Source organism: Schistocerca piceifrons, chromosome 5 (assembly GCF_021461385.2).
Source record: "Schistocerca piceifrons isolate TAMUIC-IGC-003096 chromosome 5, iqSchPice1.1, whole genome shotgun sequence".
Lineage (NCBI taxonomy): Eukaryota > Metazoa > Arthropoda > Insecta > Orthoptera > Acrididae > Schistocerca > Schistocerca piceifrons.
In genome coordinates this window covers 16042914-17196346 of record NC_060142.1, presented here as the reverse complement: position 1 = coordinate 17196346, position 1153433 = coordinate 16042914, and positions in this window count along the sequence as shown.

Here is a 1153433-nt window from a genome sequence, read left to right as displayed (position 1 = left end):
CCTCATAGTCGCTGTGGTGAAACCATGATGGTGGCCCATAAATTGTTGAAATGTCCTCTTTTCACCGCCCTCACGCGAACGTTTAATCTCCTGGGTGATTTATTATCTCCTTTAGGTGACAATGTCTCTATGGCAGATCGTGTTTTAAGTTTTCTTCGAGCAAGTGGCTTTTATAGGTCCCTCTAATTTTATTGTGTCACCCTCTTTTGTGCTGTATCTTTTACTTTGTTTTGTGTTGTAATTCGACTCCACCCTAATCTTTTAGGCTGGAGGTTTTAACGTGTTGCAGAGTGGCTGGCTCATCCTATTATTTTCGTGATCAGCCACGATCCTCTGCTGTACAGTTTTAATTCTTTCTGCCCTTCTTCTCTTTGTTGTTTTTGTTGCTGTGCTCCGTTTTCCATGTTTCTTTATTATTGACCTTGGAGATTTTCTTCCCCTGGAATTTTTATCATGTGTTTCGGATGACTAATGGATGGTTTCATGTGCTCTGTGTGTTTATGAAACAAGGTACCGATGACCTATGCAGTTTGGTCCCTTCAATCCTCAACCCAAACAACCATCCAACCCCTAGTGGTATACTAACGATAGTATAAAGATTCAATATCGTGCGCCTTGCACGACCATTGCACGCATGGCACCAATAGCAGTAATAATCATGTTCAACTGTTTCCCACTGATAAACTGGGAAGTGTTCACGGCTCAGTGTGAGTACGTGAGCACTAAATCCACTCGATGTGGAGGAAGTAGTGGCCTCTGTTTTGCATTGCTGGTTTAGACAAAAAATATCAAAAATGACAGCCCCTACAGCAAGGAATAGTAACATTTAAAATAAAAACGAGCCACCGCTTTTACAGAATTTGGACAAATTAAGCAGGAAGAAATGGAAATAGCTCTGATGATGATGAATGGGGGGAAAGCCCGAGAACCTGATCAAGTAACCGGCCGAGGTGGCCGAGCTGTTCTAGGCGTTATAGTCTGGAACTGCTAGACCGCTACAGTCGCAGGTTCTAATCTTGCCTCGGGTATGGATGTGTGTGATGTCTTTAGGTTAGTTAGGTTTAAGTTGTTCTAAGTTCTAGGGGATTGGTGACCTCAGAAGTTAAGTCTGTGAGGCGCTGGGGCTAGCAGTGTATTTAACACTAAATTCTTCTAGCATCTTTATACATAAACGATGCTCTAAGCCCCTCTTTTTTAACTCCGACTTTTGCTGTTGCACATGGATTAAAAAGAAACGCGAACTGACTGTAATCGACCCTGCCAGTGCAGTAGAAAAGAGTTTGGCACCTGCAATAATTTAATTTGATAAATAAGTTAAATAAAGGAAAGTTTCATTAACGTAGTGTGAAATGAAGTGGTTGCTCTACCGATTAACAGAATGAAAGTTCTGTCCAAAATAACAACATGATTTATTATTACTAAAATCAAAATAATAAACAAAACACTTGAAACATTTACAATACATCAAATTGGCTCAAATTGGATACCCAAATAAATACTGTAAAGGTGAAGTTGTCCGTAAACTAGATTGTGACATTTATGATGAAGTGGTATGTGGAGCCAATTCCTTGCAACTCAAACAACATTAATTGCTGCTACAGTAGTGAGAACTCAGACAGTGAACACCCAAGACAGAACAAAGTTAGAAAAAGACGAACAGGCACGCTCTGCTTAGCTCTGATTATCACCTAGGAAAATCCCTATCTGCCGGTGCTGCGGACATACATTACCAAACTGTCTTCTTAACTGCAAGAACACGGTCAGGCGTACCGGAGGCGATGGCTGGTTGCTTCGACATCCCGTCGTTTTGATGATAATGTCGCGAGTATAGCCCGAAACCAATTATCCTGGTCTGGTTTTTCTAGACTAAAGACTTCCTAGCAATACAAATGTGCCTCTGAGGGGGATGAAGAAGGCTCGCCACACAATCACTGACGGTACAGTGATTGATTTTAACAAGCGAAGTCACACAGTAACACCGATACAGTCAACTTTAGCCAAAACTGCTCAAGACGGACAACATAGGCCGCTTGTACGCAGAACGCTCAATTGCCAACTGTATTCGGAAAGTTACATTGAAGTCGAAACTTCAGCAACTTCGTCAAACAGTTACAATAAAATAAAAGTATGTTAGACAGCCAACGAAAGGCAGGCTGTCCAGAGCAGCGAGAGCTCAGTCTTGTAACCTACTCCGACCGAAAGGCGAGAGCCGACCACCACAAGAGCACCCATACAAACCGAACACAGAACATTCCCACCCCCACAAAAGTGGCCGTGGTTAAACGTTCGAATCAGCAACTCGAAAACTGGCGGAAAATTCCACTCTATTGCCGAAGCACTACCATTCCACCAATGGAGATTCTTGGCGCCAATTTCTGCGCCGATTTTGCTACGTCACGGAGCTATGCCCTGAGCAAGCGAATCACAGTTACGATTTTGCAGAAAACGCGGGAATTTGCCCGCCAAGACTGCCTGTGAACACAAGTCATTCCCACGCCTCGCTGGTAATCCGCCAGAAAGTGTTTTCGCTAAGTTTCTGCGAAGTAATGGAATCTCTAGCCCAGCCGGTGCTTCAGGCCCCTGCGGGCGTGTCTCCGTCGCTATTAAATGTCGGCGTCTGGAAAGCATTCACTTGACTCCCTCACACCTGTCAGCTTATCCCTTTGAAGATGAGCAGAGCTGCCTGTCACCGGACCACCCGGGTGACGAGAGACGCTGCGTGGGAAGTCCGCGTGTGAAGGAATAGCAACTTTTCATCACATGCAATTAGAGAGGAAAATCGAATTACCCAGAGTAAGATAGAAATATGAGAGGGGGCTTCTGCCACCTCTTAAGTCCCATAGTGCCCAAAGCCATTTGAACCATTTCAACGTGATGAAGTATCAGCTGGTCCAGCGGGAATGCAGTGGCTGTATAGAGTACTATCAAGTGTGTGGAGAATTAGTACAATACCTCACAATTGGAGGAGACATTGTTCCCATCTTCAAAAAAGGCAATAAAAGACTTTGTAGAAACTACAGAGAAATAACCCTTATGATACGTTTCAAAGAATTTTACTAAATCGAATAAGTGAAAAGAGGCACGATCGACCTGATATTTTCTATCCGTCAACTGTTGGAAGAAGTTGGGAATATAACAGAAGGGTGATATTGGTTATTGTAGACACAGAAAAGTCATATGACTTAGTTAACAGGGAAAGACTCTGGGAAGAAATGAAGAAGACAGGTGTAGAAGATGGATACATTAATGCAATAAAGACAATGTACAGAGGACGCAATTGTAGAATTAGAACACCATCGGGGAATTTTGAATACTTCGAAATAAGACAAGCACTTAACAAGGAAGTATTCTATCTCCTGCACTTTTTAATGTTGTGATGGAGGGAATGAATAGTGTGGTTAAAGATATAGTATAAGAAAAAGACTAAAAGATGATTTTTGTAGATGATATGGTAATATGTGGCGATAAAGAGGTAGATGTACAGTTGCAAATTGATGCATGGAAGGATGTAATGAAAAGGTATGGATTAAAATAAATAAAGATAAGAGTGAAGTAATGGTATTTGGAAGAGACAGAGGGATTATTGGGATATTACTTTGAATAGAGGGAGAACCCCTCAAAGAGGTAGACAGTTTCTTTGTTTAGGGAGTGAAATATCTGGTGATGGAAGAATAACGAACGAAATTAATAAGAGGTTTCAGAAGGTAGGCAACTTCTACCAAACAGTAAAACATCTGATTTAGAATAAGAAAGTTTCAGAAAAAGTAAAACTTATTCCACAAGATATCGGATTGCAGCCGGATCTCATCGACTTCTTTCCACGATATTATAGCCATCTAAAGGCGAGTGATTGACACTGGAGATTGCTAGTGCAAGTCGCTCTATTTGTACGTAAATGTGCCGCAGGCGCGCATGCGCAAGTTAACGTAGCATGCGCGCCACCTGTCTATTCTAAGGCCTTCTACAATATTACTGCATCTAGGGAGCGCAAACGAATGAGTGAAAAAAGTAAAACATGCACGCAGACGTGTCCAAAACAATAAAATGCAAAATTCAATATTAAAATCAAAATTACTTGTCACTCGACATGTCAGAAGCAATAAAATGTTTTCTTTTGGTTGAAATTAAAGAAATCAACGGGTCCCGGGCCTTGTTCAATAAAAAGCCGCCACCACGATTAATGAAATTTTCAGCTAAACGTATTTCCACGGATTCCTTCACAACTCAATCCCAGAGGGATCTCGATGGGGCCAAGATTTTCGTGGCCGAATAATCCATAGTATGTCCTGTGGAAATACAATGTTCGGCTATGGCCGACTTACTGGGGTGTAAGAGGCGAGTGTGGCGCTCATGTTCAACGCAGCGGTCGTGTACTGTGCGTGTGGTTTGACCAATGTAGGCTTTCCCACACTCGCAAGGTATTTTATAAATTCCAGCCTTCCGTAATCCCAGATCATCCTTGGCTGAGCCCAGAAGAGCACGAGTCTTTGTAGGTGGCCGGAAGATTGCTTTCATACGATGTTTCTTTAAAATTCTGCCTACTTTCGATGAAATGTTCCCGACATATGGGAGAAATGCTCTGGACTTAAACACCTCCTTATCCTCTTGATCTCGCGGGTGGTCACGTTTTTTCCTCCTTAAAGCAGTACTGGCCTGATGTGCAGAATATCCATTATGTTTAAATACCGATATCATATGCTCTAATTCGTCTGCAAGGCTGTCTTTATCAGACACGACATGTGCCCTGTGCACCAACGTTCGAAGGACACCCATAGTTTGTGACGGGTGATGACAGCTTGACGCCTGCAGGTACAGATCCGTATGCGTGGGATTTCGATAGACAGAATGCCCCAATGACCCATCCACCCTGCGTTTAACCATGACGTCCAAAAAAGTAGACAACCATCCTTTTCAACTTCCATCGTAAACTGAATGTTTGTGTGGATGGAATTCAGATGTTGTAAAAACCGTGAAAGCTCTTCTTCACCGTGAGGCGACACTACAAAGATATCGTCCACGTACCGCCACAAGACCGTTGGTTTCAACATCGCCGAATCGAGAACCCCCTCCTCAAAGTCTTCCATATAAAAGTTTGCCACCAGAGGGGACAGAGGACTGCCCATGGCAACACCGTCAAGTTGCTCAAAATATTCATTATTAAATAGAAAGTAAGTAGAGGACAGGGCATGGTGAAACAGCGCCGTTATATCGGCCGTAAACTTATGTCGATAAGTGACAATGAATCCAAAAGAGGGACCCTCGTGAAGAGTGAAACGACATCGAAACTTACTAACAAGTCCGAATCCTTCAGCTGTAGTGTTCTCAGTCTATTGATGAAGTCCGCAGAGTTGCGAATATGGTGCGTACATTTGCCAACAAAGGGTCTCAGTAGCGAAGCCAAATGACTAGATAAATCATATGTTGGAGCACCGACATTGCTCACTATGGGGCGTAGGGGCACATTATCCTTATGGATCTTTGGAAGACCATATAACCTCGGTGGAACAGAATTGTGAGGTCTCAATCTTTTCACAATTTCTTGCGGCAGAGAAGAGGAGTTTAGCAACTCTGACGTTTTCCTTTCTACTTTCCGAGTAGGGTCCTTATCAAGCTTCCTGTACGTTGTGTCACTCAGCAAACTCTGATCATACATATCACGTGGCAACAGCACAGTAGCATTCCCCTTATCCGCCGGAAGGACCACCGTCTGAGGATCTTCCCGTAACTTGCGCAGCGCAGCCCTTTCATTTGAAGAAATGTTGCTCTTCTGAGGCCGAGTTCTCGTAAGGGCGCCACATGTCTCCCGCCTGATTTCTTCTGCTGCTTCACTGGATAGAGGCCTGACAGCTTCTTCAACAGCACTAATAAAATCTGTTAAAGGTATGGTCCTAGGTGTCGGTGCGAAGTTCAGGCCTTTCCCAAGTACCGACAGTGTCACGTTGTCTAAATCCTTATCTGTGAAATTTACCACAGAGCATCGAAAAACATCTTCTTGTCGTGACGTTGCTGAGAGTCGGTCGAACTTCGATGATTGTTTTAAAGAATACTCCTGACGGACCCAGTCTGATTTGGCCCATGTTACACCATTGACCCATTCCCAGGAGAGGGAAGGAAGATTAGATGCAATCTCCATATGCAAATAAAACAGCTCTTTCGAAACCATGTCCAGTTCCCGGCGAGTGAAACGTATCCTCTCCTTCGCAAGGGCTAAACTTGCTTTACAAGTGATGAACTTCGCAGCGGCGGCCTTGATAAATTGTGTCAATCTGGCGAACATTGGAATAAGACCATTACGCCGGCATTTCAGTAAGGAACATAAAGCACTTAACAATCTCACACCATTGTTTCGTAACTTATCCAACTTCTGGATGTTAGATGCCATCTCCTCCCCGAAGAGGTATTTGATGTGACTCTTGAAATTTTCCCGGCATATCGAATATCCCACAAGATTTCGGGATTGCAGCCGGATCTCATCGACTTCTTTCCACGATATTTCGGCTGACAAACTTACAGCCATCTTCAGGCGAGTGTTTGACACTGGCGATTGCTAGTGCAAGTGTCTTAACCACGTCCATCATTTCGGGGGCCGAGGCTGCCATCCCCCGCTCTTCTGGACTCCCTCGGAGGAAGGCTGTCCCCTGGTGGTCGCCGGATATTGCTGAGGTTATTCGCGACCGTTGGCGGGCTGTCCACCGTCATAGGCGGCACCCATCTCCCGAGAGCCTCATCGCCTTTAAGAGACTCCGTGCCGGGGCCCGTCGTCTTACTGCACGGCGTAAGCAGGAGTGCTGGGAGAGGTATGTCTCCTCCTTGGGCTCCCGTGTCTCCCCCTCGCTCGTGTGGCCCCGGATCCGGCGGATTTCCGGATACCAGTCCCCTATGGGTGTCCCAGGGATCTCCTTGGACGGCGATGTCTGCACGGCCGCTGCCGCCATTGCTGAACACCTTGCTGCGCACTTTGCCAAGAGCTGTGCGACTGCAAATTATCCCCCCGCCTTTCGCTCTTAAAAGGAGCGAGCCGAGCAGACGCCGTTATCATTCCATACGCGTCGTTCCGAAAAATACAATGCTCCTTTCAGCGAGAGGGAATTCCTCGCTGTCCTCGCCGATTGCCCTGATACAGCACCAGGACCAGACTGCATCCACGCACAGAATCTGAAGCGTCTCTCCCGGTACTGCCAGAGACACGTCCTCACCATCTTTAACCGCATTTGGAGCGAGGGCGGGTTCCCGTCGCCATGGCGAGTGGGTCCTATTGTACCCATCCTGAAGCCCAGTGCGGACCCACTGGCGGTGGACAGCTATCGTCCCATTACCCTCACCAACGCTTTGTGCAAATTGCTCGAATGTATGGTGCGGCGGCGTATCTGTTGGGTCCTTGAGTTGCGCGGTCTCTTCGCTCCATCCCAGGGTGGCTGCCGTCGCGGACGGTCTGCAGCGGACAATTTGGTGCGGCTGGAATCTGGTATCCGTGCGGCCTTTGCCCGACGTCAGCATCTCGTTACTGTATTTTTTGATCTGCGGAAGGCGTATGACACCACATGGAGGCATCACATCCTTGCTACATTGCATGAGTGGGGTCTTCGTGATCTGCCCCCTGCTTTTCTTCAAACCTTTTATTGCGCCGCTCTTTCCGGGTGCAAGTGGGTGCCGCCACTAGTTCATCTTATACACAGGAGAATGGGGTCCCGCAGGACTCGGTGTTTAGCGTCTCCTTGTTTCTGGTGGCCATTAATGATCTGGCTGCAGCCGTGGGGTCATCGGTGTCTCCTTCTCTGTATGCCGACAACTTCTGCATCTCCTTTAGCTCCACGACTACGGGAGTCGCCGAACGCAGGCTGCAAGTAGCCGTTCGCAAGGCAGCATCATGGGCTCTGACTCATGGTTTTCAGTTCTCTGCAGCCAAGACTCGAGTTATGCACTTCTGCAGGCGTCGGACGGTCCTCGTTCATCCTGAACTTTACCTCGACGGCCACCTGCTTGAAGTGGTGGACACTTGCCGCTTCTTAGGATTCGTCTTTGATGCCCGGCTCACGTGGGTTCCTCATATTACTCAGCTGAAGCAAAAGTGCTGGCAGCACCTCAAAGCCCTCCGCTGCCTGAGCCACACATCTTGGGGTGCAGATCGCTGCACGCTGTTGCGATTGTACAGAGTCCTTGTGCAGTCTAGGCTTGATAATGGCAGCCTGGCCTATGGGTCTGCATCACCCTCAGTGTTGACGTTGTTAAACCCCATCCACCACTGTGGGGTTCAGCTTGCAACTGGCGGTTTTCGTACGATCCTCGTGGATAGTCTACTGGTGGAGGCCGGGGTTCCCCCGCTGCGGATTCGCCGCCATCGACTGCTCGCCGACTATGCTGTCCACGTGCATTGCTCGCCCGACCATCCCAATCGTCGCCTGCTTTTCCCTGCCATGGTCCTCCTACTGCCCGAAAGGTGACCTCGGTGTGGGCTTTCCATAGCTGTCCGCGTGCAGTCCGTGCTGTCAGAACTGGGGTCCTTCCCTCTTTTGCCTCCCTTCTGGGTCCGCGCACCTACGCCTCCCTGGTGTTTGCCCAGGCCGTCCGTCAGTCTGGACTTGGCACAGGGACCCAAGGACTCGGTTCCGCCTGTGGCCCTCTGTAGCCGTTTTCTTGCGCTCCTCGCCTCATTTCCGGGCTGTGAGATTGTCTACACTGATGGTTCCCTGGTTGATGGTCGCACTGCCTACGCTTTCGCTCACGGTGGCCATGTTGAACAGTGCTCCCTGCCGGCTGGCTGCAGTATTTTTACTGCAGAGCTGGTGGCCATATTGCGCGCTCTTGAGCATATGCGTTCCAGCTCAGGTACGTCCATCGTCATCTGCAGTGACTCCCTGAGCAGCCTCCAGGCCATCGACCGCTGCTATACCTCTTCTCCTCTGGTGTCCTCTATTCAGGAGTCTGTTTCCACCATTACCTGCTCTGGTCGTTCGGTGGTCTTTGTTTGGACGCTAGGTCACGTTGGCATCCCGGGGAACGAACGTGTCGACAGGCTGGCCAAAGGGGCGATCGACGCCCCAGCTTTGGAAATCGGCCTCACGGCTCGCGATCAGCAGCTGGCGTTGCGCCATAAGGAGCTTGGGATGTGGACTGCTGAGTAGCGTGGCATGACATCCCCGAATAAACACCACCTGCGTGTTCGGGGGCTAGAATAGGCCTGCGGTATTCTTGCCTGTCGTAAGATGCGGCTAAAAGGAGTCTCAAACGTTTCGGCCTTAATGTGATGGTCCCCTAAGGGGTTTGACCACTACCTTTCAAAATTTTCTGTTAGTGCGTACCATTTGGGGAAGGACGCCTTACGTGTTGTATTATATATCCATCTTGCCCTACGATCTGGCACATCCAATATTGTCGTGGAGTTGGCCTTACACCGTGCTTCCAGCTACATCAGCTGCTGTGTGTTCTGGGCAGCATACATTCCCTCTGTTATGTACTACCATCTTTGTCCTCCTGGCAAATATGGATATTTGACACCCAAAATCCAGCACGGTAGCCAGTCCGTTGTGGTGGGGCCGTCATGTACCTTCATGGTGGTAGCCCCCTGACTACACAGGGATTGCACTGCTCTTGCCTGAGCTGCTACCTCCCCACGTATGCCGAGGAGTAGATACCTATCCCTCTGGGGCATCAGGACTCCCAGAAAAGGCCATCCTGCCAGGTGCTCTTACCTATGGCTGGGTGGCGCCCGTGGGGAGAGCCCCTGGTCAGATTGGGTGGCATCAGGCGGATGACCTGCAGTGAAGCGTGGTACATCGTCTCTCACAGGTGGGCCTCCACCAGCAGTCTAAGCGATCGAAGTCTAACCTCAACGGCAAGCAATTCAATCCAAGATCATTTCCCTATCTGGCCACTCCATGGGAGGAATGCATGGCTAAAGGCAGCAGTGGAGATTATTCACCCCGGTACCTTGTCTGTACGCGGGTGGATGGTGAATCTTTTATGGAAACTAAGCCTCAGTTTTTTGTGGAGCATTTAGAGGACAAGTTCAGGGAGGTGGAGGGCTTGTCCAAAATGCGCTCTGGGTCGGTTCTCATCAAAACAGCCTCCACTGCACAGTTACGGAGGTTGCTCACTTGTGATAAGTTGGGGGATGTTTCCGTCACCATCATTCCCCATAACAGTTTAAACATGGTCCAGGGTATTATATTCCACAGGGATCTTCTTCTGCAGTCCGACGATGAATTACGTGCCAACCTCGAACGACGAAGTGTTCACATCATCAGGCGCGTCCATCGGGGTCCGAGGGATAATCAGGTAGCCACCGGTGCCTTCATCTTGGCCTTCGAGGGTGATGTCTTGCCCGAGAAGGTCAATGTAATGGTTTACTGTTGTGACGTCAAGCCCTACGTCCCTCCCCCGATGCGGTGCTTCCAGTGCTGGAAGTTTAGGTACATGTCCTCCCATTGCCCATCCAGCGCCACATGTCGAGATTGCGGACGCCCCTCTCATCCCGATTCTCCATGTGCGCCTCCGCCTGTCTGTGTCAACTGTGGGGAGCACCACTCTCCACGCTCGCCAGATTGCCCCATTCTTCATAAGGAGCAGAAGATAACGGAATTTAAGACCCTGGGCCGTCTTACTTATCGAGAGGCAAAACTGAAATATGAAAGGTTGTATCCTGCTTCCATTCGAACATCTTATGCTGCAGCCACGTCATCATCGCCCTCGCGAGCGGCGGTTGTCGCCTCCTCTGTGCCGCCTTCAGTGGGCCCTCGGGGCCATGCCTCTCTGTCTGCCCCCCTCATGTCTGGGGGCACGCCTTCCTCTGCTGCCCCCTTACGTGTTGTTGGCAAACCCTCTTCTGTCGCTCCCCCCACACTTACTTCGGGAGTGACGTCTGCTCAAAAACTGGGGTGCTCGATCCCTCCCCCTTCCACTCCACCAGCGTTGCCTCTGCCGGTTCCTCTCTCGCGGAAGGGGTCCCTTGGGGCTCTCCCTTCCTACCTTTTTTCTCCTACCCAGCCAGATGTCAGCCAGTGGCTGAAGGTTCCGCCACCTGCTGGTCGTAGGGCTTCTGCGTCGTCGTCAGCCCCCGACGCTCCTTCAGAGAAGTTCTCCCAGCCCTCTCACCCTAAGGGCAGACGCGAGAAGAAGGAACGGAATGTGTCCAAGAAGAAGGACGTTCCGGCGGTTTCAGCGCCACCTGCTGTACATAGTCCTGGCTCCGGGGATGAGGTGGAGATCCCCGCCTCTGCCGCGGATCTCGCCCTCACAGAACCCTCGGGGGCGTTTCCTATGGCCTCAGCTGATTCTCCCCCGGTAGCAGCAGTTGGCTCTGAGGCGCTGTCTGCCTCGTATTCGCCTTCACGCCCCCCCCCCCCCCAGTCCCTTACCGCTTCCATTCTCCAGTGGAATTGCGGCGGTTATTTCCGCCACTTGCCTGAGCTCCAGATGCTTCTGAGTGCTTCCCCTGTTCTCTGCATTGCTCTGCAGGAAACTTGGTTTCCAGCAATGCGGACCCCCACCCTTCGTGGTTATCAGGGATACTATAAGAACCGTGGTCCCTGTCAACGAGCATCAGGTGGTGTTTGCCTCTTTGTTCACCACTCTGTCTGTGGCTCGCCAGTACCTCTTCTGACGCCGTTAGAGGCAGTCGCTGTCAGGGTTGAGCTCTCACCAGCTATTACTGTTTGCTCTGTTTACATTCCTCAGGATGGGGAACTCCCCCGACATCTCTTGGCTGCGCTGCTGGCTCAGCTCCCGCCACCATTGTTGCTTCTGCGCGATTTCAGTGTCCACAACCCTCTATGTGGTGGGACAGTCTCCGTTGAACGCCGTCGTGCTGTGGAGCATGTGTTGGCCCAGCTCGACTTTAGCCTCTTGAACACCGGTGCTCCCACGCATTTCAGTGTGGCCCATGGCTCGTTCTCGGACATCGATCTCTCTCTTTGCATCCCCGGGCTTGTCCCATCCCTCCACTGGTGGGTGCATCCTGACCTGTGTGGTAGTGACCATTTTCCCATGTATTTGTCACTGCCCCAGTGTCGTTCTTCTGGGCGCATGCCCCGCTGGGCTCTCCACAGGGCTGACTGGCTGGCTTTTACTTCCGCTGCAACTATTGAGTCTCCCCCTCAGGGTGACATTGACGAGGTGGTCCGTGTCTTAACCACGTCAATCATTTCGGCGGCCGAGGCTGCCATCCCCCGCTCTTCCAGACTCCCTCGGAGGAAGGCTGTCCCCTGGTGGTCGCCGGAGATTGCTGAGGATATTCGCGACCATAGGCGGGATCTCCAGCGTCATAGGCGGCACCCATCTCTAGAGACCCTCATCGCCTTAAAGAGGCTCCGTGCCTTGGCCCGTCGCCTTATCGCACGGCGTAGGCAGGAGTGCTGAGAGAGGTATGTCTCATCCTTGGGCTCCCGTGTCTCCCCCTCGCTCGTGTGGTCCCGGATCCGGCGGATTTATGGATACCAGACCCCTATGGGTGTCCCTGGGATCTCCTTGGAGGGCGCTGTCTGCGCGGACGCTGCCGCCATTGCTAAACACGTCGCTGCGCACTTTGCTCACAGCTCTGCGACTGACACTTATCCCCCCACCTTTCACTCTCTAAAGGAGCGAGTCGAGCAGACGCCGTTATCATTCCACACGCGTCGTTCTGAAAAATACAATGCCCTTTCAGCGAGAGGGAATTCCTCGCTGCCCTCGCCGACTGCCCTGATACAGCACCATGACCAGACTGCATCCACACACAGATGCTCAAGCATCTCTCCTGGGACAGCCAGAGACATTTCCTCACCATCTTTAGCCGTATTTGGAGCGAGGGCGTGTTCCCGTCGCAATGACGAGAGGGTCTTATTGTCCCCATCTTGAAGCCCAGTGCGGACCCACTGGCGGTGGACAGTTATCGTCCCATTACCCACACCAACGTTTTGTGCAAATTGCTCGAACGGATGGTGGGGCGGCGTTTGTGTTGGGTCCTTGAGTCGCGCGTTCTCCTTGCTCCATCCCAGGGTGGCTTCCGTCGGGGCCGGTCTGCAGCAGACAATTTGGTGCGGCTGGAATCTGCTATCCGTACGGCCTTTGCCCGACGTCAGCATCTCGTTGCTGTATTTTTTGATCTGCGGAAGGCGTATGACACCACATGGAGGCATCACATCCTTGCTACGTTGCATGAGTGGGGTCTTCGTGGTCGGCTCACAGCATTTCTTCAAACCTTATTATTGCGCCGCTCTTTCCGTGTTCAAGTCGGTGCCGCCTCTAGTTCATCTTTTACAGAGGAGAATGGGGTCCCACAAGGCTCGGTGTTGAGCGTCTCCTTATTTCTGGTGGCCATTAGTGGTCTGGCTGCAGCCGTGGGGTCGCCGGTGTCTCCTTCTTTGTATGCTGACGACTTCTGCATCTCCTTTAGCTCCACGACTACGGGAGTCACCGAACGCAGGTTGCAAGTAGCCGTTCGCAAGGCAGCATCATGGACTCTGACTCATGGTTTTCAGTTCTCTGCAGCCAAGACTCGAGTTATGCACTTCTGCAGGCGTCGGACGGTCCACCCTCATCCTGAACTTTACCTCGATGGCCACCTGCTTGAAGTGGTGGACACTTGCCGCTTCTTATGACTCGTGTTTGATGCCCGGCTCACATGGGTTCCTCATATTACTCAGCTGAAGCAAAAATGCTGGCGGCACCTCACCGCCCTCCACTGCCAGAGCCACACGTCTTGGGGTGCAGATCGCTGCACACTGTTGCGATTGTACAGAGCCCTTGTGCAGTCCAGGCTTGATTATGGGAGCCTGGCATATAGGTCTGCATCACCCTCAATGTTGACGATGTTAGACCCCATACACCACTGTGGGGTTCGGCTTGCAACTGGCGCTTTCCGTACGAGCTCCGTGGATAGTCTACTGGTGGAGGCCGGGGTTCCCCCTCTGCGGATTCGCCGCCTTCGACTGCTCGCCGTCTATGGCGTCCACGTGCATCGCTCGCCCGGCCATCCCAATCGTCGCCTGCTTTTCCCTGCCATGGTCCTCCGTCTGCCGGAACGGCGACCTCAGTCTAGGATTTCCATAGCTGTCCGCGTCCAGTCCCTGCTGTCGGAACTGGGGTCATTCCCGCTTCTGCCTCCCTGGAAAATTCTATTTCAGACAGGGAGGTCATATGGGAACGACTCCCATTAGTCCAAATCGAAGTGACTCCCCAGAGACGTACAATTTTTACTACGACCAGACGGACAGCTTGTTACACTGATTTTGCCGGTTAATCCAAACTGATGGTTGTACATTTTAGTGAACTACAGCAGAGTTAAAGACCACTGTCTGCTAGAAACAAAATTTGATCGGAAGAATTGGATGTGTCAAATGAATAGGCAAGTTTCAAGGAAAATTCAAATGCGTTCAGAGTCGAAGTAAAGCGTCGACGAATTACTTACCAAGCCCATTACTCGCTTGCCTTCGGACTGAAGTTCATAATGATGTGTTATTCCCCCCTGCGGGTTCGGGGGTTAGAATAGGCCCGCAGTATTCCTGCCTGTCGTAAGAGGCGACTAAAAGAAGTCTCACATGTTTCGGCCTTATGTGATGGTCCCCTCTCGGGTTTGACATCCATCTTTCTAAATTATTCCGAAGGGCGAGCCAATTGGGGAAAGGGCGCCTTACATGGTGCACTGCATCCGTCGTGCATTGAGACCTTGAGCCGGGTTTTTCGTCGTTGCAATGGTGTCCCGCTCGTTTTCCATCTCTTGGGCGAGGATCCGTCCCTGGGTGCGATTCCCACGCTGCACTCTGCAGTGTTGCTTTTAACTGCGGCGACGACCTTGGACATTTTTGCACCTAAGATCCAGCACGGTAGCCATTCCATTATGGTGGGGCAGCCATGTACCCTGTTGGTTGTAGTCCCTGACAACACAGGGATTGCTCTACTGATGCCTGCGCCGTTAACTCCCCACATATGCCAAGGAGTAGATGCCCATCTCCCTGGGGAATCAGGACTCCCGGCAATGGCCATCCTGCCAGGTGGCTATTGCTGCGGCTGGGTGGCGCCCGTGGGGATTGCCCTTGGTCGGAGTAGGTGGCATCAGGGTGGATGACACGCAATGAAGCGTGGTACATCATCTCTCGCTGGCGGCCAGCCACAAGCAGTCTCTAAGCGTTCGAGGGCTCATTTTAAAGCTAACGTTTATGACCCCAAATCGTTCCCCTCCCTGGCCCCACCATGGGAGGAACGAAATTCAATGAATGACAGTGACGTGTATCCGCCCAGGTATCTCGTCTGTACCAGAGGGATGGTGACTCATTTCTATCTGTGAAGCCTCAGTTCTTTGTAGAGCATTTAGAGGACAAGTTTTGGGAGGTGGGAGGCTTGTCCAAAACGCGCTCTGGGTCAGTTTTGATAAAAACAGTTCCTCTGCCCTGCCACGCAGGTTACATGCTTGTGACAAGTTGGGGATGTTAACGTTACCATCACCCCACATAAGAGTTTATATACGGTCCAGGGTATCATTTTCCATCGGGACCTACTTTTGCAGTTTGATGACGAGCAGCGCGCCAATTTAGAGCGCCGAGGTGTACATTTCGTCCGGCACGTTCATCGGGGTCCGAGGGACAATCAGGTAGCTACCGGTGCCTTCATCTTGGCCTTCGAAGGTGATACATTACCAGAGAAGGTCAAGGTGATGGTCTACCGATGTGACGTCAAACCCTATATCCCTCCCCCGATGCGGTGCTTTAAGTGCTGGAAGTTTGGTCACATGTCCTCTTGCTGTACTTCTAGCCTCACATGTCGAGATTGTGGACGCCCATCTCATCCCAATACTCCATGTGCCCCGCCTCCCATCAGTGTCAACTGCGGGGAGCACCATTCACCTTGCTCGCCGGACTGTAGAATTTTCCAGAAAGAACGCAAGATCATGGAATATAAGACCCTGGACATTCTGACCTACACTGAGGTTGTGCGGAAATTTGAACGGCTACATCCCGTGCACATGATGTCATCTTATGCCTCCACTGTCACTCCTGTTCCAGCTCCTTCAGCTGCAAAATATACAGTCAACTCTCAGAGTCAGAGGACCTCACCTGCCCCCTTGGCGATGGGGCCCCTTCTCCCGCTGTTGCTCCCACACCATCTACCTCGGGAGCAGGACCCACTAAACGGCTGGGGACACCAGACACCCACTTCTAAGCCAGAGAAGCGTAAGTCTTCTTCGGCTTCTCTCGCTCGGAAGGGATCCCTTGGGTCATTCCCTTCCCAGGATTCTACCAGAGGCACAACAGATACCAACCAGTGGCTGCAGACGCCACAGGTCGCTGGTCGATGGGCTTCGCGATCCTCTTCGGTCCCGGAGACTGACTCCAATAAGCCCTCTCAACAACGGCAACCAAAGGAACAGTGAGAGAAAACGACTTTGAAGACCCGTAAGACCAAGACACCTGCGGTGGCACCTACTCCACCACTACCTAAAAGCTCTGCATCTGACGATGAGGTGGAATTCCTTGTGTCCGCTGAGGACCTCGATCTCGCCGGTCCCTCAGACGCAATGGATAGCACTTGCACGGGTGCTCCATTGGAGGCAGCCAGTGACCCAGCGGCATAATCTGCCTTCCCAGTCCCGTCACGCCTTTATCCGCCATGGACAATACCATCCTCCAGTGGAACTGCAGCGGTTTCTTCCACCATCTAGCTGAGCTCCGCCGACTTATCAGCCTTCACCCATTCTCCATTGCTCTTCAGGAAACTTTGTCTCCAGCAATGCGAACCCCTGCCCTACGTGGCTACCGGGGCTATTATAAGAACCGGGCAGCAAATGAAAGGGTGTCTGGTGGTGTCTGCCTCTATGTCCTTCACTCTCTGCACAGCGAGTCTGTCCCTCTCCACACACCATTAGCGGCTGTCGCTGTTCGGGTGTGGACGCCACAGGCTGTTACCGTCTGCAGTCTTTACCTTCCACCGGATGGTGATGTCTCGCAGCATGTCCTGGTTGCGCTGATAGCCCAACTGCCGCCACCTTTCTCGCTATTGGGCGTCTTCAACGCCCATAAGAATGGGGTGGGTCAGTGGAAACAGGTCGAGGCGCCACCGTTGAGCATTTATTGTCGCAGCTCGATCTCTCGGTTTTAAATGATGGTGCCTTCACACACTTCAGTGTGGCGCATGGCACATACTCGGCCATTGACCTTTCAATCTGTAGACCTAGCCTCTTACTGTCTGTCAAATGCAGTGTCCATGACGACCTGTTTGGTAGTGACCACTTTCTGATCTTTCTGTCACTACCACAGCGTCACTCATCTGGGCGCCCTAGCAGATGGGCTGTGAATACGGCTGACTGGGCCTTGTTCTCCTCCACTGCCGCTATTGAGCCTCTCTCTAATGATGACATTGATGCGGTGGTCCAATCGGTCACCACCGGCATCGTTACTGCCACCGAATTTGCCATTCCCCGTTCCTCTGGGACCCCTCGGCGGCGGACTGTGCCTTGGTGGCCGCCTGAGATCGCTGCAGCGATTAAAGATCGCCGGCGGACGCTACAGCGTCACAAGCGACATCCCTGCATTGAACACCTCATCACCTTCAAACGGCTGCGAGCATGAGCCCGCCGCCTTATCCGCCAAAGCAAGCAGGAGTGCTGGGAGCGGTATGTGTCCACCATTGGCCTCCATGTCTCTCCATCGTTGGTCTGGACCAAGATCCGACGCCTCTATTTTGCTATGAGTTCCGCTTCTGCGAATTACCCCTAGGGCTTCCACTCCATTAAAGAGCGGATGGCACGTCAGAGACTTTCTTTTCGCACCCACACTTCTGAATCCTACAACGCTCCATTCAGAGAGTGGGAATTTCACAATGCCCTTGCCGCTTGGCCTGATACCACTCCCGAGCGAGATGGCATTCACTGTGAGATGCTGAAACACCTTTCAGTGGACTGCAAGCGTCGCCTCCTCGACCTGTACAACCGTCTCTGGGTCGAGGGTGAGTTTCCGTCGCAATGGCGGGAGAGCATTGTCATCCCCGTTTTGAAACCGGGCAAGAGCCCTTTGGAGGTGGACAGCTACCGCCCCATTAGCCTCACCAACGTTCTTTGCAAGCTTCTCGAACGAATGGTGAGCCGGCGCTTGAATTGGGTACTGGAGTCTCGCGGCCTTCTGGCTTCGTCTCAGGGCGGTTCCGTAAAGGCCGCTCTGCCCAAGACAATCTGGTGAGCCAGGAGTCGGCCATCCATACTGCCTTTGCCCGCCGTCAGCACCTGGTCGCTGTCTTGTTCGACATGCGGAAGGCGTACGATACGACATGGCGTCATCACATCCATTCCACGCTTCATGGATGGGGTCTTCGGGGCCCTCTGCCGTTCTTTATCAGAAATTTTCTGTCGTATCGTACCTTCCGCGTGCAAGTTCGGGCCTCATCTAGTTCCTCCGACGTCCAGGAGACCGGTGTGCCACAGGGTCTGCCTGTTTTTAATAGCCATTAGCGGGCTCGCTGCAGCCGTGTTAAATTCTGTCACCGCTTCCCTGTATGCTGACGACTTCTGCCTTTATGTAGCTCTACTGGCATTGCAGCTGTTGAACGTCAGCTACAGGGCGCTATCCGCAAGGCGCAGTCTTGGGCTGTAGCTCATGGGTTCCAGTTTTCGGCAGCCAAGACCTGCGTAATGCATTTCTGCCGGCGACGTACTGTCCACCCGGAGTCGCTGCTTTATCTTGCCGGCGAACTTCTTTCTGTGGTGGAATCACACAGGTTTTTGGGGGTGGTGTTCGATGCCCGGTTGACTTGGCTGCCTCATATCCGGCATCTCAAACAGGCGTGTTGGCGGCATCTTAATGCTCTGCGATGTTTGAGCCACACCCGCTGGGGTGCCGACCGATCTACACTGTTCCGGCTCTATCAGGCGTTAATCCAGTCCTGTCTGGATTTTGGGAGCCTGGCTTATGGCTCAGCATTCCCATCTGCGTTGCGGGTGCTGGACCCCATTCTCCACAGCGGGATACGCCTTGCCACTGGTGCTTTCCGCACCAGCACTGTGGACAGCATACTAGTGGAGGCAGGTGTCCCCCCACTGCCGTTACGACGCCAATAATTACTGGCTGCTTATGCTGCCCATGTTTTTAGCTTGCCAGGGCATCCAAATTACCGTGTCCTGTTCCCGCAGTCAGTCATCCATCTGCCAGTCCGTCGGCCCCGGTCGGGTTGTCCGATCGTCGTAAGCGTCACGGAGCTTCTCTCCAGGCTTGGGTTTTTCCCTGTTCCACCTCCTTTCCGGGCACCTCTGCGTACACCCCCGTGGTGTGTTCCTCGCCCTTGCCTTCGGCTCGATTTTGGACAGTGCCTGAAGGACTCCGTCCCTCCGAAGGCCTTCCGATGCCACTTTAATCCATCCTGGCCACGTATTAGGGCTCTAGAGTTGTTTACACCGACGGCTCGATGGTCTCTGGTCGAGTCGGATATGCGGTAACGCTAGGGGTTCATTCGAACAACGTTCCTTGCCGGCTGGCTGCAGCGTTTACACTGCTGAGCTGGTCGCAATCTTTCGTGCCCTAGAGTATATCCGCTCCTGCTCAGGTGTGTCCTTCGTCATCTGTAGCGATTCCCTGATCGGTTTACGAGCTCTCGACCAGTGTTTTCCTCGTTCTCGTCTGGTGATGGCTATCCATGAGTCCCTGCATACTCTTGCCCGTTGCGGCCGCTCTGTGGTCTTCGTGTGGACCCCAGACCACGTTGGGATACCTGGCAATGAGAATGTTGACCGCCTGGCGAAAGAGGCCACTAGTAAATCATCTCTGGGGATTGGCCTCCCGGAGACTGATTTGCGGGCAGTCTTACGCCGTGAAGTTCTTTCGGTTTGGGACGCTGAATGGCGCAATCTGCCCACGCTCAACAAACTCCGTCCAATCAAGGCGACGACGACTGTGTGGCGGTCGTCCATGCAGGTCTCCCGCCAGGACTCTGTTGTCCTCTGCCGGCTGCGCATTGGGCACACTCGGCCGACGCACGGCCACTTATTGCGCCGTGAGGACCCACCTCTGTGTCGCTGCGGCTCCGTTTTATCTGTGGTCGATATTTCATTGGAGTGTCCGCTTTTAGCTGTGCTCAGGCTGTCGTTTGCACTGCCTGACACGCTCCCTGCCCTTTTAACAGATGACTCTGCTTCGGCTGACTTAGTTTTACGTTTTATTCGGGCAGGGGGTTTTTATCATTTAATCTAAGTGTTTCTGTTTTATCTTCTTGTTTTGTGTTGATTCTGGCCCTTGGTCTCCGTTTTTAAACTGATTTTTTAATGTGTTTTACGTGGTTGGCTTTTCCTTTTTTATTTCTATGGTCGGCCAACCACCGTCACACTCTGTGTGATTTTAGTTCGTTTTGTCTGGTCTTTGTCTCAGTTTCTCTTGTTCTGTGTCGTCTGTGCTCTATTCTGTTACTCGTTTTTATTCTCTGTGGGTGTTTTTAGTACTTGGAAACAGGGACCGATGACCGTAGCAGTCTGGTCCCTTTAATCCTCAAACCAACCAACCAATGATGTGTTATGAATATTATGTACAATATATGGTACCAGTACAGAATTCAACTGATGCGAGTAAGAGAATAACAAAAAACCGCGACACGAACATCATTCACCTGGACGTGAATATAAAAAAGTAAGGGAAAGAATTTCGCAAGATAGTACGTATAGTCACACGAGGCACGCGAAGCAGTGGCGAGAAAAAAGTATACTGGCGCCTCAGAAAGAAAGTTTCGCGAGGAAAGATATGCATTCGTATCGAGTTCTGGCTTGGATCTGTCACGCAAGTTCGTCAGAACTCTGCGTGGGTGAACAGTGATGTGTGGAGAAATTGGGAAAGGGAGAGAACTAGAGAATGGTGGTGACTTTCCACACTTCTTTTTCGCTCCAGTAGGTGAAAAAGATTCTGTGTCCTAATGAAACCGTTCTACACCAGTAAGTAAAATGCTTTCATACGTCCAGTGCTGCTACTTACACTCTTTAATGGAAAGGTCTTTGATAAAGAAAATCTTCATCTGCCTTTTACTTCACGTAGCTGTGCATTTGTTAAACAGTTTCGTAACAGAACGCTGGCGCGCCACGTAACACTGAAGGAACAGAGAAGGTTTTGCCACGGAACACTCTTCGACCAGTAATGATGCATTTGTCACAAGAGAGCATCAAAATTTCAAGAAGAAGAGCCTGTAGAAAAATTTTACACTGTCAGGTAGAATTATTAGGGATTCTTTGTTGAAGGACATCTGTTTAACACAATGAGGTGTACTTAAAATATTTAGTAGCCAAACTGGTATTCGGATGTATAACCTTTAGTCAGAGACATATTACGCATCTCTGTACCACTGACTTGAGTGTGAGTTATAAATTCTTTGTGAAGTTCAACTTGACGTTCATCTCACAGCAGACTGGCTGTCGCGCATGCTACTGCTATCAATTTCTACACAGGGACATTTCTTACTCCAATTTTATAATGTAAGACGCATGTCACTGGCAGAAAAATACATAAAACAGCAATGACGGTGGGTTATCCATCTGAATATCGGTTTGGAGGCTATTAAACATTTTAAGTGCACATCTTGCCATTTAGAAGACATCTTTTAGAAATTGTTTACATGCTGCGCAGGAACAAGCATTGCAAACGTTTGAACCCTGGATTCAAGGTAGTGCTTACAGTAACACAATACAGTTCGATAAGTTCCGGAAATCCCGTAGCCATAGTGCGAAACCGCAGACCCGTCTCTTACGTTGCAATTTGAACGTGGTCCAGACGAACACAGAGGTATGTCGCTGTATGTCTTGCGATGCTTTCTGCTACCTGATTTCCAGATTCTGCACGCTAAGGCACTCCCGTAAGTGACATCCGAGCTCTGCGGTGTCTGCGCTACAGCGAAGTTGGACAGGCTGCCTCGTAAGGCCCGTGTGCCTTTTTTTTTTTTTTTTTTAGCAATTCCAGTCTTACATTTATTTTGTGCTGGAAAATGAGTCCTCGAAATACTGTCATGAGGCTGGAATCTAAGATTCCAATTTCCTGTTATCTGTATCGACGACAGCTAGAGAACTAGGAACGTCAGGTGCCAACCAGAAGTAGGGCAGAACCTGCTACGTGCCTTTCGATATTAGTGCGTCACTGTTTCAGATCTTGCTTCTTACAGTTCCTCGGTTCATCTTTGCTCTATAGCCCCCGAGCTGGTAGTGGGGCAGAGGGCTTCGCGAACGGAAATACATGGCACGAGACGACGAGTCTCGGCAACAGCCCCACAAAAAAGGGTAACCTCCCGACATCCTTCCTCCGCATCGGAGGAATGGAATTATTTTTAATTTATTTCTAGGATGATATTCTTAACTGCCCATTCAAAAACTGCGTTTATTCATCAGTGTTAGGTGTGCCCATTTAACATGACTTCTGCAAACATCCCCAAGACGTATTTAAACTGCGGCCATACAGGCTGAATCTAATTCCGTCTTACGTGAGGCTTAATAAAGTACCTGAAGCAAGTGGAACACACCTCCGAATACGACGCGGCTTGCTCAGGGCCACAACGTACCAAGGAAGAGTACGAGGCTATAATCCCCATGCAGTGTTTTACTGTCGGTAAGTCACTAAGAACAACTACTTATACACTCAGAGAATAAGTAGAGGACTCACATAGTAGTAAATGAAGGAGACAATAGTAGAAGTAAACGACAGAAAATTACTAGATTACTATTCGCGTCACAGTTAGCGCGTCACGTGGCCATTGCCTTTCCAAGCGCAGTAGAATGTCCAGGGAACTATTGAGAGGCTAACTCGAGGGAAGACGCGGCGATGTACTCATAATAATTAGAGCAGGTCCACCCAGTGCAAACGACTTTGTTACAAAGGGAAGACGCGTCCATGTGGTCATAATAATTAGAACAGGTCCGTACAGTGCAAATGACTTTATTACAAAGGGAAGAGCGTCCATGTAGTCATAAGAACTAGAAGGGGTCCGGCCAGAGTAAAACTAAGTCTGGGGGAAGGTCGGCAACCGCCAAAGTAGGTGGCGGGACACCTCCGCAATGTGGCTGGTCACTACGGTGTCAAGCCGTAGCATGCGCACACCCTGCACAGAAAGTACTGACACAAGCGCAGTCGGTTACCTAACAGCAGTGTGTTGCACTTCGGCCTGGGCGCTGTTGCTGTCTCGGTACCTACTTTGACGGATACCACCCGCACTCCGAATGCCCTGTTTGCAAGTGTAAATCTGACCGTATTAATAATATACAACTGCCGGACGTCACTTGGTGCAGTGCGACATCGTACAGCTGTATTACAGCTGGTGTCGTTGTCAAACGGTCTTTACACCCACGAGAGCGAACACTCCCTCGGTTACTCCGTTAGTAATGCAGATTTATTTAGTGTGCGGCCTTGTACATAAGTCAAACATGGTGGATAAGCAGTACCACACAGAACTTTTAAATGCACTGCTAAGCTAAAACATTGTGAGCACCTCTCCACCACGACGTTAAGTGCCACCTGGTGACATTGCGGTCACTCGACGCCGTAACATAAGCATGTAAGCGGAGCAGACATGCACGGCGGATCATCCTAGCGAAGGTATGAGCTGAAAATAGGGAAATGCATTGAGATAAACGATCCCACGAACAATGGACCTTGCCGTTGGTGGCGAGGCTTGTGTCCCTCAGCGACACCGATAGCCGTACCATCGGTGCAAAGACAACGGAGCGGTATCTGTTGAGAGGCCAGACAAACGTGTGGTTCCTGAAGAGGGGCAGCAGCGTTTTCTGTAGTTGCAAGGACAACACTCTGGATGGTTGACTGATCTGGCCTGGTAACATTAACCAAGTCGGACTTACTGTGCTGGTACTGTGAACGGCTGAAAGCAAGAGGAAAGTAGAGCCGTAATTTTTGCCGAGGGCATGCTGCTTTATTATGTGGTTAAATGATGTTAGCGTCCTCTCGGATAAAACATTCCGGAGATAAAATAGTCCCACATTCGGATCTCCGGGGGGGCGGGGGGGGGGGGACGACTCATGAGGGCGTCGTTATCAGTAGAAAGAAAACTAGTTTCCACGGATCGGAGCGTGGAATGTCAGATCCCTTAATCGGGCAGGTAGGTTGGAAAATTTAAAAAGGAAAATGGATAGGATAAAGTTAGATATAGTGGGAATTAGTGAAGCTCGGTGGCAGGAGGAACAAGACTTCTGGTCAGGTGAATATGGGGTTAAAAATAAAAAGTCAAACAAAGGTAATCCAGGAGTAGGTTTAGTAATGAATAAAAAAACAAGAGCCGGCCGAAGTGGCCGCGCGGTTCTGGCGCTGCAGTCTGGAACCGCGAGACCGCTACGGTCGCAGGTTCGAATCCTGCCTCGGGCATGGATGTGTGTGATGTCCTTAGGTTAGTTATGTTTAACTAGTTCTCAGTTCTAGGGGACTAATGACCTCAGCAGTTGAGTCCCATAGTGCTCAGAGCCATTTGAACCATTTTTGAAAAAAACAAGAACGTGGATAAACTACTACGAACAGCATTATGAACGTATTATTGTAGCCAAGATGGACACGAAGCCCACACCTACCACAGTAGTACAAGTTTATAAGCCAACAAGCTAGGCAGATGATGAAGATATTGAAGAATTGTATGATGCTATAAAAGAAATTATTAAAATAGTTAAGGAACACGAAAATTTAATAGCCATGGCGAACTGGAATTCGATAGTAGTAAAAGGAGGAGAAGGAAAAGCAATAGGCGATTATGGACTGGGGCTAAGGAATGAAAGATGAAGCCGCCTCCTAGAATTTTCCACAGAGCATAACTTAATCATAGCTAACACTTGGTTCAAGAATCAGGAAAGAAGGTTGTCGACGTGGAAGAGGCCTGCACATACTGGAAGGTTTCAGATACGTTATATAAATGTAAGACAAAGATTTAGCAACCAGGTTGTAAATTGTAAGACATTTCCAGGGGCAGATGTGGACTCTGAGCAGAATTTATTAGTTATGAGGTGTAGATTAAAACTGAAGAAAATGTAAAAAGCTAGGAACTTATGGAGATGGGACCTAGAGAAAATGAAAAAAAAACACAGATTAAAGAGAGTCTGAGACAGAGCGTTATGGAACGTTCACACAGGTCAAAGAAATACAATAGATGCAGATTGGGGAGCTTTGAGAGATGACACAGTGAAGGCAGCAGAGGAAGAAGTAGGTAAAAAGACGAGGACTCGTAGAAATCCTTGGGTAACAGAAGATATATTGAATTTAACTGATGAAAGGAGAAAATATAAAAACACCGTAAATGAAGCAGGCGAAAAGGAATACAAACATCTTAAAAATGTCATCAAGAGGAAGAGTAAAATGGCTAAGCAGGGATACCAAGAGGTCATATGTTAGGATGTAGAAGCATATATCAGTAAGGGTAAGATAGATACTGCCTACAGGAAAATTAAAGAAATCTTTGGAGAACAGAGAACCACCTGTACGGATATTAAGAGCGCAGATAGAAAAAACCAATCCTAAGCACAGAAGGGAAAGCAGAAAGGTGGAAGGAGTATGTAAATTGTCTATCCAAGGGCGACGTACTTGAGGGCAATATTCTTAAAATGGAAGAGGACGTAGATGAAGATGAAATGGGAGATATGACAGTGCGTGAAGAATTTGATAGAGCACTGAAAGACCTAAGTAGAAACAAGGCCCCGGGAGTAGACAACATTCCATTAGAACTACTGATAGCCTTGGGAGAGCCAGCTATGACAGAACTCCCCCAAGTGGTAAGCGAAATGTATGAGACAGGAGTAATACCTTCAGACTTCGAGAAGAATATAATTAATCCAATTTCAAAGATAGCAGGTGTTGACAACTGTGAAAATTGCAGAACTATCAGTTAAATAAATACCGGTTGCAAAATACTATCACGAATTCTTCACAGACGAGTGAAAATATTGCTAGAAGCCGACATCGGGAAAGATCAGTTTGGATTCGGTAGAAATGTTGGAACACGAGGGGCAATACTGACCCTCCGACTTACCTAAGAAGATAGGTTAACGAAAGGCAAAGCTGCAATTTTAGTATTTGTAGACTTAGAGAAAGCTTTTAACAGTGTTGACTGGAATACTTTCTTTCAAATTCTGAAGGTGGCAGAGGTAAATTCAGGGAACGAAAGGCTATTTACAGGTTTTACAGAAATCAGATAGCATTTATAATAGTCGACGGGCATGAAAGGGAAACAGTGGTTGAGAAGGGAGTCAGAGAGGGTAATAGCCTACCCCAGATGTTATTCAATCTGCATACTGAGCAAGCAGTAAAGGAAACTAAACAAAAATTTGGCGTAGGAATTAAAATCCATGGAGAAGAAATAAAAATTTTGAGGATTGCCGACGGCATTGTAATTTTGTCAGAGACAGCAAAGGACCTGGAAGATCAGCTGAATGGAATTGACAGTGTCTTGAAAGGAGGATATAGGATGAACACCAACAAAAGCAGAGCGAGGATAATGGGATGTAGTGGAATTAAATCAGATGTGCTGAAGGAATTAGATTACGACATGAGACACTTAAAACAGTAAATAAGTTTTGCAATTTGGGGAGCAAAATAACATAAAATGTAGAAAGGCTATGGCAAGGAAAGCGTTTCTGAAGAAGAGAAACTTGTTAACATCGGGTAGATTTAAGTGTTAGGAAGTCTTTTCTAAAAGTATTTGTATGGAGTCTAGCCATGTATGGAAGTGAAACACGGACGACTAACAGTGTAGACAGAGAATAGAAGCTTTCGAAATGTGGTGCTATAGAAGAATGCTAAAGATTATATGGGTACATCACGTAACTAATGGGGAGGTTTTGAGTAGAATTGGTGAGAAGAGAATTTTGCGGCACAAGTTAACTAGAGGAAGGGATCGGTTGTTAGGAGACGTTATGAGGCATCAAGGGCTCACCAATTTAGTGCTGGAGGGAAGCGAGTGGAGTAAAACTCGTGGAGGGAGACCAAGAGATGAATATACTAAGCAGATTCAGGAGGTCGTAGGATGCAGTAGTTATTCGGAGATGAAGAAACTTGCACAGGATACAGTAGCATGGAGAGATGCATAAAACTAGTCTCTGGACTGAGACCGCAACAACACAAACGACTTTGATACAGGGCAGATTATTACTCGTATTAAGTGGAACCTGTGAACGAGTTTTTCGAAACGACGAAGCTGGTCGAATATTCACTTGCTACTGTCGTGTGCATCTACGAGAAGTGGTAGAAGGACAATGAAACTAGCACTAGGGGGTAAATAGGTGGACATCTAGCACTCTTCACACAACGTTGGGTTGAAGGTATGACCGCTCTAAAAGGGAGGATGGGTGGTGATCTCTATGGCATATCTACCGAAAGAGCCAAATGCTGGTGCGTGCACAGCTCTTTCGGAGCCCACCGTATCCATACATTGTTGAACATTGAGCTCGGAAGGAAACTATGCTACGTGTTCGGATGTTGACCCAACAACATCGTCAATTACGATTAGTGCGGGCACGGGACCGTCGGGATTCGACCGCCGGTCAATAGAAACCTGTTGGCTCGTCTGGTAAATCACTAGGTTGACCCCCCTGCGGGTTCGGGGGTTAGAATAGGACCGCAGTATTCCTGCCCCTCGTAAGAGGCGATTAAAAGGAGTGTCAAATGTTTCGGCTTTATGTGATGGTCCCCTCTCGGGTTTGACCTCCATCTTTCTAAATTATTCCGAAGAGCGAGCCAATTGGGGAAGGGCGCCTTACATGGTGCACTGTATCCGTCGTGCATTGAGACCTTTAGCCGGCTTTTTCGTCGTTGCAATAGTGTCCCGCTCGTTTTCCATCTCCTGGGTGAGGATACGTCCCTGGGTGCGATTACCGCGCTGCACCCTGCAGTGTTGCTTTTAACTGCGACGACGACCTTGGACATTGTTGCACCTAAGATCCAGCACGGTACCCAGTGGTGGGGCCGCCATGTACCCCGTTGGTTGTAGCCCCCTGACAGCACAGGGATCGCTCTACTGATGCCTGCGCCGTTAACTCCCCACGTATGCCAAGGAGTAGATTCCCATCTCCTTAGGGCATCGGGACTCCCGGCAATGGCCATCCTGCCAGGTGGCTATTGCTGCGCCTGGGTGGCGCCCGTGGGGAGCGCCCTTGGTCGGAGTAGGTGGCATCAGGGTGGATGACACGCAATGAAGCGTGGCACATCTTCTCTTGCTGGTTGCCAGCCACCAGCAGTCTCTAAGCGTTCGAGGGCCCATTTTAAAGGTAACGTTTATGACCCCAAATCGTACCACTCCCTCGCCACACCATGGGAGGAACGAATGGCATTGCATGAAAGTGAGACGTATTCGCCCAGATATCTTGTCTGTACCAGAGCTGATGGGGAATCTTTTATATCCGTGAAGCCTCAGGTCTTTGTAGAGCATTTAGAGGACAAGTTTGGGGAGGTGGAGTGCTTGTCCAAGATGCGGTCCGGATCGGTGTTGATACAAACGGCATCCTCCGCCCACTCGCGGGCCTTGCTCGCTTGTACTAAGCTGGGGGATGTCTCCGTCACTATCACGCCTCATAAAAGTCTGAATAGGGTCCAGGGCATTATCTTCCACAGGGATCTCCCTTTACAATCCCATGACTAGCTGCGCGCCAACTTGGAGCGCCGAGGTGTCCATTTCGTCCGGCGCGTCCACCGGGGTCCGAGGGATCGTCAAGTTGCCACCGGTGCCTTCATCTTGGCCTTCGAGGGTGACACGTTACCTGAGAAGGTCAAGGTGATGGTGTACCATTGCGATGTCAAGCCATATATCCCTCCCCCGATGTGGTGCTTCAAGTGTTGGCAGTTCAGCCATATGTCTTCACGCTGTGCTTCCGACCTCGTCTGTCGCGATTGCGGTCGGCCATCCCATCCTGATCAACCCTGTGCCCCACCTCCAATCTGTGTGAACTGTGGTGCGCACCATCCGCCTTGCTCGCCAGACTGTCCGATTCTGCAGAAGGAGCGGAAGATCATGGAAATCAAGACTCTTGACCGCCTGACGTACACTGAGGCGAAGCGGAAATATGATCGGCTTCTTCCAGTGCGCATGACAGCCTCTTATGCCGCAACTGTCACTCCTGCTACAGTTCCATCCACTCCAGTCGGCTCTCAGAGTCGCAGACCCACACCTGCACCCTTGATGGTGGGGGGCACTAAACCCACTGTTGCTCCTGCTCAATCTACTTTATGAGCAACACCCCCCCAACCATCGGGGACATTAGTTCCCCATTCCCAGCCGGAGAAGCGTAAGAATTCTTCGGCTACTCTCGCAAGGAAGGGGTCCTTTGGGGACCTCCATTCACAAGTTCCGACCAGCGGCACAGTAGACACCCGCAAGTTTCTGAAACAACCACCGGTCGCTGGTCGTAGGGCGTCGCGGTCGTCTTCAATCCCTGGGACTGACCCGGTGCGGCCCTCCCAGCCAGAACCACCTAAGGCACAGCGCGCAAAGCAGACCAAGAAAAAGGCTCCCAAGCATACTGACACTGCCGTGGCACCTGTCCCACCGCAACCTTCTCACTCTGCGTCTGAAGATGAGGTGGAGATTCTGGCGTCTGCAGAGGACCTGGCTCTCGCCAGTCCCTCGGATGCAATGGATGGCTGTTGTACAGGTGATGACTCAGTAGAAGCAGGGGCCCTAGAGGCGTAATCTGCCTCCCAAGTCCCTTCACGCCTTTCCCATCCATGGCCAATACCATCCTCCAGAGGAACTGCAGCTGTTTCTTCCACCATCTAGCTGAGCTCCGCCAACTTATCAGCCTTCATCCTTTCTTTTGCATTGCTCTGCAGGAAACTTGGTTTCCAGCAATGCGAACCCCCACCCTCCATGGCTATCGGGGTTATTATAGGAACCGAGCAGCTTATGAAAGGGTGTCTGGTGGCGTCTGCCTCTATGTTCTTAACTCTCTTCACAGCGAGACTGTCCCTCTACAAACAGCTTTAGAGGCTGTCGCTGTTAGGCTGTGGACGCCGTGGGCTATTACCATATGCAGTCTTTACCTTCCACCGGATGGTGATGTCGCGCTGCCTGTCCTGGCTGCACTGATAACCCAATTGCCCCAACCTTTCTTGTTCGCCCCGATTCTTAGATTGTACGAGAGCTGATGGGGTGTCTTTTCTCTCCACCAAACCTCATTTCTTCGTCGAGCATTTAGAGGACAAGTTTGGGGAGGTGGAGGGCTTGTCCAAAATGCGCTCTGGTTCGGTCCTGATACAAACGGCATCCTCAGCCCAGTCGCGACGGTTACTTGCTTGTGACAAGTTGGGGGATGTTGCTGTTACGATCACACTGCATAAGAGTCTGAATATGGTCCAGGGAGTCATTTACCACAAGGACCTTCTTTTGCAGTCTGATGACGAGCTGCGCGCCAACTTAGAGCGCAGAGGTGTACATTTCGTCCGGCGCGTTCATCGGGGTCCGAAGGAAAATCAGATAGCTACCGGTGCCTTCATCTTGGCCTTCGAGGGTGATACGTTACCGGAAAAGGTCAAGGTGATGGTGTACCGATGTGACGTCAGGCCCTATATTCCTCCCCCGATGTGGTGCTTCAAGTGGTGGAAGTTCGGCCATATGTCTTCCCGCTGCACTTCCTGCCTCACATGTCGAGCTTACGGACGCCCATCTCATCCCGATACTCCATGTGTCCCGCCCCCCATCTGTGTCAACTGCGGGGAGCACCATTCACCTTGCTCGCCAGACTGCAGAATCTACCAGAAAGAACGCAAAATCATGGAATATATGACCCTGGACTGACGTATACTGAGGCCAAAAGGAAATACGACCAATTACATCCCGTGTGGATGACATCGTCCTACGCTACTGCTACAACACCTGTGCTCGCCCCATCAGTTTCGCGACTTCCAGCCGGATCGATGAGTGGTACACTTCCTCCTGCTCCCTTGCCAGTGGGTGGCTCTACCCACCGGGTTGTGAACACCATCCCCCCCACCAGGGACGTCCATCCCCGCCTCTAAGCCGGAGAAGTGTCCACCTTCTTCGGCTTCTCTCGCTCGCAAGGGGTCCCTTGGGTCCCTCCCTTCCCAGGTTTCCGCCAGCGGGAAGGCTGACGACCGACAGTGACGTAAGTGCCCACAATCAGCTGGTCGAAGGGCTTCACGATCCTCCTCAGTAACGGAGAAATCCAAGAAGAATAGCTCTAAGCCCAAAGCACTCGCGGTGGCAGAAACCCCACCGCACCGTTCCAGCTCTGCGTCTGAGGACGAAGTGGAGATTCTGGCGTCCGCTGAGGACCTCGATCTCGCGGGTCCCTCAGACGCCATGCATAGCACTAGCACAGGTGCTCAATCGGAGGCAGCAGGTGACCCAGCAGCGTAATCTGCCTTCCCAGTCCTGTCATTCCTTTCACAGACATGGAAAATACCATCCTCCAGTGGAACTGCAGCGGTTTCTTCCACCATCTAGCTGAGCTCCGCCAACTTATCAGCCTTCACCGTTTCTTCTGCATTGCACTTCAGGAAACTTGGTTTCCAGCAATGCGAACCCCCACCCTCCGTGGCTATCGGGGTTATTATAAGAACCGGGCAGCTTATGAAATGGTGTCTGGTGGCGTCTGCATATATGTCCTTACCACTCTTCACAGCGAGTTTGTACCTCTTCAAACAGCTTTAGAGGCAGTCGCTGTTCGGGTGTGGACGCCACAGGCTGTTAGCGTATGCAGTCTTTACCTTCCACCAGATGGTGCTGTCGCACAGCATGTCCTGGCTGCTCTGATGGCCCAACTGCCGCCACCTTTCTTGCTACTGGGCGACTTAAGCGCCCATAACCCTCTGTGGGGTGGTTCAGTGGTGACAGGTCGAGGTGCCACCATTGAGCATTTATCAGCACAGCTCAATCTTTCGCTTTCAAATGATGGTTCCTCCACACACTTTAGCGCAGTGCATGGCACGTACTCCGCCATTGACCTTTCCATCTGAAGCCCTAGCCTCTTACCGTCTGTCCAATGGCGAGTGCATAACGACCTGTATGGTAGTGACCACTTTCCGATCTTTCTGTCACTGCCACCATGTCACTCTTCTGGGCGCCCCAGCAGATGGGCTATGAATAAGGCTGACTGGGACTTGTTTTCCTCCACTGCGGCTATTGAGCCTCTCTGTAGTGATGACATTGATGTGGTGGTTCACTCGGTCACCACCGGCATCGTTACTGCCGCCGAATCTGCCATTCCCCGTTGGTGGTCGCCTGAGATCGCTGAAGCGGTTAAAGATCGCCGGTGGGCGCTCCAGCGTCACAAGCGACATCCCTGCATTGAACACCTCATCACCTTCAAATGGCTGCGTGCGCGGGCCCTCCTCCTTATCCGCCAAAGCAAGCAGGAGTGCTGGGAGCGGTATGTGTCCACCATTGCCCTCCATGTCACTCCATCGCAGGTCTGGGCCAAGATTCGACGCGTCTACAGCTATCAGACCCCTGTCAGCGTCCCTGCGCTCTCACTGAATGGAGCAGTTTATACTGACTCCGACGTCATTGCAACGCGCTTAGCAGAGCATTTTGGTCTGAGTTCCGCTTCTGCGAACTACCCCCAGGCCTTAAACTCCATCAAAGAGCGGATGGGACGTCGGAGACTTTCTTTTCACACACACTTGTGAATCCTACAATGCTCCATTCGGTGAGTGGGAATTTCACAGTGCCCTTGCCGCTTGCCCTGATACCGCTCCCGGGCCAGATCGCATCCACTGTCAGATGCTGAAACACATTTCAGTGGACTGCAACCGCCGCGTTCTCGACCTTTACAACCGTCTCCGGGTCGAGGGTGAGTTTCCGTCGCAATGGCGGGAAAGCATTGTCATCCCCGTTTTGAAACCGGCCAAGAGCCCTTTGGAGGTGGACAGCTACCGCCCCATTAGCCTCACCAACCGTTCCCCTGCGGGTTCGGGGGTTAGAATAGGCCCGCGGTAATCCTGCCTGTCGTAAGAGGAAATTAAAAGAGTCTCAAATGTTTCGGCCTTATTTGATGGTCCCCTCAGCGGTTTGACCTCCATCTTTCTAAATTGTTCCGAAGAGCTAGCCAATTGGGGAAGGGCGCCTTATATGGTGCACTGTTTTCATCGTGCATTGAGGCCTTTAGCTGGCTTTTTCGTCGTTGCAATGGTGTCTCGCTCGTTTTCCATCTCTTGGGTACGATTACCACGCTGCACTCTGCAGTGTTGCTTTTAACTGCGACGACGACCTTGGATTTTATTCCACCTAAGATCCAGCACGGTAGCCAGTCCGTTGTGGTGGGGCCGCCATGTACCCTGTTGGTTGTAGCCCCCTGACAATACAGGGATCGCTCTACTGACGCCTGCGCCGTTGACCCCCACGTATGCCAAGGAGTAGATGCCCATCTCTCTGGGGCATCAGGACTCCCGGCAATGGCCATCCTGCCAGGAGGCTATTGCAGAGGCTGGGTGGCGCCCGTGGGGAGGGCCCTTGGTTGGAGTAGGTGGCATCAGGGCGGATGACCCACAATGAAGCGTGGTACATCATCTCTCGCTGGTGGGCCTCCACCAGCAGTCTCTTAGCGATCGAGGTCTAACCTCAACGGCATGAAATACGAACCACGATCATTTCCCTCCCTGGCCACTCCATGGGAGGAACGTACGGCAAAAGAAGGCAGTGGAGAATATTCACCCCGGTCCCTTGTGTGTACACGGGTTGATGGGGAATCGTTTATGTCAACCAAGCCACAGTTTTTTGTGGATCATTTAGAGGACAAGTTCGGGGAGGTGGAGGGCTTGTCCAAGATGCGCTCTGGTTTTGTGCTCATCAAAACGGCAAAACGGCATCCTCTGCCCAGTCCCGGATGTTGCTCAAATGTGACAAGTTAGGGGATTTTTCTGTTAGCATCACGCCGCATAAGAGTCTCAACATGGTCCAGGGTTTTATATTTCACAGGGATCTTCTTTTGCAGTCCTACGATGAATTACGCCCCAACCTCGAACGACGAGGTGTTCACCTCGTCGGGCGCGTCCATCGAGGTCCGAGTGATAATCAGGTGGCCACCGGTGCCTTCATCTTGGCCTTCGAGGGTGACACGTTAACTGAGAAGGTCAAGGTGATGGTGTACCGTTGTGATTTATCCCTCCCCCGATGCGGTGCTCCAAGTGTTGGAAGTTCGTCCATATGTCTTCACGCTGTGCTTCCGACCTCGTCTGTCGTGATTGCGGTCTACCATCCCATCCTGATCATCACTGTGCCCCTCCTCCAATCTGTGTGAACTGTGATGCGCACCATCCACCTTGCTCGCCAGACTGTCCGATTCTGCAGAAGGAGCGGAAGATCATGGAAATCAAGACTCTCGACCGCCTGACGTACACTGAGGCGAAGCGGAAATATGATCGGCTTCATCCAGTGTGCATGACAGCTTCTTATGCCGCAACTGTCACTCCTGCTACAGTGCTATCCGCTCCAGTCAGCTCTCTGAGTCGAAGTCCCACAACTGCCCCCTTGATGGTGGGGGACACGAAACCCACTGTTGCTCCTGCTCCATCTACATCAGGAGCAACGCCCCCCCAACCATCGGGGACATCAGTTCCCTCTTCCCAACCGGAGAAGCATAAGACTTCTTCAGCTATTCTCATAAGGAAGGGGTCACTTGGGGACCTCCCTTCCCAAGTTACGACCGGTAAAATAGCCGACAGCCACAAGTGGCTTAAACAACCGTCGGTCCCTGGTCGTCGGGACACACGGTCGTCGTGTGTCCCTGAGACTGACCCAGTGACGCCCTCCCGGCCTCAACCACCAAAGGCACAGCGCGAGAAGCAGAGGAAGAAGAAACTCCCCAAGGCTACCGATATTGCGGTGGCACCCGCTTCCTATAAGCTCGGCGTCTGAGGATGAAGTGGAGTTTCTGGCGTCCGCTGAGGACATGGATCTCGCCAGTCCCTCGGACGCAATAGATGGCTGTTGTACAGTTGGTGACTCAGTAGCAGCATGGGCCCCGGAGGCGTAATCTGCCTCCACAGTCTCTTCACACATTTCCCATCCATGGCCAAAACCATCCTCCAGTGGAACTGCACGGTTTCGTCCACCATCTAGCTGAGCTCCGCCAGCTTATCAGCCTTCATCCTTTCCTTTGCATTGTCTTGCAGGAAACTTGGTTTCCAGCAATGCGAACCCCCGCCCTCCGTGGCTATCAGGGTTATTTTAAGAACCGGGCAGCTTATGAAAGGGTGTCAGGTGGCGTCTGCATATATGTCATTAACTCTCTTCACAGCGAGTCTGTACCTCTACAAACCGCTTTAGAGGCTGTCGCTGTTCGGGTGTGGACGCCACAGGCTATTACCGTCTGCAGTATTTACCTTCCATCGGATGGTGCTGTCACGTAGCATGTCCTGGCTGCTCTGATAGCACAACTACCGCCACCTTTCTTGTTGCTGGCCGATTTCAATGCCCACAACCCTCTATGAGGTGGGACTGTCCCCGATGACCCCAGTCCTGCCGTGAAGCATTTGTTGGCTCAGCTCGACTTTAGCCTCTTGAACAGCGGTACCAACACGCATTTCAGTGTGACCCATGGCTCGTTCTCGGCCATTGATCTCTCTCTTTGCAGCCCCAGGCTTGTCCCATCCCTCCACTGGAGGGTTCATCCTGCCCTGAGTGGTAGTGACCATTTTCCCATCTATTTGTCACTGCCCCAGACCCCTATAGGTGTCCCTGGGATTTCCTTGGACGGCGCTATCTGCACGGGCGCTGCCGCCATTGCTGAACGCCTTGCTGCGCACTTTGCTAAGAGCTCTGCGACTGCAACTTATTCCCCCGCCTTTGGTCTCTCAAGGAGTCAGCCGAGCAGACGCCGTTATCGTTCCCCACGCGTCGTTCTGAAAAATACAATGCTCCTTTCAGCGAGAGGGAATTCCTCGCTGCCCTCGCCGATTGCCCTGATACAGCACCAGGACCGGACTGCATCCACGCACAGATGCTGAAGCATCTCTCCAGGGACTGCCAGAGACACATCCTCACCATCTTTAACCGCATTTGGAGCGAGGGCGTGTTCCCGTCGCAATGGCGAGAGGGTCTTATTGTCCCCATCTTGAAGCCCGGTGACGACCCACTGGCGGTGGACAGCTATTGTCCCATTACCCTTACCAACGTTTTGTGGAAATTGCTCGAACGTATGGTGGGGCGGCGTTTGTGTTGGGTCCTTGAGTCGCGCAGCCTCCTCGCTCCATCCCAGGGTGGCTTCAGTCGGGGCCAGTCTGCCACGGACAATTTGGTGCGGCTGGAATCTGCTATTCGTACGGCCTTTGCCTGACGTCAGCATCTCGTTGCTGTATTTTTTGGTCTGCAGAAGGCGTATGACACCAGATGGAGGCATCACATCCTCGCCACGTTGCGTGAGTGGGGTCTTCGTGGTTGGCTCCAGGCTTTTCTTCAAACCTTTTTATTGCGTCGCTCTTTCCGGGTGCAAGTTGGTGCCGCCTCTAGTTCATCTTATATACAGGAAAATGGGGTCCCTCAGGGCTCGGTGTTGAGCGTCTCCTAATTTCTAGTGGCCATTAATGGTCTTTGTATGCCAACGACTTCTGCATCTCATTTAGCTCCACGACTATGGGAGTCGCCGAACGCAGGCTGCAAGTAGCCGTTCGCAAGGCAGCATCATGGGCTCTGACTCATGATTTTCAGTTCTCTGCAGCCAAGACTCGAGTTATGCACTTCTGCAAGCGTCGGACGGTCCACCCTCATCCTGACCTTTACCTCGACGGCCACCTGCTTGGAGTGGTGGACACTTGCCGCTTCTTGGGACTCGTGTTTGATGCCCGGCTCACATGGGTTCCTCATAATACTCAGCTGAAGCAACAATGCTGGCGGCACCTCAACGTCCTCCGCTGCCTTAGCCACACGTCTTGGGGAGCAGATTGCTGCATGCTGCTGCGATTGGACAGAGCCCTTGTGCAGTCCCGGCCTGATTATGGGAGCCTGGCCTAAGGGTCTGCATCACCCTCAGTGTTGAAGTTGTTAGACCCCATACACCACTGTGGGGTTCGGCTTGCAACTGGCGCTTTCCATACGAGACCCGTGTATAGTCTACTGGTGGAGGCGGGGGTTCCCCTGCTGCGGATTCGCTGCCATCGACTGCTCGCCGACTATGCTGTTCACGTGCACTGCTCGCCTGGCCATCCCAATCATCGCCTGCTTTTCCCTGCTGTGGTCCTCCATCTGCCCGATCGGCGACCTAGGTCTGGGCAGTCCCTGCTGTCGGAATTGGGCTCATTCCCTCTTCTGCCTCCCTTCTGGGTCCATGCACCTACGCCTCCCTGGTGTTTGCCCCCATCCGTCCGTCCGTCTGGACTTGGCACAGGGACCCAAGGACTTGGTTCCGCCTGTGGCCCTGCGTCGCCGTTTTCTTGCGCTCGTCGCCTCATTTCCGGGCTGTGAGCCTGTCCACACTGATGGTTCCCTGGTTGATGGTCGCACTGCCTACGCTTTTGCTCACACTGCCCATGTTGAACAGCACACCTTGCCGGCTGGCTGCAGTATTTTTACTGCAGAGCTGGTGGCCATATTGCGCGCTCTTGAGCATGTGCGTTCCTGCTCAGGTACGTCCATCGTCATCTGCAGTGACTCCCTGAGCAGCCTCCAGGCCATCGACCGCTGCTATCCCTCTTCTCCTCTGGTGTCCTCTATTCAGGGGTCTGTTTCCACCATTACCCGCTCTGGTCGTTCGGTGGTCTTTGTTTGGACGCCAGGTCACGTTGGCATCCCGGGGAACGAACGTGTTGACAGGCTGGCCAAAGGGGCGATCGACGCCCCAGCTTTGGAGATCGGCCTTACGGCTCGCGATCAGAAGCTGGTGTTGCGCCGTAAGGTGCTTGGGATGTGGTCTGTTGAGTTGCGTGGCATGACAGCCCCGAATAAACTGCGGGCTGTCAAGGAGACGGCCAATGTGTGGCGCTCCTACCTGCGGGCTTCTCGCAGGGACTCTGTTACCCTGTGTTGGCTCCGCATCGGCCATACATACCTGACGCACGGTCATCTTCTGCATGAGGAGGATTCCTCCCTGTATCGGTGTGGTCAGTCAACCAGACTCCGGCCATCTCCTTTTCTTCTGTTTCTTTCTCTCTGGTGTTCTTCTGTACTTTTCTTGTCTGTAGTGTTTGTTGCATTTGTGTTCTTTTAGCGCCTGGAGGGGGCGTCTCCCCCCCCCCCCCTTTGGTTTTTACCTGCTCCGCCGATTTTCGGCTCGCCTGTTTTTGGACTGAGGGACTGATGACCTTCGCTGTTTAGTCCCCCTTAAACACCCCAACTACCACCATCACCACCACCACCACCAACGTTCTTTGCAAGCTTCTCGAACGGATGGTGAGCCGGCGCTTGAATAGGGTACGGGAGTCTCGGGGCCTTCTGGCTCCGTCTCAGGGTGGGTTTCGTAAAGGCCGCTCCGCCACCGACAATCTGGTGAGCCTGGAGTCGGCCATCCGTACTGCCTTTGCCCGCCGTCAGCACCAGGTCGCTGTCTTTTTCGACATGTGGAAGGCGTACGATACGACATGGCGTCATCACATCCTTTCTACGCTTCATGGATGGGTTTTTCGGGGTCCTCTGCCGATTTTTATCCGCAATTTTCTGTCGTATCGTACCTTCCGCGTGCAAGTCGCGGCCTCATATAGTTCCTCCCACGTCCAGGAGAACGGGGTGCCACAGGGTTCTGTTTTAAGTGTCTGCCTGTTTTTAATAGCCATTAACTTGCTTGCTGCAGCCGTGGGAATTTCTGTCTCCACCTCCCTGTATGCTGACGACTTCTGCCTTTACTACAGCTCTACTGGCATTGCAGCTGTTGAACGTCAACTACAGGGCGCTATCCGCAAGGCGCAGTCTGGGGCTGTAACTCATGGGTTCCAGTTTTCGGCAGCCAAGACCTGCGTTATGCATTTCTGCCGGCGACGTACTATCCACCCGGAGCCGCGCCTTTATCTTGCCGGCGAAGCTCTTTCAGTGGTGGAATCACACAGGTTTTTGGGGGTGGTTTCTGATGCCCGTTTCACTTGGCTGCCTCATATCCGGCAGCTTAAACAGGCGTGTTGGCGGCATCTAAACGCTCTGAGATGCTTGAGCCACACCCGCTGGGGCGCCGACCGATCTACCCTGTGGCGGCTCTACCATTTATTAATCAGTCCCGTCTGGATTATGGGAGCCTGGGTTATGGCTCAGCATCCCCATCTGCGTTGCGGGTGCTAGACCCAATACTACACAGCGGGATCCGACTTGCCACTGGTGCCTTCCGCACCAGCCCTGTGGACAGCACACTCGTGGAGGCAGGTGTCCCTCCACTGTGGTTACGACGCCAACAATTACTCTCTGCTTATGCTCCCCATGATTTTAGCTTGCCCGGGCATCCAAATTACCATGTCCTGTTCCCGCAGTCAGTCGTCCATCTGCCAGTTCGTCGGCCCCGATCGGGTTGTCCGATCGCCGTACGCATCAAGGAGCTTCTCTCCGGGCTTGGGATTTTCCCTGTTCCACCTCCTTTCCAGGCACCTCTGCATACACCCGAGTGGTGTGTGCCTCTCCCCCTTGCCTTCGGCTCGACTTGGCACAGGGCCCGAAGGACTCAGTCCCTCCAGAGGCCTTCCGCCGCCGCTTTTATTCCATCCTGGCCACGTATCAGGTCTCTGGCATTGTTTACACTGACGGCTCGATGGTTGCTGGTCGAGTCGGTTATGCGCTAAATCTAGGGGACCATTCCGAACAACGTTCCTTGCCGGCTGGCTGCAGCGTTCACACTGCTGAGCTGGTCGCCATCTTTCGAGCCCTAGAGTATTTCCGCTCCTGCTCAGGTGAGTCCTTCATTATCTGTAGCGATTACCTAAGCAGTTTACGAGCTCTCGACCAGTGTTTTCCTCGTTATCGTCTGGTGCTGGCTATCCATGAGTCCCTGCATACTCTTGCACGTCGCGGCCGCTCTGTGGTCTTTGTGTGATCCCCAGGCTATGTTGGGATACCCGGCAATGAGATTGTTGACCGCCTGGCGAAAGAGGCCACCAGTCAACCACCTCTGGAGATTGGCCTTTCGGCGACTGATTTGCGGGCACAATTACGCCGCAATGTTTTCGATTTCTGGGACTTTGAATGGCGCAACCTGCCCGTGCCAAACAAACTCTGTCGTATCAAGGAGACGACGACTGTTTGGCGGTCATCCATGCGAGGCACCCGGAGGAACTCGGTCGTCCTTTGTCGGCTCCGCATTGGCCACACCCGACTGACGCACAGTTATTTACTGTGTCGTGAGGATCCACGTCTTTGTCGTTGTGAGGCGTCCTTGACGGTGGTCCATATTCTGTTGAAGTGTGCCCTTTTAACTGTGCTCAGGCAGACTTTTGCGCTGCCTGATACGCTCCGTGCGAATTTAACTGACGACTCCACCATAGCGGAATTAGGTTTGCTTTTTAATTAGGGCAGGGGGATTTTATCGCTTAATGTAAATGTGTGTGTTTTTTGTGTTGATTCTGGCCTATGGCCTACGATTTTAGTCTCCTTTTTTTAATGCGTTTCTCGGTGGTTGACTTTTCCCTTTTTTCTCTATGGTCGGCCAACCACCGTCACACTTGGTGTGATTTTAATTTGTTTTGTCTGTTCTTTGTCGGAGTATTTCTTGCCCTGTGTCGTCTGCCGTCTGTCCTATTGTCCGTTTTTATTCTGTTTGGGTGGTTTTAATTTTTTTTGGAAAAAGGGACCGATGACCGTTGCAGTCTGGACCCTTCAATCCCACAAACCAACCAACCTACCCGCTTAAAAAAAGCACATGTTCAAAACGTCCAGACAGTGAACAGGAGTGGGGGAAATATCTTAGCTTGAAGTTCAGTTAAAGCGTGCTGTTAAATGAGAAAACAAGTGGTAACCCACATTTGTTCACCCATGGAGACAATAAGCTGTTGTAAACTAAGTTAGTTGAAATACAGTACAAAGAGATAGAAATCATGAAGCACGAAGACTGTAGCGTAAGTACTCCACGAGACCATTAATTGCTATGAAAGTAAACTGTTTCCCTGTTATCTGAGCCCAATCTAAAGAGTATATGAGGAATGTTAGCTGACGAACTGATTTCAGTAGAATCAAGGTACTAAGTAACCACACAGCAAGCCCCCTGTATCATAAGTAAGACCAAGTAAAGGTCTTCAGAAGTTTTGCAGTGTAATCTAGCGACCATTCAATATCCTAATTGAAGGCTAATCTAAAGAACAAGCAATGCAGTGATATTTAAATTTAATACTGACTATAATGAGAGTAAGATGAAGAAGTATCGAAGCGTGCTGTAATGAAAGAAGTTAAAAATTTATATATGTGCCCATGTTTATAATGATAATTTTACTTACATGCAGATTTCATTGTAAAAATGTCTCCTAAAACACTCCTCTTATGAAATCCATTTTCCTTGTGCCCGTTCCTTTTGATCCATGTTCATTAACCCAGACCAAGGGTCGACTTGTAAAAGCCACGGAGGCAAAGCAGTGCTTATGAGAAATGAGACACGTAGCGCGATGAACTTCGATAGCTTTGGTAATGTTTGTTATGGACAGGTTGCGTAAACCCAGTGAAATGTGGGTAATTCCATGCGAAAAATGGTAGATACGCGTTATCTTTTTTTTTTTTTTCTTTGTACAGAGAATGATTGCTGAGTACATGAAGCGAAGAGGGAGACCTATTGTTATCCAGTCTGCCCTCAAATATAAAAATTTTGCCAAGCACAGAGGAAAGCACAAAAGAAAAGATTCAGCATTAAATGGGTACTCGTTAAGTAGCAGATATGCTACGAGGCAGTAGAAAATGATCTCGGGTCCACTAAAGAATAAATGGAACAAGTGTTGCGAAATCTGTAGTTTTCATAATGAGGAGATGAGCCCTTAAAAGAAAGTTTGAAAGAATATTTTTAAGTTCACTAGTGAAAGTAAACCTTGAGATATAAAGAGTTCATTCATAAAGCAGTTGTGCACATTCATTTTCTTTGTCCATCAAGAGACAGGATTATAATTCATTTTAGCAGTCTTCAGGAGTGCCGGTATTAATGGCTTTAAGGTCTGAGTAATCTGACAATCTACTTCTCACTCATCTTAACTTCAACTCACGAAAAGGAGTGACCAGTAATTGTAAATATTAGCTCGTAAGTGATCTTTTGTAAATAGTAGAATATAAGTCTTTCTGTACCAATGGAGGAAACCTGCAAGTTTGATTGTTTTGTAAATGAACGCTATTGACGAAGGAACCGAGCACGAATGCTGTGTGAAGATGCACACTAAAGTGCGACGTGCATAGTAAGAATAACTGTACAGTGTGTATTAGTTGTAGTGTTATACTGCAAGTGTAAAAATAAGTCAACGCTACGACAATAGGTGCGACCCAAAGTTCAGTGTTGTTCTAAGTGCAGCGACAGCTAAAATATTCGTCGTCAGTTACCCGTGAGCCTCACGGGAGGCAGTTGACAGGGAAGTATGGAGGCAGCTTCAGTGTCCGGCTCCTCCGATGGAAAACGCGCGCGAGGTGTGTGTAACTATGCACTCGCGTGATACGAAGTTCACAAAAAAAAAAAAAAAAAAAAAAAAAAACAAAAAAAGGGAAAGAAAGAAAGAAAGGGGTGATCGACGACCGGCAGTTCTGTTACAGCCTGAGCGCGAAAGGCTACTGAGTATTGGAGCTCACGCAACACTGTGCAGCCGCTGTGAGTGGCTGACGTGTGGCTGACGAAGCAATCCAAACTTTAAACTGCTAACAGCCATGACCTCTATCGTACACTGGAGGAAAGACAATTGCACACTTGTGTGACTACATTTTCATACGTAAATTAAGCAATTTTCATGAGTTGAAGTTAAGATGAGTGAGAAGTAGATTGTCAGATTACTCAGACCTTAAAGCCATTAATACCGGCACTCCTGAAGACTGCTAAAATGAATTATAATCCTGAAACTTCCTGGCAGATTAAAACTGTGTGCCCGACCGAGACTCGAACTCGGGACCTTTGCCTTTCGCGGGCAAGTGCTCTACCATCTGAGCTACCGAAGCACGACTCACGCCCGGTACTCACAGCTTTACTTCTGCCAGTATCTCGTCTCCTACCTTCCAAACTTTACAGAAGCTCTCCTGCGTACCTTGCAGAACTAGCACTCCTGAAAGAAAGGATATAGCGGAGACGTGGCTTAGCCACAGCCTGGGGGATGTTTCCAGAATGAGATTTTCACTCTGCAGCGGAGTGTGCGCTGATATGAAACTTCCTGGCAGATTAAAACTGTGTGCCCGACCGAGACTCGAACTCGGGACCTTTGCCTTTCGCGGGCAAGTGCTCTACCATCTGAGCTACCGAAGCACGACTCACGCCCGGTACTCACAGCTTTACTTCTGCCAGTATCTCGTCTCCTACCTTCCAAACTTTACAGAAGCTCTCCTGCGTACCTTGCAGAACTAGCACTCCTGAAAGAAAGGATATAGCGGAGACATGGCTTAGCCACAGCCTGGGGGATGTTTCCAGAATGAGATTTTCACTCTGCAGCGGAGTGTGCGCTGATATGAAACTTCCTGGCAGATTAAAACTGTGTGCCCGACCGAGACTCGAACTCGGGACCTTTGCCTTTCGCGGGCAAGTGCTCTACCGCGCGTGAGTCTTGCTTCGGTAGCTCAGATGGTAGAGCACTTGCCCGCGAAAGGCAAAGGTCCCGAGTTCGAGTCTCGGTCGGGCACACAGTTTTAATCTGCCAGGAAGTTTCATATCAGCGCACACTCCGCTGCAGAGTGAAAATCTCATTCTGGAATTATAATCCTGTCTCTTGATGGGCAAAGGAAATGGATATGCACTATAGGAAGACTCTGAACACCAGACCAGTCCCGATCCTTAACCAATGTATGCAATCGGTTGTAAATTATACTAATAATTTTCCATTTCTTCAGTTTCCTATTGTAAATAAAAACCCAGGAAACCACTTGAATTCCTGGCACCACAGTGGAAAGGACAAATGTACTGCGTGATGAACGCCGTAGACAGCTAACACAGAAATGAAAGCATCACGAAGTGTAATGCTACGTTATTAAACTGTAATTGAACCACAATGAGTCAACAGAGGCTCGAACATCGTCCACTCTAGTTTAGTGAAAATAAACACTCTCTGTACTCATGTATTAGTTGTTAAGCTCAAGAGAATGTAACTTCTGAATTCTATCCCCTGAAGTGAGAAATGAACGTTCACTTACTGTCATAAGCAAATATGGACCAAACTTAAATATGCACATAAATGTGAATCTTGGTATTAAGGAACGAAGTGACTGATGAACAAAGAGTGAAGAACTTTATTTTGAAAAATGATAAGTATCTGATATATCTTTATAAATGTAATTTCAATTTCTGTACTTAGTACGCCAGTAACATTATGTAAGTGTCATACCAAAAATCACAAATATCTCATGATGACATGAGGATCGAGGTAATCCTTCGGCATTCCCTCTCTCCTCATGGGATAAGGTATAGACAATGGCTCTGAGCACTATTGAGCACTATGGAACTTAACTTCTTAGGTCATCAGTCCCCTAGAACCTAGAACTACTTAAACATAACTAACCTAAGGAAATCACACACATCCATGCCCGAGGCAGAATTCGAACCTGCGACCGTAGCGGTCGCGCGGTTCCAGACTGTAGCGCCTAGAATCGCTCGGCCACTCCGGCCGGCCAGGCGGTGTAATATTCGCTATTTTTGGCTTCATTAAAACAGCAAATAGTTAATACTTTCAGCCAGAAGGCAAATATTTGTGTATAAAGGATGATTAATGTATACTAAAGCGTCGCATAGCGATGGTGGAATTTCCTAAACAATGTAATTCGTCGTCTTTGGGCAGCAACATAAACAGAAGAATACGGATAGATACGCGATACTTCACTATTTTGTTCGCTGGAGAACAAATGAAGCCTTTAGCGCTAAACAATTGAACTGTTTTTCTTAAGTAAGATTTTGTGGCGCTTTGATCTATTTTTTTACTAAATAAATAAAAACGTGTTCCGTCTAAGTTTGAGTGAAGTGTAGAAAGAAGAACTGTTATAGCTTATCGTGACGACGCACGAGCGACTCAAGACGACAATGGCTACATAAAAGAGCGCTCAATGGACATGAAACGGACATAAAAATCTGCCATAATTGTAGTACTAAGCATAAGGTGCGATATATGTGTTAGTTATAATAAACATTTGTTCTGGTAATTTTGAATCATTTAGCAGTGCTCATTCCTATCATCTCCTCAGTATTATTTTCATTTTAATTATGCACTTTGCTAATATTACAGACACCAAGAACAGCAGTCCAATGTGCGTGTTACACTGACAGAAACAATCTGTTTTATCGTCTTGTTGCATCAGCTTTAATACTGAATTTCCCTTTTGTGTATTGTTACAATTGTTTCTGCGCCCTTAAGAACTTTCTGGTCCCTTAGGAAATTGTTTCGTCATAACACTAACTTCACGATCGGTTATGATTGTATCTACGATCATGAAGTAATTGGAAAGACGATAATGCAATTTCTTAATCAATAGCGCGCTAGCTGTGACTGCTTCAAGCCAAGCGAAACTGCAAGTAACGACTATTCAGATTTCATAATGCAATAGGCTATTTTATGAAAATGGTCAGGCCATGATTTTTGCGTCAATTGCGATTGATAAAGCAGTAAGCGAAATCTCAATTTCCAACTTTTGCATCCCCCTGCGGGTTCGGGGGTTAGAATAGGCCCGCGGTATTCGTGCCTCTCGTAAGAGGCGACTAAAAGGAGTCTCAAATGTTTCGGCCTTATGTGATGGTCCCCTCTCGGGTTAGACCTCCATCTTTCTAAATTATTCCGAAGAGCGAGCCAATTGGGGAAAGGCGCCTTACTTGGTGCACTGTATCCGCCGTGCATTGAGACCTTAGCCGGCTTTTTCGTCGTTGCAATGGTGTCCCACTCGTTTTCCATCTCTTGGGCGAGGATACATCCCTGGATGCGCTTACCACGCTGCACTCTGCAGTGTTGCTTTTAACTGCGACGACCACCTTGGTCAGTTTTGCACCTAAGATCCAGCACGGTAGCCAGTCCATTGTGGTGGGGCAGCCATGTACCCTGTTGGTTGTAGCCCCTGACAACACAGGGATCGCTCTACTGATGCCTGCGCCGTTAACTCCCCACGTATGCCAAGGAGTAGATGCCCATCTCCATGGGGCATCGGGACTCCCGGCAATGGGCATCCTGCCACGTGGCTATTGCTGTGGCTGGGTGGCGCCCGTAGGGAGGGCCCTTGGTCGGAGTTGGTGGCATCAGGGCGGATGACCCGGAATGTAGCGTGGTACATCATCTCTCGCTGGCGGCCAGCCACCAGCAGTCTCTAAGCATTCGAGGGCTCATTTTAAAGCTAACGTTTATGACCCCAAATCGTTCCCATCCCTGGCCACACCATGAGAGGAACGAAAGGCAATGAATGACAGTGACGTGTATTCGCCCAGGTATCTCGTCTGTACCAGAGCTGATGGTGAGTCGTTTCTATCCGTGAAGCCTCAGTTCTTTGTAGATTATTTAGAGGACAAGTTTGGGGAGGTGGAGGGCCTGTCCAAAATGCGCTCTGGGTCAGTTTTGATAAAAACGGCATCATCTGCCAGTCATGCAGGTTACTTGCTTGTGGTAAGTTGGGGGATGTTCACGTTACCATCCTCCCACATAAGAGTTTAAATATGGTCCAGGGTGTTATTTTCCATATGGACCTCCTTTTGCAGTCTGATGACGAGCTGCGCTCCAATTTAGAGCGCCGAGGTGTACATTTCGTCCGCTGTGTTCTTCGGGGTCCGAGGGACAATCAGGTAGCTACCGGTGCCTTCATCTTGGCCTTCGAAGGTGATACCTTACCAGAGAAGGTCAAGGTGATGGTCTACCGGTGTGACGTCAAACCCTATATCCCTCCCCCGATGCGGTGCTTTAAGTGCTGGAAGTTCGGTCACATGTCCTCTCACTGTACTTCTAGCTTCACATGTCGAGATTGTGGACGCCCGTCTCATACCGATACTCCACGTGCTCCGCCTCCCGTCTGTGTCAACTGTGGAGAGCCTCATTCCCCTTCCTCGCCGGACTGCAGTATCTTACAGAAAGATCGCAAACTCATGGAATATAAGACCCTGGACCGACTGACTTACACTGAGGCTAAGCGGAAATTTGAATGGCTACATCCCGTGCACATGATGTCATCTTATGCCTCCACTGTCACTCCTGCTCCAGCTCCTTCAGCTGCAAGATATACAGTCAGCTCTCAGAGTCAGAGGACCTCACCTGCCCCCTTGACGATGGGGGCCCCTTCTCTCGCTGTTGCTCCAACACCATCTACCTCAGGAGCATCACCCACTAAACCATCGGGGACACCAGTCCCCACTTCTAAGCTGGAGAAGAGTAAGTCTTCTTCGGCTTCTCTCGCGTGGAGGGGATCCCTTGGGTCACTCCCTTCCCAGGTTCCTACCAGCGGCACAGCAGACACCAACCTGCGGCTGAAGAACCCACAGGTCACTGGTCGATGAGCTTCGCGATCCTCTTTGGTCCCAGAGACTGACTCCAATAAGCCCTCTCAACAACAGCAACCAAAGGAACAGGGAGAGAAAACGACTTTGAAGACCTGTAAGTCCAAGACACCTGTGGTGGCACCTACTCCACCGCTACCTAAATGCTCTGCGTCTGAGGATGAGGTGAAGATCCCTGCATCCGCTGAGGACCTCGATCTCGCCGATCCCTCAGACGCAATGGATAGCACTTGCACGGGTGCTCCATCAGAGGCGGCAGGTGACCCAGCGGCGTAATCTGCCTTCCCAGCCCCATCACACTTTTCTCCGCAATGGAAAATACCATCACCCAGTGGAACTGCAGCGGTTTCTTCCACCATCTAGCTGAGCTCCACCAAATTATCAGCCTTCATCCTTTCTTCTGCATTGCTCTTCAGTAAACTTGGTTTCCAGCAATGCGGACCCCCGCCCTCTGTGGCTATCGTGGTTATTATAAGAATCGGGCAGCATATGAAAGGGTGTCTGGTGACGTCTGCCTCTATGTCCTTCACACTCTGCACAGCGAGTCTGTCCCTCTCCAAACACCTTTAGAGGTTGTCGCTGTTTGGGTGTGGACGCCACAGGCTGTTACTGTCTGCAGTCTTTACCACCGGATGGTGATGTCTCGCAGCATGTCCTGGCTGCGCTGATAGCCCAATTTCCACCACCTTTCTTGCTATTGGGCGACATCAACGCCCATAACCCTCGGTGGGGTGGGTCAGTGGCAACAGGTCGAGGCGCCACCGTTGAGCATTTATTGTCGCAGCTCGACCTCTGGATTTTAAATGATGGTGCCTTCACACACTTCAGTGAGGCGCACCTGCAGGGGCTCAGCATTCATTTGCTGGGTACGGGCTTGGCGACCCAAGGGTTCCTGAGCTGGGGACTGGTAAGCGCCGCCAGTCCCCTGTCACCGTAACCTCTGAGCATACTTCAGCGACCACTGTGCGGTGCTGCGGTGGAACGTTGTGTGTCTCAGGGAATGGGGATCTTGGCTTGACCGCCCGGATCGCGAGGATGGAATAACCCTCTATTAAAAAACCCTCAATCTCAAGGTGTGCTGCGCGCTGATGAAATGCATGGCTGTTGAGGTGGAACAGTCGATAGCGGGCAACCTCTGGGGAACCTGCCGCACCTTAGTTGTGTAAGGCTTACCTAGGCACGCGGGGCTCTGTTTAGGTGGACTTCTAGTTCCCTAGCTGCTCGTGGGACCGCGATGGATCCTTCGAAATCCTCTTTTCTTCCTCCCAGGGGAAATGGTGGGCCGCTGGAAGGTTATAATACCCAGTCTCTTAAGAGGGCCCATGCAGTCAGTCCCCCTGACTCCAGCGCTTCTTTAAAAAGTCCAGTCTTAGGTAACAGAATGCATTCTGATAATCCGAATGTGTTTCTCATTGTGAAACGGTAGGAGGGTAGTTTTGAGAAGGTTTCGCCCTTCTATATACAAAAGGGATTGGAGGGAATCTGTGGCTCCTTAAAATCGGTGAAGCGCTTACGTAATGGGACCTTGCTAGTGGAAACTTTCACTTCCCAGCAAGCAACTAACCTCCCATCTGCTAAATGCCTTGGAGAGTATGCCATAGACACTGAACTGCACAGCACCTTGAACTACAGGAAAGGTGTTGTGACATGCTGGGATCTAGCTGATATTCCCAAGGAAGAACTGCAACGTGAGTGGGCTCCAGAAGGTATCGTTGATGTCCAACACATTATGAAGAGGGTTGATGGCACTCTTGTCTAATCCGACTCCTTCATTCTGACCTTCAGTAGCACAAAACTTCCTGACCATGTTAAAGCTGGCTTCTTTCGCCTTGGTGTGGGGCCTTATTTCCTGACCCAAATGCGCTGTATTAAATGCCAGCGTTTTGGGCATACCACCTTAGGCTGTAAAGGCGAAGCGACCTGTGGAAACTGTGGTCAGGCTGTTCATGAAGGAGTTGGTTGCTCGTCTCCGGCTAAATGTATTAATTGCTCTGGGGAGCACCCTGTTTGGAGTAGGGACTGCCGCATACTTTTAGAGGAACGCAAGGTCAAGAAAATAAAAACAACAAAGCGTATCCCCTATGGTGAGGCTAAGAAGATTTATAAGTCGATGCAGCCTCCCACATTTGCTACATCTTTAGCATCCCTGGTACAGAAGCCTACTCCAAAAGTCGATGCCTCAACGCAGACTGAGGTGGTGAGTGTTGGCACTAACACCTGCAGTTGTCAGTGCTCTTGCAATGAAGCCAGTGTTTCAGAGCCAGTAGCCCCTACTCGAACGGCAGACAAAGGTACAGTGGCGAGCTTGGTCCAGCCCCTCGCGCCTCCAACAGCTGAGGTTGTTCCCAAGCCCAGTGCGCCAATTACTACTCCCACATCAGCTCCCCCAAAGTCCACCAAACCACAGAAAGCTACTGTACAGCAGCAACAGTGGGTCAAATCCCGTGGTAAACCATCTGACCATGCAGATGTTGTTTTACGTGAGGCTTCATCTGACTCTTCCCCAGAGTTGATATGGTACGATGTATGTGTGGGGCAATCATCTCGTCCCACTCCTGCCCCTCCACCTGCTGCGCTCTCCCGCCCCGTCAGAGAGACAGGATGAAGGTGCTACCCCCAACATAGATGGCTCCCATACTCCAGTGGAACTTGCAAGGGTTCAGGACGCATGTGGAGGAACTTCGTCTACTCTCTCAGGTAGACTACTGTGTCTCTGTCTCCAGGACGCGTATTTCCATCCATCATACTCCCCTGAGATACGAGGCTATACACTCCACGAAAAGGACGACCTTCGTGGAGAGAGAGCTAGCGGAGGCGTAGGTATCTTCGTCAGGACGGACTACCACTCCTCGCCTCTCTCACTTACGACGACTTTACAGACCGTCGCTGTGTCCGTGCGCGTGCGTCATCCATTGACTGTCTGTTCACTTTACTTGTCCCCACATGATGCTCTTGATGAAGCGGCCCTCACCGACCTTCTTACACAGCTCCCCCAGCCATTCATTATTTGTGGTGATTTTAATGCCCACAATGTGCTTTGGGGCGTTCTCTGCCATTGATCTCTCGCTTTGCTCTCCAGCTCTTGCCGCCAGCGCTCACTGGGAAGTGGTTGCGGACATGCACGGCAGTGATCATTTCCCAATCTGGATTCACCTGCCAGATGGCGTGGGGCCCGAAAGGAGTCCACCACGATGGGTGCTCAGTGGAGCTGACTGGACACTTTATAGCCAGTTGGCCCAATTCGAACACTGTGCGAATGTTGAGGTGTGGGTGGATCATCTTACCAAAACGGTCCACCACGCCGCTGCAGCATCCATTCCACAGTCCACATGCCACCGGAAAAGGCCACCTGTGCCTTGGTGGAGTGCCGAATGCCGCTCTGCAATCAGGACCAGGCGTGTGGCTCTGCGTCGATTCAAGTGTCGGCCGACTGCTGTGAATCTTGCAGCCTTTTGGGTGGCGAGGGCAAGATGTCGCCGCATTATTCGTGAGAACAAGAAGAGAACGTGGCAAACGTTCCTGAACACCATTGATCGGTCCACGAAAAGTTCCATTGTGTGGGAGACCATCAGGAGAATTTCTGGCAGGGAGGGAGGTGCCCCATAGCTGCTGTAATGACTAACGGCACTCTCCACACGCATCCGCGAGACATTGCCCAGACTATGGCAGCATATTTTGCCACAGTTACTGCAACAACCAGTCATGAACCAGGTTTCCAGCGCCATAGAGCGGTTGCTGAGAGATGTAGTCTGAACTTCCAGTCTACCACTCATGAAGTTTACAACTGCCCATTTTCTATGTGGGAGCTGGATTCTGCATTGTCTGGAGCTCGTGACACATCCCCTGGTCACGACAGGATCCATTACAGTATGCTATGGCACCTCACAATAAGCAACAGAGAACTCCTCCTCGCACTTTTTAATGCCATTTGGGCGTCGGGTCACTTTCCTGACACGTGGCATAAGGCAGTTTTAATCCCTTTTTTAAAACCTTGGAAAGACCGCACGAGCCCAAGTAGCTACCGTAGTATTGCCCTCACTAGTTTCATAGGGAAGACCTTGGAGCGGATGGTCAACCGCCGCCTTGTCTTGATGTTAGAATCCCAGCAACTCCTTAGTCGCTTTCAGTGTGGGTTCAGGAGGTTTCGTTCCACCTTCGATAACCTTGCCCTCCTGGAGGCGGCTATACAAGCTTTCCTCCGCCGTCATCACCTTCTATGTGTATTTTTCGACATAGAGAAGGCCTACGATACCACTTGGAGGCGTCTCATCCTGGCGCAGCTTCACGAATGGAGTTTTCGTGGTTGTCTTCCTCTTTTTATTCAGTCTTTCCTCTCACCACGATATTTTAGATACCGAATTGGTGACGTCCTGTCTGATCGCTTTGAGCAGGAGAATGGTGTCCCTCAGGGTAGCGTTTTAAGTGTGACTCTGTTTGCCATCGCTATTAATAGCATTACGACCATAGTGAAAAGTCCTGTCCAGTGTTCTTTGTTTGTGGATGATTTCTCTTTGTTCTGCTCTTCTTCAAGCCTTGCAACGACAACTCGTCGGTTGCAACTTACGATTAGGCGTCTGGATGACTGGGCGCAGAAGAGTGGTTTTCAGTTTTCCACTGAGAAGTCTGTATGTGTTCTTTTTAACCGCTCTCGTTCGATTTTAACCTTTCCTGAGTTGCGGTTGAGGGACACTATTCTTGCTTTTAAAGACACAGTGAGATTTCTGGGGCTCATTTTTGACTCGAGGCCCACGTGGTTTCCTCATCTTAAGGACCTGAAACGGCGGTCGCTTCACGCTTTAAGTATTTTAAAATGTCTTAGCCAAAGTACATGGGGAGCTGACAGGACTTGTCTGCTCCAGTTTTACAGGGCGTTTGTGCGATCTCGGCTCGATTATGGGTGCACGGTGTATGGGTCTGCGAGGCCTTTGTACTTAAAGATGTTGGACGTTGTGCACCATGAAGGGCTTCGGTTGGCCACTGGGGCATTCCGAACTAGCCCCATACCAAGCCTCTGTGCAGAGGCTGGTGAACCGCCACTTCATTTGCGGCGACGGCTATTTACGGTACGCCAGGCGCATAAAACTTTGTCCACACCCTACACACCTGCATACCATACCGTTGCTCAGCCTCCTCTGGCACGGTTATTTCATAACAGGCAACGTGCGACGCAGCCCTATGGGATTCGCGCACAGGATTGCCTCGCTGCGATGACTGTGGCTGGTCTTCGTGTTTTACGTCGCGGTTGGAGCAGATCTCCACCTTGGCTCCTCCGGCGACCCAAACTTATTTTAGATTTGACTCGTTTTTTGCCTGGTCATGTCGGCATATGGGGCAATGAACAGGCCGATCGGCCTGCCAAGGAGGCCTGCAGAGAGCAGGATGTGGTCCAGTGTCTTAACCCCTTGCAGTCGGTCATCGCTGCACTCCACAGGAAGTGCATGGAGATACGGGAGGACGAATGGCTGGCGGTGACGGCCAATAAACTACGGTCGGTAAAGTCAACCACTCGGCCGTGGCTTTCCTCCTGCCGGTTGCTCAGGCGGGAAGAGGTGGCTCTCACACGTCTTCGGATCGGGCACTGTCCTCTCACACATGGCTTTTTATTACGGCGGGAGGATCCTCCGTTTTGTGACGCTTGTGGTGTGCACTTCTCTGTCCGGCACATTTTAACAGACTGCATTTTATACCGTGATGCATGGGTAGAAGCGCAAGTTGATGGGGATCTACCTTGTCTTTTAGCAAACGATGAGGCGTGTATGTCTAGGGTTTTTAGGTTTTGTGATGATTCTGGACTCTGGCCTAAACTTTTGGGCTGGAGGTTTTAGTGTGTTGCAGAGTGGCTGACTCCTCCCTTTTTTCCTTGCGGTCAGCCAGCCACTTCCATCTGCTACATTGTTTTAGCTCCCTCTACCATTTTCTTCCTGTGTTGTCCATGTTTTACTGCTGACGGCCTGCTTCATCCCCCGCTTCGATGTGGGTTAGCACATTTTCTCAATGATCGTTCCCCATGTTTTATGTTCTGTTTTATGTCAATGTTCTGAGGTTTTTTTTTCTTGACACCCGTCTCACTATGATACTGCACGGGCGCTGGAGACCTTGCTGTCGTGCGCCCACAAACCCCTCTACTACTACTACTACTACCAGCGGGAAAGCTGACGACCGACAGTGGCGTAAGTGCCCACAATCAGCTGGTCGAAGGGCTTCACAATCCTCCTCAGTCCCGGAGACTGAATCGGTGAAGCCCTCCCAGCCAGTTAAACCCAAGGTTCAGCATGAGAAATCAAAGAAGAAGAGCTCTAAGCCCAAGGAACTCGCGGTGGCAGCCACCCCACCGCAATTTTCCAGATCTGCGTCTGAGGACGTGGTGGAGATTCTGGCGTCCGCTGAGGACCTCGATCTCGCCGGTCCCTCAGAAGCTATGAATGGCACTAGCGCAGGTGCTCAATCGGAGGCAGCAGGTGACCCAGCGGCGTAATCTGCCTTCCCAGTCCCGTAACGCCTTTCTCAGCCATGGACAAAACCATCCTCCAGCGGAACTGCAGCGGTTTCTTCCACCGTCTAGCTGAGCTCCGATAACTTATCAGCCTTCACCCTTTCTTCTGCATTGCTCTGCAGGAAACTTGGTTTCCATCAATGCGCACCCCCGCCATCCGTGGCTATCGGGGTTATTATAAGAACCGAGCAGCTTATGAAAGAGTGTCTGGTGGCGTCTGCATCTATGTCCTTAACTCTCTTCACAGCGAGTTTGCCCCTCTACAAACAGCTTTAGAGGCTGTCGCTGTTAGGGTGTGGACGCCACAGGCTATTACCGTCTGCAATCTTTACCTTCCACCGGAGGGTGATGTCACACAGCATGTCCTGGCTGCGCTGATAGCCCAATTGCCGCCACCTTTCTTGTTACTGGGCGACTTTAACGCCCATAATCCTCTGTGGTGTGGGTCAGTGGCAACAGGTCGAGGCGCCACCGTAGAGCATTTATTGTCGCAGCTCGACCTCTCGATTTGGAATGTGGTGCCTTCACACACTTCAGTGCGGCGCATGGCACATACCCCGCCATTGACCTTTCCATCTGTAGCCCTAGCCTCTTACTGTCTGTCCAATGGGGTGTGCATGAAGACCTGTGAGGTAGTGACCATTATCCAATCTTTCTGTCACTGCCACGGCGCCACTCTTCTCGGCGCCCCTGCAGATGGGCCATGAATAAGGCTGACTGGGACTTGTTTTCCTCCGCTGCCGCTATTGAGCCTCTCTCTCGTGATGACATTGATGCGGTGGATCAATCGGTCACCACCGGCATCGTTACTGCCGCCGAATCTGCCATTCTTCGTTCTTCTGGGTCCCCTCGGCGGAGGGCTGTGCCTTGGTGGTCGCCTGAGATCGCTGAAGCGATTAAAGATCGCCGGCGGGCACTCCAGCGTCACAAGCGACATCCCTCCATAGACCACCCTATCGCCTTCAAACGGCTGCGTGCGCGGGCCCGCCTCCTTATCCGCCAAGGCAAGAAAGAGTGTTGGGAGCAGTTTGTGTCCACCATTGGCCTCCATGTCACTCCATCGCAGGTCTGGGCGAAGATTCGACGCGTCTACGGCTGTAGGACCCCTGCCAGCGTCCCTGCGCTCTCATTGAATGGAGCAGTTTGCACAGACTCCGACGTCATTGCTAGCCGCTTGGCAGAGCATTTTGCTATGAGTTCCGCTTCTGCGAATTACCCCCTGGCCTTCCGCTCCATTAAAGAGCGGATGGAAAGTCAGAGCCTTTCGATTCGCCCCCACCACCCAGAATCTTACAATGCTCCATTCAGTGAGTGGGAATTTCGCAGTGCCCTAGCCGCTTGCCCTGATACCGCCCCTGGGCCAGATGGCGTCCACTGTCAGATGCTGAAACACCTTTTAGTGGACTGCCAGCGACGCCTCCTCGATCTTTACAACCGTCTTTGGGTCGAGGGGAAGTTTCCGTCGCAATGGCGGGATAGCGTTGTCATCCCCGTTTTGGAACCTGGTAAGAGCCCTCTGGAGGTGGGCAGCTACCGTCCCATTAGCCTCACCAACGTTCTTTGCAAGTTGCTTTAACGGATGGAGAGCCGGCGTTTGAATTGGGTACTGGAGTCTCGGGGCCTTCTAGCTCCATCTCAGGGTGGGTTCCATAAAGGCCGCTCCGCCGCCGACAATCAAGTGAGCCTAGAGTCGGCCATCCGTACTGCCTTTGCACGCCGTCAGCACTTGGTCACTGTCTTTTTCGACATGCGGAAGGCATACAATACGACATGGCGTCATCACATCTATTCTACGCTTCAGGGATGGGGTCTTTGGGGCCCTCTGCCGAACTTTATCCGCAATTTTCTGTTGTATCGTACCTTCCGCGTGCAAGTCGCGGCCTCATATAGTTCCTCCCACGTCCAGGAGAACGGTGTGCCACAGGGTTCTGTTTTAAGTGTCTGCCTCTATTTAATAGCCATTAACGGTCTCGCTGCAGCGGTGGGCAATTCTGTCTCTGCTTCCTTGTATGCTGACGACTTCTGCCTTTACTACAGCTCTACTGGCATTGCAGCCGTTGAACGTCAGCTACAGGGTGCTATCCGCAAGGCGCAGTCTTCTGCTGTAGCGCATAGTTTTCAGTTTTCGGCTGTCAAGACCCGCGTTATGCATTTCTGCCGGCGCCGAACAGTCCATCCTGAGCTGCAACTTTATCTTGCCGACGTAATCCGTGCTGTGGTGGAGACCCACAGGTTTTTGGGTGTAGTTTTTGATGCCCGGCTGACTTGGCTGCCTCACATTCGGCAGCTTAAACAGGTGTGTTGGCGGCATCTAAATGCTCTGAGATGCTTGAGCCACACCCGACCGATCTACCCTGTAATGGCTCTACCAGGCGTTAATCCAGTCCCGCCCGGATTATGGGAGCCTGGCTTATGGCTCTGCATCCCCATCTGCGTTGCAGGTGCTGGACCCAATTCTCCACAGCGGGATACGCCCTCCTACTGGTGCTTTCCACACCAGCCCTGTGGACAGCATACTCGTGGAGGCAGGTGTCCCTCCACTGCGGTTACGACGCCAACAATTACTCTCTGCTTATGCTGCCCATGCTTTTAGCTCGCCCGGGCATCCACATTACCGTGTCCTGTTCCCGCAGTCAGTCGTCCATCAGCCAGAACGTCGGCCCTGGTCGGGTTGTCAGATCGCCGTACGCGTCAAAGAACTTCTCTGCGGGCTTGGGATTTTCCCTGTTCCACCTCCTTTCCAGGCTCCTCTGCGTACACCCCCGTGGTGTGTGCCTCGCCCTTGCCTTCGGCTCGACTTGGCACAGGGCCCGAAGGACTCCCTCCCTCCAGAGGCCTTCAGCCGCCGCTTTTATTCCATCCTGGCCACGTATCAGGGCTCTGGCATTGTTTACATTGACGGCCCGATGGTTGCTGGTCGAGTCGGTTATGCGCTAACTCTAGGGGATCATTCCGAACAACGTTCCTTGCCAGCTGGCTGCAGCGTTTAAACAGCTGAGCTGGTCGCCGTCTTTCATGCCCTAGAGTATATCCGCTCCTGCTCAGGTGAGTCCTTCGTTATCTGTAGCGATTCCCTGAGCGGTTTACGAGCTCTTGACCAGTGCTTCCCTCATTCTCGTCTGGTGATGGCTATCCATGCGTCCCTGCATACTCTTGCCCGTTGCGGTCGTTCTGTGGTCGTTGTGTGAACCCTCGGTCATGTCAGTATCCCGGGCAATGAACATGTTGACCGCCTAGCCAAACAGGCCACTGGTGAACCCATCCTGGACATTGGTCTCTCGGAGACTGATTTGTGGGCAGTCTTATGCAGCGAAGTTCTCTCGCTTTGGGACACTGAATGGCGCGATCGGATCACGCCCAATAAACTCCGTGCCATTAAGGAGACAACGACTGTGTGGCAGTCATCCATATGAGCCAACCGCAGGGACTCAGTCGTCCTTTGTCGGCTCCACATTGGCCACTCGCCCCCTGCGTGTTCGGGGGTAAGAATAGGCCAGCGGTATTCCTGCCTGTCGTAAGAGGCGACTAAAAGGAGCCTCAAACGTTTCGGCCTTAATGTGATGGTCCCCATTAGGGTTTGACCTCCATTTTTCCAAATTCCACAGAACTACGTGCCTTTTGGGGAAGGACACCTTACGTGGTGCACCATCAGTTCTCTGTACCCTAAGGCCTTGGCACTGTTGATCGTCATGGCGTCGTCACTGCACCCTCCATCCGTCATTTTGGGCATTCACACCTGATGGATTGTGTACGTAACGCCCTTAGTGCGTCACGATCTTCACCCACGATCACTATGGACCACCCATGCACCCAAAATCCAGCTCGGTAGCCCGCCTGTTGTGATGGGGTCGTCATGTACCCTCTAGGTTGTAGCCCCCTGACAACACTGGGATCGTACTGCCGATGCCTGAGCTGACACCTCCCCACGTAAGCCAAGGAGTCGATGCTCGTCTCTCTGGGGCATCAGGACTCCCGGCAACGGCCATCCTGCCAGGTGGCCTTTTCTGTGGCTGGGTGGCGCCTGTGGGGAGCGCCCCTGGTCAGAGAGGGTGGCAATGGAGTTGATGCCCCACAATGAAGCGGGTGAAGTCTCAATCCGGTGGTCGCACGACCGCCAACGTCTCTAAGCGCTGTAAGTCAGAATTTAATGCTGTGACACATAACCCCAAATCGTTCCCTTCCCTAGCCACGCCATGGGAGGAACGTAGGGCTGCGGACAGACAGGAGCCGTATTCACCGCAATACCTTGTGTGCAGCAGAACCGATGGGGATTCGTTTTTGGGGACTAAGCTTCTCTTCTTTGTTCACCATCTTGAAGACAGGTTTGGGGAAGTGGCATCTCATTCCAAAATGAGGAACAGGGCTTTTTTGATACAGCAGTTTCATCTGCACAGTCACAGGCGTTACTCGCCTGTGAGAATCTCGGTGACATCCCCGTTCACGTCACTCCTCATAAGTCCTTAAATTTGCTCCAGGGGATTATCTTCCATAAAGATCTTCTGCTACATTCTGATGACGAGCTGCGGGAGAACCTGGCACGACGATGTGTGCACTTTGTCCATCGTGTCTTTAGGGGACCCAAGGATAATAGTGTCGCTACCGCTGCCTTCATCCTGGCCTTTGCCGGTGACTGCTTGCCTGAGAAGGTCAAGGTTATGATCTCCCGGTGCGATGTCAAGCCCTATGTCCCGCCCCCTATGCGATGCTTCCAGTGCTGGAAGTTCGGACATATGTCCTCCAGATGCACTGTCAGCCCCACGTGTCGTGATTGTGGCCGACCTTCACATCCTAATGCTCCATGTGCTCCGCCTCCCACCTGCGTTAACTGTGGGGAGCATCTTTCACCCTGGTCGCCAGACAGTGCAGTCTATCAAAGACAGCGGAAGATACAAGAAATTAAGACGCTGGACCGTTTAACTTACCAAGAGGCAAGGAAGAAGCTAGAACAGCTTAACCCCACATCTGTGTTGAGGAGTTATGCTGCTGCAACTCTGCCGCCACCAGTTCCTGCAAGGACTCCCTTCTAAGTTGGCCCACAGAAAAGTAAAGTTACGCCTGCACCAAAGCTGGTAGGGGCCACACTCTCTTCCACTGCTCCCAAAACACCCGGTTTGGGAGCAGTGGATCCCAAACAACTGGGGACATCCATCCCCACCTCTCAGCCAGAAAGACAAAAACCTCTTACGGCTCCATAGCTGGAGAGGCAACAGCCTCCTCCGGCTGCTCTGCTGGAGAGGCAACAGCGCCCTCAGGCCTCTCTCGTTCGGAAGGTGTCCCTTGAGTGAGTCCCTTCCAAGGATTTTACCAGTGTCTCGCAAGACGCTAACCAGTGGCTGAGGAAGCCACCAGCTGCTGGTCGAAGGGCTTCACGCTCTTCCTCTGTTCCTGACAATGCATCAGGAAAGCCCTCCCAGCATGCCAACCCTCCTCCCAAAGACAAGAGAGAGAAGAGGAAGCTCTATAAGAAGCATAAGGACCCAGTGGTTCCCGCGCCAACGCTTCCTGTCAGCTCAGCCTCTGAGGATGAGGTCGAGATCTTTGCGTCCCCTGATGACCTCGATCTCGCCGTCTCAGAAACGATGGCAGTTGCAACTTCAGTCACTCAGTCGGTGGCTGCATGTGACTCTGTGAAGTAATTTGCTTTTTCAGTACCTTAATGCCCGTACAGGACACGCTTTGTACAATCCTCCAGTGGAATTGTGGCGGATATTTTAGCCATCTCCCTGAGCTACGACAGCTTCTCAGCATGACACCTGCTTTCTGCATTGCCCTCCAGGTAACCTGATTCCCGGCAATGCGGACCCCTGTCCCTCATGGATACAGGGGTTATTACTGCAACCATAGCACTTACTATGGTGTGTCAGGTGGAGCCTGCGTGTATGTCCTTACCTCTGTATATAGTGCTCATGTGCCCCTTCAAACATCATTGGAAGCTGTGACTGTCCACGTAAGGACTACCCAGGACATAACCATCTGCAGTGTCTATCTCCCTCCAGGTGGTACAGTCTCCCTGACCGAATTGGCTGCACTTGTTGCCCAACTCCCCACGCCTTTTCTTCTCCTGGTGGATTTTAACACCCACAATCCCCTGTAGGATGGAACGAAGGTTACTGGCCTAGGCAGAGAGGTCGAGAATCTCAACTCCCATCTCTACCTCTGCATCTTAAACATTGGCGCCTCCACCCATTTCAGTGTGGCGCATTGCACGTTCTCGGCGATAGATCTGTCGTTGTGCAGCCCAGGGCTTGTACCATCGGTCCACTGGAGAGTCCACGAGGACTTGTGTGGTAGTGACCATTTTCTCATCTTCCTTTCACTACCACAGCGTCGCTCCCTTGAACGCTTGCCTAGATGGGCATTTAGCAAGGCAAACTGGGACACGTTCTCCACTGCTACCGGTGTTGAATTTCTCTCCCACGGTACCATCGATGTGGCGGTTGTGACACTGACTGCAGCGATTGTTTCCGCTGTGGAACGTACCATTCCTCGTTCGTTGCGGTTGCCCCCAGCGAAAGTCAGTGCCTTGGTGGTCTCCAGAGGTCGCTGAAGCCATTAACGAACGTCGGCGGGCTCTTCAGCGACATAAGCGGCACCCGTCTCTGGAGAACCTCATTTTATTCAAACGTCTCCGTGCTCAGGTCCGGAGGCTTATCAAACGGCGGAAACAGGAGTGCTGGGAGAGGTACGTTTCCAACATTGGTTCCCATACTTCACCCTCCCAGGTGTTCCCACTGTGGGTTCGGGGGTAAGAATAGGCCCGCGGTATTCCTGCCTGTCGTAAGAGGCGACTAAAAGGAGTCTCAACGGTTTCGGCCTTTAATGTGATGGTCCCCTAAGGGGTTTGACCACTCCGTTTCTAAATTTTTTCCGTTAGTTCGTACCATTTGGGGAAGGACACCTTACGTGATGCATCCATCTTGCCTTAAGATCTGGCTCACCTGATTTTTCATGGAGTTGGACTTACATCGAGCTTCTGGCCACATCCACTGCAGTGTGTTCCAGGTGGCATACATTCCCTCCAATGTGCACTTCCATCTTTGCCCTCATGATGTACATGGATATTTCGACACCCAACATCCAGCACGGTAGCCAGTCCGTTGTGGTGTGGTCGACATGTACCCTCTTGGTGGTAGCCCCTGACTATACAGGGATCGCACTGCTGATGCCTGAGCTGCTACCTCCCCGCATATGCCGAGGAGTAGACGCCCATCCCTCTGGGGCAACGGGACTCCCAGCAAAGGCCATCCTGCCAGGTGGTCTTTGCTGTGGCTGGATGGCGCCCGTGGGGAGAGCCCCTGGTCGGAGTGGGTGGCATCAGGGCGGATGACCCGCAATGAAGTGTGGTACATCATCTCTCGCTGGTGGGCCTCCCCCAGCAGTCTGTAAGCGATCGAGGTCTAACCTCAATGGCAAGCAATTCAATCCAAGATCATTTCCCTCCCTGGCCACTCCATGGGAGGAACGCATGGCTAAAGACAGCGGTGGAGATTGTTCACCCCAGTACCTTGTCTGTACGCGGGTCGATGGTGAATCTTTTATGCAAACTAGGCCTCATTTTTTTGTGGAGCATTTAGAGGACAAATTCGGGGAGGTGGAGGGCTTGTCCAAAATGCGCTCTGGGTCGGTTCTCATCAAAACAGCATCCTCTGCCCAGTCACGGATGTTGCTCACTTGTGACAGGTTGGGGGATGTTTCTGTCACCATCACTCCCCATAAAAGTTTAAACATGGTCCATGGTATTATATTCCACAGGGATCTTCTTCTGCTGTCTGACGATGAACTATGCGCCAACCTACAACGACGAGGTGTTCACTTCGTCTGGCGCGTCCATCGGGGTCCGAGGGATAATCAGGTGGCCACCGGTGCCTTCATCTTGGCTTTTGAGGGTGATGTCTTACCCGAAAAGGTTAAGGTGATGGTTTACCGTTGTGATGTGAAACCGTGTATCCCTCCTCCGATGACATGTTTTAAATGCTGGAAGTTTGGGCACATGTCATCTCGCTGTACTTCCAGCATCACGTGTCGGGATTGTGGACGTCCTTCGCATCCTGATACTCCATGTGCCCCGCCTCCTATCTGTGTTAACTGCGGAGAACACTATTCGCCCTGTTCGCCGGACTGTAGGATATTGCAGATCGAAAGGAAGATAATGGAATATAAGACCCTGGATCGCCTGACCTACCCCAAGGCTAGACGGAAATACGAGCGGCTCCATCCTGTGGCAATGACGTCAACGTACACCGCTGCTGCAACGACGGTTCTTCCATCTCCTGTATCGTCCCATACGGTTGGTTCTGTGATTGGTCAGCATCCAAAAGCCCCCTCGATTGTGGGGGGCACTTCACAACCTGTTGCTCCTGCTCCATCTTCTTCAGGAGCAAAACCCTCCCAACCATCGGGGACATCAGCTCCCCCTTCCCAGCCGGAGAAGCGTAAGACTTCTTCGGCTACTCTCGCTAGGAAAGGATCCCTTGGAGACCTCCCTTCACAAGTTCCGACCAGTGGAAAAGCGGACACCCGCAAGTGGTTGAAACAACCACCAGTCCCTGGTCGTAGGGCCTCACAGTCGTCGTCTGTCCCTGAGACCGACCCAGTGAAGCCCATGAAGCCTGAGCCACCGAAGGCACAGCGCGACAAGCGGAAAAAGAAGAAAGTACCCCAGACCAATGCTATTGCGGTGGCACCCATCCCACCGCTTCCTACAAGCTCTGCCTCTGAGGACGAGGTGGAGATTCTGGCGTCCGCTGAGGACCTCGATCTCGCCGGTCCCTCGGACGCAATGGATAGCACTTCCACGGGTGCTCCATCGGAGGCAGCAGTTGACCCAGCGGCGTAATCTGCCTTCCCCGTCCCGTCACGCCTTTCCCAGCCATGGACAACACCATCCTCCAGTGGAACTGCAGCGGTATCTTCCACCATCTAGCTGAGCTCCGCCACCTCATCAGCCTTCACCCTTTCTTCTGCATTTCTCTGCAGGAAATTTGGTTTCCAGCAGTACGAACCCCCGTCCTCCGTTGCTATCAGGGTTATTATAAGAACCGAGCAGCTTATGAAAGGGTGTCTGGTGGCATCTGCACATATGTCCTTCACATTCTCCACAGCGAGTCTGTCCCTCTCCAGACACCTTTAGGGGCTGTCGCTGTACGGGTGTGGACGCCACAGGCTGTTACTGTCTGCAGTCTTTACCATGTCTCGCAACATGTCCTGGCTGCACTGGTAGCAGAATTGCCGCCACCTTTCTTGCTATTGGGCGACTTCAACACCCATATCCCTTTGTGGGGTGGGTCAGTGGCCACAGGTTGAGGCGCCATCGTTGAGCGTTTATTGCCGCAGCTCGATCTCTCGCTGTTAAATGATGGTGCCTTCACTCACTTCAGTGTGGCGCATGGCACATACTCCGCCATTGACCTTTCCATCTGTAGCCCCAGCCTCTTACCGTCTGTCCAATGGAGTGTGCATGACGACCTGTGTGGTAGTGACCACTCCGATCTTTCTGTCACTACCACAGCATCACTCTTCTGGGCGCCCTAGCAGATGGTCTCTAAATAAGGCTGACTGCGACTTGTTCTCCTCCACTGCCGCTATTGAGCCTCTCTCTACTGATGACATTAATGCAGTGGTTCAATCGGCCACCACCGGCATCGTAACTGCCACCGAATCTGCCATTCCCCGTTCTTCTGGGTCCCCTCGGCGGAGGGCTGTGCCTTGGTGGTCGCCTGAGATCGCTGAAGCGATTAAAGATCGCCGGCGGGCGCTCCAGCGATACAAGCGACGTCCCTCCATAGACCAACTTATCGCCTTCAAACGGCTGCGTGCGCGCGCCTGCCTACTTATCCGCCAAGGCAAGTTGGAGTGCTGGGAGCGGTATGTGTCCACCATTGGCCTCCATGTCACTCCATCGCAGCCCCCTGCGGGTTCGGGTGTTAGAATAGGCCTGCGGTATTACTGCCTGTCGTAAGAGGCGACTAAAAGGAGTCTCGAACGTTTCGGCCTTATGTGATGGTCCCCTGTCGGGTTTGGCCTCCATATCTCAAAATTTTTCCGAAGAGCGAGCCGATTGGGGAAGGGCGCCTTACTTGGTGCATTGTGTCCATGTTGTCTTGAGAACTTTCGCCATCTAATTCGTCATTGCATTGCAGTTTTGCCCGCTCTCCATCGCTTGGGCATGGATACGCTCCTGCGTGCACTTTCTGCCAAGCACTGTGCAGGGCCATTTTCTGCACTGACGACGCCCATGGACCACATGTCACCTAACATCCAGCATGGTAGCCAGTCCGTTGTGGTGGGGCCGCCATGTACCTTGTTGGTTGTAGCCAACTGACAACACAGGGATCGCTCTACTGATGCCTGCGCCGTTAACTTCCCACGTATGCCAAGGAGTAGGTGTCCATCTCCCTGGGGCATCGGGACACTCGGCAATGGCCATCCTGCCAGGTGGCCTTTGCTGAGGCTGGGAGGCGCCCGTGGGGAGGGCCCTTGGTTGGATTTGGTGGCATCAGGGTGGATGACACGCAATGAAGCGTGGCACATCTTCTCTTGCTGGTGGCCAGCCACCTGCAGTCTCTAAGCGTTCGAAGGCCCATTTTAAAAGTAACGTTTATGACCCCAAATCGTTCCCCTCCCTCGCCACACCATGGGAGGAACGAAAGGCATTGCATGAAAGTGAGACGTATTCGCCCAGATATCTTGTCTGTACCAGAGCTGATGGGGAATCTTTTATGACCGTGAAGCCTCAGTTCTTTGTAGAGCATTTAGAGGACAAGTTTGGGGAGGTGGAGGGCTTGTCCAAGACGCGGTCCGGATCGGTGTTGATAAAAACGGCATCCTCCGCCCAGTCGCGGGCCTTGCTCGCTTGTACTAAGCTGGGGGATGTCTCCGTCACTATCACGCCCCATCAAAGTCTGAATATGGTCCAGGGCATTATCTACCACAGGGATCTCCTTTTACAGTGCGATGACGAGCTGCTCGCCAACTTGGAGCGCCGAGGTGTACATTTCGTCCGGAGCGTCCACCGGGGTCCGAGGGATCGTCAAGTTGCCACCGGTGCCTTCATCTTGGCCTTCGTGGGTGACACGTTACCTGAGAAGGTCAAGGTGATGGTGTACCGTTGTGATGTCAAGCCATATATACCTCCCCCGATGCGGTGCTTCAAGTGTTGGACGTTCGGCCATATGTCTGCACGCTGTGCTTCCGACCTCGTCTGTCGCGATTGCGGTCGACCATCCCATCCTGATCATCTCTGTGCCCCGCCTCCAATCTGTGTGAACTGTGGTGTGCACCATCCAACTTGCTCACCAGACTGTCCAATACGGCAGAAGGAGCGGAAGATCATGGAAATCAAGACTCTCGACCGCCTGACGTAACTGAGGCAAAGCGGAAATATGATCGGCTTCATCCAGTGCGCATGACAGCTTCTAATGCCGCAACTGTCGCTCCTGCTACAGTTCCATCCGCTCCAGTCAGCTCTCAGAGTCGAAGTCCCACTCCTCCCCCTTGATGGTGGGGGGCAGTAAACCCACTGTTGCTCCTGCTCCATCTACTTCAGGAGCAACGCCCCCCCCAAGCATCGGGGACATCAGTTCCCCCTTCCCAGCCAGAGAAGCATAAGGCTTCTTCGGCTACTCGTGTCAGGAAGGGGTCCTTTGGGAACCTCCCTTCCCAAGTTCCGACCGGTACCAAAGCCAACAGCCGCAAGTGGATTAAACAGCCGCCGGTACCTGGTCGTCGGGACACACGGTCGTCGTCTGTCTCTGAGACTGACCCAGTGACGCCCTCCCAGCCTGAACCACCAGAGGCACAGCACAAGAAGCAGAAGAAGAAGAAACTCCCCAAGGCTACCGACATTGCGGTGGCACCCATTCCACCGCTTCTTACAAGCTCTGCGTCTGAGGATGAGGTGGAGATTCTGGCGTCCGCTGAGGACATGGATCTCGCCAGTCCCTCGGACGCAACAGTTGGCTGTTGTACAGGTGGTGAATCAGTAGCAGCAGGGGCCCCGGAGGCGTAATCTACGTCCCCAGTCCCTTCACGCCTTTTCCCATCCATGGCAAAACCCATCCTCCAGTTTAACTGCAGCGGTTTCTTCCACCATCTGGCTGAGCTCCGCCAACTTATCAGCCTTCATCCTTTCCTTTGCATTGCTTTGCAGGAAACTTGGTTTCCAGCAATGCGAACCCCCGCCCTCCGTGGCTATCGAGGTTATTTTAAGAACCGGGCAGCTTATGAAAGGGTGTCTGGTGTCGTCTGCATATATGTCCTTAACTCTCTTCACAGCGAGTTTGTACCTCTACAAACAGCTTTAGAGGCTGTTGCTGTTCGCGTGTGGACGCCTCAGGCTATTACCGTCTGCAGTATTTACCTTCCACCGGATGGTGCTGTCACGCAGCATGCCCTGGCTGCTCTGATAGCCCAACTGCCGCCACCTTTCCTGTTGCTGGGCGATTTCAATGCCCACAAACCTCTATGGGGTGGGACTGTCTCTGATGACCGCGGTCGTGCCGTGGAGCATTCGTTGTCTCAGCTCGACCTTAGCCTCTTGAACACAGGTGCTCCCACGCATTTCAGTGTGTCCCATGGCTCGTTCTCGGCCATCGATCTCTCTCTTTGCAGCCCCGGACTTGTCCCATCCCTCCACTGGAGAGTGCTTCGTGACCTGTGTGGTAGTGACCATTTTCCCATCTATTTGTCACTGCCCCAGTGTCATTCTTCTGGCGCCTGCCCCACTGGGTTCTCCACAGGTCTGACTGGCCGGGTTTTACTTCAGCGGCAACCATTGAGTCTCCCCCACAGGGTGACATTGATGAGGTGGTCCGTGTGTTAACCACGTCAATCATTTCGGCGGCCGAGGCTGCCATCCCCCGCTCTTCTGGACTCCCTCGGAGGAAGGCTGTACCCTGGTGGTCGCCGGAGATTGCTGAGGCTATTCGTGACCGTAGGCGGGCCCTCCAGCGTCATAGGCGGCACCCGTCTGTCGAGACCCTCATCGCCTTTAAGAGACTCTGTGCCTTCGCCCGTCGTCTTACTACACGGCGTAAGCAGGAATGCTGGGAGCGGTATGTCTCATCCTTGGGCTCCCATGTCTCCCCCTCGCTCGTGTGGTCCCGGATACGGCGGATTTATGGACACCAGACCCCTATGGGTGTCCATCGGATCTCCTTGGACGGCGCTGTCTGCACGGACGCTGCCGCCATTGCTGAACACCTTGCTGCGCCCTTTGCTAAGAGCTCTGCGACTGCAACTTATCCCCTCGCGTTTCGCTCTCTCAAGGATCGAGCCGAGCAGACTCCGTTATCGTTCCGCACGCGTCGTTCTGAAAAATACAATGCTCCTTTCAGCGAGAGGGAATTCCTCGCTGCCCTTGCCGATTGCCCTGATACAGCACCAGGACCGGACTGCATCCACGTACAGATGCTGAAGCATCTCTCCAGGGACTGCCAGAGACACATCCTCACCATCTTTAACCGCATCTGGAGCGAGGGCGTGTTCCCGTCGCAATGGCGAGACGGTCTTATTGTCCCCATCTTGAAGCCCGGTGCGGACCCATTGGGGTTGGACAGCTATCGTCCCATTACCCTCACCAACGTTTTGTGCAAATTGCTCGAGCGTATCGTGGGGCGGCGTTTGTGTTGGGTCCTTGAGTTGCGCGGTCTCTTCCCTCCATCCCAGGGTAGCTTCCGTCGGGGCCGGTCTGCCACGGACAATTTGGTGCGGCTGGAATCTGCTATCCGTATGGCATTTGCCCGACGTCAGCATCTCGTTGCTGTATTTTTCGATCTGCGGAAGGCGTATGACACCACATGCCCAAACTTCCAGCACTGGAAGGACCGCATCGGTGGAGGGACGTATGGCTTCACGTCGCAACGGTAAACCATCACCTTGACCTTCTCGGGCAAGGCATCACCCTCGAAGGCCAAGACAAAGGCACCGGTGGCCACCCTGTTAGTCTTGGGCCCCCTATGTACACGACGGACAAAATGTACACCACGTCGTTCGCAGTCGGCTCTCAGCTCGTCATCGGATTGTAACAAGAGGTCACGATGGTAAATAATCCCCTGGACCATATTTAAGCTACCGTGGGGAGTGACGGTAACAGGGACGTCACCCAGCTTATCGCACAAGAGCAAAGCTCGTGACTGGGCTGGGGAGGACGTCTTGAGGAGGATGGACCCATTCCTCATTTTAGACAACCCCGCCACTTCCCCAAACTTATCCTCCAGGTGTTCCACAAAAAACAGAGGCATCGTCATGAGAAAGGAGTCACCATCAGTCCTGCTGCAGACAAGGTATTGCGGTACGTAAGGCTCCCGCTTGGCACTAGATCGGCGTCCCTCCCATGGCGCAGCCAACGAGGGGAACGACTGAGGGTCATACTGTGCAGCATCAAAGTCGACTCTACCACGCTTAGAGACTCTGGTGGCCGTGCGACCACCAGCTTGGTGTGATTTATTGCGCTTCATTGCGCCACATCCGCCCAGATGCCACCTACTCCGAACGAGGGTTCTCCCCAATTGCGCCACCCAGTCAAAGCAATGGGTACCTGGCCAATATCCCGTTGCCTGGAGTCCCCGTGCCCCAGACAAGATGGGCACATACTCCTTGGCATGCTTGGGGAGGAAACAGCTCTGGCATCTGTAATGCGATCCCTGCGTGGTCAGGGGGCTACCACCAAGAGGGTACATGACGACCCCACCACAACGGACTGGCTACCGTGCTGGATTTTAGGTGTTGAAACGGTCCACAGTTGTCGTAGGCGCTAAGAAGAAGAGTGCGCACAAGGCGAGAAGGAGGCAATCCAGAAGATGTTGGGCGTATTCCCCCCCACATGACAATAGGTAACATGCAAGATGGTGGAGCATGATGGACCAATAGAAAAACACCACGTAAGGTGTCCTTCCCCAAATGGCACGCAGTGACAACGGAAATTTGGAAAAAAAAAGGGAGGTCAATCCCAAGAGGGGACCATCACAGAAGGCCGAAACGTTTGAGACTCCTTTTAGTCGCCTCTTACGACAGGCAGGAATACCGCGGGCCTACTCTTACCCCCGAACCCGCAGGGGGGGGCTGGCGGTGACGGCCAATAAACTGCGGTCAACCACTCGGCCGTGGCGTTCCTCCTGCCGGTTACTCAGGTGGGAAGACGTGGCCCTCACACGTCTTCGGATCGGGCACTGTCCTCTCACACATAGCTTTTTATTACGGCGGGAGGATCCTCCGTTCTGTGATGCTTGTGGTGTGCACATCTCTGTCCGGCACATTTTAACAGACTGCATTTTATATCGTGATGCACAGGCAGAAGCACAAGTTGATGGGGATCTACCTTGTGTTTTAGCTAACGATGAGGCGTGTGTGTCTGGGGTTTTTAAGTTTTGTGATGTGTCTGGACTCTGGCCTAAACTTTTAGGCTGGAGGTTTTACTGTGTTGCAGAGTGGCTGACTCCTCCCTTTTTTCCTTGCGGTCAGCCAGCCACTTCCATCTGCTACATTGTTTTAGCTCCCTCTACCATTTTTTTCCTGTGTTGTCCATGTTGTACTGCTGACGTCCTGCTTCCTCCCACGCTTAGGTGTGGGTGAGCACATTTTTTCAATGATTGTTCCCTGTGTTTTATGTTCCTTTTTATGTCAATGTTCTGAGGCATTTTTCTTGACACCCGTCTCACTATGATACTGAACGGGCGCTGAAGACCTTGCTGTCGTGCACCCACAAACCCCTCTACTACTACTACTACTACTAATCTTTTATGCTGGAGGTTTTAACGTGTTGCAGAGTGGTTGGCTCATCCTATTATATTCGTGATCAGCCAGCCACAGTCCTCTGCAGTGCAGTTTTAATTCCTGCTGCCTTTCTTCTCTGTGTTGCTTTTGTTGCTGTATTCCGTTTTCCATGTTCCTTTATTATTGACCTTGGGGAATTTTCTTCCCCTGGAATTTTTATCCTGTGCTTCGAATGACTAATGGATGGTTTCCCTGTGCTCTGTGTGTTTATGAAACACGGGACAGATGACCTCTGCAGTTTGGTCCCTTGAATCCTCAAACAAACCAACCAACCTCAGTGTGACAGCTTTCGCAATTGCCATCAATAGTATTGCGTCCACAGTACGATGGCCCATGCCGTGTTCCTTGTTTGTGGACGATTTCTCCATTTTCTGTGCGTCTTCCTCCCTCACAGCTGCTACAAGCCAATTACAGCTGATTGGAGGAATGGTCTACGACCACGGGCTTTAAATTCTCTCTGGAGAAGACCGTTTATGTAGATTTTAACCGTTCCCGTTCTCTTTTTAATCTCCCTGTTTTATAATTAGGAGACACTGTTCCCCCCTTTATGGAAAAAGTGAAATATCTCGGGCTTATTTTTGATGGGAAACTCACATGGTTGCCACACTTAAAGGATCTAAAAGTCCGCTGTTCCAAGGCTTTAAATGTCCTTAAATGCGTCAGTCATAGATCCTGGGGCGCTGGCAGGGCACGTCTGCTCCAACTTTATAAGGCCTTTGTGCGACCTCGACTGGAATACGGATGTCAAGCTTATGGCTCTGCAAGACCTTCCTTACTCAAAATGTTGGATGTGATTCACCATGAGGGTATTAGGCTTTCAACGGGGGCTTATCGCACGAGTCCAGTTGCTAGCCTGTGTGTCGAGTCGGGAAAGCCTCCGCTGTCCATTCGGCGTCTTCTCCTCGTGGTACGGCACGCGTACAGGGCCAAGTCCATTCCTCTTTCATTGGCTTCCAACACTTTTTCCCAGCCGGCACTGGCACGTCTCTTCCGCCAGCGTCCGGCGGCAACAAAGCCGTTTGGCATCCGTGCAAAGGAGAGTCTCGAGTCAGTACACCTGGAGGGTATTAAGGTACTCCACCAGGGATGGAACCCCCCCCCCCCCTGCGGGTTCGGGGGTAAGAATTGGCCCGCGGTAATCCTGCCTGTCGTAAGAGGCGACTAAAAGGAGTCTCAAACGTTTCGGCCTTATGTGATATTCCCCTGTCGGGTTTGACCTCCATACCTCAATATTTTTCCGAAGAGCGAGCCGATTGGGGAAGGGCGCATTACTTGGTGCATTGTGTCCATCTTGCATTGAGAACTTTCGCAATCTTATTCGTTGTTGCATTGCGGTCCTGCCTGCTCTCCATCGCTTGGGCATGGATACTCTCCTGCGTGCACTTTCTGCCAAGCACTGTGCAGTGCCATTTTCTGCACTGACGACGACCATGGACCACATGTCACCTAACATCCAGCATGGTAGCCAGTCCGTTGTGGTGGGCCCGCCATGTACCTTCTTGGTTGTAGCCCCCTGACAACACAGGGATAGCTCTACTGATGCCTGCGCCGTTAACTCCACACGTATGCCAAGGAGTAGATGCCCATCTCCCTGGGGCATCGGGACTGCCGGCAATGGACATCCTGCCAGGTATCCTTTGCTGTGGCTGGGTGGCGCCTGTGGGGAGGGTACTTGGTCAGAGTAGGTGGCATCAGGGCGGATGACCCGCAATGAAGTGTGGTACATCATCTCTCGCTGGCGGCCAGCCGTCAGCAGTCTCTAAGCGTTCCAAAGCTCACTTTAAGGCTAATGTGTATGACCCCAAATCGTTCCCCTCCCTGGCCACACCATGGGAGGAACGAAAGGCTATGAATGAGAGCGAAAGATATTCGCCCCGATATCTCGTCTGTACCTGAGCTGACGGGGAATCATTTGTGTCTGTGAAGCCTCAGTTCTTTGTCGAACATTTAGAGGATAAGTTCGGGGAGGTGGAGGGCTTGTCTAAGATGCGTTCACGATCGGTGTTGATACAAACGGCATCCTCCGCACAGTCGCGGGCCTTGCTCGCTTGTACTAAGCTTGGGGATGTCTCCGAAACTATCACGCCCCATAAATGTCTGAATATGGTCCAGGGCATTATCTTCCACAGGGATCTCCTTTTACAGTGCGATGACGAGCTGCGCGCCAACTTGCAGCGCCAAGGTGTCCATTTCGTCCGGCGCGTCCACCGGGGTCCGAGGGATTGTCAAGTTGCCACCGGTGCCTTCATCTTGGCCTTCGAGGGTGACACGTTATCTGAGAAGATCAAGGTGATAGTGTACCGTTGTGATGTCAAGCCATATATCCCTTCCCCGATGCGGTGCTTCAAGTGTTGGAAGTTCGGTCATGTGTCTTCACGCTGTGCTTCTGACCTCGTCTGTCGCGATTGCGGTCGACCATCCCATCCTGATCATCCCTGTGCCCCGCCTCCAATCTGTGTGAACTGTGGTGCGCACCATCCGCCTTGCTCGCCAGGCTGTCCGCTCCTGCAGAAGGAGCGGAAGATCATGGAAATCAAGACTCTCGACCGCCTGACGTACACTGAGGCGAAGCGGAAATATGATCGGCTTCATCCAGTGCGCATGACAGTTTCTTATGCCGCAACTGTCACTCCTGCTACAGTTCCATCCGCTCCCGTCAGCTCTCAGTCGAGGTCCCACACCTGCCCCCTTGATGTTGGGGGGCCCTAAACCCACTGTTGCTCCTGCTCCATCTACTTCAGGAGCAACACCCCCCCCAACCATCGGGGACATCAGTTCCCCCTTCCCAGCCGGAGAAGCGTAATACTTCTTCGGCTCCTCTCGCCAAGAAGGGGTCCCTTCGCGGACCTCCCTTCGCAAGTTCCGACCGGTACCAAAGCCGACAACCGCAAGTGGCTCAAACAACCGCCGGTCCCTGGTCGATGGGACACATGGTCGTCGTCTGTCCCTGAGACTGACCCAGTGAGGCCCTCCGAGCCTGAACCACCGAAGGCACAGCGCGAGAAGCAGAGGAAGAAGAAAGTCCGCAAGGCTACCGACATTGCGGTGGCACCGATTCCACTGCTTCCTACAAGCTCTGCGTCTGAGGATGAGGTGGAGATTCTGGCGTCCGCTGAGGACATGGATCTCGCCAGTCCCTCGGACGCAATGGATGGCTGTTGTACAGGTGGTGACTCAGTAGCAGCAGGGGCCCCAGAGGCGCCTTTCCCATCCATGGCCATTACCATACTCCAGTGGAACTGCAGCGGTTTCTTCCACCATCTGGCTGAGCTCCGCCAACTTATCAGCCTTCATCCTTTCCTTTGCATTGCTCTGCAGGAAACCTGGTTTCCAGCAATGAAAAACCCCCGCCCTCCTTGGCTATCGGGGCTACAATAAGAACCAGGCAGCTTATGAAAGGGTGTCTGGTGGCGTCTGCATATATGTCCTTAACTCTCTTCACAGCGAGTTTGTACCCCTACAAACAGCTTTAGTAGCTGTCACTGTTCGGGTGTGGACGCCACAGGCTGTTACCGTCTGCAGTATTTACCTTCCACGGGATGGTGCTGTCACGCAGCATGTCCTGGCTGCTCTGATAGCACAACTACCCCCACCCTTCTTGTTGCTGGGCGGTTTCAATGCCCACAATCCTCTATGGGGTGGGACTGTCTCCGATCACTGCGGTCGTGCCGTGGAGCGTTTGTTGGCTCAGCTCGTCCTTACCTCCTGAACACCGGTGCTCCCACGCATTTCAGTGTGGCCCATGGCTCGTTCTCAGCCATCGATCTCTCTCTTTGCAGCCCTGGACTTGTCCCATCCCTCCACTGGAGAGTGCATCCTGACCTGTGTGGTAGTGACCATTTTCCCATCTATTTGTCACTGCCCCAGTGTCATTCTTCTGGGCGCCTGCCCTGCTAAGCTCTCCACAGGGCTGACTGCCCGGGTTTTACTTCCGCTGCAACCATTGAGTCTCCCCCACAGGGTGACATTGACGAGGTGGTCCGCGTCTTAACAACGTCAATTATTTCGGCGGCTGAGGCTGCCATCCCCCGCTCTTCCGGACTCCCTCAGAGGAAGGCTGTTCCCTGGTGGTCGCCGGAGATTGCTGAGGCTATTCGTGACCGTAGGTGGGACCTCCAGCGGCACCCGTCTCTAGAGACCCACATCGCCTTTAAGAGGCTCCGTGCCTTGGCCGGTCGTCTTATTACACGGCATGAGCAGGAGTACTGGGAGCGGTATGTCTCCTCCTTGGGCACCCGTGTCTCCCCCTCGCTCGTGTGGTCCCGAATCCGGCGGATTTATGGACACTAGACCCCTATGGGTGTCGCTGGGATCTCTTTGGACGGCGCTGTCTGCACAGACGCTGCCGCCATTGCTGAACACCTTGCTGCGCACTTTGCTAAGAGCTCTGCGACTGCAAATTATCCCCCCGCCTTTCGCTCTCTGAAGGAGCGAGCCGAGCAGACGCCATTATCGTTCCACACGCGTCGTTCTGAAAAATACAATGCTCCTTTCAGCGAGAGGGAATTCCTCGCTGCCCTCACCGATTGCCCTGATACAGCATCAGGACCGGACTGCATCCACGCACAGATGCTGAAGCATCTCTCCAGGGACTGCCAGAGACACATCCTCACCATCTTTAACAGCATTTGGAGCGAGGGCGTGTTCCCGTCGCAATGGGGAGAGGGTCTTATTGTCCCCATCTTGAAGCCCGGTGCGGACCCACTGGGGGTGGACAGCTATCGTCCCATTACCCTCACCAACGTTTTGTGCTAATTGCTCGAACGTATGGTGGGGCGGCGTTTGTGTTGGGTCCTTTAGTTGCGCAGTCTCCTCGCTCCATCCCAGGGTGGCTTCCGTCGGGGTCGGTCTGCCACGGACAATTTGGTGCGGCTGGAATCTGCTATGCGTACGGCCTTTGCCCGACGTCAGCATCTCGTTGCTGTATTTTTCGATCTGCGGAAGACGTATGACACCACATGGTGGCATCACATCCTCGCCACGTTGCATGAGTGGGGTCTTCATGGTCGGCTCCCGGCTTTTCTTCAAATCCTTTTTATTGCGCCGCTCTTTCCGGGTGCAAGTCGGTGCCGCCTTTAGTTCATCTTATATACAGGAAAATAGGGTCACGCAGGGCTCGGTGTTGAGCGTCTCCTTATTTCAAGTGGCCATTAATGGTCTGGCTGCAGCCGTGGGGTCGTCGGTGTCTCCTTCTTTGTATGCCGACGTCTTCTGCATCTCATTTAGCTCCACGACTACGGGAGTCGCCGAACGAAGGCTGCAAGTCGCCGTTCGCAAGGCAGCATCATGGGCTCTGACTCATGGTTTTCAGTTATCAGCAGCCAAGACTCGAGTTATGCACTTATGCAGGCGTCGGACGGTCCACCCTCATCCTGAACTTTACGTCGACGGCCACATGCTTAGAGTGGTGGACACTTGCCGCTTCTTAGGACACGTGTTTGATGCCCGGCTCACGTGGGTATCCTCGATAACCGCGAATTGCGGGGGTCTACATTGCTGTAAACCAAGTTTCCTGCAGAGCAATGCAGAGAACAGGGGAAACACTCAGAAGCATCCGGAGCTCACGCAGGGGGCGGAAATAACCGCCGCAGTTCCACTGGAGAATGGAAGCAGGAAGGGACTGGGAGGGCGTGAATGCGACCAGGAGGCAGACGGCTCCTCAGAGCCAACTGCCGCCACCGGGGGAGAGTCAGCTGATTCCATAGGAAAGGCCCCCAAGGGTTCTGTGAGGGCGAGATCCGCGGCAGAGGCGAGGATCTCCACCTCATCCCCGGAGCCAGGACTATGTACAGCAGGCGGTACTGAAACCGCCGGAACGTCCTTCTTCTTGGACACATTCCGTTCCTTCTTCTCACGTCGGTCCTTAGGGTGAGAGGGCTGGGAGAGCTTCTCTGAAGGAGCGTCAAAGGCTGACGACGACGCAGAAGCCCTACGACCAGCAGGTGGCGGAACCTTCAGCCACTGGCTGACATCCGGCTGGGTAGGAGAAGAAACGGAGGAAGGGAGATCCCTGAGGGACACCTTCCGCGAGAGAGGAACTATCTGAGGCAACACCGGCGGAGGAGGAGGGAGAGGGATCGAGCCCCCCGGTTTTGGAGGAGATGTCGCTCCCGAAGTAAGCGTGGGGGGAGCGACAGAAGAGAGTTTGCCCCCAACTGCTAAGGGGGCAACAGAGGAAGGCTTTTCCCCAGACAAAAGGGGGGCAGACAGAGATACACAGCCCCGAGGGCCCACTGAAGGTGGCACAGAGGAGGCGACAACCGTCGCTCGCGTGGGCAACGATAATGTGGCTGCAGCATAAGAAGTTCGAATGGAAGCAGGATACAACCTTTCATATTTCAGTTTTGCCTCTCGAGAAGTAAGCCGGTCCAGGGTCTTAGATTCCATTATCTTCCGCTCCTTATGAAGAACGGGGCAATCCGGCGAGCATGGAGAGTGGTGCTCCCCACAGTTGACACATACAGGCAGAGGCGCACATGGAGTATCGGGATGAGAGGGGCGTCCGCAGTCTCGACATGTAGTGCTGGATGGGCTAAGGGAGGACATATGCCCAAACTTCCAGCACTGGAAGCACCGCATCGGTGGAGGGACGTATGGCTTCACGTCGCAACGGTAAACCATCACCTTGACCTTCTCGGGCAAGACATCACCCTCGAAGGCCAATATAAAGGCACCAGTGGCCACCCTGTTAGTCTTGGGTCCTCAATGTACGCGACGAACAAAATGTACACCACGTCGTTCCAAGTCGGCTCTCAGCTCGTCATCGGATTGTAACAAGAGGTCACGATGGTAAATAAACCACTGGACCATATTTAAGCTACTGTGGGGAGTGACGGTAACAGGGGCAACACCCAGCTTATCACACAAGAGCAACGCTCGTGACTGAGCTGGGGAAGACTTCTTGAGGAGGATGGACCCATTCCTCATTTTAGACAACCCCGCCACTTCCCCAAACTTATCCTCCAGGTGTTCCACGAAAAACAGGGGCTTCATCGTAAGAAATGAGTCACCATCAGTCCTGCTGCAGACGAGGTATTGCGGTATGGAAGTCTCCCGCTTGGCACTAGATCAGCGTCCCACCCAAGGCGCAGCCAACGAGGTGAACGACTGAGGGTCATATTGCGCAACATCAAAGTCTACTCTACCTCGCTTAGAGACGCTGGTGGCCGTGCGACCACCAGCTTGGTGTGATTTATTGCGCTTCATTGCGCCACATCCGCCCAGTTGCCACCTACTCCGAACGAGGGCTCTCCCCAAGGGCGCCACCCAGCCAAAGCAACGGGTACCTGGCCGATATCTCGTTGCCCGGAGTACCCATGCCCCAGACAAGAGGGGCACATACTCCTTGGCATGCATGGGGAGGAAACAGCTCTGGCACCTGCACTGCGATCCCTGTGTGGTCAGCGGGCTACCACCAAGAGGGTACATAACGACCCCACCAAAATGGACTGGCTACCGTGCTGGATTTTAGGTGTTGAAAGGGTCCACAGTTGTCGTGGGCGCTAAGAAGGGGATTGCGCACAACACGAGAAGGAGGTAACCCAGAAGACGTTGGGTGTAAATCCCGCCACACGACAATAAGGAACATGCAAGATGGTGGTGCATGATGGACCAATAGGAAAACACCACGTAAGGCGTCATTCCCCAAATGGCACGCACTAACAACGGAAATTTGCGGAAAAAAAAGGAGGTCAAACCCAAGAGGGGACCATCACAGAAGGCCGAAACATTTGAGACTCCTTTTAGTCGCCTCTTACGACAGGCAGGAATACCGCGGGCCTATTCTTACCCTCAAACCCTCAGGGGGATTGGGATTCGTGCCAAGCATTTGCTTGAGTCCCTTGGTGTGGAGCCTGTGCCCCCCAACGACAAGGTTTTACTCGCGTGCCTCCCTGGTTGCTCCAGAATCCCAGCGTCCTTTTAGACTTGTCGGAGTACCGGAGGAGCTGTACTCCTGCGTTTGTTTCTACCACATTATTTTATGATATTTTAAACCAGCATCCCGACCATGTACCAGTATTTACGGATGGCTCTAAACGGGGGGACTCTGTTGGTTGTGCTGTTGTTTTCCCTGATCGAGTCGTCAGGTTACGGCTTCCTGCGGCGTTTACCATCTTTGCTGCCTAATGTTTGCGATCTTGTGGGCTTTGGAGCAGATGAGATGTGTTCCCAGTCTTAAGTTCCTCATCTGTTCTGACTCCCTGAGTGCCCTTCAGACCATGGAACACTTGTACCCAGCGGATACGGTCGTCCAGAACATCCATGATGCCCTACTCCACCTGCAACGGCAGGGGAAGGAGTTTCTTTCTGCTGGGTGCCGGGGCACGGGGGTATTAGGGGAAACGAACTGGGGGATGTGGCTGCCAAAGATGCATGTTCCATCCTTCATGTTGTTTCATGTGCCGTCCCCCTCCATGCTGATACCTCCCTCCTGCGTTTTCGAGTTATGTGTCAATGGGATGATGATGATGATTATTATTAGTGTTTTAGGGGGCACAACATCGAGGTTATCAGCACCCGTTCCCAAAAGTTCAATTCAGAGCCGAATTGTGAGCGAATGGGTATTGTTCAAATTGCAAGATTGGACACAGCACATCAAAACAGGGAGATAAAACTAAAAATAAAATAGCAGTACAAACAGGTAAAAATAATTAACCTTGGCTGAGTGACCACTTACAAATAATGGGTGACCAAACCACTGGACAGGACATTAAGACTTCAATCCCAATAGTTTGGGAAGAAAGCCAGACATCACACAAAAACGTAAAACTCTAGCGACACTCCCTCATTATTAGTTAAAAGAGATGGTAGGTCTGGTGGGAAACTGAAATCTTCCCTCAAACCCCCATATAAAACACACTCAGTTAAAATATGTCGTATCGACAACTGTGTCCCACATGTCTGACATGTTGGTGGCTCCTCACGACGTAACAGAAAACCGTGCGTCAAAGGACAATGTCCTATTCTAAGCCGTGTAAGGGCTACTTCCTCAGTGCGTCGTTGCCGAAAGGAGGTGAACCATGGTGGGACAGAATCCTTCACCGCTCGCAACTTATTATCCCTCACGTCCAGCCACTGAGCCTCCCACCAACGCATGACCTTCCGAGTCACGAAAGACGTAATGGCCTGCAGGGGGACGGAACAGCGAGCAGGAGGTGGGATGGAGCAAGCCTCCTTGGCAGCCGCATCTGCAAGTTCATTTCCAGGAATCCCTATGTGCCCTGGAACCCAGCAGGAATTTACATCCTTACCCTGCTGTTGCAAGAGCAGGAGTGCGTCCTGCACCTCTTGCACCATCCGATCTGCTGGGTACATCTGTTCAAGAGCGTGTAGAGCACTTTGGGAATCGGAGCAGATGATGAATTTCGTGCCACGATGTCGGCGCATATGCTCTAATGCTTGCAGAATGTTAAACAGTTCTGCATAGTAAACTGAGAACTGCTCTAGGAGCCCTATCCGATGGACAGTATCGGGAAACACAGCAGAGCAGCCCATAAAATCCCCCTGTTTAGACCCATCCGTGCAAACAGCAATAAAATCGGAATGACTTTCTAAAATTTCAGTTCGTTTAATTTTAAAAAAGTGGTCCGGGGTACAATACTTCCTGTAAGCAGCCAGATCAAGAAGTAATCTTGGCCTTTGTAGCCGCCAGGGAGATCCCCCACTCCATCCCTGGTGGTGGTGGTGGCGGTTGTTGTGATATTTAAGGGGGACTAAACAGCTAAGGTCATCAGTCCCCCATTCCAAAAACAGGCGAGACATAAAGTCACGGAGCAGATCAAACACCAAGGGGAAGGAGACTCCCCCCCCCCCCAGGCACTAAAGAACACAAATTAGGCAACGAACACTACAGAAAAGAAGAGTACAGACGAACACCAGACAGAAAGAAACAGAAAAATAGAAGATGGCCGGAGACTGGTTGACTGACCACAAAAACAAAAAATGGGAAAGAGTCAACCATCCGACGACACACCAAAAAAGCAACAAATATTGAGAAACGCGAGGACAAAAGACACAGAAAGGGAAAGGTGCAGGACCCCCCCTAAATAGAACCATAAAAAGGACTACCACGGATAAAATTTGGAGCGAGGGCGTGTTCCCGTCGCAATAACGAGAGGGTCTTATTGTCCCCATCTTGAAGCCCAGTGTGGACCCACTGCCGGTGGACAGCTACCGCCCCATTACCCTCACCAACGTTTTGTGCAAATTGCTCGAACATATGGTGGGGCGGCGTTTGTGTTGGGTCCTTCAGTCGCGCGGTCTCCTCGCTCCATCCCAGGGTGGCTTCCGTCGGGGCCGGTCTGCAGTGGACAATTTGGTGCGGCTGGAAACTGCCGTCCGTACAGCCTTTGCCCGACGTCAGCATCTCGTTGCTGTATTTTTCGATCTGCAGAAGGCGTATGACACCACATGGAGGCATCACATCCTTGCTACGTTACATGACTGGGGTCTTCGTGATCAGCTCCCGGCTTTTCTTCAAACCTTTTTATTGCGCCGCTCTTTCCGGGTGCCTCTAGTTCATCTTATATACAGGAAAATGGGGTCCCGCAGGGCTCGTTGTTGAGCGTCTCCTTATTTCTCATGGCCATTAATGGTCTGGCTGCAGCCGTGGGGTCGTCGGTGTCTCCGTCTTTGTATGCAGAAGATTTCTGCATCTCCTTTAGCTCCACAACTACAGGAGTCGCCGAACGCAGGCTGCAAGTAGCCGTTCGCAAGGCAGCTTCATGGGCTCTGACTCACGAGTTTCAGTTCTCTGCAGCTAAGACTCGAGTTATGCACTTCTGCAGGCGTTGGACGGTCCACCCTCATCCTGAGCTTTACCTCGACGGCCACCTGCTTGAAGTGGTGGAGACTTGCCGCTTCTTAGGACTCGTGTTTGATGCCCGGCTCACGTGGGTTCCTCACCTTACTCAGCTGAAGCAAAACTGCTGGCGGCACGTCAACGCCCTCCGCTGCCTTAGCCACGCGTCTTGGGGTGCAGATCGCTGCACGCTGCTGTGATTGTACAGAGCCCGTGTGCAGTCCCGGCTTGATTATGGGAGCCTGGCCTATGGGTCTGCATCAGCTTCAGTGTTGAAGTTGTTAGTCCCCATACACCACTGTGGGGTTCGGCTTGCAACTGGCGCTTTCCGTACGAGCCCCGTGGATAGTCTACTGGTGGAGGCCGGGGTTCCCCCACAGCCGATTCGCCGCCATCGACTGCTCGCCGACTATGCTCTCCACGTGCATTGCTCGCCCGGCCATCCCAATCATCGCCTGCTTTTCCCTGCTGTGGTCCTCCATCTGCCCGAACCGCGACCTAGGTCTGGGCTTTCCATAACTGTCCGCGTCCAGTCCCTGCTGTCCGAACTGGGGTCATTACCTCTTCTGCCTCCCTTTCCTGGTCTGTGCACCTACACCTCTCTGGTGTTTGCCCTGGCCGCTGTCCGTCTGGACTTGGCACAGGGACCCAAGGACTCGGTTCCGCCAGTGGCCCTCCGTCGCCGTTCTCTTGTGCTCCGCGCCTCATTTTCGGGCAGTGAGACTGTCTACACTGATGATTCCCTGGTTGATGGTCGCACTGTCTACGCTTTTCCTCACGCTGCCCATGTTGAACAGCGCTCCTTGCCGGCTGGCTGCAGTATTTTTACTGCAGTGCTGGTGGCCATATTGCGCGCTCTTGAGCATATGCGTTCCAGCTCAGGTACGTCCATCGTCATCTGCAGTGACTCCCTGAGCAGCCGCCCGGCCATTGACCGCTGCTATACCTCTTCTCCTCTGGTGTCCTCTAATCAGGAGTCTGTTTCCGCCATTACCCGCTCTGGTCGTTTGGTGGTCTTTATTTGGACGCCAGGTCACGTTGGCATCCCGGGGAACGAACGTGTCGTCAGGTTGGCCAAAGGTGCGATCGACGCCCCAGCTTTGGAAATCGGCCTCACGGCTCGCGATCAGCAGCTGGTGTTGCGCCGTAAGGTGCTTGGGATGTGGACTGCTGAGTGGCGTGGCATGACATCCCCGAATAAACTGCGAGCTGTTAAGGAGATGACCGATGTGTGGCGCTCCTCCCTGCAGGCTTCTCACAGGGACTCTATTATCCTGTTTTCGCTCCGCATCGGCCATACATACCTGACGCACGGCCATCTTTTGCGTCAGGAGGATCCCCCCCCCGTGTCGGTGTGGGTCCCGGCTGACGGTCGCCCAAATTTTATTGGAGTGTCCCCGACTGTGCACCCTCCGGCAGTGTTTTAATCTCCTGGGCACTTTGCCTTTGGTTTTAAGCGACAATGCCTCCATGGCTGATGACGTTTTAAATTTTATCCGTGGTAGACCTTTTTATGGTTCCATTTAGGGAGGTCCTGCTCCTTTCCCTTTGTGTGTCTCTTGTCCTCGAGACTCTCATATTTGGTTGCAGATTTTAGTGTGTAGTTGGTTGGTTGACTCTTTCCTTTCTTTGTTGTCGTGGTCAGTCAACCAGTTTCCAGCCATCTTCTTTTCTTCTGTTTCCTTTTGCCTGGTGTTCATCTGTACTCTTCGTGTCTGTAGTGTTCGTTACCGTATTTGTGTTCTTTTAGGGCCTGGGGGGGAGTCTCCTTCCCCTTGGGGTTTTACCTGCTTCGTGCATTTATGTCTCGCCTGTTTTTGGAATGGGGGTCTGATGACCTTAGCTGTTTAGTCCCCCTTAAACATCCCAACAACCACCACCACCACGAATTCCAAATGGTCTCGTTGCCCTGGGACGACTGGAAAAGCGGCGTTCCATAGGCGGTCGGGCAACGGTAGGGTACGCAGGGGAGGTAGGACAGGCAAGGAATTGACACACCCGTCGCACCATGAGGAGTTTCCGCCGGATGGCGAGCGTCGGTTCCCCTGCGTCAGCACACAGGCTGGGGATGGGACTGGTACGGAAGGCACCAGTGGCCAGTCTGATACCCTCATGGTGTACTGCGTCAAGAATCTTCAGATACGAAGGCCTTGCTGACCCATACACGGTGCAACCATAGTCAAGACGCGATCGGACGAAAGCCCTATAAAACTGCAGCAGACGCGCCCGATCTGCTCCCCAGGACCGATGGCCCAGACACTTCAAAATATTCAGTGCCATCAGGGCCCGCACCTTGAGGACTTCAAGGTGAGGCAACCACGACAACTTGGAATCAAAAGTGAGGCCCAGGAACCTCACAGTGTCTCTAAACGGAAGAACGGTGTCCCTCAGACACAATTCAGGGGAGGTAAATAGACGTCGAGAACGATTAAAATGAACACACTCACATTTGTCTGCAGAAAAGGTAAAACCCGTCTTCGCAGTCCATGCCTCTATTCGCTGTATCGTAAGCTGCAACTGCCGACTAGCAGTGACAAGAGTGGAGGAAGAACAGAAAACAGCAAAATCGTCCACAAACAAGGAGCAGTGGGCAGGACTCCGGATAGTGGACGTGATACTGTTAATGGCGACGGCAAAGAGGGTGACACTTAAAACGCTTCCCTGAGGAACACCATTCTCCTGCACATACAAATCAGATAGCACATTACCAACCCTATATCGAAAGAGGCGGTGGGAAAGAAAGGACCGAATGAAGATGGGGAGACGGCCACGAAAGCCCCACTCATGGAGTTGATTGAGGATATGGCGGCGCCAAGTAGTGTCATACGCCTTATGAATGTCAAAGAACACACCTAGACAATGCTGGTTAGGCAGGAAGGCCTGCTGGATGGCCGCCTCAAGCAGGTTCAAGTTTTCTATAGTTGAACGACATCTCGGAAAGCCACACTGAGAGGGGCTAAGGAGCTGCCTGGTCTCGAGAAGCCAAACCAGGCGACAGTTCACCATGCGTTCCAACGTCTTCCCGACACAGCTCGTTAAAGCAATATTCCGATAACTACTGGGATGCGTTCGGTCCTTCCCCGGTTTGAGGAGGGGAATCAAAATCGCCTCCCTCCACGAGTCAAGGTACATGCCGCTTAACTATATCATATTAAAACAATTCAGGAGAACTTCCTGTGAAGGCAGTAACAAGTGCTGCAGCATGCTGTACCGGATTTGATCATGACCAGGCGCAGTATCATGAGCCACAGACAGCGCTGAATCCAGTTCCCACATTGTGAAGGGGCAGTTGTAGGGTTCAGAATTTGGAGACCGGAAGTCCAAATGACCTCTCTCGATGTCAGTGCGGTAGCGGCAGAATTCTGGATCACAGTTAAGAGTGGCGGTAGATGCCGCAAAATGCATGCCCAGTGTCTGGACAATGTCTCTCGGCGCCGTGAGAAGACTTCCCTGATGCAGCAATGCCGTGACAGGTAGCTGGCCGAGTGTCCCGGAAATCCTCCTGATGGCTTCCCATACTTTCGTAGAACTAGTGGAGCGGGAGATGGAGTTCAAGAACGATTGCCATGACCGTCGTTTGCTCTCTTTAATCACTCGCCGCGCTTAGGCCCTTGCCACCCAAAAGGCCGCAAGAGTGTCAGCTGAGGGACGGCACTTGAAGCGGTGCAGAGCTGCACGGCGGGCTCGGATGGCTGAGTGGCACTCAGTGGTCCACAAAGGGACAGGATGCCTCTTGGGATGACCGGATGACCGTGGGATTGACAATTCAGCAGCATGGGAGATCACGGCTGTAACATGGTCTACCCATTCGTGGACGCTGGCACGGTGTTCCAAAACAGCCAGTCGGCTGAAAAGTGTCCAGTCAGCTCGGCAGAGGTGCCACCGGGGCCGCACTTGTAATGCCATAGCCTCATCCAGGAGGCGAATCCAAAGGGGAAGTGGTCACTAGAATAGAGGTCAGCAGCAACCTCCCACAGAGCAGAATCCGTGAGTGTTGGAGAGCAAAAGGAAAGGTCAATAGCTGTTGACGACCCAGAAGCAGTACAGAAATGAGTGGGAGCATCGGAGTTGAGGATGCACAGTTCTTCAGACATCATGAGGCTTTCCAGAATGCGACCCCTGGGGCAAGTATTCGAAGAGTCCCATAAGACATTATGAGAATTGAAGTCCCCCAGAAGAAAATATGGGCGGGGGAGTTGGCTAATAAGGTCTGCGAGAGCCTCAGAGTCTATCGCATCCTGAGGTGGTAAGTAAAGTGAACAGACTCTGAGCATCCGACCCACAGGAAGGTCAACTGCAACTGCTTCCAAGTCTGTAACGAGAGGGAGCTCAGATGAGGGGTGCATTTCACGGACAAAAACCGCAACACCACCCTTTGCCCTTTCACCCGTCAGATCATCTTTCCAATATACGGTATACCCCCGTAAGGAAGGAGCATCAAGGCCCGAAAATGTATCTCTTGGAGACATAAGCACAAAGGGCACTCTCGTACAAGGAGTTGTAATTCGGCCACATGCGTCCTTAACCGATTCAGGTTCCACTGTAATATGGGAGCCAGTGGTCAGGGGGGCTGAACTCTCACCCTGCCTCTGTGCTTTGGAGGAGAGCCCGTACTGGCTGGAGATTTATTCCTGGGGCGAGAAGATCGGCCCCAGTCGACATCAATGTCCATCAGCTCCGATGACGACCCACGGGAGATGTCAGACAGTACGATGGCCTCGTCATCGGACCGACCCTGACTAGTCTCCTCAGGTGGCAAAACCTTCAGCTTTGGGGTCTTTGTCGTGGGGGCCTTAGAGTGCAGAGCCTTGTCAACAGTTGGAGCTTTACTCGCCTGGGCAGAAGGCGCCCTATGGGGAGAGGCAGGAAGTACCCCAATGTCAGCAACCACAGCCTTGTTCGACGTTGCGGGGAGAGCCGCAGGTTGCAAAACAACTGCAGCAGCACAAGTGCACTGGCAAACGCATGTATTAGTGCTAACACTAGCAAACTCCGTTTGCGTAGCAACAGTGGCCAGTTGTACCGGTTTTATCAGAGCAGAAGCGAAAGATGTAGTAAACACAGGAGGTTGCATGGCTTTAAAGAGCTTCTTAGCCTCACCATAGGGGATGCGCTTAGATGTTTTAATCTCCTGTATCCTCCGTTCGTCGAGATAGATGGGGCAGACCCGGCTCCAGACAGGGTGACTCCCAGAGAAATTCACGCACTTCACAGGCGATGAACAATCAGCTCCTTCATGGGCAGGCTGACCACATTTACCACAAGTGGCTATCCCATTGCACCCCAACGTAGTATGCCCAAAGAGCTGACATTTAAGACAGCGCATTGGGTTGGGGAAATATGGCCTTACTGGCAAACGTAAGAACCCCGCTTTAACATGCTCCGGGAGTCGTGGGCAACTGAACGTGAGAATAAACGAGTTGGAGTTGACTAGGTCCCCATCGACTCGTTTCATAATATGCTGCACGTCAACAATACCTTCATCAGGCCATTCAGATTTTAACTCGTCTGCGGGGATATCCACCAAGTCCCTACATGTCACAACACCCTTACTGTAGTTCAGAGTGGAGTGGAGCTCGGTCTCGATAGCGTACTCACCGAGACCAGTTGCTTTCCAAAGAGAAGCGACTTGACGGGAACTAGATGTCTCAACTAACAGAGTCCCATTGCGTAGTCGCTTCACAGATTTAAGTGTTCCTGCAATTCCCTCAAGACCCTTGTCGATGTTAAAGGGAGAAACCCTCCCAAAGCTACCCTCCTTCCGTTTAATAATCAAAAACACATTCTGATTATCAGCATGTGCTCTGTTACGACAGCCTGATAAATCTCGATCAACACTAGGCGCTGGAGGATTCGCAGCACGAAGTAGCTTCTTCGATGTGGTGTGTTTTCCTACCAGTGGCCCACCCAAGACACTGGTAGGGGGAAATGCAGAGGTCGAAGAGTTCATTGCGGTCCCACGAGCAGCTAGGGAAGTAAAGGTTCGCTCAGATAGAGCCCCGCGTGCCTGAGTAAGCCTTATACAACTGGGGTGCGGCATGTGCCCCAGAGGTTGCCCACTTGCGACTGTTCCACCTCAACAGCCATGCATCTCATAGGCGCGGAGCACACCGGAAGATTGAGGAGTTTTTATAGAGGTTGGCCTTCCTCGCAATCCAGGCGGTCAAGCCAAGATTACCATTTCCCGCAGCACACAACATTCCACCGCCGCGCCATACGGTGGTCGCTGAAGCATGTCCGGGGGTTACGGTGACAGGAGACTGGCGGCGCCGACCAGACCCCAGCTCAGGACCCCGGGGTCGCCAAGCCCGTACGCAGCAAATGAATGCTGAGCCCCTTGGGGCCTAAATTCCTCGAGAGACATTTTTCTTTACATAAATTTATTTATCTGTCTCAGTATTTAAACATGTGAAAATACGAGTCTATAGACTAATCTTTTTACGTTACCTGTGCAGTGTAATCAGAAATTTATTTGTCGTTATAAGATGTAACTTTGGTTTTGGTAATCGTCATAGGAACATTTAAAACATAAATTCTTATCGTACCGTGGACAAAATAACATAGATGGAGATATACCTGAAAGTAAGTTTATAAATGAAACGAAATTCGAGCATAATGAGTAATACAGATAATATGTGAGCTGAGGATTTTCCGGTAGACATGGTGCTTCCATAGTTCTCTGGTGTGCGGCAGGATACAGTAGTTGGAAGTCTACCATATATCGACGCACAAGCGTTCCGTCATCATCACGTGTGATCCTAGCTTTTCAAGAAGTCTGTCAACACCGCGAGGGACCTCTTCTTGTGAGTATCAACAAGGCGTAACTACCTAAATTAGAATAACAATTCAGTGGTCGGTTACTTTTATGAGCGCTACTGTACAGTCTGTAATGCGAACAGATTCCGCTCAAGATGGCGGACAACGCAAATTTCAGCCGCCACAACTCTTTGTGTTGTCAAGCGTCCGTACGTCACGATCGATGTGGGTACAGCACAGTGGCAGCCGAAGCAGAGAGACAGGTGTAGACTGTTTTCTGCAATAGCCGTCCTACAGTTTTATAGTACCGTCGCCGTATATATCAAACTAATGCATTTACATAGATGTGGGAAAACGTATACTTGAGAACTGTAAGATCAAATAACATGTCTTCCTTTCAGGTCGGAAGTGATCGTATATTCGAGGTCTGTGAAGGACAGGCCAAGTCGTGGGTCTCCAGTGACTCACACCTACTGTGAAGTGGGATGAGGAGGACGCTACCGAAATTGTAAATCAGACGCAATAAAAGCTGACATCAATAAATGAAAGATGAGCATCAATGTCGCGGAAAGGAACATTTCAGAAAATTTACAGAAATGAAATAAGACTGGTATGGAAAAATAGTGGCGATGTATTGCTCAGCCAGTTGTTTCTAGCTGTTGCGTATAACCTTAGTAAATATGGCACAAACGGAGTTGATAGTAGATTCCAAGAATGTTTCTAGCCAAGGTTTTGCTTCTTCTGGAGGATTATAGATCTGTAGTCTTAGATATACAGCGTTATTCCACGTCAGAGGTTTCCTGTACTGAACATTATAGTGCCCATTGCTGGTGGGGACTTCATTAGACATCTTTACTTCTCTATTGTCTTGTGTTTTCGAAATATCTCAAATGTAGTAATTGATTTCAAGGAACTTTCTGTCAGCCACCAATGCAACTCTTTATGCTAAAAATAGCTAGACCTTCAAGCGATGAACTTTTCGCCATTTCATTTACATAGCAGCCGTTGCATGAGAAATATTTAAATTTTCCCTCAACCTACTAATTAATTTATCCTTAATTACATTGAGAACTTTCGACCAATTAAAATGCTTGTACGACTCTTCTTTGTACTGGTCAGTTTGATATCCCATTTGTCCATTTCGCACTTCTTGTTTGGCTACGAAAATCCAGACAAACATTTTCCCTCAAATTCTTAAGTGCATTTATCTTGATTACCGTGGTAATTGTTCTGGAAATATATCATTTTTTTGTAAAAAGAGATCTCACCCTGGTCAGTTTGCTACCCCAATTGTCTATTCCCATTCTTTTTTCGGCTGTGAAAATTCGAACAGAAGCCCCAGTGCTGACTGAAGGAAGGGGAGAACAGTTAGCACACTTGCATTCGATTGGGCGACGGTTTAAATCCCTTTTCGGCCATCCAAATTTAGGTTCTCCGTGATTTCCCTAAATACCTTAAGGGAAATGCTTAGACGATTTCTTTGAAAACGGTATTGCCTGTGTCCTTCCCCACCCTTGAAACGATCCAAACTTGTGCTTCGTCTCAAATGACTCCGTTGACGATGGGACGTTAAACCATAATCTACCATTTTTTCCCAGTGCGCGGTATTGTTTTCCCTCCGCTCAAATATTTGACCAACGAAACAATCGTCTTACTGATGCTCGTTTTATTTCACTTCCCTATGACGGTTACAATCGTGTTTTTGCTCTGTCTTCAGTGACAGACTGTATTCTTTACAACAAATACAGGGTCAACATGTTGTGTTAAGCAAAATATTCTTAATCACAACGCACAGCGTAATCCTTCTCAGGTTTTCTGGGAGCAGTTTCGGAGGATTCAGCTTCCCTTTTCATGAAACGTGCTCCTAACCAGCGTAGTTTCTTTTCATTTTAATGTCTTTCCACATTTTAATGTCAGCTTTCTTTTCGGTTAGTCATTCAAACATTTCTTGTTATTAGGCGTTGTTGCAGCAGACGGGGCGGGAGACACGAGTCTGCGACCGTTTGTAGTCCTGGAGCACCACGAAAACTATCACCGCCAGCGTTACAGAGTGTCGTAAAGCGTACTATTCAATCACAAACACGACTTCTAGTAAAATGTGCCCCACGTCGCTATTCACGCGCATGGTTCAAATGCTGGTAAACTCGGAGAGAGAAACATTACATTTCTTTGCTATTGCGTAGCTGACTTGCCTGCTCCTTCTGAGAATGGGGAGGACAGTGGATGAATAGGTCGGTGAGAGGCTCTCGTCCCCTCCCCCCCCCACCTACCCAGTCACCGACGACGCTTCGCCCCGCTGAACAGCCGCCTGTGGCGCCCCTGCACTCATCCCCCCTCCCTCTGGGCACGGTGCAGCAGGCAGTTTAATTACGGGGCTCGCGATTAGCGGAGAACGCGACGGTTCCGCTCCGCGAATTCCCTCGCCCTCTGGCAGCCGTTCAGAGGCGCGACGAATTGCCCGACTCTGCGCTCCCAAGTAGATTACGGCTGCACTGTGTCGCTGTTTCCCCGTCTGTAGCGACGGCAGCCAGAAAACGTTTAAACGTGCGACCTCGCTCCTTCCGCTGCTCCCTCTCTCAGCGCCCGAAGTAATTCTCGCGTAGTTTCCACTCTAAATCTTCTTATTACCGGAATTTTGTCATATAATGAGACTGCTTACAAACGCAACGTTATTCCATCAATCGAGACACAGCTTTCATTGAAATAAGAAAAAACAAAGATCCTACCACTGCCCGAGAATAATACGAAACCCTAGTGTTTAGTGATATTCGACGTAATTTTAAGTGTAGTGTTTGAAAGAACATGAAAACGATGTCACGACGGAAACCCTGTCTAAACTGTTCAAACATCAGCGTCAATTTCGAGGTGAATTGCTATTTTAGAAATAAATAAAGAATGTTCTTAAACGAACTGTTTAAAAAATGCCTTATGCACGCTACTTTAGCCTACCATTGTGAGGTCCTCCCAGTCCAACATCCCAACAAAGACTGAGAGAGTTTTCCCGCCATTTACTGGTTTAGTGGGTGGTGGTGGTGGTGGTCGTCATCGTGGCGTGATATCATAGGAGTGGTGGGGATTTCCCAGAGGAGTGGTGGGGGAAGGGACCCATGCTAGCCAGGAAAAACCTATGACATCATCAGGGCATGGGGTACTTAATTGACCAATTTAATTAATTGATTCATTTGATATTAAGAAGGCACACATTCTCTCTTTCTCCTACATCCCCTCATTACTTATATGAATTAACCATGTAACAGTCAGCATCCTTCTGCACATTTGCTATTGAAATTTTGAGAACATACTATCTGAGAAGAGTCGGACAGTGTGTTGCTTCCTCCAACGTACGAGTACATCTCGCAAAATTACCACGACGAGGGAATTCGAGAAATTAGAGCTAATACAGACGGTCACGATCAGTCGTTCTCCCCCGTGCTCTGTTCGTGAGTGGAGCAGGGTAAGGTTAGTCAATTAGAGTACCAGAAGTACCTTCCGCCATACGCAGTTACGTGGCTTCCGGAGTACGATGTAAATGTAGCTGTAGCGCCATATTTCAAAATCCTCTATTCTCTTCTCGTCTCAGCTGCTTATTATCCACATTTTACATCCACGTAACACCACACACCAGGTAAATGTCTTCATATGAGGGTTAGAAATACTAAAATTTGCGTTAGACGTTAACAAATTGCTCTTCTTCAGAAAACGTTCTTCTTGCTACTGACAGTCTAACATTTATCACTCCCTTTTTCGCCTACAATCAGTTGTATTGATGCTCACATATCAACACTCATCAACTAATTTGAGTGTGTCGTTTCCTCATCTAATTCCCACAGCATCATCTGATTTAATTCGACTACATTCTCTTGTTTTTGTTGTGTTGATTTTCATCTTGTAACTTCTTGTAAAAACACTATCCGTTCTGTTCAACAACTCATCCAAGTCCTTTGCCTTCTAGGGCAAAATTACAATGTAATCATCAGTAATCACGGTTTGTATTTTTTCTCACTCAACTTTAATTCCTCTTCTAAATATTTCCCTTGCTGCTCACTCAAAGGGCAGACTGACTAAAAGCCTGTTTTGCTCTTACCTCAATCAGCACTTCCCATCCCCGTCCTTCGCGGCTTTCACAAGTGCAGTCTGTTTTCTACACGAGTTCTGAACAATCTTTTGTTCCTTGCTACCTTCAGAAGGGCCAGGAGTGTATTAAAGCCAGCATTTTCAAAAGTTTTCTCTAAATCTAAAGTACTATAAACGTAGTTTCACTTTTTCAAGCTATCTTCTAAGATAATTATTGTCTCAAATGCTCCTACATTTCTTCGGAACCCAAACTGATTTTCCCTGAAGTCGACGTCTACCAGTTTTTCATTCTTCTATAAATAATTCGTATGAATATTTGGCAAGCATTAATCGTTCGATACAGCACATACCCGTCAGGACCAGGCTTCCTTCTATTTGATTTATTACGTATTTCTTAAAGTTTCAAGATTTGTCAGTGTCATCTTCAGGTATCTTGCCCACCAGGTGGAATAATTTTGTCATGGGTGCTTCTGCCAAGGTTCTCAGACCATGTGATAAATTTCATCTATTCTAGGGGTCTTATTTTCAGCAAAGACTTTACTGAAACACTTACCTGAAAGCAAAGCTACTGCAGTGTTGGAACGTGCAGACCTTCTCACTCGAAGCGATCGACGGATCACAATCGAACATCTTACTCCTCAGTTGGGCGTCTCACTTGGTTACTCAAAGGTGTGTTCTTCTTCATCCCCCCTACAGCCCGGCTCTCGCACCTTCCACCTGTCTGACCCACACTCCGCGGGAAGCAGTACGTGGATGATGGGGAGGTTATTGACACAGGCTGCAACGTCGACCAGCAGTGTGGCGCCACGTGATCACATTTCAGCCTTGGCATTAGTTGGAGATTATGTTGAGAAAAAGGATTTTGTAGCCAAGACAGAGGACAATAATATGGAGCACTGGGGTCCTGAATAAAATCAACCTGCTTTCAGATAAAATTTGTTGCATTACTTATTAAACGCCCCTTTCATTGCCTTCCATATCATCATCATCACTCACTTCGTTTTCTTTCAAATAAACAAATTTAAATTCGTTTTCTTTTTACAGCTTTCCTCTACTTGTTGTGTCAGGAGGAAAGGTATATGCTATGACGACTGGTAATATTGGTGATTTTGACAGAAAATGTCATTTGATCGTTTATCCTGTTCTTCACGGTTTCTCAAGAAAATAATGGAAACAATGGGGAACGAAACAAATGCAGGTGATAGTAAATGAAACACTGCGATCCAGTGTTATGTTTCATAGTGTAATTGCCTCACAAATATGTTCAAAGGTTATGTTTCATAGTGTAATTGCCTCACAAATATGTTCAAAGAGCACACCATCGATTGCAGTGGATTTTGCAGTTGCTTTAGACAGCTGCTACGTTGCATGATCTGAGGAGTACGGAACAATGGCGACATTCGCACGTCTTCACGAGCAGTCACACGCCAATACAACCAAAACGACATCAGGTTCCATGTTATTGTTTTTCTGACCATTTCAATGCGCACTTCACTTGTGCATGGGCACGTGAAAAATACGAATGAGAAGGTTCTTCTTTATGTCCATTCTGCCACTTGTGGACTTCGCTCTTAAAATAACCCGACAAACAGTAATGTGATTGATCTTGACCGGGTGGCCCCGCTGTCCAAGAAATGACCCCACGGTAATCGATCTAACGTAAGGTATACGTTTCAGTGAGATACTGTTTCACTCGCCTTACGGATTTTCAAACAGCTTTATGTCGGGTACGGTTAAAAAAAAGGCAATGTGTTCATTTGAAAATTTAGTTCAGTGTCAGCATTACTACCAGTAGCATGTAGCTGATTTACACTGTGTATGTCCCTCACCTTGAAGCGTTGCCTCCTCTGCTTAGTTTCTTTCGTTTTGTTTTTGTTTTATGGCACCAAAACAACTGGATCATGGTCATACGCTTCCATGTCAAAACTGTAGAACATGAACCAAGAGAGGAATTAAAAACGACTGCACATCAATCCCAATTGACGGAAGATAAGACAGCTAAAAACAGACACGTGGAGAAAGGTCTACAAAAGACGCCATAGAGAAACAGAGGTCCAGAACTAAAAATTACATAGCCTTCAACATATTGATACGATAGATAAAAAGTAAAACGCGGCCGACAGTCCGTGCGTCGTTCGCTAAAACGGCCGATAGCACAGACGACAAACACAAACGGAAACGTAAGCGTTTAAAAAACGGCATTCCGTTAGGAAACGAGGACAGTTTAAGGTTGGGCGCAATGTGCACAATGTGGTGGGGCAGCGCCAGTTAACAAATGGCGATGACTACGAGGACAGTGGCCAATACGCAACCTAGTTAAAATGACCTCGTGGCGATGGGGCCCAGAGGAGGTCGTCCAGGCCGCTGGGAGAGGCTCAGTCATCCGGAGCTCGTTCCCATGAAGGGAGGACCAGTGGTGATGCCAAAGTGACATCATCTCCTGACAGACAGCAACACAGAGATCATCGGAGATAATGTAAGAACTATCAGGCTCAGGTACGAGGACTGCAGCCTTGGCAGCAGCGTCAGCGGCCTCGCTTCCTGCCAGACAGAAATGACCAGGAACCCACAAAAAGACCACAGTGGCTGCAACAAGAGTCAGCAAGAGCCAGCTCAACCGGACCCGTTGCACCAAGGGATGGACGGTGTACCGCACACAGAGGCGTTGAAGGGCCTGAGAGTGTCTGAGCAGATGATAAATTGAAAAGCCTGTGTTGCTGGACGTAGTGCGGGCCTGATACAGGGCAAAGAATTCGGCTGTAAATACTGAGCAGTGTGCCGGAAGCCGATACTGAAAAACGTCGGCGCCAATTACTTAGGCACACCCGTCACCACGGTCAGTCTGAGAGCCATCAGTGTAAACAAAGGTACTATCGCGAAGTTCCGTGTGAAGGTCGTGAAACTGATAACGATGGAGCGAGTCTGTAGTAGTGTCCCTGCACGGAGTCAAGATGGTGAAGGGTTCACACCCAACGGGAAAGTTGCGGGGAGCGTGAAGTAAAGCTGCCGGAGTGAGTGCCGAAAGCGAACTCCAGGGAGACCGAGAAGAGGAACGCGCCCCATACTGGTGAATAAAGGAGTCGTGGAAGAAGGAGGCATAGGATGGGTGGCCACGTATGGCAGACAAACGGCATACATATTTGCTGAGGAGAAAATCACGGTGGTAGGACAGCAGTAGTTCGGCAGCTTTTGCACACAGACTCTCAACAGGGCTTGTGTAAAAGGCGCCAGTGGTCAAACGGGTACCACGATGGTGGAGTGTATTGAGATGACGTAAGGGGGACGGACGTCCAGATGCATAAACGAAACACGTGGTAAGCTGTCAAGAACAGGATGTATGATCAAATGAAGTTTTCTGTGCAGAATCACTCGTCAAAGCATATATCTTTCCTCCTGACTCACCCAGTAGAGAAAATCTGTAAAAAGGAAATGAATTTAACCGTTTATTTGAAAGAAAATGAAGTGAGTAAACGGACAAGGGACCAGTACAAACGAAGGATGGTGATTCGATCTGCACCCCAGGAAGTACCGGTACCATTGAGGGTACTGACGAGATTGAGGGACCGCATACACATGAGAGGACCAAGAAAGTTTTCTATCGAGAACGAGCCCTAGGAATTTAGTAGTTCCGACGAACGGAAGAGCAACAAGCCCAAAACGTAAAGACGGTGGAAGAAACCAATTTCACCGCCAGAAATTCATACAAACGGTTTCGTCAGTAGAAAAACGAAAGCCATTGTCGATGCTCCATAAGTAAAGACGATCGAGACATTGTTGAAGCCACCGCCAATGAGACAAGTCCGTGGAGAGCTCCAATAGATTGAAAACTCGTCAACGAAAAGGGAGCCGGAGATGCCTAGCGGGAGATAGCAAAGAGGACGACACTCGGAACGGAACTCTGAGGCATACCGTTTTGCTGGATCTACATGTCCAACAAGGCAGAACAAATGCGTACTTTGAAAACTCAAGTCTTTTAAAAATTTCGGAAGACAACGGGGCAATCGGGTGCAGGTGTTGTAGACTGTATCCATATCCAAAAATATGGTCACAGACTAGGATTTCCGCAGAACACCGTTCATGATAGAGGTGGTGGTGGTGGTTGTTGGGATGTGTAAGGGGGCCTAATCAGCGAAGGTCATCAGTCCCCCATTCCAAAAACAGGCGAGACGAAAGTTTGCGGAGCAGGTAAAAACCAAAGGGGGGAGGAGACTCCGCCCCCCCAGGCACTAAAAGAACACAAATGCAGCAACAAACACTACAGACAAGAAGAGTACACATGAACACCAGACAGAAAGAAACAAAAGAAAAGAAGAAGGCCAGAGACTGGTTGACTGACCACAAGAACAAAAAAAAGGGAAAGAGTCAACCATCTGATGACACACCAAAACAGCAACATATATTGAGAGATGTAAGGACAAAAAACACAGAAAGGGAAAGGTGCAGGACCGCCCTAAATGGAACCATAAAAAGGACTGCCACGTATAAAATTTAAAACGTCATCAGCCATGGAGGCATCGTCGCTAAAAACCAAAGGCAAATTGCAGGGAGGTTAAAAGACTGCCGGTGGGTACGCAGTCGGGGATACTCCAACAGGATGTGGGCGACTGTCAGCCGTGACGCCCCACCGACACAGGGGGGATCCTCCTGACGCAAATGATGACCATATGTCAGGTAGGTATGGACGATGCGCAGCCGACGCAGGATTACAGAGTCCTTGCGAGAAGCCTGCAGGGAGGAGCGAAACACATCGGTCGTCTCCATGACAGACCGCAGTTTATTCGGGCATATCATGCCACGGCACTCAGCAGTCCACATCCAAAGCACCTTAGGCGCAACACCAGCTGCTGATCGCGAGCCGTGTGGCCGATCTCCAAAGCTGGGGCGTCGATCGCCCCTTTGACCAGCCTGTCGACACGTTCGTTCCCCGGGATGCCAACGTGACCTGGCGTCCAAACAAAGACCACCGAACGACCAGAACGGGTAATGGCGGAAACACTCCTCAATAGAGGTCAGCAGAGGAGAAGAGGTATAGCAGCGGTTGATGGCCTGGAGGTTGCTCAGGGAGTCACTGCAGATGACGATGGACGCACCTGAGCAGAAACGCATATGCTCAAGAGCGCGCAATATGGCCACCAGCTCTGCAGTAAAAATACTGCAGCCAGCCAGCAAGGAGCGCTGCTCAACATGGGCAGCGTGAGCAAAAGCATAGGCAGTGCGACCATCAACCAGGGAACCATTAGTGTAGACAGCCTCACAGTCCGAAATGAGGCGAGTAGTGCAAGAAAACGGCGACGGAGGGCCACAGGCAGAACCGAGTCCTTCGGTCCCTGTGCCAAGTCCAGATGGACAGACGGATGGGGCAAACACTAGGGAGGCGTAGGTGCATGGACGCGGAAGGGAGGCAAATGAGGGAAGGACCCCAGTTCCGACTGCAGGGACTGGACGCAGACAGCTACGGAAAGCCCAGACCTAGGTCGCCTTTCGGGCAGATGGAGGACCATGGCAGGGAAAAGCAAGCGACAATTGGGATGGCCCTGCGAGCAATGCACGTGGACAGCTTACTCGGTGAGCAGTCGATGGCGTCAAATCCGCAGCAGGGGAACCCCGGCCTCCACCAGTACCACCCCCCCCCCCCCCCCCCGTGCGGGTTCGGCGGTTAGAATAGGCCCGCGGTATTCCTGCCTGTCGTAAGAGGCGACTAAAAAGAGTCTCAAACGTTTCGGCCTTATGTGGTAGTCCCCTGTCGCGTTTGACCTCCATATTAAAATTTTTCCGAAGAGCGAGCCGATTGGGGAAGGGCGCCTTATTTGGTTCATTGTGTTCAAGTTGTGTTGAGAACTTTCGCCATCTTATACGTCGTTGCATTGCGGTCCTGTCCGCTCTCCAGCGCTTGGGCATGGATACGCTCCTGCGAGCCCTTTCTGCCAAGCACTGTGCAGTGCCATTCTCTGCACTGACGACGCCCATGGACCACATGTCACCTAACATCCAGCACGGTAGCCAGTCCGTTTTGGTTGGGCCGCCATGTACCCTCTTGGTTGTAGCCCCCTAACAACACAGGGATCGCTCTCCTAATGCCTGCGCCTTTGCTGTGGCTGGGTGGCGCCCGTGGGGAGGGCCCTTGGTCGGAGTAAGTGGCATCAGGGTGGATGACACGCAATGAAGCGTTGCACATCTTCACTTGTTGGTGGCCAGCCACCAGCAGTCTCTAAGCGTTCGAGGGCCCATTTTAAAGGTAACGTTTATGACCCCAAATCGTTCCCCTCCCTCGCCACACCATGGGAGGAACGAAAGGCATTGCATGACGTATTCGCCCAAATGTCTTGTCTGTACCAGAGCTGATGGGGAATCTTTTATATCCGTGAAGCCTCAGTTCTTTGTAGAGCATTTAGAGGACACGTTTTGGGGGGTGGAGGACTTGTCCAAGATGCGGTCCGGATCGGTGTTGATACAAACGGCATCCTCCGCCCAGTCGCGGGCCTTGCTCGCTTGTACTAATCTGGGGGATGTCTCCGTCACTATCACGCCGCATCAAAGTCTGAATATGGTCCAGGGCATTATCTTCCACAGGGATCTCCTTTTACAGTGCGATGACGAGCTGCGCGCCAACTTGGAGGCTGAGGTGTCCATTTCGTCCGGCGCGTCCACCGGGGTCCGAGGGATCGTCAAGTTGCCACCGGTGCCTTCATCTTGGCCTTCGAGGGTGACACGTTATCTGAGAAGATCAAGGTGATGATGTACCGTTGTGATGTCAAGCCATATACCCTCCCCCGATGCGGTGCTTCAAGTGTTGGAAGTTCGGCCATATGTCTTCACGCTGTGCTTCCGACCTCGTCTGTCGCGATTGCGGCCGACCATCCCATGCTGATCATCCCTGTGCCCCGCCTCCAATCTGTGTGAAATGTGGTGCGCACCATCCGCCTTGCTCGCCAGACTGTCCGATTCTGCAAAAGGAGTGTAAGATCATGGAAATCAAGACTCTCGACCGCCTGACGTACACTGAGGCGAACCGGAAATATGATCGGCTTCATCCAGTGCGCAAGACAGCTTCTTAAGCCGCAACTGTCACTCCTGCTACAGTTCCATCCGTTCCAGTCAGCTCTCAGAGTCGAAGTCCCACAGCTGCCCCCTTGATGGTGGGGGGACACTATACCCACTGTTGCTCCTGCTCCATCTACTTCATGAGCAACTCCGCCCCCCCCCCCCCCAACCATCGGGGACATCAGTTCCCTCTTCCCACCCGGAGAAGCATAAGACATCTTCGGCTACTCTCGTAAGGGATGGGTCCCTTGGAGACCTCCCTTCCCAAGTTCCGACCGGTACCAAAGCCGACAGCCGCAAGTGGCTTAAACAACCGCCGGTCCCTGGTCGTCGGGACACACGGTCGTCGTCTGTCCCTGAGATTTACCCAGTGACGCCCTCCCAGCCTGAACCACCAAAGGCAAAGCGGTGGCACCCATTCCACCGCTTCCTACAAGCTCTGTGTCTATGGGTGAGGTGGAGATTCTGGCGTCCGCTGAGGACATGGATCTCGCCAGTCCCTCGGACGCAATGGATGGCTGTTGTACAGGTGGTGACTCAGTACCAGCAGGGGCTCCGGTGGCGTAATCTGCCTCCCCAGTCCCTTCACGCCTTTCCCATCCATGGCCAATACCATCCTCCAGTGGAACTGCAGCGGTTTCTTCCACCATCTAGCTGAGCTCCGCCAACTTATCAGCCTTCATCCTTTCCTTTGCATTGCTCTGCAGGAAACTTGGTTTCCAGCAATGCGAACCCCCGCCCTCCGTGGCTATCGGTGTTATTTTAAGAACCGGGCAGCTTATGAAAGGGTGTCTGGTGGCGTCTGCATATATGTCCTTAACTCTCTTCACAGCGAGTTTGTACCTCTACAAACAGCTGTAGAGGTTGTCGCTGTTCAAGTGTGGATGGCACAGTCTAATACTGTCTGCAGGATTTACCTTCCACCGGATGGTGCTGTCATGCAGGATGTCCTGGCTGCTCTGATAGGCCAACTGCCGCCACCATTCTTGTTGCTGGGCGATTTCAATGCCCACAACCCTCTATGGGGTGGGACTGTCTCCGATGATCGCGGTCGTGCCGTTGAGCATTTGTTGCCTCAGCTCGACCTTAGCCTCTTCAACACCGGTGCTCCCACGCATTTCAGTGTGGCCCATGGTTTGTTCTCGGCCATCGATCTCTCTCTTTGCAGCCCTGGACTTGTCCCATCCCTCCACTGGAGAGTGCATCCTGACCTGTGTGGTAGTGACCATTTTCCCATCTATTTGTCACTGCCCCAGTGTCATTCTTCTGGGCGCCTGCCCCGCTGGGCTCTCCACAGTGCTGACAGGCCGGGTTTTACTTCCGCCGCAACCACTGAGTCTAAGCCACAGGGTGACATTGACGAGATGGTCCGTGTCTTAACCACGTCAATCATTTCGGCGGCCGAGGCTGCCATCCCCCGATCTTCTGGACTCCCTCAGTGGTAGGCTGTACCCTGGTGGTCGCCAGAGATTGCTGAGGCTATTCGCGTCATAGGCGGCACCCGTCTCTCGAGGCCATCATTGCCTTTAAGAGGATCCTCGCCTTTGCCCGTCGTCTTATTACACAGCGTAAGCAGGAGTGCTGGGCGCGGTTGACTGATCCTTGGGCTCCCGTGTCTCCCCCTCGCTCGTGTGGTCCCGAATCCGGCGGATTTATGGACACCATACCCCTATGGGTGTCCCTGGGATCTCCTTGGACGGCGCTGTCTGCACGGACGCTGCCGCCATTGCTGAACACCTTGCTGCGCACTTTTCTAAGAGCTCTGCGACTGCAACTTATCCCCCCGCGTTTCGCTCTCTCAAGGAGCGAGCCGAGCAGACGCCGTTATCATTCCACACACGTCGTTCTGAAAAATTCTATGCTTATTTCAGCGAGAGGGAATTCCTCGCTGCACTCGCCGATTGCCCTGATACAGCACCAGGACCGGACTGGCGGTGGACAGCTATCGTCCCATTACCCTCACCAACGTTTTGTGCAAATTGCTCGAACATATGGTGGGGCGACGATTGTGTTGGGTCCTTGAGTTGCGCGGTCTCCTCGTTCCATCTCAGGGTGGCTTCCGTCGGGGTCGGTCTGCCACGGACAATTTGGTGCGGCTGGAATCTGCTACGCGTACGGCCTTTGCCCGACGTCAGCATCTCGTTGCTGTATTTTTCGATCTGCGGAAGACGTATGACACCACATGGTGGCATCACATCCTCGCCACGTTGCATGAGTGGGGTCTTCATGGTCGGCTCCCAGCTTTTCTTCAAATCCTTTTATTGAGCCGCTCTTTCCGGGTGCAAGTCGGTGCAACCTCTAGTTCATCTTATATACAGGAAAATAGGGTCACGAAGGGCTCGGTGTTGAGCGTCTCCTTATTTCTAGTGGCCACTAATGGTCTGGCTGCAGCCGTGGGGTCGTCGGTGTCTACTTCTTTGTATGCCGACGTCTTCTGCATCTCATTTAGCTCCAGGACTACGGGAGTCGCCGAACGAAGGCTGCAAGTCGCCGTTCGCAAGGCAGCATCATGGGCTCTGACTCATGGTTTTCAGTTATCAGCAGCCAAGACTCGAGTTATGCACTTATGCAGGCGTCGGACGGTCCACCCTCATCCTGAACTTTACCTCGACGGCCACATGCTTGGAGTGGTGGACACTTGCCGCTTCTTGGGAATCGTGTTTGATGCCCGGCTCACATGGGTTCCACATATTACTCAGCTGAAGCAAAAATGCTGCCTGCACCTCAACGCCTTCCGCTGCCTTAGCCACACGTCATGGGGTCCAGATTGCTGCATGCTGCTGCGATTGTACAGAGCCCTTGTGCAGTCCCGGCTTGATGGCTTGATTATGGGAGCCTGGCCTATGGGTCTGCATCACCCTCAGTGTTGAAGTTGTTAGTCCCCATACACCACTGTGGGGTTCGGCTTGCAACTGGCGCTTTCCGTACGAGCCCCGTGGATAGTCTACTGGTGGAGGCCGGGGTTCCCCCGCTGCGGATTCGCCGCCATCGACCGCTCGCCGACTATGCTGTCCACATGCATTGCTCGCTGGGCCATCCCAAACTTCGCCTGCTTTTCCCTGCCATGGTCGACCATCTGCCCGAACGGCGACCTCAGTCTGGGCTTTCCATAGCTGTCCACGTCCAGTCCCTGCTGTTGGAACTTGGCTCATTCCCTCTTCTGCCTCCCTTCCAGGGCCGTGCACCTATGCCTCCCTGGTGTTTGCCCCGCCCGTCCATCTGGCTGGACTTGGCACAGGGACCCAAGGACTCGGTTCCGCCTGTGGCCCACCGTCGCCGTTTTCTTGCGCTCCTCGCCTCATTTCCGGGTTGTGAGACTATCTACACTGATGGTTCCCTGGTTGATGGTCGCACTGCCTACGTTTTTGCTCCCGCTGCCCATGTTGTAGAGCGCTCCTTGCCAGCTGGCTGCAGTATTTTTACTGCAGAGCTGGTGGCCGTATTGCGCGCTCTTGAGCATATGCGTTCCTCCTCAGATACGTCTATTGTCATCTGCAGTGACTCTCTGAGCAGCCGCCAGGCCATCGACAGCTGCTATGCCTCTTCTCCTCTGGTGTCCTCTATTCGGGAGTTGGTTTCCACCATTACCCGCTCTGGACGTTCGGTGGTCTTTGTTTGGACGCCGGGTCACGTTGGCATCCAGGGGAACGAACGTGTTGACAGGCTGGCCAAAGGGGCAATCGACGCCCCAGCTTTGGAGATCGGCCTCACGGTTCGCGATCAGCAGCTGGAATTGCGCCGTAATGTACTTGGAATGTGGTCTGTTGAGTGGCGTGACATGACTGCCCGGAATAAACTGCGGGCTGTCAGGAAGATCCCCCCCTGTGTCGGTGTGGGTCCCGGCTGACGGTCGCCCACATTATATTGAGGTGTCCCCGACTGCGCATCCTCCGGCAGTCTTTCAATCTCCTGGGCACTTTGCTTTTGATTTTATGTGTCGATGCCTTCATGGCTGACAATGTTTTACATTTTATCCGTGGTAGTCCTTTTTATGGTTCCATTTAGGGGGGTCCTGCACCTTTCCCTTTCCATGTCTTTTGTCCTCACGTCTCTCAATATTTGTTGCTGTTTTGGTGTGTCATCGGATGGTTTACTCTTTCCCTTTTTTTGTTGTCGTGGTCAGTCAACCAGTCTCCGGCCATCTTCTTTTCTTCTGTTTCTTTTTGTCTGGTGTTCATCTGTACTCTTCGTGTTTGTAGTGTTCGTTACTGCATTTGTGTTCTTTTAGGGCCTGGGGGGGGGAGTCTCCTTCCCCTTGTGGTTTTACCTGCTTCGTGTATTTATGTCTCGCCTGTTTTTGGAATGGGGGACTGATGACCTTAGCTGTTTAGTCCCCCTTAAATATCCCAACAACCACCACCACCACATATATGCAGACGCCACCAGACACCCTTTCATAAGCTGCCCGGTTCTTATAACAACCCTGATAGCCACGGAGGGCGGGGGTTCGCATTGCGGGAAACCAAGATTCCTGAAGTGCAATGCAGAAGGAAGGGTGAAGGCTGATAAGTTGTCGGAGCTCAGCTAGATGGTGGAAGTAACCGCTGCAGTTCCACTGGAGGGTGGTATTGTCCATGGATGGGAAAGGCGTGAAGGGACTGGGGAGACAGATTACGCCTCCTGGGCCCCTGCTGCTACTGAGTCACCACCTGTACAACAGCCATCCGTTGCGTCCGAGGGACTGGCGAGATCCAGGTCTTCAGCGGACGCCAGAATCTCCACATGACAGAGGTGGAACAAGTGAGTAGATGGTGTATTGCAGAACGGCGCGCTAGAAATCCACAGTGTACAGTGATTAATAAGTGACGAGACTCGAGCCACTACACCAGGCGGGCATGAATCATGCGTTCCATCAACATAGCTGTGCTTAGTACTGGCTCGCCGTCTGATATTGAAATATTCGCATCTGTTGTTATCTAGACAATCATGCTTCTGCAGACATATACTTATTCTGTAGCCATTCTGGCCTAATTATTTCTCATCGGCTGTTACTATCATTTTCACACATCTTGAACATCTTCGTTTCCTTCCATCTGCTTCATTTGCTGCGTTTTAATATTTTCTCCTTTCGTAAATTAAATTCGTTATCGTCTGTGCTATACACGGTTTTATACAACTCTTTGTCTTTTTACCTATGTGATCCTGTGCTGCTTTCGTTATATCATCTATCATCTATCAAAACTTCCCATACACAAGCAGGAATCCTGTACCATGTAAACACTCTGTGTTTCATCCTTTTATGTTTCTCAACATTTGTCAGTAAATGAATGTAATTCAGGCATTAATTTATCTGGGTCGAAAATTCGCTTTTGACCTAAGAAATCGAAAACTGGTTCGAAATCGAGTAAATAATATTGACTAGACAACAGTGAAGTATATCCTTTCATGTCACTGCCAATACATTTCGCCAGAATACACACGTGTCGCTGTCTTTGTTTCGTTTTCTTTAACTGTATTTTTTCGTATCACTTTTACACGCCATCCAATTTGGAACTGCATTTCTGAAGAAGATTTGATTCATAAACCGTCGATTCATTGTGGAATGGATGCCCTTGAAATTTTGGTACTGTAATTTCATGCTATTATTAGTGAAGCCGTAGTGCCACACTTACGTGGTCATAGATGAAGAGAGAGGAGATTTGCTCCGGACACTGTGAAGCCCAACTGGCGGCGGTCGCTTGATAGTATTCAAATCCGGTGATTGGGCGCAAGGGCCAGGTGTGCATTTGCATGTTTATCAAGTCACGCCTGCCTGCATCGAGTCGGCACCGGTGATTGCGGCGTGTCGTACTCGAAGACAACGACCTCGTCCAGTATCGACGTGTAGAACAGCAAGTCAGAGTGGTGATCCAAATTCCTCTCACCGTAATTGGCAACCGTCCTTAAAGATAAACAAATACTCCAAATGGATATAACGAACTGTCAGCCAACTCCAGCAACCCTTTATAAGTCTTCTTTTGCATGTATACTTTTTCATGTCTCGCTTGCAATTTTATACGTGACGTAACTGTCACTAAGCTTTTGACGTTCAATACATGCCAAATCACACGAGCAATCTTTCGTTTACCTCACCAGTGTTTGTACGGATGTTTGCTGCGAAGAACCGCATTTTGCAGTGACTTGCTTCATATGCGCATTAACTATATCTGAACAGAAACCAATGTAATTGTCTAGTCTAGTTCTGCACCTCTTTCATTCTCTTTTGTAAATCCCTTTTGTTTTGGTTAGGAAGACCTGAAACCTACGTGGTGACAGCCGAAAATAGTTGTAATTTTAAATAAAAGTGTTTGTTATGGCGGTGGACTGTTTGCTTATAGTATGCTATCACCCAGGAAGCTGCACTGAATGCGGCATTAATTTATTATAATTATTTATTAATTTTATTTTCTTAAATTTGTCTTAGGACTCGTTCTTAAAACCGTCTCCAAGAACCTGCTGTCGACTGGACGTTAACCCCCGATTAATTTATTTCTTCATTCCTTCCTTAAATCGTGTATGCTTACACCTTATTTCTGCAATGACAATGTGAAAAAGTTAGCTCCTGAGTTTATCGTAAGTTTCCACTGACATTTTACCGCTTAAGTCTCTTACGATGGGCTAAAAACTATAGATATTGCATCGTAATTTGACAACTTTTACCATCTGAGCTCTCACAAAAAATGTCGTAGTTTACAAGGTATGTATGAAGGTCTCTCGTCGTCATCTATTCATCCCTTTGACCTGTCTCTTGCCATTCAAGAGACAAAAGGAGATGAATATCACTGTGAAAGGAGAGGACTTCTATGATGAGAAAACCTGGTATGTTAAGGGGGCTCCGATTTCATTTTCAAATGTCTGCAGCCATTTAGATTATATTAGATCATATTAAGTTCACGTCCTACAGACACAAAAAAGGGACGATTCTCGTGGATGTGGAACATGTCACGAAGTATATCATAATAACATAGAACATTTTCATATAATACTCACTTCCCTAATTTCAAACTCTGTTTAACTTGTGCTTTATCTGACACCAAGGTTTTAAGGATTGCTGGTAGTTTATTGAAAATGTGTGTTTCTGAATACTGGACCCGTTTCTGGATCAAGGCAAGCGATTTCGGGTCATTATGTAGTAGTTTCTTATTCCTATTATTGATACTATGCATTGAGGTGTTAGATGGAAAGAGATATATATTATTTGCAACAAATTTTATTAAGGAATAAATATACGGCGAAGCAATGGTTAGAATACTCAGTTCCTTGAACAGATTTCTACGCACTGATCTTGAATCTACACCACAAATGAGCCTTATTACACACTTTTGCACTCTAAAAGGTTTGCGCGGTTTGGCGAGTTTCCCCAAAATTTGTTCCTATGTGACATAATAAAATGAAAGTGAGCTAATAATGCAAGTCTTTTTGTTTTTATATCTCCCACATCTGACATCATTCGCGTTGCAAATACAGACTCGTTTAGGCGCTTCAGCAGTTCTCTGGTATGCCCTTCTCAACTGAATTCATTACCTGTTTGTAATCCCAAAAAATTAGCACAGTCAACTTCTTTTATCTGCATGTCTTCATATGTTATACACATGCTGGAAGAAAATCTCTTGCAGGTTCTGAATTTGCATATAGTGGATCTTTTCAAAGTTTAATGACAATGAATAGGTTTTAAACGATTTATTGTCAGTGAAAATTTGATAAGCAGTCATTTCTATATCTGTACTTGACTTGCTGTTTACTGCAATGTTTGTATCAACTGAAAATAAAATAAACTTAGTGTGTGGCAAATTAGCAAAGGGGAGGTCATTAACGTACACAAGAATAAGCAAAGGATCTAAGATGGAACCTTGAGGAACAGTACTGTAATTAAATCTGTCAGATGATGACAGATTACTTATTCCACTGCTATTTCTCAACAAGACCTTCTGCTTCCTGTTAGTTAAGTGGGGCTCGAACCATTTTGCAGCACTGCCCGTGCCACCTTAAAATTCTAATTTACTAAGAGAATGCTGTGATTCAGTCAGAAGCTTTTAATAGGTCATGGAAGATGCCAATAGCCTCTAATTTGTTATCTAATTAATTAAATACATTCTCACTGTACCTGTAAATAGCGTTCTCTACATCGGAACCATTAAGAAACCAAATCTGTGACATGGACATTAGATTGTTAGCAGTCAGTTGCTGAAGAAGGCGCTTGAAGACAGACTCTTCAAATATTTTTGAAAAAGCCAGCAAAAATAAAATTATTCGATAGTTTGACGATATTTCTTTGTCCCCTTCTTGTAAACAGACTTAACTTCATCATATTGTAGCCATTCCAGAAATGTTCCGCTGATAGGAGACTGATTACACAAACAACTCAAGATAGATCTCAACTCACATGGACACTCTTTGATTAACTTTGTTGATATACCATATAACCACTAGAATACTTTGATTATATGGATTTTATGATGGGTGCTTCTTCTTTGGGAGAAGTGAGTGTTATTTCTATTCCACTGAACTTATTTGGCAGTCAGCTGAGCACAATGTAGGGAGACAGGTGTGTGTGCGTGTGTGTGTGTGTGTGTGTGTGTGTGTGTGTGTGTGTGTGTGTGTGTGTTTCCCACAGCTAGAAAAAGGAAGTGCATTCCGAAAGCTAGCCAAGTTCCGTGCCTTTTGTTTGTGTGCCCATCGACGACGCAGAACTTTTGCCTTTAGGTGAGTCGTCTCCATTATTCCTAAATAATTCATTATAACGAAGATTATTGAATGAATACTGTGTTTCCCACTTTGTGTCTACAAAAGAGCAACTAAATATTTGGTTGTGTTGGTTAAAACATACTTTAAAACGTAAAGTTTTCAGCTGGCCGCTACGGACGAGCGGCTGTAGGGGCTTCAGTCCGGAACCGTGCTGCTGCCACGGTCGCAGGGTCGAATCCTGCCTCGGGCATGGATGTGTGACGATGTCCTTAGGTCAGTTAGGTTTAAGTAATTCTAAGCCTAGGGGACTGGTGACCTCAGATGTTGAGTCCCATAGTGGTTAGAGCCAAATGAACCATTTTTTTTGCAAATTTTTCATATGACTCAAAAACACTCTAGTCAATGTTTTCGTCTCCTTGTGTAATCTTAGCCTTTCCGTGAGTAGTGTAAAGCATGCATTTAGTCCGTACTTTTAACTTGAATCTAGCAAGCTAATTCCACCCAGTGGGTTCGGGGATTAGAATAGGCCCGCGGTGTTCCTGCCTGTCGTAAGAGGCAACTAAAAGGAGTCTCAAATGTTTCGGCCTTATATGATGGTCCCCTCTCGGGTTTGACCTCCATCTTTCTAAATTCTTCCGAAGAGCGAGCCGATTGGGGTAGGGCGCCTTATATGGTGCACTGTATCCGTCGTGCACTGAGACCTTCAGCCGGCGTTTTCGTCGTTGCAATGGTGTCCCACTCGTTTTCCATCTCTTGGGTGAGGATACGTCCCTGGGTGCGATTACCGCGCTGCGCTCTGCAGTGTTGCTTTTAACTGTGACGACGACCTTGGACATTTTTGCACCTAAGATCCAGTACGGTAGCCAGTCCGTTGTGGTGGGGCCGCCATGTACCCTCTTGGTTGTAGCCCCCTGACAACACAGGGATCGCTCTACTGATACCTGCGCCGTTAACTCCCCACGTATGCCAAGGAGTAGATGCCCATCTCCCTGGGGCATCGGGACTCCCGGCAATGGCCATCCTGCCAGGTGGCTATTGCTGCGGCTGGGTGGCGCCTGTGGGGAGGGCCCTTGGTCAGAGTGGGTGGCATCAGGGTGGATGACACGCAATGAAGCGTGGCACATCTTCTCTTGCTGGTGGCCAGCCACCAGCAGTCTCTAAGCGTTCGAGGGCCCATTTTAAAGGTAACGTTTATGACCCCAAATCGTTCTCCTCCCTCGCCATACCATGGGTGGAACGAAAGGCACTGAATGAAAGTGAGACGTATTCGCCCAGATATCTTGTCTGTACCAGAGCTGATGAAGAATCTTTTATATCCGTGAAGCCTCAGATCTTTGTAGACCATTTAGAGGACAAGTTTGGGGAGGTGGAGTGCCTTGCTCGCTTGTACTAAGCTGGGGGATGTCTCCGTCACTATCACGCCCCATAAAAGTCTGAATTTGGTCCAGGGCATTATCTTCCACAGGGATCTCCTTTTACAGTCCGATGACGAGCTACGCGCCAACTTGGAGCGCCGAGTTGTCCATTTCGTCCGGCGCGTCCACCAGGGTCCGAGGGATCGTCAAGTTGCCACCGGTGCCTTCATCTTGGCCTTCGAGGGTGACACGTTACCTGAGAAGGTGAAGGTGATGGCGTACCGTTGTGATGTCAAGCCATATATCCCTCCCCCGATGTGGTGCTTCAAGTGTTGGAAGTTCGGCCATATGTCTTCACGCTGTGCTTCCGACCTCGTATGTCGCGATTGCGGTCACCCATCCCATCCTAATCATCCCTGTGCCCCGCCTCCAATCTGTGTGAACTGCTGTGCGCACCATCCACCTTGCTCGCCGGACTGTCCGATTCTGCAGAAGGAGCGGAAGATCATGGAAATCAAGACTCTCGACCGCCTGACGTACACCGAGGCGAAGCAGAAATATGATCGGCTTCATCCAGTGGGCATGACCTCTTCTTATGCTGCAACTGTCACTCCTGCCACATATCCATCCGCTCCAGTCAGCTCTCAGAGTCAAAGTCCCACACATGCTCCCTTGATGGTGGGGGCACTAAGCTCCCTGTTGCTCCTGCTCCATCTATTTCAGGAGCAACACCACCCCAACCATCGGGGACATCTCCCCCTGCGGGTTCTGGGGTAAGAATAGGCCCGCGGTATTCCTGCCTGTCGTAAGAGGCGACTAAAAGGAGTCTCAACTGTTTCGGCCTTATGTGATGGTCCCCTCTCGGGTTTGACCTCCATCTTTCTAAATTGGGGAAGGGCGCCTTACATGGTGCACTGTATCCGTCGTGCAATTAGACCTTTAGCCGTCTTTCTCGTCGTTGCAATGGTGTCCTGCACGTTTTCGATCTCTTGGGCGATTACCACGCTGCACTCTGCAGTGTTTCTTTTAACTGCGACGACGACCTTGGCTTTTTTGCACCTAAGATCGAGCACGGTAGCCAGTCCGTTGTAGTGGGGCCACCATGTACCCTCTTGGTTGTAGCCCCCTGACAACACAGGGATCGCTCTACTGATGCCTGCGCCGTTAACTCCCCACGTATGCCAAGGAGTAGATGCCCATCACCCTGGGGCATCGGGACTCCCGGCAATGGCCATCCTGCCAGGTGGCCTTTGCTGTGGCTGGGTGGCGCCCGTGGGGAGGGCCCTTGGTCGGAGTAGGTGGCATCAGGGCGGATGACCCACAATGAAGCGTGGTACATCATCTATCGCTGGTGGGCCTCCACCAGCAGTCTCTAAGCGATCGAGGTCTAACCTCAACGGGAAGAAATTGGATCAGAGATCGTTTCCCTCCCTAGCTACTCCATGGGAGGAACGTCTTTCTAAAGAAGGCAGTGGAGAATATTCACCCCGGTACCTCGTGTGCACGCGGGTTGATGGAGAATCGTTCATGTCGACCAAGCCCCAGTTTTTTGTGGAGCATTTAGAGGACAAGTTCGGGGAGGTGGAGGGCTTGTCCAAGATGCGCTCTGGTTCTGTGCTCATCAAAACGGCATCCTCTGCCCAGTCACGGAGGTTGCTCAATTGTGACAAGTTGGGGGATGTTTCCGTTAGTATCACGCCGCATAAGAGTCTGAACATGGTACAGGGTATTATATTCCATCAGGATCTTCTTCTGCAGTCCGACGATGAATTACGCGCCAACCTCGAACGACGAGGTGTTCACTTCGTCCGGCGCGTCCATCGGGGTCTGAGGAATAATCAGGTGGCCACCGATGCCTTCATCTTGGCCTTTGAGGGTGATGTCTTACCCGAAAAGGTTAAGGTGATGGTTTACCGTTGTGATGTGAAACCATATATCCCTCCTCCGATGCGGTGTTTTAAATGCTGGAAGTTCGGGCACATGTCATCTCGCTGTACTTCCAGCATCACGTGTCGGGATTGCGGACGTCCTTCGCATCCTGATACTCCATGTGCTCCGCCTCCCATCTGTGTTAACTGTGGAGAGCACCATTCCCCCTGCTCACTGGACTGTCGGATCTTCCTGAAGGAAAGGAAGATAATGGAATATAAGACCCTGGACCGCCTGACCTACACCGAGGCAAGGCGGAAATATGAGTGGCTACATCCAGTGCCCATGACGTCTACCTATACCGCCGCTGCAACACGAGTTCGCTCTCAGCTCTGCCTGAATTCACCGGCCCCCTTGGTTGCGGGGGGCACTTCACTCCCTGTTGCTCCTGCTCCATTTCCTTCAGGAGCAACACCACCCCAACAACCGGGGACATCTGTTCCCCTTCACAGCCGGAGAAGCGTGAGCCTTCTTCGGTTCCTTTCGCCCGGAAGGGGTCCCTTGGGGCCCTCCCATCCCAGGCTTTGCCCAGTGCCAAAGCGGACGCCCGTAAGTTTGTCAAACAACCACCGGTCGCTGGTCGTAGGGCGTCACGGTCGTCTTCAGTCCCTGAGACTGACCCAGTGAGGCCCTCCCAGCCAGACCCACCTAAGGCACAGCGCGCAAAGCAGTCGAAGAAAAAGGCTCCCAAGCATCCTGAAATTGCGGTGGCACCAGTCCCTCCGCAACCTTCTCCCTCTGCGTCCGAAGATGAGGTGGAGATTCTGGCGTCCGCTGAGGACCTGGATCTCGCCAGTCCCTCGGACGCAATGGATGGCTGTTGTACAGGTGGTGACTGAGTAGCAGCAGGGGCCCCGGAGGCGTAATCTGCCTCCCCAGTCCCTTCACGCCTTTCCCATCCATTGCTAATAGCGTCCTCCAGTGGAACTGCAGCGGTTTCTTCCACCATCTAGCTGAGCTCCGACAACTTATCAGCCTTCATCCTTTCCTTTGCATTGCTCTGCAGAAAACTTGGTTTCCAGCAATGCGAACCCCCGCCCTCCGTGGCTATCGGGGTTATTTTAAGAACCGGGCAGTTTATGAAAGGGTGTCTGGTGGCGTCTGCATATATGTCCTTAACTCTCTTCACAGCGAGTTTGTACCTCTACAAACAGCTTTAGAGGCTGTCGCTGTTCGGGTGTGGACGCCACAGGCTATCACCGTCTGCAGTATTTACCTTCCACCTGATGGTGCTGCGGCGCAGCATGTCCTGGCTGCTCTGATCGCCCAACTGCCGCCATCTTTTTTGCTGCTGGGCGATCTCAATGCCCACAACACTCTATGGGGTGGGACTGTCTCCGATGATCGCGGTCGGGCCGTGAAGCATGTGTTGGCTCAGCTCGACCTTAGCCTCTTGAACACCGGTACTCCCACGCATTTCAGTGTGGCCCATGGCTCGTTCTCGGCCATCGATCTCTCTATTTGCAGCCCTGGCCTGGAGAGTGCATCCTGACCTGTGCGGTAGTGACCATTTTCCCATCTATTTGTCACTGCCCCAGTGTCATTCTTCTGGGCGCTTGCCCCGCTAGGCTCTCCACAGGGCTGACTGGCCAGCTTTTACTTCCGCTGCAACCATTGAGTCTCCCCCACAGGGTGACATTGACGAGGTTGTCCATGTTTTAACCACGTCCATCATTTCAGCGGCCGCGGCTGCCATCCCCCGTTCTTCTGGCCTCCCTAGGAGCAAGGCTGTCCCCTGGTAGTCGCCGGAGATTGCTGAGGCTATTCGCGACCATAGGCGGGCTCTCCAGCGTCATAGGTGGCACTCGTCTCTGGAGACCCTCATCGCCTTTAAGAGGCTCCGTGCATTCGCCCGTCGTCTTATTGCACGGCGTAAGCAGGAGTGCTGGGAGAGGTACGTCTCCTCCCTGGGCTCCCGTCTCTCCTCCTCGCTCGTGTGGTCCCGGATCCGGCGGATTTATGGATCCCAGACCCCTATGGGTGTCCCTGGGCTCTCCTTGGCCGGCGCTGTCTGCACGGACGCTGCCGCCGTTGCTGAACAGCAAGCCGCGCACTTTGCTCAGAGCTCTGCGACTGCATCCTATCCCCCCGCCTTTCGCTCTCTAAAGGAGCGAGCCGAGCGGACGCCGTTCTCATTCCACACGTGTCATTCTGAAAAATACAATGCTCCTTTCAGCGAGAGGGAATTCCTCGCTGCCCTCGCCGATTGCCCTGATACAGCACCAGGCCCAACTGCATCCACGCACAGATGCTGAAGCACCTCTCCAGGGACTGTCAGAGACACATTCTCGCGATATTTAATCGCATTTGGAGCGAAGGCGTGTTCCCGTCGCAATGGCGAGAGTGTCTTATTGTCCCCATCTTGAAGCCCGGTGCGGACCCACTGGCGGTGGACAGAGATCGTCCCATTACCCTCACCAACGTTTTGTGCAAATTGCTCGAACGTATGGTGGGGCGGCGTTTGTGTTGGCTCCTTGAGTCGCGCGGTCTCCTCCCTCCATCCCAGGGTGGCTTCCGTCGGGGCCGGTCTGCAGTGGACAATTTGGTGCGGCTGGAATCTGCTGTCCGTGCGGCCTTTGCCCAACGTCAGCATCTCGTTGCTGTATTTTTCGATCTGCGGAAGGCGTATGACACCACATGGAGGCATCACATCCTCGCCACGTAGCATGAGTGGGGTCTTCGTGGTCGGCTCCCGGCTTTTCTTAAAAGCTTTTTATTGCGCCGCTCTTTCCGGGTGCAAGTCGGTGCCTCCTCTAGTTCCTCTTATATACAGGAAAATGGGGTCCCGCAGGGCTCGGTGTTGAGCGTCTCCTTATTTTTAGTGGTCATTAATGGTCTGGCAGCAGCAGTGGGGTCGTCGGTGTCTCCTTCTTTGTATGCCGACGACTTCTGCATCTCATTTAGCTCCACGACTACGGGAGTCGCCGAACGCAGGCTGCAAGTCGCCGTTCGCAAGGCAGCATCATGGGCTCTGACTCATGGTTTTCAGTTCTCTGCAGCCAAGCCTCGAGTTATACACTTCTGCAGGCGTCGGACGGTCCACCCTCATCCTGCACTTTACCTCGACGGCCACCTGCTTGAAGTGGTGGACACTTGCCGCTTCTTGGGACTTGTGATTGATGCCCGGCTGACATGGGTTCCTCATGTTACTCAGCTGAAACAAAAATGCTGGTGGCACCTCAACGCCCTCCGCTGCCTTAGCCACACGTCTTGGGGTGCAGATTGCTGCACGCTACTGCAATTGTACAGAGCCCTTGTGCAGTCCCGGCTTGATTATGGGTGCCTGGCCTATGGGTCTGCGGCACCCTCAGTGTTGAAGTTGTTAGGCCCCATACATCACTGTGGGGTTCAGCTTGCAACTGGCGCTTTTCGCACCAGCCCCGTGGATAGTCTACTGGTGGAGGCTGGGGTTCCCCCGCTGCGGATTCGCCGCCATCTTCTGCTCGCCGACTATGCTGTCCACGTCCATTGCTCGCCAGGCCATCCCAATCGTCGATTGCTTTTCCCTGCCATGGTCCACCACCTGCCCTAACGGCGACCTCGGTCTGGGCTTTCCGTAGCTGTCCGTGTCCAGTCCCTGCTGTCAGAACTGGGGTCATTCCCTCTTCTGCCTCCCTTCCTGGTCCATACGCCTACGCCTCCCTGGTGTTTGTCCCGGCCGTCCGTCCGTCTGGATTTGGCACAGGGACCTAAGGACTCGGTTCCGCCTGTGGCCCTCCGTCGCCGTTTTCTTGCGCTCCTCGAATCATTCCCGGGCTGTGAGCCTGTCTACACTGATGGTTCCCTGGTAGATGGTCGCACTGCCTACGCTTTTGCTCACGCTGCCCATGTTGAGCAACACTCCTTGCCGGCTGGCTGCAGTATTTATACTGCAGAGCTGGTGGCCATCTTGCGCGCTCTTGAGCATACGCGTTTCTGCTCAGGTAGGTCCATCGTCATCTGCAGTGACTCCCTGAGCAGCCTTCAGGCCATCGACCGCTGCTATCCCTTCTCTCCTCTGGTGTCCTCCATTCAGACGTCTGTTTCCGCCATTGCCCGTTCTGGTCGTTCGGTGGTCTTGGTTTGGACGCCCGGTCATGTTGGCATCCCAGGGAACGAACGTGTACATAGGCTGGCCAAAGGGGCGATCGACGCCCCAGCTTTGGAGATCGGCCTTACGGCTCGCGACCAGCAGCTGGTGTTGCGCCGTAAGCTGATTTGGATGTGGGCTGCTGAGTGGCGTGGCGTGACAGCCCCGAATAAACTGCGGGCTGTCAAGGGCACGACCGATGTGTGGCGTTCCTCCCTGCGGGCTTCTCACAGGGACTCGGTAGTCCTGTGTCGGCTGCGCATCGGCCATACATACCTGACGCACGGCCATCTGTTGCGTCAGGAGGATCCCCCCTTGTGTCGGTGTGGGTCCCGATGACGGTCGGCCACATTTTGCTGGAGTGTCCTCGACTTCCCACACTCCGGCAATCTTTTAATCTCCCGGCCACTTTGGCTTTGGTTTTATCCGACGATGCCTCCATGGCTGACAATGTTTTGCATTTTATCCGTAGTAGTCCTCTTTATGGTTCGATTTAGGGAAGTCCTGCGCCTTTCCCTTTCTGTCTCTTTTGTCCTTGTGTCTGTTGCTGTTCTGGTGTGCCGTCAGATGGTAGATTCTTTCCCTTTTTTTTCTCGTGGTCAGTCAGCCAGTCTCCGGCCATCCACCTTTCTTCTGTGTCTTTCTGTCTGGTGTTCCTCTGTCCTGTTCTTGTCTGTAGTGTCTGTTGCTGCAATTGTGTTCTTTTAGCGCCTGGGGGGACGTTTCCTCCCCCTTTGGTTTTTACCTGCTCCGTAGATTTTCGGCTCGCCTGATTTTGGAATGGGGGACTGATGACCTTAGCTGTTTTGTCCCCCTTAAACATCCTAACAACCACCACCAGCCGCCGACGCTCCTTCAGAGAAGCTCTCCCAGCCCTCTCACCCTAAGGGCCGACGTGAGAAGAAGGAACGGCATGTGTCCAAGAAGAAGGACGTTCCGGCGGTTTCAGCACCGCCTGCTGTACATAGTCCTGGCTCCGGGGATGAGGTGGAGATCGTCGCCTCTGCCGCGGATCTTGCCCTCACGGAACCCTTGGGGGCCTCTCCTATGGACTCAGCTGCCTCTCCCCCGGTGGCTGCAGTTGGCTCTGAGGCGCTGTCTGCCTCTTAGTCGCATTCACGCCCTCCCAGACCCTTCCTGCTTCCATTCTCCAGTGGAACTGCGGTGGTTATTTCCACCACCTGCCTGAGCTCCGGATGATTCTGAGTGATACCCCTGTTCTCTGCATTGCTCTGCAGGAAACTTGGTTTCCGGCACTGCGGACCCCCGCCCTTCGCGGTTATCGGGGATACTATAAGAACCGCGCTGCCTGTCAACGAGCGTCGGGTGGGGTTTGTCTTTTTGTTCACCACTCTGTTTGTACCTCGCCGGTATCCCTTCAGACGCCTTTAGAGGCAGTCGCTGTCAGGGTTGAGCTCTTGCCGGCTATTACTGTTTGCTCTGTTTACATACCTCCGGATGGGGAGCTCCCCCGACATGTCTTGGCTGCACTGCTGGCTCAACACCAGCCACCTTTGCTCCTTCTGAGCGATTTCAATGCCCACAACCCTCTATGGGGTGGGACTGCCTCCGATGACCGTGGTCGGGCCGTGGAGCATGTGTTGGCTCAGCTCGACCTTAGCGTCTTGAATACCGGTGCTCCCACGCATTTCAGTGTTGCCCATGGCTCGTTCTCGGCCATCGATCTCTCTCTTTGCAGCCCTGGACTTGCCCCATCCCTCCACTGGAGAGTGCATCCTGACTTGTGTGGTAGTGACCATTTTCCCATCTATTTGTCACTGCCCCAGTGTCATTCTTCTGGGCGCCTGCCCCGCTGGGCTCTCCAAAGGGCTGACTGGCCGCGTTTTACTTCTGCGCCAACCATTGAGTCTCCCCCACAGGGTGACATTGACGAGGTGGTCCGTGTTTTAACCATGTCCATCATTTCAGCGGCCGAGGCTTCCATCCCCCGCTCTTGTGGCCTCCCTCGGAGGAAGGCAGTATCCTGGTGGTCGCCGGAGATTGCTGAGGCTATTCGCGACCGTCGGCGGGCCCTCCAGCGTCATAGGCGGCACCCGCCTCTCGAGACACTCATCGCCTTTAAGAGGCTCCGTGCCTTGGCCCGTCGTCTTATTGCACGGCGTAAGCAGGAGTGCTGGGAGAGGTATGTCTCATCCTTGGGCACCCGTGTCTCCCCCTCGCTCGTGTGGTCCCGAATCCGGCGGATTTATGGATACCAGACCCCTATGGGCGTCCCTGGGATCTCCTTGGATGGAGCTGTCTGCACGGACGTTGCCGCTATTGCTGCGCACTTAGCTAAGAGCTCTGCGACTGCATCTTATCCTGCCGCCTTTCGCTCTATCAAGGAGCGAGCCGAGCAGACGCTGTTATCATTCCACACGCGTCGTTCTGAAAAATACAATGCTCCTTTCAGCGAGAGGGAATTCCTCACTGCCCTCGTCGATTGCCCTGATACAGCACCAGGACCATACTGCATCCACGCACGAATCCTGAAGCATCTCTCCAGGGACTGCCAGAGACACATCCTCACCATCTTTAACCGCGTTTGGAGCGAGGGCGTGTTCCCGTCGCAATGGCGAGAGGGTCTTATAGTCCCCATCTTGAAGCCCGGTGCAGACCCTCTGGCGATGGACAGCTATCGTCCCATTACCCTCACCAACGTTTTGAGCAAATTGCTCGAACGTATGGCGGGCCGGCGTTTGTGTTGGGTCCTTGAGTCGCGCGGTCTCCTTGCTCCATCCCAGGGTGGCTTCCATTGGGGCCAGTCTGCAGCGGACAATTTGGTGCAGCTGGAATCTGCTGTTTGTACGGCCTTTGCCCGTCGTCAGCATCACGTTGCTGTATTTTTTGATCTGCAGAAGTCGTATGACACCACATGGAGGCATCACATCCTAGCTACGTTGCATGAGTGGGGTATTCGTGGTCGGCTCCTGGCTTTTCTTCAAACCTTTAATTGCGCCGCTCTTTCCGGATGCAAGTCGGTGCCGCCTCTAGTTCATCTTATACACAGAAAAATGGGGTCCCGTAGGGCTCGGTGTTGAGCGTCTCCTTATTTCCAGTGGCCATTAATGGTCTGGCAGCAGCCGTGGTTTTGTCGGTGTCTCCGTCCTTGTATGCCGAAGACTTCTGCACCTCCTCTAGCTCCGCTACTACAGGACTCGCCGAACGCAGGCTGCAAGTAGCCGTTCACAAGGCAGCATCATGGGCTCTGACTCACGGTTTTCAGTTTTCTGCAGCCAAAACTCGAGTTATGCACTTCTGCAGGCGTCGGATGGGCCACCCTCATCCTGAACTTTACCTCGACGGCCATTTGCTTGAAGTGGTGGACACTTGCCGCTTCTTAGGACTTGTGTTTGATGCCCGGCTCACGTGGGTTCCTCATATTCCTCAGCTGACGCAACAATGCTGGCGGCACCTTAACGCCCTCCGCTGCCTGAGCCACACATCTTGGGGTGCGGATCGCTGCACGCTGTTGCAATTATACAGAGCCCTTGTGCAGTCCAGGCTTGATTATGGGAGCCTGGCGTATGGGTCTGCATCACCCTGATTGTTGAAGTTGATAGCCCCCATACACCACTGTGGGGTTTGGCTTGCAACTGGCGCTTTTCGTATGAGCCCCTTGGATAGTCTACTGGTGGAGGCCGGGGTTCCCCGCTGCGGATTCGCCGCCATCGACTGCTCGCAGACTATGATGTCCACGTGCATTGCTCGCCAGGCCATCCCAATCGTCGCCTGCTTTTCCCTGCCATAGTCCTCCATCTGCGCGAACGGCGACCTAAGTCTGGACTTTCCATAGCTGTCCACGTCCTGTCCCTGCTGTCGGACCTGGGGTCATTCCCTCTTCTGCCTCCTTCCGGGTCCGTGCACCTATGCCTCCCTGGTGTTTGCCCCGTCCGTCCGTCCGTCTGGATTTGGCACAGGGACCCAAGGATTCGGTTCCGCCTGTGGGCCTCCGTCGCCGTTTTCTTGCGCTCCTCGCCTCATTTTCTGGATGTGAGACTGTCTACACTGATGGTTCCCTGGTTGATGGTCGCACTGCCTACGATTTTGCTCACGCTGCCCATGTTGAGCAGCGCTCCTTGCCGGCTGGCTGCAGTATTTTTACTGCAGAGCTGGTGGCCATATTGTGCGGTCTTGAGCATATTCGTTTCTGCTCAGGTACGTCTATCGTCATCTACAGTGACTCCCTGAGCAGCCTTCAGGCCATCGACCGCTTCTATCCCTCTTCTCCTCTGGTGTCCTCTATTCAGGAGTCTGTTTCCGCCATTGCCCGTTCTGATCGTTCGGTGGTCTTGGTTTGGATGCCAGGTCATGTTGGCATCCCAGGGAACGAACGTGTTGACAGGCTGGCCAAAGGGGCGATCGACGCCCCAGCTTTGGAGATTGGCCTCACGGCTCGCGATCAGCAGCTGGTGTGGCGCCGTAAGGTGCTTGGGATGTGGACTGCTGAGTGGCGTGGCATGACATCCCCGAATAAACTGCGGGCTGTTAAGGAGACCACCGATGTGTGGCGCTACTCCCTGTGGGCTTCTTGCAGGGACTCTCTTATCCGGTGTCGGCTCCGCATCGGCCATACCTACCTGACGCATGGCCATCTTTTGCGTCAGGAGGATCCCCCCCTGTGTCGGTGTGGGTCCCGGCTGACAGTCTCCCATATTTCATCGGAGTGTTCCCGACTGCGTCACCCTCCGGCAGTGTTTTAATCTCCCGGGCACTTTGCCTTTGGTTTTAAGCGACAATGCCTCCATGGCTGACAATGTTTTACATTTTATCCGTGGTAGTCCTTTTTATGGTTCCATTTAGGGGGGTCCTGCACCTTTCCCTTTCTGTGTCTTTTGTCCTCACGTCTCTCAATATTTGTTGCTGTTTTGGTGTGTCCTCGGATGGTTGACTCTTTCCTTTTTTTGTTGTCGTGGTCAGTCAACCAGTCTCCGGCCATCTTCTTTTCTTCTGTTTCTTTTTGTCTGGTGTTCATCTGTACTCTTCATGTTTGTAGTGTTCGTTACCGCATTTGTGTTCTTTTAGGGCCTGGGGGGGAGTCTCATTCCCCTTGTGGTTTTACCTGCTTCGTGCATTTATGTCTCGCCTGCTTTTGGAATGGGGGTCTGATGAACTTAGCTGTTTAATCCCCCTTAAACATCCCAACAACCACCACCACCACCCTCTTAAACATCCCAACAACCACCACCACCACCACCTAGCAAGCTAATTGTATTGCTTGACGTCGAGCTGTGAGTGCGGTTGGGCAGTGTGATCTGCATTTCATTCGTCTCTGAATTTCTGCCTGACGTCGGCTTGTACAGATGAGCATTTTGAAGCTACGCCATCCTAACTTATTTGTGAGGCTGTTGCTCTCTCGCTCGCTCTGCCCTGTCGTAATTTTACGGTACGTGATTTTTTAGGTTCATTTACGGGACGTGCTTTGCAGTAGTGTATTCGCTTGGGCACTTCGAAAACGTAGGATTAATATTTATCGAGTCATACGAGAATATCGACCGCTTTGCGCAGCAAACGAAGTTATTTATCAGTCCTTCGATCTTTAATGCTTATTAGCACAAGTGCTCATTTCAGATTTGTTCATAACTGAAAACGTTCACGTACTAAAAAGGGTTACTACGTTCAACAGCCACATTATTTTCCAGTTTATACGCTGTTTTCACGTACATTAAGTGAGATTCATAGTGATCTAAGCACAAGCTGCAAAAAGGAATGCTTAGAGACTTTGTTTTCAAATGATTTAGTTCTAGTCGTCAAGTACTAGAACATTCCATGCGTAGTGTCTATCCTGTAAGGAAGGGTTCACTTAAACAGACAGATTATGCTACAATGGTTCTATGATTTTAGTTGCAATTTAAGGTGATTTAGCTTATGGTATCGATTCCCTCATTGTTCTGTTGCGGTATTTAACTTGGTCCACTACCTCACATTTCATTGTAAATACACAGATCCCTTTTGTTGTTGATTTATGTGCTATATTTCACACAAAGGGGAATATTTTCAGTACATTAAAACTGGAGACACAATATACTGTGTGCTAACAGTTTCAAGTTAGAAGGTAGTTCGAGTTCCCAACTTCCTACACAAGAAACGGGAAACGCAAAAATATCCGAATAGTCATCATGATATTTTGTCACTAGTGGTAATAAAATATACAGTACTGGCCATTAAAATTACTGCACCACGAAGATGACTAGCTACAAACGCGAAATTTAACCGACAGGAAGATGATGCTGTCATATGCAAATGATAAGCTTTTCATAGCATTCACACAAGGTTGGCGCCGGTGGCGACACCTACAACGTGCTGACACGAGGAAAATTCCCATCCGATTTCTCATGCACAAACAGCAGTTGACGGGTGTTGCCTGATGAGACGTTATTGTGATGCCTCGTGTAAGGAGGAGAAATGCGTACCATCACTTTTCCGACTTTGATAAATGTCGGATTGTAGCCTATCGCGATTGCTGTTTATCGTATCGCGACATTGCTGCTCGCGTTGGTCGAGATCCAATGACTGTTTGCAGAATATGGAAGCGGTGGGCTCAAGAGGGTAATACGGAACTCCGTGTTGGACCCCAACGGCCTCGTATCACAAGGAGTCGAGATAACAGGCATGTTATCCGTGTGGCTGTACAGGATCGTGCAGCCACGTCTCGATCCCTGAGTCAACAGATGGGGACGTTTGCAAGACAACAACCATCTGCACGAACAGTTCGATGACGTTTACAGAAGCATCGACTATCAGCTCGGAAACCATTGCTGCGGTTACCCTTGACACTGCATTACAGACAGGAGCGCCTGCGATGGTGCACTCAACGACGAACCTGGGTGCACGAATGGCAAAACGTCATTTTTTCGGATGGATCCAGGTTCTGTTTACAGCATCATGATGGTCGCATCGTGTTTGGTGACATCGCGGTGAACGCAGATTGGAAGCGTGTATTCGTCATCGCCATACTGGCGTATCAACCTGCGTAATGGTATGGGGAGCCATTGGTTACACGTCTCGGTCACCTCTTGTTCGCATTGACGGAACTTTGAACTGTGGACGTTACATTTCAGATGTGTTACGACCCGTCGCTCTACCCTTCATTCGATCCCTGCGAAACCCTACATTTCAGCAGGGTAATGCACGACCGCATATTGCAGGTCTTGTACGGACCTTTCTGGATACAGAAACTTTTCGACTGCTACCCTGGCCAGCACATTCTCCAGATCTCTCGCCAAATGAAAACGTCTGGTTAATGGCGGCCGAGCAACTGGCTCGTCACAATACGCCAGTCACTACTCTTGATGAACTGTGGTATCGTGTTGAAGCGGCATGGGCAGCTGTACCTGTACACGCCATCCAAGCTCTGTTTGACTCAATGCCCAGGCGTATCAAGACTGTTATTACGGCCAGAGGTGGTTGTTCTGGGTACTGATTTCTCAGGATCTATCCACCAAAACTGCATGAAAATGTAATCACATGTCAGTTCTAGTATAAAATATTTGTCCAATGAATACCCGTTTATCAACTGCATTTCTTCTTGGTGGAACAATTTTAATGGCCAGTAGTGTATTAAATCAGTATTGAGCTACAGGTGGGTCTTAAACTATGTGGAAAGATATTATAGACGCAAGAAAGCACAGACCCCGATAGGTTGCTGAAGCTTTCGACAGCGGTTGGTGTGCAATTCGTCAGCTCTCCTCATAGCTAAAGTGGAACTACAAAAACGCGCTTATGCCGCCGTTGGCCTTATTTTGTGCATGAGAAGGATTCCCTCACAGGCTCCAGGTGCATTTCACTGCACACTGGAGGGAAAATTCTGACCGTAGACGTCCTGTACAGCTGTGTATTGAAAAGAGTCACCCAGCGGCGATGAGATGTGCCACTGTTCTGTCAGGGCGATCTGACGCAACTGTATTATCCCGTGGAATCTTTACTTCAGATGCACTATGTGAAGATGATCCTGGACCGACGATTAAACACACTTCTAAAAGTGCTCACATTGTTAATGTCACGGTCAACATCATTCGTAATCAATCTACTCACTACAGGGTAAAGCCAAACGAATGGGTATGAAATACGGTAGTTAGCTGCGTAGTCGTGAACTGTACGGGGTCACAACGGCGAGAAGCAATTACAAAGCGTGCAATTACGTAACGTATGGCGACTACACAAGTACTTTCCTCATTACAAATGAAGCTATAAAACCTGCACGTGACGTGTGCAAATAGCAGCGTTACCGAGGCTGGTACTAACAACGTATTTTCGGTTCTGTTCGCTTGCTGAATGCAGTTTTTAACATCGTATGCATATATCGCTGTATCGGCTGTGACATATATCGTGTACCGCGGAAAAAATCTCTGATGAAGAGAAACAGCAATAATCCGAAAGGAGACGCTAATCACCTGATTTCTGTCCTCCTGCTTTATGCTCTGGTGGGATCAACTGTCATGTGTATCCGTGGGCTGGTTGAGTTCCGAAATCGGCTCAAATTTGCATTTATTGCTCGTCAGTAGAATACGCTGATGAACGTAGAAGTCAAAATATTTTGACGTGATTCTCTTTTCACTCATGACTTTGTAGTAATAACTTGTCTGTAAATTTGAAGTGTTGGGGATAAAAAGGCTTGAATAAACAACAACGATTCATCTTCGACAGTTTATCGATTGACAGGAATATACAGTGCTTTGTTTTTGCTTGACGAAACTCCGATACATAAAAAGAAGATATTGTAGTTCTTTAAGAGTGTGTGAAATAGAGTGTATCAAAACACAGTTTTTAAGCTTTTTGTGGTGGGGTGTTGCTAGGAATTACCTTCTCTTATATGATTGCTTAGCTTTAGTCAAGGGAGCTTACTTACTTCAGTTATCATTTTGAATGAAATGAATTTTAAAATAAAAACGTGTTCGGCTTTCCAGTTTACCACGTATACTACAGTACATTTTCAACGTTGTAGTGCTTCTTTCTACATAAAAGCACTGGTGAACAGCGTTACTAAAAAATAGTTATTAGTAGCTTACTAATAACGTAAGGAAGTCATTAGTGTTACAAACTAGAGGAACTGAAGCAATATTATAATACTGAAAAGAGACCTACAGTGACTTACAGGAAGATTAAGATTTGTGCCAGGCACAATGCACTTTACGATACGTCGAAATTTATCAGTTATGATGAATGAGCTACAAGCTTACAATTTAAGTTATTGTACAAAATTTCCATAAACTGTTTTTGGCATTGTGGAAATTGTGATGCAAGTACAATTCAGTACACGGCTTTTTGTAATATTATAACAATCATCACTGATAATAAAGAAATTAGTTAATAAATTACGAATAAAATGAATTTGCTTTTAACGATAATGTTCATCAGTTGGTTACAAATGAGGTAGTGAAATTCTTTAGCACTTTCTTGGCGAGTCCTGACTGGTAGATATTCGAAGAATTTGCCAGATTTGAATGCACAACATCCAGCAGTTGTATATCTGGTAGCACCACACCCATTTCTCAAGCAGTTACATACGATTCCAAAGAGAGGCTTCATTACATTGTGGTAACACCACCGAAGACAGACAGATCTTTTAAAATGCTGTGTACTTGCGTTGGGAAACGGTAGACCTCAAAAATTAACTGGAATAGCAGTATTCATATAGTTTGGCACAGGAATAACTGAAAATGTACAAAGTTATTGGTATTTTGATGTGTGATCTTGTAAGAGGTGAGGTACTTAGGAGAATCTCTGACCAGAGAGCAGTATGTCGTTAGTTGTTGCTTGTCGCGAGTCTGCGCTAGTCTGCGCAAGTCGACAGTAGTCTTGAGTAGTCTGCGTGAGTCGGCGGTAGTCGGCGCGTGTCGGCTGTCTGCTCTGCTCGGGACTCTGGTCAGGACTCTGGAGGATGAGTATTGTTGTAGAAGGTAAAGAAGCAGCCTTGCGCATATCTAATAATGTATGTTAATTGTCATTTAATTTGTTTCAAAAAAATGCCCCAATAATAATTTTTATAATATAAAGTATTTTTTAAAGCATTCATTTCAATTTAAAGATTTTATCCAATGAATAATTAATTCCTTTCACAAATCACAAAGCATGGGCCAGCATTGCACGGAGCTGTGCCGAAAATTTTTGTGTAAGAGCAGATATGTTGGCAGTTTTTATTGAGGTAAGAATTTTTGCTTTTTTTATTCAGAATACAGGGCCGAGGCGCAGCGCTGCTGTCGTCATAAAATTTACCAGGTTACTAAATTTTTTTTATTATTTTGGTGTTTAGGAATTTTTCTGTTTCGAACTTAACATTAAATGAGAAAAGAATTTTGTGGGAACATTAAATGTGAATGCATTTCTGCACACAGATTATAAATGGGAGCCAATTTTGTTCAGAGGTTACAATATTAAAAAATTCGTTTAATTATTATTTTTGTGGGGAGTTTACACATGGTTCATTTTCATTATTAAACAATTTTGTGGGGAGGTTATACTTGGCGACCCTGCAAGGATCGTATTTCTTTGTGAATCTTCTGATAAGTAGTCATATATCTGCTCTTATTTACTTAAATGTAGTTTGCATCTGGCGCTACGCATTTACTAATTTGTCACTCTTTCTTTCACAGATAATCGGCAATTGGTTGCTCTTTCTTGTAATTGTGTTTGTTGCATTTTTGCATTGTCTTTGTTTCATTTGTGCTTAATTTTGATTTGTGTAAAATGCCGCGAAAAACTGTTAACAGTAAATCGCGATGTGCAATGAGTGAAATAGCCGACTCAAATAATTTGACCGATAGTACTTGCGACACTCAGTGTAATTATGACAATCCTCCATTTACAGACAATCAGTGCGTACTGACCACTAGTAATGATTTTGATCGTAATGATGAACAAATAAGTTCAATTGTGTCGTCTGTTAATTTAACGACAATTGATGATGTGGCACATTCTGTTACAATAAACGCTGCCCAGCTTAACACGCCTGATTTGCAAAATTTGAATTGTGTAAAGACGAATTTTTCTAACGAAAATGAACAGTGTACTCAAAGAACGACAGATTTATTTGATTCCGATTTAGTGACCAACAGTGCACATTCATTTATCAAACCTTTTCAAGAATTACAGAATGACCAAACGGTTACACAAAACGTGATAATTGCAGGTACGCCATCAAACAGCACAGAGAATAGAGTAGGTAATATTGCCTTGGATCAAATTATGGCAGTATTGCTACAACGGAATGAATATTTCAAACAACTTAAGAAATCGTATGAACAACATAGTGAAAGTCTCAAACAGCGGAATGAAATGCTAGATAACCATTTCAAACAACTTAATGAATCTTGCAAACAATTTAGTGAAAGTTTCAAAAAGTCGAACGAAAAACACGACAACCTTAAAGAACAGAACGAACAACTTAGTGAACAGATTACAGCCGTTACCACGCAATGTCATGATTCTAAAGAACAATTACGTAACGAAATTAAGGCTTGTGCTAGTAACAGTAGTGAAGAAACTAGATCTGTTGCACAAGAATTAGTTAATAGACATGCAGGCACAACAGAATCACTTAGAGATGAAATTAATGCAGCCACTGAACAATGTTCAGAAAACGCAACACAGATACGCGACGAGTTTAATTTAAAGTCACCAGAACTTTCACACACTCTGGATACGGAGGTCGATAAGAAATGTGAACAACAGAACAGCCAAATTGAGGAACGTATTAAAGTAACAGAAATGAAAAATGTTTCAGTCAATAACACGGCACAGCATACACCACATTCCGAACATTTCTCCCCCCTGCGGGTTCGGGGGTTAGAATAGGCCCGCGGTATTCCTGCCTGTCGTAAGAGGCGACTAAAAGGAGTCTCAAACGTTTCGGCCTTCTGTGATGGTCCCCTCTTGGGTTTGACCTCCTTTTATTTCCTAATTTCCGTTGTTAGTGCGTGCCATTTGGGGAAGGACACCTTACGTGGTGTTTTTCTATTGGTCCATCATGGTCCACCATCTTGCATGTTACCTATCGTCGTGTGGGGGGGACTACGCACAACATCTTCTGGGTTGTCTCCTTCTCGCCTTGTGCGCAGTCTTCTTCTTAGCGCCTACGACAACTGTGGACCCTTTCAACACCTAAAATCCAGCACGGTAGGCAGTCTGTTGTGGTGGGGTCGTCATGTATCCTCTTGGTGGTAGCCCCCTGACCACGCAGGGATCGCACTACAGATGCCAGAGCTGTTTCCTCCCCATGCATGCCAAGGAGTATGTGCCCATCTTGTCTGGGGCACGGGTACTCCAGGGAACGGGATATCGGCCAGGTACCCGTTGCTTTGGCTGGGTGGCGCCCTTGGGGAGAGCCCTCGTTCGGAGAAGGTGGCATCTGGGCGGATGTGGCGCAATGAAGCGCAATAAATCACACCAAGCTGGTGGTCGCACGGCCACCAGCGTCTCTAAGCGTGGTAGAGTAGACTTTGATGCTGCACAATATGACCCTCAGTTGTTCCCCTCGTTGGCTGCGCCATGGGAGGGACGCCGATCTAGTGCCAAGCGGGAGCCTTACGTACCGCAATACCTTGTCTGCAGCAGGACTGATGGTGACTCCTTTCTTATGACAAAGCCTCTGTTTTTTGTGGAACACCTGGAGGATAAGTTTGGGGAAGTGGCGGGGTTGTCTAAAATGAGGAATGGGTCCATCCTCCTCAAGACGTCCTCCCCAGCCCAGTCACGGGCGTTGCTCTTGTGCGATAAGCTGGGTGACGTCCCTGTTACCGTCACACCCCACAGTAGCTTAAATATAGTCCAGGGGATTATTTATCATCGTGACCTCTTGTTACAATCCGATGACGAGCTGAGAGCCGACATGAAACGACGTGGCGTCCATTTTGTTCGTCGTGTGCATAGAGGGCCCAATGCTAACAGGGTGGCAACCGGTGCCTTTATCTCGGCCTTCGAGGGTGATGTCTTGCCTGAGAAGGTCAAGGTGATGGTTTACCGTTGCGACGTGAAGCCATACGTCCCTCCCTCGATGCGGTGTTTCCAGTGCTGGAAGTTTGGGCATGTGTCCTCCCGTTGCCCATCCAGCGCTACATGTCGAGATTGCGGGCGCCCCTCTCATCCCGATTCTCCATGTGCGCCCCCGCCTGTATGTGTCAACTGTGGGGAGCACCACTCTCCATGCTCGCCGGATTGCCCCGTTCTTCATAAGGAGCGGAAGATCATGGAATTTAAGACCCTGGACCGGCTTACTTATCGAGAGGCAAAACTGAAATATGAAAGGTTGTATCCTGCTTCCCTTCGACCAACTTATGCTGCAGCCACGTTATCGTCGCCCACGCGAGCGACGGTTGTCGCCTCATCTGTGCCGCCTTCAGTGGGCCCTCGGGGCCGTGTATCTCTGTCTGCCCCCCTCGTGCCTGGGGGCAAGCCTTCCTCTGTTGCCCCCTTAGCAGTTGGGGGCAAACCCTCTTCTGTCGCTCCCCCCAAGCTTACTTCGGGAGTGACATCTGCTCCACAACCGGGAGGCTCGATTCCTCCCCCTCCTTCTCCGGCGGCGTTGCCTCCGCCTGTTCCTCTCTCGTGGAAGGGGTCCCTCGGGGCTCTCCCTTCCTCCGTTTCTTCTCCTTCCCAGCCAGATGTCAGCTAGTGGCTGAAGGTTCCGCCACCTGCTGATCGTAGGACTTCTGCGTCGTCGTCAGCCTCCGACGCTCTTTCAGAGAAGCTCTCCCAGCCCTCTCACCCTAAGGGCAGACGCGAGATGAAGGAACGGAATGTGTCCAAGAAGAAGGACGTTCCGGCGGTTTCAGCACCGCCTGCTGTACATAGTCCTGACTCCGGGGATGAGGTGGAGATCCTCGCCTCTGCCGCGGATCTCACCCTCACGGAATCCTTGGGGGCCTCTCCTATGGACTCAGCTGACTCTCCCCCAGTGGCGGCAGTTGGCTCTGAAGCGCTGTCTGCCTCTTAGTCGCATTCAAGCCCTCCCAGTCCCTTCCTGCTTCCATTCTCCAATGGAACTGCGGCGGTTATTTCCGCCACCTGCCTGAGCTCCGGATGCTTCTGAGTGATTCCCCTGTTCTCTGCATTGCTCTGCAGGAAACTTGGTTTCCTGCACTACGGACCCCCGCCCTTCACGGTTATCAGGGATACTATAAGAACCGTGCTGCCTGTCATCGAGTGTCAGGTGGGGTTTGCCTCTTTGTTCACCACTCTGTCTGTAGTTCGCCAGTACCCCTTCAGACGCCTTTAGAGGCAGTTGCTGCCAGGGTTGAGCTCTCGCCGGCTATTACTGTTTGCTCTGTTTACATTCCTCCGGATGGGGAGCTCCCCCGACATGTCTTGGCTGTGCTGCTGGCTCAACTCCCGCCACCATTGCTGCTTCTGGGCGATTTCAATGCCCACAACCCTCTATGGGGTGGGACTGTCTCCGATGATCGCGGTCGGGCCGTGGAGCATTTGTTGGCTCAACTCGACCTTAGCCTCTTGAACACCGGTGCTCCCACGCATTTCAGTGTGGCCCATGGCTCGTTCTCGGCCATCGATCTCTCTATTTGCAGCCCTGGACTTGTCCCATCCCTCCACTGGAGAGTGCATCCTGACCCGTCTATTTGTCACTGCCCCCGTGTCATTCTTCTGGGCGCTTGCCCCGCTGGGCTCTCCACAGGGCTGACTGGTCGGCTTTTACTTCCGCTGCAACCATTTAGTCTTCCCCACAGGGTGACATTGACGAGGTGGTCCGTGTTTTAACCACGTCCATCATTTCAGCGGCCGAGGCTGCCATCCCCCGTTCCTCTGGCCTCCCTCGGCGGAAGGCTGTCCCCTGGTGGTCGCCGGAGATTGCTGAGGCTATTCGCGACCGTAGGCGGGCTCTCCAGCGTCATAGGCGGCACCCGTCTCTGGAGACCCTCATCGCCTTTAAGAGGCTCCGTGCCTTCGCCCGTCGTCTTATTGCACGGCGTAAGCAGGAGTGCTGGGAGCGGTATGTTTCCTCCTTGGGCTCCCGTGTCTCCCCGTCGCTCGTGTGGTCCCGGATACGGCGGATTTATGGACACCAGACCCCTACGGGTGTCCGTGGGATCTCTTTGGACGGCGCTGTCTGCACGGACGCTGCCGCCATTGCTGAACACCTTGCTGCGCACTTCGCTACGAGCTCTGCGACTGCAACTTATCCCTCCGCCTTTCGCTCTCTCAAGGAGCGGGCCGAGCAGACGCCATTATCGTTCCACACGCGTCGTTCTGAAAATTACAATGCTCCTTTCAGCGAGAGGGAATTCCTCGCTGCCCTCGCCGATTGCCCTGATACAGCACCAGGACCGGACTGCATCCACGCACAGATGCTGAAGCATCTCTCCTTGGACTGCCAGAGACACATTCTCGCGATATTTATTCGCATTTGGAGCGAAGGCGTGTTCCCGTCGCAATGGCGAGAGGGTCTTATTGTCCCCATCTTGAAGCCCGGTGCGGACCCACTGGCGGTGGACAGCTATCGTCCCATTACCCTCACCAACGTTTTGTGCAAATTGTGCGAACGTATGGTGGGGCGGCGTTTGTGTTGGGTCCTTGAGTCACGCGGTCTCCTCGCTCCATCCCAGGGTGGCTTCCGTCGGGGCCGGTCTGCAGTGGACAATTTGGTGCGGCTGCAATCTGCTGTCCATACGGCCTTTACCCGACGTCAGCATCTCGTTGCTGTATTTTTCGATCTGCGGAAGGCGTATGACACCACATGGAGGCATCATATCCACGCCACGTTGCATGAGTGGGGTCTTCGTGGTCGGTTCCCGGCTTTTCTTCAAAACTTTTTATTGCGCCGCTCTTTCCGGGTGCAAGTCGGTGCCACCTCTAGTTCCTCTTATATACAGGAAAATGGGGTCCCACAGGGCCAACTGCTTGAAGTGGTGGACACTTGCCTCTTCTTGGGACACGTGTTTGATGCCCGGCTGACATGGGTTCCTCATGTTACTCAGCTGAAGCAAAAATGCTGGCGGCACCTCAACGCCCTCCGCTGCCTTAGCCACATGTCTTTGGGTGCAGATCGCTGCGCGCTGCTGCGGTTGTACAGAGCTTTTGTGCAGTCGCAGCTTGATTGTGGGAGCCTGGCCTATGGGTCTGCGTCCCCCTCAGTGTTGAAGTTGTTAGACCCCATACACCACTGTGGGGTCCGGCTTGCAACTGGCGCTTTTCGTACGAGCCCCGTGGATAGTCTACTGGTGGAGGCCGGGGTTCCCCCTCTGCGGATTCGCCGCCATCGACTGCTCGCCGACTATGCTGTCCACGTGCATTGCTCGGCAGGCCATCCCAATCGTCGCCTGCTTTTCCCTGCCATGGTCCTCCATCTGCCCGAACGGCGACCTAGGTCTGGGCTTTCCGTCGCTGTCCGTGTTCAGTCCCTGCTGTCGGAATCGGGTTCATTCCCTCTTCCGCCTCCCTTCTGGGTCTGTGCACCTACGCCTCCCTGGTGTTTGTCCCGGCCGTCCGGCCGTCTGGACTTGGCACAGGGACCCAAGGACTCGGTTCCGCCTGTGGCCCTCCATCGCCGTTTTCTTGCTCTCCTCGCCTCATTTTCGGACTGTGAGACTGTCTACACTGATGGTTCCCTGGTTGATGGTCGCACTGCCTACTCTTTTGCTCATGCTGCCCATGTTGAGCAGCGCTCCTTGCCGGCTGGCTGCAGTATTTTTACTGCAGAGCTGGTGGCCATCTTGCGCGCTCTTGAGCATATGCGTTTCTGCTAAGGTAGGTCTGTCGTGATTTGCAGTGACTCCCTGAGCAGCCTTCACGCCATCGACCGCTGCTATCCCTCCTCTCCTCTGGTATCCTCCATTCAGGAGGCTGTTTCCGCCATTGCCCGTTCTGGTCGTTCGGTGGTCCTGGTTTGGACGCCCGGTCATGTTGGCATCCCAGGGAACGAACGTGTAGACAGGCTGGCCAAAGGGGCGATCGACGCCCCGGCATTGGAGATCGGCCTTACGGCTCGCGACCAGCAGCTGGTGTTGCGCCGTAAGCTGATTGGGATGTGGGCTGCTGAGTGGCGTGGGATGAGAGCCCCGAATAAACTGCGGGCTGTCAAGGGGACGACCGATGTGTGGCGTTCCTCCCTGCGGGCTTCTCGCAGGGACTCGGTAGTCCTGTGTCGGCTGCGCATCGGCCATACATACCTGACGCACGGCCATCTGTTGCGTCAGGAGGATCCCCCCTTGTGTCGGTGTGGGTCCCGGCTGACGTTCGGCCACAATTTGCTGGAGTGTCCTCGACTGCGCACACTCCGGCAATCTCTTAATCTCCCGGACACTTTGGCTTTGGTTTTATCTGACGATGCCTCGATGGCTGACAATGTTTTACATTTTATCCGTAGTAGTCCTTTTTATGGTTCGATTTAGGGAAGTCCTGCGCCTTTCCCTTTCTGTGTCTTTTGTCCTTGTGTCTGTTGCTGTTTTGGTGTGCCGTGAGATGGTTGACTCTTTCCCTTTTTTTTTTCTCGTGGTCGGTCAACCAGTCTCCGGCCATCCTCCTTTCGTCTGTTTCTTTCTGTCTGGTGTTCCTCTGTCCTGTTCTTGTCTGTAGTATTTGTTGCTGCATTTGTGTTCTTTTAGCGCCTCGGGGGACGTTTCCTCCCCCTTTGGTTTTTAGCTGCTCCGTAGATTTTCGGCTCGCCTGATCTTGGAATGGGGGACTGATGACCTTCGCTGTTTAGTCCCCCTTCAACATCCCCACAACCACCACCACCGAACATTTCTCATACTCACACAGCCAGTATAACTTAAGTAATTTACAGAGACTACGTGACTCAAAATCCGAAAAGATACAGACAAACAGATTATCATTGAATCACACATTCAGAGACGATAACGTTGATTACGAGCAATTTTTATCCATAAAAAAATTTAAAGTTTTTAAAATGACAGAGCACAGGTACTCGCTTTGAACTGGATACGACAATTTATTTTTGTACTTTCACCGCCATTGCCTGTAATGCAGAAACTAGTCCCCCTGCGGGTTCGGGGGTAAGAATAGGCCCGCGGTATTCCTGCCTGTTGTAAGAGGCGACTAAAAGGACTCTCACATGTTTCAGCCTTAAGTGATGGTCCCCTCTCAGGTTTGACCTCCATCTTTCTAAATCATTCCGAAGAGCGAGCCAATTGGGGCAGGGCGCCTTACATGGTGCACTGTATCCGTCGTGCAATTAGACCTTTAGCCGGCTTTCTCGTCGTTGCAAGGGTGTCCCGCTCGTTTTCGATCTCTTGGGCGAGGATGCGTCCCTGGGTGCGATTACCACACTGCACTCTGCAGTGTTTCTTTTAACTGCGACGACGAGCTTGGACATTTTTGCACCTAAGATCCAGCACAGTAGCCAGTCCGTTGTGGTGGGGCCGCCATGTACCCTCTTGGTTGTAGCCCCCTGAAAACACAGGGATCGCTCTACTGATGCCTGCGCCGTTAACTCCCCACGTATGCCAAGGAGTCGATGCCTATCGTACTGGGGTATCGGGACTCCCGGCAACGGCCATCCTGCCAGGTGGCCTTTTCTGTGGCTGGGTGGCGCCCGTGGGGAGGGCCCTTGGTCGGAGTAGGTGGCATCAGGGCGGATGACCCGCAATGAAGCGTGGTACATCATCTCTCGCTGGCGGCCAGCCGCCGGCAGTCTCTAAGCGTTCTCGGGCTCAATTTAATGCTCAGAAGTACGATCCGAAATCGTTCCCATCCCTGGCCACGCCGTGGGAAGAGCGTAAGTCTCAGGATGGAGGTAACAATTATTCGCCCCGATTCTTGGTTTGCATGAGAGCTGATGGGGAGTCTTTTCTCTCCACAAAGCCTCAGTTCTTCGTCGAGCATTTAGAGGACAAGTTTGGCGAGGTGGAGGGCTTGTCTAAAATGCGCTCTGGGTCAGTACTGATACAAACGGGATCCTCCGCCCAGTCACGCAGGTTACTTGCTTGTGAGAAGTTGGGGGACGTTAACGTTACTATTACACCACATAAGAGTTTAAATATGGTCCAGGGTGTTATTTTCCATAGGGACCTCCTTTTGCAGTCTGATGACGAGCTGCGCGCCAACTTAGAAGGTCCGAGGGACAATCAGGTTGCTACCGGTGCCTTCATCTTGGCCTTCGAGGGTGATACGTTACCGGAAAAGGTCAAGGTGATGGTCTACCAATGTGACGTCAAGCCCTATATCCCTCTCCCGATGCGTTGCTTCAAGTGCTGGAAGTTCGGTCATATGTCTTCCCACTGCACTTCCAGCCTCACATGTCGTGATTGTGGACGCCCATCTCATCCCGATACTCCATGTGCCCCGCCTCCCATCTGCGTCAACTGCGGGGAACACAATTCACCTTGCTCGCCAGACTGCAGAGCGTTCCAGAAAGAGCTCAAAATCATGGAATATAAGACCCTGGACCGGCTGATTTATACTGAGGCCAAAAGGAAATACGGCCGCTTACATCCAGTCAGAATGACATCTTCCTACGCCGCTGCTACTACACCTGTGCTCACCCCATCAGTTTCGCGACTTCCGGCCGGATCGACGAGAGGTGCAATTCCTCCTGCCCCCTTGCCAGTGGGGGGCTCTACCCACCGGGTTGCTCCTGTGCCACACCCCTCAGGAGCAACACCATCCCCCCCCCCCCCCATCGGGGACGTCGGTCCCCGCTTCTAAGCCGGCGAAGTGTCCAACTTCTTCGGCTTCCCACGCTCGCAATGGGTCCCTTGGGTCCCTCCCTTCCCAGATTTCCACCAGCGGGAAGGCTGACGACCAACAGTGTCGTAAGTGCCCACAATCAGCTGGTCGACGGGCTTCACGATCCTCCTCAGTCCCGGAGACTGAATCGGTGAAGCCCTCCCCGCCAGTTAAACCCAAGGAGCAGCGCGAGAAATCAAGGAAGAAGAGCACTAAGCCTAAGGAACTCGCGGTGGCAGCCACCCCGCCGCCACCTTCCAGCTCTGCGTCTGAGGACGAAGTGGAGATTCTGGCGTCCGCTGAGGACCTCGATCTCGCCATTCCCCCAGACGCCATGAATAGCACTAGCTCAGGTGCTCAACCGGAGGCAGCAGGTGACCCAGTGGCGTAATCTGCCTTCCCTGTCCCGTCACGCATTTCCCAGCCACGGAAAACACCATCCTCCAGTGGAACTGCTGCGGTTTCTTCCACCATCTCGCTGAGCTCCGCCAACTTATCAGCCTTCATCCTTTCCTTTGCATTGCTCTGCAGGAAACTTGGTTTCCAGCAATGCGAACCCCCGCCCTCCGTGGCTATCGGGGTTATTATAAGAACCGGACAGCTTATGAAACGGTGTCTGGTGGCGTCTGCATATATGTCCTTAACTCTCTTCACAGCCAGTTTGTACCTCTACAAACAGCTTTAGAGGCTGTCGCTGTTCGGGTGTGGACGCCACAGGCTATTACCGTCTGCAGTATTTACCTTCCACCGGATGGTGCTGTCGCGCAGCATGTCCTGGCTGCTCTGATCGCCCAACTGCCGCCACCTTTCTTGTTGCTGGGCGATTTCAACGCCCACAACCCTCTATGGGGTGGGACTGTCTCCAATGACCGCGGTCGTGCCGGGGAGGATTTGTTGGCTCAGGTGGACCTTAGCCTCTTGAACACCGGTGCTCCCACTCATTTCAGTGTAAACCCATGGCTTGTTCTCGGCCATCGATCTCTCTCTTTGCAGCCCCGGACTTGTCCCATCCCTCCACTGGAGGGTGCATCCTGACCTGTGTGGTAGTGACCATTTTCCCATCTATTTGTCACTGCCCCAGTGTCATTCTTCTGGGCGCCTGCCCCGCTGGGCTCTCAACAGGGCTGACTGGCCGGGTTTTACTTCCGCGGTAACCATTGAGTCTCCCCCACAGGGTGACATTGACGAGGTGGTCCGTGTGTTAACCACGTCAATCATTTCGGCGGCCGAGGCTGCCATCCCCCGCTCTTCTGGACTCCGTCGGAGGAAGGTTGTACCCAGGTGGTCGCCGGAGATTGCTGAGGCTATTCGCGACCGTAGGCCGGGCCGTCCAGCGTCATAGGCGGCACCCGTCTCTTCGGACCCTCATCGCCTTTAAGAGGCTCCGTGCCTTCGCCCATCGTCTTATTACAAGGCGTAAGCAGGAGTGCTGGGAGCGGTATGTCGCATCCTTGGGCTCCCACGTCTCCTCCTCGCTCGTGTGGTCCCGGATACGGCGGATTTATGGATACCAGACCCCTATGGGTGTCCCTGGGATCTCTTTGGACGGCGCTGTCTGCACGGACGCTGCCGCCATTGCTGCACACCTTGCTGCGCACTTCGCTAAGAGCTCTGCTACTGCAACTTATCACCGCACCTTTCACTCTCTCAAGGAGCGAGCCGAGCAGACGCCGTTATCGTTCCGCACGCGTCGTTCTGAAAAAAAACAATGCTTCTTTCAGCGAGAGGGCATTCCTCGCTGCCCTCGCCGATTGCCCTGATACAGCACCAGGCTCGGACTGCATCCACACACAGATGCTGAAGCATCTCTCCAGGGACTGCCAGAGACACATCCACACCATCTTTAACCGCATCTGTAGCGAGGGCGTGTTCCCGTCGCGATGGCGAGAGGGTCTTATTGTCCCCATCTTGAAGCCCGGTGCGGACCCACTGGCGGTGGACAGCCATTGTCCCATTACCCTCACCAACGTTTTGAGCAAATTGCTCGAACGTATGGTGGGGCGGCGTTTGTGTTGGGTCCTTGAGTTGCGCGGTCTCCTCGCTCCATCCCAGGGTGGCTTCCGCCAGGGCCGGTCTGCAGCGGACAATTTGGTGCGGCTGGAATCTGCTGTCCGTACGGCCTTTGCCCGACGTCAGCATCTCGTTGCTGTATTTTTCGATCTGCAGAAGGCGTATGACACCACATGGAGGCATCACATCCTCGCCACGTTGCATGAGTGGGGTCTTCGTGGTCGGCTCCCGGCTTTTCTTCAAACCTTTTTATTGCGCCGCTCTTTCCGGGTGCAAGTCGGTGCCACCTCTAGTTCATCTTATATACAGGAAAATGGGGTACCGCAGGGCTCGGTGTTGAGCGTCTCCTTATTTCTAGTGACCATTAATGGTCTGGCTGCAGCAGTGGGGTCGTCGTCGTCTCCTTCTTTGTATGCCGACGACTTCTGCATCTCATTTAGCTCCACGACTACGGGAGTCACAAAACACAGGCTGCAAGTCGCCGTTCGCAAGGCAGCATCATGGGCTCTGACTAATGGTTTTCAGTTCTCTGCAGCCAAGACTCGAGTTATGAACTTCTGGTGTTGGACGGTCCACCCTCATTCTGAACTTTACCTCCACGGCCACCTGCTTGAAGTGGTGGACACTTGCCGCTTCTTGGGACTCGTGTTTGATGCCCGGCTCACATGGGTTCTTCATGTTACTCAACTGAAGCAGAAATGCTGGCGGCACCTCAACGCCCTCCGCTGCCTTAGCCACACATCTTGGGGTGCAGATCACTGCACGCTGCTGCGATAGTACAGAGCCCTTGTGCAGTCCCGGGTTGATTATGGGAGCCTGGCTTATGGGTCTGCGTCACCCTCAGTGTTGAAGTTGTTAGACCCCATACTCCACTGTGGGGTTCGGCTTGCAACTGGCGCTTTTCGTACCAGCCCCGTGGATCGTCTACTGGTGGAGGCAGGGGTTCCCCCACTACCGATTCGCCGCCATCGACTGCTCACAGACTTTGCTGTCCACGTTCATTGCTCGCCAGGCCATCCCAGGCTGGCCAAAGGAGCGATCGACGCCCCAGCTTTGGAGATCGGCCTCACAGCTCGTGATCAGCAGCTGGTGTTGCGCCGTAAGGTGCTTGGGATGTGGTCTGCTGAGTGGCGAGGCATGACAGCGCCTAATAAACTGCGGGCTGTCAAGGAGACGACCGATGTGTGGCGCTCCTCCCTGCGGTCTTCTGGCAGGGACTCTGTTATCCTGTGTCGGCTTCGCATCGGCCATACATACCTGACGGACAGCCATCTTTTGCGTCAGGAGGATCACCCACTGTGTCGGTGTGGGTCCCGGCTGACGGTCGCCCACATTTCATTGGAGTTTCCCCGACTGCGCACCCTTCGGCAGTCTTTAAATCTCCCGGGCACCTTGCCTTTGATTTTATGCGACGATGCCTCCATGGCTGACAATGTTTTACATTTTATCCGTGCTAGTCGTTTTTATGGATGCATTTAGGGGGACCCGCACCTTTCCGTTTCTGTGTCTTTTGTCCTCGCATCTCTCCATATTTGTTGCTGTTTTTTTTTTGTTCTGGTGGTCAGTCAACCAGTCTCCGGCCATCCTCTTTTCTTCTATTTCTTTCTGTCTGGTGTTCGTCTGTACTCTTCTTTTCTGTAGTGTTCGTTCCCTAATTTGTGTTCTTTAGCACCTGGTGGGGGGGGAGTCTCCTTCCCCTTGGGGTTTTATCTGCTCTGCGACTTTGTCTCGCCTGTTTTTGGAATGGGGACTGATGACCTTAGCTGTTTAGTCCCCCTTAAACATCCCAACAACAACAGCAACAACAACAACAGCAGCAGAAACTAGCATTGGACTGGATACAACAACTTGTTTTTGAATTTTCACTGGCATTGCCCGTAACACAAAAGCTAAAATTTATTTGCAGCGCGTAATCAACCTCAGGGGATTCATTACACTTTAATGAATATGTGCCGTAGCGTGCACAGGGCGCCGTGCCATACTAGTGCTGTTTCATGTTTAGTTTTATGCACTGCTGCCTTCTCTTCTACTATCCTTTATATCTATTAAAACAGCTCTTCTACTATTGCTCTATCTGGGATTAAGAATGAGTAAAGAAAACCTGATACGACAAGTTTTACCGAAAGAGACAATTTTCATTAGGCACTCCAGAACTACCAGCGTAATTTTGATATCCGATAAAATTTTAATCATCAGTATGTGTAAAATTATCAGCAACAGCGAATGCATTTTGGTAACAATAGAGGTTTTTCCCAACAACAGCAACAAAACCAACCGGTTAACATAACTAACCAACAATGTAAAGTACAAGGTCAACCAAGCTTTAATATTTCGCCGCGTGCACGTATAGCATCAGGTCCAACAAATAGTAACGTACAGCAACAAGGAAATCAGTATGTACAGAAAACACACTGTTTCAATTCCTATCGCAATGCGCTGTATAGAAATGACTATCATGAGAGACGGAAAAGTAATGAGCACAATTTTCAGCGTACATTTAATAACAGTCGATCTTACCAACAGCAAAATCATCCGCAACAACATATTATCCCCCCCTTCGGGTTCGGGGGTAAGAATAGGCCCGCGGTATTCCTGCCTGTCGTAAGAGGCGACTAAAAGGAGTCTCATACGGTTCGGCCTTCTGTGATGGTCCCCTCTTGGGTTTGACCTCCTTTTTTTTCCAAATTTCCGTTGTCAGTGCGTGCCATTTGGGGAAGGACACCTTACGTGGTGTTTTTCTATTGGTCCATCATGCTCCACCATCTTGCATGTTACCTATTGGCGTGTGGGGGGGACTACGCGCAACATCTTCTGGGTTGTCTCCTTCTCGCCTTGTGCGCAGTCTTCTTCTTAGCGCCTACGACAACTGTGGACCCTTTCAACACCTAAAATCCAGCATGGTAGGCAGTCTGTTGTGGTGGGGTCGTCATGTATCCTCTTGGTGGTAGCCCCCTGACTACGCAGGGATCGCACTACAGATGCCAGAGCTGTTTCCTCCCCATGCATGCCAAGGAGTATGTGCCCATCTTGTCTGGGGCACGGGGACTCCAGGCAACGGGATATCGGCCAGGTACCCGTTGCTTTGGCTGGGTGGCGCCCTTGGGGAGAGCCCTCGTTCGGAGTAGGTGGCATCTGGGCGGATGTGGCGCAATGAAGCGCAATAAATCACACCAAGCTGGTGGTCGCACGGCCACCAGCGTCTCTAAGCGTGGTAGAGTAGACTTTGATGCTGCACAATATGACCCTCAGTTGTTCCCCTCGTTGGCTGCGCCATGGGAGGGACGCCGATCTAGTGCCAAGCGGGAGCCTTACGTACCGCAATACCTTGTCTGCAGCAGGACTGATGGTGACTCCTTTCTTATGATGAAGCCTCTGTATTTTGTGGAACACCTGGAGGATAAGTTTGGGGAAGTGGAGGGGTTGTCTAAAATGAGGAATGGGTCCATCCTCCTCAAGACGTCCTCCCCAGCCCAGTCACGAGCGTTCTCTTGTGCGATAAGCTGGGTGACGTCCCTGTTACTGTCACTCCCCACAGTAACTTAAATATGGTCCAGGGGATTAGTTACCATCGTCACCTCTTGTTACAATCCGATGACGAGCTGAGAGCCGACTTGGAACGACGTGGTGTACATTTTGTCCATCGTGTACATAGGGGACCCAAGGCTAACAGGGTGGCCACCGGTGCCTTTATCTTGGCCTTCGAGGGTGATGTCTTGCCCGAGAAGGTCAAGGTGATGAATTACCGTTGCGACGTGAAGCCATACGTCCCTCACCGATGCGGTGTTTCCAGTGCTGGAAGTTTGGGCATATGTTCTCCCGTTGGCCATCCAGCGCTACATGTCGAGATTGCGGGCGCCCCTGTCATCCCGACTCTCCATGTGCGCCAACGCCTGTATGTGACAACTGTGGGGAACACCACTCTCCATGCTCGCCGGATTGCCCCGTTCTTCATAAGGAGCGGGAGATCATGGAATTTAAGACCCTGGACCGGCTTACTTATCGAGAGGCAAAACTGAAATACGAAAGATTGTATCCTGCTTCCAGTCGACCATCTTATGCTGCTGCCACGTTATCGTCACCCACGCGAGCGACGGTTGTCGCCTCATCTGTGCCGCCTTCAGTGGGCCCTCGGGGCCGTGTATCTCTGTCTGCCCCCCTCGTGCCTGGGGGCAAGCCTTCCTCTGTTGCCCCTTAGCAGTTGGGGGCAAACCCTCTTCTGTCGCTCCCACCAAGCTTACTTCGGGAGTGACATCTGCTCCACAACTGGTAGGCTCGATTCCTCCCCCTCCTTCTCCGGCGGCGTTGCCTCCGCCTGTTCCTCTCTCGCGGAAGGGGTCCCTCGGGGCTCTCCCTTCCTCCGTTTCTTCTCCTTCCCAGCCAGATGTCAGCTAGTGGCTGAAGGTTCCGCCACCTGCTGATCGTAGGGCTTCTGCGTCGTCGTCAGCCTCCGACGCTCCTTCAGAGAAGCTCTCCCAGCCCTCTCACCCTAAGGGCAGACGTGAGAAGAAGGAACGGCATGTGTCCAAGAAGAAGGACGTTCCGGCGGTTTCAGCACCGCTTGCTGTACATAGTCCTGACTCCGAGGATGAGCTGGAGATCCTCGCCTCTGTCGCGGATCTCGCCCTCACGGAACCCTTGGGGGCCTCTCCTAAGGACTCAGCTGACTCTCCCCCGGTGGCAGCAGTTGGCTCTGAAGCGCTGTCTGCCTCTTAGTCTCGTTCACGCCCTCCCAGTCCCTTCCTGCTTCCATTCTCCAATGGAACTGCGGCGGTTATTTCCGCCACCTGCCTGAGCTCCGGATGCTGCTGAGTGATTCCCCTGTTCTCTGCATTGCTCTGCAGGAAACTTGGTTTCCTGCACTGCGGAGCCCCGCCTTTCGCAGTTATCGGGGATACTATAAGAACCGTGCTGCCTGTCAACGAGCGTCAGGTGGGGTTTGCCTCTTTGTTCACCACTCTGTCTGTAGCTCGCCAGTACCCCTTCAGACGCCTTTAGAGGCAGTTGCTGCCAGGGTTTAGCTCTCGCCGGCTGTTACTGTTTGCTCTGTTTACATTCCTCTGGATGGGGAGCTCCCCCGACATGTCTTGGCTGCGTTGCTGGCTCAACCCGCCCACCATTGCTGCTTCTGGGCGATTTCAATGCCCACAACCCTCTATGGCGTGGGACTGTCTCTGATGACCGCGGGCGGGCCGTGGAGCATTTGTTGGCTCAACTTGACCTTAGCCTCTTGAACACCGGTGCTCCCACGCATTTCAGTGTTGCCCATGGCTCGTTCTCGGCCATCGATCTCTCTCTTTGCAGCCCCGGACATGTCCCATCCCTCCACTGGAGGGTGCACCCTGACCTGTGCGGTAGTGACCATTTTCCCATCTATTTGTCACTACCCCAGTGTCGTTCTTCTGGGCGCCTGCCCCGCTGGGCTCTCCACAGGGCAGACTGACCGGCTTTTACTTCTGCTGCAGCCATTGAGTCTCCCCCACAGGGTGACATTGACGAGGTGGTCCGTGTTTTAACCACGTCCATCATTTCAGCGGCCGAGGCTGCCATCCCCCGATCCTCTGGCCTCCCTCGGAGGAAGGCTGTACACTGGTGGTCGCCGGAGATTGCTGAGGCTATTCGCGACCATCGGCGGCACCCGTCTCTCGAGACCCTAATCGCCTTTAAGAGGCTCCGTGCCTTGGCCCGTCGTCTTATTGCACGGCGTAAGCAGCAGTGCTGGGAGAGGTATGTCTCATCCTTGGGCTCCCATGTCTCCCCTCACACGTGTGGTGGCGGATCCGGCAGATTTATGGATACCAGACCCCTATGGGTGTCCCTGGGCTCTCCTTGGACGGCGCTGTCTGGACGGACGCTGCCGCCATTGCTGAACGGTTCGCCGCGCACTTTGCTCAGAGCTCTGCGACTGCATCTTATCCCCCCCGCCTTTCGCTCTCTCAAGGAGCGAGCCGAGCGGACGCCGTTCTCATTCCACACGCGTCGTTCTGACACATACAATGCTACTTTCAGCGAGAGGGAATTCCTCGCTGCCCTCGCCGATTGCCCTGATACAGCACCAGGCCCAGACTGCATCCACGCGCAGATGCTGAAGAATCTCTCCAGGGACTGCCAGAGACACATTCTCGCGATATGTAATCGCATTTGGAGCGAAGGCGTGTTCCCGTCGCAATACCGAGAGGGTGTTATTGTCCCCATCTTGAAGCCCGGTGCGGACCCACTGGCGGTGGACAGCTATCGTCCCATTACACTCACCAACGTTTTGAGCAAATTGCTTGTATGTATGGTGGGGCGGCGTTTTTGTTGGGTCCTTGAGTCGCACGGTCTCCTCGCTCCATCCCAGGGTGGCTTCCGTCAGGGCCGGTCTGCAGTGGACAGTTTGGAGTGGCTGGAATCTGCAGTCCGTACAGCCTTTGCCCGACGTCAGCATCTCGTTGCTGTATTTTTCGATCTGCGGAAGGCGTATGACACCACATGGAGGCATCACATCCACGCCACGTTGCATGAGTGGCATCTTCGTTGAGGGCTCCCGGCTTTTCTTCAAAGCTTTTTATTGCGCCGCTGTTTCCGGGTGCAAGTCAGTGCCACTTCTAGTTCATCTTATATACAGGAAAATGGGGTCCTGCAGGGCTCAGTGTTGAGCATCTCCCTATTTCTAGTGGCCATTAATCGTCTGGCTATAGCAGTGGGTTCGTCGGTGTCTCCTTCTTTGTATGCCGACGACTTCTGCATCTCATTTAGCTCCACGACTACGGGAGTCGCCGACCGCAGGTTGCAAGTCGCCGTTCGCAAGGCAGCATCATGGGCTCTGACTCATGGTTTTCAGTTCTCTGCACCCAAGAATCGAGTTATGAACTTCTGCAGGCGTTGGACGGTCCACCCTCATCCTGAACTTTACCTCGACGGCCACCTGCTTGAAGTGGTGGACGCTTGCCGCTTCTTGGGACTCGTGTTTGATGCCCGGCTCACATGGGTTCCTCATGTTACTCAGCTGAAGCAAAAATGCTGGCGGCACCTCAACGCCCTCCGCTGTCTTAGCCACACATCTTGGGGTGCAGATCACTGCACGTTGCTGCGATTGTACATAGCCCTTGTGCAGTCCTGGCTTGATAATGGGAGCCTGGCCTATGGGTCTGCGTCACCCTCAGTGTTGAAGTTGTTAGACCCCATACACCACCGTGGGGTTCGGCTTGCAACTGGCGCTTTTCGCACGAGTCCCGTGGATAGTCTACTGGTGGAGGCCGGGTTCCCCCGCTGCAGATTCGCCCCCATCATCTGCTCGCCGACTATGCTGTCCACGTGCATTGCTCGCCAGGCCATCCCAATCGTCACCTGCTTCTCCCTGCCATGGTCCTCCATCTGCCCGAACGGCGACCTAGGTCTGAGCTTTCCGTAGCTGTCCGTGTCCAGTCCCTGCTGTCAGAACTGGGGTCATTCCCTCTTCTGCCTCCCTTCCGGGTCCGTACACCTCCGCCTCCCTGGTGTTTGTCCCGGCCGTCCGTCCGTCTGGATTTGGCACAGGGACCTAAGGACTCGGTTCCACCTGTGGCCCTCCGTCGCCGTTTTCTTGCGCTCCTCGCCTCATTTCCCGGCTGTGAGCCGGTCTACACTGATGGTTCCCTGGTTGATGGTCGCACTGCCTACGCTTTTGCTCACGCTGCCCATGTTGAGCAACGCTCCTTGCAAGCTGGCTGCAGTATTTTTACTGCAGAGCTGGTGGCCATCTTGCGCGCTCTTGAGCATATGCGTTTCTGCTCAGGTAGGTCCATCGTCATCTGCAGTGACTCCCTGAGCAGCCTTCAGGCCATCGACCGCTGCTATCCCTCTTCTCCTCTGGTGTCCTCTATTCAGGAGTCTGTTTCCGCCATTGCCCGCTCTGGTCGTTCGGTGGTCTTGGTTTGGACGCCAGGTCACGTTGGCATCCCGTGGAATGAACGTGTTGACAGGCTGGACAAAGGGGCGATCGACGCCCCAGCTTTGGAGATTGGTCTCACAGCTCGCGACCTGCAGCTGGTGTTGCGCCGTAAGGTGCTTGGGGTGAGGTCTGTTGAGTGGCATGGCATGACAGCCCAGAATAAACTGCGGGCCGTCAAGGAGACGACCGATGTGTGGCGCTCCTCCACGCGGTCTTCTCGCAGGGAGTCTGTTATCCTGTGTTGGCTCCGCATCGGCCATACATACCTGATGCATGGCCATCTTTTGCGCCAGGAGGATCCCCCCCTGTGTCGGTGTGGGTCCCGGCTGACGGTCGCCCATGTTACATTGGAGTGTCCCCGACTGCGCACCCTTCGGCAGTCTTTTAATCTCCCGGGCACCTTGCCTTTGATTTTATGCAACGATGCCTCCATGGCTGACAGTGTTTTACATTTTATCCGTGCTAGTCCTTTTTATGGTTCCATTTAGAGTGGTCCTGCACCTTTCTCTTTGTGTGTCTCTTGTCCTCGAGTCTCTCATATTTGGTTGCAGATTTTAGTGTGTAGTCGGTTGGTTGATTGTTTCCCTTTTTTGTTGTCGTGGTCAGTCAACCAGTCTCCCGTCATCTTCTTTTGTTCTGTTTGCTTTTGTCTGGTGTCTTCGTTTCTGTAGTGTTCGTTACCGCATTTGTGTAGTTTTAGGGCCTGGGGGGGAGTCTCCTTCCCCTTGGGGTTTTACCTACTTCGTGCATTTCTGTCTCGCCATTTTTTGGAATGGGGGACTGATGACCTTAGCGGTTTAGCCCCCCTTAAACAATCCAACAACCACCACCACCAACATATTATCATGAATGAACCAGACAGTAGGTATCATCCCGAACGTAATACGTCAGGAAGAAATAACAGAACAGTTCAAATAGTTGAAATGCCCCAGCATCCTCCCGAAAATAATAGCAAGTCAGATAGAATTTGACTACATTTAGTACAGGTTGCATCTTACAGTAACGCAAGCAATACTTTTGACACAGAGAATCTTGTTCATGAAATTTTTATTAGTTTTGACGACATCCGACACACACTTTTGCGTGAAAGATAGAATCACAACGTATGTAGACGACGTTCTTATTGCAGAAACTAACTGGCCTGAACACAATCTGATTCTTGAACAACTGTTACGAACTTTTCGTGCACAAGGACTCACAGTTAATCTCAGTAAATCGCACTTTGGTAAAACTTCTATAAAATTTCTTGGACGTGTAGTTTCAGCAGAAGGCATTGCGCCTGAACCGGAAAAACTTCAAGCTTTACGTGACATTACTGTTTCTACGACGAATAAAAACTACGTAGCTTTTTGGGTTTAATTAACTTTTTTCGTAGATTTCCTCATTACTCTGCTTTAGACACCCCAAGATTATGTCAATTGACAAGTAAAAACACTATTTGGTCCTGGGATAAGCAAGCACATTCTGAATTTGTGAACCTGAAAGAAGTTTTGTTGAACGCATCACTTTTATCACACCCAGATCTTACTAGAAATTTTTCCATTGCCACCGACAGTTCTAACACCGCTTTAGGCGTACACATTTTTCAGGAAATTGAAGAAGATGGCACTCCAGTAATTAAAATCATTGCCTTTGCGAGTCGCATTCTGTCACCTGCTGAACGCAATTATTCTGTTACAGAACTTCAAACATTATGTGTTGTATCGGCATTTACGAGATTTCGGCATTTTCTTTATGGAAGACATACGGCCGTTTACACAGATCATAGAGCGATACAGTTTTTACTTTCCGCTAAATTTACACACGACAGATTAAGTAGATGGAAACTTTATTTGCAGGAATTTAACTTTACAATTGTTCACATTCCCGGTACACAAAATATTGTAGCAGACGCACTATCCCGTTCTCTCAGCAACAAACAGCAAGACATCGCAATCAACTTCTGCAAAGCATATTTCAGCGTCATGTACATCAACAAGTTGCATTTGAAAATTTCATTTCGTCGTCATTACGAGACATAGCACAAGAGCAGAGTAAAGACAACGTATGGAAAGAAATTAAACACCTTTGGCAAGATAGGAATAATGTTACCATTAGAAACCATTACACTGTACGCAATAACATTCTGTTTCGCCGCTCTCACCCTGTCAGCAACAATTGGTTATTATGCATTCCTGACGAACTTGTTAACAAATTGATCTGGTATACTCATTTAAGTTACGCACATTACGGAGCCAGAAAATGTTTTCTTATACTGAGACAGAACTATTATTTTACCAACATGGAGAAACGTATTCGACGAGTTTTAGCGTCATGTAAAATCTGCCAGAAAGCTAAGTCAGATACGACTTCACATATTCCTCCATTACATCCCATTGTACATGTTAAACTGAGACACATGGTCCGATTCCCAGAACTAATAGGGGTTTTTCCTACATCTTTGTCGCTGTTGAACTCACTTCAAAATGTTACCTTCACTCCGTTATGCAAAGCTGCTGCTAAAACTGTTTCGAAAGCATTTGTAAAACATTTTCTATTTCATGTAGGGCATGTGTTGAAAGTAATTTCCGACAGTGGACCACAGTTTCGATCTGCTATATGGACACGTATGTTACGAGCTAGAAACATTTCTCCGATCTATATATCCAGGTACCATGCTTCTTCGAACCCTTGTGAACGATTAATGAATGAAATTGGTAAACTGTGTAGAATATACTGCCATAAAAAACATATTGATTGGGACACACACATACTCTCATTCCAGGATGTAATTAATTCCATACCAAATGAATCTACTATGCTATCTCCGTCTGTTATACTGAAAAATGTTGAACCACGTAACAAAATTAAAGAATTTGTAACCTTTCCTACATCTCGTCGACTACGACACCATGAAATAATTGACATTGCGCTGAACAACATCAAACGTGCCGCAGAGCGCCGGAGAAGACAGCAAAAACTGGTTTGTACACGCCGTGACTTTCACATTGGACAGAAGATATTAGTACGCACACATTATTTAGCTAATAGAGGAAAAAGTAGATGTAGTAAATTTGAGCTTCTATATGCAGGTCCATATCGAATTCGCAGCATTCCTCACCCCAATGTAGTACACGTCGAAACTCTGAGAACCAGAAAAACCAAAGGGAAACACCATATCTCCAACATCAAACCCTTTATTGAATGAACATACTTTATGATTTATCACACTGTAATGCCATTTCCTGATTTTTTTATGACCACATATGCAATTATATTCACGTGATTACTTACTGATGATTATCGTATTTTTTCTTGGCAAGTGCATCGCATGGTAAGGTTAGCAGGTCGCTCTTCTTGTCGTTACACATCAGACCGTGAACATTTTTCCAGATGAACTTACACATTTTATGACCACTTATGCAATTATATTTATGTGACTACTTACTGATGATTAACGTATTTTTTCTAGGCAAGTGCCGGGCAAGGTAAGGTTAACAGGTCGCTTTTCTTGTCGTTACACATCAGACCGTGCACATTTTCCAATTTTTTATGTATCTATGATTGTTTTCCTGTTTTGTTTGTATGCACTATGAAATACTTAAGATGTAACAAACACCAGTTGATTTTGACATTCTGCCTTATGATATCTCAACATCGTAACTATTTTACATATTTTTTGCTGCTAGATTGTGATACTCTGTGAACATTTTGCATCTGAACACTGTCTATGTTTTTGACATATTACGTTTTCTGTCATGCTATGCTGTATGCTTAATTGTATCACTAGAAACCAGCTTTTATTTAATGGGTATATGATTTAAATGCAAGACATTAATCATTGTTCATCATTTTCAGAAAGAAATAACGTGTAAAAGAAATAAATTATGGGAATTTCACCTTCGGAATGAACGAAAGAAGATGCAATACTTCGTCACGAAGAGTAAATGGATCAGAATTAACAAGCATTAACAAGAATATACTATACACATCGTATGATAGCAGTCTTAACTAATTTTTTCTTTCAGAATACGAGGCGACTGATGCAGACTGTCAAACAGAACTACACATCTTAGTTTTAGTGATGAAATATGCTAGAAATAAGGAATTCTATACTACGAATAGTCGTATAATGAATAATGAAGTGACTTTTTGTAGATGATAATGAATGGTGATGAATAATGATACAGGGTATGCTAATATGGATAGTGAAGTTTTTCTTTATAGGTGATGATAATAATGGAGCTTTGATGATATGGATAATGAAGTTTTCCTTTGCAGGTGATGATTAGTAATGATAATGAAGTTTTTCTTTGCAGATGAGAATAATGATGAAGTCTACATATTTACTATTAGTTAAGAGATGCTATGTAGTTATTCAAGTATTTGTTGCAGTTCCTTTTGACAGTATGTCTTATGTCGCGTAGTATAATGACTGAATGTTTTGGGAAAGACAGCTACAGTACACAGATATTGAGTACACGTTTCATTACCTGTTAATTCGAAGTTCACTACTTTTCAGCATAATATGCGTTTCTTCTTTTAGTTTAATAATCCATTTTGTATTTTTTCCAGGAGAAGCTTTTCATAATACTTACTAAACCTGTTACTTATTAAACGTGTTCTAGTACTTGCATTTTTTACCCAGTTGTGTCTATCATTTATAAATGTGATCACATATACTGCCTTTGTTTCATAACCTTGCTACAGCTCACTCATGACGAATGACGTTATTAAACCTTATTTCCAGCAATAAGTCAAAAGGAAAAATATTTTCAAGCCCCAGGAATTAATTATCGATCCCAACACAATGCATTGCTAGCAAAAAAAAAAAAAAAAAAAAATATTACCAGTCCCAACTATTACCAGTATACAACCAAATAATGCTACCAGTTTAAGCTATATTAATAGTTCTAAATATAATACAAATTTCTCTGTTGTATTGAATCCATTATGTCTATTTATTAGTCGACTACGGACCTTGAGTGATAGTTACAGTGTGTTACATTTTAAATATGTCCTATGTCACTTGAATGATGAGTTCTGAGTAATACTGAATGATGACTTATGCATTAAGGCTACTCCAATAATTAACCCTTGTTTTGAATGATGACTTCCGAATAATACTGAATAATGTTTTGTAAAACTATATGAATACTTTGTAACTGGCCAATGGGTGCCAATAATTATTTTTAAATATGTTGTATGTCACTTGAATCATGAAAAATGTTTTGTAATATTCAATACTTGCTACATGTTTAGTAACTGGCCAATGAGTGCCAATAATTATTTTTAAATATGTCATATGTCACTTGAATGATGAAAAATGTTTTGTAATACCAACGAATGACACTGTTTCTTATACTTTAAATTTATATTATGTCACTTTCATGCTATACACACTCCTGGAAATTGAAATAAGAACACCGTGAATTCATTGTCCCAGGAAGGGGAAACTTTATTGACACATTCCTGGGGTCAGATACATCACATGATCACACTGACAGAACCACAGGCACATAGACACAGGCAACAGAGCATGCACAATGTCGGCACTAGTACAGTGTATATCCACCTTTCGCAGCAATGCAGGCTGCTATTCTCCCATGGAGACGATCGTAGAGATGCTGGATGTAGTCCTGTGGAACGGCTTGCCATGCCATTTCCACCTGGCGCCTCAGTTGGACCAGCGTTCGTGCTGGACGTGCAGACCGCGTGAGACGACGCTTCATCCAGTCCCAAACATGCTCAATGGGGGACAGATCCGGAGATCTTGCTGGCCAGGGTATTTGACTTACACCTTCTAGAGCACGTTGGGTGGCACGGGATACATGCGGACGTGCATTGTCCTGTTGGAACAGCAAGTTCCCTTGCCGGTCTAGGAATGGTAGAACGATGGGTTCGATGACGGTTTGGATGTACTGTGCACTATTCAGTGTCCCCTCGACGATCACCAGTGGTGTACGGCCAGTGTAGGAGATCGCTCCCCACACCATGATGCCGGGTGTTGGCCCTGTGTGCCTTGGTCGTATGCAGTCCTGATTGTGGCGCTCACATGCACGGCGCCAAACACGCATACGACCATCATTGGCACCAAGGCAGAAGCGACTCTCATCGCTGAAGACGACACGTCTCCATTCGTCCCTCCATTCACGCCTGTCGCGACACCACTGGAGGTGGGCTGCACGATGTTGGGGCGTGAGCGGAAGACGGCCTAACGGTGTGCGGGACCGTAGCCCAGCTTCATGGAGACGGTTGCGAATGGTCGTCGCCGATACCCCAGGAGCAACAGTGTCCCTAATTTGCTGGGAAGTGGCGGTGCGGTCCCCTACGGCACTGCGTAGGATCCTACGGTCTTGGCGCGCATCCGTGCGTCGCTGCGGTCCGGTCCCAGGTCGACGGGCACGTGCACCTTCCGCCGACCACTGGCGACAACATCGATGTACTGTGGAGACCTCACGCCCCACGTGTTGAGCAATTCGGTGGTAGGTCCACCCGGCCTCCCGCATGCTCACTATACGCCCTCGCTCAAAGTCCGTCAACTGCACATACGGTTCACGCCCACGCTGTCGCGGCATGCTACCAGTGTTAAAGACTGCGATGGAGCTCCGTATGCCACGGCAAACTGGCTGACACTGACGGCGGCGGTGCACAAATGCTGCGCAGCTAGCGCCATTCGACGGCCAACACTGCGGTTCCTGGTGTGTCCGCTGTGCCGTGCGTGTGATCATTGCTTGTACAGCCCTCTCGCAGTGTCCGGAGCAAGTGTGGTGGGTCTGACACACCGGTGTCAATGTGTTCTTTTTTCCATTTCCAGGAGTGTATATGAATTAGCTCCTGTTTTGAATTATGACTTCTGATGATTTGTAACTGACCAATGAGTACCAATGTTCACTGTAAACAGATAACTTATGAACATTATTCTGTAATACTTCATACATGGTACAGAAATGTTCAGTAACTGGGCGATGAGTGCCACGAATTACTTAAAAATCAGTTAATAGACTAGTGTAATTATCAATGACGACTGGCATAAGATTTAATGTCCTTCACCTTCTGACCTAATTACCAGAAATTACCGTAATATCCGTTTGGCCTGTCTATCCTCATACTCATGGAGCACTATATTTGGTTTTTGCACTAATTCTACGATGGTGTACCTCACATGAACGTGGTGTTGACACGACATGCTGTCCACCACCTTGAGCGATGGAGATATTATTATGGTCCCACTGTTTGGTGTACCTAATGTAATACCCAAAATGATAACATGGAATATTAATACGACATTTCAGTGTCTTGACTACACTGATTAATACTTCAGGGAAAACAACTTCAGATTGTCTCACTTGGTGTTGTGCTTCTGTAGAAAGATATGGACTTTCAGTGCAGCTACGTGCAACCTAATGTGCTACAACCATGATGCAATCCTTCCCATTCCTTTCCTAGTTCGTGTAAAATGATAATGACATATACAGTCCGTGTGGACTTCATTTTCATTTGTTAATAAGATTAGTTGTCCTAAATATGCTAAAGACTTTTACAGTCCGTGTGCACTTTATTTCACTCCATGGTATGTTATGTAAACATGCTAAAGACTTCTACAGTGCGTGTGCACTTTATTTCACTCCATGATATGTTATGTAAAAATGCTAAAGACTTATACAGTCCATGTGCACTTTATTTCCCCCCTTGATATGTTTCTTTGTTGTAAAAATACTAAAGAGTTTTACAGTGCGTGTGCATTTTATGTCATTTGTTAATATGATTTGTACTCATTCCGTATACTTTGTGATTTCCTGACATGTTCTGTACTACAGTGCGTACGCATTTTTGTCATTTGTTAATATGTGTTGTTCTCATTGTGTACACATTTTGTCTTTGCTTGATAAGTTCTGTACTCAGTGCATGTGCACTATATTTTATTTCATGTTCTGCACTTATATATACGTATATATTCTGTAATTGTATCCCCCTGCGGGTTTGGGGGTTAGAATAGTCCCGCGGCATTCCTGCCTGTCGTAAGAGGCGACTAAAAGGAGTCTCAACTGTTTCGGCCTTTAATGTGATGGTCCCCTAAGGGGTTTGACCACCTCATTTCTAAATTTTTCCGTTAGTGCGTACCATTTGGGGAAGGACGCCTTATGTGTTGTATTATATATCCCTCTTGCCCTAAGATCTGACACAACCGATATTGTCATGGAGTTGGCCTTACACTGTGCTTCCAGCCACATCAGCTGCTGTGTGTTCTGGGCAGCATACATGCCCTCCGTTATGAACTTCCATCTTTGCCCTCCTGACACATATGGATATTGGACACCTGACATCCAGCATGGTAGCCAGTCCGTTGTGGTGGGGTCGTCATGTACTCTCTTGGTGGTAGCCCCCTGACTACACAGGGATCGCACTGCTGATTCCTGTGCTGGTACCTCCCCATGTATGCCGAAGAGTAGATGTCTATCCCTCTGGGGCATTGGGACTCCCAGCAAAGGCCATCCTGCCAGGTGGTCTTTGCTGTGGCTGGGTGTCGCCCATGGGGAGAGCCCCTGGTCGGAGTGGGTGGCATCAGGGCGAATGACCTGCAATGAACCGTGGTACATCATCTCTGGCTGGTGGGCCTCCACCAGCAGTCTCTAAGCGATCGAGGTCTAACCTCAACGGAAAGTAATACGAACCACGTTCATTTCCCTCCCTGGCCACTCCATGGGAGGAACGTTTGGCAAAAGAAGGCAGTGGAGAATATTCACCCCAGTTCCTTGTGTGTACACGAGTTGATGGGGAATCGTTTATGTCAACCAAGATCCAGTTTTCTGTGGAGCATTTAGAGGACAAGTTCGGGGAGGTGGAGGGCTTGTCCAAAATGTGCTCTGGTTCAGTATTCACCAAAACAGCATCCTCTGCCCAGTCACGGAGGTTGCTCAATTGTGACAAGTTGGGGGATGTTTCCGATAGCATCACGCCGCATAAGAGTCTCAACATGGTCCAGGGTATTATATTCCACAGGGATCTTCTTCTGCAGTCCGACGATGAACTACGTGCCAACCTAGCACGACGAGGTGTTCACTTCATCCAGCGCGTCCATTGGGGTCCGAGGGATAATCAGGTAGCCACAGGTGGCTTCATCTTGGCCTTCGAAGGTGATGTTTTACCCGAAAAGGTCTAGGTGATGGTTTACCGTTGTGATGTGAAGCCATATATCCCTCCTCCGATGGGGTGTTTTAAATGCTGGAAGTTCGGGCACATGTCATCTCGCTGCACTTCTGGCATCACATGTCGAGATAGTGGACGTCCTTCGCATCCCAATACTCCATGTGCTCCACCTCCCATCTGTGTTAACTGCGGAGAACAGCATTCCCCCTGCTCACCGGAGTGTCGGATCTTCCAGAAGGAAAGGAAGATAATGCAATATAAGACCCTGGACCGCCTGACCTACACTGAGGCATGGCGGAAATATGAGCAGCTACATCCTGTGCCCGTGACGTCTACCTATGCCGCTGCTGCAACACCGGTTCGAACCTCTACAGTGTCATCACCTACAGTTCGATCTCAGCTCTGTCAGAATTCGCCAGCCCCCTTGGTCGTGGGGGCACTTCACTCCCTGTTGCTCCTGCTCTATCTACCTCAGGAGCAACACCACCCCAACCACCGGGGACATCTGTTCCCCCTTCCCAGCCGGAGAATCGTGAGCCTTCTTCGGCTCCTCTCGCCTGGAAGGGGTCCCTTGAGGCCCTCCCATCCCAGGCTTTGCCTAGTGCCAAAGCGGACACCCGCAAGTATCTCAAACAACCACCGGTCGCTGGTCGTAGGGCGTCATGGTCGTCTTCAATCCCTGAGACTGACCCAGTGAGGCCCTCCCAGTCAGAACCACGTAAGGCACAGCGCGCAAAGCAGTCCAACAAGAAGTCTCCCAAGCATCCTGACATTACGGTGGCACCTGTCCCACCGCAAACTTCTCACCCTGCGTCTGAAGATGAGGTGGAGATTCTGGCGTCCGCTGAGAAACTGGATCTGGACAGTCACTTGGACGCCACGGATGGCTGTTGTACAGGTGGTGACTCAGTTGCAGCAGGGGCCCAGGTGGCATAATCTGCGTCCCCAGTCCCTTCACGCCTTTCCCATCCATGGACAATACCATCCTCCAGTGGAACTGCAGCGGTTTCTTCCACCATCTAGCTGAGCTCTGACAACTTATCAGCCCTCACCCATTCTTCTGCATTGAACTTCAGGAAACTTGTTTTCCAGCAATGCGAACCCCCGCCCGCCATGGACATCAGGGTTATTAAAAGCACCGAGCAGCTTATGAAAGGGTGCCTGGTGGCGTCTGCATCTATGTCCTTAGCTCTCTTCACAGCGAGTCTGTCCCTCTACAAACGGCTTTAGAGGCTTTCGCTGTTAAGGTGTGGACACCACAGGCTATTACTGTCTGCAGTCTTTACCTTCCACCGGATGGTGATATGGCGCAGCATGAGCTGGCTGCGCTGCTGGCACAATTGCCGTCACCTTTCTTGTTACTGGTCGATTTCAATGACGGAAACACTCTATGGGGTGGGACTGTGTCCGATGACGGCGGTCGTGCTGTGGAGCATGTGTTGGATCAGCTCGACCTTAGCCTCTTGAATACTGCTGCTCCCACGCATTTCAGTGTGGCCCATGGCTCGTTCTCGGCCATCGATCTCTCTCTTTGCAGCCCCGGACTTGTCCCATCCCTCCACTGGAGAGTGCATCCTGACCTGTGTGGTAGTGACCATTTTCCCATCTATTTGTCACTGCCCCAGTGTCATTCTTCTGGGCGCCTGCCCCGCTGGGCTCTCCACTGGGCTGACTGGCCGGGTTTCACTTCCGCGGCAACCATTGAGTCTCCCCCACAGGGTGACATTGACGAGGTGGTCCGTGTCTTAACCACGTCAATCATTTCGGCGGCCGAGGCTGCCATGCCCCGCTCTTCTGGACTCCCTCGGAGGAAGGCTGTAACCTGGTGGTCGCCGGAGATTGCTGAGGCTATTTGCGACCGTAGGCGGGGTCTCCAGCGTCATAGGTGGCACCTGTCTCTCGAGACCCTCATCGCCATTAAGAGGCTCCATGCCTTCGCCCGTCGTCATATTACACGGCGTAAGCAGGAGTGCTGGGAGCGGTATGTCTCATCTTTGGGCTCCCGTGTCTCCCCCTCTCTCGTGTGGTGGCGGATTCGGCAGATTTATGGATACCAGACACCTATGGGTGTCCCTGGGATCTCCTTGGTCGGCGCTATCTGCAAAGAGCTCTGCGACTGCAACTTACCCCCCCCCCCCCCCCCGCCTTTCGCTCTCACAAGGAGCGAGCCGAGCAGACGCCATTATCATTCCACACACGTCGTTCTGAAAAATTCAATGCTCCTTTCAGCGAGAGGGAATTCCCTGCTGCCCTCGCTGATTGCCCTGATACGGCACCAGGACCAGACTGCATCCACGCACAGATGCTGAAGCATCTCTCCAGGGACTGCCAGAGGCACATCCTCACCATCTTTAACCGCATTCGGAGCTTGGGCGTGTTCCTGTCGCAATGGCGAGAGGGTCCAATTGTCCCCATCTTGAAGCCCGGTGCGGACCCACTGGCGGTGGACAGCTATCGTCCCATTACCCACACCAACGTTTTGTGCAAATTGCTCGAACTTATGGTCGGGCGGCGTTTGTGTTGGGTCCTTGAGTCGCGCGGTCTCCTTGCCCCATCTCAGTGTGGCTTCCGTCGGTGCCGGTCTGCAGCAGACTATATGGTTCGGCTGGAATCTGCTATCCGTACGGCCTTTGCCCGACATCAGCATCTCGTTGCTGTACTTTTTTTATGAGGAAGGCGTATGACACCATATGGAGGCATCACATCCTTGTTACGTTGCATGAGTGGGGTCTTCGTGGTTGGCTCCCGGCTTTTCTTCAAACCTTTCTATTGCGCCGCTCTTTCTGGGTGCAAGTCCGTGCCACCTCTAGTTCCTCTTATACACAGGAAAATGGGGTCCACAGTGCTCGGTGTTGAACATCTCCTTATTTCACGTGGCCATTAATGGTCTGGCTGCAGCTGTGGGGGTCGTCGGTGTCTCCTTCTTTGTATGCCGACGACTTCTGCATTTCATTTAGCTCCATGACTACGGGAGTCGCCGAATGCAGGCTGCAAGTATCGGTTCACGACTCATGGTTTTTAGTTCTCTGGAGCCAAGACTCGAGTTATGCACTTCTGCAGGCGGCGGATGGACCACCCTCATCATGAACTATACCTCAACGGCCACCTGCTTGAAGTGGTGGACGCTTGCCGCTTCTTAGGACTCGTCTTTGATGCCCGGCTCACATAGTTACCTCATACTACTCAGTTGAAGCAAAAGTGCTGGCGTCACCTCAACGCCCTCCGCTGAATGAGCCACACATCTTGGGGTGCGGATCGCTGCACGCTGTTGCGATTATTCAGGGCCCTTGTGCAGTCCAGGCTTGATTATGGGAGCCAGGCCTATGGGTCTGCATCACCCTCAGTGTTGTGCAGTCCAGGCTTGATTATGGGAGCCTGGCCTATGAGTCTGCATCACCCTCAGTGTTGAAGTTGATAGACCCCATACACAACTGTGTGGGTCGGCTTGCAACTGGCGGTTTCCGTACGAGCCCCGTGGATAGTCTACTGGTGGAGGCCGGGGTTCCTCCGCTGCGGATTCACCGCCATCTACTGCTCGCAGACTATGCTGTCCACATGCATTGCTCGCTGGGCCATCCCAATCGTCGCCTGATTTTCCCTGCCGTGGTCGTCCATCTGCCCGAACGGCGACCTAGGTCTCGACTTTCCATAGCTGTCCGCGTCCGGTCCTGCTGTCGGAACTGGGGTCATTCCCTCTTCTACCTCCCTTCCGAATCCGTGCACCTATTCCTCCCTGGTGTTTGCCCCGGCCGTCCGTCTGTCTGGACTTGGCACAGGGGCCCAAGGACTCGGTTTCACCTGTGGCTCTCCGTCGCCGTTTCCTTGCGCTTCTCACCTCATTTTCGGGCAGTGAGACTGTCTACACTGATAGTTCCCTGGTTGATGGTCGCACTGCCTACGCTTTTGCTCACGCTGCCCATGTTGAGCAGCGCTCCTTGCCGGCTGGGTGCAGTATTTTTACTGCAGAGCTGGTGGCCATATTGCGCGCTCTTGAGCATATGCATTTCTGCTCAGGTACGTTCATCGTCATCAGCAGTGACTCCGTGAGCAGGCTCCAGTCCATTGACCGCTGCTATCCCTCTTCTCCTCTGGTGTCCTCTATTCAGGAGTGTGTTTCCGCCATTACCCGTTTTGGTCGTTCGGTGGTCTTTGTTTGGACGTCAGGTCACGTTGGCATCCCGGGGAACGAACGTGTTGACAGGCTGGCCAAAGGGGCGATCGACGCCCCAGCTTTGGAGATCGGCCTCACGGCTCGCGATTACCAGCTGGTGTTGCTCCGTAAGGTGCTTGGGATGCGGACTGCTGAGTGGCGTGGCATGACATCCCTGAATAAACTGATAGCTGTCAAGGAGACGACCGATGTGTGGCGCTTCCCCCTGGGGGCTTCTCGCAGGGACTCTGTCATCTTGTGTTGGCTCCGCATCGGCCATACCTACCTGACGCATGGCCATCTTTTGCGTCAGGAGGATTCCCTCCTTTGTCGGTGTGGGTCCTGGCTGCCGGTCGCCCACATTTTGTTGGAGTGTCCCGGACTGTGCACCCTCCGGCAGTCTTTTAATCTCCCGGGCACTTTGCCTTTGGTTTTATGTGACGATGCCTCCATGGCTGATGACGTTTTAAATTTTATCCATTGTAGTCCTTTTTATGGTTCTATTTAGGGAGGTCCTGCACCTTTCCCATTATGTGTCTTTTGTCCTCGGTTCTCTCAAAATTTGTTGCTGTTTTCTTCTGTAGTCGGATGGTTGACTCTTACCCTTTTCTTTGTTCTCGTGGTCAGTCAACCAGTCTCCAGCCATCTTCATTTTTTCTGTTCCTTTCTGTCTGGTGTTCATCCGTAATCTTCTTGTCTGTAGTGTTTGTTGCTGCATTTGTGTTCTTTCAGTGCCTGGGGGGGAGTCTCTCTCCCCCTTTGGTATTTTACCTGCTCCACAAATTTTCGGATCGCCAGTTTTTGGAATGGGGGACTGATGACCTTCGTTGTTTAGTCCCCCTTAAGCATCCCAACAACCACCACCTCTGTAATTGTAAACTTAGTTAATTTGGAAATATTTGTTGCTCATGGCAAGTCCAATTGACTCACCATCGCTGCCAAATTTTTGCCCCCCCCCCCCCCCGCCGGTGGAGGGTTATGTAAGATGTGAGGTACTTAGGAGAGACTCTGACCAGAGAGCAGTATGCCGTTTGTTGTTGCTTGTCGCGAGTCTGCGCTAGTCTGCGCGAGTCGACAGTAGTCTTGAGTAGTCTGCATGAGTCGGCGGTAGTCGGCGCGTGTCAGCTGTCTGCTCTGCTGGGGACTCTGGTCAGGACTCTGGAGGATGAGTATTGTTTTAGAAGGTAAAGAAGCAGCCTTGCACATATCCAATAATGTATGTTAATTGTCATTTAATTTGTTTCAAAAAATGCCCCAATAATGATTTTTATAATATAAAGTATTTTTTTTAAAAAAAGCATTCATTTCAGTTTGAAGATTTTATCCAATGGATAATTAATTCCTTTCACGAATCACAAAGCATGGGCCAGCATTGCACGGAGCTGTGCCGAAAATTTTTATGTAAGAGCAGATATATTTGCAGTTTTCATTGAGGTAAGAATTTTTGCTTTTTTTATTCAGAATACAGGGCCGAGGCGCAGCGCTGCTGTCGTCATAAAGTTCACCAGGTTACTAAATTTTTTTTATTATTTTGGTGTTTAGGAAATTTTCGGTTTCCTGTGTGTGTGTGTGTGTTTGAGGCTTACGGGTGCTGCACAGCGGGGTCATCAGCGCCCAAACGCATAAAAACAGGAACACATGCAGTGAAGGGACTAAGACGGACAACGAACAAGGGGAACAGCTAAAAGACACAGACCTGACGCAGTTCCAAATCCTCACATACAGAGGCAAAGCAAGAGGAGAAGGAGTGCACTAAGAAAGGAAAGGAAACACAAGGAAGGGAGGACAGAAACCGAAGGGAAACAAGGAGGTATTCGTGACTGGCGGACCTCTTACCTAAAACCTGGGTGAGCCAGTCACCCAGCAGCAGATTAAAACCCTCTCCCTACAATCCGAGGCAACAAATTGGACAGGACACAAAACCGTAAGACCTTAACCACAGTCGTTGCGTCGTCTTGCAAAATAGAAGGCAAATCCGGTGGCAAAGAAACCACCGCCTCTCTGGTCAGAGGATAAAAAACAGTTAAGTAAAATGTGGCGGACAGTAATCTGGACGCCACAAGCACTGCAGAGGGGGGGATCCTCCCGCCGGAGTAAAAAACCATGTGTGAAGGGACTGTGCCCGATGCGGAGGCGAGTGAGGAGAACCTCATCCCGCCAGCATGACTGGTAGGACGTACGCCATGGCCGCGTGGTGGCCTTGACCAGACACAGTTTATTTTCACCGACTGCCAGCCACTCCTCTTCCCACTGACGCATAACGCGAAAACGCAGGAGGGAGGTAACAGCATGGATGGGGACGGCACATTCAACGACGTCAGGGAGGGAACATGCATCTTTGGCAGCCACATCCGCCAGTTCGTTTCCCCTAATACCCACGTGCCCCGGCACCCAGCAGAAGGAAACCTCCTTCCCCTGCCGCTGCAGGTGGAGTAGGGCATCATGGATGTTCTGGACGACCGTATCCGCTGGGTACAAGTGTTGCATGGTCTGAAGGGCACTCAGGGAGTCAGAACAGATGAGGAACTTACGACTGGGAACACATCTCATCTGCACCAATGCCCGCAAGATTGCAAACAATTCGGCATCAAAGATGGTAAACGCCGCAGGAAGCCGTAACTTGACGAGTTGATCAGGGAAAACAACAGCACAACCAACAGAGTCCCCCTGTTTAGAGCCATCCGTAAATACTGGTACATCGTCGGGATGCAGGTTTAAAATATCATAAAATAAGGAGGTAAAAACAAACGCAGGAGTGCAGCTCCTCCGGTATTCCGACAAGTCTAAAAGGACGCTGGGCCTCTTTAGCCACCAGGGAGGCAGGCGAGTAAAACCTTGTCGTTGGGGGGCCACACGCTCCACACCAAGGGACTCAAACAAATGCTTGGAACGATTCCCAAATGGTCTCGTTGCCATGGGACGACTGGAAAAAGAGACGTTCCATAGGCGGTCGGGCAACGGTAGGGTACGCAGGGGAGGTAGGATAGGCAAGGAATTGACACACCCGTCGCACCATGAGGAGTTTCCGCCGGATGGCGAGCGGCGGTTCCCCTGCCTCAGCACACAGGCCGGGGATGGGACTGGTACGGAAGGCACCAGTGGCCAGCCTGATACCCTCATGGTGTACTGCGTCAAGAATCTTCAGATACGAAGGCCTTGCTGACCCATACACGGTGCAACCATAGTCAAGACGCGATCGGACGAAAGCCCTATAAAACTGCAGCAGACGCGCCCGATCTGCTCCCCAGGACCGATGGTTCAGACACTTCAAAATATTCAGTGCCTTCAGGGCCCGCACCTTGAGGTTTTTTAAGGTGAGGCAACCACGACAACTTGGAATCAAAAGTGAGGCCCAGGAACCGCACAGTGTCGCTAAAAGAAAGAATGGTGTCCCTCAGACGCAATTCAGGGGAGGTAAAAAGACGTCGAGAACGATTAAAATGAACACACACACATTTGTCTGCAGAAAAGGTAAAACCCGTCTTCGCAGTCCATGCCTCTAATCGCTGTATCGTAAGCTGCAACTGCCGACTAGCAGTGACAAGACTGGAGGAAGAACAGAAAACAGCAAAATCGTCCACAAACAAGGAGCATTGGGCAGAACTCCGGATAGTGGACGTCATACTGTTAATGGCGACGGCAAAGAGGGTGACACTTAAAACGCTTCCCTGAGGAACACCATTCTCCTGCACAGACAAATCAGATAGCACATCACCAACCCTATATCGAAAGAGGCGGTGGGAAAGAAAGGACCGAATGAAGACGGGGAGACGGCCACGAAAGCCCCAGTCATGGAGTTGATTGAGGATATGGCGGCGCCAAGCAGTGTCATACGCCTTACGAATGTCAAAGAATACACCTAGACAATGCTGGTTACGCAGGAAGGCCTGTTGGATGGCCGCCTCAAGCAGGGTCAAGTTGTCTATAGTTGAACGACATCTCCGAAAGCCACACTGAGAAGGGCTAAGGAGCTGCCTGGTCTCGAGCAGCCAAACCAGGCGACGGTTGACCATGCGTTCCAACGTCTTCCCGACACGGCTCGTCAAAGCAATACTCCGATAACTACCGGGATGCGTTCGGTCCTTCCCCGGTTTGAGGAGGGGAATCAAAATCGCCTCCCGCCACGAGTCAGGGTACGTGCCGGATAACCATATCATATTAAAACAATTCAGGAGAACTTCCTTGGCAGGCAGTAACAAGTGCTGCAGCATGCGGTACCGGATTTGATCATGACCAGGCGCAGTATCATGAGCCACAGACAGCGCCGAATCCAGCTCCCACATTGTGAAGGGGCAGTGGTAAGGCTCAGAATTTGGAGACCGGAAGTCCAAGTGAGCCCTCTCGATGCCAGTGCGGTAGCGGCAGAAATCTGGATCACAGTTAATAGTGGCGGTAGATGCCGCAAAATGCATGGCCAGTGTCTGGGCAATGTCTCTCGGCGCCGTGAGAAGACTTCCCTGATGCAGCAATGCCGTGACAGGTAGTTGGCTGCGTTTCCCGGAAATCCTCCTGATGCCTTCCCATACTTTCGTAGAATTAGTGGAGCGGGAGATGAAGTTCAAGAACGAATGCCATGACCGTCGTTTGCTCTCTTTAATCACGCGCCGCGCTTTGGCCCTTGCCACCCGAAAGGCCGCTAGATTATCAGCTGAGGGCTGGCACTTGAAGCGGCGCAGAGCTGCACGGCGGGCTCGGATAGCTGAGCGGCACTCAGTGGTCCAACAAGGCACAGGACGCCTCTTGGGATGACCAGATGACCGTGGGATGGACAATTCAGCAGCATGGGAGATCACGGCTGTAACATGGTCTACCCATTAGTGGACGCTGGCACTGTGTTCCAAAACAGCCAGTTGGCTGAAAAGTGTCCAGTCAGCTCGGCAGAGGTGCCAGCGGGGCGGCACTGGTAATGCCATAGCCTCATCCAGGAGGCGAATCCAAAGAGGGAAGTGGTCACTAGAATGGAGGTTAGCAGAAACCTCCCACACAGCAGAATCCGCTAGTGCTGGAGAGCAAAAGGAAAGGTCAATAGCTGTTGACGATCCAGAAGCAGTACAGAAATGAGTGGGAGCACCAGAGTTGAGGATGCACAGTTCTTCAGACATCATGAGGCTTTCCAGTATGCGACCCCTGGTGCAAGTAGTCGAAGAGCCCCATAAGACATTATGAGAATTGAAGTCCTGCAGAAGAAGAAATGGGCGGGGGAGTTGGCTAATAAGGTCTGCGACAGCCTCAGAGTCTATCGCATCCTGAGGTGGCAAGTAAAGTGAACAGACTGTGAGCCTCCGACCCAAAAGAAGGTCAACTGCAACTGCTTGCAAGTCTGTAACGAGAGGGAGCTCAGATGAGGGGTGCATGTCACGGACAAAAACGGCAACACCACCCTTTGCCCTTTCCCCCGTCAGATCATCTTTCCGATAGACGTTATAGCCCCGTAAAGAAGGAGCATCAGTGGCCCTAAAATGTGTCTCTTGGGGACATAAGCACAAAGGGCACTCTCGTACAAGGAGCTGTAATTCGGCCACATGCGTCCTGAACCGATTCAGGTTCCACTGTAATATGGGAGCCAGTGGTCAGGGGGGCTGAACTCTCACCCTGCCTCTGTGCTTTGGAGGAGAGCCCGTACTGGCTGGAGATTTATTCCTGGGGCGAGAAGATCGGCCCCAGTCGACATCAATGTCCATCAGCTTCGATGACGACCCACGGGAGATGTCAGACAGTACGATGGCCTCGTCATCGGACCGACCCTGACTAGTCTCCTCAGGTGGCAAAACCTTCAGCTTTGGGGTCTTTGTCGTGGGGGGCTTAGAGTGCAGAGCCTTGTCAACAGTTGGAGCTTTACTCGCCTGGGCAGAAGGCGCCCTATGGGGAGAGGCAGGAAGTACCCCAATGTCAGCAACCACAGCCTTGTTCGACGTTGCGGGGAGAGCCGCAGGTTGCAAAACAACTGCAGCAGCACAAGTGCACTGGCAAACGCATGTATTAGTGCTAACACTAGCAAACTCCGTTTGCGTAGCAACAGTGGCCAGTTGTACCGGTTTTATCAGAGCAGAAGCGAAAGATGTAGCAAACACAGGAGGTTGCATGGCTTTAAAGAGCTTCTTAGCCTCACCATAGGGGATGTGCTTAGATGTTTTAATCTCCTGTATCCTCCGTTCCTCGAGATAGATGGGGCAGACCCGGCTCCAGACAGGGCGACTCCCAGAGCAATTCACGCACTTCACAGGCGATGAACAATCAGCTCCTTCATGGGCCGGCTGACCACATTTACCACAAGTGGCTATCCCATTGCACCCCAACGTAGTAAGCCCAAAGAGCTGACATTTAAAGCAGCGCATTGGGTTGGGGAAATATGGCCTTACTGGCAAACATAAGAACCCCGCTTTAACATGCTCTGGGAGTCGTGGGCAACTGAACGTGAGAATAAACGAGTCGGAGTTGACTAGGTCCCCATCGACTCGTTTCCTAATACGCTGCACGTCAACAATACCTTCATCAGCCCATTCAGATTTTAACTCGTCTGCGGGGATATCCACCAAGTCCCTACATGTCACAACACCCTTACTGTAGTTCAGAGAGGAGTGGAGCTCGGTCTCGATAGCGTACTCACCGAGACCGGTTGCTTTCCAAAGAGAAGCGGCTTGACGGGAACTAGATGTCTCAACTAACAGAGTCCCATTGCGTAGTCGCTTCACAGATTTAAGTGTTCCTGCAATTCCCTCAAGACCCTTGCCGATGTAAAAGGGAGAAACCCTCTCAAAGCTACCCTCCTTCCGTTTAATAATCAAAAACACATTCTGATTATCAGCATGTGCTCTGTTACGGCAATCTGACAAATCTCGATCAACACTAGGCGCTGGAGGACTCGCAGCACGAAGTCGCTTCTTCGATGGGGTGTGTTTACCTACCAGTGGCCCACCCAAGCCACTGGTAGGGGGAAATGTAGAGGTCGAAGGGTCCATTGCGGTCCCACGAGCAGCTAGGGAACTAAAGGTCCGCTCAGACAGAGCCCCGCGTGCCTGAGTAAGCCTTATACAACTGGGGTGCGGCAGGTGCCCCAGAGGTTGCCCGCTTGCGTCTGTTCCACCTCAACAGCCATGCATCTCATAGGCGCGGAACACACCGGAAGATTGAGGGGTTTTTATAGAGGTCGGCCTTCCTCGCAATCCAGGCGGTCAAGCCTAGATTACCATTCCCCGCAGCACACAACATTCCACCGCCGCGCCATACGGTGGTCGCTGAAGCATGTCCGGGGGTTACGGTGACAGGAGACTGGCGGCGCCGACCAGTCCCCAGCTCAGGACTCCGGGGTCGCCAAGCCCGTACTCAGCAATTGAATGCTGAGCCCCTGGGGGCTTCTGTTTCGAACTTAACATTAAATGAGAAAAGAATGTTGTGGGAACATTAAATGTGAATGCATTTGTGCACACAGATTATAAATGGGAGCCAATTTTGTTCAGAGGTTACAATATTAAAAAAAATTCATTTAATTATTATTTTTGTGGGGGGTTTACGTATGGTTCATTTTCATTTTTAAATAATTTTGTGGGGAGGTTACAATCTATTCTGTTTGAAAACGAGAAACGAGATATCTACAGTTCTGAACAAGCTCTTGCACGTGAAATCTAAATACTTGGTGTTTGAAATCGAAAAAGGTCACAGCTGGTCCACAATCCATTGTATTGAGACTGGAAACAAGTGGTCGGAAATCCGTATTTAATGTGTTATGGACATACACAGCATACACCGCGAAACAGCAAAGTAGGTCATAATAATCATTCAAAGCGAAAATCGCCAGTCTCAATTCATCTATTGCAACGGTTCATGAAGTTCTGCTGCAGTGTCGCAAAAATCCGAAATATGTTGCACACTGGAGGAGCTTACGCCCCTGACCAGTTTGTATTGTTCACGGACGAGGCCTCATTCAACCGCAACAGCCACTGTCTGGAGCGAGGACAATCCCCATGTCACCGATACCGGTAGCCACTGGCAACTATTCTCTGTCAACGAATGGCCGGGCATAATCCAAAATCACCTAATAGGACCTGATTTCCTGCTTCCCCTTTGAACAGTCCATGTTACCTGGTGTTACTGCGAGGTGCAGCAGATAGCAGCACCGATATTTCCAAATCAGATAAAATAAATACTTAGTTATAAAATCTAGATGACTGCGTGTAAAACAAATGTGCTCTTTCCTAATGGAAGAGGGATTAAATTGTGCCCCTACACCCAGGGATGTTAACATTACAAAATTAATTTCGGTGTGAAGGCGACGATGACCTGTGAGGCCACATTCAATCACATCCGAGATGTGTTCGATTGGGTTCAGATCTGGCGTGTTAGGGGACCAGCACATGAATTATAACTCTCCACTGTGTTCTTCGAACCGTTCGATCATACTCCCGACCTCGTAACATGGTGCATTATCATGTTGCAAAGCGTAAAAGCCGTCAGGTAACACAATAGTCATAAAGGTACGTGGTCTTCAGCCAGTGTACGACACTCCTTGGCCGTCGTGGTGCGTTGCACGAGCTCCACTGGACCCATGGATGCCCACGTGAATGTTCCCCAGAGCATAAAGGACCGCCGCCAGCTTGTCTCCGTCCCACTGTGCAGGCGTCATCGGCTGTTCACCGGGAAGACGATGGATTCGCGCCCTCCCATCTGCATGATGAGGTAGTCAGACCATGCAGCGCTCTATCACTGAGCCAACGTTCAATGGCGATGTTCGAGTGCCGATTTCAGTCCTAGTTGCCGATGTCGCGGTGTTAGCATTTACACATCTGTGGATCGTTACGAGTGTTCGGTTCACTGAGTGTTCAGACGCACCTCTACTCTGCCCAGCATTAAAGTTAGATGTAGGTTTCGCCACAGTTCGCTGCCTGCCCTGTTTTACCGGTCTGCCCAGTCTACGACGTCCGACATTTGAAACTGTTGTATTCTCCAACAGTTTATTGAACGTAACTTCTTCTACGTACAATAGCTGTAGATGTCCGTCGATCTAGCCGGAGATGTGGTTCCTCTCTGTCGGGTGGTACTTCGATCGGCGGTGCAGTACAGCGGCTTCGGTGATATCTTCTTGGAGCGGTTGCCATTAGCAGCGGACGAAGAATGGTCTACCTTCGACCGGCCGGGCCTATGTAGTGAGCTGGAGCCAATAGAAACCCGGCGTAGGAATCAATGGCCGGACATGTCGTGGCGACCTCTGCAGGGAAAGGTTCCTATTACTCGACTGGAATCTTCGGCGTGTTTACCTGATGTCTTCGCCTGTTTGGCTGTTGCTTTGTTTCCTTCATAGCGTGGCTGTTATGCGGTGCTGCCTGCCATGTAGGGGAACCCGATGGCAGACAGTACAGTAACGAGCGGTGGCCGCACAACCCCACGACGCCTGGAGTTGTTTTCATCCTGGCTTCGATACGTGTTGAAAACAATCACTTCAGGACTGCTAGAACATCCGACAAATCGTGGAGTTTCCTAAATTATCGCGCCGAGCCTTTCGCCAGGCGACCCTGCCATCGCCTGGACGGTTTTATGACGATAGTAGGTCGGTGGTCATTATGTTCTGGCTGGTCAGCGTAAATTTAAGATGCTTCGCTGCCCCGAGGATATTCACTTCTATGTTACTCAAGTTGGCATTTGTTCTTAGTTTGAATTATGGAACATTTACTTTGCACGCTTTGGTGAAGGAATTTCGGAAAACAGTGCTTAGAGAATCTGCTTTAGTGATACTGTCGTCAGTGTTCGGCATTGTTATCGCGCAGTGAAGGTAGTCATTGTATCTTCCCGCTGGCGCACTTAACATATGACCAGAATCTCCTTCGTGTTTAGCTGTGCACTTCCTCGTATTTATTTTTTGTTTGAATAACTTCTTCGGTTCCTCTTTCCGCAAGTCCATCCGATACTGGTGTCATTTCTACGTTCCAAGTGCTTGCTACTTTCTGACTTGACGCTTCAATTTACGCGGTTTTTCACAGTTTCTAGAAGTTGTGGCGCAGTTCCGTTATATTCGCTAACACAGTCACTGACAGTCTGAAATGTGAAGTCTAATTAACATTATAACCACTTTATCTATAAGGCAAACAGAAAGTAACTAAGAACGCGTCCTTGTATTTATCATAAATTAAAACTACGTCGAGAGGAGCAAATGGACCTGCAAGAGTCAGTATCAACTAAAGCGTGGTCTGGGTCCTTCTGTTGTCGCATAATGTGGTATGAGAGATTAGTAAGGAATATGGAAGTAAGCTTTGTGTAACCACTTAGTAAACGCCTTTAAATCGTTTCGAAAGAAATTTTGCAGCTGAAATGTCTGTGTAATAACTGCATAACCCTTTTAGTGAATGATGTGTTTATAAGCTATATTTTTGTCGGTGTGTAGATGGTGCCAGCAGGCGAAAACGAAACGGTCTCACGCATCCATTCTGTAGGTTTTAAATTAACACGCCATTTCACTACTTGCTATTGTCCAGGCAATGGCCGTCCGACTACTGCAGAGCACTTTGTTGCAATACGTTTCGTAATACATATCGTACATACACAGTTGCGTAGGGTATTCGTCAGATGTGACTAACTTTCAGGCGTAATGAGAGATGGAGTGGTCAAAAAATCAAGACTTGCTTCCCCAGACGCAATACGGCTTTCGTGAGGCCAGACGTATAACTGACAATATCACATCTGTTGCGATGGACATAGAACGAACCTTCCTGACTAACAAGTACCTGACGGCTTTAATGATACCTGTGCTCATTAACAGACTGAAACTGCTACTCCCCCGGTATTGCTTTTACGAGTTACCTATGGTTTGATGGACTGTCGTATCGTCTTTGTCCCTGACCAGGACAACGAGTTATACGGTGGTCGTATAGTGTCCCGTGGTGTTCCACATGGTGCGATAGTGAACCCCTTACTATATACTGTTTATTTCACCTACCTGGCGAGTCTGTTTAGCCTCAAACGTCAATGTTCTTCAGTACGAGGACGAGTTTGTGTCTACTGTCATTTGCCGTATTTTTGGGTGACAATATAATGGCTTCACGACACATGTAACAAGTTGGCCACATGTGAGTCAGGAAACGACTCACTTCGTCGCCGGAAAAATCTGCGTTGCTGATATTCACCAGAATACGGTGCGACTGCTTCTTATCCGAACTTAATCTTGTCCTTTTTAGTTACATGCTAAGCTACTTTGCGTCTACATCGACTGGAAACTGGTGTGGACACGCCATGTTGCATACCTCATAAACAAGGTGAACACAATGCGAATATGCGAATATATTACCGATGCTTGCTGTAGTTTGGTGGGGAGTGGAACCGACAGTCCTCTTCTCTCTATACAAGTTTTTGAACCGGCCTGTCTTTCTTTATGGGAGCATCGTCTATGGCCACGTGACGAAGTCGACTTTGATAAATTAAATGTCCTCCATTATAGGGTGCTTCGAATCATTCTTGGAGCCATGAAATCAGTGTGCACGATAACACTTTTAGTGGAAGCGTCTGCAATACCATGCCGTCATTCAATACCAGACACGCAGACATGGGGCACTGACGTTCGCTTTCATTGTGGCGTTGTCCATGTGTTCGACTGCTTGCTGGGTGGTAACGTGCTTGCCTTCTTTGCACTGGGCCCGGGTTCGATTCCCACCGGGTTGGAGATTTTCTCCGCTCGGGGAGTGGGTGTTGTGTTGTCCTCATCCTCATCATCGGCCGCAAGTCGCCCACTGTGGCACCGACTGAAATAAGACTTGCAGTTGGCTGCCGAACTTAACTGGGACCTCACAGCGAACAATGCCATGCAATCATTTCATTTCATTTCATGGCGTTCTTCACAATGAAAGTATTAACCGTCTTGCAAAAAGGAACATTACGGAGCGACATCTACGCCGAACAGCGATCCCTTATACGTATTTCAATTCGATGGTCAAGGAAGCTGCTTATTACGAATGGAAGTGTGACTCGCACATATGCCAGCACGATGAGGGCGATCACATAGCGGCCATACAAATACAACCGAAGGTCTCTTCTCGGCCATGGTTCACCTCGGTAATGTGACCTCTCTCTTCCGCCTGGGACTTTTACTCCGTCCACCTACACCGCTTGAAAATTATCGCTTTTCTACACCGCTTGAAAATTATCGCTTTTTGATACTATGATCAGGCGGATCTGAAGCACGTCATATCACTGTTTCTCAAGTTCTCAGCTGCACAAGCTGTCTTGCACAAATAACTGGCTGCCAGGGGCTACTCCCTCCCTACAGATGTAACAGCTTTACTTCGCTGGATATCGGCTTCGCCTTGGCCAGTTGGCAGCCGAGTACAGTCCACCAATGACCGGACGACAACGGACAGAACCCTATTCGGAAAACAGAAGAGGAGCTCTCGCCCACTTGGTTCTAAATCATCGTCCAGAGTTGACTTAGGCAAGGAACGTCGTTCAGGGATCTCTTAGAAGGAAACAGACAGTTGATGTAAATTGCATTTTTTATGTACGGTGAAGTTTAACTACGATTATTTGCACTTTGCCACTGAAGGCCTCTTTTGTGTTTTATTACAAACCATGTTGAAGACTTCAACAAGTCACAAAGATAAGTACCGTTTTTAACTCATTTGTGTGACTTTGTTTCTAATTTGTAGGAGTGCTGTAGAACCTTCGTTCTCCTATGCTGTTACATGACCCTGGGCATAACTGTGTAGTTGCAGGTATAAATTGTCTTAGCTGTGTACTGCACCAGAAACCGTTCCACGTACGCACAAACCAGGTTTTCCGCAAGAACAGTAGCCACTCAGCCTCTACATCAGGAGATGGCTGGCTCGCAGCACTATGGGACTTAACTTCTGAGGTCATCAGTCTCCTAGAACTTAGAACTACTTAAACCTAACTAACCTAAGGACATCACACACATCCATGCCCGAGGCACGATTCGAACCTGCGACCGTAGCGCTCGCTCAGTTCCAGACTGTAGTGCCCAGAACCGCTCGGCCATACATCAGCAGTTGCGACGAGGCCTGTACAAAACTGGCGACGAGGATTTACAAAAGTTCGATATATATATATTGCTTGCGAAATGTGAACTATAAATGGTGTGAATCTAGTCCCCCTATAGAATCAGCCCGATTCGAACTCTGGGATGTTTGGTTTCTACTTTGCGTCAAAAACTTGTCTTTGGAAAGGACACCATTGTCAAGTTTTCAATTATAGGTTGTTGTAGCTGTCATTCTGCTAAGGAAACGGCCCGATTCGCGACCTAGGTTCCTAAGTCTTGGTGTTTTAGATTTTTTATATTGCGTTAAAAACTTATTTGTGCCCTCAACTCTTTTTATTGTTATACTGTGAAAATTGCAACTATCTTAAAATGCAACTTTTGTAACCACTATTGCCAGTGTTGTTTTTGCTGCCCAAAGGAAAACGTAAATAAATAAAAATGTAATGAGAAACAGTGTATGGCTTGTTGTAACTGCGTGTTGTGGGGCGTAACCAATTTTCTGAACGATTCCGCGCAGGCTTAGAATTAATTTTTATGATACAAACATTTTCCCCTCTAAGTACTGTTTTATTACGTAAAGTACATTTCCTCGTGTTACAGAAGCGTTTGGAAGCAATGATATCCTACATGAAGTATGGATTTACAAGAATAATGGACTCAGTGGGCTACATACAACCAATGATATAGTTACACGCAGCAGCACAGAAGAATCAATTACATTCACGATAATTTCATACAGCTTAATCTGAAAAACTATCATTTGCCTTCATAGCAGCCTGTTAGCCAAATCTGAACTTACTTTGTATAATACGTTTGCTGTAACAGAGTAAACGAAGCAGCTGTCGGACTTTTACTTTGTGCATAACTACCTCTGTTACTTTTCACCATATGCCCTGTTAAATAGTATTTCAAAAATTGGCACAGTGATATTAAAAGTAACAACCGTAATGCTAGAAGGCAATATTCCTGGAAGTGTCTCGTATTGTTTAAAATCATCACCGACAATAGCTATTGCATAACAGTCTGTTGTGCTCGAATTGTTCTGTACCGACTTTCCGTGGAGACTGAGGAACCGAAGTTGCTGCTAGTACATCACACAATGTAAGCATTGCATTCTACTTCTCTCCATATTGCATAACGTTGTTACTGCTTTATTGAATAGGTTGGAATACATGATAAAGCCGAAAATGCCCATCGTGTTAGACATAATAGAACTACATTTTCTAGGTAAGACCTTGGAACATGACGCTACGATTTTTTTTCTTGTAGCTTCATCATTGCAGTACATTTATCACTACCACCGCATTTGGTTTTCTACACTCGTATCGTTACCCAGTTGCCAGGGAACTATTCAAAGACTGCAGTCTTTATGCAAGGCTCCGATCTTGTCCTGGAGAGGCCTCCTGCGGGCTCGGGGGTTAGAATAGACCCGCGGTATTCCTGCCTGTCGTAACAGGCGACTAAAAGGAGTCTCAAACGTTTCAGCCTTAAAGTGATGGGCCCCATTAGGGTTTGACCTCCATTTTTCAAAATTCCACAGAAGTACGAGCCTCTTGAGGAAGGACACCTTACGTGGTGCACCATCAGTCCTCTGTGCCCTAAGGCCTTGGCACGCTTGATCGTCTTGGCGTCGTAACTGCACCCTCCATCCGTCATTTTGGGCATACACACCTGATGGACTGAGTATGTAACGCCCTTAGTGCGTCACCATCTGCACCCACAATAGCTATGGACTACCCATGGCACCCATAATCCAGTACGGTAGCCAGCCCGTTGTGGTGGGGTCGTCATGTACCCTCTAGGTTGTAGCCCCCTGACAACACAGGGATCGTACTGCCGATGCCTGAGCTGACACCTCCCCACGTAAGCCAAGGAGTCGATGCTCGTCTCTCTGGGGCATCAGGACTCCCGGCAACGGCCATCCTGCCAGGTGGCCTTTGCTGTGGCTGGGTGGCGCCCGTGGGGAGAGCCCCTGGTCGGAGCGGGTGGCATCGGGGCGGATGCCCCACAATGAAGCGGGTGAAGTCTCAATCCGGTGGTCGCACGACCGCCAACGTCTCTAAGCGCGATGAGACAGAATTTAATGCTGTGACATATAACCCCAAATCGTTCCCTTCCCTAGCCGCGCCATGGGAGGAACGTAGGGCTGCGGACCGACAGGAGCCGTATTCACCGCGATACCTTGTGTGCAGCAGAACCGATGGGGATTCGTTTTTGGGGACTAAGACTCTCTTCTTTGTTCACCATCTTGAAGATAAGTTTGGGGAAGTGGCATCTGTTTTCAAAATGAGGGGCGGGGCTATTCTGATACAAGCAGTTTCATCTGCACAGTCACGAGCGTTATTCGCCTGCGAGAAGCTCGGTGACATCCCCGTTCATGTCACTCCACATAAGTCCTTAAATTTGGTCCAGGGGATTATTTTTCATAAAGATCTTCTGCTACAGTCTGATGACGAGCTACGGGAGAACCTGGCACGACGTGGTGTGAACTTTGCCCGTCGTGTCTTTAGGGGACCCAAGGATAATAGGGTCGCTACCGGTGCCTTCATCCTGGCCTTTGAGGGTGACTGCTTGCTGAGAAGGTCAAGGTCATGATCGACCGGTGCGACGTCAAGCCCTATGTCCCACCCCATATGCAATGCTTCCAGTGCTGGTAGTTCGGAAATATCTCCTCCAGATGCCCTGCCAGCCCCACGTGTCGTGATTGTGGACGACCATCAAATCCTAATGCTCCATGTGCTCCACCTCCCACCTGCGTTAACTGTGGGGAGCATCATTCTCCCTGCTCGCCAGACTGTGCAGTCTACCAAAGAGAGCGGAAGATACAAGAAATTAAGACCCTTGACCGTTTGAATTACCAAGAGGCAAGGAAGAAGCTAGACCGGCTCAACCCCACATCTATGCTGACGAGTTATGCTGCTGCAACTCTGCCGCCACCGGTTCCTGCAAAGACTCCCTTCTCAGTTGGCCCACAGAACAGTAAAGTTACGCCTGCCCCACCGCTGGTAGGGGCCACGCTCTCTTCCACTGCTCCCAAAACACCCGGTTTGGGGGCAGTGGACCCCGAACAACTGGGGACATCCATCCCCACCTCTCAGCCGGAGAGGCACCAGCCTCCTCCGGCTGCTCAGCCGGAGAGGCAAGAGCCTCTTCCGGCTCCTCAGCTGGAGAGGCAACAGCCTCCTCCGGCTGCTCAGCTGGAGAAGCAACAGCCTCCTCTGGCCTCACTCATTTGGAAGGGGTCCCTTAAGGAAGTCCCTTCCAAGGATTTTACCAGTGTCTCGCTAGACGCCAGCCAGTGGCTGAGGAAGCCACCAGCTGCTGGTCGAAGGGCTTCACGCTCTTCCTCTGTTCCTGACAATGCATCCGGAAAGCCCTCCCAGCATGCGAACCTTCCTCCCAAAGACAAGAGAGTGAAGAGGAAGCTCTCTAAGAAGCCTAAGGACCCAGTGGTTCCCGCGCCAACGTTTCCTGTCAGCTCAGCCTCTGAAGATGAGGTCGAGCTCTTTGCGAAACGATGGCAGTAGCGACGTCAGTCACTCAGTCGGTGGCAGCATGTGACTCTGTGAAGTAATTTGCTTTTTCAGTACCTTCATGCCCTTACAGGACACGCTTTGTACGACCCTGCAGTGGAATTGTGGCGGTTATTTTAGCCATCTCCCTGAGCTACGACAGCTTCTACACCTGACACCTGCTTTCTGCATTGCCCTCCAAGAAACCTGGATCCCGGCAATGCGGACCCCTGTCCTTCGTGGATACAGGGGATATTACTGCAACCGTAGCACTTACAATTGTGTGTCAGGTGGAGCCTGCGCGTATGTCCTTACCTCTGTATATTGTGCTCCTGTGCCCCTTCAAACATCATAGGAAGCTGTGGCTGTACGCGTAAGGACTACCCAGGACATAACCGTCTGCAATGTCTATCTCCCTCCAGGTGGTACAGTCTCCCTGAACGAATTGGCTGCACTTGTCGACCAACTCCCCACGCCTTTTCTTCTCCTGGGGGATTTTAACGCCCACAATCCCCTGTGGGTTGGAACGAAGGTTACTGTCCGAGGCAGAGAGGTCGAGAATCTCATCTCCCAACTCGACTTCTGCCTCTTAAACACTGGCGCCGCCACACATTTCAATGTGGCGCATGGCACGTTCTCGACCAGAGATCTGTCGTTGTGCAGCCCAGGGCTTATACCATTGGTCCACTGGAGAGACCATGACGACTTGTGTTGTAGTGACCATTTTCCCATCTTCCTTTCACTGCCCAGCGTCAATCCCATGAATGCCTGCCTCGATGGGCAATTAGCAAGGCAAACTGGGAAACGTTCTCCTCTGCTGCCACTGTTGAATCTCTCCCCCACGGTACAATAAATGTGGCGGTTGAGACACTGACTGCAGCGGTTGTTTCCGCTGCGGAACGTACCATTCCTCGTTCGTTAGGGTGCCCCCAGCGAAAGTCAGTGCCTTGGTGGTCTCCGGAGTTCGCTGAAGCCATTAAAGAACGTCGGCGGGCTCTTCAGCGACATAAGCGCCACCCGTCTTTGGAGAACCTCATTTTCTTCAAACGTCTCCGTGCTCAGGCACGGCGGCTCATCAAAAGGCGGAAACAGGAGTGCTGGGAGAGGTACGTTTCCACCATTGGCTCCCGTACTTCACCCTCCCAGGTGTGGATGAAGATATGGTGCATCATCGGATTGCAGGACTCTGCAGGTGTCGCAGGGCTTACCATCAACGGGGCGGTATCCACAGATGCCGATGCAATCGCCGAGCATTTCGCACAGCACTAAGTTCGAGCGTCTGCTTTGGGGAATTACCCGCACTCTTTTCGCGCGCTCAAACTCCGGGAGGAAGGCAAATGGCATTCCTTTGTTTCTCGCCACCCTGAGGCGTATAACGCCCCGTTTAGTTTGTGGGAACTCCAAAGCGCCCTGGCACAGTGCCCTGATACAGCCTCTGGGCCAGATGGCATCCACAATCAGATGCTCAAACACCTTTCCCCAGACTGTCAGCGGTGTGTTCCTGCCCTCTTCAACCCCATATGGGGCGATGGTGTCTTTCCGTCGCAGTGGTGGGAGAGTACCGTCATTCCGGTGCTGAAGCCTGGTAAGGACCCGCTTAATGTGGATAGCTATCGGCCCATCAGCTTGACAAATACTCTGTGCAAGCTATTGGAACGCGTGGTGAGTCGACGGCTGTGTTGGCTGCTCGAGTCTCGGGGTCTTCTGGCACCGTGCCAGAACGGCTTCCGTCAGGGCCGTTCCACTGCCGATACTTTGGTCTTTCTTGAGTCTGCAATCCGCACTGCTTTATCGAGGCGCCAACACCTCGTCTCCGTCTTTTTCGATCTCTCCAGAGCATATGACACGACGTGGCGGCACCATATTCTCGCCACGTTGCACGGGTGGGGTCTCCGGGGCTCTCTCCCCATTTTTATTCAGAATTTTTAATCTATTCGGACATTCCGCGTTTTAATTAGCACTTCCCATAGTTCACTTCATATCCAGGAGAACGGCGTTCCACAGAGCTCTGTATTGAGCGTGCTCCTTTTCCTTGTGGCCATTAATGGACTTGTAGCAGCAGTAGGGTCGTCTGTCTCATCCACGTTATATTCTGACGATTTCTGCATCTTTTTCAGCTCTTCCACCGTTAGTGTTGCAGAACGTAGGTTGCACGGAGCCATACGCAGGGTACAGGCGTGGGCCCTAGCCCATGGGTTTCAATTTTCTCCTGCGAAGACTTGTGTTATGCACTTTTGTCAGCGTCGTACTGTCCAGCCCCACCCTGAGCTCTCTCTTCAGGATTCCATGGTCAGGGTTGTTGACTCTTACCGTTTTCTGGGATTGCTGTTCGATGTCCGGCTAACTTGGCTTCCACATATTCGCCAGCTCAAGTGTCAGTGCTGGCAGCATCTGAATGCCCTCCACTGCCTAAGCAACACAACTTGGGGTGCAGATCGTCACACGCTGCTGCAGCTCTACAAAGCCCTTGTGCTGTCCTGGCTGGATTATGGGAGTGTGGCGTATGGCTCAGCGTCGCCCTCAGCGTTGCAACTGCTGGATCCCTTTCACCACTGTGGGGTTCGACAGGCGACAGGAGCATTCCGCACCAGTCCTGTTCATAGCCACCTTGCTGAGGCTGGGGTTCCTCCACTTCGTATTCGGCGTCAACAACTGTTAGCCAACTATGCTGCCCACGTCCGTTGGTCGCCCCGTCACCCTAACTATCGTCTCCTTTTCGAAAATGCAGCAGTCCATATCCCACACCGGCGGCCACGATCAGGCCATACAATTGGGATCCGTGTTTGGTCGCTCCTTAATGACCTCGAGTGTTTGCTTCTTCCATGTGTTTTCCAGGTCTGCCCACATACACCACCTTGGTGTATTCGTCGGCCGCAGCTTCGGCTGGAACTTTCCCGATAGCCAGAAGATTCAGTTCCTCCTGCAGTCTTGCGCCGCCAATTCCTTGATCTCCTAGGCGCATACCATGCCTCGGAAGTTATCTATACCGATGGCTCGATGGTTGATCTCCGTATAGGGTACGCTTATGCTCATGCGGACTATATCGACCAGCGCTCCTTGCCGGAATGCTGCAGTGTTTACACCGCAGAACTGACAGCCATTTTTCGTGCCCTTGAGCATATTCGTACCAGCACTGGAGAGTCCTTCGTCATTTGCAGTGACTCGCTTAGTAGTCTGCAGGCTCTTGACCAGTACTACCCACGCCATCCCATTGTTGGTGCCATCCAGGGGTCCATTCACGCTCTTGAACAGCGTGGTCGTTCGGTGGTGTTCATATGGACCCCGGGACACGTTGGGATAGCGGGAAACGAAGTCGCCGACAAGTTAGCCAAAGAAGCTACCCGCAAACTGCCGTTGGAAATCGGCCTCCCGGCAACTGATCTCCGAACGGTTTTGCACCGTCGGGTCTTTGGGATGTGGGGAGACGAATGGCACACTCTGTCTGCACCCAACAAGCTGTGGCATTTAAAGGCGACCACGACTGTTTGGGGTTCCTCCATGCGGGCCTAATGCAGGGATTCTGTTGTTCTGTGTAGGCTCCGCATTGGTGACTCTTGGCTGACGCATGGTCATCTGCTGCATCGAGAGGACCCCCCTCATTGTCGCTGTGGTGCGAACATGACGGTGGCCCATATATTGTTGGACTGTCCTCTTTTAACCGCCCTCAGGCGAACTTTTAATCTCCAGGGTGCTTTATCATCTCTTTTATGTGACAATGTCTCTATGGCAGATCGGGTTTTAAGTTTTATTCGCGCAAGCGGCTTTTATAGGTCCATTTAAATTTTTTAACATCACCCTCTTTTGAGCTGTCTCTTTTAATTAGTTTTGTGTTGTGATTCGACTCCACCCTAAACTTTTGGGCCGGTGGTTTTAACGTGTTGCAGAGTGGCTGGCTCATCCTATTATTTTCATGATCAGCCAGCCACAGCCCTCTGCTGTGCAGTTTTAATTCCTTCTGCCTTTGTTCTCTATGTTGTTTTTGTTGCTGTGCTCTGTTTTCCATGTTGTCTTACAATGGATCATGGGGCTTTTCTTCCCCTCGGAATTTTTCTATTAGTGCTTCGCCTGACTGGTGGATAGTTTCACTGTGCTCTGTGTTTTTGTGAAACAAGGGACCGATGACCTTTGTAGTTTGGTCCCTTTAATCTTTAACCCAACCAACCAACGAATCTTTAACCAACCAACTAACCTTGTCCTGGAGTGCTAAACTGTTTCGAAGTTTTCAAACACATTTCTTGCCTTCCGAAATGAGACCACCGGATAGCAAATTGATTTTATCTTTCCAGTTATGAATAATGCGCGTGTCACGTATATTGTATTACATTTTTTTTCTTTTCCTTTTACGATACTTGCCTACCTTTAACAGTTTCGATGAGTGTCATTCTCGTCAGTTTTTGGCGAATCTAACAGAAACTCGAGAAATTTCAAGGCAGCAATATGGATGGAAGCCCAAGAAGACTTCATCAGCGAAACACTCGTGAGTCCCCAAGTGCTGCCAGCAGTACATCTAGCGTGACGACTGCGCGCAGGGAGCTGCAGAGAACGGCGTACAGCGGCCGAGCAGCTGCTCCTCATGAGCCACACACTTCTGTAAAGGCTGAGGGGCGCCAGGGCTGGTGTAAGGACCGACGCCACTGGACACAGGGTGACGGAACCAAGTGGTTTTGATTCATGTCACTTTGCAAGCCGGTGGAAGGGTTTCGCTTGTGTTAGCACCGTGAGTAGTGGCAACGGTGATGTAGAGAGGAGGTACTGCTACGGGATGCGAGTGTTCTTCGTGGCTAGAGTGCGGTCTTCCTGTCGCTAAGTGCGGGAGCATACGAATACGTTTTGCAGCACTGCGTACTGCGTGCAGGAGAGGAGCAGTTCAGAGAAGCTCGACAGTGGACTCCGTCACGCAGCAGCATATTTGGGGGAATGGTTTGAGGACCAAAACGTTCATGAAATGGACTATCCTGGCCAGTGTCCTGACCTGAACAAATGGATGACATCTGCGATGATTTACAACGTTGACTTCGATCCAGTCCCAAGTGTCCAAAATCACTTCTCTGGTTTGTGTTTCTAATGCTGTAATGTCCACTCATAAATGTTCTGACGCCTTTGATCCGATAGTTTATCTTCATGGACAGTTTTCAGCAGTCATCGTTCTGACTAAAATTCAAGGAATACTTCTGTTAAAAAAAAAAAAAAGAGTGTATTGCTGAACCGTGAATTTCGTTTCAAAACCTCTTCTTAAGAATTTACTTTATTCACTAGCGATTCATCAAGAACATTAACCAAGAACATTAACACACTTAATCACACAATGTGAGCGTGGAAAAAGTTGCCAGTGGGCAACTGATAAAAACAAATGAAATTTCTTTCAACACATGGAAATTTTATTCCTAAAAGCCTTTTTTTTTTTTTTTTTTTGACAGTATGAGCTTTCGGGCTGAAAACCTTGCCGCTCACAACAACCTTTGAAAGACTACACTAGTGCAAATCTGCAACACACCAAATTACATTAAACTAAAAATTTTAACAACTCACACAAACTCATGAACTATGCACCCCGTAGGAGGGACGGAAATGGTACAAAACACTAACATTAAAGATTAACTTGCCACCGAAGGCGCAACTTGATTAAAAAAAAAAAAACTCTTACGGTGAAAGGGTGGCAACTTTATGTACTAAAATGACCATTTAAATAAAAACCCATGAAATGCAGTCTTACATGAAATATGCTAGTTTCGCCAAGCATGCTCTACATTACACATATACCGCCTCTCAAGATGATAGGCAAGATAAAAACATATTTCAGGAATTCGGCCATTACACTTCAAGCAATAAATTCGTTAACACACCAAATCCGACAAACAAGAGAGAGGCAGCTATTAACGTACGGCAGACCGACAGACAAACAGACACTAACTGTCTAACAAATGCAGACGAGAGACAGAAGAGCAAGCTGGGGACGAGAGAGTGACCAAGAAAACAAGTAGAATTAAACAAGTAAATGAAACAACATATCACGAATCACTTAACTTCTAATAAACTGCGATGTCTGTCGAAGACCTGGCGCAGCACCCCCAAAACGCTCTCCCGAAGCGTCCGCTGCCAGCCGCTTCAACGGACGCAGGAAGGTGCGCCGATCTCCCGTCTCACGGCGTCGCAGCTCGCACCGGCCAGCCCGAGTCGTGGGTTGACTCCTGTTGCTCTCGTGTCCGCCGCGAAGCCACTATCTCTCGCTATACAGCGCGGACAACTGGACTGACGTGGCGACCTCACAGGCACAGACGCTCAAAGCGGACAAGTCATCTCGAGTCCCAGTGCGCGACCGACCAACCGATCGATCCAGCCGCCAATGACCGTTTCCCGAGCAACTCGAGCAGACTGGCGGCCTAACGCGCAGACTCAGATACAGCAACTCAGCCCCGACAGGGCGACCACTAGCTGAGTTCTGTTACTGGCGCAGTGGCAAGACTCTCATTTTGTCGGCTTTAAAGTTTGATCCAAACGACAGACATACTAGCACTCCCAACGACAGACAGACACTGACTGCCCCACACTGACCCGGCTGACCAACTGACCGACTGGCGAGCTCATAGCGCCCCTTAAATGCACGTGAACAGGCAACCTTTCCCCTTTTCCACCAGAGGGAGACACCAAAGTTGCGACTGCCACAACGGCGCCACCGCCAGAAGCGGAGGGCGACTGTCCACACTACGCGCTGCTGCGCGCTCTTCAAAACAGCAATTTTTACCATGGCTCAATTGCCAAATGAAAACAGGCCAAATCCTAGGAACAGATGCGGGTAAATCCCCCAATACCATCACACGAAGCGGTCACTGTTGATAAGGTCTCACATTCACTGGAACCCCTCGGAACGTAAAGCCTGGTAGCTGCAGAACGCTCGGTAGAGTCTGCAGTAACCCAAAGGAATAATTGTAAATTTCAATGAATATGCTGTACATTGTTCATTCGAGTAATATGCGGCTTTTTAGCCCCTAGAAAGCGCTAAAAAACTAAGGGAGAACACATCGTCACAGATTTCTCAGGTCTTCTTGTAGGAGGTTTAGCAGAAGAGTAGTAAGCAGCCCCTCTAAAGATACTAATTGCCTACAGACTGGCTAGTAAACATTATTTTCTTAAAACTGCCCAGCGAAAAATACACAGAAGTGGCAGAAAGAAGTGTATCGCAAATGAAACATAACTAGAAAACAAAAATGTTACAGAGTTTACGTAAAACTAATTCAAATTAAGGAAACGGCTTAAACACAGATATACTTATGTTGTGGTGATTACTGATTCCAAGAAAGTGCTGAAAAGACATTCAAAGGGCACAATAATAATTTAGAAGTGGAGAACAAGCGAAAGAGATACCAAGCATAAAAAAAGAAGAGAGATATTGTAAAAGATGAAAAATTAATTATAGGGCTGCAAAATTAAGGACTGAATTAGCACAGAAATGGCGAAAGCCGCAACAGTACTGGATTCGGAAAAGCACAAAAAGGAACACTCATGCCGCTACTCAGCCGATTTTTAAAAAAAGCTCAAAAACTGCAATGAGAAAGGATCAAATCATAATCATGCAGGTGTACGTGTTACGCCGATGCACAAATTAGGCCCGTCGCTAAGGAGAAACGTAACCTTGGAAAGTGAGAAATTACTTACAGCTTTTATGAGATTCAGTATTCGATAATTGTCAACGGCGGTTTTGGTACAGACAAAGTACACGTAAAACTTAAGTCTATGTTGTAATGTGACATACAATGTGATATCGGAAAGGGTCCATCACGTCAGGATTAAAACTATGACTGCAAGTTATCCAACATAGTTGAATTTACTGCATAATTTTAAGTGCTTTATGTTTGAAAGGAGTGTGATAAAAGTAAGTGCAGGACCTTTTTTGTTATTAACTTTAATTTGAACTACTTTTTAAATGCAATATGTAACATTAATGTATTTTACATTGTGTATTTAAGCACTCCAGTGACATAAGTTTGCTTACTCTTCCTTCTACATTATCTCAAGTCCTTGAATTTTTCTTTTCTTTTTCAGGGATTTATCTGGCTATGTTCATTCGACAGAAAAGTGTTTTGTAGGCACTGAAAATATAATATGATGAAATCAAAATTTGTAGAAAGCATCCATATTCAGGATAAAGATTGGGCACTTCACATAACTTGCACTAGGTGCAACACTAAACTAACACAACGGCTGAAAGGAAAATAAAAAAAAAAAAAAAACAGCACTTACCATTTGGCATACTAATGATCTCGCGAGTGCCTCAAAATCATGTTGATGATTGCTACTTCTGTTTGACTATTGTAACTGGCTTTTCATCAAAGAATAAAAGGAGTATTAAGAACCCTAAGCTGCCCTCAGGAATTTGACCTGCTCCCCACGGTGAAGACCTGCCAGTTCCCACTCCTCCACTAGTGTGGCAAGAAATTCCTGATTGTGATCATGGATCTACAAAGGCTGAGAAAGCACAGTGTCAATCAAGTGAAGAGGAGCACATTCCAAAAGAAAGGCCACATTTAATTACACAAGCAGACTTGAATGACCTAGTTCGTGATTTCTACTTATCCAAGGACCACGCAGAAATTCTATCTTCACCTCTTAAGGAATGGAACTTACTTGATGAAGAAACTAGAATTACTCACTTTAGGCAACGTACTCAAGATCTGATGACATATTACCGTATGGTGGGCAACGTTTGTCCTTGTAGAGATGTAGTGGGATTCATGAAACAGTTAAACATACCATACGATGCTGCTGAGTGGTGCTTATTTATTGACGCTTCCAACACAAGTCTGAAGGCTGTCCTACTGCATAATGGTAATACTTTCCCATCTGTACCTGTGGGGTACTCTGTAACTATGAAAGAGAACTACGTAAATTTGTCAGAAATACTCGAAGCTGTTAAGTACAAGGAAGAAAATTGTTAAATATGTGGTGATATTAAGGTGATTGGTTTAGTAACTGGTCTCCAAAGTGGTTTCACAAAGTATTGCTGTTTGTTTTGTCTTTGGGACAGCCGTGCAAAAGATAAACATTACACAGTCAAACAGTGGCCACACGAGAGAACTTGGCTTCAAGGAGAGAAAATGTGAAATATGTGCCTTTTGTGGATTCTCTAAATCTTTTCCTTCCCCCACTGCAAATTAAACTCGGCCTTATGAAGAATTTTGTAAAAGGGAATGGACAAGAATGCTAATGGTTTCATGTATCTACGAGACGTGTTTCAAATTGAAAGAGGGGATTTTTATTGGGCCACAGATTAGGAAATTAATGCATGATAAGAAGTTCGAAGAAAAACTAAGTCAGTTAGAACTTGGAGCCTGGAGTTCTTTTCAGGATGTCTTTCAAAGTTTCCAAGGGAATACAAGAGCACAAAACAGTGACATATTAGTGGGAACTCTTTTAGAGAACTATAAATATCTTGGATGCAGAATGTCACTAAAAACGCACTTTCTTCACTCTCAATTAGCTTTCTCCCCTACCAATTTGGGAGCGGTTAGTGACGAACACGGAGGAACGTTGTGTCAGGACACTTTGCGAATGGAAAGCCGCTATAAAGGTTGATGGAATACTTCACTGTTAAGTGACTAGTTGTTGTTTCTGAAGCGTGAAGGATATATATCCCACAGAAGGAAGTTTTCATCAAAAATACTCAACCCTCCACCATCAACATCACCATCGAGCAAATGAATGTTGCAACTTTTCTTGTAAAAATGTACATTATGCCCAGGAAGTTAGGGTAAGATAGTTCTATGGCATTAGGTATGTTATATATCGAGTAAATTTAGTGTAGACCACCGTAGTCTCTGTTTTTAGATATAGGCATATAAAAACCTCCTTAACAAAAAATTGGAGGGTGATGGCAAAAATCTAAATGCATTTTCAGGTTCGTTAAGTCCAAATTGGTTAGGTCCACTATGTTTTATCTCTGTACCCGGAAAAAGTTTCGTTGTTTTATAGTGTAATAATAAGCAGGGAAACTACTGTCTGCTGCCAGTGTATATAGTGACCAATGATTAAAATGCTCCAGTGCACAGAATAAAATAATGGACAAGATTTTAGAAGCGTCGTAATTGGATTTGTTTACCAGGTGGACTATAAGAACAAAGAAAGCGAACAAGTGTACACGCATATTTTCTTTGTAATGACGGTGTCAACAGAAAGACATACCGCAATGGGACGAACACGGTGGTAAAAAAGCTGAAACTAAGGATAATGTGGAAGATTAATGACATAATTTAGAAAGTACAGACGAAAGAGATAGTAAATGAAGACTAGGGGAAAATTAAGTTAGCAAAAATATGAATAATTATATTGGCGTCACTGATTTTTTTATTAAAGAAAAACACAAGGCTTGTCAAGAGAATATTCATGGACCTAATGGTGGTAAAGTGAATGACGAGAAGAATTATTCTTGTTAAACGGTCACACGTTAACTTGCATTTCACCTATAGGCCTGTGTTTGTGTTGTGATAGCTGATTTCTTGACATATTCATAATCTTGACAACGAGCTTAGCTGAATCATATAGCTTCAGATAGAATTCAGGAATACGCAGGTGATATCAAAGATAGAATCGCTGGTGGAAACTAAAAATCCGGTAGAAGAACAGCAGCGTAGCGCAACCTCGTCGCTTCCGGGAAGAATGTTGGGTAAAACATCAGGAATTTAAAGAAGGGACTGTGGCGATACAGTTTTCTTTTGCATCTACTAAAAATGCTTTTGTATAGCAAATTTAAGCCTCACATCTGCATTTGGGTGTTCGCTGATGATGCGCTTGCGGAAAAGTGCTGACGATGCTCTTTAGCTGTGCACTCATGTGAGCACGTATGTAGGTGTGCGAGGGAGGCACAAAAATAAAGCGCAGGGTTTGTGTGACAAGTGTTGCAGCCGGCGCTGGGGCAGGCTACACGGCGACCACATCTCATGCTCTCCGCCGAGCGACGGCCGCGGTCTCGCCAACTTTGAACCCGCGCAGGTGCTCAGTATGCGGAGCGGCTCGTGTGCCACCGTATCTCGCGGCGCTTTACAGCGGAGGCAAAGTAAAAAGCAACGAGGGAGCCGTCTACCCTGAAACTCCATTTTAAGGAAATTCGAAGGCATTAAATTCCTTGCGGACTTCTTAGCTGTATTGTGACCATATTTATCAACGAGCGCACTTTTATCTTTAGGATAAAGAAGTAGCTATACAGATTATTACTACGTTATCTCAGAAAGCTGCGTGAATCCAAACCTAGTGGATGTGTGGAATGATCTAATGAGAATAGCTGACTTCAGACCCCAGGGTAGCAGTAGGGCCATTCGAGGATCAGGGGTACACCTACACTTATACTCCGCAAGCCACCCAACGGTGTGTGGCAGAGGGCACTTTACGTGCCCCTGTCATTACCTCCCTTTCCTGTTCCAGTGGCGTATGGTTCGCGGGAAGAACGACTGCCGGAAAGCCTCCGTGCGCGCTCGAATCCCTCTAATTTTACATTCGTGATCTCCTCGGCAGGTATAAGTAGGGGGAAGCAATATATTCGATACCTCATTCAGAAACGCACCCTCTCGAAACCTGGACAGCAAGCTACACCGCGATGCAGAGCGCCTCTCTTGCAGAGTCTGCCACTTGAGTTTGCTAAACATCTCCGTAACGCTATCACGCTTGCCAAATAACCGTGTGACGAAACGCGCTGCTTTTCTTTGGATCTTCTCTATCTCCTCCGTCAACCCGACCTGGTACGTATCCCACACTGATGAGCAATACTCAAGTATAGGACGAACGAGTGTTTTGTAAGCCACCTCCTATATTGATGGACTACATTTTCTTAGAACTCTTCTAATGAATCTCAACCTGGCATCCGCCTTACCAACAATTAATTTTATATGATCATTCCACTTCAAATCGTTCCGTACGCATACTCCCAGATATTTTACAGAAGCAACTGCTACCAGTGTTTGTTCCGCTATCGTATAATCATACAATAAAGGATCCTACTTTCTATGTATTCGCAATACATTACATTTGTCTACGTTAAGGGTCAGTTGCCACTCCCTGCACCAAGTGCCTATCCGCTGCAGATCTTCCTGCATTTCGCTGCAGTTTTCTAATGCTGCAACTTCTCTGTGTACTACAGCATCATCCGCGAAAAGCCGCACGGAATTTCCGACACTATCTACTAGGTCATTTATATATATTGTGAAAAGCAATGGCCCCATGACACTCCCCAGAGGTTACTTTAACGACTGTAGACGTCTCTCCATTAGGAACATCATGCTGTGTTCTGTTAGCTAAAAACTCTTCAATCCAGCCACACAGGAAGTCTCATATTCCGTAGGCTCTTACTTTATCCGGCGACAGTGCGGAACTCTATCGAACGCCTTCCGGAATTCAAGGAGAATGGCATTTACCTGCGAGCCTGTATCTAATATTTTCTGGGTCTTGTGAACAAATAAAGCGAGTTGGGTCTCACACGATCGCTGTTTCCGGAATCCGTGTTGATTCCTACAGAGTAGATTCTGGGTTTCCAGAAATGACATGATACGCGAGCAAAAAACAAGTTCTAAAATCCTTCAACAGATCGATGTCAGAGATATAGGTCTATAGTTTTGCGCATCTGCTCGACGACCCTTCTTGAAAACTGGAACTACCTGTGCTCTTTTCCAATCATTTGGAACCTTCTGTTCCTCTAGAGACTTGCGGTACACGGTTGTTAGAAGGGGGGAAGTTCTTTCGCGTACTCTGTGTAGAATCCCGTCAGATCCCGTGGACTTTCCTCTGTTGAGTGATTTCAGTTGCTTTCTATTCCTTGGACACTTATTTCAATGTCAGACATTTTTTCGTTCGTGCGAGGATTTAGAGAAGGAACTGCAGTGCGGTCTTCCTCTGTGATACAGCTTTGGAAAAATTTGTTTAGTGTTTCAGCTTTACGCGTGTCATTTTCTGTTTCAATGCCATTATCATCCCAGAGTGTCAGGATATGCTGTTTCGATCCACTTACTGATTTAACGTAAGACCAGAACTTCCTAGGATTTTCTGTCAAGTCGGTACATAGAATTTTTCTTTCGAATTCACTGAACGCTTCACGCATAGCCCTCCTTACGCTAACTTTGACACCGTTTAGATTCTGTTTGTCTGTTTGTCTGAGAGGTTCGGGGCTACATCTACATTACGTTTACATAGATACTCCGCAAGCCACCGTGCGGTCCGTGGCGAAGGGTGCCCTGTACCACTACCACTCATTTCCTCTTCTGTTCCATTCGAAAGTATAGTGAGGGTAAAACGGCTGTCCACATGCCTACGTATAAGCTCTAATTTCTCGTACCTTATCTTCGTGATCCTTACGTGCAATGTACGTTGGCGGCAATAGAATCGTTCGGCAGTCAGCCTCAAGTGCCGATTCTCTAAATTTCCCCAATACTGTTCCTCGAAAAGCACGTAGCCTTCCTCCCAGGAATTCCATTTGAGCTCCTGAACCGTTTCCGTAACCCTTACGTTTCGTGCGAACCTGCCGGTAACAAAGCTAGCAGCCCCCCCTGAATTGCTCCGATGTCCTCCTTCAGTTCGACCTGGTACAGATTCTAAACGCTCGAGCATTACTCAAAAACAAGTTGCACATGCGTCCTACATGCGGTCTCCTTTACAGGTGAAAGACTCTTTCCTAAAATTCTCCAAATAAACCGAAGTAGCCCATTCGCTTTCCCTGCAACAGTTCCCACGTGCTCGTTTCACCTCATATCGCTTTGCAGCGTAACACCCAGATATTTAAACGACTTGTGTCAGGAAGTATACTAGTAAAACTGTATCCGAACACTACAGATTTGATCTTCTTACTCATCTGCATTAACTTACATTTTTTCACACTTAGTGGTAGCTGCCATTCATGACACCAACGGGAAATTTTGTCGAAGTCGTCTTGTACCTTTCTCTTTAAGTTCGAGACTTTACCTTGCACGACGGCATCATCAGCAAGTAACCTCAAATTGTTGCCCAACCTGTCCGCCAAAGCATTTATGTATGCAAAGTAACAGTAATCAGATATACTGTGGAAATAGCAAACCAACCACATCCATGAATTAACTGCTGTATTGACTTGCCGATATTTTTGTAGTGGCAGCACTTGGCAGCACTTGCGCATGATGAAAAGGTGGAAACTTCACCTTTGATTTCCATTGGGAAAAAGTCCTTCTGTTGAAGCTAAGACGCAGTAAAGTTTAAAGTGCACAATTGTAGGGAGAGAGTCTGAAAAGGTTACAATGGCCAGACATCGCTTTTAGGGGATACAGCGACAGTAACTAAATACTTTCATAATCAATCTAAGGGTTAACAACTTGTAAATGATTTATGCTATTTCAACAAACAGTATCTCAGATGTCAGGGTTGTACGATACCTATCATCCATGGAAAATGCTGTTAAAAAGTTATGCTACTGCAAAAGTAGTCAATCGCGTCTGTTAGTGGACACGACAACTGAAAGAGACCCAAAGACGATTCTGACAAGAAAGATAAATAATAGTTTAAACAATATTTAACGGAAATTCATTGTAACTTATCGTGAGCGCACTTGCACAAGAATACTCGCTCATTTATTTATCGAGAAACCTATATTCATGTTTATTGTGATTGGAGTGACTGTGACCAAATGTTTATAGAACTTCCGTGTTTAAATATTGTTGTAACACAATACTGTATTCCGTGAAATAGTCAAGTTGAGTCAAATGTCTGTAGAATTTAGAATGATGTATTTTTGCTTGGGATGCAATTCAGCCAACGAAAAAGAAGAACGTTGTGAAAGTCTACGTGAACCAAGTGGAGACAGGGACTTTTCGAGTGAAGAGCTTGAGTACATTCGTCCAAGACACCCTGGCCCCACCGCGAGTCTTCTGGTCAGGGGTGCGCTATGCTACAACTCTCGTACAACTTTGGTATTCATGAAGGGGAACATAACCAGCGCTCGGTACATGCAGATTGTTGTTAGACCCGTTCTTTTTCCGCTCTTCCACCAGGAGAGTGATGTGTTGTTTCAACAGGATAATGCTCGCCCGCAGGTGCGGTGAGACTCAACGTGCTCTGCGAGACGTGCAGCAACTTCACTGGCCGGCACAATCTCCGGACTTGCTTCCAATCTGGCACTTCTGCGCGACGAGAAGTGACTCGTGCAACTCGCAAGCCAACAACTCCTACAGAACTACGTTTATAGATCGATCAGGCGTGGCGTAACGTATTGTAGGACAGTATTCGCTATCTGTACCATCGATTGGATGCCAGAGTCACCGACTGCTTTGGCACCCATGGAGGCTACACCGCTTGATGATATTAGTGTTTAAGCCAGAGACTGAACTTGAGAAATTCAGAAAAAATATAAGCTACTTCATTGATGAAATACCATACAGTTAAAAAAAAAAGGAATTTTACTTGGTCGTATACACTTCTGCTTATTGTATTGAAAAACGTAGCACTGCATGTGATTACTTCTTGGTACTCACATATATAAAATAGACTACACACCACTCAAAGCATAGCATACCATCACCATAGGGAACTATATGTAACGACACAAAATTAAAAAAAAGAATACTTCTTTTGTTGTCTTTGTCCCTTGCAAATAGACAGCCTCTAGATAAAGAATTTGGATTTGCTTGCAGAGTTCATATTAATCAGAAAATAGCTGTCAACAAAAATGTAGTACGCACAAAGGAGGCGACAGCTGGCCCAGGTATAAGAAACATTGGGACGAGAAAGGAAAATACGGAAACAAAAGAGATCGACCACTATTTCCTCTCATTTCCAGAAGTTGAACATGCTCTTCATTTAATTTTAGCTAATTAGCTCAATTTCTGTCTGAGATACATGTGTATTCATTAGAGTAATGCATTTTTGTTTTTAAGAAATTTCTGCAACATAAGTTATGGAAAGAACAGCTATCAATAAATCTCTAAGAGAATTATTTTAATAAGGGACGTCTCGATCACATGGAAGGTATTAATTTTTTTCGGGGGCCCGTTTCGACCTCTTCTAGGATTATCATCAAACTATTTCACTGCTTGGTGTACAGTGCACATAGTTCTTCACAACTCTTAGGACAGCCTGCTCCACCACCGTTTCCTTCTCTCACCGAGCAATAAAATGGTCTGATGATGATCCTACAGGAGATGAAATCGAGACTGCCTTTACTTCAATTATTTTACGATGGTTTTTGTTGTGGTGGTTTGGGGAGATCAGGTTCTTGGCAATGGCTACTGTAATACGTCCGACCGCGGCCACTTCCTCCACTGCGCCGAGAGCGGCCACACCGGACAGCCTGGGTCGAGGCCCCGGGTGCAGTCACCCTGCAAGGACACTGCGGGCAGCTGGGGCGGACGTCCTCGCCTCGTTCGGAGGGCACGATGCGAAGCGCCTGTCTGACAACGAGAAGCGTGCCGTGCCGAGAGCTGACGGACACCTGCAGCCATTGCAACGGAACACCAAGAACCCACGCGCGAAACCATCCTTAGCTCTTCAGGCCTGGCGGCAGTCACTTTACCTGCTTTAGAAAGCAATTCCAGCAGCCCACGGGTGCAGAGAGAAGCAGCGCAGGGAATTGGCTCATGGAGGCGTGTGAAAGAAGACAGCAGTCTTAAGATGTTTTTCACGACACTGAGGACATTCCTTGTAAATGACGGATGCCAGCAGATTTTGAGACGGAGCCCAAACATGAGTCTCTCCAGGACTCAAGCAAAGAGAGCGGTTGTAAAGAAGCTTTGTGTAGCTGCACTCCCAAAAGTCTCGGAAAGCAGGAAAACATCTTAAGCGGAAGATGCCTATTCTCGAGTCACACGCCAGCCCAAGCCAGACAGAAAATTACCACACTGCCGGAGAGGCGTGGCGATGATCTGTCATTGGGCTGCATTGAAAATTACGTCCGCCAATGACAACGCCGGAAGGAAGAACATTGCTAAGTGGTGTTGAGTAGAGAGAGGGAGGAGAAACATGGAGTCGTGGAGACACCGCGGAAGCGAGGGGCATGGGCGCTCCTCCAGCCGTCGCCAACATCCTCCTTCCGACGCCGTGACAGCACAGCTTCGGCCACGGGCAGACAATGCGGAGATCGTACCTGTGCCCCGCCTCAAACCTGCGATTGCTGATGAGGGTAGCCAAACCGTGCAGCACAGCTCTGATGCGATGCGCCGTACTCATGCAGCGCCTGCCGCCGACGGCAGTCTACGACGAACGATAACGAAGAATGGTAAGATAATTCGTTCCCTCGTCCTTCCCCTTAATAACTGAGTCGTGTCCACGCACAGTGTGAGATTTGTCAGCCGGCCGGCGTGGCCGAGCTCTTCGAGGCACTACAGTCTGGAACCGCGCTACTGCTACGGTCGCACGTTCGAATACTGCCTCGGGCATGGGTGTGTGTGATGTCCTTAGGTTAGTTAGGCTGAAGTAGTTTTAAGTTCTAGGGGAATGATGAGCTCAGAAGATAAGTCCCATAGTGCACAGAGCCATTTGAACCAGCGCACACTCCACTGCAGAGTGAAAATCTCATTCTGGAAACATCCCCCAGGCTGTGGCTAAGCCATGTCTCCGCTGTATCCTTACTTTCAGGAGTGCTAGTTCTGCAAGGTTCGCAGAAGAGCTTCTGTAAAGTTTGCAAGGTAGGAGGCGAGATACTGGCAGAAGTAAAGCTGCGAGTACCGGGCGTGAGTCGTGCTTCGGTAGCTCAGATGGTCAGTCGGCTCTTAGCCGTGCTAGCTGCGGAGCTGCTCTGCGCGCCGTCCGACGCTCCGCTCTCGGCGGTGTTTACTTCCGCGTCGCGGTGTTTGTGTCTATCGAGTCCAGTACTAAAGTACACCATGGCGCACTCGTACCGCCGTGCAACGATCAAAGTAACGTTTCAGGCCGAACATCCACGACCCAGAGCTTTCGAAGTCGAACAGTTCCTACGTGAGGATCTACGTTTGAACCCCCAGGACGTAATCGGCATACATTTTTCCATCACTGGAAGTGTTGTCTACATAAAGATGTCGACGGAGGAAATTTGCAATGACATAATTCACCGTCATGCCACCGGACTGAAATTTAAACACTCCGATGGACACACGGGTGCTGTGACAGTCGCCCATGCTGGATTTAGTCTCCGGACATTGCGGGTGTTTGAGCTCCCGTTCGAGGTGCCTCAGGATGTGGTCATTGCCGCTTACCAACCATATGGCACCGTCTTGGGTCACGTCGCGGAGAAGTGGCAAACATTTACGACCTACCCCGTATTAAATGGCGTCAGGCAAATAAAAATTGAGCTGACGAAACATGTCCCATCGTACCTGCTGATTGGCGGTGTGAGGGCCATCGTCATGTATGATGGACAGCCAAGAACGTGCGCAGGATGTGGCCAGGAGGGACATGTACGTTCCGAATGCTTACACCGCCGTTTAAAACAGACGCCGTTACGTGAAGAGGCCCGGGCTTCGACGGTCACGTCCTTACCCATCACCTACGCCAAGGTTGCATAGGACCCCGTCGTACCAATCTCGATTGCGCCAGCAGTATCGTCAACGCCACCCGCCGCAGCACAACGCGCCGAGGACACAAGCACGGCGTCGCCTCCAGTGCTCGCTTCAGGACCGTCCGGTTTGCAGACCGAAACCGATGTTCCTGTTGGAACCATGGACATCGATCACGGTGTCGTGCCGACGTCTGCCTTTGTCCAGACAGGTTCGGCGGCAGATGACGGGCGACCACATTCTGATTCAGAAGGCCACATCAGAAAACAGCGGTCGCCTCGCAAACACAGGAAACGACGACAAACGCCTTCCGGTTACGCCCTTTCTCAGACGGCCCCGCGAGATGTTGACCTGATGTCTGACGGTGATCTCCCACAATGCGTCCAGTCACGCGATGTGGCAGCAACAGGCGCCCCTCCTGTGACGCCTCCTCTCCCAGCCTGGGACGTGTCCTCGCCGTTGTCAACGATTGATGACGGCGGTCCCCCTGCCACTCATGATGCGGAATCCACAACACCCCTTCCAGAAGTACGTGACCGTCACATGTCCACGTCGTCAGCATCCTGGGCGGATGTCGTTGAAGAAGAAGTGGAACAGATTGCCAGCGTGTCCGCACAGGAGTCCACCACGGCGACACTGGGGCTGGCGCCCCGCCAGTAATTATCACCACTGCGGCACCACCGGCGGGTCTTCACCTGCCGGCTACTTCTACCGCACGTTCGCCAAATACTGAGGATGGCCGTACACAGCAATATCGTATCGCCACGATGAATCTTGCCACCATTCGTGCCCCCCACAGACTGGCCATGTTCCGAGACCCTATTTACTCTGCGGGTGTTGATATAGCACTCTTACAAGAGGTGTTTGTGGCTGACTTCCTAGTTCCCACCGAATACAATGCCCATGTTCCCCCGCATCCGTCACCGGTAGCGGCGTCGCCATCCTGCTACGCGACGGACTCCCTGCAGAGGACGTCTGACACTGTTCGGCGTGCGTATTATTAATATCTACGCTCCGTCCGGCACTGGCCGCCGTCATGACCGACAAACTTTTTTGCCGAAAGCGTCACACCCCTCTTCACCGGTCCGCAGGACGATTTGGTACTCGGTGGGGATTTTAACTCGACACAAGAGCCCACGGACCAACTCCCGCGACATTCCCCTTGTGCATCTCTCTCAGTGGTCATCGACCGTCTCCGACTTGTTGACACATGGAAGAAGCTCCACGGAATTCAACCGGGCTATACATTCTACACCTCTCACTCGTCAAGCCGCATAGATCGCATCTACGTTACCCGCTCCCTTGCTGATGGCACACGTCATGCGGAAGTCTGGCCCTTGGCCTTTTCAGACCATGATGCGTACCTCTGTGACGTCACTCTCGCCCGACGGCAAGTGTGGCTTAGTCGTGGTCTGTGGAATCTCAATGTCGCTCACCTGACCTCCTCAGACTGTCGCCGTATGGTCGAAGAAGCGTGGGCACGCTGCCACCATCGTCTAGAAGCCTATGACTCCACCTTATCATGGTGGCTCTCCTGTGCAAAGCCGACCCTCAGGAAGACTCTGATGAGTTATGGGAAGGAATTAAAGGCGTGGCAAACTAATACCCTGCACTTCTACTACACCATTCTACGTGACTGTGCGACGATGCCTTTCTCGCCAGCCCGGCAGTCGATGGTCCATCGCACGAAGGCGCAGATCTCCTTGATCATGCGGCGTAACTTGGAAGGCACTGTAGTCCGTTCTCGAGCTTCTAATCGAATCCCTCAAGAACGTCCGTCGATGTACCACCTCCTTCAGGAAAGACAACGACGACGACGAGCTCTGATCCAAGTCCTCACTGATGTGGAAGGGCGCCGGCACGACACCCAACAAAGCATCGGTCGTGCTCTCCATGCTCATTTTGCCGGGCTCTACGCAGCCGTACCGCATTCTGCAGCACTGGTCACAGAAATCGCTCAGCTTACTACGAACACTCTTCCGGAGGATGCAGTGGATGACCTCCAAGACGACGTAACCACAGATGAAGTGGTAGACGCTATCAAGGCGGGTTCCGATTACAGATCTCCTGGACCTGACGGTATACCCATCGAATTTTACAAAAGTTTTCACTATTTGTTGGATTCCACGTGGACGGCAATCGCACAAGAGCTGATGTCACCGATGACAGTGGTCCCGAGCGCCTTTCTAGAAGGAATTATTATCCCCGTACATAAACCGCGCGGGTTATCGAGGGTCCAAGACTATCGACCAATTACTTTGCTCAACAGCGACATGAAAATATTCACACGGCTACTGGCATCGCGACTCAAGAAGGTCGCACGTTACGTCACATCCTGCGACCAGACTTCCCTAGGAGGCGACAACAACATCCGTACGGCCCTTTGCCGTTACAGAGACATGATAGCATTAGCGCATCATCAGCGTCTCCCTGGCGCCTTGGCTTCACTGGACTTTAGCCAGGCTTTCGACCGTGTTGACCACTTCTATTTACGGACAGTTCTTCAGCATATGGGTTTTCCTGGCGGTATTGTCACAGTGGTTATGCGCCTGTTGAGTAGTGCAACCTCTAAAATCATGTACAATGGTCGTCTTACACCGTCCCTGGTCATCGCACGATCTGTACGACAAGGATGCCCTCTTTCCACAATTTGCTTTCGCCTTCGAACCCCTGCTCCAGGGCATGCGCCAACGTATGGAAGACATGGCTGTGCAAGGCCACCGTTTTTGTTGTACAGCCTGCGCAGACGACATAGTACTATATCTGCGCAGTGAAGATGAAGTACGAGCAGCACTGACATGGGTGGCGACTTACGGAGAAGCGTCGGGGAGCTGCCTCAACGTGTCCAAATCCTAGGTCCTGCTCATTGGTGAGGGCTTGCCGGAGAGATGCGCTGCCCCCCCTTAGTGTCGCCGCCACCATACGGTGTCTTGGACTTGATTTCACAGCAGACCTGCGCCGCTCAGCGACTATCAGTGGTAGACGCTTGCTACAGACAATCAGAGCAAATCTCGCAGATCACCGGCTACGAGCTCTCGACGTTATCCAACGCGCGCAATACATGAACATGTATCATGCTTCCCGTACACCACACGTGGCTCAAGTACTACCAGTCCCAAATCTCCTGGCGCGACGACTGTTGATGGCTTTCGGCTCCTTCGTCAGCTCGGGGATGTTATTCAAGGTGCAGTATGAATCCCTTGCACTGCCACGAGATCGTGGCGGGGTGGGACTCATCCACGTGCCGACTCGTGTCAAGGCACTATACGTCAGTTCCCAACTAAGACTCTGGCATCGTTGCCCGCAGAGCCTTACTAGCCTCCTGCTTCACAACTTTGCACCGGCCTCCTTGTCCGCCCCAGTACCGGAGTCGACCATTCCAACCCCCTTTTATTACATCCAACGATTTTTCCTGGAGTTCAGTTATATCTACCGGTCCTTACCACTTACACGTTTGTACCTCACGAAAACAGTCTCCGAATTGTTACAACAGTGCCGCCCGTCCAACCCCATCGAACGTAAGTATCCACAGTACGTGTGGCGACACATATGGAAGGCGATCCATGCGCGTTTTCTCGAATCAGACGTTCAATCAGCGTGGTACATCACCCTGAATGGCAAACAAGTTAACCGAGATCGTCTGCACCGCATCCATCTCGCCGATTCATCCCTCTGCACCCACTGTGGAGTGGATGACACGGATGTCCACCGGTTCCACTGTGGCACAGCGCTAGACGTCTGGACACTTGCGCGGCGAATTTTGGCGTTTCTTACTCGCCAGACACCAGCTCAGATCGACGTCCACATGCTTTTGTACCACGATAAGACTTTCTACCCCTCCGCCAAAACTAACTCTGTGAATTGGATCTGTGGCCACACGATCGGCTATCTCTTTACTTCTGGCGACAAGTCTACGCTAGGATATTGGACTTATCTCAACGAACGACACTGCGTCCAGATACGCAACCCACGCTATAAACAATATTTTTACAACTTCTTACGGAGCACTTTCGATGACCCACCTAGTAGCTGGAACGTCCAAGCCCTGAGAAGCTGAAAACTGTATAAACCGAACCGAACTGAATAGATCTGCTACCCAGAACCCACGCCTACGCCATGAGAAGACACGTTTGGACGAGCGGGCATGCTGTAGGCGGCTACACTTCAGGAGCTCCTGTAAGAACTGGACTTTAACTACAAGTCGCACGACGACTTAAAAAGCTTTTCCTTATTTATTCCTCATAATTTGTTCTTAAAGGAAAAAGAAATTTGATTTTGGCTTTGAGAAACTTTTTTTTGTTCCAAAAGATTGCTTCTTCGCCAACAAGACGAAGGAGACTCATTTTTGTTTACTGGACGGAGAAACCAGTAGAATTGGAGTCTTTGTTTTCTTTTGGAAAAAAAACTTTTCCTTATTTATTCCGCACAATTTGTTCTTAAAGAAAAAAAAAGAAATTTGAGTTTGGCTTTGGGAAAAAAAAATTGTTCCAAAAGATTGCTTCTTCGCCAACAAGACGATGGAGACTTATTTTTGTTTACTGGACGGAGAAACCAGTAGAATGGGAGTCTTTGTTTTCTTTTGAAAAAAAAGTGGCTGCTAATCGAAAAGTTCCCAGTTCAAACCTTCTTCTGTGCTTTATATTTTCTCTATTTAAAAACAACATAAAAAAAGATGGTAGAGCACTTGCCCGCGAAAGGCAAAGGTCCCGAGTTCGAGTCTCGGTCGGGCACACAGTTGTAATCTGCCAGGAAGTTTCATTTTTTTTTAGGTTTTTTATTTTGTTTTGTTTTGTGGAAACAGCACAAAAATAAATACATTTCTTTCATGGTTTTAACATACAAGCAGTCTTTTACATTCATACATGAACACCTTAACGTCGTACCATTTGTGTTTGATTTTATTTAATTACTGATATTAAGTAATTGTTGGGTGCTAACGTAGGGCAACCTCGCCAGTCATCTCCTCGTCATATCACGTCCGACAACAGAGAGAAGAATTTCTCGAGTTCACCACACTAGCAAGCTATAGTTAAGTTTGTAGTCTCGGATATGAACTACGATCACGCTTCGTTTTGTCTTTAGTTTCGGGTGTACCACGCTCTTGACTCTATTTACACAACTTGTTCGTAAGTCACATTTAAGGAGAAGTTTGCAGTATGACTGAGTCCAGGTAAACGACTTCAAAATCAGTGTCTGCTGACATTATCGTAAAGAAAGTTTACAAGTCCTCCACACACGCAATGGTAGTGCGAAAAGTGAGATGCACATCAAGAGGTGAAACTGCACATACGGAGTCAGCGGCCTTTCCGCTGTGCACTGCTGCTGGCGACGGGAACCGTGATGAACGATGGCAAGTGAATCGGACAGACCATTAAACGGGTTCTGTAAGCGAATCACTAGGCTTCTTCGTAGTTTCGAATGCTTTGTAAATGAAGTTAATTGGTATTTCGTTTCAGTCGCAACAATTTAACCTTTGGTATTAGGACCCACCCTTACAACAATCTAGGAAGTCGAGACGTCTTCGGAAGAAATATGGGCAGATTGAGTGTCACTCGTTGGCTACGGCGCTCTATCATCCGGTTATCCACGACCTACGCCAAAGAACCACCAAAAGCATCAACGAACCGATGACCCACTTGTAACTGCATGTACGGCAAACAATTTACTAATGCAACGCAAAATTACACGGACTAGCGCTTACAGTGATTAAGTAATAAATGGTTTATGAACGATAAAGAAATTCTGACAGAGACACAGGAGCATAATGCATATCACGTCTTTTTGCATTTTGACTTTCTGCGAAATGCCGAACACAAAAAATCATGCAGTGTCAGTCCTCACTTCATGTGAAACAAATAATAACTACGCCGTACGTCATATTCTTTGTTTGTTTTTCATAACAAGCAATATGGTTGAAAATAACGTCGCAGCCGAATTCATTTTGGCTGCAGCAAAAATTAGAACCCTCTGCAGCCACACTAAAAGCGATATATGAAAGCGCATCGGTACGTAATGGATCCGAATTTCGTAGCTCTGTAATGTGTAATCCACGCATTTGCCGGTGCTACGCTCATTACATGAAACTGTATACAACATATCCCTTACCTTTCCGTACATGTGCCACGGTACGTGTTGTTCTTGCTTCTTCACCTCAAGCACAGCAACTGGAAAATTGCGACTCCCTCGGTCGTCGTGAACCAACTGACGAAGCGCGTTACCGCGGATACGACCTCAGCGAAGGAGACTGTTATCTATTGTTGCGTCTACTTCCGCTTCTGGAAGACCAACGTTACTGTCCCGGCAGGGTGTAACTCGAGCGGACACAGACTGTGTTGTACCACCCAGCGCTTGTAATCCATGCAAAGAGCTGCGCCACGGCGCTGCCTAATGCTCGCGCCTAGTGCGAAGCCGGCGAGCGGTTCTAGGAGCTACAGTCCGGAAGCGCATGACCGCTACGGCCGCAGGTTCGAATCCTGCCTTGGGCATGGATGTGTGTGATGTCCTTGGGTTAGTTAGGTTTAAGTAGTTCTGAGTTCTAGGGGACTGATGACCTCTGTAGTTAAGTCCCATAGTGCTCAGAGCCATTTCAACCAACCTAGTGCGAAATCGGGGCGCAGGAAATTGTTAAACTCTAGTCTTACGATGTTCCTTCATGCGTAAGAGTACATAGTTGAGGTCATGATACATTTCACAACATCATGGACCATCAAAAAGGAATTTAATTTACTTGTAAAAAGACTAGATATGATATTACTGCCCCCTCCCTCCACCCCCAAGAAATAATTACTTTGGCTTCAAAAAATGGTTCAAATGGCTCTGAGCACTATGGGACTCAACTGCTGAGGTCATTAGTCCCCTAGAACTTAGAACTAGTTAAACCTAACTAACCTAAGGACATCACAAACATCCATGCCCGAGGCAGGATTCGAACCTGCGACCGTAGCGGTCTTACGGTTCCAGACTGCAGCGCCTTTAACCGCACGGCCACTTCGGCCGGCATTACTTTGGCTTCAATTTGGCTCGTTAATTTTTAGGCCTATATCATAGTTGGTAGAGCCATATTAACCTGAGACACTTTCTATTTGATCACTACGTGTAACGAGGATAGTTTCGGGATAGCAGTAGCTGATCACTCGAAACCACCATTTTTCCTGTCATAACAACGTGTTTCATCTCAAGTATGTCTTCCCTTACTGGATACTGTATGTCTACATGAAAACCTGGGAGAAGACCTCACAACATAGAAATAGTGTAAGTGAAAATGATCGAACTTGTTAAATGAACAGTTTTTCGTTCAAAACATTTTCTGACCTAACAGATAAGAAATGCACTTTAAATTTATTGTAATAGAAAGTAACAAAAATTCTATTCATTTATTTCATGTGTAAGGTGCCTCGTACTACAATTTTTTACCATATAGATATCCATAACAACTCGATTATATTTTCTATGGGTGATGATCTAAAAGCGAAGAGAGTTACAGGCAGGTCTAGAGCTTTTCAAGTTGCAATTTAAAATTTTATAAGAGAGATGCACAGTAGAAATTGTTGTATTGTTAAGGAGGCATCTGCCTACAGAATATATAACTGCATAATACTTCACTACAGTTGCCCTGCAAAGCAGCAAATGTAAAGTTTTAATCAGAACAAACTATACTGTTTGCACTGCAGCATAAGAGATTCAGCGTGTACATATGAAACGCTAAGCTGTTATTCAGTGGCATTCTGGCTCGCACAACCAATCGTAGAAGTTTCTCAGGAGTACTTCGTGTGCTCAGTTATGCGGTACTGTGTTGGTTATGCAGTAATTTTTCCACAGGTTTCATACCAGAATAGGATCCTGCAAATTTTGAAAGTTTTTTGTCTAGAATATTAAAATTCTCAGTGTAAGTAATTGTACAATGTCACTTCTTATGGACATGTTTACATAAAATTACTGCTGGAATATGACGGAGGTAATATAGTTGCCCAAGCATAATCTGTTGCTGAATGTACATCTTTTGGCAGCTCTTCCTGGTTAGTGATGTTCATACACAGTACCAAGATTCTAACAATGAAAACCGCTGAGATACTAATCTTAGACCTATCGCCACTAAGTAGAGTAAGAGAAATAAATTGGCATCATTCAATTTGTTTTACATACCTCTGCCAGTTTGTTTACCATACCCTGAAGCCATTTGGGCGAAGGCATTATCTGAATTCCCTAGGAAAATCATTATATTTATTGTAAAATTAGGTATGTGGTCGCTGTTGTTCTATTTGCTAATAGTACAATATTAACAGAACGACCGCACATAATAAGAGTGATCCTGCGGAAAAAGTACTAAGATTAAAGACAAAATTTTGTGCCAGCTGTATTGGACTGCTGAACTTATTGGTAACACCCATACTTTGAAATGTTGGCGCAGCAGCTAGGTGAATCGTTAACGAACAAGTTACAGGGTGTCCAGAAAAGGACTCCCTGATTTCAGAATTAAATATCTGAAAACAAAGATCGATAGAGGAATGCAGTAAACGATATGTTTATTGAGAAAGCTGTAAGAAGTTTATACAGCAGTTTGAAATAATAGTTACAAAAGCTGCTAACAGATGGCGCTGTAATCGCCATACGTAATGCCTAGTACAAATAGTGATCCGAAGCCCAGAGCGATCAGTTCCAGTATTGAAACGTGAAAGGAGGTTAGCGTACCGAAGAAAGAGATTAAAACCATGTACTCCATTGAACAACGCGTTTTTCTGGTGCTAGAGTACCACATTCTAGAAGAGAGTCCTACGGCAACAAGGCGAAGTTTCCAAGCACTATTTAATGTTCCAAAAGGACCCGATGCGAAAACCATTCGTACGCTCTTCGCAAAATTTCAACGAACAGGCAGCGTAACTGATGATCTAGTGGGCCATGTTGGCCGCAAGCAAACCGCAGTTACGCCTGAAAATATCGCCACAGTTTATGGAATTATTAAGCGAAATCCAATGTCACCCGTCCGTAGAATTGCATCTGAGACTGGTTTGAAGCGTTCCAGCACGCAGAAAATACTGAGAAAGAGCCTACACATGTTTTCATAGAAAATTCAAACGCACCAGGCCGTACCCGTACGAGCTGTGCAACAAAGGGTTGCCTTTGCTAATCAGATTCTCACAATGATTGATAGTGAAGGATTTGATGTTGGCTGCATCTGGTTTACAGATGAAGCACACTTCCACCTGAATGGATACGTGAATAAGCAGAACTGGCGATTTTGGGGTTCCGAAAAGCCATACTGGTGTGAAGCGAAACACCTGTATTCTCCTAAAGTTAATGTGTGAGCTGCAGTACGCAGCAGAGGCATTATTGGCCCTTTTTTCATTCGAGAAACGGTCACTGGTGCACGTTACGTTGCAATTTTGGAACAATTTGTCGCCACACAGCAAGCGTTAGAGGATCGACCAGGTACTGAATGGTTTATGCAAGATGGAGCCCGACCACATCGGACCGAACAAGTGTTTCGCTTTCTTGAGGAATACTTCGGGAATCGAGTCATTGCTTTGGAATATCCCAAATTTACTGGTGCAGGCATGGATTGGCCTCCATATTCGCTGGATGCGACTCCCTGTGACCTTTTTTTTGTGGGACACAGTGAAAGACATGGTCTACCCGAAGCATTCCGCCACACTGGACGAGCTTGAATCGGCGATCTCTGTGGCATGTGAATCCATTTCGGTTGAGACACCACGAAATGTGATGGCGAATTTCATTCTTCGTTTGCGCCACCTCTGTAGTGCCAATGGTTAACATTTTGAAAACATTGTGATGTGATTGTTTGCAAAGTTTGTTTTCATACGATTATTTCACTTATGTATGCTGATATGAGCTGTACAGCGTACAGCGCCATCTGTTAGCAGCTTTTGTAACTATTATTTCAAACTGCTGTATAAACTTCTTACAGCTTTCACAGTAAACATACAGTTTATTGCATTCCTCTATCGATCTTTTCGAGATATTTAATTTTGAAATCAGGGAGCCCTTTTCTGGACACTCTGTAACATTCCAAATATCCATCACTGGTGTAACTGAAGGCACTGCAGCTGCGTATGTCTGAACAAGTTGGATATGTTGTCTGTTAGAAAAGCAAACACACTTTTGTTTAGTACACAAGGCATTTGAAACAGATTGTAAATTAAGACTTTAGAGATATGTGTCCTTAGTTTACGGTCCGATAAACTGAAGGCATATTTCTTAGAAAAGGTAACTCTTTTCTGAATGAATCACATAACAGCGAGTGAAAATATAGCTAGGTATTCTAAATACTTAAGTATTTGTGTTGCCTGAAATCATACTGAAATCCAGGCCGACGACATTGGAGTTTTGATGCATTATAATAGCGGTAGCTGTGAGTACAACTATGTTCAGAAAATTAAATGAGAGTAACGGAAAGTTTCACTAACAACAGTGACTGTTTTATTGTTGCCTATGTATTGCAGCTGTTACGTTTGGAGCACACAGTTATGTTGCCACAAACAGTGAACTTGCTGAGGACCATAAAACCATTTTCTCATATAATTTCTGCGAAATCTTGATCACATCACGTGATTCGCCTCTGGAACATTTCTGCATAAGCGACCAAACCTCAGGGTTTGTCCTCAACTTCATCGTGTTAGATCTTCTCCATGTATTACCGAAGACCTAAAGAAATTGTGTTTTGAAAAAGAAAAATTATCACTACTTATAAATAACTAAACTACTACAAACTTAGGTGATATATTAACTGATTAACCCCTCTTCAAAGTCATATAGAATTTTGTAAAGGACATCATGATCGCAATTGACTGTAGAAATTATTTATATCACTATCGTAATTTCGGCCTATGGGCCATTTTCAAGTGGCACTGCAAAGGAGTTTGTCTCAGCACATGACAGACTTTAAAATTCTCCGTTATGCATACATGTCTTCGTCAAAAACAGGTCTTTTTGCTGTAGAAATACAGCAACATTATAAGAGTGTGAATCTTTGTACCTCGTGAAGTGATGTAAATTACCCGAAATGTTAACATCATTCACGTAAATCGTTACAAATCGATGTTCTCGCGCACTGCTTGCATATAAACAATAGTTGGGCAAATAATTTCTACAGTCAACGGGGAATATGATGTCCTTTAAGAAAATGATTATTTACTATTTTCTTTTAGCAAGACACTTCGATACATAGGTTTTTGAATGGTATAGATCAAAACTAGTTTTACTACCTATAAGTGTAACGTTCATTTAGTACTCCTTGTGATGAAGATCTTGTGCTTCGTATGTAGCTGTCGTCTTTTCGTCTTACATATATATATATATACTGCTGGCCACCGTAAATGCAACACCCTGAAGGAAGCATCCGAATCAATCGAAATTTACACCATGGGTTTGCAGCGATGAGGTATGCAACTGATTAGAATTTGAGCGCAGACGCACATCACGCGCGCCTGTGGCGCCACCTCATAGTGCCATTTAAGGCTTGGCGATTTCGACGAGTGTACGTTCGGCACGTGTGTTTACCTTGTGGTTGTTTCATAAGGCGATCAGTTATGCCTCGTAGACAACAGCGAACATCGTTTGATCAAGTATCCGAGTTCGACAGAGGAAGGATAGTGGCTTACCGAGATTGTGGATTATCATACAGAGAAATCGCTAGTCGTGTTGGAAACCAAACAACTGTAATGCGGATATGTGACCGTTGGATGCAGGAGGGTACGACGGACCGACGTGGTCGATCGCATTCACCTCGGTTCACCACTGCACGTGCTGATAGGCAAATTGTGCGCATGGCAGTAACGGATCGCTCAGTGACATCCCGAACCGTAGCACAGCACATTGCGTCTGTAGCGCATCATCCAGTGTCTGCGCGTACCATTCGACGCCGTTTGCAGCAGAGTGGTCTGTCCGCGAGACGTCCATTGCTTCGTCTACCATTGACGCAGAACCACAGACGTCTCCGTCGCCAACGGTGTGATGACAGACGGATGTGGACGGCAGAATGGTATGACGTTGTCTTTACTGACGAGGCACGCTACTGTCTGCAGCACCACGATGGTCGAATTCGAGTGTGGAGACACCGTGGAGAGAGGATGCTGGACAGCTGCATTATGCACCGCCACACTGGTCTTGCACCGGGTATTATGTTATGGGGCGGTATTGGATATTACTCTCGCACGCCTCTAGTACGCATTGCCGGTACTTTAAATAGCCGGCGCTACATATCCGAGGTGCTGGAGCCAGTTGTCCTTCCTTACCTTCAGGGCTCGGCCACAGCCATATTTCAACAGGATAATGCGTGACCACACGTGGCACGCATTGTCCAAAGGTTCTTCGTCAATAACCAGATTGAATTGCTTCCCTGGCCGGCTCACTCTCCGGATCTTTCGCCGATAGAAAACATGTGGTCCATGGTTGCTCAACGAGTGACCAAGATTACATCCCCAACTGCCACACCAGATGATCTTTGGCAACGTGTGGAAGCTGCTTGGGCTGCTGTACCCCAGGAACACATCCAACGTCTCTTTGACTCAATGCCGAGACGTGTGTCAGCGCTGATCTCCAACAATGGCGGCCACTCTGGCTACTGATTCTGGCAGGAACCACATGTCACAGACGTCTGTAAACGTAATCATTTGATACTTGGTCAACATGTTATCTACAAAATAAATTTTGTTGTGCTACGTCTTTTCTTTCTTGGTGTTGCATTTACGGTGGCCAGCAGTGTGTATATATATATATATATATATATATATATATATATATATATATACAGGGTGAGTCACCTAACGTTACTGCAGGATATATTTCGTAAACCACAACAAATACTGACGAATCGATTCCACAGACCGAACGTGAGGAGAGGGGCTAGTGTAATTGTTTAACACAAACCATACAAAAATGCACGGAAGTATGTATTTTAACACAAACCTACGTTTTTTTTAAATGGAACCACGTTAGTTTTGTTAGCACTGATGTGTTGGCAGAAGAGCCGTGTTGCTAGAGGAGGCCGAAATGCACGCGTTTAAGCTCACGCACACTGGCGTGAGGTCTGGAACAGTTAAAGGAGTTGAGTCTACTAAATAAAGTACGGAGTTGCTTGAATACTTAACTTTAATCCATAATTGGAGAACATCGCTCTTGATGATACATTAATTATAATCTCAATATAAACTGGTAATGGCGCCTTGCTAGGTCGTAGCAAATGACGTAGGCTATGCTAACTATCGTCTCGGCAAATGAGAGCGTATTTGTCAGTGATCCTTCTCTGGGAAAGTAGGCTGTACAACTGGGGCGAGTGCTAGGACGTCTCTCTATACCTGCCGTGTGGCGGCGCTCGGTCTGCAATCACTGACAGTGGCGACACGCGGGTCCGACGTATACTAACGGACCGCGGCCGATTTAAAGGCTACCACCTAGCAAGTGTGGTGTCTGGCGGTGACACCTCAAGCACATCTGAACATATAAACAAATACGTAATCCGTGCCGTTTGTTGCATTGTAAAACGTTAATTACATCCGGAGATATTGTAACCTAAAGTTGATGCTTGAAACTTCCGACGTTCAGTTGCGTGTTGTAACAAACACGGGCCACGGTCGGCGAGCAGCATCTGCAGGGACATGTTTATGATGACGACCGTGTTTACGAGTGTGGCTGTAGTGAACTGTTGTGGTTTGGTCTAGCTGTCGCAGTGTCCGCATGTAGCGCTTGCTGCTATTGTTATTCTGCATTCGTCTCCGCACGCAGACCAACTGTAGTACACCGTGTTACCAGACCTCTGTGATAGTGTAGTGTTGTAGGAACTGTAACCATGGTGTATTCGAACTCTGAAAAGGTGGAGATGATACTCATCTATGGCGAGTGTCGACGAAATGCAGCTGAAGCCTGCAGGGTGTATGCAGAACGGTACCCGAACAGAGAGCATCCAACGTGCTGCACATTGCAAAACATCTGCCGCCAACTGTATGCAACAGGTATGGTCGTAGCAGGCAAACGGGTCCGTAACAGGCCCGTCTCAGGAGAAGCGGGTGCAGTTGGTTGTGTTAGCTGCTGTTGCCATGAACCCACACATGAGTACACGGGACATTGCGAAAGCCGGTGGACTGAGTCAAAGTAGTGTCATGCGCATACTGCATCGTCACCGCTTTCACCCGTTTCATGTGTCGCTACATCTGCAATTACATGGTGATGACTTTAATAATCGAGTGCAATTCTGTCAATGGGCATTAACAAAGATTGCGCTGCAGTTATACCTGTCTACCGATGAAGCGGGTTTCACAAACCACGGGGCAGTGAATCTACGGAACATGCATTACTGGTCCGTGGACAATCGTCGCTGGCTCAGACAGGTAGAGCGACAGCGACCGTGGACTGTAAATGTATGGTGCGGAATCATTGGCGACCACCTCATTGGTCCTCACTTCATTGCAGGGGCCCAAACAGCTGCAACATACATCCCGTTTCTACAGAATGATCTGCCAACGTTGCTCGAAAATGTCCCACTGGAAACGCGTCAGAGTATGTGGTATCAGCATGATGGTGCACCTGCACATTCCGCAATTAACACTAGGCTGATCCTTGACAGGATGTTCGACGGGCGTTTCATAGGATGTGGAGGACGCATAAATTGGCCAGCCCGTTCTCCTGATCTTACACCTCTGGACTTCTCTCTGTGGGGTACGTTAAAGGAGAATGTGTACCGTGATGTGCCTACAACCCCAGAGGATATGAAACAACGTATTGTGGCAGCCTGCGGTGACATTGCACCAAATGTACTGCGGCGTGTACGACATTCATTACGCCAGAGATTGCAATTGTGTGCAGCAAATGATGGCCACCACAATGGACATCTATTGGCCTGACATGTCGGGACACACTCTATTTCACTCCGTAATTGAAAACGGAAACCACGTGTGTACGTGTACCTCACCACTCATGGTAACGTACATGTGCGTCAGTGAAAAAGACCAATAAAAAGGTGTTGGCATGTGGACGTAATGTGCTGTTCCACTTTCTTCTGTACCTAAGGTCCATCACCGTTCCCTTTGGATCCCTACGTAATTCGGTGCTCTCCGATACACACGATCGAACAGCGGAGGAGTGGTACTCAAGCGTCAACTTTAGGTTACAATATCTCCGGATGTAATTAACATTTTACAATGCAACAAACGGCGCTGATTACGTATTTGTTTATATGTTCAGATGTGCTAACAAAACTAACGGGGTTCCATTAAAAAAACGTAGGTTTGTGTTAAAAAACATACTTCCGTGCATTTTTTTATGGTTTGTATTAACCAATTACACTAGCCCCTCTCCTCACGTTCGGTCTGTGGAATCGATTCGTCAGTATTTGATGTGGTTTACGAAATATATCCAGCGGTAACGTTAGGTGACTCACCCTGTATAAAACACAATACCATAGAAAACTCTTTATCTTCTAGATGACGAAAACAGTTTTCCAGCTTTTATATCTAATGCATAGTTATGTGAAAATATTTTGAATGAATTGAGCACTAAGTGATAATTTTATTGACAGTGACATTCCAAACAGTCTCAAATTTAGTACCAGAAAACGTTTTTCGTCCATAGCGATTTCTTCAAAGTGATACAGCAGACCGTTACCCTGCTGTGCGTATTATCGCGAAGGATTGATTTATTCGTTGAGTGTAGAACTATACCAACATGTTGCAAACGCAATTCAAAATGTATTGTTATGAAAGAGGGGCCGTAACTTTACACCTTGGCTCTAGGTGTCTTGCGCTTACATTACTGAGACAATAATTTTTGCTTTTTACCGGTTCACCGAGTGAGATGCCAAATTGTCTTACTGGCTTTCATTAAATGTAAGTTTTAGGGAAAGTTGTACCTGTTCTTAAAATTTTTATGCCTTCCTTTCTACGTTGGGTAGTTCTTTAGTGGATACAGGAGCGAGGAACAGATGCCGCTCAAGAACAGAGAATTCAGATATTATATTATTCTACAGAAATTCTTCCTATCCATGTGTGGCATACAGCAAACCAATGCTTAACAGTGTTGGTTAAAAACAGTCTTGGTTGCAATTTTAGTTTTGTTTTCTTTATTTTTCAACGACGCGTTACGCCTTATTTAGGCATCTTCAGGTTATCTACATAGAAAACATAGAACAAATACATCTATTTAAGAATCGCGATCGCCAAGTGCAGACTTGGATAACTTATAAGAATGTATAAATAGATCACCTACTGGAAGAGCAAATACCTTAATTTGGTATTTCTTAAAAGAATCCTTTAGTCAGTGTAGCCGGCCGCGGCGGTCGAGCGGTTCTAGGCGCTTCAGTCCGGAACCGCGCGACTGCTACGGTGGCGAGTTCGAATCCTGCCTCGGGCACGGATGTGTGTGATGTCCTTAGGTTAGTTGGGTTTAAGTAGTTCTAAGTTCTAGGGGACTGATGACCTCAGATGTTACGTCCCATAGTGCTCAGAGCCATTTGAACCATTTTTGTCAGTGTAGCCAAAGTGCATCGTCGAATATATCAGGCAAACATCGCCTTCGTTAAACTCAGTAAAAACTAGAAATATAAAATAGTAAAATCATTACCATTTCTAGATGGACGCGAGAGGCACCAAGATCTGCATAACGCGTTCCCGTTCACAGGGGCGAGTAACATAGTAAGATGGGGGCTCCGGTAGTAAGCGTAATGCGCATAAAACATTGATAAGATTGAATTAAGAGGGACAACAAATAGGACACTTGCGAGTTTGTCGCTTTCAATGATGAAGCATTTTATACATTTCAATGTAGCCATAAAACAAGGAGGGGGTGAGGGGGAGTTTACACGCATAACGTCCGTCTTCCACGTTGGTGTGTATATTTTAAGCGTAATAATTTTACTTGTATTTTATAAAAAAAGTTTTCTTGCTAGAGGTTCTAGCTCCGAATGACGCAGTATTGAGTGTTACATGGGCGGCCTCTTAATATGAAATTACAGTCCTGTGTTTTTAATGTTCTCGTTATACTGGTATATGATACGAAAAGTCTGTTTACGTAGTGCATCTGTGTGTTGTATTATAGACCTTGTTTTCTCATTTTAAATTTAGCGCCTTCATTTATATTTTACTTAGTCAAAATTTTAGGCTAAGTTATGCACAGGTGTTGCCCCTAGTAATTCCATCTTATCAATGGTTTGTGTGCATATTTATAAGGTTTTAGTGGGTATGTACAGGGTGTTTCAAAAATGACCGGTATATTTCAAACGGCAATAAAAACTAAACGAGCAGCGATAGAAATACACCGTTTGTTGCAATATGCTTGGGACAACAGTACATTTTCAGGCAGACAAACTTTCGAAATTATGGTAGTTACAATTTTCGACAACAGATGGGGCTGCGGTCTGGGAAACTCTATAGTACGATATTTTCCACATATCCACCATACGTAGCAATAATATGGTGTAGTCTCTGAATGAAATTACCCGAAACCTTTGACAACGTGTCTGGCGGAATGGCTTCACATGCAGATGAGATGTACTGCTTCAGCTGTTCAATTGTTTCTGGATTCTGGCGGTACACCTGGTCTTTCAAGTGTCCCCACAGAAAGAAGTCACAGGGGTTCATGTCTGGCGAATAGGGAGGCCAATCCACGCCGCCTCCTGTATGTTTCGGATAGCCCAAAACAATCACACGATCATCGAAATATTCATTCAGGAAATTAAAGACGTCGGCCGTGCGATGTGGCCGGGCACCATCTTGCATAAACCACGAGGTGTTCGCAGTGTCGTCTAAGGCAGTTTGTACCGCCACAAATTCACGAAGAATGTCCAGATAGCGTGATGCAGTAATCCTTTCGGATCTGAAAAATGGGCCAATGATTCCTTTGGAAGAAATGGCGGCCCAGACCAGTACTTTTTGAGGATGCAGGGACGATGGGACTGCAACATGGGGCTTTTCGGTTCCCCATATGCGCCAGTTCTGTTTATTGACGAAGCCGTCCAGGTAAAAATAAGCTTCGTCAGTAACCAAATGCTGCCCACATGCATATCGCCGTCATCAATCCTGTGCACTATATCGTTAGCGAATGTCTCTCGTGCAGCAATGGTAGCGGCGCTGAGGGGTTGCCGTGTTTGAATTTTGTATGGATAGTGGTGTAAACTCTGGCGCATGAGACGATACGTGGACGTTGGCGTCATTTGGACCGCAGCTGCAACACGGCGAACGGAAACCCGAGGCCGCTGTTGGATCACCTGCTGCACTAGCTGCGCGTTGCCCTCTGTGGTTGCCGTATGCGGTCGCCCTACCTTTCCAGCACGTTCATCCGTCACGTTCCCAGTCCGTTGAAGTTTTTCAAACAGATCCTTTATTGTATCGCTTTTCGGTCCTTTGGTTACATTAAACCTCCGTTGAAAACTTCGTCTTGTTGCAACAACACTGTGTTCTAGGCGGTGGAATTCCAACACCAGAAAGATTCTCTGTTCTAAGGAATAAACCATGTTGTCTACAGCACACTTGGAAGTTGTGAACAGCACACGCTTACAGCAGAAAGACTACGTACAGAATGGCGTACCCACAGACTGCGTTGTCTTCTATATCTTTCACATCACTTGCAGCGCCATCTGTTGTTGAAAATTGTAACTACTGTAATTTCGAAAGTTTGTCCGCCTGAAAATGTACTGTTGTCCCAAGCATATTGCAACAAACGGTGTATTTCTATCGCTGCTCGTTTAGTTTTTATTGCCGTTTCAAATATACCGGTCATTTTTGAAACACCCTGTATATCCAGTTTACGATCTCTCATTCTTATCACTGCCGCGTCGCAGCGCCACCTCTTGAGGTGATTCTGTATTAGGCTTCAGTACTGGCACACGACGCTATGGCGCATTATGCTGTGAACGGGAACGCGTTATGCAGATCTTGAGCCTCTAGAAAAGGTAATGATTTTACTATTTTATATTTCTAGTTTTTACTGAGTTTAACGAAGGCGATGTTGGCCTGATACATTTGGCGATGCCCTTTGGCTACACTGCCTAAAGGATTCTTTTGAGAAATACCAAATTAAGGTGTTTGCTCTTTCAATAGGTGATCTGTTTATACATGCTTAACGTTATCCAAGTCTGCACAACGCGATCGAGATACTTAAATAGATGTATTTGTTCTATGTTTTCTTTGTAGATTACCTGAAGATGCCTAAATAAGGCAAAACGCGTCGTTGAAAAATAAAAATCCCTGCGGGGTCAGGGTTTTCTCTGCCTCGTGATGACTGGGTGTTGTGTGATCCTTAGGTTAGTTAGGTTTAAGTAGTTCTAAGTTTTAGGGGACTGATGACCATAAATGTTAAGTCCCATAGTGCTCAGAGCCATTTGAACCATTTTTTAAAAATAAAAAAATAAAATTGCAACCAAGACGGTTTTTAAGCAATAAAATTTACTCTACAACTAATATAAAGTAGTAAAACTAACACATAACTTCGTTGCTGTATTTGCAGCGTCAGCTGCTAGTAGTGGATTTGAATGTAGAAATATATACAGATAGAAAATATTTATAAGTCTGTCACTCTTCAGTACAATGTCTATTCAGAAGATGTCGAGTGCTGGCCACTATGAAAGTCTGTAATGTTGTTCAGTTGGCAGACACACAGAAAGGGCTCAGTGCATGAATTTACGAACTTGTGTAGACTGGAGCTCCGGAGAGGGGATCCCCGCATGTAACTGGCAGCGGCGTAATGGTTCGTGGCAGCGCCCGTGTGCCGCGGTGGCGGCTGTAGGAAACGCGGCGGCGTAGCTGGCGGCGCGCTTGTGCGAAAGTGCGACCGACCGGAGAGCGGCAGGTACCGGACCGCACCCCTCCTCTCACAACTTGTACGGTGGGAGGTCTGTGCCGTGGGTAGCGAATAGGCTGGTTGCTTGGCTGGGGGCAAAGAAGACCAACCCGCATCCCCGACGCTGCGTCCTGCGAACATTACGGAAACTGCCCCGGAACACAGGGCGCTGGACGCATCCGACGGGCACAGGTAGCAGCACGAAAGAGGGTGCCGACGGTGACCGCGTCGATGTGTGTGGGAGAGGCGGCACGCGGGGTCCTCGGCTACGGCGTCGCAGAGGGGAGGCGGAGGCGTCCGTCGGTGAGGCGGCCGCGGGTGGGGGCAGCCTGTAGGTAACACGTGTAGGAGGCTGCGTCGCGGCGGCCGCGCGTCGTGCAGCGGAGAAATCTGAAACACTCTCATCTACGGCAGGATCGCCGCATCACGGGGCTGTAGCTGCTTTTGGTGGCGCCAATGCGAGCCAGCGCTGCCGCGAATAGTATACTGCGCTCTGCCAGCTGTCGCGAGAACAACGCCGGATTCCCATAAACGTCAAATTGTAGAAATTATTTGGATGAGAAAGGAGGTCCACTGTCGGAAACCACTGCTTGTGACGAGCCTTGGAGAGTAAAAACAGAAGCGAGCATTCACCAAATGTTTTGAGATAACAAAATAGTATTTTCTGTAGGCAACGGTGATAATCAACAAACGCGTTTGCCAAAAGGATCCCGCAGAATCCATATGGAGAAGTTGCCATGGACTGTCAAAATGAAAACAGGAGAAAAGTTCGTCTACAGAGCGACCTGACTGTCCGCGTAAGCGCGACGCTCTGCCGTCACACTCAGTATTTCCTTATCTAAATCAAGTCACGTACAGTCCTCACGCGCCAGCCGCTTAATGTCAACTGTTCCCCAACGACCTCTATGTAGAAGACTTAACACCTACTATTGCATTTCACAGAGTGTGGCCAACCTTTGCGAATGTAGCTTTTTAGTAATTGTGATCATTGCTCACGGTCCAAGGATTGTGCGTTCCGCGGTGAATCAATAGGAAAAGAGTTCAGTGCTTGCGAATCAGAAGAATTAACATGTAAAAACGAACCTTCTGATGCTTCGAATGGTATATCTGTGCCGACAGGTAAACGAGACCCTGTGTTGCAGTTTGCGTGTTGCAATGTCGAGCAATACAGAATTTCATACTGCGGATTTGATGATAATAACAAGGTAATAGCGACCAACGTTGAAGCTTCTACGCCGTGTCGTCGGAAACTTGTTTCGACCGATGAAAGAGTGGGAATTATGGTTCGTGACCAGGAAACATTTTCTGCCGTACAGGTCATGATGAAACTTCGTGATTCCATATATTCTAGCCAGAGCTTCCCTTTTCAGCTGACTATAATTATGAGAGGACTGTTAAAAGTATTTGAAGCAAATACGAAAGAGCGTCCTTTTTTGCCAATTTTGTGGGATAAAACCCCCCCGATCCTATGTGACGAGTCATCGACTGCAGGCACAAGTGGTTTGAGCGGAGCGTAGAGCGTAAGGTAAGGTTGACAAATCAATGCATTTTTCTGTCTATGAAAAGCTTTTTCGCAGTCTTTTGTCCTATGGGACGGAACATTTTCATGTCTGAGGCGCTTCAAAGGAGCGTTAGTTGGCGGCGCGTTAATAATGAACTTGATGAGGTAAGTTAATTTTACAAGAACAGCTTGCAGTTCGCGTAAATTCTTAGGCTGGATTGCTTCCAAATGTTTCGTCGAAGGACGAGTACCATTGGTTCAAATGCTTCAAATGGCTCTGAGTGCTATGGGACTTAACTTCTGAGGGCATCAGTCCCCTAGAACTGAGAACTACTTAAACCTAACTAACCTAAGGACATAACACACATCCATGCCCGAGGCAAGATTCGAACCTGCGACCGTAGCGGTCACGCGGTTCCAGACTGTACCGTCTAGAACCGCTCGGCCACAGCAGCCGGCTAGTACCATTGCAGTCGATGATATGCCCTAAGTGTTGAATCGTTGTGTTCAAAAGGGAACATTTCTGCAAGTTACACTTGAGGCCCACCCCACTAGAAACTTAAAAAAGAAACTCCAAATTTTTAACCTGTTGTTCCTGTCTTTGTACAGAGAAAATTATGCCGTTAAAGTAATTAAAACAAAAAGTTGCTTTATTCCGGAAATTTTTGAAACAACACAGGCGCAGAAGCACTTCCGAAAGGTAGGCGATATTCAAACAAGCCGACAAAAGTATTCACAGCAAAAGTTTTGTTTGTCTCTTTGTGCAAGGGTAACCGAACATAGGCTTTGCAAGATCAAGTTTTCAGAAGAACCATCCTCCCACTAGGCGATCGAAAATTTCCCCAATACTTGGGAGCGAGTAAAAAATAAATGGTTGTCTCTGAATTTACCGTCCGGTTGAAATCCGCACAAAGACGGAGCTTCCCAAAAAATGGTTCAAACGGCTCTGAGCACTATGGGACTTAACTGCAGTGGTCATCAGTCCCCTAGAACTTAGAACTACTTAAACCTAACTAACCTAAGGACATCACGCACATCCATGCCCGAGGCAGAATTCGAACCTGCGACCGTAGCGGTCGCGCGGTTCCAGACTGAAGCGCCCAGAACCGCTCGGCCACTTCGGTCGGCACGGATCTTCCCACTTGGCTTACGAATGACTACTAAGGTTGATGCCAATTAACTTGCTAAAACAGGTTTTAAGACACCAACGGATTCAGTCTGTGAATTTCTGTAGGCACGTCGCTGCGTACTGTACGCGGCGCATGACGTGCGAGACAGAACTTGGGTTAGGCACTAGCTTTCAGCGGAATATCAGCGTGGAAATCTTTCGCACATCTTATAGTGGCGTCGAACAAATGTCGATGCTTGTCTCGGAGTTGTTCAGTTGCGGCATGGGAAACATTTGTGTCAATGACATGCGCATTGTCCTGTATGTCAAATCCGAAGGAATCAAACCCATCCATGCCGAAAAGATTTGGACTCGTGCTTGAGCGAAATACAGTGAACGGGACTTCCTTAGTTGTGTTTTTGTATTTTGGAGGTACGCGGTGCGTTGCAAGAGTTGAAATGCTATCGACGTTATAGGCGGTGAGATACAGATTTGACGTCTGGAAAGGTGGTTAACAAATTTTTTCATTTGTATCTAGGTTAAGCAACGTCACAGAATCTCTGGTATCTAGTCGAAAAGATATTTACTGGTTACAAATCTGCAATGTAATCCACAGTTTGTCGTGTGTTCTCAGAATACAATTGTCCATTCCGTGTTGTGAAAAGCTATTCTCTGTGTCCCCCAGCGCTATAGAGCGCCTTAGTGAATTTCGAGATTGGGAGAGCCTTCTTGAAGTGGATGATATTCGCATTAAACGAGCGTGTGAGCTTTTCTGATGATGAAATCCTTTCTCTAATGGATGACGTGGTATTTCACTCATGACTTTGCTTTCCGAGGGGTTGGGGGCAGTGTAAATAGCGTTGCGCTGGCGCCGGCGCTGGTAATGCTGTACGTAGTTGAGCGCTGAGTCACGTTTCCACCCGGCTGTCCTGCGATTTCTGGGGTCGGGGCTGTGCCTGGGGCATGGGTTGTGTGTCTCAACTGAAGCGATAGACAGAAATCTCGCTTGGCTGAATTTTTGCTTTTGCGCTCCTCGATAAATTCAAGCACTTCACTGAGCGCAGGGTTGTGATGCTTTAGAATTTTGGCCCTCAATCTCTGATCCGATATGCTGTGAATAATAAAATCGAGAAGCATTTCATCCTGATAAGTTGCATCACAGTTGCAATTGAACTTGCAGTCTCTCGTCACGCCCTAAATGGTTTAAATGGCCCTGAGCACTATGGGACTTAACATCTGACGTCATCACTCCCCTAGAACGTATAAATACTTAAACCTAACTAACCTTAAGACATCAAACACATCCATGCCCGAGGCAGGACTCGAACCTGCAACCGTAGCAGTCGCGCGGTTCCAGACTGAAGCGCCTAGAACCGCTTGGCCACCGCGGCCGGCCACGCCCTATGATTCTGCAACCCATGCTTTATAGAATTCATCGGTACGAAGTTGCGTTTTGAAAAATTTATACAGTGCAGCTGCAGTATGTATCTCTCAAAAAATTCGTGTAATCTTCTGATTACGACCTCGTAAGGTTGGGTTTCGAGTTCAATGAAGGGAGACAATTCCACTAGGAGGTGGAAGGTGTACACTTTTAGACATGAAAAGAAAAGTGCAAGATGTGATTCACCTGTGCTTTTATAGGGGTCTAAATGTCGATGCAGCTGTGTTACGTGTTTCTTCCATGTTTCCCTCGTCTCACCGACCCCCCTGCGGGTTCGGGGGTTAGAATTGGACCGCGGTATTCCTGCTTGTCGTAAGAGGCGACTAAAAGGAGTCTCCACTGTTTCGGCCTTTACTGTGATGGTCCCCATTGGGGTTTGACCTCCATTTTTCCAAATTCCACAGAAGTACGAGCCTTTTGGGGAAGGACACCTTACGTGGTGCACCATGAGTCCTCTGTGCCCTAAGACCTTGGCACTCGTTATCGTCTTGGCGTCGTAACTGCACCCTCCATCCCTCATTTTGGGATTACACACCTGATGGACTGTGTAAGTTACGCCCTTAGTGCGTCACCATCTGCACCCACGATCACTAATGACTACCCATGGCACCCAAAATCCAGCACGGTAGCCAGCCCGTTGTGGTGGGGTCGTCATGTACCCTCTAGGTTGTAGCCCCCTGACAACACAGGGATCGTACTGCCGATGCCTGAGCATACACCTCCCAACGTAAGCCAAGGAGTAGATGCCCGTCTCTCTGGGGCATCAGGACTCCCGGCAACGGCCATCCTGCCAGGTGGCATTTGCTGTGGCTGGGTGGCGCCCGTGGGGAGAGCCCCTGGTCAGAGTGGGTTGCATCGGGGCGGATACCCCGCAATGAAGCGGGTAAAGTCTCAATCCGGTGGTCGCACGACCACCAACGTCTCTAAGCGCGGTAAAGTAGACTTTAAGCTGTGGCATATAACCCCAAATCGTTCCCTTCCCTAGCCACGCCCTGGGAGGGACGCAGGGCTGCGGACAGACAGGAGCCATATTCACCGCGATACCTAGTGTGCAGCAGAACTGATGGGGATTTATTTTTGGGGACTAAGCCTCTGTTCTTTGTGACCCATCTTGAAGATAAGTTCAGGGAAGTGGCATCTCTTTCCAAAATGCGGAGCGGGGCCATTTTGATACAAGCAGCTTCCTTGGCACAGTCAAGGGCGTTACTCGCCTGTGAGAAGATTGGTGACATGCCTGTTACCGTCACTCCCCATAAGTCACTAAATTTGGTCCAGGGGATTATCTTTCATAAAGGTCTTCTGCTACAGTCTGATGATGAGCTACGGGAGAACTTGGCACGACGAGGTGTACTCTTCGTTCGTCCTGTCTTTAGGGGACCCAAGGATAATAGGATCGCCATCGGTGCTTTCATCCTGGCCTTGAGGGCGACTGCTTGCCTGAGAAGGTCAAGGTCATGATCTACCGGTGCGATGTCAAGCCCTATGTCCCGCCCCCTATGCGATGCTTCCAGTGCTGGAAATTCGGACACATGTCCTCCAGATGCACTGCCAGCCCCACATGTCGAGATTGTGGACGACCTTTGCATTCCAATGCTCCGTGTGCTCTGCCTCCCACCTGCATTAACTGTGGGGAACATCATTCTCCCTGCTCGCCAGACTGTGCAGTCTACCAACGAGAGCGGAAGATACAAGAAATTAAGCCCCTGGACCGTTTAACGTACCAAGAGGCGAGGAAGAAATTAGAACGGCTCAACCCCACACCTATGTTGAGGAGTTATGCTGCTGTAACACTGCTGCCACCAGTTCCTGCAAAGACTCCTTTCACAATTAGCCCACCAAACAGTCACGTTACGCCTGCCCCACCACAGGTTGGTGCCACTCTCTCTTCCACTGCTCCCGAAACACCCAGTTTGGGAGCAGTGCGCCCCAAACAAGCGGGGACGTCAGTCCCCACCTCTCAGCCGGAGAGGCGACAACCCTCTCTGGCTGCTCAGCCGGAGAGGCGACTCCCTTGGGGGAGTCCCATCCAAGGACTTCCCCAGTGTCTCAAAAGACACTAGCCAGTGGCTGAAGAAGCCACCAGCTGCTGGTCGAAGGGCTTCATGCTCTTTGTCTGTTCCTGATAATGCAACAGGAAAGCCCTACCAGCATGTAAAACCTCCTCCAAAAGACAAGAGAGAGAAGAGGAAGCTCTCTAAGAAGGATAAGGACCCAGTGGTTCCCGCATTACCGCTTCCTGTCAGCTCAGCCCCTGAGGATGAGGTCGAGCATGGGGGCTATGTAAGTAGGCTGTTTATGTTTTCTTATTGGTAACGCCACGTAGCGCTCTATATGAAAAATCACTGGCTGTGCTCTGTGCAGTCTGTGGGTAGTTTGCATTGTTGTCTGCCATTGTAGTGTTGGGCAGCGGCAGCTGGATGTGAACAGCGCGTAGCATTGCACAGTTGGAGGTGAGCCGCCAGCAGTGGTGGATGTGGGGAGAGAAATGGCGGAGTTTTGTAATTTGTCATGAAATGCTATATATATTATGACTATTAAGGTAAATACATTGTTTGTTCTCTATTAATATCTTTCATTTGCTAACTATCCCTATCAATAGTTAGTGCCTTCCGTAGTTTGAATCTTTTATTTAGCTGGCAGTAGTGGCGCCAGCTGTATTGCAGTAGTTCGAGTAACCAAGATTTTTGTGAGGTAAGCGATGTGTGAAACGTATAGGTTAATGCTAGTCAGGGCCATTCTTTTGTAGGGATTTTTGAAAGTCAGATTGCGTTGCGCTAAAAAATATTGTGTATCAGTTTAAGCACAGTCTTATGTATAATTTTTCTAAGGGGTCGTTTGAGCGTCCCCTGATGACCGAGATCTCGCCGTCTCCTCAGAAACGATGGACGTTGCGACGTCCGTCACTCAGTCGATGGCAGCATGTGACCCTGCGAAGTAATTTGCCTTTTCAGTGCCTGCATGCCCCTATGGGACACGCTTTGTACAATCCTCCAGTGGAATTGTGGCGGTTATTTTAGCTATCTACCTGAGCTACATCAGCTTCTGAGCATGACACCTGCTTTCTGCACTGCTCTTCAGGAAACCTGGCTCCCGGCAATGCGGACCCCGGTCCTTCGTGGAGCATCTAATCTCCCAACTCGATCTCTGCCTCTTAAACACTGGCGCCACCACAGATTTCAGTGTGGCGCATGGCACGTTCTCGGCCATAGATCTGTCGTTGTCCAACCCAGGGCTTGTACCTTCGGTCCACTGGAGAGTCCATGACGACTTGTGTGATAGTGTCCATTTTCCCATCTTCCTTTCACTACCCCAGCGTCGCTCCCGTGAACGCTTGCCTAGATGGGCATTTAGAAAGGCAAACTGGGAAACGTTCTCCTCTGCTGCCACTGTTGACACTCTCCCCGACTGTACCATCGATGTGGCGGTTGAGACACTAACTGCAGCGATTACTTCCGCTGCGGAACGTACCATTCCTCGTTCGTTAGGGTGCCCCCGGTGAAAGTCAGTGCCTTGGTGGTCTCCAGAGGTCGCTGAAGCCATTAAAGAACGTCGGCGGGCTCTTCAGCGACATAAGCGGCACCCGTCTCTGGAGAACCTCATTTTATTCAAACGTCTTCGTGCTCAGGCACGGCGGCTCATCAAACGGCGAAGACAGGAGTGCTGGGAGAGGTACGTTTCCAACATTGGTTCCCGTACTTCACGCTCCCAGGTGTGAATGAAGATTCGGCGCATCTTTGGATCACAGTACTCTACAGGTGTCGCAGGGCTTACCATCAAAGGGGCAGTATCCACCGATGCCGATGCTAACGCCGAGCATTTCGCACAGCACTATGTTCGGGCCTCTGCGTCGGGGAATTACCCGCCTGCGTTTCGCGCGCTCAAACGCTGGGAGGAAGGCAAACGGCTTTCTTTTGCTTCTCGCCACCCTGAGGCGTATAACGCCCCATTTACTTTGTGGGAACTCCAGAGCGCCCTGGCACAGTGCCCTGATACAGCCTCTTGGCCAGATGGCGTCCACAATCAGATGCTCAAACACCTGTCCCCGGACTGTCAGCGATGTGTTCTTGCCATCTTCAACCGCATATGGGGCGATGGTGTCTTTCCGTCGCATTGGCGAGAAAGTACCATCATTCCGGTGCTGAAGCCTGGTAAGGACCCGCTTAATGTGGATAGCTATCGGCCCTTCAGCTTGACAAATACTCTGTGCAAGCTACTGGAACGTATGGTGAGTCGACTGCTGTGTTGGCTGCTCGAGTCTCGGGGTCTTCTGGCTCCGTGCCAGAGCGGCTTCCGTCAGGGCCGTTCCACCGCTGATACTTTGGTCTTTCTTGAGTCTGTAAACCACACTGCTTTTTCCAGGCGCCAACAGCTCATCTCCGTCTTTTTCGACCTCTCCAGAGCATATGACACGACGTGGCGGCACCATATTCTCGCCACGTTGCACGGGTGTGGTCTCTGGGATCTCTCCCCATTTTTATTCAGAATTTTTTATCTGTTCGGACATTCCGCGTTTTAATTGGGACATCCCATAGTTCACTTCATATCCAGGAGAACGGCGTTCCACACTGCTCTGTATTGAGCGTGCCCCTTTTCCTTGTGGCCATTAATGGCCTTGCAGCAGCAGTAGGGTCGTCTGTCTCACCCACGTTATATGCTGACGATATCTGCATCTTTTTCAGCTCCTCCACCATTAGTGCTGCAGAACGTAGGTTGCAGGAACCCATACGCAAGGCGCAGGCGTGGGCCCTAGCCCATGGGTTTCAATTTTCTCCTGCGAAGACTTGTGTTATGCACTTTTGTCGGCGTCGAACTGTCCATCCCCACCCTGAGCTTTATCTTCAGGATGCCATGCTGAGGCTTGTTGACTCTTACCGTTTTCTGGGATTGCTGTTCGATGCCCGGCTTACTTGGCTTCCACATATTCGTCAGCTCAAGCGTCAGTGCTGGCAGCATCTGAATGCCCTCCGCTGCCTCAGCAACACAACTTGGGGTGCAGATCGTAACACGCTGCTGCAGCTCTACAAAGCCCTTGTGCTGTCCCGACTGGATTATGGGAGTGTGGCGTATGGCTCAGCGTCGCCCTCAGCGTTGCAACTGCTGGACCCCATTCACCACTGTGGGGTTAGACAGGCGAGAGGAGCATTCCGCACCAGTCCTGTTAATAGCCTACTTGCTGAGGCTGGGGTTCCTCCGCTCCACATTCGGCGTCTACAACTCTTAGCCAACTATGCTGCCCACGTTCGCCTCGTCACCCTAACTACCGTCTCCTTTTCGCTAATGCGGCAGTCCATACACCACACCGGCGGCCTCGATCAGGCCATACCATTGGGATCCGTGTTCGGTCACTCCTTAGTGACCTCGAGTCTTTGCCTCTTCCATCTGCTTTTCAGGTCAACCCACATACACCACCTTGGTGTATTCGTCGGCCGCAGCTTCGGCTGGACCTCTCACAATGGCAAAAGGATTCAGTTCCTCCTGCAGTCTTGCGCCGCCAATTTCTTGCTCTCCTCGACGCATCCCGCGACTCTGAGGTTATCTACACAGATGGCTCGATGGTTGATGGCCGTGTGGGGTGCGCTTATGCTTTATCTTCTGGTACGCTTATGCTCATGTGGACTATGTAGACCAGCGCTCCTTGCCGGACGGCTGCAGTGTTTACACCGCAGAGCTAACAGCCATTTTTCGTGCCCTTGAGCGTCTTCGTACCAGCTCTGGCGAGTCTTTTGTCATTTGCAGTGTCTCTCTCAGTAGTCTACAGACTCTTGACCAGTGCTACCCACGCCATCACATTGTTGTTGCCATGCTCTCGAACAGCGTGGACGTTCAGTTTTGTTCATATGGACCCCAGGACACATTGGGATAGCGGGAAACGAACACGCCGACATGTTAGCTAAAGAAGCCACCCGCAAACTGCCATTGGAGGTCGGCCTCCCGGCAACTGATCTCCAATCGGTGTTACGCCGTCGGGTCTTTGGGATGTGGGCTGACGAATGGCGCATTCTGTCTGTACCAAACAAGCTGCGGCGTGTAAAGGAGACCACGACCGTGTGGGGTTCCTCCATGCAGGCCTCTCGCAGGGATTCTGTTATTCCCTGTAGGCTCTGCATTGGTCACTCTTGGCAGCCGCAAGGTCATCTGCTGCGTAGAGAGGACCCCCTCATTGTCGCTGTGGTGAAACCATGACGGTGGCCCATATATTGTAGGAATGTCCTCTTTCAACCGCCCTCAGGCGAACTTTTAATCTCCTAGGTGATTTATCGTCTCTTTTAGGTGACGATGTCTCTATGGCAGATCGTGTTTTAAGTTTTATTCGAGCAAGTGGCTTTTATAGGTCCCTCTAATTTTATTGCGTCACCCTTTTTTGTGCTGTATCTTTTACTTTGTTTTGTGTTGTAATTCGACTCCACCCTAATCTTTTAGGCTGGAGGTTTTACCGTGTTGCAGAGTGGCTGGCTCATCCTATTATTTTCGTGATCAGCCAGCCACAGGCCTCTGCTGTGCAGTTTTAATTCCTTCTGCCTTTGTTCTCTATGATGTTTTTGTTGCTGTGCTCCGTTTTCCGTGTTGTCTTACCATTGACCATGGGCTTTTCTTCCCCCGGAATTTTTTTTTTAGTGCTTCGCCTGACTGGTGGATGGTTTCACTGTGCTCTGTGCGTTTATGAAACAAGGGACTGATGACCTATGCAGTTTGGTCCCTTTGATCCTCGAACCAACCAACCAACCGTCTCACCGAACTGTCGGAAGGGTGGAGGCAGCAGCGTAATTCCTTCTTCGGCTTGTGTCGCCTCTTGCTGCTGGTCCCTCTTGTGCTTGTACGAGGCGAGAAACTGCTGACATCAAATATGTTATTTGTCGACTCTGAAACTGAACAAGAGATATTAGACGGTGCTCAGCACTTAGATGTAGTTCTCTCTGGTTTTCCAAGATTACTTAAATATGTTCTCTTAAATATCTCACCCTACGTATTTCAATTCAGTGTATGCACATACACAAAAAGGGATTCAATAGAAAGAAGAAAATTGTACTTCTCTCCTGTCGAAACCTCCGTGTTCCCCCTCCTTTTCTTCGTCGCCAGTCTGTTATGGCTTTCTGTGCATGCTGTGTGGTTCTTTAGCAGATATGGGATTGAGGAACAGATGGCGTTCATTAAAAGAGAATTCAGATATTAATTTATTCTACGTCTAATAACAAACATTAAAAATAATACATAACTTTGTTGTTGTCTTTGCAGCGTCAGTTGCTATTAGTAGATCTGAATGTATAAATATATATGGATACAAAAGTTTTATAAATCTCCCACTCTTGAATACAATTTCTATTCAGAAGCCATTTGCGTTATGAAAGTCTGTAAATGTTATTCAACTGGCAAAGACACAGAATGGGCTCAGCATTTCTTTTTCTTTTGTCGTGGTAGGTTGACGTACAGCGTCACCGGTCGATGTCTTTCTTACTATCTTGGTGTAAGGGTAAATTTGTTCTATCCTACAATGACGTCATTCCAATGATTTAATTGGTGTGCACGTTGAAGGTGTGTCGGTGGCACTTGAAGACCCATACCACCCTCCGACGGTGGTATGAATTTCAAGGCAACAGGCAACTGGAATTACAATTAAGTAGGTTCTAGAGTAGTTGGCGTATGATGGTCGACACATATCGAGTGGTCGTATCAAGCCTGACATGGGTTCAGTGCATGATCGTTCTGACTTACGCACATCCGCCGCTCGATCTCCGAAGAGGGGACGCTTGCCTCTCATTGGCAGCGGCATAATCGTTCGCGGCAGGCACTGCCCTCGTGCCGAGGTGGTGGCTGTAGGAAAGATGGTGGTGTTAGTGGTTGCGCGCTTGTTTGAAAGTGCCGCCGACCGGATAGCGGCCGATAACGCAAAATGTTTTTCTTATTTTCTGCTGGAAAATCCAACTCATAGTCATTAACGATTCAGGCAAACAACAAGCCGATTCTGACCTGCTACATCATATTGTTTGAAGAATGTGAGCGCTAAGATACAGAAGGTAAACATTTATAAAACTGACAAACTGCATTACTGACTGGAAGAGGAGGAAAAAAGGTCCATGAGAATGTGTCCGGAAATGCATCGTTCCCGCAGTAAATGGCGCTGACGAATGACAGTTCCTCTGGACATGTGCCGTGTATTGTTTGCATGTTGCAGGTGATAGGGATAGTAATGGTTGTCATGAAAGCTACATATAATCGTACTTTGGCTTACACAATGTTGGTGGGCAACTTGCCTGGAGCTTGTACTAGGTTTGTTTCAGTATCCTGTAGAACCCGGTCCCCCAAATCTCATGTACGCGCATTCGGCTGCCTCCGAGCAAGTGCGTCTGTTTGAAAGGACCCATGATCACACGAACCCCAAAAAAGGGTTTGAAATGTTTTGTCGTGTGGTGTCTGTGAGGGTACTTGTTTTGGTGAATCCGTACCGATTCTCGATACGTTCCATCTGCTTGGCAGTACACAAACACCATTTCGCCTTGTTCCCCACATGGATACAGGACCATTCTGCCGCCTACAGTACACTGCGTCAAACACGCAGCCGGCAGCACATAAGCAACACACGGCACCTGATGGTCAGAGGAGCTCTCATTCAGCCATCTACATCTACATTTATCCTCCGCAAGCCACCTAACGGTGTGTGGCGGAGGGCACTACGCACCACTGTCATTACCTCCCTTTCCTGTTCCAGTCGCGTATGGTTCGCGGGAAGAACGACTGCCGGAAAGCCTCCGTGCGCGCTCGAATCTCTCTAATTTTACATTCGTGATCTCCTCGGCAGGTATAAGTAGGGGGAAGCAATATATTCGATACCTCATCCAGAAACGCACCCTCTCGAAACCTGGACAGCAAGCTACACCGCGATTCAGAGCGCCTCTCTTGCAGAGTCTGCCACTTGAGTTTGCTAAACATCTGCGTAACGCTATCACGCTTGCCAAATAACCCTGTGACGAAACACGCCGCTCTTCTTTGGATCTTCTCTATCTCCTCTGTCAACCCGACCTGGTACGGATCCCAAACTGATGAGCAATACTCCAGTATAGGTCGAACGAGTGTTTTGTAAGCCACCTCCTTTGTTTATGGACTACCTTTTCTAAGGACTCTCCCAATGAATCTCAACCTGGCACCCGCCTTAGCAACAATTAATTTTATATGATCATTCCACTTCCAAATGGTTCCGTACGCATACTCCCAAATATTTTACAGAAGTAACTGCTACCAGTGTTTGTTCCGCTATCATATAATCATACAATAAAGGATCCTTCTTTCTACGTATTCGCAATACATTACATTTGCCTATGTTAAGGGTCAGTTGCCACTCCCTGCACCAAGTGCCTATCTGCTGCAGATCTTCCTACATTTCGCTGCAGTTTTCTAATGCTGCAACTTCTCTGTATACTACAGCATCATCCGCGAAAAGACGCATGGAACTTCCGACACTATCTACTAGGTCATTTATATATATTGTGAAAACAGTGGTCCCATAACAGTCCCCTGTGGCACGCCAGAGGTTACTTTAACGTCTGTAGACGTTTCTCCATTGAGAACAACATGCTGTGTTCTATTAGCTAAAAACGCTTCAATCCAGCCACACAACGTGGCAATGGAGCATTTCCGGACACACGTTCATAGGATCTTTTTCTTCCAATCCAGTGTGAAATCCGCCCCTGCAAGTTGTCGGTTTTATTAACATTCCCCCTCTATAGAGCTTTTGCAGTTCAATGTAGAAGCCGCGAGGGACCTTCAGGATGCAAACGGACGTGTTATAACTTAATCCGGACTACACCCATAAAGCTCAGGACAAAACGGCCTGGTAAAGTAGTTGTCACAATAAAGTCTTTCGAAGTATATTATCAAACACTAAGGATCCATGTAAACAAGTGACTTCAGCTGCACAACTTAAGTAGGGTGGGATGAACATCCCAACGGCTTCTGGTGGTATCGCGACACTATCCTTTCAGGACTCAACTGCGTGTGTTACTCAATAACCTGCCTGTAAGAAAAGTAACACGCATATGCAATTCCTTATTCTACAGGTATGCAACAATACAGAAAGTAGAGTTTATATAACGTACGTTTATCGACGTCCGTATGTGGTTTCTCCTCTGTAGCGAGTTCCGAAGTAAAAAAAAAGTATTCATTCGACGTAATTTTAGGATTTTCCCAAATGATAATCGTCTCATTTTGTTCATTTTTATCTCGTATAGACAGACATGGCCACTTAAGTCTGGAATCATTATTGAAAGATAGAGTTATGACTTAATGAATCAGACACGTAGCGGGAGTGCATGTTTTTATATCACGTCGCTAAGCAAAAAGCGATGATAACAAAATCATTGAAGCACCTTATGCCAGATGTCCTGCAGTCAGCTTAGACACTTGGTTTTTCTGAGTTTCAATGTTCATTGTCTCTCTTACTACATAATCCTGCTGAGAGTTCATTTTCAAAGTTCTACATATTTAGAGAACATCATGTAGGTGTACAACTCCCAGGAAAAACTCTGAAATTTTCGCCGAAACTCTGAAATCGAAGGCTGTAGCTTGTAGAAGACGAAGAAAGTCGTATATGTGGGAATCACTCGTAGCGCTGAGAACGAGAAACTCCGTTACAAACTCCATCCGCATGCGATTAACATACTACTGATCGCGAGTCAACGCAGTCCTGAAAACGCTGTTATTGCTGGTGCGGTTCATTCCATTATTCATGTCGATCTGAACTGTTGAAAAACTTGTGCGTTAACTCCGTGGGAACCAGAGAGATGACTCTGCAGGGAATTACAGCTGTGTTGTTTTGGCAAAGGCAACGACAACAACGCGCAAACCACGCTTAATCCATGCGTAGTCTGCGCATCACTGTTAATGTAGCACTCGTCTACCTGTACGTCCAGCAGTGAAACGCGAAATGAAAGTGGGACTTCCCGGCTAGCGGAGGCCCACGAGCTGCTTACTGTGTCCTCCGAAATCATCCTTGTTTTTAGAAATTTCTTTTCGTAGCTGGAAACTCAGAACTGCGTGAAGTTAGTGATATTTAGAAAGTCTACCGGCAACGTTCGTCCTATTGCAGGATTATGCACTGTAGCATTCGTGTCTCCTGCATATTATGTGTTAACATGGCTCTGTTACCCTTCAGTTCAAGATGTGGTTGACCTCAAGACAAGAACACATTTCCGAAGGAATCGCGAGGGTTAGAGACATGATCCGCTTTTGCACTGTAACGTCGAGTGAAATTCACATTTCAACCAGAGTGCCGATGGGAGGAGGTTTCATTCGGATCGGCCTGTCACCGCATTGCCTGAAAAAAAAAAAAAAAAAAAAAAAAAAAAAGAAAATCTTTCTCTGTATCGTGATTTGGCGCATAGTTCTATCCTGTCACATACAACTAGATAATACAAGATAAAAGACATTTACAATTAATAAATGATTGTTGAAGGAACTGGTATACAGCAGAAGTAACCTCTTTTTTCGGGAAAGGGAAATTCAAATGACTGTGAAAACCACCGTGGCATCAGTCTTCCAAACATTGGCTACAACTATAGTCTAATTTAAGCAATAGTTGCATGAAGAATATCACTTAAGCTGTTATTAATGCTATTATTGCTGAGGAAGGAACGAGACTTAGATCAGGTCGCTCATGTGCCGACAATCTGTTTTTAATTAAGAAAATTCTAGAAGAACGCACATAAGTTAATACAGAAATACATGTGACCTTTATCAACATTGAGAAGGCTTATGAGCCTCTGAGTCGTTGTAGCCCATGGAAGACTATGTCTGAATGTGGATATCCTTATCACCTTGTAGGGGTAGTGAAAAGTCTTCTCAATGTAATTAACACAGATATGAATAATTAGAAGATTTAATATTCTTCGTAATCGGAAATGTAAAGTAAACTAAGGAATTAAGGTAACGAATGAGGAATACTTAAATGTGCTTGTCTTTTCAGATGCCATCGTTATTCTTCAAAACAATGGAGGTGTCCTTCAAAGATAAGTACGGTAGCTGCACGAAATATACAAGACATTCAATTTTAAAATTTCTAGTTATAAAATGAAAATAATGTCATTCTGAAGAAAATATTCAGTCATATCAAAAATTGTTTTGGATAATTCAGTTTTAGAACAAATCCCCTGTTTAGACTGTGCTACAAGTTTTGATCTTCACTGTGATATTGAAAGTAAAGTACAAAGATTTCAAGTGTTTGTGATACCATCAGCAGAACATCGGGCCATAAAGCAATGTCATCCCTTTTACATCAATAGTACATTTACCGTGAAGACAAATAGTACCGTATATACTCCTCACAGCACTAGATATTTTCCCTCAGCCAACGATCACAAGTTATCCATCCCCAACGTGTGACCAGAGCACCCTCAGCGGACCGAACTCGCTCTCAAAAATGTTCTACAAATTCAGGCAGTTTCCCCTCAGCCCATGTTACTCTTTCAGCTCCGAACCTGCTTCCTTGCTTTCTCGCTTTTCTACACACATCTCCAGACTCGTGGATTACAAGAACACACCTATTTTCGCATGGTTCGCCATAATATTATACCATTTTCATGGTACTTCTTGATATCAAGCACCAGGCAGCATCCTACCGATCGCTAGTGCAACATAATTCCCAAGATATAAACTATAAGTTATTTCTCTACAAACCCGAAACTTTAGTTAGGTGGGACATGGTATAAATCACTGACTAACTAGAAACTTGTCACGTCTGTGAAGACATTTACTTGGCCACTTGAAACAAATAATCTGATATTTCCAATCTCGAATACCGCAGTCGGTGATGTAGTAGATTCCAAATCATAACTACAATTTACAAGGTCAACTAATGTGTTTCTCCTGTCTAGAGAACCGGCAAACGTGTCTTCCACACACTCTCAACTAAATAAAGGCGCTAAATGTGCAGAAGCAGAAAACCAAACAAATTACATTGTAGGGAATAAAGATCCATTGCAAATGCACCTCCATATTCAGTCTTCTCAAATTTCCAAACAATCATGAAAGCTATCCAACACATACTAAGTATTAGTTCACTATTCTGTCGTCTGGAGGACAACACATTTAAGTCATCTGCATTCCTACACTTTAACAGGCATCTCCAGTCTGACAGCTTCTACTGTTAATGGGAAATGTGAATCAACCCTGCACAGGTCACCGATACTGCAGTCCGGGCTCACACAGGTAGAATATATATATATATTATCCCTGTACTTACAACTAAATATTGCGATCGTGGTCTCAGTTGAATCAGTTGAACGACATTCAACAATGAGCAAAGTATTGGAAATACACTCTATTGATGGTTGTGGCTTTGGAAATAGAAATATTCAAAAAAACATTCTTATGACCTGACATACTCTTCCCATGCTATCACAGTACTCCACATCAAATCCATACTTTCGTTACGATTGGACATAGTCATTTCCTTTGCACTGGTCGGAAGACAAACGCATACTTTATAAGCCTGATGCTCAAATGCGAACATACCATGTATCCCCTACTACTAAGAATAATACTTCACCAATAACTGATCGCTGGCCCACGAAATAATACTGAGAGAAAGTCAACCATGGCTGGACATGTGTCAAAGTTTTTCTTGTGAGTGCTACCATCGTGGTCTAGAAAGAGAGACGTAATCAGCCAGATGTTGAAAAAAAAGGATCCTAACAACTACTGTATGTTACCGTCACAAGTGGTCATGATTCTACATGTACCCACAAGTATACGTGTTAAAAGCTATACTGGCTTTATAAATAGAGGGATGACATTACCTCTGAATGAGATGGCTTTTCTATCTGGACAAATATCAAGATGGTGATCGCTGCAGTGTATATTATCAGACCGGCACTACAGTTACATGTAGCCCACGATGCAACCTCATTATAAAATTGCTGAATTTTGAAAGTGATTTGGCTAATGGACGTGGAATGTAAGTAGTATTTGCAGCTCCCTCACACCGCCCCAGCTGGATATTTCTATAGTACTTGTAATTTATTCTTAATTGATACCACATTAGAGGTTCTGCGATATATCCACCGAGCTATAGGTGATGACTGATTGAGGAGGAACACAAACAGTAGTATTAGATGACGTGCTGATTGAGGTCATAAGAAAATGTACACTAGCTTTTCAGATCTCAGATCATCTGCTAGAAATGATGTCCGTTATTTGGAATCAAGTCTTTCCATTCAACCACATACCTGCGTCAGCTCACACCCACAAGTTAATCATATTCCTGGCAGTCTCACATCTCAAAATGAGTCACCTTTCTCATACCTTTATGCTATAGTACAATTCCATCTGGTTTTAGTCAGCTCCCTACGCATCTTGCAACTGCTACCATTTCGACAGCTTTGCTAATGTGATCGTTCCAATTTAAGTCAGAACTGAGCAGAGGTCAGAGAAAGACATATCCACCACCTTTTCAATCTGTGTAGAAACAGAAAGACCTGAGTCAGTGCAACAGGAGCGTGTTTTGACCATTCGGTGGAAATGTGGGCATTGTGATATGCCTCCAAACTGGATACAGATACTACAATCTGAAGCAGATCTGCGTCCATTCACATGTATCTCCCCACCATGCTATCATCGTTATTCTGTACCAACCAACAGAGAAATATTGCGAACTATAAAAGCTCCACTAACTTCATCCAATATAGAACTCACCTAGGCGCCATTGCTAGCACAATGGCGCATAGCTGGGATATGGGTCCAGTGTAGTGAGAGAGAGTTCAAAAAATGTTCAAATGTGTGTGAAATCTTATGGGACTTAATTTTAAGGTCATCAGTCCCTAAGCTTACACACTACTTATACTAAGGACAAACACACACACCCATGCCTGAGGGAGGAGTCGAACCTCTGCTGGGATCAGCTGCACGGTCCATGACTGCAGCACCTTAGACCGCTCGGCTAGTCCCGCGCGGCGTGAGAGAAAGTTGTTGCATTGCTCCCCAGAATAGCATTCCTAACGGAACATAGAATTTACCTGTCAAACTGCTGCTGTAGCCGATGCAGGACGATCCTATCAAGTATACAGCTTTTGATCCATTACAAAGGGCAGTTTAAGTTTTCATCACCTGTACTATAGGAGGATGACTGTATACCATAGGCTATACTGTAAGTCGCAAGAGACGATCCCTGTGACCCTGTGATGTTGTTTGAAACATTGTTTTCTAACAAGCTTTTGTTCACTGTCATACATTTTGTTTCTCTCCCACAACTTCGGTCTTTATGTCAGGTCCCAAACTGAAATTAAGATGCTCTGATCCACGGCCTCTCGCAGATAACTAGACATCACATGGTGTAGATCATATTGTACTGTGGCTACCATAACACGCCACAAACAATGGATCATTTTAAATAAAAGAGAGGTAAAACATAAGCAAACTGGAAGAGATTTACAGCGTTGGATGTAGCTTTCCAAACTACATTTAAACTCATCTGTCATACCCACGGAATAACTGATGACTCTACGTTTCATGTCGACTGATTCATCGTATTGAAGTTAAGTAATCGATCACTGTTTCGGTGCTGTCCACCCCAGAAGGTGCTGTCCATCCACCAAAACATTTTTCCCCAACTCAAACAAGCGATATCAGACAATCATTAAGTGGTAACCAAAAGAGTGCCAGTGCACAGATGGGATGGAAAAGACACCATCGATAAACTCTAATAATAAGCATTAAATTTGATAGTGCGAACAATTTTACAGTAATTTCAACACCGACCAATGATGTGACAGCATGTTTGTCAATTTCAGTATAATAGCTAAACTGCCCCTTCCAAACTTTGCGAGTATCAAATCAAATGGCTCTGAGCACTGTGGGACTTAACATCGATGGTCATCAGTCCCCTAGAACTTAGAACTACTTAAACCTAACTAACCTAAGGACATCACACAACACCCAGCCATCACGAGGCAGAGAAAATCCCTGACCCCGCCGGGTTGCGAGTATCATCGCGAATTTGGATAGATGACTGCACAGTATGTCCATTCACTGTCAATTCTCGAAAATAGAAATTATCAAAGTATGCCAGACAGTGCTCCACATATTTTTAACATTCGAGCATAGTACTTAATACACGATCTATCTCTGTGTGTATGGGAGTCACACAGCATTCTCGCTGTCTTATGGTACAATTAGAGTGTGATAGACCCTCCTCACACTGTCATTGACCAACCCACCCTGCAGCACCGTTACTGAATTAATCTGCAGCCGTCCAGAGGAAGACCGCTACACTCCACGTCTCGTGAATGAATGGAGCTTTCCGAGTCCTCAGCCATCCAAGTGCATGTGATTTCTCGAGATACGCCTATGTCGAGGAGCTTAGCACTCCTTATCGATGAATAGAAACTGATTTCAAAGTGTCGTGATGTAATAGCAGACGGTTAAGAAGAACAAGAAACGAATGATTTTTATGTGTGATGGAGCTGCAGACGGGTGGAGTTCGACGCATTTTTACCTAAATCAACAAAGCTATCAACTCTAAAGTATTGGTCTACAGTCTACGATCGTTACCTGGAAGGTGTTGGTAAGAGAGAATATAAACACACACACTCCTAGGGCTACAACGTTCTGCACTTAAAACGGGCTATAATGTTAGATCGCCTGCATTTCCGACCTATCAGTCGTATGGAGTGTAGCGCGGTTAATATTCCAATGTAAGAAATATATTTCAAGGCCATGACATTCATCCTTCTTCCCAGTTTCTCTACAATAAACTATCGAACCATAAAACAAAAAAGTTACTTCTGTAAAACATTCACTCTGCGTGACACGAGTAAAATATAGCTTTCCGGAGACGTATACTGTCCACAGTTCACATCCGATCACGGTTCAGAAATTATATGATGCCGGCACCAGGCCTATATAAAATGATTTGTTAGTAACGGGGGATACCTCCTAGAAAGACACAGATAAACGCATAGCAGCAGCGTCCGACATGTGAAAATTACAACTCATTCCGTCACTAACTCTGTAAACAGCACATCTGTCACGCAGATGTGTAAACTGGGATTGCAGCGCCTCACAAGAACCTATCGCTAACTTAGTTATGACGCTGAAGTCTCTTTTTTACACCCAAGAGGTGACAGGAGGGATGGAGTACATTGCATAAATCAAGGTTAGTTTAGAGGAAGTTTCATCACACATGAGATGGAAGTCCCCTGGTGACCGACAGGTCTACCGTTAACGATCGCAAGTAGACAGTGCTTTAAATCACATACAGAAAAGGTGGCTGTATACGAGTAGAAGGCAGGCTCTCTCACGCTACTGACGCATCTGCACAGAACACTGGAGAAACTGACCTGCAGCAACTCCTCCTTCTCTAGAACGCATCAGTCAATCATTAAATCGTACCTCGTTACAGCTCCATCTCAATTGATCACACCGTCCACACTCTGTTTTCCTTTAATGCAGATGCAAGTAAGTTTAGAGGTGAGTGGTTCTCTGTACTCCTGAAAAGCATCAAATACAGTAGTCAGCTCGCGTGTATCACTGGTATCTCAATAGACAACGGACTCGACAGAAAAAAATTGACTGTCTCCCTGATTCCCTTCGTTTCGATGTCGACGTTTTCTCGGATTCCTCTTGTTGCCGCATACTTGTTCCCATGTACAAATTGTTCAAAGCGAACCAGAAGATATGTAAGTACTTCCTTAATTTCCCCGCATTTCGGTGTATACTCGGTCAATTTAGACCTATTCCCTCGTCATTTTTCGCAATTCTGTGGACTTTTATGTCACATCTATCCTTGCGATCATGACATAGCCTCTTGTTCTATGTTATAAAATTTCTTTTAAATGTGGTACAGCTGCCAACACCTAGCCCAAATGCATTGACCAGGAGGCGTAATGCATCGTAACAACTCGTGTGTGCTCTTCCCCCCTCTCTCTCTCTCTCTCTCTCTCTCTCTCTCTCTCTCTCTCTCTATATATATATATATATATATATATATATATATATATATATCTTCCCCGGACCCATATTGCAGCTATGCGTCATCGCGCTAGCAACGGTACCTAGGTGAGTTCTATATTGGATGAAGTTAGTGGAGCTTTTATAGTTCGCAATATTTCTCTGTTGGTTGGTACAGAATAACGATGATAGCGTCTTGGGGAGATAGATGTGAATGGACGCAGATCTCCTTCAGATTGTAGTATCTGTATCCAGTTTGGAGACACATCACAATGCCCACATTTCCACCGAATGGTCAAAACACGCTCCTGTTGCACTGACTCAGGTCTCTCTGTTTCTACACAAGTTGAAAGGGTGGCGGATATGTCTGAGTTCTGCTCAGTTCTAACTTAAACTGAAACGATCACATGCGCAAAGCTTTCGAAATGGGAGCAGTTGCAAGATGCGTAGGGAGCTGACTAAAATCAGGTTGGAATTTTACTGTAGCAGACAGGTTCGAGAAAGGTGACTCGCTTCGAGTTATGAGTGTTCCAGAAATATGATTCCCTTGTGGGTGCGATCCGAGGCCGTTATGTGGTTGAATGGAAGGACTTGACTCCAAGCCGGCCGCGGTGGTCTCGCGGTTCTAGGCGCGCAGTCCGGAACCGTGAGACTGCTACGGTCGCAGGTTCGAATCCTGCCTCGGGCATGGATGTGTGTGATGTCCTTAGGTTAGTTAGGTTTAAGTCATTCTAAGTTCTAGGGGACTGATGACCACAGCAGTTGAGTCCCATAGTGCTCAGAGCCATTTGAGCCACTTCACTCCAAATAATGGAGATCATTTCTGGCAGATAGTGTAACACTAGAGATCTGAGAAGCTAGTGTACATTTTCTTACGACCTCAATCAGGACATCATCTACTACCACTGTTTGTGTTCCTCCTCAATCAGTCATTGCCTATAGCTCGGTTGATATATCGCAGAACCCATGATATGGTGTCGAGTCAGAATATGTTGCAAGTACTATAGAAATATCCAGCTGGGGCAGTGTGAGGAAGTCGCAAACACCGCTTAGATACCATGTCCCTTAGCCGAATCACTTTCAAAATTCAGCGATTTTATAACGAGGCTTCATCGTGGGCTACTTGTAACTGGAGTGCTGTTCTGATAATATACGTTCCAGCAATCACTGTCTCGCTATTTGTCCAGATACAAAAACCACCTCATTCAGAGGTAATGTCGTACCTCGATTTATAAAGCAAGTGTAACTTTTAACATGGATACTTGCGTGCACCTGTAGAACCATGACAGCTTCTGACATAGTTGTTGAAATCGAGATTTTTTTCTTACCATCTAACCGATTACGTCTCTCTTACTACCACACGGTGGTAGCAATCGCAAGAAAAATTTATGAGATGTCTCCACCTATATCCCAAAATAAATGAAGTACATTTCTTTCTCTCTCCACCAGCCCAGTGGAGGCTGAGTCCTTTTCCCACCAATCCCTAGGATGAGGTGGCGGTCAGGTGACTTAGGTTAGTGGAGGTGACCTTTGTTTCCCTCAATTTTCTTAGGCTAGTAGTGAAATCCCAATTGACCTTTCTTTACCGCCAAAATTGAAACTTGGCGCCAGTTCCTAGGAAGAGCTGGCGGTCAGATGACTTAGCTTAGTGGAGGCAGCCCAAGTGACGTATCTTTTGCGGTTTTTCTTAGGTTAGTAGAGATAACCGTGGTGTGACACATTATCCTACTGTAATTTGAACTTTCCGTCATTTTTCTGCGGGTGGGGAGGGGGGGGGGTTAGATTAAGATGTCCAATTGACCAATCTTCCCACCAATATGCGCCATCTTGAATGACTTCACAGCCACCATCTTGGATGACTTCATACGCTGTCGCCAAGTCTACACGCCGCCATCTTGGATGACGTCATCGCCGCCATCTTGCATACATCTATCAACAATGCAGAGTGGTGCAGAACCCCTATTGCCCCAATACTAGTGATGTGCACCTCATGCCTAAAGTTGAAGTAGCAGACAAGAGGGCATTTGAGCCTAAGCAGCCAGTGGCATCTGGCACACTGTCATATGAGAAGGGAGGATCTTATTAACATGTTCGTCAGTGTGAGTCATGCATAGTTAGAAGGAGCTCATGGTTCCGCATTTTCTCTCAAAATTAATATCAGTATGATCGAGAACGGTAGAATGACCGTGATAAAGGTGTAACCAAGCCCCACTTCCAAAAACTGGTGTTGAATTGGTGTCTGATCAGATGGAGTGTAGTGCAGAATCGAGACAACCAAGAAAATAGGTCTTGTTATCATCACTTAACACTTCTGGGCTTAGGTGCCTTGGTCTGTTGTAAAGTTGATGCATTAATTCGTTCTTAAAGCGGTGCTGATATTGAAGACAATAAAAGCGGGTTAACAGCTGTGAGCTACCTGGGGAAGTTAGCCTTGCATTACTGAGCAACTGTTTCACCTGGTATCCAGTCTAGCTTACCAAATTCCCAACCAGACTAACATTAATTATAATCTTTTAGTAGTCATCTTACGACAACCGGTGATATATATATATATATATATATATATATATATATATATATATATATAGGCAATTTAAATAAAAAGAAATAAATCAGTTTATATTTGGACATTTATTTTAACATTGATCATTGTTCCGTTAAAATTTCAGCATGTTAAACTTGATTCATAACTAAACTGGTACCTTATTTAGGATTGTGAAAATGAGAGTTTGTAATCTTACAGATCATATCAAATATGGAGCCAAGATTGGGAGACTGCATACAACACTGCATTCATAAAATAACACATCAAGAACGTTGAAACATATGCAAGAGGCAATTAACCACAACCAACCGATACAATTTTTACCCAAAGAAGTTACGTTCATAGCGTAATCCTGTCCATCATGTAATTACCACACACTGGTATACTAAATTCATACTAACTCTCTGTGAAATCTTCCCTAAAACAATAGCTGAGGGCTACTTTGATGATTACACTATATGCTTGACGTGGTCAACTTGGTTTACACAAAGAGTGTAACTCCACAATAATTTTGATAATTAAAATAAATTACATCGAAACACAAATTACAAAAGAAAAACCTCGAACTAGTTACTATCGTCTTACTATTAACCTGATGGGTCAAACAATTGTATAAGCATGTGGTACTGGTCTCACAAAGTACACCCCACGTGCGTTGAGCATAAATAAAAGTTGCTATATTGAAAAATATTGTCAAGACGAGACGTTATAATCTCACTCACACTCGCATTTAAGATTGATGATCTTAGTTAGAGTTACTGATCATCGACACGTTGTTCCACTTTACTCACAAAGTAGTGACAAAGCAACTACTGGAAGATATTCTAAACTTCACACTCGAATTACATTGCGTTGCAATTTAAGATAACATAGATATCTTAGATCTAAACCTGAAATAAAGGTAATTAAATTTTCAATTAGGCTGAACTTAAGAAATCCATTGTCCTATGGATTTAGCAGAGATGGGCTGAGCTGGAGATCTTACCACTTCAGACGCTCACCACGGACCGACTGCCTGGGCCCCTAACGAGTGTGTTTCACAGATACAAACGGAAGTGACCAGAGAGGCAGCTTCCTATACCAACATGACAAGGGGCAGACAGGACCATACTAAGAATAGAAACCTCTTTGCTTTTAGAAAGCGTAGCTACCTGTTCTGACGTTGGTCCTACAGTTCTCTAGCAGACAGGCTTGTCTGCTACCATCAAACATGCAACTAGAAATACAGTTGCTCATTCGATATTCACACAGCAGGGAAGTGGGATGACAGTATCTTATCATTTACAGTATATAAAAGAAAGCAGATGTAGATTCTGTATGAGACTGTGTGACACGACTTACATACAAACTGGGTTTTAAAGTGTAGTAGTGCGACAGATCGTTCTTGATTATGTGAAAAAGTAACACATTCCACTGCTCAGTCTCCTCCCAGATAGTCAGAATCACCACAGTAAATTTAGAAGTGGAATGTATGCTGTAAATGACAACAGATTTAAGAAATTAACATGAAAGGAACACAAAGATACCTTTCACTGTACATGAGACTCTCCCCTGACGTTTCGCCTTCGACTGAGCAAGGCATCCTCTGACGACAATCAGCCAACTGCAGTTCGCCGATTGTCACAATCGAAGGCGAAAAGTCAGGGGAGAGTCTCATGTATGGAGCACGGCATCTCAGCCCGGAAGTGTTAAGTGATGACAACACCAGCCGTGAAAGCTTCATTCTATAATAGATCTTGTTATTATAATGATGGACTTACATTGTATTTTGTGTGTAAAACAGCTGGACGAGCCAATACACTTTATGTATGTTCTGAAATATTTGCTTCAAAACCGGATGAACAAGAATGCCATTTGTGATTGGAGACATCACTATCCCCCCAGCGGGTTCGGGGGTAAGAATAGGCCTGCGGTATTCCTGCCTGTCGTAAGAGGCGACTAAAAGGAGTCTCAACTGTTTCGGCCTATAATGTAATGGTCCCCTACGGGGTTTGACCTCTACCTTTCTAAATTTTGCATTAGTGCGTACCATTTGGGGAAGGACGCCTTACGTGGTGCATTCTAAATCCATCTTGCCCTAAGATATGGCACACCTGATATTGTCATGGAGTTGACTTACATCGAGCTTTCGGCCACATCCACTGCAGTGTGTTCCAGGTAGCATACATCCCCTCCATTGTGCACTTCCATCTTTGCCCTCATGATGTACATGGATATTTCGACACCCGACATCCAGTATGGTAGCCAGTCTGTTGTGGTGGGGTCGTCATGTACCCTCTTGGTGGTAGCCCCCTGATTACACAGGGATTGCACTGCTGATGCCTGAGCTGCTACCTCACCATGTATACCGAGGAGTAGATGCCTATCCCTTTCGGGCATTGGGACTCCCAGCAAAGGCCATCCTGCCAGGTGGTCTTTGCTGTGGCTGGGTGGCGCCTATGGGGAGAGGCCCTGGTTGGAGTGGGTGGCATCAGGGCGGATGACCCGCAATGAAGCGTGGTACATCATCTCTCGCTGGTGGGCCTCCACCACAGTCTCTAAGCGATCGTGGTCTAACCTCAATGGAACGAAATTTGATCAGAGATCATTTCCCTCCCTGGCCACTCCATGGGAGGGACATACAGCTCAAGAAGGCAGTGGAGATTATGCAACCCGGTACCTTGTGTGTAGACGAGTTGATGGCAAATCGTTTATGTCGACCAAGCCCCAGTTTTTTGTGGAACATTTAGAGGACAAGTTCAGGGAGATGAAGGGCTTGTCCAAAATGCGCTCTGGGTTGGTTGTCATCAAAACAGAATCCCCTGCCCAGTCATGGAGGTTGCTCATGTGTGACTCCCCATAAAAGTTTAAACATGGTCCAGGGTATTACATTCCACAGGGATTGTCTTCTGCAGTCTGACAATGAACTACGCGCCAATCTAGAACGACGAAGTGTTCACTTCGTCCGGCGCGTCCATCGGGGTCTGAGGGATAATCAGGTAGCCACCGGTGCCTCCATCTTGGCCTTCGAAGGTGATGTTTTACCCAAAAAGGTCAAGGTGATAGTTTACCGATGTGATGTGAAGCCATATATCCCTCCTCCGATGAGGTGTTTTAAATGCTGGAAGTTTGGGCACATGTCATCCCACTGTACTTCCGGCATCACATGTCGGGATTGTGGGCGTCCTTCGCATCCCATCTGTGTTAACTGCGGAGAACACCATTCCCCCTGCTCGCCGGACTGTAGGATATTCCAGAAAGAACGGAAGATAATGGAATATAAGACCCTGGACCGCCTGACCTACTCCGAGGCTAGACGGAAATATGAGAGGCTCCATCCTGTGCCAATGACATCAATATACACCGCTGTTGGAACGACGGTTCTCCCATCTCCTGTCATCCCATATGGTTGGATCTATGATCGGTCAGAATCCACCAGCCCCCTTGATTGTGGGGGCCGCTTCACACCCTGTTGCTCGTGCTCCATCTACTTCAGGAGCAACACCCCTCCCCACAACGATCGGGGACATCAGTTCCCCCTTCCCAGCCAGAGAAGAGTAAGTCTTCTTCAGCTACTATCGCCAGGAAGGGGTCCCTTGGGGACCTCCCTTCGCAAGTTCCGACGAGCAGAAAAGCAGACACCCACAAGTGGCTGAAACAACCACCAGTCCCTTGTCATAGGGCCTCACAGTCGTCGTCCATCCCTGAGACTGACCCAGTGAAGCCCTCCAAGCCTCAACCACCGATGGCACAGCGAGAGAAGCAGAAAAAGATGTAAGTCCCCAAGAACAACGACATTCCGGAGGCACCTGTCCCACCGCTTCCTACAAGCTCTGCATCTGAGGACGAGGTGGAGATTCTGGCGCCCGCTGAGGACCTCAATCTCACCGGTCCCTCAGACACAATGGATAGTACTAGCACAGGTGCTCCAGCGGAGGAAGCAGGTGACCCATTGGAGTAGTCTGCCTTCCCAGTCCCTTCACGCCTTTCTCAGTCATGGACAATATCATCCTGCAGTGGAACTGCAGCGGTTTCTTCCACCATCTAGCTGAGCTCCAACAACATATCAGCCTTCACCCTTTCTTTTGCATTGCTCTTCAGGAAACTTGGTTTCCAGCAATGCGAACCCCCGCCCTCCGTGGCTATCGGGGTTACTATAAGAACCAGGCAGCTTATGAAAGTGTGTCTGGTCGCGACTGCATCTATGTCCTTAACTCTCTTCACAGCGAGTATGTCCCTCTACAAACACATTTAGAGGCTGTCACTGTTTGGGTGTGGACGCCACAGGCTGTTACCATCTGCAGTCTTTACCTTCCACCGGATGGCGATGTCGCGCAGCATGTCTTGGCTGCGCTGATAATCCAATTGCCGCCACCTTTATTGTTACTGGGCGACTTCAACGCTCATAACCCTCTGTGGGGTGGATCAGTGGCAACAGGTCGAGGTGCCACGGTTGAGCATTTATTGGTACAGCTCGATCTTTCGATTTTAAATGATGGTGCCTTCTCACACTTCAGTGCAGCACATGGCACGTACTCTGCCATCGACCTTTTGATCTGCAGCCCTAGCCTCTTACCTTCCGGAGTGTGCATGACGACCTGTGTGGTAGTGACCACTTTCCGATCTTTCTGTCACTGCCACAGCGTCACTTTTCTGGGCGCTGTAGCAGATGGGCTATAAATAAGGCTGACTGGGATTTGTTCTCCTCCACTGCCGCTATTGAGCCTCTCTCTACTGATGACATTGATGCAGTGGTTCACTCGGTCACCACTGGCATCGTTACTGCCGCAGAATTGGCCATTCCCCGTTCTTCTGGGTCCCCTCGGCGGCGGACTGTGCCTTGGTGGTCGCCTGAGGTTGCTGAGGCGATTAAAGATCGCCGCCCGGCGCTACAGCGTCACAAGCGACATCCCTCCATAGAACACCTGATCACCTTCAAGCGGCTACGTGCGCCAGCCCGCCGCCATATCCACCAACGCAAGCAGGAGTGCTGGGAGCGGTATGTGTCCACCATTGGCCTCCATGTCACTCCATCGCAGGTCTGGGCCAAGATTCGACGCCTCTATGGCTATTGGACCCCTGTCAGCGTCCCTGCGCTCTCCCTGAACAGAGCAGTTTGTACAGACTCCACCGTAACTGCAAACCGCCTTCCAGAGAATTTTGCTCTGTTCCGCTTCGGCGAATTACCCACTGGCCTTCCGCTCCATTGAATCCTACAATGTTCCATTCAGTGAGTGTGAATTTCACAGTGCCCTAGCCGCTTGCCCTGATACAGCTCCTGGGCCAGATCGCATCCACTGTCAGATGCTGAAACACCTTTCAGTGGACTGCCAGCGACGCCTCCTCGACGTTTACATCCGTATTTGTGTGGAGGGTGAGTTTCCGTCGCAATGGCGGGAAAGTATTTTTATCCCCGTTTTGAAACCTGGCAAGAACCCTTTGGAGGTGGACAGCTACCGTCCCATTAGCCTCACCAACGTTCTCTGCAAGTTGCTTGAACGGATGGTGAGCCGGCGGTTGAATAGGGTACTGGAGTCTCGTGGCCTTCTGTCTCAGTCTCAGGGTGGGTTCCGCAAAGGCCGCTCCGCCGCTGACAGTCTGGTGAGCCTGGAGTCAGCCATCCGTACTGTCTTTGCCCGTCGTCAGGACCTGATCGCTGTCATTTTCGACATGCGGAAGGCGTAAGACGCAACATGGCGTCATCACATGCTTTCAACGCTGCGTGGGGTCCACTGCCGATTTTCATCCGATATTTTCTGTCGCATTGAACCTTCCGCGTGCAAGTCGCATCCTCCCATAGTTCCTCCCGCGTTCAGGAGAACGGGGTGAAACAGGGATCTGTGCTAAGTGTCAGACATTTTAATAGCAATTAACGGGCTCGCTGCGGCGGTGAGAATGTCTGTCTCAGTGTCCTTGTATGCTGACGACTTCTGCCTTTACTATACCTCTGTTGGCATTGCAGCTGCTGAACGTCAGCTGCATGGCGCTATCCGCAAGGCGCAGTCTTGGGCTGTGGCGCATGGCTTCCGGTTTTCGGCAGCCAAGACCTGCGTTATGCATTTCTGCCGGCGTCGCACTGTACACCTAGAGCCGCGGCTTTATCTGGAGGGCAAACTTCTTGCTGTGGTGGAGACACATAGGTTTTTGGGAGTGGTTTTTGATGCCCAGTTGACTTGGATGCCTCATATTCAGCAGCTTAAACACATGTGTTGGCGGCATCTAAATGCTCTATGATGCTTGAGCCACACTGGCTTGCCGCCGGCCAATCTACTCTCTTACAGCTCTACCAGGTGTTAATCCAGTCTCGTTTGGATTATGGGAGCCTGGCTTATGGTTCAGCATCCCCTTTGGCGTTGCGGGTGCTGGACCCAATCCTTCACAGCGGGATACGCCTTGTGACCGGTGCTTTCCAGACCAGTCCTGTGGACAGCATACTTATGGAGGCAGGTGTCCCTCCACTGCGGTTACGGCGCCAATATTTACCGGCCGCTTATGCTGCCCATGTTTTTAGCTTGCCCGGGCATCCAAATTATCGTCTTCTGTTCCCGCAATCGGTCGTCCATCTGCCAGAACGTCGGCCCCAGTCAGGTTAAACGATAGCGGTCTGCCTCAAAGAGCTTCTCTCTGGGCTTGGGGTTTTCCCCTTTCCACGTCCTTTCCAGGCCCCTCCGCGTACACCCCTGTGGTGTGTTCCTCGCCCTAGCCTTCGGCTCGAATTGGCACAGGGCCCAAAGGACTCAGTCCCTCCAGAGGGCTTCCGCCGCCGCTTTTATTCCATCCTCACCATGTATCACGGCTCTGGCTTTGTTTACACTGACGGTTCGATGGTGGCTGGTCGACCAGTGCTTCCCTCACTCTCGTCTGGTGATGGCTGTCCAGGAGTTCCTGCATACTCTTGCCCATTGCGGCCACTCTGTGGTCTTTGTGTGGAACCCCCATCATGTCGGTATCCCGGGAAATGAAGATATTGACCGCCTGGCCAAACAGGCCACCAGTGAACCAACCCTGGACATTGGCCTCCCAGAGACTTATTTGCGGGCAGTCTTACGCCGCAAAGTTTTCGAACTATGGGACGCTGAATGGCGCGGTCTGACCACCCCTAACAAACTCCGTGCCATCAAGGAGATGACGACTGTGTGGCTGTCATCCCTGCGAGCCACTCACAGGGACTCAGTAGTCCTTTGCCGGTTCCGCATTGGCCACACCCGCTTTTTTCTGTTGTTCGTTTTTTATTCTCTGTGGGTATTTTAGTTTTTTGGAAAAAGGGACCGATGACCGTAGCGGTCTGGTCCCTTTAATGCCACAAACCAACCAACCAATCAACCTACGACATCACTACGGGTGTGTCGGATGTCGGAAATGGTGAAACATTGGGCACATGTATGTGGACAGCTACATTAGTTGTGAATCCTGCTTCCTCTGAAAGAGAAACCAGCGCCCTAAGGTCCACGTTATTGGTCTCAGGCACTCAGCAAAAAATCACGACGTAAGAAACCTGAAGATGTCCGTGGATGTGGCATAAAATTAAGTACGCCTTACATATGACGTCTAGGTACACTGAGCAGCCAGAACATTACGACCTACTACCGATATAAATCCGTCCAGGCCAGAGCAGCGTCGCCTGGCGAGGAATGACTGCGAGCCAGACACAGACAGGTTGCACGTAGCATCAATGAGCGTGCAGTCCGTGGGCAGAATGGCGAAAGAGCGCGAGTTGTCTGAGTGTGAAGGAGGGCAGACTGCGATGGCCCAGCAGCCCAGCACGAGCGTTTCGTGAACTGCATGCCTTGTTGGGCCTTCGAGAAGTGCTGTGAAGAGTGTCTTCAACACGTGGCGAAACCAGGTCGAAATCATGTCCAGATGTCGTGGTATTGTATGTGGCGGACGTTGGAACCTGGACAGACTAGTAAAGTAGGACAGGCGACGAACTGTGGCGTAACTATCATCAGACTTTAAAGTCGGAAAGAGTACAAGTGTGCCTGAAAACACAGTGCACCGAACACTCTTAAGGCTGGGCTTCCGCAGCCGAAAGAGCGTTGCATGGTCTGATGACTTCCGGTACCTTCTTCATCATGCTGACGGCAGGGCGCGAATATGTCGTCTTCGAGGGGAACAGCTCCTTGACATCTATACTGCGGGACAGAGAAAAGCTGGCGGCAGCTCCATTATGCTCTTGGGAACATAAAATCAACGAATCCAATGGAGCTCGAGCAAGTCACCGTGACGGTATTATCAATAAGATAGTGCGCCATGTCACAAGGTCAGGATTATGATGTAGTGGTTCGAGGAACACAGTGGCGAGTTCCATGTGATGTGCTGGTCCCCCAACTCGCCAGATCTGTAATCTATAGAACACATATGGGATGCTTTTGAACGTGGCGTCAGATCCCGTCGCCCGTCTCCCCGGAATTTACGGGAATGAGGTGACTTACGTGTGCAGCTGTGGTGCCAGCTTCCTCCAGCGACCTACCAATGCCTCATTGCTTCCATGCCACGATTCATCGCCACTGTTATCCGTGCCAAAGGCCGACAGACCGACTATCAGGCAGGTGCTCGAAATTTTCTGCCTGAAAAGTGTTCACAAAACAACGCCAAACTGTGCATTACGAATCGCGTCGAGAAGGTCTGCGAAGCACTTCGGTGAATGTAGTGAGTGACACATGTGACACTGGTAACATCGTGACGAGGAAACACGAGTTCAAAAGAAACGGTTCTTTAACTATCCTAGAACATTACAGACAAGCTACAAAAAATATACTCTTGCTATGGAGTGAACTGCAAGTTAAGCTTAAAGAAACTTGTACTCCACATAATTATGAACGGAAAATGTTGGAATTTTGTGTTGGGGGTCGCTAGTTTGATTCCATATTTGCTTCCCTCTCTACTTTTCTTTCACCTGTAGATACGTTCCTCTATTTCAATATCTAAGTGACTACCACGCCTTACACCACAAGAAAAAATTTGTCGTTTATTAAAATAAACAATTAATGTACATGGTGTTTCACAATGTTTTGACGATTTAAAATTTGAATTACACACGAACTAATGGCGAAACACAGCTGAATGTTTTACACAAGGTACACCCCCCTGCGGGTTCGGGTGTTAGAATAGGCCCGCAGTATTCCTGCCTGTCGTAAGAGGCGACTTAAAGGAGTCTCAAACGTTTCGGCCTTAACGTGATGGTCCCCATTAGGGTTTGACCTCCATTTTTCCAAATTCCACAGAAGTACGAGCCTTTTGGGGAAGGACACCTTACGTGGTGCACCATCAGTCCTCTGTGCCCTACGGCCTTGGCACTCTTGATCGTCTTGGCGTCGTAACTGCACCCTCCATCCCTCATTTTGGGATTACACACCTGATGGACTGAGTATGTAACGCCCTTAGTGCGTCACCATCTGCACCCACGATCGCTATGGACTACCCATGGCACCCATAATCCAGCACGGTAGCCAGCCCGTTGTGGTGGGGTCGTCATGTTTCGTGTAGGCAGTATCTATCTTACACCTAGTGAGACAAGCCTCTACATCCTTACATTTGTCCTCTAGCCATCCCTGCTTAGCCATTTTGCACTTCCTGTCGATCTCATTTTTGAGACGTTTGTATTCCTTTTTGCCTGCTTCATTTACTGCATTTTTATATTTTCTCCTTTCATCAATTAAATTCAATATTTCTTCTGTTACCCAAGGATTTCTATTAGCCCTCGTCTTTTTACCTAATTGATCGTCTGCTGCCTTCTCTACTTCGTCCCTCAGACCTACCCATTCTTCTTCTACTGTATTTCTTTCCCCCATTCCTGTCAATTGTTCCCTTATGCTCTCCCTCAAACTCTCTGCAACCTCTGGTTCTTTCAGTTTATCCAGGTCCCATTTCCTTAAATTCCCACCTTCTTGCAGTTTCTTCAGTTTCAATCTCCAGTTCATAACCAATAGATTGTGATCAGAATCCACATCTGCCCCTGGAAATGTCTTACAATTTAAAACCTGGTTCCTAAATCTCTGTCTTACCATTATATAATCTATATGATACGTTTTAGTATCGCCAGGATTCTTCCAGGTATACAATCTTCTTTTATGATTCTTGAACCAAGTGTTACCTATGATTAAGTAATCCTCTGTGCAAAATTCTGCAAGGCGGCTTCCTCTTTCATTTCTTCCCCCCCAATCCATATTCACCTACTATGTTTCCTTCTCTCCCTTGTCCTACTGACGAATTCCAGTCACCCATCACTATTAAATTTTCGTCTCCCTTCACTACCTGAATAATTTCTTTTATCTCGTCATACATTTCATCAAATTCTTCATCATCAGCAGAGCTAGTTGGCATATAAACTTGTACTACTGTAGTAGGCATGGGCTTTGTGTCTATCTTAGCCACAATAATGCGTTCACTATGCATGTTTGTACTAGCTTACCCGCACTCCTATTTTTTTATTCATTATTAAACCTACTCCTGCAGTACGCCTATTTGATTTTGTATTTATAACCCTGTAATCACCTGACCAAAAGTATTGTTCCTCCTACCACCGAACTTCACTAATTCCCACTATATCTAACTTTAACCTATCCATTTCCCTTTTTAAATTTTCTAACCTACCTGCCTGATTAAGGGATCTGACATTCCACGCTCTAATCCGTAGAACGCCAGTTTACTTTCTCCTGATAACGACGTCGTCTTGGCTAGTCCCCGCCCGGAGATCGAATGGGGGACTATTTTACCTCCAGAATATTTTGCCCAAGAGGACGCCATCATCATTTAATCACACAGTAAAGCTGCATGTCCACGGGAAAAATTACGGCTGTAGTTTCCCCTTGCTTTCAGCCGTTCGCAGTACCAGCACAGCAAGGCCGTTTTGGTTAATGTTACAAGGCCAGATAAGTCAATCATCCCGACCGTTGCCCCTGCAACTACTGAAAAGGCTGCTGCCCCTCTTCAGGAACCACACGTTTGTCTGGCCTCTCAACAGATACCCCGCCATTGCACCTACGGTACGGCCATCTGTATCGCTGAGGCACGCAAGCCTCCCCACCAACGGCAAGGTCCATGGTTCATGGAAGGGGAGGGGGGGTGTTTCATCATAGCCAAGAATAAAGGAAAAATTATTCACTTACACGCTGATATTTCTAGAGATGTCATGTTACGGAGAACCAGTTTCATCTTAGAAAATATTATTAGGGTGTTTGCTCAGAGCGAATTGCCACAGACATGAAGATACCAGCCGACTAGCACGATGTGCTGCTGTCTGTGGCAGTTTAGCTAACCGTGTACAGCAGAAATAGTACCGTTTATTATGGTTTGGAAACAGCTGCTGCAATTCATTCTGGAAAGAGCACCGATATGGAGTCAACTAAATAATAGAGCTGATGACAAACTAGCAGCTTCAGAAGCGTTACTTCTTTGCACAGGTATTTTGAGCCTTACGAGCACCGCCTGGTTATACACCGTGACGAGCAGTAGCACTTCCACTATAGTTTGCAAACCATCAGGAATGGCAGCACATCATGTTACTTTGCTTCCAGTTTCACGTTATGTATGTGCAAATACTCTAAAATTACTTTATAAGTTGAAAATAGCTACATCAATAAGAAATCCTGACAAATGCTACTACATAAGGGGGAAGATATTGTCTTCAGCGAAGAAAATATTAAATGAGTTTAGCTATTTAATTCACCTCCATGTTAGAAAATTAATGAGGCATAATCGAATTTCCAGACATTTTCTACGATTACGCTGAGCCTCAAATACGGTTCTCCATTATTGACTCTTTTTCTCTACTTTGCTCCATATCTTCCTTCCTTCTCTGCACACACTGGCAACATGATTTACACTACCGTCCGTGGTGAATGTTGCTGCATATGCCAGAGGTCTCAAGGTAAATAGCGTGAAGTACGAAATGGTCAAACGTAGTATTTGAGACTAAGCATTTTCTAATGTTTTCACAATGAATTTCAATTGTTGGAAGAACATTTGTAGTCGAACCATAATCACAACCTATTTCAGTTTCTGATAAGCCAGTACAAGCAATAGTTCCTAGTAAAAATATATTCGCAGTACAGCCTCCGGCTGGTTTTCGAATCCAAGAGTGCTCTGTGACAGCCATCGGCGAACTCTCGTTCGTCGATTTGACGAGTGTAAGGTCTGCCATTCTTGTCTGAATGCCTCATACGTTTTGAATACTGTGAGGACACATTGGATAAAAGTACAGACAGTACTCAGTTTTAAGATCCATGAGTTTGTTTATGAAATAGAAAGCCACAAATGTCCCAAAAATATATTACAAAAATTGTCTAATTTGGCGTACGAAAACTGGTTATGCGAGTGCCAGAACATTGTCACACACAGATGAAGTAAGCAATATGACAGTTTCTTACTTTAGGAGCAAATTATTAAGGAAATACGGTGTCATCATGATTAAAATTTATTTCAGAATTACAGTCAATATCTCGTTTCCCATTAATAGCGCAAGTCGAAAATAATCGAGCTTACCCAAACCGTAATAAAGAAGCAGGGTGTGAAACACCATTTACTTCGAACCAGACTGCACTCGTGTGTTAAATTATGCTACATGCGGGCAAAAATTCATAACGACTGTAACAATGTAGGAATTTGTTCGTACGCGAGAACGTATAAAAGAGGTAATTAATTAATTATTTCACGCCACAAAGCAATCGAGCATGTGGTGCGTATAAAAAACTGATAATTATGTCGTGTCGTATCTCTAATTGGTTATTTTAGCTTTTATACATGCATTGTAACTCGGAGTAAATTTACGAATTGTTCTGTTCATTTATTCTGGAATTTTTTTTTTGTCTGAATGCTGACTGACGTGGAAATTAATAATCCCTTTCATTGACGGTACCTCAGGATCTCTGCACAGACTTTTATTATGGCAGCAGCTTGTCACTACTCTGAATAGAGAACGCTAAAAGCTCTCTGGCTGTGTCGCCGCGAAAAATCACACTCTTACCTGTTTAACTAATTACGGTACCGATATCAAAGCCACCACGAAGCGTTTATTCAGCAACCACTAACAGTGACGAGCTGTTGTGTTTGTATGCATTCATTTCCGACTATCAATCGGTACCGTACTCGGAAAAGTTCACAAGGCTGTCACTTATTGACAGGACTTCGGAATTCACTGATCTAACATTGGTTGATGGAATGAAATTTATAGTCACCTTACCCGCTGAATACGTTTAACCGGATCCTAAACACTTCTATTCATGAGGTTATAGTCTCTTCTACCACGTCTCTATACGTCTGTTATACAGTCAACTCATAACCTACAATGGAGGCGCCATTAAAATAAAACTATCAAGAACTGAAACAGGAAAAATTTCGATCAACAGCGATGCGTTACGTTCAAACTACGTCGCTGGTACAGCTTGTTGCACCAGGCCCTCACAGTTAGTGTTGTGGGTATCTTTCACTGCACCAGAGCAATACTGCGAGAGCTACTGTCTGGCCTCTGCTGGAGACCCCGTGAGCGATCGGCTCTTAGAGAGCCGGCGCGACGGTCTCCACTGTGTGGAGAACACGACCTAGCGAGGTCATTTAGTGACGGAGCACAAGCTCAGGGTACGGAAGGATGGGGAAGGGAACCACCCCAGCATTTGCTGGAGCGATTTCTAGAAAACACGGAAAAACTAATTGTGGACGTCTGGGCGGAAATTTGACCGGTCGTCCTCACTTGATAACCACTGCTCTATCTCGGTCTGTCGGTATATGTAGGTCGTTGGACTCAATAATTTTTAAACTGTATTATCGAGTTAGTGATCAGTTAACAGGGCCACCAGACGACAGTTCTCCGAAGTTGCACAAAGTATTCCTGAGGCCAGATGTCTCAGGGTACCGCCCTGGGAGTCTCTGTTCCTGTGTCCCGGTTATCATAGCCAGATAGCAATCCGTAGACTCAGAGGCAAGATTCGCCGACACGGAATTATTCCGACACGTGCAACAAAATAAGGCCCGCTTCGTTTACAGCTACCCCTGGATACGACTATGTGCCAATTATTTACAGAGAGTGACTTCAGAACTAAAATAAAATTTAATAGATCGTTAATAAGGTGGCATAACTTTACACACTACTTCGGCAATCGCAGCTGATCTCCTTACCCTCCGGCGGACACTCCATGATACGACGTCATTCGAAATGCTGAAGTAATCGGAAGAAAGAAATGCAGACAGGAGTTCAGCGCCCCGTCGGGGTCCATACTGAAGACGTATAGTGGTTAGAAACAATTACGGAATAGCAAGTTGCATGCTTGCATGTAGAAACACACATAAAGATATTATTAGAAGAAGAAGACATAAAACAGATATTATACGTTGCTGTTTACTGTTCGAAAGCGAACAACGCTTGTCAATTCAAGAATCAAAGTTCACATATAAAACTATTTCTGTAGAAAATGATAAATACTCATTCATTACGTGTTACGAGCTAGTCATTTTGATAATAATGAACTCTGAAAATCTAACATTAGGTAACACGTCAAACTTGGGGCTCAGTGACAATGAAGACAGTAACATTCAATCACGTAACAATTCGAACATCGAGAATGGCTTATATGTTGAAAATACGGTAACGTATTCCCATTCTACACTTTTCTTTCGAGACATAAGGAAGATCACTGTATACATAACATTTCCTAAACTGCCTTCAAACATACATGTATCTAATATATAATGGGGAAAGGTTGTTAACAAAAATTTCTGAAAGCTCTCTGGCTATTTACTTCACATTTCTATACATTCCCCTAAGAATCATTTGGACGAACGTAGGCTATATTTTCCAATATATATAAAATACGTAAATATCATTATAATAAATAATATAGAAAAGGTGTTAGCAAAAGTCTCGAAAAGTTCTTGACCAGCTTACTTCAGATGTTTACTTTAATAAACATTCATACGGGAATAGGCTGTACGTTATTTGGATACATATTTTCTTTCAAAGCCGATGGCATTTCAGAACAGGCTACCAGTAATATATGAAATAGTTTTGAATAATAAAATCTTGGAGCAAGTAATACATTTTAAATATCTAGAGTGCGGTGTCACTTACTAATATAATCATGACCTAGACCAAAAATGAAATAAATTTACTTCCGTATGTGGATCATAACAAAAAGTATGCAGAATAAACCAGGTTAAACCAATCTGAAGTTTTATAAAACAATAACAGTATCAACACTTACTTATGGAAATGAAAAATGGGCAACATCATGGAGTCTAGAAGGTAGAATACAGGCTCAAGAAATGAGATTTATATAAAGAGTAGAAGGATAAACAAGGGAAGATTGAAAAAGAGTTGAAGATACAAATGAAATAAAGTAAAATAGGAAAAATGGAAGGGGCTTGCTTGTATGCGGTATGCATGCAGAAAGATTCCCAGTAAAGGCTCTGAGTTATAAATGCTCTGAAAGAGGAAACGTAGTAAGACCATACAACCGGTGGAGGAGCGTAACCGGCACTTTGCGTAGTACGTGAAGTAAAGAAGAAGATGAAGAAGTAGAAGAAGAACAAGGTGAATCTACTGCAAGAAAAAAAATGCTGTGCTATGCTGCGCTGTGAAAATGTGCGTTTTTTTCTGTGTCGCAGTTATGTACCAGTGCAGTTAAATAGTTAGATAACTTGTTTCTTGCACATATATTCTTCATCCTTCTATAAAATTTTAAACAAAAGATGTATATACAACTATGTACTGTTTTCGATTTCTTCCTCGCACCAGTTAAAAAAAGGAACATGAGGATTGTACTTGGCTTATAACTACAATACTATCAAGGAATCTGAATCGTCCGAAACTTTGTAATACTATATATTTGCAAATTAAAACTATGTGAAATGCTGTCATTGAAGCTACTATCGCCACAGATGCACCCCCCTGCGGGTTCCGGGGTTAGAATAGGCCCGTGGTATTCCTGCCTGTCGTAAGAGGCGACTAAAAGGAGTCTCACACGTTTCGGCCTTAATGTGATGGTCCCCATTAGGGTTTGACCTCCATTTTTCCAAATTCCACAGAAGTACGAGCCTTTTGGGGAAGGACACCTTACGTGGTGCACCATCCGTCCTCTGTGCCCTAAGGCCTTGGCACACTTGATCGTCTTGGCATCGTCACTGCACTCTTCATCCGTCATTTTGGGCATCCACACCTGATTAATTGTGTACGTAACGCCCTTACTGCGTCACCATCTGCACGCACGATCACTATGGACTACCCATGGCAGGTGGCCTTTGCCGTGGCTGGGTGGCGCCTGTGGGGAGAGCCCCTGGTTGGAGAGGGTGGCATCGGGGCGGATGCCCCACAATGAAGCGGGTGAACTCTCAATCCGGTGGTCGCACGCCCGCCAACGTCTCTAAACGCGGTAAGACAGAATTTAATGCCGTGACATATAACCCCAAATCTTTCCCTTCCCTAGCCACGCCATGGGAGGAACGTAGGGCTGCGGACAGACAGGAGCCATATTCACCGCAATACCTTGTGTGCAGCAGAACCGATGGGGATTCGTTTTTGGGTACAAAGCCTCTCTTCTTTGTTCACCATCTTGAAGATAAGTTTGGGGAAGTGGCATCTGTTTCGAAAATGAGGAGCGGGGCTATTTTGATACAAGCAGTTTCATCTGCACAGTCACGAGCGTTACTCGCCTGTGAGAAGCTCGGTGACATCCCCGTTCATGTCACTCCCCATAAGTCCTTAAATTTGGTCCAGGGGATTATTTTTCATAAAGATCTTCTGCTACAGTCTGATGACGAGCTACAGGAGAACCTGGCACGACGAGGTGTGCACTTTGTCCGTCGTGTCTTTAGGGGGGCCAAGGATAATAGGGTCGCTACCGGTGCCTTCATCCTGGCCTTTGAGGGTGACTGCTTGCCTGAGAAGGTCAAGGTCATGATCTACGGGTGCGATGTCAAGCCCTATGTCCCACACTCTATGTGATGCTTCCAGTGCTGGAAGTTCGGACATATGTCCTCCCACATGTCGTGATTGTGGACGACCTTCACATCCTAATGCCCCATGTGCTCCGCCTCCAACCTGCGTTAACTGTGGGGAGCATCATTCTCCCTGCTCGCCAGACTGAGCAGTCTAACAAAGAGAGCGGAAGATACAAGAAATTAAGACACTGGACCGTTTAACTTACCAAGAGGCAAGGAAGAAGCTAGAACAGCTCAATCCCACAACTATGTTGAGGAGTTATGCTGCTGCAACTCTGCCGCCACCGGTTCCTGCAAAGACTCCCTTCTGAGTTGGCCCACAGAAGAGTAATGTTACGCCTGCCCCACCGCTGGTAGGGGCCACGCTCTCTTCCACTGCTCCCAAAACACTCGGTTTGGGGGCAGTGGATCCCGAACAACTGGGGACATCCATCCCCACCTCTCAGCCGGAGAAGCACCAGCCTCCTCCGGCTGCTCAGCCAGAGGGGAAAGAGCCTCTTCCGGATCCTCAGCTGGAGAGGCAAGAGCCTCCTCCGGCTGCTCAGCCGGGGAGGCGACAGCCTCCTCCGGCCTCACTTGTTCGAAAGGGATCCCTTGGGGGAGTCCCTTCCAAGGACTTCCCCAGTGTCTCACAAGACACTAGCCAGTGGCTGAGGAAGCCACCAGCTGCTGGTCGAAGGGCTTCACGCTCTTCCTCTGTTCCTGATAATGTGTCAGGAAAGCCATTCCAGCATGCCAACCCTCCTCCCAAAGACAAGAGAGAGAAGAGGAAGCTCTCCAAGAAGGATAAGGACCCAGTGGTTCCCAACGAAACGCTTCCTGTCAGCTCAGCCTCTGAGGATGAGGTCGAGCTCTTTGCGTCCCCAGATGACCTCGATCTCGCCGTCTCAGAAACGATGGCAGTTGCGACGTCAGTCACTCAGTCGGTGGCAGCATGTGACTCTGTGAAGTAATTTGCTTTTTCAGTACCTTCATGCCCTTACAGGACACGCTTTGTATGATCCTCCAGTAGAATTGTGGCGGTTATTTTAGCCATCTCCCTGAGCTACGACAGCTTCTAAACCTGACACCTGCTTTCTGCATTGCCCTCCAGGAAACCTGGTTCCCGGCAATGCGGGCCCCTCTCCTTCGTAATTACAGGGGTTATTTCTGCAACCGTAGCACTTACAATTGTGTGTCAGGTGGAGCCTGCGTGTATGTCCTTACCTCTGTATACAGTGCTCCTCTGCCCCTTCAAACATCATTGGAAGCTGTGGCTGTCCGCGTAAGGACTACCCAGGACATAACCGTTTTCAGTGTCTATCTCCCTCCAGGTGGTACAGTCTCCCTGACCGAATTGGCTGCACTTGTCGCCCAACTCCCCACGCCTTTTCTTCTCCTGGGGGATTTTAACGCCCACAGTCCCCTGAGGGGTGGAACGAAGGTTACTGGCCGATTCAGAGAGGTCGAGAATCTCATCTCCCAACTCGACCTCTGCTTCTTAAACACTGGCGCCGCCACACATTTCAGTGTGGCGCATGGCACGTTCTCGAACATAGATCTGTCGTTGTGCAGCCCAGGGCTTGTACCATTGGTCCACTGGAGAGTCCATGACGACTTGTGTGGTAGTGACCATTTTCCCATCTTCCTTTCACTATCGCAGCGTCGGTCCCATGGACACGTGCCTCGATGGGCTTTTAGCAAGGCAAACTGGGAAACTTTCCCCTCTGCAGCCGCTTTTGAATCTCTCCCCCACGGTACCATCGATGTGCGGTTGAGACACTGACTGCAGCGGTTGTTTCCGCTGCGGAACGTAGCATTCCTCGTTCATTAGGGTGCCCCCGGCGAAAGTCATTGCCTTGGTGGTCTCCAGAGGTCGCTGAAGCCATTAAAGAACGTCGGCGGGCTCTTCAGCGACATAAGCGCCACCCGTCTCTGGAGAACCTCATTTTATTCAAACGTCTCCGTGCTCAGGCACGGCGGCTCATCAAACGGCGGAGACAGGAGCGCTGGGAGAGGTGCGTTTCCACCATTGGCTCCCGTACTTCAACCTCCCAGGTGTGGATGAAGATTAGGCGCCTCTTTGGATTGCAGCATTCTACAGGTGTCGCAAGGTTACCATCAACGGGGCGGTATCCACGGATGCCAATGCAATCGCCGAGCATTTCGCCCAGCACTATGTTTGGGCCTCTGCGTCGGGGAATTACCCGCCCGTGTTCCGCGCCCTAAAACGCCGGGAGGAATGCAAACGGCTTTCTTTTGCTTCTCGCCACCCTGAGCGTATAACACCCCGTTTAGATTGTGGGAACTCCACAGCGCCCTGGCACAGTGCCCCGATACAGCCAGTGGGCCAGATGGAATTCACAATCAGATAATCAAACACCTGTCCTCGGATTGTCAGCAGTGTGTTCTTGCTATCTTCAACTGCATATGGGCTGATGGTGTCTTTCCGTCGCTGTGGCGGGAGAGTACCGTCATTCCGGTGCTGAAGCCTGGTAAGGACCCGCTTAATGTGGATAGCTATCGGCCCATCAGCTGGACAAATACTCTCTGCAAGCTATTGGAATGCATGGTAAGTCGACGGCTGTGTTGGCTGCTCGAGCCTCGGGGTCTTCTGGCTCCGTGCCAGAGCGGCTTCCGTCAGGGCCGTTCCACTGCCGATACTTTGGTCTTCCTTGAGTCTGCAATCCGCACTTCTTTTTCCAGGCGCGATCACCTCGTCTCCGTCTTTTTCGATCTCTCCAGAGCATATGACACGACGTGGCGGCACCATATTCTCGCCACGTGGCACGGGTGGGGTCTCCGGGGCTCTCTCCCAATTTTTATTCAGAATATTTTATCTAATCGGACATTCGGCGTTTTAATTGGGACATCCCATAGTTCACTTCATATCCAGGAGAACGGCGTTCCACAGGGCTCTGTATTGAGCGTGCCCCTTTTCCTTGTGGCCATTAATGGCCTTGCAGCAGCAGTAGGGTCGTCTGTCTCACCCACGTTATATGCTGACGATTTCTGCATCTTTTTCAGCTCTTCCACCATTAGTGTTGCAGAACGTAGGTTGCACGGAGCCATACGCAAGGTGCAGGCGTGGGCCCTAGCCCATGGGTTTCAATTTTCTCCTGCGAAGACCTGTGTTATGCACTTTTGTCGGCGTCGAACTGTCCATCCCCACCCTGAGCTTTATCTTCAGGATGCCATGCTCAGGGTTGTTGACACTTACCGTTTTCTGGGATTGTTGTTCGATGCCCGGCTTACTTGGCTTCCGCATATTCGTCAACTCAAGTGTCAGTGCTGGCAGCATCTGAATGCCTTTCGCTGCCTCAGCAACACAACTTGGGGTGCAGATCGTAATACGCCTGCTGCAGCTCTACATAGCCCTTGTGCTGTCCCGGCTTGATTATGGGAGTGTGGCGTATGGCTCCGCGTCGCCTTCGGCATTGCAACTGCTGGACCCCGTGCACCACTGTGGGGTTCGACAGGCGACAGGAGCATTCCGCACCAGCCCTGTTAGTAGCCTCCTTGCTGAGGCTGGGGTTCCTCCGCTTCGTATTCGGCGTCAACAATTGTTAGCCAACTATGCTGCCCACGTCCGTTGTTCTCCCCGTCACCCTAACTACCGTCTCCTTTTCGCCGATGCGAAAATCCATATCCCACACCGGAGGCCGCGATCAGGCCACGCAATTGGGATCCGTGGTTGGTCACTCCTTAGTGACCTCGAGTGTTTGACTCTTCCATCTGCTTTCCATGTCCGCCCACATACACCACCATGGTGTAGTCGTCGGCCGCGGCTTCGGCTGGAACTTTCCCGATGGCCAAAGGATTCCGTTCCTCCTGCAGTCTTGCGCCGCCAATTCCTTGCTCTCCTAGGCGCATTCCATGACTCGGAGGTTATCTATACAGATGGCTCGATGGTTGATGGCTGTGTGGGGTACGCTTATGCTCATGCGGAGTATGTAGACCAGTGCTCCTTGCCGGAAGGCTGCAGTGTTTACACAGCAGAGCTAACAGCCATTTTTCGTGCCCTTGAGCGTATTCGTACCAGCACTGGCGAGTCTTTTGTCATTTGCAGTGACTCTCTCAGTAGTCTACAGGCTCTTGACCAGTGCTACCCACGCCATCACATTGTTGTTGCCATCCAGGAGTCCGTTCATGCTCTTGAACAGCGAGGACGTTCGGTGGTGTTCATATGGACCCCGGGACACATTGGGATAGCGGGAAACGAACACGCCGACATGTTAGTTAAAGAAGCCACCCGCAAACTGCCATTGGAGGTCCGCCTCCCGGCAACTGATCTCCGATCGGTGTTACGCCGTCGGGTTCTTGGGATGTGGGCAGACGAATGGCGCATTCTGTCTGTAGCCAACAAGCTGCGGCGTGTAAAGGAGGCCACGACCGTGTGGGGTTCCTCCATGCGGGCCTCTCGCCGGGATTCTGTTATTCTCTGTAGGCTCCGCATTGGCCACTCTTGGCTGACGCATGGTCATCTGCTGTGTAGAGAGGACCCCCTCATTGTCGCTGTGGTGAAACCATGATGGTGGCCCATAAATGGTTGAAATGTCCTCTTTTCACCGCCCTCACGCGAACGTTTAATCTCCTGGGTGATTTATCATCTCCTTTAGGTGACGATGTCTCTATGGCAGATCGTGTTTTAAGTTTTCTTCCACCAAGTGGCTGTTATTGGTCCCTCTAATTTTATTGCGTCACCCTCTTTTGTGCTGTATCTTTTACTTTGTTTTGTGTTGTAATTCGACTCCACCCTAATCTTTTAGGCTGGAGGTTTTAACGTGTTGCAGAGTGGCTGGCTCATCCTATTATTTTCGTGATCAGCCAGCCACAGTCCTCTGCAGTGCCGTTTTAATTCCTTCTGCCTTTCTTCTCTGTGTTGTTTTTGTTGCTGTGTTCCGTTTTCCATGTTTCTTTATTATTGACCTTGGGGATTTTCATCCCCTGAAATTTTTATCTTGAGCTTCGAATGACTAATGGATGGTTTCCCTGTGCTCTGTGTGTTTATGAAACAAGGGGCCGATAACCTCTGCAGTTTGGTCCCTTTAATCCTCAAAAAAATGGTTCAAATGGCTCTGAACACTATGGGACTTAACATCTATGGTCATCAGTCCCCTAGAACTTAGAACTACTTAAACCTAACTAACCTAAGGACAGCACACAACACCCAGCCATCACGAGGCAGAGAAAATCCCTGACCCCGCCGGGAATCGAACCCGGGAACCCGGGCGTGGGAAGAGAGAACGCTACCGCACGACCACGAGATGTGGGCTTTAATCCTCAAACCAACCAACCAACCACAGATGCAGCAGCTCTAGTGGCCTCTCATACCCCATATACCAACGATCTTTACCAATTTGCCCAATCATTTTAAGCGATTTCAACTCCCATTCAAGCAGACATTGACTAGAGCGATAAGGAAAGCTCAAGGTGAGGGAGATGTAGGAAGAGGAAATGCATAGTGATGGGGTGAGGGGGTGTAGTACATAGAGAGGGGAACGACGGCAGAGAGAGGAGGGAGGATGATGTGGAGAGAGATAGGAGGAGGAGGAGGGTGTGGAAATTAGGTTATTAGAAAGAAGAGTAAACATGTAGCGAATGAACAATCGATTAAACGGATGTAGAGGTAAAAAGAAGCACTACAACTCATAAAACACACCAAAACAAAGGAAAGGAGCCATGCATCGCGAAGGAATTATGCCAATGGAGCGGAAATCGGTTGATGTGATGTACATGTAGAGACGAAAGTATGATCACAGCTTTAGGAAAACTGTATGATTTATTCAAGAGAAAGAGCTTCACAAATTAAGTCAATAACGCATTGGTCCACCTCTTGCCCTTTTTCAAGCCGTTATTCCTAGAGCTGTTGGGTATCCTGAAAGACTGTTGTTGTGGTCTTCAGTTAAGAGACTGGTTTGATGGAGCTCTCCATGCGACTCTATATTGTCCAAGTTTCTTCATCTCTAAATACCTACTGCAACCTACATCCTTCTGAAGCTACTTCGTATATTCCTCTCTTGGTGTCCCTCAACGATTTATACTCTCCACGCTGCCCTCTAACACTAAACTCGTGATCCCTTGACGCCTCATAACATGTCCTACCAACCGGGACATTCTTCTAGCCAAGTTGTGCCACAAATTCATCTTCTCTCCATTTCTGTTCAGTACCTCCTCATTAGTTAGGTGATCTACCCATCTAATCTGCAGCATTCTTCCGTAGCACCACATTTCGAAAGCTTCTGTTCTCTTCTTGTCTAAACTATTCATCATCCATGTTTCACTTCCATACATGGCTACACTACATGCAAATACTTTCATAAAAAAATTCCTGATACTTTCATCTATACTCGCTGCCAACAAGTTTCTCTTCTCCAGAAACGCTTTCCTTGCCATTCTACATTTTATATCCTCTCTGTTTCGACCATCATCAGTTATTTTGCTCTCCAAATAGAAAAACTCATCTTCTACTTTAAGTGTCTCATGTCCTAATCTAAAAAAACTCATCTACTACTTTAAGTGTCTCATGTCCTAATCTAATTCCCTCAGCATCACCTGACTTAATAAACTACATTCCATTATCCTCGTTTTGTTTTTGTTGATGTTCATCTTAGATCCTCCTTTAAAGACACTGTCAATTCCGTTCAACTGCTCTTTCCAGGTCCTTTATTGTCTCTAACAGAATTAAAATGTCGTCGGCAAACCTCAAAGTTTTTATTTCTTATCCATGGATTTTAATTCCTAATCCGAACTTTTCTTTTGTTTGCTTTACAGCTCGCTCAATATACAGATTGAATAACATCGGGGATAGGCGGCAGTCCTGTCTCACTCCTTTCCTAACCACTGCTTCTCTTTCAAGCCCTTCGACGTTTATAACTGCCATCTGGTTTCTGTACAAATTGTAAATAGCCTTTCGCTCCCTGCATTTGACCCCTGCCTGAAACAGAGTATTCCAGTGAACATTGTCAAAAGCTTTCTCTACATCTACAAATGCTAGAAACGCAGGTTTGCCTTTCCTTAATCTATCTTCTAAGATAAGTCGTAGGGTCAGTATTGCCTGAGGTGTTACAACATTTCTACTGTATCCGAACTGTTCTTCCCCGAGGTCGGCTTCTACCAGTTTTTCCATTCGACTGTAAGGAATTCACGTTAGTAATTTGCGACAGTGACTGATTAAACTGATAGTTAGGTAATTTTCACACCTGTCAACACTTGCTTTCTTGGGATTTCGCCTCATACATCTCGCTCAGCAGATGGTAGAGTTTTGTCAGGGCTGGTACTCCCAAGACAGTATCATATCTCCCATTCCATCTCCATCTACATCCTCTTCCATTTCCATAATATTTCCCTCACGTGCAGCACCCTTCTATTAACCCTCTATATACTCCTTCCACCATTCTGCTTTCCCTTCTTTGCTTGGAACTGATTTTCCATCTCAGGTCTTGATATTCATACAAGTGGTCCCCTTTTCTCCAAAGATCTCTTTCATTGCCCTGTAGAGAGTATCTGTCTTACCCCTAGTGATATATGCCTTTAAAACCTTATATTTGCCCCGTAGCAATTGCTATTTAGGCATTTTGCACTTCCTGTCAATCTCATTTTTAGATCTTTGTATTCTCTTTTGTCTGCCTCCTTTACTGCATTTTTGTATTTTCTACTTTCATCTATTAAATTCAGTATCTGTTCTGTTACCCAAGGATTTCTACTAGCCCTTTGTCTTTCTACCTAGTTGATCCTCTGCTGTGTTCCCTATTTCGTCAGAGCCACCCATTCTTCTTCTACTGTATTTCTTTGCCCCGTTCTTGTCAGTCGTTCCCTAATGCTCCTCTGAAACTCTCACAAACCTCTGGTTCTTTCAGTTTATCTATGTCCCATCTCCTTAAATTCCCACCTTTTTGCCCTTTCTTCAGTTTTAATCTACAGTTCATAACCAAATTATGGTCAGAGTTCACATCTTCCCCTGGAAATGCCTTACTGTTTAAAACGTGGTTCCTACATCTCTGTCTCACCATTGTATAATCCAATTGAAACCTTCCAGTCTCTCCACGCCTCGTCCACGTATACATCCTTCTTTCATGATGCTTAAACCAAGTATTAGCAATGATTAAGTTATGCTCTGCGCAGAATTCTACCAGGTGGCTTCCTCTTTCAATCCTTACCCGAATTCCATAATCTGCTACTACTTTTCCTTCTCTTCCTTCTCCTACTATCGAATTCAAAATTTTTGTCTCCTTTCACTATATGAACAACTTATTTTATTTCATCATACGTTTCTTCTATCTCTTCGTCATCTACGGAGCTAGTCGACATACAGACTTGTACTACTGTAGTAGGCGTGGGTTACGTGTCTATCTTGGCTACAATAGTACTACACAATGCTCTTCGGAGTAGGTTATCCGCGCTCCTATTTTTAATTCATTATTAAACCTACTCCTGCATTACCCCTATTAGATTTTCTAATTATAGCCCTGTATCACTTGAGCAGAAGTCTTGTTCTTCCTGCCATCGAATTACACTGATTCTCACTGTGGTGTCACCGCCAGACACCACACTTGCTAGGTGGTAGCTTTTAAATCGGCCGCGGTCCGGTAGTATACGACGGACTCGCATGTCGCCACTGTCAGTAATTGCAGACCGAGCGTCGCCACACGGCAGGTCTAGAGAGACGTACTAGCACTCGCCCCAGTTGTACGGACGACTTGCTAGCGACTACACTGACGAAGCCTCGTTTATTTGCAGAGAAGATAGTTAGAATAGCCTTCAGCTAAGTCAATGGCTACGACCTAGCAAGGCGCCATAGCAATTGATAGTTATCGTATGAAGCATGTCTCATCAAGAACGATGTATACAAATGATGGATTAAAGTTAAGTATTCCAGAAGCTACGTACTTTTCTTTATAGCATTCATTACGTATCCTGTTTCAGACCTCACGCCATCCTGCGTGAGCTTATAGCGTGCATATCGGTCTCCTCAAACCACACTGTATCGGCACTTCTGTCGACACATCACCCACTACATCTAAATGTAGCCGCGCGGGATTAGCCGAGTGGTCTGGGGCGCTGCAGTCATGGACTGTGCGGCTGGTCCCGGCGGAGGTTCGAGTCCTCCCTCGGGCATGGGTGTGTGTGTTTGTCCATAGGATAATTTAGGTTAAGTAGTATGTAAGCTTAGGGTCTGATGACATTAGCAGTTAAGTCCCATAAGATTTCACACACATTTGAACATTTTTAACATCTAAATTTAACCTATCGATTTCCTTTTTTATATTTCCTGATCTACCTGCCCGATTAAGGGATCTGACATTCCACGCTCCGATCCGTAGAACGCCAGTTTTGTTTCTCCTGATATCGACGTTCTTCTGAGTAGTCCCCACCCAGAGATCTGAATGGGGGACTATTTTCCTGAGAAGTATGGGAGCAAATTCTGTCCAACTGGCGCGTTTGCTCCTCAGAATCTCGAGCTGGTTGGAGAACTCCGCCGATAATGCTCCACAGGATCTCAAATGGGGAGAGACCCAGCGACCTATATGGCGACCTTACTGGCCAAGGTGTGGTTTGGTAACCACAAAGGCACGCAGTAGGATTTCTCACCATGTGCTGGAGGGTATTATCTTGCTGAAATTTATGCCTAGGATGACTTGCAATGAAGGTCAACAAAATGGGACCTAGAATGTCTTTGATGTAACTCTGTGTTGCATTAGCGCCGCGGATGACGAGTGAAGACCGTCACTCCCAGATGTCATCCCATATGGCGGGCGACAATCAGGTTGGTATACCACCCCTGTCCGGCACGCCTCCAAAACCGTACCATCAGTCATCCGGGTTCAGTCCGAAGCACAGCACTTGACTGAAGACAGTTCTTCTGCAGTCAAGGAGATTTGAGGCCGAAGACGTGTCTGAAGACTCCCTGGACAGTGGTGTGGTACCAACCTTACCGTCGCCTGCCATACGGGCGGACAGCCAGGAGTGATGGTCTGGAGAGCCCATCTTTCCATAGCAGAACCCCTTTGGTTGTCACTCGAGGCACCGTTACAGCGCAGCGCGACATCGACGATTATCTATGCCCCTCTTTTTGTTACCCTTCACGGTCAGCAAGATGATTCCCGCCCGCACACAGCGTTAGTTTCTACTGCTTTTCTTGCTTGCTAATCTCTACCTTGGCTAGCAAAGCTGCCCGATCTTTCACCAACTGAAATCCTATGGAACGTTATGGACAGGGCCCTCCGATCGTCTCGGGATTTTGACGATTTGGACATAATCCGGCACGATACTCTTGAGGAGAACACCCAAATAATGTAGCAATCAATGCCAAGCCGAATAACGGCTTAAATATGACTAACGAGTTACTGACTTACTCAATTTGTGAAGCTCTTTCTCTTGAATAAATTATTCTTTTTTTTCAGAAATTGCAATCATTTGTTTGTCTGTGCATGTATATACGTATACCGATTTCCGTCCCATTAGGATAATTCCTTCGTGATGCGCCATTTTTTGCCTCATAGTGTATTTGTCACATTAAAAAAATGGAAATATATGTCTTACAAGACCCAAGAAGAGACGGTGCCAGCATCCTGCAGTTCGTCTTATGTATTGACAGCTAAGTGCCACTTTCATAAACATAGTGTAGTTGTAAATAGAGTTATGAAGATAATAATCATTATACATGCCTTACTCACATTATAGCAAAGGCCTTGCCGCAGTGGTAACACCGGTTCCCGTCAGATCACCGAAGTTAAGCGCTCTTGGGCTTTGGTAGCACTTGGGTGATTGACCATCCGGTCTGCCGAGCACTGTTGGCAAGTGGGTTGCACTCAGCCCTGAGCCGTGGCGGGTCATATCGATAGTGCCACTCTGGTGGTTTATCTTTCCTGCCATGGTCAGGGTGGTAAGCAGCGCCCTCTGGGGCCTACGCGAGGAGTAACGAGCCGAGGTCCTGTGGGGGTGTGCTCCGGGACGTGGTGGAAGACTGTTGTCGGGTTGACGTAGTGAGTGTGGGACCGGACCTATCGCATGGAGATATACAAGTTGGCTCTGAATGGAAGGCGCCGTAGCAAGCAACGGGAAGCGGGCGTCCTGTAATTTGTGTGAGGGAGTAACGAATTTTGCATTGGATGTCCCAGCGGTTCCCGAGAGTTGTGGTGGCTGCTTTCGGAGAAGAGAATTGGTAAGAGCTTGTATCTACGCTCTTTTCCGTACGATGTTGCTGCCTGCCGTTATAAACGGGTGAAAATCAGACGTTTGTATTGACTATACGGGAACTGGTGGTGTAAAATTAATTTGTAATTGAGTCTCACTTGTACTGTGACAATTTAGAGGCGAAAACTGTGGTGGTTTCATTACGTCTGGTTCTTTGCTGTGCAACTAAGGGAGTCAGATATTCGGGGTAACTGGAGGAGCACCATTATGTTGGTCTAAGTGATACGTTCTCCACGTTTTGTCTATGGCTTTGCGAATCGAAATAGTATGAGTAATTTGCTATTGTATTGACGGTTATGTTGTAAAGACTGTTCTCTGGTGTGTTAAATCACCCGCTGATTTGTAGCCAATCTGAGAAGAAGTTACCATTGCTACTTGCTTATGTGCTACTGTCCTTATGATTGGCGTTGTTTGTCTTTTGATTGTGGGTGTGCTCACGTTAAAAAAAATAATACGGCTACCATTCATAAGGGTTGCCTAGTAAGGAAATTGCTTAAGCTTTTATCATATGCTGGTCTGTTTGCCTATCACATTGGCTTTCTATGCAGTAACTGAAGGAATGTGTATGGTGGTTCAAGATTGTAGGCTGACTAGTATTTGAGCTGGTGTTGAGGTTAAGGGTGAGATCAGCATCCCGCAAACCTGCACGCTGCGCGTGGTTAAATGTTCCGCTATTGGGGAGCCGGCTCTCTGTTCTTGGATTTTGTAAGGATACGTGATGAGTGCATCGTTGTGGTTTTTCGCGTGCTAAATTGCGAGGTATCGGTGCCGTCCTGGAGTAGACTTGTGATGTATGTTATGTGGAAAGGGAATTAACTGTACCAAACTTAAGAGAGCTTTTAGTTTGTTTTAGGTCTGTACATGGAATGATGTTGATAAACTTCCTGTGTGGGGTGATCCTCTGAGGAACATGTATTGTACTGTTGCAGTGCAGTCCATCTGAAACGTGCTGCTTAAAACTTGGTGCTGCAGCTCTTTGATGTTATATATTACTGTTTAATCTTAAATGTCTTGGATGTAATATGGTTGTTGAGTATTATGTAATTAATTTTGATCGCTGGTTCCGTAAAGGTAGTATTTCGTTTTAAAATATGTTCTCGGTCAGAGCCTATTAAAATATGATTTTAACTCATCATTCAAATTTTCTAGTCTTGCTTTCTTAAAAGGCCTTCAGTTAAATGATTGCTATTTGCCTGTTTAAATGTTTGAGTGACTTACAGGAAAAGAATATTATTTTGTAATTCGTACTGATTGTTCCTTTTGGGTAATACCTGACTTATGTGTTCAATAAATGAGTGTCTAGTCAATGGTGATGCACTGTTCTATTGCTAGCCTACCCCTTCCACGCCACAGCCTATTGAGCTGCTTTGTGTCGAAACTGTGTGCAGAACACCCCTCTGACCCGACACCACAAGCCCTTGTGAGGCAAACTGAGGAGCTACTTGACTGAGAAGTAGCGGCTCCGGTCTCTTAAACTGACATACGGACGGGAGAGCGGTGTGCTGACCGCATGTCCCCCCCTCCCCCCCCCCCCCATATCGGCATCCAGTGACGCCTGTGCTGAGGATGACACGGCGGCCGGTCGGTCCGTTGGTTGTTCCAAGACCTGTTGGGAAAGACTTTGGTTTGGTTTAATCACATATGGCTGTAAGAGGCCTTCTGTGGTAACAAATTTGATCAAAAATATGTACAACGAAAGTCATGAATTATGGGTTCACACAAATTTCATGAGACAGCATACACACTTAGATCAAAAACCACTGCACATTACACATTATGCATGGTGTCCGAGGATTAATGGGTGATGTGAGGTTAATCTTGAAATGCATGGGATTTTTAAGTGAGTCATAACTGTAGAAATTTACAGTTGATAATTGTTCAAAAGCTGCTGGCTGTTGAGACGTAATTACCGAAAGAACTATATTAATTAACATTGTAGTTTTTCACTGTTTGTAGGCCCGTTTATTTATTTTGTGATTTTCATGTGGCTAGTACCTCCAAGCCGTCTCTCTCGTGCCAGACATATTACATTCTACCACGTATGCCTGAGACATGCCAAAAAATGAAACTGGAGTCAAAGCAAGCACAAAGGTTATGACGAGTTTTCCTTTGATGCACAAAAGGAATTCTTGTTATTGATTAACTTATAAAGGAAAAGAATACTGCTTAATAACACTCATGTCTTCTGCGCGAATCAACACAATCACACTTGAAAAGTTGCCTGAGAAATCATTATTTGCTCGAGACGATAGACCCGGAATAGAAGAGTTTGAGTATTTTTGTGATTGATACTTGTTCTCATCACAACGTACGTATACTTATCGTTGTTTTTTAGACATTAGGAAAGTGCGTAATTTGAAAGGGGATCGTAGTGATACGTCATTAAATGCTGTGGAGCGTCCTGTAACTGGGCCGTGATCTTAGCCCGTTACCAAATAATTTTGAGTGCAGAATGTAAGGCTACAGTAGTGTACACCGTGTAATACACAGACTCGTACAAGGTCGCGTGGATGTTAACGTTGTATAACAGGTAACAAGTGTGTTACGAAGCTACAAAGTTGTTCACGTAACGCAACCCGTAGTAGACTGAATAACAAAGCGATCAAGAATCCGGCCGCAAGCGATTCGGCACGAAAGACTGGGGAGCAGACTGCTCCAAACGTCGCTCTGCTACTGGCGTCGCTGCTGAACTTCGCATGCGGCCTGTGTGAAATACACACCAACTCTGAGGTTCGACATTAAATGCACGGTAGTGATGCGAGCAGACCATAATTGCACCTGAATCTGCTGAGAAAACGACCTGTGTTGTGAAATGGAATCCGATTCAGAATCCAAAAATTAGGCCAGGTTAATAAAATGGGACATCCAGTCGTTACAATCCCTGTAGAGATCACAGGCCAAAACATCCCGAAAATTAGAGTCGATCTAGAAGGGTTACCAGAAAGTGACAAAGGCAACTGCGGGAAATAATTGCTGACTACGGAAGCAGCTGCGGACCTCACTTCAGGAACTTGCTTTGGAAGTAACCATGGTGGGAAAATAATTAGAAAGAAATAGAACTTGGGAAGGTAACAGGCAATTTCTGAGACCAAATAATATAATGGAAAAGCGAAACTGAAATGCCAAAACGCAAATTTCAGTATAAAATGAAATTATTAATTAGACTAATAGGGGATGTAGAAGATGAGTTAAACTCACTGTACGGTTGAAACATCGAAGATCACAACGGTTGAACAGTGCACACAGAACACAAAGAAAGCACTCTGCTGGGAAAAATTATAGTTTGTTCAGTCGTGTTTGCAAAATGAGTCTTGACCACACTGTTGATCCGTAGAAAACGCTTGAGTACGTAAAGCGTTAGGAGGCTGCCAGAACTATGTCGAAATGAAGAACATTTACAAACAAATACAGCTGCAAGAATTTCTACTGGGCCATCGCTGATATTGCTCAACGGTTTCGTTGGAATGACACGTGTGCGACACGTGTTGGACAGCGTCGTTCCGACTGCGAAATTAGCCGTGGCCACACCAGCCAAATCTCCTTCGTCGCTTCGTTCGTTTTCATATGCCGTATTGCGGGCTAAGTAATAAAAGTTTGCTATTTCTTTAAGACTGGTGTCACTTAGGCTTATATCTGATTTTACTTTTGCTTTTCCCTTAAAGTACGTACATTCGGTTTTAGTTTTTCAGACTTATATTCACTATGCTAAGTAGCAGATGGACTGTTATTTGAACGTTATCTTCAGAGGTCATAACAGCCTGGTGATCGGCAAAGAGTAATATGTTTTTCTGAAGACAAACAAATTTCCATAGTTGTATACATCTGAAAGCAAACAATATGAGCACCATGCACACGATGAATGCTAATGTGTTAATACTTTCCTCTAGTTGAAGTTGAACCTTTCAGTTGGACTGTTGATGTTTTCTTAAAACATCGGGAATCCTATATATAGATATTTAAGGAAATATCATTATCTGTCATCGATATATCGAGACAAAATCCACCAATACATCCACGGAAAAAAATATCGACAGACCTACCTATAAAAATTTCGGCTGCACGTTGTAAATACACTGCCGGTTTTAAAACTGTATATTAAAGTAGTTTATCATTATTATGTATTCTGTATGTCAACAAGCTAGCAGCCGGCTTGTCCCCCTCAGAGCAAGAATTGAAAGGGAAACGTTGCACGTTCTCACTTGGCGATAACCATGGTAACTGCAGGCAAGTGGCACAATGAAAGGTGTCCAGCGGGTCCGTCGTTCGGTTTCCTCATGTACCGCATTTGTCCAGAACTCTTCATGTCGACTTCCCTGCTGATTACGTCAGCGTTTCCCTCCCACGTACCCACTCACCGCAAGGACCAGTCTTCTCATGTAGAGTTTTCTTCAACATTTTCAGCAACTGTTTTTGAATAATGCAGATTTGAAGAAATAGCACGCTAGTTGCATTAAAAATTGTTTCTTAACGCAACTGATGTGCTATTTCTTCACATTGGAAATCTTATTACTACATTCATACTGCCACCCTTTAGTGCAATAGGACTTTTCGTTTATGCCACCTATACTTGCTTCACATAGTCAAAGAGAAAGACTGAACGTGATCGAAGCTCCAAAAGTAATAAGACTCCTTTACACAGTGGAAGAAAAATTGTTTTCTATTAGAATTCCAAAAGAACCACTTCAAATGCTTACCGCAAATTGCATCATTTAGATATAGATATATCGGAGAAAACGTACTGCTGATAATTAACGAGGGTTTTTGAAAAAAATATCGGTATATCCATGTATCGATATTTTGGCAACTTTCCTACCTGGTACTACACAACTTTGTCACAGTACAGGATAAGGAGTGTACTGGGGAACTGTCCGACGTTGGCGATATGTAACTTCTAAGTCGGTTACTGTTGACTTTATCGTCTCGTCGTAGTAGCTTCCTAAGAGACTGGATGTGTATGTCTGTGTACAGGTTTTCTGCAGGTGTTTTGCGAAACTCTTGCGGTAGAGTGTTTCTCATAGCCTACTTCCTTTCACCCAATCGAAGATCTTGAAATATTCGATTAATGCAATGTAAGTCAAATACTTAATCAAGTCCGTTATAGGCCGTGCGGTTCTGGGCGCTACAGTCTGGAACCGGGCGACCGCTACGGTCGCAGGTTGGAATCCTCCCTCGGGAATGGATGTGTGTGATGTCCTTAGGTTAGTTAGGTTTAATTAATTGTAAGTTCTAGGCGACTGATGACCTCAGATGCTAAGTCGCATTGTGCTCAGAGACATTTGAACCATTTGAAGTCCGTTACACGCTCTCTCCTATTTCTGCTGCCCTTCTTTAAACTGGCTCGATGTACGCCTTCAATCCTATCTTCTAAAGATCCCACACTGCGCAGCAGTAGCCCAAAAGTGGAGCTAAGTGTAGGCAGTCTCTTTAGCAGATCTGTTGCTACTTCTAAGTGTTCTGCCAATAAAACAGTCTTTCGTTCGCCTTCTCCACAACATTTTCTGTGTGTTCTTTCCAGTTTAAGTTGTTCATTACCGTAATTCCTAGGTCTTCAGTAGAATTTACTGCCTGTAGACTTGCTCGATTTATCGTGTAACAGAAGTTTTAGCTGATTCCTTTCAACACTCATATGGATGACCCCACACCATTCATTATTTAGCGTAATTGACAATTTTCGGACCATACAGATGTCTCCCTAAATCGTTGTGCAATTTGTTTTGTTCTTCTGCGTGCTGTATTAATAGTATAGTGATACTGTACAAGAAAAAGGACAATTATCCGGAAGCACAGGATACATAAAAGCAAAGGTTTGTGGAACATGACCAAAGGGAAATACATGTCAATGTATTCACTCGTTATTTGGGCCTTGTGCGGCACTGATACACAACCCCAGAGGAGAAATCAGACTCCGTCCCTTTAGCTGTCCAGTAGCAGAGCAGCAGCAGAAACGGTCTGTGGGTTTGAGTGACACGGCAGCTTTCATAAATCCTTTTGATACGCGGCAGGCAGGAGTCTGCTTTTCAAATAGGCCGGAACTGAAAGGTTGGCGGGCCAGTCGCAGCGCGGCCCGAGAGCGCCAATCCGTGGATCGGTCGGTGTCAGGCGCCGCTGTTTAGACGTGCTGTTTACCCCGCAGCTGCCGCGCTGCCCGGCGTTGTGCGTTAGTCACAGGACCGCCGCCTGCCGTCCCGAACAGAAAACGGCCTGTCATTAGCGCCGACTACTCCGCCGCGCGCCGCTTTCGCCTGCTACTGGGACCGCATCGCTTTGATTTGCGACACTCTTCCATCATTATTTATTCTCCTCCTCTCCTGCCTACACCCCTCCCCCCCCCCCCGCCACCCACCACGAAGCTCGCGCACGTGTGTGTGTGTGTGTGTGTGTGTGTGTGTGTATGTGTGTGTGTGTGTGTGTGTGTGTGTGTGTTTGGAGCGTGCGGGCGATCAACGGCGAAGTTATCAGCGTCCTTACAGCCATTGAAACATACTGTATAATTTCTCAGTCTAGCTGACCACACAATCAGTCTATTCATATTCGTTAAAACGACAGAGAAGGACTAAAAGTAGTGACTGAAAAACAACCAAAACGGCAAAGGAGCTAAAAGAAAGGCACAGGCTGACCACATACAAAACACGTGGGTGAGCTAGTCACGTCGTAAGTAGGCTGTTTAGGTTTTTATGTTGGTAACGCCACGTAGCGCTCTATATGAAAATCACTGACTGTGCTGTGTGAAGGCTGTGGTTGGTTTGCATTGTTGTTGGCTATCGTAGTGTTGGGCAGCGGCATGTTAACAGCGCGTAGCGTTGTGCAGTCGGAGGTGAGCCGCAAGCAGTGGTAGATGTGGAGAGAGAGATAGCAGAGTTTTGAGAGCGGATGATCTGGACAGAGACATTAAATTTGTAAGACTGCATGTCATGAACTGATTATACACTCCTGAAAATGGAAAAAAGAACACATTGACACCGGTGTGTCAGACCCACCATACTTGCTCCGGACACTGCGAGAGGGCTGTACAAGCAATGATCACACGCACGGCAAAGCGGACACACCAGGAACCGCGGTGTTGGCCGTCGAATGGCGCTAGCTGCGCAGCATTTGTGCACCGCTGCCGTCAGTGTCAGCCAGTTTGCCATGGCATACGGAGCTCCATCGCAGTCTTTAACACTGGTAGCATGCCGCGACAGCGTGGACGTGAACCGTATGTGCAGTTGACGAACTTTGAGCGAGGGCGTATAGTGGGCATGCGGGAGGCCGGGTGGACGTACCGCCGAATTGCTCAACACGTGGGGCGTGAGGTCTCCACAGTACATCGATGTTGTCGCCAGTGGTCGGTGGAAGGTGCACGTGCCCGTCGACCTGGGACCGGACCGCAGCGACGCACGGATGCACGCCAAGACAGTAGGATCCTACGCAGTGCCGTAGGGGACCGCACCGCCACTTCCCAGCAAATTAGGGACACTGTTGCTCCTGGGGTATCGGCGAGGACCATTCGCAACCGTCTCCATGAAGCTGGGCTACGGTCCCGCACACCGTCAGGCCGTCTTCCGCTCACGCCCCAACATCGTGCAGCCCGCCTCCAGTGGTGTCGCGACAGACGTGAATGGAGGGACGAATGGAGACGTATCGTCTTCAGCGATGAGAGTCGCGTCTGCCTTGGTGCCAATGATGGTCGTATGCGTGTTTGGCGCCGTGCAGGTGAGCGCCACAATCAGGAATGCATACGACCGAGGCACACAGGGCCAACACCCGGCATCATGGTGTGGGGAGCGATCTCCTACACTGGCCGTACACCACTGGTGATCGTCGAGGGGACACTGAATAGTGCACGGTACATCCAAACCGTCATCGAACCCATCGTTCTACCATTCCTAGACCGGCAAGGGAACTTGCTGTTCCAACAGGACAATGCACGTCCGCATGTATCCCGTGCCACCCAACGTGCTCTAGAAGGTGTAAGTCAACTACCCTGGCCAGCCAGATCTCCGGATCTGTCCCCCATTGAGCATGTTTGGGACTGGATGAAGCGTCGTCTCACGCGGTCTGCACGTCCAGCACGAACGCTGGTCCAACTGAGGCGCCAGGTGGAAATGGCATGACAAGCCGTTCCACAGGTCTACATCCAGCATCTCTACGATCGTCTCCATGGGAGAATAGCAGCCTGCATTGCTGCGAAAGGTGGATATACACTGTACTAGTGCCGACATTGTGCATGCTCTGTTGCCTGTGTCTATGTGCCTGTGGTTCTGTCAGTGTGATCATGTGATGTATCTGACCCCAGGAATGTGTCAATAAAGTTTCCCCTTCCTGGGACAATGAATTCACGGTGTTCTTATTTCAATTTCCAGGAGTATATATATATATAATGACTTTTGAACACTAATAGGGTAAATAAATTGTTTGTTATTTATCAAAATCTTTCATTTGCTAACTATGCCTATCAGTAGTTAGTGACTTCAGTAGTTAGAATCTTTTATTTAGCTGGCAGTATTGGCGCTCGCTGTATTGCAGTACTTTGAGTAACGAAGATTTTTGTGAGGTAAGTGACTGACGGAAGGTATAGGTGATTGTCAGTCAGGGCCATTCTCTTGTAGGGATTATTAAAAGTCAGATTGCGTTGCGCTAAAAATATTGTGTCAATTTAGTGACGATCAGAATAAGTAAAGTGAGAAATGCCTGAGTACGTTCAGTTCTGCTCAGCTGTTTGAAAAGAAAATAATGTAAGAGGTTTATCAGCACAGTCACTCATTAATTTTTCTAATGGGACGTTTCAACGTTGTTAACATGTTTAAAGCATTTCCCTAAAAGCTTGGGTAAAATAGTGGATATTTCACAAAAAGTTAAAATTCGAAATACATTTGTTAGAACACCACTTAAAATCGTGGGCAGCTAAGTCGGCAAATTGCCGCGGACCAGTGGTCGGATAATAAATAACAGTCCATTAAAATGTGGCCCACAGTGATCTATACTCCAGAGGCACCATATAGTGGAGTGTCCTCTCGCTGGAGCAAAAAGCCATGCGTCATAGGGTTGTGGTCTGTGCGAAGACGAGCAAAGAAGACGTCCCGTCGACGTGACTCGAAGGAGGTACGCCACGGACGCGATTTGATCTTATTGTCTGTCACGTCCAGCCACTCATCTTCCCACCGACGCGAGACGCCGTATCTCAGCGGCGAGGCTATAGCATGCAGGGGATGGCACACAGAAATAACTGAGGATCACGCCAAGCCTACTTGGCTGCTTGATCCTCCCTTTCGTTCCCCGCGTACTCACGTCCCCTGGTACGGAGGAGAAACACACCTCTTTCCCCAGTCGCTGCACTTGCAGGAGGGCGTTCTCGATGTTTAGGACCACTCTATTTGCTGGGTACATGTGTTGTAGAGAGTGAAGGGCACTGGAGAATCGGAACAGACAAGAAATTTACCACACATGCAGACACATACTTGTTATATACAATCACACGTTTAAAACCGGCCCTCTCGAACCTGGTAGGTCGTCTCATATGGGAAACCTTCTTCTGCCACTGTAGCGTGTAGAAGATGTAATCATACTGCAAGTGGCTGCTTGCGACTGTAAGTATGAAACAACATACTGAAAGCCCCTGCACGTGATTTCAGTTCATTTCGGGATGTTTCGTGGCTGTGAATCAGACTATCACCTTTTTCAATGTTTTTCGAGATTATCGGACACACAAAGTGTTCGAGTCTTACCACTAGGAACAGGAAATGGCACAAAAGACAAATTTCAAGTTTTGTTTTCAAGAATAACAGATTACAGTGAACAGCTAAAACATTATGACCACCTACCAAATAAGTAGTATGTCCATCTTTGGCACGGGTAGCAGCGGCGACGCGTCGTGACATGGATGGACTGAGGCCTTGGTACGTCGCTCGAGGGACTTGGCACCACATCTGCTCGCAAAAGTCACCTAACTCCTTAAATTCCAGCGACGGCGGACGATGAGCTCTGGCACCGGGTTCAATCACATGCTAGGAGTGTTCGTTGGGTTTGAGATCTGGCGAGTTGGTGGCCAATGCAACAACTGTGTTCCTGGAACCACTCCATCCCTCTGCTGGATTGTGACATGGTGCATTATGTTGTTGAAAAATGCCAGAGCTGTCGGGAAACATGAGCATCATGAAGGAGTGTAGGTGGTCTGCGAACAATGTACGACCCTCCTTGGCTGTCACGGTGACTTGACGAGCTCCACTGGACCCATGGATACCCATCACAATATACTACAGAGCACAATGGACTCACCGCCAGCTTATCTTCGTCCCTTCGGTACAGGCATCAAAGAGCTGTTTCCCTGGAAGAAGGCCGGCCGGAGTGGCCGTGCGGTTCTAGGCGCTACAGTCGGGAACCGCGTGACCGCTACGATCGCAGGTTCGAATCCTGCCTCGGGCATGGATGTGTGTGATGTCCTTAGGTTAGTTAGGTTCAAGTAGTTCTAAGTTCTAGGGGACTGATGACCACACCAGTTAAGTCCCATAGTGCTCAGAGCCATTTGAACCATTTTTTACCTGGAAGACGATGGATTCACTTCCTACCATCGGCATGATCAAGAAGGTATCAGGATTCATCAGACCATGCAACACTCTGCCACTGCACCAATGTCCAGTGCCGATGGTCAAGCGTCCATTTCAGCTGTAGTTGCTGAAGTGGTGTTGACACTGGTACATGGACGGGTCTCCGAGCGCGGAGACTCATCGTTAGGAATGTTCGGCGCACTGTGTGCTCGGACACTCCTGTACTCTTCCCATCATTAGTGTTTGATAGTAGTTTCGCCTCAGTTCGCCACCTGTCCTGTTTTACTAGTCTGCCCAGGCTAGCCGGCACGATTAGCCGAGCGGTCTAAGGTGCTGCAGTCACGGACTGTGTGGTTGGTCCCGGCGGTTGTTCGAGTCCTCCCTCGGGGATGGGTGTGTGTGTTTGTCCTTAGGATAATTTAGGTTAAGTAGTGTGTAAGCTTAGGGACTGATGACCTTAACAGTTAAGTCCCATAAGATTTCACACACATTTGAAGATTTTTTGTTTACTAAAACGCGTATGCGAGCTTGTATTACTCAAGGAGAAAATTTTTTGATTACTGTGAGGTGAGTACAAAAACAAGACTGATAGTTTATTTTTAATTATACTTAAGAATATTGAATTGTCAAGAGGTAAAACTAGTAACTCGAAAGACATATGGCATTCACTAGTAATGGTCACATAGATGAGGAAATGTACAACTACATAAATTAACGGAAATAAAGCAGCAAATGTGTGGAAAGAAATATTGAACTACCAACGTTTTATCCCCTGGCCCCCAAATTTTAATGTTATGAATTTCAACAGATTAACAATGCATAGATTCACGGAACGTACTTGATAGTCTGCAAACAAGACAGCATGTGTGATGGGCCTCAAATTATTTTAGTGTTATCTGCAAAAATTTAATAATATTTAAAGCAAATTTAATGTTGAAGTACTTGTAGTGATGATTCCTGAAGCAGGTCAAGTGTTTCAGAGTTCTGATGTGATACAGTCAGTTGTCAGTTGGTGATAACAGCTCATTACATTCTGCGGCAATTGTGTGCTTGTCTCGAACAGGTGTGGGATAACCTCGAAGTCTCTCCGTATTCCTCCTGCTGAAGTCTCCGCGAGCATAATTTGGCTGTATTGAGTATCCCTGTCTAAGTTGCTATCACCCGGGCCTTATCGTTCATACCTAGGTGTTATGGTCCTGTGAGTGACGTTACTGGCACATGAGCAGTATAGCCCTGGTGACGAGCTTCCAGCGGAACCATTTGTGCTCGTTTTATAACGCCAATTTCTCCAGTTTTGTAGAAAACCTGCGATGTTCCGGAATCTTTTTAATATCTTTTGGCAAAGCAGCGGTAGTCAATCCGAACAGAATTACTGCTTACTTCCATACTCCTCCCTCACTGCGATGCTCTTCTTCAGAAACGTCTTCCTTGCTGTTTCCAGTCTACATTTTATATCGTCTCTACTTCGACCATCATCATTTATTTGGCTACCCAAATAGAAAAACTAATCTACTACTTTAAGTGTCTCATTTCCTAATATAATTTTCTAATCCAATTACTTCGACGACATTCCATTAGCTTCGCTTTTCCTTTGTTGTTGTTCATCTTATATCCTCCTTTCAAGACACTGTCCATTCCATTCAATTGCTCTTCCACCTCCTTTTCCGTGTCTGACAGAATTACAATGTTATAGGCAAAGCTCAAGGTTTTTATTTCTCCTCTCTAATTTCTATTCAGAATTTTTCTTTTGTTTCCTTTACTGTTTGCTCTATATACAGATTGGATAACATTGGCGATAGGCCACAACCCTGCCTCACTCCCTTCTCAGCCACTGCTTCCTTTCATGCCCCTCGACTCTTATAGCTGCCATCTGGTTTCTGCAGAAATTGTAAATACCCTTTCCCTTCCGTATTTTACCCTGCCACCTTTACAATTTGAAAGAGAGTACTGTAATCAACATTGTCAAAAGCCTCTTATTATAGCTAAAACAGGTCGTTATTATGTAAAAAATAATAAATGATATACTGAATTCATTGTTTTCATTTTCAGTCACATTCTCCTCAAACATCATGCTTGTGATTTCCTCCCTCTTGTTCTCTTCACGTCACGATCACTACGTTATTCGCCAGACACATCACAGATTGCTTTTCTGCTTACACCTTTACGAAAGAATTTATCTGATTTGATCCATTATAAATGGTTTTTTAAAGCCTGCGACTGTAGATACAATAGGTTTGTTTATAAATAAATAAATCTTCTGCTACCAGTCACGATTTTCTTTATTTTACTATTCGCACGACGCGTTTCGAAAAATAATTCCCATTTTCAAGCGCGTTTTTTTTTTTTATTTATGTGTGCTAAGCCATTTCTTTTGATGTTGTCAGTGTGTGTGAGTCTGCTTCATTTTGTTGACTTTTAAGTTTTCTAACGGTTCATTTGTGTAGAGAGTCACACACACTTAACATCACACACAACTTGTACATTTTATACATCGAAAAAGAAAATAATGTACAAGTTGTGTGTGATGTTAAGTGTGTGTGACTCTCTACACAAATGGACCATTAGAAAACTTAAAAGTCAACAAAATGAAGCAGACTCAGACACACTGACATCATCAAAAGAAATGGCTTAGCACACATAAATAAAAAAAAACGCACTTGAAAATGGGAATTATTTCTCGAAACGCGTCGTGCGAATAGTAAAATAAAGAAAATCGTGACTGGTAGCAGAAGATTTATTTATTTATAAACAAACCTAATGAATTTATCCGTATCGAAATTCATCTAGAACTTTGTTTCGGAATGTTAACAAGGTCTAGCCAGTGCGCAAGTTACAGTGAAACGTGCATTGTATTATTGGCGGCCGCAGCCAGGTTGCATAGTCCGTTACACCCATTACCGCCTAACGTAACTGTCTTCCCTGTAACGGGCGTTTACATTTATGTGTCACCAGAGCGGTCTTTCTAATGAAGAAATCTAACGTATTCTGCAGAACTAAGATGTTGCTTCAGACAGCGACTTACCCGCAGTCTCAAGAGTCAACTGGCGCAACTGTGAAGGCGGCAGCAGGAGGCGGAACTGAACGGAGGGTCACATGCACGCTGTCGCCTAGAAGGAACACGCTGGCGAGGTGCCCTCTTACGTCCGGAAGGAGAGATGATTTTAAACCAACGTGTTTGGGAGAGAGGAGGTCTCGCTAAAACAGAGTGGATGAGTTCCTCATCAGACGCTCACGAATTCTTACGGACGAAACGAAACATAAGAAACACACAAAATATAATTATCGGAAAGAAATAAAAACAGTACTTGGGCCGCATCGTGGCGGGAATTGGAGATAATGATTGGTTCTGTGCACGCCAAAGGTGCTTCTCGTTCTAGAGGTGTTCCCTTGGATGATCTTTGGTAGCATTCCTGGGAGCCTATTTTTATCGACGATAAAACGAAAAGTGAAATACCCCACGAAATTATCAGATTCTTCTGCTTCGATGAGATATCATCTCGAGCTTGAAGCATCCCTGGTTAAAATTACCTCGTATTTCTTAAGTATGGAGAAAGTTGGTGCAAAGCTGCCTTTACTGTTATCATCCTGGTGAAAATATTGTAATAGATGAGCAGTTGCTTCCAAGCAAAGCATGGTGTATCTGGATCCAGTGCATATCAAACAAACTTGACAAAAAGCGACTCAAGTTTTATATAGCTGCAGACGTGACATCTAAGTACATTTGTGATCCCGTCCCGTACCTTTGGAAGGAGGAATGCCGACTAGACATGCAACCAGTACGTCGTTCTTCGCTTTACGGAGCTACCTCTAGGCCAAGGAAGGAACAATCAGACAACTTCCTCATAAGTGTTCAGCCTGCAAAGAAACTTCAGCAGAAGAAAACGTCTTCATTGGGAACAATGAACAACATTCACCGAGAAATGCCCAACTGCGTGAATATGAACAATTCTACTTACATTATCTTCAAGAAGACGAACGAGCCTAAGTACATCCCGACAGCATACCAAGAGAAGAAGAAGAAGAAGAAGAAGAAGAAGAAGAAGAATGTTCTTATTCGCAGCACACTAAACACTGAAATAGTTGTGAGCGAAGAGGAGAAACCAGAAATTTTGCTTTCAAGAAAGACGTGAAATTTGGGTGCATGATGTTGGCTAATTGATTCGTGAATGTTCAACTGAGGCTGTTTGCAGGAAATGGCTGTCAAGTAAGGTAGCTTGCAGGAAATGGTTGAAGCATGTGTTTTACAATAACCTAGACACGGTAGCCGTAAACTGATGCGTTGTATACAGTTAAAACACACACAAAAAAAGAGAAAAAGTATCAAATTAGTAAATGCAAAAGAACCAGAAAAAAAAACACCCGTCAGTAATCCAAGAGGGCTGTGCACGAAAACTACTAATAACCTGCTCAACGAATGACTTCCGTGTTTAGTAACAAACACGTGAAATGAACGGCGATATGTTAAGTATTTTACAAATACGTCATCCTTCTGAGTATATATGCAAAAACTTTGTGTTCAAAACAGTTACCTACAAGTACAGCTTTACTCTATGGTTAAATGATGATGGCGTCCTCTTGGGTAAAACATTCCGGAGGTAAAATAGTCCCCCATTCGGATCTCCGGGCGGGGCCTACTCAAGAGGACGTCGTTATCAGGACAAAGAAAACTGGCGTTCTACGGATCGGAGCGTGGAATGTCGGATTCCTTAATCGGGCGGGTAGATTAGAAAATTTAAAAAGGGAAATGGGTAAGTTAAAGTTAGATATAGTGGGAACTGGTGAAGTTCGGTGGCAGGAGGAACAAGACTTTTGGTCAGGTGAGTACAGGGTTATAAATACAAAACCAAATAGGGGCAATGCAGGAGTTGTTTTAATAGTGAGTAAAAAAATAGGAGTGTGGGTAAGCTACTACAAACAGCATAGTGAACGCATTATTGTGGCCAAGATAGACACGAAGCCCACGCCTACTACAGTAGTACAAGTTTATATACCAACTAGCTCTGCAGATGAAGAAGAAATTGATGAAATCCATGATGAGATACAATAAATTATTCAGGTAATGAGGAGAGACGAAAATTTAATAGTCATGGGTGACTGGAATTCGAGAGTAGAAAATGGGAGAGAAGGAAACATAGTAGGTGAATATGGATTGGGGGTAAGAAATGAAAGTGGTAGGCGTCTGGTAGAATTTTGCACAGAGCATAATCATAGCTAACACCTGGTTCGAGAATCATTAAAGAAGGTTGTGATGTGTCGACAGAAGTGCCGACACAGTGTTATTTTGAGGGGGCCGATAGGCACGCTATCTAACGCAGACGGGCGTGAATTCTGGAACAGGATAACTATTGAATGGTAGCAAGAAAAGTACGTAGCTGCTTTATACTTAACTTTATTCGTTGATGAATACAGCGTTCTTCTGGAGACATTTATACTATAAATCTCAAACTATGTAAGGCTAATGGCGCCTTGCTAGGTCGTAGCCATGGACTTAGCAGAAGGCTATTCTAACTGTCTCTCGGCAAATGAGAGGATGGCTTCGTCCGTATTGTCGCTAGCAATGTCGTCGTACAACTGGGGCGAGTGCTCGTCCGTATCTCCAGACCTGCCTTGTGGTGGCGCTCGGTCTGCGATCACACAGTGGCGACACGCGGGTCCGACATGTACTAAATGGACCGCGGCCGATTTAAGCTACCACCTAGCAAGTGTGGTGTCTGACGGTGACACCACATTCCTCCCCCGCAAATCGGCGAACGGTCGTGTTATAAGGCTTCCGCCCGCCGTGGGGAGGACCCCATGTTGACGTATGCGATGAGGTGGGGAGCCTAACAACAGGCGAGGCTGTGCCACCCGCACCCGGCCATTCGGTCCGAGGGGAGCTAGGAAACGCCTGAAAACCTAGTCCAGGGTGCACGTCAACATGCGGTGTATGCGCCTGTAAAGAGACAGGAGGGGCCGAAGGGGCCGACCTCCATTGCGTCGGGGTAGCCGACGCGCGATGACGTCATGTGGTCCGGAGCGGGCGGGAGTTCCATGGCGGAGGACAGCTGGTCACGGGAAGCGATCGGCGGCGCGTGACCCTGGGAGGCGCTTGGCGGTTGCAGCGAAGCGTCGAATGCGGGCGGCGCCGGCGGGAGAACAGGCGGCGGCGGCGGCGGCGGCGGCAGCTGCAGCGGCGGCGCGTCGCCATGGGGCAAAATGGAAGGCATCGTCGGTAACACCTGGGGATGAGGCGAGCCAGTAGATGGGTCCCCAGGGCGCTGACCGGACGGCACCGTCGCTGAAAGCAGACGGGGAGCGGCAGAACCCGTGCGACGACAGAGGCGCAGCTGATTGAGATGCCGACGCACCTCACCAGAGGCCCCCAAAACCAAATACATCGCGCGGCCGAGGCTGCGAAGAAGGCGCCCTGCGAGCCAACGCCGTGAACCTCGATAGTTGCGATAATATACAACGTCGCCTGGAGCAAAAGCAGGAGTCTGCCGCTGCACAGGAACCTGATGCGGCGGATGCAGCAAAGACATCAAGGTGCGATGAGGACGACCATGGAGCAACTCAGCCGGCGAGCGACCATCTCGGGGCTGAGAGCGATACGATGACAAAAAGAGCAACAACGCGTCCTCCCGAGAATGTAACTCTTTCAACTTCAACATCTGTGACTTGAAAGTCAGGACCAATCGTTCAGCGGCACCGTTTGACTGAGGCGAAAACGGCGCGGATGTCAGATGTTGAATACCATTGGCCTGGCAGAATGACTGAAATTCTGCGGACATGAATTGTGGGCCATTGTCGGAAACAATAGCCTGCGGAAGACCTTCAATGCCAAAGATAGCAGACAACGCTTGGATGGTGGCGGAGGACGTCGTGGAAGACATCCGGACAACAAAAGGTAAATTACTGAAGGCGTCGACCAGAACCAACCATCGAGCATTCCAGAAAGGACCAGCAAAATCAATGTGCAAGCGTTGCCAAGGGGAAGTGGCTGTTGGCCGTGCAAAGACTTTCCGCGGCGGTGCGGATTGTTGTTCTGCACACGCCATGCAAGAAGAACACATATTCGTAATCGCAGCATCGATTCCGAACCAAGTACAGTGCTGACGAGCAAGTTGTTTCGTTCGCACTATACCCCAATGTCCTTGGTGAAGAAGTCGTAAGACAGAGGACTGTAACGAACGTGGGACCACGACTCGGGACTGATCATTATCAGAACGCAACAACAAAACACCACGTCGAACAAAAAGTCTCTCCTTGTGAGCAAAAAATCGACGAACCAACGGATCCTCGATCCGAGACTTTGACAAAGGCCATTGCGTAGCAACAAAACGCAAAACGGTAGCAAGGACCGGGGCAGCAGCTGTGGCTGTAGCTACACGACGAAAATCAATCGGAAACGATTCGACCACGTCATCCGTTTCCGAATCAATGAACATGCAAGCAAGTTCGGAAGAATCGAATGCTTTATCCTCAGCAACAGGCAAACGGGACAACGCATCAGCGTTGCCGTGCTTAGCAGTGGACCGATACAAGATATCGTAGCGGTACTGCGAGAGGAAAATAGACCAGCGAATGAATTTCTGCGCTGTACGCGGAGGTACAGGCTTGTTCGGATGAAAAAGCGATGTCAAAGGTTTGTGGTCTGTGATGATGGTAAAGTCACGACCATACAAGAAATCATGGAACTTAGTAACACCAAACACGAGAGCCAAAGCCTCTTTCTCCATCTGGGAATAATTTCTTTGCGCAGACGAGAGCAATTTGGACGCAAAAGGCAATAGGGCGATCATGCGAACCAACTTTGTGCGCAAGCACAGCACCGATCCCGAAATCCGATGCATCTACCATCAACAGAAGGGGTTTCCGGGGATCGAAAGGCGTGAGGCAAGTATTAGAAAGCAACGCCGATTTCAACTGGCGAAAGGCGCGTTCGCATTCCGTCGTCCAGACGAACGGAACACCTTTACGGCGTAAGCGATGAAGCGGAGCGGAAATGGAAGACGCATTGCGCACATATTTATGATAATAGTTAATTTTACCCAATACACTCTGTAGCTGTTTCACATTTTGAGGGGAAGGCAAATCTTGTATGGCACGGAGGTGCTCTGGACTCAGATGTATGCCTTGGGCATTGATGACATGGCCCAGGTATGGTAAGTCACGAGCAAAAAACACACATTTGTCCCTTGTATGTGGCAAGAAGGCTGCACTGTCCTAATACAGGTATATCCTGTCCTCAATAACTATGTAACTTAACATTTGCGGCACGCAACGGAGGTGCGCCCAGTTGTTTGTACGTGTCGTGATGGAGCAATTAAACTGCAGCTCCGGTATCGAGCTGGAATGGTATGACCTTGCCATTAAAGTCCAAATCTACAAAAAGTTTATCGTCCTGCTGACGACAAGAGCGACTGTTTTGTGCAATTTGAACAGACACCTGTACAGAATCACTTGCTAATTGACGTGATTTCCGGCGACGTCGACGCACATTTTGTGTGGGACGAACACAGTCACTGTTAGAGAAAGTGGCACTGGACGAATCGGAATTAACTACATGAATGTCCATGGACGAAGGTCCACGATCCTGAGTGTCCTTGGTTCGATTCCGGTGCGAATCAAAGGGCCTGGAATGATTGTGATTGTCTGATCGGAGCTTTTTCTGGCAAACACTTTGAACATGTCCTTTCCTATTACAGAAAAAGCAAATAGCTTGGCGTGACGGGCAATGTTCACGCGAATGTCTAGTAGCACACCGCGGGCATGATTTCACTGCATTTGTGGGCTGGCGCGGCACACCTGGTTTAGAGCGCGGCGGCAGCTGCGTTTGTGTGCGCGATGGCAGTTGACCGGGCCGCGCAGCTCGCCCGGAGGCCGGTTAATGTTACACACTGCTGGCGAAGTTTCAAAAGATTCCTGAGCACAGTCAAGTGTGTCTTGCCTATCCAATATGTCTATCACTTGTTGAAGGGAGGGATTAACTAGTTTCAATATTTGCTCCCGTATGCGAACATCAGAAACGTTCTGTGCAATTGCATCACGTACCATTGTATCTGAATAAGAAAGGCCACAGGCACAGTCAAAGGCACAGTCTCTAGTAAGTCCTTGCAGTGTTGCTACCCACTCCCTATTAGTTTGACCGGCCATACGTTTTGTACGAAAAAACGTATACCGTTTTGCAACCACATTAACTGTTTCTTTGAAATAGCCATCTGAAGCAGACAAAATTTCCTCGTAGGACAGAGTTGCTACGTCGCGTCGGGGAAACAATTTCACTATCACACGGTAGGTGGACACACCGACACAAGAAAGCAAAAACGGCTGCCGCTCATTACCTTGAATTCTGTAGGCGGCGAGATGAAATCCAAACTGGCGTGACCATTCCGTCCAGGACTCGTGGTTTTGGTCAAACTGGCGAAACTGCGGTGCAACTGCATGTTGTGGCTGCGGTAGCGGTGAAGCGGCGGCTGTCGTATCGGTTTGAATGGCACGTTGACCCTGGACGAGCTGTCCAAGGGCATCCAATAACGCCTGCGTCTGCTGATTCTGCAAGCGATAAAATTCGGACAGTACATCTGGAGAATGTGGCGAAGCCATGACACAAATAAATCAGAGCAAAGCAATGAGAAGAATACGATCCTGTAAGCCTCATTGCCAAATGATGTGTCGACAGAAGTGCCGACACAGTGTTATTTTAAGGGGACCGATAGGCACGCTATCTAACGCAGACGGGAGTGAATTCTGGAACAGGATAACTATTGAATGGTAGCAAGAAAAGTACGTAGATGCTTTATACTTAACTTTATTCGTTGTATACATCGTTCTTCTTCTTGAGACATTTATACTATAAATCTCAAACTATGTAAGGCTAATGGCGCCTTGCTAGGTCGTAGCCATGGACTTAGCAGAAGGCTATTCTAACTGTCTCTCGGCAAATGAGAGGAAGGCTTCGTCCGTATTGTCGCTAGCAATGTCGTCGTACAACTGGGGCGAGTGCTCGTCCGTATCTCCAGACCTGCCTTGTGGTGGCGCTCGGTCTGCGATCACACAGTGGCGACACGCGGGTCCGACATGTACTAAATGGACCGCGGCTGATTTAAGCTACCACCTAGCAAGTGTGGTGTCTGACGGTGACACCACAGGTTGTATACATGGAAGAATCCTGGAGATACTAGAAGGTATTAGGTAGATAATATAATGGTAAGACAGAAATTTAAGAGCCAGGTTTCAAATTGTAAGACATTTCCAGGGGTAGATGTAAACTCTGACCACAATTAATTTGTTATGAACTGTAGATTAAAACTGAAGAAACTGCAAAAAGGTGGGAATTTAAGGAGATGGGACCTGGATAAACTGACTAAAGCAGAGGTTGTACAGAGTTTCAGGGAGAGCATAAGGGAACAAATTACAGGAATGGGGCAAAGAAATACAGTAGTAGAAGAATGGGTAGATCTGAGGTAAGAAGTAGTGAAGGCAGCAGACGATCAAATACGTAAAAAGTCGAGGGCTTGTAGAAATCTTTCGGTAACCGAAGAAATATTTATTTGATGAAAGGAGAAAATATAAAAATGCAATAAATGAAGCAGGCAAAAAGGAATACAAACGTCTCAAAAATGAGATCGACTGGATGTGCAAAATGGCTAAGCAGGGATGGCTAGAGGACAAACGTAAGGATGTAGAGGCTTCTCTGAGTAGGGGTGAGATAGATACAGCCTACAGGAAAATTAAAGAGACATTTGGAGAAAAGAGAACGACGTGTATGAATATCAAGAGCTCTGATGAAAACCCAGTTCTAAGCAAAGAACGGAAAACAGAAAGGTGTAAGGAGTATATAGAGGGACTATACAAGGGCGATGTACTTGAGGACAAATTTATGGAAATGGAAGAGGATGTAGATGAACATGAAATGCGAGATAAGATATTGCGTGAGGAATCTGACAGAGCACTGAAAGACCTGAGTCGAAACAAGGACCTGGGAGTGTCAAAATTCCATTACAACTACTGACAGCCCTGGGAGAGGCAGGCCAATCAAAACACTACCTTTTAGTGAGCAAGATGTATGAGACAGGCGAAATACCCTCAGACTTCTAGAAGAATATAATAATCCCAATCCCAAAGAAACCAGGCGTTGACAGATGTGAAATTACCGATCTATCAGTTTAATAAGATGCAGCTGCAAAATAGTAACGCGAATTCTTTACAGACGAACGGGAAAACTGCTAGAAGCCGACTTCGGTGAAGATCAGTTTGGATTCCGTAGAAATGTGGGATCACCTTATCTCAGAAGAAAGATTAAGGAAAGGCAAACCTGCGTCTCTAGCATTAAGCTTTTGACAATGTTAACTGGAATACTCTCTTTCAAATTCTGAAGGTGGCAGGGGTAAAAATACAGGGAGCGAAATACTATTTACAATTTGTACAGAAAGCAGATGGCAGTTATAAGAGTCGAGGGGCATGAAAGGGAAGCACTGGTTGGGAAGGGAGTGAGGCAGGGTTGTAGCCTCTCCCCGATGTTATTCAATCTGTATATTGAGCAAGCAGTGTAGGAAACAAAAGAAAAATTCGTAGTAGGTATTAAAATCCAAGGAGAAGGAATAAAATCTTTAAGGTTCGCCGATGTCATTGTAAATCTGTCAGAGACAGCAAAGGACTTGGAAGAGCAGTTGATCGGAATGGACAGTGTCTTGAAAGGAGGGTTATAAGATGACCGTCAACAAAAGCAAACCGAGGATAATGGAATGTAGTCGAATTAAGCCGGGCGATGCTGATGGAATTACATTAGGAAATGAGACACTTAAAGTAGTAAAGGAGTTTTGCTATTTGGTGAGTAAAATAACTGATGATGGTCAAATTAGAGAGGATATAATATGTAGACTGGAAATGGCAAAGAAAGCATTTCTGAAGAAGAGAAATTTGTTAACATCGAGTATAGATTTAAGTGTCAGGAAGTCGTTTCTTAAAGTATTTGTATGTAGTGTAGCCATGTATGGAAGTGAAACATGGACGATAAATAGTTGGGACAAGAAGAGAATAGAAGCTTTCGAAATGTATTGCTACAGAAGAATGTTGAAGATTAGATGGGTGGATCACATAACTAATGAGGAGGTGTTGAATAGGGAGGGTAAAAGTCGTGGTGGGAGACCAAGAGATGAATACACTAAACAGATTCAGAAGGATGTAGGTTGCAGTAGCTACTGGGAGATGAAGAAATTTGCACAGGATAGAGTAGCATGGAGAGCTGCATCAAACCAGTCTCAGGACTGATGACCACAACAACAACAATACCTACAAGTGTTACAATTTCGAGGTAAAGTTGTGATTGAAAAGTGTTCGTTGCATACAAATGAATGGAAGAAATGTAGGTCCTACTTCAGTCACCTTCTCGATTTTTTATGCAAATTTCATTAGCAGTTATATAATTCCCTGCCCCCGTTACGGGGCTGCTCAACAGTTAATGTGGTAGCATGCCAAGAGGGTGCCAACTTCGATGGAAAATGCTCACTAAAGATTTTTATTCCTCCAACCAACCTTTCAGATGATGACTTACTACAACGGAAAAGAACTAACTGTTGAAGCATCCATGCATACTTGCACCAAAAAAAGATAACTTACTGTGGTACCTTCGTTTCAGTAGGCTCATTGGTTACGACATTGAACTGTTATTCAGGATAAATGGGAACCTTCCCACACCCCACCGCCCTCTGCCCGGTGCTACCCACTAGTAATTTTGTGCCAGGTTCCCAAGAATTTCACTGTCAATAGAGAACAACTTCGTACTACTTTGACTTGTGTAATGCTTCGAGTATAATTGTTTTCTTTTCACTATTCAGTAGAGAAGAACGTGGGAGGACTTACCATATGTTTCGGGTGCAAGTTGTTATCTCCCCCTCACTTATCGACCTGGATGGCAGTGAGAAATTAAACCGGGTATACCTAATGGAAATTTGGGAAAATCAGTCGTCACCGAAGTTAAACTGTCGGTAAACAGGGAGGAAAGGGTTACATCTAAATGAAAGGATAAATGCAAATGAAATTGGTGGAAATTAATTTTGAAAAAGAGTAAAGCTAATGAAGAAAGTAAATGTGTGGTCGTTACGTTAACAATTAACTGGCGTTAATTAGATGGTTGAGATTTGGAGAAGATTAAGGTCGCCAGCCCTATGGACAACTACTATAATAAATGAAAAAGAAAAGTTAATGCACATATAATTAGCACTAAAAGCGTTGCAAGTAAAGGTTGACACGTATTGTGTGAAAACTGAATATTTGTCAGAAGTAATAAATTTCGATACACTCCGACGTAATTTAGCAAAAGAATTAATAAAACCGGAAAATTGAAAGTTAATTTTGTGACTGAAAGTAATAGTGAACTTTGCTTCTGAAACACTACGAATTTTAATATAATAAGGTTAGTCTTGGGCTACCTCAACAATAATCTCAAAAGCAACTCAGATCTACATAATTTAGAAATAAGAGATTTAACTTTGAACTTGAATTAAATGATGTTGAACAATTAACAATAGTAAAATTTAGTACGTACCAATCTGAGTTGCAGTCACAAGTAAGCTAAAATATGGTAACAAAACTCGCACTCTTAATCTGTGCTTGTGTAATCTAAATATTGTAGCCAGCTATGAATACCTTAAATGAACTTTGAAATTAAAGCAGTGAAATGGAATGATAGTGCTTTAATGCTGGCGTTTGAATTTCAACAACACACGGGTTCATTTCGGGAAAGGAAGGCACCCTGCGGGTAATGCAGTTGGGACAATGAGCAACGAAGGTTCATGTTAAGTTGCTGTATTTTAGTGATGCAAATGGAACAGTTTGAAAAGCTGAGGTCTGCCATACAGTTTTAAACCTTTACGTGCTTTCAGTCTTCCTTGTTGGCTGATTGAAGGTTTGAAGTCGTTGATCGAAGAGGTGGCGACAGTCACTTATTGTCGGCCGTAGCTGGTGCAGAAGCTGGATGTTGGCGCGCCTTCTTCTCGACATGGTCACCAGGCGAAACGGGCTCTTGATGTGTGCCAGCTAATGTTTCCCGTCCGCGACACCGTGCCAGAAACTATAATAGCAAGTCGAACGCAATCACATGCTGCCAAACCCCGAAAGCGCAGCAAATCGCTAGAGTGTCACTCAACACATCTGCTCCAATGCCCTACTCCAGCCAGACTCTGCTCTGCCCACGCTCCGCGCGGCAGAGTTAACACTCGCAAAGATCCTAAACACTTTGGTTCTCCACACGACCTATCGATGTAATCATTCGATAGCATAGTTTTCCCTAGGCAAGACCCAGCGTAAAAATACAAATAGTATTTACAAAACAAACCAATTGTACATCGACAAAAATGCATATAAATTGTAAAACAATTACAATATATAAGGACACAGAAATATCATGTCTTCAGGTAACAAAATAATGAAAAAATTTATAGTACAATAGATGGAAATAGGAGGATATGCATTTCCGGCATTACAAAGTTAGTTTACAATTATTATTTTGCAGAGCATTCCATACGGTCATACTATGAGAGAAAAAAAAAAGCAATGCTCCACCAACGAGCTATGCAACTGGTTACAAATTGATATTAATACAGTTATTGACGGAAAATGCAAACCTGTAAATTTGGCCAGCTGGTGGAGAAACGTGTGACGCTGGAGCGTAATTTCGCGGTGCAGGTGGTAAAGATAGTAAACAGGGTACATATCGATATCAGAGCACACAGCCCTTGCGAATTCCATTATGTGTACTCACTTGAACATCAACAGTGCCTCGCAGACCGGCGGATGAACAGTAGACGCAGTGAGCATTGGAGAGAGGACTATTGAAATGTCAAGCGATACTCAAACTGGCTTCTTTGAGCCGAACTACAAGTCCTCTCTGCAACAAAAATTCTATATTCAATTATTAAATAATAAACACGCAAAATAAAAATTATACTTCTAGAAAAAAATAAGAAAAAATCTTAAAGAACATATATAAAATAAGTACACGGCCTAAAATGCCATTATTCGACGATGTTGGCAGAAATGATGAAACAATGGCAGAACAAAACGTGAGGAAGGAAATGGTCGAGGTAGAGAGACGACAGAACGTGAGGACCGTGCAGTCATCAGACGCTCCACAGCCCCGGATTCGTAATTATCATCTCTCCGATGTGCAATCGGTGCTTCAAAGACCGCAATGACCACTAACAGGGAGTTCACAGAGGAAGGGTGCCCAGCTCACAGCGTCCCGTTGACCTCTATACACCAACAAGCTTGTTTGCAGTGGTGTCAGGGACATTCGGCCTGGAGTTTGAGAGACTCAAGTAGAACTTCTTCAGTGATGAGTGTCGCTTTTAATTAAGCGCAAACAACCAGTGAAGATGTGTTTGGAGACGCCCTGACGGCGAAGTGGTAGGAAAGCGATTGTCGGCAGTCATACGGGCTCACAACCAGGAGTGACCTCTGGGGGCCATTTGATTTCAAAGGAGGATCCATTTGGTTGTAGTCCATGGCACCCTTACAGCACAGCGGTACGTCGACGACATTGTACTCCTCGTTTTTTGCTGTTCATGGCAACCCACCCAGGACTTACATTTCGCAGTGTCCGACTGCAAGCGGAGAGACTTTCTACTTGCCGAATCTCTCCCCAATTAAGAACATTTGGAGCTTTATAGGCGGGCCCCTGCAACCAGCTCACGTTTTCGGCGATCAAACGCACCAATTGGACAGAATTTGCCACTATATTCCACAGGAGGGCGTCCAACAACTTTATGAATCAATGCTATGCCGAATAAGCACTTTACAGAAGCGCCAGAGGGTGACGAAAGTCTTATTGACTTTCTCCATTTGTGAAGTTATTTCTCTCGAATAAATCAATAAATTTTTCTGAAATTGTAATTATTTATTTGTCTGTGAATGTACATCATATCTACCGATATGCATCCCATTCGGATAATTCCTTCGTAGTGCGTCGTTTCTATCTCCTAGAGTGTATATCTGATCGTGTTATACTTAAAGTACAGTTATCTGGAAAAAATTACTGCGACTGCTGTTTTTGAATATTCCTGCTCTTTCAGACGTATTCGACATTTTGTTTTTTTCTTTATATAAACGCAACTACCTTACTACATTATGTATCACTGAAATGGAAAGCAGAAACTCTACATTTTAAAATATAGAATAGATATTTTTGCAGGACTGCAGAATGTTAGAGCGTTATCAAGTTAACATATTAAATATAATAATTGTGTTACTATTTTTTCAAGGCACAGCACCCTGCTGATCACTGAAGTTGAAACATTAGAAATGATAGCAAATGATGAAAATTTACTCATCTTCGTACATCCGTGGTTGAAATGGAGGACAGTGGGACGTCAGCTGGTGTAAATTTCTATTAATAATGAAGAAATTCCTCCAGCTGTATTGAAGGTGTCGAAACATTATACAACTTACTACCCACCTTCCGCACGGAGCACGTGCATATCTCACCACTGATTCTAGTATCAGTCGCACGCAGTTGACGTCAGCAAGTCTATGGGTCTGAAGATGACGTTGTTACAACGTTGAAACTAGTTGCCAAAATAAAACGACACCTTAAAAACAGCTGGAGGAATTTCTTCGTTTTTAATATAAAATTTACTTAGGTGAGAACTCTGGACAGCCTGCTACGAAAGGCGACAATCGCTGAAGGTAAGCGAGGACAGAGAGGGTGAACGTCAGTGTCGCCTTGTGTCGTTGAAAGGAAACGTTATGGAGCCTCTGAGGAGAGGGCACAGTCACAGCCGTGACACCTGAAAAATGCTCCTACTGTTGCCCAAAGTGCCGACTACGGTCATCGTGTTGTCTACATTGTGGTACCACAAACCGTCACGTTATACGCTCTTGTGGCGATGATAACAGCAAATTTGCCACCGTTCGCTCTACTCGGGTGGACACAGTGTAAGTTCACCTTTCGGCATCCGACTGCATATGAGTCCGGAAACGTGTAAAAACGTGTGTATTACATACTATTTATGTGTGCTGTAACAATGTTCTAGGTAAATGGTTCGTTGGTGGTGAAAAGGAGATTACGCACGAATTAGCATCGTCGTCGCAGAAGCCAGCGACATAACAACATTGAGTAGGAGTTAGCCATCACTAGAGCTCACCGAAGGCCAACGACAATAGTGAAATCGTAGTCAAAAGTCGAGGTGGCATTACATGTTTGTTCGCAATGGTGGTTCCAGATGACTTTTACTTGAGAAGGATATGTAGTCCACGTATGGGCTTCGTAGGATTCAGTTCGTCAAAAGGCGACACAACGTAGTCCATCTTGGCTGAGGTCTGATTTGTGCTCTGGTGTGGCCAAAATTTGTGATAAACAGACCTACGGATTCGGTAGGTCTAAAATTGTGAAGAGACTACCGTTAACTGCCGCGGCTGAAAGGTTTTTTCTCCCAACACCTATTTATGGCCGACTTGGTTCGAGTACGTTCTGCTAGTAGTATTCGCTCCTAGGGACTATTCTGACAAGGGTTTTTTCTTGTTTAATAGCATTCTGTGGGAAGAAGTAATAATTAATCGTTCATGTGTAACTTGGAAGGAACCGCAGCGGCCAAGTCATCGGTCTACCTGATTGAAATTATCCGAATTTCGGCCTTACAGTCCTGCTACTTGTCTGAAAGTACTACCACAGGTAACTGGGTTGTTGCTCCTATTTTGTGGGGAACTTGGGGGTTTTATTGTGCCTCCAGCGCGGTATTGACTATATTGAGTGGTGTCGGATGTACAGATGCTACAAGTTACGAACGGATTTGCTACGCTTCTTAATATTGACTTGCCCACAAGCATGTGAGTTGATCGTGTCCTTGACAGTTTTTTAAATTAAAACACTGTAGAGACGAGCCATCGAACGAATAGCACATAACGAAACTGAGACTAAACTGACTATTAATAATGGGGGGCCAAATTTCATTTAAGGAACGGTTGTGAGTCACTAATCGCTTCGCCTCAAGAGGGAGAACATTCTTGTATTCTATAATTTTCAGAGACCACAGACGCGGTAGCACATAGGATTTTTAGTTCTCTTTTCCGTGCTACCTTATCATCTGTCGGGGGAATTTCTAGTTTTGTTGCTTGCACTCGCACACAAGCTACGTTTCACTGTATTGGAATACATAAAGTTAAAATAAAGAAACCTACGAGCGTTGCAGGTGATCTCTGTTCGAAATGTTTTGATACTACATACTAGACAAACGTATTTTAGTGACGGAGAAACACATTTACAAATTGTAATTTCGCCTAGGAAAGCTAAAGTCTCGATTATTGATGAATTAATTTCGTTGACGGTAGGATACACATAGTGCAAAGTAATTGTCTAGATTTGGCTAATGTCAAGTAAGGAGTCCTCATGTCTTTGGTCGATGAAAGGTCAGTTGCTCGCATATATGCTATTATCATAACTAAATCAGGTAAGAGAAGTTAATTTCGTACTTAATGATTAACTAAATAGTTAAAAGAAAAGAAATGAATTGGGATTTGAAATTTGTTTACAAAGCGAACATTCGTTTACATTATTCTCTTCCGTAATTACTGAAAGTGATCACAGGTGATCGAAGGTTGCATTATCGTTACGACAGATTACGACCAGCTAAGGGTAATGCTCGTTTTGCAACAGTCCCCGCAAACGTGACGTCATTTTGACGTCACGAGCAATATTTAGAGCGGCATGATCGACTATCGACGTTTGTTAGCGTTTAATACGTGCCTGTCAGAAGTCTTGATGCATGCGTACCGGGTATTTACAAAAACACATTATTCTTGGAATGATTTATCATAATTAACGTTATAACAAAATGTTCCACAGTGATTTATGGACGGTTAATGCCTTCATACACTCCAGGAAATGGAAAAAAGAACACATTGACACCGGTGTGTCAGACCCACCATACTTGCTCCGGACACTGCGAGAGGGCTGTACAAGCAATGATCACACGCACGGCACAGCGGACACACCAGGAACCGCGGTGTTGGCCGTCGAATGGCGCTAGCTGCGCAGCATTTGTGCACCGCCGCCGTCAGTGTCAGCCAGTTTGCCGTGGCATACGGAGCTCCATCGCAGTCTTTAACACTGGTAGCATGCCGCGACAGCGTGGACGTGAACCGTATGTGCAGTTGACGGACTTTGAACGAGGGCGTATAGTGGGCATGCGGGGGGCCGGGTGGACGTACCGCCGAATTGCTCAACACGTGGGGCGTGAGGTCTCCACAGTACATCGATGTTGTCGCCAGTGGTCGGCGGAAGGTGCACGTGCCCGTCGACCTGGGACCAGACCGCAGCGACGCACGGATGCACGCCAAGACCGTAGGATCCTACGCAGTGCCGTAGGGGACCGCACCGCCACTTCCCAGCAAATTAGGGACACTGTTGCTCCTGGGGTATCGGCGAGGACCATTCGAAACCGTCTCCATGAAGCTGGGCTACGGTCCCGTACACCGTTAGGCCGTCTTCCGCTCACGCCCCAACATCGTGCAGCCCGCCTCCACAGGCGTGAATGGAGGGACGAATGGAGACGTGTCGTGTTCAGCGATGAGAGTCGCTTCTGCCTTGGTGCCAATGATGGTCGTATGCGTGTTTGGCGCCGTTCAGGTGAGCGCCACAATCAGGACTGCATACGACCGAGGCACACAGGGCCAACACCCGGCATCATGGTGTGGGGAGCGATCTCCTACACTGGCCGTACACCACTGGTGATCGTCGAGGGGACACTGAATAGTGCACGGTACAACCAAACCATCATCGAACCCATCGTTCTACCATTCCTAGACCGGCAAGGGAACTTGCTGTTCCAACAGGACAATGAACGTCCGCATGTATCCCGTGCCACCCAACGTGCTCTAGAAGGTGTAAGTCAACTACCCTGGCCAGCAAGATCTCCGGATCTGTCCCCCATTGAGCATGTTTGGGACTGGATGAAGCGTCGTCTCACGCGGTCTGCACGTCCAGCACGAACGCTGGTCCAACTGAGGCGCCAGGTGGAAATGGCATGGCAAGCCGTTCCACAGGACTACATCCAGCATCTCTACGATCGTCTCCATGGGAGAATAGCAGCCTGCATTGCTGCGAAAGGTGGATATACACTGTACTAGTGCCGACATTGTGCATGCTCTGTTGCCTGTGTCTATGTGCCTGTGGTTCTGTCAGTGTGATCATGTGATGTATCTGACCCCAGGAATGTGTCAATAAAGTTTCCTCTTCCTCTGACAATGAATTCACGGTGTTCTTATTTCAATTTCCAGGAGTGTATAAGAGTGCTCTCTCAGGAGTGAGTTATCATCGTCAGTAATTAACAAATTAACCAAGAACACACTTGTTTTATAATTTGCAGTATGCCGTTCAAGGTAACGGAGCATTGAAAATTTGTCACAGACACGTCGCCTTTATCATTAAATGTCATTTAACAACGCACCAACGATACAAACCTTCAAGAGAAATACGATAACCGAGACAGAAGACAAACAACACATGGTTTTGTGCTAGCGTAGTTTCGCACCCGACGACACGTAATTTTTTTTTTTTTTTTCATGTTAGCGTAGTTAACACATTCTGGGACTTTCTTATGAATGTAATACAAGTATGTTCTGCAATATTCAATGTTATTTATATTGCGCCTGATTTGAGAACGAAGGATCAAATATGTATTTACAATTTACGAGTGTGTCCTTAGGCAAGGAAGTAAGAAGACAGCTTAAACTGCTTCAACAATGAAATCGATATTCTACCTGTTCACAAATATTTGGCTCTTTATTACAGTATATGTGGCGATTACCGAGTGTGTGGTTAGGCGGGAACCTAAGAATGCTGCTTAAAATTCTGCGAGTAAAACGAGCTGCAGTGTAATTGATATCCTGCCTTTACACAAATATTTGGCTCTTTACTTCCGAATACAGGCGATTTTCAAGTGTATTCTTAGGCAGGAACCTAAGAGGACAGCTTAAATTGCTGCGAGTGAATCGAGGAGCAATAACACTCACATTTTTCCTCGTCAAAAAGTCGATAGCCGACCAGGCAGTTGTCGGTATAGTACGTGACGTCAGAATGACGTCATATTTGAGGGAATTTTGAAACGAGCATTACCCACTAGTTAACGAATTCACACATATTCCGAATTAAAACGGATATTTTTATAACGAAAAAAAATACATCCCTACGATCTGAATTACGTCGTATTATAAAGAAGGAGAGAGAAATTTTTCTCATACCAATATCAAGAGAGAAGCAATACGTATAAAATAAAATCTCCAATATTCTGTAGCAGCTGAGTATTATCTCAGTCGATATGCTCTAAGATATCATTCATAAAGATTTGGCCTCTGAGTATTAGTCTGAGCTGAGCCGATGCATTAACTGTTCATTAGTCTCAGGTAGGACCTTTGATAACTGAGTTGTTGACATTAAGTATTTTAAGCCTGCGTTGAGTATTGTAGAGTACGGCATATTTATATGTTTTTAGAGCCTAACTAAGTCCTTCTTACAGGAAACAATATATGCAATTATTAAACGTGAGTGGGATTCTGCAGTAGGGTATTACTTACTCTTCAACAATCCTGGAACCTAACGTGAATAGTCAGGCACAACAGTTTACGAAATCTTCTGTTGTAGTCACAGTACACATTCCTCGCGTACTGAACGGCAGGTGTACCGGAGTAGTAGCGCAACAGGGCGTTAGCTAGACACAGTGTGACGTCTTGTACCGTGGCTGACTCTGTTGCGACATCATAAGCGTAAATAAGACACGGCACACGCGGTGCTCAACACGTCGTAGCTCTGTGTGTGCGGATACTTGTTCTACTGCGAACAAGCAGACGCTATGCCCAGACTCCAGGCATGCAGTGTGACTGTACGATATCGTACGGTCTTTCATTTACTTTTCGGGCGCTAGTCGCGTGAAGCCCCTGTCCACATTACCGGCTTTATGGGCGGGACTTGATATTAATGAGTGCGGCCCTTCTAGTCCCGTCTGGTCTACATTCGTATGATAGTTGTGGATGCCGACTAAGACGGGCAACAAGATCACGGATTTATGCAGTCTGGATAAGCTTCGACGATGCTCCTGTCCACTTCTGACATGTTTTACGTTACGCGTATGCAGGCGAGCGCTTTGTCCGCCTGGATTTGATAGGACTAGAGTTGGAGTTGGTTGTGTGGCCTCAGGGTGAAGGCCGCGTCGTGGCCGCCCCGGCTAGGCGGGCCAGGTTCCAAGGCGAGCAGTGTGGCCGAACCTCGATAGGTCCCAGTGAGGGGAAGTCTGGCCGCTATTGCTCACATGGCCTTTATGAAGAAGACGTACCAAAGATGGCGGGAGTCAGACAAGCCGAAACAGGGCTAAGTTACAACTCTTAGAGAATCTATAATACGGGGTGTTTCATAATGGAAATGCCGTGTGGATAGGGCCTCCCGTCGGGTAGACCGCCTGGTGCTAGTCTTTCGAGTTGACGCCACTTCGGCGACTTGCGTGTCGATGGGGATGAAATGATGATGAAAGACACACAACACCCAGTCATCGCGAGGCAGAGAAAATCCCTGGCCCCACCGGGAATCGAACCCGGGACCCCGTGCGCGCAAGACCAGGAGCTGCGGGCGTTTCACAATGAATACACGGGTTTTATCGCTTTGTAGAATTTATTATATTCAACTTACAACAATAAACTGTACATCAAATGAAAGAGTAACACAGACAGTTTTGTTTGTATATCTTTGCGCAAAGGGAAGAGTATGGAATAACCAAGGGTAACTGAAGAACGCGTTGAACGAGTGAGAGTCACTCACGAAGACGCCCAGGAAACCCCATCGGAAGGCCAGTCGTGAATTAGCAATTCCAGTGAGTCTGTGTGAAAACTTTTAACGAGACGCTAAAACTAAGTCCTTATCGTTTTCATTCTTACAAGTTCTAAAGCATACAGACATTGTGAATGTTTCCCCAGCTCCACTTAGGCGAAGTGTCGGTTCATCACTGAAGACGACACGATCCAGAAGATCTTCATCGTCATCCAGCAACATTTCGTTTACAAAGTTGGCTCGTAAACTATGTCTGTAGGCTTTAGAACTTGTAAGAACTGAAAGCGACAAGGACGTAGCTTAAGCGTCTCGTGAAAAGTTTCCACACATACTCGCTGAAATTGTTAATTCATGACTTGCCTTCCCAACGGGTTCCCTGGGTCTCCGCTTGAAACTCTCTTACTCTTTTAAGGCGTTCTTCCACATCTACATCTACATCTACATCCATACTCCGCAAGTCACCTGACAGTATGTGGCGGAGGGTCCCTTGAGTACCTCTATCAGTCCTTCCTTCTATTCCAGTCTCGTATTGTTCGTGGAAAGAAGGATTGTCGGTATGCCTCTGTGTGGGCTCTAATCTCTCTGATTTTACCCTCATAGTCTCTTCGCGAGATATACGCAGGAGGGAGCAGTATACTGCTTGACTCCTCGGTGAACGTATGTTGTCGAAACTTCAACAAAAGCCCGTACCGAGCTACTGAGCGTCTCTCCTGCAGAGTCTTCCACTGGAGTTTATCTATCATCTCCGTAGCGCTTTCGCGATTACTAAATGATCCTGTAACGAAGCGCGCTGCTCTCCGTTGGATCTTGTCTTTCTCTTCTATCAACCCTATCTGGTACGGATGCCATACTGTAACTCTTCAGTTACTCTTGGTTATTCCATACCCTTCTCTTCGCGCAAAGATATACAAACAAAACTGTCTGAGTTGCTCTTTCATTTGATATACAGTTTATAGTTGTAAGTTGAATATTATAAATGCTACAAAGCGATAAAACCCGTATATTCATTTTGAAACACCCTGTAATTCACGGTCAAGAATTAAAACAAATCTGAATACATCGGCAGTTTCAGATAAAAGAGGCGCATCTAGTGACACAACAATATTTCAATATCTCTAAAACTATAGAAACTAATATTTCACGCGGACTAACATTTACATAATGAACCTTTGAATTAACAGCTGTTAAACACTTCACGCAATTTTAACAAACGATATTTCAGATGAAAACATTGCGCTCCAGCTACGTAACTGTATGTAATTGCTTTATTGACTTATAAAGCCTTTTATATCTTTCTATGACACAAATGTTTGCCAGAACATCGTATGCTCCGGAATAACACAGCAAATAAAGCAGCATGAATATCTCATATATTGTCACACTTATGCATTTATTTGATGGACAGTTTACTATTTTGCCAGTATCTTTATTTTAATATTAATTACAACTGATAATTGAAATCACATTAATTTACGAAGTGGTCGACGCTTGTTTAGCTGACAATACTATTAAAAAGAATTCAAAAGGCGTTTCTATTAGGCAGGCATAAATAATTATTGAAACAGTATTTATCAAAAATCTGTTTTCAGTTAATGTAAGTGAACCTGCACAAGGGGGCTGGTTGTTTATGGGCAAACCTTTATTTACATGTATTGCAAATGATCTGAGTGTGAGTGAATGTTTGTGACATTTCTTTATTTAAATACTGTTGTAATACTGTATATTTTTTATCTCTTGAAGTGGACAATGTGAGTCAAATCATGTCTGTGGAACTTAAAAACGATATAATTTTGGCGTGGACGGTCTTCGGGAAGCGGAAAAGGAGACGGTAGTGGACGACTGCAGGACCCAAGTCGAGACAGACTTTTCGATGAAGAGTTCGAGGTAGCCATTCTGAACACTTTTGGGTTACGTCCTGCATAGGACATTTTTACGTTGAGATCTGGTGGAAGGCAGACCTTCCTGTGCTAAAGAGTGATATACGGTTGTGTCAGTGATAGAATCTAGGCTGCGGAGGCCACCACAGTACTCCAACTTTTGAAGGGACATTTATTTTGATAGATCTGAGCGTGCTTCAGTGTAGAACTCAAACCATTCCGCTCGTATTACGGATTTCAGAGCAGATGGAATTAGAGTTACTACTCTTTTGTGTGTTTTCTAAACTGTAATGATAAATTGTGAATTATCTGAACTAAGCTGATGAATATTTATTTTATTTTTTATTTATTTATTTGATTTATTTAACCTGGTAAGATTAGGTCCATCAGGTCCTCTCTTTCACCTAACCAGGCATTCTACTTATTTTACTTTCATATGTTTTAGTAGGCATGTTAAACTACATCTAATACAAAAGTGAAATAAACAATTACAAATTCACACATATGCAGTTTATATCCCTAGATTTTTGTACTGCTATAATTAGACATTATGAAAGAGACATATTTTAGATAGGAGTGCTAGCAGCTGGGAGTATAAGGCAGACTGTTGGTGAACGGAGGATAAGAATGGAGACATGATGAAACATAATCAAAGAAATATAAAAGAAAAGAAGATTGCATGGCTAACAGATGAAGAGGAAGAAGAGAAAGGAGCAAGATAGGAGACTCTAGCTTAGCTATTTTACAGAGGGGATGATTGGCCTTGTACATTAACTTTGTGGAAATCGTTATGAGGATGATAGTAGGATATGCTTCAACTTCTTCTTAAAATCAGCAGGAGATTGAATTTTGCGCAAGGTAAGGGGCAGTTTGTTACAGAGGCGGACAGCGGCAACTAGAAGGAGTTTGCAAAAGTTTTTGTTTTGTGAGTGGGCACGGTTAGGATACCAAATAACAGTAACCTCATGTTTCGATTATGATGGCATGAAAGGTGTTTAATCTCTGAAGCAAGGTACTGGGGTGCTTGCGCGACGAGGAGTCGGTGAAGTAGACATACATCGTGGTAGTCACGCAATTTTCCCGGCCGCAGCCACCCTAGTATGAAGCACGAACATGATCATATCGGCGAATGTTGCAGGTGTAGCGCACACAGGCATTCGTGGTTAGTTCTAGCCGTCTTTTGTTTTCACTACTCATGCCTTGTTGAATTACATCACAATAGTGGAGGTTCGGTAGAAGGGGTGCTTGCACGAGCTGGCGTTTCACGCCCTGTGGGAATACGTTCCGAAACTTTTTGATAACATAGAGACAAGCGGACGTCTTCCGGCACACTGCGACTGTATTCTCTGCCCAGTTGAGATGCTCATCCAAAGTTACACCCAAGTTCTTAACTGTTTTCTGATATTGTATTGGAATACCGTAGAGCAGAGTAGGAGGCAGCCGTTCGCGGAAATCTGAACTTATTAATTTCCGATGGGCTATTAAGATTACTTGTGTCTTTTTTGCATTTAGTTTAAGCTCCAGGTTTTTCGCCCATGTCACTACTGAAGACCGATCATCATTCATCTGAGCGATTGCAGTGTTTATATGTTCAGCTCTGACGCTTAGATAGAGCTGGAGGTCGTCGGCATAGAAATCATATTTACAGGACAGAACCGAGGAAATATCACTGACATATAAAGAAAACAAAAGTGGCTCAAGACTGATCCACGTGGCACTCCCGAGGAGACATGTTTTCAAGAAGATTTTTCATTTACACCGACAAGACATTGCTGTCTTTTTTTTTTTTTAAGTAGTTTTAAAACCATCTCATTCCACTATCTGAGACATTAAGCTCTTGCATTTTTCGGAGCCATATGTTAAAGTTAACAGTGTCAATAGCTTTGCTGAAGTCTAGCATCGTCAATATTGTTGCCTTTCGGCTGTCATAGCATATTTTAGGTCATCAGTTATTTTCATCAGAGCAGTGTTTGTGCTGTGGTGTTTACGGGAACCGCATTGAAATTTATCATATAGGCTGAATTCATGCAGGTGTTCAGTGATTTGATCATGAACAATATATTCAAGTGCTTTGGAAACAGCAGGTAGTATGCTAATTGGTAGGTAATCACTAGGCAGTTGCGGGTTTTCGATCTTGGGGATGGGTTGAATTATGCTTCTTTTCCATGCAGTGGGGTATATTCCGTTCACGAGGGAATAGTTAAATATTTCAGTTAAGACAGTTACTAACAAGGGAACCTCTCCATCGCACCCCCCTCAGATTTAGTTATAAGTTGGCACAGTGGATAGGCCTTGAAAAACCGAACACAGATCAATTGAGAAAACAGGAAGAAGTTGTGTGAAACTATGAAAAAAATTAATAAAATATACAAACGGAGTAGTCCATGCGAAGATAGGCAACATCAGGGACAATTGGAGTCAAGGAGCGCCGTGGTCTCCTGGCTAGCGAGAGCAGCTAAGTAACGAAAGGTCCTAGGGTCAAGTCTTCCCTCGAATGAAAATTTTAATTTTTTATTTTCAGTTTATGTGACAAACTCTTATGTTTTCATCACTTTTTTGGGAGTGATTATCACATCCACAAGAAAACCTAAATCGGGCAAGGTAGAAGAATCGTTTTACCCATTCGCTAAGTGTACAAGTTAGGTGGGTCGACAACATATTCCTGTCATGTGACACACATGCCGTCACCAATGTTGTATAGAATATATCAGACGTGTTTTCCTGTGGAGGAATCGGTTGACCTATGACCTTGTGATCAAATGTTTTCGGTTCCCATTGGAGAGGCACGTCCTTTCGTCTACTAATCGCACAGTTTTGCGGTGCGGTCGCAAAACACAGACACTAAACTTATTACAGTGAACAGAGACGTCAATGAACGAACGGACAGATCATAACTTTGCGAAAATAAAGAATGTAAAATTTTCAGTCGAGGGAAGACTTGAACCGAGGACCTCTCGCTCCGCAGTTACTCACGCTAACCACGGGACCACAGCGCTCCGCGACTCCCATTGTCCTTGATGTTTCCTATCTTCGCATGGACTACTCCGTTTGTATATTTTATTAATTTTTTTCATAGTTTCACACAACTTCTTCCTGTTTTCTCTATTGATTTGTGTTCAGTTTTTCAAGCCCTATCCACTGTGCCGACTTATAACTAAATCTGAGGGCGGTGCGATGGGGAGGTTCCCTTGTAACATATCGGCAACATTCTTAATCATAGTTATACTGATACTGTCATCGCCTGTCACATCAGAAGAGATTCTCATTATTGCTTTTCTTACCGTATTTATTGTTACGTGTTTTAGATGGAAGGTATCGTTGTTAGTTATCCAGCTAGGGGATTCTTGTGGACGGTAATTATCAGTCGTATGGGTATTCAGAGGTGCAGAGAAGAATTCATGTAATTTGTTAGCTAAGACAAGAAAAGCAGTTTCCGATTTTTGCCTTTCAGATCCCCGAGCTATGGAGATTCTTCCATAGAATCGTGGGCGTCAGATGGCTGCATACAAGAGAGAGAGGGTGCTTGATTTTAGCAGCGCGAAATCATTGTTTCACTCTATACGGCAGCTTTCTATATTCTTCGAAACTCTCGGGATTCGGATCTGCCTTGAAACGCCTGTGGGCAGCATCCGTATTATTAATCATTTGACGTAAATCAGCTGTTAGCCATGGAGCAGGAGATTTTCTTACACGGATTGTGCGTACAGGTGCACGTTTGTCATAGAGGGCAAGTTCATTAATTTTGCCATCGATTGTAGGTTCTCTGATTATTTGATGCCATGAAATTTCCGAGCAGTCGGCTGTTAGAGCGTCAATATCAATACGTTTCATGTTCCTATAGGTTATGTAACTCGACTTGATCCTTGGGGACTGCACAGAGTTGGCCAGGAATAATACATCATGTGCTGAGTTGCCAGGGGCCGAAGTTTGACCAACATCTCTTAATCTGTCAGTCTTTTTCGTTGCGATTACGTCTATAAGAGTATGACTGTGCGCTGTATGGTGTGTAGGTTGTAATGGAAGAATGTTCATGCTATTGTAACGAAACAATCTTCTTAGGTTTACTGTGGAGGAGTGTCTCTTAACAGGTCTATGTTCAAATCACCCATTACGATGATATGTTCGTATTGGCACTGAAGTGAATATAATTCCGACTGAAAGGAACTCATTACGCTCATTTTTGGTGGCTTGCATACGAACCAGTCAAGCAAGTCCGACTTTGTATATTTATTTCAGAGTGCCGGCCGAGGTGGCCGAGCGGTTCTAGGCGCTACAGTCTGGAACCGCGCGACCGTTACGGTCGCAGATTCGAATCCTGCCTCAGGCAAGGATGTGTGTGATGTCCTTAGGTTAGTTAGAATTAAGTAGTTGTAAGTTCTAGAGGAGTGATGGCGTCAGATGTTAAGTCCCATAGTGCTCAGGGCCATTCGAACCAACCATTTATTTCAGTGAACATGAATTCAGCCTCTTTTTCTTCAGCAGAGTTTGACGTACATAAGACTTCGGCTTTGAGATCTGTTCGTATGTACCACCTCGCTTTTTTTTTTATCTGTGTGCCCTAAGAAATGCGTACCCTGGTAGATGAATAGATGCAGAGGATATGTGTGGTTTTAACCACATTTCGGATAAGAGGATTACGTGGTAGTTTAGTTTGTTGAAGAGGAGACTAAGTTCTTCGTAATGTGCAGATAGAGACTGAATGTTGCAGTGCGCTACTAAAAGGTCTGACGTGTTCCGCTGAGCAGCCTGAAGTAGGGTGGCAGACTGCTTTGTCCCTTTTTTAGCCGCAACCTGCCGCGAGGGGCACTGGCCGCTGTTTCCGCCAAGTGACATTCCACAGGGGTGTCCGAGATTTTGCGCGCCCTGTTTGTGATTCCGCGAATGCAGAAAGAAAGGCGATCGCAAGAGATTTCCTGAGGTTGCAGGGGTATAGAAAATGGAGTAGTGGTATTCGGTGCAAAGAGAATATTACCAAAACAGTGACGGCTGTGTGTCACTGTGTATCCTCTGTCGTAAGAGATAACATGTAATCAGTGTATTTGAAACAGCTTAGGGTGGAAATAAGGAAAAGGGGAGTGATTGAAAAGGCCGATTCTGCCAGCAGAGAGAAGTAAGCTATCGTAGGAAGCTAGAACTAAATTGAAATTTACCAAAGTGATACTGATAGTGATTTTTGTTATGAACAGTTTAAACCAAAGAGATGAGTGATCAATGAACTAAAGGAGAGACTGATAATCGCAATGGTACTATTACAGGATGGAAGAGAATAAACTGAGCAAATAAAAATAGTATTAGCAGTAATTAAAATTAAGTACACGTTAGAGTTACAGGTATAAAAAAACATAAAGTTGACACAATTACAAAAGCAGTTAGTTGAAGGTACAACTATGCGGATAATTAAAAATTTAATACAATTATAAGACAGTATATCTGAGTATAGGGGCTGTTACAATTTGCAAATGGTGTTAATTTTGCACTTTTGGCTCGAATAGCTTCAATTAATACTGTTCAGTTCTGTCATGTTTGTGACTGTCTTCCTTCCACGTGCTGTCTTGATGGTCACTCTGCCACCCTGAGTCCACACATTCTAAAGACCAGAATGGGATATGGCACTGTTTTAATTCTTTAGCCGTTCGTGTACCAGATCTTCCCTTATTGTAAGCCCTGTCCTTGCTAAACTGTACTTCTGGGTAAAGATCTCTGCCCTTTTCCGGTACGAGAAAAATTTAGCTATTATTGGTCGACGTTTGGTAGCACCTGGTAGTTTTTGTCCCACCCGGTGGGTCCTGTCAATGTCTGCCTTAGTCACTTCAACGCGTAAATTTTCACGTGCAACCTGTATACGCAGTTTGTCTATGTCTTCTTCCTTATTTTCTGCTACGCCAAACAGTCGAAGACTATTTCGCCTTGGTGCTGTTCTAGCTTGTCTGTTGCGGGAGGTAGTTCTACTTCCAACTCTCGTGCCTTTTTCTCGAATTCAGACACAGACTTTTTTAGTGCTGTAATTTCGGCAGTATTGGCCTCAACAGTTTCACGCATTTTGGCCAGTACTGCTGCCGTTACTGTATCTCATATGGTGCCTGCTATCAGCTCGCGACTGTCTTTATCCGAAGCGCAGCGTTTACCTCAGAGCGGCCCAGCTCCGCTATACCGGGAGCAGCGGCCTCACCTTCCGCCAGGAACAGACCCGCCGCACCAGCTGCTTCCCCACTGCTGTTGACTCTCCTGTTTACCATTTTCTCCAGCTTATATATAGGTGAAGCACAGAAGAAATAGCACTACTGCACAGGACACTGTTGTTTACACAATTTCCACCGGTACTAGAAAACAATACTCACGATGGCACCTTCGATTTCAACTAAATTTCGCGAGGCGAACTTAACACATGTTACACTGCAGCCGCCATCTTACGTGTATTCTGGTCACGAAATGGGCTTAGTTTTCACGTATTTTTTATGATCTTCTTGTTTCGGAATTTCGTGACCATGCTCGTAACGCAATCAACGTCACTTTACTGCGTGTGATAAGGGTATCTTCTGTCTATATTTTAACTAGGTTTCGTGGGGCCATTTTCTGTTTATATGAGATGTTGTCTCTTGAATAAGTATTATTAAACATAATTCTCTGTTGTCTACATCAGTTGCAAACGATAGAATCGAACAACTTTTATTAAATTATTCATTTATTTTTATTTCATGTTTCTGAATAATGTTCTTTAATTCGAAATTCTAGTCAATGGATAGGCTTCTTGACTGCAGGATAACAGCTTCATGCTATTATTTGCAGCGAGTCAGCTGCTGGCCGTGAGAGCAGACATGTGGGGCTTCTCCATAAGACAACATCGAGCTATTCTTTCTAGACAGAGGCATCCATAGCCCAACTACGTAAGGTGGGAGCAACATTAAATAATGTTGCAACTGGGTCGCTCCTACGGGATGCTGTTAATAACAGAAACTACTCAGCAGAAAACCGAAGTAGCGTAGCAGAATGCTGCTGGACATCTCTCCTTCTTATAGCAGGATTACCAAGAATTCCTCAAAAACAACCATCATTCATTTTTAATGCTTGACGTTTCCGCTCTGCCTAAGATTTGACAGCAGTAACATACATGACAAACTGTGTACTGAGTTATGGGACATATTTAAGGTGCTGTCATATTAACTCACATACATGTCATGGCTATAGAAGTGCGTAATGAAAGTAGACTTAAATTGCTGTGACCATATAGGCCTAAACAATTATCATTTTGTAGAAATCGATGTACATACAGCTGTTTGTTCCTCTATATCAGTTGCCACTGATGACAGGATATAGACCCAAAACACGGTTTCTGCAAATAAAGCATTTCTAGTGTAGCCCAAGAGCCATAAGTTAAATGCTCCTGAGTAACTATATTGATTTTCTTTTTATGTACACAGAACGAGCTAACCAGCAATGCTTTACAATTGCTAAATATGATGAGGGCTGAATCTGGGTCCTAGCATCCATATATCTTAAATCTATTTCCATTCCCCCCTCCCCCTGCCATTCAGCCAATCCCTCCTGCCCCCACCCCCTCGTCTCTCTCTCTCTCTTTCTTACTCTGGCTTCAGGTCTTCTTTATGGCTGATGCAAAAGTAACTGTGATTGCAAACTGAAGTCGCCTAAAATCAGTGGATACATAGTTTCTGATTGTTATAAAAGGGAGAGCGACAGAAGGATAGTTACTTCTGTGACAGCATTCTTCTTGGTTTACAAAGATTCGAGCAGTTCATATTCCGTAGTAATGTGTTCCCATAATAAGCCTATAGGCCACAAATACTCATACAGTTCTCCTGTTCTGTACACACATAAAAAAAAAGTTGTGCATCAGCCTGGTTAACTGAAGTCCTGAAGATAGATGTTGACTGTGGATATTGTAACACAGACACAGTCCCTTTGACTGTTCAGAGCTGTCACTAAACCCGCCCAAAGACATAAACAACCATACATGAGCAGCACCTATGAGACGGAGGGGGTCCGACACCAGATCAGTTCCAGTCATTATACCAGGAACGAGGTACACGGCTCGTGTTGTCTGTAGTTCAACATCGCGGTTCGATAGCGGCCGCATTGTTACTTTGTGCCAAGAAGGCCTCTCAACAAGGGAAGTGTCCAGCCATCACGCAGTGAACCAAAGCGATGTTGTTCGGATATGAAGGAGATACAGAAAGACAGGAACTGTCGATGAGATGCCTCGCTCAGGCCGACCAAGTGCTACTACTGCAGTGGATGACCGCTAGCTACGGATTATGGATCGGAGGAACCCTAACGGCAACGTGACCTTGTTGAATAATGCTTCTTCGTGCAGACACAGGACGTCGTGTTACAACCCAAACTCCGATCAATAGGCTGCATGATGCGCAACTTCACTCCCGACGTCCATGGTGAGGTCCATGTTTCCAACCACGACACCATGCAGCGCCGTACAGATGGGCCCAACAAAATGCCGGATGAACCGCTCAGGATTAGCATCACATTGTCTTCACCGATGAATGTGGCCTATGCCTTCAACCAGACAATCGCCGGTGACGTATTAGGAGGCAACCTAGTGAGGCTGAACGCCTTAGAGACACTGTCCAGAGAGTGCAGAAAGGTGGAGGTTTCGTGCTATTTTGGGGTGGCATTAATTGGGGCCTACGTACGTCGCTGGTGATCATGGAAGGTGCCGTAACAGCTGTACGATAACGTGAATGCCATCCTTCGATCGATAGTGCAACCATATCGGCAGCGTGTTAGCGAGGCATTCGTCTTCATGGATGCCAATTCGCGCCCCCATCGTGCACATCTTGTGAATGAGTTACTTCAGGATAACCACATCGCTCGACTAGAGTGGCCGCCACGTTCTCCGGACATGAACCCTATCGAACATGCCTGGGATAGATTGAAAAGGGCTGTTTATGGACGGCGTGCCCAACCAACCACTCTGAGGAATCTACGCCGAATCGCCGTTGATGTGTGGGGCAATCTGGACCAAGAGTGTCTTGATAAGCTTGTCTATAGTATGCAAGGGGCCGTGTTGTTGCGTATTGGGTGGGCAGGCGTGTACAGCAATCTGAGTCACAGCCGCCGAGGGTCTCGCTGTACAGTGAAGTACAGCTTGCAATGTGTGGTTTTCATGAGCAATAAAGGGGACCGAAATGATGTTTATATTGATCTGTATTTCAGTTTACTGTGCAGGTTTCGGAAACTCTTAGAACCGAGCTGATGCAAAACTGTTTGTGATGTGTGTATCAAAACCGACTGCGAGAAAGAAAGAAAACAACACGTTGATGTGTATCCTTTTTTGTTTACAGTTATATATGACGAGGAAGTATGTGTTTTGTAAAAACGGTATGTCTGATTCTTTTAATAACCTGAAATTTTACTTAAAACATAGTACAAGAAAGAAAACAAAACCACAAATTTCCACATCATAGATTTTTTTCTCGCAGTCGGCTTCAACAAAAGACCCATGCATTGTTGTTTTATATATATATATATATATATATATATATATATATATATATATATAGTTTGTATCTTTCTGATTGTTTATTACAGTATCGTGTAAAAATTTCAAGTACATCGGTGAAGTACTTTTAGAGATTTTTGTTGGAACGATTCCCTTCATGTATAATATATTTACAGGCCACACGTATTAGAACAATATAGCCTACAAAGAATAACTGGAGCATTATGTAAAAATTTTAGTGAAATTGTTACTAAATTTTTAACAATTTTGGAGACAACGTTCAAGAACATCTTGGTTTCATGTAGTAGTATTCACTCCACATTACTTTGTGCATTTGTCTTAGAATGAAAATTATTTGCTTATACAGCTTGGGGCAAATAAAAGTGGGCAGGAGAACAGAGTTCCAGTATATAAACAAACACAGTAGTGGAAAGGAAATACGAACTGACCTGACGATAGCAGATGTTGGAAGTGACCATATTCATCTCATGGCACGTTTGGGCCATGGCCTGAAAGTTGCTGAAGGCGGATCGAATTGCTGCAGTCTCATCCGAAGTGTTCTGCTGCAGTTCTTGAAGACTGGGAGGCTTTTCGTGATGTATCTTAGACATGAGGGCTCCACACGAAAAGCAACCGCACACTGACAGATCAGGTGACCTGTGACCTAGGGCCGCGACCAGGCTGACCTCTGCTATCAGCTCTGTCAAGCGCGAACATTGTGTACATGTGTTCCAAGTTTCGGCCGGCTGTATTGGCAGTAACTGCATCCTGTTGGAAGTATCCGTTGGTCTTTTCCTCCTGCATTAACGCTGCCATAAATGGTTGCAAAATGTTCGCAATGTAACGCTCCAGAGTCAGCGTTTGACGAAAGATGGGACCAGGCACAGCGCACCAAACCCAAACGTTCTGATCATACGATGCTGTTTCGTAAATAGATCCATGTATAAGACATGTTATCTCAGTAAATAAACCGGACACGCTGAGGAGCATCTGATGGTTTTACTGTATGAACAACAGACATTCGATACAGATGATTTTGGAGGTCCAGGTGGAATATTCGTCAGCATTATCGATGTGATATGTTAGTCTCTTGCGACAGGCGTCGGGTTGATTTGGTTGGATTCTGAAGCATTTTTTGGTGGACTGCAGCCGCATTTTTTGGTGTCCGGGCACATTTCGGAATGTTTTGTGATTTGTTCAAAACAGATCCTGTCTGACGCCATTTTCGGAGTAAGCGTTGCATGGCACTCTTTTCTGGCATTATGATGTCTCAGCAAACAACTGGCACAACTCTTCCAAGACTTCGTTGTCAAATAACTTCCCACCACGAACACACGCTGCTCCACTGTACGATCGTCCCCTTTGTACTGCTGCACTCACACTGACACAGCCCGCACTACGCTCTGAACCAGTGTCCATCATACGGCGGGCGCTCACACTGTGTGGTTACATGCGTAGATTCGCGTCTAATCGTATTCACTCGTCCGGGCCACTGTTATTTGCTGCACTCTGTTCGTGCATGTAGTGCACTTCATGCAAATTTTGATGCCGCCTCAATGGTGCTGAAGTTTGAATGTCGCGTAGCGTATTAAAACAAGGACGTTGCGCGTCAGTAGAACTGTGCACGCCAGGCGTCACACGGGATCTTGGAGTCCCGTTCTCGGCGCTGCTGGGGCAGCAGTCAGCTGTCTGAGGCCGCCTCACGCCACACACAGCCACCACCCGCCTCGCACACTTGGCGGGTCGACATCGCCAGCTGACAGTAGGGGGGCCCTTTAGCTCACCAGGTCGCAGATAGAGCTACTCAGCCAATCAGAGAACAGATCCCTCTGTCCGTCACAGAGTTCTCCGCTCGAGATAGAGTATCTTGACATCTTTGGAGGCAATGTTTCGCCCTCTAATCGACCACGTGTCACGTGCAGCATCTGCCGGGATTGACTGAAAATCCCCTTTAAGTCCTGTGTGGCCACATTTCCGGCGGCTTCTGTTAACCGCAGGGCGGAAAATGCCTGAAAACATGATACAACAGTTAAGACGTAGTCCGATTTACAATAAGATGGCTACATGTATTTCTTGACGACACCGACAGGAATGTAACAAAAAACTTATCAGGAAGATAATTAATAAGGACCCTAAAATATATATCAGCGTACTGAAAGTCGATGTGTATAAACTCAAGAAAAAAGATAGAATGTAAACATCGTAGTACCTAGAAAGCGTGCTGAAAAGTAATGTCTTCTAATTTTTTTATTTTGTTCTCAATATCGGATCTGGTGTTATATGTCGCGCATGCTAGTAGGCTACGCTGACGTAAGCTTCAACCCTTCTGCCGCTAGAGAGCCCAGAACTGTGGCGTGTTACGTGGAAATATGTACGGTAACAAAATTAGCGCATGAGAGACTATTAGAAAACTGGAAGCATGAATCCTGGGAGTTCGTCCACCCATGGAGCACCCCTTCTTTCAGCATGACAACACCAAACGACACACGATCGCTGCGGCAACATCGCTGCGGCAACATCTGCAGCAATCCGACGCCTTCGCTTCACAGTCATGGCTCATCCTCCACGGAATTCCGACTAGGTCCCATCTTATTTTCGCGGGCCATGGTGACCGAGCGGTTCTAGGCGCTGCAGTCTGGAACCACGTGACCGCTACGGTCGCAGGTTCGAATCCTGCCTCGTGCATGGATGTATGTCATGTCCTTAGGTTAGTTAGGTTTAAGTAGTTCTAAGTTCTAGGGGACTGATGACCTCAGAAGTTAAGTCCCATAGTGCTCAGAGCCATTTTTGAACCATCTTATTTTCATCTGCTTCTAGATTATATAGAAACACAGAACAACTTCACTTTGGTTGGAACAAGCACAGGTTAGGTAGCGGCTCGGTCAGTAAAGTCAAACATTCTGCAGTGACGGCATCAACTAACTGATCACTTGATGGGTGAAATGGGTTCGTCACCAAGGTGACTATGTTGAGGAATATATGTTGTTGTTGTTGTTGTGGTCTCCAGTCCTGAGACTGGTTTGATGCAGCTCTCCATACTACTCTATCCTGTGCAAGCTTCTTCATCTCCCAGTACCTACTGCAGCCTACATCCTTCTGAATCTGCTTAGTGTGTTCATCTCTTGGTCTCCCTCTAGGATTTTTACCATCCACGCTGCCCTCCTATACTAAATTGGTGATCCCTCGATGTCTCAGAACCTGTCCTACCAACCAATCCCTTCTTCTAGACAAGTTGTGCCAGAAGCTCCCCTTCTCCCCAATTCTATTCAATACCTCCTCATTAGTTATGTGATCTATCCATCTAATCTTCAGCATTCTCCTGTAGCACCACATTTTGAAAGCTTCTATTCTCTTCTTGTCTACACTATTTATCGTCCACGTTTCACTTCCACACATGGCTACACTCCACACAAATACTTTCAGAAACGACTTCCTGACACCTAAATCTACACTCGATGTTAACAAATTTTTCTTCTTCAGAAACGCTTTCCTTGCCATTGCCAGTCCACATTTTATATCCTCACTACTTCGACCATCATCAGTTATTTTGCTCCCCAAATAGCAAAACTCTTTTACTACTTTAAGTGTCTTATTTCCTAATCTAATTCCCTCACCATCACTCGACTTAATTAGACTACATTCCATTATCCTAGTTTTGCTTTTGTTGATATTCATCTTATACCATCCCTTCAAGACACTGTCCATTCCGTTCAACTGCTCTTCCAATTCCTTTGCTGTCTCTCACAGAATTACATTGTCATCGGCGAACCTCAAAGTTTTTATTTCTTCTCCATGCATTTTAATTCCTACTCCGAACTTTTCTTTTGTTTCCTTTATTGTTTGCTCAATATACAGATTGAATAACATCGGGGATAGGCTACAAATTGTAAATAGCCTTTCGCTCCCTGTATTTTACCACTGCCACATTCAGAATTTGAAAGAGAGTATTCCAATTAACATTGTCTAAAGCTTTCTCTAAGTCTACAAATGCTAGAAACGTAGGTTTGCCTTTCCTTAATCTTTCTTCTAAGATAAGTCGTAGAGTCAGTATTGCCTCACGTGTTCCAACATTTCTACAGAATCCAAACTGATCTTCCCCGAGGTCGGCTTCTATCAGTTTTTGCATTCGTCTGTAAAGAATTCATGTTAGTATTTTGCAGCTGTGACTTATTAAACTGATTGTTCGGTAATTTTCACATCAGTCAACACCTGCTTCCTTTGGGATTGGAATTATTATATACTTCTTGAAGTCTGTGGGTATTTCGCCTGTCTCATACATCTTGCTCACCAGATGGTAGTGTTTTGTCAGGACTGTCTAATTAGTAGTTCTAATGGAATGTTGTCTATTCCTGGAGCCTTGTTTCGTCTGAGGTCTTTCAGTGCTCTGTCAAACTCTTCACGCAATATCGTATCTCCCATTTCATCTTCATTTCCTCTTCCATTTCCATAATATTGTCCTCAAGTACATCGCCCTTGTATAGACCCTCTATATACCGCTTCCACCATTCTGCTTTCCCTTCTTTGCTCAAAATTGGGTTTCCATCTGAGCTCTTGATATTCATACAAGTGGTTCTCTTTTCTCCAAAAGGCTCTTTAATTTTCCTGTAGGCAATATCTATCTTACCCCTAGTGAGACAAGCCTCTACATCCTTACATTTGTCATCTAGCCATCCCTGCTTAGCAATTCTGCTCTTCCTGTCGATCTCATTTTTGAGACGTTTGTATTCCTTTTTGCCTGCTTCATTGACTGCATTTTTATATTTTCTCCTTTATTCAATTAAATTCAATATTTCCTCTTTTACCCAAGGATTTCTATTAGCCCTCGTCTTTTTACCTACTTGATCCTCTGCTGCCTTCACTACTTCATCCCTCAGAGCTCCCCATTCTTCTTCTACTGTATTTCTTTCCCCCATTCCTGTCAGTTGTTCCCTTATGCTCTCCCTGAAGCTCAGTACAACCTCTGGTTCTTTCAGTTTATCCAGGCCCCATCCCCTTCATTTCCCACCTTTTTGCAGTTTCTGCAGTTTTAATCTACAGTTCATAACCAATAGATTGTGGTCAGAGTCCACATCTGCCCCTGGAAATGTCTTACAATTTAAACCTGGTTCCTAAATCTCTGTCTTACCATTATATAATCTATCTGATACCTCTTAGTGTCTCCAGGAATCATGCATGTATACAACCTTCTTTCATGATTCTTAAACCAAGTGTTAGCTATGATTAAGTTACGCACTGCGCAAAATTATACCAGACGGCTTCCTCTTTCATTTCGTAACTCCAATCCATATTCACCTACTAAGTTTCCTTCTCTCCCTTTTCCTACACTTGAATTCCAGTCACCCATGACTATTAAATTTTAGTCTCCCTTCACTATTTGAATAATTTCTTTTATCTCCTCATACATTTCATCAATTGCTTCGTCATCTGCAGAGCTAGTTGGCATATAAACTTGTACTACTGTGGTAGGCGTGGGTTTTGTGTCTATCTTGACCACAATAATGCGTTCACTACAGTGTTTGCAGTAGCTTACCCGCACTCCTATTTTGATATTCATTATTAAACCTACTCCTGAATTACCCCTATTTGATTTTCTGTTTATAAACCTGTATTCACCTGACCAATAGTCTTGTTGCTCCTGCCACCGAACTTCACTAATTCTTACTATATGTAACTTTAATCTATCCCTTTTTAAATTTTCTAACCTACCTGCCCGATTAAGGGATCTGACATTCCATGCTTCGATCCGTAGAACGCCAGTTTTCGTTCTCCTGATAACGACGTCTTCTTGAGTAGTCCCCGCCCGGAGATCCGAATGGGGGACTATTTTACCTCCGGAATATTTTACCCAAGAGGACGCCATCATCATTTAATCATACCATAAAACTGCATGCCCTCGGGAAAAATTACGGCTGTAGTTTCCCCTTGCTTTCAGCCGTTCGCAGTACCACAACAGCAAGGCTATTTTGGTTATTATTACAAGGCCAGATCAGTCAATCATCCAGACTGTTGCCCCTGCAACTACCGAAAAGGCTGCTGCCCCTCTTCAGAAACCACACGTTTGTCTAACCTCTCAACGGGTATCCCTCCACTGTGGTTGCACCTACGGAACTTCTATCTATATCGATGAAGCACGCAAGTCTCCCCACCAACGCCAAAGTCCGTGGTTCATATGTGGTAAATACACTCCTGGAAATTGAAATAAGAACACCGTGAATTCATTGTCCCAGGAAGGGGAAACTTTATTGACACATTCCTGGGGTCAGATACATCACATGATCACACTGACAGAACCACAGGCACATAGACACAGGCAACAGAGCATGCACAATGTCGGCACTAGTACAGTGTATATCCACCTTTCGCAGCAATGCAGGCTGCTATTCTCCCATGGAGACGATCGTAGAGATGCTGGCTTTAGTCCTGTGGAACGGCTTGCCATGCCATTTCCACCTGGCGCCTCAGTTGGACCAGCGTTCGTGCTGGACGTGCAGACCGCGTGAGACGACGCTTCATCCAGTCCCAAACATGCTCAATGGGGGACAGTTCCGGAGATCTTGCTGGCCAGGGTAGTTGACTTACACCTTCTAGAGCACGTTGGGTGGCACGGGATACATGCGCACGTGCATTGTCCTGTTGGAACAGCAAGTTCCCTTGCCGGTCTAGGAATGGTAGAACGATGGGTTCGATGGCGGTTTGGATGTACCGTGCACTATTCAGTGTCCCCTCGACGATCACCAGTGGTGTACGGCCAGTGTAGGACATCGCTACCCACACCATGATGCCGGGTGTTGGCCCTGTGTGCCTCGGTCGTATGCAGTCCTGATTGTGGCGCTCACCTGCACGGCGCCAAACACGCATACGAGCATCATTGGCACCAAGGCAGAAGCGACTCTCATCGCTGAAGACGACACGTCTCCATTCGTCCCTCCATTCACGCCTGTCGCGACACCACTGGAGGCGGGCTGCACGATGTTGGGGCGTGAGCGGAAGACGGCCTAAAGGTGTGCGGGACCGTAGCCCAGCTTCATGGAGACGGTTGCGAATGGTCCTCGCCGATACCCCAGGAGCAACAGTGTCCCTAATTTGCTGGGAAGTGGCGGTGCGGTCCCCTACGGCACTGCGTAGGATCCTACGGTCTTGGCGTGCATCCGTGCGTCGCTGCGGTCCGGTCCCAGGTCGACGGGCACGTGCACCTTCCGCCGACCACTGGCGGCAACATCGATGTACTGTGGAGACCTCACGCCCCACGTGTTCAGCAATTCGGCGGTACGTCCACCCGGCCTCCCGCATGCCCACTATACGCCCTCGCTCAAAGTCCGTCAACTGCACATACGGTTCACGTCCACGCTGTCGCGGCATGCTACCAGTGTTAAAGACTGCGATGGAGCTCCGTATGCCACGGCAAACTGGCTGACACTGACGGCGGCGGTGCACAAATGCTGCGCAGCTAGCGCCATTCGACGGCCAACACCGCGGTTCCTGGTGTGTCCGTTGTGCCGTGCGTGTGATCATTGCTTGTACAGCCCTCTCGCAGTGTCCGGAGCAAGTATGGTGGGTCTGACACACCGGTGTCAATGTGTTCTTTTTTCCATTTCCAGGAGTGTATGTAAACATAAAGAATAAAGGTGGAGAATGTGAACAAGTTTTGCTTTCTTTAAAACGCTGTAAGAAATTTCACACAAAAAGTTCGGAGGCATACTTCTCAACACGCCCTAGTAAATATTAAATTAAATTTATTCAATTACAGGCTTCCTCGCCATATTTTAACTATGAAATCTTCACGGGTTATCAGCCGAGTAGCGTCATCTTCTAGTCGCAACGTTTCAATGGATTGCGTATCCATCAACTTCGGCTGAAGATCATGGATACGTAATCCATAGGAACGTTGCGACAAGAAGACGACCCCGCTTGGATGGTAACCCGTGAAGATTTCATAGATTAAATTACATTATTTTCTTATGAAAGATCTGTCTTATTGATTTTACTCTCATACTTTGAGGAATGGAGAAGCTGCAAGGAGAAATTACATCAAAGCGTCCACTCTGGAACTGTAATCGTTATCGTATCAGACGTAGGTGTGTAAGTTGGTACATGCTTCTCTACTTGAGCGGTACTTTCTTTTTTTTTTGCTATTTCTCGCAACCTATTACTGTAGGGTCTCCACGACGCCAAAAGCGTCCGTGTTTTGCCCTCTGAATATGTTTCTATTCACGTACCGATCAAGGAGAAAATGTCAGTCTGAATTAAGTGCACGTGCCCCAATCTCTCCTATCCTATTTTCGTGGACCCTAGGAGATGCAGTTGTAGCAGTAAAATTGTCGCACACTCTTCTTCGAAAAGAGGTTCTCTGAAATAATTCTGTGCGCCTAAGAGTTAACAATTAATAATTAGAGCTTTAATACGCCTTCTGATTGCAGAAGCACGTGGTGAGAATGAGCACTCGCTCTTTACGAGATTAAATTTTTCCACAAGTTCTAAATGGAGAGGAGTTCAAATAGGTTACCTGCGTTTGCACGTAGAATGAAGGAGTGGGATAGCGATGGTCCAGGCACTTTGTAATTCTGGATGAAATTTAGTATCTACTACCGTGGGGAAACGGGTGATGACAGAAAAACGAAAATTTATCGCACAATGTCATTGCCCAAAATTTGGAGTTAGAAAGGAATTTTTGTTTATGTATAGTGTAAATGTGGTAGGAGACACGGAAGTTCTACTTGCTTTCTGCATTTGTCTTTCCTTAGGCTGTAATATCTCAAACACAAATTTGTTTGCTTAATGTACTTGAATAATTTAATATGTTTAATATTTTTTCAAACACTTACAGTGTCAGAAAAAAAGTAACACATTTCGTTACCTACAAATTTTCGCCTACAGGAATTTTGCAGCCTATGAGAAAACATTTCATTCAAATACGGTATCCTGACACTACTTCATTGCGAAATCAGAAAGTATACTAAAATTGCAGTGGTCCCACTACCTTAATACACTCCTGGAAATGGAAAAAAGAACACATTGACACCGGTGTGTCAGACCCACCATACTTGCTCCGGACACTGCGAGAGGGCTGTACAAGCAATGATCACACGCACGGCACAACGGACACACCAGGAACCGCGGTGTTGGCCGTCGAATGGCGCTAGTTGCGCAGCATTTGTGCACCGCCGGCGTCAGTGTCAGCCAGTTTGCCGTGGCATACGGAGCTCCATCGCAGTCTTTAACACTGGTAGCATGCCGCGACAGCGTGGACGTGAACCGTATGTGCAGTTGACGGACTTTGAGCGAGGGCGTATAGTGGGCATGCGGGAGGCCGGGTGGACGTACCGCCGAATTGCTGAACACGTGGGGCGTGAGGTCTCCACAGTACATCGATGTTGTCGCCAGTGGTCGGCGGAAGGTGCACGTGCCCGTCGACCTGGGACCGGACCGCAGCGCCGCACGGATGCACGCCAAGACCGTAGGATCCTACGCAGTGCCGTAGGGGGACCGCACCGCCACTTCCCAGCAAATTAGGGACACTGTTGCTCCTGGGGTATCGGCGAGGACCATTCGCAACCGTCTCCATGAAGCTGGGCTACGGTCCCGCACACCGTTACGCCGTCTTCCGCTCACGCCCCAACATCGTGCAGCCCGCCTCCAGTGGTGTCGCGACAGGCGTGAATGGAGGGACGAATGGAGACGTGTCGTCTTCAGCGATGAGAGTCGCTTCTGCCTTGGTGCCAATGATGGTCGTATGTGTGTTTGGCGCCGTGCAGGTGAGCGCCACAATCAGGACTGCATACGATCGAGGCACACAGGGCCAACACCCGGCATCATGGTGTGGGGAGCGATCTCCTACACTGGCCGTACACCTCTGGTGATCGTCGAGGGGACACTAAATAGTGCACGGTACATCCAAACCGTCATCGAACCCATCGTTCTACCATTCCTAGACCGGCAAGGGAACTTGCTGTTCCAACAGGACAATGCACGTCCGCATGTATCGCGTACCACCCAACGTGCTCTAGAAGGTGTAAGTCAATTACCCTGACCAGCGAGATCTCCGGATCTGTCCCCCACTGAGCATGTTTGGGACTAGATGAAGCGTCATCTCACGCGGTCTGCACGTCCAGCACGAACGCTGGTCCAACTGAGGCGCCTGGTGGAAATGGCATGGCAAGCCGTTCCACAGAACTACATCCAGCATCTCTACGATCGTCTCCATGGGAGAATAGCAGCCTGCATTGCTGCGAAAGGTGGATATACACTGTACTAGTGCCGACATTGTGCATGCTCTGTTGCCTGTGTCTATGTGCCTGTGGTTCTGTCAGTGTGATCATGTGATGTATCTGACCCCAGGAATGTGTCAATAAAGTTTCCCCTTCCTGGGACAATGAATTCACGGTGTTCTTATTTCAATTTCCACGAGTGTATTTTCAATAAGAGTTATTTGTATATTATTCTTTTTACCTTCGTATTTAGCAAATTGTATCACCTAACACTTCTATACCTCTTTCTTCTTGGCCAGTAATCGTTAGCCGGCCGGAGCAGCCTAGAGGATCTAAGCGCTACAGTCTGGAACTGCGTGACCGCTACGGTCGCAGGTTCGAATCCCGCTTAGGGCATGGGTGTGTGTGATGTACTTAGATTAGTTAGGTTTAAGTAGTTCTAAGTTCTAGGGGACTGATGACCTCAGAAGTTAAGTCCCATAGTGCTCAGAGCCATTTGAACCATTTGAACCAATCGCCAAACCGAAAGTAACTTGTGGGTAAAGTTGCCTGCTATCCAAAATAAAATAAATACACTGATCAGCCAGAAGATTATGATTACCGACCTACTATCGATAAAAGCCCATCCAGGCGATAGCAGCATCGAGTGGCAAGTAATCATTGCTAGTCAGTCACATGGACGGAGAATGCAATATCAGTGAGCATGTTGTCCTTGAGTAGAATGGGAAAGGCGCTCGATTTATCTGGGGGTGCCCGAGCGCATGTGATGGCCCGGAAGTTCTGCACGCGCATTTCGTAAATTGCACGACTTGTCGAGTATTCAGGGAGTTCTGTGGTGAGTGCCTTCAACACGTCCAGACGTCGTGGGGTTGGGCTGCCACTCCTCTTTACAGATGTCGGACGTCGAAGGCTGGAAAGACTGGTGAAACCCGAGACGCGGCGAAATGTGGTGGAACTAACGTTGGACTTTAATGCTCTGAAAAGTACAAGTGTGTCTCCACACACTGTGCAATGAACGCTCCTAACGATGGGCCTCCGCAGCCGACTACACTTGCATGTACGAATGTTAACATCACGACATCGGCATCTACGACTGACATGGGCACGTGACCATAGGCACTGGACGTTGGCGCAATGGCAGAACGTTGCATGGTTTCATCAATCCAGATACCTTCTTCATCATGCCGCAGGGAGGTTGCGACCCATCGTCTTTTAGGGAAACAGCTCCTTGACACCTGTACTGCACCAGCCGTGCTGGCGCCGGCTCCATTATGATCTGGGGAACATATACATGGCCATCCATGGGTCCAGTGGAAGTCTCCCAAGGGACCATGAGGGCTAACGAGTATCATCCTCTGGTTTCAGATCACGTGCACCCCTTTGTGACGCTCATGTTTCCCCACAGCAGTTGCGTTTTATAAGAAAACAGTCTTAATCGCGTTTTTTATTTATTTACTGCACTAAATAAGTAAAAACCGCGATTAAGTATTAAGAACGCGATTAAGTGTTAAGAAAACATTCTTGATCCCGTTTTTTATTTCTTTAGTGCTCAAATAAATAAGAAACGCCATTAAGACTGTTTTATTAATACTGAGTTCTTGTATAATGCCACTGCTGTCGGGAAACATGAGCGTCACAAAGGGGTGCACGTGATCTGAAACCAGTGGACGATACTCGTTAGCCCTCATGGTCCCTTGGGAGACTTCAACTGGACCCATGGATGGCCATGTATATGTTCTCCAGATCATAATGGAGCTGCCGTAAGACTGGCGCTTTTTATTTATTTATTGCACTAAATAAATAAAAAACGCGATTAAGACTGTTTTCTTAATACTGAGTTTATTTGTGGCAATCGCTGTTTCTCCACAATCATGTTGTCCACATTTTACAAGAAGATACTGCCCATTGCCACAAGGCCAGGAGTGTGGTGGAGTTGTTCGAGGAGCACAGTGGCGAGATCCCATTGATGTGCTGCCGCCCCCCCCCCCCCCCCCCCACATTCTCTAGATTTGTTCCCGATCGAACACATCTGGGATACGACTGAACGTGGAGCCAGAGCTCAGCGCCCCCCTTCGCGGAATTTACAGTAATTAGGTGACATGTGTGCGCAGATGCGCTGCCAACTCTGTCCAGTGACCTACCAAGGTCGCCGCCGTTATCCGTGCCAAAAGTGGACATACCGGCTGTTCGGTAGCTCGTTATAACGTTCTCATTGATCAGTGTATGAGTTCGCCTAGCCATAAAAAAGCTGAAGTAGAAAGAGGCGTATTACATGGAGTTTTATTTTTTCAAAATTATATTGTGTAAGAGACTAGTACGAATTTATATTTATTTTCTTTACATGCAGGTGCCTTCCTCCCCCTCCCCCCTCCCCCACTCCCGCCGACGCCACAGGTCCGTCGCACAAAACAAGATTGATGAATCTTTTAAGGATTTGCGTGGTTTAGCCAACATATTCAAGAAATCAATATTGAAGTGGAAAGAGAAAAAAATATGCTAAACATGAGCACATTAATAAATCTGCGGTGATTACAAAAGAAATACTACAGATTCTGCAATCCATCGCTTGCTATAATCATAAATACACCTTTGTCTTACGCTAAACGTTATTATTTTTACATAAAGAAAAGCTTAATCTTCTAAAAACCTTCAAATCGTAAGTTAATCCTTTAGTTTGTATACATTAATTAGTGAATTTATTGAAAGAATTTTTGTTGCATGAGCGTATGTCACTTTCAACTCAAATTAATAATTAAATTAACTATTTTAATATCAATGAATCATAAATAACATTGGAGCAAGGTGGGCACCAGTCCAAAGTACTGTTATAGCGGCGATGACGTCATCCAAGATGGCGGCGATGATGTCGAGCAAGATGGAGGATTTTGGTGGTAAGTTTGAATTTTGGCAGGAAAGTCCCGCACAAGTCTTGTTCAGAAAAATGGCTCGAAATTCTAATTCCAACATGATAATGCATCACACCACGGCTACCTCTACTAAGTAAAAAAAATGACGGGAAAAAAGGACTTCTCTTTATTATTTAACCAATTTCAAGCAGGTGTGTTCTCCACTGGGTCGGGACTCCAACTGGCTTAGTTCATGCCAGCAGAGGGCGCCACCATGACGTCAGATCATGACGCAAGTACTGTCATTCAAGATGGCTGCACGCGGTGTATCCGCCACGAGTTCCAGAACCCAACTGACTTAGTTCATACTGTGGCCACCAGAGGGCGCTACCATGAAGTCGGGTGATGACACAAGATTGTCTGCTCTCTCGCGCACGTGTGCTATAACCGGACATGTGCCGTGTCAGCAGCCCACGAGTCACAGCTTGCATCACAGCCTCAAGCCCGCACCTTTATACTCATGCCAGACGATGTCTTCCGTAAATATGCTAACTAAAGTAACACTCACATCATGCATCTAACCCATCAGTTACCTAAGTACTTAATTGCATTTCAATTTTAATCATTTTCAATAAATCAATTTACATGTTCAGCATTCAATGATCAAATCAGAAGTTCCACATTATCCCACTATCAGCACGGTGTTCATTCATGACCTAGAAATGCTGCACTTGTATTCGCTACTGCATTAGTCACATGATTCTACTTCATAGAACTTCTTACTTGGAATCAATTTTCACCAATACCACACCCTCCCGTACTTGGAATCAAATAGTTAAATTCTCAACCACGATCCTCAACCCAGCACTACACCCCTTACCGACACATGTTGCCGGGCTAACTTGCACTAACCTATACTAACATGTACTATCGTGCACAGTGCATGACATCATCCAAGATGGTGGGGGGGAAATGGCGGGAAACAGATCTGAACACAAGTCTTTAATTTATATTGCAGGTGGTTTCCCTACCACAAGGTTTACTGTCAAACTGACATCATCATCATCATCATCTTCATCTTGGACAGTTTCCAGCCACTGGCTGACATAGTACATATAATTGCCATCAGATTATACTGTCATTCCTCCTATGACCTAATTCCAGATGGTGGTCTGTAGGGGCGAAAATTATGCTAAAACTACTCAGGCTGCGCCAGACTGCTGAGGAGAGTAAGGAAGGAGTCCACTTTATTTACTTTCGAACATTTTATTTAGAGATCGAATATATTTATCACACTGAGGCAAAACACACATCATTTTATGCTTGCGCTCACAATACAGAGCCTGCAGACACACAAACAACTCCTAATTTATGCCAATAATTTAAGTACAGACGTTACCTCTCCTCCTAAATAATGCAGCACAGTTATGTCTGGACACACTCAGTACTCGTAAACTGTCCAAATAACTCATAGCACAGCCTACAGACCTGCTCGCAAAATAATTCAATCAACGTGCGCAAGCACCCTCAGCCAATCCTCTCCACTTGAGCGCACAGACAGCCCAACGACATAGCCCGGCCAGCAGCTGTCAAACCACGCATAGGTCACCCGCCTGGGTCCTGCAAGCGTAAGGTCGCGGGATCTCATTCATACTTCATTTCTGAGAAATTCCGATCCAAATACGTGTTCACCTAGACACACGTGCTGACGTGATCGGGCGGGAGCGCAGCCGAGACTTGTAGCCGAACGCAGGCTAAAGTTGTATGTAGGTGGCGTTGATGATGCGACCAGACAGGAGCGGGAGAATATTTACAGAGCGTGCACTCCAAGCAGGGCTGCGCACGTGGGCCGCTGCTCACTCTAACTGCGGCCTGGTGACGACGCTGCATAAATTCATTCCAGAATAGCAGAACGTGCTTCCTCCTTAACCATTCTAACAGACCATAAATTACGTTTTACTGACGCTTTGCCGCACGTAGCTACATACAATCTAGATTCATTATCGATCTTGTACTCAAGTCACATAGCTATCTAAAATAATAAACAAGTCTAACTCTAGTAAATTGTGTAGTCCCCCAGAAATAATTAAGTGCGCTTTTGTACTGATTTTCGTCTTCTCTCAGCTTTTCTGCACGGAAATTCTTGTCATAACAGAACCTCTTTACGAAAATAGCCCACAATAACGTCCAATGTAGTCGCTCTCGCGGGCCTAACCCCATCACGTTTACCAATCATGCTCTCAATATAAGCAAATGTTCACACAGCTATGTAGAGACTCCTATGTTCCAGCACAAAGCATGACAATCAATCCAACAATATCATTAGCTCTTAACGAATTAACGCGCCGAATTACTGATTCCACCGGTATCCAGGCACCATCCACCTCTTCTTTCTGGGATTTTCAGTGGTAAAATTATTTTACACATATCGGTTAAGTACATTACAATTAAACCTTTAAACTTGTCTATAGATCATCATAGATCATACCGGAGTCGTAAAAAAATTGGAGCGTGAAACCGACCACCATCACAGCAATATATCACCAAGTAACGTGTCGATCTAGAAAACATACAGTTCATATCCCCAACCATACAAAATCACTGTTTTTTCATCAGCGGACCAAATTCGCTCTACAAATTCGCGATCGTCTGCCCTCGACACAAACGCTTTACTGTCTCTGCTCCCTTGCATGCTCGCTTTTCTATACACATCTCCAGACTCGGCGATTACAAGAACACACTTAGTTTCGCCATAATATTATACCATTTTCCCGATACTTCACCATTTCCAGCACCAGGTAGCGTCCTACCGATCGCTAGTGCAACATAAATCCCGACAAATAGACTTGAAATCATTTCTCTACAAACATTAAACATTACCTTTTTGCAGCATGCTCTAGGCCACTCACTAACTAGGAACTAACACATTAACATTCATATTTCAACCCGCGAATACCAATCTTGTTGATCAAATATTCTCCAAATCATCCATAAAATTTCCACGCCAACTAAGGTCTTTTCCATGTCTAGACAACAGGCAAACGTATCTTGCACACACCACAATCGATCTTCTCTCAAATAAGTAAAGACGCGAAATGTGCAGTAGCAGTCAACCGAACAATTTACATGGGAGGGAATAACGGTCTAGCAGAAACGCACTATCTTCTCAAATTTCCGCTTGATCACGAAAGCCGCCCACCTTACGATCTCGATCTCAGTTGAGTGTCGACAATGGGCCAAGTATCGTAAATGCGCCCTACAGAAGGCGGTCGCTCTGGAAATGGAAATATCTGTACCTGCCTCACGACTGGACATACTCTTCCCTTTGCTGTCACAGTACTCCAAGTCAAATCCATACCCACCTTGTGACTGTAATAGTCATTTCCTTTACACAAACACACATACCTTATAAATTTGACGGTCAAATGCGAACATATCACTCACCCAGCACTAATACTAAGTACAATATTTCGTCAATAACTGTTTGCTTACGATACGAAATAATACTGACCCACAATCAACGATTCCTGTGCATGTCTCTCCTACCAGGTGACCTTTCCTGCTGCTGGGTGGCACCCATGGGGAGTTCCGCTGGTTGGTGTGGGTGGCATCAGGGCAGATGACATGCCATGAAGCATACTAGATCATCTCTTGCTGGTGTCCCAACGCCAGCAGTCTGTAAGCAGTTGAGGTCTAACTGCGAAGAAGTATGACCCCAAATCATTCCCTTCCCTGGACATGCCATGGGAGGAACGCCACTCTAAGGATGGCAGCGAATCTTATTCTCCCAGTACCTTGTATGTCCGAGAGCTGATAGGGCATCCTTCAGGTCGATGAAGCGTTAGGTTTTTTGGACCATTTACAGGACAAGTTTGGGGAGGTGGAGAGTCTGTCCAAAATCCGAACTTGGTCAGTCTTGATAAAAACAGCATCCTCTGCCCTGTCACGGGCATTACTCGCCAGTGACAAGCTGGGGGATATTTGTTTTTCCACCACACCTCATAAGAGAGAAAATATATTCCAGGATATTAGATTTCACAGGGATCTGGGAAGTCTGATGATGAGCTGCGCGCCGGCTTAGAGTGACGAGGTGTTCATTTCATCCAGTGCATACATAGGGGTCCAAAGAATAATGAGGTAGCCACTGGTGCCTTCATCTCGCCTTCGAGAGTGGTAAATTACCAGAGAAGGTCAAGCGATATATCACTCCAACAATGCGGTGGTTTAAGTGCTAGACGTTCAGGCATATGTTTACTCGCTGTACTTCCTGCATCGTATGTCGTGACTGTGGACGTCCATCACATCCCAATACTTCACGTGCCCTGCCTCCAATCTGTGTCAGCTGTGGAGAGAACAATTCCCCTTGTTCACCAGAGAGCAGGATTCTTTAGAAAGAATGAAAGATCATGGAATACAAGACCCTGGACCAATTAACCTACACTGAGACTAAGAGGAAATTTGAATGCCTACATCCTATGCCATGACATCTTCTTATGCCACCGCTACAACAGTTCCAGCCCCATCAGTTCCACCAATTGGAGTAGGCTCTCAGAGCCGTAAGACTACAACTGCCCCATTGATGGTGAGGGACACTTCCCTCCCTGATGCTCCCACATCGCCTACCTCAGGAGCACTGCCCCCAACCATCAGGGACATCAGTTTCTCACTTCTCACTGCAGGAGTGTAAGCCCTCTTTGGCTTTTCTTGCTAGGAAGGGGTCTTTGGGTCCCTCCTTCCCAGGTTTCTATTAGTGGGGAAGATGAAACCTACCAGTGGCTGAAGTGCCCTAAAGCAGCTGGTCATAGAGCTTCATGATCCTCCTCAGACCTGGAGACTGAATCAGTGTCCTCCCAGCTAGAGCAACCCAAGGAGCAGCGAGAGAAATCCAAAAATAAGACCCCCAAGAACAAGGAAATTGCGGTGGCGCCCACAGCACCACTACCTACAACTCCTTCATCTGAAGATGAGGTGAGAATCTATCGTCTCCTGAGGACCTAGATCTCACCAGACCATGAGTCACAATGATTGTAGACTGCTCAGTTACTAACTCGGTGGCAGCAGGTAACCCTGAGGTGTAAACTGCCTCCTTAAGGGTCGATGCCTTCCCAACCTCTCGATCACATCATCCTCCAATGAAATAGTGGGGCTTTTTTGCACTGGCTGGTTGAGTTAAGGCAAATGTTAAGGTTTACGTCTGCTTTGTGCATTAGCCTCCAGGAAACCTGGTTCCTGGCAATGTGACCCCTGCCCCCCATAGCTGTAGGGGATATTTCAAGAACTGTAGTGACTACAATAGTGGCAGGTGGAGTTTCCGTCTATGTCATGAACTCAGAAGCCCTTTCAAGCCCTACTTGAAGCTTTGGCTCTCAGGATAAGGACGATGCAGGAAATAACTGTCTGCAGTGTATATCTTCCTCCAGACAGTGAAGTACCCCGGAACATGTTGGCTGCATGATTCATCAACTCCCTAAACCCACTTTTGGGAGATTTTAACGTCCGTAACCCCTTGTGGGGTGGCACCGTGCTTATTGGCTGAGGTAGAGATCTCGAAAATTGTCTTAACTCGACCTCTGCCTCTTAAGTGCTGGGGCTGCCACACATTTAAGTATAGGTCATGGAACATACTCAGCCATTGATTTATCACTCTGTAGCCCAGGACTTCTCCCATCTGTCCACTGGTGAGCCCATGATGAGCTGTGTGACAGTGGCCACTTTCCCACCTTCCTGTCACTTCCCTGGCGTAATTCCCCTGGACATCTACCCAGACGGGCTTTAAACAATGCAGACTCGGTAGCTTTCACCTCTGCTGTCACCGCTGGATTTACCCCATATGGTGACATCGACATGATGGTTGAGCGGGTCACTACAACTACCATTTCTGCGGCGGAAAATGTGATCCCTTGTTCCTTAGGGTGCCCCTGGAGTAAGACAATACCTTGGGCTCGCCGGAAGTTGCTGAGGCCGTTAAAGAGCGTAGGTGGGCTCTACAGTGACATAAGTGGCATCCTTCTCCGGAGCACCTAATAGATTTTAAATGGCTCCATGCCTGCGTTCGCCAGCTTATAAGACGGAAACAGGAGTGTTGGGAGAGGTACGTCTCTACCATTGGGTGCTTTACGTCTCCTTCCAAAGTCTGGACGATCAGACGTGTTTTTGGGTGCTGGACCACAACAGGTGTCCCTCGTGTTAACATACATGGCGTGTTATCTACCGACACAAACACAATTGCTGAGCACTTTGCTGAGCACTATGCTTGAGCCTTTGCATCAGAGAATTACCCCCAGCCTACCGTATCCTCAAATGACAGATGGGAGGGAAAGTCCTCTTGTTCACTACACTCCACAGTGGACTTTATAACGCACCATTTACAGAGTGGGAGCTCTTCAGCACCCTTCCCCACAGCCACAACACAGCTCCTGGACTGGATTTCATCCACAGTCAGATGATTAAACGTCTCTCGTCCAACTACAAGCGACATCTTCTCGTCATCTTCAACTGGATCTGCTGCGATGGCGTCTTTCCATCACAATGGCGGGAAAGCACCATCATTACAGTACACAAACCTGGTAAAAACCCACTCGATGTGGATAGCTATTGGCCCATCAGCCTCACCAACGTTCTTTGTAAGCTGCTAGAATGTATGGTGTATTGGCGGTTGGATTGGGTACTGGAGTCACATGGCCTACTGGCTCCATGTCAGAGCGGTTTCCGCCAGGGTCGCTGTACCACTGACAATCTTGTGTCCCTCGAGTCTGCCAAGCGAACAGTCTTTTCCTGCTTTTCCTGACGCCAAAACTTGGTTGCCATCTTTTTTTATTTACGGAGACCCTACGACACGACCACGCGACATCATATCCTTGCCACATTATATGAGTGGTGTCTCTGGGGCCCACTCCCGATTTTTACCCAAATTTTCCATGTCCAATCTGATGTCTCCCATAATTCTCCCCATATGCAGGAGAATTGGGTCCGCAGGGCTCTGTATTAGGTGTATCTCTATTTTTAGTGGCCATTAACAGTCCAGCAGCAGCTACAGGGCCGTCCATCTCATGTTCTCTGTATGCAGACAACTTTTGCATTTCGTACTGTTGCTCCAGTGCTGGTGTTCCTGAGCGGCTCCTACAGGGAGCCATTCAAAAGGTGCAGTCATGGGCTCTGGCCAACGGCTTCCAGTTTTCAGCCACAGAGTGTCATGAACTTCTGTTGGCGTCGTACCGCTCATCCAGAACCAGAACTTTACCTTAATGACGATCCACTCACTCAGTGGAGACTTACCGATTCTTAGGACTGGTTTTTGATGTCTGATTGACTTGGCCTCCTCACCTTCGTCAGCTTAATCGGAAGTGCTGGCAGCACCTCAGTGCCCTCCACTGCCTGTGCAACACCATCTGGGGCGCAGATCGCTCTACGCTGCTGAAGCTCTACAGAGCCCTTGCTCAATCCCGCCTTGACTATGGGAGTCCCATTTATGGTTCAGCAGCGCCCTCAGCGTTGCATTTCTCGACACTGTGCACCACTGTGACGTTCTAAAAGCTTTTAGGACGAGTCTGGTGACAAGCGTCATGGTGGAAGTTGGAGGAGACCCTCCATTGAAGGTTACGAGTGCACAACTGCTCACCAGTTACGTTGCACAAATTTGTAGTTCTCCTGAGCATCTAAATTACCTTTTCCCACCCACGGCGGTTCATCTCCCGCATTGGCAGCCCAGATCAGGGTTTAGGATCACAGTTCGTGCCCGATCCCTCCTGTGTGAACTAGAGTACTTTCCTTTACGACCTCCCCTCTGGGCCCATTCGCATACGCCTCCATGGTGTATACCTAGGCCGCTGATTCGGCTGGAGCTTTTGCGTGGCCCTAAGGACTCAGTTACTCCTCTCCGCTGTCACCTCCGCTCGGTTCTTGCCATGTTCCGGGACTCTGAAGTGGTTTACACCCACTGCTCGATGGCTGATGGTCATGTTGGCTTCACCTATGCTCGCAGAGGGCATATTGAACAGCACTTCTTGCCAGATGGCTGCAGTGTTTTTGTTGGCCATATTTCAGGCTCTTGAGCACATTCACATATGCCCTGATATGTCGTTTCTTCTATGTACTGACTCCTTGAGCAGCCATCGGCAAGTGCTACCCTCGCTATCCTTTGGCACTTTGGTAGCAACTAGCCAGGACTCCATCTATGCCCTGAAATGGTCCAGTCGTTTGGTAGTGTTTGTCTGTACCTTAGGACACACATTCATCTCAGGCAATAAACGTGCTGACATGCTGGCCAGACAGGCTACACAGAAACCATTTACGGACATCAGCATTCCTATAACTGACGTGCGTTCCTTATTGCGCCGCCAAGTTTTCCGGCTTTGGGAGACGGAATGGCATAACAGTATGCACAATGAAGTGCATGCCATCAAGGAGACTACGAATGTATGGAAGTCATCCATGTGGGCCTCTCGCTGGCGCTCTGTGGTTCTCTCCCGGCTCCGCATTGGCCACGCTTGGGCGACCCACGGCTATCTCCTGCGCCGTGAAGGCCCATCTCAGTTTCGTTGCGGCGCGCGGTTGACAGTGGCCCATATTCTGTTGCGCTGTCCTACTTAGGCTGCCTTGCGACGAAATCTTCGTTTATCACTGGCGTTATTTTTAGCTGACAAGGCCTCATTGGCTGATTTAGTTTTACATTTTATACATGAGAGTGGGTTTTATCATTCGATCTAAGTTTTAGCGCATGTCCTTTGTCCCTCTGTGTTCTCCACCCTAGTGATTTTACACTGGAAGTTATAATGTGTTGCAGAGAGGCTGGCTTCTCCTTTTCCTTCTCGTGGTCAGCCAGCCATGGTAATCTGCTTTCTTGTTTTAATCTCTTGTACCTGTTTATTGCGTCTCTCTGTAGTTTTCTCATCCTCTTTTGTTGCTTGTAGGGTTAGTTGCCTTTCTATCGTTCATGTGGTTTTTCCTTCCTTTCACTATTGTGCTCAACGTGTCGTTTTTTTTATTCTTTCCATTGTTGTATTGTTTTAACAGGAACAAAAGACCAATGACCAACCAGTTTGGTTCCTTCCCCCCTTCTAAACCAACCAATCAAACAACCAACTTCGCAATGGCCATTCTGTTGTTAGGGTACTCACATACCACAGCAATAAAATAAAAGTAATGGACTGTGCGGCTGGTCCCGGCGGAGGTTCGAGTCCTCTATCGGGCATGGGTGTGTGTGTTTGTCCTAGATTAAGTAGTGTGTAAGCTTAGGGACTGATGACCTTAGCAGTTAAGTCCCATAAGATTTCACACTCATTTGAACAATAAAATAAAAACAGTGAATAGTTGAGGGACTAAGAATAAGAATGGGTTGCGTATTTATGTGGCTGATATCCTACATTTTCTAAATTTGTGGTTAGATCCTATGGGACCAAACGGCTAAGGTCATCGGTCACTACGCTTACACACTACTTACTCTAACTTAAACTAACTTACGCTAAGGATGACACGCACACCGATGCCCGAGGGAGGATTCGAACCTGCGACGGTGGCAGCAGCGCGGGTCCAGATTGAAGCGCCTAGAACCGCTCGGCCACAGAGGCCGGCCTCGGCAAGTAGCTGATAAATCTCACACAAAATGGCAATTACAAATCAGAAAATTAATGGTGTTTGATTGGTAAAGCATGAACTGGGGTGAAAGCTATTCTAATTCTCCCATTCTTCTTTTACAACGGAATCTTGCTTCGTTTGCATGTATCCACCGTGAGGAACAATTCTATTCAAATGGGATCAATTACGACTAAGAATACCACGAACTGTGGTTCATCTGAGAACAAGGAGCTGCGAATATCATTTAACAACTCTACGCCGGTGCAGCAGAATTATACACTTTCACCCTCATTCAGGCAGCAGCAGAAAACGGCTCGCTGTCGGCAAGGAGAGGTGCGCTGCGACAGCTGTAATGTTCCGACATGTCCATGAAAGTTTGCAAATTACTCTTTCTAGTGTTGTGAATAACAGAACGCGGGAAACTTCCCTATCAGAGCCCTGAAACCGTCGCAGATTTCAGTGTGAGATGCACCTTCACCGGCCTGGCCAAACCAATCTCACTCGCAGGCACGGAACGAGCTGGAACTGTCAAACGTCAGACGGCCGACTTAGGACGAGTCAGTTCATTCTTGTGGCACACGATATGTGGTGTTCCACTGTCTGTACAGTGGGGAACTTCCACTGGCTCTTATTCTACTACAAGGTACAGACCACAAGAGTCACCTACGAGGGAAAGACCTCCATGAGGGGAGGAAGGCGAAGAATCACAACCGCTTTCCACCAAGCCTCGGTACTGGAGCCTGATTAACAAAAACGAAACCACTCCCAAAGTGCACAAGCCAATCAAGTTGTCCACTACTCACTGAGTCTCCCCTCTTGACTGTTCTGTTGGCGTGGTAGACAATCCAGACGCAGCACTAGGGTTCCAACGCAGAGAGAGCTAACCTCCTCTTTGCATATCCTCAGAGTCGTTAATCAGCGACTTCAAATCTCTCTTTTTCTAAAAAAAGAAGATTTTAGGCTAGGGAGTTATCGTTCTTACGGTAAGGATGACCATGTTTTGACAAAGAACATCTACCTAGATGGGATTGCAGATGGGGCTCATTTACGGAGAGTCTAATCTTTCCAAGCCGCCCATTTCCAGTTTCTGAAAGAAGGCTGTAAGCTTCCCAGAGAGTGGTGGCCAAGAAATAATATGTTTTTGCTGCTCACTTAAAGAGCCTGGCGAGTTCCTAGCATCGGGGGAGGGGGATTTACAGTCATGCCTTCACTAAACACGAGCACCAGCCACTCTGACCGTATTGTCCCAGCTTTTATGACCCAAGGCTCAGTTTATAACAGTCTGTCTTAAATGGCTTCCTCTATCCACTGTCCACCAAATGGCCGCCCTCGCGATGGACAGGCGCTTGGCCAAGGTAAAACGTTTTGTAGACCGGCGCTTGTTTGACCAACCCTAAGCTGAAGGAGGAGAGGGTTTCGGCCAGAAAGCCTCTGCAGGTAAGACCCCTTGAGCGCTGCTTCCCAGAATCACTCACATGGTCATGCTGCTGTACTCAGCATTTATGCCCCGCCAATAACATCTCTCTCCCTGTTCTCCGTCGCCTCCACTACGGCCCGTCGGCTACAAGTGCTCTACAGGTTACACATGCAGTTATATGAACATTCTGTCTACAATTTTCTAGTGTAAAAATGTCATAAACCATACATACCAAATGTAATACTGAGGAACATGAGATAATGACATAAAATATGAACGTTAATCTGACTGACAATGTTGTTAAAGTGAGAGAGTGGCGTGCCACCTTTTATTATTATACTCTTTTAGTATTAGCTTAGAACTGACGAAGATGTGTCCGTCAGATACTGAAAATATGTAAACTACACTTTTTCTGCGGTATAAATTGCACTCAGGTGACAAAGTATGTGTTGATTACATGCAGACATCAAAACTGAGACGTTTCATATGCAAGTAATGTGACAAAGTTTTCAGCTTTAGCAGATATAAATATTCTGCCCACAGCCAAAAACGACTGTCGGCAAATGTGAAACAGCAATCCAAATTAGCACATTTCTTGTAAAAATTATCACAAAAAATATGAAGAACCACTGGAAGGTGAGGACAAACATCTGTCTGTAGCTTCGCAGGGCCAGTCCGACTTCATACATTTCGAAATACGATCGACATTTATAATGGCGTCTGCTTGTTTTGTCTTTCTGATCCGAATTAATAAACAGCAGCAGTTGCCAGCAGTTATCACTTTGCTTGCAAGTACAGCCTAAACTGCAGTGTACGTGAGGTTGTTAAGTGCAGCAGTGCTGCGAAATGGCCGGCCATTAGCAGTGCTCACGCCTGAGATATCTACAAGAAGCATTATCGTCTCAACCAAATACGACAGCTAATCTCGACATTTAGTTGAAACAAACGAAACACAGCGTGTGCTAAGACTGGAGAACTCAAAAACTGTATGTTACATTAAATATTGGATACGTAATATTACGACCGGGTCATCTATGTCCATTTGTCTTGACATTTCCCGTAAAATTAGATGTCCTTCCAGTGGTGTAGCCTGCAGCTGTTATTATAATGGATTTCACGAACGTATCATGCTTTTCAGTAGTCTTGATAATAAAAGGGAGAAAAAAGAGACAACAGGTAAGGTCTATGAAAACATTTTACTTCAGTACACTCATTCAATGGCACAAGTGTTATCTTAGAAGTTGACAATACCTCCATACGTATGACTGGAAATATCCAGGATTGGTATTATAAACAAAAGAGTCAATGAACACCTCCTTATAACCGCTGTATTTAAATGTTATCCAACCTGCAAATCTTGCACAAGAAGAAAAGGAAAAGCGTTTAAGGAAAACAGCTGTATCAGTTCTCGAAATGATATTGTACAGAAATAAAATGCTTCGGCCACAGCGAAGTGTTTTGGAAGGACTGATCTTTATTACGTAATGTGCAAACTGCATACATTGATTGTTGCAGTCGTATTTTATATTTGGTCTACTGCGCGTTTCGAAGGGCACTCCGCATCATCATCATCATAGGCGTCATCATTGTTCATCGCCAGGGGGATTTTGTTACTTTTCACATTGTTGATTATATTTTTGGTGTGCACAACCATCATGGTTTCTGTAGCCAGTGATGAGGCAGTATGACAAGGTCTAGCACTACATTGTAATTGAATAGAAACATTCGCTGTATGCTACCACAGTGGACCCCGTTTATTTGTCGCAACCCATGGAAAAGAATGTCTTCCATAACAACTTGTCCGGTCTGTGGTTGACCACTCGAAAGTGGCCTTCATCAGGCTGTTCTATATAAAAAGTTATTCGTGTTTGAGCCGTGGTAAAATTTGCTGTTTTGAAGAGCGCGCCGCAGCACGTAGTGTGAAGCAGTCGCCCTACGTTTTTGACGGTGGCGCCGCTGTGGCAGTCGCAGCTTTGGTGTCTCCCTCTGGTGGGAAAGGGGAAAGGTTGCCTGTTCACGTGCATTTGAGGGGCGCTGTGAGCTCGCTTGGCGGCGAGCCTGGTCACTTGGTCAGTCGGAGTGAGGCTGGGTCCGTCTCGCGTCACCAGTTGCTGGTCTGTCTCTCGTTCGCTTTTGTGCGGCAGTTAGTGTCTGTCTGCCGTCGGAGTGCTACTATGTCTGTCGTTTGGATCAAATTTAAAGCCGGAAAATGAGAGTCTCCGCCAGTAACAGAACTCAGCTAGTGGTCGCCCGGTCGGGGCTGAGTTCCTGCATCTGAGTCTGCGCGTTAGGTCGCCAGTCTGCTCGAGTTGCTCAGGCAACGGTCATTGGCTGTTGGATCGATCGGTTGGTCGGTCGCGCACTGAGACACAAGATGACTTGTCGGCCTTGAGCGTCGGCGCATGTGAGTTCGCCACATGAGTTCGGCGGGCCCGAGGGATTAGCCGAGCGGTCTAGGGCGCTGCAGTCTTGGACTGTGCGGCTGGTCCCGGCGGAGGTTCGAGTCCTCCCTCGGGCATGGATGTGTGTGTTTGCCCTTAGGATAATTTAGGTTAAGTAGTGTGTAAGCTCAGGGACTGATGACCTTAGCAGTTAAGTCCCATAAGATTTCACACACATTTGACCATTTTTTTCAGCTGGCCGCGCCGTATAGCGAGAGGTAGTGGCTTCGTGGTCGACACGAGAGCAACACGAGCCAACCCACGACTCGGGCAACCGGTGCGAGCTGCGACGCCGTGAGACGGGAGATCGGCGGGCCTTCCTAGGTCCGTTGAAGCGGCTGGCAGCGGACAGTTCGGAAGATCGTTGGGGATGCTGCGCCAGGTCTTCGCCAGAAATCGCAGTTTATTAGAAGTTAAGTTATTGGAGATATGTTGTTTCATTTACTTGTTAAATTCTACTTGTTTTCTTGGTGAGGTCACCAGCAGCCTTGTTTTGGGGTCGTCCCACCATTTTTCTCCGTTTGCCCACCCGCGGGAAGGTGGTTATTTATGAATTGGGTGGTCCGTTTTTCGCTTGTGGAGTAGGGGCGGGTTAGAGCAACCTGCGGTTCGGGTTGATCAGTAATCCCCCTGTCAATCTGTCATATGTTAAAGCTGCTCCTGTCATGTTTGTCGGATTCGGTGTTAACGAATTTATTGCTTGAAGGGTAAGGGCCGAATTCCTGAAATATGTTTTTATCTTGCCTATCATCTTGAGAGGCGGTATATGTGCAATGTAGAGCATATTTGTATATTTTATGTAAGACTACATTTCACTTTTTTTTTTTAATTCAGATGGTCATTTTAGTACATAAAGTTGCCACCCTTCCACCGCAAGAGCTTTTTTTTTTTTTAAATTAAGTTGCACCTTCGGCGGCAAGTTACTTTTTTTAATGTTAGTGTTTTGTGCCATTTCCATCCCTCCTACTGGGTGCATAGTTTATGTGCTGGTGTGAGTTCTTAAAATTTTTAGTTTAAAGTAATCTGGTGTGTTGCAGATTTGCACCAGTGTAGTCTTTCAGAGGTTTTTATGAGCGGTCGTGACTACGGCCGTGTCAAAAGGGAGTGGCAAGGTTCTCAGCCCGAAAGCTCATACTGTCAAAATTTGTTCTTTCTGCCTCTGAATAAATTGTAACTTGATATTTAGAGAGTGATTTCTGATTATAATTTTAAATCGGTTTAAATAACAGGATTTTAGGAATGAAATTTCCATTTGTTGAAAGAAATTTAATTTGTTTTCATCAGTTACCCACTGACTACTACTTCCATGCTCAAATAGTGTGATTAAATGTGTTAATGTTCTTGATGAATCGCTAGTAAATAAAGTAAATTGTTAAGAAAAGGTTTTGAAAGTAAATTCACGGTTCTATAAGCACCTCCGAAATTTCGAAAGATGTGTGCATGAAAACTACGAGATCTAAATAAAAATGACAGACATCAGTGGATGCAGCACCTTCCCAAGTTTCAGTGGGTAATACGTGCTAAGGCGTAGTAGCAGAGCACATCCCTAGAGCGTAGGGTGTGTACTTTGTAGCTGGGAGACAGCTTTCAAGCACGCTCTGATCTCACCATCGTCTTCGTGCTTTTTACTATTTTTTCCAATCTTTCAACCGATTTCATGTAGACTGTTTTCTTCTGTTTACCTTCCATTCTTAGCTCCTCCGCATTATTTCGCACGCTGTATTTTCTGCTTCTCCTTTTATTCACCGAATTACGTCACTGATTTTAGGGTTTAGTTTAGGAGGCATGCTACTAATTTTGCGGAGCCAGGGCTTTACAGCGGCGGTCGTTCACTGACACCGTTTGTAGCAACTCCAAAGGCTGATAAGGTTTTCTTCATTTTCCAACCATCTATCTTCGAAGTAGTCAAAACTCAGAAAGCTTGGGATATCCTGTGCCTGTAAATGTATCTCCAGCCAGCAGTCACATACACCTTCTGGCCGTAGAAAAGCCAGCACAACAGACATTTGAATTTGTCGTCTCACTTCTTCATTTTCTTTGTATTAACGAGTAAGTCCCAGACCTTGCAGCCGGTCGATGTGGCCGAGCGGTTCTAAATGCTTCAGTCGGGAACCGCGCAACCGCTACGGTCGCAGGTTCGAATCCTGCCTCGGGCACGGATGTGTGTGATGTCCTTAGGTTAGTTAGGTTTAAGTAGTTCTAAGTTCTAGGGGACTGATGACCTCAGAGGTTAAGTCCCATAGTGCTCAGAGCCATTTGAACCATTTTTTGAACCCAGACCTTGCATTTTTCTCCAGAGACACATTTTCATGTGGAAATAACACCCATGTACTTTGGCTGTTGGTAGTACAACCGCAGAAATCGTTGCTGATTGGAAATATATGGTCACGATTTCAGGTTTCCATTCTGAAATATTTTCCTACAAATTTCGGAAAGACGGATGTATGTGTCTCTCCTTTCGTCTGGCAGTAATGCAACTGTATAGATGTTTGTCGCGTTATTTGTACTCCAAGAGTCGGCGTGAATTGTGTATATTTGTGAAAATTGTTTGCTCCAGCAAGAACGTTCCACCCATAAAGCCTTGTTTACGTCATATAGCCTCTCTATCTGCTCCTCCGCGAAAAACCGTTATTCTTTCTCCTAATATGCCGTCGCTTAACAGAAAACTGCTGCCATGATTCATAGCTAATAACTGCTTTGAGATCAATTTCTTCTCTTTTCTGCGGATCTCTCTCATTCCCCTGTGATTTTCTCCAGTGGCAGTACAAAGTTCTCTTCTTTGCTTACTGATTGGGAATTTCAGTGACAAAATCATAACCTCGGCTACGCAAGCAACCCAGATCCTCTGAATACATTTTGGAAATATAAGTCTCTTCCTCTCGTGCCCTTTTCTTCGCTTCGTTCAGAACCTTCCTTACTTCCGACCGAGCTTCATTTGGAGCTCCGTGCTGATGCTCGAGCGAAGAAAGCACCGTCGGATCGTTGGTTTTAAGCATTCCTTGGCAGTGGTTTGCTTTCTATCTTGAGGAGCGCCACGTCACGGCTAGTGCCGTCTTTTGTCGTTCTCTTCACAATGTAAGGATAAACCTTCGTAGTAGCAACCTGGATTACCGCGAATGGTCGTTGAAACTTCCATATCGGAACTACTGAGACGAAAATATGCAAGTCGCACGATGCCAACTCCACGACAGCTAGAGCGATAGTAAAGCTATTTGTGCATACAGTCGGCTTCTGTTCTAGAGGAGGTCTATGGGGGCGCAGTTCGACCGTGTCTGGGAAGCAGGTAATTTAGGGTAATTACGACGGTCCGATTGCAAGTAAGACGTGACACATAGGGAGTAGGTATTGGGCGCCAATTTCACAGATTTCTGGTTGGGCACAAATTTCATTGGGCGCAGTTTTCATGGATTCGAGCCCAGGACACTGTTGGTAATATTTATTTATTTATTTATTTAACCTGATCAGATTAGGGCCATCAGGCCCTCTCTTACATCGGACCAGTGTTCCACACATGCAGCATTTCACACATCAGAGTAACATCATGAACATAGTTTAAATGAGAAAATTAGCTTACTCTAGTGACAATATGAATAAAGACTAGTGACTAAGACCTAATAAAGTAAATGCGGAAGTATTTTTACAACAGTTGCTATACATACAGATTATGATAAAAGCAATAATAATAACAGTAAAACAAAAAATCAAATAATAATGATAAACATGACTAAGACCTAATAAAGTAAATGCTGGCAGTATTTTTACATCAGGTGCTATACATACAGATTATGGTGAAAGCAATAATAATAACAGTAAAAAAAACAAATAATAATGACAAACATGAGAAAGATTCGCAATAGTAATGAAGGTTTGTGCAGATGTACATTAATATTTTGGTGTGTAAAGTAGATGTTTACTAGTATAGCGAGTTTTGGGTAAGGGAGGTTTAAGGAGGGGGAGAGAGGGAAGTAATGAGGTGAAGTGCACTCATGTACAGAGGAAGGCATTACTGTTGCTTAAGTAGATACGTCATTAATTGTTTTTTGAAGCCGGTCATGTTTTTAAGTTCTCTAACATAACGAGGGAGGTTATTCCAGAGTCGGGTTCCCGCTACTGTAAAGGAGAAGGTGACTGAGCGATGCAGTGGAACGGAGAGGATTTTATTATGATGGGAACGTGTGTTTCTGTCATGTTGTTCCGACATGAGTGTTAGGGACGAGGAGAGATATGAGGGACAGTGTACATTTATAAGGCAGTAGATGAGACAGAGTGTATGGAAATCTCTGCGTTTGTCTGCACGCAGCCAGGACAATTTTGCATATGCTGGTGAAATGTGATCAAAAAGTCGAACGTCACAGATATATCGGACGCAGGCATTCGTGACCAGTTCTAGACGTCGGGAATTTTCCTGAGAGAGGCCTTGTAGGAAAATATCGCTGTAGTCAATGATTGGGAGTATAAGCGTTTGTACTAATTTCTTTTTCAGATCGAAAGGGAAGAGTTTTTTATATTTTTGTAGGACATGAAGGGATGCTGATGCTTTTTTGCACACTGCAGTTACGTGCTCTGTCCAATTTAGATTTTCATCTATTATTACTCCCAAACTCTTTGCTGAGGGCGAGAAGTTAATAATTGTTCCATTTAGGATAAGAGGTGGTACGGATTCCCGATGTTTTGGGCTAATAAGCTTAGAGTGACCAACAAGTACCGCTTGGGTTTTAGATGGGTTTAGTTTTAGACCTATGTCCTGTGCCCATTTTGACAGTGCGTTGAGGTCAGTATTGAAATTTTCAATAGCTTTCTTGAGATTGCTTGGTTTCGCACTTAGATACAACTGAAGGTCATCAGCATACATATGGTATTTGCAATAGGTCAGGACCGATGACACATCATTGACATAAAGAGAGAAGAATATAGGACCTAATACTGAGCCTTGGGGAACGCCTGACACTACCTGCCGCCATTGTGATTTTATATCCCCAGACAGGACGCGTTGCTGACGAGACGTCATATATGAGCGAAACCATTGCACTGCGCTTGCTGAGAAATTTAGACCGCTAAGTTTGGCTAGTAAGATGTCGAAGTCGACAGTATCAAATGCTTTGCTGAAATCTAAGAAGCAAATGATAGTCGCTTCTTGTCTGTCCATGGCAAGTTTCAGGTCATCTGTTACCTTTTTCAGAGCGGATGTTGTGCTTCGATGTTTACGGAAACCTGATTGGTATTCGTCTAATAGATTGCTAGTAGTTAGGTAGTTGGTGAGCTGGTCATGAACTATATATTCTAAGGCCTTTGATAGTGCAGGAAGAAGGCAGATGGGGCGGTAGTCAGAGGCTGCTGTGGCGATGTCCTTTTTAGGCAGTGGCTTAATTTGTCCCAGTTTCCAGGCCTCAGGGAAAACACTTGTGATTAATGAATCGTTGAAAATGTCTGTTATAGAGGGCAGTAGTTGGTCAATAATAAGTTTTACCATCTGGATAGTGATACCATCATGTTCAGTAGATGCTGATCTAATCCGCATTATGGCTTTCTTGACAGTACTGCAAGTGACGTGCTGTAGATAGAATTTTTCTTTGCTGCAGTCGTTCATCCCAATGAAGAAATCAATGATTCTCTGTTTTTTTGCGGATCAATTTTGGTTGCAGGTAATGTGAAGAATCGGTTTAGTTCTTCAACTGGGACCATGGGATTTTCTGCAACTTTTATTTTGTCTAAACCGAGACTACGGAGATTTTTCCACAGGATAGCTGGTCTACATCAATTGTCAGCTAATGTACGGGCATGTCTGAGCTTAGCGTTTCTCACCGCTTGACTGACTTTGTTTCGTTTCTGCTTGTATACAGGGTGATTTTCAGGTGTAGGGTGTATCTTGTATGCTCGATGTGCGGCATCTCTGAGATTCATGAGCTGTTTTAGTTCATCAGTCAGCCAAGGTGCAGGTTGCCTTTTTGCTTTTCTGGTCTTTATTGGAGCATATTTGTCATATAGTTGAGTAATTTTGTTAGTGAAATCGTGGAGTTTGTCGTTTATGTCCATGACGGGAGTAGAGGTCATCCCCCAAACGATTTCTTGTGCCTCAGTTTCGAGTTCAGGCAAATTTATGCGTTTGAGGTCTCGGTAAGTAGACAGTTTTTGTTTCTTTCTAGGGCATTCTAGTGAATACGTCATGGAAATGATGTCATGGGCAGACATGCCAGGCGCAGATATTTGAGAGGTGCGGATTATTCTGTTCGGGGATTTCGTTGCGAATAGATCTATGAAAACGTGACTGGTAGTCGTGTGATGAGTAGGTGCCAGCTGAAGTAGCGTCATATTTGAGGAAGAAAGCATCCTCTTAAATTTCCCAGTGGAAGGACTATTGCACAGAAAATTAATGTTAGTGTCACCAGCTATAATTACATGTTCATATGACGATTCGAGACTAGAGAGGGAAGTTTCGAAGCAGGCGAACCCACCTACTTTAGGAGGTTTGTAAAGGACACATATTAAGCACTTTCTGTTAAGTGATTTGATCTCTATGAACATATATTCCACTTGTTTATCTACATTGTTGTCGGATGTGTGTAGTACTGTAGGTGACAAATCAGAGCGTATGTACGCCCCTACTCCGCCCCCTCGTCTATTCCAGAAGTAGGATACTCCGGCCTGTCGGCCGCTACCTGCGACGTATTCTGGGGAAGGCCAAAGCCAATTTCTTGCACAAAGTCCCCTGTCCCTGTTTCAGTTTTGATTTTTCTAAGTAAAAATCTACTTAACGTCTTCTTGAGGACGCGCTGTGGTAGGAATATCTGATTCTAAGGTAGCGCAGATTTCGTTGGAGCTTGTTGATTGTCCTGAAAAACAGCAGTGTTTTCCCTAAATTTATATTTACACAGTCAACAGGCAAATTTAACTGATTTCCAACGACTGTCTGCCAATTGTTTCGATTTAGTTATCCTGGAAATCTTGCAATTTGTTTTTCCCAGTTTAAGTTTGTACCACAGTCGGAGTTCAAATGGTTCAAATGGCTCTGAGCACTATGGGACTTAACATCTGAGATCATAAGTCTTCTAGACTTAGAACTACTTAAACCCAACTGTCCTAAGCACATAACACACATCCATGCCCGAGGTATGATTCGAACCTGCGACCGTAGCAGCAGCGCGGTTCCGGACTGAAGCGCATAGAACCGCTCGGCCACAGCGGCCAGCACGGTCGGCATCTTCTGTTTGATGGTGATAGATATCAAAAATTGTCTTCGGCATTTTTCGATGTGCCACAGCCCCTTGCCCAGTCCGTATCTCCAAAATTTCTTAGACAGTCTTGTTACTGGAATAGAGCCAAATAGTTTTGGGATCTAAGAGTAAGCACTCCATTGATGTGAAACAGCATTTAATTTCTTTAAAGAATGAAGTATTAGGGTGGAGTCGTCCTTGAAATGGAAAGTACCTGTTTTTAAAGGGATGAGAAGTAGCATGATGTTCGGGTTACGAGCTTCAAAACGGTCAGACATATCAGCGTTAAAGGAGTAGTGCAGGATGCCAAGTCCATAGATTTCTTGTAAAGAAGACGAACAGCAAGAAGCCGATGTAAAAATATTTTATCATAAAGATAAAAAGAGGCCCGCACTTAAGCGATGTAACAGAAAAAAGTATTTATCATGTAGGAGCAGAGAAATAAACGTCGCAATAATTTTCCCAACATTATCACTGTGAAAATACATTTTTGTACTCAGGAGGAACACCCATCGAATGAATCTGCAGTTATATCAAGTTTCCTTACTGCTTTTCAGCTTGTAAAGTGTTGCGCAGTTTTATTGATTTCGGGTTACGCTGACAGTGTGAAAACTCGGCTACAGCTAGGACTTATACACGTATAGTGTGACGTTTGCTGACTAGTTTCATAGCAAAATTAATCTCGTAGAGATTTGTTTCCTCAGTTTAAATTTTCAAGACCTTACAAGTCCACAGCTGCGATTATGTCGATGTTTAGATTTACATGTCCAAGCTGCTTTTTTACGCAATGAAGAGAATGAAATCCAGCCACAGGAGCTCACCAGCCGACTTCAGCTCAAGAGCATGTCCTCGAATTTACATTACTCGAAAAGTGGTGCCAGACGTTGATGCTTTGGTGACAAGCAAAAATATTAATATTCATGCACATACTGTGATTTTACAAGTACGTTTTAATACACAGAACCGCCAAAGAAACTGGTATAGGCATGAGTATTCAAATACAGAGAGGAATGCAGCGCTGCGGTCGGCAACAAGTGCCTGTTGCAGTTGTTAAGTAGGTTACCGCTGCTACAATGGCAGGTTACCAAGATTTAAGCGAGTTTGAACTTGGTGCTATAGTCGGCGCACGAGCGACGGGACACTGCATCTCCGAGGTAACGATGTACAGTGAATACCATCAGTCCGGTAAAACATCAAATCTCCGACATCGCTGCTGCCGGAGAAAGTGGAATTTTACTGTCAGTTCTCATTAATACAAGAGTCTCAAAAATAAATTTTTAACGATACGCGTTAATGAACCACGGCGAAGCGATTCACGGTTGCTCACTGATGTGGTGTGAGAGCGAGCCAGCTCGCACGAGCAGCCGAGCTGAACAGCCAGATTTCCTAGAATGCCTGCCGGTACCTGCGAACAGCCGGTTCGCCCCTCGGAGGCCCGTGCTCCGTGCAAGTATCACTCCGTGCAAATTCTGAAACACCCTGCCGGCCGGGCAGAGAGAAAGCTGAGACCCCGCAGCCGCGAAAGACTGAACCGGATGTAACCTGCGTTGTCCTGGCTCTAGAGGCTCTAGAGATGCGGCCTACCCGGAACATAACCTACATAAATTATACTCACTAAGACAAACCATTACCAACGCAAAAAGGGCGAATTATAGCCGAACAAATGTGCCAGCACATACAGAAATACTGCGACGGACAACAACCTAGAATCACGATCATAAGCGTGATATTCGCCAGCATAGTAGTGGCTCTGATTGCGATTTATGTAAACTACTTGTGTTTTAAACGAAAGTCAGTGCACCGTTTGGATTTACCTGTACATGGCGTACGCACTGATTGGTTTGCAAACAAAGCTCACCCAAGTAAGGGAATTACGTGTAAACTAACAAATGAATATTTGTATTAGTGTGTAAGAAATGACTTTTGCAAAATCCTACTTTATCGCTTCGATTTATCAACTGTTGAAAATCATGTAAATTAGTTGCGCGGTAATGGAAGAATTCCTTAAGTTGTACAACGTGTACGTACTGGTGCATAATATGTAGCACGAGTTTATTGCAGGTAATGCAAATTGAAAACCTGACGCCGGCCGTTGTGGCCGAGCGGTTCTAGGCGCTTCAGCCTTGAAACGCGTGACCGCTACGGTCGCAGGTTCGAATCCTGCCTCGGGCATGGATGTGTGTGCTGTCCTTAGGTTAGTTAGCTTTATGTAGTTCTAAGTTCTGGGGGACTGATGACCTCAGATGTTAAGTTCCTTAGTGCTCAGAGCCATTTGAACCATTTCAATAATTGATATTATGACTCAGGATAGCATACCCGGTATATGAAAATACTGAGCAATTTGCGACAAGCACAGAAGCTATCGGCAACCTATCACTGCGCGGGGATACGACTGAGCGCCCAGGTCTGCAAGTCAAGCGTAGTGGCACCATGTAAGCCCAGCGATATCAAGCACAGTGTCGCAAGGAAGTGTAGGTTCAACGCAACAATAAGTATAGCTTCTAACAGGCGAAGTAGCGGGAGTCTGGAGTCACTAAGAGAGCTGACAGCGAGAGAAAACCAGGACACATGACGTCACAGCCACATCCACCGCCTCAGAGCACGCCACCACCCTGCAGGCCTGCCGGAGGCTTGGCCTGACACAGTGCGTGGTGCGCCATCGAGATGGGGGACACTGCCGCTCATGCCTTTCCTGTGGCAGACACGGGTGCTGCTGGATCCTAAGTGGTGGCTGTGAGTGGAACCCTATATGCCAACGAGATCTCCAGGTGGACCTGGAGCCTGACTCCTGACTGCCAACTTAGCAATCATATACAACCGCTCGCTCACCGATAGATCTGTACCTACAGATCGGAAAATTGCGCAGGTCGCACCAGTGTTTAAGAAAGGTGGTAGGAGTAATCCATCGAACTACAGACCTATATCATTGACGTCGGTTTGCAGTAGGGTTTTGGAGCATATACTGTATTCAGACATTATGAATCACCTCGAAGGGAACGAACTACTGATACGTAATCAGCATGGTTTCAGAAAACATCGTTCTTGTGCAACGCAGGTAGCTCTTTATTCACACGAAGTAAAGGCCGCTATCGACAGGGGATCTCAAGTTGATTCCGTATTTCTAGATTTCCGGAAAGCTTTTGACACCGTTCCTCACAAGCGACCTAATCAAGCTGCGGGCCTATGGGGTATCGTCTCAGTTGTGCGACTGGATTCGTGATTTCCTGTCAGGAAGGTCGCAGTTCGTAGTAATAGACGGCAAATCGTCGAGTAAAACTGAAGTGATATCAGGTGTTCCCCAGGGAAGCGTCCTGGGACCTCTGCTGTTCCTGATCTATACAAATGACCTGGGTGACATCTGAGCAGTTCTCTTAGGTTGTTCGCAGATGATGCTGTAATTTACCGTCTTGTAAGGTCATCCGAAGACCAGTATCAGTTGCAAAGCGATTTAGAAAAGATTGCTGTATGGTGTGGCAGGTGCCAGTTGACGCTAAATAACGAAAAGTGCGAGGTGATCCACATGAGTTCCAAAAGAAATCCGTTGGAATTCGATTACTCGATAAATAGTACAATTCTCAAGTCTGTCAATTTAACTAAGTACCTGGGTGTTAAAATTACGAACAACTTCAGTTGGAAAGACCACATAGAAAACATTGTGGGGAAGGCGAGCCAAAGGTTGCGTTTCACTGGTAGGACAATTAGAAGATGCAACAAGTCCACTAAAGAGACAGCTTACACTACACTCGTTCGTCCTCTGTTAGAATATTGCTGCGCGGTGTGGGATCCTTACCAGGTGGGATTAACGGAGGACATCGAAAGGGTGCATAAAAGGGCAGCTCGTTTTGTATTATCACGTAATATGGGAGAGAGTGTGGCAGATATGACACGCGAGTTGGGATGGAAGTCATTTAAGCAAAGACGTTTTTCGTCGCGGCGAATTCTATTTACGAAATTTCAGTCACCAACTTTTTGTTCCGAATGCGAAAATATTGTGTTGAGCCCAACCTATATAGGTCAGAATGATCATGAATAGTAAAATAAGAGAAATCAGAGCTCGGACAGAAAGGTTTAGGTGTTCGTTTTTCCCGCGCGCTGTTCGGGAGTGGAATGGTAGAGAGATAGTTCGATGAACCCTCTGCCAAGCACATAAATGTGAATTGCAGAGTATTCATGTAGATGTAGATGTGTGCGCTGTGTTCTGGAAGGCAATCCTCTACTGCCTAATAAATGTCTTATTGTCAATCACTGGCGCTGTACAGCGTAGCTGGATCCACATCACAGCATCCCCCACAGCTGTCTGCCGATGAGTGGGAACGAATCCTATAGCATTTTTTGACGGAAAATATTTTTCCAAAATATGCTTCATCAGGTAGTATACTTCGCTCACTGTTTTAAATGAAGGTCTTTCCTATGTAAATCTTAATGCGTACCATGCATATCGAATTAATCGGGTGGGAACAGGAGCACTGAGATGACAAAATGTATTTTAATAGCATCTTGCCTTGACATTAATTCTCGCTGTTTTAGCAGATCAGCGGCACTTTCTAATCTTTCAATTTGCTTTTTGGTTTAGTGATAGAAAGTTGAGCAATAGGAGTACATTTGGGTGGAATGCACTTCTCAGTACACCTTACTTGAATTCCTTATTGCTGAACGTCTCATCATATACTGTAAAATCTGCTTGGACACACTACGTGTCCACCAATTGAACGAATTTGTTGTTAGCAACAAATTGTTTCAACGTTGTTTTTTAAAGTTTTGCATAAAGTTCTTCCGTCATTTCTCCCAACTTGGAGAAAGTAACGACATTCTTGTATTCTTCTTCTAATTTCTTCACCGTACCAGAAGCACGAGGACTAAATTTATTACCAGGCTGCTGCGTACATAAAAATACAAGGCCTTGCCGTTTTCCTAAAGCTGTTAAGCTGTACTGCACTGTGTAAGAGTGGGTGGTTTTGGAGAGACTGAGTTTCTACACCAAAAAGGTTCTTCCACCTTTGTGTTCTAGGCGCGTCAGTTCAGAACCGCGCTGCTGCTGCGGTCGCAGGTTCGAATACTGCCTCGGTCATGGATGTGTGTGATGTCCTTAGTTAGGTCCAAGTAGTTGTAAGCTTAGGGAACTGATGGCCTCAGATGTTAAGTCCCATGGTGCTTGGAGCCATTTGAACCAACTGCGGAGTTTCCACTCCCGAGGGAAGGCCAGCCTGGGACCGTATCAACGTGTTGACAGGCGTCCTGCAGAGCAACCTGCGGGACCGTGTGGCCGTGCCACACCCGGGCACGTGCCTGCTGTCCGCGTGGCGCCCCAGCAGAAGAGGGGGGACTCCGCAGGAATGTAAAACGACTAGTAGCAGACGCACCCGTGTGGTGACAGTGGCACCGACCTGACACTACACTCTTTAGTGCCTCAGTCCTCAAGCAATCGGCCGGACTGAAAACACAGCGCAGTTCGGGCTAAGAAGTGTGGACACCCGTACCCTAATTCAGTTTCTCCTATCTTGCATGGACTAAAACGTAAGGTTATTGTCGCTAACAAATCAGTAGTACCGCCCCATCCAGGCCACTCTATTCCTTGCTAACCCTGAACAGACCCTTTCCTCTCGTCAGACAGCTGTTTCATAATTCTGCCATTAGCCCCCTTGTGGTGAGGACCACACAGGGAATGAGGCAGATGCGTGCGACATTTACAGAGACTTCTTGCGATGGCCGACGCAACCTCTAGTACGAGTAGACCGGTCAATCTGTGACCAGATGCCTTGCCATGACAGAAGCCACCTGATGCCAGTGTCGCCATTTCTATCGACGTGGAAGGATGTCTGTTGCTGTCCACTGGTACACATCCCTGCTGTGCCTTCTACACCTGGCTGATGGCCCTTGCTTCTAGCCATACCTTGTCCTGAGAACGCGACCAGCTGGCGCCAGCCCGCATCCCTGGACCACTGTCACAGAGGGCATGACCAGCGTGAAGTGTGTGGAAGGGTGTAGTGTAAGCGTGTGATATGTTCCTTATTTTGGTACTGCCAATGGCAGACCATAGTCCTGCAAAACATAGACCTCCCTTTCCGTCAAGACAACTTGATTGTTCCCCAATCTTGAGACCTTAATGAAATGTGTGTCATAATTTTTGACAATATTGGTATTGCTAAGCTGATCAGTGTCTGCTATGTTTTCCATTTTTAGTTTATATACAACAGAGGGCATTGGACTCATGATATCTTTCCGTGCCTCTTATGCATCTAACCACAACTTTTTTTAATTTTTCAATTTTACATGTTTTCTTAAGTGATTCATCAAGATAATTCTATTTTTTAAGTTTAGTTTCTGGTAAATTGATTAAGAAGGATTCCTTCACGTGATTTCATACAGCACTCGCTGTCGACTATTTATTGCTGAAAAATGATTTTTTTTTTCTGGGAGTGTAAATTTCTTACGTGTATTTGATACCTATGTGGCAACAGATTTAATTCTTATGGTTTGATCTTTCGAACAGCCTCAGATAACCTGATACATAATTATGATTGCTTATCACCACCTACAAAATGTTACACTACATAGTTGCCACACAAACATTGATAATGCTTCATTGTGCCGTCTGGTGTAGAGTGAAGAATATTTGTTGCAACATGCCTGTACCAAGTGTTGAATGTCAACTGCAAGGACTATAACTCACCTGCATCCAATGTAATATTCTCATATGTCAAAGGATACTTACTGTATGTGTGTGACTCAACAGAACAGCTCCGAGTACAAACTCTTGTAATAGGGAGATTTGCCTTCTTGGAGGATAACGAATGAATATGTATTGGAAAAGTTTGTTTGTGTGGCCATCGTCCGCAGCAAGCATATAAATACTTGTTTTGCAAATCAAACTGCTTTTTCCTGCTACTAGTTAGGTTATTAATCCCATATGCCTTCGCCTTCTCCTTTTCTAAGGCATCATCAGTGGGATGTATAATGTTACAGTTTTGTTAGTTATAGATTATCAAACAGTTCGCATCGCGATTTTTTGTAAAAATGTAATTACTTACGATCGCGAAATGAACTGTTTGATAATCTATAACTAACAAAACTGTATCATTATACATCCCACTGATGATGCCTTAGAAAAGGAGAAAGCAAAACGCGTACGGGATTAATAAAATAACTAGCAGCAGGAAAAGTGTCTATAAAGTTCCAGAGACCAGGGGATCTTATAATTAACAGCAACTTCCAGCACTGTCTTTCGCCAAGTCCCGGCCCAACCATCATTTGTGTGGATGACTTGCTCGTTGTGTATTCCTGAGCATAAGTCTGTGTTGGGTGAGCTGTGGTAGTGGGCAAGAGAGGCTGGCTGTATCGTTAAGTCTTGCATGTACCTTCATATCAATGCAGACTTTCTCTGATTTCATTAAGACGGAATGTAACTTCCAACTTCTCAGATCTTTTTTATGGGGATGACAAACTATCGTAATGCTAAGTGAGCCAATCGCTGTGAAACAAAATCTTTTGTGAATCTGGGTCTATGAAGGACGCTAAGCTTTCGTGGATTGTACCCTCCAAGTTATTTTGACTTGATTCAACATTTTCTTGTTAAATTCTCGTGTGGTGACCGCTAGTTAAAGCCAGTGGAGTAATGAAGTCTGGAACGAGAACTCTGGTTTTCTTTAGAGAGGAACTGAGTGACGGGGATGGGACGACGTGTGGCGGCACGGCTACCTGAGCGGCCACAGCAGAGTGCGGACCGTTCGTCGCACCGTAAGGCGTTCTCCGTGTTTTCGTTTGTTGTGGTGACGCGAGCGGGCTGTCTGGGACACCGGCAGCATTGGGGCCGGTGCCTCGTAAATCGTATCAGTGCAGAGGGCTCCGCTGCTCTCACACCACACGACGCCAGCTGGCTGCACTGTCTGCATCATTTCAGAGAATTGTACTGTATGCATCCACGTGGGTCGGCAGTATGCAGCCCACGTACGCCACTGCCGTCCAACAGCCAGGGGCAGCTTCAGGCCTGTGCTTTTTCGATCATAGACTGAAAAACCTGATCTGATTGGTCGATCGATATGACGTGTTCTGATGTAAAAGAAAACGGTACGAATTTAGCGGGACAGTCAGCGATAGGAGGAAAATTTGTTGTAATTATTTGGAGGGGAAAGGAGTGGCAGAATGAATGAAGGAGTATGACTGGCAGCTGTTTCTGTGCCCTCCCTAGATCGGAGATTTTCCTGAGCCGTGGGGGTAAGGTGCCAATCCTTCAGTGCGAAGACAAAGTGAGGAATTCAGGGAATTCGTTTCTGGAAGGCTGGACAGATCGGTCATGTTTCGCTTCTGGGCCGCCAGAGCAAACGTTAAGAGCTCTTCACTTCTGCTCATCCATAGAGAAGGTGATCACAAGAGTCAGAAGTATTATTGTCACGGAAGTCCAGACAAAGCCTGTCTGTTAACACTTGATGACAACAGTCGGTACTGCTTGTCGTTTCGCGCTCGCATAGTTTTGGTCAGAGATGCTACTGGAAAGTAGCTGCAACATAATACCTGTGCTCCGAGTTGTTGGTGCAGGAGTCTTGCATGTGGTAATGCATTTGCGGCACCGGTGCAGTAGTCTATTTGACCCCTCCCAGCTTATACTGTCCCCTTGTCGCTATACACAGCCACAGTTGTGTGATCTGTATCGAAGGCTCTCATTTCCGAATGATATTGTTCGTTATAGTCAGGGATAGCGTGTTGAGGCATTCTCTCACTCACAAAGTTTGTAGGGCTCTATAACGTGACTGTCGATCCCACTCCCGTACGCTAATTCAACAAACATCTTATTACCCAAGTTCCATTTTTCTGATTTGTGTTCCTTTCATTATTTGTATCTTTTACTGCTTTAGGAATTCACGCAATAAATGTCTTCGTGGCACCAAAATCTTCGTATTATTTAATACCCGGATGTCTCCTTTATTTTGAGGACCTCTTGCCAGTTAGGAGTGTTCAGCTGTGAAATTATCATAATTAGAATTATGTCGAAGGTGCCACTCTTAAACTTGGTGTATCTACCAAACTAACAGGGATTTCTTTAATGAATCTGGGTGATATGTTCACCTCTCAACGCCGACACCTTGTATGTTGATTCACTATACGTAACACTAAGACTGCTTCAGAAGATGCTGTGACGACGATTGACAGATCTACTGACAACAGTTACAGAAAGAGTGGCTTGTGACAATCCTGCAGTTCAGGCTGGTCATTTCGTTTAACAGAAAATTCGTATGAATATTTGAAAGTTACTTTCCTGAAAAAAAGGAAAAAAAACAGAAAAAAGTCCAAAAGATCCATTAAAGAAACAAGTAAATCGTGGAAAAGTAACAGAGTTAAAATTTCATGTAAGAGGAATAAGGAAATTTATGTAAAGGTCAAAGTAAGTCGAAATGCGTCATTGCTTGCATACTACAAAACGTACTGTTGACTATAAGGAGAGTCATTAAAGCGTGCAGAAGTATGCATGTACTGACAGAAAAAACAATGCAGGTAATGAAATAAAAACTGTACGGTACATTGTCAAACGGGTGCCAGAGCAGCCACTCAGTGTACCAGATTCCATAACAGTTAAACTGAATGACCGTATCATGACTGATAATTCACAAGTTGCAAGTACTTTTAACAATCACTTTCTAAACGTAGCAGGAAGTATAAGATTAAATTTCTGAGTTGAAGAAGCAAGAGAATATATTAAAAATGCCATTCCACAAAACATTTTGTGATTAGAAGTAGCAGCAACATCTTTCACTGCAATTAATAATTCTAAGAAACAAGAGCTCTTGTGGGGTTGATGGAATTTCAGACACAATCCTGCAAATGTGAATTCTAAATGTCCTTAGTGATGTATGTAGTCCGTCGCTGCATGGGCTGTTTTCCAGACAGGTTGAAGTATCCAGTTTTTAAACCACTTCATAAGAAAGCTGACGAGACAAACAAACAATGATCGCCTGACATCTTTTTCCAAAATATTGGAAAAAATATTATATTCAAGGGCAGTCGTACACTCAAATGGAAACAATCTACTTCGCACATCACAGTTTATATCGCAGAAAAGTTGCTTGAGCGAGAATACTATGTATACATTCACTCATCAAACAGTACTAGCCTCAAGTAATAATATGTTGGTAGTCGGTACTTTTTGTGATCTCTCCAGGGCCTTCGGTTGTGTAGACAATGAAACTCAGAAAAACTGAAGTTGAATGGAGCTGACGGCTGTACAAGCAGCTGGTTTGACTCATATTTGAAAAACAGAATGCAAAAGGTTGTGCTGAATAATTCAGACACTATCGGGAAAGTAGAACACTTTACTCACAAAGGGAGTCCCACAAGGTTCAATTCTGCTCCACTCCTATTGCTTATATATGTGAATGATATTCCACTTGACATTCAACAGGCAAAATTGACACTTTGTACAGGCAATACAATTGTTATAATAAATGCCGTTAGAGAGAAAGCAACAGACGAGCTAGTAAATGATATTTCCCAAAGAATTATTATAAGTGGTTATCTGTGAATGGACTGTCACTAAATTTTGGAAGAAGCACTTTACATTCAAATCTGTACTATAAATCGAGTCATACGAACAGCTGATGTAGTACATGAGCAGGAGTTAGTAAGTAGTGTAGAATGCTCCAAAGTTTTGGATGTACATATTGATGAAAACGCGAAATTGAAAAAGCATAGTACTGAGCTTCTCAACCAATTAAGTTCAGCTACTTTGATCCTCATATAGCTGATAATCTTGGAAACAAACGTAACAACCTTCTGACATATTTTGCATATTTGAACTCAGTAATGTCTAACGAAATAATTTTCTGGGGCAGCTCATCACTTACAAAGAAAGTATTAGTTGCACAAAAGCGAGCAGTAAGAATGATATGTGGTGTTCACACACGGACGTCGATTTGGCACCTCTTCAAAGGGCTGAGATATATAACTGTGCCGTCACAGTGCATATTTTTGCTGATGAAATCCGTTACAAATAATACATCACGATTTGAGAAGAACAGTGATATAGATATCTATAGCACTAGAGGCAAAAATTACCCTTGTTAATGTTAAAGCTGTCAGCAGCTCATAGAGGAGCAGTAAAATTTTTTGATCACTTGCCCAATAACACAACATGTCTGAGAGATAGTGAAGCAAGTTTTAAATACAATTTAAAACCATTTCTATTGGACAACACCTTCTATTCCATTGCACTGCCCGCTTATATAGGAGCTGATAACGGACTTAGACTCTGCAGGCACCAGCAGGCGGGAGTTATCCCTTACGCGTGCTGTAGTCGCTTTAGCAGTTAGAACTGCTTAAACCTAACTAACCTTAGGACATCACACACATCCATGCCCGAAGCAGAACCTGCGATCATAGCGGTCATGCGGTTCCAGACTGAAGCGCCTAGAACCGCTTGGTCACACCGGCCTGCCACGAGGCATAGAGTACTTCAATGCTGTTGCAGATAGAGCTCACAGCGGAACAGCACAAGCAGTCATACTGAATAGACCTTTATTCTTTCGAGGATGTGGGGTTAATTTTACCCTGGACGACGCTACTGGAAATTCTGGTAGTGGTTGGTTTATCCTAGCCATCGTACGCCGTTAAAACGCTCCCCTTCCTGGACTTGAATCTTTCGCCGACAGAGATGTCATCGCCTACAAGACATGGCATTGTGGAATTGACCCGAAGACTCAAAGTAGACCTAGTTATGTTTATAGTAATATGCCATTTACATTGTATTCACGCTCTTGTAGAAAAGTTGATAATGATGAAAAAAATCATGTATGGATGAAAGGACTCGGTGTACTTACAGAAATGTAACTGTATCTGGAGACATTACTTTGTACTACAATTATTAATAAAGTGTGATCCGTGACTCCTGTAACCGGGGATCGTACATCGCGAACCGGGGGCTCAAGGATGCAAAAGTTTGAAAAAATTTTAAAACATGGTGCCGCACTGCCCGCTGAGCGCCTACCGAGTCGGTAATGCAACCCGCCCGACTTTGCACGGCGCCAGGCTGGCGCACCAAGGTATGCGCGCTGCTAGTTCTACTACAGCACGCGTACGGAGTAGCTCCCGTTAGACTCTAAGTGGGGGAAAAATGAAACTTGTTTTTAAGTTTAGTTACATGAGTAGGAATAAAATGCTATGTGTTTATTAATGTTAACAATGATAATGTATACATGTCTCGTAAAGTGACCCGTTCCACATCATTTTGAGAAAATGATCTATGGAACGTCTAACTAACTCAGTTCCACACTTCATCTTTCTGTCTGCAGATTAGAACAATTTCAAAAATGATACTCTGGTGATGCTTAGAAAAGTAGGAGACAAATATTCACCATCTGGCACTAAATAAGCACTCAAATAAATTTAAAACAATAATTATTTCCTCATGGATCGATGCACGTGTTTCGAACTGAACATCTACCTGGGGTGGCTTTCCAACGCATGTTTGTCTCCGGGTTGTTTGGAACCCATACGGAGATGTCACGATGAGCAGCAGCGTCGCCCACATGGAGCTGTACTGTAGGGTGAGACGACCTTAGAGACCAGCGGTGCAGCGGGGAACCAAACAACTGCGGCTGCTGGACGCGGATCGACAGCGAGCGGAGCAGCACGTTCACGAGGTCGTGACGTGGTATCAATCGCGAGCCTGCTGCACGACTATACTGTAGTCAGACGTCCGAACACAGAGTTACGGCTAGAGCGGGATATCGGATATTTGAGAGCGTTGTCTCGCGTTTCGAGGAACAGGAGGATGCTCTGACTTCCTTAGAGGGTTCAAATGAAATAATATTAATTATTCGTAATCGAATAATCATTCAGTTGCCATTTCATCACCTCCTCTCCAAAATTGTAGATCTTTGTGAGTTTGCGATCACGATGATGACTTCATTAGAACAGCAGTGGTCGGAGTTGTACTTTACATTTCGGAAAGCTGCTGCATCACAGAAAGCGAGTGGTACACTAACACGCCAGAAGTTAAGAGGAAGAGACGACACAAGCAGCCGAAAGAGATCCGTGTTCATCATGACAAACAGCAATGGCACATGTCTACGGATGGAAATAAACTGAAGCGTCAAAGTAACTGATATAGGCATGCGTATTCAAATACAGAGATATATAAACAGGCAGAATAAGGGGCTGCGGTCGGTAACGCCTCTAAAAAACAATACATTGCTGCTACAATGGCGGGTTATGAAGATTTAAGTGAGTTTGAACGTGGTGTAATAGCGGGCCACGAACGATGGGACGCAGCCTCTCCGAGGCAGCGATGAAGTGGGGATTCTCCCGTACGACCACTCACGACTGTACCGCAAATGTCACAGATCCGGTGAAACATCAAATCTTCGGCATCGCTGCGGCCGGGAAAAGCTCCTACAAGAGCGTGACCAACGACGACTGAAGGGAATTATTCAACGTGACAGATGGTGCAACCCTTCCACAATTTGCTACAGATTTCAATACTGGGTCATCAGAAAGTGTCAGCTTGAGAACCATTCAACGAAACATCATCGATATGGGCTATCGGGTGCCCTTGATGAAATCACGACACAAAGCTTCATGCGTCGCTTGGGCCCGTCAACACCGACGTTGGACTGTTGATGAGTGGTAACGTCATGAATCCATGGTCCCTGCATTGGAGTAGAGGACTGTTCAAGCTGGTGGAGGCTCTGTAATGGTGTAGGAAGTGTGCAGTTGGAGTGATATGGATCAATCGATACGTCTAGATTCGACTCTGACAGGTGACACATCCGAAAGCATCCTGTCTGATCACCTGCATCCATTCATTTCCGTTGTGCATTTGGACGGACTTGGGCAATTCGAGCAGGACAATGCGATACCCCACACGTCCAGAATTGGTACACAGTTATTCCAGGAACACTCTTCTGAGTTTACACACTTCCGATGGCCAGCAAACTCCCCAGACATGAACACTGTTGAGCGCATCTGTAATGCCTTGCAGTGTGTGTTCAGAAGAGATCTCCAATCCCTCGTACTCTTACGAACTTATGGACAGCTCTGCAGGATTCGTGGTGTCAGTTCCGTCCAGCACTTTTTCATGCATTAGTCGAATCCATGCCACGTCGTGTTGCGGTACTTCTGTGTGCTCACTGGGCCCCACAGGATATTAGGAAGCTGTACCGGTTTCATTGGCTCTTCAGTGTAAGATGATTCGCAAGCTTTGTTGTCTGTGGTCCAGAATCTGTCGCACCATGACGTGCATTGATCCACTGTATTTCAGACTTCGGGGAGATCGATTGTTATGGCACACTTGAGGTGAAAATGGCTATGGAGAACTATACTTATAACTTTCTCAAGCAGGCTTAAAGAGATAGGAAGATTCGGCCCAGTACTTTCTCTATAGATGTTTTCGACGCGATATTTGAGATAGAATAAGAGTCAAATGGTTCAAATGGCTCTGAGCACTATGGGACTCAACTGCTGAGGTCATTAGTCCCCTATAACTGAGAACTAGTTAAACCTAACTAACCTAAGGACATCACAAACATCCATGCCCGAGGCAGGATTCGAACCTGCGACAGTAGCGGTCTTGCGGTTCCAGACTGCAGCGCCTTTAACCGCACGGCCACTTCGGCCGGCCCTAAGAGTCACTGTCATCATACGTATATATTTGATAGTACTCGTTAGCTAATTAAGACATTTCGAGCACATTAACATTACTTACGGTGCAACCTTGAAACTATGAATACAATACCTATTTTAGCTTGCGTTTACAGATTGCATTCTCCACCTGTGTTTAGATATATGAGTTTCTTTGTTTTTACATCACTGTTAGACCAGTGTAGATATGTCACACGCTGGTGATTCGTGCCAGCAGTAGTTTTCACATGTACCTCGAGATTCCATAACAACCGCTATGTTGCGCAAATGTACAAATCGTCGATTGTCAGACATATAATTCAGTGAACAGTCGAGGCCCCTCCCAGCCACGCATTTCATTCTCTTATAGTTGCTGCGACTCGCGTCTACACGTTGACTTAGTAATATATGCAGAACAGAAGTGCTACAAACACATGTAGATACACAACGTCGTATCGGTAACTATTACAAAAATGGCTCAAATACAGAAAAATACGAGTAAGTGATCACTGAATACAAAAGAATGCTAAAATCATGTTTACGTAAGTAGACTGAACCTATTTACATTTGCATATTGTTTATATAATAGTGAAAATAACACAAATCGTGTCAGTATATGTATGTTACGGAACACTTCACACAGACTCACTCATATACACGCGGCAGGCCACCTGCCGGTGAGTGAGGTTCTTTGCGTGCCATAGCCACTTCTCCCGTTTTTTGTTCCAGTCGCTGGCGGTAAGCGTCCGTCTAGGCTCGAATGCCTCTGATTTTATCTTCATGGCCAAGATATACGCAGGCGGAAGCAATGTATTTGTCGACCCTTGCAGGGACGGCCGCTCTCGGAACATTAACAGTGAGCCACGCCGTGACGCAGAGCGCCTCTGTTCCACTGTCTGCCACCGGAGTTAGTTGACTACCTCTGTGATGCATGCTTGCTAACTGAATGAAGCTATAACGAAATGCGGTGCTCTTCTCTGGACAGTCTCTATTTCCTATATGAAAGCGATTTTGTATGGATCCAATGCTGACGATGCGATGTTCAACCACATGTCGAACTAGGGTTTTGTGAGGTGTCTTTATTGCTACGTTTTCTGAGGATACTCCCAATGAATCTGAGTCTCACATCCGCCTTTCCCGCGATTTGTTTTATTTTGCCGTTCCGCTCCGACCGCATACTCCTAGGTATATTATGGAAGTATGTGCTTCCAGTAATTGTTCTGAAATCATGTAATCACACAATAATGGGTCTTTATGTTTATATACACGCAATACGTATCATTTGTTCATGTTGAGGGTGAATGACCAATCGTTGCACCAAGGTCGTTCCTCTACAAATCTTCCTTCATTTCGCTACAATTTTCTGTCGTTGCGACTTCTCTGTACAGAACAGCATCATTCGCGATGTCGTCTTCTGTATAAATATATATAATATGAAGGGTAATGAACCTAGGGTGTGCAGAGGAAATTTACGTGAAATATTCCCAAAGTTACCCCTCAAATTTTCCGCCACTACTGAAGCTGAGGCACGTCTACAGAACGATCCAATGACCGTGTTTAATACAATTTCAACACTTGTCCTCAGCCAACTTATTTCGTATTCTTGATCTGTAATAATCTCATTCGATGCTGTCGTACGTTTTATGACGGTGTATACGCCTCCACAAACAATGTTGAACCTACCTTTACGATATACGTTCCAGTCAGAATTTAGAATTTATTTGTTACTAACATCTGGTTTCGGGCAGCTTCCTGTCCCTAGTACTATGTGGGCATTTTCGCCGTCTGCAAGTGAGACTAGTTCCAAGGCCCTCCCGTAGGCTCTCCTGCAGTTAATTAATGCTATGTTAATCTTTTCTTTCTCTCAGCTGCTATGGCGAAAGCTACCGTGTCTGGAAACAGAACCGATCGGGATTATGGGGAGATTTCCTTTTCCAATAAAACCCATATACTCACCCCAAGCTGATTCCGCTGCCCTCTCAGCTCCTTCTTGCATGTAGTTCAGCCTCATGTAGTGAACGGAAGCTTACAATTTTCCACTCTCGAGCGGAGGTCGAGAAATTTACATCTAATACCGCTTCAGAATCGTCTGAGGCTCCCTCGCACACAGACAGTAATAAAGATGACGGGACACACAGACCCCCACAGAGGTACCTCTCCGAATACATCTGCTTACCAACCACTCTCTGAACTATTGTAGGTGAGACTAGAGCATGGCAAGTAAGCCAAAACATCCCAAGAGGTGTCCCTCACACTAGAATGGCGACTTGCCACCTTCATATCTTCAGCAGTCGCAAAGCAGAAAGGACACAGAAGTAGCTTTAATAGCGGGCGTGTAAGGAATACTCCTAAGCAGAGAGAATCAAGTGGGGTAGAGGAGGAAGTAGTTTCCCACCTTGGAATTAACCTTCTGTCAGACTGAAGACAGCACCTAAGGACTGAGCCAGGCATCTTGTGAAGCGAGGTATATAACGAGAGAAACACTAACTCCGTAGTATACACTTGTAAGGTGCCTCTTATGTGAGGAAGACATTTTTACCAGTTTTAATAAATTATTGTCTCTTATTGATGAATTCACGATAGTTAGGAAGTGCTGTAGTCGGTAGCCGGCCATGAGTCGGAGAGTATTTCCCACGCTGGCTGGCTAGGTGACGAAGCGACCATATGTCGCCCGTAGTGGGTGGGGCTCTGCGCTGGACCGTAGCAACAAGCGTCATCCTGGGAAATATACATGACGGGAAGTACCGCCATCTTGGCACCAAAGTCACCGATTTTGTTTATTTATATTTAATAATTAAAGTCATTTATGACAACATGAATGCTCGGAGGAGCCTCTGGATTTTTAAAACTATTTATCGTAATTTTGCCTCGTTAAAATTCACACCCGTTCATTAACAAATGCGTATCTTAGTAAGTACGAACTTGATCGTAAATCCACGAACTGTGACGAAACTAGTAAGAGATACGGACTGCGCGCCAAAGCTGGGAGCCGGCGTTAGGAGCTCTTCCTGTCTTGTTCGATGGTAGCCATGCTCTCGGTTACGTTTGTGACATGAGTGTTTTATTATTGATCTAATAGGAATAAAAGTGATATTACGGCATTCTGATTGTTAATTTCTAGTAAATAGATACCCCAAAGTTGATCGACAGCAATTTCAGATAATTAGCTTCCACCGACAGAGACATCCAGTGCGCCAATGAAGAATCTACACGGGACGACATTTACGAGAGCTGCACCGCGCACAGGTAGGAGGAAATCCGACGACGCGACCCACCAAGACTGATCAAGGAAGGTCCGACTTACACTCGCAAATTCCGGGTGGAAATGCTGACCATTTATACTGTACGTCACATATACCACCCTCTCCGGACTCGCGGCCAAGCTGAGTAATAGCAGTATCAGTTTAGAAGCGAGGGACATTGCACAGTATTGAGAATTTGTCCAAAATGCAACATTTTTTAGACTCTGTCTCCTTTGTAGAGGCAAGGCGATTGGTTCATGGTTCGTGCAGTGTGTGATTTATACCACTATCCTCCGCCAGTCTCACATACTCTGTGCCATCTGTTTTCCTGCGACGTAGTGCTCCAGCGATTGTAACCGTGTAGAGCAGGGCCGGCCACGGCGTGCCAAACTGCACGCATGCTCGACGAGCGGGCTGGGCCGCATGCCTCAGCTTCGCTCGGTACGCCTCGGGAATACTCCAGTAAGGCTAGAAACGCCATGGAGTGGTGTCAAGGGGCACTCCTTTTACCGCCATATGGTACGGTACCTTTCGAAGTACCAGTACTCTGTGTCCCGCCCCCAGGGGCTCAGCGTTCATTTGCTGGGTATGGGCTTGGCGAACCCGGGGTCCTGAGCTGGGGACTGGTCGGCGCCGCCTGTCTCCTATCACCGTAACCCCCGGACATGCTTCAGCGACCACCGTCTGGCGCGGCGGTGGAATGTTGTGTGCTGCGGGGAATGGTAATCTTGGCTTGATCGCCTGGATTGCGAGGAAGACCAACCTCTATAAAAAACCCTCAATCTTCCGGTGTCCTCCGCGCCTATGAGATGCATGGCTGTTGAGAAGGAACAGTCGCAAGCGGGCAACCTCTGGCGCACCTGCCGCACCCCAGTTGTATAAGGCTTACTCAGGCACGCGGGGCTCTGTCTGAGCGGACCTTTAGTTCCCTAGCTGCTCGTGGGACCGAAATGGACCCTTCGACCTCTACATTTCCCCGTACCAGTGGCTTGGGTGGGCCACTGGTAGGAAAACACACCCCATCGAAGAAGCGACTTCGTGCTGCGAGTCCTCCAGCGCCTAGATTTGTCAGACTGTCGTAATAGAGCACATGCTGATAATCAGAATGTGTTTTTGATTGTTAAACGGAAGGAGGGTAGCTTTGAGAGGGTTTCTCCCTTTTACATCCACAAGGGTCTTGAGGGAATTGCAGGAACACTTAAATCTGTGAAGCGACTGCGCAATGGGACTCTGTTAGTTGAGACATCTAGTTCCCGTCAAGTCGCTTCTCTTCGGAAAGCAACCTGTCTCGGTGAGTACGCTATCGAGACCGTGCTCCACTCCACTCTGAATTACAGTAAGGGTGTTGTGACATGTAGGGACTTGGTGGATATCCCCACAGACGAGTTAAAATCTGAATGGCCTGATGAAGGCATTGTTGACATGCAGCATATTATGAAACGAGTCGATGGGGACCTAGTCAAATCCGACTCGTTTATTCTCACGTTCAGTTGCCCACGACTCCCAGAGCATGTTAAAGCGGGGTTCTTACGTTTGCCAGTAAGGCCATATTTCCCCAACCCAATGCGCTGCTTTAAATGTCAGCGCTTTGGGCATACTACTTTGGGGTGCAATGGGATAGCCACTTGCGGTAAATGTGGTCATCCTGCCCATGAAGGAGCTGATTGTTCATCGCCTGTGAAGTGCGTGAATTGCTCTGGGAGTCACCCTGTCTGGAGCCGGGTCTGCCCCATCTATCTCGACGAACGGAAGATACAAGAGATCAAAACATCTAAGCGCATCCCCTGTGGTGAGGCCAAGAAGCTCTTTAAGGCCATGCAGCCTCCTGTGTTTACTACATCTTTCGCTTCCGCTCTGAAAAAACCGGTACAAATGGCCACTGTTGCTACGCAAACGGAGGTTGCTAGTGTTAGCACTAATACCCGCGTTTGCCAGTGCACTTGTGCTGCTGCGGTTGTTTTGCAACCTGCGGCTCTCCCCGCAACGTCGGACAAGGCTGTGGTTGCTGAAATTGGGGTACTTCCTCCCTCTCCCCATATGGGGCCTTCTGCCCATGGGAGTAATGCTCCACCTGTTGACAAGGCTCTGCATTGTAAGCCCCCCAAGACAAAGACGCCGAAGCTGAAGGTTTTGCCACCTGAGGAGACTGGTCAGGGTCGGTCCGATGACGAGGCCATCGTACAGTCTGACGTCTCCCGTGGGTCGTCATCGGAGCTGATGGACATTGACGTCGACCGGGGGCGATCTTCTCGCCCCAGGAATAAATCTCCGGCCAGTAAGGGCTCTCCTCCAAAGCACAGAGGCAGGGTGAGAGTTCAGCCCCCCTGATCACTGGCTCCCATATTATAGTGGAACCTGAATGGGTTAAGGACGCATGTGGCCGAATTACAGCTCCTTGTACGAGAGTGCCCTTTGTGCTTATGTCTCCAAGAGACACATTTTTGGGCCACTGATGCTCCTTCTTTACGGGGCTATACCGTCTATCGGAAAGATGATCTGATGGGGGAAAGTGCAAATTGTGGTGTTGCGGTTTTTGTCCGTGGCATGCACCCCTCATCTGAGCTCCCTCTCGTTACAGACTTGCAAGCAGTTGCAGTTGACCTTCTTGTGGGTCGGAGGCTCACAGTCTGTTCACTTTACTTACCACCTCAGGATGCGATAGACTCTGAGGCTCTCGCAGACCTTATTAGCCAACTCCCCCACCCATTTCTTCTTCTGGGGGACTTCAATTCTCATAATGTCTTATGGGGCTCTTCGACTACTTGCCCCAGGGGTCGCACTCTGGAAAGCCTCATGATGTCTGAAGAACTATGCATCCTCAACTCTGGTGCTTCCACTCATTTCTGTACTGCTTCTGGGTCGTCAACAGCTATTGACCTTTCCTTTTGCTCTCCAGCACTCGAGGATTCTGCTCTGTGGGAGGTTGCTGCTGACCTCCATTCTAGTGACCACTTCCCCCTTTGGATTCGCCTCCTGGATGAGGCTATGGCATTACCAGTGCCGCCCCGGTGGCACCTCTGCCGAGCTGACTGGACACTTTTCAGCCAACTGGCTGTTTTGGAACACCGTGCCAGCGTCCACGAATGGGTAGACCATGTTACAGCCGTGAACTCCCATGCTGCTGAATTGTCAATCCCACTGTCATCCGGTCATCCCAAGAGGCGTCCTGTCCCTTGGTGGACCACTGAGTGCCGCTCAGCCATCCGAGCCCGCCGTGCAGCCCTGCGCCGCTTCAAGTGCCGTCCCTCAGCTGACAATCTTGCGGCCTTTCGGGAGGCAAGGGCCAAAGCGCGGCGCGTGATTAAAGAGAGCAAACGACGGTCATGGCATTCGTTCTTGAACTCCATCTCCCGCTCCACTAATTCTACGAAAGTATGGGAAGCCATCAGAAGGATTTCCGGGAAACGCAGCCAACTACCTGTCACGGCATTGCTGCATCAGGGAAGTCTTCTCACGGCGCCGAAAGACATTGCCCAGACACTGGCCATGCATTTTGCAGCATCTACCGCCACTATTAACTGTGATCCAGATTTCTGCCGCTACCGCACTGCCATCGAGAGGGGTCACTTGGACTTCCGGTCTCCAAATTCTGAGCCCTACAACTGCCCCTTCACAATGTGGGAACTGGATTCGGCGCTGTCTGTGGCTCATGATACTGCGCCTGGTCATGATAAAATCCGGTACAGCATGCTGCAGCACTTGTTACTGCCTTCCAAGGAAGTTCTCCTGAATTGTTTTAATATGATATGGTTATCCGACACGTACCCTGACTCATGGCGGGAGCCGATTTTGATTCCCCTTCTCAAACCGGGGAAGGACCGAACGCATCCCAGTAGTTATCGGAGTCTTTCTTTGACGAGCTGTGTCGATTAGACGTTGGAACGCATGGTCAACCGTCGCCTGGTTTGGCTGCTCGAGGCCAGGCAGCTCCTTAGCCCCGCTCAGTGTGGCTTTCGGAGATGTCGTTCAACTATAGACAACTTGACCCTGCTTGAGGCGGCCATCCAACAGGCCTTCCTGCGTAACCAGCATTGTCTAGATGTATTCTTTGACATTCATAAGGCGTATGACACTACTTGGCGCCGCCATATCCTCAATCAACTCCATGAGTGGGGCTTTCGTGGCCGTCTCCCCATCTTCATTCGGTCCTTTCTTTCCCACCGCCTCTTTCGATATAGGGTTGGTAATGTGCTATCTGATTTGTATGTGCAGGAGAATGGTGTTCCTCAGGGAAGCGTTTTAAGTGTCACCCTCTTTGCCGTCGCCATTAACAGTATCACGTCCACTATCCGGAGTCCTGCCCAATGCTCCTTGTTTGTGGACGATTTTGCTGTTTTCTGTTCTTCCTCCAGTCTTGTCACTGCTAGTCGGCAGTTGCAGCTTACGATACAGCGATTAGAGGCATGGACTGCGAAGACGGGTTTTACCTTTTCTGCAGACAAATGTGTGCGTGTTCATTTTAATCGCTCTCGACGTCCTTTTACCTCCCCTGAATTGCGTCTGAGGGACACCATTCTTCCTTTTAGCGACACTGCGGTTCCTGGGCCTCACTTTTGATTCAAAGTTGTCGTAGTTGCCTCACCTTAAAGACCTCAAGGTGCGGGCCCTGAAGGCACTGAATATTTTGAAGTGTTGAGCCATCGGTCCTGGGGAGCAGATCGGGCGCGTCTGCTGCAGTTTTATAGGGCTTTCGTCCGTTCGCGTCTTGACTATGGTTGCACCGTGTATGGGTCAGCGAGGCCTTCGTATTTGAAGATTCTTCACGCAGTTCACCATGAGGGTATCAGGCTGGCCACTGGTGCCTTCTGTACCAGTCCCATCCCCAGCCTGTGTGCTGAGGCAGGGGAACCGCCGCTCGCCATCCGGCGGAAACTCCTCATGGTGCGACGGGTGTGTCAATTCCTTGCTTGTCCTGCCTCCCCTGCGTACTCTACCATTGCCCGACCACCTATGGAACGTCTCTTTTCCAGTCGTCCCAGGGCAACAAGACCATTTGGGATTCGTGTCAAGCATTTGCTTGAGTCCCTTGGTGTGGAGCGTGTGGCCCCCCAACGACAAGGTTTTACTCGCCTGCCTCCCTGGTTGCTCCAGAGACCCAGCGTCCTTTTAGACTTGTCAGAGTACCGGTGGAGCTGCACTCCTGCGTTTGTTTCTACCTCCTTATTTTCTGATATTTTAAACCTGCATCCCGACCATGTACCAGTCTTTACGGATGGCTCTAAACAGGGGGACTCTGTTGGTTGTGCTGTTGTTTTTCCTTATTGCGTCGTCAAGTTACGGCTTCCTGCGGCGTTTTCCATCTTTGATGCCGAATTGTTTGCGATCTTGCGGGCATTGGAGCAGATGAGATGTGTTCCCAGTCTTAAGTTCCTCATCTGTTCTGACTCCCTGAGTGCCCTTCAGACCATGCAACACTTGTACCTGGCGGGTACGGTCGTCCAGAACATCCATGATGCCCTACTCCACCTGCAACGGCAGGGGAAGGAGGTTTCCTTCTGCTGGGTGCCGGGGCACGTGGGTATTATGGGAAACGAACTGGCGGATGTGGCTGCCAAAGATGCATGTTCCCTCCCTCACGTTGTTGAATGTGCCGTCCCCCTCCATGCTCTTACCTCCCTCCTGCGTTTTCGCGTTATGCGTCAGTGGGAAGAGGAGTGGCGGGCAATCGGTGAAAATAAGCTGCGTCTGGTCAAGGCCACCATACGGCCATGGCGTACGTCCTACCAGGCTATAGCCAAAATTCTTATTATTAAACCAAGTTGTCTTAAAGTAGAAAGAGCAATAATTTTCTTCAAATCAAATTCAAAATTTGCTCCCAAACCGGCTATAAACGTAGTTATACAACCAATTAAAAGTAAGAATCAACCATGCAGACGGGATGAGGTTCTCCTCACTCGCCTCCGCATCGGGCACAGTCCCTTAACGCATGGTTTTTTACTCCGGCAGGAGGATCCCCCAATCTGCAGTGCTTGTGGCGTCCAGATTACTGTCCGCCACATTTTACTTGACTGTCTTTTATTCTCTGACCAGAGGGTGGTGGTTTCTTTGTCACCGGATTTGCCCTCTATTTTGCAAGATGACGCAACGACTGTAGTTAAGGTCTTACGGTTTTGTGTCCTGTCCAATTTGTTGCCTTGGCTTTTAGGGAGAGGGTTTTAATGAGCTGCTGGGTGACTGGCTCACCCAGGTTTTAGGTAAGAGGTCAGCCAGTCACGATTACCTCCTTGTTTCCCTTCGATTTCTGTTCTCTTTTCCTTGTGTTTCCTTTCCTTTTTAGTGTGTTCCTTCTCCTCTTGTTTTGCCTCCGTATGTGAAGATTTGGTACTGCGTCAGGTCTGTGTCTTTTAGCCGTTCTCCTTGTTCGCTGTCCGTCTTCGTCCCTTCACTGCATGTGTTCCTGTTTCTATGCGTTTGGGCGCTGATGACCACGCTGTTTAGCGCCCGTAAACCTCAAACACACACACACACACACACACACACACACACACACACTCTGTGTCCCTCGCTGCTTACTTGTGGTTCATGAGAAGTGTAAAGAAGCAGTAGTTGTTGCAATGTCAACTACTCACAAATGAGGCAGACTAGTAACGTATTGGCACGAGCATTTAAATACGAGTGGCAATTACAGTACTATTTCGAAGGGAAGTACAAAAGTTCTGTGTGCCTGTTACGCAATCGCGTAGTCGCTGGGCACCACAAATATGCTATAGAACAGCAGTAGACCACAGTGCACAAACTGTGTAAAGGTTTAGTTGGGATGAAAGAGAAAAAAATTCCCAGATGTAAAAAAACGTATAATGCTGCACAGTGAGTCGGTCTGAGAGTGAGTAACCTATGAAAATTATTGTGTTTGTGCTGTTTGTATCTGCACATATTTGCTTGTAGAAATCCAATATGTTTCCAGTCCGTTCTTTTCCTTCCAGTTTTTAGCGGGCACACAGCTGTAGAGTTCCGTCACTAAAAGCAAGCTACAAAAGAGCGCTCATAATTGCCAGATGTAGTAAATACACTACTGGCCATTAAAATTGCTTCACCAAGATGAAATGCAGATGATAAACGGGCATTCATTGGACAAATATATTTTACTAGAACTAACATGTGATTACACTTTCACGCAATTTGGGTTCATAGATCCTGAGAAATCAGTACCCAGAACAACCACCTCTGGCCGCAATAACGGCCTTGATACGCCTGGGCATGAGTCTAACAGAGTTTGGATGGCGTGTACAGGTACAGCTGCCATTGCAACTTCAACACGATACCACAGTTCATCAAGAGTAGTGACTGTCGTATTGTGACGAGCCAGTTCCTCGGCCACCATGACCAGACGTTTTCAATTGGTGAGAGATGTGGAGAATGTGCTGACCAGGGCAGCAGTCGAACATTTTCTGTATCCAGAAATACCCTTATAGGACCGTCAACATGCGGTTGTGCATTATCCTGCTGAAATGTAGGGCTTCGCAGCGATCGAATGAAGGGTAGAGCCACGGATCGTAACACATCTGAAATGTAACGTCCACTGTTCAAAGTGCCGTCAATGCGAACAAGAGGTGACCGAGACGTGTATCCAATGCAACCCTATACAATCACGCCGGCTGATATGCCAGTATGGCGATGACGAATACACGCTTCCAATGTGCGTTCACCGCGATGTCGCCAAACACGGAAGCGACCATCATGATGCTGTAAACAGAACCTGGATTCATCCAAAAAATGACGTATTGCTATTCGTGCACCCAGCTTCGTCGTTGAGTACACCAACGCAGGCGCTCCTGTCTGTGATGCAGCGTCGAGGGTAACCGCAGCCATGGTCTCCGAGCTGATAGTCCATGCTGCTGCAAACGTCGTCGAACTGTTCGTGCAGATGGTTGTTGTCTTGCAAACGTCCCCATCTGTTGACTCAGCGATCGAGACGTAGCTGCACGATCCGTTACAGCCATGTGGATAAGATGCCTGTCATCTCGGCTCCAGCATGGCGTTCCGTATTACCCTCCTGAACCCACCGATTCCATATTCTGCTAACAGTCATTAGATCTCGACCAACGCGAGCAGCAATGTCGCAATACGATAAGCCGCAATCGCGATAGCCTACAATCGGACCTATATCAAAGTCGGAAACGTGATGGTACGCATTTGTCCTCCTTACACGAGATATCACAACAACGTTTCACCAGGCAACGCCGGTCAACTGCTGTTTGTGTATGAGCAATCGGTTGGGAACTTTTCTCATGTCAGCACGTTGTAGGTGTCGCCACCGGCGCCAACCTTGTGTGAATGCTCTGAAAAGCTAATCATTTGCATATCACAGCATCTTCTTCCTATCGGTTAAATTTCGCGACTGTAGCACGTTATCTTCGTGGTGTAGCAATTTTAATAGCAAGTAGCGTATTTCAGCGATGGCGATTTCATTCAAGAGTGCATCGTCGAGGCAGCGGAAGTTGTGACTCTGCTGAAAGTACAGAAAATTCCCGAAATTAGTATTTCGCCAGAATCAGAGTCTCGGGGCACGGAATGTCTACAGGCAGTTAACTGACAGTGTCAGCAAGTTCATTGCATTCTCGATTACTGTGGACGAGTCAGTCGACATTTCAGCGACACAAACTGTGATTTGTGTTCGTGGAGTCGACAGCCATCTTCATGTGACGGAACAACTGTTAGATTTGGCCTCCGTGACACACAACGAGAAGGATCGACTTGCTGAAAACTGATCAACAGGCAGTTAAAGCTGTTGGCCCGCACTGGAAAATGTTATTCTCACTTACCACCTATGGAGCGCCAGCGATGCGACAGTCACTAAATGTGCTCGTAGCATTGTTTCGTAGAAAACTGCAACAATAAACAAATGACGTGTAAGGAATTCCTTGCTCCGTACACCACGAAGTTCTATATGTCAAATTCGCAGGAAAAAGTCCGTTCGTGAAACTGGTGGTAGGAATAGTGAATTATCTAAAGTCACATGAGTTGCGATATTGTCAGTTTCAACGATTTGTGGTGGAACTGCAGTAGAGTATGGAGACCTGATTTACTACTGCGAAGTAAGTTGCATGCCTGGAAGGAGTTTTCGAATTAACATCTGCTATTGTTCAGTTTATGAAGGAAAAATGGAAGGAAGAACCAACGTGAGAAGATCCGGAATGAACTTCAGACCTCGCATTTATAGTTGACTTGACTGCTCGCTGGAAGACACTGGATAAGACGATGCAACGAGATAAGCAATTAATATCTGATTTAATGGAAAAGGTGAATGCAGTCAAAGTAAAAATCACGTTGTGGAAGCGATTACTTCTGGAAAAGCGTACATCCCGTTTCCCTGAGCTCCCTACTTTATACAAAATGCGACTTTCGAACAATTCATTTCGTTGGCGGAAGAAATACAGGAGCAGTTTTCAAATAGTTTTCAGAACCCTGCCAACCTCGAATTTGTTTTTGAGACGTTTTCTCGACCATTTTCCGCATAAGCTGAAAGCGCCCCTGTTCAGCTGCACATGGAACTAATCGATCTGCAATGTAATTCCCGATCAAAAGACGAATTCTGTTGCGTTAAAGCTGTCCAGGGGGTCTAGGCAGGTCTTCCTCGGGAAGAGTTTCTGTGTCGCTAAATTAAGGCTGCAGAACTATTATCCGTGTCTGGATCAGCTTAGTGCGTGAAATATTTTTTTCTGCGATGAAAATAAATAAATGACGATTATGTGGCAACCTGAGTGACGACAGTTCGATAAAGTGCCTACGCCTGGTATTGTGCCGACAGTTTGTATAAGATATTAGCTTTATTATGTCTTCAGCGGAACAAAAAATGTTAAAAAACCATAAAAGTTCTATTTAGTTCGTGATATATTTTGTTGGGAAGCGCAAGGTAATAAATTCTTTTACCTTCCACAAACACTGTAGCTGTGATAACTTATTCCTTGCTATGTAACACCACGGATCTAATGCTGTAAGGATTTATTTTGCCTTTTGCTTTGGTTTAATGTTACATCGTTGAGCTTCTGTAAATGTGTTTGATTGAATAGATAACACAAAATTGTATACTCTTTTCTTTGTTTAAAAACTTTGATGTCATGTCCTGATTCTATGCAATGTAGTATATCTGTCATTTAAATCCTTTGTCCCATTTGGAGGGAACAAAGCTTACTTTATATAATTGTAATTTCTGGATGAATAATTTTTTGTTGAAATACTAATATGTGCAAATGTTCTGTTTTATTTAATGTCTTTAGTTGCTGTATGTACACTGCTGACCTTCACTTAGGGTTCTTAGTTAGTTTGTATCTAAAAGTTGTTGTGGTTTTCCTCGGGAACGGAACTCTGTAGCGCGCGCAAATTGTGGTTGGCCTAGGTAGAAAAGGAGGAACAAGAGTCAGTCAGGGACGAGCTACCAAATTGTACACTGCCATGTAAAGGTTTTATGTTGTGCTGGTTCCGACAGAGGCTTTTTCTGCTACTTTCCAATATCTCGGATGGATGGATAAATAGCTAGAACGATTCTGGAATTGCTATTCATCATCGCCACCAAGAAAGGCCAGAGTCCAGCAATTCTGTCTACAAATCCGCCCACCAACATGCAGTTGCCACGACATTGCGCAATCACTGTAAAGGAGTACTATAATAATGTACAGTGAAGGTTCAGCTTATTGGGTGATTTAATGTGCACAAATATAAGGTAACTTACAACCGAATTTTTGTACCAAACTTGATTTTTTCCGTATCACAACACTTATCAGGTTCATCTCCATTTGAATTATGATAACTGAGTGTCCTATTTTGTGAAAAAAATGAAAGCCTCGAAGTTAGACAGTTAATTACATAATGTTGTTTGATCTTTGATGAGAAGGGAATATTCAGATTTTCTGTGAATTTAGTGAAATTGTTGGACGCAGTAAATGTAGTTTTGTGAAGTTTAAAGTCACCTATTTAATCATGTACTTGAAAGTAGAAGACTGTGGTAATAAAGACAATTTGCAGTTTTTTTTAAAGATTAAAAGCTCTTAAAACTGAGGCTTATAAAGTTTTGCTTAGTAAATGATCACATTGCTGTGTGTAGTAAATTCTAAAAGGTGAGTCAGTTTCTTGCAATTTTGTCAACATTGTGTTTCACTGTAGTAAAAGTGGAAAACTGCAATAGTAGAAAATTATATGTTCATGATTGCTTAGTGTTTGTCTCTCTTGTGTATTGGAAGTGCATATTAATAGTATAACAGGATCCACAGTTTGTCTATTGTTCTAATGCTAGGTAACAAGTAATGGGAAGACCACTATTTATGAAAACCATAATTTCTTTATTCAAAAGCAACCTGTTTGTGGATTCCAATTAACTCTCATTTTAAATTGTAAAGTATTTAACTGAGAGACTAAACCTATGTCCAATTTATGATCCTGCAGCGAATGTTAATAGTAATGTTGTAAAGACCATTCAGTTAGAACAAGCCCTGAAAGTAATAGTGTGTTTCGGTATCTGTTATATTTTTGCCAATAGTTTGTGCTGCTGTAGCTGTTAGCTTCAATCTTACCGTAAACATATGTACACTCCTGGAAATGGAAAAAAGAACACATTGACACCGGTGTGTCAGACCCACCATACTTGCTCCGGACACTGCGAGAGGGCTGTACAAGCACGGCACAGCGGACACACCAGGAACCGCGGTGTTGGCCGTCGAATGGCGCTAGCTGCGCAGCATTTGTGCACCGCCGCCGTCAGTGTCAGCCAGTTTGCCGTGGCATACGGAGCTCCATCGCAGTCTTTAACACTGGTGGCATGCCGCGACAGCGTGAACGTGAACCGTATGTGCAGTTGACGGACTTTGAGCGAGGGCGTATAGTGGGCATGCGGGAGGCCGGGTGGACATACCGCCGAATTGCTCAACACGTGGGGCGTGAGGTCTCCACAGTACATCGATGTTGTCGCCAGTGGTCGGCGGAAGGTGCACGTGCCCGTCGACCTGGGACCGGACCGCAGCGACGCATGGATGCACGCCAAGACCGTAGGATCCTACGCAGTGCCGTAGGGGACCGCACCGCCACTTCCCAGCAAATTAGGGACACTGTTGCTCCTGGGGTATCGGCGAGGACCATTCGCAACCGTCTCCATGAAGCTGGGCTACGGTCCCGCACACCGTTAGGCCGTCTTCCGCTCACGCCCCAACATCGTGCAGCCCGCCTCCAGTGGTGTCGCGACAGGCGTGAATGGAGGGACGAATGGAGACGTGTCGTCTTCAGCGATGAGAGTCGCTTCTGCCTTGGTGCCAATGATGGTCGTATGCGTGTTTGGCGCCGTGCACGTGAGCGCCACAATCAGGACTGCATACGACCGAGGCACACAGGGCCAACACCCGGCATCATGGTGTGGGGAGCGATCTCCTACACTGGCCGTACACCACTGGTGATCGTCGAGGGGACACTGAATAGTGCACGGTACATCCAAACCGTCATCGAACCCATCGTTCTACCATTCCTAGACCGGCAAGGGAACTTGCTGTTCCAACAGGACAATGCACGTCCGCATGTATCTCGTGCCACCCAACGTGCTCTAGAAGGTGTAAGTCAACTACCCTGGCCAGCGAGATCTCCGGATCTGTCCCCCATTGAGCATGTTTGGGACTGGATGAAGCGTCGTCTCACGCGGTCTACACGTCCAGCACGAACGCTGGTCCAACTGAGGCGCCAGGTGGAAATGGCATGGCAAGGCGTTCCACAGGACTACATCCAGCATCTCTACGATCGTCTCCATGGGAGAATAGCAGCCTGCATTGCTGCGAAAGGTGGATATACACTGTACTAGTGCCGACATTGTGCATGCTCTGTTGCCTGTGTCTATGTGCCTGTGGTTCTGTCAGTGTGATCATGTGATGTATCTGACCCCAGGAATGTGTCAATAAAGTTTCCCCTTCCTGGGACAATGAATTCACGGTGTTCTTATTTCAATTTCCAGGAGTGTATGTGCAGAGTTCATTGCACTCGCGTGTGACAAAGTATAGGTTGTGTTTATCCGTTAAATTTACTAATAACTTTTTTCTGGGACAAGAATGTTAATCATTCTCTTGCCTAATTGGGTTAGCGACCGTTTTATTTATCCGTTAAACAGTGCAGAAAGGCCAAAATTTTGTTTGTTACTGTTCAAATATTTACGCAATTCTGACTTTCATTTCCGATAAGCCACCCCCGTTAGGTACATCTCGGTCAACACAACAAAATTCCTCTCAGAGGGTAACACTGCTCAGTTGCGTTGTACGACAACTGCTTTAACAAGATAATTTTATTTCACAACCCGCCTCCAGCTTTAAGGTTATGGAATAGCAATAGCAGACAGTAGAGTTATAGCTAATGCATTCTAGAAAGTGTATTTATTTTTGACTCTCTTTCTGTATATCAAGTGACATGTTTTAAGAATTTTACGTGCAACAATGTGGTTCGCCGAATATTACTGGGTGTGATGCAGTTGCAAACTCAACTTTATTTTGCTTTCTTATTTTTGTAGGCCTATGCTCTTCTAGCAACAGTCAATGTATACGTCCACTAAGGGTGACACATATCGCATGTAATCTGGCCTGTGTCCATTGCACGGTAGTTCTGCTGCCTAAGCGGCGCGTTTGTAGCTGCCGCTTAGACGTGACAGCGGGATGATGGGGGAAGTGTGTCGTCAGAGGAGAGAGCGGCTTGCGTGCCTAAGCGCCGCCCGCGTGTCCCTGAAGTAGAGTGTGTCACTTCAGTACCTGCTTTGTGTCCTCGCTTCTGCCTAGTGTGAGCAGTTAACCCAAGTACAGGCGGGGCAAATAAATGTGGCATGGAGAAAAGAGTTGCAGGGTGCAAAGAAACACAGCAGAGGAATAGAAATACAGTACTAACATGACGGTACTTTTGGGCCCTGGTCAGCACGGTGCTGAATGCAGATCGAAGTTGGACTGAATTGCCGCAGTCTCATCCGAAATGTCTTCTCCAGTTCTTGAAGACTGTGATGGTTGTTGTTACATGCCTTAGACTTGAGGACACACCACACAAAGTAGTCGCACACTGATAGATCCGGTGACCTGGGTAGCCAGCTAGGGCTGCCATCAGACTGGTTTCTGCTAACAACTCTGTCAGATGTGAAGATTGTGTAATGTGCTCCAAGGTTCGGCCGGCTGTATGGGCAGTTGCTCCTTCCTGTTGGAAAATGGTCACTGTCACCGTCTGCTACAGTCAAGTTAGTACTGAATTTTCCTTCTCTGGTGTGTTTCTTTGTACCGTGGAATTCTGTTCTCCGAGCCACTTCTACGTGCCCCACATGTATTTTGATTGCTCACAAACCTGAATGAACCTTATCTCTCTGACTGTTCTGTCGCAGACCGTATTGTAAAATGGATTTACTTCTGTCGTTTTGTGATTGGATAGTTTCTCTGTTTTAGCTCCTTAAAATGTCAAACTGTAGAATGAGGCGTCAGCTATATGAGAGCTCGCTTTTGCACACACAGTTTCTATATTCGTTCCTCCTGTTAACAGGGCTTAAGCTTCATGCTTCCATAAGCGTTAAGGTTGCTTAACCAAGAGTACACTTTAGCTTTCCTGAGACTTTCGTTTCCAACCCACAAATGAGACTACTCTCAAGAGCAACCGAGGACATGTGTATACGGTCAGCTGCTCACATTTGCACAGACGCCTGTCACCTGTCGTGGCTACCTAACCCTCCGACAGTCGCGCATGTACCTGTGAGATACATGACCTACTTTTTATCTAATATTACCGCAATGAACAGTGGTAACGGTTTGCTGGCCCACGACATCTTGTGTCATATCTTTCTTATTGCTTCACAGGTCATAAATGAGTCAGGTGTGTGAACGTGTACTGCCTGTATCTCTCAGATACAGCGCACCTACTCGGGTAACGCTTTGTCGCCGCTAGTGACTGCAGCTGTTGCATTCTTTGCAGCGTACGCAAGTCGGCAGTTGCGTTGTTGTCTTCTAAATGAAGCAACGTTTCGTTGTAGGTACGTGTACTCTCTTTCAAAATGAGTAAACCATATGATCTAGAAAATCCTAAGGATTTGGAAGAAGTACATCGCCTTCTTCTCGACGACGAGGTATCCATTGAAGACGAAGATGATCTTGCAGAAACTGATTCAGAAACCGAAGATATACTCGAAACACGATGTGTAGACTCATACTCAGATCATGAATTTGATGAATAGGAAAATAATGAAGCGCAGGAAACTGATGAACATGACTATTTTGATGAGTAGAAAAGACAATAAATATGCTTTCAGATGTAATAATAACAATATCTAATAATGGTGTAATGTACATATTTTTTTTTATTTTAGGTAAGGATGGAACTAAATGGAGGAAAGTGCCTTGGAAAGCAACACAGACACGGCCTCTAATATACTAACCAAACTGCCTGGGGTAGTTGGAGACGCAAAGAAAATGGTAACTCAAATTGACTGCTGGAGCCTATTCATCAGTAATGATATGCTAGATCTAATTCTGGTCAACACTAACAGGCGTATAGCTGATCTTAAAGCAAACTTTGCACGCGAGAGTGACTGCAATGACACAGACGCAATCGAAATAAAGGCCTTTCTTCGCTTGTTATACCTTGCTGGTGTGTTCCGGGGTGGGCGACAGAATGTTCACGACCTCTGGACAGCGGATGACCTTGGTCTGAATATATTTATAATGACCATGTCCGAAAAACGTTCCCTGTTCCTAGTAAGATGTGTCTGTTTTGATGATGGGGCCACTTGGCAAGAACGGCGCAAGACAGATAAATTAGCAGCCGTGAGGGAAATGTTCACCATGTGTTTGAATAACTGCAAGACACATTACTCCCTCGGTCAGAACGTCACAGGCCGGTCGAAGTGGCCGTGCGGTTAAAGGCGCTGCAGTCTGGAACCGCAAGACCGCTACGGTCGCAGGTTCGAATCCTGCCTCGGGCATGGATGTTTGTGGTGTCCTTAGGTTAGTTAGGTTTAACTAGTTCTAAGTTCTAGGGGACTAATGACCTCAGCAGTTGAGTCCCATAGTGCTCAGAGCCATTTAGAACGTCACAGTTGATGAGCAGCTACCAGCATTTCGAGGCCGGTGTCGATTTCGCCAGTTCACACCATCCAAACCATCTAAATATGGCATCAAAATTTTCTGCCTATGTGATGCCAAGCTTTGTTATACTTACAACATGGAAATATATTGTGGATTACAACCAGAAAGACCCTTTCAGAATAACAACTCCGCCAAAGAAGTAGTTCTGAGACTTGCCGAACCAATATATGGACAGGTAGAAACATTACAGCAGATAACTGGTTCACTAGTTTGGAGTTAGTAAGAGAACTGCATAAAATGAGACTGTCGTTTGTAGGCACAATTAGAAGAAACAAGAAGGAACTGCCATCGAATTTCGTAGCACCAAAAAGTAGACAGCAATATGATAGCGTATTTGATTACAGCAAGAATGAAACCCTTGTGTCGTATGTCCCGAAAAAAGGGACAACTGTAGTGCTCCTTTCGAGTATGCATGTATCGTCAACTGAGGTTTCGGATGGTTTAGAGAAAAAAACCACCAATTATTCTACACTATAATGACACCAAATCTGGAGTTGATGTAGTTGACAAACTCTATGCAACCTTCAGTGTAGCTAGGTCAACAAGAAGATGGCCTATGGTGATTTTTTTCCACCTGTTGAACATTGCAGCATCAACTCAAGAGTAATTTTCTTGGGCAACAAGAATAAACACTCAAATCGGCCCGAGTACCTCAAAACTTTGGCTCTGACCCTACTGGAAGATCATCTCAAAAGAAGAGCTCTTATTATGACTACCTGATGATATAAAGTCAATACTAGTAAAGTACAAACCTAAAGGAAAAGAGCAAGAAAACGCTGAACAATCCTTGAAATCAGCAAACAAGAAAAGAAAAAGGTGCCAGTCATGCTACAGGGAGACAAAAAAGACTTGTCTCAGCAAGTATACATGTGAAAAATGCGGTACACATCTTTGTTTGCAAAAGCACCCAAAAATAATTTGTGAACAATGTCTTTCTGTAGAGGGCAATCAGTAAAAAGGGACATGCTTTGATTAGTTCAATAATTTATTTGTATCTATAATAAAATCAATTTTTAAAAGAATCTCATGTACTTCTCCATTAAAAATGTCAAATATTTCCGTTAATTTGAAAGTGTAATGAGCCTGATGTTCACTTCTGTATTTGTAAAATTTGTAGCAATAAAGGTAAATGCAATGTAAAACAAAAACAAAAGAAAAAGAACCTGTAAACAAACAAAAAAACCACAAAAATCGTCGCATGTATCCACGAGATACACCGCGACTAGTGGCGTCATGGAAGTTGACGCGCCCGCTGGAGGGTTTAGGAGGTGAGCCAGCGTGGAGAGAGGGGGACCTGTTCGTCTTCTGTGGGCTCTCAGTAAGGCTGTGAATCCATAATATCGTTCCAGCAGTGGACTGTGGTCGATCAGTTCGATTTTAATTATAGGACTCTTGAGTCTATGAAGATATATCGGCAGAGTATTTATCAACTTGCCGATGCACGCAATGGAATCGTTTTCGCTTAGGACATGTGAGCCTCCACCACGCAGCACAGCCAAGCGTATGCGTCGGGCATACGTGGGAATTTTCAGACTATAAGTTAATCAGGGAGGTCTATGGTAGTTTTCCGTGGCGTGCTGACGAAACAACAGGCTCCTGCGAACGTACGGATAACGAGAAAATAAGTATTGTGGGTAGTATTTTCCGTAGAATAGGCAATAAAATTCCTGATTCATCTTCGTAAGAGCAGTAGCGGTCAAATTGCACTAAATTACGAGACCAGATTACATTTTGAGGTATAAAGCTCCACAAATGATACAGGAGCGTGTATGCAGAAGACAAGACATAATTTGAAAAGAAAAATAGTCTTTGTTGGGTGTCGCCGATGTTACGTCACGAGAGATACAAAGAGAATCAAACGTCAAACTATTTCGATTAAAAGAATAGATAAGACTGATTAAAGCTCTTTGTTTCCATTCAGCAACACATGAAACTGAAATAATCGCAGTTGCAGAATCTTTCAGAGAGGTTCTATGCTCCATAACGAAGAAGAACCCTTATCCGTTTACAATTGTAAGCTGAAATTTTTGCTTGTATCGACTGGAGAGTTTATACTCACGTTAAGGGCAGTGCTGAAGGCGGCCAAGAACAGTAATGCCAACCACTGACTAGGACAAACCGTGGCAGACGACTGGTTAGAGAGCATGTAGGTGGAAAGAAAATCTCTGGCCACAACAGATTTATCTGACCTGCTGTAAGGACTGTTATCGACAAGTGTTGGCGACCACATCTAGCGACGTGCAGCAGTCGCTTAGGCACTGGACTCACTTTCGGTAAGAATCTTCGAATCACTTATATGTAGATGACCCATGGTCTCACTAAATCCATTAACCGGCTTGCTAACGTGTTCCTCAGCAAAGGACACAGTCAATTTTCTCATCCCTCTGGTACGGTAATGTGAAAATTACCTGCGATTAATTTCTGCTTCGAAATAACCACTTACACAGAACCGCCCTTAAGATAAACTACTAAAATCTGTGGACAGTGGACTATCTGAACGGGTATTAATACTTTGTGGACCTTGTGATAAAACAATAAATGACATAAAATATCCAGCAGACAGATCCAGAGTTACTGAATGAGTAAGGAATTTTGTCAATTGAAATGAAAAATATTATTTATTGAAATAGTTGATTTTTTGCAATACAAACACAGACCCAATGAAATACCTATGAATCAGATTATTTCAATGGTAATAGTTGGTTGACACGATGTGTTTCAAAGTCTCAGAACAAACGTACTGGAGAATTTGGATATTTCTTCGTCGAGGTGTAGGGAATGACAGTTTCGTATAAATGGAAGTGTGCATGACAGTATCCATTATAAACAAAAAGAAACGGAAGTGTCTGACCTCAAGAGTAAATCCTATCAGATAGTTTGAATACTTAAGGGTAACAATAACAAGAGATGGGAAACGAGACGAAAGAATCAGTAGTATGGGAGGTAAACGAAAAATGAAATAAACTAAAATGAATTAAATCTACTGTAGGAATACACTCTTACGAGTCGCTTTCACACGCAAGTTTACTGTACCGCTGCAGCGTTTCGAGGGTTCACTCAGTTGGAACGTGACTGTATATCTAACTAATTCATAGTTGCGCAGTAGGGTTGTGACAGGTCCGTACGCATGCTGAGGCATTTATTTTTCCTCTTTATCTCCTCGAGTGACGGAAAGTAACAGTAGCTGCTGCCTTCCAAAGGTATTCCCTTTGTGCGAGTGCAGTACAGCGTGAGGCAAGGCGCTGCTTTCCCTGAGTGCCCGAGGGATATCGACGTCAGAGGGAAGAACGGCGGCGGCGGCAGGCCTGCTGCCTCGCCTGGAGGCGTGGCCGGACACGGCAGGGGCAGCCACGTGACTGGTACTCTGTGCTGGAACAATAGGGAGGCAACAGCCAAATTCATACTCCTAAATATGTGAAAACCGTGCCGGACTGAAGACAGTGGACGACGTTCCAAACACACGGAAGAAATCCTTAGATCTGTCAATAGCTCGAAACTTTTTAAGTAATCGAATGCCATACGTCGTCATCACGTACTAGGGTATACCGTCCGCTGTGAGACACGGAAGCGATACAGTACGGCTATTTCCTCTGTATACAAAAACGAAGAGATGCCTGCAACTGTTTGCCGACGGCCTTGCTGTATATGGGAAAGTATCATCGCTAAGACAAAAAATTACAAGACATTTGACTGTGTATATCACAATACCCTTTCAAGTAAATTAGACCATTTTTGTGTAACAGGAAATGCTGCAAAATGGTTCCATTCTTATATCTCTGAGAGGAAACAAAGGGCTTTATTAGGAAAGAGACATGTATTAAGCTATCAGGCATTATCCAGCTGCCAACTATTTACATGTGGGGGGGGGGGGGGGGGCACAACATTCCATCTTAGGGCCCTTACTTTTTCTTGTATATATCAATGACACTTCAACAGTAGCATTACCATATGCCATGATTGTTATGTTTGCCGATGATACAAACATTGCAATAAATAGTAAATCAAGTGTAGTCTTTGAAAGATCGGCTAATAAAATATTTGTGGACGTTAATCACTGGTTTCTAGCCAGTTCTTTGTCACTAAATATTGAGAAAACACATTACAGGCATTTCAGAACTTATAAGCGGTGTCCCACGAGTATATGCCTAAAGTATGATGACGAGCGGATAGAAGAACTGGACAGTGTTAAATTCTTGGGATAACAGCTTGAAAATAAATTCAACTGGTAGGAGCACACCACGGAACTGCTGAAGCGTCTAAACAAATCTCTATTTGTAATGCGAATTCTGTCACATATGGGGGGGGGGGGGGATATAAAAACGAAAAAGCTGGCATGCCGACAATACCAAATGCCAGGCGTTATCTCTCACCATGGACAACGCGGTGATCGAGGGCCTCAGCTTAACTGCAGAGACTAGCGGCGCCTGCGCAGAATTTTCAGTGCTAATATACAAGCAACACTGCGTGAAATAACAGCAGAAAACGGTCTGGGGCGTATCCGTTGGGACAGTGCGGAGAAATTGGATGGTAATGGGCTACAGCAGGAGACGACCTAAGCGAGTGCCTTGGCTGACAGCACGACATCGCCTGCAGCGCCTCTTCTGAACTCGTGACCGTATCGGTTGTACCCTAGACGACTGGAAAACCCTGACCTGGTCGGATAAGTTCCATTCCAGGTGATGAGAGCTGGTGGTAGGACTCGAGAATCCGTGGACCCAAGTTGTCAACGAGGCACTGTGCCAACTGGTGGTGGCGCCACAATGGTGTAGCCTGCGTTTACATGGCATGGAATGGACTTGAGCGTGTGATACAGCTGAAGCGATCACTGGCTGGAAGCGGTCATGTTCGCCTACATGGAGACCATTTCCAGCGAATCATGCTCTCATGACAATGCCCTGTGTCACTGGGCCACAACTGCTCACGATTGGTTTGACGAAAATTCTGGACAGTTCGAGCTAATGATTTGGCCACTCAAATAGCCCAGCATGTAACATAATCTAGAGGTCAGTTCGCGCACAAAATTCTGCACCGGAAACACTTTCGTAAGTGTGAACGGCTACAGAGGCAGCAAGGCTCAATATTCCTGCACTGGATCCGTGGCACGTCGAGTTGCTGCACTACGCCGGGAAGAAGGAGTTCCGACACGACATTAGGAGGTAGCTCACGACTTCTGTCACCTTAGTGTACTGTGAAGCAGGTTGGCTGGCTCAAGTCGCCAAGTCGGCGGTACTGCACATACTCCTGCAGCAAGCGACAAGGCAGATTTCCACACTCATAGTGACATTGGTGTTTTAGGATATGTGACTGGTAGTGGCGAATAGGCACAATAGCCATACTGCAGCCGTCTGAAAGTACTGAGTACTTTTTAACGAAATTATTCTTAGTCTCACAGCCCTACCATGACGATGGGGCTGTGCTGGACGAGGTCACGCCGTTGGACATCGAAGTGAAAGTCACAGGTTTGAAGCCACGGCAGAGCATCATATCTACGCACTAAGTCCACCCCCACGCTTCCTTCGAGAGTGACATCTCCTCCAAAATCCGGGGGCTCGATCCCTCCCCCTCCTTCTCCGCCGGCGTTGCCTCTGCCGGTACCTCTCTCGCGGAAGGGGTCCCTCTGGGCTCTCCCTTCCTCCGTTTCTTCTCCTACCCAGCCGGACGTCAGCCAGTGGCTGGTCGTAGGGTTTCTGCGTCGGCGTCAGCCTCCGACGCTCCTTCAGAGAAGCTCTCCCAGCCCTCTCACCCTAAGGGCTGATGTGAGAAGAAGGAACAGAATGTGTCCAATAAGAAGGACGTTCCGGCGGTTTCAGTACCGCCTGCTGTACGTAGTCCTGGCTCCGGGGATGAGGTGGAGATCCTCGCCTCTGCCGCGGATCTCGTCCTCACGGAACCCTTGGCGGCCTTTCCTATGGACACAGCTGACTCTCCCCCGGTGGCGGCAGTTGGCTCTGAGGCGCCGTCTGCCTCTTAGTCGCCTTCACGCCCTCCCACTCCCTTAATGCTTCCATTCTCCAGTGGAATTGCGGCGGTTATTTCCGCCACCTGCCTGAGCTCCAGATGCTGCTGAGTATTTCCCCTGTTCTCTGCATTGCTCTGCAGGAAACTTGGTTTCCAGCAATGTGGATCCCCGCCCTTCACAGTTATCGAGGCTACTGTAAGAACCGCACTGTCTGTCAACGAGCGTCGGGTGGAGTTTGCCTCTTTGTTCACCACTCTGTCTGTAGCTCGCCCGTACCCCTTCTGACGCCTTTAGAGGCAGTCGCTGTCAGGGTTGAGCTCTCGCCGGCTGTTACTGTTTGCTCTGTTTACATTCCTCCAGATGGGGAGCTCCCCCGACATGTCTTGGCTGCGCTGCTGGCTCAACTCCCGCCACCATTGCTGCTTCTGGGCGATATCAAAGCCCACAACCCTCTATGGGGTGGGACTGTCTCTGATGACCGCGGTCGTACTGTGGAGCATTTGTTGGCTCAGCTCGACCTTAGCCTCTTGAACACCGGTGCTCCCGCGCAATTAAGTGTGGCCCACGGCTCGTTCTCGGCCATCGATCTGTTTGCTGCCCTGGACTTGTCCCATCCCTCCACTGAAGAGTGCATCCTGACCTCTGTGGTAGTGACCATTTTCCCATCTATTTGTCACTGCCCCAGAGTCATTCTTCTGGGCGCCTGCCCCGCTGGGCTCTCCACCGGTCTGACTGGCCGGCTTTTACTTCCACTACAACCTTTGAGTCTCCCCCACAGGGTGACACTGACGAGGTGGTCCGTGTCTTAACCACGTCAATCATTTCGGCGGCCGAGGCTGCCATCCCACGCTCTTCTGGACTCCCTCGGAGGAAGGCTGTCCCCTGGTGGTAGCCGGAGATTGCTGAGGCTATTCGTGACCGTAGGCGGGCTCTCCAGCGTCATAGGCGGCACCCATCTCTAGAGACTCTCATCGCCTTTAAGAGGCTCTGAGCCTTGGCCCGTCGCCTTATCGCATGGTGTTAGCAGGAGTGCTGGGAGCGGTATGTCTCATCCTTGGGCTCCCGTGTGCCCCCTCGCTCGTGTGGTCCCGGATATGGCGGATTTATGGATACCGGACCCCTATGGGTGTCCCTGCGATCTCCTTAGACGGCGCTGTCGGCATGGACGCTGCCGCCATTGCTGAACACCTTGCTGCGCACTTTGCTAAGAGCTCTGTGACTGCAACTTATCCCCCCGCCTTTCGCTCTCTCAAGGAGCGAGCCGAGCAGACGCCGTTATCATTCCACACGCGTCGTTCTGAAAAATACAATGCTCCTTTCAGCGAGAGGGAATTCCTTGCTGCCCTCGCTGATTGCCCTGATACGGCACCAGGACCAGACTGCATCCACGCACAGATGCTGAAGCATCTCTCCAGGGACTGCCAGAGACACATCTTCACCATCTTTAACCGCATTTGGAGTAAGGGCGTGTTCCCGTCGCAATGTCGAGAGGGTGTTATTGTCCCCATCTTGAAGCCCAGTGCGGACCCACTGGCGGTGGACAGCTATCGTCCCATTACCCTCACCAACGTTTTGTGCAAATTGCTCGAATGTATGGTGGGGCGGCGTTTGTGTTGGGTCCTTGAGTCACGCAGTCTCCTCGCTCTATCCCAGGGTGGCTTCCGTCGGGGCCGGTCTGCTGTGGACAATTTGGTGTGGCTGGAATCAGCTATCTGTACGGCCTTTGCCCGACGTCAGCATCTCGTTGCTGTATTTTTTGATCTGCGGAAGGCGTATGACACCACATGGAGGCATCACATCCTTGCTATGTTGCATGCGTGGGGTTTTCGTGGTCAGCTCCCTACTTTTCTTCAAACCTTTTTATTGCGCCGCTCATTCCGGGTGCAAGTGGGTGCCGCTTCTAGTTCATCTTATATACAGGAAAATGGGGTCATGCAGGGCTCGGTGTTGAGCGTCTCCTTATTTCTAGTGGCCATTAATGGTCTGGCTGCAGCCGAGGGGTCGTCAGTGTCTCCTTCTTTGTATGCTGACGACTTCTGCTCCACGACTACGGGAGTCACTGAACGCAGGCTGCAAGTAGCCATTCGCAAGGCAGCATCATGGGCTCTGACTCATGGTTTTCAGTTATCTGCAGCCAAGACTCGAGTTATGCACTTCTGCAGGCCTCAGACGGTCCACCCTCATCTTGAACTTTACCTCGACAGTCACCTGCTTGAAGTGGTGGACACTTGCTGCTTCTTAGGACTCGTCTTTGATGCCCGGCTCACATGGGTTCCTCATATTACTCAGCTGAAGCAAAAGTGCTGGCGGCACCTCAACGCCCTCCGCTGCCTGAGCCACACATCTTGGTGTGCGGAACGCTGCACGCTGTTGCGATTATACAGAGCCCTTGTGCAGTCCACGCTTCTTTATGGGAGCCTGGCCTATGGGTCTGCATCACCCTCAGTGTTGAAGTTGTTAGACCCCATAGACCACTGTGGGGTTCGGCTTGCATCTGGCGCTTTTTGTACGAGCCCTGTGGATAGTCTACTGGTGCAGGCTGGGGTTCCCCCACTGTGGATTCGCCCCCATAACCACTCGCCGACTATGCTGTCCACGTGCATTGCTCGCCGGGCCATCCCAATTGTCGCCTGCTTTCCCCTGCCATGGTCCTCCATCTGCCCGAACGGCGACCTAGGTCTGGGGTTTCCATAGCTGTCCGCGTCCAGTCCCTGCTGTCAGAACTGGGGTCATTCCCTCTTTGACCTCCCTTCCGGGTCTGTGCACCTACGCCTCCCTGGTGTTTGCCCCAGCCGTCCGTCCGTCTGGACTTGGCACAGGGACCCAAGGACTCGGTTCCGCCTGTGGCCCTCCGTCGCCGTTTTCTTGCGCTCCTCGCCTCCTTTTGTGGCTGTGAGACGGTCTACACTGATGGTTCCCTGGTTGATGGTCGCACTGCCTACACTTTTGCTCACGCTGCCCATGTTGAACAGCTCCTTGCCGGCTGGTTGCAGTATTTTTACTGCAGAGCTGGTGGCCATATTGCGCGCTCTTGAGCATATGTGATCCTGCTCAGGTACGTCCATCATCATCTGCAGTGACTCTGTGAGCCAGCTCCAGGCCATCGACCGCTGCTATCCCTCTTCTCCTCTGGTGTCCTCTATTCAGGAGTCTGTTTCCACCTTTACCCGCTCTGGTCGTTCGGTGGTCTTTATTTGGACGCCAGGTAACGTTCGCATCCCAGGGAACGAACGTGTCGACAGGCTGGCCAATGGGGCGATCGACGCCCCAGCTTTGGAAATCGGACTCACGGCTCGCGATCAGCAGCTGGTGTTGCGCCTTAAGGTACTTGGGAAACTGCAGGCTGTCAAGGAGACGACCGATGTGTGGCGCTCCTCCCTGCGGGCTTTTCGCAGGGACTCTGTCATCCTGTGTCGGCTGTGCATCGGCCATGCCTACCTGACGCACGGTCATCTTTTGCCTCAGGAGGATCCCCCCCTGTGTCGGTGTGGGTCCCGGCTGACGGTCGCCCACATTTTTTTGGAGTGTCCCCGACTGCGCACCCTCCGGCAGTCTTTTATTCTCCCGGACACTTTGCCTTTGATTTTATGTGACGATGCCTCCATGGCTGATGACGTTTTAAATTTTAGCCGTGGTAGTCCTTTTTATGGTTCTATTTAGGGAGGTCCTGCACCTTTCCTTTTCTGTGTCTCTTGTCCTCGCGTCTCTCAATATTTGTTGCTGTTCTGGTGTGTCGTCGGATGGTTGACTCTTTCCCTTTTTTTTTTTTTTTTTTTTTTTGTTCTAATGGTCAGTCAACCAGTCTCCGGCCATCTTCTTTTTTTCTGTTTCTTTCTGTCTGGTGTTTATCTGTACTCTTCTTGTCTTTAGTGTTTGTTGCTGCATTTGTGCTCTTTTAGTGGCCGGGGGGGGGGGAGTCTCCTCCCCCCTTTGGTTTTTACCTGCTCCGCCGATTTTAGGCTCGCCTGTTTTTGGAATGGGGGACTGATGACCTTCGCTGTTTAGTCCCCCTTAAACATCCCAACAAGCACCACCACCACATAGCTTGTCTGGCTGCGTAGTCCTCCACTTCAAGCTTATGTACGACCTGGATATGGTGTGCACGTTTGTGCAGCTTGTAACGAAGAAATCTGCATACAGTCGTCTGAGGAATACCAAGCTACCTACTAAGTCTTCTGGTAGAAGCGGAAGGGCTACGTGTGAACGCGTCCTGCACACTTTGCACGGTGTCTGGCGTTATGGATGGCCTCCCTGGACATTCTTCACCTGCAACACTAGCAGTACGCTGGAATTTATTGACGAGGGTCTTGATAGCAAGCCTGGTGGGGCCTGTTTTCCGGAATCGACCGGCAGAGTCTCTCCGCACCTGTCCATACGTCATTCCACGAAGACAAGCAGACAAGCACAAAGAACAATAATTCTTTCTTCTTTGGTTATCATTCTGTCGTAGTACCTGAAAGAAACAGATATTCCGTTACTGTATCACTGAAATGCACAGTGACTTTAGAATCACCCTGTATAGTGGTGAATAATGCGTGGAAACAGCGCTGGAAGTGTATGTCTGAAAATGAGTGCAGATGCTAGCAGAGCCTGCAGGTTACGCCGTTGTATTTGATCATGTCCTCTATATTTTGCAAATGTCAGTCGTGGTCAGAAGAGTCTTCTGTGTAGTAGTAGTGAGCGCATTGTGTTGGAGCTAAGCAGCTCCAAAGTGGGCAAGTTGTTGCCGCTCTTGGCGTGCGTGCTTCTGTAACGAAGTAGTGGTACAGGCACCGTATCGGCGGCTTATACCCCTCTCAGGGAAAGCGAACGAAATTGTGTGTCGAGTGATCATGACAGACGGTCATTGAAGAGGATTGCGATAAAAAATAAGAGGACTTCTGCAGTACAAGTCACTGCGGAACTGAAGGTCGCACTCGTGACTTCTGTCAGCACTAAACAACACGAAGGGAGCTCCGTAAGTAGGGAACTGCACGAGGAACTGGAAATCCGAAACCATTCATCAAAGGTGCAAATACCCTTAACAGGAAAACGTCGCGCTGAAGCCATAAAACCAACCGTATGGCACAATGGAAGAGCGTTAGTTAGTCAGATGTGTGTTGTTTCACAATGTTTCAAGCTTAGGGCCAAATCGGCGTTTCAAGAATGAATCATGGCCACGGTTCGGTGATGACTTGGGCTGCCATGTCGTGGTATTCCAAGGGGTCCATGATTATCTGTACCGTCGCATTGGTGCCAAGGATTGTGTCACCATTTTGGTTGACCAGGTCCTTCCAATTACACAGTGTTTTTTCCCCGATGGTAATGCCGGGGCACCAAGACGACAGGCTCCCTATTCGCACAGCTCGCATCGCCAAGGACTGGTTATGTGAGGAAGAGGGTTGTCCCATCTCCCCTGGCCACCACAACCACCAGATCTCCACATTATTGAGTCTTTGTTGTCTACTTTGAAGAGGAGGGTGAGTGGTCACTATCCACCTCCATCTTCCTTACCTGAAATTGGCACTGTTTTCCGGGAAGAACAGAATAACTTCATTTAAAACAGCACAGGAAATTTATTTATCAGTTATTAGACGACGGAGAGCTGTTTTGAATGCCAACGGCTTTCCTACAACGGATTAGGCGGGGTAACTAGTGGTTCAGCAGTGATTTAGGGGTATTGTCTTCGATTAGTAATCTAAACATTCTGCATCGCGACTCCGAACCCGGGCACTGCTTAAATTGTGAGCAAAAATTATCAGTAACAGCCGCCGACGACTTTCGGCATAAAAAGTCACTTTCATCGTGCCAACTGCCTTGTCGAGAAAAGCAAAGGGCCGGGCTGAGGTTCACGGCACTCTCTTGCCCTCGGCTGGGAAACTGCCCCTAAATGGTGGGTTCAAATGACTCTAAGCACTATGGGACTTAACATCTGAGGTCATCAGTCCCCTACACTTAGAACTACTTAAACCTAACTAACCCGAGGCAGGATTCGAACCTGACAGTAGCAGCAGCGCGGTTCCGGACCGCTCGGCCACAACGGCCAGCTAAATGGTGGGAAAGTCAGCAATGACCAACGGCTTCAAAATGCAGAAGGGAATGAAACCAACCGCATTAGGTAGACTTAATGTGTATGTATGAGACATGTGGTCTGAAACTGTGTCGTGGCCATCTCTGTATTGGCAAAACATCTTCGAGTGTGGACCGCGAAGAGGAAGGTGCGTCGGTGCTTGGAATGTCTGAAGTTTGGACGTAGTAGGAAACCTAGAATAACTGAAAAGGGATGTGCCAAGGCTCAGTCTAGATATAGTGGGAGTCAGTGTAGTGAAATGGAAAGAAGATAGCAATTTCTGGTCAGACAAATGTAGGGTAATATTTGCTGCAGCAGGAAATGGCACAACGGGAGTAGGATTCGTTACGAATAGGAAAGTAGGGCTGAGAATGAGCAACTGTGAACGGTTCAGCGATAAGATTGTTCTCATTCGACTACAAGCCATCGGTGATGACATTAGTTCAGGTGTTGTTGTGGTCTTCAGTCCTGAGACTGGTTTGATGCAGCTCTCCATGCTACTCTATCCTGTGCAAGCTTATTCATCTCCCAGTACCTACTGCAACCTACATCCTTCTGAATCTGCTTAGTGTATTCATCTCTTGGTCTCCATCTACGACTTTTACCCTCCACGCTGCCCTCCAATGCTAAATTGGTGATCCATTGATGCCTCAGAACATTTCCTACCAATCGATCCCTTCTTCTAGTCAAGTCGTGCCACAAACTTCTCTTCTCCCCAATCCTATTCAATACCTCCTCGTTAGTTATGTGATCTACCCATCTAATCTGCACCATTCTTCTGTAGCACCACATTTCGAAAGCTTCTATTCTCTTCTTGTCCAAACTATTTATCGTCCATGTTTCACTTCCATACATGGCTACACTCCATACAAATACTTTCAGAAATGACTTCCTGACACTTAAATCAATACTCGGTGTTAACAAATTTCTCTTCTTCAGAAACGCTTTCCTTGCCATTGCCAGTCTACATTTTATATCCTCTCTACTTCGACCATCATCAGTTATTTTGCTTCCCAAATAGCAAAATTCCTTTACTACTTTAAGTGTCGCATTTCCTAATCTAATACCCTCAGCATCTTCCGACTTAATTCGACTATATTCCATTATCCTCGTTTTGCTTTTGTTGTTTTGTTGATGTTCATCTTATATCCCACTTTCAAGACGCTATCCATTCCACTCAACTGCTCTTCCAACTCCTTTGCTGTCTCTGACAGAATTACAATGTCATCGGCGAACCTCAAGGTTTTTATTTCTTCTCCATGGATTTTAATTCCTACTCCGCATTTTTCTTTTGTTTCCTTCGCATCTTGCTCAATATATAGATTGAATAACATCGGGGAGAGGCTACAAACCTGTCTCATTCCCTACCCAACCACTGCTTTCCTATCACGCCCCTCAACTCTTACAACTGCCATTTGGTTTCTGTACAAATTGTATATAGCCTTTCGTTACCTGTATTTTACCCCTGCCACCTTCAGAATCTGAAAGAGAGTATTCCAGTCAACATTGTCAAAAGCTTTCTCTAAGTCTACAAGTGCTAGAAACGTAGGTTTGCTTTTCCCTAATCTAGCTTCCAAGATAAGTCGTAGGGTCAGTATTGCCTCATTTGTTCCAATATTTCTACGGAATCCAAACTGATCTTTCCCGAGGTCGGCTTCTACTAGTTTTTCCATTCGTCTGTAATGAATTCGCGTAAATATTTTGCAGTCGTGACTTATTGAACTGATAGCTCGGTAATTTTCACATCTGTCAACACCTGCTTTCTTTGGGATTGGAATTATTATATTCTTCTTGAAGTCTGAGGGTATTTCGACTGTCTCATACATCTTGCTCACCAGGTGGTAGAGTTTTGTCAGGACTGGCTCTCCCGAGGCTGTCAGTAGTTCTAGTGGAATGTTATCTACTCCCGGGGCCTTGTTTCGACTCATGTCTTTCGGTGCTCTGTCAAACTCTTCACGCAGTATCATATCTCCCATTTCATCTTCATCTACATTCTCTTCCATTTCCATAATATTGTCCTCAAATACATCGCCCTTATATAAACCCTCTACATACTCCATCCACCTTTCTGCTTTCCCTTCTTTGCTTAGGACTGGATTTCCATCTGAGCTCTTGATATTCATACAAGTGGTTCTCTTTTCTCCAAAGGTCTCTTTAATTTTCCTGTAGGCAGTATCTATCTTACCCCTAGTGAGATAAGCCTCTACATCCTTACGTTTGTCCTCTAGCCATCTCTGCTTAGCCATTTTGGACTTCCTGTCGATCTCATTTTTGAGACATTTGTATTTCTTTTTCTCTGCTTCATTTACTGCATTTTTATATTTTCTCCTTTCGTCAATTAAATTCAATATTTCCTCTGTTACCCAAGGATTTCTACTAGCCCTCGTCTTTTTCCTACTTGATCCTCAGCTGCCTTCACTACTTCATCCCTCAAAGCTACCCATCCTTCTTCTACTGTATTTCTTTCCCTCATTCCTGTCAATTGTTCTCTTATGCTCTCCCTGAAACTCTGTACAACCAATGGTTCTTTCAGTTTATACAGGTCCCATCTCCTTAAATTACCACCTTTTTGCAGTTTCATCAGTTTTAATCTACAGTTCATAGCCAATAGATTGTGGTCAGAGTCCACATCTGCCCCTGGAAATGTCTTACAATTTAAAACCTGGTTCCTAAGTCTCTGTCTTACCATTATATAATCCATCTGAAGCCTGTCAATATCTCCCGGCTTCTTCCATGTATACAACCTTCTTTTATAATTCTTGAACCAGGTGTTAGCTATGATTAAGTTGTGCTCCGTGCAAAATCCTACCAGGCGGCTTCCTCTTTCATTTCTTACCCCCAATCCATATTCACCTACTGCGTTTCCTTCTCCCCCTTTTCCTACTACCGAATTCCAGTCACCCATGACTATTAAATTTTCGTCTCCCTTCACTGTCTGAGTAATTCCTTTTATTTCGTCATACATTTCTTCAATTTCTTCGTCATCTGCAGAGCTAGTTGGCATATAAACTTGTACTACTGTAGTAGGCGTGGGATTCGTGTCTATCTTGGCCACAATAATGCGTTCACTATGCTGTTTGTAGTAGCTTACCCGCACTCCTATTTTTTTATTCGTTATTAAACCTACTCCTGCATTACCCCTATTTGATTTTGTATTTATAACACTGTATTCGCCTGACCAAAAGTCTTGTTCCTTCTGCCACCGAACTTCACTAATTCCCACTATATCTAACTTTAACCTATCCATTTCCCTTTCTAAATTTTCTAACCAACCTGCCCGATTAAGGGATCTGACATTCCACGCTCCGATCCGTAGAACGCCAGTTTTCTTTCTCATGATAACGACGTCCTCTTGAGTAGTCCCCTCCCGGAGTTCTGAATGGGGGAGTATTTTACCTCCGGAATATTTTACTTAAGAGGACGCCATCATCATTAACCATACAGTAGAGCTGCATGCCCTCGGGAAAAATAACGGCTGTAGTTTCCCCTTGCTTTCAACCGTTCGCAGTACCAGCACAGCAAGGCCGTTTCGGTTAGTGTTACAATGCCAGATCAGTGAATCATCCATACTGTTGCCCTTGCAACTACTGAAAAGGCTGCTGCTCCTCTTCAGGAACCACACGTTTGTCTGGCCTCTCAACAGATACCCCTCCGTTGTGGCTGCACCTACGGTACGGCTATCTGTATCGCTGAGGCACGCAAGCCTCCCCACCAACGGCAAGGTCCATGGTTCATTGGGGGTGGGGGGGTGGGGGGAATTCAGGTATACATGTCTAAAAGGGGGAGATATGGAAATAGAGAAAGTATGGGAGAGAATGGAACGAATAATTGATATGTTGAGGGAGATGAAGACACTTCATAATCATGATGGATTGGAAAGCTGTTGTAGGGGAACGGAAATAAGAAAGGGTGTCGAGTGTTCATGTACTTGGCAGCAGGAATATGAGAGGAGAACAGTTACTTGAGTTCTGCAATTAATTTCACGAATACTCTCTTCAAGAATCAAAAGAGGAGGAAGTATACCTGTAAAACTCCCGAAGGCACAGGTAGGTTCCAGCCAGATTAAATCGCGGTAAGACAGAGATTTCGAAATCAGATATTAGATTGCAAGGCGTGTCCAGGAGAAAAATAGACTCAGATTACAGTTTAGATATAATGAAGACTAAACTGAGGTTTAAGGGAATCGTTCGAGGAATCACTGTGGAAGGAAGTGAGACACTGAAGTACTGAGAAATGATGAGAAGCGCTTGACGTTTATAATAGTGTGGATGCTGCGTAAGCAGTACCAGAGTAGCCAGTACAGCTGAAAAAGTACCGGACATCGCTAAAAGGAGAGTCATATAAGTTAGACAGAAACATAGGTAGAAGGAAGGTAACTGCGAAGGTACCTTGAGTAACAGAGGAAATGCTTCAGTTGGTCCATGAAAGAAGAAAGTACAAAGATTCTCACTGAAATACGGGAATACAGTATTATAAATTTCTTAGGAATGAAATAAATAGGAAGTGCAGTACAGCGAAGCAAAAATGACTGCACGAAAGGTGTAAAGAAAAAGAAAAAAAAAACGATTGTCAGAAAGACTGACTCAACTTATAGAAGAATCAAAACATCCTTCTAAGACATTAAAAACATTAAGAGTGCAGTGGGGATCCACTGCTGAACGCAAAGGAGAGGTCGAATAGGACTTCTATGATGATATGATAGAAGGAGGAACAGGAGCCGATATGAAGGACATAGGGGATCCAGTATCAAAGTCGGTATTTGAAAGATCTCTGGAAGACGTGAGGTCAAATAAGACAGAACGAAAAGATACCATTCCATCGGAATTCCTAATATCACTGGCCGAAGTGGCCACCAAACGAATATTGAAGATGGTTTGTAGAACCTATGATACTAGATACGTACCATGAGACTTTCGAAAAAACGTTATCCACACAATGCCGAAGATAGCAACAGCAGATAAGTTCGAGAAGTAACGCACTATCAGCTTAACAGCTCATGCATGCAAGCTGCCGACGAGAACGGCGTACAAAATAATGGAAAACGAAATAAAGGTTCTGTTAGACGGCAATTGGTTCTACTTCTGGAAATGTAAAGAAACCACAGACTCATTTTTGACGTTGCACTTCATAATGGGAGAAACAGTGAAGAAAGATCACGATACGCTCGCTGGTTTTGTCGATGTGAAAAAAGTGTGCAACAGTATAAAATGGTAAAAGGTACCCCAAATAATGAGAAAAGAACGAAGTCCTCGGATTAAAAAGGGTGAAAGACAAGGACGCTGTCCTAAGTCGCTTCTGATGACATTGCTATCTTCAGTAAAAGTGAATAAGCACCTATGATGAATACAGGATATGGGTTGAGAGTCAAGTGGGAAAAGACACGAATGAGGTATTGGAGAAATGAATATAGCGAGTAGTTTAACATCGAGACTGGTGATAACGAAGAACAAGATGTTAAGGAATTTTACTACCTAGGACACAAAATAACCCATGAAGGACTAAGCAAAGGAGACATAAAAGCAAATAAGCACCGACGGAAACAGCATCGCTGGCTGATGGTGGTATCAGACATTGGCCTTAAATTGAGGGAGAATTTTCTGAGAATGTAGATAGTGAATCATGTGTAATGAGGAAGCCCTTAAGAGTTGAGAATCAAAGCGTTTATGATATGGTGCTATAACAAGATGTTGAAACTTTGGCGGGCTGATAAGGTAGAGAATGAGGAGGTTCTCAGCAGTGTCACGCGGAAAGGAACGTATGGGAAACACGGAAAGGAAGAAGGGGCACCATGTGGGGACACGTGTTAAGACAAGAGGGAATATCGTCCACTATACTAGAAGAATCTGTAACGGTAAATATCGTAGGGGAAGACAGAGGTTGGAAAACGTCCGACAGATAATTGAGGACGTAGAGTACGAGATGAAAAGTTTAGCAAAGGAGAAGAATTCGTGTCGGGGCACATCAAACCAGTCAGAAGACTGATGACACCAGGAAAAGAGTGTCGTGGTTTTGGTGTTCCCATATTTTAGTCCAACCCCAGGGTATATTCAGTGTCGCTCCTAACATTCCCCAAGCTCAGTTTCTCTGGTATTTCGGCAAATGTTTGCTACTTCGTTCTTGCACTGTGTAACTGAATTCAGCTGAAATAAATACTGGTCATCACGCCCTTCGCGCAACATCCAGTGTCAACGAAAAACTTCGATTTGTAACCCGTTAGGGACAAAATGGTATTTACAGCCAAATTTTACGTGTCCATGCAATAAGCGCTCCAAAATTAGTCTAGCGCGGTATTCGTTTTCACATTAACAGGGTCAGTAAACCATAGTAAAACCCACGTATGCCACGCCTTCGCTGTCCGACTTCTTTTGTCTGGTGTGCGGCCCTGAGCCGCGCTGTATGACACCGCCATACGGCAGCCCTACTCAGTTATTGGTCGTTTTCTGGTGTCCCTGTTAATGAATACCTCTAAAACGAATAACTCATTGGACTACTTCAGAACTGGTATATCAAATGTACACTCTTTAAAAAATCATTTTGTTTGTAAATGGAAACAAAGGAAAGCATTCTGTTGGTAATCTGCGTCGTGTGAAACATGTGATGCGCAGTGATTGTTTCGGCTGACTCCATCTACCAACTGCAAAAAAAAAAAAAAAAAAAAAAAAAAAAAAAAAAAAAAAAAAAAAAATCTGCCAAAAACCCAGAGCAAATGTACCTAACACTTCTTAGAGGAGACAGACGTTGTATATTGAACACCAGAAACGAAATTGTACCCAAAAAAATGTTCAAATGTGTGTGAAATCTTATGTGACTTAACTGCTAAGGTCATCAGTCCCTAAGCTTACACATTACTTAGCCTAAATTATCCTAAGGACAAACACACACACCCATGCCCGAGGAGGACTCGAGCCTCCACCGACTGTAGTGCCGTAGACCACTCGGCTAAGCCCGCGCTGCGAAATTGTACCTCTTGTGCATATACACAATAGAGGGGAGAACACATAGACTTAAAGGTATATATAAAGCAGATCTGCCATGTCTGGCAGCCACAATTGATGTAATCTGGATCGAAACTGAGAATGGTGTGTGGATGACAGATACGGGGTATATTCGCTGCTGCTTCGGCGTTCTACAAGAGGTGCTTCAGCCGTAGAGAGTAAACAGTGGAGGTGTAATGGTCTCTCGCCAGTCTGTGACCAGACGTTTTCGGAAGATCAAACATCTTAAAAATATGCTGGTCACAGGAAGATGCAATCTTGCGTAACCTTGTTGAAAATAGGGCACAGCCACCGTCCTTAAGACTTCAGACACGTGACACCTGGTGTCCAAACTACTGTCAATGCGAGCCAAAGATGGTGGTGTATTCCCAACGGCACGCCAAACGTTCGTGGCAGGTGCAGGGCGTGTGAAAGTGGCGGTTCCCAGCAGGTAACGTTCGTTCTTCTCTCGGCCTCCGCAGACCTACGCTAAACAACCAAAACATTATGACCGCCGACCTACTATCGATATAAACCAGTCCATTCGATAGTAGCATCACCTGGCTAGTCAGCAGCCGGCTAGTCAGCAACACGCACGGTGCCTGTAGTATCAGTGAGTTTACTGCCGTGTGTAGAGTGGGGAAGGTGCGCGATCTATCTGAGTTTGACCGAGTGCAGATTGTGATGGCCTGGCGGCTCGGCACGGCCATTTCCGAAACTGCATGATTTTTCGTGCATTCGAGCAGTGCTGTGGTGAGTGTGGTGTCACCGCCAGACACCACACTTGCTAGGTGGTAGCCTTTAAATCGGCCGCGGTCCATTAGTATACGTCGGACCCGCGTGTCGCCACTGTCAGTGATTGCAGACCGAGCGCCACCACACGGCAGGTCTAGAGAGACGTCCTAGCACTCGCCCCAGTTGTACAGCCGACGTTCATACCAATGGTTCACTGACAAATTACGCTCTCTTTTGCCGAGACGATAGTTAGCATAGCCTTCAGCTACGTCATTTGCTACGACCTAGCAAGGCGCCATAGCATTTGATATTTATCTTGAAGCATGTACAGTCAAGACAGATGTTCTACAATTATGGATTAAAGTTAAGTATTACAACAACTGCGTCCGTTTTTCTAAGCTCTCATTTCCTTGTAATGTTCCAGACCTCACGCCATTCTGCGTGAGCTTAAAAGCGTGCATTTCGGCCTCCTCTAGCAACACGGTGTTGGCTCTTCCGCCAACACTTCAGTGAGTATCTTCAACACGTGGCGTAACCAAGGTGAAAGCACGTCTAAATACCGTGGGGGTGGGCGGCCACACATTATTAGAGATGTCGGACGTCGTGGGCTGAACAGGCTGGTAAAACAGGACAGGTGACGGACTGTGGCGGAACAAACGTCAGACTTTAATGGCGGGCAGTGTCTGAACACACCACTAACGTTGGGACTCCCCAGTCGACGACCCATGCACTCGTCAATGTTAACACCACGACATCAGGAAATAAGACTGAAATGGACACGTGACCATAGGCCCCGAACGTTGCCGCGGTGGCAGAGTATTGCATGGTCTAACGAATCCCGGTACTTCCTTCATCATTCTGACGCGAGGGCGCGAATCCGTCGTTTTCTAGGGGAACAGGTACTTGACACCTGCTCTGCGGCACAGAGACTAGCTGGCGGCCCCTTATACTCTGGGAAATATTCATGTGGGCATCAAAAGGTCCAGTGCAGCCCGTGCAAGGCACTATGGCGGCCAAGGAGTACTGTACACTGGTTGCAGATCACGTAAACCCCTTCTTGACGAACATGTTTCCTAAGGGCAGTGGTATCTTCCAAAAGTTAGTGAGCCATGTCAAAAGGCGAAGAGTGTGATGGCGCCGTTAGATAAACAAAGTGGCGAGTTCCGATTGACGTGTTGGCCGGCAAACCAATGGAATATATCTGGGATGTGACCCAACGTGGCGTCAGATCCCATCGCCCTCCTCCTATATATGGGAATTACGGCGACCTATCAAGGCCCCATTGTCTCCATACCACGGCGCGTCGCCACTGTGAACCGTACCAAAGGTGGACATATCTGTTATTAGGTACGCGTCCATAATGTTTTGGCTGATCAGCGTATATTTCGACCGTGGTGTTCTAGCTGATCAGTGTATATATGTCGATCGTAAGGCTGTAGGCAGAACCGTGGTCGTCTGAACACATCACGTGGTTCCGTTCCTGCGTCTTCCAGTGTTTTTCTGTGGCCATTAGTGTCGTCACGACTTCCCCTGCTGCTGCTCCAGCGGAAGGTGCAACAGTGGCCGCCATGGTGACAGACGTCGTCCCACCGACCGTGTGCCAGGCCTGGGAAGCGGGACAACGAAACCCAACGAAATCGAGGCAGTTAGTGTGAGAGTTACTTCTCCACCGGCTCACGCTACCGCCACAAAATCAAAGACTGAAACCGCACAAAACAAACAAGGTTGCACGCTATTCATCAAATCTAAAGGCAAGAGAGACGCAACGGCATTACAGTTGCGATTCACGAGGTAATTGCTCCGAAGAAAGGAACTACAACAGTTAAAAAAAAATGATAATGGACACACCAAACAATATACTCGTAGCTGAAGCAGAAGATAAAATCAACAAGCTCTCACAATATTCGCAACTGTTTAAAGACACTGTACGTCAACCGCTTAGGGAACACCAGACACTAGTGGCAGTGCATGACCTCCCTTTGATTACGGCAGAAGGTGAGTCATCAAAGTGAAATTGGAGGGAACTACAGGCAAAAACAAATCCTTAGAAGAAACAAAATCCAGATTTAAAACAGGTCCCCCAGGGAAGCTGACGGTACACTACCGGATGATTCAACAAAAACTTACAAACTGACATGGCACTTCGGGCATACAACAAGGGTCAATAATCAGATACGAACGCTCTACGCGAAGTATCTATAAATGTAAAAAGTATCTGGTTAACATTCGAAGAGGGATGAAACGTTGCCCAGGAAGAACACTATTAAACGTGATCCATTTCATCAAAAAGATTATAAAAATAAATGTAATGTTTATAGGAAAGGAAAACCTCCGTCCAAGAAAAAACGGAATGCAGGAAGAGCCGAACCATTTGACTCCAATGTAAACGGTAAAACGGCAAGAGACAGACATTCAAACCGAGAAACAACAAGGACGATAAGGAGATCAAAAATAAAATGGACAATAATAAGGGTCGTAGAGAGAAAGAGTGGATAAAAGGAAAGGAAGTAATTTCTTTTTTCCGTGTATAATTTAAATTTTCTGCTGAATCCGTTTTCTATATGGCTAGCAACCTCGTAGGAGGACATAGCCTAACTTTCATGAGTGTGTAGGAATTGTAAACACAACTAAGCACTTAGTTTTCAGAAGATTTTGAAATTCTGAAAGTTAATTATTGATTTTTCTCTTCATGCGCTTAATAATATTTGTGTTGCGTTTGTTAATTTGCTATGTTAGATTTCATGGATTACGCTGGCCTTTGAAAGACAAAAAACCGGTAAAAGTAAATAAATTAATTTTGATTTTATCAAACAACTGTTGTCGCACTGCTATAGCTACGTTTGAAACGAAGACGGACATCCGTGTCAGGCAATAAAATGTATTTACCACCCGGCCGTTAAAATCCTTCAGTTCATTGGTAATAAAATATTTATTCCCTTGTGCGGAATTTGGCTACTCAGATACCTAAGCTCTGTGTTACGAGGAACACTTTTCATGGAACAAAGATTAACGTCGTAAACAGACATTTATATGAAACGGGAAATTGGTTTACGTGTAGAACACACTGCAGATAGACGAAAGTCTGCGTTCCAACCGACACGTACTTATATTTGGTACGAAAATGTTTCCAGGAGTCGAAAACACAGCTTTTGGTTCTTTTTCGGAAGATTTCAATGTGTACTACATATCTGGTTCGCAATTTATAGCATCCAATCAAGTAAAAGTTATGCTGTCACTACAAACCGGAGCTCTTCAAGAACGCTGAGGAAAATGTAGTCAGCGAAGTGAACATTCTTAGTAATTGACTTCGAGTTTCATAGCTCCATCTAATGAGCCAAGAAGCAGGAATTTGCCTCCGTGATAAACATCCATCACTTTTCCTGCGTGCCGCAGGCGCAAAGTAATAACTCGCCAATATACTTAGTACACACACATCAAACAGAACATAAGACACCTGCCATTAGGCTTCACCACTTAGAAAAAAGGAATTGTGTGCTGCCACTATTTACGAGAGAGCAGCGAATAAATTTTTCTGACATATTGAAACGTCCCCTTAGAACAATTACACATGCTGTCCTTAAACTGAGACACAATATTTTTAGCGCAACGCAATCTGACTTTCAATAATCCCTACAAAAGAATGGCCCTGACTAACTTTAACCTATACCTTTCACAAATCACTTACCTCACAAAAATCTTCGTTACTCGAACTACTGCAATACAGCAAGCGCCACTACTGCCAGCTAAATAAAAGATTCAAACTACGGAAGGCACTAACTACTGATAGGCATAGTTAGCAAATGAAAGATTTTAGTAGAGAACAAACAATATATTTACCTTAATAGTCATAATATATATAGCAGTTCATGACATCCATTCTTACATATTTCAAAACTCCGCCATTTCTCTCCCCACATCCACCACTGCTAGCAGCTCACCTCCAACTGCGCAACGCTACACGCATTTCACATCCAGCTGCCCAACACTACAATGGCAGACAACAATGCAAACTAGCCACAGACTGCACACAGCACAGCCAGTGATTTTCATACAGAGCGCTACGTAACGTTGCCAATAAGAAAACATAAACAGCCTACTTACATAGACCCCATTCTCCCCACAAAAAAAATTACAAATTGTTTTGGGCAGTGGCCAATAATGATTTGATAAAATTTTTCATAATTACAATAACAAAGATATCAAATGCTTACACTGATTGATACAATGTTGGTCAAAAGCTAAAATTTTCTCACAGTCCATAAAGACGGTCCTGATCGTTCATCACAATAAAATAGCAGTGTTTTTCTCAAAGTCTGAGCAGTAGAAGAAAATGCATACGGAAGTAGTGGATTTCCATGCAATCTTGAAGAAGTAGTGTTGTCCTTCCAACGAAAAGACAGTGCTGACTCTTGACATGCAGACAGGTAATGGGCCACAACAGAGCAAACCCACCGCAGAGTCAGTCGAAGTTTTGAAGGATATTGGTAGGTAGGTCATCACAGAGTAGACCCACTGTAGTCCTGGTAGAGATTACGGTATTGGTTGGCCACCAGAGGTGCAGACCCACTGTAGTCATGGTAGAAATTGTGGTATTGGTGGGCCACCAGAGGTGCAGACCCACTGCAGTCCTTGTAGAAATAATGGTACTGGTGAGTCAGCAAAGGTGTAGACCCACTGTAGTCCTTGTAGAGATGGCCAGCAGCCCTCTGCTGCGACTGTGCTGGTGCACAATCACCATCTAAGAGTCTTGCAGACAATTTAGCAAGTCCATAACCACCACTTGTGGACTCACAAAGTTTTTGGAATTGTCCTTAGAACCAGCAATGCTGTTATCCAGTCCCTTGCTGAATTTTTAGCACATGTGCAAACACTAACAGTCCCTACTTCTCACATATTGTCCATATACTATGACCAACAGAAATGTGTGCAGTGAAATGGAACTTACAAGTTACTTCATTTGATGAACTGGTGTCAATTACAATTTTATAACATAAGAATACAATTACAAAGGTACAAAATACATCATTAAAAAACATAACAATACAGATAACATTTGTAGTACAAGCTTTACAAAAGAATCGAAATAACATATACATCAGTGTTGTAGGAATTATGACATAAGTTCATACATAAAAGATCAGAATAACTTTTGAAACATCAACTTTACAGATGAGCATTAAAACAAAACAGAATAAATAATGTCTAAACATCTTTACAAGGGAAATAACATATTATTAGAAAAATTCCACAACATAACTCATATCAGCTAAACACATAAAGACAGGAAAAACACAAATATACAAGAGTACACAAACACATAGCAGAATAACACAAGAGGAAAGGGCAGGGTTTATTTTCAGTGTAACATTTGGTACCGCAGTCCAACCTAAAACTTCATTCCATAGATCTTTCGTATTATTTCAACATTTGTTTCCACCAAAAAAATGCTATCCAAGCATGCTTTCTGTATTTTTAAGTTCATATATTTCTCACCTCATTATTTATTTTCCATTATCTTACCTCATCATTTATTACCAAGAAAATCCTACCTAAACCTGTTGTCCCTAAACCCTACTTTTTTGCTCATATCCTCTTTCAAAGTACTTTTTTTGGCCAAACAATTTTCTTATAGCTTATCAATGCATTTCTTCCAATTCATCACCACTCGTTCTCTCATATAGCCTACCCCATCTTAAGCTAACTTAAATCTACTGAGCTCAGATGCTAGATTAAGGAACGAGGCAATGCAGCAGCACAAAACAATTAACACAAACAGGAATGACAAAAAATACAAATGGCAAAGCAAGCAGCATAAATTAGCAAAACAAATGCAATATTATAACTAATAAATATGCGCAGCAAACAAGAAAAATAAATTCGTAGTAAAACTGGCTTAACAGAGTAATGTAAAGTGAAATTTAGTAGCACTATGCCTGGCAAACAGACGCAGCAAATGCAATAACTCATATCTAAACATTACATAGGTCAAGCAGAAAAAATATTACACTGAAAATGGCCATGTCTAATACCTATGTCACATCTTAACACTAGAGTGATGTATCACAAAAACTTACTCTGCAAGAGAGTTACCAAGTCATTAAAAAAATTATTTATGCAATTCCTATGAAGGGAAATGTCTATTTGTGCTCTCTTTTCTAGGAAAGTATATGAGAAACGTATTCTTTACTGGGTCTGTAGACAGAAAATAGTGATATTAGAACATCTATTAAATTTTATAATAACCAATCCTGCAGTGCAGCTAGAAACTAGATATTAAAGAAAATGAGCATATATGTACAAAGAAAGGCATGAAACATCATTCTTTAGCCATATCGCATTTCATAAGGTAGTAAAAAAAATCTCTCAGCTAGAATGACGGTAGTCGTAATCAGGTGTATAGACATAAAATATTTCTCGTCATTTCATTAGACATTTCAGTAAATATCATAAATGAAGAGCTCCACAGTGTTATCATATGGTTTCAAGTTTGAGCGTGTCGTATTTGCGATGCTTTCTACAAAGGAATGTCAATAGCGAGAATAATGGCCCCTATTTTTTTTTTTCACCTGTGCCTCTGAAAGGCACACACAAATGGCTTTTTTCCAGGCGATTGTCGCACAGCTGGGTGCCCACGACGCATTACGTGCAGGTGGTCACTTAACTTTCTTACCGAAATATTTACGACACCAGTTTGCACTACAGTGACAGTCTCATATACAAATAAAATTTCAAAAGTCGAGAAATTACAGTAGGAAAGTGTAGAAACAAAATCCTATAAATATAACAGTGTCCAAAATGTTTTCGACAGCATTGTAATACATTCATGCATGTACACACATTTCATAATTCTTAAAGTACGATTCTTGGTTTCCAACATCCTTCTTCACATATCAGAGACCCTAACCACTGTTTATTACTCCTTACTTTATTACACATATACATATTCGTCGACACTTCTTCAATATTTCATCATAAGAAATACATAGCATAATCAAATTCCTCATATACGGTAGCATCATCTTATTGATCATAAACATACCTCAGCAGCATAATACACATCGTCCTCATAATAACAACATCATAACACCTCAATCAAATTTTGAATACATCGTAGCTTTCTGCAATAATTTCAAAACCTAAAGAAAATTCTCTGCTCATTTAAATAGTGTCATCTACCTAAAATGTACTATAAAAATCATGATCCCATATCAAATATATCATTCAAAGCTCTCATAGTATCACAATGGTTCCAAAAAAATATGAACAGTTCACAAAGTACAGGCAAAATTCAATTTCATAAGTATGAAATTATCCAACTGTGTAATTGCGTAAACATGTGTCACTGATGTAGTAAAAAAAAATGTTTGTCTCTCAGTTAAATGATCAGATAGCTGTGTAATTTATGTGTTATAGAAATATGGTGCCGAAGTGTAAAGTTGTATAAGCAAATACCATATTAGCTAGGGCTCCTTGTGCTTGCCAAACACATGGTACACAAAGTAAGCGTGTACCCCCCTGAGGATTAATGTAATTATACCCTCAGGTGTTACAGATTTCAGCAATGGAATGAAATGTATCACGGAAAACCTTTGTATCATTGTACTTCAAATATCTTTAAAAATAAATGATATAAGTGCAAAATTAATCACTCAAATACGTGTCCTGTAGCGCTAAATTTGCGTCTTGCTGTAAGATAATCTCTGTGGAAGTGTCGTAGTTATTGTCCTCCAAAAGCTAAGTTCTGCAGAAGCCAATGTACTTACCTCATGATAAACAAAAGTGAAATGCTTTGCGTATAGATATCTTAGTTATTACGCTTATTGCCGTGATGAAGAAAGTACTGTGCTGTAACATATTGTTGTGCTACAGAAAAGGCTGTCTCATTGTAGCTATACCACAAAAGTTACTGACCGAGCGAGGTGGCGCAGTGGTTAGCACACTGGACTCTCATTCGGGAGGACGACGGTTCAATCCCGTCTCCAGCCATTCTGATTTAGGTTTTCCGTGAGTTCCCTAAATCGTTTCAGGCAAATGCCGGGATGGTTCCTTTGAAAGGGCACGGCCGATTTCCTTCCCAATCCTTCCCTAACCCGAGCTTGCACTCCGTCTCTAATGACCTCGTTGTCGACGGGACGTTAAACACTAACCACCACCACCACCACAAAAGTTACTACTAAAACATGTTTTACTCTCCAGAATAATTCAGAAAAACTGTACAGATATAAAACAGAAACACCACAAAAGCAACATTGTAAATTGTCACTCATTAGTAGCGTCGTGATAAAATCATGTAGCTGTCACATAAACTAACCACTGTGTCATCTGGTATCTCACTGAAAGTACTTTAAATCCAGAATGTATTTTCAAGTAAACCAAAATGTTGCATTAAAATCTCATTAGCAGTACCAGTATATGTTCTAAGTATGTAAGCCTTATAGTCATTACATAATCATGCAACTAACAAGCAAGAATGTACACACACAATAACACTGTGACGTCTGTTCACTATAACAATGCATTCGTAATTTCTGTTTAAATAAATTCTCTTGGTTCTTGATTGGATATTAAACTTCAAACATTGTTGCATGGTAACAGTTTCTAAGTCTGACAATCCATACTAGAAATGTGAAGTGAAAAGTTTTATGGCGGAGACAAAGTTAAAAAGCAGATTAGCTTTCAATAAGCGGTTTTACATGTGAAACGTGGTGTAAACCTTTACTCTTCCTAGTACGCAGAGCTTCAGCTTCAGTGGAATTATCATATGGCATATGGTACATCGGTAAAGAATGCTAAAATTTTTCACAAGGTTAGCGTCTATGTAATTTTTCCCTGAGCCAGCCGGCGCACGTGGCTGCCTGCGGTGCGAGTCATTGTCTGTCTCTTTGTTGGCGTGCGTCGTTATTGGGATTAGCAGACCTAACTTCTACAAATTCTCCTTGTCGAGAGTGCCCTGCTCTGTTTGAATCCCGCCAGTTCTGATGGAATTCAGGTCTGTCATTTTGTCGGTCGTTTACATAGTTTCTTGTTTGTCGGTCATGTGGTGGAGAATCTCTAGCGGAATCGTAACTGCGCGCTGAACTGTTGCGTCTGAAGTTGTTCTGTCTCCCTTGATAATAATTGTTTTTGTTCCCATATTGTCTGTTTCTATGGTAATCTCTGTCATATTCATTACTACGGAAATGCGATCTTTCTCTGTAGCTATTACTGCTCTGCCACTGGTTGTCATAGGGGTGGTGTCTGTTTTGGTCACGATTTACGTTGTAAGAATAGCCTTGTCGTGTATTATTTCTGTCATCACGGAATTGTGACAGATGTGACCTGTAATTGTTGTGCTCCTGTTTTCGCGTTCCGCAATTGTCAGTGTCAATTTCCAGTTCTTGTAACAGTCCCTGAAAAGCTTCAATGTCGTCTTTCCAACGTCCTGCTAAAATAATATGTCGTAAATGTTCAGGCAATTTGATTAAGCAAATGCGGATGAGTTCTGAGGGGCTGTATGGGTTTGAAAGATACTGATTCTTATGCAACATACCTTCAAAATATTTCATAAGACTGGAAAATTCAGATTGTTCGAAACGTTTCATCATTATGATGCTATGTTCTACTCGGTCTTGTGTAGCTTGAGACCAATAGGCTGAGAGGAAGGCCTGATAAAATTCTCCTTCACTGTGGCAATTGTGAATGACCGATCGCATTCTTACAGCTGGTTCATTCTATAAGTAGCCACACATAAATTCTAACCTGTGCTCCAGTGACCAGTTGGGAGGAAAACAATGAGAGAATTGATGAAGCCATGTTTGTGGATGAATGTTGTTGTCAGAATTCTTAAATGTTTTGAATTTACGTGTAGTAATGAACAGCTTATAGTCAAAATCATCGTGTCGGCGAGTCGCACATAGCTCATTGTTACTTCGTTTCGGCGGTTCCATCTCAAAATCCGATGCGCCTTGCCAGTTTCTTTCATAATTTCCGAAGTGTCCTGTGTTATTATTTTGTGGTTGTTCCGTATTTCTATGTCCCTCTTCCCGTACAGGAGCGCGAGTGTCCTCTGAAATATGTAATTCTTGTATTACTTGTGCCAACTGATCTTGTACTTCCCGGATTTCTCTTTTGTACTGTGTATTGCTTTGTTTTTGAAATTTTTTGAATTTTCTAATTTGTTCATACTCTTCAGTGTCCGTGAAGGCTACAGGTCTTGTGTCATCATTGTAGATAAGTTAGTGAACTGATCTGAAAGTTCGGCTACTTTATCCGTTAGTGACATTATTTCCTCTGTGTGTTTTTCTGAACCAAGTTTCAGAGTGTCCATTTGTGTTGAAATAATGTCTACTGTGTCTTTTAAGTTTTCCTGAGTTTTTGCAAGATGTGTAACCGAATCGGTAGATGCAACTGAGTCAATTTTAGCTTGCAATGTGAGTGATTTTCATGAACAATAGTTCGCAGTTCATTTATGGCTGCTTCCTGATTCTGTAATGCATTTTCATGACGTGAAAAAATAGGTTGGAAATGCTCACAAATTTGTGTTTTTACGTCGTTACAGACTTTTTGACATTTCGATTCGATTTTATGTAACTCAGTAGTTAAATCTTCACGTGTTTGTTCAAGCGTGGTGTGAAGATTTTGTTCCATTGCGTCTAACTGTTGCTGTGTTTGTCTCTGGTGTTGTTCCATTGTGTCTAACTTTTGAAGATTTTGTTCCATTGTGTCTAACTTTTCAAGATTTTGTTACATTTGTTTCTGATTTTGTTCAAGCGTTGTGTCTAACTTTTGAAGATTTTGTTCCATTGTGTCTAACTCTTGTAGCCTTTGTCCCATTTGTTGCATTAACTGTAATAACAATGCACTGGTGCCTGAAACATGTTCCTCAGTGCTATTCGGCAGTGCATTTGAACTGGTAATATTCGCATTTTGAAAAGCAGAAAATGTGTCTTGATTTACTTGAGAAAACGGTGAGGACGCAAAACCTGAATCTACAGTATTTGCAAGATTGTGTCCTGTCATTTCGGAATCCTGAGGCGAGCTGTTGCCGACCGATCGATCGATAATGCTTCCCTGTTCACTAATTGTTTCACTGTCTACACCATTATTTGCCGCCCGCTCGATTTCCCTATGCACAAATACCAAATTACTACTTTGAACATTAGTTAATTCACTACATGGTGGCGCTAACACACTGCTTTCGTCTTCACTGTCATTTCTCAGTTTACTTTGGAGCCTAGTATTACGTTTTTCACACGCCATTATTGTCACAATATTTCACACGACAACATAGAAAAACAGAATCAGAAGAGCAAAAATAAGAGAACACATTAACATAGCACTGAAAATAATATCTAGTTAATTGCAAGCGCAGCTGCGAAATACTACATGAATGCCACAACAACAATGAAAAACTGCAACTACAAAGGAGATTCTCTCTACAATTACGCGCTAGCAATAAACAATAGCTGCACTAATTACACAAACTACAAGAAAAAATCAGAAGATTCCAGTGAGGTATCCTCGGCTAATGGTCGACATATGAAACGTCCCATTAGAACAATTATACATAACTGTCCTTAAACTGACACACAATATTCTTAGCGCAACGCAATCTGACTTTCAATAAACCCTACAAAAGAATGGCCCTGACTAACATTAACCTATACCTTTCACAAATCACTTACCTCACAAAACTCTTCGTTACTCGAACTACTGCAATACAGCAAGCGCCACTACTGCCAGCTAAATAAAAGATTCAAACTACGGAAGGCACTAACTACTGATAGGCATAGTTAGCAAATGAAAGATTTTAGTAGAGAACAAACAATATATTTACCTTAATAGTCATAATACACTCCTGGAAATGGAAAAAAGAACACACTGACATCGGTGTGTCAGACCCACCATACTTGCTCCGGACACTGCGAGAGGGCTGTACAAGCAATGATCACACGCACGGCACAACGGACACACCAGGAACCGCGGTGTTGGCCGTCGAATGGCGCTAGCTGCGCAGCATTTGTGCACCGCCGCCGTCAGTGTCAGGCAGTTTGCCGTGGCATACGGAGCTCCATCGCAGTCTTTAACACTGGTAGCATGCCGCGACAGCGTGGACGTGAACCGCATGTGCAGTTGACGCACTTTGAGCGAGGGCGTATAGTGGGCATGCGGGAGGCCGGGTGGACGTACCGCCGAATTGCTCAACACGTGGGGCGTGAGGTCTCCACAGTACATCGATGTTGTCGCCAGTGGTCGGCGTAAGGTGCATTTTGCCCGTCGACCTGGGACCGGACCGCAGCGACGGAATGATGCACGCCAAGACCGTAGGATCCTACGCAGTGCCGTAGGGGACCGCACCGCCACTTCCCAGCAAATTAGGGACACTGTTGCTCCTGGGGTATCGGCGAGGACCATTCGCAACCGTCTCCATGAAGCTGGGCTACGGTCCCGCACACCGTTAGGCCGTCTTCCGCTCACGCCCCAACATCGTGCAGCCCGCCTCCAGTGGTGTCGCGACAGGCGTGAATGGAGGGACGAATGGAGACGTGTCGTCTTCAGCCATGAGAGTCGCTTCTGCCTTAGTGCCAATGATGGTCGCATGCGTGTTTGGCGCCGTGCAGGTGAGCGCCACAATCAGGACTGCATACGACCGAGGCACACAGGGCCAACACCCGGCATCATGGTGTGGGGAGCGATCTCGTACACTGGCCGTACACCACTGGTGATCGTCGAGGGGACACTGAATAGTACACGGTACATCCAAACCGTCATCGAACCCATCGTTCTACCATTCCTAGACCGGCAAGGGAACTTGCTGTTCCAACAGGACAATGCACGTCCGCATGTATCCCGTGCCACCCAACGTGCTCTAGAAGGTGTAAGTCAACTACCCTGGCCAGCAAGATCTCCGGATCTGTCCCCCATTGAGCATGTTTGGGACTGGATGAAGCGTCGTCTCACGCGGTCTGCACGTCCAGCACGAACGCTGGTCCAACTGAGGCGCCAGGTGGAAATGGCATGGCAAGCCGTTCCACAGGACTACATCCAGCATCTCTACGATCGTCTCCATGGGAGAATAGCAGCCTGCATTGCTGGGAAAGGTGGATATACACTGTACTAGTGCCGACATTGTGCATGCTCTGTTGCCTGTGTCTATGTGCCTGTGGTTCTGTCAGTGTGATCATGTGATGTATCTGACCCTAGGAATGTGTCAATAAAGTTTCCCCTTCCTGGGACAATGAATTCACGGTGTTCTTATTTCAATGTCCAGGAGTGTATATATAGCAGTTCATGACATCCATTCTTACAAATTTCGAAACTCCGCCATTTCTCTCCCCACATCCACCACTGCTAGCAGCTCACCTCCAACTGCGCAACGCTACGCGCTGTTCACATCCAGCTGCCCAACACTACAATGGCAGACAACAATGCAAACTAGCCACAGACTGCACACAGCACAGCCAGTGATTTTCATACAGAGCGCTACGTAACGTTGCCAATAAGAAAACATAAACAGCCTACTTACAATATATTGCGAACTCCAGCAAGTTAAGTTCACTTACCGACAAATTAAGGTGATTCTATTGTGTCGTGAGTCACTGTAAACATCCCTCAAGAATAATTTTAAATTAATATAATACCGTGTATTGACAAAGTTATCTCTGAAATATGGAAACAGGGAAATAAATAGCAGCAGACCATTTGCACATCTGGGCCTAGGGACTCATCCACGTGTGCTGCCACCCTAGCACATAACTTTTTCAACTAGTCGGTGTTAGCCAGATCGCACCCACCACTAGTCCAGACCAACTCTTACTTTATGATAATACTGAATTATTGTATAATGTTCATGTAATATACGTTTGACCCGCCAGATTAGCCGAAAGCGCTAATGAGCTGGTCTCGGGTAGGCACGCTGGCCCCAGATCGAATCTGCCCGCCGGATTAAAGACGAGGGCCGGTGTGCCAGCCAGTGTGGATGTGGTTTTTAGGCGGTGTCCACATCCCACTAGGTGAATACCGGGCTGGCCCCCACATCCCGCCTCCGTTACATGACTCGCAGACATCTGAAAAAAGTTCGCACTCCTTCATGATTTACACTAGGTGCAGAAAGCTCGGGTACACTGATTTCGCCTCGGGGAGTACGGTGTGGTGGCAGGAAGGGCATCTGGCCACCCCTTCAAAGTAACCATGCTAAATTCGATTGTAACCGTGCTGACCCTGCACTAATTGCGGGACAAAGGCACTAGCAGAACAAGACGAAGTTCGTGTAGTATACGTTTCTCTTTATTTATTTCACTTCCTATTACGTGAGAGCTACTGCACAGAGGTGACAAAAGTCATGGGGTATCTCCTAACATCTTGTCAGAATTCCTTTTTCATGGCGTACCAGCATCTCGACATGATATGAACATGTCGTGTGTCGGAAGTTCCATGCAGCTTTTCGCGGATGATGCTGTAATATACAGAGAAGTTGCAGCATTAGAAAATTGTAGCGAAATGCAGGAAGATCTGCAGCTGATAGTCACTTGGTGCGGGGAGTGTCAACTGACCCTTAACATAGACAAATGTAATGTATTGCGAATACATAGAAAGAAGGATCCTTTATTGTATGATTATATGATAGTGGAACAAACACTGGTAGCAGTTACTTCTGTAAATTATATCTGGGAGTATGCGTGCGGAACTATTTCAAGTGGAATGATCATATAAAATTAATTGTTGGTAAGGCGGGTACCAGGTTGAGATTCATTGGGAAAGTCCTTAGAAAATGTAGTCCATCAACAATGGAGGTGGCTTACAAAACAAACGTTCGATCTATACTTGAGTATTGCTCATCAGTGTGGGATCCGTACCAGATCGGGTTGACGGAGGAGATAGAGAAGATCCAAAGAAGAGCGGCGCGTTTCGTCACAGGGTTATTTGGTAACCGTGGTAGCGTTACGGAGATGTTTAGCAAACTCAAGTGGCAGACTCTGCAAGAGAGGCGCTCTGCATCGCGGTGTAGCTTGCTTGCCAGGTTTCGAAAGGGTGCGTTTCTGGATGAGGTATCGAATATATTGCTTCCCCCTACTTATACCTCCCGAGGAGATCACGAATGTAAAGTTAGAGAGATTCGAGCGCGCACGGAGGCTTTCAGACAGTCGTTCTTCCCGCGAACCATACGCGACTGGAACAGAAAAGGGAGGTAATAACAGTGGCGCGTGAAGTGCCCTCCGCCACACACCGTTGGGTGGCTTGCGGAGTATAAACGTAGATGTAGATGTAGATGTAGATGAACTCAACAAGTCACTGGTAGTACCCTGCAGGAATATTGATTCATGCTGCCTCTATAGCCGTCCGGAACTGCAGAAGTTTTGCCGGTGCAGGATTTTGTGCACGAACTGACTTCTCGATTATGTCCATCAAATGTTAGATAGGATTCATATAGAGCTATCTGGGTGGGCATATCATTCTCTCGAATTGTGCAGAATGTTCTTCAAAGAATAGTGTAAATTAAGGCCCAGGAACATGGTGCATTGTCATTCACAAATATTCCATCGTTGTTTGGGAACATGAAGTACATTAATGGCTGAAATTGGTGACCAAGTAGCGACAAATAACCATTAACAGTCAATGATCGGTTCATTTGGACCAGAAGATCCAGTCGAAGCCACGTAAACACAGTTCGCATCATTATGGAGCCCCCATCAGCTTGCACAGTGCCTTAGTGTGGTCTGGACCACACGCGAACCCTAATGTCAGCTGTTATAAACTGAAATCTGGATTCATGTGACCTGGTGACGGTTTTCAAGTCGATATGGTCACTAGCCCGGGAGAGGTGCTATAGGCAATGTCGTGCTGTTACCATAGCCACTCACGCCAGTCGTCTGCTGCCGTAGACCATTAACGCCCAGTTTCGCAGGACTCTTCTAACGGATACGTTCGTCGTACGTCTCACATTAATTCCCGTCGTGGGGCGACAATCACGTCGGAAGCCTTTCCACCTGAGCCACCCGACACGACGGCCAATGCACTGCCCTTTTATATCTTGTGTACGCTACGTTACCGCCATCTGTTTATGTGCATATCGCTAGCCCACGACTTCTGTCACCTCCGTGTTATTCGTACTCGTAATTAAGGACTCGCTGTTTCGCACAGCAGTTTCTTGTCATGGTTTCTCTGGTCATTCAAAATCTTACTCTATTACAAGATGGGGGATGCCCATTCTGGTGAAGCTCCTTCCAGATAAGAAAACACTTTATCACAGCTGGAAGGAGGCCGCCTAGGTATGCAGCTTACTCTAGCACGATGCATAACTCCCTCTCCTTTCCTCCCTCTCTCGTCTACACGCCATGGGCATCGGTTAGCTTTGACTGCTATATAAAAAGAGATCGAGACTGTCGTCTTCTCGCACACATTTGCCGTCTTGTTGCCATACACAGTGGAGCTAAGGAGAACTTCACCGCAAGCAAACGGCGAGTCACAGGAAACGTATTTGGTTGTGACAGTAAACATTTGCATGGAGGGTCGTGAGTTCAAAACTCACGCAGACTGTAAAACTTTGCTTTCTATACGCGGTTCGAGTACATTCTAGAAGTATCCACAAATGTCAATAACCATTGTACTGGAATATTCTGTAGCTGTATATATACTGTATGTATTCTGGCCGGAGGCAGTTCGCTCCGCGCTCTTGTATGTGCAGGTGTAGAATAAACGTTCGTTAAGTGAAGTTAGTCTCCCTCATGCATCTAGTTACGCCTTCTTCTACGTGACAATACATGTGTGTGTGTATGCGTGTTCCACATCTTCTCCTAAATCACTGGACCTATTTCAACCAAACAAGGTACACATACCATTCACTGTCTGAAAAGCAGCACAGTGGGGGCAAGAATCACCTACCTGTCCAAAGGGGGGTGCGGGTGAGGGTAAAAATGCAATGCTGTCCACAACGCGTTAATACACATACAGTTATTTAGAATGACAACGCTTCCAGACTGGCAACAAATTTTTGCACATAATTTCAAACCTTTGTCAAACTCGTTGCTGACCCTCACAAAATGATGAAATCAAGAAAGTTTATGGCTCATTACATTTTCGCTGTTCATGCGATAAAACTGTCGCACCATGCATGACGTTTTAATTTATTACTTATTTACTACAAAATCCATTCACAACAACTGCCCGAGGCAGGATTCGAACATGCGACCGTAGCGGTCGCTCGGCTCCAGACTGTAGCGCCTAGAACCGCTCGGCCACTCCGGCCGGCTGGTGGAGAAAGGGAAGAGGAGGAGAGGAACAGAGAGAGGGAAGAGTAGATTACGGACAAAGAAAAGAAAGCGGAGATGAACAGGGAGAGTTGGTAGGAGGAAATGGACAGCGAGGGCGCGAGGAGGAGATGGACAGAGGATTGAAAAGCAGATTGACGGGAAGAGCAGGGAGGAGGAATGGGGAGAGATGGGATACTGGCAGAGGCGGACCGAGAAAGGGAGCGAAGGAGGTCGGCAGAAAGTGGGTGATGAAGGAAGTGTACAGAGAGGGAGAATATGAAGATGGGCTAGTAGGAGATTAGAATAAATACGAACCTGGGCAATGCTGGATGGGTACTCAGGTAGGTATAAATAAGAATACCTGGAAATCTATTTAATGCAGTAAATATCCCGGTGATTATGAAACGTTAAAATTGTTTACTGCTTGCCAAAATAAAGGAGAATGCAACTGTTACGGCGTAAAGTCAAGTGCTGGCACGCCAGACGGAGCAGAGAGAGCTGTAAGACGACGTCAGCCAATTGCACGCCGACCGACCCCTCTCCAGGACGACAACGCGACAGCAGCGGCCTTTACACGAAGAGGACCTTAGCGCTGCGCAGGCTGGCTGCGGCCCAGCCCTAGAAGTTCTACAGAAGCGTCAAGACCAGCGACCTGGATAGAAGCATTCACTGTGTTACTTCACTTGTATTGGAATCGTTATGCTGAAGGACATTGTCTATTTTGCATGTCCAGCTTTTCTTGCATCACATCTTTATTTCTCAAAGTTAAATACTGTCGTTTACTTTCTGTAATAAAACTCTTTAATATGATTTGCTTGAATTGTTGCCTATGGATCCGAGAAATCGAGTTTCGTTGGCGCCCCGTACTTGATGAGTAGACAGGATACAACAGCAATAATAATTAGGAAGGAAAATGGTCGTCAGTCCACTTTCGACATTTCCACTGCGTAATTAATTACTTATCCCAGCAACTGCTTTCGTTATTTAGACAAACAAGCGCATTTACTATCACGTAAACTCACTGAAAACAAAAAAAAGGAATACTTCCTTGTTCGATACAAAATAATGTTGCCGTGATTTAAAGAAACACACTTCCTGCCAAAGTTTGAAGAGAAGCTATAACTGAAATTTGTCCTGCAATTACTGTGACTCGAACAACACAGACACGATAAGGCCAAACAGGTCATGAGACCTTACCCGTACAGGTCTGCACTGCCTGATCTGATCAGGTCCAATTAAAATATCTTTCCTGAATAACGCGTGAAATGAAACTGGGATGAAACTGGTAATCCTACGCTGAAGCACTGCGTGACACGTCACGACAAGATAAATTTAGCCACATCACGCACTCAGAAAAAAAGTTAGAGAATATTAAAAGCGTGACAGCTAACTGCGAGAAAAGTAATTGATCAAATATATTTCAATGGTGCTGATTACTTTCCAACATGGAGGTCTTTAGCAAATACTTTATTTTCAAGGCAGTTCAGTGATAAATCACTTTTTATTAACGGCCACAAGCAAATTTAGTGACTCCCAACCACGTCTACCAGGACACCTCGCCCTGAGAGGCTGCGCGTGATTCCTGCATCAGCTCCCTGCGCTTAATTCATACGTATGAGAGTAACTGAGCTTTAAGTGAAGTTCGTTAGAAATTGTCACGGGTTGACTGCGGTGGCGGCTGATGAACAGCAGCTTTTGAAAGGTGGTGCTGCAGAATAATGCCGAAGATTACGTGGATATATCGCTATATTGCTAATAGAGAGGTACTGAATCAAAGCGAGGAGAGAAGAGAAACAATGGCAAAAGAGTACTTTAGGTATCAACCAAGAGTTAATTCGCTAATAGATTGAAATTTGCTGAAGGGACCAAGACTTAATTATAGTAATAAGTAGGTTCAAGTGAATATAGATTTCATTAGTAATGCAGAGTCGAACAGACTTTCTCAGGATACCCCAGAATGTAGAGCTGCATCAAACCACACTTTGAGCTGAAGTCAACAACAACAAAATCTGGAAAGCCAATAGATAAAAAAAATATTAAATTCTGGCTTCACTGTGTTTGAGATATCCTTTGTGGAATCATATTGAAAAAGCAATTGAACGGTCGAGAGAGCATCAATAACAATATGTTCCATTTTCAAAACGTTTGATACAGGGAAGGTTGAACTTCTTTCCCTTACTTTTATCTTTTACTCTATCTCTAGGAGTATGGTGGACCGGGTGACATTTGGAGATGGTAGGAAATAGGTGCAAATAATTTACATAATCTGATGCAGACTCCGTCACAGACTTCAGCTCTGACGCAATGACGTCTGATAGTAGTAGGTGGTCGTCATAAAGTTTTATTAATAATCTCAAAAAGTCAAGCTTCGATTATGAATCTCTTTGGTATTGTTAGTCCCTTCGTACCTGGTCAGTCTTATTGTTGTCACATTTCCTGTACGACGGCTGACATGGCGGAGGCCTCGACTTAAAATGTGTACGATTCTGCTGCTCAGGGAACGGTCCACGTCAAAACTGAGGTCGTGGCCAGTCAGGATGAGCCTGTCACACGACGCTTCCTTCATTTCAGAAGAGAAGAAGAAGAAGAAGAAGCCACTCCACAACATGTCAGGAGGATAGTGGGGCGAAGCAAAACTTGAAAAGTCAAAGATGCATCGTGCATGACTGCCCTTTCCAGAATGAGCTAGGACGTTACCATGCAGCCAAAGCAACCTCCTTGGAACGCTTCTAGCTTCACCTTGACAACCCCCAGTGTCCTCGTCAGGAGACTTCGGTGGTATACCACATCGCTGGTTCGCCCTTCCGAGCATGGCCTGTCAGCAGCGCACGACGGCAGTTTCGAAACACACTCAACATCACCTTGCCCGACGAAGGTCGAGTCTTCGCACTTTTCGGTGGCGATGACTGCACATTTTTCCAGTCGTTACTTCCCTATATCCATTTGTCTCGGGTCGTAATAATACACTCCTGGAAATGGAAAAAAGAACACATTGACACCGGTGTGTCAGACCCACCATACTTGCTCCGGACACTGCGAGAGGGCTGTACAAGCAATGATCACACGCACGGCACAGCGGACACACCAGGAACCGCGGTGTTGGCCGTCGAATGGCGCTAGCTGCACAGCATTTGTGCACCGCCGCCGTCAGTGTCAGCCAGTTTGCCGTGGCATACGGAGCTCCATCGCAGTCTTTAACACTGGTAGCATGCCGCGACAGCGTGGACGTGAACCGTATGTGCAGTTGACGGACTTTGAGCGAGGGCGTATAGTGGGCATGCGGGAGGCCGGGTGAACGTACCGCCGAATTGCTCAACACGTGGGGCGTGAGGTCTCCACAGTACATCGATGTTGTCGCCAGTGGTCGGCGGAACGTGCACGTGCCCGTCGACCTGGGACTGGACCGCAGCGACGCACGGATGCACGCCAAGACCGTAGGATCCTACGCAGTGCCGTAGGGGACCGCACCGCCACTTCCCAGCAAATTAGGGACACTGTTGCTCCTGGGGTATCGGCGAGGACCATTCGCAACCGTCTCCATGAAGCTGGGCTACGGTCCCGCACACCGTTAGGCCGTCTTCCGCTCACGCCCCAACATCGTGCAGCCCGCCTCCAGTGGTGTCGCGACAGGCGTGAATGGAGGGACGAATGGAGACGTGTCGTCTTCAGCGATGAGAGTCGCTTCTGCCTTGGTGCCAATGATGGTCGTATGCGTGTTTGGCGCCGTGCAGGTGAGCGCCACAATCAGGACTGCATACGACCGAGGCACACAGGGCCAACACCCGGCATCATGGTGTGGGGAGCGATCTCCTACACTGGCCATACACCACTGGTGATCGTCGAGGGGACACTGAATAGTGCACGGTACATCCAAACCGTCATCGAACCCATCGTTCTACCATTCCTAGACCGGCAAGGGAACTTGCTGTTCCAACAGGACAATGCACGTCCGCATGTATCCCGTGCCACCCAACGTGCTCTAGAAGGTGTAAGTCAACTACCCTGGCCAGCAAGATCTCCGGATCTGTCCCCCATTGAGCATGTTTGGGACTGGATGAATCGTCGTCTCACGCGGTCTGCACGTCCAGCACGAACGCTGGTCCAACTGAGGCGCCAGGTGGAAATGGCATGGCAAGCCGTTCCACAGGACTACATCCAGCATCTCTACGATCGTCTCCATGGGAGAATAGCAGCCTGCATTGCTGGGAAAGGTGGATATACACTGTACTAGTGCCGACATTGTGCATGCTCTGTTGCCTGTGTCTATGTGCCTGTGGTTCTGTCAGTGTGATCATGTGATGTATCTGACCCTAGGAATGTGTCAATAAAGTTTCCCCTTCCTGGGACAATGAATTCACGGTGTTCTTATTTCAATTTCCAGGAGTGTACATCCAGCACCGGTCCACGGGTAACAGGCGTCTAAAGCAGTAATTTGGAATAACATGAAAGTGTTGCAACATTTCCGCTGCTGCTCTCATTCGGTGGGATCTTTGAGTGGTTGTGATCAGCCGCGGAACCCAGCGAGCGGCGAGGTTTGTCGCGTTCGAAACGTCGTGCACGATGTTGAAATCTGATGCATAACTGATTTTTCACTTTCTCCACTGCAGACTCGCTTGTGATACACCAAAATTCCAGCAACAGGATCTCCGTTTCTGTTGAGGTTCCAGTTCCATCGTCATCCAGACTTGTTTCGCAAGGTTGTGTTCTATTGCGCTGCATTGCTTTTTGGCGACACTTCCGACAACTCACCGCGCATTGTTGCAGCGTCTTTACCTTCAAAAGTCGTGAAATGAATTACCGCACCGCACTTCATTTTGTCGCTGTACTTCAGTATTTCCTTTTCGATCTTCTGTTGGTGTGCTACGGTACCTGCGCCGCACTTTGTTGCTATGCTGCATCACTTCCTTTTCGATTTTGTGATGGTGTGCTGTTGAATATTGACGAGCAGATTTCAGTGTCTACAAGAAATGTAAACTTGTACTTGCAAACAAACAAAACGTTTTTTAGGTAACTATCGTAACCTAACGATTAAAGCTTGAGAACTATCCCTCGACCATGAACTTAGATGTAGCTGAAATTAGCTCATTCTCTGAAGTAATGTAACAGACGACCTAAAAACAAACCAACACCCATCCGTGAGTGTTATTGCAGAAATTTTGTCCGATATTGAAACAATCCATTATTTCCCGAACGTCTAGGAGACTTGGATTGGAGTGTAAGTCACTTGCCTATACCTATTATAAAATTCGTTCAGCTGTTTAAACAGTGAAGGAAAGAAGGAACTCGGTGATTCCCTTACAAACAAGACATCCACGTGTTCGATTCAGGCGATTTAGGGGAGTAACGTGAAACCTACGCCTTAGTGGCTGGCAGTCTCTAATGATATCGACTTCGACGGGACGTTAAACTCCACACCTTTCCTTCCTTGGTGGCTGGACGTGGATGTGAACCACCGTTCTCACCAGTACTGGGCCAGTGCCTGTCTTAACCACTGCCTCAGCCGCCTTGCTCAGTATCGGTGGAACAGTGTGGTTAACTACAGTGCTTTGTAACGTACCTTCCACGCACACTTCTAAAGGATTCCTCGGAGAGACGCTTCCCCCACACGGAGAGGTCCCCGGTGGTCCGGTTGACGTTTTGAAACCAAATATATCGTGATGTACGTTAAGATTCAAGGCATGACACCCGGCAGCTATTCACTCTGGTGCGCCCTCATCTGCGAGTAACTGAAAAAAGAAAATCGGAATTTTGCGTGATCCGCAGAAAAATTGAGAAAGTTGATGTCTGCTTTCTGTTTTCGTGGTGTAATGGATGGGAAAATAGCTTCATATGCAAAAGGTTGTGGGTTTGAATCAGATCAGATATAGTAAATCTTTATTTTTAAATCTTTTTAGAAATGACTTTGATCATTATTTTTATTCAATTAATTGGTTTGAAGGTATTTTTTATTTCTATTTCGTTGTCACATTATTTTAATCACTGTATAAATTTCTTTCCTTTGTTTCATTTTTCCTTTAATTCTATGATTCCTTTCACCATCAGAATTTTTCTGAATATGAATTTAATAATATTTATCTACAATAACATTCAAATAACTGAAAATTCTGCTCTATCAATGAATAAACGAAAGACCAAATAGTCTCTTTACATTGACTGTGCAGTGGTGTAAAAATGGATTTTTCGCTAACGGATGTGCAACTTTCTTGCATGGCAATCGTCGTACAAACACTTAAAACATTACCTAAATACTTGTTGCACTATGGGAAAAGCAACTCAGACGAAGATTTAAGTGAACGAGGGGTTTAAAAGTACAACCAAATTCAAACAAAACGAGAGGAAGATATATGGTTCAAATAGCTCAGAGCACTATGGGACTCAACTGCTGTGGTCATTAGTCCCCTAGAAATTAGAACTACTTAAACCTAACTAACCTCAGGACATCACAAACATCCATGCCCGAGGCAGGATTCGAACCTGCGACCGTAGCAGTCGCACGGTTCCGGACTGCGCGCCTAGAACAGAGGAAGATATAATGAAAGCAATAATGTAGACTGGAGAAAAGGTGATAAAACATAATAAATTAAATCGTGATTAATATACAGAATTAATTAACAACATAATAACAAAGATTGCAAGTGGAAAAAAGGATGATAGGATGAAAAAGTGAGAGGAAGTGTAGAAGCGGATATTATGATTAAAATGATTTGACAAAGGAATGGAAATAAAAAAAAATTACATTTAAATCAAGTAATTGAATAAAAAAGATCAATATCATTTCGATAAAGAGTTAAAAGTAAAAAGAAATTGTTGCGATTAAAGAGACTCGAACTCATAACCTGCTGAACACGAGGATGCTTCTCCAATTCATCACGCAATCAAACTACTTGGTGTGACTTATTTAATGCTGTTACGTATTACACAAACCCCCGAATTTCTTTTCGTCAATTGAATGCTCATCAGGGAGAATGGCTGAAGTGTGTGACACCTGGAGTCTTTACCTACATCACCGTAAGGATGGTTTAAAAAAGTCAATCTCACCGCTGCTGACTTCTTCTTCTTAGCGCAGTCACGGTGTATGTTGCAGAGTCCTGCTTCATTCCAGTTCTGTGACTTTTGTCGGCTCAGTATGGTCCCAATCACCAGTGCAATCCGCAGTAGATGGCCTTTTTTTATCAGCGACCATTCTGTTTTGCTGATTTTGCGGCAGAAAAAAGTAATAAAGGAAGATCAGAGAAGGACATTTGATAGTCACCTGAAAATTTTCCTATATATGATTTCAGTAAAACAATAATGCTGTTGATAGGCCAGAAAACATGTAACTATTAATAATCTCGTCTCTTGCTCTTTCCTCGAACATCCGACTGTAATATAGTTTTTATCAAACAACATTGCATAGAAACGTAACAAACTTCGAAAACCTTGCGAGAAAGAAATGAGAAACTGAAGATCGTAAATGCGGTGCTTCCGTTTCACTGCACCCGAAAAATATAGCGTCCTGGATCCGGTACTGTACTACGAGAATCCGTTGCTCAGGACGCAGTCGTACGAGAGATAAACTGTTTGCCATTGATGATAAATCACATATCACCGTGAGGACCGTGCATCCCGAGGTATTCGTCTGTCTACGGTTCTGTGTAACGTAGAGGCAGCCGTTACGTACAGTATCTGAATTATGGGGACGACACACGTCCTTGTTCGTGGTCGTGCAGAGCCACCTCAAGACGCATCGCAGACTGTCCTGAAGCTTCGCCCACTCAATCATCTCCTTCCCTTCTGCAGCAACACGGCTGGCAGAAAGTGTGTGGTCTCGGGAATGTCTTCCATACAGTCCGAATAATGACTCGAGAACGGCAGTTTTTGCACGGTACTGGACTGTTAACTCATGAGAACATCACGCTACATTGAAAAATACGTGCTGTTATACGACTGGAACTAGGTTCGGTTTAACAGTATGTTATCACGCTTCGAGCAGCGTTCCTAATTTACGGGGTGAGTCACTAACTATAGCCACCTAGAATAACTCCGAAATTATGATACTAGCTTCAAAGTTTGTGTGACAAAACATGCATGGGACAACGGGGGCCATAATATGACGTTGCCTTTTTGATGCTAGGTGGGGTTGCGTCAGAGATATGGTCTACTTTGTTCTTTAAATGGGATGTTATTGTATGGTACTTTTTTCTGATAGCGGGTATCGAGACGAATCCAATGTTGTGTTACAGTAAGGTCTTTGAAGGCCAACGAAGGTCAAAAAGGTGGGGTAAAAGTCCATTTACAGAAGGTATTCGAAGTGATGACCATTGGTATCAATGCAGTGCTGCAACCTGCTTATCATAGATAGAGTGGTATCCCTTATCACTTTGGCACTTATCGAAGGACATGCTCTGACAATTCTCTTTCATATATCGTGATAATAGCATAAATTCGCCGAATACGGCTTACCCATCTAATGTGAAATTGACATGTAAACACCACTCGACGGTTTCGCAATACAACACTAGTAGGTTGAAATGGCTCTGAGCACCATCGGCCTTAACATCTAACTAACCTAAGGACATCACATACATCCATGCCCGAGGCAGGATTCGAACCAGCCACCGTAGCGGTCGAGCGGTTCCCGACTGAAGCACCTACAACCGCTCGGCCACAACGGCCGCTACACTAATAGGAACGGTAAGACTAGTATCGTCGAATCAAGCGAATATGAATAATGTATTCCTTCGAAGAACAAGTCGATATGCTTCTCAATTACAGAGAATGCAAATGAAATTCAGTGAGAGCTAGAGACTTATACGCTGGAAGATATCCTCAACGTACTCACCCTACACGTCGTACATTTAAATATGTGTGTGGTAAATTGAGAAAAACTGTATCTTTAACGCACTGGAAACATGTCCAACAAAGGAAAGTTACTAACGGGGAAACGGAAATCGGTACTCTTGGCACTGTGGTTTGAGATCCTTGCATTAGTTCGCGTCAAATCGCATGGGAACCTGGCATGAGCCAGAATAGTGTTGTTCGTGTTCCGCATCGCCATAAATATCATCCTTACCATATCAGTCTCCATCAAGAATTAACCGGTACGGATCGTATACGTCGCATTAAATTCTGCTGATGGGCTCAACTTCAGATTCAGAGGGATGACACATTTATTAATTTGCTTTTATTTACTGGCAAGGCTACATTCACGAACCATGGAAATGTTAATATCCATAACATGCATTATTGGGCAACTGAAAATCCATACTGGCTGCAAGATGTTGCACACGAAAAACCGTGGTCGGTGATTGTATGGTGTAGGATTCTCAAGGACAGAATCATACGCCCCTATTTCATCTAAGGAAATCTTAATGGTAGGAAGTACATCACATTACTGCACGAAACATTAGTATGTTATTGGAAGAAATGCCTTTAGGAACAAGGAACAGAATGTGGTATCAACATGATTGGTTTCAGACACATTTCTCGCTAGTGGCTAGAAATGAGTTGGAGAGCCAATTCCCAAATCGTTGGAATGGACGCGGAAAAGTTCTGTCGTGGCCGCGGCTTCCGCTAGACTTGACGGATCTGGATTTTTTCTTGTGGTGATTCTTAAAAGACATTGTTTATAAAGACGTTCCAAATACATCTGAAGATATGTGAGAGAGAAATGTCAGAGAATCTGCTTCGATAAGTGCCGATGTGATAAGGAATACCACTCAGTCTATGATTGCAGCACTACATTGATACCAATGGTCATCACTCCGAACACCTTCTGTAAATGGACCTTCATGCCACCTTTTTGACCTTCGTTGACCTTCAAAGACCTTACTGTTAGACACCATTGGATTCGTCTCGATAGCCGCTGTCAGAAAAAAGTACCAAACTTTAGCATCTCATTTAAAAAAAAAGTTGACCTTCATACCTCTGAGGCGACACCACCTAGCAAAAAAAAAAAAAAAAAAAAAAAAATCAACGTCATATTACGAGCCCCGTTATCCCATGCAACTTCTGCCCCACAAACGTTTCAGCTACTATCACACTTTCGGCGTTATTTTATGTGGTATTAGCTAGTGACCCACCCTGCAGTGCTGTCGTGAGTGGCTTGATTTAAATATATCCGTTTACCGTAAAACACTCAGCGTCACTCCTGAATTATCAAGCCATAAAAATTGGAAAAGAGAGAAGCAGTGAATAATACTCTAAGAGTGAAGTTCTTTATTGTTTGTTTTACCATTACACTATTTCTGTATATTATACTTGTTAATTAAGTACTTCTTCACTTCGTTACGTTGTAAGTTTCCCACTATGCGCTTCTGTACAAGATTTAGCCCAAATTTACCTCTCAGTCTGTAAACATCTACATGTCACCAAAACTATGTACCCACACACAGTTATCCAAATTAAACTGTTACGCTAACCGTTGACCAAACAAAATCGAAATTGAGCTAAACAGTAATTGATTTGAATACAGCTTGATTTTACATTAAATGCGCAACTGAAATAAAACAATTATCTGTCCTCAATCAAAATTTCCACTTTCCTCCTGTTTTGACAACATTGTTGTGGATTTCTCGAAAGCACAACAGCAAACACCAAGCACGCAGCGTCTAACCTAGATTTATATTTGTAAATATAATTTCCAAACAATATTTAAACTGTTGCATACAAATGGTGCCATATGGTAGTTCGTAATGATAAAGCACCTTTATGTAGTAAGATGTGGAGAGTAATTATCCCTATGGAATGATATTCGAAAGTCGCGCCGGATTAGCCAATTGGTCAAAGGCGCTGCAGTCATGGACTGTGCGGCTGGTCCCGGCGGAGGTTCGAGTCCTCCCTCGGGCATGGGTGTGTGTGTTTGTCCTTAGGATAATTTAGGTTAAGTAGTGTGTAAGCTTAAGCACTGATAACCTTAGCAGTTAAGTCCCATAAGATTTCACACACATTTGAACATTTTTTTTTTGATATTCGAAAATAGCTGCTTTAGAATGAAGAATGTACCAAAAAAGGCAGAGTAAAACTTCCCGTGATCTTCGCACATAACATTGGTCTTAACAGTACTATGCCTAACAAAGTGAACAATGATTTACAAAAGGTTCAATGTTAACAGAGAATTTTTACAGAAATCAAACAGCTTAATTAGTTGTTATGTGAACGCATGACTCAGAGAAGTGAGGCGGTCTTCCTCGGAGCTCTGAGCAAGTGAACAGAGTTTATGAGCTGTCAACAGTCATTCCGACAAACTAGCTACGCAGTGTTGCAGTCTTATCTAACAACATTTTCTCTTAAAAGAGTTATTATTTAAAATTTATATTCTTTTTGCGTGTCAATATATACATCACATTCATCCACACTTCAACTAAGAATGTATCACACTGTGCAGAGGCAAAGACTGTGCCACGTCAAAACGGAAGATTGTTTAACAGCAGCATGACTTGCTCTCTCTCCGACGTGCACATCCGTAACTTACATAAAATCAAAATTCAATGCCGACCATACAATATCACAGAACTAATAACTAAACAACACATCCTAGGGACGTACTGCGTGCTATGTATACGAACTGGTAAAATTGATTATTGCTCATGAGCGTAATCGTCTTGTTGCGATGTCTTGAGCCTTCGTGATGTGAGACGAGTGCATAGTGAAGCAACTAAACTAACTTACTGTCTTAAGAAATAAGTACGCTACCATGATACCGAAAATATTTAAATATTACGGCATTATTATGTACCGTTGTTATTTCTGCCAAAATTAGCCTTGAGAATTTTTACTTTTCCAAAGAAATATTTAAAGAATTTCAGCTCTCTGAGCTGTTTCGTGGTTGGTCTGATGAGTGAACGTCGCACCGATCCTGGTAGTATTGGTGACGTTGTCCTTCGAGTTTAACAGTGATTTGCCTCATTGCTTAGACTTATTACTTAGACTTATCATGAGATATTTCACGTATGAAAGATCAGGTGTGAGATGGAGGAGTGTTTCATTAATACTGGAGAGCTGTACATGACTGGGAAATTATTACTTTCTGGAGCACGATCGCAAATTTAAACGGAGCACACCTTGAAATTAGTAAAATTGAAGACGGTCTGTGTTTATAAAGTTACATTACGTGAATGACTATATCCCATAGTAATTTATACCATTTCTACTAATCGAATCAGTTAAACTTAATTATATCAGTTTCAGTTAACTATATTTTTATGGAGATATTTACGACACGACTCTTCAAGCTTTTGTTTTTCTCTGAATCAAAGCTTACTTTCTAGGTATTTGCTGAAGAGGTAACGTTATTTATATTTTCACTGTGTGCCTGCTCACCGAATTTTCACAGATTTACAGCTGACAGCTTTTCCCCCGAAGATTATGGTTTAGTCCTGCATCTGACATGAGCGATAAAGAAGTGACTGCCGAAAGCTATTATGGCCTGAAATGGAAAGTGTGTCTGCAGTGAAGCTTCCATTAACTTAGAGTTAATGGACTTCTGCAGATTAAAGTGCTGTGACCAGTTTTCACACAAGAGCCGCATCTCGTACGTGATCCGAATGGGTAAATATGTAAACCGCGGACAGTGGCAGCAGCAATAATTTTCTGTACCCGACTGCATGCATCGCACACATGACAGGATGGAGGAAGTGTCAGACATTAATTGCGCTTAATCTCTGTGTGTAAAATGAAATGTCCTGAAACTTCCTGGCAGATTAAAACTGTGTGCCCGACCGAGACTCGAACTCGGGACCTTTGCCTTTCGCGGGCAAGTGCTCTACCATCTGAGCTAGTTCTGCAAGGTTCGCAGGAGAGCTTCTGTAAGGTTTGGAAGGTAGGAGACGAGGTGCTGGCAGAAGTAAAGCTGTGAGGACCGGGCGTGAGTCGTGCTTCGGTAGCTCAGATGGTAGAGCACTTGCCCGCGAAAGGCAAAGGTCCCGAGTTCGAGTCTCGGTCGGGCACACAGTTTTAATCTGCCAGGAAGTTTCATATCAGCGCACACTCCGCTGCAGAGTGAAAATCTCATTCTGGAAACATCCCCCAGGCTGTGGCTAAGCCATGTCTCCGCAATATCCTTTCTTTCAGGAGTGCTAGTTCTGCAAGGTTCGCAGGAGAGCTTCTGTAAGGTTTGGAAGGTAGGAGACGAGGTGCTGGCAGAAGTAAAGCTGTGAGGACCGGGCGTGAGTCGTGCTTCGGTAGCTCAGATGGTAGAGCACTTGCCCGCGAAAGGCAAAGGTCCCGAGTTCGAGTCTCGGTCGGGCACACAGTTTTAATCTGCCAGGAAGTTTCATATCAGCGCACACTCCGCTGCAGAGTGAAAATCTCATTATGAAATGTCCTGACTGACTGACTCATCATTGCCAAGCCTAAATTGCTGAGGACAGAAACTTGAAATTGGAAGAGTGTGTTGATCTGATACTGTAGATAAGTTTTCGGGCTCGCAGGGCAAAATATGTCCTCTAATGGCATGATTATGACGGTCGTAGGCCAGCTACACTGCTCTTCAAATTGTTTCTGTTTTATACATCACTCACTATGAGCCAATTTCAGCATAATGTCACTATCAGGCGCTCTGTGTAACTATGACCAGAAAAATTACAATACATTCGTTAACTGTTTTCACCTTACACGTAATATTGTTATTGCCATGTCCTGTCTTTTTTAGAATTATTATTTCCTCCTTAGATGTCCCCTGGAAATATATATCTCACTTGAGTCAGTTTAAAAAACTATGTGCTGCGACAATTTGTTAGTATGGGTTGCCCACATCAGGAGTAATCACACATTTGCTGTTAGGGATATTCCGAGTAAAATTACAGGGAACGATTAACTTACATGGTAGGCTGTCCTGGCGAAGGTGTTTGTTGCTGCTACCGCTGCTAATGCTGTCATTGGAATTTGAGTGCTCCCCCCTCCTCATCCCCCCCCTCCCATCCACACCCTTAAAAAAAAAAAAAAAAAAAAAAACCACACAGGCGAACTTACGATGGCAGAATGGGAGTGGCTGCATCATGACGAGGGTTTGTATAACCTCTACCCCCTCCACTTACCATTTCATCCAGGAAGCCAATAGGACTGCACAATTCCTCCCCACCTGCTAATGAATGTTGGTCTGAGCGTGAAGGAGAAGTTGTTGTTCCCAGAATGAGATTTTCACTCTGCAGCGGAGTGTGCGCTGATATGAAACTTCCTGGCCGATTAAAACTGTGTGCCGGAGCGAGACTCGAACTCGGGACGAGGTACTGGCAGAAGTAAAGCTGTGAGGGCGGGGCATGAGTCGTGCTTGGGTAGCACAGTTGATAGAGCACTTGCCCGCGGAAGGCAGCTACCGAGTTCACGTCTCGGTCCGGCAAACAGTTTTAATCTGCCAGAAAATTTCAAGTTAATGTTTGTCTGAGAGCCACAGATTGGTTGGTTGGTTGGTTTGTGGGATTTAAGGGACCAGACTGCTACGGTCATCGGTCCCTTTTTCCAAGTACGAAAAACACCCACAGAGAATAAAAACGATTAACAGAATAGAGCACACACGACACAGAACAAGAGAAACTGACACAAAGACCAGACAAAACGAACTAAAATCACACAGAGTGTGACGGTGGTTGGCCGACCATAGAAAGAAAAAAGGAAAAGCCAACCACTTAAAATACATTAAAAAATCAGTTTAAAACCGGAGGCCAAAGGCCAGAATCAACACAAAACAAGAAGGTTAAACAGAAACACTTAGATTAAATGATAAAAACCCCTGCCCGAATAAAACGTAAAACTAAGTCAGCCGTAGCAGAGTTATCTGTTAAAAGGGCAGGGAGCATGTCAGGCAGTGCGAACGACTGCCTGAGCACAGCTAAAAGCGGACACTCCAATAAAATATGGACCACAGATTAAACGGAGCCGCATCGACATAGAGGTGCGTCCTCAAGGCGCAATAAGTGGCCGTGTGTCAGCTGAGTGTGCCCAATGCGCAGCCGGCAGAGGACGACAGAGTCCTGGCGGGAGACCCGCATGGACGACCGCCACACAGTCGTCGTCGCCTTGATTGGACGGAGTTAATTGGGCGTCGGCAGACTGCGCCATTCAGCGTCCCAAACCGAAAGAACTTCACGGCATAAGACTGCCCGCAAATCAGTCTCCGGGAGGCCAATCCCCAGAGATAATTTAATAGTGGCCTCTTTCGCCAATCGGTCAACATTCTCATTGCCAGGTATCCCAACATGGCCTGGGGTCCACACGAAGACCACAGAGCGGCCGCAACGCGCAAGTGTATGCAGGCACTCATGGATAGCCATCACCAGACGAGAACGAGGAAAACACTGGTCGAGAGCTCGTAAACCGCTCAGGGGAACGCTACAGATAATGAAGGACTCACCAGAGCAGGAGCGGATATACTCTAGGGCTCGAAAGATGGCGACCAGCTCAGCAGTGTAAACGCTGCAGCCAGCCGGCAAGGAAGGTCGTTCGGAATGGCCCCCTAGAGTTAGCGCATAACCGACTCGACCAGCGACAATCGAGCCGTCGGTGTAAACAACTCCAGAGCCCTGATACGTGGCCAGGATGGAATAAAATTGGCATCTGAAGGCCTCCGGAGGGACTGAGTCCTTCGGGCTCTGTGCCAAATCGAGCCGAAGGCAAGGGCGAGGCACACACCAAGGGGGCGTGCACAGAGGTGCCCGGAAAGGAGCTGGAACTGGGAAAAACCCAAGCCCAGAGAGGAGCTCTTTGACGCGTACGGCGATCGGACAACCCGACCGGGGCCGACGTTCTGGCAGATGGACGACTGACTGCGGGAACAGGACACGGTAATTTGGATGCCTTGGCAAGCTAAAATCAGGGCCAGCATAAGCAGCCTGTAATTGTTGGCGTCGTAACCGCAGTGGAGGGACACCTGCCTCCACTACTATGCTCTCCACAGGGCTGGTGCGGAAAGCACCAGTGGCAAGGCGTATCCCGCTGTGGAGAATGGGGTCCAGCACCCGTAACGCAGATGGGGATGCTGAGCCATAAGCCAGGCTCCCAAAATCCAGACGGGACTGGATTAACGCCTGGTAGAGCCGCAACAGGGTAGATCGGTCGGCGCCCCAGCGGGTGTGGCTCAAGCATCTCAGAGCGTTTAGATGCCTCCAACACGCCTGTTTAAGCTGCTGGATATGAGGCAGCCAAGTCAACTGGGCATCGAAAACAACCCCTAAAAACCTGTGTGATTCCACCACTGAAAGAAGAAAGCCGCGACTCCGGGTGGACAGTACGTCGCTGGCAGAAATGCATAACGCAGGTCTTGGGTGCCGAAAACTGGAAACCATGAGCTACAGCCCAAGACTGCGCCTTGCGGATAGCGCCCTGTAGCTGACGTTCAACAGCTGCAATGCCAGTAGAGCTGTAGTAAAGGCAGAAGTCGTCAGCATACAGGGAAGCGGAGACAGAATTTCCCACGGCCACAGCGAGCCCGTTAATGGCTATTAAAGACAGGCAGACACTTAAAACAAAACCCTGTGGCACACCGGTCTCCTGGACGTGGGAGGAACTATATGAGGCCCCAACTTGCACGCGGAAGGTACGATACCACAGAAAATTTCTGATAAAGATCGGCAGAGGGCCCCGAAGACCCCATCCATGAAGCGTGGAAAGGATGTGATGACGCCATGTCGTATCGTACGCCTTCCGCATGTCGAAAAAGACAGCGCCCAGGTGCTGACGGTGGGCTAAGGCAGTACGGATGGCCGACTCCAGGCTCACCAGATTGTCGGCGGCAGAGCGGCCTTTACGGAAACCACCCTGAGACGGAGCCAGAAGGCCCCGAGACTCCAGTACCCAATTCAAGCGCCGGCTCACCATCCGTTCGAGAAGCTTGCAAAGAACGTTGGTGAGGCTAATGGGGCGGTAGCTGTCCCCCTTCAAAGGGCTCTTGCACGGTTTCGAAACGGGGATGACAATGCTCTCCCGCCATTGTGACGGAAACTCACCCCCGACCCAGAGACGGTTGTACAGGTCGAGGATCCGTCGCTGGCAGTCCACTGAAAGGTGTTTCAGCATCTGGCAGTGAATGCTATCTGGCCCAGGAGCGGTATCAGGACAAGCGGCGAGGGCACTGCGAAATTCCTACTCACTGAATGGTACATTGTAAGATTCAGGATGGTGGGTGCGAAAAGAAAGGCTCCGACGTTCTATCCGCTCTTTAATGGAGCGGAAGGCCTGGGGGTAATTCGCAGAAGCGGAACTCATAGCAAAATGCTCTGCTAAGCAATTTTCAATGACGTGGGAGTCAGGACAAACTGCTCCATTCAGTGAGAGCGCAGGGACGGCGACAGGGGTCCGATAGCCGTAGACGCGACGAACCTTGGCCCAGACCTGCGATGGAGTGACATGGATGCCAATGGTGGACACATACCGCTCCCAGCAATCCTTCTTGCCTTGGCGGATAAGGAGGCGGGCCCGCGCACGCAGCCATTTGAAGGCGATAAGGTGGTCTATGGAGAGATGTTGCTTGTGACGCTGGAGCGCCCGCCGGCGATCTTTAATTGCTTCAGCGATCTCAGGCGACCACCAAGGCACAGCCCTCTGCCGAGGGGACCCAGAAGAACGGGGAATGGCAGATCCGGCGGCAGTAACGATGCCGGTGGTGACCGATTGAACCACCGCATCATTGTCATCATTAGAGAGAGGCTCAATAGCGGCAGTGGAGGAGAACAAGTCCCAGTCAGCCTTATTCATAGCCCATCTGCTAGGGCGCCCAGAAGAGTGACGCTGTGGTGGTGACAGAAAGATCGGAAAGTGTTCACCACCACACAGGTCGTCATGCACACTCCATTGGAGAGACGGTAAGAGGCTAGGGCTACAGATTGAAAGGTCAATGGCGGAGTATGTGGCATCCACCACACTGAAGTGTGTGAGGGCACCATCATTGAAAATTGAGAGATCGAGCTGCGACAATAAATGCTCAATGGTGCCGCCTCGACCTGTTGCCACGGACCCACTCCACAGAGGGTTATGGGCGTTTAAGTCGCCCAATAGCAAGAAACGCTGCAGCAGTTGGTCTATCAGCGCAGCCAGGACATGCTGCGAGACATCACCATCTGGTGGAAGGTAAAGACTGCAGACGGTAACAGCCTGTGGCGTCCACACCCGAACAGCGACAGCCTCTAAGGGTGTTTGGAGAGGGACAGACTCGCTGTGTAGAGTGTGAAGGACATAGAGGCAGACGCCACCAGACACCCTTTCATATGCTGCCCAGTTCTTGTAATAACCCCGGTATCCACGGAGGGCGGGGGTTCGCATTTCTGGAAACCAAGTTTCCTGCAGAGCAATGCAGAAGAAAGGGTGAAGGCTGATAAGTTGGCGGAGCTCAGCTAGATGGTGGAAGAAACCGCTGCAGTTCCACTGAAGGATGCTATTGTCCATAGCGGAGAAAGGCATGACGGGACTGGGAAGGCAGATTACGCCGCTGGGTCACCTGCTGCCTGCAATGGAGCACCCGTGCAAGTGCTATCCTTTGCGTCTGAGGGACCTGCGAGAGCGAGGTCCTCAGCGGACGCAAGGATCTCCACCACATCGTCAGACGCAGAGCTGTTAGGTAGTGGTGGAGTAAGTACCACTGCGGGAGTCTTGGTCTTACGGGTCTTCAAAGTCGTGTGCTCTCGCTGTTCTTTTGGTTGCCGTTGTTGAGAGGGCTTATTGGAGTCAGTCTCCAGGGTCGAAGAGGATCGCGAAGCCCATCGACCAGCGACCTGTGACTTCTTCAGCCACTGGTTGGTGTCTGCTGTGGCGCTGGTAGGAACCTGGGAAGGGAGTGACCCAAGGGATCCCTTCCGAGCGAGAGAAACCAAAGAAGACTTACGCTTCTCCGGCTTAGAAGTGGGGACTGGTGTCCCCAGTGGTTTTGTGGGTGCTGCTCCCGAAGTAGATGGTGTTGGAGCAACAGCGAGAGAAGGGGACACCATCGTCAAGGGGCAGGTGAGGTCCTCTGACTCTGAGAGCTGACAGTATGACTTGCAGTTGAAGGAGCTGGAGCAGAAGTGACAGTGGAGGAATAACATGAAATCATGCGCACGGGATGTAGCCATTCAAATTTCCGCTTAGCCTCAGTGTAGGTCAGTCGGTCCAGGGTCTTATATTCCACGATTTTGCGTTCTTTCTGGAAGATTCTGCAGTCTGGCGAGCAAGGTGAATGGTGCTCCCCGCAGTTGACACAGATGGGAGGCGGGGCACATGGAGTATTCGGATAAGATGGGCGTCCACAATCTCGACAAGTAAGGCTAGAAGTACAGCGAGAGGACATGTGACCGAACTTCCAGCACTTAAAGCACCGCATCGGGGGAGGGATATAGTGTTTGACATCGCATCGGTAGACCATCACCTTGACTTTCTCTGGTATGTATCACCTTCGAAGGCCAAGATGAAGGCACCGGTAGCTACCTGATTGTCCCTCGGACCCCGATGAACGCGCCGGACGAAACGTACACCACGGCGCTCTAAATTGGCTCGCAGCTCGTCATCAGACTGCAAAAGTAGGTCCCGATGGAAAATAATACCCTGGACCATATTTAAACTCCTATGTGGGGTGATGGTAACGTTAACATCCCCCAACTTGTCACAAGCAAGCGACCTGCGTGACTGGGAAGAGGATGCCGTTTTTATCAAAACTGACTCAGAGTGCATTTTGGACAAGCCCTCCACCTCCCCAAACTTGTCCTCTAAATGCTCTACAATGAACTGAGGCTTCACGGATAGAAACGAGTCACCATCAGCTCTGGTACAGACGAGATACCTGGGCGAATACATGTCACTGTCATTCATTGGCTTTCGTTCCTCCCATGGTGTGGCGAGGGAGGGGAACGATTTGAGGTCATAAAAGTTAGCTTTCAAATGAGCCCTCGAACGCTTAGAGACTGCTGGTGGCTGGCCGCCAGCGAGAGATGATGTACCACGCTTCATTGCGGGTCATCGGCCCTGATGCCACCTACTCCGACCAAGGGCCCTCCCCACGGGCGCCACCCAGCCGCAGCAGTAGCCACCTGGCAGGATGCCCATTGCCGGGAGTCCTGATGCCCCAGGGAGATGGGCATCTACTCCTTGGCATACGTGGGGAGTTAACGGCGCAACGTCAGTAGAGCGATCCCTGTGTTGTCAGGGGGCTACAACCAACAGGGTACATTGCAGCCCCACCACAACGGACTGTCTACCGCGCTGGATCTGAGGTGCAAAAATGTCCAAGGTCGTCGTCACAGTTGAACGCAACACTGCAGAGTGCAGCGTGGTAATCGCACCCAGGGACGTAACCTCGCCCAAGAGATGGAAAACGAGCGGGACACCATTGCAACGACGAAAAAGCCGGCTAAAGGTCTCAATGCACGACGGATACAGTGCACCATGTAAGGCGCCCTTCCCCAATTGGCTCGCTCTTCGGAATAATTTAGAAAGATGGAGGTCAAACCCGAGAGGGGACCATCACATATGGCCGAAACATGTGAGACTCCTTTTAGTCGCCTCTTACGACAGGCAGGAAGACCGCAGGCCTATTCTAACCCCAGAACCCGCAGGGGGGGGGGGGGGCCACAGATTTGGCGCGCTTTTGTATATAGGTTTTGGCGCTCTCTGGAAATACCCACCTGTTCCACTGTTCCGCTCTTTGTGCTGGACGCGCTTGTCGACCCGGCTGGGGAGTCCTCTTCCAGTTTCCGATTCACTCTGTAGTGAGCTGCGGCCGCTGACGGACACCTCGCTTTGCGAGTCAAAATGGCTCTGAGCACTATGTGACTTAACTTCTGAGGTCATCAGGCCCCTAGAACTTAGAACTAATTAAACCTATCTAACCTAAGGACTTCACACACATCCATGCCCGAGGTAGGATTCGAACCTGCGACTGTAGCGGTCTCGCGGGTCGCACATTAAGGCAGTGCCCCGTGTAGCCAACTACTGTAGTAGCGTGTTTAACGATATTTTTAAATGATGTACTATCGTCTTTAGAGTTTAGACGCGACGAATTTGCGCTGATTTATTTTACCTTCAGTTTATAAGCAATATTCGCGCGCAATGTATTTTCGAGTGTATTTGCATTCACTTACCTTTTCGCGATGTATGAGTAGTTAGGTTCCCCGTGCACCTAGCAAGACTGCTATGCTGGCGAGCAGCGACAGGAAGTTGCTACCAGAACAAATCACTTGAGACGGCCGCCACGCATTCCAAAATGCCCGGCCGTGGCTGGGTGGACTGCAACTTCCATCACAGGATATAATAGTGCAGAGTCTTGTGTGCAAGTGTATTTGAGACAAATTGTTTAATGCGACATTTGCAATTGTATTGACGCATGAAACATTTCACCTAATTTGTGTATGTGTGGAAACGGGACGGCTTGATGTGCAACAGTCGACAGCTGTCGAAGGAATACACGAGGCCGCCGTCATGTGGCGCAGCCCAGTGCATGGCACGCGCTTCACGTTTGAGAGATTCTTAGTAGAGTTATTATGTGATTTGAATTACGTTCAAGGTATTCCTTGTGTGGTCGGAATAAAGGAAACAGCGATCGATTTAAATACTTTTTTCGATGTATTTTGCAAGACCTGTATCATCCCAAACAGCAAAGAATGATGAGTAAGAGAGAAAATTGAATTTTTTGAAAATAAAAAGTACATATCTTGCTGCGTAATTGAATTTCCTCTCAGGGAATCTCTCCTCTCCAGCACAAAACTGTCAATTTCCAGGCGCGGAGTTAGAAGTGGATTGTGGGGAGATTTGGCAGAGGGGGATGGTGTAATTAATTGATCGATTTAATTAATTAGTCAATCAAATTGATAGAGTGCGAGGTGGCTATTCGAATAACTCAAGCCTGAAAGTTTACTTCTATTGGCGGGGGGAGGCGGAAGGTTTGGAGGTTTCCAGAGGAGTGATGATGAGTAGGAGGGGATGGGGGAGACTTTGGAGGGTTTCTCAGAAGGACAGATTATATTGAAAGGGCGATAAATCAACCCCAGGGTTTCATAAACCACTTAGGCTGTGTCAAGCAAATGAGAACAATACGTTAGGTTGTAGCCAGCAGAGACATACATCCTTAATACCAAGCTTTTAAAAGGTTTGTGCTCTAATTTCTGTGTGTGGTGAATTTTTTTCTATAACTGGTACTACAGTCCTTCTTCTTGTGCGCATTCTGAGGTGCCTCGTCACAGTTGGCGCGGCTCCCCCCACTCCGACGGAGGTTCGAACCTCCCCTCGGGCTTGGGTGTGTGTGTTGTCCTTAGCGTAAGTTAGTTGAAGCTAGTTTAAGTAATGTGTAAGCTTAAGGACTGATGACCTCAGCAGTTCGGTACCACAGGATCTTACCACAAAATTCAAATGTCCTTCTTTTCATTTCTTGCCGTTGCGGTATTGATCACTGTGATGTGCGTGCTGTAAGACCTTCGGTACACACACCATCAGATTATTTGACTTGTCGCTCTAACGAAGCAGTCGAGTGTCAGCAATATGTCCCGTGACCTTATCGTGGTGTGTTTATCTTCTGTCGTTAGTGCCACTGGCACGCTTAGAGTAGCAGATTGACGGTGACCACCTTTAAACAGAACTTGATTAATTTTCACACACTTTTATTAAAATAATTACAAGGATAAAAATTACTTAGCTTGGTTCTGGATGCTATTTACAATTGACAATCTGAAGTTCCTTTGGCATTGGTACGTTAATCTTATCCTCACATGTATCTCTAATACTTGACAAAAGTGTCTATACATTTATCTTCATGGCTATGTACCGGAATATGGTAATCTTACTAGGCGCAGACTGAAACGTGACTGTAGACTGGTACAAACAAATGCAGACTGGTACAGACTGGTGCAGACAAATGCAGACTGACTAATCGGAGGTCTGTACATTCGTTATAATATCTCGCACATTCATGTATCACTGAGCGAGTGTGATCCACGAGGAGAAAAGGTTCTACGTTAGCAGCAATCTCATTGGCTGCGTTACATATTAATACGCGGATTGGTGGAAGCAGAATTCGGTCCGTCTCTATGGCAGCGCCATCTCGTAGAGCGGAGACAGACGAGCGCTGTGCCTGCGCTGTTGTGCTTAGCGGGGCGCGCTCTAGTGGGAAAGTTGTGTGCGCGCTGACTACGCCGAACTATGTACACAACAGTCGCTGAGCTGCTGGCTGAATTAGACTGCCAACTGGAGGCTGAAAGACCATTGCAGCAACTACCTCCAGCAATAATAATCGAGCCAGATTAGCAAGTATGTTAAGTGCATTTTTTTTTTCTTTGTAAAATGTAGCTGTTAGAGAAAATGCTTTCTTTTGCGTAATATTCTGTGGTTCTAATGATGAGGACGGGGAATATACATATATATACACTTATTTTTCATAAAATATTGCATTTAGTTGTCTTAGACATATTCTTTGCTTTTCAGATGTTTCTATGGGCAATGAAGAAGGGACATATGTCGAGACCAAATCGCGAGAGCCATCAATATAGTCTTGCAAGTAACAGAATACGATTTTCAAAGTCAGTACGTCTGATTCATTTATATGTAATTACGGTGAATAGAAAATACTATTTTCTGTTTCTATTCCAGTGAGATAAAGAATACGATTTTCTGTTTATATTCCAGTGAGCCAAAGAATACGATTTTCACTACGATTTTCTGTGTATACATCTAACATTTTCAAAAAATAATTATGTTCAATATCTTACTGTACTAGGCAGCGTCAGTGACCAGGATAGATTACTTCAATTTGAGGGGAATATACCGGAGTGAGTACATGAGATGGTGGCTGCTGAGGAAGCTGAAAGCCACTGTCAACTCGCCCTTTTGCATAAGGGGGAGGTACTACAGGATTGGGTGGGAGAATTACCAGAAGGCCCGAGTCAGCTGCTCAAACCTTGGACTCCGAGTGTAAAAGCTGAATGTAGTGCAACTGTCATCATTAAAGGATATAATTATAATTCTGGAATGTTGTTATTTGTTCACAGTGTGTATTTTTAAATAATCTTCAGCTCTGAAACTATTTTTTTCGTTATTCGTATGTTACAGAGGAACCAGAGTCTGTACCAGCACCACAACAGCTAGCTGTGGTATGGGTGCCTAGAGCAGTGGTTGTGGGGGCACGAATGAAACACGGGTCCGAGCAGCAAGCGCCACCACGCAAAGCACTGCTCGTGGCTGCACAAGAGGTGGCAGAACCAGCTGCAGCCACCGCAGCGTCAGCCTCCGCACCATCGCATGCCCTCTGGCGCCCATGGACAGTTCAGACAGAGGAAGGCAAACAGCGACTGGCTCGCACCCCTCAGGTCGTCGGTGGTCAGGGCTCCACCACGCAGCAGCAGCAGCAGCATCAGCCTGGGTAGTCCCACTGCATCTCACTGGTTGCCTCGCCGGTTACAGTGGATGTGTGTGACCACAGTGCACACTCCTCTCCGCAGCAGGGGCCTCCTCCCTAACGTCATCATCCAGTGAGTAGACACAGTCGTTGGCTTCATCTCGTAGACAATGGTTTATCGATAGAGTTAACGATAATGAACCTGTGGCTAGTAGCAGTTTCCACTCCCATTCTTATAGTGAAAGACACTACATCAGTGACAGTATACGTACCACTGTTAGAACATTCAGTGATTGCAGACACCTTTGGGAAGCGAGTCTAGTTGACAAGAAATGAGAATCCGGCAGGAGCGTAAGGTGGATCCTGTTGTGGAAACAGAAATCTTCGAGGTCGTTAATTATCCGTGGTATCCCACCATTAAATGCTGGGCAGTGCTGTCCATCGAAATGTCGCATTCCCGCTCTTCAAAGTGGCCTCTGGAGTCGAAGAAACAAGTATTCATTATCTATGGTGGAATAATGGCGTGATAACATGGGCCACAACAATCACTGAGTGGTTTCAAACATCCTCATTGCAAGCTATAATGGCAGCTTTCCGAGATGGACGTTTGAGTGTCAGCTAAAGCACTCAGCCGAATGCTACACCAGGACATCTATACACATGACTAAGGTCCAGTAAGTGGAGCTACATAGAGCTTCCTAAAGATGTAGACGATAATAAAGGATGTATTAATGTCCAAAATAAAGGATGAGGCTTGTTTCACATGGCCACTCCTGGCTTGCGGGAAACATCATAAGGTACATCTCGATATGGAAGATACCTTGACATTCGTGTTATTCCTGGCTTGCGGGAGACATCATAAGGTACATCTCGATATGGAAGATACCTTGACATTCGTGTTATATCTTTGACGGTGTCGAGTTCCCTGTCAAGATAAAGGACATACCTGATATAACGCGAGAAATAACGGAATAATGGTTCATGTTTATGGCTGATACACCCTGCATAACCCGCAGGACAGGACAGATAGTATAAATTGTGGAACGGGGCCAAAATAAGGGGCTGTCAGTTACATTAGAACATACAACTTTATTATTTGATCAAACATTACAAGACGCCAAAAAGAATTTTTTTTAACACACTGATTAAATCTTTTGGACTTATTTACCGCTGAAAGCCACTTTCATTTAAAACCGGCTGAAGGCCAATAACTTAAAACGCAAGAATAGTCAGAAATTTAAAAGGCAAGCCTTATCTTAAACCAGTTCTTCTGTTAGACTGAAGTAAAGAAGTTAAATTCAAATCGGCTGAAGGCCTAACACTTAAAACTCCATAACATTATTTTTATTTTAAATACCAAAGGCCTTACGTGGGACCGTTCTTTAATTTAGGCTGAAGAACTGAAGAGCAAAAATCTCAAACTCAAATTCGGCTGAAGGCCCAAAACTTAAAATTCAACAACATTAAAATTTTTAAAATGCCGAAGGCCTTACGTGACGCTCTTCTTGGAACTAGGCTGAAGGTCTTAAGAGCCCAACAACTCTAATTTAAAACAAAATCGGCTAAAAGCCGTACAACTACGAACAACAAGAACAAATTAAAGAAAATAGGGCAGTACACCCAAGGGCGCTCAGATGTTCGAAGGTCGGCCTGGAACTCAAACACAAACGCTCGCTTAGGTGAGACAGGCAGTCGGTCCAACAATTTTCGATCCGCTGGGAACGCAACCGACAGACAGTCAACAGACCAATGATCAAGATCAGTTCCGCTCCACAGTTGCACCAAAACTCAAACTATGCTAACAGCGGAGCCTGCGGAACAACAACAAGAACGGATCACTACCAAAATGCACGTTGTCTAATCAAGCGCCCGACCAAACGGCCAAAGAAGGTCATTGCACTCAAACGTGTGTGGTTCAAATGGTTCTGATGGCTCTGAGCACTATGGGATTTAACATCTATGGTCATCAGTCCCCTAGAACTTAGAACTACTTGAACCCAACTAACCTAAGGACATCACACACATCAATGGCCGAGGCAGGATTCGAACCTGCGACCGTAGCTAACATTTTCATGAAAAATACAGCCCCTATTTACAACGTTACGCATAATGATAGAAAATTGGTCGTTTCCATTAATAATAAACTTAGGGAAGCAGAAGCCTTAATTACTAAATCAGACCAAGGGTGCTCTTTAGTTATTGCTTATAACTCTGAATATATTTCCAAAACCTTAGATTTCTTTAACGAAAATAATATTTCGGAACTGCACGAGGATCAGACTCCAGTTTCACAAAAAGAGGTCAGGATAGCCATCAACAGCGCAAATTTCCTACTCAAACCGTTTCAGAAGAAAATGCTCATAAACATGAACCCTCAGACCCCAAAACTTCGGTCTCAATTTAAAATCCACAAACCTAATCATCCGATACGCCCGATATCTAATAGTATGAATAGTGCATACCATGATCTGGCCAAATTTCTACATGAAACTCTCAGAAAATCATTCATTTTTGTGAACAATTTTCCCGTCCCAAATAGTCCAAAAAATAAAAGATTTATAGTGCAGCTAAGACACCAAGTTAGTTTCTTTCGATATCAAAAATCTCTATACTAACGTCGCCGTAGAGGAAATGCTTACAATTGTAGAAAAAAATTTACGTCGGTTCAAAAAAGGTATTTCAGATGAACAAATCACAGACTTCATGAAGCTCATCTCAGTCGTTGTCAAGTACAACTATTTCTAATTTAATGGACATTTGTACCAACAATCCGACGGTCTCGCTATGGAAAATCCGTTAGCTGGTATCCTTGCTGATATTTTCATCAACTCCCTAGCAGAAAATTTTTTAATTGTTTTCCATTTGCGTCACTAGGCATTCTTTCTTATTCCATATACGTTGATGATATTCTAATCATCTACAAACGACCCGCTGACGGTGTTGATCGTATCTTTAACCTATTCAATGATCTTCATGAGAAAATTTCTTTCATTATCGAATTTGAAAATGAGGCCTGTCAATTAAACTTCTTTAACTTGACGCTTACTATAGAAAAAATAAAATTTCTTTAATATTTTTCGTAAAGTAACATATACCGACCAGATCGTTCCTGCATCTTCTACTCATCCACAATAGCAAAAAAAAAAAAAAAAAAAAAAAGCCTTCTTTCATTCTGCTGTTCACCAAGGCATTTCCATCCCACTTTCTAAAGGAAACTTCAACGACGAAATCAATTTACATAAAACAATAGCAGTTAACAACAAGTATAAACCTAATATAGTAGATGACGTCCTTAAAAAGAAAACTGCAAAAAGAATTACTACGTTAGGCACTTCTGTTATCGAGTCTAACTCAAAAAAATATGTCTCTATTCCTTTCGTGGGGCCTATCTCTTATCAGATCCATCGTATTCTTCGAAATAAATGCGATTGCAACGTTGCTTTTTCTACTAATAACAATTTGAAATAAAAACTTCATTCATAATTTACATTCTATGCGTTCCCCTTTAGAAAATTCTGGTGTCTACAAAATTGTCTGCGATACTTTCTCCTCTTACCATATAGGACAAACTGGTCGTGCCTTCACTACCAGATATAAAGAACATTTGCTAAGAAAAAATAGCACTAGCCCCCGAAATTCGCCTTTTGCCGACCATCTTCTAATTACAGGTCATTCACCTAAAGCCATCTGCGATGGCAACATTTTACTCACCGAAAAGCAAGGGCGTAGACTAGATATTCTAGAAGAATTACAGATTTTCAAGCATTTTGCTCGAAAGGATAGCCTAATCCTTAAAGAACAGCTACAGCTACGTAACAAAAATTTTTTCAACGGTACAAAGCCGTTACTCGATATTGGAATTCGGGTCTCCTTGTGCAGGTTGCCGAAATGTTCTTTCCTTCTAAGGTAGTCCTATGTTTTTCAGTTATCAAATGTTTCTTGGCTGCATTTCACGTCAATATTGCTTTCTATAAGTTGTCATTCAGTCCTGTCTACATTTTCATGATGATGTTTTCATGTTTTATCTTACTGTTATAAGCTCTGATGTAGACAAAATGTTATGTTGTATGCTACTATCAAACAAACATTGCTTTCCGTTATGTACCAAATACTGTTTATTTATAATCATTTCTGCCTATATTTCAATGTGAAGTAGCCTAATTGTATCTACGGCTACTAGATAGCGTGCTCGTTGCACTACCGTGTTCACTGGCCACGCGAGCACCTCAGTACGTTTAGCAACCTGCAACACGCAAGTAACGAGCAACCCTTAGTGGCTCGCCATCACAGTTTTCTTTACCTTAGATATCTTTGTGACTAATGCCCTTCTGGCATATTTATTATTTTATAAATGACATATAAGTACTGCAAGTCTTTCAAGATAATTCCGTATTTATACTCTATCACACGTTTTTAGTCATAATTCTGTGACCTTTGTTATAAACCATTCTTTGATTTAATTCTAAGGAAGACACTCCTAGCAGTGTTGAAACCCGGTTATTTCGTTAACAATAATGACCGAGGGCTGTTTTCTCTCATTTGTAACTATTCACGTTATCTGAACGTGCAGCCATGTACAAAATTTTGATAATCATCAGCGTTGGCATCTGAAGACATCTGGCATATGAAGTCACCTCGCATTCAGCCAACGGCGTTGCCAAAGGAGAAGAGGACAGACGTTCAGAGCAGTCTCGTGCCCATGGGGTGGGAAACAACGGCATAACGATGCAGAAAACAATGGAAACCATTGCATTAAAGACACGTAAATCATATCAACAGGACATGTGGCCAGTAACTGAAAAGTGTCATGATGATCTCTCCATCGGCAAAGGATTCTGTAATCCATTCAGATCTCTGGGAGGGGACAGCCAAGGAGGAGGTGACCTTAATAAAATACTGAGTAACTAAGGAAAGGTTAATGGTCTACGGATCAGGGCGTGGAATATCAGAAGTCTGAACGTGGAAAGGAAGCTAAAAAAATCAACAGATACGCTAAGGCTCAATCTAGATACAATGGGAGTCAGTGAGGTGAACTCGAAAGAAGACAAGGATTTATGGTCAGACCACTACAGGGTAATATCAACAGCAGGAGAAAATAATATAATGGGAATAGCATCCGTTATGAACAGTAAGGTATGGCAGAGAGTGTGTTACTTTGAACAGCTCAGTGGTAGGATGGTAAACATCAGAATCGACAACAAATCAACACTGACAACATTAGTTCAGGTACACATGCTGACATCGCAAGCCAAAGATGGAGAGACACAGAAAGTATATGAGAATATTGAACTGATAATTCAGTGCACAGAGGGGGATGAAGATTTAGCAGTCACTGGGGATTGGAATGCGATTACAAGGGAACGAGTAGAAGAAAGTGTTACAGAAATATGTGGGCTTGGTACTAAGAATGAGGGATGAGAAAGATTGATTGAGTTCGGCAATAAATTTCAGCTAGTAATAGCGAATACACTATTCAAGAATCATAACAGGAGGAGATATATTTGGAGATGTCCAGGAGATTTTAGTAAGACCAGATAATGGACAGGAAGAGTTTCCAAAATCAGGCGTACCGAGAAGCAGATATGGACTCAGATCACAATTTAGTAGTGATGAAGAGTGGGCTGAAGTTTAAGAGGCTAGTCAGGAAGAATCAGTGCACAAAGAGGTGGGATACAGAAGTACTAAGAAAAGGAGAGGTGCGCCTTAAGTTCTCTGAGGTTATAGATACTAGCTCAGTTCGCAATTCAGTTGAAGAGGAATGGGCATCTCTGAAAAGGGCAGTCACAGAAGCTGGAAAGAAAACCGTCGGTACAAAGAGGGTACCTGTGAACAAACCACGGGTAACAGAAGAAATATTTCAGGAGGGCGATGAAAGAAGGATAAAAAGATGTTGAATGAAAATCAGGAATACAGAAATACAAATCACTTAGTATTGAGATAAATAGGTAGTGCATGGAAGCTATGGCCAAATGGCTGCATGAAATATGTGAAGAAATCAAAAAAGAAATGACTGTTACAAAACTGGCTCAGTAGATAGGACAGTCAAAACAACCATCGCTGAAACTAGACACAGGGCAGGAACTTTAAGAGTGCAATTGGAATACCAATGTTGAGTGCTAAGGAGAGAGTGGATAGGTGGAGAGAATACACTGAAGTCCTTATGATGGGCAGAATTCGTGTGATGACATGACAGAAGAAGAAACAGGAGTCAATACAGGAGACATAGGGAAGCAAGTATTAGATTTAAAAGAGTTCCGGAAGACTTATAATCAAATAAGGCAGAAGGGATAGATACCATTACATCAGAATTTTTAAAATCGTTGGGGGAAGTGGCAGCACGACTATTCACGGCGGTGTGTAGACACACCATCTAACTTTCGGAAAATATCTTACACACAGTTCCGAAGATTGCAAGAGCTGACAGATGTAAGAATTATCGCACAGTCAGCTTAACGGCTCATGTATCCAAGCTGTTGACAAGAATAATATACAGAAGAATGCAAAAGGGAATTTAGGATGTGTTAGACGGCCATCAGTTTGACTTTAGAAAGGTAAAAGCACGAGAGAGGCAGGTCCCACGTTCGTTTGATAATGGAAGCAAGACTCAAGGAAAACACAAGTTCAAAGAATTTATTGAACCGGAAAAAGCGTTCGACAACGTAAAATGGTGCAAGATATTCGAAATTCTGAGAAAAATAGCGGAAAGGTATAGGGAAAGACGGATAACATACACTATATACAAGAACCAAGCCACAATAATAAGAGTGGAAAACCAAGGACAAAGTGCACAGATTAAAAAGCATGAAAAAGCATGAAAAGCATGAAAGATCTTAAAAGTGTATAAATTCACAATAGTTGTTTTAATACTTGTTAAAACTCATGTAAAGTTAAATGAAGTGAAGGCTGCAATTAATAAATTTAAATTCACTAATTCACTTACAACTTTCGAAATAACAAACACACCACATGCAAATGCTTGTTACCTAAACTACTTTATATCTGGTAAACACCTTGGATTAAGCCACGTATATGGTCTTAAATGCTACAATGTTAGAAATTACAATGATGTCACGTAAGCGAATAATCCAAGAATTTGTTAAATGTTTAAAAAGAACAGTAGAATTTATAATTAATTTTTGAAAGCAATTATAAATGTTCAGCTTAAATATAAAATGTAACATGGATAAATGTATAGAAATGTAGGGAACTAACATTAAGTTTTTAGTTTCAGGTGAAATGTAAATGAATCAGAAATATTTGAAACGCTTAATTATATGCTGAGACACTGTGATCATAAACAAGTAATGTGATAAATGAATGGACGCTTTGAGAATACCAACTGCGAGATATAAAGGAAAGGTGAGGTAACCCATTGAGTTTATCGAGTGTGAGATAAGATAGTGTGGTAAAAGTTTTTCGAGAAATATGTCAGTTTGCGTAATATTTCATGTTGGTAATCACATTGCTTGTGACAAAAGAATTTAATTTCGGGTGAATGACTCAACACTGTACATTACAAATACATATGACAACCACACTAATTAAGTGGTAAAATGGGACATGCAAGGTCAAATGTTTAAAGAGAATTTTATTTGTGTTTGCTGAATTGGAAATATGTGCCCTAAAAAGATAGTGTGTTACACACAAAAATGGGTAATAACCATCATAAATTTAATGACCTACATACGAAAGTATAAATAGGATTTTTCTTTGTAGTAATCGGTTGCAGCTCTCCATCCAATTCACACAGAGAGTGCCCGTGAAAACCAGCGTGAATAGAGAGTAGATTGCAGCCGGATATTTATATTCTGGTATAAGTCAGATGAGTCAAGTGAAGAATATTGGCTTCCTGATCAAGTAAAAATGTCAGTATATTGATATATACAAGTATTGTATGAAATGTATTCACAGTTTTATCTGCCTTTCAGTGGTGAAATTAGATTTTTAGTACGCGCGCTGGTATTCGCATAAATTACACTAGAAACATTACTTTCGGCAACGTTATTGTCAGTAAATTAAAACATTAAATCACGGACATGTTTGTAATATCCTAACAATTGTTATTCCTTAGCGCTACCCCTACGTTTTCGATATTAATTAATCTCGTAGCAACATTTGCAATTTTTCAACACAGTATAGACATGCCAGTCTACAGTCTAAAAATGTTAATGTTTACCACAACTCTACGAGTCCTATCCACTGACAATTCGTTCATGAAAATTGATGTAGTTGTCACTGACTTTCTTTTCTATAGTTCACACAGTTTATGGGTTGTTTATCATAGAATAACTTAAAAACTATTCGTCGTACCAAGGGCGCATTTGTACCCCCGTACTCGCTATAACTTTCCCTTGATTTATGTGGTACTGGCTTTAAAATATCGTACTGGATTCACATTTCATTCAGGCACATCTGATTTTCAGTCTTCAACATGTTATTTTTTCTCCCCAGTGGATTTCCATTACTGGGAAACAAGCCACGTGCTTTCAGAACCAACTCTGTCGTCTGTTAGGCACTAGAATTCCTCACACATGGTGACTGGTCCAATAGCAGAGCTCAAACCACGTCTCCATATAGTGGACTAGCTACAAAGCTGTTGCTGCTGTCTTACAGGGTACAGCAAACTCGGCACGATAGCGTGTGTCCGCTTTCAAAGTTTACAAGAAGCCTTCAGGGGCTGGATCGTCAGAATATCCCCACTTGCCCACTACATTCACACAGCGAAGTGTGTCGCAATTAGCACCAAGCATAGTATCAAGTCCTCATGGTGTCTGCCTCACTTGTTAAGTACAAACAACTTAAAGCAAACTTAAAACTAACTGCTGTAGTAGCACTTACTACCCCAAGTCTATCCTAACCACATATCAAAATGCGAATGTTACTGTGCGTACAAAAGTAAAAATCTCTAGACAAAAACAATTAAGTACACCCTCAAAACCAATTAAGGTAATCTATAATTTTTCTGTATGAAGTACAGTTTTGCAAACACAATAAACAAGAGATAACTGAAAAGGAAACTGCTGTGGACATAGTTCCAGTGTTAAAAGTAAAATGAAGTTCGCTACCATATAGTCCTTTTTTTCTATTTCGTTTTAAGTGTGAAAAATTTGACTGTTTTTGACGATGCATTTTTCTCTGTGTGTAAACGAAGCACAGACTCTAAATTCGCTACGCCTTTCGTCATCTTCTGATGAGGCACCCACAGTCGTCCTTACGGTGAAGCTCTGGTCATAGACGCCGTTTCTGGCGCACCTGGCACCCAGCGGACACGACACTGGCAAGAAACAAAAGTCATCCAATGAGCTTTCTGTGACTGATGATTGTCTGAACACCACGACCGGTAGGACCAAAACCAACCCCCTCTGTCATTCAGGCTTAACACAATTAATACTAAATTTCAGGACGAGGCTGTCAACAAATAAACAGATTCTAGAGCTTGCAAGGAAATTATGCTAAGCACAGACTTATGATTTCTGTCACAACAACCTGTTCCATTCAAAAACAGAAAACTGCAAACAACTACAAAACCTGATGTAAATCACTAAGACGCACCTGAAGATGAGCCTCCAGGGCTCTAAATGCATAGTGCAGTAAATAAATGCAACTTGTGACTGAAGGCGGTTTGTTCTTCATTTTACGAAAGTAAAACAGTCGCGGACGAAACACTGAAAAAAATGGATAACATTCTTAAAAAAAGAACAGAAATGCCTAAGTCATTGCGACTGTGCTACACTGGGACAGGATTTTCCCCATCAAAATGAAGCTATGATGTGGCACACTTAATACTCAGTTTAGACGGCTCAAGTGACTACTCGCACGAAAAAGCATCAGCAAATAATCTGAATCTCTCTGAATAAAAATCCAAATTTCCATTGCTGTTACTTAACGTCTTAGTTTAAGCTTACTATCATGGAGTTAAAAAATAAGAAGTAAAATACTAATCTATAGCAACGTATTAAACAATGCTGTATATGCAGACAGTAAAATCCTATTTGTTTACAGAAACCCAAATCAAAACTTTACCCCATACAGAAATACGACCCTTGTAATGTTATAACAGTAACATGGAAGTATTATTGAGTTATCCTGCTCTTCATTAGCTGCTGAAAATTTAGCGACCAGCTGGACACCCATTTACCAAGAATTATTTGGTGTTATGTCGTGTATGTCCGAAATCAAATCTTCATACACTCATTGGTACAACAGCCTGTTATCAAAACAAAAAAAAGTAGAAACACAGTTCCATCTTACATTTCAATTAATACTCTTCTTTCCAAGATCAAATCAGCTCTTACTAATTGCTATGCTTTACAATAGCTACTGCCACTTATAGTACTGTGATTCCCTACCTCTCTGTCATCTGCTACATATTTTACCTTTTTCACAGAATTTAGAGACAACTATACAAATTTATCCTGAGTCAGCCAATCCAAAATTCTTACATCTAACAACAAACTGATACTACCCCCACAATTAAATACAAATACACAGATCAGACATAACATAATGACCACCTGCCTAACAGACGCTATGTCCACTTTTGCCAAAGATAACAGTGGCGATCCATTGTGGCAGGAACGCAGTGAGACTTTGGTAGTCGCTGGAGCGAGCTGGCACCATATCTGCACGCACAAGTCACCTAATTTCCGTGACTTCCAAGGTGGGGGCGATGAACCCTGATACCACGTTCAATCAATTCGAGAAGTGTCCGATTGGTTTCAGATCTGACGAGTTGAGAGTCCTCGCACATCAATTGGAACACACCACCGTGTTCCTTTAACCACTCCAACACATTCCTAAGGTTGTGATATGGCTCTTTATCTTGTTCAAAAATGCTTCTGCTTTCGGGAAACATGATCGTCATGAAGGGCTGAACGCAGTCTGCAACCAGTGCACGATACTCCTTGGCCGTCACGGTGCCTTGTACGACCTCCACTGGATCTATGGTTGCATACATGAATCTTCCCCAGAATACAAAGGAGCCGCCATCAGTTTGTATCCATGTGGCTATACAGCTGTCAAGAAGTAGTTCCCTCGGAAGATGACTTGCGCCCACCCATCGTCATGATGAAGACATCGGGATTCATCAGGCCATGCAACACTCTGCCACTGTGCCAACGTCCAGTACCGAAGGTCACGTGCCTAGTCAGTCGTCGTTGCCGATATCGTGGTGTTAAAATTGGCGTCGTCGGCTGTAGAGGCCTATCGTTAGGGCGGTTCGGTGCACTGTGTGTTTAGCATTAATTTCTGATGATATTTCCGCCACAGTTCGCCAGACTGCCTAGCCTACGACGACCGACATCTGTTGTGAGGGGTGGCTACCCAACAACACCTTGTGTGGACGAGGTTTCACAGTGGTTTCGCCACGTGTTGAAAAGACTCACCAGAGCACTCCTCGAACACCCGAAAAGTTTGGAAGTTTCCGAAATTTTCTTGCCGAGCCTCTGGACCACCACTATCTTCTCTTGGTCAAACTCAGATGAATCACGTGCCTGATATTACGTGCACCCTACACGTGTCTGACAAGCAGCCGCTCCTCGCCAGGTGGCGCTGCTGTTGCCTGTGCGGGCTTATATCGATAGTAGTCAGGTGGTCATAATGGTCTGGATGATCAATGTACATCCCGGAATCAAAATTACCCCTCCAAAAATCTTACCTCTAGAAACAGGATGTAAACAACGTGTAAACCCTAGTTTATAGTTTTAATACCTGCACCACTGTTCTAAAGTATTGCACGAACGTGATTTCAATGATGCTCTTTTGTTAGTTAACATTTTCGTGCAGGAATTTTTTTATTTGGGGGGGGGGGGGTGCCTTGCTACAATGACAAGCAACAGTGTGGTCTGGTGCTGCCGATTATTTACTCAGAAAGTGTTCCTTGTTCAAAGAATTATTGGATTTTTTGAATTTTTCTCCCACTGCGCTTTTGTGCATTTACTGTCGTGGTGAAAACTGACGCCAAGAAAAAATATGTACCGAAAACATCGCTGAAATTGCAAAGACATTGAATTATTCGAGGTCAACTGTGAGTCGAAATCTTCAGCAGGTGATGGCCAAAGGAAATGAAAAATTTACCAAAGACGGGCGCCCATACGTTTCTTCGCTCGAAGAGTACAAAAAATTTCGTCTACGAAGCCGTAATAAAAAGGAGTGCCTCTGTAGTTGAACTAGCAAACGCATGGCATGAGGCAACGGGAGTTGATTCCAGCTCATGGGTTGTTAACAAAAGATTCTGTGCAATGGGAATGAGCCCAGAGCTGCCAAGAAGGAACCATTTAAAACTGCTGAAACCAGGTAAACGAGGCTGTCATGGGCCGGACTGCACGTAAACTGGACAAAAGAGCAATGGAGAATTGTGACATTTTCAGTTGAAAGCTGACTTTCCATGATGAGTGACAGACTACAGCTAGTCAGGTGTGAACCCAGTTAAAGGATGCATTCTGACTGCCTTGTTAGAATCACAAAACATCCTCAATCGCTAATGGTGTGAGGAGCAGCGAAATACCCAGTGTTGTAAAGCTGTACTTTGTTCGTCGTGACTGAATTGTGTATCAACTTCTATGGCTCGAGAATTCGACAGACCTTAATCCAATTAAGAATTTGTGACGACTTGGTGGGAAAGGACTTCAGAAGAAGAAGCTAGCAACAAAACAGGAGGTGACAGAGGTGATTGTGAAACTGTGCACCATGAAATTGACATCTGTACCATTAGAAAATTGACCGACTCCTTGCCTGACAGCGTGAAGGCTGTTGTGAGGGGAAAGGGGGTGCATCAAAATACTAAGATCATTTAAAGTATGACTACTAAATAATGATAATGCACTATGACCCAATTAAATATAAATTTCATCAAAATAATTGATATTCGAGTTGGATACAACCATATACATGGCATGTCATTGTGCAGGTATGTACGTACTACTGCCATATCTTCCTGAATTAAAATACGAGTATTAGAAGCAATCTTGTCCTTCAATATAATGATCCTTCTCACTTGTTGATCATCCTCCTTTAATGAATATTTCAAAAATTGCAGTAGTTCTGTTCCAAGTTTCTAAAAATTCTGTAGGAATATGCTGTACTTCATATCAGTAGTGTACTACGGAAAGAGGCAGTCTCTGTACAATGGCTGTTTGTACAGGCACAGTTCACTTATATTTCTGAGTGCTAGTGGCTTCTTCAAAACTGGCTCTGAGCACCATGGGACTGAGGTCATCAGTCCCCTAGAACTTAAAACTACATAAACCTAACTAACCTAAGGACATCACACACATCCGTGCCCGAGGCAGGATTCGAACCTGCGACCGTAGCTGTCGCCCTGTTCCAGACTGAAGCGCCTAGAACCGCTCGGCCACACCGGCTGGCCGTGGCTTCTTCAACTTGGGACACTCCGACCTGTATTCATTTGGATAAGACCAGTTTGATACAATAAATACACCATGGTACAACTCGAACAGCTTTTCAAGTACCCCATGTATGTCATTTGACCCCTCCTTGGTTTGCACTAGCATTAGGTTGTTCGCGTTGTACTTAAGAGGTTTGTACCTAGTGTTCCGCTTGCGTATTCGCTATGCAAATACCTTACCCTTTTGCTCTGCCATTAACTTCAGCTGTTCCTGCTCTATTATAGAGGCCCCAAATGGGAATAACAGACCGAATAGATCAATTGTCAATAAATCTCCCACACCCCGATGTAGAATGTCTTGCATCTCCCTTCGATTGGCAGTGGTACTGTGCTTGACTCGTCGGCACCTGTCATACGTAATAGCTGTTTCACAACTCTACAATCCATACTACTGAAGAAGATATAGTCTTGTTACACCTCATAGTGACTGAACGTGCCTCTCAGGCCAATACAGTCATTACTCCTCTTTGTCTACGTTTTAGTCTGTTAAGAAGTATCCTCTTAAAAATTTTGTAAAATTTATCAGGTTTCTCATGCCCCTTTTTTCCAAAACTGGTTTTCACTAGCTTTATATTAGGATCAGTTTTCTGTATCAGTCTTATAACATTGTATATACTTCTAATACGTTTCTTTTCATTCACCCCCTTCATGTACATCATTCTGAACTCATCTTTAACATTTACCTCTCCTGTGATTGACAGGTGTGAAAGCGTACCAGCGTCTACATTATTGGTCCCCTTCATATATTCAATCATACTGGAATTTCTGAAGGATCAGTGTCGACCATGTCAGTCTACAATCTAGCAGGTTACAGTCTTGCAAATACGATAGGGCCTATGGTTACGCGAACTTCCAAGTTTATCTGAAATTTAAGAAAACCCCACACCACTACCAAAAATTCTTTCTTTGGTATGTCATATGCTCATTTATACTCTGACAGGACCCCAACTGGCAAAGGATATACTCTGATGTTTTCCATTCACAACCTTTCTTTGGAACAGAGCAATACCTATTATATAGTCTGACCTGCCTGTAGCAAAATAAAGGGATAATATAACACTTAGCTATTACGCAAACTACCCTTCATTTTTTCAAAATCCCTATCACATTACAGACGGATGTCTATACCCATGACAAACTTTTTTCAGAAATTGTTACAGCTTTAGTGAATTACCTCTTTAATCACTTATCAACATATGATAGAAACTCGCCACCCTGAGAAGAGACTTTAACTGCTTACGATCCCTTCGTTTGGCACCAACTGCTGTTGCTTTCATTTTGCTTCATTGGATGCCACACTTTCTGACGACAACACATCACCTAAGAACTTTATTTCTGTTTTAACGAACTCACACTGTTTTAATTTGTGTGTCACTTCACCTTCAAGTAAAGCTGTAAATACATTCTGCAGCAGACAGTAATGTATCCTCCAAGGAGCCATAGCAGTAAGTGTGTCATACAGATACATTGTGAGACTCTTGAGCTCATCTCTGAATAGATACTGAAAAGTCACCCAGTTTGGGGACTATATAAATAATTGAGAACGTACGAAAAATTTAGTTTACTAACAACATTTATTTTCCCAAAACAAAGACTGACATAAATTACTCTAAACAAGTTATTGATTGAATACCATAACCAACTAACAGATGGGTTAAGACTACAGTGGACAAGGATCCTGGGTGTACCGTGTTTCCTTCGTGCGGCGATGTAACTTGCAGCTGGCAAAATGTGTGTGGTGAAGGTAAGACGTGAGGCGACACCTGTGAATCGATCACAACCACAGGAGAAATGCCAAAATATCGCCGTCTAGTGATCAGACAGATGGATCGCAATGAACTCTCTACCAGAGCCCTGAAGTCACGGTAGATTTCAGTGTGTGACACACCCGTTTGCTGATTGTACCAAGGACCAAATTGGCTCACTTATACGAGAGACCACACAAGGATACCAAACATCAAGACCGGTAAACCAAAATCGAATACGTTTGCCTCAGCAAACGAGTCGGTCTCAGGACGGGTCCCAAGCACCAACCACACGTGCCCTAGCATCAGCCATTGGGGAGGGGAGGATGATTTTCTCCGAGGTCGTGTCGCTTCCCACGGCAACAAGCAAACAGATACAATCTTAAAGATCTTTATCTAAATCGCCTGTGCCTTGGAGCTTGTTAGTCTTAGCTATGAGGTGTAATATTCTCCAAACCTTTCTCAAAGGCCAGATTTTTCTTATACAATCGAGGTTGCGAGTGGTTCACTGGCCTACTTGCACTATCCGCAAACACAAAACAGGTGAATTTTTAGTAAGCATGGCTCTACGCACAATCCCTGGTTTATGAGTCCACTGTGTAGATCCGTTCCTTTAGTCCGTCGTCCCCAGCCCAGCCTTCTGCTGGCGCCACAGCAGGTAGCTCGGTATTGTTGTGCTGGAGATCGATCTCAACAAGGGACTGCCCTATCTGCCCTGTACAGCTGTGAGCCTGTCCATCAAGATTTACTGAGGGTAGGCATGCCATCAATTGCTTTCAACTCCCAATATACCATTTCTACAAGCTAAGAACCATGAAAATATCTCATGCTTTTAGCATTCTAACAGGTTCCATCAACATCTCCTCAGTACATTAACCCTCTAGAATGTCGCTCAGGTTATAATAAAATCTTTAATAATTTTCCGTAAGCAGAAAGTAGGTGAGAGAGTAACTTGTCCTCTCTCAGTGCCTCAAAGCCTTTATAAATACAGCAGTTGATATAAAAAGAACAAATAGGATTACTTCGTACTGTTATGCCCAACCCTCAAAGATAAATGCAGTGTATTTCCTGCTCTCCACAGTTAAGGGGACCTGCCAGAAGCCAACAATTAAATTTACATTTTTAAAGGCCTGAATTAATTCGTCTATGTTCTGTAGACTCTTACAGATATTATTATTTTATTGAACTTGCTAGCATCCAATATTAGGTGTACAGACTTGTTCCTCATTTTGGCAACAGCTTTTTGGTTACAGTACTCACTTCTGCGTCTTTCAGTTACTCTTCAGTTCAATATATGCTATAATTTTATTCTAACAACCTCCCTTTCTGTCACTGCAATGATACATTTCTCAAATTTTAAAGGTTCATGTGGCTTCACTCTGAGAGTATACTCTAAATTTTTCACCTTCACTGGCCTCTCTGTTTCTACATAATAAGTGACATAATTGTGCCCTTTCACTATCACTCTTATTACCATTCAGCTTCCTTCTTACTTCTTCCTCAACCTCCACTTCTTTGAATTTTACTGTCATCATGCCTCCAACCTTCGTCTCTGATACCTGATGTTTAAAGTTAAATATGTGCCCTATGCTTACACAAAAAAACAACGCCAAGAACTATAGTTCAACTCAACTTCTGCATTACGAAGAATGCATGACCAAACAATTCACCCCCCAATGTTTCTATGTAAAATAACTTCCTCGTTCACTACAGTTTTAACTCTCATCCCTGTGACTGGAAATTCAACTGCCTTATCACTCCTAAAATGATTATAAAAAATTTCTGCTATTCCAATAACGGAACTGCCAATGTCTGTCAAAGCAATCGTACATATTTTTCCCAGTTTGATATTAATTATTGGCTGTACCTCTCATCGTATTCATGCTTTTATTCTGTCCCAGCTAAAAGGTCCTTCTCTATTTCATGTACACAATCATGCTTCTTTGTACACACCTGCCTTCCATTATACGGCTCTGTCACACTATATGGCTCTATCTATCTGGAAATATTAACTTAAATGCATGTCTAAATTCAGTATTCCCTACACGCAACGTCCTTAGCTTCCTGCAAAAACTATGTTTTTCTTTCTTCCATGTTTGGGGATACGCTTTCTGAAAATATTTTGCATAATCTACCAGTCACTGGCATCATACTTGCTTTCATCTTTCTCTATCCTCTCTGTATTTAATTCATCTCACTCACACCTATATAGTGTTGGTCATTATAAATCAAGAAATTCTGGTTTTCATCACCTTCACCCCTTTTTTCCATTGTGTGAACTATTATTTACCATATTATTATTATTGCCCATCCTGTCTTTTCCCGTCATGAATACGGACTTTCCCTTACATGAAATTCTCCACCTCGCTCAAATACTTCTGTAAGAGCATCATAGTATACCTTATCCTTCTCACTTCGCTCTCCTAACTGTTTAATATAATCATTTTTGCGAAGTGCCCAACCTTTCGTGCCCACTTCCATATCCCCTTGGCCTTGTCTACTCTGTCCTTTACATCAAAGAAAGACTCCCTTTTATTCTCCCATGGTACAACAAATAAAGGTGGCTGTCCAACTTCATTCGCAAAAAAGTCAACAGCATTAACTCCATTAGGTTCCATTGGATTGGATACAGCTTCTACAACAAAGACATTACTTACAGCTCCATCCTGCAAATCACAACCATTCTCCACATGACCTTCAGAGACAGGTCCCACTGCCTGCTCATAAAAATCATTGTATGTAGGAATCTCCGACTGCTCACAAATACCCTCATCTATATTTCTAAGGTTGGTACTGTCAGGTACACCTCCATTCACAAAAATAGCATGTTCAAGCACTATAGCGTCAATACTATTACCACCAGCCACAATACTACCACCTCATACACCATGGCCTCAACATTAATAACATTATCATCCACTGTAACTGATTCAACTATACCCAACTCAATATTATTACTGCTGTCTTTCACATACCCATGTTGAACATCACAGCAGACTGAGCCATGCATGGCTCGTGTTCGTGCCATCCCTTATTTAACGTCCTGTTTTTGCCATACTGCCACCTCTTATGTTAGTATCAATTACTTGTGTCTCTGAGTTGCTGCTTTGCCTGCCCATGAGTGGCAGCAGCAGCGCTTATCGATATAAGCCCTGCTGTATTATCTTTGCTGGACTGCTATTACTTCCTGGTCATCTTGTGTCGACCAGTGAGTTGCAAGGCGCCAGCAGTTACTTCGGGCCTGGCAGTGTTTGAGTTGGCACGCGGGACAAGTTCATTTGGGGCGCGCTAGCAGTGAGGTCCGGACCGCCATGACTAGCCCGGCGCTTGCCGACATACATGATTGGATTGGAGAGGACTTTGGTTGGTCGTTGGTCGTTCGTCTTGCCGGATGATGTGCATTTGGTTGGCGATCGCTTATGGGTTGCCTGTGTGTGCCGACTGGTGATTTGTCCCTGTTATTGACAGTCACTGCCGTTAGCATTGTCTAGTTCTTCATTCAAATGTTCATGAAACTGTGTGTAGTTGTGTGATTTTGACTGACAAGTTATCTTAAATGTGGTCGGCATACTGGGTCTGAGCAGTCGGTCGGTTGCTGTTGATCATCCTGGAAATCTCCAAGTGGCTCAGTGGGCCAGGTCCGCTGGCGGTCTCTGTGCAGTGTTGGAGTGTGTGGGAGCTGTTCCGATCGCTACGAGGTTCGTGGCTCACCGTCCCAGGAGATCAAAGTTGAGTGGTGATTTAGTTACCGAAGCCAGACTGTTCACATTGTGCCGTTGGCTTCTATGGTTGGCTGTTGGGGGCATTCCCATCAGCAGCAGCGAGTGTTTGAGATGGCTAAAGTTTGGCCACCATCAAGTGGAGTTTAAATGTATTTTGGTTATTTGAAGTCCAAGTGCACCAGCGGAATTTTCTGCCTTGTGGCCGTTAGCATTCCAGGTACCTGCCCTGGCCGCTGACGTAAAAATTCAGGGAATGTCCTTTCCTCAGCGTGTTGTCGCTATCCAGCACGTGTGTTTAGTTTTGACAGCTTATGCATACTTGGGTGTGGGCAGCTGCTCCTTTTACGTACTGCCTGTGGATTTCCTTGTGTACTAGTCGGGTGAAAAGCAAGTTGTCTTGTCGTTGGGTCCGTTGACTGTCTCTTGGTTGGTTTTCCGACGGATCGGATATAGTTGGCTCGACTGCCTGTGTCCCGTAAGCGAACTTTAATACTTCAAGTGCAGACCGACCCCCGGAAACTTCTGAGGGTCGCTGGCTATACTGCCTTTTCTTATTGGTGTTTCATTGTGTATTTTAATGGCTTATAGTCGATGATTTGAATTTGTATGCTTTTAGTTGGGTTTTAATTATGGGCCTTCAGCAGCTTTAAAATTGAAAGTTCCTTGTCAAGTCTTGCGCTGTTTGGGCCTTCAACCTCATTTAAAATGTTTTTTGGATAAAGCTTTGGGCGTTCTGCCTTTTGAAAATTTATTGTAGCTGTGATTTTGAATAAATGGACTTTAACCGCTTTAAAATTTCTTACTTGTTAAATCTTAGATTGTTTGGGCCTTCAGCCTGTGTAAAATATTCTGTAAAGATAGAGCTTTGGGCCTGCTGCCTACTTTAGTTGTTTTAAGTCATCGGCCTTCAGCCGTGTTTTAAATTAATTTTCTTGTCTTTCAAGTATCAGACTGTGTGAGGCCTTCAGCCTGAGTGAGGATAAGACCTTCTGCCTTGTGCTTTTATTTTTAATTAATTTTACCTGCAGTCTTAAATCATGGGCCTTCAGCCAAGTTATAGAACTTACTTACGTGAAACTTCTGCCTTCTGAATATTCTGTTCGAGTCTGAATTTTAAGTTAATGGCCTTCAGCCGTTTTTGAATTTAAATGGTTCTGCCCTTAAGGCATAATGTAGTGTGGCCTATTCAGCCGATAAGTAAGTTCAAAAATTATTGCTGTATTGTTTGGGCAACTAATTAAGGTTATATACGTTGAGTGTAGCTGACAACCCCTTTTTGGTCCTCTTCCACAATCCCAACTACCTGTTCTGTTCTGTGGATTTAAGCAGGGCGTTTGACAGATATTCATCCTCTCATTTCACACATCTAATCATGATTCGTTCAATACTGAGGTCAAACCGATACTATTGCCTTCAGTACTTACCACACTACCAACCCATTCAACAAAAAATTCTGGATATTAATATCTCCTTTATTACTTCTAGATACTCTAAGATTTCTCCTTTTCTTTCCATTTCTTTTATCATGCTGCATACACCAACCCCAAACAAATTTTCAGCCTCCAGAGCCGTAATCATTCCACAAAATCTTTCTTATTATCCCATCTCTTGGTCCTACTCGTAGCACTGTTTCTTTTCCAAAAGTCGGCACTATGTGGAGCAACTACTAGTTTCCTGAACTATGTCCCTGTCATCCTCTGTTCTTCTGCTCCCATCTCTTAGATAAATTTTCTTCCACTGGCTTGGTCCAATACAGTTGTCACTATTCCATGAACCCGTTTGATACCTACTCCCATCGCTAAACACCCCCATTTCGTCTCCAACATTCATCCATTTTGCTCTGTGTAGTTCTGCTGGCTATTTCCTCAGTTCCTGTTGCCCCTATTATAATGTTTGTCCCTCTGACTCCTTACATGATTTTTCCCTCCAATACATTGTCTGTGAGATAGTCCCTGAGCCATCCTTTCAACAAAATATAGAAACTTTCCAGCAGAATCAGTGGGACAATGTGTGAATTCCCACTGCAGATTTTCTGCCAATATCCTCCTGAGAGTAGAAATCTCAGTGACTACCCCCAATGGTCTGTCCGAACGCACCAACTTTTTTAACCCTTCCTGGCAAAACTTTCTCTAGTATATCTTCTCCCTTTGCTTACTGGAGAGTTTAGAAAATCATTTTGCAATATATTTTACTTGGGTTCAATATATATTCGAAAACAATTTTCCCAATGCTTCAAATGAAACAAACTGATCAGCACATTGATTTGCCCATATATGAGCAGAATCTTATTTTTTCACAAATTAAAATTTTGAAATCGAAGCGGATGTGTATAGAATGAAGTCAATTACTGCAAGATACAAAACACGGAAAATAGATATTTTAGATATTATCGAACATTTTTGCTTGTAAGGAGAACTTAACTTCTCCGACAAAATGTCCCTTTTCCCTTTGGACTTCACATTTAGAAATGCAAGCAGTTTAAAAAAAAAATGTGGTTCATATTTCTCTGAGTACTATGGGACTTAACTTCTGAGGTCATCAGTCCTCTAGAACTTAGAACTACTTAAACCTAACTAACCTAAGGACATCACACACATCTTCCCATTCGGGAGGACGACGGTTCAATCCCGCGTCCGGCCATCCTGATTTGAGTTTTCCATGATTTCCCTAAATCACTCCAAGCATGTTCCGGGATGGTTCCTTTGAAAGGGCACGGCCGATTTCCTTCCCCGTCCTTCCGTAATCCGATGAGACCGATGACCTCGCTGTTTGGTCTCATCCCCCAAACAATCGAATCCAATCCGTCTCACAGATCCATGCCCGAGGCAGGATTCGAACCTGCGACCGTAGCGGTCGCGCGGTTCCACATTGTAGCGCCTAGAACCGCTTGGCCACCTCGGCCGGCCAAGCAGTTTCATTATGAACACCAAAGTACTGCCAGAACAGAGTTGAACAAGTACACAGTGAGTACAGCTATTTGTACAAACATCGAATGTTGTAGAGTGCAGGTATTTGCGCGCAGAAATCGAATATTCCAGAATGAACAGTGATTGCATGTATCACAACTGTTCGTGAAACGTTAAGTACTAATAATTGCTAGTTAGCAGGTTTGAACCGTCGATCGAACAGAACTGTCGTGTTCTAACACAGGATAGAGGAAGACGGGGTCTTTGAGGTCAGTCTGCAATTTTCGAGCGATAAGGGGCAAATGCAGAAAGACAAATTCCCAGAGAAGGCAGGCTGATGACTTGTACCAACGCTAAACACTATGAAAAGACACCTACGAGGCGCCCGGATTGTGTGACTCGACTGGATTCTCGTAGCAGGAGACTCATGGCATTCAGGGGGTCTCATTAACACTACTTACTAGCGATCAGACTTGCCATCGCACTGAAGGATAAATCCAAACATTAGAAAAGGCAAGGGAGGCAGTTGGTTGCACATCAGAAGTCAGTGTCTGAATCCACGGGGGTGAACGCTAGCAGGACTAGATGACACTAGCAGCACGTCAAGTACAGACATGCAAGCATGACTCCAAGTGAGGAAAGCAGACGTGTCGGAGCTTACAGAGGCTTGTCACTGGGGACACGGAGCTGGCGTCCCAACGATCTCACCGAGAACTCCTTCTGGATACAAAAACATGGGTTGCTAAAGAATCGTGGTCGGGCAGCACTTCTCACTTCCTGTAATCGACCCATCAACCCACTGGACCGTAACCAGCTTTGGCCAATCTGACGAGTCGCACCGCACCTTCAGAGCACCCCTGGCCAATCAGAGTAAGATTCATACTCTTTTCTTACTTGGTGGGTAGGGTTGCTTCTGGATTTTCATTAACAATCTCCAAGTTTGGTAGCAACAAGTTTCAGCTTTAATCTAAAAGTCATTCCACTCCTATTATGGCTGGCAAGAGCAGTGTTTTACGTCACTTGGCCACGCCCTCAGCCCTTTCGTGAATTGGGACTGCTGTAGTAGCACTCTAAGCTGTGTAAACCATTTTCGTTGCACTTCTCAGGAATAAGTTTCACGCTTGTTGCCCCTGCTAAGACGTTTTTTCGTGGAGATCTTCTGCTGCGACGCTTTACCACAGCGTCTAGGTGGTAGATATCATCACTTATTTTTCTGAAGTGAAACTTCTCAGTTGGGACAGCTGACCGGAGCGTCTACAATTTTCAGGGCTCTAGTGTTACTATTTGTCTCCGGTAACCTAAATGCTAACACTTTTGTCTGCTCTCTGCATTGTGTCTCTGACCTCCTATCTTGGAGTGCCCTTGATGGCTTTCAAAAGCCTTAAGCATAACAGCGTACAAGCCATTATGTCATCAATATATGACAGAACCTCGGCAGCCAGCGGCGCTAAACGCTACATCACTCTCTGTGCTCCACAGCTCTCCGCATCACTGAAGACACAGCGACGAACCGTTTTAGAAGCTCTCATTGGAGCCGATTACAAAGCACTAGACCATGCCTTCATGGCAACGGTCGTCTGTATTACGACTCTAACGGATCCTTGCATTCTGGTCGTTTTCTTACATCGCTTCGCAATCGTCGGGTGGGTCTTCAGTTTCCTTGAAACTCCCATCGCCCAACTTTATGACCGGTGCCCACCGCTACGTTGGATTCCGTGTGGTGCCGCTGCGGTCACGTGACGTGGTAACAAAAAGCATGTAAGCGGGGCAGACACGGATGGCCCATCATTCTAGCGAAGATACGGGCTGAAAATGGGGAAATCCATTGAGATGAGCCAAGTTAACAAAGGATAGATTACTACTACGTACCTCGAAAACGGAGAAGCTGGTCGAATGTTCAAGTGCTACTGTCGTGAGCATCTAAGGAAAGAGGTAGAAGTACAATGAAATTACCGTTGGACGTCCACGACACATCACAGAATGTGAGGTTCAGAGGCTTGTACGTTCTGCACAATAGTATAGATGGTGATCTGTGGCATCTGCGTCCAACGAGCACAATGCTGAACCATGCACAAGTGTTTCGGAGCACACCATTCAGCCTACATTCCTAAACAAGGAGCTCTGCAGCAGATCACCCGTAGGCGTTCACATGTTGATCCAAAGGGCCGGCCGGTGTTGCCGAGCGGTTCTAGGCGCTTCAGTGTGGAACCGCGCGACCACTAAGGTCGCAGGTTCGAGTCCTGCCTCGGGCATGGATGTGTTTGATGTCCTTAGGTTAGATTTAAGTAGTTCTAAGTTCTAGGGGACTGATGACGTCAGATCTTAAGTCCCATAGTGCTCAGAGCCATTTGAACCATTCGATCCAACGACACCGTCAATTACGAATTCAGTGGGCAAAGGACCTTCGGGATCCGACCCTCAATCCAAGGTAACGTGTCTGCTCTTCTGGTCAATCACATTTTTGCTACACTAGGTGGATGGTGGTCTCCACAAACGCCGTCATCGAGGTTAATGCCGTCTCGAAACGTGCTGCGCGCCACGGACGCAGGTTCGTGTTATGTGAGACATTCTTCTGCAATTGCCTGTGACCTGTGGTAGTAATCAGAGACACAGTGACACCCGCAAGCGACATACATACCTTCATGCTGGACGTCTGCCCCAACGGCGACGTTGTCTTTGGGCAGTACAACTGTCGGTGTCTCGGAGTCACAACTATGCTACTGTGGCTTGAGGAGCATTGCAAGGAACTTACGTTGATTTGTCGGCGACTAAAATCGCTTGACGTAAATGCTCTGGAACCCATCTTGGTCGCTATCGGGCGCCATCAGCGCGTACGCAGACGAGAAGTCCGTTAATTACGCGAATTACACGACCTGGCCTTAGACATCTAATGCCACATAGTCCACAAACTTACGACAAACTGTCTGATCCCTGATATGCAGAATCTGTGATGTATTTCGTTCCGAAGGCGGACTAACAAGCAATTAAGCAGGTCGTTATAATGCTTTGTCTCATCATTGTATAGGCGTTCTCAGGGAGAGCATGTAAGACGTCTCTGAGTTTTTGTCTTCTTGATGAAGAGTCATCGTCGTTACTTTTTATGTGATGTCCGAGAGGCGGAAAAAGGTAGGAGGCGGACAAAGAAGAGATTTAGTAGCTTCTCCGATAGTCCCGCTTTCCGCAGATCCGTAAAAATATACAGCAAGTCTCCTGTCCGATATATAACTGGCCTGTGCGTGGCGTTACAGCGTTCTCGGCCTTTCTCCAGGGAGTCCAGGGTCCACATGGCAGCCAGCCTCCTTGCTTCTTCGGTCATGGTGATGAGGTGTTGCACATAGTCATCCTGAATGTCGTCGGGCTGAAAGGGGAAACGGAAACAACAATGTGAAGGGCATTGTGTGTTTCATCCAAGTGTTGTATGCAGATTCCCCAACGGGCAGTATTTTATTCCACTCCCGCTAGTCGTCATAAACGTACCTCGAGAGCACAATTTACTAAGATGTGACACATTTATGTTTTGTAAGCAATCTCCCCTGATGACTGATTCTATATTACGAATCGGCTGAAGTCTTGAATCTACCACACCTAAGGTTGAACGTGCGTAACCATCCATTTCAAATCTCTAGAAACTGTTACACCAGGTATTTGTATGAGATTACAGAAATGAGGACATTGAATTTTAAAATGCGTAAGTTTCAGTGAACTGAGATGATCCTATAAAAAGATTCTGCGTCCCAGTTTGATGGCCAAGTTACCAATCCTAACTGTTCGCCATATATGTTTCCTTTTGGCACGACACCTCTCGAAGAAAGCTATGGAAAACGATGAAATTTCGTAGAAGGGAAAATAAGAACTTCGTAGCAAATAAAAGTTTGTAAACCATCAGTTTCACCGTGAAAGCCAGAAGAACTATGGTTTTGAAACTGGGTTAGACTACGTTCTTAATTAATGGTGGACATTAATCGTCACTATGCAGACTCTATAGATAACAGTATGCTTGTAACCCTAAGCTACTGCGTACGATACTTATTAAAGCTTGTACTATGGTAAGTTGACGGGCTTCACCTTATAAGAAAGGATTTTGGTATATATGTTGACCGCGTGTACCTGAATGGAGGCAAAATCAGACTTTCACCCACTCAGTAACAACAATGATAAGCAAGCCTGAAGTGCAACTACACGTTATGACGGACAAGAAACAACACAGCAGATGCTACCAATTTGTTAATAAAACGGTCGCCAGCCTAATTAGGCATTAACTGAGTTTCTTCCCTGTACAAGTTGCTGTACTTTCATACAAAACAACACGTAATTACACTGCATAATACGGTAACTTTTAGAACCAGAAAGTTTACTGGACTAATAATTTCACTTTCTGTACTAAAATGAACAAGCCATAAATACACAGCAATACACTATAATGTTTACTACGAATTTCGTACTGTCCATTGATCTGATTAAAATCGGGCATAGGTTACCCTAGAAATAGCACTTTCGAAACACACATACAATGTCAATTTTGAAAAAGGTAAAACACTAATAAATTTTGGTTTTATATTGACTTTAACTTTGCTGGTCAAATCAGTTCAGTACACTTCAGAATTTAAATTAATAGAAAAGAAAAAGGGGGGGGGGACCCTGAAACTGTTATGATCAGTGTACTGAAATTTTAATTATTGAGATCATGAAGCACTCAAGATATCCAATATATGATTTACTACTCTTTTTGTCTTATTTCCTGCTCATTTAATTACCATTTTATCTGCCTCAAATAATTAAACTTCATTACTAAACCAATTTCAACATTATCTTCCAACTTTGCCAGACCTATATATTCATTAACAACAAAGTTCTTTAAACATCATTCTAATATAGATAGGTCTGCAGGTAAGTATTATTAACATAAACTTTAAATCTTCATTTCGGGACACTCGGATTGCACAACATGTGGAAAGGACCCTGTCTAGGTTAGTTGTGAGGATAATTAACTGATAGGACAGTTCTGGTAAAATTGAAGTTGTTATTGAACAGTATGGAACAAAAGTAACACTGGTCCACACGAATACAGTACTAAAAGTTTGAACCTGTTCGTGTCGATGCGGCGGTTGGCGGGCGGCTAGATGGCGAGGCGCAAAGCACACATACAATCACAGTTTTGGCTCTTGATGTATCGGCACTTTGCTTCTTCTTAGCGTCGCCATACTTTTCCATTTAGTGCCTATGGAATATAGCCATGCTGTATAGTCGTCGGAAACGGCACATCCGAGGCTCAATGAAATCACGTTTTCCAGGAGAGCCTCCTCGATCCAGAGCGCGTTTCTCAGACCGATGCCCAACTCCGACCACTACTGCTGAGCCCGTTATGCCGTGCCGCGCCTGTGTGCATTTTCCCGCGCTCGCCTGCCATCCACCTTTTACCGCTCCCCTACAGACAGGGTATTCACCAAAGGTTTTGCACTCCACATATCCTAATACATTGCCTACGTATGGACCAGGCGCACAATTACAACTTTAACATGTAACAACAGTTTCAACATTTCTTACATTTCCATTTTGTTATAATATTGCTTGCAATTTGACATAAACATTAATATTCACATCGAAATGGTTTACTGTTTCTTTAACATAATGACACGAAAAGAAAAAAGAAATGAAATCAGAACATCGATTACACTAATTTATCGAAAATCAGAGGAAAAAAATATTAAATGTACAATAGCACAACGCTGTTGTTGTTACATGCTGTCGTAGATGTAAACATAAAATGTAGGTAGAGACGGACTCCGTGCGTTTATAGACATTTACGTGGATGTTAAAAGTATATTTGTTGTACATATCAGGGAAAAATCTTCAGACACGTCTGCAAAACATACAGAAACTATGAATTTCGTACAGAAATTACGGTGACCTGCTATATGGTTAAAGATACTGTTGTGAAATGATCATGTTTTAGAAAGCTGACAGCTGAAAAGCTGATAGCCGAATTTTGATTTATCGACATAGAAAATAATATCCCAACAAACAGTGGCGAGTCTGTGACTGTGAACTATCTAGTCTGGAAGATGTTGCTCGAATGACTGTCAAATGGCAGCACGCTATAATCACCCATCGGGTGCGAACTCAGAGTTGAATCATACAATGAGAGCAATCTCTGTTTCTTATAATCTAACATATTTTGTAATTGCTGTAAGTTGTATCAAAACAAGAAACATTTTGTGACTCAACTGATTGGAATGTAAAATGTTATTTCGACTCTAGCACCGAAAAATTTTCCCTGTCTTCTAGCGCACATACGGTTGAAATTCTATACCGATTACGAGTAAGTCGTTTAATAATACGACGACAAAGTTTACAATTCGCCTTAGCGCGAAATTTGGATGGATTGCTGTGCTGTTATGTGGCTGCTGTTAAATTCCATTAATTTCTTAGCGCCCCTAAGCTGACAAGAGGCGATATCGCGGCTGCTGGAGCGGTGGGCCGCGTTTATCCTTCTGAATAATGCAGGGCTTCCAGGGAGGCGGAGGGCGCGTCCAGGTGGAGGGGATCGGGCACGTCAGACTACGGCACATGGCGCGGATGTGGCGGGGCTACGGATTCACTCCGTCTGGCGACAGAATTTACTTTTCTGTACTGGGTAACCTCTGGATCGCACTTACAATTTGCAGAAATCATACACATTAATGTGTCTCGACTAAAGCCACCTTCAGAAATTAAAAAGAAAAGGCAAAGATGTCGAATCACAGTTGCCCGACACGTTCCACATACAGAGAAATAATCTTACGCCATGTAGATATATGGTGGTACTAATTTATTTACCGTCTGTAGAACACACTACCTGATCACCTTGATTTCTTGTTCAGGTGCGAAACGTGTGGCACCCCAGAAAGGACAGTGACAACTCTCAAAAAAGCTATAGTTGAGAAAAATCGACTACAAGAACTGAACTACATATCTATATTACTGTTGTATAAAATACAGGGTGGACCGTTTAATCCATAACAGGGAATAAATCTGGATGTGCATGAGGCGTAGCAAAATGTTTTAGGCAAAAGTTGTACATTGCAAAGAGGGTTACCAATTGTTACTAACTGCCGTGACCTTGAACGTGATTTGCAAGGTGATTTGGAGGTTCTGGTGACTTTTGTTTTGTTTAAATGGGAATCCTAATATTTGGCCTAAGATTTGAGAAGAGCAGCAAGGTTCAGTCAAGGTCAAATAAGCAAATGTGATTTTAGTTCTAGTAAGGATTAACTCGGAAGAGAGGAGGGATACAGCAAAATACAGTATTACATGCAGATTGGAAGGTGGATGAGGGAACGTATCATTACCAATAATCATAATTTTAAAGGTAATTATCGAAGGTAATTCAAGGTTGAGTTTCGTTTCGTGGAAACCCTTTTCTGTGACGTCGGATCTGGAAAAAGCAAACGGAGATTTGAACTAAGTCTTAAGTAATGTGTTTTTTGGCAAAAATAAGAACATCACAGCATTTAAATGTTGTGGCATTTGCAAGACAGAACGAACATAAATAAAACGCAGTCGCTGACTGAGTCCACTCGCCTCTCAGTCCTCGTAATGCCCCTTCCAGTTTCTGTCTAACACTGTATTTTGCTCTGTACCTGCCTTCTTCTAAATTAATCCCTATTATAACTATAATATATTTGCTTATTTGACCTTAATAGAAGTAGCCATTATCTTGAGTAACGTATCATTGTTTAGGTAAAATTTGCTACTATTTTCAAATCTGAATCAAATATTAGGGTTCCCATTTTAGAAAATCACTTTATCCTCCAAGTCACCTTGAAAACCGCGTGAAGGTCACAGCCATTAGTAGCAATGCGTGGCCCTCTTTGCCACCTAAAATTTTTAGCTAAAACTGCTGTATCTCATCTCCATCCAGAGCTATTCTCAAATATGGACTGACATAGTCCACCCTGTATTATGGAATTTACTGCCAAAACTCTTACTTGAAATTAAGAGAGAGACTACACTATTTCCCTATAAGTTGTGTAGAAGTCACTAAATTGATTTTTCTGAGGTGTTACATTTTGGAGTTGTGTCACTGTTCTTGTCGTTGTGTTAATGAAAAAGTATACGTAAACCTGTATTACCAGCAGTTAGGCTGAGCGAAATGAGGAACAATAATTTCAAAATGGACACACCTGTATGACATGTTGTAAGTAACACCATTCAGGTGCTTTCGACTCGCTGTCCTTGACTGTATATCTTTTACGGATCATTCCAATTAAGTCTTTATTGAAGAAACACTGAACGTGCGCTCACAGCCGTGCACCTGGAGCCTGGTCGCCGTGTGACGTTCCTGCCCCGCAAGCAAGTAGAGCCACGCATGTATGCTGCATGCCTCTTCCTCAACATCTGCGTGCAAGTGTTTCCATTCACACCTGTGTTTCCCCTGGCGCCTCTAATTCCCTTATGGGGCAAACTACAGCCGCACAGTGACTAACCGCAAGACGCACAGGTGTAAACTCAGCTTAAGACTGCACTTCAGCATGCCTAATGTTACTGTCTGAGTCTTCGACTGTTTTAAAATAATGTAATTTCTAGTGCCTTCTACTCATTAATTCTCAGTTACTCATTAATTCTCAGTACCATCTGACTATGTCGACTCTAAATAATACCATTCATTATTCATTGACACAATTACAGTGACTTGATGTGGACGTATACCAGAAGCGTTTTCTGGTCGACTAGGTTATTTTACACTAGAAAACCAGGACAACACTCAGTAGTAATAAAAATCTTGAAAACAGAAACCACTAATACGGCGTTTACTCTATGTACAAGATATGTTCACAGAGGTATTACGATTGTCTAATACACAAATGTATAAATCATTATACGTAATGATCAACATTAAATATTGAAACTTCCTGGCAGGAATATTGCTCCCAGAATTCATTCTGGAAACATCCCCTAGGGTGTGGCTAAGCCATGTCTCCGCAATACCCTTTCTTCAGGAGTGCTAGTTCCGCAAGGTATGCAGGAGAGCTTCTGCGAAGTTTGGAAGGTAGGAGACGAGGTACTGGCGGAATGAAAGCTGTGAGGACGGGGCGTGAGTCGTGCTTGGGTAGCTCTGTTGGTAGAGCACTTGCCTACGAAAGGCAAAGGTCCCGAGTTCGAGTCTCGGCCCGGCACACAGTTTTAATCTGCCAGGAAGTTTCATTAAATATTGTCTTTACTATAGTAGCAGTCAGTAAAAATACTCACTAGAACTAAAATTTCACATATTAACTTTACGAACTAGAGATCACTCACACACGCAAATAAAAATGTAAATTTTACACGAAAACTTTCACTAAATAAATTTCGTGCTTCAAGCATATTCTGCCAAATGTTCCAGACTTCAACTGTGCTAATCCTTATAAGCGACTTTTCTGGAACGTTAGCTTGTGGTCAACACGTTATTAGTAACACGTAATCTGTCGTTTACAGTAAAAGTTTCTTTCAGAAGCACAGCCCTTTCAACTATTATTTCGTTCCTTTGCTGTCTATGGCTCCATAGAATACCAGGTGTTCAAGTTGTAGCGTTTAGGTGACCTTCATGTTGTATCCAAACGAAATACAGGTATCAGTTTAACAAATGGCAACTGACTTTACAAAGCTATAATAATTTACGAAATATCTGTACGAAACGATGTGCGCGACGTGGGCTGAACGTCCCTCAGACCCCACAGTTCCGCCGCGCTGGTGCAGCCCCACAGTGAACAGAGCCCGCTGGTGCCAGCACCTCTTGTCCGCGTCCTCCAGTGGGCCGACAACACCGACGTCCCAGCCCTCTGCGTGCCCTCCAGAAAGCAAATCGGTCCCTCCGGCTTCATCTCAACCATTTCACCTCCAGGTGCAACCAGTACCTTCTCAAGATAAACGTTTTCCAAACCCATAAAATCATAATAAGGTGCACCGGAAACTTTATACTCTAATGCCTTTATTCGAATCATTTATGACCGTTCCGTCCAGTCATCTAACACGCAAATAACACCTGGTATTAATATAACAGCAAACCCATGGTAGTGTAAAACTACTACCTGGTAGAACTCTGGGATTTGCGTCCCTCCACCATCCTCTGCGCCTACGAAGCCTTCATCCGTCCCTTTCGGTACCCGATGTCTCCTCCACAACAACTATTACTGTTTACAATCCATGAATCCCATATACTCCACTTGGTTTTTCTCCTTTGTTGAATCTTCCCTTTGAGCCGTGGTAAAAAATTGCTGTTTTGAAGAGCGCGTTGTATGAGGTAGTCGCCCTTCGTTTCTGGCGGTGGCGCCGCTGTGGTAATCGCAGCTTTGGTGCCTGCCTCTGATAAGACAGCGGAAAGGTTGCCGGTTCACGTCCATTTAAGGGGTGCTATCAGCTCCGCAGGGGGTCAGCCGGTGTTAGGCTAGGTCAGCGTCGCGTCACCAGTTGCTGCTCTGTCTCTCGGTTGCATTTGTGCGGCAGTTAGTGTCTATCTGTCGTCGGAGTGCTAGTATGGCTGTCGTTTGGATCAAACTTTAAAGCCAGAAAATGAAAGTCTTGCCACTCCGCCAGTAACAGAACTCAGCTAGTGGTCGCCCGGTCGGGGCTTAGTTCCTGCATCTGAGTCTGCGCGTTAGGCCGCTATTCTGCTCGAGTTGCTCGGGCAGCGCTTATTGGCGGTTGGATCGGTCGGTTGGTCGGTCGCGCACTGGGACACAAGATGACTCGTCCACCTTGAGCGTCGGCTCATGTGACGTCTCCACGTGAGTCTAGTGCGCAGCGCCGTATAGAAAGGGGTAGTGGCTTCGCGGTTGACACGAGAGCAACAGTAGTGAAACTACGACATCGGGCTGGCCGGGGCGAGCTGCGACGCCGTGAGACGGGAGATCGGCGCGCCTTCCTGCGTCCGTTGAAGCGGCTGGCAACGGACGGTTCGGGAGAGCGTTAGGGGTGCTGCGCCAGGTCTTCACCAGAAATCGCAGTTTATTAGAAGATAAGTGATTCGTGGTATGTTGTTTCATTTACTTGTTAAATTCTATTTGTCACCAGCCGCTTTGTTTTGGGGTCGTCCCACCATACTTCTCCGTTTGCCCACAGGCGGGAAGGTGGTTATTTGAGAATTGGTTGGTGCATTTTTCCCTTGTGGAGTTGGGGAGGTTTAGAGCAATGTGCGGTTCGTGTTGTTTAGTAATGCCCCCCCCCCCCCCCTGTCAATCTGCCATACGTTAATAGCTGCCTCTGTGATGTTTGTCGGATTCGGTGTTAACGAATTTATTGCTTAAAGGCCGAATTCTTGAAATATGTTTTTTATCTTGCCTATCATCTTGCGAGGTGGTATATGTGTAATGTAGAGCATGTTGTACATTTTATGTCAGTCTGCATTTTATGGGTTTTATTTAAATAGTCATTTTAGGTTATAAGGTTGCCACCCTTCCAACGTAAGACTCCTTAAAAAAATTGCACTTTCGGTGGCAAATAATTTGAGCATTCGCTAATAAAAACTGGTTTTGCTTCGGTGCCAGTGATGGCCATGTGTTGGTTAGAAAGAGGCCTGTAACCAACAGGATAGCTGTGTGCTAGACACACGGGGCCTGCACCTTGAGTCATGATCTGGGGTTCGATTTCGTATGACAGCAAGAGAACTCTCGTGATTATCCCAAGCACCTCGACTGCAAAGCTGTTGGTCAGACTTGTGATTCGACCTGCTGTACTGCCATTCATGAAGAGCATTCCAGAAAGTGTTTTCCAACGGAATAACGCTCTCCCACATACCGCTGTTGTCACCCAACAAGCTCTACAGAGTGTATTCCATTTCTTTACTCTACATTAATTATTCTTTGGTGCTGCAACTTTTTTTCCGTCAGTGTATTGTTACATAGCATATTATTGTACATATTAGGATTACATGATTACATACCAGTCGCCCAGCGACTGAGGTTACAGGTCTCCTGTCTCTACTCGCTTATCCTGTTGTTACCCATAGTTAACATTTATTGTTCCCGTTCTATGAACGATACTTCGTTTTTATTCAGTATAGTTTCATGGGGATTTAATTCATTAAATAAAGTGAATGATGACGCTTGAACACAATTAACTATGTCCTACTGTTATTGTCCGAAGTTTCACATTGAAACTTGATGCTACAAGCGACACGTCCACATTGTCGAGCTCCAGCCAACGACTCTATTTGCGTACAGATTGATAGTCCGCTGAAACAACAATCCTGCTGTCGAACACCAGTTTCCCATAATCTAGAATCAAGAGCCCACATAAAATTCCCAAAACGTATCGATTTCTAATCGTCATCACCCTGTGCGAAAATAGTGAAACGCAAACGATGGATATCTTGGACCTACTGTTTTTCTGCCGGTACTGTCCTGGTTCTTCAACCGATGAATATCTGCTTCATGCAGTTCCTGAAGGTCTTGAGTTTGCACGTTGTGGGCATCCATGGCATAATTTTCCACACACTTATACTCAAACATGTTTACTTTAAGTTATTAGATTAGCAAACACTCTTCTTGTGTTAATTATGATCGAGGATTATGGTATGAATTAAGAAAAATCCTACTCTGAAACTTCCCCTGATAAGTTCTGTATTGGTCCTTAAGTTTTATCTCTACTTGGACAAACAGTACAATGTCGTCGTCTTACTCGTTTCCACTAGCAATCAACGTTCCTCACATTATTACGTAACTTTCTCATTGAGACAATCGAGCCCAACAGTGCAGAGACATTCGTAGAGAATGGGGTCTACCCTTTCAATGAAATAGTCGGAGCGAGACATTATAGATTAATGTAGTAGAAAAGCTATGGAGTTTCTTGACTAAAAAGCAGGTTCTGGCAATGTAGAAAAAAATCCCTAACTATTTGCGTTGCCTACATCCAGAGAAAAGGCTGCCAATCGTATGCATGACGTCTTTAAGAAGGCACAATCCAAAACGTCGCTGCCCGGAGGTCTAAAACCGCAAGATCATGGTGCTGGAAAATTTATAAATACAAGATGGCAATAATAGTGAACTCAAAAATCCAAGATGGCAGAACTAGCCCCGTTATGTCTCATAAACCCCCCCCCCCCCCCCGCGCCCTCATCTCTTCAGCCAATCGTAGTGTAGTGTTTCAGTAGACTTGTAAATGAAGCTGCCAATGGCAGGGTGGTGTTTTAACAGGCGTCACATGAGGCTCCCAGTCACAAAGTATCTGTAACTGAGAAATTATGGAAACTTCATTTGACGTGAGAGGAACTGGTTCCTAATCCTAAAAACGTACAATTAAAAAACAAAAAACAAATATATAATTCCAATTGAATTACGTAAAGACGGTATTACTAGAAAAATTATCCAATCTTCCCTGTCGAGGAAGATGCTTACGCTTCACTTCATTTGGTAATACGTTTAAAGTTACTTGCCTCTGAACTGCGTAAACTGGCAGCATCACACTCACTCTCCCTCTCTCTCTATCTCTCTCTCTCTCTCTCTCTGTCTCCGTGACACACACACACACACACACACACACAAAATGCAAAAAGTTACACATCTATCAGTACTACTGCCTTGTCACTTAATTTCAGTCTGACATATATACTCTTGTACACTTGACATCAAAAAGTTATTACAATATTTCCATATTTGCCTCATAAATAGAATAATCAGTAAATTTCATCTCTGAGATTTACACACAACAGTAAATTTCGTCTGCCCCCTCTCCCTCTCTCTTCTTTTATTTAATGCCTGTTTTAATGAACTGAAATCATTATGACATTTCACAGGGTGAAGGAAAGGGAACAAAATGCCAAATAAAATATACTATAGATAAAAATCTTTTTTATAATTTTTTAAAATATTTATACGATAAGTCATAGTTACCATTGATTTGCTCACAAATTGTCTTTAATTGTATGATATCACTCAGTGGAAACATATGAATTTAATACACATTGAACTTCATCTGCAACACTCTTTAGAATATCATCTACTGTAAACAGTAGATGGTTACAGTTTGAGTAAATATTTGAGATATCTCCGTTAGACAGACACGTTTGGACTGCTGCATCTGCCTTGAAAAAATCGAAGTGACACTGAACTGCATTTTGTGGCCAAAGTGTATATAACATGATTAATATTGCCTTACTGCGAAGATCAACAGGCTTCTTATACTGAAACGGAAACAGTTGGTTGGTTGGTTTGTTTGTGGGATTAAATGGACCAGACTGCAACGGTCATCGGTCCCTTGTTCCAAAACTTAAAACCTACCACACAGAGTAAAAAAAAAAGGATAGTAGAGACAACAGACAACACAGGACAAGAAAAACTCAGACAAAGAACAGACATAACAAATTAAAATGACACGGAGTGTGGCAGTGGTTGGCCGACCATAGAATAAAAAAAAAGAAAAGCCAACCACCGTGAACACATTAACAACTCAGTTTAAAACCGTAGGCCAAAGGCCAGAATCAACACAAAACAATAAAATAAAACATAAACACTCGTATTAAATGATAAAAACCCCCTGCTCGAATAAAACGTAAAACTAAACCAGCCATAGCAGGGTCATCAGTTAAAAGGGCAGGGAGCGTATCAGGCAGAGCAAATGTCTGCCTGACCACAGCTAAAAGGGGGCAGGCCAGCAAAATGTGGGCCACTGTCAAAGCCGACCCGCAGCGACACAGAGGAGGGTCCTCCCGACGCAGTAAGTAACTGTGTGTCAGCCGGGAGTGGCCAATGCGGAGCCTACAAAGGACGACTGAGTCCCTGCGGTTGGCTCGCATGGATGACCGCCAAACAGTCGTCGTCTCCTTAGTGGCAAGGAGTTTATTGGGCGTGATCCGATCGCGCCATTCAGCGTCCCAAAGCGGATAAACTTTTCGGCAGAGGACTCCTCGCAAATCCGTCTCTGGGAGGCCAACGTCCAGAGATGGTTTACTGATGGCCTCTTTCGCCAGGCGGTCAACATATTCATTGCCGGGGATACCGACATGATCGGGGGTCCACACAAAGACCACAGAGCGGCCGCAACGGGCAAGAGTATGCAGGGACTCCTGGATAGCCATCACCAGACGAGAACGAGGGAAACACTGGTCGAGAGCTCGTAAACCGCTCTGGGAATCGCTACAGATCACAAAGGACTCACCTGAGCAGGAGCGGATATACTCTAGGGTACGAAAAATGGCAAACGCTGCAGCCAGCTGGCAGTGAACGTTGTTCAGAATGGTCCCCTAGAGTTAGCGCATAACCGACACGACCAGCAACCATCGAACCGTCAGTGTACAATGCCAGAGCCCTGATACGGGGCCAGGATGGAATAAAAGCGGCGGCGGAGGGCCTCTGGAGGGACTGAGTCCTTCGGGCCCTGTGCTAAGTCGAGCCAAAGGCAAGGGCGAGGATCCCACCATGGGGGTGTACGCAAAGTGGCCCGGAAAGGAGGTGGAACAGTGAAAACCCTAAGCCCGGAGAGAAGCTCTTTGACACAGACCGCGATCGTACAGCCTAACCAGGGCCGACGTTCTGGCAGATGGACGACAGATTGCGGGAACAGGAGACGATTGTTGGGATGCTAAAACAGCTAAAACATGGACAGCATAAGCAGCCAGTAAACGTAGGCGCCGTAACCGCAGGGGAGGGACACCTGCCTCCACTAGTATGCTGTCCACAGGGCTGGTCCGGAAGGCACCAGTGGCAAGTAGTATTCCGCTGTGTAAGATTGGGTCCAGCACCCGCAACGCAGACGGGGATGCTGAGCCATAAGCCAGGCTCCCATAATCCAGACGATACTGGATTAATGCCTGGTAGAGCCGTAACAGGGTAGATCGGTCGGCGCCCCAGCTGGTGTGGCTCAAGCATCGCAGAGCATTTAGATGCCACCAACATGCCTGTTTAAGCTGCCGAATATGAGGCAGCCAAGCAAACCGGGCGTCAAAAACTACACTCAAAAACCTGTGGGTCTCCACCACAGCAAGAAGTTCGCCGTCAAGAGAAAGCCGCGGCTCAGGATGGACCGTTTGGCGCCGGCAGAAATGCATAACGCGGGTCTTGGCAGCCGAAAACTGAAAACCATGCTCTACAGCCCAAAACTGCGCCTTGCGGATTGCGCCCTGTAGCTGACGTTCAGCAGCTGCAATGCCAATAGAGCTATAGTAAAGGCAGAAGTCGTCAGCATACAGGGAAGCGGAGAGAGAACTTCCCACCGCTGCAGCGAGACCGTTCATTGCAATTAAAAACAGGCAGACACTGAGGACAGATTCCTGTGGTACCCCGTTCTCCTGGACTCGGGAGGAACTATGGGAGGCTGCGACTTCCACGCGGAAGGCGCGATACGACAGAAAAATGCGGATAAAGGTCGGCAGAGGGCCTCGAAGACCCCATCCATGAGGCGTAGAAAGGATGTGATGACGCCATGTCGTATCGTACGCCTTCCGCATATCGAAAAAGACAGCAAAACCAGGTGCTGACGGCGGGCAAAGGCGGTAAGGATGGCCGACTCCAGAGTCACCACATTGTCGGCGGCGGAGCGGCCTTTACGGAACCCACCCTGAGATGGAGCCAGAAGGCCCTGTGACTACAGTACCCAGTTCAACCGCCGGCTCATCATCCGTTCAAGCAACTTGCAAAGAACGTTGGTGAGGCTAATGGGACGGTAGCTGTCCACCTCCAAAGGGTTCTTCCCAGGTTTCAGAAAGGGGATAACAATACTTTCCCTCCATTGCGACGGAAACTCGACCAAAATGCGGTTGTACAGGTCGAGGAGCCGTCGCTGGCAGTCCACTGAAAGGTGTTTCAGCATCTGGCAGTGGATGCTATCTGGCCCAGGAGCGGTATCAGGACAAGCGGCGAGGGCACTGCGAAATTCCGACTCACTGAATGGTACATTGTAAGATTCAGGTTGGTGGGTGCGAAAAGAAAGGCTCCGACGTTCCATCCGCTCTTTAATGGAACGGAAGGCCAGTGGGTAATTGGAAGAAGTGGAACTCAGATCAAAATTCTCTGCCAAGCTGTTGGCAATTTCGTCGGAGTCTGTACAAACTGCTCCATTCAGTGAGAGTGCAGGGACGCTGACAGGGGACCGACAGCCATACAGGCATCGGAGCTTGGCCCAGACCTGCGATGGAGAGACATGAAGGCCAATGGTGGACACATACCGCTCCCAGCACTCCTGCTTGCTTTGGCGGATAAGGTGGCGGGCCCGCGCACGCAGACGTTTGAAGGTAATGAGGTGTTCAATGCAGGGATGTCGCTTGTGACGCTGGAGCGCCCGCCGGCGATCTTTAATCGCTCAGGTGACCACCAAGGCACAGTCTGCCACCGAGGGGACCCACTAGAACGGGGTATGGCAGATTCGGCGGCTGTAACGATGCCCGTGGTGACCGATTGAACCACCGCATAAATACCATCATTAGAGAGAGGCTCAATAGCGGCAATGGAGGAAAAGACCCAGTCAGCCTGATTCATTGCCCACTTGCAAGGGCGCCCAGAAGACTGACGCTGTGGCAGTGACAGAAAGATCGGAAAGTGGTCACTACCACACAGGTCGTCATGCACTCTCCATTGGGCAGATGGTAAGAGGCTAGGGCTGCAGATCGAAAGGTCAGTGGCGGAGTATGTGCCATGCACCACACTGAAATGTGTGAGGGAACCATCATTTAACAGCGAAAGTTCGAGCTGTGCCAATAAATGCTCACTGGTGGCCTCTCGACCTGTCGCCGCTGACCCACCCCATAGAAGGTTATGGGCGTTGAAGTCGCCCAGTAATAAGAAAGGTGGCGGTAATTGGGCTATCAGTGCAGCCAGGACATGCTGCGCGACATCACCCTCCGGTGGAAGGTAAAGACTGCAGACGGTAACAGCCTGTGGCGTCCACACCCGAACAGCGACAGCCTCTAAAGCTGTTTGTTGAGGTACAAACTCGCTGTGAAGAGAGTTAAGGACATATATGCAGACGCCACCAGACACCCTTTCATAAGCTGCCCGGTTCTTATAATAACACCGATAGCCACGGTGAGCGGGGGTTCGCATTGCTGGAAACCAATTTTCCAGAATAGCAATGCAGAAGAAGGGGTGGAGGCTGATAAGCTCTCGGAGCTCAGCTAGATGGTGGAAGAAACCGCTGCAGTTCCATTGGAAGATGATATTGTCCATGGCTGAAAAAGGCGTGAAGGGACTGGGAAGGCAAATTACGCCGCTGGGTCACCTGCTGCCTCCGATGGGGCACTTGGGCAAGTGCTAACTATTGCGTCTGAGGGACTGGCGAGATCAAGGTCCTCAGCGGACGCAAGAATCTCCACCACATCCTCAGACGCAGAGCTTGTAGGTAGCGGTGGAGTAGGTGCCACCGCAGGTGCCTTGGTCTTACGGGTCTTCAGTGTCGTTTTCTCTCGCTGTTCCTTTGGTTGCCGTTGCTGAGAGGGCTTATTGGAGTCAGTCTCTGGGACCGAAGACGATCGCGAAGCTCGACGACCAGAGACCTGTGGATTCTTCAGTCACTGGTTGGTGTCTGCTGTGCCGCTGGTAGAAACCTGGGAAGGGAGTGACCCAAGGGATCCCTTCCGAGCGAGAGAAGCCGAAGAAGACTTACGCTTCTCCAGCTTAGAAGTGGGGACCTGTGTCCCCGGTGGTTTAGTGGGTGCTGCTCCCGAGGTAGATGGTGTGGGAGCAACAGCGGGAGAAGGGGCCCCCTTCGTGAAGGGGGCAGGTGCGGTCCTCTGACTCTGAGAGCTGACTGTTTGTGGTGCAGCTAAAGGAGCTGGAGCAGGAGTGAAAGTTGAGGCATAAGATGCCATCATGCGCACAGGATGTAGCCGTTCAAATTTCTGCTTAGCCTCAGGGTAAGTCAGTCGGTCCAGGGTCTTAAATTCCATGATTTTGCGTTCTTTCTGTAAGATCCTGCAGTCTGGTGAGCAAAGTGAATGAGGCTCTCCATAGTTGACACACATGGGAGGCGGAGCACATGGAGTATCGGGATGAGATGGGCATCCGCAATCTCGACATGTGAGGCTGGAAGTGCAGCGGGAAGACACATGGCCGAACTTCCAGCACTTAAAGCACCGCATTGGGGGAGGGATATAGGGCTTGACGTCACAATGGTAGACCATCAGCTTGACCTTCTCTGGTAATGTATCACCCTCGAAGGCCAAGATGAAGGCACCGGTAGCAACCTGATTGTCCCTCAGACCCTGATGAACACACCGGACAAAATGAACATCTCTACGCTCTAAATTGGCGCGCAGCTCGTCATCAGACTGCAAAAGTAGGTCCATATGGATAATAACACCCTGGACCATATTTAAACTCTTATGTGGTGTGATGGTAACGTTAACATCCCCCAACTTGTCACAAGCAAGTAACCTGCGTGACTGGGCGGAGGATGCCGTTCTTGTCAAAACTGACCCAGAGCGCATTTTGGACAAGCCCTCCACCTCCCCAAACTTGTCCTCTAAATGCTCTACAAAGAACTGAGGCTTCACGGATACAAAGGATTCCCCATCAGCTCTGGTACAGACGAGATACCGGATCGACTACGTGTCACTGTCATTCATTGCCTTTCGTTCCTCCCACGGTGTGGCCAGGGAGGGGAATGATTTGGGGTCATAAACTTTACTTTTAAAATGAGCCCTCGAACGCTTAGAGACTGCTGGCGGTTGGCCACCAGCGAGAGACGATGTGCCACGCTTCATTGCGTGTCAGCCGCCCTGATGCCACCTACTCCGACCAAGGGCCCTCCCCACGGACGCCACCCAGCCACAGCAAAGGCCACCTGGAAGGATGGCCATTGCCGGGAGTCCAGATGCCCCAGGGATATGGGCATCTTCTCCTTGGCATACATGGGGAGTTAACGGCGCAGGCATCAGTAGAGCGATCCCTGTGTTGTCAGGGGGCTACAACCAACAGGGTACATGGCGGCCCGACCAAAGCGGACTGGCTACCGTGCTGGATGTTAGGTAACATGTGGTCCATGGTCGCCGTCAGTGCAGAAAGAGGCACTGCACAGTGCAAGGTGTAATCTGCACGCAGGAACGTAGTCATTCCCAAGAGATGGAGAGCGGGCAGGACTGCAATTCAACGGCGAATAAGCTGGCGAAAGGTCTGATCGCAAGATGGACACAATGCACTAAGTAAGGCGCCCTTCCCCAATCGGCTCGTTCTTCGGAAAATTTTGAGAGATGGAGGTCAAACACAACAGGGGACCATCACATAAGGCCGAAAAGTTTAAGACTCCTTTTAGTCGCCTCTTACGACAGGCAGGAATACCGCGGGCCTATTCTAACCCCCGAACCCGCAGGGGGTCGTAAACAGTTCAGTGCAAAAAATACATTCTCACTTATCACATTCTTCAAAAGGAATAAATTGTTCTGATTATGCAAAGCTTGTTCTGTTAACTGACTGTATTATTTTCACAGTCACTTCTAGAACAGCGTTTAGACTATATCCAAAACCAATAGCTGTAAGTGAGAATGAAACGCTCTTGCAAAACAGTCACAGAGAGACAGCAGTTCCCTTTTAGAGACTGAATATTAATATTTCTTATAGTTCCACTATGTAATAATTTATGAATAGGAGTAACAACCATTTTTTGTACATCACATTCAGCTAGGCACATATGAAAAATATATGTTTGTTCGTTTCACAATTCTGGACGTCAGCTGTGTCCATGTTGCTCAGTCTTTCGTGACGGATCACACGTGCAGTGCCTCTGTTGAGAAACTCAAGTTCACCACCACTAACACTCATGAATATGGCAGGTACACTTTGCAGTCTGTCACATGAAAGAACACAGTCGCTCAAAATCTGATATTCACGCACCTCGTGCTCAAAATTGGACGGCACTCTCGCTTCTGTAACATCATTGTATTTCAGTGCATATGGTGCTCCTGCCCTCCCACTAATGCTACGCGATCTGCAAGCAGAAGAAGTTGTGCTTTCTTGTATTACGAGAGGTAACTGGTAAGACAAAAATAAATTTTATTGGTAGAAGTAGCACGGACTGCACGTGAGTTGATGATTGCGACGTCCTCTGTGATGCAGCAGTAATGACACGCTGCTCACAGTTTGTTTTATAACACACTACCATGCTGAGTCAACAAGTTCAGACCAGTTTGTACAGACAAAAACACGCAGTGGCTCAGAATGTTCTATCTTGTTGATACAGCCATCATATTTCGCTTTCCACGTTTCCAAGGAACGTGATCTCGGTAGTACACATGCTTTGAGATACGCGTAATCCACGAAACGAAATCTTAAATCTGCATGTTATATCCTTACATTTCGAACAACAAACAACAGATATTTGGATCTCCATAATGCATTGGTTGCATTAGTTGACCATAATTTTGGAGTAAAAATATTTTAACTACCGATATTTGAGTCACACGTAATACATGTAGCCGTCATGACACGTGTCGATACAGTTTCCAGGAGTCACCGACCTTTTATTCTCCGGAAGAGCACTCTGTAAGCATCAAGGAGGCCACGTAATATTGGCTCTATAATGCGGTCTACATTTTCAGCTCTCCTCCAAGATCGGATGTGATCCCTCGTCATCCCTCCCCATTACACAATGCATGCTGCTCGAAATGCAAAATACCATGTTTCACGTTTTTTATAATCGCATATACGAAAAGAGCCGCGAAATATCTGTTAATAATGTTGTGCTTTGCTTTTCTTTATCATCATTACCCTTTAGCGGAATAAAATGTATATATGGAATTCTTATTGATCTGTATCTGGCCTACAATTTAAGGAACGATTTTTCGTAACTGCAACTCATGGTAAGAATCAATATATCTTCCCTACTTCATAGTGATTAAAAGTTGAAATTACTTTGTTATGAGCACTGATGTTACAGTCCGTGTGATCGTTCAAAAACACAAGTTCGCAGTGGATTTTATTTCTCGTTAAAATGCTATTTCATACCACGACTAGCCCAAGAACATGAGACTCTCATTAAAAAAATACGTTGTCACTATAAAGTTCGCCAGATCAGAACGGAGCACAGCAAGATTCCTATCAGATTCTGAAGGTACATTAAATTATTTGCACTGTAAATTATATCCTATCAGCAGCCCGCGTCAATCTGCAACACATCATAAAATCTGCTGATCTTCACTGCCAGTCTGGGAGCTAAAAGAAATAATATTATTTTACTATTATTTTACCGCTTCCTTGCGGTATGCTCGACTATATTGTAAGTCGTTTTAATACGCCGCGGCAGCGGCTCTTCGTTCTTCACGCAGCTCAGCACCACAGATAATATTTATATAACTGAAAAATGTCTCAACAGGATGGGATAATATGCAAGCAAGCTTAACAATAAATAATACAAGTTTTCATTTAAACAACTCTATTAAAACCTTTAAATATCTCAGTGATTACAGACCTTTGTGAATTCACACGTAATGGCGTACATTGCTTAGTCTCGACAAAAGAATGCTACACTAGCATTCGCTACTACGACACAGGATATCTTACTCGTTCGACTCCCAGATGAAGAAGGCAAAGAAATTGCTATTCGTCACGTATTATATACTAGTTACTTATTTTAATCTCTGTTTAACATTTATCTTCTGTGTCGGTTTTATTACTCGCCGACGCAGACGTTTTCAGAAATAAATAATAAAAAAAATACATAATTTTATACAATGACACAATATGATACATCTAATTCTCTAATTACTACATAATATATTGTTTTTGTTTCTCTAGACGTTACACATGCAATAATTATGCAGAGTATTTTTAGATCATGAGAACGGGTTTCTGCAGGCGTCTTTCAACTGATGTCATACACAACTTCCCTTTCTGTAATTGAGACTCCACATTATCATCATGCGGATTATTCTCTGCCTCTTTCGGCTGGCTCATGTTCCACTAAAACTGTAACACTGGACATTAATATTGGGTGTGTTCACTCTTTCCATTTATGATAGCTTGATCTTTGCTGGTGAGATTTTCGTTGAGGGTCCTGCACGTATGTGGAGGAACAGTAGCACATTCGCCGTTCGCCGTCAAGAGCCGAAACCAGAGAAGATTTGACACAGGTCTGGAGCAAAGGCGACGTCCTAAGCCACCCAAAAGGTTTTCCAGCAGGTTTATCTCGGGGCAGTATAGAGGCTAGTCTATTCCAGGAATATTATTGTCCACAAAACAGTGCCTCGCTGGCGTTACTTTATGACAAGTTGTACAGTCATGTTCGTAGGAGCAACCACCGTCTCCAAAATGATCATTTACACTACGCATATCACAGATCTGTACAATGTGCTCATTTCCTTCATGAAAAGTAAGGCGGCATCGATCTAGCCACAGAGAGCACTCCCACACAGTGGCACCACGTTCTGCTCCGCTCTACACTTGTGGGAGGAAACGTTCTCCACCGGACCGCATCACTCAAAACCGCTCGTTTCCAGCCATTCACTGTTCAGCGACGTAGCGGTTTCAACCACTTGAAGCGTCGCTTAGCATTCGCTACAGAAATGTGCCTTTTGAGGATATACTTAACTATATACGTACAGTCGTTGTATATAGGGACTGATGGCAACTCCTTGGAACTCACATGTGGTTGCTGGTGCAAATTATATGTGATTATTTACAACGAATCTGCATAACATTGGACGGTTGTGCCCGTCGGTCCGTGAGGTCTGTCAGGTCCTGGTTGAGCTGCGGATCCTCCTCCTCCTTTTGGGTTCTCATGACCTGCAGTTGATTTGGGTTGCTCTAATTTACTTTATCTTACTAGTCGCGAGGTACTTTCCGACCATACGTCTGCTCTACGAGCCTCTTCCATTTGTTTCTGTCTAGTGGACCGTTTGGCCATTCGATGTTGATGTTAATGCCAGCTGCATTCTCCCAGATGTTATCACGCCACCTAATTCTAGAGCCTCCTCTCCCTTTCGCTCCATCTATCGTGCTGCCGAATGCTATCTTAAGTAGTCTATTTTCCATCATTCTTGTTATAAAGCCTGTACAGCTCAGACATCTCTTAGTTAGGACATCGACGAAGTTACAGTGTTTTTACAGCTCTCATTATTCTTCATTACATCTTATCCTCTGTCCCACGTTATTTTCATCATATACCGGTCCAAACATTTTTCTTATTATATTGACAGTTTTTTCTCATCTTTCTTTCTAAATATTAATGCTTCGCATCCGCGTAATGTTACTGCTGTAATAGTAGACTGATACAAGCAAATTCTGAAGTGATATTTTCTTTGAGAGCTTGTTAAACTGAAAAGCGTTTCCTTTGCTGTTACTACATGGGCATCTACATCTATAACCGTTCTATCGTTGTTACTAAAAAGACTTCCGAAATACTAGAAGCGGTCAGCTGAAACGAACATGTGTTAATCTGCGCCGCGCGGGACTAGCCGAGCGGTGCTGGCACGGTATCTCAGCGTGTTCGGTCAGAGGGTTGGCTACCCTCCGTAACAGAAAAGAAAGTGAGTTAGTGGATCTACGGCGAGTTGAAACGGGTGTCTTGCGACGTCCGCCCCGTGCACATACAAAGAACGAAAAAGAACAAAACGAGAATTTAAAAAAAAAATAATAATAAAAGCGGTCTAAGGCGCTGCAGTCATAGACTGCGCGGCTGGTCCCGGCGGAAGTTCGAGTCCTCCCTCGGGCATGGGTGTGTGTGTTTGTCCTTAGGATAATTTAGGTTAAGTAGCGTGTAAGCTTAGGGACTGATGACCTTAGCAGTTAAAACCCATAAGATTTCACACACATTTGAACATATTTTTTTGTTAATCTGCAGCTAAAGGCACACAAGTTAGGACTTTTTTACTTGTGAGGAGATAGTATGCCTTTTGTTCATTAACAAGTAATGCTGTTTTCTCAGCGATTATGTAATAATTTGCATGATTCTGACTAATCGTGTTTTGAAAATACTTATTAATGTTACATCATCTATGTATGCAATTCTAGTAATGTTCACTTGCCTCATTTGCACACCTGGCGGGTGAGTTTTACTGAATTCTCTATTGATCTTCTCTAAGACGAGGTTAAACGATATAGGTGAGAGTGTGTACCTTGTCTCAGTCCAACGAAGACTTCAAAACTTTCGGTTTTCTCTGTGAGAGTCTTTACGCAAGATTAAGTTTCGTCTCAGCAGATCTTAATTAATCTGATTGGCTTTGATGGTATTTCAAATGCCCCCTATTAAATTTAGTAGTGGTTCTCGATGTATGCTCTCGTAGGTCTTCTTCAATGTCACTGATTTGTACCCGGGTGACGTAGAAAGACTGGTCCACGTCCGAAGTCACTGAGCTCTCCTGCCCACACCGTTCTGTTGCCACTGCCTGTCACTGATAACACGTTATTCTTCACCTCCTTTTTGTCTCGGTGGATGGATTACGGAATTTAATTCAAACTGTCTCAGACCTCCAAACACGAGAAGGTACCGTAATATAAAGTCCTTATGCCCAATGCATTTCATTCACACAGATATCAAACTTCCTTGGGAGATAGCATTGTGTTACGTTGACAGCCTAATGTTGCACATAGTCGTGTTGTAGTAAAGCATTTTATGTTATCGTGAGATATTTGCGGAGAATAGAAAAGGAGCGGAAATGTTTTGTAAATCTTTGGGCGCTGCGTTCGCTTTGGTCCATTTTGCCGTGATTTCCGTAACACAACATGTACGGCACGCTACGCCACGCCTCCTCCTGTTTGTTTGGGCAAAGACGGTGGAGGCAGGTGGTGGCCCGACGTGCCTCTGTGCGTGACAGCACACAGCTACCTGCGCGTCCGAGGCTCACCAGACTGAGACACCGAGACAGATAATTCCACCGTCAAATAATACGTAATTGTTGTTCAAAAATCAGCACATGTAAGAGTGCCAACACACCCCTGTTGACAGCCAAACATGCGTATGAGACCCTCGAAAGTACACTGATCAGTCACGACATTACGACCACCGGCCTACTATCGATATAAACCCTTGCAGGCGATGGCAGCTTCACCTGAGGAGATATGACTGTTAGACAGACAAACGCATCAGTGAGTTTGCTGTCCTTGCATAAAATGGGAAGGCGCGCGCTCTATCTCAGTTTGACCGAGGACAGATCGTGATCCCTGAGGCTCGCCACGAGCGTTTCGGAAACTGCAAGACTTGCTGGGCATTCGGGGACTGCTGTGGTGTTTATCTCAAACACGTGGCGAAACCGAGGTGAGACCACGTCGAGACGTCGTGGCGTTGAGCGGCCACCCCTCATCACAGATGTCGGACGTCGTAGCCCGGGAAGACTGGCAAAACAGGACAGGCGGCGAACTACGGCAGAACTAACATCAGACTTTAAGTCTGGGCATGGTACAAGTGTGTCTGAACACACAGTCCACCAAACACTCCGAACGATGGGCTTCCGCAGCCGATGACCCACGTAAGCGCCAATATTAACACCACGACATCGAGAACTACGACTGAAACGGGCACAAGACCATCGGCATTGGACGTTGGCGCAATGGGTGCGTATTACGTGGTCTGACGAATCCCGATACTCTCTTCATCATGCCGATGAAAGGGTGCGAATCCGTCGCTTCGAGGGGAACAGCGCCTTCGCAGCTGTTGTCTGTGCAAAAGGAAGACATACCGGCTATTAGGTGGGTGGTCATAATGTTCTGGCTGACAGTTTTGAAACAGCTCTGGGAAGTGGAGGCAGCTTGTTGACTAGACATTTTACATCACACAAGAGATTCCGTGAATGTGCATGTGCAGACTGTTTTCTCCCACCACTTGATTCTGCAGGAAGGCTCGGTACTACTTGGAAGTATTCGGAACCATTTGACAGACTCATAGCTACAAAAGTGGAGCGTCCACTCAAGGTAAGGTATTCAGGTCATGCCATCATACCTGTTGTAGCGGGACTTTGAATTTCGCCGCGCTACACTCGTTCCCTCAGATAAAAATTATACCGTCGCAGCGGTATGAGCGCTCGACGGCAGAGGAAATACTAAAATTGTAACTGCCGGCAGCGGTGGTCTCGCGGTTCTAGGCGCGCGGTCCGGAACCGTGCGACTGCTACGGTCGCAGGTTCGAATCCTGCCTCGGGCATGGATGTGTGTGATGTCCTTAGGTTAGTTAGGTTTAAGTAGTTCTAAGTTCTAGGGGACTTATGACCACAGCAGTTGAGTCCCATAGTGCTCAGAGCCATTTTTTAAAATTGTAACTCCTTTTGTTTTTCTATCCGTTTCTCTATTGTCTCTCGAGAGCGGAAGCTTAATGCAGACGTGATCTGATTAAGGCGAAAAAACTTATTAATGTGTAGACATTGTGGAAGTTGTTATGAAATTCGGAGGATGGAGAAAAGCAACTAAAATAAATTGCATTTAATATCAAGACGGTTTTGTGAACATTAGAAATTCCTGGACAATGAAACTTATTGCAGGATTTCGGAGCAGACTTTTCACGCAGAAATAAAGTAGGAGATTTTTGAAGACCTGGACGCCGCACGAAACAAGAAGACATTTTAACATGGTAAAGAATTAACCCTAAGCTACGCCATTTCCCCCTGTCAGTTACATTTTGTTATTCTCTGTTCTTCTTCAATAATTTTTGTAGTGGAAATTGGTTTAACTTTTGCTCAAAAACTCCACAAGGACCACCCCAACAATAGCTTTTCCGAATCACGAAGTCCGATAGCTTTTCTGTAATACGAAGTCCGATTTGCTTTTCATTCTTTCCCTTTTTCACGGTCATTTACGATTTTAAAAAGCCCCTTTTTATTCACCATTTCTTACCACATTTTCAACCTTTTCATTTTCTTTTCTTCCCTTTTTCTTTTTTATTAACCACTACACTGTGGAGCTTTTTTAACGCTGTTTGCTTTCAAGACGTCTGCTGCCAATAAATATAAGTCGGACACATACATTATCAGTAACTATGTGACGCCATCTACCCACTGATTACTTGCTGTAACTAGCGCATGCTTTTACCTAATTTATTATTACACCACCCGTGACCACTCTCTAAAAAAAAGAAAAAAAGTGTGGACCTTATATTTTTCGCCTATTGATACTATTTCTTCTTACAGGAACGTTTCTGCTTATGCAGGTTGTACACAGGCTTTCGTTCAGACATTTGCTATAGGTGTTTCACAGTTGCATTTTTTCGACAGTCTGCAGTCTATTGACAGCTTGCCATACCTATAGATGCAGTCAAATTCATCTACTTGCTGTTAACTAAAAATGATTTCCCCTCATTACTGCACAATCCACAAGAGTTTGTCATTATTACCTGATCAAGTGGCAGTCGAATAAATGCAGCGGGTAGTACCTGATCATAAGAAGGTTGACGAAGATCGCTTATGGAGAAGACTCTCAGTAGGTTGAACTTCGCTCGCAACATTGACTCTGAGACGGACGAAGCAGTGCTCTAAATAAATAAATAAATAAATAAATAAATATAAAAGAAACTACGTACCATCAGTGTTTATAGTTTAGAATGAGTTTCCGTGGAATCAACTTTTAAAAATCGGATATGTACTGTTATAATAACCAACCATAAGAGATTCGAAACACTATCTTGATCTCTCTCTGTCTCCATCAACGCGATAAGGTAGGTGAATATGCCTGTTAAGAAAAATGCCTCACTTTTCCGTGAATTCCTACTCCCCAAGTCACGTGCGGGTAGAGAAACGTATATGACCAAAAAGTACGTGTCTCTATCGCTCTTGATGCTATCGGTGAATGGTATTCAACCAGTGTCACATACCAACTTTTAAAGAAACTGGAAACCTTCCAAGCTGACGACAGCAGGTGGGAATTATGTGACTTGTGTTGACATTAATATAAATGAAGCATTTTATGTGGGAAAGCACAAATAATCGCCAAAAGTAACTGCACAGGAATATGGCGTCATAAATGTTCTATCAAAAAAACTATGATTAATGTTTCACACGGGTTAATTTACCATGTTTGTATCTAACAAATGACCATGTGAACTATGTGTCTAAATAAACCTCATAATCGTTTCATTTCCTACTGAATTGAATGATGTGCGAATATTTGAGAAAAGCAATGAGACTCTCTCTGTTAATGCATCACGAATTCACTATTGTGACAACAAGTGGATGGTTGTAGAAAGGTGTTAATGTGTTGAGAGAAAGCAGTAGGTACCCGTTGAGGTGATGAAGTTAAACATTTTGTAAGAGGTATGTGGTTTAATACATTAAAAAGTGGTTGAAGGTAGGCCTAGAGATGCTGCCGAAACTCAATGGGCTGTGTTGTAACGGCGACCGGAACAGACGCGAGGTTGTAGTGACGGAAAACGCGTCGGGACCCGCGGAGCGGCCCGCGAATAACAACACAACGGGAGAGGACGGACGCGAACAACGAAGGACCTTACGACGACAACAACAACAAGAACGAAACAACAGAGTCAAGAAAACCTAACTAAACAACCACGACCCGACTGGCAGGCTGAGCTTTTTTTTTTTCCTTTATTGTGATTTCATGCCCCTGCCCCATACGGGCAGGGGAGGGCTGTCAGCAGCACAATCCGCCGCTCTTCAGCCGAGTGAATGACAACTAAAACAAGAATAAAATAATACATACATAAGGAGGTAAAAAAGGGGAACATGAAACAGAGTAAGGGGAGATAATGGAGGTAAAAATACACTGACATGTAGAAGTTCATTGGGGACAGTTAAAAAAGTCACCAGAAAGTTAAAAAACACAGTTGGCGATTCTTATAACACAGAAGACACTGGATGCGCATGCACAGGTTAAAAGTTGGCCACAGTATTAAAAACACTCCGAAACAACACACTTAAAACCCACTTGGAGCACACACGACGAAGAATAAAACTACCAGGCGGGACCTGCCGAGGGAAAGGTCAGAGAGGATGGAAAAGGAGGGGAGAGCCTGGGGCAGCTGGGGAAGCGGCGGGATGAAGAGAGGAGGGGCAACCGTGGGTTCACGAAGAGGCAGGAGACACATGGGGCAGGAGAGGAAAAGGGAAGACAGGGCAGGAGGGATCACAGAGTCACTGAAAGAAGGCACAAGAGATGGACGGGGAGTAGGAGGGGAAATCCGCTCAGAAGGAGGGAGGGGGAGGAGAGGGAGCCCTGAGGAGGAGGCAGGAAGAGGGAGTTAGAGTTGGTAGGAAGGGTAGATGTCAGGGCGAAGCTCATCATCCGGGAGTGGTAGACGGTGGAAGTTGTGTTAGGAAAGGAGATGGAGGGTGTGGAGATGGAGAGAGGGAGGGACACAATGGTAAAGGCGCGGCAACTGGTTGGGAGTGGAGAGGAAGGGAGACATCAGGGGGTGAGGGGGATCAAGGCGGCGGACAATATATAGTGTGCGGATGTGTTCAAGGAAAAAGAGAAGGTGGGGGAAGGGGATGAGGTCATAGAGGATGCGCGTGGGGGACGGAAGGCGGATGCGGAAGGCGAGGCGGAGTGCATGGCGTTCCAGGATTTGGAGGGCTTTATAGAACCGGGGAGGGGCGGAGATCCAAGCGATGCTGGCATAACAAAGGATGGGGCGGATCTTGGATTTGTAGGTGTGAAGGATGGTGGAAGGATGCAGACCCCACGTCCGGCCGGACAGGAGTTTCAGGAGGCGGAGGCGGTTGTGAGCCTTGTCTTGGATGATAAGGAGATGGGGAGTCCAGGTGAGGTGGCGGTCGAGTGTGAGGCCAAGGTATTTGAGGGTAGGAGTGAGGTGGATAGGACGGCCGTAAATGGTGAGGTAGAAATCATGGAGGCGGAAGGAGCGGGTGGTGCGGCCTATGATGATCGCCTGGGTCTTGGAAGGATTAACACGGAGGAACCACTGGTTGCACCAAGCGGTGAATTGGTCAAGGTGGGTTTGGAGGGTACGTTGGGACCGTTGAAGGGTAGGATAAAGGGCAAGGAAGGCGGTGTCATCAGCGAACTGGAGAAGATAAACAGGAGGGAGAGGTTTGGGCATATCAGCAGTGTACAGGAGATAGAGGAGAGGAGAAAGGACAGACCCTTGGGGCACGCCAGCAGAGGGGTAGAAAGTACGGGAGTTGAAATTGTGGATAGTCACATAGGAGGGACGATGGGAGAGGAAGGAAGCAACGAGACGGACGAAGTTGATGGGGAGAGCATAGGTCTGGACAGGCTGAGCGAGAGGCAGTCGCTTATATACTCTATCGGGTGCGCCGCTATTGGCCCCTGGAACCACGTGTTCCACTGTGGAGCCCTCACAGTCAATGCTGGCCAGGAGGCGCACTGCTTACGTCCATGACTTCTGGCGGGGATTCAAATTCCGCGGCGCGCTGTACCAGAGGCTGGTGCCCAAGAGAGCAGGATAGGAGAGCGTCGAACTCGGTAGGGAGCTGCCAGCAGAAGGGAGTGGACGGCGTGTCCGCGCCCGGCGGCTGGCCACGGCTCCACCCCCACGTGACCTCCTCCAAACCTTCCTATTGGAGAATCAAATTGTAGACGCGCGGTTCGGTAGCGTTATCTCGTCAGCAACACGTGAGTTTAGCTGCTGACGGTTCAACACGTGAGTTTCGAAGTGGTTCTGCCCAGTTTAATGCAATGTGACGAGCTAAAACTAGCCGCCAGGTAGAAGGCACTGGCGAACATCAATTGAAATATAAATAAATTAAAGTTTTATAATATTACATCCATTCAGTAACGGCCCCCACTGTACAACTCTGACTGCCTGAAGATCAGTGGTGGAGGTGGAAAGGAGGAGGAGGATGTGAGGGGCTTCGTTAGAAGGCACAACGGGTGTAGTTCTGCCGTACTGTATTTTGTTCAGTTTTTCATCACCTCCATCTTGCATTTTAAATTCCCTATAGCTGCCATCTTGTATTTATAAATTTCCTGCCGGCACCATAATGGATACCACCATGCTGATGATGCTATGTGCGTGATTGGCAGCCTAGTCATGTAGGCAGTCCACACTTATAGGAGTTTCTTTGAAATGGTGGCAAAACACCATATTTGCTTCTGAGACGCCATAGCCTTCCTGCTTAACTTTCTGGTGCCCTCACCCATCTACTCAAATCAATTCAGTCACTTCGCTGTTTAGGTTGTTGATTTACCACGTTTTCCTCCCTCTTGCAGAAAATCACATGTCCTGTTGATTTTATATTTCAGAAGTGATGAAAGGTTTTTGTATAATGAACCTCACAATACAGTACCTTTACTCAGTCATGTTTTGTACTTTACATCACTGAATGTCCACGATATACACACTGATGGCAACCTCACTTTTTCATAGAGGATACAATAAAGGAGGTATCCATCTCTGGCCACTCGTTGCACCACATAGACATTCTGGAAACTGACTGAACATAACTTCTTCTCGCTTCGTTAACCATTGAGTATTTACACGTTAAGTCAAGAGCAATATCTTAGATAGAACCAAATTTTAAAATCAAGCAGTAGTAATATTACGAATCTTTGTAAATTTATTTAAAAGTAAACAGCAAATTTATTTTACTTATGGATTCCCTGTTAAAATTAGTGGAGTCGTTACTTTCATTACTGTTGTATTCTTTGTCTTTCTCATACTTATGAGACATATCATGCTTAAGTACTTTTATAAGCTTTAATGTTACATCACTTAGGCGCATGCATGTGTTGAAACCAGAATATGCCTTTATAATATTACAAATCAAATCTTCGCCAAAAAATTTCTAATTTCACAGGTTGGATAGTAGTACGAAACGATCGATGTGCTAGATTTCGTAATTCTCAAGGTCCAAAATGAGTTTGATAAAAATTATCCTAACTGAAGTTAGTATCTATAATTTGTAGCAGTTGTCTATATATATTAAGTTCTATAATCCCTATTCAATTAGTCAAAATTTTAGAAAACAAAATACAGATACAGCTGCTCCATTCATGTCACAATCAGTGAAATAGAGGTCGTTCAGGTTAAATTGTATTGAAATATGTTCCTCAGTTAATTGATCTCGAAAATTCCTGTAGCCCCACTGAGAGAATTAATTGTATTGTGGAATCTTCTCGTCTGACCCCGTTTTCAATTTTGAAATTTCTGACAAGCCTGCCAGCCGGAATGGCCGAGCGGTTCTAGGTGCTACAGTCTGGAACCGCGCGACTGCTACGGTCGCAGGTTCGAATCCTGCCTCGGGAATGGATGTGTGTGATGCCCTTAGGTTAGTTAGATTTAAGCAGTTCTAAGTTATAGGGGACTGATGACCTCAGAAGTTAAGTCCCAAAGTGCTCAGAGCCATTTGAACCATTTTTTGATAATCCTGATGACGTCTAATAGAAGCTGCAGCATTGATGTACATATTCTTCAGTATAATAACAATTCTTCAGTCACAGCATCACTTCTGATATACAGTAAGGTCAGGTACTGTGAAAACTTTCTCAAAGGTTTCCTTGAAGTCTACAGATACGAAATAGATTTGGTAATGTATATTTATTGCTTCTTTCTCTAGATACTTCATTGTGCCACAGCAGTTTAAAAGGGACCGTTGATTGACTGAAATGTTTCCTGGACGGTTAGATGATAATTTTAGTGAATATGTTGCAACTATGGTAAGGAGACTTATGAGACTGTAACATTTTTTCCAGAGTCATCCTGATTCCTTCGAATATCCATAGTTAAAAACTGTTCAAATTTTCTAGAAGTTTCTCATTTCACAATAGTTTTCTAATGAATTTCCAAATTATTCACAGAATTTCTTTTTTTCCAACTTCACTTATTTCTTTTGAGGCACCATCATTTACGGTCTCCAACCCTTGTTTAATGTGTGTAACGGCTTTGCATATTTCATGTAGCGCTAGTTCCGGATTCTTATTACTTCCATTAATAACTGTCTATGATTGTAGTTCATTTCTTGATTTGTACAAACATCTAAGGAAAGCATGGATAGCGTCTACACTTTTCCCCCTGTTATTATGTCATTTACTGTCACATCTCCAATGTTGTCTGTTGAAATCTGATTACTGCACAGCGAAAAACTCGATTTCACTTACTTCAAGCTTTTACTGAATTCAGTTGTTTGTGTTACCAAATTGTCGTTGTATCTTCACCCGTGTTGTTAAGAATAGGTTTGCGTCGTTACCTACTCTCTGCACCCCCGTTTTTATCTGCCATTATTGTCGTGGTCACGACACGGGATGTTTATTAGAGGGCACTTTTTCTTGATTCATACCAGAACGGGGGCTTTCGGAATTTACTGACTAAGAACTCTTTGTGAAGTGTGACTATTTTCATCTAACATTAGAAACCAAAGTGCCTTTACTCATTAAGTGTCGCTCTAGCACTGACTACACAAGTACCGACGGATCGAACAGAATCAGTTCTCACTATTCCTTCCTTTGTCTGCTTCTTCAATTGCACCAGCTGAGGGAAGGCAGTTGTTCAGGTATTGGACTTCCATATGGGAGGATCACGATGCGAACTCCCACCTGGCAGTAGCTAATTAAGCTTTCCTTAAAGAGTTTAAAGTGTACACTGATCAGATCTCTATGAGAAGTTTTGGGCTGACACATTCTCACTTGTCTTATCCGTGTGTGACCCCGATGACCTTCTAGTATTCTATGGACGATGGACTGACATCTGATTTCCTTCATTCCCGTTAATTGTGAAAGCGTCGTAGGTACCCCATACCGAAGAACTATTTCCAAGACTCGGGAAAACGATGATTCAGGAAGCCTCTCCCTTGGTGTATGTATTACGCATCGTAAAAATTCATTTGCTGTATGTCAAGTGTTCACTAGTCAGTCCACAGCTACGGGACAACGAAACATTAAATTCCCGTACAGTAGCGGAAATCAGTATAATGGCAGGGATATTTGTAGGAAAGTGAACACTGTCAGTTGTATTAGTTATGCACATTATATATGCTGTAGTATGAAATCCAGTATACCAACAAATGCAGTCAAATGATATCAGCAGTACGATATATTGGGTGCACGATATGGACAAAACGGAAAATATGGGAAAATAATAAAATTATCGGGGGCACTTAAACTTTTACTTCTGTATGAAGTTCTTCTCAGCTTGTTGTTGAATTGCAGTTGCTAGTAATGCCAGACGTGCACGATAAATTTTGTCAGGTGACATATATCTTACATTCAAGAAATGACTGCAGTTAGCTGCTCTAACACTGAAACACAAACAATACAGATGGGTGTTTGCTGAAAAACATATGTCGTGGACTTCAGAAAGGGATAAAGTGAATTTCAGTGACAAGAAAAAGTTTAACTGAGACAGGCAGGATGGATTTCAGTATTATGATATGACCTGAGAACAGAGCAGCAGGTAAGAATGAGCAGAAATGTTGATAGTGGAAGTTTTACGAGTTGGGCAGCCTTCTGCGCTAAAAGTACATCGCGCATTGTTTCTCCCAACTCTAGAATAAACTGAAACGTCCAAATTGAGATGCTAGAGACGGAACTGATTAGAATGTATACGAATGTAGGGGATGAAAGTCTAATGCTGCAACAAGGTAATGCATCTATGTATGCTTCTATTACAACAAAATATGGTTTCAAAATAAAGCTACCGATGTCTTGCTCCGGCCTGTACGTACCTCGGATGTGAACTCCCGTGGAAAACCTTTGGGAATACATACAAGGAGTGTTTATCGCAATGAGAAACAATCTGAGCCGGTATATGAGCTGAAAACTGCGACAGAGACGAGTGGGCAAAAATTTCTCTGCAAAAACTACAAAACCAAGCAAACTAAATTCCGAAGAGATCTTGGAGGTAATTATGATGAATGGAGGTTAGACAAAGTGCTAACAATGCAACAAGACAAGAAGACATTGCCTTTGTACCAATTTCCATTCAGGAAATCTTAACCTCTAATTTTGTTATTCGTTGTATTAAATTCTTTTGTGATTATTTATGTTGTATATGTATCCACTACTTTCATAATGAATTCGATACACAATATACTATTATTTTTGTAGGAACAATGCCTCTTAAGGATTTCCATTACTCTTTGTATTTGACGGTTGCTTGTGATTCCACAAAAATGATCGCCAATTAAAGAGTGCAACTAGTTGGGGATATTCGTATATTTACGTACATTTTCATATTTTTCGTTTTCAGTTTCAGCTGCCGTTCTCTGCACGTATTGGTGATAATATTAAAGCCTGCTTGCATTTTATGCCAGCTACGCAGGCGCTTCAGACAGTTAGCTACATATATGAAGTCGTCGGCTGTTAACAGTGGCAGTGGGAGCTCCATGAGAAAGAGCGTGAAAGATGCTAAGTGGTGTGCTTTATTCATGTTAGTTGATAGCTCCACGATAAACCGAGAAACTGTCTCTAATTTCAGATTTTCACTAATGGTAACTTTGACACGATGTATGCAGGTAAACAGTGATAAGTGCCAAACACGTGGCTGATAATAGTAGTAACATGTACGCTGTTCGTAATAGACAAATACTTTTCAGAGACAATTTGTACAAACCTACAGCTGTGGAGAACTACGACTCAGAAAAGGACCCTGAATGCTCGTGGACGCATATGCGCTTCAGAAGTTGTTGCTAATTAGGTAAATGTGGTGTCACCGCCAGACACCACACTTGCTAGGTGGTAGCCTTTAAATCGGCCGCGGTCCGTTAGTATGCGTCGGACCCGCGTGTCACCACTGTCAGTGATTGCAAACCGAGCGCCACCACACGGCAGGTCTAGAGAGACGTCCTAGCACTTGCCCAGTTGTACAGCCGACGTTGCTAGGAATGGTTCACTGACAAATACGCTCTCATTTGCCGAGACGATAGTTAGCATAGCCTTCAGCTACGTCATTTGCTACGACCTAGCAAGGCGCCATTACCAGTTAATATTGAGATTGTAAAACATGTTCCGTCAAGAGCGATGTACACCAATTATGGATTAAAGTTAAGTATTCCAGCAGCAACATACCTTCTTGGCTATTTTAATTACATTGTCCTGTTCCAGACCTCACGCCAGTTTGCGTGAGCTTAAACGCGTGCCTTTCGGCTTCCTCCAAACTCCGTGAATTGGCTCCTGCCAATTCACAACAGTAAATATGAATAATTTCTTTACAAAGTAAACAGTGTTAAGATGTATATTTTACTATTGCTTAAGGGAATTTACCTGACAAGGTGATGGTAGGAATTCCCTCCAAGGAAAGAAAAAGAATTGGCGCTCCACAAAAGAACTATCCGAATGGCATAGAAATCGGTACATACTATACTCAAGCGCCAAAGAAATTGGTTTAGGCATGCATATTCAAATAGAGATATGCAAAAAGGCAGAATACGGCGCTGCGGTCAGCAGTGTCTGCAGCAGTTGTTAGATTGATTAATGCTGCTACAATGGTAGGTTATCAATATTTAAGTGAGTTTGAACGTGGTGCTATACTAGGCTCACGAACGATGTGACAAAGCTTCTCCGAGATAGCGCTGAAGTGGGGATTTTTCCGTACGACCACTTCACGAGTGTACCGTGAATATCAGGAATCCGGTAAAACATCAAATGACCGACATCGCTGCGGCCTGAAAAAGATCCTGTAAGAACGGGACCAACGACGACTGAAGAGAATCATCCATCGTGACCGAAGTGCAACCCTTCCTCAAATTGCTGCAGATTTCGATCTCGGCCATCAACAAGTGTCAGCGTGCGAACCATTTAATGAAACATCATCGATATGGGCCTCCAGAGTCGATGACTGCAAGACACAAAGCTTTACGCCTAGCCTGGGCCGTCAACACCGACATTGGACTGTTGATGAATGGAGACATGTTGCCTGGTCGGACGAGTCTCGTTTCAAATTGTATCGAGCGGATGGACGTGTATAAGTATGGATACAGCCTCATAAATGCATGGACCCTGCATGTCAGCAGGGGAGTGTTCAAGCTTGGGGAGGCTCTGTAATGGTGTGGGGCTTGTGCAGTTGGAGTGATATGAGACCCATGATACGTCTAGATACGACTCTGACAGGTGAAACGTACGTAAGCATCCTGTACGATCACCTGCATCCATTCATGTCCATTGTGCATTCGGGCGGATTTGGGCAATTCCAGCAGGAGATATGCTACAGAGTGGCTCCAGGGACACTCTTCTGAGTTTAAACACTTCCGCTGCCCACCAAACTACCGATACATGAGCATTATTGAGCATGTCAAGGATGTCTTGCAAGGTGCTCTTCAGAACAGATCTCCGCCCCCTCGTACTCATGGGCATTTATGGTGTCAATTTCCTCCAGCACTGCTGCAGACATTAGTCGAGTCCATGCCACGTCATGTTGCGGCACTTCTGCGTGCTCGCGGGGGTTCTAAACGATACTAGGCAGGTGTACAAGTTTCTTTAGCCCTTCAGTGTATATTGGCTGATTTATTCAAGAGAAACTTAACCAGTCGATATCGCGTTGGTACAGCTTTGTCCCCCTTTCAGGCAGTTATTCGGCTCGGCATTGACTGACAGAGTTGTTGCATGCTCTCCTGAGGGATATCGAGCCAAATTCTGTCCAGTTAAACAGTCAAAATCTCGAGCTAGTTGGAGCACCTTGCCCATAATGCTCCGAACGTTAAATTTCAGGTCTGACGATCTTACTGGCAAAGATATGGTTTGGCAAGCGAAGACAAGCAGTGGATGCTCTCGCTGTGTGCTGGCGGGCATTGTCTCGCTGAAATGTAAGCCCAAGTTGGCTTGCCATGAAGGGCAACGAAACTGGGCCCAGGATATCGTCGACGTACTGCTGTACTGTAGTGGTGGCACAGGTGACAATGAAATCGGTCCCACTATGAAACGATATGGCTTGGCAGACCATCAATCCTGGCTGATGAGCCGTGTGGACGACCGCCGCCAGATCGGTGTCCCAGTCCTCTCCGGGCATACCTTCGCTGATCACTGGGGCTCAGTTGAAAGCGGGACACACCACAGCAGACAATTCTGTTGCAGTAGATGAGATTCCAGGCTGAATGTGCCCGACATCACTCTAAACGGGCTTGTTGCTAAAGTGAGGTGAAAGCAGTTGGTGCAAGGGTCGCCATGAGCTCAGCCTTCCAGTGAGCCGCCTGTTAATGGTTAGTTGCTGCACGTGCTGCACGTCGGATCGACGATAATGGTGAATCCGGGGCTCTGAAGGCCTCTCTGACGATAGCCCCGTCTTAGCCTTCTGATGTCTCTCTCGTTCGGCCGCTTCCTTCTTGACGCTGTTATCGGGCGCGGTTCACCCATTCCTGTCAACATCGTTGAACAGTGGCCTCGCTCCTACCCAGATGTCGAGCCATTCCCTGATTACAACAACCTGCTCCTTCGAACCCCGCTACACGTCCTCTCTCAGATGCTGACATCTGCGTACATTGTTAGCGCACCTGCTGCTAGGTGTAATTACGGTCCGACTGAGCACACGGAATGAAAGTCGCAAAGACATTCCACTGGGTTACTGTCCTCCCAAGTTGTGCGGTGAATCTGCTCAACAGCGTCTCACATTCATCCATCAGCCGCCAAGGTTTACAGTTTTGCATTTTCCGTCGACACATTCACGAATTTCAGTTTGTGACCAATTTGCATATCTCCTTCGTGGTGCGTCTTTTATTTCCCTTGGTCTAAGAGTGCATTAAACGCTAACCTTCACATTCATCATGTGCTGTAGTAAAGGAACAATGAAATTAATTTCATATTGTCCTGAATCATAGACACATCTTTGAGCCTGTTGCTTCATTATTCAAAAAACTGGTAAAGGAAATCTTAATATTTTAAAAAGAAAGAATGTAGATCTTTAAATTTGTATCATCATCATCATCATTTAAGACTGATTATGTCTTTCAGCGATCAGTCTGGAGCATAGCCCCCCTTATACAATTCCTCCACGATCCCCTATTCAGTGCTAACATTGGTGCCTCTTCTGATGTTAAACCTATTACCTCAAAATCATTCTTAACCGAATCCAGGTACCTTCTCCTCGGTCTGCCCCGACACCTCCTACCCTCTACTGCTGAATCCATGAGTCTCTTGGGTAACCTTGCTTCTCCCATGCATGTAATATGACCCCACCATCTAAGCCTGTTCGCCCTGACTGCTAGAGTTCATTCCCAGTTTTTCTTTGATTTCCTCATTGTGGACACCCTCCTGCCATTGTTCCCATCTACTAGTACCTGCAATCATCCTAGCTACTTTCATATCCGTAACCTCAACCTTATTGATAAGGTAACCTGAATCCACCCAGCTTTCGCTCCCATACAACAAAGTTGGTCGAAAGATTGAACGGTGCACAGATAACTTAGTCTTGGTACTGACTTCCTTCTTGCAGAAGAGAGTAGATCTTAGCTGAGCGCTCACTGCATTACTTTGCTACACCTCGCTTCCAGTTCTTTCACTACGTTGCCATCCTGTGACAATATGCATCCTAAGTACTTGAAACCGTCCACCTGTTCTAACTTTATTCCTCCTATTTGGCACTCAATCCGTTTATATTTCTTTCCCACTGACATTACTTTCGTTTTGGAGACGCTAATCTTCATACCATATTCCTTACATTTCTGATCTAGCTCTGAAATATTATTTTGCAAACTTTCAATCGAATCTGCCATCACAACTAAGTCATCTGCATATACGAGACTGCTTACTTTGTGTTCACATATCTGATCTCACCCAGCCAGTCTATTGTTTTCAACATATGATCCAAAAATAATATGCAGCCTTGTCTTACCCCTGAAACTACTCTGAACCATGAACTCCATTTACCATCAAGTCTAACTGCTGCCTGACTATCCATGTAAAGACTCACCGGAGGAGAAACACCCCTCTGAAGATGTCCAGAGCAGCTCTGGACGAAACGTTAGGAGCTGAAGAGTTTCATGGACCACGACCTTACATCCCGGAAGGTTTACCAGAAGACCTTTAATTGCCTCCTATTCCATAATCATGTAGAATAGATAATAACCTCCTCATATGCCTTTTCTAGATCTGTAAAGCATAGATACAATTCCCTGTTCCACTCATAACACTTCTCCAGTATTTGCCGTAAGCTAAAGCTCTGGTCCTGACAACCTCTAAGAGGCCTAAACCCACACTGATTTTCATCCAATTGGTCCTCAACTAATACTCGCACTTTCCTTTCAACCATACCTGAGAAGATTTTACCCACAACGCTGATTAAAGAGATACCTCTGTAGTTGTTACAATCTTTTCAGTTTCCATGTTTAAAGATTAGTGTGATTACTGCTTTTGTCCAGTCTGATGGAACCTGTCCCGACTCCCAGACCAATTCAATTATCCTGTGTAGCCATTTAAGACCTGACATTCCACTGTATTTGATGAGTTCCGACTTAATTTCATCCACCCCAGCTGCTTTATTGCACTGCAATCTTTTGACCATTTTCTCCACTTCCTCAAATGTGATCCTATTTCCATCATCATTCCTATCCCATTCTACCTCGAAATCTGAAACATTACTGATCGCATTTTCACCTACATTGAGCAACTCTTCAAAATATTCCCTCCATCTGCCCAAGGCATCCACAGGATTCACCAGCAGTTTTCCTGACCTGTCCAAAATACTTTTCATTTCCTTCTTACCTCCCTTTCCAAGACTGCTAATTACACTCCAGAATGGTTTTCCAGCAGCTTGACCCATAGTCTCCAACCTGTTTCCAAAGTCTTCCCAAGATTTTTTCTTGGATGCTGCATTTATCTGTTTGGCTTTGTTTTTTTCTTCAACATAACTTTCTCTGTCTACCTGGGTTCTAGTACTTAGCCATTTTTGATACGCCTTCTTTTTCCTTTTACAGGCTGCCTTGACTGTGTCATTCCACCAAGCTGTTTGCTTCATCCTACTTTTACACACTACTGTTCCAAGACATTTTTTAGCCACTTCTAGTACTGTGTCTCTGTACCTTGTCCATTCCTTTTCCAATGACTGTAATTGACTACATTCAACTAACTGGTACCTTTCTGAGATCGCTGTTATGTACTTGTGCCTGATTTCCTTATCCTGAAGTTTCTCCACTCTTATCCTCCTACATATGGACCTGACCTCCTGCATTTTCGGCCTCACAATCCCAATTTCACTGCAGATTAAATAATGATCAATGTCATCAAAGAATCCCCTGAATACACGTGTGTCCCTCACAGCCTTCCTGAATTCCTGATCTGTTATTATATAGTCAATGACAGATCTGGTTTCCCTGCCTATCCAAGTATACCGGTGAATGTTCTTATGTTTAAAAAAGGAGTTTGTGATTACTAAGCCCATACTGGCACAGAAACCCAAGAGTTGTTTCTCGTTTCTGTTGGCCTCCATATCCTCTCCAAATTTACCCATAACCTTTTCATACCCTTCTGTTCGATTTCCAATCCTGGCGTTAAAATCGCCCATGACCAGAACACTGTCCTTGTCATTTACTCTAACAACTACATCACTGAGTGCCTCATAAAAACTATCCATCTTATCTTGATCTGTCCTTTCACAATGCGAATATACTGACACAACCTTAATTTTCTTGCTAGACACTGTCAAATCCATCCACATCAGTCGTTCTTTTACATACCTTATTGCAACTACGCTGGGTTCCATTTCTTTCCTGATGTAAAGCCCTACTCCCCATTGTGGTGTTCCTGCTTTGACTCCTGACAGGTAGACACTGTATTCTCCCACTTCCTCTTCTTTCTCACCCCTTACCCGAATGTCACTAACAGCTAAAACTTCGAGCCCCATCTTACTTGCAGCCTCTGCCAGCTCTACCTTCTTCCCAGAGTAGCCCCCATTGATATTAATAGCTCCCCATCTCATTACCATTTGTTTGCCACGTCGTATCTTGGGAGTCCCTGGTTTGTCAGTTAGAGGTGGGACTCCATCACCTCCAAAGGTCCGAGGCATTTTGCTCTGATTGTTGCCAGCGTCATATTTAAAATACCTGGTAAGCAGGTTGCTAGCCTTACTTGCCCCGAGTCCCATTGCGTTTTTTCCCCTAACGGCTGAGGGACTAACCGGTGGATTTGGTAGTCTTTGCCGTATGAGCACAAAGGTGACCACGACTCAGAATATGTCCGAGATGCCTAGCCTTATGCCAAAGTAACTGGTATTCCGACTGTCGAGACCACTTACTTGGCCACTCATACGTTGCCCGTGGTTCATGAACTAGGACATCAGAGTTTTCAGAGTGATGTTCCGTTAAATCGCCCACCAATTAAACCGTGACAAGTCCGTGGTAACTGATGTTAAATCCAGATCTTGCACAAGCTGAAAGAAAATCTGGGAGAATGAGATTTTCGAACGTTGAGGATGTTAACAGGGCGTTCTTAATTGGATCCATAAGCAAGAAACGGATTTCTACAGCCGAGGAACTGACCAATAGGTAAAACGTGCCGATCACATTTTGCAGAGCTTTGGTGACTGTATAGAAAAATCGTGAAATACATCTGTGCCTGTTTCAAGTGTGGTGAAACGTTCCGTAGAAGTTACATGCCATGCTACAATAATACGTAACTTAGTTTTTCAAGTTCCATTGGACATTCATGAGTCCTGCAATAGATGCCCACCAGTCCCTGTTTATGCTCAGTCTGGAACTTCTTTACCGAGATACTGTCCATACAGTTCCCAGTCCTTACCCGCCTCTGACAAATTACATTTCAGAGCAAGGAGAGCAGAGCGTGCCACCAAAAATGCACTTCTACAGCTTCCACATGAAGCAGTCCCCACCACAAGCACCCCCTGCATGGAGCAAGACTCGACTGCTCATTACATTTCGCTGGTAGCATGACCACCCACACCTCCCCCCCCCGTATTTCTGCAAATTTTACATGGAACACACACACCCTGCACGCTGCGGCCCACGCTCATACTTCTGCTTCGCCATCCAGTCCTCTAATTGGACGCTTTGATTTGAAGCTAGACATCATTCGCCATGGAATATTGCAATGAACAGATAGTATATTTCCCTACACATAATTAAAAACCTACATTGGTATATAAAATATAAACAACGAAATAGGTGTTCTTATTTCTGGAAAATGAGTTCTTCACCCTAAGCACTTACCCATATGTCCTGAAAATGTAAATGAATGCACGTCCACCTTACCATCCTACTTGCTCCTGTCAGCAGCAGATGACTGCACTGTAAAGTTACGAGTATAGTTCTATCTTTGTACCACACAATCAGATGGCTCCAATAGTTATTGAAAACTCAACAGTTCGTAAAATAATTGTTTAATGCATCTAAGATGTTGCAAAGTTCTAAAATGTCCACAAAACACAGCAGCAGTGTGAAAAAGTGTGGAGTTTACATTGCTAGTAGAGGTTAACACATGAAAAACGCTGTTCGATCCCACAATATTGTAAGAACCATCTGAAACGTAAAAGGAAGCACAAGTTAATTTCCACATATTCACATATTTGCCCAGCTAGTGTCCACGATTCTGACGTATGCACTCCAACGGTAGTTTCAACATCTGACATTCTGCAAATTAGGTCTAAGAGTTCGATGCTCTTAAACTAGCCCGCCCAGGCATATAACTGCAAAAAAAAAAAAAAATAAATAAATAAATAAATCGTATTAGCTAAGTAGGTACATAGACAGACCAAAGATAACTAATCACAACACATCCATAAACAAAATACTTTCGAGGCAAGTACGATGTTTAGAATGTAAGTTGCGGTTAACACATTAAAACAGTGTCTTATGTCACAATATTGCGAGAAGTGTCAATAAAGCACTAGTTAATTTAGACATACACACATATTGGTTTGATGCAGCTCTCCATCCTACTCTATCCTGTGTGAGCTTCTACATCTCCAAATAAATGCAGCGATCAACATCCTTATAAATCTGATTATGGCATTCACCTCTGTCTCCTTCTGCGATTTTGACTCTCCACTCTTCCCTGCAGCATTAAATTAGTGCTCGCTTGAGGCCTCACAATGTGTCCTATCAACCAATCCTTTCTTTTGCTCAAGTTGTGTCACAACATTCTTGTATTCTTTTCAGTACCTCCTCATTAGTTACATGATCTACCAATCTAATCTTCAACATTCTTCTGCAGCACCACATTTCAAGAGCTTCTATTCTCTTTTGGTCAAAACTGATTTTCATCTATGTTTCACTTCCACCCGAGGCAAATACCTTCACAAAATACTTCCTAACAACGAAATCTATGTTCGCTGTTCAAAAATTTCATTTCTTTGGAAATTTTTTTCTTGCTATTTCCAATCTACATTTTATATCATCTCTGCTTTCGCCATTATCAGTTAATTTTCTGCCAAATAACGAAACACATGTACTATTTTAAATGTCTCGTTTCCTAATCTATTTCGCTTAGAATCATCTGATTTAAAATGACTTCATTTCATCACCCTTGTTTAGCTTTGTTGATGTTCATTTCGTATCCTCATTTCAAGGGACTGTCTTTTTCATTCAACTGCTCTTCCAAGTCCTTTGCTGTGTCTGACAGAATTACAGTATCATAGGTGAACCTCAATACTTTTATTTCTTTCCCCTGCGCTTCAGTCCCCACTAGAAATTATTGTTTGTTTTCCTGTATTACTTTTTCAGTGTACAGATTGAACTACAGGGGAGGTCGGTTACAACCCTGTCTCAACCCTTCTCAACGACTGCTTCCCTTTCATGACCCTTGACTCTTGTAACTATCACCTGGTTTCTGTAAAATTTGTAAATAGTTTTGCACTCCCTATATGTATCTCCTCCTACCTTCAGTATTTCAAAGAGATTATTCCAGTCATCATTGTCCAAAGCTTTCTTCAAGTCTAAAAATACTATAAACATAGATCTGCCTTTCGTTAACCTACCTTCTAAGTTAAATCATAGGTTCAGTATTGCCTTGCATGTTCCTACATTTCTCCATAATCTGAAATGATCTTCCCTTGTGTCAGCTTCTACCAGCTTTTCCATTCTTCTGTAAATAATTCGTGTTAGTAATTCGCAGCCATGACTTACTAAGCTGATGGTTCAGTAATTTTCACACCTGTCAGCAACTGCTTTCTTTGGAATCGGAATTAATACATTCTTCTAGAACTCTGACGGCATTCCACGTCTCTCATATAACTTACACAAGATGGAAGAATTTTGACAGCCATGTCTTCCTTCGAGTTGGATCTTTCGGAACTCTGTCAAGTTCTTCTCGCAGTATATCTCCTTATCTTCATCTGAGCCCACTTTCCTTTCTGTAATATTGCCTTCAAGTTCATATCTCTTGTGTAGAATCTCTCTGTACTCCTTGCACCTGTCAGATCTCCCTTCTTTGCTTAGGCCTGGTCTTCCATCTGAGCTCTTGGCATTCGTACCACTCTTTCTCCTCTCCCAAAGGCCTCTTTAATTTTCTTGTAGCCGGTATCTTTCTTTACCCTACTGAAATATACGTTTAAATTCTTATAGCTGTCTTCTAGCCATTCCTGCTCAGCCATTCTGCACTTCCTGTCAATCTGACTTTTCAAATATCTGTATTCTTTTCGCCTGCTTTCTTTGCTGCATTTTCATATTATCTCCTTTGATCAATCAAATATTTCTTCTTTTATCCAAGCATTTCTACTAGGCCTTGTACGTTTAACCATTTGATCCTCTGGTGCCTTCAGTATTTCATCTCTGGAAACTACCCATTCGTCTGCTAATATGTTCCTTGCCCCTATTCTAGACAACTGTTGCCTGATTCTCCATATGAAATTTTCAGCACTCTCTGGTTCCCTCAATTTATCCAAATCCCATCTTCCTAATTTCCTAACTTTTCCCAATTTTTTCAGCTCTAATCTACAGTTCTTCTCCTTAAATTGTGATCAGAGTCTACATCTGCCCCTGCAAACGTCTTACAATTTAAAATCTGGTTCCTGACTCTCTTTCTTACCATAATATAACCAATCTGAACGCTCCTGGAGTCTCCAACACTCGTGCACGAATAAAACCTTCTTTTACAATTCTTAAACTATGTGCCAGCAATGATTAAATTATGTATGCTCTATTCAAAATTCTGCCAGATGGCTCCTCTTTCATTTCTTTCTCCAAATCAGCATTCACCTACTACTTTACCTTTTCTTCCTTTTCCTACTACCGGATTCCAGTCCCCCATCACAATTATGTCTCATTTAAGTATCTGAATAATGTCTGTTATCTCATTATACCTTTATTCTATTTCTTCACCATCTGCAGAGCTGGTTGGCATATAACCTTGTACTACGGCGGTAGGCGTGAGCTTTGTGTCTGTCTGGGCTAAGACAATGCGTTCACTATGCCGTTCATAATGGCTTACCGGTATTCCCGTTTTCTTATTCATTATTAAATTCACTTCTGTATTACCCTTATTTGATTTTGTACATGTAACCCTGGATTCATCTGACGAGAAATCCTGTCCTCCTGCCACCGCACTTCAACAATTCCAACTATATCAACTCATCCATTTCCAATTCTAAATTATCCAACCCACCTGTCATGTCAACGGCTCTAACATTACACGTTCCGATCCGTAGAACGCCAGTTTTGTTACACCTAATAACGGCATCCTCCTGAGTAATCCCTACGCAGAGATTTGTATGGGGATCTGTCTTAAATCGGGAGTATTTTACCCAACTATACATTGGAGCTGCATGCCCTCGGGAAAAATTACGGCCATAGTTTCCCCTTGCTTTCAACCGTTCGCAGTACCACCACAGCAAGGCCGGTTTGGTTAATGTTACAAAACTAGATGAGTCAATCATCCAGACTGTTGCACCTGCAACTACTGAAATGGCTACTGCCCCTCAGCAGGTACCACATGTTTGTCTGGCCCCTCAACAGATACCCTCCCCTACATTGTGGTTCCATCGACGGTACGGCTATCTGTGTCGCTGACGTATGAAAACCTTCCACCGACAGGTAGGTCGATGTTTCCTGGGGCTATTCATTGCCAATTATTGGTGTTGTTAAAATGGGACAGACCTGCCGAAAGCCATGTGAATAACAACAGTTTGCAATCAGAATGAGATTTTCACTCTGCAGCGGAGTGTGCGCTGATATGAAACTTCCTGGCAGATTAAAACTGTGTGCCCGACCGAGACTCGAACTCGGGACCTTTGCCTTTCGCGGGCAAGTGCTCTACCATCTGAGCTACCGAAGCACGACTCACGCCCGTTACCCACAGCTTTACTTCTGCCAGTACCTCGTCTCCTACCTTCCAAACTTTACAGAAGCTCTCCTGCGAACCATGCAGAACTAGCACTCCTGAAAGAAAGGATATTGCGGAGACATGGCTTAGCCACAGCCTGGGGGATGTTTCCAGAATGAGATTTTCACTCTGCAGCGGAGTGTGCGCTGATATGAAACTTCCTGGCAGATTAAAACTGTGTGCCCGACCGAGACTCGAACTCGGGAGCTTTGCCTTTCGCGGGCAAGTGCTCTACCATCTGAGCTACCGAAGCACGACTCACGCCCGGTACCCACAGCTTTACTTCTGCCAGTACCTCGTCTCCTACCTTCCAAATCTGCCAGGAAGTTTCATATCAGCGCACATTCCGCTGCAGAGTGAAAATCTCATTCTGGAAACATCCCCCAGGCTGTGGCTAAGCCATGTCTCCGCAATATCCTTTCTTTCAGGAGTGCTAGTTCTGCATGGTTCGCAGGAGAGCTTCTGTAAAGTTTGGAAGGTAGGAGACGAGGTACTGGCAGAAGTAAAGCTGTGGGTACCGGGCGTGAGTCGTGTTTCGGTAGCTCAGATGGCAGTCTGCCTTCGGCAGTGACACAGTGCGGACCGTGTTGCCTGCTGTGGTGCGCGCGCCTGTTTGTTTACGCCGGAGCAGCTTCGCGTGTGCGGTGTTGTGAGTTTAGAACGAGATGGCACACTCGTACAGAAAAACGACTTTGAAGTTCAGTTTTGCGAACGACTATACACGACCAAAGGCACATGAGATTGAACGTTTCTTCAGAGAAGAGGTAAAAATCGATCCACAGGAAATCGTGGGAATCAATTTATCGCTCGTTTCAAGCGTCGTCTATGTCAAGCTTGTTGACGAGGCTGCTTGCGAAAGACTTCTACAACGATCACCGAACGGGTATCGTTTCTGTCATGCCGACGGGAATGTTGGTGCGGTTACAGTCGATCACGCGGGAATGGGGATCCGCACTATACGCGTTTTCGAACTTCCGTTTGAGGTCCCGTCTGAACTTGTTACCGACGCCTTTCGACCATATGGTACAGTTCTATCCCATGTGGCCGAAAAATGGACGAGTTTTACCACGTACCCCGTTTTAAATGGGGTGAGACAAATACGGATAGAACTGCGCAAGCACGTCCCCTCTTATTTGTACATAGGAGGTTGTCGAGCGATTATAATCTATGATGGGCAACCTCGCACTTGCTCGGGGTGCGGGAAAGAAGGTCACGTCCGCTCGGAATGCCTCCAGCGACGTTTAGTACAAACTCCACGGGATGACGTTCAGGCGCCACAACCGACGACTGTCTTACCGTTGACCTTTGTGGAAGCCCTGAGAGGCGACGTGAGGGAGACTTCCGATGGGCACCAGCAGCTGCCCCCTATAGAGAACATGGACGCCAACGGGCTGGAACTCCGACCACCGGTTCCACCACAGCAGACACAGGACACCACAGAAGAGATGCAGCTGACGGCCGCTCCAGGCTCATCCGTGGTGGCTGCCAGTGCTTCCACCGAGAGCGTGATAGGCCAGGCCCAAGACGGAGGATACGCAACCCCAACAGCCGATGCGGAAGCACGGCAACGGAAACAGCGTTCGCCGAAGAGAAGAAAGAAGCGTCGACTGACTTGTGCTGACGATAGCCATAGTCCCGAGGGGACAGTGGACGACAACGGCAGTATCGACCTGAGACCAGTGGATTCAACAGATACCGAGATGACGATGCAGGAACTACAAAGCGACGATAACTTGAACTCTCCTTCTGGTAACCGGAAGGCGGAAGTGGAGATGACAACTGTCCAACATCAGAGCGATGACAACGTTACCTCCCATCCTTCGACCAGTTCCGGAAATATGCTGGGGGACTGGGCGCAAGAAATGGACCAACAGGAACAGGATGAAAATACGAACGCGACGATTGAGGACAGTCCTGGCCAGAGGCCGGGAGGGGTCGGGAAATGTTGACCAACTTAGTGTGTTGAGGAGCGCCGGGGGTGCGGATGGACGCTTAATGACACCGCCCTACAACTGATGAACACAAGCCAGGCGTACCGCATTGCCACGATAAACATTAATGGCATACGGACACCGCTTAAAATTCAAATGCTGAAAGATATGTTACGCGCTGCGGACGTGGATATTGTACTCCTACAAGAAGTGCGTTTCACATCGCCGCCAGAGTTCTACGTTTACGAGGCACATTATTCAGTGCACGATGAAAGTGGATGCAGTGTGGCGATTCTCACCAGGGAAGGAATAGGAGTGGAGGACGTCAGGTCTCTCCCTTCGGCACGCGGCATAGCGATCACTGTCGACGGCGTTCGTTTCATCAATTTATACGCACCATCTGGCTCCACAAAACGAAGAGAAAGGGCGACTTTTTACACCGAAGAGATAGCACTGTTGTTCGCTGGACGCTTTGATAACTATATAGTGGGCGGCGACTTTAATTGTGTCGTCGACAAAAAGGACCAAGTACCTCATTATGTGCCATGCATGGAACTGCGTGCGTTGATTACCGAAATGGCGCTTCTGGATACCTGGGAACTGCAGCATGGTGACAGGCCGGGTTATACGTTTGTCACGGGACACTCGGCGAGTAGACTTGATAGAGTGTACGTGACACGCGCTCTACGGACGACGATACTGGATGCCGAAATCTGGCCAGCGGCTTTTACGGATCATATGGCGTACGTCTGTACGATTTCACTGACGCGTCAGAAGATATGGCGGAGTAAAGGTCACTGGAAAATGAATTGTGCACTTTTACGTGACACTGAATGTCACCGGTCGATAGAGGCGGCCTGGGAGACCTGCGTTCGCCGCCAACGAGCATACACCTCGGTTCTCCAGTGGTGGATTAAATGCGCAAAACCAACGTTACGGCTAACGTTGATACGATACGGGCAGGACAAATCGCAGTGGAACCGCACAACGGCTGATTTTTGTTTTACAGCCCTGAGGGAGCTGATGACCCAACAACCATCGCCGGAAAGGCACACGGCCATGCGCAGGATAAAAGCCAAGTTATTACAGCTGACGAGACTAAGACTGGAAGGTATAATGGTCCGGGGGAGACTGGCGGACACAGTTGCTGCCGAAACCCCCTCCATGCACCACGTGGTACGTGAACGCCAACGACGACGCAGGACTTTGATCAGGGAACTAATCTCTGAAACTGGCCAGCAAGTTGTGCACCAGCGTGATATTGCGCATGTGTTTACCGACTATTTCCGCCTGTACATGTGAACCACGAGACACTACATGATGTCATCTCGGAAATGCCAGATAGAGGACCACCACTGGATGCAGAGACTTTCATCACAGCGATTACAGAGGACGAGCTGACAGACGCAATTGCCAGGGGGGCTCCGAACAAGTCCCCAGGACAGGACGGCTTCCCAATTGAATTTTACCGCGCCTTTGCATACCTCATGGGACGGACCTGGATTCAGATGTACAACGAACTCCTGTTACCGCAGACTGAGATACCTGCCGAATTCACGGAGGGTATCATCATCCCAATACCCAAACCACGCGGTGGCAGAAATCCAGGAGATTATAGACCACTCACTCTCTTGAACTGCGACTATAAGATTTTCGCGCGCATCCTTGGGGCTCGCCTGCGGTCTTCACTTTCTGATAGACTCCTCATAGATCAAACTTGCCTCGGCGGTAAGAGCAACGTACATACGGCGCTCAGTGACTATCGAGATATCATCGCATTAGCAGCGGCATGCCGAGTGCGTGGGGCACTCGTCGCTATTGACTTCGATCATGCATTCGACAGAGTGGATCATACCTTTTTGCATGCGGTGCTGGGCAGATTGGGAATCCCACAGGCCTTCATCCTAGTGATCATGCGACTGTTACACGGCGTACGATCCAAGGTCTCGGTGAATGGGCGGGGCACTGACTACATCGTTATTTCAAGGTCAGTTCGTCAAGGTTGCCCCCTTTCGATATTTTTGTATGCAATGGCTTTGGAACCCTGTCTATATGGTCTCCGAAGACGGTTGGAGGGAGTGCCATTGCCACAACTGACCTTTCATTGCCGCGCTTATGCTGACGATATGATGCTGGTGGCACGGACAGGCGAAGAAGTACGTACGGCGTTGGCATGGATACAGCGATATGGGATGGCAGCAGGAAGCGTGCTTAATCTACAAAAAACACGCTGCATGAATGTCGGTCGAGGATTACAGCCGGGGGAGGAAGGCCCGCTCATCTTGGTTAAGACCATAAAATGCCTAGGTATTACGTTCCACACGGATGTGCAGCGGACAGCAGCGGATAACTACCGACGCATATTGAAGCTGATGCGGACAATGGTGCTGTTACAGAAATTAAGAGCGTTGGATATGATTCAGAGGGTGACCTATGTTAACGTATACCTAGCACCGAGACTCACTCACGTAGCGCATGTCCTGCCTTTAACGCGCACAATGGCATCACGGATACAAGCAACTTTCGGAACCTACGTGAGTGTGGGACACCTGTTTAAGATCCGATACACAACGCTTACGCTACCACCTGGAGAGGGTGGACTTGGTCTAGTGAACGTATATGAAAAGGCACGGGCGTTATTCGTCAGTACGATTTTCCGACAGTGGCGCGGTCAATTTCGCAATATCTCGGGTGCGTTGGCCGACGTACTAGCGCCCACTTCAATGCTGCCCCCAGTCGATGTGGGCCATATTTCACCGAAGCTGTCACATTTCAAGTCTTTTTTTTTGGAGCTTAGCTATGTCAGAGATTTCTTCCCAACAACACGACTACCGACGACGCGAGACGTATACCAACTCTTACTGCGCCGGTGCCCCAGGAATACCCTGGAAAAGAAGTACCCAGACAAGAACTGGCGACAGATATGGCGCGTTATACGGAACGTTTACCTCCCAACGTCGGTACGCTCAACATGGTATGTGGTGATAAATAGGAAGTTCGCAACGAATCAACGGCGGCACGCGATTCATTTGGCAGACACTCCACTATGTTTAGGCTGCGCAACAGTGGACACTGATGAACATCGTTTAACATGTAGTGGGACGGCTCCAGTGTGGCACTTGGCACAACAGATATTGGCGTTCCTGTTACGCTCCGCCCCTCACACAATTTCATCAGACACGCTTTTTTTCCCCCAAGAATATTATTTCCCGGTCCAAAAAACCAATGCAGTGACATGGGTGCGGGGAATGGTGGTGGGCTACGTGTATAACGAATCGGAAAAGGACAAAATTGATTTTTGGCATTTTCTCCTGGATGGACACACGAAGCTGCAACAGCATAAGAAATATAGACAAGACTTCGCTAATTACTTGCGACTTACATTTACCGACCCGCCGGCCAGATGGGGTGTGACGGGTGAGAGATGAGATAGACGAAGAAGCCGAGATAGACATCGATCACACTTACGACCCTTAGTTCATTTCGAGAAGACGACCCAGTCTTACACCAACGTCTGGAGAACGAGTCGATAGATGTCTCTCTTGCTCTATCGAACGTCGGGTCGTGAGCAGGTGTCGCCCCCGACACGAATTTCATTTCATTGCTACAGGAGCATGTTTCTCTTGTATTTGTGCTATCCGCAATGTCTTCATGTCTTTCATTTGGGAATTTTCAGTTTTATTCATTTCATTAATTAATTAATTTTCTAAGTAGCCACTATTTGTCAACATATGGACTTTGTAGACACTATTTATGCGATAGTACAAAATAAAAAAAAAAAAAAAAAAAAAAAAATGGTAGAGCACTTGCCCGCGAAAGGCAAAGGTCCCGAGTTCGAGTCTCGGTCGGGCACACAGTTTTAATCTGCCAGGAAGTTTCATATCAGCGCACACTCCGCTGCAGAGTGAAAATCTCATTCTGGAAACATCCCCCAGGCTGTGGCTAAGCCATGTCTCCGCAATATCCTTTCTTTCAGGAGTGCTAGTTCTGCATGGTTCGCAGGAGAGCTTCTGTAAAGTTTGGAAGGTAGGAGACGAGGTACTGGCAGAAGTAAAGCTGTGGGTACCGGGCGTGAGTCGTGCTTCGGTAGCTCAGATGGTAGAGCACTTGCCCGCGAAAGGCAAAGGTCCCGAGTTCGAGTCTCGGTCGGGCACACAGTTTTAATCTGCCAGGAAGTTTCATATCAGCGCACACTCCGCTGCAGAGTGAAAATCTCATTCTGGAAACATCCCCCAGGCTGTGGCTAAGCCATGTCTCCGCAATATCCTTTCTTTCAGGAGTGCTAGTTCTGCATGGTTCGCAGGAGAGCTTCAGTAAAGTTTGGAAAGTAGGAGACGAGGTACTGGCAGAAGTAAAGCTGTGGGTACCGGGCGTGAGTCGTGCTTCGGTAGCTCAGATGGTAGAGCACTTGCCCGCGAAAGGCAAAGGTCCCGAGTTCGAGTCTCGGTCGGGCACACAGTTTTAATCTGCCAGGAAGTTTCATATCAGCGCACACTCCGCTGCAGAGTGAAAATCTCATTCTGGAAACATCCCCCAGGCTGTGGCTAAGCCATGTCTCCGCAATATCCTTTCTTTCAGGAGTGCTAGTTCTGCATGGTTCGCAGGAGAGCTTCTGTAACGTTTGGAAAGTAGGAGACGAGGTACTGGCAGAAGTAAAGCTGTGGGTACCGGGCGTGAGTCGTGCTTCGGTAGCTCAGATGGTAGAGCACTTGCCCGCGAAAGGCAAAGGTCCCGAGTTCGAGTCTCGGTCGGGCACACAGTTTTAATCTGCCAGGAAGTTTCATATCAGCGCACACTCCGCTGCAGAGTGAAAATCTCATTCTGGAAACATCCCCCAGGCTGTGGCTAAGCCATGTCTCCGCAATATCCTTTCTTTCAGGAGTGCTAGTTCTGCATGGTTCGCAGGAGAGCTTCTGTAAAGTTTGGAAGGTAGGAGACGAGGTACTGGCAGAAGTAAAGCTGTGGGTACCGGGCTTAGTCGTGCTTCGGTAGCTCAGATGGTAGAGCACTTGCCCGCGAAAGGCAAAGGTCCCGAGTTCGAGTCTCGGTCGGGCACACAGTTTTAATCTGCCAGGAAGTTTCAGTTTGCAATCAGATGACCCACTACAAGCTTTACTGGCTGCATTGCCAATGTTATTGCATGCAAAAGAAATCTAAAACGTATATCAGCATCTCCGTTCACGTCGTTAGATGCATAAAGTCTGTGCAGTTGCATTTCCGTAAATTATGGCTTGCGTAAATAAAAACCTGCAACCAATTATACCACCACAAAAACATTCACGCAGCGCAATTGTCTTATTACGAAAGGAAGGAAAGGAAGGAAAGAATAAGGTGTTTTTTTTATTAAGAAAAATATTACTTAGACAACACAACACGTGCAGATCGTAAACACACAACCAAAGACGATAACAATGAGCGAGGTAACATTCCCAAAAAAATATCAGAGTCTATATATCAGAAAAATCGATTTAACATAAGGTATTGTGATCCCCCTCACACTTTGCAAATACAAATTAAATATGGTCGCACCTGAATTATCTGCTTAACTCACTGAAATAAGAGTTTATCGTAATATGAACAAGAACGTCACGAAAATTCGATTATGTACGCCTTGAACGCAGAAAGAGTCATCAAAATAAGCATAATGCCTAACGCAATATTTTGTATGACCACCCTGTAGGAGGGTTGAACTGCACTAGTGTTACTGATAAACAACAAACCGATTCTGCTGACATGGTGCTCTCAAACGATAGTAGTGGTCGCGCGGTTCCGGTTCAAATGGTTCAAATGGCTCTGAGCACTATGGGACTTAACTTCTGAGGTCATCAGTCCCCTAGAACCTAGAACCACTTAAACCTAACTAACCAAAGGACATTACACAAATCCATGCCCGAGGCAGGATTCGAACCTGCGACCTTAGCGGTCGCGCGGTTCCGGACTGTAGCGCCTAGAACCGCTCGGCCACTACAGCCGGCGATTTCCAACAAAGACCTGTACGTCACAGTCTGAACGTTGTTGTTTATTACTTAGACACCCAGTGTAACACTTAAAATATCATTAAGTTCTTTGAACTGCATACGTGAACTTCTTTATAAAAAAGAGACATTTATTGTGCTTTACAACAGAAACGTATTACTTTGTGAAATATCAGTGAAACATTTTAAAAAATGAAATCACTATTTGCTGATACTGTCTTAATTAATTTGAGTGAATAATCTGACTGCAGATGTAAGGTTTTCATCGCTGTGTGAACTGGCTTAACGATAAATTATAGGCTTCCATGGTGGACGTTAAAAGGTAGTCCATGTCCGCTGTGAATTTAATTTCACAAGGATTTTAGAGCTCTCCATAAAAGCCGCTCATGAGCCCAGAACAACTAAACCGACCGAACGCGTAATCCGGCTGCACTCCGCCTTGCTTGTGCCAGGAAATGAAAAGCTGACTAGAGGAAAGCACACGGAATACTCACATCCTAATTCCGCATTATCAAGTTTAAACCATCTGTGTGATCCGTCACTTCATCTAGATTCTTTTAGTGTTTCATGTATGCGCAACAGTTAAATTGCTGTCAAAAAGAAACAAAACATCACACAACAGTCTACGGCCATCACTGCTCTGCATATTCTATGGTAGTATTTCTTCTAGGAGAGAACGTAGACATATTGTCACTGATGACGTCATCAATGAAGCACGACCTTTACCCCCCCCCCACTCCACATCCCCACCGAGCCCCCACCCACACCTACACCCATCCCCACATCTACAGGTGGACAGATGTTGCTGGGGTGCGTGGCCCAGCTGGCCGCTCACACCTAGATGGCACAGTCACTCGAATCTGTTGTCAGATCACAGAACTCTTAGGGTGCATACATAGCATCAGCCGCCTCCATAGGATTTATAAATGGCGACAGGCAGCATAAATACAGCAATCCATTGCATTTTCACTTCTGTTCTATGGTGAAATAGACGAATAACATATCTTTTGGTGTTGCGATTCTGTGTCACATGGATTAAACGAGTTCTTGATCGACTGAAAGGAAAGAAATATATTTTGTGGTTATCCTGCCCCCAGAAAGGGCGTTGGACGTTCTCCAAAACTGAACAGCCAACCAGTGCCACAAATGTAGACATGTGCTTGTATAAATCAACTTTATGACATTTCGCACAGTACATTTTAGATTTATTTTGCAGTGCGATAAGCGTAGATGAGCCAGGTGGCTTGGATACAGGGATCTTTGACTGACAAGCCATTGGGCCTTTTCTTTAGGATTTTCACTTATAATCATTTGCTAGATGTCGCAGAAAACACTTTTTCACATTGGTACTTCAACAACACAAACAAAGACTTAATTTGACCAAATCTTTATTGCAGCCCGAGCAGTTATAACTTTTGACTTAATAAAGTAGTAAAATTCCTGAGAATTCTTTGAACATTTGATACCAGTAACATTTTCAGTTTAGATGGAAGAATTGAACTTCTGAATTTTCGTCACACACCACTGAAAATTACAGAGAAAAGAATTTTAGCAGCAAATTAGTTGGTTAAAAATGTTTTACAAAGTTTAATTTCAATAACTAACACCCTGGCCGAATTCAAAAACAATTAATAGTTTACCCAACTTGGTTTCCAAAATTCTGCATCCTAACATTGATGATCTGGCCAGACCTGAAAAGTTTCATTCAAATACAAGATATGCAGTACCAATTTACGTTGAGAGCCACTAATCAAAATGGAGGGCGGCTCCTTGCTTGTGGGAGTGGCGTAACAGACTCAAGTCACATGCACAGAAACACACGCTGGTGAGCCACACCCTGCATTACAGTACAGGCACACACAAGTTAACCTCTGTGACAAGGAAAACCACAGTAAATTACAAAGCACTAGTAAGGTAACCGTATAACAAAGATTTTATATTTATTTTTATTTTTGAATGATAGGTGCATGAACAATAAATTGTTTCAGTGGTATCAGTTTGAAAAGCAGTAATGCACAATTTAATACCTAGATAACGGACGGCCGCAATAACTGGCTTCATAATAGTGAAACTGGGAAATGAGTCATTAAGTCGCCTCATTTTAAATGCGGCCTGAGTACCTTCTTTGCTTAAGCAAATTTAAATGTCGGTAACACCCATGGCAGACCGTGCAGACTTTGCTCAAAGTTTCCGAAACACGATCTTCAAGACAGCACCTGAAATGGTGATCTTCGCAGTGCAACTAAATAAGCCATAACAACATTGCCTCGGTTGGAACCAGAAAACCTAGCCGATGCCCACCGGTCATGGACCAGCAGAAACCCGTGAAGCTCGCGGTGGTCAGGTTGACGTGGCCACCACTCCCAGGCCGCGCCTTCCTACGGCCGGGTCTCGGCTGCTGTGTGCTACGTGCGCTTCCCCGGCTACGACGGCCACAGCTCCTTCCCTCTCGGCCGATGGCTTCAGCTCTCGCCGTCCTGCCCAGGACGCTGACGTGTCCAGCATGCATGGCGCTCGGCACACGCGTTCGTGCCCTCTCTCTCTGTCTCTCTCTCTCTTCCTGCTGCCTTCTGCTGTAATGCAGATTCCGGATCACTGCTTGCGCACGGGGTAAGAAGGCACTTTTACAGCGCGCTGCCTCTGACCTCAGTTAGCCAGTCCAAACACTGTCAGCGGCACTGACAATCTATAGGTCAGCGACGACCGTATCATATATTAAAATTCGCAGCAATGATATGGTTCTGACATGTAGCAGTACTATCCATGGAATTATCACCTTAAGGTATTCGCATTTCTGCTGTAGACCTTAAACCAATACACATTTCTGACGAACAGTGCAGTTTTAAGCCAGCAGACCAATTTCGTCTTACTTGTGAATCAGACACAGGCACACAAAGTGTGAGTGCACAAATCACACAATGCAAAAATGCTGATTGTGATTTAAAGCCATCTAACATTCCTTAAACATCTATCCCTCTGACAAGATCCACACCCTTCAGTCGCAAACCTTACGAGGGAGATACCGAATGTGACATTGATTCTATCTGACATAACTCAAGCAGTAAAGGAAAGAAAAGAAAAATTCGGAGTAGGAATTAAAATGCATGGACAAGAAATATAAACTTTGAGGTTCGCCGATGACATTGTAATTCTGTCAGAGACAGCAAAAGACCTGGAAGAGCAGCTGAACGGAATGGACAGTGTCTTGAAAGGAGTATGTAAGATGATCATCAACAAAAGCAAAATCAGGATAATGGAATGTAGTCGAATTTAGTCTGGTGATGCTGAGGGAATTAGATTAGGAAATGAGACACTCAAAGTAGTAAAGGAGTTCTGCTATTTGGGGAGCAAAATAACTGACGATGGTCGAAGTAGAGAGGATGTAAAATATAGACTGGCAATGGCAAGGAAAGCGTTTCCGAGGAAGATAAATTTGTTAACATCGAGTATAGATTTACGTGTCAGGAAGTCGTTTCTCAAAGTATGTGCGTGGAGTGTAGCCATGTATGGAAGTGAAACTTGGACAATAAATAGTTTAGACAAGGAGAAAACAGAAGATTTCAAAATGTGGTGATAGAGAAGAATGCTGAAGATTAGTAGGGTGGTTCACATAACTAATGAAGAGGTATTGAATAGAATTAGAGAGAAGAGAAATTTGTGGCACAACTTGACTAGAAGAGGGCATCGGTACGTGGGGCATATTCTGAGGCATCAAGGGATCACCAATTTAGTATTGGAGGGCAGGGTGGAGGGTAAAAACCGTAGAGCTTCGTAACAACAACAACGCTGTACTATTGTACTTATAAGTAAATTTTTTCCATCTGAGTTTTCGATAAATTAGTGTAATCGATGTTCTGATTTCATTTCTTTTTTGTTTCATGTCATTGTGTTAAGAAAACTGTTAACAATTTTCAATGTGAATATTAATGTTTATGTCAAATGTCAAACAATATTGTACAAGAATTGAAATGTAACAAATGTTGGAACTGTTGCAAGATGTTTAAAATTGTTACTCTGCGTCTGGTCCATACGCAGGCAATGTGTTAGGATATGTAAAATGTAAAACCTCGGGTGAATAACCTGTCTGTAAGAGAGCGTTGAAAGTTGGATGGCAGGCGAGCTCGGGAAAATGCACGCGGGCGTTGTACGGCACAACGGGCTCAGCAGTAGTAGTTGGAGTTTGGCATTGGTCTGAGCAACACGTTCTGGAGCGAGGGGGCTCTCCTGGAAGACGTACTTTCACTGAGCCTCGGGTATGCCGTTCCAACGCCCATACAGCATGGCAACATTCCATAGGCACTAAATGGAAAAGTATTGCGACGCTAAGAAGAATTAAAGTGCCGATACGTCAAGAGCCATAGCTGTGGTTGTATGTGTGCTCTGTGCCTCGCCATCTCGCCGCCCGCCAACCGCCGCATCGATACAAACTGGTTGAAACTTTTAGTACTGCATTCGTATGGACCAGTGTTACTTTTGTTCCATACTGTTCAATAACAACTTAAATTTTACCAGAACTTTCCTATCATTTAATTATCCTCACAACTAACCTAGATAGTGTCCTTTCCAAATGTTGTGCAATGCGAGTGTCCCGAAATGAAAAATTAAATTTTGTGTTAATAACAATTACTTGCAGACCTAACTATGTAAGAATGGTGTTTAAAGAACTGTTTTGTTAATGAACCAGTAAATGAATAACGAAGGTGTGACAAAGTTGGATGATAACTTTAATATTGATTTAGTAATGAAGTTTAATTATTTCGAGACATAAAAAGGTATTTAAATAAGCAGGAAATAAGATGAAAAGAATAGTAACTCGTATACTGGAAATCTTGAGCGCTTAATGAATTTAGTAATCAATTTCTTTTAATACAGTGATCACAACAGTTTCAAGGTCCCCCCCCCCCCTTTTTTATTCATTTGAATTCTGAAGTGCTCTAAATTGATTTGACCAGCAAGAGTTAAAGTCAATATATATGTAAAAAGTTATCAGGGTTTTATCTTTATCAAAAAATGACATTTTGTGTGTGGCCCCAAAGTGCTATTTCTAGGGTAACCTAAGCCCGATTTTAATCAGATCAATAGACAGTACGAAGTTTTGTAGTATACATTATAGTGTAGTGTTATGTATTTATAGTTTTTCCATATCAGTACAGAACGTGAAACTATCAGTTCAATAGATTTTCTGGTTCTAAAATGCTAGTATATTATGCAGTGTTACTACTTGTTGCTTTGCACGAATATCTGCCAACTTGTACAGGGAAGAAACTCAGTTAATGCCTAATTAGGCTGGCGACCGTATTATTAACAAATTGGTAGCATCTGCTGTGCTTTCTTTTGTCCGTCCTGACGTGTAGTTGCATTTCGAACTAACTTGACGTATCATTGTTATTACAGAGTGGGTGTAAGTCTGATTAGCCACCATTCAGGTACACGCCGTCAATTGTTGTTGTGGTCTTCAGTGCTGAGACTGGTTTGATGCAGCTCTCTATGCTGCTCTATCCTGCGCAAGCTTCTTCATCTCCCAGTACCTACTGCAACCTACATCCTTCTGAATCTGCTTAGTGTATTCATCTCTTGGTCTCCCTCTACGATTTTTACCCTCCACGCTGCCCTCCAATGCTAAATTTGTGATCCCTTGTTGCCTCAAAACATGTCCTACCAACCGATCCCTTCTTCTAGTCACGTTGCGCCACAAACTTCTCTTCTCCCCAATCCTATTCAATACCTCCTCATTAGTTACGTGATCTACCCACCTTATCTTCTGCATCCTTCTGTAGCACCACATTTCGAAAGACGCGGTCAATATCTATACAAAAATCCTGTCTAGTAAGGTAAACCCCACTCACTTACCGTAGTACAGGCTTTAATGAGTATTGTGTGCCCCGCGCACACGTTACAAGTTATGGTGAGGCGTTGGCGTCGGATATTGTCTTTCAGCATCCCTAGAGATGTCGGTCGATCACGATACACTTGCGACTTCAGGTAACCACAAAGTCAATAAACCCACGGACTGACGTTTGGGGACCTGGGAGGCCAAGCATGACGAAAGTGGCGGCTGAGCACACGATCCTCACCAAACGACGCGCGCACGTTACAAGTGGCTCCCGGTGTCAGGACATCCAGTTGTTTTCAGTCACAAATTAATGTGAATACCGAACAGTGGATGTTCAGTGGCACGAATTGTAATAATATTCAGTAGAGTAAATAGCAGTGAACGTCAAGTACGGTAGTGAGGTGTAATTTGCGTCCAGTATGGACAAGAACGTAGCCACAGTAGATGTGTCGAGCGTAATGGAAAAAGCGGCTGGGAATGACAGGAGTGTACGCGGCCAGATAACAGATGGCGTTAGCGGAAGACAATTGGTGTACATACAATACCACGAACATGTTAACGAACAGATTGAAATGTCGAGATTACCTAGAACACAGCAAGGAATAAAACAGGAAGTAGAGGATGACTTTGTAGATGATAGTGGGTATGTGAACGAATCCACTGAGATGTTTGATTTACCACAGATAAAGAAAGAACCAAAAGAAAATTTTGATGTAGGATCGGAACACACCGGTTTCGTAGAACAAAACAGCGTGAAAATTTTAAGCATGAACGATTTATTTGAACAATTAACCAAACAAATTGCAGGACAGAGTGAGCAGCTCAAAACACAGAATGATCAGCTTCAAAGACAAGTCAGTAATCAGGTTAGTCAGCTTAAAACACACGTTGACGAGCAGCTTAAAACACACGTTGGTCAGCTTAAAGCACAGGTCGAAGGACAAGGAATTAAAATTAGTAAACAAATAGAACAGGTAGAACAAAAAGTGGGTGATTTAAGTTCTGCAGTAAATACTATGAAGTCTGAAATTGACGCAATTAGTAAAAATATGAATCCTATGCAGGGGAAATTGACGACATTAACAGTAGGTTTGATGTTGAAATTCTTAACATCCAAGAGAAAGTAGAGCCTCTAGTTGAAACAAAAGTAGACGAAAAAGTTTTCGGTCTTAAAACTGAGATCGTAAACGAATGCCAACATGGAATCTCACAGTTGAAAAAGGTGGTTTCAGATACTGAAAGAAATTTAGGCGAAAAAGTTACCGGATGTGTACAAAAGTGTTAACAAAATACATCCAAAATTCAAGGCAAAATTTTCGATCTCGAGAGTAAAATCAAAGATAGGCCTGATGTTGTCTGTAATGGCGCGCCACTTACGAAGCTGTTGGAAGGTGAGGAGCGCTTCGATCTCGCCAAGAAACATAATAGATGGCATCCGTTGGATTTCATCAAAAATTGCGAGAGGATGTTTCCTGAACACTTGTCTGGTCAGGATAACATAAACGTAGTAATTAGCGCCTTAGCAAGTGAATACCGAACTAATGACGTTCGAAGAGTTTAAACAAAAGTTTACGGAAGAATACTGGTCCGAACAAAAACAGGATCATTTGTGGCGCGAGTTTATCATGGCCAAACTTCATGATAACAGGGGCACGAATCCTTTGAAAGATTTCTGCGAATATTGGTACTGAAAGTTGACACATTTAAGAGGGAGAAGATCCGATTCTGAAATCATATGGGAGCTATATAAAAAGCTTCCAGAAGATTCGAAGAGATATGTGGGAAGCAATCATCGCAGCTTCCAAGTGTTTCTCGAGAGGGTCGAAGATGAAGATCATTGGCGCGAAAGTCGTGCCAATTATCAAAATTTTAGTAACAGAAATAATCGCAATAATGACGAGAGAAATGACGGCGATGGGTTTCGCGTCAACATGATGCAGAGAGGTAGAGGCAGAGGAAGAGGAAGAGGGGGTTATCCAGGTCGCAGTAGAGGGTACACCGCGCAAAATAATAACGACACGGGAAACTGACTTCCGCAAACGTTGTGGGCCAAATGGAAGCGGACAGAACATACTGGCCCCGATTTAAGAAATTTTACCGAACTGACAGTAAAGTTATGAGACAGCTTAGAGACAGGCGGGGAACGACGCAACGTGTTGTTGCGGAACAAGCGTCAGGTGCGAGCGCAGATGACTCATCTTCGCCGCGCAGAGCGATACATGTTAACAGGCGAGTGGAGCACCAGAGGGCAACGGCCCAGTCTAGCAGAACAGATGTTCAAAGAGAAGCCGCTAGCAAGGCCGCAGCATTAGGTACGAACATTGACGTATGAGCTGGTGAATACATTACGAGTGGTAATTCCGTGGCGAAGGAAATAGTAGATGGAACAGTGGATACACAGAGAGGTGCGGTTAGTAGTGTTAGCAATGAAGTAAATGGCGAGAATGAATTAGCAGAAGTAACTGATTGGCGTGTGCAGATCGATGATCTGTACAAGGGCCTCAAGCAATTTGTGTGGAAGGATTTTAAGAAGCAGTATGAGGCAAGGAGGTAATTAGTGAAAAAGGAGATAGTAGGGACGTCGATAAGGTGACGTGACCCGAATTTGAAGTGGAGAGAGTAAATAGCGCCGCGCAAAGTACGCGTGCTGCCGATAGGACGATGGTTAGAGATAGGAAGGAATTGGAGGATGAAATCCTAAGCATTGACGAGGAAGTAACTTCTGTTAACGATCCACCAACAGTACAAGCTGCTACCGAAAGGCACCGTGGGGAAGAGGAAGGTAATTACCTAAGAGTAACTGAAGTCCACGAGGATTACACTAAATATGAAGTAACAGTGGCTGTGAGTAAAGCTGATAATGAGGTCGTTTTGTCAAAAGAGGATACTGAGTTAAAATCAAAGCCTGACGAAAATGCAGAGGAAGAACTTAGTGCCTGGAATGAGATTTTCACTCTGCAGCGGAGTGTGCGCTGATGTGAAACTTCCTGGCAGATTAAAACTGTGTGCCCGACCGAGACTCGAACTCGGGACGAGATACTGGCAGAAGTAAAGCTGTGAGTACCGGGCGTGAGTCGTGCTTCGGTGGCTCAGTTGGTAGAGCACTTGCCCGCGAAAGGCAAAGGTCCCGAGTTCGAGTCTCGGTCAGGCACACAGTTTTAATCTGCCAGGAAGTTTCAACTTAGTGCCTGTCTCAAAAAAGAACCTGAAAGCGATCCAGAATGGTCGGATTCTGACGATAGTTCAGATGACGAGTATTTCGGTACTAGTGAAAATAATGGGAATACAGCTAATTGCGATAAGGTACATACTGATGACGAAGTTTCAAAACAGAACCCAGATGTTGAGACTGAACACAGAAAGAAAGAGCCACCTGATGACTCAGTGTTTATTTTGCAAAGAATTCAAGTAAGCAAAGACTTTGAATTCCAGAAACCGAGAAAGCCACCAGATATAAATGGTTCACGGGTCAGGAACGTATCTTGGGACAATGTCACAGTCGACCAAGGTGCGTTGTGGAAAAAAAACAGAAAGGGGCATGATGTAGAGCCTAGGGCAGATTTATATCGTTCTTTGAGAATGTCATGAACACCTTACATCATGAAACTACTGGGTTCCCACCGGAAGAAATTTTGTTAGGCAGCAGAAAAAAAGTTTAATTGAGGAAAAACTAGAGTTTCCACCTTGTACAAGCTTTGGGTTGAGTGAAAAGAAAGAATTAGTCAGAAAAAGGACAAAGCAAAAAGCTGAATCTAGATCCAAAAGACATGATAAAAAACTGAAAGCTTCAAAATTTAAAATTGGGGATTATATTCTTTTAAAAACCCACGAACAATCTAGTGAACTGAACCATGAAATTTCCAAATTTAAATACGTTTATAATGGACTGTATATAATACAGAACATTCCACACGATAATGCTTACTACCTGATTTACCCAAAATCCAAAAGACCTTTAGTGTAAGAAACGTTGTGGACCTGAAACTGTATGTTCCTAGGAATGAGTAACCTAAGTACAATCAGAAAGCAATCTGCAGTAAATGTGCTGGATCTAATGCTGAAACTATTTTATTCCAAATGTAACAAACCGTTTTAAATGTATGTATACCAATGTCAGTGTGCTAATGTACTTATGTGAGTTTCAGATTACCAAATGTACTATAAATGTAAAGATGTATGGAGAAAAGGGCTGAAAAGAAAGGGTAAATGCTGCAAGCCAAATAAAAGATGGGACTGCCAAAAATCAAAGTGGGAAGTATATGAGTCATAATATAAAGGACTGCCAAACACCAAAGAGGGCAGATAAATAGTCAAAGGAGAATTGTAAGTGTGGTACAAGTGATGTGATATAATGATGCGAAGTGGACTGCCCAAATCTGAATAATAGGCAGCAAATATGTGTAGTAATTTTTTCTAAATATTATTGTGTGTTTATTAGTAAATAAGGAAATGGACTGCTATTTAATGCAAGCATCAACAAATTGTTTTATAGTGTATATAGGTTTTTGTATATGCTTTGTAGTTAAGTGTTTGTGTTGTGGCTTTTGAATTTATTTTTCTGAGAAACTTAATAATAAGTAATTTGCTATTTAAATGATGTTGTGATAGGAGGTTGGACTGTGCTAAAGGCACTTAAGTAAATGATAGGTCAATTTTCTCGATATATTAAAAAGTATAGACCCATATAACGTGAGTGAAACGAAGTTAGTGGTATAAACTTTTATGATGGCACATTCACGCAAAGATTCAGAACCACTGTATAAATATAAATTTTAGTGTTCCCATCAAATTTGCACTTAGTGAAATTTACTGGAAACAGGGGCATGTGTAACAACAACAACGCTGTACTATTGTACTTATAAGTAAATTTTTTTCCATCTGAGTTTTCGATAAATTAGTGTAATCGATGTACTGATTTCATTTCTTCTTTGTTTCATGTCATTGTGTTAAGAAAACTGTAAACAATTTTCAATGTGAATATTAATGTTTACGTCAAATGTCAAACAATATTGTAAAAGAATTGAAATGTAACAAGTGTTGGAACTGTTGCAAGATGTTTAAAATTGTAACTGTGCGTCTGGTCCATACGCAGGCAATGTGTTAGAATATGTATAACGTAAAACCTCGGGTGAATACCCTGTCTGTAAGGGAGCGTTGAAAGTTGGATGGCAGGCGAGCTCGGGAAAATGCACGCGGGCGTTGTACGGCACAACGGGCTCAGCAGTAGTAGTTGGAGTTTGGCATTGGTCTGAGCAACACGTTCTGGAGCGAGGGGGCTCTCCTGGAAGACGTACTTTCACTGAGCCTCGGGTATGCCGTTCCAACGCCCATACAGCATGGCAAAATTCCATAGGCACTAAATGGAAAAGTATTGCGACGCTAAGAAGAATTGAAGTGCCGATACGTCAAGAGCCATAGCTGTGGTTGTATGTGTGCTCTGTGCCTCGCCATCTCGCCGACCGCCAACCGCCTCATCGATACAAACCGGTTGAAACTTTTAGTACTGTATTCGTATGGACCAGTGTTACTTTTGTTCCATACTGTTCAATAACAACTTAAATTTTACCAGAACTTTCCTATCATTTAATTATCCTCACAACTAACCTAGATAGTGTTCTTTCCAAATGTTGTGCAATCCGAGTGTCCCGAAATGAAAAATTAAATTTTGTGTTAATAACAATTACTTGCAGACCTAACTATGTAAGAATGGTGTTTAAAGAACTGTTTTGTTAATGAACCACTAAATGATTAACGAAGGTATGACAAAGTTGGATGATAACTTTAATATTGATGTAGTAATGAAGTTTCATTATTTCGAGACAGATAAAAAGGTATTTAAATAAGCAGGAAATAAGATAAAAAGAATAGTAACTCGTATACTGGAAATCTTGAGCGCTTAATGAATTTAGTAATCAATTTTTTTTAATACAGTGATCACAACAGTTTCAAGGTCCCCCCCCCCCCTTTTTTATTCATTTGAATTCTGAAGTGCTCTAAATTGATTTGACCAGCAACAGTTAAAGTTAATATATATGTAAAAAGTTATCAGGGTTTTATCTTTATCAAAAAATGACATTTTGTGTGTAGCCCCAAAGTGCTATTTCTAGGGTAACCTAAGCCCGATTTTAATCAGATCAATAGACAGTACGAAGTTTTGTAGTATACATTATAGTGTAGTGTTATGTAATTATAGTTTTTCCATTTCAGTACAGAACGTGAAACTATCAGTTCAATAGATTTTCTGGTTCTAAAATGCTACTATATTATGCAGTGTTACTACTTGTTGCTTTGCACGAATATCTGCCAACTTGTACAGGGAAGAAACTCAGTTAATGCCTAATTAGGCTGGCGACCGTATTATTAACAAATTGGTAGCATCTGCTGCGCTTTCTTTTGTCCGTCCTGACGTGTAGTTGCATTTCGAACTTACTTGACGTATCATTGTTATTACAGAGTGGGTGTAAGTCTGATTAGCTACCATTCAGGTACACGCGGTCAATATCTATACAAAAATCCTGTCTCGTAAGGTAAACCCCACTCACTTACCATAGTACAGGCTTTAATGGGTATTGTGTGCCCCGCGCACACGTTACAGGTTGACCAACAATGACTACACTAAACAGATTCAGAAGGATGTAGTTTGCAGTAGGTACTGGAAGATGAAGAGGCTTGCGCAGGATAGAGTAGCATGGAGAGCTGCAGCAAACCGGTCTCTGGACTGAAGACCACAACAACAACACATAACTCATTTATAGTTTCCCAAATGTGTTAATAACAACGGTTTAAGAAATTCATTTTCGATTACAGTTCCGTAATTGTATGTTTACGTCATCCCCCACAAAATTATGATTAGCGATGGTAAATGTATCCGACGAAATAGCGACGTCTTACGAGACTAATAATCTATTGCCTTCTTATCCACCATATTTCAACACGAAAAACAGTCACCAGCGCTAGACCACAGTGCATTTTAACATAGGAAATAGTCATCAGACCACAGCACACCATTTATTTAACAACGACTAGAAGGCGGGAATTCTGACGTTCTGTTCCAACAACTAGTCGACATTACTGGAGAATATTTCAGATATGAACACAACAGAATGAGTATCTCCATGTTGTTTTGTTGATGTGGTCTTCAGTCCAGAGACTGGTTTGATGCAGCCATCCATTCTACTCTATGCTGTGCAAGCTTCTTCATCTCCCAGTACCTACTGCAACCTACATCCTGCTGAATCTGTTTAGTGTATTCATCTCTTGGTCTCCGTCTACGATTTTTACCCTCCACGCTGCCCTCCAATACTAAACTGGTCATCCCTTGATGCCTCTGAATATGCCCTACCAACCGATCCCTTCTTCTAGTCAAGTTGCGCCACAAGTTTCTCTTCTCACTAATTCTATTCAATACCTCCTTATTAGTTATGTGATCACCACATTTCGAAAGCTTCTATTTTCCTCTTGTCCAAACTGGTTAGCGTCCACGTTTCACTTCCATACATGGCTACACTCCATACAAATACTTTCAGAAGCAACTTCCTGTCACTTAAATCTATACTCGATGTTAACAAATTTCTCTTTTTCAGAAAAGTTTTCCTTGCCAGTCTACATTTTATTTGCTCTCTGGTTTGACCATCATCAGTTATTTCGCTCCCCAAATAGCAAAACTCGTTTACTACTTTAAGCGTCTCATTTCCTAATCTAATTCCCTCAGCATCCCCCGATTTAATTTGACTACATTCCATTATCCTCGTCTTTCTTTCAAGACACTGTCCATTCTGTTCAGCTGCTCTTCCAGGTTTTTTGCTGTCTCTGACATATTTACAACGTCATCGGCGAACCTCAGAGTTTTTATTTCTTCCCCATGGATTTTAATTCCAACTCCGAATCTCCATAGCGATCCATATCGCAGAGTAGATGTAGCACGGGTTCAAAACAACTGAATGATTAAAGTTACTTGGGAGAGGCGCGCTTTCGTTCACCAATTGCTTCATGGGCAATGGAATAGAAAAAGGAACCAACTAGAAGTGATATAATCTTAACAATTTGATGTATGCAGGCTTACTACCCATCAAGAATGGTCTATAACACCAAACACAACACGCACAAGAACCTGCACGTCACACGTCCCATTTCAGATGAATTGTAAGGATGTTTGTACAGGAAAGTGTGCTATAATAGTTCAAATAGTTATTTCGGAAGCACTGCAGAGTGATGAATAAGACTGATGTAACACAAAAATAGAATGACAATGTCTTTTTAGCAACGGCGAATCACTTCCCTCAATTCACAAAGTACGAAATGTATATTAACAAAATATAGAAGCTCAGAAAATATGCAATAATAAACAATATTTTGCTTTTACAAGTTGCAGTACGTTTTATTCGATTACGTTAATACATGCATATGTGACTTCTATGGAACTGATCCAATGTAAATTATAAAATTTTTGGACAAGTTCCAAGATGACACTCCAGGCCGGTGTAAAATTAATGGGCGCAACGGAAAATAGTGAACGCTGGAATGAAGACTTGATCCTGTCTGACTACCCCCTGAAGCAGATCTTGGAATCTCTCTTAGAATCTCCTCCTTCTTGCTCTACGACGTATAAATTACAACATAAACATAAATGGATGATTAAGGGAACTAGTAACTATAAAATGATAAATGCTGTTTTAGCTTATATATTTGTTGTAGATCAAAACCCCTTTCATTTATAACTGTTTATATATCAATGTAAAATGATAAATACTGTTTTAGCTTATATATTTGTTGTAGATGAAAACCCCTTTCATTTATAACTGTTTATATATCAATGTCCAATGGACATAAATAGATACAAATGAATTTCCTTACCAATGTGATTGATGAATTGCCTAAATCTGCCCTTTTTTACAGCTACGCGATCTAATATAATTAATGCAGGACGACTGACATAATCTACATACCAAACACTACAAGTGAATACCTACACTCATGGTTCTCAGAGTAAAAAATCCTCAGAAATAACCCAACCTGCGATTTCCGAGGTAACGCTTTCTCGTTCCTCTCTGCTGCTTCCAGATTTTCAGTTTCCGAAATATTGTCCAGTTATCCTTCTGGCTCCACTACAACACCAGCCGGCTGCCACTGTACTGTGCTTCCGCGCTCAGGTGGCCAGACCGTCCGTCTTGGCACTCCCTTTATGAAGCACGACCAACACACCTCTGCGGGCTTTTCCTACCAGGGCTTGAGTTACGCCTGCCGTTTCATTTCCACTGGTGTTCCAACCTCTACTAGTATAGGCAATGATTCATTACACTGTTTTTATAATTAAGACACTCTGTCACCTTTCATATATTAAGTGTTAAGCATTATTTACAAGGTGTACGTGACAATGTCAGTCTTCTTTAAATATTCATATATATGTTGTACAACAAATCAAATGATATCTAACTCCACTTTTAAATCACAGCAAAGTATGTAGATAAGTGTTCGTAAGGTGCGAAATTATAACCATCTTACAAGGTGTTCGACTCATCTATGGAAGCGACTACAATCAACTGTGCATGTTTCCATGGGCCAGTATCTGCATCACAATAGGCAAAATCCCAAGCAAGATGTGACATCTGTATCAAATTCTCCTTCTCAAAAGTGCACTTTCTGCTTCCTCTTATTAGAGAAAGTGAGAAGTGTATTCATGATTTAAGGGTTCTTACATATACTTCTAATTCCAAGACGAGAGTGTCTCCTGTGGTAGATGCTTGATCCCATACATACCGATATGATGTTTGCTCTACACCATACGATGATTTACAATCGTGCATAAATGGAATTATATGTATGGAATTATATGTATCTTCTGTTGCAGTGCTTTTTAATGCGCTGTACCACCCATATCTGAGGATGACGCACACATGGAGTGGCCTCTCCCTCCATCCCTGCAAAAAAATCTTGTTTGTGGTTCACGTTCTGGATACGTATAATGAAACGTCCCCTTGGAAAAATTATAAATTACTGTGCTGGTTATTTGATTTTCAAACAGCTGAGCAAAACTGAATGTACTCAGACATTTCTCTCTTTACCTTTTCTGATAGTCACTAAACGGACACACACTATATATATATATATATATATATATATATATATATATATATATATATATATATAGCGCAACGCAATCTGACTTTCGATAATCCCTACAAAAGAATGGCCCTGACTAACCAAAACCTATACCTTTCATGAATCACTTACCTAACAAAGATCTTCGTTACTCGAACTACTGCAATACAGCGAGCGTCAATATTGCCAGCTAAATAAAAGATTCTAACTACTGAAGGCACTAACTACCGATTGGCATAGTTAGCAACCGAAAGATTTTGATAAAGAAGAAACAATGTATTTACCTTAATAGTGTTCAATATCAGTTTATGACATCCAATCTTACAGATTTCCTTTTTCTTACGGACATGACATCCAATCTTACAGATTTCCTTTTTCTTACGCTCACACGTCCAGATCGTCCGCTCTCAAAACTCTGCCATCTCTCTCCGCACATCCACCACTGCTGGCGGCTCACTTCCAACTGCCCAACGCTGCGCGCTGTTCACATCCAGCTGCCCAACACTACACTAGCGAATATTCCAGTAATGTCAACCAGCCACAGACTGCACACAGCACAGTGATTTTTATACAGGGCGCTACATGGCGTTACCAACATAAAAACCTAAACAGCCTACTTACAATAATTCCAATTACACATGACATGGCTTAGGGCATACATAAGATTGGTGGATATTGGATGAACTATCTACCACGGGAGATGATGTCATCCTGGATTTTGAAGTATATGTAATAAGCCTTAAATCGTGAAGAAGCATTTCAAATTGTCTAAGAAGAAGAAGCATAAAGTGTAGTGTACAGAAGAAGGAGAGTGTGAGATTGTTTACAAAGTAACTGCTTAAGTTTTTGGCTATCGTGCTGTATGTATTGGCCTATAGGAAGAGGCAGCCCATGAATGTAGCTGCTGCCACAGATGTGTCAAAAACCTGTCCAGAATTTTGAGACCTATATTGGATGAATGCCATACGAGTCATATATGGAGTAAATTTCATACTCTTTACATTCCCCCTACCCCCATGCTTTCTGTCCTTGTCCTGCCCCTCCATTGCTGTGTCCACCTCCACATTCTCTCTCTCACTATCTTGCTCCAATTTCTCTTTCCACGTTATCATCCCAGTACCAATAGCGGGTTACTGATTTTTATCCTTGCAGGATTTCATTACAAATATAAGTAGTATGTGTATCAAGTTAGTTTGAAACCAATGTAATGGTTTACGAGCAGCTTTTTGTCTGTGGCTTTGCCCACATATTCACGTCACAAATATTTAACGTATTTTACACATATTAGTACACACATTTTACTTGCATTTCTAGCGATTGTCATCCTGGAGTTTCGTTTTCACAGAGCTAAATGCTTATGGCATCACATATTTTGAATTACATGTCGTCTAATGATATCGTTTTGGAAGTGCTTGCAGTGGTACGTGTGGACGCTGTCAGAAAAATATTGTTCTAAATAGAATTTAATTTTGGTTTTATTTAACTAATACAGGGAGAAATAAACAACAGTGGTCTTTGCCCAATGTGCCCGCTAGAAACTAACTTTTTTTTTTTTTTTTTTGCAGTTTCGCTCCCTGTGATTCTAGTAAAGCTAACCGCTACCATTAAGAAGTTGTAGGAGACCCTTTACCAGTTTCTAACTGCACACTATATTTTCAGGATCTACCGAACTGAATATCCTGTTGCGGCTGGGTGGGTTTGGTCGTTTCGTCCTTTCGTCCCCGTACTCTCTCTCAGTAACTTCCTTCGAACGGTTCGCCTATCTCTATGTTTCTCCTTTCCGACGTCCCTTCACCCTGCTAGGCAGTGCAAAGCAGCGTTGATGAAACCACTACCTAATGCCTACCCAACAGAGGCCGCGTAACTCAAGTTGCCAACCAGTTCCTGTAAGTTCATATTCAAAAACTTCGGGCGTTCGGAGGATGTAGTTTAATTTCAGTAACCATTTGAAAATTCTACTGAAACGGCTTTTTATTCTTAATAAAGCACATGAAATGACTATCGGGTCCGTATTCAATAAGGCAAATGCTCAGTCATTCCAAGTTCACACTCTATACAACATATTTTTACACGAGAAAGCAGCCAGAATTTCTGCAAGTCCTACACGATTAAATTTGCGATCTAACAGTCATTGACCAACCACTATTAGCGAGTTGAACATTGGTCCTTTCAGTGGTCCTCTACGTCAGAAGTGCTCGCCAAAATATTCCATGAAGAACGACCAAAAGATCACACGCTTATAAAACTTGAACTAAGTTATTCAGGAACATCAGACTTCCCTCAAAATGTTCGTGACTTAAGCCGCCTTAGTCGCGACACGTTTTAAACGCAATGAACTCACTAGTTCTTCAGTTTACATCTAACATGGTGTTACTCGGAAGCAGGTTCACGAGCGGCTACTTCGATGCTCCTCTCCTCACTGCCTATCTATCTGCACGCTCGAACCACTTAATTCTGATTGGCTGTTGATCTGAATGACCAATCAGAATGATCCTTCCAGATCATTCTCGCGGCAAAACTTGCCTTAGCCAACCACTAATCAGGTAGTCATTGACGTCATTACAATTTCAATTTTTAATACATTGTTTAATAAAATAGAACGAAATGCAAAATATTCTTTAAATTAATAGAGAAAATATTTCCGCTTCAGACTTTTATTTTGGTTGCTCTCTTACAAAAGCAAGCACACATCGACATATGTCATCAGCATCGTGGTTGCAACACAGTTTTCCCATGGTTCAATTTTATAAGGTTTTAATAAAATGGCATTAAGTTTTAACACTCTGTCATTCATTCCCATGTAGTCACACAAAAAATAATAAGCAAATAATAATTTTGAATGATTTTTTCACTACATAACGTAGAGGAATTAAAGTTTTGAAAAGAAAATTTCAGTGAAGTGATTTTATATACTGTGACTTTTGTTCGGACTTCAGATGATAATAAAAGATATTTGCTTATTGTTCCTAACTGAGTATTGAAACATAAGTGTCGGTTTTAGGACAATTAAGTAAATTTCCCAGTCTCCGTAACTATAATATATAAAAATCTGAAATTTTGACAGTATCCCTTCCTTAATGACAAAAGATTGCATACCAACTTTGAACAAAATCGGATGATAATTACTATGGTTTATTTAGATTCGTACGGGGTATGAATTTGCCTACTGACTGAGTGTTACTTGAGACCTTTCTCACGGCTGGAAGCGTCAGCTGCTCTGTGAGCGAAGAAAAAGACGTAGCCATTCTGCATCGAATATTATCTCGTAATAACTTGCTATGTTATACTGTGTGTTTTTCCGTCCATAACTTCTCAATGGAAGATTAGATGTGGCGCAGTTTTATCCTCCTCACGACATAGTTTACTTTTAGGGACTACTTCGTCTATATATATGTCGCGTCTAGCTGCTTCGTAAAGTGCCCGTGGACAGTCACACGCCTTACATTAGTTTAATCCGTTTCCTGTTGAAATTCAGGATTATTTTAACTTCTCTTGAAACATGGCTTTTTCATGTTTTTGTTTCTGGGTCGTAGTCCAATATTCTATGTGGTACCTCCTGATCCAGCTACTAAGTTTTAATTTTACCAATGCCTCAACGATGGTTGGAAAATGTTCAGGTCCAATAAATGGAGTCGCCGCGCCTGGCCTGTCAGCTTATTCCTCGCTACACTGACCAGGGACCCACAGCAGGTTTAGCCTGTTGCTTTCTTCTAGTCTCCCAGGGGCGTTTTGCGCCATTCTGCAACGATCTTAGATCTCATTCCAGGACTGTTACAGATTTCAGAGCTGCTTGGCTATCTGAACAAATGTAGATACAGCTATCCTTGTATCATCTTGGCAAATTCTGCTCTGTGCACGCTCTAAGAGTGTGGGGTAGAGGCGCGAGCTTGTCTACAGAAACTGCTCTGTGTAGTGTAAGCTGTACCTCAAGTACTCCGGCCCGAGTATCTCCATCTCTTTTCGACCCGACAGTAAACCAGATGACGTCCCCTGGACGTCCACTGTTCTTGTCTTCCAGTTGTTACAACTAAAGGTTTATTGAAGCAGCTGGGAATTGTTGAATGGTTATCTGTCATTTTGCCGATTATTCATAATTTAACACACTCTAGCTAGAACGTGCGCGACAGCTCCGTTTATTGAACCAGGCCCTCTCCTAATCATCACTAATGGGATGGTAAAATCAGTATTACGTAACTGGGTCAGAAGGTAGTATGTACAAGTTTCGACTACGGAAGGATGCATAGAGCTATTTCCTAAAAAGTGTAGAGCTTTCTCCATCCTCGCCAACAAGTCACTGATGTGCTGTTTCACATGATTTTCATGGCTGATATGTGTGTTGGTTTACATGCACACAAGTCTTAGTTAACCTTTTCTCCCTAACATACACATTAAGTAGATTTTCTAATGTTTGTAGAAGAAATGATGAGGGCAGACTGATCAGTCTCATATCTTTAGCCTCCATCTGAACAATTCTCACAGGCTTCGAAATGAAAACAAAACTTGCTGTTCCCCAAGCATTAGGAATGATTCTTGCTGATGTCCTTACTCTAAACGGTCTGTATAAGAATCTAATTAAACACTCTCCTATTTTTTGCAGTACATCTGGAAAGACTCCTTCTCTTCTCTTGGAAGACTTGAATGGTGAAAAAAATCACACTGCTGACGGAACAATCTGGAGAACGTTACACTCTCTGGCAGATTCGCCGCTTTCCCCTTGATTATCTGTAAACCTATACCTGTCATGAACTGACTCCTGGTCTGTGTTATCTGCCAGAAAGCACTGAGGGAAGTGAGCCTTGAGAGGCACGTGCTAACCATGTATATCCAGCATCCTCCCTCCTTAGAGCACCTAATGGTTTAGTTGGTATTCTGGTGAGGATTTTATGAAGTCTAGCTCAAGTAGCTGTATCTTCCACTTCTTCGCTGAATACGTTCCAGAAAGATAGCCTTGTTTGCTTGATCGCCAGGTTGTGTTTTGTCTGGGCTTCCTGAAATTTTGCCTACTTTCCCTCCTTCGTTGAAACATTGAAGTCTTCTTACCTGCTTCCTTTACACTCCCAGATTGTTGTTCTGGCAAGGTAAATTTCTGTTTGCGCACTTCTTGGTGATTGGACAGTTTTCTAAATATGAGATCATAATGGCAGATGCCACTGTGTCTCCCATTTTCTCAAAACCTACTGGGTTTCTTATCTAAGTTCTTAGTTCAGATCACCATGAATTAAGGACTTTCCTGTATGAGTCTCAGTCTGTTTTCCCAGGTTTTCCTATAGGTCGTGGAATGTTTGACACTCATTTCAACGTCAGACTTAATATAGATGTAGCCAGATAAAGATAGTTCCATCAATATAAATGATGATGTTTCACCTAACTACCCATTGCAGCGACAGATCTACCTGTTATAGTAAAACTTCGAGTGAGTGCTGGGTCTGCTCACTTCCAGGGATGCAGGAGTGCCATCCTGACAAGGAGGGTAAGCTAAGGCCAACACAATTTCCGTTGTGTTTCATGTTGATGGTCATTAAGTCCCTGCAACAGAAGTCCACCGCTGACATGTATGAAATTCCATTAAAAATAAACGCAAGTTCTAGAGGTCTTTAAATTGCTGACATATGTCAACCTATCTCCAGTTCCTCCGAGGCCTCAAACGACCCCTCTGTATAAACAGAGTTTCTGGATCAGGACCCCGTCCATCCGTCTTCTCAGACGACTCAGGATGGCAGTTACCACTCTATTGTGTTACACGTTTATCTGAAACACCTCCAGCCTTAAACTTGGAGCCTTAGTCGCTTCTGATGTCTTTGATTATCCCGACGTGCGAGAACCCTAAGTAGAATTTCAGATCCTGTTCTCGCATTGCCGCTAGCACCACAAAGGTTTGACCATTCGGCACAACATTTTGGTTGATTACTCTCCAATCGTCTGTCGAGACCTTCTCGTTCTGTGCTGTTATTTTCTCGGACAGAGGCTGTAGAGGAGAATTCTTAAGATGTTTTGTTACCCAAATTCATGCCTTTGGGGTCCTGAAGAGCTCAGCGGCTGTCTTGACTTGCAGCTTCACCTCCTCCCATGAAGATATCTTGGGCACCATATCCTTCAGCCACTTCACCGTTTCCTGTTACTTCACACACAAATATAAGAACACCTTTGTCCAGATAGACACTCCTGATTTTGGGTACTCCCCAGTTTTCTCGAAGAGAGCCACCTCTACAAACTCCCTCCACTGTGAAGTGAAGTTGGTCTGCGGTCAACTTTTGGCTAACCGCCATCCAGAAAACCTAGACTGCAATGCTACAGGTTTATTTCTCTGTTTACTGCTTCGGCTTTACCTGGATCCGTTTATCTTGAGGACTGGGAGTACTAGACACCTCCCTTGTTCCTTGTCTTAGAGTTACAAGTGGTCCGATCACTCGCTCCACTCTGGTACAGTCTGTTTTTGGTTGTCTGAGTTTAAAGACCTTCTACTTCTCTCTACTTACGTTTAGGAAGGTATTCCTTACATTCCTTTACTTTTTTCCTTCGAGATGTTTCCTCTCTGACTCTTTGAGCCTCAGACAAGTATTTGAATTTGACCTGGTAAACTTCTCACTAACATCGCCAGATCCAATTACCTTAACAACTTTCATCTGTTCCAACCCCGGTACTTGTATGTTTCAGGTCTCATCGAGTCCCCCAGTTTTTGTTTTGCTTTCCGTGTTCTCCATTTCGGTCTCACGAAAGCTAGAAATCTCTTCGTTCGACACTACGAAACACCATGCCTTGCGAGGTCAATTATCGCTGAGGCTCCGGTGATGACTCACATTCACCAAGTGCCATGCACCCATCGCCACGGATCGCATCAAACTCTGGGATGGGTATCTGCGGAATTAGGAAAGGGCTACAGGAATGGATGTGGGAGTGGTTCATCCGCTGAGGCACGTCCGGCATGGGAGAAACTGCGAGTAGCTACGCTACAGCCGGCATAGCCGTCAGCTGCACGCGAATACGTAAGCCACTCCTCCCGCATGGGTACATACTTCGGCAAGGCAGAGCTCCCCGGAGAGGTGCGAAATGAGTTAGTAGCAAAGAAACAATACAACAAAACGTCATGCAGGATGCGGCAGTTTTTCGTATATCTCGTTGTTTATGACCTCGTATCTCCTTAAATATGTACGTTCAGTGACATATTTTTGCAAGTGCGTTCAGTGGTATATGTGGATACTACCTGCAAAATTTGTTTGGGATAGTATTATTAGTAAATAAGCATTGAATTTAAATGTCATGTTTGATGCAGCAATTGTATTCCATGAACAGTGAAAATGTAGTAAGAGATAAACTATTTCTGTCCCTCATTTTGTGGTGCGTGTGAACGATGACTATAGCCCTGGGCTACGCTTCTCTTCCACCCCCACCTCTTTGAGTGGAGGTGGTTCTTCCCCCACTGTAGTTCTTCCCTGCCAGTAAGTAATGTGTGCTTAAGTTTGACTGAAATCGATCCATTGGTTTATAAGTACATGCGGAACATATATCATCCACTTTTATAATATGTACGATTTACCAACGTGAGCAATACGTCTTTCATCAATGTATCATGTGCGGCACAGATTTGGTGAAAAACTTGAGTTCCTAGTCCATTTGGAGCAAAATTCATGACCTTGCCGCTAGAAAGAAGTAGTTAAAGCATTTCGCAAAGCTTCCTAATGACACTGGTGCCAAGAACTCATGCCGCTGGAAGGCTGTCTAAACAACACTTTATTAGTAAAAACGTAATTTGAACCACGACCAACCCACTGGTAGTTGTAAACGCCAAGTATAGTAAATATCGCAGTACGATTCCGTTCCATGAACGATGAACAACGGCTTTTTTTCTTATGTGCAAACTAAGCCCAGCTTTATGCTAGATTAAAATGGATGATGGCGTCTCGCCAATGTACACATGTCTCTGATAAGCATCGTGAAGCACATTTTCTCTTGCGTTTCGATAGATAGTTGTAACTTCAGTTATAGGACACACAGACATAGTCAGCCCAAACAAGTGCCACCCCGACGTGAGGCGGGGCGGAAAACGTCTATTTGTATTGTCGCGAACTTTTTATTTTCTTCCAGAATGAATTTTTTTCGAAAGTCCCACGTTTGGGTCCCTGTCCGGCACATCTCCCAGGAAATTTCATTTTTTCCCCACTGGAATTTTATATGCCAGTTCGACATAGTAGTCCCATGTATGTATAGTGCTAAATTCTATACTACGGTGTGTATTAATACGGCAAGGTTAACGAGAAGTATAACTAATACGACAGTAGGATGTGAAATGGTTCAAACGGCTGTGAGCACTATGGGACTTAACTTCTGAGGTCATCAGTCCCCTAGAACTTAGAACTACTTAAACCTAACTAACCTGAGGACATCACACACATCCATGCCCGAGGCAGGATTCGAACCTGCGACCGTAGCGGTCACGCGGTTCCAAACTGAAGCTCTTAGAACCGCACGGCCACACCGGCCGGCTAGTAGGATGTGAGACGAGTAAACAAACTTTTAAGTCGACGTGAGTGTACATTATAATCTTGTTGAGCTGAATTTCTCAGTGATGACTCCATCTACATACTGCAAAAACGAAATTTCAGATAGTTACAGAACACGAGAGAAAATGAGCTTGAGGATGTTCAGCAGAGATATCACGTTATAAGTAGTGTTCGTAGAAACAAAAGGCCAAAGTAACAAAGAAATCTTAACTATGTACGTTACCACTTGAGTGTAAAATATTATCATCTCCAATCGATATCTCACTGTCCATTCGAAATTTATTGTCAGTAAAACGTTGATTAAGCTTAGCATTTCAATATAAGCCTGTGTTTTAGCTGCTATAAGTTCAGTTATTTGGTTTTTAGTTGTTCGATTCTCGTAATTCATAGAAATTCATTATTGTGCTCTCAGCAGATTTGTTTTCTCTATTGCACCATTCACACCGTATCGTAGTGTCATTTTCATTCTATAGTTAGTGACGTTCGTTAACACTCCAAGATTAGCGGGGGGTCTTAATTATTCTCCTGCCCTTCTTTCTGGTGCACAAAACACTTTTTATAATTTTGCTTGGACGCTGGTAAACGTGACATAATACCACACACATTTCAACTGTCCAGTTGTCTAGAGTAGATTCACACGTTTCAGTGGCATTACTGCAGTTCGGATGCTAATTTATGTGGTACTATAATAGGTTATAGTCATGACTGAGACGAGAAAGATCCATCATATCCTTGGAACGAGTGAGACGAAATGGACTGGACAGAACTCAACACTGCAGATTGGTGGGTACGATTTACACTGGCATGGTCACAAGGAAGGGGCGAAGAATGGATTGGGCCTTTTGTTTCAAATGGACGTTGGCCCCATTACAGATGTAAGCTTTTTAAGTGAAGGGATAATTAAAGCCTGCCATCCTGAACATGGGAAACAATAGTTTCACTATACTCCAAGTATACGCGCCTCAGCAATGGTGCAGTGAGGATGGAAAAGTTAGATTCGTTGAGGAATAGCAAGCCCAAATAACAGATGATAACGTAATTATAATACGGGATTTTAATGCTCAGATCGGCATTGGTAGAAAGGGATACGATGAAATGATGCGACCTTTTGGCTATGGAGAAAGAAATGTTGAGGGTGTAGAAACTCTAATTATCTGGACAAACAATAATCGTTTAGTAAAGAAGACACACTAGATAGTCATAAGATTATTAGAAACGCATGGAGTGATTAATCTACCACAGTTATCGACTATCTCTTAACAGAAAAATTGATTGGACGGAAAGTGAGGACCACCAATGTTAGACCAAGTGAGTGTTTGTATCACAGGTTACTAATAGCTGATCTTAATTATAAGATTAAAAGAGTGACTATTTTAGAAGGTATGCCTAAAAGATGAAAGTGAGAAAAGTTTCCAAAAGTCAGTAGTACAAAAATTGCCAAGAGCTGAGACTGTAGTGTGGACGAAGATCGAAAACTGTGTTGGACATCAACAGTCAATGGTGTTACGCCTATATGTGGAACTACAGAGTAAAAGATACGGATAAAGAACAGAATATAGCAAGGAAAAACGTGGAGACTGATAAAAGAGATCACAACGAAGGGCAGTGCCCAATGATGAGCACAAGGCGACAACATTGGATCAGGAACGTTTACAGAAGAAACTCCAAGCAAAGAGAGTTGTCGAAAAAGAAAAGGAGAAGAGTTGGGAAATATCCACCCAGAAAGTAGAGGAAGATAGAACCGGACCCAAAAACTATCATATATTTTGCTGAAAAGTAAAGGATCTCACACATAAGATATAAAATCGATTGAAACAGAACATCGGTGCATCATCAGCCACATGGTAGGCATCAGGGAAATGAAGAATTAGTTTGAAATCTTACTGACACTGAAGTAAAGGAAGAAGAGCATCCAATTTCTTGGACAGAAACTGAAAATGCCCTGAAAGAGACGAAAGCTGGGAAGGCGACAGGAGTAGATGAACTTGACAGTGGATATAAAAAGGTAGCTAGAATCCTAATAATACAATGGTTATATCGGATGTTGGAGGCTTTATCGACAAAGAACAAAGTACCATGTGACTGGAAAAAGGAAATTACAATGCCATTCTTTAAAAATGAAGTAAAAAGAAGTGCACCACCTACCGAGGAAGCACTGCTATCATACTGCCTTACGATAATGGAAAATATCATAGAAAAGAATCTGAGGTGAATCCTAGAACGTTAATTGAAGAATAACTCTACGGATTCGGAAGTAACAGGGGAAAGATGTACCTCATATTGCCCTCTATCAGTCAATGAAGAAATATTGGGGAAAAGGAAACCAACTGATATTACTACTCCTCTATTTCGTAAAGGAATGTGACAGTATATCAAGATGTAAAATATGAGATTCCTTGAGAAAATATAGATTTCTTCGATTCATTAATTATAAACGTTCAGGTAAATATGAAGGCTGTGAAAGCAGTGTACATGTAGGAGTGGGAAAATCGAGATGATTTAAGGCAAATAGGCGTGTCCAGCAAGGCAGTCGTCTTCCGCGTTACTCCTAATTACACATGTGGATTCAATTATGAAAGAAATGAAGGAAGTAGAAAATGAAGTTCTCAGTACTCTGCCTTTGCTGATGATATTTCCAGTTGGAGAGAGATGTGAATGAAAGTTCAGGTGAGACTGGAATACGGGAACAAAAATTTTGAAGAATTCAAATTCACTGTAAGTAAGAACAAGAGAGTGGCGATGAAAGTTAGTAGGACACCCACACCTTGTAACATCATGCTGTAAGGAATGGAGGTTGAATGTGTGAAAAGTTTCGATTATCTGGGTAAAGTCGTATCAAGTGATGGAAGTACCACACTGGAAATTATAAAGAGTGTAGCTAAAGGATACAGCTTTTTCCATCACGTACGAAGCCTATCCTAGGACAAGGGAGCCGTACTAACACGGAGAGTTTCCCAGGGTTGGAATCGATATTTTGAAACCGTCTATACGGTGTTGTTGATTATAGTCCCAGGTATATCTCTCTGCAACCGTTTACCATCGTAGGCTCTCCTTTGTGAGTAATAGATGAAATAACATTTAGTTATTTTGAGTAATGTTCTAGACCCTTAAAAAAGACAGTCCCACAGATGGAGGTGTTGTAATGTAGTGGCTAGAGTACGAGCATGACGTGCAGAATGTTGTGGGTTGAAATCGTCTCAGATGCTACAAAACTTTTCATTTCTACAGGCAACATTATTTTGATCATTCTTTTCATTTAACTAATTCGTTTAAAAGTAATTTTTAAAAATTTATACCTTATCATTTTAATCAGTTTATGAATTACATTTTGGTCGAATTACTTCCTTTCCTCATTAATCACGTATGTTTGTAATCGTTCCTTTTTTTTCAGCTGCGTTATTTTGTACACAGTCTGAAAGAAATTTCTATTTTTAATGTTTGTGTGGTGATTAACATCCAAAAAATTGTACATCTTGTACGTAACGAAAAATAAAATTTTTGGCACCACTGCACAGTCAATATGAATTTAATGTTTCGTCTTTTGTTTTGTAACCAACAGGTCCATGTTTTCAAATGCTTAAATACTGTGACGGACATATAAAAATAATAAAAGTAATATGCACCAGGAATGTAAATGAGAATTGACTGAAGTGATGTGAAAAAGGATCAGAAACTTAAGGAAATTATATTTAAACCACTAAATTGAAAAAAGCAATAATCAGTCAATTCGGTAAGTATTCAAAAATAAAAACCTTTGAAACAGCTGACGAGATTTGAACGCTCAACCTGTTTGTTACCCTCGTATCCTATCTGCTACGCTTCCGTGATTCCTTAACTAATTAGGTCTATTTTAAGGCTGTATATCATGCGACATTACGAAAGTTTTTCGTCGATTACTTGCAAACGAGGGCCCAGCAAGGTGAATGGCTGCTCTAATACGTTAGATAAGATGTAATCAATTTAGAAGTACACAAACCGATGGGTAATGAACAAGTGCGAGAAAATAGAAAGACGGGATAATAAAGACAGTGATCTTCATGTATCTTAGGCGAATGCACAGAAAATGTAGATGACGTAGATACTCTTCTGAAACTTCATCACTACACATCATGTTCTTTGTGTTTATTACTCTTAACAGTCATGATTGTCAGAGTGTTCAGAACGTCACTGATTCTCTCACTTTAAGCCGTGGAGGTCCAGAAGGAGCCATTTCTTAAACCCTACCACCGCAGCGAGCTGCTGCAAGTAAATTTAGATATTCTATTCTGTTTAGAAGTACAGGGCAGTTTCTTAATTGACCACTACAGCGCTAAATTTAAATAATGGTCCGGTTTTCTTTCTAAGACCGCTGTGCACTACACTCTGGATGTACGGTACATCACGAGACTTGCCTACAAAATACAGTAGCACGTATTTCCTTTCCTTCTACAGAATCAGTCGTAACGCATACAAATCTCCGACTTAGTTAAAAGAGGTGAATGATTCGCCTAGGGGATATCTCGAACATTTCTCGAACCATCGTTCGTTATTGTAACATGCCCATTGAGTCCACCTGCCTGATAGTTTTTCACTAATTTTTTGACATTTTCTTCGATTTTAATTTTTCCTTTTTTCCCTTTCTTTCCTTTGACTGCCAAGCACCCCTTGTCCTCGAAATCGCTCTACGCTCACAGCAGTCCAGTTACGCCTCACTGTTACCGCTGGACAATATCCTTAAGTATGTTGTCATTGTTCTCCGCGTGTCCAAGAGTAAAAAAGAAATCGCTTCGTGGCACAGTTCTCAACAATACAGCGGTCCCTGCAGCGGCCCTGCACGTTGCTCGGCAACAGTTTGAGAAGCGGTGACAGGCGAGCGACGTGCATGTGTCCGTCCCTGGTCAGCCAAAGACTCGAGAGAACTGCGGAATGCAGCACGAAGACGGAGCGGCGGCAGCAGCCGCAAGGTAAGGAGTCAAAAAACGTCTGAGCTTTGCAAATCTGTGACGTCCAAAACACAGGCGTAAAATCGATTCCACTTTTCTTCGGAGGTATAACATTAATTATCCTAAGCGTATAGGTCTAACGAACAATGAGTTTCGATACGGTAGTTTTACTCAAGGTAATTTTGTCTTCTAAACCACTCTTTGAGGCTATTTATCTCGACTTGTCTGAAGCAGTTTTTGCTGGAAAAACCTGAAATGAGTAAATCTTAAAGGAAAACTGGACCACTACAAGTTACCTATTAGTGTCGTTCGTGCGCGTTTTGATTTCAATAGTTTCCGCTCGAATTTGCCTCTCTGGCTGCAATAGCTTCTCCAGCCGTTTGTCGCCTGCAGAGGGCCGGTCCCGACTTGTTCTCAGCATCTGAGTTTGCAAGAAGCCTGTATCCACTCCGGTGCTGGGTTGAGTTCCTGTCAGAAAGTTTCAAGAACTGATTCTTGGCAAACTTGTCATAACACCTACTTGATGGCAGCCCTCGGTTGAGCTGTTCTTAGCTTACACTTCGATGTGCAAGAAATTATAGTGAACATCCGATCACCGTGGGCATGATTATGTTGTCCCGCGCGATGGCTATTCTAACTCGCCATCCTGGTTATCCATCGTGACATGTCAACACCTTCGTTAACGAAACCTTTAAACGATCTAACTAAGATATGTTTCTATGAATGTTTGTAACTAAACTAGTTGTGCTCGAGCTGTTTGACTAAGTTTCTGCGTCACTAATTTCAATTCTTTTTGTTTATGGTTCAGATGCTTTACGTACAACTTTTGCGTTTTTCAAGTGCATTTAGAGTGTCCACTTGTGTTGTAAACGCAAAGTGTTAATTAGTGCTTCGTATGTTACAGGATAGCTTGATGTATGTCTTGTTTATATTGTAGGTCCAGCTAAAGAGGGCTGCCTTTACTTCGAGTGTATCTCTCAAGTGGCGATCGCCATCTACACTTAAGTAAAGAAAGAGAAGCTGCTTGGCTCTGCAACTCCCACTTGTATTATGGTTTGAATTTGATGTTGTCAGGTTATTCTTCTTCATTGGTACCAGTGGTTTTCCCTCCACTGCAAACAGTCACGTGATAGTTGATGGCTGATGTTAACGACCTGTTAGTTATTTGCAATATGTTTTTGAAACTTGTAATGTGGAATATGGAGATTAATGTTATAGACTTGTGATGTGTTTAGGCCTCCGTGCTAAGCATCTATCAAATTTTTGGTAACTGAATGTTGTTCCGGGAAACTTATTTTTTTTAAATTTCATTCATTCTTTTTTGAATGTTATGTAATATCTACCAACAGTTGTGATGTGGAAACAAATTTAATTAATTCCAGGAGAGCTTCTCACATTTCATTGCATCATTTTCTGTGTAATAATAAGTTGGTTTATGCTTTTAATAAGTACGTTAATAAACCTGTGGCCCTGTATCATTCCACTCAACACCCGATCTCTGCCACATGGCACTGTTCTCCTGCAAGTTTCCCTGACAAGTGTACCTCTGCATTCGCTCGAACAGTTGTTACGCCTCTCTAATTACCTGCTAAACTCCAAAACTCTTGCAACAGGACGTTGCTTTACCATCGTGACTTGAAAACTGTGTCTTCGATTCACATATTGGAAGAATTAATACATTATATTAGAATTTCATAGTTATTAGAGACTAGCATTGAACTTGGTTTCGGTGGATAATTAATTTCCCTTTAAAACCAATGGCGTCTTAAAAAGTTTGACTGTTAAAGGGATGAATTGCGATTTGAAATTGTTGCGTCTCCTGAGAAATAATTAGATTTATCATCTCTGTGTCAGCGCAGATCGTATCCTGAATTCCAGTACAGCCCGTCCATACTTTCTTGGCTTCTCGTCTCTCATGTACTCGTGCGGTAGTAGCAGCTGTCAATTTCTGGCGATCAACCCATACAGTGCAAAATACCCGTGACAGTGTTGGCGCCATGCCTTAATTCTTCAATTCGGTGGTAAGTAATTCAAAGCAGTAGGCATCATATGCACGTCACATCACCCCCTGTTGTGGCATCACCATATAGGGAGATTCTGTTTAGTGTATCTGTTATAGTAAAACAGTAAAGATCCTCAGACGCCAGGAAATCATCTGGCCCAGACGGTATCCCCGTAGGATTTTATGTTGACTGTGCTACAAATACAGTACCATTCATATCCATCATCTATCAGAGATCACTGGAACAGCGGAAAGTTCGACAGGACTGGAAGAAGACCCAGGTCATAGCAATCTATAAAAAGTGTAGAAAATGCGATGCACATAATTACCGGCCAGTTTCTCTTACATCTAATTGTTGCAGAATCATGGAACACATTTTGTGTTAAGACATAATGACCTTTCTAGACTCTGAGAACCTCATCTGCAGAAACCAGCACTGTTTTACGAAACAGCGATCATGCGAGACACAGCTGGCCCTCTTTGTGCATGATATACAACAGGCTCTAGATACACGCTCCCAGGTTGAAGGCGTTCGGATAGTTCCGCACTGTCGCTTGCTCCAAAAATTGCACGCTTAAGATCCATCCGATGACATATTCGGTTGGATAAAAGTTTTCTAACAGACAGAGAGCAATATGTCGTCCTGAATGGGGAGACTTCAACAGCAACAAGCGTAACATAAGGTGTACCCCAGGGCAGCGTAATAGGTCCGCTGCTTTTTACGATTTACATAAACGATCTGGTTGATGGTACTGACAGCGGCATTACACTGGTTTTCCATGACGCTGTAGTGTACAGCAAAGTAGTATCACACGAAATTTGTGAACAAATCAATGAGGATCTGCAGAAAATAAATGAGTGGTGTAAGGACTGGCAGATATCTCTAAATATTTGTAAGTGCAATCTACTGTGATAACAAACCGAAAATCCCCATTAACTTACAAGTACAAAATAAACGGTCAGTCTTTGGAAGTGGTAACATCCGTCAAGTATCTGGGTGTGATGTTCGAAATGATCTCAAATGGAATGATCAGATTACAGAAATAACAGGTAAGGCGAAATCTAGAGTACAATTCATTGGTAGAATCCTGACACAATGCAGTCCTCCAACAAAGGGAATTTCTTACAATACTTTAGTTCGTTCAGTCTTAGAGTATTCTTCGTCTGTGTGGGAACCTTACCATCTGGGTCTGATTTAAGAGATTGAGAAGGTCCAAAGAAGAGCGGCAAGATTCGTGACCGGTACATTCAGTCATCGCGAGAGCATTACAAATCTCATAGAAAGTTAGAAGTAGGACGCACTTGCAGATAGGCGACGCACTAAACAAAAGGGGCTGCTCACTAAAGTCCAAAATCCAATCTTCGTCGAGGATGTAGGGCATATATTATAACCATCCACTTTCAAATCGCGTAATAATCACCATTCAAAGATAAGGGAAATTAGAGCTCGTACTGAGAGTAGTACAACAAAGTGTGTATGGCCCCAGTGACGTCATCCTAGATGGCGACCTTGACATCACCTGATGATGCGAGTACCGTTATCCAAGATGCTGACCTTGACGTCACCACTGACGTTATCCAAATTGGTGGCCGTGACATCACCTGATGACGCAAGTACCGTTATCCAAGATGGCAGCCGTGACATCAGCTGATGATGCGAGCACTGCTAACCTAGATGGCGGTATTTTGTGGGAAAAGTGCTAAGCCTCCATGGTAGGAAGTTTGAATTTTTGTGGGAAATTGAATTACGTGCTTCTACGGGCTCCCCTTTCTGACTTTTGCATAACCGTGCGTCATCTTCTTGGAAAATAGGCGGGAATTTCGAATTTTGGAGGTAATTCATTTTTCTCCAGTCATGTGACCAGAATTGGTGGCACACATTCAGTCTTTGCTGAGCTGTCGTTATGGAACCATCATGATGTGTTCGTCATCGTGATGAATGTGAATGACAGAGCAGCTTTCGATAACTGCATTACATGTACACATTTGAAGGAGGAATGTAGCCACAGTTTACTACATGAGGTACTGAAGAGTGGGGAGTTAGTATGGTGTTGCCCCCATCTAGAGGCTGTTCATGTTGCCATTCAGTTCGAATATATTTTGTTTACATTTGTATAAATTTGTTTAAATTTATATAAATTTGTTTACATTTGTTGAAATGTGTTGAAACTGGTTTAAATTTATTATCTACCTACAGCATAAGTGTCGTGTTACTGCCACAAGAGGGTGGGATATCAGTGCTTGTTGAGCTGTCAATGTGGAAGGAGCATGAGGATATGTTGTTGCCAGACAGGGGGTGTTTTAATAGCTGTGTTACATGCACTCATTCAGCTGAGGAATGTAAGAGAGCATTAATGCTTAAACATATGAAGACGAAGAGCATGGTCCTGCAAATAAATGCTTTGCATAACACAACACGTGGAAACATCTGTCTGAGCTCCCACCCCACAACTGCCTCCGATCCAGCAGTCCGAAGAACTGAGTTAGTATGCGAGTTCACCGCTAGAGCACACTGCAATAGGTCAGGTGATCGTCCTGCTCAGTCGTGATGTGCGGCGTGTGTCGCTGCCCCCCTACCCCCTCACAGCCACCCGGGCGCGTTGATACCTCTTAAGAAGAAGAAAGGACTCACCCGTTTTCAGGCCAGCCAGCGCCGGCATGCTGCTATCTCTAAGAACACTCTCCCGCTCTCATACTCTGCACGTAGCTGTTTGTGTTGTGGAGTCAGCGGACCTGAGGATGCTTTCATAACAGAGACAACAAAGGCTTCGTGAGCTTCTTGGAGGGGGTGAGTTTTGTGCTGCCATACAGATAAGCGATTTAGACTGCAATAAAACTCAGTAAACTAGTTTAATACGTGTGTTAGTATGTTTTGCAAGCTTACTATTAAAGGTTTCACTTCTCTTCGCGTATTATTCTAGAAAACGCGAAAGGAAGACGAAGTAGGGCTACGATCGTATTCTTGCATATATTTTAGCGCCGTAAAACATAAAATCTCATTTAAATGTTCTTTTTCGCTCCAGCAAGTTAAGAAAAGCGTACCCCTTTGTTGTTTAACTCTTATTTTGCGAAATACAGTGTAAATTTTAAGTTCCACTATCTGGAAACTTTGCACATATGGTAGTAGCTTTGTTTGCATACAGTTGTGACTAGGCCTACGTTTTGTAAACGTGTTTTTCTTCTTTCTTTCGGTAATCTAACTTACTGTCACTAAAGTTTGTTCACATACGATTGAGACTTGACTTAATCTTTTGTAAATGTGTTTTCTTGTATTTCAGTAATTTAATTTGAAGACAAATGTTGATGGTGTTAGGACAGCAACCAGCCACAAATTTACTTTCAGTTCCTTTATTCAAAGGCTACCGTTACCGGTTTCGAATCGTTGTGATTCATCCTCAGACGGTTTACATGCTTTCTTTATTACATGTGGTGTGTTTTTTACAGATTAATTGTCCTAAAGTATAAATAATACATAATTATAAACACGCCACACACAGATGGCTGCGTTACAGATTTTCGTTGCATGTGACTTACGTGAAACGTCGGTTTCGAGAGTTTGTTTTCATAAAATCTGCTGGACGAAATTCATGAAAACAAACACTCGAAACCGACGTTTCACGTAAGTCACATGCAACGAAAATCTGTAACGCAGCCATCTGTGTGTGGCGTGTTTATAATTATGTATTATTTATACTTTAGGACAATTAATCTGTAAAAAACACACCACATGTAATAAAGAAAGCATGTAAACCGTCTGAGGATGAATCACAACGATTCGAAACCGGTAACGGTAGCCTTTGAATAAAGGAACTGAAAGTAAATTTGTGGCTGGTTGCTGTCCTAACACCATCACTATTTGTCTTCAAACAACAGCCACGGTCTCCATCATGTCATCATATGACAAAATTGCAGCAATTTAATTTGACTTATTCTCCTTAAAGTAAGATTTTTACCATGAGTGAGAAGTGCCAGATGTGCCATAGAATTGTTAGCTCTGGGGATTAGTGTGATGGTTGCAATATTTTTTTCCACTGAGGTGACTGTAGAGGCGAGGGAAATGGGGAAATGGGTCAGACTCGTCAGTAGTTCTGTAGGATATGCAGTAGAGATAGCAAAATAGTGGAACAGAAGGGGAAAATAGCTGCCCTACAGGCACAGTTAGAGCAGGCTAGGGAAGATCTGAACAGGTTAAGGAAGGAGAAGGGTAAAGATAGGTGGGAAGTGGCAACAGGTAACAGGAGGAACAGACCTAGAACTTTGTCAGTCAGCTTTGTGGTGGATGTGAAGAACGAGTTTGACCTGTTGCTTCAGTTAGAAACTGATGAGCCTCACACAGAGGTAGGTGTAGAAAGGGCACAACAAACTTTCACTAGAAAATTGAATAAGAGGGTAGGGAAGTCAGCAAGGAGAAAGAAAGTTTTGGTGTTACGTAGTTCACGTGCCAGAGGTGTAGGCCACCTTTTGCAGGACCAGTTGGGATCAGAATACCAGGTCATAAATATTTTTTAAACCTAGTGCTGGTCAGGGTCAGGTGACAGAGGATTTAGGTTCGCTCTATATACATTTTAACCAAAGAAGACACCATGGTTATTTTGGGTGGGCCAGGCAATAGTAGTGACAGACAACCTGGGTACAATATACAATGTGACCTGGCAAAGATTGCATCGACAACGAGACATACCAGTGTTGAGTTTGTGTCTCTTCTAAGACGCCATCACCGACCTCATTTAAAAACTTCTGTTGGGAGAGTTGATTTGGAGTTGGAACCGCTACTCGGGTCGGGTGTGGGGTCACATATTGGTTTGGTTCCTGTTGATTCTCTCAGTAGGTGGGATTATACTACACATGACCTACACCTCAATAGGAAAGGCAAGGGTAAACTGGCTGGGCTAATACCAGGAAATGTAAAGGGGGGATGCACTGCCATGAGTGGTAATACACCAGTGGTCATAGATGTTGGAGCAGCACCTGTTTTTAGGATAGGTAGGACAGAACGAGGTCAAGTCCTGAGAGAAGTAAAGATTGAAACAAACCTTTCGTTTGAGAAAGAAATCAAACAGCATAACCCTGTCACATTGGATCAGCCAGCACAGCTGTTGCTTCAAAATTTACAGCAATCAGCAGAAATTTTATTTCCACCCTATTTCATATCATTAAATGTGAAATCCCAACTATCTTTAGTGCATCGAAATATTCAAGGGCTTAGAAGTAAAATTTATGAACTACTTATGTGCATTGATGAATTAGAGTCATCGAACCCAGCTGATACAATTTGCCTCTCTGAACATTATGTGACAACTGGTATAGAAATGTTAAACCTTACAGAATTTAAGTTAGCCTCTTACTTCTGTAGACAAAATGTGGAGAAAGGAGGAGTTGCCACTTTTGTTAAAAACAGTTTTAAGCTAAGAATACTGACATTAATAAATTTTGCTTAGAGCAGCCCTTAGAATCATGTACAACAGAGATAGAATTTTAAAATAGGTCCTTTATAATAGTAGCCATATACAGAGCACCTGTAGGAAATTTCAACCTGTCTATAAGCAGTATGAAAGATTTATTATCTCATCTAAAATTAAAAAACAAAGAACTAGCGGTTACTGGTGATTTTAATATAGATATCCTGAAAAACACTGTCAGTGAACAGTTACTGAAATTGGTTACATTGTCATTCAATTTAATTTCTACTGTAAATTTCCCAACTAGGTTTACAAATGTTCTCAGACTGCCATTGACAATATCTTTATAAACAATGCTAAGCAACTAAGCCACATTACAAAACGAGTAGTAAACAGTATATTTGACCATGACATGAAACACCTAACATTAAATTTTGAAAATTGTCAGTTTGAAACATCTATCAGAACTGAGTGCAGAAGGCCAATAAAACAGTCAAAAACTGAGAAATTTAGAAGATGCTCAAACAAATTAAATGGATGTATGTTTACATCATCCAAGACACAAATGCAAAATACAAAACATTCATTAATAAAGTTAGCACCTTATTTGAAAATTGTTTTCCCCTGAAGGTAATTCAAATTATGCAGAAGTCTAATAAGAAACCATGGATCACACAAGGGATAAAGATATCATATGAAACAAAAAGGAAGCCCTCTCTTATATGTAGGGACACTTTTTATAATGGCATTATAGCTCATTACAAAAATTACTGAAAAATATTGAAGTAGGTTATCCAGAAATCTAAACACCTGCATTGTGAGAAGACAGTAAATACATCCAGCAATAAAACAAAAGCAATATGGAATATAGTCAAGTCAGAGACAGGTAGGACCAGAAATGAGGAGGAACAAATAGCTCTAAAAATAAATTTTACCCTGGTAAAAAATGCATGTTGTGTTCAAAACCATTTAAACAAGTATTTTGTATCTGATACTGATAGCATGGGTTGTCAGGTTCAGTAAGAAATGCAATGGAATATCTGAGACCAGTGCACACAATCAATCTCAGTAAAATGGAATTGACACTTAATTCACCCAAAGAAATGGAATCCATCATAAAGTCCTTGAAATCAAAGCAATCTAGTGGTTATAATAACATATCAACAAATTTAATAAAAGAGTGTTCATGTGAGCTTAGTCATGTCTTAAGTTATTTTTGTAATCAATCACTTACCACAGGAACATTCCTGGACTGGCTTAAATACGCTGAAGTTATACCTCTCCACAAGAAAGGGGACAAAGGAATGCCATCAAATTACCGACCGATCTCACTTTTACCAGCTTTTTCAAAAATCTTTGAAAAGTTAAGTTCAAGTGTCTACTTAAGCACCTTAATGCAAATAACATACTGTCAAAGTCACGGTTTGGGTTTCTTAAGGGTTCTGATATTGAGAAGGCTGTTTACACTTACAGTGAAAATTTCCTTAATTCATTAGACAACAAATTAGAGGCAACTGGCATATTCTGAGACCTGTCAAAGGCTTTTGACTGTGTGAATCACAGCATTCTTTTAAGTAAATTAAAATATTACGGCATCACTGGTAGCACTACAAAGTGATATCAGTCATATCTTACTAACAGAAAACAAAGGGTGTCATTACATAACACCTCAGCAGTAGGCAATCAGACATCATCTGACTGGGAAGAAATTACATGTGGCGTTCCCCAAAGTTCCATACTATGTCTACTACTTTTTCTTATGCATATTAATGATGTGTCATCTGTTACATTACCAGATGCCAAGTTTCTCTTATTTGCAGGTGATACAAACATTTCAATAAATGGTAAATCAAATATATATTTAGAAAGAGCAGCTAATAAAATTTTTACTGACATTAATAAGTGGTTCATAGCCAATTCACTGTCATTAAACTTCGAAAAGACCCACTATATGCAGCTTAGAACTTCCAAGAGATTTCCTTCTAGTGTGGTTACAAAATATGACGACATGGAAATAGGAGAACTTGAGAGTGTAAAATTAAAATTCTTGGGATTACAACTTGATAATAATTTCAGTTGCCAGCCGGTTCTGGGTGCTACAGTCTGGAGCCGAGAGACCGCTACGGTTGCAGGTTCAAGTCCTGTCTCGGGCATGGATGTGTGCGATGTCCTTAGGTTAGTTAGGTTTAATTAGTTCTAAGTTCTAGGGGACTGATGACATCAGAAGTTAAGTCGCACAGTGCTCAGAGCCATTTGAACCAATCAATTCAGTTGGGAGCAACATACTAATGAACTGCTAAAGCTCCTAAACAAGTCAGTGTTTGCAATGCGATTGATGTCAGACATAGGAGACATAAGTATAGAACAACTGACACATTTTGCTTATTTTCACTCCATTATGTCATATGGTATCATATTTTAGGGTAACTCCACCAACTGAGAAAAAATGTAAAGAGCACAGAACCATAATAAGAATAATGCGTAGTGTAAATCCCAGAACATCATGTCAAAACCTATTCTAAGAATTGGGCATACTATCCACAGCTTCTGAGTGTATTTATTCATTAATGAAGTTTGTTGTAAATAATACATGTATTTTCCCAACTAAGTGTTTAGTACACAGTATCACTACTAGAAATAAGAACAATATACTAAAGATATAAAATCACTTACTGTTGCCCCGAACAGATCCCAGTATTCAGCAATGCATATTTTCAATAAGTTACCAGCAACCATTAAGAGTTTTGTTTCAAACAATGCATAATTTAAACATAATTGAAAAGAATTTTTGGTGGCCAACTCCTTCTATTCCATCCATGAATTTCTCAACAAGTGCAGTAGACCATTTTAATGAAAATTTATTATACTTTAATTTTTGACAGTACTTGGTTGTAACAGCCAAGTAACTGCCTACTGTGTGAATGATGGAGGAATGGAAAGCAGATTTAAGTCTCAAGTCTGTAAATAGTGGGAGTTTAATTTTAAATTTTGTACATAATTTGACTGCTCTTAACTGAGGATCATTGAAATAAATAGTTTACTTTAATTTTTGACAATATTTGGTTGTAATAGCCAAGTAACTAGCTACTGTGTGAATGATGGATTTAATGAAAGCAGATGTAAGTATTAAACCTGTAAATATTAGAAGTTTAATTTTAATTCATGTACATAATTTTACTGCTTATTGACTGAGGATCATTAAAATTAATGGAACTCAAGTTGTTCTAGTTACATTTTTGTAATGTGTTTATATGACATGTTCCACACCCAGGATGATCCCCTCTTTTGTGGGTCTATGGAATGAATGATTAATCTAATCTAGTCTAATGGAATCTGTTAATCCGTCCCAAAACAGGAACCACCTAAACAAAGGCGATTATCTGCTAGGAGACACATGCAGGTGTTCTTAACAGTGATGAACAAAGAGCTCCTTCAAATCTCTTCACTCATAACGCTTCACAACATCGACAAAACATTTCTAGACTTATTGAAGCATTTAAAGGCTATGAAATGCGTCTATTAAACACGCTAGATATTTAACTCCAGCTCTAGAAAGAGTTCGAAACATATAACACTTCAATACAAAAGTTATAACTATGCATTTCGAGAAAATTTTTTTCATCATCCTGCTACATGCGCGACAGAAGAATAATTTACAGTTGGCTGTACCTTTCTTCTACTGTTCATTGGTTTACTATTCTCTTGCACTATCATTCTATTACTCAATTAGGATGATATTCACCTTTGGGAAACATTTCCAGACTTAACAAGACAATGAAAGACGTCTATTAAACACGGTAGACATTTAACTCCAGGTCTAAAGAGATCGAAACATTTAGTACAAACGTGTTCAAATTTAATTATAACTATACATTTCCAGAAATTCGATGTAAAATTTTCCAGAATCATGGTAGAACAAATTACTAAACTTTCAGCAGACATATAAGCCATGGATTCCGCCGATAGCGCTACTTGAAATTTCATCTTTTCCATTGTACATCTTTCCTAAATAGTAAAATTCTCCTTTTATCATCTGAAGACTTTGTAAATCATTTGCTTCAACTTTTACGTAGCTAAGCTAAGTGTAAGAAACACTAGACTTAGTAACAGTAACGTAGAATTTCTCGTATATAACATTCACCATGGAAAATCACGAAGCTCGCAGACTTTCAGGTAGATGCAATATCTCATTGACCGCATGATAAGTTTTGGAAACATTCTCACATCCAGTATGGTTGTAAAAAAAAGAAATACCTCCCTTCCCTCAGAGCTGTAATTACATTCTCCGCAGATGAAATATCTGCTGAATGGACGAGCTCGTAGTACACATAATGACTCCAGATGCAGAGGCTGAATTCAATATCACCCAGCGTGTATTCCAAATAGCATCATTACCAAATAGCATCATTACTCATGGTATGAATTCTATCGCTATAAATCCATAAATTATCAGAGACTCAGGTCTCTTCAAGGTTTTGGACACATCTTGGTAGTTCAGCTTCCAGTCGTCAGGAGTGCTAGTGGACACGCCCCAAGAAACTAAACGCCCATTGGTTAGCGCCTTGGTGATGTGGGAGTATGCTCGGCATCCTATTTAACCTCCAGCATGTGTCCCCCTCATTTCGATACAGTCAAACAGTCCGTCTGTCTGCGTTTTTCCATTATCATGAAGAGATCTTCAGCCAACTGCATCGGAGTGGGGAAGCACCCTCACCTGACCGAGGTCCCACGTAAGTTATTACTCTCATATGAATGATATTTAGTATGTGAAGCCCCGTTTAAACTACACAACCGCTCTGTGCAAATTGAATTTGTTTCTCTCCTCATTTCAGCTTTATTCGCTGAGGCTCCAGACGCGCTGGATGATGCTCTGGGAATGGAGAATCTGACCTCGTCAGCTCAAACACGAGAGTATGAAATTTGTTTTTGTTTTCGTAACATCTCGAGTATGCGATAATGCCGTAATATAACATATACTTCATTGTTGGTGCTATAGATGAATCAGGTGCAGTCCAGCCCTCTAATTTAGACCTTGGTGTTCCCCTTCGACAGGGGACGAACCATCCCTCCTGCATAAGATTCAATTCCATCGATATGTATGTACATCTTCTTTCTGTGTATACATTTTCCCTAATTCTATTCTTTCTTTTCCACAGGTGAATTGGATCGGCTCAATGTTTTAAGTGTGCAATTTCAGCGTGATGCATTTATCTATGCACGATTTGTACTGCATGGGGACTTTGATCGCAAAATTCGTAACAAAGGGCTGGCTGCTGTGACTCAGCTGTGGTCAAGGAACGAACAAGGTGACTGTTATTATAGCTTTCATATTCTTATTACCATTCATATTTTCATATCAGTCTATTTATAATTATTTATAACACAATGCTTTTTTTTCCACAGAGGTGAAGCCTCAGATGGCCGTAGTGCATGTCGGGGCAGGACACACTGTCATTAGAACTCCAGTATGACGAGCTGAGCCATGCGTTGCGCCCATCACGTGAAACTATCAGACAAGGTTCAACCCACCCAGACCTCCACATCATGGAGCCAATTATCACGAGGTCCCCACCCCACTTCTGCCTCGTTCTTGGTCGCCCATGGAGGTGGCGGGCAGTGGCACCAGATGACTGCCAATGCCTCAGCAATTGGTGGTGGTGGACTGGCCAATCCAGGGGTGAGTCTGCAGTCTCAGCCTAGCATTATCCACTACACCCCGCCCACAGCTAGGCCCGGCTGCTCCCACTGCTCTCACACCAGCACCTCACCCCTGGCTCCGCCTACCTACCAGCACCACCACCAGGTACAGCAGACTGCATCACCAGTTCAACCTTGTATTAGTAGCAGAAGTAGTAGTAGTAGTAGTAGTAGTAGTAGTAGTAGTAGTAGTAGTAAACCCATCCTTTTAGTGAAGGACATCAGATCAGTGACACCATACTGCAGTTAGAAAACTTGGTGGTTGCAGACGATTTTCAGGAACGAATCTCATTCATCATGGTCGAGAACCCGGCAGGAGGGTACCATGGCACTGTTGGTTTTCTAAGGACATGCCTTCCTGTCATGGAAACGGAGCTCCTGAAGGCAGTCAATGATCCGCAGTATCCTGCCATTAAACGCAGTGCACTGCTTTGCCTCGAATTATCGCACCCCCCCCCCCCCCCCCCATAGTTGAGTCTGGTGTTGAAGGGACAACTCTTCACTATCTTTGTGGTGGAAATTGTGTGACGATGGGGAGCAAATCAATCGCCGAGTGCTTTCGTAAATCCACCTTGACTGCTATACTGACTCAGCTTTCCAAGATGGAAGTTAGAGGGTCAGCTAAAGCACTCAGTCGAATACTACACCTGGACACCCATACACATGTCTACAATCCGGTAAATGGTCAAGTTATATCAAGCTCGCTTAGGATATAGCTAACCAGAGGGCATGCATTAATGTCAAAAATACAAACGATGAGGCTCGTTTTGCATGGTCAATCCTGGCTTGTGAAAGAATACGTTTGAAGGGATCATCCTGAGCGTCCGAGTACATATGATGTAGGTGATAATATTCATGGGTGTTATGACTTTGATAGTATAGAGTTCCCTGTCAACATCCAGGACATACCTAAATTTGAGTCATAGAATACTGGCATATCGGTTCATGTTTATGGCCTGGAGGAGAAAAGCAAGACAAGCATATTGTCATTGGCCCCCTCCATTTCTCAAAATTTGCCACTGAGCGTGAGCTACATGTAAACATGTTGCTCTTCTCTGAAGGTGATGCATGGAATTTGAAGTACCAGCTACCTAGACACATACCGGTTCTCTTCCACAGTTTAAGTGGGTTAGACGCTCACTTTCTAGTTGAGCACTTGGCTGATTTCGGTTGGGAGAAATATCAGGTCAGTGTCCTATCTGACAGCGTCGAGAAACACATTTCATTCTCCAAACGAAATACGCCAGGAATTACGCTCCGCTTCCTTGATATGCTAGGTTTTATGCCGGTGCCACTCCAGAAACTCTACCTCGGGGGGATATGCACATCACTCAAGCTACATTTGCTGACGAGGAAAATTTTAACTTGTGACTATGAAGGGCGTTTTCCCATATGAGTATGTGGATACTATGGCGATACTCAACGAAACCAGGCTACCCGACACAACTGCATTCTCCAGAAACCTGCAGGTGATGTCTTAAGGGGTGCTGAGTATGAGCATGCCGTGAATGTCTGGAGGGAATTCAGTATTTGATCTTTAGGAGAGTACACACAGCTTTACATGGACACAGACGTGGCCTTGCTTGTGGACGTTTTCCAGAAATTCCGGAGTTCATGCATGACCACATATTCTTTGGATCCCGCCTTTTACTACACACCACCTGTGTTGTCTTGGGACAATAGTTTTTAAGTTCATACATAGGTCACAGTCCTTCAGAATTGTTATTCCAAAAACCTTTACTACTGTGGACTGTTGAAATTATATTCTAAGTGAGCACAGTCTGTGCTTTCAACTAGTACAGCTACTGGGGCTGTGTAATTTAGTTGCAGTACTAAAGAAAGAATCCCCTCATTAATTTTTATCGTAGATTTTTTAAAAAGAAATCCTACCATGTTACTGTTGTAGAGTGTAAGTTAAAAGTGTTCCTGCATTGGAAAATCAGAGTCCATTTGTACCTCAAGAATACTATATTATATCTAAAACTAGATTGTACCTCAAGAACTATATTGTATTTGTGTGAACTGAATAAACCAAGAAAAAAATTACTCACAATAAGTCTGTGTTGTTGTTATTTACAGAACCCCTATCGGCGATTGCATTATGTATATTATAAAGGCTCTGCATGTCTCAAATGACATTAGTTTTGCTGAAGATGAGTGCTATTAAGGATGTGAAGTTTAAGATGGAAGATAACAAAATATGTTTAATGATTCCATGGGATTTCACCTGTCGTGCTGCATTTAGGTTTTTGGGAACAGGCGGCTCGTGATCGTGTCCGCTTCCTAAGACATGTAGCACACATGGCTGAAATTATCGCTCCTGTGCTTGAACAGAGCCACAGGCAAAAGATCTGGACAAAGCTGCATGCTTTGTAAGTAGTAGCTAGATAGAAAAACACAGAATGTGAGTTAGAAAATTCATTTATTTTCAGTAATCCAACTTAAAACTTATTTTCCATTTTCATAAGCAGACACAAGACTACTTTCCTACATCTTCTTCTTCTTGAGCTTATGGATAGCAGGGCATCCGTAGGTTTTCCAGGTCTTGAGTAGACGCAAACTTGAAGATTCGGTGCATCCATGCGATCTTCTCCTCGCCTTTGACATAGATGATGGTCTCAGGTTGATCGAATATTCGAAGTGACGTCATCATTTCTTTATAAGGTATACCAACATCGTCCCAGTGGAGTCAATGAAAGAAACGTGTTAGCCACTTTACACTTCTCCTTGTTTTAACGAACTTCACATCCTTGAAAGGTGCGGCATTTGCTGCTAATGTTTCTATTATTCCATCAATATGTGTAAATGTCATAAACAATTATGGCCGGAACGTAGTCTACCGAAACTGAAGAAACAACGCAAAACTGATACAAATGACGATCACAAGTAATGTATCATAATGCGCACCACGACACCTCCATAATCGATTTACTACCGCAACTTCATATGTATCGTTTGGAGCGCTCCAACTTCGATAGGCAATCATTGCACAGTCTTTAATTATGAATCGCTTGCGTTCGTTGTAATAGATCCCTTGAACGTCAGCTGCGATTCTTACACCGTGGGGTAACATTGTGAACTGTGCTGAAGATAATAGAGCATCTGTTAACTTATACCACTCGCTGTAAAACAGCTGTGAGTGGACACTAGTTAACAAAAACATCATGCAGAACTAGAGCATACACTGCAGTGTGATTGAGGCCTGGTGGTCAAGGAAGGCAGGATTCGTTTACGACTGTGGATGGGGCCGTAATCGGTTACTACTGGTTCACGTTTCTTTCAATCACACACAAATTATTTAAAATCAAAAACATTAATAACTGATTAAAGTTGCTGCAACTTACAATTACAGATATTAAAATATAAAAGACAAGTGAGCAAGGTCTCAAAGCTCGCTGCAAAAATACAATTGCCAAATTGAAATTTTGAGACAAGTAACGACACTCATGACTTAAGGCTTTAATGGCAATAAATTAAGAACTGTTTAACTTCTTACAACTTACAAACTACAGCTATTAAAATATATTGAAAACAAATCACCTAGGTCTTAAAAGTTGACTGCTAAAATACAATTGTCACATTATAATTTTAAGGCAAGTAGGGACAGTCACGGCTGAAGGCCTTTAACGCCAAGAATGGCAATTATTTAATAAATTTAACAACATACTTTCAATAGCAAGACAATAGCAAAAGTTAATTTAAAAGACAGACAACTGATCACTAAACAGATGGCGGCCGTTGTGGCCGAGCGGTTCTAGGCGCTTCAGTCCTGAACGACGCGGCTCCTACGGTCGCAGGCTCGAATCCTGCCTCAGGCTTGGATGTGTGTGATGTCCTTAGGTTAGTCAGGTTTATGTAGTTCTAAGTCTGGGGGACTCATGACCTCAGATGTTAAGTCCCATAGTGCTTAGAGCCATTTGAACCACTTGAACGAAACAGGGGAGATAAAATGGTAGTAAATTTGGTAGCACAACCGTTGAAACTTGCCGTAACACCAAGAATGACAATTATATTAAAAAACATACAATAAAACAGCAAATATAATAATAAGGTTAGTTCAAAAGGACAAGCAAATGATCATCAAACAGGTGGGACCAATGATGGTAACTTGGTATTACAATAATAAAATAACAATACAATAATAAAACACAAGGGCTAGTCACAGACGGTGCTCCAGGAGTCGACCTCTGTGTAGGTCAGGCCAAAACACTTTCGCGAGCCATGAGAAAGGCAGCCAAGAGTTGCATTCACTTCACAAGATGGTAACTCAGACTAGTGGGCAGCCTAACGAATGACTAATGATAATCTGCTGAAGTACCTAACGTCCGATAACCAATGGAACGAAGGAACACCACGCCAAAGCCGGAACCGGCGGTGAGCACTACGTCGCCAGAGTGCTGTGTTTAGAGCGTCCGAAACGCGAAAGGAACCACCACTACCAGAGTAGAAGAAACACCAACCGACCTACAAATCAAGGAAACTGTCAAAACTACATGCCTATGCGGACAGCAGCGGCAATGCGAGGAAACGTACACTGCTGTTACATATGCTAACCTCCAGGCCAGGTAACTGGGGCGTTAGCGGCCACCAGTTGCCACTTGTTGAACTTAACAAATCGTAACACACAGAATGCAGAAATTAGTAACAAGAAGTCGAGGAAAGTTAATTGGATCCGCCCCCCCCCCCCCCCCAAGCACTCCACTAGCTGCTCTTCGTCTCGGCGACACTGCGAGCAGCTACATGAACCCAAGTCACTGGAGAACCGCGAGATCTCGCAATGGTGGAGGTTTCACTGCTAGGATTAAAATCCACTCAACGTAAGCTTGTTGGATCCGATCGAGGACTAGGTTGTGTACTCTCGCGACCACAGCCCTTCCATCCGGTAGTGCATGCATGCCGCCAGTGGTCCCGGCGTGTTCCCTCACTGCCCTCTTGGTTCCTCTGGAGTCCCCAACCGAACTGCCCACTCACACGAACCGGAAGAACGACGACGCCACCCCAAAGATAGGGCCACAGTTACTACATATCGATCACGCCGCTGCTGCCACTAGCGGACAGGCAACGCTTGCGAAACCAAGTGGCGCCAGTCAACACAAGAAGAATACATACAATTGCAACCATGTCAGCTAAACGATACAGTCTGGCCTCCAACAGAGGGCGGAAACCTACAACAGCACCAACGCGAGCCACAGCACAGCTCAGTGATCTGGGAAGTATGTTGAAGATTCAGATTCGATCCGCACGTCTACAAATCTTGATCTAATATCTGATTCTGTTTTGAGCAGTCAGTCACGACTATTGGTGCTAACTTCTTGAAATTCTGTGGATTGAGTAGACATTGTAGAGTAACGACGTATTAGTTTTTCGTTTGATATATGACCATGTGCAGACTTCGTCACCTACGTCAGTTACAACCCACTTCAAAAATGATTCATATTCTTTTTAAATTGTCATAGAATGGTTCTTGAACGAAACTGTAAAACATCAGTTGAGTCGTGTGCAGAGAATTACATCACTTGGGCCAATTGGTTTTCGTAACTTTTTCGAATTTAAATTTCGTTTGTTTCTCCTCAGAAAATTATATCGACACACGTTATCTTGATCTAATCGATATCAGAATCACACATTAAATAAACTTTTTAGATTCAAAGTGTTGGCCAACGCTGTCTGAATCAATAATCTTGTCAAATATATTATTAATCCGTTCACATAACTCTTCATAAATAAATCTTCAAGACACGTGTTTCAACTTTAATAGCATACACTATTTTATTAGCTTCCTCCACATACAGATGTGAACTTGAGCGTTGACAGACAGTGACTAACTTTTCAATAAGATTAAGATCTATATGATGTCATTGTTGTACAAAAAGAGTATAAAACTTCATTTTTAATTTTTAGAAGCACGACGCAACAACTCGGTTCCAGGATCTTCTGTTGCTCCTTGGCTGTCGACCCGCGACGTATAGCGGCCAGCAATTTCCTCTCTGGTCGCGGCAACGAAGATGCTGTCCCCGTTCGTTGCGCCGATCTCTCCGTACATGAAACACATAAAAAAAATACAAAACTTTTAGATAATTCACATCTATTATAAATAATAAGAAAACACATAAGCAAAACTAAATTAAACTTATAGTCACCTGCAAACTGGGCTGACTTTGGTGGATGGGTGACGCTTAATTTCGTCCCACTACATACCCCACCCACAAGCTCAGTTTGTCAGGTTTTAACCGGAATTAAAACTGTTCAATATACAATATTTAACTGTTAATACATTTTCCTCACATTTTACGTAACCTAGAGTCCTTGCTATTAGATAGATTTAATCCTTTTAATACGATATCGTTGTGACTATTTGTCATTTACTCTTAATTGTGCTCTTATGGTAATTCGTAACCGAATATAGGGAGATTGCTCCTCTTCAGTTAATAGTTGCTAATAAATACTAATTTAGTACGTTCTTTAAAGTTGTACATTAGGACAGAGCGTTCAAATTGTGATAGATTAGTTTCAGTTTCATTTATTTACTAGAGTTATTCTTTTCAAGAATGTATATTACTAATAGGTTTCTCACAATAACTAATAGTACTATTTACTTTACGTCATTCTCTTCCCTAATGCCTTATTTATGCCTGAGGTCAAGAAGAAATCAAGCAAAACTTTCTTTAGAATCTCGGCACGGCTTTCTTTACCTTCGGACACCTTGTTGGGTAATGGCCATTTATTTAGGAGAAACAAGCGAGAGAGCCCCGTTTGGTGTGTTCTATATTAACACTATTACAAACCTCTATTAAAGGCACTCTGCTATGTTCTCGTGAGCCATATAGCTCTGGACGCCCATGGTCCCTAAAACTATTAACCATCCCCTTTGGTTCCTACAATCCGAGTAAATTTAAAATATGCAAAATTCCTTTTGACCTAAGAGCAAAATTTCTTCCATATAAATCCCCCTTTTGGTTATCTTTCTCTTTTTGAAGTACCAGTAGATTATTGTAGAACACATGTTTAAGCTTTCTGTCATTTATTTAAAATAACACGTAACTATCACGAAAACTTCACATGAATAAACTATGAACGCTCTTCCGTGTGTAACATATACTAAATATTAACTTATTTAGGAATGAAGGGTTTCATTTGATCAACACTATATAATCCTTTAATTACACCTGATGAAGGTTCCATAAGAAGTAATGCTTTGGGATGTACAACCTTATGTACAACATATGGACCTTCAAAGATCAAGAAGAATTTTCTACATTCCTTACCGATCTTAGAACTTTTAGGATGAGATCGTACTAACACAAGATCTCCTACCTGAAATGAGGGTTCTATAGCCTGTTGATTATAACTTTTAATTCTCCGTTCGGCATTTTTTACAATCTGTTCGCAAACTTTTTCGTCTGGAATGCATTGTTGGATCTCATTTACTGGTGGCCAAGGTAAAGCAGCTAGTAAAGGCTCACCTATAATTCGTTTGCCTAAAATTTCTATAGGTGATAATCCCGTCGTTAGGTGAGGCAATTCATTTAATATCTTTTCGAATTCAGGCATTAGTTTGGCCCACCGAGTATGTTTATGTGCACAATAAGTTCTACATAATCGTCCTAATTCTTTCATGACTCTTTCTACTAAATTACTTTGAGGGTGATATTTCGAAATTAAGATATGTTTGATTCCATATTGTCTTATCATATCTTGAAGTCTTTGACTAATAAAGGCACTACCGTTGTCAGACATAAGTCGTTTAGGAATGCCCCAGTTAACAAAGTAATTTCGGGTGAGGCAGCGTATAACGCTTGCTGTATTCGCTCGTTTCAAAGTATACAGTTTCACATGTTTGGACCAACATTCCATTACAACAAACACATAGGTTAATCCTCCTGAACTCCGAGGCAGAGGGCCGAAGAAATCTAATGATAGTAGATCCCACAAACCTCGAGGAATTACAGCATATAATTTATAACGCTCGGATTTGTTATTAACTTTAACCTTTTTACAGGTTTCACAAGCCCTAATAATACTTCTCACAATACGTGACATATTTTTGAAATAATAATACTTTATTAGATGTTTAATACATTTATGAATTCCAAAATGCCCGTAACCTTCATGAATATAAGTAATTAACTCGTCCACAACAGTTTCCGGAATGCAGATTTTCCATCTCTGGTGTTCCCTCTGTGCTTTCCAATACAACAAGTCGTTAAAATATAACCACACACCCCGGGTGTTAACTGTTTCGTCCCCATTATTAAGGTTTTGTATAATTCGTAGAATAACATTTTTCTTTCCTTTATGTAATACGGTAATCCACTAATTAGGACTCGCATTAGATGACTTTCAATTAATTTAGCACGGTTTAAATTCCATTCAAAATAATTCCTATAACCTCTCCACCGTTTAGAATATGGAGGAGGGGCTAACAACTCTAAAGTTAAGTGTTGTTGTTTTCCCCTTGACCAATAATTTTGTTTAAACTGCTTAACAAAATCATCCCAATCCCTGAATTCATTTCTATGCAGTACTGCCCATTCCGCAGCTTCTGCTTCTAAATGTCCTATTACAAATTGAATGCGTTTTTCATTACTCCATTTAGGAGATAATGATGTTTCAAAAGCTTTTATAAAGATTATAGGATGAAGTTCGCCTCCTGGTTTGAATACAGGAAATCGACTTGCTACATTTGAATTTGCCGTTATATCATCCAGACATTCTGCGAGAGAAATAGTCGGATTTTGTTTAGATTGCAGAGACGGAGTTGCATCGGATTGGCTTGCCGTGATTGCCTTATTCATATTGTTGTCGTCCGTGCTAGCAAATTCGATGCGACTGTTGTCTCTGATTATGTTATTACCTCTGCTACCTGAAATGTTCTCGTTATTATCTAATTCCGATAACCGTTTCGTAATTTCCTGTATCCGCATTTCTGTATTGGATACGCGATTAGCTAATATCGATTCTTCACTGTGTTCACGATGTGAACGCTCTGTACCTTCGTCAATATTATTATCTTTGGCAGTCTCAAGATTACTGCATATCTCAGTAATTAAAAATTTCATGTTTTCGATTTCGGTATGGTCCTTTTCTACTTGATGAGTTAATGTTTCTAATTCTACATTATCTATTGAAGAAATCTCTACAGGTTTGGTAGAGACCTCTTTAATAGATTCCAATAATTCTCTACGAACAGTTTCCGTTTGCATAGAAAATTCATCTCGTAACATATTGTTATTTTTCTGTATTTCATTTACAACTAAGATATTGACACTATCTAGTCTCTCGGATAAGTCAGTAATATCGTGTCGCATGCGAGCTTTTTCCTCGCGCGATTCCTGGATATGTTCTTCTAACCTTTTACAATTATCAGCAATCTTATTACTAAGTCCTACTAATTTTTCCTGCATTTCAACTTTAGAAGACTCTATTTTATCACTTAATTCTCGACTGGTTTCATTAAGATGTTCCTGTAACCTGTCTGTCGATTTTGTTAGCTCCCCTTTAAGTTCCTCTTTTAATCTAGCAGTAGATTCCTCGTTAGATTGTCTTAATTCCTGTTTTAGTTCCTGTTTCAATCTAGCAGTATATTCCTCGTTAGACTGTCTTAATTTAGCCATAAATTCTTCGTTAGACTGTTTTAATTCAGCTAGAAAATCCCCGTTAGATTGTTTTAATTTAGCTATCGCCCTAAAAAGGGATCTCATGCTCCTATCGGACATAGATTGCTCTTCGTCTGACATTTCACTTCCCGACATTATTGTAAGATATTAACTATTTACACACGCAGACTTGTAATCAACAATCCTATAAAAGCACACTTCCTATGTACAACACTCCACTTCCAACTTGAAACAAACTCACCGGACACTAATATTGTAATTTGTAGTTCTCGATGATCAGTGTGCTGCTATGGGCTGCAGATGTAACAGCCGTCGATGCAGCCGCTGAGATGCTGCGACCCCGCTTCCGCAACCGGCAGGACGCTGAGTCGAACACCGAAACGTCGCTAGCTGCAACCACGCCCGGCACCGCCGTAGACAGGCGAAGCCCTCAGCAACACCTCTAATACCAGCCGGAGGAACGACCCGCAGCTGACGTACTGGGCCTATTAGTTTAGGGAGAAAAAAGGTTGTCGGGGTTTGCAGCGTTCAGCTGCTGCCCAACAGATGCGCCTTCTCGTGGAACCACTGCGTGACCGTACTGCTTGGCTGCGCTCCGTCAGATGCCCACACCCGCGAAGTCGCCACTGGCTGGTGAAGGCTCCACGAAACTCGCGTTGACTTCCGAAGGACTCTTGATGTTTTGTTTCGTACCTGTGTGCCTTAGTTGCACACAAGTCCTGTTTCTAAGGTCGCCACGGTGTAGAGTAACGACGTATTAGTTTTTCGTTTGATATATGACCATGTGCAGACTTCGTCACCTACGTCAGTTACAACCCACTTCAAAAATGATTCATATTCTTTTTAAATTGTCATAGAATGGTTCTTGAACGAAACTGTAAAACATCAGTTGAGTCGTGTGCAGAGAATTACATCACTTGGGCCAATTGGTTTTCGTAACTTTTTCGAATTTAAATTTCGTTTGTTTCTCCTCAGAAAATTATATCGACACACGTTATCTTGATCTAATCGATATCAGAATCACACATTAAATAAACTTTTTAGATTCAAAGTGTTGGCCAACGCTGTCTGAATCAATAATCTTGTCAAATATATTATTAATCCGTTCACATAACTCTTCATAAATAAATCTTCAAGACACGTGTTTCAACTTTAATAGCATACACTATTTTATTAGCTTCCTCCACATACAGATGTGAACTTGAGCGTTGACAGACAGTGACTAACTTTTCAATAAGATTAAGATCTATATGATGTCATTGTTGTACAAAAAGAGTATAAAACTTCATTTTTAATTTTTAGAAGCACGACGCAACAACTCGGTTCCAGGATCTTCTGTTGCTCCTTGGCTGTCGACCCGCGACGTATAGCGGCCAGCAATTTCCTCTCTGGTCGCGGCAACGAAGATGCTGTCCCCGTTCGTTGCGCCGATCTCTCCGTACATGAAACACATAAAAAAAATACAAAACTTTTAGATAATTCACATCTATTATAAATAATAAGAAAACACATAAGCAAAACTAAATTAAACTTATAGTCACCTGCAAACTGGGCTGACTTTGGTGGATGGGTGACGCTTAATTTCGTCCCACTACAACATCCCTCATTTTCAACTCCTTCATAGTAAGACATACAGAATCTCGCATACATGTCAAATGCTAGACTGTACACATTGCTGTCCCACTGTAGATGTAAATTCTGGTATGGATAGTATTCTGCATTCGAGTAGACTCTGGCCTTAGTTAACTTGCAGTGGTCAAATTCACTTGAGTCTTTTGATACATTCCCTCGCCTTTGAGTTTGAAATGGAAGTATGATGAATCGAGGTGCCTCCAATTGAACTAATGTTTTAATAGGCCATGTATGTGTTGATGGTGTAGGTAAGACAGGATATTCGAAAGGCTCCCATGACCGGATAGTTAGCGGCAGAGAAGTGCCGGGATTCAAAACTTTTAATAATTTCAAGCGTTCCTCGCAGCAACACTGATATGAAGCATTTTACATACTACACTATTAATTTTGATTTCTACGTCCTCTGCCTCTGTTTGAGTGTATGAATTGGCATCACTTGCACTCCACGCCAAAATAAGTTCCTGTTTGGTCTCCATAACAATTCGCTGCATATCCTCAAAGTAACCCAGGAACATTTTTAGAGGCGCGCAAGCAGTAGATCGAGTGAATCCGACATCTGGTGCGTCTATGAACCAGCCCGCATTTTCCAAGCTGTTTGAATTGGAGCTTGAGGCTGAAACGCACGTTTTAAGGGTTGACGCTAGCCCGACACTGCGTGTGCGGTCGATTCCTTTTCCATTAAGTTACTAACGGATCTCTTGAAACAGGAATGCCGGAGCATTACGTGTCAGCTTCGAGAGTGTTACCGCAGTGTCATCAGTTTTCCTAAATGGCATTCCAGATGTAAGAAGCTCTTGCAAGGTAGTGTTAAAGCGTCCTGGTGTTGAATAACATTCCTAATTTCATCATTTTTGATAATTGTGGTTGATGCGTAGGGCTTATGTAAGTCGAATTCAGGACGTATAATTCGATCATCATACTCCACTGACTGCGTTACGTTAAGTGACGTCATCGCACGGATTGAGACCAATTGGAATAAGGAACTCCCAATTAAGGCCTGTTATCTTCTTGCGCTTATGTGACGCACTGACTGACTGTGAGCTCTGTGTGCTAGCTTTATACCATATCCCCATCTTGTCTTAGATTCAGACGTACAATGATTTCTTCACCTCGAAAGGCGTCGAGTCGACTATTCTGATCCACAGTACGTAGCTGAAGGTAGTCTGTCTGAACTGTCACCGGAAGGTATATAGCGTTTGTGGGAGTCTGAACTATCTTTTACCCGGTTCCAACTGTAGGGAGGAATCCGTAAATAGAGTGAATCAACTTGTCGTTGAGATATGCGTTTGTAGCTATATTACGCTCGACATGGATTGTGCTGACTGGTAGTATGTCCACAGACTGATCTGATGCGTAAAATTTAGTGAAATCCTTCACCAAAACACGGTCTTTCGCAAAACGTAGAAGTGAACCTACTGAATCGTTCTGTCTAAAGTCGATTCTCGCATTCCCTGTTCGTATTTCAGATGTAAGTGTATTGATGTTTGCAGGTAGTTCGATTTCTTTTCCAGAGTGTTTTAAGACTTCGTTTAAATTATCAGTGTCGTAGGCACAAGGTTGTATTTCTAGAATCTCCTTCTGACCGTCAATTTACAGATGCAGTTTACTGATGCCCTTTATGATATTTGGGATGCTGTTATACATCTCCAGAGCAATCAGCGCAATACTCCAATCACCAGAACTTAAATCGATCGGGAGGAAGTAATTTGCACGTAATACAGACGCTCGTTCTTTAAACGTCAGAGTGTACTACATCGTATCTAAACCTCAACTGATGGGAGGGGTGGGGGGCGTTCAATGGTGGCTCTTGTATACATCAACTGTCCTGGATGTTGAGCATGCACTTATCTTTGGTGTAGCTTTACATGCTGTTTCAACAAGGACGTGAGGAGGAACATAATGCTGAGACGTCCAACAATTATGTGTTAAGGCCCTGATATGGCTGAAAATTTTAGAAGACTCGTCTTTTGCTGGTGAAGTATCGTTGCAATTCTTAAGGTGGCTGTAAATCTCAAAACGAATGAAAATAATAAATTGTATTTGCTCTTTCCTTGACATATGAGACCCAAAGGGGTTCCTGGACCGCCTGCAACATCTAAATTCCCAATTCCGCATTCATTACTTCGCCACATTGTCTTCGGTAATGTATCTCGCATAAAGACACCACGGAATCCTGGAATGTGGAGTCTTTCTTTACCGACCTTAAGGAGATTTTATTTGTGAGCGCTTGATCAGGTACAATAGCTAATGGGCTTCTTTTTTTATTTATGAAGAGGCCCAGTCTTTTCTTGTACGGTGTCAAGTATAGACTCTTTCCAATGGCTGCAGCTTCCATGACACGACTCTTGGCTCCTGTAGCTGAGCTTGGGCGTTTTGAGCATTCTTGACTATTTTCGCTACAGCCGCAGCTCCTCCTGTGAGTGAACCTACTGCTGATAGAGCCGCAAGGACTGAACGAGTAACGGTATAATTCCGCCTGATGTCCTGGGTCAAGGTAGAACGCGAGGTGGTTTAATCGTTCCCTTCTTGTTGTTGTTGTTGTTCTTCTTACTCATCATAGCATGCTTAGCTGCACACATGAGAATGCAGCTTTTCAGGCAGCCTGAACTTCTTCTTCTTCTTCTTCTTCCTAAAGCGGACCGCGCTGCTTTCATAATTAGTTTGAAATTCATCACTCCTAGGCCTAACTGAATTTTACCACCCATGGTTTTATCAACAACGAATGCAGCCACACGTTGACCTGTACAAATATCTTTTCTTCGTCTTATTTCCTTGGCTCTAACAGCTAAAATTCTGCCTGCAATTTGACGTGCTGGGAGATCTTTACTTGCGGCGTAGGCTAGGTCGTGCTCCAGGCAGGCTTCGTCGAGTAGGCTAATACCTCTATCGCCACGTGCCAAGCATTTCTAAAGCTTTGTTCCTGGTACACAGAAGCTGTATCCCGGAATGTGTAATTCAGCTGCTAATTTGTCGAGAATACCACCTCCACCTCTTTTTATGGTGTGTCTCCTATCATGCATTGTACGCTACTGGGGTGATTGAGGACTAAGCATCATATTATATACTAATTCGTCTTCATGAATGATGAAGGAATTCCCAGCCATTTAACTAGCGCTCTGTTCCCACGACGTCTTATTACACGTTCGATGACGAATACATCTGGTACAGAGCTCTTCTGCAATTCCTCTCTGTAAAAGCATCCTGCAATTTCTTCACGCTTGCTATCCTAACGGGATACGTTCTCTGCACTTTGGAGACTGCGAATGTTTTAGCTGACTAGTTTCATAAACACGATTTCTCAAATGCAGTCTTGTGCTTTGAAATACGTACTAAGTCACCTATCTTAAACCTTTATTTGCGTGAATCCAGCATTTTAATGCTTAAATATACCGATCCCATGAGTGAATTGTCACTAACATTAATCGGTCTCATTTTTATTGTATTATGTTTGGTTCGATTATACGTAATATGCTATTACCCGAGGTAGGATATCCGTCCACTTGTACGGGCCACGAAGATTAAATCACTTCCACTTTAGAACTTTCATTGTTCTGTTCAGACGCTCCACGATACTCGCTTTCAGGTGGGTAAACGTTAGATAATGGTGTATTCCGTACCACTCCATCACAGTCTCGAAATGTTCATTGTAAAACTCTCCACCATGATCGGTTTGGAGGTTGTCCGGACATCATCCGTTCCTGTTTGCAGCAAACGCTCGACACCGCAGCAACATCTGTCCCTTTCTTTCACAGGTTTTCACAGGTAATGCCTATGCGAATTTAGAGTATGTATCAATGACCATTAAAATATTCTTGAAACCTTTATTCTCACGGTTGCACAGACCCATATCCACAAGATCGGTCTGCCAAAAGTCATCCAGCCCTTTAATCATCACATGGCTGCGAGGGTATGTTCTGCGTGCTGGTTTGTGCAGCTCCTGAAATACTGTTTCCATACTTGGTATCATTATTATTCAATCATTCCTCTTTCTCTAAGTTCTGCCATTACTGAGGTAACCTCATTCGAATGTGCTGTATTGCCCGCTGCAGCTCTATCTATTAGTTCATATGCCTCATCGTAATATGTATACTTAGCGGGGTGGTCGGGGGAGGGGGGGGGGGGGTTGACTGCACACTCGTTTATGCTGAATGTCAAGTCCTTCAACAATGCTTTGGTGTTGTTCATTCAGTAAAGGTTGTACAATGCTAGTGTACTTAGAGTTTTGTGGGCTTTTCATTATTCTGTCTGCATTCTTATATACTTCAGTCAACTGTAGTATTTCTCCATACGCTCTGCGATCACTGGCAGAATATTTTAAGTTTATTGACGCTCTTAGGAAGACGAGTTTTATTAAGCTAGGTGTTCTTCTAAACTCCTTATCCCCTATCTGTATTGCGCTATCGGTTAAACTTATATCCTTGCTGAAACCGAATGTTCAATCCTTCCTAGTCGTGTAATGGTTAGTGAAGTCAGCAATTGGATCGTTCTCAACACTGCCATCATCTCGTAGTGCTAGCTTTCTGATAGATTCGGTAACGGGTTTAAATGTCTCACTTAGTGTTTGCTCCCTATCCATATGACCCAGCCTCAACAGACGTAAGTTCTCTCGAACAGCTTTACGCACCTGAATGGCTTTGTGATTAGTCGACATCTTGATGCATACTAATATAAGCTCTGTATATCGCGAGGTTTTATGTATGCTATCATCTTCTTCTTTCACGGATCCTCCTACCCATCTTCCTCAATAATAAGAACCTTAGCTTCTATTTTCTTTTCAGTTGTGTTAATTCTTTTCTCTAGCCGTTGTGAATCATGTGCAAAAACTTTCCGATTGTCCTTTAATTCCCTTGCAGCCTTACCAAATATGTTAAGTCTTCCCTCAAGAGTTTTAAATTTCATATCAGTGTACTTGCGTGCATTTTGTCTATTTAAACCTAACCTGTCAGACTGAGCGCCCGACATGTGTGCGAACTCGTCCATGGTCTAGAGTATTCCGATGCATTCACCTCTTTTGTACGATTATATACGGAGAAACTCCTGGCAGTTACAACTGTACCCACCATCATTCAGTTTTCGAGTTTTGTCAATAAAGAAAAACCCGTACTGTGAATGATTCCAACAATCTCCACATATCTTTACAAATTCATTGTATGACATGTCAGTTCCCACATTAGACTGGTAAATGTGTTTCAACTTGAGATTGTCTGGATTGAATGCTATAATGAGGTTGGCGTTAGCACTGACCAACTGTTTTGGGATCCTGCAATAAAAAAATTGGCTCTGAGCACTATGCGACTTAACTTCTGAGGTCGTCAGTCGCTTAGAACTTAGAACTAATTAAACCTAACGAACCTAAGGACATCAAACACATCACTGCCCGAGGCAGGATTGAAATCTGCGACCGTAGCGGTAGCCCGGTTCCAGACCGTAGCGCCTAAAACCGCACGGCCACTCCGGCCGGCGGTCCTGGAATATGTTTGTCTCATATAAAATACGTCAACACCCATATGACGACCAAAACAGGAATATGTACGGATCTGGTCCTGCTTTTCAACAGAGGCATCGTCAAATATGAAGACCGTGTTTGGCTTTACTACTACAGGTGGAGGGATTTATTCACTGTCACTGAATGTCCTGTATGTTACACCATCTACGCCATCTAATATTCTCTGCAGTAACTGGTACCTGATTTGAAACAGTGTTTTTGAGAATGTGTAGACATGCTCTGAACGAACTACATCAATGACTGTTGGCAGAGCCATGAGAAGATTTGTCTTGCCACAGTTGGAGGAACCTACAATTATAGCTCATATGCTGTCAGGGAGGAGGACTCTATTCTTCTTAGTCTTCTTCTCTGGATCTTCTTTATCGCATGACCTGTTACATACAACAAGGCCCTTGTGGCGAGAGTGCTTCACCCAGCCTTCCATCATACCTACAGTGTTAATGCTGGCGTGCAATAGGCTTTTATATAAAAAAGAAAATGTGCGTAATCACATGTGACATTATATGCATTGTCATTTTGTCTAGGGAAATAACACAAACGCAAATTTGAGATGATAAATATATTTCTCTATTCACCATTGACAATTATACATAACATTGTCACCATAAAAAATCACTTGTTTCTTTTTGTTTAACCAGTGCAACAGCAGCGCAGTATTTGGAAAACATCTGCTTCTTATTTCCCACAAATTCTGCACGTATATCCTGTAATGCTATCAGTGAATTGCAGTTGTCTGTTATTCCCTCAGTAAATTTAATTTCAAAATTTTCCACACCCATTCCATGAATAGTGAGAGACTTCGGCACTGTACTTATATAGGTACTAAAACAGTGATCTATGTCTTCTATGTGAATGCTACAAGTACGAAGCAAGTTCATGATATCAATCTATACAGCTTGAACATAAGAGAGCCATCTATATTCTCTTTCCATTATAGTAGTTATTTCTGAGTGCAGATTGAAGAAGTTATCAACTGTTGAGTGCTTCATGTAGATACTCTGCCCAAGACACCTTTAACTCTTAGTGTATCATCATCATACATTGTTAATTTACTCGCAGTTAGGCCTCCACAGTAGATGTCCTGGAAGGATAGGGCCAGAACATATTCTGTAGTCAAATGCCTCTTGATGTAAGTTATTGCGTGATAGAGTTGGTTGTGACTTGGCAAGACAGCCAAGCCACTAGGAGGTGAAGCCGAAAGGCACGCGTTTAAGCTCACGCAGGCTGGCGTGAGGTCTGAAACAGGACAAGGTAATGAATATAGCCAATAACGTACGTAGCTGCTGGAATACTTAACTTTAATCCATAATTGGTGAACATCAGTCTGACGGCACATGCATCACAAGATAAATAGCAATTGATAATGGCGCCTTGCTAGGTCGTAGCAAATGACGTAGCTGAAGGCTATGCTAACTATCGTATCGGCAAATGAGAGCGTAATTTGTCAGTGAACCATCGCTAGCAAAGTCGGCTGTACAACTGGGGCGAGTGCTAAGAAGTCTCTCTAGACCTGCCGTGTGGCGGCGCTCGGTCTGCAATCACTGACAGTGGCGACAATCGGGTCCGACGTATACTACCGGACCGCGGCCGATTTAAAGGCTACCACCTAGCAAGTGTGGTGTCTGGCGGTGACACCACAGAGTTCATCCCACTCATAGTCTGAAAAATCCACTTTAATATTTTTTGGCACATTTTCGAGCACTAACACAGCTGACACTTCACCGTCTTGTGAAACTTCAATTCCTAGATGAAGACGTTTAGAGCCACTAGATGTTAAGGTATAGCATGAGGCGAATAGTGAAGTTGACGATGCACTGGGGGTGGGTAGCTTCTCATGCACACTAGTGCAGTTAGCCATCTGTTCTTGCACTGATGCTGGAATATCTCTTGTGCTTGGACCAGTGGACAGTGGATACGATGGAGCCCGGTAAGATGTTGCACCCTCGATGGTGATGAGCGGCACTGAGAATGGAGTCTCATTATCCTCATCCAGCTTGCTGAGAAGCTGTGTAAAAGGATCCGCCGATGCCCCGGGTGCAGATCCCAACGGGTTGGAACCTGTCGACCCCGACAAGCTGGAGCTTGCCGCCACCGCATGTTGTGCGGGACGAGATGTGGCGGAACTTGTCAGTCCTGGCAGGTTGGATCTCGCCAACATGTGTGCTGATCCTGACAGGCTGGATGGGGACTCTATGGATACATCTGGTGGAGAGAGAAGACTAATCATCAGTATCATATGTTGTTGCCACAGAAACAACAATAATACCAAAAATAATAATAGAGCGAAATAGATTCTTAATTTTCTGCTGCTTCCTCCTCCTGTTCTGGTGGGATGACTGGCGCTTCATCATACGGGCTGACTGACTGACTGATGGCGACAGATTTTGTGCAGCTGCAGGGCTCTCCTTATATGCACCATCCCTACGTCATGATGCTGTGCTTCTTTTGGCTGAACTGCACGATCACGTGACCTGTCGCAGCGCCCCCTAGTGGTGAACACGCGAACAAGGACAGTTCTTTGGTCCACAGGATCAAATGGCTCTGAGCACTATGGGACTTAACATCTGAGGTCATCAGTCCCCTAGAACTTAGAACTACTTAAACCTAACTAACCTAAGGACATCACACACATCCATGCCTGAGGCAGGATTGGAACCTGCGACCGTAGCGGTCGCGCGGTTCCAGACTGTAGCGCCTAGAACCGCTCAGCCAGCCCGTCCGGCGTCCACAGGATCGGAGGCAGTTGTCTCTTGTGGGTGGCAGCTTATATCTAGGTTTTACAGATGACAGACAGTTCCATCAGAAACATACGTTTCCATGTGTTGTGTTGCATCTTTAATGCAAAGCATTTATTTGCAGGACTGTATTCTTCCTCTTCATATGTTCAACCATTAATGCTCCCTTCCATTGTACATGTAGGAGGCTATGGGTGCTGTCCTTGGCTGTATTCAACATGTCTGTTAAAATCCTCTGGCTCAGACACCAATAGCTCTTCGACAGAACACATTCCACACAGCCACAAAGATGGGGATGAGCAGATGGTATATATTGCGTATATGAATATGCTTCCAATGAAGTGAATTGACATCAACTGCCAGCTTCTTCCATTTTGGGAGAGTGAATGCATGTTGAATATCTCGACAGTTTTTTCGCGTGAGCATGAGCATATGTTAGTTTCATCATGCATCTTGGCTCTGTCCCTATGCTTTGTCGCAGTCTGCTGAACTGGATTCTTCTGCTTCTTTCTCCTCCACTGTTCCATCATCATACTCTTCCATACCTCATGTAGTGAACTGTGGTACAGTCCTAGATCGAATGTGTACAAGCTGGCCGGTGTGGCCGTGCGGTTCTAAGCGCCTCAGTTTGGAACCGCGTGACCGCTATGGTCGCAGGTTCGAATCCTGCCTCGGACATGGATGTGTGTGATGTCCTTAGGTTAGTTAGGTTTAAGTAGTTCTAAGTTCCAGGGGACTGATGACCACAGATGTTAAGTCCCATAGTGCTCAGAGCCATTTGAACCAATTTTGAATGTGTACATGTAATGCAGCTATTGGAAGCTGTTCTATCATTTATATTCATCTCTACGATCGAACACATCACGATGGTTCCACAATGGCAGTTCAGCAAAGACTGAATGCATGCCACCAGTACTGGTCACGTGAGTGGAGAAAAAAAATTTCCCTCCAAAATTTGAAATTCCCGTCCATTTTCCTAGAGGATCACGCACTATCATGCGGAACGTAGAAAAGGGGGGCCCATAGAAGCACATAATTCAATTTCCCACAAAAATTCAAACTTCCCACCAGGGGGGCGTGGCACTTTATTGCCAAAAGCTAACTTGCTAACGGTACTTGCTAACGATACTTGCACCATTATCTGACATCACGGCCGCCATCTTGGATAATGGTACTCGCGTCCTCAGCTGACGTCACAGTCGCTGTCATGACTGACGTCACTGGGGCCATACATACTTTCTTATACTACCACTGAGGCGTTCAGACAGTCGTTTTTCTGTTTCGCAACCCGCTAGTGGAACAGTGAGGGGTAATATGACTTTGGCGCGAATAGTGCCCTCCGCCATACACCACTTGGTGGCTAGCGGAGTATATATGTAGATGTTTAGCAACTGTGCCACGTAGTCCGTGTACGTCGACTAATTCTGTGGAAAAATTGGTGTCATTCGATTGATCGGTTTGTCTGATTTTTCCAGTTGTTCTTTATAATTCAATTTTTTCTTATTCCTTTTTTTCACTTCACTTCGTCAGGTTCCATGAGGTCCTCTGTTCTCGTGGGACTTGAGGTATTGTTGCAGTTATGACCAGAGGGAGATGAGACAGGTATGCAGATAGATACTGTATCTTTCCTGTCGTCGCTTGGTGGCGGTAATGAATAGAAAATGGGGAATGTACCGTCCGTTACTGTTTGCCTACGACATAGGAAGTTGCACACACCTCCTAATCTTCGTTCTACGGATCATGAAGGCATCCAACTTATTCACTCAGTGCAAATGTCTAATCATTTCTATAGACTGATAGATGCAAGCCATGAGTTGCGAAGTACGCTGAGAGAGGCAGGGGCCGAATGTCAGAACTTACCGCATTACGATTGGACGTAGTTGCAATGTCGCATACTCGAGGAGCAAGCGGCGAGATCGCACGGCAGTATCCAGCGTAGTTCCCATAAGCTTCCTGTCACAAAACATGCCGACCAAAACTGGCAAACGGCTGCTCCCAAGCTGACGGCAGATAGTGCTTGCACACCAAAATGGCAGTACCTACAGCACTGCAACTATCCACGACGCTGAAAAGTCCAGGACCTTCAATCGATTGCGCTGGATACTGGCTCCCCATAACACACTGAAGCGCCATGCAAACTGGTACAGGCATACGTACTCAAATACAGAGATATGTGAACACGCAGAATACGGCGGTGCGGTCAGCAACGCCTATATAAGGTGGCTCACTTGTTAGTTCGCTTACTGCTGCTACAGTGACAGGCTATCAAGATTTTGAGCGATGGAATACAGCATCTCCAACACAGAAACGAAGCGGGAGTTTTCCTGTATGACAATTTCACGAATGTACCGTGAATGTCCGGAAGCCGGTAAAACATCAAATTTCCGACATCTCTGCGGTCGGAGAAAGATCCTGCAGGAACGCGACCAACGACGACTGAAGAGAATAATTCAACGTTACAGGAGTGCAACCCTTCCGCAAATTGCTGCAGGTTTCAATGCTGGGTATCAACAAGACCCTAAGGCCCACTCGTGTACACTACATGAGTGCACAACACTAAGCTTTACATCTCGCTTGGGCCCGTCAACACCGACAATGGACTGTTGATGACTGGAAATATGTTGCTTAGTCCTACGATTCTCGTTTCAAATCGTATCGAACGGAGAGACGTCTACGGGTATGGAGACAGCCTCATGAATCCAGAGACCCTGCGTGTCGGCATGGGACTGTTCAAGCTGCTGGATGTTCTGTAACGGTGTGGGGCGTGTGCAGTTGGAGTGATATGGGACCCCTGATACGTCTAGATACGACTTTGACAGGTGACACGTACGTAAGCATCCTGTGTGACCACCTGCATCCACTCATGTGCGTTGTGCATTTCGAAGGACTTGGGCAATTGCAGCAGCACAATGCGACACCCCACACGTCGAGAATTGCAACAGAGTGGCTCCAGGAACACTCTTCTGAGTTTAAACACCTCCACTGGCCTCCAAACTCCCCAGATATCAACATCATTGAGCATATCTGGGATACCTTACAACTGGCTGTTCAACAGTGATCTCCACCCTTTCTTACTCTTACGGATTTATGGACAGTCCGGTAGGATTTGTGGTGTCAGTTCCCTCCAGCACTACTTCAGAAATTAGTGGAGACGGTGCCACGTCGTGTTGCGGCACTTCTGCGTGCTCGCGGCGGCCCTATACGATGTTAAGTAGGTGTGCCAGTTTCTTTGGCTCTTCAGTGTAGTTGTACACTTGGGTGACATACTGTATTGAGCGGCCGTGGTTAACGAGAAAATATTTTCCCACAGCCAGGATGACAGGCGTCGGACGCGGAAACGTTTCTGCTGTGTTAGTCCGGTGGCGCGGAGTAGGCTCTTGGCACCCAGGCTGCTACACCAGTCTGGGTGGCACTTCTCTCCACGGACGAGGAATCAGAGTGAATCAGCGTGCCTCTGTGACGACGTGGCTTCAACTGAAACTGTAATGGAACGCTTCCGGAACTCTACTGATTTTGGACATCTTGTATACTGTTTTACGTTATAAGATTTCTTAGGAAGGACATCCGAAACTGAGCTTCATAACAGAGTCCGGCAATTAAACAAAAGTTAGTATCCTTCATCGTCGCCATAAATGCCGCGTCCTTTATTTATCAGAGGAAACAGAAGTTATGCACAAATTAAACAAAAACCCTTCAACTATCCTCAACGCGCAAACCACACTGAAGCACATGTGTCTTTTAAATGATTATTCCTTTCTGAAATAGCGCTCAAACCTTACGAATGTTCTCCTGAGACTTCCATCTCAAAAAATTGTATTTTTTATCGCTTTAATTTTAGTCACCTAATTGATACTATTCGTCCTTTGTGGATACTTAAAGTCATTATGCTTATTTTATTTTTATGCTGCTTTCCGCTACTGATTCGTTTGTCACTTTCATAAATTTTATCTTTAATACTTTTTTAATAGATGGTAGGGCTCTGTCACTACTTATGCTGAAGTACATAATTTATATCTTGTTTTTATATTGTGACGATGTTCATTTAACTACCTTCTACTCTTTTGAGTCTTTCCTCGGAAGCCAGAGACCGTGGTCATGTGGGTGTGAGTTGCGTTTGCTTATGTGAATGTGAGTATGACGTCTAGTTCCGAGAAGGCATTTTGGCCGAAAGTTTATTTGTCTGACATTCTTCTTGTTGTGCCTTCCTGAAACTCAGAAAATTTAAAAAGGGAAATGGATAGGTTGAAGTTAGATATAGTGGGAATTAGTGAAGTTCGGTGGCAGGAGGAACAAGACTTCTGGTCAGGTGACTACAGGGTTATAAACACAAAATGAAATAGGGGTAATGCAGGAGTAGGTTTAATAATGAATAGGAAAATAGGAATTCGGGTAAGCTACTACAAACAGCATAGTGAACGCATTATTGTGGCCAAGATGGATACGAAGCCCACACCTACTACAGTAGTACAAGTTTATATGCCAACTAGCTCTGCAGATGACGAAGAAATTGAAGAAATGTATGATGAAATAAAAGAAATTATTCAGATTGTGAAGGGAGACGAAAATTTAATAGTCATGGGTGACTGGAATTCGAGTGTAGGAAAAGGGAGAGAAGGAAACATAGTAGGTGAATATGGATTGGAGCTAAGAAATGAAAGAGGAAGCCGCCTGGTAGAATTTTGCACAGAGCACAACATAATCATAACTAACACTTGGTTTAAGAATCATGAAAGAAGGTTGTATACATGGAAGAACCCTGGAGATACTAAGAGGTATCAGATAGATTATATAATGGTAAGACAGAGATTTAGGAACCAGGTTTTAAATTGTAAGACATTTCCAGGGGCAGATGTGGACTCTGACCACTATCTATTGGTTATGACCTGTAGATTAAAACTGAAGAAACTGCAAAAAGGTGGGAATTTAAAGAAATGGGACCTGGATAAACTGAAAGAACCAGAGGTTGTACAGTGTTTCAGGGAGAGCATAAGGGAACAATTGACAGGAATGGGGGAAAAAAATACAGTGGAAGAAGAATGGGTAGGTTTGAGGGATGAAGTAGCGAAGGCAGCAGAGGATCAAGCAGGTAAAAAGACGAGGGCTAGTAGAAATCCTTGGGTAACAGAAGAAGTATTGAATTTAATTGATGAAAGGAGAAAATATAAAAATGCAGTAAATGAAGCAGGCAAAAAGGAATACAAACGTCTCAAAATTGAGATCGACAGGAAGTGCAAAATGGCTAAGCGGGGATGGCTAGAGGACAAATGTAAGAATGTAGAGGCCTATCTCACTACGGGTTAGATAGATACTGCCTACAGGAAAATTAAAGAGACCTTTGGAGATAAGAGAACCACTTGTATGAATATCAAGAGCTCAGATGGAAACCCAGTTCTAAGCAAAGAAGGGAAAGCAGAAAGGTGGAAGGAGTATATAGAGGGTCTATACAAGGGCGATGTACTTGAGGACAATATTATGGAAATGGAAGAGGATGTAGATGAAGATGAAATGGGAGATATGATACTGCGTGAAGAGTTTGACAGAGCACTGAAAGACCTGAGTCGAAACAAGGCCCCCGGAGTAGACAACTTTCCATTGGAACTACTGACGGCCTTGGGAGAGCCAGTCCTGACAAAACTCTCCCATCTGGTGAGCAAGATGTATGAAACAGGCGAAATACCCTCAGACTTCAAGAAGAATATAATAATTCCAATCCCAAAGAAAGCAGGTGTTGACAGATGTGAAAATTACCCAACTATCAGTTTAATAAGTCACAGCTGCAAAATACTAACACGAATTTTTTACAGACGAATGGAAAAACTAGTAGAAGCCAACCTCGGGGAAGATCAGTTTGGATTCCGTAGAAACACTGGAACACGTAAGGCAATACTGACCTTACGACTTATCTTAGAAGAAAGATTAAGGAAAGGCAAACCTACGTTTCTAGCATCTGTAGACTTAGAGAAAGCTTTTGACAATGTTGACTGGAATACTCTCTTTCAAATTCTAAAGGTGGCAGGGGTAAAATACAGGGAGCGAAAGGCTATTTACAATTTGTACAGAAACCAGATGGCAGTTATAAGAGTCGAGGGACATGAAAGGGAAGCAGTGGTTGGGAAGGGAGTAAGACGGGGTTGTAGCCTCTCCCCGATGTTGTTCAATCTGTATGTTGAGCAAGCAGTAAAGGAAACAAAAGAAAAATTCGGAGTAGGTATTAAAATTCATGGAGAAGAAATAAAAACTTTGAGGTTTGCCGATGACATTGTAATTCTGTCAGAGACAGCAAAGGACTTGGAAGAGCAGTTGAATGGAATGGACAGTGTCTTGAAAGGAGGATATAAGATGAACATCAACAAAAGCAAAACAAGGATAATGGAATGTAGTCTAATTAAGTCGGGTGATGCTGAGGGAATTAGATTAGGAAATGAGGCACTTAAAGTAGTAAAGGAGTTTTGCTATTTGGGGAGCAAAATAACTGATGATGGTCGAAGTAGAGAGGATATAAAATGTAGGCTGGCAATGGCAAGGAAAGCGTTTCTGAAGAAGAGAAATTTGTTAACATCCAGTATTGATATAAGTGTCAGGAAGTCATTTCTGAATGTATTAGTATGGAGTGTCGCCATGTATGGAAGTGAAACACGGACGATAAATAGTTTGGACAAGAAGAGAATAGAAGCTTTCGAAATGTGGTGCTACTGAAGAATGCTGAAGATTAGATGGGTAGATCACATAACTAATGAGGAAGTATTGAATAGGATTGGGGAGAAGAGAAGTTTGTGGCAAAACTTGACCGGAAGAAGGGATCGGTTGGTGGGACATGTTCTGAGGCATCAAGGGATCACCAATTTAGTATTGGAGGGCAGCGTGGAGGGTAAAAATCGTAGAGGGAGACCAAGAGATGAATACACTAAGCAGATTCTGAAGGATGTAGGTTGCAGTAGGTACTGGGAGATGAAAAAGCTTGCACAGGATAGAGTAGCATGGAGAGCTGCATCAAACCAGTCTCAGGACTGAAGACCACAACAACAACAACATGGTGAGTACAACTATCCTTTCATGTCATTGTCATTCTTCAATCACTTTTATATTATGTATTCACCATTGCTTAGCGTTTGGGCTAGACAGTCACCTCTTACGCTATTGGACAGAATTGTTATAACTGAGGCAGTTAATTATGTGACTCTAATTTCTAAATCAATTACATGTTGAATGTGAATATTACTTCACCCCATTCAACCAATAGTCCACCATGCACGCATGCCATCGGTGGTATCTGTTGACCGGGGACAATTGATCTAATAATACAAAAGGACCTATTTAGTTTAAATTCGTGATTGAAATAACGAAATAAGTTTTATTTGGCTCTCTTCCTCTGTAATAGCGACTGGCCTCGACAGCCGCCGTGTCCTTGCGACGTGGGTGGTATGGCTTCAACAAAAACTCTGTGTTAGAGCCGCTCCCTCCAAGAGTTCGCCTAGTAAGAAACAACTGTCATCAAACCAAAGAGAATCCTTCCTCAATCATCATAGACATATACAGCATCAAAAGACATTCAAAAATTTGAACACACATGACAGAAACTCAAAGAACATAATAAACATTTCAAGAACCTAAAAGAAGGCTCTTTCTTTCAGGACAAAGTCGATAGATAAAACATTTTATAAAAATTCTAAGCTAATTACAAAGGTGGAACCATAATCCATTGGAGGTTTTTACCACAATCAGAAAAATTATCTACAAATAATTTTCCTTCAGAGAAGATAAATATCCTTTGAAATGTTCTTTACTAGATATACGGGACTCACTAGGATTCATTACCCTTAATTCGGAAAGGGACGTCTGTCACGAAAGGAAATAACATAACTAGGCTGTCTTCAAAACGACCCACGTAGAGCAATTAAAATTAATAGCCTGCTGCAGAGTTTTGTTGGCCAGAATTTTTTTTCTACACTGCATCTGTCGTATTCACGTGCTCCCTTGAATGAGAGTTCTACCTCCTCTTTCCCACATTGTCACTCTCGGCTCAAGCACAGGTAGCAGATGAATGTTGCCACACCAGGCGACCAGCTGTGTACTCCGAGCGACAATGGTGGTTGGCAGTTACAGTCGGCATGAAAGGGAGACTGGCCCGTTGACTAGAGCTAACGATTGGCAGCCTCTGCTCGCTGGCTGGCCCGCGAACTCGCAGTCGCGGTCTGCAGCTGGTTCCTAACGGCGGTCGATGCAACAAACCATTTGCGCCTCTGTGGGCTCCCTGCTTTAGACCCTGAGAGCCTTCCTCTACACCCAGCTGTTGTCACTTTGAAGTATTTAGTTCCTGTCAACTGGTCCTGCCGGTAGCACCAACAGTGGTGGGCCAGCTGCAAAAAGATTTCTTTCTTGTTCCATGTTTTAAATTTACGTCTATCTCAAGTAAAAAAAAATAATAATAATTGTAGAACGACTCGATAGTGTTGAAAGGTGCAATCGCCATCCCCGAATTGCTTTTCAACACTAGGAAGCAAGAAGGTGCTTAAAACATCAATGTGGGTCTGTGCTGTGATAGTGCCACCCAAAACAACAAGAGGTGAAAGACCCCTCCATGAAAATCACGACCACACCATAACACCACCGCCTTCGAATTTTACTGTTGGCACTACCCACGCAGGAAGATGACGTTCACCGGGCATTCGCCATACCCACACCCTGCCATTGGATCGCCACATTCTATACCGAGATTCGTCACTACACACAACGTTTTTCTACTGTTCAATCGTCCAGTGTTTACGCTCTTTACATCACGCAAAGTGTCGTTTGGCATTTACCGGCGTGATCTGTAGCTTATGAGCAGCCGCTTGACCATGAAATCCAAGTTTTCTCACCTGCTGCCTAACTGTCATAGTACTTGCAGTGGATCCTGATGCAGTTTGGAATTCCTGTGTGATTATCTGGATAGATGTCTGCCTATTACACATTACGACCCTTTCCAAATGTCGGCGCTCTCTGTGAGTCAACAGACGTGGTCGGCCTGTACCATTTTGTGCCGTACGTGTCCCTTCACGTTTTCACAATGTTCCGGATCTCGCGTACAGACGTATGACACAAATGACACCGAATCACCCGACCGTGTTCGAAGTCCGTAAGTTCTCTGGCCTGCCCCATTCTGCTCTCTCACGATGTCTAATGACTACCGAAGATGCTGATATGGAGTGCCTGGCAGCAGGTGACAGCACAATGCACATAATATGAAAAACGTATGTTTCTGGGAGTGTTCAGATACTTGTGATCACATAGTGTATGTAATAAAATGGAACACCTGCATCCTTTCTATATTATTTATTATATAGCTAAGAGTTTTTCGTAGATTGTAACAACAATGTTGTGTCTTCAGCCATCAACACAACATCGTTGTTACAGTCTACAGAAAACAATTCATAGATGTTAGCCACTGATGGAATCGTCTATACGATTACACCCTCAGCATCAGTTAAGACCTGAATCACCGAAACTGTTAGCTATATAATAAATAACACGGAGAAGACGGTTGCAGGTGTTCCACTTTTCTACGTAGAAACATAAGGTCCATAGCTGAATGTATTTGATACCCAAAATTTCTATGGGCTCTTTGATCTAATAAGTGAATCATACATTTTCGTTCCGTCCTCGACGAGAAGTTTCAGAAACAGAAACAAAAACACTTGCACAAAAACGATTACGTTATACTGAAAACTTTGGTGAAACATTCTTAGACTGGATAGAATACTGTAATTTGATAAGTACCCCCTATACAAAAAACGGTTGAGTCTGAATGACTCTTACACAGGTAGTGACCACAGTTTCCACAGGTTGTCTTGAATTTTGAGTGCTTCCTCTGGCCATTTGGTTAGTTGTATTCTTCCTGCATATGTAACAACTTGCTTTCCTAGCTGAATCTGCATTTGGAATAATTCTGATTATTTCTAGTTTTCATCCAAGGATGTCTTCCATAATGTAAATGATAGGTAACCGGAGTCATTTCAAGTCCTTGGACTGTTATGGATCATCGACGGTAGGTCTATCCCCATACATCTTTTTGCAGGGTAGTGGAATTATAATATAGGTGTACGTGGGTTATCTTTCCTGCCGCAACTACTTCTGCACTTCCTCGGCCTTTGCTTTCAGATGCATGAGAAAACTCTTACTGGAGGCTTCTTAGTCGGTAGATCTGTAAAAGCAAAGTTTCATACTCCAACAACTTAAGGCGACAGCAGATAGAAAGCTTTATTTAGCTTTCTATCTGCTGTCGCCTTAAGTTGTTGGAGTATGAATTTTCTGTTGGATTAAAGTGTCACAAGCCTAGTAGATTTTCAGTCTGTGCACAAAGTACTACGAATTCCACGTAAGTTCAGAAACGATCAGTTGTGATGTAGCCTGAATTATGTAAAGGCTCCACCAGTCTCCTCACAGTCTCAAAGGCGCCTCGTTCTCAGGCAGGTCTACTGTCTGTTGCAGCACACACTTCTACTTTTATTATGTATCGTCCAGCTGCACTATTGACAATTATAACAAGTATACAACGTTTTACAGGATTGTCTTTGACGAAACATTTAAATGGAAGAAGACCTCTGAAAATACCTAGAATTTCATCAGTTGTATTGTGAGGTGCATCTCTAATGTACGTAGGGAATATTCTGTTCAATTTTTCAAATAATTCACACACCGCCATAAATTTGTCACTTACACGTGTTTCTACACTGGTGCCCTTATGATCAAAGCAAATAATTTTAGACAGTGGATTAGTCACAGTTCCTCTACATACGGCTTTCCCCAATGAATTTGACCACGAATCAGATCATGAAATATTGGTGTCCCAGTTAACTCCAATTAAAAGAAAAATTCCCTTCAAACTATATATTTCAGAGTCGCTAGCAGGAGAAACAATTTTTTTCCTTTAGCTTCTTCATCTACACGATCCCTAATTTTCCTTTCAGTTTCAGGTGTGAAAAGCTTCTTGAATGATTCAACTATACTGATTACTTCGGCAGCCTTAGTTAGTTGGTGAAATTCCTTTTACATTATCTTGGAGTTTCTGCAACATGCGTTCTACCAAAATTTGTAATGTATTTATTTGGAATGTTACCTGTGCGATTTGATTCTTCAGTGTCTTCCGTTTCCGCATTCAAATAGTCTTCATCGTTCAAAACCCATCATAGGAAATCTTCTTTACAAGTATACGTTGTGCTACTGTGACAAACTGCCAGCAGTAATGGGTGGTGTATAAATCAACGACGAAAATGAAGTTCAACAATTAGAGTCTCAACAGTGTACCGTAAAAACTCACATTCAAGTTTGTCGAATGAAATTTACACAGAATAACAGTTATAGTCACAGATAGCATTATCCCAGGTCAAAGTATGCGCTTGAATATAAAACTTGTATTTTAGTTTCCAATTTTTAAAACTGTAACCTGTTAACTGCTGCACAGTATAGTACTTCTCAAGGTGAACGAGAAGCAGAAAAGGGGCCACAAACATAGACGGATATCTATTATCAATTTTTAATGAAAGAGTGTTGTACAATCAATTTTTGCCACTGCCTGCTGATACTACAGTTAATACAAACAATGGGCATCTTCTTTGGTTGTTTAATAACTAATGTTTAACTAAATTATGGTACGTTCCTTTCCCCTGTACTTCAATAAATGTTATTTGCGTAGTCATGATTTGTTTTTTGGTTTTGCCTCTTAGATTGCTATCCCTGAATGAGAAATCCAAAAAAAAAGCTCATTTTAATTGCAAGGCTAACCCTTCCTTTCCCAATAATTGTCTTCTTAGCTGTTTTAGTTGACGAACAGCTTAATGTACCCAATACTTTGCATGAGGTCCTCGCCACAGGTGATCAGGTCGACAGAAAACGAGCTCCAGCTCCACCTGCTCTCTGCTGACACAAACTGATAAGCCAAAACATTGTGACTTCTGACCACCGCGGCTCTGGATGCCGCCTGGTGGTGCTGAGGGCACGTGCCGCGTTGACAAAAGTATGTAAGTGGAGCAGACAGGGACGAAGATGTGGGCTGCAAAAGGGGAAATGCATTGAGATAAGCGACTCTGGAAATCGGTAGATAATCATTACGGAGAGCCCGTGATCGTGTGTCTCGAAAACGGCGAGGCTGGTCGAACGTTAACGTGCTACTGTCGTGAGCGTCTACGGAAAGAAGTAGAAGGACAGTGAATCTACAAAGAGGTGCTAAATGGCTGACGTCTAGCACTCTTCAGAGAACGTAGGGCTCGGAGGCTTGCCTGCTCTGTAAAGTAAGACCGATGATGATCTGAGGCATCTCTGCCGGTTGGTGGACAAGTGTTTTGGAGCATACCGTTTATCGTACATTGTTGAACATGGAGCTTCGCAGCAGACCACCCTTACTTGTTCACATGGTGACCCAAAGACATCGTCAGTTACGATTGCGGTGGGTACGGCACCACTGGGATTCGACCGTCGATCAATAGACACAGGTCGGCACTTCCGGTGATCATATTTTTGCTAGACTAAGTATGTGGTCGTCTCCAGAAACGGTTGAACGGCGGCTCGAAACATGCAGACCGCTACGGACGCAGGCTGGTGGAGCGGTATTATGGTATGACAGACATTCTGCTGCGCTTGCAGAGGGCGTGTGGTAGTAATCGAAGACATGCTGATGCCTGCGAACTGTCTGCATCCCCTCAAGCCTGATGTCTTTCCCGACGGCGATGTAATTTTTCAGCAGTGGAATTGTCTTTGCCGGTCGGGGTGGCCGAGCGGTTCTAGGTGCTACTACAGTCTGGAACCGCGTGACCGCTACGGTCGCAGGTTCGAATCCTGCCGCGGGCATGGATGTGTGTGATGTCCTTAGGTTAGTTAGGTTTAAGTAGTTCTAAGTTCTAGGTGACTGATGACCTCAGAACCTAAGTCCGATAGTGCTCAGGGCCAGAGCCAATTGTCTGTGTCTCGGAGCCAGAGCCGTGCTACAGTGGTCTGAGGAGCATTGTATTGAATTGACGTTGATGTCTCGGCTGCGAAATTCGCCTGATATAAATCGAATGGAATCGATCTGGGTCACTATCTGGCGCTATCACCACGTACTCAAATCAGCGGCCCGTTATTTACGCGGATTACACGACCTGTGCGTAGACATCTAATGCCACATACTTCTAGAAACCTACCAACGAACTGTCGGATCCCAGATACGCAGAATCAGTTATGTATTTCGTATCAAAGACAGAGAAACAAGCTGTTAAGCAGATGGCCATAGTGTTTTGGCTCATGAGTGTAATTCCTCTTGTGCCTGATGCAGTGACGTGCTGCATCAGTCCTGCGTGTACCTCCATCACCGGTTTAGCTTTCAGTCACAGGACGCAATTCGCCAATAGCTTGGCAGCGACTGACTCCATGTTGTAGAACTGCACATCCTATAAAAGAATCGCGAGCACTTTGCTGGCCCGTAGTGCCTGAACAACAGGTCGATCTACTTTTTAAGCCTCCCTGTATTTTTTGTGGATTGCAGACTTTTATCTCTCGCTGTAGTGAGGGGTTAGGACGAACAGAACTCCGTTCAGCAAACAGCAATACGTGCACGTAGAGCCTCGCTCCTTGATGTTCGGGTAGTGAATTCTTAATTTGCAGAAACGTAGGATTCTCTGGCTGAAGAGAAGATATATGCCAATGCTTACGCCTAATTTCGGCGTCACCCTCCACGTATTTGATGCAGTGGATATCAATTTCTTTACTCTCTCGTCGTTCCAGATCGTCGTTGGGCATTCCTGTGACAACATAATCGTCACTGGGTAAGTACTGGGCGATTTAATTGAAGTTCCTGGAAGGCAAGTACTAAGCACAGTAAACAGGTGTAGTACCGCAGCGACTTTCGCCAAGTTGCCGCGAGCGGACGTGTAGGGTGTCATTACATGATTTCTGTTGTTCGTATTTATTATTTATGTTTCGCAAGTAAGTCGGCATAGAGCGACCGGGGGGAATAAAAATGAATCCCTATTTCCCAAATCAAGAGGAAGGTCACTGTCTACATAAAACTTCGTTCAGTGCATGATGGAGGGAACTTTACTTACGGATTTCAACAAAAGCCACAGTGTTGCTCCGATCTTGAAGAAATTTTGTACATTAAATCTTCAAAACAGGGGGAACTTCACCGTCTACGTGAAATTTCATACGATGTATGGTAGAGGGTACCTTACAACAGAATTACATACCGTTTGACTGATCAGCTTGGGAGTTGGCTCATGTACGTATGTTTTCGTGGTGAAGGCATTTATACAAGCCAACGTATGCTGGATGGCGGAGGGTTGGCCTACCTTTAAATAAATTCAACATCGTTTCGTCAATCAGCATGAAAGTTGGTAGATATACGTATTTTTTCATAGACAGGGAAAGAGGAGATAGCATGACGGAGGCGGAAGAGGAGATATACAGAGAGAGGAGAACGTGATGGGGGCGGGGAGGAGAGAGGAGGTGCATCCAGAGAAGTGAGAGAAGCAGATTAAAAGAGAGAGGGAGCAGCAGGTAAACAGAGAAAGGGGGAAGGTGGTTAACGACTAATGGAACACTGTAATAAATACATAAATTAGGGGTGTTATTGTGAATTTGATATACTATTAGAAAAATAGGAGGAGGAGGTGGACAGAGACAGGAAGATGGATGGAGAAAGAGAGGAGGATGGAGAGGAGGAGGAAGTATTGTGAGAGAGGGGGGCAGATGGAGGAGATGGAAAGAGAGACGGATGGGCGGAAAGAGGAGGTGGATAGAGAGGCGAGATAGGACTAACTGGGCAAGAAAGATGAGGGAAGAGAGGTTGAACTGACGTTAAACTGGGATGAATAAATATTCGGGCAACGCCGGGTTTACTGTTAGTAATTAGATAAAAATTTACGCGACGAGGGGCGTGTTTAGCTGATACAAATTACAGAATATTTTCCTATGGTTAGATGCAGCGTATCAAGTCTCGATAATTAGAGTGTTGTTCGTGATGTCTACAGATGATAAAATTCGTTGTCTAATATAGATGACTCTACCAAAGTTCATCTCGTTGGAATTTCATCTTTATAAAATGAAATACATAATAATTAGCTGAATAATGCTCCTGTTGGAGCACAATAAAGCATATATGATCGAGTTTAAAAGCCCCTGACAGAAAAGTGGCAACCAGCTGTATGAGTCCTCAGTCTGCCTTCCACACAAAAAATTCTGGAAGCTTCACAGGTTGACTGACCACGTTATGTAAGAAATTTACCAAGTAAAATTTCAGTTCTGTTGAGCGAAAAATTCAATGAATAGCAAATTTTGTATTAGAACTTTAGAAATACCGTTAAAAGCGTACTTTTGTGAATGAGATCCGCCAAATACAAATAATTAGTTTCGTATGACATATATGACGAAACTCCAGAATCGACAATTTAACTTTGCGAAATTATTGATGCTAGTAAAATGTGTGCTGTATTTACACATACCGGTTTGAAACAACAATATTTTTAAGGCCCACAGCAAATCCCAGAATTTTTCACACAGAACATCACGGTAAATTTTTTATCATCCAACTTTTCGAATCTCTAGACCCCCTCCGTGGTGATGCTCGTGTTTCCGACTACAAATAAATATCGTAACAGTGAACTTTCCGACTGACATGAAAATAAGAACATCCCTTCACATTTTATCCAGGCTTAGGACTGGCTATGCACGTAGTACATAGGCATGTTAAAATGTTTTTTTCATTTTATTTATTGTTGTTTTTGTTGTTGTTTATTTTTTGTTGTTTTTTGTTGTTACTGTTGTTGTTCAACAGTACAGTAGCAAATTGGTAACCTTTTTTTTTTTGTTCAACAGTACAGTAGCAAATTGGTAACCTTTTTTTTCTTATCAATCGAAATTCTTATTCATTTTTTTTGAGATTTTAAACGCCTTTTTAAATCTCCAGAGTCTTCATATGTTTTCATAACGTCTTTTAATCTTTTGTCAAGATCTATGTAACTTTTCTTTCTTTTTTGAAGAGGTAGGCCAACGGAATCTTTTTTAATTCCAAAAATAGCATTCACTGCCTCCTCCTTCAGCTTTTGAATCAGAAAGTACACATTTGGATGTTTCTGATTTATTGAGGAGTTCAGTTTTCTATGCCAACCTTCGGCAATATTCCTCGTTCAGTGTCGTTGGTTAAAAAGATTCCACATTTCAATAGGTATATTAGGATTTTCCATCCACTGATCAACCATATAGTCTGCAAATGCTGTGATCTTCTCTCCACTGGGCATTTGTTCCATTATTAAAATCCACGTTTCATCGACAGTGTTAAGTGGAAGATGTGCCACTGCAGCACACATGCGACAAAACAATCGGACTTCCTCACTATCCCTGTAGTCTTCCGTTAGTCCCAGTTCCTGTATCTTCTTCCAGAGACACTGGTGAAATTGAAAATTACAACCGGAAAGTTGTGTTTCAGGGAACACTGAATTCATTATTTTAATGGTAGCCATTTCAAAATCTAGCACTGCAGTTTTTGGTTACCATCCAGGGATCATAGATTTCATTCCAGAAAAAAGTCTTTCATATGAATTTTGAATTTTGTCTAGCAGCAAAGCAAATAGGAAATATCTTAGTTGCCTCTTCTGTACTTCCTATGTCGACATGGATTGTGTACAGTTGTTTGAACTGCTTCGAACAGCTGTCAAGCGTCCCATCCATAAGCCCAGTTCCATTGTCACAATGGATTTTCTCTGCTTCTTCTCAAGCAAATAATAGAAGTACCTTGCCTGGAACAGAGCCATCATCAGTCTTCAAAGAACTATTACCTTCCGTTAATTTCAAAAGGTCTTCGCTAAGGTGAATTTCCGAACCAGAGCCAGGGTTCTGGGTTGTCGCAATAGCTCCTCTTCTCGCTTACACAATTGAGTCTTGGAACTGTCATAAGTCGGAATATATTCCACGCATTCTAATCCTTTACCTTTCAAATCCTGAAATTCCTGCTTAAAAATTTGGGCTACAGGCACTGTCTTTTATTCACGAACTCTTTTTCTGCAATTATGTAGTCTTTTCTTTATCTCCACATCTATTTTGTCAGGTGGACAAGAATGTTGCTGTTGAGCAACGATTTCACCATTTGCAATTTTTAAATTACCTTTGCACCTACTCCGTTCATAATTGACGCGCATCCAGTTCGTATATTCGTCATTTTTCCTATAAATAAGTTAGCGATGACCATCCTTGATAAGACACCTCCTCCTTTTCGTTGTTATCGCTTCCATCGTGTACACAGCATAGAACAGAAGTCGTATAGGAAAACGCACGGAACGAAAGCTATCGACGACGACACTGTCTGAGAAACGGTGACAACACCTGCAAAGGGTGAGCGACTGGGTAGACATGCAGTGGGGGAGGCTCAGTTCGCAAACTTCTCGTTAGGGAACCGGTTGCTCGGGACAGCTTCGCTACCGGCTGTGCCCTTGTAGGAAACCCCAAGTAGCCACGTGGAGGAGGGAGGGGCCGAACTCCCTGGGGTTCACTCCAGGGATGCAGTCATTCTGCAACCACACAGCGGGAAGCCGAGCCGACGTTCTCGCCTCGCTCAAGAAGGGACACGATGGGAAGGGCCCATCTGACAACGAGGAGCGTGCTGAGAGCTGACGGACACCTGCAGCCTTTAGGACAGAGTGCCAAGAATTCGAAATTATCTGAGTTCTTCTTGCTTTGCGGAAGTCATTTTACCTGGCTTAGAAAGCAGGAATGTACCGACAATTTCAGCACCCTACGGGCACAGGGAGGAGCTTGCAAAAACAGCAAGGAATCGGCGCAGGGAGCGTGTGAAAGAAGCCAACATTCTTAAGAAGATGTTTTTTCTCCACATTGAGGTCATTCCTTATAAATGACGGACGCCAGCAGATTTTGAGATGGAGTCCAAACTTGACTCTGTCCAGGGGTCACGCGGAGAGAGCGGTTATAAAGAAGTGTTGTGTACCCACTGTCCCAACAGCCTCGGAATGCAGGAAAACATCGTAGGAATGTGAAATCGTGAGAAAGATGCCAATTCACGAGGCACACGCTATCCCACACGAAATAGAGAATTTCCACCCTGAACTGTGAGTCGATCTCTGTGACCGAGCGATTGTAGGCGCTTCGGTCCAAAACCGCACTGCTGCTGTGGTTGCAGGTTCGAATCCTGCCTCGGGCATGGATGTGTGTTACGTTTAAGTAGTTCTAAATCTAGGGGACTGATGACCTCAGATTTAAGTCTCACATTGCTTAGAGCCATTTGAACGGAGAGGCGTGGCGATAAAACGGCGATCTGTCATTAGGCTACATTGAAAATTTCGTCCGTCAATGACAACGGCGAAAGGAACAATGTTTCGAAGAGGAGTTGAGCTGAGAGATGGATGAGAAGTGAAAAAGGGTAGTCGTGGAGACACCGCGGAAGCGGTAGGTCATGGGCGTTCCGCCAACCATCGCCAACATCCGCCTTCCGACGCCGTGAGAGCAGAGCTTTGGCCACGCCACCGACAACGGGCAGACAACGCGGACATGGTACCCGGGCCCCGCCGCAAAGCCGCTACTGCTGATGAGGGCAGCCGACCCGTGAAGCACAGCTCCGAGGCGGCGCGCCGCACCGACGCAGCGCCTGCCGCCGACAGCAGTCAGTATACGACGAACGATAACGAGAATGGTGAGACGATTCGTTCCCTCCTCCTTCCCCTTAATAACTGAGTCGTGTCCACGCCCAGTCAAATCGGCCCTGAGATTTATATTTTTGTTTTGTTTTGTCTAAACAGCATGAAAATAAATAAATTTCTTTCATGTTTTGACACTTATTTTAACCAAAGGCGTAGAGTGGAAACAATTACGCGGTGCCCAAGCCTCTGAAGGGGAATGTAAGAAGTGGCAGTTGAAATTTAAGTTTTTGAAAACTTTAGCTATGGAATTGTATATGGTAGATACGACAATTGTCGCTATTCAGCCGTGTATATTAGCTCTCAGTCCTGCAGAATGTGTTGTCACTACTGTCTCTAAGCTGGTCGTAGGTTATGTTCCAAAAGTGAACAGCATAGAGACAGAATTGATGATACTTTCTGCAGGACCTGACCGTCATTTTGCGGGACAATGCTTGGGCACGCACAGTGCAAGCTGTTACTAATTTGTTTGACTGATGGGGCTGCTAAGTGCTACACCACCTACTGCACTCCCCTGACTTAAGCCCTTGAAACTTCAACTAGATTTCTAAACTGAAGAAAACACTTCACGGCATTCGCTTCAGAACTGCCACAAATTCGTCGGGCAATAGACCGCACCGCTCGAACTGTCAACACAACTGGCACTGCTGAGAGTATCCTACGACTTCCACATCGCTGACAAGGGGTTATACACAAAGCTGGTGACTACTTTGAAGGTCAGTAATACTTTGAAACACATATGTATTTTGTACGACTGTAAATAAAGTTGCCACTATTAAAGGTCTAACCCTCGTATTGAGAGGAGTTGTAGTCAGTGACGAAACTGGACGATTAATTGGGATGCTTGGTTATCCTGGCACGCTCGAGACATTGATAGTCGTTGTGACTTTATTTGGTGATTTTTGAAATACGAGCGCTGTAAGGTAATTGCGTGTCTCCAATAATTTTGTCGCTAGTGTAGGATGCACAATCGAAATTAACGAGGTGTTTTGCACTTGTGATTGCTGAGGTTTTAACACGCACTACTAGGTTAGTGGCGCCAAATGTGTGGTGCGTGAACCGTTGAGCAAGAGTCTCAGTCGGTGACTGATAGTAGCCAGGAACCTCAATTTGCATTTGTTTGTCGTGATTGTATTCAATTACAGAAAAAGTTAATAAAACACTGGGAAACGTTTGAATAAGAATTTCAACTGAACGACATACGAAAATAATATCTTCCCTAACTAAAAGGTTATTTGAAAGGCTTAAAAAATGAAGCACAAAAACCATAAAATTTGAAAGACCAGAGTTGATAAGAGTAAACATTATCTCGTAGGTAGCTAACGCTCATCGCTGGTCTATAGTAAAATTATAACTTGGAATTCATGTAATAAGATAAGAGTTTTGAAGTTAATGTTTGAGAATGCTTTTTAAACGGTAGTACCGTGAGGAATATTAGCAGCAACTACGAAAAATATTTATAAAGTGCGTTAATGTGTGCTGAGTTCAGTGAACTAATTTGACGCGCAACGTTGAAGAGTATCTCAGTGATCGATAGCATTTATTTGTGATAAAAGACCAGTAGTTGCCGACATTATCACGCACAGAGAAGTTAAGAAACGCCGTGACGTATTGGGAACTTCACTTGTCCTGTACGGTAGTGTCATAGTTTGTATAATACTGCGTGAAAATAATTCCAGTACGGTTTTTGGATATGACTATTGCCATAGCATCGTTCATTATGACAGAATTAGAGTTCGTGAGTAAGACTCATTTCACAAGTGCCAGGGGCGCAACGTTTACTTAATTCACATTTATTATGAGAGAATGTACTAGTTCCGACGGGTAACACATATTTACCACTTCCAAAGTGTATTAATTTTTCTGACACGAACAGTTAGTTGCATTTATAGAAGTGTGACGTTTTATGCACTTACTGGTGGCTCGTGCCTGTGTTCGTCTGTATTGCTACAGCAGATGAGTTAATTGCGTGCAGCCACAAGGACGTAAACGTAATAAATAATCCTGGAGTAAAATTTAACTTTGTGCTGGTCCTGGGAACGAGGTGTTGCTAATCATAAAGGCAGGCTCGAGTCTTATCGTCAGGTTAGCGCAGCATCCCGTCAAGCCACACCAGAAGTTCTCTCGAGAAAATATTTCAGAATGTACACAACGTGATACGTCTACACATCCGAGAGTCGTACATACGACACAACCGTTGTTAAAACCAGAAGAGAGACACGTGAACGATAGTGGCTGGTGTTGGCAGAGCTTCAGTCTTCAGATGAACACCACTTTCACTATGTTGCTCATGGTAAATGACCCTGTTTCCTACGTTTGTACTCTGAACATCCTATCATCGTAACATCACTCACTGGCACTTGAGCTTTTACCCTACAACTATCTGGTGGTGTGTCTCTGCGCTCCTTTCACTCCACTTCACTAACACTAACCAAGCCAAAGTTCACCACACTTACCTCTCTTTTCATATTTTCGAATTTCTCTACATTATCCGGATTTCAATCGTTCTGTAATCCGATACGTAGATCTTATGCTATTCGTCTCTTTCCTCATAAATGCTTCCAGCAATCACCAAGAGTAGATCAGAGTGGAAGTCTTGTCTAACTCCAGATAGCTTTGAAAAGGCAGTGGTCAGCAGGAAATTATTTTAGGCGACTCATCGTTAAGTGGAAAAACTTCGTGTGTCATTGACGCAATGGTTACCATTCTGTTGTGCATATTGATAGCGGCGTATCATAGCTGCATCTCTCGTTCAGTCTGATCTGCCTCTCGTCGTTACAGACCTAGCAACATCCTGACAGGACCTGACTGAGTTTTATGATTGCCATACCCTCTAGGCAATTTTCCGCCTTTTAACTGCGCTCAACTTTGGTCAGTGTTCTGAGGTGCCATTGTGACCAGCAACGACAGCCTGCGTCACAACAGAAACGCTTGTTACGCAGCTGTGTTTACCTTTTGCTGACTGGTGTCTGCAAGCGGCGGCTTCGGAAGCCGTGCGACTGATTGGTCCCTCGCCGTCAGTTTTCCGCAATACCGTGGCTTCGGCGTCGGCAGCGGCGTTACCGCCGGTGGCAGCTTTGGAGACACTCCGTAACAAGCCACTGACCACTCCCGCAGGACGGGGTACCAGCATCTACCAAAGCGCCGGCTTCTGTGAAGACTATTCAGTGGGTCGGCACGCACAGTGGGGAATCCGACCGGTGTCCTTCCTCGACCGCCGAACCACGTGCTCCGCTCCGTAGATGCTCTCTCACAGCTCGGAAGTAGCAGTAAGCAACGAAAGAAAGATGACTCTTTTTAGAATTTAAATTAGGTATGGCTAGCAGGAAATGGGTAGTGATCTAGTTACGGCTGCTGGCTCGCCCAGCTGTGCCCTACATCAACAAAAACTGGTGAACTTCACCGATAACTATGGCGGAAAGCTTGTGATCAGAACTTGGCGACCTCGAATCCTGGCCAATTACTATGACGAGGTTGTTGCGTCTGTAACGACGAGGAGGAGATGGCAGAGAGGGGGAGATGCAGATAGATACTGAACATCGTCTGCCATCATGTCATGCGTCAAAGTGGATGAGAACTGGGAATTAACTGCCTATCACTATTTCCCTATCAGACAGAAAGTTGCTGTCACCTTTAAATCCTCTGTCACCCGACAGTGAAAGCGTCGGGCCTCCTCACTTTCTGCAAGTGTTTCGTCGCCTAAATTGCTAGTTTAATTAGAAGAGAAGTGGTTTAGCTTAATGAGTTTATAGCTTTTAAACTATTACTGTCAGCAACTGAAATCCGTGACTGGAATTAGGACATTATTTTTATTCGGTTCTCGTCTTTTGTAGACTTGTATAAATGCTGTGAGCAACACAGTTACTGCTCCACTCTCTAGGAACAGAGCAACTACCAGCCTCTTGTAGTCCAGACGGTATTTTTGTGCTGGGAATGGAACAAAATGATGTCATTCCTCGCCTGCCAAAATGCTGCCGATTCAACTTGATATCACCATTGTGAAAAGAAGTCACAGTATAACCACGACATCTCGCAGCTGTTGAACTTCCCGTTTTAGTTCCATTTCAATTTCGGGAGGCATCGTGCGATATCTGTAGTGTGTTTGACTGCTAGTCTAAAAGGCAGTATCTCTGGTTGCATCCTAAATGCTTGTTGGATTGTGTATAAATGTCGACGTTCATGGCTCTGAAAACTTCCAGTAAAAGTAGTTCCCATCATTCTACAGACGGCTTTGTCACAAGAGGACAGAAAAACATATGGACGTACCGGGAACCCTTTACTAAATTTCAACTGTTGCTAATTACATTCTCCCTAAAAAGGGGTCTGTACTGAAAAGATAAAGTACACGGGAGTAAATATAACGATAACTATAATTTCATGAGATAGTGATGTGTGTGGTGCCAAACTTAAAGTATTGTGCCGTAAGTTCGTTACAACAGCATATATGTTGGGTGTTTCGATGAAAATGGGATTACAAAACGATTGGTACGACGAATGTGTGTGTAATCGGTGCGGGAGAGGCTGTAGAGTTGCTGGTTGAAGGCAGATTATGTTCCAGTTATGAATTTTGAGATGGAGGCTTTATTTGGGAAAGCATGAATTGTTTTCGGTTATAATTGATAGGATGCACAGATTTCAAGAGTAACTACGTGGTGATGGAAGGGGACGCTGCTGAAAGTATCCTGTAAGACGACACGGAGTGTCGTGCAGATGTAAGGAAAACGGTTTCAAGAGTAACTACGTGGTGATGAAAGGGGACGCTGCTGAAAGTATCCTGTAAGAGAACACGGAGTGTTGTGGAGATGTAAGGAAAACGTGGGCTGTTGTGGTAGCGTTGCAGTGTTCTCGCTGTTGGATGATACAGTGCCGTGTTGGAACTCGATTATGCGGAAGACACAGGACTAGCAGCGAGGCTACGAAAGGAGTTTGAGGAGATGTGGAAGCCTTATAAGCTGATAGAAAATATGAGTGCGGGAGGGTAAACGGATATGGAAGGCTAGGTGCAGTGCACGGTGGCCGAAGAGGCCTTCCCTCTCTTTGTTTTCACTCTCTACTGCAATAGTAGTAAGAATCTTGACTCTTTAAAATATTGTACACAATATTTTGTACCCGAGGTTGTAAACCACACTCGCAAGAAAGAGAATGCGTAAAAAAACACCTTTGAGTTGACTTTGAAACGGTAATGGTGAGATCCAAGATGCCGCATGCATCTTCAACATCCCAGATGTCTATTGTATAATGTTGCGAGGATTCTCCTCCGTACTGTCGCCAGTGCAAACGTTAATCGGGTGATACGCGGATGCAAAACGGATAAAAATTCTCACTGCAGACGTTCACGAATTTTGCATCAATGGTTCGAATGATCACCGTTCTGTACTTCATCTTTATTAGATTGTGTTAATGACCGCTTCTCCCAAAATCTTGACTATGGCTCATACTACTGAATTAGTTGTCTCTGTGCTCAAATACTTCCCGTTTTTGAATGGAAGCTGCAGTATTTGACGCTTTAACCTTCATTTCAACAATTTACAGGCAACACAAGTTTACAGAATGAGATTTTCACTCTGCAGCGGAGTGTGCACTGGTATGAATCTCACTGGTAGCTGTGGGCAAGCCATGTCCTCGAAATATCCTATCTTCCAGGAGTGCTACTTCTGAAATGGTCGCAGAAGAGCTTCTGTGAAGTTTGGATTGTAGGAGACGAGGTCCTGGCAATATTGAACCTGTGAGGACGGGTCGTTAGTCGTGCTTGGGTTGCTCAGATGGTAGAGCACTTGCCCGTGAGAGGCAAAGTTCCAGAGTTCGAGTCTCGTCCCGATACACAGTTTTAATCAGGCATATCAGCGCACACTCCGCTTCAGAGTGAAAATCGCTATCTTGGAACAGCTCCCAGGCTGTGGTTAAGCCATGTCTCCGCAATATCCTTTCTTCCAGGAATCCTAGTTTTGAAAGGTTCGCAGAAGAGCTTCTGTGAAATTTGGATTGTAGGTGATGAGGTACTGTCAGAATTGAAATGTGAGGACGAGTCGTGAGTCGTGCTTGGGTAGCTCAGATGGAAGAGCACTTGCCCGTGAAAGGCAAAGTGCCAGAGTTCGAGTCTCGTAGCGACACATAGTTTTAATATGCCAGGAAGTTTTATATCGGCGTACATCCCGCTGCAGATTGAAAATCTCATTCTGGAAACATCCCCCAGGCTCTGGCTAAGCCACTTCACCGCAATATTCTTTCTTCCAGGAGTGTTAGTTCTTCAAGATCCGCAGAAGAGTTTCTGTGAACTTTGGAACGTAGGAGACGAGGTACTCTGGCAGAATTGAAGCTGTGAGGACGGGGCGTGGATCGTGCTTGGATAGCTCAGATGGAGGAGCACTTGTCCGTGAAAGGCAAAATTTCCCGAGTTCGAGTCTCGGTCCGACAAACCATCTGCCAGGAAGTTTTATGTCAGCGCAGACTTCGCTGCAGGGTGAAAATAAATATCTGGGAACATCTCCCATGCTGTTGCTAAGCCATGTTTCCGCAGAACCCTTTATTCCAGGAGTGCTAGTTCTGTAAGTTTCGTATTAGAGCTTCTGTGAAGTTTGGATTGCAGGAGACGAGGTCCTGGCAGAACTGAAGCTGTGAGGACGGGTCGTGAGTTGTGCTTGGGTAGCTCAGATAGTACACCAATTGCTCGTGAAATGCGAAGGTCTCGAGTTCGAGTCTCGGCCCGGCAAACCGTTTTAATCTGCCAGGAAGTTTCATATCAGTGCAAACTCCGCTGCAGAGGGAAAATCTCATTCTGGAAACATCTCCCAGGCTGTGGCTAGGCCATGACTCCGCGTTATCCTTTCTTCCGGGGGTGCTAGTTCTGCAAGGTTCGCAGGAGAGCTTCTGTAAAGTTTGGAAGGTAGGAGACAAGGTGATGGCTCTCGATCATCCAACATAATCGAGTCCATCAACATGAGGTGGCAAATATGAGGTAGCCAAGGAGGTGGAAACGTGGGTTCTACTATGTCAAAACTGCTTCGTAGCTACGACAGGAAAACACAATTAATTAGCAGGAGTACAAAATTAGAAAGTATTTATTACTTTGCCGTAGTCCATGATCAGTTGGTTGACAATTATAGAAGACGCGACTAGACTAAGTGTCTGTAGGATGATATAATTTGCAAGTCACAAATCTTGCAGTGACGAATTAATCTCTCGTAATCTTGAATGTCGAATCCGGTGAATTTGATGACTAACTTGGAACGGAACTACAAAGACTTGATGGTAACAATGACTGAGCTGCAGACGATGACTGACTTGACATCGGCGCTGGCTGACCTCTGAGCGCGGCTGCGAACTGTAGACTGGCACAACTGCACTACTCTCCTGATACACATGAAGTGGCCTAGCGGGGCGTCGCGGCGATCATAAGTACTGCGCCTAGCTGTGTACACTTTGGCTAACACAGCCGTTCTCCTGTTCCGTTTATCGAGAGAATCGGATCCGGCGGAACGATCTCTCAGGCGGTGGTGTCGTTGTATGACTGACATCACACGAGGTACTGTCAGAACTGAATATATGAGGACGGGGCATGTTTCGTGCTTGGGTAGCTCAGATGGTAGAGCACTTGCCTGTGAAAGGCCATGTTCCAGAACTAGAGTCTTGTCCCGGCACATATTTTTAATCTGCCAGGAAGTTTCAACACAAGTTTGAATGGATTGCATTTTTCGCGAATATCTCCCACAGCGATCACTTCCATGCGGCTCAATAAAAGGGTATGCTTTTCTTGTGTATAAGAAGGGAAAAATATCACAGGCGCTAATGACAGATCATTGTTCTCATCTCAGTCCACGGCTTCGTCGTTGAGAGTGTTGTAGACACTAAGGTAATGTGTTTTCTAGACGCAGGAACCCACATTCTACAATGAACACTGATTTAGAAAACATCGCTTATGTGAAACCCATCTGCCCCTTTTGGAATACAATACTCTGAGGAACGTGGACTCGGGTCAACAGGTAAATTCTTACTCTGAGGTTTCTGGACCTCAGGCTCTGAGGTATGTGACAAACTGGAAACCATTTTGAGGACCGGACACAATACTTGATCTGCTACAGAGATATTTATTAAAAGTGACTTCTGCAGTACCCGTGGAAGTATGATGGGCTAGCTCCTGGTTTCCATGTACGTATACGATCTCTCAGATAGTTTGGGCAGCAATTTTCAAATGTTTGCACTTACTACTGATATTCCTAAGAAAGTGTCGTCGTTGGGGAAATGTGAGGATGGGTAGCAAAAAAATTTCTGTAATATTTGTGTTGTGGCCAGACGAAACTAATTTCAGCCAGACGTAACTGTGGCTTCTTTTTACTGTTCTACGGGAAGCCTCATCAAACTAAGTGACACGTAATATTGATACGTCACAACTGGGGTTGGGATAGCTTTAAGGAAAACTCATGGAAGGTGTATCCACATATTTCGTCATTCGTTGTTTCATGTTATACTCTTTATCACTTAACAGCAATACTATAATTACAATTAAAAACATTAGAAGAATAAGAATTCTTACAATCGAAACCTGAACAGGCTCAGTTAATTAAAAACAAATTTTAACAATTATACCGTTAAGAACAGTTCCCAACAAAAAAAAAAAAAAAAGAAATATACAGGCCACACAGACCGGGCGTGGCTTCAAACATGTTCAACATACAATTTTACCAACCAGATGAATTACAATGACGGCCATTAAATGTGCTAACAGTTTCCAAGCATAGGTAGCCGTTACAGAATTGGATAACATTCACCGAACTACAGGAAGGATCACAAATCACGGAACTGATTATACCTGTTGGAAACCCGCTTGTCAGTGTGTCAACGTTAATAAAATATCTCTTATGCAATAAAATACGCAATCGCCCCCAAACAGACATACTGGGAAGGTATAAAATTTGAATATAAATCCCAACTTATACACTCCAAACAAACACTGATAATGATCTTTAACAAATATGTTATTGTCCAGAAATCAAGAAAAGTTGGGAGTACATGCATCTGAAATGTGCTTAGAACCTTTAATAAATATACAACTGCCCAAAATTCAATATGAGCTGAGGGCTACAGCAGACTGCTATCACATGCAACAAGGAGTGAGCAACCAAATTTCATAATAAGTGGAATTAGCTAATGACTTTGGACCAAGGTAAGGTTCGACACCTTATATTGATAAGCAATAGGTCTTAAATTTAACTCAGTGAGAAGTAGTAATAAGAGTGCAAGGTTTAAAGAGTATTTAAAGGGGTGTTATGAGGAAGGATCCGCGGGCTTGGCAAACTCGTCTTAAACCTCCTGAGCTCATCAGGAGAGGAAACGACTGGTTCCCGCTTAATCGACAACACTCCGCTGTGGCACGCATTGAAAGATCAACTTTACGTAGGGGCGGCAGACGCACTGTGACGACGGAGGTGCCACCTGTGCTCCGGCCCAGCAAACAGGAATAAGTTGTTTGCCACCAAAGCTACCCTGGCAAGACATATGAAAAGGGATCAGTAATCTGCGTCAATAAGGCTACACACAAGAATGCCTAAGGAGCAGAAAATGTGAAATAATGCACAAGCCGCTTCCAATACGGGTTACAAGATTAACACTCATTAAAATTACTACTGTACAGAAGCCAGAATATCCGCTCCAGCTGACGTAAAAACTCATGCAGACACATGTGCCATGATTACTTTTCCTCCCACACAGATAGTATTAGAATTTGCCGGCCGAGCGGGGCTAGCGCTACAGTCTGGAACCGCGCGACCGCTTCGGTCGCAGGTTCGAATCCTGCCTCGGGCATGGATGTGTGTGATGTCCTTAGGTTAGTTAGGTTTAAGTAGTTCTAAGTTCTAGGGGACTGATGACCTCAGAAGTTAAGTCCCATAGTGCTCAGAGCCATTTTTATTAGAATTTAATTCCCTTCATGGAACTGATAACAGGGAATATATGACCTGGAACACAAATTGCGAATAGTAACACTGACCGATGATCATGCGCTCAATCACTCGTAGGCGCGTTAATATAACATTTGCAATTCCATATAACACAGTCTGAGTGTGTGGGATTGATCTGTTATTCTGTGCAACAGATTAATCTGAGATGTACCTTTTACCCTGTGGCTCCTGCAAGATGCAATTACCACCCCCACACTACTACAGATGTCAGACAGACGCTCCTAACGTTCTAAAGAGAAATGCCTGAAAAACTTTCAGTGATAAATATCTTCTGGAGTCGTCCGATGTTAGGGAATGACACAAAAATTCACAAAATTTCTTACGTAACTAGTGGGATACTTGGGTACTGGAGTAGTGCTAGTTAGTGTAAGGAAAACATGAAACTAACGAAAGTTATTATTTATTTTGCAAAAATTCTGAGAAATCACAATGGCAGTTTTAGTTATGAATTAAACAAGTTATATCCTGGTTCTTTTCGGGATGTGAAGTTACCTCTCAAGGATAGGATTCGCTAATGAAATATCTATACAAACTTTAAGATAGTTGTCGACTTGGCAGAATGGCTGAGAGGCGCGCCTACTCAACTTGAATAATTATCCTTTAGAATGTCGCTAGGTATGGTCGAGGCTGTCGCCTGTGAAATGCAGTGAAGTGTACTGTTGTGGAGGAAATATGGGGCTCGCAATAGCTGTAGTGCACAATACCGTAAGCTGCGATGACTGCTGTATGTGTCACTCACTGCTGACAAATAAGATAACTCTCGTTCTATCTGGATTGACCTTCGCCAGTGAAACTCTCCCTATGCCTCGATGAAGTCAAGGATTCCTATTCGCCCCTAGTCTAACTATTGGCGTGGTTCACCGGTCAGATTACCAATCCACCGTGATGCCACTCAAAATTCGCTCGCAGGCATTTAACTATAGCTCTGTTCATTCACACCGCACAATAAGTGTGTCGGCCAACACAGTAAACAACGCTTAATCACAAGGACTCAGTATAGAGCAGCAGTTCGATTCGCCCTCGACAGAGGTGCTCTCCCAGTGAAGTACTGAGGAGAGACTTGTTCCTCGCTCCAAGAGCGACAACGGAACGGCGCCTCTCCACGCCAGGCGTGAAGGGGTATATCTTTCGGTGTCTTCCATTACACCTTCAGCTCAAGGCGTCAGAAATGTCGTCTGCCAATCAGCATTGCTCTTCTAAAATGGGAGAATGACGTTTCGTTTAAGCTGACCAATCCGGAAACCTGTAGCATTGGCGTTTGGCGTTTGCTGTCTCCCTGTGAAAACCTCTGAAACTATGTGCTATGTGTAAAGAATGCATAGGCTGGCCGCTCCCACACAATGTAGCGGAATTTGCTTTTAAGCCGAAGACGGGGTTGTTCCGCCCTTTCACTCGGGCCCACGCTGTCCGCTGCACGGGCAGTGACCGGCGACATAGGCTGGGTCGTCCTCTGAAGGGAACGGCGTCCCGTTGTGCGGTTTCTCTCCCGAACTAAAAGCTTCTGTGACCGTCGTGTCTGGAATGTATGTATGTACGCCATCCTCAAGTATTTCAACCATGGTGCGCTTACTTGTTAATTGCATATCGTTTACATGAATTCATACAAGATTCACTTTATCTTATCGAGTTTGGGTTCGAATGCAGCGTCTTGATGTGCGGAATATGATTGTGAGGGCGGAATATGTAAGCAGTGAGGGTCAGGAGACCACGGCATCTTACAACAGACGTGACCTTACAATATCAAGTACTCGAAAACAAGAGAACAACACTTAACTACACTCAGGTGTGAAGAAGCCGTAACTTGCAGGATTCCAGCCAGCGTGTTAATGTCCCCAGTCCTTCCAGACTGTCGTCGAGGTGCCGTAAAATTTAAGCTTGCAGAGTAGGCCAGGAACCAGGTTCCACGCGACGTCCGTAGGTCTTCCCGCAGCCCGCCGCTGCCAATCCTTAAGCGATCCAGCAAGGCTTTCCCGCGACCAGTGTAACCTTTCGCGTCTTCTCGAGACCAACGCCGGACAGCCGGAGGCCTTCCCAAAAGGATCAACTCTCCAGCCACGTGTCCTCCAGGTCCCGCCAAACCACCAAGACACACACCTCGACCAAAGACATACGATCGAATCAATATCTTCAACCCAAGTAGTTAGTGGCGCCAATGGAATGCCATGACGTCAATATTAGACCCGCCATGGCTCAAATATTACTTCACTTCATTACATAAATAAACAAAAAGTTTACTTAACTGCGACAAACTTCTTTGCCATGAATGTACTGGATAACACACAACTGTCACTGACTAGCAAAGCATCATTTGTTACGCTAATTAACAAACTTTGCTTGGGGTGCAATGTCAACCTTTACTAAAGTACAATTTCGTTAGAACCTTTGTAAGGTGGCTATAACTTCTCACTTGATACGCACTTATCTACATACTTTGCCATGATTTACAACCGGAATTAGGTATCATTTAATAGGTTGTACGTCGTGTATATGAATATTTAAAGAAGACTGACATTGTCATCTACACCTTGTAAATAGTTGTTAATGCTTATTGCATGAAAGGTGATGGAGTGGCTTTATTATCAAAACGGTCTTAAACGCCAGTGGATATGAAATGGCAGGCGTAACTCAGGCCCTTGGTGGGAAAGCCCGCACAGATGTGTTGCTCCTGCTTAACACAGGAAGCAACTCAAGACAGACGGCCGGGCACAATACAGCGGCGGCCGCCCGGAAGGATAACCGGATAATACTTCGGAAACTCTGAAAATTTTGGACGCAACAGAGAGGAACGAGGAAGCGCTACCTGGGAAATCACGCAGGCTGGGTTATTTCAGAGGATATTTATTCTGAGAAGCATACCATTGTATGAATTCCTAATTAACTGGAATAGGTATTTCCTCGCAAATTTTCCGCGCTGGACGACAAAAGACTAAAATATGGTTGGTCGGAATTCGGAAGAATGTGTAGAGAGGAACAATATTCCATGGTTTCGAAAATATGATTCGCCTTCTGCAGTTACGAGGGAGGAGAGCCGAGCTATGCTGGGAAGCCTGTGGTGGAGAGAAGGGAGACTTACATTTTGAGCGCTCGTGTTTGACGATCGCTCAGTATCAGCTTTGCTGGTACAGGCGGACTTGCTGTCTTTCCTCTCAAGAGATGTTATAGTTAGAACAGTTAGGCACTGTACCGTTGCGAACTTATACGATTCTGGACTTCACCTCCGGGTAGGGAGTCGCAGCATTCAGTGATTGAGAGCACTTCTTCTGCGTATCCTCACGTTGAGACGTTATCGGAATTCCGCCCTTGTGGCTGGGAGTTCGTGTTTCTTGTCTGTAGACCACGGAAAGGAGAAGACAGTATAAGAATATTCTAATCAGAGGACCGTCTTCTGCCGTCCTAGTGTCTGAACGAGGGTTTTTTTTTATGTTTTGTGGCCGGAGTTGTTCTGTCGTCACAGACGTGTACAAGAACCATCACTCCGATGCACCGGACGCAGTACATACGGCGATATTGCTGATTGCTTCGGGTTATTAGGGCTATAAAGCTGAACAGCTGTGATCACGTAAATTTTATTTCCACTGAGGTTGCACACCACTGTAGATCATCTTTGAAAGTAGTATCTTCTAGTGTCTGGTATGCAGGTGATGTCAGTCATCTCGTATTATTTATATTAGGTCCCGTAGCCATAAAAAAGGGAAGATTTGGGCAACTGATCACTAATATTAGTTAGAAAATCTATTTGCATATCTTTATGTCCAATAGACATTGACATATAAATATTTGTAATATATAAAGGGGTTTTAATCCACAATAAATGTATAAGCAGAAACAGTATTTATTATTTGTAGTTACTAGTTCCCTTATTCATTCATTTATATCTATGTTGTAAGTTATATGTTAAAGAGCAAAAAAGAGATAACCATCATTAAGAGAACCTAAGATCTGCTTCAGGGGGTAGTCAAGCAGGACCAAATCTTCATTTTCGTGTTTAGTATTTTCCGTTGCGCACATTCATTTTACACCCGCCTGGAGTAGCATCTTGGATATGGCTTACCCTACTAGGATCCTACTTAGAGTCTTCTGATAGTAGTCATAAAGTGGTTTGAAACATCGGAAACTTAAAAAAAATTTTTTTTCCCATTTATAATGTTTAAGTGTTAATGATAGTGATCACCAGCTCGCGTGTGTAGTTTGCAGTGGTAAAGTCAGGCGCTATGATTAAAAATAATATGAGTGTATTTTATCGTATTTCTTTTCAGAGGCTGCAATTTACTGATATTCATGTTATTTCATTTCTCTTTCTATTTTGTTTGTATTGTAACGACTCTGCTCGTTCACGACATTGCCATTCGTTTAGCTCGTTTGTTGTAGATATTTTATGATACATGCCCGTTCCATAGTAAATGTGGGCACTGTAAATTGGGCGTACTTTTAAGGAGAACTGTTATCAGGAATCACTCCATGATAACTAGGGCGAAAACGCGCTTGGTAGCACAGCAGATCACTAGTAGTAACAACATAGAAACGGCAGACAGACGGAGCACTCAAGAAAGCCTATGGGATGAGAAAGAGTTAGCATTGTTAGCAGAACAAGACACAGGTGAGGTGAATATCAATCCAAGGAAACTTTTTGAGAATGATAGACATAGTCAAGCCTGTGGTGGGCTATCTGAAAGGTAAGATGAGGAACAGAGAAACAGTGAGGCAATCTAAAGATACGGGATAATAATGTAGGGAGTCCAAGTGAACGCGGAACTACTAAAAATCGTGGTAGACCACCATCAGTGACTTCGTCACCAGGCAGCATATTAGGGGCGCACCGTGTTGACTTCTTGGATACCAAGAAATGGAAAGAGAAAAGGGCAGAAGATCACCTAAGAGTAGAGGAAGAGAAAGTCACAATAGGAGAGAAGATTTAGATAACACAGGTGTGTTGGACATCCTTGCATACCTAGAAGAAATGTGAAGTGAAACTGGAAACAAAATTCAAAAGGTCAGCTCTGAATTTGGAAACGAAGTGTAAAAGGGGGATGATGAAGTACGATCTGAAATGGGAAGTAAAATTCAAAATTTTAATGCTGAAAAGGGAGGTAAAATTGAAAACGTTAGTGCTGAAATGAGAAGTAAAATTCAAAATGTTAGTGTCGAGATTCAGTCGATAAAACGTGAAGCGAGGGAAGTGAAAAATGAGGTTGTGACGCTCCGAACAACACTAGAACGAGAAACTGCAGAGGTGAGAAGAACTGCAAACGAGGCGCTATTACTAGCGTGGAGAGCAAAGCGGATTGCTCTTGAAACATTAGAGAAGACAGAAAACACGACAATGGTAGGTAGAGTTGCATTGACGAAGTTGCAGAGGCGCGTGAAGCAAGTAGAAATAAGAAAGCTGCAAAAGACAGAAATAGCGCCAACTAAGGCATTGACCACAGAGCTCTCACAATTTCAACAAAACGTAGAGAGTGAAATTAAGCCATTATCTGAGGAAGTCAGGTAGCAACGTACGTAAAAATCACATCTCTGAAAAGAAACAGTCAGCGATTTGGAAATAACAGAAACCGAAAGAGCCAGTTCAAACTCAGAACGATCATGTCCAATCCCAGGCGATAGTAGAAAGTGCTCTAATGTAAGAATTGTTCGTCAACCACAGACTGAAGGCAACGAAATATCGCTAGAAATATGTCACCCGCGTCTACACCGGGCACGACTGGGTCGCAAATTGGGAATACGGAGAACAGAAATGAGATATTTCATATGCATAAGTGTTACCCGATAATGCGCACCGTGGGACATTTTTCCAGTGATGAAAACATGACAGGGAGTAGAAAGAGAAACCTCCAAGGTAAGAGTAAAATGGTTCAAATGGTTCTGAGCACTATGGGACTTAACATCTATGGTTATTAGTCCCTAGAACTTAGAACTACTTAAACCTAACTAACCTAAGGACATCACACAACACCCAGTCATCACGAGGTAACAGTAGACAGGAAACGTTAGCGCCAAGTGAGAATGTGGTAGGCCGGGCTTGAAGTAATTCTAATGAAATTTTCGATTTTTAGCATTTTATCTCTGTCCGAAAATTCCAGCATTACAAAGACGAGGGTAATGTTTTACACCCAAGAACTTTTATTGGACAATTTGATTTATCGTTACCTCCTCACTGGCCTCTGATGTACAAACTGGACTTCGTATGTTCACATATCGAGGGAACAACGGCCGAATGCATGCGGAACATTGCAAAAACATGCACGTCATACGAAGAGTTTCGTGACGCATTTTTGAACAGATACTCGTCCAAGGAGACACAATACAGGATAAAACAGGAAATAACGATGGGCACAGACTTGGAGAGTTTAGGGTTCCGTAGTCCGGTGAAGTATTTCGAAAACGTGACCGAGAGAATTCATTATTTGGATGATCCATGCACACCGTCTGAGATCATAAGATTGTGTTCTATGGAGTTGCCAATTTCCTACCAGCAAACACTCGTCGGCAAATGTGGAAGTGATGTAGAAGGATTCAAGGATATCATAAGCAAGTTGGAGTTAGCTTTCAATGAGCATCAGACGCGAGAAAAACGTAGGCAGTGAGACTTGCAAAGTGAAAGAAGGAAGAACAATGGAGGGAATAATAGAGGCCATAATTGGCAAAACAATGTAAATCGCCTGCCTCATCAAAACATGGATCATAGATGTCGTAGTGGGAACAACGTACAGCGGAAGAACTATGGCAGAGAATATAGGCAACAAATTGAAAGTAGATAGGAGCCACAAAGTAATGGCGCATCATGGGGTGACAGTAGAGAAACTCGTGAACGGTCTGACCAAGGATGGGGTGGAATGAATAACGACAGGAATCTGGAACAATCAATTGACGTTAGACCACCTAACCCTGGGAGAGTACGTCACAAATCTTTGGGACTCCATCATGTGATCCGTCTCAAGCCATTTATAGAATAGGTAAGAAGAATTACAGTGAGCTTGTATGGCGAAAGTAAAGAAATTGTATATGGTTAGCAATTAAGTGGAGTTATTGCACTGAAGGATTATGTAGATTTATCAATATTTTCTGTGCTATTATCATATTACAAAAGGTACTACAGTGCATAAAAGTGCACGATCTTGAGAGTGAGAAAATTGGGGCGTATTTCTTTGTTTAGGTTGTGACTATGTGCACAGCTTGCTTAGAATACGATTTAAAAGGAGTCTGGAGTTTAAAATATGCTATTTGACATGAAGGAATAAAGTAACAATGAGAAACGTCTGGTACTGAAAAAAAAATTCTTGTGAAGATGTGTGAATTGATAAGTTTGTTATCCAATTGATGTGGAACGTATTAGCAGAGAATGTCACATTTTGAAAAGATTTTAGAACTATTTCATGAAATGAGTGTCTATTTTCCATCTTTAGCAATGGGATCACAAATGAGTGACTTGCTAGTAGTGGTTTGCGATGGCATGCAGGTGTGTCATCCAAGTATGATTTGTCTCCATTCAGAGAAATGAAGAGTTCACTACGTGGCTTGCTCCACGTGGCTTTGAGAGAGCGCATCGTTATTTGTATAGAGAAGCGTTGTCTGTTCAGAGGGATGGAAGAATGGTGTACATGGTGTCCAGTTCTGAGGAACACCTTATGAGTGCACTGAAATATTGAGTGTAATAGCGACATGAAATAGAAGTGTATTAAGAGGATATAGACACGTAAAAATTAATAAAGGAAAGTAAGAAATGCTATACGTTCAAAGAACATGACATTGTGGGTAATACATTTGTGTTGATGTGCAGTGTTTTTACGTAATTTACTAAAATCCACTTGTAACATATAATGTAACTTTATTAACACAAAAGGAAAAGTTAACGACAGTTATAGGTAATAGCAGCAGCTCCGGAGAAATGACAGTGATATAGAAGGTGTTACTGAGTAAAAACGTGAAAGAAGGTATGTAACGGTGTGATTAAAGGAAGTATCAGTAATTTTGTACTAAACTTGCTATGTAGTTTATGATTGTCCACAGGAAGCAAGCCAAAGCATGAAATGAAGAAGGCCCGACTAATCATACATCTGTGTCCCTCTGTACAAACGTGCACTTTATTGTTCACAGATATTCACAACATACACCCGCAATGAAACCGGGAGCAATGAGATCGGACGATCTTGTGATACCAAATGACAGTGTAGTACTTTGAATAGGGTTGTAGTTAGATTAGTATAAACATCCTACTGGCCAGTAGTTTAACAAGTGGAATTTGTAATTATTAACATTGGGATCTGCTGATGATTATAATTCTTACGTTATGTGTATTATTTCATAGGTATACAGGTGCAGAGAGATATTTAATAATTAAATTACATAAGTTGAAGAATATGTTCTTTTATAATCAACATTAACCTTGTGCATGAAATTTTGCTGGGAATTATAAGAGTAAATAAGTGAGCACCCTGCATGATTGTACAACTGGAACAACAATAAGTGTGAAGATAAATGGCCTCACTGGTGAGTGCATCTTAAAAAACATATATATTCAAGCCATCCCACAAACATGCAGAGGGTCTACGAATGCAGCGCATTTTCCAGAAATTGACGCTGGCAGACAAAAATTTAGATCTAAATGTGGAATGCAAGCTTTCTCCAGTAATAAGTTCGTAAAATGCCAGACTTGTGATGTGTTCCTGTGTTTTACTTCAAAAAAGAATTGCTTCAAAACTTTGTTGTTCCACCTCTGAAAATCTTTATATGTTATAGCTGACCCGGTGAACGTTGTTTCGCCATATAAAGTATCTCTAGTCTATAAGAATAACGTATTCGTGTAACACAATGTAAACCCAGCGAACTTCGTTCCACCTCTGAAAATCTTTATATGTTACAGCTGATCCGACAAACATTGTTTTGCCATATAGATTATCTCTAGTCTATAAGAATAATGTGTACGTGTAACACAATGTATGTGTGTAACACAGTAGCCGTTGTTGGCGGGAGCTCGTGACACAAACAATAATAAAGGACGAAAACTGTGTTGTTGTTGTTGTGGTCTTCAGTCCTGAGACTGGTTTGATGCAGCTCTCCATGCTAATCTATCCTGTGCAAGCTCTTTCATCTCCCAGTACCTACGGCAACCTACATCCTTCTGAATCTGCTAAGTGTATTCATCTCTTGGTCTCCCTCTACGATTTTTACCCTCCACGCTGCCCTCCAATGCTAACTTTGTGATCCCTTGATGCCTCAGGACATGTCCTACCAACCGATCCCTTCTTCTAGTCAAGTTGTGCCACAAACTCCTCTTTTCCCCAATACTATTCAATACCTCCTCATTAGTTACGTGATTTCCCACCTAATCTTCAACATTCTTCTGTAGCATCACATTTCAAAAACTTCTATTCTCTTCTTGTCCAAACTATTTATTGTCCATGTTTCACTTCCATACATGTTTACACTCCATACAAATACTTTCAGAAACGACTTCCTGACACTTAAATCTATACTCGATGTTAACAAATTTCTCTTCTTCAGAAACGCTTTCCTTGCCATTGCCAGTCTAGAATTGTGTAGGGAGTGAAAAAAGGCTTAGGGGGAAGTCCGGCGGTGTTGGCCTCTATTAGTTCTAGCGTTTCTATGGTAGATCGCGTGGATTTAACAATTGCAGCCGATACTCGGATCGTCCATGAGTATACAAACATAGCTGCAATTTCCTGTCGAAACGTGTTCTCCAGTATTATGAATAGGGCCAAGCACACACTCATCGATTTTTATCGTACATAAGAATTTTGTACGGTTAAATTCTTTTAGAGGAACATGGGAGAACTTCTTTGTTCCACTAAAAGAATTTGATCGTACGATATATTTCCGTAGGATAAAAATCGATGGATTTGCGCTGGGCCTAAATGTCGGTTTGGTGAATGACGCGTGCTACCTAGTTAAATTTCTCGGTCTAGTTACATCGATTCAAAGAGGGATAGTCAAGTCGTTGCTTTTGACATGTTTTCTTAAATTAGTAAAATCGCTTTTAAAAATAGGGCTTGGTATTAGAAGGGTGAAAGTTTAGGGCTGTGTGTTTCTTTTTAATGCCACATCATGAAAAATGAAAGTAAAAATTTCTGTCCAAAAAATAGGAAAAAAAATTTTGGGGTGGACCACCCTTGTCACTTAGGGGTATAATAAATAGATTACGGCTTATTCTCAGACGCACTAAATATATATATGTAAAATTTCATCAGAATCGATCGAGCCCTTTTGGAGGAGTATGGCAACTAACACTGTGACACGAGAATTTTATATATATGGACATATTTCATAACAGAAACATGTCAATGATTTTGAGTAAATCGGAAACTAATTGTATATAATAGTGAGTACAGGTTTCACAGAAAGAAACTTTTGCGAGACACACTGGAAGCAACAACGTCATACGCGGATGGAACGCGAGGCTAACGGCATGGCTGCAGAGAAAAGCGGAAGCAAGGGAGACGCCGTCTCTAGGCCAAAGCCATGTCGTAGGTATGGGCAAACAGCAGGCATGTTCAAATTACCTGAATATCTGGGGCGGCAGACGACGACTGAGCAGGTAATATATGGCAATCCATGGCAGACCTGCTGAGTCAGGTCAAGATGGGTGTTTAAACGGCCACTAATGGTTTGTCTCCACTGTTGTATTACACGATGGAGATTAGATAAACAAATTCCACTCATGATAGAGTCAACCCCGAACTGTGAATCCTGAATTCAGAAGGACTAAAGAAGAGCGGCAAGATTCGGGAGTGGTACATTTAGCCATCGCGAGAGCGTTACAGATCTCATGGAATGTTTGAAGTGGGACACACCTGCATATAGACGACATCTAAACGGAAGGGGCTGCTCACTATTTCCGAAATCCGATCGTCGCCGACGTTGTAGTGCATATTTTACTACCACCAACTTTCAAATCTCTCAATGATCACTATTCACAGATAAGGGAAATTAGAGCTACTACTGAGGCTTTCAGACAGTCATCTTTCCCTCGTGCGATCTGTGAGTGGAACAGAGGGGTGGAAATACGAATTTGACGCGAATTGTGCCCTCTGCCACAAACCGCTTGGTGGCTAGAGGAGTATATATGTAGATGTAAATGTAGATACAGATCCATTGGTAATAGCTGTACGGAACTGTGAACTCTATTTGCTTTTCTTTCTGCCGTTCTCTGCCAGACAGAGACTGATACACATCATAATCTGTAGCAGTTAGTCACCTGGCACTGCCTTCTCAGGAATCTGAGTCACACAGAATTCTATGTATAATATCACCATTATTAGGACTATCAAGCTGTGATCACGTAAATTTTATATCCACCGAAGTTGCACACCAATGTAGATCATCTTTGAAAGTAATGTCTTCTAGTGTTTCGTATGCAGGTGACGTCAGTCATCTCGTGTTATGTATATTAGATTGCGTAGCCATAATAAGGGGCAGATTTGGGCAAAAGATCAATCATATTAGTTAGGAAATCTATTTGCATCTCTTTATGTCCATTGGACATTCATATGTAAATATTTGTAATATATAAAAGGGTTCTAGTCCTTAATAAATGTATAAGAAGAAACAGCATTTTTCATTTGTTGTTACTATTTCCATTAATCATTCATTTATGTTTATGTTGTAATTTATACGTTAAAGAGCAAGAAGGAGGAGATAATATCAGCAATAAGAGATCCTAAGATCTGAAATAGGGGGTAGTCAGACAGGGCCAAATCTTCATTTTCGTGTTTAGTGATTTTCGTTGCTCACATTCATTTTACACCTACCTAGGGTAGCATCGACTTTTAACAACTCGTTCATACTCCACTATGTTGCCGACTCCTTCAGATGAGGTCTGAACTGCGAGTTAGCCCTTCGATGGTCGACACCACACTGATCTCAGTGCGACGGCTCTGGTGTCTGGTGAGGGAGCGAGCACTCGATGCCTGTGATACCTGTTTGCGTTGCCAACCTTGGCGTGGTTCCATCACCTCTGGATGATCGTGCAGTTCGAACATAGTTTTAGCAATCAATTTGAGTTTGTAGCATCTATGAAACACCCAACTGTACTGCTACGAAAGGACGCAAAATGAAATGGAGGACACATGTACAGTTGTAGGAAGAGTATTTTCTGAGTACGAAATCAGGGAGAGTTGCAAGTAGTGTTTGACCACTTGCGAAGAAGAATGCACACAGATTAGCTGTGCGACACATTGTTAAATACTGCTCGAGTTTTTGAACTCCACGAGAGGGTGCCAAAGAAAGGCACCTACGTAATTCACAAGCGTGACAATAAGTTAGTTACCGACCATTTGTAGAACTGTGGATAGTCTCCACGAGTTTACGTGACGATCTGTGTAGGAAACGTATTGTGGAAATGGAAAGAACCACTAATGCTGATTGACTGCAGGGAGATTCAGGTGTCTTCATCGTTAATCTTGCTCAAGAGCAGAAACTGGGTAGTAATGGTTTATACGGACATGTAAATTTGTAAGTCAAGGGCAGTCGAGTAGAAGAGGTCAGTGAATATATCTGCCTTGGTCAGACTATATATATGAATGGAGATGTAAGGGCAGAAATCTTTCGGCGCATCAAGCTTGGCTGTCAAGCATTTGGCAGGAATTCAACAGTATTCAGATAAAAAATGCCAGTAAATCTGAAGAACATAATATTTGATCAATGCATTCTTCCTGTGCTGACATACTGTTGCGAAACATGGACACTGAACTATTTTACAAAAGGGAAACTTAGGACAGCATAGAGAGACATGGAAATATCAATGCTGGGCTATGCAAGAAAGGGTAGGAGAAGGACAGATGGTATCCAGTCTGTGACCAAAGTTAAGGACGTCTTACAGTCAGCAGGCTCCTTGAAATGTGAGTGGGCTGGCCAGATCGCGAGAAGGAAAGACAGCAGATGGACTAGAGTCCGAGAGAGCATTGGAGGCCTAAGGGAAGACCACCAGACAGATGGGACAAAGATATCAAGAAGATCGCTGGTAGCGCCTGGCAGAGAACTGCCCAAGACCGTTACACTTGGAGAGGACTGCTGAAAACGTGCCTGAATCCACGACTCGAAGAGGCCACCTCATTTAATGATTGAATTAGCTGATGATGATGATGATAAGATGTTCTGTTTCCCTTGATCTAATTGTGAGAGTAATACGAAAGAAAATGGAAAGCCATGGTATTAAATGTCTTCTGCCATGACAAGTACAATGAAGAGCCAAAACATTATGGTGGTGGTTAGTGTTTAACGTCCCGTCGACAACGAGGTCATTAGAGACGGAGCGCAAGCTCGGGTTAGGGAAGGATTGGGAAGGAAATCGGCCATGCCCTTTCAAAGCAACCATCTCGGCATTCGCCTGAAATGATTTAGGGAAATCACGGAAAACCTAAATCAGGATGGCCGGAGACGGGATTGAACCGTCGTCCTCCCGAATGCGAGTCCAGTGTGCTAACCACTGCGCCACCTCGCTCGGTCAAAACATTATGATCAGCTTCGGAACGAAATAAAACACTCATTCTGCGCATCAGACATCAGACAGTTTGATGGCAGGTTTGTGTAGGTATTTGGCATTAGACGTCTACGCACAGGTCGTGTTATTCGCGCTGATTTGCCTACTCGGAAATTATGCTCGATAGCGCCCCAGATGGGTTTCATAGGATTTACATTAGGCGAATTTGTTCGCAGAGACACTCACGTGAGTTCACTATAATGCTCTTCAAACCACTATAGCACGGTTCTGGCTCCGAATCACGGACAATTATACTGCTGAAAGATGACATGGTCGTCGGGGATACATGAAGGATGAATCGATGGAGGTGGTTGGCAGCTGTCGGCGTGTCTTCGTTTACTACCGGAGGTACTATGAAAGCAGAGGAAAATGTCTCCCATAGCATGATACTGCTCCCACCAGCCTGCATTGGTGGCGCGCTGCACGCTTCGATCCACCGTTCACCTCGATGACGTGGTTTGTGGAGGCGACCGGAGACCTAGTGTAGCAAAAATTGCAATCACCTCAAGAGTCGACACGTATCGATTGATCGACGGTCGAATTCCGATGGCCCCATGTCTACTGCATTCGTGATTGACGGTGTCGTTGGGTTCAAATGGCTCTGAGCACTATGGGACTTAACTTCTGTGGTCATCAGTCCCCTAGAACTTAGAACTACTTAAACCTAACTAACCTAAGGACATCACACACATCCATGCCCGAGGCAGGATTCGAACCTGCGACGTAGCGGTCGCGCGGTTCCACACTGTAGCGCCCAGAACGGCTCGGCCACTCTGGCCGGCTGTCGTTGGGTCGATATGTGAACACGTAGCGGCGGTCTGCCGTGAAGCTCCATGTTCAACAAAGTGCGAAGAACGCTGCACCAGTATTGTGCTCTTTCGGAAGAGATGCCACAGATCACCAATACTTTACAGAGCAGACAAGCCGCCGAACCGCACGGTCTGTGCCGGCCGGGGTGGCCATGCGGTTCTAGGCGCTACACTCTGGAACCGCGGGACCGCTACAGTCGCAGGTTCGAATCCTGCCTCGGACATGGATGTGTGTGATGTTCTTAGGTTAGTTAGGTGTGAGTAGTTCTAAGTTCTAGGGGACTGATGACCTTAGAAGTTAAGCCCCATAGTGCTCAGAGCCATTTGAACCGCACGTTCTGTGAATAGTCGTAGACGTCCAACAATTTAGCGCGTCGTTGTAGTTGCACTCTGCTTCTATCTATATCCGTAGATGCTCACGACTCTAGCACGAGAACATTCGACCAACTTCGCCGGTTTGGAGATACTCGATCACTGACTCTGCGTAATGATAAGCTTCCATTGCAAAGTCGCTTATGTCAATGGAATGGATTCCCCCATTTGTAGTCCGAATCTTCGCTATGGCGCTCCCCAGTCCGTGTCTGCTTCGACGCCTTAGCCGTGTGGTCAGTGAGGCAGAATACCAAGCTAGGGGTTCGGGTTCGATTCCCGGATGTGTCGCAGATTTTCTCCGCCCGGAGACTGGCTGCTGTGTTGTCTCCATCATCCTATCGTCCTCACCGGCACGCAAGTCGCGTAAGTGGCGTCAACTAGAAATACTCGCACCAGGCGACATTTCATTTCACTAAGTGTCTGCCACGCTTACATACTTCCGTTACAGTGTCACGTGCCCGCAATGCCACCAGGTGGTATCGAACGTCGCGGTGGACAGCGGCCCTAGTGTTTTGGCTTATCAGTGCACAGTGGCTTGTGGTTCATGTAATGCGTGCATGAGCGTGTAAAAGATGCTTTTTCCCAAAATTGAATACAGCATCGAAACGTGTCCTAAAGTGGTTCAAGAAGGAAGACATTAAATGCAACTCACTGTGCAGTTGACTATTTCGAAGGTATATTATGATGCGAGTATGCGACGTGGAGTTGCCAGACCGCTGGCCTCCGTCACACAGCTTAACATTACAGGGGCGCTGTTGCGCGATAACAGACAATTAACTGCAGACTGGCTGTCATTAGCATTGCTGATGAGGCAAATGAGCCGGCGTGCTGTTGTGTGGCGTGGCGCAGAGGCCGCGTTGTCCAGGGACCGCCCCTGGAATGTCCAGCACAGTGCGGGCCCTGTCTCACGTGACATCACACACGCCGGCGCTGTCCGGCTGATTGGCAGCAGCTCCACAGAGCACCTCCCTGCCGGCGGCTCCTGGCGTTTGTACGTCGCAGTTCCGCAGGCTTCCAACGTGAACTGACCGCTCTCTCTGTGTTTGTCTTCAGTGCGGCAATTGGTGTATTTTAGCAAGTAGACAAAACAGATGAAAGCAGCTGACCTCAGTCGGATAATACGGTGTGTTCCGGGAACAACGAGAGCTCCGTGTCTGACGCGTACTGGACTGTGGCAGGTGGCGTATGGCTTTTCGCCCAACTAGACGCGTTAGGAGCGGCGTTGGAAGCCAAGTCTGGGAAAATCGTTGCGCTAGTTAGCACTTGAGAGTGATGTGTCAGTAGCACATGTTCACAGAGCAGCGCGCACTGCAAAGTAACGGCACGATGACAAGTACTGATCGAATCAGATATGCAGTCCCTGTCGCCTGAAACACTTTGTAATACTGCCAGACAAACGATACCTGTCTGTAACTTTTCGTTGTCTCGCATAAAGTAACCGCAGATCTTTAGGTTTCGAGTTTTCAGTTCCGTGAAAGGAAAATTGCTGTTATAGTTCACAGTCTACTGTTGTAATAGTTTAAAGCAAATATATGCTTTCGATAATTAGTGTTGCTCCAAATGCCCACCACACTCTTGTTTTCACATCCTGTAAAGGCTCTTCGTGTATCGCATGAGGTTCCCCGAACTCCACCATCAGCACCAATTCTAACAAAATTGTAGCACAGGCTTTATCTACGAATGTAGAGTTTATAAACTGTCCATAACTTCTATGACGTGAAGCTAATAAGAATTTCATCTTTCTACATTTTTTGTATGACTTGCAAGGTGTGTTACTCTAACGATGGTCATAGTGAGAAATGATCACATATATTCATAGCCATTTGGCATGGGACACACTATTGTGCTCTGCACAAGTGATACCGAGACGCAACACATCCGCAGAAATGAATTTTGAAACGAATACTTTCCATTCAACAACAACAAAATTGTGGGTGTGGGGTGCAAAATTTAATCGCCTGCGTGCATCAGTGACAGAATTCCCGAGGAAATAGATGTCGAAGTTGTCACACATGTCGGACCAACGTAAGCCAGAAGTTATTACACACGAATTCTAACGGTACTTCAAGAAAACAAATATACGTCTGCCGTCTATCCAGAACTAGTGCAGGAGATTGTTGGTGCGGTAATGCCCAACACAACCATAATAGACAAGCATAAATAATGATGCTATGGCAATATTGGATATGAGGCCCCGCTTGGGTAGTTAGGACTCATGGTGCCATATTTGCAGTCTGACACCACTTGATGACAAGATGAAATGAGGAAGACAACAGAAATACCCATTTCCAAAATGGAGAAAAACTTGTTTAGTATTCGAACCGAGCACTCCACGATCAAGAGGCAACAAAGTAAACCACTAGATTATCACCTGCAGACCACAGACGGAGACAGAAAGAGGCAAACAGTGAAAGAGGGGGATATGCATACACAAGCAATGGATTTCGGGAATCTCGCGTGGCTGTCTTAAAGAAGCGCTACCGTTTTGATACAGGAAACAATCATTCGTCAGCATTACAAATAGAAAGGAAGAAAAGGATGGTGAGTGTTCATTGGAGGTGAGGGTGTCGTCTGGAGTGCCCCAGGGAAGTGTGGTAGGTCCGCTGTTGTTTCCTATCTACATAAATGATCCTTTGGACAGGGTGGATAGCAGTGTGCAGCTGTTTGCTGATGATGCTGTAGTGTACGGGAAGGTGTCGTCGTTGAGTGACTGTAGCAGGATACAAGATGACTTGGACAGGATTTGTGTTTGGTCTAAAGAATGGCAGCTAACTCTAAATATAGATAAATGTAAATTAATGCAGATGAATAGGAAAAAGAATCCTGTAATGTTTGAATACTCCATTAGTAGTGTAGCGCTTGACACAGTCGCGTCGATTAAATATATGGGCGTAACATTGCAGAGCGATATGAATTGGGACAAGCATGTAATGGCAGTTGTGGGGAAGGCGGATAGTCGTCTTCGGTTCATTGGTAGAATTTTGGGAAGATGTGGTTTATCTGTAAAGGAGACCGCTTATGTAACACTAATATAACACTAATACGACCTATTCTTGAGTACAGCTCGAGCCTTTTGGGATCCCTATCAGGTCGGATTGATGGAGGACATAGAAGCAATTCAGAGGCGGGCTGCTAGATTTGTTACTGACAGGTTTGATCATCACGCGAGTGTTACGGAAATGCTTCAGGAACTCGGGTGGGAGTTTCTAGAGGAAAGGTGGCATTCTTTTCGTGAATCGCTACTGAGGAAATTTAGAGAACCAGCATTGGAGGCTGACTGCAGTACAATTTTACTGCTGGCAACTTACATTTCGCGGAAAGCCCAGAAAGATAAGACAGATTAAGGCTCGCATAGAGGCATATAGACAGTCATTTTTCCCTCGTTCTGTTTGGGAGTGGAACAGGGAGAGAAGATGCTACTTGTAGTACGAGGTACCCTCCGCCACGCTCCGTATGGTGGATTGCGGAGTATGTAAGTAGATGTAGATGTAGGAATTGACGGAAATAGGAGCCATGTTGCAAAAAGAAATTTACCTTGCAGATGGACTTGGAACTGATGGTCCTTAATACACTAAAGAACCAAAGAAACAGGTACACCTGCCTAATATCGTGTAGCGCCCCCACGAGTACGCACAAGCGATTTAACACCACGTCCCATAGACTCGACTAATGTCTGAAGTAGTGCTGGAGGGAATTGACACCACGAATCCTGCAGGGCTGTCCATAAATCCGTAATAGTACGAGATAATGTTCATGTCTGGGGAGTTTCCTGGCCAACTGAAGTGTTTGAACACAGAAGAATGTTCCTGGAGGCACTCTGTAGCAATACTGGACGTGTGGGGTGTCGCACTGTCCTTCTGGAATTGCCCAAGTCCGTCTGAATGCACAATGGACATGAATGGATACAGGTGATCAGACAGCACGTTTACGTAGGTGTCACCTGCCAGGATCGTATCTAGACGTATCAAGCGTCCCCTACCACTGCAACTGCACGTGTCCCCACCGTTACAGAGCGTCCACCAGCTTCAACAGTCCCCTGCTGACATGTACGGTCCATGGATTCATGAGTTCGTCTCCATACTAGTACTCGTCCATCCGATCGATACAATTTGAAACGAGACTTGTCCAAACAGGGAATACGATTCCAGTACCAAAAGGCCAATGTCGGCGTTGACGGACCAGGTGAGACGTAAAGATTTGTATCGTACAGTATCAAGGGTACAAGCGTGGACCTTCGGTTCAGAAGACCCTTATCAACGATGTTTCGCTGAACGGTTCTCTCACTGACACTTTTTGATGGGTCAGCACTGAAATCTGAAGCAATTTGAGGAAGGTTGCACTTCTGTCACATCGAACGATTCTCTGCAGTGGTCGTTGTTCCCGTTCTTGCAGGATCTTTTTCTGGCCGCAGCGATGTCGAGATTTGATGTTTTACCGGATTCCTGATATTCAAGGTACATTCTTGAAACGGTCGTGCAGGAAAATCCCCATTTCGTCGCTCCCTCGGAGATCCTGTGTCCCATCGCTCGTGTGCCGACTATAACATCACGTTCAAACTCACTTAAATCTTGATAACCTGCCATTGGACCAGCAGTAACCGATCTAACAACTGCGCCAGACACTTGTCTTATGCTGGTTCTGAAGACCGCAGCGCCGCATTCTGCCTGTTTACATACCCCTGTGTTTGAATTCGCATGCCTCTACCAATTTCAAAATGGTTCAAATGGCTCTGAGCACTATGGGACTTAACATCTGTGGTCATCAGTCCCCTAGAACTTAGAACTACTTAAACCTAACTAACCTAAGGACATCACACACATCCATGCCCGATGCAGGATTCGAACCTGCGACCGTAGCAGCCGCGCATTTCTATTAAAATATCATGCAAAGTTCATGGTTGTTATTGTACTTTAAGCCTAAATACCATAAAACGTACATTTTTTCTTTTGTTTCGGCTGCACACATGAAACTACGTTAACTGTGAAAGTGGATTTTTACACGGCGGCTTGCTTGTAGATGTTTTCATCGCCTGATAGCAAGTCACCTGCTAAGTAGTTGGACGAATTAGATTAAAAAGTTATTTACTCCGAAGTTCTCTGTCGGGAGTTGTAATTGTCTGTATCCTGAACTAACTTTTTTTTGTCCTGAAATGCATCTTGGGTGTGTCTCTTCTTTTGTTGTAATTACGTACATTGTATTCTACTTTTCTTTATGCTTCACTCTCATTTGTTTTCGCCCGATTCGTGCACAAAATCGATGTCTGAGAAAAAACTTATGTCACCATACGTATCAAGAGACGTCATGTTATTGTCGTTGGTCACTTGTTCAGCGCTATGTTTCCGCCAAGCGTAACGCTAAGTTACAACATTTTGCGAAACATTTTGTGGCGCGTCTGTTAGGGGAGAAATTATTTGAAACAAACAACACAGCTTACACAAATCCAGTTTCGCAGTTAGCGTAATTTCTGGCGAGCAAACGAAACAAAATAAACAAATGCACAAGTTATAAGTTTTAGGCCTAAAACAGAAAGAAACAACCAAGAAATTTTATAATGTTTTAGATAAATAAATCAAGACCACACATAACTCTCGATAAATGTTTGGGTAAACATAAAGATAAATAAACTGTCCTTCACTAACGGCAGAATTTGTAAGTCCAGTCTACATTTTCTATCTTCGCTACTTCGGCCGCCATCAGATATTTCGCTGCCCATATAGCAAAACTCGTCAGCTACTTTTAGACTCCCATCTCCTAATCTAATTCTTTCAGCATTGCCTGATTTAATTTAGCTACAGTTTAATAACTTTGTTTTACTTTGCTTGATATTAATCTTATAATCTCCCTTCAAGACACTATCGATTCCCTTCATCTGCTCTTCCAAGTACTTTCCTGTCCCTGAGAGAATTGCAACGTCATCAGCAAACGTCAAAGATTTTCTTACTTCACCCTGCACACTAATTGTTTCTACAAATTTCTCCTTTGATTCCTTTACTGCTTACTCAGTGTACAGATGGATTAACCCCGATGATAAGTTACAAATCTCTTTCACTCCCAGCTGAACCATGCTCCTGTTTTACGCCCATCGACGCTTTAACTGCAGTCTGGTTTCTGTACTTTTCGCTGCCTGTGTTCCATGCCTGTTATCTTCAAAATTTCCAAGAGTGTATGCCAGATAGCATGGTCAAAAATTTTCGCTGAATCTGGAAATTCCGTAAAGGAAAGTTTATCTTCCTTTAATGAATATTCTGTGTCACGTCGTTGAATCAATATTACCTAGTATGTTTCGTCGCTTCTCAGGAATTCAAACTCATTTCAAGCATGACTTATTAAACTGATATTTCTATAATATTCACACACATCAGCAAATGATTGCTTTGAAGTAGAAATTATTACGTTGTTTTTTCAGTCTGACGTTATTACGCCTGTCTCAAACATATTTCACATCAGATGCAGCAGTTTTATGAGGACTCGCTCTTCCAAGTTTCTCAGTAGTTCTAAGGTAATGTCATCCATTTCAGGGACCTTGTTTCGACTTGTCTTTCAGCACTCTGTCAAAGTCTTCTTGCAGTGCCGTGTCACCCATCTCATCTTTATCTATTTCTTGTTCTCTGTCTCTAATCATGCCTTCAAGTTCCATTTCCTTGTGTAGCCCTTTCTTCGACATTTCAGATCTCCCTTAATTCTGAGAATTGGTTGTCCATCTGAACTCATGACTTTCTTAAAGCTGCTTCTCTTTCTTCCAAAAGGCTTTCTAACTTTCCTCCAGGCGTTGTCCGCTATTTGTGCATGCTTCTACGGCCTTGAATTTTCCTTCCAGCTTATTAGTGCTAAGCCTTTGCACTTCCTACGAGTTTGACTGTCCAGACATCTGTATCCTGTTCTGCATTTCTGTGTTTTCTAATTTCATCAGTTACGCTCAATATTTCGTGCACCATCAGAAGGCCTCGATCTGCCTTTGTATTTATGCCCTATGATGCTCTGTTTTCACTATTTCATCTCTCAAGGCAGCCCCTTCCTCTTTTATTACGATCGTTGCCACTCTTGAGTCAATCTTTGCCTAAAGCACTCTTTGAAATTCTCAACAATCTCTGTTTGTTGTTGTACTTATACAAGTACAACCTCTTTCACATCCTACCTTCCTGAAATTTTTCAGTTTCAATGTGCGTTTCATAACCAATAAATTATGATCAGATTCAACATCCACCCCTGGGAATGTTTTACAGTTTAAAATCTGGTTTCTAGATCTCTATCATATCTCAGTGTGCTCTATTCGGCACCCTCTTCTGTCTTGAAGTCGTTTCCTCTATCGTGATTTTTTTTTTTTTTTCACGAAGTATTAACGATGAAAATTGTGCCCTGTGCACATCTACCAAGCAACTTCCATTTCATTCGTTTTTCTCCTGATACCTTCCTTTGTTCTTCTTTTGCTACTGTCGAATTCTAGTCCTTCTGTCATAAGCAAATTTTCGCCTCCTTTGACTATATGAATAATTTATTTTATATTATCACACATTCTACCAAACTCTTCGTCACCTGAGAAGCTAGTAGCAATACACGAGTACATTTGTAGTATTGAAGTAGGCGTTCGTTTCATGTATATGTTGGATGAACAGTAAAGTTCACTGTGTTGTTCAAAGCAGGTTAAACACAATCCTATTTCCTTATTCAGTGTGAGACATAATGCTCCCTTACCTGTATTTGATTTTTTATTTATATATATTTTATTTATTTATATATATTCCTCTTTTCCTGTCACCGACTTTCAATAACCTATAGATTCAGGAAAAAATTGGCTCTTACCCAGAATCCTATTTCATTATCCAGTGTGAGACATACTTCTGCATTATCCGTATTTGCTTTTTTATTTATAATGCTTTCGTCACTTGACGAGAACTCCTATTTTCCCGTCAGCACGTTTCACTAACTTATAGATATAGGAAAAAATTGGTTTATTTTATACCCAGTTTCGTGTTATCTTTTTCCAGATAATTTGTTACTACTTTTGCGAGCCAGTTGCTATTTACTTTTGCCTAGTTTGTTATTTTTTACTTACCAATTTCTGATTTTTTTAACACATTAGGCATCATTTTCTGCCAGAGTTGGTGTTGTTTTTGCCAAATTTAATGCTATTTATTTGAAATACTTCCAGTTATTTTTTGTGAAATTTGTTGTTACTTTGATGCCAAAATTGATGTCTCGTTTTCCTCAAATCCACTTTTTTTTGCCAATTTTTTCCATGTTGCTCGTGTTGCGAATTTCGGTGATGTTTATTTTTCAAAATTCGGTGTTTTTTCTGAAATTCGATATTACTTTTAGTTACATTTTGTGAGTTTTGTCAATTTCTTCTTTAGTTTGATAATTTCAGCCCTATGTTCGTCATCACGCCAAAGTTCGTTAAGCAGAAAAGGACCTGTCAGTTTAAAGTTATATGTACGCCTCAGCCTGGAAGAGGTTGGAAGTCAAAATTTAACTCTAATATTCAGTAACTATCAGTTACGTATGTTAGTAAAGTACTGTCGTCAGATTTACAAAATTTTTACACGGCATAAACACAAATTTCACGATATCTGGTAAAAATCGTCGACTTTTTGCTATTTCGGAAAAAGCGCTAGTTTCACCTTATTTTTCACATTTTAGCTATTGCGAAATTTTTGTATCTCTGCTAGTTCATATGACATCCAATTTCAGCCTCTTTGTTTCCTTCTTTAAATTCCCTCTTTAATAGATGTAACATTCAACGGTTCCACCCGTTGAGGGCCAGTTTAATTTTTTCTGATGAAGCCATCTTGCTGAATAGACTCCGCCCGGAGATCCGGATGGGGGACTATGTTACTTTCCAAGCCGCACACGAATGCCGTATGCCAAACGAAACAATGACGTCTGTAGTTTTCCCTAGGCTTCAGTCGTTCGCAGTTCCATAACACAAGGCATTGCTGGCTAACGTTACACGAACAGATCAATCATGCTGACTGTTTCCCCTCAAACTATTTAACAGTCTGCTGCTCCTCTTCAGGAACCATGCATTTGTCTGCCTCTCAACAGATACTCGCTCGTATCGGCTGGACTTGCAGTATGGCGAGCCGTATCTTTGAGGCACGCAAACCACTTCATATCGGTATGGTCCATGGTGTTAGTACGAACTTACATTACGTAGATAGACTGAAAGAAGGTGTGAAGTCCGTTACAATGAGACTAAAACAATGGGCAATCAAACGTTAACAATGAAATCATGCAACGCGAAGATCTTCTGTACTTGTATTCTTATATGAGAATGAACAGAAACATAAGAAGGGGAAAAACAGAAGAGTGAGAAATGACTTAGCAAACCTTCCGTACACCAATGTGGTTGTCAAAGCGAAGATTCATATGTTACATGAAGTTCCATTTGTGGGATTAAGTTTTAATGTCAAATCATTCTGAAACTGGCAATTTTAAGTTGGGAATCGCTGAGAGGGCGCAGAAGATAAACAGAGGGGCCAGGCGACCGAAGTGGAAGACGTGAGCGTGGCTGCAATTAAGGTTATACGGAGTCGGGCAGCTCATGTGTCCAGACGAATGGTTGGCAGAACGCCCAAGGGTTCTCTAAGCTGCATTGTGAAAGATAACCAAACAGCGAAATGATGCCGTAAGAGAAAGTACATGAATGCCACACGAAGACACACACAGTGAATATGGGCCGTAATAGGTGGTAGTGCCGATAGCTTTCCATTATCCAGCAACATATGGCAAACAACTGATAAAGAACACAGAACCGTTTTTAGACATCACCTCCCATTTAATTTTTAAGTCATCCTTCATATCTGAATTGTTATAAGCTGAGTGAACTTTGGGTTACATCTCATGATAGTATAGTTAAATCGAAGCATCGCATCCTCGTTTCGTTAGCGGAGATCAGGTCAATATAACGAGAGGAAAGAAACGACGCACTTCGTAGACACGCATGCAGTTCTGTAGATTTACCGATTTTTTATGGTTAAATGTTCCATTTTGATTGCAGGAAGAATATAACCGTTACTGAATCACACGTAATATCTTCGCAACATATTAAATATTTCAGCCTGTAGAAAAGCCCTGTATTTATTTGTTATCAGAAACCAATTCGTTTGTCATGTGGCCTCTTCACACGAATTAAAAATTTTGAGCGAGCAATATGTATGCTTTAAAGCCAATCACAGGAGTACGCCACAGTCGATATAGTTTCACTGAAGCTCTTTCAGTCATCAGTGCGGATGATGGATCCGATCAAATAATTTCGTAGTGCATGGCAATGGGAGTGTCGCGAAAACTCATGACTACAATTACACGAGTCTGCAAAATTTAAACTGCACAACGCTTGTACATTTTCCGCGAATTGCAGCGAATGGTCTCCCTACGGCGAAGTAATACTGAAGAATAGTTAATGGATCACTTGCATAGAATGGGGGACGACGTACTGCACCTCACATATATTTTCCGCTTCCAGTCCCCCGTAGATAGTGTCTTTGATTCAACGTCATACTAACTGGAGTTTTACTGGCATGCACGAATAGCATTCCATGAACTCTCGAGGAATTTATACCTGCTGTGGTGCATTTCATTTATGTGCAGCGCAGTGGAATTTGTAACTTTCACGACGTATTTCTATTCTGACGTTGATTACCATACAGCTAAGTGCATAAGTTTTAAAGGGATCTACAGAGACGGTTTTCAGAGCCGTGGAAGGCGTGGCCCAACAGAATTTTTTAAATGTTATGTACTCTTAAGCTCCACCATATTTCCCATATGGCATTAAATAAACTCATTCGTGTTATTACTTACATGATTACCGATATACTGAAGTCTCCTGGATGCTTGTGTTAAACTGTTGCAGTACTTGGTTCTAAAACTCCAATTATACTTTATACGTTTCTACAGTGGAAACTGGTGATAAAGACACGGGACACGGTGCACTTGCTCAGGCAGGAGACCGTAAATGTAATAAAACAATAGATTAAAGAGAACAAACAAATGACGAGAAGACGTGTAGAGCTGTGGATTTCGCTAAGCTATGGCTCACAATATGACCTCGTTTCTGACGAATGCGAGTTTCTTTTAACGATTATAGCTGCCAAATAACGGTACCGACAGTTCTTAATTGAGTTCTACCATTGCTTTCTGTGGCACTGGAGGCAGCTTCCAAGAAGGATATCACCGAAGTAGCTGGTGTAGAACTCGATCAAACATTAACATCATGACAGTCCCACCAACAAATGTCTCCCCATCAGCACCTCAGACGTCTCACAGATGGTTGCCCTAAAGTTCAAAATGCAAGAAAAACCGTAGTTGAGGCAACATTTATAAGCCAAATATGGGTAAGTATTTGCATTTTGCGACAATGATCGATTGAGGATCTACAGGGTGTTCACAATTTAAGTTCCACTACTTGAACCAGTGCAGTCGGAAGGCTACTGCCCCCTGGGGCTAGCATTTGTTTGCAGGGTACGGGGTCGGCGACACCGGGGTTCCCGAGCTGGGAACTGGAGTGCGCCGCCAGTCCGCTGCTGGACATGCTTCAGTGACCACCGTGTGGCGCGGCGGTGGATCGCTGTGTGTCTCAGGGAACGGGGATGTTGGACTGACTGCCCGGGTCGGGGGGGGGGGGGGGTGGAATAAACCACTAAAAAACAAAAAACAAAAAGAGAGAGAGAGAGAGATCTCAATCTCGTGCTGCTCGCTGATGAGATGCATGACTATTGAAATGGCTCTCAGCACTATGAGACTTAACTTCTGAGGTCATCAGTCCCCTAGAACTACTTAAACCTAACTAACCTAAGGACATCACACACATCCATGTCCGAGGCAGGATTCGAACCTGCGACCGCAGCGGTCGCGCGGTTCCAGACTGTAGCGCCTAGAACCGCTCGGCCACTACGGCCGGCCATCACTATTGAGTTGGAACGGTCGTAATCAGGCAAAACCCTGGGGAATCTGCCGTACCTCAGGTACGAGGGGTTCGGTCTGAATGAACTCCTATTTCCCTAGATACTCGTGGGACCAAAATGGATCCTCCGGAATTTTCTTTGCCTCCTCCCAGTGGGAAAGGTGGGCCACTGATAGCTACTAAGAACCCGGTCAAATAAGAGGGCTCTTGTAGCCAGTCCTCCTGAGCCAGGAGTGAAATCTAAGAGTTTCCGATCTAGTAACAAAGCACACCATGGCCGTCACAACGTGTTTTTAATCATCAAAACGAAAGAGGTTAGGTTTGAGAAAGTTTCGCCTTTCCACATTCAAAAAGCGCTAGAAGGCGTAGCTGGCAGTTTAAAATCTGTTAAGTTACAGCGTAATGGGACACTGTTTGTGGAAGTCGCAAGTTCGCAACAAGTTAAGAACCTACAGAACGAGCAGAGCTTTGGAGGAGTATGCAATCGAAACTGAGCTGCAAACACCACCTTGAATTATAGCAAAGGTGTTGTGACGTGCAGGGATCTAGTGGAGGAACTGAAAGACGAGTGCGCTGTAGAAGGAACAGCTGACAGGCAAAATATCAATAGGAGAGTGGTTGGTGATCTTTTAAAATCTGACAACTTTATCCTGACGTTTAATAGCACAAAAATACCTGGATTGTGAAAGCAGGTTTCCTCCGCAAAAGTGTGTGGCGTTATTTACACAACCAAATGTTCTCACGGAGAAGCTACCTATGGCAAATGCAGTAAGGCTGAACATGAAGCTGTTCCTTGTTCATCTTCATCGAAGTGTGTGAATTACTCTGGAGCTCACCCTGTTTGGAGTCGGGACAGCGGCATGTATCTGGAAGATTGAAGAGCTAAAACTACGAACTGCATCCCATATAATGAGGCCAAAAAATGTATAAAGACATGCTGCTCCTAACTTTTACTACCTCCTTCGCTTCACTTGTTAAACAGCCAGTGCAAAACGGTGGTGCGTGGAAAGCTGATGCTGCTACAAGAACAGAGGCTGCTAGTGTCAGCACTAGTACCTGCGTTTGTCCATGCGCTTGTGCTTCCGCAGTCATTTCCAAGCCTGCCCCCCCCCCCCCTCCCCCCGCTGCAGAACATCATCACTAAATGCCGTGGGTGTTGACATAGTGGAGCTCCCTGCCCCTTCAAAGATTCCATCTGGTACTCTGTCCAATGTTGCCACAACCACAGCCACAGTTGTGGCTGCAAGGTCTGCACAGGGAACAAAAATCAAAGGCCAAACGTCACCACAGTTTGAACTATGCAGTAAGCAGACCACCAACGTCGACGTCAACTTCTCTGACGTCTCTCTCGATTTTTATTTAGAGGCTGTCTCTGGAACTTGATGTCGGATTGGGGCAGTCATCTCGCCCCAAGAGTGAGACTCCACCCATTGTGGGCTCCCCTCCATAGCAGAAAGTCAGGATGAAAGTGCTACCCCCACGTAGATGGCTCCCTGGAGGAACTGCAGGTCCTGGCACAGGAATGTCTCCTATGAATGTGTTTGCAGGAAACACATTTTAAAGCATCTGATATCCCTGTCCTATGGAGCTGTACACTCTTTGGCAAGGATGACCTGACTTGGGAAATGGCCAAGGGAGGCCTTGCTGTGTTTGTCAGTAGTTTGCGCCACTCCTCTGCTTTCCCCCTCGCCAGTGACATGCAAGCATTTGCAATTGAAATACACGCACGTCGGAGGATTACAGTTTTCTCTCTGCATCTGCCACTGCTGGATGCAGTAGAGTCTGAGACTCTCACAGATCTTATGTGAAAACTGCCCTGGCCATTTCTTCTCCTGGGAGACTCCCATGCCCGTCATGTACTGTGGGGTTCAACCTTTACTTGCTCTCAGGGTCGGGTTTCTGGAAAGCCTCCTGACATCTCACAAGCTGCGCATCCTAAACATTTGTACTCCGACTCATTTTCTGTGCTGCTACTGGGTCATTCTCGGCCATCGACCTATCTCACTGCTCTCCAGCCCTCGCAGACTACTTTCATCAGGAGGTCATTGATGACCTACATTCCAGTCACCATTTCCCAATTCCAATTCACTTACAGGATGGAGGATTGCTGGAACAAAAGCCACGAACTTGGATGATTAGCGTGGCTAACTGGGAGCTGTTCAGCAAGTTTCCTGTGTTTGAACACTGTGACAGCGTCCAGGAATCGGTGTACCACATCACGTGTGTGCTCCATCTTGCCACTGAACTATCCATACCACAGTCTTTAGGTACTCTTAGGAGATGAGCTGTGCCTTGGTGGACAGAAGAACGCCATTCAGCCAACCAGGCCAGGCGTGCGGCTCTTCGGCAGTTTAAATGCCTCCTAACAGCCGACAGCCTATAACGAGTCGCGAGAGCCAAGGCTTGACGTGTCATTGGGAAGAGCAAAAAATGGTCATGGCGAGCGTTCCTGGACTTCATCAACCCTTCCACGTGTTCTGCAAAAGTATGTGAAGCCATCCAGAGGATTTCTAGTAAACGCAGTCACATACTGATAGAAACAATTTTGAAACAGGGGTGCCCCATAACGACACCCAGAGACATCGCTCAGATGCTGCCCGATCATTTTGCAACAACTACAGCCCATGCAAGCCAGGATCCGGCATTTTGTCGCTACTGTGCAGCTGTAGAGAGGAGCAGGTTCAACTTCAGATCATACTGTTCTAAGGCCTACAGCTTTCCTTTCTCCATGTGGGAACTCGAATCGGTACTGTCTGAGACACATGATATTCCACCTGATGACGACAAAATCCAGTACCACATGCATCGAAATTTGTCAGAGGCGTCAAAGAAAATCCTCCTCAAATGTTTTGATTTTATATGGCAGACAGGCATCTTCCCCAACTCGTGGAGGGATGCAGTCCTGATACCTCTCCTGAAACCAGAAAAGGATCGTACATCTCCCAGCGGCTGCAGGAGAATCGCCTTAACGAGTTGTGTAGGAAAGTCCCTGGAGCGAATGGTTAACCGCCGTCTAGTCTGGTTGTTAGAGACCAGGTAACTCCTTAGCCACTCCCAGTGTGAATTCCAGGAATTACTGTCCACTGTCGATATCCTGACTCTGCTAGAGGTGGCTATTCAGCAGTCTTTTTTACATAACCATCCTTGTATTGGTATAATCCTCAATATCAGTAAGGCGTAGAATACTACTTGGAGACACTGTATACTTTAAAACATGCGTCAATGGGGCTTCCGTAGCCACCTCCCCATCATCATGCGGTCTTTCCTGCCTCAGCGGTTTTTTAGGACCTGAGTTGGCGACTCGCTTTCAGGTCGGTTTCAGCACAAGAATGGCGTCCCTGAGGGCAGTGTCTTAACTGTTACCCTATTTGCCGTAGTCATAAAGAGTATCACGTCTGCAGTAAAGAGTACAATGCTCCTTATTTGTCGGCGTTTTTGCTGTTTTCTGTTCCTCCTCCGATGTTGCAACAGCGAGGCGTCAGTTGCAACTTACAGTGCGGATGTTAGAGGAGTTGACTGCAAAGATGGGTTTTCAGTTTTCTGGGGATAAGTGTGTGTGTGTTCATTATAATCATTCTCATCGTTTTTTTTTTATTTGCCAGCCTTGCATACGAGGGACGCCATCCTACACCTTAGAGCCTCAGTGAGGTTACCAGGCCTCATTTTTGACTCAAAATTGTCGTGGATGCCACACCTGGGAGACATGAAAGCCAGAACCCTGAATATCTCAGTGTCATAACCACAGGTTTTGGGGACCGGACAGGACACGTCTCCTCCAGTTTTATGGGGTTTTCATGTCTTTGTGGCTGGCCTTTGGATCTGTGAGGCTTTGGTGAGAGGATATGTCTGGTTATGAGTGGTCTAGGGGTAGCGTCTTTGATTCATAATCAAAAATTCTTCGGTCTCGGGTTAGATCCCTGCCACTGCCTAAATTTTGATAAATAATCAGCATTGGCGGCCGAAGACTTCCGGCATAAGAAGTTAACCACATTCTGCCAACGGCCTTGTCAAAGAGGGCGGAGGAGCGGAGAGAGGTTCAGGGCACTCTCTTGTCATATGGGTGGGAAATTGTCCCTAAAGGCGGAAGAATCAGCAATGATCAACGACATGGGGATGCAGAAGGCAATGGAAACCACTGCAATAAAGACACGTAACGTGTATCCACAGGACATGTGGCCTGTAATTGAAGAAGTATCATGATGATCTCTCCATTGGCAAAAGATTCCGGAATAGTCCCCCATTCGGATCTCCGGGTGGGGACTGCCAAGGGGGAGGTTATCATGAGAAAAAGATTGAATAATCAACGAAAGGATAACGTTCTACGAGTCGGGGCGTGGAATGTCAGAAGCTTGAACGTGGTAGGGAAACTAGAAAATCTGAAAAGGGAAATGCAAAGGCTCAATCTAGATATAGTAGGGGTCAGTGAAGTGAAGTGGAGGGAAGACAAGGATTTCTGGTCAGATGAGTATCGGGTAATATCAGCTGCAGCATAAAATGGTATAACAGCTGTAGGATTCGTTATGAATAGGTAGGTAGGGCAGAGGGTGTGTTACCGTGAACAGTTCAGTGACCGGGTTGTTCTAATCAGAATCGGCAGTAGACCAACACCGACAACGATAGTTCAGGTGTACATGCCGACGTCGCAAGCTCAAGATGAACAGATAGAGAAAGTGTATGAGGATATTGAAAGGGTAATGCAGTATGTAAAGAGGGACGAAAATCTAATAGTCATGGGTAACTGGAATGCAGTTGTAGGGGAAGGAGTAGAAGAAAAGGTTACAGGAGAATATGGGCTTCGGACAAGGAAAGAAAGAGGAGAAAGACTAACTGAGTTCTGTAACAAGTTTCTGCTAGTAATAGCGAATACCCTGTTCAAGAATCACAAGAGGAGGAGGTATACTTGGATAAGGCCGGGAGATACGGGAAGATTTCAATGAGATTACATCATGGTCAGACAGAGATTCCGAAATCAGATACTGGATTGTAAGGCGTACCCAGGAGCAGATATAGACTCAGATCACAATATAGTAGTCGTGAAGAGTAGGCAGAAGTTCAAGACATTAGTCAGGAAGAATCAATACGGAAAGAAGTGGGATACGGAAGTACTAAGGAATGACGAGATACGTTTGAAGTTCTCTAACGCTATAGATACAGCAATAAGGAATAGCGCAGTAGGCAGTAGAGTTGAAGAGGAATGGACATCTCTAAAAAGGGCCATCACAGAAGTTGGGAAGGAAAACACAGGTACAAAGAAGGTAGCTGCGAAGAAACCATGGGTAACAGAAGAAATACTTCAGTTGATTGACGAAAGGAGGAAGTACAAACACGTTCCGGGAAAATCAGGAATACAGAAATACAAGTCGCTGAGGAACGAAATAAATTGGAAGTGCAGGGAAGCTAGGACGAAATGGCTGCAGGAAAAATGTGAACACATCGAAAAATATATGATTGTCGGAAGGACAGACTCTGCATACAGGAAAGTAAAAACAACCTTTGGTGACATTAAAAGCAACGGTGGTAACATTAAAGGTGCAACGGGAATTCTACTGTTAAATGCAGAGGAGAGAGCAGATAGGTGAAAAGAATACATTGAAAGCCTCTATGAGGGTGAAGATTTGTCTGATGTGATAGAAGAAGAAACAGGAGTCGATTTAGAAGAGATAGGGGATCCAGTATTAGAATCGGAATTTAAAAGAGCTTTGGAGGACTTACGGTCAAATAAGGCAGAAGGGATAGATAACATTCCATCATAATTTTTAAAATTATTGGGGGAAGTGGCAACAAAACGACTATTCACGTTGGTGTGTAGAATATATGAGTCTGGCGATATACCATCTGACTTTCGGAAAAGCATCATCCACAAAATTCCGAAGACGGAAAGAGCTGACAAGAGCGAGAATTATCGCACAATCAGCTTAACAGCTCATGCATCGAAGCTGCTTACAAGAATAATATACAGAAGAATGGAAAAGAAAATTGAGAATGCGCTAGGTGACGATCAGTTTGGCTTTAGGAAAAGTAAAGGGACGAAAGAGGCAATTCTGACGTTACAGCTAATAATGGAAGCAAGGCTAAAGAAAAATCATGACACTTTCATAGGATTTGTCGACCTGGAAAAAGCGTTCGACAATATAAAATGGTGCAAACTGTTCGAGATTCTGAAAAAAGTAGGGGTAAGCTATAGGGAGAGACGGGTCATATACAATATGTACAACAACCAAGAGGGAATAATAAGAGTGGACGATCAAGAACAAAGTGCTCGTATTAAGAAGGGTGTAAGACAAGGCTGTAGCCTTTCGCCCCTACTCTTCAATCTGTACATCGAGGAAGCAATGATGGAAATAAAAGAAAGGTTCAGGAGTGGAATTAAAATACAAGGTGAAAGGATGTCCATGATACGATTCGCTGATGACATTGCTATCCTGAGTGAAAGTGAAGAAGAATTAAATGATCTGCTGAACGGAATGAACATTCTAATGAGTACACAGTATGGTTTGAGAGTAAATCGGAGAAAGACGAAGGTAATGAGAAGTAGTAGAAATGAGAACAGCGAGAAACTTAACATCAGGATTGTTGGTCACGAAGTCAATGCAGTTAAGGAATTTTGCTACCTAGGCAGTAAAATAACCAATGACGGACGGAGCAAGGAGGTCATCAAAAGCAGACTCGCTATGGCAAAAAAGGCATCTCTGGCCAAGAGAAGTCTACTAATATCAAATACCGGCCTTAATTTGAGGAAAAAATTTCAGAGGATGTACATCTGGAGTACAGCATTGTATGGTAGTGAAACATGGACTGTGGGAAAACCGGAACAGAAGATAATCGAAGCATTTGGGATGTGGTGCTATAGACGAATGTTGAAAATTAGGTGGACTGATAAGGTAAGGAATAAGGAGGTTCTAAGCAGAATCGGAGAGGAAAGGAATATGTGGAAAACACTGATAAGGAGAAGGGACAGGATGATAGTGAGAGGCACCCAGATGCCTTGCTCATACTGTGGCATCAAGCAGTCAGGCCTGCAAGATGAGTGGTCTGCCAAGCGAGTGGATTCATTCTTCATTTATCGAGTAACATGAACTCTCGTACTCACAATTTAAGTTACAAGTTATCCTCCTATATGATTAATACGCAACGGAAACACGCATCTGACTATCAATAATTTACAGACTTCTGACTGTACACTACGCACTGGGAATACCACATTTTCCTTTTTGTCTTTTATTTAACGGCTTTTGTCAACACGTGGCCACCGCACACATTATAAATTCGGGACATTATGACAACATACAATTCGAAGTAAAAGTCCACCAATCTTTTTCTTTTCACTATCTTATTTATTCCGATAAATTCTCTAACCTAAACACACAAATTCTACAACCTACAACAATAACACATAAGAAATTCCGCCCAGTGGCCATGGCTTTACAATGGTGAATCTCTATATTATGGTCTCGTAATTACTTTTAACGCTACAGTGCACTTTCTGGATAGGATGGTGGATCTTTTATTATACCACACACTTCGACTCTCACAATCATCATCACTAAACTTTCCTCCAGACCGAGCGGTACCGAAGGAACAAGCATAACCCACTAATCTTTTGAAACTACCTCGCTACTCTCCCATGCAAACCACACATACCCAAATTACATGACATACACCACACTACAATATGAAATACTACACAAAGAATGGTTACAACATTTTCACTTTCAGCTTTCCCACTTCAATTAATATTTATCCCAGTTTCACACGACACTGCCCCACTTTGTAATTCTACTTTCCTACTGTGAACTCTGGAGATATATGCACGTCTTCCTGTGCAATGCAAGCCAAGTGGCGTTGCTGGATAGACGGCCGACTCACCTTGATTCTCTCTCAGAGTTTAAATCTAGCGTCACACGGAATCATATCACACAATTTAACATTAAGAACATCCCACACGCGAGTCCTCAACTGATACCATGGACGAGTACTTCTCTTTATCCTTTGTCTCATACACAGATTGAGATTCACACAGTACTCACCACGTGGAAGAACTCGTCTCTAATTTCAAGTCCTGCACACGCCATTTCTTAAATATTTCAACTTATGGTACACACGCTATTTCTTAAATATTTCAACTTATTGTACACACGCTAGTAATTCAGCTTAACTTAAGCACACAGAAGTATTTCAACTTATTGCTACACGTGGTTTCATTGTGATCGTTGGTCACTTCTGAAGATTACTACAATCCCTTTAATATTACCTGCCTGACATTTAATTCTCCCCACAAAAGTTCCTGAAATAGAGAAATTATTATTTCAAACTACTCTTAAATATTCCACATGCATACCATGTCTCCACTCTTTCGTCATTACGGAGCACAACTAAAACAGGTCTTAACAGCACAAGATCCAGCGGCAGAGTGCTGAAACATGGCCGTTCCTGAGGTTCTCTCCCATCTCTGTCGAGGTGGGGGAAGCACCTTGCTATCGTATTGGTCAGCCACATTTCAGGCGCTCAAAGCTCTGGTAAATTTCATCTCTTTGGTCCCATCAAAGGTGGCCAAAGGATCGACTCAAAGATGATCATATATTCACATTCACTATCTGCGGTTCGCAGACGACCATACATTCATTCATTTCACAGATCTCACCAAACTGGATGTAGGGATTTACTTTGTGGGAGTGCACATGTGATCAATTAAATAAATAAATTGTCATTCTTTCCCACACTGGTATCCGGCTTCGCTGTATTAATTGAAATTGAGTTATTTTACAAAAAAAATGTGTTGTTCTGACTAAAATAATGAAGTATGTTGTACCTATTTTCAATGTCGGGCGGTACTGTACCCTTTCACCACCGGCTACCCGTGCAGAAAAAAATGGCATGGTACTATCCTTGCAATGCGAGGGTAGTTCCTAACATTTTTTTTAAGAAAGCTGTATTAGAACAAACTTAGCAAGTCATCAAAATAACCAGGAGGAGACTTTAGCCCCTGGTGACCTCAAATTGACGACCAAATGTTGTTAGTTTACCAAATTATTGACATAATTGTTCCATTATTGTACTCTCCACAATCCAGAGTAACGTACGCATACAAGTTTGCAACAATCCACATGACAAATAAAACATTACATCACACAAATAAAAGATAATGTTTAGATAAAAATTTGCTTAGTTACTGGGCTCTTCGTTATTTTTATGAGTAATCCAAACTTCACTAATTGTATGACAAATAAAAAGAGTACTAATTGTACTCATGAAATTGTAAGTAGCTCAATGTCCAAACACAGAACAAGTAATCTGACATTCATAAATTGCGTTGTAAAAATCTTTACACGGCAATGTCTAAATACAAAACAAAATCAACAAAAGAAAAAAAATTCATACACTAGTTACACGTAGAAGTCAGGCTCCATATCAATACACGCAATAAATAGTTAGTAATAAATGATTGAATCCACCAGTAGCTCTTGTATCTTACTCTACTGCTCATTTCTCTATTGTTACATATTTAGACGACAAGAACTTGCATTTCGACTAGCCTTCGTTACACTTTAATGTGAAATATCACCACTGTGCTAATGAAAATAGTGGCTTCAGTCAACACACCAACAAGATCATTACTGTCCACGACATCAAAATGCATCAGTTAATTCCGATATTTGTTGTGCACTGCAAACTCTTATCCCCTGTGACAGTCTTACTGATCAATGGTACAAGGGCTGCTACGTTAGTATTATGCCACTGGCTAATAATTAAAGCATCATTGTACCAAATATTCTAATAAACATGCTACGTGAACTTGATAACTGAGAACAAACAAAAAACAAACACTAACTATTCTAAACATAAATGTTAAAGAAATACAATTACCCTTGCTGTCCCTTCAGGAATGAAACATATATTAAAAAAAATATTTACACAATTACAAATACATTATTCCCTATCTTGCGAGTCACACGGTAACATTTCATTCTGTGATTTTCTTGGGGTCAAAAAGCTGCTGATAGTTTTCCTAGAAACACTGTCTTGGTGTCAAAGCTCTCCCATGGTTTCCCAGACGAAAGTCTTTAAGTTACTCAAATCGGGATTTTGAACACGCACTGAACAGTAAACTGTATCTCACATTAAACACGAATGCCATAGTCAATCTCAGCGTACCATCCACACGAATCTGGTCGTCCAGAAATGGCCCTACAACTACTATTACCCACGGTTCTGTCCTTTCAGTTCATGGTGTAATTAAAAGTCGTAAGTTCCAACAAACAGCACTTATTCCCGCACTAATTAAAGAAATGTCTCCCACTACAGACGCAAATGTCAATGTCCCCGCTCTAGTTTCTTGCGTTCATACAATAATTAGTCACCAAACGACAACTATCCTCTTCAAGAATACCAAGCGTCCCACATGCAATTCACAAAGCACACTTAACAAGTCACTGCCAAAAGTTTATGGATCCCACCGTCCAGTGGTCAAGACAAAACAAAACAATCGTCCTGTCTGCTAAAGACAAAATCTTTCCACCACTCGCAACGTGGAAACACCAGTCCTTCACTTTCCACCTTATGGAGACGTAACGAGCAGTCGTCTTGTTTCACGGCTCCACAGTCCAGTACTAGTTGATAGTTGCTGGTAAGAAATGCCCGCCGCGCTCTGCCGCGCATCGTCCATTCTGCCGTGGCGCCGCTGCGCGCCCCATTGAGCAGAAGAAACCACCCGCTGTTGCCTCCGCGGGATACTTTCCCGAGTCGTAAGGGTGGCGGAACTTATGAATGGCCAGTGGTACGTGCGTGTCGCCCCTGGGCGTTGACCTGCTGTAGCGGGTGCATGGAGTGTACCCTGTCCGGCAGTGGAGTGGGGAGTGCCACGGCTCTGTCGCCCGTCGCCATGGCTACGTCAGCTCGGCCCGCTAGCGGTATGGGCATTACGACACCCAATCAGTCAGACCCTTCCGTGCATCTCGCAACATTACAGACAAAAGGATATATTTAAATACTCATTGAGTACATGTACGATCTATTAGATGCATTGGTAATAAAAGAATCTTTGTTCTAAAAAACATAAAACTATACACCCTAGTTTTCTACACATACATCAACATTTATCCCTTTTCTATATACAGCCCACACTTGCGTTATTGATTGTACCTGTCGTCCCTCATACAAAACATGAAAGTGTAAAAAAAAAACAAAAGGAATAATAAACAATCTATACAACTCATAATTACAATATAAAATAGTAGACTACTCTAACATCCTATCAAAGTGAAAATATTAGAAACTGTTGATTCTAAAGCTACAATATACAGTGAACCTTTGTGCTTGTGACAGACTGAAATTAATACCCCTTGAAAGTGTTCTAACAAAAAAATAAGAAATAATCTACACAGCTCACAACTACCTAACACATGTTATTAACTAGTAAACTACTTTAACATCCTAACACAATAAACATTTTAGAAACTGGTGACTCTAAATCTACAACATACAATCCACCTTTGTGCTTGTGACAGACTGAAATTAGTATCTCTTTACATATTTTACATTTTATTATATATAACAACATTTCTAGGATACGTGTGTACCATCCACATGTCAGATCCTGACCTGCCATCGAGGTTCATCCAAATCAAACAATAACACAATAGTGTTTTAGTTATGGATCGGTAGCATCCCTTTAACGGAGTGCGCGCATTGATCACACTAAATTCTACGACTCTCACTCACCAGACATCACATTTTCCTTCTCATTCAATCCACTAATACACTAACAGAATAGGTCTAGAAGTCAGCTCCCTAATACTCATAACACCATCACCCTCACGACAACATACCATACCTTTGCTCCCTTATACTCATAACACCATCACCCTCACGACAACATACCATACCTTTGCTCCCTTATACTCATAACACCATCACCCTCACGACAACATACCATACCTTTGCTCCCTTATACTCATAACACCACCACCCTCATGACAACATACCATACCTTTGCTCCCTTATACTCATAACACCATCACCCTCACGACAACATACCATACCTTTGCTCCCTTATACTCATAACACCATCACCCTCACGACAACATACCATACCTTTGCTCCCTTATACTCATAACACCACCACCCTCACGACAACATACCATACCTTTGCTCCCTTATACTCATAACACCATCACCCTCACGACAACATACCATACCTTTGCTCCCTTATACTCATAACACAACCACACTCATGACAACATACCATACCTTTGCTCCCTTATACTCATAACACCACCACACTCACGACAACATACCATACCTTTGCTCCCTTATACTCATAACACCACCACACTCACGACAACATACCATACCTTTGCTACCTTATACTCAACCACATAAAACATGAAGCTGTTTCAGAGATAGCATTCCAGTCTCCGAATTCGTCCTTTCACTCTGACACCTCTCTCCATCGGCTTACCTCTGCATTCGCTTTACCGACTATTGCTCCTGCTGAATATCACTTTAGAATTGCGACATTTCATCTAAGAACAAAAAATACACAAAATATTCCTCCTGCAAAATAACTGTACACATTGTTGGTACCGTTTTGATTAGTTATACTGGTACCAGGCTTCAACAACAACAAAAAATATTATTTTTGCCAAATCGCAAATGTTATGCTAAGAATTAAATCTACACTTATATTACATCTTACGTCAGTATTCCACAACGTTCACCATCTGGATCTCATACTCCCTTTATGTCCTTTCACATTGTGCAGTTGTCCTCATCTCTTCATTCGTATTTCGGCTCTCCGCCCGCCCATTACTCCATCATTTCCTGGTCTTCCTTCGCCATTAGCATCAATCTCTATTGCAGCATACACAGGTCTCTCTGTAACATACATCTAAGACATCTCCACATTATTAATTCTACTCACCTTTATTTACCACTGTTTCATCACGTCGAATCTTTCTTTATTAATCACACTGCTTCACGTCGCTTCTCTCCTTAAATATCACCTTTATCCACTACTATTTATCATGTCGCTTCTCTATCTACCATCTTTATCCACTCATTAATCATCACATCGTTTCTTCTTGATCCTTATTCATATGACAAAAAATACGTACATACACGACTCTGTCGACTCCTGTTCATGACTCATTCGACCAGTCTATTCCGTCATACTTCCTGATATCCCGCCTGAAAATTCTTATGTTCGATTTGCACCTGCACAACGTTACACACCACAAATAAATACACTGACTATCTACCATAACTTGGCTACTTTCGATCTATCCTTAACTTTTCCATAATTTGATGTTAGAAATGTGATGAAGCCCACGAGATTGTTTTCCCTTGATCGTCTCAATCAGTACAGCATTTTCATGGACAATCCGCCTCACTCTGAATGGTCCACTATACACAGTAAAGAATTTGCTAGTTAGGAATCTAAACTTACATGAGAATTAAATGTGTGCAGAGAATATACAAGCTGGGAGAGATGGGACAGCCCAAGTGTTAGAAACTTAGGTGCTAGTGGCCTCTTTCCCTAACACCAGATTCCGAACAACCATACACAGCACTTCATTATAACTGTCACCACGACAATGACATACTATAGATCAGATGGCATCTAAATTAAAAACTTCGATCACAATGTTTACTTCTTTACATTACGTATTAAGTACCTGCAATAGTCAAATAGCACTAATTATACTGGACTCCTTGGCATTATTACATAACATTTTAACAACTGGTTTCTTTGAAGAAACAGTTCTTTTACTTTACAGTTCGAAATAAAAAATTTTCAAATTTTGCTCTGAGAGACCAGCCTAACAGACTCCATCACTGGTGTTTTATTCTTTGATCAGAAGTACGGTATTTGCATTCCTACATATTAGTAGAGTTTGTCTGCTACATAAACAACTTTCAGTGTCAGCTGCGTGTGTTTTAAGGCAAGATGCTAAGGGCTGATATGTTGGATTAGTTTCTCCTATCCTTCAATCCATTTTGACAAGAATGAAATGCCAGGATTCCATGCTCTCCTGTCATTCTGATAGTTTCTGCCGTTCCTATCCTCGACACTGTCTGACCTATGAGTTTTGTCGCCGTTCACAATGTTGCTCTCATCACCCAGTTCCTGTAAGAAGTGCTGAAATGACGCAGAATCGTCTATGCCTCTGCCTGCTATCACTATATCTCTGCGCAATCTCACTGGCAACTTCGTTATACAGATCCTAATGAGCTCCCCAGTTTCGTATGGCACATCCTAATACCTATTTCGTCTCAGCATTTCCTGATAACACGACACTGGATCTCTTATACCACCTTCGTTACAATTTGGCATCATCAATATGCTTTGCGTAACCTGGTCCTGCTTACTTTGCGACCAGAATTCATTTAAATAGCTACTACAGTCTTTAATAACTTCCTGCATTTTCGCTCTAGCCTCGTCCCTCAAATGGTTACACACAAACTTCATTTTGAGGGGCAGTCCCCACGATGAAGGTAATGAATCTTGAAATTGAGACAGCCTTGCACTATACCCAGTTGGGTTTGCCACCTGCTTTATCCGACACAACCGTTCTTCTGACTCCCTGAATTCGTCTTCCTCTTTCTGCCTATTTTCGCTTTTTTGAGTTTATCTCACTCTCCCCCTGCAATCTACCTGGTGGCATGTCACCTTCGGTACTGCATGCTAATTGCAACTGTGCTAGTTCTTCACTATGTTTCCTACTTATTTCTAATTGCGCCTCTTTAAACTGTAATGGTGATTGTATCTCCTCCTGGTCGGCATAAACCTCTCGCTGCGTACTATCAGAGCCTGTTTCGCCTCTTATACCGATCTTTTCTACATCTGCGCTAATCGTATTCATTCTGACCACTACCTCCGCAACTTCATCCCTGTGTTTATTTAGCGCCACTTCCTGCCGGGTGACTTGAGCTTCCACGCTGTCTAATGCCCCTTGTTAATCTGCAAGTAAGTCCTCCACTATCTCTTTGATTCGCTCATCCGGCAACACGTCCCTACGTTCTGTAATACCGCTCTCTATTGCACTTACTCGTACCTCCAAATTATTGGCTTTTTCTTTCACGGCATCACATTCTTGCTTCACTGCATCCAGATTCTTCTCCCCTCATCTAACCGATTATTAACTGCGGACAGACACTCATCGATAACTGTGTGTAGCTTCCTCATTGCCTCTTTATTTCCCTTATCCATTGCCTCCAATCTTTCCTTATTTGCTTCCAATCTTTCCTTAGTCTCCCTATCTCTCTCCTTATTATCTCTGTTCATCGCTTCCAATCTTTCCTTAGTCTCCCTATCCATCGCTTCCAATCTTTCCTTATTATCTCTATCCATCGCTTCCAATCTTTCCTTATTATCTCTATCCATCGCTTCCAATCTTTCCTTAGTTGCTTCAGATCTTTCCTTATTCTCCCTATCTTTCTCCTTATTCTCCCTATCTCTCACCTTATTATCTCTATTCATCGCTTCTAATCTTTCCTTATTATCTCTATCCATCCTCTGTAAAAACTGCAGTAGCACACAGTCATTTGCTGCTATCGGTGCGCTCACATTGTTCGCCTGAGAAACCGTCGCTTCGCTAAGGGTAGCTGCACTTTCACTGCATACCTGACCTAGTCTCAACTCGCCCGCGTCGTCGGGAAAAGCCCCCGATTGTGAACAAAGCCCGCCGCATAAAGGATCACATAGCCGCGGTCCGCTGAACAATTCAGCCCCTTCTGAGTGCTTGCCGTCCCCGCTCATTAACCCATGGTCAACAGCTACTTCCTGCTGCACTGCTAAGTCCATCCCAGAATCGCTATTCTCCATAATGGCTACACTTTTCGACTGCGACCTAGTTACTACGGACATTACGCAAAAAAAAAAAAAAAAAAATTATACCACGATCTTCCAGCCTTGGCCGATATAGCAAATAATTACATAAAAAAAATTAAAAGATCCTCACCAATCCAGAAAGAAAATGCAAACAGAAAAAATTTTACTTCTTAGCGCTATCACCATACATTCCATCAAAAAATAAAAAATCTTAACAGCAACCGTAACAGCAAAATATCCTGGCAGAAAATATCCTGACAACAAAATTATCCTAACAAAAAAAATCCTGGCAGGGTCTAAATTATGAGAGGCACGCACACGCCTTGCTCATACTGTGGCATCAAGCAGTCAGGCCTGCAAGATGAGTGGTCTGCCAAGCGAGTGGATTCATTCTTCATTTATCGAGTAACATCAACTCTCGTACTCACAATTTAAGTTACAAGTTATCCTCCTATATGATTAATACACAACGGAAACACGCATCTGACTATCAATAATTTACAGACTTCTGACTGTACACTACGCACTGGCAATACCACATTTTCCTTTTTGTCTTTTATTTAACGGCTTTTGTCAACACGTGGCCACCGCACACATTATAAATTCGGGACATTATGACAACATACAATTCGAAGTAAAAGTCCACCAATCTTTTTCTTTTCACTATCTTATTTATTCCGATAAATTCTCTAACCTAAACACCCAAATTCTACAACCTACAACAATAACACATAAGAAATTCCCCCCAGTGGCCATGGCTTTACAATGGTGAATCTCTATATTATGGTCTCGTAATTACTTTTAACGCTACAGTGCACTTTCTAGATAGGATGGTGGACCTTTTATATACCTCACACTTCGACTCTCACAATCATCATCACTAAACTTTCCTCCAGACCGAGCGGTACCAAAGGAACAAGCATAACCCACTAATCTTTTGAAACTACCTCGCTACTCTCCCATGCAAACCACACATACCCAAATTACATGACATACACCACACTACAATATGAAATACTACACAAAGAATGGTTACAACATTTTCACTTTCAGCTTTCCCACTTCAATTAATATTTATCCCAGTTTCAGACGACACTGCCCCACTTTGTAATTCTACTTTCCTACTGTGAACTCTGGAGATATATGCACGTCTTCCTGTGCAATGCAAGCCAAGTGGCGTTGCTGGATAGACGGCCGACTCACCTTGATTCTCTCTCAGAGTTTAAATCTAGTGTCACACGGAATCATATCACACAATTTAACATTAAGAACATCACACACGCGAGTCCTCAACTGATACCATGAACGAGTACTTCTCTTTATCCTTTGTCTCATACACAGATTGAGATTCACACAGTACTCACCACGTGGAAGTACTCGTCTCTAATTTCAAGTCCTGCACACGCCATTTCTTAAATATTTCAACTTATGGTACACACGCTATTTCTTAAATATTTCAACTTATTGTACACACGCTAGTAATTCAGCTTAACTTAAGCACACGGAAGTATTTCAACTTATTGCTACATGTGGTTTCATTGTGACCGTTGGTCACTTCTGAAGATTACTACAATCCCTTTAATATTACCTGCCTGACATTTAATTCTCCCCACAAAAGTTCCTGAAATAGAGAAATTATTATTTCAAACTACTCTTAAATATTCCACATGCATACCATGTCTCCACTCTTTCGTCATTACGGAGCACAACTAAAACAGGTCTTAACAGCACAAGATCCAGCGGCAGAGTGCTGAAACATGGCCGTTCCTGAGGTTCTCTCCCATCTCTGTCGAGGTGGGGGAAGCACCTTGCTATCGTATTGATCAGCCACATTTCAGGCGCTCAAAGCTCTGGTAAATTTCATCTCTTTGGTCCCACCAAAGGTGGCCAAAGGGTCGACTCAAAGATGATCATATATTCACATTCACTATCTGCGGTTAGCGGACGACCATACATTCATTCATTTCACAGATCTCACCAAACTGGATGTAGGGATTTACTTTGTGGGAGTGCACATGTGATCAATTAAATAAATAAATTGTCATTCTTTCCCACACTGGTATCCGGCTTCGCTGTATTAATTGAAATTGAGTTATTTTACAAAAAAATGTGTTGTTCTGACGAAAATAATGAAGTATGTTGTACCTATTTTCAATGTCGGGCGGTACTGTACCCTTTCAATAGGACATCTGCTAAGACATGAGGGAATGACTTCCATGGTACTAGAGGGAGTTGTAGAGGGCAAAAACTGTAGAGGAAGACAGAGATTGGAATACATCGTGCAAATAATTGAGGACGTAGGTTGCAAGTGCTCCTCTGAGATGAAGAGGTTAGCACAGGAAACGAATTCGTGGCGGGCCGCATCAAACCAGGCAGTAGACTGATGACCAAATAAAATGAGTGCTTACGGGACCAATCTCACACCCAGTGTCTGTGCTGAGGCTGGGAAACAGCCGCTTACCATCTGGCGGCAGCTCCTCATGGTGCGTGAGGCGTGTAAGATCCTCTCCAATCGGACTTCACCTGCACGCCATACTGTTGCTCATTCTCTACTTAAAGCCTTTTCTCCAACCGTCCACGAGCCAGAATTCTGTTTGAGATCCGCATGCAGTATGTGCTGGAGTCACTCGATGTGCAGCAAGCACAACCCCAAACCCAGTGTTTTACCCGTCAGCCGCCCTAGTTACTGGAAAGGCCCAGAGTGATTTTAAATTTGGTGCGGTACAGCAGAGATTGCACTCTTGCTTCCATTTTTAATACCGTTATTTTCTGGTATTTTAACTGAGCCTCACAACTATGTAGTTGTTTTTACAGATGGGTCGAAACAGGGCATTCAGTTGGTCACTCTGTTGTGTTTCCAAATCGTGTCCTCAAGGTCGGACTGCCTCAAGCCTTTACTGTCTTTAATGCACAATTATATTGAATCTTGTGGGTAGTGGAGCAGATGAGGCGTTCTTCCAGTGCTAAATTTCTTGTCTGTTCCGATTCTGTGAGTGCGCTTCACTCGCTGCAACTTTTGTACCCAGCAGGTAAAGTAGTCCAGACTATCCATTTTGCCTTCCTCCAACGACTGGGGATGTAGGTGTCTTTCTGTTGGGTATCACGGGACATGGGAATTGCGGGGAACAAAAGGGCAAATCTAGCAGCCAAGGAGGCGTGTCTTGACACTGAGGTGTTTCAATGTGCCATTCCGCTGCATGCTCTCATCTCGTTGTTGAGCTTCAGAGCCCTGCGTCGGTGGGACGATGAGTGGCTGGAAGTGACCGACAATAAGCTCGTCCGGTAAAGCCCACAACTCGGCCATGGCGTACCTCCTTCCAGCCACGTCGACGGGATGAAGTCCTCGTCACTCGTCTTGACATATGCCACAGCACTATGACGCATGGCTTCTTGCTCCGGCGAGAAGACCCTCTAACGTGTGACGCTTATGGCCACATTTTTTTGGACTGCATTTAATTTTCCAACCAGCGGGTAGCGACTGAGTTGGTGACGGACCAGCAATCTATTTTAGGTAAGGATCAAACGAATGTGGTTAGAGCTTTAACGTTTTGTGAATTGTCCAACGTTTTTATCAAGATTTTATGGAGATGGTTTCAATATGTTCACAGGGTGACTGGCTCGCCCATTGTCGTCTTACTTGTGTTTTAGTCTCCTGTAAAGCATCTTTTAATCTTTCCCATTGCCTTAGCGTATATTATCACATTTTGATAATTTCTTTCCTCGTTCGTTTCTTTTAATGTGTGTAACGGCGCTGATAAGCTCGCCATTGAGCGCCCGTAAGCACAAAACACTTACTATCTCTCTCTCTCTCTCTCTCTCTCTCTCTCTCTCTCTCTCACACACACACACACACACACACACACACACTCGGACCACTATTTACCGTACGGGTACCCAACTCTATAGGAATGATGTTGAGAGTGTGCGCACTGCGGGATTTGCTTAGTTAGTAGTGTTAGTGTCGTGACTTGCCCCTAGACGCAGGTACTGGTACGGTGACGTAGGGTGGAAACACAAGCATCAGTGTGGATTGCAGTTGCGGACAGTCAGCATGGGTCTGAACAAGGTGAGCGAGGCGTTACTCGTAAAGCTGCTTTTATCAAAACAACTGCAACAGTGCTGCTGCTCTTCCGAAGTACCGACGTATCAAAGTAACACTCCGCGGTCCTCTCTCCGTATCGGTGTTGAGGAACATGATTCGAGAGCTCTAATTAACTGGCGATTTGGGAAAGGCTCCTGGGACAGGCCGGCGTCCAGTTTCGCCACAAATTGTTGAAGAAGTTACTGTTTCCATGACTTACAGTGCTGGACACGAAGTGCGATCTTCAAGCATTCCACTAGCTGTGTCACAGCACCTGAACATTCCATGTTCCACCATCCGAAACGTGCTGTGAACAACTGTGAACTGGTATCCCTGCAAACTCTCAGAACGCAGATGGTCGTCACATTGAGCAACGTTTGTAATCTGGACGCAAATATGATACGCAGTTAAGAAACGTTATTCTCTGATGCGTAAATTAAAATCTGTTTCCTTAATTGGTTTATTCGTTATTTGTCTTCCGCTTATCCCACCACAGATATCGAGTCTAAGACATTTTCCAGTTGATTTTATCTTGACCTCACTAGGCAAGAAACAACAGCAAAGTCTGTACATAATCTAAGATTTTCTCCGAAGTCCTTTCCGTAGATTAGGAAAAGCAGCGGGTCTGCAACAATTTCTTCGGGAACGCTAGATATCATTTCTGTTGTATGCGAAGACTTTCCGTCGATTACTACCAACTGTGACCTTGCTGACAGGAAATCACGAATCCAATCGCATAACAGAAACGACATTCTGTAGGCACGCATTGTGAGTAGAAATCTGTTGAGAGGCACGTTGTCAAAAGCCTTTTGGAAATCGCCCTTCGATGTGCGAATAAAGAGCTAGTGTCGTTGCACAAGAACGATATTTTGTGTTTTCGTGGTGCCTACGTGCGAATAGACCGTTTTATTCGCTGTAATTAATAACATTCGAACGCAATATATGTTCCAAATTTCTACTGCAAGTCAACATCGGTGATACGGGTCTGCACTTCTTCGGATTATTCCTACCCCCCTCTTGAGCATTGGTGTGACCTACGCAGCGTTCCACCTTTTACGTACGGTCCTTTCGTCAAGTGAGCGATTGTATATATCTGAGAAGTACGGAGCTATCGTATCAGCCCCTATGAAAGGGTCTTAATTGGTATTCATTTTGGATCAAAAAATTTGCCTTTAAAATTGACTAGTTCAGAGACCCGATATAGCACGGGTATTCATTTTCACAATTTTCTGTTAGAACCGAAAAGAAAAAAAAATTATCTTAGTATACAGTATAATATAAATAAAAACATTTCCATGTATTCCTGAAACTACGTTTGAAATGATACAGTAGACTTGGTCCCGGACAAGACTCTTATTGTTTCCGCTTACAGCCGTTTGCGCTTCGTATTTGAAAACTGTGAAAAGCGTTCCCAGGTGTAAGGGATTTATCTACGCTGATTCGACTCTAGGAGTGTCTAAGTAGTAAAGAATAAATGCCTTAAAACTTCATGCATGGCGCTACATTTTTTCAGACATCTCAGTGTTTATGACATCATAGCCCTTGAACTATGTGCCGCACAAAGACATATTTGTGTAGGTACATTCAGCACCATATGAGGATATTAACTGCGAAATACGTCACGAATAGCGTTAGTAGCAGAGAAATAATAAATTGAAATGCCATGCATGACGCGGCGGGTTTCCACGCATCTCACTGTTTATGACTTCATCTCTCCTGATATATGACTCATTCAGTGGCATATATGAATATAGTTTGCAGAATATGTTGCGAATAGAATTACCAGCAAAGAAATAAAAAAATTAAACGTCATGCACTATCATTGGTTATGATGTCATACCACCTGAATTCTTGTAGGCAGGTGGTTCTTACCGCACAGCGATTGTTGCCTGACAATAAGGGATATATGTACCAAATTTGGTAAAATTCGGTCGAGTGGTTTAGAAGGAGAAATGTAACTCACACACGCTTTTACAGTACGTATCGATTTAATATGGCTGAGAGAAGAAGAATCACAATCTTGTTTAATTAATGGGGCTCCAAGTAGCCACAAGTTTCTGCAGTTAGTAACAGATATTCTGCCGCCGTCATTACAAGACGTCCCACTGCCCAAATCGTTCAAATAGCTCTGAGCAATATGGGACTTAACTGCTGAGGTCATCAGTCCCCTAGAAGTTAGAAATACTTAAACCTAACTGACCTAAGAACATCACACACGTCCATGCCCGAGTCAGGATTCGAACCTGCGACCGTAGCGGTCACGCGGTTCCAAACTGTAGCGCCTAGAACGCTCGGCCACTCCGGCCGGCTCCCGCTGCCCATAAGGCAGTCCATGTGACGCGTGCTGCCTGCATAACAAATGTCCCTCTCATTCTCCTCAGACATTTAAAGACATTTGAAGGTTGTTTGTTCGGTATATACATACTGCTGAAAGTAATGCTTCAAAATTTTTAGTTTTTTTTTCTTTAAATACAACGACCGTTGTTAACGTTCAACAACTTTATTATTCGTGCCTACATATTCATTACTCAAGGTAGTCAGTCTGGTGACGAATACTTTCCCAAGGTGAGGCCAGTTTTTTATCACCGTCATTGCAGCATGTTTGACTTTGTTAATGGAATCACCTCACCTCTGCTTGCAGCGCTTCATCACTAACAAAGTGAACTCCTTGCAGGTGTTCTTTAAATTTCGAAAAAAGATGAAAATCAAATGCTGCCAAGTCAGGACTTGATGGACGATGGCCTGTGACAGTGTATCGAAGGGGACGTACAGTCAAAAACGCCTCAGCACTCGTGTGTGGTCCGGCGTTGTCATGTTGAAGGAGAGGGTGCGACATGTGTTCACTGACAGTTCGAATTCGAAACTTGATTACAGCACGCTCTTTCTCACGTAGTGACATAGTTATCTTACACACCGCCATGTTACACTCTACAATTAGGAGCCCATTAGCGGATGGGGGCAGCAAATATGTAGACATGAAGAATAAACATGTAGAATGTTAATAACCGTTGTTTCATTTACAAAACTGAAAGGCATTATAATCTCAATCTCTCGCGCTGCTTCATTCACAGCACAAGATTTACGACTGCGCTTTCCGTGGACTAGAAGAATGGCAGAAATATATCCCAAGCAAAGAGCTAGAATGCAATGAGGTATCTTGGGCTAGAAAAAAAAAGGAAAAAGAAAAAAGACGTCGAGGGGTTGGCGTAGGTAAGACACATACATGACCAACAGCAGCCCAAAAACAAACGTACATGACACACGTTCTATCTCGGAAATCATTCACAGTACGATATATGTTCATATGAAGTCTTCGCTTCATATGAGCATTTCTGTCACATCCTTGAGTAATGACCATTCCTCTTGGGACATCCTCTACAAACGCCTAGTGAAGCACACAGAAAATATGGAGATGCCGAGTATACGTGTGTGAAAGCGTTATCAGCACCTCCTGCGATTGGAAGGGGTCTCGCTGGGGATCGTCGCTTGGTCGACTGGTCGAATAGTGCGGTATTCAGATTTTGAAACATTCGGATGTGACAACGATCCGATATGGGAATGCTGAGTAACGTAAGGGTAGCTGCACTCATCGTCAAGGACCCTGTATAGCACGTCTGACAGCTACGTTGGAGGGTCGCTGTATTTGCACCAAAGATATCTTAACCCCCTCCTATCTGCGTTTGCCACCCGAGAACAAACAGCTGACTGCCTGCCATCGCGCACCACTTATCCGGCCGGCCGTGGTGGCCAAGCGGTTAAAGGCGCTACAGTCTGGAACCGCGCGGCCGCTACGGTCGCAGGTTCGAATCCTGCCTCGGGCATGGATGTGTGTGATGTCCTTAGGTTAGTTAGGTTTAAGTAGTTCTAAGTTCTATGGGACTGATGACCTTAGAAGTTAAGTCCCATAGTGCTCAGAGCCATTTGAACCACTCATCGGAGAGGAGCAGCAGCTGGACCACGAAACTAACGTCTGATGGCTGAATTGCTGCTTAATGCCACGACACACACGACTCGATCTGGAGTGGTGCCACGATCTGGAAGCGTCGACTGCTAACATTGTTTTCCGCGATGAAATGCGTTTCGGTGATACCGCGGACAATCACTGTCAGGATGCGCAGCCGTGATATGGGGAGCGGTTGCATTCATTCGGTGACTCGGGGAAACCCAGTGGTGTTACCTAGGTATCATAATGTGCAGAGCTGTCGGGAACGATCGAGGTCGCGGCCGGCAGTGACTGACGGACCTCTGAATGCACAGCGGCACGTCGCAGACATGTTGCAAGGTTATGTCAGCTCTAATGCGACTGTATCTGGAGGACAATGTTGGTCCACAGAAGGCACTTGTCTCTGTGAACCATCTGCGCGATGTTGAGGTACTCTATTGGCGAGCGAGATCCAGAGATGTGTCACCGAGACAACGTGTGTCGGACAATCTTGGGCGTCAACTCCATCCCAGTGCCAGTATCCAGCGTATCAAGGTGCCTTTGCGAAAGTTTCGACCAGTCTGCGTGACGACAAGATTGGACGGCTTTACGACGCCCTTCCCAACCGAACAGGTGCATGCATCCAGGCCGCAGGCGGTGCAACGCTATACCGATAACTGAAATCAGACAGCCGAATTACCTTTAAATTTGACTCGATTTTGCAATCGATTTCCAGTTTTCTTTCAGGCCGAGAATATTGTGCTGTGATGGGCGCAGCACTGCTCAGTTTGTGGCCGCATGGCATTTGAATTTCCCAGCACGCGAAGCGAGCGTCACGTTCCAGCCATAGAGAGCCACGTAGAGAGCACTTTTGTTCTCGGTTTTATTTTATTTTTTTTTTTTTCTCGCCCGGAAGTTAACTTAACGCTTTTTCATCGGATAACAGCGTATAACACGAAACAAAATCATTTTGTAAATAACTGTACATCCTACAACACTTCCACATTTCAGCCCTCAATACGGAAATCTGTAAGAAAATGTTGATTAATTTCTTACGTGATACTCTTGCAGTATTCACATTACAGTTCTTCTCATAATAATAGTTAATTTGTGGTAGTTCTTTGTTTGTAGTCATATACAACCAAAAATTCTCTTCACTCCTGTCCCATTCACGCCATTTTTCTTTCTTTTCTGGTAAGGTTCTTCATCTGGATGTAGGAGGCTCGTTAATGTTATAGTGTTGGGTGATGTCCTTTGCATACTTGGCTAATTTATTCCCGATACGTTGTTTCCATTATCACAAACTTATTCATGTGTTTCTGTGTCAGTCAGACTGCAAGTGGCACGCAGAGGAGAATCTGCCAGATCAGTAGAGTCCGTTGTTGTGTTAGGATTTTTCTGCCCACAACTTAGCACCAGTTTACTCCTACAATAGTAGGTAATAGCAAATCGCGGATATTTTTCCCGATTTGTTTTACAGTTAAAGTATGTGATCTTTTTTTCTGTTAACATTCCTACTTCTACTTTGCATCATGTTTCCGTTAACTGTTTCACTGGGTTCTCATTGTCAGACAGCCGTATGAAGGCATGTTTAAGATGACGTAATTCATTCGGACGGAGTCTCCTTGACCGAGCACTTCGCCACGATATCGACCAAACGGCCTGCCCCGCAGTTTGAAGCTGTGCGAGAGGGCAGGACCTGCTTTATCTGCAGGCAAAGTTGGGACTGTTGCTGTATGTGGTGGGGCTTTGACACCTCAACTGCGTCACCTCTAGTTGTGAAATACCTGCTAACTACCTGCGAGGAGTTTTTGCAAGCAGTTTTCTTATCAGGATGAGTTGTTGCAGGCTGCCTGTAAGTTTTTTTTAAAAGCGTACAAATACTTCACATATTTTGTACTATGTAGAAATATATGAAAAAACCCGTTATGTATTTTGATTCTGAGTTTTTAAAAGTCACAGTGAAACCTGATTTTATTGCCCTTTTAACTGAGGCGTGGTGCCTGATAGTTAGTGTGGAAAATAGTTTCTTTGTAAATACAAATATAATAAAGGATAACTCACGTAATTCATCGAGTCTTTCCACTCACTTGTCATCACTTTGCTCAATGGCCGCAGAGCATGGTCATTTCGCATTACATGGGTTATTATTGTTTAGTAGTCAAGCTGTATGTACAGAATTTTGGGAACATATACCGGTCGAAATTTCTTTATTTCAGGATAGGTGACAGAGGGATCTAAGAGTGAGTAATCCGAGATAGGACGAGGTGGAATACGAACTTAGAGATAGGACTACGAATGTCTTGGAAGTGTAGACGACAAAGCGTATGTGCTGAAGGAAGTATTGCACCACAATGATATCATACAATCGGCACAGCCACAGGAAGTGATTCACCATTAACTGAAAGAGCGTCTGTTGTTTCATTTCTTGAAGTAGCCGAGATCTCCCCACTAACAGAATGCGTTTGTAGTTCCGAATAACGCACAGTCTGTATAGGTCACGTCTTTTCCGTTGCATCAAAGGGTGCAACCAAGTGAGAAAATAAGTAGGCTAGTAACTGGTAAGCTCTTCCTCCATCATTGAACGCACTGAGAAAACGTTTGGTCAAAACGTAGGAGAGAGCATAGAGAGAATACTGTCGTTACACTGGTCGGACGGAATGGGTGCGCAACGGATTGACATTGCAGTGATACACTCCTGGAAATTGAAATAAGAACACCGTGAATTCATTGTCCCAGGAAGGGGAAACTTTATTGACACATTCCTGGGGTCAGATACATCACACGATCACACTGACAGAACCACAGGCACATAGACACAGGCAACAGAGCATGCACAATGTCGGCACTAGTACAGTGTATATCCACCTTTCGCAGGAATGCAGGCTGCTATCTCCAATGGAGACGATCGTAGAGATGCTGGATGTAGTCCTGTGGAACAGCTTGCCATGCCATTTCCACCTGGCGCCTCAGTTGAACCAGCGTTCGTGCTGGACGTGCAGACCGCGTGAGACGACGCTTCATCCAGTCCCAAACATTCTCAATGGGGGACAGATCCGAAGATCTTGCTGGCCAGGGTAGTTGACTTACACCTTCTAGAGCACGTTGGGTGGCACGGGATACATGCGGACGTGCATTGTCCTGTTGGAACAGCAAGTTCCCTTGCCGGTCTAGGAATGGTAGAACGATGGGTTCGATGACGGTTTGGATGTACCGTGCACTATTCAGTGTCCCCTCGACGATCACCAGTGGTGTACGGCCAGTGTAGGAGATCGCTCCCCACACCATGATGCCGGGTGTTGTTGGTCCTGTGTGTCTCGGTCGTATGTAGTCCTGATTGTGGCGCTCACCTGCACGGCGCCAAACACGCATACGACCATCATTGGCACCAAGGCAGAAGCGACTCTCATCGCTGAAGACGACACGTCTCCATTCGTCCCTCCATTCACGCCTGTCGCGACACCACTGGAGGCGGGCTGCACGATGTTGGGGCGTGAGCGGAAGACGGCCTAACGGTGTGCGGGACCGTAGCCCAGCTTCATGGAGACGGTTGCGAATGGTCCTCGCCGATACCCCAGGAGCAACAGTGTCCCTAATTTGCTGGGAAGTGGCGGTGCGGTCCCCTAAGGCACTGCGTAGGATCCTACGGTCTTGGCGTGCATCCGTGCGTCGCTGCGGTCCGGTCCCAGGTCGACGGGCACGTGCACCTTTCGCCGACCACTGGCGACAACATCGATGTACTGTGGAGACCTCACGCCCCACGTGTTGAGCAATTCGGCGGTACGTCCACCCGGCCTCCCGCATGCTCACTATACGCCCTCGCTCAAAGTCCGTCAACTGCACATACGGTTCACGTCCACGCTGTCGCGGCATGCTACCAGTGTTAAAGACTGCGATGGAGCTTCGTATGCCACGGCAAACTGGCTGACACTGACGGCGGCGGTGCACAAATGCTGCGCAGCTAGCGCCATTCGACGGCCAACACCGCGGTTCCTAGTGTGTCCGCTGTGCCGTGCGTGTGATCATTGCTTGTACAGCCGTCTCGCAGTGTCCGGAGCAAGTATGGTGGGTCTGACACACCGGTGTCAATGTGTTCTTTTTTCCATTTCCAGGAGTGTATGCTTGCTATGCTACCAAAACCTTTACTTGGCGTGTTACAAGGAGCCAGAAGACTTCTGATCAATACCTTAACATTCATACAGCACCAACCGTCGTTGCCAGTTTGTTTATGCAAGTGAGGTGAAAACTGCCTACGAGGCATAGTGATTCAATGCTGTTGCAGACAGAGCTCACAGCGGAATGGTTCCGCTGGCGTGCACTGCCCGCTTATATAGAAAGAGCTTGACCTTGGTTACACAACACGCTGATAACGGATTTGGACTCTGCAGGCACCAGCAGGAAGGTTATCCCATACGCGCGCTCTGGCCTTAAGGTCGGTTCCCACTAGAGCGCGGCAGTGCGTCGTGCGGCAACGGCAGCGGCAAGCGTTTTCCGCTTTGACGCGGCGGCTCACGGAATTGGCGTTCCCATCTGGAAGCGGCAGACGCTAGCGGTAGCCAATGACGGACAGCCACTGAGGTACGGGGTGGGACCCACCGAAATGACCGGTGTGTTTGAATAACTATATCTTACACCTACATGAAGGAAAGACGAAGTTGGGTGAAGACATACCAATTTTTCATTTTCTGTACAATGTACTCTTTCACGTGTTTCATTATTCATGTTTTCTCATTTCAACATAAACAGATTTCATGACTACCTTTCATGATTGTTCACTATCTCCTAACACAATGAAACAATGCACGATAAAAGAGATTATTCAGATAGTTAAGCGAGACAAAAATTTAAAATGTGATATGGTAGCAGATACAGAAACACGGTAAGAACACAAAGGCTAGGTGGAAGGGATGAAAGTGGAAGCCTCTTGACAGAATTTCCCACAGAGCATAATGTAATCATCGCCAGCACCTTTATTAAGAATCACGAAAGAATAATATATATTTGGAACAGAGTTTTCGAAACCAGATTTTAAATTGTAAGGCATTTCCTGGTGCAGACGCAAACCTGACTGAAGACTGTCAATAGCAAGAAAAGCGTTCTGAAAAAGAAAATTTGTTCACATCGAATATAAATTCTAATGGTTGGATACTATTTTACAAAGGTATTTGTGTGGAGTGCAGTGATCAATAAGAATGCTGAATATTAGATACGAGGATCGTGTGACTAAAGAAGAGGTACAGAATTAAATAGAGGAGGAAGAGGAAATTACGGCACAACATTGACAACAATAGGGGTTAGTTGACAGGACGTATTATGGGGCATCAAAGAGTGAGGACAAAGGGGTTGGGTGATAGTATTATGATAATAATCATCTGTTGAAATACTATTCTACTATTTTATCTATTAATGTAAGCAGTGAATTTAATCTTCCATGCACTCCTCCACAAAACATTTAAACCAAAACTGAAATCAGCTGAACACCAAATCTTTCAACCACTGTCTGACAACGACTGGATTCACTTTCAACTTTCTATAACTATCACTGGCTAGCCACACACATATAGAGACACAAGGAGAACAAAAATAAACAAACATTAGTTTTCAGCATATAATTCAGCAGGTTGGCAACATGTACGTAAACAAACCAGACAGGAAGGGACATGAGGTGAACACACTGTAGTTACGACTTCAAATCAGAGTTTCGGTAACACGTCTACTGCTAGTGACAGAAGAAAAAAGAGCGAACATGAAAATGTGCTTATGTTCCATAATCTAAGTTTTAGTTCAACCTCCAGCATGTGACCAGGGGAGGGGAAACGTATATGTCCGCCAAAAACTCGATGCCCTATAAGTAATCAGTCATTCACATAAAAAAAGATGTGCACTGTTTTATAATATGCAAGTATCACATATCAAAACAAAACTGAATCATTCTAGATTCCACTGAAGATGCCTTAAAGTAAAAGGCGAAACCCGTCTTGAATCATTAAAGTACATTGGATAAAGAAAAAAAAGTTCGTTACTTACTAAAGGAAATAATCAATAGCTGTAGAAAAAAAAAATGGCTCTGAGCACTATGGCACTTAACTGCTGTGGTCATCAAACCCCTAGAACTTAGAACTAATTAAACCTAACTAACCTAAGGACATCACACACATCCATGCCCGAGGCAGGATTCGAACCTGCGACCGTAGCAGTCGCGCGGTTCCGGACTGAGCGCCTAGAACCGTTAGACCACTGCGGCCGGCAATAGCTGTAGATATTTAGTAAATTTCATCTTATGACATACCAGCAAATTAGTTTCCGTTTAACTTCTCATTCCACATGCTATTAAATGCTGTTTAAAAAAATTCATCTATCCCTTCTGAAAAACTGTAGTTACTTTCATATCTCGGTAGATAAACAGATTTAGGATATTTATCATGCTACGAAATACATGACTTTTCACAAGTTATCGTTTGCAAAAAAAAACACGTTTCGATTTCTTGAACCGTTTACTAAATTTGCGGTTGATACAACCACATCGTTTACGACGAGCAGGACGAAGTACCGGTCGCGTCGCGAGCAACCCGCACGCGGTCACGGCACAGCCTGTCCGCCGACATATCGTTCAATATCTCGAGAACGGTGATAACTATCGATCTGCTCTCAGCTTTAAAAACAATTTTGATATGTTGACTAAATTTCATATGCAATAATGTATTACCTAAAACGAACCGTACGCAAAGTCCACGCAATGCGTTTTTACCTCTGCACACTCATTAAAATTTCATGTAAAGGTTTACGTAAATGTGATACAGCAAGTAACCACGACGAATAACGAAAAGATATTCGGTCCTTTATCGAGACGAGATATCAGGCTGTAACATGCCCAAGAATCAACTTTTTCTGCCGAATTGTTTCCTCGGAATCGGATGATAAGTATTTCATAGCTGCCGCCGTGTCCGCGCCAGCGGTTCGGCGGAAGTTCGTGTGGCCCGGGGTTCCGTACCCGACGTCACGCTCAGCGCGTTCTGTGATTGGCGGCGCGGACCTGGAGTGCGGCACGCGGCAGCGGAAGCGGTTCGACATGGTCAAACCGCGACGCAGAGCCCGCCGCGCCGTGCCGCTGACGACGTTTCCATGGCAACCACGCCGCTGACGCGCAGTTTTGACGCGCGGCAGCCCTAGTGGGAACCGGCCTTGGAGCGCGCGTACCCGCTGGTGCGCCGGCCTAGCGCTGACCCGTGCGAGTTGCGTAACCAGAAGGCTAAGCGCCCAGCAATAGTTATGTAAGTAAATAATCCCTTAATCTACTACGTTAATACAGCAAAAGAGGCGGAGTGTAGTCTCAGTGAATCGCCTCGGTATTTATATATGGAATCGGTCCCCCCTCGCACATTGCTGGCAGGAGTGGCCGAGCGGTTCTAGGCGCTACAGTCTGGAACCGCGCTGCTGCTACGGTCGCAGGTTCGATTCGTGCCTCGGGCATGGATGTTTGTGATGTCGTTAGGTTAGTTAGATTTAAGTAGTACTAAGTTTTAGGGGACTGATGACCTCAGAAGTTACGTCACATAGAGCTCAGAGCCATTTGAACCATTTGAACCCTGGCGCATTGCTGTAGAAACACTGTTGGAGGGTAGACGAAATGAGACAACTTTTAGCAGAGTATAAGGTGCACGGTGAAGGAGCAATGCTTACGATACGGTAAAGCAGAGGTTATAAGTAATATTTTCGAAGAAACTGGTCCATAGGGTAGGTCTGGGCTGTTGTCTGTGCCATGATCATAGTCATTTAAGGACTTACTCAGTGTTCCAGGGGAGGATGGTGTCGTGCATTATGGAGACGTATAACGAAAGCCAGACACACGAAGCAAAGACGCCACTAGAGGGTGGAAAAGGCTATTATGAGAACAACAGTACTGCATTTCGGTGCTATAGATGCGGAAACCATGGCTGTTCATACGAGTTTATCCACGCATTAAGCCAAGGAATGTGGACAACTCTGACTGACTAGACGTGAAAAATAGGGGCAAAGTGAGAGTAGCTAGGCCAGTAATGTGTAATCACATAGTGACATTTTCTATTGCTCCTGTTCTATTCATCTGTCTTGGTACGGCTACCCTGCGTGGTCTGAGATGTCTTGTCACGGTCCGCGCGGCTCCCCCATCCAAAGTTCGAGTCCTCCCTCGGGTAAGGGTGTGCATGTCATCCTTAGCGTAAGTTGGTTTAAGTTAGATTAAGTAGTGTGTAAGCTTAGGGACCGATGACCCCAGCAGTTTGGTCCCATAAGACCTTACCACAAATTTCCAAATTTTTTATTGGTGTCAATTAATGATGAAACACTCTGTGCTCCTCTTGACCCAGGGAGAACACATTACCAGTAATTAGCATAGAATGACACTCTAAGTTCCACTCCTTGTGTAAACTTCTCTCACATACGACGGCATTCAGTAGCCAGATAAATTGAACTTGCGGATCTAGGGAGTCACTAGAAAATTCAAAGTGTAGTTCTTCACTTAGCTGTTTCTGTATTTTCTTGATCCTTTCTTATCCGACATACAGCGCTCATTCTTAATTGAACAGTTTTTGTATGAAGTGCACTTTTAAATTTGCCACAGCATGTTGATGGCGTCAGAGGAGCCGTTGACTAAGAGCATGACTGATAATTTTAGCTATCTGCTGCCTGAGCAGGCCATACAGTACCATCTTGTTTAGCATTCATATCCGGATGTGCTGATCACTATTATTATTATTATTATTATTATTATCATTATTAATCTGTGATTTAGCAACGCCCACCTCTATTATTATTATTATTATGGTTATTATTAATTTGTGATTGAACAACGCGCCGAAAATCATTCAGTTGGACACCACTGTTGTTGGCTTGCCAGTTGTTCCCACACAGCCACTTATTCATGCACAAATCTGGCCCAGCATTGCTCAACTTTGGTTAAAAGCTAGAATCGATATATCCCACGCGATCAAATGGGACTTGCTAAGTTTAACGAGTGCAAGGTTTAGTTTACTGATAAAACTCTGGTGAGAAAAAATACCTTCTGCGGATGTAACAACGCATATTGCTTCAAAATCCTCAAGGGAGGAATTACTAGATCTTACCACTTTGAATATTCTTCACCCACATTCTTGTTGCCAACGGCGAAAGGGAAAATTTTGCCTGTCTAAGATTACCATACAGAGAACAAAAACATCATTTAGCAATCCGTTCGACAGACCAATTTACATTTATACTTCTCTTGGCTTTGTACGATGATATTCTTCTTTGCTCTGCCTGAACCGAGCTTATTATCAGATTTGGTTCTGAACACTTCACGACAACTACAGCTTTTGCTACCAACTGAAAACCATACAGATTTAACTGAATTCCGTTTGGGTTCCCAACCAGTGTGACTGTATTGTGCCATCTTTTAGACAGTACTTTTTCAGGTATAAATTTATTTTGTAGTTACAGAGGCAACGTTCTGGATGATTGACTGATCTGGCCTTGTAACACTAACCAAAACAGCCTTGTTGTGCTGGTACTGCAACGGATGAAAGCAAGGGGAAACTACAGCCGTAATTTTTCCCGAGGGCATGCAGCATTACTGTATGATTAAATGATGATGGCTTCTTCTCGGGGAAAATATTCCGGAGGTAAAATAGTCCCCCATTTGGATCTCCGGGTGGGGACTACTCAAGAGGATGTCGTTATCAGGAGAAAGAAAACTGGCGTTCTACGGATCGGAGCGTGGAATGTCAGATCCCTTAATCGGGCAGGTAGGTTAGAAAATTTAAAAAGGGAAATGGATAGCAAAAAGTTATATATAGTGGGAATTAGAGAAGTTTGGTGGCAGGTGGAACAAGACATTTGGTCAAGCGAATACAGGGTTATAAATACAAAGTCCAATAGGGGTAATGCAGGAGTAGGTTTAATAAGGAACAAAAAAATAGGAATGCGCGTAAGCTACTACAAACAGCATAGTGAACGCATTATTGTGGCCAAGATAGACACGAAGCCCACGCCTACTACAGCAGTACAAGTTCATATGCCAACGAGCTCTGCAGATGATGAAGAAATTGCAAAAATGTATGACGAAATAAAAGAAATTATTCAGATAGTGAAGGGAGAAGAAAATTTATTACTCATGGATGACTGGAATTCGATGGTAGGAAAAGGGATAGAAGGAAACGTAGTAGGTGAATATGGATTGGGGGTAAGAAATGAAAGAGGAAGCCGCCTGGTAGAATTTTGCACAGAGCACAACTTAATCATAGCTAACACTTGGTTCAAGAATCATAAAAGAAGACTGTATACATGGAAGAAGAGTGGAGATACTGACAGATTTCAGATCGATTATATAATGGTAAGACAGAGATTTAGGAACCAGGTTTTAAATTGTATGACATTTCCAGGGGCAGATGTGGACTCTGACCACAATCTATTGGTTATGAACTGTAGATTAAAACTGAAGAAAACGCAAAAAGGTGGGAAGTTAAGGAGATGGGATCTGGATAAACTGACTAAACTACAGGTAGTACAGAGTTTCAGGGAGAGCGTAAGGGACCAAATGGCAGGAATAGGGGAAAGAAATACAGTAGAAGAAGAATGGGCAGCTTTGAGGGATGCAGCGGCGAAGGCAGCAGACGATCAAGTAGGTAAAAGCCGGCCAGAGTGGCCGAGCGGTTCTAGGCGATACAGTCTGGAACCGCGCGACCGCTACGGTCGCAGGTTCGAATCCTGCCTCGGGCATGGATGTGTGTGATGTCCTTAGATTAGTTAGGTTCAAGTAGTTCTAAGTTCTGGGGGACTGATAACCTCTGAAGTTAAGTCCCATTGTGCTCAAAGCCATTTGAACCATATTTGAAGTTGGTAAAAAGACGAGGGCTAGTAGAAATCCTTGGGTGACAGAAGAAATATTGAATTTAATTGATCAAAGGAGAAAATATAAAAATGCAGTAAATGAAGCAGACAAAAAGGAATACAAGCGTCTCAAAAATGAGATCAACAGGAAGTGCAAAACGGCTAAACAGGGGTGGCTAGAGGATAAATACTGCCTACAGGAAAATTAAAGAGCCCTTTGGAGGAAAGAGAACCACTTTATGAATATCAAGAGCTCAAATGGAAACCCAGTTCTACACTCCTGGAAATGGAAAAAAGAACACATTGACACCGGTGTGTCAGACCCACCATACTTGCTCCGGACACTGCGAGAGGGCTGTACAAGCAATGATCACACGCACGGCACAGCGGACACACCAGGCACCGCGGTGTTGGCCGTCGAATGGCGCTAGCTGCGCAGCATTTGTGCACCGCCGCCGTCAGTGTCAGCCAGTTTGCCGTGGCATACGGAGCTCCATCGCAGTCTGTAACACTGGTAGCATGCCGCGACAGCGTGGACGTGAACCGTATGTGCAGTTGACGGACTTTGAGCGAGGGCGTGTAGTGGGCATGCGGGAGGCCGGGTGAACGTACCGCCGAATTGCTCAACACGTGGGGCATGAGGTCTCCACAGTACATCGATGTTGTCGCCAGTGGTCGGCGGAAGGTGCTCGTGCCCGTCGACCTGGGACCGGACCGCAGCGACGCACGGATGCACGCCAAGACCGTAGGATCCTACGCAGTGCCGTAGGGAACCGCACCGCCACTTCCCAGCAAATTAGGGACACTGTTGCTCCTGGGGTATCCGCGAGGACCATTTGCAACCGTCTCCATGAAGCTGGGCTACGGTCCCGCACACCGTTAGGCCGTCTTCCGCTCACGCCCCAACATCGTGCAGCCCGCCTCCAGTGGTGTCGCGACAGGCGTGAATGGAGGGACGAATGGAGACGTGTCGTCTTCAGCGATGAGAGTCGCTTCTGCCTTGGTGCCAATGATGGTCGTATGCGTGTTTGGCGCTGTGCAGGTGAGCGCCACAATCAGGACTGCATACGACCGAGGCACACAGGCCCAACACCCGGCATCATGGTGTGGGGAGCGATCTCCTACATTGGCTGTACACCACTGGTGATCGTCGAGGGGACACTGAATAGTGCACGGTACATCCAAACCGTCATCGAACCCATCGTTCTACCATTCCTAGACCGGCAAGGGAACTTGCTGTTCCAACAGGACAATGCACGTCCGCAAGTATCCCGTGCCACCAAACGTGCTCTAGAAGGCGTAAGTCAACTACTCTGGCCAGCACGATCTCCGGATCTGTCCCCCATTGAGCATGTTTGGGACTGGATGAAGCGTCGTCTCACGCGGTCTGCACGTCCAGCACGAACGCTGGTCCAACTGAGGCGCCAGGTGGAAATGGCATGGCAAGCCGTTCCACAGGACTACATCTAGCATCTCTACGATCGTCTCCATGGGAGAATAGCAGCCTGCATTGCTGCGAAAGGTGGATATACCCTGTAATAGTGCCCACATTCTGCATGCTCTGTTGCCTGTGTCTATGTCCCTGTGGGTCTGTCAGTGTGAACATGTGATGTATCTGACCCCAGGAATGTGTCAATAAAGTTTCCCCTTCCTGGGACAATGAATTCACGGTGTTCTTATTTCAATTTCCAGGAGTGTAAGCAAAGAAACGAAAGCAGAACGGTGGAAGAAGTATATAGAGGGTCTATACAAGGGCGATGTACTTGAGGACAATATTATGGAAATGGAAGAGGATGTAGATGAAGATGAAATGGGAGATATGATACTGAGTGAAGAGTTCGACAGAGCACTGAAAGACCTGAGTCAATACAAGGCCCTGGGAGTAGACAACATTCCATTAGAACAACTGACGGCCTTGGGAGAGCCAGTCCTGACAAAACTCTACCATCTGGTGAGCAAAATGTATGAGACAGGCGAAATACCCTCAGACTTCAAGAAGAATATAAGAATCCCAATCCCAAAGAAAGCAGGTGTTGACAGTTGTGAAAATTACCGAACTATCAGTTTAATAAGTCTCGGCTGCAAAATACTAACGCGAATTCTTTACAGACGAATGGAAAAACTAGTAGAAGCCGATCTAGGGGAAGATCAGTTTGGATTCCGTAGAAATATTCGAACACGTGAGGCAATACTGACCCTATGACTTATCTTAGAAGCTAGATTAAGGAAAGGCAAACCTACGTTTCTAGCATTTATAGACTTAGGGAAAGCTTTTGACAACGTTGTCGGGAATACTCTCTTTCAAATTCTGAAGGTGTCATGGGTAAATTATTGGGAGCGAAAGGCTATTTACAATTTGTATAGAAACCAAATGGCAGTTATAAGAGTTGAGGGGCATCAAACGGAAACAGTGGTTAGGAAGGGAGTGAGATAGGGTTGTAGCCGCTCCTCAATGTTATTCAATCCGTATATTGAGCAAGCAGTAAAGGAAACAATACAAAAATTCGGAGTAGGTATTAAAATCCATGTAGAAGAAATAAAAACTTTGAGGTTCGCCGATGACATTGTAATTCTGTCAGAGACAGCAAAGGACTTGGAGGAGCAGTTGAATGGAATACATAGTGTCTTGAAAGGAGGATATAAGATGAACATCAACAAAAGCAAAACGAGGATAATGCAACGTAGTCGAATCAAGTCGGGTGATGCTGAGGGTATTACATTACAAAATGAGACAAAGTAGTAAAGGTGTTTTGCTATTTGGGGAGCAAAATTACTGATGATAGTCGAAGTAGAGAGGATATAAAGTGTAGACTGGCAGTGGGAAGGAATGCGTTTCAGAAGAAGAGAAATTTGTTAACATCGAGAATAGATTTAAGTGTCAGGAAGTCGTTTCTGAAAGTATTTGTATGGAGTCTACATGTATGGAAGTGAAACGTCGACGATAAATAGTTTGGACAAGAAGAGAATAGAAGCTTTCGAAATGAGGTGCTACAGAAGAATGCTGAAGATTAGATGGGTATATCACATAACTAATGCGGAGGTGTTGAATAGGATTGGGGAGAAGAGAAGTTTGTGGCACAACTTGACCAGAAGAAGGGATTGGTTGGTAGGACATGTTCTGAGGCATCAAGGGATCACCAATTTAGTATTGGAGGGCAGCGTGGAGGGTAAAAATCGTAGAGGGAGACCAAGAGATGAATACACCAAGCAGATTCAGAAGGATGTAGGTTGCAGTAGGTACTGGGAGATGAAGAAGCTTGCACAGGATAGAGTAGAATGGAGAGCTGTATCAACCCAGTCTCAGGACTGAAGACCACAACAACAACAACTATATATATTACTTTATACCTGCAGCGAAATTTCGTCGGAACACAGTGCACGTTGAGGAGATTTTGTTGCGGTTGTGGGACATAGAAATCACATTTAAGTGCTGCTGAACACTAACATTGTGCTGTCAGAAGCATGGAAATTAAAATAAAGATAGAAGATGGAGAAAGGGTTAAGCACTATTATTTAAGTGGAAATTTTCTTTGTTGTCCATCAAGACAGACCAATCACAGTAAGACCGGTTTGCCCATATAATTAATACCACTTATGTATAAGCACTGTTACGATTCACAAGCAGGTGGTCATTTAGAGATATTTGAAACCTGAATAAAGATTTGGGAAAATTTTACCTGGAACTCTATGGATAGGGGGAAGGAAGAGTGGATCCAGTCTTGTAAATTCTTTGCGACTGGGTAAACTAACAACGAGTACCCATCAGGAATCTTTGCTTTCAGAAGTTATAACATCACTCATGGGGAGACAGTACCAACGAGTCGATTACGTAGTCCATGTCCCATGGTCGTGAGACGGAAGTACGTTCACACTTGTGCGTGTAGCTAGATGTCTTTACCCACCTTTGTTGGCTGTTTCTGACACGCTATACTACAGCGCATGGGCCCATTCGTTGTCTGCAGTTCATGTTTGACAGCTTTGGGCACTGCCAATACATCATCTGCGACAGATCCGCAGCATTTGCATCTACATTATTCCCTGACTGTTTTGGGGGGGTATTGCACATACTACTACGTCACAGTAATATCGCAACCCTACTTTAGCGGAGCGAGTTAAGTGAAATCGTCAGTCTGGCCTCATAGCCTGCCGCCACCGAGATCTTTCCCCGTGGGGTCAGTCCCGTCAGTGATTGGGCTTTGCCTTTCATACCGCAATACATGAATCTCACAACTGCCAGCCGTATGCTTTCGTTAGAAAAAAATTGATGAAAGGCTCATTCACGACTTTGGAAGTGGGAAAACCACATGATGACTGAGGAGCCCAGAGACATGACTGAGAGAGACGGCTAACAAATTTCAAACCGGGTGACAAAAGATAGCATGAGTAGTGGGACAACCTTCGTGCCACCACTCTTTCCATTGTTGCCAGATGCATCCAAGATGGCGGCGATGACCTCATTCAGATGGCGTTCTGTAGACTTGGCAACAGTGCACGATACGTCATCCAATATGGCACCCATGATGTCAGCTGATGGCACAAGCACAATTATCCAAGATGGCGGCTTTTGGTGGGAATTTGGAATTTTTGCAGGAAGATAGGTCGTGTGGGCTATCTCCATTAACCTAGCCCCCCTTCCCCAGGAAATGGCGGGAAGTTCAAATTCCATCAGGAGAATGCAACACACCACAGCTACCTCCACTAAACTAAGAAAATGGCAGGAAAATTAGTCACTTGGGCTACCTCCACTAACCCAAGTCATCTGACTGGCACCTCCTCCTAGGAACTGGCGGGAAAAGGACTAGGCCTGTGCTGGACAGGATGAATGTAAGTCTTTATTTTGCAGGCAGTCTTTATTAGAACAATTAGAGGCAGTACCACCATCAAGTGTGTTTTCCATGGAGTCCAGAATCCAACTGAGTGCATACACAGTACTGCCACCAGAGGGCACTGTCATCCCCCATGACATATTCGCAGATGGTGGTTCAGGATGCGGGAAAATGGCAGGAAAAGCACTCAGGGTGTGCTGGATAGGATGGACAAAAGTATTTATTTTGCAGGCAGTCTTCATTTAAATAATCTGATGGAGTACCGCCATCTGGTCCATCGAATATGAGGTATGGCGTCCAACCCACCTAGTACACTGTATTTCCACCATCCCTCCCATAATTTAATCCTAGATGGCGGTCTGGGAGGAAAAATCGTGCGAAAATGGCTCAGCCTGTGATGGGCTGCTGGAAAGAGGAAGGAGTGTACTTTATATTAACAGAATCTTCCGTCGGCTCTTGGTAGAACAACATTATAATAAATGAAAAGCATCACTTTGCTTTTGTTCTACAATATTACTTTTATTGCTAATCGGTTTTCGGCTTACAAGGCCATCATGTCTGAAGATGGTCTTGTAAGCCGAAAACCGGTTAGCAATAAAAGTAATATTGTAGAACAAAAGCAAACTGGTGCTTTTCATTTATTATATAGAGTGTACTTTATTTATTTTCGAGCAATTTATTTAGGAACGGATTTAACGAAGTTTATTTATTACACTGACAAAAAACATACAATCAGACATGCTTGGGGTCATGCCACACAGCCTACAGACCTGAAAACTTCTCGTAAATTACCAAAATAATACATGTTAAATGCACTGCAGACACACAAACAACTCCTAAATTACCGAGATAATGCACTACACAGCACACAGATATGCAAACTACTCGTAAATAATGCAGTACACTGATGTGCAGAGACGAAATCAACTCGTGAATTGTCAAAATAATGCAGTACACAGCACAGAGACCCGCAAACTACTCGTAAATCACCGAAATAATGCGGTACACTAAAATGCAGACCTGCAAATTAAGTGTAAATCTCTGAAATAACGCATTCATAAGGCTCTGCCAACATGCTCACAACGCTTAAACAGCAGGAAATAATGAAGTGCACAAACACTCATTGAATGTAAAAATTCTTTCAAACTACTGTCAATGTATCAGAGGTTCCTAGGGCATACGTGAGCCACTGCCAGACGCAAACCAATGCGAGCCATCACTCACCCGCCGCTGCCGCCTACAGCAAGTAGAGTAATGTCGTATTTATTTTCGGGTATCAAATTAGAGTTCTTCACGTCACAGAACTCCATTGCATGCTCACATCTGTCCCATATGCGAAATGCCTCTGGGCAGCACGTGTGTTTACTGTTGCTGACGCTATATCTGTGGATACTGACATCACAGATCGCGCTATTAAAATTTGTTCCAGAATAGCAGAGGCTGCTTTCCCCTAGCGATCCTAACCACCCGGCCGGAGTGACCGAGTGGTCCTAGGTGCTACAGACTGGAACCGCGCGACTGCTATGGTCACAGGTTCGAATCCTGCCTCAGGCATGGATGTGTGTGATGTCCTCAGGTTAGTTAGGTTTAAGCAGTTCTCAGTTCCAGGGAACTGATGGCCTCAGAAGTAAAGTCCCATAGTGCTCAGAGCCATTTGAACCATTTGACCCTAACCAGACATATGAGCTGCATGTAGCCATGCACAAGTACCCAATATGGCTGATGCATCACTGCAAAACGTCCGCATAGCAACTCACCGACTAAAATGTTCTCAATGTTATGCTAATGTCACATAGTTATGTGTAATAAGAGCAAAGTCGACCTCTGCCAAATTGTATAGTGTCCCAGAAATAGTTAATAGTCGTTTTTGTAGGTGTTATCATGTCTTAACTTGTCTCCACGGAAATTCTTGTCCTAACAGAACCTGTTTACGAAAATAGCGCAGAATAATGCTGAGTGCATTTCTACTGATGGTCCTAACGTGACACCCCATCCATAATGTGTTACCCTTCCTGGAGATCGTTAAGTCCTGCTTCGAGTAAACAACTCCAAAAAGCAAACATTCTCATTGCTATGTAGAGGCTGCTACATCTCGGCACAAAGGATGTCTTCTGCAATGAATGCAGCATTATGATTGGTTCTTATGGAATTTACCCTCTGAATTACTGATGCTGCCAGTGTGGAAGCACCGGCTACCTTTCTTTTTTTCTTTCTGCAGATGAGACTTTCAGGAGTAAAAATCTATTTTGCACAGATCACCATATTGAACTGACAGTTATAAGTTGCAAAGTGGCCTACAGATCGTCAAGTATGGAAAGAATCTTACTTAATTACACTGCTCAGCCAATGAGGACGGGATCTCGAATATTAGAGCGTGAAACCGATCCCCAACCCAGCAATATATAACCGCATACTGTGCCAATGCAGAAAAAATACAATTCGTTTATTGCACCATACAAAAATCGCCCCTCTTACATCATTTGTACAGCTATCGACCACCAGAGGCTTGTACATATATCCCACGAAGACAGACAGCATCATATGTACTCCTCGCAGCACTAGATATTTTCCCACAGTGAACCAAAGTCACTCTCAGAACTGTTCTAAGAACAAATGTACTTTTGCATGGTTTGCCATAGTATTATACGATTTTCGCGGTACTTCTCGATATCAAGCACACAGCAGTATCCTACCAGTCACTCAAGCAACATAATTCAAAAGATATAGACTGGAATTTATTTCTCTACAAACCCGAAACTGAAGCGAGGTGAAGCGTGCTGTAAACTAATCAGTAACTAGAAACTTATCCCATCTGCAGAGATATTTATGTAAAGACATTTGAATTACCCGGCGGCTGCGCCAAGCGACAGCTCCGAATCATACAGAGGTGAAGGGCTTCCTGTGGCAGCTTTGGACCTGGATAAGGCTGCTCAGACCACTCTCTAAGTTACTTAAAAGCATACAGATTCGTGTCATTTGTAATTTGAAGAAATATTTGTCCGAGCTTTGTGTCAATCTTGATTCTTAATGTGGTTTCTTTTTTCTTTTTTTCCATAGACAAAGTTGATAGCGATACCTGCTTTTAGGATGTTCGTAATTGGGCTATGGTGGCTGTCGACTGTTAAGAAAAAGTTGTTCTTTCTCTAATAAATATTCTGAAGCACCACTGAACAGTGATAATGTAACTGTGATGAAATATATGTCTGTTAAGTGTATGGGTCTCACAGATAACGAAGACAACAGTAAAAATCTCAAATTATCTCTCATTTCCAAGTTAAAGGAGTTGCATTTTATTATAATTATGCAAAATGAAATATTCATTCTGTAGTGGAGTGTGCGCTGATATTAAACTTCCTGGGAAATTAGAACTCTGTGTTGAACCGAGACTCGAACTTGGGACCTTTGCTTTACCCGGGCAGATGCTACACCAACTGAGAAATCCAAGCACACTGCGCTGCAGACTGAAAATTCCATTCTCAAAACAGCCCCCCCTCCCACCATCTCTCTGCAGTATCCTTACATATGTTACAGGGGAACTTCTGCTAAGTTTGGAAGGTAGGACACGAGGTAATGGCGGAAGTAAAGCTGCTAGGACAGGTCCTGAGTCGTGCTTGGGTTGCTCAGTCGGTACTAGCACTGTAGCTCAGCGTGTGCGGTCAGAGGGCTAGTTCCGCTTCGAGCGACGAGCGGGAAGGTCCTTGTATATTTCACTTGTCGCACTGTCGCTTTTGTGAACATTTCCTCATTTGTGTTGTTCTGCCTGCCGAGTGAGTCGTAGTGCCCCCGCTCCATCTTTGTGGTCGTCTACTTGCACTGGCGTTGGCCTCTGCGCTATGACTAACGTAGTTTCCACGTGTATTTCACGAAAAGGTACTGTGGGCTTTACTTTTGATTAAAAAAACGTGACATGTGCATCCCGGGAGTCTAGAAATTCACGATTGGCTTGTCGGTGCAATTCATGTGAACTCTGATAAGGTCCACATCGCTTAGTTTGATCCAGACGAGTACGTGTTTTACGTGAAATTTATGGATCCCCTCCACGTTGAAAAGTCACTGTCGTGACATGGTTCTCAAGTCCCGTTCAAGCATCAATTCCGTTAGTATAGTGTCACTTGCAGATGTTTAAATTGACTATGCCAATGTTCGAGTGTTCAGCCTCCCGCCGAAAGTGGATGACAACATTCTAAAAATGGCTCTGAGCACTATGGGACTTAACATCTGAGGTCATCAGTCCCATAGAACTTAGAACTACTTAAACCTAACTAATCTAAGGACATCACCCACATCCGTGCCCAAGGCAGGATTCGAACCTGCGTCTAGCGGGTGCGCGGTTCCAGACTGAAGCGCCTAGAAACACTCGGCCACACTGGCCGGCTGACAAAATTCTAAAGGACATATTGACTCCTCATGGTAACGTGGAAAACGTCCGTCGTGAACTCTGGTCTACTCAACACAGATTACAGTGTTAAAGTGGAATTCGTTCGGTAGAAATGCATGTCAAATGCAATATTGCATCACATTTACAAGTGTGTGGTTACCACGCCCGTGTCATGTATACTGGTCAAGAGGGGAACTGCTTCCTATGTAATGAAAGTGGGCACGTTCGGTCTAATTGTACGCAGAGGGTTTTTGTATTAAAGACGTCATTAGTGCAACGTCGCAAATTGACGGTTGCAGATCTTGTTCCTTCCCCTACCGTCGCCGGATCTACGAGTACTTCTGCTTTGGATCATAATGAACAAAAATGGTTCAAATGGCCCCGAGCACTATGCAGCTTAACTTCTGAGGTCATCAGTCACCTAGAACTTACAACTAACTAAACCTAACTAACCTAAGGACATCACACACATTCATGCCCGAGGCAGGATTCGAACCTGCGACCGTAGCGGTCGCTCGGCTCCATACTGTAGCGCCTAGAACCGCATGTCTACTCTGGCCGGCCCATATTGAACACTCAGTCAGTGCTGATAATTGTTCAATGACTTTTCACCATTACTTCAGCGACAGGTTCAATATCCTGGTGCCCCCAGGATAGACCCTGTAATAGTGACAAACAAGATATGTCGCACTCAGGATGGTGATGGTGAGGACCTGGCTGTGCCTCCTGCGCCAACCTCCTCCGCATCGATTGTGTCCCCTGATCTCGATGCTACAATACCTCCCGTCCGTGGTACAGTGAGTGGCGAAGAACTTATCTTCATCATCCCTCCTGCTCACGAAGTGGCTCCTTTTGAGCTGCCTGTTTGTGAAAAGGGAGCAGAGTCCCTCCTTCGTCTTTGTGTCCTCCGTTACAGTGAGCAACGATGTAATGCCCTCCTGTTCATTCGTCTTCAGCCGCCGAAGGCCAGTTTTATAATCGAGATTTTCCTCATTTTGCAGTTTTGAGAGTGGTATCTCTCACAATGTTTCTTGCATAAATCACAAACACAATCTTCGTTTGGCTGATGAAGTCTCTTGTTTTGGTAGAGTCTATGGTGAAATCCACGCATGGCGTAAGACATTACTATGTGTTGTAGCCTGTAGTTTATTTCCATTCAACTGTCATTGTGGTGTCCGTGGACTAGAAATCGAGCCCGGTGGATCTGACGTTCTCTGTGAGGGTCTGACATGCTTCGTCGTATGGCTCGGTGTTAGGCAGCCAGTACTGCATTTTGATCTTGTCAGTGAAGTAGTTTTCCTTGGTCAATCCTTGTTATCCTTGAGGATGCTGACTTCCTGATGTCTGGAATCCTTTTCATGTAGTGAGCTTTCACTTTTTCTGTAGTTATCAGGTCGCTTATGGTGAGTTCCTCCCATATGATGCTGATCCCATAGATAGCTATTGGGGAAATGGCTGTCTTGAACAGTAACATTGCTGTATCCAGTGATATTTGTTGAGGCTGTTTGATGTGGTAGATGGCTTATATTGCTGCGGCAGCTCTTTCTTTGACAGGGTTACTGAAGGATGACAAGGTGGTTTGCAGGGTAACTCCAAGATACTTGAATTTTGACTCTACTTCTCAAGATTAATTGTGCAGGGTCATTATATTTCTGGGAGCTTGTTTCTCTCCTTCCCTAAAAGTCATTTGTTTGATTTTGCTGTGGATTATTTGCAATTCATTTCTTTACACCCATGATGTGAGCCTGTTGAGACACCTTGGAGCTCTTCTGCATTTTCTGAGCTTATTGTCATGATGTCCACATAGAGAATAAGTGATGCTGAAGTGTCTGATTATGACTGTGATGTCTGCTGTCATGATGTTGAATAATGTTGGGCTAATTGGATCTCCTTGTAGAACTCCATTTGTTTGGATTATGTTTATGGATATTGCTAAGTACTTGGATATTGTTGTATCAGAGGATATTTGAAACTGTAACTACCAACGGGTGTGTGGTTCCTATCAGATGATTTAGTTTTTGGACTAGTGTCACTCTGTCGATGAGGTCAATGTAGATGTGTTATTATAAACATAATAATCTTTGAAACAGAATTTTATCGGTCCAGTATTTTCTGTAGTATAATTTACATCTATATTATCTTATCGCTCATCCAACAGTATTTCACAAATGTCTACAACAACTCTCCTTAGTCATGTTTTGGCGTTGCTCATATTTTCTCGATAATTAATTTAGATATATTTTAGCAACAATATGACCTGCAACGTTTTCTTGTATAATGTCAGGATCCAAACAACATCCATTTTCCTTTGACTGCTTCTATATATAATTCTCTCCTTTTAAAATCATGTTTATTGTTTGTAATTTTATTTTCATAAAACTTTTCATATGATTTTTAAACATGTTGTTCTTTTCCTCAAAATTCCACACATAGTAGATATCTAAAATTTACATCCCTTTTCTGGAGCTTTATTTACTTCAACAGTTCTTCAAAGTCCATTACAGCTTCTTTCATTGTAATTATGATTACATTTTTTTTATTTTCTGTTCTGCACAATCGACACATAATGGAAATAACAATTGTTCCATTTTTATCAAACTTTATTCGTACTGGCAAAACAAGATGATACAACCGCCTTGCTGCCAATTCTTTACATTTTGTTCTGCTATATGACTTCCTCCTCCCCCCATGAACCATGGACCTTGCCGTTGGTGGGGAGGCTTGCGTGCCTCAGCGATACAGATGGCCGTACCGTAGGTGCAACCACAATGGAGGGGTATCTGTTGAGAGGCCAGACAAACATGTGGTTCCTGAAGAGGGGCAGCAGCCTTTTCAGGAGTTGCAGGGGCAACAGTCTGGATGATTGACTGATCTGGCCTTGTAACATTTACCAAAACAGCCTTGCTGTGCTGGTGCTGCGAACGGCTGAAAGCAAGGGGAAACTACAGCCGTAACTTTTCCCGAGGGCATGTAGCTTTACTGTATGATTAAATGATGATGGCGTCCTCTTGGGTAAAATATTCCGGAGATAAAATAGTCCCCCATTTGGAACTCCGGGCGGGGACTACTCAAGAGGATGTCGTTATCAGGAGAAAGAAAACTGGCATTCTACGGATCGGAGCGTGGAATGTCAGATCCCTTAATCGGGCAGGTAGGTTAGAAAATTTAAAAAGGGAAATGGATAGGTTAAAGTTAGATATAGTGGGAATTAGTGAAGTTCGGTGGCAGGAGGAACTAGACTTTGGTCAGGTGATTACAGGGTTATAAATACAAAATCAAATAGGGGCAATGCAGGAGTAGGTTTAATAATGAATAAAAAAATAGGAGTGCGGATTAGCTACTACAAACAGCATAGTGAACGCATTATTGTGGCCAAAATAGACACAAAGCCCATGCCTACTACAGTAGTACAAGTTTACATGCCAACTAGCTCTGCAGATGATGAAGAAATTGATGAAATGTATGATGAGCAAAAAGAAATTATTCAGGTAGTGAAGGGAGACGAAAATTTAATAGTCATGGGTGACTGGAATTCGTCAGTAGGAAAAGGGAGAGAAGGAAACATAGTAGGTGAATATGGATTGGGGGAAGAAATGAAAGAGGAAGCCGCCTTGTAGAATTTTGCACAGAGCATAACTTAATCATTGCTAACACTTGGTTCAAGAATCATGAAAGAAGGTTGTATACCTGGAAGAATCCTGGAGATACTAAAAGGTATCAGATAGATTACATAATGGTAAGACAGAGATTTAGGAACCAGGTTTTAAATTGTAAGACATTTCCAGAGGCAGATGTGGATTCTGACCACAGTCTATTGGTTATGTAGTGCAGATTGAAACTGAAGAAACTGCAAAAAGGTGGGAATTTAAGGAGATGGGACCTGGATAAATTGAAAGAACCAGAGGTTGTAGAGTGTTTCAGGGAGAGCATAAGGGAACAATTGACAGGAATGGGGGAAAGAAATACAGTAGAAGAAGAATGGGTAGCTCTGAGGGATGAAGTAGTGAAGGCAGCAGAGGATCAAGTAGGTAAAAAGACGAGGGTTAATAGAAATCCTTGGGTAACAGAAGAAATATTGAATTTAATTGATGAAAGAAGAAAATATAAAAATGCAGTAAATGAAGCAGGCAAAAAGGAATACAAACGTCTCAAAAATGAGATCGACAGGAAGTGCAAAATGGCTAATCAGGAATGGCTAGAGGACAAATGTAAATATGTAGAGGCTTGTCTCACTAGGGGTAAGATAGATATTGCCTACAGGAAAATTAAGGAGACCTTTGGAGGAAAGAGAACCACTTGTATGATTATCAAGAGCTCAGATGGCAACCCAGTTCTAAGCAAAGAAGGAAAGGCAGAAAGGTGGAAGGAGTATATAGAGGGTTTATACAAGGGCGAAGTACTTGAGTACAATTTTATGGAAATGGAAGAGGATGTAGATGAAGATGAAATGGGAGATAAGATACTGCGTGAAGAGTTTGACAGAGCACTGAAAGACCTGAGTCAAAACAAGGCCCCGGGAGTAGACAACATTCCATTAGAACTACTGATGGCCTTAGGAGAGCCAGTCATGACAAAACTCTACCATCTGGTGAGCAAGATGTATGAGACAGGCGAAATACCCACAGACTTCAAGAAGAATGTAATAATTCCAATCCCAAAGAAAGCAGGTGTTGACAGATGTGAAAATTACCGAACTACCAGTTTAATAAGTCACAGCTGCAAAATACTAACGCGAATTCTTTACAGACGAATGGAAAAACTGGTAGAAGCGGACCTCGGGGAAGATCAGTTTGGATTCCGAAGAAATGTGGGAACACGTGAGGCAATACTATCCTTACGACTTATCTTAGAAGAAAGATTAAGAAAAGGCAAACCTACGTTTCTAGCATTTGTAGACTTAGAGAAAGCTTTTGACAACGTTAACTGGAATACTCTCTTTCAAATTCTGAAGGTGGCAGGGGTAAAATACAGGGAGCGAAAGGCTATTTACAATTTGTACAGAAACCAGATGGCAGTTATAAGAGTCGAGGGGCTTGAAAGGGAAGCAGTGGTTGGGAAAGGAGTGAGACAGGTTTGTAGCCTCTCCCCGATGTTATTCAATCTGTATATTGAGCAAGCAGTAAAGGAAACAAAAGAAAAATTCGGTGTAGGTATTAAAATTCATGGAGAAGAAATAAAAACTTTGAGGTTCGCCGATGACATTATAATTCTGTCAGAGACAGCAAAGGACTTGGAAGAGCAGTGGAACGGAATGGACAGTGTCTTGAAAGGAGCATATAAGATGAACATCAACAAAAGCAAAACGAGGATAATGGAATGTAGTCAAATTAAATCGGGTGATGCTGAGGGTATTAGATTAGGAAATGAGACACTTAAAATAGTAAAGGAGTTTTGCTATTTAGGGAGTAAAATAACTGATGATGGTCAAAGTAGAGAGGATATAAAATGTAGACTGGCAATGGCAAGGAAATCGTTTCTGAAGAAGAGAAATTTGTTAACATCGTGTATAGATTTAAGTGTCAGGAAGTCGTTTATGAAAGTATTTGTATGGAGTGTTGCCATGTATGGAAGTGAAACATGGACGATAACCAGTTTGGACAAGAAGAGAATAGAAGCTTTCGAAATGTGGTGCTACAGAAGAATGCTGAAGATTAGATGGGTAGATCACATATCTAACGATGAGGTATTGAAAAGGATTGGGTAGAAGAGATGTTTGTGGCACAACTTGACCAGAAGAAGGGGTCGGTTGGTAGGACGTGTTTTGAGGCATCAAGGGATCGCAAATTTAGCATTGGAGGGCAGCGTGGAGGGTAAAAATCGTAGAGGGAGACCAAGAGATGAATACACTAAGCAGATTCAGAAGGATGTAGGTTGCAGTAGGTACTGGGAGATGAAGAAGCTTTCACAGGATAGAGTAGCATGGAGAGCTGCATCAAAACAGTCTCAGGACTGAAGACCACAACAACAACAACAACATATGACTTCCTACTACAATGTTTTGTTTTATATATTTTTGGTAGATAACTTACTGGATAATAATCATAAAATTGTACTGTTGGATAAAAACTACATAATTCGATATATCTTATTTTTGTGATAACACCGTCCTTCTGAAATTTGCTGCATCTGTATAGACACCATAACAAGCTCCTCTCAAACTTAACAATTCGACAACTTCCAGTGACTGTTTCAATCTTTTATGTTTTTATATACTGTTGAATTAATCCAAATGCATTCCCACATTTCTCACACATTATATCCAGTGTTCCATATTTCTGCATTTTGCATTAATGTATTTAGATATAAATCATCGATCGATTCATTATTTTTGTTGTCAGTTGTTTCAGTTTTAAAACGTTTTTACAGCCATTCCAACACCAGCCATGGTACTGATAAACAGTACTGGTCTCTTTATCAGATCCATTTGCGCCATCTATGTTTTACTTCTCTGTTAATAAGTGTGTGTTGAACTGTTTAAATGATTTAACAAAGTTATACATTCTTTACTATAACACTCGGTTTATTCTTTATCCAAGATGAAATTTCTCTATTAGCTAAATATTTAGATGTGTAGCTACCCAAAAATACTCTGTCAATAGTTAAATGATGGAATGGGTCAATATTTCCTGTTTGTAGGAATTGTTTTCTTATATGTCACCAACCTCTTCTCTGTATATCTACACCAAAATAACAATCAATTCCTTTCATCATATTGAATATATAGTTTTCTTCAATGTTTTGACATTGCCTTTTGAGAAATTCTGCTCTTTCTTTTGGTTTCATGGTTTTAGCACAATAATATACAATATCATGAATTGGTCCTATATAATTTTCATTTTCCTTTGCATAGAAGAAATGTGGGAAGTAACCTTTTATTAATTCTTTCAAATCAAATGTTTTAGGGAATTTAATTAGTTTTTGTTCTACAAAATTGCTGCTATCTATAACTTTTAGATTTAATTGTTTCCTCACCAATAACATTAATTTAAACTTGTGTAGGTAGTATGTGGTTTTATTGCATTTTAAACACAATACTTGAAAATGAATTGTAAAACATGACCTTTATGAACTCAGCCATGAATGTATGGTTTTTGCTTTCTTTAAACATCATCGAATTCTTGGATTCATCATCTGTTTTGAACGTATGAACATTGCTGTTAAAGAAATTGTGAATGGTAACAAGATTAGGAATATGTATTCCTGTTTCTTGTGAGCATCATACTCAGAAAATGTGTATTTCTCAGTACATGTATAAGTAATTCTCTTTGGGGATCATTTATCACAACATTTAAACTCTTTTTTAGTTATTTTATTGGATGTGAAGCATTCAGAAACAGAATATACTTCGAATTCTCCATGAATGTGACAGTTATTACAATTACAACAACCATTGACTGTATAGCCTTCTATAATTTATCACTTACTAACACCACCTTTTTTCAATCTGTATTATTTATTATTTAGGTGTGCTTTAATTACTAATTCTTTTCCACAGTTTCTATATTTTTCAAAGCCACTTTTATATTCATCTGATCCTGAACAAATCTTTTTACATCCTACACATTTGTAACATGTACCACAAACTCCTTACCGATTGCTTAAGCTTTCTTCATTATAACAACATCTGTTACACTTTCTGCAATATAATTTTTACTCCACAGTTTCATGTTTTCAATGTAGTATGCACACTCCTGTAAGCAAGTCACACTGATTTTTTTGTTGTTATTTGTTTTCTTACATTTACCACAGAAATGTTAAGATCCTACAGTTGCTGCCATACTGCTAATTACATCAGAACAGTTGTTATTTTTGTACAAATATATTTTTATTTCTTTCTGGGGATCATAACAGATATCTGAAATGAAATTCTTATCAGATACAACAGTTATCTATATACCCAATAATTGCTCAACACTTTTAATTCAGTCTAGGTTTAAACCTACTTCTTGGTGTTTGGCTAATTGATTATATATCTTTTGGTTAATTCTTTTTGTACTTCGTGTTTGTGACCTTCTGTAATTCTCTTAGTATCAAATAGGTAAGAAAACCACTTCACTTTACTTTCACCCACTGCATCTCATCTACATTTTATGCCTTTTAATAATAATATTTAAATAATAATAATATTTTTAGAAATATTAAAGATATTATCTACACTAACGGACAAAAAATTTAAAAGACTTTATACTAATTAAAGAACCATTTCATGATGATATTATATGATATGACATGATGCATAATCTTTTAGTTTCTTGTGAAGAGAACATGCTACATTTCGTATCCGAAACATGCTGTTCAAGCTAAGAGACCTTTTCTCTTAGATTAAAATCCAGGAATATGTAAAGGAGCTAAACAAGGTATTAATGCAGATATGGGTGTAATGAGAGGTAAATATAATAATCCAATTATTATTTATTATCAGATAGAATTAACAAATCCTTAGGTTAATACGTTTTTAAGAATTAAGAGAAATTTGGTAAAGATTTTGTAAAGAATATTACTATTTGTTAGATTCAGACATAAAACAGGATTTTGCATGAGTTTTTAAGGAAGCAGAAATGTGTAGATTTTGACAACTAATTTTGGATTTGGAATGCAAGAACAATATAAAGATGAATGTGATGTAATAATTAACAAGCATACCATTACAGTGGGAAGAGACTACCTAATATCCCAAATCTAGGGTGCAGCCCACAAAATACTTCGTTGCCAGTTAACCAGCCCATGAGTTTAAGAGCAGCTTAGCAACAACACTCCAGACAAGCGGTTAAAGGGAATGTTTGTTTCTATATTATGTAAACAAAATGGAATTAGAAGGCTGGAAGCAAAAATTTATAATTATATTAACCTAGATTTCCAAAAAGCACATCAGTTTGAACCATTATCAGATTGTTTAGAATTAACAACAACTAACAGTAAATATTTTGATAAGGCGCCATTTTATTCTGTTCCATTATATAAAATGTAGCAAAAATTATTTGATGCTTTGTTAAGTAGTTTATGCCTTATCAACTAAAATATATGGCAGTATGTCTGTTAGGGTGACTAAAACTTAATGAAGGGCTACAAATAAAATTTAAAACAGAAAATAATAAAGAAAGAGATATATTTATTACCTTTGCTTTATCGTATTTCCTGCCCATTGCTTGCTCATTATTGCATAGAAATCTTTGAAAACTCAGATAATGTAGCTTCCATAAATCAAATAAGTTTTATAAAATCTGGAGACATATATTTATAATTACAACAGTAAAGTTTCTAGAGTACCCATGGAAAGAAATATCAGAAAATTTGGATTAATACAAGCAAATAATATTATTCCACTCATTTCTACAAAAACAATTAATATTGCCAACAAATTCTATCTGTATTATATTTAGGAAATTACACCAACTAACATGACACATTTGCAATCTACTACAATATGAGACTAAGAATTAGAAAACTTGAGCATAGAAGAAAGGAAACTACAATATTTAAAGGAAGAACACAAAAGTAATTTTGAGAAGCAACAAAAAAAAGAGAAAAGGAAGAAGGAATAAAAAACTATTTTAAATGAAAATGTACAGATTTTCCGAAACATGGAGCTTGTAAAATATACGTTTCTGTGATAAACGATAAAAATAGAGTTAGTATGAATAAAATGGTTATAAATCTGTATATATTGTTAAAGGTCTCAATAAAAATTATATAAATGAAGAAAGATAGCAATATTTTTGAAAAAGAAGGCTTTCTTTGTCTTCCATGTCAGGGTCTTTGATAAGAACTACAAGCTGTTTACTTTTCCAAGAGGGGACTGATGACCATAGATGTTAAGTCCCGTACCGCTCAGAGCCATTTGATCCACTCTTCCAAGGAAGAATCATTTTTGGAGACAAAACAGATGTCTTTTTCCACTTGTCATGGAAATTCGTTTCCCAGAGTAGTTCACTTATAAGTAATAACTATTTTTGACATCAAATAGAGTTTACTTGAACGTGGTAGGGAAACTAGAAAATCTGAATAGGGAAATGCAAAGGCTCAATCTAGATGTTGTAGGGGTCAGTGAAGTGAAGTGGAAGGAAGACACGGATTTCCGATCAGATGAGTATCGGGTAATATCAACAGCAGCAGAAAATGGTATAACAGGTGTAGGATTCGTTATGAATAGGAAGGTAGGGCAGAGAGTGTGTTACTGTGAACAGTTCAGTCATGGGCGACTGGAATGCAGTTGTAGGGGAAGGAGTAGAAGAAAAGGTTACAGGAGAATATGGGCTTGGGACAAGGAATGAAAAATGAGAAAGACTAATTGAGTTCTGTAACAAGTTTCAGCTAGTAATAGCGAATACCCTGTTCAAGAATCACAAGAGGAGGAGGTGTACTTGTAAAAGGCCTGGAGATACGGGAAGATTTCATTTAGATTACATCATGCTCAGACAGAGATTGCGAAATCAGACACTGGATTGTAAGGCATACCCAGGAGCAGATATAGACTCAGATCACAATATAGTAGTGATGAAGAGTAGGCTGAAGTTCAAGACATTAGTCAGGATGAATCAATACGCAAAGAAGTGGGATACGGAAGTACTAAGGAATGACGAGATACGTTTGAAGTTCTCTAACGCTATAGATACAGCAATAAGCAATAGCGCAGTAGGCAGTACGGTTGCAGAGGAATGGACATCTCTAAAAAGGGCCATCACAGAAGTTGGGAAGGAAAACATAGGTACAAAGAAGGTAGCTGTGAAGAAACCATGGGTAACAGAAGAAATACTTCAGTTGATTGAGGAAAGAAGGAAGTACAAACATGTTCTGGGAAAATCAGGAATACAGAAATACAAGTCGCTGAGGAATGAAATAAACAGGAAGTGCAGGGAAGCTAAGACGAAATGGCTGCAGGAAAAATGTGAAGACATCGAAAAAGATATGATTGTCGGAAGGACAGACTCAGCATATAGGAAAGTCGAAACAACCTTTGGTGACATTAAAAGCAACGGTGGTTATATTATGAGTGCAACCGGAATTCCACTGTTAAATGCAGAGGAGAGAGCAGATAGGTGGAAAGAATACATTGAAAGTCTCTCTGAGGATGAAGATTTGTCTAATGTGATAGAAGAAGAAACAGGAATCGATTTAGAAGAGATAGGGGATCCAGTATTAGAATCGGAATTTAAAAGAGCTTTGGAGGACTTACGGTCAAATAAGGCAGAAGGGATGGATAACATTCCATCAGAATTTCTAAAATCATTTGGGGAAGTGGCAACAAAACGACTATTCACGTTGGTGTGTAGAATAAATGAGTCTGGCGACATACCATCTGACTTTCGGAAAAGCATCATCCTCACAATTCCGAAGACGGCAAGAGCTGACAAGAGCGAGAATTATCGCACAATCGGCTTAACAGCTCACGCATAGGAGCTCCTTCCAAGAATAATATACAGAAGAATGGAAAACAAAATTGAGAATGCGCTAGATGACGACCAGTTTGGCTTTAGGAAAAGTAAAGGGACGAGAGAGGCAATTCTGACGTTACGGCTAATAATGGAAGAAAGGCTAAAGAAAAATCAAGACACATTCATAGGGTTTGTCGACCTGGAAAAAGCGTTCGACAATATAAAATGGTGCAAGCTGTTCGAGATTCTGAAAGAAAGTAGGGGTAAGCTATAGGGAGAGACGGGTCATACACAATATGTACGACAACCAAGAGGGAATAATAAGAGTGGATGATCAAGAACAAAGTTCTCGTATTAAGAAGGGTGTAAGACAAGGCTGTAGCCTTTTGCCCCTACTCTTTAACCTGTACATCGAGGAGGCAATTATGGAAATAAAAGAAAGGTTCAGGAGTGGAATTAAAATACAAGGTGAAAGGATATTCGCTGATGACATTGCTATCCTGAGTGAAAGTGAAGAAGAATTAAATGATCTTCTGAACGGAATGAACAGTCTAATGAGTACACAGTATGGTTTGAGAGTCAATCGGAGAAAGATGAAGGTAATGAGAAGTAGTAGAAATGAGAACAGCAAGAAACTTAACATCAGGATTGATGGTCACGAAGTCAATAAAATTAAGGAATTCTGCTACCTAGGCAGTAAAATAACCAATGACGGACAGAGCAGGGAGGACATCAAAGGCAGACTCGTTATGGCAAAAAAGGCATTTCTGACCAAGAGAAGTCCACTAATGTTAAATACCAGCCTTAATTTGAGGAAGAAATTTCAGAGGATGTACGTCTGGAGTACAGCATTGTATGGTAGTGAGACATGGACTGTGGGAAAACCGGAACAGAAGAGAATATAAGCATTTGAGATGTGGTGCTGTAGACGAATGTTGAAAATTAGGTGGACTGATAAGGTAAGGAATGAGGAGGTTGTATGCAGAATCGGAGAGGAAAGGAATATGTGGAAAACACTGATAAAGAGAAGGGGCAGGATGATAGGACATCTGCTAAGACATGAGGGAATGACTTCCATGGTACAAGAGGGAGCTGCAGAGGGCAAAAACTGTGGAGGAAGACAGAGATTGGAATACGTCAAGCAAATAATTGAGGACATAGGCTGCAAGTGCTACTCTGAGATGAAGAGGTTAGCACAGGAAAGGAATTCGTGGCGGGCCGCATCAAACCAGTCGGTAGACTGAAGACCAAAAAAAAAAAAAAAAAAAAAAAAAAGAGTTTACTATAGAAAGAGGAAGATAAAGACACGATAGATAATTTAAAAATCGATCAAATATAAAAATAAGAAATGCTGTAAACGACTAGAGGCTCTACAAAAAGGATTAGTTCTATTTCTTTCAAATATGGGCACTGAAAATTATAAAGAGAAAAATAGATAAATGATTTAATTTGGAAATATACAAAATTGGTTATATTCCAATTATTTGCTTGAATAAAAAAATTCGAATAAAAAAACTAGATCTACATTAAATATTAAAGTTAGATTAGATAAAATTAAAACAAAACCGAATAAACACAGAAAATATCATTATTTGTTGCATAAATTTTTCTGTGCAAATTCATGCATATGTATTTACTTTCATTGTTTTGATTTTATCTGGAAAATCTTTAATGTTAATGGGGATCTTGTAAATTACTTTCAGCTAAACTTTCTGTAAATTTAAGAATATAATAATCTCCAAAAATATAATGAGGAAAAATTAAATTTAAAGCTTCAACATCATAAATATGTTAAACATTATATCTTAGATAATTAAATAATAACAGAGGGCATTCCTTGTCTATGCTTACCTTGGATATACAAACCAATAAATCTATCACCAATGTGCCTTACCATTAGGAACAATTATTTCACCTACATCTAGAAGTACTTATACTAAAGCTGAAAGAATGCTAAAATTACAGTTCGATTTTAGAAGAATAAAATGCATTACCAGATTGCTAGTTGAAGAATACCAAGTAGAATGTTTGGATGTAATTTTAGTTAAAATTGGTTACACAAAAATTATTGTTTATGGAAAAACAGATGCATTTGTAGAATTAAAAGATTTAAATAAACTCAGTACAGAGACATATACAGAGGTTCTAAAAAAACTATTGAATATTATGTGGAAGAAGGTGAGTCAGATTCTGTTGAAGAAAGTGCAATAGCTAACAATAAATATTATGAGGGTGAGTTTAGGGAAGTTGTAAAAGACTACAATGATTTATGAATACACTGAAGAAGGACTTAATTTTTGCTGTTCAATTTTTGGGTTTAAATTTTAGTTTTCAACATTGTTATTTTCATGAAAAATTGTTAAGCTAGCTAGTTTGTAAATAAAATAATTGTGCAATAAACATATGAGCAATATTAATTAATAAATTAAAGCTAAAACATTACATTAATTAATGCTAATTGTACATTGAATGCACATTGGCCTTATTTACTGACTAGCTAGCTTAACAATTTTTTAACAACAATAAAAATACTGGACACTAGAACAATAAACAGAAGAACTGAAGAGCAATATTTAAATCATTCTTCATTATATTCATACAACATTGTCCCATTTTATTGTTTTATCTCAAATTCGTCTTTATAATACTTATTATTAAATATTTTGCTTCCATCAATAGAATCTGACTCACATTCCAAAATCATTTTTAATTGCCTTGCAAACCTGTTGTATATATATATATATATATATATATATATATATATATATACACTGTGTGTATTTCAATCTTTTAATTCTACAAATGCACGTTCACATGTTCTTTATTGTAAATAGTAATTTTTGGAAACCGTTTTTAGTGGAATATCATCCAACCATTCTACTTGGCATTCTTTTACAAGCAAATTAATTATCTTTTCTCTTATACCTAGGTTATGAATTTTACTCTTGTAAAATAGATCTATAATTTTAGAATTCCTGTCTCCCTCCATTTATTACTACAAATTTTAGTATAACTATTTTTAATTAAAATAAATGAAAAAATTAATTATTCCTAAGGCCGCTTTTGGAGACAAATGTATTCCTTTCTGTTAACAAAGAAATTATAGGAAAGGAATGGATTCTGTCATTATGTAGTTATTCCGGATATGTGTTGTTGTTATGGCCATCAGTCAAGAGACTGGTTTCATGCAGCTCTCCATGCTACCCTATCCTGTGCAAGCTTCTTCATCTCAAAGAACATACTGCAACTTACATTCTTCTGAATCCGCATAGTCTATTCATCTCCTGGTCTCGCTTTAAGACTTTTACCCTCCAAGCAGCCCTCCAACAATAAATTGGTGATCCCTTGATGCCTCAGTATGTGTCCTACCAAACAATCCCTTCTTCTAGTCAGGTTGTGTCACAAATTCCTCTTCTTTCCCATTCCATTTAGTACCTCCTCATTAGTTACATGATCTATCCACCTAATCTTAAGCATTCTTCTGTTGCAGCACATTTGGAAAGCCTCTATTCTCTTCTTGCCTAAACTATTTATAGTCGATGTTTCACTTCTATACATGGGTACACTCCATACAAATACTTTCAGAAAAGACTTCCTGACACTTAAATCTATACTCGATGTTAACAAATTTCTCTTCTTCTGAAACGCAATTCTTGCCATGGTCAGTCTATATTTTATATGCTCTCTACTCTGAGCATTAACAGTTATTTTGCTCCCCAGATATCAAAATTCATCTACTACTTTCAATGTCTCTTTCCCTAACCTAATTCTCTCAGCATTACCTGATTTAATTAGACTGCTTTCCATTACCCTTGTTTCGCTTTTGTTGATGTTCATCTTATATCCTCCTTTGAGCCACTGTCCCTTCTGTTCAGCTGCTCTTCCGGGTCCTTACTATGTCTGACAAGATAGCAATGTCAGTGGCAAACTAGAAAATTTTTATTTCTTCTCCATGGATTTTAATCCCTACTCCGAATTTTTCATTTGTTTCCTTTACTGCTAGCTCAGTATATACATTGATTAACATCGAGGATAGACTACAACCCTGTCTTACTCCCTTCTCAAACACTGCTTCCCTTTCATGCCCCTTGACTCTTGTAATTGGCATCTGTTTTCTGTACAAATTGTAGTCTTTCACTCTCTGTATCTTGCCCTTGTTACCTTTAGAATTAGAAACAGAGTATTCCAGTAAACATTAGTTCCAGTAAACAGTAGTTCTAATGGGATGTTGTCTTCTCCTGGGGCCTTGTTTCACACAGGTCCTTCAGTGCTCTGTCAAACGCCTTACGTATTATCATAAATCCCATTTCATCTTCATCTATGTGCTACTCCATTTCAATAATATTGGCCTCCAGTACATCGCCCTTGTATAAACCCTCTATGTACTCTTTCCACCTTCATTCCATAATGCTCTTTCTGAAACTCTTTACAACATCTGGTTCTTGCATTTTAAGCAGGTTCCATCTCCTTAAATTCCTACCTTTTTGTAGTTTCTTCAGTTTTAGTCTACAGTTCGTAAACAGTAAGTTGGGATGAAAGTCCACATTTGCCACTAGAAATGTCTTACAATTTAAAACCTGGTTCCTAAATCTCTTTCATGCCATTACATAACATCATATAATCTATTTGAAACCTTCCAGTGTCTCCAGGCCTCTTCCACATATACAAACTTCTGTCATGATTCTTAAACCGAGTGTTAGTTATGATGAAGTTATGCTCTGTGCAAAATTCTACCAGGTGGCTTCCTCTTTCATTCCTTACACCCATTCCATGTTCATCTACTACTTTACCTTCTCCTCCTTTTCCTACTATCTAATTCCTGTCTCCCATGTCCATCAAATTTTCGTCTCCTTTCGCTATCTGAATGATTTCTTTTATCTCATGATACATTTCTTCAATCTGTTTGTCATCTGCGGAGCTAGTTGGCACATAAACTCGTATTACAGTGGTAGGTGTAGCCTTTGTGTCTATCTTGGCTACAATTATGTTCATAGTAGCTTACTCATGCTCCTATTTTTTTTACTCATTATTAAACCTACTCCTGCATTGCCCCTATTTGATGTTGTATTTATAAGCCTGTATTCACCTGACAAACAGTCTTGTTCCTCCTGCCACTGAAGTTCACTTATTCCCACTATATTTAACGTTGATCCATTCATTTCCCTTTTTATAATGTTTACCATATTTGTTCTGCAGAAGATAGAAATATAATTTGTCATCTTCATATTTTTGGATATTATTATATGTTTAAATTTATACCATGTTTAGTTGGAATTAATGTAGGATATCCACCATTAATGTAAAAGTTTTTTAAGGGAATAATATAGTTACAGATAAAACCTCAAATATATAGACATAAAAATTTAAACAATCAACACTAATGATTTTTATGTTTATATAATGTTGTTATAATTTTATCTAATTTATGTTTAATCTTGTAGTTTAGATCTAATTTTTTAATTCAAAATTCTTCCACAAGCCAATAACTGGAACAGAAATATTCCTGAATATTTTTGAATAAAAAAATGGATTCTTTTCAATGGGAAGATTGGAAATAATTGGATTTAATTCTTCTTGTAGATCCTCTAATTCTTTACAGCTTTTTATTTCTATATTTTCTAGTATTTGACCTTTTTATATTTCTGATCAGTTCCTAATCTTCTTCTTTATTCATTAAAGCCTCTTTCTTTTCAAAAATAGTTACTTTTTACAAGTAAACTGTTCTGGGCAAGGAATATCCATCAAAAGTAAAAAAACCATCTGTTTTTATTTCCAAAACTGGATCTTCCTTGAGAAAGTAGAAAATTTCTAATCCTTGCTGAAGAGCACTACACGGAATACGAATAAATCCTTTTTTCTTAAGAATATTGCTATTTTCCTTCATTTCTATAAGTTTATTTTCATTGTGTCCATTAACAACAGATAATAATATTTGGGAATTTCCTACACCCATTACACCTGCATATGTAAAGATATTTTTATCGTTTGTCACAAAAGTATATATTTCAGACCTTTATTTTTGGGACAGTCCATCCATTGTCTATTTATTCATAGTTTTCTCTCATTTTTTGTTCCTTCTCCAAAATATTATTGTGTTCTTCTTTTAAAGATTGAGTATTATCCAAATATTCCCGTTTTCTTTCTTATTTGCCTAAGTTTTCTAATTCTCAATCTCATTTGGTTGTAGATCCTAGATATACCATTTTTATTTTGTTTCATTTCTTTAATGCAAAATGGATAGAATTTGTTGGTAATATTAATTCTTTTTCCACAAATGAATGCAATAATATTAGTTATTTTATTAATCCCAAATTTCCAATATTTATTTCTTTGGGTACTGTAGAAACCTGTAGGGCACACCTGAAAAGCTATAAAATTGGTTTGGCCAGTCAATACTATTGTAATTTGCTATCGTCGACCACTGCTCGAACCCATCGAGAAGAAAACAAAGACGGTTGCCAGAAGCAGCTCTTCGATTGTGTACCAAAGTGCCCTGGTAGAGACGCAGCAGATGGGTGGACGACGGTCTGCAGCCAATTCGCAGAACAACAGCAACGTTCAGCCAGAAAATCCCAGTGATGCGAAATAAAATAAACAGAATAACATCAGATAAAATCCCGCAGAAAGGTTTTGCTGAAATTTTGCATCTCTAATTATTTTAAAATTAAATGTAGTGCGCAGCCGCAAGCTTAAGCCAACTTTAGCTGGCGCTCTAAAGCCCGGTGTTTTCTGGGATCAAAAATTTGTCCTCCTGTAATGATATAGATTTTCATCGTCATAACATTTACTGTATTTTAAACTAATTCTACTGCGCTCAATGTACCCAGTAAAAATTGATATGGAGGAGTACGTGTGTGTGCTGAGCGCAGTTGGAATGCTTTTACTACTAGCGTGTGGTTCACTTTTCCGTGTGATGCTCTGTACCAACCCAAAAATAATTATTTCGCATTAAAAGCACCCCGACTGCGCTCAGTGTGCCCAATTGCTACTAAGGTGACAATGAGTGGCCATGTAACAATCTGCGGACAGACGAAGCCTATTTCTATCTCCAAGAACATGTCAATACACAGAATTACAGAATGTGGGCAACGGAAAATCTTCATTCACATCAACCGGGACCACTTTATTCTGCAAAGGTGAATGTGTGGTGATGATTGGGTGCTTAGTTCATCGTGGGCCCGTACTTTTGTGAGCTTAGTCCTGGGGGTACTCTTACCCGTACCGCCAATGGTAAACGCTATGAGAGTGTTTCGCGCACCGACGTCATTCCAACCCTTCAGCAGTTTCGAAGTGTGAGTTGGGTCGTTTCTATGCAAGATGCCACTTCTCGGTACATTGCACAGCCAGTGAAGTAGCTGCAGCAGAGGCAGTTTGGAAATGCTGGGTTTATTAGCCGTCGTTTCCCTTCATATCGTCCTACGTCCAGATCACCTGATCTTCATCTGTGTGACTTCTGGCTGTGAGGTTCTCTGAGAGATGATCAGCACTCCAACGTAGCAGAATTGAAAGCACGTATTGCACATCGTATTCTGCACGTCACCCCCGAGACATTCCTATCTATTGTGGAATGTGCTGTTCCTCCATTTCAACTTGCGTCAGTGAACGATGGACAGCATATTGAACACGTTTTGCGCCAGTCTCACGACTATTAGGAACTGATGTCATTTGGCTTTTTATATGGTTCTTGGCCTCTGAACAATTAAAAATCCATTTTCCCCATTCGATGTAGTACGACCTTTCCTTGGTGGCTGTGCTTACCAATTTCACAACTTTTTCTTGTCTGATTTGTGCAGTCATCTACATTGAACAGGAGGGATGGTGTAATGCGCAATTCCAGTCACAAGCATCGTATTGCGATTCATCTCTCATTTTTAGTCAATCCCGTTTACGTTAAGACGCCGACAGTGTCTCCTATTGGCAAAATTTTCTTTTAAATTGTTTTTGTTCCATGACGTTTCCCCCTGCATCAATAATATGCTATTCAAATTTTACGTGCTTCTGAAGAGTAGTTCCCTTTCTACGGTGATTTGAAACAGAAACTTCAATTATGGTCACCCTGTACTTTGTTCCAACCGTTCAACGTTTTCTGTGATATCACATTTTTACAACACTAGTGCATTGTTAGACTTGGAGGACAGGAAACAGCCAGAAGTCAACAGGCCAACATCAGCACTTCAAATTGCCAGCTATGTCAACGAGAGGTGACTGGTGTATATCGAGCGGCACTCCATACCACACAACGCATGGTGCTGAGCCAGTAGAAAGCCACCCCTCTGGCCTGTCTCATTGCTGGCTGTACAACCCCGACGCCGCACTTTCTCTGCTGCCGCGTCATGGGTTACACGCAGCAAAAGTCACCATGACTACAGACTGCGGTGGTGCAGGTATCGGCAAGCTGTTACTGTGCTCACATGTCTCGATGGTGTCAGGCTCATGCCCTGCCCCCTGTTATACGATGTGGCGCTACGATTCCTCACATCCGAGCAAGGGATGTGACTGTACTGTCGGATGCCATTGGTATGCGTCACAGGGTATCCTGCACGGCGTTGAGCATAACTTTCTTCAGCCCATCAATTCCATATTTAAATGACAGCCAGGGTATCCCAATCAATGCGAATAGCAATATTACGGGACCATAAGCCTCTCTCCAAGAAGATCTACATAGTAACTCTGCAAATCGCACTTAAGTGCTTGGCAGAGGGTTCATCTAACAACCTTGACAACAATTCTCTGTTATTCCACTCGCGTGGAGTAAAAAGGAACACGTAAATCATTCCGTGCGAGCACTGATTTCCCTTATTTTATTATGATGAATCATGATGATCGTTGCCCCAAGTGTATAGGTCAGTGTCTCCAAAATATTTTCGTATTCGGTGGAGAAAGTTGGTGTTCGAAATTTCATGAGAAGATCCCACCGCAACGAGAAACGCCTTGTTTCAATGATGTCCACCCCAGATCCTGTATCATGTCCGTGGCATTCTCTCCCCTGTTTCTCGATAAAATAGAACGTTTTGCCCTTATTTGAACTTTCTCGATGTACTCCGTTAACCCTATCTGGTAAGCATCCCACACCGCGCAGCAATACTCCAAAAGATCACGGACAAGCGTAGTGTAGGCAGTCTCTTTAGTAGATCTGTTGCATCTTCAATGGGATCTGCCAATAAAACGCAGTCTTTGGTTCGCCTTCCCCACAACATTTTCTGTGTGTTTTTTTCCGGTTTAGGTTGTTGGTAATTTTAATTTAACACTAATGTGGATGACCTCACACTTTACATTATTTACGGTCAATTACGAATTTTCGCACCGTACAGACATATTATCTAAATTGTTTTGCAGCCTGTTTTGATCTTATGATTTTGCTGGACGATGAGAACAGCTTTATCTGCAAACAACCTAAGACGGCTGCTCAGATTGCCTCTTAAATAGATAAGGAAAATCACAGAGACCATAACACGACCTTCTCGAACGCCACAAATCACTTCTGCTCTACTCGATGATTTTCTTTCAGTTACTATGAACTGTTACGTCTCTGGCAGAAAATCACTAACATCTGAGACGATATTCCATAGGCAAGCAACTTGATTACAAGCCACTTATGAGTTACAGAGTCAAAAGGTTTCTGGAAATCTAGAAATACGGAGCAATTTGAAATCCTTCGTCGACAGAACTCAACACTTCGCGTGAGTAAAGAGCTAGTTGTGTTTCACAAGAACGTTATTTTGAAAATCATTGTTGCCTTTGTGTCAATAGACCGTTGTCTTCCAGGTAAATCCTGCTGCATATTGACGTTAATGATACGGGCCTGTAGTTTATTGGATTATACTACCTCCTTTCGTGAATATTGTGATCTGTGCAACTTTCCAGTCTTTGGGAACGGATCTTTCACCGAGCGAGCCGTTTTATAAGATTGTTAAGAATGGAGCTCTTTCATCAGCATACACTGTAAGGAGCCAGACTGGTATACAATCTGGACAGGAAGACTTCCTTTTATTAAGTGATTTAAGTTGCTTCACTTCTCCAAGAATATCTGCTTCCGAGTCACTCAAGTTGCCAGCTGCTCTTAACTCGAATTATGGAATGTACTTGGTCGTCTTTGCCGAAGAAATTTCAGAAGGCTCTGTTAGTAACTCTGGTTTAGTAGCATTGTCATCGATGGTATGGCCATTGCTATCACGCAGAGAAGCGTTGATTGTGTCTTGGTGCTATCACGCCTTACATATGATCACCATTTCTTTGGATTTTCTGGCAGGTTTCGAAACAAAATTTCGTTGTGGAAATAATTATAAGCATCTTGCATTGAAATCCGCTTTAAATTTCGAGCTTCTCTAAGGAATCGCTAATCTTATGTTTTTTGAGTAGCACTATGACTCTAACGCAGTCAAATTCCAGTAGAAGTCTTAGACGTTTCTCTGTCTTACTGGAGGGATAGCACAGCCTTCTGATCAACAGACAACATTCAGATGCTATGTCTGAATGAGAAATCCGTTTCTCGATGTTTGCTTATGTACAGTATGCAGTTCATGTTATCACCAACACCTACATAGTGTTGTCCCCTGACAATCATTTGCGTATCTAGGCACCTTGATGGTGTAGTAGTTTCAATGGCAGGCAGTGTAGAGCAGCCTTTGAACGTTGGTGATGTGAACGCCTTGGAGTGTAGTTCGGACCGGCTGGTAGTTGCACTGCATCGTAGCAGGAAGCCTGTTCTTATACCATATAGCCTCAAGTTGTCGGCTTTTCGGGAGTGGAGTGTCTCGGGTGACTCCTCTGCGGCTTGCCAAAGAGGACTGAAAAATGTTGGAATGGAAGGACAATGTCACCCAGAAGCTAATTTTGTGTTCAGAGGTGTGATAATATGTCTGCATTCTGAGAGACCGCCTCTACTTCTATTAAATCGTCCCAAGAGAGAGATCGCACATGTACAAATTTTTACAAGATAGGAGAAACGCAGAAAAACATACAGCATATCCTTGAAAAAGGTCTCTCTCCAGCCACAGATGGAGGAGTAACAGGCACGTCCGGTCTAGCGATACGGGGATCCATCTGGTGATTTCTGTACCTCGGTTCTTATAAACGGCGCTGCTACCTGCCCTGCCTGGTCTTCGCGTGTTCTGACGTTGAGCTCCAACTGATACCAGGTACTCAGGCCTTAAACCAACTGATCGGCCTGGGAAGAGGTCGGTTAGCCAGCAAATAAATATCCACCATATGTAATAAAAACAAACCCTGTTGTCGAGGCTCGGTGTCCTCTAATTAAGTTCGTGTACGGTAGTACCAACTTCAACTCAAGGATAAACGTGCATCACTGCAAAATTCGATGAGTCTTCACGGAAGCCACCAGTTAAAAGTAATCATCCGCCCAACATAATTTTGACGAATTAGCGGCCACAGTGAGACATTAAACAAAATATGTGGCCACACAGAACTTTATAACAGAGATGCCAGACTAGTTCAGATACCTTTAGCACTTCCACCCAAAAAAAAATCTCCATTACTATTAAATTTCCACACGCATTAATAACCTGAAGTCCATATGCAATTTTGTAACACAACACTGTGTAACTACAAAATAGGCTGATAAGTGTAGACTTACTTAACAATACCAACGGGAGACATAACGTAACAGCGTGTCTAAAGCTTCCTCGATGGAATCCAACATCATCTTAATCTGCAGTTATTGTCACAGTTAAGAATGTAAATATTGAGGACGTAACTGTCACTCACTAATTTATTGTACAAAGTTGTACTTTCCGAACATCAGATGAGCTAAGAATAAAACTTATAACGCAACTGAGGTTGAATTGCCACCAGATACATGTTCGGATGACTACCAATACCTGCCGCAGTTCGCTGAGAACTATGGAACTCTAGTTCACAACTCAGATAAGCCGCACCTGTAACTCAAGCGTAACCTTGGTCTAAGTCTCTCGTACTTTTGTGATCAATTTGTCTACTACAAAACATACTTTTATGGAGGCACAATCCTTCAGGGTCAGGAGCGGCTCGGTTCCGCCGTTGCTAAGGATGCCTTTCCCCTAAAGCCTCGTCTTACGTTTCAGTTCAACATAAGTCTTTGTACGTAGGCAGACTTCTAGAACATTCGACATGTCTCGCTATGGTACCTCCTGGTGACCTCGCTTTCGCCACTCAGCAGAGTCGCAGTAGTTGGACAAGGCTTGCCTCCACGAATTCTGATGCGTTACACGATTAAAATTCTCATGACACTTGAACCAAACGTCGGATTTAGATAACTGTTGCATCAATAAATTGAAAAATCCACAAATCATACTTAATGCTGCGGTTGAACACAAGTTGGGTTTCCCTCAAGTCAACAGATAAGCTAATTTGTGATTTTCTAATGAACAGGGAAACTGCATTTCAGAGCTCCATCCCATAATATTGAAACGTAAAATTTATCACTAGCACTTCATCTGAACTTCAGGAGATACCTACAGAACAAAACACTCCAACGGTGGCGGAAGTTCAAAAATGGTTCAAATGGCTGAGGTCATCAGTTTCCTGGACTTAGAACTACTTAAACCTAACTAACCTAAGGACATCACACACTTCCATGTGACCGTAGCAGCAGCGCGGCTCCGGACTTAAGCGCCTAGAACCGCTCGGCCACAGCAGCCGGCTGTAAGTAATTCTTCAACTTACCTAGTAGGCATAAAGTCGTTTTAACCCACGGTTTGGCAACACATTTCCAATCCGACCAATAACTATCTTAATATGTCCGAGGAAATTTTCCCATGCTGACCATTGTTCTTCACCATTTTTGCTGGAATTCTTACTTATTATAAGGAAAACCATATTTTTGAAAACTATCTGTAGGCAGCTGCACTTCTTTTGCAATTAAGTCACCTGGAAATTATATTTTTCCTACCCACCAAGATTTTGATCATATCCAGTTTTTGTTTTTGTTACCGTTTGAATTCTTTACAGAGAAATCGATCAATACGCTTCCTCCGCTGTTCCTTCCAACGTTTACAGGAGATGAAGTACCATCCCATATCTAGCATAGATATCAGAGTGTTGCAAAAACAACGAAATTCTCGAACTATATGATTTCGTAGTATATGACGAACATCGAAGCCCACTTTTTCCTCAATGATGAAAACAAAACACAAATATTAACCAACAGTGGAAAGCGCAATGATTAGTCGACGTGACTGTGATAAAATTTATACCAAGCAGAGACATAGCAACTAACTTGGCTGAATACACTATATGATCGAAAGTATCCGGACACATGGCTGAAAATGACTTGCAAGTTCCTGGCGCCCTCAATCGGTAATGCTGGAATTCAGTATAGTGTTGGCCCACCCTTAGCCTTGATGGCAACTTCCACTCTCGCAGGCATGCGTTCAGTCAGGTGCTGAAAGGTTTCTTGGAGAATGGCAGCCCATACTTCACGGAGTGCTGCACTGAAGAGAGATATCGATGTAAGTCAGTGAGGCCTGGCACGAAGTCGGCGTTCCAAAACATCCGAAAAGAGTTCTGTAGGATTCAGGTCATAACTTTGTTCAGGCCAGTCCATTACAGGGATATTATTGTCGTGCAACTACTGCGCCAGAGGCCGTGCATTATGGGCAGATGCTCGATCGTGTTGAAAGATGTAATCGCCATCCCCGAACTGCTCTTTAACAGTGGGAAACAAGAAGGTGCTTAAAACGTCAGTGTAGGTCTGTACTGTGTTAGTAACATGCAAAACAACAATGGATGCAAGCCCTCTCCATGAAAAGCAAAACAACATCATAGCACCTCCGCCCCGAATTTCACTGTTGACACTACGCACGCTGGCAGACGACGTTCACCGGGAATTCGCCATACCCACACCGTGGCATCAGGTCGCCACATTGTGTACCGTGGTTCGTCACGCTACACAACGTTTTTCTACGGCTCAGTCGTACAGTGTTTAAGGTACTTACACCAAGGAAGGGGTGGTTTGGCATTTACCGGCGTCAGTTTTTGGTGGTGGTAAGGACAATGGGACCAAACTGCTGAGGTCATCAGTCCCTAGGATTAAGCACTACTTAATGTAACTTAAAACAACTTACGCTAAGGACAACACACACACCCATGCCCGACGGAGGACTCGAACCTCCGACGGGGGCAGCCACGCGAACCGTGACAAGACGCCCTAGACCGCACGGCTACCCAGTGCGGCCGTTTACCGGCGTGATGTGTGGCTTACGAACAGCCGCTCGACGATGAAATCCAAGTTTTCAAACGCCCCGCCTAACTGTCATAGTACTTGCTGTGGATCCTAATGGAAGTTTGGAATTCCTGTGTAATGGTCTGCATAGATGTCTACCTATTACACATTACGACTCTCTGAAACTGTCGGAGGTCTCTGTCAGTCAACAGAGGAGGTCGGCCTGTACGCTTTTGTGCAGTACGTGTCCCTTAACGTTTCCACTTCACTATCACATTGGAAACAGTGGACCTAGTGATGTTTAGGAGTGTGGAAGTATAGCGTACAGACGTCTGACGCAAGTGACACACAATCACTTGACCGCGTTCGAAGTCCGTGTGTTCCACGGAGCGCCCCATTTTGCTCTCTCATGATGTCTAATGACTACTGAGGTTACTGATATGGAGTACCTGGCAGTAGGTGGCAGCACAATGCACCTAATAAGAAAAACATATGTTTTGGGGGTGTCCGGATGCTTTAGATCACGTATTGATGTCGATAGCCAGTGCTCCCGGAATTCTGGCTAAGAATTTGTTGAGCTAGTACTGTGAAGGGTCGCAGCTACCTGTCACAGTCCAGAATTTTCGGTATGGCAAACCAAGTTCAAAAACTGAATCTTTTGGAAGTCCTGGAAATCAATAAACACCTACTCACAGATCAGATTTATTATTAAATGATCAAACATAGCTCACTACTTCTTCTCTGCCAAACTTCACTTCATGTTCACATTTCTCCAGTTATTCCCGCACTGTATCTTTCATTCTGTTCCTCCATTTCTCTTGAATTTTTTTATTTTACTGTGATTGTCTATGTGCCACATATATTCTCCTGAATTTATTTATTTCACTGTGATTGTCTATGAGCTACATATATTCTCTTGCTTGTCTCTTGCTTTATATTACGTATACCTTCAATATAGTAAGAGAAATTCTTCATACCACTAACACACTATTAACATGTTTTCTTTTCGATTTTGTGACCTCCTTTCCGCAATTCCAATGCTATTACGGACCATATTCCTTTTACAACCTTAATTGGATTATTACAGTTTCAAAAGGCATAATGGACTCTATCTCAGTTGTAAATATAATTTAACTTATGTATTTCCCGTTAGAATTGTCAGTTATATCTTCCACTCTCTTTCTGCGTTTAAGTGTCCAGTTGAGTTCTTTCACTACCGAAAACTCAGTTTTTGAGTTGACGCTGTTAAGGATTACCAGGAAGGCGCTTTGAATACTCTTCATTCTTATTTTGTTTATCGATTCGTGCTCCTTGGCCGGTCGGAGTGGCCGAGTGGCTCTAGGGGGCGCTACAGTCTGGAACCGCGCGACCGCTACGGTTGCAGGTTCGAATCCTGCCTCGGGCATGGATGTTTGTGATGTCCTAAGGTTAGTTAGGTTTCAGTAGTTCTAAGTTATATGGGACTGATGACCACAGCAGTTAAGTCCCATAGTGCTCAGAGCCATTTGAACCATTTTGTGCTCCTTGAATGCTCACACTTGTTCGCAGATATCCGTTTGGTGTATGTTTTTTTTTCTTTTTTTTTTGTTGCCTATCGTCGAAAGCTTTTCCTAATGTTCCTCTTTAATGTGAATATCTGCATCAGTACAGACCCTTCCAGGCGGTAGCCTATTTGCTCCTCCTTAAGTATATACTCAGTAGAATGTAACAACTAGACTTGAATTCGTCGAGGCTAATACCCAGCGTGGTCTGCAGTGCTGGGTTAAAATTGTTCTCGTGACAATCGACTATTTGTGTGCTAAAATCCTGCTAAGAAGAGAACAGAACGTAATGGAGTTATCTGGGAAAAGTAATACCGTTAACGCACTCTACTTTGTTGGTTTTAGAGGCAGCGCTTTTAATGAAATGTACGAGTAATTAGGAACGATAGATGTGTACGCACACATTACGTGAAGGGCAGGCGGCGCTTAGCAGGGTGCTCGCGCCTGCAAAAGGTCACGGGTGGCTGGCGGCGCGCGTGCGACCACCCCAGTCCGTGCCGCGCACTGCCGCTCCCACACACGGGGGCGCTCGCTGCTGGTGTACTCTGCACACAGCTGGGGGGCGGACTGCTACATTAATACTTATACCACACTCCGAGTACAGCACATTTAAAAACTGAGCTTATACTGGAACTGGGTGCCAACTTATTATGTATCGTGTTCGTGTCGGCTCAATACATTTGTGTCACCACGAGTGGGTCTTATTTATGCAGGTCTGCAAAATACGTCTTACAATCTAGTTTTTGAAGCGAAAGTTCGTGCTAAAACATTTTACAACCATTTTAGTCACTGCAACAACCTGTGGATGGCAAAATATTGTAGGACCATCTTTAAACGTCTCACCGCTGTACTTTGGACACAATAATTCTACGGCTGAGGCAGTTGCCCTCCTCAGATGCTCCAAACAGCAGATTCATATTTATAATTAAACCTTCCCTATTCAACACGTCATAACGCGGAAACTCGTTCGCCCCCGGTAGCTGAGTGGTCAGCGCGACAGAATGTAAATCTTAAGGACCCGGGTTCGATTCCCGGCTGGGTCTGAGATTTTCTCCGCTAAGGGACTGGATGTTGTGTTGTCCTAAGCATCATCATTTCATCCCCATTTACGCGCAAGTCGCCGAAGTAGGGTCAAACCGAAAGAGTAGCACCAGGCGAACGCTCTACCCGACGGGAGGCCCTAGTCACACGACATTTACATTATTTAACGCGGAAACTAATTGCCATACGAGTACCAAACTTGGTGGCATTAATGTCCAGAGTATGGGGAGGATGATTTCCATGCGTCACAGCGCTACGGTCCAGTTTCAACTATGCCACCAGGTGCCGTGATCAGTCGTCGCGATTTATGGTCGTACACACCTGACCAGTCGCAGTGCACCTCTTGGGGACGTGTCAACATGAGCTTGGACAAGAGGAGCAGCGCATCAATGGTGAAGCTCTATTATCAAAACAACAGCAATGCTGTAGCTGCACTTCGAGAATATCGCTGACTGAAATGATTACGGAAAGGTCCTCTTTCTCCACCTGCTGTGCGGAGCGTGATGAAGAAGTTCAAATCAGCTGGAGAACCGAGCGTCGCTCCTGGTAGAGGCGATTACCGGTTGCACCACAGGTGGTTGATGAAATCGCTGTTGCTATGGCAGACAACGCCGCGCGCAATTCCCGATCGTCAGGCAGTGCGCCTGCTATGCCACTATAGTTGAACATCCCGTGGTCCACTGTACGGAAGGTGCTTCGAACCATTCTCAAATGGTATCCGTACAAGATCCATATCGTACAGCAGCTTCCAAAAAAGGGCACACAACGACGTGTTGACTTCCCTCTACACTTTCTTGCAAAGGTGGAAGTTGATGAGTTCAGGCCCTGGATCATCATATGGGCAGACCAAACTCGTTTTTTCTGCGAAAAGTGAGGTGAACACACAGAATTGCCGAGTGTGGGGAACTTCACCTCCAGTCGCTGTGCATGAAGTTCCTCTGTATGGTGAATGTGTCAGCGTATGGTATAGCTTCAAGGCTACGGTCATCATTGAATTCTTTCTTGAACAAATTGGTGCCCAAAGACCAAAGACGTGCAGTTTGACTGGCCAGCATTGCTGCGATATTCTCAGCCAGCATGTCATACCCGCCCTACAGGAGAGAGACGCATTGAACTCAACAGTTTTCATGCCAGATGGGGCCCCACCGCACATCGCTCGTGAAGTTCATCTGCTTCTCCGAAACACACTTGGAAACGATCGAAATATCATCCGATCGTTTCCAAATGCTTCGCCGGCACGATCACCTGATCTCACTCCCTTTGATTTCTGGTCCTGAAGGGCTCATCTCAAGCGCAGCATATGAAGAGAGGTAGCCAACACATCTACGGACATGCTTCGATCTGCTGTGCAGAATGCAATCCTGGGCTTTCAGAGAGTTCTGGGTACTCATGGGCGTCATATTGAGCCGCTTTTGTCGCGGTAATGGTGCTGGTATATAATGGTATGATGTACCGTAGCAGCAAATTAAAAGTGTTTCAGTTGAGTTGATTCTGCACTATTTCTCTTCCTCATGTCCTTGACATTAATGGTACAAAGTTTAATACTCGTGCGGTTATTATTTTCCGTGTTATAACGTGTTAAATAGGGAAAGTGTAATTATAACCACCTGGTATGTACGCTATCTGTCTGCAGACCAGCCACACGTTGCTGTTTTGCTGTAGTCAAGTATAGCGCAGTCAATCTGCGGAACATCATGAACTCTTTCGACTACTGTGGACGTGTTAACATGCAATGTCGTGCATCTCTCCAGGTCATGTGGTCACTTAACACGTTGAGCTGCATCTCTGTCCCGTTCACCCGGTAAAAATCTTCAAAATTTAGAAGTTCTCAGGTGGGGTGGTTCCGGACGTTTCCTGTTTGGGACTGCCTGTTGAATCCTCATCCACATATTCCACTTTTGCTGTAGAATATCGCTATCATCGTTGTTTAATTCCTCACGGACCGTGTACTTTCCCGTTTCATCTACAATATGTCACACCATACTTACACATATCATAAAACGCTGAAGGTAAGTGGAATGACAACGATGTTAGATTTTGTATATCTAAACCAGTGATGAGTCCTCTGCGGAAGCTATAGTAACGGCCCTGCCCACACGCTTCAGTAACAGAAACCACTTGACTCGTCTTACAACATACGTACTCGATAGTTCCTCGGTATCAGAAGAATCTCGTGAAGGACCACGCTATAGTGTTGCGCATTTTTGCAAAGAATTAAGTGACACTTTGATCATTTATGAGTACGTTTCATGATATGGCTTCAGAACGCAAGCGTAAAATACGTAACAATCACGATTTATTAGGTTGGTCTTAAGTCCGTGGCTTTTTGCCACAAGTTTAATAAACACAACAGACACACGTTAGGGAGACTCCAGTAATCCATGATATATTCTCTTCTAGTACTTACAAGTCTCTCAACTCTGGGGTAACTGTTCGATTGTGTAGTCCGCAGCTCGTGGTCGTGCGGTAGCGTTCTCTCTTCCCAAGCCCGGGTTCCCGGGTTCGATTCCTGGCGGGGTCAGGGATCTTCTCTGCCTCGTGATGACTGGGTGTTGTGTGCTGTCCTTAGGTTAGTTAGGTGTAAGTAGTTCATAGTTCTAGGGGACTGCTGACCATAGATGTTAAGTCCCATAGTGCTCAGAGCCATTTGAACCATTTTTGTTCGATTGTGCGATGGTAGACATAACGTTGGTTTGAGACGAATAACTCGCTGAGCCACGTTCGGAGCGCATTTTTATACGGGAAGGAAGTTCCTTCAAGGTTGTTCAATAGAGAGGGTAAAGGCGGGTGTGGAATTACTTCCCGAGCCATTTCCTGTCAGTCTAGCAGAATGCGAGCCGGCGTTATTGTAGAGTAGCATCACTACTCGCAGTCTTTGGTCCTGTACTGCGTCTGCAAGACGTCTCAGTTGTTCCCAGTAAACGTCAGGTGTGATAATCATACACGGAGGAAGCAGCTCGTAGCACTCCACGCCGTCGCTGTTCCACCTGATCGTAACATTATCTTTTATGGATGCTGCTTTGTTTGGGCTCAACGATTTCTTTCGTTTCCTTACGTTAGCATACATACACTGTTTCACGTCTTAAGTTACGATACAGGACAGGAACGTTCGGTGTTGTTCACTCGCCAATTGATGGGAAAGCAAAGAGGTGGGCGTATAGCCACCCGCTAACTTTTGTGATTATTTCTTAGAGCATGCGGTAGCCCCACATCCGATTTTTGAATCTCCCTATTACATGCAAATGTCGCGCGATTGTGGAATGACCACAGTCCATCACACTGCCAGTTCTCGAGTTCGCTGACGTGGATCGTTGTAGGATAATGCGTTTAAACGGTCTTAATCAAATCCCGGAAGTCTTCCTGAACTTAGAGTGTCACCAACGTCAAAACGATCCTCCTGAAAACAAGAAACGCATTTTCTTGCCGTGTTCTGTGCGATGGCATATCCCCATACAACGCGCAAATATTTCTGGCTGCCTCCGCTGCGGTGATGCCTCTATTAAACTTAAAGAAAAGAATATGTCGGAAATGTTACAATTGCTTCACTCGGCACTCCATTTTCTAACTTCCAGAAATCCTCTCACTATCTCAAAAAGGCGAAATGACAGTATGTAAACTATAACAGCAACGGTTAACTACAAACTGAAAATGACAATCGATAAATAAACTAGAATGAAATTCTCACTCTGCAGTGGAGTGTGCGCTGATATGAAACTTCGTGGCAGATTAAAACTGTGTGCCGGATCGACACTCGAACTCGAGACCTTTGTCGTTCGGGGACAAGTGCTCTGCCGACTTTTTTATCTCATTTTTATTTCTAATTGATCGCTGTATTTGCTCGGGTCTGACGCCCTTTGACACTTGTTCAAGTGACCCATTAACTCAGTTTTATTATTACAGAGGGCACCTAACCTTCTGACCGAACACGCTGAGCTACCGTGCCGGCATCCGACTGAGCTAGCGAAGCATGACTCTACGGCTCGCCCTCGCAGTAGGAGACGAAGTACTGGAAGAATTAAAGCTGTGAGGAGGGGTCGTGAATTGTTCTTGGGTAGCTCAGTCGGTAGAATCCTTCCTGCGAAAGGCAAAGGTCCCGAGTTCGAGTCTCGGTCCGGCAGACAATTTTAATCTGCCAGGAAGTGTCGATAAATTAATAGCAACCGAAATACCAGCATGTAAGACGAAAACGCTACGAACTTAAGTACCAACCTAATAAACCACTTCCAATTCCAGAACTGATAACGTGCATCAGAAATGAATTCTCTATACTTTACTCACACAGAAAGTCAAGTATGCTGTATTTAGTGAATCGCTCGTTGTCAAATCTGGGAGATAAAGGACTTGAAAATTACTACAGCTGCATTTTCATAGCTCAGGCTAAAATAAGCCGATATTTCGGTCAGAGTTGTTCATTTGATCACCGCAGTTACCAACGACGTAACTCTTCCGACAGCATTGATTACTTTCCTGAATTCTTCAGTCGTAGCTCTAAAAATAACGTAAAAAAAAAGGTTACTCAAATTTTCGATTGAGTCACACAATGAATTTCACCTGCGCCAGATCCTCCTGTCTGGTGAAAGCATATTGTAGCTGAAACTGCGATTATCTTTTGAACAGTTTACGCTATCTAAGGGTATACGTTCTTTGTGTCAACAACGGTTATTCATGCCATGGCTGCGCAACCTTGTAACAACGGCATGTGTTGCTGTCCGTAGAGACGGGCACAACAGAAACGCTGCAGAAGCTGAATCGAGGAGAAATCCAATTTGCGTCAACTGATTAGTATGAAGGTGGTTTGGCGAACCCTCTGCCAGGCACTTAAGCGTCATTTGCTGAATAGCTATGTAGGTGTAGATGTAGATATAGTTCTCATAATAACGGTGTGCGGCAATACTTCGACCTTGTGCAACACGACAGGCGTGCTGACGGACAGAGAGCAGTTTGTCCCTCTGACCTGCAGATAAGCTCAAAAGCACTAGTACGTACGACTGAGACAAGGTGCAGAAATTCCGTTTGTCAACTTCTGAACCTGTACGTTTCAATTTGTCCTAGTATCGCCAGGGCGGTAAGAGGGGGAACTAACTATGTCGACATATAGTCTCGTTCGCCTCTTGTCAGAGTCTTAGGAGAAGCTTACGTAAAGGAAAAAAACTCTGGTCAGCTACAATTTTTGAACGATTTTGTAAAGGAAACCATCAAGAAAATAGATCCAACGCGTAGATGTACTGTTCAACAGAAAGAGAAAGCCTGCAATTACATCATCTACGAGCGCTATATGTGCGCGTTATCTTCTACGTTTTGCCTCGTTTTTATGGTTTCCTACATCACGAAGAATTACTGGTCATGATCAACAGCACAGGAAGAAAAATTTATAAAGCACTAGGATAAATTAATCATAATCCGACAAATACGAGTAATATGCTCGTAACTTATCCAAGCCCGTGACAGAAAAAGAGGGAAAATACTTTTGGTGTATGCAAAGAGAACTTGAACATTGATTTCTCATTAGGAGTGTTGCCTAACACTGAACAACTGCCCAAGTCAACTCCGATACTGGACATTTCTGTTACTATAATAAACTTTTCCAAAATAAAACAGAAAAAATTAAAATGTTGAAATGCATTTCACACTGCATCGATTAAACAAAATACATAAGGGATGGCCTCTATCTAATACTGAATTACTCGTAGATAAACATTATCTATTCAAATACTTTGACGTTTTGGGTTTTAATGTTCCCTAGCGACAATTTTCAGAGAATACATGTTGACTACGCTCCGCTAAAACAAGAGTTAATTTTTCGTCCCATTACTTCTCCTGGAACTATGTTTTATTTTTGTCTTTGTCATCATCATCTTCCCTATATTTTACATTTTCTTGTATCTTGTATCCCCCGTAATAGTACTGAGGATTCTTCCTATTTTCTGAGTTAGTCGATCTCTTTTTTGATCTGGTTATTTTTCCACTGCATACATCTACCACGATTATTTCCTTCTCCAGTCTTCGTACATTTTTATACAACATTCTTTGTACTCTTGCCTCATATCGTGATATAAAATGCGATCTAACTGAGTACGTCTTTTGACTGTCATTAAAAATTTCATTTCATTTGCCTTAAAGCTGACACTTGATAATTTCGCACACCGCCAGTGTTTCGGAGCCACAAAGTAGTGATGAAAAGACTATAGGTTCATAAAATTTAAATGATTTTCGTGTCTGTTTTTTTCCATTTTGACACTAGTATAGTTATTCTGGAAAAGATTTTCAACACATATATTTTTCATTTATTTTCCTTTCTTGTCTTACGTAGCATCTGACTTATTTAGAATGTGATACAGGTTAATACATCTTACAACCTACGAAAAATTTTAATCTCCTGGGACGTTTTGCCCTGAGCTCATGTAGACATTTTTTCGATGTTTAAGCTGGAATTGGCAGGTGTTATGTTCACTGATGTACTGATTCCTGTAGGGCTACTAACTTACCACAAAACAGCGTACCACTTCCATTTAGTGACACTAATTTGTTAATACTTATTGATAGTTTTCTTTATTCTTCTAAATCGCTTTTATAAATATGCTTATAATCCTGTTGATTGTGATACGTTTCCTGCCATCTAATTCACATCCGTTTCACTGTTTATGTTTTCAGACGTCTACTTTATAGATCTGATGATAAGACTGGCTCATCGACTTGGCGCGGTAGCGGTTCCAACACCCTTCCAAACATCCTGGGCAGAGCCGATATCCTTTTCTGCCTTTCCGTAATTCCAGCTCGTGAATCGCCCCTGATGACGTCGTCGTTGACGGGACCGTGAAATCTAATCTCCCTCCCTTCAGACGCCTCGGTCTCTTCTTTCTCTCTACAGTTGCGTCAAGTTCTGTCAGCTTAATCGAGTGCTTATCTCTCGTCACTCAGTGCGGGGAGTACCTCTAAGTGAAATTCTAATCTTCCCTCCATTAAAAGTTGCAGAATGGAACCATTATCTAGGGGAGATCTGCCGTTATTAAGACCCAGCAAGTCCCTTAACAACATTGTTTAAAGAGTATTTACAGTTCACCTACGATTTTTGTAATATATATTTTAACCAGTGTTCAGGAAACTTCTTCGATATTTCTGCGATTTGTGTTTTCCTTTATATTTTTTTAAGTAAATAGTACGTTATCTGTGTTGTCCTCTAACTTACTGGTATATGCTAGATGACATATTGAACATATACGATTATCGTTTCACCGTATTTAGTGAATACGTCATTAAATGTCATGGAAACTGCGAGTTTTCTATTGTGTTTTCCTTTTATTGCATTCTGTCATTTTAAACATAATTTTGTCAGTTCTTCCGGTTTTTTTTCCTATCTTGCCTCTTTACAACTGTACCTGCAATTATTCTAACCATACCTACACTAGTCCAGTCTACGCTGGTTACCCAAAAGTTTTGCACATACTTGGTCAAAACCGTTACTGAATTTATGTAAGCGGCACTGGTTATGCAAAACGTTACTTTTTGGAAACTATCGCCCAGGTCAAACGGTTCGAGATTTACGTCGCACTTTGCCATGGGGCAAACAGTGAGTAACTAACTATCCATCCCGACTCGTACTGTAAACGTTACGTATCACCTCTTACGTCTGCTTGGTACGTGTTCTCCACTATTTACCGCAGACAAGCAGTAACGTTCCAACATTCTGAAATCAACACTGACGCCATTACACCTATAGCAGCATGTGCATCAATATGTTCACGTGTCATTTGCGCCGATACTGTTCTTTCACTTACATGTGAATTTCCTGTTCCTTCTGGAGACAAAGTCACTGTACCATTACATAATATTATTCAGAGTGATTTATATCCTTACCTTCGTGTATACAGTGGTATTATTTTCATTTTAAATCTAACGTCAAACGTGATAGCGTCACCTGTTCATCAGTTCTGATATGTAATCGCTGCTGTATTTAGCAGTTACGTCTGTCTGTGCCCATTGTTTGTGTTTACATGCTGCCTACATTGGAAAATCAGAAAATATTTTCATTAAAACATATTAACTTTTCTTTTATCGGAGCAGTTACACCAGCTGCAGTGTTTACCATCCAGTGAGCTACAGTAACTAAAGGCAAAGTAAAAGGGTTTCGTAGGGTTAGAAATTGCATTACTGTCCCTAAAGACATTATTGTGCACAGCATCGTGTGGTGTAATGGCTGGCTCTGCAGACTACCTGCTGGAGTTACGAGACATGCGGAATACCTCACCGCAATCTCCACCAGGCCGTATTCACCCAAGTTAAACCTGATTGCAGCAGCGCCTAGCACAACACGTTCTCTTTCACATGAAACTTGCTGTATTGTTGTAGGTGCACCAGAATGCCACTTTAGGGACGTCCAGCACTTTTATCGTCACACATAAAAGTTTACGCCGTACAGCAGTGGCCGCAATAAAAGGTTACAGCCTGTCCTGGGGACCCTGCGTACTCCGGCAGCGCCACACTACGACGACTGTCCGAACAAATGGTTTCAGTTGCGATTTCAGAACGCCGCTATCTTCAGCAGCATTACTTACACTTTAGGATCTGTGCGCTTTTCTGATTTGAAAAGGTAAGTATGTCTTGTCCCATTCGTGTATGTCTCAACACTACACAGATGTCCCCTCAACTCAAAACTTGGGTTTGAATCCAACCCATTGCGCAACGTGCAATTTTTGACAAATACTAGTCGCTGTCAGAGGCGAAAGAAGAAACAAGAGACTGAAAAAAAAGAAACGTGAAGTTTGAATGCCTCATTCTCGTAACAAAGCTCGAGTGAAGCGTAGATACAGCACTCGTTCCAAATGTTCGGAGACTGATATTCTTGCTGAAGTACAAGCGATGCCAGTGTAGCTACTAGGGTGGCAGCTGCCACTAACAACTACAAACAACAGACGTGTGTTGGACCACACAGTTGTGAGCAGGCAGCGTCATGTGGTGGGCGTGTGGCCGCAGTGAATCAAGGCTGCTGTGTCACAAACATCTCTAGAGTGTTTTGAAGACGAAAAAAGTGTACACAAAGTTTGTCCCGCACGCCTCGATTCCCGAACAAAACAACAGCGAGTGAACGCCTGCCGAGGACAATTGTTTCCTAAAATAAAAAAGGGAGCGGTATAGTTCAGCATACTCGGTGTTTTCAGTGGGAACCTACCACAAAATCACAAGGTGCAGAATAGATCTCTGATGGTCGCCAATATCGAGGCTGGAGTTTAACAACAACGCAAGGAAAGACTTTTCTACGATTTAATCGATTGTACGGACGTTCTGCTAAAGTAGTGCGAGACTGTGTACAATTACAGAACCATTAAAACTGCTTTCTTACATTTTCCTTTAGTGTGATTGAATGCGAAGGGAGTCATCGATGAAAACGCAACCACGCTTACGTTACTCGCATCTGACAACATTATGAAGGATATCTGTGGAACCAGCTTAGTGGTAGCGATTCGTGGCTGAAAGGAAAGGAAAGAAACAGTTTGACTTTCCATTACGTACTGAATTCCCTAGAAATAACAAACCCGCTGTGGAATTTTCCAGCAAGTTAACTTTCTCCCAGTAATCAAAAAAGTAGTAATCAGCATTCTTGTGCTCTCCTCTCTCTCTCTTTCTCTCTCTCTCTCTCACCCTCTTTCCCTGTCTTCTTCTCAAGTCTTCGACCAACGATACTGTCAAATTTTCTATAGTTCTACAAGTGGATATCATATATATTTGGTGTTTCAGAATGAATTGGGCTAAAACAGGTTCATTTCAGACCTCTGAGTCCTTTTCAGCATACCAACGGCTTGTTTATATTTAGGCTTCAAAAATTTCTCATCGCAGACACTGGCATCTCATTCCAGCGCCTGTCGCTTCCTGCTGTGTTGTATAATGGAAACTAATGGTAATTTTCTCGTTTAGCGATTTTCGTTTGAACCTGTTTAATCCGAATATTCAACAACGTAAAATATTTTGTGTTTCTCTGTCATGACATGTATGACACGAGTAGTGGAAAAGGGATCTGGGGAAGTTTGGTTTGTGCAGGATGCATACGTTCAGGTGCAAGCATATATTCAGGAGCAAGTTTCCCCAGCCCCTTGTCTTAGCCTATTGTTATGCTAACTGATTTATGACCTCCTGTGGATTGATTTATGACCACCTGGGGATAATCTGTCCTTCTAAAAAAAACCACACATCTTCCCCTCCCCCTTCTCCTCCTCCTCCATCCCTTTGGGAGGTCACCAGTCCTCCCCCTCTCCTCTCGCCGATAAAAGCACATTTTTGGTATCAAATTAATTGACTAATTTATTAAACTGATCAATTAATTACCCCTCCTACTCTGCAAAATACCCCATGCTTCCTCTCCCCCCCGCCACTCCAAACCCAGAAAAGAAGGTCAGTCAGGCCGTGCAGAGCTGTTAGTATGGAAGGAGCAAGTATTACCCTTTCCAGCAACTACATGTCCTAATTACATAATTCATTGCAGCAGATTGGAGATTTTGTCTTGTTGGATAATTTTCTTGTATATGCTCACCTTCACATGCAGGGATCGACTGAGGTAGTGCATAATGCCACCACTAGGACAGCATGAGATTCAAATCAGTGTCAGTAGTATATTGTACAACTGAATTTGCATATTCTTTATTTAATCAGTCTGAAGGAGACAAGCATCCATCACTTGCGTACAGCTCACTGTGCGCCCCAACCCCCACTTCCCATGACGTAATAACAGTAAGCACCGAGGAACTCAATGAAGTGCGGTGTGTTAGCCGCCATTCTGGGTCGACGCATGTGTATTTGTCTTCTGGGTGCCGCCATGGAGGTCAAAAACCGCCGAAAGTCCTAATTACAGATCACAATACTAAATACCACTGACTGTCGACCACAAGATGGTGTCCTTTGATATTCCATACCGGGAAAATCACCTCCGCTCTTTCTCATGTGGCTACTTCCTGGTGAAACACTTGAACTTGTAGGCCAAGGTGACGTATCTACCGGCCTGAGAGACGTCTATTTGTTTTTCGCGGCTGCTGAACAAAGCATCAGGTGGCGGCATTCCTTTCATCAGGAAATCCAGACCCGCTCCCTGTCTCTGTCTCTCTCAGGTGGTTACGTCCTGTTTGTGTGAACTCGTGGGTGAACCAACATGTAACAACATAAAGACGGAAGTTTTAATCCAGTTGTGTTGTCTCCAGTGGACGCAACTGGAGCTGGCGCGCTGAGAAAGTTTCTAACTGGCGCCACGACTGGGACTTTGAAGTTCGCCTCCAACCAGAAGTGCTTCCTAATCAGCAACCTCTGCACCACCATTGGTGAGACGGTCTTCCGTGTTGTGATAAGCAACGGCCACAGGCAGCAACGGACGGCTCGTGTTCGTCGTTGGCGTGCGACAGTTCTAGTACAGTGTTCCAAGGCTGCAGTTCGTAGGTACAGTTCGTCGTGGAGATCAGCCTGACAGACTTAGTCTAAAGTGGAGTCGCCTACAGACAAATATTTACTACAGCGATTGACACTGTTACACCCAGGACGGTAATGCTGGCATTGTATTCAGTAGTCCGCTCCTTGACAGGCCGCTGCTTGCTTGTATCTACCCGCAAGCACTCCAGCGGCTTGCTGTACAACTTTAGTTAAGAATCGCAGCACAATAAAGTGTAAATTTATTTGCTACTAATTTGTTTGTAGTCACAGTTCCCCCATCTACCTTGGAGACATCATACACGTCACATCCTTCGTCAGAATGCTGTGTTCTTATTGGTTAATACTGCAGACAAAGGGAGAGCTGGAGCAATCGCGTTATAAAAAATGGCGGGAAATAGTGCATTTGCACTACCCTATCACACGAATTGTTTAACAATTTACAGCAGTCAAACAGCTCACTTAAAACGATCACCACCACCTTACGATGTTCCTTCTTGGTAATAAAACCTACTTTAACATTTGAGAATCACACACAAACATTTTGTGAATCGAGTACTTAAATTTCCTTCACAGGCCGAGTGTAGTCCTAAATATATCCGAGGTCTTGCATGCACCGATGTTTGAGAACACATTCCTCCAAAACAACGTTTCGACCTTACACTGGACATATCTTGTTAAAAAGAATCTTCCGATCGCACACACTTATCACGCGCCGTCCATCGACTACGATGGTCCGCGGCTGCGGCACCATGCCAACACCCTCGCACACAGATCCTGGTACCCACATGCCGGCCCTACCAGACGCTCACGGGCCAGAGAGACCGCCACCGTGGCCGACTTGCAGTCAACCGACCAACTTACATGTGGGGCAGTAACAGTCCAGCGCGGACACTCACCATGTTGACTCTTCCCACACAACACGCACGTCCATTTCTGTGGCCGCTCTACCAACATACTGGCCATGGACACTGTGAGACAAGCAGGCGCGGCTTGGATTTATACTTCTAACTGAAAATTCCACCCCAACGTAAGCTCCTCAGTTCAAAAAATCCACTTTACTCGATCCAAAATGGGGATACTGTTCCCCACACACCTAGAATTACTCAGTAAGAATGTTCATTGATTCCCTTAATACGTGTCACTTCAGAATACAGGAGCAATCGGACCATACAGAAGTTTTCACAACGCTAAAGTATCTTTAAGAGCCAACGGCCTTGCCGCAGTGGTGACACCGGTTCCTGTCAGATCACAGATGTTAAGCGCTGTCGGGCTGGGCTAGCACTTGCATGGGTGACCGTCTGGTCTGCCGAGCGCTGTTGGCAAGCGGGGTGCACTCAGCCCTTGTGAGGCAATCTGAGGAGCTACCTGACTGAGAAGTAGCGGCTCCGGTCACGAAAACTGACAATGATAGGGAGAGCGGTGTCTTGACAACATGCCCCTCCTTATCTGCATCCAGTGACGGCCTTGGGCTGAGAGGATGGCACGGCGGCCAGTCGGTGCCGTTGGGCCTTCCAAGGCCTGTTCGGACAGAGTTCAGTATAGTTTAGTTTTAAAGTATCTTTATCTGTTGTGAAATTCGGTACAATAGTATGTGTAGCCACAATTCGATGGCCTTTACCAGTAAAACTTTAATTAGTTTAATTGACGTATTCAAGTTTTAGCTGTAAAACAGGAACACAGTAAAATCCCACTAGAGAAAAGGTGTAAAAACACTCTACATTAGATTCGTTTGTTTGTGTTAATCTATAGGTAACAGGTGAGAGACAATAGTGTTACGCTCTCACTATGTTCAGATCTGTTCTGTAAGAACCTTGTGCATAAGCACTAAACCCTTTGATGTGACATGTAATTGTGAACTGGAAGTTGAAACAAAATGTCATTACCATCAAAACGGCGTTATATCCGATTTATTGGAAAACGTGCATTCGACATAGGGTCGGCATTAATTCCAGAGATCACGAGCTTTTACCAAGAATGAGAAGTCAGTTTGTCCATACACCTACAATTACTTATGCAGCTTTATTTTCAGATATACTAAATGAAACTGAAATTATTAGGAGACAAAGATATAGGTAGCTAACAGTATTGAAGGGATAATACTTGATATTCGTTTTCTGAAATTTCATCGAAGCGAAAATAACGCTAAGCAATACTCCATTTTTCAATAATCGGCTAATATTAACTACAACGCTTGCAGCTCTGGTCACTGTAGAAAGAAACTACTGAAATCATTTTTGCTACGAAGAAGTTGTTTTAAAATATAACCAATGTACATTTCAATTTCAAAGATACTTTTTATCTCAGATGAATTTCTATCAGAGAAATCAATCAACGACGTTAAGTTCACAATAAAAGTAAACGCTTGGATGTAAGTTCCACTAGTTATACAAAACACCATTTTTTTAAAGTTCCCAAACATGTTTCAGCATCTCTGTGCCATCACCAGTGCGTTTCAATTTGATATAATCGGTAACATGAACGTTTTTACACAATGATTACAAAATTATGGAAACTATTAATTCAAACAACTATCTGTTTCTGTTAGTTAATACCTCTACATTCGGCTTGCATGGTTTTGCAGGACCAATAGCATATTATTTCGTACTGGTAGCTTAACATCTGCAATCAAACGATGTTGACTGGAAATTTTGTTGGGAGTTAATCTACCGTTTTATGCTGTAAAAGTAATTCAGTTTGCCGCGATATTTCGCTGATATATTCGGTTTTGATTTTTTCTCAGTACCCTAAGGTGTTGTGAATCACTCGTAAATACAATACCTATTTTCTGCAATTTGGTTGTAAAAGCAATTTACACTTACAAGGCACACTGCAGTTGTGGTTGTTGTGTGTTTCAGCCCAGCCAGTGTCCATTTGTTCAGCAGTGAGTTCGGTGCCAATTTGGAATATTTTTTACATTTTATCTTTATGTACTTGTGTGTGTGTGGGGGGGGGGGGGCTAGACTTTTCAGGTGTTTGTGTTGTCTTTTCTGAAATCTTCCTTTAATATGTTAAATAGTGTGCCCTTGCAGAATGTGTTAATTTATGACCTGTTTTCCTTCTGCTATTGCCTTCTATATGTGGAAGTGATTTCCTCAATGTTAAGTTTGCTGTATAGGATGTGGCTGGGTTTTAGGATTCTTAAGTCTGTTTCTATTGTTGTTGATTGTTGATCGGGGGCTATTAGGTGTTCAGCAAATGTGTTATGGGAGCTGTTGCTTTTTAAAGGTCTGAGATGTTCTGAATATCTGGCTTTTAAGTTTCTGCATGTCTGTCCTATGTATACCGATTGGCAAGTGTTGCATGTGAGTTCATATTTTGCTCATTCGTTAAATTTATCGGTGGGTGTTTCTTGTGTTCTGATCTTTTTCTGTACTGTGTCCTCTGTCACGTATCCTGATTGGAGTCACTGTTTCTTTAATATCCTATGTTATTCTAGATGAGTATGAGCCATTGTGTTTTGTGTGTATGTTGTAGTTCTCTTGTGTCTTGCACGTGGTCATTGTTTGTGTTATGCGTTGTAGTGTGTTGAGTGAGGACTTGTGTGTGTGTGTGTGTGTGTGTGTGTGTGTGTGTGTGTGTGTGTGTGTGTGTGTGTGTTATACGTTCATGTCTACACTGTTTACATATGTTTTGATTTAATTTGTCTGCCATATGGGTATCATAACCACTTTCTAGTGATATTTGTTTTCATGTGTTGCCTTCTTGTGTGTGCTTCTGTTTGCTTATGGGTGTTCTGTTTAATCTATGGAGCATGAATCTGAAGTTTGGTTGCTTATGTGTCAATGGGTGGTTCGACATGTTGTGAAAGGTGGTGCTAGCGGTTGTTAGTTTCCTGAATATTGTGATTCTGTGTGTGTTGTTTGCATTTTGTATGGTGAGATCTCAGAAATGTAGTGTGTTGTTTGTTTCTATTTATAATGTGAAGTTAATTTTTGGGTTTAAGTTGTTTATTTCATTGTGTAGCTGTTCTATATGAGTATGTGGTTCATCAGTCAGACATGTTATGTCATTGGCACAACAGTACCAGTATATGATTTTGTAGATTTTTGGTTTTAGTATGTGTCTGATGATCATGTTCTCCAGGTTGTTTATAAATATGTTTGCTAGAAGGCCTCTAATTGGTGATCCTAGTGACAGCCCTTCATGTTGAGAATAAAGTTATTTGTTGAACACAAAATAATTTTGTGATGTTATGGTCTTGAGTATTGTTGTTATTTCAGTTTTCTTGATGTTGTACTCTTTGTGTGAAGATGTTGAACATTACATTTATTTTAATAAAGTGTATGTCGATGTGACAAACCAATGATATAAGGGTTGCTGTGTACAGTATGTGCATGTTCTTCATTCTGTCAATCAATTCCTTTGAGTATTCCAGGTACCTGTTGTTATCAGAAGTGTACAATCTTTTTAGTAACGTATCTGTCTGTTGTTCTAGGTGGTGGTAGGGAGCATTTCGGAAGGTGATGATGGGTCTTAATTGGATATTACCCTTGTGAACCTTTGATAGGGAACTTAGGATGGGTGCCTTTCTATTTTTCTGTGTCATCCATTTTATCTTGGCTTTTGCGAATTATTTATGTTTTTCAGTGTCTGTTGAATATTTCTCTGGTACCTTGGTGTTGGGTCATTGGTCAGATTAGTGATGTTGTTGTCTTTCAGAAAATCTACTGTTTTATCTACATATTCCTTTTCAGCCATAATTACAGTAATATTCCATTTGTCTGCTCTTGTTACTATAGCATTGTTCTATAATTTTTGTTTTAGCTTGTTGTCTATGAATTTCTGTGATGTTCTATCATTAGAGATAATGGTGAATTTGCGTGTTCTGTGTTATGTGTTATTTCTGCAGCTACTAATTCTCTTGTCAAGTTAGCATTAAAATTTCGTGTGCTGTGTCTTTCTTGTTGGTTGATAATGTGTTTAGATTCTGTTATGAGCTTTTTCATTGGCTGGTATGATATGTTTGTGATGATGTTGTCTTTTGGTCCATTGTTTTGAAGTTCCCAAACATGTTTCTGCACCTCTGTGCCATCATCAGTGGGTTTCTGTTTCATTTAATCTGTAATGTGAACATTTTTACAAAATGATTACAAAGTTATAGAAATATTTCGTTCAAACAACTATACATTTCTGTTAGTTTATTCCTTTACATTCGGTTTGCACTGTTTGCAAGATCACTTGCGTATTATTTCATACTGGTAGCTTGTGATGCGGAGATTAGGAAATTGTATGATAAAAAGCAGTCCCTCAACACTGAGCTTTACCAAGCACATATAGAATTGACCGATAAATTTAAAACACCAGATCACTTTGTGGAAATAATATAGAGAAAAGGCATACACACAAAAAGTAATCCAAGAAAACAGGAGAAACAAAACTGCACAAGCACATTAACTCAAAACAGTCAAAACCAACAATATAAATTCCATGATAGAATCATTAACCTAACTAACATAAATCATAACAAACAAGAGAAAAGCCTACAAGAAAAACGATCAAAACACAACATTAACGCAGACATATCACAAAAACAATAGAAAACCTCATAACAGAATCTGAACACATTACGAAAGGAACAATAGAGATTCAGCACACAAAATTTTAACGCGAAATTGACTAGAGAATTCGTAGCTGCAGAAACAACACAGATAATCAGAACACACAAATTATCTCTAATAATAGAAATTATCTCTAATAATAGAACATCAGAGGAGTTCACAGCCAACAAGCTAAGAATTACAGAACAATATCATACCAACAAGAGCAGACAAAGGAATATTACTGTAAATATGGCTGAAAAGGAATAGATATACAAAACACTGGATTTTTTGAAAGACATCATCACTAAACTGCCAGTGAGCAAATGAAAGGTGCAAGAAAACATTCAACAGACACTGAAAAACATCAAAAATACATTCTCAAAAGCCAGATACAAAGGATGACACAGAGAAATCCAAAATCACTCATCTTAAACACCCTACCACAGGTTCATAAGGATAATATCCCATTAAGACCCATCATCACCTTCCGAAATGCTCCCTGTCACCACACAAATTTCTAAAAGTTTTACACGTTTGAGAACAACAGGAACCTGGAAGACTCAAAGGAATTGGTTGACAGAATCAAGAACATGCACATACCAGACACAGCAACCCTTAGATCATTTTGTGTCAAATCAAGGTATACTTGTATTTCAATAGATGATACAATCAACATCATTACACAAAGATTATACCGACAAGGAAACTCACCAGACACACATATTACTGAAATGACAACCACAATCAAGACCATATCATCACAAAATTATTTTGTGTTCAACTAAGAATTTCATTCTCAACATGAAATACTGTCACTGGGATCACAAGTTAGTGGCCTCCTAGCAAACATATTTATGAACAACCTGAAGAACATAATCTTCAGACACATAATAAAATCAACTATAAAGTTGTATACTGGTTCTGTTATGTCAATGACATAACATGTCTGATTGATGAACGACATACACACACAGAACAGGTACACAATTAAATAGACAACTTACACCCAAATGTTAATTTCACATTAGAAACAGAAACAACAACACACTTAATTTCCTGGATCTCACCATACAGAATGCAAACAACATACACGAATTCACAATATTCAGGAAACTAACAACCACTAGCAACACCTTTCACAACCTGTCTAACTATCTATTAACACATAAGCAAGCAAACTTCAGATTCATGCTCCAAAGGTTAAACAGAACACTCATAAACAAACAGAAGCACACACAAGAACTCAACACAATAAAACAAATATCACTAGAAAATGATTAAGATACCCATATGGCACACAAATTAAAACAATTGATATGTAAACATTATAGGCATGAACTTATAACACACACACAAAAGTCCTCACCCAACACAGAACAACGCAAAACGCAAACAATGACCATGTGCAAGACACAACAGAGCTTCAACATACTTACAGAATACAATGGGACACATTGACAAAACTGTTCACAGACTAGTCATCATATTAAAGAAACAGGGACTCTGAATAGGATACAGACAGAGAACACAACACAGGAAAAGATCGGACACAAGAAACACACACAGATTAATTTAATGGAACAGGAATATATCAACTCACAGGCATCTCTTGCCAGTCAGTATACATAGGACATACATGCAGAAAGTAAAAACGATATGTTCAGAACACCTCAGAGGTTTAAAAAACAGCAGCTCCCATAGCACATTTGCTAACCACCTAATAGACCCCAATCACCACCGAACAATAGAAGCAGACTTAAGAACACTGAAACCCAACCACAGCCTATACAGCAAACTTACTGTTGAGGAAAACACTTCCACATACAGAAGGCAATAGCAGAATGAAAACAGGTCATAAATGAATACGCAACACTCTGCAGGGGTACACTTTTTAACACATTAAAGGAACATTACAGAAAAGATAACACAAACTGCTGAAAAGCCCACCCCCCACATACACATACACACACACACACACACACACCTGATAAATGAATACACTTAACTCTGCGAACGCAACCTTTTAAAACACTAAAGGAATATCAGGTAAAAGTAAACACAAACAGCTACACTGGTGAACAAATGAAAACTGGCCGCGCTGGAACACACAACAATCACAATTACAATGTGTTTGGTGAAGTGTAAAGTGCTTTTTAGACAAAATTTCTGAAAATAGCTGTTATATTTACATGTGCTTCGCAACACCTCATCAGGGCGCTGAGAAAAAAGTGCTTCCCACACAAAAACGTAAATAAAATCGAATATATGAGCGAAATATCGCTACAATTTAAATTACGTTTAAAGCATAAATTGATGGGTTAACTTCCAACAAACATTCTCATCAACATCTTTAAGTTACAGATGACTGGCTACCAGTACGAAATAATACGCAAGTGGTCCTGCAAAACCATACAAACCGAATGTAAAGGTATTAACTAACAGAAAGAAATATTTCCACGAGTTTGTAGTCATTTAGTAAACTCCTCACATTACAGATTAAATAAAAGAGAAACCCAGTGATGATGGCACAGAGGTGCTGAAACATCTTTGCGATCATTAAAAAACCGTGTTGTGCACATCTGACGAATTTTTCATCCAAAAATTTTAACTGCAAACACGAAAAATACAAGAGATGCAAATCCCAAGGATGAAAAATATACTATAACCTGGATCCTGGATAGTTTTGTCTTCTTCGACTTATCTGGGTTACATCGATGTGTGCTTCATATTAAAATATTCTACTACATCTTAACAAGAAAGAATTACTTACTGGCATCGAACGTTTAATACGACCCTCAATGAAAAATTGCCGGGAGAAGAGCAGATGAAATACATTGACGCATGCCACCGTGGGTCTTCACATCAAGAAAATTTGGGGTGCGGCTCGAAACTACAGAAAAGATTTTGTAAATTCAATAATACGACGGAGAAGACTTTGATCCTAATCGTTCCAACTCAGAAGAAACGGAATTCCTCCCACTGCAGAGAGAAGGAAGAATTCAAGAAAACGACAGAGAAGATTTCAGACTTCACCCCGGATTACGAGCGGACTGGCACCTACAACGAACATAAAACAACTAAGACTAAAACAACAAACAACATAACTGGTAACTATCGTTTATTTGAAGACTTTATTAGTCGTAAAATCACGAACAATTAGTGAAGGGCAATTATTTAATTGGGTGTATTGTAAATTTTATGGTAAATAATCTGTGATTCTTTTTCTGTCATGTCTCTGTCTTTTATTAATTTACATTATATCAACATAACTTCACTGAGAGAATATTTTATCAGTGAAGGTTTCTCTGAATACTGCTGAAATTGCTGATGATTACAAAAGGTACGTACGATGGTATTTGAAAACTTGCTTTTTGCGTAGCATCTTCATCTTGATGAGGACTAGTGCGGTAATTTAAATTAGTAATTAATGCAAGGCAAGGTATTTTGCAGTTAGTGCTAAGTAGTTAGAATAGTGTGAATTTTCCCAGTTGGGTGTGTATTAACATCGATAGGGAATAGATTTGTTGAGAGAGTTTATTGGTTCATATGCCAATGATTAGACCCTCAAGAGGTAGGATGGATGCCGATAGACTTATAGATCCCAGATAACGAGAAAATTTAGAGACTGTAATGATAATGAAACAGAAAATATACTCATGCCATCAACTGAAAGAGTCAATAATGTTGAACCATCGAATCCAGGCCTCTCAGCCTAGATTATCGAACATTGTGAACCTAAATGGGAACAGTTTTACCAGATAAGGTCGAGGAACATATAGAATCAGTTGCAAAATTAGACGAAGTACCTATCTGGCATATGGTTTCTGATCGGCTTACGGCTCTTCTAATGTGATTAGACGAAAAACAGAAAGATAGAGATCAGAGGCTACTTGCTTAACTAGCGGAGAAAGATGAAATAAGGGAAAAGAGACAGGAAGATAAGGACAGAGAACTGGAAGCATAACGAAATAGAAAACTCGTGGGAAGGGATAAAAAAGGTCTTTGACGACTTACCTCAGGTCCGTAATGAGTTGGTGAATCAAACAGAACGTACGAAAGTTTATCAACCTTAGTTGCTCAGTTAAAATTATACGTAGTACGTTTCCAAGAGAGACAATTCAGACTGAAAAGACTGTCGCGTCAATGACTGATAAATTGTCGTACCTTGAAGTAGAAACCAAGAAAAACGTAGGTGAAAATCTCATGAAACAATGTTGAAAGAGGGAATATGAAATGTCCGAATGGACCGAGAACAAAACTGCTGAAATCAATAAAGAAACAAATTCCGAAGTAGCTTCTGTTGTTCAGTCAGATGATAAAGGTTCAGACAAGCATGCAGAAGCCACGATCGAAGATGTGAAAGGCGAATTTCGGTAAATTAGAAACGAAGCAGTACTTGAACTTCCTAAATCGGGGGAAGAAATTAACCGAAAGGCTGAAGCACGCGAAAGCGACGTCTCAGTCAGTAACAGCAAAGAGCAGGGCATTTTGCCAACTAAGACGAAGTTGAGCGATAATGCATCTCCTCAGTAGATATACAACAGTGAGCATATTACGCCGAGACAGTACTCGGAAAGCATAGATGAGGCAAAAAGTTGCTGTTCAGCACTGTCATTATTAAAACTTGAACAGAGCTCTATTAAAAACCGACAGTTCCAGACTTATTCTTCAGAGAAGGATATCTTACACCCGACACTATTCACAAAAGTTTTAGGAACATCTTTCCACGATCGTGGAACGAACAGCATAAAATAGTTCTTTGTGTCGCACATAGCGGGGCTGCCTTGTAGGCAAATGAATTGTTGATTAGTGTGACACGTAGGAAGACTTCGAACGCAGGTTTATTTCCAAATTTTGGTCTGATAGCAAATAATAAAATCCAGGGAAAGAGTTTTATAATCCTGAGTACTACAATTCCAAGAAACGCAGCTTACGGATATATTTCGAGCGCTGCGTTAATAAACACTGCACTCTGAGGCACATACCGACCTCGATTACTTTTTGTCCATACCTTATTATCGTTATTTGACCTCCGAGAAATGAAAGGAATTGGGAATAATCAAAATTTTGGTGTGAATTCTATGGAAAATAACCACTATCATAATAATGGACATAACCAGAATCGGAACAATAATAGTTATAACCGAAATAGAAACGGCCACGGAAGTGGAAATGAGAACGTAAATGGAAACTTTGACTACCTGCCAGCTCCACCCACTAATTTTGATGTGAACTTCCAGTCCTAAAACAACCTAAATTCAAACCAATGGCAACAACCCAACCATAACAGCCGCAGTTACTATTCTGATAATCAAAACTGCAATAAAGCTTCTTGGCAGGCTTCTGCTGCTACCGTCGCCACTGAAGAGCGTTTGACAATGCAACAATAAGAAAATAGGCAGAGCAATAACACGTTACCCATCCCAAGTACCTGAAAATAGGGCAGCAGCCCGGTCATAGCATATGCATAGCAAACGTTACGGACAGACCAATACGGAAAATTAAAAATGACCAATCTTTACTTTCCGAGGCTGTTTGCAGAGAATGAGAGAGGCTATGACGGAAACCGAGTTGTAATGTTACGATATAACGACGGCATAAAGTTACAGAATGAATTTAGTAAAGGACCCAGGAAGTTTAAATCATGAGAAGACAATATGCTACAGGCAATGATTAATGCATTCTTAGTGATATCCCTGTAGATATAATTGTAGAAACTGAAGCTAATACTTCCATGGTGAGCTGTAGTTTGTACAAGGAGTTCAGTTTAAAGGGTAAGATTCCGTTTTTCCCCATTCAGACTTGTAATGTTACTGAAGCTTTTGGGGGCAGTCAGACTGTAAAGTTTCAAATACAGGTTAATGTTGTAATCCAGAAGGAAGTATTGAAAAGCATCTTCTTGGTACTGAATAAACTATCGGTCTCTTGTATTTCGGGATGAAAATTTGGAAATTTATGATTAGTTCCTGTGGGACCAAACTACGGAGGTCATCAGTCCTTAGGATTACACTCTGCTTAATCTAACTTAAACTAACTTACGCTAAGGACAGCACACACACCCATGCCCGAGGGAGGACTCGGACCTCTGACGGGGAAGAGCCGCACGAAACCTGACAAGGCGCCTAGAGCGTGCGGCAACCCCGCGTGTCATTTGGGGATGAGATTTCCTGAGCGAGAGGAAAACCATAACGGATGACGAGGCAGGAATACCATTTTTAAAAAGTAAAGTAACACTATAAGGCTGGATCTTGTAAAAATGCTGGAAGCTCACTGTAAACACTACCAGCTAATTGACATAAAATGCGTCAGTCCAGTGGTACTGAACACTGAAGATGAATTTAGTTTGTATGGTGTCCATAATCGGAAGGTGACAGTAATTTAAGAACTTTTAAGTATTAACGAGTCTGAATCCACGTATCTGACAGAGGAACAACAAAAGGAATTTGGTACTCTGTTGAATAATTGCATTAAGATTCTCGAAGATAAGTGCGGAATTAGATTATGTGTATCATATGGAAGTTTCCCCCGACTTAGCCTCCTATGATCATCTTAGCCTGTACCCTGGTCCAAAAAAGAAGCAGTGACTAAAGAAATCCATAAAATGTTTTATTGGCTGATCACTGAGCCGTCTAGTTCTTCGTACAGCAGTGCGTTACTCTCAGTGACCAAGTCAGATGGTAGTGTTTGCTTGGTTTTGGACCCGTGGGACATTAACAATATATGTATACCTGTCCGCACATGACCCAAAAACTTTCAGGATCTATTACAGAAATTCTGCGGGGTGAAATACTTAACCTCCATGTACATAAAATTCTTGTGCTGGCAGGTCAACGCAGATACAGAATCTAGTAGGTACATACCATTCATCTTCTCTAGGAAGACCAGTTATTTTCGACTCAAGCCGTCTGGTCTAAATGTGAGCGGAGGCGTATTTATGACACGGGTGGTTGCTGTACTGGGACCAAAACTGCTTGATAATGTTATTCTCTATTTAGATGATGTGTTAATCGCCACACAAACGTGGGAAGAGCACCTTGAATTACTAAAAAGGGAATTTGAAAAGTTTATGGAATATGGGGATACCGCAAATCTGACGAAATCTGCATTTGATAAGAATGAGATTAAGTTTTGAGGCCATATTATAACACTATTAGGAATAAAACCAAATCCTAAGAAATTGGATGCTCTCATAAATTTCCGACCAATCCCATTAAGAATAAACAACTAAATAGTTTTTGAGCCTCGCTTCGTTTTTCCATAAATTCGTGGATAATTTGTGGTTGATCAATGGTCATTTGTTGAGCGTATTATGGAGGAATTAGCCGTGGTATTGGTCACCACAATATGCAGAAGTATACAAACAAATAAAAACTTCCGTAGTAGGATCAGATATCTTGCATCACCCAAATATGAATGAGAATTTTTGCTTGGCCGCTGATGCACCACTAACAGGATGAGGTACTTGCTTATTTCAAGTAACTAAGACTGGCGATCAACATGAAATCAGAACGAAGGGTTTTGCCAGCCGGATTTGTGTGAGTGCAAGAGAGGTTGTACTGTAACAGAATTGGAAGTACTTGCCATGACATCGGGTTTGGAACAATTTAAATATTTCGTGTATAGGAAACAAATTAAAGTTTTACTGTGACCACAAATGAGAAAGCTTATTATTGTCGTGTCGAATACTCCATAAGAGGCTTGACAGATGGGTGTTCGTATTGGAAAGTTACGACTTGGAAATAAGCTGTGTAAAAGGAAAGGACAATATAGTGGCAATGCATTTTGAGACTACCACAAGGTCTAACTAAACTACATGAAATACTAACATAGTAGATTTTCAAAGTCTTGCTAGTTAAAAATTCCCCGTTTCGCCACTAATAAGTGAACAACTGCACAGACATCGCAAATTTACACGATAACGACCATTAATGAAGTAACATTAAGCAGACTGTACTCCGATACAATGATCCAGTTGCTGCAAGCAAGAAGAAACTGTCTGCTGATGTATTATTCTCCAAGAGCAACGATGCAGCTAGCATACGGAAACTTTGCATCCCTTCTCGGTGTCTTTTACGTTTCATTTCGTTTACTCATTATGTGTGGGGACAGTCCGAGTCTGAAAAGTGTACAGCCAAAATGCTTCGGCACTCTTATTACCCAAACTTGAAGAGAAAGGTAACTACCGTGTTAAGAACTTGCATAAAATGTTAAAAAACTAAATCTAGCAATAAATGTTGTAGAATGCAGCTACATGCTATCATTCCTACGAAACCATTACAACCATCTAGTGATATTACTCATGTATTGCCATCTGCCAGAGGCAGCGTTAAATGTTATAGCACGGTACAACTTAGCTACCGATTATGTTAAGCTGTATACAATAAGATTCGTACAGCTACGACCATTAGTAGGAGTCTCAGTCAATATTATGTCCCACTGGTGGGTAGGCCCGACCCTGATAATGCATCATATTTTACTGGACATAGATGGGAAGCCTGTATGCGACAACATAATATTAAGCATATTATGGTATCAATATTCAATCCTGAAGCAAGCCGGTCGTCTATCATTCACATGAGATCCCCGTGGTGAGAATTCAGTGCAGGACAGGAAGCATTTGGTTCTAGATGTGAAAGCAGAAATCTTGCTGGTAATAAGAATAAACATCTTCTGTGTACGAGAAATACTTTAACGTTTAATATAAATCCGTATGCCAGGAAGACTTTGTCTAGAGGGTAGATTTTTTACGGAAGTGAACCGCTAGCTATAAACACTACGGATAAAAAGAGAGGAGAAACTCCTGAAACGTGGTCCCACAGGAGAATGCTATGAATGAGATATACCTAGGGAATAGTGTACCTTAGCACAGGCGATGTTTCGGCCGGTACTTGGGTGCTGAAGAACGAGGTCCGATGGAAATGTTGATACCAAGAAGCGGAACCACGAGGAAGCACAGTCACTGCTAGACGCGGCTACGGATGAGACAGGGCGTAGACACACCCTCAACAGGCCCATACCCCACCTCTGCAGAATGGTTTCATACGTCAGATCCGAGTGCCACTCAGCCCAGTCTGCAGTCATCGCGGAAGATAACAGCATCGCCTTACTACAGCCAGGCAACGGCCTTGCCGCAGTGGATACGCCGGTTCCCGTCAGATCACCGAAGTTAGGCGCTGTCGGGCGTGGCCGGCACTTGGATGAGTGACCATCCAGGCCGCCATGCGCTGTTGCCATTTTTCGGGGCGCACTCAGCCTCGTGATGCCAATTGAGGAGCTACTCGCCAGAATAGTAGCTGCTCCGGTCAAAGAAAACCATCGTAACGACCGGGAGATCGGTGTGCTGACCACACGCCCCTCCTACCCGCATCCTCATCTGAGGATGACACGGCAGTCGGATGGTCCCGATGGATCATTTGTGGCCTGAAGACGGAGTGCTGTGCTCACTACAGCCAGCAGTGCGCGAGTTGCTTTAGACACAAGCATGTAGCAAAATTCGTAGCCTGTTGTAATTTGAGACAAGAGACGGTTACCTTGTGTCGTAGCACGTGATACATCGGCGTTCAGGACGAACCACACAGTACTGAATAGGGGAGAAAATTCTTCTGAAGACCCATCCCAAAGCTGAAGTTCTTTGTTTCTTGTCCTGTACATAGGGTAAACAGTAATGACATAGTTTTGAGCAAAAGGGTTTTTTGCGTAAGCAGTTTTTAGATTTAGGCATCTGTTTCTTAAAAAAAATAATTATGTGTACTACTTGTAAGCAATTAACCGGTTTTGATGTTCAAAAGCACCAAAAGCTGTAGAGAAACTGATTTCTATCAAAGTTTTAATCCTTACAAACCACCAACTCGCAGCTGGAATATTTAATTTTTAACCGAATTTTCAGCTGCGAACAAGTATCTTGCAATGATGACTAAACGTTCAATCCAAATGAAATTCTTATTTTGAAATATTATTGATGGCCTTTTAACGAACCTTCAGCTCCATAATTGGACATAATAATGAAGTATTTTACTGATTTTCAAAACGAGCTTTCACCATCTTGGGAATGATTTGTTTTAATGATTTTCATAACGAGCCTAATTCTCTGCAAAAAAGTGAAAGAGACATAGATGACCTTCAGAAATGACTTCATTTCACTTTTTGTTAAATGTTCATTAATGTTCCTCCAAATCATGTAAGACTAATTATTTATTACTTCCAACTGAGCACAATGTATTACTAATCCAAGGGTGTGCGTGTTGCACAGATAAGATTTATGTCTGTTTAGTTAAATATATACTGAATATTTACTCATCAAAACCGAAGTTCGATTTAGTGTCAGTTGAAGTCGTTTGGACGTAACGCGTGTTTGAGATGAATATTTTCACTTAATTAAATCGAGACTAATGGTTTTGCTCGTGTTATATGTTCTTATGAAGGCTAACCGCGAATACCGCAACATAGAAGAAACCGTGACCCATAAGCCGTCCGCACGTAGTAGTCATTGCAGCTGCACAGATTACCCCAGTACATCTCCCATCAGACCCCTATTCTTCAACTTACCTAAAATTACTAACGCACCTGTCACCTACCTGAATCTGCGCGTGGAGTGAGAACTGGAGTCAAGGCTAGTACCACAAAACTCTTTCTTAAGCGTCATTCCTATGTACACAAGAAATTATGATCGTAAACAACAAGACTAGGACAATTGTTATTTACGATCATTATTTCTTGTCTACATAGGAACGACGCTTAAGAAAGGGCTGGATAGTACTAGCCTTGAGTCCGTCACCCTTTTGCATCTAGCTGTCGAAAACGAAGAGTCGATAGTTTGTTTGCCTCGTCACAGCCATTAGACCGAGCATTTTTCAGGCCGCTAAATATTACTTTAAAGAGGCTTTTCATTCATGATTGTAGCTAATGCAAGCAAAGACAGAAGAATTGCAAGGCAGCAGTTTGGAGAGTTGCTCTTCAAGGCATGGACTTGTGTTGCAACTGTCCAGAGTGGTGTATCCGCATTTAGAGCTACAGGAATTATCCCACGTGAAAGAGCAATGATTCCTAACCATATCTTTGCTTCAAACATAAATCATAGTGAGACCGAATTCCCAACTCCTGAAGATATGTGTAATGATTTGACTCCAGATGAGCTATCAAAATCAGCGTCTGAAAGAAATTTGTTAACAGGACTCCTTTCTGCTTGCAAACATTGCACAAGTCTGGCTGCTGTTCGACCAGCTGCATGCGCAATTGCAATGTAAATGTAAGTCTGTAATTCCTCATGGAGAAATTCCATCAAAATTGCTGGAACAGTTTCACCTGCTCGTGCACTACCCCAGAGAAGTAAATCAAAACGAAAACAGTAAGCAATGAGTCTAACATGCGACGAGTTTATAGCAACGAAAATGACTGAAGGAAAGAAGAAAGGAAAAGTCTCTGCTCAAAAAATGCAGCACGTAAAGGAAATCAAATCCCCAGAACCAGATGAAAAAAACCGCCAAAGAAGACACAGTTTCAGAAGGAGATGGTGATAGTATTTCCGTACATAGTAGTTCCTCCGACGAATTACATTTTGAAGAAAACGATTGTGTAGAGTGTCTTGAACTTTATCAAGAAACATCGTCTATCTCTGATTGGATTCAATTTGTAAGATCAACCATATGGCTTCATGAATCATACATCTGAATCACACACTCTCTATGAGAATATTTGTTGTTTCTGCGGACGAGTTAAAAATAAACTTGAAAAACAAAAGTCACCGTGTGTGTCTTTTTCAGTTTCTTTTGCAGTTGGCCATCTGCCTGTCCCTACTGCTAATTCTTGCCCGCTATTTGATACTTTCATGAAATTTACAAGGCATCGTATATCATGAGAATGTTTCTTTGTTAGAAGGTTTCTTATAATACGATAATTTCTGTAACAATATACAATGTTCAGACCACCAATATTGCCTAAGTTTTTTACGTATTAAGTGTTCATATATTGATGAAAATTAATTTGAAAAAATTGGCGGCGTCTACCCTGCCTTTATCTTATGGTTCTCAAATTGTTTATCTAAATGGTTCAAATGGCTCTGAGCACTATGCGACTTAACTTCTGAGGTCATCAGTCGCCTAGAACTTAGAACTAATTAAACCTAACTAACCTAAGGACATCACACACATCCATGCCCGAGGCAGGATTCGAACTGCGACCGTTGCGGTCGCTCGGCTCCAGACTGTAGCGCCTAGAACCGCACGGCCACTCCGGCCGGCTGTTTATCTACTCTTTCATAATACACTTTAGTTCGTACGTGCACATTCAGTAGATAATATATGACTTTTATCAAAGACAGATTCACAGGTATTTGCAATAGCCGTATGTTACAATATCAGATACAAAGGTTCATAAGGGTACCAAAACAGCGATTTAAAAGCAGCTCAGCAACAACTCTTTACGAAGCGAAATAAATCATTTCATAAAAATACACCAAAGTGTCCTGCAGTGGCGAATTCGTCTTGGCCTGACATAATTACTTCGGCATTACTATAACGGGGAACTCCACAGACCGGGATTGAATTCGCTCGGCCGCAGTCTCGTTTGGTGGTCATGGAACAGAGAAAAATATAGGAAAACACGCTTTAGAGAAACAGAAAAAACTTTAAAAAGTGTGTTATTGTCTCTCAATGTTTAGTGTTTCTGAGGTATTTCATATCTTGTGTGTGTGTGTGTGTGTGTGTGTGTGTGTGTGTGTGTGCATCCCACGAATAGGGAAATGTCAGACATTGTAATAAGCGAGTGAGGAATAGAAAATCAAGTGAAACTGCTGCATACTTTGATATACTTGCCAGATTCTAGAGATATATTGCGAAATGACTTGCTCCCCTTGTAGCAGTATTGTGTAGTAAGCCATTGTAGCAACGGATGATACCTAGCGATTTAAAAAAATGCGCAGGGCAGGGCGTTCCCAGTTTGTAGACGAGTCGTCGTAGACATGCGCACAACTGCAGGCCGATATTGCTGAAGTTCATCAGTTGTATAGTTATGGAACGTAAAATGTTTTCCTCACGTATTACATTTTCGTGGAATGAAATGTTCACCTATAAAAATCAACATGGATTCCTGGAACAGAGGTCTTGCGAAACTCAACTCACGCTGCTCGTCCGTCAGATCCTGAACGTTGCAAATACCGGCGCCCAGGTGGGTGGCGAGCTGCCTGACTTCAGGAAGGCGCACGCTTCAGCTAGGCGCCGTATTTTAGTAAAAGCGCAAGCTTACTGTGTAGCGAACCAGGTTTATAAAAGGATGCAGTACATCCTTTGTGATAAACCTTTTGCATTTCCTTTATGTTTTCGTCTTCCTTAAAGGCAAAGAGACAAGATGAAGCGGTAGCCCATCATAAAGCCTATGCCTACCGTCATGTATTTTTTGACTTTCAGTTGTTAATAAACAGAGGATTTTTTCTGGTACCGGTAGGAGGAAGGAGGGATTCGCGCTCAGCTAGTGAAAGAGTGAGAAGCACGTCGATTTTTTAGCGAGTAATTGTAGACCGCCATTTTGGGGTCGCTATGAATAAGTGAGGGGTGTGGATTTCATATGTGTACCGTTTAGAAAAATACAGTATTGTTTTATTAACAGAAAGGTCGTGTGAGTTGTTATTTCAAATAGTACAATAATTACAATAACTGAAGCCCACCTGTGTACTTTGGAAAATTACGAAGATCCGATAAGCTTAATAGGAACACGGTCAAGACTTCAAAGGTGAACGCGGCGACCAAACGTAGTATTATAAAGAATGGTAAGCACAAATCTACAGCGGAGAAAGAAACTACTCCGCCCTGCAAAATAATATGAACTAATACGGAGTTATTTCCAGGCATAGCTCAGCTTATTGTGCTTGTCATTCGCGCCGAAAAATTAATCTCATTAATTCAATACATTTTAAAAAGCCACGCATTTTATTATCATCTATTCCATTATTTAATTATACTATAAAGTGGCGACCGTGACAGGACACGAACCTGCAATCTTCGGACCCCCCTACTGTATACTGTCGGAAATAAGTCTCTTTATTTAGGGAGACAGTATACCTTGCAGACAGAACACGTCGTTCTTAACGATACAAAATCGACGCATGCAAATGTTATTTCTTCAGTTCCCCACTGCACAGGGCTGTTACTGTTTACAACTTACATTAACGATCCAGTGCATAACGCTAGTGTCTCCGTGGATCTGACGCTGTTTTCTATAAGAAGGCTGCAGTTCCAATACGTCGTAACGAAATGGAGGAATACTTGCAGAGAATCAACGATTCGTGCATGAACTGGCAGTTCACCGCTGACGTACTGAAATGTATCTTAGTCGACATCAACAGACGAATAATCCACTCCTCCGTAGCTATCCAAAATGGAATGAGCAAATAACAAAAATGATAGGCAAAACAGATGCAAGGACGAAAATCACAGCGAGAATCCTAAGGAAATGAAATTCGGCCACGAAAGAAGGGGCACATTACACACTTTTCCGCCGATTATTGAGCACTGTTAATGAGTTTGGGACAATTAACAAACTGTAAGAGACGAGAAGATTCAACGAACAGCAGAGCATTTCGTCACCGGAACGTTTGCTAGGCATAAAACGGTTATGGAGGTGCTCAAAAAACTACAGTCACAGGTGCTAAAAGAGAGGCGGAGAGGAGCTGTGCAGCACGCAGGGGCGGCCGCTGCAGAAATCCCGAGAGAGTGCGTTCCGAGGAGAGCCGGGCAGTGTGTAACGTCCTTCCCCATACGTCTTATCACGTAAGCACGACGTGAAAATCAGAGAAGTAAGAAGGAGACGTAACGACAGTCTTACGCTAACTATACAGGGTGATTCTTTCCGCCGTGTACAAACTCTACGGATTGATCCGCGAGAGCATACGGAACAAAAATGTCTAATGAACTAACGTCTGGAAATGCATGGTTTCCATACTTAATACCATTTATTGAATCACACTTTGTCACGGAGACTGCAGTCTAATACGTGTTGTACTGCGCAGCCACAGACACAATATGCATGGTTTCCTCCTCGAGGGTGGTACTGTTCCTCAAACGTCATGCCATAGGCCCTCTGTTATCATAGTAATTGGTACTGCTGTGCCCGATTTACTTCTCTTGCTGACTCATCCTGTAGTGGATGAGATACAGCGTTGTACGTTATGATCGCTGCCCGTTGCCATTTACCTTTCCGTAAGTAAATGCCCATGGAAAGGCAAATCCATGGATAACAGGTGAGATATTGAATTTAACTGATGAAAAAGAAAATATAAAAATGCACTACATGAAGCAGGCAAAAAGGAATACAAACGTCTGAAAAATGAGATCGACAGCAAGTGCAAAATGGCTAAGCAGGGATTGCTAGATGACAAATGTAAGGATATGAAGCCCTATTTCATTGGGATAAGATAGATGCTGCCCACAGAAAAATTAAACAGATCTTTGGAGAAAAGAGAACCACTTGTATGAACATCAAGAGCGAAGATGGAAAACCAGTAATAAGTAAAGAAGGGCAAGCAGAAAGGAAGAAGGAGTAAATAGAGGGTCTATACAAGGGCGATGTACTTGAAGGCAATATTGTGAAGGTGGAAGAGGACGTAGATGAAGATGAAATTGGAGATATGGTACTGCGTGAAGAATTTGACAGAGCACTGAAAGAGCTAAGTCGAAACAACGCCCCGGTAGTAGGAAACATTCCATTAAAACTACTGATAGCCTCGGGAGAGCCAGCCATGATAGAACTCTACCATCTGGTGAGCAAGAAGTATGAGACAGGCGAAATACCCTCAGACTTCAAGCAGAATATAGTAATTCCAATCCCAATGAAACCAGATGTTGACAGGTGTGAACATTACGAACTATCAGTTTAATAAGTCACGGCTGCGAAATACTAACACGAGTTCTTTAGAGATGAATGAAAAAATTGGTAGAAGATGATCTCGGGGAGGATCAGTTTTGATTCCGTAGAAACTTGGAACGCGTGATGCAATACTGACCCTACGACTTATCTTAGAAGATAGGTAAGGAAAGGCAAACCTACGTTTCTGGCATTTGTAGACTTAGAGAAAGCTTTTGACAATGTCGACTGGAATACTCTCTTTCAAATTCTGAAGGTGGGAGGGGTCAAATAGAGGGAGCGAAAGGCTATTTACTATTTGCATAGAAACCAGATAGCAGTTATAAGAGTCGAGGAGCATGAAAGGGGAGCAGCGGTTGGGAAGGGAGTGAGACAGGGTTGTAGCCTATCCCCGATGTTATTCAATGTGTAGTTTGATCAAGTAGTAAAGGAAACAAAAGAAAAATTTGAAATAGGAATTAAAATCCATGGAGAAGAAATGAAAACTTAAAGGTTTGCCGATGACATTGTAATTCTGTTAGAGACAGCAAAGGACCTAGAAGACCAGTTGAACGCAATGGACAGTGACTTGAAGAGAGGATATACGACCAACAAAAGCAAACCGAGGACAACGGAATGTAGTCGAATTAAATCTGGTGATGCTGAGTGAATTAGATTAGGGAATGAGACGCTTAAAGTAGTAAATGAGTTTTGCTATTTGGGGAGCAAAATAATTGATGATGGTTGAAGTAGAGAGGATATAAAATGTAGACTGCCAATGGCAAGGAAAGCGTTTCTGGAGAAGAGAAGTTTGTTAACATCGAGTATAGATTTAAGTGTCAGGAAGTCGTTTCTGAAAGTATTTGTATGGAGTGTCGTCATGTATGGAAGTGAAACATGGACGATAAATAGTTTAGACAAGAGGAGAATAGAAGCTTTCGAAATGTGGTGCTACAGAAGAATGCTGAAAATTAGATGGGTAGATCACGTAATTAATGAGGACGTACTGAATAGAATAGGGCAGAAGAGAGATTTTGGTCACAACGTGACTAGAAGAAGGGATCGGTTGGTCGGACATGGGATCACCAATTTAGTATTGAAGAGCAGTGTGGAGGGTAAAAAACGTAGAGGAGGACCAAAGAGATGAATACACTAAGCAGATTCAGAACTATGTAGGTTTTGGGGATCAAGAAGCTTGCTCAGGATAGAGTAGCATGGATAGCAACATGAAACTAGTCATTAGACCGAAGACCACAACAAAAACAACAACAAGTAACACCATGTCGGCAGTCTGTCGATTCGAATACCGAACCATTGTGTACAAAACTGTTTCAGATCCGCTACAAGGTGATCACCAAGAGAAGTGAATCGGACATAACATTGCCGATTACTACGGCAGGAGAGGGCGATAGGACGTGAAGTGTGAGAAACTGCACTACTGTCCTCGAGAAAATCACGCATACTGCAAATGTGGCTGTATGCTACAGACAGCAGTCTTTGTAACAAGGATTGAATAAATAGTTTCTAGCATGGAAGGCATGCATTCCCAGACGTAAGTTCATTAGCCTTTTTTGCTTCATGTTCTCTCATCGACTTTGTACACATTGAGACAAAGTCGCCCTATATATACAATTTCAAAGCAGTCAGTTAAGAACTTTTGAAGATAAACGATTTTGAACAAACCAACATTTACATTTTTGTGTATATAATATGATTACGTGTAGTAGCAGTATAAATATTGACTTCAGTTTTAAATTACCGGTCTCCGTTTAACGTATGCGAACAGCTATTTAAAGGCCTATACAGTTAACCAGAAAAGATATTTCACGGCAGAGAAAGAGACGAAGACAAAACGGAAAATTTTTCTGTGTCTTGTCTTGTGGCTGTGAGAATTGCAATTCACCTGAAACTGCTTTTCATTAATCAAACCCCCCTGAGTTCTCGGCCGAGCAGGTGGTTAAATTTACATGAGTTATCGACCGTGTACCCCCAGACGATTCTCAAGTAGTCGCTGAGTGCCATAAAACCTACGGCCTCGTGTGTGTACAGCCACTCTTCCGGCAGTGACGTCATTGGCATTCAGGCCAATGCCAAGAGGGGCAATGTTTTCCGTGGCCACTTCAGAGTTGAACGACATTTACTGCCGACACGACCTCTTGAATCCGAGTTTACGTCATCTCACTCTTCCTACAGACGTGACCTTCGAATGTCTTGAACTACACTGATCAATAGAGTGTTATCCAATTTGCCATTCACTTTTGGCTGGATTTTTAACACATTACAGGAAAACTACAGAAGATGATGCACTGAAAGTGAAATGGATTTTTGTTACTCGTTACTAACTCCATGCTGAAGTACACTCCTGGAAATTGAAATAAGAACACCGTGAAATCATTGTCCCAGGAAGGGGAAACTTTACCCATGGAGACGATCGTAGAGATGCTGGATGTAGTCCTGTGGAACGGCTTGCCATGCCATTTCCACCTGGCGCCTCAGTTGGACCAGCGTTCGTGCTGGACGTGCAGACCGCGTGAGACGACGCTTCATCCAGTCCCAAACATGCTCAATGGGGGACAGATCCGGAGATCTTGCTGGCCAGGGTAGTTGACTTACACCTTCTAGAGCACGTTGGGTGGCACGGGATACATGCGGACGTGCATTGTCCTGTTGGAACAGCAAGTTCCCTTGCCGGTCCAGGAATGGTAGAACGATGGGTTCGTAAACGGTTTGGATGTACCGTGCACTATTCAGTGTCCCCTCGACGATCACCAGTGGTGTACGGCCAGTGTAGGAGATCGCTCCCCACACCATGATGCCGGGGTTTGGCCCTGTGTGCCTCGGTCGTATGCAGTCCTGATTGTGGCGCTCACCTGCACGGCGCCAAACACGCATACGACCATCATTGGCACCAAGGCAGAAGCGACTCTCATCGCTGAAGACGACACGTCTCCATTCGTCCCTCCATTCACGCCTGTCGCGACACCACCGGAGGCGGGCTGCACGATGTTGGGGCGTGAGCGGAAGACGGCCTAACGGTGTGCGGGACCGTAGCCCAGCTTCATGGAGACGGTTGCGAATGGTCCTCGCCGATACCCCAGGAGCAACAGTGTCCCTAATTTGCTGGGAAGTGGCGGTGCGGTCCCCTGCGGCACTGCATAGGATCCTACGGTCTTGGCGTGCATCCGTGCGTCGCTGCGGTCCGGACCCAGGTCGACGGGCACGTGCACCTTCCGCCGACCACTGGCGACAACATCGATGTACTGTGGAGACCTCACGCCCCACGTGTTGAGCAATTCGGCGGTACGTCCACCCGGCCTCCCGCATGCCCACTATACGCCCTCGCTTAAAGTCCGTCAACTGCACATACGGTTCACGTCCACGCTGTCGCGGCATGCTACCAGTGTTGAAGACTGCGATGGAGCTCCGTATGCCACGGCAAACTGGCTGACACTGACGGCGGCGGTGCACAAATGCTGCGCAGCTAGCGCCATTCGACGGCCAACACCGCGGTTCCTGGTGTGTGCGCTGTGCCGTGCGTGTGATCATTGCTTGTACAGCCCTCTCGCAGTGTCCGGAGCAAGTATGTATTTCAGTAACAAACCTGTCTTTTCTATCTCGTGCATCTAAATTGTTACAGGTCGTATCTCTGCCTCGGTAATGCTGTTTGCCATATCAGTGCTTGTTGTGACTGAATTACTTTCGACGTCAAATAACGTTCTTGCGAAATTTCTAATGTGGCGGGATCTACACGAACACTCTGAAGTGAATATGGTGAACGAGAGGGTGAACGAGAACTCCAAAGACACTTTTCCAGAAATTGTCGTTTAGTACTTGGTTTCCACCGCGAAGCACCTAACAGTGCTAGTAGGCTTGCGCTACGAGAATAAAGTTTTCTTTCCCCTTGAACCAACTTAAGACCTAGATGCAGGTTCATGTACGAATGTTGTATATGGAAATACGACATACGCTAGACTCTAGCTTATGACAAATAGCTTAGGAAAACTATTTCACACTTATGTATTGCCCATATTCACTTGAGTTGAAACAGAGAAGTCAGCTGATCAGCCTTGAGGAGCAAAAGAAGTCTTATACGCTGCAAAAGCAACTGTTCTATTAAATATCTAAATGTTAGAAGGAAGATTTTACACCTATTTACGCACGTGTGCTCTTGTTACAAGTGAAATACATGGTACCTGGCATTGTCTCCACCTAGACTGCTCTGAAGTATGTCTTAAGAAATACATTTGTTGAACTAAACATTTTACTAAAAATACTTTGGTGACCACCTGTAGACCGCAAAATAAATATTCTTCTTAAAAAAACAATGTTTCATACTTAACGTAAGACCGTAATGGCAACGTTACCAGCTACGTGCAACACACGTTGTCGATTTATGTGATACTGCAGCACAATTTCGTACACACGTAAATGAAATAAACAATTTACTGACAATGATTTGTTAACCAATCAGATCACATAACATGAATTTTGTCTTCCAAAGAAAAGAAAAACTTTACCCTTTATTTAAGCAAGTCTTTGAATGGTTGACTATGGGCTGAAGGATACATTTGTAATCGCCGTTCGAAAGAACGATGAGTAGATGTTATTATAGTAGAAGATATGGTACAGCATGCACTGGCGATTCGACCACACATATCGTCTGCCGTAGTTGGGGCTTCGTCATAGACTCCGCCTTTTTGTGCTCCCCAATGAAAGAAATCGAGAGGAGCGAAATTAAGGGCCTCTCAGGCCATTTGACAGTAAAATTTTGTGTCAACAGAATCTTCCGTCGATTTTTGGTAGAACAACATTATAGTAAATGAATGTGCTTTTCATTTATTATGAAATTTCGTCCTACCCACCGTCCAGGAAAGTTCGCATTTAGTATTTGCGTTGCCACACGGGACGAGAGAGCTGGACAGCTGACTTCTTGCAGCCACATACACTGTCGAATATCCAGTGGTACCTCTTCTAAAAGAACTGGCAGAATGTTCATCAGAAAGTATGAGCACGAGTGTCCATTTAGAACTCCTGAGATGAAGTAACCGACCAGAATGAAATTTCCTATGACGCCGCACCATACGTTTACGCTCCACGGCCGTTGATATTGGACGTTACGAAGCCAACGTGAATTTTCGGCTGCCTGTAGCGCATGTTGTGCAAATTTGCATTAGCGTATTCAGTGAACGTTGTTTCACCAGTAAAGAGCACACGCTACAAAAATTTATGATCGTCTCTCAGTTGCTGTAGAGCAAACCTATAACTCTGCACCACAATGCAAACCGCGGTCGTCGTGTGCCTGATGCAGTGACAGATGATGGGGATGGAAGTTCTGTCGATGCAGGATACGAAGGACTCTCGTCTGGCTGTTTGCACGTTCCTTAGCAGTATGTTTCGGTTTCAGTAGCGTCGTAGCTAGAGCAGCTTCTTCATCTCCTCTGTCAGTTGCAGTCTCCTTTCTTTCCCTCTTCTCGACGTTGAATCACCCTGACCGCGCTGTAGCGTCATAATAATTAGCGCGGTTGCCTATCGCGTCGGACACTCGTGATCCAGGCAGACAGCCCCCTACCTCGGTACTGTTCTTACGGAATTTCTGTTACATTCTCCACACAAAAGCAGAATATTCACCTTCTCCTCATCGGTGTACATGTCTGCACACAACGAGTGTTGAAACAGAAATGAGCGGGCTGGAGTGCAGACAAGTAAACAGGCAAATTTGTTGACATTCTGACACAGCTTAACACGAGAGCTCTGCATGCCAGTGTTTGCATCGTTAATTGCGATTCTGCTAGAAAATTCTATTTCTAAAATTTTTTAAAACAGGTTTCAGCATCAACATTAACAAAAGGTATGTCAGTGTGACTGTCTTCCCAAGAGCTACGGAATGCAGTTATAAAAATTATACGGTTCCATTAAAAAAAAAAAAGTACTTATTTCAATATCTACGTTGTTATAAAAAAAATACTTGCCCCTCGACGCTCTAACATTATCGGAAAACCGCATTTCTATATATCTAACCGTTCACGAAATGAAAGGGATCTTACATCTCACGTGACTCACCCTGTATACAAGTATAAAGGTTTACAATTCAGTCTTCAACACAATGAGTGTCGCGGAGACAACGAGCCCTGACTCCTATGAAAGGCTGTCACTTTTATGAAATGGCAAAAACACAAAATGGGCTCTGTGCCTCGATGTTTGAACTTAAGTAGACCCACCGCTGGGGCCTCGGGGAGGGGATGCTTCCACATCACTGGTAGCGGCGTAACCGCTCGAGGAAGCGCCGCCATGCCACGGTGGCGGCTGCTGGGAACGCGTAAAGTGCGGCTGACCGGATGGCCGGATGGAGGCCGGCACCGCATCCGCGGCAGGGCTGGTCGTGCATTAACAATGATACATAGCATACTGTGGACGTGCTTCTGATGAAGGGCGGGCCGCTATGCACCTCGTGTATGGGTTCACTGAATGCAGCGGAAAATCGGTACCACAACGCTATGCTCATCTGTTTCTGCACCGCTGGCAACCACATTACCGAAACTTCCTGGCAGATTAAAACTGTGTGCCGGACCGAGACTCGAACTCGGGAGTCTGTCTACGTCGTAGTTATTGCATGTTACAGGCTTCTTCACTGTTCGGAGGGTATTTTCACAGAGAAAAACGAGAATGTGGTAACTAAGCAAATATACCATACTTACATCATTATTCTGTAAAAAGCCAACGGCGAGAGTGGGTGCCTTACACAAAAATACTCTGAAGAAACCTCTGAATAAACCCTAAAGGATTTAGGTAGTGCCGTGGTTCACCCTGTACGATTTATTTCGGTTGTCTAGAATGTATCTTCCGTTAATATTTATCTTTGGATCATTTACAAACAGTGACAGTTACCTGCTCGAATGATTTGCCGATCAGTTGATGATGATGAAGTCCCATACTCCTTGGCAGAGCGTAGGGGAACGATGCGGGAGACCCGCACCGCCGTACTAGGCAAGGTCCTGGTGGAGGTGGTTTGCCATTGCCTTCCTCCGACCGTAATGAGGATGAATGATGATAATGAAGACGACACTACTGTTATGCATATCTCTATGTGTAGCAATAGATCTAATATTCAGCTGAGAAACCCGACATCATCATGGTATTTATTTATTTCTGTGCCCGAGACTTCGTACGTGTGGAATTCTTTTTCTTATTAAAATTTTTTGTATAACGTTTCAAGAAGTGTGATTGGGACGACAAAAAAAACTTGTTTGTTTCATTAACACGGACAGAGCTGGCTGTGGGAAAAGCAACTGACAGGAAGGTCCACGCCCCCTCACGCAAGGTGTGGCCTCGTGCTTTGTTTGTGGTCATGGCATGATTTAAGCTCACCTGCAGTTGTACACGTCTAAAGCGAAACTGGAAATTGTTAGGAATAGGCGGGATTCCGGGTATAAAATATAAAAATCTACCTTGTGTGCGGCACAGTCTCTGAAAATTTTCACCTGTATGATGTTGTGTTGGAACGAAGTAATTTTAAGCTTTGTACAGTTATACAATTTCGGTGGTGTTATCCTTCGCAACGTAATAATTGGGACGCCATTTTTCAAGTTAATTTTGTGAAATGCAAGATCAGGTGGGCTAAAAGAATTTAAAAGTTCGTCTGGATACTTTGAAGACTCATATCGCTCCATAACTCTGTTAATACAATTGCCCTTGGGGAATACACACCAGTGCAGTTTTAAAACTGTGAATTTATGTGGGTTCACTTGAAGCACCACATTTTCGAGCAGAGCAGTCAGATCACTGCCAAGTTGTGGAAACAAAATGTCTTTGCAGAAACCTGGGCTCATTTTGAAGCAGCAAATTGCCGATAAGGTGATAAAACTGTCCCCAAACCTTACAGGTGAGCTTCATAGTTCCTCCTGTTACTTGTTTCACGCTGAAAAAATGCTACTTGAAACGCATTATTGTTTGGGCAGACGCTGTTCAAAAACTGTTTTGATTGCTTAGATTGTGGATGGTCATCATTCAGTAGATATTTTAAGATTAAACGGCATTTCTGAAAAATTTCGATATACACTTTTCCTCTCGAGCAACACATCCCAGCTGTATATTTTGGACTTTTCAGTCTCTCACAAAATTTACAGTTTGTGATCATCCCACCAACTGCAGCAGATGTGACATAATCACTCATAGGATTACATGTCCATGCATTTTTTTCTTTATTGACAGAAGGAAGTTTCACACTCCCCGCAGCTATTTCTTAGATTCTTGTGAGTCTTCAGACGAAACTGACATTCTATTTAGCGGGTGTCGAAGAGTAACAGCGTGTAGTCGAGCTTGGCGCTGTTCTTCTGTCTGTGCCTATCGTATTCCATCTGTTATCTCCCTTTCGCTCAACGCAAAATTCTCACGATATTGACGCGTGCGTTCGTGGTTCACCAGAGCTATTATTCTGCCTGCCGCTTGTGTTGTCATCACCTTCTAAGGCTGCACTGGATCACTACTTCAGCGTGTAAGCGTTTGTGAAGCTCGTGATAATTACTGGCCATCACGATCATCTCAGTCACCCTTCACGTTGGCCATTGCTTCTGAGAGATCGTGAGGCAGCTGTGCGAACACGTTGAGGGCTTCGGCGGTTTCCTCTTTGAGTGAAGGCTTCAGAGCAGCGAGATGATGCATGACGCTCTCGTTCAGAGCTACGTCGCGCTTCGCATTCGGAAGGATTTTCAGAAAAGCCAGCTAAAGCCTGATGTTTCACCTGACGATCTTCACTGGATTCTTGAGATCGCATAGTCCTATCTATTATCATGTACTGAGACGGACTCGATCCTTTTCTAGGCATTTTTATTCGTAAACAAAAGAAAATCAAAATGTAACATGCAGGCTCTCAAATCACAAAGGAAACTCAATAAATTCTTTTTTCTCAGCCTATAAGTAAAATATAAATAAAAGGTGTCGAAAAATGCAAAACATTTTCATTAAGTTTATAATATACAAAGTAATGTCAGTAAATTCGTATATCATACCAAGTAAATGCAATGTAAGTTGGTGTTCGTAAAGATAAGATTTTGACGCTTTATTCTGTCACCGATGTAAACTTCCAAAACTACAACTGTCACTGAAGTAAAATAAACTAACAGTGGCATCTAATGGTTGTTTGGTGTACAACGAAACTAACAGCACCATTTGGTGGTTCTTTGGCGTGCTGCACAGTGGGGATCGTATCGCAGAGGTATAAGTCCGATCTGCTAAGCTGACCAGACTCCTAAAGTTATAAATAAAGGCATATTTCTTTTCTGTGAGCCGACGTTGAAGAAATAAAGCCTCATGTTACCTCGGGCTACGCTAAATTTATCTGTGAAAGCAACATAAAAATTCATCTAGCAATTTTAGAGCTTAGCGTGGTGAAACTGACAAACTGGCAGGCAATGTTTTAAAAAATAGTCTTATTGTATTCTGTTAAACTCCCTACATCATCCGCAGTCACGTTTTGGTGAATGTTTTTAATGTACAGACAAGTTCTTATTACAGTTTTATCATCAGTGTAGATTCGCTCGGCATATTTACACTTGTCTGTCGACTGTCTGTGCCTGTATCTAACGATAAAAGTTTGTCTTCGATCGACCTATATCCATTTTCTTGGTAACTAGTACAAATTACTAAAATTATTGTTAATACAGGTTATCCGTCTTGAGACGACTGCAACGTAATTAAAAATAATTACATCAGACGCGTTTCGCTTTTATTTATAAAGCATCTTCCGTGGTTATTCTGTAAATTGGATACATACGTTTGCACATTTTTGATTGTTTTAGGTTAAAAGCAGCGTTTTCTTTATAAAGTTGGTCTTCAAGGTACGGTGTTTCTTTATATATTCTACTACTTCCTTACTGCTAGCAGTGGTTGGTGTCGAAAGGCATCATTTCACATCTGCACTTGGTAGCGTTGACATTCTGCAGTATCTCTTGCCTTGCATTATTTACACTTCACTTTTTAAAACTGCTTCTCATTCCGCACTGTCAGTGTTTATGTCTGTTCGTTTGTTTACGTTCCCGTTGTACTGCTGCCAACCTGTGTGTGTGTGTTTGTGTGTGTGTGCAAGAGAGAGAGAGAGAGAGAGAGAGAGAGAGAGAGAGAGAGAGATAGTAAAATTGTCTTTTATGTAGGTAGAGACGTGAGAGGAGTGGGAGTGAGTTGATTTTATTTTTTTTTATTTTTATTTTTTGCAAGAGGGGGGGGGGGGGGGGCGAAGACAGAGATGGGGCTGGAAAGTGATTATAGGACAGAATCGGGGACGAGATGGTAGTGGTACATGGAGCCTTCGGGTACAAGTGTAATTTAATCTTATATTTAGTGGTTAATCAGTTTAAAGGGTGTGTGGTTTGCCAAGTTGACCCGATCATTTATGAGTTGTTTCTTTTCTGTTACGTTTTTTGGATGTGGTAGTTTTCTTGTAAGATGAGGAGGTATTTTTTGTTGTTGTTTAACCTTATGATTTCCACGTCTGTGTCTCTGGTTCTAGTTTTTTGTTGGTGTTGGTGTAGGTGTTTTGCAAAAGTTGGATGATTTGTCCTGTTCTTACATGCTCTTACTTGTTCTGCGTATCTGGTGTCAAATGTCCTCCTGGTGTGACCTACGTATCTTCCATTTCATTACTGCATTTCTGTTGGTATATTCCTCATTTCCGATACAGATCAGTTTCTCCTATTATTTTTGGGAAGTATTTCTGAACTGAGTTGTTCGTTTGGTGTGCTAGTTTAATGCCTTGTTTTTTGAAAATATTGGATATTCTGTGTGTGTATTTGTGGTTGTGTCATTGTGTACCATCTTTTACTTTCTGTTTTTTCACACTTTGTGTTGTTTCCATTCTTGTATTTTGAGTGTCTGTTTGTGATTTTGTCCTTGTGTTGGTGACAGTTGGGTCTTTCTCCTTTTCTGTTTCTTGATTTTCTTGTTCAGCTTTGTTACTAAGTTCCCTTGCTATCCCCCGTTTGTGGCTATTTGTATTATAGTAGTCATTTCTTTTTGTAATTGTCTATGTCTAATGGTACTGTGTTTAGTCTATGGAGCCTGCTTTTGATAACTGGGATGTTGTGACATTTCATGTATAATTGTTTTTGTTGTTGTCAGTTTTCGGTAATGACAAATGTGGGCTGTTTGTTTTGAATCTTCAAGGTGATGTTCTAGAAATTTAACTGTCTATTTTCTCTTTCTCTATTGTAAAATGTATATTATCATGAACAGAAAGTATGTCTGTGTGTAACTGGATAAATTTATTGTTTGACTCATCTATCAGGCATAAGATGTCAGCCATTTATCTAATCCAGTATAGGATGTTATAGATAAGTGGCACTTGTTCGTTACATATAATATATGTTCTGCATGGTTCATAAATATGTTTGCTATGGTTCCAGATATGGGGGATCCCATTAATAATCATTCACTTTGTAAATATAAATCACTATTGAACTGAAAATAGTTCTGTTCTGTTATTAGCTCTGGAAGCCTGCACTGTTTCCTTGATGTATTCAAGTGGAAGTGTTCTGAGTGTTTTAACATTTTGTTGTACAATGTTTATTGTTTCAGTTATTGGTATACTGGAATACATATTCTCTACATCAAATGACAGGAGGGTGGCTGTGCCTGGAACTTGTATGTCTTTTATGTACTGAATGAAATGTGTGCTGTTTCTTATAGGCCTGCCTTCTTGTAATTTGTAGTGTTCTGATAAGATTTTCAACATGTATCTAGCAAGTTGGTAAGTGGAAGTGATTCTATAATTTACAGTAGCTCTGACGGAGAGATCCTCCTTGTGTATCTTTGTCTGGCATCAGAGGAAAGGTGCGCTGGCTATTGTTTGTAGCACTTTTCCTTTTTCGTTGTTTCCTATTGAATGTTCAATGTCTTTCAGTGTGTTTCTCTACTTCGTTTGAAATCCGTTTGTTGTATTTGATTTTAGTTTTATAATTTAATTTTTTGTGACGACCTCTTGTGTCTTACTGATGCATTGTTCTTTATCCATGAGAACCACTATGTTTCCTTTATCTGCCTTTGTGATGTTGTTGGGTTCCTGTAGATTCTTTCTCAGTTTTGTCAGTGTTATGGAATCTGTATTGTTTCGGTTTCCCTGTTTTCTTTTATCTGTGTTAACATGTTTTTGTTTTCAGTAGTGACTAGCTCTCTCTTCAGACCAATGTTTACCTCACTTCTTTCATTTCTGTTTTTCTGTGTCAGAATGCTTTCCGATTCAAATATGAGGTTCTCTATGTATTTTTTTCTATTTGTGTGCTGACGTCGTGTTCCAGACCTTCTTCGAGTAGTTTTATTTCTTCTGCATGCAAAACAGTGTCAGTGAGGTTGATCCATCTTGGATACGAGTGGTATTTTTCGTTAGACTGGTTGTAATTTGTGGCAGCGTTGGGTGTTTGTTTAGCTATTAAATTTTCACTCTTTTTTCTGAGTGTTGCTTTTTCATTTTTTCTATCACGATATATGTAAGATTTTCAACCTTGCTAACAAGGTGGGAGAAAACAGCGGTTTTATTCTGAACACTCCTAAGATTAAGATGTGCTTTATATAGTTCCCAATTTATGGTTTGCTTTTTGGCATAAAGAGACTTGATTTCGTAGTTTAGCCAATTTCTTTGTTTTTGCTTCGTTTTCTTTGCACTGGTAGAACTTTTTTAACCTGTACGTTAGTATATTTAGGTATGATATTATTTGATCTGCAAGTGTTATAAACTTCATTTGTTGGATTGCTTTATGCAGGTTGACATGTATCCTTTTAAACTTCATGTAGAGGCCACTTGGAAATGCCTGACAGGGCGTCCACAATATGTTTGTTTGCGTGGCCATCTTCAAATGTTCAAATGTGTGTGAATTCCTAGGGGACCAAACTGCAGAGGTCATCGGTCCCTATACCTACACACTACTTAAACTAACTTATGCTAAGAACAACACACACACATATGCCCGAGGGAGGACTCGAATCTCCGGCGGGAAAGGCCACGCAGTCTGTGACAGGCCATTTTCCGCAGCAGCTGTTAACATCTGTTACTATAGGTTATCCGTATTGAGACGGTTACAGAATAACCACGGAATGTGCTTTATAAAAAAAAGCGAAACGCGTCTGGTGTAAATTAGATTGCAGTCAGCTCAAGACGGATAACCTATAGTAACAGATGTTAATAGCTGTTGCGGGAGATGGCCACGCAAAGAAATGTATTATACTAAAATTATTTTCGATGTACTTTGTTCATTACAACCAGTGCCCTTTGTTTTTTAATGGAGCGCTACTAGGTTGAGGCAGGGAACTGCGTACATTTCTGGCAAGCTACCAAAACGTATTCTTCCCACGCAGGTGCCCCTACTGTGGGTAGAGGGCACTATAGCGCAGATGTGACTCATGGCATTCTCTTTGAGGTCCCGCTTGTGCTTGGCGTCTGTCCTGTGTAGTATCAGTTCAGCTGAACTCATCATTTCCTCCGCGGCTGGTGACCAAAGACTCCAATTCAAAGCAATACGGCTTTTTGATGTACGTACCTGCTTAATACCATTGCTGTACACCACTCCTTCGATTGTCCCAAAATCAGGCCTCATCTGATGACATGGGGAGTCATTAATATTCCGAATCATATTTTTATCGGGTTCAGTTATTTTTCTTTTAATTGGATATTTAATTATTAATGATACTTTTATGTTACGGCACTATATTGGGCAGTGCCGCATACAGTACACGATCGCACAGAGAGGTTTCCTCCACTGCTGGAATCATGTTGTGCAGCACATAATTATTTCACGACAAATCGAACTTTGTAGCAGATCTGTGGTATGAAGAGATGCTCCCTAACAGAGAAGATATCTTACAAGCCGATGTCTAGATAGGAGACAACGCGGAGAATGGGTGTCAATCAGTAAATATTTTAAATACAAATCTTAATCAAGTAATCCATGTCTTACATAGGAAATATCCTCTAGTGTCTACCAGTCAGTGGGCTTAATGTTGTAGCATTATTCCTATGCACGTACTTGAAATTCGTTAAGCAAACGGCCGTTGGAAGTCACTCGAGAGCATACGAAGAAGTACGAAACAGTACGATGTCGTTCAGTAGATTCTGTTGGGTGCCCCGTCCATCAGCTGCCGCCTGCACGTTATACGGGTGAGAGCTATGTGCCGACAATGATTTTAATATTTTTCTCTTTCGAGTTAATTTCTTTAGTTATTATCAGAAGTGTATTTCAATAAGGTTCCTGGTGACTATTTTCAATAAAATTACCGTGATGAAACCATTACTCAGCATTCATATTGAAAACCACACTTCATCAGTTTGCAACAAACTAGCGCTAGAAACGAGGGCTGTTCGGAACGTAAAGTCCGATGGGTCGCGAAATGGAAATCACTATGAAAATCTAAAATATTTTATTTGCAACAGTTAGCTACACCTTCCAGTTACTTCTCTACACAGTTGCCACTCCGAGTTAGACATCTGTCGTAGCGTTGTACCAAGTTTCAAATACCCTTGTCACAGAAGGCAACTGCCAGTGCTTTCCGCTAATTCTCTCTACTGGTCTATAGCTCGTTGTCTACGCCGAAATGTTGTCTTCATAGCTAGAGCTTCATGTGAGCAGAGATGACAATTAGAGGGAGTCAATTAGGGGCTGTATTGTGGGAGATCAAACAGTCCCATCGAAAACTCTGCAGGAGCTTCCTCAAGGCCCCTGCAGAGTGTAGCAGAGATTTGTCACAGAGAAGGAAAAGCGTGGCAGCTACGTTATGTGGGCTGCCTGACATCAGGCAAAACCTCTCGCTGGACCCTAGCACTTGGCGGAGACACTGTTGTTTTACGTATCTTTACGTGCTCACTGTGCGCTCAGAACTAATGTGCCGCAATCGACAGATACATTACAGACACTGGCCAACAAGTACGTGCAACGGTTCATTGGATTTTAACTGTGGTTTCCATTTCACACGTGATCAGATCTTACTTTCCGCACAGCCTTCATAACAAGTACATCATCAGAAGAACTGCATCATGGAACATGTAGGAGATTAATTAAATGGCTCAACATTTTTTTGCAACTGACTATTTAGTTTTTGCTGCAGAGCCCCCACGTAAATAAATTGGAATTACTTACTACTAGTATAGATGACAACGCCAGATTAGTAAAACAATCATAAATTTGGCGATCTAAATCGAAGGAAAAAAGAAAATGAAATAGCTTACCGAGATTACACTAGTTATATAGTCTGTCGCTTGTTAACGCATATCTCTGTTTCGCTTCGATTGAAATGGAGTAAACCTCTTTATACACTGTTAAGTCTGTAGTTGCTCAAAAAATTTGTATCGATGTTAGTAAATGGTATTTCTTACCGACATTCCTAAGCGACTCGGGTGCAAGGGCGCATCGGTTGATAGCTCCTAAATATGTGATCTGCTTCTTCATCTTTGCCACAGTGACAAACTGGAAGTTGTGCTATGCTTATGCGTTTTTAGGACTGGTAGACAGTGGCAGTCGTTGAATTCTACCGCTCTGTGGCAACTTCAAGTTTCCATCTACACAAGAGTTCATGGTCAGGCTGACAGCACTGGTGTTATTTACGCGTAGTTGTCTGAGAAAAGTTTCATTCTCTGTTCCTCTCAGTCCGAATCATCTTACTTTAAATCTATGATATGTCGTCCACTGGTATGAGTGTATAATTGCCTATACCTGAGATCACCGCTTCCTGGGCGAGAGAATCACCCATCTCGTTTCCCACTAAGTTGTTGTGCGCTTAAATCCATTATGTCGATCACTGACGCCATTGCTCTATACTCAGGTTACGTGGGATCTAACCTCTTCGGCTGTAGGGTGGTCTTTATGCCCATGATTAATATGTTCAAGGAGGTTGAGCGCAGATTTAGAGACCGAGAAAGGTGACAGCGTTTTCCAGTGGTACCTGGTGGCAGTAATCAAGGGCTTCCAAGACCCCTGTAAGCTGTGCCGTCATTGGCGTAATTGTTTTGGCAGTTTGTGCTTAAATGCTACTTGCAAGTGAGAATTCTGGAAGGCGCTTCCCGTTCCCTCGTGGATCTTTGAGGATTACTCATAGAATATCATAACCTGTGGATATTTGGATCGAAGTTCGCCCAGGGCATTGATTGGAATGGTCCATATAACTGGCTCGTCACGCCTCACGCCGAGTTCAGCGATACTACAGAAGTTAAGTCTTTTCAAACTTGAGACGGCTAATCGATATCTTGTGCTTCCTCCATATATTGCCCCACTAGTGGCGACAGCTTCCGGCACAACCAATTATTAGACGTGTAAGGGATTACAGAAGATTTATGGATACAGGGTAAAGAGACATCTGAAAATTTAGCCCCCTTCGTTAGAAATGTTAGCCGGTCGCGGTGACCGAGCGGTTCTAGGCGCTTCAATCCGGAATCACGCGACTGTTACGGTCGCAGGTTCGAATCCTGCCTCGGGCGTGGATGTGTGTGATGTCCTTAGGTTAGTTAGGTTTAAGTAGTTCTAAGTTTAGGGGACTGATGACCTCAGAAGTTAAGTCCCATAGTGCTCAGAGCCATTTGAACCATTTGAATTTAGGAATCTTATGTTTACAATTGAACATTTTGCACCCTACCTGTTAAAGTCGTGCGTTACTTTCCACAAATAATGCATTTCTCGGGGTTCACTTCATGTCGCTAAGACATATTCTAATCGCCAAGTATTGCGCCTTGTTGTGTTTCTGTGGCAAGATGTCAGTCGCCTCTCCTCAGTATATACTTGCACAGTTCAGACGATTAACCGTTCTCGGCCACGATACACGTTAATGCAGGTGCAGCGGCCCGCACCCTGCGTTACTCCTGCCACTTCTCGTAAGACTTTGATATTCCTCTCATATTTTGTTACAACCGAGTGGTTGTGATTAAAGCGCAGCTACTCACAGAGGTCCACAGTGGACCGTAATTAGCGTACGGCAGCGAAACTTTGTAGATATGCTGACGTGTTAATGCGGAACGGATTTACGCTGTAAAAAAAAAAAAAAAGCCATTAACTTCAGTTGTGGTCACCAGGTGAAAATCTGGCTCTGTACGCTGTTTGTATGGGTGTATGACATCCACACTGATTTGACATGTCATACTGTGAGTGAACATTATTTCTATCGACAAGAGAGACCGTGCCCTGATAGTGAAACTGTTTTATGTGAACGGCAATATTACGTTGCTGCACTGAAAGATTATAGCCGACTGAAATTTATGAGTAGAGGTTCGATGTCTTAAAAGGTTTAAAGGAGATGATTACGAAATTCGAAAACTCTGGTGAGCTGAGTGTGTCACCTGGAAGAGGAAGTCGTCATGTCCCAGTGAAATTTACTGATAAGTTTGCTGTAGCTGCAACTGTCCACGCAACATGGGCCACAGTTAGTGCTAGTGTTCTTGCTGTCTCCTGAGAATTGTCCATCCCATGCTCAACAACACTGAAAGTGGTGTGGTCTATTTTACAGCTGTATCCTACCAGATCCAGGCGGTGCAACAACTGAGACTTCATGATGCGCAGCAATGTTTTGAATGAGGTTACAGAATTCGATCAGATCAGCTATTTAATTTCTCGGTATTTCTAGCTCAGGATATGTTTATATTTGACATATCCTGGCAGATCACCACTCTTTCTCTCCCTGCACTGTGCTGGAATTGCCGCCGGAATCGCCTAGCCCTGATAAATCGTTCAGGCATCATCCTGATCCAGTACAAGAGGAAATCGAGAAAAAAGTAATTATACACGCAATTAATTGAAAATAATTCGTGGAGTGGCGCATCAGATCTCAATCTAACGTCTCAGATGATAAAGGTTCTTCGAAACATTCCATGCGCAGCTCTGAAACAATCACCACTCATGTACCTACCTGACTGAAATAGTAAGTAAGCTTACCAACAAAATGAGCTCCCAACACTATAACATTATAATGACCCAACAGACCTTTTTGAGCGAAGCTCATAAATGATTATAGATATTATCAACACGCCACAGACTAGTGTACCGTACGAATTACTGTTAATGAAAATGACGCTTCACAGTCATACTGTAACTTGTAATATTGACATCTGTTAACTCGTTACTCAGGTAAAAACAAAGCTGCACTTGGCATCAAATTATTTCAGTTAATTATTCCAATTCTTATTACAGCACTTACACAGTCCTAAATGTATGAAAAGGTTCTGCATTTAATTATTTTTACAAAGCAGTTGGCGTTTCAAGCCAAAGATATATTTGTTACTATGCAAATAAACTGATGTTAACTTTTTTCTAAGACTTTTCATTCATTTATTTATATTGTATTGCTGACTTGAGTGTGCTTGCTCTACTTTTTATAAGTCAGATTGTTTTTGTTGGCAGGAGAGCCAACACCGTGTTGCTAGAGGATGCCGAAAGGCACGCGTTTTAGCTCACGCAGGCTGCCGTGCGGTCTGGAATAGGGCAAGCAAATTAGAATTTATAAAAACGGACGTAGCTGGTGGAATACTTAACTTTAATCCGTTAATGAAGAACGTTGGTCTTGACGGTACATGATGCACAATATCAATAGTAACTGATAATGGCGCCTTGCTAGGTCGTAGCAAATGACGTAGCTGAAGGCGATGCTAAACTATCGTCTGGGCAAATGAGAGCGTATTTTGTCAGTGAACTATCGCTAGCAAAGTCGGTTCTACAACTGGGGCGGGTGCTACGAAGTCTCTCTAGACCTGCCGTGTGGCGGCGCTCGGTCTGCAATCACTGATAGTGGCGACACGCGTGTCCGACGTATACTAACGGACCGCGGCCGGTTTAAAGGCTACCACCTAGCAAGTGTGGTGTCTGGCGGTGACACCACACAGTCACTAAACTTGCAACCCTCATTTTTTTGTACTTCCCTTTTCAAAGTTCAAATATGGATAATTCTGTTTCAAACTTCCTGGCAGATTAAAACTGTGTGCCCGACCGAGACTCGGGCACACAGTTTTAATCTGCCAGGAAGTTTCATATCAGCGCACACTCCGCTGCAGAGTGAAAATCTCATTCTGGAATTCTGTTTCACTTCACTTAGAATTGTGGATAAAATGATAATGTAGGGACTTTGTTATAATTTTAACGAATCAGAGTTTATTTTGGCTTATTAAAATGAATCAGACCTTAACACAGGCAAAGGTTGATGTGAGAGAGTGACCAAAACGTATTCCCCATACTGAACGAGACAGAAACTGAAAATGAAAGAAAAAAAGCCCAACATAAAACCTATCCGTGACTGACACTTTCAAACTCGGCTTAGATAATACATTTTCAAAAACTCAACCACTTTAGATGTTGGCTTGTCACATACCTTCTACAAACCTTATTGAATGTCACTCATCAAATGCTATTAGAATAATGGTAGCAGGTGGATTTTCCGTTTCCAAACGGTTCAGCTAGGGCAAGGTTGGTTGGCTGATTAGTTGGTTTGTGGATTAAAGGGACTAAATTGCGTGGTTATCGGTCCCTTTTTCCTTACACAGTTCCCAAAATAAAACCATGCCCCAAAAGTATCCTATCGTCTGATATTCAGAGACGGAACAAAATTCGTAAGACGAACAGTGTAACCACACTGAAGGAGAAAATGAAAGAAGCAAACCAAAATTGTAAACATTAACTAAAGTGAAAAAAGCGGTAGCAGGCGTAAAAACAATATACCTCATGTCCTAGACTGGCTGATCGCCGGAATAAAAGGGCATGAGCCAGTCACTCTGCAACACACAAAATCTACTGCCCAAAAACACAAGGCAAGAGAAACACAGATTATGAAAAGACGAACACAAAGTCGAACAGACAGCACCAGAGGGAGCGAGAAAGAGTTGAGATTGAGTGATAAAATCGCCCCTCTCTAATAAAACTTAAAACTATGACAACCATCGAGGCATTGTCACCTAACGCCGTAGGTAGTGCATCGGGAAGGTTAAAAGACCGCCTCAGGGCTGCTAGATTGTCCACAAGATGTGGACTACTGTCAGTCGAGAGCCACTGCGACATTGGGATAGGTCCTCACGATGGAGGACGTGACTGTGGGTCAGCCAAATATGGGCGATGCCGAGCCGGTAAAGGGCAATAGGATCCCTGCGAGACGCTCACATGGATCACATCCACACATTTGTTGTCTCCTTTATAGCACGTAATTTATTTGCTATACTTAAGATGTGCCAACCGGTGTCGCCGAACGGTTCTAGGCGCTTCAGTCTGGAACGGCGCGACAGCTATCGTCGCAGGTTCGAATCCCGCCTTGAGCATGGATGTTTGTGATGTCCTTAGGTTAATTAGGTTTAAGTAGGTCTAAGTTCTAGGGGACTGATGACCTCAGATGTTAAGTCCGATAGTGCTCAGGGCCATGTGAACCATTTTGGACCTAAGATGTGCCATTCGATATTCCACATCCCGAAATAAGACCAATCAGAGATTAGTCTCCGGAGCGCCGAGCTCGAGTGTTTGTTAGCAGACTGTTTGGTCAGCCTATCAGTTCATTTCCTGCGATTCTGATATGTCCTGGGGTCTAGATGAAGGTCACTTCACGTCCAAAGTTTGTGAGGGTATAAACAGGCTCCTGGATAGTCATTACCAAAGCATGGCGGGAGAAGCACTGATCGAGAACTTGTACGCTGCTTAAGGGGTCGCTACAAATGAGGAAGGCCTCCCCAGCAGAGGAACAGATATGCTCAAGAGTGCAAGAGACGGTTACCACCTCCGCAGTGAAAACACTGCAGCCATCTGGCAAGGAGAGCGGTTCAGTATCTCCTGCATGAGCAAAAATGAACCAAAAGTAACCATCAACCATCGAGCCATCAATGTAAATTACCTTTGAACCCTTGACGCATCAAGAATAGAGAGAAACTGATGGGAGAGGATCGCAGGATGAACTAAGTCATTTTTGACTTGGGATAGATCCAGACGAAGCTGTGGCCGAGGTAGACTCCATGGAGGTGTACGTGAGTGGATCCATAGGAAAGGCAGAGGACATGATCAGCAATAGTAATCCCCAATCTAGGCCGCTGTTGCGAGAGATGGATCGCTGTGTTAGAGAAAATGAGACAGTAATTCAGATGTTGAGGCAAGCCCCAAATATGTGCATTATAACTAGCAAGTAGTTATCCCTTGATATGCAATAGAGGAGCCACACCTTCCACAAGTAGAATGTTTACTGGGCTCGTTTAGAAAGCCCCTGACACAAGTCGAACACCACAATGGTGTATAGGGTCCAGCATCCACAATGCTCATGGCGATGCTGAACTGTATGCCATGCACCCTTAGTCGAGACGGGAGCGTACAAGGGCTTTGTACAACTGCAACAATGTAGGGAGATCTGCACCCCAGTCGATGTGAATCAGGGACTGAAAGATGTTAAGATGCTGCCAGCTCTTTTACTTAAGCTAATGAAGGTAGGTAAGCGAAGTTAAGTGGGAGTCGAAAACCACTCCTAAAAAGCGATAAGAGTCCACTACATTAAGGAGATTGTCATCACCATTAAGTGCAGGTGAACTATATGACATCCACAGAATTTCATGGGACAAGTCTTGGTGAATGGAAACTGAAAGCCATGGGTGATGGCCCAGCAATGCGCCTTTTGTAGGGCTCCCTGCAGTCGACATTCAGCCACACCAGTAGTATATCAGCTAAAGGAAATGCAAAAGTCGCCACCATATAAGAAGGGTCATACTGAGGACCCTGCAGTTGCTGCAAGACAATTAATGGTCACTAAAAAGAGCAGGATGCTCAGTACATAGCTCTGTAGGACCTGATTCTCTTGGATGTGAGGGGAACTGTGTGAAGTACCAACTCGAACTCTAAATGTGTGGAGCCACAAGAAGTTCTGTAGAAAAATCCCAAGCTGGCCTCAGAGATCCCACTCGTGTAATGTAGTGAGGATGTGGTGAACCCATGTGGTGTCTTAGGCTTTCGTCAGGTCAAAAAAGACGGCAATAAGATGATGACGACGAGAGAAGGCCATTCGGATGGCAGACGTCAGTTATACCAAGCTGTCAGTGGTAGAGCAACCTTGGCGAAAACCATCCTGGGATGTAACTAGAAGTACCTGAAACCCAAGAAGCCAACACTACCGCCAGCTCACCATATGTTCGAGCAGTTAGCACAGAACGTTGGTGAGGTTAATAGGATGATAGCTGTCCACTTCTAGCGTGGTCTTGCCAGGTTTATCACTGGAAGAGTGACACATTCCCGTCACTGCGTCTGGAATTTGCCTACACTCCAGATGTGTTGAAGATGGCAGGGATATGGCGCTGGTAATCCACTGATAGATGCTTAAGGATTTGAGGATGGATGTGCTCGTACCCAGAGTACATGTAAGGACAGTGTGCAATGGCACTGAGGAACTCTCCCTGAACACGGCGTTATGTGGCGCAGGGTGGTGTGTAGTAAATGATGTGTGTTGATCTCCACCCACTGCTTTAGGATACAAAAGGCAGGGTGATAATTGTCAGATTCAGAGGATTGATCATAATGCTCAGCAAAATGCTCTGTGTTTGCATCTGGGCCAGTACAGATAATTCCATTCATGGAAATACCAGGTATACTTGCACAGGTCTGGTATCCATAAAGGAGCATAATCTTAGTCCAAACCTGGGAAAGAGAGGTTCATGTTCCAATGGTGGAGATGTATTATTCCCACCACTTCTGCTCCCATCGTTCTATTAGTTGATGGACCTGGGCAGAGAGCTGTTTGAACTCAGTTAGGTGTCCCAGGGATAGGTGCTGCTTATGACACTGGTGGGCCTGTCTATGAACTCAAATGGCCATTATGATTTCTGGCGACCACTGGGGCTCTGTCTACCGCTGGGCGCAACCAGTGGAACAAGTAATTTCCTATTCAACAGCAGAAATAATGGTATTAGTAAAATGTCCTGGGTCACTTCATCGATGTTGCCATGTGATGGAGTTATAATGGTGGTAGGAGAGATGTAAGCATCCCCATCAGCCTTGGTAAGAGCCCATCTGGGCAAGCATCCTGATTAGTGACGCTGGGGGAGAGACAGGAAGAGTGGAATGTGGTCACTGCTACACAAGTCATCATGACTCTCCAGATGATAGATGGTAGAAGGCGGGAACTGCAAATTTAGAGATTATTCGCTGAGTATGTGCCACGTACCAAACTGAAATGAGGCATCTGTATTTAGGAGGCAAGGGTCGAGTTAGTAGATTCTCGACATCTTTACCACGGCCAGCAATCCTGTTTCCACCCCACAGAGGGTTATGGACATTAAAATCATTCAAAAGTAGAGATGGTGGTGGGAGTTGAGATATTAATGTAGTCAATACATGCTGTGGTACTTGACCATCTGTAGGTAGGTAGATGTTGCAGAGGGTGATTTCCGGCACTGTGCTGACCCTGACAGCCACAGCTTCTAAAGGTGTTTGAGAGGGTGCAGGTTCGCTACATACTGAGATAAGGACATACATACATACCTCACCTGGATACCCTGTTATTACGATTTCGGGATCTGCATTGGTGGAAACCAGGTTTCCTGAATGGAAACACAGAAAGCAAATGTAACGCTTAAGAGTTGCCACAGCTCAGCTATGTGGTGGAAAAAGCTGCCGTAACTCCACTGGAGGATTACTCTTTCTGTAATCTGTGAAGGCATGAAGGGACCAAGGAGGCATTTTACGCTTCAGGGTGACCTGCTGCCACTAGTTGAGTACTTCTAACCATTTCCATTGCAGCTAAGGCGTCGGCGAAACCAAGGTTCCCAGGGGAGGCTACAGTCTCCACCTCGTTCTCAGACACTGAACAGGTAAGGAGTGGTGGTGTGGGGGCGACTGTATTCTCACTGAGCCGTGGTAAAAGATTGCTGTTTTGAAGAGCGCGCCGCAGCGCGTTGTGTGAAGCAATCGCCCTCCGTTTCTGGCGGTGGCGCCGCTGTGGTAATCGCAGCTTTTGGTGTCTCCCTCTGGTGGGAAAGCGGAATGGTTGCCTGTTTACGTGTATTTAAGGGGCGCTATCAGCTCGGCAGTGTGGTCAGTCGGAGTGAGTCTAGGTCAGTCTCACATCACCAGTTGCTGGTCTGTCTCTCGTTTGTATTTGTGCGGCAGTTAGTGTCTGTCTGTCATCGGAGTGCTAGTATGTCTGTCCTTTGGATCAACTTTAAAGCCAGAAAATGAGAGTCTTGCCACTCCACCAGTAGCAGAACTCAGCTAGTGGTCGCCCGGTCGGGGCTGAGTTCCTACATCTAAGTCTGCGCGTCAGGCCGCCAGTCTGCTTGAGTTGTTCGGACAACGGTCATTAGCGGTTGGATCGGTCAGTTGGTCGGTCGCGCACTGAGACATGAGATGTGTCCGCCTTGAGCGTCGGCGCATGTGAGGGGTAGTGGCTTCGCGGTTCACACGAGAGCAACAGGAGCGAAACCACGACATCAGGCTGGCCGGGGCGAGCTGCGACGCCGTGAGACGGGAGATCGGCTCGCCTTCCTGCGTCCGTTGAAGCGGCTGGCAGCGAACGGTTCAGGAGAGCGTTGGGGATGCTGCACCAGGTCTTTTCCAGAAACCACAGTTTATTAGAAGTTAGGTGGTTGGTGATATGTTGTTTCATTTACTTGTTAAATTCTACTTTTTTTCTTGGTGAGGTCGTCCCATCATTCTTCTCCGTTTGCCCACCCACGGGAAGGTGGTTATTTGTGAATTGAGTGGTCCATTTTTCCCTTATGGAATTGGGGAGGTTTAGAGCCATCTGCGGTTCGGGTTGTTTAGTAAACCCTCCCCCACTCCCCCCCCCCCCCCCCGCCCGTCAATCTGCTGTACGTTAATAGCTGCCTCTGTCATGTTTGTCGCATTCGGTGTTACCGTATTTATAGAACTTAGGTAAAGGGCGAGTTCCTGAAATGTTTTATCTTGCCGGTCATCTTGCGGGGCGGTATATGTGTAATGTAGAGCATGTTGTAGACTTTATGTAGGTCTAAATTTCATGGATTTTATTTAAATAGTCATTTTTATAAAGTTTCCACCCTTCCATCGTAAGAGCCCTTTTAAAAACAAATTGCACGTTTGGTGGCAAATAATTTCTTAGTGTGAGTGTTTGTACCATTTCCATCCCTCCTACGGGGTGCATAGTTAATGTCCTTGTGTGAGTTGTTAAAATTTTTGGTTTAAAGTAATCTGGTGTGTTGCAGATTTCCACCAGTGTAGTTTTTCGGAGGTCGTTGTGAGCGCTCGTGACTACGGCCGTGTTGAAAGGGGGCGGAAGCTTCCCAGCCCGAAGGCTCCTACTGTTAAAAAAAAAAAAAAAAAAAAAAAAAGGTATTCTACCTCTGAATAATTGTAACTTGATATTTAGAGGGTGCTTTCTGACTGCAATTTTAAGTCTGTTTTTGAAAACGCTTTTAGGAATAAAATTCACATATGTTAAAGGTAATTTTATTTTCCACCAGTTACTTCCTGGCAGCTACATCCACACTCACCTAGTGTGATTAAATGCGTTAATGTTCTTGGTGAATCACTAATAAATAAAGTAAATTCTTTAAGAAAAGATTTTGAAAGTAAAATTACGGTTCACTCACGTAACTTACGTCTTCTTCTTGGATTATTTGCCTTCTCACTATTCTTTAGGGACTTGCTGGGAGCGCTTGTCTGGAGTAGCTTCAGGTACAGGTGAAGACCATGAAGCCCTTTGACCAGCAGCTTGTGGCTTCTTCACCCACTGGCTGGTATCCAGTTTTGAATGTCGGGAGACCTTCGAAGGTAGAGTCCCAAGGGACTCCGTCCGTGTGAGATGAGCTGAAGGAAGCTGTTGCTTCTCCAGGTGGGGGGGGGGGGGGGGGAACGGTTTCCCTGGTGTCTGGATGGGGGTCATGTGGTTTCTTTGGGAACAACAGAAGAAGATCTGTCCCCAAACACCATGGTTGGGGGGGGGGGCAGATATAGTCGAGCAGCCTTGAGGGCCCACTGTAGGAGGCTTAGCTAAGAAGACTACCAATGCCTGTGAGGGCGACAATGTTATAGCTGCAGTATAAGATTATGGAGTATTTGGATGCAGTGGACGTCCACAGTTTCTACATGTGCCGCTGGAACTGCACTGGGAAGGCATGTGCCAGAATTTCCAGCACTTAAAGCACCGCTTAGGGGGAAGGACATACGGTTTTACATCGTATTGGTATACCATCACCTTGATCTTTGTAGGTAACGAGTCACCCTCAAAGGTCAAGGTGAAGCCACTGGTAGCAACCCTATCATCGTTCGGTCCCCTATAGATGAGCCAGATGAAGTGAACATCCTTCGTTCTAAGTTGGCACATAGCTCGTCATCGGACTACAAAAGGAGGCCTCGATGGAAAATAATCCTTGGAACCATGTTTAGGCTTTTATGGGGGATGACTGAAATGAGATTGATTGTCACAGGCGAGCAACGACTTTGACTGGGCGGTGATGCTGTCTCAATCTGGAGGGCCCACTGCGCATATTGGACAGCGTCGCCACTTCCACAAATTTATCCTCTACGTTGTCTACGAAAACCAGAGGCTTTGTAGGCAGAAAGAAGGCCCCATCAGTTCTACTGCATACCAAATACCGAGGCGAATGTGACTCTCTTTTTGCTGCAGCCCTATGTTCCTTCCATTGCGTAGCTAGGCGGAGGAACGATTTGGGATCATACGTCTCGGTACTGAAGTTTACTTTGCCCTCGTTAGAGACTGCTGGGGGCATTCAGTCACCTGCAAAAGATGAATTGGTCCGCTTCATTGTGGATTAACCGAGCAGTCCGACCAGGGGATCTGCCCTGGGCGCCAGCCACCCTCAACGAAGGCCACTGGGCATGGTGGCTGTTGGCAAGAGTCCTAATCGCAAGTAGACGTGCTTCTATTCCATACATGACGGCCCCTCAAGGACAGTCTGGCTACTGTACTGGATACAAAGAAATCCAGTATTGTCATGGAGTGAAAGAGGACAGTAGACAGCAGATACAGAGTGATGCACCCCGTAAGATGTCCTCACCGAACACCTCGATTACAGGTAGACTTGCAGAGCCATGACAAGAAAAGGTGTAGAAGGTCTCAGTACACAACTGATATGTGATGCACCACGTAACACATCCTTCCCCAAACGGCACCCAGCACTTCTGAAAAATTTTGAAAATGTGGAGGTCAAACGCTAAAAGAGGACCGCAACATAACTTAGTAGGCCGAAAAGCAGGCGACTCCTTTTAGTCGCCTCTGTGCTGGCGTGCGCCTTCGCGAGCACACCGGTCGGTACCAGGGAACATTGTGTACGTGCCGAAAACGACCGCTGGGCATCGGGCTTATAGGCCGCCGCCACCGACTGAGCTGTCTGAATCTTCAATCTCAATACCTCTGTACTTTGCATCGGGCTCAGTTTGCATTGCACCTCAATACGTCGGACTGTGCTCTAGTCTTCCACAGTGATAGTCGTCGCTCGCACCTTAGTTCTGAGGGAACGTTAGTCACTGTACGTAGTTGTGATGTGGACACGGAGAAGATTCAACATTTAATAAATGTTATTTGATTGCTGTTAGCCACAGTACTTCAGACTGGACGTCATTGAAGTTAAGTACTCAGTTGGTTCCTGTAATAAAATATATTTCCCACGTGTGTATTTTGTATTGTAGTGAGATTTAGCAGGCCACCCTACTATTATACCACCCTCTCCTCATCCAGCCAGGAACCACAAAAAATTACAAGAGGTCACAGCCACAAAAACGTCTTACGACAGGCAGGAATACCTCCCGTCTGTTCTAGCCCCAAAAACAACAGGGGGAACAGGGCTATGTTTTAGCGAGACGAGGCACGGGTTGTCGACCGCGTTTTACTTTTTATCCGTCGTAGCAGTATGGCGAAGGACACTTAATCTTCAGTTCAGGACCCCTGTTTCTCTACGGCGTCTTTTATGGACCTTTCTCCAAGTACCTATTTTTAGCTGTCCTTCATTCCATCGATTGGACTTAACGTGTAGTAGCTTTGACTTCTTTCTTTGTCTTCGTGTTTCACAGTTCTCACATGGGTGCGTATGACCGTAGTTGTTCTTGCCCTCTAAAACGAAAGAAAGTAAACTAACATTGAATACAGGCTAAATACACTGGTAATTACATCTCACTTCCGATCTGTTGTTCCTGTGCGTGATCCTATGATCAAGAAAAACACCAGTACGACGCTCGCTTATTCAATACTCCGCAGTATACAACAAGTTACTACCTCGTAGTAACACTATCCTCCACCAATCTACACAAATAGCTAACACTCACCTACCTTAGAGTGTGCTGGTCCCAAACTCTCCAAACTATACGCACCACACAAATTCTTTGGCATGTGCAACATACTATCACAGGCAGCAAAACCGGACCTCGTCAGACACAGTTGCTAATATTAAAACTCTCATTTGCGGTCGCACCTACGACACACAAATACCGATCTTCAAACTAACACGGCGTACCAACAACGCTACACTAAGCCCGTCACTCAAAGGTCGCTTCACCACAGATGAAGTACAAAAGAAATTTTCGAGGAGCTACTTTCAAATAAAATTCTTCAAATAGTTCCACTTACTGTGCCCTAGTATCGTTACTGCATTATCTAATCTTGCATTTAAAATTCCAAATCCCCTCCTTACGAGCTTCCGAAATCTTTCCAAAGAAAATTAACAATAAATGTCCAACTGTCTTGATAATCGATACCAAACTTTCCAAGCAGAGTATCGATAGCGCTACACGTAAACATTTCTCGACCCACTTGAAGTAACACAATATTCGTCTTACCGGCTGAACACGTATTCTTCGGCTCCTCACTAGTGACTAACTGCTTCTTTCCACAAAACCATTGCTGAACCGTAAATCTAGACAAACTAGGACGCTACCGTTATTCCTTAGCAAACACTACATAATTTCTTGTTTCTGTCGTTTCGTTGTATAGCGGCCAGCTAGCCCTGATCTCTGGAGCCCGTTGCTGCTGTAAACCACCGCCACGTAGACGATCTTCGCCGCTTCTGGGTGAACACTTGTACAGCTGGTTACAATACTGGTTTTTATAGGACATATATACACACTAACACTGACTTTAGTTACAATAAATGAAGCAATTTTTCACCTTTTATCTGCCTTACAACATTTTTCTGGCGTCATAATAGATTGAAACGACCACAAAATTTACGTAACGACACGGACACTAGACTGTTCATAACTAATTTTGAAATGTTACAAAGATATTTGACGACTCGCTCCTCCCAGAAAACATGTGGCCCTAGCCTCATGGACGGGATCTCTTGCATCAGGTGCCTGGTGTAGATTCTCACAGCAGACTTGTTGTGTGAAACACTTAGTCCGTTTTCTTCCGGCCTGTAGTCTAGAGCTGTCGTTGTTGCTTGGACTTTATGTTGTCCTTATTTCAGCATAGCGTAGTGTTTTGGGGTGATTCCATTTTTTCGTTGTCCTGTCACTTTATACAGCATGGAATTTGTCTGACTTCGATGCGTTACTTGCACCATCTAAAAGATCTCGATTCAGTTCGATTCGTGTTGTGCTTAACAGCGAGCACATAGTCACTTGTAAGACTCTGTAGAAACAAACCTATCAGTTAACTGGGAAACCCATCGAGCTGGAAGTCTGTGTCTGAACCATATTGATTTATTCGATTTTTTCCTACGCACATTAAAGGGCTGTTCTTGGAGTTACACTTCCAATAGGCCCTGGATTTCGTGGTGTTATATTGTTAGTTAAAACAGGCATTTACTGTTCATTTGTCATTAGTCGTTAAGACTCAGACTAGCATATTAAAAATAAGAGCTTGAAGCCATTACCCTGCGTTCAGTCGTTAACTTGTGCTTAACATATCTCCCAGAACGGTCACTGAGTTGTCTTGTGACAGCCAGAGCGAGAGCACCAGCAGCAGCGAGTACTGTTTGTATAAAGCGTTTTTGTACTTATTTGCTGCGGTTAGCTTTTAAATAGTTTTTCTGGGAAAACCTAGCGTAGTTTTCGCGTCTCGTATTTCAGTGAGTGTTTCTTGATTATCAGAGTAGCTCATCAGAAGATTATCTTGGGAAGTTGTCACCGTATAGAGTAGGGTAAACATAGTCATGTGTAGGGACTGTGGTTGTTGTGAGCGGACGCAAGGAGAATTGGCCACTCTTCGGGGGCAGGTGGAGGCTTTGTCTGTTAGGCTCATCGAGCTCGAGGCGCAGGCGTCGGCTCGTAGTGGCGTTGGGGCAACTGTGGTGAGACCTATGCCTACTTCGGTGGCCTTGGAATCACATGGAACCCCTGATGTCGCTGCGTCTTCCGGCAGAGAGCATCTTACCGGTCAGCCATCACTCCAGGGTGAATGGCGGACAGTGGTGGGCTCGCGCGTGCCTGGCCGAAAGGCGAAGGTGGGATCTGGCCGCGTGGCAGCTGCCTTACCCCTTTCCAACAGGTACGGGGTGCTTCCTAGAGGTGATGACATCGTTTCCGAGCCACCACAGGATGCCTCGCCTGTTGGGCCAGTGGCCGATTCTCCGGCAAGGTCCCGACAGGCACAGAGGGCGGGCCTATTAGTTATAGGGAGCTCCAACGTTAGGCGGGTTATGGAGCCCCTCAGGAAAATAGCGGGTAGGTCGGGGAAGAATGCCAGTGTGCACTCGGTGTGCTTGCCGGGGGGTCTCGTCCGTAATGTGGAGGAGGCCCTTCCGGCAGCTATTGAACGCACTGGGTGTGACCGGCTGCAGATAGTAGCACATGTCGGAACGAATGACGCCTGCCGCTTGGGTTCTGAGGCCATCCTTGGTTCCTTCCGGCGGCTGGCTGATTTGGTGAAGACAACCAGCATCGCACGCGGAGTGCAAGCTGAGCTTAATATCTGCAGCATAGTGCCCAGAGTCGATCGCGGTCCTCTGGTTTGGAGCCGTGTGTGTGGAGGGTCTAAACCAGAGGCTCAGACGACTCTGCGACTATAATGGTTGCAAATTCATCGACCTCCGTTATTGGGTGGAGAACTGTAGGGCCCCCCTAGACAGGTCAGGCGTGCACTACACACCGGAAGCAGCTACTAGGGTAGCAGAGTACGTGTGGCGTGCACACGGGTTTTTTTTAGGTTAGAGGGACCCCCCCCCCCCCCTTGGGCGAAACGATAAAATACCTGACGGCTTAGCAGAGAGGACATTATCATCGTTGATAAAGAACGTCCGTCCTCAGAGACCAAAAACAGGAAAAGTTAACGTAATATTGGTAAACTGCAGGAGTATCCAGGGCAAGGTTCCTGAATTAGTATCTCTTATTGAAGGAAATAGTGCGCATATAGTATTAGGAACGGAAAGTTGGTTAAAACCGGAAGTGAACAGTTACGAAATCCTAGACACAGAATGGAATATATACCGCAAGGATAGGATAAACGCCAATGGTGGAGGAGTATTTATAGCAGTAAAGAATTCAATAATATCCAGTGAAGTTATTAGCGAATGCGAATGTGAAATAATCTGGGTTAAGTTAAGTATCAAAGGTGGGTCAGATATGATAGTCGGATGCTTCTATAGACCACCTGCATCAGCAACCGTAGTAGTTGAGCGCCTCAGAGAGAACCTGCAGAACGTCGTGAAGAAGTTTCGTGATCATACTATTGTAATAGTGGGAGACTTCAATCTACCAGGTATAGAATGGGATAGTCACACAATCAGAACTGGAGCCAGGGACAGAGACTCTTGTGACATTATCCTGACTGCCTTGTCCGAGAATTACTTCGAGCAGATAGTTAGAGAACCAACTCGTGAAGCTAACGTTTTAGACCTCATAGCAACAAATAGACCGGAACTTTTCGACTCCGTGAATGTAGAAGAGGGTATCAGTGATCATAAGTCAGTGGTTGCATCAATGACTACAAGTGTAATAAGAAATGCCAAGAAAGGAAGGAAAATATATTTGCTTAACAAGAGTGATAGGGCACAAATCGCAGAATATCTGAGTGACCACCATCAAACGTTCATTTCTGAGGAAGAGGATGTGGTACAAAAATGGAAAAAATTCAGAAACATCGTCCAGTACGCCTTAGATAAGTTCGTACCGACTAAGGTCCAAAGCGAGGGGAAAGATCCACCGTGGTATAACAATCATGTACGAAAGGTACTACGGAAACAAAGAAAGCTTCATCATAGGTTTAAGAGTAGTCGAATCATAGCTGATAAGGAAAAGCTGAACGAAGCGAAAAAGAGCGTAAAGAGAGCAATGAGAGAAGCATTCAACGAATTCGAACATAAAACATTGGCAAACAATCTAAACAAGAACCCTAAAAAGTTTTGGTCATATGTAAAATCGGTAAGCTGATCTAAATCCCCTATTCAGTCACTCGTTGACCACGATGGCACCGAAACAGAGGACGACCGAAGAAAGGCAGAAATACTGAATTCAGTGTTCCGAAACTGTTTCACTGCGGAAAATCGTAACACGGTCCCTGACTTCAGCCGTCGCACGGACGCTAAAATGGAAAATATTGAAATAAACGATATCGGAATTGAAAAACAACTGCTATCACTTAGTAGCGGAAAAGCATCCGGACCAGACGAGATACCCTTAAGATTCTACAGTGATTATGCTAAAGACCTTGCCCCGTTTCTATCAGCAATTTATCGTAGATCGCTGGAAGAACGTAAAGTACCTAGCGACTGGAAGAAAGCGCAGGTCGTTCCCATTTTCAAGAAGGGTCATAAATCAGATGCGAATAATTATAGGCCTATTTCGCTTACGTCAATCTGTTGTAGAATAATGGAACATGTTTTGTGTTCTCGTATTATGACGTTCTTAGATAATACAAATCTCCTTCATCATAACCAACATGGATTCCGCAAACAGAGATCATGTGAAACTCAGCTCGCCCTATTTGCCCAAGAAATTCACAGTGCCGTAGACACTGGCGAGCAGATTGATGCCGTATTCCTGGACTTCAGGAAGGCATTTAATACGGTTCCGCACTTACGTTTAGTGAAAAAAATACGAGCTTACGGAATATCGGACCAGGTTTGTGATTGGATTCAGGATTTCCTAGAAGAAAGAACACAACATGTCATTCTTAACGGTTCAAAATCTGCAGATGTAGAGGTAATTTCGGGAGTACCGCAGGGAAGCGTGATAGGACCTTTATTGTTTACAATATACATAAATGACTTAGTTGACAACATCGGTAGCTCCGTGAGGCTATTTGCAGATGACACGGTTGTCTACAAGAAAGTAGCAACATCAGAAGACTCGTACGTACTCCAGGAGGAACTGCAGAGGATTAATGCATGGTGCGACAGCTGGCAGCTTTCCGTAAACGTAGATAAATGTAATATAATGCGCATACATAGGGGCAGAAATCCATTCCAGTACGATTATGCCATAGGTGGTAAATCGTTGGAAGCGGTAACGACCGTAAAATACTTAGGAGTTACTATCCGGAGCGATCTGAAGTGGAATGATCACATAAAACAAATAGTGGGGAAAGCAGGCGCCAGGTTGAGATTCATAGGAAGAATTCTAAGAAAATGTGACTCATCGACGAAAGAAGTAGCTTACAAAACTCTTGTTCGTCCGATTCTTGAGCATTGCTCATCAGTATGGGACCCTTACCAGGTTGGATTAATAGAAGAGATAGAAATGATCCAGCGAAAAGCAGCGCGATTCGTCATGGGGACATTTAGTCAGCGCGAGAGCGTTACGGAGATGCTGAACAAGCTCCAGTGGCGGACACTTCAAGAAAGGCGTTACGCAATACGGAGAGGTTTATTATCGAAATTACGAGAGAGCACATTCCGGGAAGAGATGGGCAACATATTACTACCGCCCACATATATCTCGCGTAATGATCACAACGAAAAGATCCGAGAAATTAGAGCAAATACGGAGACTTACAAGCAGTCGTTCTTCCCACGCACAATTCGTGAATGGAACAGGGAAGGGGGGATCAGATAGTGGTACAATAAGTTCCCTCCGCCACACACCGTAAGGTGGCTCGCGGAGTATAGATGTAGATGTAGATGACGTTGTTTGCGTGAAACACTTGTGGTATTAAAGGATTATGAATTTTTGGTGTATTTTCTGTTGTCATTGGTAACCATTCGACTACGGTCGGAGTGGCTTCCTTGCTGCAGAGTATCAGCACGGGTCTCCTGCTACTGACATGGTGGTGGTTTTCAGTTAACCATTTCCCAGACATTATATCCAACTCAACAGTAGGCCGTTCTCCTCTCTAGAGTGAAACCAGCAGAAGCCACCTCTAGCACCACCCGGCATCAGAAATGGAAGTTGCTCCGGAACGAATGGATTGTCGGACGTGTGGAATGCTTTGAATTTGTAGACGACAGACTTCATTTTTCTGAAAGATAAGAAAATGTAGCAGTGAGGAATATCACTCTAGCAAAAAATAATCCAAATTATCAGAGAATATTCCCTCTTATCTTGATTAAGATGCCAGCTTCTAGCAATATGTACGCAGGTGCGAACTGACATGCAACTTATAAACAGCTTCTTGATGCACCTACAATCAAGAAGTGTGTTATCAAAGATATTTGTGGGAAAATGGAAAATATATCAATGAGCAATATGAAACAAATGAAAACCTGCTCCTAAGGTAAGAGATGTGTTTTTCCCCTTACCTGAAGTAAGATGTACGACAGATTCGCGATCACTTGTAACTGCCAAGGTCTTTTATTATATCTGTAAGGTGCGATATGGCTCCACTTCCACTCTCATGATCATAACGTCACTTTCGGTCGAGAAACTGCGACACTCCTTTGACTCGTAGAGGCTTATTTCAAGGTTGGCTTAAGGCGTCATATCTATAACAGAATTGTGAATGCCATCGTATTTGGGAACGGTGTTTGTGCAGCATCGACGGCAGCTTCCTCGACTTTACCCAGCTACTCCCGGGGTTTCAGTTTTCAATTTCCCGCCAGCGCGCCGCCGCGCCGGGAGAGGTCGCTTTTCCACCCCTCCCTCTTCTCCTATGGATGACGCCGCCAGAGGACACAACACTGACCTGACCACACTGCACACGATTCTCATTAGCCGGCGCTCGTCTTTAAGCAGCTGCTGTTCACAGCTTTGCACCAGGTTTGGTACATGTACAAACTTACCAACATTAGTACGGAAGACCATTGTGAGGACATTTCAGTGACGTTTCACGACGCTACTAAACATCACTAAAATAATCTTCCTATAACGTTCTGCGAACGCAAGTAGCATACTGAGTAGGATACATAAATCGAAATGGTCATCACCAGCAAATAATTCCTTTCGTTCACTTCTCGTTTCCCAACCAGTCTTCCGGAATGCGACCGTGTCATTTGACGTATAAGAAGCATATCCTTTCATTAGCATTGCAGTTTCCAGATCGCGCTCCTGATCAGCGATTGATTACTCAAACGAAACTGGATTATCAAAAACAAGTGGAGTTCGGCATTTTTATTCTGGTCAGTGTGACTAGCTTTCTGCTATCCTCATTCTTCGACAAGTCATCCTTCAATACAGAGTCAATTTTCGTTTTGTAACACAACCTCCACGAAATTGTTTTGAGCGAAAACTGTTTTACTAAATGGTGTACGCTAATGATATTCGAAACTGTTGTAGAATCGTTAATGTGAATTAATTCTGTTACATTCAGTACATAACTCATCCTTTTCTTCTTCTTCGTCTTCTTCTCTCAGCAGAACGTTGACTGACAGCTTTCAGAGAATTGTATTAGTATTTTATTGCACGGTGTATCGTAGTGATGATAGCAATTGCCTATTGAGAGGAGCCAAGACATTTTACTCTTTCGTCTTCTTCACCTTATTGTTCTTCATCATCCATTTGTTTCTCTTCACACACAACAATCTGCCCAAGTACGATGCCCATTGCGTTTCCTTAACTGTAAATGTAGTTACTTGTTTTTTACCATCGGAATCCACAAGACTTCCGTTTTGATCTCTGATTAATTTACTTAACTTTTAAACGTATCTTTCCACGACTGACACTCAAATGGATGCATCTGGTGATTCCACTGTCTTACGTCAAGGTGGTATTGCATGCTTGATCTGATGTAACAAACATCTAGAAGTACCATTGTGGAATGAACCCCACAGAAATATTACAGTCAGCACATAGGACGTTAATTTTGTGAATATTTACGATACATTCTCCAACATTTAAGGTTTCCTTTTCAACTAGGACTCTCTCAGACTTAAAACTGTGTTTGTATTATAATGAAGCTTAAAATCGCATTGTTTGGCAGTTTTATTGTTTCCGATGTTCTGTTTGACAATCTTTTTTTTTTTTTTTTTTCTCTCTCCACATCATCTTCATGGCCATTTTTGATGCTGTAAAGCTTTATCTCCCTCAACAAGGCGGAAAAAGTGTCATCAAATTCATAAATTCCAGGTTTTGAAGTAACTCTGGATAGCCTATTTCATTACAAAAGTATTAGCTATTGCTTCTCGATGTGGTATTCCATATCCAATTGTTGATAAATCAGTTGAGTAAGGCAGTTTCGTGGGCATGATGGAAGGGTTATAACATCGATTTCCCGGATGTGCTAAACGTTAAAGTATGCTCGATTGCATCTATTGTGGTACTGTCAGAATGTGCTAAGAGACTTACTAATTTATATAGAGTTCAGTAACTTTAAAATAAATTGATCATGCCTCTGACTTTTAGGGGATTAAAAATTGTAGTTTTTGCGAGTAGGCAATATGAGGACCACGCTCCAATTTCAGTTCTTTGTCTTTTGTTCTTTTCTTTTCTCCCAGTACGTTTTCATATGTTCCTTATGTTTCTTCTTTCTGCCTTCAGATGGCTTTGACTAGTCTTTTTAGCTACCCTGTTTTGAAATGCTTTCATTTTCAATACTTTTTTCCCGAAAGGCTTCTCTACTGGTTATATCCTTTATTTTACATTGTTTCTTTCTAAATCCTTTGTCACTTCGTTGACCCAGCTTGCATATACGCATTCTGGCTTCACTACTGTGCTGTTGTGCCACATTTCTGCATTTTTGCATAGGCACTTTTTAATGTAGAGGTCTTTGGTGATACCATATGCTCTCCCCATTTAGTGCAAATTTTCCTACATTGTAGATTTTTCTAAAGTATTTTTTGGGGTTATCTCTCCTCTCCATTTGACCAATATATGTTTTCAGGAATTTTCGAGCATCCTTAACGATTGTTACAAACTTTTCTGCAGAAATTCTTAAGCCAGTTCTGCTGGCTATTTCTCCCATGAGATTTGTTTGTGGTATGGCAGATCCCACGTTTTCCCAAAGGGTAGCAAAATCATCTGCAACAGCAAGGCAGTCGATTTCGAATATTTTCCTTCCTCTTCCTAACCTTATAGGGGAGATGTTGAGTTCAATAAGTTCTTCGTTCCCGATTTTCACTTTTTTCTCTGACACACTATTAAAAGAAATTGGAGATAGGGCGTCACCTTCTCGCATACCCGTTTTTATTTTGAGAGGCTGTGAAATTTATCTCACAAATTTTACTTTACAGACTGTACCTGTAAGTGTTTCTCACATTAGATTTGCCGGTTTAGACGTTACGCCAAATTCTCGAATTTCTTTATCTATAGTTTCTCTGTCAACAGAATCAAAAGCTGTTTTGAAATCCATAAACATAACTACAATGTCCTTTGAATAAAGTAATTGTGGCAAATTACTGACTTGACATTAAATATTTGTTCCCAGCACGACCTTTATTTTCTAAAATCACCTTAAAATTCACCTAAATGACTGTCTAGTGTAGTTTCTATTCTGCTTAATAAAATCTTGGAAAATACTTTATATGCTACTGGCATTATCATTCTTCTTGTAAGCCAGTGCGACCAAGATCTCCTTTCCATCTGGAAGTTAACAATTGCACCTTCATATCATTTAGAGGTTTTTGGTAAAGTATCTCTCATAAATACCTTCGAAAATGTGGTATTTCCATTCAATTTTTATTATTTTTTATTTTATTTTACTTTATTTTATATTGTTGCATAATATCCTCAGGCTAGATTACTAAGCTCCCTCGTTGGACGACTTTTTAAGAAGAACATTTTTTTTTCCATCAAATACAGTCCAAGTCAATTGTTACTATATGGTTCTAACTACAAGTAGTTTCCTTCATGAAATACTGTTGCTTGAGTTGTATGATTATGTCTGACTGTTTGCATCATTAACAAACATAGCCATGCCCACCACACCACCAGAAAATCCTCCAACCGCTGATAATGCAACCAATATTCAAACAGGAGGTAATACTCCACCTGTTTTTTGGATGGTATGCACACTGAAGTCCGTCTTTGCTGTTGGAGTAAACTGTAAACAAATGTTATGGGCTATTCTCATCACTGCTCTGAGACTGAGATCACTGCCCAGTTTCAAACACCTCACACCATTTTAAGCTGTTGTAATTGTTCAATTCATTATATTATCCATTTTTCTACTTCTTCAAAATCATTTTCACACTCATTCCATTTTTATTTAATCTTTTATTGCACCAGTGACTGCTAAAGAAGCTAGTTCTTTTATGAGCTTAATGTCTTCTGTGCTGACTTCCACCCATAATCTGGTTTGCTCAATGACTGTCTGAGAAACAATCCAAAAGCGTTACATAAGTAATGTCATGTTCCTTGCATGTTGCATAAATGGTGGACCCAAAAAGTCGAATATTATTAGCCATTCCATCAACTTTGTCCATGGTCCACTGTATGAGAAGTCTGGTATATAAAATTCTACGGGTAGGTTGTTAATAACCCGATTAAGGACTTATCCATCCTGCTCCTTCTTCTTCTTCTTCTTCTTCTTCTTCTTATCCATCTTCATCTTCTTGTTTATTGCTCGAATTCCACTGCATGCATTCTGTACAAGCAATAGCCTTGTATATTAGTTGATGTAACAAATGTGTTTAAAGATATGATTCAAGGAGCATGCACTTTCACTTACCATCAGTCCTGTTACTGATGAAGGTAATTGCAACCTCAGAATCACATACATGGCGCTTCATTTCCAGCTACTTATCAGGTCCTTCCAACTGCGAAAAAAGAAGATTACTAAGCTACTTCTTCATGAAAATGTTCTCAAATTTAAGAATGTCTCTATACGGTGCAAATCGCTTGAACAATATAGGTATGAATTTCTAGAACAACTGTTTGAAAACTTGACATTGGATATTTTATATTTAGAAGTAAGGAAGATTGAGAATGGATTACTATTTGGAGGTGATGATCTACACTCCTGGAAATGGAAAAAAGAACACATTGACACCGGTGTGTCAGACCCACCATACTTGCTCCGGACACTGCGAGAGGGTTGTACAAGCAATGATCACACGCACGGCACAGCGGACACACCAGAAACCGCGGTGTTGGCCGTCGAATGGCGCTAGCTGCGCAGCATTTGTGCACCGCCGCCGTCAGTGTCAGCCAGTTTGCCGTGGCATACGGAGCTCCATCGCAGTCTTTAACACTAGTAGCATGCCGCGACAGCGTGGACGTGAACCGTATGTGCAGTTGACGGACTTTGAGCGAGGGCGTATAGTGGGCATGCGGGAGGCCGGGTGGACGTACCGCCGAATTGCTCAACACGTGGGGCGTGAGGTCTCTACAGTACATCGATGTTGTCGCCAGTGGTCGGCGGAAGGTGCACGTGCCCGTCGACCTGGGACCGGACCGCAGCGACGCACGGATGCACGCCAAGACCGTAGGATCCTACGCAGTGCCGTAGGGGACCGCACCGCCACTTCCCAGCAAATTAGGGACACTGTTGCTCCTGGGGTATCGGCGAGGACCATTCGCAACCGTCTCCATGAAGCTGGGCTACGGTCCCGCACACCGTTAGGCCGTCTTCCGCTCACGCCCCAACATCGTGGAGCCCGCCTCCAGTGGTGTCGCGACAGGCGTGAATGGAGGGACGAATGGAGACGTGTCGTCTTCAGCGATGAGAGTCGCTTCTGCCTTGGTGCCAATGATGGTCGTATGCGTGTTTGGCGCCGTGCAGGTGAGCGCCACAATCAGGACTGCAGACGACTGAGGCACACAGGGCCAACACCCGGCATCATGGTGTGGGGAGCGATCTCCTACACTGGCCGTACACCACTGGTGATCGTCGAGGGGACACTGAATAGTGCACGGTACATCCAAACCGTCATCGAACCCATCGTTCTACCATTCCTAGACCGGCAAGGGAACTTGCTGTTCCAGCAGGACAATGCACGTCCGCATGTATCCCGTGCCACCTAACGTGCTCCCGAAGGTGTAAGTCAACTATCCTGGCCAGCAAGATCTCCGGATCTGTCCCCCATTGAGCATGTTTGGGACTGGATGAAGCGTCGTCTCACGCGGTCTGCACGTCCAGCACGAACGCTGGTCCAACAGAGGCGCCAGGTGGAAATGGCATGGCAAGCCGTTCCACAGGACTACATCCAGCATCTCTACGATCGTCTCCATGGGAGAATAGCAGCCTGCATTGCTGCGAAAGGTGGATATACACTGTACTAGTGCCGACATTGTGCATGCTCTGTTGCCTGTGTCTATGTGCCTGTGGTACTGTCAGTGTGATCATGTGAAGTATCTGACCCCAGGAATGTGTCAATAAAGTTTCCCCTTCCTGGGACAATGAATTCACGGTGTTCTTATTTCAATTTCCAGGAGTGTATATATTGGTATTGGAGGGAATATCCGGGATTTGAAGGCACACTCCATGGAATCGCTAGCACATCTCCAATTTGTTCACTGGAATAATCCGAATAACATGATGAAGCAATTAGTATTCTTATTAACTACAACAGTGCTACGCAGCAATGCACGTGAAGATGAAATAATTACTCAATACGCTTCATGAAGCTTTGATTAGTGCATGAAGCTTACAACTGTAGAAAAGAAAGTGGAAGAGAAAATTTCAGGATGGGAATTTTCGTATGAGTACATTCCATGTGTTGAAAGCCCCCCATGAAATGTGCATGTCGCTGATTTGGAAATAGTTCATGTAACTATTGCTTGGAATTCTGCATATCAAAGAGCACTGAATTGATCTTGGGAACAGACAATGAGTGATCATATTCGATTTCACATGAGCATAAAATATATATTCGGAACTGTAGGGCTAGTAATACGCCTCTGACTTGGATGACGGATGTTGTGGCATGTGGGACACACCTGCCTGCATCAAATAGCATGAATTAAGGAGAGGCAGTTAAATAATTCTTTAACTAGAAAACTGTGGTCAGCTACAGCACAGATATGCTAAGAAAGACTGGTTTCCTTGAATAAGCATTTCTGTTTCCTGTTGGTTTGAAATGCAGAGTTACAAGATGAATGTGGGAAACATAGTGTTCTTGATGAAGCATGTATTGAAACTTCCATTCCTCTGAGATAAAGTTCCTTGTGAATATGGAATATCGAAATATGACGCTTATGTCAACAATATTGGGCTTGTTGACTGACCTTTTTGTCAATTCGAACGTTCTTACTCAGGGGTGGTGGTGTGTTACAGAAGCTGCAAGACTCACAGCGACCAGATTCACATTGTCTCTACATCGTTACAAATGTCGCCATAACCGTGGTCAGTAATATTATTCATCCCTTTCCTATTTTTTCACGTAATATGTAAGATGAAATGCGCTACATCCTTCTACAAATAGAATCTATGTACGTTTCTTATAAGTATCTTCTTGTGGTACAAGAAAATAAGGGCTCTTCTGGTTTTATGTTACAAAACGCAGCATGCACTGAACGAATACTGGCATTAGAGAAGGGCAGCAGCAGCCAATACTAAGCATCAGAGCTTTCAACCACAAATTTGGAACAGCAATGTTGTTCTTCTGGAAGACTGCAAAATATATTGGCTGTCAAGATTCTCAACAATCAGTGCTGGGAAACCTGACTTTCTGAACATGAGCAATATGTACATGATGCAACATGTAAAGGTGAACAATTGGACACACATGATTCCAAAAATAGTGATTTATTATAATTTCTTCACATATGGCTAGTAACAAAACTGTATATATAAAATTTCAGTTACTATTTACGAAGACTCCAGCAGTGGATCAGTAGCAGACTCTAATATTAGATATGTAAAAGAAGGTCATGGTGGCTCCTTGTTTAATTTGCAAAGGATTTAGTCATCACTTATATAGCAGTCGCTTCCATTGTGATTATGAATCTGGAGATAGCACACTTACTTAAAAGGGAGTGCTTTAAAGATTCTGAACATCTAATTGCTTTTGAAGTGAATTATACATACGAATCTATTTATTTCACTGAACTTTTCTGTTGCAAACTGGTTGATTGCTAAATTAATTATGTATTATTCGTATTGTACAAAGTTTGGTCACAAAGTCAGGGCAATACCATTCCGATTTTGATAAGGCAGTGTAGCAGTCAAAACCTGGCTGCCTCATCTAGATATCTCAAACACTTACACAAATTGTAACAAAATACTGTTGCAGCGGATGATATTCTCATGAGTTGTGAAGACAAAATAGAATCTCTACTGAATTTGCAAGTTTCCCTGTGTGTGACGGCATAAAATATCAAACAGTACGTGGTACAAGTAAAAATTCATTGTAGTTTATTGTGATCAGTACGTAGTGCAAAATTTATACCTATACTATCATTTGTTTGGCATCTTTTTTCCTCTTTCATTCCCTCTGTAATATATTACAATGACGATTTGTACACACACATGTCATGTGCAGTTTAATGATGAAACAGAGACGGAAAGAGAGAGATGTGAAATTTACTGAGGTGTATAAATCATAGATATGATGATGACACAGATGTTGAAATACTGTCCATAATTTTCATGTTGTGTGCAAATACGTAGAAGATGAAATTTAATGACAAGACAGGTGTGGAAAGAGAGGGAATTAGACATACTGGAATACACTTTTTTTAAAATATTTTCTGCTTCCTTAATAAGTTTGATGCAACTTTCAGCCTTTGACACAGATACACTGAACTGTATGTCTCCAAAAATTTCTTCCTCACACAGTGTAACGACCACATCATGGATGACACCTCACGCTATAGTCATGATTTTCTCTGCCTCGTGATGACTGGGTGTTGCGTGATGTCCTTAGGTTAGTTAGGTTTAAGTAGTTCTAAGTTCTAGGGGACTGATGACCGTAGATGTTAAGTCCCATAGTGCTCAGAGCCATTTGAACCATATAGTCATGAACGTAGTAATATAAGTCCCCATGTAATTATTCCGTAAAATTAGACTCGAAATTAAAGTGGTCACCGTTTTTAGAGTTTCATTTCTGACAAAACGCGTAGTTCTCCTACGGAATCTTCTGAGACGAGAAAACAGTATCATGTGCAGCGTGTGAATAAAGATGGAAGTAGATGCAATTAGAAACAATTCGAAGTACGATAACCTCAGCTAGTTTGTAGCTGTCCTGGTAACAGGAGCGGTTACCGTGCTGCAGCGGGCTGCCCTCGCGCACACACAGCAGTGGCCTCATTTCTCGCAGCACCTCGGCCAGGAAGGCGCAACGTCGTTATGGCTTCGCCTGTCGCCGCTCGCCGCCGTGGCTCCCCCCATTGTCGGCAGACGCTGCCGCTAAGTGGGTTGCGCGCCGACCTCCCACCTGCTCCCCTTACCTCGGCGCCGCAGGGGATCGGCTTCTCCAAAGTACTACACACCCTCCCCCGCCCCGCGATCTCAAGTAACAGTCCGGGCCAGCCGGGCGTTACAACAGAGTTACGCTATTGTCACCCTCCGAGGCTAAGTCACTGAGTGAACAGAATTAGCCCGATGTCTCTCTACTAGATGATAATATTCTCCAAGAAACTTCTGCAGCAACCCGGTATAAGCTTAACGACACTGTGCCACACCGCCAGTGTTCCCTCATTTTCCGACCGCAACCGCACACGTATATCCCAGTGACAACTGAGATGATCATCAGTCCCGTGATGCTACTGGTATGGCTCTCGGTGATAGTCCGTCCTATGCTAGTCTCCTCATGTCTGCAGAAATACTGCTACTGTGGTCCACGTGGATCTGTTTACTGTAGTGAAACTTTCTCTGCAGTTTTTAGCCTTTACATTTCACTGCGCTACACTCTGAAACATCAAAGAATAGTTAATCAACTGATCCGTTCAATAAATCAAGATTTGGCATAAATTTTCTTCACCTCCGGTTCCTGTTAGTGTACTGCAGTCCCCAAAATAACAACGCGATCTTTTAAGTATAATTCTGTTCTTCCAATTAGACTTTATTTCTCCTTATTTCACTTGAATCTCTTGGTTACTTCTTTAATTGATGTATGAAAACCAATAAGCACATACTTGCAATATTTTACTGTAGTTATCTATTAAAAGAGCACATTATTAAGTTTATTGTAAAAACAGTATGTGCCGTGAGTCCTAGTGCAAATCTTACAATGCAGAAACATAAGTACATAGAACTGAGACTGATCTTGGAGCGGTGTTTCATATCTGTAAAGATGTCAATAATTTCCCATTGCAGCTTGTGAAGAATTTCAAATGGAATGAACAGTCATCGCATTCCATGTTATCGTTTTCGTGCGGTTTTCTTTTCGTAAGTGATGGTAGTTTACTGGGTCATTTTCTTTATTTCTTAAGTGCACACCTATTCAAAATATTTTTGTAGTCCATTTCCTTGTAGTTAAGGTATACCATTTAATATCTTGTTCACTTTTATTTCACTATAGGTTTTAATTTCTGAGGGTATATTTCATGTGACTACTACTACTACTACTACTACTACTACTACGTGATCAGGCCCAGTGGATCGCACGCATCTACAAGTTTCCTCCTCCGCTGTATTCTGTCCATTGCTCCTATCCGCCATTCGTCCACATCTATTGACACTTGGTTTAAATCTTCATGGAGTTCATCCCTCCAACGCTTCTTGGGTCTTCCTGGCGGTCTCTTTCCTGTAGGTGTGAAATCCAGGAGCTTCCGAGGCCTTCTGTGCTTTGACAGTTCTTGCTACGTTGGGCTGCTGGTATAGTTCCTCAAGCTCTTGGTTGTATCTGATCCTCCATTCCCCTGTATCTGCATCCAGAACCGGACCGAAGATCTTCCGAAGCACTTTCAAAAACAAGGAGCTTATGGAACTCCTGTTTCCGGATACTCAATGTCTCACAGCCTTATAGAACAACAGGCTGGATCAGGGTTTTGTAATTTCATGTGACGCAAGGTTTAAATTTTTCTTAGAATGTAAGTGATATGTATCTAGCTCAGTAGCTGAGGCAGTGTGTCTTGAAACCGAAAACACTCATTGTATTGATTGTAAACCCGTAAATTGAATGTACGGTTTGTTTTTATCGGAATACTCTCAGTTAATTTGACCACAAATTTCCGTACAGATTTGGTTAATGGGATAACATATGGCGACCTTCGCGAGCAACGCACATCCTCACTCTTGGAGTCAGCACTGACTCTTTCTAGCTCTGAATCCCAATACTTCCCAAAGTAACGGAAATTGACATTTGCAGGTGAGTCTCAGGCCGGTCAGTAAAACTCCGTCACCCATCAGTCGACTCTCTGTCGCCCGCTCCACACACGCCTACATATTATCATATCTGGTTACATCGGTGAGTGAGTTGCGGTGTTTATATCACGTTCCTCACTAGTAACAGAACTGCGGTCTTATTGTTTACATCTAAGTATGTTTAAAAGAAATCACCACAACATGTCACTATACTTTAATTCCTGAACTGCGACTGTGAAAAGGTGAAACCGCGTTCCCAACTGTGCAGTTTGGGAACGAGTCATCCTCTACCCTAGTCTCAGCCCTGACCGAGCCCAAAACGGCGAATTCATCTCCAACTGCAGGCGTCATTCGAGCTTGTCTTCAGAACGGAGTTGATCAGGCATGTTGAAATATTAAGGATGCCAGGAGCAGCACAACTCTACATAAATAAGACTCGATCACAGACTGAATTAATTTTGTATATTTCTATTAATACCCACAATACATTCATAATGTCCGCAGCTCGTGGTCGTGCGGTAGCACTCTCGCTTCCCACGCCCAGGTTCCCGGGTTCGATTCCCGGCGGGGTCAGGGATTTTCTCTGCCTCGTGATGACTGGGTGTTGTGTGATGTCCTTAGGTTAGTTAGGTTTAAGTAGTCCGAAGTTCTAGGGGACTGATGACCATAGATGTTAAGTCCCATGGTGCTCAGAGCCACATTCATAATGAAGCTCACACGATTGAACAAGTTATGCAGGCACTGGATTAAGTGGCAAAAGTACTTGGATAGTAGATAGTTATTATCGGAGAGGACACAGTGCTCCTTCAATCAACCACACACACAACTAACTAGAGGAAGGTACAAAATGCAGATGTAAAACACCCAATTAGTGACAGATACAGTATAAAGAAGCCGGACACAAACCTCTTAGCGAACGTTCGGTGCCTGTAGCATACAGTGAAACTGCCTCAGCATGGCTGTTTAGCGGTGGGACCGCGCTTTCTACCGACCTGACTGTACCAGACACGGAAACGGGTCTCTCGATGTCAGCAGAACTGCGGTCACAGCGAGGCACAGCTCTCGCTGTTGAAGGTACTTAAGACTTCGGGTTTCTAAGAACACAGCCGACTGCGAAGAGGGCTCTGCCTTTCATAGTCAACCTAACCGTGTTCATTTTCAGAATGATTTTGGTGCGACTGCTTGATTACGTCAGGTCACTAGACTCTCATTTCTTCTCATGACTAGATCCACTCCTCTGGGGTCTGTCAGGTGGACGAGTATTCATACGCGAAGAACCGTTGGAAACCAGAACAAAATGCTCCTTTACTACGGAAATCACCATCTTTGCGAATATTAGTAGCCACTGTATTTACTGCAGTGTAAGCTTATTTGTCCGTCGCTGACATAGAAGATAGCAAACCTTCTTTCCTTCCCGTCTGGGCAAGCTGTACCGTGACTAGGGTACATGTAAAGCTTACTGGCACAGCTTAAATGATAGCTACAATGAAGTCGATAATTCGATTGTGATACAGGCATTTTATTTTGATATAACCCATAATTGACAAAAATTATAAAAATGTAATTTTATTACCACCCACACGCCTTACAAAGGCACATTAACTAATCTGCAATTACGCGACCCCATTATCTGCAGCTGCGTTGATGAATACTCGGCACCTCGTAAGGATAACTACAAGATCAAGAATACTAGATCAGTTGTTGAAAGTGGTTAAGCGTTGGTAAGAATCTCGCTTCTGAGCATACAAATAGCTCTAAGCGCAAAACTCTGCATGGAACGCGCTTTGGTTCAATGCTGCGATACATACCGTTTATCTCCCGCGCTGAACCTCGTCGTGTGGACCTAAAAAAATGTTCATCCTACACGTATAGTGAAGGCAATCACTCAAACTGGCCCTTTGGTGAACATACCGATAATTCGGATGGCTCTGCCGTCTCCGAATCACAGCACTCCCAGTCTGAGGTAATCTCAGTTGAAAGTTGCTTCTCAAACTTCCACCCCACAGGACACCACAGATCGTGCGAATTAGAAATCAGATGCCAACTTTCTTTTGACAAAATCCGTAACTCAAAAACGAGAAAAATCCCTCTCTGCACTATTCTGCACAGAGAAACAATTCGTGTCTGAGATCTCGCCACTCACTGTCAGGTGGCTTGCGGAGTATGGATGTGGGTGTAGATGTAGATGAACTCACCGACGTCCAAGGCGAACTCCGCTTCCTTGGAAGACCATGGCCAAGACGCCGTCTCCAAGTCCACACCGCTCGATGGCTGAAGGTGAAGTCCTCTTTCTCCAAAATTCGCCCGTCTTCCATGCGTACGAAAACGAGGCGGAAGAATACTCAGTTTCCGCCAATGTCGAACGCTCTAACGTCACCGAAGTCCCTCCAACACAATTTCTGAGATTCAACTCAATGATCGTGTCTGTCATATCGTCCTTAGGCAAACGAAATTCCCGTCTTCGCCACGTGCTGCCCACTGCAGGTGGCTCCGAAGGGCGAGCTTCCCCCAAAGGCGCCGTATTGTCCCACGTTTCCGGTGACCGCTAGCTGCCGCCCACGGCGGTCCGGCGAGCTACGGCCAGCTGCAGACTTTATATTCCACAGTTCTCAACTTCTACACTTTTCACCAACGCTTTAAGTTGGTAACTTAATCGCGCAGATATGCGGGAAATACTACTCGAGAGCGCCTCATATTCATCACAAGTCAATAAAGCCATGTCCTCATGCTCTTGCCAGTCCCTTCATTATTAATACTAATGTTGACAAGCTTACGTGCAAGTGCCCAAATCCTGGCACCTTACAGCGGTTACGGCCAGAAAAAGTTATGGACATTTGCTTTACACTGGAGCATAATTATTATCCAATTTGTGTATCTTGTCAGTCCTCGCAACTCATATACAATTAAAAATCACACTGTACTCACAATTAATCCATACAATAATATGAATGCTGTCGTCAAAGTTTTGCTAATCACCAATCAGCATCGTAACAGTTCATCAGCCCAGGAGAATGTCGTTTCACGCTGTGTCCTATGATAGCGTTACTCCGCTGTCGGGACACATTTTTTGGGTTTTAGCTCAATAGCACTGCTCTCAAGAATGCAACGATGTGCACATATGCAGAAATGCTCCAAATGCATCGCTTTCATCGTATGCGCATGTAAACGTAAACACTGTCCCCCCGCGCGTTAAGCTGTTCCGACTGGCCAGCTGCGGCCTGCAAGGCACTGAGAGGAGATACCTGTGAGCCTGTGACGTGTGGTCAGCATGTCGCCTGTCCGTCCAGCCGTTATTATCAGTACACGAATCCCGATGATGCCGCTGCTTCCATACCACAGCAGCACAACATTTGAGTCGTGGATCCCGTAACAACCTCTCTACCTCAGAAAAAGTCTGCGAACGAGCACGAGTCTCTCCGCACTGAAAAGATACGAATTTGGTAATTTTGTAAACTGAAACGATTCTAGAACTGATATCGTGCGCCTGCAGGCCTGAAATATCTAGGGGGCATATCCAGTGCAGATGTAAAGGACATCATTTTGAAAAGTCTTTCATTTTACTAATCCACCGAATTTCGATTCTCTTGTAAGACCACTCCGTCATCTGGCCACAAGTGGCCCATCGGGGCCATCTGACCTCCGTGTCATCCCCAGTGGAGGATGCGGATAGGAGGGGCGTGTGGTCAGCAGACCACTCTCCCGGTCGTTATGACGGTTTTCTTTGACAGGAGCCGCTACTATTCGGTCGAGTAGCTCCTCAATTGGCATCTCGAGGCTGAGTGCACCCCGAAAAATGGCAACAGCGCATGGCAGCTGGATGGTCACCCATCCAAGTGCCGGCGACGCCGGACACCGCTTAACTTCGGTGCTCTCACGGGAACCGGTGTATCCACTACGGCAAGGCCGCTGCCGATTCTCTTGTAACCAACCTGACAAAGTTAAAATACTTCTAGAAATTTCATAGTAACAGCGCTGTTCAGCTAAGAACTGAAGCTGTCACATGATTGTAGAGAAAACTCTCCGAAGCATGTGATAAGCGAAGTATTAAAGTTTAGTGGGTAGCTGTGATTTGTGTATTTGTTCGAAACCTTACACAGGGTGAATCACCTAAAACTTGCACCGCAAATATTGCACAAACGGGAAGTGCTATTCATGTGCAGTTTTCACAGTCTGGTATGGTAACCAGGATCTCCTATTGTTAGCCAATCAACAGTTTTTAATAATATTTATAAAGCGTATTTTTCGTACGAACAATTTTTTTTTAAATGGGACAATGCCTATTGACATTAATATAATAAAAGTAGGTGAACTAGAATGTCAGTGGTGTTTGCTCGCACACGGGCACTTGCACAATATCTGTGATAGCGCGCTCTAAAGAGCAAAAGTGCACACTCTAGTTAAGAAGGTTCTGACCAGTAACGAGACAACGGACCATCACAGGCTATGATCAAATCGACCACCGGCAGCGGCAGACCGTGCTTCCAGTCTGATATGGAACGACGGCTGCACACGTACTGGAATATCAGCAGAGACGTTGGAGCAGGCTCCAGGAAAGCGTTGTTGTATGTGTGCGGGTGTAACTGGTACGTCCTTGTAGACACCGTCTTTCAGCTTTCCCCACAGGAAGAAGTCTACAGGTGTAACATCTGGGGAACGGACTGGCCAAGGTACAGGTCTTCTTTTGGAAACAATTAGTGAAGACATGCTGTAGTACTTCGTGCGCCATGGGCTGCAAAGACATCATGTTAGGTTCCTCCAAGTCTGTAGAGGCATGTCCTCTAGCATCCCTGGATGATGGTCTATTAGGAAGCTGCGATAATTGTCCACGGTCAGTGTTCCGTCTATGAAAAATGGGCCTATGAGCACATGGTTCACACCACACATGTCACTCAATGGACGCTCGCACTCCACCTGACGAAGCCAACGTGGATCGTCAACAGACTAATAGTTCATGTTTCGGTAGTTATCTGGTCATGTCTGGTAAATGTGGTTTCATCACTAAACTACATACATGATACGTCTGGAGTTTCCTGTTCTAATTCACATGTAATAATCTTTGCTACCCAGCTCTTGATTGAGAAAGGTGTGATAGGGATAAAACCTACGTCGATCGAGAATGCATAGCACACTTGCCTGAAGCATGTCACTTTCTCGTACGATTGCGCTGGAGCTAACGTGCGGATTAACTGTTTATTTCCCCTGTCCTGTCGACACTTGTTTCCTTCCGTTACGTTGTCTAGGTGTTACATTACCACTTCCACGTAACCAGTTGAAGAGATTGATATGTAACTGGCGAAATGGTTGAAGTCTGTTGGGATATCTTGCAGAAACACCGTAAAATAACGAACTGCAGCCTTCGTACACTCTCCATACACCATCTACATCTACATCTACATCTATACTCCGCGAGCCACCTTACGGTGTGTGGCGGAGGGTACTTATTGTACCACTATCTGATCCCCCCTTCCCTGTTCCATTCACGAATTGTGCGTGGGAAGAACGACTGCTTGTAAGTCTCCGTATTTGCTCTAATTTCTCGGATCTTTTCGTTGTGATCATTACGCGAGATATATGTGGGCGGTAGTAATATGTTGCCCATCTCTTCCCGGAATGTGCTCTCTCGTAATTTCGATAATAAACCTCTCCGTATTGCGTAACGCCTTTCTTGAAGTGTCCGCCACTGGAGCTTGTTCAGCATCTCCGTAACGCTCTCGCGCTGACTAAATGTCCCCATGACGAATCGCGCTGCTTTTCGCTGGATCATTTCTATCTCTTCTATTAATCCAACCTGGTAAGGGTCCCATACTGATGAGCAAAACTCAAGAATCGGACGAACAAGCGTTTTGTAAGCTACTTCTTTCGTCGATGAGTCACATTTTCTTAGAATTCTTCCTATGAATCTCAACCTGGCGCCTGCTTTTCCCACTATTTGTTTTATGTGATCATTCCACTTCAGATCGCTCCGGATAGTAACTCCTAAGTATTTTACGGTCGTTACCGCTTCCAATAATTTACCACCTATGGCATAATCGTACTGGAATGGATTTCTGCCACCATGAGCATGTCGGCATTTTCTGCATTGGTATATTCCATCATCTTCTCACAATCTACTGCTTAGACTGTCACACACTGACTATCAAGTCTAAATGCAGCCAAGGAATCCACGAGCACGCTGTAATCAAACGTAACAACATCGCAACTAGCAAAAACGCAGTTTGAAAGGCACAAAAAAGTGTCGGTGTGAAAACTTTTCAAAAAATCATATCTCATAAACGACCTGCACTAGAATGCTGCAGCAAACATCCCTGATATTCTAATTTACCCTGCTTTTAGTCTTCTGTAGACGGTAGGTATTGTCCCATTTAAAAAGCGTAAGTTTGCCCAAATATTCCTAAATATTATTACAAACTGTTTATTGGCTAACAATACGAGCCCCTGCAATCAACAGAACTTTCCATTTCCGCAATATTTGCGGTGCAAGTTTTACGTGATTCACCCTGTATAATATATTTGCCGTTCTAGGTGTTAGTGATGGAATTGACACAAGGAATATGAATGCAATTTGCACTTGTAGAATCTCCTTAAGTCTTATCGTTGAACTTCACCCAAGCACTGTACATCCATAGGAGCAGCTTCTATGTCTAAGTATGACATTTTTTGACTGTTTTAGTGCAGACATCTCTTATCACTGAACACTCTAGTATTTTACGATTAGTGTGGGTGTAAGATTCAACCTGAGAATGACGTCTGCGTCCTTCACTCAGTATTAGCTTTACCCATGAAAGTCAAGCACCTGTGTTTTGGGATCCGGCACGGGCAACAGCTGACCGAACGTGTCTCATCAGCGTTCACCTCCCAGATTTGTTGTTTTACTTTACTGAAAACACGTACTACCCGCTATCAGAGGTGTGCGTAGGCTGGAATTATTTCCATGTACCAAACAAAGTTATTTTCTACATACGTAATAGATGTGACGAAGTTTATAAGATAGTCGTCTCTCATTGTTTGGACGCGAGTGCTTCTTCAGTTCTGCTCGCTCTAAGTATCTGTTTCCTTTAATGAGCAGCATGCATTATTTGTCGGACTTAATGGAAACCAGAGTCCGCAGCTGCCAGCGAAAACTGAGAATTAACTGAAAAATAAATATCGCAGTCTCCAGCATTTGTCGGCAATTAAGATCTCGACAGACTCTGCTCCCATTTACAAGTTATTGAAAGAATGCTGAAATGTACTCAATTGTTTTAGAAACGGTTAATATTAAGATAAATCAGTCTGTATTCTGATTTATTCTGGCAGTAAGATTTGAGATAACAGCGAATAATGCACGATATGAAAACAGTGTATTGGATGCCATTGACAGGAACACATATTTTACTGAAATCTAATATCGAAAATATAACTCGACCGGAAGAAACGATTTTTTTCCGCTGAGAACATTTTTGTTACATAAATGGCAAAGGGGAATCCATTTCATTCGTACGCAACGGCTATTCAATCCAAGAGAAGGACAAAATTTATTAACTGATGTGAGGTAGTGGATGTATGGTCTGCCACAGTTCTTACGTAGTGTTTGTTAACTTTTAGATGTACTTTGCGTTTTCAAGTTCGGCGGATCCTTTCTTTCAGTCACAGTCAGCTTCTCAGAGATGTCGATGAAGATGGATACTCTACACTGTCAGCTGTGTCTCGTGACAGGCACAAGGAACTGAACCGTTGTCCTCCCGAAGTAACTCTTTTAACGCCTACAGTCCAGTATCAGATCTCAAAATGACGATTTCTTTGACGGTCCACCGTCTAATGTAGCAGTGTCGTGATTTATGGACCGTTTCTTAAAATCTCAAGTAGGAAGCAGTCATGATCATTATCATATAGTTCCATTCCTCAGTAGAACACATGGCTGAGATGAATCTTTCCATCTGGCTTGCTCTTCTGCGACTAAGTTGGTATTCTCTGAGTCTTAATACTACTGTGATCTGCTCGTAGACTCTTGTCCTCATAGTTAGCGATCCTCCAACATTCAGGTTGCAGCGTTTGGCGACGCCACATTACGACTCTCTGAGTGTATGTCCAGCCCAGTGACATCAGAGCCACGGTGAGTCTTCGGACCCGTTTGATGGGGCCTGCCACGAATCCCTCTCCTGTGCCAACCTTTTCATCTCAAAGTAGCAAGTGCAACCTACATCCTCAACTACTTGCTGGATGTTTTGCGATCTCTGTCTTCCTCTACAGATTTTCCCCTCTACAGCTCCCTCTAGTACCAAGGGGTGAAGTCACTCCCTGATGTCTTAAGAGATGTTCTAACATCCTGCCCCTTCTCCTTGTCAATGTTTTCCACACATTCCCTTCCTTTCCGACTCTGCGCAGAATTGCTTATCAATCCACCTAATTTCCAAAATTCATCTGTAGCACTACATCCCAAATGCTTCGATTCTCTTCTGTTCCAGTTTTCCCACAGTCCACGATTCACATCCATACAATGTTGTGCTCCAAACGTACATTCTCTGAAACTTATTCCCCAAATTAAGATTGAAAGGTCTCCGTTGGATTCCTTTCATGTTAATTTCTTAAATATGTTGTCATTTACGGCATAAATTCCTCTTCTAAATTTACTGTGGTGTTTCTGACTATCTGGGAGGAGACTGAGCAGTGGAACGTGTTACTTTTACACATAAACAAGAACTACTACACTTTAAAACACAGTTTATATGTAATTCATGTCACACAGTCTCATACGGAACCTACATCCACTTTCTTTTATACACTGTATATGATAAGATACTGTCATTCCCCTTCCCTTCTGTGTGAAAGAATGACTGAGCAAATGTATTTCTAGTTGCATGCTTGATGGTAGCAGACAAGCCTGTCTGCTAGAGAACAGTAGGACCAACGTCAGAACTGGTAGCTACGCTTTCTAGAAGCAAAGATGTTTCTATTCTTAGTATGGTACTGTCCGTCCCATGTCATGTTGCCCCTCTGGCCACTTCCGTTTGTATTTGTGAGGCACCCCTCAGGAGGGGCCCACGGCAGTCTGTCCACGGCGAGCGTCTGAAGTGGTAAGATCTCCGGCTAAGCACGTGTCTGCTAAGTCCGTAGGACAATGGATTTCTTAAGTTCTGCCTAACTGAAAATTTAATCTCCTTTATTTCAGGTTTATCTCTAAAATATCTAATGTTATCTTAAATTGCAACACAGTGTATTTCGAGTGTGAAGTTCAGAATATCATCCGCTATTTGCTTTGTCACAACTTTGTGAGTAAAGTGGAACCACGTATTGATCAGTAACTCTAACTAAGATCATCAATCTTAAATGCGAATGTGCGTGAGATTGTAAAGTCTCATCTTGACAATATTTTTCAATATAGCAACTTTTCTTTATGTACAACCCACGTGGGCTGCACTTCGTGAGACCAGTGCCACGTGCTTATACAATTGTTTGACCCATCAGGTTAATAGTAAGACGATAGTAATCAGTTCGAGGTTTTTCTTTTGTAAATTGATTTTCGATCTAGTTGACCACGTGAAGCATGTGGTGTAATCATCAAAGTAGCCCTCAGCTATTCTTTTCGGGAAGATTTCACAGAGAGTTAGTATGAATTTGTATACCAGTGTGTGGTAATTTCATGACGGACAGGATTGCGCTACGAACGTAACTTCTTTGGGTGAAAATTGAATCGTTGGTTGTGGTTAATTTCCTCTTGGATATGTTTCAATGTTCTTCATGTGTTATTTTATGAATGCAGTGTTGTATGTAGTCTCCCAATCTTGGCTCCCTATTTGATGTGTTCCGTAAGATTACAAACTCACATTTTCACAATCCTAAATAAGGCACCAGTTTAGTTATGAATCAAGTTTGATATGCTGAAATTTTAACGGAACAATGATCAATGTTAAAAATAAATGCCCAAATATAAACTGATTTATTTCTTTTTATTTAAATTGTCTTTTATATATATATATATATATATATATATATATATATATATATATATAAATCACCAGTTATTGTAAGATGAGTACTAAAAGATTATAATTAATGTTAGTCTGGTTGAGAATTTGGTAAGCTAGACTGGATACCTGGTGAAACAGTTGCGCAGTAATGCAATGTTAACTTCCTCACATAGCTCACAGCTTTTAACCCACTTTTATGGTCTTGAATATCAGCACCGTTTACACCTCAAATTAAAGCAACATTACAAGATCTATGTTTGATATTAGTACACTTCTCTTGCCCAGGAATGCCCGTTTTGCTTCTTCTACCACTGGTTATTTCGCTGTCTAGGTGGTAGGATTCCTTAACTTCATCTAATACTGTGTGACTATCCAATTCTGATGTTAATTTTCTCGCTGTTCTCATTTCTGCTACTTCTCATTACTTTCGTCTCTCTTCAATTTACTTTCAATCCATATTTTGTACTCTAGACTGTTCATCCCACTCAGCAGATCATGTAATTCTTCTTCATTTTCACCCAGGACAGCAATGTCGTTAGCGAATTGTATCATTAATATCCTTTCACTTTGAATTCTTATTCCACTCCTGAAGCTATCTTTTATTTCCATCATCGCTTATTCGATGTACAGATTGAACTGTAGAGGCGAAAGACAACACCCCATCTTAGACCCATTTAATACGAGCACAGTGTTCTTGGCGGTCCGCTCATATTACTCTCTCTTGTCTCTTGTACATATTGTAAATTATAGCTCTTGTAGATATTGTATGTTACATGTCTCTCCCTATAGCTTACCCCTCTTTTCCTCTGAATTTCGAACACCTTGCTCCGTTTTACATTATCGAACACTTTTTCCAGGTCGATAAATCCTATAAACGTGTCTTGATTTTTCTTTAGTCCATCCTCCATTATTAATCGAAATGTCAGAATTGCCCCTCTGGTGCCTTTACCTCTTCTAAAGCAAAACTGTTCGTCATCTAACACATCCTCAATTTTCTTTTCCATTCTTCTGCATGTTATTCTTTTCAGAAACTTGAATACACGAGCTGTTACGCTGATTGTGCGATAATTGTCGCAATTGTCAGCTCTTGCAGTCTTCAGAAGTGTGTCGACATGCTATACACCAATGTGAATAGGCGTTTCGTTTCCACTTCTCCCAGAGATTTTGGAAATTCTGATGGAGTGTTATCTATTCCTGCTGCCTTATTTGATAATAAATTCTGCAAAGCTCTCTTAAATTGTGATTCTAATACTGGATACCATATCTCTTCCAATTCGACTCCTGTTTCTTCTTCTATCACTTCAGAGAAAAATATCCTTCATAGAGGCTTTAAATGTACTCTTTCTACCTATCCGCTCTCTCCTCTGCATTTAACAGTGGAATTCCCGTTGCATTCTTAATGTTACTACCCTTGCTTTTAATTTCACCTAAGGTTATTTTGACTTTCCTGCATGCTGAATGAGTCCTTCCGACAATGATTTCTTTTTCGATCTCTTCGCATTTTATCATGCAGCCATTTCGCCTTAGCTTCCCTGCACTTTCTATTTATTTCATTCCTCACCCGCTTGTATTTCCGTATTCCTGAATTTCCCTGTAAATTTTTGTACTGCCTTCTTTCATTGATCAGTTGAAGTATTTCTTCTCTTACTCATGGTTTCTTTGCTGTTATCGGTTTTGTACCTATATTTTTCTTTTCAACTTCTGACTGCCCTTATTAGACTTATCCGTTTCTCTTCAACTGTACTAACTACTGAGCTATTCCTTATTGCTGTATCTATAATCATAGAGAACTTCAAGCGCGTCTCGTCATTCTTTAGTGCTTTCGTATCACTCTTCTTGACTAATCTATTAAACTTCAGTCGAATCTTCATCACTACTACATTGTAACATGAGTCTACTGTATATCTGCTCCTGGGTACACCTTACAATCCAGTATCTCATTTAAGAATCTCCGTCTGACCCTGATGTAATCTAACTGAAATCTTCCCTTCTCACCCGGCCTTTTCCAATATACCTCCTCCTCTTGTGATTCTTGACCACAGTATTCGCTATTATTTGCTGAAATTAATTACAGAACTCAATTACTCTTTCTCCTTTCTCATTTTGTATCCTAAGCCCATAATCTCCTGTAACCCTTTCTTCTGCTCCTTCTCCTACAACTGCTTTTCAGTCGCCTATAACTATTAGATTTTCGTCACTCTTTACATACTGCGCTACCCTTTCAGTTTCCTCATATACTTTCTAAGTCTTTTCATCCTCATCTTGCGAAGTCGTCAAGTATACCTGAACTATTGTTGTCGGTTTTGGACTGGTGTCGATTCTGATAAGAAAAACCCTGTAGCTAAACTGTTCACAGTAACTCACTCTCTGCCCTACCTTTCTGTTCATAACGAATCCTACTATGACTAATACGACTGACAGTGACTGTGAACTGATGACGGCAACAAGCTACCACAGCGCGCTTAAATTGAACAGCGACCGCTGTTTCTGCGAACTCAAGGGGCAGTGAGCGAAATTCACTGTAAGGGTTCCTACTGGCAGTGGTGCCATATTGTTACCATGTGCGTGTAGAAATCTTGAAAGCAGTGGTCAGTGTCCCTCTGTGTGGCGTTGAACGATGGATTTCCGTCTCCTCCTCTAGCTTAGATTCCAATTTCTGTCTCGATTCCAGGCCAAAATTCAAATCGATTTTTCTCCTCGACTTCACAGGACTGTATCGACTTTTCCGTTCCACACCCGACCAACTCACGCAGCGACACAGCATCGGGCATCCTCCAGGTTGACACATTGTTGTGATACTGAATTCAATGATGGCTAGGGGCATGAAGTTATTAAAGGTGGTTAAGTAATTTGCTTGTTTTGTCAGGCAGCCGCAGCTGTGACAGGCGAGGATTAGTGATGCCGTTTCAGAGAACGCGGTGGGTAGCGAAAGCAGGTATCGTTAGAGCTAGGGGAGTCTGTGGCCGACGCTTTGGCACAGCAGGAACTGAGGCAGGGGACACGGACCAGGCGGCAGGGGGTCCGCTGGACAGGGGAAGCGGCCAGCCCGGAGCGGGCTGCACCATACCTGATGTCCAAGAAGCCAGGACAGGAATTTTCACGACTTCTTTCGCTGATATCCGAGGGACTGAATTACTGACAGTAGCTCTCAGTGGTTTCTGCGTGGGCACTCACATTTCTTCCTCGGAACTTTTCTGCAATACCGGAATTAGTTAAACTTGTCAAATGGCGAAGCACTGGAGGATGCCCGACGCTGTGTCGCTGCGTGAGTTGGTCGGGTGTGGAACGGAAAAGTCGATACAGTCCTGTGAAGTCGAGGAGAAAAATCGATTTGAATTTTGGCCTGGAATCGAGACAGAAATTGGAATCTAAGCTAGAGGAGGAGACGGAAACCCATCGTTCAACGCCACACAGAGGGACGCTGACCACTGCTTTCAAGATTTCTGCACGCACATGGTGACAATATCGCACCACTGCCAGTAGGAACCTTTACAGTGAATTTCGCTCACTGCCCCTTGAGTTCGCAGAAACAGCGGTCGCTGTTCAATTTAAGCGCGCTGTGGTAGCTTGTTGCCGTCATCAGTTCACAGTCACTGTCAGTCGTATTAGTCATAGTCAGACGCCGTTATCCACTTTTAAAGTTAGAATTATAGTCAGTTTGCCGCTCTCTGTTGAGATTTTTAAACTGTACATTAATACAAATCATTTTATGAAGATGCTGGTATCTGCCTCGTACTGCTACTCACTTCCTTTTCAGTGCCAGACAGAAACAGAGCGAGGGAAACGCCTCTGTACGTGCCTTAGTTTCTCGAGTCTTATCTTAGTAATCCTTACGCGATATGTACGTTATCGACACTAGAATCGTTCTGCAGTCAGTCGCTCAAATGCCGGTTCTGTGAATTTTTCACAGTATGTCTTACGAAAAGAGCGTTGTCTTCCCTCCAGGGACTCCTACATGAGTTCACGAAGGATTTCCGTACTACTTGTGGGCTGATCGCACTAACCGGTAACAAATCTACCAGCTAGCCTCTGAATTATTTCCATGTCTTCCTATAATCCTACCTGGTGGGGTCCCAAACACTCGCACAGTACGCAAAAATGGGTTGCACTAGCGTGCCATAGACCGTCTCCTAAATCGGTGACCTACATTTTCCTATTCTCCCAACAAAACTAAGTAGAGTATTCTCGTTCCCTACTACCACTCGATGTGCTGTGTAAGAAGTCAAGCTTACAAACCAGAAGCTCATAAATTTAGATAGGCGGGAATTAAAGGTAATAGTGGAGCTTTAATATATTTTTTCGGTTTCAGTAAACTAACAACTACAAAAAGTTTTTTGGAATAACACAAACAATTATACTTGCGAGACCGGGGAAATACGATAAATGGAGTTCTGTTCATCGTGAACGAAAAGTGGCAATGTCTGCAACTCAAGTCTATAGACATACTGAAGTAGATTCAGGTTATTATTTGGAGGTCTCAGAAACAGTTATTATTAAATTTTGGTTAAGTATGACATGCCAACTGAAGAACAGAAGTTGCATTCTCAAGGGTGAGCCATCTGAAGACAAATTATTAGGAGTTTCTGTGAAAACAGAGTATCATGAAATGTTCTTACAACAATGAATAGCCATGATTTCTCAGTCAGAGGAACTCGAAGTCTAGTTTTACAGAACAAAACTTTGTCGTGTTCTAGTAGCAGCAGTTTTCAATATGTATGCTGAAGAGCAGAAACCTCAATACATATTGCGAGAGCACTCAATGCCGTTGGCCCCTTACTTAGCCTAGCGCGTAGTCCCAAGGTACAAGCATATGGAATAGGTTACCAGTTATGTGATAGGCTCTAGGGCTCTTAAGTAACTTAATCTAGTGTGTTGTGCTTGACGGCGAGTGTTAATCAGACAAAATGGTATTGTCTGGACTGCAGAAGTGCCGCCGGAGAGGTGTTATAGGAAGTACCAGTCTTATTATTTATGTACATACGTGATTTGACGGAGAGGATGAGCATAAATTTACGGCTACTTGTGATGATGATGTGTTGTACGGGGAGGTGTCGTCGCTCAGTGGCTGTAGCAGGATGGAGGATGGCGTAGATAAAAATTCTAATTTTAAAAAATGAGTACCAACGACCTTTTTGTAGTGTACCACCGGTTCTCGTCAGATCACCGAAGTTAAGCGCTGTCGGGCTGGGCTAGTACTTGTATGGGTGACCATCCAGTCTGCCGAGTGCTGTTGGCAAGCGGGGTGCACTCAGCCCTTGTGAGCCAAACTGAGGAGCTACTTGATTAAGAAGTAGCGGCCCCGGTCTCGGAAACTGACCTACGGCCGGGAGAGCGGTGTGCTGACCACATGCCCCTCCATATCCGCATCCAGTGACGCCTGTGGACTAAGGATGACACGGCGGCCAGTCCATACCTTTGGGCCTTCATGGCCTGTGCGGGACTTAGTATTTAAAAATGAGTGATAACTTTGCTGCATTGAATTTTACTCATTTGTTTCGTCCGATTGAGGTTTTTGGCCATCATCCAGGGACTATAACAAATAGGCAGAAAGGAACAATACATATTACTGACCAAAAATACACAATCCATAGTGTGAAGCACTGAAACATCATACATCAAGATAATCGAAAAGAAGTTCCTACAAATCGAAAAATTATATTTCATATGTCATGGTGCAGACGAATGCCACACTGCAGGGCATATTATGACACACACCGGCAACCATTCAGCTGAGACACAGACACTGAACTCACGGATACTTGTGGAAACGAAGTGAACGTCTGGTGCCACAGCAAAGAATGAACACGTCCGCCGGCCGATGTGGCCGTGCGGTTCTAGGCGCTTTAGTCTGGAACCGCATGACCGGTACGGTGGCAGGTTGGAATCCTGCCTCGGGCATGGATATGTGTGATGTCCTTAGGTTAGTTAGGTTTCAGTAGTTCTACGTTCTAGGGGATTGATGACCTCAGAAGTTAAGTCCCATAGTACTCAGGGCCATTTTTTTGTACACGTCGAAAGAGGTTAAAGCCCAAGACACAAACATGATTTACATCGTTGCTGGGCGTTTATATAATAATCGATTGTAAATCATGTTTGTTTCTTGGCATTTAACCTATTTTAATTTTACAGTCTTTACTGTGGCACTATGCGTTTACTGTGGTTTTAGAAGTATCCCTGAGCTCAATCTCTGTGTCTCAGCTAAATGAGTCACGATATTACACAGGTAGTTACAGATGCAACATTCATTCGTCTGCAGCATGATCTATGAAATGTATAAGACGTGCTGTTTTATTGTTTTGTAAGTACTTCTTTTCCAGTATTTTCATGTATGATGTTTCAGTGCTTCAAGACTATGGAGTGTGTATTTTTCATCAGTAAAAAGCATTTTTCATTTCTGTCTATTCGATGTAGTACTTAGATGATGGTTGGAAACCGAAACGGGCCGGTTAAATTTGTAAAATTCAAAACAGCAAAATTAACGTACATCTCGTAAAATATATTCATGCTGCATATTGTCGCCTAAAGAAAATGTAAAAATTTCTAGTTGTTGTGACGAATGAAAGCCAGCTCTAAATGTATAAAGGTATAAGTTAATGCAGATGCGGAGGGATAGCAGTCCCGAAATGATCAAATACAGCATCAGTAGTGAGCTGCTTGATACAGTGAGGTCAATTAAATAGGCAGGGGTAACGTTGCAAAGCGAAATGAAATATAAGGAGCCTGTGAGGATTGTAGTGCGGCACGTGAATCGTGGGCTTCGGTTTATTGAGACAATTTTGTTAGAATGTGTTCATGTGCAAAGGAGACGGATTGTGGAACACCAGTGCGACCCATTCTTGCGTTCTGCTCGAGTGTTTGGGATCCCCCCAGGTCGGGTTAAAGAAAGACGTGGAAGCAGTTCAGAGGCAGGTTGCTAGATCTGGCGCAACGTACCCACCGCTACGCACCAAACGGTGGCTTACGGATGTAGACGTGGGTTGTGTGAAAGACACTCACAAGCTGAATGTTAAGTACACATACTGCCTGACTCGTAACTGCGCTTTCAAAATACAGGTACCCTCAAGAAAACATAAAATATTTTGAGAAACTATTCACGCATAATTTATTATGAATGTAAATTCGTTCCATTATACTTTTTGGAATTGTGGGTTAGTTTAAAAGAATTAATCACGAAATGGTAGTAGAAAACAGGATATTCGGAGTTGGCTAGAACAAGATACATCAGTTCTCTGTACAGGCTGTTCAAGGATAAGGAATTACTATTTACGGAAATTCCAAAGTGCATTCGTGCAGATTTCTAGTTACAGAATGAAAATTCTGTGTGACTCCACAACCACAGGCGATGTTTCAATACCTCATTTGTCGGACGCCAGGCAGACATGTTCTGATGAGCCGTAGAAGACATGCAGATGCCTGAATAAAAAAATATCGCGTGTGACAGTGTCCGAAGAACGGCTGCAACTGCAAAACGGGAACGTGTATTCAGAACGCCTTGAAAATATCAAGATTCGGTAAGAAAACTGACTGCAGTGGTGAAGCAGAAAATTTATGTAGACTCACTTTACGTATACGCTTGTGGTACGCGTCAGTGTTACTAAACTGCTAAACTAGTGCAACAACGCTGTTAGAGGTGACCATTTGTAGGGAAGCAGCCTACTCACGCTGTAGTAAATTCACATCAGTTTCCATTATGTGCCAGCCAGTCTGCTGTAACTAGCTCTGACGTCATAAATGTTGCGCAATACCTTAAAAATCAAGCAAATGAACTAAAGCTTTTCTAGCATGTCAGAAATATTACTAAATTAATGTGTGTTAAATATCAGTTCGATAACTTCAGCCATTTCCGAGATTTGGATGTTTTTCTGGAAAAATCATTGGCGCAACAGAAAAGAGCTAGAGACTTCAAAATTTATATTTAGATTCATCTTTCATAATGATTTAATAAAAACAGTACTTTGGAATTCACATATTAAGATTTTAGTGGAAATTCATGATTTTCTGATTTTCATCTCAAAACTGAAGGAAGCAAGATAGATTAAGTAGGTTAATAAATAAGGCTAGGATGTTTAGATTTAAATAGGTTGGAGGTCCGCTATGATTATGAAGATGTGTAAAGTTTCTTTTTAATACCTATAAAATTATAGCGATAGCGGATCTCAAAAGGGCCAGTTCAGAGCTCATCTACTGCGTGCAGTGTAATTTAATTAATTCTCTCGCCCAAAGTATTTAACTTAGCCACGTCAAAATTTTATTATCAATACTTACCTGCGTGCTGAATGCACGTTTAAATTAAGAGCTTCTTCGGCCATCAGCCAAAGAAGCTATAAATTATTATGTAACTTGAAGTGGTGCGTTACTAGCCCAGCGGCTAGTCGGGAGAGCGGATTTGATCAGGCGTTCCCTCAGCCGTCCGCACCGCGGCTTTATATATAAGAACACTGCGCGAGGAAGCAAGGCCCCAGTTCTCTCCAGACGCTGAATGACACGCCATCTGTGTCGGTAGTCGCGTCGCTTCAGTGTATCTGCTACAAACAGCCTCGGGTGCCGTATTAAGTTACTAGAGATACGCGGAACCATGAAAACATTTCATGTGAAGTGTTAATTCTGGAATGATTTTCGTTATCTAGCTTCAGTTTGCGTATTGTCGTATTTTCACGTGCCGTCGTGGGACAGACATTCTACCAAATATTTAGCGTGGCGTTTGATGAAATATTTTCATCAAATTATGGCGAGCATTCTTTTAACATTTAATTCAGACATTTATGGTTGCATCAGGGCATTAGACTCTGAACTGCTCTGTTAGTTAGGTTGTAGGGATACTTGTGTTTTTTATCAGTGAATTTCAGAATATACTCAACTATTTTGGAAAACCATTTTTGATTAGAAATCCCGGACAAACTCCTAATTCCTCAGAGCTATAAGCTGCAGCTATAAGAACATTCTCAGGTAAAGTGGGCACTAGGATATCTATTTACTGGCTCCAAGTTTTATTAAATCACTTTCTGGGTGCCACGAAGTAAATAGAGAGCCAGTGTTGAGAACGGCAACAGACAGCATTAACAACATTCTAAAAGCCAGAAATGTTACAACATTCAAACAAGGAAGCATTTATACAGTAAATTAATTTTTACCAACTCATCCGCCGCCCCACATATGGTGCATCGGCCGGGAAATCAAATAAGTGAAAGTGATTTTTAACTATTCGGATTCGCGAGTGAAATGCGACACGCAACTGAGTATAGAACAGTGAATGTGTTACGTGTGCATGTGGACGACGCAATTGGATTAACAACGCATCTGGATTGACGGAGCTGGCACTGAGTCTAGCGGTGCTGCCGGCATCGCGAGAAGCCAGTCTCGCCGCACCGCAATCGTCCGCTGGAGCAGCCGGCGCAGAGCCTGCAATTGCGGGCCACGCAAACACACAACAGCCGTCGGAGAGCCGTCTGCAGTTCAACGTGCCACGTCGCATCAGGAATCCTGGTACGACGCGCCGGCAACGCCATACGTCGTGCAGAAGGAACTAAGTTAAGTGAAAAGCTGTTAAAAATTTTACTAACCTGCACTAAAAGACTGTCGGCGATGGAACCGTCAAATGAAGCTGAGGTTAAACTTAAATCAGAACCTACGTCTGTTGAGGGAACTGTAAATACAGACAACGGTTCAAGTGTAAATATGCATGAAAGTAGTAATGTTAAGGTGAAACATGAAGTATTGTCTCCTGACAGTAGTGGGCGAAGGGGCAATGATTCAATAATAGAGACGCCTGTAGTAAAGCGGAAAGTAGAAATTGTAAATTTATTGGATGATAGTTTCTCTGATGAATTAAAAATGAAACAGTCATCAGAGATGGTAGAGTTTAAGAAGGAGAAGTTAGATATGACTAATCAATCAGAAGTTTCATTTAGTTTTGATGATTCTGGTATTGGAGCTAGTTTTTCGTCACCTGAGTGTGATAAAAAGCCAGCTAGTGAGCAACCCAAAGATGCTGGGGCTGTTGATCTAAATGTTATATTACATGCAATAGCTGCCAGTCAAACAAATTTTAATATGCGGTTTGAGGCAATGAACAATAAATTAGAATCCAATAATGCTGAAATGTCAGCCAGTAATGCTAGAATGAATGCTGAATTAAAGGCTGAAATTTTGGCCAGCCAAACAAATTTTAATAAACGATTGGAGGTAATGGACGATACCTTCAAGGCTGGTTGCAATAAGTTGAAAGAGGATCTAGACAGTTTGAATTGTAAAATTGATTGCAATCATGAGGATATTAAGAAAAAGGTTGCTCAACAGTTTTCTGAAATGTATAAAACAGTTAAATCCGAAGTTGCTGAGGTTCGCAAAGACTTCCAAATGGAAGATGCGAAGCTGGAGCACAAGTTAACAGAAAAGATCGAGGCGGAGTCTGAACTGTGCTCAGATAAATTTAAAGATGTTAATATAAAAGTAAACACATGTCAGGCAGAAGTAGAAGCAATCAAAACTGACACTACTCATATTGTACAAAGAGTAGATAATGTTGAAATGAAAGTAGAAAATATAAGTACTAACATTGCTAACATTGAGAGTAAAGTAGCTTCAGTAACTTCTGGTAATGGTAATGTACAACAAGTTGTAGCTGCAAACGCCGCTTTTATCGGGTGTCGGCAGTTCTTGCGGTTCGATCCAGATAAAAATATCCACCCGCTAGATTTCTGGAACGATTTTGAAGATGTGATTCCACCGACTTGGTCTGAACGAGAGAAAATCTCATTTATTAAAAGCCATTTAGCAGGCGACGCTATGCGTTGGTCAGCTGATGTTATGTTGAAGTGTAAAACATTAGCGGAGTTTAAAACAGCTTTCATTAATGAGTATTGGTCTAGCAATAAGCAACATGAAGTGTTGAGAGAATTTTGAAGTGGGAAACGCTTCAATGCAGGCAAGGAATCAATTAAAGAATTTGCTAGGTCATGGATTTCACGTTTGTCACATTTGGCAGAAAAGCTAAAACCAGAAATGATTATACTAGGCCTGGAAGCTAAACTGCCATGGTATTGGCAAACTAGAATTATATCTGCCCCTAGAGACAATCTGGATCGTTTCATTGAATATTTGGAACGTGTAGAACGTGTTACTGCCAATGAGGAGCAAGCACGTAATAACCGTAATGCCAATAATAATAATAGTAATTTTAGGAACGAGCAAAATGGCAATGTAAACATCAGAACAGTAGGTGTTCGTCATCCTAAGAGAGGTAGGAATTGGGGAAATAATTATCAGAACCAACAATGGCGTCCAAGGTATAATAATTTTGTTCCAAACAGAAATATGCACGTAAACAACAGTACGGAAAGTAATGCTGTGCCAGTTAACTATAATGAAAATAAAGGAAACAGCAGTAGGCCGAGGCAGGAAAACTAGTTCCCGTCTATGAGGACACTGGCGCTCACCAGGCGGTTACTTTTCCTATGCCAGTAGTTAAGGGAATTGGTAAGACAGATCAGAATACTCAAACTGAACATGTGGATGAAGAGTCGGTAGCACCTAAGAATACAGCAGAAATATTAGATCACTCACAGTATTTGATAGATACCGTGTTAGAGACTCTTTCTAAGTGGGAAGAGAAAGAGAAGGCTCAGCAGTGTAACGATAGGGACGAGCTACAAAATACTGAATTGACAGGTGAAGAAGCAGAAGAAATTCATGCTTATGTTTACGATGAGGATGATGTGCTCTTATCTAAAGTGCCTGTGCAGGATGTTGATAATGTACTAATAGATTTAGGACAGGAGATAAGTGAGGATGTAGAGGGTAGGCTGTTGGGGGTCGATGAACCCAGTAGCTGTGACCAGTTGTCACTTGAGAAGGAAACCGACGATAATGGTGAAAGTGGTTTAGCTGTAACTAATGTTATGCCCGGTCTGGAGGCGCAGAATCGCTCAGACTATAGTAATTTGGGTCATGTTCAGCAAACTAAATGTAATGAAGTCGTGCGGTGTTTCGATTTAAAATTAATAGACCGACTGGAAAAAGCAGCTGAGAATGTAATTCAGGAAACCCCTACACACTGTGACCTAAATGTAATGAAGACAGATGTAGATCACTTTAGTTGGAGACAAATCCAAAAGGAACTACTAGATGAATTTGAGAAACCACCTGTACAACCTAGAATAAGCCACCCTATAATAATAGTGAATATGTTGGGTATCAATGTACGTTGTCTCTTAGACAGTGGAAGTGAGGTGAGTGCAATATTGCAGTCCTTCTTTGATGCATTACCTGGTAAAGACAAGCTTATAGTAATGAAGGTATCAGGACTAAGAATAATTGGTGCTACTGGCAAGGTTTCAAAAACTGTAAAGCAAGAAGCTTTACTGCCCTTTAACATTAACGGTAATTTAATTGATCATCCATGTTTAATTGTAAACAATCTCAGTATTGAGGTTTTAATTGGCATAGATTTCTTGTCAAAATATCAGAGTGTTGTTGACTTTGAAAGAAGCCAGTTAAAAATGGTCTTGCCAATAACCGGAGTAATTACAGTCCCTTTTAGTGATAAACATGTAGTAACGGATAATGAAACTTGGGAGCTGCCTATACGAGTTCTGAAAAGTAGGAGGTATTGGGACGAAGGTGTTAATCTTAGTAACAGTAAGCTGAACACAGAAGAAGAAGGAGAAGAAGAAGGAATTATTTCAGACAAAATAAAAGCTAAATTGCAGGAAATCTATACGATTTCAGACAATCAAAAGGAAGAACTGAGACAGGTTCTAAAAAGGCATCATAAAGTATTTTCAGATCGACATGGCGTGGTCAAAGGTTACCAATGAATGCTGTAGGGAGGAGGTTGTTCTGTAACCTCTACACAGTGTGGCAGCTGTGCAGTCGCAGCTGTGTGAGATCTTCTTTCCATTTCAGGTCTCACTCACTCTTCATCTTTCCTATCTACAAAAATTTCGACATCTTCTTTCCAACACATAAAATTTTCTGTTATGACTATCAAGTCAATAATAAACTAATGAATGCTGTAGGGAGGAGGTTGTTCTGTAACCTCTACACAGTGTGGCAGCTGTGCAGTCCCAGCTGTGTGAGATCTTCTTTCCTTTTCAGGTCTCACTCACTCTTCATCTTTTCTATCCACCTAAAATTTCTAACTCTTCTTTACAGCATTAAACCAATGAATGCTGTAGGGAGGAGGTTGTTCTGTAACCTCTACACAGTGTGGCAGCTGTGCAGTCCCAGCTGTGTGAGATCTTCTTTCCCTTTCAGGTCTCACTCATTCTTCCTCTTTCCTGTCCACAAAAATTTCGACCTCTTCTTTCCAGACATGAAAATTTTCTGTCATGGCTATCAAGCCATGAGTTATGTAACCATTCTATCCACCGATTAGTGAAAAAAAAAACCTAATGTGACAAACCTAATAGTGACAAACAATAGAGAAGTATGACGTAATTAAGATATAAAATGTATTTGAGTAACAATTATGTATAGTACCCTGGTAATATAGTAAGTACAAAGTGTTGTTTTATTGGAAATGGTCCACCAACAGTAATTTAAAAAGATATATTAGTTCATGTACAAGCAGGATCTGAAGTGGTAGTGAAACCTAGTGTATGCTGTAGAGCTAACTAATTAATAATAAAAGAGACTGCTTAGTGTTATGAAAAATATGCAGATAAGTTGTAAGGATAAACTCACCTGGTATAGCAAGGAAAGGCAGTGTAATGGAATTGAGCAGTGTTAGTGGTTGAGACGTGAAGGACACGTCCCTGAAGTATTTATACGATTGGAGTTGGCCATTATTTTAGTGTAGTGTGTGACAGGATACACCTACACATATTGAGGTTATGAGTTGGAGGCGTGAATGCGACCATAGGTACCCTTATGTTAGATGAGACAGAGCAGCTCATGGTGTCCTATAGGTTTAAGGGGGGTCTGCGTTGCTTCACGTCCGTAGGTATAACCTTTAAATACCCTACACGTGACCCCTGGGTGGTGCTAAGAAAGCAACAACGATAAGATGAGACCGAACTGTCTGAAAAGACCTCTCGGTCAAAGAATGACGAAGGACACGTGCGGTCCTATTCAGGACCCACAAGCTCGTAGAATTGGACCATCTCTGCGCATCTGTCAACTGAATATCGAAGGGATAAGTCGAGCAAAATCTTTCCAGGCTCACACAGAAATATGCAGTTGATATCATCGCACTTCAAGAAACGCACACAGCTGATGAACCACAGCTACAGAGTAGGGGGAAAATACCGGGCTTTAAACTGATAGCCTCTAATCACCATCAAAATTATGGCCTTGCAACTTACGTCAAGAATCACATAACAAACTACCAGCTGCTGTCAGAAAATTCTGAAAATGACATTCTTACAACTGCTGTTAAAATTGAAAACCTAACGATAGTTAACGTGTACAAACCCCCAGGGACTAATTGGCCTAATCCCGTTCTACCGTCTCTGCAACATCCAACTATATACCTCGGTGATTTCTACAGTCATCATCACCTGTGGGGATATATGGAGAATGACCTCAACGGTGAAGCGCTTGAGGACTGGATGGAAACTGAAAACCTGAATTTAATTTACGATGCCAAAGATCTGCCTACCTTCCACTCAGCTCGCTGGTCCCAAGGCTATACCCCAGATCTGTGCTTCACAACTCAGTCTCATAATTCCCTAAATCAAGTACGACGAACTGTGCTCAAGGAATTCCCACATAGTCAACACAGACCTGTTATATTGGAGGTGGGGATGTCTATACCTGTTGTACGATCACATCCTAAACCGAGGTGGAACTTCAAGAAAGCCAACTGGACTGAATTTGCAAAGCAAACAGATTCCAACATCAGATGGATCAAACCAACGTACAACAACTACAGCAGATTTGTTGGGGTTATCAAAGGTGCAGCCAGACGATGTATTCCTAGAGGGTACCGTAAAGAGTATATCCCTGGTTGGAGTTCCGAGAGTGAGGAGTTACTGAAAGAATATGAAGACCATCCTAACTCTGACAATGCAACAAGCCTCCTCCAGTCGAAGAAAGATCTGGCATGAAACTGTGGGGTCCCTAGATTACACCCATTGTAGCAGAAAAGCCTGGTCTATCATCAGGAAATTAGACTCTTCAAACCCTACAACAAAAAGATCAAAAAATGCCATCAATTTGAATGACTATGCTAAACACCTTGTGTCAGTTACAAAGAATATAAAGGACAAGCAAGCCAAAAGGGATATCAAACTACAGTTGAACACCAAGAAAAGAGCAGCCCTACAGTCTTCCGAATTCTCTACTCCATTTCAAGAAGAGGAAACTAAAGCTGCAATCAAAAGTATGAAACTTGGAAAAGCAGCTGGATATGATGGAATATACCCAGAATTCCTGGCTCACTGTGGACCAGCTACAGTAAAATGGTTGACCAACTTCCTTTCAAACATCTTGCAAACTGGAAACATCCCACATCTGATGAAGAAATCAAAAATATTAGCCATACTGAAACCAAATAAAGATCCCACAAAAGTGGAAAACTATCGTCCAATAGCACTCTTAAGTATCACTTATAAACTCCTTGAGCGTCTGATCTACAACAGAATCTGTGAAACAATCAACCATCATATTCCTATCGAGCAAGCAGGATTTAGACCTGGGAGAAGTTGTAACGATCAGGTACTATCTCTCACTACGCACATTGAAAATGGGTATGAGAAGAAATCAGTAAGTGTGGCTGCCTTTTTGGATCTATCTGCTGCCTATGACACTGTCTGGCGAGAAGGACTCCTTTTAAAATTTGTGAGTGTTATCCCATGTCGTAAACTCACGGCCTTACTCAACAATATGCTAAGCAATAGGTACTTTCAGATCTACTCAGATATTGATAGGAGCAGAATGTTTAAACTAAATGATGGCTTACCTCAATGGTCTGTTCTGGCTCCCCTCCTTTTCAATTTGTATACACACGACTTACCAGAAACATCTTCAAGGAAATTCATATATGCTGATGATATTTGTCTGGTGACTCAGTGCTCCAACTTTGCTGATGCTGAAACTATTCTATCCACTGATCTGGAAGCCTTAGACAAATATTTCAAGAAATGGTGCCTCCACCTAAATCCTCAGAAAACAGTTATATCTGCATTCCACCTACGTAACAGACAGTCAAATTACAAACCAGAAGTTGTATTCAGAGACCAAGTGTTGCCATACTGTAGTACACCAAAGTACCTGGGATTAACACTAGATAGAACTCTGTCTTTCAAGCAGCATTTATCAAATGTGGCTGCTAAAGTTAAAACTAGAAATAATATTCTTCAGAAGCTTGTTGGTACATCATGGGGAGCCAATACTAACGTCCTGAGATCTACAGCATTAGCTCTGTCATATTCTGTTGCTGAATATTGCTGCCCAACCTGGATCAACAGTGTTCACACTAAGAAGATAGACGTGCAACTCAATCAGGCAATGCGATTAATCGCAGGATGTATTCGGAGCACAAACACGCTGTGGCTGCCGGTTCTAAGCAATATCCCACCTCCAGCCCTAAGAAGATCAGAAGCTCTCCTAAAGACGTGGAAAAACATTCAGCAGAACCCCCAGCTCCCCATCCATCAAGATATTGTACAAGGAACACACCAACGCTTGAAATCGAGGAAACCACCATGGCGCACAGCACTCGACCTTGAAGGATCTGCTTTCAACATTAACAGTTCATGGAAACTCCAGTGGGATCAGTCTTCAGTAGCCAATAAACATCTAGTCGAGGACCCTTCCAAGCAGACGCAAGGATTTGATCTTCCAAGGCGTCAGTGGAGGATCATTAACCGCATTCGAACTGGACAAGGCAGATGTGGCTATCTACTGCACAAATGGGGATGGGTTGGCTCTGCAAATTGTGACTGTGGTGCCCCCTCACAGACGATTCATCACATTGTTGCTGACTGCCCTCATCGTACTTTCAGAGGAACTTTAATGGACATTCATCGTACATCGGATGAAGCAGTCAAGTGGATTGAAGAACTAGACATAGAGCTGTAAAATTGTACGAACTTGTGATTGTACATTTTAGTCCTGAAAATATTGTATATAAATGTAAATCAATGTACACATCATACGATAAATAATAAAATAGGTTTAAGGAATTTAGCATTACGCTCGTCCATAATTATTTGATGCACTTTAGTGGTAGGTCTGAGAGAGACTACCTGAGATTTCAGCGTCCGATCGAGTGGAAATGGATTGCCACGTGAGCAAACTAATCAACTGCAATACACTATGAATATGAAAGAAATGTGCTATCCTATGCTTTAAATATTAATAGAGTGAGTGTTAAATAAGTACATACACTAGCAAAGTAAGTAAGTACATAATGACAGATGTGAAACATTATTTTAGCTCAGCATAAATACACTTCAAAGTAAGTAAGTACGTAATTTCAGATGTGGAACTGACAACAGCTGAGGACCAATAAGTGGATTTAGTAGTCAACTAAACGTAGTGTGTTTTGAACACTCAAAACTGTACTATTACCAAAAGTTACTCACATGTACATGGAAGCTGAGAAAACAACCACTAATCATACTCATACTATCTCTAAGAATAAAGTAATCAAAGATGAGTCAGTTAAGTAAATAAGATGCAGATTTGTCAGGAATGTACCGAGCATTGGTTCAGTATTCTGGCCCAGAAATAATAAATTCAGATTAAATATGATTCATAATTGTATGCCTTGAGCATAGATTTTCTCTAAAGTGACTAATGGCGTTTTGAACCATTTGTTTACCGATTTATGACAGTTAAGTAACCACGAGAGTAGAATTGAAAAAAAATTCTGTTAACTTTGTTCCAGCAACATACTGAAGGATAAAATGTATATATCCCCATTTCATTGTGACCCTCCCTTAGATTTTAAGTGAACAGAGTCTGAGGTACTCTTTTTGTTTGTTCTACAGGACAAACCACATAATGGCAGCCTGGTAGCTGCGTGAAAGCGTGGAGTGACTTGGACACAACTCACAGTGACCCCTCCCCTTTCCCCCATGTAATTTAGAGAGAACGTGAAGGACGCACACCATAGCAACTTCCCCTTCTCTACCCTTGTGAATGGAAGTGTAGGACGCCAGCCAAAGCGGCTACAACCACGTGTGTAAAAATTATTTGTGAACTTTTCTTTCAGGTTTAGAAAAGACTGCTAAGAGATATTCATCTGTTTATGTGTCATGTTATTTTCTTTGAATTTGTGTATGTAAAAATGTATTTAATGGATGTAAGATTTTCATAATTTTTCAATTTGTATGTGTTTGTTTGTCTAAGGCAATATGTATGCCAAAATATTTCATGACTTTGTTTTAAAAAATTTGAGTAATGACAGTGTTTAAAAGGCAGTGAATATGCCTGCAATTTAAATAATTAATGTAGGTAATCAGTTTTCTTTAATGTTTCTACAGGTTTATATTTCAATTTTGATTTTAAATAGGGAGTTAAACTGTACTCTTGCTTCCCTTTTTGTAATTAAATTTTTTTTTCTTCATTCATTAACATTCATAAACAAAAAAAAATTTAAGTAGAGGGTGATGTAGGGAAGCAGCCTACTCACGCTGTAGTAAATTCACATCAGTTTCCATTATGTGCCAGCCAGTCTGCTGTAACTAGCTCTGACGTCATAAATGTTGCGCAATACCTTAAAAATCAAGCAAATGAACTAAAGCTTTTCTAGCATGTCAGAAATATTACTAAATTAATGTGTGTTAAATATCAGTTCGATAACTTCAGCCATTTCCAAGATTTGGACGTTTTTCTGGAAAAATCATTGGCGCAACAGAAAAGAGCTAGAGACTTCAAAATTTATATTTAGATTCATCTTTCATAATGATTTAATAAAAACAGTACTTTGGAATTCACATATTAAGATTTTAGTGGAAATTCATGATTTTCTGATTTTCATCTCAAAACTGAAGGAAGCAAGATAGATTAAGTAGGTTAATAAATAAGGCTAGGATGTTTAGATTTAAATAGGTTGGAGGTCCGCTATGATTATGAAGATGTGTAAAGTTTCTTTTTAATACCTATAAAATTATAGCGATAGCGGATCTCAAAAGGGCCAGTTCAGAGCTCATCTACTGCGTGCAGTGTAATTTAATTAATTCTCTCGCCCAAAGTATTTAACTTAGCCACGTCAAAATTTTATTATCAATACTTACCTGCGTGCTGAATGCACGTTTAAATTAAGAGCTTCTTCGGCCATCAGCCAAAGAAGCTATAAATTATTATGTAACTTGAAGTGGTGCGTTACTAGCCCAGCGGCTAGTCGGGAGAGCGGATTTGATCAGGCGTTCCCTCAGCCGTCCGCACCGCGGCTTTATATATAAGAACACTGCGTGAGGAAGCAAGGCCCCAGTTCTCTCCAGACGCTGAATGACACGCCATCTGTGTCGGTAGTCGCGTCGCTTCAGTGTATCTGCTACAAACAGCCTCGGGTGCCGTATTAAGTTACTAGCGATACGCGGAACCATGAAAACATTTCATGTGAAGTGTTAATTCTGGAATGATTTTCGTTATCTAGTTTCAGTTTGCGTATTGTCGTATTTTCACGTGCCGTCGTGGGACAGACATTCTACCAAATATTTAGCGTGGCGTTTGATGAAATATTTTCATCAAATTATGGCGAGCATTCTTTTAACATTTAATTCAGACATTTATGGTTGCATCAGCGCATTAGACTCTGAACTGCTCTGTTAGTTAGGTAGTAGGGATACTTGTGTTTTTTATCAGTGAATTTCAGAATATACTCAACTATTTTGGAAAACCGTTTTTGATTAGAAATCCCGGACAATCTCCTAATTCCTCAGAGCTATAAGCTGCAGCTATAAGAACATTCTCAGGTAAAGTGGGCACTAGGATATCTATTTACTGGCTCCAAGTTTTATTAAATCACTTTCTGGGTGCCACGAAGTAAATAGAGAGCCAGTGTTGAGAACGACAACAGACAGCATTAACAACATTCTAAAAGCCAGAAATGTTACAACATTCAAACAAGGAAGCATTTATACAGTAAATTAATTTTTACCAACTCATCCGCCGCCCCACACATTCTAACTGCTTCCAGAGGCAACAAAAATTTCATTTTCAGTAGCTCATCTAATTTTGCACAGAGACTGAAAATTTAGTACTATGTCGTAATCTACTCATTAAGTCGATTAATGTTAGGTTAAAGATATAACATAGTAAGTCAGTTTTAAAGACGGGAACTGTGCGTGTATTTTGGCAGCATTAACTCACGGCGCGCACATTACCCTGAACTTACTCATACATTATTTAAGAGGAGTCACTTAGCAACTTTCCACAGACTTTACACAATTTTCAGTTTCGAAACTCCTTCTCGCAGACGGCCCCCGTACTGCCTCCCCCCCCCCCCTCCCGCTGCCAACCACCACCACCCCCTTCCCGCTTACACACAAACACACACACACACACACACACACTCTCACACACACAGACACAAACACACAGAAAAATAAAAGGAAAAATTCGCAACACTTTTCGCGAATAGTATCGTAATACAACACTGAATGTACTTGCTAAATTATGTCATTGTGCGACACACAGTTCGGGAAATGTGACTCCACAAACAACTAGATGCACAAAAAACTGAGTGTTTCTTAAAAGGGATCGCTGTCTACGTAGACTGTACTCAGCCATACGTTAAATTATGGTTTCAGTAAAGTAATCGGATCTTCGATGCTGTTTTATACATGTGAGTTCGATTCTCTGTAGAACAGGGCTGTCAGGCATTACTGGTACTCTGATAATGCTAAAGCGTTTCTTCCTTCGTATATTTTCTTTCTACAAATCGATTACACCAAAGAGAAAATAGAGTTGTTGTTGATACTTTAACACAAACGAATCTTACGATTTTTGTAATTTAAGCATGTGCTAAATTTTGCTTACAATGTGTGGAGTCCCACATATTTTACACAACTTCACCCCAAGCAGCTACTAATTTTACTGTGAAGCCGGTCGGTCGTAAGAATTTAGGAACTTGTCTTCTGGAGACCGATAATCTCCTCTGTAGGAATGAACGTGGGTTCCCACAACAACGATCGTGTGAAACCCAGCTCGTTGTGTGCGTCCACGAGACCCGAGAAGCGATGTCGGCCCCCACGTAGATACCGTCCTTCTTGCTTTCCGGAAGGCGCTCGATACCGTCCCACACTGCCATCTAATGAACAAAATAAGAGCGAACCGAACATCAGGCCAGCTGTGTCCTTATACTGAAGAGTTTCTAGCAAATAGAACGTAAAATGTAATTCCCTAACTTCGGGCGTACCAAAGGGTATATTACAGGTCCGTCAATTTTCGCATTGGTTATAAGCTATTTTGTGGGTAACTTCATAATTTCCGTGAGGCTTTTCGCCAATGGTGCTGTTTTACACACAGAGGTCGCAGCGCTAGGAAACTGTAACAAAGTTCAGGAGATGTACGGAGGACCCATGCATGGTGCAGGACTGGCAGTTGATTTTCAACGTAGACAAATGTAACGTGTTGCGAATAAATGACCAGACACCCACTGTTGTATGATTACAGGGTTTTAGATCAATCTCCGTAAGTAGAGATGTCCATGAAACCTGTAGGACTAGGAGCACGGAGTGATTTAAAGTGAAACTAATCACAAGTATGGCAGATGCCAGACCGATATCCTTTGATAGGTTCTTCAGGGAGTGTTGTCTACCCACAAAGGCGTTTACAAAGCCATCGTTCGACCAATACTTGAATAGTCCACTGTTAATGGCAATGAAGATGAACCGAAGAAGATCATAGCGTTTGGTTGCAGATTCGTTTAGTAAGCGAGAAAGCGCCCCGGACATGTTCAGCCAATTCCAGCGACAGGCGCTACGAGAGAACAGACGTTCCCAGAATGAATCAGTACATCGTTTCCTCCCACTGCATATCAAGAAAAGAGAACAAAAATAAAGATAATAGATACACTGTAAGTTACCACGAGAGCTACCACCATTTGTTCCTCTCGCCAAGGTACAAAGGTACTCAAAGTGCGCTCTTGCACACGTTCTGAGGTGACTTGTGGAATATACACTGACGAGCCAAAACATTATGGCCATCTGTGTAATAGCTTGTTTATTTTTCGTATTTGATACGAAATACATCACTGATTCTGCGTATCAGGTTCCGACAGTTTGTTGGTAGGTTTGCGGAGATACGCAACTTTAGATATCTACGCACAGGTCATGTAATTCTCGCAAATAAAGGGCCACTGAATTGCGTACGCGGTGACGGGGTCCGATAGCGACCGATATGGGTTCCATAAGATTATCGTCAGGCAAATTTGGTCGCCGAGGCATCAACGTGAGTTCACAATAATGCTCCTCAAACATCTGTACTACAGTTCTGGCTCCGAGACACGGACATTATACTGCTGTAAGATAACATCGCCGTCGGCGAAGACATCGAGCATGAAGCGATGGAGGTGGTTCGCAGCTGTCAGCGTGTCTTCGACTACCGCCATAGGTCCCAAACAAGAGCAGGAGAATGTCTCCCACAGCGTAACACTGCTCCCAGCAACCTGTGCCCGTGGCGCGCTGCGCGCTTCGAGACACCGTTCATTTCGATAACGGCGATGGACCTAGTGTAGCAAAAAAGTGATTCGCCCGAAGACCTAAGACCTTTCCATTGATCGACGGTCGAATCCCGATGCTCCCGTGCCCACCGCAACGGTAATTGACGATGTCATTGGATCAAAATGTGGCTAGGGTTGTCTGCTACGGAGCTCATGTCAACAATGAACGATGAACTGTGTGTTCCAAAACACTTGTGTCTGCACCAGCATTGTGCTCTTTCTCCAGAGATGGCAAAGTTCACCATCTACCCAACTTTAGAAAGCAGACAAACCTCCGAAGTCTCTCTGAAGAGTCGAGTACGTCCATCTATTTGTCGCCTAGTGGAAGTTCAGCTGTCCATCTACTTCTACTCGTAGATGCTCAGACAATAGCAGTGGTCATTCGAATGGCTTCTCCATTTTCGAGATATTCGATCACAGACTCTACGTAATAATGGTCTGCCGTTTGTCAAAGTCTCTTATCTCAATGGATTTCCACATTCGCAGCCCATATCTTCGCCAGGGCGATCCCCCCTCCGTGCCTTCCACTTTTGCTACCGTGTAAGTAGGTTGTTTAGGTTTTTTTATTGGTAACGCCACCTCTGTATGAAAATCACTGGCTGTGCTGTGGGCAGTCTGTGTCTGCTTTGCATTGTTGTAATACTCGCCATTGTAGTGTTAGGCAGCTGGATCTGAACAGCGCGTAGCGTTGCGCAGTTGGAGGTGCGCAGCCAGCAGTGGTGGATGTGGGGAGAGAGATGGCGGAGTTTTGAAATTTGTCATGAACTGCTATATTTATATATGATGATATCAAGGTAAATACATTGTTTGTTCTCTATTAATATCTTTCATTTGCTAACTATCCCTATCAGTAGTTAGTGCCTTCCATAGTTTGAATCTTTTATTTAGCTGGCAGTAGTGGCGCTCGCTGTATTGCAGTAGCTTGAGCAGCGAAGATTTTTGTGAGGTAAGTGATTTGTGAAAGGTATAGTTTAATGTTAGTCAGGGCCATTCTTTTGTAGGGAATTTCGAAAGTCAGATTGTGTTGCTCTAACAAAATATTGTGTGTCAGTTTAAGCACAGTCATGTATAATTTTTCAAAGGGGACGTTTCATATGGCGACCCTGCCTGGACACGAACCTGGAATCTTCTGATTTTTTCTTGTAGTTTGTGTAATTAGTGTAGCTATTGTTTATTGCTAGCACGTAATTGTAGAGCAAATCTCCTTTGTAGTTGCAGTCTTTCATTGTTGTACAGTAAAACAGTAGTGGCATGCATGTAGATTTGCACCAAGTATTTCGCAGCTGCAATTAACTAGATATTATTTTCAGTGCTATGTTAATGTGTTCTCTTATTTTTGATCTTCAAATTGTGTTTTTCTGTGTTGTCGTGTGAAATACTGTGACAATAATGGCGTGTGAAAAACGTAATACTAGGCTCCAAAGTAAACTGAGAAATGACAGTGAAAATGAAAGCAGTGTGTTAGCGCCACCGAGTAATGAATTAACTGATGTTCAAAGTAGTAATTTGGTAATTGTGCATAGGGAAATGGAGCGGGCTGCAAACAATGGTGTAGACAGTGAAACAGGTAGTGAACAGGGATGCATTATCGATCGATCGGTCGGCAACAGCTCGCCTCAGGAATCCGAAATGACAGGACACAATTTCGTAAATACTGTAGATTCAGGTTTTGGGTCATCACCGTTTTCTCAAATAAGTCAAGACACATTTTCTGCTTGTCAAAATGTGAATGTTGCCGGTGCAAATGCACTGCCGAAAAGCGTAGAGAAACAGATTCCAGACACTAATACATTATTATTGCAATTAATGCAACAAATAGAACAAAATCAGAGACAAATGGGACAAAATCTTAAATAGTTAGACACAGTGGAACAAAATCTTAAAAAGTTAGACACAATGGAACAACATCAGAGACAAACACAGCAACAGTTAGACACAATGGAACAAAATCAGAGACGAACACAGCAAAAGCTTCAAAAGTTAGACACGGTGGAACAAAATCTTAAAAAGTTAGACTCATTGGAACAAACACTTGAACAAACATGTGAAGATATAACTACTGAGTTACATAACATTGAATCGAAATGTCAAAAAGTCTGTAATGACGTAAAAACACAAATTTGTGAGCATTTTCAACCTATTTTTTCGCGGCATGAAAGTGCATTACAGAATCACGAAGCAGCCATAAAAGAACTGCAAACCATTGTTCATGAAAATCATGAGACCTTGTGGGCTAAAATTGACTCAGCTGCATCTACCGATTCAGTTACGCAACTTGCAAAAAATCAGGGAAACTTAAAGGACACAGTAGATTCGATTTCAACACAAATGGACACTCTGAAACTTGGTTCAGAAAAACACACTGAGGAAATGTGTTCACTATCGGAGAAAGTAGCCGAACTTTCGGATCAGGTCACTAACTTATCTACAAAGGTAGATGATGATCTGAATGACACAAGACCTGTAGCCTTCACTGACACAGAAGAGTATGAACAAATTAGAAAATTCAAACAGAATCAAAATCAAATCAATACACAGTACAAAAGAGAAATCCGGGAAGTACAAGATCAGCTGACACAGGTAATACAAGAATTACGTATTTCAGAGGATACTCGCGCCCCAATACGGGAAGAGGGACACAGAAATACGGAACAGCCACAAAATAATAACACAGGGCATTTCGGAAGTTATGAAAGAAATTGGCAATGTGCACCGAATTTTGAGATGGAACGGCCGACACGACCTAACAATGACCGATATGCGACTCGCCGACATGATGATTTTGACTATAAGCTGTTCATTACTACACGTAAATTCAAAACATTTAAGAATTCTGGCAACGACATTCATCCACAAGCATGGCTCCATCAATTCTCGCATTGTTTTCCTCCCAACTGGTCGTTAGAACACAGATTAGAATTTATGTGTGGCTACTTGGAGAATGAACCAGCTGTAAGAATGCGATCGGTAATTCACGATTGCCACAGTGAAGGAGAGTTTTACCATGCCTTCCTCTCAGCATATTGGTCTCAAGCCACACAAGACCGAGTAAAACATAGCATCATAATGATGAAACGTTTCGAACAATCTGAATTTTCCAGTCTTATGAAATATTTTGAAGACATGTTGCATAAGAATCAGTATCTTTCAAACCCATACAGCCCCTCAGAACTCATCCACATTTGCTTAATCAAACTGCCTGAACATTTACGACATATTATTTTGGCAGGACGTTGCAAAGACGACATTGAAGCATTTCAGGGACTCTTACAAGAATTAGAAATTGACACTGACAATCGCGGAACGCGAAACCAGGAACACAACAATTACAGGTCACATCCGTCGCAATTCCGCGATGAAAGAAGTAATAACTTGACACGACAAGGATATTCTCACAACACAAATCGTGACCAAAACAGACACCACCCGTATGACAACCGTTGGCAGAGTAGTAATAACTACAGGGAAAGATCACCTCTCCGTGGTAATGACTATCACAGAGACAATAAGAGAAACAGGCAATATGGGAACCTAAATAAATACTATCAAGGGAGACAGAACAGCTTTAGACGCAACGGACCAGCGCGCAGTTACGATTCAGGGAGAAATTCTCCACCATGTGACCGACAAGAAAGAAACTATGGAATCTACCGACATGACGACAGACGATATGATCGTAACGACAGACCTGAATTGCATCAGAACTGGCGGGATTCAAACAGAGCAGGGCCCTCTCGTCACGGTGAATTTGTAGAAGTTAGGTTTCCAAATCCCAATAACGACGCGCGCCAACAAAGAGACAATAGGCAATGACTCACACCGCTGGCAGCAACAAAACGTACTTATGAAACTGATGACGCAGCTGCCGTAGCTAGTAATTACGTAAAAATGGAAGACATTAGGGACATCTTACTCCAGGAACACGACGTAAAACTTAACAACATTGCATATCCTGTGATTCACATTACTGTAAATGACGTTAAATTAACGGCAGTACTTGACTCTGGCAGTCCCATCTCAGTAATTAGTGAAACAGCCTTTAGCAAATGCAACAAATCGAACGATTGCCCCACACTTCCGTTACGTAAAATTAAATTACAAGGTGCAATCTTTGGAAAAAGTGTAGATGTACGCCAACAAACCAACTTAGAATTCTTTTGTCAAAGCCACAGCTTCTCTAGGAACTTTCTTATTGTTCCATTATTGTCGACGGAAATTATTTTGGGAGTAGACTTTTTGAATGAATTCAAAGCAATCTTAAACTTTCACGATGCTGAAATAAGTTTAGAGAAAGAAGGTAAGTCAATAGCTTTGAAATTTGAAGACTGGCTCTCAAACCATGATGAGGAAATTAATCGGCTTTACGTTCTGTTGGACAACTGTTCGGAATTTTCTACGGAACTAGACACTAACAATCACTCTGCAAGTACTGACAGGGATGACATCGACGGCATATTTGAAATTAATGAGTTAATTCAGAATAAAATTCAAACAATTGAGAATTGTAATGACACTGATAGGCAGGACCTTTTTCAGATTTTACAAGCACATTCCACAGTTTTTACTCACAAAACAGGAACAATCAAGGGATTTCAATACCAATTTCGTGTTCGTGAGCATACTAAATTTTGTGTTAGACCATACGTAATTCCGGCGCATTATAGGGACCGTGTTAGAACAGAAATACAATCTATGCTTAATGAGGGCATTATTGAGCCTGTAGTAAGCTCATACAACAACCCATTACATGTTGTTGAGAAGAAAAATGGATCCATCAGGCTTGTTTTAGATTCGAGACAAATCAATACTATCATCATTCCTGAAAAAGACAGGCCGCAGACGATGGAAGAACTTCTTCAAAATTTTAATGGTGTAAAAGTGTTGTCTTCCATTGATCTCAGATCCAGCTTTTATCAGATCGAACTTCATCCAGAATGTAGAAAATACACAGCTTTCCTTTGTTTCGGCGTTTGTTATCAGTTTCGGAAACTTCCTTTTGGTTTGAACATTTCTTCGGCAGCATTCATTCGTGGGTTAAATTCCATATTACCTGAGTTCTTAAAACGTCACATCACCTTATATGTGGACGATATTCTGATAGCAGAAGCTTCATGGGAACAACATAATCGCATCCTCAACAGCTTGTTACGTATTTTTGCAGAATCTGTAATTACAGTTAACTTGGAAAAGTCTGAATTCGGTAGGACAAAGGTGAAGTTTTTGGGACATATTATTTCTTCTGAAGGGATTCAGCCGGATCCTGAAAAGTTAGAAGCAATCAGAGCCATTCCAGTTCCATCCACAAAAAGACAAGTCCGCAGTTTTCTAGGTCTCGTAAATTTTTACCGTCGTTTTCTGAATATGCAAATTCTTGTTACACCAAAACTTTGTTCTCTCACTGGAAAAAATACTATTTGGAACTGGGACGAACAAGCACAATTGGAATTCAATTATTTGGAAGAAGCGTTACTTCACGCGCCAATCTTAGCTCATCCAGATCTGTCACAAGATTTCTGCCTTAGCACGGATTCTTCTAAAGTCGGTCTTGGTGCCCATTTATTTCAAGAAGCCATAGAAAATGACACTACCATTCAGAAAACCATTGCTTTTGCTAGCCGAGTGCTAACAAAATCTGAAAAAAATTATTCCGTTACTGAATTAGAAGCTTTAGCTATCGTTTGGGCATTTAACAAATTCCGTTTCTTTCTTTCTGGTAAGCACGTAAAAGTTTACAGTGATCATCGTGCATTACAATTTCTTATGTCTTCAAAATTAAATCATGACAGGTTAAAACGTTGGGCATTGTTTCTGCAAGAATTCCACTTTACAATAGGCTACATTCCCGGCAAGGAGAACATTGTTGCGGACGCGCTGTCACGCGCACCGGCTGGGCTTGAGAAAAGTAACACAGAAGGCAACCTCGAGAAAAATTTCAGTATTCTTTACATTCAGAAAGTCGCCTTTGAAAACTTCATCACCACATCTTTAAAGCATATTGCTCATGAACAACATAAAGATCCGATTTGGAAAGACATCAAAAGTAAATGGCATGAAAAGACATACACTCAGATTCGGCATTATTATCTGGTTAGAAACAACATACTCTTCAAACGCTGCACTGTTGATGACAAGCTATGGGTACTTTGCATTCCAGACGATTTTGTTAATAAGCTCATTTGGTACATTCATTTCAGCTACGCACATTTTGGTCCACGAAAATGTTATCATATTCTTCGAACGACTTCTTATTTTAACAATATGGAAAAGCGAATTCGAAGAGTCTTGTCTATTTGTAAACTTTGTCAAAAGGCGAAACCATCTACTGTCTCACATCGTGCTCCGTTGTTTCCTATTATTCCTTCTAAATTAAAAGAATTTGCTGCTGTTGATCTCTTGGGACCCCTTGTCAGAACATCCAATGGATTTTCGTACGTTCTAGTCGCTGTTGAACTTACTTCAAAATTTGTTTCTTTCACTCCGTTACGTAAAGCCACTGGACGATCTGTATCCAACGCCTTTGTTAAAAATTTCTTACGTGAAGTTGGCCACGTTGCTAAAGTCATTTCAGATAACGGACCGCAATTTAGATCTGCTGTTTGGTCACGTATGCTTCGGAATCATAAAATCAAACCTGTTTTTATTTCATTGTACTCACCACATTGCAACCCGTCTGAAAGGATTATGAAAGAAATCAATAAGCTTCGCAGACTTTATTGTCACAGAAAGCATCAGCATTGGGACAGATATTTACACTTATTTCAAAATGCGCTGAATGAAATGCCTCATGATTCCACTGCTTTACCACCTATTCTTGTACTGAAGAATGAAGAACCACCGAACAGAATCAGAGAGCTTGTACCTTTCCCGAATACACGTAAACTTCGACACAAAGACATAATTGATTTGGCTCTTAAAAATATAAAATCTGCAGCAGACAAAAGGAGAAAACTACACGGTAAAGCAAATGCAAAGAAATTGTATATTGGTCAGGAAGTTCTTATTAAAGCTCATTCATTGTCACATAAGAAGAAACACTTGAGTCACAAATTCTTTCTAGTTTACAATGGACCTTACAGAATCCGACGTATACCACATGATAATTGCGTTGAAGTTGAAACTCTGCGTACGAGGAAGAGTAAAGGTTTTCATCACATTTCACATGTAAAACCGTTTATTGAAAGATAATCTGCTTTTTAACTTTGTCTTTGCCATAAAACTTTTCACTTCACATTTCTAGTATGCTTTGTCAGACTTAAGAAACTGTTAACATGCAACAATGTTTGAAGTTAAATATCCAGTCTAGAACCTAGGGAACATTTTTAAACAGAAATTACGAATGCATTGTTATAGTGAACAGACGACACAGTGTTGCATTTGTACATTCTTGCTTGTTAGTTGCACGATTACGTAACGACTATCAGGCTTACATACTCAGGACACATACTGGTACTGCTAATGAGATTTTAATGCAACATTTTGGTTTACTTGAAAATACATTCTGGGTTTAATGTACTTTCTGTGAGATACCAGACGACACAGTGGTTAGTTTAAGTGACAACTACACGGTTTTATCACGACGCTACTAATGAGTGACAATTTACAATGTTGCTTTTGCGGTGTATCTGTTTTATATCTGCACAGTTTTTCTGAATTCTTCTGGAAATCAAAACATGTTTTATTAGTAACTTTTGTGGTATAGCTACAAGGAGACAGCCTTTTCCATAGCACAACAATACGTTACAGCACAGTACTTTCATCATCACAACAATAAGCATAATAACTAAGATATCTCTACGCAAAGCATTTCACTTTTGTTTATCATGAGGAAAGTACATTGGCTTCTGCAGAACTTAGCTTTCGGAGGAAAATAACTACGACACTTCCACAGAGATTACCTTACAACAAGAGCACAGTTTAGCACTACAGGACACGCGTCTGAGTGATTAATTTTGTACTTAAACCATTTGTTTTTCAAGATTTTTCAATTACAAAGAAAGTTTTCCGTGATACATTTCATTCCATTGCTGTAATCTGTAACACCTGAGGGTATAATTACATTAATCCTCAGGGGGGTACATGCTTACTTTGTGTACGATGTGTGTGGCAACCACAAGGAACCCTAGCTAATATGGTATTTGCTTATACAACTTTACACATTGGTACCATATTTCTCCAACACATAATTACACAGCTATCTGATCATTTAACTGAGACAGACAAACGTTTTTACTACATCAGTGACAGATGTTTACGTAATTACACAGTTGGATAACTTCACACTTACGAAATTGTATTTTTTCTGTACTTTGAGAAATGCTCACATTTTTCGGAACCATTGTGATACTATGAGAGCTTTGAATGATGTATTTGGTATGAGATCATGATTTTTAAAGTACGTTTGAGGCAGATGACACTATTGAAATGAGCAGAGAATATTTTTTATGGTTTGAAATTATTGCAGAAAGCTACAACCTTTTTGAGATTTGACTGAGGTGTTATGATGTTATTTTTACAACGACGATGTGTATTATGCTGTTGAGGTATGTTTATGTCAATAAGATGATGCTACCATATATGAGGAATGTGATTACATGTTTATATGTATATGAATAATGAATAGAAGTTAGGGACTCTTGACTTGTGAAACAGGATGTTGGAAACCAAGAATCGTACTTTAAGAGTTATGAAATGTGTGTAAATGCGTGAATGTATCACAATGCCGGCGAAAATTTTTTTTGGACACTGTTATATTCATAGGATTTTGTTTCTACACATTTGCAATGTAAATTCTCGACCTGTGAAATTTTTATATGAGACTGTCACTGTAGCGGAAACTACTGTCGTAAATATTTCCGTAAGAAAGTTAAGTGACCACCTGCACGTGCGTCGTCGGCACACCGCTGTGTCAGACACCTGGAGAACAAGCCATTAGGGTGTGCCTTTCCGGAAGCACAGGTAGAAAAAAAAAGGGGGAGGCCATTATCCTCGCTATTGACATTTCCTTGTTGAAAGCATACTGTGGAGCTCGTAATTTATGATATTTACTGAAATGCCTAATGAAATGACGAGAAATATTTTTACATCTGCACACCTGACTACGACAAGCGTCTTTCTATGAGAGTTGAGAGAAGTTCTACTAACTTATGAAATGTCACATGACTATTGAATGATATTTTTATGCTTTGGTTTGCGTAATTGCTTATTTCATTTGATACCTGTTTTCCAGCTGTGTTACAGCATTAGTTTTATAAAATAAACTTAGATGCATTTGCTAATGTGAACACTTTCTGTCAACAGATCTATTAAATGATAATTTTGTAATCCACATTCTTTAAAGAAAAAGGAGTGCTTGGAAAGGAAAGAACAATAAGAAGGGACTAGTAACAGTAACTGGACACATAATTTTCTTTTCAAGTACATGGTAATATTTTTTTTTTACAATAAGTTGTTGTGGTGCACCACTTTAATTACTTAGAGATTAAGATGTGATTATACATTTCCCTTATCTGCATTGTTATCTTTAGTGTACTATTTTTTCTGCTTGAGCTATGTCATGTTTAGATATAAACTGCTGTTTGCCAGGCATAGTGTTACTGAATTTGACTTTGTGTTACTCTGCTAAGCCAGTTTTACTACTCATTTATTTTTCTTGTTGCTGCACATTGGCTCATATTAGTTGTAATGTTGCATTGCTTGGTAATTTAGATTTACTGTAGCTTGCTTTGCAATTTTCCATTTTTTTGGTCATTGCTGTTTGTGTTACTTATTTTGTGCTGCTGCATTGCCTCGTCCCTTAGTTTAGCATCTAAGCTCAGTAGATTTAAGTTAGCTTAAGAGGGGGTAGCCTCTAAGAGAATGAGTTGCGATGAATTGGAAGAAATGCATTGAGAAGTTATACAAAAAAAAGTACAGAAAACAGGTTTAGGTAGGATATTCTTGGAAATAAATGTTGAGGTAAGAAATGTGTGAACATATAAATACAGAAAGCATGCTTAGATAGAATTTTTTTGGTGGAAACAAAGGATGAAATAAGAGGAAAGATATATGAAGTTTTGGGTTGGACTGCAGTACCACATGTTACACTGAAAACGAACCCTGTCCTTTCCTATTGGTGTTATCCCACTATATGTTTGTGTACCCTTGTGTATTTGTTTTCTTCCTGTCTCTGTGTACTGTTTCATAGAACTTTTTTCTCTTCTAATACTAAGTTACATTCACTATGATGAGGAATACTGTTATCCTCAAATACAATTGGCATTAATAATGTGTTATTTACTTTGTAAAGATGTTTAGACATTATTTATTCTGTTTTGTGTTAATGCTCATGTGTGAAGTTGATGTTTCGAAAGTTATTCTGATCTTTTATGTATGTACTAATGTCATAATTCCTGTAACACTGACGTATATGTCTATTTCTATTCTTTTGTAACGCCTGTTTTACTACAAATGTTATCTGTATTGTTATGTTCTTTAATGATGTATTTTGTACCTTTGTAATTGTATTCTCATGTTATAAAATTGTAATTGACACCAGTTCATCTTATTATTAACTTGTAAGTTACATTTCACTGCACACGTTTCTGTTGGTCATAGTATATGGATAATATGTGAGAAGTAGGGACTGTTAGTGTTTGCACGTGTGTTAATAATTCAGCAAGGGACTGGATAACAGCATTGTTTGTTCTAAGGACAATTTCAAAAACTCAAGTAGGCTGTTTAGGTTTTTTTATTGGTAACGCCGCCTCTGTATGAAAATCACTGGCTGTGCTGTGGGCAGTCTGTGTCTGCTTTGCATTGTTGTAATACTCGCCATTGTAGTTTTAGGCAGCTGGATGTGAACAGCGTGTAGCGTTGCGCAGTTGGAGGTGAGCCGCCAGCAGTGGTGGATGTGGGGAGAGAGATGGCGGAGTTTTGAAATTTGTCATGAACTGCTATATTTATATATGATGATATCAAGGTAAATACATTGTTTGTTCCCTATTAATATCTTTCATTTGCTAACTATCCCTATCAGTAGTTAGTACCTTCCATAGTTTGAATCTTTTATTTAGCTGGCAGCAGTGGCGCTCGCTGTATTGCAGTAGCTTGAGCAGCGAAGATTTTTGTGAAGTAAGTGATTTGTGAAAGGTATAGTTTAATGTTAGTCAGGGCCATTCTTTTGTAGGGAATTTTGAAAGTCAGATTGCGTTGCGCTAACAAAATATTGTGTGTCAGTTTAAGCACAGTCATGTATAATTTTTCAAAGGGGACGTTTCAACCGCAACACCACCACGCGGCATCCAACGTCGCGGGCGGCAGTGATCACAATGTTTTCACTTATCAGTGTGGATGTAAATCCTGAGGTGCATTGAAACGCTGTTCTACATGCATTTTCTTTCCACTGTTTAGTATTTTTCAATTATTTCGTACTGTGTGATGTACTTGTACTCTTCATTCATTTTCCCGTATAAACAACTATGCAAATACAGTCAAACTGACCATCGAAGCACACAAGAAATTCTGGTACCGGTACGATGTTGTAAGGAGTCTTCGTAACTGACCTCTCATGTAAATGTATACATTTTGTTATTCACGCGTGGCGTGAAGAACTTCCGCCTTTTGTAGAACTGGATGTGGCTCTCGTGTTTCCCACAGAGATAGGGTATAACGTCTGGGTTGTGCTGTAGCTCGCACATCCGGGCAATGAGCTTGCAGTAAACGCACCGCATACTTCACTCACGGTAGTGTTGAGAAACTCTACCGTGTTGTCAACGGGTGATGAATGTACGTTGTCATTACGTAAGTTGGCTTTAATGGTTCGTTTAACGTTACGTTGTGGTTACGTGCTCTAATTTTTACAGCTAGATCTGAAGATGCTCTCGTTGCTAGAATGAAACAAGTAATAAAAGTAATCTACAAATGCGCGACCAGGACCAGTTTGACTCAATATTAATTCCAAAAGCTCGATACGTCTTGTGTAGGCAATAGGTTAAAAAAAATGGCTCTGGGCACTATGGGACTTAACATCTATGGTCATCAGCCCCTAGAACTTAGAACTATTTAAACCTAAGTAACCTAAGGACAGCACACAACACCCAGTCATCACGAGGCAGAGAAAACCACTGACCCCGCTGGGAATCGAACCCGGGAACCTGGGCGTGGGAAGCGAGAACGCTACCGCACGACCACAGGTGGTTCGATAAGTATCTGAATATGTTTTCACAACGCGAACAATTACAGCTCTTACATTTAACTGCAAACGCAATGCGTACAGAAACACAGCAACGGTGCTCAGCCTTACGCGCTAAGTTACTCTGTACACTGCACAGCTGAGGTAGCGCGCTCTGGCCGAGCGGTTCTAGGTGTTTCATTCTGCAACGCGAGACCGCTACGGTCTCAGGTTCGAATCCTGCCTCGGGCATGGATGTGTGTGATGTCCTTAGGTTAGTCAGGTTTAAGTAGTTCTAAGTTCTAGGAGACTGATGACCACAGATGTCCCATAGTGCTCAGAGCCATTTGAACCACTGCGTGTGTGTATGTGTGTGTGTGTGTGTGTGTGTGTGTGTGTGTGTGTGTGTGTTATCACTCGGCTTTATGTGCCGTAATTACACATATTTGTCAAAGCTATAAATATTTATTAAGGAGCATCCTTTGAGCTATTAAATATTGAATGCAATGTGTACCGTAATGGTTGGTCCTGCTGTATCATTGAACTGAATAAAAACACGAAATGTAAGAGAATCTGAGCAGAAGGAGCTAGAAGCATATGTAATTCGGTACAACTGGATGACCTCAGATTTAAGATAGCAGGTAAAGCACGCGAAAGAAAGCGATAGGAAGAAAAGTGCTAGTGAAATTATTTTCAGAAAAAGACTGACCAGTATCTTATGTTAACGTATCCTGAACGTAATCATTTAGTCTTGTGGTAGTACTGCAGCGGATGACTTGTAGTTGCAAACAAAGTTCTGAATATGAAAAACAGAGCTTCGACAACAGCGTGGGTAGCAGCAGTATTGTAAGCAAACAGCTGCCCAACACGACTTCTCTGCGGGTTGATGTTCCACGGCAGCCCCAGTATTTATGTGTGTTCTTTGCATGAAACGAGAGAATAACGAAGAAGAGTCGCCCTAAACTTTTGTTTCGCGCGTCTGTAATTCTTTCCTGGCGTTAGTGGTTAGGGGCACTTCGAGAAATGAAAACGAACTCCAGACGGAAGGAATTAATCCAGCAACGTACCACTTAGTGTCTCGCAAGCGGAGTCAGAATATTGCGTGACCGTCGTTGGAGCCCACAAGAGTTCCCCGGCTGAATTAATCCCGCTCTGGTTACAGAAACACGAGATACACAGGCGCGACCGAGCTGCCCTGGCTGGGCGACCGAGCTGTGGCGTCGACTCTGAGGAAAAAGGGTGCGCCACGTGGAATTTATGTATCAGCTTTTTTATTCGTTTATATATTGTGCCGATTAGCCCACCTACATTCACCAGCGTTTCCTCGTATTTTTCACTATATCCGCTAAATGTTACAACGTTTATATCTGTTTACGAAAACTGAAATAGAAATAAAATACAGGCAAACAGATTTAACATCTGGACACGGTGAGCAGTGTAGGTGACAGAAAGGTTGGGAGGTAGTTAGTTTGTTAATTTTATGTTCCATGAATAATACTGTATTATAAATCGCGATGTTGCACTTTGCAAATTAATTTGTAAATATGACCACATGCCAAAAGCTTATAAAAATTTTTATTTATTTTTCTTAATATATAAATATGACTTAGTAGTTGCTATCCTCCACCTTTTACACGTTAGAATAACATAAATTCTACTAAGGAATAAAAGGTGTTGTCAAGCGGAAACTTCTTCGGTTTTCTTTCACATTTTTCTGTCAGACAATTTATGTTAATGGCTAAGTGATCAAAAATTTTTGTTTCAGTATTGTGCATCCCTTTTGTACTGAAGACAGACTTAATGTGGAGTAGTGATTGCAATTTTTCCTTCTTCTACTATAACTATGCACATCACTGGTCCTTTTCAACTGCAGTGCAATATTTACAACGAACTTCATGAGGGAATAAAAATGCTGTGGAGCAGTTCTCAGACTGCCCAAGGTCTTAAACAAATGTCTACAAGATGATAGCGGGCTACATACACATGTGATTAAATGTATCCGGACACACCCAAAAACATACATCTTAGGTGCATTGTGCTGCCACCTCCCACCAAGTACTCCATATAAGCTACCTCAATAGCCATTAGACATCGTGAGAGAGCAGAACTGGGAACGCACGGTCTTCGAACGTGGTCTGGTGATTCGGTGTCACTTGCGTCATCGTCAGTACGCGAGATTTCCACATTCCTAAACATTCCACTGTTTCCAATGTAATAGTGAAGTGGAAACGTTAAGGGACACGTACAGCACAAAAGCGTACAGGCCGACCTCCTTTGTTGACTTACAGCGGCCGCCGACAGTTGAAGAGGATCGTAGTGTGTAATAGGCAGACATCTATCCAGACCATCACAGAGGCATTACAAACTGCTACAGGATCTACTGCAAGTATTATGACAATTAGGCAGGATTTCAGAAAACTTGGATTTCATGGTCGAGCGGGTGCTCGTAAGTCACACATCACGCCGGTAAATGTCAAACGATGCCTCATTTGGTGTAAGGAGCGTAATCATTGGACAACTGAATAGTGGAAAAACGTTGTATGAAGTGACGATTCACGGTACACAATGTGGTGATCCGGTGGCAGGGTGTGGGTATGGCGAATGCGATGTGAACGTCATCTTCCAGCATGTATAGTGCCAATAATAAAATTCTAAGGCTGTGGTGTTATGGTGTGGTCGTGTTTTTCATGGAGGGGCTTGCACCCCTTGTTGTTTTGCGTGGCACTATCACAGTACAGGCCCACAATTATGTTTTAAGCACCCTCTTACTTCCCACAGTTGAAGAGCAATTCGGGGATAGCGACTGCAACTTTCAACACGATCGAGCTCCTGTTCATAGTGCATGGCCTGTGATGGAGTGGTTACACGACAGTAACATCCACATCCATCTCGGTCCGGCACACAGTTTTAATCTGCCAGGAAGTTTCATCCATATAATAGATTGGCCTGCACAGAGTCTTGACCTGAATCCTATAGAACACCTTTGGGACGTTTTGGAACCCCGACTTCGTGCCAGGCCTCAGCGATCTACATAGATACCTCTCCTCAGTGCAGCACTCCGTGAACAATGGGCTGCCATTCCACGAGAAACCTTCCAGCACTTGATTCAACATATGCCTGCTAGAGTGGAAGCTATCATCGAGGCTAACGATGGGCCAACAACATACTGAATTGTAGCATTACTGATGGAAGGCGCCACGAACTTCTAACTAAGTCATTTTCAGCAAAGTGTCCAGATAGTGTATTATTCCTCTGGCAAAGGTTTTAGCTATGAAAAGATAAAGAGGAAACTTAAGCAGTTAAAGGCAGGGAAAGAAAGTGGACTGATTGAGAAGTGAAAAGACAAAGGAGCGGAACTGGGCAAGATGTGAGCATTTCCTTTGTTGTTTGACAGATAAGAATGTCCATATACACTGATCCTACAGATCCTATGCAAACTGGGTGGGTGCGTTGCACAGCATCAGCTACGCCAGTGATTACTTTCGCAGTGTCGCTCGCACACGGGTGGAGCGTAGGGGGACCGAATCGTCTCACCCGTCCGTTGGCAGCGCCTTGGAGGCGCGTCACTAGAGCCACACCTGAATGTCCACTACTCCCAGGAGAGACGTTCGGCAACGGGTTCGAGCCGGCTCACATCATACGGCTGTGGAAGGCTGGATGATCCTACCACAGAGTTCATGCAGACACTACCGCTGCGGGTTGTTGGCTGCGATGGACTCAGGAGAAGACACATGCATGATATGCAGGACCTGGACGTCCGACGCACACCACAATGAGGGAGAGAAGGGACCAGTTGTCCGCCTCGCGCGAACAGACTCAACAGTAACAATAGAGGTCTTCAGCGGACTGTCCCGCCTTCTGCCCAACATCCTTCAGTTGCTGGTACCATCGGCAGCCGGCCCCTTGACGCAGGGCTCGCCGAACGCCGGCCATTACGACCCTTGCCACTCACAAACAAGCAGTACCACGCCTGACTCGCCTGTTGCCAGCAATAAGGACCTGGGGCCCGGCAGACTGGCAGCGGGTCACCTTTGGTGAGTAATCCCACATCTCTCTTGGAGGCAACGAGCATTGATGCCCTGTATAGGAGCGTAGTGGAGTGCGCTACGAAGAGCGGTTTGTCCGTCTGGTGAGTCCCATCACGCGTCCTCACAGCCTGACTGATAGTGTGGGGAGCAATACAGTGCGGCGCCCGTACACCTTTAGTTTTGCTAATGAGCTCTGTGACAACCGCACTGTATGTGGAGCAAGTCCTGAAACTTTGCACACCGCACGTGCCACATTTCAACAGTATAACGCTCGTCCTCACACAGCGTGCCGTGCAGCTGGGGGCACCGTACTGCAGGCAGCGGCGTCACCTGATATCTCTCCGACCTGGGACTATGTGGAATCGTGGAGTGTCTCATCAGGTCACCAACTTCACCTGTCACTAAGCGGGAACTGTACTTCAAAATGGTTCAAATGGCTCTGAGCACTATGGGACTCAACTGCTTACGTCATTGGTCCCCTAGAACTTAGAACTAGTTGAACCTAACTAACCTAAGGACATCACAAACATCCATGCCCGAGGCAGGATTCGAACCTGCGACCGTAGCGGTCTTGCGGTTCCAGACTGCAGCGCCTTTAACCGCACGGCCACTTCGGCCGGCCGGAACTGTACTTCCAGGTGCAAGCAGCGTGGGATGGAGTATCAAAGGACTACAACTAAGACCTTTAGAACTCCAAGCTGCTGCGTCTGGGCGCTCGTTTTCACAGACACGGGGACCAGACGTACCATCTGTGGCCGTGTAGCGCAATAAATTTTGGACCTTCGAAGTTCTAAATGTAGTCATTTCTTATGTGTTGCACGACTTACCTCCATGACAACAATGATCGTAACCTGCCTTGTCCTCCTGGCTGCAGTTGTCTTTATGACTATTAGTACAAGTTAATTTTTTAGGGAAAACTTGTGAGATTGAGAAAAGGAAGTGCTTCAGATTTTTCTTTAATGCAACAGTGCTCTGACCTGTGTGCAGAGTAGCTTGTTCCAGGAAAGTACAGCAGCATGAGTAAACTGCATACTTGGATATTTTGCTGTAATTACAATGAGAAGAACGAAAGTTTATTTTTGGTGCGAGGTACCGAGGAGTCGGGGAAGCAAACAACTCGCGTAGTACTCACGTAACGTAAATATTCTGAGTTATTCTGGTTGTGGGTTTGAAGCACTGACGTAGTGGTAAAGTACACATGGTTTCAGAAAACATCGTTCTTGTGCAACGCAGCTAGCTCTTTATTCGCACGAGGTAATGGCCGCTATCGACAGGGGATCGCATGTTGATTCCGTATTTCTGGATTTCCTGAAAGCTTTTGACACCGTTCCTCACAAGCGACTTCTAATCAAGCTGCGGGCCTATGGGGTATCGTCTCAGTTGTGCGACTGGATTCGTGATTTCATGTCAGGAAGGTCGCAGTTAGTAGTAATAGACGGAAAATCTTCGAGTAAAACTGAAGTGATATCAGGTGTTCCCCAGGGAGGCGTCCTGAGACCTCTGCTGTTCCTGATCTATATAAAAGACCTGGGTGACAATCTGAGCAGTTCTCTTAGGTTGTTCGCAGATGATGCTGTAATTTACCGTCTAGTAAGGTCATCCGAAGGCCAGTATCAGTTGCAAAGCGAGTTAGAAAAGATTGCTGTATGATGTGGCAGGTGGCAGTTGACGCTAAATAACGAAAAGTGTGAGGTGATCCACATGAGTTCCAAAAGAAATCCGTTCGAATTCGATTACTCAATAAATAGTACAATTCCCAAGGCTGTCAATTCAACTAAGTACCTGGGTGTTAAAATTACGAACAACTTCAGTTGGAACGACCACATAGATAATATTGTGGGCAAGGCGAGCCAAAGTTTGCGTTTCATTGGCAGGACACTTAGAAGATGCAAAACGTCCACTAAAGAGACAGCTTACACTACACTCGTTCGTACTCTGTTAGAATATTGTTGCGCGGTGTGGGATCCTTACCAGGTGGGATTGACAGAGGACATCGAAAGGGTGCAAAAAAGGGCAGCTCGTTTTGTATTATCACGTAATAGGGGAGAGAGTATGGCAGATATGATACGTGAGTTGGGATGGAAATCATTAAAGCAAAGACGTTTTTCGTCGCGGCGAGATCTATTTACGAAATTTCAGTCACCAATTTTCTCTTCCGAATGCGAAAATATTTTGTTGAGTCCAACCTACATAGGTAGGAATGATCATCAAAATAAAATAAGAGAAATCAGAGCTCGAACAGAAAGGTTTAGGTGTTCGTTTTTCCCGCGCGCTGTTCGGGAGTGGAATGGTAGGGAGATAGTATGATTGTGGTTCGATGAACCTCTGCGAAGCACTTAAATGTCCATTTCAGAGTAATCATGTAGATGTAGATAGGCACAGTTCTAATTGTGTTTAGTTTCCACTACTCGTACCGTGTGGGAGTACATGGTCGTAACGCAAGTTACGAAGAACGCACGCACCGTTCACATCTTATGGAAACATATTCCGGAACTCTTAGAGGGTACAAGGGGTCAGCGGAAGTTTTCGTATAACAGCGACTGTGCTTGTTGGCCAGCCGAGGTTCACACCGACATTTACACACAAGTTCATCACCGTTTTCTGGTACCGCCATTTCGCAATAACTTACTGTAAATTGCTGTCCTAGTCCTCGATACTTTGTCATCTTCGAATGCATCATACGCAACATGTATAGATCAGTGTATCTACTCATTACTACTATCAGTTAAGCTGCTACAGTTTATTTATTTTGTAATTTAATGGTAGTACTGTATCAGATTGGAGGAGATATATGGGAGTCATACTGACAGACACGAGCAATAGTTCTTTGCTCCACCACAAAGATAAATGCTCCTACCGTAGCACAAAAACGGCGAGTATAACGTATAATATCATATTGTTGAAGATCATACATGTGGTTGTTTTTGTGGTCTTCAGTCTAGAGACTGGTTTGATGCAGCTCTCAATGTTACTCTATCCTGTGCAAGTTATTTCATCTCCCAGTACCAACTGCAACCTACATCCTTCTGAATCTCCTTCGTGTATTCATCTCTTGGTCTCCCTCTACGATTTTAATCCTCCACACACCCTCCAATAATAAACTGGTGATCCTTTGATGCCTGAGAACGTGTTCTACCAACCGATCCCTACTTATAGTCAATTTCTGCCACAAGTTCCTCTTCTCAACAATTCTATTCAATACCTCCCCATTAGTTATGTGGTCTACCCATCTATTCTTCAGCATTCTTCTGTAGCACCACATTTCGAAAGCTTATATTCTATTCTTGTCCAAACTATTTGTCGTCCATGTTTCATTTCCATACATGGCTGCACTCCATACAAATAATTTCAGAAACAACTTCCTGAGCCTATTTTATATCCTCTCTACTTCGACCATCACTGGTATATTGCTCCCCAAATAGAAAAACTCATTTACTACTTTAAGTGTCTCCTTTCCTAATATAATTCCCTCAGCATCACCCGACTTAATTCTACTACATTCCATTATCCTCGTTTTGCTTTTGCTAATGTTCATCTTATATCCTCCTTTCAAGACACTGTCCATTCCGTTCAACTGCTCTTACAGGTCCTTTTCTGTCTCTGAAAGAATTACAATGTCATCGGTGAACCTCAACTTTTTTATTTCTTCTCCGTGTATTTTAATTCCTACTCCAAATATTTCTTTTGTTTCCTTTACTGCTTGCCCAATATGCAGACATCGGGGATAAGTTACAACCCTGCCTCACTGCCTACCAAACGACTGCTTCCCTTTAATGCCCCTCGACTCTTATAACTGACATCTGGTTGCTGTACAATATGTAAATAGCCTTTCGCTCCCTGTGTTTCAGCCCTGCCACCTTCAGAGCTTGAAAGAGAGTATCCAGTCAACATTGTCAAAAGCTTTCTCTAAGTCTACAAATGCTAGAAACATAGGTTTGCCTTTCCTTAATCTATCTTCTAAGATATGTCGTAGGGTCGGTATTGCCTCACGTTTGTCGCCTGTCTCTTACATCTTGCTCACCAGATGGTAGAGTTTTGTCAAGACTGACTATCCCGTGGCTGTCAGTAGCTCTAATGGATTGTTGTCTACTCCCGGGGCCTTGATCGACTCAGGTCTTTCAGTGCTCTGTCAAACTCTTCACACACTATCATATTTCCCATTTCATCTTCATCTACATCCTCTTCCATTTCCACAATATTGCCCTCAAGTACATCTCCCTTGTATAGACCCTCTATATACTCCTTTTTCCTTTCTGCTTTCCCTTCTTTGCTTAGAACTGGGTTTTCATCTGAGCTCTTGATATTCATACAAGTGGTTCACTTTTCTCCAAAGGTCTCTTTAATTTTCATGTAGGCAGTATCTATCTTATCCGTAGTGACATATGGCTGTACATCCTTATATTTAGCAATCCCAGCTTAGCCATTTAGTTCATTTTTATATTTTCTCCTTTTGTCAATTAAATTCAATATATCATCTGTCACCCAAGGATTTCTACTAGCCCTCGTCTTTTTACCTACTTGATCCTCTGCTGCATTTACTATTTCATCCCTCAAAGTTACCCATTCTTCTTCTACTGCATCTCTTTCCCCCATTCCTGTCAGTCGTTCCCTAATGCTCTCCCTGAAACTCTCTACAATCTCTGTTTCTGTCACTTTGTCCAGGTCACATCTCCTTGAATTCTCTCCTTTTTACAGTTTCTTCAGCTTAAATGTACACTTCATAACCAATAGATTGTGGTCAGAGTCCACATCTTCCAATGGAAATGTCTTACAATTTAAAACCTTTTCCTAAATCACTGTCTTACTATTATATAATCTCTCTGAAACCTTCCACTATCTTCAGGCTCTTCCATGTATACAACCTTCTTTCATGATGCTTGAACCAAGTGGTAGCTATGATTAAGTTATGCTCTGCGCAAAATTCCCCCCCATGAACCATAGACTTTGCCGTTGGTGGGGAGGCTTGCGTGCCTCAGCGATACAGATGGCCGTACTGTAGGTGCAACCACAATGGGGGGGTATCTGTTGAGAGGCCAGACAAACGTGTGGTTCCTGAAGAGGGGCAGCAGCCTTTTCAGTAGTTGCAGGGGCAACAGTCTGGATGATGGACTGATCTGGCCTTGTAACACTAACCAAAACGGCCTTGCTGTGCTGGTACTGCGAACGGCTGAAAGCAAGGGGAAACTACGGCCGTAATTTTTCCCGAGGGCATGCAGCTTTACTGTATGGATAAATGATGACAGCGTCCTCTTGGGTAAAATATTCCGGAGGTAAAATAGTCCCCCATTCGGATCTCTGGGCGTTGACTACTCAGGAGGACGTCGTTATCAGGAGAAAGGAAACAGGCGTTCTACAGATCGGTGCGTGGAATGTCAGATCCCGTAATCGGGCAGGTAGATTAGAAAATTTGAAAAGGAGATGGATAGGTTAAAGTCGGATATAGTGGGAATTAATGAAGTTCGATGGCAGGAGGAACAAGACTTTTGGTCAGGTGAATACAGGGTTATAAATACAAAATCAAATAGGGGTAATGCAGGAGTACGTTTAATAATGAATAGGAAAATACGAATGCGGGTAAGCTACTACAAACAGCACAGCGAACGCCATGTTGTGGCCAAGATAGACACGAAGCCCATGCCTACGACAGTAGTACAAGTCTATATGCCAACTAGCTCTGCAGATGACGAAGAAATTGAAGAAATGTACGATGAAATAGAAGAAATTATTCAGATAGGGAAGGGAGACGAAAATTTAATAGTCATGGGTGACTGGAATTCCGTAGTAGGATAAGGGAGAGAAGGAAACATAGTAGGTGAATATGGATTGGGTGTAAGAAATGAAAGAGGAAGCCGTCTGGTAGAATTTTGAACAGAGCATAACTTAAACATAGCTAACACACGGTTCAAGAATCATCAAAGAAGGTTGTATACATGGAAGAACCCTGGAGATACTAAAAGATATCAGATAGATTATATAGTGGTAAGACAGAGATTTAGGAACCAGGTTTCAAATTGTAAGACATTTCCAGGGGCAGATGTTGACTCTGACCACAATCTGTTGGTTATGAACTGTAGATTAAAACTGAAGAAACTGCAAAACGGTGGGAATTTAAGGAGATGGGACCTGGATAAACTGACTAAACCAGAGGTCGCACAGAGTTTCAGGGAGAGCATAAGGGAACAATTGACAAGAACGGGGGAAAGCAATACAGTAGAAGAAAAGTGGGTAGCTATGAGGGATGAAGTAGTGAAGGCAGCAAAGGATCAAGTAGGTAAAAAGACGAGGGCTAGTAGAAACCCTTAGGTAACAGAAGAAATATTGAATTTAGTTGATGAATGGAGAAAATATAAAAATGCAGTAAATGAAGCAGGCAAAAGGGAATACAAACGTCTCAAAAATGAGATCGACAGGAAGTGCAAAATGGCTAAGCAGGCATGGCTAGAGGACAAATGTAAGGACATAGAGGCTTACCTCATTAGAGGTAAGATAGATACTGCCTACAGGAAAATTAAAGAGACCTTTGGAGAAAAGAGAACCATTGTGTGAATATCAAGAGCTCAGATGGAAACCCAGTTCTAAGCAAAAAATGGAAAGCAGAAAGGTGGAAAGAGTATATAGAGGGTCTATACAAGGGCGATGTACTTGAGGACAATATTATGGAAATGGACGAGGATGTAGATGAAGATGAAATGGGAGATATGATACTGCGTGAAGAGTTTGACAGAGCACTGAAAGACCGGAGTTGAAACAAGGACCCGGGAGTAGAAAACATTCCATTAGAACTACTGACGGCCTTGGGAGAGCCAGTCATGACAAAACTCTACCACCTGGTGAGCAAAATGTATGAGACAGGTGAAATACCCTCAGACTTCACGAAGAATGTAATAATTCCAATCCCAAACAAAGCAGGTGTTGACTCATGTGAAAATTACCGAACTATCAGTTTAATAAGTCACGGCTGCAAAATACTAACGCGAATTCTTAACAGACGAGTGGAAAAACTGGTAGAAACCGACCTTGGGGAAGATCAGTTTGGATTCCGTAGGAATATGGGGACATGTGAGGCAATACTGACCCTACAACTTATTTTAGAAGGTAGATTAAGGACAGGCAAACCTACGTTTCTAGCATTTGTAGACTTAGAGAAAGCTTTTGACAATGTTGACTGGAATACGCTCTTTCAAATTCTGAGGGTGGCAGGAGTAATATACAGGGAGCGAAAGGCTATTTACAATTTGTACAGAAACCAGATGGCAGTTATTAGAGTCGAGGGGCATGAAAGGGAAGCAGTGGTTGGGAAGGGAGTGAGACAGTGTTGTAGCCTTTCCCCGATGTTATTCAATCTTTATATTCAACAAGCAGTAAAGGAAACAAAAGAAAAATTCAGAGTAGGCATTAAAATCCATGGAGAAGAAATAAAAACTTTAAGGTTCGCCGATGACGTTGTAATTCAGCAAAGGACTTGGAAGAGCAGTTGAACGGAATGGACAGTGACTTAAAAGGAGGATATAAGATGAACATCAACAAAAGTAAAACGAGGATAATGGAATATAGTACAATTAACTCTGGTGATGCTAAGGGAATTAAATTAGGAAATGAGACACTTAAAGTAGTAAAGGAGTTTTGCTATTTGGGGAGCAAAATAACTGATGATGGTTGAAGTCGAGAAGATGTAAAATGTAGACTGGCAATGGCAAGGAAAGTGTTTCTGAAGAAGATAAATTTGTTAACATCGAGTATAGATTTAAGTGTAAGGAAGTCGTTTCTGAAAGTATATGTATGGAGTGTAGCCATGTATGGAAGTGAAGCATGGACGATAACTAGTTTGCACAAGAAGAGAATAGAAGCTTTCGAAATGTGGTGCTACAGAAGAATGCTGAAGATTAGATGATATGCCGGCCGAAGTGGCCTTGCGGTTCTAGGCGTTGCAGTCTGGAACCGCGAGACCGCTACGGTCGCAGGTTCGAATCCTGCCTCGGGCATGGGTGTTTGTGATGTCCTTAGGTTAGTTAGGTTTCACTAGTTCTAAGTTCTAGGGGACTAATGACCTCAGGAGTTGAGTCCCAAAGTGCTCAGAGCCATTTGAACCATTTTTGAAGATTAGTTGGGTAGATCACATAACTAATGAGGAGGTACTGAATAGGATTGGGGAGAAGAGAAGTTTGTGGCACGACTTTACTAGAAGAAGGGATCGGTTGGTAGGACATGTTCTGAGGCATCAAGGAATCACAAATTTAGTATTGGAGGGCAGCGTGGAGGGTAAAAATCGTAGAGGGAGACAAAGAGATGAATACACTAAGCAGATTCTGAAGGATGTAGGTTGCAGTAGGTACTGGGAGATGAAAAAGCTTGCACAGGACAGAATAGCGTGGAGAGCTGCATCAAACCAGTCTCAGGACTGAAGACCACAACAACAACAACTGTGCAAAATTCTACCAGGCAGCTTCCTCTTTCATTCCTTACTCCCATTCCATATTCACCTACTACCTTTCCTTCTCTTCCTTTTCCTACTATCGAATTCCAGTCACCCACGACTATTAAATTTTCGTCTCCCTTCCCTATCTTAAACATTTCTTTTGTCTCATCATGTATTTCATCAACCTCTGCGTCATCTGCGGAGCTAGTTGGCAAACAAAAATTAGGCGAACCGAAATGTAATGTGAGGAGGGCTATGCGAGAGGCGTTCAATGAATTCGAAAGTAACGTTCTATGTACTGACTTGGCAGAAAATCCTAAGAAATTTTGGTCTTATGTCAAAGCGGTAGGTGGATCAAAACAAAATGTTCAGACACTCTGTGAACAAAATGGTACTGAAACAGAGGATAACAGACTAAAGGCCGAAATACTAAATGTCTTTTTCCAAAGCTGTTTCACAGAGGAAGACTGCACTGTAGTTCCATCTCTACATTGTCGTACAGATGAAAAAATGGTAGATATCGAAACAGACGACAGAGGGATAGAGAAACAATTAAAATCGCTCAAAAGAAGAAAGGCCGCTGGACCTGATGGGATACCAGTTCGATTTTACGCAGAGTACGCGAAGGAACTTGCCCCCCTTCTTGCAGCGGTGTACCGTAGGTCTCTAGAAGAGCGTAGCGTTCCAAAGGATTGGAAAAGGGCACAAGTAATCCCCGTTTTCAAGAAGGGACGACGAATAGATGTGCAGAACTATTGACCTATATCTCTAACGCCGATCAGTTGTAGAATTTTGGTACACGTATTATGTTCGAGTATAATGAATTTTCTGGAAACTAGAAATCTACTCTGTAGGAATCAGCATGGGTTTCGAAAAAGACGGTCGTGTGAAACCCACGATACTCAGAGGGCCATAGATACGGGTTCACAGGTAGATGCCGTGTTTCTTGACTTCCGCAAGGCGTTCGATACAGTTCTCCACAGTCGTTTAATGAACAAAGTAAGAGCATATGGACTATCAGACCAATTGCGTGATTGGATTGAAGAGTTCCTAGATAACAGAACGCAGCATGTTATTCTCAATGGAGAGAAGTCTTCCGAAGTAAGAGTGATTTCCGTTGCGCCGCAGGGGAGTGTCATAGGACCGTTGCTATTCACAATATACATAAATGACCTTGTGGATGACATCGGAAGTACACTGAGGCTTTTTGCAGATGATGCTGTGGTGTATCGAGAGGTTGTGACAATGGAAAATTGTACTAAAATCCAGGAGGATCTGCAGCGAATTTACGCATGGTGCAGGGAATGGCAATTGAATCTCAATGTAGACAAGTGTAATGTGCTGCGAATACATAGAAAGATAGATTCCTTATCATTTAGCTACAAAATAGCAGGTCAGCAACTGGAAGCAGTTAATGCCATAAATTATCTGGGAGTACGCATTAGGAGTGATTTAAAACGGAATGATCATATAAAGTTGATCGTCGGTAAAGCAAATGCCAGACTGAGATTCTTTGGAAGAATCCTAAGGAAATGCAATCCGAAAACAAAGGAAGTAGATTTCAGTACGCTTGTTCGCCCACTGCTTGAATACTGTTCAGCAGTATGGGATCCGTACCAGATAGGGTTGATAGAAGAAATAGAGAACGGAGAGCAGCGCGCTTCGTTACAGGATCATTTAGTAATCGCGAAAGCGTTACGGAGATGATAGATAAACTCCAGTGGAAGACGCTGCAGGAGAGACGCCCAGTAGCTCGTTACGGGCTTTTGTTAAAGTATCGAGAACATACCTTCACCGAAGAGTCAAGCAGTATATTGCTCCCTCCTACGTATATCTCGCGAAGAGACCATGAGGATAAAATCAGAGAGATTAGAGCCCACACAGAATCATACCGACAATCCTTCTTTCCACGAACAATACGAGACTGGAATAGAAGGGAGAACCGATAGAGGTACTCAGGGCAACCTCCGCCACACACCGTCAGGTGGCTTGCGGAGTATGGATGTAGATGTAGATAAACTTGTACTACTGTGGTAGGCGTGGGCTTCGTGTCTACCTTGGCCACAATAATGTGTTCACTACGCTGTTTGTAGTAGCTTACCTGCACTCCTATTTTTTTTATTCGTTATTAAACTTACTCCTGCATTTGATTTTGTATTTATAACCCTGTATTCTCCTGACCAGAAATCTTTTCCTCCTGCCACCGAACTTTACTAATTCCCACTGTATCTAACTTTAACCTATCCATTTCCCTTTTTAAATTTTCTAACCCACCTGCCCGATTAAGGAATCTGACATTCCACGCTCCGATTCGTAGAACACGTTTTCTTTCTGTGGATAACGTCCTCCTGAGTAGTCCGCGGCCAGAGATCCGAATGGAGGACTATTTTACCTCGAGAATATTTTACCCAAGGGGGCACCATCATCATTTAACCATACAGTAAAGCTGCATGCCCTCGGGAAAAATTACGGCTGTAGTTTCCCCTTGCTTTCAGCCGTTCGCAGTACAGCACAGCAAGGCCGTTTTGGTTAGTTTTACGAGGCCACGTCCGTCAATCATCCAGACTGTTGCCCCTACAACTATTCACAAAGCTGCTGCCCCTCTTCAGGAACCACACATTTGACTGGTCTCTCAATAGATACCCCTCCATTGTGGTTGCACCTACATACGGCTATCTCTATCACTGAGACACGCAAGGCTCCCCACCAACGGCAACATCCATAGTTCATGGGGGGAGATCATATATGTAATAGCTAAAAAAAGTTCTGGAGGGGGCAATGGGGGCAGAATTTCAGCGGTGGATTTTTTCCTGATGGGACGCTTGTTGTTTAACTTTCTGACTTCTGGAGGGGGGAAGGGTTAATTTTTCCTCTTAGGGGACCGTTTCAAAACATCTTGACAGATTCGCGTTTTCTTACGAGTTAACTTTAGTTCCTCAGCACAGTCAGCTCTGTTAGCTGCAGGGTGTTGGCATCTCGCAGCTTACAAGCTGAATTCAGTGATCCCGTGCCCATGATCCGAAAAATTCGCCAGCCATCGTAAACAATGTACAATATCTTATTGTTGAATATCATACCTGTAATAGCTAAAAATGATTTTCTTGTCGGACAAAATTTCTGGGGATGCATTTGTTCCTAGAGGACGACCCAAACCAATTTTTGATTTCTGGATGAAAGGAGGGGTCGAGTTTTTCTCCAAGGAGACCCTTTCTACTCTAAAGCCACCGCAGTACTACATGCATGGCGATGTGTGTAAGAACAAATGCACACAAATTTATGTGCTTCTAAAGAGTAAGATGCATTTGCAGTAGGAAGTATCACAGAGTGTGGACGCATGCATCCTAAATTTTAATGACATGACATGGCAGCTGCCATGTTGGATGACATTATGGCATATGTCATGCTGCATGACATGACATCATGTATCATATTACTTTACTTGATACAATGCTTTATTGTATGACATGGGTACTAACAAGTAAAAAAAGGTCTATTTGTCAGATGTTTTGATTTAAATATGTTTGAAGCACCCAAATATGCTGAAAAGCTAGTTAACAATTCTGGCCATGACATGATCCACCTTTTTTGTGCAATGATAGGGCCATTTTTCATTCACGTAATTATTTAGTGAGGATATTCTACAAAACACACGAAGAAATCAGCAGAAGACGGTGGTTATCTCAAACCTTCTCCTCACATTTCCGTACAGGTGCTCTGCAGAGAGTACATGTAGAAGCTAATGGCCTGTTCAGTCATCATCATAGTTCATTTTCTCAATAAACCGTTCCACAGATGGGCAACACCTTCAGATAAGATTTTCAGTTGGTATATATCACAAATATGGCAATGAAAGTCAATATCTTGAAGATTTTCTTTGCTAATAGAAACCGAATTATCGGTCGCATTTCACATTTGTCGTGGCTGTCAACTTGCGAGGTGCCTGGGCTAGCAGAGTATTTAACACTAAATTCTTCTAGAATCTTCATATGAAAATAATGCTTTAAGCCACCACCCCCCTCCACTTTTCTAGCTTTGACTTTTGTTGTTGCATATGGATGAAGAAGAAACGCGAACTGATTGTAACCGACCCTGCAAGTGGAGTAGAAAAGAGTTTGGCACCTGCAATAATTTAATTTAATTGAAATTAATTTGATAAAGGAAAGTTTCATTAACGTAGTGAGAAATAGAAGTGTTGCTCTACCAATCAAGAGAATGAAAGTTCTGTCCAAAATAACAATTTGATTTATTATGACTAAACTCAAAATAATAAACAAAACATGAAACATTTACAATACGTCAAATTGGATACTCAAATAAATGCTGTGTAGGTGAATTTGTCCGTAAATTAGATTGTGATATTTATGACCAAGTGGTATGTGGAGCCAATTCCGTGCAACTCAAATCTTAAGCGGAACACCCAGCCAACCCAACATTAATTGCTGCTACAGTAGTGAGAACTCAGACAATGAACACCCAAGACAGAACCACGTAAGAAAAGATGGGAACAGGCGCGCTCTGCTGAGCTCTGATTATCACAAATTCCCTAATCTGCCGGTGCTGCAGTCATACATTACCAAGCTCTCTTCTTAACTGCAAGGACACGATCTGGCATACCGGAGGCGACGGCTAGTTGCTTCGACATCCTGTCGTGGTGATAATGTCGCGAGTATAGCCCGAAACAAATTATCCTGGTCTGGTTGCTCCAGACTAAAGACTTCGTAACAACACAAATGCGCCTCTGAGGGAGACGAAGAAGGCTCGCCACACAATCACTGACGGTACAGTGATTGATTTTAGCAGGCGAAGTCACAGGCGAAGGCCGATACAGTCAAGTTAGGCCAAAACCGTTCAAGACAGACAACATGGGCCGCTTGTACGTAGAACGCTCAATTGCCAACTGTACTCGGAAAGTTACATTGAAGTCAAAACTTCAGCAACTTCGTCAAACAGTTACAATTAAATGAAAGTATATTAGACAGCCAATAGAAGGCAGGCTGTCCAGATCAGCGAGAGCTCAGTATTGTAACCTACTCTGACCGAAAGGTGAGAGCCGACTAAGTCAAGAACACCTGTACAAGCCGAACACAGAACATTACCGGCCCCACCACAGTGGCTGTGGTTAAACGTGCCAATAAGCAACTCGAAAACCGGAGGAAAATTTCACTCTATTGCCGAAGCACTACTATTCCACCAATGGTGATACTTGGCGCCAATTTCTGCGCCGATTTTGCTACGTCACGGAGCTATGCCCTGATCAAACCAATCACAGTTACGATTTTGCAGAAAACGCGGGAATTTGCCCGCCAAGACTGCCTGGGAACACGAGTCATTCCCATGCCTCACTGGTAGCCCACCAGAAAGTGTTTTCACTAAGTTTCTGCGACATAACGGAATCTCTAGCCCAGCCGCTCCTTCAGGCCCCTGTGGGTGTGTCGCTCCTGCTCTTATGACAATGTCGGCGTCTGGAAAGCATCCACTCGACTCCCTCACACCCGTCAGCTTAACTCTTTCAACATCAGCAGAACCCGCCTGTCACCGGACCACCTGGGTGACGAGAGACGCTGCTTGGGAAGTCTGCGTGTGAAGCAATAGCAACTTTTCACCACATGCAATTAGAGAGGAAAATATTCATATCATCTGAGTTCTCAATACTACCCTTGTATTGACAATACTCGGTCATACTTCCCCAAATCGAATTACTCAGAGTAAGATGTAAATATGAGAGGGAGCAAGTCACTGTGTGGTTCTAAAGGCATGCCACCTCTCGAACTAAAGCACTGATTCTGGGTGACTGCTCTGCCCACATGTCAAAGTAGAACTCTTTCATGTTATAGCAGGTCCTAGTACACTGAAGCACAACTTGAGTCATATTGGTGACTGTTCCAATCTCGTGACTACAATGAGTGCTATGTGAAAACGTTGATTACTTTCTCATGTAGCCCTTATGCCAGTGGACCTAGTATTAGTGATTATGTTTGTATCCGACGACTAATGAATTCTACACAGTATACACTATTGCATTCAGGTAAGGTATACCTGAAGATGTACACATTGCTATGGGAACCACAGGTACGGGAAATCCACGCTGTGACACACAGCTGCTGTCTGGGCAGTAGACGGCTCGCGTGCAGCCGTTTGCAGAGTGCCAGTTCCTCCGCGGCAGCGGGAGTGTCGGCAGCTGACGCGGGGGAACGATTCACGCGTGCGGCCGGTATTGGGAGCGCGCGCCGCACCTGGCTGCCTGGCTGGCTGTCGGCTTCGACCCACTCTCGCTCGCGAATCGACCACGCGGGGCGCGGCGGGCGGGTGATTGCGAGCGAGAACGGCGCGGCGCAGCCATTCCGCCGTGTAAGAACGAGTCGGCATTGTCTGCCGGGGCCATTGTGCCCTCGCATCCCGCCGGCCAGCCACATATGAATGCGGGACGACTGGCCAGCTTTCCCTCCTACTTGTAGAGGTGGCCTGCGTGGAGCACGGAGTGCCGACCTTCTGACGGGGCAGTTTGTGGAGAGTGCGGGTCGTACTGTCCGTTAATATGCTGCTAAGCATCGACCTAGAACCGATACATATAACAAAGAAATACTTTTTGTTATAGGAAGAGATATACTTCATTTCGGATCAGCATTCTATAATTTTAGAAGCCCTCAGATGCCTACATCAGAAGAAGATACGTACCAATATATATATATATATATATATATATATATATATATATGGCAGCGGATTATTATTTGTATCAAAAACTCCCGGATGACGTCTCGTTAAATTGGATTTTCTGTTCTGTACGTAATGTAATTAACCCTTTAACTGCTCTCGACGTGTTAACGCGCATTTGTACCTGTCCCAGCGTGGTTTGAACGTATTTACGCGCGCCACCAGTCCTTCTACCTGGTGCTCTGAACGTGTTTACATGCGCTGCCTTAGTGGTACGTGTGTGCTCCTGACGACTTGAGACGCACTGCCGCTTCTTCCGCTGTGTCCTCCGGCCGCGTTAACGCGCCCAGCCGCACATCCGTGCCCAGCGCCTGGTAGCTGTTGAGCGTTCCGCCGGCACGGTTCAAAAATGGTTCAAATGGCTCTGAGCACTATGGGACTTAACATCTATGGTCATCAGTCCCCTAGAACTTAGAACTACTTAAACCTAACTAACCTAAGGACATCACACAACACCCAGCCATCACGAGGCAGAGAAAATCCCTGACCCCGCCGGGAATCGAACCCGGGAACCCGGGCGTGGGAAGCGAGAACGCTACCGCACGATCACGAGATGCGGGCGCCGGCACGGTTGAAGTCTCGTGAGCGTTTGCTGCTGTGTTCTTGTGTCGCAGTTTCAGGCTGTGCATTTACTGACCGTTGACGCCGTTAACGTTTTAAGAAGAAATTGACACGCCGCCGTGGTTGTACAGACGAAGAAATCTTCGAAATTCTCACTAGAGGCGACAATGAGAATGAAATTTTTGACAGCGATGGTAATGATTATTCTTCGACTGAATCTCGAAGTCACAGTCCTGTGCCGTGTACTTCAGCTGGAACAACGCATCTGTCAACGAGGGAGGGATATCATTCAGAATCTGATGGGTCTGAGAGTGATAGTGAAGTGCCATTGAAAAGAGCTCGCTTTAGTGACACATTTGACTGGAAGAAAAGTGATTTTCGTCCATTTATGCATGCATCCGATGGTTCAGCTTCTGGACACAACAGTGGTTTAGGACCGGATTCAAGTGTTTTATCATATTTCCTAGTATTTTTAACGGAAGAACAGATGAAATTTGTAGCAGATACTACCAACAGATTTTATTTGTACACGAAAGGAAATACGCCAGAATCAGAACATTCTCGTTTGTCCAGATGGAAAGAAACGGGTTTCGAGGAACTGTATTTCTTCGTCGCCGTTTCTATGCTAAGGGGTCGTGTGAAAAATCTGAAAATCAGTGACTATTCGTCCAGAGACAAACTCTCGAACACTCCTATTTTCGGCGAAACTATGCCCAGGGACCGTTTTCTGTTAATTTTAAGAATGCTTCACTTCAGTGACAACTCTGTCAGCAATGAAGAAGACAGCTTATTAAAATTTAGGTATATTGTTGATAAAATACGCGCAACATTTCGCAGCACATTTCATCCTTATCAAAGGCTCTGCATTGACGAAAGACTCTTGTTGTTCAAAGGGCGATTATCGTTCAAACAGTACATTCCTTCCAAAACAAGTAGGTTTGGGAAAAAAAATTTGTGCTATGCGGCTGAAAGACTGGTTATATCTTGGATTTCATTGTTTACACGGGCACAAATACTGCAACTGACTTCCACAATCTGGGGAAAAGTGGTGACATAATAGCAACATTGATGAATCCATTTTTAGGAAAGGGACATACGTTCTATGTCGATATTGGTATTCAAGTCCAGACCCGTTTCTTTGGCTTCATAACCATGGAACAAACGCATGTGGTACTGTTCACAAAAACAAACGTAACATGCCAAAATTGTAAAACAAACTAGAACGAGGAGAAATACAGTTTATGTCCACTGATACAATCCTTGCCATGAAATTGTATGACAAAAGAGAAGTGTGGATGATGACCACCTGTAATACTGCAGAAATGGTTGAGATGGAAAAGGCAAACCGCAAGACAGGTGACAGATTAAGGAAACCACAATGTGTTGCAGATTACAACCAGAGTATGGGTGCTACTGACCGCTGTGTCATGCTGCTGAGTTCAGAGTAATCAGTACGAAAGACTCTCAAGTGCTACAAAAAGTTCTTTTGCCACGTACTGGCTCTGTGCATTTTAAAAGCCCATGCTCTCCACAAATCGAAAACTCGAAGAAACGTACGCTGAAAGGTCTCTGTTGGATTCCTTTCATGTTTAATTTCTTAAATCTGTTGTCATTTACGGCATAAATTCCTCTTCTAAATTTACTGTGGCGTTTCTGACTATCTGGGAGGAGACTGAGTAGTGGAACGTGTTACTTTTACACATAAACAAGAACGATCTGTCACACTACTACACTTTAAAACACAGTTTATTTCTAATTCATGTCACACAGTCTCATACAGAACCTACATCTGCTTTCTTTTATATACTGTATATGATAAGATACTGTCATCCCCCTTCCCTTCTGTGTGAGAGGATGAATGGGCAAATGTGTTTCTAGTTGCATGCTTGAGGGTAGCAGACAAGCCTGTCTGCTAGAGAACAGTAGGACCAACGTCGGAACAGGTAGCTATGCTTTCTAAAGGCAGAGAGGTTTCCATTCTTAGCATGGTCCTGGCCGTCCGTTGTCATATTGGTATAGGAAGCTGCCCCTCTGGCCACTTCCGTTTGTATCTGTGAGCCCCCCTCAGGAAGCACGCTCGGTAGGAGCGCAGGGCAGTCTGTCCATGGCGAGCGTCTGAAGTGGTAAGATCTCCGGCTAAGCGCGTGTCTGCTAAGTCCATAGGACAATGGATTTCTTAAGTTCAGCCTAACTGAAAATTTAATCGCCTTTATTTCAGGTTTAGCTCTAAAATATCTAATGTTATCTTAAATTGCAGCGCAGTGTAATTCTCGTGTGAAGTTCAGATTATTTTCCGGTAGTTGCTTTGTCACTACTTTGTGAGTAAAGTGGAACCACGTGTTGATCAGTAACTCTAACTAAGATCAATCTTAAATGCGAATGCTTGTGTGATTATAACGTCTCGTCTTGACAATATTTTTCCATATAGCAACTTTTCTTTATGTTCAACCCACATGGGGTGTACTTTGCGAGACCAGTACCACGTGCTTATATAACTGTTTGACCCGTCAGGTTAATAGTAAGACGTTAGTAACCAGTTCGAGGTTTTTCTTTTGTAGATTGCTTTTCGATCTAATTTATTTTAATTATCAAAATTATTGTGGAGTTACACTCTTTGTGTAAACCAAGTTGACCACGTGAAGCATGTGGTGTAATCATCAAAGTAGCCCTCAGCTATTCTTTTTGCGAAGATTTCACAGAGAGTTAGTATGAATTTAGTATACCAGTGTGTGGTAATGACATGATGGACAGGATTGTGCTATGAACGTAGTTTCTTTGGGTGAAAATTGAATCGGTTTTTTGTGGTTAATTCCCTCTTGCATGTGTTTCAACGTTCTTTGTGTGTTGTTTTATGAATGCAGTGTTGTATGCAGTCTCCCAATCTTGGCTCCATATTTGATGTGTTCCTTAAGATTACAAACTCACATTTTCACAGTCCTAAATAAGGAACCAGCTCAGTTATAACTCACGTTTAATATGCTGAAATTTAAATGATCAATGTTAAAATAAATTTCCAAATATAAACTGATTTATTTCTTTTTATTTAAATTCTCTTTTTTATATATATGTAACCGGTTGTCGTATGACTATTAAAAGATTATAATTAATGTTAGTCTGGTTGGGAATTTGGTAAGCTAGACTGGATACCTGGTGAAACAGTTGCGCAGTAATGCAAGGTTAACTTCCCCAGACAGCTCTCAGCTTTTAACCCGCTTTTATTAACAATCAGCACCGCTTTCATAGCAAATTAAAGTAACAACTTTATACATGGCGACCCTGCTCTGTGATTCCGCTAGACTCTGGAATCTCTGAAACGTTAGATTGCGAGCGTGTTATAATCTTAATTTTTTTCCCCTGCAGCGCTCAAGCAACTTCTGCGTTGTTTCTGAGCAGACTTACAAAAGATTCACGGCGTTGTTGAGTGGCGTTGTGTTGTTTGTCATGTTTTGTTTTCTGTATTTGTGTGTTTTATATGTGTGTGTGTGTGTGTGTGTGTTTTTTTTCTCGCTTGTAAATTGCACTGTTTCGATCAAAGATAAAAATTTGTTTTGCGTGTGTAAAGTGCGTACTAGGTTGGGTACCTTTCGTGTGACTGTCGTAATTTTTGTGGGATACATTTATTCTGATTAGTGTGTCGCGTACCGGATATAAATTGCACTAATGCAGACACGTAACCAAGCTAAAAGTAAGCGGTCCGACAACTTAAGCAACATGGACCAAGCTGATAATTTGATTTCGAATATTAATGCGTCGGACAGTTCCGAAAATACAATGGGAAATACTTCAGACAAAATGCAAAACAGGACGAACGGGCTCACAGCAGAGCCAGAAATTAATTTGCCTCCTACTAACCAAATTGGTTTGGCAGAACTCATGAAAGCCTTATTGCAACAAAATAAAGAAAACGCAGAGAAATCAGAAAAATCGTTCCGAGAACAAAAAGAATCATGTGAAAAATCGATCCGCGAGCTAGGCGAACAAATGACGCAGAAATCTGAAAAATCGATCCTCGAGCTAGGCGAACAAATGGCGCAGAAATCTGAAAAATCGATCCGAGAGCTAGGCGATAAAATGACGCAGAAATCAGAAAAATCGTTCCGAGAACAAAAAGAATCATCCGAAAAATCGATCCGCGAGCTAGGCGAACAAATAGACGAAAAACTAATCCAGCAGACAAATAAAGTCGACAAGTCGATGCAGAGAGTGTCCGATGATATCTCACAAAGAATAAACAATCTGGCAAGTGAAATAAAAAGTGATATTATGAAAGAATTAGGCCATACATTTGAACAAATCGATGATCGTCCGCAAGCCTTAGAACAGGGCAAGTGGAGTGGCGATGCCGAATCTAAAGAGAGCGAAGAACAGCTACTTAGGAATTTCCAAGCGCTGAGAGAAGAATGCCAAAGGGAACACCAGCAGGTACTCTCGAGGGTCCAAGAGGCGGAAACGCATTGTCCCACGTCCGTTATCAACACAATAGCGGACAACAGTCTAGCGATTCACGCGCTGGAACAGCAAGTAGAACAATTGAAGCAGACTGGGGCGGAGGACAAGAGACAAATACACGATAAGATTGCGGCATTAGCGGACATTGTAGGCACGATGAAGCTGACGGAAAGCGAGAACAATACTACACCGGTAGCGGCCACAGAGACCGAAGAAGTGCGTTCGCTTCTTAGATTTCAAAAGGGACAGTTCAAAGTGAACAGGCAGCACAAAGCTGTAACAGGCGAATTACAAGAACGCGTGGCGCATCTGGAAAACCGCATGGCGTGTGATCCCGAACTCGCCAATAGCACTAAAAATAGCCGTACGAACAGTGCAGAGAGGGACTCCAGCCACGAGGGAGATTTTGACGACAGGGAAGAATGTAATTTGAGGGGCAGACATGAGAAAAATAGAAACATTCAAGGGCCTCGCCAGGAGGAAATGCGGGAATTTGATTTCAAACATTTCCTTACGGTGAGAAAGTTTGAGATATTTCGAAATTCGCAAAAAGGAATACATCCATGAGCATTGCTCGAGCAATTTGAGTTCTGTCTTCCTCCCGACTGGGCAAGTTCACATAAGATAGAATATATGTGTGGCTATTTGGAAGGCGAACCGGCGATTCGCATGAGGTCGGCAGCGCGTCACTGCAACTCCACTCGGGGGTTTCGACAAGCCTTTCTGTCCGCCTATTGGTCGGAAGCGGCACAAGATAGGGTCAAACATGGCATAATTATGCTGCCAAATTTGAACCAGTCTGGTTTCGGCAGCCCAGCACACCTATTCGACCACATGCTGCAGGCAAATCAATTTTTATACGACCCATACGGGACTGCGGAACTAATTAGTATATGCATCACCAAATTGCCGATGCACTTGCGCCACGTCATTCTTGCGGGACGATGCAAAGAGGACGTGCAAACGTTTAAGACACTTCTCCAAGAGTTGGAATACAATACAGGAGTATGCCCGTCTAATCAGGCACAAAGTTACTACGGGACACAGCAGCGCGATCGCAGTCGTGGCCGTAGTACTAATCAACGGCGTGACTGGCCGTCGCGACGCGAACGGAACAATAATCAGGACCGGCCGTATAGAAACTGGGGCAACAGTCGCGAACACAGGTGGAACAACGGAAATGATCGAGGATGTGGACAGAATCGTGAACGGAACAGTTACGCAAACCGGAATCGATACTACGATAAACACGGTGGGAGTAGGATTGTAGGCGGAGCCCCACATGATGTTGAAATTCGGCCGGCTAACCCTAGACATAATCCAGCAAATGGACATGAACAAAACCGGCAATGACATACGATCAGCGCAGAAATCGCCCAATCGGAACAAATGAGCGACATGGCAAATGAGTAGAAAGGACGGTGAGGAGAAAGAATTGATTAGTTTAAATTTGTGACGTATGCATTTTGAATAATACGTTGGTAAAAATAATGATAAAGATGTTTCTATGTGATGTTTTTAGTTTTTTTTCTTTCCTTGTGCAATTAGGCTTTAGGTTGGTTCCAAATGTGAAGACAAAAGGTTTCTCTGTGAACGAGTGAAATGCTGTTTATGGTTTTTTTGGTGTAAATTGAAAAGAGTCGCTCCTGAGAGAAGCAAGATCTGTGTTGAATTAATGCAAAACTCAGGGGAATATCCGATCTGTGGGTATTATGGGTCTGGCAAACCCAGGTCCCCAGCTGTTAGTAGCCTTGTTTCCGATTTTCTGCTTTCAGTGCTACTATCTATCTATTACTATTCTATATCTGTCAGTATAAATGAGGATCTCTTACTATAGTATGCGTGCTGTATGAATATTTTAAGATAGGAGAACTCTGAGAAAGGAATGAGTAAGTTTGGAATCTTGAAAACAGGATGCGATAATACGATTGTTTAACCATTGGCTTCCCAATATGCGATGATATGTCAATATTGAAGATATATGTCTTTTTTGTTCTTTATAGCTGAGTACGAAAAGTGCTGTCTGTGGATTTCGTAAGTATATTGATTCCCTTCAAGGTGAAAGAAGAATTGTGGTTTGTGTAATTTACGTGGCCCTGAAATATTATTGTGGTAGTCAAATACGAGAAGTTTTTCAGCAAATGGAGAATGGTACAGAAATATGGATCCTTTCTGTAGTCTTGATTGATGTTGAGCCAAAGCCTGGAAAACTTATTCTACGTTAATACTTGTCCCAGAAAAGCGACGTTTATGTGTTTTGCTGATGCTGTGAGCATTACAGCTTACTGTTTTCGCTGGTGCGGGATGCACTGCAGCCTATATGATTTGTACTGAGGAAATTTCCCTCTTCAAGGTAGAGGAAGATTAAATAATTTTGATTATGGGACCGAAGGAAAGCTTGGTTTAAGGTAATAAGGATGAAGCAAAACATTTGTCATTTAAACTACAGGAGGATTCGGATCTTTTGTGTCTGTTGTGAGTTCAACATGTCAAGATGAAATTGTTTTACAGAATAGAGGCGACCACAATTTTGCCATTCATGAGAAATGAGTCCAGAATAACCACCACAGGCGAAATAACTGATTTGGAAGCGAAAGGTAACTTAAAGAAGGAACGAAATCGCAGCAAAATGGGTAAGAAAATGTAGTATAACCTGTATAATGCAGATATTTTTACCATTCTCAGAGTCATCTGCGTGATTAATTCTTGTGATAACGTAATTTTAGATGAAATTTTCTTACTGTTTCATGTGTGAATGTATGAGTATGATAAATGTATTATTGCGAGTCTCTTATCAGGTGTGTCAACTGGTATAAATGTTTTGGCGTGTAAATAACCATTGTTCTGTTTACTGTGTATGTTTAAGGAAAGTTCTCCATATTTATCAAGTGACAAGACATATGCCGCGAGCGTCAAGAAGAGGACGAATTAGAACTAGATTGTAGTGGTGTAAACACTTTGTTGAAGTAGCATTGAAGTAGCTTGTTGGATTAACTAGTAGTGGATAGAAGTAGAATTTTGAGTAATGCATGTTTATGGGTAGTTAGTTTGTAGAATAGACAACGGGTGTGCATGTGTGTGTGTGTAAATAACATGCGAACCCTACGCTGTCCTGACCTATACTTGCACAAGGCATAATCCTATTCATTTTTAGTGAATTAATAAGTAGCATTTGATTTATTAAAACGTAAGTGAACCACATTAGTGATGTGGATTTAAATTTTATATTGTCAGATGATTTAATTTTTATTTTTTTACTTTGTCAAGTCATATCACTTTTTTTTTACGTTGTCAAGTCATTTAACTTTTATTTTATATTGTCGATTCATCTAATTTTTTATTTAAAAAAAATTAACTCTCACTTTTGTTCTTAAAAATTGTGAAAGACAATACTAAGTGGTATTATGTATGACATTGTGTAATCACATAACTATGATAAAAACTTTTGTGAATGCAGTTGAGAACGTGAAAGCGAACCGGCTAAACTCTTACGAGACAGCGGGAGCAGCCGGACTAGTTGCAAACTGGCGGGTTTCCTAGCAGGACACGCTGTCAACTGGGCCACTTCGGCAGCACGGTCGTCAACAAAAGAAGGGCACGCGACAAACACTTTCCCTTGCACCTGGAGCTAATGGGTGGCCGCCCCGTGCGACCCTTCCTGGAGGCGATGACCTGAGATGGGCGAGCGGTCCACCTCGCGGAAATCCATCTGCTGGCAACGCACCACACGCACGCGACCGTGACGAGACGGCCGCGGTGAAACAACACAAGGGGCGTGGAGCCTTTTGACAGGTACTGTCCAGAGAAACTTGCAGACGTCAGCGACGCCTATCGACATTTCCTGACGGATGCCTACTGTCAAGCGACAGTAAATCATGGTTCGATGTTCTCTGGTCGCTAAGGGTTGCACAAAAGAAGAGCTATTAAGTGTCATCCTTGCCCAGGAATATCAAATCAGCGAGACAGTTGAGGATAACCCAAGAATGTAACAACACAAAAGGCGTGGAGCCTTTTGACACGTACTGTCCAGAGAAGTTGGCAGACTTCAACGTCTCCTATCAACATTTCCTGACTGATGCCCACTGTCAAGCGACAGTAAATCATGGTTCGACGTTCTCTCGTCGCTAAGGGTGACACAAAGAAGAGCCATTAAGTGTCATCCTTGCCCAGGAATATCAACCTGGCGAGTCAATCGAGGGTACCGCACGAATTTGACAACACAAACATGGAACCAAATCGAGATGTACGTGACACGGGCCACGAAGAGAAACTTCATGAGAGGGCAGAGACGGCGGGATTGCATGCAACAGATGGACAAAAATCCCCACTGACAGCTGCGGCGACGAACCCTCCCCCGCCCCTTTTATTGTGCCTCGGAACAGTGGAAGTACTGGGTGTGTCAGTGAACACTGATAATACGGTTCTTAGTCCAGTGCATATACGTTTGTTTCTGTCACAGAAACTTTGACTCGTGTGTTTTGCAGGGGTTCGATTTATTGCTGTTTATTAGACTGACTCTTGCATTTTGCAGGTGTTCTATTTATTGGTTGTTTTAGGCTTTGACTCTCGTATTTTGCAGGTGTTTTATTTATTGGTTTTTTTTTAAGATGTTGACTATTGTACTGTTTTATTGATCAATGTTTGTTCTTGTGTGTTGTATTAGATTTGTGTTATTTTGTTTCGTAAATTCATTCAAGTGGCATTGCTTCGTTTATCGGTCAGATTGCTATTCATTCTCATTGGACTGTGATCGATTAGCCTTTGCATGGGGCATATTTATTGTGAGGAAGCCCTTAAGGGTAACAATCACATAATTATTGTAGTTTCAGTATAATGACACAGTGCTCATTGTTTGCTAATTGAAATATAGTAGAGCGATTAAATTAGTGCCACATAGTTATTTTAATTCTACAAATTATTAGTTTTATAAGATATAGAATTTTTTTTGCTATAACCACTTTGTAAAACATGTTTTTTTCTCTTATCATTTTTTTGCTTTTGCGGATTGTGCATTGTAATGTTCTGCTTTATAATACTGATGTTATTTCATGTTTTTTTTTAATTGCTTTGGCACCTTTGCTTTTTTCATAAATTTTGCTTGTTAATAAACAGTCATAAATTTTCCTGTGTTCAGTTGGCTCTTGCAATGAGCAAATACTGGTGAACTCCATAAGGGTAACAACCAGAAATTGTTTTCATATTAATGACACAGGAACCATTGTTTTTACTTGCTGACCGAATTAGGTCTACACTACCTTTTAAATAGGTGTCACAGATTGTGTTCTTTTTTTTCTCTTTGAAATTAGTAGATTTTAAAGATTTGTTGAAATTATTGTGTTTTAGCAAGCAGCTGGTGACCTTTTGCCTTTCCTTTACACTTTTGGTTTAAGTAGGGCGTGAGAAGCCTGTTTGGGAATGTCCTAGCATGGCCAGAAAATTCCCTGCACAGTCTTTCCCCGGAGCGTTGGGGTTATGAAAGGTCTCTGTTCGATTACTTTCATGTTTAATTTCTTAAATCTGTTGCCATTTACGGCATAAATTCCTCTTCTAAATTTACTGTGGCGTTTCTGACTATCTGGGAGGAGACTGAGTAGTGGAACGTGTTACTTTTACACATAAACAAGAACGATCTGTCACACTACTACACTTTAAAACACAGTTTATATGTAATTCATGTCACACAGTCTCATACAGAACCTACATCTGCTTTCTTTTATATACTGTATATGATAAGATACTGTCATCCCCCTTCCCTTCTGTGTGAGAGGATGAATGAGCAAATGCGTTTCTAGTTGCATGCTTGAGGGTAGCAGACAAGCCTGTCTGCTAGAGAACAGTAGGACCAACGTCGGAACAGGTAGCTATGCTTTCTAAAGGCAGAGAGGTTTCCATTCTTAGCATGGTCCTGGCCATCCGTTGTCATGTTGGTATAGGAAGCTGCCCCTCTGGCCACTTCCGTTTGTATCTGTGAGCCCCCCTCAGGAAGCACGCTCGGTAGGAGCGCAGGGCAGTCTGTCCATGGCGAGCGTCTGAAGTGGTAAGATCTCCGGCTAAGCGCATGTCTGCTAAGTCCATAGGACAATGGATTTCTTAAGTTCAGCCTAACTGAAAATTTAATCGCCTTTATTTCAGGTTTAGCTCTAAAATATCTAATGTTATCTTAAATTGCAGCGCAGTGTAATTCTCGTGTGAAGTTCAGATTATTTTCCGGTAGTTGCTTTGTCACTACTTTGTGAGTAAAGTGGAACCACGTGTTGATCAGTAACTCTAACTAAGATCAATCTTAAATGCGAATGCTTGTGTGATTATAACGTCTCGTCTTGACAATATTTTTCAATATAGCAACTTTTCTTTATGTTCAACCCACATGGGGTGTACTTTGCGAGACCAGTACCACGTGCTTATATAACTGTTTGACCCGTCAGGTTAATAGTAAGACGTTAGTAACCAGTTCGAGGTTTTTCTTTTGTAGATTGCTTTTCGATCTAATTTATTTTAATTATCAAAATTATTGTGGAGTTACACTCTTTGTGTAAACCAAGTTGACCACGTGAAGCATGTGGTGTAATCATCAAAGTAGCCCTCAGCTGCTCTTTTCGGGAAGATTTCACAGGGTGTTAGTATGAATTTAGTATACCAGTGTGTGGTAATTACATGACGGACAGGATTGTGCTACGAACGTAATTTCTTTTGGTGAAAATTGAACTGGTTTGTTGTGGTTAATTCCCTCTTGCATATGTTTCAAAGTTCTTTGTGTGTTGTTTTATGAATGCAGTGTTGTATGCAGTCTCCCAATCTTGGCTCCATATTTGATGTGTTCCGTAAGATTACAAACTCACATTTTCACAGTCCTAAACAAGGCACCAGCTCAGTTATAACTCACGTTTAATATGCTGAAATTTCAATGATCAATGTTAAAATAAATTTCCAAATATAAACAGATTTATTTCTTTTTATTTAAATTCTCTTTTATATATATATATATCACCGGTTGTCGTATGACTATTAAAAGATTATAATTAATGTTAGTCTGGTTGGGAATTTGGTAAGCTAGACTGGATACCTGGTGAAACAGTTGCGCAGTAATGCAAGGTTAACTTCCCCAGACAGCTCTCAGCTTTTAACCCGCTTTTATTAACAATCAGCACCGCTTTCATAGCAAATTAAAGTAACAACCCTACAACGCCAATGCGTCGGTGCGCAGTGTGCTCGAAGCAGAAAATGCGCCGAGAAACGAGATACAAATGTAGAGCATGCAACATACCATTATGTGTAGCGCCATTTTTTTGTGGTCTATCACACTAAACGAAACTATTAACCGCCTACAATCACTCAGAAGAGAAGAAGCGACATTTATAACTTTCTAAAAGTAAAGGACAACAGAAAGTAAATAAGAAACATAAAAAATACAAAAATTGTATACAAAATAAGATAAACACAAAAAAAAATATTTTTTAACTTCGCCAGTGCCGGTCCAAAGCCCGAGTCAAAAAGAATGATGGAAAATATATTTAGAAGGTGTAAAAGATACTGCAACACTTATGATTTATGACTTTGAAGCCACTTTACAGAAGTGTTACTGCACTCTCAAAAAAACGAACTGCAATTCTCAGATGCCATTATATATGTTAAGCATAAAATTAAAAAAAGCATAGTGCTACATTGCTGATTTAAACAAACATCACGTTTGTTTGCATGGCTATCTTACACAGCATCTCTAACAATTAAATATTGTTAGCTTTGCCGTCTTAATCTTACTGCAATTAATGTAGAAGTGTTTTACACTAGACGCGTTTCGCTTTTATTTACAAAGCATCTTCTGTGTCAACTGGTTTCCCTGCTTCATGTCAACCTCCGCTAATGAAGATAGGGAAAGCAGTGGTGCGTAAAGGATGTATACATGAAGCAGGAAAACCAATGAACACAGAAAATGCTTTGTAAATAAAAGCGAAACGTGTCTGTTCTGAAATTCTTTTTCATTAATTGCAGTAAGTTTAAGACGGCAAAGCTAACAATAACTAATTCTACATATCGTTTATTATAGCGATTCCTAGCAACATAAGCAGTTTCAATGCACATCATGTGTGTCCAGTAATTCATCTGCAGGTTCACAGCCACGGAAAAAGTCTCGAGATACATCGTGTGTCAGTGATCACACACAGAAGGCGAGAAGTATTCAGCACAGGGTGCGCTCGGCCAAGCGGCGAGCTGAGCCGCAAGGGACGAACGGACGGTGGGGAGAGCACTTAGCGCAGGTACCAGGATTAGGCGGCCTAAACGGGGCTAGATGGATGCACGACTGCAGCAGCCAAAGGGGTAAATGGTCAAATCAGTGAAACATCAAAATATCGTAACAGTTTCCGCCGTGAATAAAGCACCTTGTTGAAGCGGTGTAGCTTACGTACCTTAGCGATACAGATAGCCGATTTGCTATATCGCCGGTACGGCTGCTGTGAAGGGGTACCTGAAGAAAGGCCAGACTAGCACACGGATTGCTAAATAGAGAAACTACGTTTTCGGTAGCTGCAGGGCCACTGTCTCGATGAATGACAGACATAGTCTCGTAACATTGACCCACATGTCCTTCCTGGCTGTGGGGAAAACATCGTATGAGGATATTTTTGATATCAAACTAATTTTCTAAATAATTAGACTGATAAATTAATTTATCACCCCTCTCTAGGAAATACTCAAACCATCAGAGAATCCTTCCCGCCTCCCCTTCTCGGAATTACGCAGCCCTCCCCACCGCTTCCCCCAATTCCCCCCACCTCTCCCCATGCACTCCGACATCACCTTCTCCCACCTCTCAGTGAAAAAAAAAAAAAAATTGACCGGAAAAATCATTCAGTCCGTGCTGATGTGTTAAATGGAAGAATCCCATGACAGGAAATTGAAATCAACGTCAATTACACTGCAGAACATATATTGTTTATTTCAAAAATACAATTAGCATATTATTTATATAATCAGTTTGCTGGAGACAGGGCTCTAGCTAGATCTATTTAATTGCCAGGTAAATCGGCAGGAAATCCAAATTTTTGTGGAATATTCAAGTTTTGAAGGTAAATAAAAAGGCTAAGATCATAGCATTGCAGAGGACATAATAATAATAATAACAGTAATAATAATAATAATAATAATATGTTCATTATTTATAAAAATTCAATTTTAATATTGTCACAGTCCGACTATGACGTCACACTCCTAGATGCCCACCCCCGAATAGTTGAGAACTCTAAATCCCCTCTTTCCATTGGCAGAGAATTGGCGGAAAATTCCAAAATAAGCTACAAAATTCGAGTTTCCTCCTTTGGCTGTGAAGCACAGGAGTTGGGAAGGGGTCCTTGCCATTGATCGAGTGCTGGAGAGTCCTTTAACCAAATTTCGTCAATAGCTGTTGGATGCAGAGAGGATATTTTCGCTATTAGTCCAGCACGTGTTGCTACAGCTAGTCTAACCAAAAGCTCCAAGTGGGAAGGAAACTGTCACTGAAGTGCAGTGGAGTACCATTCCTGCCGATCTACAAGTGAACAGTTCATTCGTGGGACATAAGATGAGAATGTCAGATGCCTTAATAAGGCAGGTACGTTAGAAAATTTAAAAAAGGAAACGTGTAAGTTAAAGGCAGATATAGTGGGAGTTTGTGAGGTATGGTGGCAGGAGGAACAAGAATTCTGGTCAGGTGAGTACACTGTTATAAATATCAAATCAAATAGGGGTTCTTGTTGTTGTGGTCTTCAGTCCTGAGACTGGTTTGATGCAGCTCTCCATGCTACTCTATCTTGTGCAAGCTTCTTCATCTTCCAGTACCTACTGCAACCTACATCCTTATGAATCTGCTTAGTGTATTCATCTCTTGGTCTCCCTCTACGATTTTTACCCTCCACACTGCCCTCCAATACTAAATTGGTGCTCCCTTGATGCCTCAGAACATGTCCTACCAACCGACCCCTTCTTCTGGTCAAGTTGTGCCACAAACTTCTCTTCTACCCAATCCTATTCAATACCTCTTCATTAGTTATGTGATCTACCCATCTAATCTTCAGCATTCTTCTGTAGCTTCACATTTCGAAAGCTTCTATTCTCTTCTTGTTCGAACTATTTATTGTCCATGATTCACTTCCATACATGGCTACACTCCATACAAATACTTTCAGAAACGACTTCCTGGCACTTAAATCTATACTCGATGTTAACAAATTTTTCTTCTTCAGAAATGCTTTCCTTGCCATTCCCAGTCTACATTTTATATCTTCTCTACTTCGACCATCATCAGTTATTTTGATCCCCAAATAGCAAAACTCCTTTACTACTTCAAGTGTCTCATTTCCTAATCTAATTCCCTCAGCATCACCAGAGTTAATTGTACTATATTCCATTATCCTCGTTTTACTTTTGTTGATGTTCATCTTATATCCTCCTTTCAAGACACTGTCCATTCCATTCAACTGCTCTTCCAAGTCCAAATGTCATCTGCGAACCTCAAAGTTTTTATTTCTTCTCCATGGATTTTAATACATACTCCGAACTTTACTTTCGTTTCCTTTACTGCTTGCTCAATATACAGATTGAACAACATAGGGAAGATGATACAAACCTGTCTTACTCCCTTCCCAAACACTGCTACCCTTTCACGTCCCTCGACTCGTATAACTGCCATCTGGTTTCTGTACAAATTGTAAATAGCCTTTCGCTTCCTGTATTTTACCCCTGCCACCTTTAGAATTTGAAAGAGAGTATTCCAGTCAACATTGTCAAAAGCTTCTCTAAGTCTACAAATGCTAGAAACGTAGGTTTGCCTTTCCTTAATCTTTCTTCTAAGATAAGTCGTGAGGTCAGTATTGCCTCACGTGTTCCAGTATTTCTACGGAATCCAAAATGATCTTCCCCGAGGTCGGCATCTACTAGTTTTTCCATTCGTCTGTAAAGAATTCGCGTTAGTATTTTGCAGCTGTGGCTTATTAAACTGATTGTTCGGTAATTTTCAAATTTGTCAACACCTGCTTTCTTTGGGATTGGAATTATTATATTCTTCTTGAAGTCTGAGGGTGTTTCGCCTGTTTCATACATCTTGCTCACCAGATGGTAGAGTTTTGTCAGGACTGGCTCTCCCAAGGCCGTCAGTAGTTCCAATGGAATGTTGTCTACTCCGGGGGCCTTGTATCGACTCAGGTCTTTCAGTGCTCTGTCAAATTCTTCACGCAATATCGTATCTCCCATTTGATCTTCATCTACATCCTCTTCCATTTTCGTAATATTATCATCAAGTACGTCGCCCTTGTATAGACCCTCTATATACTCCTTCCACCTTTCTGCTTTCCCTTCTTTGCTTACAACTGGGTTTCTATCTTAGCTCTTGATGTTCATACAAGTGGTCCTCTTATCTCCAAAGTTCTCTTTAATTTTCCTGTAGGCAGTATCTACCTTACCCCTAGTGAGATAAGCCTCTACATCCTTACATTTGTCCTCCAGCCATGCCTGCTTAGCCATTTTGCACTTCCTGTCATTCTCATTTTTGAGACGTTTGTATTACTTTTTGTCTGCTTCTTTTACTCCATTTTTATATTTTCTCCCGTCATCAATTAAATTCAATATTTCTTCTGTTACCCAAGGATTTCTATTAGCCCTCGTCTTTTTACCTACTTCATCCACTGCTGCTTTCACTGCTTCATCCCTCAGAGCTACCCATTCTTCTTCTACTGTATTTCTTTCCCCCATTCCTGTCAATTGTTCCCTTATGCTCTCCCTGAAACTCTGTACAACCTCTGGTTCTTTCAATTTATCCAGGTCCCATCTCCTTAAATTCCCACCTTTTTGCAGTTCCTTCAGTTTTAATCTACAGGTCATAACCAACAGATTGTGGTCAGAGTCCACATCTGCCCCTGGAAATGTCTTACAATTTAAAACCTGGTTCCTAAATCTCTGTCTTACCATTATATAATATATCTGATATCTTTTAGTATCTCCAGGGTTCTTCCATGTATACAACCTTCTTTGATAATTCTTAAACCAAGTGTTAGCTATGATTAAGTTGTGTTCTGTGCAAAATTCTACCGGGCGGCTTCCTCTTTCATTTCTTAGCCCCAATCCATATTCACCTACTATGTTTCCTTCTCTCCCTTTTCCTACACTCGAATTCCAGCCACCCATTACTATTAAATTTTCGTCTCCCTTCCCTATCTGAATAATTTCTTTTATTTCATCATACATTTCTTCAATTTCTTCGTCATCTGCAGAGCTTCTTGGCATATAAGCTTGTACTACTGTCGTAGGCATGGGCTTCGTATCTACCTTGGCCACAAGAATGCGTTCACTATGCAGTTTGTAGTAGCTTACCCGCATTCCTATTTTCCTATTCATTATTAAACGTACTCCTGCATTACCCCTATTTGATTTTGTATTTATAATCCTGTAGTCACCTGACCAAAAGTCTTGTTCCTCCTGCCACCGAACTTCACTAATTCCCACTATATCTAACTTTAACCTATCCATTTCCCTTTTTAAATTTTCTAACCTACCTGCCCGATTAAGGGATCTGAGATTCCACACTCCGGTCCGTAGAACGCTAGTTTTCTTTCTCCTGATAACGACATCCTCTTGAGTAGTCCCCACCCGGAGATCCGAATGGGGGACTATTTTACCTCCGGAATATTTTCCCCGAGAGGAAGCCATCATCATTTAATCATACAGTAATGCTGCATGCCCTCGGGAAAAATTACGGCCGTAGTTTCCCCTTGCTTTCAGCCGTTCGCAGTACCAGCACAGCAAGGCCGTTTTGGTTATTGTTACAAGGCCAGATCAGTCAATCATCCAGACTGTTGACCTTGCAACTACTGAAAAGGCTGCTGCCCCTCTTCAGGAACCACACGTTTGTATGGCCTCTGAACTGATACCCCTCCGTTGTGGTTTTACCTACGGTACGGCTATCTGTATCGCTGAGGCACGCAAGCCTCCCCACCAACGGCAAGGTCCATGGTTCATGCTGGGATTGGGGGGGGGGGGGGCAAATAGGGGTAAACGCAACAGAAACTTTAATAATGAACAAAAATCTGGGAATTTATATAAGCTACTATGAATAGTATAGTGCAAGTATTATTGTAGGCTGGATACCCTTGAAGCCCACACGCACCAGAGTAGTACAAGTTTTATGCCAACTAACCCCACAGATGAGGAACGTATTGAAAAATTGTGTAATGAGATAAAAGAAATTATTGACGTAGGTGTAAAAGACGAAAGGGAGACGAAAATTTAATATTCATGGGAGAGTGGAATTCGGTAGTAGTAAAAGGAAGCGAAGGAAAAATAGTAGGTGAATGTGGACTGAGGGCAAGGAAGGAAAGAGAAAGCTTCCTAATAGAACTTTTTTACAGAGTATAATTTAATCGTAGCTAACACTTGGTTTAAAAATCATTGAAGAGCGTTATATATGTTGAAGAGACCTGGAGACAACAGAATGTTTCGGACTGATTATATGATGGTAAGATGTAATGGATATTAAGCTGATAAGAAGAGATTGTTTTACCAGATGACAGAACACGTAGAGAAAATATAGCATACGCCACAGTGCGGTACAAGATTTTCACACTAAGAATTAATAAGCAACGATACTTTAGCGATGTGTAAACGCGGGTACGCTCCTATTCCTTCTGTCTTCGAAAGAGACGCACACAAATGTATGAATCTACATTTCGAATGAGAAGTTAGAGGTGTATGGACAACACCGCGGTCATGGATTGGCTGGGTTTAAATGACTCTGAGCACTATGGGACTTAACATCTATGGTCATCAGTCCCCTAGAACGTAGAACTACTTAAACCTAACTAATCTAAGGACAGCACGCAACACCCAGTCATCACGAGGCAGAGAAAATCCCTGACCCCGCCAGGAATCGAACCCGGGAACCCGGGCGCGGGAAGCGAGAACGCTACCGCACGACCACGAGCTGCGGACGGTCGTGGATTGGGAAAAGTGGATTTTTTAAACTGGGGAGTTTATGTTCGGGGTGGAATAGCAGTTAGAACACTTTCTCCAAACTGCACCTGTTTGCCCTGAATTGCGTAGGAGTTAGTGATGCCAGGTCGTGGCCATTGGCAGACCGGTTACGAGGGCTCGACCGACCGGAAGCCGCGTCTTGACCTGTCGCGACCGGCAGGCACAAAGAAAGGTTCTGGCTCTTCTGGTAAACAGTACACTTGGTCGATGGCGCAGGACGAAACTATAGAGGTGACGCTCAGTTTTTTCGTTTGGGGTTGCAGTGTTCATGAAAGATAACGAGCAATACATTCAGAAAAAGTATTGTACGATATATTTCTCATGTGTCTGTTGGCTACGATGCGACTCGCTACTCGTAAATGGGTGTATGTGTGTTTCATTCACCAATGTTCTCGCTACCTGACTCCACCATGTAGGGGCAGGGATTTATAGCAGCACTGCGACAGTGGGTCCCTTTCCAAATATCATTCCCATTCTTATGTCCCTCCCGGCAGCTATTCACTTATAGATCGGCAGGAGGCTAATCTCATGCATTTCGGTGTCAGTGTGCTGTCCTGTTATTACTGCCCGTCCTTCCCACGTAGGGCTATTGGCTAGACTGACTGGAGCAACTCTCTAGTGCTAGACCATAGCGAAATTATCCATTCTGCATCCAACAGCTACTCTCTAGTCGTTGATCAACGGCATCTACCCCTCCCCAACTCCTATGCCTCAGGCCATGGAAAAAAAGTTGAATTTTCTCGCAGATTTTTTTTAATTATCCGCCAATTTTTGAGTTTAAAGCCAATAGGAGGAGGGGAGTTAGACTGGAGTATTCTGGAGAGGCTATGTTGGGCTGTGGCGTCATTGTTAGGCTGTGGCTTTATTCCAAATATGAGAAATGAACAGGGTACCCTTGCATAACAGCGATGTGCAAATTGAATGCATATAAATAATGAATATATATGTTACTATCAATATTTCTATTATCATTATGTCCTCTGCAATGCAATGTACTTAACATTATGTACAAAAAACAAAATGGTGTTTTGCTAAAGGCGGACGTAACTCAAAACATATGTTATTTTAAAGCAAACACAGACAAAAGACCTTCAAAATCAAGATGCATTTTATAAATAAACAATGTATCCTCTACAATGTAATTTGCACTGATTTCAATTTTGTGTCTTCAGATGCTTCCAGTCCGACAGCTCAGCACAAACCGTTGTATGAACCGATTTGCACGTATTGAATGCTCGCAAAGTTTCCCTGTCACAGTTTACGTGTAAACACACACATATTGTGCAAAAGTGTGATGTAGTACCAACTGGTCATCACAATGGAAACAGACAGATGGATAAGCTTAATCGTTAAATTTGAGTTTTGGTTACATTTTCAATGGTAAAATATGATTACTCTGTCACTTGTATTGTCAAGATGCGACCTCACGATGGTTCCTACAAGGCGTTATCAGATCTTGATACGTATGACGAAAAAAGAAAATTGAAACCGAAATAAATAGCAAACTTTGTATGGCCCATCAATAATACTCTGTACCTTTTCAATATCCCATTTCCCATGCACAATGAAAGCTGATGCTCATGCATATATTTAGCAGTGACAAGCTTACAGTTCAAATTTTGTGGGTTATTCACCAGTTATCTTTTAGTACACTTACTTCCTCGCAAGCTGCTGTATTTCTTATGTAACACTCCATATACATGAGAAACGCATTTGAATATCAATATCATTTCTTGAAACATGTGATGATGTCATAAATAATTCTAATTTCATATCGGTCGCGATGGATAATCTTCGATATTTTATGCTAACTTATTACCAATAATGTAGTGTAGTGGAACAGCAACACGCGCAGTTATGTGTAAGTACTGTTAGAGCAGTAAGAACTTACAGAAGAAGGTAACAGCAAATAAAAGAACACACACACACACAGACACACACAGAAAATGTGCTCACTGCAAACTTCACAAACCAGTCAAGCACGTTATGTGATATTAACAATATTGTCAATAGATGTTCTAAATTTATGACTCATAACTTGAAATGAAACGTGTGGTTCCTGAAGAGGGGTAGCAGCCTCCTCAGTAGTTGCTGCGACAACAGTCTGGATGATTGACTGAACCGTCCCTGTAACACCAACCAAACCAATTTTGCTGTGCTGGTACTGCGAACGGCTGAAAGCAAGTGCTAACTACGGCCGTAATTTTTCCCAAGGGCATGCAGCTCTACTGTATGGATAAATGAGGATGGCATCAGCTTGGGCAAAGTATTCACGAGGTAAAATAGTTCCTCATTCAGATCTCCAGGTGGGAACCACTCAGGAGAACGTCGTTATCAGGGAGAAACAAAACAGGCGTTCTACGGATAGGGGTGTGGAATGTGAGATTCCTTAATCGGGCAGGTAGGTTAGCAAATATAAAAGGAAATGGGTAGGTTAAAGTTACATATGGTGGGAGTCAATGAAGTTCAGTGGCAAGAGGAACAGGACTTATAGCCAGATGAATGCAGGATTATAAATACAAAATGAAATAGGGGCAATACAAGAGCAGGTTCAGTAATTAATAAAAAAATTGGAACGCGGATAAGCTACTATTAACAGCATAGTGAACGCATTGTTGAAGCCAAGACACACATGAAGCCCACAGTTACAACGGTAGTACAAGTTTATATGCTAACTCAACAGTTGATGAATAGATGGAAGAAACGTATGATGAGATAAAAGGAATTATTCCGGTAGTTAAGGGAAATGAAATTTAATAGTCATGGGAGTCTGGAATTCGATAGTAGGAAAAGGAAGAGAAGGAAAAGTTGTAGGTGAATATGGACAGAGGGAAAGGAATGAAAGAGGATGCCGGCACGTAGAATTTTTCACACAGCATAATTTTATCATAGAAATTAAAGGAATTAAAGTCCATGGAGAAGAAATAAAAACTTTGACATTTTCCGATGACATTATAATTCTGTCAGAGACAGCAAAGGACTTGGAAGTGCTGATTAACGGAATGAACAGTGTCTTGAAAGGCTGATATAAGATGATTATCAACAGAAGTAAAACGAGAATAATGGAATATAGACGAATTAAATCAGGTGATACTGAGGGAATTAGATAAGGAAAGTGTTAGATGAGTTTTGCTACTTGGGCTGCAAAATAACTGATTACGGTCGAAGTAGGGAGGATAAATGTAGGCTGGTGATGGCAAGAAAAGCGTTTCTAAAGAAGAGAAATTTCTTAAAATGGAATATAGATCTGAGAGTCAGGAAGCCTTTCCTGAGTATATTCGTATGGAGTGTAGCCATGAATGGAAGTGAAAGTTGGACGATAAATAGTTTAGACAAGAAGAGAATAGAAGCTTTTGAAATGTGGTGCTACAGAAGAATCCTGAAGATTAGATGGATAGATCACGTAACTAATGAAAGATACTGATTAGAACTGGGGAGAACAGGAATTTGTGGCACAACTTTACTAGAAGATGGCAGGATATATTATGAGGCATCATGAGAGCGGTTGGCAGGATATATTATGAGCCACAAATGGATCACCAATTTAGTACTGGAGCGTAAAAATCGTAGAGGGAGACCAAGAGAGGAATACACAAAGGAAAATCAGAAGAATGTAGGTTGCTGTAGTTACTCGCAGATGAATAGGCTTGCAGAAGATAGAGTAGCGTGGAGAGCTGCATCAAATCAGTTTTTGGACTGAAGATCACAGTTACAACAACCTGAAACGATTTAGCGCTCATGTCAGCAACTTATAAGATTAAAGCTGTTCAGTGTTTGGACCAGCATTACATTCTTAAGCAATTCCTCATATAAAATATATATTAAATTGCCAGCAGGAAGGTTAGCGATTGTGTGTGAAATGTAAAGTAGGATGGCTATCTGTGCCGGCCGAGGTGACCGAGAGGTTCTAGGCGCCACAGTCTGGAAACGCACGACCGCTACGGTCGCAGGTTCGAATACTGCCTCTGGCATGGATGTATGTGATGTCCTTAGGTTAGTTATGTTTAAGTAGTTCTAAGTTCTAGGGGCTGATGACCTCCGATGTTAAGTCCCATACTGCTCAGAGCCATTTGAATCATTTGTCTATCTATAGGCAATATGATTTCAGAGTATGATTATGTCGACTTACACTTCAACCTGCGTAGAAGTGAATATCGTTTACAGTATTTGGTTCTTTAGGTACGTATGCGCGATGTAGCATAGATCTGAGTACCCTACTGTAACTGGGAAATTTCGTACTTCACATTCAACTTTCTTGGATGGACTCTAAGGACAAGAGGGAACGAACTCGATTTTTTCGAAATTCAAACTGAAATAAGTTTTCCAGACTCTTTTATATGCAACAGAGAATTGCAGTACATGGAAGATTGTTGTAGGGTTTCTTTCGTTCGTGCATGTACATACTGCATATAAGTAAGCGAAGAGACCCAATAGTACTGGTGATAAACCACTAGAAGCTTGCTACTAGCCTTGTGCACAGAGCACGTTCCTACGCTCCTGCCTTAAATCAGCGAACTTTTCATTATTATGTCAGTAGTATTGTCAATATGTGACCCATGATTATAGCTTTTCGTTTTATGGAATAATCCCACCTCAGATTACATCAATATGCTTTACAACTCCAAATTCATCTGACTCATAGATCGCAGATATGGAGGAACAATACCACAGCATTCAGAATCTTAATGAAGAGTATCTGACAAATCACACACCAAAAATCTCTTATCAGTAATAAAACGACTCCAGGGAAAGAACCTTAGTGCATATCAGCAACTTTTCTCCCTTGTAAATACTGCTAGGTAATATGTAAATACATAGTACAACTTTTGAATAACACCTGTGTCGTCTTTGTTAAAAACCACATCCTAGTTTCCAGGTACACGAATAAAACTAAGTACAGGCAGAGAACTGCACCAGTCGACACACTGCAAAACGACAGTAGTGCCACATATATAGTTTTCACAAGTGGAATAATACTTACATTAGAATATGACAGACTCATTCTTTTCATTCTGGGTGGAGACGGTGGGTGATATATGCTGACGCCTCATGTTCCTGTCACTACTGTGTACAGATCTCGAATCACCAAACAGATCAAATTGTAATGGTAATAAAGAGGGGGAAAGGTTGGGGTTCTGTCATTCCTATTGGCCTAGAGAGCAAATGGGCAGAGAGGATTACCTTAATTTTTCCGCTAGTTTTGTTGTTGTTGTGGTCTTCAGTCCTGAGACTGGTTTGATGCAGCTCTCCGTGCTACTCTATCCTGTGCAAGCTCCTTCATCTCCCAGTACCTACTGCGACCTACATCCTTCTGAATCTGCTTAGTGTATTCATCTCTTGGTCTCCCTCTACGATTTTTACCCTCCACGGTGCCCTCCAATGCTAATTTGTGATCCCTTGATGCCTCAAAACATGTCCTACCAACCGATCCCTTCTTCTAGTCAAGTTGTGCCACAAACTTCTCTTCTCCCCAATTCTATTCAATACCTCCTCATTAGTTACGTGATCTACCCACCTTATCTTCAGCATTCTTCTGTAGCACCACATTTCGAAAGCTTCTATTCTCTTCTTGTCCAAACTAGTTATCGACCATGTTTCACTTCCATACATGGCTACACTCCATACAAATACTTTCAGAAACGACTTCCTGACGCTTACATCTATACTCGATGTTAACAAATTTCTCTTCTTCAGAAACGCTTTCCTTGCCATTGCCAGTCTACATTTTATATCCTCTCTACTTCGACCATCATCAGTTATTTTGCTCCCTTAATATAAAAACTCCTTTACTACTTTAAGTGTCTCATTTCCTATCTAATTCCCTCAGCATCACCTGATTTAATTTGACTACATTCCATTATCCTCGTTTTGCTTTTGTTGATGTTCATCCTATATCGTCCTTTCAAGACACTGTCCATTCCGTTCAACTGGTCTTCCAAGTCCTTTGCTGTCTCTGACAGAATTACAATGTCATCGGCGAACCTCAAAGTTTTTACTTCTTCTCCATGAATTTTAATACCAACTCCGAATTTTTCTTTTGTTTCCTTTACTGCTTTCTCAATATACAGATTGAATAACATCGGGGAGAGGATACAACCCTGTCTCACTCCTTTCCCAACCACTGCTTCCCTTTCACGTCCCTCGACTCTTATAACTGCCATCTGGTTTCTGTACAAATTGTAAATAGCTTTTCGCTCCCTGTATTTTACCCCTGCCACCTTCAGAATTTGAAAGAGAGTATTCCACTTAACATTGTCAAAAGCTTTCTCTAAGCCTACAAATGCTACAAACGTAGGTTTGCCTTTTCTTAATCTTTCTTCTAAGATAAGTCTTAAGGTTAGTATTGCCTCACGTGTTCCAACATTACTACGGAATCCAAACTGATCTTCCCCGAGGTCCGCTTCTACCAGTTTTTCCATTCGTCTGTAAAGAATTCGCGTTAGTATTTTGCAGCTGTGACTTATTAAACTGATAGTTGGGTAATTTTCACATCTGTCAACACCTGCTTTCTTTGGGATTGGAATTATTATATTCTTCTTAAAGTCTGAGGGTATTTCACCTGTCTCATACATCTTCCTCACCAGATGGTAGAGTTTTGTCATGAATGGCTCTCCCAAGGGCATCAGTAGTTCTAATGGAATGTTGTCTACTCCCGGGGCCATGTTTCGACTCAGGTCCTTCAGTGCTCTGTCAAACTCTTCACGCAGTATCTTATCTGCCATTTCGTCTTCATCTACATCCTCTTCCATTTCCATAATATTGTCCTCAAGTACATCGCCCTTTTATAAACCCTCTATATTCTCCTTCCACCTTTCTGCCTTCCCTTCTTTGCTTAGAACTGGGTTGCCATCTGTGCTCTTGATATTCATACTAGTGGTTCTCTTCTCTCCAAAGATCTCTTTAATTTTCCTGTAGGCAGTATCTATCTTACCCCTAGTGAGACAAGCCTCTACATCCTTACATTTGTCCTCTAGCCATCCCTGCTTAGCCATTTTGCACTTCCTGTCGATATCATTTTTGAGACGTTTGTATTCCTCTTTGCCTGCCTCATTTACTGCATTTTTATATTTTCTCCTTTCATCAATTAAATTCAATATTTCTTCTGTTACCCAAGGATTTCTATTAGCCCTCGTCTTTTTACCTACTTGATCGTCTGCTGCCTTCACTACTTCATCCCTCAGAGCTGCCCTTTCTTCTTCTACTGTATTTCTTTCCCCCATTCCTGTTAATTGTTCCCTTATGCTCTCCCTGAAAATCTCTACAACCTCTGGTTCTTTCAGTTTATCCAGGTCCCATCTCCTTAAATTCCCTCATTTTTGCAGTTTCTTCAGTTTCAATCTGCAGTTCATAACAAATAGATTGTGGTCAGAATCCACATCTGCCCCTGGAAATGTCTTACCATTTAAAACCTGGTTCCTAAATCTCAGTCTTACCATTATATAATCTATCAGATACCTTTTAATATCTCCAGGATTGTTCCAGGTATACAACCTTCTTTTATGATTCTTGAACCAAGTGTTAGCTATGATTAAGTTATGCTCTGTGCAAAATTCTACAAGGCGGCTTCCTTTTTCATTTCTTCCCTCCAATCCATATTCACCAACTATGTTTCCTTCTCTCCCTTTTCCTACTGACGTATTCCAGTCACCCATGACTATTAAATTTTCGTCTCCCTTCACTACGTGAATAATTTCTTTTATCTCATCATACATTTCATCAATTTCTTCATCATCTGCAGATCTAGTTGGCATATAAACTTGTACTACTGTAGTAGGCATGGGCTTTGTGTCTATCTTGGCCACAATAATGCGTTCACTATGCTGTTTGTGGTAGCTAACCAGCACTCCTATTTTTTATTCATTATTAAACCTACTCCTGCATTACCCCTATTTGATTTTGTATTTATAACCCTGTAATCACCTGACCAAAAGTCTTGTTCCTCCTGCCACCGAACTTCACTAATTCCCACTATATCTAACTTTAATCTATCCATTTCCCTTTTTAAATTTTCTAACCTACCTGCCCGATTAAGGGATCTGACATTACACGCTCCGATCCGTAGAACGCCAGTTTTTTTTCTCCTGATAACGACGTCCTCTTGAGTAGTCCCCACCCGGAGATCCGAATGGGGGACTATTTTACCCCCGGAATATTTTACCCAAGAGGACGCCATCACCATTTAACCATACAGTAAAGCTGCATGCCCTCGGGAAAATTTACGGCTGTAGTTTCCCCTTGCTTTCAGCCGTTCGCAGTACCAGAAAAGCAAGGCCGTTTTGGTTATTGTTACAAGGCCAGATCAGTCAATCATCCAGACTGTTGCCCCTGCAACTACTGAAAAGGCTGCTGCCCCTCTTCAGGAACCACATGTTTGTCTGGCCTCTCAACAGATACCCCTCCGTTGTGGTTGCACCTACGGTACGGCCATCTGTATCACTCAGGCACGCAAGCCTCCCCACCAACGGCAAGGTCCATGGTTCATGGGGGGCCGCTAGTTTTATGTCACGCAATTACCCAATATGTGTGACAGGGTGTCAGGTTACGTATGTCACACAGTTGCTCGAAAGGTGTGGGCTGAGGTGGGGTTTCCCCAGAATTGTGGGTGTGAACTTGAAATAAGATCGTTATCTTTGTATCAACTGATACAGCTCCGCTACTCTAAGGACATATATTGTCGACACACCGCGTTATGAATGGGGCTATAAAATTCCCTTACCTTTGCCGTCCCTTTCTTACAGACAATTTGCGATTGTCTCATAACGAAATTCTGATAATAGTACTCTAGTGCTTTACCAGGTGATAGAAATGATAGAACATACGACCTCTAGTGTCTACAACTTAAAGAAATTGGAGGCCAAATGACAGGAACTATATATGATCAGTCAAAATATTTGGAGAATGATGAAGCCTGTCCGGTAACTACTTTCTCGGTGGAGTGCTCATGACGCATAGTTGTGCATCACCAAATGAAAGCGAAATACGTCCTCACTCTGAATGGGAGATATCCGTCACGTCCTCTTTAAAACGCTGTCCAGCACGATAGAAATTCCTGTTCAATGGAAGATCAACAGCGTCAGCATAAGGAAGGGTTCTTCAACGGAACAAAACTGAACTAACCATTGAACACATCGCATTGTTAGTTAGGACACAGTAATGACCCAGATGAAAGTAACTGGGATGCTAAACAAGAAAGAGATCACACACAGCCACAAAAATGCACAGCATAAGGCAAGAGTAATGAAAGAACAGTGACAACTGATGTAAAAAGAACATTACATATTGTAAACAGACAAAAATAAACTATGTATTCGATGCGCTGATACGACTGTTAGCACTCAATTGGTCACTAATCTCTTGCAATGAAGCTTTACAGAGCACCAGTCTTAAAATAAAGATGAAGTATTTACTGACACTGCATGAAAAAAATTATGTCGCATTAACTTCCACCAGTACGATGAAGATGAAAAGGATAATTTGTTTCCAGTCATACCTAACGTATAATGCCGTTAGAATACCTAACTACACAACTGTTGGTGTTGATGAGAGAGCTTCAACACGTATTCCGTTACTGTGAACCGCGAGAAATAGAACCTACATCCCATCAAATTTCACAAAGTAATTGACATACGGACGTCAACAGCTGTATGTCACAACCTTTGAACATTCCCATGTTCTTAATTAAACAGATTGTAAAAACATTTAATGACATAATTACGTTTTCAAAGCTACCGACAAAGTGGGGGGGGGGGGGGAATTTCTTCTGGAACCATAAACAATACAACGTGGACAATAAAGATTTTTGGTCCATTGAACAGAGTGGGTCGAGGCTGATCTCAGGAGCATAAAAATAATTATCTAAAATTGCTGTTCGGTTGTGACAAGACAACAAACACCTTCCCACAAAGCCAAGACCGGGAGATTATAAATAAATACTGTTAACAAAAGACGATAACTTGATTTTATCCCGTAGAAATGCTTGCTGTAATCCTATGGTTGTAAAAATTATCTACATATCTACATCTACATGTCTACATATATACTCCGCTAGTCACCAAGCGGTGTGTGGCGCAGGGCGCTATTCGTGCCAAAGTCATATTCCCCCCCCCCACTAATCCACTCGCGGATCGCGCGAGGGAAAAACAACTGTCTGAACTCCTCAGTACGAGCTCCGATTTTCATTATCTTTGAAAATTGATCATTCTGCGATTTGAAAGTTGGTGGCAATAATATTTGCTCTATGTATTCGGCGAAGATCGGATTTCGGAATTTAGTGAGCAGCCTCTTCCATTTAGCAGGTCGTCTGTCTGCAAGTGTGTCCCACTTTCTATGAATTTGTAACGTTCTCGCGATGGCTAAATGTACCAGTCACGAATCTTGCCGCTCTTCTCTGGACCTTTTCAATCTCTTGAATCAGACCCAACCGGTAAGGGTCCCATACAGACGATCAGTACTCTAGGACTGGACGAACCTATCGTATTGTAAGCAATTTCCTTTGCTGAAGGACTGCATCGCTTCAGGATTCTACCAATAAACCGCAACCTCGAGTTCACCTTATCCGTTACTTGTGTAATCTGAGATCATTTCGAATAGTCGCACCCAGATACTTGACGGATGTTACCAAAGACTGGGCATTTATTTCGTACTCGTACATTAATGGGGATTTTCGCTTTGTTATACGCAGTAGGTTACACTTACTAATATTGAGAGATACAAGATTACACCACGTATTTATTTTCTGCAAGTCCTCATTGATGTGTTCACAATTTTCGTGTGCTCGAAAGGCGTGGCCAGCAGTCTAATGCCGCTGTCAATACCATCAACAAGATCGTTTATGTAAATCGTAAAAAGCAGCGGACCTATTACTCTGCCCTGGGGGACACATGATGTTACGCTTATATCTGTTGAAATCTTCCCATTCAGGACGACATACTGGTCACTGTCTGTTAGAAAACCTTCTATCCAACAACATATGTCATCGGATAGACCGTAAGGGCGCACTTTTTGGAGCAAGTGACAGTGCGGAATTGAGTCGAACGCCTTTCGAAAGTCGAGCAATATGGCATCAACCTGGGATACGGTATCTAGAGCCTGCTGTGTGTCATGCACAAAGAGGGCCAGCTGTGTCTCGCATGACCGCTGTATCCTAAAACAGTGCTGGTTTCTGCAGATAAGCTTCTCAGAGATTAGAAAGGTCATTATGTCTTAACACATGTTCCATGATTCTACAACAAATCGATGTCAGTGAAATTGGCCGTTACTTATGTGCATCCGATTTTGTACCCTTTTTATATATTGCTACGACCTGGGCCTTTTTCCAGTCACGTTGAACTTTCCGCTGTTCCAATGATCTCTGATAGATGATAGATAAGAATAGTGCTATATTTGCAGCATAGTCAACTTAGTATCTTAAGGGTATAACGTCTGGGCTAGATGTCTTCATTGCGTCTAAGGATCTTAACTGTTTTACAATCCAAGATACACAAAACACTATGTCAGCCTCTGTTGCGTTTGTTCGATAATTGAAAGGAGTAGTGGTGCTGCAGTCCTCTACCATAAACGAATTTTTGAAAGCCATGTTTTGAATTTCGGCCTTCCGTTTGTCATCATCCGTTACATTACTCGTACTGTCTGCTAGAGAAGGTATTGCATTACTTGTAGCGTTTAAAGGGTTTTAGGGTTAATTTTAGAATCTGCAAATAAAATATTGCTTTCAAATTCGTTAAAAGAATCTCTCTTTGATCTTTTGACAGCTTCTTTCATTGCTCATAATTTCTGGTTGTCAGCGGGGCAGTGACTACGTTTAAAACGACTGTGCAATATTCTCTGCTTTCTCAGCGGCTTCTTAAAATGCTTTTTGAACCAAGATGTATACTTTCCCTGCCCTATATTTCCGCTAGGCACATATATCTCTAGCACGTGGTGCACAATACCTTTAAATTCCGACCAAAGATGCTCAGTATCTTTCTGTCCCGCGGTGAATGCTTGGACCTGGCTATGAAGATATTCATTAAAGATACTTTTATTTGCTTTCCGAAACAAGAAATCTCTACGCTTTTTCTTTAGTTATTTTGCACCTTCCACTGACGTAGAAGCCACAACGACACTATGTTCTCTAACACCTTCTTCTAGATTAACTTCCTCAAACAAATGTTCCCATCTCGAGTTGGTTTTCTAACCAAATGCCCAATGTTGTATGTTGAGAGCGCTCCTACAATAACTTCACACGAGTATTTGCTTGTGCCTCTTGTCATAAACGTGTAATTTTCCCAGTCAATGGACGCCAGATTAAAGTCTCCTCCTATAACTAATGGATAATTTGGATATTTATTTCCTATGTACTCAAGACTTTCCATGAAACGTTCTGCGACGTTTGTTGCTGATGCTGGTGCTCCGTAAAAACATCCTAATACAATGGTCACTCCTTGTCTGATTGACAGTTTTATTCAGACTTTTCCTCAGTCCGTCCGAGTATCGACGTCATTTACGTTTAAACAGCTTTTAATTGCATTGAACACACCACCTTCCATAGCATCAGTCCTATCCTTCCTGTCTCAAGGAAGGCCTGCATTGTCTGCCCTGTATGGCAGTGGACCTGTTCAGCAAGATTTACTGAGGGATGGACTTACTGCCAATTGCTTTCAACTTCCGACATGCCATTTCTACGACCTAGGAACAGTAAAAGTACCTCATGCTTTTAGCGTCCTACCAGTCTCCATAACATTTGCCCAGGCTGTTAACTTTCTAGAGTCTCACTCAAGGTGCGTCAGGTTGTAATGAAATATTTACTAGTTTTCCATATGTGAAAAATAGGTAACTTGTCCTCTCCCACGGTTTAGGAGACAATCTGGGCAGCCGTCTTAGGCTGTATGCAGGTAATGCTCCCCCTTGTCGTCTAGTGAGTTATCAGAAGATCAAACCCAATTGCAAACAGACTTTGATAAGATACCTCGGTTGCCCAGAAAGTAATGCAGCGTATTTTTTTCTTCAAAAATTGTTTATTGAATATAATGAGAGTTACACACCTGAAAGAGCGGTGTTTTATCTACACACCCTATTTATCCACTTAATCTCCATCCCATTCTATGGCCTTACTCCAGCGCCAAATGAGGCGTGTGTCCCTGTCGGTATCAATCCTTGTCTTGGCGGAGGAGCCAGTGCTTCACTGTGTGAATCACCTCTTCACCGTGAGAGGCACCCACATGCCTTGCTCATACTGTGGCATCAAGCAGTCAGGCCTCCAAGATGAGTGGTCTGCCAAGCGAGTTGATTCATTCTTATTTATGGAGTAACATGAACTCTAGTACTCACAATTAAGTTACAAATTATTCTTCTGTATGAATATTACACAACGGAAACGCACATCTGACTATTAGTAATTTTAACAACTCTGACTGTTCAATACACACTGGCAATACCACATTTTCTTTTTTATTTAACAGCTTTGATCAACACGTGGCCATCGCACTGAATATGAATGGCGCACACATTATAAATTCTGGATATCATGGCAACATACAATTCGAAGGAAAATGCCACCAATCTTTTTCTTTTCACTATCTTACTTATTCCGATAAATTCTATAACCTAAACACACAAATTCTATAACCTACAACAATAACACATGAGAAATTCCGCCCAATGGGCATGGATTTACATTGGTGATTCTCTATCTTATGGTATCGTTACTCTTTAAGGCTACAGTGCACATTCTGGATAGGATGGTGGATCTTTAGCTATATCTCACACTTCGACTCTCACAACCATCATCACGAAACTTTCCTCCAGACCGAGCGGTACAAAAGGAACATGCATAACCCACTACCTCTGAAACTACCTTGCTACTCTCCCATGCAAACCATACATACTTAAATTACATGGTGTATGTCATGTAATAAGGAATAGTTACAACATTATAATCACATCAATTTCAGCTTTCCCACTTCAATTAGTATTCATCCCATTTCCACACGACACTGCCCCACTTCGAAACTTTTCTTTCCTACTACGAACTCTGGACGTTATATGAACGTCTTCCTGTGCAATTCAAGCCAAGTGGCGTTGCTGGATAGACGGCTGACTCACTTTGCTTCTCTCTCAGAGTATTATAGTTTGAATCAAGCGTCACACGGAAACATAACACGCAAAATAATATTATGAACATATTCATCACACACGCAAGTCCTCAACTGATACCATGGACGAGTACTTCTCTTTATCCTTTGTCTCATACACAGACTAAGACTCACACAGTACTCACCACGTGGAAGTACTCGTCTCTAATTTCAAGTCCTGCACAAGCCATTTCTTAAATATTTCCAACTTATAGTACACACCCTAGTAATTCAGTTTAACTTCAGCATTTGGAAGTATTTCAACTTATTGCTACACTTGGTTTCATTGTGACCGTTGGTCACTTCCGAAGGTTACTACGATCCCCTTAATATTACCTGCCTGACATTTAATTCTCCCCACGAAAGTTCCTGAAATAGAGAAATTATTATTCTAAACTACTCCTAAGTATTTCACATGCATACCATGTCTCCACTCTTTTGTCCTTACGGAGCACGCCTAAGACAGGTCTTACCAACACTAGATCCAGCGGCAGAGTGCCGAAACATGGCCGTTCTTCAGGTCCCCTCGCACCTCTGCCAAAGTGGGGGAGCACCTTGCTACCGTATTGGTCAGCCACATTTCAGGCGCTCAAAGCTCTGGTAAATTTTATCTCTTTGGTTCTATCAAAGGTGACCAAATGGTAGTCTCAAAGATGATCATATATTCAGATTCACTATCTGCGGTTAGCAGACGACCATACATTCATTCATTTCACCGATCTCACCAAACTGGATGTAGGGATTTATTTTGTGGGAGTGCACATGTGATCAATTAAATAAATAAATTATCCTTCTTTCCTACACTGGTATCCAGCTTCGCTGTATTAATTGAAATTGAGTTATTTTTACAAAAAATATGTTGTTCTGACAAGAATAATAAAGTATGTTGTACCTATATTCAATGTCGGGCGGTACTGTACCCTTTCAACCATCCTCAAAATGTCTTCCGTAAGTGGTATCCTTTAATAGCCCACACAAGTGGAAGTCCGAGGGGCTGGGTCAGGACTGTAGGGTGGATGGGGTAACACTGTCAAACCCTGTTTTGCGATTTTGTTCAGCAGTCCTCAGACCTGTGTAAGGCTGAGCGTTGTTGTGTTGCAGCAAAACATCTCCTGAGTTGCTGTGGTGCCGAAGTCGCTGGAAGCGCATCTTGACTTTTGTTAATGTGTTGACATATGCTTCTGAATCAGTTGGCATCACATCAATGAGAATTACATCTTCACAGTCCCAGAACACGATGATCATGACCTTACCGGCAGAAGCAGTTGCTTTGAATTCTTTCTTATATGAGATGGGGGAATGGCGCCATTCCATCGACTGTCGTTTTGTTTCAGGCTCAAAATACTGAACTCAGATTTCATCTCCTGTCACAATATGGGACAAGAAGGCCTCCCCCTCACCTTCAAAACGTTGCAACAAATCAAGACAAGTGGTTTTTCTGTGGGATTTGTCATCCACCGTTAGACACCACGGGACCCATCTTACACACACTTTTGAATATCCAGGAGTACGGATAACTGCTTCCACACTTCTTTGCTGATTGACAGATGCAGCGCCCGTTGCCGAGTCGTAATGCCTCTGTCCTCGCGAGTGACATCAGCTCGTTTCAACATGTCAGGTGGATGGTCATGCAGCAAATCGTGGAGCTCCACCGAACCGCCCTCTGATGACCTCACTCCCTGGGCCCAGCGACTAACTGTACTTCTGTCGACAGCAGATGCTTCATAGACTTAGTGAATGTTCTCCACAGTTTCTTTCTCTGCAGTGAGAAATTCAACGACGGCACATTGCTTGTAAAGTAGGTATATCACCTACAGACGCAGTTGTGAAATTGTCCTGCAGCTACGCTGTCTGTCAAAAGTGACAGAAACTTTTGCGCGCTCACTGAGGCAAATAATACATACGCAATGTTTCTCATTGGTAGTACTTTTTTCAACTGAGAAAAAAATGTGCTGCGTTACTTTCAGGGCAACCCTCGTATCTGTATGGTGCGAAAATTGGCAATTGACCCTAAATAATGAGAAGTGTGAGGTCATCCACATGAGTGCTGAAAAGAATGCGCTCAATTCCGGTTACATGATAATTCAATCAAATTTAAAGACCGGAAATGCACATAAATATTTAGGAATTACAAATACGAACAAATCAAATTGGAAAGAACGCATAGAAAATGTTGCGGGGAAGGTGAGCCAAGGACTACGTTATCTTGGTAGAACACTTAGCTCTTATAAGATGCAACAGAGTTGCTAAGGCGACTACCGACACGACGCTCGCTTGTCCGTCCTCTTTTGGAATACTGCTGCGCGGTGTGGGATCCATACCACATACGATTAACGGAGTAAATCGACGAAGCTGAGAGACTGGAGCACGTTTCATATAATCGAGAAATAGGAGAGAGAGTGTCACTGACATGATAAAGGACTGGGAGTGGACCTTACTAAAACATAGGCGTTTCTCGCCTCCGCGGGATCTTCTCACTAAATTTCAATCACCAGTTTTCACCTTTGATTGCGTATTACTTGTTGACACCGACGTACATTGAAGGAAACGATCATCATAATAAAACAAAGGAAAATCAGAGCTCGCACAGAAAGATACAGGTGTTCGTTTTTTCGGTGAGCCTTGCGAGAGTGGAGTAATAGAGAGAATTATGGTGAATGTGGTTCCATAAATACTCTGCCAGGCACTTAAGGGTCATTTGTAGAGAATCGGCGTAGATGTTGATGTAGAGAGACAAAGACCCAAACTGATCAAACATTGTGTCACCATCCGACTCAGCAGTCGATTACTACACTTGCATCTCACCAAGTTGATTGGTTGATTTGGAGGAGGGGACCAAACGGCGAGTTCATCGGTCCCATCGGATTAGGGAAGGGTGGGAGAAGAAAGTCGGCCGTACCCTTTTAAAGAAACCTCCCCGGCATTTGCCTGAAGCGATTTAGAGAAATCACGGGGAACCTAAGTTAGGATGGCCGAACGCGGGTCTGAACAGTCGTCTTCCCGAACGCGAGTCCAGAGTGCTAATCACTGCGCCAGCTGGCTCGCTCGTACCGAGTGTAAACAGTAATTCTCGGCAGTACAACTGTGAGGAGAGTAGATTTCTGTGGAACTGCGAAAGCGAATCACTCCTCTGGAAGAACCTGGTAGCGCTCTCCATTGATACAGGACGACAATTAAGCAACTATACGGAAAAGAAACGTAAATTAGTTACAAACAACTCTCTGCACACACTTTACTCAATATGTAAACGTTACTGCACATATTCGGATTCATGTTATGACATGTTCGATATGTGTGGTGCAGACGAATAGCGAAATTCTCCATGACCGACTGAAGTGGCGTAATGTCAACGCTGTCGATGAGATGCTGAATGGCTGTTTTCAGCTCAGAAATGGTTTTGAGGTTATTTCTGTATACCTTGTCTTTAATAGAGCTTCACAAAAAGGGGTCGCATGTGTTTGGATCCTGAGAATATGGCGGCCAATCGAGGCCCATACCAGTGTCCTCTGGGTACACCAAAACTATAATGCCGTCCCCAAAGTGCTCCTCCACGACATCAAGCAGTCTCCTGCTTCGATGGGTCGAGCTCCGTCTTGCATTAACCACATCTTGCCCGAATCAGGATCACTTTGGATAATGAGGATTAAATCATTATCCAAGGCCTTCACGTACCGTTCAGTAGTTACCGTGTCATCAAGGAATGCCGCACCAATTATTCAGTGTCTGAACACTGCTCACCACACAGTCACCCAGTGAGGCTGCAGAGATTTCTCGATCGCGAAATGAATATTCTCTCTCCCCCAAATGCGCCAATTTTGCTTACTGACGAACCCATCCAAATGAAAGTCGGCTTCGTCGCTAAATCAAATCGTATCACGCATACTAATTCCCATCATGCCCTGTGACCAACCGTACGGTTTCAACGTCCTAGCGCAAACCGCTCAGAAGCTACGACGATTTTATTTCATGTAGTTCAATAATTTCCGCCCTGCAGTTCGCAGCACAGAGGGGTCTCGTGTGGCTCGATGTTCTGGGAACTGCAGACACACGGCTTTCCACGAAATGCCCCAGCTGCAGCTAATCGGGAGCAAGACGTTCTCGGAACTCCTCAGGCAGCGCTCTCCCACTATCAGTTTCTTATATTTCTATGTAATTCCCCAAACTGTTTTATTTGTAAGCACTCTGGTTCGTGTTGCTCTTGCGAGACGGCTGCCTTTAACTCCTCTCTGTCGCTGTTCCAACTCTGCCATCCTCGTGGTGCATTTCTACTTCATCCGCGGAAACCGTAATTTGATGTCGCGAAGGAACCCCTCCCCCCACCCCCCCCACACAACCGTGAAGCTGCCGTCTGCACCCCTCCCCCCTCCCCCCTCCCCCTCCCCTCCTCAACAACGTAACGCTCAACCGGGAAGCCGCCGTCCGACCACACTGCAGGGGCTACAATGAAACACACACACACACACACACACACACACACACACACACACACACACACTACTTGCAGCAACAAACTCTCTTCTGCGATCGCCTAAGGAAATCATCTCCTGCAACTTCGGAAATGCAACCGTTGTGCAGCGTCTGTCAGACGGAGTTGCGGGACACATAAAACTGGATGCTGTTCGTCACTCAGCAGATCTCTTACGAACGCAGGTTTAAATGTGTTAATCTTACACTCTGAAAATATTATTTCGCAAACTTAACGTTTTAGGCAATGCAACATTAGAGTAAATTTAGCGATGAATGATCTATCTGACTACAAACTCGATAACATACATTGCTTGAACAAATACGATGCAGAATGGAACTCACAGTTTTGGATTCCAACACAGGAAAACAAATTTAGCAAAGTGTTACTCAGCCGTATCTTGTAGAGTAGGATCTATATTAATGACTTTATTACAACATTTTGAAATTATTTACCACACATAATAACCTTAAGGCTCAAGTAAAAACTAAAGGGCAGTGGCAACAGTCTTGAAACGGCCTATCAAAAAGCAAGAGCGACTACAGCTCTTTCATTTCTGTTGGCAAAGTTACGAGCAGCCTGTACCTCACTTGACTACTGTCCACCTGCAGTTTGTCACAAGCGACGAATACGTGTAGTAAGGTGATAAAAATGAGAGCATTTATTTTTTGTTAGATTTTGTTTCACAACTATACAGCTGATTTCTCAGTTTTTTTTCCTATATATTTTTCTAAAGAAACTTGTTAATTGGAGAGTAAGTCTACGCATTTCAGACGTGTGAACAGTGACGTTAATATTAGGCAACAGAAACTTTAAAATATATCTTGGACGTAGAGTGAAACTGTCATTTAATTTATTAATGCAAACTGTTATTACTTTGATGCTGAACAGCAACAAAATCGATGACAGTTTAACGACATGCAAAAATTTTGCTTATGTATTGGAACTGTCGCTTTGCTTATCTTTTTCGTTTATTTACTAACAATACTGCTAAAGGTTGCAAATTCTCATATTTGTCATTGAATAATGTCAGTAATGATGTTTGCTTGATTTATTATTTCGTCTAAATACTTCATATTTCCCCCTTTTAATGGGTAAGAGTAACAATAAGAAAACAGTTCACAATTTCGGTCTTCAGAATGGGGAACATTTTAGCGAGCAGAAAGTTTTCAGATGGAGAACTGCCATGGTAAAAACATTTTCCAATACATGGTAGGGACGGTACAGCAACCAGTAACATACAATCAAGAGAGGAACAGCTAGTATCGGTTACAGGGATGTATTTATTATTTGTTCACCAATGATGCATTTCGCATGATTGACACTGTAACTAACCTGTTTCTGTGGGCTATTACGTTATTATTCGGAATGGAAATACTTATTGCTTGTGAAATTAACGTGAGAAGATTATGGTCGCCACCGACTCTAACCACGCAACTAATCAAAGGTTTGGCCGCGTCGGAAAATAAATTAAGTTGATCACAGACCAAAAACTCACAAAAATGCATACGTTGTGATGTCGCTCATAGGAGATGCGATGTAATTAATAGTATTTCCCGTGCACTGTTCACAAGAATCAACCATTTAAAATAAAATAGCACATGAATGGACACTGTGCAGAAGATCAGCTCCCAGCAACACACCTGAAAGTAAGACTTAATCTAAAGCATTTGTTTTAAAATAAAAGGGGAAACTAATCACTGGACCTGTGCGTAAGGAAACGCGTTGGATGTGGTACCGGGAAAGCTACGAGGTGAGTGGCTTAGGTGCAAAAACGTAATCTCGGAACACAAGAGAAAATTGTAGATAAAACCATTTATTCCTAAGATATGGATGTGAGGCATGTACACAATTCCTGATAACATTAATTTCTAAAACATTAAAGAAAAGCACCGATACATTCACCGTTATAATCTACACCTAAAATCATTGGTGTGAATCATTCATACAACTGCTGTTGCTTGATAACTGATCGCAATAACTCGTGAAACGGTACACGTTTCGCAGTACACCCGCGTGCCCACGTGGTTTGTGGAGACGCAATTTCTAGGTATCGTGGCCAAGTTGCAACAATATCACATCACACAATCATGAACAGATAACATTCTTTAAAACAAACTTGAGATCGGACAGTTAGTGATGACGGTAGCCCAACAAACTCTAGTGTTCTACCACGTGGTTGGCTCCCCACGGACGAAAGACACATAAAGCAAGGAAAATTTACGAGAAGGCAAAGCTATTAATATTTAGAAAAATAAAAGCTTATACAGGCACAGCTCAAGGCAAACAGACATTCATACAGAAGCGAGTGCTCGCTTCTTATCGACACCTTTGCGTGACGCTCTTCCGGCGGATCCAAGTCTGCTACAGAAATTTACTAAAAGAAAAATCTGACGAAGTTTTGCATTCCTTGCTGCGACAAGGCAAAGCAATCTTTCAGAGTTGAAAAGCGAGACCAAAAGCTAACAGCTCTCCTCTCGCTAGGTAACAACGCGCCACGCGGTCAGTCTAACTCACCCTCCTTCGACTGGAGCACAGCTGTGGACGCTTCCCGTACCGGCGGCAGACTGCCTCCCTTTTTCTTCTCCAGTCTCTTCCACGCTCCTCGTGTCCCGGAAAACCCGAAGATGCCATTTCCGCCACCGACCTAACGCAGGTGGATTTCTCACATGTAGCGCAAACCTCTTTGCCTACTTGACCACTACGAGAGTTGGCTATTCTGTACAACTGCTGCTGAATCTGTATGACTATCGCAGACTTTCTGCAGCAGTCTACGCCACCGTCTAGCAACGTGACACACAACCACATTCATTCAATCACACCACTATGGGAGTTATGAGAAAAGATAAACAAGGAAAAGAAAGAGAAATACTTGTGAAATTGGGCTACCGAACTAATGAAAGGTGGCTACAGGACCCATTCATCACATCTTTAGATTGGCCTACACAAAAAATATTCATTTCGTTAGAAGTGCAAAATTGGAGTTACTTGCAAGTAACTGTGACGCGGCTTATTAAATATTAGATCGTGTTATGTATATGGGATACCGACCGACGAACCACCCAGCAAATAATTTACCTTGTCAAATATTTGGGAACATTGCGTGGTGTCCTATAAATCAACAGAACTGAATACAGACGAAAAAATCATACCCAGTGACGATATATATTTCGCACAGCATGAAACAGAAGAAGAAAATGAGTTTGGTTTGTGGGGAACTCAACTGCTCGGTCGTCAGCGCCCGTACAAAGTCACAATTTTTACACAGTCCAATTTTTACACAATACAGTCTAGCCACAGTCAAGAATGATGATGATGATAAAGAAATGTGACGACAAAACAAACACCCAGTCCCCAGGCAGATAAAATCCCCAATCCAGCCGGGAATTGAACCCGGTACCCCGTGATCCAGAGGTAGCAATGCTAGCCACTAGATGAAGAAAGAGGAGAGAAGAAATTATCCTGCAGAAGCGTGAGACCTAGTCCAGTGAATGCAAAACACCATCAAACCTATTCAGATGTGTCACCATGCATTCATATCCGAGCAATGCCCATAGTACTGGACGTGTGAACACACTGAGCCATACGGCCGCAAGTGTCCATGTATCACAGCACGTGGCGTTAGTAAACTGTGCGTTACGGAGTATTATGGAATTGCCAAATATAAGCAAGTATTAAATAGTTAAATAAGAGTCACTACAGCACGCAATTTAATATCATGGTCGGGGAAAGCAAAAATCCAGCTGCTTGGAAGTCACTAAAACTAAGTTGAAAAACTAAATGCCTGCTCCAGCAAACTAATACACAGCAAGGAAATTTGGAAATTTGTGGTAAGGTCTTATGGGACCAAACTGCTTAGGTTATCCGTATCTAAACTTACACACTACTTAATGTAACTAACTTACGCTAAGGACACACACCCATTCCCGAGGGAGGACTCGAACCTCCGACGGGCGAGCCGTGGGGTTGTGACGAGACGCCCTAAGACGCGCGGCTACCCCTCGCGGCCACAGCAAGGAACATGAAAACACGCTTGAAGAATGCTGAAAACATTTTTCACTTTGTTGTCAATGTAATATGGCGGACGAGAGAAAACAAACACAGGGCTGTAGCCACGTAAGTGCTTTACCACGTATGAGAAAGAGACTCATCACCAAAGTAACTATCTTTATCTGAGTGATTGGCTGGCAGTATCGAAAAGCAACCTTTGAAATAACAGCTGTTTATTACAAGAAGTAAATCAACTACAACTTCTGTCTGTGAATGAATGTCTACACAGTTTGAGAATGGCAACGTCTCAAGGAACAGGGAAGGTTAATAACGGAACAAACATAAGAGACCGATAGCTGGTAGGCCGTCTACGGATTAGCAGCAGGATGCCGTAATGACAAGATCTTACTAGGCAATAAGTTCGTAGGCAGTCTCATGTGGATATGGCGAAGCAGTGCTCTCAGGAGCGGCTGATGGTGGTGCAGCAGTGTACGTCGTTCATTGCAAGGACAAGGCGACAACGTGGCGTGCAGCAGCAGTGGCAGTGGCAGGTGGGGTCCATAGGAGAAACGTGTAGTGAAGACTGAGTGGCTCTTGGTCAGTGACTAGAGCATAACTGGCTTTCGAAGTGTGGAGCGCCAACCTAAATAAATGCGTGCACAAGAATACATCAGATGTGTCACATGGACATATGCCTGTTCAGATGTAAGCAGGACCTATGGGTGTAGTGATGTGTGCTCCAACTTTCAAGCCACATAGTGTTGGGGCTGGCACCCACAGATGCTATGGTGGCTGCACCTAACTTGACCTCCAAGCTGAGGCAGATGCCATTCCTGAGTTGCAATGGCCTGCGGTGTGGTAGCTGAATACACGGCAACCCAGCCCTGCATAAACTGCAAATCTACTATATTACATTATAACATGAATGTAACTAGATTAATTAGCTAGACTGTGAAAGTTGCTTTTGACAACCAGTGCAGTTAACAAACGTAAAATCCAAAAGTATATTAAAATAAAGTAAAAATAAAGATGTGTGCTAGAATTCTGTGTAACATATTCTTGGTAGGTACCCCACAATCTGACGGTCTATTTGCATCGAATTAGAATTTTCGCTTTGTGGTAATCTCCATTTGACTATGTTAGGACTGCCTGTGTCCACCCAGTTATGCATGTGAGTTTGTTGAACCGAGGATATTCCTGACATGGGGAATCAGACAGTTTTGGTAGCTGCAACTAACAAACAGTTCAGATGCTAACTGGTACATTTCAGTGGATCTTCAACTCTCCCAGCTCCTGGGAAGTCAAATTTTTCTTTCATCTCTGAAACCATTGGGCTAACTTCCACTGTAACGGTAGGTAGAGGTCCATATTGGGTGGTACCATCCAGGGCCAGGAGCAGCGTAGTTTTTTATTAGTCGTTCATCCACTTCCTCTTCCCCCATCACTTGTGAGACAGGGCCCTGCGCTTTGGACTGCTAACTGGCAATGGCGAAGTGGCATGGCTGTACGTACTCTTTAGTGCTCAAATTATTAAATTCATGACCCTGCACGCAGCGTTTCAACTTGTTTGTTACTGTAACAGTTCAGTATGATATATTGCTGTTAACAGATACATACAAGTTGCATAATAATGCATATCGAAGTTTGGATCTCCCATGTGGCTGTTAAAACACAAGCCATGTTTTGGTAAATCTATACTGCATAGAGCCGGCCGGTGTAGCCGTGCGGTCTGGGCGCTCCAGTCTGGAACCGCGTGAACGCTCCGGTCGCAGGTTCGAATCCTGCCTCGGGCATGGATGTTTATGATGTCCTTAGTTTAGTTAGGTTTAAGTAGTTCTAAGTTCTATGGGACTGATGGCCACAGAAGTTAAGTCCCATAGTGCTCAGAGCCATTTGAATCATATACTGCAGAGACAATTAGGGAATTTTTAACCAGACCACTAGTATGTTTACAAGGCTTATAGTTCAGCGAAAAGACTAGGAAACTGAACAATTAAAAATTTCCAGCGATAAATATACTTCCTTCTTTTCTTATTTCTCTTCTTCCATAGTGCCACATTGGCGCTGGGCTGGCATGCTTATTAACAGGTTTGAAATGGTTAATTTTAATGGGCTGCTCGAAACCATTTCTGTTTACACCTTATTACCCGTGACTGAATACTTGTACTCCAACTGTCCGCCTGTATTAGCTACGTAGATGAGTGTAAGTTTTGCAGATCACCAATATGATGCGGGAAACTGCTTAAAGTGCGTCTACAGTGCCCTGAGGAATGACATTCGTAATTAATACGCCGGGCAGATTCGTCCTGCGTCTGACACCCCCTTTCCCATCTCGGAAGCAGCACCTTAATGCAAACACTTATCCATGTGGATATAACAAACACCTATTTTACTAAATAATTTTTATGGACTTTATGAGTAGCTCACCACCTGTGGAGTTACGTGTGTCTGCAGTCATGATACATTCACAAAAGGTTGTCGTATTTTAACATTTATTTCTTACTGTAATTTAATGTACTTGAGAACTACACCTATGAACGTATTGCCCCGAAAATACGTTGTCATTTCTGGTATTCATCTCTACAAACATGCCTGCTGAAATAGAATTATCGCAGTAAAAATATATGTCAAATGTTCTAAAATCCATAATTTCAATTCCCCTGTTGTGTCAATTACGATGCCACAAAGAATTACACACAGAATAAAATTATTTCTTATAGGTTGTGTGGTACTTGGTTACGTGCACTGACACCGTCTTAGCCTGCTGATGAACTGTTATGCATGGCATGACAGTAATATAAAGTGACATTCGACTTGTGAGCGCTACGCAAGTTACTGAACTCACTCAGAAATATTTTCATACTTCTTCGTTATTAGTTGTAGTCGTTGGTGTTGACATGTGAGATGATATTTGCGACTCTACTGACGATTCCAAACTCTGTCTGGGGAAATGGTGAAGCCTACTGAGGGCTTTCAGCTTATGAGGAATGGAATAGTCCGAGTGGTCGGATGGTGAGACTCCACAGGGCGCAGTGGTAATTTACGGCAGTCGGTGCAGAGCCGGAAGTCGGCGGCTTTGAGCGTGCTGACGTGACCCGGGCCCTGGCCCTGCGTCCCCAGACACTTCCACGCCATTGTGCCGCGATCGCGCTGGGTGTGACAAGTGGTGCCATAAAAGGTCGGGACGCACTTGCTGGCGGCGGCCGGCGAGCGCCATAAATCATCAGCTGGCCACACACGGCGCCTGCAGTCCTCACACAAAACACACACACACACACACACACACACACACACACACACACACAAGTCTCTTGAGCTTTAAACAGTACATATTTCCATACCTTTATGGTACCGACAGTAAATATTTCACTCCGTTTTCAGTTTTGTTGTCACACTGCATCCCACCTTTTCCTCCTCCTCTCGGTATACAGTTTTAATGTGGCAACTCGTTTCGAGACACTTAAAAATACACTGATGGAAAGAAAAAAGGCAATACCAAAAATAATTAATATAAAGAAATGAAATTTTGGAAACAGATTTGACTGGGTACCATATTTAAATTATTGACATTGCAAGATCACAAGTTAATACAGGTGTGAGATAAGCTTTCGCAACTGTCAAATGCTGTGATACACTAATGACCAGTGTAGCCCCCAGAATGCCACACGGGATAGCTGTGCGAACTAAGGCGCCTTGCTACAGTTTACGCGGCTCTCCCCATCGGAGTTTCGAGCCCTCCCTCGGGAATGGGTGTGTGTGTGTGTGTGTGTGTGTCGTCCTTAGCCTAAGTTAGTTAAAGTTAGATTAATTATTGTGTAAGCCTAGGGATCTCAGAAGTTTGGTCCCACAGTAACTTACCACCACCAGCACCCCCAGAATGTTGAATGCAAGCATCCAAACGTGAGCGCAATACATTGTACAGATGCCGGGTTTCAGTTTGTGGGATGGAGTTCCATTCCTGTTGCACTTGGTCAGTGACTACAGGCATGCTTAATGATGTATGTGAATGACGCTAATAGTTGTCCATTGGTGTCCCATATGTGATTGATTGGACGCAGATCTGGTAATTGAGTAGGCCAAGGAAATTTTGTAGAGCATGTTACATTACAACAACGGTATGTGGGCGATCGTTATCCTGTTGGAAAACACCCCTGCAATGCAGTTAATGAAAGTCAGTACAACAGGTGGAAACATGAGACTGACGTACAGATTTGGAGCCAGGGTGAGTGGGATAACGACGAGAGTGCTTCTGCTGTCACACGAAATTGCACCGCAGGTAATAGGTCAAGGTGTACGAGTATGTCCAGTGTATCCAGCATATAGGCAGGTCGGTTGCAGGTCCTCAGCTGACCTCCTTATAACCAATTCATGGCCATCATTGGCTCCGAGGCAGAACCAGCTTTCATCAGAAAGCACAACACGCATCCACCCTGCCCTCCAATGAGCTCTCGTCTCACACCACTGAACTCGCAAATGCTGGCGGTTTTGGGTTAGTGGTACGCACACTACAACATGCTGACTTGGAGCTGGCCTCGAAGTAACCGATTTGTAAAGTTCGTTTAGACACTATGGTGCCAGCTGCTCCTCAGATTGCTGCTGCAGATGCAGTGTAAGGCGCCGGACCCAGACAACAACACGATGGTCTTCCCTGTCAATAGTGCCACGTGGCCATCTGTAGCCCAGTCTGTTTGCGACCGTGCATTCCCGTGACGACCGCTGCCGGCATTCATGAAAGATGACTACATTCCTGCCAAGTTTTTTTGCATAATCGCATAAGGAACATCCATCTTCTTGTAGCCCTATTTCATGACGTCATTCCAAGTCAGTGAGGCGTTGATAATGGCGCGTTTGTCACCTAAAGCACATTCTTGACTAAGATGAACTCTCCACATCTAATCTCAAAGTCAACGACCGTTATGGGTATATTTAAAGCAAACCTGATTTTCATCTTCATGGTAGGGCTACTGTTGCCATTCTTATGCGATTGGCGGGAAAGTTGAATAGGAGTCATCTTTTAGATGTAGAAACACGCCTACTATGTTTCATTTCTGTCGCAGAATTCTTTCTTGGTTTTGTGGTTTTATTGCGCTTCTGTGTTTTCAGTTCTGTTGTTACTATGCGTCTCTTTCTTTGAGCGTGATAGAACCTGCAGCTTTTCTCGCCAAATAATTCTAATACGACAGTTCTACTGGAAACACTTAAAGATTTAAGTTTTATAATTATTGCAAATACCATTCGACATTCGACAAACAGAAATTACGAATGCATTGTTATAGTGAACAGACATCACAGTGTTATTGTGTTTGTAGATTCTTGCTCGTTAGTTGCACGATTACGTAACTACTATAAGGCTCACATACTTAGAACATTTACCAGTACTGCTAATGAGACTTTAATGCAACATTTTGGTTTACTTGAAAACACATTCTGGATTTAAAGTAATTTCTGTGAGATACCAGTTGACATAGTGGTTAGATTATGTGACAGCTACACGATTTTATCATGACGCTACTTATGAGTGACAATTTACAATGTTGCTTTTGCAGTGTTTCTGTTTTATATCTGCACAGTTTTTCTGTATTATTCTGGAAAGTAAAACATGTTTTAGTAGTAACTTTTGTGGTATAGCTACAATGAGACTGCCTTTTCCGTAGCACAACAACACGTTACAGCACAGTACTCTCTTCATCACGGCAATAAGCGTAATAACTAAGATATCTATACGCAAAGCATTTCACTTTTGTTTATCGTGAGGTAAGTACATTGACTTCTGCAGAACTTAGCTTTCGGAGGACAATAACTACAACAGTTCGACAGAGATTATCCTACAGCAAAACGCACAATTAGCGCTACAGGACACGCATTTGATTGATTAATTTTGTACTTGAACCATTTATTTTTCAAGATTTTTGAATTACAAAGAAAGTTTTCCGTGAAACATTTCATTCCATTGCTGTAATCTGTAACACCTGAGTGTATAATTACATTGATCCTCAGCGGGGTACATGCCTACTTTGTGTACCATGTGTTTGGCAAGCACAAGGAGCCCTAGCTAATATGGTATTTGCTTATACAACTTTACACATCGGTACCATATTTCTCTAACACATAAATTACACAGCTATCTGATTATTTAACAGAGAGACAAACATTTTTTTACTACATCAGTGACACATGTTTACGCAATTACACAGATGGATAATTTAACACTTCTGAAATTGTATTTTGTCTGTACTTTGTGAACTGTTCATATTTCTTCAGATCCATTGTGATAATATGAGAGCTTTGTATGATGTATTTGGTAAGGGATCATGATTTTTGAAGTACGTTTGAGGTAGATGGCTTTATTGAAGGTCTTGAAATTATTGAAAGAAGCTGCGACGATTCTGAGATTTGACTGAGGTGTTATGATGTTATTTTTACGACGACGATGTGTATTTATGCTGTTGAGGTATGTTTATGATCAATAAGCTGATGCTATATGATAAATTTGATTGTGCTACATATTTATTATGATGAAATATTGAAGTCTCGACGCAAGATCGACGTGTCGACGAATATGTATAAGTGTAATAGGGTGAGAAATAAGGAGTAGTGGTTAGGGACTCTGGTTTGTGAAAAAGGATGTTGGAAACCGAGAATCGTATTTTAAGAGTTATGAAATGTGTGTATATGCGTGAATGTATCACTATGCTGGCGAAAATTTTTTGGACACTGTTATATTTACAGGACTTTGTTTATACAGATTTGAAACGCAAATTCTCGACCTGGGAAATTTTTATATGAGACTGTCACTGTAAGTAAACTAGTGTCATAAATATTTTGGTAAGAAAGTTAAGTGACCACCTGCACGTAATGTGTCGTGAGCACCCAGCTGAGTGACAGTCTCCTGAAAAAAAGCATTAGTGTGTGCCTTTCAGAGGCACAGGTGGAGAAAAAAAAAGAGGCCATTATCCTCGCTATTGACATTTCTTTGTAGAAAGCATCGCAGATACGACATGCTCAATACTTGGAAATATAATTACTCGTACTTTGTGCTACTTACTGAAATGCTTATAAATTGATGGGAAATATTCGTACATCTGCACTCCTGATTATGACAAGTGTCTTTCTACGAGAGTTGAGAGAATTTCTACTAACTTATGAAATGTCACATGACTATTGAATTATATTTTTATGCTTTGTACATAGTTGCTTATTTCATTTGATATGTTTTCCAGCTGTGTTGCAGTATTGGTTTTATAAAATAAAATTAAATGCATTTGCTGATGTGAACACTTTGTGTCAACAGATCTATTAAAAAATTATTTTATGATCCACATTCTTCGAAAAAGGAGCTCTTGGAATGGAAAGAACAATAAGAAGGGACTAATAACAGTAACTGGATATATAATTTTCTTTTCAGGTACTTGGTAATTTTTCGTAGGATTAGTTTTTGTGAAGCACCACTTTAATTACATAGACATTAAAATGTGAATATACACTTCCCTTATCTGCATTGTTTATCTTTAGTGTACTATTTTTTCTGCTTGTGGGTTTGTCATGTTTAGATATAAGTTATTACATTTACTGCTGCTTACTTTGCCAATTTCCATTTTTTTGTCATTGCTGTTTGTGTTAATTGTTCTGTGCTGCTGCATTGCTCATCCCTTAGTTTAGCATCAGAGCTCAGTAGATTTAAGTTAGCTTAAGAGGGGGTAGACTATATAAGAGAATGAGTTGCGATGAATTGGAAGAAATGCATTGAGAAGTCATACGAAAAAAGTACAGAAAGCAGGTATAGATAGGACTTTTTGGAAATAATGAAGAACGAAGGGAGATACCTGAGAAATAAAGACAGTTTTGTTTGAAAAATACTGCAGTAAAAGAAACCCTGTCCTTTCCTTGTGTTATCCCACTATGTGTTTGTGTTCCCTTGTGTATTTGTGTTTTTCCTGTCTTTATGTGTTTAGCTGATGTTATGTTGTAGAATTTTTCTAATACTATGTTATTTACTTTGTAAAGATGTTTAAACATTATTTGTTCTGTTTTGTTTTAATGCTCATGTGTGAAGTTGATGTTTCGAAATTTATTCTGATCTTTTATGTATGTACTCATGTCATAATTCTTTTGTAAACCCTGTACTACAAATGTTATCTGTACTGTTATGTTTTTTAATGATGTATTTTGTACCTTTGTAATTGTATTCTTGTGTTATAAAATTGTAATTGACACCAGTTCATCATATTATTACCTTGTAAGTTCCATTTCACTGCACACGTTTCTGTTGTTCATAGTATATGGACAATATGTGGGAAGTAGGGACTGTTAGTGTTTGCACGTGTGTTAATAATTCAGCAAGGGACAGGATAACAGCATTGCTGGTTCTAAGGACAATTCCAAAAACTTTTTGAGTGCATAAGTGATGGTTATGGACTTGCTATATTATCCGCAAGACTCTTCAATGGTCATTGTGCACCTGCACAGTCACAACAGATGGCTGCTGGCCATCTCTACAAAGACTACAGTGGGTCTGCATCTTTGATGACCCACCAATACCATTATTTCTACAAGGACTGCAGTGGGTCTGGACCTCTGGTGGCCCACCAATACCACAATCTCTACCAGGACTACAGTGGGTCTGCACCTCTGGTTGCCCACCAATACCGTAATCTCTACCAGGACTACAGTGGGTCTACTCTGTGATGACCTGCCTACCAATATTCTTCAAAACTTCGAATGACTCCGCTGTGGGTTTGCTCTGTTGTGACCCATTACTTGTCTGCATGTCGAGAGTCAGCACTGTCTTTCCGTTGGAAGGACACCAATACTTCTTCAAGACTGCATGGAAATCCACTACTTCCGTGTGCATTTTCTTTTACTGCTCAGACTTTGAGAAAAACACTGCAATTTTACTGTGATGAATGATCAGGACTGTCTTTATGATGGAATGTGAGAAAATTTTAGCTTCTGACCAACATTGTATCAATAAGTGTGTGCATTTGATATCTTTGTTATTTTAATTATGAATTATTTTATCATATCATTATTGGCCACTGCCCAAAAAAATTTGTAAAATTTTTTGTAGGGTGGATGGGGGCTATGTAAGTAGACAGTTTATGTTTTCTTATTGGCAACGTTACGTAGTGCTGTGTATGAAAATCACTGGCTGTGCTGTGTGCAGTCTGTGGCTAGTTTGCATTGTTGTCTGCCATTGTAGTGTTGGGCAGCGGCAGTTGGCTATTAACAGTGCGTAGCGTTGCGCAGTTGGAGGTGAGCCGCCAGCAGTGGTGGATGTGGGGAGAGAAATGGCGGAGTTTTGAAATTTGTGAGACTGGATGTCGTGAACTGCTATGTATATTATGATTTTTCAACACTATTAAGGTAAATACATTGTTTGTTCTCTATTAAAATCCTTCACTTGCTAACTATGCCTATCAGTAGTTAGTGCCTTCCGTGGTTTGAATCTTTTATTTAGCTGGCAGTAGTGGCCCTCGCTGTATTGCAGTAGTTCGAGTAACGAAGATTTTTGTGAGGTATGTGATTTGTGAAACGTATAGGTTAATGTTAGTCAGGGCCATTCTTTTGTAGGGATTTTTGAAAGTCAGATTGCGTTGTGCTAAAAATATTGTGTGTCAGTTAAAGCACAGTCATGTACAATTTTTCTAATTTGAAGTTTCATAACATAACATTGTTGACGTTTGTAAATCCCTTTGCGATCCGTAGGCAGACCCCTGCCATCTTCCGTGAGGGCCGTTCTTAATCAAGTGATGTTTACTTTGTTGTGAACACTAAAATTGTTTACATTTAAATAATAATTACATTGAGCGAATTCTCATACGTCCTCCGCTCCCATGGAAGGGGGAGGAGTGTAAAGGATGAGACAGACAGTAGGAGATTTTACTTTATTATACGAACTCTCAAACGGTAACTTCATTTTTCCGCCGGCCGGAGTGACCGAGCGGTTCTGGGCGCTACATTCTGGAACTGCGCGACCGCTACGTTCGCAGGTTCGAATCGTGCCTCGGGCATGGATGTGTGTAATGTCCTTAGATTAGTTACGTTTAAGTAGTTCTAAGTTCTAGGGGACTGATGACCTCAGCAGTTAAGTCCCATAGTGCTCAGAGCTATTTTAACCATTTTTTTTTATTTTTCCATTAACGCCAAGCCACGGCCGGCAGCGTTAGCAACAGGAAGCAACAGGAAGTCAGCAGTGAGGAAGGGCACCTTGATCACGCGCCTCCCTCAATGTGCTTACGAGGTAACGCCGCCCCAGGCGTCACTTAGCAGGCGACGCTCTGGAAAATTTCATACGGCCCGCACGGTTTTCTCGGTCCTGACCAATCAGGGCGGAGGAAGCCGCGTGGTGCGTCGAATATACCCGGCCGCCCTTCGCCGGGCCCGCTCTCTTGTATTCTTGGTCACCCGCGAGTCGGATGCGCGCCCTGTAGCATTGAACATCTCCCGCTTCTCCCGGTTAGTTTTGGCAGACAACGACTTTCGGTAGCTTCGCGAACTATGTTTCGCCAAACTCTACGCTCTGGCTCACCCTCACCTCCCTAGGCCTATGTGACCCCTTTTTAACATGCTTTCGCCAATAAATGGCCTTTATCTAAAAATTATCCTATTCATTTCATAACGCCCACCGCCTGCCCATACGCCCATACTGTACAGTGAGAAGAGGAATATGATATTAAGGTTACTGCGGGCGTATACAGGTGCTACGCAGCATAGTTCTGGGCCGAGAAAGGGAATATTGAGGAAACAGAGGATATTCTGGGTGTTCAAGCTCGGGAGAAGGGTGCGATTAGGAGAAGAGGGGAGGAACTGTGGCAGGAGTCGTGGGAGGCTGATGATACTGGTCGCAGAACGTATCAACTTCTGCCAGATGTGAAAGAAAAGTTAGGAATGAAGTAATTTGAGCCAACTCGGGGACTTCCATTGTCCCACTGCTCATGGACCCTACCCGACATATCTATGTCGGTTTGGGAGGAGGGCTAAGCCTGTGTGTGTGACTGTGGTGCACTGGAGGGTACTCCTAACCATGTGGTTTACGAGTGATCCCTTTTCAATGATGTAGCTGCCGCATTACGACTTCAACTACCCGACAATGACACATACTTCCTACTAAGACGTGAAGAGACATTCCGAACTCTGAATAACCTAGCCAACAAGGTATCATGGAAAGTCTTAACAGAATATCTGAGGGAAAATCGGGAATAGCAGCAAATAACTAAATGTGTCCCAGTACCCTGATCCAGTACCGCCTGTGCGTGGATAGGTCGACCCACAGTGCAGTTGGAATGCGCCACGTGCAGGACGAGGAGGATAGGGTACAACAAACATAACTGAGACATGCACTGGACTTGACGTAGGATAGGATTTTAGTTAGTAGGACTTAGAAACAGGAAATACAAATAGGGAGCTGCAGTGATTCTAGTCATCCTCGGCCTGCCTAGTGTCAGGGGCATGCTGATTGTGTTAGCTCGGTGAGAAAGGCCGCACAGAAGGTTTGTACAGTCATTGACACACCTGTGACGCTGCACGCAGTAAAGGTATTCTTAGTCATAAGTAGCCATTAGAACTAAGTAGAGTACTAATAGAATGGAAACTGCCCATTGTTAAATTGTACTGTAGCCCACTTGCAATACCTGCTAACAGTAATGACATTGCAACATCGTAGGACCCACTAATTGGGCCCAGGAAATGACCTGGGGGGGTCTCTGCAGACATCATGAGACTCTGGCATAAATTGGGGGTGATACGCGATTACAAGAACTCAGCAAGAGAGTTCTCTTCAGCCTCTGTCACCTGAATTCTCCAACTTCCTACCTACACGTGGTGCCCCTGTTAAGCCGAGCAACTCAGCGGAAGGTTGGGTAACCAACCCCAGTGGGAAACTGAGTCAGTGAGCAGATAGGAGTTGGAGGAGAGTGGAAGGCAACGGGAAACCACCACTGAACTACCGCAAGAAAACCCCATGGCTTCGCTCAGCTCAAAATGTTCCGGAGTTTCAAGTTCCCCGATCGGATCTCCGGAGGGAACCAGGTTGAGAGGAGCTTCACGAAGAGTAAGGTGGTGCAAAGAGAAGCACTGGATAGGAACATGGAATGTAAGATCCATGTAGCAAGGAAAACTAGACATAGTGAAAAGAGAAATGGTGAAAATTAACATCGACATATTGGGAATAAGTGAAATGAGGTGGACTGGCATGGGAGAATTTGCTTCGGATGGCCATATGGTGTATTATTCTGGGCACAATAACAACAGAAGTAATGGAGTAGCCTTCATAGTTAGTGATAAAGTGGGAAAAGCTGTGATGGGATGCAAATATAAAAATGATAGAATGATGTCCATCAGACTTCAAGGTCAGCCCCTTAACATCACAGTAATTCAAGTTCATGCACCAACAACCGATGCTGAAAAGGAAATTATTGACCAGTTCTATGGAGATTTACAAGAATTACTACTGTCAACACCAAAAAATGATATCGTCTTCATAGTTGGAGATTGGAATGCAAAAGTGGGAAATGAAGCTGTAGAAGGTATAACAGGGAAATATGGTCTTGGTACAACAAATGAAGCTGGACAGAGACTCCTAGAATTCTTCCAAGAAAATTCATTGATAATTACTAATACACTGTTTCAACTACCAAAACGACGCCTATATACCTGGACTTCGCCAGATGGGCAACACCGGAACCAAATTGATTACATACTTTGTAATCAGAGGTGGAAGAGCGCGGTTCGGTCAGCTACAACAAGACCTGGGGCTGACTGCGGATCAGATCATGAGCTCCTGATTGCAAAATTTCGGCTGAAAGTTCAGAATGTAGCAAAAAGTATCCCAACTTGCAGATACGACCTTAACTCTATACCCTCCGACTATGCTGTAGAGGTACAAAACAGATTTAATGTATTACAGCTGGAGGACAGAAGCTCGCAAGAGATGTGGGCAGAAGTAGCTAATACTGTCAAGGAGGCCGCAGAGAAACACATTCCCAAGAAAAGGAACAGTAAGAAGGCTAGATGGCTATCAGTTGAGGCACTGCAAGTTGCAGAAGAACGAAGGAAAGCAAAAATCAAGGGAGATAGATCAGCTATGTTTGAATTAAATAAAGATTTTCAGAAATTAGCTAGAAGAGATAAAAATATATTCTTTAATGAACAGTGCAAGGAAGTTGAAGATAGTAACGTAATGGGAAAGACAAGAGATCTTTACGAGAAAATTAGAGAAATTAAAGGAAAATTCCAGGCAAAAATTGGAATGATAAAAGATAGAAACGGGAAAGATCTGAGTAAAGCAGAGGATGTTAAGGAAAGATGGGCAGAATATGTAGAAGACCTATGCAAAAAAGAACTGCATCATGACAGGGCTCCTACTGCTGATGTTAATGTTAATTTAGAACTAGAGCCAGATATTTTGGAGAGTGAAATCCAGTGGGCCCTTGAAAATATGGCTGATAACAAAACTAGTGGACATGATGAAATACCTGCAGAATTGTTTAAAGTCACTGGAAAGGATGCAGTGAAAGTGCTGCACTCAATATGTCAAAAAATATGGATCATGCAGCAGTGGCCAGAAGACTGGAAAAGATCAGAATTCATCCCCATTCCAAAGAAGAAAAGTTCTAAAGATTGCTCTGATTACCGAACAATCGCACTTATTTCACATGCTAGCAAAGTTATGTTGAAAATCTTACAAAATAGACTTCGCCAATATCTAGATCGAGAGCAGCCAGAAGAACAAGCTGGATTTAGGAAAGGAAGAGGAACTAGAGATCAAATTGCTAACATTTGGTGGATTATGGAAAAAGCGAGGGAATTCCAGAAAGATGTGTACCTCTGCTTTATTGACTACGCAAAGCCTTTGACTGCGTCGATCACAACAAATTATGGAACGTACTGAAAAACATGGGTGTACCAGGTCACCTCATTCATCTGATACGGAGTTTATACCTTGACCAAGAAGCCACGGTGAGAACTATGTGTGGAACAACGAAATGGATAAAGATTCAGAAAGGGGTCCGGCAAGGCTGCATACTGTCACCGTACTTATTCAATCTGTATGCAGAACATGTCATGAGGAATGCGAGGCTAGATGAAGGAGAAACAGGAATTAAAATAGCTGGAATAAATGTAAACAACCTCAGGTACGCGGATGATACGATCCTGTTGGCAGAAAGTGAAGAAGAATTGAGAACACTCTTACTGAAGGTGAAAGACGAAAGTGAAAAGGCTGGTATTATGCTGAATGTGAAGAAAACGAAAATTATGGCAACTACACCTACCAATTCGTGGGATATAGCAGGAGAAACCATGGAGGTAGTGACCACATTCAGTTATCTCGGTTCCCAGATCTCTGCTGACGGTGACTGCAGCCATGAAATCCGGAGACGCCTGTTGCTCGGTAGACAGGCGATGTCAAACCTTGACAAGGTTATAAGGTCCAGAGATTTAACACTAGCAACAAAGATCCGTATTGTGAGGGCTATGGTCTTTCCAGTTGTGATGTATGGATGTGAGACCTGGACCATTAGAACGACTGAACGGCGAAGAATTGATTCCTTCGAATTGTGGTGTTGGAGGAAACTTCTTAGAGTTCCATGGACTGCAAAGAGAACCAACAGATCAATACTGGAGCAAATTAAACCAGATTTCTCCCTGGAAGGTCTAATCTTAATACAAAAGCTGACCTACTTTGGACACACAATGCGAAGGCATGCCTCGCTGGAAAAAACATTAATGCTGGGGAAGATTGAAGGAACTAGAAGAAGAGGACGTCAAGGGATGAGATGGACCGATGGCAACACAGAAGAAATGTGTTCCAACCTGGAAGGTCTACGGGAGAAAGTGCAAGACAGGAAAAAGTGGTGTGATTCGGTTCATGGGGTCACGAAGAGTCGGAACCGACTAAACGAATAGAGAGAGAGAGAGAGAGAGGACCCACTAATTATGTAATGTAGTAGGTAGCATATGTATATTATAAAGATAGTGAATAAAGAATTTTCTTTTAAAAAAAAGCGATATTTACCATCTTTTTCAAAACTTAAATTCTTATTCTCGATAACTGCGATTACAATTTGACCTCTGCGCTTCAAATTACTTCTATATGCAAACTTATCTCACCTCAAAAATGCCCAATGTCCAATCGGCATTTCTTATCTCCAACAACTACAAAAAGCATATATTCTCTTTTTTTCACAGTAAAGAGCGTCGTTGTCACAGCAAAGAGGTGTACAGTGGGGGCCGTTACTGAGTGGATTTAATATTATAAAAATTCGATTTCTTATTTTTCACTTGATGTTCGCCAGTGCCTTCTGCCTGGCGGCTAGTTTCAGCGTGTAAGTCACGTTGCAAACTCAAGTGTTGAACCATCAGCAGATAAACTCACGTGTTGCTGACGAGGTTAAGCTAGCGAACCGCGCTTCTACAATTTGGCCGACCAATAGGGAGGTTGGGGAGGTGGTCACGTGGTGGTGGAGAAAAGTCAAGCACTTGTATGAATATGGAGAGCTGACATGAAAAACCAGTCCTTAGCAAAGAAACAAACTCTAAAAGGCGGAAGGTATGTATAGAAGGCCTATATAAGAGAGACGAACTTGAGAGAAGTGTTATTGAAATGGAAGAAGGCGTAAATTAAGATGAGATTGGCCATACGATACTGCGAGAAGAATTTGACAGAGCACTGAAAGACCTAAGCCGAAAAAATGCGCCGGGAGTACCTGACATTCTGCCAGAACTACTGATAACCGTTGCGCAAGATGTATGACAGAGGAGAAATACCCTCAGACCTCAAGAATAATGTAATAATTCTAATTCCAAAGAAAGAAATAGCTGACAGCTGTGAAAACAACCGAACTGTCACTTTAATAAGTCACCGTTGCAAAATACTACCACGAATTCTTTACAGAAGAAAGGAAAAACTGGTAGAAGTAGACCTCGGGGTAGGTGAGTTTTGATTCCAGAGATCTGTAGGAACACGCGAGATGACACTGACCTCACGACGTACCATGGAATATAGGCGGAGAAAAGGCAAACTTAGGTTTGTAAGATATGCAGACTTAGAGAAAGCTTTTGAGAATGTTGGCTGAAATACTCTCTAAAAATTCCGAAGTTAGTAGAGGTAAAACACAGGGAGTGAAAGCTTATTTACAACTTGTATGGAGACCAGATAGCAGTTATAAGAGACAAGGGCATGAAAGGGTAGCAGTAATTGACAAAGGAGAGGAACAGTTTTGTAGCCTATACTCGATGTTATTCGATCTTTACACAGAACAAGCATTAAAGGAAAGCAAAGAAAAATTTGGAGTAAGAATTAAAGTTCATAGAAAAGAGATAAAAATTATGAGGGTTGGCGACGACATTGTAATTCTGTCACAAAAAAAAAAAATGGTTCAAATCGCTCTGAACACTATGGGACTTAACATCTGAGATCATCAGTCACCTAGAACTAACCTAAGGACATCACACACATCCATGGCCGAGACAGGATTCGAACCTGCGACCGTAGCGATCGCGCGGTTCCAGACTGTAGTGTCTAGAACCGCTCGACCACCACGGCCGGCCCGTAGTGTAGGATGTTATCAAGATTTGAATGCTTGAATCACTCTACACATGTAATGCGGATTAAAAATTTGATTTACTAAAACTTTATGGAACATACTAAAACTAGTCTGCAAGACCATTTCAGGTCATAGACAAAATTCGGAAGGTGATACAAATTTTTGATACCTACAAATGAAAAGTGAAATGTAGCGCATGGAAATGAGTACAGATGTTATGTCACAGGTACTGACTGACTGAGGTAGTTGGTGCACCGGTCCACACACTGGACTGACATTACATTCATTTGTACATAGGGTGACTAAAAGGTAACACTATAGTGTCAGCAGTTACTGAAGTAGAAGAGATCATCCATAGTAAGTGTTTATGATATCAATTATACTTTTAATGTTGTAATTCTTTTGCCTTTATACTTTACTCAGCTGAACTGCGATACCATGAAAAGAATACAAGAAAAGACGAATTAATTATGTTTTGTACTTTACTATACCTTCCACTGATGTAGGAAAAACGATTTCAGTTCTCAGTTTCGCGTGGCTGAAGAGCACAGAAGTGTGTGAATGCTTTCATTTTACCAAGATAGCTTTCTTTCGTGGCGTATCGGTCACTGTGCCAGACAGTGCACGACGAGAACAAGGAAATTTATACAGTACTTCATGGATTAGCACGTCTTCGCCCGTCGCGCCGCGACGCATCACACGGATGAATGTCCCCAGAGAGCGCACAGCTTTCACAAACTTAAACGCAGCAGGTGGACAGGAAATATTGGTTTGCATTTCGTCGGTTGCTGGCGGAATAAAATAAGGGAACGTCAGATGGTCCGCTGCACTGAGACAGTCCCTGGGCAGGCAAAATCGCCGCAACCGCCGACCGAATCAGTGGCGAACACGGCCGAAACCGAATTACGGGGAAGGACGTGTTCAGCATAGCCGCCGGCGATCCGCAATCTCATTCCCGCGCCGAGGACAGCTTTGCGGGGAACGTGCTGAATTCTCTCTTTCTGGCTCACAGGTCGCTTCACATTCGTCTCCTGGCAATGCTCGCGATACGCCGAAATCCGATACCCGGATGCAAACTCCTTTCCAAGAACCTCGCACGCATTTAGACGAATACGAGGAGGTGTACGAATCGGACCTGTTGTGCCTTACATACAGTCGATATCGAGATGAGGAACAGATTTTACTTCATCGTTGACGAGTATGTTCACTGTGGAAGATAACTCTCGTTTTTGTGTTGTTTTAGTTTTCAGAAATCTCACTAGTTTTTTTTGGAGTTGTGAGCTGAATGCGAATTTCACGAGGCGAGCTGCAACATATGAGAATTTATGCTGGGCCCTGATTTGAACCCGGATTTCCCGCTTGTCGAGGGCGATCGCTTTAAACATTTCGACTGTCCAAGAATGATACTGTGATAGGCCAAAGTACTGTAAGAGCACTGCCGACCGCGACGTCGGGTGAGGCCTGCTGGTGCTGCGGACACGCGAAGCAGTAGCCCTGGCGAAGTTGTGGGCAGCAAATGGGAACACCCACTGAGACAAACGACTTTCGTAAAGGGCAGGATATAATCACGCAGAGCCTGTGAAACAGTATCTAGAAATCAGCGAACCTTGACGGATGTTCACTCGCTACTGTCGTGAGCATCTACGGGTAGAGGTAGAAGAACAGTAAAACTACCACTAGGCACTAAATGGTGAAACGTCCACGACTCTTCATTGGGTTGTGTGCTCTGTAAAGTAGGATGAACGGTAATCTGTGGCGTCTCTGCCGAAAGAGTACAATGTTGCTGCACGCGCAAGGGTCTCAGAGCACACCATCCGTCGTACATTGTGGGACATGGATCTCTGCAGCTGACCACCCCTATGTGTTCACGTGTTGACCCAACGACATCGTCAGTTGCCATTGCATTGGGTACGGGACCATCGGGATTCCACCGACGATCACTGAAAACGCTTCTGTTCTGGTACCTAGGAAGAGGTAACAGCGGTCAGCATTGCGCCAACGCTGCTCCGAGCGTGCGTGGAGGCAACAGGCGACACCGCGATGTGCCCGCGAGGCGCCCCCAGCGCAGAGAGCGACAGCCGCCAGCATCGAGGATCGACGGAGCACCTGCACGCACGTCGCCACGAACTCGACGCGCCTACCCTCTTGTAATGAATGCATCGACCTTCGTGAATTGCAGCCGTCTTGCTGTGCGACTGCCTGTGACATCTGGACATCTGTCTGCGTTAGCTTCAGGAGACGCCAGATGAGACAGCGAGTGCAGATTTCAGTTCACAGAGAAGTATAAGCTTCCTCCCTTCTCTATCTACTGCACCTTCCTCTATACGAAATCATATTTTTCTCCCTTTATGGTTTCCTACGTGCTACTTGTAACACGCTAAAATTAAGGTAAACAAAACAAAATGTGTCATGCTTGACTGTAATTTCGAGAAAAGTTTCAAAATCTTCAGAAAAAGCCACAAATAAAATAAATACACTAAGACCTTTTAGTATCATGCTTTCTGCATATTCCTTCAACGCTTCATACTATGGTTTGTCATTAACTATTTCTTTAAAGGACGCATCTCTATCTACCTGTGCCGGCCGGGGTGGCCGAGCTGTTCTAGGCGTTACAGTTTGGAACCGCGCGACCCCTACGTCCCAGGTTCTAATCATGCCTAGGGCATGGAACTGTGTGATGCCCTTAGGTTAGTTAGGTTTAAGTAGTTCTAAGTTCTAGTGGACTAATGACCCCAGAAGTTAAGTCCCATAGTGCTCAGAGCCATTTCAACCATTATCAATCTACCTGTCATATATTTGAGAAAACATAACTTTTGGTCCCCCCCATGAACCATGGACCTTGCCGTTGGTCGGGAGGCTTGCGTGCCTCAGCGATACAGATGGCCGTACCGTAGGTGCAACCACAACGGAGGGGTATCTGTTGAGAGGCCAGACATATATGTGGTTCCTGAAGAGGAGCACCAGCCTGTTCAGTAGTTGCAGGGCCAGCAGTCTGGATGATTGACTGATCTGGCCTTGTAACACTAACCAAAACGACCTTGCTGTGCTGGTACTGCGAACGGCTGAAAGCAAGTGGAAACTACAGCCGTAATTTTCCCCGAGGGCATGCTGCTTTACTGTATGGTTAAATGATGATGGCTTCCTCTTGGGTAAAATATTCCGAGGTAAAATAGTCCCCCATTCGGATCTCCGGGTGGGGACTACTCAAGACGACGTCGTTATCAGGAGAAAGCAAACTGGCTTTCTACGGATCAGAGCCTGGAATGTCAGATCCCTTAATCGGGCAGGTAGCTTACAAAATTTAAAAAGGGAAATGGATAGGTTAAAGTTAGATATAGTGGGAATTAGTGAAGTTCGGTGGCAGGAGGAACAAGACTTTTGGTCAGGTGAATACAGGCTTATATTTACAAAATCAAATAGGGGTAATGCAGGAGTAGATTTAATAATGAATAAAAAAGCTACTACAAACAGCATAGTGAACGTATTATTGTGGCCAAGATAGACACGAAGCCCATGCCTTCTACAGTTGTACAAGTTTATATGCCAACTAGCTCTGCAGATGATGATGAAATTGATGAAATATATGATGAGATAAAGGAAATTATTCAAGTAGTGAAGGGAGACGAAAATTTAATAGTCGTGGGTGACTGGAATTCGAGAGTAGGAAAAGGGAGAGGAGGAAACATAGTGGGTGAATATGGATTGGGGGAGAGAAATGAAAGAGGAAGCCGCCTGGTAGAATTTTGCACAGAGCATAACTTAATCACTTGGTTCAAGAATCATAAAAGAAGGTTGTATACATGGAAGAATCCTGAAGATACTGGAAGGAATCAGGTAGATTATATAATGGTAAGACAGATTTAGGAACCAGGTTTTAAATTGTGAGATATTTCCAGGGGCAGATGTGGACTCTGACCACAATCTATTGGTTATGAACTGTAGATTAAAACTGAAGAAACTGCAAAAAGGTGGTAATTTAAGGAGATGGGACCTGGATAAACTGAATAACCCCAGGTTGTACAGAGTTTCAGGGAGAGCATAAGGGAACAAGTGACAGGAATGGCGGAAAGAAATACTGTAGAAGAAGAATGGGTAGGTCTGAGCGATGAAGTAGTGAAGGCAGCAGAGGATCAAGTAGGTAAAAAGACGAGGGATAGTAGAAATCATCGCGTAATAGAAGATATATTAAATTTAATTGATGAAAGGAGAAAATATTAAAATGCAATAAATGAAGCAGGCAAAAAGGAATACAGACGACACAAAAATGAGATCGACAGGAACTGCAAAATGGCTAAGGAAGGATGGCTAGAGGATAAATGTAAGGATGTACAGACTTATCTCATGAGGGGTAAGACAGATACTGCCTACAGGAATATTAAAGAGACCTTTGGAGAAAGGAGAGCCACTTATATGAATATCAAGAGCTCAGTTGGGAACCCAGTTCTAAGCAATGAAGGGAAAGCAGAAAGGTGGAAGGAGTATATAGAAGATCTATACAAGGGCGATATACTTGAGGATATACTTGAAATGGGAGATACGATACTGCGTGAAGCGTTTGACAGAGCACTGAAAGACCTGAGTCGAAACAAAGCCCCGGGAATAGACAACATTCGATTAGAACTACTGACGGCCTTGGGAGAGCAGTCCTGACAAAAGTCTACCATCTGGTGAGCAAGATGTACGAGACAGGCGAAATACCCTCAGACTTCAAGAAGAATTTAATGATTCCAATCCCAAAGAAAGCAGGCGTTGACAGATTTGAAAATTACCGAACTATGAGTTTAATAAGTCACAGCTGCAAAATACTAACACGAATTCTTTACAGACGAATCGAAAAACTGGTAGAAGCCGACCTCGGGGAAGATCAGTTTGGATTCCGTAGAAATGTTGGAACACGTGAAGCAATGCTGACCTTACGACTTATCTTAGAAGAAAGATTAAGGAATGGCAAACCTACGTTCCTAGCATTTGTAGACTTTGAGAAAGCTTTTGACAATGTTGACTGGAATACTCTCTTTCAAATTCTAAAGGTGGCAGGGGTAAAATACAGGGAGCGAAAGGCTATTTACAATTTGAACAGGAAGCAGATGGAAGTTATAAGAGTCGAGGGGCATGAAAGGGAAGCAGTGGTTGGGAAGGGAGTGAGATAGGGTTGTAGCCTCTCCCCGATGTTATTCAATCTGTATATTGAGCAAGCAGTATAGGAAACAAAAGAAAAATTCGGACTAGGTATTAAAATCCGTGGAGAAGAAATAAAAACTTTGAGGTTCACCGATGACATTGTAATTCTGTCAGAGACAGCAAATGACTTGGATGAGCAGTTGAACGGAATGGATAGTGTCTTGAAAGGAGGATATAAGATGAACATCAACAAAAGTAAAACGAGGATAATGGAATGTAGTCGAATTCAGTCGGGTGATGCTGAGGGAATTAGATTAGGAAATGAGGCACTTAAAGTTGTAGAGGAGTTTTGCTATTTGGGGAGCAAAAGTAACTGATGATGGTCGAAGTAGAGACGATATAAAATGTAGACTGGCAATGGCAAGGAAAGCGTTTCTGAAGATGTGAAATTTGTTAACATCGAGTATAGATGTAAGCGTCAGGAAGTCGTTTCTGAAAGTATTTGTATGCAGTGTAGCCATGTATGGAAGTGAAACGTGGACGATAAGTTGTTTAGACGAGAAGAGAATAGAAGCTTTCGAAATGTGGTGCTACAGAATAATGCTGAAGATTAGATGGGTAGATCACATAACTAATGAGGAAGTATTGAGTAGAATTGGGGAGAAGAGGAATTTGTGGCACAACGTGACAAGAAGAAAGGACCGGTTGGTAGGACATGTTCTGAGGCATCAAGGGATCACAAATTTACCATTGGAGGGCAGCGTGGTGAGTAAAAATCGTATGGGGAGACCAAGAGATGAATACACTAAGCAGATTCAGAAGGATGTAAGCTGCAGTACGTACTGAGAGATGAAGAAACTTGCACGGGATAGAGTAGCATGGAAAGCTGCATCAAACCAGTCTCAGGACTGAAGACCACAACAACAACAACAACTTCTGGTCAGTCATCTGAAATACACTCGTGCGCAACATTTAAGGACGGAATTAACTTTCGCGTGCTGTGGTATTATCAAGCAACACAACTCGATGACTCTTGGATCCTACTCAAAAAGCAACTGGTACAGAATACTACAGAAGGTGACGGGAATCACACTTTTATTCTCAGACTATAATTGCCCTGAAGTTAACGCAATTTATGACGGTCCCCTAACTATTACGAAAGGTGGCACATGTTCCTCATCATGGTGTGATGACCACGGACGGCAATGCGTTCTCCGCAGCGTGTATCCATGCCGCTCACAATGGCGGTAAGAAATTCCGGATGCTGCGGGTTCCGTTGCTCCATCACCGCGGTTGACAGGAGCTGGACGGTCGCTGTGGAGTATGAGCGTGCTGGAGTGCGTCTCTCCATGGCGCCTGCGCGTGATCGACGGGATTGACGTGAGCAGGACGGGCAGGCCGGGCCACTCACACCACTCGCCGCATGCCCTCTCGTTCCGACAGCTGCCGCACTGCGCTGTACAATGCGGCCGTGAGTTGTCGTCCGTAAGAGCGAAATAATGTCTGAATACTGCCCTGCGGCCCTGTTCTGTATCGTTTATACCGATCGGTGTAGCAGGTTAGTCTCGGTTGTGACGTCATTTTCAGTTCTTTATCGAAATATCCTATTCAGTAAGCTTCTGAGACTTGTTACCGAACGGTCCACCCACCGATTTTACGACAATTGTACCGAGAGGTTTTGGATTTCGGTCTGGTCCTGTCGATCGGGGAGCTGTGGTTTATGTACACCTATAATCTGTTATTTTAAACACATTTGGCGGTTTTAGCTTTAGATTTAGTGATTGTGTTATTAAAGAATCACCAGAGGACTCTCCAGTTGGAAAGTGAGTTCCTAATAGACTATTTTCCTTTATTAGAAATATGGTTAGGTTGGGTTGTTACTGTGAATGATTACATAAAAAAAAAAAAAAAAGTTGACGATCAATATTGTCTCAAAATACGTGTTTTATTTTATCAAATATGTGTTTAAAGATCAGTAAGTATCAAGACATCGGCTCTGCTTACGTATATTACATGAGTGTGAACTGACGTTACTAGTACCTTTGTGTACTTTTTTCCCACAAATAGGTTACTTAGTAATTATCGAAACGTGTTTACAACTTTCAAGTAATAATGGAAAGCAATTATGCGAAGCCTGATATTGGAAACCTTCCAAACTTACGCAGCACTGTTTGGCACCGAAGTCAGCCTACGTTCCTCTACACAGTACTATAACAAATGAGCTCTGCGTGTCCGTTGTGTGGCGTGGCTAAGTGGTTGGTTCGCGGGAATGCGATACCAACGATCATGTGTTCACGCATGGGTGCATGCAAAAAAAAAAAGATTCCTCTGCATATATGCAACACGTTATAAAACATTGTTATTCGTTTAAGTTGAGATTTTTCTCCAATATTCGTTATTATTTACATGTAAGAGCCCATTTCCTTAGTAGTGATTTCGTGATTGCTGTTTGTTTAAAATAATAAATATGAAATTGTTGGAGACGAAATTGCTGTGAGTGAAACAACCGACAGTGACCTTTATATTTTTTTCTTGTCAGAAATAGTTCACCATTTTTTCCGAATATCTAGCGATTTCGAAGTACGCGGTTAGAAAGAAATCTATGAGCACAACTTAAACTACTAGGAATGTAACTAGCAGCAGCCATCTTCATAATCTTGCTTGACACAAGTATTTATCTGCGATTGAATCCTCAACCACAGTTGACAGAGATGAAAGATCTCTGTTGTAAAATCTTTAGAATGTAGCACCACATACGAAACATTTACATTCATTAGATGCATGTTATAAACTTCGACGAACTGCAGAAGCTCTCGAAAATGCCTTTTTTTTCAATTTTTGTTTTTAAGACCCAACTCGTTGACGCATCATATAGGGAAATGGGCTACTTAATCATTTGGATCTCTAGGAGAGTGTTATAACCACATTCTATTTATCTCCTTATTATTTGAAACTCTCGGAATCAATTTTTCTGGTGTTTTCATAGATGTATTAGTACAATGTGGTACTACACACTATTCCTAACTCATTTTCTGAAACGTAACATCCAAAACACGATGTCAGTGAGAATGAGAATAAGATGACATAATGTGGCATTTACGACAATCTGCAGAATAGTCAAATATGCTATCGTTATTATGAACGCATGGAAACATGCAGTCAGAGAACCTGTAAAACTGTTTTTGCATTTCAGCTGAGAATCATGGAAATGGATGTAGTGCGCATCATACTGTTAGGGAGGAGCCAAGGACTATGAAGGCGGGCACGTCAGCTCGATGGAATGCGGCGTCATGCGTAATGGCAATGTAAGCGCAATTTTCGGCACTTAGAAGAATAGCATGCCTGTGTCGTCTGCTAGTCGCTTTGTGTTCATGGCGCTGTTCGCGCTGCAGTGCGCATGCGCGGATCTGTGGCCGCTTGCTTTTGATTGGCTTGCGCGACACGAAGCGACAACAGTGCTTCGGTTCCCTAGACCCGAACGGTATCGCAACCGAAATGCATACTGAATAACGCAGAGACTCTAATTCGAGTGCTAGACCTTTCGGTGCTATTGAGTACTGAAACGATCGGCACAAGGACGAAAGATACAGAATAGGCACCCCGAAAAAAGGCGCATAGGGAAGGAATATCGGTATTTCTTACAGTGACCATTTGGTAATATTCAAACCTGTCATCACTTGCCTTCTTTAGCATCTGAATCATTACATTCATCTTGAAGCCTTCGGTTATTTCTCCTGTCTGATACACCAGGTGGAATATTTTTGTAGTGGCTTGCTCTCCGTGGGATCTCAGTAATTTTAAGGGAATGTTGTCTACTCCAGGGGCCTCAAATCCATTTACGTCTTTCAGCACCGTCTCAAAATCTCGCTGTATCATATCTCACATCTCGTCTTTATCTCATTCCTCATCCCTTTCAATAGTTTTGTCCTCAAGTTCATTTCCCTCGTTTAGCCCTTCTCAGTATTTCTTCCACATTTCAGGTTTATATTCTTTGTTTAGTACTGACTTGCTGTCTGAGGTCTCGATATTCTAATAGCTGCTGCTGTTTCCTCTACATTTATCTTTTATTTTGTTGTAGGCAGCGTCTGTCTTTTCCCTAGTCATGCACGTTTCTACAGCCCTTCACTTGCCCTCCATCCATTCTTGCTTAGCCATTTCGTATTTTATGCCATTGTCATTTCTTTTTTCTGCCTGTATTCCATTTTGCTTGCTTGATTTTATACATTTTTATATTTTTCCTTTCATAAAATAACTTCAATATCACCTGTGTTATCTAAATGTTCCTACTGGACCTTATCGTATTTGGTTATTTGATACTGTGCTGTCTTCACTGTTTCACCTGCAAAAGCTATTTACTTTGCGTCTCCATCAAAACTTCTACCATATGGGCATCCCTTTCAGTCTTTTCTGCCAGTTTGTCTTTTTCTGCTATTTTTATTTCTTTCATTTTGCTACAAACGATTTTTATCTGTCTGAACTATCTGAGAAATTTGTTTTGCCTTTCACTCTCTTCATCACATACGTGGTAGTTGGAATAGAAAGTTATACTACTATGGTGGGTTATGGCTTAGTGTCTATGTTGACTATGACAATGCACTCACTATTTTGTTCATCCTACATTATCCACATTCCCATTCCCTTATTCATTATTACTGCTATTATTTGATATCCTTATGAGATGTGAACTTAAATTGTCAGTTAAAGGCGTAAGTTTCACAATCTCATCTCATTATCAGACGTAACTATATGAGAGCATGCAGTGTAAGCTTTCACGGCTGGTGCTGACATCACTTAAAACGTACGGGCTAATAGCCCATGATTAGTGTATAAAACTCTCCCAACGTTTCCTCTCCGGGGAGACATCTTCACAGGTAAAGTGGCGAAATGCAACCAGAACTCGAGGGACCGCCGAATATATGGGCAGTGCAGAGCACGCAACAGGCCACCACGTGACATTGGCTACAAAAGTATCTCTGGTAGTGCCAATATACTCGACTAAAAGTAGTCGAGCATCAATCTTACGTTGCTATGTTGACATCTAAAGTTTATCTAATTTTACACCTTCCTCTTTTCTGCCAAAATTATTATGAAGTTTATAAATCTCAATAGACTCCCTATACATATGGGCGTGATAATGTGACTTTTCCGATATGACAGTCACCTAAGTGATTTTTATTTTATGATCACTGTCTTGGTAAAGATGTTCCGCTACGACCGATTTATCCGTATGCTTTACTCTTGTGTTCAATCAGACGGGTGTTAACACATCTTTTTGTGATGCCTATATAAATCACACGACCACTGGAAGGAACTGTGACTGTAAAAAAGCGTCCAACCAGAGCGCGTGGTTACTCATAGAAACAAGAAACATAAAGATTCCAAAGACAAGAGTGCAAGCCTCACAGCATCTGACTCATCAATGGACTCAGCAATGGATCTTGGCACACACCGATGCCGTAACTCAGTTGGTCAGCAGATCTAATTTCGTTTCTTGTTGTTAAGGTATGCAGGCTTATGCGTTTCTTTCTTTGAATGTTAATTCGACCTGCGGCTCGCGACATACTACTTTGTGCTGTGTGGAAGTACAGTTCAGTCTCTACTCCATCCCTGTTTTTTGCACCATCTTCATGTGTCTCCCAAATGTTCTACGCGGACTGTATCGTTTTTTTTTTCGGTGGCCATTACTTTTTTAGGGATTTAATTTCTTGATAATGGTAGAGGAACAAGATGAACTTTTCTTCACCTGACCACTATTCTCATTTATGCGCCGTCCAGTACCGGAGTAACTTCGGACCATCCCCAATTTTACATGGAAAATGTAGTTAACTACTTACAGAAAAGTATTTTGGCGGAAGGTGATTTCAACTGTGTGATGCATCCTATGGACCAGTCTCCCAATTCTAAATTCTGTCAGGAATTGCAACATTTAGTTCATTTCCGAAGACTGCAAGATTTTTGAGTCTCTAAATATTCGACTCTTAGCAAATAATTTTACTGTTAAATCTAAAGTGGATGAGTGATAGGAGTTTGGTTGTGAATTTTAAAATTTTCCCAGCGAATTGACTGTTCAAAGAAATTTCGGGCTTGCAGCCAGTCGTTGTTCAATACCTCACACGATATTTCAACTGGGCACCTGTCAGTCATCATCAGGTGAGCCGTCGCAGACTGGTGAAAATATCCTCTGTTCCGCAATATATAGCACGCTGTAACTATTTTGCGCATGCGTCGAAAACTGATAGATAGACCACAAAGTCCGCCAGCAACGCTCTCGCTGGTGGAATAGCGGAACACAGTCGCCCTCTGGGTTGCTGTTTGCCGCGGCCGTAAGCGCACTCTGTCGTCTTCGATTAGAGCAAATCGTGGAGATTTGTCTCCTCCTACCGTCCCATGAGCCTTACCTCGGTTTTCAGGAAGGTCCTGGAATGCATCCTCACTCAACACATTCACCAGCATTTCCACCAGTACCGCCTCATTCCCGCTACCCAATGTGGCTTTCGGCCGTCCTTCTCTGCCGATGACCTTCTCCTTTACCTCACTCTCCTGCTCTCCGAACAACTCAACTCCCGTCGCTTTGCCATCTTCCTCGACCTCGACCTTGATCGTGCCTACGACAGTAAATGCCATTCCGGTCTCCTCTTCAAGGTCCAAACCTTCCTATTAACTACGTCCGTCTGATGGCTCCTTTCTTTCCCACCTTCCTTCCTGTGTCGCCATCCATAACACGTATTCCTACACCTTCTACCCCTCCACTGGTGTGCCCCAAGGTTCCATCCTCTCTTCTCTCATCTCTACCTTCTTTACATGGCGGACATGCCGCCAACTTCACCCCCCTTACACCTTCTCCAGTACACCGATGACACTGCCTTCCTTGCCCTTGCTCCCACCCTGCAACGCTCCCAGCACCTTCTCCAATCCCATCTTTATTGGTTCACCACTTGGTGTAACCAGCGGCTGCTCAATCCTTCCAAGACCAAGGCGATCATTGTAGGCAAAACCACCACTTCCTCCCATTTCCTAGATTTCTATCTCACTATCTACAGCCATCCTATCAACCTCACCCCCACCCTCAAGTACCTTGGCGTCACTCTTGACTGTCACATCTCTTGGACCCCCCATCTCCAGACAATCCAAGCCAAGACACACTTCCGACTTCACCTCTTCAAGTTCCTTTCTGGCTGCACATGGTGTCTTGACCCCTCCACCGTCCATCCCTCATCTACCCTAGCTTCTGTTATACCCATCCCATCTGGATCGCCGCCCCTCCTACCTTCTACAAATCCCTTCAAAACCTGGAATGCCATGAGCACTGCCTCGCCTATCACATCTGCCTCCCCTCCCCCATGTGGATCCTCTACGACTTAATTCCGTTCCCACACCTCCTCCTTTTCCTCTAAGAGATATGGATGCTTCACACCTCCTGTAAACTTGATCCCCCTCATGCACTTGCCTCTCCCATCCTTTCCCACTCCTGTCCACTGTCACGCCTGTACTCCCACATCCCACCTGCTCTCCATCTCTCCACACTCTACACCCTTGCCCATGGTGGCTTCCGCCAATTCCCCCTCCCTGATGATGAACTCATCCCCTCCACCCCACCATCTACCCCTCCTACCAACTTTGATCCTCCCCTTCCACCCCCTGTGTCCAGGGCACCCTCTATCCCTCCTCTCTTCCTCCCTCCCTCCCCTCCCCCACTCTCCAGGCTTCCACACCACCCTAACCTCTCCCCCCCTCCCTTCTCTTCTCCCACCGGCATCAATCCCCTCCCCCTCTCCCTCCTACGCTCACCCCTCTGGAAGGCCCCTGGATTTTTTGTGTTAACAGTGCATCTTCATGCACAGGAGATCATCGCCGCAGTGCTCATGTTTACCGTCCGTCAAAGCATCAGTGTCACTCCGACCGAGCTCCTCCGTTCACGTGTGACATTCTATATTCTTTGTTGTGTGCAGTGTTGAAAGTTTTTTTTGTGTTTTATCCGAGCAGTAGGTCAGTGTACGAGCTCGCTTATTTTTACTATGTTTGTCTCCCGTTTTTGTCCTCCATGTATGTTTGTTCTTCTGTATTCCTGTTTTACTGTCTCTCTTTCCTATGACCGAAGAGCGGCGTAAATAGGCCGCTGCCGGCCTATGTTGTTTGTAAGGTATCAAAATGACAATATAGAAAAAAAAAAGTTTTCGCCAGTCTGCGACGGCACACCTGAAGATGACTGGCAGGTGCCCAGTTGAAATATCGTGCATAGTTCTTTCAACCGGATTTTGGTTGTCAACGTCAAGTCCGACATCGTCACGAAGCACTTCGCAGTGGCTCTTACTTACAAACGGACATGATAGTAGCTGAAATTGCTTCGATCGTCTTGGTTGATTAATATGGCGTTGGAATATCCGTCTCTAAATGAGGTGATCCTGAAAGTGTGGGACCATAGTCTCCATTCAACTGAGCGATACACCTTCATTTTGGAATGGTGGGTTCAACTGGCAAAGCCGAGGCTCCGACAAACTTCGATGCGATTGTGCGCCGGTACACAGGGGGAATTTCGCTACTGTCTCTTCTGTAACTTTTGTGAAAGGGCTCATCATGCTCCGCTATGTGTTACAGACGTCAGCCGAGTAAAGGCGTAATTGTGGCGATTGAAGCAGCATGAAATGGAAGGGTTAAGGATGCGACTCAAATCATGTTCCTTGGTAGCTAATGAACTGGCATTTGATTCGACATCAGACTCGTCATCAACAAACGTACATCGCGTCTCTCAAGACCGAGGATGGCAGTGTTGTGACGGCACGGAGCCCGTGTTGTATGTTGAACATCAGCTCTATGTTGGGCTCCATGAGGTGTCCGTTCATGTCGATATATCATCGGATTTGCAATTTTGTCATATGATGACACGGTTGGAAACCGTGGCTGTTATTTGAAAACAAATGTTGATGGTGTTGAGACAGCAACCAGCCACAAATTAATTTAGAGTTCTTTTACTCGAAAGGCACCTTTATCCATTTGGAATCATTACGATTCATGGTCAGACTGCTTTCATGCTTTCATTATAACATGTGGTGCACTTTTTATTGAGTAGTCGTCGTGACATTTCACGACAACTAATCAATAGAAAACGCACTACATTTCTAATGAAAGCATGAAAGACGTTTGACGATAAATTGTAATGACTCTAAACGAGTAATGGTACCTTTTAAATGAAAGAACTTAAAATAAATTTGTGGCTGATTGCTGTATCAACATCCTCAACATTTCTTATCATCGGATTTGTTTGTTCAGGCTTTGGATCATGCCCCATTTTTATATGCTTTTCAGTGTGACTGTGTTTATGACTTTCTTGTCAGATCGCCTTCTCGTAAGTGGCCAAGGTTCGTTGGCCTGCCTAATGAGTTCTAATGCGTTATTGTCCCTGTCTGGGTACTTCTTTTACGTTGCATTTGAACAAAGTGTTGAGAGAGCGGTTTGTGCTCCACACGTTCAAATTTGGAAAGACTGTGTTAGTTTCTAAATGTTTTGTTCAGGCAGCAGCGTATAAATATCGTCCGATTACCTTATTAAATTTTCATTACAAGACTGTGACAAGGGCTGTGGATAGCTAAGCGTTTGCATTGTTCGGGAAAGTTGCTGCTGACAATCAGAGCTGTGTTCTTGCTCATACTATTCTGACCCCGGTAGCTGAATGTCGTACTTTCATATCGATCGCTGCAGTTACTTCTGTTCCTGGTGCTCTAGCATTTATGTGTTTAGATAAGGCGTTCGACCAGTCCAGCCATGGGTTCCTGACGCAGGTGCTGGAATCCGTTTGGTTCACAATTTGATGCACACATTGCCTTGACTAATTTGTCTACTGGTATCCAAGCTTCGATGACTGTCGATGGTCAATTGACAACACCTGTTACCAAACGTAGGGGTTTTCAACAGTGTGTTTGCTTATCGTATCACTTGAGCGCCTACTTTGAAGGATCATTGCTCAGTGACATGGATAGACACGCTAGGGAGAGACGACTTCTGCATGTGCATGCGCAGGCGATGTGATAATGTTACTCCATTCTCCTTCCGAGATTTCATTTCTCAGGGCTATGTTGGATGCCATTTGCCTTGTATCTGGTGCACACATCAACGAAGCCAAAATTCAGTTGATGAAATTGCTAGGTTTTGATATTGCTGTCATTTCGTGGACGATTGTGGTCGATAGACACAAATCTGTGAGAGTCAATTGATCTTTCTCCAGTAAAATTGCTTACACTTATTGGAAACTAGTGATCGCTTGTTGATGTTAGTCAGCCAATCAGGCCGCAGCAACCAGCCAAGACAGATGCAGCAACAGGGAAGTAACTGATTTTGTGACTTTCACGACTTCCTAACCAGGAGCGAAATTTATATCAACTGTGTGCTTTAATACATTAGTTCCATGAGTTTCTGCATGTTAATTTAACGTCTAATAGCTGCAGTTCTTGCGTTTTCGTTTGTGTCAGAAAGTAAACCGATTTTGCGACATAATACAAGTTCCTAATCGGAGCGAATTATTTAGTTTGACCTGAGTGCTTTGGTAGTTAGGTTTTTGAATCTCTACATATTAATCTAATTTATTAGACACAGTTTTTGCATTTTCGTCAGTGTCTGCAGTATAGCTTTGCAGCACATGCCAATAGTCCATTTATCTGGGTAGTTTAATTTTCCACGGTCTTTAGTATGCATAGGTCCTGATTTTTTTTTTTTTTGGTGTGTGGATGTGAACCGAGTTGGTGGCACTTCGCTCTCAGCTCCAGGCTGTGATGGCTTCAGTTACACAGATTGAGGCTGGAGTGCATGGGCACCACTGTTGTGGGCCGACTGTGGGGATCCAACACACATTCAGTACGTCCGAGTCCTCTGACAGGTCCTCACCAGTGTCCAGCCCAGTTACTGCTCTCACTGAGATTGACCCCTCACCTGTGGTTGAGTGGGAGGTAGCCCCAGGGCGTAGCAGGCAGCGCAAGACTTCCCAGGGGGCCATACGTAGGGTGTCCCCAGTTAATGTGACAAAGAGGTTCCAGGTGCTGTCTGTCACTGACACTGTTGGTGAGCCAGATGCCATCGCCTATAGTGTTTCAGAGGAAACCTCTCAGCCTCAAGATATAGACAATCACAGAGGGTGGAAACATTGATAATTGGGAGCTTCAGAGTTAAGTGTGTTATAGGACCCCTTAGGTCAAGAAGGGGAAGAAACCCAAAATGTGTGTGCATACTGGTAGGAGTCATTCAAGATGTGAAACAGGTCTTCCCAGATGCCATGAAGAGCACAGTGTGCAGCCAACTGCAGGTTGTGGCTCACGTCAGAACCAATTATGTGTGTCACTGTGGATTGGAAGAGATTCTCTCTGGTTTTGAGTGGCTAACAGAAGTGGTAAAGGTTGTCTGTCTTACTTGCGAGATGAAAGCAGAGCTGACCATTTGCAGCATAGTCGACAGGACCGATTATGGACCTTGTAAGGTGCAGTACTTGTGGTTTACTTATTCTAGGATTGAAAACAACTGTGTAAGTTGAAATGACATGTTTAATGTCGCAATATTCGCACAAAAATACACGCTTTTACACTGTTTTCAATGTGACCACAAACAGTTGTGAGAATAACGCATATCGTCAACATCAAAAAGTGAAATAATCCGAAGCAGAACAATATTAAATATTAACTCTCAGAAGGTTAAATTACCCTAAACATGAGAACATTAAAGTTTAACTAGAAGTTTCCTTAGAAGATTGTTCCTGCACTTATGTTAGGATGTTGGTCAGTACTATGAAAATCGTCCAATTCCGGTTCAAAGTTCGGTACTATTTCTAAGATGACAATCAAGTCTATGGTGGATGGTTAGTTATGTGACAAATTGAGCAGATTATCCAAGGTCGCTCGAGTTTACAGTAGACACAAGCTGGTGAACCAACAGGTTTACGCCACTGGACGCAGTATTTTCCTTAAGCTGCAATGAGCTGTTGTCTGCAAGGCCGATCACTTCCGCTGAAATTTCTATAAAACGAATTACTCCTTTGCTGAATTTTCCAAAAGAAACTTTCCCTATGTTTCTCGTTATGCAAGAGAACATGTACTCATCCCCAGTCTTCGAATGTGGCGATATACACACACATAGTTGGAGCAGCGTGCATATTATAATGCCCTCTCAGTCCTCACAAGAACAATTAACTAACTGGCTGGTTCGTTTCTCCACAATTGGAGCTAAACGATGCTACAGCTAATTTCTAGATGGATATCAGCCGCCTCTGAACGCACTGTTTACACAAATTACTTGTCGGCGTCGTATAGAGCGTTATGTGTTCTGTTCTGCACTTGACACCAGTTCAGAGAAGAGTCCCCAAAAACTTCCATCTTGTCCTACTCATAGCCGAACTGTTTTCCCACCTGGGTTCTTTCATTCTTCACATCACAGCTTTTACGACCAATAGGAGCTTTCCTCTTATTTTGTGGAAGCTCTCTCTACCAATCGCAAGGTCCCTACCATTAAACTGCGTCGAAACTTTGGCTCTTTTCTCCTTCCTAGCACGTTTCTGCCAATCGGACAGTGTGTGCCCGTTCCAGATGCCTAAGTGCATACATTGACTCTCTCATGTGTGTACCACTCACTGGACAAGAGATCAAAAATGCGTCGCTGGTCTTGTTTTGTATCCACTTGGAATTCCAAAATACAGTTTTCTAAAAGCTTTTCTTCCTGTCCTCCCTCAGATGGGCCAGTATACTCGTTCTCTCTGTCTGAGTCACCTAGTCAGTCATTGTCTTCCCACCTGGGACACCCCTCTAAGTGGCTTCCATGGTACCCCCTGTAGTGAGGCCTTGCCTCTGCCCTCGTCCCTCTGAGTTCCAAACTAAAACCCCCTTTGCTGTTTGTTTCACCTTCTGCTCAAACATGCATTATGGGAACGGTGTGTTAATTACTTTCAATTGAGTGTCATACCTTCTTTCATTACATACAGCTAGGCAAATTTGGTCATTACCGCCAAATTAAGTTAGGTGTCATATTCAACATCCTGTTGTGATATATAAAGCTCTCATGTAAGGTGCGAATCTGACCTTCATTTATTCTGCCACCTTACATATCCTACTCATTCCGTGTTCAGTTTTGTGTTGGGTCGATCAGTGGTTGAAAATTGACTGAAGTCAGTGCAAAATTGGTTGCAGCTGCTGACTATAGCGATTGACATATTGACTGACCAAATTTCCTATTTTAATATTTTGTATAACTTCAACAGTGGTTCGATTCAGTCTCATTATTTTACATTGTACTTGATTCCATGTCTGCAGATTGGACCTCGTAAGTGATTTTCTTACATTGACTCTAATTTTCTGGTTTTTATACAATTCTATTTAACCAATCTAAGGATTTTTTCTTTTAAATTAGTTGACTACATTTTTAATTTTAATTCAAATAATCAAATAATTGGGTATATATATAATCTCGAAAATATTCTTTTTGCAGACCGATCGTATTTTTTAGCTAATTTATAATTTTTGTTAAATGACAATGGATATGTATTTAAGTTGAGGAAACCTTCATTTAATATTATGCTTCCCTTTCATAATAAATGTTACTGTTCTCTAGCTTTCATATTAATCCTAATTGAAGACATCTTCATTTCTTACAGTTAAGCTTTATGATCTATAACTCAACCATATCCATGACTTTACAGTCATAATTGTATACATTAACATGGTTATATTCCCTGCAAGTCTTAACTCTACACATTATGACTGCAAAAATTTTCAAATTTGAGTTTTACAAACATATTAAATTTCTAATCCTACTAATTACTTTACAAAATTTAATCTGACATCATGGAATAGCTAAACCCCTTCATATAAAAGAAACATCATTTGGAAATATCTATTGCTAACATCTAAAGATCTTCAGTTTCACATATTTTTGAACACAAAAATATTTACTTTTTTTTCGGATAGTAGTCTGTCACAGACAGTTCTTTCTCCTACATCTCTAACACGGTTTATTAAGAATTGTCATTTTTTTCCTTCGAGTGTCTCGACGTGTGTCTGTCGAACATGGAATGGCGGTCGGTCGTGTCCATCACCGTGTCTCTGTTGAGCATGGAACGGCGCTTGGTATGCGTATCGCCGCGTTTCCGTTGAGTATGGAATGACGGTCGGCAGAGAGAAAAGATGCTGGAGGTCTGAGCGTGTCGTGAGTGCATGGTTGCCTTTCTTTCGTTTTGCATATGCCCACGGTGCCGTTGTGATGGAGATCCCTCTTTCACAGCATAAACTGTTCTTCGTGTTTCAACAAGTCTTTATTTCGGTTCATCGTTGTTAACTTCGTCTCTAGGTTTCCATACGAGTTGTTATCTCCTATTTCTCTGTATGATATCTGAAGGTGTTGTAATTTGCCATAAAGAATATCGGATGTTTATATCGACAGAACAGTTAAATTGGATTCTTGTTGGTAGTTTAATGCAGTAATAGTCTTGTATGGGAAAGGATTTGAAAAGGTTTCTTGATCTGTTCTGGTCCAGGCTCTTCAATCTTCCAAATCTTCTGTGTTGCATCTTATGTTCTTGGTGCATCTTGCTGTCTTCTTACTTGTATCTTCGCTCTTCTCTGGACCGGGAATTAGGACTGAAGACCTGTATAACCTCGTTCTCGTTTAATCCGTTCTTATGGTGTCTTCTTTGCAGTTGTTGTGTATTCATTATTGTAATCGGTTGTTCATCTAGATAAGTTGAACAGCCTTCCATCGTTTTCTTGTTCCGTCCCATGAGTGTTCAGGGATTGTTCCGCAGTTGTCGAATTTCGTGTGGTCTGATAAGTTTTTGCTATTCTGCACATTGAGTCACAGAAATGCGTTTCTTCTGCTTCCTGTGGTGAATCTAAGCCTCCGATCGCCCTCACCGTAATACTGTATGTCCGCCTCGGTTCCGGTTCGGTGGACATCCACTATCTCTTCATATGCTGCTTCGAATAGTTCGCGATAAGTGTGTCACGTATCGAACACTTTCGCAAAACAATTGTTACAACGCTTATGTGTGGCTTTCATATGAATAAAGCTCATGTGAGGGTACATGTTGATTGTACCCAGGATGCGTTGTATCTCTCCAAACTTTTCCACAGAGGAGTTATCCTCTGGGAACGTCGTTTCCACCAAGGCCTCTTCTTCCGTCATCCCTTAGCTGACGTACCATGCACTCACACTCGGTGTCCCTCCCTCTCACGCCTAACCGCTCTCCTCAGTCTTGTCGTCGATCTGGCCGCAATGATGCCGCACCTTGTCTGCTGTCTTCATATCTAATACAATGTTCCTCTCTTAAATTACGCTGAAACATTATAAACATTAAACTTCTTTTCATCACTTTACAAAAAGTATTATTACTCTATCCAAAACAGTTTTTCTTTTCCCTCTGTATTTTTTCCATTCTTTCCCTATTTTCATTTCTTAATATAAAGGTCATGGTTTCGTCATCTTCATCACGATATTTAGTAAGAATGAAATTGATGGCGATGACGGTTAGTAAGTTAGTGACTTTCAAATTTTGCTTCCTTTTTACTTTTCTGACTACAAGCATATCACATTATTTTGAAAAATTCGCGCCTTGACTCCGACTCCAGCGTCTTTTTCTCTGCAATCTCTTCTTTTTGTCCTTAGCTGTAACAGAACTTCAAAATGCACTTTATCTCTGCTATTGTTCTTTTGCCTTTCAAAAATCCTCTCTATTGATCTACTGCTTTGTATTTAAAGATTAAAATTTCTTTTTCTCAGTAGTACTTTTCCCTTTCTCCTTTCTTTTCGATAGTAAACTATTATATTGCTTTCTTCCCTCATCATACTCTTCCATATTGAAATCATTCTCGGGTTAGTTTTTCTTCCCACTGTTTACCTCCTTCCACGAAATAACATGTTTCTTGCTTAACTGAATACTTCAATTCTCTTTCCTAAATATTATCTCCTAACGACTTCTCATATTTATTTCCTCATATCTCTCGTTCAATATCAGATTGTGGTACTTTCTACAAATCATATGTTGTTGTTGTGGTCTTCAGTCCTGAGACTGGTTTGATGCAGCTCTCCATGCTACCCTATCATGTGCAAGTTTCTTCATCTCCCAGTACTTACTGCAACCTGCATCCTTCTGAATCTGCTTTGTCTATTCATCTCTTGGTCTCCCTCTACGATTTTTACCCTCCACGCTGCCCTCCAATACTAAATTTGTGATCCCTTGATGCCTCAGAACATGTCCTACCAACCGGTCCCTTCTCCTTGTCAAGTTGTGCCACAAACTCATCTTCTCCCTAATCATATTTGCTTCACATATTCCCCCAAACTATCTCCTCAATTATTTGTTCACCGTCCTCGGCGGAACAAATTAAAAATGCCTATCTCCTTCCCACCTAACCATCTATTTCCTTCCTACTTCTTCACTTCCTTTCGTCTACAAAAATCAACTTCCTCCTCCTTCACACTACATCTGTAAGTGAGAATCTACTACTATTTCGTCAAACTTTCCGCAAGCTGATCTCTATTTTTCTCCTTACTTTCAACTCCTTCCCCAGAACACATTTCGTTTGTAGAAGAGTTACTTTAGTTCTTATTTTTCTGTCTTTTCATCATCAATATTCTTTTACCTTCCTACGAAATTTATTTTATTTATATAGTTAACTGAAATAAGTACAAGTTAAAAGTTTTATCTGGGTGCATTTTGCTGTCTTTCATACTCTTTGATTTCTGGACATTTAATACAAGTAAATTCTTGTGTGGAGTTACTCTTTTTTTCTTTTGTTTAAACTTTATATGCTCTTTAAATGACTCAGGTGTTGCAAAACCAATGATTTTCCTGTTTTCGTATTCATCAATTCGACTGCATTATTAAGGACTTCTTTACTTACTTCCTTGGGGCCATTGTATAAAAAAAAGAATTTGTTTTCGACGCTGTAACCTTCCTATTGCTTGGTGCTAATTTTACAAAATGTCGATGTTTTACTTTAGGTACTGGAGAGACTTCACTTCTAACTTGGGTATTACTGTTGTTCATCGTCAGTTCTGTCTTTTACCTGGGTTTGGTGGCCTCAACTCGACTTCTTTTACCGGTTCATTTCGCGTGTTTTGTCCCACTGAAGCTTGAGTTTCCCAGCCTTTCTGCGTTCTGATCATTCCATTACCACCTGAATAACCTGGATTTTGCTGCTGAAAACCTGTAAACTTTTCGCCTTTGTTCGCACAGGGATTGTATCTCGAATCATGGTTACCACCGTAGTTTCTAGGACCTGATCAACCACGGTAATTCCGCAACCCACCAAAACCGTGATTGTTATTTGCCCTCTGTGCGTTTCCAAAACCATAATTATTATTGTTATCCCATGGGCGATTACCACGCCTTCCAAACCCATTACCTTTTCTTACGTATTTATTGCCATTGCAGTTATTATTATTAAAACCTGATCGGTTTCTGTTGTGCCCCATAATATTGTTTTCTCTGATTGTACGTTGTTCCTTTGCGTCATAGTCACTGAATATGAATTCGAGTTCCCTTAACATTCCTTTAACTGCTTGTGTATTATCTCCTGCCCTACCAACCAATGACTGCTGATAACGTAACGGTAACTTCATTGTGCACATCTGTATCAGTTGTCCATCACTGTGTGGATTATCTAAACACTGATTCTTTTTTGTCATTTCCTCGGAAAATCTAAAGGGTTTCTTTTCTCCTGAATTGTCGAACAAATCTTTCTGTAATAACTCATACTTTATTCTATTTTGTGTTTCTGTGAACCAGTATCAGTCGAAGAATGCGGATTTAAACTGCTCATACGATTGAGAGTTTACAGCTACTCTTTGCATAGACTCCGCTATCGCGCCGCCCATATGCCCACAAATGACGTCAAGTTTATGGCTAAGTGGCCAATGCTCCGACAAACCGATCTGAAGTTGATTTAGAAATGTGCATGGATATAAGCCGTTCCCGCTCTATTTGTAATGTTGGAATTTTCTGACTGTCAAAAAGTGATCATTGTCAAATTTTTCTCTTTCACCATACGACGTTTGTGCTTTCACAACATTACTCATTCCCTTCGACTGTGTCATGTTTTCTTGTATTTGTTCTACCACATTTGGGTCTTGAGCTGACATATTTATGTTCCATCTAGCATCGTATCAACGCAGTGGTGTGCAGTTATCTAAACCGTACCGTTCCTCGTGCATCGGACTGAAAGATTCGTTTACATTTCCCGTTAATGGTCCAGTGTTTCGCCTTTCTGTTATATTCATATTGTCTTGGGGTCTATAAACTGTTGTACTGTAACTTGGAAATTCCGCAATTGGTACATGTGTTGCCGCAACTTGCTGTGTTCCCGCGTCATTCGCGTACGTTCGGAGGGTCGGCTGCCGCTCTGTTGGAATGCGTGCTTTTACCGTTTCTCGCTCCCTTGTCTGCCGTGACCGCACATCACCTGCTTCGCTAAGTTGTGTTAACTGTTCTTTTCCTATCAGCTTTCGTTTCACTTCCGTAATTATAGACGCAACCTCTTGTGGATACACGAGTAGAATTTCAAGACTTTTTTTTGCTTCCGCTACTGCTACAGAAGACTGCACAACTGACTTGTTTATTTCTGGATTTCTGTCCATCACTATGTCGGATGTTCCGTCACCTCGCTACTGTTTTCTGTACGATTCTCGATACACTGTTTCAATTGCTTATGGAGGTCTTCATACTGTTTCTGATTTTTCGAGACAGATTTTTCAATGCGTGTGTCGAATATCTTTAATGCGTCTCGCGTAACACGTTTTCTGACATTGAGCACTTCCACGATTTGTTGCGCCTTACTAGACGCTTACGTGCTAACTCATCCACTCTTTGATTAACGTTAGACACTGCATCCTGCACCTGGTCAACGCCAGAACGCATATTTTCTAGACACTGCATCCTGCGCCTGGTCAACGTCAGAACGCATATTTTCTAGACACTGCGTCCTGCACCTGGTCAACGTCAGAACGCATATTTTTCTGGTCAACTATTAACGGTTGTATCAGCTCGCGTGAGTCTCTCGCCTGTCTCCGGATTTCAGTAAACTGTTCACTAACCTCCGTTCGTAATTTTTGCTCATCTTCACGGAGTTTTTCCAACCCAGCATATGTTCAAAATTGGAGACTACGAGGGCAGTTCAATAAGTAATGCAACACATTTTTTTTCTCGGCCAATTTCGGGTTGAAAAAACGGGAAATTTCTTGTAGAATATTTTCAAACATTCCCGCTTCGTCTCGTATAGTTTCATTGACTTCCGACAGGTGGCAGCGCTGTACAGAGCTGTTAAAATGGCGTCTGTAACGGATGTGCGTTGCAAACAACGGGCAGTGATCGAGTTTCTTTCGGCGGAAAACCAGGGCATCTCAGATATTCATAGGCGCTTGCAGAATGTCTACGGTGATCTGGCAGTGGACAAAAGCACGGTGAGTCGTTGGGCAAAGCGTGTGTCATCATCACCGCATGGTCAAGCAAGACTGTCTGATCTCCCGCGTGCGGGCCGGCCGTGCACAGCTGTGACTCCTGCAATGGCGGAGCGTGCGAACACACTCGTTCGAGATGATTGACGGATCACCATCAAACAACTCAGTGCTCAACTTGACATCTCTGTTGGTAGTGCTGTCACAATTGTTCACCAGTTGGGATATTCAAAGGTTTGTTCCCGCTGGGTCCCTCGTTGTCTAACCGAACACCATAAAGAGCAAAGGAGAACCATCTGTGCGGAATTGCTTGCTCGTCACGTGGCTGAGGGTGACAATTTCTTGTCAAAGATTGTTACAGGCCATGAAACATGGGTTCATCACTTCGAACCTGAAACAAAACGGCAATCAATGGAGTGGCGCCACACCCACTCCCCTACCAAGAAAAAGTTTAAAGCCATACCCTCAGCCGGTAAAGTCATGGTTACAGTCTTCTGGGACGCTGAAGGGGTTATTCTGTTCGATGTCCTTCCCCATGGTCAAACGATCAACTCTGAAGTGTATTGTGCTACTCTTCAGAAATTGAAGAAACGACTTCAGCGTGTTCGTAGGCACAAAAATCTGAACGAACTTCTCCTTCTTCATGACAACGCAAGACCTCACACAAGTCTTCGCACCCGAGAGGAGCTCACAACTCTTCAGTGGACTGTTCTTCCTCATGCACCCTACAGCCCCGATCTCGCACCGTCGGATTTCCATATGTTTGGCCCAATGAAGGACGCAATCCGTGGGAGGCACTACGCGGATGATGAAGAAGTTATTGATGCAGTACAACGTTGGCTCCGACATCGACCAGTGGAATGGTACCGTGCAGGCATACAGGCCCTCATTTCAAGGTGGCGTAAGGCCGTAGCATTGAATGGAGATTACGTTGAAAAATAGTGTTGTGTAGCTAAAAGATTGGGGAATAACCTGGTGTATTTCAATGCTGAATAAAAAACCCCTGTTTCAGAAAAAAAATGTGTTGCATTACTTATTGAACTGCCCTCGTACTTAACGTAGCATTGGTTGCCGATAACCCTGTATCTGTTGCTGTTTTCAGATTTGTTGTTTCCGTTCTTAAATCTGCTAGCCCTGTATTTGTCTGCTTTACGACTATAGTGAGTTGCTTCAATATTGTGAACACGCTGTCTGATTCTTCGCCATGGTCATCTGTCACCATTTGATGAAAATTTGGCCGTTCGCTTCTTTCACGTGTCGTCTCACCGACATTCGTGCACAGTACGGGCGCACTTACACACATTCTTTGTGTTGGAAGCTGTCCCGTTTGGTTCAAAATTACTATATTTGGTTCAACACACTGAAGTCCTCTAATTCTGTTTCTGAACCATTACATCCGCCATTTGTTTGTTTTTGTGTATTCTCAGACTGTGATACCAATCGTGAAGCTGCTACCATTCCCACTGCACTATCACTACGTTCCGTTCCGTGACTCGCACGCGATAATTTTTGTTCTACGTCTATTTCTATCTTGTCAAGATCTTCAGTTTGACCAATCTGCGACTCTCTCCATTCTTCCGCCATCTCTAATCGTCTCGATAACCTCTGTCTTTCTCGAACTGCGTGAGCCTGCGCTCTCGTCAACATCAAGTTATATGATCTTACACGTTTCCAAAACTCATAGACAGTTTCTTAGATTATGTACACATCATTAGCAACACCGTTCACTGTTTCTGGATTTTCACACCCACGCCAAAAACGCCATGAACAATTTCGCGAGCGCCGACAAGGTCGTGCACAAGTTACTTCTACACAATGACAAATGTTCTTCAACTTGATAATACAACTTGTCTACACTTTGGATCACAGATATACTGTATTCTGTCCACTGTACATTTACAAGCATTGGGTAGCCTCGTCACAAAACATCAAAAAAATTATTCTTTTCAAAACTCAAAAAATTTTTATTTTTCTTACTAATTTGTCTAATTTCTGTCAAGGCAGACCAGTTGCCATCCTGGCAGGGTCGCCATTTATAAGTAGCAATATTTGTGGTTTACTTATCCTAGGATTGAAGACAACTCACTTTTACACAGTTTTCAATGTGACAATAAAAAACAGTTGCCAGGATAACGCATCTTGTGAACATCAAAAAGTTAAATAATCCTAAACACAACAATATTAAATATTAACTCTCAGAAGGTTAAATTAACCTAAACACAACAATATTAAAGTTTCACTAGAAGTTTCTTTACAAAATTATTTCCACACATACGTTATGATGTTGTTCAGTACTATGAAAATCGTCCGATTCTGGTTCAGTGTTCGGTAGTATTTCCAAGATGAAAGTCAAGTCTAGGGTGGATTGTTAGTTATGTGAGAAACTGAGCAAAAGGTTACTCAAGGTCGCTCGAGTTTGCAGTGGAAACAAGCTGGTGGAGCAACAAGTTTACACCTCTAAACACGGTATTTACCTTAAGCCGCAATGAAATATTGTCTGCGAGGCCACCCTCTTCCACTGAAATTCTTATAAAGCTAATTACACCTTTACTGAATTATCCAGCAGAAACTTTCCCTGTGTTTCTCATTATGCAAGAGAACATGTATTCATCCCTAGTCTTCGAATGTGGCGATATACACGCACACAGTTGGAGCAGTGTGCATATTATAATGCCCTCTCAGTTCTCACAAAAACAATTAACTAACTGGGCTGGCTCTGAGCACTATGGGACTTAACATCTGTGGTCATCAGTCCCCTAGAACTTAGAACTACTTAAACTTAACTAACCTAAGGACATCACACACGTCCATGCCCGAGGCAGGATTCGAACCTGCGACCGTAAATTAACTACCTGGGTGGTTCGTTTCTCTTCAGTTGGAGCTAAACAATGCTACAACTAATTTCTAGATGAATATCAGCCGCTGTGAACGCAGTGTTCACACAAATTAGTCATCTGCGTCGTATAGAGCTCTGTTCTGCACTCGACACCAGTTCAGAGAAGAGGTCCCCAAAAATTTCTGTCTTGTCTTACTCATGGCTGAACTGTCTCCCCACCTGGGTGCTTTCGTTCTTCACGTCACAGCTTTTTTCGACCAATAGGAGCATTCCTTTTGTTTTGTGGAAACTCTCTCTACCAATCACAAAGTCCCTACCATTAAACGGCATCCAAACTTTGGCTCTTTTTTCCTTGCTAGCGCGTTTCCGGCAACTGGACGATTTGTGCCCCTTCCAGACGCCTAAATACATACATTGAGTCTCTCATGTGTGTACCACTCGCTGGAGATGGGATCGAAAATGTGTCACTGGTCTTATTTCGTATCCATTTGGAACTCTGAAACACAGTTTTCTAAAAGCTTTTTTTCCTGTCCTCCCTCAGATGGGCCATTCTACTTGCTCTCCCCATCTGAGTCACCTGGTTGGTCGTTGACTTTCCACGTGGGACACCCCTTTAAGTGGTTTCCGTGGCATTCCCTGTAGTGCAGCCCTGCCTCTGCCCTCATCCCTCTGAATTCCAAACCAAACTGCCTCTCGCTGCTTGATTCACCTTCCGCTCAAAGATGCATTAGAAGAACGTTGTGTTAATTATCGTCGAATGGGTGTCATACCTTTTTGCATTACATACTGCTAGGCGAATTTGCACATTACCGCTAAATTAAGTTAGGTGTCATATTCACCTTCCTATTGCGATATATAAAGTTCTCGTGTAAGGTGCGAATTTGACCATCATTTATTCTGCCCCCTTACAACCTTTGCTGCAGACTCCAGTGGAGGGTCTAAATCACAGACACAGACAGTTCTACAATTGTGTAGGTTGCAGACTCCTCGACTTGTGGCAAATGGTGGTTGGGTTTCGGGTTCCACTGCATAGGTCAGGAGTCCACTATATGCAGGAGGCAGCTAAATGTGTAGCAGGGGCTGGGTAGTATTTTCGGTTAAAGGATTTTAGGAAAACACAAAAGGGCTCCAGTCACAAAGAGTGCAGGCCGAACACACGAAGAACGTATATACAGGAGCCATCGGTATAACAGTTTAAATTGCCTTAGGTGTGTTGGAAATGTACCAGAGCTGTAAGCAGTAACACAAGGCACTGCAGCTCAAATCGTAATAGGCACTGAAAACTGCCTAAAACCGGGGATAAGCTCAGCCGACATTTTTGCGAAGAACATAAGGGTGTTCCAAAAGGATAAACTGCACATGATTGGTGGTGGTGTGTTTGTTGCTGTTAGAGGCAGTTTATCTTGTCGCGAAATTATAGTAGATAGTTCGAGTGAGTTAGTATGGGCAAAGGTCATTGTTGGCAACCAGATTTAAGTAATAATTGGTTCCTTTTACCGACCTCACAATTCAGATGGTTCAAAGAAACTTGAGTTTGATTTCAAACACGTATCTGACTCATGCGATTATAGTTGGTGATGACTTTAATTTAACCTCGATATGTTCGCGAAAATACACGTTTAATTTGGAGGTACGCATAAAATATCATCCGAAGTTGTGCTAAACGCATTCTTTGAAAAATTTTTCGAGCAGTTAGTTCATGAGACCACGCGAATAGTAAACGGTTGTGAAAACACACTTGACCTCTTAGCAACAAATAATCCTGAGTTATTAATGAGCATCAAATCGGACACAAGGATCAGTGATCACAGGGTTGTCATAGCGAGACTAAATATTCCAGAAGAGGTCGAACAACTGTAGAGCCAGCAGACTCCTTGGTAGACTTCTTCGGTCTTGTAAGCGTTGTGACAACAACCTAACATTCCTTTCACCTTCGTGACAACGTTTGACATTTCCCAGTTACGTTTTTATATCTGTAACTCCTAGTAATTTCCATAGATCTGTAACCCTCAAATTTGTTTTACCTATCGATTTCTCCAAGTTTGACGAAACCTTCTTAGTAATCATGTGGAGAACCTCATACATTTTATTGTTTAGGGTAAATTGTCACGTTTTGCACAGCGAAGATATATTTCCAACATCATTTTGCAATTTGCTTTGTTCTTCTGAGGAGTTTACTAACCGGCAGCATTACCTGCGACAAATCTAAGAGAAATGTTCTGACTGTCTACTAAACAGTTAATATATATTAAAAATAACTCAAGCTACATCACTTTAGCTGCGGAATCACATTCATTACTTCTGTTTCAATAGGTGCCGTCCTGTCAGTAACTGCAAACTGTGACCTTTCAGACAGGAACTACCGAATGCAACAGTTCATCTGAGACGATACTCCATTGGAAAGCAATGTGGTTGGAAGTCGCTTATGGGGAATGACAGCAAAAGCCTTTTTGGAACTCTATAAATACAAAATCGACTTCAGACCCCTGTATGCAGTACATTATATGAATAAATTTCCAGCTGTGTTTTACACGACTGTTGCTTTTTAGATTTTATCAGGGCCTTTCACACTGCCGACTGTGAAATTTTACTTGCCAGACTTTTTTTTTTTTTTTTTCATCAGTCTACTGACTGGTCTGATGCAGCCCGCCACGAATTCCTTTCCTGTGCTAACCTCTTCATCTCAGAGTAGCAATTGCAACCTACGTCCTCAATTATTTGCTTGACGTATTCCAATCTCTGTCTTCCTCTACAGTTTTTGCCCTCTACAGCTCCCTCTAGTACCATGGAAGTCATTCCCTCATGTCTTAGCAGATGTCCTATCATCCTGTCCCTTCTCCTTATCAGTGTTTTCCACATATTCCTTTCCTCTCCGATTCTGCGTAGAACCTCCTCATTCCTTACCTTATCAGTCCAGCTAATTTTCAACATTCGTCTATAGCACCACATCTCAAATGCTTCGATTCTCTTCTGTTCCGGTTTTCCCACAGTCCATGTTTCACTACCGTACAATGCTGTACTCCAGACGTACATCCTCAGAAATTTCTTCCTCAAATTAAGGGCGATATTTGATATTAGTAGACTTCTCTTGGCCAGAAATGCCTTTTTTGCCATAGCGAGTCTGCTTTTGATGTCCTCCTTGCTCCGTCCGTCATTGGTTATTTTACTGCCTAGGTAGCAGAATTCCTTAACTTCATTGACTTCGTGACCATCAATCCTGATGTTAAGTTTCTCGCTGTTCTCATTTCTACTACTTCTCATTACCTTCGTCTTTCTCCGATTTACTCTCAAACCATACTTGTACTCATTAGACTGTTCATTCCGTTCAGCAGATCATTTAATTCTTCTTCACTTTCACTCAGGATAGCAATGTTATCAGCGAATCGTATCATTGATATCCTTTCACCTTGTATTTTAATTCCACTCCTGAACCTTTCTTTTATTTTCATCATTGCTTCCTCGATGTACAGATTGAAGAGTAGGGGCGAAAGGCTACAGCCTTCTCTTACACCCTTCTTAATACGAGCACATCGTTCTTGAACGTCCACTCTTATTATTCCCTCTTGGTTGTTGTACATATTGTATATTACCCGTCTCTCCCTATAGCTTACCCCTACTTTTTCAGAATCTCGAACAGCTTGCACCATTTTATACTGTCGAACGCTTTTTCGAGGTCGACAAATCCTATGAAAGTGTCTTCATTTTTCTTTAGCCTTGCTTCCATTATTAGCCGTAACGTCAGAATTGCCTCTCTCGTCCCTTTACTTTTCCTGAAGCCAAACTGATCGTCACCTAGCGCATTCTCAATTTTCTTTTCCGTTCTTCTGTATATTATTCTTGTAAGCAGCTTCGATGCATGAGCTGTTAAGCTGATTGTGCGATAATTCTCGCACTTGTCAGCTCTTGCCGTCTTCGCAATTGTGTGGATGATGCTTTTTCGAAAGTCAGATGGTATGTCGCCAGACTCATATATTCTACACACCAACGTGAATAGTCGTTTTGTTGCCACTTCCCCCAATGATTTTAGAAATTCTGATGGAATGTTATCTATCCCTTCTGCCTTATTTGACCGTAAGTCCTCCAAAGCTCTTTTAAATTCCGATTCTAATACTGGATCCCCTATCCCTTCTAACTCGACTCCTGTTTCTTCTTCTATCACATCAGACAAATCTTCACCCTCATAGCGGCTTTCAATGTGTTCTTTCCACCTATCTGCTCTCTCCTCTGCATTTAACAGTGGAATTCCCGTTGCACTCTTAATGTTACCACCGTTGCTTTTAATGTCACCAAAGGTTGTTTTGACTTTCCTGTATGCTGAGTCTGTCCTTCCGACAATCATATCTTTTTCGATGTCTTCACATTTTTCCTGCAGCCATTTCGTCTTAGCTTCCCTGTACTTCCTATTTATTTCATTCCCCAGCGACTTGTATTCCTGTATTCCTGATTATCCCGGAACATGTTTGTACTTCCTCCTTTCATCAGTCAACTGAAGTATTTCTTCTGTTACCCATGGTTTCTTCGCGGCTACCTTCTTTGTACCTATGTTTTCCTTCCCAACTTCAGGTGATGGCCCTTTTTAGAGATGTCCATTCCTCTTCAATTGTACTGCCTACTGCGCTATTCCTTATTGCTATATCTATAGCGTTAGAGAACTTCAAACGTATCTCGTTATTCCTTAGTACATCCGTATCCCACTTCTTTGCATATTGGTTCTTCCTGACTAATGTCTTGAACTTCAGCCTACTCTTCATCACTACCATATTGTGATCTGAGTCTATATCTGCTCCTGGGTACACCTTACAATCCAGTATCTGATTTCGGAATCTCTGTCTGACGATGATGTAATCTAATTGAAATCTGTGGTGTCACCACCAGACACCACACTTGCTAGGTGGTAGCCTTTAAATCGGCCGCGGTCCATTAGTATACGTCGGACCCTCGTGTCACCACTGTCAGTGATTGCAGACCGAGCGCCACCACACGGCAGGTCTAAAGAGTCGTCCTAGCACTCGCCCCAGTTGTACAGCCAACTTAGCCAGAGATGGGTCACTGACAAATACGCTCTCATTTGCCGAGACGATAGTTATCATAGCCTTCAGCTACGTCATTTGCTACGACCTAGCAAGGCGCCATAGCATTTGATAATTAATATTGTGAAGCATGTACCGTAACGAGAGATGTTCTACAATTGTGGATTAAAGTTAAGTATTATATCAACTACGTACTCTATTTGCTACTATTAATTCCCTTAACTGTTCCAGACCTGACGTCAGTCAGCGTGTAATTAAACGCGTGCATTTCGGCCTCCTCTAGCAACACAGTGTTGGCTCTTCTGCCAACACTTCAAAATCTTCCCATATCTCCCGGCCTTTTCCAAGTATACCTCCTTCTCTTGTGATTATTGAAGAGGGTATTCGCTATTACTAGCTGAAACTTGTTACAGAACTCAATTAGTCGTTCTCCTCTTCCATTCCTTGTCCCAAGTTCTTATTCTCCTGTAACCTTTTCTTCTACTCCTTCCCCTACAACTGCATTCCAGTCGCCCATGACTATTAGATTTTCGTCCCCCTTTACATACTGCATTACCCTTTCAATATCTTCATACACTTTCTCTATCTGTTCATCTTCAGCTTGCGAAGTCGGCATGTATACCTGAACTATCGTTGTCGGTGTTGGTCTGCTGTCGATTCTGATTAGAACAACCCGGTCACTGAACTGTTCACAGTAACAAACCCTCTGCCATACCTTCCTATTCATAACGAATCCAACGCCTGTTATACCATTTTCTGCTGCTGTTGATATTACCCGATACTCATCTGATCAGAAATCCTTGTCTTCCTTCCACTTCACTTCACTGACCCCTACTATATCTAGATTGAGCCTTTGCATTTCCCTTTTCATATTTTCTAGCTTCCTTACCACGTTCAAGCTTCTGACATTCCACGCCCCGACTCGTAGAACGTCATCCTTTCGTTGATTATTCAATCTTTTTCTCATGGTAACCTCTCCCTAGGCAGTCCCCTCCCGGAGATCCGAATGGGGGACTATTCCGGAATCTTTTGCCAATGGAGAGATCATCATGACACTTCTTCCATTACGGGCCCCATGTCCTGTGGATACACGTTACGTGTCTTTAATGCAGTGGTTTCCATTGCCTTCTGCATCCTCATGTCGTTGATCATTGCTGATTCTTCCGCCTTTAGGGGAAATTTCCCACCCCTAGGACAAGAGAGTGCCCTAAACCTCTATCCGCTCCTCCGCCCTCTTTGACAAGGCCGTTGGCAGTATGAGGCTGACTTCTTATTCCGGAAGTCTTCGGCCGCCAATGCTGATTATTTATCAAAATTTAGGCAGCGGCGGGGATCGATGCCGGGACTGAAGACGTTTTTGACTATGAATCAAAGACGCTACCCCTAGACCACGGGTGGACCCTAGCAGTGCCAATTTCTCGCCTAGTACAGTGCATTGTGGTTTCGCTGACATCTGACATCTCTCCAGCTATGCGTCCTCTCCGGCATCATAAAGTCACAATTGAAACAGGTAGTATCAGGCGTCCCCAGTGTACGGTATTAGGTCCTATACTCGTTTCACTGTACGTAAATGATATGTCATCAGTTTAGTTATAATGAAACGCCACATGAACGCTGAGGGCCTTTATTGGTACGTAAATGCAAAAACCATAAATTTGTAGACAGTAACCGATTCTCTCTTTAGCTACCTGTGTGCACCATCAAACTGGGTTAAAGTCAATCCAACCAAAATCCAAGTGTTACAGGTCGGTCTTCCGGGGTAGTAAGCCGGAAATGTCGGTAATCAATTTTCTCCCTCAATAAGGAGTCTGGGAGTAATAATATATGAAAATCTAAATTCGACTGATCGCGTAACTACAACGTGCAAAAAGACATAGCATCTCACCACTTCCTACTAATATATGTAAATGAAGTTGTCTCTTCACCTGGAAAGGAAAATTGTACAAACACTTATACTTCTCATATATCGATTACAGCAATGTTATCCTTCAATGTTTTTTTTCAGGAAAGCTCCCGGCGGCTGAGTTCGTTATGTCGGTGATGTTCGACTCTTTGCCCACATTTCACCACCATATGCACAGCTATCCTGGCTGCGTGCAGACAAGCGCAGAGATTTCCGTACCCTCTGCCTTCTCTTATCAACGTATACTGCCCTCATATCTCTCATCGACCTTGATGCTCTTGTCTGAACAACATGGCAGAAACACTCACTCCCATCGTCCATCCACCTTCTCTAAGTCTTTCTGCGTAGCACAAAAAACCCACTCTGGATAGGCTCCTGCCTTATACTCGAGAACTCAGTAAGATGCCCACTTTCAGAAAACTATTAATGACATGTCTATTAAATCAACAGTGAGGATTACCATTATCCCTGTACATAGTCGTTAAACTCATACATCCCTGTTTCCAACCTGATCTTCCTCATTCCTTAGCCGATTCAGTCTAAGTTTAATTCCCATGGACCTTGCTATATTAGAAAGCACCTGCAATGTCCAACTGTAAATTCTTTTATATCTGCCATTGTCATTGTTGTTGTTATTTTCATAGCTTTTCTCATTATTTTTATTGTTACTATTTTCGCTATTCGTAGCAGCATCTCCAGTAGTACAGGCACTGTCAGTATTAATTTTATCGGTTGACAGTCAGCATAATTTCCTCACACTGTCACTTCAATCATTCAGATCATTTTAACACTACTTGTCACACTAAAATTGTTATTTCTTAGGTAACTCAAACCTGGTTCGATGTAAGAAAGGGCCTGATGGTAGTAACCAGTTCATAGTAAATAAATAAATATATGATACTGTATTGCGTGAGGCGGCAATCTACCGCACACCATGCACTTGAGGCATTTCATACAATGGTCAGACCATCAGGACCGTGGAGGACCGGTGTACAGGGCAAACGTGTCACAGACATTGACAACAACCGAAAAAATGTGCCAGTTCGGAATATTGCCTTCGTACCGGTGTAACTATGGGATATAGCAATAGGATACATTTGAGATTAAACTATAAAAGAATCTTTTAAATGTACACGGTTTTTTTCTTGATTTCTCCTCATAATCCTACTTTCTCCCGGATCAAACAACAAAGATATGTTCTACTTGCTCACGTGTTTGTTATTGATATCCCCTGTAGATAATTTCTGAAGCTGGTTATATTTGGATGCTTGATACCGCTAGTTGTGCATAGTGTGTGTGTCTGTGTGTGTGTGTGTGTGTGTGTGTGTGTGTGTTCTTGTGTGTCGCATCATGGTTCCTGACCTCCACAGCCCCGCAGAGCGAGGGCTTAAATTACGTGGTGTTGGGTTCTGTCGTTGCCTTTGTACGTTGAGTACGTCGGGTTGCGCGCCTTGTGAAATCTCGGCGGTTGTGGAAGATGAAAGACGGCAGCGTTGCCGGAAGTTTTCTTTGATTAAACACAGATCCTGTCACAATAGTTTCTACAATTCGGAAACGTTTAACATTAAACGTAAATACTGAGCATAAATATACACAAACACGAATATTGCATACATGTAGTGCTAAATGTAACACTATATCCAGTTTCAACATTAAGAATTGTTTTTAGCTGTCATCTTAAACTAACATCTGAAACTGCCATATGAAAATGACGTTTCAAAATCACACTTTAACTGGCATCTTAAACTAATTTCTTAGACTGGCTTTTTAATCTAACTAACTTCTTAGACTGGCTTTTTAAACTAACATCGTAATCTCACATCTGAAATTTACATCTTACACTGAAATGAAACTATTTTCCCTGTGCAATTGTTTCAACTAGTTGCAAATTTTAATAAAACTTTCGAGTTTGTTAACAAGTCTGAGATGGAGAGCAATATGCAACATAAAGCTTCTGAAACAAAGTATGAAAGTTAACTGTATTTTAGATGACTGATATAAATTTAGTTACCTTATAGTTATTATAAGAAGATCAATAGAAGATCTTCACACACGGCAAGTGATCTACTTCTTTTCATAATGATTTAAATTGTGCCACTGACGCATGAGTTGCGACATGTATGTATAGACCGACCTGTTGTCGTCGAGTGTCTTCGGCCATTTGGCCCCTGTGTCACAACAAATGCGATCAAAGTTGCCGTTCCTTACGTGAGAACTGGAAAGGCTCCACCAACCGACAACCTTGCAGCACAAAGAGGGAAAACAGAGGAACTTAACGACAAAGCAACCACCTGGCTCGCACGATTCTTCAACTACGTTATTCACTGACATCGTCTGCCGACGGTCGTTTGCAAATCGACTGGGCATGTAGTGCCCCAGTGCCTATTCTTAAGGGGGACGTAGGAGAAAATGGACTTGTTTACGTAATCTAAAACGGATTTTGGTGTTTGAAAGATAATAGAACCAAATTTTGCACGTGAGGTAATTATGCTATGGGCAACCTTCTAGAGTACTTAAAAAAAAATTTTCTCAACAAATTTGATCATGGCATTGTTGGAAATTCTCGCAACACATGCAATCACACAAGGAACGTTTTCACAAAAATTACTTTACTTACAGCTTTCATATTGTGGTCGGTAATTCTTAGTAATCAGATAAGAAAACATGTGGAACAATTGTTTAATATCAGTTTTAGAGCTCTTATAATTTATTTTTAAAAATTATTCGCATGAAACAAAGCAATTTGAACTTCACAGAAATAATTTTGACAGAATTACACGTCGGAAAAATTTTTAACACAGGAAGTTGTGTTATACTATGAAATATGTCTGCAGAAGATTCAAATTTTCTATCTCCAATGGTTCAAGGGAAAATGTTCCTCAAACACTGAAAAATGAAAGTTCCGAGAAATCCATATAAAATATTTTATAAGGAATTACACCATAAACTAGTACCTTAATGTTGATCATAACCATACATCTGGTCTTCTAGCTCTTCGTGTACCTGTTTGTCTTTTATCTGATGTTTATGGTGTGCCCTTTTGGCTATATCCTTCACAGGCAGTTCAGAACGTGCAAGACGCGCAGTATCAGTCTACTTCAATTGCTTCTCGGTGAAACAACCTACAACAAATCCTAGTCCAGTACCGGTTCTTACTCTTCCAGTGTTACCATCATTAAACACCAGACATGCATGATATGTGCCAATTTAAAAACAGTAGATAAGCTAAATGTTGTTTTTGGGCATCTCTTCCAAATGAGACTGTTGAAGTTGTCATTTGCGTTTGGTGTTCCACCATGGGTACATTTCCTTAACAAATCTGGATGAGCTAGAAACTGGAATGTTGGCTTTATGGTGTTTAAGACTGCTTCAGGAAGACTGTGTTTATATGAATAGGTTTTGTTTTCTGCTTTTGCCTGCTTTTATTGGTACCAGGATATCTCACACAATTAATGTGTTGGCTTCTCATCAGTTGAGAACTTGTGAAAAAGTATTACCCACAGTGCCTTCTGTATTGAATTCAAATCTGAAGTTGTTTTGTCTTACTGCTTCGCCATAATATATTTGCAAATTGTGGATCTGTTTGTCTGTCACGCATTGTGGCCCACTCAGTGGCTTTCCATCTTTGAGTTTTACACCTTTCTGTTCTCGTTCCAGTTTCAGAAGTCTCCCGTCCATCCTCTTCTGAATGTGGCTCATACACTATAGCTTTTCAGTGTAGCGTCCATTTCCATAAGGCTTGCTTTCTACAACAGATTTGAAAGCACTATAATCTCCATCACCAATATATTTCAGATATCTAACTCTATGCCTCATTTCGCTATGATGGAATATTAATTTCATTCCTGCTTGCTCCATGCCACCACTAGAACCATCATAATTCTTGCTGGAAATTATTTTGTGTTTTATTTGCCATTGTCTCTCTTCTTCCTTATTGTCTAACGTCTTCCTCTGTGCACAAATAGAGCAATATCTGGACATCACCTACAACTCCAAAACTTTTTCTGTGTCAACACTTATAACTGATGAAACACCGTGTAGGGAGGTGTGGCCCCTTTTCATCCATATGCTGTCCTATGAAACAAATAGATCTGTAGAAGGCAAAGGATTATTTACTTCTGTCTGAATGATTTTATTAAATTAGACTGCCTCTTTCACTACTGCCGACAAACTGCTATTGAATTCTGTTTACAAGGTTTTGAGAAGATGATTGTTTAGTGCAGAATGCGAGGCAGAGGGAGGTGGCACATTCATTATTGCTCAAAATAAATTGCTAACTTCCCTTCCAACACCAACATATCTCACCCTTAAGCAGAATCTTACGTTGACCTTATACACCCAATTGTTAGCAGTTAAGCCAGCCGAAGTGGCCGTGCGGTTAAAGGCGCTGCAGTCTCGAACCGCAAGACCGCTACGGTCGCAGGTTCGAATCCTGCCTCGGGCATGGATGTTTGTGATGTCCTTAGGTTAGTTAGGTTTAACTAGTTCTAAGTTCTAGGGGACTAATGACCTAAGCAGTTGAGTCCCATAGTGCTCAGAGCCATTTGCACCATTTTTTTTTAGCAGTTAAAGTTTTGCATCGAATGTCAGTTTGACAGCTGTCACAAAACAAGTGCATATTACACACAATACCATCTCTGTCATTCCTGTCACATAATCATAAAAATTTATAGCCAAAGTTACCACATGCACACGAATTTTTAATAACAGAACAAATAATTTATAAATCAGTTATCCTAAAACCACTAGTCTCTTCGTCTTTAGTGGACTGAAACCCTACATCGGTTCCAAGTTCCTTTGGCGCTTATAACGATATGTTTACGTAATGTGTATACATAAACATACAGTTATAAATGTCCCCGTTCGTAGTCGCTAATTATAACAATATGTTTACTTTTGTTCTGTAGCATATGGCTATAATCAGCGGTGGAAATATATTTGCGAACGCCGACCGTGTGCGGCTGTTTCTTGTTGGATCGTCTGATCAGTCGGAAGTTGCATTGCAGAGGAGAGTAAATGCCTATTCAAAATATAATTATTTTTGGATAGCTCAACATGAATTTCCTAAGGGACCGCAGTTTATCATGCATTTACCAGTAGAATATGGCGCGGAGAAAATATTTCGCCGCATGCAACTTCCGTCCGATTTCGACGAAAGAATTCGTGACTGTGAACTGTCTATTTGGCAGAAACATAAAGAAAATTAAATGACTTCATGAAGGAGTGAGACGTAGATTCTATATTAAATAAATAGTCCATACACCAGTTCCATTTAACTCTGAATTTATGGCAATTAATGGATGAACTTACACTGCAATGAAGGATTTAACATGGATGCCGTTTTGACTGGCACTTCTCGTAATGAAAATAATTCCTTTGACGTTTTCAGATACACGTCGCACAATAAATCTACTGCTGTGCAGTATTGCACTTTCAGTATTGCACTTTTACTTTACACTAAAGTAAATATTATTTTTAACGATAATAATACGACGGCAAGACATGCGCGTCCTACACAAGTTACAAGAGACAAGAGAAGAATGAGTAACTGTACATCGAGAATATCTCGTACATCAAAAAAAAAAAATAATGTGTAAAAGTGTTCTTCTTCTGTCCGTTTTTCGCGCCGCGGTTTTCAATGTCAATAACTCACTGCATCTCAGACGGCGCTTCGACAACAAACAAGTTACGTCACAGGTGGTTCACCTTTTACATTCTCGCAACATTATTTGCTAACTGTAACTGTTGGCGAGCGACTGCTCGATTAGTGAATGATTTAAAATGATAAGGCACTCGCATAACGTTACACGCTACGGAGTGGGCGCGCCATTCGAGGAGCCATGTCACGGATTGCGCGACTCCTCCCGTCGGCGCTTCGAGTCCTCCCTCGGGCATGGGTGTGTGTGTTGTTCTTAGCATAAGTTAGTTTAAGTAGTATGTAAGTCTAGGGGCCGATGACCTTAGCAGTTTCGTCCCTTAGGAATTCACACATTTTTGAGCTGCTCCTCGTCTTAGCTTCACAATTATCTTCCGCTGAATTATGTTGACTCACTTGTAGAAACTGTTCATTCACACTTAAATGGCGAGCTTTAACCACTTTCTTAAACAATTTACCACTACATCTTGGCATTTTATACGGTAAATCATACAAAAAGTACCCTGAACGCAGCATAACTGAAATGTTTATATTTCTGCACCACAGCCAATAACAAAGGGTTCAAATGGTTCTGACCGCTATGGGACTTAACATCTGAGGTCATCAGTCCCCTGGAACTTAGAACTACTTAAACCTAACTAACCTAAGAACATCACACACATCCATGCCCGAGGCAGGATTCCAACCTGCGACCGTAGCGGTCACGCCGTTCCAGACTCAAGTTCCTAGGATCGCTCGGCCACCGCGGCCGACTCCGAGAGAAAAGGAAGACACTACTTCTTGTCTTTCCTGACCTCAGGAAGGCGTTTGATGGAGAACCGCGTCAGATGATTTGATACGCTATGAGCTGCCATCAAGTTGCTGAAATACAAAACTGGGTAAAAGTGCTGTACAAAAACACCTGCAGCTGGACGCGATGCTCTGCTAGACCGATCGACGGTTTCCCAATGGCAGCCAGCGCCCACCAAGGTTCATTTTTGTTACCGCAATGGATGCCATAACTAAGAAGATTTCATCTTCGTTGAAACATCCCAAAGACTGAATACTTCCAAATGATTGCATCTCCCGGAACTATGAAAATTAATGTAGCTTCTTTTACAAAGGGGAATCTAATCGTGTCAGTTCTATAAATTTGTCGTTGTATCTTAAATTTACAATGATACTCCTGAAATGGTGCAAATTGCGACATCAAAAAAATCTGTGTAAAGGTGATGTAAAATTGGTGAATGACGATATACTTTGTAGTGCTCTCAATATTTCGTACAGTCGCGAATTGAGCATATAAGCCGGCCGGTGTGGCCGTGCGGTTGTAGGCGCTTCAGTCTGGAACCGCGTGACCACTACGGTCGCAGGTTCGAATCCTGCCTCGGGCATGGATGTGTGTGATGTCCTTAGGTTAGATAGGTTTAACTAGTTCTAAGTTCTAGGGGACTAATGACCTCATAATTTGAGTCTCATAGTGCTCAGAGCCATTTGAACCATTTGAGCATATAATGAACCGTCCTGATTGTTACTGTTTCCCACCCATCAGGCAGAAGAATTCCTATCTGCAAATCTCCTGTCTCCTCACCCTGGGGACGTGGTGTAGCAAGGCATCTGGGACCCATTCCCTTTCTTTCTTTTCTTTCTGTTCTTTGCCTGCTTAAATGGCAACTTCTTTGCTTTCTTCATTATCATTATTGTTAGTCAGAGATGTCCCGCAAGATACAGCTGTCATTCTGTAATTCCAACCTTTATACCAGGCCAAACTTCGCTAAATTACATCAGTCAGAATTAATTTGAACCGTTTCAAGTAACTAGTTTACCTGAAGCTAAGTTCAGTTAGCTAACAATAATTATTTCCTACTCTAGAAAAATTGTTGGCGTGTAAAGAGATGTAATTAATATATTACCGATAAAGTTACAAAATTAACCCAGTGGAGGCCTTAAAGTATTCATGTAGCTAATTTCCAAGACATAGTAGGAATATCGGCACTTAACTAGGTTCTAGGTCATTAACACTTCTATGTATGTTATTCTTTATTTAGCTATTTTGCAGTTTTCGTCATCAGAGAGGCTTATTTTACTTGAAACTCTTATTGTGACATAAAGTTCAGACCAAAAAGAATTTTACTGCAATATGCAATTAATTTGAGACGTAAAATTCTAATTCTAAATTATCGAAGGTACATACTTACTTATGTGAAACTTTAGTAGCCATTTTTGTGAATTTATGTAAGCACTGTGGCTGAATCCATTTTAAGTTAATCTGTTCCGATATTTCGAGAATAGAACCCGTATCAGTCATTAATATTGTGCAATAATGTCCTTAACTTAATATGAAACCGGACTGTGAGCTAGAACTATTAATAACATACATGGATTAACTTGAATAGAGAAGAAAGTCAGTGCCTAAATTTCAAGTGTGGAACCCATGACCGTCTGAACCATAATTATGTGATGGTGTAATGATGTGTTGTTACGAATGAGAAGACGTACAGTGCAGTAGGATAATTAACAATGACTGCTGATTAACTTCAATGTAAAAATGCCACAAGCATTATACATAGTCTATGATTAAGGCTGTTGTTGGTTTGTTAGGTGGTGCAGTAGGAAGACTATTGTCGTATTGCCGTATAATTAGTAGGTGCAGTATGTTCATACCTGGTTAATTACGTACTCAAGCCACAGACTGGTCATAAATAATCGAGGGGTGAGGGGGACGGGGGGTGTCTGATGTGCATGGAAGTAATGCCTGTGAAACCAAATGTGTGTGTGTCGACCATATTATTGGCTGCAAACATGGGTGAACCCACCCACATTTACAGCGAATTTCTTGGGTGTGATTGCTGCCATCGGGGAACTACGAGCTGATATATGTTCAGTTATGTCTCAATGGGACTCCTTTTGGCACTGTAGGTACTTCTGTTGCCAGAACAAATACTATTAAAACAGGACAGAGGGGAAGCTACAGACAAGTAACAGTCAAGCGTTTATAGGATTCAATGTATATTGATCATTAAAAACAGGTTAAATGCTAGACAGGCTTGTTACACTATTGAATGAAACCAACCCACGATTCAGTATTATTCATCTGTGAGACGCTTTCTGTGGGTGAAGTTAATAACACAGATATACTGTGAAACTTGAATGATACACCGTCCAGTCCATATACAATGGAACTCAGTGAAACGAGCTACTAGAAGTAAATACTGTAGCAAGACAGTACGTAGTTGGTCATGAGAAGTATCGTACGTTGACCCAAAAGAGGGGGAGGGGGAGAATGTAAACGTGAAACTCCTTACTACGTCATCATTGTTGACTGCGTGATACCTGCACCCAAGTAATCGTATAATAAAGTCGTGAACCGACCTAAATGCAACTGATCTGAATTTACACGTAGACGCATCGAAGACATCTCCAGTGGCTTGTGGCCCCATGGTGGCTGGGACCTGTTGGAGTTTGGCTGATCTGTCGTGGTGTTTATGGGAGAAAATAGTTTCCGTATGTGGCGGCGTGACTGCTGGCAAATTTCAGCTGAACGATTCGAAATGATTTACTCTGCCTTCTTGCTATCTTAATTTAACTTATCGAAAATGATCCGTCCCATGGTTGATTACCTAGTTCTCACATTGGCTGGCCCAAATGGATGAGGAATACAGATAATGTATAGATTTGCCGATGAACTTCATCGATTTTCCAATTAAGTACGCATTAGTTCCATGATTACTGACACTGGAAACCAAATTAAGTACGCAGTATTAATCTGTGACCCGAATAATGAATGTTACATGTTGAAATATTTTTTCTTTGTGCGGGAATGGACTGCACCGTTACTAAGGCTTCTGCACGTGTGTTATATTGTTTTGGTCCATGAGTTCACAGCATTTTTCCGTATTTTTGTAAGCACCACACATAAACTTAACAGGGATTTTAGTCGTAAATAATATACTACCTTCCACTATTTACAACAATTTGCCAACGCTGGGGCAACTTTTCAACTCCGCGACTGTAGAACTCACGTGGTATTGAGTCGAGGGAGTCGTTGAGGCACGTTCGGAGAGCATTTTCATCAGGAAAGGAAGTTCCTTGAAAGTGGTTCAACGGTGAGCGGAAAAGAAGAAAACCCCAGGCCGCAAGATCAGGCGAATAAAGTGAGTGTGGAATGACTTCCAAACTCAGCTCCTGTATAGCGTTTCTTGTCAGTTCAGCGAAATTCAGGAGGGCGTTATCGTGGAGTAGCATCACTTCCGCAGCCTTCCTGGCCGTCGTTCTTAAACTGCGTCTGCAGGACGTCTGAATTGTGGACGATAAAATCAGCAGTGATGGTTAACCTCGGGGAAGAAATTCATAGTACATCACAGCGTCGCTGTTCCACAAAATGCATAATATTATGAAAGCGCGCCGATCTTGTTACGGGGAAGTTATTTTCCTAAGGTCAGAGTAAGGACTTCACTTCTCGTCATCAGCAACGATACAGGATGGGAATGATCGTTCTTGTTCATGAGGCAACTGATGATGAGAAAGCAGAAATACGCATATGGCCACCTGCTGAACTTTCTGATTTTAGCTTAGAGCGTGCACTATCCATACACCCGATTTTGGAACCTTCCTCATTGCATGCAAAGGTCGCACAGTGGTGGAATGATCACAGTTCGTCACATTTGAAAATTATGGAGTATGCTGACTGTGGATTAATGGGTTTAAATGAATTAATAATTTATGTCAAAACAATCCTCCTTCAAACGAGAAAACGAAACCAATATCTTGTCGTGCTCTGTCCATGTTTTATTTATTTATTTACTCATTTCTGAGCTACATCTGCAATTAACTAATAGGTTATATATACTAGGTTACAAATGCAACTATGTAACAATTATACATTTATATATACATCCATCCCCCCCATGAACCATAGACATTTCCGTTGGTGGGGAGGCTTGCGTGCCTCAGCGATACAGATAGCCGTACCGTAGGTGCAACCACAACGGAGGGGTATCTGTTGAGAGGCCAGACAAACGTGTGGTTCCTGAAGAGGGGCAGCAGCCTTTTCAGTAGTTGCAAGGGCAACAGTCTGGATGACTGACTGATCTGGCGTTGTAACACTAACCAAAACGGACTTGCTGTGGTGGTACTGCGAACGGCTGAAAGCAAGGGGAAACTACGGCCGTAATTATTCCCGAGGGCATGCAGCTCTACTGTATGGATAAATGATGATGGCGTCCTCTTGGGTAAAATATTCCGGAGGTAAAATAGTCCCCCATTCGGATCTCCGGGCGGGGACTACTCAGTAGGACGTCGTTATCAGGAGGAAGAAAACAGGCGTTCTACGGATCGGAGCGTGGAGTGTCAGATCCCTTCATCGGGCAGGTAGGTTAGAAAATTTAAAAAGGGAAATGGATAGGTTAAAGTTGGATATAGTAGGAATTAGTGAAGCTCGGTGGCAGGAGGAACAAGACTTTTGGTCAGGTGAATACAGGGTTATAAATACAAAATCAAATAGGGGTAATGTAGGAGTAGGTTTAATAAAGAATAAAAAATAGGAGTGCGGGTTAGCTACCACAAACAGCATAGTGAACGCATTATTGTGGCCAAGATAGACACAAAGCCCATGCCTACTACAGTAATACAAGTTTATATGCCAACTAGCTCTGCAGATGACGAAGAAATTGAAGTGTATGATGAAATAAAAGAAATGATTCAGATAGTGATGGGAGACGAAAATTTAATAGTCATGGGTGACTGGAATTCGGTGGTAGGAAAAGGGAGAGAAGGAAACGTAGTAGGTGAATATGGATTGGGGGTAAGAAATGAAAGAGGAAGCCGCCTGGTGGAATTTTGAAGAGAGCAAAACCTAATCATAGCTAACACTTGGTTCAAGAATCATAAAAGAAGGTTGTATACATGGAAGAAGCCTGAAGATACTCAAAGGTATCAGGTAGATTATATAATGGTACGACAGAGATTTAGGAACCAGGTTTTAAATTGTAAGACATTACCAGGAGCAGATGTGGACTCTGACCACAATTTATTGGTTATGAACTGTAGATTAAGACTGAAGGAACTGCAAAAAGGGGGAATTTAAGGAGATGGGACCTGGATAAACTGACTATGCCAGAGGTTGTACAGAGTTTCAGGGAAAGCATAAGGGAACAATTGACAAGAACGGGGGAAAGAAATACAGTAGGAGAAGAATGGGTAGATCTGAGCGATGAGTAGTGAAGGCAGCAGAGGATCAAGTAGGTAAACAGACGAGACCTAGTAGAAATCCTTGGGTAACAGAAGAAATATTGAATTTAATTGATGAAAGGAGAAAATATAAAAACGCAGTAAATGAGGCAGGCAAAAAGGAATACAAACGTCTCAAAAATGAGATCGACAGGAAGTGCAAAATGGCTAAGCAGGGATGGCTAGAGGACAAATGTAATGATGTGGAGGCTTATCTCACTAGGGGTAAGATAGATACTGCCTACAGTAAAATTAAAGAGACCTTTGGAGGAAAGAGAACGACTTGTATGAATATCAAGAGCTCAGATGGGAACCCAGTTCTAAGCAATGAAGGGAAAGCAGATAGGTGGAAGGTCTATACAAGGGCGGTGTACCTGAGGGCAAAGTTATAGAAATAGAAGAGGATGTAGATGAAGATGAAATGGGAGATACGATACTGCGTGAAGAGTTTGATAGAGCACTGAAAGATCTGAATCGAAACAAGGCCCCGGGAGTAGACAACATTCCATTAGAACTACTGACAGTCTCGGGAGAGCCAGTCCTGACAAAACTCTACCATCTGGTGAGCAAAATGTATGAGACAGCGAAATACCCTCAGACTTCAAGAAGAATATAATAATTCCAATCCCAAAGAAAGCAGGCGTTGACAAATGTGAAAATTACCGAACTATCAGTTTAATAAGCCACGGCTGCAAAATACTAACACGAATTCTTTACAGACGAATGGAAAAACTGGTAGAAGCCGACCTCAGGGAAGATCAGTTTGGATTCCGTAGAAATATAGGGACATGTGAGGCAATACTGACCCTACGTCTTATCTTAGGAGCTAGACTAAGAAAAGGCAAACCTACATTACTAGCATTTGTAGACTTGGAGAAAGCTTTTGACAATGATGACTGGAATACTCTCTCTCAAATTCTGAAGGTGGCAGGGGTAAGATACAGGGAGGGAAAGGCTATTTACAATTTGTACAGAAACCAGATGGCAGTTATAAGAGTCGAGGGACATGAAAGGGAAGCGGTGGTTGGGAAGGGAGTGAGACAGGTTTGTAGCGTCTCCCCGATGTTGTTCAATCTGTGTGTTGAGCAAGCAGTAAAGGAAACAAAAGAAAAATTTGGAGTAGGTATTAAAATCCATGGAGAAGAAATAAAAACTGTCAGAGACAGCAAAGGACTTGGAAGAGCAGTTGAACGGAATGAATAGTGTCTTGAAAGGAGGATATAAGATGAGCATCAACAAAAGCAAAACGAGGATAATGGAATGTAGTCGAATTAAGTCGGGTGATGCTGAGGGAATTAGATTAGGAAATGAGGCACTTAAAATAGTAAAGGAGTTTTGCTATTTGGGGAGCAAAATAACTGATGATGATCGAAGTAGAGAGGATATAAAATGTAGACTGGCAAAAGCTAGGAAATCGTTTCTGAAGAAGAGAAATTTGTTAACATCGAGTATAGATTTAAGTGTCAGGAAGTCGTTTCTGAAAGTATTTATATGGAGTGTAGCCATGTATGGAAGTGAAACATGGACGATAACTAGTTTGGACAAGAAGAGAATAGAAGCTTTCGAAATGTGGTGCTACAGAAGAATGCTGAAGATTAGTTGGGTGGATCACATAACTAATGAGGAGGTACTGAACAGGATTGGGGAGAAGAGGAGTTTGTGGCACAACTTGACTAGAAGAAGGGACCGGTTGGTAGGACATGTTCTGAGGCATCAAGGGATCACCAATTTAGTATTGGAGGGCAGCGTGGAGGGTAAAAATCGTAGAGGAGACCAAGGGATGAATACACTAAGCAGATTCAGAGGGATGTAGGCTGCAGTACGTAGTGGGAGATGTAGAAGCTTGCACAGGATAGAGTAGCATGGTGAGCTGCATCAAACCAGTCTCAGGACTGAAGACCACAACATCAACAACATATACATTCATGATCTTCACATGTCTTATTGTCTCTAGCAAGGCTCATATCACTCTCTAGTGTTCGGCACACTTCACTGCAATATCGTTGGCCATTCATATGTCTTGGAATGCGCATGGGGCCAGCAAGGATGGACAGGTCAACAGGTGTGTCATCGTTTGTTTTCCTCCACATTGGCAGGGGTCTTCTTCGGCGTATCCCCACTTGGACAGGTTTTCCTTCGATCTTCCCATTTGACATCTAAGCCTCTTTAGGCTTTTCCAGACTGTCCATTCCTACTCTGATCCATCAGGATGTTTTTCTTTAATGTTCCAACTTTTCAGGCTGCCTTTCTCCAATTTCTGTTTCTACATTGATTCTCTGGTTGTAGATTGACTTTCGTTTAGTGGACATTCAACTTTTATGAAATCTTCCTTCGATTTAAGTGGCTTGCCACAGCTGGCTGATGTGCGTGCAGGGGATGTCTTCTACCTCCACGCTGACTGCCTCGTTCGGCCATCGCCAATGTTTGTCGTCTGATCTGGGGAGGGGGGCGTGGGGCTACTCCAAAACACATATAAAGGAGATCATGGTTTGTAGGCTTCCACAGATCGACTCACTATCTCCAAATGACTAAATGACAATATGTAAACCCGAATAGCAACTGTGAACTACAAACAAAACATTAAAATCGAAAAATAAACCTACAGTAAAAGGAATAGCAGCACGCAGAAACGTCTTATGTTTACATTTTCACTAAAGTACAACGAAAGTGTAATGCTGGCTTTCTCAGTCGTTTTGTATCAACTCGTGCCCCATGTACACCGCAGTGTTGCGGCATACTTGTGTACGCACTGGAGAACAAACCACTGACTAGACCTGACCATTTTGTGACTATTTGTGGGAGGTAGTCCTTGGCAGTTATGCTTCTTGTACAAAGGAATATGGAAAGACAGGTGTTTTGAGTTAGTTTCTCATTTCGTTATTATCAGCAGTTATTGGTAACTGGTCTTCCTCTGGGAGACTGTTGAGTGCATTATTTTTACTTTCGCATTCCTCTTTTAAAACTACTGCTCGGCTGAAATAAGCTTGTTTTCGCGTCAAAAACGTGTTAATTTGTACTGCAACAATGGCTGGTGATCAGTGACTTTATACCACCTTGCTGGCCAAATACTGGCGGGTAGAATTTCTTCCTCCAAGAGGACTCGAACCAGTGACTCCTGAGCATTGCGGCGTGACGCAGGGGTACATTAGCGGCCTCGACTGATTTTTCCGTTTTTTAGCGCTTGCTCCATCATTTCGTAGTTCGGCGTTACACTCTCCAAGTGTTCAGTCTCCAACCGGGCTACTGTACCACAACGTACCATTCTTTAGACATTCTTATTATTTTGAAAACTAAATCAATTGTGTTAATAACAACTGCATAGCTTATTAAAAACTATTAAACTCTTTTCTTGAAAAGCAAAATGAACTGTTTTTACTAATTAAGTTCTTAACGTAGCTCGCGGACTTTCCTTCGTAAAAAGCGAAGGCTCTTCTTTAAAAAAATTAAAACTTATATACATAAAAATTAAAATTTCACCGGTAAAAGTGTTAAAGCTTCTTCAGAAAAACAAAATCTCTAGTTTGTAAATAAACTACCATCTTCTTCAGAGAAGAAGTTTACTTCTCTTCGTGAGATGCTAGAGAACCTTCTTTGGTGAAAACTAAAGCTCTTGGAACATACTGGCAGGTAAAACAGCGTACAAGATGAAGCCCGGAATTTGAAATCTTTACCTTTGGGAGGTTGACGCTCTACCGACAGAGCTACCTAAACACGACCCAGCCTCACAGTTCTACTACCGCTAGTACCTCTTGTGCTGACGTCTACACTTTACAGAATCTATCCTGCTAAACTTGCAGGGTAGTTAGCGCTCCTGGAAGAAAGGATACTGCAGCAGCTTAGCCATAGCCTGGCGGATATCTCGAGAAGTAAAGCAGTGAGGGAGGGTCTCGGGTGGTGCTTGGGAACCTCAATAGGTACAGTCTGCTTCGACCCGTCGTGGCGAACGGTCGCTCAGATGAGTTCTCTATGGTTCTTCCTCGCAAAGCAAGCTTGTTTACTTCGCTGGCTGGAGTTTGTACATGTACATTATAAGTATAGTATTATTTTTAAATTCTGGTACTGAGTGCAGGTTGAAGGTTGATGATTGAAAATTTTATGTATTATTAATGAGGATGGATACGAATTCTCGTACAGATAATATTAAGGCACCGTGCAGTTGCGAATGTCTTAGCCTAGTTCACCCTAAATTAATAAGTTAGTCCAGGGGCGGGCAAACGATGCACGCGGCTCATGGGCCCACAGCGCTGCACGTGTGCTGCTCGCGTGCAGTCGTCGAATGGGGTAGTGGCGACAGACGGCAGGTTGCGGAAGCGTAGTACCAGGCTATGCTGCGGACGTTTATGCAAATCGACCACTACATAGTAAACGTTGTATTGGAAGTACCGGAAAATGCAGAGTGAATCAAGGAAACGGAGAAGTGGAGATTTGGTATCTTTTAAAAGGGAATGGGAGGATCAATTTTTCTTTGTACAAAAACGTGAAAATTCGAAATGTTTAATATGTGGCAGTATTCTCGCTGGTCAGCGGAGGTTTAGTATTGAAGGGCATTATAATAAATTTCACAATGACGAGTACAATTTATTGTCGGATTCTGAGCGGATGGGGAAATTGACTGAACTTAAGAAGAGCGATCTGACGATACTAGATGAATCTGACGTAAGTTACTGTTGTCACGAGAGATCTGCGACTTTCTTTCGTCATGTCTCTCATCTGACTGATTTTACATTTTATAGAGCACTGTTTTTAATTTTTCAGGACGACAACAATGATAGCCCAGCGGTACGAGCAAGTTATAATATTGCGCCTAATATAGCGAGAGCTGGAAAACCAGTTGTTGAAGGTGAGTTTATGAAGGAGTGCATCAATGATGCTGCTGATTTACTTTTCCCACTGAATGCAAATCAGTTTCGAGCTATCACTCGTTCTTGGCGGACTGTAAGTCGTCGTATAAGTGCCATGGCAGGTGACGTTTACCGTGCAATGGAGGAGTTTATTGCAGTCCACAGATATTCAGACACCGCGCAATTAGTGATTTATGTCCGCGGTGTGGACACTACTCTGCACATAACAGAGGATTTTTTAGATATGATATCTTTAAAAAGCATGAACTCCGCCGCGGAAATCCTAAAAACCGTTGAAGAAGCTGTCGATTCAGCTGGCTTAAACTGGGAACGTTTGGTGTCAGTGACGACATACGGCGCACCTGCAATGAAAGGGGAACAATGGGATTTGTTGGATTGCTAAGAAAAAAGCTACAGCGTAAAGAAGAATCATTGTACAGCATCCACTGTATTTTGCACCAAGAAGTACTCTGTGCAAAAGCAGCAAAACTGGGGGACGTCATGCAAGTGGTTATTCGGGCAGTTAAGTATATGAGATGCCACGGGCTTACAAATAGACAGTCTCACACATACTTAGCTGAAACTGGGGAAGAGTACGGTGACATGTCTTACCACAGTGAAGTCCGCTGGCTTAGCCGCGGTAATGTACTCAAAAGATTTTTTGAGCTGAGAATACCAATAAATCAGTTTTTAAAGGACAAAGGAAGGTACGACCCCAAGTTAGAAGATCCAGAATGGGTTGACGCCCTTGCATTTTTAGTGGACATTACCGGACACATGAATGCATTGAACACAAGTTTACAAGGAGAAAATCAGCTAATTTCTGAAATGGCTGAAAAGGTGCAAGCTTTCATTAGCAAGCTTGAGCTGTGGGAAAGACAGCTCTCGTCAGGGAACACAGTCCATTTCCCTACTCTGTCTACTGTGCGAGAACAGAATTGCAAAGAATATGTTTCCGCAGTTAGTGCAACAAAAGAGGAATTTCTAAAGCGATTTGGGGATATATCATATTTATCCCGAGCGTTTGGATGATTCTCGAGACCATTTGCTGCTTCTGTAGATGATATTCATCCCAATTGGCAAATGGAATTAATAGATCTACTCGTCTGAGAGACAAGTTCCTTTTGGCAAGACGTGTAATAGACCTTTATCACGACTTTCCACAGCAAGAGTTTCCTCGTCTCCATCGTGAAGCTGCGAAGATAATGTCAGTGTTTGGCTCTACATATGTTTGTGAGAGATTTTTTTCTGTTATGAAAATTAATAAGTCTCGGTTATGAGCAAACATCAGTGATGAAAATTTACGTAACTGTTTGCGTTTGTCTGTATGTAGAAATTTTGTTCCAGACATTAAACGTATTGTAAACTCCACTTGTGATGATTAAATAAAACGTATCGTAGGTAAAAGGCACTCTTTCAAACTATCATTTCTTCCAAGCACTCTCACTAACCTTATTCCTTCATTCAATAAAGCAGTCTAGGGAACAAAGCGCATTACAGAGGAAGGAGTGGAGAGCCGGTACGTTGGGGAGAGGAGAGAAACGGGTAGCCAACTTGCCCCGGTGTGCACGTCACACATGCAGGATTCCTGCCCGCCCCTGAGTTAGTCAGTGAAATGGTAGTTATCTCCTTAGGACATATCCTTTGAATTGTACTCCCGCAGATTGCTGTCAGTTACGTGAAATTACAGGATAACGAATTGTGCAATCGAATTGTAGAACCATTGTTGTTGTTGTTGTGGTCTTCAGTCCTGAGACTGGTTTGATGCAGCTCTCCATGCTACTCTATCCTGTGCAAGCTTTTTCATCTCCCAGTACCTACTGCAACCTACATCCTTCTGAATCTGCATAGTGTATTCATCTCTTGGTCTCCCTCTACGATTTTTACCCTCCACGCTGCCCTCCAATACTAAATTGGTGATCCCTTGATGCCTCAGAACATGTCCTACCAACCGATCCCTTCTTCTGGTCAAGTTGTGCCACAAACTTCTCTTCTCCCCAATCCTATTCAATACTTCCTCATTAGTTATGTGATCTACCCATCTAATCTTCAGCATTCTTCTGTAGCACCACATTTCGAAAGCTTCTATTCTCTTCTTGTCCAAACTATTTATCGTCCATGTTTCACTTCCATACATGGCTACACTCCATACAAATACTTTCAGAAATGACTTCCTGACACTTAAATCAATACTGGATGTTAACAAATTTCTCTTCTTCAGAAACGCTTTCCTTGCCATTGCCAGCCTACATTTTATATCCTCTCTACTTCGACCATCATCAGTTATTTTGCTCCCCAAATAGCAAAACTCCTTTACTACTTTAAGTGCCTCATTTCCTAATCTAATTCCCTCAGCATCACCCGACTTAATTAGACTACATTCCATTATCCTTGTTTTGCTTTTGTTGATGTTCATCTTATATCCTCCTTTCAAGACACTGTCCATTCCATTCAACTGCTCTTCCAAATCCTTTGCTGTCTCTGACAGAATTACAATGTCATCGGCGAACCTCAAAGTTTTTATTTCTTCTCCATGAATTTTAATACCTACTCCGAATTTTTCTTTTGTTTCCTTTGCTGCTTGCTCAATATACAGATTGAACAACGTCGGGGAGAGGCTACAACCCTGTCTTACTCCCTTCCCAACCACTGCTTCCCTTTCATGTCCCTCGACTCTTATAACTGCCATCTGGTTTCTGTACAAGAGGGAAATGAAAGTGCTGATGGAGGAATGAGGTTTCGTAGTGTACGACTATTCGAAATGCCTTTGGAGATTCCTGCCCATCACATTTTCAGTTTTTGAGGAGAAATGATGTAGCGATTTTCCACTGTCAGTGCTTAACCCTGTTCGCTAGGTGAAAATTGATTTGATAACAAACTTTCCGTCGTCCACCACGGCGTCGGGCTATAGAGCGCTTGTAATCTATGATGGACAATGAAGTTGCGAGTCGCCAGTGCACGCACGTGCCAAGTTACGGCGCCCCCACGTGACCCAGCCCCCGCCCGGCTACGGCTCGGCTCACGCAGCCAGTCCCGTCCAAAACATTGCGGCCCACCACCAGTAAGGGCCCCGCGGCGAACTTGTGACGTCACACTAATCTCCTCCAGGGCTACGTCCCAGCACGTGACACTGCAGGTCTTACGAGTGCCGGCACTCATCTTGGACGGGGAGATAGTAACTATTTCAGAGGAGTTTCATAGTTCTTACTTGCACGTTTAAATGCGTACAAGCTCTCGACAGCACGCGGCAAGCTGACTTTTAGTGGGAACCTTTTCGATGACGTAGTGATTTCCCGTGGGCCCTTTGCGTAGCCGAGCGTACCCGAGGTACGGCGAACAAGGTGACTAGTTGGACATCACAAGTTGATTGTGGGGTTCTGTTTCTGATGTGCCCTGTGTAGCTTTGTTCACCATACTTCGCGAACGCTCGTCTCCGTGTAGAGCCCACGGAAAATCAACATATCAATGAAAAGGCACCCACTGAAGGTGTTTACTCTGCCGTGTGCTATCGAGAGCTTCTATGCATTTAAGCGCGCACATAAGGAGTATTAAACTCGTCTAAAATAGCTGATGACTCCCTGCTGAAAACGTCTGCTGTCCCTCATAGAGACTTACAGTACCACTCGACGTGACGTTCAGACCGCGGCCTGTGTTCTCGTGGGCCTCGGTAAGCATGCGGCACACGTACACCTGTGAGCCATTATCAGCAGCTGTTTAATAGCGTGTTGCTCCACTTTTGAAACACAGTGCAACAGAGATTATGCTCGGCATGGATTCTACGAGTCCCTGACAGGATTCCAGAAGTATGCGGCACCACATGTCTACGCACAGGTCAAGCAATTCCCGCAAATTGCGGGATGGTGGTTTATGGGCACGCAGCTGGCACCCGATATGTCTTCCAGTGGGTACAGATGAGGCACACTTGCTGACTAAGACATCATCGTGAGTTCACTATAAAGCCCCTCAGACAACTTTAGCACGATTCTGACCTTGCAAAATGGATAGTTATCCTGCTGAAAGATGTCATCTTCGTTGGAGGGACACTTAAAGCACGGAGCGATGCAGTAATGTTGTTGTAGTTCACTGGTGTCATGATACCTTCGATAACCACCACAGAGCCCATGGAAGCCCAAGTCGAGATACACCCACCTCATAACTCCGCCCTCACCGACTTGCATCTGTGGCGCAGTGCACGTTTCAAGTAGCCATTCGCCGGAATGACGGCGTGTCAGGTTCCAACCATCGACCTGGTGTCACAAGACATGCGATTCATTGGACATGCGACACATTTCTATAGATCCACGGCGAAAACTAAGTGATACAGTGCCCACTGCAACCATAACTGACGATGTCGTTGGGTCAACACAGAAACGCATAGGGATCGTGCGATGTGCAGTCCAGTGTTCAACAACGGACTTTGAACGGCGCGCTCCAAAACACTTGAGCCTGCACCCCCACTATACTCAGTCGTCAAATCTGCCACTGATCGCTGCCTGTCCTGGATTACACAGTGGGGGATCGTCCAAACTCTACATGTTGTGATGAGACGTGGTAGTCCAGTACTGTACGGCATACTCGTTGTTTCACCATCCTTCAACCACTTTCCATAAGTGCTCACGACGGTAGTCCGTCAACAGCCGACCACATGCCGTTTTGGAGGTTCTTATTTCCAGACGCAGCACCCCAACAATGTCTTCTTTCTGAAACGGCATATATCAATGGGTTTCCACATTTGTGGCCCGTATCTTCGCTACTACGACGGCCCATTCGTCTCTCTTTCAATTACATGCTTTCCTTACTGCGTCACGTGCCCGCAATACCACGGCATTCAGCATCGCGCTAGGTAGTGGCCATATTGTTTTGGCTCCTTAGTGTACTCTGCCGTGACCTCGGCCTAAAGAAGATCGACTGCCGCACAAGAAACCCCTCACGTCGAACAGCCACCACAAGTAGCCCGTGTGTTTGTCATCTCATTGGCGTCGACCACGAATACATGTTCGTCTTCTCCATTCGTCGACCAGCCAATGCATGCAGAGAAGCCTGATACAGACGCGATGCCCTTTCCTGCTCTGCTGCAAGCCGAAAAGCAACTCCCACTGCCGGATGCCACTCATGATGTCCTCTCTGTAGAGACACGTAAACCGATGAATACTGATGTTGCTTTTGATGCTACATTATCAGTCCCAGTGCCCAAACAGTATAAAAACGTAATTTAGAAACGTAACACAGAATTACAAAACAACCTACGAGCAGGGTCAGTGACAGTGCCTCTGATGGTGCAACAATAGTAGGAGCAATAACGAACGATAGAGCAGTCACGAAAACGATTATCCCAGCTAAACGGGAGTCTAGAGAAACTGAAAGTGGACTGTATCGCGGACAAGTTACTCTGAAAGAGACGCAGGTACAGTGCAGGCCGCGGCGAGAACATCGGCGCCAGTTGACGTCGGAGAGCGAGGATACGTGGCGTCGGCAGTCACTTCAGAACAGATCCCAGCTCCCTATGACTGACTCCGACGTGCGAATATCAGTTTAGAGTCCACTCTGACGATCATTGAAACAACCCCTGATAAGTAGATACTAGTGTGGTTAAATACGTCCGTTGTATCACTCACCCTTTTCCATACTGGAGCAGAATAGTAGTGTAATAACATTAAACATAAAAAGAAAGACATCACCATTGAAAGTAACTGCTTGAAAATAGGTCCCACTTGAATAAGGCACAGACATGGCAATGTTACAACAAGTTAGCGTTACAGGTATTAAGAGATCTTAAATGTGGCACCCGAAATCTTTTTACTCAGTCAATGTGAAATGTCAGCTATCTTTGTTACATCAAAATATTCCAGAACTGAGAAATAAAATTAATGAATTAATTATCTGCATAGATGAATCAGAGTCCTCAAAGCCAGCTGACATAATCTGCCTCTGAACATCATATGATCACTGGTACAGACCTTTTAAGTGTTAGAGGATTTAGGTTAGCATCTCACTTTTGTAGAGCAGAAATGGAGAAAGGAAGAGTTGCCACATTCATTAGGTACCGTCATAAATTTAAGAACATAGCCATTCATAAATTTTGCCTTGAACAGCATATAGAAGCAAGTGCAACAGAAGTAGGATTTCATGAAAAATCCTTTATAATATTAAGAGTATATCGAGCACCTGCAGGTAACTTTAATCTGTTCATAAACCACCTTGAAGCTGTACTGGCCCATATAACAACCAAAAACAAAGAGATAGTGTTTGGTGGTGACTTCAATGTAGATTTCCTTAAAGTCTCTCCCAATAAGAACTTATTTAAGTTACTAACACTGTCATTCACCTTAATTCCCACTATAAATTTCCCAAATAGTGTAGCAAATTGCTCACAAACAGCCATTGATAATATCTTTTTAGAAAAGTCCAATGAACAAAATTGTATTATAAAACCATCAGTCAATGGCCTCTCAGACCATGACATGCAGTTCCTTCTGTTAAATGTCAATACAGGACAGGACATAAACTCTGTTAAATCTGAACTCATGAGGGAAATGAATAAGCAAAAACTGATTATTTTAGGACACTCTTCAGAGTAATTCACTGGAGTGATGTTTACAGTGCTAATGGCATGAATGAAAAATATAACACTTTTGCTAATAAGGCGCTTATCTTATTTGAACACTATTGCCCCCCAAAACTAACCAAGCTCAGAGAAAAGTCCACAAAGAAGCTATGGATTACTCAAGGAATAGAGGTATCTTGTAAAAGAAAAAGAAATCTATAACTGTCAGTCCGAAAAAGTTCAGATGTTGATTTTATAGCACATTACAAGAAATACTGAAAAAAATTAAAGACTGTAATACGTTCATGAAAGCAAATATATTACAAGGAAAAGATAGTCATATCAGACAACAAAATAAAGACAATATGGGATATAGTGAAGGAGGAGACCAACAGAACCAGACATGAGGAGGAGCAAATAGCATTAAGAGCAAATGATACACTGGTGGCAGATGTGTATAGTGTTGCTGAACTTTTTAACAAACATTTTATAACTGTTACTGAAAGGATGGGGTCGACAGGTTCTGTAGATGCCACCATGGAATACCTCAGACTAGACATTGCAAGTAACTTCCATTATATGAATTTGACACTCACCACCCCAGGAGAAGTAAAGACCATCACAAAACCTTTAAAATCAAAGGTTTCTATTGGTTCTGATGAAATATCAACAACGTTAATTATAGAATGTGACTCTGAGTTAAGTAGCATATTAAGCTATCTGTGTAACCAGTCATTTATCAGTGGAATATTTCCTGAATGGTTGAAATATGCTAAAGTTAAGCCATTGTTTTGAAGGGAGAAAAAGAAATAGCGTCAAATTTCCATCCAGTTTCACTTTTACCAGCATTCCCAAAAATTTTAGAAAAGGTAATGTACAATCGGCTTTATAACCATCTTATCACAAATAATACACTGTCAAATACGCAGTTCGGATTTCTAGTGTTCTGATATTGGGAAGGCTATCTACACATACAGTGAAAGTGTACTGAATTCATTAGACCAAAAATTGGCGGCAGATGGTATATTTTTTGATCTGTCAAAAGCATTTGATTGTGTGAACCACAATATCCTTATAAGTAAACTAGAATATTATGGTCTAACAGGAAATGCTGCAAAATGGTTCAAATATTATATCTCTGGCACGAAACAAAGGGTGTTAATAAGCAATCAGGCATCATCCAACTGGGAAATAATTATGTGTGGCATCTCACAAGGTTCCATCTTATGGCCCTTACTTTTTGTTGTGTATATCTGGTTGATAGCCAATTCTTTGTCGCTACACTTCGAAAAACACACTTCAGGCAGTTCAGAAATTATACGGGATGTTCCACGAGTATGTGCCTAACATATGATGACAAGCAGATAGAGGAAGTGGATAGTGTTAAATTCTTTGGATTAGAGCTTGATAATAAATTCAGCTGGGAGAAGCACACCACAGAACTGCTGAAGTGTCTATACAAAACTCTATTTGCAATGAGAATTCTGTCAGACATAGAAGATATAAAATGAAAAATTTGGCATACTGTGCTTACTTTCACTCCATAATGTCATATGGGATTATTTTTTGGGGTAATTCATCAAGCCAAGATAACGTTTTCCGGGCACAAAAACGTGCAATAAGAGTTATATATAGTGTGAACTTAGGAACACCCCGCAGAGGCCTGTATAGGGAACTAGGGATGCTAACTACTGCTCAGCAATATATTTATTCTTTAATGAAATTTGTCATGAAAAATATATCACTTTTACAAACCAGCAGCTCAGTTCATGGGCTAAATACTAGAAATAAAAATAATATTCACAAGGATTTGAAGTCACTTACCCTTGTACAAAAAGATGTGCATTATTCAGGAACACACTTTTTCAATAATTTGCCAGCAGCCATAAAAAGTTTAACAACCAATGAAATTCACTTTAAGAAAAGATTAATGGATTTATTGGTGGTCATTTCTTTGTGTTCATTGTAAATAAGTATTGTAATAGTTCTATTATATGTTTACTACCTTATAAATAAAACAAAACATTTATTTAATTTTAAATTCAGTGCATAAATGCGATCTTAGTAAATGAGTGTTTTAAAATGATCGTTTCATTAGTGATCATTAAAAAAAAGATGATCATTCCACTTGGAAGCCGTGGAAGGTACATCAGCTTATTTGTTTTAGTTGTAAATATTTGTAAAGTATTATTGTTTTTCTGAGATATTCTGCAACCTGGAGGACCTCCTCACTACGGATCAATTGGAATGAAAGTAAATCTGATCTGATCTAATGAAGAATGTGGAACACATAAAATATTTAGAATCGGGGAGAGGGAGTAGCTGTAAGGTTTTTAACATGACTTTCATTAATACTTATGCTCTGTCGGAGAATACGTCTGAACAGGAAAGGGCTGCGTTTTTCGAAGATATGGTTTTACACCTGAATGCTAACCGAGAAACCTGGTAATCGTTGGAGACTGGAACTTTACTAAGGACCAGGCACCCAGATTCAATTTTTCGCGTGAGGTATCAGAATATTGTATCCAACAACTGTCAAAAGCGTCAGTCTGCTGTCCGGGGAGATTATACATATCACACAATTTAGACAGCTGTGTAACTTCTGCAGAAGTAATTCTGGCTACTTTTACCGGTCACTGCGCAGTGAAATGTTTTGTTAAACTGACACACCAGGATGTGTGTTGGCGGCGAGATCATTGGAAGATGAGTAAAAGCATCCCCTCGACGACAAAGAGTTAGAAAAATGTATTCAGATTACTTGGAGAGCATGTCTTACAGCGCGTCCTAAGTATGTTTCTCATATCGACTGGTAGATTTGCACGTTAAAAAGAAAATACGCTATATAGTGGTACAGCGCGAGAATCAGAGGGACAAAATAGCAAAAAATTACATAGAATTTTATTATTCGTGCCTCATGGAGCTCTACGGTCAACCTCAGGTTACTACTGAGCACTACATGGAAAGCAAAAAGATCAAAGCGAAACTAACACATTCAATAAGAAAATAACTCTATGATCTCAAAATAGGTCTCAGCCGAGAACGACACTTGAAGAAGAGAATGCCTCGTTATACCACTTGCTACGGCCCACTCGGAACAAGAGGAAGAACTTCGTTGAAAAAATGCGATTTGCAAACAGTGTGCTACTTGAGGAGAAAAAGGACGTATTCATTGGGGTACACCCGTTCTTCTCCCAACTGCACAGTGAAAATACTACTGTTGAAAACCCCAGTTGACCAAATGCTTGCTGGGATCAACGTGACCTTATCATCCGGAGAAAACATCTCTCCTGACAGGCTTCGTAAGTAATGATACGTTCGAAATAGCATTTGAGCTATCATCGAAGAAAACGCCTGATCCTCAAGGCTTACAGGCACAATTTTATAGAAACCGTTCGGCGTTATCGGTCACAAATTAACAGATATTGCTAGTGAAATAACCAATGGCGGGCTAATACCAGAAGAATTCAAAGAAAGTCGTACAATTCTCACTCACAAAGGACAGGTAACTACAGATATCAACAGAATATGTGCAATCTGCCTGCTGAGTACGGGCTACACTCTGGCAGCCCGTATGATAAAATCACGCAACACGACGATATTGAAGCGCTTAGTACGTACAGACCGAACCCACCCACCAGGTCGCAGCATTGTCGCAACCGTGAGTACAGGGAAACTATCGTCATTTTCTCTACGATCAACTTGAAAGGAGGTATGTCATTTAACGCATTCGCCAAAGTATTTGATCGTGATAGCTGCAATTATCTGCTCAAAACAATACATAGATTCAGGCAAGCGTTAAAGAACATGGTGAGAGGAGAGGTAAATGGTCAGTGTAGAAAACAAATCGATATTAAAAGACTTGTTCTGCAAGGGAGCCAACTATCGATGATTCTGTATGTGATAGCGTTAGACACCGTGGTGATGAGGTTAAACAGTGAATTGGAAGGAATTACTACAGTGGATACTAAAAAATGTTACAAAAGTTTATGCTGACGACTTAGTTGTGATCATCAGAAGCCGAGAAGATTTGCCAGCACTGCAGACTGCAATGGGCCAATACTGTAACTTTGTTTAAGTTAAGAGGGTTCACAGAAGTGAAGTCATACTGGACCAAAAATGCGGAGCAACATTAATCCCTAGGCATCGTCTTCCATAGGTATCCATTCAAAATGAATGCCATCAATTGGAAAGCAATGCTCAATAATGCAACAAGGGAAAACAGATGCACGGCAATCAACATACTGATAAAACTTCTACTGTCAACAGTTGTATACTGACAAAAGTTCTTTATTTAGGACTTTACCTGCCAATTCCCAAATGAATAGCAAAATCAGTGATGACCTATGTATGCAATTACGTATGGCACGGGCTCATATTCGGAGTCGCGTCGATTGTTTTAATGTTAAAGGAAGGGCTAGTTCTGACAGACACACACAAAAAAAAAAAAAACATTGTACACAAGACGAAGTTATCCAGACATAGTAACAGCAGCCTTACTAAAAGTGACAGAACCTGGGAGTGTCGACTAATGTTGCACTGACTAATCACAAATTAAAACATGTTAGGGAATTCTACATCGAACTTAATTACATCCGAATCATGCGAATAAACCAGTCAAATACAAACAATAATTCGATCGTGGGCGGAGTGTTGCGGAATACGGAATGGAACAGAAATACCCAGAAAGAAAGTGGAATATGGTCTGAAGTAATCTCTACACAAACACCTTGTCAACCGACATAAAGGAATCCTGGTACATCGTTGTAGACAAAGTTATCAGTACGATTGACAAAAGTCATTCACTTGGATTATGCAACACAAACTTATGTCGAAAATGCTGTCTTCTAGACACGCTGAGACACAGTTTCACACGTGGTGGCCATCTATTTATCTGGAAGGGGATGCAAAGAAAAATTCCATTAGAAAGACTGTTAGTAAATATACAGTAATCTTGGAATTGTTGATCCCCGATCAAGTAGATTATACAAACACGGGAAAAACGTCATTGTGTGGCTTTACGGGGATTACTTCAACTGCATAGTTAACAAGCAAAGACGTGACCGTTTGGAAGAATTACAAAGGTATATGGAAAACGAATGGTCACTAAATGACCATAAAGCACATTTTGGGAATATGCTAAACGCTTCTCCAAAAGACAGGGGCAGAATATGACATATGCAGCGCAAAACCTTTTTGTTACTAGATAATAAGGAGGTGATGGGAACAAGTAGGGTATGTGTGTTGAGGGTGAAGTACGGCGGGGACTGGGTGGTCCCCGAGGCCGCTACGGTACCCGCGAAGGCCCATTCAGAGTTCTTAGCGTCAGCTCTGACTGGACTGTGAAACTAAAATTCTACGGTTTCGAAAACAAATACTTATAAAAATTAGCCTATAAATAGCAACTTTTAGTTTCTATTTTCGTGGTGTCATTTCATTTAATTTACCATTTTCATATCAAGACAAGGGACAACTTTTTCCTACAAAGTCAAGAAGCTGATTCCGTTTACTTTTATTTTACGGTAGTTACATCACAAAAAGATATAATTTTATTTGAACTAATCAAAGTAGTTTTGAAGCAAGAATATTGAATTGTCTTTTGAAGAATGTTTTAAGATTCAACGCATGAATCTTCTGAAACTGCCTAAAAATTTAACTTTGTGGTCAGCCTTATGACAGGTCTGGTCATGGGGGAAGCGTCGTCAGAGACCCACCGCAGGAGCGTCTAGGGAAGTGATTCCAGCAGTGGTTTCCCGATGCCTTCCACTGATGATGATGATGAAATAATAAAGAGGACAACACAACACCGAATCCCTGAGCGGAGAAAACCTCTGACGCAGCCGGGTCGAAGCCGAACCACTTGGTATGATAGACCAACGCGCTGGCCACTCAGCATTTGGGGCGGACAGTGCCTACGGAAGAGGCGCAGTTTATTTCGATAGGAAGTAACAAATTTTAATTCATCATTAATAAGTATACAGTTTTAAAGCCGATAAAACCAGGCCGAGCAGGCACACACTGGCGAGCGCAAGGCGGGGCTGTGAGGAAAAATTGTCGGCAGAGCACTTGCCCGCGAAATATTAAGGTCCCGAGTTCGAGTCTCTGCTTTAATCTGCCAGGAAGTTTCATATCAGCTCACCCACCGCTGCACAGGGAAAATTCATTCTCGAAACTAAATTTCTTCTTCGAAAATAATTAATACTCCTCTTAGAAGGCTTGAAACTAGTTTGTGGGAAACAACTGGAAAACTCTTCTTCAGACACAATCAACAGCTTTTATTAGAACAAATAGAAACCTCCCTTTGAAGTGAAACTTCCTTGGAAACAGAAAGACTCTTACTTGCCGCGAAAAAATGCGTAATATTAGTTGTACTAACTGGGTTTCCTTCTGTTCACTAACGACTGTAGTTGTGGCCTTTGAATTGTAGGCCACCAAGTTCCTAAGAAACCAAGCAAATGCATTATATTGCTGTGCTGGGAAGAAGGTGGAATCCCAGATGAGATTTGTTTGGAGTGTTTTTTAGCCCTATGCAGACCTGTTTACAAGAGTCCATTTTTTTCTAGACCAATACAAAATGTGGCATAGCTCAGAAAAAACGAATAAATTCTCTCTGGATTTCACATACTGGATTTCACATGTCAGGGTATCAGACAAGCATTCTGCAAAATACTTTTCTTCGTGCATTTGGTGTCTGTCACCAACTCATTTGGTGGGCATATTGGAAGTTTAGATGGTCCGCCGTAATTTTTTTTCAAGTGCTTGATGATAATAGAGTGTATGGGTTGGCCGATCATGTGTTTGTTGTTGTTGTCTGCAGTAGACCACTTTTATGCGCTCACCAAATATAATGCTGACGTATGTTATAAGATGACTTTAAGGTGAATACGGTCCTTGTAAAGAACGAGTTTGTGTGATAGAAGTTGTACGGACGTTTCGACGAAGGACATTTAAATGCGGGCATGTCGTCTATAAGTAGCTATTAGCGTTGCAAATTGTGCATGTAAATCACTTTAAGACAATCACACTGCTTATTTTGTAAATGAGTCTGTTTTTCCTTCTTCTGCAATGACAGTAACGTTGTTATTAGCACGTGTAGATTATTGGATCCAGGTAAGGTTCAAAACTAATACTACATTTCACTGACTGACAAAAAAAAGTAAGGCGCTCAGATTGATTGAGAAAAACGAAATAAAATCTCCTGGATTGAGAGGATACCTGATGTTACTTTGGAAATAACAATATCGATTCAAGTTCACAAAAAACTTGGCAAAATGAGCCCACTTACCGATACGACATTTTACCCTGTCTTGCCTAAATGAAAGCAGTGATTTTGTTGGGAAGGTTGTCACGAAGCTGTTTTATCCTCTTCTAAGGCAAGGTGGCCCACTGCTGTTGTAAGTAATCCTTGATATGCCGCATACTGGCACTAAATTGAGGTCCGGGCTGGTCCCACAAATGTTTTATCGGGGACAGATCTTTAGATGCTGCTAGGCACAGAAGTACCTCAACATCACTTACTCACACAGTCCATACAGACAGTTTCCACGCGTGCACGAGCATTGCCCCGTGGAAAAGACACCACAATAGGAAACTCTCGACGACACGGGGTGTCCGTGACGTACCGTTGCGATGTTAGAGTTGCCCAAAGCACTGCCAGCTTCATCCGAAGTCATACGTGATGGCTTCTCAGAACCGTGACTCGAGGAGTAAGACCACTGTTCCTGTTCAACATACTGCACGAATGGAACGTCTCGCGAGGTTGTCGCCTCCGTCACCAACTATGGTCATCCGGGCTAATGGAGAACGGCGAATCGTGGCAGCCAGTAGTCCATGCTTTCCAGCCATGGCACCACTTCAAATGCTATCGCTCGTGTGGTTGTTTCAACGTCAGGCTACATGTGAGACAGCAGTTCCCTAGTCCGGGTGCTGCCGGTCTCTAACCAATGGCGCGGGATGACGTAGAACAGTGCAATCTTCCCGGACGAGATGCGCAGATGAGAAGGGATCCCGAAGTACAGCATTCTTGGTTATGATAGTTAAACGTGGCTCACCGGAACCTTGACGATGAGTGTGCCCACCGTCCATTCCAATGGTGTCCAACGTCACGTCATTGCACATCCAAACGCCCGCAGGTTTGGATCTTGCAAGTTTTGACGAGCGGCAAAATGGAGAACTACAATGAAACGACTTTAAAAACCTGTCATTGCTGATACTATTGTCTCACACGTGCACATGGCCTCTCCGTGTCCATCACATTGGGCGGTGTTCACCCTACCAGACATGGTAACATTACTCAGCACGACGAACGACATTAATGCCCTCTGGTGGCCATTCCACCTGTCGTAAAGAACCACAGCTCTAAACATTTCAGACCCGCTAATAGTGTGTGTGAGTGTTTGTGTGTATACGAAATCAAAATGACATTATCTTATTTGGTCAGGCAGTGTATATACACTATCGATCCCGGTGTAGCGTTGAACCTAAGGGGGTAATAAACGGTTCCTTTTTATAAATAAGCTGTATATTGTTTCACTGTTCAGACGGGACACTTCGGCGGTTACAGTTAAAAAGTTTCAGATTCTGACGAGAGGACGTGCGGCCCAGCCACTCAGACGTCCATGGCCAATACTTCACCGCCAGCTGCCACCCGCGTTCCTGCCAGGTGCTGAGTTGCTGCGTTTCCCTGTCAGCAGGTGGTGTGCGTGATCAGCCGGATCGCCTACGTCACAGCAGGGAAGAGTGCCCGAGCAGGCAGGCGAGGTATGGGTTTCCATTTCGCAGCTCCTTCCCCTCCCCTCGACCCACCACCACCCTTACGCCTTCCTCCTGCCATCCTCCGGCAGAGGCAGCAGAATTTACGGAATACAAGTTGCAGCGCCAGCGCGCATCCCGTGTGAGTGATGGACCCGATAATCGCCTCTCATTCGAGAGAGCCTCGCGCACAACGAACGAGCCCCCGTGTGCTCAGACTGGTGTTCCGTTTGTTTCTCAGGGGCACATCTGGGTATTTTTTAAACTTGCTGCTACATTAACACTGCGGATATTACCATAAATCGAACCCAGAACCTGTCCTGTCAAGATTCTGGTGACTAGTTGCATTTCACCACGCAGTATTGATCTGCTAGAAAGTTTGAACACACTGCACATCCTGCTGCAGAGTGAAAGAGTGATTCTAAACTTCTGTTTTCATCATCGTATTCAACAAGATATTGGTTTGAATTTTTTCGTTTATTTGACCAAAAATTAAACGGAAAGTAAAATAAAGAAACACACAGACTGAGTGGCAAGTTGTCATTTTTAAGAAAAATTACGGACACGTATCTCTGACAAAATGTTGTATGAACAGTGCACACGGTGTTTACAATAAAATTTTCCCTATTTAACACGTTACAACACGGAAACTAATTACTGCACTAGTACCAAACCTGGTAGCATTAATGTCGAGAGTACGGGGTGTACGATTTCCACGCGTCACAGCGCGACCGTCCAGTTCCAATTGTGGCCACCAATGCCGTGATTAGTCATCGTGATTCATAGTCTCACACAGATGACCAGCTGCATTGTATTTGTTGTCGTGTCAACATGAGCTTGGACAAGAGGAGCAGAGCATTATTGGTGAAGCTCTATTATCAAAGCAACAATCCGCAGCTCGTGGTCGCGCGGTAGTGTTCTCGCTTCCCGCGCCCGGGTTCCCGGGCTCGGTTCCCGGCGGGGTCAGGAATTTTCTCTGCCTCGTGATGACTGGGTGTTGTGTGATGTCCTTAGGTTAGTTGGGTTTAAGTACTTCTAAGTTTTAGGGGACTGATGACCATAGATGTTAAGTCCCATAGTGCTCAGAGCCATTTGAACCACCAAAGCAACAGTAATGCTGCAGCTGCACCTGGAGAATATCGCCGGCTAAAAGGATTACGAAAGGGATCTCTTTCTCCACCTGCCGTGCGAAGCGTGACGTAGAAGTTCGAATCTACTGCAGAACTGGGCGTCGCTACGGGAAGAGGCCGACGACCGGTTGCACCATAGACGGTTGATGAAGTCTCGTTCGCTATGGTAGACAACGCTGAGCGCAATTCCCGATCGTCAGGTAGCGCGCGTGCCGTGTTGTGACAGTTGAACGTTCCGTTGACCACTGAACGAAAGGTGTTTCGAACTATTCTCAAATGGTATCCATGGAAGATGCAACTCCTTGTGATTTCTGATTATCGGCTACCTAAAGGACAGGGTTTACCACGGGAAGATTCTCAAATGTGCTGATCTGAAGTAGAGCGTATCAAGAGAAGAAGCCAGGATACCTACGGACATGCATCGTTCTGCAAAACGCAACCATACGCTTTCAGAGTCTTCTGGACGCTTAGTACGACTCTCGTCGCTAGATACAGGGCTGTAGGGCTAGCAGTCTCACAGAACGGCACTGACTGACGTTGATGACTGCACCGGCAGATGGTGGTCAGCAGCGGTGCTTGTCTGGACCACACGGCGGTGTTCCAGTCTTCAGGGATCACTGAGAGGGTGCTGTTTGCCGGCTAACTGAGAGATATTTATACACGGCCTGGACCCCTCAGGTGGTCGCCGAGCGCGGTAGCCGCGCTGTCTGAGGCGCCTTGTGGCTGTCAGAGCAGCTCCTCCGGCTCACCCCCCCCCCTCCCCCTCGCCCCGTCAGAGGTTCGAGTCCTCCCTCAAGCATGCGTGTGTGTGTCGTCCTTAGCGTTAGTTAGTTTCAGTTAGATTAAGTAGTGTGTAAGCTTAGGAACCGATGACCTCAGCAGTTTGGTCCCGTAAGAACTTATCACAAGTTCTAAATTCCTCATGTTGTCGCGTATATGTCTCAAATGACACATGGTCCTGTCGTAATGCATAAATGGAAACTCAGAGTTTGGTAACCGACAGTGTAGTACAAAATGAAAGTGGATTATGTAAACTGAACGTGCAGGTGCGGGAGGGGGGAAGTGAGAAAGGAAAGAGAAGAGAAGGAAATCCTGATGTCAGTTGTAGTGGAACTTGATCGGAGTTAGCGCCGACGAATCGAAATGTCTGCTGGACTGCGATTTGAAGCCAGGAGCTTCTGCTTACCAGGCAGTTACGTTGCTGACTGCGCCACCCGGACACAGAGTTTGTCACAACCGCGCGGACTCCCTCCGAACACCACCCGGCTGACGTTCCCACGTTCCCACCTGCCCCCACCTACCAGCACTCCACGGCCGCTTGCCAACTACTATCAGATTCCCGCAGCAGGTCGCACTGAAGCTGGTGCATTCATAGAATTTCGAAACGAATCTGTTACACGAATGCATGGTGCCTGTTCTTTCAAACGTCTCCAGAAGAACAGACACCACTCATTCATATACAAAATATGGAGATGATAACTTCAAGTTAGTCAAAAGCGACACCAATGACACAAGTAATGTCGTAAATATGTTTAATAACGTACACTTCTGAATACCACACAAGTAATAGCTTTAATATCCTAGATTCATGCATATAAAATGGAATCTGCAGGCACAGTTGAAATACGAAGAATTAAAGGCATTTTCCAGTACCACAGTGACGAACCAATGATACGCAAAAACTAGAAAAAAATAGCAAATAATTACTACCTCAATGGAAAGGACTAATAATAGAATAAAATCGGAGGTGAACATACATTCTGCAGATAAAATGTCGCAAAAAACAGGAAACCTAGTTACAGTACAACACAAAAAGTGGAATAGTTTTCTCAACTAAATACATCAGAAATTAGCTCACATCGTAGACAACAAAAAACTTAAATTCTCATATTTAGAAATATATGGAGTGAGTCACGAGGTTTTACCCCGGTTTAAATTTCCCGGGAGAATGTACGGCCCCAGTAACTGGTCTCACACAACACCACACCAGACATTGACACTGAAGCTGCGTTGAAATTGAGATACTACCACTGCATGGGGATTTTCGTCTGTCCAGGCACACATATTATGCATGGTGTTGATGCCATCTCTTGCAAAGGTTGCCTCATCACTGAACGTTATGAAGTGGTAGAGCTCTAGGTTTCCATTTAACCAGTTACAAATGTGCAAACGGCTCGCACAATCATGTGGCTCTAAATGGTGAACTTTCTGCACATGAAACGAATAAAGTCCATTCTCATGAAGAATCCTACATACCTTAGATTGTGTTGTCAAACGTTTAATCGGGTAGCTAGGCGTCCCGTACTTGAACGAAGACTGCGCTCTACTGAACTGAGAATGTTTTCCTCTTCTTGAATGTCATGTCTTTCGTAGTGAATACGAATATTGGGAAGAGTACCAGTTTCTGGCAATGTTCGATATGTTCCACTAAACGTTTAGGCACTCGGAATCCTACGATTAGGATACCGATGGTGATATTCGGCAACAGCAGCTTTCGCATAACCATCACAGAAGCCCTACACAGGAAACAATAACAGTAAACAGTGACTGCAGTGTCAACAACGTGTTCGTTATGCAAACGTACCACTCGCTGCACCTGTCTACCTGAGACTGGTCGTGTGTCCTGTCAACACAAGTGTAGCGCTCCGTACACCGCGGCGTGTTTCGGAACTCTGTTGTAGCTCCTTAATTATGGATCTGATCACATTACTGTATTTATACTTTTTGTTCCAAATAATATAAGGAATAACCTCCAACAACAGGGAGAAAACTTCTTGAGTAACCCTGTATAAATTCCCTTGTACAGCATCCTCAAGCTACTACATAGGATAGACTAGGTGGAACTTTCAGTAGATATATTCAACGTACCAGCTGTAACACACATAACGAGCTAACAAAATCAGCCATAGGAACCTACTAAAGATACATTGAATATGAGTTCGAAAACACAGAAAAACATGTTAAGGTTGTTTACCACGTTTGAAACTTCCATGCAATCGATATAATGGGGAAGCTGGAAAAATATTATGCACCACGAAAAGCCAGAAAAGAAAGATCTCAATCACAAGCCAGATGGTAAATCAGTTAATTTCATCAAATGTTCCTCTTGCGTATAATAACTACAGCAAATCCAGAAATATATTCACTGCTTCACATATTCCACATAATATTTGTAACATAAAACAGAATATAAGGTATAAATAAAAATTTCAGTATTCAGTTCTGTTGATATCTACATCTAGATCTATCCTCAGCAAGCCACCTTCCAGTGTGTGGTGGAGGGTACTTTATTCACCAGTATCAATTTCCCCTTGTTTGTAAGAGTTACGAGTGGGTCGCAGGAAGAAAGATTGTTGGTAATCATCTAAACCCCTGTGTCGGCTCGAATCGCTCTAATTTTATCTCCACTGTCAATTCGCAAGATGCACGTAGCCGCAATTGGCGGACTCTTCTAGGAACGTATATTTTCGGAACTTTAACAGTGGACCACATCGTGATGCAGAACACCTCTCTTGCAGTGTCTGCCAATGGAGCTGGCTGAGTATTTTCGTGTGACGCTTCCACTCCAGTTAACTGAATCTGTAGGGAAACATGCTTCTCTTCTTTGGATTTTCCCTGTTTCCTTTATCAATCATATCTGGTGTAGATCCCAAACAGACGAACGATATTCAAGTATTTATGGAGCGAGTGTTTTGTGAGCTACTTCCTCTGTTGAGGAACTACACTTCATATGCGTTTCCTACGATTGGTTTTATGTCGTAATTCCACTTTAAATCACTCCGTAGGCGTACTCCTAGAGTTTCATAGATGCAGCTGCTTACAGTGAAGCATACTATGAAGGGTCTTTCCCCCTGTGTATTGGCAATACTTCACATTTGTTTACGTTGCGGATCAGCTACCACTCCCTGCACCAAACGCAAATCCTCTGGAAACCTTCCTGCATTTCGCTTCAATTTTCAAGCGTTGCGGCTTCTCTGTATACAGCGCAACATCAGCGAAATGACTCATGGGTCTTCTATCTACTATGTCATTTGCATATCTATGATGAAACGTAATGGTTTTATGAAATTCCTTTAGGACAGACCCAACGTTACTTCTGAAGTTAAGTGTGAAGATTATTCTCCCTTAAGAATAACATGTTGCGTTCTGCTTGCTAGAAACTCTTCAGTCCAGTCACACAGTTCGTCTGATATACCGCGAGCTCACATTCAGTTTATTAGGTGGCAGTACGGAGCTATATGGAAAGCCTCCGCAAATCCTGGAACACGGCATCTGCCTGGGATCCTTAATCTACTGTTTTCTATGTTTCGTGCACGAACAGAGCTAGCTGGGTTTCACACGATCGCTGCAGTAGTTGCCATGGAACTGACTTTCTGCCCGAAGGAGATGATCTTGAATGTTAAATACGATTTCTGCCGTATTTTAATTTTGTAGCGTCTTCTTCCCATAAAGCGTCACTCAGTCCATGAACGTATCCACTGTCCTCTCCTTTTGGACATTTGATTAACAACTTGCACTGTAAGCGCAGGTGCTCCGTGTGTGTCTGTGTCGAGGATTGAATTGCAATAGCTCTTGAGTGTCATATTGTTGTTGTGGTCTTCAGTCCTGAGACTGGTTTGATGCAGCTCTCCATGCTACACTATCCTGTGCAAGCTTCTTCATCTCCCAGTACCTATTGCAACCTACATCCTTCTGAATCTGCTTAGTGTATTGATCTCTTGGTCTCCCTCTACGATTTTTACCCTCCACGCTGCCCTCCAATGCTAAATTTGTGATCCCTTGATGCCTCAAAACATGTCCTACCAACCGATCCCTTCTTGTAGTCAAGTTGTGCCACAAACTTCTCTTCTCCCCAATCCTATTCAATACCTCCTCATTAGTTACGTGATCTACCCACCTTATCTTCAGCATTCTTCTGCAGCACCACATTTTGAAAGCTTCTATTCTCTTCTTGTCCAAACTGGTAATCGTCCATGTTTCACTTCCGTACATGGCTACACTCCATACAAATACTTTCAGAAATGACTTCCTGACACTTAAATCTATACTCGATGTTAACAAATTTCTCTTCTTCGGAAACGATTTCCTTGCCATTGCCAGTCTACATTTTATATCCTCTCTACTTCGACCATCATCAGTTATTTTACTCCCCAAATACCAAAACTCCTTTACTACTTTAAGTGTCTCATTTCCTAATCTAATCCCCTCAGCATCACCCGATTTAATTCGACTACATTCCATTATCCTCGTTTTGCTTTTGTTGATGTTCATCTTTTATCCTCCTTTCAAGACACTGTCCATTCCGTTCAATTGCTCTTCCAAGTCATTTGCTGTCTCTGACACTATTACAATGTCATCGGCGAACCTCAAAGTTTTTACTTCTTCTCCATGAATTTTAATACATACTTCTAATTTTTCTTTTGTTTCCTTTATTGCTTGCTCAATATACAGATTGAATAACATCGGGGAGAGGCTACAACCCTGTCTCACTCCTTTCCCAACCACTGCTTCCCTTTCATGCCCCTCGACTCTTATAACTGCCATCTGGTTTCTGTACAAATTGTAAATAGCCTTTCGCTCCCTGTATTTTACCCTTGCCACCTTCAGAATTTGAAAGAGAGTATTCCAGTTAACGTTGTCAAAAGCTTTCTCTAAGTCTACAAATGCTAGAAACGTAGGTTTGCCTTTTCTTAATCTTTCTTCTAAGATAAGTCGTAAGGTTAGTCTTGCCTCACGTGTTCCAACATTTCTACGGAATCCAAACTGATCTTCCCCGAGGTCCGCTTCTACCAGTTTTTCCATTCGTCTGTAAAGAATTCGCGTTAGTATTTTGCAGCTGTGCCTTATTAAACTGATAGTTCGGTAATTTTAACATCTGTCAACACCTGCTTTCTTTGGGATTGGAATTGTTACATTCTTCTTGAAGTCTGTAGGTATTTCGCCTGTCTCATACATCTTGCTCACCAGATGGTAGAGTTTTGTCATGACTGGCTCTCCCAAGGCCATCAGTAGTTCTAATGGAATGTTGTCTACTCCCGGGGCCTTGTTTCGACTCAGGTCTTTCAGTGCTCTGTCAAACTCTTCACGCAGTATCTTATCTTCCATTTCATCTTCATCTACATCCTCTTCCATTTCCATAATATTGTCCTCAAGTACATCGCCCTTGTATAAACCCTCTATATACTCCTTCCACCTTTCTGCCTTCCCTTCTTTGCTTAGAACTGGGTTGCCATCTGAGCTCTTGATATTCATACAACTGGTTCTCTTCTCTCCAAAGGTCTCTTTAATTTTCCTGTAGGCAGTATCTATCTTACCCCTAGTGAGACAAGACTCTACATCCTTACATTTGTCCTCTAGCCATCCCTGCTTAGCCATTTTGCACTTCCTGTCGATCTCATTTTTGAGACGTTTGTATTCCTTTTTGCCTGCTTCATTTACTACATTTTTATATTCTCTCCTTTCATCAATAAAATTCAATATATCTTCTGTTACCCAAGGATTTCTATTAGCCCTCGTCTTTTTACCTACTTGATCCTCTGCTGCCTTAACTACTTCATCCCTCAGAGCTACCCATTCTTCTTCTACTGTATTTCTTTCCCCCATTCCTGTCAATTGTTCCCTTATGCTCTCCCTGAAACTCTGTACAACCTCTGGCATAGTCAGTTAATCCAGGTCCCATGTCCTTAAATTCCCCCCTTTTTGCAGTTTCTTCAGTCTTGATCTACAGTTCATAACCAATAAATTGTGGTCAGAGTCCACATCTGCTCCTGGAAATGTCTTACAATTTAAAACCTGGTTCCTAAATCTCTGTCTTACCATTATATAATCTACCTGATACCTTTGAGTATCTTCAGGCTTCTTCCTGGTATACAACCTTCTTTTATGATTCTTGAACCAAGTGTTAGCTATGATTAAGTTATGCTCTGTGCAAAATTCTACCAGACGGCTTCCTCTTTCATTTCTTCCCCCCAATCCATATTCACCTACTATGTTTCCTTCTCTCCCTTTTCCTACTGACGAATTCCAGTCACCCATGACTATTAAATTTTCGTCTCCCTTCACTACCTGAATAATTTCTTTTATCTCGTCATACATTTCATCAATTTCTTCATCATCTGCAGAGCTAGTTTGCATATAAACTTGTACTACTGTAGTAGGCATGGGCTTTGTGTCTATCTTGGCCACAATAATGCGTTCACTATGCTGTTTGTAGTAGCTAACCCGCACTTCTATTTTTTTATTCATTATTAAACCTACTCCTGCATTACCCCTATTTGATTTTGTATTTATAACCCTGTAATCACCTGACCAAAAGTCTTGTTCCTCCTGCCACCGAACTTCACTAATTCCCACTATATCTAACTTTAAGCTATCCATTTCCCTTTTTTAAATTTTCTAACCTACCTGCCCGATTAAGTGATCAGACATTCCACGCTCCGATCCGTACAACGCCAGTTTTCTTTCTCCTGATAACGACGTCCTCTTGAGTAGTCCCCGCCCGGAGATCCGAATGGGGGACTATTTTACCTCCGGAATATTTTACCTAAGATGACGCCATTATCATTTATCCATACAGTAGAGCTGCATGCCTTCGGGAATAATTACGGCTGTAGTTTCCCCTTGCTTTCAGCCGTTCGCAGTACCAGCACAGCAAAGCCGTTTTGGTTAATGCTACAACGCCAGATCAGTCAATCATCCAGACTGTTGCCCCTGCAACTACTGAAAAGGCTGCTGCCCCTCTTCAGGAACCACATGTTTGTCTGGCCTCTCAACAGATACCCCTCCGTTGTGGTTGCACCTACGGTACGGCCATCTGTATCGCTGAGGCACGCAAGCCTCCCCACCAACGGCAAGGTCCATGGTTCATGGGGGGAGGGAGTGTCATGTATTACCCATAAATGGTGTTAAAGAGCACTGAAGAGGACTGGGGCTCGCTTTTCGCGTGACGTATCGGATATTGCCTGAGTGGTAGCTGGTCACGTGGGAAACAATCTCAGTTTGGGTTTCACGCCGCCCGGAGTGGCCGAGCGGTTAAAGGCGCTACAGTCTGGAACCGCACAACCGCTACGGTCGCAGGTTCGAATCCTGCCTCGGGCATGGATGTGTGTGATGTCCTTAGGTTGGTTAGGTTTAAGTAATTCTAAGTTCTAGGGGACTTATGACCACAGCAGTTGAGTCCCATAGTGCTCAGAGCCATTTGAACAATTTTTTTGGGTTTCACATGTTGGAGGCGCGCATCATGTGGTAAGAGGACGTGAACTCCACAGATCGCACCAATTTTCACATAGCGCGAGGCTATAGGGTTGCTGCACGCATCACCCTCTTTGGTGCCAAAATTCGTGTAGTTGGGCCACTGCGATGGGCAAACTTCCTTATAGAACCCAGATAAATTTTTCCGTAGAAGTAATCCGAGAGCTGATTTCCTAAAATTTACTCATATTGGCCGATAAGCAGCACAAGAGAGGACAACAACTGAAAGGGTTCATATTTTTAGACACCATCATTCGGATTTAACAGCGATCTTTCTGTGAAGTAAAATGAGTAAAAGCGGTTTCGGTAGCACTGTCGTTTATTACAAATATGGCCTGTGTCGACGTCTAGTAGTCGGCCACCTTCAGATGATGCACCATCCGGCTGGCGATGTTGACGCTTGCAACAGATGTGCTGACTCCGCAGTTGCGACTGAGGTCAACACAACTGTGCCAAGCGTCAACATCGCCAGCCGGATGGTGCATCATCTGAAGGTAGCCTACTACTAAGAGCCGAAAACGGTCATATTTGTAATAAATGACTCTGCGATCGCAACCGGTTTTTTCCTATTTTTACTTAACTGAAAGGGTCTACTATCACCAGCGAACCCCACAGTTTATTATTTAAAGAATGGAACTCTCATGTGTAAATCAGATTCACACGTCTGATTACTTTATGGAAGGGTTGATGTGTTAAATGTACTACGATTATATTATGAATATTTTATTGTTGAACAGGCGAAACCCTAATTATACAGCCTAGGATATTAAAATCCTCTAGTCCTCCCCTACTTATCTCTCCAACCAATCATAGCGCAGTATTAAATATCCAAGATTGGTACCAAGGAGACTGTAGTGTTAAAAACGCCGTCTGATATATAATAAAAAATTACGTAAACTACACCGGAAAATCTCTTTACTTCCTAGAAAATCATGTATATTCAGTACTTCTGGCGTAAAAAATGGTCTCAGTTTCAATTATTTACGTAGTGACCAATTGTGTGATTCATACCCCGTACCCATCCTCTCTACCACCAACCTATCAGAACGCAGTATGAAACTAATGCGTCTGACCTGTAGTAAAAATTACATAATTTTAACTTCAAACTAAAAGATATTGTTTATTTCCTTTCTCCACGAGCACCGTAATTATCCACTTTAACGGGAACCAGTCACTCACTGCCTATATCCAGGAGCAACCAGTACAGAGAATAGCACACTCCAGATATGTTTGTTTACGTCGGATAAAATCAGTTCCCTGAACGTGATCATTATTTCCACATACCATATAATTCTTGTAACTTTAGAGTATATGTACGATAGCGCGGGAATAGCCGAGCGGTCTCAGGCGCTGCAGTCATGGACTGTGCGGCTGGTCCCATGGGAGGTTCGAGTCCTCCCTCGGGCATGGGAGTGTGTGTGTTTGTCCTTAGGATAATTTAGGTTAAGTAGTGTGTAAGCTTAGGAACTGATGACCTTAGCAGTTAAGTCTCATAAGATTTCACACACATTTGAACATATGTACGATGTTTTGTCAGCTCTACTTGACGCCTATTCAATGTTATTATCATACGAGGAAGTTCTCACGGCTGTCGTCGTTGTTGCGTTGGATATAAAAGAGATTATTGGTACCTCATCTAGTGTTACAGATTTTGCTATTCGTACACATTTAATCAAATATAACAGTAATGACGATAATGTCTGGCAATGTTTCCCGACAAGATAAAGAGTGCATCCTATAACACTAGATGTCCGCCTCCGTAGCGTGGCGGTAGCGTTACTTCCTATCACGCAGGGGGCCCGGGTTCGATACCCGGCAGGGGACTGGGTGTTGTGTGTCTTTCATCATCACTGACTCGCGAGTCGCCGATGTGGTTTCAAAATGCTGTACAATTGGTGCTATGGATAAAGACGCAGTTCCGCTTGGGACGCGACAGGCATCAGACGCGTCGGTACTTCCGCGTAGTCGTAGCGCCGCAAGCCGTGTTTATAATAATTCTTGGTTTGTGACCTGGGATATTCTCAGTGCTTCTTCAATACCGTCGCACACAAGCTTCTTAATTCACTCAGAGCGGTCTCAGCCGCTCATATAGTGCAGTTATGGCTCCCAGTGTACCTCGTAAGATTACCCTGTGTTTTTCATTTGAGAAATCTTCCAGGAATGTGCAACCGAGTTCTCTAGAAATCCATCACCGGATAGTAGATATTATTGGCATCACATCCGATCAGGTCTTCACAGCATATTATGACATGGCGGAATACTGTTTCTTTGCGAAGTTTTTGAACCAGATGCAACTGGAGAACATTTTGGTGAATACTGGTGGGAAAGCAGAGTTCCGACATCGTGATCAGTCGGTGAGTACAGTTTCAATAACTAACCCTGACATTGAGTATAAACAAGTGCGAGTGTTCAATTTGCCCCCTGAGGTTGAGAATTGTTTTCTTAGAGATGTCCTCGCCAAATACGGTGACATCCGACAGATTAGAAACGAAAAATGGTCGAGCCGTCACAAAATCCAATGTTATAGTGGGGTTCGCTCAGTTGACATGGCCGTTAAAGTCAATATCCCATCATATATAATGGTTTGTGGTTATAAGGCTCATGTCATCTACGAGGGACAAGTAGGCACTTGTTTCATCTGTAACACGAGTGGCCATTAACGAGATAATTGACCACGGCGCGTTGTCGTACTTCGAAACAATCTGCAACAACGACAGAGATTAACATTGGCTGATGTCCTAACTCAAAATCAGACGCCTTCTGTGACTGACTCCCAACCGAGTGCATCTGCGTCAGAGGACAAGGATCTCGGTAACGGCACCTTCCCACCCTTGCCTCAAAAACCCGTGGCCGGTCACCCCTTAACCACCGGTGGTGCATTATCTGTCGGTAACAAACGACGACGTACTAAAGTGCGCGTCATTTATGTTGGAGGCCGAGTTTAGGTTCGTTCTGCGCATCTGACGTCACAAAACACAGTCAGCCAATGAACAGAGAACGACGCTGCCACATCTCGACTGCAGTGCAGAGCATGGACGAGTGTCTTCAGTTTCAGAAACGTTCAGTCATAAATAAAGTAATAGAACAAAAGCAATGTATTGATAGCAGACATTCTTTTATAGAAGGTTTGGAAAAAGCATTCTTTATACCAGTTGCTTCATATTCTATTAATTAATTAAACCAAACAAGCAATAAGACTCCTAATTCAGGCGATATCAAGGAAAGATTTTTGTATCACTCTCACAAACCGCTTTTTCGCAATAAAGAACAGCGGTAATTGTTTATTTCCTATTGTACTTCGACGAAGCGTGAGTAATTCATAGTCATACCAACAGTGTTTGTCAGTATTTTGCGTCACGTGTTATAGTCCTCATGGCATTTTGTGGTCAAACGAGGTGCGTTAGCGTAACGGTTAAGGTGTTAGGCTGCTATGTGAAAGGTTATCAGTTCGAACCTTATGCGGTGCTTATTATTTTCATTATTTAAAAACAATATCGAAGTGCCTTACTTCACGAATTATATTCATTTGAATGCAATTTTTTGAAATTTCTAGTGCTTTGTCTCTTCATTAACCCTTTCGCTGCTGCAGACACGTGCTCCCCGCATTCCGCGCTGTGCGCGATTTTGTCATCACTGCACTGCTCGCCTGTGCAGACACATGGTGTTCCCACTGCTTTGACACACGTATCATTCGATTTCACAAAAACTATTTGGCCCAAAAATTTGATTTTTACACGTCTTCTTGACTGATACCTTCCCCCCATAAATGACTTAATTTTGTTTCGATGTTCAACGCAGTTATTATGCAGCATTAAATGTAGTAAACCACTGCACGAAATTTTGAAGAGTTTGCAAAGGTAGAAGTCCATAGCGTATACTTTCCGTATGGTCGATTTTAGTTGCCACAATGTTGAGAATGAAATGTGGACAAGATACCTAAATTTCACATAAAATTTACTGTATAACAATATTTCATTTAATTTAAGTACGACATAGGTGTTGTATGTAATATTGGGAAATATTCCGTCTTTCGCGACTGTAATAAAAGTATTATTTACACCGGACGCGTTTGGCTTTATTTTAAAGCGTCACCTGCAGCTGAAAGATGCGTGGGAACTAAAATTTCCTACCCTCGTAAAGTAGGCATTTGCCAACATACTCTGGACGCCGATGTCATTCCGGCTAGTTTCTCCGACCACTGCGCCCTCTGTGTCACGATAAATCTGGCCAAACAGCGCACTAAATGGCACAGGATTCCGTGGAGCCTAAATGTTTCTATTCTCGCCGATGCCGCGCTACAAGATGTCATCTCCACGACATGGGCGGATTGTTACAAGCAATGCTGCAGATGTCCGAGCAAGGTAGCCTGGTGTAATGTTGTGGTCAAACGGAAAATGCGATTATCCTTAAGAAACTTTAGTTGTCAACGGGCGCAAGATGTCAAACGCACGATTGATTTTAACCAGACTGTTCTGCGAGAGTTGTATGCGACTACGTCACCAACAAACAAGCAGCTGACGACCATCAAACAAATAAAGGCGAAGCTTATAGGCATAAAGCGAACGCAGCTTAAAGGACTGAAGATCAGATCTAAAGCAAAATCGCTTCAAGAGGACGAACTTGCATCGCTGTATCACCTCATAAAACATCGTGCGCATCGCAAGCGAACTTTTATCGGGGAGCTGGACACAGATGATGGACTCCGTTTGACTCGACAGAGTGATATTCTTTCTGCAGTTTACCGGTACTTCACGGATCTGTACTCGCAATGCGATACATATGGTGATGACGGCGGCGATATCGTGTGTGCTCTGCCCACCGTAGTCACGCCTGCGGACAACTCGGCGGCCGTACACGATTTTGCTCCAGACGAAGTCCTTGAACTGATTTCTGGCTCGCCATCGAATAAATCCCCTGGCCCTGATGGTTTACCACGGGAATTTTATGTGCGTTTATGGCCCATTATCGGACACGCTTTTACAGATGTTCTCAATGAAGTGATGCGAGGGAGTGACGAGCCGGCCGAAATGAAGGAAGGCCGAATTGTACTGATACCAAAAAGCAAACACCCAAAAACCTTAGATAACTTCCGACCTACTCCTATACTCAATTTTGATTACAAAACCTTTGCCAGAGCACTCAACAGCAGCGTGTCTCCGTTAATGAAGCAAGTGATTCACAACCAGCAATCATGCATCCCTGGTCGCACTATTATGACGCCCCTTTCGGAATATAGAGATGAAATAGCCATAGCGTCAGTCACTAACGTGAATCTCGCATTGCAGTTTATCGACTTTTGCAAGGCTTTTGATCGCGTCCGCTACGAGTACCTCCTACAGCTACTGCAGCGGTGTGGTTTTGATCAACGGGTTATTAATGTCGTGCAACATTTAGTCACGGGAATTACAACCAGAATCAGCGTAAATTGACAGCTTACTCAACCCATCGAGGTCCAAAGAGGAGTGCCGCAGGGGAGCCTTCTCTCCATGATGTTATTTGTTTTATCGCTCGAACCCCTCCTACGCTCTATTCATGACAAACTTGCAGGCCTTTCGATCGCCGGGACGTCCTTCGTGGTTCGTGCTTATGCCGACGACGTCGGAGTGTTATTGCACAACGACAGAGACGTATCAACCCTCAAGACCGCGGTAGACGAGTACTGTCGTGCTTCCGGTGCTAAAATCAACGCGGATAAATGCACCTTTGTCAACATTCGAGGATTCGACGCAGTTATTATACCTTGGGCGAAGCGTGTCGAAGCCCACACCACTCTGGGGATGATTATCGACAAATGCCCGCTAAAAATGAATGCAAAAATTTGGAAGCAGGTCATCAATAAAGTGCAAGGTGCCATCTATGAAAACAATTGGCGGTCCGTTGACATTCTCCAACGCACACGACTCCTCAGCAGTTATATATTCAGTAAAGCGTCCTATATGGCCCAACTATTTCCAGTCCCCAAGATGGAGGCCAAACAGGTTATGAAACTCTCAAATAGATTTATCTGGCAAGGGCATCTGTTCAAAGTGAAATACACCACACTAACGTATTCCAGCAGGCCGGTGGACTCAACATGCCTGACATCAACCGAAAGTGTACTGCGTTATATATTAAACGAATCACCCATTTGTTAGACAAGGAACCTTTCAGCGTAACCAGTTGGCTCTTCCAAACCTTACAACGCACCGATATGCACCCACCCATTGATGTAGGTAAAATACATTATAAACTACGACATGTCAAGCAGTTTTATCTTGAAGTGAGCTATATTGATAGACATTATTTCCCGCAGGATTTACCGACGACGCACCTGTTATTAAAAAGATGTACATCTCCAATAGTCCGGAATCCAATTGAACTTAAATACCCGAGTGTTCATTGGAAGGCAGTTTGGGACAACATAAGTTTAACTGTCCACACTGCTGAAGTGGCGTCCACATGATATAAAGAGGTAAACGATGTTATACCCACTAATGAAAGGTTGCATAGAATCGGCTTAAGTGATAGTGGTAAATGCGTCCGCTGTGGTCTGGTCGACACCTTACGCCATCGCTTCACTTGTGTCGGTCATCTCATTAACTGGAAATGGGTGCAGCAGAGGCTGGGCCTGATTACCCGCAGCAGCCCAGCCAACCACTGCACCCACATCCTGCTCTGGCCGGACACGAAACATTTTCCCCCTACCAAGAACAACACCGTGATGTGGCTGTTAGGACAGTTTGTGACATATATCATCATCGACAATAGTGAAGATAATCTCATTAGTTTCGAGGCTTACATGAGAATGGCACGTCGGAAGACGAAACGTTACCCAAATTTCAGGAAGATGTTTGCTAACATGTTAGACATTAGTTTTGAAAAACTATGTAGAGAACAAAATACACAACGAATAAGGGGTTACACCTGTTCCTAGGACTGTTCCCGACTTCTCAATGGTGTTATTAACTTCATTATGACGTTTCCATTAATTTATGTTTCCTGTGCCTGTCTTGTTATCCGTTTGTATGCTCCTAATGACTTTGAGTTTGGACGGTTATGAATCAAATGACAGAACTGCCATTCTAGTTAAGACAGCCAATTATATATATGTTTGCGTTTTGGTTTTATGTCTCTGTCTGGACTGAAGAGGCTATTGGCAGTTTACTATTTTTGCTCTATTTTGTAAGCATACAAATGGCACGATATTGAAATGTGTTCTTCAGTCTATTGTAGGGTACAATTCGTGTTGAAACAGTTCCAGCAGTTCATTATTTTGTTTTTGTGCTTATGTACATATATGGTTGTTTTAATAAAGGAAAAAAAAAGTTGCGTGGCGGTAGCGTTTCTTCCTACCACGCAGGTGGCCCGGGTTGGGTAACCGGCAGGGGACTGGGTGTTGTGTGTCTTTCATCATCACTGACTCGCAAGTCGCCGATGTGGCGTCAACTAAAGAGGTGTGCAATACGGCGCCGAACACCCCAGAATTGGGCCTCCCGGCCAACAATGCCACACGTTCATTTCATTTCCATAACACTAGATACTAAAAGGTATCAGATAGATAATATAATGGTAAGACAGAGATTTAGGAACCAGGTTTTAAATTGCAAGACATTTCCAGGGGCAGATGTGGATTCTGACCACAATCTATTGGTTATGAACTGCAGATTGAAACTGAATAAACTGCAAAAAGGTGGGAATTTAAGGGGATGGGACCTGGATAAACTGAAAGAACCAGAGGTTGTACAGAGTTTCAGAGAGAGCATAAGGGAACAATTGACAGGAATGGGGGAAAGAAAAACAGGAGAAAAAGAATGGGTAGCTCTGAGGGATGAAGTAGTGAAGGCAGCAAAGGATCAAGTAGGTAAAAAGACGAGGGCTAGTAGAAACCCTTAGGTAACAGAAGAAATATTGAATTTAGTTGATGAATGGAGAAAATATAAAAATGCAGTAAATGAAGCAGGCAAAAGGGAATACAAACGTCTCAAAAATGAGATCGACAGGAAGTGCAAAATGGCTAAGCAGGCATGGCTAGAGGACAAATGTAAGAATGTAGAGGCCTATCTCACTAGGGGTGAGATAGATACTGCCTACAGGAAAATTAAAGACACCTTTGGAGATAAGAGAACGACTTGTATGAATATCAAGAGCTCAGATGGAATCCCAGTTCTAAGCAAAGAAGGGAAGGCAGAAAGGTGGAAGGAATATATAGAGGGTCTATACAAGGGCGATGTACTTGAGGACAATATTATGGAAATGGAAGAAGATGTAGATGAAGAAGAAATGGGAGAAGGTTTTGAAAGAGCACTGAAAGACCTGAGTCGAAACAATGCCCCCGGAGTACACAACATTCCACTGGAACTACTGACGGCCTTGGGAGAGCCAGTCCCGACAAAACTCTACCATCTGGTCAGCAAGATGTATGAAATAGGTGAAATACCCTCAGACTTCAAGAAGAATATAATAATTCCAATCCCAAAGAAAGCAGGTGTTGACAGATGTGAAAATTACCGAACTATTAGTTTAATAAGTCACAGCTGCAAAATACTAACACGAATTCTTTACAAACGAATGGAAAAACTAGTAGAAGCCAACCTCGGGGAAGATCAGTTTGGATTCCGTAGAAACACTGGAACACGTGAGGCAATACTGACCTTACGACTTATCTTAGAAGAAAGATTAAAGAAAGGCAAACCTACGTTTCTAGCATTTGTAGACTTAGAGAAAGCTTTTGACAATGTTGATTGGAATACTCTCTTTCAAATTCTGAATGTGGCAGGGATAAAATACAGTTAGCGAAAGGCTATTTACAATTTGTACAGAAACCAGATGGCAGTTATAAGAGTCGAGGGACATGAAAGGGAAGCAGTGGTTGGGAAAGGAGTAAGACAGGGTTGTAGCCTCTCCCCGATGTTGTTCAATCTGTATATTGAGAAAGCAGTAAAGGAAACAAAAGAAAAATTCGGAGTAGGTATTAAAATTCATGGAGAAGAAGTAAAAACTTTGAGGTTCGCCGATGACATTGTAATAGTGTCAGAGACAGCAAAGGACTTGGAAGAGCAGTTGAAGGGAATGGACAGTGTCTTGAAAGGAGGATATAAGATGAACATCAACAAAAGCAAAACAAGGATAATGGAATGTAGTCGAATTAAGTCGGGTGATGCTGAGGGAATTAGATTATGAAATGAGACACTTAAAATAGTAAAGGAGTTTTGCTATTTGGGGAGCAAAATAACTGATGATGATCGAAGTAGAGAGGATGTAAAATGTAGACTGGCAATGACAAGGAAAGCGTTTCTGAAGAAGAGAAATTTGTTAACATCGAGTATAGATTTAAGTGTCAGGAAGTCATTTCTGAAAGTATTTGTATGGAGTGTAGCCATGTATGGAAGTGAAACATGGACGATAAATAGTTTGGACAAGAAGAGAATAGAAGCTTTCGAAATGTGGTGCTACAGAAGAATGCTGAAGATTAGATGGGTAGATCACATAACTAATGAGGAAGTATTGAACAGGATTGGGGAGAAGAGAAGTTTGTGGCACAACTTGACCAGAAGAAGGGATCGGTTGGTAGGACATGTTCTGAGGCATCAAGAGATCACCAATTTAGTATTGGAGGGCAGCGTGGAGGGTAAAAATCGTAGAGGGAGACGAAGATGTGAATACACTAAGCAGATTCAGAAGGACCACAACAACAACAACACTAGATTGCGTACTCACGGCAGTTCTGCTTTGCAGTTTTTAGTACGACTTGGAAACAGAGAGAAATTAATGGATGATCGCCGATGCGTCGGTTCTCGATTGTGTTCAGGAGGCGGAAGGTTTGATTACGCGGAGGAGGTTTCGTGACTGACCTTTGACCCGGAGTGCCTTCACACAATCAGAATCTTAGATGAAAATACCTAAGCGACCTATTTGAATAATAAAAAATATGGAAATGAATGCAAAACAGCGAAATTTTGTAAAAATGTTTCAGATTTGATATTGAACACATTAATGTCATCCCGAATACAATAGAGATACCGCGATGAAGAGCGAACCTGTAACAAAGCTCACATACATTGGAAAATCGTGGTGATTTTGGAGAAAAGAATAAACACAGATTTTCTGTAAAGTAAGCATCAATATGATCTCAAAGGACAAAGGCATTAAACTAATAGACATTAACAAATATGCAATGAATACAAAACATACATTTTTATGTTTCTCTCATACATGGAGCAGTTCAACAATTGCTGCTTTTGTCTGTCCGAGATTTCTTAAAAATTAAATGTCCTGGCGTGCGCGTAAGTACTTTTTAGCGTCGCACGATTTACTGAAGCATTTTACATGGTTTTTGACACTAAGTAAAATATAACTTGTTGCGGTGCTACACAATGCATAAAAAGGTTAATGAAGTCTTTAGAACGTTTCTTAACAAATGATGGATTGTTCTTTCAAATGTTTCGCAGCTTATTGCTATCGAGCGCTGTGGCAATGATTCAGACATCTGCGCCCAACGGGTCCTAGTGTTAATTTCAAGTATTTTAACGCTGAATGCGCGTCTTGGAGTAGGCGCACATTATGAAGTATTTTGTCTCTTTACACATGCGCTGTGATGCTTAATATCTTTTACGAACTACAGCCCAATGGCTGTTCCTTTCTTTTATGACAAATATCTCATTTGCAAAGTATCTGAAATCCAATAATATTACACACACAAACACTCAACAAAAAATACATTATAAGGAGGTAGAAATCGGAATTTCCGAGAAAATTTTTTGTATAACCACTAGATAGATATAGCGGAGTGATGACACCACATATAAGTGTTTTAATAGCGGAAAAACGGGACATTATAGAGACATAGTATCTGCACAAAACTGCCATATTCCACTACGCACGAGAAGTACAGCATCATCAATTGACATATCAGAATAAAAATGAAGCTGAATAGTGCCAGAAGCCACTTGCAGGTAATGTCATATAAAGCGGAGTAGGTCGACGTTGAAATGCATGTCCCTATATCTAACAGCTTGAGTATTGCATCAGCTTCATGAATATAATGTAAGACTTTGATGGGATCTTTGTAACAAAATCGAGCTGTTTGGCTACCTAACGTCAAACCACGACTTTTGTACGTGAGATGAAGACTACCATGCAAGGGGCTATGTTATTCACAGTCCGTATCATTCCTGTCACGCAGGATAAGGCTGTTAAGACAGACGATAAAGTATCTTACGCAACCTATGCGGTAGAACAGGGCTGTTGCTCCTGAATCGCCAGAGAGGTCCGGCAGTGTTATCTCCCTAGCAGCCAGCGAGTGCCTTCCTGCGTCTTATGGTGTTAATGTTGAACATGTACCACAGTACAACAGATAAACTCTTGCTAGTGGAACTCATCAATGATTTGCTCTTTTCAAGTATATAACATACAAGAGGTAACGTTACAGTCATTTTGCAATAATATATATATACAGGAAAGTCCGTTATGTGGAAGTAAAATCCTTCCAGACCATCAAGGATGAGGAAAACTATAAATCACCCTCTGTCTACCCCTTATTGAGTTATTTGAATGTAAAGTATGTGGAAATTACAGTTATGCATCCGATTCCATTGCACTGTTAGTGTAATTGGTATTCTTCATAAGCCAATCGTACATAAAAATCAGGAGGGAACGTGTAGGTCGTAGAAGACTGTAGCCCTTTTAATAGAACAGTACAGTACTTACAAAATAGGACGGACCAACGCATGGAAATTTTGTGGAAAACAGATGTTACACACATCTGAATCTATTACTCTTTTTATGTTTGGCTATTCATCGTAAGTAAATCATATTTCGCAATCTATACCGGATGTGTAGCTGTAAAAATTGTAGTTTCTTATAATGGTACATTTGTTAATGGCAGGAGGAAATAACACACACAGCCTTGTTGTATATCGGAAGGAGGAATGACAGACGTATTGTAAAATATGTTACACATATCTGATTTTCTTGCCTGCTGGACAGCTGGCTATTCGTCACAAGCAAATTACATTTTAAAATCTTTATGAGATGCACAATGAGCTGACAAAAGTAATGAGATACCTGCTATCGCCTGCCTTAGCGCAGCAAATCGACGTGGCATGGACTCAAGTCGTCAGAAGCGCCCTGCAGAAATAGTGAGCCATGCTGTCCCTACAGCCGACCATAATGTTGCCAGTGTAGGATTCTGTGCACCAACTGACCTCTCGACTACGTCCCAGAAATGTTTGATGGGATTCATGTCGGGTGATATGGGTGGCCAAAACATTCGCTAGAACTGTCCAGAATGTTCTTCAAAGTAATTCAAACAACTGCTGCCAGATAACATGGTGCACTGTCAATCATGAAAATTCCACCGTTGTTTGGGAACAAGAAGTCCATGAATGGCTGCAAATTGTCTCTACGTAGCTGAAAATAACCATTTACAGTCAATGATAGGTCCATTTGGACCAGTGAAACCAGTCCTTCACATGTAAACACAGTTCACACCATCATGCAACCATCACCAGCTTGCGTAGTGCCTTGTTGACAAGTTGGGTCCATGGCTTCGAAGGGTCTCTGCCACAGTGGAGCCCTTCAGTCAGCTCTTACCGACTGCAGTCTGGACTCATGTGACCAGGCAACGGTCATCCAGCTGTCTGGGGTCCAACCGGATATTGTCACGAACCTAGGGGAAGCACTGCAGGCGGCGTTGTGCTTTTAGAAAGGGCACACGCGACGGTCATCTGTCGTCATAGCCCGTTGACGCCAAATTTCAATGCACTGTTATAACGGGAACTTTAGTCGTACGTTCGACATCGATTTCTGCGGTTATTCCACGCACTGATGCTTGTCTGTTAATACTCACAACTTCATGCAAACGCTGCTGCTCTCGGTCGTTAATTAATGGCCGTTGGCCACTGCATTGACCATGGTGAGAGGTAATACCTGAAATTTGGAATTTTCGGTACATTCTTGACATTTTGGATCTCGGAATATTGAATTCCTTAGCGATTTCCGAAACGAAATCAACCATGTACATAGCACCAACTACCGTTCTGCGTTCAGAGTACGTCCATAATCACGTCGGGAGCCTTTTCACGTGAATCACCTGAGCATGCTAGCTGTTGCACGCTGCAGCAGGTGTAGTCTTATCACATAGTCTGCTTCTGCTGGTGAGTGATAACTGTAACTGTAGGTACTACAGGCATCTCCAACCTTTTGGTATGTCTAGAGAGCAGAGTGTGGAGGGGAAAAATTTAGGGAGATACCATTTGGCTGTTGCATTCCAGATGCTGGTTGGTTGGTTGGTTGGTTTGGGGAAGGAGACCAGACAGCGTGGTCATCGGTCTCATCGGATTAGGGAAGGAAGTCGGCCGTGCCCTTTCAGAGGAACCATCCCGGCATTTGCCTGGAGTGATTTAGGGAAATCACGGAAAACCTAAATCAAGATGGCCGGACGCGGGATTGAACCGCCGTCCTTCCGAATGCGAGTCCAGTGTCTAACCACTGCGCCACCTCGCTCGGTATTCCAGATGCCTGTTGTCACATGCAGACCAGAGATTCTTAACTGAGCAAAAGATAGCTGTCAGTTGAGCTTGTGGCAGTTTATTCTCAGCCAGCTACCAGATACGTCAAACCAGATACCTTTTTAGCCAGTTTTTATTTAATAAAGTAGCTGTGTACCCTGTTCGAAACCTATGTGTATGGCGAAATTCCTTACAGTGTGAATTTAACAATGTGTTGTACATACGGATAATGTAGACTTGGTACTTAGTAAGAACATATTTGTTGTTAAATAGCACATTACGGAAATGTTAAACATTCAAGTGGCCATATTTGTGTATGGGTTTTGGAATAGTAGACGGTGGTAACGATTTGTAACGCTCACAGAAGACGCTATGAAATCTTTATATTATATTAATACTGTCGATAGGACTAAAAACCTATTTCAGCACACGCCATTTCATCACACACACACACACACACACACACACACACACACACATTTAGCAAGATTTTTTTTCTATGTATATAGTGCTGTGGTTGGTTAATTGTGCTTGGATGTCGTCTTACATTTTTGATTCTACATTTTGGCGCCAGATGACCCCTGCTGCTGCCGCTACTGTTCCTGGTGGTTCATGGTGATTCTTTCAATACAGTTAACAGACCTCGAAAAGAATGACCCATGCAATTGCTCTAGTAATAAAAAAAGGAAAGTGGGAAAGCTGCTGGTCCAGAGAGAATGTGGAAGGAGCGATTGAATCTTGTGTGTGTTATGGACCTGTGAGGGTGTCTGACCGTATCAGTCCATCCTCAGCCATCCAGAATATCACATAATGAGATCATTCGTCAGTGTAGTAGCAAGAGGTAAAAGCGGGAGTGGACTGATTCTTAACTAATATTTAGTGGATATTGTTTAATACGATATATCAGCGTATTTTGCTACGATAGAGAGCTGCCGTAATTGTTTAAAATCGTTTTAACGTATATCTTAGAAACAAAACGTGGGTGTCGGGGAGGGGGAGGGGGGGGTGGTTAAATTAGCTGAAAAAATGCAAACAGTGGTGGGCGGTGGAATGCCTAAGTCATTTTAATCAACTATGACGTCACACATTTAGAATGCAGGCGTGTGTGGCCTCATAGTTTATTTGTTGCACTGTCGTCTTTACTCAGGCCCGTACTGAGAGTGGGCATGTGTGGAAAAATCGGCTGAAATTGTATGTAACAAAAGGAAGTGGAATGGTTACAAGGAAATGTCCAATAATTTCCTGTTAATTGTGTTAATTAAGACAAAAATCGTCAGTGGAGCCGTTATGGACCAGAAGTTATGATAATAGTGCCTACCATTTTCAAGGTAGACACTCTCACACGCAATTCGCCTAGAGGAGTTCAAAATGGTACAAATGGATCTGAGCACTATGGGACTTAACACCTCAGGTCGTCAGTCCCCTAGAACTTAGAACTACTTAAACCCAATTAACCTAAGGACATCACAAACATCCATGCCCGAGGCATGATTTGAATCTGCGACCGTAACGGTGGCGTGGTTCCAGACTGAAGCGCCTAGAACCACTCGGCCACCATCGGCCGGCGCCTAGAGGAGTGAATAGACTAATATCTGCCTCCATTTTGCAGAATATGATATAATATCATAAAATGATAGTGATTCAGCCAAACATTATAAATTCAAACTGTCTTACCTTGTAAATTATGATAATATACACAGCAATTTTTAACATAAGGTAATTTTACTAATGTTGTTCTCCTCACTGCCGGCTATAGAATGAGAATGAGGATGCCCATTAATAAAAGTGGGAGGGTGAGGGTGGGGCTTGATTCGTATTGGCCTAGGGAGTAAAGGGTGAGGTAAGGCAGAAGGGGGTTGGGGGTGTTGCCAACGGGGGACAATGGTGATGGCTAGCCTCGGAGATAACAAGCCCAAATGCCTCACGTGTAACATGATACCCTAGAAGTCTTATCTAATCTTGCGTTCTTCTGTCAGTTTTGTGGCTGGCACTGGGAGTACTAGGTTATCGCAGGTGCTGCATAAGTCCATAAACAAAACTGGAAGAGGTATGTATTACTGCTGACAAAGAGCTGTATGTCACTGCTCAGGTGCATGAGAACATTTTCTAACATTTTCTTTTGCGAAAACCCACTATATCACTGGCCAATACGTCACGATGGTCAATCCACAGCTGTGATCGGTATTTTATCGTTTTCGTAAAACCTTGGAGGAACACTGCGATTCTTTCATTGGTAGGTACACTGAAATGATTCAGGATTTTCCATAGTCTGGGCAACGGTGATATACTCGTAATTTTAGGGTTAAATGCTATAAGTTCAGCCCAGTATTTATTGTGAACTAGGAGCACCCGGCATGCGTTACAGTGCCATAGAAAGAAAAAAAAATGTATATCGTTTTATAATCTGTTTATTTAAGTGCTTTTAGGTGCACAACATTTCCGTCATTTCTAGTGACTGTCCGTGTGCTTTGTTGATGGTCATTGCAAATGCGAGTAGCATCTGAAACTGCACGCGTTTGAACTCGAATACCATTAGTGTTGGGATCACTGGGATGCGATTAGGACCATTTACATTTTCTGTCCATTTGTTCTTAATAGCGATTCTCGGAAAATTCTTGACCAATTGATTTGAAGTTTTGACACAACATTTCATTGGCATACACACGTCTCTTATATTGTTTTTTAATACGTTTGCAGAAGGTGTTGCGAATAAATTAAGTGGTAAAGAAGTAATAAAACTAACCGTCAGGCCTGGCGCGGTAGTTTCTCATGCATCTGAGTGTTTATACGACACATCTCCTGAACTGTGAGTCGTACAATGACATAAATTTTCTGGAACATTCAGTGTTTTATACGAGGATATTTTAAGCAGAATATGTTGCGAACAGAGTTAGAAGTAACAAAGTAATACACTGATGAGGCAGTTTTACGACATATGCAGCGAAAATCTAGTAAGCAATAACGTTTCTAGAATGAGATTTTCACTCTGCAGCGGAGTGTGCGCTGATATGAAACTTCCTGGCAGATTAAAACTGTGTGCCCGACCGAGACTCGAACTCGGGATCTTTGCCTTTCACGGGCAAGTGCTCTACCATCTGAGCTACCGAAGCACGACTCACGCCCGGTACTCACAGCTTTACTTCTGCCAGTACCTCGTCTCCTACCTTCCAAACTTTACAGAAGCTCTGTAAAGTTCAGTCTGCCTTCGGCAGGGCAACAGAGCGGACGCGTACGTGTTGACTTCGTGCGGCGCGCGAGCTCGCCTTGTTTACTTTCTGACGGCCGTTGCTTAAGTGCCGGCTTACCTTGTACGATCCATGGCGAACCGTTACCGTAAATCAACACTCCGATTTACTTTCTGCAACGATTATGCCCGACCCAAAGCACTTGAGGTGGAGCGTTTTCTGCGAGAGGAAGTGAAGATCCCGGCGACCGATATTATAGGCATACATTTGTCCATCGTGAGCAGCACGGTCTATGTGAAAATCATTAACGACGCGGCGTGCGAACGCATACTACGTGAGACCAAACAGGGGCTCCGCTTCTGTCAAGCTGATGGCAATGTGGGAGAGGTAACCGTCGACCACGCAGGCTTAGGTATGCGAACGATACGCATTTTCGAATTGCCATTCGAACTTCCAGCTGAGGAAGTCGTCGCGGCACTACGCCCATACGGCACAGTCCACGGCCACACTGCGGAGAAGTGGACACAGTTTCGGACGTATCCTGTCCTAAACGGGGTCCGACAGGTCACCATAGATCTCCGAAGCCACGTCCCGTCCTACTTACAGATCGGCGGATGCCGTGCCATAATTATATACGATGGCCAGCCTCGGACCTGTTCCGGGTGCGGCAAAGAAGGCCACCTTAGATCCGAATGCCTACAACGGCGTATTACGCAACTTCCAGCTGCCGAAAAACCACCCACGTCGCAACCTACAGTGCTACCGGTGACCTATGCCGCTGCTCTGGCTTCTCCTACCACTTTGCAACGTCGCCCGGTCACCACAAACGACGCCACCAACGAGCCCGACCAGACACTGACGGAGAGCGCCTCGGACGACCCGCCGCCTCGGCCGGCCATTGACGCCGCTCCGAAGATGCCGACGCAACCAGACGCTGACCCTGATCTCGGAAACACGATGGAGATCGACTCGCCCATCGTTCCTACAGCGGCCTTTCTGCCAGAACGACGTGACTCCCTTCCGTCGTCGGACACGGAGGGTCGCACAAGGAAACAACGTTCCCCGAAACGTCGCAAGCGAAGACGTCGCACCGTTTCCGGCCAAGAGGAGACGTTACAAGTCGAGGAGGACGTACCCGTCGACCAGCACGAAGCCTCAGAACCCGCTACTGCTGACGAAGACGTCATGAGCGCGGAGACATCTATCGGTGTGCCTGCGCCCCGTGCTGACGCTGAACTCAATCATGAACGTCTCACAGGCGACACGACACCACGCACAATTACACAATCTTCTGAAGACAAAATGGACGATACACCAGTTTCCGCTTCCACGGCGTGGCACGAGGAGGAGGTCACGGAGCAGGAGCCGTTACGGGACCCTGCGCCGTCACGGCCGCACCACTAATCATACTCTCCCCAGACTCCCCTGCGGCCCAGCGGGATAACGTTCCGCTGCGACGCCCACACCCTTGCGCGGACGGCGGAGTGGACCAGCCACCAGCAATCCGACACCAGGCCTACCGGATAGCAACCATCAACACCAACAACATCCGTTCCAGGGTGAAAATCCGCCTTATGCAGGAGATGTTCTGGGCTTCGGATATTGATTTCGCCCTTCTGCAGGAAGTTCACTTGGCTAGTCTCCCGGATATTAATGGCTATACCGCCCACGCCTCTGCGAGTGATCCTATGGGCCGCGGGGTGGCCATCTACGTCCGCCACGGGATTTCTGTGATCGATGTCGCCTTCCTTCCATCAGCTCGGGGCATGGCACTCACTGCATGGCGACACGCATCATTAATGTCTACGCTCCCTCAGGCACCGAACGACGACATGAAAGAGCCCAGTTTTATTCCGAGGAAATCGCTCCCCTGTTTTTAGGGCGTTATGACCATTGCCTACTAGGAGGTGACTTTAACAGCGTGCTGCATCCTAAAGATCAGATTCCCCACTATACTACATGCCAGGAGCTACGTATAGTGGTGCGAGACCTCCTGCTTCACGATACCTGGGAAGTACAACACGGCGACCTTTCTGGCCATACCTTTCTTACAAGTCATTCCGCAAGCCGACTAGACAGGATATATGTCTCACAAACTCTTAGATCTGCGATACGGGGCGCCGAACGCTGGCCGCTGGCCTTTTCCGACCATTGCGCTTACATCTGTATGGTCCTCCTTCCGCCGCAATCAGTATGGCGCAGCCGTGCGCCATGGAAACTCAATACCTCACACTTGCATGACCAGGCGTGTCGCCAACAAGTCACTGACACGTGGACAGCCTGCGAACGACGCCTTCCCCGCTACCGCTCGACATTGACGTGGTGGTTGGACTGCGCCAAGCCGGCGATCCGGAGGACACTGATGAGATACGGGAAGGACATGGCCGACTGGCATCGCACCACTGTTGACTTCTATTACGCGATTCTCCGAGATCTGGATGCTCAACCGCCAACCCCGGACAACCAGTTGGAACGGCAAAGAACTAAGGCGAAGATAATTGCGCTGGCACGCCGGAAATTGCAAGGGGTCGTGATACGGACGCGGCGCCACGATCACGCGGATTTAGAAATTCCATCCATGCATGATATAGTGTCCGACAACCGAAGGCGTCGTCGGCAGATCATCAGCACTTTGACAACGCCTCATGGAACGCAGGTGACCACTCAGAATGACATCGTCCGCGCATTCGTCGAGCACTACCGTCGTACTTATAGTGATGACGACTCTGAAACTGCAGCAGACGACTCCATTTTGAATTACGTCACGCGCACCCTCCCCCACACGGAGGCGGATGCTTTGACAGTGGCGGTCACGCTAGACGAAGTCAACAACGCAATCGCCAAAGGTGCAGTCAACAGATCGCCCGGCATTGACGGCTTACCGATTGAGTTTTACCGTACCTTTCGGGACCTCATGGCCCCACGGTGGACGACTATGTATCAAGAACTGATAACATCTGACCAAGCAATCCCACCCGCCTTTGCTGAGGGCATCATTATACCAGTCCACAAACCAGCCCGTGGTTCGATGGTCACGAGTTACAGACCGCTCACCCTCCTCAATGCCGATTACAAGATTTTCGCGCGCTTACTGGCAATGCGGCTCCGAACTACACTCCCTCATATCCTCTCGCCAGAACAAACGACGCCTGGCGGACAGATTAACATACAGACTGCCACAGGGGAATGCCGCGACTTAATTGCGATAGTGGCGGCCTGCAGGCTCCGGGCAGCGGTCGTCGCTATAGACTTCGACAGCGCCTTCGATAAAGTGCGTCATCGTTTCCTGTTTTCGGTGGCAGCCCGAATGGGCGTCCCCCCTCCGTTTCTCGACGTCATCCGGCGTCTTTACGACAGTGCCAGTTCACGTGTCCAAGTCAATGGACGTGTAGCAGGGCCGGTACCTATCTGCCGTTCGATACGGCAGGGGTGCCCCCTCTCTACCCTCCTGTATGCTATTGCCCTTGAGCCCCTTATTGGGGGCTTGACGACCAAGCTTTCTGGCCTCACCCTACGCCAACACACTTTTCGCTGTCGGGCATATGCTGATGACCTCCTCCTACTCATTCGCTCCGGCTCTGAGATTCGGGATGTCCTCGACTTGATTACCCGTTATGGGGCTGCCGCTGGCAGTGCCATGAATGTCGCCAAATCTTCTGCAATGCACATTGGACGAGGCCTCCAGGAGGGTGAAGTGGCACCACTGCCGCTTGTGCGGACTTTCCGGTACCTGGGCATTACCTTTACCCCCACGAATTTCCGTCGCCTGTTACACGTCATCCGCAACGACGTCCGCCAGAACCTCTTGCGCCGCCAGGACACACTTCAAAGGGTTGCGTTTATTAATCTTTATGTGGCATCAAAATTGGTTCACATCGCGCAAGTTCTCCCTCTGCCAACTGCAATTGGGCGCAACCTTCAGGCGGCTTTTGGCTATTACCTCACGGCTGGTTCAATGTTTAAAGTCCGTTATGAGACACTTACCCTGCCCACACGGTATGGTGGCGTCGGGCTCGTCAATGTCCGTATGCGATCTGCAGCCTTGTACATGAGTACCATGAGAAAACAGTGGATGGGCCAGGGTACATCTCTAACACGCAGCTTGCTTGAGGTCCTCCTACCAGCTTCCACCTCACCACCAGTGTCTGTCGGCCATATCGTGCCTCATTTGTCCCATCTTTCGACCTTTTTCGTCGACTACAGTTATATACATACCAGTCTCCCAGATACACGCCCACCTAGGACTAAGGATTTTTACAGCCTGTTGCTGCGCTGTGTTCCCCGGAATGTGATGGAGACCAAACACCCCTCCATCCAATGGCCCATAGTGTGGACTACCGTCCACCAGCCCTTCCTCCCTACGAACGTCCGGGCGCTGTGGTATCACATAGTCAACAGGAAATTTGCCCCGAAGCAGCGCCTGCACAACATTGGCTTGTCAGAATCCCCTCTTTGTCTCCTTTGCCAGCAACTGGACACTGATGAACACCGTCTGACATGCGCCTCATCGCAAGATGTATGGCGCTTCGTGCAGCAAATCATTGCCTGCTATCTCCGGGTGCCACCAGACACAGTCGAGCCTCGAATGTTTCTATACCCGGAGGACCGACATTTTCCCGCCGCCAAATGTCATGCTATTACGTGGGTCAAAGGGTGGGCGGTCGCGTATCTCTTTAATGAGGGACCTAAATCCCGCCTCGACTTCTGGACCTATTTACGAACAGCCCATGCAGCTCTCGAAAACACGCCACGTTACCGAACATTATTTGCTACCTATCTTCGAGCGGTCCTTGTTAGACCTCCACTGAGTTGGGGGGTGCCTGGCACAGAGGGCACCCTCCCCTCCTCCCCCGGCGGTGTCTGAGTTTCAACCGCCTACGATCTATTCTACTTCTGACCTCCGCGGATGGGAGAGCGCGTCGCAGATTGCGCGGATTTTATTTCTTTTTGCTTTTCCTTTTTCCATTCTTTTTCTTTACCTATAATTTATATTTCTTTTATCTTTCGCATATGTGTTCCCATAATTTCATGCTATTAGTGAATATTACAAAAACACATGCAAATAAATAAATAACAACTCCTTCCACTACTGTTGATTCCTGTTTCTCCCACTTCCCTAAGCACCACAGGCTCGGTGGTGGTGCGGGGGACACTGTGGCCAGGCCTCAGGTTTCGACCCCTGCCCACTTTGCCCCCCGAGCCCCCACCGGTCCACTAAAAAAAATAAAAAAAAAGTTCCCTTGAGTAAAAAGTTAAACTTTTTATTTTCAGTTTATGTTAAAAAAAGCGGTAGCGTGCAAAAAAAAAAAAAAAAGGCGCTTCAGTCTGGAACCGCGTGACCGCTACGGTCGTTATCACTTAAAGAAAAAAAAATAAAAAAAAAATTAAAAAATAAAAATAAAAAAAAGAGGGCTAACCCGCTGCAATAAAAAAAAGGAAAAAAAAAAAGATGGTAGAGCACTTGCCCGTGAAAGGCAAAGGTCCCGAGTTCGAGTCTCGGTCGGGCACACAGTTTTAATCTGTCAGGAAGTTTCAATAACGTTTCTTCCTTTTTCTCATTTTGTGGGGGATGCCGGCGAGAAAAATTTTCGTAAAGGTTTCAAATTATCAATTACGTAACGTCGCTGAATTCTCTCATTCTCAAATACTGGGTTCATAAATCTGAGTATTTCCGAGCATTAGCAACTCATTGTTTGTGGTATCGTATCACCTGAAGTCTGGGTCGTACCCTTTTTTTGGGGGGAGAGGGCAGAGGGGGGGGGGGTTAGGAATCTTCCCAAACGTACGGAAAACAACTCACTTCACGGAAGTTTCGTTGCAGTTGGATGAATAGTTTAGGAACTCACGGAGCAAGATCATAAAAAGAAACATCCATTTTTATTGATACAGATGGGTAGGTATTTCAAACAGGCAGCTGACAGGTATTGTTGTCGTTGATATGTCGGAAATACTAACGTGTTGTAATGGCCGCTGCCTGTGCCGGAGTCAGCATTTTTGCGGTAGATCATCGCTCTCTGGAGCTCGACAACTGGGAACGACTGTAGAAGTGGGTGGCTGTAGTAGATATTTGGGTAATCGGTGCAAGGATGTGTTTGTCGAAGTGGGTGTACCATGTTGATTAGCAAATACGAAGTTGTGCGGTGCATAAAGAGATAACACAGTAATCTGTGACTACAGTGAGTCACGACTGGAGACAGTCAACTCACAGATATACCTGGGTGTGGTAATTTACAGGATACGGTATCAAAAGATCGCATAGGATCAGTCGTAAGTGATGTTGGTGGACGTCGGTTATTTGGTTGGATAGCGTGAAAATGTAGTCAGTCTAGAAAAGAGACAGCTTTGAAAACAATAGGGCGACCAATGCCAGAGCATTGCCCAAGTGTGTGGCATCCATACAAAATACGGCTAATTTGTGTGAAGAACGGAACCACTAATGGTCACAGCTTTGACTCGTGGTAGAGCATCAGGGAAATGCTGATAAGTATCAACTAGCAGATGCTGGCCAATATACATCAACTACCTAACGAATGCTCACTTACAAAACTTTACAAATTGTCATGGTCTTATCGATGATTTATGACTGAGAATTTTAGTTGCGGGTCTGTACCAGAGAAAACATTTATTTTGCAAAAACATTTTCCACTGTGAAGCTTTGCTTTCACCTCGTTTGCTCGTATATCGCTCTTTCGCTAGCAATTTCGTGGTCGCAGCCTGATTCACAGCCGCAACCGCTCGTGTACGTCCGCGTCTCCCAGTCTGCCAACGTGCAAATTACTGGCTAATACGCTCCTGGAAATTGAAATAAGAACACCGTGAATTCATTGTCCCAGGAAGGGGAAACTTTATTTACACATTCCTGAGGTCAGATACATCACATGATCACACTGACAGAACCACAGGCACATAGACACAGGCAACAGAGCATGCACAATGTCGGCACTAGTACAGTGTGTATCCACCTTTCGCAGCAATGCAGGCTGCTATTCTCCCATGGAGACGATCATAGAGATGCTGGATGTAGTCCTGTGGAACGGCTTGCCATGCCATTTCCACCTGGCGCCTCAGTTGGACCAGCGTTCGTGCTGGACGTGCAGACTGCGTGAGACGACGCTTCATCCAGTCCCAAACATGCTCAATGGGGGACAGATCCGGAGATCTTGCTGGCCAGGGTAGTTGACTTACACCTTCTAGAGCACGTTGGGTGGCACGGGATACATGCGGACGTGCATTGTCCTGTTGGAACAGCAAGTTCCCTTGCCGGTCTAGGAATGGTAGAACGATGGGTTCGATGACGGTTTGCATGTACCGTGCACTATTCAGTGTCCCCTCGACGATCACCAGTGGTGTACGGCCAGTGTAGGAGATCGCTCCCCTCACCATGATGCCGGGTGTTGGCCCTGTGTGCCTCGGTCGTATGCAGTCCTGATTGTGGCGCTCACCTGCACGGCGCCAAACACGCATACGACCATCATTGGCACCAAGGCAGAAGCGACTCTCATCGCTGAAGACGACACGTCTCCATTCGTCCCTCCATTCACGCCTGTCTCGACACCACTGGAGGCGGGCTGCACGATGTTGGGGCGTGAGCGGAAGACGGCCTAACGGTGTGCGGGACCGTAGCCCAGCTTCATGGAGACCGTTGCGAATGGTCCTCGCCGATACCCCAGGAGCAACAGTGTCCCTAATTTGCTGGGAAGTGGCGGTGCGGTCCCCTACGGCACTGCGTAGGATCCTACGGTCTTGGCGTGCATCCGTGCGTCGCTGCGGTCCGGTCCCAGGTCGACGGGCACGTGCACCTTCCGCAGACCACTGGCGACAACATCGATGTACTGTGGAGACCTCACGCCCCACGTGTTGAGCAATTCGGCGGTACGTCCACCCGGCCTCCCGCATGCCCACTATACGCCCTCGCTCAAAGTCCGTCAACTGCACATACGGTTCACGTCCACGCTGTCGCGGCATGCTACCAGTGTTAAAGACTGCGATGGAGCTCCGTATGCCACGGCAAACTGGCTGACACTGACGGCGGCGGTGCACAAATGCTGCGCAGCTAACGCCGTTCGACGGCCAACACCGCGGTTCCTGGTGTGTCCGCTGTGCCGTGCGTGTGATCATTGCTTGTACAGCCCTCTCGCAGTGTCCGGAGCAAGTATGGTGGGTCTGACACACCGGTGTCAATGTGTTCTTTTTTCCATTTCCACTAGTGTATTTAGACCTCACTCCCCATGCTGTGTAGTGACTGGAGAGCAAGCAACTGTACCAGATGATCGCAGTTGTGACGTCCAGCATGTTCCTTATCTCAAACGCAAAATAGCAAGCATTAACTAATATATACTCCTCTATCTGTTCTCTCTTGTAAAGCACTTTTCCAAGATCGGGCTTCAAACCGACTGCTATATCTCAACAGATTAAAAAACCAAAACGATCACCTTCTGTTCTATGCTGTTAATCTTTATAAACTATATAATACTTACAATGAACGTTTGTTTTCTCTACCATCTACCCACCGTATTGTACAGACAAGAATAACAATCGGATATTGTACACCTCACTCGGTGCCTCACACACTACATGCTGCACCCTTATGACAGTGTAGGTCAGCAAGGATAGATTTCTCGGTTGCTGGTTAATGTGTGACAGCTCTCGTGTTACGGCACAGGCTTCCATTTTCCAGAAACCTCTAACTGTAGAGGATGGTTGAGCAGCTTCGATGACATGTAGTGTTTTGGTATGAATCCAACTTCCCATGTCTCCTGCACGGGTGATATGTTACCCGCTAAGTATGAAAGAATGAGGTACCTCTGGATTTAACAAGTGACCTTGACTCGTAGATACTGAGAGAAACGTCGGAGGCATTCTGATAAACACGGGAATCTGTACGTGGTACGTGGGATTTACTGCTTTCTCCCCGCCCCCCCCCCCCTCCCTCATCAAGCTCTGTACGTAATCATATTTGTGTCCTTTTTTTTAGTTACATGATATGTCAATTGATATCCCAGAATGAACTGTTTGTAGTTATATAAAATGTGTAAATTGCAAATCTGAGGCGTGTAGTTAAGAACGGTCAATGTATCATTCTTGGAGTTTTCAACAACTTTGATATAGGTCGTCACTGAGTTACGCAGTCACAGGTATCACTCACACCGAGAGACACGCCGGCCACAGTTAGGCAGAAGGGAGACTTCGTGCTGTTAGTGAGACAGCAGAACTCCTTCTCCTCTACAGCGAAATGGGGGCGCGACGGCAGAGTCTGCACGCGCTATGACCAGCTGAGGCCATTTCCGGCTCGGTAATCTCACCGCATCTCCACTTGAACCGCAGAGCGTAGGACGATGCAAAGCTCGCTCTAGGTGATCCGCGTAAACTACTATCGATAACTAACAGTGATACCTTACTCTCTGTAGTAAGTACTTAGGTAAATAAGTACTCAAGAAGGCTGGTTGCCGTGCAAAATTCCTTGGAGGTAAAAATGTTTGCCTTGGTCCCGAAACGTAATTACGAGCCGGACACGTCTTTAAGACCCAAGCTGTAGTTGTTTTCTATGAAGGAACCGATAACGCGTAGTATTTACAGCCCTAGCTATAAATCCTAAAGAGGAAATCGCCACGGAATAATTGTAAGTAAGGTTCCAGTACCACAGCTTAAGTCACTTATTGATTATTACGTCAACTATTTCGGAAGGTCCCATTTTCAACAATATACGTACACAGTGTTTGAGAATTACAATTTGCTATAGTCCTATAGGAATTTTATACTTAGTAATCTTATAACTAGACCGCGGATTTTAGGTAAAAACCTATTTTGTTCCTGAGTTTCTATTTGCATAAAAATGTGTAGTTATGCGTTTCATGACTATTTACACTTAATAGCGTTAATTCTATAGGACCTAAAAAAGTCTATTTCGACGTTAGTGCCTATTTTGGCTTTAATATCCTAAAAAGTGCCTATTTCATCATAAGACAGTGGCTCCAAGTTTTTCCACACTATACGACAGATGGAAAAAAATATTTTCTGCCCAGCGTGCAGCAAGGTGGCTAGTTGATATGCGCTCATGCTTCGTATTTGCCTAACACTTCGGTCTTTTTTTTATTTTTTTATATCGCTATCCCTGTTAATACCAAATACTCTTTATAGGTGTTTTATTATTCATATGTAAAAAATAGATCACGGATCTTTAGGTTAAAACCTATTTTTTTTCCTAAGCTCCAATTTGCATATAAGTTGGTACTTACGCATTTCATGACTAACTAAACTGAATACAGTTAGTTCTATAGGACCTAAAATTGCGTATTTCGACGTTGACGCCTAATTTTGCCTATTTCGGCATCAAAATCCTAAAAAGTACCTATTTCGTTAATCTGACATAGAGTTCTTGTGTTTTCAAAGATTAGAAAAAGGACGTAAACTTAGGGCTTTACGTCTCGTCAAAGGCGAAGGTCATTAGAGACTGTTTAGAATTCCTTTGCTTGCCTTACAACCAACAGTACTCTCGGCACGTTTGAATGGTCATCCATCCAAGTACGCACCGAGCGCGACAGTGCTTATCTTCGGTGAGCGAATGGGAACTGGTCAAATATTTGAGTTACACATTAGAACCGAACGTGGGAGTACTAAATGTTATATTTGAAAATATTTCGTTTGTAGGATTCTGGCCAGCTGTGTATTTTCGCAAAGAAACGGTTTCATAGGCCTTAAGCTGAGCACGGATTAAAAAATCACAATGTTAATCGTAGACGCCCTCTATAGCTAAATTACTGCCCTTCGCGCATTTTCTCGCTGCTGTCTACAGGCAGTCCCATCAAACTATTCTCTTTCGTGAAAGGTATTATACGTGAATTTTTCGGTTCGAAAAATAATTTGCCAGTAGTGAGATGCTTTCATCTGAAGCACCGGTAGATTCCATTCACTTGTTCAGGTGCCATATATCCAGCAACGAGTAAGATACTTCCCCTACCGCTCCCATGCACCGCAGCAACAAAACAAAAAAAAAAAAAAAAACAAACAAAAAAAAAAAAAAAAAACGGTCATCGTTCACTTTTTCCCAGCGAAAACAAATCAGTACATCGTGTAGCGACCGACGTGTTAAGTGTTACTGACGTTCTAAGTGCAAAATAAATTCTAGTTTCTGTGTGAGAATACTAAGCCATGCCGAAATCAGCTAGCTCAAAGTCTACTCTATGGGCAGTGGCTGCAAGATTTTCCGCATTATACAACAGATGGGAAAATTATTTTCTGCCAAGTATGCAACAAGGAGGTTAGTTGATGTTTTTCTTAGACTTATTATTTTCCTATCACTTAGGATTCTTTTTTATCGCTATCATTTAGTAATGCGAAATACTCTTTATATGCGATTCTAAACTACATATCCCTTTTCTCTCGTATTAGGTTTCGAGTGTTAAGAAATCTCACTTAACTCAGCATGCAGATGGAATCGCACATAAAGCTAATGTTGAACGAAAGTCAAAATTGAAGCAAACTCTTTTAACCAATAAATCTGGTGAATCTTCCGAAAAAAAACAAGTTCTGCAGTGATTTGTGTCATGCACTTGTGGCAGCAAACATCCCCTTTCGGAAACTAGAAAACACTATTTTCAGAGGTTTTCTTGAGAAGTACTGCCACCAGTCTATTCCTGCAGAGTCAGCTTTACATAAGAATTATGTGGATTCAGCTTACAATGCTGCAGTGCACAGAATCCGAGAAGATGTTGGAGAATCTTGTATATGGATTTATGTGGATGAAACTACTGAAAATCTTGGCCGTTACATTGCAAACCAGATTATTGGCAAGCTAGATCCAGATGCTCCATCCAGGGCTCATTTGATTTACTCAAGACAGCTTGCAAAAACTAACCAACAAACAATAGCACAGTTTGTGAACAATGGGCTTAAGGTGCTATACCCAAACGGAGTGGATGAGAATAAAGTACTTCTGGCCGTCACTGATGCTGCTGCATATACGATAGCAGCGTTCCAACTATTAAAAGTATTCTACCCATTGATGCTGTGCGTAACTTGTGTGGTGCATGGGATCAACCGCATAGCAGAGCAAGTAAGGCTACAATTTCCTAAAGTAAATAAAGTAATATCTATCGTGAAGAAAATTTTTGTTAAGGCACCAACAAGAATACAGTCATTCAAAGAACAGCTTCCAGATGTCCCATTGCCGCCAGAGCCTGTTGTCACCCGCTGGGGCACGTGGCTGATAGCAGCAGAATACTATAGTACGCATCTCTCAGCTGTCCAGAAGGTGGTTGAAAACATACCGGAAGATGCTGCATCCGTAACTGCAGCAATGGAGTTACTCAAAGATTCTTCTTTAAAACGGGACTTATCTTACACTAGGGCCCACTACACATTTATGGCAAGAATAATTTGACACTTAGAAGGCTCAGGGAGACCTATCTACGACTATATTTCTTTGCTTGAAGAAGTCAAAATCAAAATTAATGAAGCGCCAGGTGAAGTATGGGAAAAAGTACGGGCAAAAATGCCAACGGTTTTGCAGAAGAACACTGGCCTGAAGGAGTTGTGTGCAGCTGCCGACATACTTACTGGAAAATCCAGCACTCCTGACTGCAGCATTCCTGTCCAACATGTGCCGAAACTGAAGTACGCTCCTGTCACATCTGTTGATGTAGAACGTTCTTTTTCAGAGTATAAATTGATTCTGACTGACAAGCGCCACAGTTTTTCACTAGAAAACCTAGAAAAGATTTTGGTTATTTATTGTGAAGCCAACTATGGTCAGAATATGTGAAACTAAGAATGTATTAATAAAACCATTGCCACATCTTTTTTACAGAGATCTTCATCTTGCAGGAACTCAGAAATATTTGGAGTTATGTTCAACATCAATGTTGTAGATTGCTGTGCTCTATAACTGTGTAAATATTCAGTCTCCTTGTTTTAATGACTAATAAGATGTTCATACTGTCAACACTGTGTATTTTAATTTGTTTTTATTTTCTCTTCATCACTTATATCAGAGCCTATTCTAGGTTTTATATAGCCTAAATGAACTACTGAAGGAGCCTATTTCAGGTGCCTAAAATACACTTTTTTACGACCTAAAAACCAGTGGTCTACTTATAACTGAATAATTTCGTTAATTATGTAGGAATAACTGAAACTGCAGTCGTAATTTTCATTATCACTAATTACATAAACAACTATGTTGTACTTAATTTTTATGTTTCCAAATCAGTAAGAGGGACACGTACGTCTACGTTGTCCCGGCGTGTATATAACATCTGGTGTGACTGTATCCGGTGTCTTTCTTTTTTACATTTCACGTGAATTTCTAAAATATTTAATTCAGGTCGATTTTGTGCTGTTTCATAGTGTGGCGTAGGCGTAATATTTAATATAATAGTCTAAATATTTTCTGTAATGTTTTGACAGTTCACACCATAGATTCTTTCTTTACTCGTGTCAGATGCAGGGTTGTCTGCAATTCATCGCATTCGCTCAGTATTGTGTTGGCATTTGGCAGTTGGAAGTTCCATTTAAGGAGATGGTCCCTCGATCTTGCGACTTCGGTCCGTAGTCTGTTCTGTTTTATATTTACGTACACTATGTGATCAAAAGTGTCCAGATACGCCCAAAAACATACGTTTTTCATATTAGGTGCATTGTGCTGCCGCCTACTGCCTGGTACGCCATATCACAGACCTTAGTAGTCCTTAGACGTAGTGAGAGAGCAGAATTGGGTGCTCTACGGAAATCACAGACTTCGAACGTGGTCAGGTGATTGGGTGTCACGTGACATACGTCTGTACCCAGGACTTCTACACTCCAAAATATACATTCTTTCCGATGTGATAGTGAAGTTGAAACGTGAAGGGACACGTACAGCACAAAAGCGTACAGACCGACCTCCTCTGTTAACTAACGGAGACCGCCAACAGTTGAAGAGAGTCGTAATGTGTAATAGGCAGACATCTATCCAGACCGTCACACAGGAATTCCAAACTGCACCAGTATCCACTGCAAGTACAATGAAAGTTTGGCGAGAGGTGAGAAAACTTGGATTTCATGGTCGAGTGCCTGCTAATAAGCCACACATCATGCCGGTAAATGCCAAACGACGCCTCGCTTGGTGTAATGAGCGCACACATTGCACGATTGAACAGTGGAAAAACGTTGTGTGGGGTGACGAATCACGGTACACAATGTGGCGATCCGATGGCAGGGTGTGGGTATCGCGAATGTCCGATGAACTTCGTCTTACAGCGCGTGTAGCGCCAACAGTAAAATTCAGAGACAGTGGTGTTATGGTGTGGTCGTGTTTTTCATGGAGGGCGCTTGCAACCCTTGTTTTGCGTATCACAGCACAGGCCTGCGTTGATGTCTCACGCACCTTCTTAATTCCCATTGTTGACGAGCAATTCAGGGATGGCGAATACATCCTTCAACTCGATCGACCACCTGTTGATAATGCACGGCCTGTGGCGGAGCGGTTACACGACAATAACATCGCTGTAATGGACAGACCTGCATAGAGTCCTGACCTGAATCCTACAGAACACTTCTGGGATGTTTTGGAACGCCGACTTAGTGCCAGGCCTCATCGACCGACATCGATACCTCTCCTCAGTGCAGCTCTCCGTGAAGAATGGACTGCCATTCCCCAAGAAACCTTCCAGCACCTGACTGAACGTATGGCTGCGAGAGTGGAAGCTGCCATCATGGCTAACGGTGGGCCAACACCATACTGAATTCCAGCATTACCGAGGTAGGGCACCATGAACTTGTAAGCCATTTTCAGCCACGTGTCCGGATACTTCCGATCACATAGTGTAGTTACAGCCTTTGGTCAGAGATGACAATGTCTTTAGGCACCTCTGGCGTCTGTATCTACCGTTTCGCTGTCAATTATTATCGATTAAGTCAATAAAATTCTCAAAATAATTTTTTTTTGTTTGAAATCGGTGTGTTCATTAAGAATTTCCTTTGTATATTTTTTGTGTGAATATACATCTGAAGTTGTTCCAAAATATTCGTTTCTAATCCTTTTAGTGTTTTACGTAATATTGTTAGACCGGTTTCGATGTTTGTTGCTGAGTGGTTTTTGCTTTTTTAGATTAAACAGGAATAGCACAATGGGGTGTATGGCTTTACATCAGGAAAAAAATGGAACCCAGCGTAGTTGCAATAAGGTATGTAAACGAACGAATGATGTGGGTAGATTTGACAGTGCCTAGCAAGAAAATTAGGATTGTGTCAGTATATTCGCATTGTGAAGGGACAGATCAAGATAAGATGGATAGTTTTTATGACGTACTCAGTGATGTAGTTGTTAGAGTAAAGGACAAGGATCATGGGTGATTTTAATGCCAGGATTGGAAATCGAACAGAAGGGTATGAAAAGGTTATGGGTAAATTTGGAGAGGATATAGAGGCCAACAGGAACGGGAAACAACTCTTGGATTTCTGTGCCAGTATGGGCTTAGTAATCACAGGGAGGTAAGAAGGAAATGACAAGTATTTTGGACAGGTCAGGAAAACTGCTGGTGAATCCTGTGGATTCCTTGGGCAGATGGAGGGAATATTTTGAAGAGTTGCTCAATGTAGGTGAAAATACGATCAGTAATGTTCCAGATTTCGAGGTACAATGGGATAGGAATGACGGTGGAAATAGGATCACATTTGAGGAAGTGGAGAAAATGGTCAATAGATTGCAGTGCAATAAAGCAGCTGGGGTGGATGAAATTAAGTCGGAACTCATCAAATACAGTGGAATGTCAGGTCTTAAATGGCTACAAAGGATAATTGAAATGGCCTGGGAGTCGGGACAGGTTCCATCAGACTGGACAAAAGCAGTAATCACACCAATCTTGAAACATGGAAACAGAAAAGATTGTAACAACTACAGAGGTATCTCTTTAATCAGCGTTGTGGGTAAAATCTTCGAGGGTATTGTTGAAAGGAAAATGCGAGTGTTAGTTGAGGACCAATTGGATGAAAATCAGTGTGGGTTTAGGCCTCTTAGAGGTTGTCAGGACCAGATCTTTAGCTTACGGCAAATAATGGAGAAGTGTTATAAGTGGAACAGGGAATTGTATCTATGCTTTATTGATCTAGAAAAGGCATATGACCGGGTTCCTAGGAGGAAGTTATTGTCTATTCTACGAGATTATGGAATAGGAGGCAAACTTTTGCAAGCAATTAAAAGTCTTTACATGGATATTCAGGCAGCAGTTAGAGTTGATGGTAAATTGAGTTCATGGTTTAGAGTAGTTTCAGGGGTAAGACAAGGCTGCAACATGTCTCCACTGTTGTTCCTTGTATTTATGGATCATATGTTGAAAACAATAGACTGGCTGAGTGAGATTAAGATATGTGAACACAAAATAAGCAGTCTTGCATATGCGGATGACTTAGTTGTGATGGCAGATTCGATTGAAAGTTTGAAAAGTAATATTTCAGAGGTAGATGAGAAATGTAAGGACTATGGTATAAAGATTAGCATCCCCAAAACGAAAGTAATGTCAGTGGGAAAGAAATATAAACGGATTGAGTGCGAAATAGGAGGAAAAAAGTTAGAACAGGTGGACGGTTTCAAGTACTTAGGATGCATATTCTCACAGGATGGCAACATAGTGAAAGAACTGGAAGCGAGGTGTAGCAAAGCTAATGCAGTGAGCGCTCAGCTACGATCTACTCTCTTCTGCAAAAAAAAAAAATGGTTCAGATGGCTCTGAGCACTATGGGACTTAACAGCTGTGGTCATCAGTCCAATAGAACTTAGAACTACTTAAACCTAAATAACTTAAGGACATCACACACATCCATGCCCGAGGCAGGATTCGAACCTGCGACCGTAGCAGTCGCGCGGTTCCGGACTGAGCGCCTAGAACCGCGAGACCACCGCGGCCGTCACTCTCTTCTGCAAGAAGGAAGTCAGTACGAGGACAAGTTACCTGTGCACCGTTCAATCTTTCGACCAACTTTGTTGTATGAGAGCGAAAGCTGGGTGGATTCAGGTTACCTTATCAACAAGGTTGAGGCTACAGATATAAAAGTAGCTAGGATGGTTGCAGGTACTAGTAGATGGGAACAATGGCAGGAGGGTGTCCACAATGAGGAAATCAAAGAAAAACTGGGAATGAACTCTATAGATGTAGCAGTCAGGGCGAACAGGCTTAGATGGTGGGATCACGTTACACTCATGGGAGAAGCAAGGTTACCCAAGAGACTCATGGGTTCAGCAGTAGAGGGTAGGAGGGGTCGGGTCGGGGCAGACCAAGGAGAAAGTACCTGGATTTGGTTAAGAATGATTTTGAGGTAATAGGTTTAACATCAGAAGAGGCACCAATGTTAGCACTGAATAGGGGATCATGGAGGAATTTTATAAGGGGGCTATGCTCCAGACTGAACGCTGAAAGGCATAATCAGTCTTAAATGATGATGTGATGATGATGATGATTAAACAGAATCTTGATTGGCTGCTTTCCCTGACTCTTACGTGTTCACAAAACAGTGTGATGAAACTACGTCCTGTCTGACCGATGTAGAAGTTATTGCAGTTATCGCACGTGATTTTGTAAATTCCTAGTGCTAGTGGGAATTTCTGGGGTTGCGAAGTGTAATTTCGTTCTTCTGTTAGCGTGAAAAGCGAATTTATTTACTGTGTTTTTGAAAAGTGCGTTACTTTTGTTAGAAATGTTACCTAAATAAACTGTTGACATGCATTTAAATTTAGTTGTGTCCTTTTTTCTCTAACTACGTGAATGTCTTGGTGCAGTGTGTCTTGTTTTGGTTTTATTGGTTTGTTATACAATTGTGTTACAATTTTAGAGTGAAAGATGTTTTCGTAAGCTGCATATTGCTGTATTTCAAGTTCTTTATCGATTGCTTCTTTATTTAGTGGTAAATTCATTAAACAAAAATTTGAAATCAATAGTTATACCCAAGTATTTTAGTCGTTCAACTTGTTGCAAAACATTACTGTTTAGAGAGATAGTAATTGTTGCTTTGTCTTTACGCCTTCTCGTTGCTACTAGCCGTGCTTTCAATTCTTGCTCATTAAAACAGTTTGCGTTGTTCTGGGCCACGCTTCGACTTTTTCCACGCCTCTACTGCAGCGGTCCTCAGCAGTATCTGCTTTGGTCAACGCGATCAAGTCATCTGCGGATGCTATCATTTTTGTGTTAGCTGTGTAATCGAAATTCAGCAGGAAATCATATTCCAAAACCATGGGTCACAGTAAGACCTCTGTGGAACCTTTTGTCACATTCTTTTCTAGTCTGATGATATCAGACACCAATACTGCTGTCTCGCACTGAAATATCGTTTTCTAGGTTATATAAGTTCTCAGTACAGTGCTTTGAGGATGCTGGACCACCAAGCTGTGTCAAAAGCTCCCTGAACATCGAGATTGACCTTTATTACCTACTGTCCCTCTGATATACTTTGCTCTACGAAGCTCTTAATGGTCAACAGTGCATCGACTGCCCCTTTCAGTGTAGTAAATCCATACTGATAGTTGCTTAGAAGATCCTGAGAGAAGAAATTGTGCACAATTCCGTTAATTGAAAGGTTTTACAATATTTCTTCCTCCGTATACACAAGGCTGATGGGACGAAATCTGGATACTTCTACTCCGTTTCCTTTACCCTCTTCGAGAACGGGTACTATTTTGGTTCTTTTCCGCCGTCTCCGAAAGCAACTGTTCTTTACGCAACTGTTACCTAAAGCGGTAAGATAGTAGAGAAAAACGTTATAAAATCGAAGAAGGATCTTACTAGTAACTCCTCTTTCACCAGAAGTCTTGTTTGCAGTTAAGCTCATTATTATTTCCTTTATTTATCTGTGTAAAAGCTGCACCATCTACCGTTTGTTGGGTCGTAGCGTTTTAGATCTTATTAGTTTATCGTATTCCTTCTCTTGCGCATATAGATGGCAGTTTCGGTTAAATCCGTGGTTGTTGTGTTATCACTTTCCCTTATCACTTGTCAGCGGAGTATAATGTTCCCCGATGCATTTTGATAGACTGCGTTTCAAGGTTTATTTGTTGGGGTCAAACTGCAGTATTGCTTTCAGGACTGTGTTTCTGCTTTCTGTACAGCTGTAATGTATTCCTTCTTCCCTTTAGAATATTGTTGCCTTCCTACCTCCCTCAGATGCTGGCTATTCTTTGTCCTTTGATAAATTCGCCTTAATGAGTTGATTTTTTTTTCACATAGCAGTTAATTCAGGTTGCCACCAGGGAAATATTTTCTCCAAGTTCTGTATTTCAGCTGATTTTGTATCTTGAACGCTTTATTGCATGAGATATTTAGGACCTCTTCAAATTCTGTTATACGTTTTTCACTACGTGTTCCCGCTCGAACTTTTACTGCCAAATTCTGGTCTATTTCTTTTCAGCTGTGTAAGTCCTTGTCTGGTACGTATTTGTACGTAAGTTCTTCCAAGATGCAAAGTCTCTTGAGGTTTCATCTCTAACAATAAATCTTAAGTTTAAAGTATGCTCCCAATATGCAGCGTTGGGAACACTCCCATGATAAAACTAATAATTCTGTTGTCAAAGTAACCCTCTTCCTCACCAGACGTTCACTGGCTTAACGTTGGCTGTAGATGAGAGGTGGTCGTAGTCAAGTCAACATTGCTCTTTCCTTTACTATTTTCACAAGTTGGTCCTTGATTCCCCTCGTTCAGTAGGCACAGATTAGTGAAAACCAGAAATTCTTCTGTCTCTTTTCCTCTGGAGTTTGTTACGGTATCATGTAGTTCGTTACTGTATTACACCACATGCATTTCTGTCCATAGCAATTACTAAACCAACTCCTTTATTGTAAGTTATCATGTCGTCAATTTTTCTCAGGTCTTCTTTCACAGGTTTTGTGATGGCAGTTTTTCTTTTAGTATTTCTACAAATACTGAATCTTCTTCGAACAAATGGCTGATCATTACGGAATCAATATATTTGTTGAATATGAGCACTGCTGCCGTTTTCCATGTGTCACCTGTGCAAAATATCCTGTAGCCTCTAGTGATTCCACCTACGTTCTGTTGATAAAAATATGGTTCTTCTGTGAATGCAATGTCAATAAGATTTTGCGCAATAAGCTGCATCACGTTAGCTGTTGCAGTTCTGGAGTGCTGTAGATTAATTTTTATGCACTTCATTTCTTTTTGAAGAGACCAAGTTGTTTGGCTTGTATTTGGTGTTGCCATAGTGATAAACGGCGTTCTGTGTGCGTTCTGCACTATTTACTTTGGACGTATCCATACTCCTGCATTGATCTTTCCCAGCACAGAGGTGACGAACAAGTATCTCATTTACCGGCCGTTTCCTTTTTAATCGTACTTAACAATTGCTGTAGATAACGAAGTTCGTCGATTGTTGTAGTTTTCTAAGTTGCTTATCAATTAATTGTTGCAAAGCCACAAAATATTTAGTGTACTGTTTCGCAATTGGAAGCACTTTCTGATTTCTTGTCACTTTCAAAAAGGGTTTGAATTCTCTTGAGGACATGAGGTAATATTTATGGACATCGTCCACAAGTGGTGCACCTCTCGTTGAGGAATCTGATACTGACCAACTACACTCGGATCCCGCAGCTATCATGTCATTGTTTTGTTATGTAGCATCAGATGCAGGTTGTGTGTCAGTGGGCAGTTGCTGCGCCAGACGCCATGTGAGATATAGTATCAGATTCCTCAATCTCGCTAAAATCATATAACTCGTTAGTCTCCACAGGAAGGACACTGACAGTTTCATTTGACAGGTTTTTAATATGGTGTTCACTGCAAGACGTATTACCAGTCACGAATGAGCTGTTGGCAGTATCCTTACTAAAATTGAAATCAGATCGACGTCTTTTAGTGTGCTAGGATGACATTTCTGGAACGGTAACGTCTAAATCAGATGTGTGTCGCTGTTTTCCCGACCGTGTAGGGAGAAGAGAAATTTAAGGACTTACTTCTTGTAGCGACGGTCTTATTTCTGGTAATGTAGTAGAACAGTCACATGCATGTTGCTCTTTTCCGGACTGTGTGGGTGGCTGCGGAATTTTCGGAGCTGCTTCTTGTACAAATGGTACAGCAACATTATGTGCAAGAGCAGGAAATTCCATTTTACCGTTTGAATATTTAGTAGCTGTGAGTAACCTTTCTTGATATGACCAACGCCTTTCCAATCACGACATACAACGTCATCCATGGTAATATACACACTGAAATGATATTCGTCATAGGGTATTTGTGTGGCGCATGGTACTTTTCTGATATTGTCTAATGTGTGTTGGCCAGTGCGACGAATCGAATTTATATGAGAGCATCCGTGAACCCTGGAGCTGGTGGCAAAATCTTTGACAGACCCCAGAATGCGTCCCCATTTAGACATTTCTTTAACCATTACTGCATTACTAATAAGTGGAAACAAACTAGGAAAAGCAACGCGTGTCCTGGCACTTTTAAAACGTCTTACTGGCGTCATTATTAATTTAACAGACAAATAAGCCTTCTGTACTAATCGCTCTACGTTTTCAGCAATTCTTAAAAAAAATGGAAATATTGCCTCGAAATACGCTTGAGCAGTGCGCAATATTGATGGCACAAATTGTCTCTTGCCGATTTTCGGTAGTCATCTATTACGATATTGGGAGCAATGTGGATGATGACGGCTTTTTCTGGTGAGATCACATTTTCGGTAGAAACAGAAGACATCTGTTTTGCTGGAGCAGCCGATCAATCTTTGTTGACGCAATTCAGTCGTGGAGATTTCAAAAGCGCACCCATTTCCGCGCATTTTCGGTAGATTCGGTGTTGACAACAGCTGACTGCAGCGCCGCCCTGTAAACGTTTAAGGAGCTAGCCGTACTGACGGAGCTGCCCTATTTATACAACTCGGCTACACGGAATCATATTCTCTGCGCTAAAACGGAATAGGCTACAGTGACTCTTTTGAATTAAGCTACAACACAACTAAGTTCAAGAGCTGTAATAGTTGCTTTAAACCACTATTTGAAATATTTTTAGAGCAGCAAACAGACGCACATGTTTAAGTTCGTTGTTAGTCAAAGATCCTGCCAGTCAGTTGTAGCAGATGAGACATTTACGATGGAAGGTCATAGAGTTTTAAGTATCACCAAGGAAGCACTTCCAGTGGTGGTATGTTACGAAACTACATCTACATCTACATTTATACTACGCAAGTCACCCAACGATGTGTGGCGGAGGGCACTACGTGCCACTGTCATTACCTCCCTTTCCTGTTCCAGTCGCGTATGGTTCGCGGGAAGAACGACTGCCGGGAAGCCCCGTGCGCGCTCGAATCTCTCTAATTTTACATTCGTGATCTCCTCGGGAGGTATAAGTAGGGGGAAGCAATGTATTCGATACCTCATCCAGAAACTCACCCTCTCGAAACCTGGACAGCAAGCTACACCGCGATGCAGAGAGCCTCTCTTGCAGAGTCTGCCACTTGAGTTTGCTAAACATCTCCGTAACGCTATCACGCTTACCAAATAACCCTGTGACGAAACGCGCCGCTCTTCTTTGGATCTTCTCTATCTCCTCTGTCAACCCGACCTGGTACGGATCCCACACTGATGAGCAGGTCGAACGAGTGTTTTGTAAGCCACCTCCTTTGTTGATGGACTACATTTTCTAAGGACTCTCCCAATGAATCTCAACCTGGCACCTGCCTTACCCACAATTAATTACGCATACTCCCAGATATTTTACAGAAGTAACTGCTACCAGTGTTTGTTCTGCTATCATATAATCATACAATAAAGGATCCTTCTTTCTGTGTATTCGCAATACATTACATTTGTCTATGTTAAGGGTCAGTTGCCACTCCCTGCACCAACTACCTATCCGCTGCAGATCTTCCTGCATTTCGCTGCAGTTTTCTAATCCTGCTACTTCTCTGTATACTACAGCATCATCCGAGAAAAGCCGCATGAAAACTTCCGACACTATCTACTAGGTCATTGATATACAATGTGAAAAGCAATGGTCCCATGGTCCCATAACATTCCCCTGTGGCACGCCAGAGGTTACTTTAACGTCTGTAACCGATGTTAAAGGACTTTCTGCAGTAATCAGTAATTGCTGTCGTACGCTAAACTAAATGTAACCAACCGGATGAATCTAACGATTCTTTTGATGACTGTATAACAAGCAGCACCAGTAGGTACGGGAAGCTCTACTGTAATCGACTATGGGATCGAGAGAAGGGCATAGAAATGTTTTACATTAACAGGTACAAAGCGGCGCAGTGAGAATATAGGTGAGGTATAGACAAGTGAAGAAGTATGAAGGAAAGTCCTATGGTCTATTACACATACATGTTGTCCAAATATTGTTTCACTTAGAGACATTTAAACGTAGCATTTTCATTAACATTATCGAATTTACCGATTGCTTAAATGCTCGATATGCCACGAATGGGAAACTCTTTTGTATAGACATATTTTCACTGCAGTTTTTGCTCTCAGGCCTAGAGCAGTATTAAATGAATAGAAATGTGGTGTTACCAGAAGTATGATTTTGTTTCCAAAGATATATTTATGTACTGTAACGTCATTTATTGTGCGTTCTGAGACGTTGGCGAGACGCGATTACGCGTTTAATTTCTTGTGTGATGTTCCTTGATTATGCCCAATTGTTTTACAAAACAAAGCATGTTCATGCAGGAAAATGACTTCTGTCACAGTACAATTCCAGAGCAGGAGAGAGGAATATTAACATCGGCCCGGAACGGCTGAGAACAAAAGAGCCTCGGCCCCTTTCGTAAGCCCACATTGAGAAGCCAGCCTCTTCGGCAGCCAAATATTCTGCAGCAGACTGCCAATCAGCTGCGCACACAAAAGGAGGAGAAGAAAGGGAAAGCGATAGGAGCGGCAGGTAGGAGGCCGGCCGAATCCTGTGCAGAGGGAGCAGGCACCAAGGCAGCCGCAACCGCCGCCTCACGAAGTCGCCGGTACCACAGGGTTTAGATGTTCTGGTGTCGATAGTTAAGATATCGGTATCGGTTACAAGTAGTCGGTAATGTCATAGTGTCTTACGAGAAGCTCTGTACTTCGGTATCTGAGGTTTCGAGTGATTTTGCAGTAAACAGCAACCTCTTACAAATTTTTTTATGGGTAACAACTGTAAGCACTCTATATGTAGTACATAAGTAACCATGAGTGCACTAGTAAAAATTACGTACCACGTCAGATTCCAACTACGTGTATCAGATTTATAAAACACTTTATACTCCGGGTAGCCACAGCTGTGGAAATATATCTTGAAAAATGAAGAACCGCAATAACTGTTAAATGATGCTGTTTAAAACGACCGGTTTCGCAGCTCAAAGCTGCATCCTCAGGTACACATCTGAGTTGAAAGAAAGTCAGTATACGCAAAATCTAGACCAGGGTTAAATGTACGACACAGAATTGTGTCAGATGAAAATAAAACGTCCAAAGGAGGACAGATAGCCAGGCAATAAAATCGGCAGATCGATGCAGTCGACCAACCCAGATAGCCAGGAGCCCTAGAATGAAACCGTCGAGAGAACACGTTAAATGTTGAAACTGAACTGAGACATCACAATCTTTTCGCAAACTTCGGCTGTCTAAATAGGGTTACTTAGTTTTATTCCTATTTTTACTATTCCAATACTATTTTTGATGAAACTTCCTGGCAGATTAAAACTGTGTGCCGGACCGAGACTCGAACTCGTGACCTTTGCCTTTCGCGGGCAAGTGCTCTACCGACTTTTGGTTTTCAAATAAAAAATAAAAACGCGGTTCCTCCGCTTTATGGTCCAACAACGCGACCACTTCTTTTTTTCTTTTTTTTTCTTGGGGAACAGGAAGGCAGGGTAAACAAACAATCTTTATTCGTACAATTGTGCTGTCTTAGGGATAAGAAAAGTAGCGAGACAGCAAAAACAATTTGGAAACCTTAAAATCAACGCAAAGGCCGCTCTCTCTCTTCCTCTTTTTTTTTTTTTTTTTACAGGAATAAAGTAAATGACAATCCTAGTCACGGGCGGGAGTGAAAATGAAGTCATCATCCGCATCACAATCCCTGCAGCACGTGGTATCGCATCATAAACCTGGCAGAAAGCCATATAATCTTGACCATTTCTGCCAGTGTGGGCGGTATGTATTTCTCCTGCGTCGACCATTCGAGGACCATTATCTGAGGCGGTTTCGGTGTTTACCATCGTTGTGTGCGTGTGTGTGTTTTTTTTCACGTTAACATAATCCAGTCATAACTGGCGCCAACAGGTAGGGGCCAGTTTTCTTCTCAGTGTGCTACATGCCAATATAATTGAACCGCGCAGTACTGTCTCTAGTCTTTCTGCTGCAGGAGTCTTCTCAGTTCTGGGACACCCCAGCTGTCTGGCGGGTTGTGAAAAACACTTCCTAAAAAATAGGAAAAGTAAGTCGTGTATTTCGTATGACTCCGTATGAGCTCGTGTTGTTCTTGTGAATACATCCAATAATCCATCACGGACTTAATATCGGACAAATACAAATATTTCGTCACATGTCCAGCGATCCAGTTGACCGCATACGTCTTTTGTTTGGGAAAAAAGGTATTGTCCGGTAGAAAAAGTACATCCGATGTGATTTCTGTGTAGTTAGTGCGCCGAAGGAAGGCCAGTATTCGACGCGTCAGCACCCAGACGTCCCTCGCTGCGCCACACACTAAACCATGTTCTTCCGTTGCTAACAGTCCACAGTTTGTGCAAAGAGGAGAATAGACCATATGAATTATATGTAATCGACTCCTGGTCACAAGTTTACGGTTTATAAGAATATACCACATCGCTGCTGTTGACAGTAATGGAGTATGCACTGCACACCAAATGAGGTTCCACGTTCTCGATGGGTATTCGAATTCCATTATGTTGCGGCCATGGTGATCCATCAAGCATCTATAGATCTCCCGAGTCGTGGGTATTCTCGTCGAAGGTACTTTCAGACGAACATAACTGTAATCAACAAGAAATGAGGCAATGTGTGCAAGAGAAGGCGAAATATTGCCCACCGCAATAGGGGATTCGTACGAAGGCGGAACAAGTACTTCTATCAGAGCTGACGTTATGGTATGCTTTCTTTGTTGCCAATTTCGTATCATCGCTCGCATGTAAAGCGCTAGAGCTTTGTTTCGCACGTTTGTGAGGTTGAGGCCACCGTTCCGGAACTGTAGCGTTAACGTATCATATTTGATCTTAAATAACATCCCAGTACTAACATAGTAACCAAAGGCAGCCATGAGGTGGTCTGCAATACCCTTCAGTATTAGTAGGATCTGCGCTAAATGGGGCAGTCGTGGCGCTATGTGAACATTGGTGTATGCCACACGTTGGACCGTGTCAAAGGCTCTCACAAGGGGAGGCCGCCAATTGTGAAATTCAGATTCGATTCATACTGCGCATAATAAAAGCTCATGGCCAGAGGTGTAATGTGGCAAAGCACCAAGATGCACTTCTCAACCGTTGTCGAGAAAATCGACAGTTAAAAGAAACCGTTGCGGTGAAGCACTCTGTACGAGCAATGATTTTGTACAGCATCATAGCGCAGCGGTAGGCGCTGGGGTTCGTAATCCGAAAGTCGCCGGATCGAATCTCGCGCCATGCAATATTTTTTTTATTATTAGTTTTTTGCAATTCAAATATATATATATATATATATATATATATATATATATATATATATATATATATATAAACTATTAATGAAATGCTTATGCATGTTGGTGAAGGCGGATCGCTCTCCGATTGTACCGCCTCCATTTCTCCGTTTGCTTAGCAGGTTGTACCAAAGCTGTCCCGTCCACACTGATTTTCGACGATGTTATAAGTTGCGCTAGGGACCGCATCTACCTTCTTTGGAAGTTAGCAGGCAACTACGCTGTTCTGGGGCGGCTCGTTTCGGCCCATTCAACATCTGTCCTTCAAGTGTAACGAGCGAGTAAAGGAGTTTATATTTCATACCTGCCACAGCAAGTTTGTGTTCGTGGGATCTCTATTCTAATTCGAACGTTTGACTCACGCTATACGCATTCGTTTCTACGTCTTCCGTTAACTATACGTGGTTAACATTATGAAGACAATTAATAACATTTGTGGAATACAACTTTGTTTGCGGAGAACATAATGATGTTCGAAGTCGCCAGTTTTTCCACGACAAACGACCTTCAACAACTTATTATATGTATAATTGTTGCAACTGATTGCCGGGAATTATATATATATATATATATATATATATATATATATATATATATATATATATATGAATTACAAAAAACAAATACTAAAAAAAAAAGTTGCATGGAGATAGATTCGATCCAGCGACCTTCGGATTACGAACCCAAGCGCGTACCGCTGCACCACCACGCTGTAGAAAATTACTAATCGTAGAGAGTATTTCACCGCAACGGATTCTTTTAACTGTCGATTTTCTCGACAACGGCTGAGAATTGCATCTTGGTGCTTTGCCACATTACACCTCTGGCCATGAGCTTTTATTATGCGCAGTATGAATCGAATCTAAATTTCACAATTGGCGACCTCCCCTTGTCAGTGAGTTATTGACGAACATTCTGCAGAAGCCGCCGAGAACTCGCCGCCGCTGACCGCTATAGCGAACGGGTAAATGTAATCCCCAGACATCTCAGCGATTCCACCGTCTGAAACGGTCCCGGTACGTCTTCCAGACCCCGTCCAATGTGCATAATTTCGGATTTCGTCATGTTAACGACACTGCCTGCCGCCGTCCCGTAAGAGTCCAGATGTTCAACAGCCTGACGCACTTCATGTCCTGATCTGACAAGAAGGATCAGGTCGTCCGCATATGCGCGACAAACGAAAGAGTTCTCATTAAGCCCTATCCCAGTAAGTGAGCGCCTCATAACACACATCAGCGGCTCAAGCGCTATCGCAAACAGCATCATGGAGAGTGGGCACCCTTGTCGGACTGAGCTGTTAATAGAAATCGAGCCCGCTTCCCGACCATTTACAATCACCTTCGATGTAGCCCCTCAGATTAGCCTCATAACGATGGAGATGATAACAGGTGGAATCGCCATTTGGCTCATGACTGACGCCAAGAAGTCATGGTTTATCCTGTCGAACGCCCGATCTAAGTCCACAGATATCATCGCTGCTCGCATTTTACACGTTTCCGCAAGGGCGATAACGTCACGGTATTCACTTAACGCCGAGGAGATGTTGCTTCGCACCCCTAGGCAAGCCTGATCAGGGGATATTGTCCTGGATATCGCCAGCTTGAGACGAGACGCTAATAGTATCGCAAAGACTTTATAGTCGGTGTTTAGCATAGTGAGAGGCCGATATTGATTAACACTGCGACTCCCCGCCATCTTCGGGATGGGGAGAAGAAAGCCCGTCACAAAATCCGACGGTAGGCGCATGTCCGGACGCATCGCCTCATTGTACATCGACACGAACTGTGGCATCGTCAAACGACTAACGCCCCGTCCTCACAGCTTTACTTCTGCCAGTACCTCGCCTCCTACCTTCCAAGCTTTACAGAAGCTCCTCTATTTTTTGGTGTTAAATATTTTCGACCCATTTCCCTATGTTCCCTCTCTGCCCTCCCCTCTCCAGCTTACTTTTGCTTCACTCCTCATTTCTATCACTCAATCATATTTTTGTATTCTTTAACCCCTTCTCCTCATTAGATTCACATGAAATCTCTGACCTTCTGTGACTAAAAGTTTTCGTCACTATTTCAAGCCGATGGTATACCGCTGTAATCAGTATCTTCTGTTTTTCGCCAAGATTGTTTCATGTTCCATGTTCTATGACATTTTCCCATCTTTGTACTGATCACCACCCAGCTTTCCTTGTTCCGCTAATCCGTAGCATTTACTGTTCCCGCCACGGCCGCGAGGTTTCGCTCGCGCTCTGAGTGCGCCGGTCTTCCCGGTCGGCTCCCTACCTCCACGTACACATTGTTCCACCAGCTGTCTCCTGCTCGTTCCGGGAACGCGACGACTAGGTTTCACAATCTGCTAGATTCGTTCTTTAATACCGCACTGCTTCAGATTTTCAGCATCTTTCTCTGCACACATCTTTCTCTTTACTTTTTACTTTAGTTTTCCGATTGTACCATGGTTTTTATCTGATCTGTTTTTCAACATGCATACGCTACTGCCACACGAGTCTACGGCACATTAGCTAGCTCTCCCAAAGATGAGTTTATTTAATAAAATTCCCGCTTTATTTATTGCCTTCATTTTAATTCCACACTTTAAACTTTCAATTTTAGACTGAAGCAGTTCTTTCAATGATTCTTATTTGAGGATCCCTTGCTATCCGGGGTGGTCGACTCCATCGCTCTGCAGACTTTATTACCTGACTACCTTTCCTTTGACGGACGTTTTATTTTAATTTTACTGAGAAATTGGGTTGCCCATTGAACGTCGGTTTAGATTTTTTTATTAAATGACTGTGAACACTCTTATCCGTTGTTTACTATATCATTTCAATTCAGATGTCTACCTAAGGATCATGCTATAAGCTCTGAAACTGTTCCTTTCAACACAGCATCATCTAACAGCCGTTGCGGTTCTTCATTTATCAAGTTGTATCACAATGTTATCATATGCCGACTTCCTGAAAAAGAGGTCCCGGTATTAGTCAGCCATAGTGCCAGTAGTGTCAGTGTCGTCGTAACTGCCGTTTGCTTCACATCTACTGTGCAGCGATCTACGTTAATTTAAGTATTACCTGTATTTTTCTTGCTTGTCACTTCTTTTTCCGTGTGTTTTTGCTTTTAGGAAGCTTCAATTTTGGAGTACTAGTAATAGTGTTCCATAGATTTCGTGTTTGTTTTCAATACAGAGAGAGTCTCTTTAGTCAGCGATAGTGGCAGTAGTGTCAGTGTCGTCGTAACTGCCGTTTAATTCACATCTACTGTGCAGCGATCTACGTTAATTTAAGTATTACCTGTATTTTTCTTGCTTGTCACTTCTTTTTCCGTGTGTTTTTGCTTTTAGAAAGCTTCAATTATCGAGTACTAGTAATAGTGTTCCATAGATTTCGTGTTTGTTTTGAATACAGTTAGAGAGAGTCCCTTTAGTCAGCTGTAGTGCCAGTAGTGCTAGTGTTTGTTTTGAATACATTCCAAAGACAGGTAGTGCTTATTTTCGTTGTTTCCAGCAAGAAGTGTCTAGTCGCCACAGTTTAGTCAGCTATCAGCCGCCTTTAGTGAATTGGCAGTCTAGTTAAAAGTCGATTAACTCTCTACAGTAAATTGATTTCTTAGGATGGATAGGATGTGTGACTGCTGTGTACGGACGCAGGAGGAGCTGGCCACTGTTCGCGAACAGCTAAACGTGTTGATGGCTGCGGTCAGGCGTCTTCAGGCTGCTGCCTCGGAGTATAGCGGCAGTGGGGAGTCTGGTGCGTCCCATGGTACACCCCAGGTGTTACATTCTTCACCCACTGTCCCTGCTGTCGAGGCATCTTCGCGGATACCGGGCGCGGTTGGGCCGCCCTCTCCCCAAGCGGAGTGGCGGGTTCAGCGGCGGTCGCAGCGCACGAAGCGGAGGGTCAATGTGGAGGCTGGCCGTGTGGCGTCGCCCGCACTGCCTGTGAGTGGACATGTGGCCGCTCCTTCAGCAAGGTCCGAGCAGGCACACGGGGGGAGGGGTTTATTAGTTATTGGGAGCTCCAACGTTAGGCGGGTGATGGAGCCCCTTAGGGAAATAGCGGAAAGGTCAGGGAAGAAGGCCAGTGTTCACTCTGTCTGCTTGCCGGGGGGTCTCATCGGAGATGTGGAACAGGCTCTGCCGGCGGCGATAGAGAGCACGGGGTGCACCCAACTGCATGTCGGCTCCAATTACTCCTGCCGTCTGGGTTCAGAGGTCATCCTCAGTTCATACAGGCGGTTGACAGAGTCGGTGAAGCAGAAAGCCTCGCTCGTGGGGTGGAATCTGAGCAAACTATTTGTAGTTTCGTTTCCAGAAACGATCGCGGTCCTCTGGTTTGGAGCCGAGTGGAAAGCTTAAACCAGATTCTCAGACGATTCTGCGGAGATCTAGGGTGCAAATTTCTCGAAATCCGCTATCGGGTGGAGAAATGTAGGGTTTCCCTGAATACGTCAGGCGTGCATCACACGCAGGAAGCGGCTACAAGGTTAGCAGAATACGTGTGGAGTGCACATGTGGGTTATTTTAGGTTAGAGAATTCAATCCCTAGGCCCGACAAGACGCCTCCTGAGACGCGGCAAGGTAGCAGTAGGCAAAACGCAACAGGGAATAACAATATTAATGTGGAAATAATAAACTGCAGGACCGTCTATAGAAAGGTCCCAGAACTGCTCTCATTAATAAACGGTCACAATGCCCACATAGTACTAGGGCACAAAGTTGGCTGAAACCAGATGTAAACAGTAATGAAATTCTAAAAGCAGATTGGAATGTATACCGCAGAGACCGGCTGGGCAGTGAAGGGGGGGCGTGTTTATAGCGATAAAAAGTGCAATAGTATCGAAGGAAAGTGACGGAGATACGAAATGTGAAACAACTTGGGTGAAGGTCACGGTTAAAGCAGGCTCAAACATGGTAATTGGATGTCTCTATAGGCCGCCTGGCTCAGCATCTGTTGTGGCAGAGCACCTAAAGGAAAATTTGGAAAATATTTCGAGTAGATTTCCCGATCATGTTATAGTGCAGATTTAATTTGCCGGATATAGACTGGGAGACTCAAACGCTTATAACGGATGGCAGGGACAAAGAATCCAGTAAATTATTTTAAGTGCTTTGTCTTAAAACTACCTTGAGCAGCTAAACACAGAACCGACTCGTGGTGATAACATATTAGACCCGAAGTATTTTGAATAGTTAACGCAGAACAGGGAATCAGCGTGAGGAGGGCTATGCGAGAGGCGTTCAATGAATTCGAAAGTAAAGTTCTATGTACTGACTTGGCAGAAAATCCTAAGAAATTTTGGTCTTATGTCAAAGCGGTAGGTGGATCAAAACAAATTGTCCAGACACTCTGTGACCAAAATGGTAGTGAAACAGAGGATGACAGACTAAAGGCCGAAATACTAAATGTCTTTTTCCAAAGCTGTTTCACAGAGGAAGACTGCACTGTAGTTCCTTCTCTAGATTGGCGCACAGATGACAAAATGGTAGATATCGAAATAGATGACAGAGGGATAGAAAAACAATTAAAATCGCTCAAAAGAGGAAAGGCCGCTGGACCTGATGGGATACGAGTTCGATTTTACACAGAGTACGCGAAGGAACTTGCCCCCTTCTTGCAGCGGTGTACCGTAGGTCTCTAGAAGAGCGTAGCGCTCCAAAGGATTGGAAAAGGGCACAAGTCATCCCCGTTCTCAGGAAGGGACGTCGAACAAATATGCAGAACTATAGACCTATATCTCTAACGTCGATCAGCTGTAGAGTTTTGGAGCACGAATTGTGTTCGAGTATAATGACTTTTCTGGAGACTAAAAATCTACTCTGTAGGAATCAGCATGGGTTTCGAAAACGACGATCGTGTAAAACCCAGCTCGCGATATTCGTCCACGAGACTCAGAGGGCCATAGACACGGGTTCCCAGGTAGATGCCGTGTTTCTTGACGTCCGCAAGCCGTTTGATACGGTTCCCCACAGACGTTTAATGTACAAAGTAAGAGCGTATGGACTATCAAACCAGTTGTGTGATTGGATTGAAGAGTTCCTAGGTAACAGAACGCAGCACGTTATTCTCAATGGAGAGATGTCTTCCAAGTAAGAGTGATTTCAGTTGTGCCGCAGGGGAGTGTCGTAGGACCGTTGCTATTCACAATATACATAAATGACCTTGTGGATAACATCGGAAGTTCACTGAGGCGTTTTGCGGATGATGCTGTAGTATATCGAGAGGAAATTGTACTTAAATGCAGGAGGATCTGCAACGAATTGACGTATGGTGCAGGGAATGGCAATTGAATCTCAATGTAGACAAGTGTAATGTGCTGCGAATAGATAGAAAGAAAGATCCTTTATCATTTAGCTACAAAATAGCAGGTCAGCAACTGGAAGCAGTTAATTCCATTAATTATCTGGGAGTAGGCATTAGGAGTGATTTAAAATGGAATGCCCATATAAAATTAATAGTCTGTAAAGCAGATGCCAGACTGAGATTCATTGGAAGAATCTTAAGGAAATGCAGTCCGAAAACAAAGGAAGTAGGTTACAGCACACTTGTTCGCTCACTACTTGAATACTGCTCAACAGTGTGGGATCTATACCAGATAAGGTTGATAGAAGAGATAGAGAAGATCCAACGGAGAGCACAGCGCTTCGTTACAGGATCATTTAGTAATCGCGAAAGCGTTACGGACATGATAGATAAACTTCAGTGGAAGACTCTGCAAGAGAGACGCTCAGTAGCTCGGTACGGGCTTTTGTTGAAGTTTCGAGAACATACCTTCACGGAGGTGTCAAGCAGTATATTGCCCCCTCCTACGTATATCTCTCGAAGAGACCATGAGGATAAAATCAGAGAGATTAGAGCCCACACAGAGGCATACCGACAATCTTTCTTTCCACGAACAATACGAGACTGCGATAGAAGCGAGAACCGATAGAGGTACTCAAGGTACCCTCCACCGCACACCATTAGGTGGCTTGCGGAGTATGGATGTAGATGTAGATACTCGAGTATTTGAGTACTTAACCCTCATATTTTACTTTGAATCCAAATTGAGCGTTTTGCCTTAAAATACATTATAGTAAATGAGTGCTTTTATGTGAAAGAAAAGCTTACTGCGCGGTAATAATCGCATGTGTGGTGCAACTCCTTACTATCTAACAAACAACATCCGTCACCGAAGTACTCAACCTGTCAACAGTTCAGAAAAGTGACACTGACTGGAAATATATTGGTATTCAATACGCTCTTCATCTTCGAGAAATTTAGGTGATCGTAGCTAAAACTCGTACCTTGCAAATTACACTCATGCTCATAAATTAAGGATAATTGCAGAATCTGGTGCCACACAACGTGGCACTAAACAAAACTGGCGCTAATAGCATAGGCACATAGGAAACACACACGACACAGATCTGTAAGTCCACAGTGTTTGTGATGAGTTGAGAAAACCGTCCCGAAATGCATGTGCTACAAAACGCCGCTGTTTCCTGCACGTGTACCCCGACATCAATATGCGATATGATCACCATACACACGTACACAGACCGCACAACGGGTTGGCATACTCTGGATCAAGTGGTCGAGCAGCTGCTGGGGTATAGCCTCCCATTCTTGCACCACTGCCTGTCGGAGCTCCTGAAGTGTCGTAGGGGTTTGAAGACGTGCAGCGATACATCGACCGAGAGCATCCCAGACGTGCTCCATGAGGTTTAGGTCTGCAGAACAGGCAGGCCACTCTATTCGCCTGATATCTTCTGTTTCAAGGTACTCCTCCACGATGGCAGCTCGGTGGGGCCGTGCGTTTTCATCCATCAGGAGGAAGGTGGTACCCACTGCACCCCTTAAAAGGCAGACTTACTGGTGCAAATGACGTTGCGATACACCTGACCTGTTACGGTTCCTTTATCAAAGACATGCGGGGGTGTTAGTGCACCAGTCATAGTCCCACCTCACACCATCAAACCACGACCTCCATACAGATCCCTTTCAAGGACATTAAGGAGTTGGTATATGGTCCGTGGTTCACGCCAGATGAAAACCCGGCGAGAATCACTGTACAGACTATTCCTGGACTCGTTCCTGAACATAACCTGGAACCACTGCTCCAATGACAATGTACGGTGTTTTTGACACCAGTCTTTACGGGCTCTCCTGTGGCCATGGGTCAGTGGAAAGCACCTTGCAAGTCTCCGGGCGAGTAAATCATGTCTGTTCAGTCGCCTGTAGACTGTGTGTCTGGAGACAACTTTTCCAGTGGCTGCGGTAAGGTCCCGAGCAAGGCTACCTGCAGTACTCCGTGGCCGCTGCGGGCACTGATGGTGAGATATCGGTCTTCTTGTGGTGTTGTACGCTGTGGACTTCCCGTACTGTAGCGCCTGGACATGTTTCCTGTCTGCTGGAATCGTTGCCATAATCTTGAGATCACACTTTGTGGCACACAGAGGGGCCCGTGCTAGGACCTGCTGTGTTTGACCAGCCTCCAGTCGTCCTAGTATTCTACCTCTCGTAACGTCATCAGTATGGGTTCTTTGAGCCATTTTCAACAGACAGTCACCATTAGCAAGGCTGAAAACCTCTGCACATTTACTCGCTGCACCGTACCCTGACATGCACCAACACACCACTGCGTATGTTGACTGCTGCCAGCGCCACTGTGCACCGCATGGTCATACCCCGAGGTGATTTAAACCCGCAAACCACCCAACAGAGCGTTGTTTCACCATGTATCAGCATTATCCTTAATTTATGAGCATGAATGTACCATAAATATCCTGTTTACTTATTTTCCGGTGCTATCTTCTGCCTTCTCAGTATACGATGGTTAGCTTCGTTGTCTAGGGGGTTAATTTTCAAGCTTTTCTTTTCTCCCGTCTTGTTGAATATAAAACTCTTGATTAAGTTTTATTTGTCAGGGATAGCAAAAAGATATTATTAGATGAATGTCACGGTATTTAGATATGGGCTGTATTACATCTTTCCCTTCAATTTCTGTCATTCACAACAGCTCATCTGATGCCGCTGCATTGTTAGTCGTATATCGCCAACAAATAAACAAACCTGTGGCCTGTCTATCAATTGCAAGGATAGAAGGGTAACATATGCAGTAGATTCACTGCAGTCGATTATCAGCAAAGAGAAAAACGAAAAGGTTTTGGAAGCATTTTGAAAGGCGGTGCCGTGGAAAAATGTTAAAAGCTTTGTGAACAGATGAAGTATGGAATGAAGAAGTTGGAAACAGAAGAGGTGGACAAAGAAAATTGTGGAAGACTTTCACCAGAAGAAAGAGCGGATTGTTGGGGCTTCTCGTAAGGTATGCTGGAATGGGTGACCTGGGAGTAGAAAGAGAGAAAAAAAAGAGGCAGACGGAGGGTGGAGTACGCTTCCACCGTGTAATGCTGCGGCTTGTTACTGGGACTGTGTGACGGGTAGCACAACTACTCGAAGCGAGAGAACCTAGGTTTGATCCGTAAGTACCGTTCTAATCAACCTACTGTATCTTTGCCTGGATTGCCACCACTATGTTAAAATGGCTGTCATCAGTAATGTGGGCTGAAGATTTCCACCATAAACAGACAACACGCCCTAATAACAGGGCGCGAAGAAGCATACACTGGTTCAAAGCCCAAGGGGTGCAAAACTGCTGCTAAAGTAGGAAAAATTAGCACTCATTGGTATAATGTGCATGCAGAATGTAATAATCTACTGGAGTCAGGTCACATAATGTGTATCCAGAAGAAATAACTTGGAATTCAAGAAAATGTCATGCTTCACTCTCCAGTGGTAAAAGACTACGGAACAAGCGCCATTCTGATTCATGGAGGAAACTGCAAAGTTGGATGGGGCCACGAGAAATACGGAGGAGCGTTCAGTAAGTAATGCAACACATTCTTTTTCTCAGCCAGCTTCGGCTGAAGAAAATGCGGAATTTGTTGTGGGCATCGGTGAATATTCTCGCTTCAGCCCCTGTTGTTCCATGAAGCGCCGATAAGTTGCGACGCTGTACAAAGCCTTGAAAATGGCGTCTGTAAGGGGGTTGCGTTCCAGTGAGAGAGCTGTCACTGAGTTTTGGTTCAAATGGCTCTGAGCACTACGGGACTTAACATCCATAGTCATCAGTCCCCTAGAACTTAGAACTACTTAAACCAGTCATCAAGAGGCAGAGAAAATCCCTGACCCCGCCGCGAATCTAACCCGGGAACCTGGGCGTGGGAAGCGAGAACGCTACCGCACGACCACGAGCTGCGGACCATTGAGTTTTCCTTGGCGGAAAACCAGAGCAACGCAAACGACCAGCACACAGTAAAACACCCATATATTTAATGTATGTTGGTCGTTGCGCACGTTGTGGGTTCAGCTTATAATCAGAACGACACTTTTCTTCGCCGATAGAGGACTGGACATAAACTAATAATTTACTATGGAGATGACCTGCGTAATGGGCAATATTCTTGTAAATTGGTAGGTTAATATATTTACATTTGGAGTGGAGGCTGCCGCAGTCTTTGATTTTGAGTTGTAGTACAAACGTATAATTTTTTATGGACTGGACATACTATGTGTGAGCGTAGCTCATGCAGCTGCAGCGTCTTCTAGAGCTGACGTCATATAATAACATAACACATTTCAGTTTGGTGTAACTCGACCCACCGGAGACCATAGAGTGATCTTAGAAACAGAATTGCAATCATTGTAGTATTTTAAAATCTATATTAAGTTAATAGAAAGGAAAAAATCTGTTGTATTTCAGCGGGCTCTGGAGTTTTACCTGGTAAGCACTGGTGTCTCTGCACACCAGTTCTCTAACGTCCGTTCTATGTGGTTTATTTAAGTCGGCCATACGCAGGGGCAGTTTCTGCTCATGGGCTATCGCCTGTATTTGCCACACTTACAGAACCCTACGTAACCACTAAGGCAACTTGAAAAATTTAACCATGACAATATTGTATACATTACAAGTATATTAATACCCTATAATTATATTAAGAATATGTCGTTCATTTGTATAAAATTGTCATGCCAATCTTCTTCCTAGGATGGTTTGGAGGTGGACACAGGTGTCCGAAGCTACACACCATCAAGAAATAAAGTAGATACTCCTCAATGCAACTTACGACAGAGCTACGACCATTTATTTCAATTACGAGGCAAGTCGTGGGCCATTTTTCACCTGCAGCGCGCCGCAAGTTCATAAAAACACGGTGGATCGTTGGACGAGGCGTCTGCCATCATCCCAACAGGGTCGCACAAAAGTGTTCGATGTCCCGCGTGCCGGCCGGCCGCACACAGCTGCACTCACCAAACTGGACAAACGACATCAGCGTGCTCGTCGCCGCAAGGATGCAGACGAATTTCTCTTTCTCCATGACAACACAAGTCTGCGCACGCGAGAGAAGCTCACAAAACTTTTCACTCGTCATACATACAGCCCGGACCTCGTACCTTCCGACTTCTATCTGTTTGGCCCAATGAAGGATGAACTCCGCGGAAATCAGTATGCGGATGATGGGAAGGGTATTTATGCAGCAAGACACTGGCTCTGATGTCGGCCAGTAAAGTGATACCATACGATCATAAAGGCCTTCCTAGTGAGATGGCGTAAGGCGTCGCATTTAACGGATATTATGTTGAAAAATAGGGTTTTGCAGACAAGAGAGTGGGGAATAATATCGTATACTGCCATCCTGAATAAAACCAATCTAATTTGATAAAAAAATTGTTGCATCACTTGCTGAACGCCCCTGGTAGATCCAAACACCAGCGAAAGGGAAACATTCTACCAGTCGAATCGAGGAATCTAAGAATGTAGAAAAGCTCAAAAGGGAAATGTGAAGCCTCAGTCTAGATATTGCAGGAGCCAGTTAAGTGAAACGGAAAGAAGATACAGATATGCTGCCAGATAAATATAGGACAGTATCAAATGTAGGAGAAGAATATATAACAAAAGGAGGATTTGTTATGGAAAGGTACGGCAGAGAAGGAGTTATTCTCATCAGAGTCGACAACAAACCTGCACCAACTACAGTGGTTCAGGTATTTATGCTGACAAGCAGGAGATAAACAGACAGAGATCTTATATAAGAACACTACAATGCATAATTCTGTATGTAAAGACACAAAAATGTACGAATCATGGAGGAACGAAACACCATATTTGTTGAAGGAATGGAAAACGAAGTTGTAATAGACTATGGCGTCGTCAGTCGGAATGTGGGAGGAGAAGGACTCGAATTTAGCAATAATTTTAAGACACTTACTGCAAACATTCCTTCATTGTTACGGAGGTTGTACAGCTGTCGCCGCATCGTGCATTTCTGTCAGCAAATGTTTCTATCTAGCCTTTCTCCCTCATCCTCTTCCCTGCTTCTTATCTCCATCGTTGCCTGGATGTCACTTAGGCACACTTTCCGCATCTCTCCTTTTCTTTCTAGGAGGTTGCCATTAAATTACTCTCTTGGGTCATCTACCTTCATCCATTCTTTTGACATTTAGAAACTATCCTACATGCATTTCTTGTATTTTATCTGTAATGCTATTTCTTATTTTCTCATTTCTTAAGTGGTCAAGTCGGGAAATTCTACAGGCTCTTCTCCAGTGGTCTATTTCGAAAGCTCTAAGCCTATTTTTATATCTTTCTGTGAGTTCCAAGCACTGGCTTCCATAAGCTGCTATTGGTTCCACGATGGATTTGTATAAATGAATTTTAATCTTTAAACTAATTTTTGTGGGCCAAAGTACAATGATTAATTTTTGGATAACCGCCCTTCCATGCCTGATCCGTTCTTGGATATCTCTGTCATATATTTCATCGCCTGATAGGATACTGTCCGTGTGCTTTAACTCTTTACACACTTAAATAAGATGTGCATCAATTTCTAGGTTACTTCCCATAGATATTCCGTCTTCTCAAAATTAATTTTCAACCCCACTTTTAATAATACTTTTCCAACATCGTCCTGACCATGTAAGATATATCCTCTTCATCGTTTGCTTCAACGACCTGATTATCAGCATAGAAAACTATCTACGTTCACTTCTTCCCTACTTCAGTCCCCATGCTCACGCACTTTCTTCTCCTATATTTGATACTGTCTCATATTTATCCGACCGCGTATCCTTATCTTCTTTCCGTTTCACTTAAGTGGCTCCTGCAATATTTAGACTGAGGCTTCGCATTTCACTTTTGAGCTTTTCTACCTTCTTAGATACGACATTCCTCGATCCGACTCGTAGAATGTTTCCCTTTCGCTGGTGTTTGGATCTACCAGGGGCTTTCAGTAAGTAATGTAACAATTCTACACATGTGGAGGACGGACAGCATTCTCGCTTCAGTCCTGCAATTATTCTGAAAGCCTCTCTAGAGATTTCTTTCCCTAATTCCATGACAAATCCTGCTAACGTGTAGACGTTTATCATGCGTCTTACATAAAGTTCTGGCAATTCCCCTGACCACAGCACACCGAACAATAGCTTCAGCGGCACTGTGTCACATGTTTCGTCAAGACCTATGAAAACCAAATGCCTGCTTAGATTCCTTTACAATCACTTCTACATGATCCGTTTTAAGTTAAAGATGTTATCCACATATGACCTGTCTTGTCTAAAGCCAATTTGTTCTTCCACTTCATTTACAGACATCTCCATTCTTGATTTTAAAATCCTCCCATACATTCTGTTAATTGATATTTCATACACTAATGCCGCAGTAATTGCTACACACTTTCTTGCTTCCTTTTTTATACAGGGTGTGTGAGGAGGAAAGGTCAATATTTTAAACTGTGATAGTATAAGTAATTCTGAATAAAAACTGTTATATGAACATAGGTCCGCAAATGCTTCGTTAGGGAGGTATGAGTATTGAAAGGGACTTTAATTCAGCAAAATTAATGTGCATGACGTGAACATATACGCAACGCAACTGGACCTTAACTCTTTGATGCACAGATTTTATGTTTAATTAATTTTTTAATAAAACATGCATTTTCTATGTCTGGTGGGGTTGCTAATAAAGGAAAACATGAATTAAAATTTTTTATTGTATTGATTTTGGTTTTAGATGGTGGTATATATAATATACCACCATGCCACTTAGGGCCGTACCTAAAGTTTTTGAGATATCTTGGTTTGTGCTTGTAACTCACCTTTAAATTCTACTCTAAGCAGTAATAATTAGTATAATTAATGTAAAATAATTTTATTTCTGGCAATTGGTCATTTACAATACAAAATCAAATTACAAACCTTACAAATAAAATATGTTTCTTATTCCTTTTTGTGAAAATCTTGAAAGCACCTTTTTGTTTTGCTAAGGCACAAAGGCACTTTGCATTCAGCGCACATCCAGAAAGTGCGCACTTGCTTCTTTTTTGTACTGCATTTCGCACAACGTCTGGCGGTAGTACGCTCTGGCTGGTGGGATGAATTGTCGAGACGCTGGCGTGAGGAAACATATGGCTTGTTTTTCTTTACGTGGACTTGACTCTCATGAAGTCTAGATGGCCTCAATGGTGTTTTCTGGGTTACTAAGCTTTGCAGGATACTCATCCTGAAGACTTTGGCAGTCATTTTTTCTCTATCGCCTAGTTCCTTCCAAATTATATAGCTGTTGACGATACTGACATCAAGCAGGTGAAAGAATATTCGGTGCCACCACTTTTTACTTCTCCGGCTTATTTCATATGATTTTTTCAGTTGGTCGAACTTGTCGACATTGTTCATGTGTGCATTGTAATCCATCACTGCTTGAGGACAAGGTAGCTCTATGCGTGAACCATCTCTTTCACGGCGAGTCACTGTAGTAACTTCAGGACTGTGAAAATTTGAAAGGAGATGAACAGCTCTCTTATCTTTCCACTTCAAGTAGAGGATGCCACAGTTGCTGACCCTCCAGTCAAATTCACCTCTGCTTAATTCTTTGTCTGTTTTTAATTTGGGTAAATGTTTCCTTGTTGGTTGAACTGTCCCACAGGCATATATGTTTCTCTGCTGTAAACCAGCCAACAAGTTATAGCTATTGAAATAGTTGTCGAAATAAAGATAATGGCCTTTATTTACGAGTTCAGAGGACAAACTCAGCACTACATGCTCCCCAAGGCCTGTTTGCACTGTGTCACCTACTTTTCCGGTGTAAATATCAAATTTCAAGTTGTAAGAGGTCTTGTCACACAGCATCCACACTTTGTAACCACGCTTTATGGGTTTATCTCTCATGTATTGTTTCATACTGTTGCGGCCTTTGAATTTGATCATTGACTCATCAATTGCTAGGTGTTTGCTGGGTTGGTAACACTTGGAAAAAGATTCAGATAGTATCTTGATCACTGGTCGCAGCTTGTACAGTTTGTCATAACCTGGGTGTCCTTTTTCTGGATGCAATGTGTTATCATTCAGATGAATGTTCCTCAGTAACCATCCAAACCGATTTACTGCCATCAGAGATGCAATATAACGATCATGAAGTTCTGGGGCACTAGACCAGTAGTCTCTGTATGCTGGCATACGCTTTATACCCATCAAAATGTTGATTCCCAGGAAAGTTCGTATTTCATTGTCAGTTGTTGGAGTGAAAGACTTGCCAGATTGCGTCGCATATAAATTTGTTTGGAAAACGATTAGCTGAACTAGCTCTTTTGGAAATATTTTTTCGAATATATCGATAGGTTCTGGATCATCAATGTCCCTAATAAAAGCACTTGGTCCTGATTCACTGTCGAACTGCATTCCTGAGGTAGCATTGAATTGTTGTCCCCAAGTTGGCGCTGTGTCAGCAGCGCGTTTTGGCGGAGTGGACTCACTTTCTTCCTCGCTCTCTGAAACTTCGCCTTCAGACGACACAATAGCCTCCGCAACAATGCTTGCTTCATAATCAGATTCGTCATCTGTGGTGTCAACAGTGGAATCCTCGTCTGATGGAATTTCACACAATAATCGTTCGATTTCTTCATCTCGTAAGCCTCTTCTTGACATTTTCATTTTCAAACAACAGCCTGAATCCAAGTAAAGAATACGTAAGCAAAACAAAATGGAGAAAGAGCTAAAATAAGTCACAACACAATTAAAAACTAAACTTTGTAGCGGAGGATTTCGAATTTTATACTAGGAAACGAAATGCAATAGAATACTGCTACATGCACGGTGGTACAAATAATATACCACCAAAATAAATTGTATATAAATAACGGAAGATTGTGCATATGAATGTATACATGGGTTCATACCGTAGCTGTGACGTCCAAGATATGGAAAAAACACAGGCGCAACAAGAAATTCGTTATAAACCACTATTCACACGCAAAAACCATGCACAACTCAGCACGCAGCTTTCACAGTTGTAATCTATGCAATTCTTGGCGGGAACTGATTCCTTATAGGCAGTGAGTGCCATCTGTCTGATAAGTAGAGAACTAGGTGAGCATATTAGAGTGGTGGTCGTGCAGTTAAACCACTGTGCAAAGAGCCAAGAAAATTTTCAAAAGGTGGTATACTATGTATACCACCGTGCTCCAAAGAGTTAACGTGACTTTCTTGAAAGCAATGCACGGGTACATGCCATGTTTACGCTATGCAACCTACCACGTAATATGGTCATGTGACGTACGTAGAACAATCACTCGTTGTTTGCGCAGTTGTGCTGTGTAAGCAGCATTGTGTAGTGTACCGGCAACGGGTCGGTTAGCTGTGTAGTGTATGGTGTTAACTGTGTTCGTACAAGCGCTGCTAACAATGCCACACGTCTACAGTAAAGTGGAATACTCAGATATGGTGTATGTTTATGGCTTCTGCGTCGCTAGTACTACAGCTGCAAGTGTTTATCACTTTGCGTGCAACAGGCTCTCTCCCAAGTAGACATTTTTTGTCCGAGTGTGCTCGGCAACAAACTTTGCAAGAACAGGAAGAAATTATCGCAAGTGTTGAGCGAATTTTCAGTACGAGCATACGAAGAATTTCCTTGCGTATGTATGCCCCACAGACACGTGTATGGGAAACATTACAAGCGGAAAACCTGTATCCATTTCACACACTGCGTGTTCAAAGTCTCCATGTTGGCGACAATGCACAACGACTTCAATACTGTCACTAGGTATATGAGAATAATCATTTGCTTCCATACATACTGTTAACTGACGAAGCCCTGTTTTCACGGGAATAATCATCGATGGTCAAGGAAAATACATACGCTTCAGTGGATAGCAATTTCCAAGTTCGTTTTGCCATAAATGTTTAGTGCGACATGATCGGTAAACTTTTGATAGATCCAATAATTATCAATCAGTGACTGACGGGAGAGAGGTACCTGTATTTTTTGGAAAATTCATTTGTGAAGCTACTGGAAGACGATCTTTTAGCCAAGCGAACTGGAATGTACTTTCAACACGACGGTGCCCTCCACATGTTACCTTACGTGTGAGCGACCATCTCAACCGCACCTGCTGCAATCGCTTGATCGACCGAGGCGGTGCTATTAACTGGCCTCCAAGATCACCTGACCTTACGGCTTCAGATTTCTGTTAATGGGTTTGGATGAAATCCGAAGTCATGGACTGTGCGGCTGGTCCCGGCGGAGGTTCGAGTGCTCCCTCGGGCATGGGTGTGTGTGTTTGTCCTTAGGATAATTTAGGTTAAGTAGTGTGTAAGCTCAGGGACTGATGACCTTAGTACTTAAGTCCCATAGGATTTCACACAAATTTGAACAATTTTGATGAAATCCGAGGTGCAAAAGTGAAGGTTAATAAACGAGATGAACTGCTTCGTCGCGTCATGGACGCTGCTGAATTGATTAGGAACCAACCACAGGAAATTGAAGAAGCAACACAACATGTTATTGGACGCACATGGTGGGATATGCGAACCTGTTGTGTGAACTGTACATTATCTGTGCGATAAGTGTTAAATCCTTTTTGTAAAAGACGTGGTACGTCTTTTTCAATTGAATACATGTAACATGCATGTTGTAATGCATTATGTACTAAGCACAAAGTAAATAAACATTATGTACAAATGTGTAACAAAACTGTACATCTCTGTAACATTGGTTCCAAGAAAATCACGTTACGGTCCAGTTCTGTTGCGTATGCGTTCACACTGTGCACATCAATTTTGGAGAATTAAAGTACCTTTCAATACCCATACCTCCCTACCCAAGCATTTGCGGACCTATGTTCGTGTAACATTTTTTGTTCGGAAATACTTATACCATCTCTGTGTAGTGTAGCCGTCGTCTCACTTCTTTCACAGTTATTTCCTCTATCTGTTCACCCTCCTGGTTCCCTCCAATCTCCCACCTTATTTCCTTCTATCCTTTCTTGTGTTAGAGGGCCTTTGAAATGCTTCTCCCACTACACCGGTCTGATAATTGGCGGGTTGGCTCCTTCTATTACTTCTTCCCTCAGCTCTGCAATCTTTTCCATGTTGAGCCTACTTTTGTTGCCCCCCCCCCCCCCCCCTGCATCGATAGACTTATTCGTATTTATTCCCCCCCCCCTCCCCCCAAGTTTCATTTTTCCTTTTGCAGATGTGTATTTATACTTCTCTGTTCATTCTCACATACAAGGCTCTATCATGTTTGTTCCAAGTTCTCAGCCAGTTATGATATAAAAAACATAATTTTGGTTTGCCGTTTCTTTATTGCCTTGAGTCCACCATTGTGGGCGCCGCTTTCTTTCTTCCTCTTGTTGCCCAGTGCTTTTAATTCTGCTTCACGCACACATTTTTTTCAATTCCTTGGCACATATGCTGCGCCGTTTCTTCGTAAAAGTGCCTCAGTCTCTTTGACAAACGTAACTTCTAATGAAATTTTACAGACTCCTGCTTGAAGGTATCTAAGTTGTATTTCATAATATCCACTGTCCTCGTTGGAATATTTGCCTCTTTAACTTGTCTTTGGCAGTTGGATGTTACTATTATCTTTGTACCTAACAGGAAGTGGTTTGAGCGACATTCTGCATCTCTGTAGGCTCTAACATCGTTTGTTCTTATGCTGGAATTTTTGTTTTGTGTAATATGGTCTGTTATTGACTTTCCCACGTATATTTGTGGATATGCGTTTGAAGAAAGAAACCGTTTAAAATCTTCAAGGACACACAGCCACGAACCTTTCTCCGTTACCAATTACTATGTCATCTCCGCTTTCAATGGACATGTCTACTTTTCGATTAAAATTTTTGGGCAGTTATGCTATCTAGCACACTTCTTAATTTCTCATAAATGTCATCTTTGACTTTGTTGTCAGCGTTACGTGCCGGTGCATAAGCTCTGACAGTGATCAGTTGGTGACCATAGTTTGAGATGCCTCTTCTGTGTTTCTCGTGAACAGCTATTCAAATTCATCTCTTGACCAGTTCCTCCTTTTTAACGCCTCTGTAAAAATTAATGCAATTGGCTGTATATTCATTACCCTTACCCTTGACGTTTGCTTCCTTGACGTCTACTTTCAGCTTCCATAGTTCCCGGAAGACTTCCCTTTTCTTCGTACCTAAAAGGCGCACATTCCATGTTGTAATAAACTAAGTCTTTTTCCATAGCCATTTTCGTCTCCGTGATGATCCAATCCTGCTACCGCAATCTTTTAGAGGCTTTTGACTGAGATCTCGAACAGAAAACTAATTTTTACAAATGCCCAACGATTCAACCCTCAGTCAACCGGGCAGTTTTTCGGTTGTCGTTACCCAGGCAGACCGGCTTCCCAAGGCAATGAGCTCAGCTTCCCCCCTCTCCCCCCCCCTTCCCCCCTCACCAATCAACAAATCAAGGAAAGTGGTTTCACTATTCAGATGTCCTACTAAGGACAAGAAGAACCTCCCAAAAAACTATTGCAGGAAGTCGAGGAGGAAGGACTGGAATTAGAAGAACTCGAAGCAACTGAATGGCATGATGACTCGAACACAAGTAGCCGTGTCAATGATACAGAAGAGGAAGCTGCAGATGAAATTGATCACCAAGGAGGTAACCAGTGTCACATTTTTTTTCTTTTTTTGGGTAAAGATAACGTCACGAAATGGTTGAAAGAAACTTCTAATACGGTTGCGACAACTCGAGCTCATAATACGGTTCCCCATTTCCCTGGGGTCAAAGGAAATGCAAAAAATGTGAAGACAAGTTTGGATCCATTATTATTATTTATCATCTAACCATCCAACCTATGCTGAAAATTGTAGACGAAAAGAAATAAGATTATTGAGCAAGAGGCTCCAAAATGTGATTCAGCTCACCAATATTCTGTGAAAAAAAACTTACTATGAGGAAACATTAGCTCTGTCAGGTTTTTTGTATCTTACTGGCTTTATGAATCAAATAGGCTGAACTTTGAAGATCCATGGAACTGGTATAGGAATTTTCATGATAGCCATGTCCTAATCTCGTTTTGTCCACCTACTTCAGTGTCTGCGTTTAGACGATAAGGAAACTAGAACGCGATAAACTGGCTCCTATAAAGCACAACTTTGAAACTTCTGTGTCTAACAGCCAAAATCATTACTCCATGCCCGAATATGTGTCATTAGATGAACAAATCGTTAAATTGCATGGTTGATGTACATTTAGGCACAATGTGAATAGTAAGCCAGGCAAAGAAGGAATAAGAATATTTGCTCTGGTAGATTCTCGGCCATTTTACACAGAAAATTTGGAAATATATGCAGGGAAACAACCTGAACGCCCCTTGGAAGTTAGAAACTTTCTTAGCTCTCCTAGTCGTGTAAACAAAAGAATGGTTCCTGTAATATCTGCTACAGGACGAAATAAATATAACTGTGGATAACTGGTTCTCTGGTATTCTGTTCTCCGCTCACCTTCTGCAGCAGCATAAGATGACAAATGTTGCAACGTAGTGAAAAACAATCCAGAAATTTCGAAAGAATTTGTTAAAACAGAGAGGAAACTAATACCTTCCTCTATATTTGGATTCAAAGTCAACATCACACTAGTTTCGTACGTCGCAAAAAAGGGTACTGTTGTCCTGGTATTATCAACAATGCACGATGACATAAAGATAGACGACGGACCAGGCCATAAAAAAATGATAAAACGAAAAAGGAATTAAGAAATCGTAACCTTCCATAATTTGGCTGAAGGAGAAATCAATGTGTTTGTTCCAGCTACGTTTCAAGGAATTCATGGCGCTGGTCATTACCAGTCTTCTTTTGAGTAGTCAATATTGGTGCAATTAATGCACAGGCAGTACTGTTTTCAAACACTGGGTCTAAAGTGAAGAGAAGAGATTTTCTGAAGAATCTTGGACTTCAGATAGCAGAAATTTACATCAACGGAAAGCGGAGTCATCAAGTAGAAAGCAAAGAAATCTTCAACGGTGGTTGCAAGAGAAATGTCACAAATTTCCAATGAAACTGTCCCTAAGAAAATATAATCACCCAGCATGTGCACAGCTAGTCTTAGATCCAAAGACAGAAAAACTTAACAATCATATCGTACAGGGAGTGAAATTTTGTGCTCGGAATACATTGTTCCAACATGCGAATGCTGTTTCAGCAAAGAAGAAGACATGGAATGAACGTTGTGTGCCTCTGATATCAGGTGTAAATCAACTGTTACACATTATTCCTAAAATTAGGACAATCTAAAGAAACTTATTGTTCACTTTCTTCATAGAAATTTGAACATTACAATTGAAAATAGCGAACCTTTTAAAAACTTTAAGACCACAATGTTACTACAGATAAAACAAAGCTATTTTTTACTCTGTATGTATTTTTAAGGCCTATTAAACATGTTTTCGTTGGCTTTAGGCATAATGAATGTTTTATTATTTCTAAATAGTCAGTTTAATAACGTTAAACCATCTGAGCACAGTCACGAATGGTTAATAGAACTTGGGAAACAAAGACACCAAAATTGCTCATGGAAGATATAGCAGTTTGACGGAAGAGGAACACATATTATATATTGTGCACATGTTCTAGAACAGATGATATTGCAAGTATCAGTACAATTCACCACCGATTTAATGACGGGAAATTACCGTACGAACCCTACCACTTGAATTTGCAATGACGAAGTTTTGCACATTATTAAAGAAATTTTTTGTATCACTTCGATTGCGCTAACTTCTTTTTGTGGGTTTAACGTTACACAAAATGTCAATATTCTGTTTTGCGATGTGATGGAGATGTACAGGTATGTGTATTTGCCTACCATCCATTGCCTTGATATGATTTCTGTTTACTGAATTTCCCGTTCCGTGTAGTTTTCTGTTTTCCTTTGTGACACTTTTTAATGTCATGCAATCCCTCTTCAGTGGCGTCTGTTATTGCTTCTGCACTGTTTTCGAGACATATGTCCTTCGTAGATGGAGTCCTACAGTTTCTTGGATCAGTTATTTTGTAGTTCATTAATCTGACAATGGTTCAAATGGCTCTGAGCACTATGGGACTCAACTGCTGAGGTCATTAGTCCCCTAGAACTTAGAACTACTTAAACCTAACTAACCTAAGGACATCACAAACATCCATGCCCGAGGCAGGATTCGAACCTGCGACCGTAGCGGTCTTGCGGTTCCAGACTGCAGCGCCTTTAACCGCACGGCCACTTCGACCGGCATTAATCTGACAATCTACGTCAGTAAGAGAGTACATTTTTCTTTCAGTTGCCTCCTGCGGTGTGGAAATGTCCACCTGAGTGGTCCGTGCACTTGCAACGGGACCGCACACTGCACTAGCGGCCGCATTTGACTGGCTGCATGAGTTGGCTACGCCAGCACTGACGTAATCGGGTAGGGGGCGTTCCATATGGCACACCTGCGAGGTAGGCCAATGCAAATGACAGGGTTGCAAAGAGGCAGAAAAATGTAAGAAGGAATCTGGCACCGTAATTCCCTCCGCAATAGGCAAACATTATTGAGGCTGGAAACACGAGTGTGTCAGACGAACTCCGTGCAAAATCTAAGACAAATGTACAATTTGCTGGAACCCCCTCCTACGAGTATGTAGTTGGAACCAGCCTAAACAAACACTGCTCATCACGTCTTTTATGTGACAAACAGTGTCGACAGAAAGCGTTGGTTCGATTCCCGTTACAAACAAAATGATTTTTAGAACCAAGTTTCACTTCTGCATAGGCTGGAGCAGTGCCAAATCAGTACACTGCAATATTCGTTTTATCGATAGGTATTAATTAACAGGGAGAGTAAAAATCGAAGAATATGCAGTACTCCATCAGGGACACCACAGCCCTGACTGACACTGAGCGCTACGACCGTACGCCAGCGCTGCGCTCCTGGTACTGAGGCAACGATGTAGCGCTGTGAACAGTATGCAGTTCACGTTATCTTAGCAGTATGAAGACAGCCAAAGTTGTCGAAGCGTTCTGGTCGTGTGGCATGTTTGGGTAGCTCTGTGGATAGAGCTCTTGGTCACGAAAGGCAAAGCACATAGTTTTATGTGTGTGTGAAATCTTATGGGACTTAATTGCTAAGGTCATCAGTCCCTAAGCTTACACACTACTTAAACAAAATTATCCCAAGGACAAACACACACACTCATGCCCGAGGGAGGACTCGAACCTCCGCCGGGATCAGCCGCACAGTCCATGACTACAGCGCCCTAGACCGCTCGGATAATCCCGTGCACACATAGGTTTAGAGTCCCCGTTTCAGAGTCCCATTTCGGCACACAGTTTTTATATAAAAGGGAGTTTCAGTTTAGTGGTCTGTTTCTGTAAGAGCACACCGCAATTTGGATTTCACATTAAGCAGTGGCTATTGACAAAAATTTTTAGCATTCGCAGAACATCGATAGTTCAGTGAGTTTGAAACATTTCCATTGCTTCCCCACATGTTTCAGTTTTACACCGAGACATAACTGTCCAAACCCTAACCAATAACGTATCATGAACCATCTGCCTGTACCGTGAAGCGGAAGCATAACTTGAGCACATGACTCAGCTGACTCTCAGACATATATTATGTTGGAACTGCGTCTTCGATGTCCATCCACACATCATCGACCTGTTAAACTTATCTGGAATGCAGCTGATAGTACTTTTTGCTCTATCAAATGAATGATAAATTACTCTAAGGCTACAATACTCTATGAAAGGTCGGTACACTTGTAAATGAATCGTATACAAATCTGATGAAACTTACCTGCAAATATACAGTTCACGCCCAGTGTCGTCCAGTTTTGTTGCTGTATATTCGTTACTTCAGTTGCACGGAGTTAAAAGTGCTTTTATTAGAGTTCACGTTACGGTATCTCCTTCGGATCAGCACGACACCACTGCTCTGAAAGAAAAGTTACACTCGTATGCATTTACAGTGCCCAGCTGCCGCCACTCTCTGTTGTAATATGGCATACATTCTGTGCTCACTGCCACTTGGGACTTAAAACCACAACTGCAGGACACTTTAGGATTTTCTAGAAGTCAATAACCCGATATTGTCCAAGACAAAAAATTATTCTCAGCCCATTGTTGTAACCGAGTGGTTACCATTGACGATATAATCACGGCACTGGGGCATCTACATCTACATCTACATCCATACTCTGCAAGCCACCTGGCGGTGTGTACCTCTATCGGCTCTCCCTTATATTCAAGTCTCGTATTGTTCGTGGAAAGAAGGATTGTCGGTATGCCTCTGTGTGGGCTCTAATCCCTCTGATTGTATCGTCATGGTCTCTTCGCGAGATATACGTAGGAGGGAGCAATATACTGCTTGACTCCTCGGTGAAGGTATGTTCTCGAAACTTCAACAAAAGCCCGTACCGAGCTACTGAGCGTCTCTCCAGCAGAGTCTTCCACTGAAGTTTATCTATCATGTCCGTAACGCTTTCGCGATTACTAAATGATCCTGTAACGAAGCGCGCTGCTCTCCGTTGGATCTTCTCTATCTCTTCTATCAACCCTATCTGGTACGGATCCCACACTATTGAGCAGTATTCAAGCAGTGGGGGAACAAGCGTACTGTAACCTACTGCCTTTGTTTTCGGATTGCATTTCCTTAGGATTCTTCCAATGAATCTCAGTCTGGCATCTGCTTTACCGACGATCAACTTCATATGATCATTCCATGCGTACTCCAAGATAATTTATGGAATTAACTGCTTCCAGTTGCTGACCTGCTATTTTGTAGCTAAATGATAGAGGATCTGTATTCGCAGCACATTACTCTTGTCTACATTGAGATTCAATTGCCATTCCCTGCACCATGCGTCAATTCGCTGCAGATCCTCCTGCATTTCAGTACAATTTTCCATTGTTACTTCCTCTCGATACACCACAGCACCATCTGCAAAAAGCCTCAGTGAACTTCCAATGTCATCCACAAGGTCATTTATGTATATTGTGAATAGCAACGGTCCTATGACACTCCCCTGCGGCACACCTGAAATCACTCTTACTTCGGAAGACTTCTCTCCATTGAGAATGACATGCTGCGTTCTGTTATCTAGGAACCCTTCAAACCAATCACACAATTGGTCTGATAGTCCATAAGCTCTTATTTTGTTCATTAAAGGTCTGTGGGGAACTGTATCGAACGCCTTGCGGAAGTCAAGAAACACGGCATCTACCTGGGAACCCGTGTCTATGGCCCTCCGAGTCTCGTGAACTAATAGCGCGAGCTGGGTTTAACACGACCGTCTTTTTCGAAACCCATGCTGATTCCTACAGAGTAGATTTCTAGTCTCCAGAAAAGTCATTATACTCGAACATAATACGTCTTCCAAAATTCTACAACTGATCGACGTTGGAGATATAGGTCTATAGTTCTGCACATCTGTTCGACGTCCCTTCCTGAGAACGAGGATGACCTGTGCCCTTTTCCAATCCTTTGGAGCGCTACGCTCTTCTAGAGACATACGGTACACCGCTGCAAGAAGGGGGCAAGTTCCTTCGCGTACTCTGTGTAAAATCGAACTGGTATACCATCGGGTCCAGCGGTTGAAAACAATGGGAGTGTCACAGCTTCCTATTTACCAACTTGAGGTGGAAGTGATGTCGTATCGGATGATATAAACTATGTTTATTGTCTACCACCGTATAATTCTGTGTAGGTTAGAAAGTTGCAGTACTGACATGGGGAAACAGTATGTATTACGTTGGTCCATAAGCTTGTAGCCGATTTTCGCTGAGTTTTGTGAATACAACAGAGGCACAAGACAGATACTTTAATTATCAGTAATCTAGTCTCCTTCACTGTTTACGTCTGCCAGCGCTGGGGTAATTTTACGGTGGCACGACTATTGATATCACGTTGTCTTCAGGCGAAGAACTCGTCCAGTCATGTTCGGAAAGCATTTTCATCCGGAAAAAAAGTTCCTTAAGGGTTGTTGATAGAGGGCAGTAAAGATAAAATGTGAGGGCGTAAGGCGTCAGGTGAATAAGGTGCGTGCGCAATGACTTCCCGACCCAACTCCTATATAGTGTTTTCTGTGTGTCTGGCAGAATTCGGACTGGCGTTATAGTGCAGTCTTCTTGGCAGTTGTTACAGCACTGTGTCTGCAAGACGTCTCAGCTGTCGCCAGTGAATGTCAGCAGCGGTGGTTACACCTCGGGAAAGCAATTCGTAGTGCACCACACCGTCGGTGATCCACCTCATGCATAACATTGTCTTTGTGGTTGCGTGCATAAAAACACCATTTCTTGTCACCAGTAACGATACAGGATAAGAATGGTCGATGTTGATTACGAGCCAATTGATGACGTGCAAGCAGAAATGCACGTATCGCCACCCGCTGTCTGTTGTGAATTTGGCGGTCCCCTCACACCCGATTTCTTAACCTTTTCCATTACATGCAGATGTCAGACGATGGTGGAGTGATCACAGCTCTCTTAAAACTTCCGAGCTAATAGGCCGTGGACGATGTGTACAACTTTCTCCTAACGTTTCCTCCCCGACTGCGGGAGACATCTTCAGGGGTAAAGCGGCTGACTACAACCAGAACTCGAGGGAGCGCCGAATACAAGGGAATTGTAGAGGGCACACAGCCAATTACGTGACGTCGGCTATGAGCTTATCTCTGGTAGTGGCAACATTCCAGATTGAAAGTATTCAATCGTCATTATTACGTTGCAGTGCTGATACACAAATTTTATTTTATTTAACGCCTTCTTCTTTTCTGTTGAAATTATTACGGTGTTTGCAAATATGAATAGCTTCTCTATTCATACGAGCATGACAATGTGATGTTTTCGATATGACACTCGTCTCAGTCAATTTTATTTCACGATCACCCTCTCGGTAAAGATGTTCCGCTGCGGCCGATTTATCCGTATCTCCCTGGCGGCAGTTGCTCTTGTGTTGAACTAGACTGTGGTTAACACTTCTTATTGTGGTATCTATAGTAACCCGTCCACAACTACAAGGGATTTTATATATACCCGATGTAGGCAAAGGATGTCTTGTATCTTTTACCGATCTCACACATTCTTTTATCTTGCTGGTGGGTCGAAAGACAGTTTCCACACCATACTTGCTCAACACTTTCCCAGTGAGATCTGTAAACTTACTGACTAACAGAAGGAAAACTTCCCCTTTGGGTGGCCGTCGATCCTCGTCGATCTTGATTCTCTCCCTAGGGCAAAGTGCTCGATCTGTCACCATGTTGGATTAATCATTCGTCTTGAATGTCGATTATAGATGCTCAGACTCATCTTCAAATAGGTCGGTTCACGAATTTTATGCGCCCTGTCCATCAAAGTTTTAAACACACCTCTTTTTGTCTGTGTTTATGTTTAGAATCTTTGTGCAGGTAAAGGTCAGTATTCGTGGCCTTCCTGTATACCCTATGTCCCAACATCCCGACACCTTGTTTGCAAACAGACACATCCAAAAAATTCAGTTGGCCGTTATTCGTTAGGGGAAAGTCCTATACGTCGACGATGGCCTAATAGACTGGAAGTTTCAAATGACGTCAGTACCAGCCGGCATTTTGGCCACACACGGCGCGAGTATCTCTGGCTGCCTTCCTTACTGTCATACCTCTACTGAACTCGAACGGAACAATATGTTGGAAATGTTCCAGTTTCTCCACTTGTCTCTCTATTTTGCACATGCTATCCCCAGATGACAAAATGTAAACTCAATTAGTAACAGTGAACTACAAATCAAAATTGACAGTTCATAAATAAACCCATAGTAACAGAAATACCAAGACACAAATTAAAAAAAGCAACGAATTTATACACCAACCAGACACACCAGTTAGTCAGTGCCCTACGTTACTCGGTAAGCTTCCAGGCTCAGTCTCCGTGGAGAGATGCTTCCGACATAGCAGTGTGGCGTGTGAAGCCGAGCAAACATTTTCTGGTTATCTCTTCGTAGCCCATCTCCTCTACTCTGACTCAAAACCAATTCTGCACATGTCTTACCGTCAGAGTAACTAGCCGGGACGCCATGCGGCTATGGCAGCCTGCCAAGCTTAGGGGCACCGATCACCTTGAAACGCCAGGAAGAGTATTGGCATCGTACGCCCGATAACCTCTGCTCGTCAAAGCTTCTGTATGGCAGATTGCTGCAGGGTGTTTAATATCCCCCAGCCATCGTCACTCATGGATGATATTCCATACCTTCACATCTTACTTAACTGCACCAGTCACACTGATGTCTCCACTACCAATGGTCGACGTCACTCACAGAAGGAAGGCAGCAGCACAAGCAACGGAGGGTATATCAGGCATCTCAGAGGGACGCGGAAAACAGTGCAAGCATTGTCGTAATGCGGAACTAGAGAGATTTATCTGACATCCAAAAGGGCTCGAACATCGGCTTTTAGGGCCTTCAGAGGGAATGGCTAAGTTTGTAACCTGTTCGTGTGTCGCCACCGTTAAACTATTCCGTGCTTGGCAAAGTGGTGCTGAGGCGGCTGTGATGCACCGTGGACCAAACATGACAGCGATGAACGACGGCTGCAAAAATGTGTACGGGCTAAAAGACGTGCAACTGTTGAGCATCTGACGGTCCACATGAACCGAGGCGCTACCAACAGTGTCTCCTCAACCAGCGTTCAGCAAACGTTGCTGCGTGTGGCGCTCTGCAGCGGGCGCCCGGATCACGCACCCGTGCTGGCTGCTATTCATCGGCGACGAGGGCTGGAATTTGTACACAAGTACAGAAACTGAACCTGTGCTGAGCGGTAACAGGTGGCCTTTTACAGATGAACGCACCGTCAGTGCTAAAAGTCTGAACGAAAACATTCTGCAACAATCACCGAAAGGTCCAGCCCGGAGGAAGGATCTTTATTGTCTGGAGAAGGTTTTCGTGGCATTCCCTGGATGACCTCGTCATTCTACAGGCCCTTAAGTACCAACAAAACTATGCATCTATCGTTGGCGACGTGTCCATCAGTACAGGCAGCTTGTTTCTCCTCGGCACGATGGAATCTACCAGCAGGACAATGCAACATGTCACACAGCTCGCAGAGTATGTGCGAGGTTCGAAGAGAACGAGGATGAGTTTACCGTACACCTCCGGCGACCACACTCCTCGGATGTAAGCTCAGTCGAGAATTTGCGGGACCATCTCAATCGAGCTGTTCTCACCATGGATCCTCAACCGGGAAACCTCGTGCACCTGGCCATGGGATGGAGTCGGCATGGTTCCTCTTCCTTACTCCAGTACGTCAGTAACTCTCTTCCTCCACGTTCCACAGTAGTCCATGCTGCTATTCAGGCTTTTGCCAGGTGGTCACATTAATGTGACTGGGCACTGCGTATGGTATTGGTTTCATGACGATGATGATGATGATGACGAGTCCCCCTTTGACAGTCACTGAAAGGTGAGAAATGACGTACGTCAGTGTACCTCCGTGTTGCCATCCGTAAACACAATTAGAACACAGCAAGTAGAATAAGAGTGCACTCGAATTCGCGCAGATATTTCACGTTTTTATGCGACAGAAATGTGAGTATGTCGTGGGGTAAATTACTGTGATCTGAAGTACAGAGGGCCAGTCAACCCTGTCTTCCATTACAGGGCTATGAGGTTTATGAGTCTTCAAGCTATCCATAGATTATACGGGTTCGGTACATAGTAGCCACGTGTTAAAAGAGCGTTGTTTTTGTTTACACACTTTGGGCTGTAGCTGTAGTAATTGCAGTGTGATAATGAGGTACAATCACGTATTAATGATGAAGAGCGTTTGATGTGATCGAGTGACAAGTTTAGGAACCATTGTGAAGGAGCCTGAAATATAGTACCGAATATTTGGCGAAGAAACTGAAAGCTCCCCAAGATACACATAAAGATATCTCAAGAAAAAAAAACATTAGTTGGGACTGCTTGTCCTCTTAATTTCGACTCCGCAATGGGTTATAGAATCTGGTAATTGTCTGTCAGACCAGTCGGTGGTCGCAGAGAGACGAGATCATGAACGATGCAACAGGACTTCGCGTACTGGTGTATCGTGCTGTTCATATCCGCTCTCACTCATTAGGAAGTTTTATTTGGAATGGTTCCGATATTTCACCTAGGAATAATACGGGGTTGTATAAGATGTATTTTAGGGGTCGTAGACTGCTGCACTGCGTAGGAAAGTATTCAGCCAAACCTGTGCTTCCGATTAGTGTCGTTATAGAAGATATGTTATGTTATTTGCCGACCTGAGATTGTGATGTTATTATAGCGACATCTAATCGTAGCAGGTCGACTGGTCATCATATGCATGTAATGCTAAATGCGAATATTGTACAACGCATGACGTCGATTTAGCATTTGTCATAGAAAAGAGGAAAGCCGTATAAACTGGCACCAAGAAATTTACGGTATATATATATATATATATATATATATATATATATATATATATATATATATATGTATATATATATATATTCTGATCACGTATGTCCTACTAATAAAAAATGTGAAATGGTAGGCAACCGACTACTGACACAAGTGTCTCTATCGCTTTGTTTCACTGAATGATGTCCATGCAACAGGACATTTCCAGCGTTGGTGTATTAGCATGGAGATTTAAGAGTGTCTTATCTTTGACATTGTAAATGTTAGGTCAGCTCAGATGAAAGTCGTTCTAGGCGCGACAATCTGACAACAGCTTTCTGCCACAACGCTAACAATAAGGTTCGCTGTGTGACTTTCTGAATCGAGAAAGTGTTCCGCAAACAAGATGAGATGTGAAGAACTCAAAGAAACATTTTTCTGCTAAAAATTCGTCAATAACTGTGTGGGCATGTCTGTCGTTAGGTTATAACTTCTCGCCACTCCAACGATATGGAGTCACCATTTCGGGGGGGGGGGGGGGGGTGAGGGGGGGCGAGGGGAGCCGACGTCAGTTGTTCAGTGCTACTGATTTCTGATTTATTTGCATCGGCGTATGTCGCACAGTTGTCCTCAACTAGGTCGTACGACAGGCGCACTTCCAGTGCCCTCTCCTCTGACCTTCTTTTGTGAAGTGTCTGCGTACATTTTGTAATGTATCGAAACCAAAGCCCTTGGAGTCACAGACACAGAAGCAGAGCGACGACCCCGCCGGCCGCTAATGCCGCAGCTGTCTTCAAGATGCCCATAGTTCCTGCAAGTGTGAGGGACGGACCCAGGTCTTAATGTTGAGGAGTAGCACAATGGTGAGACTACCAGCTCGTAGCTAATGGGTTATGGTTCAGCCGGGAATCGAGATTTACGTTTTCGTGATTTTGCTAATTCGCTTACAGTGAATGCCGTGATGGTTCCTTTGGCAGTCAGTGGCCGACTTCCTTCACTATCGTTCACGAAAACGGATCTGTAATACACCTCCACTCCCCTCGTCGTTGATCAGACGTTATATCCTAATAGTCCTTCTTTAGTTTCATCCAACAGACCGATCATTATAGCAAGTGTCCATGCTCTAACCCAGGCATGGAAAACACTCGGTTCCCGTAGGTCTCTGCACATACTGAAGATCGCCATTCCAGACACGCCACACCAACAAATCGTGCCTCAAAAAGTGCCGGGCATGGCGGTTTCGAAATTTACGCCACAACTTCCTCGTCGTTCTGGAAATATCTTCCAATATCTGATACCAACTGTGTTTCTCTTGTTTGGCTATGGAGGCGGAAAACTTCTTCAATCAGACTCGGTCAAAATATAAGATTTCCTCGTGGTAAAATACAACAAAATTTCTGGTCCATTCGTTACATTTTGGAAACAACGACAGTTTTGACGGACCACAGCGTGCAGTGATTTATTGGTTTGAAAGTAATTTATTGTCCGTCACAACCACGCACACTTTTCAGTGAATTAAGTGAAATACCGGAGTCAGCCGTCGTCACCCATCGTCAGATCGTTAACCGTGTACTGTCGTTCAGTTGCACCATTGCGGAAACGACGTCGTCTGATTTGTAAAAAAAGAAAAAAAATACATTTAACATCCTTCTTGGTATTCTGTTTATTGAAATTTGTAAGTCACGGATTTCAGGTTGTAATGATCATTTCTGCTTCTTTACAAGCTGTCTGTTATATCACTCGTGGGTCTAAACGAAAGAGACAAATCCTCACCGAGCAGTTCGCATCTATCGAAGTGCAATGACATTTTAATGTGGGCGTAAATGCGCTTCGTAAGGAGTGGAGTAAAAACAGATGAATAGTTCTTGCTCATTGTGTTCATCCTCGTTCGGAAATTTACCAATCGGAAACAGCAATTTAATCGGGCAGATCCAATCTCACGTCAAATACACGCGTAATTCACAACGCCGACTTTATGGCGGTCGTTTGCGAGTCTCGTTTTAATTAGTGGGCTCAAACGCATCACAGCGCGCTGCCTTGTGTCGAGTAAATGATGGGTTACAACTGAAATCAATCGTGTGCTGGCGGCGCCTGTTGCTAGTCTCCATTACCATTTCGAATAGCCTCTGTTTTTCTGATGCTGTGCCAATTTTTCAGAATAATCTCCGAAATAACGTTTTGCAGAGAGTTTACTGGTACTGTAAGTAACAAAATTCATATCCTCATTGTATTCGTAAAAAATAAGAAGACAGTTTATATTTATACGGACCCGATTTCATTTCTGAGTTACGAGACCCTCGCCTAAGAATTATTGTAAGTTCAAAAAATGGCTCTGAGCACTATGGGACTTAACTGCTGTGGTCATCAGTCCCCTAGAACTTAGAACTACTTAAAGCTAACTAACCTAAGGACGTCACACACATCCATGCCCGAGGCAGGATTCGAACCTGCGACCGCAGCGGTCACGCGGCTTTAGACTGTAGCGCCTAGAACCGCACGGCCACTCCGGCCGACCAATTTTTGTAGGTTAATTGTTTCCGATTCTGACAGATGAGTTGTAAGCCAGCAAGTCTACATAGGTCCATTTGTTTGTAGGTGAGGGTAAAATAGGCCATCCAGTGGATAAGCCAGCGTGCTGAAAACCACCCTCGCCCACCGAGACTGATGCGCACAGCGGGCCACCCGGAGCGACTGCTGGTAGTGGATCCTGTGATCAGTCAACGCACTGGCACGGAACGCTCGTAGTCCGTCTCAGCAAGCAACCTAACAACATGCGCTAGTCAGAAATCAGCCACAAATCTCTATTAAACTAAACATCCCACGGATTACTATGCCACCGACCTTTCTTCCAGAGTGATACCGCTTAACCAATATAGTTCTTAGGCTGCAGGTACTTCAGAGTTGTGGGACGTTGTCAAGTGGCTATCATTCTATTTTATGCAATATTGCATTTTACTATATGATCATTTGCATTTCTATTCCTTTTTATGTTTTCTCGCGAGCAGGAAGAAGACGTGGCTGACTGGAGGAAGATTCATCCTCGTGGCGTATTCTTGCTGGGCAGATGACCCTCTCTCAAGTCACGGCAGCCAGCAACCGCGAGATACCTCCTGAAACATCTTGCAGTCTCATTTCCGTTATTTCGAACAATACATTAACAAAACATATGTGGTTAATATTACCCTAATGTATGGAAACTTGGATTTTAAAGTGAACACTCGTGGTCTCTCTATGGCAGAATCAAGACATCCTACTGATCGTACACATTTGTGTTGAGGCTTGTTCTATTTACTGTGAAGTGCTGAATTTCTTGCAATATATGAAGTACTGAAACCCTTTAATGAATGTACAGTTGTATACGAGCGATTTGATGAAACACTTAAAAAATTTAAGCGTCTGCAAAAGTCTGTAAAACTAAATACGATGTCTGGAGGACTGCAAATTCAACAGAAAATATTACATAGTCTTCTAATCAACGAATAATACGACGAACTCGAATGATAACTGTTCTGGATTTAATTAAAACCTGAACGAATCTCGGGAATATTTTACGTGAATAAGCAGATTACAAATGGATTACAGTTCAAATTACGAAACGGGAAAAGATTTTTCACTGTAGGAGAATAAATTGAACTACATGCTCTGAAGAACGCTCATAGTTAAAGCTATAGAAAATAATAATCAATAGTATATAGAAAAACACACTGAAGTGGTACAAGCGTGAGGAGAGTGATAAGGTGCCAATCCTCTTTAAAAACATACCTCAAAAACAGATTTATTTGTCGTCCCTTCAAAACATTAAACGCAGATGGTTAATTCAGAAAACATTAAACAAACTCTGATAATGAGCATTAAAGAACAATATTAACGTTACAACTGTGGATGCTGACAGTAAAATAATATTGACAAAGAGCAATGTGTATAAAGAATTCTAAAAATCTTCAAGTATGGCCTTTCAGCTTAACAAAATAGTAACAACTCATAATTTCGCAGGCGACTGACTCGAAAAATCACTGAAGACAATCAGTTACATAACAGATACAATCCTTGTGAATCCATTGACGACCAAGCGTTAAACAACAGTACTTAACTTGTGAAGAGGGGGGGGGGCGGGGGGAGGGAGAGGGTTATGAGTCACAAAATTGGTGTTAGCTTGCTAGCCTTTTTCTTTACAATAGTTGGCATTCACAGCGGTTAGTTTAGATGTTTATTATAGGTAACAAACATACGTAATCCCACGCGCACAGCCGGCCGCGGTGGTCTAGCGGTTCTAGGCGCTCAGTCCGGAGCCGCGCGGCTGCTACGGTCGCAGGTTCGAATCCTGCCTCGGGCATGGATGTGTGTGATGTCCTTAGGTTAGTTAGGTTTAAGTAGTTCTAAGTTCTAGGGGACTGATGACCACAGATGTTAAGTCCCATAGTGCTCAGAGCCATTTGAACCACGCGCACAAACGCAGAGAAATTGCAATGAAAAGCACTCACAAGCATTAGAATTATGCCTTGGCATTTAACACTACAAACCGATTTAATTTTAAACTTTTAATGTAGCCGTCTGTGAATTAAGCTAATAGATGATTGCTCCTTGTCATACCAACTTAGCAAACCAACGATCTGAATGACTTCCAGACACTTCAGGTACGAAGTAGCTATTTGACCAATGCAGATGAGAGCACTTGGCTTTATAAAACAATTCCGGATCAACAGCAGTCCAAACAGCTTAAGTCAGTCACTCATACTCCACACACACTCAGTAAGTCAACAGCTTGTTCGCAAACACCTCTTCAGATTACGGGAAGCAACAGGGTCAGCCCACTTAATCGTATTAGAATTATAAACAATTCAGTGACCCTCCACCCAGCTAATCCTCTTACATAAACAAACTGATCGCTTCAGAGCGCTGCCTGTGGTGTAGAATTGGCACCGTGAAGTTATGTGACCGTCCATTGCTGACGTAGCTCAAGTGAGCCAAGTGCCAGTCGTTTGTACGGAATCAGAGCAGTTACATGGATCGACCTGTAGGCGTAGCAGAACGGTGGAAAGGAGCTACGGTGTTGCACCACACCAAGTAAGATGCCCGATTTTTTGGTATATCATAGCAGACTGGCCGACGTGTGTACAAGGGATGGTGTACACCTCCGAGCCATGTATCACAGAGTGAGAACAGCGTTCGTAAAAAGATCCTAACCAACAGCGATCGAAGATGACTGTCGCACCTCGTCAGTGACTGTCGGTTTCAAATGCCAGAGGAATTCTTGCTTTCAGTGAATGGAGATCCATCTAAACCTGTTTGGGGAAGAACGCTGGGAAGGAAACTGCAAGCAGTGGACGTTGGGAGTCGGATACGTCGCACAACGCCACAGCTCACAGCGCCACCTACGGGCTCGCGTCTTCAGTGGGTAACACACTAACCTGTCGGCCAGAGACTTTGAGTCGCCAAGTGCGTTCAGAGGAGTCGTGATTTTGTGCCTTTTCAAGTGGTGCAAAGCTCCGACGGCCAGATGAAGCATTAAATCACCAATGCAGAGGGAGTGTACGAAGTTCTGGCCGAAGGCGGTTCTGTGATGTTTTGAGGCTGTTTTCCGTAACACGTGTACGCTTTCGCTGAAAAGATGCATTTGCGATAATTGAAAATACCGCTTTCAAAAACCTTCCCCTCATGTTACGCGTGCTAATAGGCATCGTATTCAACTGCAGGAAAAACTGACTGCTGGCCGCTGGTGGCCAAGCGGTTCTAGGCGCTTCAAACCGGAACTGCGCGACTGCTACGGTCGCAGGTTCGAATCCTGCCTTGGGCATTGATGTGTGTGATTTCCTTAGGTTAGTTAGGTTTAAGTAGTTCCAAGTTCTAGGGGACTGATGACCTCAGATGTTAAGTCCCATAGTGCTCAGAGCCATTTGAACCTTTTTTTTTTTTTTTTTTTTTTTTTTTTTTTTTTTTTTTTTTTTTTTAAACTGAATGTTCATTGGCCGTGTGTTGCGCACGTGAACAGTGTCTTGAAATAAAACTTTAAACTTCATGTAATGCAAAGTCTGCAATTAAAAAATAAGTACAAATAAATGCCAAAAGGAACTAACTGTCTCGACATTTAAAACTATATAACTAGAACCGGTACCGAACTATATTATTAACCTTGTATGATAGGAAGTCTAATGTTTGACTTGGAATATCCACAAAAATAATTTACTGCTCTACTTGGAAGAAAATAACAATTTGATTCTGCCAACACTTTTCAATGAAAATTAATCTGCTTGCGAGCTCTTTAGCCCTACTACTACACATTGTTTTCTCAAGAACGCAAGGTGAAATATGCCCTGAAATAAAAGTGACTTACCCCTACCTCAGCATGCTGCTTTTCGTTCGGGGAACTGACGATCTCGAAAGAAAAATACAAATCTGCAGATGCAGCAGATAAAGGAAAATAACCCACTCTAAAGATTTTTGGTTGTCGGAAACAATCTGTTGCTGCATATGGCGTAAGGTGCAATGCACACACGACAGAATACTTAAAACTTTACTATGAATCATGGAGGTGAGTTTTACTTTAAAGAAAATCGATTTTAAGAAGTGAAATTCTGATTATTGATTAAAAGACTGCACAACAAGAGAAGACTCTAAAAATTACAAAATTCTCTTATTACAAGGAAATTAGAAATATACCTTCAAAATTCCATCAAAATCTTCTCCATCAGTATAAAGAACAAGAAAGTATTATAAATGAATTTTCATCTCCATTATAAACTGTTCCACATAATTTCTCCCAGATCCACAAAAAACAGATCTTAGTCTCTGAAAAAACTCAACTTCACGCTACTATGCCTCAAATAAGAATGCCCAGCGCTGTAAAGCTGACTAGCAAGTCAACCACAGATAAAACTGAACACAGAGTCAACGACGTTACGCACCGCTCACGCAGTGCGCTCACTCTTCTTTGTCCCAGTACAGTGCACAGGCTACGTTGGTTACAATAGCAGAAAACATATGAGAACCTTACAGATGACGTGAGCACATTAATCAAGATTTTTTTAACATTCCCACTGAACAATTGTTATGCTTTCTCCCACGTAGTCGTGATGAGCGCGCTGAGGACACTGCCAACTTCCACGACGAGACCAGCCCTTTCACATTGGTGTGTGCAAGCATGCTTACAGATTTGATGAACATTCTGGAAGGATCTCGCACCTCACCTGTTCCGCTACATACTTCCTTCTAAATCCCACAGAAAATGTCTTGGATTATTTGGAACAACGTCACAACCAGCATCTGCACACTCTGGTAGCCCTAAGGGGTCTGATCATCAATGTCTAGCTTCTGATTTGTGTAACATACCTCAACAGAGGCGTGGTCACTAGTTGTCTGCGAGGTGTGTCCATAATAAGGCGCTATTAACGTGATGTCTGCTGCGAGTTACTCAGTTTTTGTCCGCTGTGTCTGTTACATGGCAATTAGAAACCAACAAAATTGACAACGTGCTACGTGTCAAGAAGAATGACGTAAAAATTATTTCTCAACTTTTACGATGAGGTGCGTTTTATGCTGATCAGTGCTGGATTGTTTGGTTATACAGGGGAGCTTAAACCACCAAAGTATCAAAGTGAAAATAACAGCGAGAATAATTCGGGAACGAGTCGTACCTCAATATCAGTGAGTAGTAACAAAGCCACAACTTCCCAACAATTAACTTTTACGACTTTTTTGTGTGTTTGTACGTAAGTAATAATTCTTAAGCACGTATGACGCGAAACTAACTTGGTGGCCACAAATATTTTCCATTTTATTGGCCGTGAATAGGATTAAGCATCTAAGATGACGAGATCTTATAACAGTGGATAGCATTCTATCAACATACTGAGTACATCCTGTCATCCGGACAGTATTGGAGAATGACCTCCATCCATTATCTTTCCCCTGTAGATACAATGACGAGTAACGAAATGAAATGCAACCCTTTATCGAGCTAGGATATCAGGCTGTAAGATGGAAAACGGTCTAACTTTTTCCACGCAATAGTTTTCTTACAATCGGATGACATGTTTTTCATAGCAGCGGGCCCGCCAGCTAAAGCGCTTGGCCACACTTAAAGTCAAGCTCAGCCACACTCAATAAATCACTGGTCATTCGTATTCCCTAAGGTAGTCGAAAACGTTTAGAAAACTGGTCACTCCAGGATAACAACTTCTTACGATCCTCACAACAGTTCTTAATATTACAGTTTGCAGTACCTACATTCAGTTTACTATAATGATAGTAAATTACATTTAATGTGGTAGGCATTTATTTGTAACGGAATGTCTGTCAGTTGATCCTCAGTATTTGCTCTATTAAGATCACGTATTTCAACCACTTCGCGTTTGTTTATTTGCGGAACAGTCAATGAAATAGTGTCACAAGTCTGAACTCCATCTCTAAACTGTCATTAATATTATCATAACAAAGAGAGACATAAAACCGGCCCACCTACTATAGTGGTACAAGTTTATATGTCCAACAACATCACAAATGATGAACAGTTTGGAAGGATGTGCGATAATATAAAGAAAAGTATTCAGATTGTTAAAATAGACAAAAATTTGAAATTTAACGAAAGACTGGAATTCGGTGGCAGGGATAGGAAGATGACGTAGTAGGAGAACATAAGCTAGGGGGAAGGAATAAAAGGGGAGCGGAATTGTAAAATTTTGCACAGAGCGTACTTTAATCATCGCTAACACTTTGTTCAAGGAACATGAAAGAAGGATGTTTACATGGAACCATGGAAAACCGTACTTTAAATTGAAAGATATTTACAGGTGCAGATGTAGACTGACGGTAATTTATTGCAGTTTACAACGAAAGAAATAGCTAATGTAGCGAATTATGAGGTGAAACCTGAATAAGATAAGACCCATAGGTTGTCGATAACCTTAAAGTGATCATTAGGCAACGATTGACTGAAATAGAAGAAGGAATACACAACAATATAAACGGGCACCTTTGAGAGAGTAAGTAGTGAGAGTAGCGGAAGATAAAAATGGAAAAAGGTACAGTAGAAGTCCTGGCATTACGCACGACACATTTGCATCAATTGACAGCAGGAGAAAACAGATGTCTAAAAAATTACACTGACAGAAAGTGCAAAATCGTAAATCAACACAGGTTTTGCAGTTGCAGTTAGAAAAGATTGATGCCGCATGTAGGACAAGTAAATAAAAAAAAAGCTTTGGAGCAAAGTACAGCAACTGTACAAATATCAACTGCTCAGATGTCAAACCAGAACCAAGCAGAGGAAAGAAGTCTGGAAGGTGGAAGGAATTTGTTTATGAGCGGGAGGGGGGGGGGGGGCTTTACAAACTAAACTGAGCGGAATATAAGAATTCTGTGACATGTGTGGACACGCGACGCAATACTGATACTACAAGTTTTCTTAACAGATAGACTGAAGAAAGGCAAACCTACGTTTATGGAATTTCTAGATTTAGAGAAAGCTTTTGAGAATCTTGTCTGAAATACACTCTTTGAAGCTCTGGAGCTATCAGCGATAAAACACACGAACACAAAATTATCTATAGCTTGTACAGAAACCAGACTATAGTTATAAAACTTGTGTAATTGAAAGAGAAGCGGTAGTTGAGAAGACAGAAGTAGAGAAGATATAAAATGTAGACTGGTAATAGCAAGAACAGCATTCCTGAAAAAGAAAATTTATCGACACCGGCTGTACATTTAAATTTTGTTAAATATTTTGTGAAGGTAAAGTGTGGAGAGTACACTTTTATGTGAGTGAAATGTGGACTATAAACAGTTCTGTCGAGAAGACAATGGGTGCTTTCGAAATGTGGTGCTAAGAATAATACTGTATATTAATATGTAGATCTGTAATGAAAAGGCACTGCATCAAACTGAGGATAAAAACGAAATTATGGCAAAAGTTGTCTAAAAGAAGCGGTTGGCTGACAGGACGTATTCTGAGGCCCCAAGGAATCATTAGTTCTGTAATGGAAGGAAAATTGTACAGACAACTGTTGGTAGATTGGAATGGATATAGGATGCTTTAGTTGGGTAGAGATGGAGAGACACAGGACAGACTTCAGTGGATCATTGTATTAAGGCAGTCTTCGGGCTGAAGACCACAACAAACAAACAGACGAATTGTATTCTTGTTTACGCAATCCTGCAGCAACTAGCAGTACCTTTGATTAACTAGGTCAGTCGTGCATTTATTTCCAGAGCTTTTTCTTCCTAATATAGCAGCTAGTACGTATCACTTACGCAATTGTGAAGCATTTGTGTATACTTTCCTCTTACTGCAGACAGTCTAACATTTAAAAGAATGTACCAGAGTCTGCGGATACTAGAGATGGTGCACAAAATATTGTATTTGATACTTTATCCCAATGTGTTTCGCAAGGATGCGATCAGGGATGTACAGTCTTTTGGTGAAAGAAACTGACTTATCAGCGCTCTACCTGTAATGACGTATTTTAGCGTCGGCCGGTGTGGCCGGGCGGTTCTAGGCGCCACAGTCTGGAACCGCGCAACCACTACGGTCGCAGGTTCGAATCCTGCCTCGGCCATGGATGTGTGTGATGTCCTTAGGTTAGTTAGTTTTAAGTACTTCTAAGTTCTAGGGGGCCGGCCGGGGTGGACGAGCGGTTCTAGGCGCTACAGTCCGGAATCGCGCGACCGCTACGGTCGCAGGTTCAAATCCTGCCTTGGGCATGGATGTGTGTGATGTCTTTAGGTTAGTTAGGTTTAAGTAGTTCTAAGTTCTAGGGGACTGATGACCTTAGAAGTTAAGTCCCATAGCGCTCAGAGCCAGTTCTAGGGGACTGATGACTTCGGATGTTAAGTCCCATAGTGCTCAGAGCCATTTAAACCATTTTGACTATTTTAGCGATGCTGTAAGGAATAACTGGCAAACTGTTGTTATTAGATGTAGTACAAAATTATTATAAATGTTGTAAACAAACAATGTTTGTTAAGGCAAAATGAAATAATTGATACTTGCTGATACATGGCAAGTATTCCTTATGACATAGCAGCAAATTGGTTTGTGTTTAAGCTATGTAGATGTATAAAGAACATTATAAATAGTAACGTGTTCCATGTCACTGTGCTTGTCATTTCTCATGCTGTTAAATGCCGTTTAAAAAGTACGTCGACAAATTCTAAAGAAACTGTAGTTATTTTCATGTCTCAACAGATAAAAAAGTCTCGCATATTTACCGTACGACAAAATAAGCGACTCTTTGCGAGCTATCGTTAGAGAAAAACCACGTGTCGATATCTTGACAGCTCACAAAATTTGATGTTGTTACAGCCACATTATTTACTACGAGCAGGGCGACCTGCAAGCGGTGATCGCGCGGCCCGTCCGCCGACGTATCTCCCAATACCTCGAGAACGGTGCTCTCAACATTGAAAACAATTTCGATATGTTGACTGAATTTCACACTCAATAACGTATTACCCAAAATGAACTACATTCAAAGTCCACACAGTGCGTTTTTCCTCCGCACACTGAACAAAATTTCGTGTAGTGGTTCACTGGAAAAAGATACAGCAGGCAACCGTGACGAAAAACGGAAAGAAATTCGGTCCTTAATCGAGCGAAGATAACGGACTATAAGATGCGAAAGAATCAAATTTTTTCACCAGTTTCCTTGACATTGGGTGGCAAGTACTAAATAGATGCTGTCGCGTTCGTGCCAGGGTTTCGACGAAAGTTGGTGGCTGGTGGTTGAGTACCTTACCTGACGTCACGCTCGACGCGTTCTGTGATAGGCGGAGCTGCCTCGGAGCGCGGCACGCCGCAGCGCTACGACACGGAGAAACCGCGACGGAGAATGGCTGTACAGCGCCGCTGAGGGCGTTTCCATGGCAACCACGGCGCTGAGGCGTCGCTTTGTCGCGCCGCAACTAGCAGCTCGTCAGCGCCAGTAACAAAGGGGAGCCGGGCAGACCTACATACATACCGTAGCACACATGCAATTAATTGCTTGGCTAACCGCGGGAACGGAATGCACCCAACGCGTTAGACTTGGCCACTGTTTCTATGTTTAGTTACAGTGTATCGATACGTGGAACTGTTTTAGAGTTTCGAAACGGCGATGGTTCACTGTTTCGAAACAATTGTGTTTCATTCTCATCTGTTTCGGATCTCGAGCCAAACACAGAAACTGTTACGTTGTTTCAAAATAACGCTGTTTCAGTCCACTTGTGCTTGGGGCGGATTAATTGTATCGAAACGGTGATGTTTCATTCCGCTCTGTCTCGGGCGATATTCGGCACAGATACTGAAACACATTTAACATACCACTTCATGAAACACTTTCAAGAAAAGAAATCTATTTGACATACAACAGGATGACGCTTAAAATTTTCGAAAATAAAGCTTCGTTTCTAATTGACTGCCCTATTCCATAATGGCATAATATCTGCTTTAAAACTCTAACCAAACAATAAAATAACGCACACTATTCGCATTCAAAATAATAAAAGTGTTTAAAAATATTCAGTTAAATTACACATCTTTTATAAAGACACTTCTCTGTTCATGTACAGCAACCATATTTAAAAAAAACCTAAGCAAACCTACAACATTTGGAATAAAAAAAGGTGTAGAGTAGCAGTTTTTAGACATACGAGTGTACCAGGTATAATTGCAAGCAGTCTGATTGACGGATCACTGATGGTGTAATGGTGAATGGGAAGGGCTGAGAAGCGTGGTGGATTTATAGTAATGGTTCGAAACACCTTGAGGGACAAAAGTCTTTTCTCTTATATTTTGTTATTTATTCGAATTATGTGGCGTGATTTGTGAATCTAGAATCAATATGCCTATTCCCCGCAATGATTCCTTTTGTGTCCATAGAAATTAGCAGGATAGGTGTATTACCCATGCTAACGGAATGTGGGAATCCCAGTAGTGCCTCCGTTGTTTCTGCAATTTGCTCCCGCCTCCAGTTCCATTTGTGGTGGTTCTTCTGCCTTCAGCTATGGCGTTACGAAGCCTGATGTGAGATTATTCTACGAAGATCAATCCTGAGAAAATTAAGTGTAACTTGTGCTCGGCAGTGTTGTTGCGTAACAATAGTTCAACCTCTTGCTTAAACAGGCATTTGCGACATAACCTTCCAACAGTTAATTAATGTGAAACTTGTTCGAAACGAGTTTTTATAAATCTGGACAGTGACGAAGCCAGTTCAGCTTCCACTGCAACTGTTCGGGAACCTGCCATTTCAGTGCCTGTGCGTCAAGATGAACAATCCGTGCAAGAAATACCCAGCACTTCCACGGGTTCAGTTCTGGGTAGGTGTGGTAGACAAACAAACATTACTGGATTTGCATCAAGACCAAATGAGCCAAAACAGACGAACAGATTTTAACACTTGTTAAAGAACATCTACCGTTTAATGTAGTTGAGAGTGTAGAGTTTAGAAAAACGACTTATTTATTAAATGAAAACTATGTACACCCCCCTCCCCCCCCCCCCCCCCCCCAGCAGAAAAACACTATCCAACAGTTTACTCTCTCAGGTGTTCGACAACACACTAGTGCGAGTAAGATTTGCAGTGCAAGCTGCATCCTACATCTGCATTACGGCTGATGGATGGACATCAGTGAAAAATGAGAATTATATTGTAGTGACTGCTCACTTCATTGAGGAAAACTGCAATCTGAAATCATATTTGCTATCTGATTTTAAATTCACTGACAAGCATACAGCTGTAAACATTTCCAGTGAATTACAAAATGTGACATGAACTTGGGGTATTACCAACAAAATTGTAGCTTGCACTACAGGTAATTCGCGTAATATGGTGAAGGCAGTGATGATGAGCAAATGGTGGCATGTACCTTGTTTTGCACTGAATTTAACTGTGCAAGCAAGCCTTGAACCAATTACAGACACATGGGCAAAAGTGGAGTCAATAGTGGAATTTTTCAAAAGAAGTCCTCAAGCACCTGACGACTTACACAATATTCAGAAGTATATGGGCTTCCCTATTTTAACACCAATACAAGATTACCCAACGAGATGGAATTCCATGTGTGAAATGTTTGGCAAGTATTTCAAAATCCAAGAACCTTTGCAAAGCACCCTCGCCATCCTCAGTGTGGATTCGCAAAGAAAACTGTCCAATGAAGGCTGGTAAGTTATTGAAATATTTTCTGAAATACCATCTCCTTTTGAGCAAATCACAACAGAAATTTGCAGCGAAAGAAATGTAACCTAGTCAAAAGTTGTCTTATTAAGCTAAGGTTTACAATGTCATTGTCTGAGACTGAAAAACTCAGATTTAAGCAATGAAGCTGTTAATACAGTAACTGCTAAACTTGAAGATGGAATCTGTACCCACCTCATTCAAAAGTTTACAGGTAAAGCAATAGTTTGTAAAGCAACATTATTGGATCCTCACTTCAAGGAGCAGGCCATTTCCGAAAACTAGGCATCAATTGTTGTTGTTGTGGTCTTCAGTCCTGAGACTGGTTTGATGCAGCTGTCGATGTTACTCTATCCTGTGCAAGCTTCTTCATCTCCCAATACGTACTGCAGATTACATCCTTCTGAATCTGCTGAGTGTATTCATCTCTTGGTCTCCCTCAACGATTTTTACCCTCCAAGCTGCCCTCAAATGCTAAATTTGTAATCCCCTGATGCCTCAGAACATGTCCTACCGACCGGCCCCTTCGTCTAGTCAAGTTGTGCCACAATTCTATTCAATAACTCCTCATTAGTTATGTGATCTACCCATCTAATCTTCAGCATTCTTCTGTAGCACCACATTTCGAAAGCTTCTATTCTCTTCTTGTCCAAACTATTTATCGTCCACGTTTCACTTCCATACAAATACTTTCAGAAACGACTTCCTGACATTTGTATCTATACTCGTTGTTAGCAAATTTCTCTTCTTCAGAAACGCTTTCCTTGCCATTGCCAGTCTACATTTTATATCCTCTCTACTTCGCCCATCATCAGTTATTTTGCTCCCCAAATAGCAAAACGCCTTTACTACTTTAAATGTCTCATTTCCTAATCCAATTCCCTCAGCATTATCCGACTTAATTCGAATACATTCCATTATCCTCGTTTTGCTTCTGTTGATGTTCATCTTATATCCTCCCTTCAAGACACTGTCCATTCCGTTCAACTGCTCTTCCAAGTCCTTTGCTGTCTCTGACAGAATTACAATGTCATCGGCGAACCTCAAAGTTTTTATTTCTTCTCCATGGATTTTCATACCTATTCCGAACATTTCTTTTGTTTTCTTTACTGCTTGCTCAGTATACAGATTGAATAACATCGGGGAGAGGCTACAACCCTGTCTCACTCCCTTCCCAAACACTGCTTCCCTGTCATGTCCCTCGACTCTTATAACTGCCATCAGGTTTCTGTACACAAATTGTAAATAGCCATTCGCTCCCTTTATTTTACCCCTGCCACCTTCAGAATTTGAAAGAGAGCATTCCAGTCAACATGGTAAAAGCTTTCTCTAAGTCTACAAATGCTAGAAACGTAGGTTTGCGTTTTCTTAGTCTAGCTTCTAAGATAAGTCGTAGGGTCAGTATTGCCTCACGTGTTCCGATATTTCTACGGAATCCAAACTGATCTTCCCCGAGGTCGGCTTCTACCAGTTTTTCCATTCGGCTGTAAAGAATTCTCGTTAGTATTTTGCAGTCGTGACTTATTAAACTGATAGTTCGGTAATTTTCACATCTGTCAACGCCTGCTTTCTTTGGGATTGGAATTATTATATTCTTCTTGAAGTCTGAGGGTATTTCGCCTGTCTCATACATTTTGCTCACCAGATGGTAGAGTTTTGTTAGAAGTGTCTCTCCCAGGGCCGTCAGTAGATCTAATGGAATGTTGTCTACTCCTGGGACTTTGTTTCGGCTCAGGTCTTTCAGTGCTCTGTCAAACTCTTCACGCAGTATCGTATCTCCCATTTCATCTTCATCTACTGTCTCTTCCCTTTCTATAACATTGCCCTCAAGTACATCGCCCTTGTATAGTCCCTCTGTAAACTCCTTCCACCGTCCATCGATTAAAAGAAACAAAAAATGTAGTAATTAACAAGTGCTGTGCAATACGACATAAACCCACTCGGTGATCAACAGACAATCTACCACAAGCCAAACCAGTTGTCGTGAGCACTTTCAACTCTTAGCAGTGGCATCATTTGGCAAGGTTTTGGTCAAGCTGTAGGAGGGTTGATCGAAAGTGTACAAAATCCACAAGCTGCAAGTATAGTCGAGTTTGACACGTATATGAAGACGCCACTGATACACAGATCACAAAATCCATTGCTGTGGTGGAAAGTAAATCATGTGCTGTTTCCTACGCTGTTTGAAACAATGAAACGACGCCTGTTCCATGTGAGTGCATATTTTCATAGCAGGGGCAAACAGTAACAGACAAACTATCGCATCTTTCAAGAGAAAAAGTATAAAAAATGATATTTCTTAACTACAACGTAGAATATGTACAGTAGATCTACCCAGAAATGAAAGAGTAAAACTTCAGTTGATTTTGTTCTCCTCTGGACGATCTGCGCTGAATTTGTATTTGACTGTATTTTGTTTAGTCGAATAAATCTTACATGTAGCTATGTTACGAGAACATTTTTTTTTTTTCAAGTTTGTTGCTCACCATTCAGTGAGTTTAATTTTTTGAGTATATTTATTTAGTTATGTGTTTTGAGAATAATTATCTTCTTTAGCAAGAATTTTAAGTGCTGTAGAGTCAGATCTGGCATGATGTGCGTATCACTGTATGAATTGTTTTAAATTTTAGGCTGGATTTTATACTTCAAGGAAACATACCGATCTCTGCACATCAGTTACCTTGAAATGTTTTAACATGTTTTCCATTTGTATCAAGTGTTCATATTATTTGCTGTAGCCAGCTGACTTGCGAATGTTTGGTGAAAAACTGCCCTACTTGACCATTGTGTTACATGGTCCAGTCTGTTATGATACTTTTTGATCTGTGTGCATCAATCACTTTGCAATGCTGCTCTGTGACAAACAATGGAAAATTTAACTGAGAGTAAGAAAAATGTGAGTGTCACACACATAAACGTTAATTCAGTGCCCCGCTTCCCATAATGCTATCTCAATAAATTGTATCTCATGATATGCCTTTTCAAGAGCACAAACAGATTATCAGTCATAACACCTATCAAAATTAGGAGCTAGAATACAGGGAAACAAGTCTGGCAAAATCTGTTATGTCAAGTATACAAACTCTGTCCTCAGCCAATTAGAAAGAACAAAAGTCACAAGACACGAAATCATCGCATTTGCTGCAGGAAATACGAAACTGTCAAGACACTCAAGTGAAAGCTTCATACTTTCTGCGATATAATTGGAGCTCTCGCACCTCATTTGTGCTTATATGGAAATATTTCTACAGTGGACACTCAAGATGATATAATACGTAGGCCTATACGATTTCAAAGCACAAACTGTTTCACTGTTTCTAAACATTACATTGTACTGCTTCATTTGTTTGGAAACAGCTGTGTGTTTCAGTTTGCCCATCTCTGCAACGCGTGCTTTCTTAAGCGCAGGTGTGACAGGTGCGACGCAGGTGTGTCGACAGTCACCTGCGGCCAGCGCGCGCCCTGCTGGTGAGCACGTCTGGACTCTCCCTGCAAGCGGCCCTGCGGCCCTGCGGCTCTGCTTACAAGGGAGCCTCCCCATCGCACCCCCCTCAGATTTGGTGATAAGTTAGTACAGTGGATACGCCTTGAAAAACTGAACACAGATCAATGAAGAAAACAGGAAGAAGTTGTGTGGAACTACGAAAAAAATAAGCAAAATATACAAACTGAGTAGTCCATGCGTAAGATAGGCAACATTAAGGACTGTGTGAGCTCCGGAGCGTCGTGGTCCCGTGGTTAGTGTGAGCAGCGGCGGAACGGCAGGCCGTAGGTTCAAGTCTTCCCTCAAGTGAAAATTTTACTTTATTTTCGAAATGTTATGATCTGTCCGTTCGTTTATTGATGTCTCTGTCCACTGTAATAAGTTTGGTGTCTGTGTTTTGCAAACGCACCACAAAACCGTGCGATTAGTAAACGGAAGGACGTGCCTCTCCAATGCGAACCGCAAACATTTGATCGCAAGGTCATAGGTCAACCGATTCCTCCACAGGAAAATACGTCCGATATATTCTATACGACACTGGTGACGGCATGTGCGTCACATGTCAGGAATATCTTGTCGACCCACTTAACTTGTACACATGGCGAATGGGTAAAAAGATTCTACTACGTAGCCTGATTTAGGTTTTCTTGTTAATGTGATAATCACTCCCAAAAAAGTTATGAAAACATAAGAGTTTGTCACATAAACTGCAAAAAATGAATGCAACAGTTTCACAGTCGCACAGTTATCCCTGTGCTCTGTCAAAACATATGTATTTAACGTTTTCATACAACGTCCCCATACTACGGCGCAGTTACGTCGCATCGGACGGACGGACGGACAAATAATAATTGTCTGAAAATAAAAAAAATAAACTTTTCACACGAGGGGAAGACTTGAACCGAGGCTCTTTCGTTCGGCAGGTGCTCACGCTAACCACGGGACCATGGACTACTCAGTTTGTATATTTTGATTATTTTTTTCATAGTTCCACGCAACTTATTCCTGTTTTCTCGATTGATCTGTGTTCAGTTTTTCAAGGCCTATCCATTGTGCTAACTCATAACTAAATTTGAGGGGGGTGCGATGGCGAGGTTCCCTTGTTAGCTTCGCCCTGGCGCCCCGGAGTGTCTATCTGGGATGCAGCATAGCGGATGCGCTGCGGCAATCAAGCTCTGCTCGCACCACAGTTACAGGGGAGAATACAGCAAATGGTTCAAATGGCTCTAAGCACTATGGGACTTTACTTCTGAGGTCATCAGTCCCCTAGATTTAGAACTACTTAAACCTAACTAACCTAAGGACAACACACACATCCATGCCCGAGGCAGGATTCGAACCTGCGACCGTTGTAGTCGCGCGGTTCCGGACTGAAGCGCCTAGAACCGCTCGGCCGCAGCGGCTGGCGCGAATACAGCACCCCTAGACATCAAACATGAACCGAAGTGAGAGGCCGCCCTGTGGAACGGAAGGCATCCAGGGCTGAAGTTAAATGTCAGAACCGGAAATTCGGTCACATAAAGAGAAGAAGGGGTTCAGAAAACTGTAGACACTCTTTGGTAGGCAATGTTAATGGAAGAAAATGACGTATCGTAACGGGAAGGGTTATTTTATGTGTTTAAAGAGACCCCATTAGCAACCAAACAACTTCGATGTCGCTAAACTATTGATCGAACTACGGATATCGGTGTTGCCGGTGTGAGATCTGCACAGAACGCCTCGATGGTTTCTTGTAGCTCATTCAGTGCATCTCGCTTATGTTGGTGAACTTCATTTTTCAAGGCCCCATGGGTAAAAGTCAACAGGTGTATGGTCTGGAGACCGTGATGGATATTGAGCAGCTCCTCTTCGACCCATCCATCGTCCAGGTGGACTTCCATGGCAGTAGGCTCTGACATCTCTGTGGTAGTGAGGCGGAGCGCCATCTTGTTGTAGGTAAAATCTTTCACTTCCAAACACCTCTCGGATGGCAGGTAAAATCGATCTTTCCAGCGTACGTAGATACACCTGACCAGGTGCGGTGCCTTCAAAGCAGGATGGACCAGTAAAACAGCGCGATCACACTCCTAACCAAACATCAACACCTGCTGAATTAAAATGCTTGCCCACGTCACAGTGAGGATTTTCAGGAGCCAAATACATGCACTTACGGGAGTTTACCATTCAGTTTGAAATGCGCCTCGTCAGGTCAAAAAAACATCCTGTAAACCGTTCATGACTTCAAATCACTCGCAGCACTCCAATCCGGTTCGTCTTCGTTCATAGCGTGCAGCGATATTGGAATGTACACATTCAACTTTGCACCCTTCAGAAGTCTGCGTACGCTTCATCGGCTTAACCTGCTTTGACGTGCACACTGCTTTACAGATGTTTGAGGTGACCTAATAAAATGTTGCTACACAGTTGGAAGCTGAACTTGGTGTTTTTGATCGGCCAGACCTTTGCTTATGCACATCCTTGACAGTTCCGTCGGCTTCAAATTTATCTCGAATACTGTAAATTGTTCTGCCTGTTGACGGATGAGTTCCGTACACATTACTCCATTTCCGTTGCAAGTCTATCATGTTTTAGTATTCCAGTACCACTTCAGTACGGCGTTGCGCTGCTCAAACGACGATCTTACTTCATTCGTTGGTACACTGCCATTAGCTGAAAATCGAGAGCCCTGATCTGTTGAGAAAACAATGGTCTACGCCACCGAGCAAACTTGCAACGTCATTTCATTTTATTTCAAAGACAGTAATAGTCAAAGTGTGTCTACATTTTTCTGGAAGACTGTACATTTCAGTGTACGTGGTATGCGGGACGCATCTATGGAAGTAAGTTACGAGGTGTAGGCCAGCCAACGAGGTCGAATAAACTACAGAAAGAGGGCAAGGGAGGCGGTTCATGTTCAGATGTGTTCGTGTCCAGTTCCGAAGGAAACAGCCGAAGTTACTCTGAGAGAAAACTTGCATAAAAGACTTGTCTGGGGTGCTCGAATAACCTTTTTATCCCTAAATATTCCTTGACCTACCACCTTGTACTGGAGGTAAGTCTCATGGAGGAAGTTGTACGGAAGGTGTTTGGCTTGATTAAGAACAGAAGCCTGGTGGCTTACAACTATTCTCAGATGTTACTAGTGTGTTCGATAGTCTTTTAGAAGACAGGGTGTACTTGGATGGAAGCGAAAACTATTTAGGTTATTGCTACTGGGAACGATGTTCAGCTATCTGTGGAATTAAGCATATTTATAAATTGAACTCTAGTTAGAGTATTCTATTCTGTTTGTGAAAGTTACCCGAGCACTGGAGACGGGATGTGGAGAATGAAACAGCATGCAGTAGAGCGTAACCGATTATGGGAATGGTATTCCAGATAAGCCATCCGGAACTCGAATTTCTCAGGGAAGTAGAGTGAATGATGGTAAGATTTATTCACGCTAACTGGGAGAGAGCAGTTTTGGAAGTAGACAGAAGTATATTGTTAATGAGACGGTGGAATGCTTTGTAAAACTTCATACAGTGCGAAGCTGAGATTTATTCGTTTGTTTTGTGTCTCCTGGAGTTTCTTCATTACTTTTTATCGTGTCTCAAAAAGCCGCTCAGTGTCGTTGAACAATACGGTTGTGGCTGGCTGCTCTCCCTTAACGCTTAGCAGAGCGCTGAACTCGATCGCCGTCTTAACGCTTGTTTGGACCTCATCCGATTAACCGGGGAGGGCCGGAGACACAAACTGGGTTAGGGGACGCGTCGCAGCCAGTGTGTAGCAGGTATCAGGTAGCAGGTAGCAGGTGCTGGCAGTGCGGCAAACCTTGTTACCGGAGCCGGGCTGACGCGTCCGCCAGACAACGGGATTACGGCAGCTGTTGGCCCCTCCCTGCTGCCGAACACGCCGGACGGGCAAACGCGCGCCAGGCAGAACCTGCGGATGGTTGCAGGCAGGTCGGGCGTGTTTACGGGCTGAAGCGGCAGTCTCACTTTGGGACATTAGCAGACCAGGGATCAAATCAAGTCATGCCAACGACGGACAAATTTGGAAAGGACAATGCAGTGTGTGTCATTTTAATGTCACCCGTACTGACACCCGCTTCAGATTACTTTAAGCAACCATAGAACATTGTATTTTAACAACTCCATCACGGCGGCTAAACCCCCCCCCCCCCCCCCCAGCGGTACAGTTTCTTTTTGCAGGTCCACTGTTTCTTTAGTATTTGTGTCGATGGTTCGTAGATTAGCTGTTGCAGTGATGCAAGAATTTACTATAACGCGTTCAAAAGGAACGCAAGAGACCTTACTTATACTGGAGGTAAGTGTGCGATTACGCAAGGTCTTTACTAATAACGTTCAACCTTAGCAGGAAGCCCAAAATGAAATGAAATGTCGTGCGGCTACGGCCTCCCGTCGGGTACACCGTTCGCCTGCTGCAAGTCAAAAGACTCAATGTTGGGGCAATTTCGGCGACATGCGTGTCGATGGGGATGATAGGATGATGAAGACAACACAACACACAGTCCCTGAGCGGGGAAATCTCCAAATCAGCCGGCAATCGAAACCGGACCTTTTTGAACAGCATTCGTCTGCGCTGACTATCGCTATCGAGACGGACACATGAAGCCCAAAAGAATGGGAGACTGGTGTTAAGTATTAACTTACTCCATTGCTGAAGAATGTCAGCATGGCGAGTTGGCGTGGGCAGCATCCGTTGTTCGAGTGGAGCTGTTCCGTAGTGTTACCGACTTTAAACAGATGCTAAGACACACAGCCTCCCGTTAGGACCACAACTACACTGATGTAACGGACTGCGCAGTACAGGCGGAAAGACTCTTTTTTACATGTTTAGACGCCTACATTGGAACCATTCACATCTGTACGTACGGAGCGAGTTAAAGTGGAACAACCGCATAAAACTAATCCCCGGAAAGGCGATTGCCACACTTACGTACGTCGGAAGAATGCCCGGGAAGAGTACTCCGTCCACAAAGGGGGAACCTTAACAATGAAATTCGAAAATATTCAAACCTGTGTGAATTCCTAAGGGACCAGACTGCTGAGGTCTTCTGTAGTTGGACTTACACACTACTTAAACTATCTTAAACTAACTTACGGTAAGAACAACACACACACCCATGGCCGAACCTCCGGCGGGAGAGGCCGCGCAGTTAGCGACAAGGCGCCTCTAACTGCGCGACCACTCCGCGCGGCATGAAATTCGAAAAACACTGATAATCTGCCTGTAGCAGTCTGCGTTCAAATGGAAACGCCCAAATGATGACCGGCAAAAGATATATAAATTCGTGCGTCTGTAAAAAGATCGATGCGCGATGCTTAGAACAACTACCACTGTCATACGTCAGAAACAGATCTTGCCGAGAACCCGAGAAAATTCTGGCCGTATGTAAAATCGCTTGACCAGTTTGGTGTGGCAGTAGAAGATACCAAAAAGAAAGCCAAAATTCCAAATTTCGCATTTAAGAAATTGTTCACGCAGTAGAATGGTACTAACTTACCGTCGTTTGACCATCGCACAGACTCCCATATGGAGGACACAGGATTAACCATCCTTGGTGTAGAGAACCAGTAAAGTCGCCAGGTCCGGATGGAATCGCAGTTCGGCTTTACAAAGAGTACTGTACGGCGTTGGCCCCTTACTAAACCCGCATTCATCGCGAATCTCCTTCCCAGCGCGACTGGACAAAAGCGCAGCTGACTCCTGTATATAAGAAGGATAAAATAACGGACCCACATAAATACAGGACAATATCTTAAACATCGGTTTGCTGCAGCTTCCTTGAACATATTCTCAGTTCGAATAACATAAATTGCCTTAAGAGGGGAAAGTTTCTGTCCAGAAATGAGCGTGGTTTTATAAATCATCGCTCGTGTGAAACTCAGCTAGCCCTTTTCTCACATGAGATCCTGCTGGACGAAGGACATCATGCAAATTCCAAATATCTAGTTTTCGGTAAAGCTGCCGACTGTTAACGGATGTACAAGCACACGGAATAGGCTCCCAGATATGTGACTGCCTCGAAGACCTATTAAGTAACACAACCCAGTATGTGGTCCTCGACAACGAGTATTCATCAGAGACGGGGGTGTCGTCAGGAGTGCCCCAGCGAAGTGTGATTTTCCATATACGTAAGTGATCTGGCGGACACGGTATGCAACAGTCTGCATCTGTTTGCTGACGACGCTACGGTGTATGGGAAGGTTCCGCCGTTGAGTGACTGTAGCAGCATACAAGATGACTTAGACAAACTTTTTAGTTGCTGTTGAAACAATGGTAGCTACTTCTAAGTGTAGAAAAATATAAGTTAATGCAGATGAGTAGGAACAACGAACTCGTAACCTTCGGGTACAGTATTAATAGTGTCCTGCTTGACATAGTCACATGGATTAAACATCTAGGCGTAATGTTGAAAAGCAGTATCACGTGGAAAGAGCGTGTCAGGATTGTAGTACGGAAGACAAGTGGACGACTTCGGTTTACTGGGAAGGTTTTAGGTAAGAGTGGTTCATCTGTAAAGGAGAGTGGAGACCGCTTAGAGGACTAGTGAGACCCGTGTTTGAGTACTGTTGGGATGCGCATGTCTTTTTAAAGGGAGACATTGAAGCAGTTTAGAGGCGGGCTGCTAGATTTGTTACCGGTACGTTCAAACAACAAGTAAACTATGCGAGATGCTTCGCTATCTCGACTGGGAATCGCTAGAGGGAACACGACGTTCTTTTGGAGGAGCACTATTGAGAAGATTTAGAGAACCGTCATTTGAGGCAGACTGCAGAACGTTTCTGCTGCTGCCAACGTCCATTTCGCCTAAGGACCATGAAGATAAGACTAGAGGTACTTGGGCTCGGACGGAAGCATGTAGATAGTTGTTTTTCCTTCGCCCAGTTTGCGGGTGAAACAGACTGAGCAGTGCTGCCTTCACCACGCGCGGCACGGTGGCTTCAGGAGAGTGTATGTAGCGTATAACCTTACAAAACCACCAGCTGACCGATATTTCAGTACTGTTAGTGAGTGCAGGACACGTACGAGATGGTCATGATACATGAAATAGATGAGGTTCAAAGAAGAGTAGTGCGTTTCGTCACACATTCTTTCAGTAAAAATCAAAGCCTCTGGGCATAAAATCAGAGAGGTTTGAGCTCACGAGGAGGCAATTGACCAACTACCTTCTGTTGCACCACTGGAGATAGGAAGAGAAGAGGACGCAAGTGACGTGTGGGTCACAAAATACACTGTTACACAAATTGTAAGAATGTTTGCGGAGAATAGCTGTAGAAGAACATGTAAATTCAGATTCAAGTCGCACTTGTTCCAGACATCTAATAAAATCTATCATAGAATATTCTTGGGGCGCGATAAACTTGTTTTATAAATTCGTCTCGCAGTGTTACTGGACAACTTGCGTTACATGGAACGACTGTTAGTTGCCATACAACTAACGCTAATGTTGCCAATGGTAACTCAAGAATAATAATATCTACTAAAACACTACAATAGTATAATTTGTATAGATGTTTGTTGAGGCAGTCAGATTGATACGTGTTTTTAATGAGGTACAGTCTCTGAATAATAAAATAAATCATACGGCTGACTATGCCTGCCTAATATATTTCCTCGTCCGTGAGAGGCAGTTACTAACCGTCTGGAGGTATTCTGTTTTAGGCTGTGGTGAATGACCAGTGCCATGTGCAACAGTACGAAAACGACAGACATCTTTTTAGCAAAAAAAGACAGAACGGAGGAAGCACTTCGAAGGTATTTCCAGTGACTACCGTAGGTACACTAATCACCCTATTGTCCATGAAGGTTATTCTACTCTGTGGACCAACACACGGGAAAAATTATTCGATGCAGAATCTGTTTAGTTCGTGGCACTTTTCTTCAGTTATTGATCACGTCCCTGACCACGTATACACAAGTGAAATCAACGTGAGGTTTTTTACAGCTAGCCATATGTTTTACCCGTAGCATCCATAAATGTTCGAATCTTTCTCATCTTCCTTTGGTACATTGGCAGTGGATCCAAATATTCGGAAGACGCTCTTTAAACAATGCCTTTTTTCCCAAGGTAACCATTCCTCTCTGCGGTCTCTCTATATCCTACCATCTGTTTGGATAGTTCTGGATACAGTGTCTTTGTAATCCTTTACGCAGACTCTGTGCTCGGACCCTTCTAACAGTCAACGAAAAATCGAAAACATATACCTCAGAAAATCCTCGTCGACCTTCTATTCTTCTATTATTTTTTAAACAGTTGACCTGTTGTCTAGAGGTAGCATTCACGACTATCGGTCGCAACGTTCTTGGTCCGTTTTTAAATCCAATGCTTAAATTTTGAATAAAAAGTTATCGGCAGTTACAGCCGAGTACTTCCTGTATACTGACCTTACCCTCAGTCTGCCAACGGTCTCGACAAAGAGTCAGATAGGGTGGAAGGGCAGACAGAGATTCAGTGTAGCCTATTGCCCTGCATCTAAGGGCATGAGAATAAGCAATGATTAACAGCGGAAGGCAATGGAGACACATAACGTGTACCCAAAGGACTTGTTGGTTGTATTTGAAAAAATTATCATGACGGTCTCTCCACTGGGAGAGTATTCCGGTGGCCATGAGAAAAAGACTGAATTAGGAAAGAGCAACAGTTTTGGGTCGAGTTTGGAATATCGTAAGCCTGAATATGAAAGGTACATCAGAAAATTTGGAAAGGGTGTAAGACGTCGTGGTCTCCTGACCTTCATAGCTTACATACTCCGCCCTCACAATCATATTCCGCACATCAAGACGCTTCATTCGAACCGAAACTCGATAAGATAAAGCCAATGTTGTATGAATTCATGTAAACGATATGCAAATAACAAATAAGCGCACACGACGGTCACAGGAGCTTTTAGTTCGGGAGACGCAAACCGCACAACAGGACGCCAGTCCCTTGAGAGGACGAGTCAACGCCAAACGCCGAGGTGACTGCCGGTGAACCGGACAGCGGGTGCCCGAGTGAAAGGGGGAACGCCCCCATGTTTGGGTTAAAAGCAAATCCCGCTACGTTTTGTGGGAGCGGCCAGCCTACGCATTCCTTACACATAGCACGCAGTTTCAGAGATTTTCACAGGGAGACAGCAAACGCCAAACGCCAATGCTACGGATTTCCGGATTGGTCGCCTTAAACGAAACGTCATTCTCCCGTTTTAGAAGAGCAATGCTGATTGGCAGACGATATTTCTGACGTCTTGAGCTGAAGGAGTAATGGAAGAGACCGAAAGAAGAGACCACGTCTGGCGTGGAGAGGGGCTGTTCCGTTGTCGCTCTTGAAGCGAGGAACATGTCTCTCCTCAGTACTTCACTGGGAGACCACCTCTGTCGAGAGAAAATCGAAGTGCGACTCTACAATGAGTCCTTGCGATTAAGCGTTGTTCACTGTGTTGGTCGACACACTTATTGTGTGGTGTGAACGGACAGAGTCATGGTTAAACGCCCGCGAGCGAATTTTTGAGTGTCATCATGGTGGACTGGTTATCTGACCGGTGTACCACGCAATAGTTAGACTAGGGGCGAATAGAAATCCTTGACTTCATCAAGGCGTAGGGAGAATTTGATTGACGAAGGTCAGTCCAGATAGAACGAGAGTTATCTTATTTGTCAGCAGCGAGCGGCGCAGACAGCAGTCATCGCACCTTACGTTATTGTTCGCTACAGCTATTGCGAGCCCCATATTTCCTGCACAACAGTACACTTCACTGAATTTCACACGCGACAGCCTCGACCGTACCTAGCAACACTGTAAAGGATAATTATTCAAGTTGAGTAGGCGCAGCTCTCAGCCATTCTGCCAAGTCAACAACCATCTTAAACTTTGTATAGAAATTTCATTAGCAAATCCTATCCTTGAGAGGTAACTTCACATTCAGAAAAGAACCAGGATATAACTTGTTCAATTCATAACTAAAAGTGCCATTGTGATTTCTCAGAATTTTTGCTAAATAAGTTATTACTGTCGTTAGTTTCATGTTTTTCTTACACTAACTAGCACTACTCCAGTACCCAAGTATCCCACTAGTTACGTAAGAAATTTTGTGAATTTTTGTGTCATTTCCTTACAGCAGACGATTCCAGAAGATATTTATTGCTGAAAGTTTTTCAGGCATTTGTCTTTAGAACGTTAGGAGCGTCTGTCTGACATCTGTAGTAGTGTGGGGGTGGAAATTGCATCTTGCAGGAGTCACAGGTAAAAGTGTACATCTCAGATTAATCCGCTGCGTAGAATAACGGAATCTCAGATCAACCCCATGTTCACCACAATAAATTTTGGGTCGAGTTTGTAATATCGTAAGTCTGAATATGAAAGGTAAATCAGAAAATTTGGTAAGGGGAACTGAGAGGGCCAATCAAAATATAAAATTCTGCCCAAAAACGTAACACAAAAAATACCAACATTTCCATAACGAAAGTATTACATAGTAACCGCTGTTTACCTGTTTCTTTCCTTAATTACTTTCTGTGTTAATACATGCGGAAAAAAGTTGGAGCACCAATAAGGAACTGTGTGAATTGTGCGACATAAACGGAAGTTGATAGGCCTGTTTCTACTTCTGAAAGATAATTTCTATTACAATTTCACACCAGTCGCATAAGAGTGGCGCTAGTAGCGCCACTATGAGAACGCAAACGAGATTTGCTCTAAATGCACGCTGTTATCGGTCCTGAGCATTAGTTACCTTTGAGATAGGACATCACGAGCTGATGTTAGTCAAGAATGCCTTTAAGACGGTGAAGACGCCTTTATCAACATCTCACTGAGTTTGGACGAGGTCGTGTAATTGGGATACGAAAAGCTGGATGTTCCGCCTGCTGTGTCGTCCGAACAAGACACAGCCAGGCAAAAGCACCGCAGGCAAGCTGGTGCCAGCGCCATAGGGATTCGCCACTTGCGCGAGGTCCACCGGCGCCTCGGGCAGTGCAGAGGATGAGGATGAAGATGTCGACTGGGCCTCGGCCAGCCGCCGGCCGTGTTCAGTGCACCAATGACCGGACGACAACGGACTGATAGGAGAGCAGCAGTCGTTCACTTTGCTATAGACCGTCGTCCAGGGCTGACTTAGGCGGGGAACGTCGTTTAGTGAAATCTTAGTAGTGAACACACAGCTGTAAATTGCATTTGCTATGTACCGTGAAGTTTACCTACGATTATTTGCACTTAGCCATTGAGAGTCCTTTTGTGTTATATTACATGCAGTGTTACGGACTTTATTACTCAACAAGTGACAAACTTAAGTAAACCTTTTAAACTATTTTACTACTTTTTTTTTACCTGATTTGTCGAACTGTTGTAGAACTTTCGTTTACCTATCCTGTTACCTGACACTCGAGCACAGCTGTGTAATAGCGGCAGGGAGAAACTGTCTTAGTGCTCTACTGCTCCAGAAGGCGTCTCACGAACTCACAAACTCGACCTACCCTAACAACAGTGGCAACAATAGTAGCGACGATGCCTTAACCCAAAACTGGGGACGACGGCTTACAAAACGATCTACGATTCTTCAGAAAGACTTTCCAGGAGTCGGCCGGTTTGGCCAAGCGGTTCTAGGTGCTACATTCTGGAACCGCGCGACTGCTATGGTCGCAGGTTCGAATCCTGCCTCGGCCATGGATGTGTGTGATGTCCTTAGGTTAGTTAGGTTTAAGTAGTTCTAAGTTCAAGGGGACTGATGACCTCAGCAGTTAAGTCCCATAGTGCTCAGAGCCATTCTAACTTGCCAGGAAGGAACGTAAGGTCGAATGAAGACCCGGCTCTGGTCGACCACTTTGCACTACAGAGAAGGAAAACCATCGTGTCCGATGTATGGCTTTGTCGCATCGCATTGCATCTGCAACAGCAATCTGAGCAGCAGTTGGCACCACAGAGACACAGCGAAGTCTTACGAACCGGTGACTTCAAGTACAGCTCCAAGCGAGACACCCCATTTCGTACATTCCAATAACCGTAAACCACCGCCATTTGCGACTTCGTCGATGTCAGGTGAGAGTTCAGTGGAGGACAGGGTGAAAGTCTGTTGTGTTTTATGATGAAAGACAGTTCTGCCTAGGTGCCAGTGATGGCAGCAGTGCTGGCTGGGTACTGGTTAGGAGGAGGCCAGCTGAGTGCCGGCAGCCAACCTGTGTGCGTGATAGGCGCAATGGAGCTACACCTAGGTCTATGGCCAGTCGTGTGACAGCAGGAGCACTTTACCGCAGATTTCTACGTCAGTCTCCTGATTAGACCTTTTGTGTTACCATTCATGAACAGCATTCCGGGTGGTGTTTTCCAACTGGTTAACGCTCGTCCACATACCGCTGTTGTAACGCAACAAGCTTTACGGAGTGTCGACATGTCGCCTTGAGCTACTCGATCACCAGATCTGTCTCCAATCGAGCCCTTATGAGACATCGTTGGACATCATCTCCAACGTCAAATTGCATTAACCGTCCCAGGATTGACTGATCTAGTGCAAGAAGCATGCAGCTCCAGCACACAAACTGACATCCGGCACTTGTACAACTCAACGTATGCACGTTTTGCATGCTGGCATTCAACATTCTGGAGGTTAAACCGGATATTAATTTACCAGCATTTCATATTTTAATTGGGTTATCTCGCCCTTACATTAACATGTGATCTTACAAAGTTAATCTCTTACATATTTTCCATAGACAAATGCATTCTCAAAATTTTATCACTCTACAGTAATTATTTTTTGGTTTTGCGATTTTTCCCGTCAGTGTAAGTGGTTAGACAGACAACATTGTTTCTCAAACATCTTCACGTTTACAATAAAGAAGAAACTGTAAAAACAATTAAAATTTGTGCTATGGCTGGGGCTTGAACCCATGTCTTCTTGCTACTTGGCACCAATGGTAGCTGTTTCACCAACACAGCTCATATTGCTGCATGGACTATCCAAGTCCAGTGATCTCTACAACACAAATTTAGCTTCACATCTTCACCTTATTTTCTCCTTCTTGGGGACGGCATTCGTGGCGGGTAGTCTATGTAGCAATTCAGATGTAGTGCTGCAGTGGTCAGTCGGCTCACAGCCGTGTTAGCGTGCGGAGCTGCTCCGCGCGCCGTCCGACGCTCCGCCCTCGGTGGTGTTGAAACGTCCCCTTTTGAAAAATTATACATGACTGTGTTTAAACTGACACACAATATTTTTAGCGCAACGCAATCTGACTTTCAAAAATCCCTAAAAAAGAATGGCCCTGACTAACATTAACCTATACCTTTCACAAATCACTAACCTCACAAAAATCTTCGTTACTCAAGCTCTACAGCAATACAGCGAGCGCCACTACTGCCAGCTAAATAAAAGATTCAAACTACCGAAGGCACTAACTACTGATATGCATAGTTAGCAAATGAAAGATTTTGATAGAGAACAAGCAATGTATTTACCTTACTAATGTTCAAAGGTCATAATATATATAGCAGTTCATGACAACCAGTCTTACAAATATCAAAACTCCGCCATCCCTCTCCCCACATCCACCACTGCTGGCGGCTCACCTCCAACTGCGCAACGCTACGCGCTGTTAACATCCAGCTGCCGCTGCCCAACACTACAATGGCAGACAACAATGTAAATTAGCCACAGACTGCACACAGCACAGCCAGTGATTTTCATTCAGAGCGCTACGTAACGTTGCCAATAAGAAAACATAAACAGCCTACTTACAGTGTTTACTTCCGCGTCGTGGTGTTTGTGTCTATCGAGTCCAGTACTAACGTACTCCATGGCGCACTCTTACCGCTGTGCAACGATCAAAGTAACGTTTCAGGCCGAACATCCACGACCCAGAGCTTTCGAAGTCGAACAGTTCATCCGAGAGGATCTACGTTTGAACCCCCAGGACGTAATCGGCATACACTTTTCCATCACTGGAAGTGTTGTCTACATCAAGATGTCGACGGAGGAAATTTGCACTGACGTAATTCACCGTCATGCCACCGGACTAAAATTTAAACACTCCGATGGACACACGGGTGCTGTGACAGTCGCCCATGCTGAATTTAGTCTCCGGACATTGCGGGTGTTTGAGCTCCCTTCGAGGTGCCCCAGGATGTGGTCATTGCCGCTTTCCAACCATATGGCACCGTATTGGGTCACGTCGCGGAGAAGTGGCAAACATTTACCACCTACCCCGTACTAAATGGCGTCCTGCAAATAAAAATTGAGCTGACGAAACATATCCCATCGTACCTGCTGATTGGCGGTGTGAGGGCCATCGTCATGTACGATGGACAGCCACGAACGTGCGCAGGATGTGGCCAGGAGGAACATGTACGTTCCGAATGCTTACACCGCCGTTCAATACAGACGCCGTTACGTGAAGAGGCCCGGGCTTCGACGGTCACGTCCTTACCCATCACCTACGCCAAGGTGGCACAGGACCCCGTCGTACCACTCCCGATTGCGCCAACAGCATCGACAACACCACCCGCCGCAGCACAACGCGCCGACGACACAAGCACGGCGTCGCCTCCAGAGCTCGCTTCAGGACCGTCCGGTTTGCAGACCGAAACCGATGTTCCTATTGGAACCATGGACATCGACCTCGGTGTCGTGCCGACGTCTGCCTTTGTCCAGACAGGTTCGGCGTCAGATGACGGGCGACCACATTCTGATTCAGAAGGCCACATCAGAAAACAGCGGTCGCCTCGCAAACACAGGAAACGACGACGAACGCCTTCCGGTTACGCCCTTTCTCAGACGGCCCCGCGAGATGTCGACCTGATGTCTGACGGTGATCTCCCACAATGCGTCCAGTCACGCGATGTGGCAGCAACAGGCGCCCCTCCTGTGACGCCTCCTCTCCCAGCCTGGGACGTGTCCTCGCCATTGTCAACGATTGATGACGGCGGTCACCCTGCCACTCATGATGCGGAATCCACAACACCCCTTCCAGAAGTACGTGACCGTCACATGTCCACGTCGTCAGCATACTGGGCCGATGAAGTTGAAGAAGAAGTGGAACAGACTGCCAGCGTGTCTGCACAGGAGTCCACCACGGCGACGCTGGGACTGGCGCCCCGCCAGTAATTATTACCACCGCGGCACCACCGGCGGGTTTCCACCTGCCGGCTACTTCTACCGCACGTTCGCCAAATACTGAGGATGGCCGTACACAGCAATATCGTATCGCCACGATGAATCTTGCCACCATTCGTGCCCCCCACAAACTGGCCATGTTCCGAGACCCTATTTACTCTGCGGGTGTTGATATAGCACTCTTACAAGAGGTGTTTGTGGCTGACTTCCTAGTTCCCACCGAATACAATGCCCATGTTTCCCCCGCATCCGTCACCGGTAGCGGCGTCGCCATCCTGCTACGCGACGGACTCCCTGCAGAGGAAGTCATCTACCTCCCCACTGTGCGAGGTATGGCCCTCACACTGTTCGGCGTGCGTATTATTAATGTCTACGCTCCGTTCGGAACTGACCGCTGTCATCAACCACCATTTTTTTTTTTTTTTTTTTTGTCGAAAGCGTCACATCCCTCTTCACAGGTCCGCAAGACGATTTGGTACTCGGTGGGGATTTTAACTCGACACAAGAGCCCGCGGACCAGCTCCCGCGACATTCACCTTGTGCATCTCTCTCAGTGGTCATCGACCGTCCACGACTTGTTGACACTTGGAAGAAGCTCCACGGAATTCAACCGGGCTATACATTCTACACCTCTCACTCGTCAAGCCACATAGATCGCATCTACGTTACCAGCTCCGTTGCTGATGGCACACGTCATGCGGAAGTCTGGCCCTTGGCCTTTTCAGACCATGATGCGTACCTCTGTGACGTCACTCTCGCTCGACAGCGAGTGTGGCATAGTCGTGGTCTGTGGAAACTCAATGTCGCTCACGTGACCTCCTCAGACTGTCGCCGTATGGTCGAAGAAGCGTGGGCACGCTGGCACCATCGTCGAGAAGCCTATGACTCCATCTTATCATGGTGGCTCTCCTGTGCAAAGCCGACCCTCAGGAAGACACTGATGAGTTATGGGAAGGAATTTAAGGCGTGGCAAACTAATACCCTGCACTTCTACTACACCATACTACGTGACTGTGCGACGATGCCTTTCTCGCCAGCCCGGCAGTCGATGGTCCATCGCACGAAGGCGCAGATCTCCTTCATCATGCGGCGTTACTTGGAAGGAACCGTAGTGCGTTCTCGGGCTTCTAATCGTATCCCTCACGAACGTCCGTCGATGTACCACCTCCGTCAGGAACGACAACGACGACGACGAGCTCTGGTCCAAGTACTCGCTCATGTGGAAGGGCGCCGGCACGACACCCAACAAAGCATCGGTCGTGCTCTCCATGCTCATTTTGCCGGGCTATACGCAGCCGTACCACATTCTGCACCACTGATCACAGACGTCGCTCAGTTTACTACGAACACTCTTCCGGAGGATGCAGTGCATGACCTCCAAGACGACGTAACCACAGATGAAGTGGTAGATGCTATCAAGGAGGGTACCAATAACAGATCACCTGGACCTGACGGCATACCCATCGAATTTTATAAAAGTTTTCACTATTTGTTGGCTTCCACGTGGACGCCAATGGCACAAGAGCTGGTGTCACCGATGACAGTGGTCCCGAGCGCCTTTCTAGATGGCATTATTATCCCTGTACATAAACCGCGCGGGTTATCGAGGGTCCAGGACTATCGACCAATTACTTTGCTCAACAGCGACATGAAAATATTGACACGGCTACTGGCATCGCGACTCAAGAAGGTCGCACGTTACGTCACATCCTGCGACCAGACTTCCCCAGGAGGCGACAACAACATCCGTACGGCCCTTTGCCGTTACAAAGACATGATAGCATTGGCGCATTATCAGCGTCTCCCTGGCGCCTTGGCTTCATTGGACTTAAGCCAGGCTTTCGACCGTGTTGACCACTTCTATTTACCGACAGTTCTTGAGCATATGGGATTTCCTGGCGGTATTGTCACAGTGGTTATGCGCCTGTTGAGTAGTGCAACCTCTAAAATCATGTACAATGGTCTCCTCACACTGTCCCTTGTCATCACACCATCTGTACGACAAGGCTGCCCCCTTTCCACGATTTTGTATGCTTTCGCCTTGGAACCCCTGCTCCAGGGCATGCGCCAACGTTTGGAAGGTGTGGCTGTGCACGGCCACCGGTTTTGTTGTACAGCCTACGCAGACGACATAGTACTATATGTGCGCAGTGAAGATGAAGTACGAGCAGCACCGACATGGGTGGCGACTTACGGCGAAGCGTCGGGGAGCTGCCTCAACGTTTCAAAATCCAGGGTCCTGCTCATTGGTGAAGGCTTGCCGGAGAGATGCGTTGCCCCCCTTAGTGTCGCCGCCACCATACGATGTCTTGGACTTGATTTCGCAGCGGATCTGCGCCGCTCACCGACTATCAATGGTAGACGCTTGCTACAGACAATCAGAGCAAATCTCGCAGATCACCGGCTACGAGTTCTCGACGTTATCCAATGCGCGCAATACGTGAACATGTATCATGCTTCCCGTATACCACACGTGGCTCAAGCACTACCAGTCCCAAACCTCCTGGCCCGACGACTGTTGATGGCTTTCGGCTCCTTCGTCAGCTCGTGGATGTTATTCAAGGTGCAATATGAATCTCTTGCACTGCCACGAGATCGTGGCTGGGTGGGACTCATCCACGTGCCGACTCGTGTCAAGGCAGTTTACGTCAGCTCCCAACTGCCCGCAGAGCCTTACTAGCCTCCTGCTTCACAACTTTGCGCCGGCCTCCTTGTCCGCCCCAGTACTGGTGTCGACCATTCCAACCCCCTTTTATTACATCCAACGATTTTTCCTGGAGTTCAGCTATGTCTACCGGTCCTTCCCACTTACACGTTTGTACCTCACGAAAACAGTCTCCGAATTGTTACAACAGTGCCGCCCGTCCAACCCCATCGAACGTAAGTATCCACAGTACGTGTGGCGACACATATGGAAGGCGATCCACGCGCGTTTTCTCGAATCAGACGTTCTATCAGCGTGGTACATCACCGTGAATGGCAAACAAGTTAACCGAGATCGTCTGCACCGCATCCATCTCGCCGATTCATCCCTCTGCACCCACTGTGGAGTGGATGACACGGATGTCCACCGGTTCCACTGTGGCACAGCGCTAGACGTCTGGACACTTGCGCGGCGAATTTTGGCGTTTCTTACTCGCCAGACACCAGCTCAGATCGACGTCCACATGCTTTTGTACCCCGATAAGACTTTCCACCCCTCGGCCAAAATTCACTCTGTGGATTGGATCTGTGGCCACACGATCCGCTATCTTTTTACTTCTGGCAACAAGTCTACGCTAGGATATTGGACTTATCTCAACGAACGACACTGCGTCCTGATCCGTAACCCACGCTATAAACAATATTTTTCCAATTTCTTACGGAGCACCATCGATGACCCACCTCGTAGCTGGAACGTCCAAGCCCTGAGAAGCTGAAAACTGTATTAACCGAACCGAACTGAATAGATCTGCTACCCAGAATGCATGCCTACACAATGAGAAGCCACGCTTGGACGAGCTGGCCTGTTGTAGGCGGAGACACTTCAGGCGCTCCTGTAAGAACTGGTCTTTAACTACAAGTCGCACGACGACTTTCTATAAAATAAAATAAAATAAAATAAAGAAAACTTTTCCTTATTTATTCCTCATAATTTCTTCTTAAAGGAAAATGAAATCTGATATTGGCTTTGAGAAACGTTTTTTTGTTCCACAAGATTGCTTCTTCGCCATCAAGACGAAGGAGACTAATTTGTGTTTACTGGAAGGAGAAACCAGTATAAATGGAGTATTTGTTTTCTTTTTTTTAACAAAAAGGGTTAGCTGAAAAAAATGGGTCTGTGGTGATGTGCTGACCTGTGGAAAAGCATACGTTGTGGTTTGCATAAAAAAAATAAAAATAAAATAAAGTAAAAATAAAGAAAAAAACAAAAAAGTGGTAAAATGGCTAGCATTCTTGCCGAGTACTCAAGGAGACCCTGGTTCAAGTCCCAGCCGCGGTATAAATTTTAATTACATTAACGTAGATGAAGATGAGTCTCAAATTTCTAGAGGAAAATTTAATCGAAAGATATACAGATCTTCATGTTTGTAATCACTGAGCTAAACAAAAGTGCATTATACAAACAACAACGTAAATATGACTTACAAAAGTTTTCACGGCGTTTTGTTTACCCTTACCATGATACATAAGGTTGGGTTAGGTAGGTACCTAAACTTTTATCCACTTTCAGTGCAAATAACCGAAGTCATCCTTAATACAATGGTAATATTCTACCATTACTGCTACTTACTACCACCTTTCGTCACTATATACATTACTTCAAATCTCTGTTTACTCCATCAAAAGACTCTTAACAACGTATCTGCAAAATTTTGCTTATGTCAGTTCAAAGTGAGCATTTTGGATGGAATGTTGGCGAGAGGTTCTGTTTTAAATTTCCTGTTTACATGTCCTCTCACTGGAACAAGGAGATCACACGGTAAAAGTAAGATTTGAAAGCAGGTCATAAACTGCTTGTATAACCAAAGGAGATAGTGGGAGAGTGCCAATGCCACTTACGTAACAAAATGGACATGATTTATTTCAACAATTTTAAGGAAAGGGCATTATATACACTGCTGGCCACCGTAAATGCAACACCAAGAAAGACAAGAGGTAGCACAACAAAATTTATTCTGTAGATAACATGTTGACCAAGTATCAAATGATTACGTTTACAGACGTCTGTGACATGTGGTTCCTGCCAGAATCAGTAGCCAGAGTAGCCGCCATTGTTGGAGATCACCGCTGCCACACGTCTCGGCATTGAGTCAAAGAGACGTTGGATGTGTTCCTGGGGTACAGCAGCCCAAGCAGCTTCCACACGTTGCCAAAGATCATCTGGTGTGGCAGCTGGGGATGTAATCTGGGTCACTCGTTGAGCAACCATGGACCACATGTTTTCTATCGGCGCAAGATCCGGGGCCAGGGAAGCAAGTCAATCTGGTTATTGACGAAGAACCTTTGGACAATGCGTGCCACGTGTGGTCGCGCATTATCCTGTTTAAATATGGCTGTGGCCGAGCCCTGAAGGTAAGGAAGGACAACTGGCTCCAGCACCTCGGATATGTAGCGCCGGCTATTTAAAGTATCGGCAATGCGTACTAGAGGCGTGCGAGAGTAATATCCAATACCGCCCCATGCCATAATACCCGGTGCAAGACCAGCGTGGCGGTGCATAATGCAGCTGTCCAGCATCCTCTCTCCACGGTGTCTCCACTCTCGAATCCGACCATCGTGGTGCTGCAGACAGAAGCGTGCCTCGTCAGTAAAGACAACGTCATTCCATTCTGCCGTCCACATCCGTCTGTCATCACACTATTGGCGACGGAGACGTCTGTGGTTCTGCGTCAATGGTAGACGAAGCAATGGACGTCTTGCGGACAGACCACTCTGCTGAAAACGGCGTCGAATGGTACGCGCAGACACTGGATGATGCGTTACAGACGCAATGTGCTGTGCTATGGTTCGGGATGTCACTGAGCGATCCGTCACTACCATGCGCACAATTTGCCTATCAGCACGTGTAGTGGTGCACCGAGGTGAATGCGATCGACCACGTCGGTCCGTCGTACCCTCCTGCATCCAACGGTCACATATCCGCATTACAGTTGTTTGGTTTCGTCCAACACGACTAGCGATTTCTCTGTATGATAATCCACAACTCGGTAAGCCACTATCCTTCCACTGTCGAACTCGGATACTTGATCAAACGATGTTCGCTGTTGTCTACGAGGCATAACTGATCGTCTTGTGAAACAACCACAAGGTAAACACACGTGCCGAACTTACACTCGTCGAAATCGCCAAACCTTAAATGGCGCTATGAGGTGGCACCACAGGCGCGCGTGATGTGCGTCTGCCCTGAAATTCTAATCAGTTGCATATCTCATCGCTGCAAACCCATGGTGTAAATTTCACTTGATTCGGATGCTTCCTTCAGGGTGTTGCATTTACGGTGGCCAGCAGTGTAGTATTCATTTCGTATCGTAATACGGAAAGGCTGGTCGCTGATGGAGCAGCAGTGTCTAAGAAGAAGAAGATACGAGTGCCAGAAGACTATCGCATTGCAAAGCGTCGAATATTGGTGGAGAGACGCAGGATGTAACGTACTGTGGACATACAGAGGAAGAAATCCAGCACTGTTCCCCTACACCATCGCCGGAAACAGCGGTTACTGTAAAATACGTAGGAGTAATCGACTCAAAGTGGAATGGGTAGATTAGTAGAACAGAGGCCGAGCTGACAGAAATCTTAAGGAAATGTAATTCATTTCACGAAAGATGTCGTTTCTCAAACACCACTATATATAAAATGGCGTAATGGCGTTACATGATTGGTTCTGACGGAACGTGTGGCTGTTAGGATTGAATTAGGTCAGTATACTCCATTTGAATAGGTAACAGGAAAAGCTCAGGGAATTCACAGGAAAATGACGACGTATTTCTCGCAAAACGCTATGGGGTTGATACGCATTCAAAAATGCATTCAGCGAAGATTGTGATATCATTAATGTTGGTGTTACAAAAAAATGGTTCAAATGGCTCTGAGCACTATGGGACTTAACATCTGAGGTCGTCAGTCCCCTAGAACTTAGAACTACTTAAACCTAACTAACCTGAGGACATCACACACGTCCATGCCCGAGGCAGTATGCGAACTGCGACCGCAGCAGCAGTTCGGTTCTGGACTGAAGCGCCTGGAACCGCTCGACCACCGCGGCCGACGCGGGTGTTACAGATCAGGTTTCACAGTACCGTTCCTCTAGGGACATTTCTACCACAGAATCTAGTTTTAATTGCAACAAAACTTCTGGATGGTACACTAGTGTGATTACAAATCTCTGTTTGCTATGATGGTGTTCTCGTTTTAGGACCTAAGCAGTGGAGAGGCTAGTGCCCCGTCGGAGGTCCCTAACCTTGGTGGTGGTATGAAACCTAATATCAAATGTGAATGAACTTCGTGACATTAGCGGTTCTTCAATGTTGTGCAGGAGTCACGGGAACACGCCGGTTTCGTCGTTGTGGATGAGTACACTGTTGGACGATCGCGAAACTGAGATGTTGCAATTACAGAAAGAGAGGAATGCAGTGCTAATATGTAATCAGTATAACGAATAGACTTAAACGAGGCTGTATTACAGAAATTACTTCTTGGTTTCTGCAACAGAGGGACGAAATGTACACTAACCCACGCTAAATCCTATGTCAATGTCATTCTACTCTCGAACATCATGTGTGAGAAATAAACAGTGCACTAAACATTTTCGTTGTTCTGTGTGTAGCCTTCTTAAGCGATGCAGATCTGAAAGTATTAAATTCACTTTTTGATCTACACTACTGGCCAATAAAATTGCTACACCACGAAGATGACGTGCTACAGAAGCGAAATTTAACCGACAGGAAGAAGATGCTGTGATATGCAAACGATTAGCTTGTCAGAGCATTCACACAAGGTTGGCGCCAGGTGGCGACACCTACAACGTGCTGACATGAGGAACGTTTCCTACCTTTTTCTCATACACAAACTGCAGTTGACCGACGTTGCCTGGTGGAACGTTGTTGTGACGCCTCGTGTAAGGAGGAGAAATGAGTACCATCACGTTTCCGACTTTGATAAAGGTCGGATTATAGCGTATCGCGATTGCGGTTTATCGTATCGCGACATTGCTGCTCGTGTTGGTCGAGATTCAATGACTGTTAGCAGAGTATGGAATCGGTGGGTTCAGGAGGGTAATACGGAACGCCGTGCTGGATCCCAAAGGCCTCGTATCACTAGCAGTCGATATGACAGGCATCTTATCCGCATAGCTGTAACGGATCGTGCAGCCATGTCTCGATCCGTGAGTCAACAGATGGGGACGTTTGCAAGAGAACAACCATCTGCATGAACAGTTCGACGACGTTTGCAGCAGTATGGACTATGAGGTCGGAGACCATGGCTGCGGTTACCCTTGACGCTGCATCACAGACAGGAGCGCCTGCGATGGTGTACTCAACGACGAACCTGGGTGCACGAATGGCAATACGTCATTTTTTTTTTACTAATCCAGGTTCTGTTTACAGCATCATGATGGTCGCATCCGTGTTTAGCGACATCGCGGTGAACGCACATTGGAAGCGTGTATTCGTCATCGCCGCACTGGCGTATCACCCGGCGTGATGGTATGGTCTGCCATTGTTTACACGTCTCGGCCACCTCTTGTTCGCATTGACGACACTTTGAACAGTGGACGTTACATTTCAGATGTGTTACGACCCGTGGCTGAACCCTTCATTCGATCCCTGCGAAACCCTACGTTTCAGCAGGATAACGCACGACCGCATGTTGCAGGTCTTGTACGGGACTTTCTAGGTACAGAAAATGTTAGAATGCTGCTCTGGCCAGCACATTCTCCAGATCTCTCACCAACTGAAAACGTCTGGTCAATGGTGGCCGAGCAACTGGCTCGTCACAATACGCCAGTCACTACTCTTGATGAACTGTAGTATCGTGTTGAAGCTGCATGTGCAGCTGTACCTGTACACGCCATCCAAGCTCTGTTTAACTCAGTGCCGTTGTGGTTGTTCCTGGTACTGAATTCTCAGGATCTATGCACCCAAATTGCGTGAAAATGTAATCACATGTCAGTTCTGGTATAATATATGTGTCCATTGAATACCTGTTTATCATTTACATTTCTTCTTGGTGTGGCAATTTTAATGGCGAGCAGTGTACATACCGTATACCACAGAGCACTGTACATGGCGGATAATATGTGGCACACATTTTTATTGGTTTTACAGCCATGTTGAGCAGTGGAATAGAGCATTTCGATGACATATAAAAATCCTATTACTGCCGAAAGAAACGAATCTGCATGCGCCTGTGCATTAAGAGGGAGATGTTAAATATTTAAATTTGATTTCTGCGTTCCAAATATTTTACAAAAGAAAACTTGATTCATTTTATACGTATGATTAGCTAATTTAGACTCTGCGTCATTCTCAATCACCTGAAATTAAAATATACAAATGTGGAAGAGAATAATGTCTGCACACTTCGTTTTGTAAATATAAGACATTATACAGTTCACATTAACGTGACCAAATTATTGTATGTGGCCACACACCATGATTCACATATACAATTGGACAGAATCCAGATCGTGACGCTACGCATCACGTGTCGTATAACAGTAACAGTAACTGCGTGTACTGCAGTCCCAAAATACTAACAGCTTTTATCATATTGTCAAAGGAATTCTTACTACTAACAAGATATAACTACCGACAGCAACATAGATGATATACGTTACATAATTTCCTAACGTGTCGCGTGTAACTCCCGTGTTGTGTACTAATTATTCAGTGACGGAAGGCTATACTTCAGTTTTTGCATGTTTATGAAAAAGAAGTTTCTGTTCCCATCCAACCTCAGTGGGCTAGCAACTAGGGCACGGGGAATTGTTTAGCCGTGGGATATAAGAGTGTAAATTCAGCGATAGCATGGTGTGTGCTTTCTCTGTCTCTGTCTCTCTCTCTCTCTCTCTTTCTCTCTCTCTTTCTCTGTCTATCGCGTGTATTTGGTGTTTCCTGACAAATTGGGTGGTTTTATAACGTACACATACCTGGAGGAGTGGAGATGTTTGAGATATGCCAGAATCTTAACACAATGAAAATGCGGAAACGACTTTCTAAATGTTATAAAACGTCAGTATGTGTCTTACGCAGACACTGGTAATGCAACAACGAGTGCCTTGTGTGTTTCTAAGCAGGGGCCCTATGCGCAGCGGATAAGTAATCAATGAAGCACCCCGATTGGGTATTGATACAGATGGATGAATTAATACGATGGAATGCTGAAAAGTAATGCCTCCAAATTTTTTGTGTTAAAACTCTTAATTCTTTCTAAATAAAACAAATCTTGTTAACGTTCCACATCTTTATTCTTCCCGCCTACGTAAATATAAATATCTCAACATAGTCACCCTGGCGACGAACACATTTCTCCCAATGAGAGGCCAGTTTGTTGATACAGTCACTGTAGAATGTTTGATTTTGTTGAGAAAGCCGCAACTTGACTTTCGCTTGCTTTGCTCTGTCACTATCAAAGTGATTCTCGAAGGTGTCCTTTAAGTTCTGGAAACAGATGAGGCCAAGTCGGGACTGTGTGGAGGATGATCAATGACAGTGATTCTAAGGCGTCGGATTGTTGTAGGTGTTGCAGCACTCGTGTGTGTGGGAAGAACGAAGACGTAGAATTTTAATTGCATTTGTTTTGTTTAAAATTTTCGTATAAAAAAGTTGCAGGCAATGCTTCTCAGTCCGCTCCCATACCTACATTCGAACGCGAGAGTTACGGCACGTGGAAGACAAAGATAGATAGAGAGAGAAAGAGAGAGGCGGGGGGGGGGGGAGTGGGAGGGAGAAAGGTGGGATTTATGTGTGTATGATACATCCCTTCACTGGGGAACTTCCTCTCTTCATACCAGAAGACGTTTCACTAACCTCATTTGTACTGAGACTGTAGTACACGCAAGATGCGTAGTAGCCTCTAACGCCATGAGTGGAACGCACAAGTTCCTAATGATGTTCACCAACCTGCAGTCTTCTACAGTTGTTGTCGCCTGTGCAAACAACAGCACGTCGGTCGCGAGTTCTTTAGCTTGAGGCTGTAATAGATTGTTAGCGATGAGCTGGTATTTCATACTTAAATTTTGAATTGGTTTGTTTAAGAGAGATGCCACTCACTTTTTATTATCAGATTGCGAGAAACCGCACAATTATAGTACACTTTATGAAACACAAATACTGTTGTGGCGTAGCAAGACAGCCACGCCACTGAAGTAGCCGTAAGGCACGCGTTTAGCTCACGCAGGCAAGAGATAGGTCTGTAACAGGATACGTAATGAATGCTATAAAGAGAAGTACGTAGCTTCTGGAATACTTAACTTTAATCCATCCTTGGTATATCGCTATTGACGATACAAGTGAGACTCTATAGTTTCAGACAATATACTGCTAATGGCGCCTTGCTACGTCGTAGCCATTGACTGAGCTGAAGGCTATTCTAACTATCTGCTCTGCAAATGAGCGAGGCTTCGTCAGTGTGCATCCCTAGCTACGTCGTCCGTACAACTGGGGCGAGTGCTAGTACGTCCCTCTAGACCTGCCGTGTGGTGGCGCTCGGTCTGCTATCACTGAAAGTGGCGACACGCGGGTCCGACATGTACTAATGGACCGCGGCCGATTTAAAGCTACCACATAGCAAGTGTGGTGTCTGGCGGTGACACCACAAATACTTTCCTTTCTTCACACTTTCAAGAAAATAAAGAAAATAGTGACTTGCGTCTATGCGTAAGTGCTATCAAAGTAGTTTTCAACTGACACCACAAATACTTTCCTTTCTTCACACTTTCAAGAAAATAAAGAAAATAGTGACTTGCGTCTATGCGTAAGTGCTATCAAAGTAGTTTTCAACTACATGCTAAAAAAAAACAAAAAAAACAGAAATTTCTAATTTAGTTCTTAACCGATATCGATCGCGGCAGACTACATGTCTGTCCTCCGAGGCTGCCTAACCAGCTCTGATCTTATAGTCGAACCATCTTGCCCGCCATCGAAGTTAAGCGAGAGCCTTTTCGTTTAGCAGCTATTTAATATCCTGCTGGTGACTAACGTTTTTGAGATACTTTTTACATGAAATGCAAGTAAATTCTCTGTTTAGTTTTATTAATACTAATAACAGATATTTGTCATTTTGGCGCGCTACTTCCGAACACATCAGCCAATCGCGGAGAGGGACCACAATTTTAGCGGTCTTCCTGACGTTACTCGTACCGATTAAACCATCAGTAACCGGTACGTGACACCCCATTACGTCGTCTTTCCACTGCTGCCTGCTCAACTGCTCTAAGTAGAGCTTCTTGTAGCTGAATATAATGACTATAAAGTCAGAAGTATTACATAGTCTCCTTACTCTTTTTATTCTTCCTGAGTGTGGTATCTGTTCTCCAGTGACGTTACATGATACTGATCGACAGACGTAGAAAGTACGAGTACTGAGTCCATTTGATGATCATCAGTGTCGTCCTCAGACGAGGGAAGGGGAGGAACTGTCACACAAATGGTGTGTCTTGCTGCCGACTTATATGTCATCCAGAACTTCAAGGTGGCCATGAAGGTAAAGCTACTCACAGCCATGTTATTATAGTAGGTCATAAACTAGACTTTCGTGAAAGAAACTGAAGGGCGCAACTGGGCTCCTGGGTGGGGTAGAAGACGGCAAGAATTCCTAAAGAAACTCGCGGCTCTTAAATACGTAATCTATAAGAGCACAAGTGAGCGGCGTGTTCAAATTGACATAATGGCTCAAGCAGGCCTTTTCTACTCACAAAGCCTAGTGGCCGCTTTGTTTACGTAAAAGAACTGTGGGGCCTGCCCACTCTTCTCTTATAGGGTACCTAAAAGGATGCTGCTTTCTCGGGTAGCTATACAATAAGCCAAGCAAATCACATTAATAGTTTTTAATACGATAAAGAAGATTGACAATACTTAACTTTGGAATTACCACGACTCGTCGCAAGCGATGGGCGACAAGAAAACAGTCAGTTTCCTTCACAATATACAATGTTCATGCAAGTTTGTCGTACAGTTCGTGGGTCACAAATAATGGCTATCGTAGTACTCTCATGTAAGGCGTGGTTTCTACTAGTGTCCTTCTTCTTCTCTCCCCCTACTCTCCGGCGGAGGCTCCCCGAGCGGCGCTTATATTGTCTTCTTGCAGGGACCGCTCCTGTCGTGGTGCCGTCCTAGTCAGCGGGCTATTGGCTTATGTCGTCTCACAGCCATCTCTGCTCTTGCGTTCTTTAACTTTGTGCCGTCGCTTGTCGATACGCCGGAACATTCTCCCCCCCCCCCCCTCCCCCAAAGCGACGGACCGTCGTCATGTAGGGAGTACGACAACGGCGGGGGAGGCAGGAGTGTGGGCGCATCGCGGGCCCGGAAGCTGTGGCTGCAGGGGACGTGAAGCTTCCAGTCATACCCCGCCATCTGGTCTAAGGTCTGGCGGAAACGTCCCCCGGAAAACGACCAGAAGGGCACGCGTCCACCTCCTGCTGTCATGAACCAGATGAAGAAGGCGGTGACTGATGCAGTGTGGGCGGCTCCAGCTCCATCGGTAGGACGAGGAGGCGGAAGAGGCGGAGGCTTCGTCTCCTTAGGGTCGTCCTGCGTTGTCGTGATGACACCCTCTGGCAGCTGTTGTGGACGCGCTGTCCTCTGGATCCGTGGATGACGGGGAAGAGACACTGAACGATCGTTGTGCACATGACAGTGACACAGTTGATTTCGGTGGCGGCGCTGCAAGCCATCTGGTTCTGAAATAAGATACAGGCAAACGCCAAGTCGACGGACGATCTCGCCTCGCGCCACCCTCTGCTGCCACTAAAAACCCTGTAAAAAGCAGTATCATGTGGCGCGAAGGTACTTGTGGCCTTCCTTCGGCGGCGGATGCTGAGGAGGCTTTAGCGGGCGGAGCAGTGTCTGAGGGCGGCGGCCATGAAGCAATTCCACCTGCGATGGTCCATCTCGTGGGTGCGAACGATATGAGGCGAGAAACAGGTGCAATGCTTGATCCCTGGTCTGTGCGGAGGGAAATTTGGCCAGGTGCTGGTTGAAAGTTCTGACAATTCGTTCCGCGTCGTCGTTTGGCCATGGATGGAACGGTGTACTGGTCAGATGTTGTATGCCATTGCGTTCACAGATTGTTTCAAATTCATTTGATTTCAACTGACACTATTACTTCAGGTAAACCCTTGAGGCAAAAAATAGAGGACAACACCTGAATTGTGCAACGTAACGTTGTCCAGTTCACTGATACAGCAAAAGGAAATTTGCTATACGAGTCAGCCACAGTCAACCAACGGGAGCTCCAGAAAGGTCCCTCAAAGTCTATGTGCCATGGAGATTGCCACTTAGGCTAAGCAGAGAATTTTTGTGGCGGAGCGGACTGATCTTCCGCACATACGTGACACTGTGACGTGATTTGGGTGGACACACCTTGTCAAGAAAGAAGGCACCTGTTCCTGACGGAATCCCTGCGAAGATCTTACAGGGACTTGCACACTTGGTCGCCCCGGCACTATGTGGTATTTACAACATCTGTCTACAGAAGGGCTACTATCCACTTAAATGGAAAACTCCTGAAGTGGTAATTATCAAGAAGGGCCCTGACAATGATCCAACGATGCCGAAATTTTATCGGCCTATTTGCCTCCTGGATGTGATGGGCAAGGCCTTTGAGAAGTTGGTTGCTGACTGACTCCTGAGTCACCGAGCTCTGCATGGTACGAGTGATAGGCAGTTCGGCTTCCGAAAGGGGCGCTCCACTCAGGATGCGACCAACGAGGTTTGTCGGATTGTTCACTGAGTCACATCAAGGTGTGTTCTAGGTATAATGATAGACATCTCAGTGGCCTTCGATAGCCTGTGGTGGCCGGCACTCTTCTCTCGCCTTAGAGAGATCGAGCGCCCGCAGTTGCTACGTGGTTGCCTGGAGGTCTGCTGTGAGGGAAGAACTGCTAAGATAACGGTTCCTGGAGCCGTTGTAACTAAAAGAATATCCCTGGGTTGTCCCATTTTTTGGGATATCAACATGGAAACACTGCTGAACGTCTTGCAGGGAGATACTGCAGTTCTGGCGTCGTCGCATATGCGGATGATCTCGTAATTCTAGTAGAACTTAACACTCGTAATGTGATTGAGGATCGCTCGCGGCTGGCTAATGGTCTGTTAACAGACTGGTGTCAGAAGACTAAAATGTCTATTGCGCCACAGAAATCACTATATACGCTCTAGAAAGGCAAGTTAAATAGGGACCCAATAGAATTAATGGTTAGATAGTATCGCAACAGAGATACGCACGTTACTTGGGGGTATATCTAGATGAGACATTGAGTTTCCTTCCGCATATCGAGCAAATGACGAATAAGTCCTTAGCTTTGTTCAACAAATTAATATCTATCGGACAAAGAATGTCCCATTTACCGTCAACGGTAATCCATATTTATCATAACAGTATATTGGCTCCATTAGTAGGGCACGCATCCAATGTGTGGGCCCACAGGTTAGCTCTGGTGCGGCCTGCCGCTGCTGTCAGGCGAATACAGAGGAATGTTTTGATGAGATGTATTGCGGCATTCAATACAAGTCCCACAGATGCACTATTGGTAATCATGGGTCTATGCTCACTAGACTTGATAATAAGGCAGCACGCAGCCTTCTACTGGCTGTATGAACAAAACATTGACAAAGTGCAAAATATTATGGGCACTCCTCTGATAGTGTTATTAAGATATTAAAGAAATAATGCTTGATATTTGGCAGGGAGAATGGAATAGGTCTAATACTATCCGTAGAGTCCATAGCTTTCTACCTGAAGAAGGTAATGAAGCCCTGGCAGGCGCTAGTTCACTTCCTTACAAGTCACGGTCCCTATCCCACGTACCTACAGGGAATAGGGAAAAGGCCAACACCGGAGTGTGACTGTGGTGCGCACGAGGGATCACCTGAACACACAGTGTCTGACTGTCCGATATACGAACAGGTTGTCTCAGTTGAGAGGCAGCTTCTACAAACAAGGAATGTCGAGGAAGTATTGAGGAATGGCGAATTGTTTAACAATTTCGGAAAACTGATAAACAAAATCTCAAAGGAGGCTCAGCGAGCCTACCTTGGGAGAGGTTAAATAGCGTGAGAGCGCTCAGGATGTACTGCGCAAATGTAAATACGTAAATATATTGTTCCTTTAAGTCTCTGACTTGTAGTAGCTTGTAGTTGTATTTCGTTCAATATGGTGGTGGAGGGAATAAAAGAACGGTATAAATGGAGTGGTTTTTCTAGTAGTAGCGGCCCGCCTCCACGTGGCTTGAGAGGGGCAACTCTCTGGGAGGATTCCAGAGAGGCTAAGAGGCCGTTCATTGATACATACTATTATTTTGTTTATTTGCTTGGAAGTGTGGTCATATTAATAAACCACTTTTGTAAAACTAATAGCAAAGTTTGGTGTTAATAAACGCACTCAAAAGTGTCAGAAAGTGGGTTATGTATGTATCAATAAAGTGAAAAAAAGAAAAGTAAAAGTGTCCATACCCTGCAAAGTACAGTGCCGATGAGCTAACTGTTTCGTACGAACAATCCCCCAGTATACTTGGTGAAGAAATTGGAACATTTTTTTTTTTTTTTTTTTTTTTTTTTGCAGAGCTTTAGGAATTAACATACGTGACTGTCCACTGTCATTCTGAACAAGAATCACACCTTTCTGTACAGCGAGGCTATGCCAGCGCTCTATAGAGTTCTTTGTGCAATGCAAGGAACGAAGCCAAGATGTTCAAATCTGAATCAGTTTCCGTGGCCTGTGCACTTTTCCTACAGTTCGGCGGAAAAACTAAACTAAATTCCGTATGAACAGGCCATGGAAGACCCAATGGCACCGACCGGCCGCCGTGTCATTCTCAGCCCACAGGCGTCACTGGATGCGGATATGGAGGGGCATGTAGTCAGCACACCGCTCTCCTGGCCGTATGTCAGTTTACGAGACCGGAGCCGCTACTTCTCAGTCAAGTAGCTCCTCAGTTTGGCTCACAAGGGAGTTCAGCGGAAAAGATTGACGCTATTCAGAATCCCGAGCATCGATGTGACAGCAGAAGCGTCAAAGTCTGTGTCAGGGCCAATCGGAAAACGTGAAAATGTGTCAGCATTACCATGTTAGCCGTCGAACGATACACAATTACGTACTAGTATTGACACAACAACAAAGCTCATCTTTCCAGTTATTGGGCAGTTCGTACAGGAACCGGTTTCATCGGATGAAACAAGAGCTCCAAAGGCTTGTGATCCGTTACTAAGTACTCGAAGAATTTTGTGCCTTACAGATAGTGGTGAAATTTGGTGACACCATACACAATAGCCAAATCCTCTTTCTCAATTTGTGAATAGTTACAGTCCTTTGACCAACACTTCCGATGCGAAAGTGATAGGCATGTCTTTATCACCAATTCTGTGCGAAAGCACTGCACCGTTCCCATAAGAGGAAGCGTCAACTTGCAATACAAGTGGTTTGTCAGGATCACAGTGAACTAAGCATCGATCACTGAGCAATACATCTTTAACTTTTTGAAAAGCTACTTGTTGTAACTCATCTGTCCAAAAAAATGTACACCTTGACTGTTTATGACATGACCAAGATACTGCAACTCAAGTTTAAAAAAATCAGACTGGGCCAGTCTACGCTTAAGTCCTGCATCACATAACACACGAAAGAAAGCACGTAAATTTGCAACATGCTCTTCAGGTGTACGACCTGCTGCGACAATACCGTCAGAATATATTGAACGGTTTGGCACTTGTGCGAACAGTTGTTCCAAATACCGTCGGAAAATGGTGGGTGCGGAAGCACTGCCAAAAGGTAAACACAAATATTTAAACAAACCCAAATGACTATTTACGATGCATACTTCTCGGTGAATTTTCATCGGGTGGTATTTGGAGATACGCCTCGTGCAAATCGATTTTAGAAAAGTAGCGTCCAGAGCCTAATTTGTCTAGAAGATCCTCTGGGCGTGGCAACAGATGAGTATCAATAACAGTTAGTGGGTTGGCTGTAGACTTAAAGTCAACACAGAGATGAATGCGGCCTGAAGGTTTGGGGGGCAAAGCCAGTGGACTTGCATACTGACTAGCTTGTACGGGAGAACTAGTCGCTATCTTGCAATTCTTTAAGTTCAGCAGCGATTTTGTCCCGTAATGCAATGGGAACAGGTCTGACATTGTCTTTGAGAGTAATATGTGCAACAAAATTGTTAGCCTTGCCTAAGCCTTCAGAAAAGAGTTCTGGGAATTCTTTTAGCAAGCTAGCTACACTGTCTTCTGTATTGACACAGACAACACATTGCCCTGAATGTTAAAGCCAAACAAATCATATGAATCAAGATCAAATACGTCACTGTTCGCGTATGCGAGGGATACAAGGCAGCCAAAGTACACTTTCCGAGATCGGGAATGTCTTGTCCATTATAAGCCGTCACTTGCGTGCTAGTTTTAGACAGGCATGAGGAGCGTAACACTTAATATGTGTGACGATTCAGCAATGTGACAGAGGCACCGGTGTCCACCTGAAATTTCCCACGTTTCTCACAAAGAAGTAAATGAATAAAAAGCTTGTAGGACTGGCGTATCACTGAAGAAACGGCACGCTTTCTAGGTTTTCTAATACCTGTAGCAGACTTAGAATAAACTTCATTGATGGAATGGGCCTTGTGACTAGATTTTTGTGAGTTAGCCGAATTCCTATGTTAGCTCCGTTGCAAACATACGGACTGCGCGTGTCCTTTCCTACCACAAGCGTTACACTGAGCCTGTTGGGAGGGGTAGTCTTGGCGTTTGTGCCGTGAATAACACAGAGGGCGAGACTTAATTCTGTTCACCTGTGTAGCCGCCTGTTTAGCGATCTGCTTAGGCAGTGTGGAAAGGTGTTTACTCGGCTTGGCTAGCGCAAGCTGCCGCCGTCTGGGCCGATCGGAAACAAGGGCTCAATGCGACAAATAGCTGGCTGCTCAAATTTGTCGATTGACAGGGCACCTGAATTGTACTGATCTAGTATTTGCACTACCTGCTGAAATGATGGATCGGACTGCTACAAAATCTGTTCTCTGAGTTTGACATCAGGCACATTGTACACCATCGCATCATGCAACATACTGTAACATCTGAATAGAAAGCACCGCAAGGAAATTTGAATTTGCATTTCCTTTTCCTACCCTGAAAAAATGTTATCCACTCGCGATAGCAGGCCGCTGTGACCGAACGGTCCTAGGCGCTTCAGTCCGAAACCGCGCTGCTGCTACGGTCGCAGGTTCGAATCCTGCCTCGGGCATGGATGTGTATGATGTCCTTAGGTTAGTCAGGTTTGAGTAGTTCTAAGTCTAGGGGACTGATGACCTCAAATGTTAAGTCCCATAGTGCTTAGAGCCATTTGAACCACTCGTGATAAGTTTGTTTCGAGCGTTTTTGGCAATTAAAGAATTGATACCTAGCTGCTACCACATTCACTTGTTCGTCATAATAGTTGGTTAGCGAGTCTACCGGTTGTTCATCTGTTCACTCTTACTGTCGTTACGAAACAACTTCAGAGTTAAACGGTACACTGCACTTCTGACCGTGGATGGATATGGAAGTTTAACAGTACCTGGTACGTTGTGAGCTAGTAGGTGGGCCTCGAAATGGGACAACCACTCGATCCATTCCTCTTCTTGTTCACAAAACTGTCGAAAAGGTCGTACAGCAGCTGTAGCAGGCTGTGCTTGTACCGCCGGGTGCAGCGTTGACCAGTATCTGCTGCACAGTGTTGAGTAACGTAGGATTTGCCGCGTCTGGAACTGAAACATCTACATCAGCTGCGTCGCATCTAACGCTTGCGGCTGAGGTGTTTGATCAGGGGGCGGACTGGTGGGGTGGGCATGTTGGATGAGACAAATGCAACAAACAGACATGGCAAGCAAGTGAAATAAGGACAAAAGCAGAGAAAATTTCTGCAACGCCCACCTGAAAACACTGATTAGCAAATACGAGAAGAAACATTTTCTTCATCTAATGCTTAAATTTCTGTTGATCATTGTTATAACATTCTACAAAATTTTGCACATCGTCTTCACTGCATATGTTATGGCTGGTTTAAGAGTGTTTTTTATAACAACTAAAAGATATTGATATTAGTTTTCGATATTTATTAATAGAAGCTTTAAGAGTATTTAGTTGCCAAGGACTAAAAATTTAAAAAAAAACGTTCGAAATCGGCATGTATTTAGGAGGGTACACTTATTCAATTATTATAGTTTTTCAGTTTAATTTTTTCTCCCTTTTTAGGTACAACAGTTGTTACTAGAGAATAAAAAATCTTAAAGATCTGTCACAAATACAAATTTCTGGTAGATGTTTAATAGTTTGTGAACTAATTACTCTAGATGAATCTCTTATCCAGTGATAATACATACTACCGTCTTTTTTAATTAAAGCATGATTAATACGTTTTTTGTTTATCTTTTAGTATGGTAAAGAGGATATAAAATAAATTTTTCATTACAAGCATAAACATTAATCAACATAGTTTATTTCCCTTCAAATATTTCAATCTGTATTAATCCTACAGGCAAATTAATATTTTTTTTCTCAAAAACGTTATCACTTCTAGGCCAATATTTTTAAATTTACTAATTCATTCCTCATCACAACTTACAGGGTGTAAAGCCCATTTCAGTGCATATGGGAAACATTTCTGATTATTTTTAAAATGAGTCATACCTTTTTTATCTTTGATTACTTTTGGTAAATAGTTATCAGGAACCAACAATTGGGTTGTGTCAATTAACACAAAATTCAAATTTTTTTTTATTATAAAGACCAAGTTGATGTCTGTCTCTGCAGTTATTCCATTTCAGTTAATAATTCATTTGTTGATCATTGTAAATAATCATTTAAATCTGTTTTCTTAGTAAAACTTGGTTTCTTGTGTAAAAACTAAAGTCTCACATCTCTTAAAAGTACAATAAAATCTCATTAACTTTTTGGTTTTTATAAAGAAAAAAATTATTATATATTTTTAAAAATATTAATCTATTTAAATATTTAAATAGAAATTGTGATGTTTAAATAAATACAGTTACATATAAAAAATATCACATAACAAATTTAACATTTTCGATTTAGTACTTTTATTTTTTGTTTTCAATTTTTTAATTCTTTAGTTATTTAAGTGATTTATCTAATAAACTGCCATTATTATATTTTTAATCAGTTAAATGGACATTAATTAATATTTTAATTTTGACATAAATGATTTATCTGTTATTTTGGAAAAGGAAGGTAACTCTTATAAGGTAATTCACTGGTCAGTTCTTAAATATTTTCTGACTTCGTGTTAACTGCTTCTACTATAACAGCAAGAAATTTTTTGGTTTGAAAACAGTAACACTTATATTAGTATTTTGTATGACAAAATTATTAAAAATTTGCTTTTCAGATATCTGAACCAGAACCAGAAAGGGTGTACTACTATGAACATCTTCCAAGGGTAGTTTTCCAACAGGATAAAACTCGTCCACATACCGCTGCTCTAACCCTGCTTGCTCTACTCAGTATCAAGACGTTGCGTTGGCCTTCAGAGTCACCAGATCGTTCTCCAATCAACCAGACGTGGGAATCACTGGACAACTCCAACATCGTATGCAACCAGCATTAACCATCCCTGTACTGGGCAACCAATTGCAAGAGGTATGGAACTCCATCCCACAAACTGACGTCCAGCACGTTTACAACACAATGCATCCACCTTTGGATGCTTGCATTTGAAATTCTGGATGTTACATTGGTTATTAAATTATGAGCATTTCAGTAATTTGACCTGCCAAAAATTTCAGTATGCAGATGACCTGGCAATTTCATATCAGACTGATGACCTTTCTGAATGTAAAGAACACCTAACGAAGAGCCTTAGTAAACTTTATGAGTATTCTGAGACATGGCGACTGAGACCAAATGTTTTTAAAACCGAGGTAAGCCTGTTCCACCCATCTAATCGCCATTCATCAGCAAAGATCAATCCACAGGTCTGGCCTCTTGGCACAGTCAGATACAAAGAAAGCCCAAAATACCTGGGAGTGACTCTGGACAAAGAAGATACAAACACGAGTGAACCTTGTGAGAAAGGTGGCAGGCAGTATATGGGGAGCAACCACATCAGTTCTCAGAGGAGTATCCCTTGCACTGGTATGCTCTGCAGCAGAATACTGTGCACCTGTTTGGCTCCGAAGCACCCACGTAGCGAAAGTAGACGTCCAACTGAACTCAGTTATGAGAGTAATTAGTGGTACAGTCCGGTCTACACTTACTTGCTGGTTACCAGTGCTTTCAAACATCTGTCCACCAGACCTCCGTCGAAAGGGTGCTTGTACAATCTCTGTCAACAAGTTTCTGAAAACAACTCGATCCCTCTTCATGACGATTTGCTATCACTTCCAGGAAACGCCTCAAATCTAGAAGACCAGCATATGAAATGGGAGTCCAAATGCTATCCACAGGATTCGACCAGGATGCAGAGTGGAAACGTGAGTGGGAAGCTAAATGAACCCGAAACCACTAACTTGTAGACAATCCAACAGTTCCAGTTCCAGGCTTCCACCAACCAATGGAGGTGTGGGTGCAGTTAAACAGTTATCGGACCGAAGAGGGTGGGTGCAAATACAACATGTGCAAGTGGGGCTTTTCAAGTGACAGTGTGTGTGACTGTGGTGACACCAAAACAATGAGTCACAATGTGAATGAATGTCTAACCAGACGCTTCCCTGGTGACATTGAGAAGCTCCATCAAGCATCCCACGAGGCACTCCGCTGGATCGAGTCCATCAACATCCGAGCGTAGTCTGAGCCGTTTTAAAACTTGTGTACTATTTATAATTTCACATGTTCATTTTTATACATATTTCTTTATTTGGTAAATGTATACACTGTAATTGATGCATACGATAATAATAAGTGGGTTGTCTCGTGCTTACATTAAATTGCGATTTTGCAGTGTTACCTAGACCCGAAATATCACGACTCGACATTAATTATTTTTTGATGTTACGATTTTTTTCTGTCTCCATCTAATAGTGAGAAAGAGATTTCGGAGTTAGGGTTGAAACAATTTATTGGTTGTGGAATGTAGATTAAAACTGAAGAACTTGTAAAGAGGTAGGAAATGGGACTTGGATAAATTTAAAGAACTACAGGTTGTTGAGAGTTTCAGAGGGAGCATTAGACAACTGTTGACTTGAAGAGTAGACGGGAATAAGAAGAATAGATAGCTTTAAGAAACCAAAAAGTGAAGACAGCAGGGGATCAAATAGGGGAAAAAAAGACAAGTCATAGTGGAAATAGTTCGATGACACAGGAGATACTGAATTTAATTTATTAAAGGAGGAAATGTAAAAATACAGCAAATGAAGGAGGGAAACGGAATACAAACATCTAAAAAATTAGACTGACGAAATGGCTAAACACGGGGTAAAGATAGGTAGCGCCTACTGGAAAATTAAAGAGGCGTCCGGAGAAACGAGAAGGAGCTGTACGAATATCAATAGCTCAGACAGAAAACGTGCCGTATGTAATGAAGGGAGAGTGGAAAGGTGGGAGGAGTATGTAGAAGATCTGTACGATGGAGATAAACCTGATTCAATATTTAAATGTTATCTGCGGAAACAACGTTTTCGCGCTGTTGTGTTCTGACAAGAGAGAAGAAAACACGACTGCGGAGTGCATCTCCTTACTCAAAGAAGAACAGCAAAGTCGTCTGGAAGAAGATAGACCGAGCAGTAAGTGGCCTCCAGAGCTAAAATTAAATCAAAATATTATCCTTCCCAGCTATCTAAGTTTTTGTCTATAGCGTAATTATTCATAAAAATGAAATGACAACATTTTTACTATAAACTGGCTAAAATGAAAAGCTTCCGCCTCTTTATAGAAGGTACACAGTTTACATGCGTCTCTGTCTCTTTACCTAAATGATATTTCGCCTTCAGTGCAGACGATCTCGGTAGGACGTCAGTTGTTTTTTATTATTCTCTGTAAAGCACGGGAAAACCTACGATACAACGAGCTGGAAGTGTGTCGACTACAACCGCCAATAGGTAGTTCAATAAAACGCGAGGTGGCGCAGTGGTTAGCACACTGGACTTGCATTCGGGAGGACGACGCTTCAAACCCACGTCCGGCCATCCTCATTTAGATTTTCCGTGATTTCCCTAAATCGCTTCAGGCAAATTCTCGGATGGTTCCTTTGAAAGGGCAAGGCCGACTTCCTTCAACATCATTCCCTAGTCCGACGGGACCGATGACCTCACTGTTTGGTGTCCTTCCCCGAAACAATACACCAAAATGCTGAACCGAAAGGTACGTGCTAACAAATCAAAAAATTACGTAACAATAAAGTGCGTTTGCGAATACAGCAGTAACAAGCAAATAACAAAAAAAGATGCAGGCATATCCAAGGTTCAGAGATGTGGGTAACGATCAGATTGTGCTGACGTATGTACAACCCGGAAGGAAACATGGGAAAAAGGGTAGTCGAAATATTTGATTGAAGACATTGTAATATTTTTGGGATTTCCGTCGTATGAAAGCTGTGAGTACCTTTGGAAAGGCATTAATCTATCTGTATATTAAATGATCAACTTATGAGATGAGACCTATTCTTTAAAAGACATTTGTTTTATATAATCTACGTAACTGTAAGGATGCGCATCTAGCGCGTACGCTAATACATCGATTGCGCAGTCAAAGAAACATTTTAGCAGAAGCTGAACTGAACGTTCTGCTTCGATCTAAATAAAAGATGACAGTAAAAACGTTTGTTGATCTTCAGATTTTATCGTACTTCTGCTTATAATGTGGAAGCATAAAGTACGTCGTCTTTAAGCCATAAAAGTGGGCGGTCTTGCCAGCGCGCAGACAACAAATTAGTAAAATTCAAGTAATTTATGTTCGATACTGTAAACCGGCAAGGTATTGTTATGAAGATGTTGAACGGTGCAAGAATTGTCTCGAAGGAAGGAGAAAAGCAATGACTATAATTTGTGAGAAAAACATGCTGACATCTGATCGCACCATACAGTTAGAAAATTACTTATGTAAGTTATACTGTTTCTAAATAAGCCCTAATTGCTTGTGAGAATTGTTTGAATATATTTAGTATTTACCAGATTTCTTATCCTTTATTTTTTTACCTCCATGTCATATTATTTTTATAAATGTCAAACAGCCTTTACTACAACAGAGAATACTGCGGCATCCTGGTCGTAGACAGAAGGCCGCTCCGTGTCATCTATACAACTCGTAGCTGCCCCATTTATTAATGATTTCATTTCAAATTCAATTTCTTTATTATTCGTTGTTAAAGGTCCCTTAGGCAATTATAAAATTCACACTGATTACGTAAAGAAATCCGGGTTGTTCTTTTGGAAATAATAGAAGCCTTTACGTAATCAAAAACTAGCCTCCTTCTGACAACGATCAGGAGCCGACCAGAAGACGGACGTCTTCGACCGCTTTCGTGTTTCCTGTGGCAAAGATGTGCCAAACTGGGAACACGACATTCTAGTATTGAACACAATATATATATAATTGTCACATTAAAATAGAAAAAATTGAAAAAATTGAAATACATTTAACTTATTTTTTTGTTTTATCATACTAGAACATCCACTGAAAGTACTACACAAAAATATTTCTAAAGAATGGCAGAAAACTAAAATCTGAATGATGTACATACCAGTGGGCTGAGTAATGGCTAAGAAGATTCCCAACGCTATTTATTTACAGATGACTTACTGAGAACAATGGAAGATGACGCTCCTTTGTCTGCAACACCTGTAATCTAGATGTACGACTTACGTTATGTGGGATATCGAGATATACTACATGTATGTGTGGATCAACGGTCTGTTGAAAGTTTCAGCCATATAAAATCAAGATCACTTCTTGGGAATGATCCAGATCTACTTAACGTAGTCATCAAGAAGTGAACTTCGTAGTAAGTTCGAGATTTACTGCATCTTGGATGTATTACTGTTCATGAGGAGCACTAAGTAACAATTGAAAAGACAAGCGCCTATCATAGTCATTACGACAAGGTTGCCAAAAGGAAAATAAAGAAGAGAGACAGAAAAGAAACCAAGGGGAAATTATGATTTTCCATATTTTATGTGTTCAGATTCAAGAGGGTGGTAAGACAAAAGCTAATATAAATGCCTGAAATGGCATTCTTGAGAACGGTAAAAGCATTCGGCAAACCAAGAAAATCACAAGAAACTGGGTAGGGAGAGATATAACGGAACACAGAATACAGAGCAGTGAAGAATTAAATGAAAGTAATGTGTACTGTAAACGTCGAAGAAAAGATGTCCCAGGAGTTTCGTGTATGACAACGCCTCGCAATGATGGGCTCTGAGCATATCAGAACACATTACTGAATTCCTAACGAGCTATCTAGACTTCCTCGTTAGTTACGTTAATCTTCAGTATTCTTCTGAAGCACCACATTTCAAAAGCTTCTATTCAATTCTGGTCTAAATTTTTCATCTTCCACGTTTCACTTCCATACATGGCTACGCTTCACACATATACTTTCAGAAAAGACTTCCTGACACTTAAACCTATATTGATGTTAACAAATTTCTCTTCTTCAGAAACGAGTTTCTTTTCATTGCCACTATGCATTTTATATCCTCTTTACTTCGGTCATCATCAGATATTTTTCTGCCTAAATTCGAAAACTTATATATTACTCCAAGTGTCTCGTTTCCTAATCTATTTCGCTTAGCGTATCCTGATTTACTTTGACTACTTTAAATTATGCTTTTTTTTCTTTTTTATGTTCATTTTATACCCTCCTTTGAAGACAATGTCCGTTCCATTAAACTGCTTTCCTAAGTCTCTGTTCTCTTTGACATAACTACAATGTCATCGGCAAACCTCAAAGTTTTATTTCTTTTCCATGAGCTTTAGTTCCTGCTCCAAATATTTATTTGGTTTTCTTTACTGTTTTCTAAAATACAGATTGAATAACGTCGGGGATGGGCTACAACCCTGTCTCATGTCCTTCTAAAACACTGCTTCCCTTTCATACCCGTCGACTATTATAACTTCTGTATGGTTTCTCTACAAGTTGTAAATTGCCTTTCGCTCGTTGCATTTTACCTCTGCTACCTTGACTAATTCCAAGAGACTATTCCAGACATCATTGTCAAACGCTTTCTCTTTGCCTACAAATGCTATAAACGTAGTTTTGCCTTCCCTTAACCTAATCTCCTAAAAGAAGTCGTGTGGTCAGTGTTGCCTCGCGATTTCCTGTGTTTCCCTAGAATCCAAACTGATCATCCCCGTAGTCAGTTTCTAGTCAGTTTTTCTGTTCTTCTGTAAAGAATTCATGAAATTACACTCCTGGAAATTGAAATAAGAACACCGTGAATTCATTGTCCCAGGAAGGGGAAACTTTATTGACACATTCCTGGGGTCAGATACATCACATGATCACACTGACAGAACCACAGGCACATAGACACAGGCAACAGAGCATGCACAATGTCGGCACTAGTACAGTGTATATCCACCTTTCGCAGCAATGCAGGCTGCTATTTTCCCATGGAGACGATCGTAGAGATGCTGGATGTAGTCCTGTGGAACGGCTTGCCATGCCATTTCCACCTGGCGCCTCAGTTGGGCCAGCGTTCGTGCTGGACGTGCAGACCGCGTGAGACGACGCTTCATCCAGTCCCAAACATGCTCAATGGGGGACAGATCCGGAGATCTTGCTGGCCAGGGTAGTTGACTTACACCTTCTAGAGCACGTTGGGTGGCACGGGATACTTGCGGACGTTCATTGTCCTGTTGGAACAGCAAGTTCCCTTGCCGGTCTAGGAATGGTAGAACGATGGGTTCGATGACGGTTTGGATGTACCGTGCACTATTCAGTGTCCCCTCGACGATCACCAGTGGTGTACGGCCAGTGTAGGAGATCGCTCCCCACACCACGATGCCGGGTGTTGGCCCTGTGTGCCTCGGTCGTATGCAGTCCTGATTGTGGCGCTCACCTGCACGGCGCCAAACACGCATACGACCATCATTGGCACCAAGACAGAAGCGACTCTCATCGCTGAAGACGACACGTCTCCATTCGTCCCTCCATTCACGCCTGTCGCGACACCACTGGGGGCGGGCTGCACGATGTTGGGGCGTGAGCGGAAGACGGCCTAACGGTTTGCGGGACCGTAGCCCAGCTTCATGGAGACGGTTGCGAATGGTCCTCGCCGATACCCCAGGAGCAACAGTGTCCCTAATTTGCTGGGAAGTGGCGGTGCGGTCCCCTACGGCACTGCGTAGGATCCTACGGTCTTGGCGTGCATCCGTGCGTCGCTGCGGTCCGGTACCAGGTCGACGGGCACGTGCACCTTCCGCCGACCACTGGCGACAACATCGATGTACTGTGGAGACCTCACGCCCCACGTGTTGAGCAATTCGGCGGTACGTCCACCCGGCCTCCCGCATGCCCACTATACGCCCTCGCTCAAAGTCCGTCAACTGCACATACGGTTCACGTCCACGCTGTCGCGGCATGCTACCAGTGTTAAAGACTGCTATGGAGCTCCGTATGCCACGGCAAACTGGCTGACACTGACGGCGGCGGTGCACAAATGCTGCGCAGCTAGCGCCATTCGACGGCCAACACCGCGGTTCCTGGTGTGTCCGCTGTGCCGTGCGTGTGATCATTGTTTGTACAGCCCTCTCGCAGTGTCCGGAGCAAGTATGGTGGGTCTGACACACCGGTGTCAATGTGTTCTTTTTTCCATTTCCAGGAGTGTATTTTGCAACCATGGCACATTAAACTGATAGTTCCGTAATATGAAATTTTCCAGCACCCACATTTTTCGGAATTGGAATTATTATACCCTGATCATAGGTATTCACTGTTTTTAATCATTTACTGTACATTATTGTATTCTGTAAGTGAATTACAGTCACATACACAGGTCAGTATCAATGGAGCATGTTGACGACTGTATGCGATGGCATAGCGTCTAAAACTGTGTCAACATATGTATTCTTCCAAGTACTGTGAAGCGCGTGGCAGAGAATAATTAGAATTGTATCAAATAACATAAATTTGAGCGTTTGGTCCTTTCAGTCAGCGCCCTCTAGCTGCCATTTTCAGGATAACGGCGACTTAATATCATTTGCAAGTGAAAGGTGCTTGTTGCATAGGCACATTTGGGTATTAAATCTGATGAGCCATGCACTGAAAATGTGTTGCCTTTTAAGTTATTTTTTGACATTGAGGCTTCGAATTACTATATACAGACATACCGGAAGATGAGAATGAGCCCTTGAAACCTCACAGTGCAAAGACTTCCGCTGATAAGTAACTGTATAACTATAGCAAATGTTTTAATCTTGATCGTTGTATCAAATGTCAGGGATTGTTCCCATTCCATTTGGGCTCGTAGTGTGGAAAGAACGACAGCTTAAGTTCTTGTTTGCGCCTCTCCCCGTGGTCTCTACGAGAACGACACGTCGCGGTGGCATTATATTCCTACATTCATCACCTGTCACTTAAGGCTGTACTGGGTAGTTGGCACTTATTTCAAGCGGCAACCGAGTCGAGGTCTTCATCGTTTACGTGGCGCACCCCATTAGGTCAGAGAGATCTGTGACCACCCGTGCTAGCCTCTTTGTTATGCTTTCATGATCCCCCGTTACTCTCGCACACACTAGACTAGAACAGTATTGTAAGATGGGACGCTCAGGTGTTTAATAAGCAGTCTCATTTGTTGACTGACTACGTATCCCCAGTATCCTGTTAAAGAATCGTACTCTGTACCACTTGCTTAACCCATGATTGTGTTCATTTCATTCTGTTCCTCCACAAATTGTTACACCCAAATTTTTATGAGTAGAGAGATCCCGGTTGCTATTTAATATTATGATAATGGGATACTAGGACATTTTTCTCGTTTCGTGAAGTGCAGAATTTTACATTCTAAGGCCTCGACCGCGTCAATGATAAGCGAAAAGTTGTTTTTTTTGAGAAATTACGCTTTAACATTTCAATAAAATCCCATAAATAACATATTTCAAGCATATCCTTTATGATATTTTAATTCAGATAAGTCATGTTTTTCCGTATTTCCACACTAAAGTCATACGTATTTTAAATTCGTAAATTCTAAGCAAAATGATATTCTTAAAATTTTGTCAATGGGTACAAATCGTTTTCTGCTTGCAGATTGATGTTGTTTAGCATTGACTTACCGCTGTTCACTTGCTGGGCAATCTAAAGAAATATTACTGTGAAACCTCTCAAAAGAACAAATGTAAAAGGTTGTTTCAGTTCATGGTATTAAGATTTCCGTTAGCTTGAAATACTGATAGCGGCCATAAAAATTGAAGTATTAAGGAGCGTAATATAAAATTAATGTTTTACGTCGCTTTCGTTTAGTCCTTAAATAATGGTAAGGATGGCCCTTAATATTTCTGTCATTTCACTTTCACACAAATTCACGTTGACTCTGTAAATAGGCAAAATATTGTTTAGTTACTTCAATGACTATTCTCATTTATGTGACTAGAAACAATTTTCGAAGCACATTTTCGATAAGAAACTTATTCAGGATCTTTATCTGAGTCTCAGTTATCCGCATTATCCTTGTATTTGTATAAATTGTCCCTGAAAAGCATTTTCCTGACACGAAAAACAAGCACGTTACTAATACTGGCAGTCAAGTTTGTGGTAGTTGCAGCTGCACACATCCCGAGAAATCTGACATTACACAGAATTTTAAATTCGAGATGGGTCAGCCATACCTCGGTTTATAGTAGAACTGTCAGTTAATATGAGTAAAGCACACCATGCACCATGTTTTACATGTCATAACTGGTTCTCATCGACCGTACCTTACCGCTGATTACAGCAGAGTTCTTCATTCCTGTGCTCGTAAGGCTAGTCCTGATACTTTTCACAGTATTTAAATCGTATGAAGGAAGAATGGTTGATGGTGAACCCACATAATAAAATATTTTCAACTGAATACCAGCCATGGAGTTGAACAGAAAGGATAAAATAACATTAATATTATCAAAAACTGACTGGACTTTTGCAGGTTCTTCAGAGACAATACTTCGCTGTACGTAATTGCAGCACCATCGGGAAGTCTGAGGCTCCTGTTACTGTTTTCTGCCAGATCACCAATACACAAAATGAGTAGCAAGCGCCATAACACACTTCCCAGAGGCATGTGCAACGTCTGCCGAAATCTCTGCATTTGCGGTGATGTGCTGCGTATTCCTCACCACGAAACCGTCACTCCAGTCTAAACTTTCGTTTAATACCCCACGTGATTGCACTTAAATTAATAACAGAGGGTGTGATACTGAGTCAGCAGCTGTTTTCAAGCCAAGAAGTACTGCAGTCACTCGACTGCCTAGGCCCATGGCTTTCCGAGTGTACCGTGAATATCAGGAATACGGTAAAACATCTAAACTCCGACGTCGCTGCGGCCGGAACTTGCAGAATTCAGTACTGGGCCATCAACAAGTTTCAGCATGCGGATCATTCAACGAAACGTCATCTATATAGGCTTTCAGAGCCGAAGGCCCACTCGTGTACCGTTGATGACTGCACTACACAAAGCCCTACGCCTCGCCTGGGCCAGTCAACACCGACATTGGACTGTTGACGGCTGGATAAATGTCGCCTGGTCGGACGAGTCTCGTTTAAAATTGTATCGAACGGATGGACGGGTACTGGTATGGAGACAACCTCATGAATCTATGGACTCTGCATGTCAGGAGGGAACTGTTGAAGCTGGTGGAGGCCCTGTAATGGTGTGGGATGTGTGCATCTGGAGTGATACGGGACCCCTGGTACGTCTAGATACGACTCCGACAGGTGAGACGTATCTGATCAGCTGCATCCATTATTGTCCATTGTGCATTCCGACGGACTTGGACAATTCTAGGAGGACAATGCGACACCCCACACGTCCCAAATTGCTACAGTGTGGCTCCAGGAACACTCTTCTGAGTGTAAACACTTCAGCCGGCTACCAAACTCCTCAGATATGAGCATATCTGGGATGCCCTGCAACGTGCTCTTCAGAAAAAAAGAGATCTCCACTCCCTCGTACTCTTATGGATTTATGGACAATCCTGCAGGATTCATGATGTCAGTGCCTCCCAGCACTACTTCAGACATTAGTCGAGTCCATGCCATGTGTTGCGGCGCTTCTGCATGTTCGCGGGGACCCTACACGATATTAGATACGTGTACCAGTTACTTTGGCTCTTCAGTGTAGAGTACCTAAAGTGGTCACAGGCTCCTCTCACAGTCACTGTAACTGTCACATTTTGTAAACGAAGGTGGTGTCTGGAAACTGCTAGCTGCAAAGAAGATATAGCATAAACACAAACATTATCTCGAAGTACAAAGACATCATAACAAAATTATTGTTTTGCAGTAAGTTTTAAGTGACTGGTAACAGTAATCTTGTTGTTTCATTCGATAGCAGCAACACTCACGGTAAAAAGTAACCTAACATGTTCGCATTTAAAGTTAAGTATTTCTGACTTTTATTTTAAAGCTTGCAGTTTTATTTCCTGTTTCTTCTTGTGTGTAACTTTGACGAAACCGAAAGCTTGCGTAGTCGGGGACGCAATTTGCGTGAACCTTATCTTTTCGTTATGGTGAACTGTAACGCTTTACTAACAGCTACACAGTATAAAAGGCAACGAACCACACTGCTAGCATCGTGGTACCAACTCACCTGTATCCTTACTATACCTTACTGGGAACCAACTGCACCGAAGTTAGGAGTTAACGAATGCCGAATTTGAAGCAAAAACGGTTTAACAGAAAGGTCTGCTTGATGTACCATTAAACAAGGAAGGGAAATAGTCATCTACAAGATACTCAGTCAGGATTGTGCTCTTTTAAAATTTTTGTGAACAGTAGGCCTATCCTCGTTGAAAACAATCGTTCCGTAATTTCATTGTACAGTTACGTGAGAAATGCGTTGCTTTGAGGATTCTCGCATACAAAACTATATGTTCGTAAGTTACCGGCACGGATGTTTTAGATATGTAACTTATTTCGTAGTAGATCAGCGTTTGTGTTTCACGGTTCCGCCAAAGAATACGTATCTCTGAACTTCATTGTATATCAACGCACTTTTGAGAATGTTCGGAATTTACTATTGTCCTGTGTATAATTTACGAGCCAATTGTAGAAATCGGCGTTTGTGATTTAGTTACTGTAGCAGATTTTCTAACTAACATATTGTGCTACTTATGGTTTTCCCTTAAAGAGTTGTAGCCCTACCTATTATCTGCATTTATTGTAAGTTAGTCTGTTTTGGAGTTTGCTAGCAGGTATAATTAACCTCAAATGGTTTAGGAAACTAGTAGTTTTTACCACAAGTTTTTGTGTTGCCGTAATAGAAACCTCGTTTTGTATGTTTACTTCAATTATAATAAGAAATTAGAAACTATTTAGACAACATATTAAAAGATAATGAGCGGACTTAGTTTAAAGTTATTTGTTCACTGCCTTATAATACATTACCCTAGCGAAAATGCAGCCCCACTGTGAATGTTGTTCTCGAACACAGGATTAGTTGGTTGACGTGAAGCTGAAAATGCCCTGACTGCTGCCAAACGATTGGCAGATACTGGGAACTGGTGTGCTGGAAGAGCTCCAGAGAGTCGTGTACCCGTGATACCTGTATCAGATTCACCTCAACTACTATCCTCTCTCGTGGGTCATGTTTACTCTTTAGGAAGGACGGGATCTGTCATTACACGTCCTCTAGACTGCGAGTCGAGTGTCAGTGGTAGATACAGGCGTCTTGTACAGGGTGGACAGGGGAAAGGGAGGACTTAGTCACTAAGTGTGTTGTACCGATCTCCCTAACCAACAACTCTTAGGTGCTGTCTTTCACCTGCTCTGGGGAAACTTGTTTTGTCCGGTGCCAGAAGGAGGCAAACGCAAAAGGGTAGGGGGCCATTCATCTTCGGCAGTTCACACCTACGACGAATGATGGTACCCCTCATGAAAATGGGAGTAAGGAACAGGAGAGGACACCAGGTGCACTCAGCGCTTATGCCTGGGGGCCTCATTCGACATGTTGAAGAGGTTGTTCCAGCAGCCATTGAGGGAACAGGGTGTAACCAGCTACAGACTGTGGCCCGCATTGGAACAAATGATACCTGTCGTCTGGGCTCTGTGGTCAAACTTGGGTCACTCCAGCGACTGGCAGAGAAGACTGAGAAGACCAGCCTTACACATGCAGTTTTAATTTGCTGCATTGTTCCCAGGACTAATTGTGGCCCTTTGGTTCTGAGTCAAGTGGAAGGACTGAACCATGAACCAGAGACTTCGAAAGTTCTGTGACAAGCTAGGCTGTGACTTGCTCCTTACGGTTGAGAACTGTAGTGCCCCCTTAAATAAGTCAGCTGTGCACTGCACATCAGAGACTGCAACTCCGGTATCTGATTTTGAGTGGGGTGCACGCAAGGTTTTTTTTCATTTTTTTCTTTATATAGATTGGGCGACTCTCCATCCAATCCACATATAAGTGTAAGATCGAAAGAAATGCCTTCCACATGTGAGAGTGTTAAATTCCTAATGGTAAGCTGCGGAAGCATTCGGAAGAAAGTGATAAGAGTTTGAAGCGCTCATGAAAAGCTGTGAAGCTCACATAATACTATGTACAGAGAGCTGGTTGAAAACTGAAATTTATAGCAGTGAGGTTTTTGGGGAAAATTTAAGTGTATATCGAAAGGATAGGCGAATAGGAAATGGAGTCGGTGTATTTGTCGCAGTAGACAAGAAATTAAAATCCACCAAGGTAGAAATAAAAGCTGCATGTAAGATTGTTTGGGCAAAACTCAGTATCAGGTGTGGGCACAAAATGATAACTGGAGCCTTCTATCGCCCACCACACTCATCGTCTGATGTAATCGAAAACTTGAGAGAAAACATCAGTTCACTTGTACGTAAGTTACACAATCGTACTGTAATCAGTGGTGGAGGCCTTAATCATCCCATTATTAGTTGGAAAATTACAGTTTTGTTAGTGGTGAGCCTGTTAAGACATCACGTGAAACTTTAGTAAATGACTTCGCTGAAAACTACCTAGAACAGTTAGGGGCCCCACACATGAGGAAAGTGTATTGGATGTAGTGGCAACTAATCGACCTGACCTATTTGTGGGTGTCCTCATCGAAACTGGTATCACTGACCATGACGCGTTTGTGGCAACAATGATTACCAAAGTACAAAGTGTAGCTAAAACACGCTGGAAGATACGTATGTGCAGTGAAATGAAGAACTTGAAACTTTCAGCACGGGCAGGTGCAAGTAGAGGAACCATGGCTCAAGTTTAAAAGAATAGTTAACCATGCACCAGATAGATATGTTCCCGGTACAACAGTTCATAATCGGAGGGAATCTCCATGATATACAGTGACTGTAAAGAATCTTCTAAAGAAACAGAGATTACTGCATAATAGATGTGAAACAAAGAGTGGGGCTATGGATAGAGAGTTTACGAATAAAACGCGTTTTCCGGTCAAGAGAGCAATGCGTGATGCCTTCAACGACTACTGTAGCAGAAAATTGTCAAACGACATTTCACAAAATCCAAAGAAATTCTGGTCGTATGTAAAGGCTGTTAGTAACTCCAGAATTGGTGTCCAGTAACTATTGAATGAGACAGGAACTGAAATTGAGAGTAGCAAAGCAAAAGCTGAAAATCTTAACTCATTTTTCAAACCAAGGAGAATTGCCCCAATTTAATCCTCCTCAGTAGTGCTGAAAACAGCTTAAATCGTCAAAATGGAACAAAGCTCCAGTGCCCAATGGAATCCCTGTCAGATTTTATACTGAATTTGCGGCTGAGTTTGCCCCACCTTCAAACAACACTCTGTCGTAGATTTCTGTAACAATTAACTGTGCCCAGTTGTTGCAAAAGGCACAGGTCACACCTGCGTACGAGAAGAGTAGTAGATGTGATCCACAAAGCTACTGTCCAATATCATTTACGTCGATTTGTTACAGAATCATAGAACATATTCTGAGCTCAAATATAAGGAGTTATTTTTAACAGATTGATATCCTCAATGCCAACTACCATGGATTTTGAAAACATCGATCATATGAAACCCAATTCGCACTTTTATCACACGACATACTGAAAGCTTTGGATCAAGACAATCAGGTAGATGCCGTATTTTTTTGATTTCCGGAAAGCATTTGACTCAATACTACACCTATGCTTGTTGTCATAGGTTCGATGATACGTGGTATCAAGTGAACTTTGTGAGATGACTGAGGACATTTTGGTAGGGAGGACGCAATATGTTATCTTGGATGGAGAGTCGTCATCTGTAGAAGTGACTTCCGGTGACACTGCGCAACTGTGTTGGGATCCTTGCTGTTCATATTGTATATTAATGACTTTGCAGACAGTATTAATAATAAAATCAGGATTTCTGCGGACGATGCAGCTCTCTGTAATGAAATACTATCTGAAAGAGGCTGCGTGAATGTTCAGTCAGATCTTGATAAGATTTCAAATTGCTTCAGATATTGGCCCCTTGCTTTAAATGTTCATAAATGCAAAATTTTGCACTTCTCAAAACAGAAAAAGACGTACTATCCTATGACCATAGTGTCTATGAGTTGCTATTGTAATAGACCAGCTCATATAAATACCTGGGTGTAGCACTTTGTAGGGATATGAAGTGGAAGGATCACATAGGTTCAGTCGTGGGTAAAGAAGGTGATAGACCGGTTTACTAGCAGAATACTGGGAAGTACAAGCAATCTAAAAAGGAGATTGCTAACAAATCTGTCTTGCGTGCGGTTCTACAGTATTGCTTACGTGTTTGGGACCCGTACCAGATAGGACAAACAGAGGATATTAAACATACAGAGAACGCCAGCACGAATGGCCATAGGTTTGTTTAATCCGTGGTGGAGTGTCACAGAGGAACCGAAGGAACTGAACTGGAAGACTCTTGAAAACAGACGTGAACTATTCCGAGAAAGTCTATTAATGAAATATGAAGAACCAATTTTAAATGATAATTCTAGGAATATGCTACAGTGCCCAATTTATCGCTCACATAGAGTTCGTGAAGACAAAATTATAACAACTACTTCAGCCACAGAGACATTCAGAGACATTCAAACACTAATTATTCCCAAGCCCCAGGCGTAAATGAAACAAGAAGAAACCCTAATAACTGGTACAATGGGACGCACCCTCTGCCATGCACCTCACTGTGGCCTGCAGAGTATAGATGTTGATGTAGATGTAGATATAGGAGAAAATCTGAGCCGACCTTTTACATTATTTTACCGTTTAGTGAAGTCATCATAAATACGAAACGAATTGCAAAATGACTTAGACAAGATATGTGTATGGTTAGGAAGATGCCAAATGACCCTAAATAATGAAAACTGTATTGTGGTCTACATGAGAATTAACAGGAATCGGTTGAATTTCAGTTATATTATAGATCGCACACATCTAGAAGCTGCAAATTCAACTAAAAACCCAGGAATTACAATTACGAAGAACGGAAATTGGGAGGCGGAACTCTGTGAGTATGCAACAAACCCACTAACGAGATTGCTTGCACTACCCTTGTCCGTCCTGTGTCAGGATATTACTGTGCGGTATTGGATCCTTGTCAAACAGAATAGATGGAGGGCACCAAAAAGTTCGTAGAACGACAGTTCGTTTTGTACTGCGGTGAAACAGGGGAGCGAATGTCGTAGATACGCTACGTGAGTTGGAGCGGCAGTTATTAATACAAAGGCATTTTTCGTTGCGGCGAGACCTTTCCACGAAATTTCAGTAAGAAAATTTATCACCAGAATGTGAAATATTCATGTGACACACGCCTATGTAGGGACAAATGATCCTCGTCATAAAATGAGGCAAATCAGGGCTCGTGCGGAAAGTTTTAAGTGTGCGTTCTTCGTGCGAGAGTTAAACGGTAGTGAATCAATGTGAAGAAGGTTCGACGTATTCTCTGCTACGACCTTTGGTGTGAATTGCAGAGTAGTCATGTAGCATGTAGACGTAGGCGTAGTTGAAGATGTGACAGTGCAGAGCGCCGGAGGGACGCGGTCGCATGCTCACGTGACGGCAGAGCGCCCCCTCCCCCCCCCCCCCCGTGTCAGCCGCGTCTGCACTCACAGTCGGTCCTGCTGGAAGCAGAGGAATGGAGGCTTCGACCGTATATGAAGGGGATGTGCGCGTTTGCTTACAGCGGAAGGAGTGCGAACGGAAATTTGTCCAAGAATGGCACAAGTGAACGACGAACACTGCATGTCCATTGCACGTGTCAAACCGTGGAACAGGCGATTGAAGGACGGACTGATGTCGTTGGCCGATGTGGCACGATCTGGAAGATCACACCACACTATCCACCCCACTGTGCTGGTGTGGATACCGCACTGAGTGTCAGAACTGAAACACAACGTAGCTGCATTGTTCTCCTGCCATTGTTTGATGAATTTCCTTTCCTCCACTCCTCCCGCTATAAGGCAAAGCACAAGAGAACTTTGCTCTTCATCTGAAGCCACCAATTCTGTTTTTTCGGCACGACTGAGTGCGCGTCCACGCCACGCGCTCACCGTGTGATAATGTGAAGAAGTGCTCCGCGAAAACCATTAACAACGTTGAGGTTTTTCTTCGACATTTTGGCGATAGTAATTTTTTTAAGTTAATTCTACTTTGTGTTGTGACGGTGCAAACTTACTACTTTCTTTTATAATCTGGTTCAAAAAATGGTTCAAATGGCTCTGAGCACTATGGGACTTAACTGCTGAGTTCATCAGTCCCCTAGAACCACTTAAACCTAGATAACCTAAGGACATCACACACATCCGTGCCCGAGGCAGGATTCGAACCGGTGACCGTAGCGGTCGCGCGGTTCTAGACTGTAGCGCCTTGAACCGCTCGGCCACCCTGGCCGGCTATAATCTGGTCTCTGATAAAAATGGCAAGGTAAATGTTAATCAGAAAACAGAGAGGAGTTGCGATCTAAATAACAATACCTTTATTCATTCTTAACATCACAAGACAAAAAAAAAAAAAAAAAAAATACAAACGCTTTCACTAATATGGGGGCTATGGTGGACAAAGTGATCAGCTGGGCATCGACACATGACACTAACCAGAACACTAATCGCTTTATCTTTCATACACGTGAATCTGGGGTATGGCACAAAAACTATGTCACCATCAAGCATGTGTACTGTTTCAAAAAGAAAAATATGGATCGAAGGGAAACGGTGCTCAGAGACATTTATTGGAGCCCTACGCCGTAGAAGCGAATACTTTAAACCTTCCGCTGGTCAGGGCGGCACACCACGATGCGTTCGGTGACTGAAGTCATGGAAAGCAGCAATCTGTTATTACTGGCACTCACCCGAAAAACGCAAGTACGTGGTCTCGCGTTCAGGTAACTCGGAACGCAGGTACTTTCCTATGAGCCTCTGAAACCCCGGTGGATTCCAGTGTGCAGGTGGACATGCTTGCTGATCTTCCAAACCAATCTGACTCCCCGCTCCATGACTATGCGTGATGGACTATATCAAATGTTAACACAGCCGACTCAAGACAAGTAAGTACACCCACGCATCACTCGTTGTGTGCGTGATGCTAGAATCAGTACCTCTGATGGTTCAGAAGGTGACTGGCACAGGCACTAAGTAACACACTAGCAAAGGACACAAGTCTCACAGTTTAGATGAAGACCTGCAGGTCTTTACTAGCGAAGCGCCAGTACAAGAGTGACCTCTTTTCTTTCTCTCCTCTTCCCTCGCCAGCTCGGTAGCAAAGTGTAGGGAAGCAGCCTACTCACGCCGTAATAAATGCACATTAGTCTTTCCATTGTGTGCCAGCCGAGTCCGCTGTAACTAGCTCTGTCATAAATGTTGCGCAATACTTTAAAAATCAAGCAAATAACCTGAAACGGTTCTAGCATGTCAGGAATAATACTAAATTAATATGTGTTGAATATCAGTTCGATAACTTTAGCCATTTTCGAAATTTGGACGTTTTTCTGTAAATATCATTGGCGCAACAGAAAAGAGCTAGAGTGATAAAAATCTATATGTAGATTCATCTTTCATAATAATGGAATAAAAACAGTACTTTGGATGTTACAAATTAAAATTTTAGTGGAAATTCATGATTTTCTGGTTTTCGTCTCAAAACTTAAGGAAGCAAGATAGATTAAGTAGGCTAATAAATGAGGCTAGGATGTTTATATTTAAGTAGGTTGGAGATCCGCTATAACTATAAAGATGTGAAAAGTTTCATTTGAATACCTATAAAACTATAGCTCGTCTACTGCGTGCAGTGTAATTAAATTAATTCTCTCGCCCAAAATATTTAACTTAGCCACGTCAAAATTTTATTATCAGTACTGATCTGTGTGCTGAATGCACATTTAAATTAAGAGCTTCATCGGCCATCAGCAAGAGAAGCTATAATTTATTAGGTAACTTAAAGTGGTGCATTACTAGCCCAGCGGCTAGTCGGGAGAGCCGATTTGCTCAGGTGTTCCCTTAGCCGTCCGTACCGCAGCTTTATATATAAGAACGCTGCGCGAGGAGGCAAGGCCCCAGTTCTATCCAGATGCTGAATAGCACGTCATCTGTGTCGGGAGTCGCGTCGCATCGGTATCATTGCTACAAACAGCCTCGGATGCCGTAGTAAGTTACTCGGGATACGTGTAACCATGAATCATTTTCTAGTGAAGTGTTAATTCTGGGTTGACTTTAATTATCGATCTTCAGTTTGCGTATTGTCGTATTTTCACGTGCCGCCGCGGGACAAACATTCTACCATTATTTAGCGTGGCGTTTGATGAACCTAATCATCAAATTATGGCGAGCATTCATTTAAACATTTAATTTGGACATTTACAGTTGCATCAGCGCAATAGACTCTGACCTGCTCTGTTAGTTAGATTGCGTGGATTCTTTTGTTTTCATATGTGACTTTCAGAATACAGAACGTTTTTTTTCCACGACCGTTTTTAATTAAAAATCCCAGACAATATCCTAATTCCTCAGAGCTATAAGCTGTAACTATAAGTGTATTCACAGATGAAGTGGGCACTAGGAATTCTTATTACAGGCTTCACGTTTTGCTAATCACTTTCTGGTTGCCAATATTGTAGTTAGAGGGCCTGTGTTGAGAACAGCGAAAGACAGCATAAATAACATTCTAAATAATAGTAACTGGTTTAACATTCTAGAAACCTAACTTTTATATAAACAACATAAAATTGATAAAATTCTATCCGCCGCCCCACATATGGTGCATCGGCCGGAAAAAACTGAAATAAACTGAGTAAAAGTGAAAGTGATTTTTAAATATTCGGATTCGGGAGTGAAATGCGACACGCAACTGAGTAATAGAACAGTGATAGTGTTACGTGTGCATGTGGACGACGCAATTGGATTAACAAAGCATCTGGATTGACGGAGCTGGGACCGAGTCTAGCGGCTGCCGGCATCGAGAGAAGCCAGTTTCGCCTCACTGCAGTCGCAGTCGTCTGCCAGAGCAGCCGGAGCCGCGCCTGCAGTTGCGGGCCACGCAAACACACAACAGCCGTCGGAGTGCCATCTGCAATTCAGCGAGCTGCGTCTCATCAGTAATCCTGGTACGCCACGCCGGCAACGCCATACGTCGTGCAGAAGGAACTAAGTTAAGTGGAAAGCTGTTAAAAATTTTACTAACCTGCACTAAAAGACTGTCGGCGATGAAACCGCCGAAAGAAACTGAGGTTAATCTTATATCAGAACCTATGTCTGTTGAGGGAACTGTAAATCCACATAACGGTTCCAGTGTAAATATGCATGAAAGTAGTAATATTAAAGTGAAATATGAAGTATTGTCTCCTGGCGGTAGTGTTAAAAGGGGCAATGATTCAATAATAGAGACCCGTGTAGTAAAGCAGAAATTAGAAATTGTAAAAATATTGGTCATCAGAGATAGTAGAGTTTAAAAAGGATAAGTTAGATATGACTGATCAATCAGAAGTTTCATTTAGTTTTGATGATTGTGGTGTTGGAGCTAGTTTTTCGTCACCTGAGTGTGAAAAGAAACCAGCTAGTGAGCAACCCAATGATACTGCGGCTGTTGATTTAAATATTATATTACGAGCAATAGCTGCAAGTAATGCAAAAATGACAGCTGAATTAAGGTCTGAAATAAGTGAACAGGTCAAAAGCAGTAATGCTGAATTAAAGTCTGAAATTGTGGCCAGCCAAACAAATTTTAATAAACGATTGGAGGTAATGGACGATACCTTCAAGGCTGGTTGCAATAAGTTGAAAGAGGATCTAGACAGTTTGAATCATAAAATTGATTACAATCATGAGGATATTAAGAAAAAGGTTGCTCAACAATTTTCTGAAATGTATAAAACAGTAAAATCCGAAGTTGCTGAGGTTCGCAAAGACTTCCAAATGGAAGATGCGAAGCTGGAGCACAAGTTAACAGAAAGGATCGAGGCGGAATCTGAACTGTGCTCAGATAGATTTAAAGATGTTAATATAAAAGTAAACATATGTCAAGCAGAAGTAGACGCAATCAAAACTGATACTACTCATATTGTGCAAATAGTAGATAATGTTGAAATGAAAGTAGAAAATATTAGTACTAACATTGCTAACATTGAGAGTAAAGTAGCTTCAGTAACTTCTGGTAATGGTAGTATACAACAAGTTGTAGCTGCAAACGCCGCTTTTATCGGGTGTCGGCAGTTCTTGCGGTTCGATCTAGATAAAAATATCCACCGCTAGATATCTGGAACGATTTTGGAGATGTGATTCCCCCAACTTGGTCTGAACGAGAGAAAATCTCATTTATTAGAAGCCAGTTAGCAGGTGATGCCATGCGTTGGTCAGCTGATGTTATGTTGAAGTGTAAAACATTAGCGGAGTTTAAAACAGCTTTCATTAATGAGTATTGGTCTAGTAATAGGCAAAATGAAGTGTGGAGAGAATTTTGGAGTGGAAAACGCTTCAATGCAGGCAAGGAATCAATTAAAGAGTTTGCTAGGTCATGGATCTCACGTTTGTCACATTTGGCGGAAAAGCTAAAACCGGAAATGATTATACTAGGTCTTGAAGCCAAACTGCCATGGTATTGACAAACTAGAATTATATCTGCCCCTAGAGACAATCTGGATCGTTTCATTGAATATTTGGAACGTGTAGAACGTGTTGCTGCCAATGAGGAGCAAGCACGTAATAACAGAAATGCTAATAACAATAGTAGTAATTTTAGGAACGAGCAAAATGGTAATGTAAACATCAGAACAGTAGGTGTTCGCCATCCTAAGAGATGTAGGAATTGGAGAAATTATTATCAGAACCAACAATGGCACCCAAGTGATAATAATTTTGTTCCAAACAGAATTATGCATGTAAACAACAGTACGGAAAGTAATGCTGTGGCAGTTAACTATAATGAAAATAAAGGAAACAGTAGTAGGCCGAGGCAGGAAAACTAGTTCCCGTCTATGAGGACACTGGCGCTCACCAGGCGGTTACTGTTCCTAAGCCAGTAATTACGGGAATTGGTAAGACAGATCAGAATACTCAAACTGAACAGGTGGATGAAGTGTCGGTAGCATCTAAGGATACAACAGAAATATTAGATCACTCACAGTATTTGATAGATACCGTGTTAGAGACGCTTTCTAAGTGGGAAGAGAAAGAGGAGGCGCAGCAGTGTAACAGTAGGGAAGACCTACAAAATACTGAATTGTCAGGTGAAGAAGCAGAAGAAATTCATGCTTATATTTACGATGAAGATGATGTGCTCTTATCTAAAGTGCCTGTGCAGGATGTTGATAATGTACTAATTGATTTAGGACAGGAGATAAGTGAGAATGTAGAGGGTAGCCTGTTGGGGATCGATGAACCCATTAGCTGTGACCAGTTGTCACTTGAGAAGGAAACCGACGATAATGGTGAAAGTGGTTTAGCTGTAACTATTGTTATGCCCGGTCTGGAGGCGCAGAATCGCCCAGACTACAGTAATTTGGGTTATGTTCAGCAAACTAAATGTAATGAAGTCGTGCGGTGTTTCGATTTGAAATTAATAGACCGACTGGAAAAGGCAGCTGAAAATGTAATTCAGGAAACCCCTACACACTTTGACCTAAATGTAATGAAGACAGATGTCGATCACTTTAGTTGGAGACAAATCCAAAAGGAACTATTGGATGACTTTGAGGAACCACCTGTACAACCTAGAATAAGCCACCCTATAATAATAGTGAATATGTTGGGTATCAATGTACATCGTCTCTTAGACAGTGGAAGTGAAGTGAGTGCGATATCTCAGTCCTTCTTTGATGCATTACCTGGTAAAGACAAGCTTACAGTAATGGGAGTATCAGGACTAAGAATAATTGGTGCTACTGGCAAGGTGTCAAAAACGGTAAAGCAAGAAGCTTTGCTGCCCTTTAACATTAATGGTAATTTAATTGATCATCCATGCTTAATTGTAAACAATCTCAGTATTGAGGTTGTAATTGGCATAGATTTCCTGTCAAAATATCAGAGTGTTGTTGACTTTGAAAGAAGCCAGTTAAAAATGGTCTTGCCAATAACCGGAGTAATTACAGTACCTTTTAGTGATAAACATGTAGTAACTAATGATGAAACTTGGGAGCTGCCTATACGAGTTCTGAAAAATAGGAGATATTGGGACGAAAGTGTTAATCTTAGTACAAGTAAGCTAAACACAGAAGAAGAAGAAGCAATTATTTTGGACAAAATAAAAGTTAAATTGCAGGAAATCGATAAAATTCCAGCTAATCAGAAGGAAGAAATGAGACAGGTTCTAAAAAGGCATCATAAGGTATTTACAGATCGACGTGGCGTGATCAAGGATTATGAATGAATGCTGTAGGGAGGAGGTTGTTCTGTAACCTCTACACAGTGTGGCAGCTGTGCACTCCCAGCTGTGTGAGATCTTCTTTCCATTCCAGGTCTCACTCACTCTTCATCTTTCCTATCCACAAAAATATCGACCCCTTCTCTCCAATATGAAAATTTTCTGAAACCAATGAATGCTGTAGGGAAGAGGTGGTTCTGTAACCTCTACACGGTGTGGCAGCTGTGCAGTCCCAGCTGGGTGAGATCTTCTTTCCATTTCAGGTCTCACTCACTCTTCATCTTTTCTATCCAGATAAAATTTCGACCTCTTATTTCCAAATACGAAAATTTTCTGAAACTAATGAATGCTGTAGGGAGGAGGTTGTTCTGTAACCTCTACACAGTGTGGCAGCTGTGCAGTCCCAGCTGTGTGAGATCTTCTTTCCCATTTCAGGCCTCACTCAGTCTTCATCTTTCCTGTCCCCAAAAATTTCGACCTCTTCTTTCCAACACCTTAAATTTTCCGTTATGGTTATCAAGCCATAAGTTCTGGAACCATTCTATCCACCGATTAGTGAAAAAAAACCTAATGTGACAAACCGAAAAGTGACGTAAACAACAGAGAAGTATGATGTAATTAAGATAAAATGTATTTGAGTTACAAGTATGTATAGGTCCCTGGTAATATAGTAAGTACAAAGTGTTGTTTTATTGGAAATGGTCCACCAACAAAAAAAAAAGATATACAAATTCGTGTACAAGCAGGGTCTGAAGTGGCAGTGAAACTTATTGTATGCTGTAAAGCTAACTAATTAAAAGTAAAAGAGATTGCTTAGTGTTTTGAAAAATATGCAGATAGGTTGTGAGAATAAACTCACCTGGTGTAGCAAGGAAAGACAGTGTAATAGAATTGAGCAGTGTTTGTGGTTGAGACGTGAAGGACACGTCCCTGAAGTATTTATAAGGTTGGAGCTGGCCATTATTTTAGTGTAGTGTGTGACAGGACACACCTACACGTATTGAGGTTATGAGTTGGAGGCGTGAATGCGACCATAGGTACCCTTATGTTAGATGAGACAGAGCAGCTCATGGTGTCCTATAGGTTTAAGAAATTTAGCGTTACGCTCGTCCATAATTACTTAATTCACTTTAGTGGTAGGTCGAGAGAGACTACCTGTGGTTTCAGCGTCCGATCGAGTAGAAATGGATTGCCACGTGAGCAAACTATTCAGCTGCAATACACTATGGATATGAAATAAATGCGCTATCCTGTGCTTTAAATTTTAATGGAGTGAGTATTACTTAAGTTCATACACTAGCTAAGTAAGTAAGTATATAATGGCAGACGTGAAACATTATTTATAGCTCAGCATAAATACACCTCGATGAAGTAAATACATAATTGCAGATGTGGAAATGACACAGCAGCAGAGGACCAATAAGTGGATTTAGTAGTCAACTAAACGTAGTGTGTTTTGAACACTCAGAACTGTACTATTACCAAAAGTTACTCACATGTACAAAAAAGCTGAGAATACAACTACTAATAAAATATACTCATACTGTCTCTAAGAATAAGATAATCAAAGATGAGACAGCTAAGTGAGTAAAATACAGATTTATCAGGAATGTACCGAGCATTGGTTCAGTGTTCTGGTCCAGAAATAATAAATTGAAATTGAATTGAATTTAGGATTGTATGCCTTGTGCATAAATTTTCTCTAGTACGTGACTAACGGCGTTTTGAGCCATTTGTTTACCGATTTTATGACAATTAAGTGAGAGTAAAATTGAAAAAGTTCTGTTAACTTTATTCCAGCAACATTTTAAAGGATAAAATGTATATATCCCCATTTCATTGTGACCCACCCCTAGATGTTAAGTGAACAGAGTCTGAGGCACTCTTTTTGTTTGTTCTACAGGACAAACCAGATAATGGCAGCTTGGTAGCTGCGTGAAAGCGTGGAGTGACTTGGACACAACTCACAGTGACCCCTCAGCTTTCCCCATGTAATTTAGAGTGAACGTGAAGGACGCACACCATAGCAACTTCCTCACCTCTACCCTTGTGAATGAAGTATGGAACGCCAGCCAAAGCGGCTACAACCACATGTGTAAAAATTATTTGTGAAATTTTCTTTCAGGTTTAGAAAAGACTGCTAAGATATAACCATCTGTTTATGTATCTTGAATAACTGTTAAATTTTTTGAATTTGTGTATGTAAAAATGTATTTAATGGATTTAAGTTTTTCATAATTTCACATATTTTTATGTGTTTGTTTGTCTAAGGCAATATGTATGCCAAAGTGTTTCATTGACTTTGCTTAAATTTTGAGTAATAATGTTGCTTAAGAGGCAGTGAACATGCCCGCAATTTAAATAATTAATGTAGGTAATCAGTTTTCTTTTAATATTTCTATATGTTTACATTTCAATTTTAATTTTCATAGGAAGTTAAACTGTACTCTTGCTTCCCTTTTTGTAATTAAATTTTTTTTTGTTCATTAACATTCAAAAACAAAAAATTTAAGTAGAGGGTGATGTAGGGAAGCAGCCTACTCACGCCGTAATAAATGCACATCAGTCTTTCCATTGTGTGCCAGCCTAGTCCGCTGTGACTAGCTCTGAGGACATAAATGTTGCGCAATACTTTAAAAATCAAGCAAATAACCGGAAACGGTTCTAGCATGTCAGGAATAACACTAAATTAATATGTGTTGAATATCAGTTCGATAACTTTAGCCATTTTCGAAATTTGGACGTTTTTCTGTAAAAATCATTGGCGCAACAGAAAAGAGCTAGAGTGTTAAAAATCTATATGTAGATTCATCTTTCATAATAATGTAATAAAAACAGTACTTTGGATTTTACAAATTAAAATTTTAGTGGAAATTCATGATTTTCTGGTTTTCGTCTCAAAACTTAAGGAAGCAAGATAGATTAAGTAGGCTAATAAATGAGGCTAGGATGTTTATATTTAAGTAGGTTGGAGATCCGCTATAACTATAAAGATGTGAAAAGTTTCATTTGAATACCTATAAAACTATAGCGATAGCGTATCTCCAAAGGGCCAGTTCAGAGCTCGTCTACTGCGAGCAATGTAATTAAATTAATTCTCTCGCCCAAAATATTTAACTTAGCCACGTCAAAATTTTATTATCAGTACTTATCTGCGTGCTGAATGCACATTTAAATTAAGAGCTTCATCGGCCATCAGCAAGAGAAGCTATAATTTATTAGGTAACTTAAAGTGGTGCATTACTAGCCCAGCGGCTAGTCGGGAGAGCCGATTTGCTCAGGCGTTCCCTTAGCCGTCCGTACCGCAGCTTTATATGTAAGAACACTGTGCGAGGAGGGAAGGCCCCAGTTCTCTCCAGACGCTGAATAGCACGTCATCTGTGTCGGGAGTCGCGTCGCGTCGGTATCATTGCTACAAACAGCCTCGGATGCCGTAGTATGTTACTCGGGATACGTGTAACCATGAATCATTTTCTAGTGAAGTGTTAATTCTGGGTTGACTTTAATTATCGATCTTCAGTTTGCGTATTGTCGTATTTTCACGTGCCGCCGCGGGACAAACACTCTACCACTATTTAGCGTGGCTTTTGATGAACCTAATCATCAAATTATGGCGAGCATTCATTTAAACATTTAATTTGGACATTTATAGTTGCATCAGCGCAATAGACTCTGACCTGCTCTGTTAGTTAGATTGCGTGGATTCTTTTGTTTTCATATGTGACTTTCAGAGTACAGAACGTTTTTTTTTCCACGACCGTTTTTAATTAAAAATCCCAGACAGTCTCCTAAATCCTCAGAGCTATAAGCTGTAACTATAAGTGTATTCTCAGATGAAGTGGGCACTAGGAATCCTAATTACAGGCTTCACGTTTTGCTAATCACTTTCTGGTTGCCAATATTGTAGTTAGAGAGCCAGTGTTGAGAACGGCGAATGATAGCATAAATAACATTCTAAATAATAGGAACTGGTTTAACATTCTACAAACCTAACTTTTATATAAACAACATAAAATTGATAAAATTCTATCCGCCGCCCCACATATGCACATTTACATCTTAGACTTCTCCCACTTTAGCACAAGCCAGTCACGAGCTGAAGCGCTGCATTCGAATATGGGAGACTGCTCTTTGCTCTGCATACACTGGTTTGACCAATCGGAGACTTGAAAGTTAATTGGGAGAAAAGAAAAAAAAAAGAGATTCATCTTCACAACCTCTTTCCCACGCGTTTACGTTGTGCCTTTTGCTAACAACATGACCAGGATGGAATTATAGCCCTCCATAAAAAGACTTTTATCTCCCCTGTTGCATCCATTTCGTTGTTTCCAATCAACGGCCATGAACTCGCTAAAAGCCTCGTGCCTTCACAAATATGTTTCCTAACAGAGTCTGGACTTCCGGATGCCAGGGACCTGTCCCACGGAAATTCGTAGAATGCTCACCGTTGTCTCGTCGACTTCCTGCCTATCAGGGGACCATCCTCTGCTTTATTGCCGGTCCACAGCGCACTGCCTATTGCAGCGGCGACTTCTCGGCGCTAGTCAGTCCACCTGGACGCAGCTGCCGACCGACTGGCGCCAACCAACGTGTCTGCACAATGAGACCACGGAACTCGGCAGTCTGGAAACGTTTTCACCCAGGTTCTGCAGAAAAAACGCGCTCTCCTTGTCCTTCAGTCACCGTACGCTTTTACTGAAGTCGTTAAATTGGCACCCTATTCCTTTGAATTCAGGTAAAGCTTACTGCTATTACTTCACTAGAGCACACAAGCAAGAGCGTTAACTACTGCCCACCATGTCATCATGATGTATTAAGTCAGATCGTAATAAATATAATCCTCCCTAAGAACATTAAGTGGCATGACACCGAATCAGATGTGAGCGTGCCCTGCAATCTCTCAACAGGTTGTCACAAAAATGGTGCAAATGGCTCTGAGCACTATGGGACTTAACATCTGAGGTCATCATTCCCCCAGAACTTAGAACTACTTAAACCTAACTAACCTAAGGACATCACACACATCCATGCCCAAGGCAGGATTCGAACCTGCGACCGCAGCATTCGCGCGGTTCCGGACTGAAGCGCCTAGAACCACTTGGCCACCGCAGCCAGCGGTCACAGATGAATTGAGTTCTATACAGGCGATGAATGACATGATTGATGGAGGCATAAAATGTAAGAACTGAAATATATTTACAGTCAAAGTCAACACTCTCCTTAGTTATATGACTTCTTCTTTGCTGTGTTTATGGGTCAGAGCACAGGTATATTTTTATATATATTGACAGAACCAGTCTAACACTTTTGACTAAATAGACTATGTATATTGAAGATGAACAGGGGACAAATCAAAGGGAGTATCGATGTCAGCTGCACTCACATGTTATGCTGGTTTTTTTTTATTGAAAAAGATATTCCTCCAGCTGTATTTAAAATTTCATATTTATTTGGCTACTAGTTTCGACGATGCGTAAACGTTATCTTCAGGCTTATACACTTTGATGATATCAGTTGTTTGTGGCTGAGTAGTAGAAGTCTGCAGTGAGACCAATACGTGCTCCAAATGGATGGCGGGCAGTGTTGAGACGTATTGGTCTCACAATGGACTTCTAGTACTCAGTCACACACAAATGATATCATCAGAGTGTACTTGCGTGATGATGACGTTGACGTAACGTCAAAACTAGCGGAAAAATAAATATGAAATCTTAAATACAGCTGGAGGAGTTTCATTTTCAATTAAAAAAAAGAATTATACCAGCTGATGTCCTACCATCATCCAACTTAAATATGGATGTACGAATATTACGTGCAATCAGTGGCGACGAGTGGAAACGTGTGCCTGACCACGATTAGAATCCGGGATCTCCCGTTTACTAGGCAGTTGCGTTAACCACTGAAAAACCCTGACAGAGTGTTTACCACAAGTGTGCGGACTATCTTGGCGTGCCTTCCGATCGATCCACATTCCCACCTAACACAACCTATCCGCCATCCCTGTCCACATCCTCCATGTTCGCTAATATGTAATTCCCACAGGAGTTCAGATGTAGTTGTGAATCAGCACTGAAGAAGGTAGATTAGTTACCATTCGAGACGAATAAGTCACATCAGTTCTTGGACTTTGTTCTTTCGGACATGTCCACGAGAACAGACACCATGCTTTCATATAAATGAAATAGACTGTCGTTGGTAATACAACTCAAAGCACTGTTGAGGAGAAACTCTTCCTCGTAGCTATGTTCATTTCATAGAAACTTATTTTCATAGTACTGTTCAAATATGATGTTCATGAACATGCTCAGGGACTTGTAGATTAAGTTGGAGAATATGACTGGGTGTCTGTAACTTTGTTGTTGTCAGACAGACTTCAATATTAATTTTGTGAATGATGGTGCAAGAGAGAAGGATGTTGGTAGATCTCCTAAATTCATATGATCTGATGCAGACTGTGTTTTTTCCAACTAGGGTGCAGGGGAACAGTAGCACAGCCATAGACAATATTTTTATTCATTCTTCATTACTAGATGGGCATCCTGTTAATAAAAGCGTAATGGACTTTCAGACCATGATGCACAAATTTTAACACTAAAAGGCGTTTGTACTCAAACCAGTGCCATATTTAATTACAAACTATGTAGTTAAATTAATCCAACAGCAATAGATAGTTTTTTAAACCTTGTCAAGGAACAAGAGGGGCAGGATGTTTATAGTTCCAATAACATACATGATAAATATAATGCTTTCTGTAACATATTTCTCATGCTTTTTAAGATTTGCTGTCCATTAGAACGTTCTAAAAGTGGTACTAGCAGTAATAGCCTGCCTGGGTGGCTGACTAGGGGGATAAGGATATGTTGTAGAACAAAGAGGGAATTATATCAAAATGTTAGAAGTAGTCACAATCAAGCTACAATAGCATATTACAAACAGTATTGTAAGATGCTTAAAGATGTTATTGGGAAGGCAAAGAGTATGTTGTATGCAAATAGAATAGCTAATTCGCAGGATAAAATTAAAACCATATGGTCAGTTGTGAAGGGAGTGTCTGGTCACCAACACAAGAAGTCAGTTTGCAATAAAAATATTTCTGTTAGTGATAAATCAGATATATGTAAGTATTTAACAATCATTTTCTGAGAATTGCTGGTGAATTAAATAATAATTTAGTTTCTATAGGAAATCATATAACTTTCTTCGCAAATGCCTTTCCGAGACAGATGTCTGAAATACTCCTCTGTGATACAGACAAGAGGGAGATTGAGTCAATAATGAAATCACTGAAGACTAATGACTCTCACGGTGATGATGGGGTGTCTAGCAGAATATTAAAGTGCTGTGCTGCACATGTTAGCCCTGTATTTAGCCATATTTGTAATTTTTCTTTTAGGAATAGCTAGTTTCCTGAGTGAGTAAAGAACTCAGTAGTAAAGCCGCTTTATGAAGATGGAGAAAGGGATAATGTAGATAACTTTAGACCTATTTCTCTGCCATCAGTGTTTGCAAAAGTTATTGATAAGCCTGTGTATGTAAGAATAATTGATCATTTTATATCACACGATTTGCTGCCAAATTTACAGTTCGGCTTTAGAAGTCGTTTAACAACTGAAAATGCTATATTCTCTTTTCTCTGTGAGGTACTAGATGGGCTAAACAAAAGGTTTCGAACGCTTGGCGTATTTTTTGATTTAACTAAGGCATTTGATTGTGTTGATCACAAAATATTGCTCCAGAATTTGGACCATTACGGAGTATGGGCAGTAGCCCACAATTGGTTCATCTCTTACTTTAGCAACATGCAGGAAAAGGTCATTATTCATGATGTTGACAATGCCTGTGATGTGGGGTCTGAGTGGGGTGTGAGTGGGGAGGTGCCTCAGGGATCAGCATTGGGGCCGCTCCTGTTCCTTATTTATATAAATGATATGCCCTCTAGTATTACAGGTAACTCTAAAACATTTCTGTTCACTGATGACACTAGCTTGGTAGTAAAGGATGTTGTGTGCAATACTGGCTCGGTTTCAAATAGTGCAGTACATGACCTAAGTTGATGGTTTGTAGAAAATAAACTAACGCTAAATCACAGAAAGACTTAGTTTTTACAGTTTGTAACACAGAGTTCAGCAAAACCTGACGTTTTAATTTCGCAGAACGGGCATATGATTAGTGAAACTGAACAGTTCAAATTTTTTGGTGTTGACATAAATAGTACGCAGTCGTGGAAAGTCCACGTTCAGGATCTTGTACAATGAATTAACACAGCCATTTTTAGAATTCGAACGGTATCAGAAGTGAGTGATCGTTCGACACGAATATTAGTCTACTTTGCTTATTTTCTTTCACTTATGTTGTATGGTATTATACTTTGGGGTAACTCTTCCCATTTTAAAAGGATATTTTTGGCTCAGAAACGGGCAGTTCGGACAAGTTCATGAACCCCTTGTCGACCCCTGTTCACGAGTCTTGGTATTTTGACATTGGCCTCTCAATATATATATTCCTTACTGTCATTTCTTGTTAACAATATTAGATTATCCCCAAGAATAAGCAGCTTTCACTCGGTTAATACTCGGCAGAAGTCTAACCTGCATTTAGATCGGACTTCCGTAAGTCTTGTCCAAAAAGTTGTGCAGTATACTGCTGCATCTATTTTCAATAAGATACCACTCGAATTCAAAAATCTTAGCAGTAATCCATGGGCTTCAAAATCGAAACTGAAGGGTTTCCTCGTGGGTCACTCCTTGTATTCTGTCGAGGAACCTCCTTCAAAAATTAAGCTGATTCTAATTGTATTGTTGATTGCGTTTACTTAGACTTATGGACTGACTTTTTTCGGGTTCGTTTATTTTTATCTGTTGTTACTTTTATGTTGTAATTTCATGTACTGACACGTTCCATGACCTTGGAGATTTGCTCCTCAATTTGGCCCTACGGAACTTGAAGTGTAAATAAATAAAAAATAACACGGTACAGTACTCTTACCGCTGCATGCTGTGGACTAGGTGTTGGCGCAGCGCAGCCTGGAGTAGCACTGGCCACTTGCCCACGTGCCCGCTGTGTTCCAAGACACGCCGCCGACGTTAGCGCGGAAAACCTCTTTGGGAGTGTCTTGCTACAGCCGTCTCACTGATGTGAACAGCGGTACCTCGATAGCGAGGAGCAACTTTGTGGTGTCGGTAGGAGGCACCAGCGCTGCGCCTTTCGACTGCACCACAATTTCTGTGTTGTTAGTTATGATGTAAATTGAATTAATCACTAAATAAAACAAGTTCATGATTTTTTAAAATTTTGTTAACCCTCAGAATAAAAAAGGTGTACTATCAAAGCGTCAGGACTCTGAAAATATCCTCTGTCAGAGGAGAAGTTTGGGAAATCTTGCTCTAGTTGTGAGTGTGGGGGCGCACAGCTCTTTATGGGACCATACGGCCTTCCGTAGGCGATGATGTTACTACATCCTCAGCGCTTTTCATTTTACAGAGACCGACTAGTTTATTTCTGATCGCACGACACACAGTGACGAGTGAAGTATTATGACTACGTATTTAAAAGCGTGTTGGTGAACCTCTGGAACGCTATTCACTAGTGATTCTCCATGCCGTGGATTAGACAAGTACTTGAGACTTTGCCAGAAATCTGTGGCACCAGATGCCTACGACAGGACACTCACTCCCCGCAATTTACGGGCTTTTGGTTTGCGGGAGCGGAGGTGGCGCCCAATAGCGTCCAGGTGGATTTCATCGGATTCAGATAAGCCGAATTCGATGCCCAAGACATCAAAATGAGTTCACTATCATTGGAGCACTATTCTGGCCTTGTGGCACGCACAGTTATCCTGCTGCAAGACGCCATCAAGCATGAGGAGTTATAAGTTGTCCCTAATAATGTTCACGTAGTCCACAGCCGTCATGGTGATTTCGATTACCACGGCATGTCCCATGGAGGCCTTGCTGAGCGTCCCCCTTAACGTAATACTGCTCGCACTGGCCCGCGTCCGTGGCACGCTGCATGTCTCGAACAGCCTTTCGCTTAGGCCGGTATTATACTATCAAATTTCTTTTTCAAAGATTTCATCAAAGATCTGATCGGATATTTCGTCAAATATATTTGACAAAGATCTTTGACGTAGCGCTAGAAGGGCTATTACACAGTTATCAAATTTTTCGTCAAAATTCAAGATGGCTGACAACAACTTGCTATTAACCGCAGCAGTTGCACGTACCGCAATTGCATCGTGCGCACATGCGGAAAAGAAGTGGGGGGAAGGAAAGGAACCATACATACGAAATTGACAGTCTTAAATTCCTGGGATTACAACTTGATTAGAAATTCAGTTGGGAGGAGCACACCACAGAACTACAGGAACGCCTTAACAAATATCAATTTGCAATTAGATTGTTAGCAGACATAGGGAACATAAAAATGAAAAAGCTTGCGTACTTTGCCTGTTAGTAGGCTGTTTAGGTTTTTTTAATGATAACGCCACTTAGCGCTCTGTATGATAATTACTGGCTGTGCTGTGTGCAGTCTGTGGCTGTTTTGCATTGTTGTTGGCTATTGTAGTGTTGGGCAGCTGGATGTTAACAGCGCGTAGCGTTGCGCAGTTGGAGGTGAGCCGCCAGCAGTGGTGGATGTGGGGTGAGAAATGGCGGAGTTTTGGAATTTGTAAGACTAGATGTCATGATCTGTTAAGGTAAATACATGAACTATTAAGGTAAATACATTGTTTGTTCTCTATCAAAATCTTTCATTTGCTAACTCTGCCTATCGGTAGTAAGTGCCTTCAGTAGTTTGAATCTTTTGTTTATCTGGCAGTAGTGGCGCTCGCTGTATTGCAGTAGTTCGAGTAACGAAGATTTTTGGTGAGGTAAGTGATTTGTGAAAGGTATAGGTTAATGTTAGTCAGGGCCATTCTTTTGTAGGGATTTTTGAAAGTCAGATTGCGTTGCGCTAAAAATATTGTGTGTCGGTTAAAGCACAGTCATGTATAATTGTTCAAAGGGGACGTTTCATACGTCGACCCTTAGCCAAGGATACCTCACTGGAATCTTCGTATTTTGTCTTGTAGTTTGTGCAATTAGTGCAGCCTTTGTTTATTGCTAGCGCGTAATTGTAGAGAGAATTTCCTTTGTAGTTGTAGTTTTTCATTCTTGTACAGTAAAACAGTTGTGGCATGCATGTAGATTTGCACGAAGTATTTCGCAGCTGAGCTTGCAATTAACGGGATATTATTTTCAATGCTATGTTAATGTGTTTTCTTATTTTGCTCTTCAAATTGTGCTTTTCTGTGTTGTTGTGTGAAATATTGTGACAATAATGGCGTGCGGAAAACGTAATACTAGGTTTCAAAGTAAACTGAGAAATGACAGTGAAGACGAAAGCAGTGTGTTAGCGCCACCGTATAATGAATTAACCAATGTTCAAAGTAGTAATTTGGTAATTGTGCATAGGGAAATGGAGCGAGCTGCAAATAATGGTGTAGGCAGTGAAACAATTAGCGAACAGGGAAGCATTATCGATCGATCGGTCGGCAACAGCTTGCCTCAGGAATCCGAAATGACAGGACACAATCTTGCAAATACTGTAGATTCAGGTTTTGCGTCCTCGCCGTTTTCTCAAATAAGCCAAGACAAATTTTCTGCTTTTCAAAATGCGAATATTGCCAGTTCAAATGCATTGCCGAATAGCACTGAGGAACATGTTTCAGACACCAGTGCATTGTTGTTACAATTAATGTAACAAATGGGACAAAAGCTGCAAAAGTTAGACACAATGGAACAAAATCTTCAAAAGTTAGACACAATGGAACAACACCAGAGACAAACACAGCAACAGTTAGATACAATGGAACAAAATCAGAGACAAACGCAGCAAAAGCTTCAAAAGTTAGACACAATGGAACAAAATCAGAGACAAACACAGCAAAAGCTTCAAAAGTTAGACACCACACTTGAACAAACACGTGAAGATTTAACTACTGAGTTACATAACATTGAATCGAATTGTCAAAAAGTCTGTAATGACGTAAAAACACAAATTTGTGAGCATTTTCAACTTAGTTTTTCTCGGCATGAAAATGCATTACAGAATCACGAAGCAGCCATAAAAGAACTGCAAACCATTGTTCATGAAAATCATGAGACCTTGTGGGCTAAAATTGACTCAGTTGCATCTGCCGATTCGGTTACGCTACTTGCAAAACTCAGGAAAACTTAAAGGACACAGTAGATACGATTTCAACACAAACGGACACTCTGCAACTTGGTTCAGAAAAACACACTGAGGAAATAAGTACACTATCGGAGAAAGTATCCGAAATTTCGGATCAGTTCACTAATTTATCTTCGAAGGTAGATGACAATCTGAATAACACAAAACCGGTAGTCCTTAATGACACAGAAGAGTGCGAACAAATTAGGAAATTCAACCAAAATCAAATCAATATATAGTACAAAAGAGAAATCCGGGAAGTACAAGATCAGTTGGCACAAGTAATACAAAAATTACGTATTTCAGAGGACACTCGCGCTCCAACATTGGAAGAGGGACTTAGAAATACGGAAAAGCCACAAAATAATAACACAGGGCATTTCGGATATTATGAAAGAAATTGGCAAGGTGCACCGAATTTTGAGATGGAACCGCCGACACGATATGCTACTCGCCGAGACGATGACTTTGACTATAAGCTGTTCATTACTACACATAAATTCAAAACATTTAAGAATTCTGGCAACGACATTCATCCACAAGCGTGGCTCCATCAATTCTCTCATTGTTTTCCTCCCAATTTATGTGTGGCTACTTAGAGAATGAACCAGCTAAAAGATTGCGATCGGTCATTCACGATTGTCACAGTGAAGGAGAATTTTATCATGCCTTCCTCTCAGCATATTGGTCTCAAGCTACACAAGACCGAGTAAAACATAGCATCATAATGATGAAACATTTCGAACAATCTGAATTTTCCAGTCTTGTGAAATATTTTGAAGACATGTTGCACAAGAAGAATCAGTACCTGTCAAACCCATACAGCCCCTCAGAACTCATCCGCATTTGCTTAATCAAACTACCTGAAAATTTACGACATATTATTTTGGCAGGACGTTGCAAAGACGACATTGAAGCTTTTCGGGGACTCTTATAAGAATTAGAAATTGACACTGACAATCGTGGAACGCGAAAACAGGGAAACAACAATTACAGGTCACATCCGTCGCAATTCCGCGATGAAAGAAATAATAACTGAACACGACAAGGCTATTCTCACAACACAAATCGTGACCAAAACAGTCGCCACCCGTATGACAACCGTTGGCAAAGTAGTAATAATTACAGGGAAAGAGCACCTCTCTGCAGTAATGACTATCACAGAGACAATCAGAGAAACAGACAATATGGGAACCAAAATAAATATTATCAAGGGAGACAGAATAACTTCACACGCAACGGTCCAGCGTGCAGTTACGATTCAGGGAGAAATTCTCCACCACGTGACCGACAAAAAAGAAACTATGGAATCTACCGACATGACGACAGACGATATGATCGTAACGACAGACCTGAATTGCATAAGAACTGGCGGGATTCAAACATGGCTGGGCCCTCTCGACAAGGTGAATTTGTAGAAGTTAGGTCTCCAAATCCCAATAAGAAGCGTGCCAACAAAGAGACAGTAGGCAATGACTCATACCGCTGGCAGCCACAAATCGTGCGTATGAAACTGACGACGCAGCTGCCGTAGCTAGTAATTACGTAAAAATGGAAGATATTAGGGGCACCTTATTCCAGGAACACGACGTAAAACATAACAACATTGCATATCCTGTGATTCCCATTACAGTATATGACGTGAAATTTACGGCAGTACTTGACTCTGGCAGTCCCATTTCTGTAATTAGTGAAACAGCCTTTAGCAAATGCAACAAATCGAACGATTGTCCAATACTTCCGTTACGTAAGATTATATTACAAGGTGCAATCTTTGGAAAAAGTGTAGATGTACGCCAACAAACCAACTTAGAATTCGTTTGTGAATGCCACAGCTTCTCTATGAACTTTCTTATTGTTCCATTATTGTCGACGGAAATTATATTGGGAGTAGACTTTTTGAATGAATACAAAGCAATCTTAAGCTTTCACGATAGTGAAATAAGTTTAGAGGAAGAAGGTAACTCAATAGCTTTGAAATTTGAAGATTGGCTCTCATGACGAAGAAATTAATCGGCTTTACCTCCTGTTAGACAACAGTTCGGAATTTTCGACGGATCTTGACACTAACAATCACTCTGCAAGCACTGACAGGGATGATATCGACGGCGCATTTGATACTAATGAGTTAATTCAGAATAAAATTCAAACAATTGAGAATTGTAATGACACTGGTAGGCAAGACCTTTTTGAGATTTTACAAGCAAATTTCACAGTTGTTACTCACAAAACAGGAACAATCAAGGGATTTCAATACCAATTTCGTGTTCGTGAGCATACTAAATTTTGTGTTACACCATACGTGATTCCAGCACATTATAGGGACCGTGTTGGAACAGAAATACAATCTATGGTTGACAAGGGCATTATTGAGCCAGCAGTTAGCTCATACAACAATCCATTACATGTTGTTGAGAAGAAACATGGACCGATCAGGCTTCGAGACAAATCAATACTATCATCATTCCTGAAACAGACAGGCCGCAAACGTTAGAAGAACTTCTTCAAAATTTTAATGGTGTAAAAGTGTTGTCTTCTATTGATCTCAGATCCAGCTTTTATCAGATCTAACTTCATCCAGAATGTAGAAAATACACAGCTTTCCTTTGTTTCGGCGTTTGTTATCAGTTTCGGAAACTTCCTTTTGGTTTGAACATTTCTTCGGCAGCATTCATTCGCGGGCTAAATTCCATATTACCTGAGTTCTTAGAACGTCACATCACCTTATATGTGGACGATATTCTAATAGCAGAAGGCTCATGGGAACAACACAATCGCATCCTCAACAGCGTGTTACATATTTTTGGAGAATCTGGAATTACAGTTAACTTGGAAAAGTCTGAATTCGGTAGGACAAAGGTGAACTTTTTGGGACATATTATTTCTTCTGAAGGCATTCAGCCGGATCCTGAAAAGTTAGAAGCAATCAGAGTCATTCCAGATCCATCTTCAAAAAAACAAGTCCACAGTTTTATAGGTCTCGTAAATTTTTACTGTCGTTTTCTGAATATGCAAATTCTAGTTACACCAAAACTTTGTTCTCTCACTGGAAAAAATACTATTTGGAACTGGGACGAACAAACACAGTTGGAATTCAATTCTTTGAAAGAATCGCTACATAATGCGCCAATAATAGCTCATCCAGATCTGTCACAAGATTTCTGCCTTAGCACAGATTCTTCTAAAGTCGGTCTTGGTGCCCATTTATTTCAAGAAGCCATAGAAAATGACACTACTGTTCAGAAAACCATTGCCTTTGCTAGTCGAGTGCTAACAAAATCTGAAAAAAAAAATTATTCCGTTACTGAATTAGAAGCTTTAGCTATCGTTTGGGCATTTAACAAATTCCGATTCTTTCTTTCTGGTAAGCACGTAAAAGTTTACAGTGATCATCGTGCATTACAATTTCTTAGATCTTCAAAATTAAATCATGACAGGTTAAAACGTTGGGCATTGTTTCTGCAAGAATTCCACTTCACAATAGTCTACATTCCCGGCAAGGACAACATTGTTGCGGACGCACTGTCACGCGCACCGGCTGGGCTTGAGGAAAGTAACACAGAAGGCAACCTCGAGAAAAATTTCAATATTCTTTACATTCAGAAAGTCGCCTTTGAAAACTTCATCTCCACATCATTAAAGGACATTGCTCATGAACAAGATAAAGTTCCGATTTGGAAAGACATCAAAAGCAAATGGCATGAAAAGACACACACCCAGATTCGGAATTATTATCTGGTTAGAAACAACATACTGTTCAAACGCTACGTTGTTTATGACAAGCTATGGGTACTTTGCATTCCTGACGATTTTGTTAGTAAGCTCATTTGGTACATTCATTTCAGCTATGCAAATTTTGGCCCATGAAAATGTTATCATATTATTCGGACGACTTGCTATTTTAACAATATGGAAAAAAGAATTCGAAGAGTCTTGTCTATTTGTAAACTTTGTCAAAAGGCGAAACCATCTACTATCTCACATCGTGCTCCGTTGTTTCCTATCATTCCTTCTAAATTAAAAGAATTTGCTGCTGTTGAACTTTTGGGACCACTTGTCAGAACATCTAATGGATTTTCGTACGTTATAGTCGCTGTTGAACTTACTTCAAAATTTGTTTCTTTCACTCCGTTACGTAAAGCCACTGGACGTGCTGTATCCAACGCCTTTGTTAAAAATTTCTTACGTGAAGTTGGCCACTTTGCAAAAGTCATTTCAGATAACGGACCGCAATTCAGATCTGCTGTTTGGTCACGCATGCTTCGAAATCATAAAATCAAACCTGTTTTTATTTCATTGTACTCACCACATTGTAACCCCTCCGAACGGATTATGAAAGAAATCAATAAGCTTTGCAGACTTTATTGTCACAGAAAGCATAAGCATTGGGACAGATATTTACAATTATTTCAAAACGTGCTGAATGAAATGCCTCATGACTCCACTGCTTTACCACCTACTCTTGTAATGAAGAATGAAGAACCACCGAACAGAATCAGAGAGCTTGTACCTTTCCCGAATACACGTAAACTTCGACACAAAAAAGAATTGATTTGGCTATTAAAAATATAAAATCTGCAGCAGACAAAAGGAGAAAACTACACGGTAAAGCAAATGCAAAGAAATTATATATTGGTCAGAAAGTTCTCATTAAAGCTCATTCATTGTCACATAAGAAGAAACACTTGAGTCACAAATTCTTTCTAGTTTACAATGGACCTTACAGAATCCGACGTATACCACATGAAAATTGCGTTGAAGATGAAACTCTGCGTACTAGGAAGAGTAAAGGATTGCACCACATTTCACATGTAAAACCGTTTGTTGAAAGATATTCTGCTTTTTAACTTTGTCTTTGGTATATATCTTTTCACTTTACATTACTAGTATGCTTTGTCAGACTTAGAATCTGTCAACATGCAACAATGTTTGAAGTTAAATATCCAGTCTAGAACCTAGGGAACGTTTTTAAACAGAAATTATGAATGCATTGTTATAGTGAACAGACGACACAGTGTTGTTATTTGTACATTCTTGCTTGTTAGTTGCACGATTACGTAACGACTATCAGGCTTACATACTTAGAACATATACTGGCACTGCTAATGAGATTTTAATGCAACATTTTGGTTTACTTGAAAATACATTCTGGATTTAAAGTACTTCCTGTGAGGTACTGGATGACACAGTGGTTAGTTTATGTGACAGCTACACGATTTTATCATGACGCTACTAATGAGTGACAATTTACAATGTTGCTTTTGTGGTGTTTCTGTTTTATATCTGCACAGTTTTTTTGAATTCTTCTGAAAAGTAAAACACGTTTTAGTAGCAACTTTTGTGGTATAGCTACAATGAGACAGCCTTTTTCGTAGCACGACAATGTGTTACAATATAGTACTTTCTTGATCACGGTAAGGTACGTAATAACTGCGATACAAAGGTTTTCCGTAATACATTTCATTCCATTGCTGTAATTTGTAACACCTGATGGTATAGTTACATTAATCCTCAGGGGGGTACACGTTTACTTTGAGTACCATGTGTTTGACAAGCACAAGGAGTCCTAGGTAATATGGTATTTGCTTATACAACTTTACACATCGGTACCATACTTCTGTAACACATAAATTACACAGCTATCTGATCATTTGACTGAGAGAGAAACATTTATTTTACTACATCAGTGACAGATGTTTACACAATTACACCGTTGATTAACTTCACACTTATGAAATTGTATTTTGTCTGTACTTTGTGAACTGTTCATATTTTTCCGGAACCATTGTGATACTATGAGAGCTTTGAATGATACATTTGGTATGGGATCATGATTTTAAAGTACGTTTGAGGTAGATGACACTATTGAAATGAGCAGAGAATTTTTTGTAGGTTTTGAAATTATTTGAGGAAGCTACGACGATTTTGAGAATTGGCTGAGATGTTATGATATTATTACGACGACGATATGTATTATGCTGTTGAGGTATGTTTATGATCAATAAGATGATGCTACTGTATATGAGAAATTTGATAATGCTACGCATTTCTTATGATGAAATATTGAAGAAGTGTTGACGAATATGTACATGTATAATAAGGTAAGGAATAATGAGTTGTAGTTAGGGACTCTGACTTGTGAAAAAGGATGTTGGAAACCAAGATTCATACTTTAAGGGTTATGAAATGTGTGTAAATACGTGAATGTATCACAATGCCAGCGAAAATATTTTGGACACTGTTGTATTCATAGGATTTTGTTTCTACACATTTGTAACTTAAATTCTTGACCTGTGAAATTTTTTTTATGAGACTGTCGTTGTAGTGCAAACTGCTGTCGTAAATATTTGGGTAAGAAAGTGAAGTGACTTTCACGTAATTCTTGACCTGTGAAATTTTTTTTATGAGACTGTCGTTGTAGTGCAAACTGCTGTCGTAAATATTTGGGTAAGAAAGTGAAGTGACTTTCACGTAATGCATCGTGGACTCCCAGCTGTGCCACCTGCCTGGAGAAAAAGCCATCAGGTAAAAAAAAAAAAGAGGCTATTATCCTCGCTATTGACATTCCTTTGTAGAAAGCATCGCAAATACGACACGCTCAACTTGAAAACATATGATTACACTGTGCAGCTTTTAATTTATGATATTTACTAAAATGCCTTATATTTGTTGTAATATTGCATTTGCTTTGCTAATTTATGCTGCTTGCTTTGCCAATTTCCATTTTTTTGTCATTGCTGTTTGTGTTAATTTGTTATGTGCTGCTACATTGCATCGTCCCTTGGTATATATATCTGAGTTCAGTAGATTTAAGTTAACTTAAGATGGGGTAGGCAATATAAGAGAACAAGTTTTGACAAATTGGTAGAAATGCATTGAGCAGCTATAAGAAAATGGTTTGGCCAAAATAGTATTTTGAAAGAGGATATGAACAAAATAGTAGGGTTTAGGGACAACAGGTTTAGGTAGGATTTCCTTGAAAATAAATGATGAGGTAAGATAATGGAAAATAAATAATGAGGTAAGAAATATGTGAACATATAAATACAGAAAGCATGCTTGGATAGGATTTTTTTGGTGGAAACAAATATTGAAATAAGACGAAAGATCTATGGAATGAAGTTTTGGGTTGGACTGCAGTACCAAATGTTACACTGAAAACAAACCCTGTCCTTTCCTCCTGTGTTATTCTGCTATGTGTTTGTGTTTTTCCTGTCTTCATGTGTTTAGCTAATAAGATTTATGTTGTAGAATTTTTCTTGTACTAAGCTACATTTACTATGATGAGGAATACTGCATTAATTTTTCTAGTACTAAGCTACATTCACTATGATGAGGAATACTGCATTAATAATACGTTATTTTCTTTGTAAAGATGTTTATAGACTTTATTAATTCTATTCTGTTTCAATGCTTATGTGTGAAATTAATGTTTCAAAAACTATTTTCATTATTTTATTTATTTACTTATGTCATAATTCCTGTAACACTGATTTATATGTTTATTTCTATTCTTTTGTAAAGCCTGTATTACTACAAATGTTATCTGTATTATTATGTTTTTAATGGTGGATTTTGTACCTTTGTTATTGTATTCTTATGTTATAAAATTGTAATTGACACCAGTTCATCAAATTAAGTAACTTGTAAGTTACAGTTCACTGCACACGATTCTGTTGGTCATAGTATATGGACAATATGTGAGAAGTAGGGACTGTCAGTGTTTGGATGTGTGTTCATAAGTCAGCAAGGGACTGATTAACAGCATTGCTGGTTCTAAGGACATTTCAAAAAATATTTGTCATTGCACAAGTGGTGGTTCATGGACTTGCTATATTATCTGCAAGACTCTTGAATGGTGATTGTGCACACGCACAGTCACAACAGATGGCTGCTAGCCATCTCTACAAGGACTACAGTGGGTCTGCACCTTTGATGGCCCACCAATACTATAATTTCTACAAGGACTACAGTGGGTCTGCACCTTTGATGACTCACCAATATCATTATTTCTACAAGGACTGCAGTGGGTCTGCACCTCTGGTGGCCCACCAATACCGTAATCTCTACCAAGACTACAGTGGGTCTGCTCTTTGATGACCTACCTACCAACATTCTTCAAAACTTCGACTGACTCTGCTGTGGGTTTGCTCTGTTGTGGCCAATTACCTGACTGCATGTCAAGAGTCAGCACTGTCTTTCCGTTGGAAGGACAACACTACTTCTTCAAGACCACATGGAAATCCACTACTTCAGTGTGCATTTTCTTTTACTGCTCAGATTTTGAGAAAAGAAAACACTGCAATTTTACTGTGATGAATGATCCGGACTGTCTTTATGGACTGTGAGAATATTTTAGCTTTTGACCAACATTGTATCGATAAGTGTGTGCATTTGATTTCTGTGTTATTGTAATTATGAAAAAATTTTTCAAATCTGTGTTGGCCACTGCCCAAAACAATTTGTAAAATTTTTTGTGGGGAGCATGGGGGCCATGTAGGTAGGCTGTTTAGGTTTTTTTAATGATAACGCCACATAGCGCTCTGTTGAAAATCACTGGCTGTGCCGTGTGCAGTCTGTGGCTGGTTTGCATTGTTGTTGGCTATTGTAGTGTTGGGCAGCTGGGTGTTAACAGCACGTAGCGTTGAGCAGTTGGAGGTGAGCCGCCAGCAGTGGTGGATGTGGGGAGAGAAATGGCGGAGTTTTGAAATTTGTAAGACTGGATGTCATGAACTGCTATATATATTATGACTTTTGAACACTATTAGGGTAAATACATTGTTTGTTCTCTATCAAAATCTTTCAGTTGCTAACTATGCCTATCAGCAGTTAGTGTCTTCAGTAGTTTGAATCTTTTATATCTCTGGCAGTAGTGGCGCTCGCTGTATTGCAGTAGTTCGAGTAACGAAGATTTTTGGTGAGTTAATGTTAGTCAGGGCCATTCCTTCGTAGGGATTTTTGAAAGTCAGATTGCGTTGCGCTAAAAATATTGTGTGTCAGTTTGGTGTTGATCAGAATAGGTAAAGAGCGAAATGTCTGAGTGCGTTCAGTTCTGCTCAGCTGTTTGAAAATCAAACAATGTAAGAGGTTTATCAGCACAGTAATTAATTAATTTTTCTTAGGGGACGTTTCATGCCTACTTTCATTCCATAATGTCAAATGGTATAATATTTTGGGGTATATCTTCAAGTCATATAAAAGTTTCCAGAGGCCAAAAGTGTGTAATACGCATTATTTGTGGAGTAAATTCACGGTCGTCCTGCAGAAACCTCTTCAAAGAACTGGTTATAGTAACTACTGCCTCTCAGTATATTTACTCCTTAATGAA